The sequence below is a fragment of the Macaca nemestrina genome, chromosome 5 (assembly GCF_043159975.1).
Source record: "Macaca nemestrina isolate mMacNem1 chromosome 5, mMacNem.hap1, whole genome shotgun sequence".
NCBI classification, from domain to species: domain Eukaryota; kingdom Metazoa; phylum Chordata; class Mammalia; order Primates; family Cercopithecidae; genus Macaca; species Macaca nemestrina.
In genome coordinates, this window is record NC_092129.1 from 78378110 (window position 1) to 79483569 (window position 1105460).

Genomic DNA, 1105460 nt, shown 5'->3' on the forward strand with positions numbered 1-1105460 from the left:
TATTTGAAGTCTGTCATTCTGGCTCTTTGGAGCACACATAGAGGTTTGACTGAGACTCACATTTGCTAATTCTAGAAGCTTCTCAGTACTCCAGGCAGAGTACTGAGGGCACTCTGGGTTTGTTTCTCCTATCTAACTTTGGGGAAATATCGCAGGTGGGAAAGAGAAACCTAGTGCTTGGAGATCACCCATTTGAATTAAAGCTCATTTGTTACCAAGAAATACAACTCAAAGCAGAAATGATCACAAAGAGATAACGTTTTAATAGAACAAAGGAACAAAGAGTAAAGGGAAGTCTTCCTTTGAATTTTAATGAATGATGTTTTTTTCTGATAACAGACATCTGACATCAATCACTTCTGTGGGAGAAAGGAATCAGTTCTAAAAGCCTGTACTAACATAGATTAAGATGAGATCTCCCACTTTAACTTCTAGTTTCTTTCATTCATTCAGTAATAATTATTTGTTGATTTCCTGCTACGGACTAGGCTCTGCACTACATGCTGGGGTTACAGTGGAGAAGACCTATTCCCTGCCATCTTGAAATTAACATAAACCTAGTGACCAAAGAAAAGTCCCTGATGTTGTCCCTCTCAGTTCTCCCAGCTGTCAGCCACCTGCCCTTACCATCCAACCCCTTACCAGACACAGCCCCTGGGATAAGGGTCTCTGGGCTCTGCTCCCATCAAAACTGCCAGACCTTGAGATAAATGTTTCCACTCAGTCAGTCCTTGAATATTAGCCAGGGTCACAGGCCCAGAGCCACAAAGAGAGGAGGCCCTGTCTGAGAGGAGCCATGTTTTGGGCCCGAGAGAATTTGAGTGAGTCATTCTTTCCTTGGATGAGAGTGTTTTTTACTTGATTCAATCACCAACTTCCTATGTCTTTAGCACATGGCTTGACTAAAAACAAGACAGAGTATTATCAGCTCTGAGAGAACCCTGCTGATGGCAGGGGCCCTTGGGTGGGGAAGGATAGGGAATATGTCCCTAATTTTTGTATTGGCTGCACTAAGCACCCCGCATGGGCTCCAGAAATATTCGTGATAGTGAAGCCCATCATGGAGGATGTGGGAGCAGGTTTCAGACTCGGGGCACTGGCTAACCTACAGCCACTGGGCTGACAAAGCTTTTAGTTTTATTTTAATGATGAAATTTGAGACTTAACATTTATGAGAACCATTATCAAATATGTTTGCCAGTATGACAAGGAAAAATTCTGTTACCAATCAATTAATTCATACCAGTTTTTTAAAAATAGAACTAATATTTATTTATTTATTTATTTTACTTTAAGTTCTGGGATACATGTGCAGAACGTGCAGGTTTGTTACATAGGTATACATGTGCCATGGTGGTTCGCTGCACCCATCAACCTGTCATCTAGGTTTTAAGCCCCACATACATTAGGTATATGTCCTAATGCTCTCCCCACCCTTGCTCCCCACCCCTCAACAGGCCCTGGTGTGTGATGTTCCCCCTGTGTCTGTGTGTTCTCATTGTTCAACTCCCACTTATAAGAATTCACACCACTTTTGATTATCACAAAAGAAATGGGTGTTCTTGTGCAGAAAATATAAAAGAAAAATATTACAAAGATAAAAATTATATCACCAAGGAATCATTACTATTTTTTCGTTCTTTTCTTTCTTTTTTGTTTTTTTTTTTAGGCAGGGTCTTGCTCTGTCGCACAACCTGGAGTGCAGTGGCACCATCACAGCTCACTGCAGCTTCGCCCTCCCCACTGCTCAAGCATTCCTCCCACTTCAGCCTACCGAGTAGCTGGGACTACAGGCACGCACCACCATGCCTGGTTAATTTTTTTCTTTCTAACTTTTTGTAGCAACAAGGTCTCCCATGTTGCCCAGGCTGGTTTTGAACTCCTGGACTCAAGCGATTCTCTCAGTGCAGCCTCCCAAAGTGCTGGGAAGAATCATTGCTCATAACATCTCTTATATTTTGCAAATCATTAGTTTTTTCAAAATAAAATTCTATCCCACATATTATTTTGTAAACTGCAGTATTTTAGCAAACATTTATTGAGAACATTTTAAAAGTTTCATTCCATGTTCTTCTATGGCAACCTTTTTGGGGGTGCTTTGTGTATTCTGTGATTTAGGTTGTTTTTTGTTTATCTTCACTACAAAGAACAGTTTTATCTTTAACTTTAAAAGATCCCTGCTTGAGTAGTTGAAGCTAAGATCTGGCCCCATGGAAGGCAGGCCTTTGGGTTGAAGAAGTGATAGACTGGGGAGTCAAGAGATCTCGCACCCACTCTTGTGTAGTCTGACTAATTAGGTTAACCATTTGGTGCAAAATGGTAATCACAAGCCTTATACCTTCCATAGCCCCTAAGGTTCTCAAACTTGTGTTGAATGATGTGGAAGGAAAGCTGTGGGGCCTCTTGAGTGTGGGAGGCTGTTCTCCCTTCCTTACCACAGGAATGGAATCTTAGCTTTTCTTCCTGTTCTCTCTCCATGCTCTCTCCTCCCTACCTTTACTGCAAATTGATGTCCAAAGCTCTAGTTTACTAGGTCTTATCCTAATGAGAGAAAGGGTACTTTTTGCCCCTTTGTAATCATGGCCATATCCATAATCACAGGTAAGCACTCCTCCAACCCAAAGCATTGTACTGTTCCAGCAGACTGATGCTTTAAGTTAGAGATAAAGCAGTTCTTAGGATTGTGAAATGTCAGAGCCATAAGTGACCACAAAGATGATCTAGTCCCTTGTTTCATTCTCCCGTGTTATAGACAGTCAATGATTTCACCCATGTCATTGGGTTAGTGGTAGGGCTGGAACAAGGGGAAGTGCCAGGAACCATGAGGTGGAATGATGAATTAGAGTGTCTTTGGGCACAGACTGCCTGGGTCAGACCTGTATCTACCCACTTCTAAGCTGTGTGTCCTTGGGCAAGTTATTTAACATCCCTAAGTCTCAGTTTCCTTATCTGTAAGATGGGGATAGCATCATAATACCTACTTCATTGGATTGTTGTAAATGGGATACAAAATGAGAAGGGTTTCACACGTAATTCTTCAGTAAACGTTAGCTATCATTGTTATCACAAAGGTTGTTTTGGCAGTAGCACTGACTGCCAGTCTAAGACAGAGTCCTCTCGATCTGATGCTTGTGTTGGAAAACACAACTCTAGGACAAAAGCCATTTTCAATGTGAAGGATGTCTTTAACAGCAGCTGACAGAAGGATTACTCTTCAAATGGAGGCTACTCTAAGTAGATTTGCATTTGGGAGGCCCCCAAATTAACTTGCTCCCTCTGGTTGCCTCCTGCTAACCACCAGCCCAGTAGCACTTGTGTGGAGAGAGTGGAACATGCTGCTTGTGGCCTGAGACAGAAATGTAACCACAGCGCCAAAGAAAATTAACAGCGTGGCACAACCTAAGCACCCTTTTCATGGGACAGTGATGTACAAGACTTAGAGAGATGCTAGCTGAGAGTGGTCACTTTTCTTCTTAACAGACCCCTCAGCTAATACCAGTCATACCATCAAATTTCTTTTCTCTTACATGTTTAACTTAAATTTTTCTTGGAATTAAAAACATTTAGGATTTTAAAAAATATTGATTTAAGTTATTAAAGGCTATGTTCCTGGTTGTATCAAGAAAGAAATCCCAGTACGTTTATATATATATATATATTTAAATAAACGTGTGTATATATAGATATATTTAAATAAAAATTGTAAATATACATTTAAATAAAAATATAAATACATATTTAAGTAAAAAACATAAATATATATTTAAATAAAAATGTAAATATATTTTTAAATAAAAATATAAAGATATATTTAAATAAATATATTTACATATTGATTAAATTTATTAAATTACATAATTTAAATGAATAATTTATTAAATTAAATGTCAAATATTTTGAATAATATGTTTAAGTAAATAGATGTTATTTACCTAAATGTATATGTAAAATGTATATATACACATATATATTTTTTTGAGATGGAGTATCGCTCTGTCGCCCAGACTGGAGTGCAGTGGCGCAATCTCAGTTCATTGCAAGCTCCGCCTCCCGGGTTCTTGCCATTCTCCCGCCTCAGCCTCCAGAGTAGCTGGGACTACAGGCGCCCGCCACCACGCTCGGCTAATTTTTTATATTTTTAGTAGAGATGGGGTTTCACCGTGTTTGCCAGGATGGTCTCGATCTCCTGACCTCGTGATCTGCCTGCCTCGGCCTCCCAAAGTGCTGGGATTACAGGCGTGAGCCACTGCGCCCAAGCAATCCAGTTTTTGTTGATTTCAGTTGTAGGCTTTATTACCAAGTTGGCCTGTTAGATGACAGTGGCTGCTTCCCCCATGCACCCACCTTGAGGACAAGGACAATGGTAGCCCATCTGGGAGGAGGCAAGGAGGTTGGGCCTGAGGATCAGAGTGAGAAACGCTCACAGAGCTGGGGAGGAAAACCAGCAACTCCTTTCTTTTGGGTAGATTCTGCCGACCCTTTTTCTTCTGTTATAGGACTTGGAGAATATTTCTGATTACTTAAGAAACATTTTTTTTTTTTTTTATCCTAAGAAACTTTTTAGAGTGAAAACTGGTCTAATATCTCAGCCCATTCCAGGTGCTTCAAGTTCAATGTAGTGTGGCATGTATGAGGCCACGGGCGTGAGTATAATAACCACTGCAGCTGGGACACAGATGCTATCCAAATTTAAATCATCCATCGTCTTTCTTTTCTTTTCTTTTTTCTTCTTTTGTTTTCCCTTCCTTCCTTCCTTCTTTCCTTCCTTCCTTCCTTCCTTCCTTCCTTCCTTCCTTCCTTCCTTCCTTCCTTCCTTCCTTCCTTCCTTCCTTCCTTCCTTCCTTCCTTCCATTTTTGATGGAGTTTCGCTCTGTCACCCAGGGTGGAGTGCAGTGGCGCGATCTCAGCTCACTGCAACCTCCGCCTCCCAGGTTCAAGTGATTCTCCTGCCTCAGCCTCCCAAGTAGCTGGAATTACAGGCATGCACCACCAAGCTTCCTGGCTAATTTTTGTATTTTTAGTAGAGATAAGGTTTCTCCATGTTGGCCAGGCTGGTCTCAAACTCCTGACCTCAAGTGATCCACCTGCCTCGGCCTCCCAAAGTGCTGGGATTACAGGCATGAGCCACTGCACCTGGTCCATCCATCCTATTTTCTTTTCTTCTCCTCTTCCTCTTTCTTCTTTAGTGAAATCAATTTATACGAAATGAAAAGGCAAACTACCAAACCTGCCTTTTCCCACACAAAACAACAAAATTTGATGAACTAAAGTAGTGAACTACTTCTTGCTCAATTAATTACAAGGCTTTGACTTAAAACAATTTTTTATATTTTCATAATAAATTTCAGAGGAGAGATTTCTTACATACTTCTAATGTGCTCTGCACATATATTCAGAGAAACCTCAAGTTGTTAATTGCAGTTTTTTTCACTCTCAGTAACTGGCCAGGTCGTGGCCTAAACCTTAATTAGCCCTGGTTGATATTTAGTCCCGGCTAAATTTGTTTGCTGCTCATCCCTACGAGTAAGCCACATGTTCGTAGAATGGATGTTTCATCTTGTAGGAAATACCTGTGAATATGCCAATATCCCAGAGTGGATGAAATGGGCAATGGGGAGCCCTGCTCCACTTTACAAATAGAAAGGAAAAGAAAAGGTCCCTTTGCCAGCATAAATTGATTTCCCACAGAAAATGCACTGGGGCATGAGAATGAGTAGTCACCCTTTCCCTGTTTCTATCCTGTGCAGGTCCCACCACGTTGAGGTGGGTAGAGATGCCTACACACACACACACAGGTCTGGAGCCAAAGTCAGGGCCAGCTTTAATGAACTGTACACATGTGTTGTGGGCAGCCGCTGAGTTAATGTGTACAAACATGGTGTGTGCACACACCTGGATAGGCACACTGCTCTGGGAATCACACAGGCTCTCCTGAACAATGATGCTGTTGTAATATTTCTTTTTGTTTTATTTGTTCAAAGTCAAACATTCACTCTCTCAGATCACCAGTGTCTTATAAGCCTGGTGTTGGCCCACACTGCTGCAGGATTGGGACAAAGAGATGATGTTACAGTCTGGTTTCTATGGCAACAGAGGAGGGGTAATGAAAACTGAAATGTTGGAAACACCCATTCTAACCATTGTGACATAATTCAGGTTATTACAAGGACGTAACTACCAAAGAAGCAGAAGTGTCATTACCTTGCAGCTCATATCGACAAAAAGCTACACTGCACATTTCTCTTAGTTGGGCTGCTAAGAGGAAGGAAACACGAAACACACACACACACACACACACACACACAGGCCTCGTTTTCTGCATGTAAAATGTGTGTGTTCTTTAAAAGCCAGTGGTTGGCTGGTTTTCCGGACATGATGTGGTTGAAGCTGTCATCGTAATGGAAATTCATTGCTGTAGCTATGGTAAATCGAGTTTTCTGCCTGTGCTGAATGCATTAGTCTAATGAGATGTTTGCAGCTGGAGCGCAGGCTGCTGGAGACTAACTGTGAGCTACTAACACGGGTGGAAGATAGCTTTTGCAATACTCGGTTTGCATGTGCTGAAAGTCATCTGTCTTCTGAGTCAACACTCCTGACCTGGTAAACAACCTGCTCAGGGCTCTGGTGAACAAGCTGTAGGTAAGGGAGATGCACAATTGGAGGCGTGCCGTTGACACGGGATCTTTCTCTTGTAACTGTCAGCATGACAGGTTACCTGTTTTAGTTTTTCTGGGTTGCATGCCCACCTCTATGGCAACGCACAGGAGTGTCCTGCACTAAAACCACTGAGTCCAGTAGGTGAACTTTAGTTCCTCATATGCAAAGTACAGCATTTGATTTATTAACCAGATCTCAGAGGGGAAAATGTAACATTGAATTACATAGTTTATAAATTCGGGCTATATACATGTTCATTACTCTTTAACTCTGCATTTAAATACCTAGAAAGTTATTTTTTTCCAAATGTGAACTCAAGTAACTGGTTAGTTATTTTTTTTCCCTTCACGATAATTTTGCTTTGTTTTGCTTTTTAATTTAAAAAAACTATAGTATGTCTTGGGATAAAAATATTTGCCTAAAATTTGGTTATTAAATTGGTATGTTATGAACATGTAAAAGTGGTTTTTTTCAATTTAATTTTATTTCAAATATGCCAGGTAGAATATTTTACATGTCTTTGTGCTGGTATTTCCTAATTTATCAGGCATAAACAAGAATAATATTTATTGCTAGTTTCTGGTTTTAATTCGTTTTTTGGGAAAAAACCTGGTGACTATGGAGTATTAGCAGCAGTTTTCCCAAGCTCAAAATCACCTCCTTCCCAGGTGGAGTGCTGCGATTTGAACCAGCTTCCATGTGCTCCTCCCAGAGCATGAGGGGTCCTTTCCAGGTTGCTTGCTGGCTGGACAGGAGCAGTGGATGAGGCCAGGGTGCAGGCTGCTGAGCTGTTTTGCTGAGTTGAGGTGCTTGAGTCAAAGTTCTTTCCACTATCTGTGATCATGAACGAGAGGTGTCTCTAGATTCCATGACGGTACTCATGAGGGTTAGACAATCGGTGGCTTTCTGAGAAAGTGGTTTTTTACTGATCTCAGACACTACAGTACTTGAGAAAGTAATCCAGGCACTTGAGAATCAGGGTGTTCTGTTGTATGCTGTTTTTCTTTCTTTTCAACCAGAGGAACCATTTTTGAAGAATGAGGATTATAGCTGTGTTTTTTTCTCCACTTTTTTTTTTTTTAAAGCAAAATAGAATATCTGGAGTGAAAGCATAAAAATGTAAAAATAACTATAAAGGAATTCTTAATGTGTTAAACTATCCGGGGGTTATAAAATTTCTGTGGAGCATTTTTTATGTTGCTTGGTAGAATGAGTCTGAAAAAATGAGGGGCTATTTGAGCAACAGCAGCTGGGTGAAGATTACCTGGAAAATCGGTACTGTGTGATCGTCTAAACTCAAATAAAAGGTTAACGTAGAATCTTCAGTTTTAGGGAAGTTGGTGGCTGCACAATCTTTAACTTTTAAACAGGCTTTTTGACAGATTAAAAAAAATATGAATGTGTTTTCTTTAGCTTTTTAAATTGTGTATGCAGATGAGCTCTGAAATATTTTGGTAAATTCATCAGTTTGCTTCATTTGTGGAATTATAACAAAAGTGCAAATCCCACAAAAATCCAGTTCTTTCATGTTTAACGTGTTTACATTTCTTCCCTGTGCCCCCAAAATTACTTTTATCTTGCTGCAAAAAAAAAAGAAAAGAGTAAATGAATGGTAATAGAAAGACAAGAAAACAATAAGAGAAACAAGAGTAAGTTGCTTTTCATCATTTCTTTGCTTTTGATGGTGTGTTTTCGAGGCCAGGGAAACCAGCAGAAGCAGTTTCACTTTCTGGTTCTCGACTCCTGGGGGCGAGGGTGAAAGGCTGTCTCCTCTAGCAAGCGGCAGGTAAGGTAAGCAGCTCAGCCTACAGAAAACAAGCCAGACTTAAATACTGTCACTTGCTGCAAGAACTTTTATAATGAGAGTTCAAAACAATATTGACTTTAAAAAATATTCAGTAACATTTCCTATTAAAAAATTCAAGCACTACCCTAAAGTACAAACACTTTTGTAATTTGTAAAATTTGAAATGATGAGAAAATCATCTCTGCTGTTTATGTATTTTTAATCTCAATTTTGGATCTCAAATACTTCATTTCAATACATTTAAGGAAACTTAACTGAAGTTCCCTGAAATCATAACAAGGAATGCTCGGAGAGGAATAACCTTTCTGGGAATCTGGAGGCTGAAATGTTAGAGCGCTTCATAGGTCTGTTTACAATTTTGTGTGGCCTGAGGACACATCACACACGTGTCCACGCATCCTTTATGACAGGCACCTTAGAGAACTTTTGGTCCAGGCAGAGGTGGTGGCTGGAGCTTGAAAGGCACTTACAGGGCCCTGTTAGGGATCTGCGGGACAATTTTCCTCCCCAAGTCCCTGCCCTTGGAAACCTCAATATCACATGGGTAGATACCAGGGAGCTGGGATGTGCCCATCTCACTCCACAAGTCCCGAAGAGCGTGGGAGGCGATGCTACCCCTCACTGGGCTGGGAGCCTTAGGATAGCAAGCATCTCCAGTGTCATTCTTCCCCTGAGCCCTCAGATTGTATTTGGGGATGGAATGGGAAAGAAGGGAAAGGAGATGAGAAAAGACCCTCTTTTAATCTAATTATCATGGAGCATAAAATCTTGTCTAACATTTTGCGGATGAAGTTTGTGAAAGCAATTGCCTTTGGTGTGATCACACAAGCTTCTCTCTTTTGGTGGGCAAATTCGACATTTCTAAGAAGGAACTTTTAAAACATGCCTCCCTGGACATCTTCTTTCTTCATTCTGCAATCTCTCAAAAGGCTAGTTTTAGATTTACATGTTTTTTAATGTTTTCATTGCCTTCAAAAGCAGACAGGTGAGGCGAGGCGAGGGGGATTAAAAATAGCCCCTGGGAGAGACATTAAACGGCTTGGTACAGATATAATGTAACAAAAGCCACCAGGGTATGTAGTAAATTACTCTAAATTTTAATTAATGAGTCACAAAAGCCACACCACAAGCTTTAAAAATTACCCTTTTATCAATAAGGTGATAATTAACTTTCTCTGGTATTAGCAGTTCTCTCAGCCCCGGGGCAGTATGCAGCCTAGTAAGTTCTCTGGAATGCTGCCAATTTTTAACAATTGGTCTTTTGGCAAACCTACTGGATTTTAATTCAAACATCTATTGTGACATTTTCCAACGTGGTCCACAGACCATTAGGATCACCCAAATCATGGTAAAATTTCTGAGGTCAAAAGAGTAGCTTGGAATGTTTGAATTGCATTTGAATATGTCACTTTATCTTTCTTCTTTTTTTTCTTTTCTACCTTTCCCCACCCCAAACTTCTGCATTTGCAAGAGCGCAGTACTCCAGTCTGCTGTACATCTCTACTAGAGTCTCTGCTGTACATTGCCGTGGCGAACCCTGCATTTGTTGATATGCCCATACCAAGTCCGAACGCCTTGGCTGCCAGCCAGTGGGTTCTAAGCTTTTTTCGTTGTTGTTGCACTCATCTTGGTTTCAATTCTGGCAAGGGCTCACTCCATGTTTTTGCAAACTCTCACCCGTGGTTTGTCAAATGCTGATCTTTAGATTGAGACTTGAAGAGGCACTTTGGGCAGCAGGGCCATTTTGGACATGCTTACAGAGGCTTGGAATTTAGCTTCTTCTGATCTGCATATATTAATGTCTGAAGAGGCACAGACAGGAGCATTCAGCATTGCAGAGCAGCCTTCCCCACAACAGCCCTTCTGAGACATGCACACGCACACACGCACACACATGCACACACACACACACACACACACCCCTCCCAGTGCTGCTGGTCACTGGTGGGTGGCATTCAGGGACAGCCTCAGGAGGGACACTGCTATTTGGGTATAGCATCTGGAAGGCAAGTGGTGATGGATGCAGATCATCCCTTCAAAAGTCAGCCTCCTCTCTTCCCTCTGGATCTTTCAAATGTTAGCATTGCTGGGCTCCTGCTTCTCTCAGCCAAGAGACGTGGCCAGGGCTGGATACCGGTGACAAGGCTTCCTGCTGTGTTAAGCAGGCAGTTCTGACACAGACAAGAACATCCCTGCCTTCAGGCAGATGGGGTGGAGACCAGCAGCAAGCTGCAATTGTGCATTCTGGAATAAATCAGCACTTAGCCATCCGGAGAAGCCCTTTGCTACTGCGGAGGAGATAAAACACCTCTTGCTTCTTGGGATGATTATTTCTTGGGCTACTGTTTTAGGACAGAAAGGAATTTACTACCCGGTGGCAGTTCTCACTTTGTATTAAGCTGAAAAGTCATTCCATTGAGTCCATTTGACACTCTGAAGTAATGGGAGCAGATTTTGACAGCCACATTGCATGTTTCCCAGGGATGACTATCACTATACCAGTTTTACTAGTTGTCTTTTAGCCCAGTGATAAGAAACCATATAAACTCCTCTTTACTCTGCCACCAACTCAGACACATGCTGCCTAAATTTTCATTTGTGGGGAGGCAGATGTGATTTTTTTTTTTTTGGCAGTTGCATTTTTTGATCAGCTAATGCAACCCACCATTGCTGATTTTCAAGAATGATTGAACATTCCTGCAGCCAGACTGTCTTAGTCTTTTGAGAAATTGGCTGGGCTGAGGAGTGGTCTTACTTTTTCCAGAAAGCACACAAGACAGAAGCAGAGGAGTGGAGCAGGCTGTTACGATAAAATTAGTATGCCGGGAAAAAATAGTGTCAACACTGTGCTTTGAAAGGTGGTGATGTTGTCTGCTTAGCCCCGCGATGGTGACTCAACTTTGGGGAGCTGAATATTTGGTAAACAAAGCCTTGCCCTTTTCCTCTCCCTGTGCTGATCATTACAGAGAAGACCTCATTGTTTCAAAACAGAAATATATGGCCTGAAAGTAATCCTAAAGAAATGTGCAGCCTCCCATGAAGATGAGTACTCAACTTGGGAACAAGGCAAAGAATTGCCTTGGCTGGGTCTAAATCCAGCCAGGGGAAAGTGGTATGGAGCAAAGAGGCAGTGGGATAAAACAAAGAGAAAGGAGCCTGTTCCTTCTCCCTTCCAACCCAGCACTTGACCTTCACTCTCCCTCTCACACCCCCAGTGCAGTTCAGAAAGGATTCAGTAATAACTATGAGTACCATACAGCTCTCAGCTCATAGACCATAGGGGCCTTTTCTTTTGAATTGAAGAAAAGATTTTCTCTTCTCCTGTCCTCTTTTGTCCACAGGTCATCCTGGGACATCATCGCTCTGATGAGAAAACCAGGGTTGAACACTAAGTTGTATGTTTTTTCCTGGTGTCTAGAGCCAGGGCCTGCCCCTCTCACCAGGCCCATGAAACACTTGGAGCCACCACGTCTAAGGCCCTGCCTTGGATGCAGCTTCAAGTTGGCCTGGGGCTGGCCTCGGGATTTTAATCCTGTTTTGACAAGGAGTCTGCCTTGGTGAATAAGCAAAGGAAGAATCAGAGAGAAAAACACAAGGCGAAAGCCTATTCCAGGCCATTCATGCTTTTGGTTTTGGAGACAGGATTTGGGGGTCAAGTGACTTAATTCCTTTGGGCCTAACCATTTCTGAGTGATTATAGGACTATAAGAATCATTCTCATTCTTTGTGACCTTCCAAAGAAGATGCTGACCTCTTTCCTTCACAGTTCTTTAGGATTTAGTGCCCTCATTATTGGGAAATTTTGGTGATGTCAAGGCTTTATCAAACAATTAGCTATTAAAACATGCTGTTGATTCCAAAAAGAATAACTCACAAATGTTGCACAATGCGTTGGGTTTATTGATCAGTAAAGAATTCCACTGTGGGAATAGATTTCTGTCATTTTTTCAGCCATGAGAAATCTGTGGTCATTTGTTGGATTCAAGCAAGATTTGGTTCATGCTGTTGCCATTGTGGCCTGTGCTGGGGGAGTTTGCCTTGAGACTTAGGAGTCAACAGAGCAGCCATCTGGGCACTGCCCCTTGTATTGGAAATTCTCCCTTTCAGATGCCAAAGGTGCCCAAGCATATTTGACTATATCACTTTTAAGACCTCGTTTGCAAAAAAGCTTCAAGTGGAAAGCTGTAGATAGCGTTAAATTTTGGTATGCAAATTACAAAGCATAGAAACAGTGGGGGAAAAAGCTGGTTCTAATGCTCGAAATCACCACCCACGGTGTGAAAATATAGCTCTTGTTTTGAGTGTCTTAACATAATTAGTACCAGAGACTTAACATAAATAAAGAGGGCAAACGGCATGGTGGGGTTGTGTTGGTGCCTGATGTGGAAATGGTTAATTGGTCCCACAGTGAGAAACTGTACAACCATGTGTTGCTTTAATGAGACCAGGTGAGTATAAACTCTCTCCAGGGATGTGAAGTTAGTACTCGATTTGGGAGGTGATATGTGTGAGAATATGTGGGGACCAATGATATGATGGTATAGAGGATTGGTTCTCTCTTTCTAGGGCCCTCTCTTTTAGTTAGAAGTCATTTGGCATGAACCCAGTAAAGAAGAATAAAGCAACTAAGAGTGATCTGACAGTAGAATAAGAAAAAAGTACATTGAGTGATTTTTTTTTTTTTCCTATGTTTTTTTTGAGATGAAGTCTTCCTCTGTCACCCAGGCTGGAGTACAGTGGTGCGATCTCAGCTCATTGCAGCCTCCGCCTCCCAGGTTCAAGAGATTCCTGCCTCAGCCTCCCAAGTAGCTGGGATTACAGGTGCCCACCACCACACCCAGCTAAGTTTTGTATTTTTGGTAGAGACAGGATTTCACCACGTTGGCCAGGCTGGTCTCGAGCTTCTGACGTTAGGTGATCTGCCCACCTTGACCTCCCAGCATGCTAGGATGAAGGCGTGAGCTATTGCACCTAGCCTACAAAAAGGTACATTCAGAAAGGTTTGTCTAATATGTATTTCCCTGGAAGCAGCCCAAATCTCTGTTCAGGTCAGATGCTGAGAAATTGAGTTCTTATTCATTGGCTTGGCCTCACGGTAGTGTGAGATTAACTGGAAGTGTAATTGTTTAGAAAACATATTTCTGGGCACAGGTTAGGTCATTGTTTTTATGACTATATTTGACATTTTCATGCCTGAAGGAAAAAAAAAAATTCCATTGGACCAAAGACCCAGCTGGTCCCTGTAAATTTTTAACAGCAGATAACACAGGTTATGGAACTTCCGGGACAAAGTTAAGCAAACTCAGGCCACGTTTTGGCAGAGATTTCCTGTATTCTGCGTGTGTACTTTGTGAATTGAACATCAGTTTCAGGGGTTTTCTTTCTCATCCCTGAGAGTGCAGATTTAAAACAGAGTAAGGAAACTTTATGCTGGAATCGTGGTGCCACTGAAGTCCCAGACCATGTTCCAGCTAGCTCACTCCTCTGTGGAGAAGTTAAAATGACAACGAAACAATATGTTTGAGGGAAAAGCATCTAACATTCAAGGAAAGAATTAAAAGCAAAAATCTATCCTCTGAGAAGTGATCTCGAAGTGAATCCTGGATTCTTAGACTGAATGGGTTTCAAGGCCTCTCTCCCAGGTCAAGGCCCAAACTCCCCGCTAACGTCTCGGAAGGAGGCAGACAGCACAAGACTCTATCCTCCCATTGTTAGGAAGCTCCAGTTGTTAGCAATTTCCTACGTTTCTTCTCCAGTACCTTCTTCCTCCCCTGAGAGCCTACTTGTGTGTTCAGAGCTGCACAGAATCCATGTAAATGGAGCCGCATGTATTCCAATTCAGAAAAGCCAGTTTCATGGCCACCAATGTGACCTAGGGCAAGTATCGTGGCATCCCTGAGCCTCCTCTCCTCCCTGGAGATGTTCTTCCTGTCAGTCCCCACTGCTGAATGGTTCAAAGGAAACTATGTGGAAAAGGGCTTTGTAAAGCATAAATGCTGTACGGATGATAATACACATTTGCATCAGTTGAGCATGATGTGCTCAGGGATGCGGAGGGAAGCATGAAACATGCTTTGTCTTACTTACCATGTTTGATCCACACAGGAAGTCAATACAGGAGGGGCTGTTTTTACCGCCAACATACAGATGGGGAAACTGAGGCTTATATTACACATAACTAACTTATTGAGGGCCACACGGCCCTAGGAGTCTGTGAGTCTTTCCTCCTCTGGTTTGAGCAGTGGCCGGGGCATCCGTGTCTTTTCACCTGCGAGGGCTGAAGAGAAAGAACTCTTTCATGCTGAGCGCCAGCCTCTCCTGCTTGGCCTGGCAGGGCCACTCCAGGTCCGGCAGGTTCCAGAAAGGAAATGATTCCCTGGTGTTTCCACTTGGAAAGGCATTTTTGATCTATGGAAAATTTCTTTTAAAGCAGTGAGCTCTTAGGCCTATTAGACCCACCCCCCATTTTTATTGCAAATATATTCAAGCACCTGGTTTACAATTCTGAGGTGAAATTCCTGGATAATATAACTCACTCCCACCCATAAGTTTCACCAAAAATTAATATAATGTCATAACCAAAATATAAAGAAGAATGAGGCAAAGTATTTGCTAATTACTTCCAACGCAGGCACCTGCCTCTGGGCAACAGAACGAAGTGATCGGGGGCTGACACCTGCCCCCAGAAGGTCAGGCCGGGCCACCCCTCCAATGCAGGCTAAGTCAGAGGAGTGGGATTGGTGACTCAGATAACATGAGCTGCTGCGGGTAGTGTGATCTTCCAAAATGATACACAACTATTGGAATTCTGAAGAAAATAAACAGTTTTCCTTTGATTTATGTACTAATGGCATTCCTGGAAAAGAAAGTGTAAAATGTCTATTACAGCTGAGCAGAAATATCTATTGCTTATTTGTAAAATAAGTTAGTCCCAGGTTCAGAAAAGCGGGGTATTCTTATACAGCGAGACAATGCTTTCATTGTGTGGGACTGCTCCATCCATTGAGGGACACCCAGCATCCCTGGTCTCTGCCCTCTAAGTGGCAGGAATGCCCACTCTGCCCCCAGCATTGTATCAGATACAACCATCACCGACACATTTCCGAAACGCCCCTCTGCCAAAGCTGTTACCATCACTGTTCAGCACCTGTGGATCAGAGCGGCCACTCATTTTACTTTCTCCTGCCTCCCCAAGCACTCTGATTAATTAAGGCTTAGAAAAAAGATGGTTCTGTTTTGCCAGTTTCCTGCATGATCACTATGCAGAGCGCTTTCAAAGATCATGGGAGGAACTTTGGGGTGCCCTTAACATTCTAGGAAGATGCTTGCTAGTGAATTTCTTCTGAAAACTATAGTTTCTATCACGTGTCAGTCTCCTTCAGATTATGCATAGGCTTTATCACATGTACAGTGTTTTAGAAAGCACCTTTGTACGGCCTGGCACGGTGGCTCACACGTGTAATCCCAGCACTTTGGGAGGCCGAGGGCGGCGGATCACTGAGGCTGGGAGCTCGAGACCAGCTTGGCCAACGTGGCGAAACCCCGTCTCTACTAAAAATACAAAAATTAGCCAGGTGTGGTGGCACACACCTGCACGCCCAGCTACTCGGGTGACTGAGGCCTGAGAATCGCTTGAACCTGGGAGGTGGAGGTTGCAGTGGGCCAAGATTGTGCCGTTGCACTCCAGCCGGGGTGACAGAGTGAGATCCTGTCTTAAAAACAAACAAACAAACAACAAACAAACACCTTTGTAAAATCCTCACTATTCTGTAGGTTGGCTTAAAATGATTAACACTTCCTGAGGGACTGTGATGGTATTCACACTTACCGAGGGACTGTGATGTTGCAGGCATTGTGGGTATCCACACAACAGCCCAGAAACATATCACCATTCCATGTCACAGACCAAAAGGCAGAGATTCAGTGAGCTTAAACAAATGTACCAAGATCACCTGTTAAATGGTATAACTGGGTCTCAAATTCAGGTGTGTCTGACTTTAAAACTCACACCTTTTTTTCCAGTCTGACTTGCCACTTGAATTAAGTGGCTCCACAGTGAACTTTTTTATCCATGTTGTTGAAACCCCATTCTGAGGACTTTCTCCTTGTTCAATACATAAGAACGAGGTAAGGGAATAAAGATGGCCACAAATTCTTTGACATTCCTTCCATGGAGATGTGGAGTCTAACTCCCCTCTCCTTGACTGGCATGTGTTGCTTGGCTCTTGGGATTGGTGGAAGTGACCTTCCAGGATGGATACATGGAGCCTTGCAGCTCTACTGGGTCCTTGGACGCTAGCTCTTGGCACCCTCAGTCACCACGGGACTGCCCTGGGCACCACTGCCCGGAGGCTGCCATGCGGTGAGAAGCCAAAGGCACATGGAGAGGCTCTGGAGGAAGAGACACAGAGAGAAAGAGGTGGGAGACATGGAGGGATCAGACACATGGGTGAAGAACCCATCCTGCATGTGTGGACCACCACGTCCCAGCCACCCCAGCTGCTGCCACACAGACCACAGACAAACTGCCCAGGCAAGCCTCTCTGAATTCCTGACTCACAAAATGGTGAGCTATGAGAAGCTACCAAGTTTGAACTTGTACTTAATGCAGCGACTGGTAACCGCAGCATGTAGTCATGGCATTCTTTCTGTTGTATTGTGCCTTATTTTTGATGCCTAAGAAAGAACCATCTTCCTGCCAAAAAAGTAGGCAAAAATTCACTATAAAATATAGTTGACCTCCATTTGGTAGAGATTGAAACGAGAGAGAGAAGGTTTGTTCCATGACCATTCTGTAAACCATTCCCCACCTCCACCCTCAAAATGTACCCAGTCACACCATCTGAAGTGTGTTTTCAGTGGGCACTGTTATTTTAATGTGTATTTAATTTTACAGTTGGTTTACATATATACATATACATATATATGTAATATTTTTAGAGATGGAGTCTCACTCTGTCACCCAGGCTACAGTGTAGTGGCATGATCTCAGCTCACTGCAGCCTCTGCCTCCCAGGCTCAAGCCATCCTCCCACCTCAGCCTCCTGAGTAACTGGGACTATAGACGCCCACCACCACCCCAAGCTAATTTTTTGTATTTTTGGTAGAGACAGGGTTTCTTCATGTTGCCAGGCTGGTCTCGAACTCCTGAACTCAAGCCATCCTCCTGCCTCCACCTTCCAAAGTGCTGGGATTATAAGCATGAGCTATCTTGCCCAGCCTATATTTATATTTTTAACAATAAACATGTGATTTGAATTTATTAGTGTGACATAAAGTTTCATTAAAATGTATTCATTTAAATAGGCCATTTAAAGATTTAGTAAATATTAGGAATGCAGGAGGTGTACTAGTTAGGGTTCTCCAGAGAAACGGAACCAATAGGGTGTGTGCGTGCGTGTGTGTGTGTGTCTGTGTGTAAAGAGCTCTACTACTAGGAGTTGGTCAAATGATTATGGAAGTCGAGAAGTCCTGAGATCTGTGATTGGAAGCTGGAGATGCAGGGGAATCTATGGTATAGTTCAGTTCAAAAGCCAGCAGACACGAGACCCAAGAAGAGCTCATGTTTTAGTTTGAGTCTAAAGGCAGAAAAGAAAATGTCCCTGCTGGAAGGCAGTCAGGCAGGGGGAAGTCCCTCTTGCCCCATGGAGGGCCAGCCTTTTTGTTCTCTTCAGGCCTTCAGTGGATTGGGTGAAGTCCCCCCACGCTGTGGGTTGTCATCTGCTTTACTCAGTTCACCAATTCAAACGTTAATCTCTTCCAAAAACCCCCTCACAGAAACACTTGGAATAATGTTTAACCAAATACCAGGGCACCCACGGCCCAATCTAGTTGACACATAAAACTAAACATCAGAGGAGGTATCGGACATGGCAAATATTACAAAGGTTGCACCCCAGGTCTGAAGCTTGGTAAGCACTGCTTTGAGCTCTAGACTGTCCCCGTCTCTGGTATGGAGGGTTTGGAGCTGACACCCTGGTGGGATTGTTCAGTTCATCTACGGGGACTGTGATCCTCTGACTGTTTTCCAGAATGTCTCCTGGGAAGGTTATCTTTCATTTTCAGAGCATCTTTTAGAGACTGTCGTGACTAATTCTGGGGATATTTGAGCCACCCTTCAGAATTCCAGCTGCCCTCCAGGGAGAGGGAGTTTCCCGGCAATCCACCACTGGCCACTGTGTTTATCGTCAGTGCCTCAGCTGCCCATAGATCTGCAGTTAAGGCTCCCTGCTGGCTCCCCCACAGGATCACATGTCACACAAACTTGGTCCTCTAGTGAGAGAACGTCTGCCCTAGAAGTCAAGATTGTTGGAAACCCTGTCTCACTATTTAATGTTAAGTCTGGCTCAGTGATGACACAGATGAAACTGCTCAATTCAGATGTGATGGTTAAAATATGACATCATAGACGCTATGACCGGTCCATGTCTCACAACCATTAAGGAAGCTGGACGTTTTCATGTCCCCCTCTGGGTTCTGCTTGTTTAGATGATGCTGTTTGGCACCATCAGTTTCACTTCCCCACTGCCCACTCTGTGAATTTGTGTCCAGACTGCCCCCGGAAGCAGAAGAAAAAGTCTTTAGGTCAGCAGTTTTACCTCTTTGGCCTCTTTGACTGGAAGTGTCATTGCAGAACAGAAAATCATTGAGGGGACCTTCAGAGGGATTGAAGACACATTTTTTTCCCCTTTAGGCTGATGCCTTTTGATGGGGGCATTTTGGGCAGCCCTCAGCTTACACAAAGTGCTGCAAATCAGTATACCTGTTATTGCTATTGCTGTCACTCTGTCTTCTGCTGTCTGAGACAGGAATGGAAGCACCCACCGCTTAGAAAGACAAGATGTGGTAGGGCTGGAGAGAGGAGTAGGGGTAGGCTGATTCAGAAAGTAATACGAAGAACACCAGGAACCACAAAATGCAATCAAGAAAACAGGCAAGTTCATAAAAACAAGTTGTATTTATTTTGACTATATATTAATAGGATGGAAACAGTGGTGATCTGGCTCCTGTGTTAAAGAAGAAAATGTATTCACAGTGCTGTATCAGTCTTGTAGGGCTGCCATAACAAAATCCTGCAGACGGGGTGGCTTGCACAGCAAAAATTCATTTTCTAACAGTTCTGAAAGCTAGAAGTTCAAGATCAAGGTGCCAGTGGCTCTTGTTTCTCTGAGGCCTCTCTCCTTGCCTTGCACGTGGCTGCCTTCTCACTGTCCTCATGCAGCCTTTCCTCGTTATGCTTCCACTCCTGATGTCTCTTCCTTTTCTTATGAAGACACCAGCCCTATTGGATTAGGGCCCCATCCTTATTATAATACCTCATTTAGGCTTAAGTATGTCTTTAAAAGCTCTATCTCCAGGCAGGGAGTGGTGGTTCACATGTGTAATCCCAGCACTCCGGGAGGATGAGGTGGGAGGATTGCTTGAGCCCAGGAGTAGAGCCTGGGAAACATAGTGAGACCCCCATCTCTATAAAAAGAGAAACTAGCTCTATCTCCAATTACATTTCACATTGGGAGTTATGACTTTAATATATGATTTTTGGGGTTGGGGGAACAACTCAGTTTATAATAGTGTTTAAGATTTCATCTGACAGTTTAATCTGTTTCCCTAGAAGCGATCAATGGTAAATGTGTTTCATAATGGCCTATTATTACTTACCAAACACCTGAAATTTCTTTAAATTTTAGGCCACTCACATTCCTGCTGCCCTCATTCCAGATAGCCAAAGGACTTCAGGAAGGTTTCAACTCTACCCCAGGGCAGAGAAGACATCTGTCTCCAGATCCCTCTTAAAGAAGAACTGGAATCTCCACCTGTCTCTTTCTTTCTGGCTCCCACTTAGTGCCCCTCCCTGCCCTCTTCCTGCCCACAGCAGTGCAAGTTCACAAAGTATATCCCAAGCGATGAGAGGAGGAACCAGCAAACAAACCTGCCTAGGATCAGTGATTTTCCTGGGGCTTTGCTGGTGACATTCTCTATCCACATGTCACTTGATGCCTCTTGACTGAAGATTTCCAGGCAATTCTCGGTCCCACCCAGTATGGCAGGCAGTGTGGGGAGGGCCACAGTGAGAAGAGCGAGCCTGGGCACACTTGGAGTTGGGCTTCTTACCTGATAGCCACAGACTCCTCTTCTTCACACCTCTCAAGGTTGTGTGAGCCTCCAGGACAGAGGCTGATGCTCACAGTGGTCAGCACCAGGGCTCTTCTCTATCTGCCCACAAGCAGCCAGCCTCTGTCTGTTTGCTAACTGCCCCCTCCCCCTGACCACGTGAGCACAGTGCCTGGCATAGACACCCACGGGTTTTTCAGAGGGCTCAATGAATGTAGAGAACACCAGGAAACACAAAATGCAATCAGTAAAAACAGGCAATCCTCCCACCTCAGTCTCTCAAAATGCTGGGATTACAGCTGTCAATGGAGAGAGAGAGGACAGTGAATAATTATGTGAGGGGTTAGGCACTCGAGGGCTTCCTCGACTAGCCTACCTGCATTCTGGTTTTGAATTTCAACTGCTTTAATGGACATCTCCACCTACCTGTTCCACAGGCATCCTGAACTCAACGTTTCCAAAACTGGACTCATCATTGCTCCCTTTCGCATATCTTCCCCTTCTCCTTTTTTCTGTCTTCATTAAAGGTATCACTGCTTCCCCAGCTATCCAAGATAACAGTTTTAGAATCCCAAACTCTCCTCACCGCGTGCCTTCCAATTGGGAAATAGGTCCTGATGGATGTTACTTTCAAAAAAGTTTTCTGCATTTTCCCTTTCTCCATCCACCCCTTGGTGGCCCTTCCTCAGGCTCTCATTAGCACCCTTCACAGGGTCCACCACAATGGCCTCCTGCCCTGCTTCTCTGCCTATATTTTCTCCTCCCTTTAACCCACTTCACACATTGCACTAAGATTATCTTTATAAGATGCAGTTCTGATCATCTTAGTCCATTTGTATTGCTATGACAAAATACACTAGACTGGGTAATTTATAAACAGCAGAAATTGATTTCTCAAGGTTCTGAAGGCTGGGAAGTCCAAGACCGAGGTGCCAGCAGGACTGGTGGCTGAAAGGGCTGCTGTCTGCTTACAAGATGGCGCCTTGTTGCTGTATCCTCTAGAGGGGACAAATGCAGTGTCCTCACATGGCAGAAGGGATGGAAGGGCAAGAGAGTGCTCCCTTCAACCTCAATCCCTTTGATAAGGGCACTAAGGGATCTGCTCTCATGACTTAATTATCTCCCAGAAGCCACGCCTCTAAATACTGTTGCATTGTGAGTTAAGTTTCAACATGAATTTTGGAGGGGACACTATCATTCAAACCACAGCGCTGATCTACTCACCCTAGTGCTTAATAATCTCACGTGGATTCCATTGCTCACACTGATGGTTGCCAAATGTTTTGCCTGTGTTCTCCATTAAGTCATCCCAATGCACATATATATTATTTATAATTATTTAATTATTAAAATATTCTTGAGTGCACATCCCCAACATATGTATATTTACGTATATTGAAAGATTACCTACATACTACTATATTAATGCATTATGCACATTATAAAACATACGCAAAGATAGAAATGAAAAACGCCACATGAGCCTTTTGCCCTTCCCTGAACATTCTCAAAGCCTCTGCGTTTTTTCCATTTTCTCTTCCTGTGTCCTGGAGTTCTCTTTTCTCACTTCTCCATGTGATGAAGTTCTGTATGTCCTTCAAGACAGCACTCTAGGCTGGGCACAGTGGTTCATGCTTGTAATCCCAGCACTTTGGGAGGCTGAGGTGGGAGGATTGCTTGAGGCCAGGAGTTTGAGACCAGCCTGGGCAACATGGTGAGACCCCGTCTCTAGAGGGAAAAAACAAAAAACAAACCAGCACTCTTTACTTCACCCCTGGGACCCTGGGTCTCCACACAGACTGCCTTGGTGCCATCTTTATATATAGTGTTTAGAACCTTCACCTTCTCTTGCTGCATGATTTGATAGTATCTTTCCAATGGGCAAGGAGGAAGACAGAAGGTTTTGGGGTGTATGTCATTGTGGTTGCCAAGAACAAGTTGTCATAGTAACATATCTTTCCTTCCTTGTGAAACATTCCAAAGAGGTTTTCTTCCTCTTCGGCTTTCCTCTGACTCTGGGGAAAATACATCGCATCCCCTGCAGAGGAGCTGCAGAAGCAGGCAGTCAGACAGACACAAAGGGTGGGGCGTAATTGAGCGAGATGTGCAAAAGTCAACTCAATTCCGAATATCAAGCAATTAGGCTAATGTAATTTAGAACAACGTGATCAGTGAAGTTTGTGTTTATGCTCCCCTCAGACTGTAATTAATTCATGGAAGTGTTGTAGGTTGTTAAATTTTGTAAACGGATAATAGAACTGTTCTTTGAAATAAAAGCAGTGGCAACAACCTAGTCATTTTACAGTAGCGTGAATGAAGATAATTACAGTTTGAGAGAATGTAGCCCCCTTTCCATGCAAGAACAGGAATGGATTGTCTTCGGCTGGGAGTTGCTGTGAGCACAAATTGCAAACAAAGTTTATGTGCTCCGCGGGGAAATGGCAGAGCATTTTCCCCATATAGCCGAGGAGAGTGCTTAACTCACTTTTTAGATATTTCTACCAGTGTCCTACAGGGAATTGTGCTAATAAATATGACAATAACTTTGTAATGGGACAAGAAAGGCTGACACAGCGTTTTGTTAATTTGCGTTCAACATTTGCTGGGAGCTTTGTAACCCCTGAGCAATGAAACAGGAGCATATTGGTTGGACTGCAGGCATTTTAATTAGAGGTCCTGGGAATATCTCTGTGCTGTGGCAGCTAGATAAGACCTAGCCCCTCAAAGTTTACCCAAGGCGAACTTCCCTCCTGGCCCTCAGCAGCCATTAAAAGGTCTTGCTAGAGGAAGGGACCTGGGGGAGGGAGTGCAAAATTTCTGAGGGGAGGAGAAAGATGCCTGGTGGGCTGGCGTCCAACAGCAATTAGCTACTCAGCTGTCAGCGCCCAGAGCCCTTGTTTTAACAAAGTGGTGGCAAAGTTTGACAGAAATGGCTTGACACCATGATGGATCCCAAAGCATATTGTAAAAGGGTCTTTTTACTCTTGCTACCTTTTCATCATCTGGCTTAAATACAATGGAACAATAAAGGCATCATAAATCAAAAGCTGTTAGCACACATGGCCCCTGAAATTTATGGGTATTAAGTCAAAAAAAAAAAAAAAACCAGGAACATTTCATCAGATTATTTTTCCAGTCTCTTAAGACTCATTTAAATTTCCCTCCTCTCCCTACCCTGGTGCTGCCAGCTATTTCATGCACAGGAGCACCTGAGCCCAGGGTGGAGGGAGCCAACTCTGCCAGCGGGCAGGCGGTTCATTCCCATGAGGTGGGGCCTGAAGCTCTGTCCAGCTGCAGGCACCACATGGGCAAACAGCCAAGAATCTAGAGAAACAGATGGCAGCTGCCCGTGGGTCAGTGATGCAGCTTTGGGAATGACCGTGTCCATCCACACTAAACCTCCATCCTCACCTCTTTCACCATGAGTCCTGGGGCTGGGAGTGGGAGCTCCAGTGGGAGATGGCGAGATTATTTGGAGGTAAGGGGCCCAATGCCAGGCTGGGTTGGGGACTAAATAATCAAAGCCAGTCACTTCTGTGATGGGCCAGTGCCAGCTTTGGAGGCCCAATGCTAAGTCCTGGAAGGCCCAGTGCAGAGTAGTGGGCCCACCAGAGGCCAGCATTAAGGAGCAGAATCCCCACTATGCTCTGGGTAGTGGCTGATAGAGCTCACCATGCCAGTGGAGAAGAAGAAACCGGTTGGTGGCGTTACTTATATTTGTTAATTAGTGAGCCTGACACATAAGCATCGATGATAGGCAAGGCACATGGAACAATTCATCCCGATGTGCAGAGACACAAAGTCAGATCAGTGTCCAAAGGGCCAGAAGTGGGCTTCCTGCTCTTCAAGGATCACCTCCTCCAGGAAGCCTGCACAGGTTGCTATGAGGAGCAGATGAGCATGTGCTGAACACTCTGAATATAATATGGATTGTCAGACTGAGCTCTTGCTCATTGTTTATTAGAGGGGGAAATCTCTGTTTTGATTGTCCTTGAGTTGAGAAGGGACTCTTAAGTTGAAAGCTTTCTGGACCTTTGTTGTGTGGCAAAAGTAGCAGGCAGCTGGCACAGGTGCCTCTATGGCATCACCTGGCCCTGTGGTAAATCCTATCTTATTAAATGAGGAAAGAAGAGAAGAGAAGTGGTGTCTCCTTAGCCACTTCTCTGAGCTTGATGGGAATATATGACTCAAGAACTCATAATCATGACCTCCATGACAATCCCTCGGCTCACAGGTTCTGTGACCCCCGATCCATCCTGGCTCTCCTCAGAGGTAATGTCTGTCAAATTTCAATGCCATTGTTCTTATTATAATTAGGGATATTGTATTTCAGAACCAGGCTGCTTTTTCATCAGGCCTCATTGCCAGTATTACAGCTGCTTTGTGCTCTTAGATCTGAGGGCCTATAAAACAGCTCACCACATATGTACAACTTTACGTCACTCTTCACTGAGCTAAGTTGGAAAATTTATAGTTCTAAAAACACAGAATCAAGTTGAAAATGTGGCTTTGGCTGAGTCTGGGCATAATTGGGGTTTTCAAGTATAGTTTGACAGCTTTCATGTAACAGAAACATCAGGACCCACAAAATCAGGCCAGTGTCAGGATTTCAGGTGTATGAAGTATTTCAGCAGTGGCTGCCATTCTTCACTTTCATTTAAATGGGGGTATGAAAATGGAAGGATGTGATATTTTCAAAAGGACACAATCTCAGTCCTCCTCACAATTCGTGAGAATAAGCATGCTGCTAAAAAAGATGGTATCTGATGTTTTCTCATTTATTCATTTAGACTTTGTTATCCCTGTAGTTTAGGCACTGTCTTAGAATAAAAGATAAGTAGGGTGTGAGCCTAGCCTTCATGGAGCTGATGGTGTAGCAGAGGGGTTAGCAAACGTTTTCTATAAAGGGCCAAATAGAGAACATTTCAGATTTGGGGGTCACATGGTTTTGATGGCACCACCCTCGATAATCACCCCATGCCGGCTCCACACCCCTAACTCTCCAGTACTCACTTCCTCCCTCAAGCCTACTGATCCCTCTTTTTGCTTCCTATAGCCATTATTTCCTCACCTGTAAAATAGGTAGGAATGCCTCCAGCACAGGCTTATTGTGAGGATGAGCTGAGTTGACTGACTGTGTAAAGCCCTCATTCGGGCTCTGGCTCCCACTTTGTTTAGTTTCAAGACAGGGTCTCACTCTGTTGCTCAAGCTGGAGTACAGTGGTGCGAACACAGCTCATTGCAGCCTTGAGCTCTGGGCCTCGAGAGATCCTCCTGCCTCAGCCTCCCAAGCAGCTGGGACCACAGGGTCACACCATCATGCCTGGCTAATTTTTTCATTTTCATAGTCTCACTATGTTGCCCAGGCTGGTCTCAAACTCCTAGGCTCAAGCAATCCTTCCGCTTTGGCTTCCCAATGTGCTGGGTTTACAGGTGAGCCCAGCCCTGGCTGCCACACTTTATCCTTTCCAGAGATTTTTAAAAAAGGGACAACTGGATAATATTCTCTGCTAGGAGACAATGTTTGGAGAGCTAAGCCAATTTTAAAAATTAAATAGGGGTGTGTGTGTGTGTACATATATACACATAGGTATAAAATACTGTGTTTTGATTCTGAAAATTAGGTATACTTGGAATGCAAATTGTAACATATTGCAATTTGATTCTGGCCCACATTCTCTCCTGGCCCCTCCAGACTCTCCTTTGGGCACCCTGCATCTGAAAGGCTGAAATTAAAATTAAGAAGTGGAACCCTGGATCCCATCTTGCCTTCCCATGGGCACCTGGCCTTGGGGCCTGGCCTCCAGTAACTATGGGCATCCTGCCAGGGCTTATTTTGTAGCAGACCTTTTTCTTGAATTATATTGAGTTACATAAGTTGTGCACACACACACACATGTTCATGTTGAAAATGCAAATTAGTAAATTAGTACAGAATTCACAAAGCTGTGCTCTCCATCTAGCAGCTAGAGCGAGCCTTTTTAAATGAGTCAGATCACATTTCTGCTCAGCTCAGAAATGCCCAGTGACTCCACATCTTGCTCAGAAAAAGAGCCAATGCTCTTAAGTGGCCTGCAAGACACTCTGTGCTCCGCCCCCACTTCTCTCCCACCCCATTTCCTACCCCTCCTTCCCTCTGTCACTCTGCACCCACTACCCTGGCCTCCTGACTGTCTTCGAACTGTCCACCACAGGACTTTTGCACTTGCTGGTTTCTCTGCCTGGAATGTTCTTCACTCCCATATGCCCATAGCTTTAAGTTCCTTGAAAGTCTGTGCTCAAATATACCTTAGCGAGACCGAGACCATCAATGTCAAATAACATGCCCACTGCCATCATGCTCTATCCCCCTTAATCTAATTTATTCTTGTAATATTTATCATCACCTGACTTGCTGTTTATTGTCTGTCTCTCACAAATATGAGTTCCGTGAGAACAGTGACGTTTTGTTGTTGCTCGTACTGCATCTTCAGTGTCCAGAACACTGGCACATAGGAGGCACTTGAGAAATATTTGTTGAGTAAAGAAATGAAGAGGCTGGGTGTGGTGGCTCATGCCTGTAATCCCAGCACTTTGGGAGGTCAAGGTGGGCAGATCATGAGGCTAGGAGATTGAGACCATCCTGGCTAACATGGCGAAACCCCGTCCCTACTAAAAATACAAAAAAAAAAAAAAAATAGCTGGGTGTGGTGGTGGGTGTCTGTAATCTCAGCTACTCAGGAGGCTGAGGCAGGAGAATCGCTTGAACCCAGGAGGCGGAGGTTGCAGTGAGCCAAGATCCAGCCTGGGCAACAGAGCAACGCTCCGCCTCAGGAAAAAAAAAAAAAAAAAGAAATGAATAATGAAGACTGTAGCCAAAAGTCAGAATTTCTTTCTCCACCCTTCATGTGCTAACCCCCATTCCACATTTCTCAGTCATAAGCCCTGTCAGCAACATATCCTTCCAGGAACTTTCTTTGCATATGCAAGAATATCTAGAAGCTTCTGCTTCCAGTTGGGATGTAGAAGGATGTGAAAGACGTTTGGTCTTGGGAAGCCCCAAGAAAAGCCTGGAGAAATTAAAACCATACTTTTCTATGAGACCAGTGAAAAGAAATGGACACAAAAAAATCTCGATGGACTCTATTCTGGAGAGAAATGAGCTCTTCGTAGGATTAGCAGAGTTATAGGTTCCATACCTGGGGCAGGGGGCGGGTAGGCAGGCATAGGTGGATGGAGGACTGGAGTCTCGCCAAGGAGATGCCCTCTGAGCCATCTGGGAGGATGACTTTGTATGTACCTAGCCAGAAAAGGGAGGTGGGAAAGGGATTACGGGAGTCGGGAATTGTGTGTATAAAGATAGTGCTGTCTGGAGAACAGTGAGAGTATGACCTGGGTCTGCAATGGAAGAGTGGGCTTACCATAGCCAGAGAATTCACGAGGAGAAATCAGTTGGGCTTTACATAACAGCATGTGCTACTAGAAGGGACTGGAATCCGAAGGACCCTCAGATTCAGTCAGAAGACATAAACCACATCGGCAATTGGAATAGGGAAGTGTTAATATAAAAAACTCTAAAAGAGCAGTAACTACTCTGAAAGTTGAAAGAAAAGTAAATCATGAAGGAACTCAGAAACCCAGAAGAGGGGAGCCCCTGCAAGGTTGAGAGTCAGACTTCTGTCCGTGGACAGGGCAAGTTGACTGATACCGGGGAGCACTTGCTGCTAAACCAAGTAACTGCCCTCCTCTGTTTCACACTGCCAGGACCCTTGCTTATTGATCTACTTGCCACCAAGTAGAAAAATAAAACATTGGAAGAAGAAAAAGTCCTTTTTGCCTCTTCCAGACTTGCAATGTGGCTCCAATGCCCTCTATTGACAGGACCTAACATTAAGCCAACTGGCAAAGAAGTAATGTCTGCAGAATTGGGCCCCAGTATCACAGAGAGGGGAAAGAAAGGTGGATTTGTTGCTGAAAAGCAGTAAATTCTTAAGTGGCACAAAACTCATACACAAAACACACAAATTCATTTTTAAAAGACCCCAGACCTCCCCTTTTCTGAATTTTGCTGAGAAAAGACCAGTGAAGGAGAGGCTAATAGGCAGATAAAAAACACATCCTTTCCTACATTCTTCTGGTTTTTGCATCCTGGGACTCTCGCAGGAGTTGAATTCAAAGGTAAACAAAAAATAGATGAGACTGGTTGGGTATTGGGCAAACGACAGGTAAACTCAACCTAAACAAAGCTGCGCTCAGCACTAGCCTGACTCAATTGTAGGCAAATTTGAATAGCCCCTAGATAGAGAAAAGGGCTTGTGACTCTGGGAAATAAACAAAATCAAGCAAAAAAATTAGTATGTTACATTATCTACTGTTTAACACAATTTTTGGAGTTTAATTTTTGTTTAATTAGACATGTAAAGAAGAGGAAAATGTTACTCACGGTCAAGAAAAATATAGACAACAGGAGCATATCCATGCTGAGGGCAGTGGTGTGTGCCTATAGTCTATTCCAGCTACTCGGGAGGCTGAGGAGGGAGGATGGCTTGAACCCAGGAGTTCAAGACCAGCTTGGGGAACAAATTGAGACCCCCCCCCCATCTCAAAACAACAAAACAAAACAAAAAACCACATTCCCACTGTGGATTCAATAAGAAAAAAAAAAAAAGCAACATATCCACAGTGGACCTAGATATTGCAATGATCAGATAATGGACTTTAAAACAACTATTTTAAATATGTTAAATAATTTAAAGAAAAAGGATGGGTATTTTAGAAAAGAAATGGAAACTCTAAAGATTAAAAACAAGTAGAAATTAAAATTCTAGAACTGAAAAATACAATATAAGACATAAAAATCATTGGATGGGCTTAGCGACAGATTAGCCACTGAAGAACAAAGTATAAGTGAACTTGAGCCAAGAAAGAAAGCAATGATGTGTATAGGCAAAAAGCAGAGATGAAAATAAATTATAAAAAATTAATTCAAAAGAAAGCAGGAAAAGAGAAAAAAGGACAAAAGTAAGCAAATAGAAAGATGGTAGACTTAAACTCAAGTCTATCATCTATCGATAATTACATAAAATATAAATGGAGCAAACACTTACATCAAAAGGCAGAGATTATCAGACTGAATAACAAAAACAAGATCCAACTATGTTGGCTACAAGAGACAGACTTTTTATACAAAATTGCAGGTAGGTTACAAGTAAGAGATCAATAAAAGATACTGAGCAAACATTCATCATAAGAAAGATGAAGTTGCTATAGCAATATCATACAAAGTAGACTTAAAGACAAGCAGTTTTATCAGAAATAAAGAGGGACACTCAAAATAATAAAAGAGTCCAACCATCAAGAAGACATGAAACTCTTAATGTATTTGTACTATAATAACAGAGCTTCAAAATACATGTAGCAAAAACATACAGAAATAAAGGGACAAATAGGCAATTTCACAATTATGGTTGCAGATTTTAACACCGCACTTTTAGCAACTGATAGAACAACTGAAATATTTACCTGGGTATAGAGGATTTGAAAAACGCTATCGACTAACTTAACTAATAGGTATTTATAGAACACTATACAACTACAGAATACACATTCTTTTCAAATGCACATGGAACATTCACCAACATAGACAATAAGCTGGGCCATAAAACAAGTCTCAATACATTTCAAGGGACTGAGATCATACAGAGTGTTTTAGAAGTCAATAGCAGAAACATCAGGGAAACCCCAAATATGTAGAAATTAAAACATACTACCAAGTAACCCTTGGGTTAAGGAAGAAATCACCAGGAAAATTAGAAAATATTTTGAACTGATAAAAACAGAAAAGAAAGCTCAGCATACTAAAATTTGTTGAATGTGACTAAAGTGGCGAGAAGAGGGGAATTTGTGTTAAAATATTCATATTAGAAAAGGAAAAAGATCTAAAATCAATTATTTAGGCTTCCACCTTAAGAAGCTAGAGAAAGAGGAGTAAATTAAGTCCAAAGTAGAAAAAACGAAGCAATCAAATTGAGGGCAAAAATCAATAGACTAAAACTCAGACAATAGAGAAACATTGGCAAATCAAAAGTTCTTTGAACAGATCAATGAATAAGATTGATAACCCCAAGCGAAATTGATCAAGAAAAAGAAAGAAAAATGCAGATTACCAGCAGAGGAATGAAAGAGGAGGAGGCATATCTACATCACTAAGAATATTAAAATAATAATTAGGAAGTATTATAAACAATTTATGTTAATAAACTCACAAGAAATTGTTTGAAAAACCCAACTGACCAAATCTGACATAAGATGAAATAGAAAACCAGAAAAAACTTCTATATTAAAAAAAATGAATTTGTAATTAAAAACTTTTCCATAAAAAGACTTTTAGACTCAGATGACTTCTGTGTGAATTCTATCAAATACTTGAGGGAGAAACAATAGATGTTATATATGCTCTTTGAGGAAACAGAGACAGACGAAACACTTTTTATTTCTTTGTTGCTGCTTTGAGGCCACCATAATCCTATCATCAAACTTGACAAGGATACTATAAGAAAAGAAAATTGTAAACCAACATCCTTTATGTACGTAGATACAAAAATCCTTAAGAAATTATTAGCGAATAAAATTCATCAACTCATACAATGGATAGCATGTCATAATCTACTGGAATTTACTTCAGGAATACCAGCCTGTTTAGCATTCTAAATCCATCAGTGTAATTCTCCATGATAACAGAATAAATGATAGAAATTATATGATCATCTCAATAGATGTAGACAATGCATTAGCAAAATTTAATGTCCATTCACGATTTTAAAAAACCTCCTAGGATACTAAGAACAGAGGAAACGTTCTCAATTTGATAAACAGCATCTATGAATACCTAAAGATAGCATCATACTTTAAAGATTTTAAAAATTTAACCTAAAATCAGGAACAAGCATGGATGTCCTTTCTCACTACTTATATTCAGCATATCCTGGATTTCCAAGCACTGTAACAAGGCAAGAAAAGAAATTTAAAAAATTAAAAGGCAAAAAGATTGCAAAGAAGTATGATTTATAATTCACAAATGATATGATTGTGTATATAGTAAATCTAAAGGAATGTATAGAAAGCTTTACTATATATGGTCACTTAGAAGTAGTTTACTACTAGGATACAAAGTCATTGTACAAAAATCAATTGTATTTCTGTGTAAAAGCAACAATTAACTGGAAAATGAAGTAAAAGTACTACTCACAATAACATCAAAAACACAAATAGACCTAGTGATTAATTTAACAAAATGTGCAAGACATCTACACCAAAAACTGCACATGTATTTCTAAGACAAACTCAAGAAGTCTTAAGTAAAAGGAGAGATATACCATTATGTATGGATTTTAAGACCCAATATTGTTAAATTTTCAATTCTTTCCAAATTTAATTCAATGCATTCCTAATTAAAATGCCAGCAAGTTTTTCGCACTTATATGGAAATTCAAATGTAAATTACAAAATAATCTTGAAAAAGGAAAATAAAGTTGGAGAATTTATACTACATAATTTCAAGACTTACTATAAAGTTATAGTCACCAAGAGAGTTTGGAATTGGCATAAGGATAAACAAAAACATCAATAAAACAGAATCAAGAGTTCAGAAATAGATTAATGCGATTCATCTATCTTGGCAAAGGTGCCAAAGGAATTCAATGAGGAGAGAAACGTGTTTCCAACAAATGATGTTGGGATGACTCTATATCCATATGGGGAAAGAGTGAACCCTCCACCTTGTATGACATCACACACAATAATTAACACGAATCATAGGTTTTATACTGTGATAAGTACAACCATAAAAAATTATAAGAAAACACAAGAGAATATCTTCATGATCTTGGGGTGGGAAACATTTCTTAGAAGGGGCAGAGAAACCACTAATCATAAAACAAAAGGTTGCTGTATTGAACTTCAAACATTTAAAACTTTTGCTTATTAAAAGACAGTATTTAGAAAGTGAATAGATAAGCCACAGACTGGGAGAGAGGTTTGCAGTACTTATATTTGTCATGGGACTTGTCTCTAGAATATATAAAGAACTCCTACAGCTCAATAAAGAGGCAAACAATCCCATAAAATTTGGGCAAAAACTTGAACAGCCATTTCAAATAGAAGATGTGTAAATGGCCAATATACACATAAAAAGGGGCTCAGCATCTCTAATAATCCAGGAATTGCAAATTAAATTCCACCCACTAGAATTGCTAAAATGAAAGACTGACAGCTCCAATTTCGGTCAGGTTATGGAGCAACTGGCCCTCTCTTACATTGCTGGGGGTGAAAATGGTATAACGGTTGGAAAATCGGCAGTACTTTGTAAAGTTAAACATAACCTACCCTATGAACCAACAATTCTACTTCCAGGTAATTATCCAGGAAAATGAAAACATATGTCCACAAAAGACTTGTAGAGAAATGTTTCTGGCAGATATTTTTCAAAATAGCTTAAAACCGGAAACAATAGAAAGTCCATCAACAGGTGAATGAATTAACAGATTGTGGCATATTCACATAAAATGGTCTACTATTGAGCAATAAAAAGAAATGAACTGCTGGTATACTTACAAATATAATTATGAGCGAACAAAGCCAGATGCAAAAGTGTATATATTATATGATTCTATTTATATAAAACTTAGGAATGGACAAAACTAATCTGTGGTGATAGAATAGTATCTGTCTTTGGAAGAGTAGGACTGACAGGGAAGAGGCATAAAGAATCTTTCTGGCTGGGCGTGGTGGCTCAAGCCTCTAATTCCAGCACTTTGGGAGGCCAAGGTGGGTGGATCATGAGGTGAGCAGTTTGAGACCAGCATGGCCAACATGGTGAAACACCATCTCTACTAAAGATGCAAAAAATTAGCCGGGCGTGGTGGTGAGCGCCTGTAACTTCAGCTACGCGGGAGGCTGAGGCAGGAGAATCCACTTGAACCCAGGAGGAGGAGGCTGCAGTGAGCCAAGATCACGCCATTGCACTCCAGCCTGGGTGACAGGGCAAGACTCTGTCTCAAAAAAAAAAAAAAGAATCTTTCTAAGGTGATGAAGATGTTCTGTATTTTGATTAGGGAATGAGTTACATTGGTGTAACTCATTTGACATTTGTCAAAACTCAAAAGTCAAACTGTACTTTTAAGACCTGTGAAATTGACTGTAGGTAAATTATACTGCAATTAAGAAAAATATTTTAAATTGGAAAAAAATCTAAATTTACAGGGAAAACTTTAGTTGCACAAATTAGCAGGAAGGTAAAAAAAAAAATGGCAATATTACAAGAAGGGCTATCAGATTTTCTTCATCTTCCCTGAGGATATAGCAAGACAAAGACTTTTAAGTGATAGCAAAAGACTGTTTTAAATGTATGAGTTAATTAGCACAACACTATACCTAATAAGATAAAAGGCAGCATTTTCCCCAATTGAAAGGTTGAAGTATACTATTTACAGTATACATCAATATTCATGTCCATCTAGAACCTCAGAAGGTGAACTTATTTGGAAATGGAACCTTTGCTGACATAATTGGTTAAGGTAAGATCATAAATTACGGTGGGCTGTAAATCCAATGACTAGTGTCATTATAAGAAGGCCATGTGGCAATACAGAGACACAGAGAGAGGGAATAAGGTCATGAGGCCATGGAGGAAGGGACTAGAGTGATGTAGCTGCTGGCCAAATACCAGAGGCTAGGAAAGGGACAGGAAACAGATTCTCAGATCCTCCCTCAGTGCCCCAAGAAGGAATCAATCCTGCTGGCACCTTGATTTTAGACTTCTGGCCTGTGAGAAAATAAATTTCTGTTGTTCCAAGTCACCAAGTTTGTGGTCATTATGACAGTGTTAGGAAACTAACACATATACTACTCAGCTAGGTTATCGAAGTGAGTATTCAACCATCTGCCTGGCACACTCAGGTGGATTTAAATCAATACACTGAACAAAATGTGCTCTAAAAACTATATACGCAGAGAGACACACACACATATACATACATATACACATAATATGTTGTTTCTTGTATGCAGTTTGGATAACATACAAGTGAAATAACTGCACATACTCATTGGCTACTTCTGACTGGTGTTTTCCACCAGACTAATACATTCTGAAGATGTTTCCTTGTTAGTACATAGAGAAGCCCGAATGTGCCCCTCCAGGCTGCTTTGGGACTAGGGAATGACTGTTTCTAAAGGAGGAAATTATGTTCCAGGATATGAATTTATCATGACTTATTTTGCCAGCCCAGTTCAATTAGATGAAAGTTTATTAAATGCCTCATCCTGAGCATTTCCATTTTAATCTGTTTAATTCAATCCAATCCAGTGCAAACCAATTCAATAAGCATCTATTGAGCACCTTCTTTGTAACCGTCACTCTGCTGTGATCACATCTTTTGGTTTCATCTTAATTGACTACCTCTGCCCCTTGGGTCCAGAGCAAAGATACTTTTTGAAAACTTGTTATGAAATATCACAAGAGGCTGATAAGAGAGATTGATGGTTGGGATGAAGAAGATATTTTTCTTTTTCCATACTGACCTTCTTGTTGTTGTTGTTGTTTGTTTGCTTGTTTTTTTTGTTTTGTTTTGGTTTTGTTTTGTTTTGAGACAGGGTCTCACACTCTGTTGCCCAGGTTGGAGTGCAGTGGTGTGATCTTGGCTCACTGAAACCTCCCAGGCTCAAGCAATCCTCTTACCTCAGCCTCCCGAGTAGCTGGTACCACAGGTGCATGCCACTATGCTTGGCTATTTTGTATTTTGGTAGAGATGGGGTTTCATCATGTTGCCCAGGCTGGTCTTAAATTCCAGGGCTCAAGCGATCCACTCACCTCAGCCTCTCAAAGTGCTGGGATTACAGGTGTGGGCCACCACCCCCGGCCGCCTTGTAATCTCAATAGGCTCTAATGTCCTTGCCAAATTGGACTTCTTAGAGTTTGGGATCTGCCTCAGGAAGAAAAGAGCAACTCTCACCCTATAAAGGAGTGACAGAAAGAATGAAAGCAGAAAGAACAGGATTCCATTGGGATTCACATGGAGAAATATACACTTCTAGAAGAGTGAGGATGAACCCACACGTCCTGTTCTTCAGGTGTTCAGCCTGTTTTAAGCATTTGTTTGTCTTGTACGCTTCCCAGTTATTGGTTCTGTGTTTCACGTGCATGCAGGGGGTTCCTGTTTGTAGACTAAATACCCACTGGCTGTGATGCCTGGTCTCTCATTTAGCTCTTGTTGCTGCTGAGGTAAGAAAGAACATTAATTACTGCTTTCCCGTTTTAAAGTTAGACCGGGTCTTAGACAGCAAGAATTCTGAGTAATCATCCTCTGAATTAATAATTTCATAGTTGGATACTCTCTCCCTTCATACAGGGGGAGAGAGGGCTACACAGGAGATGGGGATCATTGGGGGTCATTTTTGGGGGCTGCTGACCACATTGTGCCTCCACCTTGTGCTGCCACATGGAATCAGCCGTCTCTGTCCAAGCTAACTCCCGTCAGTTATTTCCTGTTCCCCAGATGAAAGTTCTATATACCTTTCTCTTTCCTCCTTTTGGATTCAATATTTGTTTTAGTTCTTGCAAGTGGAAAACTCCAGATATCGTAGATAATCGGTTACTGTTTCCCCTGATCTGGATCCTATACAACCTATATTCCCATTAGCTTTTTGATAAAATGACCCACACCAAAATCTAAGTGAGGTTTGTCATTAGCAATATTCCCAAATCTTTTTCACATAGCAAGCCTTTCCTGTCAAGTCTCTTTGGTACATTTGGGGGTGACATTTTATCCTTTTTATCTTTTTTCTCTTTTTTTTGAGACAGAGTGTCGCTCTGTCACCATGCTGGAGTGCAGTGGCGCAATCTCGGTTCACTGCAACCTCTGCCTCCCGGGTTCTAGCGATTCTCCTGCCTCAGCCTCCCGAGTATAGGCACTGCAGGCATGCACCACCACACCCAGCTAATTTTTTTGTATTTTTAGTGGAGAGGTGTTTCACCATGTTGGCCAGGTTGGTCTCAAACTGCTGACCTCGTGATCCGCCTGCCTCGGCCTCCTAAAGTGCTGGGATTACAGGCATAAGCCACTGCGCCCGGCCCCTTTTTATCTTTTAAAGTTTTCATCTGATTGATTTGGTCTACCTAACTAAAAATGTTTGAGTTGCAATCCTGAAATCTGTAGCATTAGCCATCCCTCTCAAACTTATGTTGTTTGCTTATCTGATGATAAACCTGCCTTCCAAATCTTCATTCATGTTATTGGATAGAATAGAACTACAACTAGAGACCTGTGGCGTGCCACTGGAGATCATCTGCAGATTGGTGCTGTCATCAATCACGCAACCAGGATCCTGGGTGGTGTCTCATTAGTCAAGATATTAAGGATAATAATAGTATTATCCTTCTGCTCACATGTTCCTATCTGATCCATGAAATAATCTCAGGAAATGTTATCAAATACTTTGCAATCAAGATGGCCCATGGTTATAGCAGTCCTCTGATTTCCCACCTATTTGTCCCCCTCCCTTTCCCCCAAAGTAAATCTAGTTAGGTGAAGCCTTAAACTTTATTTGTTTTTGTTTGCTTGTTTTTGAGACGGGGCCTCCCTCTGTCGCCCAGGCTGGAATGCAGTGGTTAGATCAAGGGCTTACTGCATCCTCTACATCCTTGGGCTAAAGAGATCCTCCTGCCTCAGTCTCCCGAGTAGCTGGGACTGGGACTACAGGCACATGCCACCATGCTCAGCTAATTTTTGTACTTTAAGTAGAGATGGGGTTTTGCCATGTTGCCCAGGCTGGTCCCGAACTCCAGGGCTCAAGTGATCTTTCTGCCTTGGCCTCACAAAGTGCTGGGATTACAGGCATGAGCCACTGTGCCCAGCCTGAAGCCTTAAACTTTAAAGTACAGTCATTTGCTCTTAGGGAGCCAATGTTCCAATATCAGTAATTACCACATTCTTTAATAAGTGTTACTAGCTTGTTTAATAATCAGTTCTCTGATTATTCACATCCCAAATCCAACCTCTTTTGGAAATTGGGATAAAATGTGCCCCTTTCTGCTCTTCCAATACTTCTCTTCTTTCCTGGGTTTCTCAAACATTTTCCAGCGGCCACTCTGAGGCTCCATCTGTAAACTGCTCTACTCGAGGCTGAGCTTTGTCTGCACTGAGAGAGATTTGGGCTCATTAAAGTGATGAGCTGCAGACCCATTTCTTAGTATGTGTCTGCCACCTCCAGTTTGAGACCCTTCCCCTTTCTGTGCTAAACTGAAACTAAATAGTCCGGAGGCATTTCGGGAGTCTCCTTATCACTAGCTAACTCTCCAGTATACTTTAAGCAGTAGGCTAATTCCATCCCTGTTCCTCTTGCTCTGGAAATTAAGAATTAACCTAATGACACATTCCTGTTGCCTTTGTTTTTAGTAACCCTGGACTTGTTCAGTGCCTTTTTTTTTTTTTTTTTAGATGGAGTCTTGCTCTGTTGCCCAGGCTGTAGTGCAGTGGCACAATCTCCATTCGCTGCAACCTCTGCCTCCTGGGTTCAAGTGATTCTCCTGCCTCAGCCTCCTGAGTAGCTGGGACTACAGGCATGCACCACCACGCCTGGCTAATTTTTGTATTTTTAGTAGAGATGGGGTTTCACCATGTTGGCCAGGCTGGTCTCGAACTCCTGACCTCGGGTTGTCTGCCCGCCTCAGCCTCCCAAAGTGCTGGGATTACAGGCATGAGCCACCATGCCTGGCCTGTTTGGTGCTTTGACCTTTGTGGGACTTTCCTTCTTGGTTCCTGCAGTAAGTGTGGATGGTTGTCCCAGTCTGGCCACTCCTGATGCTGTGTGTGCCTTTCTGTTTGCAAACTTATTTGACATCCCTTTGTATCTTCAGGGCCTGGGACAAATGTCTTGCATTTAGTAAGCGTCCAATAAATATTCACACAGATATGGATTTTCAAAAGGTAAACTGTGAAAGCTAATTAAGAATTGACTTACAGCTGTTGCATGGCCCCAGGAGACCTTTGAGAAGGGGAGAAGACCTAGAAAATAATCCAGTAAGCCCCTGTTTGCTGGCTAACCCCCGAGAGAGAGCAGGACAAAAGTGTTGTTACTTTTCCTTTTCTGACCTTTCTTTTTGCAACTAAGAAGTGGAAGTCCTCAATTGTATCATTGTATTGCTCTCTCTCTCCCTTTCTTTCTGTGAGTCAATCAAACCATATTGGCTGGGGATTCACCATATGCAAAGCCCCAAGAGGTCACGTAGATTTTCACCATGCAAGATACCATCTGTGGTAATACTACGGTTGACTTGTCTCAGGGTGATTGCAAGGCTTCCTGACTTTTTGGTCGTAAGAAGTCAGCTGGTAAAATGCAACATCTCCCACCCACCTCCAGCTAGAAACAGAAGCGCTGGGAGATAAAACTTCTTGGATCTTTCAGCAGCTAACCTATCGTTGACCAGGTGCCAGGGCTGAGAGACTGGACTAGACTGGACTTGTGTGACTTTTGGCAAGACCTGGAGCCTTTCTGAGCTGTCATCTGTATAGATTTGACAGACTCTTCATCTATACAGTGGGAGTATGTAATAATATTTGCCTTAAAGGCTTGTAGTAAGAATTTAATAAAATAATACATGCACGTATGTACATTTTATTAATTCATTTATTTATTCACCCACTATTTGTTGCTTTGCGGGTCCTGTGAGCTGGGCCCTCTGTGCAGAGGTGTGTGTCAGGATCAGTGCCCACAGCCCAGGGGACATGAGTGTGAGGGGAGAGGCCACCAACGCTGTGGAATCCTCCCTTCCACAGGTGTGGTGCTCTGAGGGAAAGAGGGGTTGTTCAGGGACAACTCAAAGATGAATCTGGTGGTTTTGCTGTGGGCCAGGTCTGGTCTCCAGAGATTCTGCCTTTGTGATTATTGGCCACTGTCCTTGTCTGGACGAAGTGTGTGTGGTGGCTGTTTCTTCCTGCGTGACCTGCCCATGTATCGTAGGCTCAGAGCGATTCTGGGAGACTGCAATGGAGAAGCTGTGTGTCAATGACGCAGGACATAGGGAATTCAGCTGTGCACTGTCTGCACACCACAACATGCTAGAGGGACCTGCCTGTAAGGGGACCCGTGTTTATGCGGGGGAGTGGGGAGGCAGGATGGGCTGGGACTCAGAGGAGATGTGACGACCAGAGGTGGTCTGCTTCCCTCCCATCTGCCCACGAACATCCAAGGAAGGGATCGTTCTGGGTTCAACTTCATGTCCCTGTGCTCTGCAATGTCTGACCACTGTAGGTCCCCAGAAAATACTGTCAAATGATTGAAGGGATGATTGAGGAGAGAAAGAGAGTAGTCGCTTCTGGCCAGTGCTTCCCTTTGAAGGTTAAGAATTTGCTTTTGACCTTGGTCTTGCAGTACTTGTGAAGCCTGTGGAACCAACAGGCTGTGTAAGCGTGGCCACTGGGGGACACAGGCCCAAGAAGTAGTGACCTGCCTACAGTGTCCCTGCTGGAGCAGTGCTGGGACTGTGCCTATCAGGACAGCCGAGAAGCCTTTGTGATCCTTGCTGACCAGAAGCAAATTAGTCTGCATTTTGTCTTCTTTCCTGTAAGTTAGGGAAACACACACTGGGGGAGCTTTCCTATGCTCCTTGCTCCCACCCTTTCACCCATTCTATTCTCAGACCTGGAGACATTTTACATTTCTAGTATTTGAAGTACCTGGGCTTTTTCTTTGTGAAATAAGAGGGGAGAATAAACCAGTGTGTAGTGACTGTACAGACAGACAGTGATGGTGACAGTGTCAGGCACCCAACACCCAAGCTTTCCTCTCTGGCTCACAGCTTTCTGGAGAGCTCTAAAATCCTTCCTAATACCAGGGTGTTGGTAGCAGCTTCACCCCCATGAGGTGGGCATCATCAAGATGGGAGACAGGACTAATGCGATGCTCTGTAGGAAAAGATGAGGAATGTGACATTGTCTGGATGCGTTTATTTCTTTTGCTTGGCAAATAAAAAGAAATGATCTGGTTTATGTTGTCTTTAGGGACACTGCAAACAAGATGGTTGGAAAACAGAGTTTCTGTTGGCTGTCTGTTCTCTGCAAAGAGAACAAAAGAAAATAATTAGCCAGGAAGAATAGTAATTTATATCACACAGGGTTTACTGATTATGACGGGATCTCATGGTCATTTTCTCATGAGATCCTTATGGCAGCCTGGTGACATGGCCCCGGCAAGTACTGAAGTCTCCGTTTGACAGGGTCGGACACTGATACTCAAGAGTCACTCTGCTGTTCTGCTTACTGTCCACTGCAATGCAAAGCCAGCTTTCCTGGTCCTTGTAGAAACATGGTACTTGTCTATTGGGGAAGTACAGCTTTCAGCTACCGAATGTGGAGAAACAAAATCAATTTCATGATAACTGTGCACTTGCTCTTGCCTTTTACCTCTAGATGCATCTTTCCTTGACCTGCACAAGAGGTGAAGGAATTGGTTCTGGTGTTGTTTTCATGTTTATTTTCTGCTGATTGTTACCCTGGGTCCGAGGTGGTGTCTTTCTTAGACAGTTCTTGGAGGGCAAACATTGAGTTGCTATATGTCATTATATAGCAGTAACAAAGTGCTTTGGATACCTCAATGATTTCCAAAGAGTATCATAATGAAGGCATCATAGTTACACATTTCTGTACTTCAGGATGAGCATCTATGTGCCTGAAAATCCGTGTGAAAATGTCTGTGTTGGAATTCCTCGAGGAACTCACAACCCCCCCGCCGCCCCCTGGCCCAGCCTCGGCAAGACTGGTGAATGGATTCCTGCTTGGGGGGTGCTGACTTGGAGAGTTGAGATTTGTGTTATTTGAATCTTGTTGCTTTATTGTTGAAGTTGTAAGAATTTTTATTAGCAAAGTATTTGAAAGGAATCTAGCTATACAGTTGGTTTATATTACAAAAAATCATCTTGAAAGGAGAATTTGCTTTATAGATAAAGATTGAACTAGAAACAACCCAAACACCAAACCACCGGCGCTTTCTCAAAACTAAATGTAAAGTATAAATAGAGAACAAAACAGGAAATAGTGGTTTGCAAAAATACATATATGTGTGTGTGTAGCTGCATTCTAAGGTGCCTTTCCTTACACTGTGGGATGTGAGTGCCGAGGCTGAGTGACAGTCGCAGCTGCTGCCTCCTTAGCGGAGACAAATGTCTCGCAGCAATTGCTGTCTTACTGCTGCCCACAACCACCCTTCAGCAATCTTCCAAAAAAACTTGGATCAGCTCCGTAGGCACTAAATGATTGTGTTGTTCTATTCATCCAATTATTTCATGCCCAGAGACTTGACTGGGTTACTTTATACCATCCAAGCTTTCATATTGTATCAGTCTCATTTCTTTATGTCCTATTGAGACATGGAGAAGTGGCCTGAAGGGTCAGATTTCTCTCCTGTCCCCCAGCCAGCTCTGTTGCCAGCTCTCTGAATTCTGTCCAGGGCTGACACAGGGAGACAGCTGTAGGGAGTTATGCAGAGAGCTCTGGGGTGAAATCTACCCTCTGCCCACTAATGGGTGATCTCATGTAACCTCTCTGGGCCTTAGCTCCTCATCTGGAAATCCAAGGACAGTAATGCTTATCTCAAAACCATTGTGAAAATTAAAAGAGATGAAGTAGGTGAAGACCCATCTTGGCAGCATGGGATGCTCTGCATCTTATTGGAGTGGCCTTATTGTTGGAAAGTGGTTGCTGAGTCCTCTTTAGGTAAATTTCTGAGCCTGGTGGCCACTACTAAAAACAAAAGGCAAATACCCTGGGCTGGACTCCGCTGCCTCAGTGCTAAGAAGTAGGAGGAGTCCTGGAAGAGGGCTGGGACACTGATCATCCATTCATCTGTTCATGTATCATTTATTCAATAAATATTTGTCAATCCTTAAGATGTGCCAGACACTGAACAAGGTGGGGATACATGGAAGAAGATACAGAGCCTTCTCCAAGGAGCTCAAGCGTATTAGGACAGAGAGGCAGGGATGCCAATGAATGGAATAACATGTTGTAGGTGCTGTGATAGAAATGGGTCAGTTATAGCCACAAGGAAGGATGTAGAATAGAAAGATTCTGTCCAGGTAGCAATTTCCAGGCAGGTCTGTGGGGGAGGAGCCTCTGGAAAGCCACTTCCTTGAGAAACACTCATTTTTGTAGGTGGCTCCTTTTCCTCTAGCCAGGGGAAAACGACTCACATTTCAGGCAGAAACTGACACTGGTGGGAGAGAGGATAAGCTCCCTCTTGCTGAGCAAGGAACAAGTGATGCCACTTCTTTGACTCCAGACTTCGACAAAACCATGAGTGGGGGCCCCAAATAAGAAACGTCTGAGACCTGCTGCGATCCAACTCACTTGAGTTCGCACTGTAGCTTTGATTCAGATGAGAAGCAGCTCAGTTTCATATTCCAGAAGACTTTCCTGGACTTGGAAATAATAATGGAAGCCTTCTGCAATGAGCTAGGAGTAGGGGAAGTGGGACTGCGGGACTGCACACGGGGGAGCCTTCGGCTTAGGTGTCCTAGGGGTCCTCTAGGGTCGGTAGCAAAAGGGGAGCACTCCCAATCCCCCTTGGAGTACCAGACTGCAAGGAGCTAGTGAGGGTGAGGTGCGGAGGAGCTGTCAGGCAGGGTGTGCCCCAGGCTCTGCCTTTCCCTTGGCTGTTTTGTGGCCCCGGAAAACCTCAGCCTCGTAGAACCTCTTTTTTCCTGAGCATCCTGGGCTCTTAAGTCATTATCCATGAGATACCAGTTGCTTCAGAACTGTCCTCCTGCCATATCATGTACAAATGTCTCCTCTCCCTTACTAGCTGTTTAGCTTCTCAAAGTCAGGAGGGGAGTGCAGAGGACAGGTTCCACCACAGCACCCCAGTGACCTTGCACATCTCCACATGGGCCATGTAGGCAAGGCTGGAGCACAGCTGATCTCAGTCCTGCAAGAGTGACCTGTGACCCTCTCGGAGCGTGAGAATGTGAGAGGCTTGGGAGGTGCTACTACAAGGCCATTGGCCACTCAACTCCCTATCCACCTGGGAGGCTGTCACTAGACGTTTCTCACTGCCTTCTGGGTGTGAGGAGATGTGAGGCTTTCTGCCTCATCCCGTCTAAGGGCACAGCTGCAGGCTACGAAACCGCTTCGCTGCAGCCTGAGATCAGCTCCTCAGCAGTGGGGCGCAACAGCACTCAGATCACAGTCATCTTGTTCCTTTGGGTTTTGTGTTGTCCTCTAGGACAAGGGACACAGGGAGTGGGTCCTCTTCTTGCTTTTGCTGTGAGAAACTGAGCACTTAGAGGGTTTGTTTAAAGTCCTACTCATAGAAGAAGAATGCACTCCTTGACCCAAATACAACTCTGGACCAGGAAGATACAAAAAAGAAAATTAGAAAATAAAATAAAGAAAATAAATAAATAAAGCGTCTGTTGTAAATAAATAAATAAAGGGTTTTAGAGCTCTCAACTCCCTGTCAAGCAAAGTTGACAGACCAGGCGTGTCTGTCAGCTTTGTTTAACAGGGAGTTGAGAGATCTGAACCTGTACAGTACGGGGCCGAGGCCCAGAATGGTGAAGTGACTTGTCTCTGTCTCAGCTACCTAGGAGTAGAGCCAGCACTAAAGTCTGGCCCCCTAAGTCCAGGGTCATGTCCACTCGTACCTAGTCCTATGCCTCATGTGCCATAAACACCCACTGAAATGGTTGCTGGTCTGCTCAGTCAAACCACTGGGGTGATTAGGATCCCAGTCAGGGTAAATGCATACGCCATGGGCCGTGATGAGTGCAGCCCCGACATGTGGGCTTGTGATTTGGAGCCTTTTCAGGGTCCAGGGTACCTGACTCATTTCACCTCCCATGTACTAGGGCAGCTGGCCCTGGTTGATCAAAAGCTGAGGATATCAGAGCCACTCACTCATTTAGATTGACTTTATTGGATCGTTTTTATTTTTTAAAAATACACAACATTCAAAAGGTAAAAAAGGGTATGCAGAGAAAAAAACCCTTCCTCTCTCTCCAGTTCTTAGGACCCCAGTACCTCTCCCCATCGCAGCAAGAGACAATTGCTACTGTTGTAAAAATGCTTCTGGTGGTATCTTATGCATCCATAAGCATACATACATGTATAGATGTGAAATGTTTATGTGCATCTTCTTTACTCAGTGGATGATAACATGCTATACATGCCAGGGTATAAATTTCAACATTTATCTTAAAGGTCATTCTCTCTCATTTCTTTTATCCATGATTCTGCTGACCATATCAATGGCAGAGAACATTGCGTCTTCCCTGTCCTCTGAATCCCTTCTCTTGACTTATGGGTTTTGCCTGCAGGTGTATCTCCAGGTGTGGCCACAGAGAGACAGACCCCACTCTTTAGAATAATAGGAAAGACAGGAAATTCCCTTACTTTTTTTTTTGAGACGGAGTCTCGCTTTGTCGCCCAGGCTGGAGTGCAGTGGCCGGATCTCAGCTCACTGCAAGCTCCGCCTCCTGGGTTTACGCCATTCTCCTGCCTCAGCCTCCCGAGTAGCTGGGACTACAGGTGCCCGACACCTCACCCGGCTAGTTTTTTGTATTTTTTTTAGTAGAGACGGGGTTTCACCGTGTTAGCTAGGATGGTCTCGATCTCCTGATCTCGTGATCCACCCATCTCGGCCTCCCAAAGTGCTGGGATTACAGGCTTGAGCCACCGCGCCTGGCAGGAAATTCCCTTTCTTACAAGTTTTCCCATTCTGCCCGGTCACAAACTGGCCTGTCTCAAGCGCAGGCAGATGCTGTCCTTTTCACATCTGTCTTTTGGGGTCCAACTAGGAAATCTCTTTAGTAGTTAAGGCATTGAGTATTTAATGCAGGAAACGGTTGCACAGTGATAAGCCAAAACAAGAGACTGGGCACTCAGCCACCATCCCTGAAGCTACAACCACCCCTAAGCTTGAGGGGCAGGGGCAGGAGGTGGCAGGACAGAAACGAGGACCATGTCACCCAGCAGAGCTTGGTATCATCCAGGTCTGTTCAGAGGGAGCTGGAGCCGTAGAGGAGGAGCAGTTTCTAGCAGGGACCTAGCCAAGCAAAGACGGGGATTTCACCAAAGATGGGCTTCACCCATCCCAACTTCTGCCTCCAAACTCAGACCAGCACCTCCCATCAGGCAAACTCAGAACAGCACCTCCCATCAGGCAAACTCAGACCAGCACCTCCCATCAGGCAAACTCAGAACAGCACCTCCCATCAGGCAAACTCAGAACAGCACCTCCCATCAGGCAAACTCAGACCAGCACCTCCCATCAGGCAAACTCAGACCAGCACCTCCCATCAGGCAAACTCAGAACAGCACCTCCCATCAGGCAAACTCAGACCAGCACCTCCCATCAGGCAAACTCAGAACAGCACCTCCCATCAGGCAAACTCAGAACAGCACCTCCTATCAGGCAAACTCAGACCAGCATCTCCCATCAGGCAAACTCAGAACAGCACCTCCCATCAGGCAAACTCAGACCAGTACCTCCCATCAGTCAAACTTATCCAGCAGCTGACAGTCACCAGGAATTAGGGGAACAACACCTGCTTTGGTGCAGAGAAGAGCAGGAGAAGAGTAAGAAATGCAGCTGAGGGAAACAGTCCAGGGCCCCACATGCAATCTCCACAGTGCCGGGTAAGGCCTGTTAATGTGGGACTTGATTTAAAAAGAAGGGATGGACATCTGAAACAGGGAGGGGGCACACTCAGCCCCCTGGGACTGGATCCCTCCCTTCTCATGCTCTCTTGAGGTCACCTTCTCAGGAGCAGCCCCAACAAGCAGGCCTGATGGTAGGACTGGAGTTAGAAGCAGTCTTTCCTCCTCTTCCTGTGCCAACCGAGGAGACTGGTGGGCCCCAGAGAATACGTAGATTTAGGGTACAGCTGAGCCCAACTTTTCCTACCTCTGCGGCATGGCTATTACTCACGCTTTCAAATGTTCTAAAGTGTTTCCGAATCCTGCAGGCTGGAATGGGTGTTTTTCCCACTTCACTGTGCATATTCTCTGTTCTTACTTCATTTATCTTTCCTCCTTGTCCTTAAATATATGAATCTTGGCTTTCTGTCACCCTGGCTGTTGTACCCCTCTTGGGGGCAGGGAAGGTTCTAGCATTTGAGAATGGTGATAGCTTTGACAGGTTTAGCCAAGGGTGGAATGGATTTGACAGGCTTTCAGAGTCTTCTCTCACAGCCAGGGGCCCATTACAAGGACCTGGGGAGCTCCTTGTACCCCATCCAACAACAGAGTTGAGAGTTCTACATCTGGAGAAGGAGGTACATGAGCCTTGGTCTCCTTATACTTACAAGACACATTTAGAAGCTTCATCTACCACAGGCTGAAGAAACAAGTTTGCACATTGCAACTCCCAGAAAGATACTTGGTGGATTTATCACCCTTGAACATTCTGTTGAACCTCTTTTTTCCTTTCTTTCTTTCTTTCTTTTTTTTTTTTTTTTTTGAGACAGGGTCTTACTCTGTTGCCCAGGCTGGAGTGCAGTGGCACAATAACGGCTTACGGCAGTGGCACAATCACGGCTTATGGCGGCGTCAACTTTCCAGGCTCCAGCAATCCTCCCACTTCAGCCTCCTGAATAGCTGGGAGCGCAGGCACACACCACCATACTGGGCTAATTTTTGTATTTTCGGTAGATGTGGGGTTATGCCCTATTGCTCAGTCTGGTCTTGAACTCCTGAGCTCAAGCAATCCACCCACCTCAGCCTCCCAAAGTGCTGGGATTACAAGCATGAACCACTACGCCCGGCTTGGTGAACCTCTTTTGGCCTGCTTATCAGGTGGGACAACTGAGATTGACTAGCCGGTCTTTTTGTTCCTGGGTCAATTCGTATTTTTTTAGGACAAGCTGGTTGACTTTCAGTTTCTTTGTGTTTAGAAACCGGGTTTGTTTCTAATTTTTGTTGCTAATTTTTGTATTTTTTGTAGAGACAGGGTCTCGCCATGTTGTCCACCTGCCCTCAAACTCTAACTTTCTCTATTTAGACAGGTAAAGACAAGTGCATATCAGTACTCAACAGAACAAGATACCTACACATAAGCTCTCCTATACTTACGAAAATCACCTAAATCACATTTTATTCTATTCACCCTTCTTTTGGGTTAATACAAGTACAACCATAGTCTGGTGCACCTTATCTAAGTCTTTTAAATAAAACAAACAAACAAACCCATTCCCTATCACAAACAATTTATGTCAATTGACTACATTGCTATGGTTATTATTATTGATTCATAAATTGTTACAAGTTGCTTCTTTGTCCTCTTAGCACCAGCCCCTGATATTCTCAAAATTATCTTTGTTCTGGTAATAATAATATGTTACAAGCTAATGCCAACTCTTCTCTATCCCCAAGATATGAAATCAATCATCTCTGAGGAGTCCTGGTTTCATTTTTTTAAGTTTTATTATTATTATTATTACTGGAGGCTGGGCCTCACTCTGTCGCCTAGGCTGGAGTGCAGTGACGAGATCTTGGCTCACAGCAGCCTCAACTTCCTGGGCTCAGGCAGTCCTCCCACCTTAGCCTCCCAACTCTCTGGGACCACAGATGTGTGCCACCACGCTCGGCTAATTTTTGTATTTTTTGTAGAGACAGGATCTCACCATGTTGCCCAGCTGGTCTCAAACTCCTGGGTTCAAGCGATTCGCCTGCTTTGGCCTCCAAAACTGCTGGGAATACAGGCGTGAGTCACCACACTCAGCCTCCTGGATTTACTTATGGTGGAGAATAGTATCCGAGGGAAAAGTTTGATGCTAAGAATGAGTACACGTGAGTCTTGGTTTTAGCTTCTGTTGGTCAAATTTTAGTATCAGAATTGGAGGAAAATGTGTGTAAATGAATTTATTTTTTTCAATTTAACAGATTATATTGGTAGCCCTATTCTTCTTATGGTATGAAGGTTTCGTTCTATCAAAGGCATTCTATTATACTGATGTATTTCTATTCAAAGATTTAAAATACAAAGGCACCTCTGAATCCAGCTGTGGGCCATCAGCCTCAGTGAGATGGCTAGACTGCATGGTGAACAGGTTGCCACAGGTGCCAGGTGTGCTCTGTGGGTGCAATACTGTACCAGGGGCTGTGAGGAGCAGAGTGACATGTGAAACATGGCCCCTGGCCTCCTGGGATGTACAGATATCATTTATGTGTGCAAAACAAAGGGAAAACTGTATAAGCCATCATGTAATCAGTGCTTGATGAAACTGAAAGTGCAGGCAATGGGTGGTAAAGGAGTTGAGAGACCAGTGTGTGGACGAGGAAAGGCCTCCAAAGCAGGAGAGTTTGAGCCATCTTGGAAATGGTGGAATTTTAGACAGATGCCAAAGTGCATTTTGATCCTTGGGAACCACCTTACAGACAGCCCTAAGCAGCCTGCAGACACGAGCATTAGGGTGAAACTGCTGGCAGAAGGATGACACTGGAGACACTGGCTCATGGTGAGGGCAACATGGCGCCCCAGAACAAGAGAAGATAGGGCTGTGTTTTCGAAATGACAGTGAGGAAGAACATTACCCCAAGGTCAGGAACACACTCCATGCAGTTAATAGAAGGAAACAACTTAGAGTCCAGCAAAGGGTAGGCATCCTTATAGCTACCTCCATTCACTTCTTATAGAAACAACAGAAGCCATTGATCCTGCTTCCAGTTGGGCTGGCTTACCCCTTCTCCATGCACCACCAAACGTCCCTGCATCATCACCAGCCCTGTGCCTTTATCTTACTTTTCTCTGCCAGGGAAAATCCTAGCTCTGATGTCACCTGCTCCTACCCTTCCTAACCTTCCTAAAAGAATTGATCTCCCTCCTCCTTGGTGTTCACACAGCATTTCATACAAAACCTGTTAGATCACCTGTCTTGCATATTATTATGGCCTCTTTGCTTGTTTGCTTCTCTGTAGACAGTGACGATCTGAGGGGATGTGTCTTATTTACTTATTTATTTATTTATTTATTTATTTTGAGATGGAGTCTTGCTCTGTCGCCCAGGCTGGAGTGCGGTGGCACAATCTGGGCTCACTGCAAGTTCCGCCTCCCGGGTTCCCGTCATTCTCCTGCCTCAGCCTCCCGAATGAGTAGCTGGGACTACAGGCGCCTGCCACCACACCCGGCTAACTTTTTGCATTTTTAGTAGAGATGGTGTTTCACCGTGTTAGCCAGGATGGTCTTGATCTCCTGACCTCGTGATCCACCCACCTTGGCCTCCCAAAGTGCTGGGATTACAGGCGTGAGCCACCGCTCCCAGCTGGGATGTGTCTTATTTTTATTTGGCATCCAAGTACCTAAGCATAGTGTTTGAGCCTCACTGTCTATTCAACAAAAATCTGTTGGACAAATTAGTAAATGAATGAGTAAATACATGAAGACATGCCTCAGACTAACTCTTGGATGACTCAGCATCTCCATGGGATTGGAGCATGCTTTGGATTTGGTCATTTCTTGATCTTTATCTTGATGAAGCATGATTTGCCAGGACCTTGGTTGATATGTATTAGATTTGCAAAGCTAACATGTAAAATGTCATTCCAAATTAACAGAACAGATCTTAGTTACTCTCGCTTTCCATTGTAGTATTTCTAGCCAAGTCTTGGCTTGATAAGAAGAGGGAGACTTAGGAAGCCAGTGGAAAATCACTTGATTTAATATTCCAGGCCAGGATTTGACAACTGTTTAAAGGTTATAACTTGGAGACTTAGAGACTTGATGACGAGGCTGTTTTAGGGACAGACTCTTTTAATGACTACTAAAGCACTGTGCTTCAAGATGGCTTTCAAATCTGACCTGAACTGAGGTAGTATTCACTGCACTGAAGTCCTCAATTGAAAGCAGAAAAATTCAGAGGTTTCATATATACCTCCAGGATCCTGCGTGTTCTCTCTCTCTCTCTCTATATATATGTGTGTGTGTGTGTGTGTGTGTGTGTGTGTGTGTGTGTATTTGTTTGTTTGTTTTTTGTTTTGTTTTGTTTTGTTTGAGATGGAGTCTTGCTCACTCTGCTGTCCAGGCTGGAGTGCAGTGGTGTGGTCTCCCGGATTCAAGTGATTCTTGTGCTTCAACGTCCCAAGTAGCTGGGACTACAGGCATATGCTACTATGCCTGGCGAATTTTTGTATTTTTATTAGAGATGGGAGTTTCACCATGTTGGCCAGGCTGGTCTCGAACTCCTGACCTCAAGTGATCCACCTGCCTCAGCCTCCCAAAGTGCTGGGATGACAAGTGTGAGCCACTGTACCCGGCCTGATTTATATATTTGGATGTGTTAAATTATGTATCTATGGATAGAATATATTTGGACAGCATTTGAGGTCTTTGAAGGTCTTTGGAGATGGGGAATCTGGGAAAAGGGCAGTGGCCCAGTTGCCACCTGTGGGGAGGTGGTGTCAAGGAGGGGGAAATGGTGTAAAGGAGGGTGACAGTGGCAAGCTGCTTCTTCCCGGGTCCAGCGAAACACCCCTGTCCGTCATCTGTTTATGGATGTGCTTCTTAGCTCTGGAACAACCTTTTCTGATATTTTCGCTGATTGATAAAGACCTTTTTGCCTTTTTGTTACTTTTATTTGCAGCGTTAACATAGTGGCCACTGAAGTTCTGTGGCTCAAGAACAAAAACTGTTAGAAAACAAAAGGCCACTCCACGAAGCAAAAATTTTCCGTAGAAACTTTCAGAAAATAAGAATTATCCATTCATCGCTTATTTGTCTCTTTATCCTATTTTTCTAATTCTGATTTTAAAAATTCAGACAAGGTGACTGGGAGTGGCGGTTCACGCCTATAATCCCAGCACTTTGGGAGGCCGAGGCGGGCAGATCACAAGGTCAGGAGTTCAAGACCAGTCTGGTAAACATGGTGAAACCCTGTCTCTAGTGAAAATACAAAAATTAGCCAGGCATGATGACCGGCGCCTGTAATCCTAGCTATTTGGGAGGCTGAGGCAGGAGAATTGCTTGAACCCGAGAGGCAGAGGTTGTGGTGAGCCGAGATTGTGCCACTGCACTCAAGCCTGGCAACACAACGAGACTCCATCTCAAAAAAAAAAAAGAAAAACATTCTGACAATGCAAAAGGGTACAAACAGGATAGAAAGAGCATCTTCTAGTATTTTCCTGCCCAGACACAATTGTCATTAGCCTTTTGATGATTACTTTACGCAGACCTTTTTATGCTTAAACATGTGCAGATTTATCTTTATCTATATATATAATATATATGTAGAGAATCAAAGTATACATGCTATCTTGCAATCTTCATATATGCATGCATACGCACATATATATACACAAATATTTCATTTTATGAATGTGAAATGATGTGCTAAACCACGGTTGTTTTGAGGGACATTTTGATTGCTCTCAGTATTTCACTATTGTAAAGAATGCTTTAAAGAATATCCTTGGCTATATATCTTTGTGCTCTTCTCAGATTCTTTTTTTAGGATAAATCCTCAGGAGTGATACAGTTGGATTAGGAGGTGTGACTGTGTAAATGTTTACGTGGTTTTCTAATTGTCCTCCAGAAAGGCTAGCCAATTTGTACCCTTGCAAACAATCAATGAGAGTGCCCATTGCATCAGCCCCTCACCAACATAAGTATTGTCAGGGTTTTAAACATTTATCAGTCTGGCAATCGACAAATGATACCTCAACTTACTTTTTGGGAGAGTTGGCAATAAAGTGCAGAATCTTTCCTTGTAAGAATTCACCTCTTTCCTTCCTTCCTTCTTTCCTTCTTGTCTTTTTGTATCCTTTGCCCATTTTTCTGTTGTATGTGTTGAGGGAGTGAGTTTCACGTTTATTGGGTTGGTGCAAAAGTAACTGCAGTTTTTGCCATTAGTTTCAATGGTAAAAACTGCGACTACTTCTGCACCAACCTAGTATTTTTATAATCTGAAGCAGTTCTTTGTATTAATCTTTTGTTGTTCCCATATGTAGCAAATAGTTTCCTTAGCTTTATTTTCAATCTTTTTTATGATTTTACATTTGCTTTAGGCAAGTGTTTGAGTTTTACGTGGTCATGTCTATCAGTCTTTCTAGTTCTGCTTCCCAAGTTTTCTAATATCCAGTACTTAGAAAGCTCATCCCCATTTTGAGAACATACAGATGTTGACTTATATTGTCTTTAGTACTTTTTAATGTTTCTTTTTTTTAAGTATATTTAAGTGTTGGAAATTTCTAAAAAGATTTTGTTAAAATATAGGTAAAATTTTATTTGTTTCTAAATGCCAGTTGTCTACAAATCATTTATTGCGCTTTCCTGTCTTGATGTGAAATGTTCCTAAATTTTTTAATGGAAATTTAATATATATTTAATTTCTGGACTAACTTTTCCATTGACCCAATTGCTACTCCTATACCATACTGCTGCCATTGTTGGAGTTTTTTTTTTTTTTGGGACAGAGTCTCGTTCTGTCACCCGGGCTGGGGTGTAGTGGCCAGATCTCAGCTCACTGCAAGCTCAGCCTCCCAGGTTTACACCATTCTCCTGCCTCAGCCTCCCGAGTAGCTGGGACTACAGGCGCCTGCCACCTCCCCGGCTAGATTTTTATATTTTTTAGTAGAGACGGGGTTTCACCGTGTTAGCCAGGATGGTCTCGATCTCCTGACCTCGTGATCCGCCCGTCTTGGCCTCCCGAAGTGCTGTGATTACAGGCTTGAGCCACCGCGCCCGGCCCATTGTTGGAGTTTTATACTATATTTTAATAACTAGGAGGGCAAATCTTCCTCACTGGACTTTGTTTTGCCCTTCTTTTTCTAAAGTCAGTTTGGAGTTTTAATGTGATTGCATTTAATTTGTAGAATAGTTTAGGTGAAAATTATATTTTAAAAATACCCATCTGTCCCAAAATAAAATAATCTTATTCATTCAAATCTTATTTAAGGACATTAGCAAAATTTTAAGACATATTATTTCTTTCATTGGAATCTTTCTACTTCTTATGAAATCTATATGAAGAACTGTGAAGGGTCAGAGATTTTACCCTCTCTGACAGCAAACAAATTAGCCGGCCCTGGTGTCACGGATGATGGCAGAGACAGATAGCTCCTAGGTCAGAGGCACAGCAAGTCACATAAGCTTCATGTTCCCATGGGCTCTCCCTGTCCAAGCTCCCTGGTGGATACTGCACATGCAGTGGGTTTGTGTCTCAGTTGAGGAACTCTAAGCTCAGGAAACCCTAGTGGGGTCAGAGAAAGCTTCCTTGAGTTAACTGAGGAAGGAGAGGCATGGACCGGAGGGGGAAGAAAGAGCATTCCAGGCAAAGGGAACTGCAAATGCAAAGGCCCTGTGGTGGGTGCAAGTGTGTCAACAACTATAAATAATTGGGAAAAAATGCCACCACGATGACTCCATTATCTTCTGGCTGATGGTGCTGAAGTGAACTCGCCTGTTTATTCTTACCACAGTAAATGACCTGTTTATCCTGCCTAAATGCTTATAGATGTTTTCCTGTGAGTGTTGATTTGTTGTTATTCATTTTAAATACATTTTTGTTCTTCTTTTTCCTTTTCTTTCTTTTTTTGAGATGGAGCCTCACTCTGTCACACCCAGGCTGGAGTGCAGTGGCACGATCTTAGCTCACTGCAACCTGCCTCAGCCTCCCTAGTAGTTGGGATTACAGGCACCTGCCACCGTGCCCAGCTAATTTTTTGTATTTTTGGTAGAGATGGGGTTTCCCCACGTTGGCCAGGCTGGTCTCGAACTCCTGACCTCAGGTGATCCGCCCACCTCGGCCTCCCAAAGTGCTGGGATTACAGGTGTGAGCCACCCCACCCAGACAATTTTTGAAATAAATTTTCTTAAGACTCAGAGGGCCTCTTCATTCTGGAAGACAGTCTATTAATATACCTTTGAGTATTTTTGTTTTGAAATTACTTTTGAGCTTTTCTTTAAACATGATAAATTTTCACTGCTCATCTGCCGCAGCCATGTTCTCCCTTTTAAAAATCTCACTGGTCTTATTTCCATTGCATTCCAAGACTGAGACTCTTCCTTATTTTCAGTATTGAGCTTTGTTATTTTTACTTTTTTTGTTCATGTCTTAGTTTTGGAAAGGGATATTTTGGGGTACCTGCACTTTGGCTATCATCTTTTCCAAAGTGTCTGGGTCTGTTATTGAAAAGCCACTTTAAAAGTGCTTTCCTCTAAACCCCTCAAATTTATATCAAGGAGACATTTAGAGAATCCCCTGTGGTTAAAATGACCTCTTCAATTTTTAAGAGTCTTCTCACTTGTTCCTTAAAATTGTACTTACTTGCAACAAGCAGTTAGGGAAGAATATCTTCCTGAATTGAAAAGACTGTGGGAAGACTTCCTAGCTCCAAATATCTCCCCAGTTGCTGTGGTACCTAGCATTCCACCAATCCCGGTTCATTGTTGCTCCATTAGCGTAAAATGTATTTCTGAGATGTAGTTGCCTGGAAAGCTCCTTCATGCTCTCTAGAATGAGTGTGCTGCTGTGGAAGGCAAGAAGTAGAAAGCAACCCAAGTCCTGTTTTTCCCTCACAATAGCGACAGGGAAGCAGAACAATGGAAAACCCAGCTTAAAAGAGGACTTTTTTCCAAAGAAAAAATTGAGTTATTGAGGAATTTTTGTAAAAAGTTTAATTTGAATGATAAAAATTCTTAGGATATTGGGGCTAGTTAATTGGTTACCCCTCTTTTACTCTTCAAACGCTATTTATCAGGAGAGTTTGTGAGGAAGCATCTCAGAGCATTACAACTCACCAGGAAAGAACTGCAGTCAATTTATCTTTCAAGAGGACTACCTTTTCCACAAGAGAGAAAAGAGATGTGATGCCTTCTCTGATTGTGGGTTTTCTCTCTCTTTCTTTCTTTCTTTCTTTCTTTCTTTCTTTCTTTCTTTCTTTCTTTCTTTCTTTCTTTCTTTCTTTCTTTTTCTTTCTTTTCTTTCTCTCTCTCTTTCTTTCTTTTTTCTTTCCTTTTCTTCTCTTTTCTTCTTCCTTTCTTCCTTTATTTCTTCCTTTCTTCCTTTCTTTTTTTTTTTGAGATAGGGTCTCACTCTGTCTCCCAGGCCAGAGTGCAGTGGTGTGATCTCGGCTCACTGCTACCTCTGCCTCCCGGGCTCAAGAGGTTCTCGAACATCACCCTCCCGAATAGCTGGCACTACAGGTCCATGCCACCATACCTGGCTTGTTTTTGGATTTTACCAGCCTGTTGGCCAGGCTGGTTTCGAACTCCTGACCTCAGACGATCCGCCCACCTTGGCCTCCCAATGTGCTGGGATTACAGGTGTGAGCCACTGCGCCCAAGCTGATCATGATTTTTCTCTTGTTGACTTCGGATATTGATGTTACTGGATAAGTTGTCTTTACTCCTCAGTAAAGACAAAGTAGTAAAGTAGAGAAGCATGTCCTAAACTAGGAAAATATAATTCCTGAGTTTAAAGTCTATAGAGATAATAAGGAAGACACAGAAACTTGATGAGAATAGTTCAAAATTAGACTCAGATCAACTTTCACATAGCGAAAATCTTATTCAATAAATTTGGTGGTTCTTCAATGTTTTTAGTAGCCTCTTTTTGGAAAACAAATATTTTGCATATTTATTGGCACTGTGGAGTATAGGCACTAAGTCTAGAAGTAGGGTGATTTTTTTGTTTACATGTAAATGAGCTTATAGTCCCTCATCCTAACTGATTGACTCTAAGATACCTTTAGTTATATCACCTGTCATTATATTATGTTCTACTAAGATAGAAAAAAAAATGTTCCCTATGGAATTCTGACACACTGTAGGGTGCACCCTGATTTCAGAGATGTTAATGTATGAAAAATCTGCTTCTTAGAATCAATGAGATCGAGTATTTTTCTTAAACTCACAAGAACAGAAAAAAAAATTCATATCCAAAACACCTTGTCTATCTGTCTAACAGTGCACTGTTTTCTATTTAACAGTGCATTAAATAAATAAATTTATACTTTAAAATTCTATTTACTACCTATGGTATTTCAAAGAACAATCAAGATTATTGATAGAATACTGTTCATACTCAGAAAATTAACAAAGTGACCTTAAATCTATAAAGGATACCCAATATTTCCCATCATGTTTTTAAGAACTTCCACTATTTTATATTTTCTGTGCTGAGCAGAGCAATCTTGTCCTTGTAGACAAGGCCCAGGCCAGGGTGTAGGGACTGTGCCCATCATCTTCCCCATCTGCTTCTGCAGGCTTTTGGGCAGAAGCCTCTCATTTCCACTGTAAGGTACCACTAGTCCTTAAAAATGAATTTTATCATCCCTGAATCAAAGTCTAAAGTTCTGCCTCAATCATCACATTCCTGAACATTCCAGGAAGTCTGATCCCTGAGCTCATGAGACCACTATGTTGTTTGAGTCAAGTTTGATCGACTACCTCTTGCTTCAAGGTTTAGGCAATTAATTCTACCTAAGAAGTTTATTTATTTATTTATTTATTTTTGAGACAACCTTGCTCTGTCACCCAGGCTGGTACGTAGTGGTGCGATCTCAGCTCACTGCAACCTCTGCCTCCCTGGTTTAAGCAATTCTCCTGCCTCAGCCTCCCCAGTAGCTGGGATTACAGGTGTGGGCAACCATGCCCAGCTAATTTTTGTATTCTTAGTAGAGATGGGGTTTCGCTATGTTGTCCAGGCTAGTCTCGAACTCCTAGGCTCAAGTGATCTACGAGCCTCAGCTTCCCAAAGTGCTGGGATTACAGGCATGAGCCAGTGTGCTTGGCGTGTCTGGCCTTATTATTTATATTTTTAGTGCCATGCTAAGATTATTGTAGTATGTAGGGTATCTTTACAAAGGATTGTACATGTTGAAAAATTACCCATAGTCTTGCCATCCTTGCCTTGGTGGCATTTTAGCATGTCTCCTTCCACTTTTTTTACCATACACATTTTTTGCATAGTTGAGGTCATTTTAATGTGTGATGCTTTTTTTATTCAACATCACGCTATCCAAAAAGTGCCATTAAAGACTTTTAACTAGTTGATTGTTTTATTCTGCAGATATATTACATATTCTCTTATTGTTTATTATTTGGGTTGCATCCATTTTAATTTTGCAATTCTAAATCATGCTAAAATGAATATATCTGTATGTAAATCTCTGTCCACATTTTGATAGAGGGACATCGTCAACTTTCATACAATTGATTTGATAAATTTAAATTTCTTTTAAATTTCTTTCAAGAGAAAAAGAGGTCATGATAATTTATAACTCAACCAAAGAGATACAAGTGAACATGAGAGAGTGGCTTTGTTTATTTAATATTATTGTTACAATAGTTCAAAGTTGAACTAACTGAGGAAACTGAGATACAAACAAAGTCATTTTGTTGCTGGTGACATTATCAGCTGTGTTTGGAGCTGGGAAACTATTGTTTTCTTTGCCTAGCCAGTATCTTCCCTACTTCACTTGCCCCATGGAAATTCAACATCCTTAAAATTACACCAGTTAACTTCCCACAGAGGCCCAACAGCATAGTAAATGCATCTAGTGGTACCTAGCTCCTTCATATTTGGTTTTCCCTTCCAATAAGTGGTAGGTATCGCCAAAATCACCAAATAGAATCATGTTTGCCTTGCAAACCAAACAAACACTTCTGTTTTTGTTTTGCTTTGTGTCTGGACTAATTCTTAGCACCTCTTCTGCCTGTGAGCGATTTGTCACCTCATTCTGTAAGACTGGCACCAGCAGAAATGCAGTCTCAGAGGATCCCGGGGAGAAAGCGAGGCCGACCCTCACTTCACTCCACACCTATGAAGATGGCAGTTCATAACCTTTATTCTGCTTCAGCTGGCTCTTTACCAGCAGTGAAGATCCCAAAGAAAAGAGGGCGGAAACCCGGGTACAAGGTACGGCTCCATCATCTCCTTCTCCAAAGTGGTATTGGGCTGGGGCATGGGTACTTGGTCAGACCTGCACTGCAAAATGTCACTAGAGGTTGGGAGCTTGGTAGAGACAGGATGAGAAATAAGCCTCCCTTGGTGAAGCATGTGACGGACGAGGTCTCATTGTTACAACACGGCACATAATGCATGCTGTCGTGTGCATTTTTCCAAGTGGAGAAAGCAAATTACACCAGATGGGGAAAGTTGTGAGCGAGCAGATTTTAGGGTCATCGCTAAACACACATTATTAAACCTTGCATCTAAATTAGTGTTTCAGACACTGAGCTTTTCCCTGACTGTTCCTACTAGGGTAAATCTTGAAGCCACTTTCCAGAACTCATTTGTCATTTATTTTAGCAGGAGCAGATGATGCTCCTGAGACATTTAAATTAATAATGCGAGCAGGCCAGTGTCAAAGGACATGGGAAAGTCTTCCCAAATAGAACCTCAACACAGAGAGTCATAATGAAAATTCAGCGTGTTAATTCCTAGTTTCCCACGCCTAAAAGGTGCTGACATCAAGTTTGGCTACAAGGAGGCATATCAGGCAAAACTATATTCCCGTGACCCTTTTAAGAATTAGCAGTGACTTGGAGAGGCTAGGATGGAGAATAAATCCTCTGATGTAACCACAATCATAAACCAGCTCAAACCCAAGGGAGGGCTGCTTCTCTAAGATGTTTTTGAATAGGCTACTAGAGAGGAAAAAAATGTTACACTTGTTCTTCACAAACCTTTTGGGCATTAGAAAATGAGCTTCAGAAGTTTTCCTTCATCTATTTTTCGTGAAATAAAGGCTTATGTTTCCATCTTGAGATCTGAATACTGAAACCAGAATGCAAATTGGCAATTAACTCCCATATATTTAGGAAAATATATGGAAATTATTTCAGGTCAGTAGAAAGAGCTTCTGGAAGAGTTGGTAATGAATTCAACCTTTATCCCTTTGGTTCTCCATAGTTCTTCCAAATGCTGGAAAATAAAATTCTGGAAATAAAATGCTGGAAAATAAAATCAGTAGGTGGGAGGAAGGCTCCTCCAAGTTAGTTTGGGGTCATTGGTTTTAGTAAAAGAAGCTTTTACTCAGCTATCTCATGAGGTAAAGTTTTCTCTCACTGGTTGTTTTTCTAACAACAAGAATCTCCTTTCTTTCATGTGCATGCCAGCTTTAGAACTGTCTCTGAAACCGGCGTAGCACCAGTCTCACCCCCTCAGCTACCTGTGCAGTTGCTGGCTTCTGGGAATTGCATCTGGAGGGCTGGAGCAGGGCGGCCTTTCTGTTTATAGATCCAGGGAGTAAATCCAGGATCCGAAGAAACATACTGAAGACTTCTCTCTCCTATTTGGCCTTTCTCCCACTCTCCTGGGGCCTGTGACCCAAGAATGAAAATTACCAACAGACTCAGCATTCCCGGGGCCAGGAAGGATTAAAAATTCATTCCATGAAATGAACCTGATTTCCCAATTTTTCCTGTCTCCTCAGAAGGGTAGTTTCCAGTGCTGGTGACACTCAGAGACAACTCAGATCAGGAAGAAATCTTTGGGGTTGGTTGGCTGATAATACAGGGCTCTGCCCAAAGCAGGCAGTCTCTTCCCGATTCCTCATAGAATTTCTCTTGTGGGAAGTAGACCACCGCTCTTCCTTGAATCCACTTCCCATATATTTAGGAAAATGTATGGAAATAATTTTAGGCCAACAACTCCCAGACGGCTTCCCAAGATATGGGCTTAATGTTCTAGAATAATAGTTCCAAACCAGGTGGCAGTCTGAGTGAAGTTCCCACCCATCTGTGGTGACATAAGAAAAACAATAGCCATTTGAAAGTCTTCATAAAGTTCCAATGATTCCTCTTAAACGATGACCCTTTATTCTGAAATATCTGCTTCCTATTATCTTGGCGGTAAAATGTTTTGTTTTATTAATGTTGTATGTTAATAGTGTTTAGTAATTTTAAAAAATGTTCTTTGTTGGCAAAATAAAATTGGCAACCTGTTAATCTCCCCAGTTTTATTTTGACAATTTCCTAGACCTGGACACCCCATTTTACCATTAATGACAGGACTTTAATTGTGAAGGAGCCGCTCAGAAATTGTACAGTTTCACTCCATTTGCCAAATGGCCACTAATTTGACAATTTTAACTATCTGGGACACAGTTGGGGAGCCAGAAGTTGTTAAAAAAAATCCTGACCAAACAAAGTAAGATATTACTTGGTCTAACTTTTAAAGATCTTGTATTTCATTGCTAAGAAAATGCTTCCAGGCCTTCCATCAGAATTTGTTTACATTTTTTGTTAACATGTTTCTTGCAAGCTCAATTACAGCTAGTTAGTAGCCTTAGATTTGAAGGGGAAGGTATTTTGGGGGAGAAGACTCTATACACAGCTGGACACTGGGAGAATAATAATTACTTTTGTAATGAGATGATAATATACTAACAAGAGAGAAATAATACAATAATATCAATCTTATAAAATAAGACATAACATAATTTTATCATATCAATAACATTATTACAATGATATATTGATGTTAATAATAGCATCATAATGAAATAGTATGTTTCTGAGTCTTTGGCAGGCTCTTCTCCAAGAGATTCTGAGGACGCCTCATTGTGTTGACCGTGTAACAAGTCTATACTGGTTGACATTTGTCACTTCTTGCCTGGTGCTGCCCCAGCTGCTCTGTCAATCACCTCTGTGCACATGTGGGAACTCTCTCTTGTCCAAGACCTCCCTTCAAGACCCAAGAACATGTAACACAGGCTGTGACACTTAACTGCTTCCTGAGTCTTGAGGATAACATGAGTGAATTGCAGGCAGATAAGGGAGGGTTACACTGCTGGTCAGGTATCAATGCTCTAGAGTTCATAGTTCAGGCCCCCTCCCAGGGCCCATCTGGCCATCTCCCTCTTGGCCCCAGGCTTGCAGCCACATGGCTGGGGCAGGCTCACAGCTGGAAGAGTATCACATTTTATGGTGCTACTGCCCGCTTCTTGCCCTGGTCAAAGAAAGCAAAACCTCTGAACATCGTATGTTCTATAAAGAGCCATACTCTGACTACCATGAAAATAGCCTTGTTCATTATCAAAGAGAGCATTTACCTCTCCATTTGAAACATCTGCTATTGGTTGAGGTCCTTAGTTCAGAGACTCTCCAAGATCAATAGGTAGATTTTCCTTACATTTCATGACCAAAAAGACCACCAACGTATTTTTAAAGAAACAGAGAGGGGCTGCACTAAGAACAAATCGTAGTTTCCATTCTGTTGAGGCAGCTGGTTATAATGACTCTAATAGTGGGATTTCAATCTTCTGTGTCTTCCTGGTTGGGATTTTTATTTAAGCAGAAGAAACAAGTGCTGAGTTTTGAAAAATAGCTGTTTGTCCCCAATACAAAGTAATAATAATACTAATAGCAATCATAATCAAACAAAATATTTATTGAATACTTTTACGTTTGAGGTTCCAGGTGGAAGAATTTTATGTGTATTTCTTATTTGATCCTTGATAGTTTGAGAGTGAGAGGAAAGAACTGCAGAAAAACTGCAAGACTTAGGCATAAATGAACCAAGCCCGCAGGAGGCAGCAGCCCTCCACTCCTCAGCCATCGCCTTGTATTATTGTTCAGAACAGCAATTAGGCTTCTCAAGTTAAAAAAGAGTAAACAATGTTCTGTCTGCTCTGTTTAATGAGTTAAGAAAGGTGTGGCATGTTCTAGAAAGGATATCATCCTTGAAATGTTAACAACAAAATGACTTAAAATGTGGGTAATTGTGTCATTCGGGATACAAATTCAGCTGCTGTTACAAGGGCCAAATAATAGTGGCTTTAAAGAAAAAAGAAGCTAATTTCTCCCTCATGTTAAAGTGTGGGAAGGCTGGTATGATGGCTCCGTGGGGTGGGGACCCGGGCTGTTCCTGTATTGTTGCTTGTCACCTAGGCTGGAGTGCAGTGGCACTATCACAGCTCACGTAGCCTCGACCTTCCCGGGTCAAGCAACTGAGCTGTGGGGAACACAGATGCACGCCACCATGCCTTACTTTTTTTTTTTTTTTTTTTTTTTTTGTGCAGAAGAAGTCTCACCGAGTTCCCCAGACTGGTCTTGAATGCCTAGGCTCAAGAGATCCTCTTGCCTCAGCCTCCCAAAGCGCTGAGCTGGTTACAGGTGTGAGCCACCGGGCCCTGCCAGGTCTTCCATTGTTAACACACAGTTTCTACCTCCTGGTCTAATATGGCTGCTCCAGGTCCCACTGTCCCACTGTTTTAGACAACAGAATGGGAACACAGAGCTAGCAGAGGGCACGCCTGTCTCCTTGAAGGGCTCAACTTTCGAAGTCGCACATCTATTACAATTTGCATTCCCCAGGCCAGCAGTTAGTCACTCGGCCACCCATAGCTCCAAGGAAAGCTAGAAAATGCAGTGCTCGTTACCGAGCAATCAGCTAAAATTCAGGAAGTCCATTATTAAAGGAAGAAAGGAGAATGGGTATTTGGGAACAGCTAGCAGCTACTGTTGAGTACCTAAAGGACAGGCTTAGTTAACTGGAAAATTCACTTGATAAAGTAATTTTCTAATTAATATGAGTAAATGCAATGTTTTGTAATCCTTCAGTACTTTGGATTGTTTTGTTCTCTCTTCCTTATTTTTTTTTTCCGAAAAAGTAGGGGTTCTTTGCTCTGTGTAACAAGAGAGTCAAGTTCACAAAAATCTCAAGTAAGAGAATATTCAAATTTAAGTAGAAAGGGTTTTTGTTTGTTTGTCTCAACATTTGTTTAAAGCCTCTTTCTAAACATGTTTTCATTAGAACTGTTGAACTGGCATCACTGGTTCTGTGGCAGTCCAGATGTTGTATTGCTTGGAGTTGTATTACAGACATTAAAGACAGCTTAATAGGCCAGGCGTGGTGGCCCATGCCTGTAATCTCAGCACTTTGGGAGGCTGAGGTGGGTGGATCATGAGGTCGGGAGATCGAGACCATCCTGGACAACATGGTGAAACCCTGTCTCTACTAAAAATACAAAAATTAGCTGGGCATGGTGGCGCGTGTCAGTAATTCCAGCTACTCATGTCAGGAGAGGCTGAGGCAGGAGAATCACTTGAACCAGGGAGTCGGAGGTTGCAGTGAGCCAAGATCGCACCACTGCACTCCAGCCTGGTGACAGGGTGAGACTCTGTCTCAAAAAAAGAAAAAAAGATAGCTTAGTGGTACAGATGGGAAGAGTGGCTACCTAATACCATTCCTGTGCCTCTTCCCAGGGCCCCTCTCTTGCTGATGGTAGGTATGGATTGCCGTCTGTGGTCTGTGGGGGAAATTATGACACAGTCACAAGGCAGGGGCCATTTCCTTGGGTTGAACATTGTGCAGCACCTAGGGTAGGGACTGTCTCTCCTGTGTCTTCTGTTGCCTACCCCCCAATGCCCATGCACCCAGGGCTGGAACAGGGGTCAGGGCTGAGGCTCAGTGGTGGATGTGAGGCAGTGGTAGGCTGGTAAATGTTTTACAGCCGGCACTCTGAGCGTAGCTCTGACATGAATGTTAGTTGTTATTTCACTCATGTTAAAAGAGTAAAATGAGCGTAAACAGTGAGGCTGTATGTCAGAGTTTTCCTTGTTAGTCAAGATTGCGAATGACTTCCTTGCTAAATTCGATAATAGTTTTGTTTTTCATTTGGATAGGGTTTAATTATGCTATGTTGCCCAGGCTGGAGTGCAGTGGTTATTCAGGAGCGAGATCATAGCTCACTGCAACGTTGAACTCCTTTTTTTTTCTTTTTTTGGACACAGAGTCTCACAGTATCGCACAGGCTGGAGTGCAGTGGCACAATCTTGGCTCACTGCAACCTCCGCCTCCTAGGTTCAAGCAATTCTCCTGCCTCAGCCTCCTGAGTAGCTGGGATTACAGGTGTGCACCACCACACCCGGCTAATTTTTGTATTTTTAGTAGAGACAGGGTTTCACCATGTTGGCCAGGCTGGTCTTGAACTCCTGACCTCAGGTGATCCGCCCACTTGGGCCTCCCAAAGTGCTAGGATTATAGGTGTGAGGACTGTACCCCGCCAACCTTGAACTCTTGGCCTCGAGCAGTCCTTCTGCCTCAGCCTCCCAAGCAACTGGGACTACAGGCATGTGCCACCGTGCCTGGATTGGATAATAGTTTTTGAAGACAAAAAAGAATTTAAGTTTTTTTGTGCTATTCACAGTGTAACAGCTATAGACATGACATGCTTTTAAGTTTAATTGGCATTTTTAGAATTTTCTCCGTCACTTTTTAAAGTCTATAAATCAACATAATAATAAGCCCAGCTCTAATTCACAGCATTTTGTAGATTCTAAGGTGTAAATATTCCCTTCATGGCCAATATTGAGCCACCAATGTGATGTCCCTGAATATGGATTTGGGAAAAGATGTACAGCAGCAAACCCTTGGAAATACAGATGCAGTCGTAAAATTAGAAAGTGATGAGTTGTCAGTATTTATTACTTTTGTTTTTAACAAACGTTTTATTTGTTTGTTTGTTTAGTTTCACTAAGTAAAAAAGATTTGTGAATGGGGCAGCCTCCTGAGCCAGAGCAGGTTCAGAGACTCCCTACAAACTTTATTAACTTGTAAGTATATATACTGTAATTTTTATTTTTAAAATCTTTTTTGAGACAGAGTCTCACTCTGTTGCCCAGACTGGAGTGCAATGGTGCAATCTCAGCTCGCTGCAAGCTCCGCCTCATAATTTTTAATAAGGGCTGTGTTTAACAATCCACTTGCAATACTCCTGAAGATGTAACAATCCTCTCTCATGGACTAGTACAAGCTGGCTCCAGCCCCTGGCTGATCAGAGTTCTGCTGGGCTCAGGATGCTGGTACCCGGATGGTCCATGTCCCCGCTCTCATCAGCTGGGCTGACGGTTTTGATCCCATTGCCACTGATGCACAGAACTTGACCCCCTCACCAGTTTCTGTAAGAAACCCAGTCACACCAAGCAGTTCTTGAAATGTGTGGTTTCTACTAAAGATTGTTAGGATTGCAGGCCATAGCAGACAGCTTCCGTTAAATGACTCTCATGGATAGGTGTTTTTCTGAATTCTTCTTTATTTAAGGACAGTATATTAGTCTGTTTTCGTGCTGCTGATAAAGAGATATCTGAGACTGGGTAATTTATAAAGAAAAAGAGGTTTAATGGACTCAGAGTTCCATGTGACCAGGGAGGCCTCACAGTCATGGTGGAAGGCAAAAGGTATGTCTTACATGGCGGCAGACAAGAGAGAATGAGAGTCAAGCAAAAGGGGTTTCCCCTTAAAAACCATAGGATCTGGTGAGACTTATTCACTACCATGAGAACAATATGGGAAAAATCAACCCCATGATTCAATTATCTCCCACTGGGTCCCTCCTCAACACGTGGGAATTATAGGAGCTACAATTCAAGATGAGATTTGGATGGGGACACAGTGAAACCATATCAGATAGTACTTTTTTGTTTTTCTTTTTCTTCCTTCTCTCTCCTGGTACCCATGGAATACTAGCTTCACTCTCTCCTCTCTTGGGTTCCTTCAGTGAGGAGGAAATGAAACCATTCCTTCCCACCTCAGGCAGAGCAGGAGCCCTCTCCACCTCCTCACCAGTCTCAGCCCCTCTCTGGATACAGACCAGCATCTGAACCCAACAAAGAGTTGGTGGGAGAAAGCCCCAGCATCCGAATCCTATCCCACCTCTTTTGCGTCTCTGAAAGGCACAAGAAAGGGTGGGCTATTCCACTTCCACCTCCAAGCATCTCCTTCTGCTTTCACTGTGATGAAGGCAATCTATTCTATTTGGGTAATTTTACTTTCCTAAGAAAGTGTTAGTGCAATGATTATTTAATTAGAATCCCAGAATTGATCAAAGCTGACCTCAAGGCCAAACGGTACCAGCCCTTCCATCTCTTGGGTGTTTAATATCTCCCCCAAGTGCAGAAGGAAAAAGGTATGAGTAGACCCAGTTACGGGCTGACTCCTAGGAATGAAATTAGGTCACTGGCCACAAGATTCTTGTTATTGGAACCAATTTGCATTTCCAGCAGGCAAGTTTTTAGACTAAAGTTTGAGGTTAAACATGGTGAGTTATTCAATTTCTTCTAACTTTGCTCCCCTGCAGCATCTCCTCAGAACCCCAAGGGAGTTTTGTATGAAGAAAGAATGTGAGTTCCAAGGAGAAATGTGTCCACAAGGAAAGCTATGGGCAGGGACATGGACAAAGTTAGTCTTCCTTAAATAGAGGTGGGGAGTTATCTTAGTCAGCTTGGGCTGCCATACCAAAATACCATAGCCTGGGTGGCTTCAATACAGAAAATAATTTTGTCATCGTTCTGGAGGCTGTAAAGTCCAAGATCAAGGTGCAGCAGGATTCAGTTCTGGTGAGGGCTGTCTTGGCAACGGCTGCCTTTTTACTGTGTCCTCACATGGCAGAGAGAGCAAGTGCTCTGACTTCTCTTCCTCTTCTTTTAAGAACACTAATCCTGGCCAGGAAGTTTCAGTAGAAACTTCCAGAAAATAAGAATCATCCATTCATTGCTTATTTTTCTCTTCATCCTGTTTTTCTAATTCTGATTTTAAAAATTCAGGCAATGCGGCTGGGCGTGGTGGCTCACCTCTGTAGCCCCAGCACTTTGGAAGGCTGAGGCAGGCAGATCACTTGAGGTCAGGAGTTTGAGACTAGCCTAGCCAACACGGTGAAACCCTGTCTCTACTAAAACTACAAAAATTAGCCTAGTATGATGGCAGGTGCCTGTAATCCAAGCTACATGGAAGGCTGAGGCAGGAGAATTGCTTAAACCTGGGAGATGGAGGTTGCAGTGAGCTGGGATGGTGCCACTGCACTCCAGCCTGGGTGACAGAGCGAGACTCTGTCTCAAAAACATACAAAAAAAAGAACATGAATCTCTTCATGGAGCCCACTCTCATGACCCCATCTAAACCTAATTACCTCCCAAAGGCTCCACCTCCAAATACCTTCACACTGGGAGTTAGTACTTCAACATATGAATTTTGGAGGGACACAAACATTCAGTCCATAACAGAAAGGAAGGAAAGGAAGGGGAACATAATCGAAAAAGCAAAAATCTAGGCTGGGCATCATGGCTCATGCTTGTAATTCCAGCACTTTGGGAGGCTAGGCAGCAGGATCACTTGAGCCTAAGAGTTTGAGACAAGCCTGGGCAACATAGCACGACCCTGCCTCTACAAAAAATAAATAAATTAGCCAACTATGATGGTGCACAACTGTAGTCCCAGCTACTTGGGAGACTAAGGTGGAAGGATTGCTTGAGCCCAGGAACTCAAAGCTGAAGTAAGTCATGATCGTGCCAGTGTGCTATATCTTGAGTGACAGAGTGAGACCTTGGAAAAAAAAAAATCGAGTGCATTTATTTTCTATGGCTGATGTAACAAAATGCAACAAACTAGGTTACTTAAACAACAGAAATTTATTGTCTCAGAGTTTTGGCAGCTACAAGTTCATGATCAAGGTGTAGGTAGTGTTGGTTCTTTCTGAGTCTGTAAGGAAGAATCTGTTCCATGTCTCTCTCCCAGCTTCTGATAGTGTCAGGCTTTCCTTGGCTTGTAGATAGCTTACTCCCCATGTCTTCCCATCATCTTCCATCTGTGTGTGTCTGCCTCTCCATCCATATTTCCATTTTGTATAAGGATACAAGTCACATTGGATTAAGACTCAGACTTATGACCTCATCTTAAGTCGACCATCTGCAGAGACTGTATTTTCAAATAAGGTCACATTCACAGGTACTGAGGGCTGAGATTTCAATATGTTTTTGAGGGGCACATTTCAACCTATAACATCTAATATGACAATCTTTGTCTTTTAATTAGATGTTTAGTCCATTTATATTTTTAAAAATTACCAATAAATTTGGGCTTAAATCTATACTGATTTTTTTTTTTTTTTTGTATTCTATATATTCCTTTTACCTGGCTTTTCTGCCTTGTTTTGGGTTACTTTTTATTATTTAATTTTTTCTTTCTCATTCATTGGCGGTCAAGCATTCTGTTTTCTGTTGTATTAACGGTTACTCTAAAAATTATAGCATGCTTACTTATTAGAGTTGTCTAAAGTTGACCATACTTTTGCTTTTTCCTAAATAATACAAGGACCGTAGTATACTTTAATTCCATTTATATTCTGCCCCCCACACTTATATGTTATTGTTGCCATACATTTTAATTTTTTCTTTTTTAGCCCATCCAGTCATCATTATTATTGTTCTACATAGTCATTTTCATTTAAATTCACCTAATTATTTACCACTTCTAAAAAAGTCTTTATTTTTGCATATCAGACCTTCCACCTGGATTTCTTTCATTTTGCCTGAAGTAAAATGAAAAGCAGCTCCTCTAATACAGGTCCTCTAATGATAAACTCTCAGTTTTCGTTGTTTGGAAGTATCTTTATTTTACCTTCACTTTTGGAAAAAAAAAACCTACTTTTTTTTTTCTGGGTGTAGAAGTCTAGATTGTCAGTTATTCCCTTGAAGAACATAGAAGATATTATATTTCGCCAGGTGTGGTGGCTCATGCCTGTAATCCTAGCACTTTGGGAGGCCAACGCGGGCAGATCACTTGAGATTAGGCGTTCAAGACCAGCCTGGCCAACATGATGAATATGTAAATTCGCTTGGCATGGCGCCTGCCTGTAATCCAAGCTACTTGGGAGACTGAGGCAGGAGAAGCACTTGAACCCAGGAAGCGGTAGTTGCAGTAAGCCAAGATTGCACCACTGCACTCCAGCATGGGTGACAGAGCAAGACTCTGTCTAAAAAAAAAAAAAAAACCAAAGATATTATATTTATATTCTGGGTTCATTGTTGTAGAGAACTCAACTACTTTTCTAGTTTATTTGGGTGTTTCTTGAAAAGTAATCTGCATTTTTAATCTAATTTTAAGATTTTTCTCTCTGTCTTTGGTGTTTTATAATTTCACTTCATTGTGTTGACATGTGGAATTATATTTTATTCATCGTATTTAGGATTTGCTGAGCTTCCTGAATCTGTGTGTTGAAATCTTTCATCAGTTTTGGAAAATTCTCTGCTATTATCTCTTCAAATATAATCTCCTTTCCATTTTCCAAATTCTTTTCTTCTGAAACTCTAATGCTTCAAACTTCTCATATTGTCCGTGTCTTTTAACCTCTTTTCCATAGTTTTCATCTATTGGTTTCTGTGCTGCTTTCTGGGTAATTTCTTCTGACATATCTTCAAGCTCATTAATTTTCTCTTTTGCTATGTTTACAATGCTGTTAAGTCTATCCATTTACCCCTTAATTTTAGTTACTGTATTTCCCACTTACAAAAATTCAATTTGCTTCTTTTTCAAATTTACTGTTTTTTAAATCATCTTTTATTCCCCAGATATATTTTCAAACTTGTTCTTTATATCTTTATACATAGTATCATAGTTGTTTTTATAATTTAAGTTCAATAATTGAAATACCTTAATATTTTGGGGGTTTTATTGTTGTGTGTTTTTATTGCTTATTCTTTCTTTAGTCATTTGCTTCCTTGTGTGCTTGGGTATTTTGGACTGTTATTCATCAACCTTGAAAAATTATTTTTGAGACTTCTTTGAAACCTTTCTCCAGAGATGATGTGTTTTCTTTTGCCTTTCCAGTCACCTGAGACACTGTCATATTGGGTAATTTTTTAACTAAATTCATAGCCTGAAGTTTTCTTGATCACCCAAGTTCTGTGAATTTGGGATGCAAATCTGTGTGAGATCTGGCTTCTGGTAATATCTTCTCAGAGATTCTGCAAATCCCCTCCCTCAGTGTCAAGGCAACTTTTCTTGTAGCCAGATAGGGGTAGGAGAAGATGGGACAAGTCTACAGCTGGCGTGCCCTTATCCTGAGGTTGTAGCTCTTAGGGTGAGCCCTGGGCTTCACAGCAATGCCCACGGTCCAGATTACACCTATATGTTGGCCTGGTTATTCTTTATATATGTCAGTTCCTCTACACTTTTAATCATATTTGCATTTATTTTTTATTTGTAGTAGTTTCAATTGATCCTAACAACCAGTTTTCCATCTTACCAGAAACAGGACTTCAAAGAATTTAGAATGCTACATTAACATTCCAAATACGGCACTAACACTGGTTTTGACACAAATTCTTTAATGTTTTCAAAAATAATCTAATGAAAGTTACACACACAACATTATGAGTTGGGAAAAGCTTAGAAACGAACAACTGTAACCCATTTAATGGCTTTGGAAGATGAAGCTTAGAGGAGCTGAGTGAGTTGCTCAGAGTCCCATGTGAGTTGGCAGCAGAACCAGGACTAGAATGTCAGTTGTTATCTCTAAGACCTGTATTCTTGCCACTGCTCTGCAGTGCGGTGGCAACATGTAGTTGACTGAAATTATGTCCAGGAATTATGGATTATTTCCTTTTCTTCATGCCTCTCCCAAAGTTCTGCACAGAAATTTTACTGTGCCATTCTGAAGGTTTATTACTTTAGTATTAGAGAAGGAATGTTTTGAAACTTAGAGGCAAAGTCAGTATTATTGCCCAATAATAAGTCTAGTTAGTAAGTTAACCAAATCAGCAATAAGGAAATAAATGCTGATGTTTTATAACATAATAAAAATGTACTATTACAGCAAAGATTTTGTGAATAGATGTAGACATTTTCCTGGATGTTGTGCTTTCTGTCACCTGTCACTTCAGTTCCATCTCAAAGTACACCCTAAATCCAATCAATTCTTTCTACCTTCCTACTTCCACCCTAGTTTAGCCACCAGTGTCTCTCAGCTAGACAACGTGATACCTCCTTAGCAGTGTTCTTTTCTGCACTTTGCCTCCACTTCCCCATCCATTCTGCCTAACAGCAGCCTTATTTATGTATTTATTTATTTTGAGACAGGGTCTGGCTTTGTCTCCCAGGCTGGAGTGCAGTGGTGCAATCTCGGCTCACTGCAACCTCTGCCTCCCAGGCTCAAACCATCTTCCCACCTCCGCCTCCTAAGTAGCTGGGACTAAGGTGCATTCCACCACAGCTGGCCAGTTGTTTTTTTTCTTTCTTTCTTTCTTTCTTTTTTTTTTTGTATTTTTTGTAGAGACAGGGTTTTGCCATTTTGTCCAGACTGGTCTTGAATTCGTGAACTCAAGTGACCCTCTTGCTTCAGCCTCCTAGGATAACAGCACTCAGAGATTCTGATGTGAGCCACTGGGCGTAGCACCATATTTATTTTCACAAAATGAAAACTAGCTTATGTGTTTCCCTGCTTAAAATCCTGTAATTATTTCCATCACTCATAGAATAAAATCCAAACTTGTTATCCTGACTGTATTTGTTTCCTTAGGGCTGCTGTAACAAAGTACTACCAACTGCGTGGCTTAAAACATCCTTTCTGGAGGCTGGAAGACTGAAATCAGGCTGTCAGTAGGGCCATGCTCTCTCTCTGAAGACTCCAGGGGAGGGTCCTTTCTTGCCTCTTCCTAACTTCTAGTGGTTGCCAACAATCCTGCTGTTTCTTGGCTGTCAACACATTACTCCAATCTCTGCCTCTGTTGTCACATAGCATTCTCTCCAAACAGATGTCTGTATCAAGTTTTTTTCTTCTTATAAGCACACCAGTCATTGGGTTAAGACCAACCCTAATGCAGTATGCACTCATTTTAACTTGATTACGTCTGCAAAGACCCTATGTCTAAATAAAACCAATATTTGTAGGTACAGGGGATTAGAACGTAAACATACGTCTTTTTAGAGAGACACAATTCAATGCATAACACTAACTTAGAAAACTGCCATTATCTCATCCTAACCACCTAGCTTGACCTCACCTTGCACCATTCTGACGCTTGCCCACAGTTCCAACCACTCTGGTTTCTTGAAGAAGCAAAGCTTTAGAATGTTTGCACAAACTGTTCTGTCTGCCTGGAAAGCTTTCTCCAGTCACAACAGGCTAGTTCTAGCCACTCGGATCCTGACTTAAATGTCACCCCTTTATAGGCCTACCCTGGTCACGTAGTTGCTGTCATCGAGAACAAGAAGTTTATCTTCCCCATTCATAGCTGAATCTTCAGCACCTAGAACAGTTCCTGGCACATAGTAGGTGCTCAAGAAGTTTTTGTTGAATACGTGTCTGTCTGATTGAATGAATTATTGTTTTTCCTTTTTAGATTTGGCTTAAATGATGCCACTTGGAAAGGATAGCTATTACATAAGCAACACTTAGGAACCATTTCAAGATGGATTGGAAACATGATTTGCAGAGGGGATCATCTGCGAGGTGTGAGGAAAAAGGGTGGTTTTGCAGAGATTTCTGAAGATGTGACCCCAAGAGATAAGCACGGAAAATGGAGATGGGTTCCAGGAAAGATGGGCAGTTTCCTCCTCCTGCCATCACTGCATGAACAAGAAACCTGGGCCTTATTTGCATTTCTGGAATTTCTAAAAGTAACAATAATAATACTAACACCAATCATGACAATTAACATTTATTGAGTTCTCACTTTGCATTATGTAAACTTCTGCATTTAATTCTTACTACATCCCTGTGTGAGGGCTATTATCTTTACAGATGAGGAAAGGCAGGCCCTGAGTGCCTAAGTACTGAGCGTCAGAGTCAGCAAGAGGCCACGCTGGACATTCAATCCAGATGCAAAGCTGGCATCCCTTTGCATGTGCCCTAAACACATTTTAAAATTTTGCTTTGTTGGCTTACCCTCTGCGAATGTGCCAGCAGCCTCTATACATCCTCATCCTTCCTCAGCCACACTCTCCATCCTCAGATTATCCACCTCTTGCTGCCAGTCTGTCAAACAATGCTTAGCTAGCATTTCTGTTACTGCCAAAGCCAGCGATTTCTAGAAAAATCCTTGAGTTTTACATCAACCGACCCTCTCCCCTTTAGTGTCCTCTTGGCCGCACATCTCAGTTTCCCCCCAAATCCCCTCCCAATTCTTTCCAGTGGTGTTCTAGCAAATGTCTTAGAGAAGGTCCTCCCTTAAATGACAGCTGGAGTCAGAAATTCCCCAGGCCCATATTTTGGTTCTATAAATGGAGAAGAAAGATGAGCTGATTCCAGGTTCCTCAGTCCCTCTGGTGGAGACTCCAGTTGGTAGGGACACTTTGCCCTGTCGCTTTGTCCCAGCAGTATTCTCTAATGAGGCAAAGCACAGACCCTGCCTTGGATGAGGGGTCACCACACCTGCTGGGTTGAGGTTTTGAATCTCACATAAATGTGGCAACTGTACTTGCACTTGGGCAGGGATGTTGGCTTTGAAGGCCCAGGATTAGCTCCTGTATGTCAGAGCATGGCGTTCTGCGCTGTAAGCTCCTTCCAGTTCTTGCTGCCAGGAAGAGGCCTCTCTTCTCTCCTCCTCTCCATTTACCCAGTTTACTCTGCCACATCCTGTTTTTAATATTTTGAAAACAAACACTATTTTAGAATAGTTTTCAGTTTACAGAAGTGTTGCAGAGATAAAACAGAGAATTCTCACGTACCCCACACCTGGTTTCCCCCCACTGTTAACATCTCATATTACTGTGGTATGTTTGTCACAACTAGTGAACCCGTCACAATACTTCATTATTAAATAAAGTCAATATTTTACTCTGACTTAATTAGCTTTTCCCTATTCTATTCTATTCCAGGATCCCGTCCAATATACTATATAACATTTAGTTGTCATGTTTCCTTAAGGTCCTCTGGGCTGGGAAAGTTGCTCAGAATTTCCTTTTGTGATGACTTTGGCAGTTTTGAGGAGTACTGGTTGGGTATTTTGTAAAACGCTTTGCAATTTCAGTTTGTCTCATGTTTTTCTCATGATTAGACTAGGGTTAGGGGGCTTGGGGAAGAAGATGCCAGAGGTGACGTGGCATTTTCATCATATCGTGAGAGTACATGCTAGTGACATGACTTATCACTGATGATGTTGACCTCAATCATATGGTTGAAGTCTTATTTATCAAGTTTCTCCATTGTAAAGTTACATTCCCCCTCCATTTCCATACTGTACTCTTTGGAAGTACTCACTGTGCACAGCCCATTCGTAAGGAGTAGGGAGTTATGTTTCACCTACTTGAGGGTGGGATGTCTACATAAATTTGAAATTTTTATGCCTGTGAGAGTTGTTTGTTCTTTCCCTTTTATTTACTGAGTCAACCACCTATTTATGTCTGTGTGGATTCATGAATATTTATTTTATACTTTGAGTTATAATCCATTACTGCATTATTTATTTGTTGTTCCTCTTGGTCCGAATTTGGCCATTGGGAGCTCTTTCAGTTGGCACCTGTGTCCCTGTAACCAATCCCCACCATTGTGTGTGTTTTGTTTGCTTAGTATTGTCTTACTTTCCGGCATTACAAGATGATCTAGGCTCCCCTTGCATATTCCCTACCCTAGTCCTAAAATCAGCCATGTCTGCAAGGAGTTTTTGTTCCTTATATTAAAGAATGGTGTTAGAAACCACTGTATCAGCACTCTGTTTTATTTTGTTCATTTAAAAAACAAAATAGACAGCATTTTTTTAGAAACCTAAGGCAACAACAACAAAGACAAATGCCCTGCCAGAGAAGAGGATGGATAGGTTGCAACAGACAGGGAGCCCCCCATGCCACTGGGGAGAGGTTTGTGCTGATGGACTGGGCCCCTCACCACACCATAGCAATGTTTCTAGCCAGTGGGCTCATATCTGTGCTCTCCTATTTCAGGACTTTTCTAAAATCATGGGTGACTCCCTTTTCTACACTAGGCTACTTTTTATTCTTTATATTAAGCAACGAGATTGAAATTTCTGAATGCTAAGTCAAAAGGGTATTTCTACTAGTGATTTATTATCTAGCAAAGGATATTTTTAAAAAGCCATATACTACCCATAGTTGCTTGTGACTTTTTCTTTCATTCAAAAGGTCTAGCAGTTGTTTTATGGATTGGATGAATACAGAAGGTTTCCTTGCAATTAGGCGATTTAATCTAATCCCTGTAATTTCACTTGGGCGGAAATGGACAGAAATAACAGCCAATTATAATTCCATTACTTCATTTGAGGTGGGTTCAATGAACAGATTCCTCTCTAGTAACTTTTGTTTTGTTTTTTTTTTGAGACAGGGTCTGTCTCTGTTGCCCAGGCTGGAGGGTAGTGGCATGATCATAGATCACTGCAGCCTTGATCTCCTGGGTTCAAGCAATCCTCCTGCCTCAGCCTCCCGAATAGCTGTAACAACAGGCACATGCCACCATGCCTGGCTAATTTTTTTAATTTTTAGTATAAACGAGTTCTCTCTATGTTGCCCAGCCTTTTCTCCAGAGCTCAAGCAATCCTCCCGTCTTGGCCTCCCAAAGTGCTGGGATTGCAGGTGTGAGCCAATACGCCTGGCCTCTGATAAATATTAGAATGGTGAGAAAACATTAGATGTTAAAGTCATTAGGAAGTTTATATGAACAGTAAACAGTGTCTGGATACTTACATTTTAGTCATCATCATCATCATCGTCATTTTTCTAGGGAAGAGTCACAAGTATCTTTGTGTGATTTGCTTAAAGACCATAGAGGAAAAAATAATTTGCCAATTCCATTTTTCCCCAGTGAGCATTATTATCTCTGTGTTGGGAGTTAAGGGCTTTAAGCTTGTGAAGGAGGAGTTAGCCAGGATTATCCCAGAAGTCACTGCCTGAAGTCCTCAGGAACTCTGTCACCACCAGCCTCTCCATCACAAGATATGGAAAGCGGGATATCATTCCTGGAAAAGCAGTCAGGGGACCCTTGGTGCATGGCCTCCATAGATAGGCATGATGGCCACCACCCTCATGACACTTGGCAGATGAGGAAGTCACACCAAAGTCAGAGTCACTGAGTCAAAGCAGGTTTATGATCTCCCATTCCCATGACTGAGGTTTCTTTTAAATTATGTTTATAATATTTAGCAGTGTATTCCTACAGGATATGTCCTTTAATTTTGAAATGTCACACTCAGAATAAGATGAAATCTCTATTGTTAATTATAGTTTCTGATTAATATAGAGGTTCCCTTGAGAGCCTCAAATTCAGCACCCATTTAGCACTGTGCAGCCAATGTGCTTGCTGTTGACTGATCTCATATCACATTCATTTCTGCACATCCCAGTGCCCACTCAATGCTACTCAGCAGCCATGCTCCACTCCCCAGCCCTCCTACTCTCCCAGTTCATGACCACACCCACCTCCTCTGTCCTCCCACTCAGCTTCCATATCTCGGGGAAATTGGAAGCCATGGGAAGAAACCTTCGGCAAGCTCCCACCTCCACATCCACCCACCCCAGCATTCAAACCTCTATATTCTGTCTTCCTTCTTGTTGCAATAGATGGAAAGTATGTGTTTCTTCTTAGGCCACGACCTCCCTCATGCACTCCTACCCTCTCACCTACTCAAAGCCCTTTCATGCTAGCAGTTCTCCACACAATCTTCTGTACAATCAACTTTTCTCTCTCTACTGGATTATTTTAATCAGCATTAAAACACTATTTTTTCTCCCATCTCAAAAACAAAAAACAAAGAATCCTTAAAATTAATTTTTAAAATTTTGCTAAAAAATACGTAAAATTTACCATTATTTCTAAAATTTACCATTATTGAGTTTGCCATAAAACTCAATAGTGTTAAGTTTATTCACATTGTTGTGCAATCAATCTCCAGAACATTTTCATCTTGCAAAATTAAAACTACCCACTAAGCAGTAACTCCCCATTCCCACCTTCCCCCAGTTCCTGGCAACTACCATTCTACTTTCTGTCTCTATGCATTTGACTTTTGGCTATTGTAAATACTGTTGCCATGAACGTGGATGTGAAATATCTCTTGGAGACTCTATTTTCAATTTTGGGGGGTATATACTCAGAAATGGAATTGCTGGGTCATATGGTAATTTTATTTCTAATTTTTTGAAAAACTGCCATACTCTTTTCCACAGTGGCAGCACCATTTTACATTTCCACCAGCAGTGCACAAGGATTCCAGTTTCTCCACATCCCTGCCAACATTTACTATTTTCTGGGGGGTTTTCATTTTGTTATTTTTTGTTTTGTATTTTTTTTTTTTTTTGATAGTAGCTATCTTAATAGCTACCAGCAAGGTGGTATCTCACTGTGGGGCAAAAAAATCTTCTAATCCCACTTTGTTCCTTTGCTATGGCTAGTTCTCTGCTCCCTTTTTTGACAAAACTCTTTGAAAGCGTTGACTTTACTTACTGACCCCAGTGCCTCTCTTTCCGTTTTTCCAATCAGGAGCTACCCTATTTTAAAATGTCAACTCAAAGTATAACTCCTCAATTGCATTTCCCATGCCCTTTGCTTCTTTATTTTCACCATTGCCTCTTATCACCTCCTAACATACTATATCGTATACTTATTTATTCATTTATTGTCTCCCCGCCCTGCCAGCCATTAGAATGTCAGTTCCATGAGGGCAAAGATTTCTTCTTATTCCAGTTCAACCCACTGTGCCACCAACTTTCTTGTTAATAAATTGCTAAATCTAATGGCCACTCCTAGTCTTTCTTGTCTAATCAGAGCGTTTAGCGTGGTTAACCACTATCTCCTCCTTGAAAGAACCTCTCCGTTCACTCCCATACTCCCACCCTCTCCCAGTTTTCTTTCTACCCCATTGGGTGCTTTTTCCTGATTTCTTTTGCTTGTTCCTTTCTCATTTCTCCAGGCTCTTTGTGTTGGAATCTTGCAGGGCTCAGTGTTTGGATCCTTCTCTTCTCCATCTACACTCACTTCTCTGATGATCTCTTCCATTATTATGGTCTGACATACCAACTCTATACTGATGATTCCCAAACATACGTCTTCATTTAGGCTCTCCCCCAGAACCCTATACTCTACCAGATGCAACTGTCTAGTAATATCTCCACTTGGAGGTCTAGCAAGTATCTTAAACTCGACACGCCCAAAACTCACCCCTGATCTTCTCTAGCCCCCTCCACTCTATGCTCCTTCCCTTCAAAACAAACAACAACAACAAAAAATCTTACTCCACCTAGAGCCCTCCTGGTGTCAATGCTTGAAGTCATCTTTGACTTCCTTCTTTCTCTCATATACCACATTCAATGTGTTGGTAAATTTTGTTGGTTCCACCTTCAAAACATGTCCAGGATCCGTCTACTTCTCATCACCGCCACTGCTATTACCACAATCCAACCCACTGTCATCTCTCAGCTACTGTAGGTTAGTGGTCCTCCCACTTTTGCTTCTTTCAGTCTTTTCTCAAGACCACACTCAGAAAGACTGTTGGCCGGGGGAGTGGCTCACACCTGTAATCCCAGCATTTTGGGGGGCCAAGGCGGGTGGATCATGAGGTCAGGAGTTCAAGATCAGCCTGGCCAACATGGTGAAAGCCTGTCTCTACTAAAAATACAAAAATTAGCTAGGTGTGGTGGCGGGCACCTGTAATCCCAGCTACTTGGGAGGCTGAGGCAGGAGAATCATTTGAACCTGGGAGGCAGAGGTTGTGGTGAGCTGAGATTGCACCATTGCACTCCAGCCTGGGCAACAAAAGCGAAACTCCGTCTCAAAAAGGAAAGAAAGAAAGAGAGAAAGAGAGAAAGAGAGAAAGAGAGAAAGAGAGAAAGCAAGAAAGCTGCCTCAGAACCTTGGGGCTTGATATTGACATTGCCTGGAATATTCTTTCCCTAGACACTGTATGACTTGCTCCCTCACCTCCTTCAAATCTTGGCTGCAATTTCACCCAAGAAATGCCTCAACCACCTTATTTTAAAATGTCAGCCTAAAGTACAACTCAACTGCACTTCTCATGCCCCTTCTCTCCTTATTTTCATCATCAGCTTTTATTAACATCTAATCTACTATATCATTTACCCATTTATTCTGTTTATTGTCTGTCTCCCCTTTACAGAATATCAGTTCCATGAGGCCAAAGATTTTTGTACGCTTTGCTTCTGCTGTTTCCGTAGCAGCTGTAAGAGTGTTGGGCATGAAATAGGTTCTCAATATATATTTGTTGAATGAATAAATGAGTGAATATAGAATGACTGGGGAAGTAGCAGTTCAAATACTATTTCTCCATGACTATTATTAGTATTCTATCTTAAAAATCCAGGAAGAAAGTGAAGATATAGATGAGGACTGCACACATGTTAACAATAGGACATACAACCTTGCTACTCAAAGTGTGGTCCATGGACCAGCAGCATCAGTGATACCTGGGAGCTCATTAGAAATGCAGAATCTCCTGTCCCAGCCCAGAACTCCTGAATCAGAATCTGCATTTCAACAAGACCCTCTAGAAGGCTGATTGCAAAAATTGAAAAGCTTTGGTGTTGGGCAAGGGTCCCCAAACTTAACTGTGTATTAGAATCTCAACATCTTTAAACACTCCGGATGTGCGAGTCTCACTTCCAGAGACCGACTTAATTGGTCTGGAATGAGGTCTAGATATAGGTCAGAGGTGAAGACAGGGACATGACTGACTTTCTTCATTATTTTTGGGTAGAGAACTAAGATTAAAAGCTTGTCTCTGTACTAGTCTTGATATAAAGAGTAACTTGTTAATATGGATATCAACCAGTCGTCAACTATTCATCTTCCCCTTACTCCGTAAAAGCAAATTTCAACTCCTCCTTTGTGGTTTCAAGTGAAATCATCAAGGTGGCCGCTGCTCATTCTCATGTCCACATCCGGGCTAGTTTTGTCACTATGCTGCAGGAAATAAACACAGCAGTATCTCAGCCTCTTGGAGGAATGGCTCCTGCTCTCTTTTCCAGCAGGATCCAGTGATTTTTGTGAGCAGGGAGCTTGGGAGAGAGTGAAGAGAGCTTCAGGGTTGGTCTCTGGCTGGGTGGATACAGGGAAAGCCCTGTCCACAGGATTCTAGGGAACACAGGGGTGCAGGCTGGAAACTCTCCTATCCTGCATTCGCACTCAAAGAGTTCATGGATGCCAACTCTTTGCACCTCTGTGTGCTCCTGCACTCACTGCCTGACACTGTCATTTCCTGGGTGGCTCCTCTGTAAGGGTGGGATGAGAGGTAATCTCTGAGTGTGACCCCAAATATGAATCCTGAGCATAAACTTGAATCTGCAACTCAGGCCCCGAAGCTGCAGGATGGAAAGACATGAAAGCATAATCGAGCAGCAACGGTTAACTGCCGTCTAGGACAGAATCTGGAAGGTTGTAGAGAATACTGCCAGATTCTCATTGACCAAATGGGCTCTCTCTTCCAGATCAAGTCTCGGGTTCTCATGACTCCCTTAGCCCTCTCACCTCCACGGAGTACCCCAGAGCCTGACCTCAGCTCCATCCCTCAGGACGCAGCCACGGTCCCCAGCTTGGCGGCCCCACAGGCTCTCACAGGTAGGTCAGCAGAATGAACTCCAAGGCTGTGATGGTCTGTAGAGAACAGGGCAGCCACCATCTAATCGTTACTTTGTAGATTAAAGAGTTGTTGCTGAGATGCCTCAAATTAGGGATTTAGTGTGCTAGCCAGGCAGCAGACAGGATGACCAGAGTCTCTGAGAGCACCAGTTTACACATCCCACAGCTTGGATTATTTAAAACTTGGTTTTCAGTGCAGCTTGGGTGTAAGTGGTTGCTTTGGTTGGAGGGAGGTGGATGGCAGGGGGACACAGAGTGGCCAGATGTTTATTTTCAGAGCCAGATTCCACTGATCTGTTGCACTGATCTGAGCCTGCTCACCTTAAACAGGGCTCTGGTCCCTGTGTTTGCTCTTCCAGATTTCCTAAGGATCCCATTCTCCCTTAGTCTGACACACTACCCTCCAACCCAGTCAGGGTAGCAGGTATTCCAATCTCTGTCTCTGGTGGGGCATCCACCAACTGACAGTTTCATCATAATAGTAATGACAATCTGATGGTGTCTCTCTCTCTCTCTCACACACACACACATGCATGCACGCACACACACACGCACGCACACACACACGCACGCACACACACGCACGCACACACACACGCACGCACACACACACGCACGCACACACACACGCACGCACACACACACGAAGAGAATTCCCCTATGTCACAACCCCAGCCCCTCTCCCATCCCATTTAAATCCCTTCAGTCGCTCCCGTTGCTTTTAGATGAAGCCCAGACTTGTCAATCTGGCCGACAAGGCCCTACAGGCTCCATCCTGTGGTTCACCCCACTGCTCTTCTCTCAGTCCCCAGGACTGGCCACAGGGTCTTAGCATATTCTCTCCCTCCATCTGGAGTGATCATCCCTTCGGGCCACCCTATTCCTCCCTTATATCTCAGATCAGGCATACTTTGTTCCAGAAAGTCCTCATAACTTTCCTGCCAGGGTCCCCCAGATGGGCTCTCCTAGCCCCTCCCCATGTTTCTCACAGCCACAGTTTCACATGGTCTCACATCAGCTCATGGGATGATCTGAATAGGCCAGCTTCCCCCACCAGGACATATGCTCTGTGAAGGCAAGGACTGCTTCATTTTGTTCAAGCTTTCTTTGTAGGGCGTAGCATAGTGCCTGCATGAAGGTCTTTTATTAGTTAGATTTTTCTTATCACCTGGGATGAGACCTGGACTCTACCAGAGTGTCTTCCAAAAGACCTGATCCAAATTCCTGTTGCATCACTGGCTACAGTGTTTGAGCAGTCATCTAACTTCTTTAAGCCTCAGTTTCTTCATTAGTAAAGCAGTAATAATACCACCCAACCCACATGCTTGTCTTGAGACTATAGTAGGTGCTCAAAAAAAAAAAAACTATTTCTCCACCTTTGCTGTTACTACTTAGTCTTTCCAAAATGCCATTGGTCTCCTCTTAAAGTCCCTCTTCAACACTCCTTTGCACCAGTGGCCTCTAAGGTAAGATGCTTATGGGAGGATGATGGGGATTGAGAGGGCAGATACACAAGAGGAGTCATTAATGTATGGAAGACAATGTAACACCTACTATTCCTATTCATCTTATCTCATCCTTTTACAATTTCTATTTCTTGGATACGTTTTACAATGTATACAATGCTTATTAGACAATGCTGTACCATGTCATTGAAAGTGAAGGAAATAACTTTTGGGTCTTATTTCCAAGTTTTGGGTAGTTTTTTCTCAAGAGGTCGGCCAGGGCACCCTTCACCTATTAAGGAGTCTGACCTGATGTCTGGGACAATGAAAAATCTTTAAGCAAACAGTCCAAAGACAGGCTGACCAGTTTGGCAACTGTTACCAAATTACAGGTGGTATAGGTAGTTGGGGGTTGGAATTTATTCATTGTCATAGAATAGAATGAAGTTGAACTTGTATAAACTAGGTCTGAATCCCTCACCCAACAGACCGAGCTAATTTTACTGATGGTAACTAACTCTTTGGGCAATCTTCTCCGTACAAAATCTTTGGGCTAAAAAAGGATTTGTATTTCTTTTTCTCTTTAATTGCAAAATTCATAAAGACTCCACTTCATTTACTGAAGTCTATCATATATGAAAACCAGTTTTGTAGACATTCTAACATTTTTGTGTTTGTATGTAATATTATATAAACAACATTTATATAATATTATATTATATAAATTAGATACTTTCCTGTAAAAAATTCACACCATACATTAATACAGTTAAGAATGTATATAACCTATAAATAAATAAACATGGTTTGGGACATGTGCCCCCCAATTTTTTATCAGTGGGGTTTATTACCCTAAAAGTGTAGAGACCATTGACTGGGTTCACCTAAATGGGTTGCTGAATGTTTATTTTCTCTGAGATTGTAACTAGCACTGTCTGTAGAGCTTTGTTCAATACATAGTCTCTGGAGTGATCAGTGTCATCTTGATTTTTTGGTTCGTAGACGGTTAACAAAGAAATGGCGAAAACTGTCTATAGCTTGACAGCTCCTTTGGAGGAGGTAGAGGAGGTTTTGTATGTGTACTTTCCCAGCATGGAAATACCTGTATACACACGGTCCGTGTGGGCCACCATAATGGTCTTTAATTCAGATTTCAGTAGATCAGAGTGGACCCACCTATCCAACTGTTTTCAACCAAGAAAGTCCCCGAGTTCAGGCCCTACCACTTGGGGTGTCTAACTCTTTTGCCTCTTTTACTTCTTAAGTTGGGAAGAATCCACCCCACTTTTGCCCTTTCCAGCTTTCCCAAGGCCAGGGCCAAAGGGGCATGGCTGAGGCATCCCCCGTGTACACAGAGGCCTCCAGCTGGCCTGATGCGTGCCTGATGCCGAGGGCTTTGTGGCCTCTGTCTCCGCAGTCTGCCTCTACATCAACAAACAGGCCAATGCGGGGCCCTACCTGGAGAGGAGGAAGGTGCAGCAGCTCCCGGAGCATTTCGGGCCTGAGCGGCCATCGGCGGTGCTGCAGCAGGCCGTCCAAGCCTGCATCGACTGCGCCCACCAGCAGAAGTTGGTCTTCTCCCTGGTCAAGCAGGGCTACGGTGGAGAGATGGTGTCAGGTAAGGCCTGGGTTAGGTTGCACGAGGAGGCCATGGATGTCTTTCTGCAGAGGAAGCAGCCATACTCAGGCCTGGGGACAGCGGGTGTGGCCAGGGTCTGTCCTACCTCTGCTGGGCTCCTGGGGCCTTTATGAGCCTGTGAGCTGAAAGCCTCTCTCAGGGCTCAAGGAGAGGATGAGTCCACGCCTGGGTAAGAAGACTGGATTTCTGATCCTCATCTTGGCTCTTCTCCTTCTCCCACTTCCCACTTCCAACCCTTTGTGGGTTTTTTTGTTTGTTTTGTTTGGTTTTGTTTTGTTTTTCTCCACTTCAAAATATTTTTTGCTCCACTTCCAAATATATCCAGAGTCCAACCACCTTTCACCACCCACAGCAAACCTCTCTGGTTCTTTAAAAATCTAAGTCAGATCATGCCCCTCCTCTGCCCTAAAGCCTCCAATGTCTCCCATGTCACTCCAAGTAAAAGCCCAAGTCCTTACAAAATCCCGCAGGCCCTGTGTGACCTGGCCCTGGCTACCTCTTTAATCTCTTGGTTATTTCTCTCTTGTTCCCCATTCTGTTCTGGCCGAGATGACCTCACGGATGTCCTTTAGGTTCTACTCAAATGCCACTGTATCAAAGAATCCTTTTCTGACCCCTTGTCTAATGTATCAGCCCTTGTCACTTCCGTTTGCTTATTTATTTATTTATTTATTCATTTATTTATTTATTTATTTTGAGACAGGGTCTCACTCTGTCGCCTAGGCTAGAGTGCGGTGGCACTATCACGGCTCACTGCAGCCTCGATCTTCTGGGCTCAAGCAATCTCCTGACCTCAGTCCTGCAAGTGACTGGGACTACAGGAGCATGCCACCAAGTCTGGCTAATTTTTTACAATTTTTTGTAGAGATGAAGGCCTCACTATGTTACCTAGGCTGGTCTTGAACTCCTGAGCTCATGCGATCCACCTGCCTCCCAAATGCTGGGATTACAGGCATGAGACATCACACCTGGCCTCTTTGTACTTCTGTACTCTGCTCCATTCCTTTTTCATAGCACTTACCACCGTGCAGGGCAGTGGGGAAACATCATGGTTTCAACTCCATCTCAGGGCATGTCTTGTTATTCAAGATCCTTCAGAGTCAGAGAAATCCCTTCTTCCATGGTCACAGCCCTCCTCCAGTTTTATCCCCTGATGTGATGTGATAGAAAGGGTACTTCACCTCTGTGGTCCCAAAGAACCCATAACCCTAGTCTAATCATGAGAAAAACAGACAAATCTGAACGGAGGGACATTTTACCCTGAGCAGTACTCTTCAAAGCTGTTAGAGTGATGAAAAACAAGGCAAGACTAAGAAACAGTCAGATCAAGGAGACGAAGAAGACGTGACAACTAAATGCATGTGATCTCCTGGGTGGGATCACGACCAGAAACAGGACATTGTGAACAAACAGGTGAAATCCAAATACAGCCTGCTTAGCAACAAAACAAAACTGAACAAACGAAAAATCCTCACCAGGGCCAATTGACTTGAGGTTTTCTCCAGTGCCCGGCTCTAAGCTGCCTTCTCTCTGATTTTCCAGTCTCAGCTTCCTTTGATGGCAAACAGCACCTGCGGAGCCTGCCTGTGGTGAACAGCGTCGGCTATGTCCTCCGCTTCCTTGCCAAGCTGTGCCGAAGCCTCCTGTGCGACGACCTCTTCAGCCACCAGCCCTTCCCCAGGGGCTGCAGTGCCTCTGAGAAAGTTCAGGAGAAAGAGGAAGGGAGGATGGAATCAGGTAGGCCTCGTCCTGCTTACCCCACCTGCAGGGACACCTCCCTGTCCCAGGTGTCTCTGCTCTTCCACTACGGAGGTAGCCATTGTAGCTCCTGGGAATTCTGCCACTGGAGCCCTATGGGCTGCCTGTCTGGGTGCCTGGGAAGTATTCGAAGCTGGCTGGGACAAAGGGGTGCCTGGACAGTCCCCACCCTAGGCTGCAGAGGGAAGTGGTCCCTCCAGCTATGAAGAGCTGACATTATAACTTTTAGGTCTATGTTATTAGAATTTAGACAATGAGACCACATCACAACATATATAACAAATAAGTTTCTTCACTCTCCTCTAATTGAAACTCTGGGCATTTGTCATTTTTGAGTAGTTGCAGGACTACAAAACTAAGGAACTCATCCCAAAGAAACTAGGGCTGTAGAACTGATGATGTTGGTCCTGCCTGGGAGTCTCAGATGCCTAGCCATATGAATTAAAGGTGCAACAAAGTGTCTATTATTGCAGGGATTTGACTGGGCCATATATTAAATATGTCTTCTGGCAAAGGTTAGTGTTCCTTTCTCATCACAAGATAGAAAGTGGCCTAGGGGTTGAGCACCTGTTTGTACCATTAGCCACAGAGTAGCTCAGGATGGAAAAGTGGCCCTTGGGGAGGGCAGCAAGGCTACATGGGCATACATAATGCAGTGTTGTCTACCCAAGGGGCTAGATACCAATAAGGAGTGCTCCTTCTCCACTGAGCAGTCCTGAGTTATAGGTCTGCAAAGAGGTGAAGGTGAATCTCAGGGATGGGTAGAAATGTTGCCTTTTCTCTTTCTCCGAACACAGAGTTGTTGGTATATGAAAAGCACACAGGCAGTACAACTGGAATCCAGTTATTATGTTAGTCTGCAAACATTTGGTGAACCCTCTTCTGTTCCAAGCACTGTGTGAGACCCTGCCTTGGATGAGTCAAATGCATGAGCTTAGGAAAGTTTTTGAGAAATAGAGTAACTGTTACAAATAATAAAAACCAGATACATCTGCAGGTATGTGCTCACAGACAGGTTTAGCACATTCAACAAAAGGATACTTATCATAAGAGAAGCTATGTCTCCAACTCAAGGGGACAGCAGGGAAGGATAAATTTAGATTCTCAGCATAGCTTTTCTTGGATACTATCAAAATCTTTCCTACAATTTTGCTTTTATCTCTCTGAGTCCTGGGAAACAGGAAGAAATTTGGCCTCTACAAAGGAAGGCACCTAATTAAATATGGTTGGTGTGAGCAGATGCTATTTACTTTTATGTTTTTCTTGATGTCGCTATATATGTGAGCTTGGAGAAGTCTCATCTCTCTCTGGGCCTAGGTTTCCTATCGGTAAATGAGAGGTTAGAGTTGCTGATACAGAATGTTCTTCTGGTTCCGACAGTCTATGAATCTGGCCTTGCCTGTAAACCCTAGTTGACTCACAAACATATTCTTAAGCTATTTATCTTCTAGTGAGTGTTGCAATGAGAAAAGCAGAATCGTGTGATTTCACTTCTCAGATGCTTGCCTCATTGTTACATGGAACACACAATGACCTATGGGACATCATCATAAAGCAACATAACCCATGTCTCCCATTGTCCTCTAAGCGTATCCTGTGGGACTCGTTCTTCCCCGACTACGGATGAAATTCAGGACAAATATTGGCTTTTCTGGCTCCTTTCAGGTTACAAAATGTTCTCTAGTCAATAATTGATATGTCCAGGTCAGGGTGATAATTGAACTTTATTCTTAGTGAATCTATTATAGGTTTTTACATGTGGTTGCCATGCAGCTTATAAAAAATATGCTACAGATATAAAAAGTTATTTTAAAGAAATTACAACTTATTTTAGATCACACAGACAAGAATAGAAACGAGGAAGAAATGAAAAAACAATCCTGCCGTTTAACTCCATCCCCCCCTACATTTTGACTTTTAATTGCCTCTATTTATATGTTTTGATATTACCTATCTCCTAAGAGATTGTTCTAACTATTATCGCTTTTAATAGCTTTGTCTTTTGGGCTTCATACTAGCTTTATAAGTGGATTATACACAGCAATTACAGTATTAGAGTGTTCTGGGTTTGTCCGTGTACGTAATGGTACCAACAGGCTTAGTACCTGTAGTGTTTTTTTCTTTCACATTGAAAAACTCCCTTTAGCATTTCTTGTAAGATGCCTATGATGGTGGTGAATTCTCTCTGCTTTTGTTTGTCTGGGAGAAACTTTATTTACCCTTCATATTTGAAGGATAACTGCTTGATACAATACTGTTGGATAACAGTTTTTTTTTTCTTTTAGTACATTGAAAACGCTGTTCCGTTCCCTCCTGGCCTATATGGTTTCCATTGAGAAGTCTGTTGCCAGATGAATTGGGGTTCCTTCAAATGTCATTTGCTTCTTTTTTGTTGCTGCTTTTAGGATTCTCTCTTTGTCCTTGGCCTTTGAGAGTTTGATGATTATAATATATGCCTTGGGGTAGTTTTATTTGTTAGAATCTGTTTGGTGTTCTCTGCCCTTCCTATACATGGATATTTAGATCCTTCTCATGTTTTGGAAAGTTTTCTGTTATTATTTATTTGAGTGAGCTCCCTACCCCTTGTTCTTGCTCGACTCCCTCTTGAACACTAATAATTCTTAGATTTTGTCTTTTGAGGTAATTTTGTGTATCCTGTAAGTGATCTTCATTGATTCTCATCCCTTTTCCTTTTTTCTCTTTTGACCGTATTTCCAAATAATCTATCTTCGAGGTCACTAATTATTTCCTTTGCTTGGTCTACTTCACTATTGAGAGTCTCTAATAATTTTTTTAGTTCAGCAAATGTATTTCTTAGTTGGAAGATTTCTGTTTGATTTTTGTAATTATTTCAATCTCTTTGTTAAATTTCTCTGATATATTTCTGAATTGCTTTTCTGTGTTATCTTGGAGATCAGTGAGTTTCCTTAAAACTACTACTTTGAATTCTTGGTCAGAGAGCTCACATATTACCATCTTATTAGGGTCAGTTTCTGGTCCCTTGCCTTGCCCATTTGGGGAGATCATGGTTTCCTGTTGGCCGTTGTTTCTTGTGGATATGTCTATGTCTTTGCATAGAAGGAATATTTATTTCAGTCTTCTCTGACTTATTTGGCTTTTATTGGATATATTTGTTTATAGGTTCTTTACTGCTATGTCACTGTCTTTCGTTTTTTGGCTCTACATGGCACCTTAAAAGCATTAGTGAATGATGGAAGCACTGCCCTTTCCAAATGCAGGAGGTCCCAAAAAGGTATATCCCAGCAGTGTGGGAAGGTTGGCTAGTGGGGAGTGCCCAGGGGATGTGTGGGACCAACCTCCTACTATGTGGTACTGTGTAACAGCCACGCTGATTTGAAATCTCCCTTGGGCAAGTAACTAAGAAGAGTTTCCAGGGCTGGGGATGGTAATTCCACCTCCCTGCTTTGTCTTTGGCTGTCCTCAGGGATATTTCTTCCTTCGGGCACTCTCAACGCTTCCTATGGATTAAGGCAAGGACAGGCCTCCTGCCATGGAAACCAAGACGGTGTGAAAGCTGGTTGTCTACCTTGATCTTACTTTTTCCAGTGTAGAAACAGCGAATTGGGAGAAATTTTTTTCCATGCTTGGTGCTAAGCAGATGGAGGGAGGAACATGAACGTGGAAGTCAGATTCTCTTACCCTCTGCTCAGAGTTTTTTCACTTCTCTGTGGCCCCAAGCACTGTCTCCTCTTCATATTTGAGTTCTGGGATATTTCTGGTTATAATCTCAGTGCTGTATATTTGTTTTTTATTTTCTGTGATGGGGAGTGAAGCCAGCTAGATTCTATGCCACCAGTTTGGAACTTGAAGTCTGCCTCGGAACTTTCAGTTTCACTCAAAGACATAATGACTGCCCCATGCCCAGCTCAGGCTTGCTTCAGGCCAGTTGCCTGCAGCAATAAAGAAGGGCATGGTTGGCTTCTCTCCCAACCTTCCCCCTTATGTTATTGCCTCCTCCCATAGCTCGCTAACCTTGATGGTGGAACCCTTCACAGTGGATGGGGGAAGGAGGAGACCTAAGAGGCAGGGGAGTTTGTATGTGATGAATCTTGCTATGAGTTGGCATTGTGCTCTCTGCTTCTAACTGATGTTTAAAGCTGATTCTTCATCCTGTGGGCTTTTATGTGTATTCTTTGGTGACCCTACCATCTCTCACCTGCACTTGCATTGGCATGGACAAATGCAACTCTTCTCTAGCTGGTCATTTACAATTCTTTCCACAGTCCAAGGCCTCTGGGGGTAAATCTCTAGATTCAGCTGAAGCCCTCTCGCGCCTCCAGACTGTCCTGTGAAAAGGATCTAAGATGATCCTGCTGCAGATCTATGTCTTCTGATGGCCCACATCTGGTCCTTGAGAAACACTCACACATCCTCTGAGCAAACAAATTCTGGATGTATTGGTTGATCCCTGCAGACACCTCTCCTTTGCTCTGCCAGCCAACAGCCATCTTTTAAAGCTTGTCTCTCAAGCTCCAGAGGACAGATCTCAAGCTATTCATGTGTTCACACTGAAGCCATACACCGGATTGTTTTCTCCAAAATTTCTCTTCTAGTTAACCTGTTTCTCTGCCTCTACAACCTCGTTTGCAGGATGGTTGTGGGTAGTCATCTATTGTAATAAAACTGGCTTTCCACCATCTCTTTTTGCAAGACCCGCAGGGTGGTCTCACACTTTACTGTGGTATATGGTGTCTATTGTCTTGCAGCTCAGCTAAAATTTAACCTAAAATAGTTTCCCTTTAACATTTTATTCCAGGAGGATGACAGCCTTCCTTCCTAGAAGCTGATGTCTCCAGTTGAAAGCTAGTTTTCCTCCCAGTTAGCTGGGAGGCTTGGAAGTAATGACCCCAGTTGTACTCGAGCCCTTTCCCAGCTCATAACTACTTTGAAGAAATAAATTGCTCTAAATTATCTGACCTTGTGGCACTGATTTCTCAGCAGAGCTGAGTGCTGTGAATTTTGTTTGCCAGGGAGCCCTGGGGAAAGTGGAGGCAGCAGCGATGGCATGGTATGCTCTGAGCAGTACCCTCACCCTACAGGTCTTTCCCAGCCCTACAATGACACCATTAGGGAGTTTGCCTTTAGAGTAAGATGTTGTCTCTTTAAGATCGCCTTGTCAAAGTTCCTTTAAACAACATGTTAAGTTACTAGTATGTTAGAGGATGAATTAGTTTATCATCCATTTTCTCACCATTGTGATAAGAAAGGCATATGCATTTGTATGAGGGAAGGGTGAAGGTTTTTTTTTTTTAATCTGAGGCTCCATACATTCATAGGACCACATTGTTCCTGAACAAGATTGTAAGGTCATGGGCTTATCTGAATCAGGACAATGCCTGGTTCTACTTGGCCCCAGGGTTGCTCTGTTCAAGTTGAAGAGTTCCAGGATTGGTGTCATGCACCTAAAGGGCTTGTTAACACTCACTGGAAAATTTCCAGAAGACAGTTAATCAGATGATAACAAGATGCAAAGCCATGACAGCTAAGGAATTATGGAAGGAACTGGGATGTTTTTGGAAGAAAAAAAGAGAAGATTTGGGAAAGATATGATTTTATGTTCCATGTATGACAGCAGGTCAGGTGGCTTTGCTCTCTGTGGTCCTGAAGAACAGAACTGAGACTAAATAAGGTCTTGTCCCTCAAACTCTGGTCAGGGGCATTGCTGTCACCCACCAAAGGCAAAAAACTCAGTGGCCCTCCCAGACTTTCAAACAACAGATCCCCAGGTGTTTTGAAGACACATTAGAGAAGCATAGATTTAAGGAACACTCTCCCAGGTAGAGAACTTGGCAGTTAAATAAGCAGATGGAACTCTCGGAAGATAGTTCCCTCGGGAGTCAGGTGAAGTTGACATTGTAAAGAGATTTGAAATGTCAAAGACACTCAGAACTTGAAGGGGCTGCTTGGGAGGTAGGTGATAATGATCTCCCCATTGTTGGTGACAAATATGTGTGACTTGTTAGGGTCATTAGTGGGAATGTTGGCCACCCAGAGGAGTAGGAGCAAGATGTCCTCCCTGGTCCCTTACAGGCTGACAGTTCCAGGCTGGAGGTGGCAGAGAACAGCCCTGTACAGCAGGAGGGCAGGTTACCCTCAAAGCATTAGCAAGGGCCTCCCAGAGGTGAAGATATGGACACCAGGACAAAGTGGCTGTATTAGAAGCAAGACCTCTTCCCCTGAAGAAGAGGGAGGGCTTCTTCCACACCTCTTCCTCAGACCTTTGAAATATAAACTCTCACTTCTTTTTTTTTTTTTTGGGATGGTGTCTGGCTCTGTTGCTCAGGCTGGAGTGCAGTGGTGTGAACTCGGTTCACTGCAATCTCCACTTCCCGGGTTTGAGCAATTCTCCAGCCTCAGCCTCCGAAGTAGCTGGGATTACAGGTGTGCGCCACCTGTAATTTTTGTATTTTTAGTAGAGACGGGATTTCAACATGTTGCCCAGGCTGGTCTCGACCTCCTCGGCCTCCCGAAGTTATAAACTCCCTTTTCAAATGATCTTTTTCCTGTGCTTAGGGAAAATCAGCCTTCAGGCTTCCCCGCTGCCTGAATTCAGGCTGGAGGTTAGAGTTCTTGGCTTGAGACCAGGAACTTAGTTATTTCCTTCCAATTCTATTAGCTGACATCTGAATGTGGTTTGTGCTTGAGGAAGTAACACAGCTCCCTGGGCGCTTTAGGAGAATGGAGGCAGAAAGATGGATTTGATAACATTGATGTCTCTGTCAGAAGTCATGAGATGACCATGGGGAAAATGTTATCTTGCCTTTGAGTGTTAAAATTTAAAAAGACCCGAGTATAAATATGCTTTAGCCAGTGCTTCTCAAACTTTAATGTGCAGAGACCACCTGAGCATGTTGCTAAAATTCAGATTTTGATTCAGTAAAGTTGGGGTGGGCCCTGAAAGCCTGCATTTCTTTTTTGAAAAAAAATTAATTAAGCTAAATTCAATTTTGTATTTGTACAAGTTTGTGGGGTACAAATGTAATTTTGTTACATGCATAGATTGTACAGTGCTGAAGGTAGGGCTTTTAGGGCACCCGTCACCCAAATAATGTACATTGTACCCATTACATAACTCTCCTCTTCCCTCCCACCTGCTCACCATTACAAGACTGCATTGTCTATCATTCCACAAGACAGTCTGCCTTTTGACAGGTGCCCAAGTGGTACTGGTGCTGCTGATACTGGTGCAGCTGATAGGGCGGGGACCACACTCAGAGTGATAGAGTGTGGGTGAGCTGGCAGAGCCCTGCTCACACAGAGAAACTTATTCCAAGTTTTCAGTACAGTAAGTCTGTCTGTGCTAAGATGGTTCTTCTCTCCTACAAGTGTTGCCCCTGAAGATGATCCAGTGTCCAGTGGAGGTGTTTCGTGGGCTGGAAAGGAAGAGAAGGGCATGAAGAGCAGAGTGGTTGGATTGAGGTGGCACTTGTATAAATCCAGAGGAGAAAGACAAGGCTTGCATATCTGGGGAAGAGGGTGAAAGATAGGAAAGAATGATGACAAATTAACAAACAAATTTCTCCCCATGGCCAGCAAGCACTGAAGCATGGTCTCTGGTGCCCTTTCAACCTTCCCCAACCCCAAGACGATGTCCCTCTGTTCTCCCCAGATCCTTATTTCCACGTCCACAATGGCATTTGATTCTGCTTTATATTGCAGGACTCTGCGTCCAGATCTCATTTTCCTGCTAGATAGGCCTGGGGGTCCCCAGCAGAGCCTGAAACACAGCAAATATGCAGTAAATACCTACTGACTTGAATTCTATGCAACACGACAGAACAAATTGTCTGCTTACCAAGAGTAGGAGATCTTTGGAAACCACAAATGTGAGAGTTGAACTCTTCTGCAAGATCTAATTTAGTAGCTGGTTTCCTGCCTTTTGAAGGTTTAGCATAATGGGGACAGATTGTTTACTTTTGTTGAGTAGCTTCTTTCATATACAGATGGCAGGGGGTGGAAGATGAGAATGGACATTTATTCTTGAGGTTTACTGTTTCCTTCCTTGGCTGGTGGTCTTTGAGCAGGCACCAGAACACCCTCCCAGTAATAGTCACTCACAGTGTTCCATTACGGCTGAACCTATACACTCAGCATTGAGAAATCAAACCTGCTTCCTTGCCCAACCACACATTTATCTAATAGAATAACATTACAGAGAATATAGAGAATGTCTATCTTTATGAAAGATCATTTATTTTTAAAAGGGAACAGGGTTCATCAAGAGGCACGAGTTTCATTACATGGACCCATCCATTTCGTCAGTTGGCAGATAGTACCGAGCTCCCCTGTTTGTAATGCAGTGAGGTGCACAGGGCCCAGGTCACTTGTTCAGAGCCACACACACAGCAAGATAGCAGCAGAGAGGAAACTGAGAGCAGGTCTTCTCATCCCCAGCCCTTTGCTTTTCCTCTCCAGTCCTGCTGTCCATAAGACCTGTTATCCAGCACTGGCTGGGTGGGGTGTGCGTCCCTGTTTCTCAGCTCAGAGGGTGGACTGCACACAATAGATGTCCACAAGGGGCTTGTGGTACACCTGTGTTTCTTCTAGCAAAGATGTGAAAGAACAGAACAAACCCCAGCCCTCATTTAGCAAAATCAAGGAGGAAACTACACTCTAGGAAGATCAATTCTCTTCTCCTCCTGGGTTTCCTGCCTTTCCCACTCGGGATGTTTTCCTCATGTCCTTGTGCTCTGGCTACATCGGGGCTGGATGACAACCACGGGGCAGGCAGAGCCCATCATTCCAGCTGCCTGGAGAATTTCCTCAGTTTTACAAAACCCACACGAGTAGCCTACTCCACCAGACAGTGTCGGAGTTTGATCTGTTGTTTGAATTAGTATGTGGAATGATGGTAGAAAAAGAAAAGAAAGGGGGAGTTCTTGATTCGTGGGTAAAGAGTTTCAGTTTTACAAGACGAGTTATGGAGATAGATGCTGGTGATGGTTATGCAACATTTTTAATGTATTTAATATCACTGAGCTATATGCTTAGAAATGGTAAAGATGGTAATTTTCTTTTTTTTTTTTTTTTGAGACAAGGTTTCATTCTGTCACCTAGGCTAGTGTACAGTGGCATGATCTCAGCTCACTGCAACCTCCACCTCCAGGGTTCACGTGATTCTCCTGCGTTAGCCTCCCAAGTAGCTGGGATTACAGGTGCCCACCACCACGCCTGGCTAATTTTTGTATTTTTAGTAGAGACGGGGTTTTGCCATGTTGGCCAGGCTGGTCTCGAACTCCTCAGCTCAAGCAATTCACCTGCCTCAGCCTCTCAAAGTGCTGGGATTACAGGAGTGAGCCACTGTGTCCAGCCAAGATTTTATGTGATATGTATTTTACCACAATAAAAAAAATGAAGGAAAAAAAAAAAAAACAGAGCTGGAATCCCCCCTCCCACAAAAACAGAAAGAAAAGAAAGGAATGAAGGGAGGTGAGTTCCTGCAGATGCCTTTGCACCTGCTTGTGTCCCAGTGCAGGCCACATGGAGGCCACATGACTGGAGCATTGTGGAGCTGTGTTTGCTCTGTCACAACCAAGGGCCACATGAACAAATGAGTTCTCTCATTCTCAAGCTGAGCATTAGAAAGGGGGTCATTTGGAAGGAGAATAAACTATTGACAAGCTCTGGTCTTAAGAATACTTGCAGAACGTTTTGATGAAAAGGTTGAAAAAGAGTGTTGAGGCCGAGTGCAGTGGCTCATGCCTGTAATCCCAGCACTTTGGGAGGCCGAGGCGGGCGGATTGCTTGAGGCCAGGAGTTCAAGACCAGCCTGGCCAACATGGTGAAACCCTGTCTCTACTAAAAACACAAAACTTAGCCGGGTGTGGTGGCGGATGCCTGTAATCCCAGGTACTCAGGAGGCTGAGGCAGGAGAACCACTTGAACCCAGGAGGTCGAGGTTGCAGTGAGCCAAGATCGTGCCACTGTACTCTAGCCTAGGTGACAGAGCATGATTCCTTCTCAAAAACAACAACAACAACAAAAAACTAAAAAGTGTCCACAAGTTTTGTAGAAAATACAAAAGCCTTCATATTTTTCCTGACACTTAGGGCCACAGAGGCCAAGCTAGAACCCTAACACCATGGAATAAGGAGTGTTCTCCAGGGCAGGATTCCTCATCCGAATTCTCCCTGTGTGCCTATGTAAGTTCATTTAGGAAAAACTTTATTATATTTTCAGTGATATCTTTCATTAAATAATGATATCTCTACCTATTTTAAAATATTGAACTAAAAGGGAACAATATAATCTCTTTTTTAAAGAAAGGGCCTCCAGAGAAAAGCCTGCATTTCATAGAATTTAAAATGGATTCTCTACTATGTCTAGCAATTGATTGGATCCCTTTGCATTGTAAGGCTCAGGTTCTCTTTCATGTCCTGTAGATACTGAGGAAGTTATTTACGCAATAACTATTAACCAATTAATGAATGTTCCAATTAAGTTGTTTTAATTGCCCAAGTTATCCTCAATATGAACTATTATAATATTGAGTTGTGTTGACCCGTTTGATAAAATTTTGGTAGAAAGTAACTGTATTCAAACAAACAAACAAAAAGAAGTGAACACTCTTCTTACCTAAATCACAAATTATTTTGTGGATTAAAGATGCCAGCACCTGAGACTTGAGGAGCAGAATGATGCTGGCAGTAAACCCTTTATAGACTTTCTACTGTTTGGGGGTGTGGAGGAGAAAAAGAGCCTGAAAAAAAGAGGTCAAATGGACTCCTTCTTCCTAGAAGGCTGACCCCAGGAATCCTCTGAAAGACACCTCTACCTCTACCCTATGCCCTCTCTTCAAATGACAAAATCTACTGGAAATCTCCTGTGTTCCAAGAGGTGAACAGTCCTTCATGTGGCACCCCCACTCCTCGATTCTCCGTGAGCCATTACAACTGGCCAGATGGTGGGGGGTCTCCCGGCCTCTCTGTCAAACAGTTGTGTCTGTGTCCACTGCAGAAGACGTTCTGTGTTTCTGGTGAACCTGTCCAAAGAGGCTCCTGCCTCTGACAGAAGAGTAGGTCCGGGGGATGGGCCAGGCATCTAAGTAGATCCAAGGGGTTGGAAACCAAGTTCTCTGATTTACACCTCAGAACAGCGGAAGCACAAGGACTGGTGGAAACAAAGGGACAGGGTATGTGAGATGCAGCCATTCGAGGCCTCCAGGACCTACACTGGTTGTGTTAGAGACCCCTTTTGGTTGTTCCCCTGGACCGCAACCCTGAGCCCCCGTGGCGGACCCTAAGGTACTACTACCTGCAGACTACCCCACCATTATCTGTTGTCCATGCATGAGAACTAGGGTTAGAATGGCAAACCATGCTAAGAGGAGCTGAAGCAGCTTGGGAAACCAGTAGGCTTCTAAGATGAACTTCATGAACTCTCTCCTAATAGTGGGTGCTTTGTGGGTTTCATTCATAAGCAACAAATCCTTTGCTAAAAAAACTGCAACAAACAAACAAACATAAACTCCCTGGTAGAGAAGTGGGCAGATATTCTGTACCAGATACATCCTAGCTACTGCTGAGTTAATAATGACAACTTCCAATCTGGACATGCAGAATCAAGAGGAATGAAATAGCTTCCCTTTTTCTGTCCACATCAGTTATCTTTTGCTGTGTAATAAATTACCCCCAACACTTAGGGGCTTAAAATAACATTTATAGTCTCACAGCTTCTGTGGGTCAGGGCGCCAGGTGCAGCCTGGACCACAGACCCTCTGGTTCTGAATCTCTCACAAGGCTGCATCTCAAACCTCAACTAGGGTAGGATCCACTTTTCCAGCTTTTTCACACGGTTGTCAGCAGGACTCAGTTTCCCTTGAGCTGTTGGTTTGTTGCCAGATGGGTCCCTTTGCAGAGCATCTCACAGCACAGCAACTTGCTCCACTAGAGTGAGCAGTGCTAGGAGTGCTATGAACCTCTCTCAAAGTTGAGCTGTCCATTTAGAAAGGAAACTTACAAGGTGTCCTCTATTCCAGGAACTTCAGCATTTTCCTGATTAAGGACCACTTTTAATTTCCCCAGGGTTCTACAAAAGACCAAAAAAAGTGTGGGGGCTGTGGAGGAAACAGCGTGACCACAGGAAGTCCCACCCACTTCACCTCCCCCAGGTCTCGGGAATTCTCATAAGCTTGGCGTGGAGGTTTGGCGAAGCTGCAAGATCATACGGAGGGTGGTATGGAACCTGCTCTCCTCCTGAGAGCACAGAAAGGGCACTCATTATCCCAAACAGATGACTTTGGTCAAAAACGCCTTTGGTCAAAATTTCCAAAGGAGGAAATCAATGCCTAGGCTTAGAACAAAGTCTTAAGCAAACCGGAAACATCTGAGAGGATTAAAGAAGTTCAGGTGTCAGGCATTAAAATTATGGTTGGTTGCTGCGCATCTCATTAGGGGGGAAAAAATACAAATGTACTTAAATGGACCAGAGGGGAGTCATAAGGTTGATTTTCAGGGCTGAGTGATCTGAATTGCAGAGACAACCTTAGAGAGAAAATCCATACTGGCCAGAGACCAAGTTAATGGAAAATTTAATTGAAGCGAATGAATGCTCAGCCTCATAGGTAGTACGGCCCTGTGCCCTTTGAACCAGAAAGGCTGGGCCAGGAGGCCACAGAGGTCCCTAAGGGAAAACTCCCTTATCTGCAAGAACAAGGGGCGGGACTGAGTTTGAGAAAAGAAAATCTGCAAACCTCCACAGGAGCCTCAGTGAAAGGCTGCACGCAGGGGAGGAAACCTTCGGTTTCGGTCACCAGGAAGTCCCTTAGAGATTCACAGCAGAAGGCCCCTCTGCATCCCACAGCACCAAGCACGTGCTGGAAACCGGGGGTCCCCCAGAGGAGAGCGGGAGAGGCTGCCGGGTGGCGGAGACACAACCACCAAGGTAGGCACGGAAGCACCTGTGTCTGGGCTCTGAGTAAAAGAGGTGCAGCTGGCACAAGCACCTGCTACTGCTTCCTGCGCCTTCTCCCTCCTGCCCCTCTCCTTGCAGGTCTCCTTCTCCTGAACTCTGTAGGTGATGGCATCTGGTTAAGCAAAGAGGGGTAGCTGCTCCACAGCTCTACCAATCTGCCAGCTGCACTCCTGCCTTTTCCGGTCTGGGTTTCAGGGCTAGGGATCTCTGATGCTGCCGTCTCTGTCAGCAAGCCGAGCCAAACCGTTCACACGCGGAGCCCACAGGACACTGACCATAGCCTGGGCAGGGTGTGTGTGGCCGGCGGGGCCGGGCAGACCTGCAAAGGGGTCAGGCGATCGATCCTGAGCAAGGCCAGGGCTCCCAGTCTGGAGGAAGGTGGCCGTGCTGATTGTGGAAAGCACTCACTCTGCAGCTGCTCCCTCAACTGGGAAGACTGATGTGGGAAGTGGGGGGTGAGAGAGAGAGAGAGGGACAGACAGAACTGTTTAGCGATGACAAAGAATAGTGTCTAAGAGCAGATGTTTTGGTTCTTATAGCCTGAACAGGTATTATGTGAGAATAATTTTACATAGTGGAATTGTTGTGTTTCAGGACTTCATTTGGTTAGTGAATCCAAGTGAAATGCCAGTTTAATTCTAAAAAATAAAATCAGTAGTCTGAGCCCGCTGGGCTGTAAGTAGTTAGGTCTTATGTCCTAAGTGAGGAGAGAGCTGACGCTTGGTCAGGAGCATCTGTAGTTTTATACACAACGTCTGTTTCCCCCTCCCTGCCACTCTGCTTTGGGACTTTCTCTTTCTCTCTCTGGCTCATGGCGTTCTCCTGCACCTCTTTCTCTTTCTGCTTCTCTCTTTGGAGGTTCTCTGTATTCCAGGGGCTCACACCTGACCCTCCAGGACTGCAGCAGAATTGGGCTGCACCAGAGTGTCCTGGAAGCCATGAATGCAGGGGCATTCCCCAACCCCATCTCCACCCCAGGCTTCAGCAGTGGGCAGGGAGCCAGGGAGGAATCCACACACCCTGGACTCAGAACCCTGAAGCTTTGTTCCCTAAACCGGAAGGCTTAGGCACAGTTCAGATTCTTATGCAAACAGGTATCCCTTGAGGCTTCACTGGCTTTACACGCCTCTAGAGTGTTCTTTGGCCTCCCTAATAGGCAGGCTTTATGCACAGTGGCTGGAGGGAACCATAGTCCACAAGCAGGTTTAGAGATGGTGAAAAAGGACCATCAGTCTGTCCTGAAAGCTCCCAGGACACTAAACCTTGAAAATGTGGCAGATTTCTTTGATCGGGCCACATGTGCGTTTTCCTTTCTATTTAAGCATGCTCTTGTGACTGTGCAAAAGGCAGATTATTCTTTTTTTCTGGAGGAAAAGATTTAATTATTCATAAATGGCAACATTAGTCTCTTGGCTGGACACAGAGGGTTACAGAAGTGTGTAAAAAGTCACTCATTTACCTTGCTTTGTTTAGCTGGCATTCTCCACTGCAATTAAATGGCCTCACATAGGCTGGGTTGGAGCCTCTTGTTGATGAGTGGTGCCAGGGTGACAAGACAGCTTCTTTCAGGTGGAAAAGGATTTTGTACAGACACAGGAGGAAAAGACCATGAGTGCCTTCACCTGTGACTGCGGTCTGCCAGGAGTCTGTGTGCGGGAGTTAGATCCTCCAACAGGTCGGCTGGCCCCATCTGGTGTTTGCTCACCAGTCAGCCACAAAAGCGCTTGAAAAGTGGGGGTTCCCTCTCCAAGTACAGACTTGGTCCTTTCTTTTTACCAACTTTAAATATTGGATTTAGGTAACAAACATATGTCACAGTTCAGTTGAATTCTTAAGCTCCTAGAAGTTCTGCATACCTAGAATTCATCTGCCTGCATGTTGGATGACCTAACATGTTGGATAGTATAAAGAGTGTATGTCCAGCAGTCATGTGTTTTAACTGAAGCAAGAGGGATTGAGGCTAGATGTAAGGAGGAACTTTTAGGCAACGAGATTCATAGCACAATGGCCTCACTCTGAAAGAGATTGTGAAATCTCTTTGGGGAAGCTTTCAAATAAGAGACTCAGTTATCTACTGTCGTTTCTTTTCTAGACAACACCCTGCCTAAAGAGATAGGTTGGGGCTAGCTCAATGCATTCCAAATATTAATTTACCACCTTCACAATTTCTACTGTGTCTGAGTAACACTTATAGAACTGTCTACTCAAGATATTCCTTTACATTAACTCTTTTAACCTTAGCCATTAGTCAGCTTAAGCAATCATCCTGTGTCAGTGAAATCATTGTTTGATGTGCTAATTGCATGTCGTGGATGTACACTGAAACACATGACAATAAAAAAACATTTACTGGTTGTTGTAGGCTGAATTGTATATGTTCAAATTCTAGGGTATCTGGAATCTTTTTTGGAAATGGGATCTTATTTGGAAATAGGATCTTTGCAGATGTACTCAAGTTAAAGGGAAGTCATACTGAATTAGGGCTCTAATCCCATGACTGGTGTCTTTAGAAGAAGGAAATCTGGACACAGATTGTGACACACAGGGAGAACACCACAGTGGAGTCTGTGGCCACAGACACAGTGTTCCATCACAGTGGAGACCGGAGCACTGTGTCTCCAGCCAAGGAACTCCAAAGATTGTTGGCCACCAGCGGAGGCTAGAGAGAGGCCAGGAGGGATTCTCCCCTAGAGTCCTGAGAGGGAGCCGGGTCCTGTGGACACCTTGATTTCAGACTGGTAGACTCCAAAACTATGGCAGAACACATTTCTGTTGTTTTAAACCATCCGGTTTGTTAGTTTCTGCAGTCCTGCGAAGTGAATACATCCATGTGGTTCCCTGTTCTGCCAGTGGGACGCATTTAACATTTAGGGAAATGCTGGGCTGGGTGCTTGTGAACGTCCTGTTCCTTCCTGCCACCGAATGATGAGGGCCATCAATGCATCCATCACTTTTACGCTTAGCCATGATGTGTCAGAAAACCCCTCTATAGGAAAGTGAGGAAAATGCAGTTTCAATCGGGTTTGAACAGATCTATTTAATCAATTCTGGAAGCCACTGCAGTGTGTGCATCTGAACGTGCTGTTCACTCGCAGCCACTTTGCAGAGCCATATCTGGGGCTTGGTGATTTGTCTTGACAGTTGTCCACCTGGGCAGACTTTGGAACCACCAGCACATCCTTTGCCTGGGTAGAAGGTATTGCTTGATGCCCTCCAAAGCCTGTTTTCCCTTCTGATTAATTCATTTGGATCATAGCCCAGAGGTTAGCTTTTATTACCTTTGGTCTCGTCCATGGGCATCAGTAGTTTATTTATTTATTTTTATGTATTTATTTATTTTTGAGATGGAGTTTTGCTCTTGTTGCCCAGGCTGAAGTACAGTGGCGCGATCTTGGCTCACTGCAACCTCCATCTCCTGGGTTCAAGGGATTCTCCTGCCTCAGCCTCCCAAGTAGCTGGGATTACAGGTGCCCACCACAACACTCAGCTAATTTTGTATTTTTAGTAGAGATGGTTTTCACCTTGTTGGCCAGGCTGGTCTCGAACTCCCGACCTCCGGTGATCTGCCTCCCAAAGTGCTGGTATTACAGGTGTGAGCCACCGCGCCTGGCCACCATCAGCAGTTTTAAAACCCATTCGGTGCATGTTCCCTTGTTCCCCATTCCCACACTTTGCCAATAAGGGATCTGCCATCTGCATTTGTATTTTCCAACTATAGTGCCAATCAGTGAATTATCTGCATTCCCTACCTTAGACTATCAGAACTATGTAGACATATTTAATTTAGACTTAAAGTGTTTCATAAACAGGATACTGTTTTTGTTAAATCTTTTTTCATTGTTTATCACAAATCTACATAAAGAATTCATATGTAAGCTCTTTATAATACCAATTTTAATGAGTCTTCTGTGTAACGGCAGCCTTACAGCTAACATTGGCTCAAATGTTTACTCAATAAATATTTATCAAGCACTTCCTCTATTCCAGGCATCATGCCAGATACTGCATGTAGCTTCCTCACATATACCAAAGCACCTGACATGTGGGACACAAAAAGGATTGGTATCCCAGACTATGAGAACTTTCCAACGAAAGGAATGTAATGGTGGCCTCACTGCTTACTGGCTTTAGACTGTAGATAGTAGAAAGTCGATGCTCAGAACACGTGAGTTTTCCTTTCCCTCACTCCATTCAGAAAGCACCCTAGTATATAGCTCCATAGCCAGCTACTTTTTAGAATCTGCCTTCTGATGGCTTCTGACCCAGAGAGGAGATGCAGTGAGGCCATCAAGGCAAAGATGTAGCATTCCAGCATCCTGAAGACATCTCGCAGCACTTCATTAGCGGCACAGCATTCGGCACAGGGCATGCATACCCTTCGGCTGCTTAGGTTATGTGTGTCCTGGTGGCCAATGTGGTGTTTGTTACACCTGACTGCATATCATTCTTGAGAATATGTTCATAGCCTCATCTGAAAAGCACTGAACTTCTGCAAATGTCTTTTTTAAGAAAAATCTTTATTGAGATATAATTCGTATATCATACAATCCACCATTTAAGGTCCCATTTCGTGACTTTTAGTATATAGCTATGTGCAGCTATCAGCACAGTCAATTGTAGAATACTTTTATCACCTCAAAGAAACCTCCCACATACCCTTTAGCTATCACCCACCTCCATACTCCAACCCCAATCCCTAAGCAACCGTGAATCTACTTTCTGTCTGTACAGATTTGCCTTTCCTGGACATTTTATATAAACAGAATCATTTGATGTGGTCTTTTGTGGCTGGATTCTTTTACTTCTCATAGTATTTCAAGGACCATTCACACTGTAACAGGTATCAATCAGTACTTCATTCCTTTTCATGCACAAATAATATTTTGTTGTATGGATATAACACATTTTAAAAATTCATTCGTTGAAAGCCACTTGAGTTTCTTCCACTTTTTAGCTATTATGAATAGTGCTGCTGTAAACACTCATGTACAGATTTTTATGTAGACATTTGTTTTCATTTCTTTTTAGTACATACCTAGGAGTATAATTGCTGGTTCTTACGATAATTCTACTTTAAGCATTTGAGGAAGTACCAGGCTGTTTCCCAAAGTGGTTGCACCATTTTCTATTCCCACCAGCAGAGTGTGGGGGTTCTAATTTCTCTAGGGTATCACCAACACTTCTTATCTGATTCTTTGATTATCACCTTCCTAGTGGGTGTGAAGTGGTGACTCATTGTGGTTTCGATTTGATTCAACTCATGTGCCTACTGGCCATTTGTATATCTTTTTAAAGAAATGTTTATTCAAGTCCTTCATTTTAAAATCAGGTTGTCTTTTAACTTTTTATTGAACTAGAATAATTCTTCTTTTTTTAATTTTTTTTGAGATGAAGTCTTGCTCTGTCGCCCAGGCTGGAGTGCAGTGGCGCCATCTCGGCTCACTGCAAGCTCCGCCTCCCGGGTTCATGCCATTCTCCTGCCTCAGCCTCCTGAGTAGCTGGGACTACAGGTGCCCACCACCACGCCCAGCTAATTTTTTGTATTTTTAGTAGAGACAGGGTTTCACCGTGTTAGCCAGGATGGTCTCGATCTCCTGACCTCATGATCCACCTGCGTCAGCCTCCCAAAGTGCTGGTATTAGAGGCATGAGCCACCGCACGCATCCAAGCTAGAATAATTCTTAATACAGTCTAGTCCCTTATACAGGTTGGTTGTGTAAGTCTAGTCCCTTTTACAAGATATACAAGTCCCTGATCAAGTATATAATTTTCAGGTATTTTCCCCCAATTTGTGAGTTGTCTTTTCACTTTCTTGATGGTGTTTTTGTTTGTTTGTTTGTTTGTTTTGAGACCGGGTCTTGCTCCATTGCCCAGGCTGGAGTGCAGTGGTGTGATCTTGGCTCACTGTAACCTCTGCCCCCCAGGTTCAAGCAATTCTCATGCCTCAGCCTCCCAAGTAGCTGGGATTACAGGCTTGCATCACCACGCCCAGCTAATTTTTGTATTTTTAGTAGAGAGGGGGTTTCACTATGTTGGCCAAGCTGGTGTCGAACTCTTCATGTGATCCACCCACCTCTGCCTCCCAAAGTGCTGGGATTACAGGCATGATCCACTGTGCCCAGTGCAAAAGTGCAAAAGTTTTTAATTTTGATGAAGTCTAATTTATTTTATTTTATTATTTTATTGCTTGTGCTTTTGGTGTCAAATCTAAGAATATTTTGCCAAATCCAAGGTCACAAAGATTTACCTCCTATGTTTCTTTCTAAGAGTTTTATAGTTTTTGCTCTTAAATTTATGTTTTTTATTCATTTTGAGTTAATTTTTATATATGGTGTGAGTAAGGGTTTTGCTTTAGTCTTTTACATGTGGATATCCAGTTGTCCTAGCACCATTTGCTGAAAAGACTTCTTTCTTCCATTGAATGGTCTTGGCACCCTTGTGGAAATCAGCTGAACATATACACATGGATTTGTTTCTGGACTCTGAATTCTATTTCATTCATCTGTATACCTATCCAAATGCCAGAACCACACTGTCTTTTTTCCCTCTCCAATGGCATTGGTTTTATTTTTTAAAAACAATTTTTTAAATCAATGCATAATAGATGTATGTAATTTTAGGGTACATGTGATCATTTGATACATTCATATAATTTGTAAAGATCAAATTAGTGTACTGGGACATCCATCGCCTTAAATATTTGTCTTTATGGTATAACCATTTGAATTATTCTCTTCTAGCTATTTTGAAATGTTTAATAGATTGTTGTAAACTATAGTCATTCAAGTGATTTCTCAAACTCTAGGTCTTATTTCTTCTATAAAACCATATATTTGTACCTTTAATCAACTTCTCTTCATCCCCACTGACCTCTGACCTTCCTGGCCTCTGGTAACCACCAATCTACTCCCTATCTTCATGAGATCCACTTTTTTAGCTCCCACATATCGGTGAGAACATGTGATATTTGTCTTTCTGTGCCTGGCTTATTTCATTTAACATGATGAACTCCCACATTGTCTTGATTATTGTTGCTTTGTACTAAATTTGGAATCAGGAAGTGTGAGCCTTCTACTTTGTTTTTGTTTTTCATGATGGCTTTGGCTATTCTGTGTCCCTTGCAATTCCATATGAGTTCTGGAATTAGCTTGTTATTTTCTACAGAGAAATCAGTGAAGATTCTGACAGGGATTGTGCTGAATCTGTAGATCAATTTGAGGGGAATTGCCACCCTGAAAATAAGCCTTCTGATCTATGAACATGAGATTTTTTTTTTTCCATTTAGTTATATCTTCTTTAATTTCTTTCAACAATGTTTTGTAGTTTTCAGAGTTTGTTTGAACTTTTATTAAAGTTATTCCTTAGTATTTTATTTTATTCTTTTTCATACTATTATAAATGGAATTATTCTCAATTTTATTTTCTAATTGTTAATTGCAAATGTGTAGAAATACAATTGATTTTTGCACATTGATCTTGTATCCTTCAACCTTGCTGAACTATTTATTAGTTCCAACAGTGTTTTAAGTGGATTCCTTAAGATTTCATACACATCAGAGATAGTTTTACTTTTTCCTTCCTAATCTAGATGGCTTTTCTTTTCCTTAACCTAACTGCGCTGGCTGTAACCTCTAGTACAATGTTAATAAAAGTAGCTGGAATGGACTGTCTCTTTTTATTCCTGATCTTGGGGGACAGCATCCAGTCTTTGACCATTAGCCACGATGTTACCTATAAGTTTTTTGCAGATACCCTTTGTTGGATTGAGGAAATTCCCTTCTATCCCTAGTTTGTTGAGTGATTTTATCATAAAAGCGTATTGGATTTTGTCAAATGTTTTCTGCATCTGTTAAGATGATTGTGTGATCTCCGTTTTATTATTCTATCCATATGGTGTATTACATTAATTGATTTTTGAATGTTAAATCAGGCTTGCATTCCTGGGATAAATCCTAGTTGGTCATGGTGTATATATCTTTTCATACATTGCCGGGTTCAGTTTTGCCAGTTTTTTGTTGAGGATTTCTGCATTCATATGAATAACAGATATTGGTCTGTAGTTTTCTTATGATGTGTCTGTCTGGTTTTAGTATAAGGGTAATCCTGTCTTCGTAGAAGTATTTGCCATAGAAGTCGTGAAGTATTTCACCCCCTTCTATTTTCTGGAAGAATTTGTAAAGAATTAGTATTATTTTTTCTTTAAATGTTTGGTAGAATTCAACCATGAAGTTATCCAGGCTTGGGCTTTCTTTGTGGGTAGTTTTCCGATTACTAATTCAATCCTTTTACTTCTTACAGGTCTACTCAGATTGTCTTTTTCTTCTTGAGTCAGTTTTAGTGGTTTGTTCATTTTATCTAAGTTATCTAATTTACTGGCATAAAATTGTTTATAGAACAGATGGTTCCCTACTTAAGATGATTTGACTTAATGATTTTTTCACTTTACGATGGTGTGAAAGTGATACACATTCAGTGAAAACCATACTTCAAGTATCTATACAACAATTCTGTTTTTCACTTTCAGTAAGTATTCAGTAAATTACATGAGATATTCAATACTTTATCGTAAAATTGGCTTTGTGTTAGATGATTTTGTCCAACTGTGGGCTAATGTAAGTGTTCTGAGCATGTTTGAGGTCAGCTAGGCTAAGCTATAATGTGTGGTAGATTAGGTATGCTAAATGCATTTTCAACTTATGATATTTTTAACTTATGATAAATTTGTTGGGATATAACCCTATTGTAAGCAAAGAGCATCCATCTGTATTTCTTAATCTTTTTCAATTTCTGTAAGGTTGGTAGTAATTTCAGGTTTTCATTTATGATTCTAGTAATTTGAATCCTCTCTCTTTCCTTCTTTATTTTTTATTTTTATTTTTTGTCAATCTAGCTAAAGGCTTGCAATTTTGTGGATTCTTTTTCCAAAGAACGAGCTTTTGGTTTTATGGATTTCTTCTATTGTTTTTAAAAATTCTCTATTGAATTAATTTTTGCTCAAATCTTTATTTCCTTCTTTGCTTTAAGTTTTTTTTTCCAGTGTCTTATGATAGATTAGGCTATTCATTTGAGATCTTTCTTCCTTTAACAGAAGTATTTACAGCTCTAAATTTACCTCTAACCACTACTTTAGCTGTATCCCATCTGCAAATACTTTTATTTCCAGTCAAGCTCCACATCCATCCCCAACTAGGAGAAGATCTGCTAGCTCCCCTATAAAATCAAGTCTTAATCTTCAATACCTACATTATGGAAGAATCCATGCATGGAGAAGGCATCTGATCTTGTGGCCTCAAGTTTGTTTTTCATTGCCAATCATGGAGCATCCATTGGTTTTTGTTGCTGTTGTTTTGTTTTGTTTTTTTGCTGATTGCATTTTCTTTGGGCATACCAAGATCTGTTTTGATGGTGTCTAATATACAGATAATTACTGCTGGGGATAGGTAGACATGATCTTGTCTTGGTGGGAGGGACTAGAATATTTTCCTTCTTTCTATCACCATAATTTCTCTGGACTTCCCCCACCCCCCCAAAAAAAACTCTGTGTAAAAATAATAAAACAAACAAAAAACCCACCATTCGACCACAGGTATAGCTCACAGGGAGTTCAACAGGCTCAGTGATGAGATTTAAAAGTATAGGACTGTAATCCCAGCACTTTGGGAGGCCGAGGCAGATGGATCACTTGAGGTCAGGAGTTTGAGACCAGCCTGGCCAAAATGGTGAAACCCCGTCTCTACTAAAAATATAAAAATTAGCCGGGCATGGTGGTTCCAGCTACTCTTGGGAGTCTGAAGCAGGAAAATCACTTAAACCCGAGAGGTGGTGGTTACAGTGAGCTGAGATCGCACCACTGCACTCCAGCCTGGGTGACAGACTGATTGATTGAAACTCCTTCTCAAAAAAAAAAAAAAAAAAAAAAAAAAATGGTAAGTCCTGGTTTACCTAAGAGGCACTGATGATGAGGTTGGCAGACTTTCTAAGTCCTCTCCCCCGCTGCACTCTAGCTTGGCTCTTTAGCACTCCTGTGAAGGGCTTGGGGAGGATTGAGGGGCTGTCCAGATCGACACTTGCGTCGCTGCTTGTTAGCCGTGGAGGAGGACAGCCGCCCTCGTGTATCAGGACTAAAGGTGTGGGGAGAAAGCACCGTGGCACCTGAGCCACCACCCAGGCCACACAGTCATCTCTCCCGACTCTGGAACATTGTGACTCTTGCTTGATCTCTCCCAGGAGTCCTGCGCCAGGTGAGGGGGGCTGTGCTGGTGGGCAAGCAAGAGCAGGGAGTACAGGGAGATTCTGAGAAGCCAGCAGAGACTGTGAGGGCAGAGCCACTGTGGAAGAAGGTCTTTGATCTGGGCTTATTCTTTTCTTTTCTCTTTTCTTGAGGTAGAGTTTTGCTCTGCAAGCTCCGCCTCCCAGGTTCAAGCGATTCTCCTGCCTCAGCCTCCCGAGTAACTGGGATTACAGGTGCCTGCCACCACATCTGGCTAATTTTTTGTATTTTTAATAGAGACAGAGTTTCATCATGTTGGCCAGACTGGTCTTGAACTCCTAACCTCAGGTGATCCACCTGCCTCGGCCTCCCAAAGTTTAGGGATTACAGGTGGGAGCCACCATACCTGGCCCGATTTGGGCTTATTCTTAAGTCATCGATGGCCAAAATATCAATTTTCCTCTAAGCATGGAGGAGCACACCTCCTAATTCCTAATACAATATGCTCCTGTGGGCGAGGCAGCTCTCAGCCTGCTGACAGGTATGCTATTTGGAATTATGTTGTGGGATTAATTTCTCCTCTCTCCATCCTCACACATACTGGGGACTGTGTTGGCAGGGCAGGGTTTGCCAAGACGGATGGTCTGGTAGCTTCCTGAACTGCTCTCTGATATCTGCTTCTCTGTACTGTCTTCTTGCTTAGCCAAGACAGTCACCACTGAAGAGTACCTGGTGAACCCTGTGGGCATGAACCGCTACGGTATGGACCCCTCCGCCTCCACCTTTAACCACAGGGGCTCCTTGCCCCCCTCCTCCTCGCTGTACTGCAAGAGGCAGAACTCTGGAGACAGCCACCTTGGGGGAGGTCCTGCTGCCACAGCTGGTGGTCCCCGCACCAGCCCCATGTCTTCTGGTGGCCCCTCGGCACCTGGGCTGAGGCCCGCAGCCTCCAGTCCCAAGAGAAATGCAACCTCTCTTGAAGGAAACAGATGTGGTAATGTAATGCATGCATCAGATTCCCGCTGACACAACATCCCTTGCCCTCACGCGGGGAGCACAGCACCTGGGGAACGGGGAGTGTGGCTGTTTAAACACAGGACTGCTGGGAGATCAGAAATTTCCACAGGCCCTTTCATGGATTCTTGAGGTTCTCAAAAACAGCCAAACTCAACCTTTGATAAGCAAAGAAAACCATGTATTAGGGTAGGCTAGGCCACAGGATACATAGACTCCAAAATGTACACAGGCTCAAATACCATAGAAATTTTTGTTCAAGAGCCAAAGGCAAATGTTCCTGATTCATGGATGCATCTCAATTTAGGGACACAGGCTCCATCTATTTTGTGGCTCTGCCACCCTCTACAGCCTTCAGGCCCCATGCATTTGGGGACTAGAAAGGGAAACAAGGGATGGAGAAGGCACAGGCGCTTCTCTGCAGTCTGAGAGTGATGCTCATTACTTCCACTCACATCTCATTGGCAAAAGCTGGTCATTTTGCCACACTTAACTATAAGGGACTCTGAGAGCTGTAGGTTAGCTCTGCCCAGGAAAAAGGAGAACCAGACCTTGGTAAAGAATTGTCTCTTGCATAGCAGGTGTCACTTTCAGGATACAAATATGTGGTTAGAAGCAGAGGTAGGCAGAATTCCCCCAATGCTGGTTGTAATGCCACGTCTGTCTTGTCCACTAAAGAAAGCTTGTTGGACTGCAATCTACAGAAGCACTATGAGGGATAAAGGATTAAAGTAATAGCTTGAAGGCCCTTCTGATTGATGTTTTAAAAAATAATTTTCAAGCTTCAGTATTTTGATAGTGCATAAAGGCCATAGAGTATAGTAGATAATCACTGGGACTTCAGCCAGACAGCCAGGGCTGAGATGCTGGATCTGCTGCTTCCTGCCTACCTTTTGCAAGTCTTAACTTACCTGTGCTTTGGTTTTCTCACCTATAAAAGTGCAACAATAATAATGGCAGCACCTGCCTCATGGGATTGTTGGGAGGATTAAATGAGTTCATACATGCATTTAGTATGAGGACTAGGTTGTAATAAGAGCTCAATAAATGCTAGTAGTTACAGCATAGATCTTTTTAACACATCCCTTAACAGATCACAGCCCATCAGCTCCACAGCTGAGAACTGCTGAAGAAAGAAGGCCCCAGGCCAAGGAGTCTGGGAGTCTTCATCTTGCCACCCTGTGGGCACCTCAGTGGGCAGGCTCTGTCTTCTGTGGCAAGCCACATTTCTCCCCTGAACCCAGGACCCTTCCACCAGTGACCCCAACAAGCCGCACACATGAGCCATTTTGTATGATTCAAGACCCTCCACACATTCCCTTCTAAGAGCCTCATCCAACCCACATGAGCATGGCCCTGAGCAGCTTCCCCTGGCCAAGGATGGAGAGGTGAGAAGGGGTCCCTTGCTGGAGAGCTGTTGAGGGGTAGAGCACAGATTCTGTCTCCACGGCAGCTCTTGCCAAATGTAGGCTACTTTCCAACACTATCACACAGGACCATAAGCCAGGCAGATTAAGTGAGCAGAGCCCTGTTTTCCAAAGGAGAGCAACATTGTTCCATCTGATTCCTAAGAACAAGAGAAAGGGACATGATCTGGCACAAACCAACACTGTAAAGTAAACCAGGGGCAGCCTTGATTTCATAGGTTTGTCCCCAGTGTTAGCATAATAACTGGCATGTGGTAGGTGTTCAATAAACATGCATCATGTCTGTGCCCTCATGGTGTCCCCTTGTCTTGTCAAAACACTCATCCTTATGTCCCTCTGGCATTTAAATGTCTCTTTCTCTCATCCTCTTCTCCTCAGCCCAATTCCCCTTTTCTCAGGGTGGTGATCACAGGACACCATGCTGATTGAATTGACTCATAATCCCAGAGTGTCCCACTTTTTAAAAAGGAGATATTTACTCTCTCCCACGCACGTTGGTACAATTTCAGTCCTATGTCTTACATGCAGGATTTCCAGCAGTAAGAGGGAGGCATGATGTGGTTGGAGAGAACTTCTATCACTCACTCGACAACAGTCTGCCCTGTTCAGTCCAACTGGTGACCCAGGGCCAGGGAATCCAGGGCTCTTCAGATGGCCTCAGCATAGTTCCCTTCCCCAGCCCCTCATGCCTCCTTCCAGTTGAGCCCTAGGATGTCCTCCTGTCCTTTACTTTCATCCCCATCCCAGCCCTTTGTTCTCCTGTGTATGAGTCTGTTCTCATGCTGCTAATAAAGACATACCCGAGACTGGGTAATTTGTAAAGGAAAGAGGTTTAATGGACTCATAGTTCCACATGGCTGGGGAGGCCTCACAATCATGGCAGAAGGCAAGGAGGAGCAAAGTCAAGTCTTACATGGTGACAGGTAAGAGGGCTTGTGCAGGGGAACTCCCCTTTATAAGACTATCAGGTGTCATGAGACTTACTCACTACCACAGGAACAGTATGGGGGAAACCGACACCATGATTCAATTATCTCCACCTGGCTCCATCCTTGACACATGGGGATTATTACAATTCAAGGTGAGATTTGGATGGGGACACAGACCTAACTCATATCATCCTGGAATCAGGCCCTGACAGTCTGAGTAATCTTGCCAGACAACTGGCCGAGGGGCAGCCCAGACCCTTCCTCAGGCTCTAGCTCTGAGAAGGCCCTCTCTGCTGGAGCCTAGTTACACCCCAGGAGAGGCCCCCTAGCTCAGGCCCTTCTGCCTATCAGGTTCCGGGATGAGATCAGAGAAACAGAGTCCACCAGTGCCTGCTGCCTTTCATCCCAAGAACATCAATAACTGTATCCTGAATACTGGCTGTCTTTTTAATAACTTAGAGGTATTAGAACCAGCCAGGCATGGTGGCTCATGCCTGTAATCCCAACACTTTGGGAGGCCAAGGTGGGCGGATCACTTGAGGTCAGGAGTTCAAGACCAGCCTGACCAACATGGTGAAACCCCGTCTCTACTAAATATACAAAAATGAGCCGGGCGTGGTGGTGCCTGCCTGTAATACCAGCTACTTGGGAGGCTGAGGCAAGAGAATCACTTGAACCTGGGAGGTGGAGGTTGTAGTGAGCAGAGATTGCACCACTGCACTCTAGCCTGGGTAACAGAGCTAGACTCTGTCTCAAAAAAAAAAAAAAAAAAAAAAAAAGAAATATTAGAGGAAACTTTGCCCAAGACCCTGAAATCCAGTTGTCCATAATCAGCAGGACCCCCACCATGGGACTGTGGGATGTTTAAAATCACAAAGCCACCTAACCTCTTTGGAGAAAACCTGCTACATGATGTATCAGTTAAAGTTCACTGTTGAGGCTTTGTGATACATTGAAGAAAAATGAAATTATTCATCCTTTGTACATCTATTAACACTTTAATTCCCCAAGGATTCCTTTTAACCAGTGCCTTCTTAGGGTGCTAAATACAACTGCAGGTACCAGAAACAGCCAGTCAGGCACATTCTAAGCAGTGAGACAGAGGAAGTGAGTGGGGAGAAGATGGAAGGAAGGATAAGCACCAGTGTCTCTGAAAGAGGTTTCCATTTCTGCTTACATTTCATTGACCAAAATTTAGTCACATGGCCACTTGCTGCAAGGGATGCTGGGAAATGTGGTTTTCATTCCCAGCAACTGTGATTCCAGATGGAAATTAGGGCTGCTATTACAGAGGAAGAAGTGCAAAATAACGCTAAGTAGGCAATGGGAAGTCGGATCAGAAATGCTCACTCCCTCCTTTTCCCTCCCACGGCACTTTGTTTCCTCATCTATAGTTCTTACTCTAACGCGTCCTAGAGAAGGGAACAGACCCTCAGCTTTGTGAAGTCTCTTATTCATATTTGAACCCCCCTACAGCCCCGGCAAAGGGGGCTTGTTTGAGGCCTTATCAAACTGTTATTTATTGAACACCTACACTCAAGGGGGCCAGATACTTTCCACACATTGTTCATGGTTTATTATAAGTTATATGTTTAGGATTTAATATTTATAAAAAGATATTGGTATATTTGATTTAAAGGAAAAGAAAAAGAGGTTCAAGAGAAGGGAAATCAAGTGCTGAGCCAGGATCTGACTTCAATGGTCTCCAAAGCTTGTGTCTTTCAAAACAACCCCAGGGGTTTTCAAATCGTGTCTGATGACTTTCAAGGTTCTAAGAGATGGAGAAGACGGAACAAGAGCAGACAGGACTCCAGGTGCCCTCCCGCTCTTGAAGCAGGGCCTGTTCACATTTGCAGGGTGGGGTTCTATATGTGCTTTGCTTAAACAAAATCTGTACAGCTAAAAATGTTTGGAAATGATGGAGATAAAAACCGTGCTGACTTGAGTGGCAGGATGTTAAAGTGGGAGAGAAACCACCAGCGTCCTCACCCATTTCTCACCTAGCTGTCAGCCTGGTGCCCATTGTGGATCCCCCCCACACCCCACCGTCCCACCCAAATGACTGTTCAATATTGCTCTGAAGTTCCATCCCAAGTAAAAGCAGTTGTCACCAAAAAACCATACCTCTTTAAGAGAGTTTGCTCCAAGTCATAAACCATGGAAGAGAGTTAGAAATGGCCTTTTCCCCGTGGTACTAATCAAAATGGTTTAAAACCACAGAAGCCAGAAAACTGCATGAGGCTGCAGGCAGAAGGGTGGGTACTGATGACATGACAAACTCCTCGGCCTTCTCTCTCTGGCGGTACTTACCTTTAGCTCCCTGCAAAGTCGTGATCTATCACATCTGTCTCCGCTGCCAGTGGGCTCCGAGGGGATGTGTTCACAGGGCACATTTTCCTGGTGTCTGCTGACGCTCTGGTGAAAGTTTGAGAGCTCTTCCTTGTCTCTCATCCAAGATATAATCACCAAGAGCTATAAAGAGGTTTTGGATAACAAAAGCTTCCTGACTTGGGCATTTAACAAGACACACTGTAGAATTCCCAACCACAACTAGGTCCAAGATTCAGAATCAAGAAATGAAGTCAATCTGATATTGCTATTACAACCCAAATGCTTCCTGTGGTTGGATTTTTATTTGATAGAGCCTGGCATCGGGTGAGGGATGGAGACAATTTAGCTAGAAAAAGAAGAATGAAAACAGCATTCTATGTGAGGAGGTGAAGTGGACAAAAGCATGGCGAGAGCTGATTAATTAAAGAGTTTGTGCAGGGGCTGGGTGCAGTGGCTCACACCTGTAATCCCAGCACTTTGGGAGGCAGAGGTGGGCGGATTGTCTGAGGTCAGGAGTTCAAGACCAACCTGGTCAACATGGTGAAAACTGTCCTGACTGCTACTCGGGAGGCTGAGGCTCGAGAATCACTTGAACCCGGGAGGTGGAGGTTGCAATGAGCCGAGATCACGCCAGTGCACTCAAGCCTGGGTGACAGAGCGAGACTTCATCTTAAAAAAAAAAAAAAAAAAAAAAAAGGGTTTGTGCAGGGACACCAGGGAAACCATGCTGGGAAGTTTGGGATCCATGTCAAGCAGATGGGACTTTGCTCTGCAGTAACTGTAAACCAGGCATTTCTGAACAGAGGAGTGAGCTGGTGGCCCTGGGATTTAGGAAAACAAATCTACTGACCACTTATGGAATGACATCATCATCATAAGAAGAACAGTAACGACCTAATGAGTAATCCTGTTTAATGCTTTACAACATTATGCCATTTAATCCTTGCAACAGCTCAGCAAGGTGTTTTATAGAGGAAGCAACTAAGATTCAGGGTTTGGTTGGTCCCAGCCAGCAGAGACTTCCTGGGCACAGTGTGCCAGGGGCTCTTCTCACATCTGAGGACAGAGCTGTGAATAAGACGGACACCGGCCCTGTTCTCTGAGGGTTTGCAACTCCAGGGAGACAAATGTCAACAAATTAGTACACAAATTTCATTACAGTTGTGATGGTTGCTGTCAGGGAAAAGTGTGGATGCTGTGGGAGAATCAGATGGGGAGGGAGGGGCTGAGCCTACCCTTAGGAGTCAGGAACGGCTTCCCAGAGAAGGGACAGTGGAGCTGGCTGGAATCAGCAGGAGGAAAGACAACCAGGGAGGGTCAGTGGGGAGGAGGGGTAGCTGGAGGCTTCCCAGCAAAGGTCACAGTGCCTGCCAGGAGGTCACAGTGTCTTCTGGTGGCCAAGAAGGAATCTAGCTCAGCTCAGCTTGGCTTCAAGCCCACAGTCTCTCCTTGTTTCTAGAGACATGCTCCCTCCTCACACAGGCAGGCCAGCTGGTCTCAAATCATTAAAAGAAAAATCTGATTAAACTCTAAGGATTGGGTGGGCTCTCTTCCCTCTCATCTCTCTCACCTCATGGCATCTTGAAAACTAGATAGAGTGAGTGGCGTTTGCCTAGAATCCCAGCTACTCCGGAGGCTGAGGCAGGAGAATCACTTGGACCTGGGAGGCAGAGGTTGCAGTGAGCCGAGATCACCCTACTACACTCCAGCCTGGGCAACAGATAGAAATAATGAAAAACAGCACTGTTTCAAGACACATAATTTTGCCATAATTGTGGGCTAGCCTGGGCACCTCACACATTTGATATGGCATTGTATCTAGAAAGGAAGCGTCTAGCGGGAGCAGGTCACTTGGAGATGCTGAGAACAGATCCCCCTCCCCTGCCCCTCACCAACCCCGGCCCTCCCAACCCAGCTGCAGCTGCCAGAAACCAAGAGGGCCTGGGCAGCTCACAGGCAGCCTGAGGACACAGGGGTCCCTGTCGGAGACAATGACCTTTCAGTCTTTGAGATTCTTAAGGTCAGGCTCCAGCCCTGAGCCACATTCTCTTGATTCTTAAAATATTCTTAAGAAGCAAAAAATAATATTCACAACTTATAGATGAAGACAATGAGGTCCGTAGAGAATGATCAGAGCCCGGGAGGGACAGGACGCCTGGCCATGGCTGCACTTGTGTTTTGCATGTGGACACACTCATGCAGCCTTCAGCTGTGGGAGGAGGTGACTCCCTTCGTGTGAACAGCCTGAGGTGGGAGGGGTTACACAGCATCATAAGGGGCTGGCAGGGGCTTAGAGATCAAGCCCTTTTATTTTACAGCAGAGAAGCAGAGGGTTGATCACATGGCTGGTGGGTGGCAGGGGTTTCTGACTCCCAACTCACTGCTCATTCCGCTCCTCCACATGACTCTGTCGTTAGCTAAAGAGTTTCTTCTGAGTTATGAATGAGTGAAAGGAAATTACGTACGTATGGATGTGCTCACGGGCATGTGTAAGGCAGAGGGAGATTCACAGAGAGTATGCAAGTACCTGTGCTGTGAAAATCGGGATTGCTTTGAAACACTGACTCACAGTCATCCTAGCTCTGGTAAAGGTGAGTTCAGCTTTAGAAACAAGCATATTTAATCCATTCATAACTGAGTTTCACTTTTCACATGCCTCTGGCAGGCCCCAGGGAATGACAAGACCAGGCACAATGTCCTCCTGGTTAGAGAACTCTGCCTGCTCACCAAGTTGTCTGGCCAGTACTTCTTGACGTGCTCTGTCTTCTTAGGAGCAAGACTTTTCCACATCCATCATGTCTTACTGTTGACCTATCACATCTGCCTGCCCCAGCTGCAGCAGGCTCCACCCATCTGTCTTCCTGACACCTTCACCACAGCTGGAGAGGGAGTGGCTAGTGTATTTATCATTTTCGTGAGCACAGACCACTGAGAGGCTCTGCAAACCTGCCACTGGAAAGTTCCATTTGTTTTCCTTTCTAAAGCAAATCTATGTGCTTTGGATCAGGAGCAGCTCCCAAGGTGTGACTTAGGCTGCCTGCTGCCCTCTGTCTTGTATGACTAAAAGGTCCCCTAAGAAACACGCCCGAGCCAGGCCCCTGCTGCCTCCGCTCCATCCTGGAAAAGTGAAAAGTGCCCACAGCAAGCACCAGGTACCAGGAACAGAGCCCACTTTTCCATCTCAGTTATCTCTTTCCTTCCACAGCAATTGCCCCGAGAGCCTCCTCCTTAACGACAAACCAGCCACCTGGCTCAGCCCTTCAACACTGTTTTTGGAGGTCCCTGACCTAGCTCAAAGGACTGTAGGTTCCTGTGAATGATCCTGTTAATTGGTCTGGGTTTTCCTCCCCTTCCTGTCAAATGCAGGAAATTAGATTTGACCTCTGCTCTGATCACTCTAAAATTATTCTTGGCACTGAAGACTTCCAGCCTTTGTAATCAGAGCATCTATTATCACCCTGATTAACGCCGATGTTCTGATGGGGTGAGATCCAAAGGCAGTGTGATTTCCGTGATTCCTCGTCCCCATGTTGAGTGCAGATGTCTTTAAATGGAGTGAAATCATCTTTAATAAGCATGGATCAGCATTCAGATGGCTCCAGGGTGCATTAACAGATTCCCAGAAAAATGCCCCGTGCCAAACCACCTTATGGGACCCTTCCAGGTCCCACAAGGAAGAGGCAGGGAAAATCTCAAAGTCAATCCAGTTCTCAGCCAAACCATTACGTGTTTAGGACAGACGCAGAAATGCGATGCTGTGTTTTCCTCAGTGCTAATGGAGCAGCATGCACGTCTCAGGCACATTAGAAAGAGGAAGGAGACAGAGACAGCAGAAAGCCACTGTGCCCTGAGATCTAAAGAAGGGAGATAAAGTGAAGGCTTCTCAACTTCTAACTAGAATTCTGTAGGAAAGCTGCTTCATTGTTCAGAGCCTTGACTTTTTTCCAGCCTTAAAATACAAGTAAAGATTACACACACGGACTTTTGTATAAGTTACCTAGACTGTGTCTACAGAGTATATTGATTCATCTCACATTTATCAAGCCCATATTTATAAACACAGTCATGCATCACTCAATGGGATACATTCTGGGAAATGCATCCTTAGGTGATTTCGATGTTGTGTGAAAATCATAGGTTGTACTTGCACAAACCTAGATGGTATAGTCTACTATACACCTAGGCAGTGTGGCATAGCCTATTGCTTTTAGGCTACAAACCTGTACAGCATGTTACTGTACTGAATACTGTAGGAAATTGTAGCACAGATCACCAGGCGATAGGAACTAGAATCATTATCATCTTATGGGACCACCGTCCTTAGGCGGTACAGGACTGTATATGTACTCTGAGCCATGGAGGAGTCAATGATTATAACCCCTGTCATGAGAGGATCACATTTGTATTTTTCACCAAACACTTCACCCAGCACGTGGTACAGAGAAGGTGCTCAGTCAATGTTTGTGGAGTGAGTGGGAGGAATCCTTAGGAAATTAAAATCTAACTAGAGGTTATAGAGAAGTTCATAAATAATTGTACTACAAAGCGGAATGTGAAAGCACATTAAGAGATAGATGAACAAATAAAGATGTAGGAATAAAGGGGTAGGAGGCTGGGTGCTATGGCTCACACCTGTAATCCCAGCACTTTGGGAGGCCAAGATGGGTGGATCACCTGAGGTCAGGAGTTCCCAGCCAGCCTGACCAACACGGTGAAACCCTGTCTCCACTAAAATACAGGAATTAGCTGGGCGTGGTGGTGGGTGCCTCTAATCTCAGCTCCTCAGGAGGCTGAGGCAGAAGAATCGCTTGAATCCGGGAGGTGGAGGTTGTAGTGAGCAGAGATCGCGCCACTGCACTCCAGCCTGGGCAACAAGAGTGAAACTCTGTCTCAAAAAATAAATAAATAAAATACAATAAAATAAAGGGGTAGGAAGGTGATATGCAGGCTGCAGGAAGTACAGAACATTTCTGTTCATGAAGGCATCAGGTGGAACATGAGTGGGAAGGAGAGAGGGTAAATGCCTTCTAGGTTGAAGCCAAAGCACCAGCCACAGGCAGAGGAAGGAAGCTGGGGAGACATCCGGTCGGTCACAACAAGTGTACCCAGACAGACAGGCGGTGCACAGGAGATGAGGGCTGTGGGGAAGGGAGGGAGGCTCCTGCCCTTGGTGGAGCACTTGACATAGGTCAGACTCGGGGCAGGGCAGTATCCCATCTCTGTCCTCACACCTGCCCCTCCAGGTAGAAAGCACGGCCATTTCACACATGAGCTACATCCTGGTCCAATCATCAGCAAGCGGCAACTCCAGGATCTGTCCCTAGGTCTCTCTGGCACCAAAGCTCTTCTCCCCCTCCATTAAGAAAGAAAAATATTATTAAGACCAAGAGAGCCCTTGACCTTGAAGTAGAATGAGGACTCAGTGTGTTGGTAAGGGGGACCCATGGAGAGATGGGTCTTAGGGAGAACATGAGGCAGTGGTAGTTGTAGGCAGTAGGAAGAACAGGGCATGGCCCAAAAATACCCATTAGGAACCCATGGCAGGGGTTTAGGTGGCAGGCTCTGGGACTGGGATAGCAGGGTTGGAAGAGAGGACACCAGCATCAGAGGCATTCTCCCAAGAGCTTCAGAATAATTAAATGTGGGAAGCACAAAAAGGGGAGGAGGAAGAGGTAGGTTCCCCAAATGGGGGAGACAGGAAGAGGAGCTGGCTGTAGGGAAAGAGGATTAATTAGTTCGGGACATACACACACAAAAATCAACCCGTAAGTATTGCCAGCCATTGAATTCATTGCTCTCTTCCTCCTTCACTGCCCTGAGCCTTTTCACCTGCTGCATGGGAAATACCCTATGCAACCATTTCCCAGGGACCAGCTATGGACCAGGCACAGGTTAGGCCCTTTGTGGTCAGGGAGTTCGCAGTGCAGCGGGGGAGACCCAGGCAAATGCTCTGACAGCCCCAGAGGGCCATGCAAGGACTCAGTGTGTACCTGAGGCAGTGAGTGAGGGGACATCCTCTTTCTGCATGTGTGACCAGGGATGGCTCTGAGGATGCTGCCGCAGACTTGCATTCTGCAGAGACCGTAAACGAGAACCAAAAGCTACCTCAATTCTGCCATGCTTCTATCATCTCAGTGTGAAGGCCACGGAGGCAGAAAGGACCCCAAGTCACTGGCCTCACTGATGTGATGAGGCTCATCTGGACACTCATCTTAGCACACTTGCCCTGGTCACCAGGTACCCAGGGTCAGGAGGCCCTGGGCCCGCTGAGACAGAACTGAGCGGGAGAGTCTTGAAAACTTCAACTCGGGTGGGAATTCCAGCCTATTGAAGGGAATCCACTGTCTCGCGCTTCTTCTCCTGGGAGAGCAGCGAGCTTTGGCATAGATGGGGAGGGTAATGTATCTAGGAGTGGCCTTCCGTGCTCTGGGCTGCTGATAGAGCTGCCACTCACAGTCTTTCCCTGTGACAGGAGGTCACTTGGGTCAGCTCCTTGGACTCATGGGCACTGAGGACCCCCCTTCCAGGCTAGGTGGGGGCAGGCAGCACCAGGTAGGTGCCCGGCCCTGTCCCACTGGCTCACGGTCTCCCTCTCTGTACCTCATCCAGCCTCAAGCCCTTCTCAGGATGCGCAGGATGCCAGGCGGCCACGGAGCAGGAACCCTTCCGCCTGGACTGTGGAGGACGTGGTGTGGTTTGTGAAGGACGCCGACCCGCAGGCTCTGGGGCCTCACGTGGAGCTCTTCAGAAAGCACGTATGCGAGTGGTGGGTTTGACCTTGGGGGGATTGGGGGAGCAGGCATGGAAGGAGAGTGAGGTTCAGGGAGCTGCGGGATGCTGCCAGGGGAGGTGTGGGGGGAGCTCTAAACCAAGGCCTAGGGGCACCCTCAAGGGAGCCAGAGATGAGAGGGGCAGGTACAACCACAGGCTCCTCAGAGCAGAACGACCACTTAATTTGTTTTTAAAGGAATATTTGCCCCATCTGTTCTCTCATGTTGGCCTTCATCAGGAGTGCCTGCTTCCTGCCCATCCAGCCGTCTGTGCATACAACAAATATTGACAGCACACCTACGACATACCAGGCAAACCGCAGTAGTGCCTGTTCCTAAACCACTTCAAGGATTAAATAAGAAAATGCACAAAAGGTGTTCAGCAGGGTTCCTGGCTCAGACAGCCTTCACTGAGCAGAGAGCATTATGATGATTTTGAGATATGCTAAAATATAGAGAGATGGTAATTTTTTTTTAAAGATAAGAATCAGTAATTTACCTGCTAGGCTTACTATACTCATTTTGTTTTTGTTTGAGACGGAGTCTCACTCTGTCACTCAGGCTGGAATGCGGTGGTGAGATCTCAATCTTGGCTCACTGCAGCCTCTGCCTCCCCAGTTCAAGCAATTCTTGCGCCTCAGCCTCCCAAGTAGCTGGGATTACAGGTGCCCGCCACCATGCCCGGCTAATATTTGTATTTTTAGTCGAGACAGGGTTTCACCATATTGGCCAGGCTGGTCTCATCCCAAAGTGCTGGGATGACAGGCGTGAGCCGCCGCGCCTGGCACTGTACTCATTTTGTATCGTTCTGTAACAGATTGCCACCAGCATAGTGGCCTCACACAATCCACCTTCTCTGTCTAACCGCTCTGGGGTTCAGGAGCCTGGCATGGGTCTCACTGGGCTCAGCCAGCAAGGCTGCCTTTCCTTCTGGAGGTTCTAGGAGAATCCGCTTGGTTGTCTTTTCCGGCTTCTAGATCCACCATCAGTCCTTGGCTCCCGTCCCCCTGCCATTGTCTTTAAAGCCTGTAATATCAAGCTGAGGCCTGTTTGCTGCTCGGGCTGCCATCCCTGGTTGCCGCTGCTGATGTCCTCTTCCACGTTTAAGGAGTTTTGTGATTCCACAGCCGCCCCCTCCCCACCCACCCGGCCCCATAATCCGGGATAATCTCCCTACTTTAAAGTCAGCGGATTAGCAAGCTTAATCCCACCTGCAACCTTAATTCCCCTTTGCCGTCTAACTTGACATTCACAGGTTTGGGGACTAGAATCCAGACATCGTGCATGGAGGGGAAGGAGCGTTATTCCGCCTTCCGCCGTGACCATTATTTTTGTTTCCTGTTTCTCACTTTATTTGGTGATTCTGTCATAGAAATCATGCTCTCCGATCTGAGGAGGATTCTCATCTAACTCAGCGCTCGTCTTTGATTAGGCATATGTTGGCCTCACCTAACAATGGGGCCTTGAGACCAGGAGCCACAGAGTGGGTTATGCTTGGACAGATTCGGGCAGGGGGAGTCTGGCTGTCTTCCAGGGTGGGAGGAGACGGTGGGAGTCCAGGAGGTGAGGGAAATAAAAGGCAGTAGAAAATGAGGCTCCTGGGAGCGGCCCACAGGTAAGCCTTGCCCACTGCCATGTTGTCAAAGACATGGAGAATGAGTGACACAGAGTGGGTGCTCCATCAATACTGGTTGGCTGGGCAGATGAATAGAGGGCTGGTGACCCTGGCACCGTTACATGAGTCCTGTAACTATGTCTCTTCTCCCCGCCTGAGCACCTCAAATTTCTACCCTTTGTCTCCAGTGACCTGAAAATAGCACTAAAGGTGACCATGGAAGCCCAGCCTTGCTAGGTTCATGAACTCAGCATGCATTCTGGAGGGTGACCATTTTCAATGACCAATGGCAGCAGCACCGGGACCAAACCGCAAAGGACTGGCTCATCCCCTTAGTAGTTCTTTGTGCTGAACCCTGAGATGAAGCAGGTGCATTCTTTAGTGTATTCTGTCTAGTGGAACAGACAGGGCTAAACACATCTGAAATCCTCCATTGGGTGGAATGAGTAGTTTTGTCATCAGCTAAAGGTAGGTGGGCCTACCAAGAAAAGAAATGAGAAATTAGGGCAATAGGTGGAGGTTTGGAATGGAAAGACCCTCTAGTTTCAGTGTCTAATGGATGACACTTCTTGCCCCTTTAGCCAAGGTTGGATGAGGAGATAAACTTCCTAAGTGGGATATTGGGAACACACATGGGGTTGTGTTTGATTCCTTCGATGAGGGGAGGGCAGGAATATGAAACATCCCGTGTATCAGACGACTACAGGGAGATGATGGGGAGAGGAGAACACAGTATTTGTTTGCTTTAATATTTTAAAAGATCTTGCCCCAGGACCAAGAGAATATGCTGCCTAAATCAATCCATATGCCCTGAGCACATCCCCTGACCATACCTTAACCTTAGCCACTGTTTGATGACTGACCATCTTCTGGGTTTTCTTTCTTCTGATCCTATCCCACCAGGAGATTGATGGCAATGCTCTGCTGTTGCTGAAGAGTGACATGGTCATGAAGTACCTGGGCCTGAAGCTGGGACCCGCACTAAAACTCTGCTACCACATTGACAAACTGAAGCAAGCCAAGTTCTGACTTTTTAAAAAAGACACAAGCGAAACCCAAAACAACAGATCTCAAGATTATCTTCTGCCTTACCAACATCCCACCAATATCACAAAATAGACTCTCCTCTTAAAATTAACAGCCACAAAGACGTGGTTTTTTTTATAAAACTTGTGAATCTTTGCCTTTTAAAGAATTGAACGTGGACCTTTTTGAAAGGCTCCTCTGTGTTAATAATTTGCCAAAAAATTACAAAAGCCTCTGATTTTTAACATCCCTGTTATGCTGATTTCTCTTAAAGTGGGTCCTATTTGCATAACGAGAGAGTGGGGAACTGAATGCTTATGTCCAAGGAAAGTTCTGGAGGGTTCAAAGGATGAAAGAAGGACCTTTGTTCCTGCAGTCTCTGCAGGGACACCCACCTCAGCACCATCTGCCTCTGACTCTGACCTGGGGACCTATCCATGTGAGCCTTGTTTGCCTCAGCTCTGGAAGCTGACTTCTGAAGATGACTGCCTCACCTTGCACTATCTGGGAAACTTGAATTATTTTGCTCCATGAAAGAAAAGGAAAAAAAAAAATCTTTTCTATTCCTAGAAAATCTGAAGTACTGTGTTGCTCCGCTAGAGGGCAGACTGCTAATGAAATTTCAGGACCCTCACTGGCTGCAGTAGCAAGATTATTCAGTACTGAGTGGATGGGTTACGGTGTCTGTGAACAAGATCTAGCCCACACAGAAACAGGGGATTTATTCCACAGTTAGCACCACAGATTGCGACTTGGGAAGAAACCATCAGCTAGAGGGGTCTAGTTCGTATCCAATCATTATTGACTGACTGACTGATACTCAACTAGCAAAGGCAAGAATTTGGAAGCACGCTCTACCCAGATGGGACTTTGGAGTTCCTTCTCTTCCAGAGTCCTCATTGAGGTGTTGAAGTGTTGGCATGCCGAAGAATCTTAGTGACATTTAGCCATGGGTGTTTCTTTAAAAAAGGAAAAGAAAATGTCTCAACGAAGCTTTGAAATGGGAGAGTGTTGATTTCTAGTTACATTGCTGGGTTATGTAGTTGTATCTGTGGCTAATTTTTCTAGTCCTCAACAAATACACAGACATGCTATTATGGGGTTTAATTCAATTTACAGATAGGTTTTCCTTCCTCTCCGTGGAGTAATAGAAAAAATTGATTTTCTGCCCCTTTGCAGCTGTGTCCAGAGAAGGACAATGAATCCACAATTTATTAGGCAGAGGGAAAACTTCTCCACCGTTCATTTTATCCTTCCCTTTTCTCTGTTTCCCTCCCTGTCTCTTCTTCTTCTTCACACTGAGCAGAAAACATATCTTCAAAATGAATTCACCTTTGCCATGTGCATAATCTCTTCCTTAAGAGGACATCAACAGTGTCGGAGATGAGGAGATGAACATTAGATTTTGGAATTTCTGAGAGGGAGAGGGTTAGGGATGACTCAGGGCCTCCCTTGGCCCAATGGTGAATCAGAAAAGGCACCCCTTTCTCTGGAATACAACCTGAGCAGGGGTCTCAGCTAGCAAGTGGAGCCGGGTGGGAGCTCAACCTCCTCACCCCTTGATCAGCTGCCGTTGTGCAGAACATGAATTGCATAACCTTGAGGGCAGCCCTGGGTAGATCTGCATAGTGACCCTCTATATAGTTAGAATCCAGATGAAGGCCATAAGAAATAGTCCATGTCATGCCGTTAGACCCGCTTTGATGTGCTGTATTTGAGAAAGCACATCGTAGCCTCCTTTTCAGACACACAAATGGTGGCTGGACTGAGAGCATAGCAGAGAAGGGGAGGAGGAGAATGTACTAAACTTGCTCACTGAATTGAGCTAGAGTGTGGAAGAGCTTGATATCTGATGGTTTTGTTACAGGAAGGGGTTCCCGATCCAGACCTCAAGAAAGGGCGCTTGGATCTCATGCAAGAAAGAATTCAGGGCGTGTCCATAGAGTAAAGTGAAAGCAAGTTTATTAAGAAAGTAAAGGAATGAAAGAATGACTACCCCATAGTCAGAGCAGCTCTGAGGGCTGCCAGTTGCCCATTTTTATGATTATTTCTTGATACTATGCTAAACAAGGGGGGATTATTCATGCCTCCTCCTTTTAGATCATATAGGGTAACTTCCTGACATTGCCATGGCATTTGTAAACTGTCACGGCACTGGTGGGAGTATAGCAGTGAGGACAACCAGAGGTCACTCTCGTTGCCATCTTGGTTTTGGTGGGTTTTAGCCAACTTCTTTACTGCAGCCTGTTTTATCAGAAGGTCTTTATGACCTGTGTCTTGTGCTGACCTCCTATCTCATCCTGTGACTCAGAATGCCTTCGCCTCTGGGAATGCAGCCCAGGAGGTCTCAGCCTCAATTTTACCCAGCTCCAATTCAAGATGGAGTTGCTCTGGTTCAAACGCCTCTGACAGGTTCAGCACCTGAGAAAAGTACCTTGAATCAGGCGTTGGGGCAGAGTCTTCAAGATTTTAAGGTGATAGGGCCTGTCTCTCAAGAGTTTATTAAGCTCACTGCTGGTCTAGAGTTAGATACATTTCCCTCAAAACAGCCAGGGACAGGTTATGTATTCAGAACTGCCAGTGCGAAAACAATGAGATCCAGAAAAATCCCACAACAACCCAGGTTTTTCACTCATCTTTTTTTTTCTCAATCTTCCGATACTTGTGGTACCTCTTCCATGAACAGATACCTCATGTAGTGACTTCCAGTATTAAGTTTTCAAAACTTCCTACCCACCCTCGTCAGTGCCTCCCTCACTACAGAGTCACAAACATTGGTGCTCTCAAATAAAAATCAGCCCCAAACAATGTCATAGAGATCCCTCGAGTAGTTTTCAGGGGAGAGATAGGTTCTCATTTGAAGTCTCGGAGAAAACTGGATCCATGTTCACGTGGAACTGCTCTCACGGAGGTGCTATCTCATTTCGCATTAAACTTTAAGCAGGACAGATTGCTGAAGCCATGATATTTGAGGTTTGACTTTTTAAAAATCTCATTACTCTTAAAATAAATGCTGCCACATCAGAGAATAACCTGGGGAGGAAAATCTTCCTTGACTGCTTCTGCACTGAAATGCAATTAGCCAACTAAATTATTGTAGCAATACTGCAATTATAATTAATTTTCACCCCTCTCAAAAATCTTGTCAAACCAGGAGGCTAAATAGCTTCACAAATGTAAAACACACCAGGCCATTTCCTCTAAACAGACCTTAAAGGGTTAGGCCACGTGGGTCACCCTTGTCCAAATGAGAACCGACTTGAGGGCCTCGCACTTGTATAGATATGGTACTTGTTATTCCATTGCAGTAGCTTTGCTTCAGGTTGTAGTGAATAATGATATCGTTTTGCATAATTCCAAATTAGAGTGTGTATGTGTGTGTGCCTGTGTTCATGCTCCAAACATTTCCAATTACACTTGTCTGTTAAACACCGAAAAAAAAAAAAAAATCAAGAGACAATTCTATTGCCTAAGGCCTTTTAAATATTTCATGAATCACATTATTCCCTGTGCGAAGACTTTAGGTGAAAGCCATGGGTCTTGTCTCTGTGTGTGTGTGTGTGTGTGTGTGTGTGTGTGTGTGTTTCCTGACACTGTAGTTGGAAGAGCCTTAGGAAGTGAGTGCTTGGGAGTGTACGAGCCATTGCCTTTGCTTGGTTTGCAATACGGAGGCAGAACCCACTGTGGTCTGGTTGCTACTACTAAGTGCCCCCTCTTATTCTACTAGGGTATGCCCTTGAGAAAGCCGGGTGACCAGGGCTGCTCTGGGACTCTGGGCCTGCCCCCTCAGGAAGATGATTGTATGTGTCAAGCCTGGGCTCCAGGTGACTCTGGGGAAACGCCTTGCTGGGGAGCCCACGGCAGGGAACAATTGTCTTGTGGGCATTTAGCACCTACCAGAGAGTACACGGAGCTCTCACCATTTCCCTGCAGCAGGGCTGCTACCAACTATATTAAATACATTGGGAAGGAATATGGGACTAGGGCTGGTTTACTGGAGAAGGAAACCAGTGACAGAGGGAGGCCTACACCATAAGTTTCTTAGGAAAACAATGAAAGCAGCGATTCTAACAGCCCCAACCCTTCATGCTGCAATAACCTATTTTTGTATCTATGTGCTGTATGGAATAGTTCTTATTTTTTTTATTAAAATTCTTTTAAAATTATTTTTGAGATGGTTTTAGGAGAATGTTGTCAAATCTCTGAAGATAATTGGAGATGTCCATAGGTGACCAGGGACTGAAATTTAGTCATTGTCAGAAGGTCTCGAAAGATGGAAATAGTCTGCTCTTGTTCTAAAGAAACAGCCAGGTTTTCATATGTGTAAGCGGTCAGCAGGCACGGTCTGACCTCTGCTCTGAAGGGGTCACTTCTCAGCTCTTCTCCACTGGGGATAGAGGGGAAGGGGATTGGACTCACTTTTTTAAAAAAACCTCAGATAACAAGACATGGAATTGTGAAAGAGTAGGTGATTTTTTTAAAAACCGCAATCTTTTTTTAAGGAGAGGGGTGCAAACCTGTCCATGGGTCTGATTTTGTTTTTTTTTTTTTTTTTTTGGTCACAAACATTCTAAGAACTGAGCACCTGCTGGGCTCTCCTGTTGCCTTGCATGTGCCCCATCGCTCCCCTGTGGCATGAGAGGGCCACACTGAGAACACTGGGGATGGTCCAGCAGACGGTCAGACATGCAGGGGAACAAACCTTCTTGTTTCCATTCTGTGATGTCAAGCCCAGCAGCATCACCCCCTCCACCTGCAGGCAGCTCCTGTGTGTCCCGCCCTGCTCCTGCATGAAGAGCGCTGGGCACCTCAGCTTCTGGGGTGTTATCCACTCCGACGCTTATCCTAACCCAAGATGATCCCTGCACAGACGATTGGAAGCTGGATCTTTGGAAATTTAGCATTTGCTTGAAAAAGAATCGCTGTTATTTACTGCCGCCAGATAAGGATAATGAAAACAAGTCTGCTAACAATAGACTTGGTGTAATGGTTCTAATGCTAATAAGCAACTGCTGGGACACTTCCCATGGTAAATTCCTTTGTGGTTTCGGTGGTGTTATCACACGTGGGCCTCACCAAGATGCCCGCCTGGAGACAACACTCGCTGTGACTCTCCCAGGCTTCAGGAAATGCCCCCAACTTAGAAGCAGTTCTGGGCAAAAGCACACTTTTAGAGGAGGATTTGCTTTTCTTCACTGTGCTTTCACAAGACAGGCCCCAGATCTGCACTCTTAAAATCCTACATAAGGAGCCCGGAGGTTCTCCCCATGCTTAGCATTGGGCTCGATTTCCTGCAGAGGAAGAGACGGCAGGTAGAGCCACGGGTGATTAAACAGTGATGCCAGACAGTGTGGGGCCAGCAGCATCTTTCCATTTGAACGGTCTACATATACCACACAGACCACCTATACCTCAGCTGTCTTCCCACCCTACCCTGTTCTGGGGCTTGACCACATCGTCTGAGCCTTAGAGTCAGTTCCATGCACTAGGTGCTTGCACAGGCCAACATCATCCTCTTCTGTTGGCTCCAACTTTGGAATACACCCGAAGCCTTGCTTCTCCAAACAGCTCATTACGAAATAATGGCGCCTCACTAGGTGTGGCTTTACAGCAATGATGTACGACCGAAGGCTACCTCTACCATAAATGTAGCATCCTCAACTACATTCTTTTTAAAGTGTTGTTGGAAACCCATCATCATCCCTTGAGGGTGGATTTTTTTTTTCTTTTTGGAGAAAGCCAAAGCCACTGGGCTCATGCCTGGTGCATGACATGGGTAATTAGTTTCAGGTTTCAAATCATGTGTTTTCACACACATTCGTTTGTCTTTTCCTTGTGTGTTTTCTTACTTGGTACAAACAGTTTGAACAATAACAGCCACAATTCACTGGTTAACTTAAATATATTAGGCAGGTGTTAAAATAAGGAGCAGCAATGTATGGACTATTTTGAAGGACAACAGTATTTGGATGTATAACATTCAACATATTCATTTTAAAGTATTGTTACTGCTATATCCTTAGGCATGGTAAGCTGAGGATATTGTGAGTGTTTGCAAACATACAGAGACCACCTTCTCACGTAGAACCCTAGAATCCTACAGTTGGGAAAAAGGGATCTTGGGGGACACCTGGACAGCTCCCCTCCAGGGCAGAACCTTCTGCCCTGTGGGTTCCACATTGCTCTTTGGGGGGCAGAGCATGGTACAGTGTGCAAGAAACAAGCTCTCCAAGTCACCTCCCCCCGTACCTCCATCTCCTCATCTGGAAAAGGAGGGGAGTCATCCAGATGACCTTTAAAAGCATTTCCAGCTCAGTTACTTTGGCCAAGGCCAGTGGGGCTGTGCTGCCATAGTAGTTATAGGCTATTGACTCCTCTCTCTTCTTTTTCATGTCTGCTGGTTTCTGCCTCTCCTCCTTTGCAACCTTATCTAGATATTATTTGATCCTCTTCTCTCATGGGCCCATAACTTCTCAAGGCCATGTAAGCACCACTTGGCCATTCTTTCCCACTCGTTTTTTACTTTTCGTTCTATTATTTCTTGCTGCCTCCGTGTTTTTTTGTTGGTTTGTTTTCTTTTTTGTCTTCCTCCATTCCACTAGCTCAAATGCCTTTGGGGATAGAGACGGGGTAGAGAAAGAAATAAGAGTAAGCCAACTCTGTTCTCCCTAGCCCAGTGGTTCTGATCTCTGTCCAGTTGTCACCCACCCACAGTATTTCTTGACTCTGCCCCGCTTCCTGCCCAATCTCCTCTTGTTCTATTTCTCAAGGTCTAACCCTCTCAGCTCAATGCCTGAGGTTGGGAATGAGAGTCTCCACCCTTCTGAATGTTTCATTCTGTGACTCACCCTGATGTCCCACTGAGGTGCCTCTTGAATCTTCATGAAGCACAATGCCCTTCTCACTAGCTGTCCCTCTTCATTCAGCCCTGAAGCTTAAGTGACCTGGTGCCAATTCGATGTACCTCTTGAGAACCACAAGCTGCTTCTCCCGCCATCCTGCAACCTGCACGGAGTCACTCTGACATCCAGCAGCAATTCAGATAATGCCAAAGTTCTTTACAGAACACAGCATTGTCCAGACCCAGTTAGCACTGACTGTACAGCCTCATGACCAAAGCCAGGCCAGAGTCTCATGTGTAAGTGAGGAGGGTCCAACCAGCATGAAAAACGAAGGACAGTGACGACATCAGAAGCATTTCTGGGGTGTGGTATTGTTTTTGGACGTTTACAAGACTACTGAGACATATGCAATATTAAGTGGCTTGTGTCTGAGTAGGGAAAGATGATGACATATTTCCCAAAAGAAAACGTGGTTTAGAGGAAGGAGAAAGGCAGCATAGCTCTGGGAAAAAAAGTTTCCATTCCTGGCCTTTCTCCAGCACAATTGCGCACCTCGGGGTCTTTCTAGAAGTCAAACGTGTTTCCTCCTCAGGAACTGAAAGTATTTCTGTCTAAGTGTGAGAAAGTTTGAGGAACTTTGATTTATTTTATTATCCATTGTGTTCTAAGCCATATTATTTAATTTTCTGTCATCTTCTAGCTATATCTTTGATCACTTGGGGATTTAAAAAAAGAGCTCCTCTCATTTTATCCTCAAGAAAATATGAAATATCATTTGCTTTACAGAGAAAATATTTCCATGTTATAGATATCTGTTGATTAGATAATTTCTCTACTGTATATACTTAGAAGTAATTTCATTCACATAAACATTTCATATTTCAAATACATTTGTGGATAAATTTGCTTTTCATTCTATTCACATGCAAGAAAATGAAATAAACTGATTGAATAAAATCATTTTATCATAATTGTCTTGCTGCTATTTTTTTTCACTAACAGTGAAAACTTTTTGTTACTGAAGTATGACTGTAACATCATGAAGCTTCTCCCTTAATGGGGCCAAAAGGTGTGTTTTACTTGCTACACTAGGCTGTCATTATCCAACAAGACTCCCACTAACCAATGAGGGCGCATGAGTTAGTGAAATCCGTGTTCCCAAGCTCGTGAGGTAGAATCATGATGATTGAAATGTTATGTCTTTTGTTTTGTAAGTTGACAGGTTTATTTTCAGAATCTTTCTTTCAACTCAGCCTTAGTTAATCTCATGTTTCCACCTCTTTATGCTACTTCTCTACCCCATATACCCACTTGGGAGACTTCCCGATCTCGCCCCATCTGGGAGAGCGGCAGCTGCACGTTTTCCCTGGTAAAACGTCTTACTTTATTTGCACACTATGAAACAACCAGAAACCAACGGTGCAAACAGGTCATCTCCTCATCCTGGTAAGGTAGAAACAGGGTTGACTACCTTCCCTCTTCTCTACCGAGACAGTCTTTCCTCCCTTCTAATTAAGGATTTTCAGAGGGGGTGTGTGCACATGTTCATGTGTGTTTCTATGACTGGGTTTGCAAACTAAAGAGAAAGGTCATCAGTGAAAGTTTGCACGTCATTTGCTTGTGCTGAGGCACGTGTGCAAGAAGGACTCGGCGTATGTACTGCAGATATTCTAATTGTATGAAAATTCATTGTGCTTTCATTTCTTATGAACGTAATGGAATCTTGGAACATTAGTTCAACTCCATGTTTTACTTGGAAGTGCTCAGGGAGAGAGAAGCTTTCAGCTTAGGAAATGGTGTCGTTTTAGGTCCTAACTTCTTTAAAAACAAAACAAAACCAGTGGATCTAATTTTGCAGACTAGACATTAGTGAATATAGCTCATTGTAATGGTGAGTGGCGTTTACATTGGAGAGAGACAGCAGTAAACCCTGTTACCTGGGGAAAGGGCCTCTCCTTAATCTTTGCTCTTTGCAAGCATGCTGAAATCAGTGTTTCCTAATTTTGGGACAATCCTCTCACCTCAAAGTGTTCCTATGTAATTGTGTTACATAATGGAAAATTGTAATAGGCAATTTGGTCCTGTAATTCAGTTTGCAAAGCATGCAAACATAAGATAACTAGGTTAAATGCAAATCGGCATTACACTAAGGTACCGAGATAGGGAAAAAAAAAGATGCTGTGTCTATAACTTAGAAACAACATGAATTTTATTCCCCATGTGCCTCAAAATGTAGAGTTTATTAAAGTTATTTATCCTGTAGTTTAATTTCATCACATACTGTGCATACATATACATTATCTGAGTATGAACACACATGTATTCTTACTGCATATATTTACGATCTCTCATTTGTCATAAGCAGGCTGTAAGTATAGCATGTTACTCAGGAGTGAGTTGGATGTACTTATTTTATCATACACAGTGTTTTCATAAATTGGCCATCAAAATGTGCTTTAAATCTTTCAAAGCCTGTTATTGTTTGTAACTTTTGCAGGGGGGCAATTAGTTCATTATTTAGAGGTCAATTTTTCTGTTTTTAACGTATTCTCTTAAACAGTGATTGGTATGTACACCACAGTCAGGTACGTACAATTTCATTAAACAACCACTACTGGCCTTAATGATTTTAATAGTTTGGGGTGGTTTTTGTTTGTTTGTTTTCATTTTTGATACAGTATTTTTTTCTAGTACAATGCATCATGGGCCTGGGTATGATTCAGTGAGATTTCTAAATCTTAAGATTTCAACACAATGTAGTACTTTCTGTTCATGCTGTAAAAAGTATTTCTGTATTTTAAATAAAGAATAAAATTTATGTGAGCTTGTATATGTTTTATCTGATCAACTTCTCTATGTTGATTACTCTTTCATTAGGACTGGTTCCCATAGGTAGAGAGCAAGGATAAGCTTTTTCAAGGTGGCCCATAGACAACTGAAGCCACACAGGCTGATTCACCGCTGCCTGGAAGGCCCCCGTCACCTGGAGACCTGCTGTACCTCAGGGCAGCCAGCCCAGGCCCCACACTGGTTCAGGAGAGAATTTTTTTTTTTTTTTTTTTTTTTTTTTTGAGACAGGGTCTCACTCTGTCTCCCAGGCTGGAGTGCAGTGGTGCAATCACAGTTCCCTGCAGCTTCAACCTCCTGGGCTCAAGGAATCCTTGTGCCTCCCGAGTAGCTAGGTCTACAGGTGCACACCACCATGCCTGGCTAAGCTGTGTATTTTTTATAGAGACAAGGTTTCGCCATGTTGCCCAAGCTGGTCTCAAACTCCCGGGTTCAAGCAATCCGCCCTCCTCAGCTTCCCAGAGTGCTGGGATTATAGGTGCGAGCCACAGCACTCGGCCTGGAGAGACTCATAACAGAAGTCCAGGGTTCTCTAAGAAGCTTACTCTGTTCCCCTGACCTTCCTATGATCACAAAGGGGTGGTCTGGTGCGGGCAAGAAATGTGAGATTTGATCAGAGCCCTGAGGGGAGTGTCCACCCAGGGTCATCTTGGGCCAGTCTCTCCTCTAGGGTCTCTGATATGGTTTGAAACTCTGTCCCCGCCAAATCTTATGTTGAAATGTAATCCCTAGTGTTGGAGGTGGGGTCTGGTGGGAATATTTGGGTCATGGGGGTGAATCCTTCATGAATGGATGAGCGCCATCCCCTTAGTGGTGAGTGAGTTCACACAAGATCTGATTACTTAAAAGTGTATGGCACCTCCCGCCCTCTCTTGCTCCTGCTCCTGCTGTGTGATGTGCAAGCTCCCTCTTTACCTTCTGCCAAGAGTAGAAGCTCCCTGAGGCCTCCCCAGAAGCCGAGCAGAAGTCAGCGCCATGCTTCTGTACAGCCTGCAAAACAGTGAGCAAATTAGACCTGTTTTCTTCATAAATGACCCAGTCTCGGGTATTTCTTTATACCCATGCAAGAATGGCTAACACAGTCTCCTTCTTGGTCAGTAACCAGAGACAAGAGGGCCTCCCTTCTCTGTTAGGGAGAGGATTAAAATAAATTACAGTGCTTGTCAAAGGCCCTCAGACAGTGTCTGCAGAATCTGGAGTCCTACTCCAGGGTAGTCTACTCCTGTTGGTTGGTTGTGGCTCTAGTTGGAGGGTCACGATTCCTTCTGGATTTTGATCCAGCCCCAATCCTGACCTGCCGATTTCCTACCCAGAGGCCTCTACCCTGTCCCTAATGCTTAGCAATGATCATTGGCAAAGGCAACACGGTTCTCAATGAAAGCAATTCAGGGGGTTAAAGGAGGTAATCCTCCCATAACCGTGTCCTCGATGGCTGGGTGAGGCCAGCAAGGAAGGCCAGTCTTGGGGAGTATTGGGTGCAGGCCTCCAGAGCCGTCTCTCATCATCTGCCCTTGGTTTGCTTACAACTTAATAGACTGAGAATTTTAATCTTGCTACGTGCCCCGCCTTGAACAAAATGATTTCCAAGCTCATATCCGTCCTCTCTCCCCAGCATGGGTCCACACTGAATGACCTCTCTCATACATCCAGGAAGTCTAAGTCTCTGAGCCAACACAAGTAAATACACCTCCAAGTGCCCTCACTTACCCGGATTTAAGGGTCCCTTCTCTGAGTCTACTCTCCTCCAGTAGTTAGACACAAGCTCTCAAAACCCAGCTTCTTTCACTAGTTTTTTCTCATTACAGTTGTACAAACAATAGTATCCTACCTATAAATGATCCAAGATGAAGAAATCCTGACATAAATGTTATATTTTTCTGTCACATCTGAACACAGATTTGGCCACCTGAACACCTGAACACTTTCAGGCCTAGAAAAGAAGGAGAGAAGCGGCCAGGCACGGTAATTCACACCTGTAATCCCAGCACTTTGGGAGGCTGAGGCAGGCAGATCATGAGGTCAAGAGATCGAGATCATCCTGGCCAACATGGTGAAACCCCATCTCTACTAAGGACACAAAAATTAGCTGGGCGTGGTGGTGCATGCCTGTAGTCTCAGCTACTCGGGAGGCTGAGGCAGGAGAATGCTCGAACCCAGGAGGCGTAGGTTGCAGTGAGCTGAGATCGTGGCATTGCACTCCAGCCTGGGCAACAGAGTGCAACTCTATCTCAAAAAAAAAAAAAAAAGAAAAAAAAAAGAAGGAGGAAAGCATCTTGCCCTGGGAAAACAGTTGTGCCATGTGGATGATTAGACATCATGGAGAGACAGGATCAGCAGTTAACGAGCAGAGTGAGGCTCAAAGTTGATGTACAGGTGTGTGCACATGGGAATATGCCTATGTACGTACACTGCCCCCCTCACTCCCTGTTTCTCACAAGCCAGAAGACAGACTGGACCAGAAGCCACAAGCCCAGATTTCAGTCCTGGCTTTCTTACTGACCAGATGAGGGCTTTGGGCAAGCCAGTTCACCTTTCCAGACCCCAGGGAGTTGGACTAGACAAGGTCCACGTTCCGCAGCCCCACCCTGGCCCGCTCTAACAGCCCCTGGGTCTATGACTTAGCTGCAGAACGGGCTGTTTATGACTAGATTCATGACCTTGAGAGTCCTGAGCTGGTGGGACTCATCGGGGCTCTGTAGGGAAGAGAGGAATTATAGGAGATATATAGCTAAGACCAAGATGACCTACCTCAGGGGTCTCTCTCCTGATTATCTAAGTAGTAAAGTATTTCTTAAGACCAGAATGGAGTTGATTTTCTTAGGCAAGTTACCGGAAAAGAGAATTTCCCACATACTATGTGAATCACTGTGAAAGAGATATTGCTCCGTTCTAGGAATTTAAAGTGCCATCACATATGTTGAGCATGGGCAGATCCTGCCTTCTGATCTCTGACTAAGAACTTCCATTCATTCTAGTGCTCAATGAACTCGCACATTTTCCCATTACCCCTTTCATTAAAAAATCATTTTTAAAGTAGAATTGCTTTTCTCCTTGAACTCTTCACCAAGGTTGATTCGATATCCATTTAGGAGTGGCTCCTAACTTATTGTTAACCTATTAGTGGAAGCAATAAAAAATACTGAAAAATGAGTGTTATTTAAATGAGAAATATCTCTGTAAAATCCCCCAGGGTTGGTGGGATGGAGAAGTGGTTCTGACTGTTGATGGTTTCAGACTATCAGGTTTGGCAACAATGTTTTGTTAGCAGCAGTTAATCAGCGAATCCCATTACTTAATAAGGTTATCACTCTGAGCAAAAGCCGCAAATTACGCTCTCTTTCTCTCCAGGCTGAAGACAACATCCTTAACATTTTACATTTATAAGTAATATCTCGTTAGCAGAAACAGGGTAAACAGAAGCACATGGGAAATGCCTTTTGTGTGTAATTCAGGATGATATTTTCATTCAGAAATTTCAAAGTCATGTAAACCTGCCCCCCTGCCAAACTCCTCCATTATTTGGTGCTGGTTTGGACTGTATATCCTAAAGAGGTAGGAAAACACACCTTTTTTCATCATCAGCTTCAGGAGATACCCTGTCATGGCCACCAAGAGTAAATTCACAGGCTTGTAAAAGCCTAACTCAAGTCACCGCCAACCCTAGGTGGCTCTGCTCATCAGCCTTGTCCAGTGATTTAGTGATGGGGGGAGGGCCCCTCTCTTTTAACAAAACCATCTCCATTAACCCCTGTGATTCTCACTTGCCATTTCATCATGGAATAGTCTATGAATTTTGTCTCAACACTCTCTCACCCCTCCCCGCTCCACCCCTTGACTCATGTTTGTGTTTAAATTCCATAGCATCAGCGGCCAAATTTCCTCTCTGTGAGCTTATGCATATTCACCTATCCCTTTCCCCGTGGGGCCCAGGAACCTCCGTGAAGTCTCAGGTTTTGCTGAACTCATTGGCGTCAGCCTTGACCTCCCACCACGATGGCACTATTGTCCCATGTGGCATAATGGTGAGAGTGTCATGCAGCGGACAGGAAGTGCTGTGGGAGCTCCTTCCAGTCCAGGGGTTGGGTGGGGGGAGTGGCGGAGGGGGAGGCAAGGGAAGCTGCTCCCTTGGTGAAAAATACAGGACAGGAGGTTCTTGGGAGAAAGGCATCTGGAAACCAGGAGGGTATGCAAGGGAGGCTTTCTAGCCGACACCACCTCCAGAGGGGCAGGGCTGTGTCTGAGCACATCCCCTGAACTCACAGCTGCGTGACCCTGCAGACCTGCTCTTCCATCTCCATCGTCTCGCCAGTTCAGCAGTTGTTGCCTTTATTTTTTCTTTTTGGCTCAGAAAGCTGCAGAGGGGAGGAACTTGAGGGTATTTTTTTTTTTTTTCTGGCATGTTTTCTGTGTGCATGTACTGTCTCTACCTCATTCCAGTTGTTGATGACATTTTCCTTCCCGCCCTTTCTCTCCCCTCACCCCACCCCTCTCACCCACCCCTCCCATGCACTTTCCAGTCCGTAGCATTTTTTTAGAGCTGCATATGATTTCCCCAGGGAGAGACTCTGTGTTTTCTGGCTGACTTATTCTTTATATATTCCCAAACACTTTTCCCCTTTCGGTTGCACCTCTGCATCCTTCCTCCACTTGGCTCTTGAAGCGTTTTTTTCTTGGTGTTTTATTTCTTCCCCTTGCCTCCTCCACTCCCGCCCCCAGTGAGAACATCTCCGTGCGTGTCTTACAGCCTTACATTTTCCACCAAAAAACACATTTCCAAGGGGCCTTAGTGACTTGTGAAAATTCCTTCCAAACCTGTCTCCTGGAAACAGGATGGCAGATGAAAGATTTCTTCATTAAAATTAGACACTTTAAAGAGGCATCCAGTAAAAGCTCTGAAAATCCCCAGTGGGTCTTTGTCTGCATCGTGCTGGTGTGGAAGCTAGCGGGGAGGCCAGGGCTTCAGGGAAGGGCCGGGACAAAGGGCTCCGGGGTTCCATTACCCCCATTTGATGACACAGAATCTCTCCCGCGGGTGGGGAGCTTTGAGCCCGATAGGTTGTTCACCAGCTTTCTACCCCGTGGCTCGCACTACCATTGCTGTTTTCAACAGCTCATGTTGAGGTGCCTAGAGGTCCTCGTGACCCACCCTTTTTGGAGAATGAATATGATTTATGACTTGAAAAGCTGGTCAAGGCTCTAGACCTCATTCCAAGCTGTGATTTCTCATTTGGCCTTCTAATATTTGATTATGCAGCTGGGCGGCGTCCCCTCTAAAAAGCAGCTTTCGTGACATGAGCCAGCTCCCCGCTAGGGGTTTTAAGCAGACCAGCAGAGTGCAATCAGAGCTTGCAGGAAAATCCTGGGCAGGGCCTTAGGAAACTCAGGGCCTGGGAAAGCGGTTTTCCAACTCTGGCTGAAAGCACAGGAGAAGGAAGACCAAGGCTGCATCCTCCTGGGGGCCAGGCCAGGCACTGGGTGCTTCAGGCATAACATCTGACTGATTTCCCAATGACCCTGCACTGTGCGCACCTGACAGGGAAGCTGAGCATGTGAGGACAGCTCAGGCACCCCTGAGGGGCTGGCAGGAGCTCCTGTGTGGGAGGTCTGGGTGCTTCCATGAGGACAGAGGCAGGGCAGTCCAGCCTTGAGAGGACCTGATTCTCCTTAGTATGGTTGATGAGAATTGAGGGAAGACTAATCCCATTTCCACTGGGTTTGGGTCCTCAAAGAAGAGGCCACCATGGCCACTCCAACCTCAGACTGAGCAATTCCAGGCTCTGCTCTTCCTGACTCGCAGGTGACAGTCCTCCCAGACGCTCTCAGGTGCCTCTGCCCCGTCACAGCTGAGAGCCACTGAGGGAGAAAGCACACCTGGCCTGATGGCCTTCAAGAATTGCACCCAAAAGAGGGAAAGACTGTTCTGAAACCCCCTGACACCTCAGCCTCCCACCCTCGCCCATTTTTGGAGGTTTCTGCTGAGTAACTTCACAGACTGGGCCTCTGTTTCCTCATCTGTAAAACAAAGGCGTTGAATGAGACCTGGCTTTTGAAGTTGTGTTCTGAGGGTCCCTGAGGGTTGGGGGGACAGACCAGGGACAGCCTCCTGCTCCCTGTCATCTAGAACTGCTCCACTTTGATCTACTTCATATGTTGAAGTGTATGATTATGTTTGAAGAAAGGAATCCACTGTTGTAAAAATTGTCTTGGAAGCCAGTGGTTTTTGGGGTCCCTATCAGATCTGTCATTCTGTCCTTCCAATAATCTCATATCACCTGCAGGTGATGAGTCATTATCATCATCATCATCATCATCACCCGCTAAACTCGTTTTATTATCCAGAGAGTACAGGCAAGGTGAGTGTAGAATTACCTAGACATGGCCAGTTGCAGTGGCTCACACCTGTAATCCCAGCACTTTGGGAGACTGAGGCAGGTGGACCATGAGGTCAGGAGTTCGAGACCAGCCTGGCCAACATAGCGAAACCCCATCTCTACTAAAAATACAAAAAAAAAAAAATATATTAGCTTGGCGTGCTAGCAGGTGCCTGTAGTCCCAGCTACTTGGGAGGCTGAGGCAGGAGAATCTCTTGAATCCATGAGGCAGAGGTTGCAGTGAGCTGAGATCGCACCACTGCACTCCAGCCTGGATGACAAAGTGAGACTCTGTCTCAAAAAAATTAAAAAAAAAGAATTATCTAGATACTCCTGCCCTTGTTTCAAACTGGCAGGGCACAGAATAAATATATTATCACTTCCTCTTATTCCCCAGCAAGAGGATGGACCTTCAAGCTCTGTGCAGAACCCCAAAAAATCTGTTTCTTATTAATCACCTCCACAAAAGGTCATAAGACTCCCTGAGATGGGTGGGCTATTAGTAGCCCAGACTTGGCCAATTTTGCCTTTCACTGTTATCCACAGAAAGTAAATTGAATTTACAGGGCAGCACTCAGAGCCCACAAAGAAATGACTTGTCCCTGAACAATTAAAAAGTATGGAGGGCAGCCAAAGTAGAAGGAAAATAATGGTGAATGATGACATTCGTATTCCAGAAAATTAAATATATTTATTTATAAGAGTGAGGAGGTTCCAAATGGTCACTAGAAAGCTGATTACTTTCACTAAGAAACAAGCCCTACCAAGAGAATCCTGAAAGAAGGAACTTTGCAGCCAGGGAGACCAGTGTTCAGACTCTATTTTATCTTCCAAGCCCCATGACTTTGGGCAAGTGACATCCTCTTTAAGCCTTAGCTTGTTCACCTGAAACACGAACATAATAATCAGTAGTAGCTTTTATAAGTGAGAATGGAAGAAGATAACAGACAAAAGCCCCCAACCATTTCTTCCTTTCTCCAACTCCCAGCGTCACTGAGGACTCACCAGTTCCAGGAGTCTGGGCCAGTGGGACAAACAGAATGTTCTCTATCCGGTGATTAGAGACTAGATAAGTTCCCAGGAAGGATGAGAGAAGTCACCAGGAAAGGGCGAGGCAGGGTGATATGGTTTGGCTGTGTCCCCACCCAAATCTCATCTTGAATTATAGCTCCCACAATTCCCACATGTTGTGGGAGGGACCCGGTGGGAGGTAATTGAATCATGGGGGTGGGTCTTTCTCGTGCTGTTCTCGTGACAGTGAATAAGTCTCACGAGATCTGATGGTTTTATAAAGAAGAGTTTCCCTGCACAAGTCTCTCTTTGCCTGCCACCATCACAGTAAGATATGACTTGCTCCTCCTTGCCTTCCATCATGATTGTGAGGTCTCCTCAGCCATGTGGAACTGTGAGTCCATTAAACCTCTTTCCTTTATAAATTATCTAGTCTCGGGTATGTCTTTATTAGCAATGTGAAAACAAACTCATTCACAGGGCTTCCCTTTCTGGATCAAGATTCAGGCCAGCTTTCCTTTCTGAACTGGTCTTCACTTGGTTACTCAGTTAACCTCCTGCCCAGATTCACACATCTAAGAGGAAGTGGAGTAGGCTAGGCCACCCTCCAGCCTACTGCACATGGGACTGGATAGGACAAGGAGAGGAAAGAAAGACAAAATGTCTTTCACTGAGACTACCTTACTCCTGTAGTGAGGTGTATGGGCTGCACAACTTAGAGTTCAGCCTAGCCCTAAAAAATTGGAGTCACTGTGACAAAGATAATATTTTAGTAGCTCTTATAACTTTTCTTTTATAATCCTCTTGCTATGATCTGCCTCGTTCACAGGATCCTGCAGTAGTCAGTTCCCAGTAATGAACACAGCAGGAAGCCCAAGCATGGGGATTTGGGAGCCAGACTATAAGAATTTGATTCCTGACCCTGTTACTTCCTAGCTGTGAGTCTTTGGACAAGTTATTCCACATCTTTGCATCCTCACTTGTAAAACAGGGGTGCTAGTAGTAGGCCTATCTCATAGGATTGTTCTAAGCACTTAATGAGGTCATGCATGTCTAATATCTGTCACAGAATAAGCAATTGTATTAGTCATGATAAGTAAAGCAAGCTACTGTAACAAACAACGCAAAATATCAAGGGCTTAACATAACACTTGTGTTTCATTTATACCACAGCCCGATGTGGGTCCAAGTGTTCTCCTTGAAGAAGAGACCCAGGGATCTAGTCTCTTTCCATCTTGTAACATTACAATCCTCAACATGTGTCCTCTGCAGTTGCCATGGGAGGAAAAGAGAGAAAAGAAGGATTGCGCAGAGGGAATTATACCAAGCCTGCAAACTGCATACATCACTCTACCTGCATTGACCCAAACCCCATCTAAGTACAAGAGAAGCTGAGAAATATAATTGTCTTCCTGGGTATGCAGGCAGAAAAAAAACGGGATTGGTGAGCATCTCGTCATCTCTACCATTGTACATATGAAGTTTAGCTGATAATAGTGCTGTTATGGTTACCACCTATAGGAATGGGCATGGAGGGTGGGGTAAATTAATGCACAGGCAAACCTAAACTTCAGACGAGGAAACTCAAGGTTAAGCAAAGGATACATTCTCCGTCTTCTTCACTTCCTTCACCTTTTGCCTGACCAGCCCTCCTGGGAGCAGGTGGGCTGGTTTGAGGCTGCTTTGAGCCTCACCTCCACTGGACATTCCTACTTACCTTCTGGTAGAGGAGCTCCTGGCTATCAAGAGATCTAAAAGGCAGTTGGCGGAGGGACAAGGGAAAAACCTGGAGACTAGATTATTTAAATGAGTTGATCACTTCCCAAATCAGTGACCATTAGCTTCACTGATGACCTGCATAATGTTCAGCTCTGTCCCTGGTGATCACAGATGGAGAAGGGGGTCAAACCTAGGGAGTTACATGGATCCTGATGACAGTCAGATGGTTAGAAGTCCCTTCGCCATTCTTTTTCTAATTTAATGCCAATGCTGGTTTCCCAAAACACCTCCAGCATGTATGCATGCCTTAGGTATTTGCAGAAAACCTATCCAGAAGCCAAAAATGTGATCAGGCCTCTGCTCTAGGCAAGAATGGACTCTAACAGGCCCATTCCTCCGTCTGGGTGGACCACTTTTACTTCTTTGAGGGACTCAGGATATAAGCCTCCGAAAAGCTACTGATACCCCAAGAACAAAAATGGACAGAGATTTTATTTTGGCCACCTGAAGAAAGCCATGGATAAAACACCTTCTCAGCAGGCAGATATACCTGTATATGTCATGTGCAGTAGCAGTGGACTTGTCCATCCTTTACTGTAGACTATCATTGTATCTAAATTTCAAGCAAACTATTAGGCTTAACATCCTTGTTAGAACATTGAATCCTGAGGCACAGGTGTGGGACCTATGTCAATGAAGTCTTTCATAGCCAACCTTATAGTCCATCTTCCTCTGTCCATCCTCCCAAAATCCACTTTCACATGTGTTCCTGTTGTTTCTGCCAACAGACTAACCAGGTCCTGCAATGCCTTGGCATGCAGCACTTCCATCCTGAGGCAGGGACTATAGTTCCTCATTTGGCTATGCTGAGACCTGACCCTAGCTAATGGCCTAGAGGCAGCGGGGGTTGGAAGTGGGGGTTAGGAAGATCTTGAAGAGTATATACACCATCTTGTGAGGCTTCAGAGGAAGTCTTTACATCATCTTCAAGCAAAGGGAAGCTGTTTTCCTGTATTAAATACGAGAGGCCTGCTTCTGCTGGCCTGGAGAATTACGGAGAATTGGTGACTGGAGATTCTTATGCACTTCCAACATACTGTCCCTATCCCTAGTCTCAGGGTACCACTCTTTCACCTTTAGAACTGTGAATTTGACATAGGAGACCCAACTATGCAAATTCAGTAGGCTTTGCAGCTCTGCTACTATTATTATCAGATCCTGGGTCTGATTTTCAGTAGTTTGTTCTATAGATGCAGAAGTTAGGGGCTGCCATAGAGGCCCTCTGGCTTTCCCAGAATGCTCTAAGTTGGCAACAAGCTGTTTTGAATTTTTTTGTCAGGCATTCCAATGTCATCAAAAGCAGCTTGTACCTACTACAATCCTTATAATTATGATCACCACATTCTACCAATCAAGAGCCATAGTCAATGCATATCCCAGTGGTTCCCAAATTTGCTGCATATAAGAATCACCTGGAGATTTTTTAAAACGGACTTACTGTCACCTGGCTTTCATCCATAGCTATTTTGATTTAATTAGTTTGGGGTGAAACCTAGGCAAGGGGATTTTTTTTTAAAGCTCTCCCTACGATTTTAATGTACAGCAATTTAGAAACTATTGGCATCTCTGAATGCTTCATCTTCTACCTGTACTTCATCACAATTAACTACAGGCAAAAGCCTTGGTGATAGTGAAACAAACGCACATCAGGGGTTGTTACCAGTCCACTTACCACCAGCAATGGGGGCCCTCCACCTTTAGACTAGTGGGCAATTCAACTCCAAATTCCATCTTGAAGGTCTGCTTTCTTAGGCCACTCTTGAAACCATCTTTTTCCAGGTTCCCTAGAAAATAGAGACTGAGCAAATCTTATATGCTAAGGCTTTTGGGGGGAATGAAATTCCAGGAAAGCAGGAGTGAAGAAAAGAGATAAACAGAGAAAGAGAGTTAGCAAATATAAAGTGCATTACTGGTCGGGTGTGGTGGCTTATACCTGCAATCCCAGCACTTTGAGAGGTTGAGGCAGGCAGATCACTTGAGGCCAGGAGTTTGAGACCAGCCTGGCCAACATGGAGGAGCCCCATTTCTACTAAAAATACAAAAATTAGCCAGGTGTGGTGGCACATGCCTATAATCCCAGCTACTTGAGAGGCTGAGGCATGAGAATCACTTGAACCCAGGAGGCAGAGGTTGCAGTGAGCCAAGATTATACCACTGCACTCCAGCCTGGGAGACAGGGTGAGACCCTGTCTCAAAGTAAATAAATAAAGTGCATTACCAAGCTGGCCACAGCTTAATGAGAAACTGATTCAGTCCTGCAGGATGTCTTCAGAGAGACCATATGGGACTATTCACCCTCAAATAGTACCTCTCAGGAGAGGCGGACAGAAGGATTTTCCTCCAATTCCCATCTCCAATTGGTCATAGTTTGCTAATTACCATTCCTGGATTTGTGTGTGTATGAATACCAAATAGATCCCATAGTATCTTGAATCTCCATAGTAAAAGGAAAGTCTCATGCCAGCAAATGAGAGGCAAGAGATCTATGGTACAGGAAGTGAGGAGAGGCATTGCATCAGCTGTCTATTGCTGTGGAACAAACCACTCCCAAAACTCAATGACTGAAAACAACAACCATTTTATTTGCCTACAATACTATAGGCAAGCAATATGGACTGGGTTCAGCTTAGTGGTTCTTCTGTTGATCTTTCCAGGGGTTACTTACATGGCTGTAGTCATCTAGTGGCTTACTTGGGGCTGAATGGTCCAAGATGGCCACAGTGACATGTTGGGCAGTTGGTGCTTCCTGATGGCACCATTTCATCATATGGTCATCCTTCATGGTCGCTTCTCTTCATATGATCATTCACCCTCTTGGAGGCTTTCTGACATGGCAGCATTGCATTCCAAGATGAGGAGACAAGAGGCTGCAAGATGTCTTGAAGCTGAGACTCAGAAGTCACACAAGGTCATTTCTACACATTCTGTTGGTCAAAGAAGTTACAAGGCCAGCCAAGATTCAAGGAGAAGGCAAATAGACATCTTGATGGGAGTAGAGTAGGCATACTGTAATGGGGCATGCACACAGCAATGAAAGGGGTCACTGCAGCCACCTTTACAAACACTCTACCATGAGCACTGTGACTTTATGCTCACAAGCAGGCTGCTGTTTCATGGCAACAGTGGAGGCAGCAGTGGCCAACTGGCTCCAAAACAACAGCACAAGTGGTGGTGAGAGATGCTCCAGCCAAAAACCAAGGAGAATCTGTAGATCTTGTGGCCATAACCTGCATTCACTGCAGAGTATACAACTGTTTTAGAAAACAATGTGGCAATATTTAACAAAAAGTTGAAGATGCGCCTGTACTCCCACCTCAAAATTCCACCTCCAGAAATTCTCACAGGTGTTCACAAGGTGAGGACAAATATGTCCATGGTAACATTGTTTGAAATAGCAAAATAAAGAACAACCTAAAAGTGTATTCATAAAGGAATGGATAAATGAACTCTGATATATTCATTCAATGGTAGTATACAGTAACTAAATGATATAGATGCATCGCATGAAGAAATGTCAGAGATATAAAGGTGAGTGCAAAAAAGAAAGTTTTAGAAGAAGACACACATATTAATATAATTTGTTTAAAATTTTTTTAAAAGCAAAAAATGATACTTTGTATTGTTTAAGTATGCATACATACATAGAAAAATATAAAAACATGTATGAGACAGGCTAAGAGCTTGAGACCAGCTGGGGTGACATAGCAAGACCTTGTCTCTACAAAAAACATTTTAAAAATTAGCTGGATGTGGTGGCGCATACCTGTGGTCCTAGCTCCTCAAGAGGATGAGGCAAGAGGATCGCTTGAGCCTAGGAGTTCAAGGCTGCAGTGAGCCATGATTGCACGACTGCACTCCAACCTGGAAAGCAGAGTAAGAACCTGTCTCTAAAAACAACAACAACAAAACCACATGTGAAAAAGTGTGATGGTTAATTTTATATGTCAACTCGACTGGGCCATGGGATGCCCAGATTTAACATGATTTCTGGGTGTGTCTGTGCCAGTGTTTCCAGATGAGATCAGCACTTGAATCAGATTGTTCTCTCCAGTGCGGGTGGGCACCACCCAATCTGTTAAGGGCCTGAATAGAACAAAGAGTAGAGGAAGAAGGACTTTACTCCTTTTTTTTTTTCTGCACCTCTGTATGTCTTATCAGTTCTTTTTCTCTAGAGAACCATAATACAGAAAGATATTCCCAACTTCAGGATTATGGTTAATGCCAGGAAAGAAAAATGGGATCGGGGAAGAGTGTGGGGAGGACATGAGGGATCAAACAATCTGCAGTATTGTGTTTATTAAAACGAAGTCATCCAAAGTAAACAGAGTAAATGCTAAGTTTTGTCATATGTGGGCTTTAGGTCCATGAATTTTATCACATTATTTTCTATAATTATATTTTAAAATGTCATAATAAATAAAAAACAAATAAAAGGCATCAAAAGACCCTAATTCTGGTCTGGAGTCAGCTGCTAAGCCTGCCATTTGATAGAAACATATCTGGGAGAAATACACCAAAATATAAATAGTGCTTATCTCTGAGTGATAGAATTTTAAATGATCGCTGTTTTCTTAATTTTTTTTGCATGGTAAAAGAATTGCTTGTACTTTTTTATCAGAAAAATTAAGATATTTCTTTAAAACTTTGTTCTTTAAGGCTGAGTGCAGTGGCTCACACCTGTAATCCCAGCAGTTTGGGAGGCCAAAGTGGGTAGATCACCTGAGGTCAGGAGTTCAAGACCAGCCTGGCCAACACAGTGAAACCCTGTCTCTACTAAAAATAGGAAAATTAACTGAGAGTGGTGGTGCACACCTATAATCCCAGCTACTTGGGAGGCTGAGGCAGGAGAGCTGCTTGTAACCAGGAGGCGGAGGTTGCAGTGAGCCGAGATCACGCCATTGCACTCCAGCCTGGGCGATAGACAGAGACTCCCTCTCAACAAAAACAAAAACAAAGAAAACTTTTGTTCTTTGGCCTTAGAGAAATCACGCAACTTTTCTGCTAACCTTGTGCGGAAATGGTCTTGAAAGCCATTACGCATCACAAGAAAAAATAAACTGAAATCATCATTTTGTTCACTGAACATATGCCCCAGCCTTTGTTAGGTCACATCATTCTCCTGCACAGAGCATGTACACTCGGACATTAAATCCAGCTGTCCTCCACCGTGACTGCCCTTCTGGTGGGTAGAAGGACAGGGACATCATGTGCAAACAAGGCTCTCCCTTACTGAAAAGTAGACCTCCCTTCCCTATTCCCTTATTAAATAACTCTCAGCTACAATGGCTTATTTTGGCGGAGAACCCCCTTTAAGATACTACCCTTTTCTAAGCTCACCAGGCAATAAATAAAAGGATACCAACGTCTCTACACCCCCTCCCATGTGTACTGATTTTACAGTGCCACTTTCCATCAATTGAGGTGTTCATCACTATCATAGCAGAGAACCTTGAGGTTTCTTTATACTAACTGGGCTGGGGTCTCTTTTAAGTGGTCCCATCTACTTCCTGCCCACCAGTGAATGAGGATAGCTGGTTTGAGCCATCACTACCAACAGTCACAGCTGTGTCACCCTGTAGGTGAGATTAGTAAACTGAGAACACAGAGGCAGCACAAACTCCCTCAGTCCTGACCTGATTCAGTAGATTTCACCACAGATCTGTGAGGAGGCCCAACTCAAAGTAGCTTAAGCAGAAAAGGGGAGTTATTTATAGCTTATCTAATTGGAATGAATAGGGTGGATCCGGAGACTCAAAGTATACCTGCAGTTTGCGTCTCAGCTTCTCTCTTTGTGTTGATCTCATTCTGTTTTTCTTCAAACAACTCTGTCCAGAGGGTAGGACCAAAGAAAGGAAAACTGGCAGTAGGCAGTTCCAGACTTACCTTCCTCCAGCTCAGGATCTGCAAGGAAAGAAAGGGAGCGCATTCACTGTCTTGGAAGAACTCATTAGACCAACTTGAGCCTCCTGTCCACCATGAGGACCAGTCATTAAAGCCAGGGAATAATTGGCCAAGCCTGGGCCATGTGCCCATTTTTGTAGCTGGAGGATGGGGCAGGGTACAGGGATGGAGGCCTCATCAGAATGTAGGACACAGGCATAGAGGAGCAATTCTCTAAAGGAATAAAGTGTGCTGTCATCTGAGGAGAGAAGAAGGGAAGGCTGGGCAAACAAAAACAAGAGTCCACCCAATGCACATAGGACACGAGCTCTTATTCTGCCTCAAGTCTGTTAAGAAAACAGCACGGATGCATCTCCAGTGAAGTTTGTCTTCTCCTGCCCCATTCTAAGGATGTGTGTGAATTGAATGTGAGGTGAGGGGAGGGCCTCTAGAGTAAGATGACAGAGCTACTTGCAGCTGTATGGTAGGCCAAGCGGGGGTGAGGGTTCATCTGGAACTAGCCAAAACTCCTCCTCCTCCTCTCCAGTTCCGTCATCCCTCCCTCTCCTTGTTTCTCTGTTCTTTTACTCATCTCCTTTCTTTCTAAAGGCAATAACCTTCATGCTTATAACCTTGCCTAGTGATAATTAAAAGATATCCTGGCTTCTTAAGAGTAAGCCCTTGTATTTCAGGGGCAGAAGAACAGTGAGTGACAGGAAAATAATAAACTAATCTCTTATGAACATATACACAAAAATCCTAAACAAATCACTAGCAAACACAATTCAGCAATGTATTTGGTCACCAAATTTTGATGTACAAAAAGACAGCAAATTCATGCACTTCAATCTAATAAATAAGAGTTCTATGACCAAGTTGGATTTGACCCAGGGATACAAATAATTTAACATTTCATATTGTCATTTTGACATGTTATATTATCACCTCAAGAGACAGTTGACTAAAATATATGACTTAATAATTCAAGGTTAATTTTTTAAAACAAAATAGCAATAGAAGGAAATCTCCTTAACCTGGTAAGGATAGCTAACAAAAATCTTCATCAAACTTAATGATAGAACATTAAAACTACTCTCTTTCTAAGTAAGCAGATGGTGGATGGTGGAAGCTAGGTTTCTTCCTGTTAGAGAGGAAAACTACAGTTAGTAAAGGAGGAAGTCTAGAATGAACCGTGTCATACTGGATTACAATCGGAAACATCAGTATGAGCTCATGTTGAGATTAATAAAGATACAAATGTATAGATTCAGACATAATTATAGGTATGTGCATACATGGGCTAGTATATATACATATATTCTTAGTTCTGTCTGCTGAGAAGACTAGAAACAGTGAGATCCCAGTTGTAAGGAGCGTACACACCACCCAGATCTTGGTTTCCAAATTCCATTCTCCAATAAAAGGAACCAGATCTCCTTGGAGAAACGGCTGATTCTAGGGCTAGGGCAGAGAAAATATAAAATGAGTGTGGATCTTGTTGTATAACCAGAAAGTAAGAATATGCCAAAAAATAAAAAAATAGGGGCATGTCAAAGGGACACCAGAGCCAACCCAAAAGAGCTCCAATGCCCAAATTGGAACAATTTGAACAAGAAAATAAATAACATACTATAAGCCAGAGTATAAGAAAATACATGAGTCCATACTGATATGAATAAACGATTGAATAAGCAAACGGACTGATAAATAGGAAAGACAAGTCTTTCTTACAGAAGGTTTCCAGATAATATAGTATATGAATATACTCCATCCTCTAGGAGCTGAAACTTAATCCTCACTGATATGGTTTGGCTGTGTCCCACCCAAATCTCATCTTGAACTGAAGTTTCCATAATCCCCACGTGTAGTGGGAGGGACCCAGTGTAGGTAACTGAAACATGGGAGTAATTACCCCCATGCTGTTCTTGTGATAGTGAGTTCTCACAAGATCTGATGGTTTCACAAGGGGCTTTTCCCCCTTTGCTCAGCACTCACTCCATCCTGCCACCCTGTGAAGAGGTGCCTTCTGCCATGTGATTGTAAGTTTTCTGAGGCCTCCCCAGTCATGCAGAACTGCGAGCCCATTACACCTCTTTTCTTTATAAACTACCCAGTCTTGGGTATTTCTTCATAGCAGGGTGAGAACAGACTAATACAATCCCTCTCCCCTTTCCCCCTTCTCCCACTTGAGGAGGGGTTGGATTGAGAAAGGAAAGGGCATAGGGGAGGTAACTTTACTACGGAAAACTCTGGTGTACATTGCCTTAGTTAGGTGACCTAGGTTAATTTCACCAATGATGCTTCAGGTTGACGGCATGTATTCTTGGATACAACATGATAGGAAGGACACTGCTCTGATATTATTCCCAAAAAACCATAAACCCATTCTACTCATGAGGAAAACATCAGGCAAACTCAAAACTAAGAAACATTCTATAAAATACCTAACCAATATGCCTCAAAACTGTCAAGGTCATGAAAAAGAAAGAAGGAAAAATTGTCATAGACCAGAGGAGACTAAGAAGACATGACGACTAAACAGAATGGGGTATCCCAGATGGGATCCTGGGACAGAAAAAGGGACATTAGTGGAAGAACTAGTGAAATCTTAAAAAACTCTAGAGTTTAGTGAATATCGATATATCAGTTTTGGTTTCTTAGTTTTGACATGGGTACCATATTCTGTAACTGTTAACAGAGGAGGAGACTGGGTGAGGAGTCTATGGCAACCCTAAGTACTATCTTTGCAAGTTTTTAAAATAAATTTAAAATTATTTAAAAATAAAACATTTATGCCAAAAAATTTCCCTTGAAGTCAGGACAAGAAGAAGGATGACCTCAAGATGCTAACTGACACTGTAACAAAACAAAGAAACAAAATGTATCAGGATTAAAAAGGAAAAGCTGAAACGTGCATTATTCAATATGATTGTTTACACAGAAAATCCAAAACAATAAACAAACTATTAGAACTGATAAGGCTTCAGTCAATTTCTATCAACACCCACATACACACACTCACACACACACACACACAAACATTTACCTACATAACAGCAACAATCAGAAAATGTAAACATTTTTAAAGATTCCATTACAATAGCATGAAAAAGCTATAATTTATCTAGGAATTAATCTAACATAAGATGCCCAAGGCCTTTATACAGAAACTTAAAAGGCTTCTTTGAAAGGTACAAAAAAGAAATCAAATAAATGGAAAGATACACCATGTTCATGGACGGGAAAACTTTATATCACAAAGATGACACTTTTCCACAAATTAATATAAACAGTAAAATTACAATCAAAATCCCATCAGAGTTTTTCATAATATACTTTCCAGGTAGTTTATTTCCACCAGGAAACAGGCCACATGAAAAGCTCCACAGAGCAATGACCAGTAGCAACAGCCTCATCTCTTCTTTGCCATCATCCCAGCATGATGGGGCCTGTGCGGTAGTCCCCACTCACTCCAAAGGTGATGAGCGGGATGAATTTCAAACCCAGGTGAGTTCTATTTTTTTTTTAAGCAGAGCAATGGAGAATATTGTTTCCTGCTAACTTCTATTGCTCAGGGACCAAAGCCTTTTCCTCTGTGGGACCTGTCCAGCCAGCATATAATAAATAACCCCACCAGTGGAAAAAACACTTTCATTTGATTCCATGAGTTTCTAAATCAGTGTGTTACTCAGTTATCCCCTGACTTCATCTAATATTTTTCTCCATCACTCCAGGGGGGATAGTGTCCAACAGGAAAAACTTACATTCTGAAACGTGTGTTTCATCTTCTTCCAGTATGGAAAAGCAGGCTCATTGAAGAGGCAAGAGCGAGCATCCACTGCCAGCTTTCCAGTTGGACACGAGCCATGCAAAGGCATCCAGGAAGAATCTAGTTGGAAGATGACTCTATCAGGCTGGATCAGAACTTGATGGCTGGCAGCTCACACGGAGACTCCACATGACCCGCTGGGAAGAGTCAGCCACCCCTTTGTGCTTCAGTATCTGTTCCTTTAGTCAGAAGGAAGCTCTAGGACACAGCTTGGGTCAAAAGATGAGCCCCAGCAATCGCACCCATGTGTGTATAGTACCTCATAGTTTGCAAATTATTTGATCTCATTTGACCCACATAAGAACCCTGTGGATATTGTCGTCTGAAAGACAGGGAACATGCTATTTTACAGATGGGGGTGCAAACCCAGACTTCAAATTCACACCTAGCGCGTAGGCAAGCCAGAACTCACATCCAAGTTTTTGAAAAGGAGTGTCCTGAACTATTCCGTCTTCGCACACCTCCTACATCATTGCTTTCTGTGGTGTTATCCCCATATCTCCACCTGCATCCAGCTCTTCAAGCTGCAGTTCAGGCTTGGTTGAGATGTCCGGAGGCGGCAATTTTACCCATCTGAAAGCAGAGAGAGGCATGTGGCTGGTCCGCAGGCAAGGCGGAGAGGGGTCTTTTGGTAACGTAATCATCAGGTCCCCACTAATAAGAAAAGCAGTCTCTACAAGCCAGGAACTTCAAAGAGCAACCAGCAACACCCTCTCTGCGTGCTGCAGCTCCTCCCGGGTCTGCTCGCAGAGCCATCCCCTGGTCAGCCCGCTGCTGACACCTTGTGGCCGGCAAACAGAGTTCTTGCCCATTTCCTCTCAGAATTAACGTCAAGCAAGGTGGCTGAGTGCTAGGAACCAGGCCCACCTCCTATTGTTCTTCCCGGGTTCCCCGACAGCGCCCTCCTGGGAAGCCCAGGGCTTCAGGGCGGCTCAGTGTCAGGGCTGCTTAGGGGCCTGTGTGACCCTCAGTGGATGTCCGCTGAGTTTCCTCAGGACCCGGGCTGCCCAGCCCCTGCCAAGCCACGGTGGCAGTCATAGGGACCTCTAGGTGGCATCTGCTGCTCAACGCAGGAACCAGCACACACAATGCTCACCAAAAGACTGGCAGGTGAAATAAGGATTTGCTCATAAAAACAGGCATGAGCCAGACGCCTGAACACTGTTCTACTTTGGGGCCCTATATCTGCCACCATAAAGTGTGGGCATCAGAGGGGTCAGAGGACACCCTGCTGGAAATAGAGCTTGTGGCAAACAGCCTCCGGGGACAGCCATTGAGGCAAATGACACCTTGGAGGTGTAAATCACCCGAGGGACTTGTTCTGTTGTCAGTGGAAAAACAATTCAAATTCTAAGGAGACACTAATGGCAGCAGTGGGAGAGGGTGCCCGGTGTCTGCATGCCTACCCTTTGAGTAAAGGGATCTAACTAAATAGTAGAGAGTCTTGTTACTATTTTTTTTTTTAATTAAAAAAAAATTTTTTTTGAGATGAGACCCGGCTCTGTTGTCCAGGCTGGAGTGCAGTGGCACAATCTCAGCTCACTGCAACCTCTGCCTCCCAGGCTCAAGTGATCCTCCCACCTTAGCCTCCTGACAGCTGGGATTACAGATGCGAGCCACCGTGCCCAGCTAATTTTTGTATTTTTTGTAGAGATGGGGTTTCACCATGTTGGCCAGGCAGGTCTTCAACTCTTGACCTCAAGTGATCTGCCCACCTCGGCCTCCCAAACTGCTAGGATTACAGGTGTGAGCTACCCTGTTAAGCCTTGTTATTATTTTAAAATGTGGGATTCAATGATTTCAGTTCAAGGCATTGTTAATATTCCAAACAATGATCATTAGTGTGGCTGTGGTGAACTTAGATTAATAAAAATTTAAGATAGTTCTATCTGAAAGCACCAGGATCTCCCATTACATTGAGTAGTCAAGAGTCTGAAAGCAATTAATTAATCTCCAGCCCTCTGTTCCCCCACCTATAAAATGAAATGTTTGAACAAATTTGCATTTCTCAAAGTGTGGTTTGTGAACATGAATGCCTCAGAATCACACAGTCTTATTAAAAGATGTAGATTATAAGAGCACTAATCTGAGGTCCGGGGATCTGCATTTTAACCCATTCTTCAAGTAATTGTTATGCACACAGATTTGAGAATCATTAAAGTGATGCAGGGTCTAAGATCTATTGAGACCTATTATGCACCAGGCACTGACAAGAGGTCTTTTCTCTTGAAGAGCCCACAGTCTTGTTGAGAACATAGACAAGTGAATAAAAAGGTACAGTAACTTACAAAAAATGCTGTAAGGAAAAGGAGGAGATAGTGGGTGACTACCTGGGGGCATCATCTCTTCTGCTACCATTCCGATGTTTGTCCCCTCAAAAGTCATGTTGAAATTCATGTCCCAATGTAACAGTAGTGTGAGGTGTTGCCTTTGAGAGCTGATTGGGTGGTGAGTGCTCTGCCCTCATGAATGGACTAATGGTCATCGTCACAGGAGTGGGTCAGTTATCCCAAGAGCCAGTCTGTTACAAAAGGCCAGGTTGGCTCTCTCTGATGAGGCCCCTCTCCGTGTGACGCCCTGGGCCGCCTCAGGACTCTGCAAAGAGCCCCCACCAGCAAGAGGGCCCTCACCAGATGTGCTCTTAGACCTTGGACTTCCCAGCCTCCAGAACTGTCAGACATATATATATATATATATATATATTTTTTTTTTTTTTTTTTTTTTTTTTTTTTGCTTCATAAATTACCTAGTCTCAGGTATGCAGTTACAGCAACAGAAAACAACTAGGCAGCTTCACAGAGGAGGTAGTACTGGAGTTGAGTCAGGAAAAGTGGGTTTCCCAGGGCACTGAGTTCTGCTGAGGGGGAAGGAGGGGCCGTCCCAGACCTCAGGAGCAGCATGTGACTTTCAGCCTCCTCCTGGGGCTGGGCCTGTGAGGCATCTGATGCCCCGCCCCTAGGGTGAGGCCAGCATCTGTAAGAGGAGAGGGATGCATTAAGGATTAGCCTGTGGTTTTCATTTGATCCAAAAATGGATCCAAAGCTCTGGTAATCTCATCTTCTCCTTCCAAAGAAGTAAGAGGTCAGGTCCTCAAACAGGGAATGCCCAAGGGGCCCCGCTCCATGTCCACCACAGCACGCCTGTGGGAGGCTGTGGGAGCGATGGGTCAGGGAGCTGCCACAAAAGCAGGTCTAAGTTCTGTGTTAGCAAATTATGCTTTTAGTAAAAGGCATTTACTATTTAATCAGTTTTTTTCCTTCTTATTTCTTTCTTCTTCTCCCCTTGTTTCCTTTCAATTTTCTTGACTGTCTGGTATTTAAAACTGTCTATCTTCTATAGTATTTGGAAACTGTACCTGGAAATATCTTTAGTTACCTACTACATGGGATCTAATTTCTTGTTCTTAAATTTACCCCATCCCACAGCATGAGTTCGGCCCATGCCTTCTTACTCAAATAGCCATCATCCTGGCCTCCTCAGTCTAGTGGCCTTGAGTACACACTGAGAAGAGTAAAACCAGGCTAAGCACCATCCCATTCATCTTCTGCTAGTGACACGCTGGAGGTTGCTTCTATCAGCTCACAAGAGCTGATTGTAAATTTGCAGAAATTTTCTGAGAAGCTGTTAAGTATAGACATTATTAAAAGTTAAAATTATACACACTTAAGTTATATTAAAAGCAAAGGTAATAAATGCTAAGAACATGTTTCCGTTTTTTTACTACATTATCTTATCATCTATTCTCTTGAGGTTATTTACATCTATTATATCTGCATAGTAGAAAATTATATAAGAATGTGTGGCTACACATGCCTTGCTAACTGAGTTCTGTGACATCACAGTGTTAGCTTGAAATCTGTCATGGTGAGAATATTTACACCATGGATGTAAATTGGCAAGTGCTAGGAATCAGGTCTTGATTTATTGTTTTGTTGCTTGTCTAGACTTAAAGTAATGAGAAATGTTCATAATGAAGATTAAACTCAAAAAAGTGCCATGTCTGTGGCTGTTACATTGTGAATAAAATGAAAATTTGTGGAAATAGTCTCCCAGTATTTGAAAACTATTATCTAATTTAGAAAATAAGTCACTCATGTCATTGATGAATGAGTGAGGTTTCAACTTATGTCTTCGTGGTTTCACTTTTGTCTAATACATTAACATACAAGAAAATATCATTCAACATTTATATCAGAACTACACTCATTCAGCAATTGCAACCAGGTAGTTACAAGAATTCAACAAAAATAAACAACAGCATTCTGTGAGCATCTATTGGTTCTATGGAATTTATAACAGTGTTATATATTTTATCATTATTTATAAATTACATATTCCACATCTTTCATAACAGCAAAATGTGTAATAAACTTACATATATATGGATAATCACGCTTTTTCCCCTCAGAGAGCCCACAGTTAAACATGTACCAGCCCACCATTAATCCACTGAGTTTTGTGTCCGTGGAACACAACTCACACCCCACATCAAGGCAGCGAACACTTTAGTTGGTTCTAATTCCAAAGTGACTGCTGAAAGAAGCATTCGGAGAGTTCATGAAGACCCGGATTCCCATCTTGATCCTGCTACTCACGAGCTATCTGCCACTAGGCAAGCCACTCCGCCTTTCTCTATACCTCACTTCCCTCATGTGCAAAAATGAGGGCATTGAACAATACAAACAATCCTGTCCTTTCCAGCTCTCACATGTCATGGCTTACCCACATGTGAGAAAGGGACGGCTCCGAAGTTGCAGGACCTAAAGACTTCCAAACGTCATCTGTGAGGTCATGTTGTTTACTCACTGTACCTTCAGATGACATCAAAATCAGCCAGAAGGGAGAAGAGAAGCCTTCTTTCGAGCCCTGTCCGTTTGAGATGACATAGCCATGGGCATGGGAACGGAGTGAGAAAGACAGACAATTTGCTCCGTTAGCAGGGCCCTGCCATTCTCGCTTCCTAAGCTCCTGCCCCTCTTCCTCTGGACTTAGGCTTTTCTGCTCTGTGGAGCCTCTTGGGCACTCAGTTCTCCCCACATGGCAGAAGCCAGCCCAGCACAGAGAGCTCCCTAACCCGAGGGATGGTCTACACGAGATTAACAGCGAACTTGTAGAAAGGAAGCACGCTAAAGCTCACACAGGTCTTTCGCAGCCTTCACAAAGTTGGGCAGGAAATGGTTAATCATGGCCGGCCCTGAGCCTGGAGGGCTGCAGGCAGGGAAGGGGCAGCGATTAATTACACTACACAGGAAGTACAGGCCTCCATCCCTCTGCCCTATGGGGAAAGCCATTTTCAATTCCGACCTCAATGTGGAAGTGACTCTTCCTGCCAAAAGGAGTACGAGCGTCCCCGCCCCCACACCACAGCAGAACCAGAAGAGAGAACACAGGGAGATGCAGCACCAGGGGCAGGCAAAGCCCAGGCAACGTGCACAGGAGGCAGCTTGATGGAAAAAGCTTTCCTCAGTGGCACCCGATGAGACAACTCTTCCCATACATGCACCGAAACAGGGAATCAGTAAAAAACAAAACAAAACAAAACAAAAAAAACCCAAGAAAATGCAACTTTGTATGGAACAGGAATAACAGGAGACACAGACAAGGTCAGCAGAACCTAGGAGGAGAGTCCAGACACACCAGACATTGCCTATAGGTTCCATAGCAAGGAGTGCAGCCTGGGCAACATAGTGAGACGCTTTCCTCTTTTTTTTTTTTTTTTTTTAAAGGTGTTTCTTGTTTTTTCGATACAGTTTCGCTCTGACACCCAGGCTGCAGTGCAGTGGCACAATCTTGGCTCACTACAACTTCTGCGTCCCAAGCTCAAGCAATTCTGGTGCCTCAGCCTCCTGAATAGCTGGTATTACAAGTATATGCCACCACACGCAGCTAATTTTTTGGATTTTTTTTTTTTTTTTTTTTTTTTTTTTTTTTTTTTTTTTTTGAGACGGAGTCTCGCTTTGTCACTCAGGCTGGAGTGCAGTGGCGTCATCTAGGCTCACTGCAAGTTCCATCTCCCTGGTTCACGCCATTCTCCCGCCTCAGCCGTCCGAGTAGCTGGGACTACAAGCTCCCACCACCACGCCTGGCTAATTTTTTCATATTTTTAGTAGAGACGGGGTCTCACTGTGTTAGCCAAGATGGTCTAGATCTCCTGACTCCGGGTCCGCCCGCCTCGGCCTCCCAAAGTGCTGGGATTATAGACATGAGCCACCACGCCCAACCAAATAAGGTTTTCTTCCATTATTCAGGTATAGTGGCACAGGCCTGTAGTCCTGGTGTGTGCGGAATTGGTGGGTTCTTGGTTTCCCTGACTTCAAGCATGAGGCCATAGACCCTCACAGTGAGCGTTATAGTTCTTAAAGATCGTGTGTCCGGAGTTTGTTCCTTCAGACATTCAGATGTGTCTGGAGCTTTTTCCTTCTGGTGGGTTCGTGGTCTCGCTGTCAGAAGTGAAACTGCAGACTTTCGCAGTGAGTGTTAACAGCTCTTAAAGTCAGCACGTCTGTAGTTGTTCGTTCTTCCCAGAGGGTTTGCAATATTGCTGGTTTCAGAAGTGAAGCTACAGACTTTCATGTAAATATTATCGCTCATAAAAGCAACGTGAACCCAATGAGCAGCGGCAAAATTTATTACAAAGAGCGAGGAAAACAACACTTCCACAGCGTGGAAAGAAACCCAAACACCTTGCCACTGCTAGCTCCGGCAGCCTGCTTTTATTCCCTTGTCCGACCCCAACCACATCCAGTTGATTGGTCCATTTTACAGAGAGCTGATTGGTCTATTTTACAGAGTGCTGATTGGTCCATTTTACAGAGAGCTGATTGGTTCGTTTTGACAGAGTGCTGTTTGGTGCGTTTACAACAATCCTTTAGCTAGACCCAGAGTGCTAAGCACGAAAGTTTTCAAAGTCCCCCCTAGGTTAGCTAGATACAGAGCACCAATTTACAAACCCTGAGCTAGACACAGAGTGCTGATTGGTGTATCTACAATCCCTCAGCCAGAATAAAAGCTAAGTCCCCACCAGACTCATATGTCCAGCAGGCTTTACCCAGTGGATCCCGCACCGGGCCGTGGGTGGGACTCCTCGCCAGTCCCCCGCTGTGCACCTGCACTTCTCAGGCCCTGGGTGGTCGACGGGACCCAGCGGGGCAGAGCGGGGGGCAAGCTCTTGTCGGGGAGGCTCTGGACGCGTGGGGCCCACTGCGCAGTGGGAGGTTCGGGCATGGTGGGCTGCAGGTCCCCAGCCCTGCCCCGCGGGGAGGCAGCTGAGGCGCCTCGAGAACTCCAGCGCAGTGCCAGCCCGGCGCACCCACCGCAGTTGCTGGCCCGAGTGCTAAGCCCCTCACTGCCCTGGGCTGGTGGCGCCGGCCGGCCACTCTGAGTGTGGGGCCCACCGAGCCCGCGCCCGCGCCCGCCGGAACTCACGCTGGACTGTGAGCGCCGCGCGGGCAGCCAGGTTCCTGCCCGCCCGTGCCTCTCCCTCCACACCTCACCGCAAGCAGAGGGGCCGGCTCTGGCCTCGGCCACCCCAGAGAGGGGCTCCCACAGTGCAGTGGCGGGCTGAAGGGCTCCTCAAGCGCTGCCAGAGTGGACGCCGAGGCCGAGGAGGCGCTGAGAGTGAGGGCTGCTAGCACATTGTCACCTCTCATCAGGTACTCAGGAGGCTGAAGCAGGAGAATCACTTGAGCTCGGGAGTTTGAGGTTGCAGTGAGCTATTACCGTGCCACTGCACTCCAACCTAGGTGACAGAGTGAGAACCCCCGTCTCTCTTTTTTTTTTTCTTAAAGAATAAATGGAAGGCATACCAGAAGCCCACTACGTATTTTTTATCCATATTTTTAGTGAAACTAATATATGATTTAAAAAAAACCATACGTAGTTCCTATTCCATTTTTCTGTTTGTCTAAAGGCCCAAGCTGAAGAACCCCTCGGGGAATGGTTTCAGATAGATCACCCTGACCTATGGTTAAGCTCCAGGTTGTGATGCTCAGGGTGGGAAGCCCCAGGTGAGCTGCACCATCCCCCTTCTGCTTTATGGACTGGGGTCTTCAGGAGGTCTGTCTCTGTCCTGGTGTGCAACACGTTTACATGTTCACATATTCTCATCAACCAAGGCCCAACCAGGAAAACAGCATCTCAGGCCCTTGCAGCCAGGGGAGCGCAAGGAAGGGAAGGGGGGTCCACAGTGATGGAGAGCTGAGAAGCTGGGCAGGGGACAGTGAGAAAACCCTGAGGCTGAAGGAACAAACATAAGAAGACTTCATGGGAGCTGCAGTTCCTAAGAGCTTTCCAGAGGGAACTGAGGAAGGTGGCTGAGGGAGAGAGAGAGGGAGAGAAATCCCGTCTCCCATTGGCTGAATACAGCCAGGGTGAGGGCCCTGCCATGTGGAGGAGAGCAGTGAAAGTTGAGAAATGGATCTTAGAGCAAACAGGCCCAGAGCCAGCACACTTGCTATCATCTAACCTTGGAAGCAACCCCAAGAGTAGGTCTCATCATCTCCGTATCACTGAGAGAGAAACTGAGCCTTGGAGACGTTAAAGACCAACACAGCCAGCAGCACACGGCAGGAAGTAGCGGGGCTGAGAGGGAAACTTTGGTCTTCCGTCTGCACACCCACCCCGTCCATTCTTCCGTGGCCCCACAGCAGTGTGGAGGCAGGGATGGCTATTGAGCAGCACGGCACTTCCAAGTTGGTTCCACAGTAGCCATCCGTACCCTCCTGGTCATTCCTATGCCAGGAGCCACGGTCAGGGTGCCACATGGTGCTCTGGCATGAGAGGAGGCCATCCTGGCCAGGACTCACAGAGGGCCTCTCCAACCTCTCTGAGCCCCCATTAAAGGCCTCTGTGAGCTCTTCAGAAGGACAGAACAATGGGCCAACACTAGGCTGTGCCAGCTGATTATTCAGCCCTCCTTCTGCTCCCTGGAAGCTCCAGCCCTGCTGGACGGGTGGCCTTCTGTGTTCCTCATGTTAGATGGCCTTGTTCCCCTCTCAGTGGGGCTGGTATTTGGTTGATCCTTCAGGCTCCCATTTGGCTCATAAAACACAAACATCTGCTGGGGTTCTGGTTGGCCTGCAGCAGACTTCAGAGTGGAGAGGGATGGAGGAAAGGTGAGGAGAGGGAAAGGGGGACTCGGGCCGCCTTTCTGGGGAAGTTAATGAGTTACTCTGTGATGTGGTGGGGTGGGAGGTGGGCTTTATCAAGCCAGAGCCCTGATCAGCTCCACAGAGGAGAAAGGAAAAAAGAAGATGGATTTTCCTGGAGTTTCTCTGGAAAGTCTGAGGGAGTCTGAGATGCTTTCCTCCATTGCCGCGCTGCCTCCAACTGTTCCATTTCTCACCAGTTGGCTATTATTTTCTAATGCATTTTGATAATTACTTTATCAATCAAGACAGATAAACAAAAGCCTAAATATACATCTGAGTGAATGAGTTCCCAGAGCCAACCAGTCTTCAGTACTCTGATTTTTGTGACTTTTTTTTTCAGAGATGCTTGGGAAACAGTTGAAGGGCTCCATTCCTCATTTACGGGTGGCCCAGTAGAATACACTAACCAACCTCTGCCCTGCTGGCTCGGATGTATAGGGTCAAAGGAATTCAGTTAAGGAAATGGTGTCTAAGCAAAATAAGTCCCCTTAAAAAACTCACCTAAAGCCTTTTTCTTATGAGAATGGCTCTTTGCTTTTGATTTGCTTATTAAATCAACAGATGCCTGGATCAAGAGTTGAGAAAACCTTTCACGTGGCACCTTTTAAAGAAGTAAAATGGAGAGAGTTGCATTATATCATTGCAACTGTTTAGAAAGAAAAAGTGCCAGTTACTCAATGAATAGAGCTCATATTTCAGAAGCCAAATGCTGTCTAGTTATACTCTGTGAGCGCCTGGACATAAACCCAGCCCATTAACCTCATCTTTATCTCACAGAGTGGCCCAGCCCAGCCAGGCTTATTAAGAGCCTCAAGGGAGAAGCCAATGAGCATGGCATTTGAGAAGAGGCACCAGCCTCAACTTCTGCCTTCGTCCTAATCTAAGATTTTGGAATGAAAAATTCACTGGGGCCCATGACCCTCCTGAGCTTCCAGGCTTTTTCACCACGTGCCACCCTACCCCCTTCTCTAGTTTTCATTTCTCAAAGTATCAGTGGTCCCTCCCAGGAGGGTCTGGGCCTTCTTTCTCCCAAAGAATGGCACAGGACTAACATATTCAGTGACTTTCCTGACAATCCATGGCAGGTACTGCAGGATATCAGACCTGAAGGAAACCATCCAATTTATAGCTGCTCACGTAAAAGCCATCAGGAGGATCATGAAATGATTCTCCATATGGTGCCCTGAAGCTTCCAAAAACTATACGAGAGAGGGGCTTGGAAGGAATTCTTTCCCTTTTGGAGACAAGGAGGGTCGAAGCCAAGCATCTGTGGCAACCTGGAAAAGACACTCCTTTCTGACACCCACCTCCACTGCGTCCCCGGGGCGGCCTCGAGGATCAGTCTGTGACAGCCCAGGCCCACAGGGTCACTGCCATTGGCCACTTAGGCTTGTCCATTAACCAAGCTTATGTTTTCTAGCATAAATGAACTCTACAGTTACATTGTGTGGAGGCTTCGGGACATGGTTTGCCAAATGGAAAAACATTTGGAGGTTGGGAAAATATCTTGCACATAAATTACTGAAGGCACAGAGAATCTAAAAGAGGGATGGAATCAGAAGCCAAGGAAAAGCCAGGAGGGAGCCAAAGAAAAACGGAGAGAGAGACAGAGACAGGGAAAGCAATGTAATGATTTCTCTTAATGACCCGCCTTCAGACCAAAGGCAAAGTTCTAAGCTGTGTTTGCATCTCATAAAAGCCATGTGCCTGAGTATTAGGAAAGATCCTTTAAATGGCCAGATCAAGCTTCCATTTTTCATCCCTTCTGAGTAGAGCTCTTCATTGATTATGTTAAGTGCCGGCCCCCAGTTAGAAACACAAAAGGCTCATTGTCTTTGACTGTGGCAAAGGCCAGTACACACTTGTTAATTTCCTGATTTATAACACTGAAGAGATGGAACTGAGAGGGGTGCTTCCTCTCTCTCTATGTCTCTCTGTCTCACTCTCTCGCTCTCGGTGGTGGTGGTGGAAACTATTAAAACAGAGGCAGATCAGGAAGTTTGTGATAAAGAAAAGCCAGGCTCTGGTCTGACATACGATCTCTCTCTTGGCTTAAGTAAACTTGCTTCTTCAAGGCTTGCCATCAACAGAGTGCGGCTCACGTTTCACCACTAAATCTGAGTCAACAATCTCTAATCTGGACACTGGGTTCGGAATCCAGGCTCAGGTTGCACTTGGAAGCTGACAGCAGGGACAAGAGCAGAGAAAAATACGGCCTTTGTTTCTGGTTTGATCGTCCCCACCGAGCTGAGCTGAGGTCATGTGTCGTTTTCTGTCATCAACAAGATAAAAGTTTGCACCTTTCTGGCCCTGAAATATCTCTCCTGCCATTTATATTAAGGCCAAGAAGCTCTCTGGCCCAGAATCGGAGGGCCAAGTTTGTGGAGAGCTTAGATTTGGAGTCCTTTTCATCTTTCTGACATGTGATACCGTGACATAGGCAGCCCTTGCGGGGTTGCTATGCAGATATACAATTTCTGAAAAGTTACACCCGGAAAACGAAAACCCTGGGCTGGATTAGCATTTCACAAAGAACAGGGAGAAAATGTGTAGCAGTTAGGCTAAAAAGCTAAAAAAGGAGGAAAAAAAAGTGAATTAAAGTTTCATGAAAACAAACTCTTTTTTAAAGGATCAATAAGTATAAAAGTATCTTATTGCATTCCTGGCCTTCGGTCCGAGCCCTAATCCAGCCACTGTGTGCGAAGGAGATACTGTGAGCCTTGTGGTGGAGATTGAGAAGGGAGGTCTTGGTGTTGGGTGGGGTTCAGTCATGCTGGGGAGTGTGAAATTCAAGGGCTTAGGTACGGTCCTGCTATTTTATAAAACTCTTCTTTTTTCCTTTCTACCATTGTTTTCATTGTTTTTACTTTGTACCAAGCCTTCTCTTTCGTTTAAGTAAACCTAGAAAGAAAAATAAAAACAAACACATAGTCTGAAGGTTTTGGCTAAATATGTTTCAGTCTCTACCTTCCTTTTCTTTACCAATGTCAAAGGCATGCCTTTGTGTGTGAGTGAGCCTTCCAGAGCTCACTCACTCACAACCTAGCCTTTCCTAAAAAGTGTTTTTTTCAAGTATTTCCAACACCAGAAATTATTTTACATGAAACATTAAAATGGAATGCGATTGTTTGCATGAGACATAGGAGACTGGAAATAATGAGAGGTTTTTCCTGTTATCCCTGAGACCTAGTGACTTCCAGCTGAGACCCTTACATGCCGTCGTGTGAGCCAGCCGTGTCCACACAGCTGGAGAGGCGGTGGCCCCTTGCCTGCTGCTCAGGACACCAGTACACTCCAACAGTTTTAACTGCAGAAGGTCTGGAGGGAAGCCCGGAGCAGGAAATAGGAAAGGGGGTTTTGAAGGACACAGAGGACATGGAGAAGATTCAAGGAACTCAACTGATACTGCTCCAACAGTGGAAGAGAGGCACAGCAGCCAGGGAGCTAGATACCAAACAACTCTGCCTGTCCATGCAGAAGGCAAAGATGCCTTACCCTGGCCCTTGCTTTCAGGAGCTCCAGGGCTGCTTAGAGGAAAGCAGAGGAGGGGAAATAAGAACAGTAAGTAAAGGGCCACAGAGTGGATCTCCTTGAGCATTCTTATTAGATTCAGAAGCAGCAATGTTTACAGAGTTCTCATAGAGGATGGGAATTTATGGGAAGTTTGTTAGGTAAAAAGGAGATGGGCAATTGACTTTTTCTGTAACTCAAGAGATGAGAATCACTGTTACGTTCCTCTATGTCACTTCCAAGGTTGATGCTCTCCAAGATGAACTGACATGTGTGAAAGTGAAATGAGGTATTCCATAAACTGCCTCTGTTCTCATGTACACAGCATGCAGACATGCATCCATCCACAAGAGAAAGGCCCAAATGGGAGTGTGCAGTGAAATGCGGGCTCTGAGCTCACACTCCCCACGTATAGTTCCAGGCTGTGCCACAACTGTGTGCTCAGTTTCCTCATCAGTAAAATGGGAATACTAGGACTGACCTCACAGGTTGTTGTGAGGTATAAATGAAGTAATTCAACTAAACGACATTTAGCAGTCCTTGAAGAAATGTACATTACAATTAACAGTGGTGTCTACTCCTTCTTGTAGGAGTTCACTGTCTGTTGATTTGGCCCAAATCTGCACGTGAGGAACAGCTGAGGAAGGAGAGCATCATCTGTTGCCTGAGGTCTGTAGCAAGATGGAATGGCATCATCAGACATGCATCACTCTGGCTGATTGAGATCCAAACTGAGTTATGAGCTGAGTTGATGCTGGTATTTCTGCATCCATCAAGAACACAGACTGCCCTTGGGGGCAGTGGGTTCAAATCTGGGCTCTATCACGTCCTAGCTGAGTGGCTGAGCAGACCACTGAACCTTCCTGGATTGTATTTTCCTCATCCAGAAATGAGGATCACAGTGCCTGTAGCACGTGATTTTGTGAGATCTGCCTGAGATAGTCTGGGTGAATGTTGTGGGGCCTGACACATGGAGTTTCTCAGCATGTCTGTCGTTTTATCCAGTCTTTCAGCCGGTCAACTGGGGATCTGAGGCATAGCCCAAAAGTGACCATGGGGCTTGGATTCCGTTCCCTGCACCCTATGCAAAGTGACCCCACATGGGTCACAGTCGGTGCGGCCCTGGCAGCTCTACTGGTGCTCCTGTTCACCGTCCCATCTAAGCAAGTGCGAGGCAGGGGGGGCCTGGTGTGCAGTTCAAAAAATCGGAACAATGGGAAGTGGAAAAAACCCCTGGCTCACTTGCCCTCTGCTCCCTGCCCCAGGAAATTTAACACATATGCCAAAGTGTCCTCGCTCCTTCCCTTCTCTGAGCTATGACACAGGCCCCCAGCCCCTCTCCTTCAAATGTTACCTACAGATACCTTGACAGTCCTGTTTTAGATCTTGTCCAAAACCAGGTGTCAGGAGAAGTAGCAGTCATTTTTTTTTTTTTTCTCCAAACCTAATATGATCGTCAAAGATGTCTTGATCTCATTTAGTTGGTTTAGGCACCAACTAAACAATCTGAACTCTGCCCTATGGCCTCAACTGCCAAGCGCCTCAGGCTGTAGCGAGGCAGCTCAGCCCTGGAGCCCACTACTGGGTCCTGCCTCTTACTATTTGTAACACCTTGGACAGAAAACCCCTTTGTCTTCATGCCTCAGTTTCTTTGGCTGTGAGATGGGGATGATGATACTATCAGTCCCTCACTGGGCTGACGTGAGAAGTACATGAGTGACTGTCAGGAAAGCCCTTAGCACAGGGCCCTGCACAGAATAAGCACCTAATGGCTGGGAGCCACCTCTCAGCCAAAGTCCCCCTTCACTAGAAGAATGACATACACAGATGGCAACTGTTCTTCCCACCCACAGTTGAGAGATAGAAGAAGAGGCATTTTCTGGGTACTGAAGACTATCTTTCCATCTATAAATGTGTTCAAGGGTCAAGGAATTATCTCATCTGGAAGGCACTTTTGGCAAAACGCGTAACAGTTGCATGACCTGGAATCAGCATTCAGCACAAATGCGAGGGCATTGGCTGAGTCTTATCCCATTTGTGTTGCTCCCAGCACTTAGCCCTGGCCTTGCATTCAGAAACCCAAAGTGTGCTGGCTCACTGGCTGCCTCGGGAGTAGCACTGGCACCTCCCTCAAGGACTAGAAACACAAAATGAAACTCGGGAGTCTTTCTGTGTTTGCTGCACAACTGCTCTGATTTCCAGGGTCTTATTGTCTTCTTCTGTCATTAGGCTAGTAGCATAAAGTTGGTTCAACTCAGCCAACACTTTCAGTTCCAAGGGCAGTGAGTAGCTCTTCAAAGATGCAAAGTGAAGAGGGCCACGGTGCATCCCTCCAATGAGCCTGGCAATGTGGGAAGACTGTTCAGCACAGTGCTAGAAGTGGCCTCTGTCCATTTAAACATGGGTGATGGAAGCCCAAGGGAGAAGCAATTAATTGCCCCTCAGGGATTCAAGTTTCGCTTCATGGAGGGGTGGCATGTAAACTGATCCTTGAAGGAGATGGTTTGTTAGTTTTTAAAATAAATAATGACAATGAGGGCTTTCCAGGGGCTGTGCATGAGCTCAGGAGATGAGAGGCAAATAAGGCACAATTCCCATCCTCAAGGACTTTGCAGACTGGTAAAGCGCACAGACAGATGAGCGGCTGGAAAAACTGAGTATGATCTGCACCAGGGGAGAGGTCAGCACAGAGGGAGTGCCTGCCCCAACAGGGGAGGGGAGGAGCTGGTCCATGCAGCTTCCCGGACAAGACCTCATCTGAGCAGTTGGGCTGCAGAAATTGCCCAGGGAAGAGGAAGGACAGACATCCCATGTGCAAAGGCACAGGAGGGAGAGAGAGCAGGGGCATCAGGAACCAGCTTCTAATCCTAGGCAGGTGGCATGTGGGCAAGGCTGGTGACAAGGGAGTGGGAGTGGACTGGGCTGGGAGGCAGCAAAGGCCAGACCCGGGCGGGGAGCGGGGGGGCTTTGGGTGTTATACCCTGCCCTTGACTTTGACTTAGTAGGCTACAGGAATCACTGTAAAGCTGCAAGGAGGTATTACATGTCTCAGGGAGGGTCCCTATTGAAGCTATTAAAGGAGGCTAAGCATCTGGCCCTTGGGGTACACGGGGTGGCTGAGGAGGGAAAGGAGTTCGCCAGAGTCTTGAGTGCCTGTGCACCTGCGCCTCAGTCTGGCTTTTGGTTGTGCCATCTGGGTGGCATGGCCTGGCACTTATAGGTCTACTTGTGGTTCAAGCTGCCCATCCCTTATCAGGGGAGCACCTACCTGCAAGGGGAGGGCGGCTTTGCAAAGTTATGAATCCAGGCTCCAAACACGTGATTACATAAACCCTGGAAAACACTGAGAGAGCATCCTAGTGAGACCAAGAAGTGGTCCATCTTTTCCACAGCCCTGTCTTCCCATCAAGTATAAACCACTAGGGCAGGGACTGTGAGTTTTCTTCCTCTCTGGCTTCCCCTCAGCATCAGGCATAGGGCTTTGTGTTCCATGGGGGGATGATAACCACCAAGGAAAATCCTGCCTGACTTACTTTTCAGAAAGCAGAATGTCCTCTGCGAGTCCCCGCATCCAGTAAAGGCGAGGCGTGCACTCACCATTAACACACAATCTTCTGGCTTGATTTAAAATGAGGACCACTTTTGAATAAAACTGAATCACTGCCACACATTTACAGAAAGTCAAAGACTCTTCATGAAGATGTCAACAGTTTTTCTCCACACTGGAGGTAGGGGCGGGGTACTGGCACCTCCAGGCTTGAATCCCATTCGGCAACTCACTAGCCCTGTGACCTTGGGTGATTACTAAACTGCTGAGCCGCTGCTTCTTCGTATGTAATAAAGGGAAAATAAAGGCCCTTCCCATAAAGATTATTGTGAAGATTAAATGAGACTAATATGCAAACACTCAACATGTACTCACGCTTACATACATTATTGTTTCTATTTATCTTTATATATGGTTTTGATATCCCAAGAGAATTGTGCATTCAGACAGCAGTAAGATCATGAGAAGGAAGAGGAGGAAAAGGGGTGCTGATGGCTTATGAGATGCCACAGAATCTCTCTATGCTGGAACAAAGGTACCTTTTGTTTCCAAAAGGGTCAAAATGTTTGCTTGACAATCTTGGACTACAGACAAAAGCAAAATCAATATCCTGGATGACTGTCTCCATGGCCAAGTCCAGATGAATAATGCTATCAGGACAACCACAGCCAGGTGCCTCGGCCACTGGCACGGCCTTGGCGGGGGGCTTGCCTCGGCAGAGTTCAGACGGAGTCACCGCCATAAATATAACCCTGCACCAGGAAGCCTCCAAGATTCTCTCGGGCTCCAAGGGAGAAGGAAATCAGGTCTCCGGAATCCACAGGATGGTCTCTTTGAGGGAACTGCTCATGGTGCCTCAGATGTTAATGAGCATTCATTTTTTGAGAAGAGAAATCAACTAAGTGTGGTACTCTGAACAGGTCGAGTTGCTTTTCTAGGCTTCTGTTTTTTCATATGTAGAACAAGAGAACTGAACTAGATTTACAATGACTAGAACTAGATATTAGCATACTTTCCACCTTAGGAACTTTCTGATATTTAACTCAGGTACCAAAGAGCCAAACGGACCCACCCCATTCACATAAGGCTGAAATAAAAGTCTCTAGTCAGTGGGATGAGATGGTGGGTGAATGTGAGTGGAACCCGTGGAGCATGTTTGCCTCCATTTGATGGTGCTTCTTGAACCTTAGGCCTGAACTCTTGGAGCCAAAAAAGATCAGGACTTGAAAAACACTTGGAAGGGACACCACACCTTGGTCTACAGGCCTAAGCACTCACTTCCCACACACTGTGTGCCGTCAGTGATGGGCATGGTTGGGAAGCAGGCCGTGGAACGGATGGAGTGGGCTCTTGTCTGCAGACAAGCGTGGTCTAGCAGGTCAGGAACAGACAGTGCTATCCCTGTAGCTTACCATCTTTTAAAACTCCTTAGTTCTATTTTTTAAAATGTTTCCCAGGGGGAGAAAAATGAACACCTCTGTAACAAAAATAAAATAAAATAAAATAAAATAAAATAACAACAGTAGTCATAATAATGAGAAAAGCCAAATAAGCACATGTAAGTGCGTTTTTTTCCTTCGAGATTTATTTTTTGTTTGATGAATCTGACACCAGTCAGGGAGAGGAGAATGTTGTGACCCAGCAGAAAAATACGGCCCCAGAGGAGGGGCGGCTTCTTCCTGCCTGGGTGGGTTTGGTGCTGGGGTTTATTTGTTATTATTTTTTAATTTGTTGCTGGAAGTTTTTCTTTTGTTTACTTTTATAAATCTCTCCCCAGGCTTGCGAGCTTCCCCTCCCTCCCACCTCCCCTTCCCCTGCCCCCAAATTTCATTTTTAAAAAGCGAGCTTGCTCGCCAGGTGTGTCCCCCAAGCTCTCACAGCTCTAATAAATAAGGAGCACCTGTAAAACAGTAGCTTGACTTGTGAAGTGACTCTGTACAAAGGAGAATCTAGAAATACAGTATGTACACCGCATCCTCAGGCCGTGGCGCTTCAAGGCTGGTGCCACACCGTCCTGGCCCTGCCCACCCGCGACTCGCCACCCCTCCTGCTGAGGCTCCACGGCCTTGTGGGGCAGGGGAACCTGGACCCCTCCAGAGGGAACAACTGCTTTATTTGAGTTAGTAAACAGATACACTGAATCACAAGGTGATTTGATTTTTTTTTTTTTTTTTTTTTTTAGTTTTCTTCCTTTTTTGATTTTTTTCTTAATTTTTTCTCTTCTTTTCTTTTTTTTTCTTTTTTTTTTTTTTTTCTGTACTCATCAGAATGGGATACTCCACAACTGTCTCACCAACTCAGTGCCAGTACACATGCTCTAGAGGACTTCTGGACTCGCAGCTACAACTGTACAAGTGCACACAAGTGAATCTACCCTGTTATCCTCCACCCACTGAATGAGGATTGAATTGCACATTTCTCTTAACCATGACAGGAGAAAGCAAACAGTGAAACAGAATCATGGGTGATCTTTCTCACTTTCCCTCTTGTTTTCATTGGTTTGTCCATACCATTCTAATTATCATGAAAGGGCTCTGCGTATAGAAAGATTGTCTCACTGACTTCCTGGATCACCGAAAACCATCAGGGTTGAAATTTCATCCGAGTCTTTCCTGACGCCCAGCAAATATTCCCCCTCGGATTATTTTACACCTTGAGGGCATTTTGGTCTTCAGTTCAACACTCTTGCTCTGTTCCCAAATGGGGCGCTATTTAGGGGAATTTAAAGAGAAAGCTGAGAAGAATAAACATTTACCGAGTTCTCTTGGCATTCAGTCTCTGAAAAACCACAGTATAAACTATTCATGCTGCTTCTTACATCTGTCAAATCGAAAATTAAAAGCCATAAAAGTGTAACACTGAAAATATGGCATCAAAAAGGATAAAGGTGGCCTTTGTAAAAATAACAAGAAAAGTATATTAGCCAATAAAATATTCTAACTCTTCATTTAAAAGTGCATCCCGGGCAGGACAGAGATGACTCTGAAGCGTTGGGCCTCCAGGACCACCCCTCTCCGCCATCAAAACGTGAACAGTATAGGTCCAAAACCATACAATGCAAATCACAATTCTTAGTGTAGCAGCAAAACCACAGCAGTTTTTAAAAAGATTAAAAAAAGATTTTTTGTGTTCCAATCCATATCATCTTCCAGCCTCAGCCGCTGAGCCTTGAAGACGGGGCGGGGAGAATACCTACATTGGTCCTTGTGGCTTGTTGGTATTTCATTTTTTTTAAAAGCCAGGGGTGAAATCCCTAAGTTCCTCTGGGGAGAAGCAGAGATGGTGGCAGCAGGAAGGCTGGGCCTGCTTGGTGGGTCCAAGACGCGCGGGCTTCTCTGGGCTAGAGGCCATCGAGGGAGGGCTGCTTCCTCTGAGATGCTTAATGACAGGAAGCGGCTTTATTTGCTTGAGTTTTAGCCAGAGGGGGTGGTGAGCTGACCAGCTGGTGTCATTGGATGGCGTGACATGGTTTGCTCTGCGCCCTCTCTCCATGAGCGTACCCTGTGAGTGAGCATTCCTGGAAAAAGAGCAGAAGGGGCTGTCAGAATCCACTGGACCGATCGATCCCCCTCCCTCCACCCAGCTGGGGAGAACCCAGGCATGAGTCAGACAGCACCGCACTCTCCAGCCACCAGGGCAGACCTAGGATGAGCCCCAGAACCGCTGCAGCACAGCGTGATTTCAACAGGAGTTTCATTCACGGTCTGCTCAGGTCAGCCCTGCCAGCTTTGTGTGAGGAAATGAAACTCAAGTCGCTTTTTGGAATACCATAATGAGCAGGGTGTACCACGCCCTCATCCAAAGACCACAGCATCCTTTGCAACCCAGCAACCCTTCCCCCTCCACATGACTGCATGCTTAACCAGCAGGAGGCTTTTTTTGTCTTTACTTTTCTTTTTTTTTTTTTTTTTTTTTTTTTTTGAGACAGGGTCTCGCTCTGTCGCCCAAGTTGGAGTGCAGTGGCACAACTGGCTCACTGCAATCTCTGCCTCCCAGTTTCAAGGGATTCTCCTGCCTCAGCCTCCCAAGTAGCTGGGATTACAGGTGTGCACCACCATGTCCAGCTAATTTTTGTATTTTTAGTAGAGAACAGGATTTCACCATGTTGGCCAGGCCTGGTCTTGAACTCCCAGCCTCAAGTGATCCACCCACCTTGGGCTCCCAAAGTGCTGGGATTACAGGCGTGAACCACTGTGCCCAGCCCCAGCAGGAGGTCTTTTGAGTCACCCAAGGTCACTCCAAAGCCAGGTAAGGTCACGGGGGACCCTGGAGCTCCAGACCTCACTCCTGTAACCCGATGTCTCAGCTCTGGTATTTGCTGAAAAGAGGGCCAACAGATTCACTTTTTGGCAAGTGGAAAATTACCATGGACACATATACCTATCTTCAGAAGTTTCCCACAAAGGCAACTAAGCTGGAAGAAATGCCTGCTTTTCTCCGTGTGTGGGTCTTGCCTGTAAAAGGTGAGCCATTCACATGTCTTCACGTCCAAAACAAACAGTAGCACTGGACTGGAAGAAAATAAACCAACCAAGAGCCTTGGGGTCCCAGGGCAGAGGCTCTGAACAGGATTTTCCACCAGGAAAGTTAGTTTCTGGGGAAGGCTCATCCCAACATTCACCAAGACATGAGGCTCTGCCTCTTTATCCCTGCAGGCTTCTCTCATTTGCTGCCAGTCGCTTGGTTTGAAATACAGCTTCCTGAGGCCACTCAGTCACTCCTGGGAGCAGCCACTTAGAAGTCTGCCAACTGCATGGTAAAGCCCCAGAGGTCAGGGGCTTGTCTGTTTTGCTCGTGTCTCTACACCCAACTCCTAGCTCTGGAGTTGAACTCCTAGCTCCTAGAGTCTGGCCCGCTGTGGGCGCGCGACACACTTTGATCACGTGAGTGGGTCAGGCGGCTCTCTTCTGCCATGCCCCAAAACAGCACCTTTTCTTCCTGCCAATAAATGAGGCCGTCAGAAATGTGAATGGGTAAAATTTGGCTAAGGTGAGGTGGTGACAGAGGACTTGTAAACGTCTTTACAACTGTTGAGATTATTCTTAGAACAACGAACAAATAACTCCAGAGAGGTGATAGAATGTAGGACTTGAAGGGACCCCAGAGATAATACAGTACCATTTCCTCATTTTATAGTGAAGAAATGGAGCCAGAAAGCGACCTGGTAGCTTGCTTGGAGTGTTTGCAACATGAATTTAGCAAGAGCAAGAGGAGGTCAAATGCCCATTGGGAGGACTAAGTAGAAGCTTGTGCTTTGAACCCTGCTATCCAAATCCTGGTGTTAATGGCAACAATAATCAGCAGCAGCCAAAAACAAGGTTTGAAAGTTTCACTGTGCACGACAGGAAATGCCTGAGTTCCCCCAATCACATTAAATCACCAGATCTGTGTGTACTTAATATGTATATTAAATAACCAAAGTGAAAATGCAAAACACCACAAATATGTAATGGGGGTGGAATTACAAGGCCATGGAAACCTTTTCATTTGGCACGGTCAGATTTGGAAATGTGGATATTTATCTCTGAATAAAGAGTTCACATTTGACTGTCTTTCTTTCTCTCTGTCTCTCTCTCTTTCTTTCTTTCAAATAAGTGACAATGGAGAGAAGGGATACAAAAACAAAAGCACCAAGATCCACCATCAAATGTGAGGCCACAAAAAACTGAGGAGCTGCAGAGATGACAAGTGGATCCAAAGACACCGGGGTCACTTCTTCTGGGGACAGTTCTTTTGCATTTAGCAAGCACAGCCTGGAAGTTGCTGTGGAGGGAGGGAAGCCATCCCCACCTCTGGGCCTGGAACCAAGAGTGACTGAATCTTGTAGTTAGAGGGGGCCTCCAAATTCTTTCTTTAAAAGGGAGAAGGGAGAGTGTTTAACATTTTCCTCCAGTAACTGGGAAACACCACCATTTTGAATTGCTTACTTAAGAATGCTGCAACTGCTTTTTTTAATAATGTAGTTTTTTTCTTTAATGCATCCACTATTTTAAAAAAGGAATATTTCTCCAGTAAGTTTCTTTATATTTAAATCACCTTTGGACAAAGACCAAACATGGACAGCATCAGCCTACTTAAAGAAAATTTCCAGGCTTTCACAAGAGACTCGGGAAAACGGGATTTATAATAAGAGCCATTCTGGAACCTTAACTACAGCATTTGCCATCCCAAACACTATAATAATCATTATTATTCTCTGGTATCTATTATTGTCTGGTAAATAATATGTGTTTTCCCCCAAAGTTCTAAAGGGTGCAGCTGCACCACACTCTATTTTTCGCAGCCCTAGTCCTGCTGCTCTGAAAAGCTTGCTCACATGAAGCTTATTTTAAGAGAATGGTAAAGTAGACAATTTGTGCTGTTTCCTTCCCTCTCACCACATACTTGCCATGTCTGGGACACCTACAAAGGCCAGATGGTGGCAGTACAAGTCCCTCTCTGCTCATAACATTTGAGGAGGGGGTAGTATTGAAGGCATCCTCATTTGTCCTTCTGGCTCTGGCTGGTTCAGGGCAGCCCCCTTGTTGGTGACACAGGAAAAGACTCTTGAATCGATGAAAACGAAGAGCCAAGCTGGGCTTCACTTTTCTGATATGTATTGGTATGCAAGGTATGAAATCTAACAGAGTGGGGAGGAAACAAGCTTGGGATTTTTAGAAAGTGATCATGGCAGGAAGTTCCAGAGTCTGGAGCTGGTTCGATTTTGCCCTTGTCAAGCAGAAGATCTTACAAAAAAACTGTCCTCCATGTCTAAATGTCTTCATCTGTGCAAAGGGGAAATTTCTACAGTAAGTGAAACAGAGACCCAAGTTATAGTCCAAATGCCTCTGACTGGCTGTGTGACCTCGGACCTGTTCCTCAGCCACCCTCCCTCAGAGCCCTGATTCCTTCTCCATGTTCCTCAGCCACCCTCCTTCAGAGCCTCCATTCCTCCTCCATGTTCCTCAGCCATGCTCCCTCAGAGCCTTGATTTCTCCTCCATGTTCCTTAGTCACCCTCCCCCAGAGCCTCGATTCTTCTACCATGTTCCTCAGCCACCCTCCCCCAGTGCCTTGATTCTTCTATGTTCCTCAGCCACCCTCCCTCAGAGCCTCGATTTCTCATCCATGTTCCTCAGCCACCCTCCCCCAGTGCCTTGATTCTTCTATGTTCCTCAGCCACCCTCCCTCAGAGCCTTGATTCTTCTACTATGTTCCTCAGCCACCCTCCCTCAGAGCCCTGATTCCTTCTCCATGTTCTTCAGCCACCCTCCCTCACAGCCTTGATTCCTCCTCCATGTTCCTCAGCCACCCTCCCCCAGAGCCTCAATTCCTCCTTCATGTTCCTCAGCCACCCTCCCCTAGAGCCTTTATTCTTCTACTGTGTTCCTCAGCCACCCTCCCTCAGAGCCCTGATTCCTCCTCCATGTTCCTCAACCACCCTCCCTCAGAGCCTCAATTCCTCCTCCATGTTCCTCAGCCACCCTCACCCAGAGCCTCGATTCTTCTTCCTCTGTGCAGTGGGGGCCTGGGTGAGCTTTAGTATTAAGTCTTCCATTTCTCACATGCTGAGATTGTGGAATCTTTCAACAAAAGCCAGTATCAAATATGTAGAATTATAAACTTGAAAAATTGGATTTTAATTTGTTACCAGTATATAAGGAAGCCCATGAACTTCAGACCCTGAACTCCAAAATTTCAGAAAGAGTCTCCTTCTCTCAGCACACACACACACACACACACACACACACACACACACACCCCTATGGCAGAGGTTTGTGGAATACCCCTTAAAGCAGGGGATTCTGGGGAAGTGGCCATACTTGTGCCTCACACTTGGGTTTTCCTCTGAATTGGGCATTTGTCTGAAGGCAGGATAATCACCCCTGCTACATGGAGCATCAGACACACACAATTGTACAAATAAGCCCATTTCTTATGCCATATATGTATCATACATGTACTATGGATGTACCATACATACACGCTGGCACCACAAGGCATGGTCTCCATCAGGCATGTATGACCAGCTATCTTCAGAATTCCAGGCCTGCTTGCCCCTTTTGGCCAGAGGAATGAAATATTTCTCTTTATGAATTGTAACTGCACACCAAATGCATTGAGAGACTCTCTGTCTACCTGGTGAGTCACTTTTCTGTTTCATCAGGGAAGCATGGCCAAGAATGTGATCTAGATACTCATCTTCCTTTATAACACAAAATTTTCCAGAGAATTATAGAGAGCAAAACTGTGCCTAAATACATTCTCTCAATGCTGATACTGTCAAAATACGGCCAATCTCACCTTTACTTCTTTGACCTTTATAGCCTAAGACTTACACTTGCAGCATTTCATAAAACTTCCAGGCAACCATTCCCAAAAGTAAATGTGTGTCCAAAGAAAAATGTCTGTCTTATTCTACATCCCAACATTTCCAAACTAGCTCTTTTGTGGTGGCAGATTCCACCTCTATCAGGAAGCTTGCCTCTATTAATCTAACCCATTTTCTAAACTTGCATTATTTCCTTCCTCAAATACTTTTGTAATTAGCATAATCAAAATCCAGTAGGTCTGTCCTGTCTTCCTCATTTAGAAGGCAAGCTCCCCATGTCTGTCATATTTATCCCCAGGAGTCTAAAACCCTGTGGCATCAATTCTGTGATGTGCAAGAAATGCCTGCTGCCAGCCAGCTTGCCTTTGTCCAATTACCCAGGACCTAGCAGAGATCCACTCACTCGGGCACGTCTGCCCATCACTTATCACAGTTAAATACAGCCATTAGTGCTGGCTGCGGCAACGCTGTTTATCTGGGACAATAACGAGTCCCTGAGGACTGGATTGCTCTCAGGTAGCCGCAGCTATTCTGGTACACTCACAAGGGTAGAGCCCTGCGGTCAATGAACAGAGCCGCCTGCACCAGCTGATAAACTCTGAGCGCGATGCCAGATAGTGGTCCCCACACCAAACCCATCCCAGGAAGGAAGGTTTTTGCCAAAACATGATTCCTTCTCTCCTCCATCAACCATTGCTTCATGAAGAGTTTTTAAATGGCTTTTGCAGGATACAAATTGTTTTCATTTTTGAAGAGGATGGCATCTCTTTTCTTATAGTTCATTAGCTGATGAAGACACAGGCATAAGGCGGGAGATATTGCAGGTTTGGTTCTAAACCACTGCAATAAAGTGAGTATCGCAATAAAGCAAGTCACATGCATTTTTTGGGGTTTCCCAGTGCATATAAAAGTTATGTTATACTGTACGGTAGTCTATTAAATGTGCAGTAGCATTATGTCTAAGAAACAATGTACATTTCTTAATTTAAAATACTTTATTTGTAAAAAAAAAAAAATGCTCCCAATCATCTAAAGCCTTCAGCGAACCATAACCTTTGTGGTGTTGGAGAGTCTTGCCTTGATACTGATGGTTGCTGACTAATCAGGGTGGTGATTGCCAAAGGCTAAGGTGGCTGTGGCAATTTCTTAAAATAAGACAACATTAAAGTTTGCCACATTGGTTGATTCTTCCTTTCACAAAGGATTTCTCTGTGTCATGCTATGCTCTTTGATAACATTTTACTCACAATAGAACTCTTTCAAAACTGTAGTCAATCCCTGTTGCTGTTTTATCAACTAAGTTTATGGAATATTCTAAATCCTTTGTTGTAATTTAACATTGTTCACAGCATCTTTACCAGGAGCAGATTCTATCTTTAGAAACCAATTTCTTTGTTCATTCATAAGAAGCAACTCCTCATCTGTTCAAGTTTGATCATGAGATTGCAGCAATTCAGCCACATATTTAGGTTCCCCTTGTAATTCTCTTGCTATTTCCATCATATCTGCAGTTACTTCCTCCACTGAAATCTTGAACCTTCAAAGTCATCCATGAGTGTTGGAATCAACTCCTTCCCAACTCCTGTTAATGTTGATATTTTGACCCCCTCTTTATGAATCACAAATGTTCTTAATGGCATCTAGAATAGTGAATCCTTTCCAGAAGATTTTCAATGTACTTCGCCCAAATCTGTTAGAGGCATCACTATCAATGGCAGCTAGGGCCTTATGAAGTATATCTCTTAAATGATAACACTTGGAAGTCAAAATTCCTCCTTGATCCATGGGCTGCAGAATGAATGTTGTGTTAGCAGGCATGAAAACAATTAATTTCTTTGTACTGCTCCATCAGAGCTCTTGGATGACCAAGTATATTGTCAATAAGCAGTAATGTTTTGAAAGGATTATTTTTTCCTGAGCAGTGGGTCTCAACAGTGGGTTTAAAATATTCAGTAAACCATGGTATCAACAGATGTGCTGTCACCCAGACTTCGTTGTTCCACTGAGAGAGCTCAAGCAGAGTAGATTCAGCATAATTCTTAAAGGCCCTAGGATTTTCAGAACGGTAAGTGAACATTGGCTTCCACTTAAGATCACTGGCAGCATTAGCCCCTACCAAGAGAGTCAGCCTGTCCTTTTAAGCTTCAAAGTCAGGCATTGACTCCTCTCTATCTACGAAAGTCCTAGTTGGCATCTTCTTTCAATATAAAGCTGTTTTATCTATATTGAAAATCTGTTGTCTAGTGTAGTCACCTTCATCAATGATCTTAGCTAGATCTTCTGAGTAGTTTGCTACAGCTTCTACGTCAGCACTTGCTGCTTCTCCTTGCATTTTGATGTTATGGAGGCAGCTTCTTTCTTTAAAGTTCATGAACCAACTTCTGCTAGCTTCAAAATCTTTTTCTGCAGCTTCCTCCCCTCTCTCAGCTGATGAAGAGAGTTAGGGCCTTGCTCTGGATTAAGTTTTGGATTAAGGAAATATTGTGGTCAGTTTGATCTTCCATCCAGACCACTCAAATTTTCTCTATATCAGCAATAAGGCTGTTTTGCTTTCTTATCAGTTGTGTGTTCACTGGAGTAGCACTTTTATTTATTATTTAGAGACAATATCTCACTCACTCAGGCTGGAGTGCAGTGGCATGATCACAGCTCACTGCAGCCTCAACTTCCCGGGCTCAGGTGTTCCTCCCACCTCAGCCTCCTGAGCAATTGGGACTACAGGTGTGCACCATCACACTCAGCTAATTTTTCATATTTTTTGTAGAGACAGGGATTTGCCATGTTTCCCAGGCTGATCTTGAACTCCTGGGCTCAAGCGATGCATTAGCCTCAGCCTCCCAAAGTGCTGGGATTATTACAGGTTTGAGCCATTGTGCCTAGCCATGGAGTACCAATTTCAGTTTCCTTCAAGGACTTTTTCCTTTGCATTCACAACTTGATTGGCACAAGAAGCCTAGCTTTTGGCCTGTTTTGGCTTTCAATATGCCTTCCTCACTAAGTTTAATCATTTCTCGCTTTTGATTCAAAATGAGAGACATGTGTCTCCTCCTTTCACTTAAACATTTAGAGGCCATTATAGGGTTATTAACTGGACTAGTTTCAATCTTGTATCTCAGGAAATAGGGAGGCCCAAGGAGAAGGAGAAAGATGGGGGAACAGCCAGTTGGTGGAGCAGTCAGAACATACCCAATGTTTATTGACTAAGTTCACCTCTTACATGGGTACAGTTCATGGTGTCTCAAAACAACGACAATAGTAACATCAAAGATAACTGGTCACAAATCACCATAGCAGATATGATGATGAAAATGTTTGAAACATTGTGAGAATTACCAAAATGTGACACCGAGACATAAAGTGAGAACATGCTATTGGAAAAATGGCATTCATAGACTTGACAGGGTTGCCACAAACCTTCCATCTGTACAAAGGCAATATTTGTGAAGCACAATAAAGGGAAGCATGATAAAGTGAGATATGCCTGCAACTGAAAAACATTCCTTCTCCTTTCGAGTCTATAGCTTGTGGTAAGGAGAGGGTATGGGAGCCAAGGGTGACTTTCATCTTAGCTCAGTGTTAGGCTCTGGTCTGAATTTCAGCTTCATCACCGTGATGCTACTCACCCTATGGCTCTGTGAAGCTAAGGTTCCTGAGTACTAAAATTAAAATTAACCAATTATAAGGCCTTGTTTTCTTTAATTTTTAAATAACTTTTTCCTTTAGCTATATCCCTTATTTTACTCGTTAATCAGTAAAAATTACAACCATATAAGACTCCCTGCTGGGATAACTCTATCTTTAAGTCTTTGTTTTACAAATGAAAATGTTGTTTTCCTTTGCTGGTTCTATGGGTTAGGAGACAGCGGTCTGTTTTTTCTTACAAGTGGTCATTGCTATTTCTTGCTGACCTCTAAAAGTTTCTGAGGGGCAAAAAACCTAGAACTACGGAGCCCCCTCTTGTTCATTCACTTAAGTGAGTCCTTATCTTCACCCTGGACAATGGATTCTCTTTAAGTTCTTTTGGAACCTGCAAGTTTAAGCAAACCAAATGACCCGGTCTCTGGCAGGCCCTCTTCCAAAACCATGGAGGGATTCATGACTAACAGTGTACTTTTCTTTTTTCTTTCTTTTTTTAACAAACACACTATAGCAGATGGCTCTGTTCACTTCCAAAAAAGAAAAATAGAATAAAGAAGAATTACATGATAGAGCTAATGTTCTGCAGGAAATTTTGAACAGGAGCCTAGGTCCTATGCCCTGGCTTTCAGAACTAAGTACTTCCTATTGTGGTTTACGTCTTCAATGAAAGGAGTTTTCTTTTTTTCTTTTTTTCTTTTTTTTTTTTTTTTTGAGACAGGGTCTTGCTCTGTCACCCAGGTTGGAGTGCAGTGGTGCCATCATGGCTCACAGCAGCCTCAACCTCTTGGGCTCAAGCGATCTCAGCCTCCCAAGTAGCTGGGACCACAGGCATGCACCACCAAGTCTGGCTAAATTTTTCTAATTTTTTGTAGAAATGGGGTCTCCCTGTGTTGCCCAGACTGGTCTCAAATTCTTGGGCTCAAGTGATCCTCCCGCCTTGGCCTCTAGGCCTTGCAAAGTGCTAGGATTACAGGCATGAGTCATGGCTCCCGACTTTTTTTTTTTTGGTAGTGGGGGCGGGGCAGGGTCTTGGTCTGTCACCCAGGCTGGAGGGCAGCTGCATGATCATAGCTCACTGCAGCCTCAAACTCCTAGGCCTCAGCCTCCTGAGTAGCTGGTTCTACAGGCATGCACCACAACGCCCAGCTAATTTTTAAATTTTTTGTAGAGATGTGTCTTGAACTCCTGGGCTCATGATCCTCCTACCTCAGTCTTCCAAAGTCCTGAGATTACAGGCATGAGCCACTGGGCTCAGGCTAGGAGTCAAATTTTATTGCACACCTAATTTATGTCAAATACAGCACCAGGCATTTTTACATACTTATTTCACTTGGAAGCAAACAGCAATGCTACTGAAATATTTATTACTATCTCCATTTTACAGATGAAGAACTTTGCCAGGAAGGGTTGCTAGAAATAGGAAAAGGTGGATGTAAGTCCGGCTTCTAGAACCCCAAAGTCCAGTCTCCCCCTCCCACTGGGAGTGCTGACCCCTAGTCTATGTTCCATCTCCCCACTTCTTTGCCCTGACAGTAGGGTGGAGGGGGGTAGTGTCACAATGTCAGAGCTGTGTGGTGCCTTAGAGACATACATGGCCTAACACCCTGCCTTTGCAAACAAGAACTCTGAAAAGTTATTTTGTAAGAAAAAAAAAGCACATTTTCATCAAGTCTCATCCAACACACGAACTAGCTGATGTCAGTTCATGGAACTAAGCAAGCTCCTGGCCCACAGCTCTGCTCCCCTCTCCCCACTGTGACTACAGAAGCAGGTGTCACTGTGTCCCTGTTAAAGTGGGAGATGCTAAGTCCTAGATGAATTCGGAGACTCAGACTCATTCAAGGGGTCAGTGGAAAGGCCAGGGTCCTTGTCCTGTTCTGATTTCTACCACACTGACTCTCAACACTGCGGCCTTCCAAAAATTATGCCTGTGACAAAAAACCCAGATGTTTACTGTGTTAAGATTAAGTGTGTTGGTTCTCTACGTTATATGAACAGAGGCATTCTAGGTGAAAGAGAAAGAATACAGAGATAAAAGCAGCTTCATGTGGCAAGTAGCTTTGACCTGGGGGTCGACCGCAGGTTTTAGGATTTAGACGAGGTCTGGGAACGCAGTGTTCCCCACGCTGGATTCATTCTCTACGGCCAGCCTATCAGCAGACAGGGAGGGAGAAAGCTTCATCTCAGCAGAAATGCCATTGCAAAACGGAAGTGCGAGAATACCGATTCTCCCCCAACAGCAAAAATGACGGAGAGTGTGGTTAATAACTGCTTTTCTGCAACCCTTTAACCCCTCAACCCCAGATGTTCAGGCACAACCTATTTTCTCTCTGGAATTGGCTTCCTGATGTGAGGAAGCCATGCCGTGGGTGGCAAAAATATGACTCTGGTGCTTGGCACAAGGCATGTAACGGAAGCAGCTGCGGTCGGATCCCATGTCCCACCGAGAGGAAAGGCAGATGAGGACTCAGGTTCTAATCCTGGCTGCGCCACCCTGTGACCTTGGGCACTCGCTCACTTTGTTGCAGTCTCGACTTGTAAAAGTGCAACCAGAGATTTTATGAGAATTTCTGGAATGGTTTCCCTAACCTCTGAGGTTGACAACGTGGAAGTGTTTCATTATTTTCCATTACACATCCAAGGGAAGAAGTTCTGGGCTGCAGGGGCTACCATGACAATTTTTGTAATAAGCGTCTACTATGAGCCAGGTAGCTCCCGGACATTTTAACTTGTTATTTACATTGGAGCTGATAACTGCAGGAAGTACGGGTTATTATCTTCATTTTTTATACACAAGCCATGGACAGTGGTTTTGCATGGAAACTCTGGAACCAGGCTGCCAGTCATATCTCAGCAATCCTATTTACTGGCCACATGACTCTGGGTGGCATACTTAACCTCTCCATGTCTCAGTCTCTTCATCTGCAAAATGGGCTTAATAATGCTAAGTCTCATGCATTGTTGGTATGTAGCATTTAAAACACTGCCTACATGTAGAAAGTGCTCAATAAATATTAGCTATTATAATTATTTAATGAGAAAATGCAGGCCCAGAGAGGTTATAAAACTTGTCCAAGTCCTCACAGCTGGTAAGTGACACAGCCAGTTTTCAAACCCAGGCAGGTCTCACTCCAGTCCCAAGCTCTTTCCTTAGGCAATGAAACCTTTCTAACAGGATGGCAACTGCCATTTTAGGGCATCTGTGATGAGCCACCCTTTATACATTTCCTTACCTCTTACAGCAATCTTATTACTCATGACATAGAGACTGAGGCTCAGAGAGGTGAAGTCCCTTCCTCCCTCACCTGGTAAGTGTCTCTGCTGGGATATGAACCCAAGCTGGCCCAACTCCAGAGCAGATGTTCTTTTCCACTAAATCACACTGCCACCTTCCTTCACCACCAGGAGCCCACTGGCACCACATGTGGAAGCTTCTGCAGGTTTACGGCCTGGAAAGTCAAAAAAGAGAAGAAGACATCTCCAAAAGGTTATCAAACTTTCTTAAAAGTAGCCGCAGGCCATGGGAGGATCTGATTCTGATTCTGAGAAAATCTCCAGAGGTGTCTAAGGAATATAGAGCAAGCCTCCTGAGCCTTTCTACTGCCCTTCGGTCCAAGGACAGACAGTCTAGGCATCGCTGTGCAATCTCCACATTCCGCATCCGTGAAGTCCGCTGTTCCAAGAGCCAGGGCCTGCCTCTGTGCACGCATGAAACAGCAGCCCACATCTGCCCTTCCCTGCTGGCTTAAGGCTCAGAGCTGCTGGTTGGTCAGAAGGGTGGGGCCTCTGTTTCCATGGCCATCTGGAGCCCAGCCAGCTTCCTCTTTCTTTAGACCCTGGAATGGTCTGTTGATTGTGAGATTTCCTTCCACCGAACACTGTGACATTTCCTTAGGCCCACTCAGCACAAAGAAAGTTCTTCTCACTGTCCAGAGACAATGGCTTTCCAAACTTAACCCATAGATCTGGCAGCACATGTCCCTCACACTCCAGCGATGACGTTCTGCAATGTTTAGAATCAACTGCTGGCAATTAGCCTGCCATCAGAATGCAACCATCAGCTTTAGCAATGCCAGTCTTTCAGACTATGAACAGCTGCTCAAGTAATTTTCCTCAAACACAGATTTCATCTTGTCATTCTTGTGCTTGAGGCCACAGTGACGTTGCCCAATGTATTGAGTATAAATTCCCCAACCTCCTATTCTACCACCTTCCCACTCTCCTCCAGCCTCATGCTACTCACTCTCTGTGGTCAAGTCCTTTGTTCCAGCCAAGTGAACCGGAAGGTCATCCCTAACACAGCTTGCTCTTTTCTGTGTCTGTGCCCTTTAACATGCTACTTCACCCCTCATTCCTCCACCCCGATCGCCAGCCCACGTCCCTCTTCAGGTTCCGAATTCAGAATTCATCGACCTGAAGGCACTCCATCAAGGCAACTTCATTAGCTGTTCCTCTACGGAGACGCTTTCATTCACATGATCACTGAATACTTGTGTGCTCATTCCTCCCACCCCTGTGCAGGCACTTGGTTACAACAATGAGTGAACTGGACCTGTCCCTGCTCTTGCTGAAGTCTACTGTCGGCAGTGTCACATCAGTTTGCAGGTTCTGCATGTTGCTTGTAAAAGTGACCTTCGCTATCTTTTTTTTTTTTTTTTGTCTCTCAGTAGGTTATTAGTTCTTCAAATCAAGTCAAAGACTCCTGCCACGCATCCTCCCCCACTTTTTTTCTTTTCTCTCTTTCCCTCTCTCTCTCTCCTTTTAATAACACAGACCTGAGCAAAGTCAGCAATAGCTACTGTTAGTGCAAAATGGCTATGTTTTACTCTCTAGGGAAATAAATGAAGACTATCTCGGAACTATGACTCAGCAAAAGAGGACTGCTTTCCTCTGTTTGGATATGATGAGGAGTTATTAAGTTTCGCAGATTGTAATATATGAATTAAGTATAAATTTAGGATTTATAAAATCCAAAATAGGATTTTAAGAGTTATTATTGCTATGCATAGGCCACACACACACACCCAGAGCTAAGACAAAGGACAAGTTGATCACCTGACCAGACAAGCTGTCAAAATCAGGATTAGAACCCTAAACCAGTGGCCCTCATCTTCATTTGCAAGGTTATAATGTTTTTCCACCAAAAATTTTTCATAGTCTTTCAATCAATATTTAAGGTTCATGTTGCCTAAACCTTGGGGAATCGTGAAAATAGACACTAAGTCCCATGTTTATGATGCCATCTTATTTAATGGGAGGACTGAAGAGACCTGCATGTATTTTTGGTTTGGCAAATCTTAGAACTATTTTTTCAACATTTGGGTTTGGATAAAACCAAAACTTATTTTGCCAAGCACTTTGGCCTTAATTTTTAAACCCATGTGTATTTTAAAAGAAATTTGATCTATATGTTTCTGACTCATTTACACTTAACTCATGAGAATGCTGTTTGGTAAGAGCTATTAGATGTCCAAGCAAGTTTATGAGCCTTTTAAAGCCTTCTTTTCCCCGTTCTTACCAGAAAGTTGTATTTTGCCAGCCATAAAAGAGTGTGAGCCCCAGGGGCCTGTGATCACTTTGAAATTTATAACCTCCAAAGCTTAAATGGATTCTGTGTTTGGAAAAAGGGTTTCCCCCTCCTCTTTTTCATATTAAGTGCACAAACAGGCTACCTATGATAAAGACAGGATCCTATGTCTTAACTTCCAAGATGGCTGAAGGTAAATAGTAAAGAATTCGATCCAACCACCAATAAATTGTCCCTAAGACATTTCAGAGGAACAATATGACACTTTAAGTTCATGTGGACATGAGATCCAACGCTCTAATGGGAAGTTTTTTGTTTGTTTTTTGTTTTGAGATGGAGTCTCACTGTGTCGCCCAGGCTGGAGTGCAGTGGCACAAATTCGGCTCACTACAACCTCCGCCTCCCAGGTTCAAGCCGTTCTCATGCCTCAGCCTCCCGAGTAGCTGGGACTACAGCTACACCCATCATGTCCAGCTAATTTTTTGTATTTTTAGTAAAGACAGGGTTTCCCCATGTTGGCCAGGCTGGTCTTGAACTCCTGACCTAAGTTTGATCCACCCGCGTTGGCCTCTCAAAGTGCTGGGATTACAGGAGTGAACCACCATGCTCATGCATGGGACTCAATACAGTTCAAGTTAGAACACTTTAACTTTTGAGTGCTGGGGAATTTCTTTGTTTTAAATCACAGACAACCAATCTTGTTTATGACTTTGTAATACAATTTAAAAATAATAAAATAAGCTGATTCTACTAAAAATTACATTTGAATTAAAACCAGAAAAGCAAGAAGAATGTGAATGCATGCTGCAGCAACTTCATCTTGTATCTTCTATAATGATGCTCAGATACCACTCAATTATAGTATTCTAGTGAGAGAAAGCTTTTGGGTAAAGTACTTAAAAATTGCTTATAAAGGCTGGGCATGGTGGCTTATACCTGTAATCCCAGCACTTTGGGAGGCCTAGACGGGCGGATCATGAGGTCAGGAGATGGAGACCATCCTGGCCAACATGGTGAAAAACCACCTCTACTAAAAATACAAAAAAATTAGCTGGACGTGGTGGCGCATGCCTGTTGTCCCAGTTACTTGGGAGGCTGAGGCAGGAGAATCGCTTGAACCCAGGAGGCAGAGGTTGCAGTGAGCCGAGATCACGCCACTGCACTCCAGCCTGGCAACAGAGTGAAACTCCGTCTCAAAAAAAAAAAAAAAAAAAAAAGCTTATAAATATTTAAACTATAAGCATCTAACACATTATAATGACAAAGTTTTACATTTAACCACATGTGCTCCAAATATCTTGAAATTACTCTAAATATGGGTTTAAAATATCAAAAGGGCTTGTTGATGGGATGCAGAGCTTTGCAGAGAAACTTAAACCTGATCATTCTTGCTCCCACAACACCCAATCTGCACAATTTTTAAAGTGTGCGTGTGTAGATTTCTTTAGAAAAAGATCATGTTACAGTCTGAATTTCTAAAACAAGAGTTGAAGGATGAAATATAGGGTTTCCCCTTCTCTCACCAAATGCCGTTTAGCCACTTTGCTTCTAGATAATTTGTTATTGTAGGTTGGTTCAAATTTAAGACAGTAACATTTTAGAAACACTTGCAGAACTAAGCCAGCTGCAAGGAGGATATCATTACAAATTGAGACACATGTTGTATGGGAATACCATTCATTTTCAATACCAAAAACACGACTGGGGAAATAAGGCATGCAAACGAGGGAAAGATCTACTTTTTAGTTGTATTTTTTTTTTTGGGGGGGGGGGGATGTTAGGTCAATGTTCCATATCAAATGAATCCATGAAACATTTCTCCCTTTTGTTCTTTAAATACTATCAGTCGCATTCTTACTTCCCTTTCTACCCAAAACAAAACACAGCTTACTATACCAAAGACAGACAACAAACCAGAGGTTCAGAGGGGAAAATGATGAGACAACTAGTGCTGGTGCAGCCAAATATCTGGATGGGAGTGAGGCTGGGAACACTGGAATCTTTGATTTGCCCCCAGCCCTGACCCCTTGGCTACCTGGAAAGCCAGGTCTGCTCTGCCCCCATCTCTCTACTCAGGGCTGTACATCTGGGCAACATAGTACAATTGCACAAGCATTTTTTGCTTATGATCATAATTCAGTCCAAGGAGTGGCAGAGTTAGGTAACTTGACTGTTTTCCAATTTAAAACTATGTAGTACACTCGGGACTATTTTAAAGCATTAGAGAATAATTCCAAGTTTTTGTTATTGTCATTTGCTTTTGCTCCAGTCATTTTCACTAGAATCTTTTCGATGACCCTTGAAATAAGTTTCGCGCATGTGTGTGTACTTCCCCTCCTTGTTGATGGTCTCATGTTCCCAATCCTGACCCCACCCTATTTTTTTTTTCTGTGCTGTGGAAATCCACAAATCTGGAGAAGAGCTCTCTGCAGTTAGTATTTGGAGCTGGTGTCTGAAACGGCATTTACCCCATTTCCTTGAGAATGGGACCCTATTAAACGATGCCAGTGCTAAACTGTTTATTTTCTAAAGCTAATTTATTTCTTTCTCTGAATGAATTTCGTTTATGCCCTTTGAGGCACTAAGAAAAAGTTACACATGCAGAATGCATTGACTTAACATCCATCCACATAGAAAGTGCTATGTACTTAAAACGACTGAGGGATACAAAATAAGTTGTGCAGGACATGGTGAAAGAAAACAGCATGGCCACCCCCGTCCCTTTGGCACGATATCTTAGACAGGAAAGTCTGGAAAAGGCGGGGCGTTCGGGTGGGGGTAAGTGTTCCACAACATGAGGTAAGTGTTCCACGGTGCAGTGTATTTTGGTCCTCAGACATCTCTGCCCCTCTGCAGCACTTGTCTGCATGAAGGTAGGTGTAAATGATTGAACATGGTGCACAGGCAGCAGCTTAGGCCGGTGAGGGAGTGACTCATTGGAAACCAGTCAGGGAGCTGATTTCCAGTGCCCTCCTGGGCAACAGCTGGTTAATAGCTGGCCGAACGCATCTCTCTTTCCAAGTGCGGTCTCTCCAAGTAAAGAGGCAAACTGGGGAGCTAGGGAGCATGGGCAGCACTCCCAGACACTGCCACATCAATGCCCTGGTGTTCACCGACCTGTCCACCTCTCTGACTCTGGCCATTCTGCTTTCTTGGCCTCAGTGGCAGGGTAGAAGATCTTTCCACAGAAGAACAGTGTCTCCCTATAACATATAAATTTTGAAAGTCCAAGTGCTGGGGAAGTATATAGCTTATTTCTTTTCTTGCTTCTCTTTTCTTCTTTCATCACAGGCCCTTGTGGGAAATGGTAACTTGAAGAAAGGTCTATAACCCCTTGCATTGTGTCACTAAGGCAATCTTATTGAGGCAAGTGCTACATGATGTAGCTCCAACTTTGATTCTGCAATATGAGGTCCACAGCAGAAATTGCCAAACAATGTATTCTAAGTTTTAAGAGAAACTTTCCATTAATTCGGCTTCCTCAGAGAAACAAGAAATATTTCAACTCAGATATTGCTCCATAATAAGGTAAGATAATCCTTCAGAGATATAGAGCATACTTTTTCTGGAGCCAAAATCTATGGACCTCTTCTTCCATGAAAATGCCTCTGTGCATAGGCACATAAAACTTTCCATGAAATTTCAAGGAGAGTTGCTGAAGGCCATTCATGGACGAGTCCAGGAGGCCAGGAGACCAGCTTTAGGGAGCTGCCATATGGATCTGGAGATAGAGCCAGGACCATTGCTGCACTAGCATGATCCTGAGTGGGTGCCTCCTCAAAGTCTCTGCCCTAAGCACTTCCTTTGCTTCACTCTAGTCCCAATCCTGCTGAAGATGGAAGGTTTATGGGTATGTCTGAAAGTAATAAATATCCAGTCACAGATGACATCTCATATTCCATCATAATCTGATTGACATCGTATCTAAAAGTTGGATGCCTGTACATTAAAACTTTCCCTCCAAGTCCCTGGTTATAAGGGTTAACATGGTCCCAGCAGCATTGAATGGGACATGTCTAAGGCCAATCTTGACACCATTTATTTCAGAAAACTTTCCTCTACAAGTCTGAAATGATCACAGGAAGCACACTCCTGGGTCCTCCCCACTCACATGTGTCCATGGCACAGACCTGGTGTCTTCTTTCTGGCTCTTTGAAGTACCTCTACCTAGAACTATATGTGCCAACTGCATCCTAACAGACAAGCTAACCCTTCCTTAACTTAGGGATTGTCACCAATTAACATTCCCAATAGTCAAGTGCTGGACCATTAGATAGTGCAAGTCTGACACAGAATCTGAGCACATCCCATTCATACTGATTTCCTCTTGTCACTCTCAGTTTTCCTTCTTTTCCTTGTTTTAAAAGTAGGCACCTATAGTATTGTTTTGAATGTATGGACTGACTTCCCAACATCCTCCCAGATAGCCTCCTCTCTTGAACTTCTCAGTTTGAGAAACTAAATTGGCAAAAAAGTTACTTGTGACCTCCACCCTTTTGGCTTCCCCAATGAAGCGAACTCCTTGCCTTGGAACAGTTGTTTTAGGACTGTCGCTCCATGACCAGACTAATAACTAAACTCCAAAAGCCAAACTACAGGTGCCTCCTCCAGCTTTCCCTGAGAAAATAAGAAGTCAAGTCCCCCCTGCTGAGCCTGCAGTAGTATCAGGAAATTGGGACTAGGAAAAAGGGTCTCATATTTTCTTTCTGGTTTTTGAAACTTAGAAATTTGGGAGCCACAAAGGTGGAAAGCTGTATGGACCTGTTGCTCCTTGAGAATGGAAAAAGTGATGATGAAAGGGTTACTCCTCGTACACATTTTTTCCATTGATTATTTTACTTAAAGAGTCTATGTCATTTCCCTGGAAAACTGAGGAGGGGGAATATTTTCTTTTGAGTATCTTCAAACATTTGCAAACGGTTACTCTGAACTCCCCAATGTACCATAAACAAGTGTAAACTGTAGAAATTCAGAAAATGTACAAATACAAACAGCTATCCCCCAAGCTCCTAGGCAAACACAAAGAAGGGAGTATTCCATTTATAAATGGAATTCTTTGTGGATAGAATAGTTTGGAAAATGTTTGTACATTGTTTTCCTTATTATTTGGGGGGATATTTTTTCCAGCTTACAGAAGCTACAGAACTGGCATTTGGAGTCTCAAAAGTTGAAGATTAAAGGAAGTTTACAACCTTTTAAAATCTTCAACTAAACTTAATTATTCTGCATCTGGGGAAAATAGCTGCCCACTGAAATAATTTGTAATCATATCAACACACAAGAATGCATAAAGGCAGGTAACCAGGAAAAGAATAATTTCCAAATGGGGAAAAAACCCTGTAATTTAAAAAGAACTAGCAAATAAGACTTCCTTGAAGACAACTGTAGCTGCCTGGGTTGCTAATTTCTAGATACTTTGGTCTGCTTTTGATCTATTTTAAATGATTTTTTAAAACAGTACTACAGACCGAGTGCAGCAGCTCACGCCTGTAATCCCAGCACTTTGGGAGACCAAGGTGGGCAGATCACTTGAGGTCAGGAGTTTGAGACCAGCCTAGCTAACATAGTGAAACCCCATCTCTACCAAAAATACAAAAAATCAGCTGGGCATGGTGGCACATGCCTGTAATCCCAGCTACTCAGGAGGCTGAGGCAGGAGAATTGCTTCAACCCAGGAGGCAGAGGTTGCAGTGAGCCCAGATCACACCACTGCACTCCAGCCTGGGCAACAGAGCAAGACTCTGTCTCAAAAAATAATAAATTAAATAAAATAAAAATAATAAAATAGTACTACCGTATGAAAAAGGCAGACATAGGGAGAAGAACGAAGATGCTGACCGAAGTTGACAGATTATCCTATATAATAAATAATGAATATATATGAGAAATAATATATAATGAATTACCAACAAGCACATGGAGAAATCACTCACCTGCACCTCACCCACCATATCTCAGCCTGAGTTTCGCTTTTGGTTTGTAATGCTTTCCACTTCAGCTTTAACTTGTCACCAGTGTTCAGTATCAGGGCACAAAAGCCATACAGTCCTTTATTTAGTGGATACATTATCCAGTTTCCCCAACCATATGAATGGTCTGGGTTTCTGAAGGCATAGAAGAAAAACAGCACCACATGTGCACAAAAAAACAGGAAGGGGCCGGACGTGGTGGCTCACGCCTGTAATCCCAGCACTTTGGGAGGCCGAGGCGGGTGGATCACTTGAGGTCAGGATTTGGAGACCAACCTGGCCAACATGGTGAAACCCCATCTCTAATAAAAATACAAAGATTAGCTGGGCATCATGGCGCGTGGCTACAGTCCCAGCTACTCAGGAGGCTGAGGCAGGAGAATCACTTGAACCCAGGCAGCAGAGGTTGCAGTGAGCCAAGGTCGCGCCATTGCACTCCAGCCTGGGTGACAGAGTGAGACTGTCTCAAAAAATAATAAATAAATAAATAAATAAATAAGCCAGGAAGGGCCAGAGAATGTGAGTAAATTATGGTAGGTTGAGACTGTGCTGTGAGGTGACACGGAACTTCCGAGGGCAAGAGGAAATGTGATTTAGTGGAGGAGAGGTGGTTTTTTCCCCCATCTTAAATCACTTGCCTTGTCACTCTTTCATAGCTGACAAAGCCTGAGTATTTCTGATTTTAAAGAAAAGCTGTAATTTCTTGGGGGACCCATCATTGAAAGAATTCTTCAGTCTCAAGAGGTAGTGGGCAATTTCATCACTACATCTTCTGAAATTGGCTGGAGCCAGGTTAATATTTTTAATGATTCTGGTCCACATACAAGACTGATTCTTTATTCAGAAACATATATCATCCAAATAGCCATCGTATATTTTATGTTTTTATGTTCTTTTGGTCTCATGCTACTCATACGTTAGTGTCACTATTCTTGACCTGGTCCCTTCTCACTCCAGTGATGGTATAATAGTAAAATCTCTCACCCTCCCATTCTTCTTTCAGCCTCACCTGAATGAGTGATATTAGAATGTGTTTAAACTGACAATTCCCAATGCTTTCTGACTTTCTGAAGGCCATCACTTTTTTGGTCACACATCTTCCCATTACTCACAGCTTTGTCAACCAGATTAAATTACTCTCATGAAGAAATCAGGGGCATTTTCAATTGAGGTGACTGTGAGAAGGCTGAGGCCATCTGTCTTCAGGCAGCAGAACTTGTAGATGTAAAATCAAGAAGGAATGGTGAACTCATTTTTAGTATTCTTCCTCTACTGGCAAAGCCATCAGAGGAAAAGGAAACCTCAAACAATGGTAGCTGAGAAACCTTTCTTCCACAACCTACAAGTCTCCTTCTCTGGTCTGTGCTTCCCAAGCAATCTCCTGGCTATGCTGGAGGCCCAACTTAGAAATCATGGACTGGACACACCACAGCAAGTGCTGTGCTCCACGTTTGTATTTCCCACTGTGGAATAATGGGTTGGTAATGTAGGCTTGTTGGTGCTGCAGAAACAAGAATTCAACTGTTTGAACACTTAGAGAACTTAGGAGGTAGACTTAGTTTTTGTTTTTGTTTTTTTTAAGAAACTTTCGCCTATGACACCTGGGAGTTGTTTTACCCACTGAGGTGGGTAAAACAATTTTAGTATGTGGAGTAATAAAGAAACTAATTAGCCTATTCTCCTACAGTGGTTTTTTTTAAAAATGCAGCTCTGGAGTCAGACAGCCTGGATTTGAATCTCAACTCTGCAAATTTGGTAAAATCTTGGGCAAGTTACTTTAATGTCTCTGTCTTGGTTTCCTCATCAATAAAATGAAGACGATAATTGTCCTATGGATCCAGATCCAAATAAATACTACTGAAAAACACTTAGAAGACAGCCTGCATACAAATGTGAGCAATTATTCATCTTATGAGATCCACTCTCCTGGCCCCGCTTCCTTCCTCCTGGAGTTTGCACTCCCACCAGATGGGGGCACGCCACCATATTTGCCTTTGTATCTCCCCAGTCCCTGGAAGGAGCAGTGTACAAGTTAGGTGCTTGATAAATGCTCATCTCTCCTCTTCCTCTCCATAAGAAGTTGATAAACTCAACTGAATTTCGGCCTGTTTGATACCCACTTGGATAGAGGGGAGAGCTTGGGCTGTGTCCAACAGGCCTGAGTTGAATACTGCGTCCCCATGTACCGGCTCTGCTTTGGGCACAGTCTCTAAGCTTCATCTACCTCCTTGGTGAGATACAGATGATGCCTACTCCACCAGGATTGGCAGGAGGAGCAAATGAGGCCACCTCTGCCTGTCACAGGCACACGTTAGTTCCCCTTTCCAATGCTGAAAATTTTAACTCACTCTCAGCAGCTCACTTGGCATTAAGCAGGAGTCTATGAGGTCAGAGATGTGCAGTGTCACTCACTTTAGCAATGCCACCCTCTTCCCTATCGAAGCCTCCCATTACCTACAAAGGTGAGCAACTCATCAGCTGAGCTGCTGGGCCCCAAAACGGGGAGAGAGCAAAGCTGGTCAGTGATGCTTGAGGCCTACCCTGGAGGATGCTGCTTGGTGCCAAACTGCAGGAAGGAGACCCCATGAACAGGAAAGATACCCTGCCAGGCAAATAGGACTTAGTAGCCTGGGTTCAGTTGACATATGCATGTAAGAGTTAGGTTTCATTCTCACTTTACAAATGGAATTCCGTCCTTATCAAGAAAAGCTGGTGACATTCTGCCACTGAGGCAACCAACTCTATTTAGGAGGTGGCCCAGCTCATGGATTCACTGGACATTTCACTACTGCCCTGCAACCTCATGATCACACATTTAGGTGTCCCCATTTAATCTCTTCTTCCTCCCCCCAACCTTCTCTTCTCCAACAGGGTGATTTACGGAGATGAGCATGATAATAAACGTGTAATTAGAGACAGAGTATTTCACGACAGGTTCGAGACTGAGCTCTCCCCTCAAGTAAGTGACCTGGGGCTTGGCACTCACATGCTGTGACTCAGTTTCCTCGGCTGTAAAATGGGAATGATGCTACTGAACAACTCAGCATCAGAGTTGCTGGCTCAGAATGTTGATAGCGTGACCACACCGGGTGCAATATAAAACACACACGGTAAAATCATGACTATTATTACAACTCTCGCCTCTGCCTTGTCAGAAGTAAGGAGAGGTGCACTGGCTGGTGCGGAGGAGCGCCCGGCGGACATACAAACCTTTTACTTATTCTGATTTCTAATTCGGAGGCACCTCCTTTTGAGCGGCGGCTCCAGGTCCTCGGGCCCGGCGCTGAGCATGGGCGAGGAAATGATGCACGGCGCCATAGCAGCCTTCTCCGCGGGTTTTGGCACAGGCTGGATCACGCAGCCGGTCTTGGGCAGCATCCGCAGAGCATAGGCATGGTCCTCGTCCGCGGGGTTATTAAGGTTCGGGTCTGACTTGTCGCCCCCCGCCAGGGCCTCCTCGCCCATCAGCTTTTTGGCCGCCTCCCCGTCCAGGTGGCAGTTGGAAGCACAGTTGTTCTCCTTGACCGACTCTAGCTCGCTCACCGCCGGCTCCTCAGGCGACAGCAGCTTCTTGGGGGGCGCGGGCGGTGGTGGCGGTGGCGGCTGCTCGGGAGGCGGCTCCGCGCTCTTAGCGCCCTCGGCGGCGGCGGCGCCGCGCGTGCCGTTCACGATGACGTTGCAGGCCGCAGCCGCCTCGGGGCCCGCCGGGGCGCCCGGGCCTGGGTCGCCGGCGGCTGGCGGGCTGCAGTGGCCGTCCCTGCAGCCGCCGCAGGTCCTGCGCTCCGTGGCGCCCGGCTCCCGCTCCGCCTTGACGTGCGCGTGCAGCGCGCGGTGGATCACGTTGTGCAGCCGGGCCCGGTGGCCCACGGTCAGGTCGATGACGCCGTCCTGCGGGCCCTGCAGCACACCTGGGAAGCCGAGCTGGCCGCCCGCGCCCTGGGGGCCCGCGGGGCTGCCGGCTCGCCGCGTCAGGTCCACCACCTCGCTCCGGCCGTGCTCGGCGGGCGTGGGCGCCAGGCTCAGGGCCTGGCCCGAGCAGCCAGGGGGCGAGTCCGCGGACTTGGACGAGCCCTGCTTGGAGTCCCGCGGGGACAGGGAGTGTCCGCCTGGCTTGCCGCCCGCCGCCGCGGAGTCGCCAGGGGCGCTCGGAATGAAGTTCTCCCCGTTGCTGGAGAACCCGTTGGGGGGCTTGGAGTCGTTGACGTGAGGGATAGGGATGGGGATGGGGATGGGCACCGGTAGGGGCACGATCACGGGGTATGGCACGAGCAGGGTCGGGGGCGGCACCAGCGGGGCGAGCGACGGCAGCCCGAAATTCATCATCTGGGGCACCGGCATCGGACCATTTGGCATCATGCTCACCGGCGGGAAGGGAAGACTCGGCAGCGGGGCGCCCGGGGGCGGCGGGGGCAGCAGGCCTGGGGGGTTCCCGGGCATGGTGGGGGTGCTCGGGGGGTGGATGTGGGGCGATAGCATGGGCCGGTGCATGGGGCTGGAAGTGGGGCCCAGGTTCCTGGGGCCGCCGGGCGGGGGCCCGATACCGGGAAGCATCGGGTTGGACAGGGGACTGTTGGGGTTGGAGGCGTGGTGCGGAGGCCCGCGGATGAAGGGTGGGCGTATCTGCTGCATGATCTGCTGCTCCATGAAGATGGGCAGCGGCACCGGGCCGCGGTTGGTCATCACCATGGGAGGGCTTCGAGGTGGGACGCCAAGGGGAGGCCCGATGCTAGCAGGTGGCTGGACGGAGACAGGAGGGATATTTGGAGTCTCGCTGATGGGGATGGACTTGGGCACTGGCGTGGGGATTTTAGTGACAGAGCAGTTGGCAGTGTCAGATGGAGAGACGGTGGTGGACGCCGACGGGCCAGGGCCCTGGCTTTGGCCAGCTGTAGCCACCGGGGAGGGGGCCTTCCTCCGAGCATCTGTTAGCGGGATATTCCAAGAGTCTGGAGTGAGCAGCTGCACCCCGGTGCCTTCTGCTTTATTTTCCATGGGAGGGTGTAATGTGCTGCACAGCCCAGCTGGAAGATTGGCCTGGGTCTCTTTGTAGAAAATGTCCATTTTGTATTGATTGAGACATTTTGCACTGCAGAACTGAAGCCTTCTTTCCCCGTCCCCAAAATCCAGGTATTCTTTTGTGTGTCTTATGTGCTTACACCAGTCACATACCTACAACACAGTAATAAAAAACCACAACAGGTAAGACAAGCAATTTACCTGGGTAGATGACGTTTCGTGTTTCACATAAACGTTCTTTTAGACTTTACCAGCATTTCTCAAACAGGCAGAACTGTTTCCTTCTAAAAGGTAACATTCTGAAATGTTTGTAAAATGATGGGTTGGCTTTATAAATATGAGCCCTTCAGAATACCAATTATCACAACCTCCTAGTCTTTCTTCTTAAAGAAATTGTGTTGTCCGCTTTAAGCATGACTTAAAGACGGTTCTGAGAAAAGGGAATATATATACCTGTCCAATGTACCTGCCCACACATTTTCACTTGTCAGAAAGGCTCATTGTAAATGCAAACCTAAAGAGTTTTGGAGGGAAATGTTCTCCAGAAAGTTCAATGGGCTTGAAATATTACCCCTTACAATTCTCCTCATGCGAAGTCACTTTACACTGTTGACTATGTTTGATAATGCAGTTGGAAAGGGTGTACTGTGTTAACCAATAACACAAAGCACTGAACATCATTATGTCTGGCTTCCAAGGAGAAACTTGGAATTAATCATGAAGTCTGTGTGAGGTTTAGCTATTCCCAACCTGTGATGTTGCAGCAAGCTAGAATTATTTTTTGAGCTGTTTGCCCACTCTCTCTCAGTAGTCAGAATTTTTGGTGACATTTCTTGGCAGGCAGTCTTATTTAACAACTTTTCAAACACCAGAGAACATTTTCCAAAAGTTGTTATGGCTTTTTCCCCCCTTCAGATCTACTCCTGGCAAAAGAAAGACATCACCAAATTTATTTTAAAGTTGGGCTGCAGAACTAATTAAAGGCTGAGAGCTTCTCCCAATTGGAAATCACTAGACATCAAAGTTCAAAAAATACTCATTCTCAGCTTCAGAACCCATTACTTTGGAGAAATTATTGTGATTTCATTAACACATTAATTTTGCAACACCATCAGCTCTCACAGATGGTGAAGACATGATCTACAATTCAAATATGACTCTTGTTTGCACAAATGTCTTTCCTTCATATGGCATTTTAAACAAGAATTAATATGAGTAATCTTGCCATAGCTATAAACAGATAAACAGATGTCAAAATTTTCAATAGTTCTTTCAGTGCCTTACTTTTTTTTGACAGAGTTTTACACACACAATCTTTTTTCTTTTTTTCCTTTTTTTTTTTTTTTTTTTTTGGCCATTTTCTCAGCACTCAAGCCATATATAGCAGCAAAGAAAGAATTGTGAAACAGTGCAATGGTGAGTCTATTGAATTTGAGTCTCTCCCCCAATAAAGCACTGGTTCCAATATTGTTCTAAATGAGACCCTGTTTTTGTTGAAGAGGCTGTCTGTTGTTCTGTTGTTGGTGCGTGTTGGTTTTTTTAAAAAAACTATCTTAAACTGATATAATTAAAAGATGACAAATTTTAATAATGATTGGTCACATAAACAATGCAAAAACAACATATGCTGGGCATTTGATTACTCATCTCATTTAACTCTCAGCTTTCCTTGATTGTAAACAGTGGTGGCATGCTGGTATGTGATCATGGGCGAACACGCACGTGGCAGATGTGGGTCTGTATGTGTAAATCCACTCTTTTCCTTCTCACTTTTTCTCCACTGGTATTTGCAGGTAATAAACTTGATGGTGTGAGACTGAATAAGATACTTATTGGCACACATTCGTGTTTTGTTTAGTCTCATCAAATTGCCCTTTCAAACTACTTCTTGCAAAAAATTTTTGAGAATGAGGAAACTGCTGAGTTACCTTTGATGATTAATTAGAAAGGGCATTCTTTCAATTTAGCTATCAAAACCGTTGCAATTATTAAAGTGGTAAAAAAAAATTCAATGCTAATATACTCCTGTGTTTCACTATAGTGTTTCATGTTACTCCTGAATTAAGGGAAGTTTTTAATCATAATTGAGATGCCCAGTTTACAAAAAAGTGCAGAATTGCCTCTGATGAGAAGAGACCCACAGAATCCATCAGACCCTCAAATTTTTCATATAAAGGTTAAGTAAACAAGTATTAGAAACATGATGCATGTAAGTTATTGTTTTATAAACTTGATCATTTAAATAAAATTAATGTATAATGATGTGGCACTTAAATTCCACTATGAAATAAAACCACCTGCTTATGTTTCAATATTAGGCATCCATAGAAAGCCTGAAGTGCAAATTTACAAGCTTGAAGTGAAGGATCAAAAATAGCTTCTTTAATCATTGACTAAAAAAAATTATCAATGAATTAAACTAATTAAAATAATATACCCATTTTCTGGCATATTTTTTTGGATCTTATTTTTTAGCCATAAGGGAGAAGAGTTTTCTGAAATCCTTAATTGGTTTTTAAATTGCCAGATTGAATTATTTGCCTCCAAAGGATTCCTGTTTCCTCAAGCCAAATAAATATTTTCAAATGGAGTAAAAAATAATAATAATCTAAATATAATTTATATGTTCTCCCTTCCCTTCCTTCACTTTTAGTAATCCACTGATGAATAAGGAATGCTCATAGATCAATCCCAGTTGTCAAATGAGAATTCTCCACCATATCTCATCTATTTTGACATAAAAAGAATTACAGACATCAACATTAGAAGCAAAATCCTATTTCATCAAACTTTCCCATTAAAGCAAAGGCCTACAGTTAGCTGCTTGATTTTCGGCAGCATCCCAAAGTGTGACAGTTCCTGACTATCTTGTTTTGGGTAATGTGAGAGAGAGAGAGACAGAGACAGAGAAACAGAGAGAGAGAGAAAGAGAGAGAGAGAGTGTGTGTGTGTCCTTGCCTTATTAAATTTCAGTTCAGAATACTGATCTAAAATACTGATCTAAAATACTGATCTAAAAATACAGAAAAGCAATCTTTCTGATGAAGCAAAAAATTATTAGAGGAAAAAACTGTCACTTAGGAAATAATGAATCAAGTCTGTCTTACAGGACTCATCATTTAAGATGAGGTCAATGAATTTATGGCACAAATGGCTATATCATGTGAGGCAATAAAACACGGTACTATCATTCATTCTACATCTAACTAATGACACACTTCTAGTAATTAAAGATTTCATCATAAGAGCCTGAACTGATTACATAAGATGTGTATTTAGATGAAAATATATACTATATCCCTCTGTCTTTAATAAAACAACATTTGCATATCCAGGAAACACAGCATGTGTCTCAAACTCTGGTTTTCTGAATTGTGGGGTGGTGGGTTATTCTTCCCTTCTTTCACTGACAGCTTTACATTTTATTTCACTTGTTAACTTTTTGAGGAATCATTTTTTCCTCATTATGCCAAGAAGTACCAAAATTCCTTCAGATATTTTAAAAGATAAAGATTAAGAAGTGCAGGGATTTACGCACTGAGCTCTGGAATGATTTCCCCCTAATTTCACCCCGGCTTTGTTTCTGTTGGAATCTGGCCTCTTTGGTTCCACTTCTCTCACTAACAGGTCCCAGATTGGACAGAGGCTGAAGCTGTTTAACGATGCCAATCTGGGGACCCAACAATCAGCAAATGCAATGCCATTGAGCGAGGCAGCTGAAATGCTTCGTATCACAAATACATAATGTATCACCAGGAAGACAAAAAGATCACAAAGGAGATAAACAAATGCGTATTCCATTCAACCCTATAACAGCAGTCCTCAAAAAGATTAAATTTACCTTCCTGGGATGCATCCAATTCTAAACAACAGAATGAACATTTCCTTTAGTCCATTTAGAGTATTTATATTTGGGTGGCTGACTGCCAGGGTAGTACTTTTAAGCTCAGTGGCCTGATGGATTCACTCCTTTCCTGTGAAATAAATGTGTGGCAACCTACACCGCTCAACTGCTCCAAAGACACTGCCTCAGCAGATATATCACTTGCTCCTGATATAAGAAAGCCGAAAGGCAGGACTTGTGGACTTGTGGTTCTTACAACTCTTTCCATCTTGTATTTCCCCGGAAAGAGAGAAAGCTATTCATGTTGGCAACTGAGCCTTTATTTTTATATAAACGTCAAAGTCAAGGCCAAAGTAGGCCATAAGGTTACCCACATGGGCACAATATACAGCTTCTTCTGGGCTTAAGAGAAAACTCAGGCAACTGGGGGAGGGGGACAGGGTTCGTAATTAACACATTAATCAGCTGTTAGCTGTGGGAGTAAAGTTCAGCCTTTAATGGAATCCACCACTGCCTTCTGAGTGGTAATCTGGCATCAGGCAATATTTAATTAAGAAACCCTTTTGCTGAAATCTTTAACTGGGCAAAGATGTTTGTAGCAACGGAACAGTAAAAAAAAAAAAAAAGAAAAAGAAAAGAAAAAAAGATATTAGCACCTCTGTGGATGCCATCAACAATCTGAAAAATAAAACAAAAAAATCTTCATGTGCTTTCCACTTCATCTGACTGTCTACTAATATATCTCCTACGTAACAGCCCAGAAGTTATAGTTCCTTAAGCAAAACTGTAGCTTATCATAAGAGGGAGGTTCTCTGGGCCTTGGCATGTTGACTGTGGCACTGATCTTGTAGTCTAGGCCAGCTCAAAAATCATGAGCTCATTCAAGTGAAGCAAAGGAGGATGGAGGCCGGGCGCGGTAGCTCACACCTGTAATCCCAGCACTTTGGGAGGCCGAGGTAGGCAGATCATGAGGTCAGAAGATCAAGACCATCCTGGCTAACATGGTGAAACCCCGTCTCTACTAAAAATACAAAAAATTAGCCGGGTGTGGTGGCGGGCGCCTGTAGTCCCAGCTGCTCGGGAGGCTGAGGCAGGAGAATAGCCTAAACTTGGGAGGCGGAGCTTGCAGTGAGCCGAGATCGCACCACTGCACTCCAGCCTGGGCGACAGAGCGAGACTCCGTCTCAGAAAAAAAAAAAAAAAAAAAAAAGAGGATGGAAGCACGTGGGCAGGAGTGCTCAGTGTTTTGAAGGCTTTGGGGTCTGCTCTGCCTATAGACAGTCACCTCACAGCATGAGCTGAGGGCCTCAGACTGACCCACCTGAGCACTTGCGCCCAGCCCTACCCTGGAGTGCCGTTGTTCCAGCATCAACTGTTCCTTTGGGTCTAGGCACTGCCACCAGCAGGGCCCTAGTTCAGTGTCCCTGAGTGGCAAAAGAGGCTATGGAAATCACATGGGATTTAGAATCAAAAGATGTTGGCATGAATCTGGGCTTCATTCCTTATTAGCAGTGCAACCTTATGAAAATCTCAGCCTCAGTTTCTTTATCTGTAAAATAGAGCTAATGATTGTTTGCTAGGCATATCACTAAGCTTGTTACAGAGTATATATTTTCAATCCTCAGCCTGTCTCACATGTTTTACATGTGTTTTATGGGAAGGATGCTTCTATGGCTGCATGAAGAGGAAAAGGGAGATTTTCATCCACTGCTTTCCTATGAGCCTGTGAGATAAAACGGCACGTTTCTCTCTGGGCAAACTCATGCTACACCTCACAGATACCAGCCCCTACCTTGCTCCCTAGGAGGCTCTGTCCCAGGGCTAACAGAGGAGCTGTCTGCAGGGACAAGGAACCAGCCCACAATTCTATGTGCATCCCAGCTGCCCACCATCCTGAAAAGCCTCTATTCAACTCCTGCTGAGTCCTCTTCTTTTTCCAAGGCCAGTCATTTTCTAATTCAGGCAAAAGCTTGATAAAGCGACATGGCTGCTTGGAAATGAGCGTTAGAACCATTAAAATGAATCATTCCTCTTCGGCTCAACTGCTGTTTGAATAGTGGAAGCCATAAACTGTGCTATGCATATTTTATTAAAAAACAGAGCTGATGGACGATCTGCTTGACTCATTACATGGCAGAACTATCTTCCAAAGGAAAGGCCAGAAGCCACAATATCAGGTGCCTTTTAAGATTGGATGACCCCACTCTGCCATGGCAGAATATTCACTTGAGGGAAGTGCCCTCACAAAGTGGGGAAGGGCACACCAACACTAAGCTCACCATTCCAAGTTTTTCTTGCAGAGCTGGATTTGAGTGAAGGAAGAAAAAAGATGACCTAGTCATAGACATGCAAAGCCATACGGAATTGAGAGAGGAATTTAAAGTAGAAACAGCAAGGGCTCTTATACAATAAAAACAAATGCACGAAGAAGTTCATTTTCAAAATAAGAAACTTTTTGCAGGTTTAGATTCCAACATGCTGGTGTTTGCTACATAGTTCTTTTTATTTGGGTTTATTTTTTGTTTGTTTGTTTCTTTTGCTTTGTATTTTATTCATTCTCGTTCTCTAGCTTGCTCTAGCCCTCTCTCTCTTAAATAAGATTTGGAGCTCAAGGAGAGGCTAAAGCACATCTTTGTTAGAAGTGAAAAATCTCATTAGAAAACAGACCTGGGCTCATTATAAAACAGACACGGTGGCTCATACCTGTAATCCCAGCACTTTGGGAGGCTGAGATGGGCGGATCACGAGGTCAGGAGATCGAGACCATCCTGGCTAACACGGCGAAACCCCGTCTCTACTAAAAAATGCAAAACAAACAAACAAACAAAAAAACTAGCCGGGCGTGGTGGCGGGCACCTGTAGTCCCAGCTACTGGGGAGGCTGAGGCAGGAGAATGGCGTAAACCCGGGAGGCGGAGCTTGCAGTGAGCTGAGATCCGGCCACTGCACTCCAGCCTGGGCGACACAGCAAGACTCCGTCTCAAAAAAAAAGAAAAGAAAAGAAAAGAAAACAGACCTGTAGGAACTTTATACCATGACTCAGGTTCTACTTATCTTATAAATTTTAAGCTGGGTTCTAGAAATCTTGACCCAGGTCACAGGAGCAGATCCTTCCTTCTCTTTTTCATGTGCCATGAGCTCTAGCAGAGATGGGCTTGGTTTTCAGGATCTCAATGAGCTTTACCAAGTGGCTTATTACGGACCCAAGTCTCTGATTCTACAGCCAGTGCAAGAGATGGAATCCTGGTCTGTATTCAGTGACTGCAGGCCCACCCTGACAGCCACACACATGATTCAGAAGATGATTTTTCTCTTTGCACTGATGTTTTAGGTTGCTTAAGAGTATTAATATACCATGATAAAATTCTCTGCTTCATTTAAGCTGGATGAATGCAACTTACACCTTCACAATACAAGTCATCTAGATGGAAACTAAAAAATTCAATCATACATCAAAAAACCTGATCTGCCTGGTACCAAATGCCTGCCTCTTTGTTTTCCAGTTATTTGGTCCTGAGAGGGCACAGAAATCACCTAAGAAATCTCAAAGCAGTGAAATTAAGCCCTGAAAGGAACCTCGGTGATCATCTTGTCCTCTCCTCCAACCTCCAGCTCCTGGTGGAGCCAGGCATTTAATCCCTCTGAGCCTCAGGTGCTCAGCTGGAAAAGGAGATCATCCACAGTGATGATCCTGCCCAGGAAACATGTGAGAAAGAAAGGAAACTGGGAGGGGACTACAGACATGGAAAATGTGCCTCCTAAGAAGGAAGCAACGTCCTAGCCCATCTCCCATTGCCAGGCCGTCCCATGCCCATTTTATCAGCTCCAGGTATTATAACTACTCTCTGCCCTGAAAAATTTGCCATCACATAATCCACTTTACTCACTGAAAAGTGAACATTTATTCAGAACATCATTTATCATGGGTGAGGTACTGTGCTAGGAACCTCGGACATGAGCAAAATGCAGCTCCTGCCCTCATATGAGGTAGAATCTGCCCCAAGAAACTGGAGGCGCAAGTTTTTGTTTTGTTTTCATTCAAGCATCTCTGCTTCAAACTGAAGCTTAAAAGAAAACTGATCTTCTATTTGTAACACTTTCATTCATTCTGAAATAAATACTGCACTGCACTCCAGGAGACAAGGGACTGTGGAACAGGGCAGGAGAGACTTAGTACACCTGCCCTTGTGGAGTTCAAAATCTGTCTATTAACAATCAGTGGAAAAATTAGCACACACTCTCCTCTATCAACAGATTTGTTCTAAAGGTTAAAATGCAACTAACAGTTTTTAGCAAAAAATTATCCTTAATATCTACTGTCTCAATGTCAAATTTCCCTTTGTTCTTCTAACCCAATACTGTGACTCCTCTTTTTTTAAAATGTATTATCTGAATCTTTTTTCAGATGTGTCTTTACCTTGTTTACTGTAACTTTTTGTTTTTCAAGTATATATTTGGCTCTCTTTTGTGTCATTTATTGTTTTTCTTCCTGTTTTCTAATGAATATTTGAATATTTGAAGTTTCATTATTTGTGACTACAAAAGTTTAAGAAAAGTTGCAGGGAAGGACTTTGGGTTGTACTTGTATATAAGAGAAACCCATCAAACTAATGTGTTAAAAAGTGAAGTGTGCTAGTTGCCCAGCTTCTGTCTGTGGTCACACACCTCATTTCTTCCTTCCTGCAAACCTTTTCAGAAAATGGCAAAAATCATATTCTAAAATATGTGGTTATAGTTCCACAACACAACTAATCAGACATCAGTAAGAGGACTTTTTGAAGGACTGCTGTTACTATCAGTGGTATCTGAAGCAGTCCCCCTGACCTCCACCCAGGGACTTTGACTCTGCCTTCCAGCCTCCTCATTCCCTGGGCTGTATCTCGCCCCGGTGATGGGTGGTACCCCTGAAACACCACAGGGTCAAGCTTACGTTGTGTGCAGGTGGCCCAGGTCAAGGGCACTGCTGGGCAGAACTAATGGCACCTCTGATAATCCCTCATTGTGTCCACTACCTTAGCCCACTCTCTGGCTGCTTTTCAAAAGTCCACAGCTGCTCCCAGTGACATCTCATCCACTCACCAACTACATACTGATTGCTTGGGCTCTGCCAGGCACCTGGCTATGGGCTTTACTTGCATTGCTTCATTCAGTTCTCTTCTGACAGTCTCTTGCACATTTTCTGCACCCTGGGCCATAGCCTGAACCTACCTGTGGGCACTCTAGGTTGCCCAACTCAGATCCTGGTGTCCATTTCTGCCCAGTCCTCAAATATCTCCAGGACACTCTAATGAAAGTCATGGCTTTTATTATTGTGACTACTGCAAGCCCCAATTTGATGTAATACTAATAAATTATACACTAGTAACAATAGGTAGCATTATTTAAGCTCTAGTACCCATGCTGAGAATGCTATATGAATTGCCTCACTGAATCTCCACAAATACCTTACCGTATAGATAACTGGGGGTTAGACAGGTTAAATAACTTGCTCAAGATTACCTATGCAGATAAGAAATGGCAGATCCAGATTCTAAGTTAAATCTGTCTGGCTTCAAAACTCATACTGCTCTACTATCTCAAAGGTTTTTTGCATTTTACTACAAATTACAGGATTAAGATAGGTGACTAATATTTGATAATAACTTTCTGTTTTGAAATTCCAGAATCACTGACATTTAGAACTCTGAGGAACTTCACAGGTCAAACCCAACCTATCTCCCACAGCAAGCTTGGGTTTCCTTCTACACATAGGTCATCTTCCAGGTGGCATCCATACTTCCTGTGACAGAGACAAACATTCATACCCATCTACACAGCCAAAAGAGTGATTCATACCACAGCGATCTTTCTCCTTTGCACCAATTTTCCTGGTGGCTTGCTAAAGAGGATTGCAACATAACTGCAGGTCTCTATGCAATATAATTGAGGCAGTCTTTTTTGTTGTCAAGCAGCATTGATTATTAGAAAGTTTAACCACTCCACCTCCCTGTCACTTCTACCTACTGTTTACCAGGGTCTCCCAACACAGATCAACTCCTCTTCCAAATCTCAGTCTTTGAAAAAATTAAAAGGAGTCATCATATTTGCTCCAGATTGTTACTTTTAAACATCCCCAGTTCCAGCACCCAGTTCCCCGGGCACAAGTTCCCAGGGCCCTTCTATGCTATCTGTCCTCCTAGGGACATGATAGTGAGACCAGCTGCCACTGACCCAGGAATATACTTCACCTTGTTAATGCCCCTCTTAAAGGGTGGAGCCCAGAATGGAATGCAGTAGCCTGACTAGCATAGAGTCCAGTGGAATGCTCCCTCCCTCATGTAAAACACTATACCTCTGCTAATGCCACCCAAGAATGCATGCGCTTTTCAGCAGTCATGTCCCACTGTTAGGTCTTTGCTCTTTATATATATATTTTTTATTCTTTACTCTGTGCATATGCTTACCCAAGGTCATTGCTTTTTAAAAACAAACATTTATTGACTATTCGTTATATTCCAAGCTTGAGCCTTTCACTTATCTCTCTTAATTCTGGCAACAAACTTGTAAAGGAGCTACTGTTTTCCCCATTTTACTTAAAAATGAGAAAGCAAAGATTCAGAGTTGATGTGGTTTCCCTAAACTGTCTCAGCCTACAAATAGTGGAGCCAGGATTCAGATCCAGAACTTTGAACCCATCCTCTTTTCACTCTACTATGCTGCCTACTTCACTCTGAGTTTCTGGTCAGCCGAAATCTTTTTCTTCTAAGTGCTCATCAACTATTTCTTTAATAATATATTCAAGGTCTTTTGAGGGTAAGCCATCAAACTACTCATCTAGAGCTTCAGAAATCAGAAACCCTTTCCCAATTTTAAAACTTTGGTCAACATTTGTCTGTTTCTATATTTTTTACAGAGCAAAAGATTAACCAAATGTAGATATGAAATCATCTACCAATTTCCTTTTGTGAGCTGGAAGATCTAATTTGCTTAGCATAGCAGGTGTTCTCTGCCTATCTCTCTCTCTCACCCTGACTTGGGATTGGTGCCCTTCTTTATGGTATTCCCTGCTCTTTGCAGTGTAGAGAACATTCTCTTTATGGAGACAACGGAAACCAAATAAAATTTGCCGACCCCTGCCTTCTCATCCTCTTTTGTTAAATATCACACGACTTGCTCCAAACACTGATCTATCCACTTCTACTTCTTTTTCCTTCTATGAACATAGTGTTACTAGCTCCTTTTTATTAACTTGGGCATTCCCCCAAGGGTTCAGCTCCTTTTGCAGCCCAGCCTTCCTGATATAACTTCATTTTCAGAACTTTACACAAAGCCCCAAATAACTCCCCAAACTAGACTGAGGCTCTGATTGTGGGACCAAATCCACTTTTCCTTGGCATTTCAAAAACACTCTGGTTTTCTAAACTCCAGGGAATGTGGCTGATCATATCCAGCATTCTTCCCCTCTGCTATCACATATTCCAAGATAGTGCCACTTCCCCACTCCAGCCACATTCCAAGTAGCTCTACCCTAGATTAATCAGATGGTGGTCAAAGCAGTATTCCCTTCACTGCTCCTCCACCTTCTCAGAACTCTCCACAAGGCATGGGGGGGATTATTAACTGCTCTGTTTTGAAGAGAATAATATTTTTAGTATATATCAAGATAAATTATCCCATATTCTGCTTCTTTGCTCATTAATGTAAATTTTAAATGTCTGCTCCATATTTTGTACTAAATATCCCCAAATTATTCTTTTGATGCTTCCTTTTATTTTCCTAAAATTCCTGTCTTGCATTTCCCCCTCAAGAGTGTCAACTGCTATACAAGGATATATTTTCAAGCATTTTACCTACCTATTAGATATATCTGTGGGGTGTGTCACTTTATATTTTAGTTCTCTGTATTAGCTCTAGTCTAGGCACAAGACACTGCCAAGTCTCAGTGGGATCTCTGAGACTGTTTTCACCTTTTTGTGCCCACAAGCCAGGGAAACTTGGTCCTTCCCATTCTCTGCATTGGCAGAGAGACTCTGGAAGTCAATTGTTTGTTCCTGCTAATGTCTTTGTTTACTCTTGAGAAGAACTGGCTCTTCTCCACAATCCCATCTCTCCTTGTATCATCCCAGCTGCCTTCATCATGTCCAGTTTTCAAGTTTATTGGGATAGTTGCTGCCTCTGCTCGCCATCTAGCATTTGAAAGTTTTCTTGATTAGACTCTTAAATCTGTAAATACATTCTCCCCAATTTTCAATCAGTGCCTCAGGTTTTGACTCCATTTGGCTCAGAAGATCCACATGCTGCCCACTCTGCAACTTTGGGTCCTGCCCCTGTGCCCTCTGGCACCCCGCCTACCTTCAAGAGCTGCTGGGAAGATCAAAACAAATAGTGCAAATGGAAGCATTCTAAAAAATAAAAAGTGCCGCATAAATACAGATGTTTTTATGTATTATTACAAATGTAAGGTAACACATTTTCCTATTTAGAAAAACAGGGCCAACTGTTTTACCTATACTCTACTCTTACCCTTTATTCTGTTAATCTGTTATTTTTAAAAAAGAGGAGAAAAATACCCTACTACAAATTTTCCTCCAATGTGTACTTCAAAGTAAAAAGCACACTGCAAAAATAAAACCCAGAAACCCAAACCAACAAAACACTTGACCCCCGAATTCTTTACTATGCTTCTAATGGTTTGTGGAGTGTTTGACAGCAATATAATTGCAATAATGAGGAGGTTTTCGGGCCAGGCTGTGGTCTTAAAGCTCACTATGGATGTTTTAGCCCTAGGCTCAGCTTCAGGCCAGCACCAGTCACCCGGGCCAGAGTTACCAATGGAATCCCTTATGCTCCATCACACACAAATGTGACATTTATGGCATCTGGTATATAATGCTGCAAATTCAAAAGGCCCCGTGTGTTGGGCTCATGAACTTGGGGAGAAGGAATAATTTGGGTTGCCTATCGTCTTTTTTAGTTAATTAAAAACTGTGTGAGAGTGACTGCTTAGTGACAATTTCCTAGATACGTGGGAGGGATGTGCTGGACTGCTTCTGATTTCTTTGGATCTCCACAATGGTTCCTTTGTCTCTGAAAGGCTTATTTCCTGTTTGTGGACTGTCGGTTTGCCTAGTTCTCTTCTGTCTTTGTTCTGTGAATTTAGCCATCCTGCTGTGCTAACTACCTGGTTGAAAACCAATGCTCCACAAATGCTGGATTCTCCACTAAGGATCCCTCTTACAACTCCATCCTCATCAGCAAATCCTGGGTTAGCCCAACTGAATCTCCTCATCCAGGCCAAATGCCTGAACTGTTAAATGGTGTGAACCAAGACAATCCGGGACACAGATATGTATTCATATATATTTAAACACACCTGTTATTTATATAGCTCCTTTCTTCCAATAAATTCAAGTGGCTCAATAGTACTATCATATTATCACTCACCACAAATCTGTAAAGAGACAAGCAGCCACCAGACAAGCAGCTTATTTTACAGCTAAGTAAATTAAGACTAGCAACAATTACGTATCAGTTGTCAGTATTTGGGTAGAAATCCCCATTTCCTAACCTCTGTATGACTAATGACATCATTCTTTGGCCTACTCTGAAGGAGGAAATGAGATGCAGAAAAAGACTGTACTGCCATCTTACCCTTCGTACAACTGGACTCTTGGCTCCTGGGTAAGAGGGGAAATGAGCATAACAGAGTTGCCTAATTCAAACAGCCTGCATAACATGCCCTGGATCTGGTGAGTCACAGAAAAAAGAAATATGGCAGATGCTCTAAATATGTGAGGGCAGGCCTTTCTTTCAGTGCTTAGTATCTAAGAGTGAAATAAAAGGTGTTACTGGGTATTTCCTGCTATAGGCATGCCTTTGATACAGACTGGCATGTTCCAAAAGTGGGCAGGGACAGGAGAGGGAAGAAAGAGGAGGACAAAAAGAACTGTGTGCTAACTACTTCTGTATCAGAACAGAGCCCATGAGATGCTGGTGCCTGCTGTGGTCATGGCCCTGCTGTCTCATTGGCTGTAGCTGCCTGGACCCAAAGACACCTCAAGATGTTGGTGTGGGTTCTGCCTAAAAGGGACAGAGTAACTCAATGAACCAATTAGATGTTCTCATTTGGGAAGTCTGGAATCAATATAATGCCAAGAGACTAAATAGTGGTGGAGAGAGTGGTCATGGGAATGAAGCCAGAGGACCACAGAGGAGAAAGGCAATGTGCAGAAACTCCAGGGAAGCATGGGTCACAAGTTAGAGAGTGGGGAGAAGGGAGCTGGAAGTGGTTGGAGTAGAAGTCAAGCTACAGGGAATGGCAAATCTTTAACGGCCACATGCTAAATCAGGAAGCAAGGATGCCTGCTCCTTGGGAGCAGTAAGGCAGTCCAGTGGCCCAGTTATTAGCACTGCGGGACCATTCATTGCCAGAGCAATTGCCCAGGCACCACAAGGATGAGTGGCAATGGTTATTCCCATCTTCCTGATTTTCCTGGGCTTCTTTATGGCAAGCTTCCATAACTTTAGGAAGACCAAAAGTCTCACCCAGCTTGACAGACTCTCAGATTTAATCCTTACCATAACCTTCCAGGTATTACTCTCTGCTAAAAAAATGAGGAAAATCTAGGAAGAGGCAGTGACTTCAAGGTCCTTAACTAATCCCGTAATCCTCCCTCCTGGTGGTTAATGACCCTGTATCTTGCTATGGGTGTGGGGTACCCAGGACAGCCTCCGTCTGGGTGGACCAACTCAAATCCAAGGGTTGGGAGGCCTTGCCTTCTGCAGGTGCAAAAGCATAAAGTTTACACCAGGACAGCCTCTTATAGAAGCCTGCATACACCTGCACTACTATTTCTGAGGGTCTCCATAGAAAGGAAACATGAATACTCTCTCAGGTTCTTATCTATTCCTAAACCCATTCCAACTGCCCCCCCGCCACTGACCCTACCACTGACCAGTATGCCCCAACTCTATTTCCTCAAGTGTATGCTGAGAAGCACTAGCTCCACCAATGAATGCTCTGCCCCTCAAAAAGGATCCCATGGCCCAATAAGCTTGGGAAATGTTGCATATTCTATGCTCTTCTTTGGAGCTTCTCAGTGCATGCTGCCATGCCTAAGCCTTTGAGGAGACCTGCAGAAAAGAAACATGCTTAACTTAATTCATCCAGAGTTTCCCCAGCTTTTCAAAAACAGAACTCTTACTTTTAAAGTAGGCTCCTATAGGAAAACACTTTGAAAAATGCTACCTTAATCACTTGGATGCCTAAGATGGGGCCAGGAAACCTGAGCCTTATCACGTTTTCTTTCATTAAAGCTTTATTTTGTGGTACTGGGCCTGGATCTTCTGGCACCTTTATACCCCAGAACCCCGTCCTGCACATGATAAGGGTTCAGGATGCAACTACCAGTTGTAACTGAACTGCAGGAGAAGGTGAAGGTGATTCCTACACATGGGCCCCTCTGCATGCTAACAGGCTCTGTCCAGAAATCAAGGTTACTTGTCCCCTTGTGGCACTTTTCTCGGCCTCAGTGCTCCCCCACCGACTCACCTCTAATCAGCTTCCTGTGCTCACCGAGGCCTAGACCCTATTACATTTCATCTTGTGGTTTCAGCTTCAGCAGTCACTACAAACTCAATTTCTGTCCTCTCAGTTCTAGTTACCCCCACGCAGCCCACAAGCCCAACAGGATATCATGAATACCAGTACCTATGGTGTGACCTTCCAAACCCTGAGGCTCCCCTCAAGAGCATGTTAGGTCACACAGCTGCATTTTCTGCATGACAGATGAATTCCTCAGCATTACATGAGAAAGGAGCCACAACTGAGCAGCCTCTTCACATGCACTTAAACCAAACAACAACAAATGGCATATCGCTATTTTTGTATTTATACACAAAGGGCTGTCCTTAACTGTCATGCTAAATAAAAACATAAAATCAAGAAAACTACTTCAGCCTTGCTGGCACACTGATTTTGAACTAAATCCCATTGGTCTATGGATGAGGGTTTACTCCAGTCATGTTGATCATTTTATCTCTTCCTTTGGCCATTCTCTGCCACAGGCCTCTGTGCAAATTCAGCCTTATCCAGAGTGAGTGACACATATGTCCTAAAGGGCCAAAGAACTATGGTCTCCAGAGGAGAATGGGTGATCAGCTACCCCTAGACTAAGTAAACTCTTCTAACCAGATACATACTTCACGGCCTAATAAACCCAAAGGAACTATGAATGCCCTTAATACTGTGATTTCTGGAAGGTCACCTAACTCTCCCGAGTTGTACCAGTTAGAAGTTACTCAAATTCTCCTCTATTGTCCTGTTCATACTGTACAGTCATTTACCCATTAATTCTACTAAAAAGGGCTGCAACAATTATCTAATAAGAAGGCATAAGGGCCGAGCATGGTGGCTCACACTTGTAATCCCAGCATTTTAGGAGGCCAAGGCAGGCACATCACCTGAGGTCAGGAGTTCAAGACCAGCCTGGCCAACATGGTGAAACCCCATTTCTACTATAAATACAAAAAATTAGCTGGGCATGGTGGCAGGCACCTGTAGTCCCAGCTACTTAGAAGGCTGAGGCAGGAGAACTGCTTGAACCCAGGAGGTAGATGTTGCAGTGAGCCGAGATTGAGCCACTGCACTCCAGCCTGTGCGACAGAGACAGACTGCGTCTCAAAAAAAAAAAAAAAGGACGCATGCAAAAACCCAAGCTGCCCATATCTGTGTTGCCAGGCACTTAACAGAGAGCATGGGCTTGGCCCTGGGATGGTCAAATCAAGCTGTGGGGTGGGCAGGCTCCCCAGCTAATTGAGCTTCTTTGCTGAACACTAGTGAGATGTGAGAGATGAGTTTGGATTGGAATTCCATTACGGGTTTTCAATAATTAAACATTACATGTTTGAAACCTCATTCTTCTGTATTACTTTTTAAATATTAATCTATTTACATCAGCTGGACTTCCTGCAGCTTGATACGCAGTAAACGGGAGTCACACTGAGATAGACAACTGTGTTCTTAGCTTAAGACATCTTTGATGATCACCAACAGTAAACGCGACACAAACCCTCTGTTCAACCCAACCCTGCACAATAATTACCCTGCCTTTTAGAAAGTGGCTTGTTCTATTTTTTTTTTCCGCACACTCACACATTCCTCATGACTACACTGACTTTTCAAATTAGCAAGAATCCAAATTAATCTTATCTTGAGAGTTTTATAATGCCCCTTAAGATCACTGGGGCACGCTGCCCTCTTCAGAAGCAGGGTTAGAAAATGGATGTCGAAGGTATGTGAGGGTTTCCTTGGAGATTACCCCACACTGCGGTGACACTCCAGCATAAAATTCAAAAGCCAGAGCACACATCAAAACCTCATTAAGAGATCACCTGTTTTATACCATACCTGCACGCCGTTAGGACTTCAGGCGCATGGGTGAACCCTGCTGCTCTGGAGCCTTCCCTGCCTCCTCCCATTTCATCATCCGGCAGACGCTCAGAGCAGCAGCCCAGCAACTTCCCGGGAGCCCCTGTCTGCTGCTCCGAGGTTCTGCTGCCCCTTCATCCTCTCTGGCCACAAACACACGGCACCCTGAGGACACAGAGGCCCTCCCCACGCCTGGATGCAAATGGCACTGCCCAAGAAGACAGCCTGAGGCCAGACTTCAATGGAATAGGGATTCTAGGCCAGGCAAGACAGCCAAGGGCTGTCTAAATCAAAGGACTGGGGGAACCGTCGCTGCGAGTGTCCGCTGCTTCGGAGATTACAGCCCCCACTGTTTCCGCAGTCAAAGTAATCATCAGACCGGAATCCGCGCTCGGCCTCTCGCAGAGAGCGCCATAGAACCCTCTCTGATTTGGTTTCAATTTAAGAATTTTATTCCCTTTTAAGACAAAGCGAGCAGTGCAGACCAGCCATATTACAAGGTTATTTTAAAGAGCAAAACACCATTTAACTTAATACAAAAAGATGTAGGATTCAAAGTGGAAAATTACAAGGGAGCTACCCCAGTAATAGAAGAGTCCCCAGCTGCCTACCCCTGTGACCAGAAAGGAAGTTAGATGCACTGAAAGTCCCAAGAAAATCTTCCCAGATATTAGTATATTGTTCTACTGTTTTACTTTTCAGTGCTATCAATGGCATATGCAAAATACCTCAACGCAAATATCTGTTCTCAGTCTCAGAAGGAAGCCTGGGTCCGTGCATACCATCTAGGCAATGCATGGTGCAGTCAGGGCTGGTCCAGGAAAGCTAAAGTCCTAAAGCTGTGACTGGTGGTCCCAGGAAGCTGAGTGTCTCCTTCCCTATGGGAGAGTTGGCTGTACTAGACTTTGAAAAGCATAAGTAGATCCCAAGAGTGCACAGGAAAAGCTCCAAAAGGAAAGAAAAGCTCCCGATTTATTAGAGACTCCACAATGGCTGAAGCTCGCCCCCCCCCCCCTTCCTCAATGAGCAGGCATCCTTTTTTTTTCTTTTCTTTCCTTTTTTTTTTTTTTTCCCCAGAGACAGACTCTCACCCTGTCACCCCAGGCTGGAGTGCCGTGATGTGATCCTAGCTCGCCGCAGCCTTGATCTCCTGGGCTCAAGTGATGCTCCAACCCCAGCCTCTTGAGTAGCTGGGACTCCAGGTGTGTACCACCATGCCTGGATAATTTTTAAATTTTTTGTAGAGACAAGGTCTCACTCTGTTGCCCAGGCTGGTCTCTAACTAGTCATCTTCTTTTAACCCACAGTTTCAAAATCCTTTCCCGTCCATAACTGGAATTGATTTAATTTTGCCTCCTCTTCCTGCCCTCCAGAGGCAGGAATAACAAGCAGAAATTAGCCTGCCCAACCCCAGGGCAGGTAGGAACTCTCCCCAGATTCTCATAATCAGATTTTTCCCTTGGGGAACACACCACCCTTTGAATAATTCCTGGTCTGAACAAAACACCAAGCACGTGCTATAGGTAGACAGAAGTAATTCAGAAGGGGATTGCCCACTGAGCTTTCCACATTTATAAGACAGACTAGGGGCAGGTGAGGGACAAAGTGAAGCCCTCTCACTTTGCCCCATACCCAAAGGTTGTCGTTTCCTCAAGATTATCTCAGCCTTTATCCCTCTGATTTCCAAGTGACTTGGAAAACAGAGTAATAATCCCTAGAAAATACCTAAAAGTTTAATAAATCTATTGCTTGGAAGTACCCCACTAATATTGAGTCTAAATCTTTCTTTCCTTAATTTTATTTCATTACTCCTACCCTAATTATACCCCTTGTTCCGAGCTAAATAAATTCCTTCCTTCCTCTGTGTTTATGTCCTTCAAATGTCTGAAGACCATGATCGTGCCGACCACCCAAATCCTCAAACCTCACTAATGTGGCTGCATGAAATATAAAAAATAACACAAACAGTCCCCACGGGTGCCGCAGGCTCCAGCTGGATCTCTCCTGCTTTGCAAGAACCCAAGGTCCTTACTCAGGGAGTGGCTCCATTTTGAGTTCTCTAATTATCAGCATAAAAAGAGAGACGCCAGTAGGTCAGAGCAGTACACAGTTATCAGGAAACATTCAAAATGATGTTCCCACTGAATTTATAACCAGAAGGAAACAAATCCCCAAACAGTAATTAACTCTAAATATTTCAGAAATTTACATCAATGATGCTTAGTGATATTTTACAAGGAGGGGCATATTTTAAAACAGCTAACATAATAGATCAATATCAAATTCCCTTTTGATACCGGTTTTGCATTCAGCAAATAACAATCTAGTAATTTTTGAAACCTCAAGGTCATAACACCTTGGAGTTGATCACTGGCACCGGGGGTCATTTCATTGCACTTTCCAATCCATGCAGGCAGCCCTGCTGCCATATACTTGGCTGTTCATCTGAGTCTACTGTGATGCTTCTGCCAATGGGGAACTCACTACTTTATAAAAGTGTTTATCCTACTCTTATTGGCAGACTCCAATACTGAGAAGAGAACTGCCTTCTTGCAAACCCTACCCATGGGCCTGGCCCTCTCTCTCTCAAAGCTACTTAGCACAACATCCTCCTCCACGTGGCAGCCCTTCATAAACCTGGCAACAGTGTCATGTGCTCCCTGGCCTTTTTGTCCCAGGGGTAATATCCTCAATTACTCCTACTGTCCTTTTGTATACATATTTTTTAAGAGATGGGGTCTCACTCTATCATTCAAGCTGCTTCAACCTACTGGGATCAAAGGATCCTCCTGCTGCAGCCTGGCAAGTAGCTGGGACCACAGGTGTGCACCACACCCAACTAATTTTTCATTCGTTTGTAGGGATGGGATCTCGCTACATTGCCCAGACTGGCCTCTACTTCTTGGCCTCAAGTGATCCTCTCGCCTCAGCCTCCCAAAGTGCTGGGATTATAGGCGTGAGTCACTGCACCTGCCCGACTCCTACTGTACTTAAGGCATCATAATATCCAGACTATCATGGGCCAGGCTGCTCTGCCTTACGCCTCCATTTCATTCTTAACATGTGACACAAGATGAAACACAACACGCTTCTGAACCTGCACTTCAGAGATTGCTAGAGCTGAGCTTGCAGATTACATGGATGATTTTGTGATTATTGAAAAGGCCTCCCCTTCCTCTGCCTTAGGTATGATATTCTACCTTTGAAGGCGGATTTCTTCAGGTTAAAATATTATATATCCAGGAGTCCCCTGTTAAAAATCCAAATATCTCCAAAAGGCATACTATTTTAAGCTTCTAGAAGCCAGTATAAATTGATTTATTCAGCAACTTTGGACTTAGACCTGGATTCTAATCCTGACTTTGTTATTTCCTAGCTGTAAAACTGCAAGAAAATCATTTAACCTTTCTGCACATGAAGGAATTAGTTAAGAAGGTCTTTGAACCTGGAAATTCTTATACAATCATAATCAAATGTAAACCAAGTATCTGTGAACTTATAACAATTTTTTCTTTCTCCTTTTCCTCTCACTCACTACTTCTGTAATTCTCCGAAAACAGACCGGATTTCTCTACATAAAAGTAGAGTGAGTCATTCCTATACCTAATATCAAGGTAATCATGGAGTAACATAAAACATCTGAGTCCAGACAGTCTAGTCAAAAACAACTGAATGGCTATGTATTTTTAATAAATGTTTTTCTGCCATCCCTTTGAAATATTCTGAAACATCACCTTGAAACGAGGTCAAAGAGAACCCTTAATCCAGAAAGGCATTTTTCTCCTGAGTCTAGTCTTAGGACCTTCGAGAAGCTCTAAATGCTGATGTTGGCAGCAGAAATAAGGTGTAAGTGGCTATAGCCCTGACCCCTGGCTGGGATGCAGAAAGCTGCAGTAGGGCACACAGACTCCACCTAGCATTCTGAGTTCCTGCATAAAAACAGCACTTGGTCTCTGGAAACTTCAGGGCTTCTCAAACTTCAGTATGCATCAGAGTCACCTGGAGAGCTTGTTAAAAGACACACTGCTGGTATTTGTATGCCAGTGTTCATTTCAGCATTATTCACAATAGCCAAAGGGTGCAAACAACACAAGCATCATCAACAGATGAATGGATAAACAAAACATGGTATAGCTATACAATGGAATATTATTCAGCCATAAAAAGTAGTGAAGCATTGCTATATACTAAAACATGTATGAACATTGAAAACATTCTGCTAGGCAAAATAAACCAGACTAAAAAGGCCACATAATTCCACTTGTATGAAACATCTAGAATAGACAAATTCAGAGGGACAGAAGCAGATTAGAGGTTATCTGGGGCTGGGGATTGGAGGGAGTGAGGAATTATTGCTTAATAATTACAAAGGTTCTGTTTGGGGTGATGAAAAAGTTTTGGAAACAGATAATGGTGATGGCTGTAAAACACTGTGAATGTCACTGAATTGTACAGTTAAAATAGAAAATGCTATTTTATATATATATCTCTACAATGTTTAAAAAAATTAGCCCACAGATTCCTGGGGACCCCTCCCCAGTTTCTGTTTCAGTAGGCCTGGGTGGGGCACAAGAATCTGCATTTCTAACATGTTCCCAGGTGACCTGATGCTGCTGGAACTGAATTTTGAAACTGCTGCTCTAAGTCTACAAAGAGGAGGCTAAACAAACCCTTCAAACTCTCTTCTCATCTTGCTTTGTTGTGCTGATTATCTAGAAAAGTTCAAACTTCTGTGCATACATAGCAAGGTCAACAAGCTGGAAATAATAAAAACAGCTGAGTTTGTCATTCTGCACTCAGGCTGACCTGAAGCTATCAGTTCTGCCCTTTGGTTTTCTTCTGCCTTTTCTTCTCACTCAGTGTTGAGCCACTGTTGACCATTTGGAATGCCAATAATTAACATCTACTCAAGCAGAGTGGGAACAGGTGCAAGTCAGAATGGGCAGTGGAGGTCAGCCTCCAGGCCTTGTCCTCAGAAATCTTGCCCCAAATTGTCCAATCTCACTATGCTAACAGTAAATTATTTTCTAATAGGACTTAGAAAAATGCTTGCTGCTTAAAATTTCAAAAGAACTTGTGTGCCAGCCCTCCTGATACTGATCTGGGCAAGATATTCATGAAAGGTATAGAGGATGTAATGCGTATGTCTCATTTGCAGTCTGGTAAACTGCTCCAGAGCTCATGTTTCTGGGATTCTCTTTTTTTCACGTTCTTGGGTTCACCTCAAGTTCACCAGTTTTCCTGATGGAATTAGTTAGCTCCTTCAAATTTAATCTATTTTTATTCCTGCTCATTTGACTGTTGTATTTCTACACGTACATGCTGAATTGAGCAAGTCTGCTGGACATTTTCTCTACAGAGGTAACACTGCACAGATTCTGGACCGGAAAGAACAGGAACCGTGTCACCACCGTTGCGTACCCTGACATCAGTGGCTGACATGTAAATAGTCATGGCAACAACACGGGTGAGTCCAATGCTGGCCTGGCCAGACAGCACATACAGCCGGTCCTCCTACTGGGATGAGGGGGAAAGTGATAGCTTCTACTCAGCAAGCAGATAGTGTTGGTTCTTTTCAATTTGCAGGGCTGTCATGTTTAAATATGAAAATGTTGCTTATAGTCAAATGTTAGTGACAGCAGCCTGTGGCGTCTATCATGGTTTGCACTCTTACTCCTGCTAAAAATAGGCTTGCTTTCTCTGGATTCCTTCAAATTCCACATCTGCAGGAAGTTTTTGTTGCTGTTGCTGGCCTTTTCCTTTCTTTCTGAAAGATTACTGTTCTTTGGCTCTGCCGGGGCCCCCCCTTTCTTCCCCTCTCTGGGAGAACGCCATTCAGAAGGATAATAAACACCCCAGGCTCAGACAGTCCCACAAAGACCTCATGTCGGTTCTCAGTTATTAGCACAGGCCTCCACCTCTGAAGCCTTTAGTGAAGAGGGAACTGGGGCAGCTACAAGGGGCAGAACCATACGACCTTCAGAAGTAAAGGAACGGAGGCTGATGGGGTTGGCTGGGCAGGGTGGAAAGCACAACTGGACAGCAAGTCTTCTGGGTTTGGGCCCCACTGGGAAGCACCTGCCGAGCAAACAGCCTGCTCTCTCCAGCCTGCCAGAATCATTTTGTTTTCCAGGTATTAAATTCATACTCTACAAACGGTAACTATGGTAATGATGCATTTATTTAAAAATTACCAGTGAAACAAATGTTCAACTCTTCTCAAGGCAAGTATTCAATTGCCTTCATTAATTCCATGGGGGGTGTGTGTGTGTGCGCGCGCACGTGCGCGAGCAAGCACACAAAAAGAGAAAGATAGGGAGGGGGTGGGCATGTGGTTGGAGCAAATGGTATTATTGCTTTAGGTATGTTCAGAACCAGCCAAACAATCATGTTTGGAACAAGACCTGAATGCTTTGAAATGCTCAAGAGCTTTATAACACATTCAAATCACTTGAAGAGCTTCTCCTCAGGCTCCCAGAATCCCTTGGGGATTTTGATTCAACTACTCTGCATGGGCTGAGCCTCCCAAGGGTTTGCATGGTAGCCATGTGGCACCTGCGAGGACTTTTCGAGCAAAGGCCATACATTAGCATGTGGATCCCTGGGCTGCTCAGACCTACTGTGTCTCTTCTTTCCCAGACCACTGCGTCTCACTCCCTGCTGCCTCTGTGGACCATTCCCCTCTGATACACCCTCCTCTTCAGGAGCTAGCAATGATTCTGGCCATGAAACATCTTACAGGAGACAGTCCAGAGAGATCCCCAGAAAGGAAGACAGCCAGCTCTGCAGCACTGGGTGGACTGTCTTGCTCAGGGAGACCCCAGCGAGCTCTGGACCAAATGGGCACTGTGGAAAGGGAAGAATCCATCTCATTTCCCTTCTACTCGCAGTTCCTCCCAGGTGCCTGACATCTGATGCATGCTTGATAGAAGTCTGTGGACGTGTCAAGTGTTTTCTCAGTTTTCCCCAGAGTTTACAACCTACGTGGCAGTACAGGTGGCCTTCAACTGGAGAAGATGTGACTAAGAAGAGGTGGTTGTAAATGAGTTCCTATGAAGTGGGCCCTATGTGGGTCCCAACTTGTCTTAAGGACACTGGATATGGGTATTTAGAGTGGGAAGAGAGGTCCTCGTAGAACTGGAAATCCTCAGTCAGGAATGGGTTAAAGAGCACCAGATGACTAGGAGCTGGCAACACTTGGGTAGCACTTTAAGATCATGACCCCATTGCCCAGTCCTGACTTAGTGTTTTGCTCCCACTTTAGCACTCCCCTAGGGCCAGTGATGGTCTGGTGGGAGTAGGGCTTCGTCAGCAGGCCTTCCTGGAACCTCTGTCCTCTTCCTAATATTTAGGACTCCTTATGCATAATGGAGCTAGGCAACAAGATTACCCTCTCACCAGGGCTGCCAACACCACTTACTACCTCAGCCCCTCAAGATCAAGCAGGAAGTCCTGGGAAATGTATCAGTTACTGACGTGTTAAGTACAAATTCTACACTATGAGTTGACTTAAGACAAAGAATCTCTGCACTGTGCTCCATGGCTGTTCTGTAATTTCTCTCTACTATCCATAGACACCAATTCATTCTTGGGATTTGCTCAGGAGCAGGAAGTGTAGCCTAAGAGTATACAACCTGGGGCTTTTCTTATCTATAAGAGCTATTATTATAAAATCCTATCTCCTTTGACAGCCTATACATACCTCTCTGAAGTGGTGGTCTTCAAGTTGGGGGTGGGGTATTCCAGGGGGTACAAAGATCATTCACTGAAGTAAGGGAAGAAAATATTAGAATGCCTATTTATAGTTACTGTTCATCATTTCTATTTGTGTGAGAATTTATAATTATATAAAGATACTATAACAGTACATCTATACAATTTACAAATAAGTAAACAGTGTGGGCATATGCTCAAAAATTATTTTTACTGATGAGGTGTGTGATCAAAAGCCTGCTGAGATCATGGATCTAAGTGATACAGTCTGGCCTCATTGTCATTTACTGAAAGTATCAAATAGGGTGTGAATAGCTGGGAACATATTTGCTGATACTCCCTAGATTTTCCTTTGGTAGTGGTGGGTTGGGGCGGGGGAGTAGTGTTAAAGAATAGATCAAAAGTGGTGGATGTCTCTTGTTTCTGTGTCAGGCTAAGGGGCTTTCTGATGCCAAATCGAACAGACTCACTTGATTCCCTCCCCCCAACAGGATGTGATCTGTTCCTCCTCGGGATCCCTCTTTGATACTCTTTCCCTTGCTCAAAGCACAAGTCACTATAATTTCTGTTGTCTCTTGAGTTCCTGTCGTATCTGCCCTTGAGGGCAGTATCTGTTTCTTAACTTATCTCCTGAGGACCTTGCATGCAGTATCAGATGGAGAATACTTGGAAACATAATTGAACCCTTCATTTTAAAAGAGATGTCGATTTCTATAGCCAGGTCACTGGGCATGATGCAGCATGCAGCATTTACCTGGCTTTAGATTCCATAATCAGCAAAAGCTAAAAAATAGCTTTTAAACTTACCATCCTATGTCAGTCCTCTAAATTACTGCTGCCTTATTTTTGAAATCTCAAAAATAGTAATTCATTTCATTTTTTTAAGGAAAAGAAAAAAGACATTCTAATACCATGCAACTATAAAAGACATCAAGTCAGAAAGAAAAGAGAATCCTCCCCAAGAAAGGACCAGGACCTCGCACCTCCACATAAAGTATACATCCAGCACTCCCCCCACCCCCCGCATTTTTCTCATCTCATTCCTCATTCCCCAGTCCATATATCACCATCGAGGAAACTCGGAGGTGAGGGGAAACAACAACACACAAATTCCAATCAAATCACTGGCAGCATTTTGCCCTACCAGTGGTCAAAGGAGAGACCAGCCCGGTTCTGAACGAAACCATAATGTGTAAGATGTAAGATGTTTGTCCCACCTTCTTCATCTCTCTGTCTCCTTGTCGGTTATCTATCCTTCCTTCAGGACCCTAGTCCCAGGCAAATGAAACTCAAAGTGCCAGTCATCATAAGGCTCTTACCTTAGATGGCATTCACAACCCAAAGAAAGTAACCTCTAATAGTGGAATTTTGTGTGAGTGGGTAGCCCATCCTTTCCACTTGAGTAGCCTCTCAAATCACAGCACATTCATGGCTACAAACCAACTCATGTCTCTCTAGAGCTGGCCCTGTAAAGAGGCCCATAGCTCCAGCAGCCATTAAGATCCTGGATTGACACAGTGTGTCTCATACCTGGTAAGGGGCAAAGTTCTCTATGGAACCCCATGAGATGCTGATACGGTTAATTCTATATTTGAACTGAAAACAATGTTATACCCCCAAAATATAATTATACTGATTATATTGCATGTGCATAATCAAGAAAACCCAACCTCAAGCCACATACTGCTCACATGCACACAAAAGGCTGCTGAACTACACATGATCAGCTCTTTCTGAGTTCACTAGTGCTCATTTTTTCCTATTGCTTATTCAGTTTGATAAGTGCTAGCATATGCTTGCTACAATAGGTACCAGGTGCCAAATGTGTAAGAAAAAGTAGGAGAGAAACTCTTAAATAGAAAAAAATTATATTCATTAACTTAATTTTTTTCTGCAACAATGCCAGCATTTGACATCAGCAGCAAAGCACGAGGGGCCAGCTGGAGGCGCACCAGTGTTCCTTGGGAGCTGAATGATAACAGACCAGAATATTTCATGTTGGGCCTGTCCCAGAAATTCCAGGTGGCTACAGACATGATCCTTTAAGTTACTGTCCACTTCCTGTTGTGCAACAAATTGTCACCAATTGCCTGAAAAGAATCAGGACACATTATCTGACCAATGTTTGTTCTGCTGTGGGTGGGGTATGTAAGGCAGACTGGGATGTGTAGCTGGAGCCCCAAGTCCTCTCCATGATTTATAGTGTGACAACAGGCAGAACATTTAAAACCAGGTGTCCTGGAAAATGTACATGAGCCATATCAATAACATCACCCAGAGCACGTCCCTGGGACTGGACTTAAGGTCAAATGCTCACCAGCCCCAGTGCTTTGCCACACACACCTTCTTCCCAGTTCCCTTTCTCAGGGCAGATTCTCTCCCAACAATAGGAGAAACCCAAGGCCAAGGAGTCTACCAGGCACAAAGCTCCCTGACCTGTTCAAGGGATGGGGGTGGTGTAAGCTCCAAGTTGGACATCACTATAGGCAGTTCCTTTGAAGTCATGGGGCGGAGGCTGGGATTGCCCCTGGCTACCTCTCCTCACAGTGCACATTCATCTGCCTGAGCAGAGGGAGGCCAGCCAAGCCCAGCCTCTCCTGCTCCTGTAGGCAGAAAGCAAGGTGGGAGGAAGAGGGGATTCCATCCCCCACCCAGACCTTCAATGTAGGAACCCCCTCTTTTCCTTCCAGAGATTAAACAATAGAGCCCAGATTACAAGCACACAAAGGCAGTTTGGGATTTAGATAGTTATTAGCTGCCTCGCCTTTTCTCCCTCAGCTGGAGCCCTGAAGCTCAGACATCAAATATCTAGAAGCAGTGAAAAAGAGAGCTGAACTTCCTGGGGAGCTGCGTTCACTTGAATGCTGTATCCCTGCTGCACCCCCACTGCCACCCACCCCAACCTGTTACTTGTTGTGATTCCAGCAAGACATTCTCTCAGCTGTGGATAAAATTCCATCTAGGGGCCAGGCGCAGTGGCTCACACATGTAATCCTAGCACTTTGGGAGGCCAAGGCGGGTGGATCACCTGAGGTCAGGAGTTCGAGAACAGCCTGGCCAACATGGTGAAACCCTGTCTCTACTAAAAATACAAAAATTAGCTGGGTGTGATGGTGCGTGCCTATAATCCCAGCTACTCGGAAGGCTGAGGCAGAATTGCCTGAATCCAGGAGGTAGAGGCTGTGGTGAGCTGAGATTGCACCACTACACTTCAGCCTGGGAGACAGAACGAGACTCCATTTCAGAAAAAAAAAAAAAAAGTAGCCTATCTGATGTACACAGTATGTTTCTCAACGGCTATGAAAGAGTTTGGGGGGCTGTGAATGTGTAGTGGGTATGTGTCCTATATTGATAAGGAGTTCACTGAAGCTGTCCTAAATTTACAGGCTAAAAATCATCACCCCCAGCCTAGAGCATCTCCAACTTTAGTGTGCACAAGAATGCTGTAGCGATCTCATCAAAATGCAGCTCAGATGCAGGAGGTCTGGGTGGGACCTGGGATTCTGCATTCTTAACAGGGGCCCAGGCAATGTCCCCACTGCCGGTGGGTGGGCCACATCTTGAACAGTGAGAGGCTACAGACAACTTGGACATGAAAGATCGGGCCACAGCCATGAGAGCTGTATTTTGTGAATTTTGAACCAGGGCACAGGGTCTGAGGAAAGGTGTGGGTTTTGTTCCTGGAGCCAGAGGCAGTCTGGGAGTCACACCAGGATGCTGAAGATTCATGCTTCCTGGGACATTCTCAGACAGCAGAGACAGTGGGTCCCAAACTCAGCTTCGGAGGACACACTGTGGGTAAACTGGATCAGCTGAAGCTGCTACTGCACTCAAATCTCTCTTCTCCCAGACCATTGGAAAGAAATGTCAACGCACTGATTTAGCAAATTTGTTTTTCGCCTACATATTTTCCTTCCTTTAATTAGAAGCCATAATCTCTTATTAGGATAATGGCAGTTAAGAGGCCGAGACCCCTGAACTGCAGCACCTCTTGGGTCCCCCACTTCAGCTTGCTGGCCCCACGGGGGCCTGGAAATGGGGTTGCCTGGTCTTTAATATTCTGGTACAAGTGTCAGCCTTCCTTTGACTTGCTCTATTCCCACTGGGACTTTGAAAAAGAGCTATTGTAGTATGTATATAAAATATGAGAACAAAAGGGAAATGTATCCAGAGAATACAGGAAGCACAAAGGCTGTCTGGTTGACGACTAATTTGTTCAGCATCAGAATTTGAGGCAAATTTGAGCATGGGGGATGAACATGCAGAGTGGAGGGGGGAAGAGGAAGAAGGCTCTGAGCAGACTGACAGGTGACAGGGACCTGAAGGGAAGTGAGGCCAGGGAGAAATTCCAGGGACCAGATGGCCAAAGAATTTTTATGAACTGAAATGTCATATTTAATTTTAAATTTTTCACAGTGCTGTGACATAAATGCCCTTCACTAACTTGAATCTTCAGCGAAACTTCCTGCATGTACATGCACGCACCCATGAAGACACACACATGCCACTGCCTGATGAGAGATTCACAGGCTCCAAGGTGCTGACACAATGTGCAGGTCTGGGTCCAGAAACCTCACCCCGCTTCAGGGCCAACTTGAAGGGTGTTATTATGCCATGTCACTGGGGGTGCCCTCATAGGCATATTGCAGTAAAGGTTCAGGGAGCCCGCCTGTCCCCTGACCTCACCTTCTTAGCTTCCAAAGAGAAGGAGGTGGGGAGAGGAGACAGGTAATAAGGAGGGGGGTGGTGGGGATGGGATGTGGGTAGAGGTGGGGTAGGGGTAGAGGTGGGATAGAGGGTGTGGGGGGATTAGGGGGTGGGGTCAGGAGCCACTCTTCATAAGAGGAGTGGCCAGGTCTCTAGAACAGGACGAGCAGTGAAACAAAATTACATCACAAGACAATAACCACAGCATGCATAAACAAGAATTGCCCAAATTCACTAGGCAAGGATTTATCTCACAGACCAAGGCTACTGTATCTGCTAACAAGCATTCACAGATGACAAAACCAACAAGCAAGTGGCAAAGGAATACTAATAGAACACCAGAAACAGTCCAGCCTGCTTAGACAGCTTGATTATAGATTTGTGAACCTGTTGGCTCTTGTTTATGACTTTCATTTCATAACCGTATTAAAGATGGCAAAAATGACTCTCAGTTCACACAATGGGAATTAAATATGTCAATAATTCACAGCATTCTCAAAAGACTGGCACATTTCCAAATGCTGGGCCACCTGAACTCATTTGAAGACCAATGATTTATGAAAACAGACACCATAGGTGAAACAGAAAAGGGTGTGCAAATCTTGGGACATATGGTCATCACATGATAGCCAAGGTGCCCATGTCTGCCTGTGAGTATAATGCCACCAACAAAGGATGCCCCCAATAGAGCCCTGAGTCCCAGCCAGAAAATAAGAAAACTTTCCCAAGGAGACCCAATTGCTCACTCCAAAGTTATTTCCTTCCCCTTCATTTTCTGAACATTATTGCAGGGGCTGGGGATTTGGGGAACTCTAGGTCCCCAAAGCATGAGAGCTACAGGCACCCTGAGTGTAGCCCTACTTTCTCAGAAACTCATGATGAGACCTCATGGTATCTCACATTTCAGGGAAAAGGGGCCTGCCGTGGATAGGCTAGCTTAGTGCATCTCTCTGAGCATAGAGGTTTCCTTCATGCCCCCAAAGTACTTTTTGGGGGTCTTCCATTACATGGTACTTAAGCTGCTTTGGAGACAGTTTTCCACTGTGTTTTAAAAGTCAGCCCTGGCATGTCTGTAAACATCAGTTCATATTCCTGGAATAAATCTTTTTTGTGTTCCATCCTACTACCCACAGGGGTACAGATGGCATGTTTTATGTGGTGGCCACTATTTACAATTCAACCCCATGAAGGCCCATGAGATGCCACAAACGTAGCCCACACAGGAAGACAGCCCCTTGGGCAGAGACATCTGTCCCGACAGGCCAGGAGTGCCAGGAAAGGACACACCTTGAAAGTACACGGGGTGCCTCTGCCACTGACACCCATTCTTCATTCAGGGCATCCCCAGAAGGCACACTGGGAGGCAGGCTTTGCCCAAGTGTCAGCAGATTGTCCATGGCCAGTGGCCGTAGCAGGGAAAACAGCACACAAAATGCCCAAAATTGGCTGCAGAGTTTAAAACATCAACAAAGCAAATCCTTCCTGACCAGGAAGGCTTACCACATTCATTTGCATGTTCATGAGCATCTGCTAGCTGAGTATCAATGTATCCTTCTTTCTATTCTGATGGACAGCCATTAATCACAGTAGATCTGCCCTGTCAGTACTTCAGTAAACAGATAATGGAAGCAGAGGTTTTTTTGTTGGGGGGAAGGGAAAGGGAATGGGAGAAGAATCACTTTACCCAGAAGAATATTGTGAAGAAGCCCACTGCTGCCTCTGTCTCAGACTAAGTTAGCATTTGCTGAAAATGTCAACAGATTGCTTCTTGAGTTTTGAGTTGTGCAGACATCAAAAGCTTATTTTGCTTAAAATCGCTTGGTTGGTTTAGGCATTTAGAATGTCTCTGACTATGTAACTTGGATTAAGAGGTTCTTGTTGGGTTTTACTGGTTCAGCATAAATCAGGACATAACTGGAATAGACCCCTTCACTAACCTGAGCCTTTAGGCCATTAATGAAGTAAAATTTGCTCTTTGTGTTGCCTTTCTAGTGGATTCTCCTTCCTTCCTTCCTTTCTTTCTTATTTTTTTTTTTTTTTTTTTTTAACGTGGCTTAGTTGCTATGCAGAGGCTTAGCGCTCCTGCATGGGGATCAGTTCCAGACTTTGGTTTGATTTGAAACAAGCCAAGCAAATTTGCTTGAATGTGATTTCAAAAGGTTTTCCTGTTTTCCTATTTCTCTCATCAGGAGATTGAAGGAAGCTGAGAAGCAAGTCACTATTTGAGTTCAAATAAAGCTGGTCTGATTTTCTCAAGTATTTGGTATGATTCAGGAGACACTGTTCAGATAGACAACCCCTGCTCCTCTGAAACACTGCAACAGTTCTCCAATCAGGACTGAGTCTCAGGAAGCTAATTTCAAAAGGCAGATTACTTATAATTGCAGATCAAATCTTTTTCTTCCAGTTTTACTTTTGTTTCAGTCTTTCTTTTACCCTTTCTCTGTATCACATGGACTAGATGTGACTCAAAAAGTTAATGGAAATTGCTCTCATCTTAATTTAGGAAAAAAAGAGAAAGAGAGAGAGCAATGAGTACAATTTGCAGATCTGAGCACAGGTCATTACAGGTGTGTTATAGTAGTGTATTCATGAGCCTCCTGGGACAGGCATGCTGAGCTATCCAATAACTTTCTTAATGTGTAATTACACACCATTGGACTATAACTGATTAATTGAAAAGAGAATGTAGGCAGATGTGAGGGCAAGACTTCTGCTGCTCATTAAATGAATATGTCCTTGCTTCTCTTTAATAAATTAAGTGGAACTACTCAAAAGCAATTAAGTCAGTAGTGAAATTCATTAAATTTTAAGTAATTATTGGTATTAAATTCTGCAATAAAATTCAAGACTTTGCATAGTTCCATTTCAAAAAGAAGTATGATTATTCTATGGGGTCAATTTAGCGGAATGGGGGTTCCAAAGACAACTATATGTTGGACCCACTGACATTCTGTGTGGAAATCACACACAGAGAAAGAAAGAGACAGAAGGAGGAAGAGGCTCTGGAGGCACCGGCCTGCCCTGCTAGACCAGCCAGGGCAAATGTGACACTTAAATTTAGGAATGGAGTTGTGTTTCCAAAGTAATTTCCAAAGTGTTTCTTGCATTTAAAATTTAATCTAAATAGTTTCAAAAAGATGACAAACACTTATTTTTAAACCTAATGTCTTTCTACAATATTTGATACCTTCTCTAGTAGCTAAATTCAAACATACACGTGAATATGGGGAGTTGAGAGCAAATTGGAGAAAATTCTTTCCAGGTCCTACTCTTATATGGGAAACAAACCTGGGCTATTGGGGTATGGGGAGACCACGAGATGTGCCGTAGTTTAGGGATGGGGCCACAGAGAGCTGTCAGAGCCCATAGGTGGCTGCCACAACTTCTGCTTCTATTCATTCTGCCCAAGAAACTCCACAACTCAGAAATAATGTCAGAGAGGAACTCAACTGAGCCAATGCTGCCACATTCTAGACATTCCTGACAACTCCCTAGACACAGGAGAGACCTTGGAGTCTGAGCTGACTGGGGAAAATTGCCAATAGAGAGCCACACCGGTATGGTTTGTTCATTCATTCATACAGCCAATATTTCTTGAGTGTCTATTCAAAGGCTTTATTAAGATTATTTTATACACATTATATAATTTAACAATATAACTCTAAATAATTTAATAATATAAAGTAAGTATATAATGATCTTGTAAAAATGAGGGGTAGAGATCTGTAAAAATCGAGTTCATTTCATGCCCATCCAAAATGATTTTGTGCCCTGCACATAGTGGGTACCCAATAAAAGCTTGCTGACTAGATAGATGGCATTGATGATGTGGATTCTGTGGTAAACATGATGGTATATGGCACTTGCATAAAGTTCTCTAATTTATGGAAACTAATATCTTGGCCAGGATAAACCAAAGAGCTGATGATTATGGCAGCTGATACTGAAAGAGAACTGATTCCAAGGCCCTTATCCTCAGGCTTCAGCTCCAACTATCAGTGTCCTTAACAGTCCTGTCATTTTTTTCTTGCAATAGAAAACTTAAAATGTAAACCCATGAATTTTGGTCTTTTTTTTTTTTTAACAGTAGATTCAACCACATATATATTTTTTAAACCTGTACTTCAAAATCTAAACATTAACTTTGCATGGTTAGTTTCATCATCTAAAAAGTAATCCTTGTATTGTCATTGTTTGCAGGGGCTAACACTGAGAACCAGCCTCCTAGCAGCAAGGCTGCAAGGCCACTGCATCTTGGAGGCATATTCACATCATGGGCCCTGTGAGAGGCTCCACACTGCAGCCCTGACCAGGCACAACACGTAGGGAGGTATGTGGCTCTTCCCATTCCCGTAGGAGGAAAGGCATTTCACACAGACCCTAATTCCTGTTGGAAGAGAAAAATTCCAATCCTCACACACATTGTAATTTTAGAAAGCATAACTAAAGCTAAAACTAAATCAGACAAAATAGGTATATTAGGCTCAGAAAGAAAAAAGCCAGGACAGAGGAAAGACATTAGGTCTCAATTTCTGTTTGCATGTTTTCTTACCATAATAGGCAGTTTATTGTCCCACAGCTCATTTTAATCTTGAACATGACCTTGATAATCTGTGTATGGGCAGCCCAACTATTTCAAAGAGGAGCTCTAATCAAGGGGAGATGCTCTTGAGTTTTGACTAAATGACATTTTGCCCACATTCTTGTGGATTTTTGTTTCTTTCTTTGTTCATTTTTACAACTGAAACAAGTCCCAAATGTATTCCAGACATCTAAGCCAGAACAAAGGAAAACTGATTTATCAAATCAATAATAAGTACCTAATTGATATATTCTGAAACTTATCAGCATATAAACAAAAAAGATGACCCCAAAAAGTGGGTGCTTGTGTTCACTTCCAAAAGAAAGTCAGGATTTTAAATGGTCAGGTAATTAGAATAATTAAGAAATGTGGGATTTTAATAAATTTAATTTGGGAGATCAGCAGCCTCCTTTTTTTTTTCTCAAAAATCATCTTATGTTAATCAAATGTTCTACCTTTATAAACCCAGCAAATTAAATAAAACGTTTTTTCTTTGATGAAGATCTTGAAAATATTTAGGATTATTACTGGATAAATACCAGTTCTCTGTCTAGAGTCCTATACATGTGCAAAGTGTAAAGAATAAGCTAAATCCATATGATTGAAAACTGTATATCATAAGATGGTTCATTTTTAAAAAATGGATTCGGACTACTCATATGAGTTTTATTTGTTAGTATTTCCTTCTTTCTCTTAAAAGTTGAGTACAAAAGGATTTCTCTTTTTTTTTTTTTTTTTTTTTTTTTTTTTTTTTTTTTTTTTGAGACGGAGTCTCGCTGTGTCTCCCAGGCTGGAGTGCAGTGGCGTGATCTCGGCTCACTGCAAGCTCCGCCTCCCGGGTTCATGCCATTCTCCTGCCTCAGCCTCCCAAGTAGCTGAGACTACAGGCGCCCGCCACCACGCCCGGCTAGTTTTTTTTTTTTTTGTATTTTTAGTAGAGACGGGGTTTCACCATGTTAGCCAGGATAGTCTCGATCTCCTGACCTTGTGATCCACCCGCCTCGGCCTCCCAAAGTGCTGGGATTACAGGCTTGAGCCACCGCGCCCGGCCAAGGATTTCTCTTTATTAATTACATTTTATTGAGCACTTACTAAATGACAAGCACACTACATTTATTATCTCAATTAGCTTTTACAGCAACCCTAAATGGCACATACAGTTATTCTTTCTGTTTTACAGATGCAGAAACTGACCATCCCAAGGCCACAAAGCCGGTAACCCACACAGCCAGGAAGTGATTCCAGGGCATATACATTACATGGTCTCTCTGCTCTTTTCAGGGGGAAGGGGTTGTTGCATTCCTCGTACTAGAGACTCTACCCACATTTAAGAATCTTTCGTTCCTATTTTGCATTTTTGTAGTTTAAATCGTACTGATCCCTGAATCACTCTGGATCACAAATATTTTTAAACTTCAGTTTCTTGCTTCTACTTCGATCTTGTTTTTCCCACCGCACAGAACTAGCTACTTAAGACTGTTATCCAAAATCTAAATTTACAGGAAAATTGGCTTGAGATGAAATCTTTGCCAGTTATTTATATTAAGATGATCATAAAAACTTGATGACCAATATTTTTGGACAGTCATTTGCAGAGTCACTTTCTTGCCTTTCCAGCTGTTAGAAGTCTTTGTCCTCATCACAGGGTGCCTGGACTGTTCTAACCGCCTTCTAGAAGTCTCCCTGCTCCCCTCCTCCAACCCATGAAGGCAGTGCTTTCATAATGGTACTTCCTGGCTCAGGTACCTAACAGAGATCCCCATAGCCAAAATACCAAATGTAAAATTAGCTGTTTGGCTGTTACTGTTTTTATTATCTGACCACAACCTACTGAATTAATTTTATTCTCACCACTCACAGAATGATGCCAGTGCAGGCAGTCTCCCAACTGGCCCCCATATGCATGATGCGCACCCCCCTCATCATCATTCCACATCTTCTCTTTCTCTAGGATGCCCTTCCATTGCTACCCACCCTCCAAGGGCCAGCCCAACCTTCATCTCTTCCAAGGACCTATTCCTGATGACTCCAGGCCATCATTTCTTCCCTATTGAACGGACTTTACTTCCTTATTGCACACATACATATTTTAATATGTATTTCCATTGTCTAATCACCATGCTACCCCACCTGGCACCTTATTGTACACCGGAAGTACACTGTTCACATAAGCATAGCTTGTAAGCTTTTTTTTTAAAGTTCTCTTTGTCTAGCCCAAATTTGTAAACTTCTTATGAGAAGGATGCACATTTTACATTATACTTTGTTTGCACTACAACACACAACTTTTAAGCCCAGCTCTAGGGAGACAGTAGATACCTAATAAATGCATGTCGACTGAAAGACAAATGTCTTCAAAATCGGGGTAACACACACACACCCCATAACCACCTGCTCTCATGTGAATTCCACTTTTTGAGATGCGTCCATGACATTAAATACCCAGACTTTTTTTAAGGCTTTACATCTCTACAGACATTGTCTTCATGCAGTGTATACAAAAGAATAAATTAGAGCTATGAGAAACAACTCAGACCAAATAAACCAGGGAGAATATATCCCTCGAGAAAAGGTCTTTTTTGGTTTGAATTATCAAGACCGGCTGTCTCCATTGATGCAGCTCAATTTTCAACTTGGCTGATTTGATGACAGTCAGAACATTGTTTAAAAATCAAAATGCATGAAGGCTAAAGAAAAATGAAAATAAAAATTCCATTACAACTTAATTTTTCCATGTTATTTATTTTTATGTATTCATATATAAACATTAAATTAGTATAGAAAAAATACTGCATAAATGTTTGAGATGAGTTAAATGCCATAAACTCATAAATACTTCAGTAATGCTTGTTTATTTTCCTTTTCCTATATATAAATATCCACATTTCTACATGGGATATATAAATCTGCCCTCATATATTGTATTTTATATGTGTATCTATGCAATAACGTTGCATATTTTCAAAATTCAGGCTATCTGGTAAGTACATAAATATTTCCCTAAGCCAAAAATGGTGTTTCACTGGGAGTGTCTTTACACGATTACCAGACAATTTGAAACTTAAAAGCATCACTTATTGAAATAGCTATCTAATGAAGGGCCCCAAATATTTCACATATCTTAATATCTGAACACTTTTTAGGTGAAAGTCTTATCCTAGCACATGTTCAATATTCAAATATTGCCTCCCTTCCCATGTCAGGCTTTGCCATTTAAAAATGTTCATGTGTTTCTTTTCCCCTCCCTGTTCACAGAGAGAAATGAATAGCACATCCTGCTCCAATATCAAAATCAGGTTCAAATTTTCCATTCAAAGGAAACCAAACTAAAATGAGATCAGAACACCAAAAAACAGCAGAGTACTTCACATGGTTAAGTCTGAGGCATAACTTCTCCTACACAATTTGATATACTGAATGCAGATTATGAAATTCTAAAGTATAGATAATATACCTATATATACTTTGTCTCTTCTGTAGGTTGGGAAGCTCTCTAAGAGATGGTGGCGGTGGTGGTGATGGATAAGGGCATCCTAATCTATAGAAACATACTTTATCCTAATGAAATCTATAGCTTGTTTTATTGAGAGAGACAGAGAAAGAGATTATTGCTCATCTACCAATGTATCTCCATGAATTTTCAAGAGAAATATTGATGGATATGTAATCCAAAATAGAACAAAAAGCAATTTTCTAGAAAAATAAGGCAAAAGTAAAGTTTCTTATTTTAAACTCAGCTTATCTGGGGTATGTCTTAATTGATTTAACATTTCACTTGCAAGAATGAACAAGCCATCTATCAGTTCCACTCAAGGAAAAGTGAACAGCATTAAAATGCTCAGCCAAGATAGCCAGAGGCCAACCTCCACCCCGCCTCACTGGCGGCAGACATACAATCCAGAACCAACTCATAAGTATTTCATTTTTACCTGAACTAGAACCAGGGAGATATTTGATTGCATACATTCATTCAACAAATAATTCTTAAGCGTCCACCTCCATGGTTCCTTGAATCTATATCACCATTGGCTGTTACAATGCCATTATTTTAATACCACCAGGAAAAACACACACACACACACACACACACACACACACACACACACACACAGGCAATTAAACAATGACAGGTCATCAATTGTAATATATGACTCCCATTTCTGAGATATTAAAATGTTAGGGGGGAAAAGTGCATCTCAGAATTCATGAAAAATGGTGTGAGCTAAGCTCAGGGATCCAGCAATGAACGAGAGAGACAAGGCTCTTGACACACAAAGCTCTCGGCCAGGGTAGACTCATCTGGAATTAAAAGAGAATGCCTACTGTCCTCTAGCAAAAGTCTTAGTTCCTGGTGGCACGTAGCTCTCCAGGAAGAGACAAAGAGTAGGAAGTATGCAAAAAATACAATTAGGAAAAATATTTTAAGCCAAAATGCAATGAAATACATTATTTTGAAGAATGTTGTTTTCCTGAACCTGCTCATTTGAAGCTTAACCATGGGCTGCTATCTTCCTTCTTCCCTTTTAAAATTCCCTTACCAGTCCTCCCATCTCTAATTTCTTGCCTCTCTTATTACTCACATATGTCATTCTTCTCCACTTCAAATATTTTTTATACTCTTTCCCTTTTCCTCTCAAGAGACTTTCATTAGCTTGTTCTTCTAACCATAAACTAAGCACATAACTGAATATGATTAATATTAGTTCTGGCTGGTTACTGGTACATTTTAATATTGATAACTGATATCCTATCTGATTTCCTGGTTTTGCTTGACATATGATCTATAGTTTGCTTGAAGCCACTGGAGGTGAATTCTCTTTGGTATTTTAGGTAATTGTTCAGTTCTAGTAATTAAAACAATAAAGGAGAATGTGACTGACTCCCATATGCTATTTTATGGCCAGAAATCTCAAAAGAAATAGATCCATTCACTCTAAGGAATACAATCCTAACAAACCAAAATAGTTCAAGATTTTTTTAAAAGGCCTTAGTGATCCTAAAAAAAAAAAAAGTATCAAAATCTATAGCAGTCAGATTTTTAAAAAGGCACTCGAATGTTTATATCACATTGAAAAATACATTTTCTATAGTCTACAGCTGTTCTTTTAATGTCCCAAGTCTACCAGATTAAAAACTATATACCTTGGCTCTGTTCCCCACAATTTATTATGCACTGGGAATCCGCAAACATTGCCATGACTTTCTGAATAAACTGCCCTTCCTAACATTCCCCATAAATGTTCTTTCTGGCTTCAGAATTCTACCAAAGAATTGTTACTATAAAGAAACTAGAAAGAGTCATTTTTGAATTAATTTCTTAATCCCTTCCTTCCACAATCACAGACTGCACTCCTTCTCTGATCCTGGAATGTAAAAATGTGTACGACCTGGCCCCTACCCTGAGAAGGCAGCGGCATGTGTTGGCCTGAGCACAAGCATGGGTGTGTGGTCAGAGATGTGGGTCAAGCTCCAGCTCTGTGCCTGCTCACTGGGCCTCCTGCCCTCACCCAGGGCAAGGAGTATCCCATCTCTGCATTTTAATTTCCCCACTTCTAAAATGGAAACAGCAATATCTACTGAGAAAAGTTACAGTGAGAATAAAGGGCCTTAAAAGGGGTCTATACAGACAGATCACAGCGCTCGTTCACTGGAGGTGCCTCACAAAGGTGGATTTCTTGTCTCCTTCCCTTAGCACGGTATCAGAGGCACACCCATTTTCTACGGCAGATATGGCTCTGTGTAAATTACATCTTTTTCCTTTGCTTCGCATTTATGTTCTTAGTTGCATATTTTAACATTAAAATTTTTACTATTAAATGGTTAGGCAGAATGAAGAGGTCTGGGACCATGTAGAGAGTTTTCCTTGAGTCTTTTTCTTTCTTTAAGCTTAGTGCTAAGAATTATCTTTGTGCTGTCCCCTTCATTGTTCAAAAGGAAAATTTGTGGGGTTTTCATGCAAATGTGCGTATGTAAAACTTTCAGGTATTCCATCGCTAGTAAATTTGGTCAAGTAGTAGTCTATGATGTACTGGAAAGCAAGCAACCTTGGAATAAATCATCATAATCATAATCATAATCACAGCAACACTGATTGAGTGCCAGTTGTTTACCAAATACTGTTCTAAGCACCTTACAGGTAGTCATCACTTAGACCCCAGGCCAACCCTACCCAACAGCTACTATCGTCCTCATTTCATACATCAGGACGCAGACACACAGAGATTCAGTGATTTGCTACATAGCCAGTGGGTGGAGTGGAGGAGATTTCTGAATATGAACAAAATAATCTGGCTTAAGAGTCCAAGTTCTTCACTGCAATACTATACTATTTTTTGGAAATTTTAGATTATCCTCTGAAAAGGTATTCAGATACTGCAGTACTTCATAAGTCAGCAACATTTGCGATGCCGCCAACAAGCATCTCTAGTTCCCGGGGCATAAAAAGGCAAGTGGATAGATGTTCAACCCTTTCTCAGAAGTTCTTTTACCCAAATTAAAAATATTACATTTGAGTTTTTATCCAAACAAATTGGGAGGAGACTCAAGCTGAAGAATAAAGACAAGTACTCCCAGCATCTGCCTCAAGATTTTGTTTAAACTACTGTATCTTTCTAGCTCCATTTTGTTAGTAATAAGACTACTGATTGTTGAGCTTTTATTAGGTGCTAGGTATACTAAATGTTTCATATACATGATCTCATCGACTGCTGAAAACAACCCTATGAGGGAGGCAGGTGCTGTATTTATCCTCGCCATATTGATAAAGACACTGAGGCTCAGGAGGGTGAGAAACTTGCCCAGGGTGCACAGCTAGCACATCTGCGGAGAAAGGACTGGGACTCCCACTCTTATCCACCAGACCACAGTGCCTCCCTTGGAGAACACACAGTCTTTCATACCTCCCTCTGGCTCCAAGAATCACTGTGATGGACTGTGTGAGAAGCCAGCATGAAAACCAAACCATTATACCTCTGACATTTGTATGCAATGGCTCTGAAATCTGAAGGGCAAAGATCCCCCATGCTCTGGAAAGGAGAGCCTGCCAAATCAAGACTCTGTCCCCCAATAAGGCCCCTATATCAGAGCAGAAGCTGAGCAACTCTAGCCCTCCCTCATGTGGATTTTCTCTCAAATAATGGAATTACAAAGAGAGGTAAAATAGGGTTTGCGGCCGGGCGCGGTGGCTCAAGCCTGTAATCCCAGCACTTTGGGAGGCCGAGGCGGGTGGATCACGAGGTCAGGAGATCGAGACTATCCTGGCTAACACGGTGAAACCCCGTCTCTACTAAAAATACAAAAAACTAGCCGGGCGTGGTGGCGGGCGCCTGTAGTCTCAGCTACTCGGGAGGCTGAGGCGGGAGAATGGCGTGAACCCGGGAGGCGGAGCTTGCAGTGAGCCGAGATCACGCCACTGCACTCCAGCCTGGGAGACACAGCGAGACTCCGTCTCAAAAAAAAAAAAAAAAAAAAAAAAAAAAAAAAAAAAAATAGGGTTTGCATGCACAGGAAAGGAGGGGAGATGGTCAACTGTGGTCAAGAGGGTCTTTATACAAGAAAAGTAAAAGGACCTGAACTACAAGACTATGGCAGAAGTGGGAGCCAAGAGGCTGAAGAGTGAGAGGGAAGTGGCAGACACAGCTGAAGAAGAAGGTGAAACACCAGCACAGATGGGAACAGAGGAATGTGCAGATGAAATACGACTCAAGTGGAATCCATCCCTTCTGCCTGTATTAAAGTCTAGATGGTCTTGCGGAGAGCATAATTACGCCACCTCTATCAGAACTGCCTCTTGCTTAGTCTAAGATTGTGACTTTTATTTCTGGAAAGTTCTATTTTTCCAAGATAGTTTAGAAAACTATGGGAATACAGGAATAACCACAAACTAAAGGGATCTGGAAGATGGCTGGGAAAAAAAAAATGGTGACACAGGCTAAGTTTCTCTAGACAGCAGCCAATCCCCTGGGATTTTCTGGTTATTTTATACCTGTGGGGCTATTGCAGTGACTATTTCAGGAAACTGGTACATAGTACACAATGCATGCATATATTATACGATGTTTTGTTTGATGTGATGTGAGTTCCAGTGTGTGCCATCATTATTTTAATTTTCAGTGCCTGTGCTGCTCAGCTGTAACATCAAAGCAATAGTATGTAAATTCATGTTGAGCTGGGGCATAAATCTGACTTTCATTAGACCAACAGCATTAGGGGGAGGGTCTTTAGTCAATTGCACCTATTCTGAGACACCTATTAAGTTTCAAATGAAATAGGACAGTTTCTATCACCTTTCAGGAGTCCTTGTTACATCTTCGTGATCTAGCAGAAAAGTTCTAGCAATGGCTAATATATGGCAGCCATCCAGACTTTCCCCTCACGACTGTGAGAAGCTAACATGTACTGGTGAGTTTGGTTGGGTTGCAAAGACATCTGATTTTGTTTTTAAATAAATACACTTAGAACCAGGGGCCTGAGAATAAAGAAAGTTCAAGTCATCACTGGCACTGTGATGTCTTTCACTTTAAGGGCTTTTAAAACTGGGTCTGATTGGCCAAGCTTTACCAAGGTTGTGTTGAGCAGGGAAAGAAAAGCACAATATATAACCAAGAGTGATTTGTTTTATGTATGCATTGTCCCAAAGCTCTAATTCCTGGTTTAATCAGTATCAATGGATTCTTTCTAGCCAGAGAAGAGGGATCCTAAAGATTTTACAAAAGGAAAAAGAAAACCCAAAACACTAAAAAACCAAATCTGTCCCTCATAAAAGAATACATACTTCAGAATAGTACAGCAAAAAAAAAAAAAAAAAAAAAAAAAAAAAAAAAAAGCTGGTTGGGGGAGGGGGGTGTGGGGAAGGAAAATGAAGCATGATTAGTCCTGAGTTGACAATTGTTGAAGCTAGGCGAAAGGTACATGGGGAGTCATTATATGACTCCCACTACTTTAATTCTGTATACTTAGAAATTTTCCATAATAATGTTTTTAATCCACAGAAGTGCTAGGAATTCCCATGAAGCAGAATTACTAAAATCCAGACTCGATAGTTATTGAGACCCCTGCATATGGGACTGCCTGCCTGTTCACTCCTTAGCCTTCGGGTACTCTACGCTTGGCCAGCCTAGATACTAACCTGTGTGTGGTGCACCTGGCCCATACTTTCCCACCTCCATGCCTGTGCTATTTTCCTCTGCTGGGAACACCCTCTTCCCTTACATTTTCTGGCAACGATCTAAATCCAACCCATGAAAGGCCTAGATCAAAGGTGTCTTCCCTTGTTAAGTTTTTAATGACTGCATACAGAAAAAATCTCTTCCTCCTCTGTACTCCAAGAACTTTGCTAGTGTTCTTTTGGGGCACAGCTCATTATGCAATAACAATCATGACTATAAGAAGATGATAATAACAGCAGCTAATATATACTGAGTGCTTACTATGTGCCTGGCTCTTTATATATGTCATCATTTTCCATCCTTATGATATGCTCTGAGGTTATTTCCTTTTATTATCACATTTTACAAAAGATCTGAAGCTCAGAGAGATCCAAGGGGGTGAAACAGGGATCCAAAAGTGTGATGTGGTATCAGATATGTTACAATAAATGTTAAGCCTTTGTGCCTGTGATCCTTAGCTATACCACCAAGATGACAATGTATAAAGTCTAGCTGGGGCAAGACCTGAGAGCCCACATTTTTTATGTCTATGATACTGTATGTGCCTTATTTCTCCTACTGAATTGCATGCTCCTTTAGGGAAGGGACTGTGTCTTTTTCTATGTTGTGTCCCTACCTGCACTGTCTAGTACAATGCCTTGTACATAGAAGATGCTCAATAATGTCATGTTTATTGAGCACTGGATTAGCACGGGGTATTTCTACTGCCTAAGGCCTACATGCAACTCTTATAATCCACCTGTCTACATCCACAAGGAAATGAAATGGAAAAATCAGCCCACAGAAAAACAGCCTAAGCATCTCTTCTCCTCATCACTTCTGATCACACAGCCACAAAACTAAAGTAGTTTTCATATTCTCCCTACACTGGCATTGTAAGTGACCAGGAAGAATTCTTCCCCGATGCTATTTTTATTTCACCTCCCAGTTGTGAGCTCCCTCCCTTTCCCTCTGCAAAGCCCTCACCCCTAACAGCCTCAGGAAAAGCCAAAGGAATTCAGACGTTGTCTAGGTAATGACTCAGGAATCTGGAACTGAGGGAGACAGGCTGATTTTACCCCCCTGAGTTTCTTTCCTCTTACTTCCCCTTTCAAACTTCCTAAGCCTGGCTTTTATCCAACCACATAATACTCCATCAGTTGCTGTTATTCTTTGGTTATATTTTGACCTTCTTCCTGAACACAGGGATGTTCTCTGGACTGATCTTTTGAAAATTCAGGGAGTAGGCTCGGGAGTCTTCAGTTCCTTCTCAAAACCCTCTCAGTGTTCCTCTTCTTCGCACTACAGGTCTTTCCCCTCCAATGACCCAGCTCATGCTGTATTTCTGCAAGGTCTTTACTCTCAGTGGGCTTTCAAAAATTGAGAAAGTCATGGCTGAGGAGAAAAAGCGAGCTCGTAACGTGTTTATGGTCCTCCTCATTCTAGCTCTGAACCCACCTCTCGCCAGAGATACGAGCATTTGAATCGAGGAAATGAGAAGCCTTCCAGTCCCAGAAGAAAGAAGCAGTAATGATAAAGGGACCAAGAATGGAGCTGGAATTTGGGGCAAGGGCTAGTTTCACCCATGGCTGGCTCTAAATGTTCCCTTTTCCAGGCTCTTGTAAACCAGGCTGCTATAGTGTTAACATGATATAAAATTCCTACATTTTCTTTTATTAAAAGTTTTCTTTAGTCATAAACTTAGATACGCCAGCAAAATACCCGTGTGTGTGTGCATGTGTGCGCGCATGCGTGCAAGTGTGCATGCCTATCTATGAAGAGGTAGGTGGGGCCACAGTGAATTGTGACATATCAAATAGTACTCGTTTCATCTAATGTCACTCATCTTGACAGCCTTTCATTTTCAAAATTAATAAAAAGCATAAGGAAACTGCTGCACAGTCACCAACTAAAGGATCTTGGCCACAAAGCTAAATATCTAGTCATCTGTGTTGTACATTAAGTGTGAAGGCACATATCACAGTTTGGGATTTAAATGGAAAAATCAATACCCTACAGGAAATCTACAGTTGCATAGCAGATTTTTCTATCAGCCAATGCTTTGTTTGTCAGTGCCTTCTGATTACACACACTTGTGTATTCCGGGCATCGATTTTGCTTTGCTTTTGTTTAAGTTACTTAATATTCCTCCCTCTTCCAAGAAGCAGTCATGTGGGGGTGGGGAGCGGGCAGAGACATTAGAGAGTCAGTCATAAAGTCAAGGCAACGTCCCATCTACCTGGTCAGGGCACTTTCTGTCAGTGTCTGTGGCACAGAGGACTAGTCTTCCAGCCATGTGCTCCTGATCATCTGGGGGCCCAGAGGCACCCTGTGCCTCAGTGCTTTCTCCAGAGTTCCCACACTTTCTAAACTGGCTACTGCTCTTGCAGCAATCCATGCAAGAAGATGGCAGAACCACCCTTCAGCTAAAAAAGCACTTTGGAGTGGAGCTTGCAATCTTCTCTGACAGATTCTTTAAAAATCTGCTCTAAGCTGCACTAAGAAAACTCCAAGGATTTCCTATTTCTTTCTTATGAATGAACAAGTCTTTTTCATATAGAAGCATAACTTCTCAGAGAAGGGCTTCATAACCAGCCAAACAACATCACTTTTCTTACAGCTGAAAAAAATTAAAATTCTCCTTGGAGAAATAAGCTTACTTATGTTTTCTTTTTATTCCTTTTATTTTATCACAGGAAAGTATACTGACCAAAATAAAGCATTTCTAACAGTGACTAGAAGGACAAAGATTGTACCAAATTGCTCAAAACTACTGCCAACACAACAATGTGTTTAAGCACAGCAATGACAAAACATCTACTTTCCCTAAAGACAGCTAAAAACGATGTTCACATATATGTTTTGCTTCCTCCAGCATAAACTGACCACAACCAGGACTCAAACATGTTCATTTTTCCAACAAATAGACAAAAATTAAATATGACATGTTACTTTTACCAATGTCTCTAAAAAGAAGTAAGCTACCCCAAAGCATTCTGATACCAAAACACAGCATAAGGGCCTCTGTGGTCTTCTGCTGAATAATCAAACATTAAAACCAAAATGAACAAAAAGGGTTTCCTCAGAATAGGTAATGCTAGCAGTCCTGGAAGTTTAAGAGTCCTAAGATAAAATATAAGATAAGTTAAATTTTCAGAAAAAAAAATTACATTTATAAGCAGCAAATTTGCCTGTGGATTTGTTGGTCAAGGGACTACACACACAGAATGAGTAGTGCAATTGTAACTGTGCAGACTGTGGAGGGGGAAAAGGAGGTTCTTGCTGTCAACATGTAGCTACTGCGGCTAGAATGGGTAAGAACTATATTTTTGTCTCTTCTCCTGCTCTTTGGACACTTTGTTTTTAATGAACAGTTGGTATCAGAGCTAAATCCAAAGACTGTTACATGTGGGATTTCCTAATGCAGAGACCTGGCAGAGCTGTTCTATATTCGGCCAAAAAACTAAACAGAAATTAGACTACCTCAAAATGTAACAACTGAGCATCCTCATTCTCTTTCAGTGTTTTCATTTAGTTGGAACAAATGTTTTGCTTTAATGCAAGTGAAAAGAAAAGAACATTTAGGGACAACATAGCTAGATCCCTCATAAAGCTTCATTTTCAAAAGGAGTGTTTGAATCTCTAAATAAATGACAATTCATTCTCTGTTTACTTTAGGTAAACAGAAAATGCATTGCAGAGCACTCATTTTCAAAAGCTAATCAAGAACATTAGGTCCCAACAGATTCATTTAATAGAAATATAATAGGCATTCCTGCTTGCTTTTCATCTTGTCTGGCTGTAAATGCTAAAATGAACAGCAAATTAACCCTGCATTGGAACAGAGTCTCAATGTCACAGCTGATATCCTCCCTCTCACGACTTGTAAACATCCCCGCACCCTGTCACTGCTTTGACTCCTTCTGCATAGGAGAGACGATTAAGTTTGGCAAGAGAGTGGAGGAATACTTGAATTCTAAAGGGAGTACTGCGTGTCAACTCTGCTATCTTCCCTAGCAGAACAAAATATTACCATGTCGTCTCCTAAAATAGTGTACAATGAGGACGTAGGAGGAGGGGTGAGGGCGAGGTTGTTTTTTCCCAAGCTACATATATCAACTGTCTTTCTCTATATTTTTAACTTTACTAGCCATTCTCCAAGTGGCTGCTTATAAACTACTAAACAAAACAAGCTAATAAAGTACAGGGCCATTCAAGCTCTATAATCAGATATAAAAGATGTGCAAACAATTTGAGATCTTAAAATTAATATTCAGTGATATCAGAATTAGCATTTAGAACTCTATACAGAAAACTATAATATTTCATAAATTATGTAATCATGAACAAACCCTTTCAAAAACTGTTTTCACTGTGCTAAAGTAACATTCTAGACTTGTTGTAAGTATGTTATTCTTACAAGTAGTTCGCAGTTATTCTTGAAGGCAAGCCTTGGAGTTTCCTTAGCATAGTGCTGCTGGGGAAAATTTTCAGCATGTCCATCTTCATCTCTAGCCTGAAGGGAAATATAATGGCCTATTTAGGGACTTACAAATAATGGAAGAAAAAAAGCTAAAAGCATAACAGCTCAGATCATTCAACAAACGGGAATCCAGAAATAACAACAATATTAAGAAGTTTGTTTAAATACGCAGTACGCCTTTTAGGTATCAAAATTTGGGATTTATTCTTCTTTACATTGTTTAGTTTGAACATGCAAATTCATCGTGGTGTAATATTTAAAACAATATCAAGCAAACCAAAATCAAATAATTTTGTTGGCAATTACCACCACCTTAGTTTTTCAGTGCACATTGTTCATTGCACATTTAGGATTATATGACATACATACGTGTTTAAACTTTTTGGCATGCTTAAGCAATCTCTAGATAATGCACTTTAAAAAAATTCTAATAGCAAGGCCATAAGAAAAGCAATCTGCATAATTATATTTTGCATTGTAATACTATTAGAGATAAACTGATTCCCCTCCAATTTTAAATAAAGATCTAAAAGGAGCGATGATCTGGTAAGAACCATGATTCTTCAATCAAATGCAGTAAAAAAAAAAATAGACTTAATTTAAAAGCTGCATTAAAAAGTTACTGGTTATTTTGATCTACGCTGTTAATTAAGAAAGCTGAAGTTTAAATGGAGACATTAACAGAACCCATTAGCAATACCGCTTGCATACAGTCTTCTTTCTAATCTCCACCGGTTTCTGGTTTGGAGTGGGAGAGAAGGCAGAGGTAGGTGAAAGGGGGCGTGTCTGCAGCACACTCATTAAACCATTCATTTGGGTGACACTTGCACTCCGCTCTGCTCTCATCTCATCTTAGCCCTAACTGCTCTCTCTTTCCTGGCCCTCTGAAATTCACAGCTGAGCTGTCTCCCTCACATATGGCTTGCATATAATTATGCATATTCCATTTTACACTGCATTAAAATGATGAGCTTCTGGCTCCCTGCCAGCTGATTTTTAAAAGCCCTAGTGAAGTAGGAAAAAGGAGAGAAACACAGGGAGAGCCGCACAGGAAGCAGCAGGTAGTTCTGTCTGCTGTCTCTTTAGATAAAATGTATGTCTGGCACCAAGGGAACAGCTGAGAACTACCTGTTGTTATGTATGGATTGAGGGGGGAGAAAACAATGAGCATACACTGTGGCAGAGATGACAACGCTTATGTATTGTTTCTCCTTTAATGGAGTAAAATCTGCCCTGATGAGCGTCACTCAGAGCTCCCTGGCTATACTGGGGCTTGTCATTTTAGAAAGAGATCCATATTTTGTACATTTTAGAATGTATTGCTTGTGTTTAAGAAAGCTGCTGCTACCTAGCCCACGGAAGGAACTAGATGGAACTTGGAAGTGCAATGTCATGGTCAGTAATATTTAGGTTACAAGAAGTTTGTGGGGAAAAGAGACTGCTCTCTTTTGGTTCACTTTTGAGATTTATCAATATCCCTGGGGCTTGGTGCCTTTTTGTTGTACCTTTTTTTCCTACTAAATCAGACTAAAATAAAAATGCAGTTATAGGATTGGCTATATGTGACAGAGAAAAAAGTTTAATTGTTGTTCATGTCCAGTGGCTGACAAGGCACTGAGACCAATGCATCTTCTGACTGCATCGGAACAACTTTGCAGCTATGCCAGGGTTTAAATTAATATAGCTCAAATGGGTCGCATTTTAAATCCCAACTGGCAAAGGCAGCAGTGGCATACATAAATGAAAGGCAGTTGTAAGAAAGCAGGAAGATGCCAATGGGCAGTGACAATATTAGACTCTTCATAACAAAATGTTAAGCCACTCTATGAGGTACAGGTCTCTTAAAGGCAGGGACCACAACAATTTCATCTTTCTTATTCTGCCATGCCCAGTGCCTTGCTTTTAGTTGATATTTAGCAAACATTTAAGTGATGGAAAAAACGCATACGTGGATAGTAAGTAGACCCTACCATAAACAACTCTGTAGAAAATGCCACCTCAAAATATGCTAAACTTGGTAGTAGCTTTATTATATTCCTGATGCACTATGATACATATGCTTGGAAACACACTTTGCATATAGTTTTCAAGGGCTACTATTTACATATGTATGTCTATATTCAATATATATGTATCTTGTATATAAATATTCATAAGGTGGAATGTGTTTATTATGCATGTACTATGTATACACATTCATACACACCAGATGCCTAGGGATATTTTCAACATTAGTGGCAAAAATACATTCATTCCACTTACACGTAAGGTGCACACAATGTTTTTTGTGTGTTTAAAGGACAAAAAAAATATCCCATTACCGAAGATTTGAATGTGCTTCCTCAAAGGGGCTACAGACTTCATATAAAGCCACATAATTTATGAGGTTAAATAAAGTAGCAGTGGAAGAGAAAGGAGAGGGGGGTTGAAGAGATTCAGAAGTGGAGAGAGAAGGCTAGAAACTTGCTTTTTTATTGAACTATTATGTTCACCTCTGCATCAAACTTCTGTGGCTCTGGGAATGCCCTGTCCTCTAACACCCACCCTGACTCCAGAGTCCAAGAAATTCTATCCTTCAGCCATTTGCCATGTTTCCACCACATGCCACAGAAATGAAAAGCACGCAAAGTATAAGGAGTTCTCCAACCATCACCTTCACATGTATTTGTGTGCACACATAAGAACTTACGCACACTTCTCACCACTGTAATCCCCTTTGCATTGTGAAGTTTTTAATGTGTAATTTTCAATTACTATGACAGGAATAAGTGGAATTCAGTGCATTCATCTAAGGCAGGAATTCTCTACCCCAGCTGCATATTAGAATCATCTGGGGTGGTTTGTTTGTTTTGGGCTTGTTTAACATATTGGTATCTGACCCCCCTCCCTTCTAAGATTCTGCTTTAATTGGGGCCTGGACACAGGTGGTTTTTAGAAAGCTCTCAGGAGATTGTAATGTACCAAGGAAGGGCGAGAACTGCTGATCTAAGGGGAGTGTCTACAGCTATCAAGGGGAGGCCCTTGGCATAGCTGCCAGAATGTTCTCTAACCACTCCAGTCCCAGGCACTGGAGTGAACCACTGTGCTATGAGAGGGGGATATACAGGTTGAGCACCACTGATTCAAAAATCTGAAATCCAACACACCCCAAAATACAAAACTTTTTGAATGCCAACATGATGCTCAAAGGAAATGCTCAATGGAGCATTTCATGTTTTGAATTTTCAGATTTAGCATGCTCGACCAGTAAGCATTTACAACGCAAATATTCCAAAATCCCAAACACTTCTGTTACCAAGCATTTTGGATAAGGAACACTCTACCTCTAGGATGTAGTCCCTATGATAGATCTTACCCTAAATATTCAAAAAGCCTGGGCAACACAGGGAGACCCCATCTCTACCAAAACAAAACAAAACAAAACAAAAAAATTAGCCAGGTGTAGTGGCATGCACCTGTAGTCCTAGCTACTTGGGAGGCTGAGGCAGGAGGATTGCTTGAGCCCAGCAATTCGAGGTTACGGTGAGCTATGATCACACCACCACGCTCCAGCATGGGCAACAGAGCAAGACCCTGTCTCAAGAAAAAAAGATTTAAGAGATTACACAACTAGTTGCTTGTGGGCAAAAATTATCATTATTTGTTTGTTTCTTAGTTTCTGGTATGACCAATAATCTTGGAAGAACTACCGTACTGCTTCCTTAAAAAGGCCTTCCTAAACGTCTCTATCCAAGGCAAATATCTCTTCTGTGGTCTTTCTTAGACTCAACATGGTTGCAACCTTGGAATCACTGGTGTGATTTTTGTCTCCCCCACTAGCCTACAAGCTTCCTAAGGGCAAGGATGGAGTCTGATCTTCTACCACTGTATCTTCAGCCCAGCCACTGCCTGATGCCCAGTAAGTGACCTCTGTAAGAATGAGCTGGATCATTCACAGAACTTGGTGGCAATGTTAGACAAAATCCATAGGACCTTCCTTACCTTACATAGAGAATCAGTTCATACTGTTTTACAACCTCTTATACATTAAAGTCAGAGGCTTTACTATATTTAATATATTCTACATCTGCCCCCACTTGGGGTGCCAGACAATGACTTAACAAGGAGGGTGGACATATGACACCGATGACCCCTTCAGGGAGGAATATGTGAACACTAAAATTGTTCAGAATCACTGACTCATGGTAATAATATAAAGCAGACCAACTTTTGGCTGGTTTTATTATTGTTCTTAAATCCTCTGCAGACAATGCATTCTCTAATTGCCTGTCCAGAGTAGACCACCCCACTGTCGGCTCTAGATATCTGCTGGGGCCAGAAGAATTGTGTTCATGTCTGACTTTTTTCCAGAGGGACAAGTTCTGAAAGAAGGCACATCAAGGCACTTCATGATGAACTAACTCTCTCCTTGTGTCTTATTTTCAACAGTTTTATTCTGACTAATGTGCTAGATATTTACGCCAACTACAGGGAAAAGCAAATGGGGGACTATTTTTTTTGCATTTTACTACAAATGTGATTGTCAGAACAAAGGTGCATTTTTGACCTATTATTCAAAGGAAACTTCATTTTTTTTTTTTTTTGCCATAACAGAAACAAAAATCCTTCAGTTAAACTGCAAGCAATTTCCCTGTCTTGCTGACAGTTGTGTATCCATTTTCATGGTTTGCCTAACATTTAGATAAATATTAGATGATATGAGAAATTTACAGTAATTGCCTCTCTACTTCAAAAACCTCTGGTTTAAACAAACTTTGTATTCACCTCTCTTTCCCTCTGAATCAGCACCAATTCACTTCTCTTATTTTGATTCTTACAATACGGCAAACTTTAGTTCTTTAAAGAATTCACTGCTTCCTCTGGGACAAAGTCATGGTGCCATGTGCTTGTTGGAGCAAGCTCGGCATTCTTCCTCCTCTGGAGAACGCCTTTAGAAAAGGTGGAACACATTCTAGAAATAGCTCCACTTGCCTACCCCAGAGAAGTGTGATGTTTCTGACTCCATGAAAAGGTTAACAATATTGCCATTTAAGTAGAAAAATAATTAGGCTTCAGAGTTAATACCTCCCTGTGATGAATGGGAGTTTACACTTCTGTGTCATTGTGATCTCAGGATTTCTTTTGAAAACAAGCAAAGGTTCTGCCTGGAATCAGGGCTGGGGAGAGCACAGCAGAGTTTCCAAGCTTAGCCCTCCTATGCTGCAGCAGAGACAGCACATGTCAGCTCACACATGTGGCACTGTTACCGGACTTAAGAACACCAAAAACAGTGCAACTCAAAGTTGTGAGAATAAGTGTATGTTGAATAACTGGAGAGGAGAAAATAGGGGACATAGATTTTATATTTTATAACTAATTGTTGGAACCAGAAATAATAGAATTTCTTTTTGAAATTCAAGGTAAAAGCATGGGGACACTGCTCTGAAAATGCATGGAATTTCATTTTCTGAAATCTCATTTCTGGTTTAGCCTTCCTTTCTCAAATGTGTCCACACGTTCTCTTGAGGAAGCTCAGGAATAAACAGCAGCTATCACACACTGCCTTTCAGTGTGCTGTGAATGTCTTTGTGAACTGAACTAAAGGTCAGTGCTGTTTCTTTGTCCTGCAGTGGACAGATACCTGGGACCTCTCTTCAGCCACCCCTGCCTCTGATGGGAACAACATAGGGAGGTCTTCAGAGTAGCTCCCTGCCTCCCCTGGAGTTTCTGCACTGTTGAGCTCATCTCAGTGGCCCAACTCCTCAGGTCTGAATTCTCAGTGCCCTTCTACTGGGTCTCCTGTCCTTTAACCCCATTCTTTCTGATGGAACTAGATTCCATCTCTCCTTCTGCTGGCAGATCCTTACGTGTCCTTTAAGCCTTCGTTCAGACTGCAGCTCCTTTAGGAAGTCATTGGTGACTCTTCCTCCTGGTCCTCACCTAAGCTCTGCACCCTCTGTCCCTGTATGTATTTACATTCCACACCGATTTATTGCATTGCATTATGACCATGTGTGTGTCTGCCTCTCCTACTAATCAAAGAGGTCCTTGAGTGTGGAAACTGCGTTCTGTCCAGCTTCAAATGTCCAGATCCTGGACTAGTGCCTGGCATACTATAAGGGTTCCATAAATGACAGAGTGAGCAAATGAATAAATGAATGGGTTTCTATCCTTTAACACTATGGCTGGATATTCAGCCTTGCCCTCGAGTCCCTACCAGTTGAGTGTTCTGCCTCTGAACCTCAGGAGTCTTCTCCATACCCAAGTCTTAGCAGGGCTCTCCTAGAGCTATCTGATCACACCTTCCTCACACCTAGACCTTCACCAACTATTCAGTGCACTTCTGCCCAACATCTGTTCTTCCTACTTGGTTAGCTACCAGGGTCTTGGCCTCACAGAAGATTTTGCACTCAGTTTGGACTTTGGCCAATCATCTTTTCGCCCTACATGCTTCTCTCCTCCACATCCCTGCTGGATTGATCCTCTGGTCTTTGTCCAACAAATTCTCACCCTCAAAAGTCCATTCCTTGATTAAACAACTGGGCACCTTGTTCCCTGTTTCTGATATCTCACCTTCTCCTAGAGTCCCAGGTCTGTCTGAGACTCCTTGGTTACCATCCATGTCTTATCTCCTCTACCAGACTGGAAACTCCTTGACGGCAGAGACCATGCATTATGTATGAAGTCTCTTATATAACAAACAATCCTGTAAATATATATCGAATGGTTTCATTAGCCCTCACTCTTCCTTAAGCCAAGGCCTGGAGTGTTCTGTTTTTCTCTACTCTGAACTGCTTACCTCTATGAATGGATATCCCTTAAGTACGAGTTATTTATATGCAAATATTCAAGGCACTGAACAGATTGTAGAGAGTTGCATGGTTCTCAAACAAAATTATGTGTGCATGCAGCTTGGGTGGAGGGCTTTCTCCTGGACACAGGGCTCCCACCTGGCATCAGGCTCTCTGCTCTGGAGATATGCCAGTAACCCAGAAACATCCATCTCTGGACCCATGCATCTGCTCCATTCACATTACTACTAATGTCTGCATCAGGATCCCTTGCCTTCCCTTTCATCTGCTTGTCGATTGTCTATGGGGATTTCTGCAGTGGTGCTGTTTTACTTCGTTCTTTTAACCAAATGTATTTAAATTCCCACTTAGCGTGTAGGCTGTAGGAGAAGCTGTTTGCCCAGAGAAGGCCCTCCTAATTCTCCATCCTCCTTAACTGGCTACCTGACAGGCCTTCTCCATATCTCTTCAGGCTCCTCTGACAGCTCACACACCTCTGATGGATGAGATGGACTTATTTGCTGCAGCTATTTTTTCACATCATGCAAACCTTTATATATATCATAAATTTTTAATATCCAATTTGGAGTCTTCAAAGAATAATGGTAACAAATATGCAACATGAAGATAATGGGAATCGAATCATGTTTATGGCCTCCATGAGCATCTCCTTAAATGATGTCAGGTCAGGGACCCTCAGAGCCGCACGCATGTGAGGCTATGGGGCTGATCTTGTGCCTGATTAATGGCTGCCTTTACTCGGGGGCCCTAATGGATTGCATGACAGTTATGGCAACAGATTCCACATCAGCCTGAAATACAGCTTCCACATGAACTAAAATATATCATGTTCATCCCAGCACATTACCACTGTGTCTGGAATAATCAGAGCAGTGGCTTAAGCAGTTCTGAAAATGTCTGTTTTTACTTTTTATTTTTAAATCTATTTTTCCTTTATTGGACAGGTGACCCTTTTGCATTTATCTTGCAGGGCTCTTTCTCAGGTCACCTGAGTGTCTTTGTTTGGTAAGAATTTTTATATCACAGCATCTATAGGTAAGGCCCAGCAGCTAGGGGCATGCAGCTCCCTTCTTTTTCATTCTCTGCTAAGGCCATGCCACCTCAAGCCCCAGGCAGCTTCTGATTACTCCAGAAGCTTAATCGACAGTGGATTATCCAGGCTCCTTCCCCTTCCCCTACTTTCCTCCTCCGCCCACTGCCTGCCTTTTGGCTTTTTACTAGTCATTTGCATCTATTACCCAGGGACACAGTGAGGGGAAACAAAAGGAAGGGAAACACAAATGATTCCACTTTGCTACTGGTTGGCACCCACAAAATGCTTAATTAATAGACCTAATCTAGGCATTTCAGGTAGTCCTTTTATTCCTTTTCTCTGAAATTACTAGGCAGAAGGGGGTTGGGCTCATATGATTATATGCAGACCTCATGATGGACCTGAGAAATCAGAGAAAATGTTAAACAGGCAAGGGCTAGAAGGGAACTCCAGGACCCTGTCTGTAAGGCTAGAAAAGGATCCAGATGTTACAGAGGAGATTCACTATCTATAGGATGCCTCGCCCAGAAATAACCTGGCCTCAAATGGGATTAAAAAACACAATACTAACCAGATTAAGATGCTGCTCCGTTATTATCCGGGATTGATAATAACGGCTAACATTTCTACAGCTTTTCATGTATGCACCAGACACATCCTTAGTGCTTTATATGTATCAACTCATTTAATGCACACACCCATACATATATCAAGGAAAAAAAATGACTTATGAAGTAGGTATTATCATTATCTCCATTTTACATATGAAGAAGCTGGGGCACTGAGACGTTACGGAGTTCACACAAACTCACACAGTTACCAAGTGGTAGAACCAGGATTCAGACCCAGGCAGTCTGGTTCCAGAATCCCCATTCTACACACTGATGATCTCCCACCTGCGTGCTGATGGCAAAGGTAAATCGTGTACAATAACTTGAAAACATGGGTGTCATTACATTTTAAAAACATGTTACTAAGGGAAGTTTCCAAATTTCTTTGGTTTTAGCACTCCAAGATTGAATATACCAAGAAAATTAGGAAAATAGAGTGTTTAATGACAAATGTAACAGAATCGGGGGGTGGGGAGGTGGGGAAGATGGGGGAGGAGGGTGCGGGGGAAGGGGAAGAGGCAGCCTGCAAAGAGCCCAAGAAAAGGGTTCCCTGCAGCTTCAGAAGCAACGTCAGTAGGTCTCTCGTGAAGCCTGCGGAAGATGGTATTTCAACATCTTCAACACCAACTTCTTTTTTTTTTTTTTTTGAGAGACTCTCACTCTGTCCCCCAGGCTGGAGTGCAGTGGTGCCATCTCAGCTCACTGCAAGCTTCGCCTCCCCGGTTCATGCCATTCTCTTGCCTCAGCCTCCTGAGTAGCTGGGACTACTGGCGCCCGCCACCACATCTGGCTAATTTTTTTCTATTTTTAGTAGAGACGGAGTTTCACTGTGTTAGCCAGGATGGTCTTGGTCTCCTGACTTCGTGATCCGCCCACCTTGGCCTCCCAAAGTGCTGGGATTACAGGGGTGAGCCACCGCGCCTGGCCAAACCAACTTGTTTAATCTGATTCTTATTAAATAAACCTCATATCATCAAGTATGACACCTAGGTCTCTCAATACCAGAAAAGACATGCCCTACCAAAACTCACTCAGTTCTGCAGGTCCTTTAGCAATCTCCTTTGTGGACTTCTAAAAACATCATCAATATTATGATACAATTTTTTTTAATCCTGTAGGTGATGCTGTACAGACTACAACGGACATTCATGCTATCTTGTCTCCTGTATTTCTGGCACTTGGTATACGAATGCAGATTGTGACTTTGGTCAACATGAGTCAGTTCATCAAGGCAGTGGATATCCCTGGACCAATCAGTGAAACTGAGTCCCTGGATGTGCCTTGTCAAGAAACCTGCCCAGACTGTGGTGATTGTTTTGGGGGGTGAGGGGGTGGAGCACAAAAAGCCAGTTGGCCAACCTCTGCTCCATCCACAACGCCCTCCACTCCTAGGAATAATAGAGACAGAAGTACAACAATGCAGCCCTGAGCAGGTCGATGGCTAATTAGCTCAAGTTGGTGGGAGCACAAAGCAAGAGGCTTAGGTCACTGCCCTGAGTGAGTTAGCTTGCTCTGTGTCACTGTCACAGAACACACCCTTCGTCATGACCTGCCATGTCACACGTGTACAGGTCTTGGCAAAGGGGAGACAGACACCAGAAAACATGTGAAAGGATGCGGATGAATCAGTGCACATCTCTCACTGCTTCTGGAAGAAATAACTCACAGGGCATATGCTGGTGAGGGTAGTCATGGATAGCTGAGTCACAAATTGAAACAAATGGTGTCCGTGAATTAGTTACTAATCCTGAGGTCAAGGACTATAAATTCTCTACTAACAGCAATACTTGTCAAAGACATGACGTCACAATTGTTATTTGTAACAAGAGCTCAGCACTCAGATCAACTTAACGTTCTTTTCTCCCACCAGCAACCACAGAAATGCTATAATCAGGGTCTGGGTATAACCAGGGTTGCCTACGTCTGTTCTGGCCAGTCCATATGCTAAGCCTCAGTTCACCTCATCCCCCAGATGCCCACCAACCAGCAAAGCAGGCCTGCAGATGCTTCAAAACCGTTCCCAGCCACCACCCTGCACTCTCGCCACTCATTCCCCGCAGCTTCAGCTTGAGCCCACTTCCATACGGTTCCCAGCTCACCACCCTCACCCTGACTCTGGCCCTGCCCTGGGCCCTTTGATCTGTGTACTCGGCCTGGCTGGAGCTGACTGTCCTCCATGGGTATGGCCTTGGTCCTGCCACTCTGGTCTTTATTCTGGACAGACATAGGAAAGTATTCCACCCTGGTCACTGCTCTGGCCTGGGACAGTGTTACAGTCAGCATTGCATAATGTTGTCCAAAATATAATTTGTCTTAAAGGTAAGATTTCTTTAGGAAGAAGTATGAGTATTATACAATACATGTAAAGATCTAAAATCAGCCTGAACATGAAGGAGAAAGCCTAGAACCAGGACAGAATCCTGACTTTTACTGTGCGCTAGCCACATAAATGTTCTGACAGATATGCAGCAATACTGCGACTTCTGCCAGTGGATGTAGGCAAAGGAAGAAGATGAGGTAACACATCCCTGGTCTTTCAGACTGTGAAGTTCAAACATGATTCTGAGCAGGATGGTCCTCCTGACAGCTCCAAATATGACCCATGTGCCACTTGACCTGTTAACGGAGGTGCTATCAGACTTAAGGAAGAAAAATATCTGAATTACTCTGCTTCCAAACCCAGGACCAATGAAGGCGAAGAGGCTTCATAAATAATGACCTCTGCTCCAATGATACTCTCTGGAGTCTTTGTTTTAAATCCCAGCCATTCTGCAGATGATGAATTGAGGTAATAAAAGGTGGGATTGTGGCATGCTTAAACAGTGGATAATCATTTCAGCAGAATTTGACTGGGGTTTAGGGACACACCTGTTGAAGCCAACAGCTGAGTATCAAGTTAAAGTTCATTTCTGGATGACAACTTTAGTTAATTGTTGCTCCTCTGTCACCCTCTCTTCTTCTTTCTCCCTTCTCCTTCTCCTTCTCCTTCCTCTTCCTCTTCCTCTTCCTCTTCCTCTTCCTCTTCCCCTTCCCCTTCCCCTTCCCCTTCTTCTTCTTCTTCTTCTTCTTCTTATTATTATTATTATTATTATTATTACATTTCCAGGAGGCGTATTTTGGGGTCAAAGCCCAGGTGAAGAAAGACAAAAAGTGACCTGGGTTTCCACATCCTCTCCCTTCTTAGTATAAACTGAGAACAATAATACGTGGTTCTGCCTTGCACAGTGAGCAGCCCCACCCCTTCTGTTTGCTCCATTCCCTCCCTCACTGAACCTTTCTAGTTACCAAAATTTTCAAGCTGTCCCAGTTCCTCTGCACCCTGATCTCTCAACCACCCAGAGTTGCTCTAGATGGCATCTCAGAGATGACTGGAAACCCCACTGTATGAAGGCTGGACCCCACTGGGGAGGGCACCACCAATTCCAAAACCTTCCAACTCAGTGACTACTTCATGGAACTGTCATCAGGAACAAAGGAAGAAGATTCAATATAGAAGCCACTTTTACAATAATAATAAGATTTAATGATTGTTCTGTGCCGGACCCCGTGCTAACCATTTTACAGACTTTGGCTCATTATAGCTTCTTAAACCTTTAGGAAGTGCCTATTACTCACCACCTCCATTTTGCCAGTGTAGAAACTGACATGTAGAGAAGTTAAGCAACTTGTCTAAGACCAAAGAGCCCATAAAAGGCAAAGCTGAGCTCTAAATGCAGGTGTCATGACACCAGGCGCAGATCTCATCCCCCATGCCACACTGCTTGTGTGCCCCAGGAGCACAGTTGGCAGAAGCAGCATGGTAACGATGAGTGACAGAAACCGCAGGGATTACTAGAAGGCAGAGAAGTCGTGGCTCAAACCCTCACATCCTTGCAGGTCCTTGTGGGTGAGAGGGAACACGCCCTCTGGTCTCTCCCCTTCGTGGTGAATTATTGGTGTCCAATGCAGCTCAAACGGAGGGATGGTGAGGGAGCTGGCACCTCATAGGGGAACCTGAGAGCCAATCTCATAGGCTGAGGAACACAGCCAAAGGCTGAGCACACCCAAACCCAAAGCCCACCAGTATCAGCAGGGTGGCCTCTCCATGTATTCTGGACGTGGGGTATGGGACCAAGATGAGGCAAGGATGGTTGGATGGTGGCTGCAGATGAAATAGGAGTGGTGCCAGCGAAGTCCTGTGAGTCAGCGTGAGAAACCCTGCATAGAGATGGGGAAGGAGACATCCCTGAAGCTGACAGACTTCTCACCAGAGGGCTCACTCATTTTGAAATCTCTTAAATTCCAGTTTCATGTGCACATCCCACAAATGAAAGATTATGGGATCTTTAGTGATCCCATAATCAAAGTGAGAGTGAGCTCAAATCTTTTCTCAGGTTCCTAGACAAACTGAGACATGTTCTCAAGGACACGGGATTCTAGATTCATAAACCTCCTCCTACGGTTCTTGCCTAATCACAGAATAGAAAATTGTTATTCTTTGATGTAGAAAATAGTAAAAGGGGAATAAGAATGATCGTTTCATAAGATTATTGATATCAGCCTTCCCTTCTTAATAAAAACAGGCAGTGTTTACATGCAGTCAAGTATCCTAGTATAATAAAGAAATTTCCGTCATTTATTTGTCTTAAGGGATAAAAGACTATTTGCCTTTGAGTTATAAAAATGTTTTGACTAGTTCCATAAACTGTAGAATGCAATACTCTATATCTATACTAAAGCACTATATGTGTCATTGTGGCCCCACAGAATGCAGACAGTGGGGCAAGGGCACTTAAGTAATGTTTTCCTTAGGTCTCCATTCACTCATTTAGTCATCTGTTCTTCACTTACTGAGCATCTACTGTGTGCCGGGCAGTAGTAGACAACTGAATAATCAAGCACCTAAAATGAATGGTATTCAGCTCGCATGCTCAGTACATTTTAATTTTTTAAGTTCAATGATAACAATAAAGCAAATGGTCCCTTGAAAGCTCTATTTATATCCAATCTGGAGTGTCAAAGATCATATATTTATATCCTGTTTAAAACTTAGATGTTTAAATAATTACAATTTTATAGCGGTAAATAAAAGTAAACTACGAAAGGCAAGAAGTAGAAAATACTCTTGTTAGCAGGCAAGAATTTTAAGGAAGTAAAAAGCAAGAAAAAGTGAGAGCAAATTCTCAAGGGCTGAGCACCCCATGTGCTCACCACCCTCACCCTGACTCTGGCCCTGCCCAGGACATTAGTACAGAAAGGGGTGAGGAGGGCCACGTGGTGCCACTCCAACCCGAGTTTGATTCCTGGATTCCTGGTGCCACCACTGATGGGGAAAAGAGGAACCTAAACATCAGCAAAATGGGGTCCACAACATCCATTTCAGAAATCTGTTGCAAGGATTTAATGAGACAATCCGTCACACAATGTCTGGCACAGAATAAGTACTCAATATATGACAGTTACTTAAATTTCACAAATCTGCTTCCTTTTCCAGAGAAAAAAAGAAAACCTCAGCTGGCAAGAAAGCAATAGGAACTCACTATCTTTTCTTATCATTAAAGTCTTGATTAAAATTAAATTGCATGCAACTATAAGGGTATGCCCAGCATCCCACTGCAAACGCCAATCAGAAGACACTGCCAAAGGCTGGAGGAATTTTAGAAATGCACAAACACACCCACTCATCAGGATCCTAACCCTCTACACAATCTGGACACAATCAGTACTTAACGACCACTTCTATCTCTCTTCGGCCATCTGACTATCCCTTTCGCTCCCTGCAAAAAAGGCATTGTTTTGTTTCCTTTGTATCTCTTTACTCCTAGTATATCCAGAGCACCATCTCGGTCAACAAACTTTCCACACTCGCCAAGGGGCTCCCACGTGAGCAGCCCAGGATTCGTGGGCACTGCAGTATGTTGAATTCCATGGCCTTCACCGCACCTCTGCCAAATAACTCAAACTAAGATTTTGGGGCCGGGCGCGGTGGCTCAAGCCTGTAATCCCAGCACTTTGGGAGGCCGAGACGGGTGGATCACGAGGTCAGAAGATCAAGACCATCCTGGCTAACCCGATGAAACCCCGTCTCTACTAAAAAATACAAAAAAATCTAGCCGGGCAAGGTGGCAGGCGCCTGTAGTCCCAGCTACTCGGGAGGCTGAGGCAGGAGAATGGCGTAAACCCGGGAGGCGGAGCTTGCAGTAAGCTGAGATCCGGCCACTGCACTCCAGTCTGGGCGACAGAGCGAGACTCTGTCTCAAAAAAAAAAAAAAAGATTTTGGTGTTATTTCCCTTGATTACCATTTATGTCACCTCTTTCAATTCCTTATTTTCCAGGTACTAACTTCACCCCATATAAACTTTGTTTCTAAATCAATAACAGAGGACACCTTTATCATTTGCATCTTTATATGCTCAGCGCTCAGCAGAGCTTGGGCACACATACATTGAAATCCACACACTGAGTAACCTCACCAAAGACAGTGAGGAGCAGAAAAGATAAACGAGAGGGAGATTTTCTGAACAATCTGATATTTGGCTCACCATTTCCAGAAAGTGTGCAAATTAAGGCCAGTCACAGTAGCTCATGCCTGTAATCCCAGCACTTCAGGAAGCTGAGGTGGGTGGATTGCTTGAACTCAGGAGTTTGAGAACATCCTGGGCAACCTGGCAAAATCCTGTCTCTACTAAAAATACAAAAATTAGCCGGACATTGTAATGGGCACCTGTAGTCCCAGCTACTCCAGAGGTTGAGACACAAGAATCGCTTGAGCCCAGGAGGCAGAGGTTGCAGTGAGCTGAGATCACACCACCGCACTCCAGCCTGGGTGATACAGTGAAACTCTGCCTTAAAAAAAAAAAAAAAAAAAAAGTGTGCAAATTTGCAGCTCTTATTTTCTTATTCGAAAGGCTAGGGCTTTTCATTTTAACTAAGTGTTGCCAGATTTATTAGGTCCTCCTTCATTTTAGAATTCAGTTCAAAACTGCTGTCTTCGGGGTTTGATTTTGTTTAAATGTGTCCACCCTTATCTTTCTGAAACATCATCTCTTATTTATAATCCTTAGACATGATTCTCCATCATCTGGCAATTTCTTCTACATAAATAAGAACTCCCCTCCCTGAGTCAGCTGTGCAACCTGAAAAAGCTGTCTTTTATTTTACTGATTTATTTCATCTTACAGTAAAATGTCCTCCTTGTGCAAAACATCTTAATTGCTATTTCTCCTTGTCCCTTGCCTCGTCACAGGAAGCTGCTCCACAGGTACCACATAATGTTTATGCTCATTTGTTTCTTTCTATTACATCCTGCCTTCCTGTGCACTAGAATCCGATGCCTACGAAGATATAATCAAAATGAAATTGTATTAGTTTAGATTAGCATCTGTGGCAGCGATTCCTATAAATGATACAGACAAGGCAGTAGCTATAATATCTGTCTTGTTTCGAGGTTAAAATGAAAAATGACATCTTTGATGGAAAAGACTCCACGGAGACCCCAGCAGAAACGAGGCCTCTTCCTCTGCTCGCAGACAGCTCTCTTCCCCATCATATGGCTGACAGGTGTGTAATCATGTTCCTTAGTCACAGTTTGTGTTGAAATAACCAATTACCAAATGAATGAGAATCAAGCTCCAGTGCGACTGTTGCCACCATTGCAAAGTGATGATGTGTCATCCAAAGCTCAGGCGTTAAGGGGAGGCTCTGTCTGGGCTTCTCCTCAGCCAAGGATGCTCTCCAGGGCTGCGAGAAGCCTTTGCTGCTCTACGCTGAATTTGATAAAATACGGGACATTTCTCCTTTGGCCCCTGCCCTTCAGTAATGGAGATTCCAACAGGGACACAAATGAATGGTTAGCCAGGTTTTCTGGGCAACTCAACACCATCCCCACCACTTCCTTTCCTTGACTTTTCCAGAACACATCATCCTCACCTGTCACCAAGCACCCACTGGCACAACTGTCTCTCTGGCCACCCAGATTTCCACGTGAACAGGGCATTATCTGCCGTATTTATCCTATATCTTTCCTCTGTGATATACATCATCTGCTACCAGACTCCATGGTAACAAAGAACAATGCCAAAGTCCAACAGCCCTGACGTTCCAAGCGTACCCTCAACAGGCAAGGAATTCCCCAGATCCACTGATCAGGAGAGGTGTGGTAGATACAAGCAGCCTACAGAGTCTTGCGTTGTTCTAGGTTCTAGATGAATACTGTCAAGCACAGAAAATCCCTTTGCATTCATGAAAACCATAAGCACAAAAATTGCATTTTTATTGGCCCAAAGGTTATTTGTTAATATGTTGAGGGAGAAAGCTTGCAAGTAACTCAAATAAAGTCAAGGAAGAAAGCTGAGATATTGACCTATTTACAATGGATTATGATAGCACTGCTATTACACTTAATGTAGATCTTCACCAAACATGGACCAATCTCTCCTCTCTGCCAGGCATACCCTGTTGCAGGGCCCGTGGGTGGAAGAGCCCTACCTCCCAGACTGGTGGCTGAAAGAATGAAAGGATAGGTGAAAGGAAGTGGCTGCCCCATGGCTTGGTTTCCCATCCACAAAGCAGGGCTCGTACCTGTTACCCACACTTGGTAGAATGAGAGCGTGGTTGTAACCACCATGTAATACCAATAGTTAAAACTCAACAAAAGATTCTGAGTTGTGTGTCCTACTGACAACTTTGAGTCAAAAATACTGTATGCTTTCCAATCAACATCACATTTTCAGTAAAGCCAAGGAAGGTGGTGATTCAATTTTTAGGCAGTGAATATCAAGGTAAAAATTCCCTAGATTGATTCAGACTAAAAGATACAAGGAGATTAAGACAGATTCAAAGAGGTGAGTGAAAAGTACAATTCTTTTATATCCTTCACTCTTTTTTAAAACTTATCATGAAATAAATCTCATCATGAAAGATGTTCCACCAGAAGATTTACCCTCAAAGACCAGACCAATATTACTTTCCAATAAAAATGCTTGGTAAGCTACACTTTGCAGGAGACGAAGGACAATAAATGTGTAAGGGGAAGGAAAAAACACCAACCTGCTCTCCTCCAGTGGTATTCCTCTGAAACTGATGACTGTTTAACCAGTCTTGTTATCCTTATTAGCATAAGTGCTCACTACCCTTGCTTCTCTCTTCCTGGAAGGGCAACTGAGACCCTACACCTGCCCTTCACAATGGCTAGCATCACGGGCCCCAGTTGAGGGAGAAGGATGAGGTTCGAGGTGTATAAAGGTAAGCAGAAAACAATGTGAGAGATGGGCTGAAAAGGGGGGCAAGAATGCAGGTGGCTGCAGAATGCATGGGTCTCCTTCCCAGGTGGGGTGAGGCCTGGAGCTGCATTACGCACAGGGCGTCTCTCCTCCACTTATTCATGTGCTCCTGGCAATTTTGGCAGGGGCACCTCGAGTGAAAAGCACACTACTTTGCACATATGGTGGAAAGAGTCTTGTGCATCAGTTGAATGCATACTGTACTACATACACATTCTGTTTTATCTCCGGGCCCAGCCGTGCTGCAAACGCTTGCAAATTGGGAAACCTTCTGTGCAGTAAAAATACGGACAGGAGAAGCTAGACTGTGACTTATAAGATGCAACACTAGCCAAAAAAAGCCAAAGTAACGAAAAGTTGAGGCGTGTGCTTCACACTCATTGCAACAAAGGCAGCTCTGGAAGGTGGGGACTCTCAGCCAGCCTTTATTTCATCCCCCTTCATCCTGTGGTTTCAGGTCCAATGAATGGGCTTCCTTTCCACATGCACTATGCCCTCTGGGAAACCTCTGCCTGTATCCACTGGTGCTTTATTTTTCAGAACGTTTGAAATTTATATGGAAAAACAATTTCAGCAAAATTTCTCAGATTTGCCTTGGTAGCGGATAGTGATGAAATCGTTATTTTTGTCTTCTTATCCTGAAGTCTTCAGCCTACTGTTCTGCAATGGGATGCCGCTGCCCTTAGAGAGTCACTGGCATCATTTTCACTTCCTAAGTGTTTCTAAAAGCAAAATCTGATACTGCTTAGGATTCAGATCTCCCTGTATATTTTGGATATTAAAGGGGCAAAGTGGTGGATTGTTCTGACCTTTCTTCTTTTCCCACTCTTCCTTTACCTGCCCCCCAAATAATGATTTTTAAAATAACTCTTTTAAAACAACTGTTCTCCAGATAAGGAGAGTAGTATAAAAATCCTTTCTCACTTCCAATCACAGATCTTTCTTTCTTTTTTATTAGTCTTATATGCGTTAATAACAAAGTGTGGGAGTTTAAAGATTGTGTTAATAAAGCCAGTTTTGGCCGGGCGCGGTGGCTCAAGCCTGTAATCCCAGCACTTTGGGAGGCTGAGACGGGCGGATCACAAGGTCAGGAGATCGAGACCATCCTGGCTAACACGGTGAAACCCCGTCTCTACTAAAAAATACAAAAAATTAGCCGGGCGAGGTGGCGGGCACCTGTAGTCCCAGCTACTCGGGAGGCTGAGGCAGGAGAATGGCCTAAACCCGGGAGGCGGAGCTTGCAGTGAGCTGAGATTCGGCCACTGCACTCCAGCCTGGGGACAGAGCAAGACTCCGTCTCAAAAAAAAATAATAATAATAAAGCCAGTTTTATCAGAGTCAATGCATGAAGGTTTCTCTCAGTCTGTTTCAGCCTGCTGAGAGTGATAACACCTTCTTGTTTCACAAATGAAGAAACCAAAAGGTAGCCAGGCGATCTGACCGAAGGCACAGAATAAGAATTATAATACAGGATTCTTCATGAGATACAGAGTTAGAGTACCCAAGGAAAAGGGCAGAAGGTATCCACCACAATACCCGCTCGCGTCCCTATCGATTGGCAGCTCCTTCTCATTCAACACATCTCTTCCCTCCTAACCCTTTCGTATGGTGCAACATCAGAGGTAGTAGAGGAGCAGCAGGCTTAATAATGCTGACATGCATGTTGCTCCCACCCTAATTTATTCTGTGTGTAGAACTTGTGATCTAGTTTCCATGCTATTTAGAATCATATACTCTCACAAAAGTTTGCAGTAATGGGAGTTAGCCCCAAACTGGTGGGAAGCTTAGAGTTGTCTGAGGCATGCTTTGGCTCATTTGAGTCCGCTGTTCATCTTCAGTGTGGTTTTAGTTTGTCAAATTTCTAAAAACAATAAAATACATATTTTTAATATTGTGTTTTGTAAGGACTCCACAGGCAACTGGCTGGACCGTGTTTCCCACTGTTGAGCACTAGCATTTCCCAGGTTTATTTTTCTTTGTTTTGTTTTTACGGTTGCTTTTTTTTCTTAATGAGTTGAAATATATGAAAATACAATGAAGTCAATAATTGGAAATTACTCTCGTCATTTAACCCTATCTATTAACAATAGTGTGTGATCATTCTTACTGGTACAGCTGAAATTCTTAATGGAGATTTCTAAGCAGTATATAAAAACCTAAGGGAAAGACATATTACATACTTGGATAAAGTCCCAGGTTCTTAAAATGGACCTTTTAACAAGGTTACAAGGGAACCAGCCAGTTGAGCTTAAATACTGCCCCTTCTTCCACACACCTACTCTGGGGCCAGAAAAGGTGGAGCTGGGGAGATTCTCTGGGCTACTCTTAGAGTCCCTTTTCTAGCTCTCTTTGGAAATTCCCTTTGTTCCAGGCCTCCCAGAGCAAAGACACACCTTAGCATTACGGCTCACCCAGGTATGAGCAGCTGCTTTCTATGCCATGTCCTTATCGGATCAAGAAATGACTTCCTAAAGTCTGTATTCTAAGGCATTTCAAGTACTATTATTTTATTTTGTATCATCAAAATTCCTACATATTTTACACACAAAATTTTGGAATTGGATTTCATTTTAATACAAAGTATATTCAATCAGGAGCCAAGTCTCTTCTAGAGGAACTTCTTCCAGTATTCTGAATTCATTTTACTTTATCTCACAGAATACCAACTATGGGAATTACAGGAAAGACACACATGAGCGCTGGTGCCTTCTCTCAGGGAATTTTCTGCCTGGTTAAGATTAGGTATATACACATTAATGGAAAATAAAGTAAATAAGTGGCAGATGCTGGTTTAAATATGTGCCCTGCTAGCCAAGGCAGTGAAATATAGCCATCCTCATAGGCTAGAGTGGTTAGAAGGACATGGGATTTTAGTTGAGTACCGTAGGTAAGATTTCAATAAGGATTTTAAATAATTTTTAAAGACATGTCCCTCTTTCAATTCCACACTCAAGGAGCAAGACTGAAGAGGAAGAAAATGTGTTCTGGATTTTAGATCAGAACCACAAATCTGTCCGTCTTCCCAATGTGCTTCTTGCTATTTCTTTTCTACTTCTAGTCACGGTCATTTTTTCCTTCCTTCTTTACTATATAAATAAGAAATGCAGGAAAAAGTGAGTCCTTCTAAAACATGAAAGACTCAGCACTTTTGATCACCCTTGATGTCCAGCATAGTGCTTGAAACGTGTGCTCAATAAATGCTGTGTAGTGAACTTCAATGTTACACTAAATGTCTGTAACAAATGTTGTGCAGAGAGATCATTGCAGGTATCTGCCTGACACACCCCCTTCTCAGGACTGTGTAGCCATGGTTTTGTATCACATGCTCTAGTCTGAGTTGACTGGACCAAGGTTAGGCACATGACCCAAGGGCAGCTACTAGAGAAGGTGTCGAGCAACCCATGACACACTCTGTTGCAAGAAGATGTACAGCTTCAATCCAATTTCCTCCTTCAGGAATGTAAACCAGAATACACTAAGAGACTGCAGCAGGTGAGAATGGGAGCTGAACTGAGAGGACACAATGTTGAGAGGCGCTGCAGAGGCCGTGATGGATTTGTATGTGTTGAAGTGATGAAGACCAGGAGCTACAGGGATGCAAAGAAATCTGGTCTGGTCGACGGCGAGAAAAACATGGAGCAGACAGCCAGAGAAAATCAGAGATACCGTGAGAGAAGGAAAGGTGGAGAGAAGCCAAGCCCAAAGCTGCCTCAGTTCTCACTGCTTTCTGCTTCCAATTCCAGCCCCCTTTCCTGAAGAGCCTGGCTAAAATACACAGTAACATCTTCTGCCTTCAACTTCACTCCACTCCCATCCCTTTCTAAAGTCTTGATGCTTATTTTCTTTCTCCCCCTCGGGGAGAGGGGAATGGGATCCTACAGAGGAAAAGGGCCTCAAAGGGTGAACAAACATAAGGATTTTGAAACAATCAAATATCTCATCCACAACCCACCATCACCTGCTGAGCCAGGTGGACTGGGCACTGCATTAAATCTAAGAAAGGGAAACACATGAGTGAGAAGCGTTTTGGTTTAAACAGAACTAAGTTGCCCATTTTCCTTCATCACCTGAAATCACCACTAAATGCACAGATTAGACAACGCTGTCTGTTCAGTTAATAGTGGAGTTGGAGTAGATTCTATTTTTGATGAAAAATCAGCCGATTAGTTCACAGCCTTTCACCCTTTGGGGTGTCTGTCATTTCTAATTTCTGAGAGTGGCAGATGTCAGCTCCCTTAGCAAGGGACAAATTTTAAAAATCTGTTTGTACACATAAGCTGACACAAACTGAGCTGAAACCCACTGGGGGAAAGTACAACATTATGCTTGAAGCAACTGGAGAACATGGCTTCAACTGCTTTCCCTGCACAGGAGGCGCGGGATGAGCCAGGATGCCTTCCCACTCCAATTTCCTTTTGTGTTTCCCATAGTGTTCCCAGTTACAGATCTGGAAGTTGCTGAAACTGGTCAATTAATCTGGATACTCAGATGACTTTTAGGTTCATTTTGATTTTTCAGTCCTTCTGGCTCTGCACTATTGTCTATAGATTAGGTGCATATTCTACAATTTAATAGAGTCTTGTCACTCCCTAGGACTCTTCCTCCTCTCCTGAGGCTCTACCCACCCATCCCACACCTATCTCATTCCGGAGGTGCAAGTCACTTCCTACTCAGATGACCATATGGGAAGTGGGTCAGCTTTAGGTCTCTCTCTCTCTCCACCCGCCCCCCACCCACTCCATCCACCTATCATGCAATCTGGGTCCGATCCTTCGCATCTGCCTTGTACTGGATTCCACGAAGGGGTGGAGCAACATAGAATTCTACCATGACGGAGTCTCTGAGGCAATCTGACCTTGGTCTGACTGAACCTGCAGGGGCAGCCTTGTGCAGACAGATTCTACGGCAGATGGAGAAGAAGAACTCAATGGGACTTAGCAGAGACTCTGGAACCCATGGGCAACTAGGTCTTATTTCTGATTGTCCATGTCACCTCTTCTGCTTCATTAAATATCACTGAGTCCTGAGCAGATGATTTCTTGACCACCTCTTGACCCTTTAAATGACAAACAGACTACTCCTTCATCACTGTGTGAGTTGAAATACTATAGACTGATCTAGCCATACACTCCAAACCAAAGGAAAAACATCAACAATCTCACAATTTGTGTTACAGCCAACCCAGCTTCAGCTCTCAATAGCCATCTCTTGTTTCCCTCTTGCCCTCTTTATTTTGATCTGCTGCCCTTTCAGGCAGTGATGCTGTTTTCTTTAGCAAACCAAAGGCAGTTTGTTTCTGAGTTAAATGTCACTTCAATATTTCCCCAAGTGAGATGTTTGAACCAGTTTATGGGTTTCCTAAGCAACAGAGAAACGCTGGAAAAATATTTGGTATCTCAGGTCTGCAAGTTGCCTTAAACTTTGGCTCCCCGAGGCAAATGAAACAGATAGATTGAATACTCCAGTCTCATAGAAGTTTCAAGTTGAAAAATAAAGTAACAGCCTGAAAGCAAGAGCTCTGAGAGCTGGGAAACTCTGAGCCACTCCACTCAGGTTTGTGCCCTTAGACAGTTTTATTACTGAAATATTCTAGTGACCGTAAGAGAAACAAGCACAAATCCAGAATCACAGAGCTATGGTCAACAACTAACATATGAGAAGGGAAATAAGCCTCCCCAGCCAAACATGGAATTCTGGAAGAAAATTCCTGTGGGAACGCAGATTATGCCCTGAAGGCTGAGATTTGATTAACCTTCTTGTAGCATGTGTAACGACAAATGTTATTGGTCATAAAATTATCCAGCCCTTATTAAAACACAGCTGCAGCTCTGGGCTCAGTGACCTCCTGGGGGAGAGATTTCCATAAGATAGTGATAGACTTTATGGAAGGAGAGCACCTTCCTAGCGTTGAAACTACGGGAGAGTGTTTTATACTTTAATGAGGAGTTCTTGAGAGAGACCAGGCTCCTTAGTATTAAAAGCTTTAAGAAATAGAAGGGCCAGATTACATTCAGTCTGCTACTTGGTGGGCAGCCAGCCTACAGCTCACAATATGGATACGTCTTCCTTTATAGGGAAACGCGCGCACATTTGGGTGTGCATTGTCACATTCACAGACATACCTATTTTGCATCCAAATGTTTCCATTTCTCTTTGTCTTATATAATCATAGAATCTCAGAATTTGAAGGAAACTTAGACTACCCACCCAACTCCATCACTAAGTAGAGCTGTACAAAAATGGATACTAGTTCTTGCCTTTGGAAGTGTTCCAGAGAGGCTCTGCAACCCTACTGGATGCTATCAAGGGCTGCCACGGCCAGCTGGCTCCTCCCAGTAGCTGGTGCTGGTCCATTCTCTGTCTCAAGCTGTGAGGGCCTCACTGTGCTTTCCTGAAGCACTACATTCATGGGAAATGTGGCTATGAGGCTGCATCCCCTCAGGCCAAAGTCATGTGGAAAGGGTGTCCTCTGCTTTTCCGGACATACTGGAGAATCACTGAGAGACGCCCTGTTGTCTATTGTAAGTTTTTTGTTTTCTTTTTTTTTCAATAGCAATAAAAAAGGAACAATGAAAATGCTTCTTTTCAGTGGTCCATTTCTCACTATTTATATCTTTCCTTTACCTCACATGAGCCACTAAACCTATTTTTACTAATGGTGCGTCCTTTGTGAAATTTTAGATCTGCTCCTAGAAATCCTTCCCTAAAATACAAAGTTTTAAGATTTCTCTTAAATTGATAAATTTATCTGCTGAGAAAATCAGAATTCTCAGAATAATTACAGAGTTGCATCTCATTATTTTTTCTCAAGTATGTAAATTCCCTAATCATAAAAATTTATCAAATGATATAAATTTCCCAATGGTACAAATGTTTTTCTCAAATAACATTAAGTTTTTCTTGTGAAATTATTTTGACCCATCAAACTCCTACAATCTATTATTCTTATTTTTCTTCTTTTTTTGCGATAGGGTCTCACTCTGTTGCCCAGGCTGGAGTGCACTGGTGTGATAATGGCACACTGCAACCTTGACCTCCTGGACTCAAGCAATCTTCCCACCTAAGTATCCTAAGTAGCTGGGACTACAGGTATTCGACACCATGCACAGCTAATTTTAAAAATTTTTTTGTAGAGACAGGGTCTCAGTTTCTTGCCCAGGCTGGTCTCAAACTCCTGGGCTCAAGCAATCCTCCTGCCATGTTTCTATTACCATTTTATTACTCTCAAAACTTGCATTATGAATTTGTAAAATATATGCAAAAATAGAGGTAATGGTGAATTTCCAATTTCTCAATACACAGCTTCAACGATTATTGAGATTTTTACTTTACTTACTTCATCCATCCCTTATTTTTTTCTTCCTGAAAATTCTGAGACATCATCCCGTTTCATGTATAGCAGTATATTTCACTTTATCAATTTTTCCATCATTTTGATGTTATTTTAGTTTCCTTTTTGAGAATTCTTTAGATTTGTCCCTCAGGTTACCCATCTCACAATGTTCAGTCCCTTCCTCAAGGGATCTCAGCATCTCAACATGTCTCAGTCATACTTTGTCACCTCTACTTTGCAGAAGGTGACAAGGAAATAACTGTTTGCCCCAAAACAAAAACACTTCTGATTTTATTACAAAACATGGAATTCTGGTCATGAATTTAAAGTCTCTTTTATTATGCCAACTGGCATATAAAAATTATCTGAGGAAGACAAGTGATTGTGCTAACTATACTACTTGGTCAACATAATATGAAATATGCTGCCGCCCACAGTCTCATCAAGACCTCATGGCACCATGCACCAGATGGCTTTCCAGGGTCTAAAGACAATCTTTTTTTAACCTCTAAAAGGCTTCCTTGTAACATACCATCATTAAGTAAAATTCACTATTTAAGAACCAGGGAGGCCAGGAACAGAGGCTCACACCTGTAATCCCAGCACTTTGGGAGGCCCAGGCAGCAGATCACTTGAGATTAGGAGTTTGAGACTAGCCTGGCCAACATGGCAAAACCCCATCTCTACTAAAAATACAAAAATGAGCTGGGCATGGTGGCATGCACCTGTAACTCCAGCTACTCAGGATGCTGAGGCACGAGAATCACTTGAACCCAGGAAGTGAAGGTTGCAGTGAGCCAAGATTGCACCACTGCACTCCAGCCTGGACGACACAGTGAGACCCTGTCTCCAAAAAAAAAAAAAAAAAAAAAAAAAAAAGAACCAGGGAGCCACTAAGAAGCAAGTGTGTGATGATGTAGTAATATTTTAGTTCAAAGAATACACGATTTTTGTGATCTCTTTTGAACACCACAGAATCTCACACACAGAAAGAAATAAAAATGTGTGACACACCATTCAAGGGATCTATTTCTTTCTGTTATTCTTACTTCCTTTTAAACTATCAAGCTGTAATAATTATTCCATCTAAGCAGCCCCCAGTAAATGAAACAGCCCTTAGACAGCTGTCAAGGCTCAGTCTTCCGGAAGCTTTGATTTTAATGAAACTCATTAAGGAAAGAAATTAACAGAAAATATCATAATTTGTCTTGTTTCAGAAAACTAAACAGAAACAAAAGGCTTCTTCACCTGACAAGGAATCTGACCAGCCAAGCTCCTTTATTATATTCAGAGCTCCCACCAGGCAGCTGTGCACAAGCACAGAACTACAAAAGAGAAAGCACCTCCTCCCAGACAAATGGCCCAGCCCAGCCCAGCCCAGCCCAGTCAAGCCCAGACCGACTTGTCGCCTCAACTTCATGGAGAAAGCCTTCCTCAGTCGGGGCAGGGGTTTTTGGAACCATCTATGCAAGCACAGAATATCTAAAGAAATGAAAGGCTATGGAAAATAATTCCCATTAAAGGGCTATGGTTGGAGAAATTGTTCACACATCTAGCTGTAAAACTCCCCTCTCTCCTAAGTCTAATTTCTCTCCAGAGAATGATGAAATATTTAGCTGGATTTTTTTTAATTTAAAGAAACCCCATGAACTATATATGCCTTGCTTCCCCTTCTGTAATGTTTTCCAGTACAAGTTTAGCTGAAATGTCTCAAGACATTAAGAAGCATTCACCTTAACATCCATCTACCACCTCAGATACTCCCGAGACTTTGACGACACCCAGAATCATTACGCTGATAGGTCTGGCACAGTCCTGATTTGAGTATGTTCTGATTCCATGCGGATTTCATTGGCATCTCTCCCTGATGGGTCAGATACCCCCAGAGACAGACCTTTGCAGAAGAAAGGGCATGCATCAGAAGTGTTTATGAAACTGAAAGCGAGTATATTATTGACAATGGTCTCACTGCTGCTTCCCAGCTGGAAGCACACATCTCTGAGTCTCTCAAGAAAAAAAGCCTGAAAAGGTGGTTGGGCTTTTCCAGCAATTTCAGTTGCGTCAATAGGAGACAAGATGAGAAGCAGAACAGAACAGAGGCCGTGAACATGGCCATGTATACCCACCTCCACAGTCTGGTGGGGAAAGAGACTTGAGTCCATTCCCAGCCCGGTCACTCCTGCGCTGTCTGAGTGAGTAGATTAAGTTCTCTGAGTCTCAGTTGCCTCCCCTGTAAAATGCGGACACTAACATCTTTGTCATCAGGGCATTATGAGGCTTAAACGACATAAAATGCTTAGCCCAGTATCTAATATAGTGAAAACTTTAAAAATGGGAGAAACCGTGAGTATCCATAGGTGTATGAAGAGGATGCTACCTGTTAGGGGTCAGGAAGGCTCCAGTGCTCAGGTTTTGGGGAAAAGGAGGGTGGGCCTGGAGAGTCAGGTACTTGAAGGAGAGAATCCAGAGAAGAAGGAATCCCTCATTGGGTGGACAGAGGTGAGACCCTGGAGAGGGAGCAGGCGGACTTCAAGAGTCACACTTGGCTGACTTCTCACCCTGGCTTCACACTGTCCTTTAATAGACCCCTATGGAAATTCTCAAATCTTTCCAGGGCTACTCCTATCTTTACTACCAGGGTCTACACAGGAGACCCAGGAGAGAGCTGCATGAAGCATATCTGAACACCTCTTGGGCTGGGGAAGGATAGGTAAGGCTCCTGAAATCCTGTTTTTTAAAAACAGATTGGTAAGGTGAAGGCAGGAAGCTGCTAAGTAGAAACCACCAGACAAACTAGAGGAGAGAAAAGAATGGTTATTCTAGGGCACGTAGCATTATTTTAACTGTGAAAGGGTCATTTTGAATTAGTCATTTTCTATCTTTTTCTGGGCTCCCTCTGATAGACACCAGGAAATCAGGCCACCCTCTCCCCCACTGCGGCCCCCTGAATAAAGTCATAACTCAGTTCTATGCAGTGCACTGAACACAGTTTCTTTTAAGAGGAGAAACTGACATGTCTATTGCAAGTCACTGAGGGACTGATGACTGAGATTCCTAATTTAGATTATAAGAGTCTATGTTTGCCGCACGGTACAAACCACATGTGTATTAAAGAAACTTATCAGATCTATATGTCACCCAAATTTCATACAAATCCATATTCTCTCACACAACACAAAATAAGAGGTTTCACGTGACAATTACAACTGTGACTGAGAATAAGATAATTACTCCTACCATGACAAATTTAGGAAGACTGATTAGTTAATCTGCAAAGGTTTTGTATAACCCATGATTCCCTGATAAAGACATGTGGATGGATGATCAGGAGATTAAGGATCCTCTGACTGTGGATCCATTTACTCTTGACAGGACTAGATGAACATGGTAGTTCTCAGTATCTCCTCTTTTTCTTATTTCATGCCTGTTTCTATTGTTTTCTTAGTTTAAATAAATTTCATCTTAATTTTTTCATCTCTGATCCATTTACATACTTTGTACTAAAGGATGTGTATATTGAAGGGAGAAAAATATGCCGGTCAACTAGTGTAGACTTTACTTGTACAGCCTCCACATCTTCTATATGGGTTCCCAGGTTCAAAAAATGCACCCTTTACATCGGTGTAGTGTGGGAAGTAAACAAAACAAAAAAAGAAAAGAAAATGCACCCAACACTTGACAGTACAGATGAGGAAATCTACTAGTTTATAAGCCAGCTTAAAAAAAAAAAAAAATTTAATCTTATTTGGTAAACAAATTAACATTCCTTTCAATGTTCTTCATTTCAAAAAGCCAGTCCTAGTTTATTCAGTTCATCATTTGGTTCAGAAATAGTTTATCCATTCATTCAGCGAATACTTATCAAGACATTTTCATATGGCAGATGAAGTTTCAAACACTGGAGATGTAGTGGTAAACAAGACAGACAAAATCCCTGTCTTCACGGGGTTTTTATTATAAGGAAAAACACAGGCAACTGACAAATTAATATCTATAAAAGATATACAATATCTAGTAGTAGTATATGCTATGAAAAATGAAAGGAGTTATAAGCATTTAGAGAGGATGGGAACTGCTAATCTAAATAGCTAGCTGTTACATAAAATAAAAAGTGCTCACTTTTTAATATCACTAGAATAACTTTTAAATTTTTTCTGATCTCTCTAGTGTCTTATGAATTAACATACAAGAACTAAAATGCTACCCATGGTATTCTGCAGTTTTAATTATTTTATATTTCATTATATAAAATATATTTATATTTTATTAATTTACCTATACCTTCCCTGCCTCATTCTAGAAAGGATTTATGACAGAGCAGTTACATAAATCGCCCTGCCTCTTTGCTATTCAAGAACTAGATCTTTAGGCTGGACATGGTGGTTCACACTTGTAATCCCAGCATTTTGGGAGGCCGAGGTGGGTGGATCACGAGGTCAGGAGTTCAAGACCAGCCTGGCCAACATGGTGAAACCCTGTCTCTACTAAAAATAAAAAAATTAGCCGGGTGTGGTGGCAGGTACTTATAATTCCAGCTACTCAGGAGGCTGAGGCAGAAGAATTGCTTGAACCCAGGAGACGGAAGTTGCAGTGAGCCATGATCATGCCACTGCACTCTAGCCTAGGTGACAGAACAAGACTCTGTCTTGGAGGAAAAAAAAAAAAGAACTAGATCTTTATGAAAATAGTAGAAACACAAACTCATTTCCAAAGTATTTTATGTTCTCTCATTTGAAGTTGATTTCTCGGACAATCTAAGTATATCACTAAGTCCTGAGAACCAAGATTTGCAAGGAAGATCAAATGAAAAGGCTAAAAATCAATACAGCCTAATTTTGTTCATGATGTCAATCTCAGAAGCATGTCAGGATTAATCTCATGAATCAACATTCTAAGTCTAAAATGTTTAAATTTTGCACTCTAGATACAATGAATGTCAATATAACATGGGAGAATGGAGGCAGAAAGACAGGAGAAATTATCCATAAATTATGCAGAATCATCTTCTGTTCATCCTCCTTGGTAGAATGGGAAAAGTTGAATGACACAGACAAAGGATAAACCTAAAAAATCACAGAAGAACATACATAATCAACCAGTAACCTGCTCCATAACCAACCTCAGTCACTCAGCCTCAAAGTTTTTCTTAGCAGCCAGATTTCAGAATAATGATGGTGACAGGAAATCCCCTGTGTTGGTGTGAGAGCTCAATTCATGAATAATCAGGTATCGTCTACACAAAATGGGACCAAAAAAAGTGAAATCTCTGTTTCAAATCCACTACTTGGCACTCTTTCCATCTGCTGAAACACTCTATAGTAACTTTCCAAACATTTGGTTTATATTGACCAAGTCTGATACACAGCTAAAGGCCATCCGGTATACTTTGATTTTTGATTCATTTTGCCATTCTTGAAAGAGTAGCCATTAAGTTTCCAAATGGCTATATCTTCCATAATTTTTAATAGTTTCAGAACAATTTCATATAGAGATAGCAAAAACAAATTTCTGCTTGTACAAAGCAAGCCTACAGAAGCACTCATATTTAGCCTTATGATATATTTAAAATATATCTTTGCTTTTCAAATCACTTCTATCAGAGGTATTCACTAATTACTTATACAAAGGAAGTTTTATGTTTTCATTTTATCTTGATTTCCAAGGAAAAAAATCTCTAAATGTGAAATACATTTCCTACACCTCAGTTTTAGTTCTTTTGGCAGTCATATTACGTTTATTTTATTCACAAAATGGTCACTTGCAACACCAACAAAATAAGTATACCAAGTACACACACAATATAGTCTCCCAAATATAAGAATTGGTAAAGATTAGAAAGGAGAGATTAAGTTGAAGTCTGGAGGTATGTGAATGCCTTATCAATTATAAAATGTGATATAAATGTATATTCTTATTATTATTACTGCTATTGATGATATACTATCAATTAATTTCCTTTGAGGCTCATTATATATGTTAGATCACAGTTTTAGTTTGGATCCAATCACCACATGGTTCTCTTTTATCAGTCACTTGATGTTGGGAACTGCCAGATGGACACACCTGTTCTGAGGTTTGACTAGAATCTGTTTCACCCAGGCAAAAGTAAGGTGCAGACTGGCCCAATGTCTACAGCGGCTGAAAGACCTGCCCAGGCTGATGGTTTCCGTGCTACCTCTTATTCATGTATAACCATGATCCCCCTGTCTCAGAGTCAAGGTTTATAGACCAGGTTGTGCCACTTGCTTTGTTAGGCAAACATTAATGCAGTCAAACTATATAATTAATTCATGCCATTTTGTCAAGCCAATTCACAAAGAAAGACATTGGGAAACCACACTATTACCTCGTTGGATACCTCCAAATTGTATTCAGTGATTTGGTTTCAGGTGTGATGGATCAGATGGGTCTCTAGAAAGTGTCTGAGGTGATGGAAATCATGCTGCTGTGAGCATTATGAGATTTCAGGTAAGCTGATTTGTGTGTGTGTGCATGGAAGTATAGCACTGGTATAATAGAAAACCTTTGACTACATGGAGATTTCAGAGAGGCCATTATTAGGTCATTCAGCATATCAAGGACAAAGCACTGATTTACTGGGTTTGCTTCAGAGTGTGCATTTCTGCTTTTTACACATGACAAACCACTGAATGGGATCATTAGACACCACCCTTGACTGGAACCATCTTCTAACACAGGCTGCCTGTGCCCTTTATAACATCCCTATTACATTAACAAGGAGAGCCATGATCTGGTTTCTGCAACTTGCCACAGAATTCTCAGGTCAAGTGTAAATGCATATTACAGAGCACCCTCTGGCATGCATTGTTAATGTCCTCATTTTTAAAAATCTCTAAAAGTCTTCAACTGTGCAACTGGAAAATGTTTCCAAATCCTCTTACCCCTAACATATCAAATCCCATTGTTTATTAAGTCTGATGTTTTGTAAATTTGATCCTGCCTAGTTTATAGGGGAGGAGTATCTTCCAAAACAACCCAAGAGAGTTCTTCAGGAGACAAAAGTCAATCAGGAGAACCCGCTTTCATGGTAAGAAGACAATTCTAGGATTAGGAGACACAACAGTATTGCTAACCAATTGCGGTTCTGTCTGGGTCATGCGCTATCCGTGGCAGAAACAGGCAAGATGGCAGATGCCCTGGGTTATTTTAATTAATTTAATCATGTGACTAATTGGTCTCTGCTGGGTTTCTGTGGTAACTGCTTCCTAAGTGCTGATGGGCAATTGTGTTAAATGTAGCTTGGAATCTGCACGTAGGGCGCAGTGCCTTGGAGAGCCGTGCAGCTGCGCTTGGAAGGTGCCCTGCTGGGCCTCTGATTGTTGGAGTGCAAGGCGCTTACAGCTGCACCATCCTCTGGAAACAGGCACTGCCTCCCTTTTCTGAAGGAACATTGCTTACCTACCTACGTGGGCGAGAACTCACTGTGGACATATGAAAATTATCTGTGATCAAAAAATACTCAGGTTTGGCAAGGATGTGAGAATTTGATGGAGAAGAGTATCTGTAATAAAGGGACAGTGGAATGGGAAAGAGGAGAGAAGGAGAATTAAGGCGACTCTTCTATGAATAATATGCCGCCCCAGAAGCTATCATGTGTTATTCATAGCTGTCCAACTGATACTAATAAGCCATCCTTTTAAATGCCTTGCAGGGTTTATCTTTTTTTTTTTTTTTTCATTCTCTTACAATGCCATCTCCTCCTGTCACCGAGAAGGTGCGTGGGAGAACGGGTGGGTGGATGGCCAGTTTTAGAGCACAGTCTACTTCAGACAGATGGAAGGAAAATGACTTCCAAATTTTCTCATGAAGTGGGATGTTTGTATTTGCGCAATGCATTCTAGCACCTGTGCAGAGAAAAAAATGTAATCACAGATTTCCCTCAGAAGGGGATTTTAAAAAATGTAAAACCACTAACTGCAGCACAAGGATGCTGCTGTACTTGAACAGAGCCTTCCATCTGCAGACCCAGCCAGGCTCACAGAATAATAGTTTCTCTACCACCTCCCATGCCCCATCCCAGGCCTCTGTAGAAAGAACAGTCAATGCTTGGACGCTCTCAAAATCTGAAGAGAAATTTTTTCCCATGTCTATTGGGATGGTGGCATGAATGATGATGCCTTTTTTCCAGAACAGAAGTGAGAGTCAGTTAGAGGGCAATGTTGCTTTTCCTTGACAAATGCCATAATGACCCACCAAAGCCACTCTGTGCCACTTGTGTTCTAGACGTCTGCAGAGAGGTGGCTCCAATGGATTCCAGCTCTACTTCCCCCAGCAGTCCTCCCAGACATGAAGAGGTGTCTTGGTAAATTAAGCTAAATTGCCTTCATCTAGAAATTTCACATTAGAAATGAACACTTAATGGGCTGACAGTTTAAATTCCTCTCAGAGGTGGCAAGGAGTAAGGAGTTCTGTTAAGTATTACGCTGCATCTGACAGGACATCCAGGCAGCAAGATTGTTTAATCCAACAGCTTACCACGACTAGAGCTCCCCTACATCCATCAAGCCTCTGTAATGCAAATGGAAGAATCTCTCCTTAACATCACCAGTTTTGGGACTTTAAAGCCATCCATTTTGAGAGGTCTGGGACTGCTCTAAGTATTGGACAAACTGCAGAAAAACTCTGTCACTTATTTCTCAAGGCCTACATCCTGGAAGGAGCATCATCTCTAGCTCTCAGGCCAAATGCCCTTTTCCTTAATACTGTAAAGTTTATTACTGGAGGGTTACTCAAAAAATCTGCTGGGAGGCACACCAGGCAGTACAAGTCAAAACCCAGTCTGGCCACGCTGTCCCTCAGGCTGGTGGATTTACAGCTCACCTCCACCTGTCCCAACCTCCATTCTAGGCTGCACGTGTCAGAAAACCTTCCATCTTCCATCTCTGGCTTAAGGGAAGAAACCTTGTTTGCAGAAGAGAAGATGGGAGCTGAATTCTCCCATGTCCAATGCATGTTACATTAGATAGGACCCTAAACCTGAATTCAAAAAGCCCATGCCTGAGGCAGGCAGATGACCTGAGACCAGGAGTTCAAGACCAGTCTGACCAACACAGCAACACCTCGTCTCTACTAAAAATACAAAAAAAACTGGCCAGGCACAGTGGCTCACACCTGTAATCCCAGCACTTTGGGAGGCCGAGGTGGGTGGATCACGAGGTCAAGAGTTCAAGACCAACCTGACCAAGATGGTGAAACCTCGTCTCTACTAAAAACACAAAAAAATTAGCCAGGCGTGGTGGTGGGTACCTGTAATCCCAGCTACTCAGGAGGCTGAGGCAGAGAATTGCTTGAACCCAGGAGGCGGAGGTTCCAGTAAGCAGAGACCACTGCACTCCAGCCTGGGTGACAGAGGAAGACTCCATCTCAAAAAAAAAAAAAATTAGCTGGGTGTAGTGGCGGGCACCTGTAGTCCCAGTTACTTGGGACGCTGAGGCAGGAGAATCACTTGAGCCCAGGAGTCAGAGGTTGCAGTGAGCCGAGATCGTGCCAATGCACTCAGGCCTGAGTGACACAGTGAGACTCTGTCTCAAAAAAATAAAATAAAATAAATAAAAATAAAAAATAATAAGCCCATGAGTGGATTTCAGGAAGTCCACGGACCCCAAGAAATTATGTGTGAAATTCTCTGTGCATGTGTATTCCATGGAGAGAGACTCCAATCTGAAGCTTTCTTCAGATTATCAAAGAAGGCCATGATTCAAACAGTTAAGAACTCCCAGCTCAGACAGTTTTCTTTTTCTTATTTATTTATTTATTTCAATAGGTTTTTGGCAGACAGGTGGTGTTTGGTTACATGAATAAGTTCTCAGGTTTATTCTCCACTCCACACCCACCCCATCTCTAATTTGGCTTTAAGTACCAAACTATTTAAATGGGGAAGCCTTAGCTGTCATGTCTTCATCAGTCTACTATTTATTTATTTATTTATTCTAGAGACAGGGTCTCATGCTGTCACCTAGGCTGGAGTACAGTGGTGTGATCATAGCTCACTGTAGCTTCTAACTCCTGGGTTCGAGTGATCCTCCCGCCTCAGCCTCCTGAGTAACTAGAACTACAGGTACATACCACCACCCCGACCAGTGGCTGACTTTGAAATAGAGTCAGCCACTCTTTCTATTTGTAGCCAAGACGTTCTCTCATCAACTCCCCTGATGTTGGCCAATCCTTGTGAAGGATGTGTCTCATGCCATGGTTAACAACACAGCTATGTGAAACAGGCCTGGGCCTCATCTCATTTGACTGTGGAATGGAGAAGACCAGGTCACACATGGTGAGAGTCTATCCCCTCCTCACTGTCTGGTCTTCCTCTGAGTTGGTGGGGAGGAGCAAGGGTGGGAAAGACAGGGAAGTGCCTTCCTCTGCTTCACTTTCACCCGATGCAAGAGCTTCATATAGCACAGCATAAAATGTGAGCGTTCCTTTTACTATCTGATCAATACACACATCACCTGCAGTTCTCCATCAAGACAAATGCATACTTAAAACAAATTATAAATGGAGCAGCCATTGGCCATTTTAAGTGATAAATATAACTCTGCTAAGAGAGCCCACAATGAAAGTTTAGAATAACTGATCATAGCTCGGTTTAACTTGGTGAAATTGCAGAGTTAAGGTCAAGGAGAATCCATCCAATGGTGAGAAACTGAAGGCTCCCAACCTACCAAGATAATGACATTTCATACAAATATACCTATTTACTATTATTTTCAAGCTTCTCAGCTCATCAGTAAGTCCCAATCGACAATTTTTTTTTTTTTTTTTGAGACAGAGTCTTGCTCTGATGCCCAAGCTGGAGTACAGTGGTGTGATCTTGGCTCACTGAAACCTCCACCTCCTGGGTTCAAGTGATTCTCCTGCCTCAGCCTCCCGAGTAACTGGGATTATAGGCATGTGCCACCATGCCCAGCTAATTTTTGTATATTTAGTAGATACGAGGTTTCACCATGTTGTTATGGCTGGTCTCCAACTTCTGACCTCAAGTGATTCACCTGCTTCAGTCTCCCAAAGTGCTGGGATTACAGGCATGAGCCACCGCACCCAGCCCCAATCAACAATTTTTTAAATAAAATAAAACAGAAAATATCAGAATGCATCACATAGGAAAATAAGTACTGTATTATTTCACAAAATTTTTATTTCAGTTTTTTTTTTTTTTTTTGAGACGGAGTCTCGCTCTGCCGCCCAGGCTGGAGTGCAGTGGCCGGATCTCAGCTCACTGCAAGCTCCGCCTCCCGGGTTCACGCCATTCTCCTGCCTCAGCCTCCCGAGTAGCTGGGACTACAGGCGCCCGCCACCGCGCCCGGCTAGTTTTTTGTATTTTTTAGTAGAGACGGGGTTTCACCGTGTTAGCCAGGATGGTCTCGATCTCCTGACCTCGTGATCTGCCCGTCTCGGCCTCCCAAAGTGCTGGGATTACAGGCTTGAGCCACCGCGCCCGGCCTTTTATTTCAGTTTTACATATGCCTTATTTTGTGTATTCTAAAATCCAGATATTTTTCACATTTTAACGCTTCTGAAATCACGATTCATTTTACCCTTGTTTTTAGCCAGGTTGCAGCTGTGACATAATTGTATGAAAATCTTCATTGATACCTTCTGGTAACATCAAGAAAACGCCATCATCAAAGTGACTTAGATTCCGTGAAACTGGTTATGAGTTTGTGTGTGTGCGTACCAAATTATAAAACAAATTTCTTACTACTGGTTCATAGTAAATAAAAGCTTGAAAAATAGCATACTACGCCATTTTACGAAGTTTGTATGTACACTTACTAAACACTGATATTCTAATCATGAAGGAGACCAGTTTCTGTTGCTCTTCAGGCAACTGCAATTACAGCCTCCTCTTGTTACTGACTTCAGAAACTTCATCAGAGCTGATGTATCTGTTGTGGTATCCACCCCCGACTAGATGTGTGGCCCCTGCAAGTCACTTAACTTCTCAGGGCCACAATTTTCTCGGCCGTAGGAGGAGGATGTTGGAGAAGTTTTCTACCATCACTTTAAGTTTGTACAGTTCAGGAAATGTGCAGACACATATTAAACTCTTCACGTGCCTGTCAGTCTCTGCACTACTTTATCCATGAGCCCTGAGCCCTGTCTGTTAGATTCTCTGCTTCTTTGCCTCCTTTATCTCCTGAAGACTTCTTCATAAAACATCCCAAGGGCAAAATGATGTCAAAAATCCATTTTTTAAGTTATGTAGTATTGTTTCAAGCATTCCTACAAAGTCTGTGATATTTTAAAATGTTAAAGCACAACATGGGAATGATAGTAAGGGTTATGCATTTGTTTTTTAATGTGTGACATGTAGCACTCTGATTCCTGACTCACATCCTTTGTGAGCCTCGCCGTCCTTTTTTCTATCCATTCCACTTCCTGAATCTATATTTTGGTCTCTAAATTAGCATGTGCTCACTCATGCATAGAGCCTGGCCTTTGGGCTGGGTAAGTCACCCTGTGGTGCCCGGGTTCTTCTTACCCGCATCGGTTCCAGCACGCCTCACGTCATGTCATTTGTTTACTGGTTGCTCTCCCCATTCAACTGTGAGAGCCTCAGAGGCAAGGACCTCTCTTTATCTATCTTTGTATCCCCAGCCACAGAACAATGCCCTTCATGCTGCAGATGTTCAATATTGCTTGTTAAATAAATGCGTAAGTGAATAAATGTGTGGTGTGAGGTCAACTTCCACACAAGCACAGAAAAATTCACACGCTCAGACACTCTTCTGAGCAGAAACCACGTCTCAGATGTCTAATTTCCACAGCACCCAGCCCTGAGACAAGTTCCATCCTCTGAGGACTTCACTGCGTTGCTGATTCATGTGCTTGTTTTACAGACACCAGTTTGTACCCAAATACGCATTCTTATGCTTCTCTCCAGCCTTTCACTGCCCACACTATTCCAGTATCCTGGTCCAAGCTGAGTGTGGGTCAACTGTTCCTGTTAGCAGCTGCCCCGCAAGGGGGCTCAGTGACAGAAAGGATTATTTCAGCTTCCGGACTCAAGACCAAAATGGAAGCTGCCAACTTCCTTCCTGTCCCCACTGGCCTTTCAGGTGTAGAGAGGAGGGACCCCACGGGTGCCAGGCTGCCCAGGAATGAGTAAGGCCCATCTCTCCATGTCTCCTCCCATGCACTGCTGGGTTAGAGTAACATGATCATAGCTTACCAGGTTCCTGGACATCCCTGGAGAGTGCAGGTGATAGGAGTTAACTATCAAGGTTGTTTTGACACAGGTTTTCTCCAGTACATCACCCCATCTCCCTGTTCACATATGGAGAAGGACATTGAGGTCTACTCTACATCACCTTTACTTGCAACTGATCAAACATTTAGCCAAATATCTAGGCCATGGAACATCAAACATCTCCCTATCCAGAGCTGAATTATATGATCATAAAAAATTAAAAATTAACTGATATTTACTAAGTACTAAATTACTACATTAGAAATGCAAAAAAATGAGCCAAAGGGGCTTGAATGAGGAGGGGAGTTGTACTTTTGGGGAAATGGAAATATAAAGTTCTAACTCCATTTACTTTGGGGCACTTTAACTTTCTTCTTTCATCGCATTTAATGCAAAATGACACCCTAAATGAAACACCATAAGGCATCTAGGGTTTTTTTTTTCCTGAGTTTCTATTTAATTCTGGTTGTCTTGATTTAAGCTTCTATAATCAATTTGTGCTTCAATAATACAATGATTTCTATGAGCTCCACCCCAGTATAGGGCTTGGGAGTATGCCTCTTTATAATTAATTCTCTGTATTTACCTGTTTGTTTGTTTGTTTGTTTTGTTTTATTTTCATTTTTATTTTTGAGATAGAGTCTCACTCTGTTGCCAAGACTGGAGTGCAGTGGTGTGATCTTGGCTCACTGCAAGCTCTGCCTCCTGGGTTCACGCCATTCTCCTGCCTCAGCTTCCTGAGTAGCTGGGACTACAGGCGCCTGCCAACATGCCCAGCTAATTTTTTTTGTATTTTTAGTAGAGACAGGCTTTAACCATGTTAGCCAGGATGATCTCGATCTCCTGACCTCGTGATCCGCCCACCTCGGCCTCCCAAAGTGCTGGGATTACAGGCATGAGCCACCGTGCCTGGCCGGTTTATCTGTTTTTAATTCAACTTTTTAATTTTTTTATTTTTTACAAAATAAGGTCTTGCTCTGTCACCTAGGCTGGAGTGCAGTAGCACAGTCACAGCTCACTGCAACCTCAAACTTCTGGCTCAAGCAATTCTCCTACCTCAGCCTCCCTAGTAGCTGAGACAACAGGTGTGCACCATCACACCTGGCTAATTTTTTTTTTTTATATTTTGTAGAACACAGTCTTGCTATGTTGTCCAGGCTGGTCATGAACTCCTGGCCTCAAGTGATCCTCCCACCTCAGCCTCCCAAAGTGCTGGTGTTACAGATGTGAGCCTTTGCACCTAGCCCTTAATTCACTCTTTAAGTCAACTTTGAATGTGCTGAAATTTGGGAGGTCAATATTCTTTTCTACTTATTAAATAATTCATGATAAAGAAAGTTGAAAAGTATATTATTGGTTGGCCGGGCGCGGTGGTTCACGCCTGTAATCCCAGCACTTTGGAAGGCCGAAGCGGGCAGATCACGAGTTCAGGAGATCAAGACCATCCTGGCTAACATGGTGAAACCCTGGCTCTACTAAAAATACAAAAAATTAGCCGAGTATGGTGGCGGGCGCCCATAGTCCCAGCTACTTGGGAAGCTGAGGCAGGAGAATGGCATGAAGCCAGGAGGCGGAGCTTGCCGAGATCGTGCCACTGCGCTCCAGCCTGAGCAACAGAGCAAGACTCTCTCTCGCAAAAACACACACACACACACACACACACACACACACACAGAAAAAGAAAATTATATTATTTGTACATGGTTTTCTCTGATGCCAGTAGGCCATGAGATTGGGGATTCCTTTTGTTGTTGTTGGTAAGCAGTATTGACTTGATGTCAGATTTGAAGTTCTATTGGATTTACAGCAGTGGTGTCTGCTCCCTTTACATTTGATTCACAAATCCCTCACACTCAATGAGCTCTCAATGGTACCACTTTAACTAGAAGTAAGAAGTCATCAAACTAAATCATGGGACTGGGTTGTAAGTCTACCTTCTCTCCCTTCCCTTCACCTGCAATAGTCTAAATCACTCCTTCCCTGAAGCATGCCTTATCAGCTGTGCAGTGCAATAGAAGGGGGAAAATGTTTTCCCAACCTAGAAACCCATCAACTTGGACCCCGAAGCATGACATCTGAACACCTAACTACAAGACCAGGAGCAGCTCACAACTGCTATCTGTGATCATTAACAACCTGCTTGCATTTCCAGGGCTGCCTCCATGGATTAATATATGCACTATGTATTAAACCATCTGCCATGGAGTCTGATCCAGTCTTTCCCCATTGTGGCCAACTGCAAAGGTTACCCCTGAGTGTTGAGACTGAATACACTTTGATTACATTTACATTTATCAATTCTTTAGTTTTATTATTAGTTCTTTTGTCCTCAACAATATACTTTTTCAGGCTTTTGTATCCTATATTTGTATAGCCTGCAGTACAATAAAAATACATTTAATCCTCTGTGTCAACTCTTTTAAAGTTCAGCATTAGCCTTTTATAAAAATCAGGTTCAAGAAGAATGAACTACACGTTTCCTGTGAGAAGGGACATAGCTTGATTATCAGCATATTGTTTGACATACTTTTGTCTGCTTTTAAAAATTGTCTTTAATGCAGTCAAACATTTAAACGTTAATTTTTTTACTCTAGGCAGGCAACACAATGAGCCCCCTACAGATGGGACCAAGTTCTCCTCTCTGGGGATGCTGAGAGTCAGCTCATATCAGGGACGTGAGGATTAAAACGTTTTGTTCCCTTGTGCTCGCTGATGGCTGAGTGAATGGAATTGCATCTGATGTCAGGTTACCTCATTATATGTATATATTTGTAAGGGTTTCTTTTTGGGGAGAGGGTAATTCTCTGTGGTTTTTCAAATGAAAGCAACTAAGAGAAAGTAGGGAATGCTCCCTTCTTCCTGTCATCTACTGCCAAATAAGCCATCGGTATTACCAAGGGACACTACTCCTAATATAAACCCCTGGGATGGTACACTATTAATTTCTCTACTCTGAGGAATATCATCCACTCCTTCCCCAGGTTCTTAATCCAAGGCGGGGCCTTATTTCTTGTCTTCAGTTGTTTATGTTCCTCAAGGGTCTCTTCAGGGGGAGTCAGCCAAACTCTAAATGAATTACTTGGATTTTTGAAAATCCAAACAACTTACCTTACTTTTTTGCAAGGCTATATTTGGTCATTTTTATTTAGGTTTGTATCAAATGCTAACTCAAGACATAAATACTGTTTTTTGTTTTTTGTTTTTTTTCCTTCAAAGGAGGCTCCTCATATAGTGACCCTGCAAACTTTGTACTATTCTGTCATTCCTTAGAGTCTGGCTTTTCTCAAAATTATGATAATGGATACTCACCCATCTCAAATCCAGAGGCTTTCTGTGTGCACATGAGTGCAGGTACCTGCACACTCATGGGAAGATACTTGGAGGACTGCATCCAGGATGCAACAAAGCAGACCCTCGAGAGGCTGGATGCCCTTGCACCCCAGTGACTTCTCCACTCTCAAGTATAAGTGCTATTTTTAATGCTATCAGCAACATCGTACTTTATTTCCTTCATATGTTTTGGACCCTCTGATTTATGGCACTTAAGCTTCTCAAATTTGCTTCAACTGATTTTCCTTGGAGATTCAAACCACTGTTTAAGTTGCACAAAATCCTTATAAAACCTGCTCTACATCACAGATACAGGACAGGGAAGCTACTCCCAACTGTCCATATACGGTATCTTTCTCTTACACTGCTTCCTAAGGTCCTCAGAGCACAGCTTCTGATATCCAGTGTCCATGTGTACATTGTGTGTCTTCACTATCTTTGGTTGCTTTCCGAAATGTCATCTGTGTGCCCTCTCCATTTCCCATTGGTCTTTAATATATCTTCCGAATTTCCTGAGACAGATTCTTTTACTTTCCAAAGGATGCCTTTTTAGTACTAATAAAACTTTCATACTTGTCTGCTTAATCACGCCAGCTTTACTGTCCCCTTTTTCCTTTTTGTTTTTGGCTCAGAGGTATATGAACCATCTGTGCCTCTAAAACAGTTTGCTTAAATAGCCTCCAGGCAGATTTTATGGTTTTTAAGTTTTTTACTTTAACCTTCAGCCTGCTGTTAGCCATTTTCAGCACAGTTTTAAAATCAGCCTCTTTTGGAAATGACTGTCATTATGTGTGGCTTTCAGGAGCTACTAGAACTGGAGAGGGGCTGCTGACTCCAGCTGAACTCGAAGTCCCGGGTTCACAGTCACCTGAGGCAGGAAAAAGTGTGGGTAGCCTTAAAAGGGTCATCTCTCCCATTTGGCATCCTGAAGAGAGATTCAGATTCCTCTCATTAGGAATATCCATGTCCACATCACCCAGGTAAGACCCAGGAAGATAAAATCTGAATTACTCACCTGCCTATTTATTTGTCACTACATTTCTATAAAGTTGTCATCATGATTTTAGGTACTAAAATTAGACGCGAGGCTGAAACAAAGAATACAAAGAAAGGGAGGAGAATCCCTTCCTTCCCGCCATACCACTGCACCACAAAAATCACCCTCTGTTGCTATGCCAGCAAACATGGTGTTCTGTTTCCATTTTATCACAATTGTCTTGCGTAGGGACCTGAGTGTCAATCAGCAGTTCTCTGTCCTGGAATTCATCATTACCCAAACTTTCTGTCTGCCCTTGCATTAATGTTAACGTAATTATGTAGTTCTCTATATATAACAAAACTACATCTCTTCACCTAGTGGGGATGAGGGTATCTGCCCTTTCTGTGGCTCTTTCCAGCAAAAAGTGAGTTATCTCATTTATCTTTCAACCACATTCATCAGACAGTAATTACACTATTCTCCTCTCTCAAATCAGTGCATTTGTGCACAATCTTTTCTCTGTTGTCATTGTTGCTTTTCTAGTACATTTGATAGTTAAAAACACTTAAGCTCTTATAGTTATCACTGTGATTATTACAGTATTATGATGTATTTATAAAATGCTTCTATCTTCAAGAGTTACAAGCTGTATACTCTCTGATGTGATTTAGTATTAATGTGCTAACTCTATAGTCCATGAAGCTGATAAAAAAGTCAGAGCAGGCAGAGGCCAGCAGGCAAGCAATGAATCCCCAAGGATTGGTAGAAAAAAGAAAGAAAAAGAAAGAGAAAGAAAGAAAGAAAGAAAGAAAGAAAGAAAGAAAGAAAGAAAGAAAGAAAGAGAGAAGAGAGAAAGAGAGAAAGAGAGAAAGAGAGAAAGAGAGAAAGAGAGAAAGAGAGAAAGAGAGAAAGAGAGAAAGAGAGAAAGAGAGAGAGAGAGAGAGAGAGAGAAAGACAGAAAGAGAGAAAGAGAGAAAGAGAGAGAGAGAGAAAGAGAGAAAGAGGGAAAGAGGGAAAGAGAGAAAGAGGGAGGGAGGGAGGGAGGGAGGGAGGAAGGAAGGAAGGAAGGAAGGAAGGAAAGAAGGAAGGAAGGAAGGAAGGAAGGAAGGAAGGAAGGAAGGAAGGAAGGAAGGAAGGAAGGAAGGAAGGAAGGAATTTGCAAACAAATGGATGAATGGGGTTATCATTCCAGGGAATATCTGTTTGCTCAATTTGTTTTCTTGTTTGTGGGTAAAGGACCATTCCTCCATAAAGAACATGAAATTAGCAAAGAAAGAGCAAATCAATGCCAAAATTAGAAATCACACTGCGGTGCCCTCAGCCCAAAAAGCTCTTCCTTCTCTCTTTCCTTACTTAACACCTCTTTATCCTTCAGATTTCAGTGCTAGTCCCACTTACTCAGGGAAGCCTCAAGATCTTCTGACAAGTCAACTCACCCTGAAAAAGGTTCTCATGGGACTGTGCCCAATACTATCAAGGCACTTGCCACAGTGACAATTTCACATTTGTGTTATTATTTAAATAAACTTCTGTCCCTCAATGGACTATAAGATTCATGAGGGCAAGGACCAGGTTTTGTTGGCCACTGCAACTCCCATAGTTACTGTTCAACAAATATTTGTTGAATGAATAAATAAATAATTAATAATGGTGAAAGCTGCAATCTTCAATACTTCTACTCCTTTGGCCACCTGAACTTGAAGCATTTAGCCTCAGACTGTATCACAATTCTTCTGAATACTTCTCTTTTCCTTCTGTTTAGCAGACACAGTTTTCAGCCACAAAGAAAGTAGCTTCAACGTGTAGACCAGCTAACTCTTTTTTTCCTTTTTTTTTTTTTTTTTGCATGACAGAGTCTTTACTTTTAAATGATTACTGATACACCAAGTAATAACATGTAACAAGTTCTTGAATTCTATCATCTAGTAATTTTGATTAAGAGAAACTAAATGTAGCCCAAATAATTCCACTAGTATTCACTGTTCTAACCATTAGCAAGAATGGACTACGTTAAGGCTGGCTGCTGCTTCACACAGGTTACAAAGAACTAGTTACTACTTTTTCATAGATAAAGCCCCTGACCTTCAAGAAAGTGTTAGGGAAAAAAAAATATTTAATCCCTTCCTTTCTTAAAAGAATGGTTATGTGGTGTTTTTTTTTTTTTAAACTATATCTAAGAAAGAAAAAGTCAACAGTGATATGCATGTTGCTTGAGCCAAAAGGCATAGGAAAAAAAGATAACATATACCCATTAAATTCCTAAGAAATATGAGGTAAAAAGATGAAATCTTTGGATAATTTCTAAGTCTGTACAAAAAAGTTAGATTTGCTACTGTCCAAAAAGTGGAAGGACCTACTATATAATATATGGAAATAATTTAATGCCATTTCATAAGAATATAACTAGAGCTGTGCTAAAGCTTCATATTCATGAGGGCATCTAAAATGCCACTCCACAGAACAGGTGTTCTCTCTTCTTCTATCCATTTATGCGGTAGTTTTCATGGCTTTCTGGCCGAATATCACAGACAAAAGCCAAGAGGTTATCCAAGACTTCATCCCTGTTCTGCTGGAAGCAGGTGTGGAGGATGGTCATCTTCTCCTGGGTCTCCTCCACCACTTCAGTGCGGCAACTGCCATGGGATCCCAGTGCCGCAGCTTCCTTGGCCTTGAATTCTTTCTCCCTCTGCAGGCGGTACTGCTCAATTTCAGCCTGAGCTGCTTCTTTGGCCTGCTTCAGCCTCCGGTTCTTTCTTTCGCGGGCCTCGGACACCTTCTCGGCTGCCCGCTTCTCGGCCAGCAGCGGCTGCTGAATCCCCTGCGACTGACTAGCCATGGCGGCAGCGACTCTGAGCTGGACCAGCTAACTCTTGATGGGTAACAGCAGCCTCATCCCATCAGACCTCTACTTCAAAGCATCTAGCTCCCCACATCCAATACAGCCCTTGGCCAGCCTCTCCTAGGCCACTTACACTGAGGAAACTATATTCTGGGCTATCTGCTGCTGTAATGGCACCACTGTTCCTCTTCATAAATGGGGATAACAGCTAGCCACAATCCCTTTGTTTTAGTTCTGTGCAATCTCATGTTCTAAAGTCCAAAAAGAGTGGAAACAGTGATCACATCAGTCCTGATACCAGAGCCAGTGTTCTAATAATCAGGTTTCTCAAAACAGCTGGTGCTGGGTAGAAGAGGTGGTTCATCTAAGGACCCTATGATGAATGCTAACCACATTTTTATCTTTCAATCCACTTTGGATTATTTCTCCCACATGTCAAGAGTAGACAGGTGTGACACATCCATTGTGTAAAGAATTCAACTTCATGAAATAACCTCAGGAAATCATCTCTCTTTCTCTCTTGTGGGCATTTGCTGGCATCTCCCATCAGCCATCACTCTGGTCCCCTCCCTAACAGTTTCCTGACTTTCATTCTGGTAGCTACCCCTCCCCATGCTGCCCATGGGCTTCAGAGGAAAATGAGCTCAACCTGAATTTCAGAGGGAAGCCCTGATTGGCTCATGCTAGACATTCCATTGCTCTCTCTCGTCATAGCGCCCCCAGTTCAGGTATGAGCATGTAATGTAAGCATAGACAACGAGTATGAATTTCAAGACTCTTTTTTGGAATACTAGGACAGAGACACTCATTCCAGAGCATGTCAACAAGAAAGTGTGTAGCCCTGATTGCTGCTAGCAGCTGTCCCATAACCACTGGGGAGCTTGCCATGGAATGTGGCCAACACTCTATATGGAAGAACACAGAGATGGAAAGAAATGGGACCGTGATAAGACCACTGTGCTGCTGAATCAACCTGCCCCAAAGTACATACTAGCTTAGGACTTGATAACTCCAAATGACGTCTTTTATTGTTGAGGTCTTCTGTTACTTGTATTAAAAATCCTGACACACCCTACAAGTAATCACCAAACTATACCCACTCTCAGAATAAAACAGACTTCAAAATAATCCCTTTAGCCAAAGATGGTCTCTTCAAGACTACCATCTCTTTACCATAATGCTACCTCTAAGGCTAGGGCTTGAGAAGGCCCGTGGATGCTGCAGGTCTCCCAGAGCAAGAGTTAGATTCTGCATGGAGTTTGCCTTCTGAGGCCCTAACCTCTCTACCAGATTGGGGACAAGCCCCACCTGCCCTATAGAAAGAAAATTGCTGTGTCAGAACACTTACCGAACAGTATCCCTCCCTGATGCCTTTCCTCCCACACCTTACCCCCCAAAAAAACACAAAACACACAAAAAAACAAAACACACACACACAAAACTAAATTGGTTCAACACACTTTTGCTACTGGGAAATGTTTCATAACTACTAATGAATAATTCAGTGAACAAGATATTTTTAGTTTTCTATTGCCAGACACACCCAACTTTGATGCGAATGCTGTTGCCTTTCTTACTCTCCAAATCCCCCTTGCATACGGGATCCTAAACGTGTTACTTCCTCCACAGAGGCCCAATCAACAACAAAAATCAGATCATATCTCCCATCCTGCTCAACAGCTTCCAATAGCTGCCATCACACTTAGAATGAACTCCAAACTACTGCCTCTCCAGCCTACGTCATTTGGCTTCTCACCACCTTGATCATTCCGCTCCAGACATCTGTACTTCTTGCTGCTATTCAAAAATGCCAAGACTGTTCCTGCCTTAGGACCTCTGTTTCTCACTTACTCCCCCTTCTCCACAGGACACTCTGCTGCCAGCTCCTCACACACAGCTAGCTCCGTCACTTCCTTCTGTCCCCAGCACACGTCACCTCCTCAAAAATAACTCCTGTGGTCCTCAGACATAAAACAGCAGCCCCTCACGAGCCTCTCCCTCAGTCTGCTTTTTTTTCATAGCACTTTTTCCTACCTGAAATTATATTACAAAGATATTTTTAAGCCTGTATATATCATCTATCTCCCCCACCAGAGTGTAAGTCCCTTTAAGACAGGGACTTTTTCTCTTGTTCAAAAGTCTATCCACCAAGACTAAAACACGCTTAGTGTCGTACACAGGCTCAATATATCTTTTTATTTTATTTTTTAAAGAATGAATGGATGATTAAATAACAAGATTTCTTTTAAGTGTGGCTAAAAACAAACAAAAAGCTGTAGGGAGGTACTTATTTCCTATTGGGCAAACTCCCCTTTTTCTTTGATATCAATTTATATTGCTCCACTTATGAAACATACAATCCTACAGATTATCACAGAAAGTGTCACATCCTTCAAAGATTCTCCTTATATCAAAGATTTAGATGTGCGGTCATAAAAATGCTCACCATATTTTAAATAGTATGAAATCATTCTATCAAAACAGATTACAAGATAACATATCATTTATGAGATCCATATAAAAATCACTGCTTTATCATGGAATGTTTGGCAAAAGGCCAGTGAAAATTAGCAGTCATAATATCTCAAAATTCCTATTACCCATGGAACCTCCAAAATATAGTTATTGGACTGGGATTAATTAATGCTAATTAGCTAATCAAGAAAGTTAAACATTAAGAAAGTTTAAGTTTCTGTGACAAAAATCAGATGCAAAATCTTTGAATTATGTCATAACTTCTACTATTTCTGTGGAAAAATAATCATTTCAAAGTCAAGGCACTTGTTTTTCTACAATCAAAGGTGGTTAAATACTTTTAAATACATTTCAACATATTTATGAAGGAATTAGAATATATGCCTCCAAAGCTCTCTCATAAATCAGTATAATGTTTCCAAAGCACATTTGGAAGTAAAAAATTCATATCTACTAACTATATTTTCCTCTATTCGAAGATGAATTAAGCAGAAAATACATTAATGTCTGAATTTATAATAGGAGTGGTTAACCCTCAACCATAGCAAACTAATGAGGAATATTTTACCATGGAAAAATTAATCAGGGCTCTCCAACACTATGCAATTTGACATTTTGAGGACTTAATCAGGAATGGATTTTATTCCACTATTTACTTTTCATCATGGGGATGACTTACAAAGACACTACCTGTTAGAACAAACATAATTCTTGAGCTTAATCTTGTCACTTTAAAGAAATTTATTTTAAATAATATTTCATAGTTTAAAAATAGTCCTCGCAGAAGCAACATTACTAAGATTATGTCATCTCTGGGCCAAATTCAGCTCTCAAACATTGAGCAAATATCAACATAGACACAGTGAGCCTCAGAGACTGAATGTGACTAACCCTCTGTTAGCAATGAGACAACACAAATTCTGGGAGGCTGTGACTGCTGGACATGGACTTCCATCCCCCACCATCGATTATCACTATCTTTGTTAAAGACTACAGGAGTTTCATTTAACTAGAGTGCTCAGTAAATTGCAGCAGAGTTCAAGCATCTTTATGGATTCATTAAACCATTGATCTGCCTCACAGAGCTTGTAGTAGAGTCCAGCTCTGGCCCACAGCCTGTGTTTACAGAGAATGCAATAGACTGATGTTTGTAACCTCCAAAGGCAGTCTGTCAGTAGACATTAGATTCCACTGTGTGCACAGCCACCCTAAGAGTGGATTGTAACATAGGGAATTTCCCATTCTCAGTCTCAACTGCTAGGACAGAAATTAAGTGCCTATTTGTAGCAAGATTTTCTTTATTTCATTCTAATCTGTGATAATATAAACAAAGAGCAAAGAGCCTAAGGAACAAAGAATTACACATGGCTTGGCCAGTTCACACTTCTGCTTATGTGTACAAAAGCTATCCAGAGATATTGAAATGGAGGAGAAATTAAAATAACCACAGGCATATCTATAGCTTGGATCCCCCATGGGGCCTCTCGAGTATACTAGGCATTGTGACCAGACATTGCAAAGGTGTATGAGAAAAATTCAGGACTCAATCTACTACATTAAAATATCTCAAGGCAAGTCACCTGCCCTTTTATGCATGCACTTATTCAGATACTTAACATTTTTAACAAAGCACTGAATCAACAGAGTATTACTACTATTCCAGGAAAATGAATAATCATTATCTCTTGGTTTCTCAGGACAGTTCACCAAGCACTCTCAGAACCTTCTCCCTCCTCTGGTTTTTATTAATAAGGTCTCACAACACCTTCCTTTTTAAGTCAGGCACAAAGAGGAACTCTGTGCTGAATGCAGCTTATGATCAGAGAATCACATCAAAATGATCTATTAAGATAATTCTTTAAATGTTCATTGTTCAGATAAAGCTGAACACTGTTAGTGGCAAGGTGAGAGAGCGGGAAATGTAAGTGACTGGATCGATAAGGTGAACGCTCGTCCCAAATAAATAGATCCTTTCCTGATCATTTGTTTCACTGAACTGCCCACTGCCCAAACAGACAGTCGGACTATGAACTCCAAACACGCACATTCATCACTCTGCAGAAGCAGTCACCAGAACACAATGTGGCTGATGCAATCTGACACTGTGGTTAATGTTAAAAGGGAGCGTGCCTTTTAGATGGATTGGATAATTACCAGCAGTTCAGATGAGAAAGAACTTGATTTAAGTGAATAGCATTAGCCGTCACCAGAAGGATGGCCAGAGATGTACTATGTCTGAAAATTAACATTCCGACATATACGTCAATAGCCCTGTGTATTGATCCCCAGGTGACCAGATTCTGATTTATGAAAAATTCTCTCTCTTCCTTCCGTTCACTGAAAAATGTTGAACACAGACTGGGGCTTGAAGCTATTTAGAGTTTTGATCAGCTCTTCACATTTAATCTAAAATATCTAATGTTATTCAGAAACACATGTCCATTCTGGCTAATGGGTTAGAATTATTGCTGTTTCCTTCACAGTCTCCCAACATGTGGCTCATTAAAAACTAGAAGTGGCTGCTGTTCCTTTCAGTACAAACCCACTTGTCCCATGCTGTGTTCCAGGTATCCCTTAGACCAGAGTTTCTCAAGTGGTTTTCAAGTGTTTTGGTGAACATGAGGTCACATGCCTCTCCCGAAGCTTCTGATGGCTTTCTAGAGTACTGTGTCCCACTCTGTCTGCAGAACCTCTGCCTTGGAACACTTTCTGGCTCTCCTCAAGAGCCTGTGTGTCAAACTTTATATGGACCTACACTTTACCTCACTAGCCAGAACTTTCCTGCTCTAACCCTACTCCCAAATGTGTTTCCAAGGACTGATGTTTACCCCTCCTCTGTGATTGCTTTCTCCAGCCTCCCATTTGCAGCAGCTCACCAATATTCCATTCTGTATTTCAAAATACAAGAGAATAACAAACCCTTGGGTTTGTTGTTCTTTCCCCAGAGCTTTCTGAGAACACCTCTGTTTGCTATGACCGAAAGGGAGCTCAGCCACTGGCCTGCAGACTAAATCCCTGGGAGAAGCCACTATACACATGAGGCAGTGGATAGGCTTATAGCACAGTACTAAGGGACACTGCAAAACCAAGCAATCATCCTGCAGGCCAGGGTGCAGCTGGACAGATCCAGGAGGCTCACTGGTGGCTGTCAAAACCAAGGGGAATCCACAGGAAGAACCCTGGGGCTCCCCGGGTGCATTTACTTGTGGACCAAGGATATTTGCAAGCAACTGGCAAAAGCAAGTCTGTGGCCTGAGCTTCAGGTGGTCAGGGGACATTAATTGCAAGTTATTTCTTAATGTCCTTCTCCAAGCCTTCAAGAATGATAGCCATTTTGCAAATTAAATCTTGCAGGTATTTAAAGGAAAAAGAGTAGACAGGTTAATCACTAGATTAACATGGCAATTGTTACACATTTCTTCTGCACTACTTGGTTCTATAATTAAGTCTGAAACTGAGAAATCTTTCCCAGGATATATTCAACTTTAATAAAAAGACAAATAGACTATGTCTAAATAAAATAGACTCCAAATAACATGATGATACATGCTAATTAGAGATGGGTTCTTCCAAAAGAAATCTCTTCTAAGAAGAGATCACTGTATAACCAAGAATATAGTTTGAAAGTAAAAGAAGTGCTAATAATACAATATTCTCCTCCTTGAATATTTATGTTATTATTATAATGATTGTTAGGAAATCTTAATGGCATCATTTGCCAATGTTGTTTCTGTCTATATCATCTTTTTCTTTTTAATGCATCCTTGTCCTCATCTCTAAGCCACATTGGTTTCTTCCCATTATGGACTGCTGGGGAACAACAATATTATGCTATTGAAGAAGTGTTTCAATCTTTTTTTTTTCTTTTTTTTGAGATAGGGTCTTGCTTTGTTGCCCAGGCAGAAGTACAACGGCCCAGTCATGGCTCACTGCAGCCCCAGCCTCCTGGGCTAAGCAATCCTCCCATCTCAGCCTCCTGAGTAACTGGGACTACAGGTGAGCACCATCATACCCAGCTAATTTTTACATGTTTTGTAGACAGGGTCTCGCTCTATTGCCTAGGCTGGTCTTAAACTCCTGGGCTCAAACAATCCTCCTACCTCCACCTCCCAAAGTGCTGGGATTACAGGCATGAGCCATGGCACCCGGCTTTTCAAATTATGAGAAAAACTAGAACAAGGAAGCAAAACTTTGGTGCTCTTAGGAATTTGTGTTTACTTGTAAATTATCAACATTCCTAATCCACAAAGAACACTAAAAACTTGAGATCTGAACAAGAAAAGTAAACAATCATCCTTTACATTGCCTGCAGTGGCCGTTTGTCTTGACTTTTGATTTCCTTCCTGATTTTTGGATATTAGTTTGGACAATAAGATATTTCCCATGTAAAAGGAAAGAGATCAAACACAGGCCATTTGGAAGTGACTAATATTTGCGGTCTTGTTTGTTACTCCTTTTTAGAGGGATAATGGTTACAAGACATTACTCCCTTAGGGAAGAGAATTTTTAAGTGTGTATTACTATGTAAAGTAAAACTGGTGTTAGCAAGTTGAACTAAATGTTTCTACAAGAGTGCAAAATCACTAAGGAGTCTCTGCAACTTTCCAGTTCCTAGGTGAATCACAAGGACAGAAATGCTCTCAGGTCCAAAAACAGGCTGGGAAAAGAGTGAGCTATTAGTTCCCTGAAAAGTCTCTAACACATGAAATAATGAGATTTACATCCCATTGTCATACATTGCCCACAGACTACACAAGTATTTTTCTTACCTACTGTTTCAAAAATTTTAAGCCAGCAAATAAGCCTTCGGGGATAAGGATCCTACAAAATATATTATGAATTAACACTATCCATTTCTTAAGCCAACATTCTGAAATGTGTAAACTAGTAGTTAGAGTCCTTAAGTGAATACAGCTGTGATTCATGGTCCTCTCCTGGCAGTGTTGAGCAGAAGTATTTTGAAGAAAGCCTAATATTTGTAGCAATCCAGACAACTCTTCAAATAAAAATTTAAATTCAGTTAAAAATATAACCTATATACTATATAGGTTAACCTGGCTTCAATCCATCCCACCTTATTGCATACTGACAATCTGTGAGAGATGTATGTGACACTTTCAACCCACCCCATTAAACAGACAGAAAAACCCAAAGAGAAATGAAGAATTGACAGGCAAACGAAATTTAAAGAGCCCATTTTCAGTGGGCCATCATTTTGAGAGTTGGGTTATTTTTGTCCTTGTTTTTAGCAGCAAATCAATTCCTGACTCTACACCCAAGCGTGTGTGAAGAGAAACGCACAGAGACCACAAGCACAGCTGTCCAATTTACATTCACAAATGCAGGTGTTGCTCAGACACAAAACAGAGGTCAGCTGAATACTGCTCCTAATTAGCTACCTTTTCTACTAGGATTTTTCTTTGTAAAGTTATGCATGCAATTTGGGTTCAACTTGGAGACCATTTTTAGATCCCAGCATGCTATCCAGTAAGAAGCGGGCTGTCATTATAAAGCATAATTTACAGCACAGTTAATTTTATGTTTTTTTAAAGTCTACACTATACCTAAGGCAAAATTCTGTTCTGCACACACACATTATTCACTCTGTTTCCTATCCACTTCTCAATACTTAAAAAAGGTAGAATTTAGCCAGAAAAAAAATCTGTTATGTAGGAATGGGAAGAATTTTGCCCTTTTTCTAAGATTAAGAAAGTCCATAATTAATTAACAAGGACTAAGGACTTTGTTAAATGATACAAGAAGAGAAGTAGCTATTTGCTATTGTCTTCAGTACGGAACACCCAAGGGCTTATTACAAGCAGTTCTTAGAAATGGCAGGATGGAGACTGGTATCTAATACAATCCATTAGGAAACCCAAGCCCTAAATAAAATGACCACAAAATCCTATCAGTTAACAGAAATGCAGCAGCTGTACATGTTTATTGTAATACAATATAATATTGTAACAGAGATAACACTCTTTAAAATTAAAAAAAAAAAAAAAGCCAGCAAGTGATATGACTAGTTTATTTCTCTATTTGGGGAAAAAAAAACACACAAGAAGGCATAGCATGTCAGAGCTTTGGGACATATAAGGAAGGATGAAGACTACAGAGAAGGCAGGAATTGTTTGTACACTAATAGACAACTGAGATCAGCTGGCAAAGTCACTGGCTAAACACCAAACCACTGCAACTTCCAGGTTTAGCAAGATGTTCAAAGACATACCCCAGTAACTCCTGGTAGAAAGTGAAATGTGACGGGCTTCCTCCCACTGCTGACTTTACCTGCTGTAAGTATTCCAAATGCTAACTCCTATTCTGGCTCCCAGTTATCCATTTTCCAAAAATGTACACTATGAAAGCTTAAATTCAGTATGACCTTAAACTTTATAATGATGTAAACAATATAGATAGAGATATGGTATTCTGGAGTGTTTTTCCAAATGGAATCAGGTGCCTTTCTTCAAAGGCTCACTATAAAATACAGTTTGCAAAATATAACATGTATCACCAGGATTGTGACAAATCCACCTTGCTTGATTTTAGTCCCTACAGGCAGCCCATCAAGATTCAGACCCATAACCTTCAGAATTATAGAAAGACAAAAAGCCCTGTTCTATAGCCATCTTCTGCGATGGAATGCAAAGTATTTTGTTGTGGTAAGTAGGGCTTTGAAGAAGAAAGCACTGGGCCCACTCCTGGGGTTGTTACTCCAGTGCTCAGCATTCAAAACGGGAGCCCCAGGGTCTCGTAGATCATTTTAATCCCCCTATATTAAAACAAAACGTGTCTCCCATTTTCTTCCCACCCTCCTCCCCAGATTCACTGGCTCCTCCCAGGGGAAAGTGAACTTGACTGCTGACAGTCCCAGAAGAATTCCAAACAATTTCCTTACTTGCCTCTCTGTTCCAGTGAAGATTATGAGCCTAACTCTTAGAGACTGCTACTAAAATTCCACCCCGCTGAATTCTGCAGCCTAATTCTTTCGGCATTATGTTTTTTGGCAGAATGAATGTGACCCAAATTTGCAGGAGATAATTTGCTGCAACAGTGCTTCTTGCAATGCAGTGAGCCCATAATTAGCATTTCGGGATTGCAAATATCACACTTTTAGAAAAATAATAATTGTTTGCTTCAAGAAAGAACAGATTTGGATCTTGTATTATAGAAATGGAAACAACAAAATGTGGACAATTTTAGTAAAGATTTTATGAATTAAGGAAGCTTTACATATCAATGGAAAATAATTGAGGACTAGCAAGTTACCTCAGTAGTTGGTGGCAAAGGCTACAGCAGTTCTTTAAGGATTCAGAAAATAGTTGTGTGCATGTGTGTGTGATCGTAAAAATATCATGCATTCCATTTCCCATCCATGGTGGCTAACACTATTCAAAAAGGACATTTTCAGACCTGGGATGTCTTTAAAATAAAACAAAAAAAAATTTTAATGATGGCTGTTCCTGTGTTTACCCACCATGCTTCTCGCAAATGCTTGGCTATGTGAGCAATGTTGTTTCATGTATTCATGATTTCATTTTTTCTCAATATCAATCAGTTTTAACGTAAGATGTCAAGAGAGACTTAACATTTTTCTTGACAAGAACTCATGGGCCAGATTTTGAAAAGAGCAATAGCAATACTTCCACTGGGTACAAGAATTAAACTAAGTGGGCTAAAACTTTCTGGCCATGCTTTTGTGGCTAATTACTTGGCTTTTATAAGGAATATCTACCACTTATCTTTCATGGACTCAGAGCGCAGTCTGCACTCTACTGCTGGAAATACACTGGCCATGAGGACACCAGCTGTGATCACAGTGTCCTCATCAGATTCATTCACCCTCTCAGAACACAAACACTAAGCCAAGAGAAACACATTAGAAGGGGATTCCTTATTCCAAAAGGTTAAGCATGACACAAAAGGGGAATCAACAAAACAGAAAGAATAAAAATATAAAAGTAAAAGGTGCGCAGTGTTTTCCACTAGAAGCTACGTGGCACATGCGCATGTGGGCTGGTGAGGCCTGTGGGGGGCCGCCTCTCTCTCCGGTGCTCTTACCTTATTTCTCTTGAAGTAGGCTCGTCGGCAGGCCGCAAAGCACTTCTCGCTGCAGAAGCTTTTCACCTCACTTCCCATACTCAGGGAATAGCGCTTGATTCCCACTTTCTGGCACCAGGCACACATTATTTGTACATTTGACACATCATCTTCTATAATAAAAGTATAAGAAAAATGTTCATATCAGAAGCAAACATCCCTTCAAATTTAGACACACCCTGAAACTGACAGAGCTACCCAGGCCTGATTTTAGTTTCTGGACCTTGGAGGAGAAGTGCTTTTTCTTTCTCTCTCTCTTTCTCTTTTTTTGGCTCCTAAGTTTCCAAAAGACATTTACTTAAAAACCAGAGCATGACGGCAGAGCCACAAGGGCTCCTAGGGCTTCCTAGCCTGGTTTTAAAAAAAAAAAAAAAAAAAAAAAAAAAGCTTCATCTGCCTAGTTAAACCAGCCCCAGTACTAATGAAGCTTGTAAAATAACCTGTTTCTTCAAAGGTCCTGTGAAAGCCTGCAGGATCTGCACTGGGTGGGACAATTTGTAGGGTGCTAACTTACAAATGGAACACCCTTATGTGAACCTTGACCAGGCGCCAGGCTCAACCATGGCATGTTCCCTATTACTGTTAAACGATATGTGCTATTGTTTACTCTTGCAATGTAATAATTCCCAAGCAATGCTCTTAGTCAAAAAAGGAAAGATGTGCGCGGCCAGATTCTGGCAATGGAAAGGGACAAGCCTGGCTCGCTGAACAGACTCTGACAATGCAGCCTTCCGGCGCTGGTGTCCTAAGGGAGATGCAGGCCTGATTGAAATTCTCCTCCATGTGATGTGCTTCATGGGCCCTGGATGGAGGGATGGTAATGGAAATGTCAGATCATTCTCAGCCAGATTGGTGGTCCTCCCAGCCCCTCATGTCATGTCATGGGGTTGTTCAGAATGAATTTAGGCGGTTTGCAAACATTTCCACTATTTAAATTGTATTTCTTTTCCTTTGTATGAGAAGAAAACAAATTTAACTAGCATAATGAGCCCATGATATCACAAATACTACTGCTTAAAACAAAGAAAGGATTTTAAAGTGAGTCAATTAGTAAAATATATTCAGTAAATCATAGTGCGGGTAGTCAGAAGTTATGACAAAAATTATGATGGTGATATTCAGGTCTGGGAAAAACTGGCCTCTCTGAGGGGTGGGTAGGGGTGAATAAAAGGACTTTAAGTAGACACCTAAGTAATATTTCCTTGTTGCCTCTTAACAGCTTTTGCTACATCTTGAGTTTTCTCTGTCCTCCCAATTGACAGTGAGTGTGTGTGTGCGTGTATGTGTGTGTGTGTGTGTGTGTGTGTGTGTGTGTGTGAGACTGACTGCCACATCTCTTCTTCCTTTATGGAATTTTTATTATTATTATTATCCCACACTCATGCTCCAGACATGAATGGTAATCACAAAATCCCCAACAAGCACTAGTATAGTGTTGTCTGATTTCTGGATAAAATCCCCCAAAGACTAATTGCTAAGCAAGGCCTGGTCCACGAGTGTTGACATATTCAGGGTTCATAGAGTCTGTCATGCAATCATTTCATTTCCAGGGAAAAGATTTGGTTTGAGGCAGTGTGGTCATCAGCCTGCAAAATTAGAAGCAAACTAATTTGTAGTGCAGTGATACGGCTTTTTTCCCCCCTGAGCATCAGCACTCAGAACTATGTGCAGCGTTTTATTTACCTCAATGGAATAAATATTGCCATTCTAATGACCTTTTTGTATTTCACAAATTACATATTGTGATCTATTGTTATCAAATGAGATAGTATAAAAAATGACCTTTGATGTCAAACATTTTTGATAACTTTCTTTAAATGGCATAATACAAATTCAAATGTCAAACAATTACTGTATTTAATAATTTGCTCTGTTCAAAGCAAGCTTTTTGATATTTCAGGAATATCCTTAACAAAAAAAATTTAAAAATAAATAAAAGTAAGCTTTTATTTATATTTTACATGATCTCTAATATGGCATCTCTCTAGATATGAACATTTTACATGGTATGAAAAATTAGCAAAGCTTTATAATTTACCTTAGTGTGTAGAGGAGTTTTCTTAGATTAGAAAGAGCATATATTTTAAAATAATCACCTGTCTTTACTAAACTAGATAGCAACTAATAGTTTCTATTTTTCCCAATTGATAAGATGCTTTAAAATCTTAAATTCCTGAAAAAGAAGATACAGCAGAATTCTCATAAATGATCCACTGGCAGTAAGCTTGATTCTGGTGAAATCTGTAAGGAAAAAAATTTATGCGGGAAATCACCTGGCCTCACAGTTTAAAGAGGAGACCCCACTTCCCAAGGAGCCATTTTAGAACATGCATTAGATCCCCTTCATTATTTCTTCCTTTAAATAATCTGATTTGGGAAACAAAGCATAAAATTGTTTAAGTCCTAGATCTTCAGCTATAATGGACCAACACTGACATAAGAAAGAATAGAGTGCAAAGCTATTCACAAGGCCAGGCGCTTAGCGTGCAGCTTGGGCCTGGCCTGGAGGAATGATGCTTGAGGCCAAAGGGCAGCTCCGGGGTCTTTCTCAAGCTTCAATCCATCATCACCAGACAGACCCACTTGTCATTTTTTAAAGGGAGGCAAGAATACTTTCTTACAATGGACCTAACAAATAAACGAACAAAAAGGTAGAATTTTAAAACAGATTATTTCTTACAAATCATTCTTACTACAAAGCAACAACATGAGATGAGACCATATAAATTGTGCACTTTTATATCTGGCAGCTGGAAAGACTTCTAGAATGATGGTTAGCATCTGCCTTGTTAAATAAGTCGACATTCCCAGCAGTTTTTCACGCAACTCTATTTCATAAAGGTATATGCTTTGGAAAAAGCCCATCGGATTTCTCCTTTTCTAGTATTAAACTGTTATCAGCAGCTAATGATCCAAAGAACAGTCTGATAATTGGGTTATTCAAAAAATTTAAAAAACATTTTCCGATATTTCAGGCATTCTAGATTAATAAAAGTCATTTATATCAGTAATACATTTTAAAAAATAATAAAGAACTGTGATTATCTAAATTAATATTGTCAGTCAAACTATAGTTCAAAATTCTGTCACCAGACATGAGATGGTGTCCCTATCTTATGACTGCACCCCTAGAAAAGTGAACACTTCTTAAGTGGTTAAAGCCAAAGGGATCAGTCCACTTCAACATCTGCATCTCTTTCTACCTGAAACATGGAAATGAAATGCAGGCTTTACAATGGCAAAATAGAAGGTTTCAGCACTTTAACTTTTCTAACTTGATCTGCTTTAAATTTTTTTCTATTTAAAAAAATATTTCTTCAAGCTAGGGAAAACCTAATTACCTATCTTACATTTTGGCTAACGGTCTGTGCCATTAGAGACTTGAGATTACCTCAGAGAAGATTCACGTAACAGATTTTTACATTACATTATCTTACAGCCATTAGCCTGTGCATTTTTATAATAAACAATGCACTGACAAATGTAAAATGTTTACAGCATTAAATCACATTCCCACAGAGAACGCTTTGTATAACATAATAAAATTTTCATACGATAATATCATATAAATACGTATCAGTCAAAATATGCATATTTCAATTAATCATGAAAAATTTGTACCACCTCTTTAGAATTTAATTAAACAGAATGTTTAAGGCATTTTCTTTCCAATCTAATGTTTAAAGAGCTATAGAACATTTTTCTACTTTACATCCCAGAAATTCAAATTAACTACTCCAAGATAAAATCAAAATTGTATTTATCTATCACAGTACAGAGAAGTATGAGATCAAGCATTTCTGGAATGCCCTGCTGAAGTTGTTTGAGAAATTGCCTTATCTGGTGACTTTAAAAAATAAGGATGGCCATTGGTCAGCGATCTTCTTGGGGCATTTAAATTGGCTATAAACATGTATACTAACTTACCTGACCAGCACCCAAAGAAAATCAGTAGGGCATTAATGGACTCCAGGCAATTAAACTGTAGATTTACCACCCCTTTGTAACTTTCATGGGAGTCCAAGACTGAGGGGAAATTCCAAAAGTATTTGCTGGGACATCTATCTCCTCCAACAGTTCCTAGAATGCACACATCCAGATAATCAATGAAAGACCTGGATTATATCTGAGACAAGTTACAAGGCAGTCTGAGGAGACTCCTGTGTGTCCCCCATGCCATGAAATGACATGAAATGGCCCATGGCCGGGCTGCACTGTGTCAATCTACTTGTTGCAGCAGCTATATTTAAGAACAGAATAAAGGCCTGGAAAGCAGACAAGAAACTAAAGTTTGCTTTCTCTATAGCTTCTGTGAAGAAAGAAATTCCTCTTTGAAGTAATTCAATTCCAAAGACTTTACGGCAATCTAAGCTAAAGTTTCTACAGAGCCCACCAGGAGCTTCTGTACAATCCCCTGTGTTCTAGGAGTGAACATACAAGGAGACCCAGAGAAAACTGGGACCACTAAACCACAAAGAACATAATGATTGTTAGCAGTACTTAGTAGGTGCCCACACAGTGCATGGCTCATTTCAACGTTATTTAATCTTTTTCACAACCACCACCAACCAGGCAGGTACTAACATTAATCTCCATTGTGCAAATGGGGAAAGTGAGTTTATATGTTAAGTAATTTGCTCCTAATCACACGATGAGTACATATCAGAGCCTTACTGAGAACCAGGCCACCTGATTCCACAGCCCAAGCTCTTGACCAGTACACCTTAGAGACCACAGCTTTTCTAAGCAGTAAGACTATAAACCATCCTCATAGACCTCTCTCCACAAAAAGGACTAAAAGCTGTCACAGATTTTGCAACTTACACAGCACATTGCTCAGTAACACAACAATACACAAAGAAAATGAAATCAAAAAGGTCAAAATGTCTTGGAGGAGACGGCTGAAGTGTTAATCAATATTTGTTTATTGATTTTTAAAAAACAAGTTAAAGGCCCACAGCGCAAGCCTTTACTTCTTTATGACTATGAGACATGGAATTGCTGCAAACGCTCTGTATAACTTGCACCAGCAAGTGCTACTTAAACATTAAATGATAAGACAGGCCCAATAATATGTGGATCTCAAGAAGCAGTTACTATACCCACAGGCAAGCAATACTCTTGCCAGCCTTTTCTTTTGTAAGGAGCAGGGATCCCAGCAGGACATGGATACCACCGGCTTTCCATGTGTTGAAATGGGAGACCCCCTACCTCTGTAATTTCAAGGGTGCCAATAAGAATATCCTAGCTTCAAAAAATTATCCTTCAGCTGCTCACTAAGATTAAATTCTACCACTAGAAGGTCATTTCTTTGGCTAAATGTTTCTTATGAGCCATTAAAACACAAATTCCCTGAAAGCAAGGAGGCTCAATATATACTTGTAAATAATGATTTATGTTTTGAAATGAATGATTCTTTCAGAAGAATATGTTTTTACAAGGAATGGGAAGAAGGGCTGAGGATAGGGTTCCAATCAGAAAGGTAGAGAGGCAAAGATGGGAGAGTTGGGACATATTACTTAGCTAATCTCTAGCCTTGCAAAGAGCTAGAGCAACCTGAGGGCAGCCAAAGGAAGGTGGTGTGGACAGGGTGATGACACTGTAGAATATGTCAAATATGTTCAGAGTGCCTTTTAAGTATGAATATGAAACACAGTAGACAATGGCATATAGCTAAGGATTGCCAGAAAAGAAAAGCAACACGCAGATCCACTTAGGACAATCTCAAGGGGGTGACTTTTTATAAGCAAATGAGGTAGTAGATGTACATTGATTTGCAAACCTAAGTTGCTACTATTTGAAAGACAGTGTGGTGATGCACAGAGATGAAGACAGAGGACTTTGCTGAAAGTACTAATATTGCCCCTTCTAGTTGTGTGTGACAAGAGTAAGTCAATCAAGGACTGGTAATGCCCACCCTAACTACAGCTTCGGTGAGGATCAAATAAGATTAAATATGCACATTCTATATGTAAATGAGCCTTCCTTAGAAGGAGTGGCAATTAGAACCACAAGAAAAGGGTAGGTGTCAGCTGTATACAATCTGGAGAGGCCCAGTGACCAGGCACCAGTCTCTTCAATCACATCCCCTCTTGTGGATGACATCTGTAGAACCACTATCCTTGAATACAAAGAACCCAGTAATTGGTTAAATCTCACTAACTTAGATTATTTAAGAGTAAAGCCATTAGAATTAATAAAAGCCTCACTTACAGCTATTCTTTTAAAAAAGTACTTAACTTGAATTAATAGTTGACAAGATGTTGCCAAATATATCACTGCACTGCCAGATATTCTGTAATTAATAGATGGGAATTCTTTGTAATTATTACATTAACTATCCACACATGGGTGGATCTTCCTAAGTGCCTGAGAAGTTTGCTCATTTAAAAATTATCAGAGCAACAACTAAAAATGTCTGCCACTTTGGTAACTGAACTATCAAGAATTCCCAAAGAGTGGTGTCTGAAATAATAAAATTTTATTGAATTTAGTTCTCCTTAAACGGATAATGCAATTAAATGACAAAGGTCCATAATACTACATAAGTCTTTGTAGTATCTAAAATTATTCCTAATTTTCTTTTGAAAACAGATTTGAAGTTATTTCAAGAATTTAAATAGTCCACTCCTCTCTAAACATAGTAGTATTTAACCCCAAAGTAAAATCTAAATAGTCTATGCATAAATTAAAAATTCGTTCAATAAGTAAAAGGAATGAGCATGTATTATACAAAATTACAGAAAAATGACAGACTTTAAAATTAATTTTCAATTTTCTAATGGAACATTCTATCCAATTTTAAATTATTTACATTCATATTATGAAGATAGACATAGACATAGATATAGATATAAAGGATGTGATTCCAGAAAGAATTACATGTGGGCTGGACAGGACCTGAAGTGTGTGGCTCATCTTATGACAGGCAGAATGCAGTAAGAGAGAGTTTCAGACAGTTGTGAGAGCCACTCCAGAGGGCATAGCATTTGGGTTGGATCTTGAAGGATTTGGAAGGCAGGAGAGTTACAGAGGAGAGAAAGGACGGAAGAACTACAGGAGCCAGAGAGTGGCAGACAGGCTTGAAGTGGGCAAGAATCCTGCAGTCATCCAGTTGACCAAGCTTGTGTGAAGGGAAAAGTAGATTAGACAGCAGCTGATAGGGCCTGAACAAGGAGTCTCATGGATGTCATTTTGCCATAGCGGGAGGGAAGCAGCTCATCTTTATTCCACAGGTAATAGGAAGCTCCCAAATGTTTCTCAACAGAACATGACAGACTGGGCACGGTGGCTCACACCTTAATCCCAGCACTTTGAGAGGACGAAGTGGGTGGATTACTTGAGGTCAGGAGCTCGAGAACAGCCTGGCCAACGTGGTAAAACCCTGTCTCTACTAAAAATACAAAAAAAAAAATTAGCCAGACATGGTGGCAGTTGCCTGTAATCCCAGCTACTTGGGAGGCTGAGGCAGGAGAATCGCTTGAACCTGGGAGGTGGAGGTTGCAGTGAGCCAAGATGGTGCCATTGCACTCCAGCCCAGGCAACAAGAGCGAAACTCCGTCTCGGCGGGGGGGGGAAAGAACATGACAGGATCAGAGATGTGTTAAGAAATGTTATTCCAACAGGAGTAACAGGATGGATCAGAATTTGGAGAGACTAGAATCCAGTTCCACATCTAGACGCCTCAGTAAGCAAAGTGAGAGCAGGGTCCATGTCTCTTTCTGTCTTGTGTGTTCAGTGCCTTACATAGAGCAGCATTCATGCTACATGAAGGAATAAATGGACAAATGAATAAATGGCTGCAGAGGAAAAGGGATGAAGTCCTGAACCTATAGGGTGACAGCAGAAATGAAGAGGACAGATTTATGAATGAGATGAAATCAATTATCAAAATGTAGAAATGTTGCCGACCCAGAAATAACTGAAATTTCATAGTATTCATCTTCCCATGTTTCTAGTCAAAGCAGACCAGGGAAAAGTCCACAGCATTCTTGGGGAAGTTGACTCCAGAGTCAAATTCAAACAAAATGAAGTTGCTTTACAGTCAATGTCCCTTCCTCATTTATTCTCCCGTACTCCAATAAAGAAGGAGAGCAAAAGGAGAGACTCATGAAGTCACAAAATTGTAATTATCTCTTGAATACCATGCTGAACTTGGATTATTTAACAGGACACTACTAAGTACATGTGCCTCCAGCTCCCTGACATTAATTTGAGTATTTCCCCATAATTTCACTGACTTGCCAGTGAAGCAGCTTCTTCTTGTAAGTTTTTTTGATAACCTCGCCTCTGCTTCTCAGTGTTCACTGTGGAGTCTGTCTTTCCTACGTACTCACCCTAAGAAACTGGAATAGGAAAGGAAAAAGGTAGAGCCTTAGAGTAAGGAAAACCCAGAGTCCTGTATGCAACACTTACCAAAGCACATTCCACAGAACACTAAGCCCACAGGGTACTTACGTGGATGTGATTTTTAAAAAAGACTTCCATGATTAAATATGAATGGAAAACAGCAGGCTACACAAAGTTAAACAACAGGCTCTTTACAGCAGGACATTCTGGTTCCACCAATGTACAATTAAGAATCTTTGAAAAGGAGACAGACTGTGCCATATTTCACAAATTCAACAGTGGACATGTCTTTTCACAGAGAATTCCCAAGACTGGACATCTGAGGAAGCTTCCTGGAACGTGCTGCTCCACTGCCCTACATCAGCACTGAGGCATGAGCATTTCCATGTGGGTCATTAATTATCAGGAAGGTTTCTTGTCTTTTGCCCACAATTATATCCTCAGTTGCCAGGAGCCTCCTTTGCCTGCACTGGGCAGAAAGACAAGGCCTGCAGCCATGTGGCCAGTGCTGGGCACGCTGATCAACACCTACTAGTCCTCAATATGCACGTTCAGATTGATTAAAGACACCCATGGTCCACAAAGTCCCATGGTGTCTGTTACTCGCATCAAATACAGAGAAGGCAATCCTTTTCCTATAAAGCCCTACAGAGAAAATGGCAGAAATCAATAACAAGGCAAAGAGAGAGTAATACAGACCGAATAGCTCATGTTCACTGGGTGGCTGCCATAGACAGGATGCTCAAGTAAAATCGTATCCCCATCCCTGGGCCCTCAATCTGAACCTCTGAGCAATTTAAGATGTCCTGGGACAATGATGCTGCAATCATGGATTTGCTGTCCGCTAAACTTCTCTCTCCTACATGGCTGAAGTCTACTCAGCATCTAGTTCACAAATGAACGTTGTGACGAGGGACAAGGGAGTCCGATCAAAAAGTGTGCTCCAGTAAACCCACCACTCATAGAAAATCAATTCTGAGGCCTTGCCCTGCCTAGAGAGGCACCATCTTCAAAGAGATACAAAAGTGGTGGCAGCATATGAAGACTAAAAGGTCAAGCTGCTTTATACAGGGCTTCAGAACAAGAAAAGCATTTCTGTCATCTGCTTTTTAACTGAGGGGCTCATTTCCCCTTCTGAGATCTGACTGTCCCAATAATTACACTTAATGGGTCCCCCAGTGGTTGACAAATCTCCCCAGAGGTAGACAGAGGATTCATTTCTTTACTCAATTTCATGCCAGGCACTGTATGAGGGGCTGGAAATACACTGATTAACAAGACATGCATGGACACTAACAAGGCCTCAAGGAGCTTCCCATGGCTGCCCCTAGTGTAAAATGCCAACGTGCAGGAGAAAATGGTCAAGGACAAGCCTGTCCTGCTCCCAGGGCTCCATCACCATGAGAGGTCATAGGAGCCAGAGGTGTTGGTGACTGTAGATGGGAGGGTGTTAGCATTTCCACTGGAGGGGAGCACAAGCAGCCCACCGTGACAGAAGAGCAAGCCAAGTCCCTCCTCGGTGCTCCAGCCAGTCCTGCCAAGGAGCAGGCCACGTGGGGCCACCTCCTAGGGGAGGCAAATTGACAGGCTAGAGACTGGGTGTCAAGGGGACACCTGGGAGGGACTAAGCACTCATAGACAGCACTGCTTGTTCTCCTCCTCAGCCCCTTTTCTTCCCTCAGTGCCCTGAACTGCAGTCACATCCAGAAAGTCAAGTTCAGTAGGCTGAAGGGTATGCAGAACTGCATTCAACTAAATGTGTTAAAAGAACCAAGATGAACCTACTAGAACATTTCAACAAAATAATTTACTTCACTGTTCACTCTTCCCACCTTTAAATATTTATTTAGATTCCTTAGAGCAAAGATTGGTTGAGGGACTCTCTGAAGGGGCCCCATGCCAATCCCTATTCTGGAATGTAATGAGACACAGCATGCCAAAATAGTCCTGCTATGGGAAAAGTAGAGAGCAACACTAACAAGAAATCCTTCAGCGCACTCTCTTCTCTTTACATATCCCTCTTGAGCTGCACTATGTATTCTTGTGACTCCAGTTACCATCCATAATATGACAATTCCCAAATCAACAAAATTATCTTTCGTGAGCTACTATGTCCAACTGCCTCCCAGACATCTTAGTAAGTCAAGTCCACAGCTGCATACACATCCCTCTCCATTTCCAGTCCCCTTCACTGTGTTTCCCACCTCAGTTCCTGGCCCTGTAATCTACCCAGTTACCTGATGGCAGAAACCCAGCATCTTTCCTGCCTCTTCCCTCTCTCTCGCCTCCCACATTTGATTAATCAGCAGATCCTCCTAAACATTTTTATACAGCTGGGTGTGGTGGCTCATGCTTGTAATCCCAGCACTTTGTGGGGCCAAGGCATGTGGACTGCTTGGGCCCAGGAGTTTGAGACCAGCCTGGGCAACATGGCGAAACACCATCTCTACAAAAAATACAAAAATTAGCTGGGCATGATGGTGCATGCCTATAGTCCCAGACACTGAAGAGGCAGAGGTAGGTGGATCACCTGAGCTCAGGGAGGTCAAGGCTGTGGTGAGCCGTGATGGCACCACTTGACTCCAACCTGGGCGACAAAATGAGACCTTGCCGCAAAAAAAAAAAAAAAAGTTTTCATACTACACCCAATCATTCATTCATTCAATGAATGCTTATCGAGTCTACTTATATGTGAAGCACTGTTCTAGGTGCCTTATCTTCATGGAATTTGTTGCTCTCAATCCCAGTGAAGCCACCAATATCTCTTGCCCATACTACAAGTAGCCTCCGAACTCACTGTCATGTAGTTCCTACTCTCCATTCTGCATCTAGAAAATTCTTCTGAAACACAAATATGACCACTGCTCTCACCTGCTCAAAACCCTTCAGTGGCATCCACTGCCCTCAAGAAGAAAGTGGCACTCCTGGCATGGCCTCCATGGCTCCTAAGACCACACCAGCCTCTCACCTGTCTGCTTTCTGGATTCTGGCTTCTTTCGCTTCCTTGAGGCCCTCCCTCCACTCAGTATTTACATGTGCTGCTTCCTCTCTTACAACCCTAAATTCCTTTGCCAATTTAGTCCTACTGATGAATTCAGTCCCTTGTACCTTATCTTAAACCTCATCCTAGGGAGACCTTCCCTGACCCCAAACCTGGTCAGATCCCACAGCACTCTGGACTTGGTAATTATCAAGACTTCCCTGAGTTGTTTTTTGTTTTTGTTTTTGTTTGTGTGTGTGTGTTTTAAAGTCTATCTCTTCCACCAGACTGTGAGCCAGGTAAGACAGGAGCATATGTGTCTTGCTCACTGGAATAAAATATCTGACCTGGGGCCTCAGCATAAGGAGAAGGAAAGCATTCTTACTGGGTCCACCTTGGGTGTTGGATACCCAGTGGGGAAATAGTGGGAGGAAGCCAAGGGCACTGCCTTTGAGAACAAAGTTGTCTTAGAGGGAAACACCAGTGAAAAGCCCTAAAACAGAACGGGATCATTATTACCGCTCTCCTTGGTCAAGTTAATCAATTAAGTCTTCTCCATTTAACAGGAACTTTGGCCGGGCGCGGTGGCTCAAGCCTGTAATCCCAGCACTTTGGGAGGCCGAGACGGGCGGATCACGAGGTCGGGAGATCGAGACCATCCTGGCTAACATGGTGAAACCCCGTCTCTACTAAAAAATACAAAAAACTAGCTGGGCGAGGTGGCGGGCGCCTGTAGTCCCAGCTACTGGGGAGGCTGAGGCAGGAGAATGGCGTAAACCCAGGAGGCGGAGCTTGCAGTGAGCTGAGATCCGGCCACTGCACTCCAGCCTGGGCGACAGAGCGAGACTCCGTCTCAAAAAAAAAAAAAAAAAAAAAAAAAAAAAAAAAAAAAAAAAAAAAAAAAACCAAAAACAGGAACTTTGAGAAGTCAGCACTGGGACTGTCCCTAGAATAACAAGAAATGCTAGAAACACGGCCACCCTCTAACAAGAAAGGAAAGGCACAGCTGACATTTCCTCTCATTTCCTGTTAGCGTCTTAGCTCCTTGTTGACCTGGGACAGGGTATCCTGAAAGTATTATCCTAGCTAGGTCATAACTCCAAAAAGAGTTTAGAGAATGTCAAGAGAAGTTCTGGGCTGCCTCCGGAATCACAGAAGTATGTGATTTAGAATCCACGATTAGATTGTGTCCCCATTTCAGAAGTGAGTTCTGGTCCTGGTTCTGCCATTAAGGCAACAGAGTGACCTTGAGAAGGTCATTTAACCTCTCTAGACCTCATTTCCTCTTCCATAAAAGGGAACATTTAATTAGATGATATTCTAGGTTTCTTCTAAGTAAAATTCTAGCATTCTAAAGCTCTCACAATAACACAATCCATTTAAAGGAGTTGAGGCAAAGGATATTCTTTTTTCTTTCCTCTTTCACTCGAACTTCTGACTCAGTTTCTTTGTTTCTTCTCTTTCTGTGTAGCCACCACTGTTTTTCCTTACCCCTATCATAAGAGGCTTAGAAAATTCTTTGGCAGACAGGACAATTTTAGAAATGGCCCTTTCTGAGTGCTCCATTATTGTGCCACTGAGAATCTGGTGCTCTCTTTTTACTCTTTCATTATATATTCATGCTGGACTTTAAAGGGAAAAAGACAAATATTCATAAAATTTTAACTTTTTTATATTCTCTTCCATTAATTTCTGGTCTTTCACTGTGGACTTCCATACACATGGTATTTCATCCTGGGTTTCCCAGAAAACAGAATTTGAGTCAAAGACTTGCATGTAGGTGCTTTATTGGGCATGTGATGCCAGGAAGTAGGAGTGAGGGACAAGAGAAATGAACCTAGGGAGAAGAAAGAGCCAGCAGAAGGATGTGCTATTGAGTCAGCCACTGCTAAGGAAGACTGGTGTTCAATGGCAGAGGTAATTCTTTGGAGTTTATGAAAACATTTCATAACTATCGACCCAGGGGACAAACGAAGGAAAAATCTATTCAACTCTCATGCCCTGATGATATAATATGTTAATCCCCTACACTGCCGGTTTGCAAATGTGTAAGTGAACGCCAAAAGGATCCACATGGGATGCCCATGCTGCTATGTCAGAGAAGTCCCAGAGCAGGAAGCGAGAGACATATGCCACAGGTGCAAGGCAAGTAACTTTCAGAATGCACAAGCCCAAGCCAGTCAAAGTGTTACAGCAATCATGGGAGTAACACGTGGGGTCAAGAGGATTTGAAGAGGAACACAAGAGGAGTCCCACACACAGACCTCTCATCACTGTGGAGTCTGGTTTCTAAAGCACAGCACTGTTCATATTTTCAGCTGGATAATTTGTGTGAGCTGTCCTGTACATTGCAAGACATTTAGCACCATATCTGGCCTCTACCCACTAGATGCCATTAGTACCCCTTCTCCCAGCCGTGACAACCAAAAATGTCTCTCAATATTACCAAATGTCCCCTGGGGGCCAAGTCACCCCCTGATAAGAACCACTGGTATAGAGATATTGTATATTCTACTTTTGTCACTCATCCAGTGTCCCCTAATTACTCTCTACTTTACACCATATCAAATGCAGCTCTAAAGTAGACCACAGAGGGGTATATTTACGTCTTATGCCTATAACTTAATTTTTAGGCTTCACCATGATACATTTGCATTTCACTTGGTGATAATTCCTTAATAATAAGGAATGATGAGATTTTAAATATTCTACTTGATTTGAGAAAGCTATGAACAGACTAAATATAGGATTAAAAAGTTAAATTACATTCCAGGGCTTAGTTGCTTAAATTAGGAGGAGTTTAAACGTTTCTTAAAAATGATGGAAATCTAGATCTCGTACGCAGGCAGGAATTCTTAGCATTTTTTGAGACAAGGATCTTTTTGAGGAAAAGAAAAAAAACCAGCCTTTCCTAAATTGTGCACATATGATATATACACAATTTCACAGTCAACTTCAGGACCTACACATACCCACCTAAGCCCATCTAAGGAATCCCAAGTGTATGTTTTTTTTTTTTTGAGACGGAGTCTCGCTCTGTCGCCCAGGCTGGAGTGCAGTGGCCGGATCTCAGCTCACTGCAAGCTCCGCCTCCCGGGTTCACGCCATTCTCCTGCCTCAGCCTCCCGAGTAGCTGGGACTATAGGCGCCCGCCACCTCGCCCGGCTAGTTTTTTGTATTTTTTGATTGCTGGTGAACGTTTGGGTTGTTCCCAGTTTTTAGCTATTATGAATAAATGCTATGAAGATTATTTTATGTGCCTTTGGCTTACATATATACACATTTGTGTTGAGAACCTACCTAAGACAGAATTATTGCCTTATACATTTTCAAGAATACTTAATTGTATAAATTATTGCATATGTGTATGTTCAGCATTCATAGATATTGCCAATCAGCTTTCAATAGTGGTTATATGTATTTACACTTTCACCAGCTATGCATGAGAGTCCCAGTTGTTCCATATCCTCCTCAAACTTGGTATTGTCAATCTTCTTCATTTTTGCCATTCTCATATGTGTTTACTGGGGTCTCACTATGATTTCAAATCTGATGTCCCTAATGAGTAATGAGATTGAAAAACTTTTCATGTTTATTGATAACTTGGATATTTTCTTTGATGAAGGGCCTGTTTACATTTTTGCCCATTTTTCTATTGAGCTGTTTTATTTTTATTGACAGAGGTTCCTTATACATTGTCAATATGAGTCTTTTATAGGGAAATGCATTACTAACATCATCTGGTACTCAGTGATTCGTTTTTTCATTCTTTTGAAAGATTTTTTTCTTTTTTTATTTGTATAAATTCATAGGATATGAGTACAATTTAACAACATTGATACATTGCACTGTGGTGAAGTCAAGGCCTTCAGTGTATCCATCACTGGAATAATGCACATTGTATCCACCAAGCAACCTGAAAGATTTTTAAAAATCAACAAACATTCTTAATTTTATTATATTTAATTAACTTTTTCCATTATGGTTAGTGCTTTATGTATGTAGTTTAAGAAATATTGGTGTATTCAAGATCATAAATATATTCCCCTAGGTATTCCCCAGAAGCTCTATTGTTTTACCTGTCACATTTAGATCAACAATTCATGTAGAACTTTTTATGAATGACGTGAAGTAGAGAATCAACATACATTTTTTTCCATAAACATATTTATTGAAAAGACCATCCTTTCTCCACTGCTCTACCATGTCATCTTTGTCATTATAGACTGAATGTTTGTGTGTCCCCCAAATTCACATGTTGAAGCTCTAACCCCAATATGATGGCAATTGGAGATGATGCCTTTGGAAGATAATTAGTGTTAAATGAGATCATGAGGATGGGGCCCTTGTCCAGTGGGATTAGTGCCCTTATGAGAAGAGACAGCAGAGAGCCTGCTCTCTCTCTCTCTCTCCCTTCACCACATGAGGACATAGTAATAAGGCAGTGATCTACACTCCAAGGAGACAGCCTTCACCAGACATTGACCCTGCTGGTACTCTGATCTTGATTTCCAGTCTCCAGAACTGTGAGAAAATAATTTTGGTTGTTTAAGCTACCCAGTCTATGGTATTTTATGTCAGCCTGAGCTGACTAATATATTTATCATGAGTCAAGTATCAATTTAGATTTGTTTCTGGACTCTTGTTGTAATTGTTTATACACATATCCTTGCATCATTGCCTACTATCATAATTATTCTGTCCTTACAATAAATCTTGATATCTAAGAGTATAAGTCTTCCAATTTTATTTTTTTCTTCAAGATTGAACTATTTTTGCTCCTGTGCATCTCCATATACATTTTAAAAACAACTTTTTAATTTCCACAAAATTTTATGCAGGATTTTTATCAGAATTAGATTTAAACATATAGAGCCAATTTGGGAGGAATCTTCCTCTTTACAATAGTTAGTCTCTAATCTATAAACATGGCATGTCCCTCTATTCATTTAGGTCTTCTTTAATTTCTCTCAGGAATGTTTATGATTCTCTGTGTAACAATCTTACACATATTTTGTGCGATTATTTTCCTAGGTATTTGATGTGTCTAATACTATTTTAAATTACATTTTAAGGTTCATTTTTGAAATTTTTATGGCTGGAATATAGAGATATAATTGATATGCAGATATTGACAGTGTTTAGAGACTTTGATAAATTGAGTCGTGAATTATAATAGTTAACCTGCAGATTGACTGTAGGGAGGTCTATACAAAATAGCATTTCTATCTTACAAATCTTGAGTTTCCTACTTCTTTTTATTTCCTTATTAAATAATTGTCTGTTAATACCAGTACAAAATTGAATATAAGTGGGAGATACTGGTCTTTCTTTTCTTTTTTCTTTTTTTTTTTTTTTTTTTTTCTGAGACAGAGTCTCGCTCTGTTGCCCAGGCTGGAGTACAATAGTGCAATCCCAGCTCACCACAACCTCCACTCACTGCAACCTCTGCCTCCTGGGTACCAGTAATTCTCCCACTTCATCCTCCCGAGTAGTTGGGATTACAGGAGCACACCACCACACCCTACTAATTTTTGTATTTTTAGTACAGACTGGGTTTTGCCCTGAAGGCTGGGCTGTTCTCGAACTTCTGTCATCAAGTGATCTGCCCGCCTCGGCCTCCTAAAGTACTAGTATTACAGGCAGGAACCACTGTGCCTGGCCAATAATGGTCATCTTAATCTCATTCTTGGTATCAAGAGGAAAGTTTTCAATACTTCACTATTAAGTATAATATTGGCTGTGGAGTGTTCTGTGGATACCTCTGGACAGATTAAGGAAGTTCCATTCTATTCCTCCTTTGCCAAAAGTTTTTTAAATCATTTATAGTGCTAAGTTTTATCAAAATTGCTGCTGCAGCTATTACTTTATTCTGTTAACGGTTTTACCTTAACAGAGGTTTTACTTTGTTAATTATATTGACTGATTTTTAAAATTTAAACCAACCTTGCATTCCTAGAAAAAAAATTCTAAATAGTCATATGTATTAACATTTTGTATATATTATTGGCTTTGGTTTGCTATAATTTTGCTCAGTATTTTTGCATCAATGTTCAGGATGAACAGAAGTTTTCCTTTTTTTTTTTTTTTTTTTTTTTTGAGACAGAGTCTCGCTGTCACACAGGCTGGAGTGCAGTGTTGTAATCTTGGCTTACTACAACCTCTACCTCCCAGGTTCAAGCAATTCTCATGCCTCAGCCTCCCAAGTAGCTGGGACTACAGGCATGTGCCACCATGCCCAGCTTATTTTTGTATTTTTAGTAGAGACAGGATTTTGCCATGTTGCCCAGGCCAGTCTCAAACTCCTGAGTTCAAGTGATCCCCCCACCTTGGCCTCCCAAAGTGCTAGGATTACAGGTGTGAGCCACCACACCCAGCCAGAAGTTTTCAATTTTAATGTAATAAAATTACATTAAATTATTGTTTCCCCTACTTACAATGACCTTGGCATGTAATGTGATCAATGTTATGCTGAGATCATAAAATAAGTCTAAGTATTTATTTCTTCTCCTATTCTCTGAAAAAGTTTCTCCAACTTCTTTTTTGTTGTTGTTGTTTTGGTTTTGTTGCTGTTGTTGTTGTTTTTCTTAAATGTTTCATAGAATTTACCATTGAAGCCATCTAGGTCTGGAATATTCTTTGTAGAAAAGATTCAATTATTTTATTTCTTCAATAGATTTGGACTACTCAAGTTTTCTATTTCTTCTGTCTGTTTTGGTAAGTTAAACTAATGTGATGTCTCTGTCAAAGAAACTCTGGGAATTATTCTAGTAATCACTATGCATAACATCAAAATGATTAGTTCTAATAGCATATGAACCTTTTTATTTACTCACATTTCATATTTTCTAGCACTTGGTGTCTTAAAAAATGTTAAATCTTATTATTTCATTCACTATTTGTTCAAAGTAAAAAGTAACAATCATTAAAAGTTGTCTCAAGCAGCATAAATCTTTCTTCAGACTTCTGGCTGCTATAACTATACATATACGCAGTTTGCTTTATATCTGTTCAATTAACAAGTACATATCAAAGCATATTAAAACATACCCCCTCAAATCATAAAATCAGGAGAGCAACTAACCATACAAGTCACAAAATAAGGATTTTATAAATATAGGGAAGTAACAGATCACCTAAGCTAACCACATCATTTTGCAGACAAGAAAACTAACGCTTAGAGAAACTACCTTATTCAAGATTACATGGCCAATAAATGGCAGAGCTGGCATTAGCAACCCAGGTCTCCTGGTTCTTGCTCTGGCAGTCTTCACCACATCATGCTACCACTCAAATTATACATTTCATCTGGCATTAAAAATGACAGAACACACTAAAATATGCCTTACACACTTTCAAGAACCCTTAACTATAAAGAGAACAATAAAGCAGGACCCACATCATAGTGGCTAACATTTTCAGGTTTCATTTTGGATCTTTTTTTATCACTTTGAATTTTAAATTACTATATTCTAGCCTATATTAAGTTTCAGGCACCATTTCCCCTCAGCTGTATAAATATAACAGTTATTGATTATCTGCCTATAGACTTTTTGCTACTCCACTTTAATTACCCTTGTAGTCCTACCATCCACCCTCCATATGCAACTAAAATTATATCATACATTCCAAAGTCAAACTACAATGATGTTTTGATCATATGCCAACAGTACTATTAAGTTCTTGGTAGTCACGGATGATGACATATATCTTTATTTCTAGCACAATGTAAAGAACATTCAGTATATACTTAACTGACTGAAATACTGGCATAGTGTTTTGGATAATCCAGTGGTTAAGGATATAGGCTAAGGAGACATAATGTATAGGTTCAAATATCAGCTCTGCCACTCAGTATCTGTGTAACCTCAGGCAAGTTGCTCAACTTTTCTGGGCCTCAGTTTTCTCATCTGTAAAACATGGTTAATAATAGCATCCACATAGAGTTGTGAAAATTAAATGACATAAATCTATTAGCACAATGCATAATACATGCTCAGAAACTATTAGCTATGATGAGATTATATCATTACATTATTAAGTACTCTTATTTCTGCCATTCATCATTAATTCCTCCTGTCCTTATCCTAAGTGATTGGGAAAACTGAGGGTTCAGTGAACTCTTTTTCTTTCTTTCTTTTTTTTTTGAGAATTGCAACTGGTTCATAAATAGTAAGTCATCCCAATCCCATTAACTCTAGGTAATTTTATTTAATAATCATATTTTTAAAGTTGGACAAATAAAGTCCAAAGCAATTTTGATTAAATCTTGTTTTCTCAATGGCTATTTGGAACACATCATCATATGCAAGCCCCAAGAATATTGAATAACAGATAAAATAAATAATAACCATAATGCAAACCACATTCTCATTCCCATTTCCCTGCAAGTACAACTCCATGTCGGAATTATAAAAGCCAAAAAGTAACATGCTTATTAACTGTGAGTTACTCAGCTATATACAGAGGTTAGCAGATCACGTGACTGTTTCCATATTCTCCGTTAAGCTAATGGTTCCTTAGAGCCCAGTTCTTATAACCCCTTAGGAATTTCAAGATTTGCCTGAAAAAATATATCATATTTCCCTGACTATAATAGAACTCAAATTTGGAAACTAACTGAAAAGCAAACCATCCTGGAGGACAGGAAATGGTCATTGTTTTCAAAGAAAGACAAGACATTTCTGCACACAGGAAATCAAGCTGGTTTTAGGGGATTGATCTTATCTTGCTCCACACAAACCTGTGTGGGCCATGTGGACATGCTCTTCCTTTTACTTCAAATGTGCGAACATGGTAAGAAATAAGAATAAGGGCACTTTTCATTTGAGGTAAAAGACACTTCATTGAAGACTGCCACATAAATGCATAAAGAGAAGTATATTCCCTCTTTTTTTCACATTTCATTTCATTTTAAAGTATTCAGAGATTTACAGGGATTCTGGACTTGGAATAGGCAAGTTGTAAGCCTCTGGGAAAACCTGTCAAAAGATTCAGATCTAAAATGTGGTTTTCTAGGTATACAGTGTTTTCTGCAGGAGGAAAGCTCTCACTAGAAAAAGTTGCTTCATTTCATTTTTCCTCGTGAACAAAAACAATCACACTGATAGTTTTATTAATTTAAAAAAAAATTATTGGGAGCAAAATGTTGTCATGGAGCAAACCCGAAACTAGAGGGGAAAAAGTCCTGGTTTGAGTCTCAACTGGGCCAGGGTCTACCCTGGCTACTTTGACCAGAAGTTGACAAGGTGGGGAGACCCAAACCTGCCCTACCACTGCAGAAAACTGATGGCCAGTCAATGCAGCCAAGCGCTATTACACTTGTAAAGCAGTGAAGACCATTATAAGGCCTTTGACAAAGATGTGTATCCAAAATCCCTTTTTAGTGCTTTAACTCAATCATCAAACTTGGAGGGGACCAAATTTAATGCTCAATTAAAATCAGAGAAGGCCAAGTATCTTAATGAAGACTCACTACAGCACAGTTCTTACAATCCATGCCTAAGCCCTTTACAGGCATGATCATCTTCGAATGAAGTCTCAAAGGGTTGAACCCATGCTAAAGTCTCTAACATGAGATGAATTACAGCCAAGTTACAGTTTAATTAACCTATCTTTCAAAATTCTCTCTGATATATTTTTTGCCACTTCAGATTATGTTCATGATGTGATTTTTTAAATTAGCAAAGGAGGTTTTTACATTTGTTCAAACTGAAAGAATAAAGACGTGTTTGCACAAAAAGAAAGTGTTGGTCAATACTTTTATTATTTTCTAATATTCTTATAACAGTTTTCTTCATGGCTTGCCTATATGGCAAAGCCTTATTCTGTTCATTTCCTAGAGTCTGCAAAAAAGTCTGTGATTATTATTTAAGGATCATGGATTCCCTTCACTGCATGGGGGCGGGGGATGGGGAAAGCAAAAGCAAAGCTATTATCCTGTGTTTATAACACATCTGTTACCATAGTAATGCCTGTGATGTCACAAACTATACCAAGGGCCAGAGGCTGTCTCTGTTGGGGGAAAGGCAGCACAGAGTTGGAAGATGAATGCACACATGTGCGGCCAGAGCAGGGTCAATGCTGTGGTAACCACCAAGACACGGGAGCTCCCCTTCTCCAGAGAAAAGGGTAGGTAGGGCCAGAAGAGCAATTCTCCAGGCCCAGAAGTAAGCTACACCCACAATTCTGTATGCAGCTGTGAGAAAGGAGAGTGGAAATCCAAGTGAATGCAGTATCACCGTGTTCCCAATCATGAGTATTCCACTGGGCCCACTGGCTGCCAAGACATGGATAGGATCCAGTGGTAAGCCTGCCCCAGCACATGAAACACATGCTTGGGAAACAGTGCCTGACTGGATGGAGCCCTCTGGTAACCCCAAAGAGAAGCATCTTGCCTCATGATGGCAAGAACTGTAAAATTTTACCCCTATGGGCCATCCACGTTTATAGAACCACAGATTCTCAGGGTTAGGGAAGAACTCATCGAGTATCCCCAAAAATGTAGACTTGAAAAAGTAACTTTTAGCAGGAAGAGAGTGTATGTCCTGTCATTGGGGTATCTGGAAGTAGTATATTAATAGGCATTATTATTCTGATACAATCTAGGGAAATTTTGTAAGAATATGCTAAAAGGCAATTTACATTAAAAAGAATTTTGGATTAGGAGTCAGAAGACCTCAGTACCAGTCTTGGCTCAAGTACTTAGAAGCCATGTGACCTTGAAAAAGCCATTTAACCCTATTTGAATTCAGCTCTTTAAATTCAATATCTAACATGCTATTTCCCAGAGTTATATGAAGCCCAAATTAAATAAAATAATCAATGTGAATAAATTTCATAAAGTCTAAAAAATTTAATAAAATAAAAGGCATTATTAGCATTTTCACATAGCCAGTTTACAGTAATTTGAACACTAACACAGGAATCCAAAGCATACATGTGATCCTCATCTTCCCTATATGGAGAGGTGAACTTGCATGATACAGTCAACGCTAAATTATTCAAGGGCTGATTATCAAGGGGCCTTTTGCTCCTAGCCACTGTACCCTTTATTTGTTTCCCCACAGGAATGCCGCATTAACCTACATACAGCTAGAAAACTGACAGCATATCTCAACTCAATTACCTTGAATCACAACTCTGGTAAAAGTTTCAGCAATGGAAGAGTTAAAATGATTCACTAGATGGAAGTTCTGGATAATTTGTTGACTTTAGCCACAGATAATTAAGAGTGATGGAATCCTCATTTCACTATCAAGGAAGCTGTGGTCAAGGTCAAACAGGTTGGGACTAATCCAGACAAAACATTAGTATTTTCTCAGTGAAATGCTTATATATGTGCAATAAGATTTGAGTATCAGTCATTCATTCATTTATTCAACAAATATTGTGACAGAGCTCACCAAACACCCTGAAAACTCACTATTTTCCTGCCTTTGTACTTCCTTTCTTGAAATATTACATAGTGCACCTCAGCAAAGTCCACAGTCTGACTCTTTGAAACTCTAGTCACCTTCCTGCTATCAGGAGGCTTTGGCTAATCTTACCCTAGCACAAGCAGCAAATTATGCCCCGGGCCAAACCCGGCCCACTGTCTTCTTTGTAAATAAAGCTTTATTGGAACACAGCCACACCCATTTCTTTCTATATTATCTATGGCTGCCTTTCTGCTACAACAGAAGAGCTCTGTAGTTGTGATAGAGACAGTATGGTCTAAAAAGTCTAAAATACTATCTGACCCTTTACAGAAAAGGTTTGCAGACCCCTGCCCTAGATAGTATGACTAAATCAAAATTCAACTTTACTATAAGTTCCTGCTTGGTAACTAAGAGAATAAGCTCCTTAAAAGTAGAGAATCTGTTTGTATCTTTGTCTTGTCATATAGAACCCTTGAGTAGGACAGAATCAAAGTTGAGAGCAGAGACAGAAAATTAAACATGTCCTTCCCTACATTTTATTTTCAACAGATGAGCGCCTTGGAATTCCATGGAAGACAGCACAAAACCAATAAAACCACTGGTGTTCAGTTACTCTGGCTTCTAATTCCTCAGAGTTCCTACATCTAAGACTTTCAAGGCTCAATTTTTGGCCTCTGTCCCTTCACATATTTATTTCCTGATCTGATGTGGAATTAGAGTTAAATAGGAGCTGTGTGCTTGAATTCCACGTGGCTGGCTCACCAGGAAACTCCAGGGCAGGTTTTTTGGCATGCCAAACTTATGTTAGCCTCAGCTATGCTAATTTCTAAAGCTGTTTGCTTTGCTCAAATAAATCTTAGAGATCAATTTGCATTTGGATGTACACCTTCTTATGCACAATTTATTTGCATGATAACTCTAGGGCAGAAAAAAAGAAAAAAGGTCTGGTTTTGTGTGGCAGGCACTATGCTAAGGGCTTTACATACATTTTCTTTTTGAGATGGAGTTTCACTCTTCTTGCCCAGGCTGGAATGCAATGGTGCGATCTTGGCTCACCGCAGCCTCCGCCTCCCAGGTTCAAGCGATTCTCCTACCTCAGCCTCCCTAGTAGCTGGGATTACAGGCATGTGCCATCACACCAGGCTAATTTTGTATTTTTAGTAGAAACGGGGTTTCTCCATGTTGGTCAGGCTGGTCTCGAACTCCTGATCTCAGGTGATCCACCCACCTTGGCCTCCCAAAGTGCTGGGATTACAGGCATGAGCCACCACGCCCAGCCTTACGTACATTTTCTTATCTCATCTCGACAACAACCACATGAGGTAGGGCTGGGATCCCCATTCTACAGATGAGAAAACTGAAGGGAAGAGAGCTTATATAACTTGTCCGCGTTCAAAGAGGTGGTATGTGACAAGGCCTAGATTTGAACCCAATCTGTCTAAATCTGAACCCCATGTGATTGTCACTTACTCATACTACCTTATTGATACCCTCATCATCATCTCCCCTCCCCTAAGCCACTGGGCATATATTCAAACATAAACTGTACATTTACAAAATCAGTTACCCTTTTTTTCCCACTTGGCCTATGTAAAATATGTCTTTGGTCCTTGGGAAATAAATATGGACCCCTCTATATCACAAAACAATCAACCAAAGAAGAATAGGGACATTAGTAAGGCAAACTTTATGTGATACACCAATTACATTAGTAATTAGTAGACAAATACAATTACAAGTGATTTTGACAGGTAAATGGATTTTAATGACATATCTAAGACCTCAATATGAAAGGACATTTTTTTTTTTTTTGAGATGGAGTCTCACTCTGTCACCCAGGCTGGAGTGCAGTGGCATGATCTCAGCTCACTGCAGCCTCCACCTCCTGGGCTCAAGCAATTCTCCTACATCAGCCTCACGAGTAGCTGGGATTACAGGTGCCCGCCAACACACCCGGTTAATTTTCACAGTTTTAGTAGAGACAGGGTTTCTCCACGTTGGCCAGGCTAGTCTTGAACTCCTGACCTCAGGTGGCCTTGGCCTCCCAAAGTGCTGGGATTACAGGCGTGAGCCACCATGCCAGGCTGAAGGGACATTTTTACTGGAAAATGTAGCAGACCAAGCAAAAGAATGTAGCAGGAACCATGAAGGAAAATGAGAGTAACACTTAGAATACAGTGCAAGTATATCTATAACATAAGCCGAGGAACTTGTATCTACAAATTTCTTCACTGTTTATGGACGCATAACCAAATACCTATCTTCCCTAATAAAAACACAAACATTAGCTTTAGTATGTTATAGTAAGTACTGCTGTTGAAACTCAGTTTTATCATTGTTCAATTCAACACACAGAAAAATAACCAGCATTACAACTAAACACTCTAGGATGATTCCAACATTTTATAGCGAGCCAGATACAATATTATTTAACTTCTCTGTGTGAAACATACCTATAGCCCAGCTTGCAATATCACATAACACTCAGCCCACTGCCATCTAGATCTAATACACTGCCATCTAATTTTCAGGAAATATAAAAGAATGAATTACATTCTCATACAAGTGAAAGATTTCCATTAAAAAAAGAAAAGAAAAAACTATCAGAGAGGTTTCCAGGAATTAGAACTCTGTGTGGAGAAGATACATAATCTTCAGGGGTGTCCAACATTTGAGCTTCCCTGGGCCACATTAGAAGAATAATTATCTTGTCTTGGGCCACACATAAAATACATTAACAATAACGATAGCTGATGAGATTAAAAAATTGTTTTAGGGCCCGGCATGGTGGCTCACACCTGTAATCCCAGCACTTCGGGAGGCCGAGGCAGGTGGATCACCTGAGGTCAGGAGTTCAAGACCAGCCTGGCCAACATGGTGAAACCCCGTATCTACTAAAAATATAAAAATTAGCCAGGCACAGTGGTGAGTGGCTGTAATCCCAGCTACTTGAGAGGCTGAGGAAGGAGAATCACTCGAACTCTGGAGGCAGAGGTTGCAGTGAGCCAAGATAGCGCCACTGCACTCCAGCCTGGGCGAGAAGAGTGAAACTCCATCTCGGGAAAAAAAAAAAAAATTAAATCTCAAAAAAAAACTTGTAATGTTTTAAGAAAGTTTACAAATTTGTGTTGGGCCACAGGTTGGACAAGCTTAATCTAGGTGATTTCTCTAGTAGATTTCGAGGAAGGCATGTAGAAGAACAAGCCTGCCACATGCCCTTTTATAAAACTATCCCTCCCCTCAGGAGACCCCAGAGGAGAGGCCGCCCTCCTTATGCACCACCCAGTTCAACCGTGGTTACTTTTTCTTTTTGTTGAGACGGAGTTGTGCTCTTGTTGCCCAGGTTGGAGTGCAGTGGCGCGATCTCGACCCACGGCAACCTCTGCCTCCCAGGTTCAAGCGATCCTTCCACCTCGGCCTCCGGAGTAGCTGGGATTACTAGCTAATCCCAAAATACTAATTTTTTGTATTTTTAATAGAGACAGGGTTTCATCATGTTGGCCAGGCTGGTCTCAAACTCCTGACCTCAGGTGATCCGCCCACCTTGGCCTCCCAAAGTGCAGGGATTACAGGCCAACCATGGTTACTTTTTTCTTACTAAACAGTCATTGTCTATATCTTATTTTTAAAAACCATTTTATGAGGCCGGGTGCGGTGGCTCAAGCCTGTAATCCCAGCACTTTGGGAGGCCGAGACGGGTGGATCACGAGGTCAGGAGATCGAGACCATCCTGGCTAACACGGTGAAACCCCGTCTCTACTAAAAAATACAAAAAACTAGCTGGGTGAGGTGGCAGGCGCCTGTAGTCCCAGCTACTCGGGAGGCTGAGGCAGGAGAATGGCGTGAACCCGGGAGGCGGAGCTTGCAGTGAGCTGAGATCCGGCCACTGCACTCCAGCCTGGGCGACAGAGCGAGACTCCGTCTCAAAAAAAAAAAAAAACAAAAAAAACAAAAAAAACCATTTTATGTTTTTTTCTCATTTTAAACAGATGACTTCAGAGAAGGAAAATAACATTGTTTTGTAGTCAGTGGTAGAAAAGGTTTATTGTCAGTTGAAAGTTTATAGCCTAAGTAGTAGTAGGTAAGGAAATTTTCCTAATATGACAATAATACTCCAAGTAATGCCGGTATCAACATTTCTTACCTATAAGGTCCCTAAGACAGCCTCTACCAAAGTTAACTTGAGCATTTAATAATTATTCATAAGATAGTTAAAACAACTTTCTATGAATTGTTATCACTGAAAACACCAGTAGTGACTTACCTGCTGGTGGCTTTATGAAAGGTGGTGGAATTAAAGGTACAATAATGGGCACATTGCCATGATCCTTTGACCCTGCAGGTGAGTCACTGAGTCCATTTCCAGTGGCAAGCCCTGAATAGCCTGTGCTTATATTGTATGGTGAAATAACACTGTCCTCGGGTAATTTTGGTTTTGGCAAAGAATTTTCTGCAAAAGAAAAAAATCATATTCAACATGACCAAAGAACATAATGCAGTAGACTTAAATTTTTCCTTTTCTCAAGTAAAATGGCCATGAACCAAAGAAATTTTTTCTTGCAAATCTTTAAACAATGTACTAGAACTCCAGTTCATCCAGGAACTTTTTAGTCTGGTTACCATAAATTTCCAACGGGTTCCTTTATAATTTGTTCCACTATGATAGCTAATATTCCAGTTGAATCATGGTGATAAATTTTAGCACTGTAAAATTCCATAGAAAATTGAGAAGTGGTGGCTGGGCGAGGTGGCTCACGCCTGTAATCCCAGTACTTTGGGAGGCCAAGGAGGATGGATCGCCTGAGGTCAGGAGTTCAAAATCAGCCTGGCCAACATGGTGAAACCCCGTCTCTACTAAAAATACAAAAAATTAGCCAGGCATGGTGATGTGTGCCTGTAGTCCCAGCTACTCGGGAGGCTAAGGTAAGAGAATCACTTGAATCTGGGAGGCAGAGGTTGCAGTGAGCTGAGATCATGCTACTGCACTCCAGACAGAGTGAGACTCCATCTCAAAAAACAAAAACAAAACAAAACAAAACTGAGAGGTGGCCAGGCACTATGGCTCAGGCCTGTAATCCCAGCACTTCAGGAGGCCAAGGCAGGCAAACCACTCAAGGCCAGGAGTTTGAAACCAGCCTGGCCAACATGGTAAGACCCCCGTCTCTACTAAAAATACAAAAATCAGCCAGGCATAGTGGCACACCCCTGTAATGCAAGCTACTTGGGAGGTTGAGGCACAAGAATCGCTTGAACCCAGGAGGCGGAGGTTGCAGTGAATTGAGATCGCGCCACTGCACTCCAGCTTAGGTGACAGAGCAAGATTCTGTCTCCAAAAAAAAAAGAAAGAAAGAAAGAAAAGAAAATTAAGAGGCAATTAACCTTTTTTTCCATGTACAACATGATATACAGCAAACATAGCTCTCTGGCTACCAGGGGAAAGCCTAAAACATGCCCTCCAGCATTGTAACTAGGTCCCACTGTATTATAAACTTGTATCATAATATAATCACATGAACCAATGAGAAAGAAGCAGGGAAGAAAAGTGATGCTTCACAAGGTATGGATAATACCCATTAAAAAATAACAAAAATAAAAATTTGTAAAACTTACAATGATATGAGCTTTGTACATCGTATCCTTGCATGTGAATCACTTAAAAAAAACAAATGAACAAAAACCTCAACCACGGTAAATAACTTTTTCCTTCTATAGCATATCCTGGCATGCTGTATGTTCCCCAGAAGCAAAGATTATTACCTAGGCCAAGTATTATATGAGCTATTAGTTTATAGAATACAAACTCATGACGTGCATTTTTCATTTACAGTGAAATTGATGATACTATCTCCGTAGCATGATGTGTACAATTTTATAGTAAGCTTAACATAAAATTTGTCATGTACACTCAATTCCACTTGCCTGCAGGACAGCTCAATTACATTTCCTTGTTTGGCATATATGAAGGGAAAGCTCTATCTTAAAGACTGAAAATAAAATGTTTGAACAGGTAGTTTATGCCAACAGATTTTGAATGCAATGCAAATATTGATCAAATTGCCAGTGATGATGTACAATTTGTTTTACCTAACCACATTTTATTAAAGTTCCTTAAATGGGTTGCTTCTTCACATACTTCTCTTCTTTGACAAGCAAGCTCTCATTCCTAATTTAGGTTCATAAATTCAGTATTCATACAGACTTCCCCCATGAGATATCTGGCACTGCTACCCACTGGTAGAATCGGTGTTAATTCAGCTCTGCCAAGGCTCTGTAATTTTCACTCTTTAGCTGGGCTTTGATTAAAAAATTCTTAAAGAGTAATATAGGCTCTAATCATCTACCACTCTCTTACTCCTCTTTTTACCCTATTCAAGTGTGTGGGGGCAGGGAAAGAATGAAAACGTCAAGCAAAACAAAAATAGTACTACCATTTAGATTTCCCACTGAAAAAATAAAAAGGAAGGAGGATTACCAAACTAACAGTGAATCTCTCTAGCAGTCTGAAGATCTAAACCTAACGTTTCACTTAACAGAAGCCCCAGTCCCCAACAACTGATATCTATCAACGGCATCAGGAAACTCTAGTTAGCAAACATTGTCCCTTTCTTTAAATCTGTATGCAGGACCATGGCACTTAGGTCGCTAGTCCCTATCTAGTTCTCCCATAGCTGGGAGGAGATTAAGTTGTGTCTATTTTTGTTTTATGTTGTTCTTTTATATTTCTGCAGAATTCTGCTTATGGGAAAGCACTATTGGGGATGTATGTTTAAATCAACCATTGGCATAATCAACAAAATGAGTCCCAAAGCAACTCAATTCTGGCAGGTTGAGATAGTTAATCCTTCTTTGCATGAGCAAAAGGACATTAAATGTCATTACCTTTGAGAACAGAAATGTGCTGCCGGCTCTCCCCATCTGTAGGGTAGCTCCTGAATTCAATATCTTCACCATCTTTTAATTCAACCTTATCATAGCCATACCAGCCAAGGAGTTCATTCATGGTGTTTTCTGCAAAGTTCTGAAAGAGAAGCATAGGTAGTACTACTTATTTCTATAATCAATAACTACTTGAAAAGAATGCATAAATTGAATTCTGCTTGTCCTACCCCATTTATTTGCTGCCCTGCCTCACTTCCCCTAGTGTGGTGTTCATTTTTCAAATAATGTTCAAAAACGATAATGTTTTTAAATCTTAGGATGATGCATTCAATTATGACAGGGCTTCAGATATTTGTAATTTAAAGATAATAAGATAATAAGGTACTACATTTGTTAGTTTTGCCTGTGAATAGGAAGTCATATTTTAGCTTATTAGTCTATAAAGTCTATATCTAACATCAATACAAAAATATTGAAAGGTGAATCACAAAAACAGCTAAGAAAAGATTTTGAAAATGAAAACAACCTTTTGTGGTTCAGATCAATTTAAATTAAAATTGCTTTCTGATTTAGGTGTTGTTTTCTTAACATAACTCTTATCGCAGATAAAGCCAAATTTCAACAAAGAAAAATTTCACAATTGTTAACAGTACCATACAGAAAGCTAGGTTACAATAGGTTACAAGGGTCTTTCTTTTTTATTTTTTTCCTTCTGCAAGAGTTTTTTTCAAAAATCAGGCCAGGCACAGTGGCTCACACCTGTAATCCCAGCACTTTGGAAGGCTGAGGTGGACAGATCACTTGAGATGAAGAGTTCAAGACCAGCCTGGGCAATATGGTGAAACCCCATGTCTACCAAAAAAATGCCCTGGTGGCACACACTTCTAATCCCAGCTACTCGGGAGGCTGAGGCAGGAGAATCGCTTGAACCTGGGAGGCAGAGGTTGCAGTGAGCTGAGATCACACCACTGCACTCTAGCCTGGGCAACAGAGCAAGGCTCCATCTCAAAATTTTTTTTAAAAAATCAATGCATAAGTTGCTTTATAAACTTCATTAGTGACAGGTTCTTTCTCCATAAAATCAAAGGTCACTAAGATTGTCTTCTGACAAGTAACATAAAAGTACCAAATAACTTTAAAGTTACTAGCCAGCCCAGATTTGGGATACTGTAAGAAAACATTTTATAAACTATAAATCAATACATAAATGTAAGATAATATCACTGTTGCTGTTGTTATGGATATCATACTTTGAAAATAATAAGTATAATTGGACAGATTTAATATCTTACATTAAAGTGACTATATCTTAGTACCTTATCAATTGCTATATCTGGAAACAAGATGTAAGACTCTGTGTGTTAATGACCTTAATGCTTGTGTGTGCCTTAAACATTCCTATCTGGCAGGGAACCATGAGCTTCCTAAGCTGAGCTAGAAAAACTATATATTCTAACCTTCTTTGTGTCTCAAAGAATCTTTTATTATCCTTCTGATAAGCTGTCATTTCTGAATTACACTGCGATGTATAATTTATATACCTGAAACAAAGCACCAAGGCTAAGCCAGAGTGTGCACAGTCTCAACGTGTGAGTTCCATGTTTTCTTGAATTTCACGACTTTAAATTTCAGCAGGGGTTGCATAAAAAATAAAAGACATTACACTACTGACTCCACAAAAACAAACCTGGCATTTCAAACTACCCACAGAATGCTAGGTTTTTTGCTTTAGTACCCACTTAAGCTCTGAACTCCAACTGGGTCAATCTGTGATGGTACAGTGTATTAACCATTAAGAAAAACTAGCCAGATTGATTCAGTGTTACCATTCGCAAGGCCAACAGTCAGTCATATCAAGCTTTAGTGAGGCATTTATTCTCTCTGATGGCTGGTCGTGTCCACATTAAATAGACATACTTTTCATGAATGCACAAAAATATGATCAATATGAATAATAAGTTCAGCAACTTTAGGAATATCACTGAGGAGGACTGGGTTGAACGCTGCCCCACTAAATCAAAAGAGATCTCTTTAATGAGGCGTCAGTCTCCCCAACACCTAATTTCTTTCACTGAGATGAGAGCCTGGCTTGAGAATGACAATCCCTAGGCACACAAATAGAGGTCCTCTATCAATGGTCTGGCAGCAGAAATCTCCAAGGATGAGGCTTATACTTTTCATCAAAAAACCAATTCCCAACAGCATTAAAAGCCAAATGCAAGCCATCCGATTGGTCGGTGTGCCATTTGCCCCAATCTCTAAGAAAACTGTGCCAAGACGAAATATCTTTTGCATATACCCTAGTGACTATATCCAGTTTTATAGACCGGTCATCTATGGGTGCCACTTTCTCCTGTTTCTGTCTAGCCTCTGAAGTCACACAAAGGCTGTGAATGCTTAATTCATGGAGCAACCCTCTAGCCAAGGATATAGATTTGTTTTAGTCTAGCTGCAAAGCCATTCAGCCTTTCAGAACCAGTTCCAGGGATGGGATCCAGAAGTTTTAGACATTTGGGTAAAAACTGAAACCTCAGCTGGAATATTAACACCAAATTCACATTATTTGAGCATCAAAACTGCATCAGTTTAGTTTATGGTTTGTGCTGAAAAGTCAGAGGCTTCATGGAACAATCAATATGAACTTGATCTATTCCATGATTTTCAAGTTACTATAAATGTCAGGGTAAATAAACTCTAAAACATTCCCTTTCTTGTCATGGAAAATAAAAATAAACACCTTAATGTTTTGATATACTGCTACAAAAGCAGAAAACAAAGGTTTATATAACTTCAAGCCATAAATCTCAAAGCTTTCACGAAAGGGGCAAGATGAAAGAGAAAATGATCACCAAAGTTTCTTGTAGTACGGTTACAAGAAATGACTATTACTTCTGTTGTATACACTATTGTATGAAGAAGTCAAAGGACTCCAAGGAATCAAAAATTTTTAATTTTAAATTTCAAGGTGAAGTTTGATGCTAGATGTCATAGTTCATTATGGTGCTAAACCAAAGTAAATAAAATATATTTTTAACATTATCCTCCAAGAAACATATTCTTTTTCCTTTTCCTTTTTTTTTTTTTTTTTTTAGACAGGGTCTCACTCTGTGGGCCAAACTGGAGTGCAGTGGCACAATCCTGGTTCACTGCAACCTCCACCTCCTGGGCTCAAGTGCCTCAGCCTCCCAAGTAGGTGGGAGTACAGGCGCGAGCCACCATGCCCAGCTAATTTTTCTATTTTTGTAGAGACAGGGTTCACCATGTTGGCCAGGCTGGTCTCAAACTCCTGACCTCAAGTGATCCACCTGCTTCAGCCTCCCAAAGTGCTGGGATTACAGGTGTGAGCTACTGTGCCTGAAGAAACATAATATATTCTGAGACATGAATTTAATGTTTATGACCTATAAAGATTTTCAAGTCTTTCTAGCAGAGAATTACAACAGTTACTTTTCAGCATTTTTTTTGTATTATTATCCCTTAAAAAGGAATTTCCTATTTAAAAAGTTATTCACTTCCTAAGTTTCTTTTATATATACATATATATATGAAAAATAATAAAGGTAATAGTAGTTAAAATGCAGAGAGATTTTTGAGATAAGGATGTTCAGTAATAAAACAAGCCACTGAACTAAGGCAGGTTATAAAATCTGCCTCCCCCAAAATCTTTACCCAGCATTTCTCCTGGAGACCTAGGGCAGGAAATGAAGTAGAGTCTCTTTTGTTAAGAGTCCCTCCCAGTTTTAGGATTCTGTAAAATCAAAGAACTTCTACTTATACAAGAAATAAAAGAAAAAAATACTTTTTGCAAAGAAATTTCATAATTACAGTGATCATACCTCATGAATTTTACTGAGTCACTATTTCAAATATTTTATCATTGCTCCCATAAATCATCAAAATGTGCCAGAGATTTCAGTATTTTGGCATTTGAACTACATTTTGCAGACTGCTTCTTGACCTTGGAAGTGACACAAAAATAATCTCTCAAACCATGTGGTCCAATTTGGATTTGGAAAATAGGTCACTGTAATTATAATAATGTCTAATAGTCTTATAGCACTTTACAGTGTTTCTATATCTTTTAATTCTCCTGATCTTTTCAATAACCCTACGTGTTAGGTATTTGATTTCCACAATAAACTTTTGGTGAACCTATATGACATCCTCTTTTTACGACAGAAAATTAGAGCATCAAAAAGGTAAAAGACAGGCATGAGAGATCTAGTAAAGTCAAAACTAAAATACGTATTTTCTAATTCTTAAGCCAGATCTCTTTCTACTATAAATTCTGTACTTCCCAATGTGTCCATAATTCCAAAGAAGCTACCTCCCGGACCAATCGAAGAGCTGCAAAGATGTCACGCAAGAGGATGTCAATATCATATATAAAGAGATTTCTAAATAGGGCATATCTACTTACGTTGAGACTTTGCTTGCTTTTGGATGTGATCATTGACCTCTACTTTCCTTAACAGGGGTGCTCAAGATTCACAATTAAAATGGAATATCCTCATTTTACAATGTTTTGATATTACATCTAACTCTAACTGCTTTGTACTTCTAATACCTAATTTCTCTGCCTCTTTCCTTCCCTCTCCAATTCTCCTCTCTCACCTCCAGGGGTTCATAAGGAAAAAAGACAATCCTAACATTTAGTCTGAAAGCATGATCTCTTCTGATAATTAAAATAAAAACAAAAACAAAAAGGTCACAGAAAGACAGGTGGAAAGGAAATTTTACTATTTCTTTACTCCTCCTGAGTTCTTCCTAGACCAGCAAAATCATTTTTGTTGGATCTTAATTGCCAGGATATTCATCAAACACCTTCCTTATTCAACTGGAAGTACTGTACAAATGTCAAAGTTCAACCTACGTGATTTTTTTTCCTTTCTGAGAAGCTGTGAATGACACTACGTGATTTTTTATTGAACATTTTACCAGGTAAATAATAAAGAGCTGACTTCAAAACACTTTGAAAATAGCAGTAATTACAAATTCTCAAAATACCTCTGAAACACAAGTACTTCAAAATCTTCAAAAAGAACTGGTGATTTTATTTATTTTGAAAATAACAAATAGATTTTAAAACATAGATACTGATTTTTTCATACCAGGCTTTGCAAAACTGAATGTCAATGTGCTTTCAAATTTGTATTCTACCCAAGACAGCAGGAAGTATTCAAAGAGGCCCCAGTCACTCACCCAATGAGGGGCAAGTCATGCCCTTCCCCTCTCCATAAACATCATTCCCATTTTCACTGCAAGTCCCAGTTCTAGTAAAACATGTCATCTATTTCAAATACAATGTAAGTTACCTGAGGGCAGGAACCCTTAATTTCATTTTATGCCTCACCTAACATAATGCTTAGCACTTAATCCAGTCACAAATATTTATTTAAATGCATAGTTACAGAGAAATGATCAAATAAAATTCAGGAAAACCTGATTTTAAAAATAAGTATGTAAAAGCTTAAAAATTATAATATGTAGTATTAGTAAGCACTCTCATGCTATTGGGAATTTAAATTGCTACAACTGTAAGAAAGAGTAATTTGACTCTATGCATTAAAAGCCTTAAAATTGTACATACCCTTTGACTTAGCAATTTTACTTCTAGGGACTGTTGAAACTATCCTAGGAAAATAGCTATGGGAATATGCATGTTTCAGGAATGTTTATCTCAGTGTTGTTTTCTTAGAAACAAACTAAATGCCAAACAATAGGAATTCTAGTTAAATAAATTATAGTTTGGGCATATAATGGAATACTATTTTGCCACTAAAATAAATACTGTAGATAAATTTTTATTGCCACGAAAAGCTATTAACAGTATATTAAGTTTTAAAAGGAAGGTTAGTACAGTATGAGTTTTTTTTATAAAAACTATATATCATATATAGAGAAAGGACATAAAAAGACATAAATCAAAATGTTGACAGTAATTGTATCTGGGTGGGAAAATTACAGGCTTTGTTTTTCTTTTTGCTTATTTCTATTGCCTACTCTACTATTTTTGTCATGTCCATGTATTATTTTCATAAAAATAAAAAACTAGTTTTAATTAAAAATTAACACAGTCTCAGTCACAGACAACTACATCAGCTATAGTCACAGTCCTAATGACAACAAAAAGGATTTGTCGGTTACATTACTTAACTTCAAAACATTCTGACACCCATTATCCAAGAAAGTGGAGCACATGAGAAACGCTTTCAAAGGAAAAAGAAACTCCCAATTCCAAACAATTGCGAAAGCATGGGGCAAAAAATGCTACTATCTCTGCTAGTTAAGGTTATGAATAGTGGAATGATGGTTATTTCTGGAAAACAGTTTATCTCCCTTTCCATCTCCATATGCTCTGACTTACTTCTGGGGTAGATATCTATTAAGCATCATTGGACTCATTAATAGAGATAAAGAAAGGGAATCTGCAGAAGACAGGCAGAAGCCTTGTTCAAGTTCCAGAGTGAAGCAGGAATTGAATCTGATTAGAAGTCAGTTTCTAGCTCTATTCTCAGGCCTGGCCCAGGGCTGAGTCTGAGCTGTCTTTCTTAACACAGACCCAGTGGATCAGTTCTATTTTATGGTTTTGCCAAGAAAAAGGTCATGACATAAAATTTAAATAGTGCAAAAGAAATATTTGAAGAGCCCTTTGCAGATTACAAAGTACTTCCTCATTTATGATCCCACTGGATCCAATGGTATAGTTAGGACGAGCCGCTCCCCACAGATGACCCACTAGAGGGTCATCAATGTGCATGAAATAGTAAGGGTGGCCAGATTCCCACTCTCAGTGCAGACTTTACACACTGAACCCTGCTGTTTTTACCTGAACTACAGCTTTCAAGCTTGAAATTCTTTGAAGATGGTTCCTATGCTCCATTTTGGTTCATTCTGCAGAATTGTTCTTTGCCACAACACAATGATTTTAATGCAGAGGACACATCATTAACACTAATACCCAGCTCTGGCCTGGAACAGGCTGGAAAAGAAAGTCTTACTCTCTTATTGATATATCCTAAATTGGATGGCTATATAATTGGCATATGAAACCAAAATCATGTGGTTCTGCATATAAAATGTACAGTGTTTTACTGTCTCGTCGTGATACAGAGCAGACAATCATGTCCCCACATTTTAATCTGCTGCCAGGACATCAAATGTCCTAAAAGGGTCAAACAAATGCTGTGAAATTGTGAATACCAGCCCCGAGGCTAACACTGTGGCAGGCATGGCAGGTGTACAGCTGTGTGCAGCTGTGTCCTTTCACAGCTGCAGAACTGCCTTAAAAAATCACCAAGACTTGTTACATTGTTTTCCTGTCTGTGCCAAAGTCACTAGCCTTAATGCAGCACAGAGTTCCACAGGCCTTTGGTTATATAAGAGATATTAACACCCATTGGTCTACAGATCCTAAAATATACATTCAGCAAATCTCACTTACCACATGCTTTCATGTCTGTTTACATGCTTCAATGGGCACTATCAAAAACAAAGTCTTCTGTGTTTTTTTCCTTCCTCTTCTAACTTGTAATATCCCCTCTCCTTTAGGAACATATTCAATAATCTTATCAGCTTGATAGTACAAGTGTGGCTAAATTCACATTCCGCAAGAGGAAGTTTTAGACTTTAAGGATTTTGATGATATACCTTCTACTACTTCTAATAATTTTGTTAAGTATGAAGACTCAGTAAATAAAAGAGAATTTTATATAAGATATAAAAAGTTTGGTTACCCTAACAAGAGACCTTTTCCTAGAACTCTCCCTTTTAGAGAGCCACTGTGCTCGCTAATATTTGCCCTTTTTTGAGGCCCTGTTTTTTACTTTCCTTTAAAAATTCTGTTACCTCTTGGTTTCTGTAAGTCTGTCTTTCACACAAGGAGAGTAGGGCTTGGCTTCTCAGAGCAGTGCTTGGCAAGCACAGAGGCAGGAAACGCAGAAGGGAATGAGTCTGTCAGACTCATTTTCTTCTAGTTCAAATGTTTATTTCAGATTCAAGAGGAAGTGGAGTGGTTCCTTTCCATTTCCTCGTCTCTGGAACCTGCGAGTTGTATAAGTAAGTTTAGAGAATGATGCTCTACTGTACATCACACCAGTTCATGGATGGAGAAAGAGACTCTTCCCAGAAAACCCCTGGTTTGAACAGACCATAATACATAACCCTCCAAGCTCTCACAGGACAGTCTTTTACGGGTTTAGCTTGAAGTCTTTGGCAGAACAAGTGAGAGCAAGGCTGAAGGCTCAGGAACATCTTATACCTGCTCCCAAGAGGCCAGGGCTATATGCCCACTAACATTAGTCCCCATCCCTGCCACGTGGCACACCTGAGGCCACTGCTTAGAGGGAGAGTCTAACATAATTTGTGAATGCCACAGTGGGATCTGGGGTCCTAAGTTCACTTTCTAAGTTCCTGAGAATTATGCTTCTGACACCAGGATAGAGTTTCAACAGCAAAACTTAAAATATACCTGTTTTAATAACGAGCCAATTTCAAACTTAAACATGCTGACTTTTCCAATCCACACTCTGATTTCTCTCTCTCTCTTAAAATCAAGCTATTTATCTCACCAGCTCGGCTCTGCAACTTGCTTTATTGTCTATGCAATTGACACAGGTTATTTTTAATGCCAAATCGAGACCATCAGAAAACAAACTAGAAAATCTTGTGGTAAGTTTACTACTAAACTCTAACAGATGTGCCTGACTCAAATTGTAGGCATCAGGACTGAAGCGTAATTTTAGGTACAAATTACTTACTGAGAATATTTATAGACAGAAAACTTCTTCAACAAAGAAGCATCTCTGACATTTAACACAGATTCTCCTGTAGTTTAGCAATTGATAAAGAAGTTAAACATTGTAAGTGCATTAATTATGGTTTGTTTAGGAAAGTTTCCAGCACAGAATCCTTGATCTAATCATGCTGGTTTTGTCAAAGAATTTTAAAAGACAAAAATTGGACTCATAATCTCTACTCACAGTTTGGATATTTTGAGTTGTATTGTTGTTTGGTAGCTACTGATCACAAAAGATCTATGTGCCAAAACACATATCCTTAAGTGCAACAATATTTACCTTATACATATATTTACGCTTACATATCCACTAGTAGAAGTTAGTTTCTATATTATATCTACTATGCTCTGGATGAACTCCTGAAACTAATTAACCTTGCCATATGTCAGAATTCCCTCCTGACATTCATTTATTATGATACATGTGAGCTAACAGTATACCTGAGACATATTATATTAGATACAATCACGATATTCACTTTAGAAACATATACACTGCATTGCTGTCTGATTTTTTAAAATTCTCTCTACTAGCCACTAATTAAATAAGGCATACTAATTGTAAGTACATTAGTACAACCAATCTTTTTAATCAGGAAAAACCAGGATAAGGGAAGAAGAAAAGGAAAGATAAAGAAACATTGTAAAGGTCATAATGAGACAAACATTTCTACTTGAAGATATTTTCAGGGAGTACACTACAAGCAAGCAATGCCAAGTCATGTACTTTTCATACACAAAATTATATTGTATCAAATTTAAATTTGTTACAACTGCCATGTACATTAAACCAGTGATAACGAAAATGTAACTCAATATCTGATCTAGTGAAACAGCAACCAGCATTAGCTCTCAGCCACATGAAGACACTCTTCAATGCCATTACTGGTGTCAGCTAAACCTCAGCCAGTTTGTCTTCTCCAGCCATTTTAAAATAAATATGTGACTATCTCAATTAGGAAATCTTGAAGGAAGTCTCTATGATGAGGCAAGTTTGTTGCTCATTCTCAGTGCCCTGCATTTGCTGTACCTAAAATAGACACTTGTACCAATGTCCTTTCTATTACCCGAAGGGGGGAAAAAATCACATACACACCAGTCCTTTTTCTTTCAGCTCACAGAGAAGCAACTCAATCCAACCAGTGTTGAAACCTGAGTAGGTCACTGTACACCACGATAAAATTCCCTAATCCCTGAGCCAAATCTCCCTAAGGAGGGCCTCCTCCTGATCCTCCACTTCCCAGGCTGACTTTTCCATTTGCTCTCTCCTCTTTCCCCCTTTCATTTCCCCTACCTTCAAGCCTTGATATGTGATCCGAGGTGGGGGCTCAGGTTTCCGTTTTTACAGCTTAGGCCACGCTAGCTGTATACATTCCTTTCTTTCTGCCGGGCAGTGATTACTTACCAGGTCTTAGTTTACACTGGTCCAGATGAAAGCCGTTCAGATGAAGGCAAACACAGCCAGGCAGCTCCAGCGGCACCGATATGAAGCTGCACAAGGCCACATTGTGTTCTCGGTGACATTTTGTTGCACACAACTATATACAGGGCAACCAACTTGTTATGTTACTCTACGCTTAGGTTCAGGGAGCTAGAGGAGTAATAGTATCATGATGTTTGGGGAGGGGTTTTGTTGATGTGATTATTAATATTAAAAACAGAAAGATATTAAGGAGTTCAAAATAACCCTTCCACCTTTTGACTTTGAGAAACCACTTTTTAAGTGAGGACTTTTGGTGCTGTTATATTAGAAGAATGCACCTAAACAATTCCACTAGATCTCGGGCATGGTATACTTGAACATGACTAAAAATTTTGCTTAGGGGTATTTTACTTTGGTCCAAAGCAGAGAGAAAATACTGATCCTACAGACAATTGAATTATTTGCTGTGTAAAACTTCTTATTTAATACTACTCTGGATTGAAAGGGTGAGGATTAAAACTTCAAATAGTGGGTGGTGATTTGGAAGGAAAATAACATTTTAAAAAGAGGAAATTTCTGTGCACCAAGGTTAATTCCATACTTAGTCCTGCAGCATCGGCTAAAAATTGTGTAATTTTTCCCCTTCACACAATGTTGTTTTTGTTTCTTCCTCACCAGTTCAGACAAACATCTGTTATACTGTAGAAGGACAACTATCTCCCAAACCACGGAGTACGCCTGCAGCCAAAATCAACAACGCGAGCCCCAAGCATCGAGCACAGTCAGCCTTTATATCCAGCCGGGATAACATTTCACATGTTTTGATTAAAATTAGCTAATTTGTAATTCTAGAACCTATGAAACTTAAAAGCTGCCATCCATATACATCACATTAGGCAGTGTTTTAAAGGGCCAGAGCTGGTTGCGATTTCCTAGTGGCTTTCACCTCTCTCCCCTTTCCCCACCCCCAACCTAAAATGAAATGCAAAAGTAATCTGGAAATGCAGGACAGCAGGCAAGGGTAAGTGAAGAAGGATGGTTATTATGGACTGTTTAAATTTTGTTCCTATCAAAAAACAACAACTTCTACTGGTCTTAAAAATATATATAACTGTCCATCATTGGAATCAACGGTGGTTTCCATCATAAGAAATGGTATTGATTTTCCAGGCAAATCTCCCTTAACTCTCCGTTGGACTCATGCTGCACCTCTAGCTTCCAGGTACTAAGTTCCTTATCCAGTAATAAAACCCCTAATTCTGATATTTAGGTTGCTTCTGACATTTCCGAGAGGAAAGTAAAGCTAAGCATATGCACCTAGGTACACATACATATATGATGTATATCTATGCGTCCCCTGCTAAGCGTGAGCTATGATAGAAAATGTTTGTTCTAATGAAGAAAGCGTCAAAGCTCAATAAATTTGACTTACTTGCATCCCATTTTCATCCAGTTTGTCTTTTAAATACAAACTGAACCAAAACTGGCCAAGTAGTAGTATTTAGCCACCTGGTAGTATTAAGGATTTCATGCAGAAGATGGGGAACACCAAGAAGACCGCAAAATGCAAACCTGCTACTTTTTGATGGCTCGCAGAAAAATAAATCGTTTTAAATCAATAGAGACTCGTGAAATCAATACAGAATAAAACCCTCACCCAGGCAAAAGCCGCAACTTCATGGAAAATAAGGGGCTGGGGGGCAACGAGAGGGTCCGGAGCCGAGCAGTGCTCTTGTGCAATCGCTCTAACGCGAACAGCTGGAGCGCCAGGCTACTGCGCTCTCCACCTCTGGTGCACCGCTGGCCTGGCGGGGAGCCCGGCCTCGCCGAGAGGACTCCGGGCCGGCCTCTGCGAACAATGGGCAGGCGCCCTGCAAAGGCCGCCCTCAGACAGCTGTCCTCCAGCGGGGCTGGCCGGGGTCTGCTTCGCTGGGAAGTGAGGCAGGCAGAGGCGAGCGAGAGGCGGAGGCTGCCAGTGGAGAGGAGCGGGCGGGGGTGGGCGAGGCGAGCGGTCAGGACCGTGCCCAGACCCGCGCCTCTCGGGCCGCAGCTCGCCGGGCACTGACGGGCTCTTCACGCCGTCGCAGCTGTTTGGTTGGGGGGAAGCGGGATTGAGGAGAAGGAGGGTGAGCTAGGGGAGAGGGGTGGAATAGAGCTCTCTCCGGGGTGCCCCGGCCAGGTGGCTCCTAACTTTGGAGGGAACCTGAGAATGATTCCCAAAAAGCGGGGGAGAAACTGCACCGTCCACTGGGAAAGCCTCTTCCCCTGCCCACCGCCGCTCGGGTCCCCGGTGCCCTCGCTCTGAAACGCGCCAGTGCCAACCTGGGGTTCGTAAGGTTAAATAGTATGTGGTCCCCCCTCATCAAATCTGAGGTTGGCAACAATTTCAGGGATGCAGCCCGCGAGTTGGCCTCTGCTTTACACCTGGAGGCGCGGAGCCGTTCTGGGCATCCTACAGAAACTGACAAGCGCGCCCCGGTACCCCCCAGATCCATACCACGGCCCACGGGGAGCGGGCGCAAGTAAGAAGTCAGTCTCCCTGGCCCCCGAGATCCAAAAATACCTTCATCTCCTCATTGATCTCCCTTTTCACTGGGTGAGCCGGCTTCCTGCTCCGTTTATTTTCCGGAGGTCTCCCTTCTTTCTCCATTTCTGCCATGTTTTTGTGTCTGGTTTCTGTGGAGATGAAATGGCTGCTGCCGCCGCCGGCGGTGGTGGTGGTGGCGGCGGCGGCGGCGGCGGTGGAGGTGGTGCTGATGGTGGCGAGGCTGGCGGAGGTAGCGGTGCTGGCGGGGCCGGGCCGGGCCGCGAGGGGGAGGGCGGGCGGGCGCCGAGAAGCGGGGTCTCTTCTAGCGGCGGAGGACGTCAGTGGCTGTCACGGGGAAGGGTAGTTCGAAGAGTCTCGGGGATGCCGCCGCCGCCGCTCCGGCTCCTGCTGCCGCCGCCGCCGCCGCCGCCGCCAACGCCGCCGCTGCTGCCGCTGCCCCTGCCGCCCTCGCTGCCGCTGCCGCTGCCGCTCCCGCCGCCGCCGCCGCCGCCGGGCCGCATCCTCGGGGCCCCGTGGAGTCGTCAGCCATCTTCCGTCGCTCTGTCCGTCGGCATGGGCGCGGGGAGCGAGGGCCGGCGCGGAGAGCGGCCCCGGGCGTGCGTGCGCGGCTGTGTGTGAGCCCGGGAGAGCGCGCCAGCCCCGGCGCCCAGCGCCTCCCGCGAGCCGAGCCGGGGGCGGGCCGGGGGCTGGCGCGGGAGGAGGGGAGGGAGCGCGGCCGGGAGGGGGTCGGAGGGAGGGGAAAGGTGGGGGGGCGAGGACAGCCCCCAGGCTCTCGAGCGGGCGTGGCTTCCACCGTCACTGGATACGCGGATGCTGCGCGGCTTCGGGGGCTGCTCGCGGCCTCCTGTTCATCCGCGGCGGCCACGGGCGGCTCGCGGCGCCCCCCGCGGCCGCTAACTCCCAGCCACGCGCCGGGGGCGCCGGCGCCCGCTCCGAACCCAGCCCTGCTCCTCAGCTCCGCGACGTGGGCTGGGTTGCGTGTGGAGTTGGTTTTTGAGCCCGTCCTAGGAGCCGCTGAGGAAGAATGAATGGGGGTGAATCGAGGAGGTTGAGCGGTGGGAGGGCGCGAGACCTGAGGTCGCCTGGCTAGAGGGCCGCCGTCCCCCGGGGAGGGTTGACTGAGCCTGCCGCCTCGAGGGTGCAGCGCTGGGGTCTCGGAGGAAGGAACCCACAGCCCCGACGCGCTTCCCCCCACTGAGCTGCCAGGATAGAGTTTCCCCCTCCGGGGGCCACCGCAGAGTGCACGGAGGCTGGAGACCCCTTGGAGAGGTCCCCGTGCCCGACCCGGCCGGTCCTCCACGCGGCGCTGCCTCGGACTGCGCTGGCAATGAAGCTTTTGCCTCGCAAAGAACCACTTAGAAGTAGGACATCTCGGCCTTCAGCCCCTTGATTTCTTTTTCCCCTTGTTCCTTCTCTCTTTATCTCTTTCTCACTTATGCTCTGCTTCAAAGCAACAGCTTTACGCGTGACCCCGCCTGCACCCTTATCTGGCTGCCCTGGGTTTCGCCCAAAAGGTTGGGCTGAGTGGGAGCTTCTGGGAGAACACGGTCCCGCGTAGGGTCCCGCTCACCCGGAGTCCGGGCGCCCTCGCCACGCCCCGGTGGGATCCTCCCCTCCCCGCCCGGTTGCACTTTCTCCTCCCGACTTCCCAGCTAGCGCCTGCCCTCCATGTAGCGGTGCTAGCTCCTCTGCGCTCACACGTCCTCTCTTTGGCCCTCTCCTGCCACGCCTGGGGACGAGGTCTGATTGAGTCTGTCCCTGTCCCTGGGTTGAGGCATTGGGGGTGACGGTTGGATGATGTTTCTGGGAGACGCGCGGTTCTGAGCGCTCCCACACGCTGCGGAGGACAAATTGACGTTCCCAGCTTCTCTTTCCCGCGCCGCGACACTTCATAATTACCTGACACAATGCGATATGGGGGGTGTCCATTGTTCCACTGCGTGTTACTGTGGAGTGTTCGTTATGACAGTGGTGGAACTTAAAATTACACAATTTTTTTTAAGTTCCTAAAAGAATGAATTTCGTGTGGGGATATGAGTAAGCTTTCCATTAAATCTCAGTTTGGCCTGTCAAACAAGGCTCATTCTGGGTATTACAAAGCCTGATTTGCATTTTAGCACTGTTTCGTAAACGTCAAATTAGAGATATTTGGGCGTGTACGCAGGAGAGCTGAGTACCTCCACGTTGCCTATTTTGCATTTTAGCATCATTTTGTTTTTCATAAAGGCCAACTTAAAAACATCTGGGAGTGCACCCAGGAGGGCTGAGTACCTCCTCCCTCCTGATTTCTTCTCTTCACCGTCGCGGGGGGAAGCGAGGGGAAGCTGCACCATGCTCCGCGTGGCTGCCTGGATCCTGGGCAAGCCAGGAGGCCAGAGCGAGCCAGGCTTTGCGCCTGCAAGGGGTCCGCACGAGAAACACTTGCGCCGAGGAAAAGTTAAAATTCCTGGGACGACGAAGAGTCAAGAGAGGAGGACTGATGAGGTTTTAGGGAGAGCTTTGCAGTATAGGCGTCCTGTATTTGCAATGTTCCCAGTAGCCTCTGAGAACTTATCCAGGTACACACTCAGGTCGTGAGCCGCGAGTCCTCTGGCCGGGTCTCAAACCCCGCAGCAGCCCACAGCGCACCTACGACGACCCAATAACGCGGAGAGGAGCCTAAGGCTGTCGCAGCAACTTTCCCCCTGCTCCTGGAATGATAGTGCAACATTCGCCAGTGTGTGAGTGGGTCTATTTTGCAGTGGGGAGTATCTCCCTAATGCTCTTGCTGGGAGGGGGAGAGGAAGAGAGAGCCTTTTGGTTTTTTAAATCTGAATTTCATCCAAAACATCTGATAAATAATATGTGGGTTGTAGAGTTGTTTTCTCTGTTTGATCCTGTTAGTCTTTAATGAGGGAAATAGTGAAAAAACTTTGGGGGGATGCTTTTTAATATTTAAAACTGTGGAAACATATGTTGTAAACTACGCAAAAATAAGCCTTTTGTCTTCTGTAAACATATTTAAGCCCCCTCTGTTTCCTTTGGTGCCAGGAGCATTACAATTGATTCACTGTTGAGCAGCTGGTATCAAATAACAAGTTATATACCCCAAGTCCTAAGATACAGTTTCACAAGTTAAGAATAAAATAAACAGAAAAGGTGAACTGTAGCCCAGAGTTATATTTAGAGGCAGCTATACTTCCTTTAAAGAAAATTACTTACTCTGTGATGGTTCAGGCATTTAATAAAAATAATGATCTTAAACAGTCACCTGTTCCTTCACAAGCATATGTCCTTCAGAAAACTGAGGTGAGAACATTGTATTGAAATCCACAATGCACATCTTTGGTGACAGAAAGAAGGCTCATAAAGTATATATGAGGAAAACTTTTAGTCTAGAATAAACTTCAGAAGTAATGATGATTGTTACACCTTTTAATGACCCTAGGTTTCTTCACATGTACTGTAGATGAAGACAATTATAACAACAGATGATGCTTTACGAATTTAGATATACCATGAGTTAAATAATGTTCCCTGAATAACTTCATAATCCACAAGAGTATAACTACACAGGTAGGAACAATACATTATATGCATTACAGAAGAGCCCCACTCCTGCTCCAGTGATGTATCCTTTTGCTCCCCAACCACTAGCACTCTCCTGCGTGCTTTCTCTCTCTATATATATATACCCACACGTATCACCCAGGGCTCCAGACATGCAATTAATCCTCAAGTTACCCTCTATTACCCCTGCTAGTCATCAAGATGGGTACAGGACTGATCTTTCATACATTCCTCAGGTACAATTTTGTGACTTCTTTTGCTCTTCAAGGCTAGTCTTGATGATCATTCTACCCTGATTCACCTAGAAAACACATTAGAGAGAGGATGGGAAGACCCCAGGGTGGTTTGCCTCAGGCCTCCAACCTCCACATTTGTTTCTTTGTTGTCTCCAAGAACACTTAACTCAAAGACCTAGTCCTCATGCCTGGTGAGGAATTAATAAACACTAGCTGATTGATTAGTATGACATAATAACAAACTTAAAAAGTTTTCCTGTATTATTGTTTGAAATTAATGTTTATCTTGAAAAGCTCTGTGATTTAACCAAATATGGGGATTAAAATATGTGAAATAATTACTATGCTGAATACATTATAGTAATTATCTTCATTTAATAATCACAAAACTCTATGAGGCTGTTTCTACTATTATGCCCCCATTTCACAGATGAGGAAACTAAGGTTTGTATAAGCTATTAAGAGAAAAGCTATTGGCCGGGCGTGGTGGCTCAGGCCTGTAATCCCAGCACTTTGGGAGGATAAGACAGACAGATCATTTGAGGTCAGGGTTTGAAACCAGCCTGGCCAACATGGTGAAACCCCATCTCTACTAAAAATACAAAAATAAGCTGGGTGTGGTGGCACGTGCCTATAGTCCTAGCTACTCGGGAGGCTGAGGCGGGAGAATCACTCGAACCCTGGGAGGTGGAGGTTGCAGTGAGCCTAGACTGTGCCGTTGCACTCCAGCCTGAGCGACAGAGCAAGACTCCATCTCAAAAAGAGAGAGAGGAAAAAAAGCTATTAAGTATTGGGATTTGAATCCATAACTTTCTGTCCAACTCTAGGTTTGGAGCTCTTGACACTATGTTAATCTGCTTTTCTGAATTTCTTTAACAATCTGTGTTTTATCTAATCTAAGGCCCACTTTTTCCCATTTTAACATCTATAAGATTGTAATGCATCTTACACTGAACTCTGAACTCTTACAATTATAAATGGCATCTATATTTCTCATTGGTATATTAAATATCAGTACTTTTTTTTTTTTTTTTTTTTTTTTGAGACAGAGTCTTGCTCTGTCATCCAGGCTGGAGTGCAGTGGCGCGATCTTGGCTCACCGCAATCTCTACCTCCTGGGTTCAAGCAGTTCTCCTGCCTCAGCCTCCCAAGTAGCTGGGATTACAGGCACGTGCCACCACACCCAGATAATTTTTTGTATTTTTGGTAGAGACAGGGTTTCACCCTGTTAGTCAGGATGGTCTTGATCTCCTGACCTCATGATCTGCCTGCCTCAGCCTCCCAAAGTGCTGGGATTACAGGCGTGAGCCACCGCGCCTGGCAGTACTTTTCCCAAGCAATGGTGTGTTAGGCTCCATTGGGTTGTACTTCTATAACAAATCATCAGAAAACCTCAGGGACTCAAACAAAGTCAGGTGAAGATCTGCATGATTCTCCACAGCAACTATCCTCCATGCAATGGCTTGGTACTGCGCTTCCATATCAACTGTGCTTCCACAGTCACTACTCTAGAGGAAGATAGAGCCCTGGAGGATCTCCCATCAGCAATTAAATGCTACAATCTTGCAGTGACATGTCACTTTTTCCTCTAGTCCATTGGCTAGAATTAGTCACATGGCTCTGCCCAACTGCAAAGGAAGCTAGGAAGTTTAATCCTTCCAAGTCTCACAACGGAGAGGAGAACTGGATATGGGTAAGCATGTCATGTTTGTACCACAAAGGCATCTTCAGTTCATTAAAATATGGCCATGTCATTAGGACCCATTAATACTAATTAAATATAAATATAAATTAATGTAAATACTGGGAGTCTGTTTTTTTCAAAACCAATGAGCAGTTCTTGGTCTGTGATTTGTTATATTGCAAAGAACAGATTCTAGAATCAATTTCAAAAATAACATTATGAAAGAGCACAACAATAATGCCAGATTTTAACCAGGTGTCTATAGATGAGCTTCCAAGGCTCTGAAATTTCCTAAAATGCACTTTTCTCAGTGCACTTTTTTTTCTGGAGAGTGAGTACATATCTGACATCATATTCTCAATTGAGGGTCATGATTTATTCATTAATTTATTCAACAGATATATACTGAGGTCCTGCTGTTCTGGGTGCTTGGGATCCAGCAGCAAATATGACAGACAAGTCCCCAAATTTCTTGAAGCTTACAGTCTGGAAAGGGGACCGTAAACAAGCAAACAAGTAACAAAGAAGAGAATTTTAAATCCAGACAGTTAACATAAAAGGACAATGTGATAGAAGGTGGGTATATTGGCAGAGTCTGCTTTAAATGATCATGAAAGACTTCTCTGAGGAGAAATCTGACCTGAAACAGGGAAGATGAGAAGGAACTATCCATTCAGAGATTTTAGAATCCCAGAGAAAAGTGTTCTGGTCAGAATTTTAAAGGACCTGAAGAATGGATACGCTCAGCATGTTTGAGAAGTTGAAAGGTATCTGGAATGTAGAGAATGAGAAGAGTGGCAGGAGAAGGAGTGAACGAGGAATGCAGAGGCCAGATTCCGTGAAGCCTGCAGGTCATGGTAAGTGCTCAGGATTTTAAGTGCACTGTGGACAAATGCACAGTGGAAAGATACCCTCCTTTGCACTATTTGTATGTGTGGGTCATCTGGCCATCATTAGCTCTGTCATTAAACCACAGCTTGACCCAGCTGGGCACACATCTAAGTGGGATCCCCTACCCTCCTTGCTGTTCCAAGAATATCTTGGTCCCCTTTGCCATGCAAAATGAAGATCACAACCCTCCCAGAAGGATGGGGGCTCTCTTTCAGTCACAGGGGTAAAAGAAGCTCCCTGGGTCCAGGTGTGGTGGCTCACACCTGTAATCCCAGCACTTTGGGAGGCTGAGTTGGGCAGAACACTTGAGGTCAGGAGTTCAAGACCAGCCTGGCCAACATGTTGAAACCCCCATCTCTACTAAAATAATACAAAAAGCTGGGCATGGTGGTGCATGCCTGTAGTCCCAGCTCCTTGCGGGGCCGAGGCAGGAGAATCGCTTGAACTTGAGAGACAGAGGTTGCAGTGACTGAGACCGCACCACTGCACTTAAGCCTGGACAACAGAGGAAGACTGTGTCTGAAAAAAAAGCAAAACAAACAACAACAACAAAAACTCTGTGGCCAGTCGCTTCAAGCCAACTCCACGTTTTTTGCAGGAGAATGAGGGGCTTCACTCTACACTAGTAAAGTCTCAAGCATTTTGCCTTACTCTTCATTTCTTTATTTGTGAAATGAGAACAGTAATTTATATTTTGAGCTGTTGTGTTGTGGCCACATAATGTCTACTAAACTAAACTAAAAATAAAGCAGCACAAATTTCTTTTTTTTTTTTTTTTTTTTTTTTAGACGGAGTCTTGCTCTGTCGCCCAGGCTGGAGTGCGGTGGCCGGATCTCAGCTCACTGCAAGCTCCGCCTCCCGGGTTCCTGCCATTCTCCTGCCTCAGCCTCCCGAGTAGCTGGGACTACAGGCGCCCGCCACCTCGCCCAGCTAGTTTTTTGTATTTTTTAGTAGAGACGGGGTTTCACCGTGTTAGCCAGGATGGTCTCGATCTCCTGACCTCGTGATCCGCCCGTCTCGGCCTCCCAAAGTGCTGGGATTACAGGCTTGAGCCACCGCGCCCGGCCGCAGCACAAATTTCTATAAACGAGTGTATATTATTTACTTTTCTGAGGATCATTATTATTTTACTTTTACTTAGGTTTATATGTATAAACTGATACAGATGTATACCAATTTAAGGAAACCTGACACATGAGAACTAATTGCCTGCATAATCAATATTCTTCATTTTGAAATTAATATGTAATAGGGTCTCTTTTAATAGTAATTTGCCAAAAGGTAATCATTTTAATTTATAAAAATTAGATTTCAATATACACTTCTAAGAACATTCCAACTGTACCCAATGAAGGAAGTATACCAATACCTATAAATTTAAGGAAAAAGTCATTTCAAGTTATAACTTTTAATTTTTATCCATTAAAGCAGAAATCAAAGCCCAGTATGTATTTACTGCAAATATCTGTGCTTAAAAAAAAAAAAAAAAAGCATGAAGCTCAACTATCAGTGTGCATGTCTAGAATATAACAGCTTTATGTGTATTAAGTATGTGGAAATAAATGAAGACCACCCAAATGAGAACAAAGGCTATTTATTTAGAGTAAGGGAGACAGCCACCATCACTTGCATTTGACAGAGATTCAAAGGCAGGTGTGGGAGTGGGAAAGCTTCACAGTGTAAAAACAAGAAAGGCTTCAAGTGTGCTCTGATTGGATGATGTTGGCCTGGAGAAGCTGAGGAAGGCTATCCAAAAGGAGAGGCAACTAGAAGCAGTGCATCTTATGTGATTGGTTTGGGGAGCATATTTGGAGATATTTGGAGTTCGACGGTTGGTCTTGAGTTGGAAGGGTGGTGGGTGCAGAGGGAGAAGGTGTGGAGGTGGCAGTAAGAAATTAAGAAGCTGGCAGGCATTGACCAAGTCCTAACCATTCTGATTGAAGCCAGAGATGGTGGTTCGGCTTCTCTGACTTGTTGCTGCAGAGGTTGTAGATCAGAGTTCTCTTGTCATGCATGGTCTGTTCATTTGTATAGTAAGTCTCCCAAGTCATTAACTAAAAAATAATTTAGGTCAGGCAACTAAGGAGAAACTAAAGTGTAAGGAAACTTCCACTTGTGGTGAGATAATATTTTGACGTATTAAGAAGTATTTTTGTTTTATTTGTACCCACTAATTCCTTTCTATTTCACACACTCATTTATTCAAATTAGATGTGGCATCCATTGCTTCAGGGTAAGGACGTTACAGAAGAAATTCACAGCCCCAGTTGCATACCTGTTATCCCAGCACTTTGGGAAGCTGAGGGAGGTGGATCACTTGAGCCCAGGGAGTTCAAGACCAGTCCGGGCAACATAGTGAGACCCTGTCTCTACAAAAAACAAACAAACAAAAAATTAGTGGGGCATGATGGCATGCACCTGTGGTCCCAGCTACTTGGGAGGCTGAGGTAGGAGGATCACTTGAGCCCAGGAGGTCGAGGCTGCAGTGTGCCATGATCGGGCCACTGTGCTCCAGCCTGAGTGAGAGACTGAGACCCTGTCTCAGAAAAATAAAGAAAGAGAGAGAGAGAAGGAAGGAAGGAAGGAAGGAAGGAAGGAAGGAAGGAAGGAAGGAAGGAAGGAAGGAAGGAAGGAAAGAAAGAGAAGAAAAAGAAATTCACAGAAAAGCATGAGTTGCCCATGATTTTGGGGTTTTTTGTTTTTGTTTGAGATGGAGCCTCGCTCTGTCACCCAGGCTGGAGTGCGGTGGTCTCAGTTCACTGCAAGCTCCGCCTCCCGGGTTCATGCCATTCTCCTGCCTCAGCCTCCCTAGTAGCTGGGACCACAGGTGCCTGCCACTACGCCCGGCTAATTTTTTAAAATATTTTTAGTAGAGACGGAGTTTCACTGTGTTAACCAGGATGGTCTCAATCTCCTGACCTCGTCATCTGCCCGCCTCAGCCTCCCAAAGTGCTGGGATTACAGGCATGAGCCACCGCACCCGGCCTGATTTTGGGTTTTAAAATGGAAATGTGAAATTCAAGACAGAAACAATAGTTTGAAAGAAAACATTTTTCTTCAAGTTTGAAAAGTCTAGATTTTTTTTTTTTCAAAGTGAAAGCAAGATTATTAAGAAAGTGAAGGAATAAAAGAATGGCTATTCCATAGATAGAGCAGCCTGAAAGGCCTAGATTTTGAGTGTCAACACTTGGTGACCTGAAGGATTCAGATTATAAAGTTGACCACAAATGTAGGTTTAGGAAAAGGAATGATATGCCAAAGAATTTTCCCAGTCCAGAAAGAGATCATGATTCTGTGGGGTTGGGAGAAGGAAGGAGCAAATGAGCAAAAGAGCTTAGACGTTAGATTTCCGACCAGGTCCCAGTGCCCAGGGGTAGGGGGAGGAACAGGAATGGGTTTGAGGAAATCTGAAAGCAGAGGGTAGAGAGAAGGGGTGACTCTTATCTCTCTACTGGAACAGCAGTGAGCCTTATATAATAGGCCAACCCAACATGGTACAGGCAGGCACAGTGGGGTAGGCATAGCATATGGAGGAGCCTGGGCAGAAGGTCCTGGGGTGGCCATAAGTATGTTCCACCTACCGTAATGTATATGTTTCATGTGCAGCAGAGAGTAAAAGAGCTGTGGCTTTGAGAGACTGCAGAAGCAGAGTAGCCCTGCATCCAAAGTGTTTGATCAGAGACTCCACGAGGACTTCTATCTCAGAGGATGCCAGCTGGAGAGACGACTGAGGCTGTAGAGTAAATGCCCCCCACCCTATACCCCCCATGTAGATGCCAGCCTGTTAAGAAAGGCACTAGGAGGTGGACAAGAGAAGTCCAAATCAACTGAGATTATATGGAGATTTCATTTCTGCCTCTTAGCATAGTAGTCTTATGAAACAGAGATTCAATTCAGGTATACAGAAATAAAGAAGCTTATGTTTAGTAAATACCTGAGGTTTTTACATTGATACTTATAGTTCATATATATATTCACCCTGTGACTCAAACTTGCTTTTACTAATTTTTTAAAATGGAGTTTTCTGACTCAGGTAGATTTGAGGCATCGTCTGCCTAATTATTTAATATATAAATAGTATCCAAACAAAAATAGTTTATTTGGAGTTGTGTCCCCAAAGAAATGCTATACCAGGACCAACAGAAACAGAGAACATTTTTCAGTAATTATTCAGAATTATAGCAAATATAAAACTTAACAGTGTCTGAGTTATCTTGAGTTGCCACTGCCTTCCTTGATAATATCCACTGATGAAATCATAATACTTCTCTTTGATTTATATAGATACTAGTGTAGACTTAAAATAATATTCCTTTTAGATAAAATCATATTTCCTTTAGATAATCAAATATTAAAATTATTAAATCTCTGACAATCTTTTGTTAAGCTATAACATCAATTATTGGGTATTGAATTCCTTCTATGAGCCAAGTATTTTTCACACATTATGTTATTGATTTCTCACAACCAACACTGAAGGTGTTATTGTCCCTATTTCACACCTTAGGGAAGTGAGGCTGAGCACAGGGTTATACTAGGAGGTAGCCCATCTGGGCCAGAAGCCCCAGTCTGCCAATTCCCACACAGGCGAGAGATGCTTTTACCTATACTACTCTGCTGAGCCTTTTTATCACTTTTTTTTTTTGGAAAATAAAGCATGCAGAGACGGTAAATAATTTTAATTTCTTCTTCATTCTAATTTACATCTAACTGTTACAGAAATTAAAATAGCCATAGCAATATGCTCAACCTTTGAAAAGTAACATACTACATTTTAATATTCTCAAACCAAATATGGTATTCAGTAAATGGTTATAGAGGATTGATATCTATGTTTTGACCTACCTCCTTTGAGAAACATTATGTGTAGTAAAAAACATTTTTCCATCAGAGAAAATTTGTCTCCAATGTGCTGTTGAGCCATAAGTTGTCTATTTATTACATCCCAGAGGGAGGAAGTTGAGTGGAAAAGATTCTGCAGTTTAACTGTGAGAGGTCATTATACATTTCAGTGGAAGAAAAAAAAAATCCATCAAAAGCTAAGTAGATAAATTAAGGATTCCATAATAAGTCTTGGGATACAGACTGTGCATTTGTTTTGTTTTTCAAATTTTCATTAAAGCTGCTAACCTGGCATACCAGATGCAGAAAAAGGACTTGCTTCAACCAATTTTGTCCTCTCCACCTGCAGCTGATCACCTTTTGGTGGCCTGGAGGTGGAGGAGAGCTGGTAGAGTAAAAATGAAGAGAGAAAATAGAGATAGAGTGACCAGAAGCTGTGCCCGGAAGAAAGTCTCAGGATATATAGTGTGGGAAGGCACTGAAGTCGTAAACTGGAAAATGAAGCAAAACAAACTAAATCCCTTGGGAAAAAATGAAGTGCAACACTGAACACAGTATGCACAGGGGTGCTCTTTTCATGTAGTGAGCAACAGAGTTTTGTGGACTGAACATATGGACATTACAAAGAATTTTAGTAATAACAAAAGCTACTATTTATCAAATGCTTCTTTATGTACCAGGGATTGTGCTAAATACTTCATAGAGATTATTTTACTAAATCCTCACAAGAACTCTATGACGTAATTATTGGTTTTGCTCCCATTTTACAGATGAGGAAATGGAGGGTTAAAGAGATCAAGCACTTGCTGGAAGATATACATTTAGTAAGTGGCCCAGCAATCTGACTCCAGGTCCAGAACTCTCTGCTCCCTTGAGGTACTGATAGTATCAGTCAGGGTTCTTGATTGCAAATTAAACTCTAACTGTCTAAAAAAATGACACTGGAAGAAGGGGGAAGGGGGTGTGGAGAAGCAGAGCTCATAGGTCCCAGGAGGCTGAGGGAGGCTTGGGGAAGCTTGGGAAACAGGCAGGAGCCAGGGGTTCAGAAGATCAGGCCATAGGAAGACTCTGTCTAAGGTATGGCCATCTCTGCTTTTGCAGCAAAAAGAAAAGAAAAGAGAAAAGAGAAGAAAAAAAGAAAAGATGTTTCAAGGACTCCCAGAAAAAAGTACATGCTTTAGCATAATATTCAAGACTACTGACAATCTGGTCTTATCCTACCTTCAAAGTGACCTCATAGCCACCTTTAATACATTCATCCCAGCATACTGAATTATTCACTCTTCCCTTAACTCTATTTGTACTTTCACATCTTGACACCTTTGTTCATATCATTCTTTCTGCCTGGAATGCTCCTCCCCCTTCCTCCCTTACCTGACAATATCCTACCCATCATCCCTCAAGGCCCAGCTCAGATGGTCACTGCTTCTATCCCTCCCTCAGGATTAGTTATCTGCTTTGCTTAAGCCCCACCTCACTTTTATTTTTACTTTTTTTTTTTTTTTTGAGATCCGGTCTCACTCTTGTTGCTCAACCTGGAGTGCAATGATGCAGTCTTGGCTCACTGCAACCTCTACCTCCCAAGCTCAAGCAATCGTCCCATCTCCCTTTCAGGTAGCTGGGGCTACAGGCGTGTGCATGCACCATACTCAACTAATTTTTGTATTTTTTGTAGAGGCAGAGTTTCACCATGTTACCGAGGCTGGTCTCAAACTCCTGGGCTGAAGTGATCTCCCCACCTCAGCCTCCCAAATTGTTGGGATTACAGGCCTGAGCCGCTGTGCCTGGCCTCCCACCTGACTTTTAAAACATCTTTATCATTTATGTTTATGTTCACAGTGCCTGCTAATGTGCTTGTATTTAGTGGGTTCCAAATAAAATGTTTATTAAATATTTATAGTGCAGCGACTTGGGAGGCTGAGTTGGGGTACTTTCTTGAGCCCAGGCATTTAATACTGCAATGAGCCATGATCATGCCACTGCACTCCAGCATGGGTGACAGGGCAAAAATTTTAGTGGCAAGATCTGAAATATAAATGTTGGTGGATCTTTTTAACAGCTTAATCACAGCCAGTTAGAAATATAATAAGAACATTTAATTCTCTAAACATTCCTTTGTTTGTTTTTGAGACGGGGGTCTCACTTTGTCATCCAGGCTGGAGTACAGTGGTGCCATCTTGGCTCACTATAGCCTCGACCTCCTAGGCTCAAGTGATTCCCCTGCCTCAGCTTGTAGCTGGGACCACAAGTATGCCCCACCATGCCCAGCTAATTTTTGTGTTTTTTATAGAAACAGGGTTTTACCATGTCACCCAGGTTGATCTTGAACTCCTGGACTCACGCAATTTGCCTGCCTTGGCCTCGCAAAGTGCTGGGATTACAGGTCTGAGCCACTACATGTGGCCTAAACATTCTAATTAATTGACATTTAGTATGCAGGTTACCAAATCTGCCTTTCAAAGTTTGCATTTAAAGATTGCCAGTACATCCACAGGATGAATTTTCAGATCAGTCATGTTTTGATTTGGAGTACTTAATGTTTGCACAATTTGAACTTTGCCTGCCCTTTCAAAATTATTTTACAGACCTGCATTCACTTTCCTAATAGAATGAATTGCTATAAAGTGGCTACAGTGAGTAGTCTGAGAAAACAGTGTAACACTCCTTTGGGCTTTTACCTTTGGAGGAATTCCTCACTGAATGTGGTCTTGTTGGGATATATAAACTTACCTTCCACTGTGAAAGACAAAGATTTCGAATCTTGCACTCCCAACCTGTAGGCCTATGGAGCAAGGTCCCTGACACCTGGCAGTGGACTCTCCCACCTAGGTCTGTGCAACCCTGAGATGAAAAAAGAGCATCTTGGGCAGCTAGTGGGGCAGCATGGTGTTTAGTGGTGGCTTCTAGGAGGTGGGACATATACCCTAAAATATTTAGATTGTGAAGATTTTGTAATGCCTCAGATTTATTAATGCCACAATATATGGTTGTAAAGTACAGTGAGTGTGGACTGTGCTAAATGTGTTTATATTCTAGGGTATAGTTCCATATACATTTCTTTTTTTTTTTTTTTTTTTGAGACGGAGTCTCGCTCTGTCGCCCAGGCTGGAGTGCAGTGGCCGGATCTCAGCTCACTGCAAGCTCCGCCTCCCGGGTTCACGCCATTCTCCTGCCTCAGCCTCCCGAGTAGGTGGGACTACAGGCGCCCGCCACCTTGCCTGGCCAGTTTTTTGTATTTTTTTAGTAGAGACGGGGTTTCACCGTGTTAGCCAGGATGGTCTTGATCTCCTGACCTCGTGATCCGCCCGTCTCGGCCTCCCAAAGTGCTGGGATTACAGGCTTGAGCCACCGCGCCCGGCCCATATACGTTTCGTTAACCAAACTTCGGTTGTGAATTTGCCTTTTGCTGTCTTCATCTATATTGCATAAAAATGGGTAAAGTGGAGGAAATAAATTTTCTCTATTAAACAAACTTTGTTTTTTTAGAGATAGGGTCTTGCCCTGTCACCCACGCTGGAGTGCAGTGGCATGATCATGGCTCATTGCAGTATTAAATGCCTGGGCTCAAGAAAGTACCCCAACTCAGCCTCCCAAGTCGCTGCACTATAAATATTTAATAAACATTTTATTTGGAACCCACTAAATACAAGCACATTAGCAGGCACTGTGAACATAAACATAAATGATAAAGATGTTTTAAAAGTCAGGTGGGAGGCCAGGCACAGCGGCTCAGGCCTGTAATCCCAACAATTTGGGAGGCTGAGGTGGGGAGATCACTTCAGCCCAGGAGTTTGAGACCAGCCTCGGTAACATGGTGAAACTCTGCCTCTACAAAAAATACAAAAATTAGTTGAGTATGGTGCATGCACACGCCTGTAGCCCCAGCTACCTGAAAGGGAGATGGGACGATTGCTTCAGCCTGGGAGGTGGAGGTTGCAGTGAGCCAAGATTGCATCTTTGCACTCCAGGTTGAGCAACAAGAGTGAGACCGGATCTCAAAAAAAAAAAAAAAAAAAGTAAAAATAAAAGTGAGGTGGGGCTTAAGCAAAGCAGATAACTAATCCTGAGGGAGGGATAGAAGCAGTGACCATCTGAGCTGGGCCTTGAGGGATGATGGGTAGGATATTGTCAGGTAAGGGAGGAAGAGGAGCATTCCAGGCAGAAAGAATAATATAAACAAAGGTGTCAAGATGTGAAAGTACAAATAGAGTTAAGGGAAGAGTGAATAATTCAGTATGCTGGGATGAATGTATTAAAGGTGGCTATGAGGTCACTTCGAAGGTAGGATAAGACCAGATGTACTTTTTTCTGGGAGTCCTTGAAACATCTCTTTTTTTTTTTTTTTTTTAGACAAGGTCTCCCTCTGTTGCCCAGGCTGGAGTGCAGTGATGCAATCATGGCTTATGGCAACCTCTACCTCCCAGGCTCAAGTGAACATCCCACCTCAGTCTCCTGAGTAGCTGAGACTACTCAGGAGTAGTGCCACCCCGTCCAGCTAATTTTTGTATTTTTTGTAGAGACAGGGTTTTGCCATGTTGCCAAAACTGGTCTTGAACTCCTAGGCTCAAGTGATCCACCTGCCTCAGCCTCCCAAAGTACTGGAATTACAGGTGTGAGCCACCATGTGGCCCTATTGTGTCTTTTTAAATATAGGAGTGATATGATCGTAAATGTGAGATAGGATAATCACCCTGACCACAGATAAAAGGCAGAAAGGGAGATCAGATATAATAAATTACATAAGAGGGATTTGCAGTAGTCCAAGAGATAATAAATGATTGCTTAGTCTAGTACAGTAGTGGTCAGGAGGAATTCTTTATCTGAGAGTTATTTTATAGACAGAACCTATAGAAATTGGTATCCAATTGAACATGGGCAGGAGGTGAAGGAATGAATATTTTGGATAATAGAGTCCATTGCATAATAACTATCTCACTTTGCAAAAACAAGAAAAATTACACTTCTGCTGGGCACAGTGGTGCATGCCCATAGTCCCAGCTACATCTTGATTTCAGAGACATTAAAATATGAACAAATGTGTGTCTCAGAATCAATAAAATATAGTATGTATTATGCCATCATGTCTCACTACAAGATACATAGCAGGTGCCCCCAAAAATATTTGTTCACTTGATATTACGTACATGATAATGTGGAGTTCATATTTTTAGTAATAGTCTTTTTGATAAGCCCATTTCCTTTTTAACACATTGAATGTAACAATGTAACCCCACATATTAACTGTAATGGAAACTAAAATCTATATAGCAAACTAAGTTTAAACTTAAGAAAAAGGTTACTTGTGACTTATCATTACTTCTTATCTGTCTCCGCCCTCCTACCTCATATAATTTCTTGACTTACATCTCAAAGGACTTCTTCCTCTTTCTTTCACCCTTCATAACCTGTATAGCTACACATGAGTCTTCTAGTTGGGGAGATTAGAGAATAAATATAGCAAACATGGAGTTTAATAGCCACTGGCATAAACGTAAGATAAAATATTTGGATGCATGCTTGTGAGACAATTTTTCACATCCCACAAACTAGATAAGATATTGAATAGGGTGAAGGATAAAGGGGGTGGAACCACATGAGCCACAGGCAGAGTTAGAGAGTTGTCCACATCTGCCAGATTCAGTACCATCTATAGTCAATACCAAGAGCTGTGTGGAAGCCAACTCAGACTCTTGCTCACTGTAGAGGATCTAACACTGTGTTATTAACTAACCACAGTATATAACTTAGGTTTTTTACCGAGAAAAATAAAATAATAATGATAATATTATAATAATAGCAGCCCGAATTGAGCATGACTATATGGCTAGCACTATGCTAAATTATTTACATAAATTATCTCATTTGATCCTTGTAATAATTTTATGTGTTTGTTAGCTATTGCTGCAATAACACTTTGTAACAAGCCACCCAAAAACCCAGTAACTTACAGCAACAGTTATGATATTTTTCATCAGTCTGCAGGGCAACTATTGTTTGGGTGAGTTAGGCTGAGCTCTGCTGCACACCTCTGCTTCTAGCTGTGAGCAGGGTAGATTTGGCTACAGGGTGTGTGTGGAAGCAGATCTGCTCCATATGTCTCTTATCATTCAGGACAAACAGCTACCTGGAGCGTGTTCTTCTCATGGTGTCGGTAGGAGTGTAAGCGTACAAATGGAAACACATGATGCCTGGGTTGGAACTGGCACATCGTCGCTTCTACCCACATCCCATGACCAAGAGTAACATTGACAGGGAGGAAAAAATACTCTACCCCAAGGGAGATAAGAGTGAATATTTGCCAAACTATAATCAAATATATAACATGGTAGGTATGTAGGTATATTACACCCATTTAACAGATGAAGAAACCAAATCACAGAAAAGACTAAATGATTTTCCCAAAAACACAGGTAGGAAGTAATGAAGCTGGGATTTGAATCCAAGCTGATTTCAGAGGCTAGGCTCTTAACTATCACTCTACACAGTTTTAATAAACTGGACTGCAGAAGGTATTACAAAGAGAACAATAGCAGTGGTGATTTTATGATAATAAATGGAACCTGAGGAAAAGAAGTAGACAAGATAAAATACTCTATTTTGAGATCCTAATCAATAAAGATGATTTTCTCTTAGCTTTCATAGCTGTAAGAGGGAAAGTCATAGGACTTCACAGAGGACGTGTGTTTATTTATTTTTAGAATCTCCCCAATATAAACATATTAACATTTTCTCTGTTTAAATACTACCTTTGCTACTTATTTCCTACTCAACTACATCGAAAGGGAAACATCATATATTCTGATAATTATTAGTAACCTGTAAAGTAATTAATTAAGTGTCTTTTTGTAAGAATACCTGAGGGCTGCAGTGGCAGTCATATTAAAGCAACTGTAAAAACAATGAAGTCCAATAAAAACATTAGGTTCAGGTCTGAAGAGGTATGCAAGGAGTCCTGAAGAGAAAGAAAAAGATACTGAAGCATGACTGTAAAATAGGAGAACCAAGGTACAAATGTCACAGACAAGTCCTTTGGAAATATTTATAAGGAAGAAAAGAGAAAGTATGGAATAGAGAAGTAGGAGCTACACCCAGAAGACTTTCAAAGACTGAGATATTGACCAGATCATGCAACTTCAGGGGCTTGCAATGCCCACAGACAGGCTATTTTTGAACTCTCTATGCTTCTTACACCACAGTACTTTAGAAAAATTATTTTTCTTCTTATTGCAGTAGCAAAAGAATCTAACATCATATATTATAACCCTAGGTCAGTATTACAGATAAAACCCAAACCTATTGTTAGACTCCCATTTCTCACTCTAGCTTTCTCTCTTATTATAATGATTTCAATTTCCAGTCGCAGCTGTAGTCATTCATTTGCCTTTAGAATAAGTATAAAGCTGAAATAGCTTCCAAAATAGAAACTAAAAGCTTTGGATCTTGATTTAAGTAAATCAACTACAGAAAGGTATTTTTAAGACAATTTGAATATTAAGAATTTTGATAATTTTTTACGTGCAACTGTATTGTTGTTACTTTTTTTTTTGGAGACACAGTCTTACTCTGTGACCCAGGCTAGAGTGCAGTGCACAATCTAGGCTCACTGCAACCTCCGCCTCCCGGCTTCAAGCGATTCTTGTGCCTCAGCCTCCCGGGTAGCTGGGATTACAGGTGCCTGACACCAGACCCAGCTAATTTTTGTATTTTTAGTAGAGGCAGGGTTTTGCCATGTTAGCCAGGCTGGTCTTGAACTCCTGACCTTAGGTGATCCACCCACCTTGGCCTCCCAAAGTGCTGGCATTACAGGCGTGATGTTACTTTTTTAAAAAGGAAGTCTTTATTATAAATTCTGAAATATTTACAAGTAAAACATTGTGGTATCTTAGATTTGATTCAACATATTCCAACATTTTGGTGAAGGGAAATGCAAAATGTTGATAATTACCAAAACTGGATAATAAGTACATAGGGGCTTATTATCCTATTTTTTCTACTTTTGTGTGAAGCTTGAAAACTTCTATAATAAAAAGTAAAAAGAAAAAAAAATCCATTAAAAACTGCTACAAAGAGGTCACTCTAAGAGAAGTCTAATTCAAAAAATGTTTTCAATAGTGAATAGATTTTTCTCTAAAATAAGTTGTAAGCCATACAACCACAAACTTCCTTAAAACAACATCATCATAATATTCATGAGCAACACAGCATTTCAATTGTCTTATTTTTTTATTTTTTATTTTTTAACGAGCCAGAATCTCGCTCTGTCGTCCAGGCTGGAGTGCAGTGGTGTAATCTCGGCTCACTGCAACCTCTGCCTCCTGGGTTCAAGCAATTCTCCTGCCTCAGCCTCGGGAGTAGCTGGGACTACAGGTGCGCGCCACTGTGCCTGGCTAACTTTTGTATTTTTAGTAGAGATGGGGTTTCACCATATTGGCCAGGCTGGTCTCGAACTCCTGACCTTGTGATCTGCCCACCTCGGCCTCCCAAAGTGTTTGGAATTACAGATGTGAGCCACTGTGCCCGGCCAATTGTCTTACATGATTTGTTCTAGAATTAAAAAGAGCTACATTCCTAAAAGCATAAGAAGTAAAAACACTTTATAGCTTTTTAAAATTATTATTGATTTGAAGTTAGGAGAACTTTTCCTTGAAAAGTGGAGAATAATAAGGGTTCATATTATAAACTTACTATGTGTCAGGCACTGATTGTAATTTATGAACTCAGGCTACTCTTCAAAATTACCCATTGCCATAGGTATTGCTGATCTTCCCAATAAGAAAACGACAGTACTGAGAAGTTGCATAATTTGCCCAACATTGTACTGTTGGTTAACAGCAAAGCTGGGACTCAAACACAGGGCATCTGGCTCCCATGTCTGATCCCTTAGTCACTGAGCTGTGTCACTATCCATGGGAAGAGCATCTTTTGTAGAGCTGTTCTTTGTTTAGACTTTGGGGACCCAATGTCTTTTATTCTTAGAAAAATAAAGCAACTCTTACTCCCTTTGACATCAGCATATTCCTTTTATTTTGTCATGCACTTCAAATCTATTACTCCCACCACAGTCATATTAGCCCTTTAATGTTCAGACATATTTATTACAGATGTTTATTTATGGCATGATTTCAAATAACAGAAAACATTAGAGTAAGCTCTTCTGCTTGATTTAAACCAGGATAATTTTGAGAAACAGCTCTGATACTGTAGTAGTTGACAATGACATCTATTTTATGTGAGTGTCAGCTTCTGGGCAATGACCTTACACAAATTGCCCTAGTTACCTGATTTTCTCAAAAGGTCTTTTGCAAATTCTTTGCAGCCTAGCCAGTTGATATCACTGCTTCCATACTGCCATATTGCCAAGGTTAATAAAGGAGTCTCTCTCTCTCTCTCATTTCTGACACATTGCTTTATATGAAATAGTTTTTATTGTCTTTTTTATTATTTTTATTATTTTTAGTTTTGAGACGGAGTTTTGCTCTTGTTGCCCAGGTTGGAGTGCAATGGTACAATCTCAGTTCACCAAAGCCTCCGCCTCCCGGGTTCAAGTGATTCTCCTGCCTCAGCCTCCTGAGTAGCTGGGATTACAAGCATGTGCCACCACGCCTGGCTAATTTTGTATTTTTAGTAGAGATGGGGTTTCTCCATGTTGGTCAGGCTGGTCTCAAACTCTTAACCTCAGGTGATCAGCCCGCCTCGGCCTCCCAAAGTGCTGGGATTACAGGCATGAGCCACCGTGCCCAGCCTAAGAAATAGTTTTTAAAGGTCCATTTACCTATAGCCATATCATAATAGTCTTTGAATATGTGAGTTTAATTTGTGGGGACTGTTAATAGCTATTTCTAGAACGAAATTAGGGTGAGAACATGGGGCTTCAAATTGACTTAACTGAATTGGTCATTGAACTTATGAACAGAATGCCGCGAACAGAAAAAAACACGAGTTTTTTCACTGAATTTTTGAAAAATGATTTCTTAGAATTGACAAAACTGATTTATTATTTTCACCCATAGAAACACTTTCACCTGAATGAAACACTTTCCAATTTGGAGGAAATTATATTTTAAGACAAAGGGAATACTGTCATATAATTTAGGGGTTACATTTATTACTCTAGGGCAGCAGTTACTGACAAGATGCCTTGACAACTCTATAATTTGAAGTTATCAGTCCATATACATGTAATAAATGCTGTATGTCTTCATCCCTCCCTGTTACCTGATATTACCTATATATACCTTCTATGCAACAGAGAGTTTTCTATATACAGATCTACCAGAATTTCTCTAGGACCCTAGAAAATGGAGTCTGACCAATATTTCTTTAAAAATAAAGGAGAAAGGAGCAAAGAAAGAAATGCAGAAACAAGAAAGAGAGAGAAAGCCAACAAAAAGTAACAGAAATAAAGAGTAGAGTGTTTTATTTTTTTCCAAAATAGCGATTCTCAACCTGGCTGTGTATTAGAACCTCCTGGAGAGTATTTGAAAAATACTGATACCTGGTCCTCAAGCCCAGAGATCAACTGGGTGTGGTTACTTTGCTATTGATGAGAAACATTTAAACAGTAAAGGAGAGCCAGCTAGACTTGCAGTATTGGAGACATTCTCTACTCTGTGCTTCCTGATTGTCTCATCATAAGTAAAGTACAACTCAAGTAACTTCTGATTTTGAGTATGATGGTAGAGGGGAAACGGGAATGGAGCATAAAGACCTAGCTTGTTCATTCATTATTCATTCAGCTGACCAACAAATATTTATGTGGTGCCTATTCTTTGGCAGATATAGTATTGAGTTCTGGGGATGCAGTGGCAAACATATTGATTCAAGAAGCATGACAGGGCCCTGTCTGAAATCGTGTGTGTGTGTGTGTGTGTGTGTGTGTGTGTGTGTGTGTAAATTTTTTGTAGAGACAGGATCTCACTTTGTTGTCCAGGCTGGTCTTGAACTCCTGGCTTCAAGTGATCCTCCTGCCTTGGCCTCCCAAAGTGCTGGAATTACAGGCAGAAGCTACTGTGACCAGCCTAGGGCCTCAAGTTTTAACCTGTGTTAATGCCAAGATCAATTAGGTTGGTAGGAAGCAAGTAAGTGGAGAAGATGAAATTACCTTAAGGAACAAGTCAGTTTACTAGCTAATTTTGTTCATGGAATAAAAACATTTTGGCACTTAAATGGACCCAAGAGATTGTCGATTTTTGTTTTACAAATGAGTAATTTTAAACTCAGGGTGTTAAGTAACTAGCCTCTGATCATACAGTTAATTCAGGACAGAGGTTTAGAACCTACATGGCTATTTTATAATACTGTCTACATTCAAGTAAAAACCTTCTCAGCAGATTTTTCTTTTTATTCTAAGTTTCTAAAAGAAAATAGTCCCCCAGAAAGAGCCTTTGTAAAAGAAAAGGATCAACTTCTTCCCCTGTTGAGCTAATCCTAGTGTGAAATTAACTAGCAGCACCACTAGTCGATTCCACAAGTCAATTCCACACTGCTGCCCTGTAGGGAGAGAAATTACAAAAAAGGAGAGTAGGTCTTGGTCCATTTCCTCCCTAACTACAGTTGTTCTAAGGTCAAACACTCAGAACATTAAAGGAAATGGCGAGAAAGGACTATTGTGATATGAGGAGGGAGGATCTGAGATGGGAAGACCTAAAAATTAAACCAAAGAGAACAATTGTAATAAAGAATTCGTCGTACCTTCCCACACCATATTTGAGGTCTAATCTACAATATGGAAAGTGCATTCAGACATCTTCCTAGTGATAAGGGAAATGCATATCTACACCATAATGAGATTCTGTTTTATACCCATTTGTGTAGAAATTTTAAGAAATCTGCCAATATCAAGTGATGAGAGGATCTCTCATAAACGGCTGGTGGAAGCGTAAATTGGTATAGCCACTTTGGAAAGCTGTTTGGCTCATTCATATACTCTACAACCAAGTAATTCCAATGCTAGATATAAATCCTTGCTATGTGCACCTGGAGGCATTTGTAAACCTGTTCATGGCAGCATTGTTGTAATAGAAAACACCCCGGAGCAATCCCAATGACCACTGACAGGAGAGTGGATGAAGAGTAGTATAGTCACACAATGGATACTATACAATAGTCAAAACAAATGAACTGCCACTATGTATGTATGATTTGGGTGAATCTCAGCAAAATAATGTTGAATAAATTAAAAAGGCCACAGAAAATTACATCTATCATGAAACTTCACTTTTAACTTAAAACTAACAAACCACTATTATATGACATATTTTAGGAATATATATATTATTAAATTATATTTTTGAAAAGCGATGGGAATGACAAATACAAAATTCAGGATAAAGATAACTTTAGTTTGGTAAGTAAGGGGAAAGGGATGGAGAAAGGTCACATAGATAGAAGTAAGCTATGATTAATATTCTAGTTCTTGTGTTAGTGGCAAGTTCACTTTATGTATTAAATTATAAAAAGATTAATAGATAATTGTATCAGTAATTTACTGCAGCATAATAAGTTACCTAATTTAGCAACTTAAATATTTGTTATTTCACATAGTTTCTAGGGTCAGGACTCTGGGTGCTTTTGGCTTAGGGTCTCTCAGGAGGTAATCGTGAAGCTGTCAATCACAGATGCAGTCTCTGAAGGAGCTAGAGAATCCATTTTCAAGAAGGCTCATTCATGTGGCTGTTGGTATGAGGCTCAGTTCCTCACTACAGGGCTACTCCTGAGATGGTTTCCCTGCAGTGCAAGCAGAGAGAGAGAGAGAGAGAGAGAGAGAGAGAGAGAAAGAAAGAGAGCAAGAGAGAAAGAATGTGTAAAAAAATGCCCAAGATGGAAGCCACAATGTCTTTTATAAAGCTAATATCAGAAGTGACATGCCATCATTTCTGCTAGATGCTATTGATCACACAAACCAACCCTGGAACAATGTGGAAGGGGACTCAGGATGTGACTATCAGGAGGCAGGGATCATTGGGCACCATCTTGGAATCTGGCTACCACCATGATACAATCAAAAAGAACAATGCATGGACCAATGATGAAATTTTGTCAAGAAGCAATTATGTATACCTGAGGTTGGAAAATAAGTGAAAAAATAAACAAAGTGTATTTAGGTTTTTTGTTTTGTTTTGTTTTGTTTTGTTTGAGACAGAGTCTTGCTCTGTCGCCCAGGCTGGAGTGCAGTGGCACGATCTCAGCTCACTGCAAGCTCTGCCTCCCGGGTTCACGGCATTCTCCTGCCTCAGCCCCCAAGCAGCTGGGACCTGTAGTCACCCACCACCACGCCCGGCTAATTTTTTGTATTTTTAGTAGAGATGGAGTTTCACTGTGCTAGCCAGGATGGTCTCGATCTCCTGACCTCGTGATCTGCCCACCTTGGCCTCCCAAAGTGCTGGGATTACAGGCGTGATTCACTGTGCTCTGCCAAAGTGCATTTAGTTTTGAAGGCAACAGAATACAGGGGAATGAATGAGATGAGTTAGATTTAATTCTGGCTCTACCACTTTCCAGCTTTACGATTTGGGGCAAATCATCTGACTTATTTCCATTTGTAGAATAGTGATGAGGATATTTATTTGTCTTTTAAATTTTTTCATTATGAAAATATTCAAAAGGCCGGGCGCGGTGGCTCAAGCCTGTAATCCCAGCACTTTGGGAGGCCGAGACGGCGGATCATGAGGTCAGGAGATCGAGACCATCCTGGCTAACACGCTGAAACCTCGTCTCTACTAAAAAATACAAAAAAGTAGCCGGGCGAGGTGGCGGGCGCCTGTAGTCCCAGCTACTCGGGAGGCTGAGGCAGGAGAATGGCGTGAACCCGGGAGGCGGAGCTTGCAGTGAGCTGAGATCCGGCTACTGCATTCCAGCCTGGGCGACAGAGCGAGACTCCGTCTCAAAAAAAAAAAAAAGAAAATATTCAAAAATACACACAACAGAAAAGTATAATGAATACCATATGCCCATAATCTAGAACAACTTTTTAGATTTTAACATACTTCTTTCATCTATTTTTCCCTTCCTGAAGTGTCTTAAAGCAAATTCCTGGCACTGTTATTTTATCCCTATATACATTAGTATCCATCACTTTAAAATATGAACATTTTCTTATAGACTCACATGTAAGTCTTTTGCAGTATCTAGTATATCAAAACTATATTCAAATTTCTTTGAGTGTCTCGAAACTTACATTTAACAGTTAGTTAGAATGAGAATCCAAACAAGGTCTACACATTACACTTGGTTTGCTTTACCTCTTAAAATCTTTCAATCGGCCAGGTGCAGTGGCTTAAGCCTGTAATCCCAGCATTTGGGGAGGTTGAGAAGGGCGGATCATGAGGTCAGGAGATCGAGACCATCCTGGCTAACACAGTGAAACCCTGTCTTTACTAAAAAAATACAAAAAACTAGCCGAGTGTGGTGGCAGGCACCTGTAGTCCCAGCTACTTGGGAGGCTGAGGCAGGAGAATGGCATAAACCCGGGAGGCGGAGCTTGCAGTGAGCTGAGATCTGGCCACTGCACTCCAGCCTGGGCGACAGAGCGAGACTCTGTCTCAAAAAAAAAAAAAAAATCTTTCAATCTAGGGGAGTCCCTTTACTCCCTTCTTCCTCCCTTGTCCTGTTGAAGAGACCCAGGCAGTTGGCTTGCAGACCATCCCACAGGCTGGATTTGTCCATTGGCTTCCTTGTGATGCCATTTTACTTATTTCTACCTCTCCTATGTTTCTGTTAGTCCTGAAGACTTGATGAGATTTAGATTCAACTGTTTAAGCTAAAATATTTCTTAGGTGGTGGTATGTACTTCATAAAGCACCACAGGAGGAGGCACATATGGGTGGACTCCCCACTCGTAGTGACACTGAGATTGGTTAATAGTTGCAGGTGGTGTTAGCCTGAGACCTTCATTGCAGGGTTCCCCATCAGCCTCACATTTTGATAATTGTTGCCTAAATCAACTAATTCATGAGGAATTGTAAAATGGTGATTTCCTGATTCTATCACTTCTCTTTTATTTGATGTAATTATTTTTATAAAGTAGAACTTTCCTTCATCGATCTTGGACATCTGGTTACCCCATTAGAAGTGGCTTGTTCCCAGTTTCACATCCTCTCAGCCCACCTTTTACTAAGGCCATTGATGCAGCAACCTGCTTCCTGCAGGTGTAACCTGAGAGCACCTCTCCTCATCTGCATCACATACATCTCATTTTCTGCCCCTGAGTTCCTCTGACACTACAAAGGAGGGACATTTGCCTAGCACTCACACATGATAGCTTAGAAGTATGAGGGGGCTCAGGCCCCAAGGAGGAAACTTGGACCAATGGGAGAAAGGAGCTGATAAATAACTGCTATCTTGCATCAAGCTGACAATTATGAAGTATATTCTACATGGCTCAAGGCCTCATTGCCCACAGTGATGACAAACTAGATAACACCCTTGTACTGACTCTCTCTGTTTCACTCTCCCTAGTCATCCACTTCTGCTTCCTGAGATCACTGTCCAAAACAAACTACCTAAAAGTAAGCCCTTGTCTCAGGTTCAACTTTCAAGGGGGTAAGCCAGGCTAAGACAGCACAAAATATAATTCACACAGGAAAGGAAGGATAAATGCTCAGTTCTTTCTTGACATTGCAAATATTCAGAATGTTGTCCCAGTTATATGTAATAATAAACTCATCGATTTATATGTAATCAATGAATTCCAATCAGTTTTAGTTCTTACTTTTTTGGGTGCTCAGATTGTCCTCTTCTCAGCCAGTGGGAGCTCCTTTATGCTGATCCCTTTGTGCCTTTGACCTGTCCCTTTGGACTTTAATAGCTTTCTTGACTTCTGGCACAAGATGTTCAAGGTTCATCATATACATGTCTTGCCCCAGACAAAAATCTGCCATTCCTCCAAAGAGCCTCATTTCTTTTCAAAGGAAATGATGTTTTTTGAAAGTAAAATGTGGCTGGGCGTGGTGGCTCACGCCTGTAATCCCAGCACTTTGGGAGGTTGAGGCAGGTGGATCACCTGAGCTCAGGAGTTCGAGACCAGTCTGGCCAACATAGCAAAATCCTGTCTCTACTAAAAATATAAAAAACTAGCTGGATGTGGTGGCATGCACCGGTAGTCCCAGCTACTCGGGCGGCTGAGGCATGAGAATCGCTTGAACTCAGGAGGTGGAGGTTGTGGTGAGCTGAAATTGCACCACTGCACTCCAGCCTGGGTGACAGAGCGAGACTCTGTCTCAAAAAAAAAAAAAAAAAAAAAAAGTGAATGCTAAAGGTGCTTATTATTACAAGATTGTCATTACTTCTAGGCCTTTCCAAGGGATACAGGAAGTAAAATGCTTCTTTTTTTCCCCTAACAATTCTTACTGGGATATAAGAAATACATTTTTTTTAAAGAAAAGAATCATAAGTTCATATTCTAATTCAACTTTAATATTACATCCATTCTACTTACTCTGAAAATCACTGTTCCTAAAAACTCTAGTATTGTTTTTACCTATAATATACAAGAATAGTTTGAAAGTACTATAATATTATCTGTATTTCAACTAGCAATAAGATTATTGACTAACGCTTAAGATATCCTTGTTGTTCTATTTATCCTGAGCATATATTCTATTATGATTGTACAGTGAAAACAATATTTTCTTTTTTTTTTTTTTTTTGAGACAGAGTCTTGCTCTGTCGCCCAGGCTGGAGTGCAGTGGCCAGATCTCAGTTCACTGCAAGCTCCGCCTCCCAGGTTCACGCCATTCTCCTGCCTCAGCCTCCCAAGTAGCTGGGACTACAGGCGCCCGCCACCACGCCCGGCTAGTGTTTTGTATTTTTTTTAGTAGAGATGGGGTTTCACTGTGTTAGCCAGGATGGTCTCGATCTCCTGACCTCGTGATCCACCCGTCTTGGCCTCCCAAAGTGCTGGGATTACAGGCTTGAGCCACTGTGCGTGGCCAAAAACAGTATTTTCTAAAGTAATTAAAGTGTTTACTTGGTATGGTTATGCCACCAACTTAATATACACTTAGCTTATTTGTTTTCAAATTTTAGGAATTGTAATTTTCTTTTGGATTTGAAATTATTTTGAAAATGTAAAACACATACATGATTCTAAAATCAAAACCATATAGCCAAGGTATATTCAGAGTAGTCTAGCTTCCATGCCTGTCTCCTCCACTTTTCCTCCTATTCCAAATATATTCAAATATGCATTTGTAGCTTAGCTATCTTACAAAAAAAAAGCACATCTACTGTTCTGCACTTTGGGTTTTTTCTTTTTACACTAATATATATTCTGAAGATCATTTCACCTTGGTGTAAAGAAATGGCCCTCATTCTTTTTCACAATTGCATAGTTTCACTGTGTAGATTTACTCGAGTTTGTTCAACCAACTCTTACTTGGGGTTATCTGGATTGTTTCCAATCTTTTGGTATTACAAATAATACTGCAATGAATAAGCTTGTGCTTAAGTCATTTTCTATTTTGGGATATTTTCCTAGAAGTGGGTTTCTAGGGCAGAGGGCAATATATATGTAATTTTGCTAGGGATTATCAAATTCCCTTCCATAGCTGCCGCGTACCATTTTGCATTCTCAATGCACTATGTGGCATCTCCATAGCCTGCTAACCAAGTAGGTGGTCAAACTTTTGGATTTTTGCCTCCTTTTATCATCTTGGCCCAAGATACACCACAATGCTTTCATCTGCCTTTGGAAGAACTCTCAGGGTAAACAATAGGTGATTGTATTGTTTGACAGAAGGAGGGTGGCTGCAATATCTCTATCTATTTCCACTCACCTAATCGTGGAAATACCAACGCCCACAGCATCACTATCCTTGTTAAGACCTTGTATTTTCCAAGGTTGGCTTGCATTTCCAGCCAAATAAAAGGACATCAAATATGACCTTACTCTTTTTAAGGTCAGTAGAATGCAGAGTGGCCAGTATGTGAGTTCTAATGGTATAAGCTTCAGAATCCTGAAAAACATAGAGGAGGAATTGTGATCATTTTTGGTCAGCTTGCTGTCTCCAAAACAACTCTGATGCCAAGGGGAAGTCCCTGAGTGTGGCTGAAAGTTTCCATAGATTGTGGAGTGACCACTCTGTAACCTGCAGGGCTACTCTCACCCAGGACTACCTCTTCTGCTGCTTTGTAGGAGTAAATGTCATGGATGGACACTGTTTTTTTCTTTCAGCATCTCCCATTTCCCAGTGGGCAATTCTGCACTCCAGGGGACAGACATTTGGTAATGTTTGGAGACATACCTGGTTGTCACAACTTGCAAAGGGGTGCTGCTAACATCTAGTAGGTAGAGGTCAGGAATGCTACTCAACACCATACAATACTCAGGACTGCCCCCACTTCCCCCAGCAAAGAATTATCTGGTCCAAAATGCCAATAATGTCAAGGCTGAGAAATCCTGCTGTATTCTTTCTTTATGCACACATTCACAGACATCCTTAAAATAACTATTATCAGTGGCAGAGGAAGGGCAGAATCACAGATACTCCCCCTCCCTGTTCCTCCAAAAGTCACTAGCAATTCAGAAATATCTTTAATCATAAAGACTCTAAGGAATAACATATTTATCTGGGAGATTAAAGAACAAATACCATTTTAACCTTCTAAAAACTGATTATCATTAAGTATAATGCAACCTTTTAACTGTAAGTATAAAGGAAAGTGCTGATTATTTAAAGTAAATGGGACCCAGAGTCCCATGAATAATCAAAAACTTGGTTAATAGAGTATGACCAGCGAATAATGCACTTGGCTTCTGTGGAGAAATTAAAGTACATGCTGTGAATTGCTACTGAGGAAATTGCATGAAAAGTTACCCTTAAGGTACCATGAGGCTGAAGAAACAGCCTCAGGTGCACAATGTATCACATTAGTCTCTATCTCTCTTTGTATTTTCATGACTTCTTTCACCTTGGATAACCCAGAAGCTCTGGCCTTGGAACTTTTTGGAATGGTAAAGTATCTCACTCTCCATATTTATTTTCATCTCCTGGAATGGTAAAGTATCTCACTCTCCATATTTATTTTCATGTCCTAACAGACCTGAATTTTGTTGCCAAGAGTTTATCTCTTTCACAGGAATTATTTTCAAACTTCAGCTTACTTACTTTGAGGGCATATACTGTGTTTAATACTTATAATCACAATTCACGTTAAATAAAATGTGTCCCTGAATTTATACCTAAACTGAATTTTTGTAAAAAAATAAAAAATTTAAATCACAAGGAAAACTTGCCGAAGAGTATGAAGCTAAATCTTTTGTAGAAAGAATCATCTTGTTTTGCAAAGTGAACAACTACTCTTTGTTTTTAAGTCCCAATTTTTATTTGTAGCTCAAGAGGCTGGTACAGTATTATGCATATGCTCATTTAAAAAATACTGACAGGGGGCCGGGCGCGGTGGCTCAAGCCTGTAATCCCAGCACTTTGGGAGGCCGAGACGGGCGGATCACGAAGTCAGGAGATCGAGACCATCCTGGCTAACCTGGTGAAACCCCGTCTCTACTAAAAATATACAAAAAACTAGCCGGGCGAGGTGGCGGGCGCCTGTAGTCCCAGCTACTCGGGAGGCTGAGGCAGGAGAATGGCGTAAACCCGGGAGGCGGAGCTTGCAGTGAGCTGAGATCTGGCCACTGCACTCCAGCCTGGGCGACAGAGCGAGACTCCGTCTCAAAAAAAAAAAAAAAAAAAAAAAAAATACTGACAGGCCGGGAACGGTAGCTCACACCTGTAATCCCAGCACTTTGGGATGCCGAAGTGGGCGGATCACCCGAAGTCAGGAGTTTGAAACCAGCTTGGTCAACATGGTGAAACCCTGTCTCTACTAAAAATACAAAAGTTAGCCAGGCATGGTGGCGGGCGCCTGTAGTTCCAGCCACTTGGGAGGCTGAGACACAAGAATTGCTTGAACCTGGGAGGCAGATGTTGCAGTGAGCTGAGATCACGCCCCTGCACTCCAGCCTGGGCGACAGAGTTTTCAGACCCATCTCAAAAAACAAATAAAAAATAAAAATAAAATGCCATGAATTTGGAAGGATTTTGAAAGTTTGAGTTTTACAAACTATTTTTAAGAGTGGATAATATATCCTTTATTAAGAACGGTTAACACCTGTTTTAGGTGATAAGAAAGGAGGTAAGATCCTAGACACATTTGGGGGGGAAAAAAAAGGCAGCATTACTGAAAAGATAATCACATTGGCTGTTTCCTCTCAGCAATAAGGAGAAAAGAGTGGATGGGAGCCTATTATTTAGACAGTGTAATCTTTTGGTTAGAATACGGATTCTGAAACCAGATTGTCTGGGTTCACATCCCTGTGTAGTGTGGTCTTAGGCAACTTACACGACTCCACTGCACCTTAGTTTCCTCATACAAAACACGGAGAATACTAATATTATCTACTTAATGAGGCTGTTCTGAGGATTAAATAAAGTAATACATGAACTAGTATGTGAAAAGCATTCCAGTCAGCGATAGTCTTGATTCCTGGAGTTGAGCTCAGGCTAGGCATAAAGGGGAAGATAAGAGGCAGGGAGCAGGCACCGTTTCATTCTTCTCTCCGCACCCTCAGGAAGGAGGCACCGCTGTTTCTCCCAGGGCTCAGAGACGAGGCCGGTAATTCGAAGTTGGATGCGAGGACTTTCCTTGGGATCCCTTTCCGCCGCACCACGCCACTTTTCGTCTGGTTGGGCCGTGAGGGCAGGAGGGCTCAGCCCCACGCCCCAACTAGGCGTTCCACCACTGAGCCGTGGCCCCAGCTCCAGGAGGCAAGCAGCCCCAAGAGCCGCCTTCACGCCCGGCCACGGCCACTTCCAGGGGCTGGCGGCTATAGCGACGAAAGGCTTCCGGAAGGAACTGGTGCCTCCGCCCGACGCCCTTCCCTGCGGTCAAGCCAGGGTCTGACCCTTGTTCGTGACACCAATACTTATGCATGCGACTCAGTGCTGGGCGCCGGGGACTCTAATGAATCCAGACTCGGCCCACACGCTGTGTGCAGAGGGACCACTCGTCCCCAACAACTGATCCCTAACACCCGCGACCTTCGCTGGCCCAGAGCGGAGGGGTGGGAGGAGCCTCGCCTCGCCTCGCCTTCCCGGGTTCACCTCCAAAGCACCGCCCCTTCGGGGGCGTTATCGGGTACGCCGTAAAGTAGAGAGCATTTTTAACAACCCGCCTCCGTCTTTACGGCAGGCCGCATTCCATGCCTCCAATATGGCGTCCTCCGCATAGGCAGCGGCTGTGGTTTCTACCCCGGGTGGCCGGGGGCAGTGCTGAGCTGGGGTTGTTGTTTGCCCAGACTGGGCCGCAGAAAGCAGCAGTTAAAGTTCGTTTCTGGGCACTGCTCCAGGAAGCCACCCTCCTCTGAGGGTCAAGAATTGCCGCTTCCTTTTAGTTACTGCAAGTTCCTCCTCTGCCCCTGCGTTGTTTCCCGCGCCACCTCTGGATACCCCCAGGTCCCAGACCCTTCCAGACTCAAACCATGAACCTTCGGCAGCTGCTGTTGCACTTGCCCCGTTATCTCGGAGCCTCGGGTTCCCCGCGTCGCCTGTGGTGGTCCCCGTCCCTCGACACCATCTCCTCGGTGGGCTCTTGGCGTGGTCAGTCCTCCAAGTCCCCAGCCCACTGGAATCAGGTAGTGTCAGAGGCGGAGAAGATCGTGGGGTACCCCACGTCCTTCATGAGCCTTCGCTGCCTGCTGAGCGACGAGCTCAGCAACATCGCTATGCAGGTGCGGAAGCTGGTGGGCACTCAGCACCCTCTGCTTACCACAGCCAGGTGAGCTACCCCTCTCCCGCTGACACACTCGCACTCATTGGAATACTTTTTTTCTGGCAGGCACACGCATTCTACCTCTCTCAGACTGGCTCCTGGTTTATCTCTTTTTAGTCTTTCCTTTTTACTCAGTCCTCCTAGACATTCTATGTTGTCTCTTCTCTAGTCCACTTAACGTTATTGCTCAGCTGAGCGGATAAGTGGTTTTCTTTGAAACACTGTATGCTTTCCGCGATTTTGCTTCTTAATTGTTGAGGATGAAGATGCCTCAGCGATTTGTGGAGAAATCAAGCGGGGATGTATGTTTATTGAGTCACTTCCTAGAGATGGGGGTATTTTTAATTTTTTTTTTTATTTTAATGGGCTAGATTAATTTTCTGTCCCGCACTGTTCAGGGGTTCACCTCCAGAAAGTAGGGAAGGAGAGAGAGAGAGAGGCTGAAGGTAGATAATTTATTTCCAACGAATGTCTTGGGGTTGAAGTAGGAATTTGTCCCGTTAGTAGTCATTATCTTCTTGGGATATTTATCACTTATGCTGTACTACTGCTGTGAAACCTGCCTTTAGGATTTATAAAGTTTTTTTTTTTTTTGGTTGTTTTTGTTTTTTGTTTGTTTGTTTGTTTGTTTGTTTTGAGACGGAGTCTCGGTCTGTCACCCAGGTTGGAGTAGCTGGGACTACAGGTGCCCGCCACCATGCCCGGCTAATTTTGTTTTTGTGTTCTTAGTAGAGACGGGGTTTCTCGATCTCCTGACCTCGTGATCCACTGGCCTCGGCCTCCCAGAGTGCTGGGATTACAGGCGTGAGCCACCGTGCCCAGCCAAAAGTTTTTTTTTTTTCTTCCGCTTAAAAAAACCCCACAACTTCTGATATGTAATTAGTTTAAACGTACAGCGAAGTTACAGAAATAATACAGTTCAAAGAACACACTTGCATACTCTTTAATCAGATTCACCTACTACGTAGATATATATGTCTATATATGTCAATATATTCATTAAATGCATAAACACACATATATATACTATTCACGTGTATATATCTTTCTATGTTTTTTTCTGAATCGTTTGGTGGTAGATTGCATACATCATGATCCTTTTCCCCTAAATACTTCAGTATGTATTTCCTAAGCATAGCGGTAATCTCCTACATAAGTACACTACAGTTACCAACTTAGGTATATTTAATATTGATACAATACTTTTATTTAATCTACCGTTTAATTTCAATTTTGTTAATTGGCCTAATAATGTTCTTTATAGCATTCTTTACCCTCCAGGACAGGATTCAGTCCAGAATCAAGTATTGCATTTAGTTGTTCTATCTCTGTCATCTTCTTCAATTAGGAACATTTTCATATCTCTTCTTGGCTTTTATGACTAGAGCACTGGTTCTCAACTGGGGCAATTTTCCCACCCTGGGGACATTTGGCATGTATGGAGACATTTTTGGTTGTCACAAATGGAGGCACATTACTAGCATTACTGGCATTTAGTGGATAGAGGCCAGGGATGCTACCCTTCAATTCCCAGGACAGACCCACAAGAAATAATTAGGTGCTGCAAAATGTCAATAATGCCAAGGTGGAGAAATCTAGGACTAAAAGGACCTGTTTCTGTTGTTGTTTTTTAAAAGTAAACTTCTATTTTGAAGTAGTTGTAGATTTACATGCAGTTCGAAGAAATAACACAAAGATATCTAATATACACCTAACCCTGTTTCTCCCAATGGTAACATCTTTTTAAACGATGGTGTAATAGCATAAGCAGGGTATTTATGTTGATACAGTTAAGATAAAGAACATTTTCAGCACTATAAGGATTCCTCATTTTGCTCTTTTTTAGCCACACTCACTTCCCTTACCCACCCCTTGCTTTAATTTTTTGAGGCACCTGTCATTTTCTTACTACAGAAGTTATCAAATAGTAATAATAAAGTGATTTTATTCCTTGGCATTGTTCCTAGTTATCAGGAACATCACCTTATGACTAGCTGGAATGTTAGTTTTCCAGAGATTCTAGATGATACACACTCAAAACACATACACACACAAGTATGTTTAAAGCTTAATGAAACGAATAAGCCTACTATTACCCAACTTAAGAACTATAACTTTACCAGTCCTGTTGAAGCTAAATGTGTACTCCTCAGTCCATCTCCCTGACTCCCACTAAACTGTTTTTAAACATTGTTCCTTTTCAAAATTACCATGGGTCCTGGTGTGGTGGCTCATGTCTGTGATCCCAGCACTTTGGGAGGCAAAGTAGAAAGATCGCTTGAGCCCAGGAGTTTGAGACCAGCCTGGGCAGCATAGCAAAACCCTATCTCTACAAAAAATAAAATAAATTAGTTGGGCGTGGGGGTGCACATCTGTAGTCCCAGCTACTTGGGAGAATTGCGATTGCTTGAGCTGGGAGGTCAAGGCTGTTGTGAGCCGTGATTGTGCCACTGCACTCCTGTTTGGGCAAGAGACCCTGTCTCAAAATGAAATAAATAAAATTACATTGTTATTTTTCTAAATAATAATGTTTCATTTTACTGGTTTCTTTGCAGTGTACAAATATGGTAGTTTATTACATATGGCCTTATGCGACTTCCTTTTTAAAATTCATGGTTTCTGAGATTCATCTGTGTGATGTGTTTGACTGTAGTTCATTAGATTTTCACTGGTGTATGAAATTCTGTTGTGTGAATATACCACAGTCATCTTTTATTTGTTTATTTATTTATTTTGAGACAGAGTTTCACTCTTGTTGCCCAGACTAGAGTGCAATGGCACAGTCTTGGCTCACTGCAACTTTGCCTCCCAGGTTCAAGCGATTCTCCTGCCTCATCCTCCCAAGTAGGTCTCAAAAATTAGTCAGGCGCCTGCCATCATGCCTGGCTAATTTTTGTATTTTTAGTAGAGACAGGGTTTCACCATGTTGGCCAGGCTAGTCTCGAACTCCTGACCTCGTGATCCGCCCACCTCAGCCTCCCAAAGTGCTGGGATTATAGGCGTGAGCCACTGCGCTGGGCCTCACAGTCATCTTGTAATTAACATTTGGGTTGTTGCATTTCTTGGTATTATGAAAAATGCTGTTATAAATATGTTTGCCTATCCTTTGGTGTTCATGTCATGAGGATATAAAAACAGGAGTGTAATTGTTGAATGTGCACATGTTTATCTTTAGAATGCTTTCTAAAGTGAATGTACCAGTTTATACTCTCATAAACAACTTCTGAGTTCAGGTTACTCCTAGTTCTCATAACACGAGAACTAAGAGATTTCTTAATTTTTTTTTTTTTGAGACGGAGTCTTGCTCTATTGCCAGTCTGGAGTGCAGTGGCGTGATCTCGGCTCACTGCAACCTCTGGCTCCCTGGTTTAAGTGATTCTCCTGCCTCAGCCTCCCAAGTAGCTGGGATTGCAGGCACACGCCACCACACCCAGCTAATTTTTGTATTTTTAGTAGAGAAGGAGTTTCACCATGTTGGCCACAATGGTCTCGAGCTCTTGACCTCATGATCTGCTCACCTCACCCTCCCAAAGTGTTGGAATTACAGGTGTGAGCCACTGCGCCTGGCCCAGGTTTCTTAGTTTTTGGTAATCCAGTAGGAGGTTTCTTTGTGTTTAATGGGAGTGATAGTGTAAATGATAGGGGCTGTAGTATTGCATTGTGAGTATTGTAGTCCATAATAAAGCACAGAACTGAAAAGGGTGGAGCTAAAAAGAGCCTTATTAATGTGTATATTATGAGAACTGTAGTTCATCTACATAGTTGCAAGAACATCAGATGAGGGTTTGGAGAAGATCTCTTCAGAGGCCACCAGAGGCACCCTAGATGAAAGTTTGTGAGACTAATGGTTCTAAAACTTTCCTAATTGTTGCCTAACCTGCCTTGTAGTACTATAGTACAGCGACAAAATTGGAAAGGCACAGAATAAGTAAGTTTTTGCAAAGTTGTCGTAGTAGGTATGAATTGCTATATTTTGTAAGAAAAGAAAGAGCTAATCTGCATATAATTTTGTTCGATTTACCTACGATAATGTGTTGCACATTATTTAAACAGCCTAAAGTCATAGTCAGCCAATAAAGAAACTTTTGGGGTGTGGATCTATATCTGTATATATATGTGTATACACTGTACACAGGTATTTCAGCAAAGGAGCAGGCATTTGATCCAGAGGTTAAGCAGGTAATGATTATTGTAAATTATAACTAAAATCATGGATTAAGCAGCTGTATTTTTTTGTTTTTTATTTTTATTTTTTTGAGGCAGAGTCTTGCTTTGTTTCCCAGGCTGGAACCATTTATTTTTCAAATAAAGCTACATGGTATGTTAGGGGTGAATCATGTCTATCAGCCCTAAAATTTAGATGAATGGTGACTTTGTTAGCAAAAGCAGGAAAAAAAATGGAAACCACTGTAATTTGCTCTTCACTGATCTCTTTACCTAAGACAGCTTGTCAAGAAAAGGGAAAAACAGCTTAGATGTGACATATACTCTTTAATTTAACACTAAATGAGAAATGAGATTAAAAATCCTGAGGTTTGGTGAGATAATGATTCTGTTACTAGGAATAGAGGAGCATTTAGCTCATTTTTACTCTTGTTCATCTAGATTTCCTAGGATCTCTCTGTTGTAATCTATAATTAGATAATCACCAATTAATTTACTAAATGTTTATTGAAACCTACGAAGTGATATAAAGAAGTCTAGACCAGCTGTGGTGGTTCATGCCTGCAATCCCAGAACTTTGGGAGGTCAAAGTGGGCAGATTGCTTGAGCTCAGGAGTTTGAGACCAACCTGAGCAACATGGCGAAACCCCATCTCTACAAAAAATACAAATAATTATCCAGGTGTGCTGGTGCATGCCTGTGGTCTTAGCTACTTGGGAGGCTGAGCTGAGAGGATCCCTTAAGCCCAAGAGGTCGAGGCTGCAGTGAGCTGTGGTCATGCCACTGCACTCCATCCTGGGCAACGGAGTGATAGCCTATCTCAAAAAAAAAAAGAAAAGAAAAAAAAAGGAAGTCTAAAACATGGACCCTGTCCCTTGGTGAGTTGACACAAAAGATATTTACAAATATCTAACAGAAGGAAACAAGTGACTTGTGGTTAATGAGTTACTGCATAGAGAGATGGCTTGGAATAGTAGAGAACTTTTCATGGAGAAATTGGGACTCCATTGAAGAAAGAATGGATAAAAATTACATGAGTAGTGTTTTAGGGTAGTAGTTGTATAATATTATTTTTTTCCTTCATGATTCTTTTTTTGCCTTTCTTCTCCAGGCTGCCATACCTCTACTAGGTACGGGGAAGACCTTAAAAGCAAGGATAAGCAGTGCAATAAAGTGAGCAGCATGAGTAGAGCTAGAATAGTAAAAACTAGAACATTTTAGAATAGCTAAAATGTTGGAAAAAGAAAACATGGGTGAGGAATCATTCCACCTACTGTTAAATCTTACTATATAGCTGCATCAATCAAAACACTGTGGTATTAGCAGAGGAACAGACAGATCAATGGAACAGAATAGAGGACCCAGAAATAGATCAACACAAATATGCCCAGTTGATTTTTAACAAAAGTGCAAAAACAATTCAATGGAGGGAGGATAGTTTTTTTTTTTTTTTTTTTTCTTCCTTCTCCAAAAATAGGGCTGGAACAATTGAACATCATAGGCAAAAAAATGAACCTTGACCTAAACCTCATAACAATATTTTTTAAAAGTCAATGTAAAACGGATTATTTGTGAAATAAATGTCCACTTAAAATGGATTTAAATGTGAAATGTTAAACTATAAAACTTTCAGAAGAAAACATAGGATAATATCACAGCTGGGTGGGATGGCTGACGCCTGTATTCCCAGCACTTTGGGAGGCTAAGGTGGGTGGATCACCTTAGGTCAGGAGTTTGAGACAAGAATCGCTTGAGCCCAGGAGGCGGAGGTTGCAGCGAGCCGAGACTATGCCACTGTGTTCCAGCCTGGGTGACAGAGCAAGACTCAGTCTCAAAAAAAAAAAAAAAAAAAAGAAAACACATCTTCAGGACCTAGGGCTAGGTAAGCAGTTTTTAGACATGACACCAAAAACTCAATTCGTAAAAGAAAACAATAATTGGACTCCATAAAAGTTCAAGACTGGCCGGGCGTGGTGGTTCACACCTGTAATTCCAGCACTCTGGGAGGCCGAGGCAGGCGGATCACAAGGTCAGGAGTTCGATACTGGCCTGACCAACATGGTGAAACCCTGTCTCTACTAAAAATATAAAAATTAGCTGGGTGTGGTAGTGTGCGCCTGTAATCCCAGCTAGTCAGGAGGCTGAGGCAGGAGAATCGCTTGAACTTAGGAGGCTGAGATTGCAGTGAACTGAGATCATGCCACTGCAAGCCAGCCTGGGCGACAGACTGAGACTCCATCTCGAGAAAAAAAGAAAAAAGTTTGATACTTAGCTCTGTGAAAGACCCTGTAAAGAGGGTGAAAAGTTTAGCCATAGACTGGTAGAAAATATTTGCAAATCACATATTCAAAGAAGGACTTGTATCCAGATTCTGTAAAGAACTCTCTCAACTCAAGAGGCCGGGTGTGGTGGCTCACGCCTGTAATCCCAGAACTTTGGGAGGCCGAGGCAGGTGGATCACCTGAGGCCAGGAGTTTGAGTCCAGCCTGGCTAACATGGTGAAACCCTGTCTCTACTAAAAATACAAATATTAGCCAGGTGTGGTGGCGGGCGCCTGTAGTCCCATCTACTCTGGAGGCTTAGGCAGGAGAATCACTTGAATCTGGGAGGTGGAGGTTGCAGTGAGATCATGGCACTGCACTCCAGCCTGGGCGACAGAGTGATACTCCGTCACAAAAAACAAACAAACCAAAAAAACAAAAAACAAACAAACTCTAAACTCAAGAAAGCAAACAATACAATTAGAAAATGGGGAAAAAAGCTTGTGTGGTGGTTCATGCCTGTAATCCCAGCTACTAGGGAAACAGAGGCAGGAGGCTTCCTTGAACCCAAGACTTTGACTTCAAGTCTGCAGTGAACTATGATTGTACCACTGCACTCTAGCCTCGGCAACAGAGCAAGACTTTGTCACTTAATAAACAAAAAGAGAAGAAGAAGAAAGAAAAGAAAATGGGCTAAAAGAAAAACCTATAAAGATAGCAAGTAAGCTTATGAAAAGATGTTCAACATTACTAGCCATTTGGGAAATGCAAATTAAAATCATGATGGGATGTTGGGGTGATCAGGCCCAACACCAGGCTGTGGGGGCTACAAAGTCCAGTGGGGTCAAAGGAATGAGAAAAGACAAGTTAAGAGTGCATGAAGTGGGTCCAGGGGGCCAGTGCTAGATTGGAAGCTGCAAAGGCCCCGAGCTCTGGGAGCCCACCCTATTTATTGGTGAACAAACAAACAAGCAGGTGGTGAGGACATGAGGGTTAACAGGTGAGGGCATGGGGACATGGGGATAGAAAGGTAGTGGTGCATTAAGTGTAGCTGTGATGGTTTAGCATTTCCTTTGACGCATACAGAATATGCTCTGCTGCTTGAGATAATGGAGGACATGTTTACAAGAAAGAAGCAAGGAACCAACAAGTCTGTGCACATTCCAGAGGCTACGAGGGGTTTTATGCCCTGAGCCCTGGGTTCCATCCAAGCCACAAGGGGTTTATGCCCTGGGCTTAGATTTGTGGTGCAGCAGTGCAGCCTTCCACCCTTTGGCACGGAGCTTGGTATTCCAAAGGCCACGAGGGGTTTTAGACCCTGGACATCTTCCAAGACTCTTTTACATTATGACAGACAAGCCAGTCCTGCCTCAGCTCTTCTACCAACAATGGGATACTACTATGTACCAATTAGAATGGCTAAAATAAAAAATATAATATGTAATTCTTGTAACAATGCAGAGAAACTAGATTTCTCATACATTGCTGATGGGAATGTAAAATGGTTCGGCCCCTCTGGAAAACAGCGTAGCAATTTCTTATAAAATTAAACATACGACTGGGCACAGTGGCTCACACCTGTAATCCCAGCACTTTGGGAAGCTGAGGCAGGCAGATGACTTGAGTCCAGGAGTTCAAGACCAGCCTGGGCAATGTGGCAAAATGCTGTCTCTACAAAATATATTAAAAAATTAGTTGGGTGTGGTGGTGCATGCCTGTGGTCCCAGCTACTTGGGAGGTTGAGGTAAGAGGATCACTTGAGCACGGAAGTTAGAGGCTACAGTGAGCTGTGGTTGTACCACTGCACTTCAGTGTGGGTGACAGAGTCAGACCCTGTCTCAATTAGTCAATCGCTTGATTGATCAATCAGTTTAAACATACACTTACCATATAGCCCAGCAATCAGACTCCTGAGCATTTATCCCAGAGAAATAAAAACTTATGTCCATACCAAAACCTATACACAAATGTTTGTGGCAGCTTTATTTGTAATAGGCTGCCATAACCTATAGAATTGTAGGTAGAAAATCCTGCATATATATATTTCTCCTTTGCAGTTAAGTTTCTTGTATTGATGCCATTTTCATTCCATAGCTTGGATAGGACTGTGTTCTTTCTAGAGGAAAAATCCTTTCTTTAGAATGATGTTCCAAAATTTCACCTTGATGGTTTTTGGAGTGAAGAATGAGGACCTTCTTAACTTAATCCTATATCCTTTATTTTGGGATGATTTTATGTGTTATTTCTTCAGTATCATGGTTCCCACCATTTTCTCTCTCATGTTGGAATTTCGTAGTTGGTCATTGTGAATTGATTCCTCAACATTCTTTCCCTTACATTCAAAGTTTTCCTTTCTTTAATTTATCCTCTACATATATACTGTTTGTTATACTGTTTTAATTTTGTCTTTAATTATTTCCCAACTGGAAACAGCCCAAATGTCCTAGTGAGTGGTTGAACAAACTGTGGTACATACAGAACAATGAAATGCTGCGCAACAATAAAAAGAAATGAACCATTGATACACACAACAACTTGGGTGAATCTCAGAGGAATTATTCTGAGTGAAAAAAGTCGATCTCATTCATCAAAAAATTAAAAATAGAATTACCATATGATCCAGCAATTCTGCTTCTGGGTCTGTTTCCAAAAGAATTGAAAGCAGCGTCTCAAAGAGATATTTGTATACCCATGTTCATAGCAGCAGTATTCACAGTAGCCAAGAGGTAGAAGCAACCCAGTTGTCCATTGATGGTTGAATGGATTAACAAAATGTGGTATATATTACCATGGAATATTATTCAGCCTTAAAAAAGAAGGAGGGTGCAGGCACAGTGGCTCATGCCTGTAATCCCAACACTTTGGGAAGCTGAGGTGGGAGGATCACTTGAGGCCAGGAGTCTGAGACCAGCTTGGGCAACATAGTGAGTTCTCATCTCTATAAAAAAATAAATTAACTAGACATGGTGGCTCCTAAAAATAAATTAGCTAGACAGCTGCTCTAGAGGCTGAAATGGGAAGATTGTTTGAGCCCATGTGTTTTAAGTTGCACATGTGTCATAATATGGATGAACCTGGAGGACATTATGCTAAGTGAAATATGGAGGGCATTATGCTAGGTGAAATAAGCCAGTCCCAAAAGGACAAATACTGTATGATTCCACTTATATAAAGTGTCTAGAATAGTCACATTTAGAGAAACTGTGTGTAGAAATAGACTGGTCTCCAGGGACTGGAAGAAGGGGGAAATGGAGAGTTGTTTAGTAGTTATAGGATTTCAGTTTTGCAAGATAAGAAGTTCTGGAGATTGCTTGTACAGCACTGTGAATATACTTAATGCTACTGAGCTGTACACTTAAAAATGGTTAAGATGGTAAATTTTATGTAAATTTTACCCAATTTTTAAAAATGTCTTATCTCGAAAGTTTATATATTGTCTGATTCCATTTATATAACATTTATATCATTTTCAAAATGAGAGAACTGGAGATGGAGAACAGTAAGTGTTTTCTGGAGTCTGGGACAATGTGGGGAATAGGGAGGAGTGTAAATACAAAGAGGAATATTGTGGTAGAACAGTTGGGAGTCTTGTGGTGGTGGGTGCGTGAATTTATACATGGGATAAAGTTGCTGATATGGTTTGGCTGTGTCCCCACCCAAATCTCCTCTTGAATTGTAATCCGCATAATCCCCACATGGGAGGGACTCAGTGGGTGGGTAATCAAATCATGGGGGCAATTTCCCCCAGGCTGTTTTCATGATAGTGAATGACTTCTCACAAAAGCTGATGGTTTTATAAGCATCTGGCATTTCCCCTGCTGGCACTCATTCTCTCTCCTGGCGCCCTGTGAAGAGGTGCCTTCTGCCATGATGCGGAACTCTGGATCAATAAATCTCTTTTCTTTGTAAGTTACCCAGTTTGGGGCATCTCCATTCTCACATAGAGCAATGTGAGAACAGACTAATACTGTAAGTTGGTACCACAGAGAGTGGGGTGCTGCTGTAAAGATACCTGAAAATGTGGAAGCGACTTTGCAGCTGGGTAACAGGCAGAGGTTGGAACGACTTGGAGAGCTCAGAAGAAGACGTGTGAAAGTTTGGAACTTCCTAGAGACTTGTTGAATGGCTTTGACAAAATGCCGATAGTGATATGGACAATGAAATCCAGGCTGAGGTTGTCTTAGATGGAAATAAGAAACTTTTTGGGAACTGGAGTAAAGGTCGTTCTTGCTATGCTTTAGCGAAGAGACTGGTGGCTTTTTGCCCTTGCCCTAGAGATCTGTGGAACTTTGAACTTGAGAGAGATGATTTAGGGTATCTAGTGGAAGAAATTTTTAAGCAGCAAAGCATTCAAGAGGTGACAGAACATAAAAGTTTAGAAAATTTGCAACCCTGATGTTGCAATAGAAAAGAAAATCTCATTTTCTGAGGAGAAATTCAAGCAGGCTGCAGAAATTTGCATAACTAGTGAGGAGCCAAATGCTAATTGCCAAGACAATGGGGAAAATGTCTTCAGGATATGTCAGAGACCTTCTTGGCAGCTCCTCCCATCATAGGCCTGGAGGCCTGAGAGAGAAAAATTGTTTCCTGGGCCAGGTCCAGTCCCCCCTGCTGTATGCAGCCTCTGGACTTGGTGCCCTGCATCTCAGCAGCTTCAGCCATGGCTAAAAGGGGCCAAGGTACAGCTCAGGCTGTTGCTTCAGAGGGTGCAAGTCCCAAGCCTTGGCAGCTTCCATGTGGTGTTGAGCTTGCGGTGTGTAGAAGATAATAATTGAGGTTTGGAAATCTCTGCCTAGATTTCAGAGAATGTATGAAAATTCCTGGATATCTAGGCAAAAGTCTGCTGCAGGGGTGGAGCCCTCATGGAGAACCTCTATTAGGGCAGTGCAGAAGGGAAATGTAGGGTTGGAACCCCCACACAGAGTTCCCACTGGGGTACTGCCTAGTGGAGCTGTGAAAAGAGATCCAACGTCCTTCAGACCCCAGAATGGTAGATCCACCTACAGCTTACACCATGTGCCTGGAAAAGCCTCAGACACTCAATGCCAGCTGTGAAAGCAGCCAGGAGAGGGGCTGTTCCTCGCAAAGCCACAGGGGCAGAGTTTCCCAAGACTGTGGGAGCCCACCTCTTGTGTCAGCGTGACATGAATGTGAGACATGGAATCAAAGGAGATCATTTTGGAACTTTAAGGTTTAATGACTGCCCTATTGGATTCTGGACTTGCATGGGGCCTGTAGCCCCTTTGTTTTGGCCAATTTATACCATTTGGAACAGATGTATTTACCCAGTGCCTGTAGCCCCAGAGAGATGTGTCTAGGTAGTAACTCACTTGCTTTTGATTTTATAGGCTTATAGGCAGAAGAGACTTGCCTTGTCTCACATGAAACTTTGGACTTGGAGTTTTAGGTTAATGCTGGAATGAGTTAAGACTTTGGGGGACTGTTGGAAGGGCATGATTACATTTTGAAATGTGAGCACATGAGATTTGGGAGGGGCCAGGGTCAGAATGTCCTCACCTAAATCTCATCTTGAATTGTAATCCCCATAATTCCCATGTGTCATGGGAGGGAACTGGTGGGAGATAATTTAATCATTGGGGCTGTTCTCATGATAGTGAGTGAGTTCTCATGAGATCTGATGGTTTTATAAACATCTGGCATTTCCCCTACTGGCACTCATTCTCTCTTCTGCCGCCCTGTAAAGAGGTGCTTTTGGCCATGATTGTAAGTTTCCTGAGGCCTCCCCAGCCATGTGGAACTGTGAATCAATTAAGCCTCTTTATGATTACCCAGTCTTGGGTATGTCCTTATAGCAATGTGAGAAGAGACTAATACAGTTGCAAAGAACTCTGTACACCTACACAAAGAATAAACGCAGGTTAAAAGATGCTGAAAATGGAATAAGGTCTGTAGTTAACAATCTATCAATATCAATTTTTTGGTTTTAGTGTTCTATAGCTATTACACGATTTCACCATTGAGTGAAGGGTATGAAGGACTCTGTAGTGTTTTTGCAACTTTGTGTTTGTATGTAATTATTTCTTTTTTTTTTTTCTCAGACAGAGTCTTGCTTTGTTGCCAGGCTGGAGTGCAGTGGCGCAATCTTGGCTCACTGCAACCTCCACCTCCCAGGTTCAAGCAATTCTCCTGCCTCAGCCTCCCTAGTAGCTGGGATTACAGGTGTGCACCACCACGCCCAGCTAATTCTTATATTTTTAGTAGAGACGGGGTTTTACCATGTTGGTTTTGATCTCTTGACCTCGTGATCCACCCACCTCGGCCTCTCAAAGTGCTGGGATTGTAGGCATGAGCCACCGCACCTGGCCAATTATTTCTTATTTTGAAAAGCCTTAAAAAAAGCACTTCAAATCCAGAGAGAGACACACACACACACACAAACAGACAGACAGACAGACAGACAGAGAGAGAAAGAGAAAGAAGATCTGGGAGACAGAGATGTGTGTGTTGTAGTTTCATCTCTGTCAGTACTTAACTGTGTTATCCCCAGGCAAGACATTTTATCTCTTTGGGCTTTAGTTTCCTAAGCAATGAAGTAAGGAGTTTGACTAGATGATTTCTAGTAATGTTGCCAATTGCAGACTAGTCTGGAAATTAATGTTGTATCTGAATGTGGCGGTTAAGGGAGCCGTTGTCAGTTCTCAAGCAGAGAATAAGCCAGGTTGAATGCAATGTAATAGTATAAGTCTGTAATCCTTTTTCCACAATTTAAAAATCTGAAAAGCTCAGAAAACAGAATTTTTTTTAGACTTATGAATCTGACCTGAACTGATGTGAGGCTATTTATAATCTTTGTTTATCCCATTTAATATGAATATTTTTGCATTTGATGCAGAAATATTAAGGCTTTTGATTACAGAGTGCTGCCCAGTTCCTGCTGCAGTGTTGGGTAAAATGCACCTTCCTAAAATCAGAAAAATTTTGGATTCTTAAAGACATTTGGTTTAGTTTCAAGGACTTTGGATGAGGGATAGTGGACTTGTCCAAGCTGAACAGTGATATGTGGGATGGCCCAGGTATGTGACATAGATTGGTAGAATGGGAGAAACTGAAGGTAACAACATGCATCAACTGTCCCATTCCTCTCAATACAACTTCTACCCAATGGTTTTATTACTGTTTCCCTAACTAAATGTAATTATCCACTTGTGGAATATATATATAATATATGATTTATAAGAAGTTATATATAAATTTTAATTACTTAAATTTCTGTATAAATCACTAAAATTTAAGTACTTTTAGTTGTTTCACAGGCAATCACCAATACTTTTCTAATAGAGAATTGGTTAGACTTTTGTTGTTTCTAGAACATAGCTGATACTTTGAGTAATAAGGCTTTATTTATTTTCATTGATTACTCTTGACAGATTTGGCTTTTAGGATTAAATTTTTGTTTAAATACTCTGTCTTTATGCTTTTGCCTTCAAAACACTGTGCTCTCAATTTCAGATTTAAATGGATAGGATTAATTTAGTATGTAGTTATTGGAGACAAATTATGACATTTAGTCTCTTCTCTTAGGGTGTGTTGATTCCTTTGTAGGGACTTTATGTTCCTCAGTTCACTACAGTTACTTGGCTACCTAAAAAACCTTATTAGCCCTTTCTGCATGGTAAAATTCTTCAGAGCTCTTTGAATTTATTATTAGAAATTTAATTTTAGTCTTTTCCATGTTTATGAAAGACCCTTTCTAGATTCAGTTCTGTAATTACTGACTGAAAACCTACATTACTTATGAAGAACTTTTTCTTGGATGACTAGGAGAAAATTATAAATTTTAATTCATTCCACAAATATTTGAGGTGCTCTGGGGATGGGTGTACAAACAAGAATAAGACCCAGTTGCTGCCGTCCAGGAATTTATGAGAGACAGTATAGTAAGCATGAGCTCTGGAATCAGACTGTTTGGGTTCACATCCTGCCTCTACCACTGGCAAACAATGAGATCTTAGGCAATTTACTTAACTTCTCTGTGCCTTAGTTTCTTCATCTGTAAATCAAGGATAAAAATAGAACCTGGTGGCTAGGTACAGTGGCTCAAACCTGTAATGCCAGCACTTTGGGAGGCTAAGGTGGAAGGATTGCTGAAGCTCAGGAGTTCAAGACCTGCCTGGGCAACATAGTAGGATCCCATCTATTAAAAAAAAAAAATTAAAAATGAGCTAGGTGTGGTGGTGTATGCCTGTGGTCCCAGCTACTTGGAAGGCTGAAGCGAGAGGATCACTTGAGCCTGGGAGTTGAGACTGCAGTGAGCCGTAGTTGTGCCACTACACTCCAGCCTGGGTGACAGAGTGAGATCTTATCTCAAAAATAAATAAATAATAGTAGCTGTGTCGTAGAGTTTTATGAAGATTAATGATTTAATATAGGTAAAGTGCTTAGAACAGTACCTGGCACGTAGCAAGTACCCAAATATTAGCAATTATCATTATTATTAGGAATTCATTTTCGTGGGGAGACATACACAGAGTACCTTGAGATAAATGCTGTAGTGAACAATATGCTGTAGAAACGTAGAGGGAGAAAAAGATCTCTCTCCCTAGAGAAAATGGAAGACTACCAGAGATGAAGTAGGATATGAGTCAGGTCAGGTGGGATGAAAAAGAGATGACTGAGGCAGGAAAAGAAATTAAGACATAATAAATTGCTCGGCAAAGTCTAGGAAAAATTGTAGTGTGGTGTAGACTGCACCACACAGTAGTGGGATGGGATGAGGCAAAAGAGATAGGATGGAAGTATCTGCTTCTGCCATGATAGAGTATCTGATGCTCAACTTGCCCTTCCACTGTAAACAAATAGAAAACTGGACAAGATACAGGAACCAACTATATATATTTTTTTATTGCTGAAAGATATTCCATTGAATGGATATAGAGCAATTTGTTTATTCAGCGTAAATGAATATATAGGTTGGTTCTATTTTTGGCTACTGTAAATAAAGCTTCTATGAATGAAATAAAGTTTATTTAAAAAGCAGAAGAAAGGTTGTGGCCAGATTTTGAGTTTTGTATGTCATGTTAAGATGATCTAATTTTATCCTGAGGTCACTGGAGACCATAAAGGTTAAGTAGTAGAGAGACCTGAGCAGATGTGCCTTTTTGAAAGCTGACTTTGGCAGCTGTGGTGGTTGCGAATTGCAGAAAAGAAAAGCTAGAGGCAGGAAAGCCTGGCAGAAGACTGCTATGGTTTATTCATTTCTTCTTTCAGCAGCTAGTTAAGTGTGTTCTCTAATGGCCAAGTACTATGCTTGTTAGTCGGGTAAACAACACCAGACACTGACCTACATCCCCCCCCCCGCTCCTTTCCCTTCCCCAGGATTTATATTCAAATAAGGGCAATAGACATGTAAAACACAAAGTGCAATAAATTGTTACATATGTTAGGATAAAATGTTTCCAAATAAAATGAAGACATAAAGAATAGAGTGGCAAAAGGTCTCAATGAGATGATCTGAACATTGAAAATTGCGATGTTATTGCAGTAGAGGAATGGTGATGGTGAGTTATAAACTTAGGCAGTAGTGATGGAGATGAAGTGGAAAGACTGGATTCAAGCTACATTCGTGAAGTGAGGTTGGTAATTGCAGACTTGATAATTGTGAGAGTGAAAGAACAGAAGAGTAAGCTGAGCAATTGAGTATGTTGAGATACTAGCAGAAGTATGTTGGGTGTAGAGTGTAGGGGGAAATTTTGTAGACCTGTTGAACGTGAAGTGTTTGCAACAAGTGGAAATGTCCAAACTGAAGTTAGGAATGGGTTAGGTCCTCCTACGGGAGGTAGACACTAAGGCTAGAATTGAAAGTACTCAATATAGGTGAGATTTAAAGCCATAGGGGTTTCTGAGGAAAGTTTTCCTCCCATAGGGAAGAAGTATGGAATTATCTCAGCATTGTTTAGTTGCAAGCAAAGAAATTGCTTTTTTGGGGGTTTTGTTTTGTTTTGTTTTTGAGATGGAGTCTTGCTCTGTTGCCCAGGCTGGAGTGCAGTGGTGTGATCTCAGCTCAGTGCAACCTCTGCCTCCCGGGTTCAAGCGATTCTCCTGCCTCAGCCTCCCGAGTAGCTGGGATTACAGGCATGCGCCATCATGCCTGGCTAATTTTTGTATTTTTAGTAGAGATAGGGTCTTACCATGTTGGTCAGGCTGGTCTTGAACTCCTGATCTCGGGTGACCTGCCTGCTTTGGCCTCCCAAAAGTGTTCGGATTACAGACCTGAGCCACCATGCCTAGCCAAGAAATTGATTTTGGATTACTTAAGCAAGGAGGAGCTAATCAGGCTGTAGGAAGAATGAGAACTGGGGAAACTCTAGGGCAGTCAGTAGCAGGAATTTACAGACAGTTTCTCTAGACTACATCGCTGCTGTCAGGAAGTTTTGGCTCAGGCTGCCTTTTATCCTTGGATGGCTCCTCAAGATTCAAAGTCCTGTGAGAGGGGGTCTCTTTTGCCTTTCTTGCCAAATAGATCATTTCCTTCATGGGTGAATGGTGTACTAGGTTTGAGCATGCTTGGGTGTTGGCCACCCCTGTGGTCAATTGGGAAATAAGCTACTGTATTTCGTGCCTGCTTAGACTTCACAGAATAAGGGAAAAGAATTTCCCTAATTGAAAAGTGAAATATGTTACAGGCCGAAAGGGGAATGGATTCTGAGCAGGGCACCCTGACCTTGAATTTACTGCCTTCTGCCCCCTTTCTTACTATATGGATAATTTAAAATAATTTCCACCTTAAATGAGGAAATTAGTCATTCTGACTACGTCCACAAAAAAGATAACTTCTTGTTGTGTCTAGGACCTCTGAGTTGTGTTCAGTCTTCTCATTTTGTGATCTAATTCTTACATTCTTCAACCTGTGGGCTAAATGGTAAATTTACCCACTACCATCACACTTACATGTAGTTCAGAGGAAATAATGAGGTAGAGGAAACGCCAAAAACCACGGACACGCTATGGCAGAGACTGGCGGCGGCCTTTCTCAATTTTCATCTTCCCTTTCCACTTTGGTGAGAGAACCCTGAATTTATTCAGGTATACATTTCTTAGCCTCTCTTACTGCTGGGTGTGACTGTGACGAATTTCTGGCCAAAAGAAATGTTGGTAGAAGCATTTGAATTTCTAGAAAGCCTCCTCAAAGAGAGGGGCCTACCCTTCATTCTCCCTTCTTTTATCTTGCTGCTTTGAGTGCTGATGTAGTGGCTGGAGCTCTAGAAGCCATTTTTGAGTGCCACATTTTACGGATGGTGAGCTGGAGAATAGGAAAGAACATAATATCCTTGTGGAACTTCCAACACAGTTTTGTATTGCCCATTTCCAGACTTCTTTTTACATGAGAAAGGAATACACTTCTTACTGCTTAAAATGTTATTTTGATTTTCATGTCACAATCAGTAATACTGGATCCTAGCTAATATACCCACCAAATAAAGAATTTAGATTATGGCCGTGACTTCAACTGGGTGGGGTCCTTTTGCCTGATGGGTTGTCATACCTTCTTCATTCTAAGCCATTGGCGGCCCAGCTTAGATAGACTTGAAATAGTCTTTCATTGTAGTTTATTATGATGCACTCCAGAGCATTTCTTACATTCCACCTGTACTCATTCTGGTTACCCCTGTATACAGTATTCAGATACTATCTTCGTAGCTGATATATCCCTCTATTTAAGCCTCTCATTTGCTTTTTTTGACATGATGAGCCAGGTAACAATCTCAGCTTCCAGCTCAGAGGCACCATTTTTACATCTCCTGGTGGAAGCATTCTTTCCCTGGGCACAAAACCTTTAGTAGCTCCCAGTCTTAGGGAAGGGAACAACTTTGAGAGGTCATTAGCTGGAGTTGTGAGAAGTGCCATGTCCAGTACCCAGCTGGAAAAGTGCTGGTTTGGCTCATAAGCTGTGTTCTATAGCAATAGATCCTAGCTGGAACCTTGTCTATGTTGTCATAGGCTATTTCACCATTGTGTGAGCCTGCTGCCTCCGAAAGATGCAGAGTACATGTTAAGATCAAAGAAGCCCTTGGTTACCAGCCAATTGCCTTACTTTTGTTGGGAAGTGATTTTATTCATCAGTGGCACTAAGTGGAATATCACAGTAGCACGCAGGTAAGTCCACATATGGTAGTGTTGGTAGCAGCATGACAGGTAAATCACATCCAGATACAGAATAAATATCTCTTCTGAGAAGGACAAATTACTGACCTCTCTAGGATGAAAAGGATCACTGGAATCCATCCCTTATGAGGGAGATGGCTCAACTGGAGGAGTGTACCATATGGGGACACTTAGCAGTGAGACCACCAGCTCAGCTTTGGTGGGAGGAAATCCCTGTTGTTGAGCACACGTATAGCCACCGTCCCTGTCACCACTACCACTTAGCCAAGTACTGAATTGACTAGGCAAGGAAAACGGCTCACCTCTTTCAATAACAGTCACCTTGTCCATATACTTATTAGTATCCTCTTCTTGGTTCTTACGTTCTTCAACCTGTGGGCTAAATGGTAAATTTAGCTGAGCAGTCACATGGAGCACAGATGTTCTCAGGTGCTAGTCCCATTCCCAGAAATGTATCTAAATATCCCTTTCCCAAACTACCTTGTCACTAGTTATCCAAATATGCTCCTCCCCAGTCCTGATCATTCAGCCAGTCTATTGGACCTGCCAGAAATTACCATGTAGATACTGACCTCAGGCCACCTATTTTCAAGTAAAGTGAACAATGATATGTACCACTCTAAGTACTTCTCACAGGGAGACTCTCTTCTCACAGCTCATTCTCAGAATCACCCCTGAATGGAGTCGTTATGCAGCAGTGGTACACTTGCAACTGTAACATAATGTTCAGGTCTTTCTTTAACCAGGGAGAGGCATTTTCCCCCCTGCAAGCTTGCTGGTCATAGGGCACTCCTCATGAACCATAGGTGCAGTTTGAGGGAGAGGTGGCATGTAGCAGGAATATGGTTGTAAGGAATGTAAGTGATCTGATATGCAATTTAATTGTGCCTTCACAACCCATTTTGGGCTTGCTGGAATTTAGAATTAAATGCATCCAATAACAACTCATGATGGGCAGCTAGGTTGCATGGTCACTTAATGTTCTATACTGTTTTCACTGGAGTCTAGTAGCAAGCCAGGAGCTGTTTTTCAGAAAGAAATAGTTACTTCAGTTGCTTGCTGAAATTGCCATGGCCTTGTTTCAATACCTGTATTCATTGCAGCTTTTCCAGGTTAAATACAACATCATTTTAAGTGGACACATCTTTTCAATTCTCTGTACAGGAAGAAAGTGGAGGGAGGAGGGCTGTATGCCTACTTGCAGTATATCTTTGTCTCATAATAACATTTCACTATTCCTTTACAAATTTTAGAAAACCTCCCCCTTAGAAATGCAGTAATTTTCATAAGGAAAGGGAATTTGATCATCTTCCACTTCATACCTCTTACCATAATAGTCCTTCCTTCTAAACCAGGGAGTCATTGTGGGCAGTATTTGGTACATCTGAAAACTAGATGTGTTTGGGCTTTGTCATGATGACTGCTGTGAGAAGAGGTTGAATTAGAATTTCATCTCCTATACATGAGCCTCATAAATTGTCAATCCAACTGATGAACCTGTGGTATTCTTAATTCCTAAGAATTAATGTTAGCTCAAAGCCAGTATGTAATAATCCTGGAGAGGTTTGGGTATTTCCCTTTTGCCAGCTCATGATTACCTGGGTAAATGGCCAGAGATCCACTGGGGGGAAATAAAACCTTCCAAAAGGGATTTGGCCTCCCCTTCATTCAAGGAACTGTGGGTCTTGAATTTGGGTGAGAGTTCCTGACTATACTGTAGTGGCTTAGATAGGTTCACTAGACCTGGAGTTATTTGTTCATTTTTGGTTATTTAAATCAAAACAGGCTGGGCATGGTGGCTCACGCCTAAAATCCCAGCACTTTTGGAGGCCGAGGCGGGTGGATTGCTTCAGATAAAGAGTTCGAGACTAGCCCGGCCTACATGCGAAACCTTGTCTCTACTAAAAATACAAAGAAAAAAAATAAAAATTAGCCAGGCATGGTGACACTTGCTTGTAATCCCAGCTACTCGGGAGGTTGAAGCAGGAGAATCACTTGAACCCTGGAGGTGTAAGTTTCGGTAAGCTGAGATCATGCCATTGCACTCCAGCCTGGGTGACAGAGCGAGACTCCATCTCAAAAAATAAAAATAGAAAAATAAAAACAGATCTAAGTGGGTTGCTGTTGATTTGAGTTATTGAGTCTATTACATATAGACAGGGATTTCTGCCTATCACAACAAAGCTTGAGATGACCTAATATTCCATATCCACCTTGCTGCCTGTTAGGATCACCATGTCCACTTCATTTCTGTCAGTTAACTACTACCACCTAGACTTGACCTTTCCCTGGGTGCCTCTCATTGCTTTCTGAGTTCAAGGAGTCCATTTCAGTAGCAGTCCTTCTCATGGAAATCCTTAGCCCTAGAAACTAGAGCCAGTAAAGTGATTAGTAATGATTGTAGTGTGCTTTTCACCAACCTGTTTCCTGTGTCGAGAGTGAAAGAATCTTCTGGCCTCTATCAGGAGATATAAGAGCAGTATGTTACATGAATAACAATTCCATATAATGTTGACCTTTGAACAAAATGGGTTCGAACTGTGCAGATCTACTTATACACAGATTTTTTTCAACCAGAGGTAGGGCATAGGGGAATGTGAAGCTCGTGTGCAGGGAGAGCCAACTTTTCATAATACACAGGCTCCCACAGGGCTGATTTTGGGTCTTCAGTATGCATAAATTTTGGTATATGTAGAAATGAGGAGGTCCTAGAACCAATCCCCTGCGTATAACAAGGCATGACTATACATTTTTTTTTTTTTTTTTTTTTGAGACAGGGTCTCACTCTGTCTCCTAGGCTGGAGTGCAGTGGTGCAATCTTGGCTCACTATAGCCTCTGCCTCTCAGGCTCAAGCAATTCTTGTACCTCAGCCTCCCGATTAGCTGGGACTACAGGTGTGCACCACCTTGCCCGGTTAATTTTTGTATTTTTAGTAGAGACAGGGTTTTGCCATGTTGGCCAGGCTGCTGGTCTTAGACTCCTGGCCTCAAGTGATCTGCCCACTTTGGCCTCCAAAAGTGCTGGGATTACAGGTGTGAGCCACCACGTCTGGCCTTACAACTTTAATTTGAATAGAGAAAAGTGGTGAGAGAATGCATTTTCATGATAGTCTTCCCTTATTTCAAAGAATTACCAGTGTGATGGCACACACCTATAATCTCAACTGCTCAGGAGGCTGAGGTGGGAGGATGGCTTGAGGCCAGGAGTTCAAGGGTGCAGTGAGCTTTGAGCATGCCACTGCATTCCTCCAGCCTGAGTGACAGAGCAAGACTGTCTCAAAAGAAAGAAAAAAAAAGCCTACAATGAGGCAGTCAGCACCAATTTCATATTGGGAGTAGCAATTTAGTATCAGTCAAATACCATCATCTGTCATAGTAAATTAATGCCAATTTGAATAAATTTTGTTTTCAATTTGTACTTTATTTTTTAAATTGACAAATAATAACTGTACATATTCATGGGGTACATAGTGATGTTTTGATACAAATAATGTATGATGATCAGATCAGTGTAATTAGCATGTCTGTCATTTCAAACATTTATCACTTCTTTGTGTTGGGAACATTCTTACCTTCCTAGCTATTTGAAACTGTGTAATACATTATTGGTAACTACAGTCATCCTACAGTGCTAAAGAACACTATAATTTACTCCTCCCATCTAACTGAAATTTTGTATCCTTTAACAAACCTCTCCTTTTAGTTACATAAGAACTATAACCAAATAGAGTTTATCACTTTTACAAGTGTGCATATTTAAATAATATTTTAATAAAATTATTTAAGGCAGTACTCAATAACTGAATTTTTACCTTTAAAAAGAGTATGTATATTATTTAAGGTTGAAGAATTATTACTGGTCTGTATTCTTCATTTTGAGCCCAATTAATGAGGATACATTGGTTATAGGTTTTTAAGTACTATAATAATTTCTTTGGTTTAGATAATAACAATTTTGGATTCAGATAATTTCTCTTCTCATGTTGCTCATTACTACTGTATTGTCAACTGCTTTTCATCAGTCCTGTATTCTATAATTGTCCCTTCTTTATTCTCTAGGACCAAGATTTGTCTCCATTTTCTAAAAACACCTTACAGGCCATTAGTTACCAAAAAAATCCATCTGTGTTTGTGGTTTGAAGAAGAGTTTAATGAATGTTTTCCCAAAAGTAGCTATCCTAGAGTAGATTTTAAAAATGGGTACTAATTGTTAACCCTTCAGATAGTTTTCTCTGATTTAATATTTCTTGGAAGTGCTAAATATAAATCTGTAGTTTATGGAGTGCAGCTGGATTTGCTTTTCTTCCTATGACTCACCAAAGGCTCTTCAAAACCTTTTAACTTTTTTTTCTATTTTTGTATTCTGTAGCTTTGTTTCAACAAATGTTTTAAAATAACTTTTAAAAAGTATTGTTCTCCTGGAGTCTGCTTGGAATATTATTTCATTTGCTCCAAAGATTTTTTTTTTAGCAAATTAAAAATATTTTATTTCTAGTATTGTGAGGCTAGAGATAGGTCTAATGAATACCCTAAAAACTTAGCAGTCATGTTTTGAATTTTCGAAACAGTGATAATTTGCATGAACAAGCTGTTGACAGTGTTCAGTAATTACAGGGGCTTTATGACAGGAGATTTCTGTCTGTTAAATTGCTGATATTACCAAATAAATGAAATTTATCTTCAGAACATTAATACCTTCACAAATCTACCTTCTTTAACATCTCTCTCTAACTTTAGGCTATTTCTTTTAGGCCTCTGTGTTTTTAAAAGGAATGCATTTAGTTTCACAGGACTACTACTCTAGTATATATAAAGCTTTCGCTGAAAGCATTTTTGATTATTTTAAAATATTTATTTTCTCACATACTTTTTATTCTGTAGTGACCGTGATTAAAATCAACTGTGACTATATGACAATAGAGTGTGCGTGGTACAATTTTATGAGTACACAAAAAGGAGCTCATTTTAATCGTGTGTGTGTGTTTTGAGGCAGTATATTGCTCTGCCACGTAGGCTGCAGTATGGTGGCATGATCATAGCTTACTGCAGTATTGAACTCCTGTTCTCAAGTGATCCTCCCACCTCAGCCTCCTGTGTAGCTAGGACTACAGATGTATAACACCACACTCGGCTAATATTTTAATTTTTTTTTTTTAGAGGTGGGATCTTGCTGTGTTGCTCAGGCTGGTCTTGAACTCCTACCCTCAACTGATCCTCCTGCCTTGGCTTCTCATAGTACTGAGATTACAGACATGAGCCACTGTGCCCAGCCCTAATCAAACTGACTTTTCGTTTGTCTTTTACTCTTGAGCTTTAAAAAATTGTTTTATGAGTACATAGTAGGTATATATATTTATGGAGTATATATGGAGGTGTATACACACACACACACACACACACATACACGTATATATATATGGAGGTATTTTGATACATGCATACATCGCCTAGTAATCACATCAGGGTAAATGGGGTATGTGTTACCTCAAGCATATATTATTTCTTTGTGTTACATACATTCCAGTTTTATACTCTTTTATACTCTTTTAATTATACTCTTTTAATTATTTTAAAATGTACAGTAAACATTTGTTAAATGTAATCTCACTGTTGTGCTATCAAATACTAGATTTTATTCATTCTAACTATGTTTTTGTACTCATTAAGCATCCCCACTACCCACCTGCCACTATGCTTCCCAGCCTCTGGTAACCATCATTCTACTCTGTTTCCATGAGTTCAATTGTTTTAATTTTTAGCTCCCACAAGTGAGTAAGAATATGTGAAGTTTGTCTTTCTGTGCCTGGTTTATTTCACTTAACATCATGTCCTCCAGTTCCATTTATGTTATTGCAAATGACAGGATCTCATTCTATTTTCTGACTGAATAATACTCCATTGTGTATATGTACCCCATTTTCTTTATGCACTCATCTGTTGATAGACACTTAGGTTGCTTCCACATCTTGGCTATTGTGAATAGTGCTGCAGTAAACATGGGAGTACAGCTATCTCTTCAATATACTGATTTCCTTTCTCTTGGGCATATACCCAGCAGGGGGATTGCTGGATCACAAAGTAGCTCTATTTTTAGTTTTTGAGGAACCTGCATACTGTTTTCCATAATGGTTGTACTAATTTACATGCCCACTAATCGTGTATGAGAGTTCTCTTTTCACTAGATCCATACCAGCATTCATTATTGCATCTTTTGGATGAAAGCCATTTTAACTGGGGTGAGATGGTATCTCATTGTAGTTTTGATTTGCATTTATTTCTCTGATGATCAGTGATGTTGAGCACCTTTTCATATACCTGTTTGCCATTTGTATGTCTTCTTTTGCCCACTTTAAGATCAAATTATTCGATTCTTTTTCAAGTTGTTTGAGCCCCTTATATATTCTTGTTATTAATCATTTGCCAGATGGATAGAGTTTGCAAATATTTTCTACTATTCTGTGGGTTGTCTTTTCACTTTGTTGATTATTTCCTTTTCTTTGCAAAAGCTTTTTCATTTGATGGGATCCCATTTGTCCAGTTCTACTTTGGTTGCCTGTACTTTCGGGGGCATTATTTAAGAAGTCTTTGCCCAGGCAAGTGTCCTGGAGAGTATGCCCAATGTTTTCTTTTAGTAGTTGCATAGTTTGAAATCTTAGATTTAAGCCTTTAATCCATTTTTATTTGATTTTTGTGTATAGTGAGAGATAAAGGTCTGGTTTCATTCTTCTGCATATGGATGTCCAGTTTTCCCAGCACTACTTATTAAAGAGACTGTCCTTTCCCCAGTGCATGTTCTTGGCACCTTTGTTGAACAGTGAGTTCATTGTAGATGTATGAATTTGTTTCTGGGTTCTCTATTCTGTTCCATTGGTTAATGTGTCTGTTTTTATGCGAGTACCATGCTGTTTTGGTTACAATAACTCTGTAGTATAATTTGAAGCCAGTAATGTGATTCCTCCTGTTTTGTCCTTTTGATCAGGATGGCTTTGGCTATTCGGGTCTTTTCTGGTTCCATATAAATTTTAGGATTTTTGTTTGTTTGTTTGTTTCTGTGAAGAACATTGCATTGAATCTATAGGTTGCTTTTGGGTAGTATGGACGTTTTAACATAACTTTAAAAGTACTGATGATGAATATGAGTATACCTGGTCAACACAGGAAAAAACTGGGGTGGACCTTTTCCATCCTGAATGATTTTTACTATTTCATAAGATGAGTTAAAAAAAATAATGTTTTTCCTGGAGGACATTATGTTGTGAAATAAGTCAGAACGGAAAGGTAAATACCACATGTCCTCACTTATATGTGGGAGCTAAGGAAAAAACTGAGCTCAAAGAATTAGAATTGTGGTTATTTGGGGGGTAGGGAAAGGTAGAGAGGAGGGAAGGATAGGGAGAGATTACAACTAGATGGGAAGAATAAGTTCTAGTGTCTGTGGCACTGTAGGGTGAATATGGTTAACAGTAATTTAGTGTATATTTTCAAAAAGCTAGAAGAGAGGATTTTTGTTTGTTTATTTGAGACAGTGTCTCCCTTAGTCGCCCAGGCTGGAGTGCAATGGCACAATCCTGGCTCACTGCAACCTCCACCTCCTGGGTTCAAGAGATTCTCTTGCCTCAGCCCCAGGTGTGCACCACCACGCCCGGCTAATTTTTGTATTTTTGTATTTTGTCGGCTAGGCTGTTCTCAAACTCCTGGCCTCAAGTGATCCGCCCCGCCTTGGCCTCCCAAAGTGCTTGGATTGCAGGCATGAGCCATCGCACCTGACAAAAGAGGATTTTGTATGTTCACTACCCAAAGAAAATGCTTAAGGTGATGGTTATGCTAATTACCCTGAATTGATCATTGCATATTGTATGCATGTATTGAGAAATATCAATCTGTATCCCATAAATTATGCATCAACTAAAAATAAAAGGAAAAATAGAATGTTTTTGCTTTTGAATGTGTGTTTGAATAGGGGGCTCATTTGTTAAATGATCAGGGTAATGTCACTTGATTCGAAGGGGATAATCCTGAGATCTTGATGGTTTACTTTTCCCCCAAATTATATTGTGTTTTTGATTATCCATGTGTTGATTACCTGGTGAAAAATTTCTTTTAAATTCTTGCTAAATATTATCCTGCCACCTGTTTGCTGCTTCCACCACTTTCATTCAGTAGTGGGTTTGGAAATCAGACTGACAGTAATTTCAGTTCACAATTCTAACTAATTTTAGTTTAACTTAATTATAGTAAATGCATAATATTCTATAAAGAGCACTGCATTTTAGGGAGGCAGTTCTGTGTGATGCTATAGATAAGAACATAGATTTGTGAGCCTACCAGTACCTGAATTTTAATTCCAATACTGCCGTTTCCTAGCTACGTGAACTACAGAATTCCTTAAGCCTCGTTATCTCATCTGTAAAAGAGATGATAGTGTTGTCATTGTTGTCTCACAGGATTGTAATAAGGATTACATGAGACAACAGGTTGTAAAATGTTTAGTTTAAGTGTTCAATCAATATAGCTACTGTTATTAACTATTATTTGTGCTCAGTAATCATTTCTCTGTAATCTTAGGCTAGCCATCTTTTTTTTTTCTTTGCCTAAGTTTTCTTGAAAAATAGTTTTAGGAACCCACAGAAATATTATAGATGAAAATGATTTGAAAGGTATGCTGTACTGTACAAATATAAGGTAGAAATGCAGTATTATGATTATTAGAAATAATAACAGTGGGCCGGGTGTGGTGGCTCGCGCCTGTAATCCCAGCACTTTGAGAGTCCAAAGCAGCAGGTTCGCATGAGCCCAGAGTTCAAAATCAGCCTGGGAAATGTGGCAAGACCTTGTCTCTACTAAAAATACAAAATTAGCCGGGCATGGTGGCATGCACCTGTGGTCCCAACTCAGGAGGCTGAGATGGGAGGATAACTTAAGCCCGGAAAGTGGAGGCTGTAGTGAGCCATGATTGTGCTACTGCACTGTAGCCTAGACAACAGAGTGAGACCCTGTCTCAAGAAAAAAAGAAAAGAAAAAGGTGACAGTTAAAGCTATTTGGAATAGTGGGAAGAAGATAGTTGTAGAAGCTGTGGCTTCCAAAGAGATCTGGCTTTAGCCCAGACGTATGTCATTTACTACCTGCTATTTGAGCAAGTTAACTACTCAGAACTTCAGTTTTCTCATTAGTGAAAAGGGGAATAATAATACCCTATCTTGTTGTGAGACTCACTGAGTGAAGGGCTTAGGTGACCAACATGATTTTCTTTCCTCCTTCCTACCTGGAGAATAGCAGATTTCCTTGGCAAAACTAATCATCCTTTCTGGAGCAAAATATCGATTAATTTTTTATTAGAGCTTATTATATTTTCCTCAATGAATTACAGTAAAATAAGATTGACTAATGGGTTAGGAGGATTAGGAAGATGAAGAAATTACTGGTGCTGGTTAACATGTGGCCCTGAATTAGATTTTAGAACCTTTTTTTGTTTGTTTGTTTTTGAGACGGAGTTTCACTCTTATCTCCCAAGCTGGAGTGCAATGGCACAGTCTCGGCTCACTGCAACCTCTGCCTCCCAGATTCAAGCAATTCTCCAACCTCAGCCTCCTGAGTAGCTGGGATTACAGGCATCTGCTACCATGCTCAACTAATTTTTGTATTTTTAGTAGAGATGGGGTTTCACCATGTTGGCCCGGCTGGTCTCGAGCTCCTGACCTCAGGTGATCCACTTGCTTTGGCCACCCGAAGTGCTGGGATTATAGATGTGAGCCACCATGCCCAGCCCTTTTAAAATTTTTTTTTGATTTTTATTTTTTTTGAGATAGCATCTTGCTCTGTCGCCCAGGCTGGAGTGCAGGGCATGATCTTGGCTCACTGCAACCTCTGCCTCCCGGGTTTGAGTGATTATTGTGCCTCAGCCTCCTGAGTAGCTGAGATTACAGATGCAAGCTACCACCCCCGGCTACTTTTTATATTTTTAGTAGAGACAGAGTTTCTCCATGTTCGCCAGGCTGGTCTTGACCTCTTGGCTTGGAGTGATCCACCTGCCTTGGCCTCCCAAAGTGTTGGGATTACAGGCCTGAGCCACTGTGCCCCGCCTAGCTTTTAGAACTTTTGAAGTTAAAGTGGTTTAATATATAAAAAAGAGTTCAAAATATGAATACAATTGGCTACAGTGGATGTGTGAGTTATAAATCCCCACAAAATAGAAAATAGGGAGCTGAAGGTGTCTTAGGTGGGTGAGAATAATATGTCAAGAGGTCTCATATATGCTAAGTCATTTTAGCAATGAAGAAGGTATTACCCTTGCCAAGAGTAAAGGAGAGACATTTGGAGATGATAGATCTCCCAAAATCTTTCTTTCTGGGTTTGGTATATTCCTTTTTTTTGAGATGGAGTTTTGCTCTTGTTGCCCAGGCTGGAGTGCAATGGGGCGATCTTGGCTCACTGCAACCTCCGCCTCCCAATTTCATGCTATTCTCCTGCCTCAGCCTCCCAAGTAGCTGGGATTACAGGCACGCGCCACCACGCCCGGCTCATTCTGTATTTTTAGTAGAGACAGGTTTCTCCATGTTGGTCAGGCTAGTCTCAAACTCCCGACCTCAGGTGATCCTCCCGCCTTGGACTCCCAAAGTGCTGGGATTACAGGTGTGAGCCACCGTGCCCAGCCTGGGTTTAGTGTATTCTTCTTCATGGCCGCTATGTGTTTATGTAGCCACTGCTGCTACTGGAACCATACAGGCATTTAGATTTAGTTAGAGGCCAAAGAGTGTTTAGATACAGTAACGTCCAGTCTAGCTTTATGAAAAGCAAGATACCTGCCTCTTTATATGTGTACCAAACCTTGAAATCTCACTGTGTGGGAGTTTGGTAGAGTTTTCTGCAGACAGATATATTCTGCTTTTGTATATTATATTATAGAGTAACTTCTTCAGTGGATTCTCGTGTTCTGTGCAGAGTTTAGCTTTGCATGGCTTCTTTCCTCTCTAGTTGCTTATCTTGCCACTCCCCACTTTCCGCCCTAAGCTGTAGCCACAGGAAATAAGCCATCTGCATTCACACCTAGTATACTCTGCGTAACCTTTATAGAACTCTATTCAAAGGTTAGCTCTTTTGCTAAGCATTCCCTGATTTCTCTAGGTTAAATGTTCGTTCCTCAATGTTTCTGTCTTCTCAGAAAATCGGAAGCTGTGATACCACCGAGCTTGAATTCTCCCATAGCATGGGAGTGCTGGTGTCAGGTTGTGGCTGCATCCTTTAGACTGGGCATATGTTCTCCATTCCACAATTTGGCATGCTTCAGTTGTAGTTGCTACTTCATGGATGAACTGGCCTGGACCTGTAATTTAGGTATAAGTGTTTCCATGACTGCAAACTTTTTGAAAGACATGATTTTCTATTTACTTAATTATGAATGAATGAATGACAGGAATCTCACTCTGTTGCCCCGGTTGGAGTGCAGTAGCATAGTCACAGCTCACTATAGCCTCAGACTCCTCAGCTCAACCAGTACTCCCACCTCAGCCTCTGGAGTAGCTGGGACTATAGGCGTACACTACTATACCCAGGTAATTTTTTAAAAAAATCTTTTTGTAAAGACTGGGGAGTTTCACTATATTGCCAAGGATGGTCTTGAACTCCTGGCTTCAAGTGATCCTCCTGCCTCAGCCTCCCAAAGTGCTGGGATTACAGGTATGAGCCACTGCATCTGGTCTGATTTTCTCTTTTATGTTTCTGTTGCCCAGCATATACTTGATACAGAAAGCCTTCAATAAGTACTTATAAAATTGAAAGGAGTGGAGTAAAACTTTGCCTAATCAGAGAGTTTTGCCCTGTCCTGACCTTTGCCTTAGTCTTGGCATTCATCTTGCATATCATTCTTCATAACATAGAACATCATGGTTGAAAATAGTGATCAACTTTTTCTAAAAACAGAGCACCAAGGAATACAATTAAATTGTAGCAGTGCTGGTTAAAAATAAGTGGGGAAGCTTTTCCAAGCTATACCAGTTGTTAGAAATGGATTACTACAAAATGCTGTTGCATCCTTTTATTTTGAAATCTTCCATAGGATTGGCTTGCACCTTAAAGACAGTGAAGGACAATATAAAATTCCTTATGAGTCTCTGCAGTGTACTAGTGAGTAATTGGAATAGTTCAGAAAATGTTGACTGTATCTTATATACACCATGAAAATATATTAATTTTAAACATTATAGATGTAGATAGAATTTCAGAACAAATTCTAATCAGTAGACGCACAACCTCTGTAAAAAATGTGAAATTTGTCATTCCAAAATTTATTCCTCTCTCAAAAACAGCTGTCTCTAAATAGGGCCTCATATTGTTGGAAAATTCATTATAAATGCAGGAAGCAACTCCAGTTTGATATGGTTGGGATTTGTAGAAATAAGGTAGATGTAGGCTATCCACAAACCATTTTTTTAAAGTAACAATGCAATCTAAACACTCATATGCATTACAAATGAGTGTCATAAGCTTAAATTCTGGGACCTCCAAAAATATAAGAAACCTCTGGAAATATAAGAAAGGGCTCATTTAGGATGGAATGGCAAACAATAGGGAGAGTTCTCATTTTGGTTTCTGCCCGCCTGCTCCCACCCCTTAACCAAAAACCAAAACAAAATATCTGGAATTATTTAGGTAATATAACTATTCTTAAAAGAATGGATTTCTAATTATAAAACTCTTTTCTGGTACTTAAATGTCCTTTTGGATAGATAGAATTCATAATTGATAAATATATGTTTGATTTCATAAAGGCTCTCTCAAATCATGAGTGCAATTTTGGGAGTATCAGGGACAAGACTATATTAGTCAATTTTCACGCTGCTGATAAAGACATACCTGAGACTGGTAAGAAAAAATGGTGTAATGGACTTACAGTTCCACATGATTAGGGAGGCCTCATGATCATTGTGTTAGACAGGGAGAAGCAAGTCACAAAAAATTGGTTTGTGGATAGCCTACATGGATGGCAGCAGGCAAAAAGAGATTGTGCAGGGAAACTCCCGTTTTTAAAACCATCAGATCTCATGAGACTCATTCACTATCACAAGAAGAGCACAGGAAAGACCCATCCCCATAATTCAATCACCTCCCATTGGGTTCCTCCCACAACACATGGGAATTATGGGAGTTAGCATTCACGATGAGATTAGGGTGGAGACACAGCCAAACCATATCATTCTGCCCCTGGTCCCTCCCAAATCTCATGTCCTCACATTTCAAAACCAATTATGCCTTTCCAGCAGTCCCACAAAATCTTAACTCATTTCAGCATTAACTCAAAAGCCCACAGTCCAATAACTCATCTCAAGTCACTTCCACCTATGAACCTGTAAAATCAAAAGAAAGTTACTTCCTAGATACAATGTGGGTACAGGCATTGGGCAAATACAGCTGTTCCAAATGGGAGAAATTGGCCAAAACAAAGGGGCTACAGGCCTCATGCAAGTCTGAAATCCTGCAGGGCAGTCAAATCATAAAGCTCCAAAATGATCTCCTTTGACTCCATGTCTTGCATTCAGGACACACTGATGCAAAGGGTGGGCTCCCATGGTCTTGGGCAGCTCTGCCCCTGTGGTTTTGCAGGGTACAGCCACCCTCTTGGCTGCTTTCATGGGCTGGTGTTGAGTGGCTGCAGCTTTTCCAGGCGCATGGTACAAGCTGTCAGTGGATCTACCATTCTGGGGTCTGGAGAACAGTGGCCCTCTTCTCACAGCTCCACTAAGCGGTGCCCCAATAGGACTCTTTGTGGAGGCTCCAACCCTACATTTCCCTTTTGCAGTGCCCTAGCAGAGGTTCTCCATGAGGGCCCCCGCACCTATAGTAAACTTCTGCCTAGGCATCCAGGCATTTCCATACATCCTCTGAAATCTAGGCAGAGGTTCCCAAACCCCAATTCTTGACTTTTGTGTACTCACAGGCTCAACACCATGTGGAAGCTGCCAAAACTTGGGGCTTGCACCCTCTGAAGCCATGGCTTGAGCTTTATGTTGGCCCCTTTCAGCCATGGCTGGAGTGGCTGGGACGCAGGGCACCAGGTCCCTAGACTACACAGCAGAGGGACCCTGGGCCTGGTCCACAAAATCATTTTTTCCTCCTAAACCTCCAGGCCTGTCATGGGAGGGGCTGCAGGAAAGGTCTCTGATATGCCCTGGAGACATTTTTTCCATTGTCCTGGTGATTAACATTTGGCTCCTTGTTACATATGCAAATTTCTGCACCTTGAATTTCTCCTCAGAAAATGGGATTTTCTTTTCGATTGCATTGTCAGGCTGCAAATTTTCTAAACTTTTATGCCGTTTCCCTTTTAAAACGGAATCCCTTTAACAGCACCCAAGTCATCCCTTGAATGCTTTGCTGCTTAGAAATTCCTTTTGCAAGATACCCTAAATCATCTCTCTGTAGTTCACAGTTCCACAAATCTTTAGTCTCTTTGCTAAAACATAACAAGAATTACCTTTGCTGTAGTTCCCGACAAGTTCCTCATCTCCATCTGAGACCACCTCAGCCTGGATCTTATTGTTCATATCACTATCAGCATTTTTGTCAAAGCCCTTCAACAAGTCTCTAGGAAGTTCCAAACTTTCTCACATTTTCTTGTCTTCTTAGCCCTCCGAACTGTTCCGGCCTCTGCCTGTTACCCAGTTCCAAAGTTACTTTCACATTTTCAGGTATCCATTCAGCAATGCCCCACTCTACTGGTGCCAATTTACTGTATGTATGTTTTTACACTGCTGACAAAACATACCCAAGCCTGGGAAGAAAAAGAGGTTTAATGGACTTACAGTTCCACATGGCTGGGGAGGACTCACAATCATGGTGGAAGGCAATGAGGAACAAGTCACATCATACATGGATGGTGGCAGGCAAAGAAGGAGAGCTCGTACAAGGAAACTCCCTTTTTTAAAACCATCAGATCTCATGAGACTTATTCACTATCACAAAAACTGTGCAGGAAAGACCCACCCCCATGATTCAATCACCTCCCGCTTGGTTCCTCCCACGACACATGGGAATTATGGGAATTACAATTCAAGATGAAATTTGGGTGGAGACACAGCCAAACAATATTGAAAACTGATGGAGTTATTCATATCCTTTGAGAAGGAATCAGTTCATTAATCCATGAGTATTATTCCCTTGGATTTTCCCTTAGCATATTCTCCAGTGAGGTCTCTAATTTCTTGTTAGATGATGGTCGTTTCACTTTGAAAGATGTATACCAAAGGTATACATTTCATTTTATTCTTTTTTCACATTTTAAATAACTTCTGCTGCAGGAAGACAAAGAGAAAGCAATGCCCTTCACAGCCTCTATCTTCAGCCTCTCCTTTGTAGTTTTGTCCTTGTAAGTAAGACAAAGGATAGGTAGGAGAAGTAATAGCTAAGTGTTGAAAAAAACATTAGTATCAAAGAGTGGAACTGAAAGGTATACTTGTGTTGTAGCTGATCAACAAATGTTTATTGACTCACTACTGTGTATTAAAGCACAATAAGGGATATGTTGAGGTAAAAAAGGTTCCTGTAATAGAACTTAGAGTATTCTTGAGGAAACTAGATGTAAATAATGATGCAGTTTAAATAATGATACAAGGCCTGGTGTGGTGGCTTATGCCTGAATACCAGCACTTTGGGAGACTCAGGCAGGAGGATCACTTGAGCCCAGGAGTTTGATACCAGCCTGGGCAACATAGGGAGATCCCATCTCTACAAAAATAAAAAGTTAAAGAAATTAGCCGGATGTGGTAGTGCTCGCTCATGGTCCCAGTTACTTGGGAGGCTGTCATGGGAGGATCAGTTGGGCCCAGGAGGTCAAGCCTGCAGTGAGCCATGATTGTGCCACTGTACTCCAGCCTGGGTGACAGAGTGAGACCCTGTCTCAAAAAAAAAAATAAAATAAAAAATAATGATGGAAGATAAAAATGATAGTAATTGTTAGTCATTGCTAAATGAAGAGTTTAGTTAAGTGCTACAGGACTTCAGGGTAGATCACTGTGGGCTGGGTAAACCAAAGGCTTTATGGAAGAAGAAAAATTATAAGAAGCTGCTGGAAATGGGTAGAATTGTATAGATGGAAAATAGGAAGAAGTTGTTTCTGCTCTTCCTTTTACCTGGCATGCCAAGTGTGGAAGTCAGGAAGAGGAGAGGTAGTATTATGTTACTTTTGAGTCAAAATCAGCAGTTAATATTGTGGGAGAATTTTAACTTAATGAGCCTAAGAAAACCTCTTGATGATTTCAGCTTATTGTTAAGTCCTCTTAATTCAGGTCTGTAAAACAAAAACAAAAAACTTCTTTAAATGCTGGAAGGGCTTAGGGAAAGTGATATAATCCAGGAAATTCACTATGAGAGCAACAATATTTTATTATTAAACTTGGACATTTCAAGTATTTGACTGAGGGAAATAACAGACAAAGAAGCCATGTGTCTCTGCTGGGAAAACTTTATTTTCCAACTGAACAATAAAACCTTGCTTACCACAGACCATCAGATAAGCTTTCAGAGATTCTGATCTTGATACAAGTTACCAATGTAAAGAGAAATTATTTCCTATATGCTGTCCTTCTTCCTTATCCTCAGAACTGAAATTATTCTATTTTTCCCAAGATCACATTAAGGAAGATATTGTTATCATTCTTGTCATTTTGTTCTCTTTTCCCTTTTTGCTGTCCAGCTTTCTTTTATGACATATGGAGAGTACCCTTGTCAGTATGTTATTAATAAATTAACAATTTACTAATACCTAAAACAATGCTCATTGTCATTTACAACTAGATATAACAGAGATGCAGAGATATAACAGAGATGCAGAGATTATCAACTTCATGATGAGAGGGCATACATAGTCCTTGGGTTGCATGGATTTTTTCTTTAAAGCCACCCTAGTCAGGCTTTTTTTGTTTGTTTTGTTTGTTTTTAAACTAAAAATGAATGATATCTTTTCAGGAACGTGGAGGAGTCATAAAGAAAAAGCAGATGTTACTGTATCAGGCAGGGTAGTTTTATTTTTTCTATTGAAGTAAAAAAAATCATGTAGTGCCTTGAGCATCGTAGTATATGAAATCTCCAGTTAAAAGAACCCTCATGGCCGGGCGCGGTGGCTCAAGCCTGTAATCCCAGCACTTTGGGAGGCCGAGGCGGGTGGATCACGAGGTCAGGAGATCGAGACTATCCTGGCTAACATGGTGAAACCCCGTCTCTACTAAAAAATACAAAAAAATAGCCGGGCGTGGTGGCGGGCGCCTGTAGTCTCAGCTACTTGGGAGGCTGAGGCGGGAGAATGGCGTGAACCCGGGAGGCGGAGCTTGCAGTGAGCCGAGATCACGCCACTGCACTCCAGCCTGGGAGACACAGCGAGACTCCGTCTCAAAAAAAAAAAAAAAAAAAAAGAACCCTCATTAGCTTAGTATGTATTGTTTAATTTAAAAATTGAAAATTAATTTTATTTTTGTATAAAACATGCTTCTGTCGGACAATACAGAAATGTATAAAGAAAAGGTACTCTAATCTTATTACTCAGAGATACCTAGTGTTAATATTTTGGTGTATAACCTGCATGGCCATAAAAATAGCTTTATCACATGTGTATATTTTTGTTACTTTTCTCTCTTAGCAGTATATAGAAAATTGCTTTTAAAATTAATAAACATAATTTTAACGACTACATATTTCATTATAATGAATATTCCATAATACAGTTAATTATCCTCCTTTTTTTGAAAGGTTTTCTCCTAAATTCTTCACTATTATAGATAGTACTGTGATGGAATTTGCATGTATGCCATTGCACACTTGTTTGATTATTTCCTTAGGATACCTTCCTAAATATTGACTTTTTGGGATTAAGGGTATGAATATCTTCTCTTGGAAATATTTTCATACATTAATTTCTGTCCATGGTATGTGGGAGTGCCTGTTTTTCCTTGTTCTTCCTAACCTTGGATATTGATAATTTTTACCAACTTGAGAGATGTTATAAAAGTCTTCTTGTATGTTAAATATTAATACTAATATTAGTATTTGAATACTAATGAGATTGAGTCTTTTTTGTTATGTTTTTGGCCAATTTTACTTCTTTGTTGAGTTGCCTAGTTATACTCTTTCCTTATTTTTAGCTGCACTATCTCCTATTGACATAGAAGAGCTCTTCATATATTAAGGGTCTTTTTGTCAAATGTTTTAAGTTTTTTTTTTTTACTTTTAAAATTTTATAAGTTTTTGCTGACAAGTTTTTTTTTAACCTTTTTCTTTTGAAATAATTATAGACTTACAGGAAGTTATAAAAAGTGTACAGAGAGGTCCTTTTAGCCATCATCCAGCTTTACCCAGTGGTAACATCTTGCGTAAATAGAGAACATTATTTAAACCAGGAAATTGGCATTGGTACAGTACTGCCAACTAAATTACAAACCTTATTTGGATTTCACTCATTTTTACATGCATTCATTTGTGTGTGTGTGTGTGTGTGTGTGTGTGTGTTTTCTGTGAAATTTTATCACGTATATAGATTTTTGTAACTACCATCATCAAGATATAGGATTGTTCTATCACTAGGAATTTTCCTCCTTTCCTAACCTTGAGCATTCTCTGATCTGTTCATCTTTATGTTTTTGTCTTTTGAAATGTTATAGAAATGGAGTCATATTATGTAACCTTTTGAGATCGACAGTTTTCACTCAGCGTAATGTCCTTGTGATCCACCTAAGTTGTGTATACCAGTAGTTTGTTCCCTTTTAATATTTGATTATATTTAATAATATAATGCTAATTAATATTTCATTGTATGAATGTACCATAGTTTATATATCCATTTACCATAAACAACATTTGGGTTGTTTCTGGTTTGGGCTGTTACAAATAAAGCTGCTCTGAACATTCATGTATAGGTTATTATGTGAACATGTTTTTGTTTCTTTAAGATAAAAGCTTGGGAGTATGATTGTTGGGTTGTATGGTAAGTGTATGTTCCATTTCATAAGAAATTGCCAAATTGTTTTCCAGAGTAGCTGTACTATTTTACATTTCCACTGGCAAGGTATGAGAAATCTAGTTTCTCCATATCCTTTGTTAGCATTTGGTATTGTCAGTATTTTTTATTTTAGCTATTCTAATGGACGTGTAGTAATATCTCATCTTGGCTATAATTTCCTTAATGACTAAATGATGTCAAACATCTTTACATGTGCTGATTTGCCATCCTTATATCCTCATTGGTAAGACAACTATTCAAGTCTTTTTGCCTATTTCCAAATAGATTGCTTGTTTCCTTACTGTGGAGTTTAGATAATTCTTTACATGTTCTGGATAGAAGTCCTTTGGATATGAAATTTGCAAATATTTTCTTCTAGTATGTGGCTCATCTTTTTATCTTGTTAATGGAGATTTTTCGCAGAGTAAAAGTTTTAAATTTTGATGACATCCAGTTATTGGTATTTTTTTTTAATAGATTGGGTTTTTGATATGATGTCTGAGAACTCTTTTCTTAGCCCTAGATCCCACAGATGTTCTCCTATGTTCTCTTCTAAAAGTTTTATGGTTCTGTGGTTCACATTTTACATAAATCCATGATCCTTTTTGCATTGATCTTTGTATGTGGTGTGAGTTTTAAGTCAGGCTTCTATTTTATTTTTTGTTTTTGCCCATGGATGTCCAGTTGTTGCAGCATGATTTGTTGAAAAGACTATTTTTCCCTTCATTGAACTACTTTCATACCTCTGTGAAAAATCAGTTGGTGTATTTGTATTTATCCACTTCTGGATTCTCTGTTCCACTGGTCTCTTTGTCTTTTCTTCTGCCAATACTGTACTGTCTTGATTATGATAGCAATGTAGTGAGACAACATCAGGCAGAGGAATTCTTCCTATTTTTCTTCTTTTGCAAATTGTTTTAGAATAAGCTTGTCTGTATCTGTCATAGTTGTGGTAGTTGCAGCAAAAGACTAGCACCTCTCCAACTTGTCTTTGTGGGACTAGTTCTGGCTGAGGCTAGAAGAAGGTGACAGTACTTTGTTGGAATGAGCTTCTGAACATCCAGTTGAGCAGAGGGTGGGAAGGAGAATTTTTAGGGAATAGGAAGTGATTCCTAAAGACATACATCATTTAAAACTATTTTGTATAAAATTTTCCTTTAGTGCTATCAGTTTAAGTATAAATGATATCAATAGAGCATTTAGGATGACTTTGCTTGAAAGCAGAAAAGTAGATGGGTAAGTTCTCAAGGACCCTTCTGTTGTTGTTTTCGTTTTATCCACTGTTGTCAGGGACTTCGGTTTAGGTTTCTACAGCAACCAGTCTGGACTACATAATACCAACACTTTGTGTGCATGTGGTGTTAACTCTGATGCCTTATACACTACATGTGGCAGAGTTACAGTTGCTATGGAGATCAATCTTTGGACACACTTGGTTGATAACGATGTTTTTCATATGTGGATTCTGCTGCTGAAAGAATATGAGGTGATGCTAAGTTAACCAAGAGATGCATAAGACTGTCAGTAGTTTCTCTATAGCTTAGAATCTCACATTTGAAAACTTTAAGTTATACATTTGCTCACAAACATACTGAAGTAAGAGTGTGTGTGTGTGTGTGTGTGTGTGTGTTTTTAAGTTTGATACCTGGAAAATACAGTGGAGGGAAAATGTGACTCTAAAGAACACATTATCAGAGAATCTGACAGATTCCTTCTCTTGGCTACTCTATACCATTTCTAAAACATACTGTAAAAATTCGAAGACTAAATATCTTACATAATTTTAGTAGTATCATAATAAGGTCAGTTGTCAGTAGGTAAGCAAAGGAAACACAATTCTCGTATATTGCTCTGATTTGAATGTAGATCCTAATAAGGACCTTTTTCTTGGAGCACTATATCTCTGAAGTCTTTTAAATGTCACAAGTAAAAAACACAGAAGTAGAATAAAGAATTTTATTTTTTCTCTTCCTTTGACAAAGTCAGTTAAACTGGGATGCAACTCTCAGTGCTAAATTTAAGCTAATGTAGACTATCACTGAGTGTTTTCATTTGCAGCATTTTTTAGACAAATGTGGTTTTAGATTGATATCCATTTCTGCTTTGGCCTAGGGAAACTTGTCATTTATGAATTGCTATACTAGAGCAGTGGTTCTCCACCCTGACTGCACATTAGTATGTGGGTTTAAAAAAAAAAAAAAACTCACTGATATTTGAGCCTAACAAAAAAATCAAAATCTCTGGAGACAGGAGAAGGCATGACATTTGCATTTGTACTCTTTTTGTTTTTTTTTTTTTAAGCTAACTACTTGATGCTAATATACAACTAGAGTTGAGAACCACTGAAGCAAAATATGTTTTCATCTAGACTTAAATTTTAACTAATTTTTAAAATTAGCATACAACAATAGAATTGATATGAAATATTACAGAAAGTTTAGAAAGGTCAGTCTCACCATCTATATTAGTTTCCTATTGCTGCTGTAACAAATGATCACGAATCTAGTGGCTAAAAACAACACACCTTTATTTTTATTTTGTTTGTTTGTTTTTGAGACAGAGTCTTGCTGTGTTGCCCAGGTTGGAGTGCAGTGGCGCAATCTCGGCTTACTGCGACCACCTCCTCCCAGGTTCAAGCGATTCTCCTGCCTCAGCCTCCCGAGTAGCTGGGACTACAGGTGCCCGCCACCACATCTGGCTAATTTTTTTTGTATTTTTAGTAGAGGCGGGGTATCACCATGTTGGCCAGGATGGTCTCGAACTCCTGACCTCAAATGATCCACCTGCCTTGGCCTCCCAAAGTGCTGAGATTATAGGCGTGAGCCACCGCACAACCAAAACAACACAACTTCATTACAAGTTTATTAACTTGTGTTCTGGAGGTCAGAAATCTGAAATGGTCTTATGGGGCTAAAATAAGGCTGCGGGCAGAGCTGTGTTCCTTCTGGAGGTTCTAGGTGGAATCTATTCCTTGCCTTTTTCAACCACTAGAGTCTGCCTGCATCCTTTGACTTGTACCTCATCACTCTTTCCTCTGCTTCTGTCCTCACATCTCCTCTCAATCTGACACCCCTGCCTTCCTCTTTTGAGGACCCCTGTGGTTATGTTGGGTCCATCCTGGATAATCCTCCCATCTTGAGATCTTTAACTTAATCATACCTGCAAAGTTCCTCTTATCACGTAAAGTAACATGCACTGGTTCTGGGGTTGAGGATGGGGATATCTTTGAAGGCCAATTATTCAGCCTGCCATACTACCCTAACACAATGATTGTCACTTTGATATTTTCCTTCCTAGTCTATTTTGATAGGTATATTTTTATTTAAATATAATCATGGTAAATATGATTTTCTATCCTTTTCCACTCAATCTTCTTAACTGTCACTTTAAATTGCTATATAATGTTGTATCTATGATTATATATTTTATTGTTTTGTATTACACATACCTTTACCCTGTCGAATATTTGTGTTGTTTTGGATTCTTATTATTGATAGATCCAGCTGTGATACATATATATATGTGTGTGTGTGTGTGTGTGTGTGTGTATTTTTTTTTAAGATAGGGTCTCACTGTGTTGCCCAGGCTGGAGTGCAATAGCATAATCTCAGCTCAACCGCAACCTCTGCCTCCTGGGTTCAAGCGATTCTCCTGCTTCAGCCTCCCGAGTAGCTGGGACTACAGGCTGCACCACCATGCCCAGCTAATTTTTTGTATTTTTAGTAGAGATGGGGTTTCACCATGTTGGCTAGGCTGATCTCAAACTCCTCACCTCAAGTGATCCACCTGCCTCGGCCTCCCCAAGTGCTGGGATTACAGGCATGAGCCACCGTACCTGGCCATTATTTTTGTTTATTAGATAGATTCCATGATGTGGATGTACTGAGCCAAAATTATAAACATTTTTTAGTGTTTAAATTCACTGCCAGATTGCATTTTTGAGGAGTTCTAACCAATTTGCAACGTTATCAGCATGTATGAAAGTAGCAGTATGACTATATCTTTGCCAGTATTGGTCATTATCATTTTTAAAAGATTTTTGCTAATCAGTTGAAAAAAGTTACCCTGAGTTACATGTAATTTATTTGAACATTATGTTTCTATTTATTTATCTTTGTCTTGTTTACATATGTCTCGTGGTCTTAGTTGTTTCTTATTAATCCTTAGGAGACATTATATAGTGAAATTATTGTCTTATATGCTGTAAGTGCTTTTTAAAAAAATGTTTATTTTTTATAAAAATTAAATAGAGATGGGGGTCTTGCTGTGTTGCCAGGCTGGCCTCAAACTTCTGGGCTCAAGCAATTCCCCCGCCTCCACCTCCCAAAGTGCTAGGAATACTAGCTCACTTATCTGGGTGAGCCACTGCACCCGCCCAGATAAGTGCTTTTTGAAATCCAATTTTTAAATTTACATGTTGACATCTTTTTTTTTTTTTTGTAGTTCTTCTATTTTCTCTACAGTTAAGTTTTTTCTACCTAATAAAGGTCTAATAAAGGTCTACCTAATAAAGGTCTTCTACCTAATAAAGGTAGATACCCAGTTCTGTTTTATTTCTTTAATGGTTTAGTCTCTGCCTTTAGCAAATTGCTAGCAAGCCAAAAAGTGTAGGGACTTGTGAGTCTAGATCTAGTTCTGTGACTTACTCGACCAAAGCAAGTGCCAAATTAATTTGTTCTATTTACATACTTTATCAAAATTGGAAACAGGTTTTTTTAAAGGGCTGGAGAAGAAATCTAGCAATTTTAGCACAGTCCTAAGATGTTTGTTGCCCTTTGCCAGAAGGTTTACTTACCATGCTGTCATGTTGTGTGTTCATGCAGATAATTGAGAATTATAGTAAGCTATCTTAGTCAATGATAAACAGGCAGAATACACTTTAATTACATTCTAATTTATTATCTGGTGAAAGTACCTTGCTAACAAATCAACCCGGATATGACTTATTGGATAGCCTTTGCACTTAGAGGAATAATCAGCCTGTAATCATAAACAACATGAACTGTTCATCTTCTGGATTGCTATCATATTTATTACCCTCAAGTGTCTGTGCCGAGTCTCTTTCCTGTTTGTTTCCCATCTTCTCTGGCTCATGGGTCCCCATCGTGCCTGCTGTAAGTTGGAATACTGTGCTTACAAATTTTTTTCCTTGAAAAAAGGATTAGACACATGCCTGGGAACAGAGTTCTGTCATTTTACCATAGGAATAAAATACGTTTTCCCTGAATAACAGTAAATAGAATAAAGTTTCAGCAAAATGTACTAATACATAATTTGATCCCTGCTACCCTGGTAAGAACTAGCACAATTCTAATTCTATAAAGAAATATAAACATTGCCCTCAGGAATAGCTATCACATCCTTTAATATCCTCTGTTACTTCCCTCTGGTTGTAGAAAGAAGGTATGTAAATTAAACTAAGAAACCAGCTAGCCAACCCCTGTTCCTTTCTTCTGAAACAACCTCCTGCAGATAATTGATACCTGGGAGTACATTTTACTAAGTGAATGCAGTTCTCTGATACAGTACCTTTTCATAATTCCACCACTTAAGACTGATAGCAGAATGAACAACCTGTGGCACTAGTTCCACAGAGTAATTTGGAATTTGGAAGCATTACATTTTCCCAGTTGATGCAAATCTTTTTGAATATGACTTCAGGTGGACATTGGAGTGGAGCTAAGGTGTAGGTGTAGGGATACAAAACCTTAGAACAACTTAAATATATAACCAACCTTCTAGATGGAGCCATAATAAATGAGTTGTTAATTGCCATCTGTATTTCAGACACCCTTTATTCCTTCTCCTCTACCTCGTTTTCAATGATTTTAGTTGAATCTACTAATTCTGCTTAGTGTCATAGCAACCAAAGGAAACAGTAATCCTGATCTGAGAGTATCTGTGTTTTATGAACAAGGATCTTACACCTAGAAGAGGCCTTACTAGTACTTTTGGTATAATGCTGTCTCAATAAATATGCCTATAATCGTGTATCTGGTAAGTAGTAGAAGGGACCTGGAACTTCTGCATTTTAGTGCTATGATTAACCAAAAAAAAATTTTTTTTTGTTACAAATTGTGTTAAAATGGGAGTTAAAAAGATATTGGTCTGTTTCACTATTTTTCCACATTGGAAATTGGTTTGGTTATGCACATCAGCTTAAGTGGGCTTAGGAGTTCTTTCTGTCCTAAAGAATTCTGAAGGAACTAAAACTAAAAACAAATTTTAATCTATCCTGTTAATTACTTCCATTGGAGATTCCTAGTTTTATTTCATTCAAATAAGAGTGGTAAAATTGTGAATATAATAATATCACCTTTCTAATTCTCTGAACTAGATTACATCTAAGCCTTACTCATTGAGTTGAGATTCTATGATTATGCCCCTTGAGTGCCATGTACCTTCGCACAGTCCCAGGTTTCTGGAATTTCCAATGGGACATTCTCCTTTTAGTATGTTCAGCCCCAGTTTGGCTCAGATCAATGTATTGTCACTACTTTAATTGATGCCTCTGTTTCCTAACCCCTCTTGCTGTCTCTTTTGGCTAAATGCTCTGTGTTATCCTTTTTGTGAATGTTAACAAGGATTAGGGGATACCTTGAGTACCTTTACTTTCCTACTAGGGAAGCCCATATGCTTCTGTTGGTACTATCTCAAAAGAGAAACCACAATTAGGATTTCGAATTCAGATTGAGAGAAGGAGAAAAGGGTATCTTGATGAGATGCAGAAGGAAGTATTTCTGAGCAGCTAGAGCCTTATTCTGGCATCAAGTTTAGGCAGCCACCTATTTTATCTGGCTCTCTGGCTGTGCTTAAGAATGTATGTATACTTGCAGGGGCTAATGCCAAGCCAAATCCTTTTCTGAAGTTATAGCCTAGTTTGCTTTGGAGAAAATGTACTTCATGTTTGCCACTCCCTTGGCTGTCTAGCTGTTACTTCCTAGTCTAGTTCCTGATATTTCCTTGTATTGGCAGTATTTTCTGGATCTGTGCATTCTTTGTGTGAATTATTCAAGAACCTCCTTCTGAGAGTGTGTTTGAACTCCATTTTAGGAATAATTACTATACAGTTATACTCTGAAATTAGTGGCATTTTGACCTTTGGGAAGACCCTTTTAGAAACAAATTAGAGCCAGATAGCCCTTTTTGGCCATGCTGGAATGTAAGTCCCACTTTGGCTTCCATCATGTTGTGGCTTCCAGCCACATAATTCTCCCAAAATAGATCTTACTAAGATCACTAATGACTTCCATATCACTAAACCTAATGGATTTATTTTAGTCTTCATCTTAATTGTATTGTTGACACTTTCTTTTTTCTTAAAAAATACTTTTCTTTTTGTTTTCTTTCTAACTTTCTAGCAATTCATTTTCTGCCTCTGTGGCAGGCCTATCCAGGTGATTAAATGTTGAATCGCTTTCTTCACTCTATTCTCTCTCCAGTTTATCCCATACATATTCTTCAGTTCCCACAAACAGTCTGCCCTAGCCTAACCTCATCTACCTATCTTCTTTTCAGTCCACTCTTTACATTCCTGAAGAATACAAAAGTAGACATGAATGTATAGAAAAACATACCATGTTCTTTGTTTTTCTTTTTTTTTTTTTTGAGACGGAGTCTAGCTCTGTCGCCCAGGCTGGAGTGCAGTGGCCAGATCTCAGCTCACTGCAAGCTCCGCCTCCCGGGTTCACGCCATTCTCCTGCCTCAGCCTCCCGAGTAGCTGGGACTACAGGCACCCGCCACCTCGCCCGGCTAGTTTTTTGTATTTTTTAGTAGAGACGGGTTTCACCGTGTTAACCAGGATGGTCTCGATTTCCTGACCTCATGATCCGCCTCCCAAAGTGCTGGGATTACAGGCTTGAGCCACCGCGCCCGGCCGTTGTTCTTTGTTTTTCTTTAGAGAGAGGATCTAGCTGTGTCACCCAGGTAAAGTACACTGGCATAATCATGGCTCATTGCAGCCCTGATCTCCCGAGCTTAAGAATTTCTCCCTCCTCAGCCTCCCAAGTAGCTGGGACTACAGGCATGTACCACCACGCCTGACTAAATTTTTTATTTTTTGTAGAGTCTTGCTGTGTTGCTCAGGCTGGTACCGAACTTCTGATGTCAACAATCCTCTTGCCTTGGTCTCCCAAAAGTGCTGGGATTACAGGTGTGAGCCACCACACCTGGCCCTCATACCATGTTTTTAATTGGGAAATTGAGACTCATCATAATTTACAAATTGAAGTGATCCTAATAAAAAATACTAAAAAACTATAATAAACTAAATTCTGAAAAACTTTGAAAGAGAAGAAGTCTGAAAAATCTTGAAAGAAAAATGAAGACTAGACCTTCCTGATATTAAAACATAAGATAAAGCTTCAATTAAAGTAAGGTATTTGGTGCATGAATAGACAGAATAATAGGGCAGAAATTAAAATTCAGAAATAGATTAAAAAATATAACAACCTAGGATATGGTAAAAAGCAGTATCTCATATCAGTGGGAGTAAGGATGGACTCTAATAAATGGTATTGGTACAACTTTGAAGCCACCTGGAAAAAGAGAACATTAGGTCCTTTATATTGTATACTCAGATACATTTTACATGGGTCAGAGATTTAAATATAAAAAAATGAAACCAGAGGAGAATTTAATTATAATCTTAGAATTATAAAGCCTTTCTAAAATTATGACTCAAAATCTGGAAGTCAAAAGATCGGTAAATTTGCATTTAAAAATCTTTGTGATCAAAAACTGCCATAAGGAAAATCAAAAGAGAAGCACAGATTTTAAAACAATTTATACTTATATTGCTGACAGATATATAAATGGAGAGAGAGGGAGCACATGCTCATGAAAACATTATAGAAAAATGGGCAAAGGGCTGGGCACAGTGTTTCACACCTGTAATCCCAGCACTTCGGGAGGCTGAGGTGGGTGGATCACCTGAGGTAAAAAGTTCAAGACCAGCCTGGCCAACATGATGAAACCTCCTCTCTACTAAAAATACATAAAATTAGCTGGGCATGGTGGTGGGTGCCTGTACTCCCAGCTACTCGGGAGGCTGAGGCAGGAGAATCGCTTGAACCCAGAGGTGGAGATTGCAGTGAGCCGAGATCACACCACTGCGCTGCAGCCTAGGTGACAGAGTGAGTCTCCGTCTCAAAAACAAAAACAAACAAAAAAACACGAGCAAAGGACATGAGCAGATAGTTTGACAGAAAAGAAAGTGGCGGCCGGGCGCGGTGGCTCAAGCCTGTAATCCCAGCACTTTGGGAGGCCGAGACGGGCGGATCACGAGGTCAGGAGATCGAGAGACGATCCCGGCTAACACGGTGAAACCCCGTCTCTACTAAAAAATACAAAAAACTAGCCGGGCGAGGTGGCGGGCGCCTGTAGTCCCTGCTACTCGGGAGGCTGAGGCAGGAGAATGGCGTAAACCCGGGAGGCGGAGCTTGCAGTGAGCTGAGATCCGGCCACTGCACTCCAGCCTGGGTGACAGAGCAAGACTCCGTCTCAAAAAAAAAAAAAAAAAAAAAGAAAAGAAAGTGGCTCACGCCTGTAATCCCAGCACTTTGGGAGGTTGAGGCAGGTAGATCACCTGAAGTCAGGCGTTTGAGACCAGCCTGCTAACATGGTGAAACCCCATTTCTACTAAAAATACAAAAAAAAAAAAATAGCCAGGCATAGTGTCATGTGCCTGTAATCCTAGCTACTCGGGAGGCTGAGGCAGGAGAATCACTTGAACCTGGGAGGCGGAGGTTGCAGTGAGCCGAGATGGCTCCAGCTTGAGCAACAAGAGCGAAACTCCATCTCAAAAAAAAAAGAAAGAAAAAGAAGTACAGTTATTCCTCAGTGTCAGTGAGGGATTGGTTCTAGAAACCCCCCACCCCCCAGTACTAACAAACATAGATGCTAAATTCCCTTATATAAAATGAAGTAGTATTTGTATATAACCTTTGCACATCCTCCTGTGTACGTGAAATTATCTCCAAGATTACCTATAATAACTAATACAGTGTAAGTGCTATTTAAATCGTTGTAAAACTGTATTGTTTAGGGAATAATGACAAGAAAGAAATCTGTACATATCCAGTACTGACACAACCATCTATTTTTTTTCTGGATATTTTTGATCTGTGGTTGGTTGAATCCATGGATGCAGAACCCACAAATATGGAGGGCCAATTGTATAGATGGCTCTTAAACATGTCATGGGATGTGTAACCTTACCTAAAATAAAAAAGAAATGCAAATTAAAACTACAGTAAGATAGTTTTCTACCTGTCACATTGGTAAAAACTCAAAAGTTTGGTAACTCATTTGGTTGTCCAGTTTTCATAAATGATGTCATACATTGTTGGTAGGAGTGCAGAATCTAGCCATGTCTGTCAAAAGTACAAATGCATTTACCATTTGACCCAGCAACCTCGCTTACAAGATTGTCTGTAATAGCAAAATCCAGTAGCAGTTGGGTAGACTTTTTCTTCTCATCCATGAGACTCGTTAAATAACCCGTGGTAGGCCGGGTGCAGTGGCTCATGCCTGTAATCCCAGCACTTCGGGAGGCCAAGGTGGGCGGATCACTTGAGGTCAGGAGTTCAAGACCAGCCTGGCCAACATAGCAAAACTCTGTCTCTACTAAAAAATAAAAAAATTAGCCAGGCGTGGTGGCATGTGCCTGTAATCCCAGATACTCGGGAGGCTGAGGCAGGAGAATTGCTTAAACCCAGGGGGCAGAGGTTGCAGTGAGCCGAGATCATGCCACTGCACTCTAGCCTGGGCAGCGTAAGACTCTGTCTCAAAATAATAATAATAATAATAAATAAAAAAATAACCCATGGTAGATACATCAAACCGTGGAATGCTGTGCAATTGGAAACAAAAGAAAGAATAGATATACTAAGTGAAAAAAACCAGGGTAGATGCCCAGGCATTAGTGCCTGTAATCCCAGCACTTTGGGAGGCTGAGGCAGGTGGATCACCTGAGGTCAGGAGCTTGAGACCAGCCTGGCCAACATGGTGAAGCCCAATGTTTACTAAAAATATAAAAATTAGCTGGACGTGGTGGCACGTGCCTGTAATCCCAGCTATTTGGGAGGCCGAAGCAGGAGAATCACCTGAACCTGGGAGGCAGAGGTTGCAGTGGGCTGAGGTTGTGCCACTGCATTCCAGCCTAGGCAACAGAGTGAGACTCTGTCTCAAAAAAAAACAGGCTAGAGGACACTACATATAACATGCTATCTTTTGTGTAAGAAAGGAGGAAAGTGTGTGTGTGTGTGTGTGTGTGTGCGTCCGCGCGCACTTGCACCTGTGGATTCATACCAGGATAAAGATACTATGTAAGACTAAGATTGATTACCAGTGGGGGCAGAGAAAATCAGATAGATATTGACATGGTAGGAGTGAGACGATAGACAGTACCTTCTTTTACATTCTTTCGATTTAAAAAATGCATTAAAATGCCCATAATTCCGATCATCCTCTTCCCGTTTTTCCAACTTCAGCACATTCTGTTGCTCTTGGAGACTTTTAATGTGAATGGCTTGGAGACTTTTAATGTAGATGGTGAAGCCCTGGATGGCCTATTCGTTCAGCATGCTTCCTCTTATTCTCCCTGTGTTGGCCACATTTGCTTTTTCTGTCGCTAACTCAAACTCCATCACAAGACCTTCTCTCATACTCTTCTCTCTGCCTGGAGAAAACTTGCTTTGCCTAGTTTTCTTTGCCTAGTTAAAACTTGCTTATCCTTTGATCTGTATAGAATGTTATTTCCACAGAGATACCTCCCCGGGTAAGGTCATATTTTCCTTTCACGTACATTGGTAGCACCTGTTCATCTCCTTTCTAACTGTGGTCATAAATGCAGTGGTACATTCTTTATTGAGAATGTTTAATGTCTGCCTCTCCCATTAGAAAATAGCCTTCTGAGGGCAGGAACCATGTCTACTTTGCAGATAGAAGTACCTATTTCGTAGGATAATGAGGATTACATGAGTTTAGCTCAGTGTCTAGCACATAAGCACATAATGTTAGTTAAATCCTGCTACATATTGTTTTGGTTTTAGTAGAAGGAGATTATATTGATGGTGAATATGTTAACTGGGTTAAATTTGAGTAAGAATTCTGACTGTCCTTGTCCAGAAATAGATCACCTTTGGAGGGAAGTAGCTAGTCTTTTTGTGACAAGGGAAAAAGAAAAATAGCTTCTCTACTGTTCTTGACTTCTGTATCTAAGTCAAACTGTAAGAAAGCAGCTTTTTGCCAAAATATTTTCTCCTCTTTTCCCGTAATATTTCCCTAATTAAAAAAAAAATCAAGTAGGTAGGCGGTTTCAAACAGAGATTTTTGATTGGAATTTGGGAAATTAATATATAGAATTACAGATGCATATCTGTTATATCAACCAAAGTTATACATATCAAAAGGATGGGATCCAAGATGATTCAACAGACATTTCATATCATGGCATAGGGCACAGGTTTGTTGTGAATCATGTGATTTTTAGGGTGGCTTCAAAGAGTTTTAAAAATTATATTCTTGCTGTTTAATATTTTCTTCCAGTGTTCTGCAGTTACCGTGGACTCATCTGAGTTCCTGACATTTTGAAAGTTGGTAGGTTATTTTAACATGTACTTTTTAAGTGTCAGGTTTTAACTTTTTATGTGTTAAGTAGATATTAAGAAAATTGCCTTTTCAGTTTATGCCTTTGACTTATTTATTTTATGTGATTTGAATGCCACCTGCTGCCTTGCTCTCAGGTAATTGGAGTCCTTAGATCCAAAATGATATATGGATAACTAGGAAGTATTGTTTCCTGTCATTTTCCTTCGTAGCTTGGAGTGTGCATGGAGCAAAAAGCACAGACCAGAGGCTTGTAGAGTATTTAGGGTTCTCTGATTCATTTTGCTCAGCTTTTAGAGTTTGTTGAAAAATCTGAATTTCTAGCCTCTTTTGAAAATTCAGAAGGCATGGTAACAATGAAAAAATAGCATTCCCACATGGCAGCAATTGACAGTGCTTCTGTAGGTGCGGCAGAAGCATTCCAGGTTGCCACAGCTTTCATTTTTTGCTTGCCAGATTTGTTCCTATTGCTTCATTCATTTATATTCCTTGTCTGGCTCTGGCTTCTTTAGGCATTTGAGATTGTTACCCCTGGCATAGACGGGTAGGGAGCTGATGCAGTTAGAGTCTCAGAGGACTCCAATCCCTATGGCATGTCCTTGGGACACCAAGGGGAGTCCTTGTTTTCTCTCCAGATAAATTAGATTTTTTTGAATAGCAATGGATGTCTTGTAGAAATAAGTATAGGATTGTTAAATAACCATTTAATAAGAACTGCTAGTGAGGCCAGGTGTGGTGGCTCACGCCTGTCATCCCAGCACTTTGGGAGGCTGAGGTGAGTGGATCACTTGGGGTCAGGCGTTCGAGACCAGCCTGGCCAACATGGTGAAACCTTGTCTCTACTAAAAATACAAAAATTAGCTGGGCATGGTGGCACACATCTGTAATCCCAGCTACTTGGGAGGCTGAGGCAAGAGAATCATTTGAACCCAGGAGACAGGTTGCAGTGAGCCAAGATCATGCCACTGCACTCCAGCCTGGGCAACAGAGCAAGACTCCATCTCAAAAAAAAAAAAAAAGAGACCTACTAGTAATAAGTGCTACCCAGTCAGGATTTGTTTTACCTCCAGGACTGTTTTCTGGAGCTTCCTATAATTCTTCTAAAATTATAAAAATACGTCACCTGTGGTAAAGTAGTTGACTTTATATTTTTCTTAAGAAGAGTTTTTAAGGAAAAATAACCCATTGCTAACAAGTTGGTAAGTGGCATAGAAAACAAATTCCTCACACCTCCAAAACTCTGGTTTTTGGGGTTTTTTTTGCATTTAAAAAGTTGTGGTAAAATATACATAACATGAAATTCACCATGTTAACCATGTTTATATGTACGGTTCACTGGCATTAAGTACATTCACATTGTTTTGCAACCATCACCACTATTAATTTTCAGAACTTTTTTATGATCACAAATAGAAACAGTAACTCCTCATATGCTCCTCTCCCTGTACCTGGTAACCTCTATTCTATTTCTGTCTCTATGAATTTGTCTGTTCTATATACCACATGTAAGCAGAATCATACAATGTTTGTTCTTTGTTTCTGACTTACTTCACTTAGCATAATGTTTTCAAGGTTCATCCATGTTGTAGCATGTATCAGAATTTCATTCCTTTGTATTGCTGAATAATGTTGCATTGTATGGCTATACCACATTTTATCTGTTCATCTCTTGATGGACCAAAACCCTGACCTTTTGACTGCACTACACTCCCCAACCCCCAGTCAGTGGCTAAATAGGAGAGCAGAGCAAATTCATTGTCCTCACTGAGTTCTTGTTGTTCTTCCTCTCTAATCTCCCCTGGAGATTTACATGTCAGCATGACTTTTGATATCTGTGAACCCAAAGCAATTCTGCTTCCTTTAAACATTAGTGAAGCTGTTTATGAATATTATTCTACCCACCTCACCTGCTTAACTTTAAGAGTATAGTGATTTCCAGTTTGGTTCTATCTCACTTATGGTTCTTCTCTTGTGAGTTAGACCTTCTTGATATAGCTAGCTAGATAGCTGAAGGGCTTAGTTAGCTTTCTGGTCTCAGCTATGTCATTCGCTAACTAGCTCTGTGACTTTAAGCTGTATCACTAGTCTCAGTTATGAAAGGAAGAGTTTGGAGTAGATGATATTTTGGGTTTCATCTAACTCCCATATTCTACCATCCAAAACATACTTTTTATCATCAGGTTGGTAGTAGAAGCAAAAATGGATGAAAATACATTTAGAATTTGTGATTAAATAAGATTGTGTATCAGCAAGTGTTTGATAAGGTGATCTTACTATGATTAAGACTATAAAAAGGCTTCCCTACAAAGCTATTGGAAACAGTTAACTTAATTCCGTACCACTCAGGTAAGTGAGCTGTAGAGTAAGGAAGGAATGGGTTTAGGACTAGTTAACTAGGTCTAAAACAGTAAGAAAATTGTGTCTTTTTTGATCGTCTAAAAAAGTTAAATAATAACATTTGGAAACAATTTCAATAAATTTTATAATTTTTGATATAGCCATAAAAGTTACTTTTATTACTTGCATTTGGGTGTGTTTAGGTAGGATACCTGACTGATTGGTTATACCTGACTATATTATTAATAGAAGAGAGGTGGGAAAGTCAAAGGCAGATTCTGATAAATTGGTAAAGCTGAGATAGATCAATAGTTTGCTGATTTTATTTTATTAAATTTTTAAATTTTTATATTAATGTAGGAGGTACAGATACAGTTTTGATACATGGATATATTGCATAGTGCTAAAGTCTAGGTTTTTGGTATAACTATCACCTGTAAAGCTTATATTGTACCCATTTCTAGTAAGGTGAATTTTTGTCAGCAGCATATAATTGGTTCAGGTTGTTTTATCTATTCCACCATTCTATATCTTTTAAGTGGAGCATTTAATGCACTTACATTCAAGGTTAATATTGATATGTGAGGTTCTTTTCCTGTCATGATATTGATTGTTATCTAGTTGCTTTGTAGATCCTTTGTTTCTCTTTTTTTCTGTTTGTGGTTTTGTTTTCTGTTGTGTTCCTATTTAATTTCTTTCTCTTCCTCGTTTTTGTAATTGTTTTGTAAGACCTGTGAGTTTCATACTTACATGTGTTTTTATGATGGCAAGTATCAACCTTTCGTTTCCATGTTTAGGACTTCTTTAAGCATTTCTTATACTACCAGTCTAGTGGTGATGAATTCCTACCTACAGCATTTGCTTGTCTAGGAAAGACTTTATTTCTCCTTCACTTATGAAATTTATTCCTGCAGGATATAAAATTTGTAGTTGACAGTTTTTTGTTTTTTCTTTAAGCATTTTGAAATTAGAATCCCAATCTCTTCTGCCTTGTAACGTTTCTGCTCAGAAGTTTGCTGTTACTCTGATGGGGTTTTCTTTATAAGTGACTAGATACTTTCTTTTGCTGATTTTAGGATTTTCGTCTTCACATTGATTTTAGACAGTCTGATGACTGTGTTGAAGTGAGGTCCTTCTTGCAATGTATTTGCTTGGAATTTGTTGAGCCTCTTATATCTGGATGTCTGAATCTCTTTTAGAATAGGGAAGTTTTCATGAATTATTTCTTTAAAAAGGTTTTCCAGACTTTTTTTTTTTTTCTCTCCCTCGGGAATATCTATGTAATATGGTTTGGCTGTGTCCCTACCCAAATCTCATCTTGAACTGTAGTTCCCATAATCCCCACATGTCATAGGAGGGACCCAGTGGGAAGGTAATTGAATCATGGGGGCGGTTACCTCCATGCTGTTCTCATGATAGTGAGTGAGTTTTCACAAGATCTGATGGTTTTATAAATGGCAGTTCCCCTGTACGTGCTGTCTTGCCTGCCACTATGTAAGACGTGCCTTTGCTCCTTGTTTGCTTTCTGCCATGATTGTGAGTCCTTCCCAGCCAAGTGGAACTGAGAGTCTGTTCAACCTCGTTTTTCTTTATAAATTATCCAGTCTCAGATATGTCTTTACTAGCAGTGTGAGAATGGACTAATACAGTGAATTGGTACTGGGTAGAAGGAGGGACTGCTGTAAAGATATCCGAAAATGTGGAAGCGACTTTAGAACTGGGTAATAGGCAGAGATTAGAACAGCTTGGAGGGCTCAGAAGAAGACAAGAAGTTGTGGGAAGATTTGGAACTTCCTAGAGGCTTGTTGAATAGCTTTGACCAAAATGCTGATAGTGATATGGACAGTAAAGTCCACTCTGAGATGGTCTCAGATGGAGATGAGGAACTTGTTGGGAACTGGACCAAAGGTGACTTTTGTTGTGCTTTAGCAAAGAGACTGCTATTTTGCGCTGCCCTAGAGATGTATGGAACTTTGAACTTGAGAGAGATGATTTAGGGTATCTGGTGGAAGAAATTTCTAAGCAGCAAAGCATTCAAGAGGAAGCAGAGCATAAAAGTTTGAAAAAAGTGCAGCCTGATAATGCTGTAGAAAATCCCATTTTCTGAGGAGAAATTCAAGCCCACAGCAGAAATTTGGATAAGTAATGAGGAGCCAAATGCTAATTGCCAAAACAATGGGGAAAATGTCTCCAGGGCATATCAGAAACCTTCTGGAGAGTGCCTCCCATCACAGGCCTATGGCCTAGGAGGGAGAGATGGTTTCCTGAGCCTGGCCCAGGGCTCCCCGCTGTGTGCAGCCGCTGGACTTTGTGGAGCTGGTGCCCTGCATCCCAGCCACTCCAGCCATGGCTAAAAGGGGCCAAGGTACAGCTCAGGCTGTGGCTTCAGAGGGTGCAGGCCCCAAGTCTTGGCAGCTTCCATGTGGTGTTGGTCATGTGGGTGTGCAGAAAACAAGAACTGAGATTTGGGACTATCTGCCTAGATTTCAGAGGATGTATGGAAACAGCTGGATGTCCAGACAGAAATTTGCTGCAGAAGAAGGGAAATGTGGGGTCAGAGCCACCACCCAAAGTCCCCACTGGGGCACTGCCTAATGGAGCTGTGAGAAGAGGGTCACCATCCTCTAGACCCCAGAATGGTAGATCCACCAACAGCTTGCACCATGTGCCTGGAAAAGCCACAGACACTCAGTGCCAGCTGAGCAACTGGGAGGGAGGCTGTACTCTGCAAAGCCATAGGGGCTGAGTTGCCCAAGACTGTGGGAGCCCACCTCTTGTATCAGCATGACCTGGATATGAGACATGGAGTCAAAGAGGTCATTTTTGGAACTTTAAGGTTTAATTACTGCCTTGTTGGATTTTGGACTTGCATGGGGCCTGTAGCCTCTTTGTTTTGGCCAATTTCTCACATATGGAACGGGTGTATTTACCCAATGCCTATACCCCCATTGTGTCTAGGGAGTAACCAACTTACTTTTGACTTTATAGGCTCATAAGCGGAAGGGACTTGCCTTATCTTGGATGAAACTTTGGACTTGGACTTTTTGTTTAATGCTGGAATGAGCTAAGTCTTTGGGGGACTGTTGGAAAGGCATGACTGTGTTTTTAAATATGAGGACATGAGATTTGGGAGGAGCCAGGAGTGGAATGATATGGTTTGGCTGTGTCTCCACCCAAATCTCATCTTGAACTGTAGTTCCCATAATCTCCACATGTCATGGGAGGGACCTGGTGGGGGGATAATTGAATCATGGGGGCAGTTACCTTCATGCTGTTCTCTTGGTAGTGAGTGGGTTCTAGTTCTAGTTTATAGTTTTAGTTTTATAAACTGCTTTTTATAAAACCATCTAGATCTGATGGTTTTATAAAAGGCAGTTTCCCTGCACATGTTGTCTTGCCTGCTGCCATGTAAGACATGCCTTTGCCTTCTGCCATGATTGTGAGGCCTCTCCAGCCATGTTGAACTGTGAATCCATTAAACCTCATATGTGTATATATGTAAAAATATTACCCAGTCTCTGGTATATCTTTATTGTGAGAACAGACCAATACACTATGATTTGTAAATTTGATTGTTTTACGTAGTCCCATACTTCTTGAAGGCTTTGTCCATTCTTTTTTTTGTTTGTTTTGTTTTTTTTTGAGACTGAATCTTGCTCTTTTGCCAGGCTGGAGTGCAACGGTGCAATCTCTGGTCACTGCAACCTCCACCTCCCGGGTTTAAGCAATTCCTCTGCCTCAGCCTCCTGAGTAGCCACACCCAGCTAATTTTTTGTATTTTTAGTAGACATGGGGTTTCACCATGTTGGCCGGACTGGTCTCGAACTCCTGACCTCAGGCAATCCGCCCATCTAGGCCTCCCAAAGTGCTGGGATTACAGGTGTGAGCCACTGCGCCAGGCCTAATTTTTGTATTTTTAATAGGGACAGGGTTTCACCATGTTGGCCAGGATAGTCGCAATCTCCTGACCTCTTGATCAGCCTGCCTTGCCTCCCAAAGTGCTGGAATTAGAGGCGTGAGCCCCCGCGCTCAGCTGTTCATTCCTTTTTTTTTTTTTAATTTTTATCTGACTGGATTAGTTCAAAAGACCTGTCTTCAAGTTTTTAAATTCTTTCACCTGCTTATTCTATTCTGTTGTTGAAGCTTTCAACTGTATTTTATAATTCCTTGAACAAGTTTTTCATTTCTAGAAGTTCTGTTTCTTGTTCATATCCTGAATTGATTTTCTGATTTCTTTGTATTGGTTTTCAGATTTCTCTTTTATCTTGTTGAGCTTCTTTAAAATGAGTATTTTTAATTTTTTACCTGGCATTTCAAAGATTTCTTTTTGGTTAGGATCCATTGCTAGAGATTTACTGTGCTCCTTTGAGGATCTCATAGCACCTTATTTTTTCATATTTTCAATGTTATGCTGATTCCTTCACATCTGGGGTAACAGTTACTTCTTTTTATTTTTAAATTTACTTTTATTGGAGTAGGACTCTTTTTTTTTCTCTTGAGGATGTGTCTATGATGATGTCTAGTAGAGTTATCTAGCTTTACTTTTGAGTGCATTCACTGATATAGACACTGTATAATTTCCTTGGTTATAAAAAGGCTTAATGCAGTAGCTTTCTCAAATGTCAGTTGTAGTAGTAATGTACCAGGAGGGAGAGTAGGCTTAAGGTCTCCTGAGTAGCTGGGGTTGTATGGGCAATAATAGTAAAGGTCACACAAAACTTGTCTCCTTCCTGAGCGCTGTGCAGTTGTGTCAGCAGATCCTGTAATGGGCTTTGCATGTTGACCTCCTGGCCAGTAATTGGTGCTTGCAGGTGAGAGCCTGCTGTGATTGTTGCAGTAGTGTTTATACTTGACCTTTGTTAACCAGGAGAAGTACTTGGATGTCCCATGCAGTGGGCTGGGCTATGTATTAGTTCAAAAGACTTGTCTTCAGGTTCTGAAGTTCAGCCCATTATAGTATCTGCTGACACAATTGCACAGTGCTCGAGAAGGAGACAAAGTTTGTACAACCTCTGCTATTACCATTACCTGTGGTCTGTCTCTGAGGCAGTTGGGGCAGGGCAGAGCTGGGTAGAGCTGGGCCAGGCAAGTCTGTGCTCAGGCCCTCCAATTGCAGGTGCAAACACCAGCTCTGACAAGGGTCAGAAGGCTGTTTTCAGGCCCCTGGGGCAACACTCCAGGGAACAGTAGGACAACCATTGCCATGCTAGAGAGCCAGTATGGGGAAAGAGGGACTGCTTGAGCTCCACAGCTTAGCACATGGTAGTAGGGGCCTGCATTGCTCCCATGGTCTTGACCTAGCAAGACTTTCTCTTGCAGACCACCACTTGCAGCAAGCTGAGACAGCTAGCCAAGTCACAGTCTGTCCTCAGGTTGCAAAACCACCCCAGTCTGCCAAACTCCCTGCCTAGGACAAAAACTGTGGCTCCCAGGCCACATTCCTCCAAGTCCAGCCCCACAAAGAGGGGATTTGGGGCCTAACTCCTGCACCTGCAGCTGGAGCTCACACCACATTTACCTCTTGGTTCTGACTGTGGGGTGCCCTCCCTGCTTGAGACTAGATCACGAATGCCAGTCCAGAGATTCTCCAAATCAGTGACTGCTGCTTTTGCTGGCTGGTAGGTATCCATGCGTCCCCCAATTAATTAGGACCAGAAATAACCTTCTGTTGGCCCCAAGGTCTGGGAGTGTGCATGGAGCACTTCCCCCTGCTGCTCCTTCTCACAGTCTCTCCACTGCTCCCTGAGACTAATCAGCACGTGATAGGGTCAGAAAGCTCCCCATGACCTGGATTGCCTGGCTCCCCAGTAGGAATGTGTATTGTGGAGACACTCCCCCCATTCACACACTGGGAATTCTGCAAGTTTTCTGCTTGACCTGCAGCATAAGCTGCTGCCCCCTCTATTTTTCAAAGTATCTGAAGTTTCTTTCACTTTTGTGTTAAGCTCCTGTGTTCCTTCTTGTATAAAAGTTGACAGTATTAATCTCTACACATTATTTTGTTATTTCCAAGTGGGTGAGGTTGCTAACAAAGCCTCTAATCTCCCATTTTTGGGGGAAAAAAACATTGCTGATATAAAAATTTCCTAGATTAGTAAATTTGCAGACCAGCTAACTTTGGAAATCATTATAGTATTGTTAATGTTTTAGTTCACTAAGAAAAAAATATAAAATGAACTATTATCTATTATCATTTTTTCATAAAAGGAGAAACAAAATCATTCTAACAGATGTAGGAATTATCTCAGAATAAAAGACAGGTTTTTAAAAATGAATAGCATGTTACTATTTTTCTCTTTTTTATATGCACTATTATAAACTTGGTTGGGAATCAGTGTTTGGGGATTACTGGTATAGACATAATTGTATCTGAAACTTAGAGGAAGATAGGATCATAATTGTCCAGATTGGCCGAGGGTGGGAAGGATGCGAAAGAATTGGTGGCAGTTTAGGAAAGAGGTTTCAGGGGAGTGAAGAAGATGCACTGGTTTTATGTATGCTGAACATCCAGGTTGAAGTTTAGCCAGCAGTTGGACAGGTTAGACTTGGAGATCAAGATTTTGTGACTTCAGGTGAGAGCCGCAACTCTGAAAATGGGCTGTTTCCTGGGGGAAAATGTGTGGTAGATAATGCCAAGGTTAGGTCCCTTGTAGAGGCTAAGGGTCTGTACTCTGAAACAACTGCCTGGGCTTGAATCCTGGCTTCATTGCCAACTAGCCAGCTGTGTGACTTAGTGAGGACAGTAATATTATCTACCTTATTATGCTGACTTGAGAATTAAATGAGTTACTATTATATACAATGCTGAGAAGATTGGCAGGTGGTATATGTGCTAGCTATTGTTATTTTTTAGTGGGTTAAAAGACTTCTTCCCTTGGATAATATATGGTAGGCAGTGACAGACCATTGTAGTTCCTGTGTAGAATATGAATACATTCTAAAAATCTTATTTTTAAAGCTATTAGGGAGCTGTGGAAGAAAAGAGGAGATACTCTGAAAGTCTAGAGAGGGAAGACCCCTTTTCATGTGAACTGAGATGGCCAATTGGTTTCTCCTGAGAACAGTTTCCAAGTGTGGGCATGTTTCTAGATTAGGTTTGGTCCAGGTGGGGGAGCCCACTGAGGAAAAGAGAAGTCAAATGACCTTTTAATGTTGTATGGGCTGGTTTGACAGATGGAAACCTAAGGGAGCCCAAAATTTGCACTTATTTTTCTCCACTAGATATTTGCTAAATGCTGTGGCAGTGTGGGAGGCTGAGGGCCAGGCTAGAAAAGCCAAGTCGAATCTCTTATAGTCTCATGGTGCTTAGGAGACTTGCTAGGTTCTCAAACTTTTTGATTTCAAGACCCTATTCCAATCCTAAAAATTGTTGAAGACCCCAAGGATATTTTGCTTCTGTGGCTTATATCTGATATTTACTTATATCTGATATTTAGTTGATATTTACTATATCAGAAATTCAGAAATTAGAAGATTTTAAAATATTTATTAATTTTAAAACAATAATAGACCCATTACATGTGAACATTAATAAACATTTTTTGGAAAAAGGATTACACTTTTAAAAACAAAAAGATATTACTAAGGAGTAGGATTGTTTTATATTTTGTAACACTTTACTGTCTGCTTTAATAGGAGACAGCTGAATTTTCTTACCTGCTTCTGCTTTCACTTTGTTGCAGTGTGTTATTTTGGTTGAAATAAATGAAGAAAATGGAGCCTCCCACAGATAAGCAGGTGGGAAAAGGAAGAGTAATGTAATCACTTTTTCAGATAATTGTGAATATTCTTTTTTGATCTTATCCCCGAACTTGACAGGTGGTAGTTTCTTAAAGGTTAGTTGCAGTGTGGAATCTGAAACCATGTCAGTGCACTTTTTGAACTTTATTACATTAAAATGTGTTATTCTGTTTTGTATTTTGAATGGGTTTTTTTTACCCGTCCATAATTTTGTACCATGCATTGGTCATTTGGAAATGTTGATTTACTGAGGTATACTTCTCTTCCAAACATTGACGTTTTATTATGTAATATTTAAAAATACCACATTTATTAGTATCACCACTGATCTCATTAGAAAAAGTTGAAAAGCTGTCAAGGTTATAATGGCTGATACAAGTTTTCCACAATTCTAATTTCTGCCTGAAAGCTCGAATTTTATTTTTGGCAACAAATACTGTTATTTTTCTTACTGCATTTATTTTAGAGGAAACACCTACTAAATATTCAAGTTGAAAGACCATAATTTGTCTATTCATTGTTCTTTCAAGTAAAAATGGTGTTTCATGGAAAACAAAACCAAACCAGCTAGTTCAGCTTGCAACTCAAAAGAATCTCACAAGCGCTTTTCCTTGAGACAAGGACTGTATTTTGGTATACGGCAGAAATGCTTTATATATACTTCTCATTTTGTAATTTGAATTATAAAAAAGACGTGTACTCACAGGTCAAAAGTTAATAAATTTCACCATTTGTACTGGTTCATCAAGGACATTAAGTAAAATTGGTATTTTTTCTTACTGTGGGTGTATGGCACTGAAAACTATAAATGTATGTTTGGTGCCACTGCCTTGATTCATGCTAAGCCTCCAACAGTTTTGCCTTCCATTACTTTTGCACCATTAGTGCTAGTGTTAACACAGAAGAGCAAATAATATGTTAGTATTATTATATTACAGTTTTTATTTCATGCTCCCCGCCCTCCGCCCCCGAAAAAAAAAAAAAATCTCCGGACCCCTGGGGATCCATAGACCATACTTTGAGAACTACTAATCTAGAGGAAGGAGCCTGCACAGGCAACTGACAGTTTCACCCCTGAGATATTTGAAAAGAGAAGTGAGCAGAATCTAACTACAGCTTCATTCCAGTCCCATCCTAGCTCAGTTCCTTTCTGCCTAACAGAGGAAAGGGCCAGGATAGGCTCAGTGGCTCACACCTTTAAGTAACCCCAACACTTTGAGAGACTAAGGTGGGAGGATCACTTGAGCTTGGAGTTCAGGACCAGCCTAGGTAACATCTTGAGACTCTGTCTCTATTAAAATAAAAATAAAAAATTAGCCGCGCCTGTTGGTATGTGCTGTAATGTTAGCTACTCAGGAGTCTGAGATGAGAGAATTCCTTGAGCCCAGGAGTTTGCGGTTGTAGTGAGCTATGATTGCACCACTGCACTCCAGCCTGGGTAACAGAGCAAGACCCTGTCCCTGTCTCAAAAGAAAGAAAGAAAGAAGAGGAAAAAAAGAAAGGACAAATCCTCTGTGGCAAATAACATCAACTATAGTCTCTACAGTTATTTTATATATAGCATTTGACACACAATCAAATATTATGAGAAAGGACTTTGCTTTTAGCTATGAGGAAATACAGGATCTAGAATTGCCATTTCTCTGTAAACAACTGAAAAACTGGGCAATATACCTGAAACAACTGTCTTCATATATGGGACAACATGTAACATAACACTGGGATTCCTGAGAGAAAGGAAACAAAAAAGATAACTATAATTGTCTTGGCTTTCTGCCTGGAGGCAACTTCCAGATCTTGGTGCAGGGAAGGGAAATCCAAACAGCACCTGTGGTATTGCTGAATGGTGTGAGACATAGATTAAAGGATGGGCAAGTCTTGGTAACTAGGATGTGCAAGGTGATGTACCAGACAGGAGGGAGCTATGGGGGAAAAAAAAGTTCTAGATAATCTGTTTAGGAGTCCCTTTGAGTCCTACGAATGGGTAAGGTGAAATTCCATGGAGTTGTGCAAAAATCACTTCTAAGGAAAAGTTATTGAGGAGCTGAACAATTCCCAGAGCACATACAGGACCAGGAATCATTTGAGTTCCCATTAGCCAGAGTGAAAAACACTCACAGAATACGTGGGTTCTTTTGGGGAGATATTAGAAGGGTCACACCTCTGTAGTGGGAATAAATTCGTTCTAGAATAAAGACTATTCTAGATCCCTCATAAACAGAAACTCCACATAGATCAAATTGGTTCAGATGTAATTTAACTGTCTGTTAGAACAAAGTCTAATCCTCTTTAAACAAACGTAGCAGAATCTAACACTCAGCAACATAAAATCAACTACTTGGCATACAGTAAAAAAATTACTAGACATGTCAAGAGACAGAGAAACATAGCTCAAAAATCAAAATTGAAACCAATCAATACAAACAGACCCCAAAACAGAAATAATAGAATCAGCAGACAGACAAGAATGTTGAAATAGCTATAATAAATGTATTCAATATGTTCAAGTAATTAAAGCAAAACATCAACATAAGTAGAGAATTGGAAAATATAAAGAGCCAAGTGGAACTTATAAAGATGAAATATAAAGTATATTTAATGAATTTCACTTATATAAATTACAGACAAGTTAGATACTGCAGAAGAAAAGATCAATTATATTAAAATTACTATGCAGAATATGAAGCATAGAGAGAAGACTGAAAAAATTTACAGAGCTTCATTAATATTTAGGCCAATATCAAATGGTTTAAAATATGAGTAATTGGAACACCAGAAGGTGGGTACAGAAAAATAAAGTAATAATGTTCTAAAAATTTTCATATGTGATGGAAAGCATAAACTTCCAGATCTAAGAAGCTCAGTAGGCCACAAACAGGATAACCATAAAGAAAACCAACACCAGGATACATCATAATCAAATTGCTGAAAATAGCTGATAAAGAGAAAAATCTTAAATTCAGGTAGATTAAAAAATAGGCCTATTAAATAAAGAGGAATAAAGGTATGCTTATCAAGACATATCAGAAACTATAAAAGTCAAAAGATAATAGAATGACATCTTTAAAGTGTTGAGAGGGGAAAAAAAGCTGTCAACTTAGGTTACTATATCCATTAAAAATATCTTTCATAAATAGAGGCGAAATACTTTTTTGACAAATCAAAGCTGAGAGAGTCATCGCTAGCAGATCACCAGTATGAGAAATGTTAAACATTGTTCTTCAGAAAGAAGGGAAATGATACCTAATGGAAACCGAGCTACACAGAAGAATGAAGCATTTTGGAAATGCTCAGTATGTGAGTAAATATAACAGAGTTCTTGTTCCTCATTTAAAAATTTAAGGATAATTAACTATTTAAAACAAAAAAACCCAGCAACGTATTGTGGGGCATATAACATATGAGGTAGTAAAATGTATGAAAGCAAGATAAAGGGTAGGAGAGGAATAATGAATGTATATTGTTGAAAGGTTAGTACATTTTACAGAAAAGGTTGTACTATAATTTGAAAGTAGACCTTGATAATTGATGTGATTTGGATCTGTGTCCCCACCCAAATCCCATGTTGAATTGTAATCCTCAGTGCTGGAGATGTGACCTGGTAGGAGGTGACTGGATCATGGGGTTTATCTTGAATGGGTGGGTTATCTTGATCTCGGTACTGTCCTCATGGTAGTGAGTTCTTATGAGAGCTGGTTATTTAAAATTGTATGGCACCTCTTCCCTCCCCTGCTGCTGCTTTTGCCATGTGATGAACAAGCTCCTGCTTCGCCTTCTGCCATGATTGTAAGCTTCCAGAGCCCTCTCCGGAGGCAGATGCTAGTGTTATGTTTCCTGTACAGTCTGCAGAACCACGAGCCAGTTAAACCACTTTTCTTATAAATTACCCAGTCCCAGGTATTTCTTCATAGCAACTCAGGGAATGGACTAATACAGTAAGTAAAAGATGTATTCTTCAAATCCTAGAAGAACCACTTTAAAAATAACCAAATAGAGAAGATAACATGGAATACTAAAAAATAGTCCAGAAGAAGCCAGGAAATGAGAAAAAAAAGAAGAGAGAACAAATAGAAAACAAATAGTAAGATAGTAGATTTAAACCCAGTCTCATCAGTAATTAAGTTAACTCTTAAGTGGTCTAAATATTCCAGATAAAAAGGAAAGATTTTCAGGCTACATATGAAAGCAAGAAACTCTCGGCTGTCTATAAGAAACTTGCTTTAAACATAAAGACCAAAGAGATAGAAAAATATGTATCAAACAAATAGCAAGAAAGCTGAAATAGCTATATTAATCTCAAATCAGACTTCAGAGCAAAGAATATTACAAGGGTTAAAAAGGAACATGCATTATGTTGGTGCAAAAGAAATTGCAGCTTTTGCCATTACTTTCAATCGCAAAAACTGCAGTTACTTTTGCACCACCCTAATAAAAAGATGAAAGAGTCAATTCATCAAGAAGATACAAGCTTTATTAATGTGCACAGATGTACATAATAACAGCTTTGAAGTACATGGAGCAAAAACTGACAACTGAAATAGACAAATCCATAGTTATAGTAGGAGATTTTAATACTCCTCTCTTAACAATTGATAGAACAGGTATACATAAAATTCATAGGGATTTGGAAGACTGAACAGCACTATCAACCAAATTGACCTAATTGACATTTATGGAACATGCCTCCAAACAAGTACAGAGAAAACATTCTTTTTTTGAAGTGCACATAGAACTTCACTTAGATTGACCATATGCTGGGTGATTTTTTTTAAAGTCTCAATAATTAAGTTTTGAAATCACAGAATATATTCCGTGACTGAAAACAGAATTAAATTAGGATTCACTATAACAGATATCTGGAAAATTCCCAAATATTTAGAAATTAAACAGCAGTCTTCTAAATAACTCATAGGTAAAATAAGAAATTTTATGGAAAATTAGAAAATATTGTGAATGAAAATGAAAAAACAACATGTCAATTTGTAGGATGCAGATAAAGTAATACTAGAGGAAAATTAATTGCTTTACAATAATAATCTAAGCTTCTACCTGAATAAGCGAGAAAAGAAGAGCAAATTAAACCTAATGTAAAGGAAGGCAGTAATATAGAGCAGAATCAGTGAAATAAAAGACAAAATATAGAGAAAAATGAATAAACCCAAGTGCTGTTTTTTAAAAAGATCAGTAGACCCATCAATATCATAAATAATATTGAGAAGGATAGGTAGAGGCATGGGCAGTCCCCAGTTCAGTATAAAGGACACTGTATTGGAAATGAGACAATAAGAGAGGAATCAAAACAGGCTAAGTTTCAAGAAGGTGAGTGCCAAGCTTGAAGTCTGGGTATAACTGTTCTGGGGTCAATCCAAAGTTTGCCTTTGCTTCTGACACTAGAGTAAATTGAAGGGAACGTTGAAGGAGGCCAGGATGGAATTAAGGGGGCCCAACAAGTCATCTATATCGATACTGATGAAGTGAGACTAAAAGGAAGAGGAGGAAATTACCTACCAGTTAGAAGAGAGTAATGTTTGCTCTTTCCTTATGAAAAATTATTTGACATTGTTTCTGCATTAAAAGTTCAGATGCTGTGAAATTCTTATGTGTAGTCATTTTTCTCTGTCAGATTTAAGCCAATGAGTCACACTCAAGTTACTTTAAAATTGTATCTAATAAGAAAATAACTGAAAAAAAATTTTTTAAGAATTTTAAAGATGAACATGGAACTAAAGATCAAGAAAAACATGCAACTTGTTGTATACCCCCTTTTAAAGAATGTTCTTAAAAAAATTTTAAAGCTGTTACCGTTCACTGCTGCAAGCAGTATCTGATCGTTTTATTTTCTATGGGCTAAGTCAAAATAGGCAGCCAATTGAAATCTACTTCAGTATACAGGCAGAGCTGCTGCCCAATTAGCTTCTTTACATACAAGCAAAGTTTACTTGGCCGATGTTAAAGCATGTATACCTGTGTTTATTTTCATCTAGGGTCCACTTTTAATTAGAGAAAGGTTCTATTAGGTATGTTTCCGGTGAAGCATTATTGGCCTGAATTCTCAGGTCATTTTTAATAATAGAAGAGTCTAGGATTAATATTGTTATAAATGTCAAGCTTAATAGTTTTTTTTAAATAAAGAAATGTTTCCCATTAGTAATATTGCTAAAATCCTATTTATAAAATATTTATTAATGTGCCTGGCAAAGAGAGATGTCTAGATTGTTTTTCACTAAGTGTTAAATTCTAGGTAGGAGGTCGTAGGGTGATTTTTCCCCCTTTTATTTTTGTACTTGTTTGACTTGCTTGAATCTTAAAATAATGAGCATGTATCATTTTTTTCCAAAATCTATGAAGCATTCAAAAAGTGCTGACACATAAGAAACATAAAGTAGGTATTTATTTAATACATGAATGAATGAAATGGATTTTGTAGGCAAACTAAGGGTGATAGGTTGAGTTATAATATGTGTTGATACATTAGAGATACTGCAAAGTAACTTTGGCAGTAATTCTAGTTTGCTGCCCTCTACAAAGGAAATATAATACATATTTATACCATTTTAGTATACTAGAAGTACCTATAACTTCCTAAAACATTTGCCCTCCTCATACAGCTATTGAATGGGGTAAAGCATCAAGAAAAATCTTTGCTTTCAAATGATTTCTGTACCTGCTTTGTAATCCCCCCATCCCCTGCTTGGAATAGAAACTATTTCTGGCAGCAGGAGCTCTCTAAGGACATTTTTAGTCCTTATACCTACAATAGACAAGAGTTATACAAAGAGTTAATTTAAAAATATTATCTATTTCTTACTAGTCAGGATAGAAGGAGGTTAGTCAGTTTTCACTGCCTTTCTTTATTCCCTCTTATCATTACATGTGGTATTTTTAAAAAACTCTTTTTTTCTTATCTCTCATGAGCTGTAGATACAGTGTTGTGGGCCTCCTGGTTCACCACTGATCTTGAGTTAGATGGGGTTTCTTTTCCAATAGCCATGTTGTTATCTCTTCCATAAGAATAAAATACTTAGGCCCTAAATACAAAAGTTGAGCAAAAAGGTAGTTCTAAGTATTAAAAAGTCTTTTAATCACAAATCATCTTCTGCATTTTTCCCTCCCGCCCCCCATCAGTTCAAGGAACCTTATTTGAAGCATTATTTTGTATTTTATGGAGCTAGAAATTCCAAAAAAAGTTAAAAAAAGATACCTATGATAGAATCCAGTTGGATTTTTCATTTATTACTAAATCACACAAACTCAATTATTCTCTAGATTGTTAACACTTAAAGGATATTAAGAGCAAAAGTAGACTTGGGTCATACATCAGATGAGCATAATGTCATGGTGTTTCCAGGATGGTTCTGGCTTACATCTATTTTCTTGGCACATATTTAATATACTTTTTTATTTGGAATAATGTTAGATTTATGGAAAAGTTGCAAAGATATTATGGAGAGTTCCTTTATACCCTATACCCTCACCTAGTTTCCCCTATTAACATCTTATATAATCAGGTTACATTTATCAAAACTAAAAAATCAACATTGGTACATTACTATTAATTAAACTCCAGACTTTATTCAGATCTTACCAGCTTTTCCATTAATGTCCTTTTTCTATTCCAGGATCCAATCCAGTATACCACGTTATGTTTAGATGTCATATTTCTTTAGTTTCCCCTTTTCTGTGACAGTTTATCAGTCTTTCTTTCTTTTTCATGACTTTAACAGTTTTGAGGAGTATTGGTCAACTATTTTGTGGAGCGTCCCTTAGTTTGGGTTTGCCTGATGTTTTCTTGTGTAGACTGGAGTTACGGTTTTTCAGAATGATACTTACTACAGAGATGAATTGCCCTTCTTTTCACATCATTTCAGGACTACATTTTACATTATGACTTATCACTGTTGATGTTAATCTTGATCATCTGGCAGATTTCTCTACTGTACTGTAATGTTATCCCCATACCTCATCCTCTGTTCTTTGGAAGTGAGTCACTAAGTCTAGCCCACACTCAAAGGGGTAAGTTAAGCTCTTGGAGGGTATCTATGTAAATTAATTGGAATTTTTCTGCAAGGAATATCTGTCTTTTCTCCCCATTTATCTGTATCAATATGGACTCATGGACGTTTATTTATACTTTGAGTTATAATCCATTAACATGTTATTTTGTTGCTCAAATGGTTCCACGCTTTGGCCATTGGGAGCTCTTTCACTTTGACATAACCCCATCCTTTTGTTGAACACGTCCTTATTTTCTAGTATTACAAGATACTCTGGGTCATCTTGTATTTTCCCAACCCTATCATAGAAATAGCCATTTCTCCAAGGAGCTATGGTTTTTTGTGTGTTTGTTTTTGTTTATAATTGACTAATGGTATTTAGAAACCAATATCTGGGTTGTGGATATGATCATTGCTTCTGGACATTCCTATTTCTAGGCCCTCTCAACAGACAGAGTAAGGAAATGTATGTATACTAATTCATGTATACACATGTTTCTCTAATTATTTGTGTATCTACATTAAGTTAAACATGAATTCATATTGATAATTCTGTCTGCAATCCAATACCACAAGATTCCTTCTAGCCTTCCCCCTTAGTTTATCTGTAACTTTCCAACAGTGAGCAATCTGGCTTCTATGATATAGCATCTATTTACCTGTTTGTTCAACTATAGTATATGTGTAAAGCAGTTTCAGAAATGTTAACTCATACCCCCATGAGAAACAACTTTACCAAGTAGGAAAGAGTATTCATGTACAAGTTCATTTGCCTCTAGCCTTACTGTTTACAGTCAAAATGTTATTTTCCAAAGTTATTTAGATCCGCTCCTTTTCTTTTTTTCCTGTACCACCTCAGAGACATTGTCATACATTTATAATAGAATTAGGTTCTTTTTCACAATCTACATTCCATCCTGGGAATGCCAACCTCTTGGCTGATTTTTTAAACTTTTTATACATTAAAGTTCATGTTTTATGTTGTAAAGTTCTTTGAGTTTTGCCAAATACCCAATGTCATATATGCACTACCCCAGTACTATACAAAATAGTTCCATCACCCTAAAAGTTCCCTTGTATTCCCCTTTGTAGTAAACCACTCTCTACTCTTCCAACTCCGGCAACCACTGATCTGTTTTCTGTTCCTTTAATTTCGCCATTTCCAGATTATTATATGAATGAAATCATACAGTATGAGTGGAATCATACAGTATGTAATCTGTCAGATCTTTTTTCACTTAGCAAAATACATTTAAGATTTAGCCATCTCGTTGTGTGAATCAGTAGGTTATTCCTCGTTGTCACTGCATAATATTACATTGCGTGGATATACCACAGTTTGTTTACCCATTCTTCTTTTAAATGATGTGTGGTTGCTTCCAGTTCTTTGATTATGAATAAAGCTGCCATAAAAATTCACATACACAGTTTTACATGAATGTACATTTTCAGTTCACTTGAATAAATACGTAGGAGAATTATTATTAGGTTGTACTTGAGTCTATGTCTAATTTTATAAGAAACTGCCAAACTGTCTTCTGAAGTGGCTATTAACATTTTGCATATCCATCAGCAATGAATGAGAGTTCCTGTTCTGCATCTTTGCCTGGTATAATTTTTAATAGCGTCCTCTTTCATTTTCAGTAGTGTCCTGGGCTGGATGATAAACTTATGCTCTATTAAGATTACATATTGTTGACGTATTATTTCTTCTCTTCTTATGCATTGTGGCTGTCATGGTAAGGAAATTAAGTCTAGGATTTTCTTTTCTTTCTTTTTCAATTGGTAGGGTTTTCCCCATTAGCATGGTTTTAGATCATCTAATTTAAATAATGGTTGTCTAAGGAAATAGGTAATTATACTGAAATAATTTAATTGATTAAATAGGATTGAGAATCATGTAATGCATGCCAATCTCTTTGAGAGTTTACTTATTTTGATGACATTCTTCTCCTAGTTGTCCACTAACTTTCTTCAGTGACATCACAAGTAATTTTGTACATTTTTATAACATTTGGTCCAGCACTCAGAGTGTAATTTAGACCTTTCCTAGCATCTCAAGAGATGGAGAAAATGAAATCATTGCAACTTCTAATACAATTTTCTACCAGACTCACAGTTGAAGCCTCTAGGGATTGTCAGTAGGTCTGGAAAGCCAACTTAGTCTATGGGTCTTCCTGCAGAATAACTGAATGTTTGTTATTCTTCAGACCTTTATGCCTCAGTATTATTTTAACGTTCATGTTTATTCTTTGGATTTGGATTACAGGTTAAGATATTTCAGTTATACCTTTGACACACTGCATATTAGCCTTGGGTAACTGCCCTTACACAGCAAATGCTGCTTTTCTTTCTTTAAAATTTTTCTTTCCTTCTTTCTCTTTAATTTCTCTCCCTTATTCCTAAAAAAAAAATGGTATCAGCAAAAATGAGAGTTAAAGGTTTGCTGAGGAAATTTTTGAGCAGTTCATTCATGTCATCTGCCCCTGGGCAGGTCTCCAGAGAAAGTTTAAATGAAAACTGCTAATATTTCTGGAAATCTAAGCTGCTGCTTTAATCATGCAAGTGAAGATTCTACTGGCAGGTCAGAGGCTACACGTGCATCTGCAGGCCTGTCATCTCATCTCCAAGAACAGTCAACCAATCTTTCTTGTCTTTTTCACGGGTGGCGAGGAGAAGCTGGGGAACAACGAACTTTCCAGATGTAAAGGTCTAAGTAGGTCAAGTCAGACCCTCCTTGGGAATGTGTGGTCCACAATGGTGAGAATACCAAAGCAGAGTGCAACAGGTTGGTGGAAAAATGGACAAACCTGTCAGACTTATCTGAGACGGAAGCAGCTTGTGGATTAAGTTTTTCTGTTGCTCTGTGATTTTCCTTTCCTCAAGTCAAATTTAGATGTAACATTCTTGTGCATCTTGTTCCTATTGGAGAAAGATAGCTGGGTCAACCCCTAGCTTTGGACTTTTATGGTTTCTTTAATTTTGCATTGTTTTATGTACTAGGGAAATATTTTGAAGGTTTCTCATGTTACCAAAAGTGATTGCTAGATGATCTTTATATTTTCCTCCAAACTCTGATGAAAGAACAAAATTGATTAAGCCTTTGGGAAATATTTCTTTCTGGTCAAATGGGATTTAGTTAGCTTCATTGATAAAGTAGTATAACTTGCAGTCTACTGTACCCTAATCCTGAGATCACTGGGCATTTGGGGCAAATTATTTAACTTCCATTGGCCCTACTTTGTTCTTTTGTAAAATGAGGAGATTGCACTAGTGAGTTCTTGAATACCTTCCAACTCTATGGACTGTGATTTTATGACATGAATGGTCAGATTAGATTTTATCCTAAGATGAATAATTAGCAAATAATGTCAGTTATTTAAATGTAAGTCTAATCCTGCTGTGAGTGTTAGAACATTGTTCTGTGACATGTTCAGGGAACACTTAAATATAGGATCAAATTGTCAATTTTTGTTTTGATTTTTTTTAAAATGACCTATACAATGAAAAACTATTTACATCTAATAAACATGAAGTTACTTTTTAATATCACAAAGTTTGGATTTTTGAGTCCACTGTTCCTCATTGTACAAATCTTCTTTGTAAATTACTTTGATTCCTATATATAGGAACCCAGAAGAAAAGTGGATCATTGTTTTCAGTGCCAGATTCTTTGCCCAGTGAATATACATAACTATTAAATAATTCATGCAATCTTAGTTTTTAAAAATGTGTTTGAGTTGATTTTTAAAGACCAAAATTTGTAGCTTCCTTTCTCAAAGATGCTTTTTTAGAGGACACACTAAAGAATAAAGAGGATGAGGAAAGGGAGGTTAAACTTACCTTCATTTAACATAGTTAATGAAGTTCCAAGGCAGAAATTCTGTTTACTAACAGTTAATTTGTAAGATCTTTACATCCTACATATGATTTTTCTATAGACATGTTACTGTATTTTTCAGGGAATTATATCCCTTGTTCCAGTAAGCAGGCCTGACACATATTTTGGGCCATGTATTTTTGCTCATGTATAATCATGCTTTCTTAAAGGTAAACTTTGCAGGACCTGGAAACAGATTTGATGAAAGATCCAGGCCACATGAAATTGCTCCGGTGCACCTACACCTAAAGGAGCATTGTGCCTCTGCATCCACATGTGCTTGGCCTAGTGTGGTTGTCTGTTTCTTGGCATGGACACAAGAAAGCCATTGAAAGGCCCAAAGGGACTTTTCTCTTTCCATGTCTTCATCAAACCAGTATTTGCAGTTGCTTCTCTTCCTCAACTTTTTATATCCCACCAGAAATGAAATGTTTCATATTTGAAGGGCTATATGAAACTCCTCTTTTGACCCCTCCTCTCTGTAAGGATTCTTAAGTGCTGTTTCCTCCTTGTTCAGCTATTTTGTTTGTTTCTTTGTTTCCTGTCTTGATTTAGTGGTGAATTGCCTATTTTATTTAAAAGAATAAAGGAAAGATGTTAAGCTTTTGGCTTGAGCTGTCAGTTCTCTTGGTTTTAATGTCCTATGGTAAAAGTTGGTCTGCCTAGTATTACTTCAACTGAAACTTCCTTACTGAGTACAAGGGCAAAAACAGTCCATCACAGTAAATAATGATAGTTGATTATAACAGTGACCCTAAGGCAGTGTAACATATCCAAATGTTTTCTGATTTATCCATGAAAGATTATGACCAACTGAATTTGTTGTGATTTTGCTCCAATTCATTTAATAAGTACTAATATGTATGTAGTCAATTGATATTAACCTGAGTACCTCATCCCTGATCCAAGAGGATAACAAGATGTTTTCTGTGTTTTTTATTAACTCTGCTATAAAGGATTTCTGTATGAAGAATTTTTTTTTTTTTTTTAAGAGACAGGGATCTTGCTATGTTACACAGGCTGGATTCAAACTCCTGGACTCAAGCAGTTTTCCTGCCTCAGCCTTCTGAGTACCTGGGACTATAGGCGGAAGGATGTTTTTAATTTAAAAATGCAGGAAGGTTAATTATAGTATCCTCTATATTAGGGTCATGTTCTAAAGATTTCTCAGATCTCTCTTCCTAAAGAAACTGGCCAAAGACTAAATAAAGAGATGAAATTCAGAGGTCAGTATTCATCTGGAAAGCCTTGCTATAAAAGTACTTCTTTCTGAACATTTAAGCTCCCTAGTCTCTTTTTGAAGATTCATTTGAGCAGACATTTATTGAGCACTTACTGTGTATAAAATAGTATGAAGAAGGGAAGTAGAACTATGATATTTTTGTAGGCTTCAAGGAGTTTATATTCTAATAATTCCTTAAATTAACTTTCAGACCTATATAGATTTTGGAGAGTTTTTGTGTTTTTATTTGTGGAAATTGAGAATTTTGCATCAGTCAAATGGAAAGCACCAAGGGGGAGAATGATCTATTCAAAAGTCTACAAGTTGTGTGAGTGTGAGTGTATGTGTGTTAATATTAATAACAACTTTATTTAAATACAATTTACATACCATAAAATTCACCCTCTTTAAGTATACAGTTTAGTGGGGTTTTTTTGTTTTTGTTTTTGTTTTTTTTGGTTTTGAGATAGAGTCTTGCTTTTGTCAGCTGGGCTGGAGTACAATAGCATGATCTCGGCTCACTGCAACCTCTGCCTCCTGGGTTCCAGCGATTCTCTTGCCTTAGCCTCCTGAATAGCTGAGATTACAGGTGCCCGCCACCATGCCCTGCTAATTTTTGTATTTTTAATAGAAACAAGGTTTCACCATGTTGATCAGACTGGTCTCGAACTCCTGACCTCAGCTGATCCAACCACCTCAGCCTCCCAAAGTGCTGGGATTACAGGCGTGAGCCACCGTGCCTGGTCAGTTTAGTGGGGTTTAGTATATTTACAGAGTTGTGCAACCATTACCACTACCTAATTTTAGGACATTTCTACCACTCCCCTCAAAAAAAAACCCGGTACCTATAATTATCACCACCTATTTACCCACTACCCCTAGTTCTGTCTTTATGGCTTTGCTCTGGATGTTTCATATACATGAAATTATAGAATATTTGTCCATTTGTGCTTGGCTTCTTTCACTTTGTGTAATATCTTCAGGGTTCATCTATGTCGTACTTCATTTCTTTTTATTACAAAATAATATTCTACTGTGTGAATATATACCACATTTTGTGTAACAGTTGATTAGCTAATGGATATTTGGGTTGGTTCTACTTTTGGGCTATTATGAAAATGCTTCTGTTGCATTAGTTTACAAGTTCTCGTGTGAACATATGTTTTCATTTCTCTTTGGTGTATATGTAGGAGTAGAACTGTATATGTAGGAGTCACATAGTAACTTTCTTTTACCTTTTTAAACTTTTCAAAACTGGCTGTATGATTTTAAAATCCCATTAATGAATGAAGGTTCCATTTCTCCACATCTTCATCAACAATTGCTATTGTTGGTCTTTTTCATTTTAGCCCTCCTAGTGGGTGTAAATTGGTGTCATTGTGGCTTTGATTTGCTTTTCTCTAATGGCTTATGACATTGACATCTTTTCATGTCCTTATTGGCCATTTGTATATCTTTGCCCATTTTTTAACTGGGTTATTTTTCTTTTTATTGTTGAGTTGAAAGAGTTCTTTATTTGTCTCTAGATACAAGTCCCTTCTCAGATGCATGGTTTGCAAATATTTTCTCCCATTCTGTGGATGGTTTTTTCACCTTCTTGATGGTGTCCTTTGATACACAAAAATTTTTAATTTTGATGAAGTCCACTTTATCTGTTTTTTCTTTTGTTTCTCATGTTGTGTCTAATAGCATCTTAATCCAAGCTTATGAAGATTTACTTTTATATAGAAAATAGCATTTTATAGTTTTCATTCTTACATGTAGATCTATGATCTATTTTGAAATGTTTTTTTTTTTTTTTTTTTTTCTGAGATGGAATCTCACTCTGTCACCTAGGCTGGAGTACAGTGTTGTGATCTCAGCTCACTGCAGCCTCCGCCTCCCGGGTTCAAATGATTCTCCTGCCTTGGCCTCCCGAGTAGCTGGGATTACAGGCGCACGGCACCATGCCTGGCTAATTTTTTTTTTTTAGTAAAGATGGGGGTTTTACCACGTTGGCCAGGCTGGTCTTGAACTTCTGGCCTCAAATGATCTGCCTGCTTCAGCCTCCCAAAGTGTTGGGATTACAGGTGTGAGCCACTGCACCCAGCCCTGTTTTGCACCCAGCCCTGTTTTGAATTAATTTTTGTATATGGTATGAGGTAAGGGTCCAACTTTATTTTTTTGCATGTGGCCACCCAGTTGTCCCCATACCATTTATTTGAAATATTATTTTCCCTGTTGATTGAATTCTGCATCCTTGTCAAAAATCAACTGACCATAAATTTAAGGTTTTTTTGTTTCTTGTTTTGGAGACAGAGCCTTACTTTGTCATTCAGGATGGGATACAGTGGTGCAGTCATGGCTCACTGTAGCCTCGACATCCTGAGCTGAAATGATCCTCTCAACACAGGCTCCCAAGTAGTAGGGACTACAGGCATGTGCTACCATGCCCAGCTAATTTTTTATTTTTTGTAGAGAGGGAGTCTCACTATGTTGTCCAGGCTAGTCTTGAACTCCTGGGCTCAAGTGATCCTCCCGTTCTTGGTCTTTCAAAGTGCTAGAATTACAGGCATGAGCCATTGCACCCAACCAAATATAAGTTTTTTTTATTTCTGGAGTCTCAAATCTGTTCTATTAATCTGTTTGTCCCTTATGCCATTATTATACTGTCTTTATTGCTGTAGCTTTATGGTAATTTTTGAAATACCGTAAATGATGCTTGCTTTTACTTTTCCCCATTGCCCATATCCTTTTGGTCACCGGTGTTTAATTCTTGCTCTTTAATATTTTCAGAGTGTACTAATTTGTGCCCTCACTAACAATTATTGGGTTCAAGACTTTAATTATTATGGTGGTGGTGGTTGTTCACAGCGGAAAAAAAAGGAAAGAAAAAAGTACTAGCTTTTCAGCCATTTTTGTTTACCTCCCACACCTGACATTATAAAATAGGTATAGGGGATATGACAGTGAATACACAGACAGATATGTGCTGTAGTCTTGTGGACCTTATATTCTAGTTGGAGAAAACACAGTAAATAAGTTTTAAAAAATAGTGCAGTGAAGGGAATTAAATAAAATAATCTTTGTGAAACATAAATATAATCCGTGTTTTCCTGATTGAAATTCTTCAGAGGCTCCCCATTACTTTCAGAATAAAGTTCAAATTTCTCAACAGTTATATCTGAAATCTTTTCAACATTAGCTTCTAGTAAGTTCTCTGCTATCTTCCTTTGCGAATAATTTGTATAAACCGTGCGGCTAGTGTTAAACCTCTGAAACAATCACCTGTAGCTGTAAAAAATTTGCAATAAGCTCTTTTTATCTTAACATACTGACTTGCATGTTACCAATACTGGGTTATGTGTTGGAAAATAAATTAATAAAATGCTATAATTATTGTGAAATATTTATAAGTAGGATGAAATATATTAAAGGATATGTTGACATCCTGATATGGAAGCCAAAAAGTTCAGCTGCAAAAGTTATTTCATAGTAAAAGCATTCTAGTTGAATTTCATGAAACTGGATCACAGCATATCTAATCAGGAGTCTACTTGGTTTTTGACTGTGCCAAATGTTCCAAAATATTAAATTATGCCTTTGACTATACTTCCTGTCTTGTTTAAACAATACGTAATGAATTTAATTCTTCAATTCCTTGGATACAGTAAATAAACATAAGCAGCATCTTAAGAAGATGGAACATAGCTATGAATGAGGTTTTAAAAAAAATCTCTTCCAAAATGATCAAGAGGATGAGGCAGTTTTCTGTTGCCATGAAGAAATTCTGTTACTGAGTATTTAATAGCATTTAACATACAAGCTCTTTGATTTAAAACTATTTTCTGTCTCAATTGATGATGAATGCAAAAACATGAAAGATGGGCTGGATTTGGCTGCTTTCCAGTCTTATCATTATGGAGGTTAGAGTCAAGAAAAACACCTTATTACCTGGTTAATTCATCTAACAAATATTTATTAAATACCTACTATGTGCCATACGGTGTTTTATGCACTAGGGATACAGCTGGTCAAGGGAAACGCGGCTCCTGTTATTAGGGAGCTTACATTTTAGAAGTAGATAGGGTAGACTGATAATGGAAATGAGGGGATGACACAGTCTAATGATTTCTGCTTTCCCCCACACTAAAATAAACCTTTGTAGTTTCCTTTTACTTCTAGCATATTCCATTCTTTAATTCGGATTATTAACTACTTTTGAGGAAAGAAATAAATAGTAGAAAAGTAAATCTGTATCTTTTGTAATTTCCAGTTTCTCCTCTCACGTGTAAAAAGTTTGGGCGCTGTCACTCCCGTTCCTACAATAAGGAAAAAAATGAAAAACTGAAAATCAGTAACTCTTAATAGATTTATCAGATAATTGAGGTCTCAGGGGAAACTGCTGCTCTGAAAATTAGAGAGAAAGGTGAATACAAAGAATCATAGCTAACTGGGAACATAAGCTGCAAGAACTGTCAGGATTACTTGGATGATAATTGACTAGTGTCTGGAGACTGAATCTGGATAACTTGAGAGTTAAAAACTAAGGAGGCCCCCACACTTTCATGAAAGTTTTACCCCCAGGCTGGATACTACCACCTTTCAAAGTTGAAGATCTGGGAAAAATCCCCTCATGCTTTTGGCAAGGGGAAAGGAAAATGATCCACTTTGAAGTGCTCTCAGAGTGTTCTCAGTAACGAAGGCCAGCTCTCAAAGGAAACTACCAGACCCTTATCTGACCTAGGAAAAGGGAAATTAGACAATTTACCCCACCATGGCCTTTCCGTCTAACATAAAGGGAGGGGGAAAAGACTGAGAAACTCTTCTGAAGGTCAGAACCCAGGGAATCACAAACACTAACAATACTGAGATTTAATTATAGGACTATAGATTGCTTCCCTTCCACAATACCTTCCTACCACATCAACAGAGCTCCAGAAATTAAAAGTAGATTACAGCTGAGAGAGCTGTAAGACGCAGACCCTATTTAAGAAGGAGTTTCTAGGGAAACCCAAAGAGAACAGGGGAGACAAAAACAGGGACACAAGAGGAAACTGAAGCCTCTGATACCTACAGCTACAGCAAACATTAAACACAGCCCAACTCCTAGACAGTTAAACGTAAATCTTTACACTAGAGGTCTATTTACAGTAAAGCACAAATTCACTAAAACAGAAGAAAAAAATATTTCTAAATATAACAGAAATTTTTAAAATTCAAAAAAACTGATAATAGAGAAAGAAAAGATAGCAGAAAAACATATTGTACATAATATGTATAATATGTTGAGACCAAATATATTAATCATTATCAATAATTATGAATAGCCCTAACTCACTCCACCTGTTAACAAAAAGCATTTTCAATTTGGCCAGTAAAATAAACTTCATGCTGTATGGAAAGTATATACCTAAAACAATATGAATTAAAAAGCTAAAAATAAAGACATGAATAAAAGAATACCAGAAAAATGGAAAAACACATAGAAAGCAGCAGTTATTATTCTGATACCAAAGTAGAACTAAAGATGCATTAAGCATGAGGAAAAACACACTTCAATTCAAAATAAAGATAACAGTTATGTGTATTTAACAGCACGTAACACAGCAACCACATTTATAAAGCAAAAAATACAAGAGATACAAAGAGACATAAGCATGCTAATTAATAATGGGAGACTTTAACTCACCACTGTCAGTATAAGATAAGACAGACAAAAATCAGCAAGGATAGAGAAGGCCTAAACAACACAGCCAAATAGGTAGGTCTGTACACATGTCAAACTTGAAGTTCTGATAATAGAAAATACATCTTTTTCTCAAGTGCACATGAAATGTTTACAAAACTTGATTGTATGTCAGGTAACAAAAGTAAACATCAGATAAATATCATAATACAGAAATACTATGTTATATGACCTGTTCAAAATGCAATAAAGCCAGAAATTATTTTATAAGTTTTAAATACTCAAAGCATATTATTAATATCCATGACTCCATGCTGATATAAATGATTGAATAAATAAAGAGAAGAAAAGAAACAAATCTTCCATGCCAAAGAATTCCAAATAATTTATATAGATACCCTATCCCAAGGACAGGGAGCATAACTTCCCTGGGACTCCTTAGTATGGGTCGAGCATAGTGACTTCCTTCCAAGAGTATGTGTGTTAATGGTGGGGGAGTAACTTTGCAGTGAAGAAACTTGATAAACACTACCTCAGCCAACATCAGCAGAGCTAAATCATGGCGATTTTATGTACCTTCAGTATGATATGATGAAAATGGCACATTACTTCTGTGTTCTTCCTTCCAGAAACCCATAACCCCAGTCTAATCATGAGAAAAATAGACAAATTTCAGTAGAGGATCTTTCTACACAGCACATTTTTTTATTGTTGAGGTAGATGCTCTGTTGCCCAGGCTGGAGTGCAATGGTGCAATATCAGCTCATTGCAACCTCCGCCTCCCAGGTTCAAACTATTCTCTTGCCTCAGCCCCTTCAGTAGCTGGGATTATGGGTGCCTGGCACCATGCCTGGCTAATTTTTGTATTTTTAGTAGAGAACGGATTTCATTATATTGGCCAGGCTGCACTCGAACTCCTGACCTCAGGTGATCCGCCCACCTCGGCCTCCCAAAGTGCTGGGATTACAGGTGTGAGCCACTATGCCCAGCCTTCAATGCTATTTTAAGTTTAAATTTTCAGTTTCCAATTGTCTATTGCTAGCACATAGAAATACAGCCTTGTGTCATACAACCTTGCTAAACTCATTTATTGGTTTTAACAGATTTTAATAGATTATGATTTTCTAAATAGATAATCATGACATTTGTAAATATAAAGCTTCATTTTTTCATTTTTAGCCTGTATCTTTTTTTCTTATTTTGTTATACCTGCTGAAACATCTAGTATGATATTGAATAGTGGTGGTGAGAGTGGGTGTCTACCTTGTTCCAAATGTTAGAGGGAAAATTAGTTTTTTCACAATTAAGTATGATATTGGCTATAGGGTTTTTGTTAGGTTGAGGAAGCTTCCTTCTTTTACCAGTGTACTGTCTTTTATCATAAATGGATGTTGAATTTTGTCAAATGCTTTTTCTGTATCTGTTGAGATGATTGTATGATTTTTCCTTTATACAAATTTGTTCATACAAATGTTAAGCCAACCTTGTGTTCTTAGTATAACTGTACTTGGTCATGGTGTATTATTATTTTTATATATTGCTGGATATAATTTGTTAATGTTTTTGAGGATTTGTGCATCTGATATCATAGGGGATATTGTTTAATAATTTTCATGTAATGTGTCTTTCTGGTTTTAGTCTCAGGGTTGTCGTCTGGTTTTAGTATCAAGGTAATGCTGGCCTCATAAAATGAGGTAGGTAGTGCTTTCTTCTGTTTTCTGAAAGAGCTGCTGGTGTGAGTTCTTCCATAAATATTTGATAGAATTCACCAGTGAAGACCTCTGGGCTGGACTGTTTTAGTTTTTTTTTTTTATTTCTTCTTGCATGAACTTTCATAGTTTGTGTTTTTCAAGGAATTTGTTCATCCCATCTAAGTTATTGAATGTATGGTTATAAAGTTCTTTGTAATATGCCTATATTGTCTTTTCGAAGTATGTGAGGTACGCAGCAGGGTCCTATCTTTCATTGCTGATGTTTCTAATTTGTGTCTTCTTTCTTTATTTCTTAGTCATTTTGGCTAGAAGTGTATTTGTTTTATATATCTTTTCAAAAGATTTGTTTCGGTTTCATTGGTTTTCTCTTTTGTTTTCTGTTTTATTGATTTTTGCTTTGATCTTTATTTTTCCTTCTGCTTTTTTTAGGGTTTATTTTGCTCTTTTTCTGGTTTCTTAAAATGAACAATCAAATCTTTGATTTGAAATCTTTCTTTTCTAATATAAGCATTTAATACTACAAATTTCTGCATTCCTGAAATTTTGATATTTTGGTTGTTATATTTTATTTACCTTCGTTCAATTTATAACATTTTCTGATTTCCCTCTGACAGCCTCTTTGTCCCATGGATTATGTGGAAATTTGTGTTTAATTTTCAAATATTTGGGGACTTTCTAGATATCTTCCTATTACTGATATTACTGATATTTAAAATAAAATAATAAGATTGGCCGGGCGTGGTGGCCTACACGCCTGTAATCCCAGCAGTTTGGGAGGCCGAGGCGGACGGAGATCGAGACCATCCTGGCTAACACGGTGAAACCCCGTCTCGCACGGTGTGGTGGCAGGCGCCTGTAGTCTCAGCTACTTGGAGGCTGAGGCAGGAGAATGGCGTGAACCCAGGAGGCGGGGCTTGCAGTGAGCCGAGATCGCGCCAGTGCACTCCAGCCTGGGCGACAGAGGTGTTTCTTTGTTGTCCTAAGTAGTAATCCAGTTTTGGAAATGGAGCAGAGGGCCGTGCTGGAACCTCTGTTATACTTCATCCATCATCAAGAGTGAGAAAAAGCAGGAGATGTGGTTGATTGCCAGGACCATAGCTTCTGTGCTTTAAACTATAGGCTCTGGCAGAGAGAAGGTGGGAGTTAATTTCAATCTGGTCCTTGAAGAGAGACATTAGTTAGCAAGTGGCTCAAGGGAGAAGAAAAAGGGTTACTTCTTTCTCCCTTCAGCTTTAGGTAAAAGTTATTGATGGTACTTTTGTAGAAAAAATAGATAGGCCCAGCTTGAGAATTCCTGGAGGAATGTGTGAGAATACAAGCAACAGTGGAGAACAAGATAAGACTGTCTCTAGATTCAGAACAAGTCCTGAGGTATAAATTTAATATATTGTTTCCTGTTTATAGGTAATATTAATCATAATAGTATAAAATATTATGAGAGGTAAAATTATTTTTTAAGCTAAACTTATTTTCTTTTTTTTTTTTTTTGAGACGGAGTCTCGCTCTGTCGCCCAGGCTGGAGTGCAGTGGCGGGGTCTCAGCTCACTGCAAGCTCCGCCTCCCGGGTTCACGCCATTCTCCTGCCTCAGTCTCCGGAGTAGCTGGGACTACAGGCGCCCGCCACCTCGCCCGGCTAGTTTTTTGTATTTTTAGTAGAGACGGGGTTTCACCATGTTAGCCAGGATGGTCTCGATATCCTGACCTTGTGATCCGCCCGTCTCGGCCTCCCAAAGTGCTGGGATTACAGGCTTGAGCCACCGCGCCCGGCCTGCTAAACTTATTTTCTTAAGTTAGCTTTATTTTTTTAAACTTTTGGAGGCCGAGTTTTACTCTGCCTCATAGACTAAGAAATTATTCAGTATTAACATACTTTTAAAAAGGATTATTAGGCCAGGCGCAGTGGCTCACACTTGTAATCTCAGCACTTTGGGAGTCCAAGGTGGGCGGATAACGAGGTCAAGAGATCGAGACCATCCAGTCCAACATGGGGAAACCCCGTCTCTACTAAAAATACAAAAATTAGCTGGGCATGGTGGCGCACGCCTGTAGTCCCAGCTACTTGGGAGGCTGAGGCAGGAGAATCACTTGCACCCAGGAGTTGGAGGTGGCAGTGAGCCGAGATCACGCCACTGCACTCCAGCCTGGCAACAGAGCAAAACTCTGTCTATACTTGTCAGGCAAAAATAAAAGTCAAGTGTGTAGGTTTAGTTTTGGCACTCTTCTACAATTACCTGTATACATTGAGAAACATGAAAATTTGAGACCTAGACTTTGAAAGTGGTAATTTGTATTCTGTTTTAAATTTACTTATTTTATTAGAACCTAACATCAATATTTTTTAACTCTCTAATATAGAAGGACTAAGATTTGGCAAGAATTATATGATACTGACAAAACATGCTTTAACCCCTTTTCCTCCTACTTCCCAGACTAAATGGAGTTTCTTTGAATTTGCCCGAAATGCAATGTGCCTGGAAATTCTTAGAATAGCTATACTTCAGAGTCTTCTGATTTACTCATTTTTATTGAATGTAGTTTTTTAAACTACCAGTGTACAACAGTGAGAGAGAAACCAAAAACCAGGGTGAAAAAAAAAATAAAGAAAACTGGTAGCTGCTAAACAAAATCTTTGCCTGGGTACCTTGCTTCCAGCCCACAGTTTGGTGACTACCCTCCTTGACTACCTGCTAGAATAGAAGTCCATAACATCAGGAAATAATAAATGGTTATTACTTTCTCCTTAATTGAATCTTTTAAAAGCATAAAATCTCTATTGTGTAAAATGATTACACTGAGATATAAAAGAAAAAACAAGAGTCTAGTTTCTTGGTTTGAATTTTGCCGTGGTTTGACTATAAGCACGTTCCTTAATTCTTCTGAATATCAGGTTCTTTACCTCTAAGTTGGGAAAAATACCCTCTTTCAGGGTGATTATAAAGATTACATGAGATAATACATATTCCTAGCACATGCCAGCATTAGAATAGGAACTCAACAGCTATTAGGCCTTTTCCCTTCTTGTTACAGCCTTTGACAAATTATTTAATTTAGTTAATTTGTAAATTGATTCAAGGAACTGGCATCTAAGGTGTCCTAGACGCGACAATGCTTTAAGACCCAGCCAGGTTTTTCTTGGTCTTGGAGCTGTCTGTCTGTCTTCATTCTTACTAATTCTTACTAATGTTATAGTTGTCAATTTTATATTCTATCAGAGTATTTTCACTCTGAAGTGACCTAATTCAACATGCCAGGAGCATTTGACATTTACTTTGAAAAATGAACTACAATCATTGTTTAGTAGATTGTAAGGGAAGATGTCAGTTGAAATAAATGAAAACATGAGAATGTAACCTGCAGATAGTCTCAAGTTGCCACTTGAGACTGTCCTTTAATCTTACTATATTCAGTTTAGTCTTAGATTTCTTCTTATATAGGAGTTAGAAGGAAAATCTAAAATATTCAATTTCCTTTTCCCATGTAACTGAATTTCGAGTACTCCAATCCTTTGGTGAAAAGAAGTTTGTCCACTTCTTTGAGTTGAATAACTATGGTAACTTACAAACAGACCTTTCTTAATGATGTTTTACAGTAATATCTCATATTTTGGTACTCTGGCTTCCAGTGGCTGACTTTTTTTTTTTTTCCTCTGAGACAGAGTTTTGCTCTTGTCGCCCAGACTGGAGAACAGTGGTATGATCTCTGCTCACTGCAACCTCTATCTCCTGGGTTCAAGCGATTCTTCTGCCTCAGCCTCCTGAGTAGCTGGGATTACAGGTGCGCACCATGCCCGGCTAATTTTTGTATTTTTAGTAGAGATGGAGTTTCACCATGTGTTGGTCAGGCTGGTCTTAAACTTCTGACCTCGTGATCTGCCCGCCTCAGCCTCCCAAAGTGCTGGGGTTTACAGGTGTAAGCCACTGCGCCCGGCAGGTTGACATTTTCTGAAATCATTCACTATATCTATATTTTAAAAGATAAAAAAGGAGGATAGCTCTGATTTTGAACTGGAGACTAGATCGTTATCTTTGAAATACACTCCAGTTATGCTTAAATAGCAGGCTTAAAATTCAGCATTGTAAACCATAGCACACTATTTTTGCAGGTTCTTTAATTTTGCTGACGTTATGGAATACAATGGAAACTGCAGATCAAGAAGCTTTGTTTGGTGAAATTCTTTGTAGAAGTCACAATCTGGTAGTGTATTTAGATTGTTGCATGGTCTTTTTTTCTTCAAATGGGGATCACTTTTGAAGGTGATCTTGCATAAATGATTCAATAAAGAGTTGCTGATGCTTTCACTGAAACGTATCCTAATAATGACTGGTGAGTATTCTCTGAATTACTCTAGACCTTGCCAGTACTTTGTGCTAAAACTCCTGAATGATGATCGGTAAAGTGTTAGCAAACCTGCCAAAACTCTTGAGTATAATCCAGAACTGTAGCTGCTAACAGTGAGATGATATTCTCAAAGATCTTTTTTGCTCTTTTATCATTTCATCTCTTTTGGGGTTCCACAACTCAGAAGTTCAAGGCTGTTGTTCATTTTTCAGAGTTGGGAAAACTGTTTCTCATGTTGAAGGTCTTTTAGGTTTCTTTCTGTACTTTCTTCTTCTTTTTTTTTTTCTTTGCGAAACAGCATCTTACTCTGTCACCCAAGCTGGAGTGAGATATACAAAAGAAACTGCAGCCCTGACCTCCTGGGCTCAAGTGATCCTCTCACCTCAGCTTCCCAAGTAACTGGGACCACAGACATACACCACCCATACCCAGCTAATTTTTTTATTTGTAGAGATAGAGTCTCACTGTGGTACCCAGGTTGGTCTCAAACTCCTGGGCTCAAGCGATTCTTCCGCCTTGGCCTCCCAAAGTTCTGGTATTACAGGTGGAGCCACTGCACCTGGCCTGAAATAATTTTTTATTTTCACAGCTGTGTATGGAGATTGGTACTGGCACCTAGTGAGTAGGAGCCAGCCAGGGATGCTGTTAAACGTCCTTTTATGGATGGGACAATCCCTTACAACAAAGAATTCTCTGTAATGGTGAAGTTGAGAAAGGTCATGAAGATATGCTCCTATGGTTTTTTTCTAGAAGATTTATCATTTCAGCTCTAAGGACTGATTGATTTAATTTTTTATATGATATGAGATAAGAGTCTACATTGTTCTTTTTTCTTTTTTGGTTTTTAAATTTTATTATTATTTTTTGAGATGGAGTCTCACTCTATTGCCCAGGCTGGAGGGCAGTGGTGCGATCTAAGCTCACTGCAAATTCCACCTCCTGGGTTCAAGCGATTCCCCTGCCTCAGCCTCCTGAGTAGCTGGGGTTACAGGCACACACCACCACGCCTGGCTAATTTTTGTATTTTTAGTAGCGGTGGAGTTTCACCATGTTGGCCAGGCTAGTCTCGAACTCCTGTCCTCGTGATCCACCCATGTTGGCCTCCCAAAGTGCTAGGATTACAGGTGTGAGCCACTTCACCCAGCCTGTTGTGTTTTTTAAAAATAAATATATGGATATTCAGTTGCCCCAGCACCATTGGTTGATATGACCCTTTCTTCCATTGAATTGTCTTGGCACTTTTATCAAAAATTAATTGACTATAAATGTAAGGATTTATTTCTGTACTCAAAACTGTGTTCCATTGATCTCTATGCCTAGCATTATACCAATACTACACTACTTTAATTACTATAGCTTTATAGTAAATTCAGGTAGTAGTACAAGTTCTCTAATTTTGTTCTTTGTTTTCAAGGTAGTGTTGCCTATTCTACGCACTTTGCATGTTTACTTAAATTTATAATCACCTTATCAGTTTCTTTTTTTGAGACAAGACAGGGAGAGTCTTGCTCTGTTGTCCAGGCTGGAGTTGCAGTGACATGGTCACATCTCACTGCAGCCTTCTGGGACCACCGGTGTGTGCCTGTGATGCCTGGTATGTTTTTGGTAGACAATGGGGTCTTGCTATGTTGCCCAGGCTAGTCTTGAACTCCCAAGCTCAAGCAGTGCTCCTGCTTTGCCCTCCTAAAGTGGTGGGATTACAAGTGTGAGACACTGTGACTGGCCCACATTATCAATTTCTGTTAAGAGTCTTCTGGGATTTTGATAAGGATTGTGTTGAATCTATATATCAGTTGTGGAGAACTGACATCTTAACAATACTGAGTCTTCCAACCTGTAAAAATGAAATGTCTTTCAGTTTATTTAGATCTTCTTTATCTCAGTAAAGTTTTGTGGTTTTCAGCGTCAACTTTTACACTTGTTTTAAGTTTATTCCTGAGTGTTTTATTCTTTATGATGTTATGGTGAATTGATTTTTTGATTATTTGTTGCTGATATATAGAAATACTGTATATACACTATATATAGTATATATATAGTGTATATATATATTTTGTGTGTGTGTGTGTGTGTGTGTATATATATATATATATATTTTTTTTTTTTTTTTTTTTTGAGACGAGTGTCGCTCTGTCACCAGGCTGGAGTTCAGTGGCCTGATCTTCTCTCACTGCAACTTCCGTCTCCTGGGTTCAAGCAATTCTCTTGCCTCAGCCTCCCGAATAGCTGGGGCTACAGGCACATACCACTACACCCAGCTAATTTTTGTATTTTCAGTAGAGACGGTGTTTCGCCGTGTTGGTCAAGATGGTCTCGATCTCTTGACCTCATGATCCACCCTCCTCGGCCTCCCAAAGTGCTGGGATTACAGGTGTGAGCCACCACGCCCGGCCTGAAGTACAATAGATTTTTAATATATCAATCATATATCCTGAGAGCTTGTTAAATTCATGTATTAATTCTAGTATTTTTTATTGTAGATGTCTTAGTTTTTGTTTTGTTTTTGTTTTTGTTTTTGTTTTGAGACGGAGTCTCGCTCTGTCACCCAGGCTGGAGTGCAGTGGTGCAATCTTGGCTCACTGCAAGCTCCGCCTCCCGGGTCAGAAGTTATGCTGAAACACGTTGAGACAGTGAGACTTCCAGTCTTTCCTGATGGATCTGTGTGTGAGTTTGGGAGCACGTTCAAACTTTAGGCTGCTCTGAGTTTTATTTCCTTTTGGAATATCTCATGTCCCACCTGCACATGCCTGCAGGCTCCATCAGCCAGGGATATATTGGCCCTCTCTGTGGCAATACACACAGCCTGGTCAACCCTAAATATGTGGGATCAAACTCCCTATGGTTGACAGAATTCCCTCTTAAATATTTGGCTAGTTTGTCTGCTGCCTGCCCCCATCAGGTTTGCTTATTCAGGCTTGTGATGCCAGAGGCCGTAACAGTCCTCAAAATCAAGTGCCGTCTTCAAAATCAAGTGAGCCTCCTCTGGCAAGGGTGACAAAGCTTTGACAGCCTGTTTTCACAGCCTGCCCTGCACTGATACAACTATTGTGCTGATAAAGCAAGGGGATGGAGGTGGGAGCAGCCCCTGGCAAGGATGTCTTAAACTCGTATTGTTCTTCTCTGAAGTTCAGTAGTTCTCATGAAGTGGTTGGATTGCAGAGTGCTCAAATTACTGCTTTTGACTATTTTCAGCTTTATAGTTGCATTTTGAGGGAGTATTTGTCAACCACCTCATTCCATCATGATAATTGGAAGTCTCTATCTGTATATTTTTAAAGCACCAGTGATTTGGATAGTGTTACATGTGTGATCCTATGTTTTATGTTGAGAAATGATGACCTTAATTGGTAATATTTTAGGGCAGGAGTGGTAGGGGGGTAGTTTAATTGTGTAAAAATATGGATGAATTTTTTGCCCAAGTGGGGAGAAAAGACATTTGTAGGGTCAAGTAGAAAATGTCAGCCCTAAAGTTTTCCTTGAAACACAAATTGAAAAATGAAATGGGTCAGAGAGCATCAATTATTTCAGAGCTCTCTTCCTCTGTAGTTTGTGGCAGCACATTGCCTGTTATAATGAAAGAATCCTTGGTTAAATTAACCCTGTACCTGTGTGAAATGTCTGAAGGATGTACTTAAAATACAGGGTGCTGATTTTACAAATTTAGAAATTTATTGGATATATCTGGTGTTTACCTTCAATATTTAGAATTCTTCAAGAAATATCACAAGAACTTGAATTTATTAGTAATAGGTTTAATATCTTTTATCAAATTGATATGTTTACTTTTTAAAAATGAGAACATTCTTCAAATATGAGACGCTATTTTGTTAAAATTCTAATTTTTTTCACAATGAAGGTTTTCCAAATAGGATTTGGGTATTTATCATATATCATGAATATTATAATATATGCAAATTATAGCATTAAATGCAAAATAGTTTGGCATTGCAGTTTTTTCCAACTAAAAATAAGCTGTCTTCTATATAAATCAGACTTCTCTGTATTGCTAACATTTGCAATTAAATTTTCATGTACCATAAAATGCTGTTCCAATTAGACTTTGTTAAAGGAAATACTGCCCAGTATGTAAATTCAGATTTAACAAATTATGTCCAAATTTCTAATGTTGGAGATATCACTATACATATAGTCAAAACAAAACAGTAATAACAGAACTTTTCAGCCTGTAGGCATCCCTTTGTGAAAACACAGACCACTCTCTTCTTTCACAATGTTGAAGAAACAAAAGTTTGTTGAGTATGAGAAATCGAGACCACTTGGTAACTTTTCAAGTGAAGGCAAAACCAAAATGAGCAACACTGCCCTCTTGGTGATTATGATTCTGAAATTCATCAATTATCCAGTCTGGTTTTTTTGTTTGTTTTTAATGCAGAGCTTGTAGGCTCCTAGAAGCAGAGAAGGTTCTAATGGCAAGCCTGTCTCATGGACTGTGCCTCTGGTGGGCCTACTTCTTTTTAAATTTGATCCCAAGCCAACTCATGTTTAGTCACTAGTTCTCAAATATTCCTTTCCATCTTTTCTCTCTTAGTGCCTTTTTCTAGAGTACTTCCACAGACTCTAGGCACCACATTTTTAATGAGATACTGCTATTACCAAGCAGTTGTTCAGTTTCATACTTCAGCAGGTGTGAAGGCTAGAGAAGAGAGAATACAGAGGAAGATGCATGAGACAGAGGAGGTCAGCTCTTCCTCTTCATATGTTACATAGACCTAATATTTGCTTGCCGCCTCAATTATTTGCTCCTTGATCTAACATTTTAGCAATCTCCAGTATAATAAACCTTCACAATTCTTGAGATCTTTGGAAAGTGTGAAATTTGAGGTGGTTTTATGACAATTTTTTGCCCACAAAATTTATATACCAAAAACAAAACAAAACCATGTAGTTTTAATGCCCCTAGGTCACTGAATGGGTGAAACATGGACTGAATGGCTTGTTCCTGGACACCAGCCTGGAATTGTACTTGATTGCAATTTATGTGTGAGCAAAGTGACATGTTATATTTTGAAAGAATAGGAAAGGATGCACTAAGGGTTTCTTGGGCAAGAGGGAGAGCAATTTCCAATTTGAGAAACCTTAATATGAAAGATCCCCATCTCTCCTCAGGATCAAGGACTGCCCCCCGCCTCCACGACTTTTCATATTTCTTTGGACTTTTCAGGACTTAGTGGCAGAAAACCACAAAATCAAAACCAAAGCCATACCTTGTAATTGAATACGTGATTTTATTACTGTACTCAGGTATTCTAATGCTTGATGCCTTATATCTGAAGTTATCTCTCTTTTTTTTTAGCACATTCTTTTGCTCTGTCACCCAGGCTGGAGTGCAGTGGCACAATCTAGCTCACTGCAACCTCCACCTCTCGGGCCCAAGCAATTCTCATGCCTCAGCCTTCCAAGTAGCTGGGATTACAGGTGTGTGCCACCACACCCAGCTAATTTTTTGTATTTTTAGTAAGGACGGGGTTTCACCATGTTGGCAAGGCTGGTCTCGAACTCCTGGCCTCAAGTGATCCACCCGCCTCAGCCTCCCAAAGTGCTGGCATTACAGGCGTGAGACACTGCTCCTGGCTAGATTTGAAGTAATCTTTAAGAGAGTACTGGCTGGGCATGGTAGCTTACGCCTATAATCCCAGCACTCTGTGAGGCCAAGGCAGGTGGATCACCTGAGGTCAGGGGTTTGAGACCAGCCTGGCCAACATGATGAAGCCCTGTCTCTACTAAAAATACAAAAAATTAGCTGGGCGTGGTGGCACGTGCCTGTAATCCCGGCTACTCAGGAGACTGAGGCAGGAGAATCGCTTGAACCCAGGAGGCGGAGGTTGCAGTGAGCCGAGATGACGCCACTGTACTCCAGCCTGGGCAACGAGAGCAAAACTCCATCTAAAAAAAAAAAAAAAAGGCGAGAATACTAAAGCTCCTGATTTGCTTTGCCCCTAGATGATATTAAGTATGTATCATAGTTTGAAAATCAAAAGATAGTAGTCTGCCTTATCTTGTGATTTTTTTTCAACCAGGGGCAGTTTTGCCCTCCTGGGGACATTTGTCAATATCCAGAGACATTTTTGGCTATTACAACTGGGGATGCTATTGGCGTCTAGTGAGTAAAGGTTAGGGATGCTGCTAAATAGCCTGCAATGCGCAGCCCCTCCCGACAGAGATCCAGTTCAAAATGCCATTAGTGCCAAGATTGAGAAACCCTGGCCTTATTATTTTCATTTAAAATACTGCCATATTTTTAAGAATTATGGTTCTATCCTTGGCTTTCTCCTCAGTCTCAAATTTTTCATCATTTCATTTCTGCAGTGGCTTTTACTGGCTACTTATGGATATAGATCAAATGTTGTACCATCTTTATTCTCCATAGAATATGGCACAAAAAGCATAGAATAATCACCTAACACTTCTGGAATAAGTGGAAAAAATGTCACTATAAGAACATTATGTAAGCGAATAAACCAAAAATTGTTTTTAACTAGACATAGATGAATATAGCAGTTTGAAATAACATCCAAAATAGGTTACACTGTTTAATTTTCAGAACAAGCTAGGAAGATAGGTAGTACAGGTTGAGTATCTCTTAACCAAAATGCTTGGCACCGGATGTGTTTTGGATTTTGGATTTTTCTGAATTTTGCAGTATTTGCATATATAATGAGATATCTTGGGGATGGGACCCAAGTCTAAACATGAAATTCATTTGTTTCCTTATACACATAGCCCAAAGGTAATTTCACACAGTATTTTTAATAATTTTATGCATGAAACAGATTTTTTACTGCATTTTGACTGCAACCTGTCACATGAGGTCAGGTATAGAATTTTCCACTTAACGGCATTTTTTTAGCACTCAGAAACTTTTGGATTGTGAAACATTTTGGATTTTGAATTTTCAGATTAGGGATGCTCAACCTGTATTATACTGATTTTATAGTGTAATAGTATTTTGACAATTTATGTGGTTAAAATATTGCTATGTTTACCTTGGCTAAATTACTTAGCCTTATTGTGCCTTATTTTCTTGTTCTGTAAAAAAGTGTGATGGACAAGATTATCTCTGCTGCAGTTCCAACTCTAGCATTCTAAATATCTTTTAATGAGATGTAAAGATTCCTCAAATAGTTCAAAAATTTAAATTCTTTATCATTGTTTATAGATGAAACAGTAAAAAATTGCCAGAGAATAACTGTTGCCACTCATGTTTTTCAAAATAAGTAGTATAAAATGTGGTGGAATGACTGAATTTAGGGCTGGAGGTTGGCATGTTTGATTTCCTCCCCTACTTTTTAAAAGATGGATGCATGTTTGTGTCATTGTTTGTTTACATTTGAATAAAAATTTGGTTCTTAGTAAATAAAGCTTGTTTGGTATTGTGAGGTCAAGACAAAAGGTAATCAATTTTTTTTTTACATTCAAATAATGTTTAATATGAAGGCTTTTATTTTAAGATTTAGAAAATACTGTATATAAACTTAAGTATCCTCCTGTGATCAGGACCATAGAAAAATACCTTTATATTAAATTAGACTCTGGAAATCTAGGCATTGCTTTCTCATGCTAATAGATGGAATTTAAATTTGTATTTATTTTTAATCAGTTGCCTAGTACTAAAATAAATTTGGATACCAGCAGCTCATAATAGTTAATAGCCTGTATAAATGGGTCCCAAGACACCTGTTCCTTTATTGTTAATGAAGCCCTATTTTATGTGCAGGAAGACTAGAGTTCCTGTGATGCTGTGTCCTAGCACATCTCCCTGTCTCCTGTGTGCATATTTAAATAACATTAAGAAATGTTGTTTCCTCGTTTTCTGTCATCTCTAGAATTCTGCCAGACACACTTATTCTCTTTAATAGGCTGTTTGTTCCAAAATGCATTAGAGTGATATTTTTTCCGGTTTTTTGTGTTCTGAATTTTTTTAGAATTAAACCTCAATCATGTTATGAGGATTGATGTAAAATTATGATGAGTGAATAGCACCAGACACACAAATAGCCAAATAAAGTTTCTCAAGGAAAGAATAAATGACTTGCGGAAATTTTAGTAGCTGTAGAAATGTAAGAAAACAAACCAAAAATGTGGAAACCAATTCTAAGATTCTAGTATTGTCATGGTTTATTCTCTGAGATTATTTAACTGTACCCTCTTAATGTTTTATATCACTGACAGTTTGGAGAGTTTATTATTTTATTTCTCTTTACTATTTCATATCAAGCAAATAAGTCATTGATCTTGCAAATAATTTGAAAGGAGAAAACCATATAGATAAAGAACTATTACCACAGTCTACCAGATATTATTTGTCTATATGGTAGAATTTTGTTATGAATATGTGGCTTGAAATACATTTATGGTCTATGACATTCATTTTTATTCTTTTTAGGAGATAGTATATTAACAGATTTTTAACAATTTTTTGAATGTGTGCTGCAGAAAAAGGTGGAAGGTGTTCTCTTTACCTCTGGAGCTTCTCCTTCTCCAAACACCTGAATTTTCATTACTGTTGGTGATAGGCTTTAAGGCCATTCTTGTAAAAGAGAGTATGATGTCCATGAAATAATAAGTGAGAATTACAATGCTAATTATTTCAGTCCATTCTTCAGAATATCTAAGTACATTGGAAACCCAGAAAGCATTTATTTTGTTCAATGTGGAGAATACATCGTAACCAGCTCAAACAAACACTGAGTGCTACCTAAAAGGAGTGAAAGTAAATTCACTGTTCACAAGTCTTCCTAATAATGATAATCTGGCCAACAGGTAGACATTATTTGGAATAGTTCATGGGGAAAGTTTTTTCATACTTCAGTCTGATATTTTGTTGAACTCCTTTCCAATACAATTTACTATACCAAATAATGGAGTATAATAGTACCTTTTTCTTCAGCCTTGTGCCTCTCTATAATGAAAAGGAAATCTAACACTGAATTGTGTGTCCTGTAGACATCAAAGTGGTGACTTGAGATCTCTTCCTCATCAGGGATAAAGAGAAAGAATTCGCAGTCTCTCTGGTGTTTTTAAAACCCTGACTGCACATTAGAATCACGCATGAAGAATGTTGTGGCCCCACTCCCAGAAATCCTGCCTAAATTGGCATATGGCGTAATATGACTATTGTTATATTTAAAGCTCTTCAGGTAATTCTGTTTTGCAGCCAGGACTGAGAATCTCTGTTAGACAGGTACCTCCGAGAAAAGTTAAGCTAAACTAAGAGCTACCAGTTTCTAGATAGTTTTCCATGCTGCAAGTACCATAGAAGAAGACAAATTGAAAACCCTCCAAAAAAGGGCCTCTGGTTGTGGAATCACTCAGATATTCTTTTTTGGGGTGGTGAGCTTGATTGGAGACTCTTGCCTCTATGAGAAAGATTATTTCCTAGGTTTTCAGGTTTAAGTAGTTTTCAAAAATTGTATTATGGTAGCAATTTTTGGTAGGCTGGAAGTGACAGTAGTTTATCTAAAATACATAATTTAGCAGACATTTTTCCATTTTTGAGTCAAATATAAATCTAGTACAGGCTTTGCCAGTCTTAAAATGTTTCAATTGAAAATTTTTGTTTTTCAATTAAACCATATGTACCCTTATATCACCCAAATTCACACCTTTTAAAAATATGCATATCCGTTTTCTGTATTTCCATCATGGATTGTTACACACAATGAAGTATCTCACTTCTAATTAACTTACTTTGGTGTAATAAGCATAGAAAGGGTCGGGCGCGACGGCTCACGCCTGTAATCCTAGCACTTTGGGAAGCTGAGGCGGGCAGATCACGAGGTCAAGAGATCGACAGCATGGTGAAACCCCATCTCTACTAAAAATACAAAAATTAGCTGGTCTTGGTGGCACATGCCTGTAATCCCAGCAACTGGGAAGGCTGAGGCAGGAGAATTGCTTGAACCCAGGAGGCGGAGGTTGCAGTGAGCCAAAATCGTGCCACCGCACTCCTGCCAGCCTGATGACAGAGCGGAACTCCGTCTCAAAAAAAAAAAAAAAACAAAAAAGAAGCATAGAAAAAATTTATAAGTGCTAAAAATTAGCAAATTTAGGGATAGGTGCGTGGAAACAGGACTTTATAAAAGGGAGAATATAGGACAAATAGCATTTACCAAATATTATTTTGCAGGTATAATAAAAATGGCTACTTATATAATTTAAAATAGTAAGTATTGACCCAGCTTTTTTTAAGGTAAGCATTCCTCAAGCTAGCTTAGAAAATAGATCAACGCCTCTAAGAGGAGCCTATGAAGAAGATTGCCAGTTTTCCTGGGGAGCCCCAGCCTCCTATACAGCCCCTTCTGACTGACTGACTGACTTCCTTCCAAAGATACACGGTCGCTGCTTCACACGTGCTGATAATACATGCAGGAATTGGCTCTTCAAACTTCACTGCCAGACTAATCACATTTATAGTTTCTTGGCTTCTTTTAGTTTTTAAGCAAATAGTACCTAGCAAGTTAGCACAGTTAAAACAGTGGAATTCAGAGTACCTGTATTTGTGAAAGCTGCTGCTATGTACATGGAATGGAGTCTGATTTTTAAACAACAACTTTGCCCTTTGTTTTATATCTTATCATTTATTGTAAAGAAATTCTTCCTGTTTCATAATTTCTCATTTGTTCTTTAAGAAAAGATGGCAAAGGAATATAATTTCAGACATGGTTTCACTTTTATTATTTCAATCTATTATGTTCTCCTTGTCAGATTAATATTTGTGGTTATATGCCCTGCATGGCAAGTGCTGAGAAAACATTTGTACAAAGTCTTGCCAAGGTAGACTATTGAGTATATGAAGTATAGTGACTTCACTGTTCAAGATCTTCACGTGTTTATTTAAAAGAAAAAAAAGTTCGTTACATCAGTCTAAATTAGTACATCTTGTGGTTAGTATATTAAATTCATTAAATAGTTCAAGTGTATTCAATAGAGTATGATAGTAGTTTTATTGATATACTGGCAGAGAAACAAACATGACCACTCTTTACCATCTGTTTATAATGCTATATAAAGAAGACCATGTTGGTTGCCATGGAAACTACATTTCCAAAACCACTGAGTGTTTGCTTAAATTCTCCAACCTTTTAAAGTCATAAGCTTTTCCCTGAGAAAAAGAATAGAAAAATACATTTTAAATTTTCCAGTGATTTTCTAAAAGTCATTTCTCTGTTAAAATTCATTTATATCTAGGCTGATATTTTGCCTCAGGATTTCATGAATTTAATTGAGAAGTTCTTAATTTGAGAATCTTTGGCACTTTCGAGAACTGGGAAGAAAGTGTTAATGCTATCCTATTGAGGGGTGCCACCTATCTTTTTGTAAGTAAAGACTTTGCTTCTTCAGAAAAACTTTTTATTGATGTAACAAGCAAAAGAAGGCTGAAGAGGTAACATATAACAACATGATCTGGAGAGGAAAGGCAGTTGTAATGTAATACCAATGGCTTACCATGTTTAGTTATTGCTGTCATATTAGCTAATATGAGAAATTTTACAGAAGGAGAGTAACTGGCTTTAAGCTTTAAGTAGAATGGTTATGACTTTTTAAAGTGTGGCTATTAAAAAATACTTTGTTGTAATAACTGTAAATAAAATCACTTGCTGTTCCTGGGAATCTTGCCTAGGGAAGAAAGAACTAAAATATATGCTTTATTGTTATTCTTGCTAATCTAGAATAAATTTTTCCTAATCTAAAATGATTGTGTACATCCACATGTGTTGTTTATACAAACCTGGTGTCTGTATAGACATTCAAAAAGCTTTTTGCCATAGTCTTTTAAAAAATCTTTTTTTTCAATGTCTTAAAAGTTATTCTTGATGTATTTACAGTGGGGCAGATGACATAGGATTGCATCTGTTCCAGCTTTCACTAAAGCCAAAAAGCATTGACTATATGGATAACAATAGTAATTCTGATAATAGTAATAACTAGCGCATACTGAGCACATAGTATGTGACAGGGAGTATAGTTAGCATTTTATATGCTAAATGTTTATATTTAGGCTTTATTATAATCCTATGGGGTAAGTCTTGCAAATATTATAATCCTATGGGGTAAGTAAGTCTTGCAAATATTATAATCCTATGGGGTAAGTCTTGCAAATATTATAATCCTATGGGGTAAGTAAGTCTTGCAAATATTATAATCCTATGGGGTAAGTCTTGCAAATACACATAGATTCTCTGAATCAGTTTGTCAACCTTGGCACTTTGTGAGGGAGGGGGAGGCCTATCAGGTATATTATAAGATGTTCAAAAGCAACCCTGGCCTCTGCCTTCTAGATGGCACTAGTACCCCTCTACCCCCAAAGTGTGACAACCAAAAATATCCCTAGACATTGCCAAAGTCCCCTAGTGTTCCCACTAGGGGAAAGGTAAAATCACCCGAGTTAAAAACCACTTCTCTATATGAACCAGCCAGTTTAATTTTTTTTCTGGTAGAAATAGTTTATACCTCACCTCTTGCTGTTCATGTGCGACTCCCCTACCACCATGTTTTCGAATACCAACTACCCTCTCCAACTTTGTTCAGTTATTGGTATATCAAAAGCTGAACCTATGTATTGTGAAAGCCCTCTTATATCCAGGAGTTTGAAAACTGTTTTGCAGCATAATGAAACAAATGGGGTAATTAGGTTGTACTAAAATTACATATTCATAAAAGAGATTTCTTAATAGAATTTTAGAATCTTCTACTGAGTTCAGTATATAAAAAATGGGAGGAAGTCCATATTCTTTGCATGTATTCATCCATAAATCTCAAACTCAGCTTATTCTGTTTTCTCTTTTGCTGACTTGTGTAGGAATATTTAGCATGGTTAAGTTTGTGTGAACTTTTTTCTGTTATGTTGAAACATTAGAAGATGGTCAGTCATGGTCCATCCTTGTAAAGTTAAAGAATATTTTAAAGATAAACTCATAATAGCAATACTAAACAGTTATGGTTAATCTTCTGTTCTTTTTGAAAAACATGACATATTTTTGTGAAATTTTCTTACAATGGTTTACTTCAATACTAAATACATTTCTTAGCAGCATTTTAAAATTGTGATATTGTAAAATTCAGGTCTCTGAATTGATAAAGTTAATTAAGCTTCTGTTCATGAAGTTCCTTTATCAAAAAGTCTTACTAGCTCATTTTCCTAAAATTTCACAAAAATATGAGAATATTTTTCCATCATCTGGTAGATTGTTTCAGAAATGTATATCAATATGTGGCTGTGTTAATGCTATTTGGTAGGAAATTACTGGATCTCACTGTATGATTAGTTAAAAGAACATTTTGGGAGAATGCAGACGTAGAGAATACTAGCTTTTTTGGAAGTATGAAAATATTAGACCTTTCAGATATACTTAAATAATTGTGCAAAATAATTACACTGAAATTTTAACTTTTTTTTATGTAGGCAGTAGTTTGCACAGTATTTATATCACAGTATTTGAAACCAGATTGAGTGGGAACCAGTGTATACAGTGGGGATTGTGCTTATATTATGTATTATAGAGAACTTTTCAGCTCTTGAGTAATATGCAAGTGAGAACCATTCACAAGGCATTGATTTAAGTACAGAATATTTGAAGATGAGGACCATATTCTAAATAGTCAAGCATCTTGATAGGCCTAAATAATCTGTTGATAATTTGCTAGTGTCTACCCGTACACAAGTAATAAAAACAAAATAATCCTGAAATACTAAATATTCACCTGATCCTTAAATTTAGTATTGGTCTGGCTACTCTTGGGGAAGAGCAGAACTTTTGATATCAAGATGATACAGACAATACAACTCTTGTTAACAAAGCCATCTTAGAACTTTATACCAAGAGAAGTCATTGTCTACATTCGGGCATACGAATATCTGTTATTCGTATCTGAAATTCATTACATTTTGGACAGATGTGCTCAGAGACAAAGGTTTCATCCTTTTATCATTGTCCTCAATTTCATAATGTTTGGAACTATATTGGCAATGTGAAGAGAGTAATTACTTTTTTCCCATTACTTTTACCGATTTTATTTTTATTTTTTTACTTTCAATATAGTAGAAGCAATTTTTGACTGTATTTAAATTAATTTGTGTATAATTCCTAGTTTCTCCCCCTTTGCTTAATCCAAGACCTTATTTATTTTGCATCATCTTTGTAAAAGCCACCATTTAAAGCAAAATCTGTATTTGTGGCCTTTATTATTTCACTAAATGTGGAACTTTTTTTTTTTTCCCCAGGGAAAAGATAATGACTGTCTGAAATATTGAAACTTTCACTGTTTGTTTGTTTATTTTTTTGAGACAGGGTCCTGCTCTGTCACCCAGGCTGGAGCACAGTGGTGTGATCATAGCTCACTGCATCCTGGAACTCCTGGGCTCAAGCAGTCTTCTCACCTCAGCCTCCCTAGTAGTTGGGATGACAGGCATGTGCCACCATGCCCAGCTAATTTGCACATATATTTTTATTTTTGTAGAGATCTCACTATTTTGCCCAGGCTGGTCTCCAAATCCTGGCCTTCTCCCTCAGCCTCCCAAAGTGCTGGGATTATAGTAATGAGCCACTGAACCTGGCCTGAAACTTTCACTGTTGAATCGTTTGCTTATCAGCTAATCTTCTTAAGTTCTCTTTATATTTATTCATTTAAGAAAATTTACATTGTCTCTACAAAAATACATTTTTATCTTCCCAATTTATTTTTTGATTTGTTTTGTTTTTATTGAGCTAATGATGCCATATTGGATCAAGAGAAGCAACTCGTCATAAGTACCCACCAGTGTTTTTCCTGTTCTAGTATGTGATGAATGAGGTATTTATATAGTTTCAAAGTACCTCTTCACAAAACATTACTAATTATAAAGGGGGAGAGTGTAACTTTGCTGTAGAGAAGGCTGGTAGATATCACCTTACTCAGATGGCCAAAGTGAAAATCTGCTGTCATGGAACAAACTGAAATTGAGGTGGGAAGAATACAACATCGTTTCTATCTATGATCTTCCTGCCTGAGATGTATAACCTAAATCTAATCACAGAGAAACATCAAACAAATCCACACTGAGAGAACTTCTACAAAGTAACTAGCCTGTAATTTTCAAAATTGTCCAGCCATGAAGGTCAGGGAATAACTAAGAAACTATTCCAGATTAAAGGAAGCCAAAGAGGCGTGGCAAGTAATGCAATGTATGATTCTGAACTGGATCCTTTTGTTATAAAGGACATTATTTGAATAACTGGTGAAACTTGAATTGGATCTGAGAATTAGATGGTGGTAATGTATTCCCGTTAATTATTTTGATGGTTGTATTGTGGTTATTAGGGGAATGTTCTTTTGTTTGTTTGTTTGTTTTTGAGACAGAGTTTCACTCTTGTCACCCAGGCTGGAGTGCAGTGGCACGATCTCGGCTCACCACAACCGCCTCCTCCCAGGTTCAAGCTATTCTCCTGCCTCAGCCTCCCGAGTAGCTGGGATTACAGGTGTCTGCCACCATGCCCAGCTAATTTTTGTGTTTTTAGTAGAGACAGGGTTTCACCATGTTGGCCAGGCTGCTCGAACTCCTGACCTCAGGTGATCCATCTGCCTCGGCCTCCCAAAGTGCTGGGATTACAGGCATGAGCCATCATGCCCAGCCTAGGGGTATGTTCTTTTTTGTAATTTATATACCCTAAAGTATTCCATGGTTATGAGGTGCCAAGATAGCAACTGACTCTTAAATGCTTCAGGAAAATAAGAATTCTTTGTACTTGTAACTTTTCTGTAAGTTTGAGATTGTCTGCAAAAAGGAAGGATGGGAAAAGCTGAAGGTTCTAGAATCCTAATACCTGGGTTAAAAATTATGGCTCTACCACTTATTACTTCTTTGTGTCTGTTTCCCCATCTGTAAAATTAGGATAACAGTAGTACCGTACAATCTTGTGTGAAGTTTAAGTGAGTAAGTTAAAAAAAAAAAAACAAAAAGTGCTAAGAGCACTGCCTGCAATAGATATTCGCTAATTAAGTCATTTGAGCTTGATGCTTTTACTTTTCTGGGATAAAGTGGCCAACATTGAGTCACTGGTGTATCCATTAGCAGTATTTAGAAGCTTGGACTATTTATTATTTGTCTGTTGTTATAATATGGCCTGTGTACCGATGGAAACATTTCAGTTTAGAAACATGAAGTGAACATTGTGCTACAGGTCAACACATTGAAATAAATGTAGATATTAAATTTTTTATTGGGGTTTAAAACTATTAACCATAGCTGTTTGATTTTAGTTTAATATTCCAGTGATTATTTAAAGGCTTTTTAGCCTGTACCAATAATAAACAAAACCTAGCCTGTTTGTTTCACTCCTAAGTTCCATCTGCCCTTTCACATTGGAGTAATAGCCATGACTCAACATTATTGGTTCCTGAGAACCAAAGAACTCGAACTTAGTAACTAAGGTAGCAGCTTTGGAGTCAAATTGTCCTGATTTTGAATTCTGATTCTTTCACTTGCTTTTGACATTGGCCAAGAGGCTAACCTGGCTCTAAGCCTCACCTGTAAGATGGAGATGACCACAGTACCTTCTTCAGAGTTGTTGTGTGCGTGTGAAAGTGCATAGCTCATAGTGTATGCTATAAAAACATTAGCGTACTCTCTACTCTGCCACCCCTGTTGCCCATCACCTTACCCCCGAAAAAAGTCTGTCGAAAGGATAGGCAGATAGATATCCAGAAATTCCATTGTCTTATTTGGGGGGTGGGAGGGGATCGATGACTTATCTCCTATTACTTTTTTAGTGAAATAAAGGCTATAATTTTCAGCTGATGCCCGGCAACTTTTCAGGAAGGAAAACTGCGGGGGCTGGGGGATGGCATGCTAATGACATGAAGTCCAGTGATGATCATAGCATTTTCAACATTTTCTAGTACTCTGTAGCAATAGTGTTGTCCTTTACATTTTTTACCTTTTAAAAATTAATCGTTTTAATATTAATTAGGACAACATATAGCCATTAAGATGGGAACAAAAACCACCAGTTAAAATCTGTAGGTTGTTAGGTTTCAAATGCAGATTTCTTGTCTTATTTTAATATGTTCCTGGAAATAAAAACATACAATGTATATAAATTATTTCTTTTGATTAGCCCTTCAGTCAGCTATTTCTCAGGAGAAATTCACATTCTGCCCAACATCAAGGAAAGAAGAACGTTCTTTCGTTCAGAAAAGAACGAAGAAAAGCGTAAGCTCCTCCTTCCCTAAAAGATATAATTTTAGGAGGCTGGGCGCCGTGGCTCACGCCTATAATCCCAGCACTTTGGGAGGCTGAGGCCAGCGGATCACGAGGTCAGGAGTTCAAGACCAGCCTGGCCAACTTTGTGAAACCCCGTCTCTACTAAAACTACAAAAAATTAGCCATGCCTGATGACAGGCACCTGTGATCCCAGCTGTTCGGGAGGCTGAGACAGGAGAATCTCTTGAACCCGGGAGGTGGAGAGCCGAAACCATGCCACTGCACTCTAGCCTAGGCAATAGAGCGAGATTCCGTCTCAAAAAAAAAAAAAAAAAAGAAGAAGAAGAAGAAGATATAATTTTAGGGTTTGTAGGGAAGTTGACTATTTTAAAGGATCAGCTGTCATCGACCACCAGAAGGGTACAGGGCCATATGCTACAAGCTGGGCCCATGCAGGTCCTCATTTCCATGTAAGACTCCTTGGGTGTAAGGTAATCCCTGGCTACTCCTGCAGTCTGTGAGGTTTTGTTTTTGTTTTAACCTGGACAGCACTTTCACTGTACTGCAGACTTTTCCCAGCCTCTGTGGGAATGGGTGCTACTCAGGGCTTCCTTTGGTCCTGTGTTCACGAGCCGCCAACCCTCTGTTCTGTGCTGCCTGCGAGCCTTGTTGAACATGCCTATAAAGGAGGAGCCTGCACACCTCTGCTGGTCGAACTCTATCAATATACCAGACCTATAAGCAAGAGAAGATTCAAGGAAATGTTCAGGAGAAAAATATTTTTAAAAATGTTTCACACTTTTTACCTATAAGGCACTTTTAAAACTCTAATTCTAATTTATTGTTCCTTTCTACTTTTCATATTTTAATTCTGCCGTAATCATTTTCTTTCCAGTTTGGGGGAACATGGCTTTAAAGATAGACACCTGAATTGGACCCCAGGTCTCTCACTTATTGGGTGTACATTAAATAATTTTAGGCAGGTTGAGTTGTTAATCACTAAACAAGTATTTATTAAATGTCCTGTGTACCAGCCACTGTTCTAAGCACCAGAGATACAACTGTAGACAAGTAAATATGCTATAACATGATTACTATATTCTAGTCAAGGAAGAAGAATAATCAAAATAAATGATGTGCTATAAATATGTAGTATATCAAATAATAGATATGGAAAAAATAAATTATTCCTATGAGCCTCAGTATCCTGATCAACAAAATGGGGATAACCACTACCTCACAGACAGTTGTCAGGTTAGATGAGATGGCACCTGAGAATGCTTGAGAATACCATGGTAAATGAGACAGTTGCCCCTGCAGCTTCCTGGCAATTTGGTAAATGAGAGATTTCTTCCTGCTAGGATAGAGGAAATATTATTGTTCTTAATTGGCTAGAATAACCTGTATGTAATTTATTCCAAGTACATATCTTTTCATTCACTAGGTGCCATTCTATTCATTAAGTGCCATGTAAGTGTAACTTTTAAAAATCAAATTATATTTTCCTATGGACATAAATAATTTGAGAGATGCGATTATTATAGTAATCCTCTTTGCTAGCTCTGTTGGTGGCCATTTTAAATATCTGTAAGGTCTTAATGTTAATTGGGTGGCACGTTTGTGATTATGAGAACTAATAGGTTCGAACTTAGGCAGCCAGTCATGGAATCTTTTCTCTGGTGGAAATTTTTCTGTGGAAGATGAACACGTGAAATGCGTGTCCCGCCATCACTGTCACTTCCGATTTCCTCATGCCTTGGTTTCCTCTACCTTGAATTCAATGTTGATTCTGGAAAAGTAAATGAGATTTTCCTAAAATTTTGAATTTCTGAACCATCGTGTTGCAATAATATAGTTTTACATTTTGGGTGTTTTTCCATTCATTTTTAAACATATTTTTCCTACTAAAAATCTATGATGTATTTCACTTTGCTCTTCCTCCTCCCCTCTAATTTGCCCTTGAGGTATTATCTGTTACTCTATAAAGTATTTCATCATTTTCCCCCAACTTCCTGATTTTTACTGGCTTCGTCCATCTGCTGTTGTATTTTTTACATTTCGCTTTAGCCTCTTCATAATGTTATGAGTAATTGTCAATTGAATGATCATCTACCTTTATCTCTTTCAACTTGTTCAAGTACAAATATTCTAACTTTTGCACAATTGATGTGATTCCATTATCAGCTAATAGGACTGATACTCCATACACTAAATATTGATTACTTACATTGAAACATTCTTTTTGGTAAAAACATGCCTATATACTAGATGAGTAAAACCATAAAAAATTATAGACTTTTAAAGTGAGCAGTTCTCTTGCATTTGAATGGCAGATTCTATTGAAACTGGAACTGCAAGTTGAGGAAAGCACTGAGTGCTAAGGGAATACTCATTCATGTTCGGTTGATTTATTCTCTGCACAGACGGACTGTGGTAGTGGGAGGTGTAATTCACAGCACATTAGCTCTTAGCCAGTGTCACTGCTTGAGTGGTGGTGTGAGTCTTGTGTGCTATGTAGTGTAATGATGCCTGTATTCCTGCACTCAGTTTTTTTACCCCCTTTCTTCAACACTAAGTTGATTTTTAGAATGTGAACCAAAGGGGCCTAGATGTAAAAATTATTGTATGAGATCATTTTGAGAGTTTTCAGTGTGACTAAATATTACTTTTTAAATGGCCTTATTTTATTCCATTTCTATTTTTAAATCTTTAGTTATCATTTCAGTGGGGAAATCTTTGTTGTTGTTTTTCCAGTGGTATATTTAATTCCAGGGTGACTAGCCACATCTTGCCGCAAACGTGATTGTTCATGACATTTTATACTTCTTTTTAATTTCAGTTCTATTTCAGTATAGAACTGGTGGTCAGTAACCATTTCTGAAAAGCTCCTAGCTTGATTTCCTCTCTGCTCAACAACCCCTGCACCCTACCCCCATTCTACTTTCTCTTCTCTCTTCCTTCCTTTTCTTCCAGGCACCTGTCTTCTGCCACATGCTCATCAAGCCTAATTGCAGCTTTGGGAGGGCTTTGGTGAGGCAGTTCCTTGGCCCTGCTGTCCCTCGAGGATTTAATGCAGGTGGGATGCGTGTGTGGCCCTCGAGCCATGTTAATGACTGCCACAGCTCCTGGATTCTAAAGGCTGGTCACCTCAGGCCCTAAAGTTGTTTCAAGTCTGGGACAGTTTAGTCTTAGAATAGATATGGCAGTAATAATACATTTTGGGTCATTTTGTCCATGGAAATTAACCTTCTGCTAATTCTTCTGCTAATTTTATGTAAAAATCTATGACATGCAGACTGTTTTTAGTCTCTCTAAAATTACAATGCTTTAAAAAAACAATTTTCATGAGTGTTAATTTTTTTCTTTTATAACTGAGTAATATTACTGTCATCAAATTGCTAACTATATTTATGTTTTTAACATCATTTCATTGATACCATTTAAACTTTGACCCTGTGTCTAAATGTTAGAGAAATTAAAAGTGAAGTATTAATACCCAAAAGGGTTCCTATACCATAGAGCTCTGGAGTTCATTAAATGTCACTTAATTTTTTTTCTTCAAGTTAGAAACACAATATACTAAGTCATTTGTCTTCTTAGAATTCTGTTGTTTTTAAAATACAGTTTTTTGTTTTTTTTTCTCCAGTCTTAAAAAGAGATCTGTGCTCTTGTGTGCAACTTAAGAAATAGGTCACCCTTAATCAAGAAATTTGTTGGATAACACTTGTTACCATTTGGTAGTATTTTCTTCTTATCCTGTTTTTGTTTTCATTTTTAAACACTATTTCAAGCACACAGAAAAATGCAGGAATACTTTGTGTACTGAACACCTATACAATGACACCAGGTTTAAAATGTTAACCTTTTGCCGTATTTATTTCTAGTTTTTGTCTTTGGCCTCATTTATATGTATATATGTGTGCATATTTTGAAACATAATTGAGATCATATGATGTATACAATTTTGTATTCTTTTATTTAACATTTTTTAGTATTTTCCCATGTCATTAAATAAATGTTAATGTTTTGTTGCAACACTAAATTTGTGCTAGTGTATGGACAGATTTTCTGCTTTTAAAAGGTGATGATTCTATTCTTGTTTATTTTTACATTATGTTTTCAGTTCTTTTAACTAATATATCATATACTGTAACTTAAAACACTTTTTCAAAAAAACTACAGTTGTCCCTTATTAGTGGGTCACAAATCAGTTTAGCAGGTTGCAGTCAGCATTTTAAAAAGGAATAGAAAAGATTAGAGTATTCCTTTAATTCTTTGGCAGAAACTGTGCATATTATAGTCAATTCTTTTGTTTCAGTTGTCTGTATCTAAATTTAAATAACAAATTTAACTAGAGGTCACAGTCATAAGCATTAATAGGAATCTTATCAATCAACCTGCTTCATGTATGTTAGAATTTGACATCCATCTTTTGTGCTTACATTTTCTGAATAGACTTATTGGAACTGCATTTATGGAAAGTGGGGTAATAAAATAGTAAGGCCGGGTGTCGTGGCTCATACCTGTAATCCCAGCACTTTGGAAGGCCAAGGCAGGAGGATCACTTAAGCCCAGGAGTTTGAGACCAGCCTGGGCAACATTGCCATCTCCATTAAAAAAGAAAATAAATTAAAAAAAAAAAAAAAATCGTACCACTCACTCTGTATCTCTAGGTTTTAACATTGAAAGGGGTTCCTTGCCCTCAAGGTGATTCTTCCTACTCAGTTTTACTTTGGGGTATGTTGAACTTACTCAAGGATGATGGTCCCTTGGTGGTGGTGAAGTTGTTTCCTTAGTATTTGATTATAAATTTATGAAAAAATTATAATTTGGATTGCTGATAGAAGTTAGAATTTTGAACTCTTATTCATAAATCTCAAAATTTTTCTTTTATGCCCCAATTCTGTCTTTCCACCTCAACTCTCTGTCTGGAAATACCCTTATCTTCTGTTCAGAGTGAGGGTAGCTTTCTTTCACAGGCACTGATGCAGCAGTGAATTCAGTCAGTTCTCCTAAATGAAGAAACAAAACACATAAATATTTATATTAAATATGTATTTAATACGTTGAGTTTTCTCTAAAACTTAAATAGACCCTTTGATATGGCATACTTTTTATATACAGTAATTTTTAAAATACAACATCAAAATAACAAATCTCAGCATGTTTTTTAGAATGTGTTGGGGCTTTTCTTGTGTGTACCTGTCACTTTTAAAGAACTTAGTACAATTTAGGAAAAGGAACTCAAGAGGAAGAGGAACCATCAGTCAGAGCTGAATGGTTGGATGTGGCAAATTCATTGATAACAGGAGGAGAAATGAGGAAAGTTGAGAATAGTAGTAGGTCTGTTTTGGGGAGATGTGTAAGACGGAGAGTTGGCTGGCCTACTCCTTGAAGCTATTCATTGTCTCATCTTTAATTTTTTTTAGAACTATTCTCTATCAGTTACTCTGCTGGGTGCAGGGCGTCCAAAGAGGACTGAGTGCCTTCAAGGGTCTCACAACCTTGCCGGGAAGTCCTGTGAACAAATAATTAAATACCAAGGCCTCAAAGCATAAGCAACTCTGTGCATTGCAGTCCAATTATGTTTAAATCTTGGCACCTCCGTTACTAATTGACTATTGTGAGTAGTAATTATTAAACTTTTTTGAGCCTCCATGCTAATTTTCCTCATTTGTAAAGGGATATTACTAGTTACCTTGCATGGTTTTTGTGAGAATTAGAGCATATGCATGTAAAACAGCAGATGCCTGGCATTATAGTATGTTATCGTTGTTGTTATATTGTTACCATTTTTATTACTCAGTATGTTAAGTGCCAAACTAGAGGTTTATAGTAAGTCCATAAAAGCCCATGGAAGAAGCTTACAACTACTGGCGCTGGTTTCTGTGCATTGTACTGTTGTAGTTCTCTGCCTCCATTTTGTATGTGTATACATACTTCATTATCCATGTCTGTGGAGACCTTTTATTTGTTTGTAGATAGAATGTATTTCTTCATGTTGGTTACTTATCTCATTCCTTTAAGTGTAGGAATTCTCCAAGATTCCCGTCCCTTCCCTTCTTTTCTTTTCCCTTCTTTTCTTTTCTCTTTCCCCTAAAAACTCATCTATCAGTTCCTACTGCTTTAGCCATCACTTCTATGAAGATGCTTCCCAACTCTATAGGCACAGCATTTCCAGCTGCCTGCTGGGCATCTCCATCTGGAATTCCTTCTTGCATTCAAAGTTAACATGTCCAAAACTGAACTCATTCATTCCTCATTAGTTCTCCTTCTTCTTTCCAATCCCTACTAACGGTAGCATTATCACCTCCAGCAAACAGGTTGGAATCTTACATTCATCCCTTACCTTTCCTTTGCTTTCTGATCCCTCCCCAATGTCTTACTCATCCCATCAGTTGGCCACACTAGCCTTTTCCACCTCCATGCTATTGGCATCATTCAGCTTTTCTTCCCCATCACTATTGCCACTACCCTCATTTAGGCCCTCATTATCTCCCACCTGGACTACTGGAAGAGGCTCCTCCTAACTAATCTTCCTTCTCCTTTCCACTGTACGAAACATAGCGCCTGCCAGAGTAACAGGATTAGGCTCAGAGTAACAGTTTTAGTCTTTAGCTCTAATTACATTTCTCCCTTGCAGACAAACCACTTATGCCTCCAGATTTCCTGCAGAATTAAGTCCAGACTCTAAACCTGACTTTCAAGGCCCTTCACTCTCTAGGTTGTCTGTTTTCCTGGACTTGTTTTCCTTCACACATTGCCCAAATTGGTAGCCCCACAGCTCCTGAACTGGTTCTGTGTTCTTCCACCTTCTTGTCCCTGCTTATCTATTTCTTTCTCCTAAAATACCCTTCTTTCTATTCCCATGACTCCATTCCCATCCCCTCTCCTGCTTCTGTTCCCTACTTAGGGAAATTTGACCATCTTTCAGGCTCAATCTGAATGCTGCCTCTACTGTGAGGGACACCTCTAGCAACTAACTGTGCACTGATTTTTTTTCTTTGTTATCTGTTCCTTGTATTATTCAATTTAACCATGCTTTGAATCTACTATTATAGCTCTTTTCTTACAGCTCTCATTTCTTTGTATACCCTTCATATGTGTTGAAGTGGAATTTAAGAGGATAAATAAAAAAGTGCCATAGTGGTGATCTGAGGATCTGAGATACAGGATTGGATGAAGGAAGATAAATTTGTTAGTAGCTGTGGAAGGATATGATGCAGTACTGCAGTCAGCCATCTAAAGTACAGTGTGAGAAGACAGAGCTGACTTGCCCAAAGTTTTACCTCCAAAATCCTTATTTCTATGAAATTGTTTAGCTTTTAGAATGTTAGTGTTATTAGTGTTTACTCTTCATCTGTGATAGATCTAGAGAGGAACTTTAAAGGAGGCCAAGGTCTCCCAAACTAAAATTCACCTTACAAACATATTTAGAGTAATATTATTTAAAATTAGTGATATGCCTATATTAGCTAATTTTCCAGGACTATGTGGTATGCAACATCTTTTTGAGTTGAATCAAAATATTATTTTAGGTTTGGTACATCTCTAGTTTGTCCATCAAGCTACCTTCTTTTTTTTATTATTGACTATTACAAAAGCCTCCTAACTGGGTTCCTCATACTCCCTTGGTTTCCTCCTCTCTTGTCTACACAAGTCATTTTCTACACTGACGATAAATGATTTTGTTTCGTTTCGTTTTCTAAAATATCTGATTATGTCACTGGCTGCTTAATAAAATGCCGCAGCGCCTTTGCATTGCTCTTTGGATAAAGAGCAAACCTCTTATGGCCTGTTCATCCTGGGTAGTCTAGTTCCTGCCTGCCACCAGTTTCATTTCATACAATGCTCTCAGCTTTGTATATGCCCCTCCTTGTGCTGCAAATATACCTCCCTTACCTGTTTCCTTCCCACACCCCCTTTTCTTGCTTTGGGTATCAACTCAGTCATCACTTCCTCAAGGAAGACTGATTTTCCTGCAAAGTTATTTTCCCTATTCTAAGCTCTCATGGCACTCTTGCTCTTTTTCCCTTGTAGCATCTATTACCGGAGTAGTTTTACAGTTCCTCATGATTCGTTTGTTATTACCGGTCTCTTCCATTAGACCGTAAGCTCTGCAAGCTCCACGCCTGGTTTTGCTCACCATTGCATCCAAGCCTAGCACAATATTTGATGCATAGAAGGTGTCCAGTCTTATTAATTGAGTGAATGAATGAATAAATGAATGATGTTTTTGTTCATTAGCTTAAAAAGCCCAATTCTGTAGAACTTTAATGATAAAGATGATAAAATACCAAATATTGCTTTCATTTATGACACTTTAATGACAAGGCTTTTTCGATTTTTGTATATATTGTGGAGTATTAGATAATTAAATGTAGTAAAGTGAGGCTATATAGAATCACAGAATAAGAAAACAACCTCAGATGTCACATATTCCAGGCTTCTCTCTAATGTGTTATGTCAGAGTCTGGGCAGCTTCTTAGACATCTCTAGTAACAAGCAGCTCAGCATTACCAGAGGTTGCTCTGTTTTTATTTCTTTATTTTGCGCCAAAATTGGCCTGCTATAGTTTCTGTCCATTAGCATCAGTCTCTAAAGTAATACTTACTGCCTGGCTCGGTGGTTCACCCCTGTAATCCCAGCACTTTGGGAGGCCAGGCTGGAAGATGACTTGAGGCCAAGAGTTCAAAAGTAGCCTGGTCAATACAGCAAGACCCTGTCTCTAAAAGAAAAAAAAAAATTAATACTTAGTAGATCTATCTCCTCTCCATAGGGAACCCTTTTAAAAAAACAGACAACTCTCCTGTGCCTGTCCAGATTTATTTCCCTCAGTTCTTCCTTTACGTACTGTGTTCCTGCCACATTGGCTCTAGAAACAACTGTGTCCTCCTCTCTTTCCTTCAGACCTCCACACATAACTGCTTCTCTCTTCAGAACACTTTCACCCCTGCCCCAGATCCCCTGGCTACTTCTGTCTCATCCTTTAGATCTTGTGGAAGTCTCTTTGACATCCCCTGAATTGTGTTAGTTGCTTCTTCTGTGTGTTCCCACAGCCCTTATTCTTCCCCTAAAACAATTCGTGCCACATTTTATTGTGATTTTTAAATCCACACTGCTATCCACAAGAAGAGAGGCCACGTCTTAACGTGCTCCTCATCATATTCTCCACTGTCTGTTTAGCACCAAGCCTGGCGTGTAGTGAGCATTCAGTACACTTTTGACTGAATAAGTTCGAGAACACCAACTTTACCGTGTTCTAAGCTGGCATTCATAGATGTGGTGGCATGTGATTTCACTATTGTCTGGTTATGCTATAGCTTGTCAGGGTCCCTTAAGAGAAGCACTGAGAAAAAATTAGTGTTCCAGATGAAATATGACCTGTGCTACTTTAAACATATTATCTCTGTAAGTTTAGAATTCCATGTTTTTTTGTTTGTTTTTGTTTTTTTGCTCAGAAGCAAGATTTTGTATTCTCTTTTGGTTATGAGCTAAATTTTGAGTGTAGGCATTATCCACTTATTTTAGTACTTTTTTTTAGGAATATTAATGAAGTGAATTTAAAGAAATGGTGTTTTGGAAATAGTTATTTAATTTACTCAAGCTGTTAGTCTGTCCTCCAGATTGTTAAACCACTGACTTATGTGAAAATTAATGGTCAGAAGGTGTGCTTTTCTGAATGTTCTCTTAATTTTTGTCACCCAGTTCATTACAGCTGCTTTTCCTGACCTTTTCAGTAATGCATTCTGAAAGGGGTGTTTCATTATTATCATTGAGATAAGGATAATAATGATTGGGGGGGTGGGAAGAATTCCTTAACTTTTGTTATTTGGGGAGGTAGAAAAGTAAATAACATAGGAGATTATATATGCTAGTAGAGTGGGGAAGACTTTTTGAGAGTTACAAGGAGAAAGAGAGTAGAAGAAAGAAAATGTAAGAGTTGAGAAAAAGTAGATCACAAAAAAGTAACAAGGAAAGAGAATGTAATTTACTGATTACTTGATCACCGACCGTGTACTTCCACAGTGTTATGTACTTTGGCCTATGTTATCTCTTCCATACAATGACTATGAAAAGTAGACATCGTTACCTTCATTTTATACAAGAGGTCATAGCCTTAGAGTCACACACACGGCTAGTGAATAACAGAAGACTTTTTCAGACCTAGGCTTGTCAGGTTCTAAAGCCAACTGTTTTAATTTGATGTAGCAAATGGTTTTGTACAAAGGAAGCAGATGGAGCATCACTACATAGCATAATGTTTAAAAGTGTATGTAGACTCTAGAGCCTGTTGGCCTGGGATCAAATCCTGGCTCTGTCATGGTTCTGTCACCTACCAGGTATGGTACCTTAGACAAGTTACTTGATTTCTCTGTGTGCCTCATTCCCCATCTGTAAAATCAGGATAATTGTAGTACCCTCCTCTTAGAGTTGTGAATTAATTTAGTTAATATATAGTAAAACATGTAGAACAGTTCCTGACATATAGAAAGCAATATATAAAGCACAATATACGTGTTTGCTACTGCTATTATTATTATTAGTTTGTGTGTGTGTTGTATGTGAAAGGTCCTGTTTCTAAGAAGTTTGAAGATATTGTTAAAACTGTTGTCAGGGCTGTTAAATCTGTGTAATTTGGTCAGACTTGTCTCAAGGTTTGCCTCTTAGAGTTCTTGCTGTCTCATATCCTTAATCCCTGACCAGGCCCAGCCCCGAACACACACACACACACACCTCTCTTTCTCTTCCTTTTCTAGAATTGAAAGCCAATTCAGACATTCTCTTTATTATAAAAGAAAGGAAGAATAAAGATTCACTGTAGGTAATACATAAATAAGAATCTAGTGGCCTAAGTTAAAAGTTGTAATTCTAGCAAAAAAAAATTTTTAAAGCTCTTCTTTTACATTTTCGTGTTCCATAATAGGATGCCTCCCAACCTCCCTAAACTTCAGGTTCGTAGGATTTAAGCAAATTGTTACATGACAGTAAAGAGTTTGGGACATTTCTGATGATGATTATTATTTTTTTTTTTTTTTTTTTGAGACGGAGTCTTGCTCTGCCCCCCAGGCTGGGGTGCAGTGGCCGGATCTCAGCTCACTGCAAGCTCCGCCTCCCAGGTTTACACCATTCTCCTGCCTCAGCCTCCCGAGTAGCTGGGACTACAGGCGCCCGCCACCTCACCCAGCTAGTTTTTTGTATTTTTTAGTAGAGACGGGGTTTCACCATGTTAGCCAGGATGGTCTCGATCTCCTGACCTCGTGATCCGCCCGTCTCAGCCTCCCAAAGTGCTGGGATTACAGGCTTGAGCCACCGCGCCCGGCTCTGATGATTATTTGTTTCTGTTGTGATGTAACTGTATTACTTTAACTTCCTTTTCCTAGGAAATTAGAATTTCTTTTAAAAAATCAGTTAAAACTCTTTTAACTTGCTGAAGATTGCCTACTTGGTTAAGGACAAAATATAAGCAGAGAAAGCTATAGCTGTTACTTTGCAGAGAACCTAATGATTTGTCTTATTTTGAAACTAATGAAAGGTAAAAGGGGGCCCTTTTAAAAATTTCTGTTGGGAGGCTGGAGGGGCAAAGATTTTCCTTTTTCTTTTCTTTTCTTTTTTTTTTTTTTGGAGACAGAGTCACCCAAACTGGGAGTGCAGTGGCTCAATCTCAATTTACTGCAACCTCCACCTCCTGGATTCAAATAATTCTCCTGCCTCAGCCCCCTGAGTAGCTGAGATTACAGGTGCCCGCCACCACGCCTGGCTAATTTTTGTATTTTTAGTAGAGATGGGGTTTTGCCATGTTGGCCGGGCTGGTCTCGAACCCCTGACCTCAGGTGATCCACCCCCCTCAGCCCCCCAGAGTGTTGGGATTACAAGCATGAGCCACCGTACCCAACCAAGATTTTTCTTAAGTAATGGACTAACTCATTATTTTTGGTTATGTTACCTTAATTAATTTAAATTGATTCTTTGTTCAAAAACTCAACAAGGAAGCCTTGATCATTCAGTCAAATATTATAACACTAATTTTTAATATTTTCTACAACATTCAAGAACTGTACTTGTATATTATTTATGTATGCTATAATCTATTTGATTAGTGTTCATGAGCATTATTCTGAATATGACTTTACTGTAATATATTGCCCATAGTTTTCTAATTTTTTAAAATGATGCCATTTAGTTCTTGTATGGCAACCATTTGTAATACTTTAAAAAGAAAATGTATTCCTGGGAAGTATTTCTAGCCTCAGGTATAGCAGAAATTATAAAAGTTCAGTCCTCATGGCAAATGATATGCCACATTCTAGGTTAAAGCCTTGTTGTTGCCTAGAATTATAATGCTTGTAAGTAATAAGAAATGGCAACATTTTTGCTGATGGCATTCACTTTCATTTACTTATCAAATAAATTTCTGAGTCTTTTGAATTTGGTTTAATCCTTTCATTCTCTGAGCTTCTTCTCTACCTGTGAAAACAAATCATTTTTTACTACTCCTGTTTACCACCACCATCACCAAATAGTATCACTTCATCCAAGCAATGTGATTTATATGTCATTTTCTGTCAACTGTCACAAACAGTTTAAAACTATGGGTTCTTCTTGTTACCAGAGCAAATGATTAAGATTGTGAGATAGGGTATAGACAGTGGGGAGACCCAGACAGAGGAGAGAGCAAGCCTCAAATGTGAAATTGTCACTTTTTTTTTTTTTTTTTAAACAGAGTCTCAATCCGTCTCCCCACCTGGAGTGCAGTGGCGCCATCATGGCTCACTGCAGCCTCAGCACCCCCCCAACTCTGGCCTCAAGTGATTCTCCCTCGTCAGCCTCCTGAATAGCTGAGATTACAGGCACATGCCACCACGCCCAGCTTATTTTTCTATTTTTTGTTGAGACGGGATTTTACCAGCTTGTATGGGCTGATCTCAAGCTCCTAGACTCATCTGATCACCTTGGCCTCCCAAAGCACTGGGATTACAGACGTGAGCCACTGCCACCAGCGAGATTGTCACTTTTAAAACTAGCCATGGGCTGGGCATGGTGGCTCATGCCTGTAATCCCAGCACTGTGGGAGGCTAAGGCCTCCCAAAGGATTGCTTGTGTCCAGGAGTTCAAGACCAGCCTGGGCAACATAGCAAGACTCTGACTCTGTTTTTTTTTAATTAGCTGAGCATTGTGGCACACGCCTATATTTCCAGCTACTAGGGAGACTGAGGTGGGAGGATCGCTTAGGACCAGGAGGTCGAGGCTGTAGTGAGTTGAGATTGTGCCACTGCACTCAGCCTGGATGACAGAGCAAAATCCTGTCTCAAAAAATACAACCACCACCACCCAGCCATAGATTTCTCTAGTTGTTTCCTGAACTCATGGCATCCTCACATTAATTTTCCTCCCTCACCCTGTTTCTTTTCAGTAAAGTCTCATTGTCCAGTTCTAGAAGTGTGGGCATCTTTGTAGCAGTTTTCTAAGTTATCTGATGATCTTGTGAGGGTGTATTAATGCTCTTCCTTCTTTACTTGTTGTCAGGGGGCTTGTACATGACAGCCGGAATAGCCTCCAGTTGAGGGGCTTGGTGGTGCTCCTTATCTCTAAAGCAGCTGGGCCCAGCAGCGTGAACACTTCATGTCAGAACTATGACATGGTCAGTGGGATCTACTCATGGTAAGAAGAATTTAGTCTTTTGACATTGCTCTCTACGTCGTGTTTTCTTTTACTGGACAGAGGTCAGTAAAAATCACCATTCTTTGTCATTCTCTGATTCAAAGATAGATTAAAATATATTGTAAGGTTAAAAATGGATTTTTATTGTTAGTAGTGAGTGATAGTCTTGGCCAACTCTACACATAACTCTGGTAAATTTCTTCACACATTTGTGTGAAATACTTTCATTTCTACCTTGGGCATTTAAAATTTTCTGTTCATCACTTCTCCCTCACGTTATGATGTATTATTGTGTCTCTGTGGAGACCTCTGTGCCACTTAGTTCAGGATTTATGATTTTTAAATCTACTCAAAATGATACCTTGTTGGCCAGGCACAGTGGCTCACACCTGTAATTCTAGCACTTTGGGAGGCCAAGGCTGATGGATCACTTGAGGCCAAGAGTTTGAGACCAGCCTGGACACAGGTGAGACCTCATCTCTACAAAAAATTTAAAAATTAGCTAGTTGTGGTGGCATGTGCCTGTAGTCCCTGTTACTCAGGAGACTAAAGCAGGAGGATTGCTTGAGGCCAGGGAGGTTGAGCCTGCAGTAAGCCGTGATCGTGTCACTGCACTCCAGCCTGGGTAACAGCAAGACTCTATCTCAAAATAAAATAAGATAAAATAGTACCTCATTGTACAAAGATTGATGCTGCTATCATTTTAAGAGCTATAGTCTACTTTTTTACTGGTTATTGGAATAAAAATTTTTTACATCTCACGCATTTAGATTGAAAAACAAATTTGTAAATATGTATTACTCATTTTTTGCTGCATATAAAATAAAATTTTCAGTTTTGTTTAAAAAAATCACTGGATATATTTTTAGTAACAGTATGTCAGCAATAATTTTATTTAATTCTAGCAATATGCTTGGCACTGTATTAAAAGTCTATATAGATGTAACAATCAACAGTTAGACTTTGGCATATGAAATTAAAACCACCCTAACAATATAGGTGATAAGGAAATTTTCCTCACAAAAAGAAGCATTTCTAGGAACTTTGACTTATGGCTAATTGACCTTGTTGATTTACTTTAAAAATAGATTTTTTAAAAAAATTTTATTTCTAGTGGTCTTGTCCATAAATGTTTTCTGTTCCATAATATTTAGGGATTACTGTTGCTTGCCAGCCAGAAATTCAATGATCCTTCCTCATTAGCAACAAGCAAAAAGGTTACTGTTGTGACTGCAAATGCCCATTCCTCCAACCAATATAATTTTTTGTAAACCTTTTACCCTTCATTCATACAAATACCCTTCACTATAAGGGATATCTTGTGATCACGTATTCACTCTGAAATGGTTTATATTTGTTTAGTGCTTTTAGGTTACTAAGCATTTTTATGACAGCTATTCCATTTGGTTCTTATAATAATGCCATAGTAAGAGTTGTTAAGCTTATTTTACTCAAGAAAACAGATTCAAAAATTTTGAGGCTTTTTCTGGTGACACAGCTTGTAATGAGGAGAGTTGAAGCTCTAACTGTAGTTCTCATCTTCCCTCCAAACCTCATTGTTGTTTTTTTTTTCTTGATTCCATTCTACCTTTCTAGTCTATTTCAAAATATGTATGTATTTCAGTTATAGATCAGACTAGCATTAAATTAGTATGTTTTTAAAAAGTCATCTTGTAAGCATATCTTTATCAACTTTTAAATGGAAAACTCTTTGTCACATCTTTAATACATCTACATCCTTCCCCAAAACCTGCTTAAAATAGAGCTCAAAAGTTTACCTTAGAGGCCGGGCTTGGTGGCTCATGCCCATAATCCCAGCACTTTGGGAGGCTGAGGCAGATGGATAATGTGAGTCTAGGAGTTCAAGACCAGCCTGGGCAACATGGAGAAACCCCGTCTCTACAAAAAATATAAAAAATTAGCCAGACTACAGGCACATGGTGGCATTCAGGAAGCTGAGGTGGAAGGATCCCTTGAGCCTTGGAGGCAGAGGTTGCAGTGAGCTAAGATCGCACCATTGCACTCCAGCCTGAGCAACAGAATGAGACCCTGTCTCAAAAAAAAAAAAAAAAAGTTTACCTTATAAATTTTGTAGAAAACTCTTGGCTAAGTTTAGTTGAGATAACTAGAGAAAATATATAAAAATTTAGAATGAGTACTAATTACCTGTTAGTCCCTGGAAAGCAAATGGACCTCACATTGCCTTATATCCCATGTATCTCTGTTTTTGTTTAGGAATTCCATTGATTTTCAGACTGCTGACTTTGACCCTTTCTTATTAGTCATCTGCTTGTACATTTGGATAGCTACACATATAGATAGTGAGCACCTACTATTTTTTTAATCTCTAATCCTAAAATAATCCTTGCAAAATACTACTTGGTACATAGTAAATATTCAATAAATATTTGTTACATAAGTAAATTATTCCCATTTTACAGAAGAGATTACTAATACTCAGGTTAAGACTTACCTGAAATATTTTAGCTAGAAAGTGATACAGTTGGGATTGAAATCCCATTTTTATCTCAAAGTGTGTATACTCTTTCTACTCAGCAGGAACTATTAATCTGTATGCACATGGTACACTGTGATCCAACCTTGTGTTTCTAAGTTCTTATCTAGCCTTTAGGAAACAATTTCATTGCTTTTGGTCCTTCACATAACATGTTGGTAGATGGTCATTGTAATCCAACCAAGTTGACTAAAAGAAATTTGGAAAAGAGTAGGGGTACACTGTGAACATGAAACCTTTCCAAATAACATAAATGGGCTTTATACTGAAGTGTATAAAATCCACAATTACATTTAGGGAATAATCCTGGCATGTAAACCCAGGCTATTTTCTGTAATCAAACTTCATTTAGTAAGTCATTGGGGTGTTTGGGTGTTTTACACACTTGTTAATGTGAAAAAGTAATTTGGTATAGTACTATGAGAAACCATGAATTTGTTTCTCTACCCCTGAAGTCGTTTGTTTAGCTCTTGCTTCCTTAATTGTTCAAGTGTAACTTTTGCTGGAGGCTTGTATCTATAATGCCACAGTGAATTATTTAACATTTGAGGGAAGTACTGATTTGAGAGCTTTTTAATTCACCTCCAAACTACTGGGATTTACCTTGTTGGTATTTTTTCTCTCATAAACTTGACTTTGATGTCAGACAATGGGACCTGAGTAAATTGCCTGAAGGACCAAATGGGAGGTAGGTGATCTCTTTTGTTTGGCCTAAGGATATAATTGGTGCTGTGGATGTCTAGTGAACTAATAACAGCCAGGAGAGGCAGAATTGAGACTGAAATGTAATAACTACATTTTGAAAATCGGGCAGGAAAGCCACATTTATAAAAATGTACCATAAACATTCACCATAGCCTTTGCCAACAAGACTGTGAGCTTTATTTAGGCTTATTCCACTAACCTTGACTTTTTAAAAATTGGTTGCAAAGCCAGTCAAAAAAGTATTACTAAATTTACAATTATCCCTAGCCACAATCAAGAAAATGTTTACAACTTCCCATTCTATTAGTAATAACATTTTTATTTTGTGTACAAAAGATAGTTTATTACAATATATAATGTATAATATTAAAAAGTATAGATTTTTCTCATGATTATTAAGTTTACAGAAATTCACGTGAATATTTTGGCTGATAGTTCTGCTTGCTTGGTTGTTTTATCAAGAACTAACTCAATCTTCTTTTCTAACTAGTAGTTAAAAGCAGGCCACAGACTGAACGTATTTGCACTCTACTTTCATTTCCTGAAGTTTCCCAGACCTTCTTAACTGGTAGAAGAGACTGAAACAAGTATGCCAAACGCATTTTCTTTTCTTCTCGAGTACCCGGCTGGACTACACTTCTCAGCTTCCCAAGCAAGTGACTGGCCATGTGACTGAGATCTAGCCAATAGAGTAGGAGTAGAAGTGATATTTACTATTTCCTGGCCATAAAAATGCTGCATTTGTAATACTCCGTAAGCAGATGATCTGGGAAGTGAGCCATTCAAGATGCAAGTTGCCTATGTCCCTGAATCACTCTTGAAGGAAAGTCACCTGCCCATCAGGAACATGCATACAGACTAGATGTATGAGAAGAAAAACTGATTTGTTAAGCCACTTAAATTTTAGGGTTTCTCTGTTAACAACAGCAAATGTTACCTTTTTCCTTTTTTTTTTTTTTTTTTTTTTTTTGAGACAGAGTCTCGCTCTATCACCCAGGCTGGAGTGAAGTGACGCAGTCTTGGCTCACTGAAGCCACTGCCTCCCAGGTTCAAGCAGTTCTCCTGCCTCAGCCTCCCAGGTAGCTGGGATTACAGGTGCCCGCCACTGTACCCAGCTTCTATACCCCACATCTTTGTGGGGTATAGAAGTACCTAGCAGGGCCCAGAACAGTACCAACATTGTAATTAATAGGCACTCAGTACGTAACTGTTACATGATTGTATGAATTTATGGAAAAGAGACTAGCTTTATTATGTATGCAGGTATTATGGATTGAATTTTATCCTCCCAAAATTCATGTGTTGAAGTCCTAACACCCTAGTACCTCACAACGTGACCTTATTAGGAGAAAGGATCTTTATAGAGCTAATCAAGTCAAAATGAGGTAATTAGAATGGGCCCTAACTCAATATAACTGGCATCCTTATAAAAAGGGGAAGTTTGGACACAGATATTCATATACAGGGAGAATGCCCTGTGAACTGAAGGCAGCCATCTACAGGCCAGCCTCACAGTCCTAGAAACTCATATATGAGAAGTAGGGAATAAAGATGAGGTGGAAAGGAAAGGTTGAAGTCAGACTGTGAAGGGCCTGAGGAATTAGGGCGATATCCTGGAGAAATTGTGGGGAGTTCAAGAGACAGCAGAGTGGACTTGGAATCTGGAAGCTGACTGCCCCACCTAGTAGCCACGCCTCAGTGGGTACTTCACAGAATGTTTTCAGAATTAAACAAGTGAGTAGAATAATGCATGGCATAGTAAGCATTCTGTAAGTGTTTGCTCTTATTCTTAGCTATTATCACAAAGGTGTTTAAGCAAAAGGGGTCACGTTACTGTATCTGTGCTATGGAACATAATTAGCTGATGCTTAGAAGGTGACCCTGAGAGGTGAGGTCCAAGATAAGAGAGTCAGCCAGGGAATTATTGAAGTAGTCTAGGCAAAAACTGAGAGGGAAAGCAGAGACTTGGAGAGGCAATGGAGCTGTTGCCCATAGCAAGCAGTTAAAAATTGGCTGAACCAGACTTGAACCCATTGGGTCCTTTGATTTCATGCCTTTTTCTTGTCAGCATTTACCAATTTCTCCTCCAGAGCTAAAGTTATAACTAGATGTTCAGTGAGACAAAGGGTTCTGGGATCAAATAAGTGTGGGCATACCAGGTTAAACAGAGTTAGAAAGATTCCTTCATTTAAGAATTCTCAGGAGTTAGGTACAGATTTATGTATCATGACTCTGACATGTTGTTTCCCAGTCATTTGACTACAGAACCCATTGGCCCCTGTCAGTAGTAGTACACCTTGTGGAAAGCTGCAAAAGTTGGGTAAATGTTTCTCTATATCAGCATGCCTAACTTTGAATCCTAATGAGAACTCTGTGAGGCAGAAATAACAGTTTCAGGCTGGGCATGGTGGCTCACGCCTGTAAACCCAGCGCTTTGGGAGGCTGAGGTGGGCGGATCATTTGAGGTCGGGAGTTCGAGACCAGCCTGGCCAACATGGTGAAACCCCATCTCTACTAAAATGAAAAAGAAAAGAAATAACCATTTCACCAGTGAGAAAACTGAGACTCAGAAAGGTGAAGTAACTTTCTAAGGTCCCATATTAAGTAGTCAAGTAGAGGAAGAAATATATATATTGGTTATAAATTGTCTGAGTTCAAATTCTTGTTTCATCACTTACTAGCTGTGTGACCCCAGACAAGTTAGATAACCTCTCTGTGCCTCATATGTCTATCAGGTGGATTAAATAAGTTAATACATCGAGAACCCTTAGAACAGTGCCTCATACATAGAATATGCTTCACAAATGTGGTTTCTTATTGCCATTCCAGACCCCAGTCATGCTGCTTCATGGCCTTTATTAGATTTCCCACTCCTTCAGAGTAGGCACTTAGCTTTGTATACCTTTATAGCTCACCAATGCCTTGAACATAGTATTCATTTAAATCTCTATCTGGATGACTGGATCTTCTGTATAACATAAGTGTTTTAGACTGAAACAAACATTTGAAACACATGTTTTACAGTGTAAGTCTTACAGAGTAGTTTAACATGGACCGTGACTTAAAGGGATGGCAGTTTATTATGTCCTTTGCAACCTGTAGTTCAGGATGTGAGCTATAATCAGACTCTAAAGCACTCTTCATGAAACAATCTTAATTTTTAAGCTAGTTATTATGTGAAGCAATATAATATATTTAAAGAAGGAAAAGAAAAGTATTGGTCAGGTGCCATGGCTCATGCCTGTAATCCCAGCACTTTGGGAGGCTGAGGTGGGTGGACCACAAGGTCAGGAGTTCAAGACCAGCCTGGCCAAGATTGTGAAACCCCGTCTCTACTAAAAATACAAAAAAATTAGCCAGGCATGGTGGTGGGCACCTGTAATCCCTGCTACTCAGGAGGCTCAGGCAGAGAATTGCTTGAACCTGGGAGGCGGAGGTTGCAGTGAGCCAGGTTCGCACCGCTGCACCCCAGCCTGGGCGACAGAGTGAGACTCCATTTCAAAAAAAAAAAAAGAAAAGTGTTAGTGGAATAGCACACACACACACACAAATACCAAAATATAACACAACATTTAAAAGGTGTTGCAGAATGTCCAGGGAAATTTTTTTTTTTTTTTTTTTTTTTTTTTTTTTTGAAATGGAGTCTCACTTTGTCGCCAGGCTGGAGTGCAGTGATGCAATCTTGGCTCACTGCAACCTCTGCCTGTCGAGTTCAAGTGATTTTCCTGCCTCAGCCTTCCGAGTAGCTGGGACTACAGGCATGTGCTACCATATCCAGCTAATTTTTTTGTATTTTTAGCAGAGACTGGGTTTCACTACGTTGGCCAGGATGGTCTCAATCTCTTGACCTCGTGATCCACTAGCCTCAGCCTCCCAAAGTGCTAGAATTACAGGCGTGAGCTACTACCCCCGGCCCTGTTCAGGGAAATTTTTTAAGTCTCATCAAAAGTTTATTTTATTTTCCCTTCATATTTCAACCGATTCCTTTTTTTACTACACTTTCTTTACCCACCTCTGTTATCTGCAGCTTCCATTGTGGTATCTGTAAGTCTTGAAGTTTTACTGATGGGTTTTAGACTCTCCTGAGTTTGTGTTACCCTTAACTCCATTTCCGCTAAGCAGGAGAGGGCAGAGAATATGCTGCTGGTGGGGACCAGTGCAGTGATGTTCCCACTGCATCGGAATTGCAGAATAGGGACCCACTGGACCGCATCCAACCACGAGACACACCTGCCAATCTGAGGAAAAAACACTAAATTGAATTAAAGATCTGCAGTGTCCTGGGACACACTTATTCATTTATAGAAGTGTTGCCACCTTCTTTTTACCAACCTTGCTCTGTCTCTAATCTGTTTACTAGAGATCAATTCAGGTATAAGTAGAATATGCAAGAATGAAAAAACATTAAATGAGTAATTGAATGAGAAGTAAAGTGATCGTTGGCATTTCTTCCTTTTAGATGCTCTATTTGCCAGGGTACATAATAGATACTGACAGATTTTAAAGCATACCAATTCTATTTGTAAAACAGCCACCTTTTTTTTTTTTTTTTTTTTTTTTTTTTGGAGACAGAGCCCTGCTCTCTCTCCCAGAATGTAGTACAGTGACATGATCTCGGCTCACTGCAACCTCCACCTCCCAGGTTCAAACGATTCTCCTGCCTCAGCCTCCTGAGTAGCTGGGATTACAGGTGTATACCACCACGCCTGGCTAATTTTTCTATTTTTAGTAGAGACACTCGGGTTTCACCATGTTGGCCAGGCTGGTCTTGAACTCCTGGCCTCAAGTGATCTGCCCTCCTTGGCCTCCCAAAGTGCTGGGATTACAGGCGTGAGCCACTGTGCCCAGCCAAAACAACTACTTTTATCTTATTACCTATGTGACTTCTGGGGTGGCAGGTGAGTTGGCGAATAAGAAGAAAATCATAACCAACCATTTTCTGTATTTATTTGTAATGCTGATAAGAGAAGACTGTATCCTCTATGTGCTTTTAAACATAGCTTAGATGATTGGGCCGGGTGCAGTAGCTTATGTGTGTAATCCCAATACTTTGGGAGGCCAAGATGGGTGTATCACTTGAGGTCAGGAGTTTGAGACCAGCCTGGCCAACATGGCAAAACCCCGTCTCTACTAAAAATACAAAAAAAAAAAACCCAATTTACCCAGGCGTGGTGGTACATGCCTGTAAGTCCCAGCTACTCGGGAGGCTGAGGTGGGAGAATGTCTTCAACCCAGGAGACAGAAGTTGCAATGAGCCAAGATTGTGCCACTGTACTCCAACCTGGGCGACAGAGCAAGACTCTGTCTCAAAAAAAAAAGAAAAACAGAAAAAACCATGGTTCAGATAATTGTATTTTATCCTTATTACCCCAGCATTCAGCATATTTCTAGCATATAGATAGCAATGACTGTTTGATCATGGCTGAATTATTGTCACTAGTAGCGGTAGTATTTGTCTTAGAGCAGGGAGGGCTTTATGAAAAAGTTCCAAAACTCATACACTATAAACAAAAAGATTAATTTATTTGCATTAAAAAAAACTCTTCAGTGGAAAAAATTCCCATGAAGTCAAAAGACAAAGCCCATATTACAAAAATATTTACAACATACATGACCAAAAGCCAAGTTGTAACCTACAAATCAGTTGAAAATCTTATAAATCAGGAAGAAGAAGAAAATTATAACACAAATATGGACAAAAGACATGAACAGGCAGTTAGCTTAGAAACCCCATCCTGTAATTAGAATGAGGGCTTTGGAGTCCCTGGGCTGACCTGAACTTTCTTCCTTTGGCCTCTTTGACCAGATGAAATATCCTGTGAAAATGCATAAACTATAAATAAAAATAATAAACTATTAAAAAATTATTTTTGTTAGAAAAAGCAGGAATGAAGTAAACTGCTACGTTTAGATTAGCTTTAGCTTTTTAAAATTTGCCATCTGTTCAAATGGACACCATCAATTTCTTGGCATTTGTGCTAATTCTTCACTCTATGCGGTATATTCAATTGATTAAGGTTAAATTAATGATATGCAGGTAGTCCCTGGCTTACCATGGTGCAACTTAAAATTTTCCAACTTTTAATGGGTTTATCAGGATATAACCCCATTGTAAGTCAAGAAGCACCTGTACGTACTGAGGTAATTATTGGGCGTCAAGAACTTATCACAAAAAGCATCATAAACATAACTATAAGTTAAATCAAGAAAACATCTTAAAATCAAATTACAGATCTTAACATTAATTTCTCCTCTAAGTGAAAATTGGTTACGCTTAGTGTGGTGTTAGAGGAAGTGATAGAATATTTAGAGGACTGTGTGAAATAATCTTAAGGAGAGAAGTGGAGAATATAAAATGCTGTGAAAGAGGCCAGTTTTTTTTTTCTATAAACCTTTAAATTTAGGGAATTGAACTTGGTCTCAGCTGCAAATATTGTAGTTCATAATTTATCATTTTAATGTGGTACTAATTAGCATCTGATGACTTCTAATTATAGTAACAATAGGCTGTGACTATCTATCAATCCTCACCTTCATTCCACACATTAGAATTCGTCTAGCACTTAAAAATGCCAAACAAAATTAACAAACTATATTTCCCTTGGGGACCAATCAAGTCAAAAAACATCTTAAGAAATGAGGCTTAAGGTGGAACATGTTGATCATGTTGTTTATTTAGGGTCGATTATATAAACATGAAATAAGTAATACTGAAATATGTAGCATTTTAAAAATCAGTTATGGTTTTGTTTTGTTTTTAAGATAACATGTGAATGCAAACAAAGAGTCTGGAAGGAACCTTACTCACCTGCTAATAACAGTGGTTGAAGAAGGAAGGGGTTGGAGAGGTTTGGAAACAGATATAAGGGAATAGTCTAAAGGTGACTTCATTTGTAGTATTTCAGTTTTTTAATAAACAACCTATTCATGTTATTTTGTAAAACTAAATTTAAAAATGAAAAAGTTATATTTCATACTTGTAAAGCAATAAAAGCCTATTTAAGAAACGTATCTTTTTGTACTTTTGTACTACAAGAACCTTAAAAATGAGGAACGCTTGACAGTGATTTTAAATGATTATGCAGAATAATTGAATTTAGTGTAGGCTTTTGAAAATAATTTCCTAAAGATATCTCAGCTCCCTTTTCAGAGAGATCTCAAGAGATGAAAGCATGTGCCATTTGATTACATATTCCTATTGATTGTATTCTACTTACAACAGTAAATGTAAACTCCAGATACAAATCTAGTAATATTACTAATTCATTACAACCAGCACTTATTTTCTTCATTAAGTTTTTATTGTTATGTTCAACTTACACAGCATGCACAAATGCAGCAATTATATGTTGAGCAAGAAAAGGGAAGGCTCTTTATGTTTAACATACTGTACGTCAGAAGTCATTATTTCACCAGAGCTTTTGGTAAAACACAAAATAGGATCAGCCTCTTACAAAACAGTGTAATTAACCACAAAAAGTAGGTGGGCTCACCTACTAATCTATTCAGCTGAGTTAGTTTATTATATGTAAATAACATGATACAGATTAGCCTGCCTAATCTATCACAGCAAAATACAAGCTGTATAAATTGTTTTTGTTAATGGTAAAAAATTTTTAAATCCTTTCCTTAAAGAAGGGCTATATGATGACTGGTAAGTAGCCAAAGTTAAAGGCACTGTCCAGTGTCTAATTCTACATTTTAAACAGTGCTTAATTTTGGGCGTTCATCATGTGATAAAAGTCGTGCAGATCACTTAAAATGATAATTTTATTGGCAGAGTCAGCTTAGTAGCTTCATGACTTAATGGTGATCCTTTGAACTCAAACGGAAGGCATCTCAGTGGTAAACAGTGTGTTATAATAAAGGCATAGATGAAGGGCCAGAGATCTGGGTTCATGTCTCAATTCTGCAATTGATTAGCTATTTGACCTTAAGTAAGTTACTTCATCACTCTTTGAAATTACTCATCTGTACAGTAGGGGCAATAATGGGCTTCAAACCAGGAGCTTAACTAACAGGGTACACATCTAGCTAGGTTCAAGTATCCTATGGTCCAGTATAAGTCATCCTGACCACCCTCTGTCTCTATAAGGCGCAGCACTGGACACTGAAAGAAATGCAAATATGAGTAAGAAATAGTCTTTGACCTCAAATGAGAAGGTAAGGAAATAATGTATACATCTAGAGTCTTCCTGACACTTGCTTTTGATGTATTTCCTTTCTAAAACTCTTTTGCTAGAACTTAACTACTAGAGCTATTTCCACATTTACCATTGGGTTCACAATCCACCCATGTCCACTGATAAACCCTTTGTTTAACTAAAGGTAGGTAGTCTTTAACACCCTTACATACAATGATAGGTGAGAGCTGACATCTGTAGGTGGCTTAGTGCCTGAGAAATGTCTTTCTCACTGTGCTCTTGGACTTTCCTTCTCACTCCTGAAAATGGGTGTGGTGTTGGTAATAGAGGCAAAGAGGGTAGATTCTGTGATTGGTTATCTCTAATCCTGGCATCCTCCCTCTCTGTAGTTACTGGACTCTTGAGTCTCCCTTTTCTGTTGTTAAGATTTCCATCATTCCCTCCTCTTCTCAAGGTTTTTGTATTTTGTTTTTTGAGACAGGGTCTCCCTCTGTTGCCCAGGCTGGAGTGCAGTGGAACGATCAAGGCTCACTGCAGCTTCAATGTCCCGGGGTCAGATGAGTAGCTGAGACTACAGGTACCACGCCTGGCCAATGTTTTTGTATTTTTTGTAGAGAGGCGTTTTTGCCTTGGTGCCCAGGCCTTTCTCAGACTCCTGGGCTCAAGTGAGCCACCCACCTGGGTCTCCAAAGTGCTGGGATTACAGGCATGAACCACCACACCTGGCCTCAAGTTTTTGTTGTTGTTGTTGTTTTGTTTGTTTGCTTTTTCTTTTGAGACAGAGTCTTGCTCTGTCACCCAGGCTTGAGTACAGTGGCCCGATCACAGCTCACTGCAACCTCCATCTCCCAGGTTCAAGCTATTCTTGTGCATCAGCCTCTCAAGTAACTGGGATTACAGGTGTGTGCCTTAATGCCCAGCAATTTTTTTGTATTTTTAGTGGAAACGGGATTTCACTGTTGGTCAGGCTGGGCTCAAACTCCTGGCCTCAAGTGATCCGCCTGCCTTGGCCTCCCAAAGTGCTGGGATTACATACGTGAGCCACCACACCTGACCTGGGCCTCAAGTTTTTAAGTGGAGTAAAATATCCTTAATTCTTCAATTGCATTCCCTGCAGGATTAAATACAAATTCCTTAAAATAGCAACTGGCAATTCCTAACAGCCCTAGAGTAGAAGTGAGGAAGATAAAAGCATGATCAATGTTTTTCTTTGTCATCAAGAAGAGGGTATGTGCAAGACTGTAGGTTGATCTAAAGTGATTGTTTAGGCCCCATCAGGTAGGAAGTGAGGTTGAGGGAGCCCAAAACTAGAGAGAAAGTAGTGATCAAGGGACTGGAGGTCATGATGAATCAGATTGCAGGGGTGGAAGTGGTAATGCAATGAGAGAGCTGAAAAGACAGTAGGTTGTAGATGGAAAGTTGGATATCCAAGTGGAGATTTCAAAAGTGGAACAGTTCTGAATGGTTATGTTTCAGTTGTGCCTTAAAGTGGGTTTGACAGAATACAGTGGAGGTGGTTGAATTGAGTAGATTGAAAAACTATAGGGTGGGCAATTCACATGATAGAAGTCTACCAGAACAACAGAACTGAGACCTCAATAAATTAGAGGCACAGAGAAGAGGAGTGATGGTGGAAGTAGAGCTGGTTTCAAAGAAACAGTGGTTTTCACCAAGATGAGGAGGAAACAAGGGGAGCATTGAGCACTGGTTCCACCTCTCAGCTCCTCAGTTTGTGGCTTGCAGAAATTAGGCATATCTACTCATGAACATACAGGATTTGGACACTCCAGGAAAAGCCATGGTGTAATTAGAACTAGAATATAGAGGGAAAGTTCTGTGAAATCTTGAAACACTTAACACATTGGTTTGTAATGACTGATTTATGTATATGTTTTCTTACTAAACAGTACCCTCTAGAAGTCAGGGCCTGTATCTTAATCATCTTCCAACCTAACACCTCTCCCACCACTGAGGCCTCTATTACATTTTGTACCTTTGAGGCACTTCTCATCTATTTTATAGTAATCTGTATATTTATCTTGTCTCTCTGCTAGATTTGTTCCTTTGCTCATTCATTCATTCATTCAACATTATTGAACACCTGCTATGTGCAAAGCTGACTATAATAAATGTAGAAATATAATTATTATTATAGCTAACATATAGAGATTTCTGTAAGTCTGCTACTGTTCCGTATTCTTTATTTATATTAGCGCATTTATATAACGCTTAACATTGGTTAAGAAACTGCTTTTCTTGGGAAACAGGCTTAGAGAAATTTAATAACGTGCTCAAGTTCATAGTGTAAGAAAATCACAGAGTTGAGTTTCAAATCCCATTTGACCATAGAATTCATGCTCTTTCTATTACCGTAGACAACCTATGAATTAGGGTGCCTTACAGATACTTTCTTAGTCATTTTGACATCTTCAGCACTGAGCACAAATCTTTATGTTCTAAGGTTTGTGGTGTGGAATTATATAGTGGACAGAAATCAGGTTACAGACTTTTTCTTTGACCTCCAAAGCCCCAGCACTATGGTGGGCACTCAAGTGCTCCATGTATTATTGTTGATTTATTGAGAAAAAATTTTCCTAAGGGGTTGAATGTGGATTTTGGTGGGGCTCTATACAATTTAAAAATAAAAATGTTTATGTTTGCAGGCCATTATCTCTATTACTGCATGTTTCCTTTCACACATTTATTCTTTATATGTTGTGAAATACAGATATTTATGTATTTTCTTTGACACAGGAACCTTTTTTTAAAATAGACTTGTGCCCTAAGCAGAGATTCTAATGGACTTTCCCTGTAGACAAAGAGTAAAGTGTATTTCATTTGTCATTAGTCCTGAAATGCTCAGTGCTGCAAATTTTGTTATTTTTGAAAACCATTACATTCGTACTCATTAGAGACACCATTTCAAGGAAATACTTGAATGATTATGCACCTACAAGATTTTCTCTTGTCCATGGGTAATTTGTATCCTGTAGTAATATGGAGCTTCTATTACTCTATTACAATTACTAACATATTTGTTGCAAATAATGATGTAATGGATTTTTTGAGGCTGTACATAGGAGAACCAACAAACTGCGACGCAAAACAAGTTTCCACCCCCTTTTTCCAAAGCTATAGTTAATCACTTGAACACTATCCAATATAGTAGAAAGCTGGCAGACTTTTCTTTGCAGCAGGCTGTGTAAAAATGTTTATAATTTACAGCTTATTATGCCATGCAAACGACTGTGTTCCCAATGAAGGCGAGTGAGAAAATATGGCTGTTAAATTACTTAACTCCTCTTTGTTACTTGTTTTCTGGCAACAGTGGAAGGATACTTTGCACTTAAAATGCATTTCTGTATTTAATTTTATACCATTCAACTCAGAATTTTAAAAAATAGGGATTTACTTTTTATCTCTCTATAGATAGGCCAGACCAATTTAAATTTAACAAATACAGTAAACTGAAAAATCAGAATTGTCAGGGAATTAAAATGTAGTAATACAAAATTATTAGGGTTTAATTCAATTTAGGGCTTTAACTTTGCAAAACCTTTGTTACTGACATGTCTGCAGCGGTTTATAGGCAACTTGTTATTTTCAAAGGTACTTTATGTAAATTTTGTTTTATATTGTCTGCAGCACTTTGGCTGAAAGTTGATCTTCCTCAAAAACAATTAGAGGGGTAGGCAAGGTAACTTGGACCTCTCTGTTATCTGTTGAATATATTTACCCATTTTAGGTCTTTCCTTAGCATTTTCTAATTTTATTGATACCCTTTTTAAATTCAGAAGATCCCTAATGTCAGGTACCACGTTGTCTTTTGTGGTTGCCGTTCTTTCTGTGCCTGGTATACTACTACAAGTTTATACTCAATCAGTACACCCCAGATCATGACCTCTGTTTGTATAGGAAAGTAGCTAAAGCTGGTTTTTAGGTACTGTACCTTCAATGAAGGAAGTTCTGAGGAAGGCAAGTAAAAACACTACAGCTGGTGTTTAAAAGTTTATATAATGTTTTTTCCTTCTAATTCTTCAGCTTTAAACGTGGGGAGTAGTGGAAAACTTTCTATTTAGTTTACACTCCCTGAAGGTATAAGAGAAGAAACATTTATATTTAAATATTTAAAACATTCAAAAAACATGTTTAATTTTTCCACTTTCTGATTTTAGAATTAATTTAGAAACCAGGGACTCTGTAGTACTTGACCAGTTCTTAGTAATTGCACATTCTTTTCTCCATAGCGCAAATAATCGGATAATGAGTGTGTGTGTAGTGTGTGTGTGTGTACATATGTATGTATAAATATATATATAAAAATATATATATATATATATATTTTAAACATAGCCTCACTCTGTCACCCAGGCGGGAGTGCAATGGCATGATCTCGGCTCACTGCAACCTGTGCCTCCTGGGTTCAAGTGATTCTCCTGCCTCAGCCTCCCAAGTAGCTGGGATTACAGGCGCCTGCCACAGGGCCCGGCTAATTTTTAGTATTTTTAGTAGAGACGAGGTTTTACTAAACAGACGGCCATGTTGCCTAGGCCGGTTTTGAACTCCTGAGCTCAGGCTATCCTCCCACCTTGGCCTCCCAAAGTGCCGAGATTACAGGCGTGAGCCACTGTGCCCGGCCAATAAACTGAGTATATTTAAATGGGAATTTTTGTGCACCTGCAACTCATGTTTTTAAGAAATAGTGGATTGCTATCTCAGAGAAAATAAGATTATGTCAATATCAAGGTGTTATCATTTTTATTGTTATTGTCCTCTTCAAGGAACTTTTTGGTATATAAGGAAAATTTTTTCATTTTCTACTTCAGATCTTTTTTTTTTTTTTGAGCTAACCATTACAACACATTTACAGTCATCTCTGATGGTGTCAAAGTAAAAAATTGAACGTAACGATTTGTTCTGTTTTCATAGCTGCTGCTTTTTTGGGTAAACAGAGACCTGGGATCTTCTGGAGCTCAGCCCTCTGGGTGGGAGGATGGGTGCCTAGCGCTGCTCTCCGCTGACCTCTTCTGGTCTCCTGTTTGAGCTGTCATTGAAGTAGATAGCTGCTTCCTCTTAGACTGCCTTGGTGAAAGAAGCCAGGTGGTCAAGGAAAAGTGGAGGAAAATTAGCCAATATAGACTTTGTTGTGATAACCTCCCCACCTCTTTACTGTTCAGGATTCCTTTTGTTATTCTCCCACCCCTGTTTAAAAAAGAGTCTCTGCCAGGCACTTTATATTATAAAATCATCATTGCTTGATTTTCCATTTTGTTACATATGCTTGTAACTGCCAATCTGAGCTTCTGTTGACCACAAGATAACCACTGTCACATCTTATTAATGAGTACAAAATTAAAGAAAATTCAAATATTTGTTAACAGATGTTACTTTATCGGGGGAAGGGGGAATACATTGCTTTCCTTAGACATTTTGGAAAGGGAAAATTACTCACCTGTGAATAACTTGTTATGTACTGTAAATAACCCTTAAATATCTGGGTACCCCCAACTGGGGACCACTAATCTAACAGTACCATCAAGCAATAAAGTGCTCATGTTATTTTTTGCTGTAGAAATGGTGACCATTACTAATTTGGCGCCATTTTCAAACAGTAAAAGGTGATCTGCATGTTCTTGTTATAAATTATGAATATTATATTGGGAGCTTTTATTTTTATCCATAGAATAAGGAGTTGGAGATGTAACCCAAAGCCCTGATGGTGTCCAGGGACAGAATTCCACTTTTTTCCTAAAACTGGGAGGTCAGGCACGGTTGTAATCTATATGCTATCTTTGCAGAACACATGGTCATCAAACATAAAATTCAGACAGCTTTACATTTTGAGATAAAATAGGCTCATCATGGCCGGGCGCGGTGGCTCAAGCCTGTAATCCCAGCACTTTGGGAGGCCGAGACGGGCGGATCACGAGGTCAGGAGTTCGAGACCATCCTGGCTAACACGGTGAAACCCCATCTCTACTAAAAAAAATACAAAAAACTAGCCGGGCGAGGTGGCGGGCGCCTGTAGTCCCGGCTACTCGGGAGGCTGAGGCAGGAGAATGGCGTAAAAACCCGGGAGGCAGAGCTTGCAGTGAGCTGAGATCCGGCCACTGCACTCCAGCCTGGGCGACACAGCGAGACTCCGTCTCAAAAAAAAAAAAAATAGGCTCATCATATACAGAAGAAGCCTTTATGTCTGGGGGCTACATTAAAGGCTGTAGTTCATACTATTCCCTCATCACTCTGGGTCTCTCCCTGGCCTCCTCCCATTTTGTGCCCTCTCAGTTTATCACACTTCATCTCTTGTCACACCTTTGTCTCATGTTTCCTCCACATCTGGTTGTGCTTTTTTTCTGTTATTGAACATCATCTAATAATACCTAAACCATTTAAACCCTCTGGAATAAGGCAGAGGTGAGAGCAAATGAATAAACTGAAGATTTTAGAGCAGTGGAAAGAGACACACTGACAAAATGGCTGCTCTGACAGAGCTGCAGGGTGCCCTGGAGGAGAGGCTGGCCATACTCCTCTGTCTCCACCCTCAGCAGGCTCGGTCTTGGTTTGTTCCTTGAGATTCATAATTACATGTAGTATTGAAATGAACTTAGAGCAGTAGTGACCAGCATGGGGCCTAGTTGCTTTTTCTTTTTCTGCTGGTTCAACAATATAACTTGTTTTTGTATTATGATTGACATCTTATGATTATCTGTACCTTTTGTGACTTCTGGTTACCAGAAGCTTTTTCTGATAGAAGAAAAGCAAAATTCAAAGCCAGGAATAATGCTGCAACCATATATACAAAGTTTTATGTACACAATATGCGCAAAGCTATAGATGTAGTTTATGTTTTGTTTTTTAAAAAATCTTTGGAGTCTATACATTTTTTGTTCATTAAATGAAAAATGTTGGTAGGTTAAATACTGTTGAATTAAAACACTGTTGAGGAAGGGAGGATGGCAGTCACTTAAAAAGCTAAATCAGAGTAGATATATAGGGCCTCTTTAAAAAGGCCCAGTATTCATGAAAAAAGGAAATCTGTTATACTAAAAGAGGAAAATGATTATTACTATCATGCTACGATGATGCTACTCTAAATGCCTCAAAACCACCTAAAAATCCATTCAGGAATCTGCCATATTGTAGACCATAGCCATATATAATAGCTGTACTAAAACATAATGGCATTTACATTTAAAAAAAAAAAAAAAAGGCAAGCTTTTGTAAGTATCTGATTACACCTGAGCTATACTGGATGCCATAACGAAAGAATTAAACCAGTCTGTCCTCTGCTCTCTAAAAGTTTATTATATTTTACAGATGTTTTGAGAGTAGACACACACATTAGACATAAAAGATACTAGTATAATTAAAGTGATGCTGTTATATATAGCTCATCCTTTTGTCAGTTTAAGGGGAAGGAGACAAGGATGCTTACCTCATTCATGTGTAGGTAAAGGTTAAGAAGAATAACCAATGAAAATTCAAAATTTGGTCATGACAGGTTATTCAATCAGACTTACAGTTAACATTAAATGGATAATACATTTATCCACTCTGAAATTTGACCATATGTGGACCTGACAATGGAATTTTTTCTATAACATACTTTTTATTTTTTTAACATGATCCAAACTGTTCTAGAACTTTCTTGCTGACTTTATTTCATAAAGTCCATCAATCCAACTTCAAGATGTTTTCTTCTAATTAGGAAGAGCATTTTTAAAAGACTTCTGAAATTGTATATTGTGATAATCTGAGGTAAATGATCCCACCCCAGCCTTTTCTCTCTTGCTCGCCCACCTCCCCAGTGTATTTCTCCCCTACAGTTCTCAATGGGTAGAATTCTCACTTTAGCTGTTACTTCCCTGGGTAATCCTTACCTTACTTCATCAAGATTTCAATTAGGTCCTCTTCATCTGGGCTCCGTTGGCAAGCTGTATTTTCTTCTGGGACAGCAATTATTGCCCAAGATTTAAATCATTTGTTTTCCTGTCCAAATCCTTCACTGACCTGGCCATGAGCTTCTCAAGTACAGAGATATGCTTTTCTTTCTTTCTTTTTTTTTTCTTTTTAATGAATTCTCAGATTCTATCACAGGGTCTGACATGACAGCACTCAATAAATGTTAATTAAATGAAAGGAAGGGATCCTTGAATAATCACTACAACTGAGGTCTATTAATAAAAATGTGGGGAAAGTACATTTGGAATATTATCCTTCTAAGTGTAATGAATTTTAATATTTTATTAACAGTAGTCCAATCAGGACTTTAGAAATCTCTCAGAAGATCTCTTTGCTACAAATGTTTATCCTGCCAGTAATTCAGATGCTGTTAACCAGTTATCTGCTGATTTAGCAAAATCCATTAAATATCTATTATTTGCAATATTTATTTAAATTTTTGTAACTTATTCTAAGATCTGCCTTCTTGATCACATCTTTCTGGCTATGATAGTTATATCTGCAAATTCTGTTTTATTAAATATTGATAAATGTGGGTTTGCTGTAAAAATAAGAAAATGGGTTATCCTTTTAAGAAAACAAGTATTTATAGCAATTGGTAAATTTATTAAAAAATTATATACAATGACAGTATTAAAATGTTTAAAAATAAGTTAATGTAAACAAGACATTTTAAAGTATAGGTTGGTACTTCATTAACTTTAATTTTGTGACTTTTGTCAGTTGATGTCACAACCTTAGTGTTATTTTAAAAATAGTTTTTATAGGGCTACTTAATTAAGTAACATGGTATTTGCCTATTTCAAACAGTCTGCCTTTGTTCCTGTCCAAGCCATGCTGGCAGGGCATTGCCTTTCTTTTCCCTTTTGTTAATATTCTGTGTTAGATAATGGTTCTGCAAATAATAGATTCCAAGGACCTTTGATCCACCGTTACTGTAAAATAAAATGCAACTTAATTTTTTCAGGGCATAATGGTTTTAACCTTGTGTACTAATTTGACTGTGCTTGTGGGGGCAGATCCTTAAATGAGACGCAAATGAAGGAAAAATTGCTAATGCTGCCACTGTATATCTAATGAGCACTGTGTAATAAACCATAACCTCTTCGACATTTCTCTGGAAAGCAGCATGATTATTTTGGATAGCTAGCCCTTTGTGGATGGCTCATTACCGTCTGGCATAATATGTATTGATAGAGACTGTAATTGTCAACCCCTATTTGACATGCTGCCTCTAATAAATATGGCTTGCATCGCTGGAGCCCACTAATGGTAATATGGGAAACTGTAATTAAAGAAAAAAAATTATTTTTAGGTTAAAAAAAGCATATATGTATACAAGATGTCTATATAGAAGATTATCTGCTTCCTTACTGCCACCACCCCCAGCTTCTTGTCATAGAGTATTTGAAGCTTCACTGAAGGATTGGTGCTCTTTTATCAGTTATAAGAGCCAACATGTGACAAGATGTGTGTGTGTGTGTGAAGCATCTCCATTGGCAAAGAATTGACAATATGAAAAAGCTCCTTCTACATATATAACATCCATAATACTATAGTATTATTTTATTTTCTTCTGTTTAGAGAGACAGGATCTGTCACCCAGGCTAGAGTACAGTGGAGCACTCATAGTTCACTGCAACCTTGGACTCTTAGATTCCAGTGATCCTCCCACCTCAGCCTCCCTAGTAGCTGGGACTACAGGTGCTACCTCCATGCCCAGAACAGGATCTTGCTATGTTGCCCAGGCTGGTCTTGAACACCTGTCCTCCAGCAGTCTTTCAGCCTCGGCCTCCCAAAGTGCTAGAATTACAAACATGAGCCACCACACCTGACCTCATGGTTTTCTTTAACTTTATTTTCCCTAACTTTATTTTCATTTTAAGAATATTATGTTATTTCATAGGAAACAAAAGAGGATACCTTACTCAAATTAGTAGGAAATATGAACCATTTTAAGGATATTGAAAACCCACAAAATACATTCATAATATTTAGGCTGGAAGAAATGTAAATTAAAGATTAAATTGGGTCCTACTTTATATTATAAAACAAATGTAGGGCCGGGTGTGGTGGCTCACGCCTGTAATCTCTGGTACTTTGGGAGGCTGAGGCGGGTGGATCACTTGAAGTCAGGAGTTCGAGACCAGCCTGGCCAATACAGTGAAATCCCATCTCTACTTGAGGCCAGGCACAGTGGCTCGCGCCTGTAATCCCAGCACTTTGGGAGGCTGAGGCAGGTGGATTACCTGAGGTCAGGAGTTCAAGACCAGCCTGGCCAATATGGTGAAACCTCATCTCTACTAAAAATACAAAAATTAGCTGGGCGTGGTGGCACACCCCTGTAATCCCAGCTACTCCGGAAGCCGAGGCAGGAGAATTGCTTGAGCCCGGGAGGCAGAGGTTGCTAGTGAGCTGAGACCATGCCACTGCACTCCAGCCTGGCCGACAGAGCAAGACTCTGTCTCAAAAAGAAAAAGAAAAAGAAATCCCATCTCTACTAAAAATAGAAAAGTTAGCTGGGTGTGGTAGCTCATGCCTGTAGTCCCAGCTACTCAGGAGGCTGAGGCAGGAGATTGCTTGAACCCAGGAGGCAGAGGTTACAATGAGCCGAGATCATGCCGCTGTACTCCAGCTTGGGCAACAGAGCAAGACTCTGTCTCAATAAATAAAATAAAATAAAACAAATTTCAGCCTAGTCAATTATAATTTCTGAAAATACAGAATTGGAGTTCTAAAAATTATTTTTATTGTCATTGTGTAATTGTAATATATTCTGAACTTCTGAACAAGGAAGTATCCTCTTAGTTTATATGCTGCAATTCATTATTTTTATTAAATTCTCAGTATAGGATATAAAATTAGAATGTAAGCACATGTTTATATTTCCTGGAGCAGGCCTAGAAAATCATGTAAAAAATTAGGCAACTCCCAGATTTCTTCTTAGCAATGTGAAGTCTGATATAGTTTTCAAACTAAGAGAATGGAGTCCCGGAGAGGTGAAGAGAAGTAGCTGTTGGAAGAGTATGACTCTGCTACTCACCTACCCATAGTTTTCAATTCTGGTCCTATTTGTCTAGGCAAATTTTGTAAACTCTCTGAGGGCCAGGATACTCATGTATAAAAATGGGGAAAATACCATCTATTTACCACAGCTGTTGTAAGGACCAGATGAAAAACATGTATGAAGCACTTAATGCAATACTTTTGGCCCCTAGTAGGTAATCAGTAAATACTAGTTTTCTTCTCTTTCCTCTTTTATCCTCCCTTCTTCCTTCTACCCTCCACAGGCAACCACATTTCTAATCTGAGGCATTCTTTATTTTCTCAAGTATGTCCTGTCCATGAAGCATAGATTTTTAATCTTGTTAGGTAATGCTAGCTAATAGCTATTAACAGCCAGGCCCTGTTTCAATTTTCTTACATGCATCAGCTCACTGAATCCTCACAACAACTTCATAATAAGAGATAAGTGCTGTTATCATCCCCATTTAACAAATGGGGAAAACTGAAGCACACAGAGATGAAGTAATTTGCTCAAAGTGACATAGTAGTGGGGCCAGGGTTTGAACCAGAAAGTTTAACTCCAGAACCCGTACTCTTAGCTTAGCTATACTACCTCTGCAGGTCATTTCTCCTCATGTTCATAAGACAGAGGGAAAGAATAGGTTCTGGTAGGGTTCTAGAGAGGCCTGGTCCACCTACAAAGGATTGAATTGTCCTTAAAGGACAAATCCAACATAGCTATCAGGGGGTAGCAAGGGTATTTCTGGGGAGGATGGATGGCAAACCAGTGAAGGGAGATGCAATAGTGCTGTAGGATACCAAGGAAGGGAGAAAGTGAGGAATAGCTATTCTTGCACTAGACCTGCCAGCAAATGCCAAATACTGGCAGTACTCTCCATGCACTGGGCTATTTCCTCTGCATGGGATATTGTTCGTACCTTTCTTCATCTGACTCTTACCTCACTTAAGATACAGTTCTGCTCTCTGTTTCTCCAGGAAACCTTCCCTAATCCCAGGCCAACCTAAGTACTCTTTTCTGGACTCCCTTAGCACACTGTGCATAAGTGTATACAAACATTAGTGGTGATAGTAGTAATAATTACTGTGTACTGAATACAGACTATGTGTTAGGGCATTGTGCTGAAAACACTTTACACATGTTATCTCATTTATGTCTCATAACAATCCTAAAAAGTCAGTAGTGACAGCCTCTTTATATTGGTAAGGACAGTCAAGCTTAGAAATGTTAAATCATTTAGCCGAGATCTACAGAGCCATAAAGTTGCAGATCTAAGATCTAACCAGGTCTTTCTTACTCCAAATTCATATTCTCAATAACTACAATACATTTACCATACTTTATTGATATTATCTGCTTTTATTTTTCCTCATAATCAGATTATAGACTCTTTAAGGATTACACTGTAGCTTCATCTTTTACCCCAGATCCTATCAAAATTGTCCTTTAGAGGAGAAAAAACCAAAATATTAAAATGTACTGATTGAAGGCTGGGTGTCGTAGCTCACGCCTATAATTGCAGCACTTTAGGAGGCTGAATCAGGAGGATCACTTGAGCCCAGGAGTTCAAGACTAGCCTGGGCAACACAATGAAACCCCTATCTGTACAAAAAAATAAAAAATTAACCAGGCGTGATGGCACATACTTGTAGTCCCAGCTACTCGGGAGGCTGAGGTGGGAGGATTACTTAAGGCTGGGAGATCAAGGCTGCAGTGAGCCATGATTGCACCACTGCACTCCACCCTGAGTGACAGAGCAAGACCTTGTCTCAAAAACAAAAAAAAAGGCTGGATGTGGTGGCATTTTGGGAGGCCAAAGCAGGTGGATCACGAAGTCAGGAGATAGAGAACATCCTGGCCAACATGATGAAACTCCGTCTCTACTAAAAATACAAAAATTAGCTGGGTGTAGTAGTGTGTGCCTGTTGTCCCAGCTACTCAGGAGGCTGAGGCAGGAGAATCACTTGAACCCAGGAGGCGGAGGTTGCAGTGAGCCGAGATTGCACCACTGCACTCCAACCTGGGTGACAGAATGAGACGTCATCTCAAAAAAATAAAATAAAATAAAAAGCTTATGTATTATGTACAAAATACAAGATGTATTTTGTAATGGACTGAGTTTAATGTGTAGGGGCTAAGAGAGTTTCTCCTTCCCCTCTGAAGGTTCAAGCCTGCATGGATAAACTGACAATAGACAAATTAACAGGGAAAAAGCACACAAATGTATTAATGAGCACATGGACCTGACAGTCCTGCAGATTTGAGACTCAGGGCCAGATGACTGAGGCTTAAATACCCTCTTCATAGAAAGGAAGGTAGCTGGGGGTCTATAGGCAGTTTTAAAGTGGTAGTAAATGATTTTTAGGGGAATGAATGGGCTCAAAGACAAGACAGTGGTTTGTAAATGATTCTCTTTGGATGCTGAATGGGATGGAAGGACAACCAGTTATAGGAAAGTGAGGGGCAGAAATTAATGGTGAACTAAGATTGTCTTAATATGCAGATAAAGCATCCCAGGTAATCCCTCAGAGCTGCCCTCAGAAGAATAGATGAAAAGTCTCTCTGGGCATGGTGATTACCTTTAGTCTTTCTTTTCTCTCTCTTTTTTTTTTTTTTTTTAATGAGACGGAGTCTCACTCTGTCGCCCAGACTGGAGTGCAGTGGCCAGATCTCAGCTCACTGCAAGCTCCACCTCCCGGGTTTATGCCATTCTCCTGCCTCAGCCTCCTGAGTAGCTGGGACTACAGGCACCCGCCACACGCCACCTCGCCTGGCGAGTTTTTTGTATTTTTTAGTAGAGGCGGCGTTTCACCGTGTTAGCCAGGATGGTCTTGATCTCCTGACCTCGTGATCCGCCCCTCTTGGCCTCCCAAACTAGTGGGATTACAGGCTTGAGCCACTGCCCCCGGCTCTTTTCTCTTTTTTGGCAGTGAATCTTTCCTGGTTGTTTTTCCAGATTCTCAGGGAGAGGGAGTCTTAAGACAATTGCATTAACTTTTTTTTTTTTTTTTTTTTGAGATGGAGTCTTGCTCTGTCACCTAGGCTGGAGGTGCAGTGGCATGATCTCTGCTCACTGCAAGCTCCGTCTCCCCGGTTGACGCCATTCTCTTGCCTCAGCCTCCCAAGTAGCTGGGACTACAGGCGCCCGCCACCACATCCGGCTAATTTTTTTGTATTTTTCAGTAGAGACAGAGTTTCACTGTGTTAGCCAGGATCTCTATCCCCTGACCTCGTGATCCGCCCGTCTCGGCCTCCCAAAGTCCTGAGATTACAGGCATGAGCCACCGCACCCGGCCAATTGCATTTTTTTTAGAAGAAGTTTTCTTCATTCAGATAAAGGAACTTCCAGAGAGAGCCTCTAACTGTGCTTGGGAGAGGAGAAACAATGGAAGGTTAGAAAGTCCTTGGTTTTGAGGTTTTTGAGGCCTTCCAGTTTCCTTTAAATCTGAAGTGTTCAGCATGCTAAAACATCATACTTTGGGATATCATTCTCTGAACCCCAACAATTGCAATTTCTTTTGACTTGATATGTTCTCAAACTGTAAAAACCATATATAGCTATTGCGGGTAGGTGTTATGAACTGAATTGTGTCCCCCAAAATTTGTATGTTAAAGTGCTTAACCCCTGGTGTGACCAAATTTGGGGATAGAGCATCTAGGGAGGTAATTAAGGTTAAATGAGGTCCTAAGGCTGGGCCCTCATCTGATACGACTGTTGTCCTTATAAGAAGAGGAAGAGACAGCAGAGAGATCTCTCTCACCATGTGCGCACAGAGGAAGGGCCAGGTTAGGACACAGCGAGAAAGCCGCTGTATGCGAGCCAAGAAGAGAGCCGTCACCAGAAACTGAATTTGCTGACACTTTTTTTTTTTTTTTTGAGATGGAGTCTCGTTCTGTTGCCCAGGCTGGAGTGCAGTGGCACAATCTCCACTCACTGTAAGCTCCGCCTCCTGGGTTCACGTCATTCTCCTGCCTCAGCCTCCCGAGTAGCTGGGACTACAGGCGCCTGCCACCACGACCGGCTAATTTTTTGTATATTTAGTAGAGACGGGGTTTCACCGTGTTAGCCAGGATGGTCTCAATCTCCTGACATCGTGATCTGCCTGCCTCGGCCTCCCACGATGCTGGGATTACAGGTGTGAGCCACCGTGCCCAGCCTGAATTTGCTGACACTTTTATCTTGGACTTCTAGCCTCCAGATCTGTGAGAAAATAAATGTCTGTTTAAGCCACCCAGCCTGTGGTATTTTGTTATGGCAATCCAAGCAGACAAATATAGTACGTTATTCTAGATTTTCTTACTTTAGGACTTAAGTAAAATATTATATGAAGAAATGTTTGTAATTCATAATTTAACATGATAAATATCCAACTATGGGTAGTGCCATATAATAGCTTAAGATATGCCATTAATAATACAATTAGAATAATCATGTAAGGACTTTGTAGAAATACAGAGAAATGGAATTGCATGTGTTATCAAGGATTCACAATGACAGCCACCTACCGTAAGCCACCTGTGGCACACCCCAGCATCCTTCCCTTCCTGCATTGTGGGCACCAGGGCTTCACTAGCACTCCTTGCCCTCAGGACTCCTGGCTCAGTCTTTTTCATAGATAAGGCTTAAGGTAGGTCAAAACCTGTACAATGGAAGGACCATTCAATTAGGAGCCATCTAAAGTATTACTTAAACTTAAGGCCTAGGGAAGCCAAATGGGTACATTTTTATCTTTTGAGAGGGCTTGCCAGAGTGTTGTCTGTATCACATCTTGTTAGAAATCTTGACTGCATTCTTTTCTTCAGAATGAGAATGAAGACAAAGGGCTAAGTTAGCTTCTCTGCTCTCTTCAAACTGAGTTAACTCTGTAAGGCCACTCTGATTAATATGTAGGCCTCTGTTTTAGACCACAGCAAGGCACTGTGTTTGGATGAAAGTGTGCAGATGAATTTAGGAAGTATAATGACTTTGACATTCTGATAATTAACTGGCAGTGAATATTCTTCAGTGATATCTAAGACCAACTGTTAACTCATATTTCTTTGGTAGTATAATTTAAGTAAAACTTTCTTTTGTCTCTGTGTGAAAATGACTTTTTCGCAGTTCATTTATTTTGTTCTCCTTAATTTATCCAAATCATTTGGGGCTGTGGCTAGAAGATGAAGGATGTTCCTGGACTTTTCTCCTTTTTTGTTTTGTTCTCATTTCTTTTTCCCTCAAACCCTGTCTGGAGGAGACACCTGAGCCTTTGTCCTAAATCTGTGCTCCGCCCCTATTCCAGTTTCAGTCATCTGGCTGCAGCCATTTTTATACCACTCCATGGCAGCTGTCGACTCTGTTCATTGTCTGGCAGGGGCAGTGAGCCCTGATGGGACCAGCAGCAGCAGCAAGCTGACTGGAGCCCCCCAGCACACTGTGGTGGCACCCATGCATGGCATGGAGAGTGGGGTGGATGTGTAGCAGCAACGTCCTTGCACTCAGTAATCTGAAGTGCTGCTTATCTAAGAGAAGTACAATTTTGCTGTCACCTCTTCTTTGGAGTCTTCCCATTCCTCCCCCCAAATCCTCAGTGATCATAATTGTGTACCCCTACAGCAGTTATAGATTGTGGCATTCAGTTTACACTTATGTGCTATATAATTTTCTTGTTAAATCTTTTCATGTCATTGTATTGTATCTCCAACTAAACTATGAGCCCTCAGGGCACAAACCATGTCTTAAGCTACCTTAAGAGAAAGAATACATACTCACACCTTGATACATAGTCATTGATAAAAGAAAAATGCTTTTTATACTTTATCTTTCTAGGGTCTAACACATAATAGATACTCCATAAATAATTTTGTTGATAATAAAGGTAATCAGATAATCTAGGTTAACAGCTCTTTCAGTTTTTACCTGTTCTCTTTTAAGTTACAAATAATCAAAATATTTAGTTTTTTAAAGTTTGTTTTTTCATTAATTAACCCAGGAGTAGGCTATTTCACGTAGTCATGAAATACATAGATAGATAGATTAAGGTGAACATGTTTTAGCTTGTTGTAATGGCGCTTATGTGTAATCTGAATTGAGTGCCTGTTAAATGACTCTTTCTCCATTCTTAGTACGTTCTGCTCATCTTTGACTTCTTAATTGGTTTGTGAACCATTTGGTATCATCAACTATCAGGAATGCCTCTAAAGGGGGAAATTGGTGGCTTCTACTCAGATATTTCACATGTATCTTATTCCTTATAGCCTTACTATTTTTAAAGCTTACTTACATATATGCTCATTTGTAAAGAGAGGAGTCATCAGTATTTTTAAAATAATTACTGTTGGCTTAGATTACTCTTTAAGTGATTGAACTTGATTGGAAGAAAGTCTAAGAATGCAGAGTGGTAAAAGGAAGCTGGTTTCCTTTTTTAAAAAGAACCCTACTATGGACACAGGAATTAACTAGACCAGTGAATAGGGAAGACAATAATGGTAGCAACATGCCAAGATGATTAAATATAGAAATATATAAAGGCATTAAAGGTAATGTAATACCCACAAGAAGTAGGAAAAGGTCAGGTTACTTGGAAAATTGTAAAGACATTGCACAGTTTGGTCAGAATAAGCACAATAATGTAAACAGCCGCCCTCTCAACTGCCTCTTTTTTAAAAAAAGTCTTAAAAAGTAGACGTGCCCCATCTATAAGTTGGAGGTATATCAGATGAGCTTCAAGTACCCTGTTTAGTTATTTGAATCAAAATTTTTAGAGCTGTTACCTGGTATTTCCATTGAAAGTGTGAATAAAATGTTTGCTGATTTGAATGCATAGTTCTATCCCTTTGTAAAAAAGTTCATGTATTCTCTGAGATGAACAGGGGGCATTTTCAGATATCTCTGTTTCTGATTATTATTATTTTTATCCATGCCAGGCTTTAAGGTCCTTGAGAAGGATTCTGGTGTAAAGGCATCAGCAAGTACATCACAGGTGCTCAGAAAATAATGAGGTTGGCAGAACCATGTGCATATTTGGACATCCTTCTAAAGTACATTTTATTAGTTATTTGTTAAAAACGCATGTTCGCAAAATGTGTGCATACTTCAATAAGCCATATTACCTGCCTTTTCCAAAAGTGGAGATGAGCACTATATCCAGAATGCCAGAATAAGAAGTCATGGGCAGACACAGGAAAAGAGAAAGATAAGTGTGGGAGAGAAGAAGGTACAACCAAAAGTAGTGTGGTCTTAGAGGTCTCTGTGAAAATCAGATCCTTATGCTTACAACTATTTGGGACCTGAAACAAAGATTTGAAAACTGAACATATTTTGCAAACAACAAATTTTCTGAGGTGAAAGGGGCGTTTTCAGATGTCACTGTTTCTGTTTATTGTGCAGAAAAAGGCAGACTTCACTAATTTGATTATAAAATTAATCTCTAATCATCTTTGTTTTATACCAAATAGTTGGTGTTAATTGACTTTTAAAATTGCTTGTCAAATATTAGTTTGATTTTTTAAAAAACCTGGTATAATGATATATCTGCATACTGTATCTGAAGGACCACCAATAAATTATAATTTCTGGAACATATGCATTCCAGCATTGTAAAAGGATCTGATTATTCAGTGCTATCTGGTTTTATTTTGTCATTAAACAATTTTTTTGAGAAATTTACTGTATTAGTCCGTTTTCATGCTGCTGATAAAGACATACCCAAGCCTGGGCAATTTACAAAGGAAAGAGGTTTGATTGGACTTACAGTTTCACGTGACTGGGGAAGCCTCACAATCATGGCAGAAGGCAAGGAGGAGAAAGTCGCATCTTACATTGATGGCAGCAGGCAAAGAGAGAGCTTGTGCAAAGAGACTCCCATATTTCAAAACCATCAGGTCTTATGAGACTTATTCACTATCACGAGAACAGCATGGGAAAGACCTGCTCCCATGATTCAGTTACCTCCCACCAGGTCTCTCCCACAACGCATGAGAATTCAAGATGAATTTGGGTGGGGACACAGCCAAACCATATCACTTACAAACAGAAAACTTATGCTTAAATTGTTTTGTCAGCTTCTGTGGATGGGCATCATGAGTTAGAAAAAAGATTCAAAGATAAGGATTGTACTTCTGTCTACCCCTGTGGCCTTGGGGTACTTGTCCTCTTTGGGTAAGTATCTGTATGACACTGAACAAAGTACTTAGAATTTCCAGGCATTGATTTCTACGACTGTAAAATGAGGTACCAGGTTAGATGATGGGTATCCTCAATATTCTTCTATTCTGAAAAGAGTCTTAAATTTGGATCTAGCTTAGGAAGGTCTAAATATAATGTTAAGGCCCCACCACACTAGACTATAAGTTTCTGGAACCAACTTTTAATCTACTCTATATTCCCAATGCTCTGGGGTACCTTCCATGCAAGAGGTACTTAACTTTTTCTTGAATTAATAAATAAAGCTGGAGAATTAGGCCCACTTGTCCAGAAAAGGAAAGAAAAAAGACATTCGTTATCTGTCCACACCTCTAAGTAATTGGTGTAATTAGGAATAGACCATGTCTGCTGCCCAGTAGATACTTGACATTACATGAATCCCTGTTTCTTGCATAATGAATGGAATTTCCTCCTTACAACAGTCCTATGAAATAATTGTTGTTAACCCCATTTAGAAATGAGGAAATCAAGTCTTTGGAGGATGAAATAACTTGTAAGATTCTACATGTGATAAAATATGAAGCCAGGATTCAAAATCAGAGCTTTCTTATAACAAAATGTTTCATTTAGATGAACTTAAACTCACCCTAAAGCATAAATGACTTACGGTTTTTCCCAGAGAAAGGTTCTGATGTGGGGAGGCAAGGTAAGAGCAAGAGGGCCATAGATACCCGAAGTGGAAAATGACCAAGTGCTGGAGGGGGACCGGGACTCAGAAGCCACACTTGCCTCCCCTCTAGAGTTGTCCTTGATCCAATCATTGACATTACTTGAAATATTTTGCAATTTTCTTTTCAAGAAGGTGTAGTGTTAATATGGGGGGAAAAAAGGCCAGGCGCAGTGGCTCACGCCTGTAATCCCAGCACTTTGGGAGGCCAAGGCAGGCGGATCACGAGGTCAGGAGATCAAGACCATCCTGGCTAACACGGTGAAACCCCGTCTCTACTACAAATACAAAAAATTAGCCGGGCACGGTGGTGGGCGCCTGTAGTCCCAGCTGTTTGGGAGGCTGAGGCAGGAGAATGGCATGAACCTGGGAGGCGGAGCTTACAGTGAGTCGAGATCATGCCACTGCATTCTAGCCTGGGCGACAGAGCGAGACTCCGTCTCAAAAAAAAAAAAGAGAAAAAAAAAATATTTGCGATGAAAAAAATGTATTGATTGTAGAAGCATTGTCTGGGAGTTAGGGCACCTGGATAATAGTTCTAATATCCAAAACCTGTGAGACTAAGTTATTCAGTAGACCTTTCTGCTCTACTGAAAGTCTAAATCAGTGATTTTTCACAGGTTTATAAAAGGGATTTCAATGACTGGTCAGGGCTAGGGGATAAAGAGGGGACTGGAGGGGCAGGAAAGGTTATTGCCCACCACCAAGAGAAGCATCCAGAAGTCCAGAGGACTCTGTGGTCTGTGCCAAGCCCAGGATTTCCCCAAGGAATGCCTGTGATAGTATAATGGATGACTCCCTGTCACCACAGGTTCAGGTATTGCTGCTTTGTGGGTGGCTCACTCTTGAGCTATACTTACCAGTTAGTTGGTATGTCAATTTTTCTCTAAAGAGTTATTTAAATAGAAAGATGAGTTGATTTAAAATCAGTATTAGTTAATATTTAGTAAGCACTTACTATTGAAGTTACTGTTCTAAAGACTGTATATACAGTAATTTAACCTCCATGACACTTTGACACATGTGCTATTGTTACCACCATTTTACAGATGAAAAGACAGGGCACTGAGAGTGGCTGAGCACATTGATCCAACTCATAGAGCTATTAAGTGACATAGCTGGGATGTGAATCTAGGCAACCTGGCTCTAGAATCTGCTCTCTTTAAGTTCTGTGCTATATGGTGTCTCTATACATAGATAAAAATCCTAAGAAAGGACTTAAAGGTAAAATCTCAAGAAAAGCATTATGTATATAAAAGTACATGCGGAATATGCAGAAATGACAAAAAGTGATAAGTAAATAACTGAAGTTTGTAAATGTAGCTCTGGAGCATTTGCCTCTGGCAATTCCCAGATAACCCTGAATTTCAGATTCCCTGGAGAAAGAAGCTAAGGGCCCTTAGTTGGGCCTGTTGCTCAGCTCTGGGTCACTCAACCAGGGTTGGGGAGACTGAGGGTCACATAGAACAGACATGGCAGCTACTATTCACTGTATAATCTCAGTGGGGGAGGGAGAGGAAGCATTTCAAGAAAAAAGAGAATCATTATCATGGTCCCTCAAGAAGGTGCCCACCAGGCCGGGCGCGGTGGCTCACACCTGTAATCCCAGCACTTTGGGAGGCCGAGGCGGGCGAATCTCAAGGTCAGGAGATCGAGACCATCCTGGCTAGCACGGTGAAACCCCATATCTACTAAAAATACAAAAAATTAGCCAGGCGTGGTGGTGGGTGACTGTGGTCCCAGCTACTTGGGAGGCTGAGGCAGGAGAATGGCGTGAACCCGGGAGGCAGAGCTTGCAGTGAGCTGAGATCGCACCACTGCACTCCAGCCTGGGCGACAGAGAGAGACTGTCTCAAAAAAAAAAAAAAAAAAAAAAAAGAAGGTGCCCACCATAATAATCAATGGCTAAGTCTGGGCTGATGTCAGGGCATAAGTTAGATTTGTTTTTCTTTTCTGAATCCTGGACATGAAGTTTATGTCCTTGTTATTTCAGAGACTTATGGAGAAGTTATAGATGATCAAAAAAACAAATGGTTTCTTTCTCTTTTTGCTTTGGAAGTAAAATAACTCATTTAGGAGTTATCTAACACAGTTTTAAATGTCATATTCTTTGATCCTATAATTTCACTTGTACAGATATGTCCTACAGAAATAAACTATATCTGCACATGGATATATGTATGAAGATGTTCACTGCAGCAGTGTTTACAATAATAGAAAATAGGAAATGACCTAAATATTTATTAGTGGGGTCTGGAGAATATTGTGGTACATCCGTACTATAAATAAATACCCATCATTAAAAAGAATTAGGTGGTTCCATATTTTGTGACATAGAAAAGTCTTCAACTATATTAATAAAGCAAGTTATAGTACCATATGTATAGTATGAACACATTTTTATGGGAAAATGCATAGCATTTGTTCCATGGTTATAAATGCATAGCATTTGCTATATGTTTATAAACATATGTTAAAAACATATAGCAAAAATCTGAAAGAAAATATGCTAAGCTATAAAAGAGATAACTTCTGGGGAAGGAAATAGAGTGGAAGGATGATGAACCTAGTGGGGACCCAGAGGAAACACTGTATCTCTGTCCAAAGAAATTGCTATGATTATGCCGTTTGTTCCCTCCAAAACTCATGCTGAAACTTGTTCCCCAGTGTAGCAGTGTTAGGAGATGGGGCTGATGAGAGGTGATTGAATCATGGAGCCCTCATGAATGGTTTATTATCATTATTGAGGGAGTGGGATGTTGTAAAGCGAGCCAAGCCCATTGTCCTTTCCCTCTTTACCACTCACTCCCTTTCCCTTCTGTGATGGAATGACCCAGCACAAAGGTCCTCACCATATGCCAACATCTCAACCTTGGATTTCCCAGCCTCCAGAACCATGAACTATTCTTTATAAATTACTCAGTCTGTGATATTCAATTTAGAAACAGAAAATGGACTTAGAAGTATAATTTTAATCTGCTACTAGCCACACAAAAAATGTAAAAGGAAACAAATGAAATTGATTGTAATAGTTTTAAATGAAAATATCATTTTAACATGTAATCAGTGTAAAGCACTTATTATTGAGATCTTTTTAAAGTCTTTTTTTGTGTGTGTGTAAGTATTTACAGCCCTTCTGAATTCAAACCAGCTATGATGTTTTAAGGGCTTAGTAGCTACATGCAGTTGACTGCTATCATATTGATATACTTTTATATTATTTTTTTACAGGCTTATATGATATTTTTTAAAGCTCATATTACTTATGTGATATTTTTAAAGTAGGCCATTCAATAATTGTGATGTTTTTTAAAGACTCCCTAAGTCTTTATAGGCAATATTATCCAAGAGAGGAAAAGACATACAATCTGAATGTTAAATAGAGGAGAGATTTAAACCAGTCTCTGAGGCTTATTCCTGTAATCTCAACATTTAGAAAGGCCAAAGCAGGAGGATGGTTTGCGGCCAGGAGTTTGAAACCAGCCTTGGCAACATAGGGAGACCTCATCTCTATAAAAAAATTAGCCAGGCATGATGGCATGCACCTGTGGTCCCAACTATTCAGGAGGCTGAGGTGGGAGGATCCCTTGAGCCCAGGAACTTCAGACTGCAGTAAGCTATGATCACACTACTGTACCACTCTAGCCTGGGTAACAGTGTAAGATTCTCTGTCTCAAAAAAAAAGCGGGGGAGGGGGGGAATGTTTAAAATGAAATGGCATTTCCAAGTATCTTTTTAAACAATCAGATCCTACAAAATATTCTTATTACCGTGCATGATAAATTATTTTCAAACTTCAGATCCGCCTATAAAAATTGTGAATAGTCTCATTGAAGGCTAACTTTTCTAAAGAACAGTTTTATTAAGAAATAATTTACATATAAATTTCACCCATTTTTAAGAATACAAGTCAATAAATTTTAGTATATTTACAGAGTCATGCAACTATCACTACTATCTAATTTTAGAACATTTTTTATTACCTAAAAAATAAACCTTAAGCCCATATAGAGTCATTACCTATTAGAACTTTTTTTTTTTTTTGAGATGGAGTCTCACTGTCACCTAGGCTGGAGTGCAGTGGCACGATCTCGGCTCACTGCAACCTCCACCTCCCAGGTTCAAGCCATTTTCCTGCCTCAGCCTGCTGAGATTACAGGTGCACACCACCATGCCTGGCTAATTTTTGTAATTTTAGTAGAGACGGGGTTTCACCATGTTGGTCAAGGTGGTCTCGAACTCCTGACCTCGTGATCTGCCCGCCTCGGCTTCCCAAAGTACTGGGATTACAGGTGTGAGCCACCAAACCCAACCTGGACTATTTTTTTTTTAATTTTCATTTTACCTTTTCAAGTGTTTGGAGTTTTTAATGAAACTAATTATAAATAGCAACAATATAAAATAATGTCAACATACTTTTACTGAAAAAATATTACAATCTGTGATAAGATACCCACCAACATATATGTTCTCCAAGGTATATAAATGACAGCCACAGTAGGTGTCTGAAAGTAATGCTTGTTTTTTGTTTTTACAAATGAACTGTAAATTTTTCAAAAAATGCTAAAGTGTTTTTAGCACTTTAGGTATCCGTATATTAATATAACTTTCAAGCAAGTTACTTTGAATGGGAAATACATAGTTTATTCACCAGAAGACAAACTTTATTACTCTGTAATCACACTGCATACACCAGGCAATTCTTAATTTCACACTTCTTTAGTGTTTTTGTTTAAAGCCACAAAAACTATAGAAATGTTCAAAAGGTTGCCACTGCCTTCCAAGGAAAGGAGTAATATATACACATAAAGTAATGAAAAAGTCTGCAAATCACAATTTATATACTATAAAAAGCTGTCTTCATACATTCTTTCAAATTTTATCACTTTACTTAATTGTAATGTGGACTTAATGTGTGTTCACTGGGATGAAAATCCATGAGTGCTTATTTCAAATGAAACAAGTGTGCCATCTACAAATTTCTGTTTCATAGGAAAGTGGTACAGGAAGATTAAAAGATGATTAAAAGGCTCAGAGAGTCTTTATAGGACTCCCTGCTGTGAATAGTAAATGTCTGTAGTTTTCTGTTGGGGGGGTTAATGAATAAATGATATGCCCATGCTGACCTTAAATTGCTATGAAACACATACATGTATATATGTGTACATATGTGTGAATATGTGTTTATGCACGTGTGTGTGTATACATACACTGGAAACCAGTGTATTTTTTCTTTTTTTTTTTTTTTTTGCAGTTGCAGTTGCAAGATTTAATAGAGTTAAAACAGAGCTCCCATACACCGGGAAGGAACCCAAAGGGGGTTACCCATCTGGCTCAAATGCCTGGGTTTATATCCCGATCATTGTCCCTCCCCCTGTGCTCTCGGGCAATAGATGATTTGAGTATTTCTTTACCTCCTCCTTTTAGCCTAATTGGTATTTTAGTGAGCCCTTTTACTACCTGATGGGTCGGGTGTGAGCTGAGTTACACGCCCCGTGTCTAAAGGTGGGTGTGGAAGGTGGGTGCGGTCTCCTTCCCCAGCTAGGCTTAGGAATTCTTAGTAGGCCTAGGAAATCCAGCTAGTCCTGTCTCTCAATCCCCCCTCTCAACAGGAAAACCCAAGTGCTGTTGGGGAGGTTGGCCGACAACCGCTCTAACTGCTTCCTGCTGAACTGGGGCATAGTAGGGGTCGTGCAGTTGAGATTTCCTCAGGAGGGGTGCCTTCGATGTCATTAACATCGGAGCATGAACTAGCAGGCCGGTCCAGGGATCCGCGGTAGATCTTAGTCATGGACTGCATCTGGGGCTCCATCTGAAGAACATTTGTAGTTTTATAGCTTCGATTCTGGAAGAGACAAACTTAACAAGGAGGTTAAAGACACAGAGATTGAAATGTAGGCCTGAAGTGCAGGAAGAGGCACATCCAACAGTTAGTAGGGTTTTGGGCCAAGGCTTCATGAAGCCCAGTGAGGGTGGTATTAAATAGGCTTACCAGGCGCGTATGGGTACGGAGGGTTTCATGTAGCTTTGAGAGGTCTAGTCCTTTGTAGGGGTTAAGGGTGCTATGTACCCGGGTCAGCTGGGAGATTACTTCGTTTATGTGTTTTTCTCTTGCCTGATCTTGAACTCCACCCCCATCAGACATACCAGTGTGGGTGAAGTAAGGTCCAGCAGACAGTGGCTCCAAGCCCCCAGGACAACTAGGATTAATCATTTTCCCTGTCCAATAATGAGTATTTGCACGCATGCAAGGAGTGGCAGAGGCATAGCAGTTGCGGGGCATATGGGTGTGTGAAGGTGGGGTTTCCCTTAGATAAACTCCTATACAATGGGGCGTTAATATTTCCGGGAAGCCACATTCTCCATAGAAGCACTTGGTAAGGGGAGCTACTGGTCGTACAGTGGCATGGAGGGGGTGCAGTGAGTGTGAAAGGGGGTAAGAGAACAGTAAATAGAAAAATATGACAAGGGAGGGCCATGGGGATCTACGATTCTAGTTACTTTCCTCATGGTTGTCGCTTGAAGAGCAGGTGCAGATCCTCTAGAGGTTCACAGGAATAGCTAGGGTTGTCTCCTGGATTTTCAGGTTTCTTTAGAAACCAGCATATTTTTAAAAACATTTTTTAACTTTTAGTATCCTGCTAATCTAGCAAAATAAGGATAGTGAGATGCCTGGGTTGGATACAAGACCTCTGTGGCTCTCTGCTTTGAATGTGATAATGCTCATCTGTGAGTGTATTAAAAAAGACACAACTGGAATTTGAATTTGGGATCTCAAAAAATGTTCTGAGAGGGGTTTTTTTTTGTCTTTTAATTCTTTATTTGGTATATGTTTGTTTCTTTTTTTATTTTTTCTTTTTAGTTTTTGAGACAGGGTCTCACTTTGTCACCCAGACTGGAATGTAGTGGTACGATCTCAGCTCACTGCAGCTTCAACCTCCCAGGTTCAGGCGATCCTCCCATCTCAGCCCCTTAAGAATTAATAGCTGGGATTACCAGCCTGTGCCATCACACCAGCTAATTTTTGTATTTTTAGTAGAAATGGGGTTTTGCCATGTTGCCCAGGCTGGTCTCAAACTCCTGAGCTCAGGCAATTCACCTGCCTCAGCCTCCCAAAGTGCTAGGATCACAGATGTGAGCCACCATGCCTGGTCCTATTTGGTGTATGTTTCTTGTTAACTTCATTTGCTACGGAAGAGTGCTCATTTCTTTTTACTGTAATTCAGGTCCCATGGGAGATCAGGTCACCTCTTAGGATGAGAACATTTAGGTCTTATGGATTTCAAGCTCTTTACTAACACCTTGCCAACTATGTATGTACGTATGTATCTGTACAAACACATATGCCTATATATACACACATATACACACATGCACATGCATATATATGCACACATGTATGTATATAAAGCTACACCATGTATATAGGTATATATACAGTTGCCCTCAATATTCATGGATCTTGGTCCCAGGATCTCCCTTGGATGGTCGAGTCCCTGATATAAAATGGTATAGTCTCTGATATAAAATGGTTATATTTGCATATAACCACTGTGCATCCTCTTGTATGCTTCATATCATCTTCAGATTACTTATAATACCCAGTAAAATGTAGATGTCATGTAAATAGTTGTTATACTAGATTATTTAGAGAATAATGACCAGGAAAAAGTCTGCTCATGTTCAGTGCAAGTATTTTTGATTGGTGGTTGGTTGAATCCAGGAATGCAGAACCCATCAATACCAATGGCCAACTATATGTGTTTGTTTCTTTTCATTCCTTACCTTTCTTTCACTTTCTGCTACTTCTTCTCAATAGGGGATTCATATAATTTGTAGTCTGCTTTGGAGTAATAACTGAATGCACTCTCCTACTCTTCCTTCTCATATCTTTTTCACATCATACTGATTTTATTTATGATTAGTTTTTTAAAATTTTGTTTCCGGCTGGGGCAGTGGCTCACACCTGTAATCTCAAGACTTTGGGATGCCAAGGCAGAGGATCACTTGAGGCCAGGAGTTCGAGACCAGCCTGGCCAACATGGCAAAACCCCATCTCTAGTAAAAATACAAAAATTAACCCACACGACTATAATCCCAGCTACTTGGGTGTCCGAAGTACAAGAGTCAGTAGAACCGGGGAGGTGGAGGTTACAGTGAGCGGAGATTGTGCTATTGCACTCCAGCCTGGGTGACAGAGGGAGACTCTGTCAAATAAATAAATAAATAAATAAATAAATAAATAAATAAATATTTGTTTCCAGTGTAATCTTCATCTCAGCTTCATCCTTTCATGAGCCTTAAATTCACTCCCAGCCAAGCACAGGGGCTCACACCTATAATCCCAGTACTTTGGGAGGCTGAGGCGGGCAGATCTCGAGGCCAGAAGTTCGAGACCAGCCTGGCCAACATGGCAAAACCCTGTCTCTACTAAAAATACAAAAGGGGTCGGGCGCGGTGGCTCACGCCTGTAATCCCAGCACTTTGGGAGGCGGAGGCAGGTGGATCAAGAGGTCAGGAGATCAAGACCGTCCTGGCTAACACGGTGAAACCCCGTCTCTACTAAAAATACAAAAAATTAGTCGGGCGTTGTTCCAGGCGCCTATAGTCCCAGGTCCTCGGGAGGCTGAGGCAGGGGAATGGCCTGAACCCGGGAGGCGGAGCTTGCAGCAAGCTGAGATCGTGCCACTGCACTCCAGCCTGGGCGACAGGGCGAGACTCCGTCTCAAAAAAAAAAAAAAAAAAAAAATTAGCCGGGTGTGGTGGCGGGCGCCTGTGACCCCAGCTACTCGGGAGGCTGAGGCAGGAGAATCGCTTGAACCCGGGAGGCGGAGGTTGCAGTGAGCCAAGATCGCGCCACTGCACCCCAGCCTGGGTGATAAGAGCAAGAGAGCAAGACTCTGTCTCAAAAAAAAGCAAAAAAAAACTTCACTCCCACCTCCACAAATACTGTTTACATGTTTTCCAGATACTTCTGGAAGTATTTTTTCTAGGAAAGGAGGGATATTGTATCCCTCCTAAGAGCACTTTTAACAGAGAATTATGAAAAAAGCAATTAATATTTACTGCAGCATAAACATTAAATCTGAGACTGACAGATTTGGAAAACCTTTCTGGGAAACACTGGTCTTTTAAATGTCACTACCCCCATGTCATCCACTGGTTAGGATGGTGTGTATTCCTTTGTCTGTGCCCATGTTGGAGGCCCCTGCTGCAGTGCCCATCCGATGTTCTGTTAATTCCCTTCCCAGATCTAGACCATTGTAATTGTTTACTCTCTATGCAGTGCTTTGCGAATGGTGGCAGTCAAGCACTGAGGGGAAAATAGTTTTTCTTGGAATTTCCACTTCTCTTAAAACACCACTGAATGTTTCATTTTCCTATTTTTCTCTAGTTTCAAATTTGTGATAAAGTATAGTGTTGAATAACATTTTTTTTAAACCAGGAATTCTTCAATAACAATGCAAAAAGTATTTATGGAATGTTTACTAAGTATGCGGTACTCTATTTTGGGTAAAGGATGAATTGAGTTCAGTGTTTTATTTTTATTTTATTTATTTTTTTGAGATGGAGTTTTACTCTTGTTGCGCAGGCTGGAGTGCGATGGCACAATCTCAGCTCATTGCAACCGCTGCCTCCTGGATTCAAGTGATTCTCCTGCCTCAGCCTCCCTAGCAGCTGGGATTACAGGCTCCTGCCACCATGCCCAGCTAATTTTTTGTGTTTTTAGTAGAGACTGGGTTTCGCTATATTGGCCAGGCTGATCTCAAACTCCTGACCTCAGGTGATCCACCCGCCTCAGCCTCCCAAAGTGCTGGGATTACAAGCATGAGCCACCATGCCTGGTTGAGTCCAGTGTTTTAAATCATTATATACAAAAATAAAGAGATATAAGGCTGTGAGAAAAAGATTTCATTTTTGACTTGTTTCATACTCATGCTTCATAGGCATCATATAAATGCCTTGCTCTCTTAGTACGCAGTGCCAGCTCTGTCATACACATAGTACACACGATCTTTCATTCTAGACAAAGGAAAGTCTCGGGACTATTCTCACCATGTGTTAGGGTAAGCTAGGTTATGCTGCAGTGCAGATGATCCTGAAGTCTCAATGACTCACCAAATAAAGGTCCACTTGTTATTCAGGTGTCATATCCATATCATCCTTACTCCTAGATCAAGGCGGATGGAGCAGCCCTCCATTTGGAACATTGCTGGTCTCATGTCAGAAAAGAGACCAGGTGAACCACAACCCAGCTCTTAAAGCTTCTGCTTAGAAATGGCATTTTAAGTCACTTCTCATTGACAAAAGCAATTCACATGCCCTTACTTGAGTTTAAGAGCATGGAGATGCATAATCTTCCCATAGAATGATGGTGGTGGTGGTGGTGGTGGTGGTGGTGAACATCAGACTATTTACCAAAAAGATATACAATCTGTTATGTACCTGTTGTCATTTTTTCCCTCTAAAAAGATTATTCCAATGTCACTCCCTTCTGGCTTTTCATAAGGTCAAGGAATAAAATACCATTTATTGCTGTAGAGTGATGCCAATCAAACTTTCTCCTTCTCCACACCCCCATGTTCTTCCCATCCCAACATTTACCTGGCAATTTGGTGAAATGGAAGGAGCATGGATTCACAGGTCACACTGGCTGTGCTGGTCACTCTTGGAGTGACCTTAGGCAAATAACTTGACCTCTCTAAACCTAAGTTATCTCCATATAAAATCTTAATGATTCTCTCTTTATCAGATTGTTGGAGGTATTAAATAAAGCAGTTTACATAAAGCACTTAGCCAGCCGGGACGGTGGCTCCTGCCTGTAATCCCAGCACTTTGGGAGGCCAAGGCGGGTGGATCATGAGGTCAGGAGATCGAGACCATCCTGGCTAACATGGTGAAACCCCGTCTCTACTAAAAATACAAAAAATTAGCCAGGTGCAGTGGCAGGCACCTGTAGTCCCAGCTACTGGGGAGGCTGAGGCAGGAGAATGGCGTGAACCTGGGAGGTGGAGCTTGCAGTGAGCTGAGATCACGCCACTGCACTCCAGCCTGGGCGACAGAGTGAGATTTAGTCTCAAAATAAATAAATAAATAAATAAATAAAGCACTTAGCCAACGCTGGGGACGCTTCATCCCCACATCCCCTCCTATTTCCTCACAAGAGTACTTATCTGGTTTTCACAGACACCCACAAGGGAATATATGGGTTGAATTCAGGGATCAATGAACTTGAATGGAAAAATAATTACATTTTTATTTTCAACATAATTGGCATCCTTCATAATCTTATTTATGTGTTTAAAACCATTTTTCTTAGTAGAATCCTTAGGTTTCACTGGATCGCCAAAGGAGTCCACAGTGTAACAGATGTTAAGAATGGTGCCGGGCGTGGTGGCTCACGCCTGTAATCCCAGCACTTGGGGAGGCCGAGGTGGGCGGATCACAAGGTCAGGAGATCGAGACCATGGTGAAACCCCGTCTCTACTAAAAATAGAAAAAATTAGCCGGGCGCAGGGGCGGGCGCCTGTAGTCCCAGCTACTCGGGAGGCTGAGGCAGGAGAATGGCGTGAACCCGGGAGGCGGAGCTTGCAGTGAGCCGAGATTGCGCCACTGCATTCCAGCCTGGGCGACAGAGCGAGACTCTGTCTCAAAAAAAAAAAAAAAAAAAAAAAAGAATGGAACTGGCCGGGCGCAGTGGCTCACGCCTGTAATCCTAGTACTTTGGGAGGCTGAGGCGGGTAGATCACCTGAGATTAGGAGTTCAAGACCAGCCTGGCCAACATGGCGAAATCCCGTCTCTACTAAAAATACAAAAAAATTTGCTGTGCATGGTGGCATGTGCCTGTAATCCCAGCTACTCAGGAGGCTGAGGCAGGAGAATCGCTTGAACCCCGGTGGGGTGGAGGTTGCAGTGAGCCAAGATCACACCACTTCACTCCAGCCTGGGTGACAGAGCGAGATTCCATCTCAAAAAAAAGAGAAAACAGAATTCCTGTGTCTAGTGACAGACTGTAGATGCTACCCACAATTATTCCATTATACAAAGAAAATTGTTTCTTTAGGGAGGCAATGAGGTTTGTTAGCAGATGAATTATATTTTACCTCAGCAAAAGTATTTTAATCCAAATCTAGCCCCATTGCTTATTAGTCATAAGGCCCTGGGCAAATCAGTTAATATATCTGAATTTCCATTTTGTTATCTGTAAAATAGGGCTAATAACTATACTTGATGAAGATTAAATGAGATACTATATTTTAAAAATCAGAATATCTGGGACATAGTATGTTATGAGTTATGCATTAAGCTGTACACTTAGTACCTGCCAATGGCACCTATTGTCTATGGTTTAAACATGCAGGGGAAGCCTAGTGCGGTGCCATGAGCCTGTAGTCCTAGCTACTTAGGACTAGCTACTCAGGAGGCTCAGGCAGGAGGACCAGTTGAGGCCAGTAGTTTAAAACCAGCCTGGACAATACAGCAAGACCCTGTGTCTAAAAATTTTTTTTAATTAAAAAAAAATTCTGGGGAATTTCTTAACTTTTATACATGAAAATACTTGGTGAAGTATTTCGGGGGACATTTAGGATTTGTTCTTGTGTCTCTAGATAACTACGTTGGTTAGGTAGCACAGCATGCAATCTAATTTTAAGCTTCTCACTGTATAGACTATGCCCTGACACCCTTTTTCATTAGAAACAGATATTTGCCCCTTTATTCCCACCCTACCTTCACATTTCCCAGCCTCAGACACATTTGATGGCCTAAATGAAGCCTGCCAAGGTTCCTTCTTTGGTCCATCACTGCCTCTTGTTATTTAGCTGGAGAGGTCTTTGCAGAATGACATTTCCCTCCTGCAGTGCTTACTGTGCCCCATTTAGCATGCAGCCTTCACATTTTTCCTAACCCCTACTTGCTCTCTGAAGAAGAGAAAACCCAAACCTCAGCCTCTCGTGAAGCAATTCAGAACTCAATGCCTGGCAGTCGGCATTGGTCCTGGCACTAAACTTTAATAATGATTGAGATCCCCCTTATTTTGATCCAGTCTCCATTATTCACAGGTAAAAGTCTGCTTGTCGTCTTCATTTGCTATCACACATCTTTTCTTCTACCCCTTCGAAAATCAAAGTATATATGCCCACTCCAGTTCACCAAATATTTTTAGCTTTCTTATATTCTGATTTTGCTCAGCAGCATTTTCTGGTTTACTATCTGGGTTGTCAGTGGACTGTCATTTCTCCCAGTCCGGTTGTGCCTGAAGCAGTTTTCATAGCTAAATGAGGAACCCTTGAAGAAAGGGGTTTGTAATGAAAATGGAAACTCCAGTGTGCTCTTTGTAATCAGTTCTTTAATCCTCCACCTGCCAGACCATGGATACAATTCGTAATTATCAGAGCAGAGAACTGAACTCCTGTACTGCGGCAGAAAGCATGAGCACTATGGGAGGGCAAGTGACAGAATCTGCTCTCCAGTGGGGAGGGGGACAGATATTTTGGAAAACTTTGACACAGAATGTGATGTATTTGTATAACCTTTTCATGTAGAACTATGCTGCAGTCAGAGAGGGGGTTTGGGTTTTCTTCATTAAAAGCTTATTAAATGAAGAAATAGGACAGTCGTTTTGCTTCGGTAGATGGGGGTCAGAGAGGCAGGTCTGATCTCCTCAGGATATTAATGTCTGCCTTCAGCCGGGGGAAATGAGCCGTCACTTGAGTTAGAGGCAGCTTTATGTGCTCATCACTAGGGATTCCCATATGTCCAGGGAACTGCAACAGTAAAAAATGGCAGAGCTCAGTGGTAGAGTACAGAGGGCTCTCATTGGAATTCATGTCAGGAAGCTCAGCTCAGTCTGCCCAGAGCAAGTCTGTTTAATGTTGATCAGCTGTCCATCTGATAAACTGAATTGATACGGGTGTTCCCTCCAAGGGCTGCCCTGACAGTGACAGCCGCCGCACCGAGATGTCTTGTTAGGCTTTTTTGGTAGTCTCAAGTATTTTTAACCCCTTTTGTGACACGCAAACCCCAAAGTACTTTTAGAAACCTAGATAAGGATGCCTAGCTAGGCTTTCTCTCCGCTTCTCTGGCAGATAAGAGCCCCACATAACTGTTTCTAGAAACCAGAGATTATTAGTTAGCTGCCCCTCCTCCTCGTAAGCATCTGGTTGACCTGCAGGATGTTGACAGTGTCAAGTGTATGTCTGAGTTATTCAAAACAACATTTAGAAAAATGTTCTTAAATATAGTAAGTCACCTGGCTTGGTTATGCTTTATTAAAGTGCTCTCATAGGTGTGTTCATGATCACTAAGCAGAGCTTTATTATGCTCATGCATAAAGAGACCATGCAATACAAATTTCTTTTCAGTTGGCTAATTTCTAGTGAAAAACATGGTGACTCCTTGCTGAGTCCCAACATCCCTCTGCTCTTTCAAGTATGACTACCACCACCAAAGGCAGTTTACTTCTTTGTAGATTGGCTGGCAGGTATGGAGGGAGTTAATTACAGAACACATCAATACTGAGTTTTCTTTTTTGGAAATAAATCAAGAGGGGAGGAAACGAATGCAAGTCTTTGTGTTAAGCTGTGATTATTTTAAAATTATATTTCTGCAAAAGTACCAGTAGTTCTAAATTATAGCACTGAATATGGGAGAATTTTGTTTTAAAGGTTTTTTTTTTTTTTTTTAATTGAAGTGCTACTTAAAAGATTTTTGTCTTTATATTTGTTTTTCTTCACTTTTGGACCTTGTGTTTTCATGGCATGCAAGATTCTAACATAGACTGAAGTATCTAATCTCTTTGAACTGAGACTAGCTGCAAAGACTTTTTATTTTCTGCTTCTTTTCTGTATGCTCTAACTTAGAATGGTGCGTGAGCTTTTCTGAAAGAGACACAGAGCTCTCAGTACCCTTAGCAATTGCTTAGTGTGTGTGCTCAGAGTTGGAAGTCCTGGTCATTTTTTCCAACCCTTGAACCTGTAACTTGATCACTACTTGGACATCATCTTTATTACAGCCTACAGCCTTGGCATTTCTCTTTTTTCTTTTCTTTTCTTTCTTTCTTTCTTTTTTTTAATAGAAATGGGGTCTGTCTATGTTGCCCAGGCTGGTCTCAAACTCTTGGACTCAAGTAGTCCTCCCACCTTGGCCTCCCAAAGTGTTGGGATTACAGGCATGAGCCACTGTAATCCAGCTGGCACTTTGTGCCCAGCTGGCACTTTGCCTCTCATGGTTGAGATTTTTCATTTTCCTACCCTATTTTTAAAAATAGAATTGGAGGCTGGGCATGGTGACTCATACCTATAATTCCAGCACTCTGGAAGACCAAGGTGGGAGAATCACTTGAGGCTAGTAGTTCAAGACCAGCCTAGGCAACATTGTGAGACCCCCTGTCTCTACTAAAAAAGAAAACTAAAAATTAGCTGGGTATGATGGTGTGCACCTGTAATCCCAGCTACTGAGGAGGTTGAAGTGGGAGGCTTCCTTGAGCCCGGGAGTTTGAGGTCACATTGAACTATGATAACACTACTGCACTCTAGCCTAGGTGATGGAGTGAGACCCTGTCTCAAAAAATTTTTTTTAGAAAATAAAATCAGAATTCTCGTTTCAAAATTTAAGAGTGAAATAAGATGAATTTTGAATGATGTACTCATGGCCAACCCCAAATGCAAAGTTCCATTTTAATTTATCAACATGAATAAATGACAAAATAGGAAAATCCTTATATTTCTCTGATTACCACAACTAAAATTGAATGACTCTTAGGACTCTAAGTCTATTTATAAAAAATTAATATTTGGCACTTATAATTAGTTAAAGGTTATCATCATGAAAGGTTCTTTTACCTGGCGTGGGTTTACAAAAGTGTGTATGTTTTTCCTTTTCATTAGAGCTCATATGCTTTTTTTTTTTTTTTTAAACCGTTTGAGCTTGATATTATTTAAGTATGTTTTAGGAATTTTTTTACTTTTATCTGTTTCTCCGTTTGCTCTCACCCCGATTATTTGCCCTGTTCTTTGAGACTGTGGGGATAGAAATAAAACACAAACAAGCAGGGGGAAAAAAGCTAGTATGTCACATGGCAATAAGAGCTATGGAGGAGAAAAAAAGCAGGAAGTAGGGATCGAAAATGCTGATGGGGATGAGAGGGTTGCTACTGTAAACAGCGTGCCCGGGAAGGCCTTCGGTACAGAGAGGTGCTCTTTTGCAGAGACCTCAAGCTGGTGAATGACTAAGCCTTGTAGATACATAAGGCAAGTGCGGTCCAGACAGAGGAAAGGGCAAAGGCCCTGAGGCAAGAATAGGCTTGGCATGTTTAAGGAATAACAAAGAAGCTATTGTCACAGAAGAGAGTGAGTGAGGGGGAAAAGCGGAGGGAATGAAGTGGGGGTGGGGGCGGGGGTGGAGAAATTGTGGCAGATTGTATTAGATTTGGAGTACATTATAGGGACTAGCTTTTACCAAATAAAGTGAGATTGGGACCACTGGAGGGTTTTGAGCAGAAAAGCAGTGGACCTGGTGGTTTTATTTTCCTGCTTGCCTTATTTCTGCTACTGTTTTACCACTCCAGCCTCACATCTTAAAAGTATCTTTCATTTGTCCTCCGTATTTAGTCACACAGCAATACTGCAATTCTTCCATTAGATTATTTTATATCACTCCCTGTGTATCTCTATTGTCACCTTAGAGTTCACATTCTAATCATGTCACTTCTAAATTATTAGAAAAATGGAAACAACTTTGTGATAGTTACAGTTTGGCAAATTGTAGTGTAAAGAAATAAACTTCTTACAAAACCATTTTAACAGAATAGGTTTCCTCATGAAGTCATCGGCTCCTTGTCACTGGAAATACTAAAATAGGACCAGGCATGGTGCCTCACCCCTGTAATCATGGGCCAAGGCTTAAGGCCAGGAGTTTGAGCCTGGACTGGGCAGCAAAGTGAAACCCTGTCTCTACAAAAAACATTTTAAAAAAAATTTAGCCAGGCTTAGTGGTGTGCACCTATAGTCCCAGCTACTTGGCAGGCTGAGGCAGGAGGATTGCTTGAGCCCAGGAGAAGTTGAATGACTTTCCCTAATGAGTTGCACTACTTGGCCTCATAGGCTCTTTGCAATTAGAGTTCTCTGAAATCATGCTATGGTAGCCTGATCTTCTTGACATAGTCATCTCTCCCCATGCTGCGCATCCTGGATTATACTGGCATATTCCATTTCTTTTTGTTTTGTTTTTGAGATGGGGTTTCATTCTGTCTCCCAGGCTGGAGTGCAGTGGCATGATTTTGGCTGACTGCAGCCTCGACATCCTAGGCTCAAGTGATCCTCCCACTTCAAACCTCCTGAGTAGCTAGGACAAGGGCACACCACCACGTCCAGCTAATTTTTGTATTTTTTCTAGAGATAGTTTCACCATGTTGCCCAGGCTGGTCTCAAACTCCTAGGCTTGAGCAATCCACCCACCTTGTCCTCCCAAACAAGTGGGAATCCAAAGTGCTTGGATTATAGGCATGAGCCACTTCACCTGGCCTCCATTTCTTTTTTTCTTTTTTTTTTTGAGACAAGAGTCTCGCTCTGTCACCCAGGCTGGAATGCAGTGGCATGATCGCGGCTCACTACAACTTCTGCCTCCCGGGGTCATGCAATTCTCCTGCCTCAGCCTCCCGAGTAGCTGGGATTACAGGTGCCTGCCACCATGCCCTTCTAATTCTTGTATTTTTAGTAGATACAGCGTTTCACCATGTTGGCCAGGCTGGTCTGAAACTGCTGACCTCAGGTGATCCACCCGCCTCGGCCTCCCCAAGTGCTGGGATTACAGGCGTGAGCCACAACGCCTGGCCTCCATTTCTTAAAATACCAATTTCGGCCAGGCTGGAGTGCAGTGGCGCTTTCTGAGCTCACTGCAACCTCCACCTCCTGGGTTCAAGCGATCCTCCTGCCTCAGCCTCCCAAGTAACTGGGACTACAGGCACGCGCCACCATGCTCAGCTAATTTTTTCTATTTTTAGTAGAAACGGGGTTTCACCATGTTGACCAGGGTGGTCTCGATCTTTTGACCTTGTGATCCGCCTGCCTTGGCCTCTCAAAGTGCTGGGATTACAGGCGTGAGCCACCATAACTGACCACTCCTTTCTAAATTATTAGTGAGGTTGAACATCATTTTACATGGTTTTTGGCCATTTATATTTCTTCTGGAATTACCTCTTTGTATCTTTTCCCATGTTGCTGTTGTTTCTTTAACTTATTAATTTGGATAAGCTTCACATATATTTTGAATATAAATCTTTTGTTTATTGTATTTATTGCAAGTACTTCAAGTCTATATTTGCCTCATTATTTTTATGGTATATTTTATTTTATTTTTTTTGAGATGGAGTCTCCTCTGTCAACCAGGCTGGAGTGCAGTAGTGCGATCTTGGCTCACTGCAACCTCTGCCTCTCATGTTCAAGCAATTCTCCAGCCTCAGCCTCCTGAGTAGCTGGGGTTACAGGCACCTGCCACCACAATCAGCTAACTTCTGTATTTTTTTAGTAGAAGTGGGATTTCACCATGTTGACCAGGCTGGTCTCGAACTCCTGAACTCAAGTGATCCACCCACCTCGGCCTCCCAAAGTGCTGGGATTATAGGCATGAGCCACTACGCCCAACCTATGGTATATTTTAGTGTTAAACTTTTTTGTTTATTTTAACTCCTCAAATTTATCCTTTCTTTTCTTTTCTTTTCTTTTTTTTTTTTTTTTGGCGACGAAGTTTTGCTGATCAGCCAGGTTGGAGTGCAATAGCGTAATCTCTGCTCACTGCAACCTCTGACTCCTGGGTTCAATCTCCCACCTCAGCCTTCTGAGTAGCTGGGATTACAGTACAATCAGCTGATTTCTGTATTTTTTTAGTAGAGACGGGGTTTTGCCATGTTGGTCAGACTGGTCTCAAACTCCTGACCTCAGGTGATCCACTCACCTCGGCCTCCCAAAGTACTGGGATTACAGGCGTGAGCCACTGTGCCCAGCCCCCTATCCTTTGTTTTCTTTGTAGCTTCCTGAGTTCCTATTCTGTCTTGCAAAACTTTCTCAGCCCGTGTCCATAAGAATGTTTTCCTAAATTTATAGTGTTGCTTTTCACAGTTAGATGGTTAGTCCATTTAAATATGTTTTTATCTATGATGTAAGATAGGGATCTAACATTTTTTCCTCATAATTGATAGACAATTGCCCAAATATCATTTGTAAGAATAATCCATCTTTTCCCTAATGATTTGAATTGTTATCTTTATCATAAATAAGTAATTATTCATTTGCATTTGAATCTCTCTCTGGATTCCGTTTCACTAATCTATTAGTCTGTTCCTGTGATATTATCATACGTTTTTTCTTCTTCTTCTTCAAGATGGGGTCTTATTATGTTCCCCAGGCTTGTCTCAAACTCCTGGGCTGAAGCGATCCTCCTGCCTCAGCCTCCCAAAGTTCTGGGATTACAGATGTGAGCCTCTCACGCCCAGCCATACTATACTTTTTTTAAACTGCAGTGGCTTTATAGTAAGATTTAAAATCTAGAATGGCAGGCCTCTTTTTATTTTTTTCAAACTTGTGTTTTTTTGTAATTTTCAGATTTACCCATATGAACATAAAAATCAGTTTTTCAATTTTAAAAACAAATTTTAGGATTCAAGTAAAATGACTTTAAATGAATGACTCTCGCCTATCATTTTAATATTTTTAGAAAGACCCTGAATTTGCACATGTTGTGTTTGGGATATTTATTAGTTTTCTATTGATATGCAGAGAGCCCAGGCTTTAGAACCAGAGTCCTGGGCTTGAGTCCAGTTTTGCAGTTAACTAGCTGTGTGAACTTGGGCAAGTTGCTCAGCCTGTCAGCCTCGCTGCCTTCTGTACCGAAGAGACAGTAAAGCTTACCCCAGAGAGCTGTTGTGAGTTGTATATTATTTTATTTATTAACCTGTTGATTGAGTTGTTCTTGCAAAAATATTTTTATATGGTGTTCAGCATACAGTAATTGTCTCAAAGTAATTTAGTGTTACGTAGTAGCCATAATCACTATTAGGCACTTTTTAAAATAGTATTTTCAAAGAATATTCAGATGAAGTGACATATCTGGCATTTACTTCAAAGTCTGAAAGAGGAATGAAGGGTGTAGCTAAAACAAGGTTAGCCATGGTTAACAGCTTATTTATTTATTTTTGGAGACAAAGTCTTGCTCTTGTCCTCCAGGCTGGAGTGCGATGGCACGATCTCAGCTCATTGTAACCTTCGCCTCCCGGGTTCAAGCAATTCTCTTGCCTCAGCCTCCCTAGTATGTGGGATTATCAGGCATGTGCCACTGCGCCGGGCTAATTTTTGTATTTTTAGTAGAGACGGAGTTTCACCATGTTGGCCAGGCTGGTCTCGAACTCCTGACTTCAGGTGATCCGCCCGCCTCGGCCTCCCAAAGTGCTGGGATTACAGGTGTAAGCCACTGCACCCAGCCAGTTAGCAACTTTTAAAGCTGGGTGATGGGTCCACAGAGGTTCTTGATGCAATATTTTCTACTTTTGTATGTTTGAAAATTCCCAAAATTTAAAAACAGTATTTTTAAAAGCCCAAAATTTTAAAAAAGCATTTTTAAAAGCTGTTAAAAATAACAAAGTGTAAATATTTATTATTTCTAAGTGGAAGATTATGTAAATATTATTCTCTGATTGTAAATATTATTATGTAAATATTATTCTCTGTACTTTTCTGTATTTTTTTAACCTCTCAAAAAGAAAAGAGGTAAGGAAGCTGGCTAGTGAGAGAGAGAGAAGGCTCCATTGTCTTTTTATCTCTCTTGTCTGTATGGCAAAGCACAATTAATTCTTCTCCTATTTTATTTTATTTTTATTTATTATTTTTATTTATTTATTTATTTATTTATTTATTTTTGAGACAGAGTTTTGCTCTTGTTGCCCAGGCTGGAGTGCAATGGCACTATCTCAGCTCACTGCAACCTCCACCTCCCGGGTTGAAGAGATTAGAGGCATGCGCTACCATGCTCAGCTAATTTTTTTGTATTTTTAGTAGAGATGGGGTTTCTCCATGTTGGTAAGGCTGGTCTCGAACTCCTGACCTTAGGTGATTCGCCTGCCTCGGCCTCCCAAAGTGCTGGGATTACAGGCATGAGCCACCGCACCCGGCCTATTTTTATTTATTTATTTTTTGAGATGGAGTTTTACTCTTGTTGCCCAGGCTGGAGTGCCATGGCATTATCTCAGCTCACCACAACCTCTGCCTCCCGGGTTCAAGCAATTCTCCTACCTCAGCCTCCCAAGTAGCTGGGATCACAGATGTGCAACATGACACCCAGCTAGTTTTGTATTTTTAGTAGAGACAGGGTTTCTCCATGTTGGTCAGGCTGGTCTCGAACTCCCGACCTCCAGTGATCTGCCCACCTCAGCCTCCTAAAAGTGCTGGAATTACAGGCATGAGCCACTGCGCCTAGCCAATTCTTCTCCTATTTTAACATCAACTTAAATGCAGAACATTTGAAGAGATTTCAGGTTATTATAAGGAATAGTTTTGCTGGGGTTTTTTTCTTTTCTTTTTTTTTTTTTTTTTTTGAGACAGGGTGTCACTGTGTCGCCCAGGCTGGAGTGCAGTGTTGCAAACAGAGCCCACTGCAGCCTCAACTTCCTGGGCTCAAGCAGTCCTCCTGCCTCAGCCTCCCAAGTAGCTTAGAATCACAGGCACACACCACCATACCTGGCTAATTTTTTTCGTTTCGTTTTTCATTGAGATGAGGTCTCCCTGTGTTGCCCAGGCTGATCTTGAACTCCTGGGCAAAGCAGTCCCCCCGGCCTTGGCCTCCTAAAGTGTTGGGATTACAGGTGTGAGCCACCACACCCAGCCAAACTGTTTATCAGTCTGAGTGCGATGGCTCACAGCTGTTTTCCTAGCACTTTGGGAGGCTGAGGTGGAAGGATTGCTTCAGCTTAGGAGTTCAAGACCAGCCTGGGCAACATAGGGAGACCCCTGTCTCTACAAAAATATATATATATATATATTTTTTTTGAGACGGAATCTTGTTCTGTTGCCCAGGCAGAAGTGCAGTGGCAGGATCTCAGCTCACTGCAGGCACCCCCTCCTGGGTTCACGCCATTCTCCTACCTCAGCCTCCCGAGTAGCTGGGACTACAGGCACCCGCCACCATGCCCAGCTAAATTTTTGTATTTTTCTTTTAGTAGAGACGAGGTTTCACCATGTTAGCCAGGATGGCCTCGATCTCCTGACTTCATGATCCACCTGCCTTGGCCCCCCAAAGTGCTGGGATTACAGGCATGAGCCACCGCGCCTGGCCCAAAAAAATAATTTTTAAAAAAGCAGCCAAGTATGGTGGTATGTGCCTGTAGTCCTGGCTACTCAGAAGGCGGAGACAGGAGGATCACTTGAGCCTGGGAGTTTGAGGTTACAGGGAGCCATGGTCACGCCACTGTACTCCAGCCTGGGCTACCGAGTGAGACCCTGTTTCTACAAATAAAAACTGTTCATCAGCTGACATGGCTCCTGTGAAGTAGTTATCACTCATCCCTGTAGGGGGATACATAGAGACTAACTGATCTCTGGGGTCACTTCCAACTCTGATTCTATAAACCCTACTTTTTAGTTTGTCACTCCTTCCCTTTTGAAACTAAGAATGATAGCGATGCCCTATAGCCTTTAAAATTTAATGGTGCTGGGTGCGGTGGCTCACACCTCTAATCCCAGCACTTTGGAAGGCTGAGGCGGGCAGATCACCTGAGGTCAGGGGTTCGAGACCAGCCTGGCCAACATCACAAAACCCCGTCTCTACTAAAAATACGAAAATTAGCCAGGCATAGTGGCACATGCCTGTAATCCTACATAGTAGGGAGGCTGAGGCAGGAGAATTTCTTGAACCCAGGGGGTGGGGGTTTCAGTGAGTTTGGGTCATACCACTACACTCCAGCCTGGGTGACAGAGCAAGACTCTGTCTCAAAAAAAAAGAAAGAAAGAAAGAAAGAAAGATAAATAAATAAATAAATAAATAAATAAATAAAATTAATTGCTAAGTAGAGAGTTGTTCATTTAACAAATATTTATAGGCAGCCCAGGGAAGTAGAGTAGTATAATTTACTGTATAGTGAGGGAAGGGGGTGGCAGGGAGAGAGATAGCTAAAGAAATAATTGCAGTCCAATTTGATACATGACTGAGCCATATTCAAAGGCTTTCGCACACAGAAGAAAGAGTCAATTTTGGGAAAGTTAAAGAAGTTACACATGGGCTGATTATTAAAAAGTCTTTAAACAAAAATATATTGATCACAAACCCTTTAGCCCCAAAAGTTGTATGGTACTTTCTATACAGTGAACCTCAGCAGAGATGTTAAATAGTAAAAGGAGATCCTCTACTTCTGAATGATACAGGACTGTCTCTGAGAGATAATATTAGGTGAATGAAACCAGAGTGCAGACTTATGAACATGAGATGTCTATTATTTTTATTGTCACAATTTTTATTGACTATATCTTTTAAGAATGTATTTGGCTGCATATAACAAGACTCTAACAAAACTTATAACAAGACTCTAACAAACAGTGGCTTGAAAGAGTGTAGTGTTTAGGCCGGGCGCGGTGGCTCAAGCCTGTAATCCCAGCACTTTGGGAGGCCGAGGCGGGTGGATCACGAGGTCAGGAGATCGAGACCATCCTGGCTAACATGGTGAAACCCCGTCTCTACTAAAAATACAAAAAACTAGCAGGGCGTGGTGGCGGGCGCCTGTAGTCCCAGCTACTTGGGAGGCTGAGGCGGGAGAATGGCGTGAACCCGAGAGGCGGAGCTTGCAGTGAGCCGAGATCACGCCACTGCACTCCAGCCTGGGAGACACAGCGAGACTCCGTCTCAAAAAAAAAAAAAAAAAAAAAAAAAAGAGGGTAGTGTTTATCTCAGATAACAAGAAGTCTAGAGGTGGACACATCAGAGCTGTTGCAGCCCTCAAAGAAGTCAGTAGGGGCTCAAAGTTCTTTTTGCTCTACCATGCTTAAAGAGGGTTAAACCTTTAGGAGGGCCCCCAACCCTCTTTAGGAGGTTTAGAGGGTTGGGAGCCCTCTTAGGATCCTTAAGTCTCTACTGTGCCTCCAGGCAGCTGGGCCATATTCCAGACAGGGAACATAGGTAAGCCCAAAATGTCAAAGGTATACACCAACTGAATCTGTTCCCTTATATCAGGAACTCAGTAGATTTCTCAGAAACCCCACCTGGTAGACTAGTGCTTAAATTTAATTGGCCAGACTGTGTCACATGATCACATCTAGCTGAAAGGGATCATGAGGAGGTAAGTTTTTTAAGTGAGGACCATTGCCACTCCAAATATAGTCAAGGGTATGTACTTTTCTGAATTTTTTTAACCTCTCAAAAAGAATAAAGGGAGGGAAAGATGATAGAAAGCAGGCTCCGTTGTCTTTTATCTCCCTTGTCTTAGTGGCAAAACACAATTAACTCTTCTATTTTAACATCAACTTAAATGCAAAACATTTGAAGAGAGTTCAAGTTATTATAAGTAACAATTTGGGTTGTTTGTTTGTTTGTTTTTTGAGACAGGGTCTCTGTTGCCCAGGCTGGAGTGCAGTGGCGCAAACACAGGAAAGAATGGATAGGCAAATATTAACAGCAATGTCTGCCACCCTGATTTCTGAAGCTTAGGATGCTAAAAAAATTTGAGAAGCTTTGGAGGAAAGTGGACAGATCAAAAGCAGATGAAGTTTTTTAACATATAATGGAAAGAAAGTGATTTGATGAAAAATCTTATAAAAACATTGATTAATCTTTCAATATGGTAATTACTTTCTTACTCTGATTACTTAACATAAGTTGTATTTATTTGTGACTATTTTCTAATCAAGAGTTAGCATGAAGGCCCGGCATGGTGGGTCAGGCCTGTAATCCCAGCACTTTGGGAGGCCGAGGTGGGCGGATCACTTGAGGTCATTAGTTCAAGACCAGCCTGGCCAACATGGTGAAACCCTGTCTCTACTAAAAATACAAAAAACTTAGCTGGACATCATGGCACACGCCTGTAATCCCAGCTACTCAGGAGGCTGATGCATGAGAATCACTTGAACCTGGGAGGCAGAGGTTGCAGTGAGCCAAGATCATGTTACTACACTCCAGTCTGGGCGACAGAGCGAGACTCCATCTCAAAAAAAAAAAAAAAAAAAAAAAGCATGAGAAATATTCAAGAGTACTGAAATATATATACATAAATTGGCATGAAGACTTTTATTTAAGATAATTTTTTTAAAATCCAGTGCATTGAAAGTTTAATAGGTTGCTTTGGGTAGCTAAAATAGGAATAAGATCACCAGAAGAAACTTTTCTCAAATTTTTTCATACTGTCACTGCTTCTCTGACATATACTAAATTGGACTCTTGCAAAATATGATCCAGAGTTACTTATCTGGTGATAAAATCTTAGAATCTGAGAGCACAGGACTAGATAGTGAAATTACAGGATAGATTTAAAGACTAGTCATTTCACTCCTATTTCCTATAGAAAAGTAGGTATTTTTTAAATCTTTTTAACTATTAACTGCCAGTTTAGGTAACTCTTTTTTAAAAATCCCTGAATCTTATTATTTGGGGACTGGAAGGGATGTGTTTCTCCAGTCCCCCTCCTTTCAGGGACAAGAAGACCCAAGGGTCTGAGTTTAAGGGATTTGCCCATGAATTGTCTTATGTAATAAGCAGAAGTAGAACTGTTATCCAGATTCCTGATTAGGCTAAAACTATTGATTTCATTCTGATGAAGTCAAACAACTTGACCTTCCCCAGTTACTGTAAACAAAAAGAATTAAGCCTGTTCTTAATATAATTTTTTCCTAGCAACATTCCCTTCCGTGTTGCTTCAAAACTAGGAATGAAAATTGGACAAATTTGTGGCATATATTGTGACTTCGGCTTATTCCCCCTCCCCAACCAGCTACTATTCCTTAGGTAAATAAACATTTTATTCTATTTTTATTTTCAGTTTGAGACAGAGTCTCACTCTGTTGCCCAGGCTGGAGTGCAGTGGTGCAGATCTCGGCTCACTGCAACCTCTGCCTCCCCGGTTCAAACGATTCTCCTGCCTCAGCCTCCTGAGTAGCTGGGATTACAGGCATGTGCCACCATATCCAGCTAATTTTTGCATTTTTAGTAGAGACGGGGTTTCACCATGTTGGCCAGGCTGCTCTCAAACTCCTGAGGCTCCTGCCTCAGCCTCCCAAAGAGCTGGGATTACAGGCGTGAGCCACTGTGCTCAGCTAAACATTTTAAATTGTCATTTGTTAGTAGGACAAGGTGGCTCTGAGTTCCAGCTTTGCCTTTTATAAACTCAGTGTTCTTGATCAAGTGTTTAACCTCTGCAGACCTCTATAATTAGAATCACAAGTAGATCATATAAATGAAAGGTTTTTTTAAATGGCAGACACTGTAAAAATGATGGGCTTTCACTTTTATTATTGCATACCATTGTTTTTGTTGTTTCTGGCCATGTGGCATTTAAAAGTTGCTATTTATTTAATGAATGCTGTTTTATGACTATAGATGTCAAAATCACTCATTTTCATCCTTTGAGTAATCCAAAACACCACTTTTTGCTTACCTAGTTATTACTTTCTTTCATAAGCTGAACTGCATGAAAAACTTGTCCAAATGCTTAACCCTTTTTACTTTTATGCTTTCTCATAATCTCATTATGTGATTTTTGTGAAATGTGACAATATGGACTTTTTTCAGTGAATAGTTTTAGAAACTAGAAATCATTTGCTGGGTAGTAATAAAATACAATTTTATTCCTTTCTTTTAGTCACTTTTTAAAAGGTAATTTTAAATGTTCTATTTTTAAAAAATGTCGTCTGTTAACTTTTCAACTGTCTTTTAAGCCTCCATTCTTAGTGATTTTCTTTGGGATATAATGAGATTTTAATCTAAACTATGAATTTACTCTTAGATGCTATTTGACTCACTGATTAATTTCCTTTCTCTACTCCCCAAATTTGTAATCAAGTACAATATGTCTACTGGGTCATCTTTACATAGTCTCTTAATTTTTTTTAACAAAGGAAATGAATTAGACATGAGATTTTCCTTGGCATTTGATAATGCCAAGTTGTTTAGTTCTTTTAATTGTATCTTTATGTGATTATTATAACTGTTAAGCCAGTCTGGTTTTTTTTTTTTTTTGAGACGGAGTCTCGCTCTGCCGCCCAGGCTGGAGTGCAGTGGCCAGATCTCAGCTCACTGCAAGCTCCGCCTCCCGGGTTCACGCCATTCTCCTGCCTCAGCCTCCCGAGTAGCTGGGATTACAGGCGCCCGCCACCTCGCCCGGCTAGTTTTTTGTATTTTTTAGTAGAGACAGGGTTTCACCGTGTCAGCCAGGATGGTCTCGATCTCCTGACCTCGTGATCCGCCCGCCTCGGCCTCCCAAAGTGCTGGGATTACAGGCTTGAGCCACCGCGCCCGGCCCAGTCTGGTTTTTTTTGAGAGAAGACTCTCATATATTATTTGATGATTTTATATTTATTTATTTATTTTATTTATTTATTTATTTTGAGATTCAGTCTTGCTCTGTCATCCAGGCTAGAGTACAGCGGCACAATCTCAGCACGCTGCAACCTCCACCTTCTGGGTTCAAGCGATTCTCCTGCCTCAGCCTCCCAAGTAGCTCCCAAAAATTAGTCAGGCACCTGCCACCATGCCTGGCTAATTTTTCTATTTTTAGTAGAGACAGGGTTTCATCATGTTGGCCAGGCTGGTTTCGAACTCCTTACCTCAGGTGATGCACCCAGCTTGGCCTCCCAAAGTGCAGGGATTACAGGCATGAGCCTGATTACCTGGCCTGATTATTTTATGTTTATTTCTTTCCATGTCTAAGGCAGTTGTCCTAGGTCAAGGCCTTTTGTTGCATCTTCCTTGGACCTTTGTAATAGCTCCCCCACCCCATATCCCTACTTTCCCTAGATACTTATTTAAGGTTTTTCTATGTATCACTTTTGCAATCTTCTTCCTAAGTTATTAAAAAATATGTATCATCCTTTCATCTCAAAACATTGCTTGTGTAATAAAATATAGACCATTTCACCTGCTATAACCAAGCTCCAAAATTCCTATCTCTCACTTTTCCACACAGTCCCTTTACTGTAGCCAAACTGATCTCTTCAACCTTTGGTCACATTTTCTGCTCTGGCCTTCTCTATGTCATGATTCATGGTCTTTCTTATTCTGGAGTTCTCAAGCCCTACTCTTGTTTTGCCCTTTTTCTCCAGCTATGGAAATCTTACTTGCCTTTCCAGGCCCCTCTCAAATTTAGCTTCTTCAAGGAAACTTTTTTAAAGCTTTTATGACACAGATGAGGTCTACAGAAAAAAAGGAAAGATAGAATCTTTCAATGGGCACATGTGGGAGGCAGCCTAATCTAGTAGAAAAAGATTGGGGTTTGGAGTCTCTGTTAGTTGTCTATTGTGTAAGAAACTACTCCAAACTTTGGTGGCTTAAAACAATAACCAACTTATTTCTCATAATTCTGTTGTTTGGCTGGACTGTTCCTTTGCTGGTTTCTCCTGTATTTATTTATGTGGCTGTGTTTACCCGGTAAATGTGCAGGGGGCTGGGCTTGACAACATGGGCCTTTCTCCATGTTGTCTTTCATTCTCAAAGAGGCTAGATTAGGTTTCTTAACTTGTAGTCTCAGGTTAGCATTCCAAGAGGGTAAACCCCAATGCAAAAACACTTATCAAGCCTGTTTGTCCCTCTTTTGCTGATGTCCCATTGACCAAACAAGTCACATGGTCAAACTCAGCATCAATCAAGGAGATTATACATTGCTTGGATATTAGAGGATGTGACTGATAAGTGTAACTTGGTGTAACACTCTGCCACAGTTTGCCCTCAGGCCCAATGTTTCACATTCCTTCCATATGCAAAACATACCACCTCCCAAGACCCCAGTCTCATCCATTTTATGACATCAAGCTCAGAGTCCCTGATCTCATGATTTCTGTTAGGTCTCCATATGGATGTGGTTCCATGGGTGCAGCCCCTCTTCAATCAGGGACCTAGGAAATAAAGAAACAAATTATCTACCCTCCCCCCACCCACACACCACCATCTATTCCAACATACAATAGTGAATCAGAAAGAAGATAACCACAGTTGTCAGTTTCATTAAAAAGAGAGAGAAATGGGAGGTACGTAGCAGTCACTAAGCTTTAGCAATTCTGAAATCCAGCTGGGCACATATCTGGGCCACCTACTCTATCTTGGAGCAAGGAATGTTTCTTGATTAGGGCTCAGTTCTTTTCCCTGGAAATGGTTCTCGAATTCACTCTTCTCCATTGTTCGTGGTTCTGCCTTCTGAGCTTCCTTTTCTTTTCTTTCCTTTTTTTTTTTTTTTTTTTTTGAAATAGAGTCTCACTCTGTGCCTAGGCTAGAGTGCAATAGTGCAGTCAGTTCACTGTAACTTTGAACTCCTGAGCTCAGGTGATTGTCCCACCTCAGCCTCCCAAGTAACTGGGACTACAGGTGTGCACTCCCTCACCCAGCTAATTTTTATTTTTAAATTTTTTGTAGAGATGGGGTCTCACTATGTTGCCTGGACTGATGTTGAACTCCTGGCCTCAAGCAGTCCTACCACCTGGACCTCCCAAAGTGCTGGGATTATAGGCATGAGCCACTGCACCTGGCCTATTTTCCCTTTCTAGTAAGATATAGTTTATACTTGTAGCTGAGTAGCTTTCCAGCTTCCACTAAGAGTTTGCCATTCCTTCAGCCTTTGCCTCCCAGTCTCATTTTTCTGACTCAAAGCAAACACTCCACTTCTAGATATATCATTTCTGTATCAGATATCTGTTGCTACATAGCAAATCACCCATACAATTTAGTGACTTGAAACACACTACCATTTTGTGGATTGACCTGAGGGTTCTTCTTCTTGGGGTCATGCAACTCCTGTGACTGCATGCAACTCCTGTGACTGCGAAAAGCTTATCAGTTGCATAGGCACTTATCAGGCTTCCATGTGTACTGTTTGTTGATGTCCTATTGGCCAAAGCAAGTCACATTGCCAGGCGTGGAAGGGGATCATGCAGGACCTTGGAAACCAAAAGACGTGACTCACATGGGGCCATTTGTAGCAGATACCAACAGATTTTCAGATCTACATTACTGTGTACTCTTGGGAAAGTCATTTTACTTGTGTGCACAATTTTTTCACCTATTAAAAGAGGTTAATAATACCTATCATGAAGTTGTGATAATGTTTAAATTTTTAGTAATTACCTGTTGATTTTTTTTCTGAATATAAAAGTAATACTTTTGTCTTGGTACAAAATATACAAACTACAGAAAAATATAAAAAGGAACAAACATCTGCTGAAATTGCCGTGTAATACAGTTCTATACTATAAGCTCCTCAGGGGCCTTCTCTATATTATTTGCTGCTGTAGGTTTTTGTCTTCATTCTTATTCTGAAAGTTAAAAAGTCCTTGAAGGATGAAACCATATTGTATTTATCTCTGTAAACCCCATAGCTTTGCATTTACGATTGAGATAATGTGGCTAGGAGCAGTGGCTCACACCTGTTATCCTCACACTTTGGAGTCCGAGGCAGGTGGATCACCTGAGCTCAGGAGTTCAAGACCAGCCTGGGCAACATGGCAAAACCCTGTCTCTACCAAAAATACAAAAGTTAGCCAGGCTTGGTGTCACACACCAAGTAGTCCCAGCTACTCAGGAGGCTGAAGTGGGAAGATTATTTGAGCCTGGGAGGTGGAAGTTACAGTGAGCTGAGATTGCACCACTGCACTCAAACCTGGGTGACAGAGTGAGACCCCATCAAAAAAAAAAAGAGAGTGATAGAGAATGTACATAATGCCCTTAGACTAGTATCTGGCACGGATTATATTCTCACTTAAATTGGAATTCCATTAGACACTACTAAGGAGTCTCAGAAATCTTGAAGTTATGAGCATGAGGAAAGTATACCGAGAGCACAATGTCTAAATGGAGCTGTGGAGGGTGGCCCTCCACTGGCCAACTTCTATCTGGGATATCCTAGTGACTTGTGGGGAAGAGTGAGGAGTATTACAGAGAAGGAAGGTGTCAAGATCTTCTTACAGATCCCAAACTGCTCAGTAGAGAGGCCTCTATTTAAAGCTTCATTAGAAAGATATAATACCCCCCCCCCCAAAAAAAAAGTGGGTGGCAACCTATGGAATATTTTATTGTTGAAAACTGAAATCAGACATTAGTGATAAAACGGTATTCTTGATATTCTAACAAATCTTACCTTTATGTTTTAGTCAAAGAAGTTTGGCAGAGATCACAGAGCTTATTCATACTGCTCTCCTTGTACATCGTGGGATAGTAAATTTAAATGAGTTGCAATCATCTGATGGTCCACTGAAAGACATGCAATTTGGAAATAAAATTGCTATCCTGAGTGGAGACTTTCTTCTAGCAAATGCCTGCAATGGACTTGCTCTGCTACAGAACACCAAGGTAAAAATGGGCAGGGTTTGGTTGTACCTGAATGGCTTCAGGCAGCAATTAGTTGGCTGCTGGAGCCGCAGGTCTGTGTGTCCTCCTGCCCCAACTCCCCTCATGTGCATGCTCAGTAAACAGTAAAACTGTGATGAACATGATGATGGCAGTGTTAGTACCAGGCAAAGCATAAATGCTAGGAACGAGTTTTGAAAGTAATTTTTTTTTCTGATTATGGATGAAATTATTAATTATAGAATAGGGTTAAATCTTCAAAGAAAATATAAGTAAATATTACCTATAATCCCACTATCCAGAGATAATCACTGCTGGTTTATATCTTCATGTATTTCCTTGTAGTCTTTTTTTGTTGTTCATTAATGCCTTTATATATGTAATTTTTTTTGTAATATATATGAGAACTTGCTATGTATAAGGTTTTTTTAATCCTGCCTATTTTTTCTTACTTAATATTATGATGTGAGCATGTTCCCATGGTTATAACTTTTTTTATAATATCCAATCACTTAGATATAATACCTCTTATTTAACAAATTCCTCATTGTTGGACATTGAGGTTGCTTCTTATTTTTACTATCATAAGTAGATCTTCAGTAAAGATCTTTGCATATCAATTTTCCTTATTCCAGATTATTTCTTTAAGATAAAGACCTAGAAGTGGTTCAAAGGGTTAAACATTTTTAGTGTTTTTGTTTTTTTTTTTTTCCTTTTGTTATAGAGACATGGTCTCACTCTATCACCCAGGCTAAAGGCCGGGTGCGGTGGCTCACTCCCGTAATCCCAGCACTTTGGGAGGCCAGGGAGGGTGGATCACCTGAGGTCGGGAGTTCGAGACCAGCCTGCCAACATGGTGAAACCCCGTCTCTACAAAAAATAAAAAATGAGCTGGGCATGGTGGCGCATGCCTGTAATCCCAGCTACTCGGGAGGCTGAAGCAGGAGAACCTCTTGAACCCAGGAGGTAGAGGTTGCAGTGAGCCGAGATTGAGCCACTGCACTCCACCCTGGGAGGTTGCAGTGAGCTGAGATCGCGCCACCACACTCCAGCCTGGGCGACAGAGTGAGACTCTGTCTCAAAAAAAATAAAAATAAAAATAAAAAAATAAAGTGCAGTAGCATAATCATAGCTTACTTCAGCCTCAAACTCCTGGGCTCAAGCCATCTCTTACCTTAGCCTCCTGAGTAGCTACAGGCACCACCATGCCTGGCTAATTTTTAAAAACTTTTTGTGGAGACAGAGTCTCACTGTGTTTTCCAGGCTTGTCTTGAACTCCTGGCCTCAAACGATCCTCCCACCTCAACCTCCCAAAGTGCTGCAATTACAGTATGAGATTAATCCCAGCCACTACAAGGATTAAGGCCACCACACCTGGCCACATTTTTAGTATTCTTGATACATATTGCCAACCTGCTTTATGGAAGGGTTATAGAGGTATTTCTTGTTATATCAGTTAGGATTAGGTTTGATTATAAGGTAACAGTGCCCTATAAGATAGGAATTTATTTTTTTTTCTCATGTAAAATCACCTAGGAGTAGGCAGTCAAAAGTTGGTGTAGTGATTCTGCAAAGTCAGGGATCCAGGCTCCTTCTATCTTACGGTTCTGCCATCCTTATCTTACCACATCATGGCCTGAGGCAGTTGCCATTATGGCCTCCCTCCAGTCAATAGAAGGAGGAAGGACATAAAAGGGCAGGTCTCCTTCCCTTGAAGGTTGGATCAGTGTACATCCTAGTTTGCTAAAGCAGAGTCCCAGTGTAAGCCAGCTATCCTGGGATCTCATCTGATTTAGCATTTGTCCTGGATTTTTCATTTTTAACAGAGAATTATTACTAATAATTATATTAGAATAAGTTGGGATGAGTTTGGTAGATTCCCCACTTAGTACTTCCAGCCTCTGTTTTTGTTTTTGTGTAGTGTAATATAATAGTATTGTGAGACCCTTACACAGTGGAGAGAGTTCTCATTATCAGTTGTCCTTTTTTCCTTTTTTTTCTTTTTTGAAACAGGGTCTTACTCTGTTACCTAGGCTGGAGTGCAGTGGTGCAATCACTGTAGCCTCACCCTCCCTGATTAAAGCGATCCTCCTACCTCAGTGTCCCAAGTAGCTGGGACCACAGGTGCATACAACCACACCCGGCTAATTTTTTGTATATTTTTTTTCAGAGACGGGCTTTTGCCTTTCACCATGTTGCCCAGGCTGGTCTTGAACTCCTGGGCTCAAGAAATCCTCCTGTGTTGGCCTCCCAAAGTGCTGGGATTACAGGCATGAGCCACTGTGCCCAGCTTCATTTTAAGTTGTTAGGAAATCTGAAAGATACCAGAAATAACATCTCTTTTCCCAACCCTTTCAGGCAGAACTAATACTTCCCAGTCAAGGACAGAATGCAGGGCAATTGCTAATACAGTAAAGTACACTCAGACACAAATGTCTAGGGGCAGCTAACTGTTTCCTGTATCAGGTGGTGGGAAAAGTTTTGATGCTGCTGCCCCAGCTGGCTGTGTAGTGTGTCACCCAATTGTACTGTAGCCCATGCATGACCTGCAAGAGTCACAAAGCCACCAGGTACCAGTTGATAAGTTCAGTGGGAAACAGTAAATTATAGGTTTGGGTGTCTGTAAAATATATATGGGAAATCAAGGCTGATCAGCACTGCTAGGGAGCAAGTATAGCGTAGACTGAGCACACTTGCTTGTACAGTGTAAATCTATAACTATTTTATTGCTTGGCAACACTTAGTTTTTGCAGTAAATCTTTTTGGCAGCAGTAAACTGAAAAAACTAAAAGTATGTGTTTCATTTTTTAAGTATTGATTTTTTTTCTTAAGAAAGTTAATAAGGAATGTATATTAATAACTTGAAAAAAATGTTTGTTGACATTTACTAACCACTGTGGAGGCCATAGTGGTATCACTGACCACATGAAAACAAGAAGAGTAAAGTCTGTCAAAGAAGTATCAGGATTTACTTTATGCAGCTGCAGAAGGTATATATCCATACCACTCTGCAACACAACTTGTATTTAGAGAAATGACTATTCTAAGTGATTTCACTAATTATCGACTACAAGTGTTTATGTGTATATAGGAAAAGGGAAGCAATAGTTCTTTTGATTCATTGTCAGAAGAACTATGAAAGCAGTTAACTAATTCCAGTTTTAGTTCAGTGTCATCAGGTATTTCAAATAAGTATATAATTTAAGTTAGTTCTACAAATGGTTTCAATTTTTTCTTTCCATTCATTCATGGGATTAAGGTAAAGCTTTTGGAAGTATATTCTGTTAAACATAAAGCCTTTATGAGTGAGATTGGAAATTCAGTTTAAAAGTTCAATATAGAAAGACCGGGCGCGGTGGCTCAAGCCTGTAATCCCTGCACTTTGGGAGGCCAACGCAGGCGGATCACAAGATCACAAGCTCTAGACCATCCTGGCTAACACGGTGAAACCCCGTCTCTATTAAAAATACAAAAACTTAGCTGGGCGTGGTGGCGGGCACCTGTAGTCCCAGCTACTTGGGAGGCTGAAGCAGGAGAATGGCGTGAACCCGGGAGGCAGAGTTTGCAGTGAGCCGAGATTGTGCCACTGCACTCCAGCCTCGGCAACAGAGTGAGACTCCGTCTCAAAAAATAAATAAATAAAAGTTCAATGTAGAAAATAAAATTATTAGTTTATAGTAACAATAGAAGTGCAAATTTTGGTGAAGCACAGTGTTGTGGTAAAAACAATGTTTTTTTACTACATTAAGCCACCCGTGGAGTAGTTGGCATTGGTTGTGGCACACAATTGATTATTACATCTAAACGAGCACCAAAAGTCTTCTATTTTAGTAGAAGCTATTGTTACATCAAAATTTATAAATATCTGAATAGTCACAGTCACTGCACTGTAAGATCTGGGAGTTGTAGCTGATGTCAGATAAAAAATACGCTTCAGGCCGGGCACGGTGGCTCATGCCTGTAATCCCAGCACTTTGGGAGGCTGAAGTGGGTGGATCACCTGAGATCAGGAGTTCGAGACCAGTCTGACCAAGATGGTGAAATCCCGTCTCTACTGAAAATGCAAAAAACATTAGCCGAGCATGGTGGCACATGCGTGTAATCCCAGCTACTTGGGAGGATGAGGCACGAGAATCACTTGAACCCGGGTGGTGGAGGTAGCAGTGAGCCGAGATGGCGCCATTGCACTCTAGCCTGGGCAACAAGAGCGAAACTCTGTCTCAAAAAAAACAAAAAAAAACAAAAACACTTCAACAGAGCAGTATGTGCCTTTTCTCTCTCTCTCTTTTTTTTTTTTTTTTTTTTTGAGACGGAGTCTCGCTCTGTCGCCCAGCTGGAGCTCAGTGGCCGGATCTCAGGTCACTGCAAGCTCCGCCTCCCGGGTTTACGCCGTTCTCCTGCCTCAGCCTCCCGAGTAGCTGGGACTACAGGCGCCCGCCACCTCACCCGGCTAGTTTTTTTAATTTTTTTTTTAGTAGAGATGGGGTTTCACCATGTTAGCCAGGATGGTCTCGATCTCCTGACCTCATGATCCGCCCATCTCGGCCTCCCAAAGTGCAGGGATTACAGGCGTGAGCCACCGTGCCCAGCCGCCTTTTCTCTTTATTGTCTGTCATTGATCAGATTTTAGAAATCTTTATGAATCAGTCTGTGCCCCCAACAGTGGTATTGAACCTTATTCTAAATGGGTCATCAAAAGTTTGGTGGCATTCGGGTGCGGTGGCTCACGCCTGTATTTCCAGCACTTTGGGAGGCCAAGGCAGGCAGATCCCTTGAGGTCAGGAGTTTGAGACCAGCCTGGCCAACACAGTGAAACCCTGTTTCTACTGAAAATACAAAAATTAGCCAGGTGTGGTGGTGCATGCCTGTAATTCCAGCTACTCAGGAGTCTGAGGCACGAGAATCACTTGAACCCATAAGTTGGAGGTTTCAGTGAGCCAAGATCACACCACTGTACCTCCAGCCTGGGTGACGGGGTGAAACTCTGTCTCAAAAAAAAAATTAAAAAAAAAAAAAATATTTGGCAGCGTTTTGTTCAACATCAGTTGAGACTCTTAAATCAAGTATTCAATAAACACAACACTACATGAGACTTTTAGGGAATTACAATTAATGAAAACAAAACAAAGCTTCCATTAGAATTTTTCCCTACAAAAGCAAAGAAGGAATGATATAGACAGTAGGAACTCAAACGATATACAAGATTAAAATTTTCAGTTCTGTAGTTGCGATTTGAAATGTCTCACCTTGCAGGAAGAATCTTGGTGGTGCTCCTACTTTGAATAAATTGCACACGCACACACACACACACACACACACACAAAGTGAGATTGAGAAGGCCTAGATTTTGCAGCATCTAAATTTGGCAAAACATTGAAAAGAATTATAGAGACAACTTATTTGACAAGTTTTGTCTTATAAAAATATTTGTTAGGCTGGGAACAGTGGCTCACGCCTATAATCCCAGCACTTTGGGAGGTCGAGGTGGGCAGATCACCTGAGGTCGGGAGTTCGAGACCAGCCGGACCAACATGGCAAAACCCTGAAATTAGCAGGGCATGGTAGCACATGCCTGTAATCCCAGCTGCTCAGGAGGCTGAGGCAGGAGAATCGCTTGAACCGAGGAGACGGAGGTTGCAGTGAGCTGAGATTGCACCATTGCACTCCAGCCTGGGCAACAAGAGCGAAACTCCATCTGAAAAAAAAAAAAAAAAAGAAAAAAAATCTGTTAAAGTAAGATACTCTGATGGAAGCAAAAAGAAAGTGCCTCTAAAAATATTTGGACTGAAATATTTATACTGTTCAATATTTTTAAAATTAGAATTCTGTCCTCCATTTAGCAAATTTACTCTGAACTTATCAGGTAACTTAGAATGTATAGAAAGAGAATTTTCTCCATAATTGAAAGTATCAATAATTCCAAACTAACTATGTTAAACTGCAACTGTGAAAAATATTGCGGGCAGGTTTATTTTTAAATACCATATTTTAATGAACACATTCTTCAGAAAAATGCCAATGACACAATATTAGAGACAGATATGGCTAAGAAATGGATTAAACCATGTAAATATACATCAATAATAATTCTTCTCGTTATTTTTAAATATTCAGATAATCAGTATAAAGAAATTATTGTTTTATTGTATGCACATGTATGTTATCTTTATTGCTTTTGAAATTTTATTTTTGAAAATAGTTTTTGAATAGAACCAGTTGAGTCCACCAATCTAATAAAATCAGCTGTTTGTTAATAAATACATATTTCAAAAAGTATAAAATTTTAGTTGTTTCAGCGCTTCTTTTTACTCTTGTGTCCCAGTTTGCATGATAAATTATATAATATTCACACTTTAAAGATCTTTCTCATAAGTTATGTGAGATTTTTCTGCTTACATCCTGTTGACCAGAATTTAATTATATAGCCATACCTAGCTGTAAGGGAAGCTAGAAAATGTAATTTTTATTGTAGATCATCATGGATCCAGCCAAAAATCTGGAAGATACAGATAACAGATACTAGAAGACAAGTAACATTCTGCCCTACCTTCTCATCATGTGTTTGCATTTTTGGCTAGCACATATGAGGTAGACCTGCTGAATTTAAGGGAGAAAGTAGTATGGTACCTTTAATATCTAATTTATATTCATATTTTTTAAAAAGCTAAAGTAAAAAATGAATTGATCCTATTAAGCAGACTATTAGAGAATCTTGGTCAGGCATGGTGACTGACACCTATCATCCCAGTACTTTGGGAGATGGAGGTGGGAGGATAGCTGGATCCCAGGAGTTGGAGACCAGCCTGGGCAACATAGCAAGACCCTGTCTCTACAGGAAAAAAAAAAAAGGCAGGCATGGTGGTGCATGCCGTTAGTCCTAGCTACTTAGCAGGCTGAGGTGGTAGGATTGCTTGAGCCTAGGAGGTGGAGGCTGCATTGAGCTATGAATGCACCACTCTTTCTCTAGCCTGGGCAATAGAGCCCGTCTCAAAAAAAAAAAAAAAAAAAAAAACAGAGAGAGAGAGAGAGAGAGGGAGAATCCGATGTCTCTCTCCAATTCTATTTTTTTCATCTCAAATTTCTCTCTCCTTTATGCATATAGTATACTTCCATGGGTCCCACTAAATTCTCTCCTTCACTGGAATTCACATGTTAATGGAAGGTGAGTGGTTCTTTGCCCCTGGGACTCACAGACTGTATCATCCATCTTTCCTTTTCACCATATTTGCAGTGGTCTGTGATAAAACTTAGCCCTTGTTTGGAGAAGAAAGAGGCCTCATAAAGTGCAGGTCAGACATAGTGTCTGGACACCTTGAGCTGCACATGACCAGCTCTAACTTCACAGGCTGGCCGTTCATGGGTTAGACCTACAAAGCTGAGGGGAGGAGATATTCTGAACCTATTGCTTGATAGTACCTAGGTCCACATTTTGGTAATTTGCCTCGGTATAGTCCCCATCTTAGAAAACCAAGACTCATTGCCTTTAGACAAATTTCTATTTGTTTTCTGCAATCATTCGTTTTAACTTTGAACTATTTTGATGAAATCTTACATAAGGTTAAAATGGTGGTAACATAATCATGTTAAATGATACAAACAAATAATCACTTGTTTAAACTGCTTCCCTTTATGGGACTGGTATTTAACATGTTCCTTTTTCTTAGCTAGCTTGTGTCAGTCACACATGCTTTTTTTCAGTATGGTTCAAGTACAGTGAAAATGGAAGCTTTACTCTCATCAAAATCAAATCAGATTCACAGCCTGTGAAATCCACTCTTGGTGTTTTGCATTCAGAAGCATCACTATAAATGTTCCAGAGTCTAAGACCTCCACCATCTGCTCCATTAGGCACTGGATTTCAGTAGCACTACTTGATTTACAAAAAGAAAAAGAAAAACTTAGCATATCCAAGCAACTATTCAGCCTGAAGCTTCTTGAAATAAGAATGATCTGGCATTTCCTTCCCCTTCAGTGAGCCCCATGCCTTCATGGTCTCTGCACAGGTTTACACCTTTAAATTTGCATTTTATCAACCTTTCTCTGGTGAGGAATTTTTTCCTTTTTAGGCTATGGTATGTTTTTTTCTGAATTTGATAGTTGTATGTTGAATTGAAGGCTTTATTCTGTGCAGCCCTCCTGTTAATCTCAAATGTGAATCTTTTGCACCTTGTTCTTCAAAGGGTCATTGAAGGCTCTACCAGGTCAATTTCAAAAAAAAAAAAAAAAAAAAAAAGCCTTAGGGGTTCACTTTTTGTGAAAGACCTTAAGAACCATGCCCAGGCTCTGTAATTGATCTTCAAATCAAGGCTTTTAGTATCTCTCTTTTAATCATAATAGATGATTTTCAAATCAGGTGCACAGTATTTTAAACTGAGGAAACTGTGAATTACTAAAGTTCTTGAAAGTCAGGAATTCCCTTTGATAAAGCAAATCTCCCATATTCAGAGCCAGTTTCTTTCATTTAAATACTTGGCAATATTTTCATCAGAATAATTTAAGGAAAGGGAAGTTATATCTCAAAAGAGGACTTATTTTATCAAATGAGCTCCCAGAAGCTTAAGTTGATTAAGTGTTATAGTAACTATGGGTTTTTTGGAAGGAGGAGGTGGCAATAAATATTTCTTTGGAGTAGTATTGTATTAAAACTTTTTTTTTGGCCGGGCGCGGTGGCTCAAGCCTGTAATCCCAGCACTTTGGGAGGCCGAGACGGGCGGATCACGAGGTCAGGAGATCGAGACCATCCTGGGTAACACAGTGAAACCCCGTCTCTACTAAAAAATACAAAAACTTAGCTGGGCAAGGTGGCGGGCGCCTGTAGTCCCAGCTACTCGGGAGGCTGAGGCAGGAGAATGGCGTGAACCCGGGAGGCGGAGCTTGCAGTGAGCTGAGATCTGGTCACTGCACTCCAGCCTGGGCGACAGAGCGAGACTCCGTCTCAAAAAAAAAAAAACTTTTTTTTTTTGAGACAGAGTTTTGCTCTTGTCACCCAGGCTGGAGTGCAGTGGCGTGATCTCGGCTCACTGCAACCTCTGCCTCTTGGGTTCAAGTGATTCTCCTGCCTCAGCCTCCCAAGTAGCTGGGATTACAGGCGCCCACCACCATACCCGGCTAATTTTTTGTATTTTTAGTAGATGGGGTTTTGCCATGTTGGGCAGGCTGGTCTTGAACTCCTAACCTCGGGTGATCCACCCACCTCAGCCTCCCAAGGTGCTAGGATTACAGGCGTGAGCCACCATGTCCGGCCAAGTTTTCTTATCTCTACATATGGTTAATGTCTTGGTAAAGTTAGATTCTATTTAATGATGTTTTAGTTTTCTTTTATAAGAAAGAAAATTTGTCAACAATAGCAACATAAATAGATACCACAGCAAGAGAAAACAGGCAAAACTTAATACAGAATTTCTGTTTATAATATGTCACTGTTTTTTCACAGTGACAGCCTGCTTTTTCTTTGAGGATGTATATTTAACTTGGTAATTAAAGTTGGCATATTTGTAGCAACTTTAATTTTTTATGACTTATTCATTCTACCAATTTGTCATTGTCTTGTGCTACTCGATTCTTGTCTGAATTTCTATATGATGTGTTTATCTCTGTACTTCTCATGGGGCAGCCATTAGATGAAGGGTTCTGCAGTCAAATGAAATTCAGAGCTGTTTTATAATTGCCAAGGGTAAAATTAGCAGAGTCAATTATTTTCCCTTTGGCTTTTCCCTGAAGATATTAGGGGTCTTCAAAGTAACTGCCGTAGGTAATACTTAGATTTTTAAATATCTCCAAGTATAGAAATTGGCTTATTAATCCTCTGGTAATTGCCTTCTTACCATTATAGCTGTAGTCACATAAATGCAGATTAACAAGATTTTTAATTCAAGAGTGAATTTAAAAATTAATGCTTGGGTTTTCATTCGTTTTCAATTATGGAACATAAGGGCAACTTTTTATTTTAGTACTTCACTGTATAAAGACCTGGACTAAAAGGCCTCAGAATGCCTCTTTTTAAATCATACATTTCCTGATTCCATTGGGATAAGTTGCTCTATATTGTGTCCATGTAGAACATCACTGGATGCTGTAGTGATGTGGTCATGCCAGAATCTAAAATTCTAGTGTTTGAGCAGCAAGCTATCAGTGAGACATGCTGACTAATTGGAAGGGAAATCATGAAATGGAGAAGTACTATAATTTCGAAATCTAGCTGGCCATTAACAGGCTTCCTCTGGTCTTTGTATTTATTTAGACTGGGTTTGTATTTAGGATTAAGCCACAGTGCAAATAAGACTGTGTGGATTACTACCTGTCATCTTGTTTTTGAAAATAGTCTTTTACTTTACATATATAATGATAAGCCTAGTATTTAAAGAATGGAATTTATCACGTTATTTTTTTTCTTTGCAGTCATTTTAATTTAATGGACCTATTGCTATATATCAGATTGGAGACTGTGAGTCAGCCTGTATCTTGTCTAAACACCCAAGAGCATTGTCATGATGTCATTTCTGGAGGTTGTTCTATTAAGCATTAGTGATTTATACTTCTGGATAACCAGTGGCACAGATGTACTCTTTACATAGCTGATGTATTTCCTTATGTTAACTTTGTTTTCCTGAAGGCATAAATATGTTATTTACAATGAAGTGTTTTGTTTGTACAAATATGCTCAATTTATGCATATAAATCTCCTTTTACACCATCTATATAGTTTAATAAAGACACTATTGTCTATTTGTGTTTGTCTTATCTGTTGTATTAATTTTACTTCCAAATTCATGTTAAGTTGAAACCTAAAAACATGTATTAAGTTTTTCCCTGTCTTATGCATTTAAAATAGGCATTATTATGATAGTGTTCATGGTTTTGCTTACACTATTTTACTTGTGGAAATTATTTAATATCTTTTAGGCTCTTTAGTTTGACATTCAAGTGTATGTATTTTTTATACATGTAACCCACTCAAGTGTAGATTTGCATGACTAGGGTAAAGTGATGCAGAAGGTGGCAAGTGGGGTGTCATACAGTATAACAGCAAAAGAGACTGTCTCCGTATCAATTAAATAGAAAAGTCAAAATGGCATCATAAAATTATTTAAGAATCCCAAAATTAGCTTCTGTCCTTTTTTTTCTTATTTGCTATTATAGTCACATGTTAAACAGAGACAGTATCCATTTTCTGATCATGCTTCCTTGGTCTTTAAAGTGAAAGTAATAAATGATTAGTGTGTGCAAATTATACTAGAAATAAGATGAATTTTAAATAATATTAAAACCTGGAACTTTGCCCATTTTGAAGCCACAAGACAATGGAACGTAGTAGCTTTTTGGCATAGGAAGGTTAAATGCCATCAGGTGAAATTGACATTTCTCTGGGTATCAAAGCAGAAACCTGACAACAAGGAAAAGGAGCAAGAGCAGCTTACATGTTTCTTCAATATGCCTGGCATTCAAAGACACCTTTTTTTTTTTTTCAATCTTGCTCTGTCACCCAGGCTGGAGTGCAGTGGTTCAGTCTCGGCTCACTGCAACTTCTGCCCCCTGGGGTCAAGCAATTCTTCTGTCTCAGCCTCCCGAGTAGCTGGGATTACAGGTGCCTGCCACCACGCCCAGCTAATTTTTATATTTTTAGTAGAGACGGGTTTTCGCCTTGTTGGCCAGGCTGGTCTTTAACTCCACACCTCACGTGATTCACCCACCTCGGCCTCCCAAAGTGCTGAGATTACAGGCATAAACCACCGCGCCCGGCCAAGGACACCCTTTTTAAAAAGAAAAAAAAAAATCTGTGTTCTCTAATACCAGCAAATAAACAAAATAGGAAAACAAACTGAACAAGAAATATTTGTTAAATCATTTTTAAATGTTGACATATAAAGGGAAATTAGGTTTAATAAGAGGATGAGGGTAGATACTGATTTTTTAATGCATATTTAATTTCTAATATTCCTTTTTAAATTTTTTTTAATTATTTTTATTTATTTATTTTTTGTAATAGAGACAAGGTCTCACTATCTTGCCCAGGCTGGACTATCTTGCCCAGGCTGGTGCTGAACTCCTGGGCTCAAATGATCCTCCCATCTTGGCCTCCCCAAGTGTTCAAATTACAGGCGTTAAGCCACTGTGCCCAGCCAAGTTTCTTTTTTTTTTTTTTTTTTTTTTTTTTGTGAGACAGAGTCTCATTCTGTCACCCAGGCTGGAGTTGCAGTGGCACAATCCTGGCTCATTACAACCTCTGCCTCCCGGGTTCAAGCGATTCTCCTATCTCAGCCTCTCGAGTAGCTAGGACTATGGGTATGTGCCACCATGCCCAGTTAATTTTTGTATTTTTAACAGAGGTTGGGTTTCACTGTGTTACAGGATGGTCTTGATCTCCTGACCTCGTGATCCGCCTGCCTTGGCCTCCCCAAATGCTGGGATTACAGGTGTGAGCCATCTCGCCTGGCTCACAGTTTTCCTTTTTCTTAGCACGAGAGAAATCATGCTTTCCTCTGATGTTTCTCGACTTGAAGATCCTTGGTTTATATCTTCTTGAAAGGAGAAAGTATAAGTCAAGAAGGTGAGTGGCAATTTTTTCTGAAATAATAAGTAAAAGGAGAAAGAATAGAAAACTGGAGGCCGGGCGCGGTGGCTCAAGCCTGTAATCCCAGCACTTTGGGAGGCCGAGACGGGCGGATCACAAGGTCAGGAGATCGAGACCATCCTGGCTAACACGGCGAAACCCCGTCTCTACTAAAAAAAACACAAAAAAAAATTAGCCGGGCGAGGTGGCGGCGCCTGTGGTCCCAGCTACTCGGGAGGCTGAGGCAGGAGAATGGCGGGAACCCGGGAGGCGGAGCTTGCAGTGAGCTGAGATCTGGCCACTGCACTCCAGCCTGGGCGACAGAGCGAGACTCCGTCTCAAAAAAAAAAAAAAAAAAAAAAAAAAAAAAAAAAAAAAAGAATAGAAAACTGGAGGATGAAGGTTGAAGAGGATGTATATACACTTTAGAGATTACCTGAGGTGAAATTAACCGAGTTGTGAACAGTGTGTTAGGCTGTTCTTGCATTGCAATAAAGAAATACCTGAGACGGTCTGGGCACGGTGGCTCACACCTGTAATTCTAGCACTTTGGGAGGCCCAGGCAGGTTGATCACCCGAGGTCAGGAGTTCGAGACCAGCCTGGCCAACATGCCAAAACCCCATCTCTACTAAAATACAAAAAATTAGCTGGGCATGGTGGCAGGCACCTATAATCCCAGCTACTTGAGAGGCTGAGGCAGGAGAATTGCTTGAACCCAGAAAGCAGAGATTGCAGTGAACTGAGATTGCGCCACTGTACTACAGCCTGGGTGAAAGAGTGAAACTCCATCAGAAAGAAAGAAAGAAAGAGAGAAAGAAGAAGAACAAGAAGGAGGAGGAAGACAAGGAGGGAGGGAGGGAGGGAGGGAAATACCTGAGACTGGGTAATTTTGTAAAGAGAACAGGTTTAATTGGCTCATGGTTCTTCAGACTTTACAGGAAGCATGGTGCTGGCACCTGCTCTGCTTCTAGGAAGGCCTTAGGAAGTTTATAATCATAGCAGAAGGCAGAGTGGGAGCAGGGACATCACATGGTGAAAGCAGTAGCAATGGGAAGGAGGTGCCACACACTTTTAAACTACCAGATCTCCCAAGACCTCACTCACTATTGTGAAGACAGCACCAAGCCGTAAGGGATCTGCCCCCATGATCCAAACACCTCCCACCAGGCCCTGCCTCCTGCATTGGGGATTACAGTTCAACATGAGATTTGGGTAGGGACAGAAAGAGACACAGTGTACAAGCCTGCTGGAGTGAAGAAAGGATAGACAGAGAAGAGATACTCAGTCAGGCAGCTGCAGATGCAAAGGCAGGAATCAGCTGTCCATCCACCCAGTACTTAGCAAACTCCTAACTCAGAAAGTTCCTCAGGTGAGATCATTAGAAAGGGAAAAGAAGATTACTGAATAACTCAACCCTGAAAATAGATTTTTTTTCTCGCTCTGGCTTTGAAGAACTAGCAATTTATGTCCATGAAAATGGAGGGGGAAGGCTGATTTAATTAATTTTACTTCTGGAAGGTAGGAAATGGGATTTACAAAAATCAAGGTTGCTAAATGTATTATATATAATATTGCCATAGTCAATATATTTCTGTCTTTCATGGCCAACCATGGTGTGAGGTTCAACTGAATTTGAATACCATAAGCAAAAGAAAATTTAAGCTTATCCAAAAGAGTCTATGTGACTACTTTTCTCATGGATAGCCACATATAGCTCAGTCATGTTAATGTAATTTTGGTTTTAGCATTTCCATCATTTTCTTAAATTCTTAAAGTTGTAAATACACAACAAAAAATTTACTTAGTCTAAGCCAAAGTTGGTTTATAGGGTCTTAGCCCAGGAGCAAATTTTATTTATTTAGCAATAGTGATTGGGAAGAGCCCTTTTCTGGCAGCTAATGACCTACTGGAAGACTTATGTGCCCAAGGCAAAGCTGAAGGCCATTAGCCCAACAGGTCATTAACTGACAAATGCCTGACCCTGAGGTCATTTCCGATATTGTAAACTGTGAAAACTTTAAAGTGGGTTCGTTGGAAAGTATGGCTGTGCCAAGCAAGTTTCTTTTTAAGCATTCTGGAAAATTCATCAAATTGTTTGTGGTCATCCCTGTGGCTTAATTGTCATTGTTCTGGGGCCATTTTCAGGGTGCAAAGTCAGGCAGAAACTGGGAAACACCAAAACTACATTGCAAGTCAAGTCTTTGGTTTTTAAAGGATAGTTTCCCTGTCTAGAATATCAGAGTAACTGTTCACTAACAACAGTTTTAGCTACACTCTTGTGGATCACTTATATTTTCTTAATATGTTGAGCTACATAGCACTTATGTATTTTACATTCCTAGAGATGACTTGTAAAGCTACAAAGAGAAGTGGAAAGAACCATAAAGTAGAAGTCTGTGGATGGAATTCCTAGCCTTGACTTTTTTTCTCTTTATCTTTATTTTTATTTATTTATTTATTTATTTATTTTTTGAGACGGAGTCTTGCTCTGTTGCCCAGGCTCACTGGGCAATGGCACGGTATCGGCTCACTGCAACTTCCGCCTCCCAGGTTCAAGAGATTCTTCTGCCTCAACCTCCCAGGTAGCTGGGATTAAAGGCATGTGCCACGATGCCTGGGTAGTTTTTTTAATTTTTTTTTTGTATTTTTAGTAGAAGTGGGGTTTCACCATGTTGGCCAGGCTGGTCTTGAACTCCTGACCTCAGGTGATCCGCCCACCTCGGCCTCCCAAAATGCTGGGATTTCTGGCATGAGCCACCACGCCTGGCTTCGTTTTTTCTTTTGTTTCTTTTTAATCCCCCGATAAGCCATTTAACATTGAACTCCTCATTTTACCTCTCAGAATTCCAAATTCAGATCATTCATTCATCCATCTATTATTTCAGACTATCTGATATCTTAATACCCCATTTTTATCAATGAAATTAGAAACTTTATAGTGTAGGAAATTTAATCTTCACTAAAATTACCATCAAATATTTTAGAAATAACAATTTATATTTTTGAGGGCTTACTATATGGTAGGCACCATTTTAAGTGCTTTATCTATATTAACCCATTTAATGTCTCCTGAGGTACAGGGAAAGGATAAGTAATTTCCCTCAAGGTAACACTGCTAGTAAGTGGTAGAGCTGCTGTCTGAATCCAGGCAATCTGACTGCAAAATCCGCATGCTTTACTAAAGTAGAAACCTAACAGACCAACAAAGAACCATGATATATTTTTGCCAACAATTTTGCAGTTACCAATCCTGGAATTTATGGTATCTTAAATAGTTATTAGTTTCTAAATATTGGAATACGTATTTCAATATAAACATTGATAGGGGAGGGGCTTCATGAAACTTTTATTTATTTATTTATTTATTTATTTATTTATTTATTTATTTATTTTGAGACGGAGTCTCATTGTTGCCCAGGCTGGAGTGCAGTGGCACTATCTCAGCTCACTGCAACCTTTGCCTCCCAGGTTCAAGTGATTCTCCTGCCTCAGCCTCCCAAGTAGCTGGGATTATAGGCACCCACTACCACATCCAGCTAATTTTTGTATTTCTAGTAGAAACGGAGTTTTGCCATGTTGGCTATGGCTGGTCTTGAACTCCTGACCTCAGGTGATCCACCTGCCTCAGCCTGCCAAAGTGCTGAGATTACAGGCGTGAGCCACTGTGCCCAGTGAAACATTGTAAATTAGCAACTTATAAGCAAAAGCAACTTTTTTTTTTTTTTTTTTTTTTTTTAGTTTTCTAAAAAAATAAAGGCAGCATCATGTCCATCTCTTAGATCCTTGCTGGTTCCAATATTCTACGGTTCCAAATGTTGTAGATGTTGTAGGAAAGAGTCTAAACTTGCATCTTATAACCAGATCCTGAAAATAGCATGACATATGAAGAAAAACAAAATGATTATAATCAAGGAAAACTGTTAATAAAGTCAGGAAAGTAACAGAGAACCCAATATCTTATATAAACATCAGAGAGCTAAAGATTTTTGTGCATATTTCAGCAATCTAAAGCAGTACCCCAAATTAGTGAAAATTTTATATGGCTTAATTTGTTCAAGTACTTTAAAAGCTATAAGGTAATGTATAAATGTAAATTTCTGATAATATCGATTGAGCAAAGTGATAATTCACATTTATATTGAAACAGTTGTGATTTACACAAGTAGGTCACATATTAAAACAGTATTGTTAATTCAAAAAAAAAAATTTGTGTGCATTGCATGAAGCATGAGAAATACCCATTTAAAATCCAATTGGGACAGGCACGGTAGCTCACACCCCTAATCGCAACACTTTGGGAGGCCAAGGTGGGCAGATCACTTGAGGCCAGGAGTTTAAGACCAGCCTGGCCAATATAGCAAAACTCCGTATCTACTAAAAATACAAAAATTATCTGGGTGTGGTGACACATACCTGTAATCCCAGCTACTTGGGAGGTCAAGACACAAGAATTGCTTGAACCTGGTGGGTGGAGGCTGTGGTGAGCCAAGACTGCGCCACTGCACTCCAGCCTGGGTGATAGAGAGAGATCCTGTCTCAGGGGAAAAAAATAAAAGAAGCCAATTGTATGGATATCTTTATAGATTGGAGTATTTCTAACCCAAGTATATCCATTATTATTATTTATTTTTATTATTATTTTGAAAAGACAGGGTCTCACTCTGTACCCCAGGCTGGAGTGCAATAGGGCTACTGTCACTCACCGTAAACTTGAACTCACAGGCTCAGGTAATCCTCCCAACTTAGCCTCCTGAGTAGCTGGGACTACAGCGCAGAACACCATGCCTGGTTAATTTTTTTAAGTTTTTGTAGAGACAGAATCTCTCTATGGTGTCCAGGCTGGTCTCAAACTCCTGACCTCAAGCTATCCTCCCACCTCAGCCCCCAAAGTGTTGGGATTATAGGCATAAACCATTGTGCCTGGCCCAGGGTATCCATTATTTGATCCAAGGGTACAATGCGGCCAATCCCAGGTTTATGTTATTTTATTGTATTTATTATATTATTTTTATTTTAGTTTAGTTTAGTTTAGTTTAAAGACAGAGTCTTGCTCTGTCACCCAGGCTGGAGTGTAGTGGCATGATCTTGGCTCACTGCAACCTCCACGTCCAAGGTTCTAGAGATTCTCCTGCCTCAGCCTCCTGAGTAGCTGGGACTACAGTCGCCCACCGCCACACCCAGCTAATTTTTCTATTTTTGATAAGATGAGGTTTTGCCATGTTGGCCAGGCCGGTCTCCAACTCTTGTCCTCAAGTGATTCACCTGCCTGGGCCTCCCAAAGTGCTGATTACAGGTGTGAGCCACCACGTCTGGCCTCTTCTATTATTGTTAATTTATTTATTTATTTATTTATTTTTGGAACAGGATCTCCCTATGTTGCCCAGGCTGGTCTCGAACTCTTGGGCTCAGGAGATTCTCCTGCCTCAGCCTCCCAAGTGCTGGAATTAGAGGCATGAGTCACTGTGCCCGGCCCCCAAATTTCTACCTGATCATTTGAAGGAAGGAAAAAAAAGATTACCTAATTTTTTAGAAAACAGTACTAGTAGTGTCAGTTATTTTTATAATTCCATTGATTTGTGGATTTTAAAGAGCTTCAGAGTTATTTGGAAGAAATACAATTACAGCTTTAGTCAAAATGCATGGATTTTAATGCACATGAATCAGATTTTATTTCTGTGCCTGCCTTTAGAGTACAAACCTTGGGATGCCTCTGAATTACAAACTCCTGCCTTTTAGTGTGGCCCAATTTGAAGAGGAACTGCTTGAGCTGGAAAGTGAACTGTATTACCCAAAAGACATGGCAGCCCTGGAATTGGCAAGATGTATCTGTGACTCCTAGGAAATTACTGAAATTTTTGGTTCTTTGACCAAATGTTATCTAAGCCAATTTGTTTTCAGGAATCTAGTAGGATCCAAGGTAAGCATCAGGCAGTGCTCAGTGGCTCACACCTATAATCCCAGCACTTGGGGAGGCTGAAGTGGGTGGATCACCTGAGGTCAGGAGTTCGAGACCAGCCTGGGCAACACAGTGAAAACCTGTCTCTACTGAAAATACAAAAATTAGCCAGGCATGGTCGCATGCACCTGTAGCCCCAGCTACTTGGGGGGCTGAAACAGGAGAATTGCTTGAACCCGGGAGGGCGAGGTTACAGTGAGCCGAGATGGCACCATTGCACTCCAGCCTGGGCGACAGAGTGAGACTTTGTCTCAGAAAACAAAAGCAAAACAAAAACGAAGCTAAGCATCAGCGTCATTAATATAAACCTACAAGATTGAAATGCACCCTAACACTCCATAGTACCCAAGAATGATTCTGTTTTATCCTGCCTCTCTGTTTACCTTCCGTTCATTTACATGTTTTTGGTAAAAAGTGATAAATAAATACCTCTAAAAATATATTTTAGAATAACAGTGTTTAAACTGCATCAAAAATTTGGGAGACCTTGTGTGTAATTACAAGGACTAACAAGGTGTGAGCCATACATGACATATATCAGCATGATGTTGAATAATGTTTCAAACCACAGATCACATCCTTTTCATTGGGGAGTGGTAAAATCAATTTAGTGAATCACTATCAATACTTTTTTTTCTCTTTTTGGGACAGAGTTTCACTCTCGTTGCCCAGGCTGGAGTGCAATGGCACGATCTCAGCGCACCGCAACCTCCGCCTCCTGGGTTCAAATGATTCCCAGGTTCAAGCCATAGGACCTGGCGTGGTGGCTCACACCTGTAATCCCAGCACTTTGGGAGGCTGAGGCGGGTGGATCACCTGAGGTCGGGATTTTGATACCAGCCTGGCCAACATGGCAAAACCGCATCTCTACTAAAAATGCAAAATTAGCTGGGCGTGGTAGCAATGCCTGTAATCCCAGCTACTTGGGAGGCTGAGGCAGGAGAATTGTTTGAACCCAGGAGGCCGAGGTTGCAGTGAGCCGAGATCACACCACCGCACTTCAGCCTGGGCAGCAGAATGAGACTCCGTATCAAAAAAAAAGAAAAAAAAAAGGTAGAATGCAATAGAAAATTACATAATGAAAGTTTTAATTTAGTTTTGGCCGGGTATGGTAGCTCATGGAGCTTACAGCTGTATTCCCAGCTCTTTGGGAATACAAAATCAGGAGTTCTAGACTAGCCTGGCCAACATGGTGAAACCCCGTCTCTACTAAAAATACAAAAATCAAAAATTAGCTGGGCATGGTAGTGGGCACCTGTAATCCCAGCTACTCGGGAGGCTGAGGCAGGAGAATTGCTTGAACCTGGGAGGTAGCAATTGGAGTGAGCCGAGATCACGCCACTGCACTCCAGCCTGGGTGACAGAGCAAGACTCTGTCTCAAAAAAAATTTAGTTTTATAAATGCACATGTATTTATACTATGTCACAATGTATATTGAAAGCCACTAATAGAAGGCAGTGTGCTAGCCAACAACAGCCTTTCAGTTGACATCACTGAGAGGGTCTCCAGATGAAGAAGCAGTGAAAGCAAAATGGAGCTCATCAGCCACATTGAAAAAAAATAGGCCCAACACTAAAATGGCAAGCATAATTCTCTCAGAATTCTATCAGAACAACATGTGGCAGTGCCGCTAGGTAAAGAACATACTGAGAATAGTATATCCTGAGTACAAGACTTCATATTCAGCAATTCCCATATTGGGGAAGGTGGAAAATAAAGCAACTAACTGCTGTATGATAATCAGTTTTATGTTGCTTGTTTGTTTCATGGCTAAGTATTCAATTCTCAGCAACTATTTATTACAGTTTTTATAGTAATGCAAAATACTTGACACAACCAACTTTTTTTAAAACCTACTGGAAAACATCTCCTTTTTCTTTATTATGAAAATTTTTATCTTTCAAAAAAATTATTTTTCAGCCTGGCGCAGTGTCTCACGTCTGTAATCCTGCCACTTTGGGAGGCCAAAGCAGGCAGATCACAAGGTCAGGCGTTCGAGACCAGCCTAACATGGTGAAACCCTGTCTCTACTAAAAATACAAAAATTAGCCAGGTGTGGTGGTGGACGCCTGTAATCTCAGCTACTCAGGAGGCTGAGGCAGGAGAATCACTTGAACCTGGGAGGCAGAGGTTGCAGTGAGCCATGATCATCCCACTGCAGTCCAGTCTGGGAGACAGAGTGAGACTCCATCTCAAAAAGAAAAAAAAAGAAAGAAAAAAAAGAAAATTTCTTCATAGAGATGGGGTCTCAGTGTTTTGCCCAGGCTGGTCTCACAACTCCTGGCCTCAAGTGATCCTCCCACCTTGGCCTCACAAAGTGTTGGGATTACAGGCATGAGCTACCACACCTCGCTGAGAATTTTCATCTTAAGCACTTTAAATTGTCTGCTACTTTTTCAGGAACCTAATTGTTGTTTAAACAAATAAATGAGTCAGTCATCAATAAATGACTGTTTGGCATTGCTTAATAAGAAACAGTAGTCCAAAACCATGCACCTTTATTCAAAAGTAAAATCAGTTTTTTTATTACTCTTTTATTGTAGCTAAAAAAATTCTATTTTTTTTACTGTATCTCACAATTGTGAATTAAAAATGTATATAGCTGCACATTAAATATTTCTAATCATAGGACTTATTGTTGATAAAACACAGAAACCTCTTATCTAGATAAGCAAACTGAGGGGCAAAGAAGTGACATGGTTGGCCCAAGGTCTTGCAACTTACGTATTAACCTTCTGAGTGATCAAAGACAAATAATTGGCCTTTATCTTTATGAAGTTATTTATCTAGACAGTGTATCCTTTAAAAAGAACAACTATAATTTAAAAACACTGCAAAGAAAGTAAATGTAAAAGTTATTTATTAGACTTGTTTAGACATGGTCCTTGAGTGGTATTTAAACAACAAACATGGCCAGACGCAGTGGCTCACTCGTGTAATCCCAGCACTTTGGGAGGCCGAGGCGGGTGAATCATGAGATCAGGAGTTCGAGACCAGCCTGGCCAATATGGTGAAACCCTGTCTTTACTAAAAAATACAAAAATTAGCCAGGCGTGGTGGCATACGCCTGTAATCCCAGCTACTCGGGAGGCTGAGGCAGGAGAATAGCTGGAACCCGGGAGGCAGAGGTTGCAGTGTGCCAAGATTGAGTCACTGCACTCCAGCCTGGGTGACAGAGCGAGACTCCATCTCAAAAAATAATAAAATAAAATAAACCACAAACATTTTTATATGTATTAATTGAATAAAGGAATTATGATGTAGATCTTTTTGGTAGTGTCTCGTGTGTAACTGTGGCCTAACGAGACTAGTTTCATTAGTAGCGTACCAGGCACATAGTAGGCTATCAGACTATTCATGAAATGCATCCACCAGCCAATGTCAAATTATATCTCAAACTTCATATTTAAGCCATTTTCCAGAATTTGTGGCCTATTTCTTTCGAGTTGTATTAGTTGTGATTTTAAAAATAAAACTTTCATTCATTTTTTGTTGAGATGGATATCTCACTATATTCCCCAGGCTGGTCTTGAACTCCTGGGCTCAAGTGATCCTCCCACCTCGGCCTCTCAAAGTGCTGAGATTACAAGAGTGAGCCACTGCATCCAGCCTCAGTTGCAATTTTATACTTCTGTTTCGTTCACTAAATTTTCCTGAAACCTTTTTGACAAATGTTACCAGTAGTTTATAAACCAATGTATCAGCTGTTCTAAATTAAAAATTAAGATTATCAATTTGCTTAGTTTTTGCTGCACCTGTCCTGTTGGTAGTGCCATTTCTCTCTCTTCGCTACCCGCTTAGCCAGAAAGAACTTCCAGCTCACTAGAACAGATTGCCATCCCTCCCACAAATAAGCAAAGCCTTACACATTTGGCAGTACTGAAAAGGCTCCCTTCAAAACGCTGAGTTAGAAGCTTCCTCCAGAACTTCTATGAGTTGGTGTGCTTATTCCAACAGCCCCTTCATCATTGTCTACATTAAACCCCGTCCTAGTTTGATAGGAAGAAGTGGAGAGAGCCATCCTTTCAGAGACTTTAGCAATGGCTTTATCAAAGTGCTCATTTATTTTAATCAGCATGCAGAGTAGAGCTCATCTGGGTAGTTCGTGCCCAGGTGGTGGGTGAGTAGATTCACCCCTCATTTGGCCACTGCTGCTGTGCCCTGTGTTCTTCAGAAGTCGTTTCTCCACTGAGGCTGCCAGCCTGGAAGCTCTGGCTGAGCACTGGGGACCAAATCCACCTGGAATGAGACAGTTTGCTTAAATCCATTTGTAAATGATAAAGTACTTTACAAATGTTAGACATTATTATTGGTCTCTATGGGGGGGGCGCCACTCTTTAGTCCCTCTGTACCTTACCTTGGCAATGTAAATCTTTCCATCTTTATATGCGTCTCACAAATAGTTTGTGCTTCATTTTTATGAAGTAAAGAGTGACACCACCTGCTCTGGTTACCTTTATCAGCCTATTCAGCACCCTCTTAGTATTTTTCTGTAAGATATTTTCACTGATAAGAGTTTTTGTGGCTTAAAAAGGAATTTTGACAATATCCCTTCAAATTCCAAAGCTCTTTCAAAAGAGACTAAATCCATCTTTTGTTCCTCCCAAGATGTATATGAAAATTCATTCTTTCCCAAGACTGTTTTACCTTTGCTACTACTTCATGCATTGCTGTTTGTTCCTCGGGGTGGAGGAAAGAGCACAGTAAAGTTGTGCATAGTTAATGCCATCAGCACTGCAGATGCACGTGCACACACATGAACACACATGACTGTTTTGTTTGCTAGCAGCTAAAAGTAGTAAAGGCTGAGGGGCACCGTGTTACTCACCTCCAAATAGAGTGATAGATGACATGTTGTTTTGTCATTCCACACTGTAGTAAATCCATCATTAAAATCACCTTCTGAGGACAAATTTTTGAAAGATTACAAATCTGTAATGGCCTTCACAGTTTTTATATACCAAGCAAATTAAGTTATAAAGCAACCTTTTTCAAGTGAATTAAAATGCAACTGTACTACCTTATTACATCAATTCATATTATGCTGACTTGAGCTTTAATTGAGCCATGTTAGTTTATAGTTTACATTTTTTTCTAAAGATTCACTTGTGGCTGGGTGCGGTGGCTCATGCCTATAATCCTAGCACTTTGGGAGGCCAAGGCGGGTGGATCAAAAGGTCAGGAGTTTGAGACCAGCCTGGCCAACATGGTGAAACCCTGTCTCTACTAAAAATACAAAAATTAGCCGGGCATGGTGGCAGGCACCTGTAGTCCCAGCTACCCGGGAGGCTGAGGCAGAAGAATCCCTTGAGCCTGGGAGACCTAGAAGTTGCAGTAAGCCGAGATTGTGCCACTGCACTTCAGCCTGGGCGACAGAGTGAGACTCCATCTCCAAAAAAAAAAAAAAAATTTACTTGTATTTTAATTTAGGATAGGCGCTCCTTTGCTCAAATTAGAGTGGTCTGCTGTACTGGTCAAACATCTACGACTCTATTGAGTCTATTCCGCCTGTCAAATGCTGACAGTACTTCTGAATCCCATTTATTGATAAAGGCATGACTTGTCTGCACAGAATGCTTACTACCACTTACTGATCCTATTTTTTCTAATCGAAAAACTATTGAGTGTTATATTCCATAAATCAATTTGTGGACATAGCTTAGCTTGAGGTCTCCCTCAAGCTGCTTCCCCACCCACACACACCTTCCCAAGGAAATAGATTTATTGTTTTATTTAATTATAAAAGCAATACAATAAAAAGAGGGAAATAGTGTAATGCAATACAATAAAAAGAGGGAAATAGTGTATATGTAAGCTGTTATAAACTTAGCAATTATAAATTTAATCAGAAAGGCTGAAGAAAACAATCTTAAAAATCATCCAAAATCTGTCATTTATACATTATCATTATTATGTTGTTGTCTCTCCTTTCAGACTTTTTTCTCTTGTGTATATAAACCCATAGATTGACTTCATTTTTGTTTTTAAAATGCCTTTTATACTACTTCTATTTTGTAAATAGCTTTTTTTTCCTTAAGAATATGTTACAGACATCTTTGGATAGCAATGCGAGGATTTTTTTCTTTTGGTCAGGATTTTTGTCTTACCATCCCCTACTCCTCCCAATTTCTATTTTTTACGATGAAAATTTATTATAGCTCAGGGCATAGTCATCACAATACCCTTTGTGAGGGTATTCATCATCTTGGTTTTTCAGTGTAAAAAATCATTGAATTGTAGTTACCCTTGCCAAAAGATAAAGAATGAAGCAATTACACATTCCCCTGAGATTGCTGAAATTTGTCCTGTAAATTAACCATTTAAGAAATTCATTACAAAGGTTAATTATGTCAGATCTATAATTTTGTTAAGGTTCAGATACACCTGGATACTGTCTGTTCCTTAACTTGGGTGAGACAGTGGTTATTGAAATGGGAGGGATCAACAATTTGCTTGAGAATAGCAACTAGACATGCACTGTCCATTTACTGTCCTATGCTGCAGCATTCTGCCCAGTAGCCAAAACAAGGGAGGTGGCAGGAGAAGCCATTTCATGACACTGACATTAGGAATGGTTGCCACTTTGGGTTCACTGGAAATTGAAAGATAGTGTATGGCTTTGCTGTAGAGTCACATTTCAACATATGACCCACACTGAAGAGAAGAGCATTTTTTTTTTTATTTGCATGTGTAGGTAAGCAATGCTGCTATTCTCGGAATCACCAGAAATGCAGAAAGTTATCTCCTGTTAAATTGTTCTCCAAATGGCTAAACTATTTAACGTCGATGCTGACTGTTGTATAATCTGAAACAATATTTCAGGATGCAGCAAGTCAGTGTTTCAGAGGTCCCTGATTTTGGTTAAAATGGTCTTTGCATGTGTTCTGAGTTTTGTTCTTGAAGTAAAACTCACTTTCTTCCAAAATATTTAGGCACACAATTTTAAAAACACCATAATCTTAATCTCCATACTATGCTGTTCATCTACTCAAGACTTGTACTGAATATAGCATGATAATAGGGCGGTATGGAAGAAGAGTAAGTTAACACTCACTGAAACTTATGTTCCAAATTCTCTTCTAAATGCTCTACATATTTACTTTTCAGAGATACTCATGATATGGCCAACTTAGTACCATTATTTGTTTGATGCAACTTGGCAGTTAAGCCTGATGTCATTCAGAATCCAGTATGTGTAAATCGTTTCCAAGCATTAGAGCCCTTCAAGAATCAGAGCTCAGCAGTGTTGCCTTTAATTGACTCAAGTAGGACTTTGCCAGCTGATGGGGTGCTCTACCAGTCACAATGGTTTTGAAAAATGGGAAGTGTTTTATTATAATTCTAGGTATTGAAACCAAGGGGGATTTGGTACAAAAAGTTTCACAACGAAATTAGCCAGTAGAATTCAGATAGAGGGAAAGGTTCACGTGAAGACAAGAGATAAAAATGAATTACATGAACAAAGATGTTCCATCAAAATTTACAGAAAAGCAGTTTTCAAGTTTACCTGCCTAATTACAAATAATCAGACTTGCATTTGTAAAAGCTTAGAATTGTAGGGCTGGAAGAGACCTTAAGGAATCATCTTTTCCAACTCCCCTTATTGCAGTTCATTGCATTGAGTTGAAGAAAACTGATTTGCCCAAATCTTACAATCAACTTATTAGTAGACTTTGGAATAGAATCTAGATTCCCTGGCTGCTAGTATTCTTTTTTTTTTTTTTTTTAACAGTTCCCTAATCTGTTTGGCTTCCAAAGATAGCTCACATTGAGGCTCTTTTAACCTTTTTTTCCCCTTCCCCTAGTAGAAAGTGTTTGCTTGCCCCATGGGCCTGAGAAACAAAAGTCCTGGAATCTTTCTCAAGGTTGCATTTATCTAGAGCACCAAGACTTCAGCTCTCAGCCCCAAGAAGTCTGGCTTTTAGGCCTCTGGATTCTCCTTTGGCTGCCATTATTCCTGCCAGCACTTTGAGTTGCCTGAACATGTCATTCCTCAAGAATGTGAGGGGGAAAAATGTTATTGGCCGGGCGCGGTGGCTCAAGCCTGTAATCCCAGCACTTTGGGAGGCCGAGACGGGCGGATCACGAGGTCGGGAGATCGAGACCATCCTGGCTAACACGGTGAAACCCCGTCTCTACTAAAAAGTACAAAAAACTAGCCGGGCGAGGTGGCGGGCGCCTGTAGTCCCAGCTACTCGGAAGGCTGAGGCAGGAGAATGGCGTGAACCCGGGAGGCGGAGCTTGCAGTGAGCTGAGATCCGGCCACTGCACTCCAGCCTGGGCGACAGAGTGAGACTCCGTCTCAAAAAAAAAAAAAAAAAAAAAGAATGTGAGGGGGAAAAATGTTATTAACCGAGTGTTTTCTTAAATGTAAGTATAGCAGTACCTAAACAGATGAATGTCTGGGGTAATAAGCAAAAAAAAAGTTAAGATTATTAAATGAGCTTACTAAATTGTGAGTGGCTGGTAACCTTGTGGTCTTTCTAGAAATATTTGCAGTTTTTTAAGGAAGGGTGATACTTAAACACATCTTTCTTTGGTATAATTTTAAAAATAAACATTTCAGGCAATGGAAAGAGATTGATATATGCACTGGGTAAGTCACCCTTATCTGGAACAGTTTCAACCTCTTAGGCTACTCTTGCTTTTTATAATCTCTTTCCTTCCTCAACTTGTTAACTCAAAGAAATCTAAAGTTTTTTCCTTAATGGGTTGTCATTGGCTATGGAGGTGTGTTCTGTTCAAGTAAGTATAGCCATTTGTAAGTACAGGTCATTTATAAATTATGAACTTGTAGGCACAGGTTTACTCAATGAGAAAAAGAGTCAGAGAACAAAATGTTCTTGTTGCTTCTGCCTGGTCTGGAGTTTCAGGGAAGTAAAGGAACACTGTGGTTAAAGTTCATACCATCATTTTGACATTTAGTGTCAGACTTTCTCTTTGTAAATCCCTCTTCACATTACGAGTGCTGGTCTCAGAGCTCGAACTGTTTCAAAACCATAACATTTCTTAGTGAGTGATTGATCTGTATTATGTGTCCAGCCATCAGGGGGATCTTGGGATGTTGCTTGTGTAAACTGTAATCCAATCTGATGCTGTGCGTTTAGTTACAGTCTTTCATAGACCTATTGGCGATACTCAGTCCTCCTGGATTTGGGAATGGGGCTTATCTGATACCTTCAGGGGAAAAAAAAAATCCATTCATTTTTCTCTCTTCCCCACTTAAATAACTCAACTCATGTGGTAACACTGTGGGATCATTGTCCTTCCAGTTCCTCTGCAGCTCATATTACTACAATATTTCTTAAGTATTTGGTTACCTACACGACAATGTGATTTAAAAAAAAAAAAAAAAAAAGAAGACTTTGTATATGCCTTACAAATTAACCCATCTGCAAAGAGCTAGGAAAAATATATGCCTTCAACCAGCAAAAATTTCCTATCAGCAGTTCTGTGTATGTTACGTAGTATAAATGTAAATATATAAATTTGGAGATAAATGCTCATGTGTTAAAATGTTAAAGCAAGTCTTTCTACAAATTAATATCATTTGCCTCTAAGAAAATGTTTATTAAACCCAGGGTACCTGAGATTGAAGTATCTTGTTGTTTGGGTCTGTATTCTTTGGCTTAATAATGTCTTCAATTACAAGAATGATAAAAGCTGAAACAAAATCCTTTAATTCAATCAGAGTGGAGCTGAATTTTCGGAAGCAAAGAGTGGAAATCTGATACAGGACTGCATAACATAGGAAGTTAAATATACAAGATATTAAGACTTGTAAGAAGCGGATGGGGTTGCCTTGAGGAATTCTTATTTGAAATGGCTGCATTGAACATTTTCATAAATACTACTATTTTATCCTCTCAAATTAAGATGCTTTATGCAAACTACTCTAAATTGTACAGTAGTTCCAAAGAGACCATTTACTGTTTTCTGCTTGTTTTACATCCTGGAACAAGTTCAAAGCGTTTGATTTCACTTGATTAAAAAAAAAAAAAAAAAAAAGTCTGAGCCTTGAAAAATAATACAGGTTTGATGAATATGATTTCAGTATTGCAGTTCTATAAAAATTTTCAGTGTTTACGGTACATTTGACCCAGGGGCCCCACAGTAAATATATCCACAGTGCATTTTAAGTGCAACAGAATGAACGTATTTGAAAGGTTAGCCATTCTTTTGCTTTTGCTTTTTTTTCCTGTAGTATGAAAATTAGCATTGTAATTGCTCCCAGAATGGGAGTACTGAAAAAATATCCACCTGACAGAAATAAACATGCAGAAAATAAATTGAGTTAAGATTTCATTAGTTATCTGAAATGTAAATTTATGTTCAAAATGGCTATTACTCGATTTTCATGTATATTAGTTAAATGCTATGCTTATAAGATTTTTTTTTTTGGCTTGAATTATGACTGAAAAAAATTGGATCACAGCTTTAATATCCAGGTGGGCAATGCCATTTGCTGAGATCTTAGTGCACAGCACAAGATTTTTTCTGTCAAGCACAGATTCTGCCTTGCCACTGAGCCTTTTGAAGCATTCTGAGGTAACAATGGAGATATATTTAAATTTTTTTTTTTAATTTTTCTTCTTGCTTTTTAGGTTGTGGAACTTTTAGCAAGTGCTCTCATGGACTTGGTACAAGGAGTATATCACGAAAATTCTACTTCAAAGGTAAAGGATTTCAGAGTCATAAAATGTTATGTTATAAGCCCTTGTGGTAAAACTAGAATAACGAAAATGTCATTCTTGTTTTGTGTTTAAATTGTACATGGCTTTTTTTTTTTTTTTTTTTTTTTTTTTAAGATTAGTGTTTTGGCTACAAATTCATGGCCATACGCTTAGTACATAGGAGACTTAGCCAATTAAAACAACCTCTTATCCTCTGGCTGGATTCACAGTCTGTTCAATCTGCAGCAGCCCAGTGGACACTGGGATGCTTCTGGCTAGCAGGTAGCAGTGTCACAGGCAGGCAGGCTGGAGGAGCAGCTTGTGCTGAGGCAACTGAACCCATCCTTTCCCCAGAGGAAGGGTCCTTCCATGTCACAGAGGAGTGGACCTTGATCCTAAGAAGATGACTGTTGGGGAGATGGGATGGGGATGTCTTTTATATGTAAGACCCAGAATTTACTGCATTATTAGATTCTTTATGATAAGAAGTGGGATGATTGCACAGTTGGATTATTTTGATTAATTTTATAGGTCTAGAATTAAGATTTTTTTGACTCATTTAGCAGGACATCTCAAGAAAGGTTAGGTTTTATTTCCTTAAAATGCAGTTATTTCATTTCGGTAGGATATTAGATGTGAAGTAATTGCTTCATTGACCACCACCATCATTTAACATGGTACATACTATTATAAGGGGCTCCTATCTTAGTGTTTCATTATTCTAACTTCTTTAGCTTCTGTATTAGCAAGATTTCACTCACTTCAAATTAGAAAAGGTATGCATGTATGCACATCTTAAGTTTTTGACATTTTCACTTGAAAAAAGAAAGATAAATTTTACTAGAAGTGAAACATAGGGCATGAGCAACTGGGATAAGAAATTTAAAATTTAAAAGTATAACACAGGGACTCTGGGTAGTTCAGAGACCGGTTAGTAGAATGTGCAGAATTGCACTTTGGACATCTGCTAACATTTGGTTCAAGTAACTACAGTTCCTAGTAGGCACATCTAGCCACACCTAAGCAGCATATTGGTATGCAGAGACCTCACAGGATGGATGACCACAGTGGACCTTTCAAAGATGTGCAAGTTCACTACTGTGGATGAAGGTTAATATCTGATTGTAAAATGGGTGACTACTGGTCTAGTTCCACTTGTAGAAAGTTACCTTGTATAGATAGTATGATGAAGATGACAATAGCTAAGCAAATAACCCTGTAGTAAGTGATTTGCCTGTGTTTCTTCATTTAATCTTCACAGAAATCCTTAGAGATAGGTACTACTGCTATCCCCATTTTACAGATGTGAACACTGAGGTTGAGAAAAGGTTAAGTAATTTTCCCAAGGTCACACAACTTGTTAGCTCTCAGGGATTTGAAGTCAAGAGCCCAGACTCATTTTCATTTATTTATTTATTTTTAATTTTAATTTTTATTTTTTTTTTGAGAAAGAGTTTCACTCTTGTTGCCCAAGCTGGAGTGCAATGGCACGATCTCAGCTCACCACAACCTCTACCTCCTGGGTTCAAGCAATTCTCCTGCCTCAGCCTCCTGAGTAGCTGGGATTACAGGCATGTGCCACCACGCCTGGCTAATTTTGTATTTTTAGTAGAGACAGGGTTTCTCCATGTTGGTCAGGCTGGTCTCGACCTGACCTCAGGTGATAGGCCCACCTCGGCCTCCCAAAGTGCTGGGATTACAGGTGTGAGCCACCGTGCCCGGACCAGGATTGGGGGCATGGCAGACCAGAGTGGTCTTGGAAAATGCAGCATTTAGGCACAAAAGCAGGAGTGCCTGTCCTCACCTAGGTCTGTAGGAGTGGAGCCCCAGCCAGGGACCTGCCTTTCTCTACCCAGCTACCCAGCACTTCCCCGTATCATCTGTACTTTAGTGAAACCTGATTTGATAGCATCTATCTGCCATACCTGAGATCCCACTATATGATAATTATAGTGACCAGTTCTGGATGTTGAGACACTGTTTTCCCTTGGGATATTTCCAGGGTGTTCAACTTAGTTCCATATAAGATATTTATATTTTACAATTAAATATGTTAATTTTTACATGAAAGTGTTATTGTTGGTTTTAAGGTTCTTAATTTATCTACTCTTACCATTTGTCCACTATAATTAGCTCAGTTCATTAATAATTATGTGACCATGTTTTAAGTACTTTTTATGTCAGGGAGACCTAACAGCAACAACAATTAATACTTAGATAGCCCTTTACAGTTTGCTTATACTTTCTTTGTACACAATCACCTATGAAAAGGGTGACATTTGTTGGTATTCCCATTTACAGAGGAAAAGCCTGAAATTCAGACATTACAAATGGCAGGAAAGCATAGTGTCTGAAAATTGTTAATATATTAACATGTTTCACAGTTCATAATGAACCCAGGTTTTTCTTGACTCTAAGTCCCATGCTTTTTCTCATATTTTTATTGTGTTTCTTCCCGAAAAAGAGAAAAGAAGAAGCAACAAAGTCTTTTTTTAGACAGAGTCTTGCTCTGTCGCCCAGGCTGGAGTGCAGTGGCGCAATCTCGGCTCACTGCAATCTCCACCTCCTGGGTTCACACCATTCTCCTGCCTCAGCCTCTCGAGTAGCTGGGACTACAGGCGCCCGCCACCATGCCCACGCCCGGCTAATTTTTTGTATTTTTAGTAGAGACGGGATTTCACTGTCACTGTGTTAGCCAGGATGGTCTCAATCTCCTGACCTTGTGATCCACCTGCCTCGGCCTCCCAAAGTACTGAGATTACAGGCATGAGCCACCGCGCCCAACTGCAAGAAAGTCTTTAAAGGGCTGTTGATTGTACTTGAACCACCACTTGGCAAGCAACAATTGCTGACTTTATTTAAATACAGAGATTCAGAGGAATGCTACCTTTATTAGCTACATTTTATTAAAGAGACTCTATAGCAATGCTTCATTCATCTGTCCTCTTTCCCTGCCACCTCCTCATAGCCCTTTTTTAAGCAGTTACATTTCTGAAAATAGCCAAACCATTTAAAGAGCCATTCTTTTTTCATAATGGAAACAGGATGGCGTGGTGGCTTAAGCCTATAATCCCAGCACTTTAGGAGGCCAAGGTAGGAGGATCCCTTGGGGCCAGGAGTTCAAGACCAGCCTGGGCAACATGGGAAGACCCCGTTTTTACAAAAAATAAAATAATTAGCTGGGCATGGTGGCCCATGCCTGCTCAGGATGCTGAGGTGAGGCAGTAGGATTACTGGAACCCAGGAGTTTGAGGTTACAATAAGCTGTGATTGCACCACTGCACTCCAACCTGGGTGACACAGCAAGACCCTGTCTCTTAAAAAATAATAATTTTTTTTTAAAAGAATGGAAACAAAAATGCATGGTTGAACTGTACTAGTGGGAGTGCTTCTTGATGCCTCCATTTGTGCCTCAGGTCCAATTTAGGTTAACCACATTTCCCTTCCTAACCAGAAAAATTCTGACTTTTTTTCCTGAGTGTGCTTACCATTGCAATGGCTCTCTTCAGAATTTGGTTTTTCTAACAGCCCAAGAAGTACTTCAGATGCCAGAAAGAGCACTGCCTCCACATGGAGTGCTTTCAAGGTTTTCATGTTCTGGCAGGACTGGGAAGCAGCCACAAGTGGAGGTCATGTGGGAAGAGAGGCTGCCTCTGTGGATCTCTGTTGCACAACCTCCGTAGCCTTGGGCCAATTTAGTACACAAAAGAATTGCTTTGTGATTTAAAAGAAGCTGCAAACCATTTCATCTCTCTAGGGGTAAGAGGATACAATAGCAGTCTGTTTTCTATATGGCAGCTTAATGCAGTGGTGAAGATCCTGGGTAGTAGGAAAATAGCTTTCTGTTAAGTAGCATATATGTGACTAAGGTAGATGCATAACAACAAATGGAAGGGAATTGGAACTGGATACATTAGAAGTCACCTTCTCCAAAAGAAGTTTATAGAGCAGCTGGGCGTGGTCGTTCATGCCTGTAATCCCAGCACTTTGGGAGGCTGAGGCGGTTGGGTCGCAATGTCAAGAGATCGGGACCGTCCTGGCTAACATGGTGAAACCCTGTCTCTACTAAAAATACAAAAAATTAGCTGGGCGTGGTGGTGGGCGCCTGTAGTCCCAGCTACTCGGAGGCTGAGGCAGAAGAATGGCGTGAACCCGGGAGGCGGAGCTTGCAGTGAGCCTTGCAGCGAGCCAAGATCCCACCACTGCACTCCAGCCTGGGGACAGAGTGAGACTCTGTCTCAAAAAGAAAAAAAAAGAAGAAGAAGAAGAAGAGGTTTGTAGAACAATTACTTAATTCTCCTTAAAGCTGTGAAAACTTTATGACTTACATTACTAATACTTATTTTTTTTTTTTACAGTGTCTCGCTCTGTTGCCCAGGCCAGAGTGCAGTGGTGCGATCTAAGCTTACTGTAACCTCTGCCTACCCGGTTCAAACGATTCCTGTGCCTCAGCCTCGCAAGCAGTTGAGACTGCAGGCGCACACCACCATGCCTCGCTAATTTTTGTATTTTCAGTAGAGATGAGGTTTTGCCATGTTGGCCAGGCTGGTCTTGAACTCCTGGCCTCAAGCAACACGTCCTCCTCAGCCTCCCAAAGTGCTGTTACTTACTCATACTTAATAATGTACTAAGTTGAATTACAGTTATATAAACATATAAAATAGCTTAGGAAATTCATCCTTTGTTCTAGCCATTGAAATATATTTTCATTTTTGCACTGGCTAGTTTGTGAACCATTTCTTCATTATAATAAAAATTAGCCATTCTGATTTCTGTAGTGTTTATAAGAAAATATATCTCCCCTGTCTGCATTTTAAATGTTAGCTAATTGAAGAAAGGAGCATTTGAAATAGAAAAATTGTTTGTTTTTTTTTAATTTTTATTTTTTAAGAGGTAGGATCTCGGCCAGGTGCGGTGGCTCACGCCTGTAATCTCAGCACTTTGGGAGGTGGAGGCAGGCTGATCACCTGAGGTCAGGAGTTCGAGACCAGCCAGGTCAACATGGCAAAACCCCGTCTCTACTAAAAATACAAAAAAAAGCTGGGTTTGGTGGTGTGTGTCTGTAATCCCAGCTACTTGGGAGGCAAAGGCAGGAGGATCGCTTGAACCTGGGAGGTGGAGGTTGCAGTGAGCTGAGATTGAGCCACTGCACTCCAGCCTGGAAAGAGCGAGACTCCCGTCTCAAAAAAAAAAAAAAAAAAAGAGGTAGGGTCTCACTCTATCACACAGACGGGAAGGCAGTGGTGTGATCCTAGCTCACTGAAACCTTGAACTCCTGGGCTCAAGCAATCCTTGCGTTCGGAGTAGCTGGGACCAGAGTAGCCTACCACCACACCTGGCTAATTTTTTAAAACTTTTGTAGAGACAGGGTCTCACCATACTGCCCAAGCTGGTCTTGAACTCCTGGCTTCAAGCTACACTCCCTCCTCAACCTCCCAAAGTGCTGGGATTACAGATGTGAGCCACCATGCTCAGCTGGAAAATTGCATTTTACATGGTCAAGAGTTCACCAGTTAAGCTGTTTTATATATTATACTCATGTTACTTACTGTACTCACTAAATATTTTACATTTTACAAAATTGACTTTGGATTCACAAACCTATATATCTAAAATCTAATTGTCTTATCATTTTAACTTACCTTCCAATTAGAAAAGTAGGCCAGGCACGGTGACTCACGCCTGTAATTCCAGCACTGTGGGAGGCTAAGGCGGGCAGATCACTTGAGGTCAGGAGTTCGAGACTAGCCTGGCCAACATGGTGAAACCCTGTCTCTACTAAAAATACAAAAATTAGCTGAGCGTAATGGCACACTCCTGTAATCCCAGCTACTTGGGAGGCTGAGGCAGGTGAATCGCTTGAACCTGGGAGGCGGAGGTTGCAGTGAGCTGAAATCGCACCACTGCGCTCCAGCCTGGGCAACAGAGTGAGACTCTGTCTCAAAACAAAACAAAAAAAAGGTAGAGTACATGTTTATTAAATAATAATTGAAAACAGAAAAAGGTCAAGAGAAAAATAAAAATTATTTTATAAAACCATCCCCCAGAAATGAATCATGATTATGTTTTAGTATATTTCTTTCTAGATTTTATTCTGTATTGAGTTGTTTTGAGTTGTTACTGCATATAACACTTTGCATATTGATTTACTTCCCAGCATAATCATTTTTGTCATTAAAAGTCTTCAAAAATATAATTTTAATGATTGTTTAATATTTCTTCACATTGTTATACTGTAATTTACTGAACCATTTCACATTTTGGGGGCATTTACTTTGTTTCCAATTTTTCGTTTGTTTTTTGGTTTTTGGTTTTTTTTGAGATGGAGTCTCTCTCTGTCACCCAGGCTGGAGTGCAGTGGTATGATCTCGGCTCACTGCAACCTCTGCCACCTGGGTTCAAGAGATTCTCCTGCCTCAGGCTCCCGAGTAGCTGGGATTACAGTGTGTACCACCATGCCCGGCTACTTTTTGTATTTTTAGTGGAGACGGGGTTTCACCATGTTGGCCAGGCTGGTCTCAAACCTCTAACCTCAAATGATCCTCCCACCTTAGCCTCCCAAGTGCTGGGATTCAGGCATGAGCCACAGTGCCTGGCCTGTTTCCAATTTTCTTTACTAAATTAAACAATATTGTGATAACATCTTAGTGTATAATAACTTTGCTCAATTTCATACTATTTGCTAAAAAAAAAAAAAAAAAATTCCTGAAAGTGAGATTCTTGAATCAAGAAGAGTATTTTCAGTACACCTCTGTGCAGAAAAGGATTACTGTCCTGAGAAAAACCTGATTATAAGGTTGATCTTTGGCTAGCATTGGAGAAGTTGAATTTTAGGAGTGTTCCTACCATCCTCCAAATGATAAGAATGGCTCACAGTGCCTTAACTGTTTGCAGACAATATAGTTTATACTGAATACCTGCTTTCCTTCTAGGAGTCTGGAATTTTGCTACATGCTAGGCAGAAAATGCGTACATGACCAGCCCTAATAAAAACCCTCACCACTAAGTCAGTCTCCAGTAAATCTCCATGGTAGACAATATTTCATACATGTCATCACAGCTCATTCTTGGAGGAATTAAGCACACTCGAGTCCACTGAGAGGGAATTCTTGGAAGTTTACACGTGGTTTCTTCCAGACTTCACTGTATGGGGCTTTCTCTTTTTAGTGGTTTTGCTTTGTATCCTTTCACTGTAAAAAAGTCATTACGATGAATTTGACTATATGCTGAATAACATCTGTCATCCTAACAAATCATCAAACCTGGGGGTGGTTTGGAGATCCCGAACACACTCATTTTCTGATTCTTTATTGTTTATTTTCCACCCACTCCTGATCCTTCCTGGGGAATTTAATCAAGGTCCTCTGCAAAGGCAGTGTCTCTGACTAATGTTGGTGTTGAGATGGGGAACAAGACACCTCTTTCCTGTCTCCAGAGGTTCAGCTCTTATTGGCTTGGCCTCAGTCTCAGGAAAGTGAGAGGGTTTTAAAAGAGAATCCAGTTCTCTTGGGAAATAACTGGTTTTTAACAAGTGACTTGAGTTGCAAAGATCCAGTCTATTTTTTTCAAGCACAGATTATATTAATACTTTCAGCATCAGTCAGTGGATTTTAATGATGAGTATTATTATGTTTTTGTGGAGCAAGATAACTTCTGTCCTTCTGTCCATTTCTTTTCTTTTCTTTTCTTTTTTTCCTGAGAGAGAGAGTCTCTCTCTGTAGCCCAGGCTGGAGTGCAGTGGTGCGATCTTGACTCACTGCAACCACCGCCTCCCGGCTTCAAGCGATTCACCTGCCTCAGCTTCCCAAGTAGCTGGGACTACAGGCATGCACCACAACACCTTGTTTTGTTTTGTTTTGTTTTTTTATTAGAGGTGGGGTTATAGTGTATGTTGGCCAGGCTGGTCTCAAACTCCTGCCTCAGGTGACCTGCCTGCCTTGACCTCCTAAAGTGCTGGGATTAAGGTGTAAGCCACTGTGCCTGGCCCATTTGTTTTTCTTTATGCTTGTCTTCCTTTCGCTCTCAGGCAGCTTTCAAGTAAAATATAAAAATAAGAGGCCAGGGCCGGGTGCGGTGGCTCATGCCTGTAATCCCAGCACTTTGGGAGGCTGAGGCAGGAGGATCACCTGAGGTCAGGAGTTCGAAACCATCCTGGCCAACATGGTGAAACCTCATCTCTACTAAAAATACAAAATTAGCTGGGTGTGGTGGCGGGTGCCTGTAATCCCAGTTACTTGGAAGGCTGAGGCAGGAGAATCGCTTGTAGCTGGGAGACGTAGGTTGCAGTGAGCCAAGATCATGCCATTGTACTCCAGTCTGGGCAACAAAAGCAAAACTCTGTCTCATAAATAAATAAAAGAGGCCAGGAGTGGTGGCTGATATCTGTAATCCTAGCAATTTGGGAGACCAAGGAAGGGCAATCACTTGAGCCAAGGAGTTTGAGACCAGCTTACGCAACATGGCAAGAACTCATCTCTACAAAAATTAAAACATTAACCAGACATAGTGGTATGCCTGTAGTCCCAACTACTTGGGAGGCTGAGACAGAAGGATTGCTTAAGCCCAGGAAGTTGAGGCTGCAGTGAGCCATGTATATGCCACTACACTTCAGCCTGGGTAACAGAACAAGACCCTGTCTCAAAAAAAAAAGATAATTCAGTCCACTAGGAAGTTAAGGATTGTCTTCTACCTGCAAAGCCCTGTGCTGCCATCTAAAATACAGTAAAAAGAGCCAAATGAGTTTTTCCCGTTAAGAAAAATAGCAGGAGGATAATGTGTACAAGAAGCCACATCTGGATGGGGAATCAGAATAGACATTTTAAAAAATGTTATATTTGAGATGGACATTAAAGATTGGGAAGATGTCTATAGATGGAGATATATATGGCATTCCAGGTAGAGGAAATAACATGATGAATGGAAAGAAAGCATATTTGAGACCAGGGCTTCCTTCACATAGGAGTAAAGGAATACTGAAAAGTAATATTGCAAAAGTAGGTGTTTATAACACATGGTAGAAGATCTGTAATGCCAGAATGTATTATTTTCCTTTTTTCCTTCTTCCTAAAAGATTTCTTTTAACCTTGCTTGTAAGACAGGTCTGATAGTAATGAACCTTTTTTTTTTTTTTTTTTTTTTTTGAGACAGAGTCTCTCCCTGTTGCCCAGGCTGGAGTGCAATGGCACAGTCTCGGCTCGATGCAACCTCCTCCTCCTGGGTTCAAACAATTCTCCTGCCTCAGCCTCCCGAGTAGCTGGGATTTCAGGTGTGAGCCACTGCATCCAGCCACTAATGAACTCTTTTAGCTTTTGTGTGTCTGAAATATATGTTCACTGGATATAGATTTCTAGGTTGACAATTTAGTTTTCCTTCAGTATTTTTAAAGATGTTGCTCCATTGTCTTCTTGCTTTTATTATTTTCAACAGGAAAGCCACTGCCGTCTTTATCTTTGTTCCTGTAGTCATAAATAGATCATCATGACTTTCATGTTCTTTTTTTCATATTTCTTTTGCTTGGGATTCATTGGGCTTCTTGGTTCTGTGAGTTTGTAGTTTTCATAAAACTTGGGGGAAAAGTTATTATTTCTTCAATTTTTTTTCTGGCTTTCCTTTTCTCCCCTTTTATAGGGACCTCAGTTACATAGTAGGCTGCTTTAACTTGTCCCAAGTCACTGTTTCTTCTTCTTTTTTAGTATCTGTGTTCCATTTTGGATAATTTCATTTGGTGTGCATTCAGGCAGACCAGTTTACATGTTCTGTGTTTCTACTTAATATGCTCAGTATTTCTTCTAGCTCCTTGGCCATATGGAATATAGTTATGAAAACTGTTTTAATATCCCTGTCTACTAATTATATCATCTGTGTCATTTCCTGGGTTGGTTTCAGCTGAATGGTTTTTTTTCCTCATTATGGGTTGTATTTCCCTATTTTTTTGCAACTTGGTTATTTTTGGGTGGGTGCCAGACATTGTGAAATTTATTTTGTTGGATACTGGATAGTTTTGTATCTCTATAAATATTCTTGAACTTTCTTCTTGAATGTAGTTAAGTTACTGACAACAGTTTGATTCTTTCAGGTGTTACTTTTAAGCTTTATTAGGCAGGACTGGAATAGCATTTAGTCTAAGGCTAATTTTTTTCACTATTAAAGCAAGACCTTTCTGAGTTCTTTACTGATGCCCTGTGAATTTTGAGTTTTTTTACTCTGACTTGTGGAATAGGAATTATTCCCAGCCCTGTGTGATCTCTGGGGATTGTTTCTGCTGTTCCTTCTGGGTGATTCTTTCTCCAGACTTTAGTAGTTTCTTTGTACCGATGCATTGGTAATACTTGGCTGAAGACTTTAGGGAGGATCTGTGTTTACCTTCAGAGCTCTGTCTGCAGCTCTCTCTTCTTGTGTACTCTGCCCTATGAACCCTAGCCCCTAATTAACCCCTTCGGCTTCTCTAGACATCCAGGTTCACCTTTTCAACTCAAAGGTACTGTTAGTTTCCTCTGCATCCTGGCATTCTCTCCAGGCAGAAGCTGGAACAATTATGAAACTCATCTCATTTATTTGCCATTTCTCAGGTGTCACTGTCTTTTGTTGCCTGATTTCAAATGGCTTATACCTTTTGTTTCATATATTTTCTTCAGTTTTTAGCTCTTTCAAGCAAGAAAGAAAACCTCATCCCTTTTGCTCCATCTTGGCTGGAAGTGTTAATTTTCAGGACTTTAAAAAATTTATATTATAATGACTTTTATAAAAATAAGGCGAGGCACAGTGGCTCACGCCTGTAATCCCAGCACCTTGGGAGGCCGAGGTGGGTGGATCACGAGGTCAGGAGATCGAGACCATCCTGGCTAACATGGTGAAACCCCGTCTGTACTAAAAATACAAGAAAAATTTAGCTGGGCATGGTGGCGAGTGCCAGTAGTCCCAGCTACTTGGGAGGCTGAGGCAGGAGAATGGTGTGAACCTGGGAGGCGGAGCTTGCAGTGAGCTGAGATCGCACCACTGCACTCCAGCCTGGGTGATACAGCGAGACTCCGTCTCAAAAAAATAAAATAAATAACAAATATAGCATTTCCCTCCTATAAATTTTATGGTGCTATTGCATTGCTGGTACCCTAAGTGCATGTTTAGTGTGTCTGTTGGGTACACTGGCCATGGGAATAAGAAATCAAAAATGACACCAATGTTTTGCATCTAATTGACCAGAAAACTTTATTATATAGTTGCCAGCCAAAGATTGGTTTTAGAGAGAAGCAGATAAGTTTAGTTGAGGTCAAATTAATGTTGAGGTGCTGGCAGAATCTCCAGATGAAAGAGTAAAGAGCTCCAGAAAGGTGATTTGGGAATTCATCTTTGTAGACTGATAGGCAAATATTTTTAGGTAAACAACAAAAAAAATCTAGTAAGATAAAAACAGAGCCGGGCCTGGTGGCTTATGCCTGTAATCCCAGCACTTTGGGAGGCGGAGGTGGGTGGATCACCTAAGGTCAGGAGTTAAGAGACCAGCCTGGCCAACATGGTGAAACACCATCTCTACTAAAAATACAAAATTAGCTGGGCATGGTAGCACACGCCTATAGTCCCAGCTACCCGAGAGGCTGAGGCAGGAAAATCGCTGGAACCCAGGAGACAGAGGTTGCAGTGAGCTGAGATGGTGCCATTGCACTCCAGCCTGGGCAACAAAGTGAGACTCCATCTCAAAAAGAAAAAAAAAATTAAAAAAAAAATAAAAAATAGAATGGAGAATTGAAGAATATGGAAAGGAAGTTGGAGTGATTATCTACCAGGCTTTACTATAATTGGACTTTGAATTTGACACTATTTCTTCCCACATAACACCAAAAGAAAAAATATATTATGTTCTGAGTTTTTCATTGTTTAATTACTAATGCTATAGATACTTATTTTTATTTTTATGTTTTTTAGAGACAGAATCTCCCTATGTTGTCCAGGCTGGTCTTGAACTCCTAGCCTCAAGCAATCCTCTTATTTCAACCTCCCAAGTAGCTGGGACTACAGGCGTGTGCCACCACACTAGGCTCTGGAAATTCTAGATTGTTTCTCATTGGAGTCTTTATTTTTTTTTTTTCTTACATTTATGTTTATTAATTTAGAGACAGGGTCTCACTCTGTCACCCAGGCCAGAGTGCAGTGATGCAATCACAGCTCACTGCAGCCTCAAACTCCTGGGCTGTAGGGATCCTCCCACCTCAGTCTCCCAAGAAGCCAGGACTACAATTGTACACCACCACACCTGCCTAATTTTTTAATTTTTTTGTAAAGGCAGGGTCTCCCTTTGTTGCTCAGGCTGGTCTGGAACTCCTGGCCTCAAGTGATCCTCCCACCTCAGCCTCCCAAAGCACTGAGATTACAGGTGTGAGCCACCACTCCTGGCCTCTCACTGGATTCTAATTAAATTATTTGTTATCATGAATCCTATCGTACCCATAGAGCTATATTAGGCAGTTTTGGTAAAGTATGTATTAGTGATCTTGTATTGAATTTCTGCTGTGTGAAGAGTAGCATATTGAGTACTACTGGAACATTCTAAACAAAGCAATAAAGAACACAGACCAACCCTCAAGGATCTGATGGTGCTTACAGGTCAGAGGAAATACATGCACATTAAGCCACAGGAGATCAATTTTCCCATAAGACCACATGTAAAATTGTAAGGAAGAGACTATATATGTAGGAGAAAGTGCAGCATTAAGAATTCAAAATGTTTCAGAGGGAGCTTCTTGGAAGATGTAATTTTAAAGCTGAGTCCTTATAAGATACAGTAGAAATGAATCAGTAGAAACTATTGGACCAAGCAGAGTGGCTCACACCTGTAATCCCAGCACTTTAGGAGGCCAAGGCAGGAAGATTGCTTGAGCCCAGGAGTTTGAGACCAGTCTGGGCAACATGTTGAGACTCTGTCTGTACAAAAAAAAAGTTTTAATTAGCTAGATATGGTGGTACATGCCTGTGGCTCCTTGGGAGGCTGAGCCCAGGGGGTCGACGCTGCAGCGAATAGAGACCGTGCCACTGCACTCCAGCCTGGGTGACAGAGCAAGACCCTGTCTCAACAAAAAAGAAGAAGAAAGAAAGAAACTATTGAAGTTTGTTGGGATCAAGAAATTGTCATTCAGCATTAGCTGGGAAGTCAGATTTGTTTATTTATTCATTTAATGTGTCTTTTGAGCATCTGCTGTGTGGCAGGCACTGGAAATACAAGTGCTCAGTGAATAAGACATCTTTGCCCCCATGGAGCTCACATCTCAGAGGAGAGGCCAACTGTAAATAAGAAATCACCTGAAGAGATGAACAAGAGAAATAACTGGAAGCAGTAACTGTATAGGAGATAACTCAACAAGGAGAAATGATAGTGAAGGATTGAAGGACTTACTTTAGATTTGATGTTCATGGAAGGCCTGTTTTAGGAAATAACATTTAAGTTGAGATCTGAATGACAAAAAGCAGCCAACTATGTTGGTGGAAAAAAACATTCCAGGAAGAGGAAGCAACTCCTACAAAGGTCTGAGGAAGGAATTGCCTTAATCTGTCCAAGGAATAGAAAGAAGGCCCACCCAGGTGGAGCATGGTGGATGAATAGAAGAGTTTCTGGGGAGGCGGAGGTGGGAGAATCACTTGAGCCAGGAGTTCGAGGCTGCAATAGTTCAATTTCAGAGGGGCAGACAGGTGTTATTAAAATGTATGTAATATAAACATAAAGGTGCTTTGGACACAGGTTCAGCTACATCTAACTAAGGAAAGAAACCTATCATTCTGTTTTAGCTATTACTCTGTTGTAGTTATTACTCTAGGACTGCTCATTCAACAAATGTTGAGTACCTATTATGTGCTAGCAGCTGTGCTAGACAAATCAGGTACGTGGGTCTTGAGGGCTGAGGTAGAGACAAAGGTACAATAGGAGCTAGAACTGGGGCTTTACTAGGGAAGGGTGATTTTTTTTTTTTTTTTTTTTTTTTTTTTGAGACAGAGTTTCGCTCTTGTTGCCCAGGCTGCAGTGCAATGGCACAATCTCGGCACACTGCAACCTCCGCCTCCCGGGTTCAAGCAATTCTCCTGCCTCAGCCTCCTGAATAGCTGCGATTACAGGAACTCACCACCACGCCCAGCTAATTTTTGTGTTTTTAGTAGAGATGGGGTTTGACCGCTGGTCTCTAACTCCTGACCTCAGTGGATCCACCCGCCTCAGCCTCCCAAAGTGCCAGGATTACAGGCGTGAGCCGCTGCAACCAGCCAGGTGATAATTTTTAAAGGGAGAAATAAGTCAGTGGATAGATCTTGAACATTTTTATTGAGGAATTTGGATTTAAAATAGTAAGCAGTAGCAAATAACCATAGGGTCTTATACAGTAAGATCTTTGATAAAGATTATTGTAGAAACTGTGAATAGGATAAATTGGAAGCCAAAGAAATTAGAAGCAGAGAGACCAGCTGGAGGAGCGTTGAAATAAAAACAGGTGTGAAGCAACAGACAAGATTCTTGGCAGTGGAAACAAGTATAGGGCCAGGACCCAGGAGTTCAGCAGGTATCCTACCTTTCAATTTATTAAGTGATTTACAATTGATGTCTCCTGTTTTATTACTCTCTTACTGTGTATTTTGTGGAACTGAGTCAACATCTAGCGTCTTTTAAACTGTTCTTTGCATATCACAGTCTTTTATTTTGATGCTAAGCCCCTCCAAAACAGCATTTTCACATGAAACTTACTGCATTGCACAAAAATATGGTTTAAAAAGTAATTGATAATAATTAGGAGTATAGGGTATTTGTACAGGTTCATTTCTGTCTCTTTGCAGAAAATAGCATTTCTAGTCTGTCATGAGAGGCCCCAAGCTGAAACAGCCCAGTTTAGCCATTCCTGAATTCTTTTAAAAATTCTTTTTACTTTAAATAGAGATGGGGTCCTACCATCTTGCCCAGGCTGGTCTCAAACTCCTGGGTTCAAGGGATCTTCGTGCCTCGGCCTCCCAACGTGCTAGGATTACAGGCATGAGCCACTGTGCCCTACCTCCTGAATTCTTAACCTACAGAAATTGTGAGAAGATAAATGTTTACTCTTACTTTAAACCGCTAAATTTGGGGAGATTTTTTTCGCAGCAGTAGATAACTTATGTACACATTCATGCCCTTTGCCATGTCACTGTAATGTCCTCCCACTATGGGCAGGGGGTACTTACCTGTCCTTTAACTCTGGGCCCAATTGCTTTGACCAGTAAGAGGCTCTCTCAGGCCTGTGTCGTCACCATGAGAGAAACGTGCCCTGGCTAGTCTGCTGGTCCAGGAAGAGTGAGACACACTTGGAGCAGAGCCTCTGCAGCCAACCTGGAGATGTGCACTGAGAGGCAGAGCTACCAGTCTAGATTAGCTGAATCCCAGCTGATCCAAAGACACTGAGCAATAACAAATGACTGTTGTCTGAAGCCCTGAGTTTGGGGGCACCTTTACCAATAGTAAACTGGAGTCAGATGGATTAAGAGATTTGTGGGGAACTGGTGATCTAGGCCAAGCGTGAGATTAGGGAGCTGGTTTGAAGAGTTTAACTGGAGGCTTCTAGCCTGAGGACCTAAGCCCTACCCTCCAGGGCTAGGAACCATTTAGTAACTGGAATGTCAATCCTTCCCAGGCTGGGGAGGGCAAAGGTTTGGTACTTGGAGTTTCAGGACAGCCATGTCAAGGGCTGTTCATGAAGCACCTACAGGGGCTTTTTTTTTTTCCCCCTTCAGTTTTGTAGTTTGTGGTGATTTAATTTGCAGGATCACCACAAAGTCATTGCAAAATCTTTACTCCTTCTTTTTGCCAGCACCACCTTCGACCTTTGCAGTCTCCCTGACTGACTTCATTCTGTTCTTGCTCAGCTTTTTTGTTTCTTGAGGTCTTTTTCTTCTCACACAGGCTATATCTTTCAAGTCCATATCTGGGTTCACATTTCTTTGCATAATCCAGCGAGTCGTAAATCATGCCAGAGCCAGTTTTCTTGCTGCCACCAATGTGAGCTCTGAATCCAAATACAAATATAACATCCAGTGAGATTTTGTATATTTTGGTGAATTTTTCCCAAATTTCTGCCTCAGGTACTGTTGCCCTCCAAGGATAAAGCACATCAATGACCATTTGTATTTCCACTGAAGTAGTCAGTTGGTCATGAACTTCCTGGTCCAGATAGTTACCATATAGTTCCTGATAATAGTCGATCCTCCAGCAGCCAGAGAGGAGTACAGTGTTCATATGTAGACATTATTGTACATGTATGCATACAGAAGCATGGAATAATAGCAATGGAAGATCAGGGCTTTGAGACTATTGCCATAAAAATGGATGAAGGTGGGCAGGGGAGGTCAACTAGAGAGAGGGAATCAGTGAGTTTGAGTTCAAAGAAGCTAATAGACCCTACCAAAGTAGAAGGGGGTTTATATTGAAAGTTTTATTTTGTAGATTAGAAACAGGAAAAGTGAGGCCGGGCACAGTCGCTCATACCTGTAATTCCAGCACTTTGGGAGGCCAAGGCAGGTGGATCACCTGAGGTCAGGAGTTTGAGACCAGCCTGGCCTACATGGTGAAGCCCCGTCTCTACTAAAAATACAAAAATTAGCCAGGCATGGTGATGTGCGCCTGTAATCCCAGCTACTCTGGAGGCTGAGGCGGGAGAATTGCTTGAACCTCGGAGGTGAGGTTGCAGTGAGCTGAGGTCACGCCATTTCACTCCAGCCTGGGTGACAGAGGAAGACAACGTCTCAAAAAAAAAAAAAAGGAAAAGTGTTTTTTTTTTTTCCTTGGAGTTAAAAATGTCTCAAGTATATATACATGTAAAAGCTGTTTTTTAAAAAAGTGTATATTCTGAGAGGTTTAAAAGTAAAACAATGAATGCTGTATAAAAGCATTAAGATACTCTGAGGTATATTTCATTGGTCAATTTACTCACAACCTGTCCCTCACATTGTACCCAAGGCATGTATTAATGAGCTAATAAAACATGTCATGTCATGTTTTATTGTTTGCTGGGCATCTGTTCCAGCTTCTATCACTCACAAATAAAGACTTTGAAGATGCTAGTGGTGATAATAAACACCTTTAATTTTATTGGCATCCTTTTTTATAAAGTAACCACAGTCATAAATCGTTTGATGCAAATAAAAATACTGAATTTATTCAGATTTAAAGACTATTGAGAGGAGTTTGTTTGTTTGTTTTATTTACTTATGTATTTATTTTGAGACAGAGTCTCCCTGTGTTGCCCAGGCTGGAGTGCAGTGGTGCGATCTCCACTCACTGCAATCTCTGCCTCCCAGTCTCAAGCAATTCTCATGCCTCAGCCTCCCGAATAGCCAAGGTTACAGGCATGCACTAACACACCCGGTAATTTTTGTATTTTCAGTAGAGACAAGGTTTCACCATGTTGGCCAGGCTGGTCTTGAACTCCTGACCTCAAGTGATCCACCCACCTCAGCCTCCCACAGTGCTGGGATTACAGGCATGAGCCACCATGCCCCACCATGAGAGTAGTTTAAAATGGTTATTTTGGTTATGAAATGTATCAAACATATAATGTATATGGTAGATATCTACAGTGTGAAGGATAAAAATAAAACAAGGCACCCACAGCCACACTTAAGAAATAGTACTGGTGGCCGGGCACGGTGGCTCACGCCTGTAATCCCAGCACTTTGGGAGGCCAAGGCGGGCGGATCTCAAGGTCAGGAATTCAAGACCAGCCTGGCCAGCATGGTAAAAGCCTGTCTCTATTAAAAATACAAAAAAGGCCAGGCACAGGGGCTCACACCTGTAATCCCAGCACTTTGGGAGGCCGAGGCGGGCAGATCACGAGATCAGGAGATCGAGACCATCCTGACTAACACAGTGAAACCCTGTCTCTACTAAAAATACAAAAAACTTAGCCAGGCATGGTGGTGGGCGCCTGTAGTCCCAGCTACTCGGGAGACTGAGGCAGGATAATGGTGTGAACCCAGGAGGCGGAGTTTGCAGTGAGCCGAGATCGTGCCACTGCACTCCAGCCTGGGCAACAGAGCAAGACTCTGTCTAAAAAAATAATAATAATAAAAATAAAAATACAAAAATTAGCCAGGTGTGGTGGTGCACACCTATAATCCCAGTTACTCAGCAGGCTGAGGCAGGAGAATCACTTGAACCTGGGAGGCAGAGGTTGCAGTGAGCCAACATTGTACCATTACACTCCAGTCTGGGCAATAGAGTAAGACTCCAACTCAAAAAAAAAAAGAAAGAAAGAAAAAAGAAATAGTACTGTCTGGGGCACGGTGGCTCATGCATGTAATCCCAGCACTTTGGGAGGCCATGGCAGGTAGATCACCTGAGGTCAGGAGTTCGAGACCAGCCTGGATGACATGAAGAAACCCCATCTCTACTAAAAATACAAAAATTAGCCATGTGTGGTGGCAGATGCCTGTAATCCCAGCTAGTCGGGAGGCTAAGGCAGTAGAATCTCTTGAACCCAGAAGGTGAAGGTTGCAGTGAGCCGAGATCATGCCATTGCACTCCAGTCTGGGCAAAAGAGCAAGACTCCCATCTCAAAAAAAAGAAAAAAGAAAAAGAAATAGTACTATAGGCTGGGTGCAGTGGCTCATGCCTGTAATCCCAGCACTTTGGGAGACCGAGGTGGGCAGATCACCTGAGGCCAGGAGTTCAAGACCAGCCTGGGCAGCATGGCAAAACCCCGTCTCTACCAAAAATACAAAAATTAGCCAGGCATGATGGCTGCACACCTGTAGTCCCAGCTACTTTGGAGGCTGAGGCAGGAGGATCACTTGAGCCCAGGAGTCGGAGGTTGTAATGAGCCAAGATTGTGCCATTGCACGCCAGCCTGGGTGACAGAGCAAGACTCTGTCTCAAAAAAATAAATAAATAGTACTATATATATATGTATTTTTTAATCCACAAAATGTTTTTATTTAAAGGAGATTTAAAAGTAGCAAATATCGGCCGGGCGCGGTGGCTCAAGCCTGTAATCCCAGCACTTTGGGAGGCCGAGACGGGCGGATCACGAGGTCAGGAGATCGAGACCATCCTGGCTAACACGGTGAAACCCCGTCTCTACTAAAAAATACAAAAAACTAGCCGGGCGAGGTGGCGGGTGCCTGTAGTCCCAGCTACTCGGGAGGCTGAGGCAGGAGAATGGCGTGAACCAGGGAGGCGGAGCTTGCAGTGAGCTGAGATCCGGCCACCGCACTCCAGCCTGGGTGACAGAGCGAGACTCCGTCTCAAAAAAAAAAAAAAAAAAAAAAAAAACTAGCCGGGCGAGGTGGCGGGCGCCTGTAGTCCCAGCTACTCAGGAGGCTGAGACAGGAGAATGGCCTGAACCCGGGAGGCGGAGTTTGCAGTGAGCTGAGATCCGGCCACTGCACTCCAGCCTGGGCGACAGAGCGAGACTCCGTCTCAAAAAAAAAAAAAAAGTAGCAAATATCCTCTTTTGTATAGTGATGAGTATCCCTGCCTGTCTTGTGGGAGACCAGGGTTTGATTCCCTGATGGGAAGCAATTTTTTTTTTTGAGACGGAGTTTCACTCTTGTTGCCCAGGCTGGAGTGTAGTGGCACAATCTCGGCTCACTGCAGCCTCTGCCTCCTGGGTTCAAGAGATTCTCTTGCCTCAGCCTCCCAAGTAGCTGGGATTATAGGCGCTTGCCACCACACCCAGCTAATTTTTTGTATTTTTAGTAGAGATGGGGTTTCACCATGTTGGCCGGGCTGGTCTCAAACTCCTGGCCTCAGGTGATCCGCCCACCTTGGCCTTCCAAAGTGCTGGGATTACAGGTTTGAGCCGCTGTACCTGGCCTAGCAATTTTTTTTTCATTAAAAAAATAAAAGCAAATGTTTTGTGAAGTGTACATGTTAGAAATCAAATATAGAAGTATTAAATATGCAAAGTGACAAAGTGAAAGTTGATATACATATTGAGAAGGCAGAGAAACTGTTGGTGACTAAGAACGCTTAGTTATGTATAGAGGCCCTTTTGATTAAGTAGACCCTCAAATTTAGAGTGGATCTAGTTGGTGAATGTTTTTGTTTGTTAAATGTCTAAATTGAATTTGTACACCATTTGGAGGCACTCTAGGTTACTTAGAACTATCACAGCAAAATATCTTAAAAGGCAGTTTATTTGCCTGAGAGATGAAACATCACTATTAGGCATGTAAAGTGTTTAATAGAATACCATTCCGATCAAAGGACAAGAGTAAGCCATTCAGAAAATGAAACCCAAGCCTTCAATTATCATCTGTCTATAGGCTGGTGAGTCCCAATTTTATCTCCATCCTGGGTCACTGCTGGGCTCTGAAGCTAAATATTTAACTGTTTTCTCAACATCTCCACTTGAAGTTCTCACAGGCATCTCAGACTCAGGACATCTAAGACCACATATATGATCTTTCCCTTCAAAGCCATCCCATTGTTCTTTATTTTCATAAAAAACATCACCATTCATTCAGATTTTCAAGTCAAAAACTTGTGAGTCATCCTTAATATTTCTGCTCCTTACCAGATTCACCTGGTGCCCGCCTTACTCTTCCGTATCACCACCTTTGCCAGAAACATAACTGGGAGGGAGCAGAGAAGGAATTTCTCTTTGGTGCACTGTCTTTAAAAGTAGACTCTGGGCCCAATGCAGTGGCTCAAGCCTGTAATCCCAGCACTTTGGGAGGCCGAGGCAGGCAGATCACTTGGTCAAGAGTTCAAGACCAGCCTGGCCAACATGGTGAAACCCTGCCTTTACTAAAAATACAAAAATTAGCTGAGTGTGGTGGCACACACCTGTAATCCCAGCTACTCGGGAGGCTGAGGCACGAGAATCACTTGAACCTGGGAGGCGGAGGTTGCAGTGAGATGAGATCGTGCCACTGCATTCTAGCCTGGGCGACAGAGTGAGACTCTGTCTCAAAACAAACAAACAAACAAACAAAAAAACCAGGTGCAGTGGCTTACACCTGTAATCCCAGCACTTTGGGAGGCCAGGGCAGGCAGATCGCTTGAGGTCAGGAGTTTGAGACCAGCCTGGCCAACATGATAAAACCCTGTCTGTACCAAAAATATTTAAAACATTAGCCGGTGGTGGTGGGCACCTGTAATCCAAGCAACTTGAGAGGCTGAGGCAGGAGATTCCCTTGAACCCAGGAGACAGAGATTGCAGTGAGCTGAGATCGTGCCCCTGGGCAACAAGACGAGACTCTGTCTCAAAAAAAAAAAAAAAAAAAGTAATTAAAGAAATGGTTGGGCTCGGCTGGGCCAGGCGCGGTGGCTCAAGCCTGTAATCCCAGCACTTTGGGAGGCCGAGGCAGGTGGATCATGAGATCAGGAGTTCATGACCAACCTGACCAATAAGGTGAAACCACGTCTCTACTAAAAATACAGAAAAACGTGGCTGGGCGTGGTGGCATGCTCCTGTAATCCCAGTTACTCAGGAGAATCACTTGAACCCCAGAGGCGGAGGTTGCAGTGAGCTGAGATTGCACCACTGCATTCCAGCCTGGGGGACAGAGCAAGATTCCATCTCAAAAAAAAAAAAAAGGCTGGAAATTCTTTGACTCTCCTCCTGTTACCTCCCATCCCTCATACTCCTTCTACTTAAACCTTAGTGGACTTGTGAGCCCCTCAACCAAAGAGTCAGTAGAACTGTGTGGCTTCTTAGACTAGGTCGTAAAGGGATCTCTCTGAATGCTCACTACCTTGGAACAGTCCCTCCGTCTGCTCCTTCTTGGAACCCAACCACCATGCGGTGAGGAGCTACACGGAGACACTATGAGTAGGTGCTCTAATCATCAGTCCCAGTGGCCTAGTTGACATGTGAGTGAATAAGCCATCTTATTGGAAGTGGGTTCCTTGGAACTCAGCTGTTCCATCCTTCAGGCAGTGGAATCATCCCCTGCCCTTTGAATTATTCCCAGCTTTTCTGGTCTTCCCAACTGAAGCCCCAGACATCACAGAGCAGAGAGAAGCTGTCTTCAAAGTGCTCCTTTGAAATTCCTGACCCACAGAATCTGTGGGCATAATAAAATGGTTGTTGTGTTATGGCACTATGTTTTGGGTTGGTTTATTATGCAGAAATAGATAACTGGAATATGGGTCTTTTCAACAAAATGTAAGGCAATATGTTAACATGATGGTTGTTAAGACCAGGCTATACTATTCCTCCAAACAGTATAAATATGTTTTCAAAACATCACTGATTGAACCCTAAACTGTATAAAGAAGGTAGGTGTATTAGGTCTGCTTAGACTGCCATAAACAACAGAAATTTATTTTCTCACAGTTCTGGGGGCTAGAAGTAAGTCCAAGATGAAGGTTCCAGCCAATTCAGTTTCTAGTGAGAGCCCTCTTCCTGGCTTGCAAATAGCTGCTTCCTGCTGTGTCCTCACAAGGGAGAGAGGCTCTGAGCAAGCTCTTTGGTGTCTAAAAATAATTAAGGATGCTGGATAAGGACACTAATCCTATTGGATCGCAGGCCCCACCCTTATGACTTCTTCTAAACTTAGTCACTTCTATGCTCCAAAAACAGCCACACTAGGGATTAGGGCTTCAACATATAAATTCTTCAGGGACACATACATTCACATTACAATAGGTAGGAGCACTCCCTCACTCCCCTACCATCAGTGACCCAGGCCACAGCCTGGCTTTACCCCATGCCTGCTCACCCTGGAGTTAGAACCTACCTGCCCTTTTACGCAATCCAAGATACCATCATCTCTTGCCTAAGCTACTCCAAGTAACCTCCTCCTTCACTTCCCTGTATACACTCCTCCCATTCCTTAGTCTGTTCTCCACACTACCAGAAATCTCAAAATGCCAATCTGATGATGCTTTGTCTCCATTTCTACTCCCAGTGACATCCCATTACTCTTAGAAAAAAAGTCCAAAGCTGGTTAGGAGCCATGGCTCATGCCTGTAATCCCAGCACTTTGGGAAGCCAAGGTGGGTGGATCACTTGATGTTATGAGTTTGAGACCAGCCTGGCCAACATGGTGAAACCCCGTCTCTACTAAAAAAAAAAAAAAATTAGCTGGGCATGGTGGTGCATGCCTGTAATCCCAGCTACTTGGGAGGCTGAGGCAAGTGAATCGCTTGAACCTGGAAGGTAGAGGTTGCAGTGAGCTGAGATTGCAACACTGCACTACAGCCTGGACAACAGTGAGACTCCATCTCAAAAAAAAAAAAAAAAAAAAAAAGTCCAAAATCCTGAAAGTGATCCAAAAAACACTTACACAGTCTGACCTCAGTCTGTCCCTCCAACCTCACCTTGTACCATTCTCACCTTCACTCTCTGCGTATCAGCCCTGATATCTGATCCATAGACATCCTCCTCTGTTTGGGCAATCCTTGTAGCCTGGAACACACTTTTCCATCTCCTTCACTATTTACCCCTTATTTATCTTTCCTATGTCAGCTCAAGTGTCATGTCCTCAGGGAAGCCGTCTCCAGAAACCCCAGTCTCAGCCAAGTTCTTTTATTCCATGTGGTCATAGAAGTATGTTCATTTTCCCCCGTCAGAAGTATCTCAGTTTATAATTATATTTCTTTGTGTGGTTATCCAATTGTTTGGCTTCCCCATTAGACAGTAATAACTATGAGAATAAGAACTCTCTGGTTTTGCTCATTGGCATGAGTACTTACCTTGCACATAGAAGATACTCAGTCAATCTTTTTTTTTATACTCAGTGAATCTTTAATAAATGAATACATTGAGGAAGAACAAATGGCTAATAAATGAAATGTCTTCCCAAGTTTAAATGAAGTGTCACTTTTTATCTGAAAAGTAAGACAGTAATTCTACTTAATGGCAAGATAGTCTCAAACTTGGCTGGTTAGTATGCAGATCAAAAGAATTTTTCTAGAAAACAATTTGAAAGGATGTTTTAAGATATTTTTATATATTCAGATCTGTTGACCCCAATAATTCTAATCACAGACTTCATCTATGGTAGTCAGCCACCAAGATCACCCCCAATTAGCCCCACCTCCCTGTACGCCTTGTGCAAACCCTTCCTACATTGTACTAGAGTTGATCTGTGTGACCAATAATATAGAGTAGAAGCAATGGTATGTTACTTCCAAGATTAGATTATAAAATATAGTGAAGAAGGCCAGGCACGGTGGCTCACACTTGTAATCCCAGCACTTTGGGAAGCCGAGGCGGGCAGATCACAAAGTCAGGAGTTCAAGACCAGCCTGACCAACATGGTGATACAAAAATTAGCCAGGTGTGGTGGCACACACCTGTAATCCCAGCTGTTCAGGAGGCTGAGGCAGGAGAATTGCTTGAACCTGGGAGGCAGAGGTTGCGGCGAGCCCAAGATCACGCCACTGCACTCCAGCCTGGGTAACAGAGCAACATTCTGTCTCAAAAAAAAAAAAAAAAAAAAAAAAAAAAATGTATATATATATATATATATATATATATATATAAAAGAAGAAAACTTCCTTCTTTCTTCCTTTTTGGGTGTGTTCTTATTCTCTTGGATCACTTGCTCTAGGGAAGCCAGCTGCCATGGCAAGTGAGTGGCCTGTGTGGCAAGAACTAAAGCCTACTGCCGACAAGCATTTGAGCTTGGAGCAGATTCTTCGACCCCTTCATATGACTGTAGCCCTAGCCAACAGCATGACTGCAACCTCACAAGAAACCATGAGCCAGAACCAGCCATCTGAGCCTGGATTCCTGACCCTCAGAAACTGTGAAATAATAAATGTCAGTTGTTTTAAGATGCTAATTTGTTTCACAGCAATAGATAACTAATATACCATCCTAAGGAAATACTTACATGTTCTAGTAGTTGTTAATGTTGGCATATAGACTTCATATAGTATAACCATTTTTTTCATCTCGGAGTAAATTCATTGGAATGCTTTCAGCAGCAAAAAAATGGAAAACCCTATTAAATAAACATAAAAGTGAAGGTAGGTAGTTTCCTCTAACTGAACATGCAGAGGTAGTCAGGCATCCAGGATAGTTTACCATGACAACTCAGTGCTATTGAAGCCCTCTCTGTCTGTGCTCTGCCTTCCTTACTGTTGTCTTCATCATCAGCCTGGGAGCAGTTTGGCTACAATAGCCCTCAGCATGTCCTATCAAGACAGGGCAACATCTAGAGGAAACAACTCCCACTTCTACGTGGGGCTTTCCTAGGAGCTCAGTGGTGGAATTCCCTCATATCTCTTAGGCTAGAATTGGATTATATATCCTTTCCTAAGTTAATCATTAGCAGGAGCAGTGAATACCTGAAGAAAATTACGGTTTTATTAGTAAGTAAGGAGAGGAGAGAGAAATGGATCCTGGATGAGCAACTGTCCTGTCCACAATAAGGAGTGATCTTGTTTCACTTTTTGAACAGCTTACATTGTTCTTGCTTCTCAATCCCTATTTTACCTCATCTTTGTACACCTAGAACACAGCACTCAACGCATGGCGATGGTTTCGGGATGAAACTGTTCTACTTTGGATTATCAGGCATTACGGAGCAGGCAACCTAGATCCCTGGCATGCGCAGTTCACAATGGGCTTCATACTCCTGTGAGAATCTGAATGCCCCTGCTGATCTGACAGGAGGTGGAGCTCAGGCAGTAATGCTCGCTAACCCACCGCTCACCTCTTGCTGTACAGCGCAGTTCCTAAGAGGCCACAGAATTAGTACCAGTACATGGCCTAGAGGTTGGGGACCCCCACTCTAGACTCTTGGATCTCTTCAATGGATAGTATTAAAGGGCTTGATTTACAAGTTTAAATGCTTTTGGTTGGGGGGAAGAGGGCACATAGATGTCAGTCACTCTTAAATACAATCTACTTTTTTTTTTTTTTTTCCTGAGACAGGGTTTTACTCTGCTGCCCAGGCTAGAGTGCAGTGGCCTGAACATGTCTCACTGCAGCCTTGACCTCCCGGACTCAAGCAATCTCCCCACCTCAGCCTACCATGTGTGGCTGGAACCACAAGCATGTACCACCATGCCCGACTAATTTTTTTTTGTTGTTTGTTTATTTTTGAGATGGAGTCTCACTCTGTCACCCATCTTGGAGTGCGGTGGCATGATCTCAGCTCACTGCAACCCCCACCTCCGAGGCTCAAGCAATCTTCCCACCTCAGCCTCCCGAGCAGCTGGGACCTCAGGCACATGCCACCACATCTGGCTTGTTTTTGTATTTTTGGTAGAGACAAAGTTTCACCATGTTGCCCAGGCTGGTCTCAGACTCTGAACTCAGGTCCTCTGCCCATCTTGGCCTCCCAAAGTGCCAGGATTACAGGCATGAGCCACCATGCCTGACCAATTTTTAAAAAATTTTTTGTAGAGGCTGAGCGCGGTGGTTTGCACCTATAATTCCAGCACTTTGGGAGGCCGAGGTGGGCAGATCATGAGGTCAGGAGTTCGAGACCATCCTGGCCTCTGCTAAAGATACAAAAAATTAGCTGGGTGTGTGGCGCGCACCTGTAATCCCAGCTACTCAGGAGGCTGAGGCAGGAGGATCACTTGAACCCAGGAGGCAGAGGTTGCAGTGAGCTGAGATTGCACCATGGCACTCCAGCCTGGGTGACAGGGTGATACTCTGTCTCAAAAAAAAAAAAAAAAAAAAATTTTGTAGAGACAGGGTGTCACTTTGTTGCCCAGGCTGGTCTTGACATTTTAGGCTTAAGCTGTCCTCACACCTTGGCCTCCCAACGTGCTGAGATTACAGGTATGAGCCACCACACCCAGTCTACAACCTGCTTTTAAACCATAAGATATATTAAGTATTGCATATATTCTGTTATGTGCTAAGAAAATGGAATACAATTTTTATACTTCTGAGACTCATCTCTGCCACATACTATGGTCTAATCTTGGTCAAAATACATTCTTGAAATCTCCTTACCTTTTTTTTTTTTTGAGACAGAATCTTGCTCTGTCACCCAGGCTGGAGTGCAGTGGCACCATCTCAGTTCATTGCAACCTCTGCTTCCCAAGTTCAAGTGATTCTCCTGCCTCAGCCTCCTGAGTAGCTGGGATTACAGGCACTGCCACCATGCCCAGCTAATTTTTTGTATTTTTAGTAGAGATGGGGTTTCACCATTTTGGCCAGGATGGTCTCAAGCTCCTGACCTCAAGTGATCCACCCACCTTGGCCTCCCAAAGTGCTGGGATTACAGGTGTGAGCTACCATGCCCGGCCCTCCTTACCTATTAAATGGGAATAATGATAATTAATATTTCTGAGGGCTGTTGTAATAAAGAACATGAAAGTGTCATCACATAGTTAGCTCCCAGGAGACATTAGATTGCATTCTTTTCCTTGCTTTTTTCTGATTCCCAAATGTGGAGATTTGTTGAAATTTTTCTCTACTTGACCTTTTTTAAAATAATAATAATAATAAGATATGTAAACTTTTGGCTGTCTAGTTTCTCAAGATAATTGAAAAGGCTAATTCAAAGGAAACATTTAACATGGTGAAATGGGTCATTAGAGAGATCTGGTGTCTCATCCAACCCAAATTTAGGTTGTATTTATAACGAGAGTGGCCCAGAATCTGAAGTCGTAAGCATGAAAACAGGCAACATCTGCATACTTTTTTAAAAAGTACTTTTAACTTCACAGGCAGCTAGCTTCTTTGTTTCCAGCTCTTCTTTTCTGATTATGTGAAAGGTAGCAGTTTGGCTTGGCAGGTTCTTGCTGGGGCTTTGACACCTTCCCAGGCCAATTAGTTCGCCTTTGTTCTGTGACCATGGACCAGACCTTTAATCCTGAGCAGCTACTGTTATAAGTGCAATTTGGTCTCATGTGAGTTGATACGTACAAATGTATCACCACCATTAGAAAAGCAACTCAAAGTATCTCTCGCAGCAATAGAGTAGCAGAGCAACGTATGTCTGAGCAAAACCACCAGTACCACGATCTCAAGCAAGGATCATCTTGCAAGTTTCCGTTTTTTTTTAACCAGCCTTACTTCAGTAAAAAGGTCATGTGACAGTGAGGCCTACATTTTAAAAAAATTACTGTACTTCTCTCTGATAGTCATTGGACAAGTATCTTGACATCTATCACCTTTCAGGGAAAAAAAAGGAAATCCTATCAAAAGTAAATATTCACTGAATGTATCCTCCTTTTCTATATAATAAACCTTAGTAAAAACTGCACATACGTAAGTTGATGATATAGGTATATCTTTTTTTTTTTTTTTTTTTTTTTTTTTTGAGACAGAGTCTCGCTCTGTCGCCCAGGCTGGAGTTCAGTGGCGTGGTCTCAGCTCACTACCACCTCCGCCACCCGGGTTCACGCCATTCTCTTTCCTCAGCCTCTGAGTAGCTGGGACTACAGGCGCCAACCACCACGCCCAGCTAATTTTTTGTATTTTTAGTAGAGACGGAGTTTCACCGAGACCTTGCCACGATGGTCTCGATCTCCTGACCTCGTGATCCACCCTCCTCGGAGCCCCCATGCCAGCCTGATATTGTTATATCTAAATCTCATTTACTCTGACTACATGCATTCATTTCACAATTCTGTATATCTGGTATCTGAAGGTACTGGTTTAGATGTGGTTATCATACTAGTTTCTTGACATTTTACAATTTATATTAACTTTTCCTTTATAATAGAGCGTGCTCTCTTAGTATATACGTGGCAAGTTGATGGAAATGAATGGAGGAATTTTGTTTCATTAGTAACCAAATTCATAAAAGGTAATAATGTTTAGGGAATAAAATGTCTGATTAACTTAGGAACAGTTAATTTGTGGTCCAATTAACTTATGGTAGTAGATTTCAGGGGACTATAAATTAATTGTTTCTTGGTTAACTGAATTTTCTAATTTTTTTTCAGTGATTGTGTATTACTTTAATTTAAAATGTAGAAATGATGAATAATAAAAAGTCTTAATCACAGTAAGAAATATGTAATGAACAAAACTGAATCTTTGATTTTAGAGATATTGCAATTATTCTGAAATAGAATTATCTGTACATTCTATATATAGATATCTGTATCTATATAGTTATATCTATATATTGATATATATACATTCTATCCCTGGACTGTGAGCTTCTTGAGGACAGGCTATTTATTAATCTTGATATCTATATTGCTTTGCAGAAAGCCTGAACCATAACAGAACCTTAATAAATGGGTTTTCTTGCAAGAATAAATGAGGATGATATGCAAACCACAGTTAATTGAAAGTCATAAATTTTTTAAAATGTTCATTTAAACATTTGAGACCAAGAAATGTAAAATATTATGCTCATTAGCTTTTTTCTTTCTTAACAGCTTTATTGAGGTATATTTTATGTCATAAAATTCACCCATTTCAAGCCTACGATTCAATGATTTTTAGTAACTTTTATCAAGTGATACAATCATCACCATAAATCATTTTTAGAACATTTTCACACACACCCCTATAAGGTCCCTCATGCCCATTTACAGTTCCCACCCCCAGCCCCAGGCAATCACTAATCTATATTTCACATCGATGGAATTATACAAAATATGTGGTCTCTTGTGTCTGGCTTCTTCTACTTAGCATAATGTTTTCGAAGTTCATCCATGGCATAGCATGTGTCAGTAATTCCTTTTTATTGCTGAATAGCATGTCATTATATGGCCATATCTACCCATTAGCTTTTAAAATTTAAAACACACGCATACATCTACTTAATAATGCAACAGATAAACGGGTACTATTCATTTAGCAAATACTTGTTGAAACTTGAATATGGCCTAAGTGATTAAAAAATATAAAAGTGACTAGTACCAGATCTAACCTTCAAGGAAACAAATACATAAGAAATCATACAGTTCAGAGAGAATTAACTGCTGTGTCATAACATAAATAAGATAATATTAGTCTAAAGAGGAAAAGATTTGTGGTAGTATTTGAGAGTGCTCCTCAAAGAAGTGATACTTGGATTAGATTTAAAGTTCACACAAGTAGGCCAGGCGCAATGGCTCATGCCTATAATCCCAGCACTTTGAGAGGCCAAGGCGGGTGGATCACCTGAGGTCAGGAGTTTGAGATCACCCTGGCCAACATAGCAAAACTCGCCTCTACTAAGTGAAACTCATCTCTACTAAAAATACAAAAATTAGCCAGGTGTAGTGGTGTGCGCCTGTAGTCCCAGCTACTCGGGAGGCTGAGGCAGGAGAATTGCTTGAACCTGGGAGGCGGAGTTTGCAGTGAACCGAGACTGTGCCACTGCACTCCAGCCTGGGTGACAGAGTGAGACTCCATCACAAAAATAAATAAATAAAATACACTCACACAAGTGCGAAAATACATATTTTATTCAAGAAACAGCAACTTCCCCTGTGTGTTAAATGCAGGCCTCAAAGGGGATATTTTGTGTAGGAGATGAAACTAGAAGTATTGCTTGGTACTATACAAGGGAATGCCTTGAATGCTATGCTATAGAGTTTTTCTTGATTCTATGAGCAGTAGAGAGGCATTAAAGGAGAATTTTTCTTTTAATTAGTTTGTTTTTGTTTTTGTTTTATATTTATTTATTTATTTTGAGACAGAGTTTTGCTCTTGTCCCCCAGGCTGGAGTGCAGTGGCATGATGTCAGCTCACTGCAACCTCCACCTCCTGGGTTCAAGTGATTCTCCTGCCTCAGCCTCCTGAATAGCTGGGATTACAGGCACCCGCTACCACACCCAGCTAATGTTTGCATTTTTGGTAGAGACAAGGTTTCACTGTGTTGGCCAGGCTGGTCTCAAACTCCTGACCTCAGCTGATCCGGCCGCCTTGGCCTCCCAAAGTGCTGGGATTATAGGTGTGAGCTACCACACCCAGCCTAAAGGAGAATTATTTCAATTCTTTATTCTTTATTCAATTCTTTATTTTAGGAAAGATAGAGGAAGGTACAAAAGAAGGAGAGAGATACCAAAAGAAAGAAAAAAAATTCAACTAATATTTATTGCCCACCATTGGATGCTGATTGTGCAGCAGAGGCCAAACCAAGTCCTTGCTTTTGTGGAACTTATAGTCTGGTAAAGGAGACAGACAGTAAGTCATTTAACAAATAAGTATATGAGTGGTCCAGTAATATCAAGGAAGAAAGGTTTAAAGCAAGGTAAAGATATAGGAAATAATGGGGGAGGGAGGTAGACTATTAAAGATGAGTTGAAGTTTGAGTACACACCCAAAAGCAAGGAGAAGTCTAGCCATGCAAACGTCTAGAGAGCGTATCTGTGGAACAGCAAATGCAGAGGCCTTCGGGAGGTGATGCCTAGAGTGTTTGAAACAGCTGGAGGCCATTGTAGTTCTGGTTTATGTTTTTGAAGGGTCACCCTGGCAGCTGGGTGAACAATAGACTGTAACCTTTGTCAAAGTCAGATAAAATATAGAGAGAGCCAGATCTCTAAATTTAACAGTTTACTTGAGGAGAGAATTGCAATTCAGGGTGTACACACAGACCAAATGGTCTTTAGTATGTCTGAAGAACAAAGAGAAGGTTGGAGGTTTTATAAAAAGGAGAAGTGTTACATATTGCTCTTTGAGAAAGTTCATCGGCACTAGTAAGGTTCTGGGGAGTTGGCAGATTTTGATTAGTGAGTGATAGTGGTGGGTAAAATTAGTCTTAGAGTTGCAGCAAGTTATTTCAGCAACTATTAAATAAAACTGATTTCAGATTATAGCAGGCAGCTTGAGCAGCCAGGCTTGCAGAGACTTACAGTTTTGGAGCAGTGTTGTATTCTAAGTCCTTTTTCCTCCTGTGACTTCTCAACTGTTTTAGTCAGGTGTGACAAGATTGACCAATTTCTACGATCCACTTTCACACTTTGTACATATTTCATTTCACATGTATGTAGGTTTATCTGTAGGATTGATTCCTGGACATGGGATTCCTGAGTCACAGGGCAAATTCACTTATAATTTTGATAGAGACTGTGGAATTTCCAGCTAGTTTCCACTTCCACCAGCCATATTTGAGAAGCCTATTTGGTCACAGCCTTACCATCACTAAGAGGGAAGCTGGGAATTTTGTTTTTATTGGTCAGAAGTCACTAAATCAAGATGTTTACAGACTTGTATTCTTCTGGAGTTCTAAGGGAAAATCCATTTCCTTGCTTTCTCTAATTTCCATGTTCATTCCTTGGCTCATGGCCCCATCTCTCATCTTCAAATTTCTCTCTCCTGTCATTAAATTACCTTTTATGACTCTGACTTTGACTCCCTCTTATAAGGACTGCTGCGATTACATTGAGCCCATCCAGTTAAACCGGAGTAATCCCCTCATTTCAGAATCCTGAATTTAATTACATCTGCAGAGTCCCTTTTGCCATGTAAGGTAACATTCACAGCTTCCAGGGATTAGGATATAGACATATTTGCAGAAACGGTGAGCATTGTTAGCCTACCCCAGGGAGATTCGCCGTTTGTCTGTGATAGGAAATATAAGTTGTTTTCCTCATTGTCCTTTGTCTCTTAACATTGCCTGTGGTTTTGTGGTTGTTTTGCTGTTTTTGCCGTTTAGAGTTTATCCTGGTAAATGGTACGAAATGCAGCTCAGATTTTATTTTTTCCAGATAGCTATTTAGTTGTACCAGCACCATTTACTGAAAAGTTCAACTTCTTCCTAAAATATAGCAAATCCCTATATATAGTTTGGTTGCTTTCTGGACTTTCTATTTTGTTCCCTAGTCTGTCTCTCTACCTAAAAAGTACATATTTTTTAAATTTCTGAGATTTTACAGTATGTTATAGTATCTGGTAAGGCTTAGACAAAATTTGCTCTCCCTCTCCACCCCTCCTTCAACACCTCACACATACATTGCTCTTCTTTTTCAAGATTTTCCTGGCTGCTCTTCTTTGTTTATTTTTCCCATATGAACTTCAGTTTGCCCAGTGTCAGAGGGAAAAGGTATTGTTAGTTTTATTGGAGTAACTTATGAGGTTGGATCTTACTATCTTTGAACATGATGTGTCTTTATATACATTCAAGTTATCTTTGTTCCTGCAGTAGTATTTTACATTTTCTTCATTCAGTTTTGCACATTTCTAAGCTTATTCCCAGGTTTTGGTTTTTGGTTTTTGGTGGTTTTTTTTGTTTTTTTCTGGTTTTCTTTGAGATGGAGTCTGGCTCTGTTGCCCAGGCTAGAGTGCAGTGGTGCGATCTCAGCTCACTGCAACCTCTGCCTCCCTGGTTCAAGTGATCCTCCCGCCTCAGCCTCCCAAGTAGCTGGTACTACAGGAGTACTTCACCTTGCCCGGCTAATTTTTGTATTTTTAGTAGAGACGGGATTTCACCATGTTAGTCAGACTGGTCTTGAACTCTTGACCTCAGGTGATCCACCCCCCTCACCCTCCCAAAGTACTGGGATTACAGGCATGAGTCACCTCACCTGGCCTTATTCCTAGGTTTTTTTCTTTGTTGTTTTTTTTTGTTTGCTTGTTTGTTGTTTGTTTTTTTGACAGGGTCTCCCTTTGTTGCCCAGGCTGGAGTGCAGTGGAGCAATCTCAGCTCACTGCAGCCTCTGCTTCCCAGGCTTACGTGATTCTCCTGCCTCAGCCTCCCAAGTAGCTGGGACTACAGGCGCCAAGACACCACACCCAACTAATTTTTGTATTTTTGGTAGAGACAGGATTTCACCATGTTGCTCAGGCTGGTCTCTTAACTTCTAAACTCAAGTAGTCTGCCCACCTCTGCCTCCCAAAGTGCTGGAATTACAGGTATGGGCCACCATTCCTGGCCTTATTCCCAGTTTTTTAATCTTTATTTTTGTATTCATAATGAAAGAAAAGACCCTATTTATAACACTTGCTGATTATAACACTTACTGATTAGTTTTTATGTATGAAAGCTATGGTTAATACAATTTATTATGTTAATTATAAATTATTAATTTTAGACACTGCTACCTTACTGAATTATCTTCTTGTTTGTAGTAGTTTTTTAGTTGAGTCTCTTGATTTTCCCAATATGCAGTTATATTGCCTTCAAACAGTAAGAGTTAAACTCATCTTTTCTAATTTATATGCATCTACCTTTCTCTTGTCTCTTCTATTACATTGTAAATATCAGTGGTGTTGTGTGCATCTCTGTCTTACTCCTGACATTAGTGAGAAAGGCTCATATTTCCCCATAAAATATTTGCTGACTTTTGGGCTGATACACACACACCCCATCACATTAAAGAAATATATATCAGTTGCTATTTTTTTATTTTTTAGAGTTAGGGTTCTCACTGTGTCATCCAGGCTGTAGAGTAGTGGCATGATTATGGCCCACTGCAGTCTTGAACTCCTGGGTTCAAGTGATCCTCCCACTCCAGCCTCCTGAGTTACTACGATTACAGGTGTGAGCCACTGCACCCAGCTCTTTCTATTTGATTCAGGACATTTTTTCTTATCAAGAATAGGAGTTGAATTTTGTCAAATACTTCTGCAGTATATATGGAGAGATAATATGGTTTTTCTTAGGTTTATTAATATATGTAGTCACATTTTAAAATACATTCTCAGATTTATAAAATTAAGTATGTTATAATTTATACCTAATGTTTTGTAAAGAAGGTCTTAACATTATGCACTGTTTCTCTCCTGTGTGGCTTTTCTGTCATTACCCAATGCTGTGCTGTATATTTGCAGCCAGTGCCGTAAGTGGAATTTTTTGTTGTTATTCCAATATTTAATAAAATTAAGGTGATGTTGGGCATGGTGGCATACACCTATGATCCCAGTTACTTGGAAGGCTGAGGTCGGAGGATTGCTTGAGTTCAGGAGTTTGAGACCAGCCTGGGCAACATAGGAAGACCCCATCTCAAAAACATTGCATGAAATTAAGCTGATAATTTGATTTGACCAGTGGACTGAAGATTCCCCTCAACATGGCAGAAGAGGAGGGGGCTCTATTTCAGCTGACCTTTTGGTGACCACTTTTTTTCCTTAATATTTTTTATTTTGTCTCCAAGCAATTGTGAAGAGAGAAAGGATTATAGGATCAGGAGCAGGAAGAAAAGTGTTTGAGTTAATTAATCCTTCTGGCTAGGTTCCAGTTAGTTTGATGTTTCAAATAAATGCCATAAAATGAACATTGTTTTATATGTTTGCTTCAGCATTCCTTTCCTCAGAGCCATACTGTCCAATGCTGAGCACTTAAATTGTGGCTAGTGAGGTGTTGTAAGTGTAAAATGCACAGTGATTTTGAAAACTTAGTATAAAGAAAGAGTATAAAATAGCTCAGTAATAATTTTCATATTGATTATGTGTTTAAAATGATATTTGGATATATTGGGATAGATATGTCATTAAGATTAATTTCACCTGTTTCCACTTTTTTTTATGTAGCCACTAGAAAATTTTACATCGCACATGTGGTTCACATTGTATTTCTGTTGGACAGCATTGGTCTAGAAGTGGTAGATGTGTATATATTTATTTATACATTATATCCTCTTTTACACCTTGTTTCTTATGAAAATAAACTTTCATGAACACTATAATAATCATCCTCCATTATAACAGATTACATCTTCTCTGATTTTTCTTTCTTTTGCTTTGTTTGTTTCTTTATTTTGAGACAGAGTCTTGCTCTTTCGCCCAGGCTGGAGTGCAGTGGTGCGATCTCAGCTCACTGCAACCTCCCGCCCGGGTTCAAGTGATTCTTCTGCCTCAGCCTCTCAAGTAGCTGGGATTACAGGCGCCTGCCAGGACACCTGGCTAGTTTTTGTATTTTTAGTAGAGACAGGGTTTCACCATGTTGGCTAGGCTAGTCTTGAACTCCTGACCTCGTGATCCACCCACCTTGGCCTCCCAAAGTGCTGGGATTACAGGCGTGAGCCACCGCACCCACGCTTTTTCTTTTTTTAAGATACAGGGTAGGCTTGGCACAGTGGCTCATGCCTGTAATTCCAGCACTTTGGGAGGCCAAGGCAGGCGGATTACCTGAGACCAGGAGTTCAAGACCAGCCTGGCCAACATGGTAAAATCCTGTCTCTACTAAAAAAAAAAAAAAAAAAAAATTAACTGTGTGCGGTGGCTTATGCCTGTAATCCCAGCACTTTGGGAGGTCAAGGCGGGCAGATCACTTGAGCTCAGGAGTTCAAGACCAGCTTGGGCAACATGGAGAAGCTCTGTGTCTACAAAAAGTACAAAAAATTAACCAGGAGTGGTGGTGCATGCCTGTGGTCCCAGCTACTTGGGAGGCTGAGATGGAAGGATCACTTGAGCCCGAGAGGTCAAGGCTACAGTGAGCCATGATCATGCCACTACACTCCAGCTTGGGTGACAGAACAAGACCCTGTCTCAAATAAAAAGAGAAGGAGAGAAAGAGACAGATAGACAGACACGGTCTTCTTCTGTCATCCTGGCTGTAGTGCAATGGTGCAATCATAGCTTACTTATAGTCTTGAACTAGGCTCAAGTGATCTTCCTGCCTCAGCCTCCTGAGTAGTCAGGAATAGAAGGGCACACCACCTTGTCTGGCTTTTTTTTCTATTTTTTGTAGAGTCTTGCTATGTTGCCCAGGCTAGTCTCGAACTCCTGGCCTCAAGCAATCCTCCTGCCTTGGCCTCCCAAAGCGCTTGGACTATAGACATGAGCCACCACGCCCAGCCTTATTTTTCTATTTAATTATTTCTAAGAAATGTAGTTCCTTCCATATGCCCTTGACATTTTCACATAAATTAAATGCAATAGGCTTCTTGTGCTTAATACCAGCACTTAAGAACTGATATGACTATAGAAGGGAGTGAGTTTGAAGTCTTTCTACTTTTTCCCTTATCCTGTAATAGAAATTCCCTAGCTTAGAATAAAATTTGCTTTAACATTTCTTTAACTTTCCCCCTATTACCGTAAAAAAACAGTCTCCCCTCCACACTCTTTGTAGGTAGAGCTGAGGTTAGGCATCTATCCTGTTCCAATAGCTTGAGTGTTTTTGAATAGTTCGTTTCTTAACTTTTTTGTTCTTCAAAAACAGAAACAATTAAATTACTCCTAAAGTCTTTTTTATCTTGGCTTTTGTTACATTTTTAGGAAAGTTATATCACAGATGATATTGGAATATCGACTTGGAAGGAGCAGACTTTTCTCTCCCATGGTGCCTTACTAGCAAAGAGCTGCCAAGCTGCAATGGAATTAGCAAAGCATGATGCTGAGGTTCAGGATATGGCATTTCAGTATGGGAAGCACATGGCCATGAGTCATAAGGTATTTTGCACAGCCTTTATCTTTTTTCAGTACTTAAATAGCTACAACGATACACAAGAAAGCTTTTGCTCTTTAATAAGCTGCTTTTATATTTCAAAAATGCTTATTGTGTGGTTCAAATCTGTCAGCCCTGGATGATTGTTATGTAATGTAAACAGTATAATTGGTAAGTATTGTGCATTTCTTACAGAAAGCCACAGCTTACTTGAACCAGTTTTTTGATGTTTGTCTTTTTTTACCACCTGAAAGGGTTCTTAAGAGAACTCTTACATATTATTAAATAACATATTTGCAGACTGGAATATATTCACATAATGGAAGAATATTTGTCATTTTTATTACAGTTCCCTTATCGCTTTTTTTTTTTTTTTTGAGACGGAGTCTCGCTGTGTCACCCAGGCTGGAGTGCAGTGGCGCAATCTCAGCTCACTGCAGTACAACCTCTGCCTCCCGGGTTCAAGCAATTCTCCTGCCTCAGCCTCCGAGTAGCTGGGATTACAGGCACACGCCACCATGCCTGGCTAATTTTTTTATTTTTAAAAGAGACGAGGTTTCACCATGTTGGTCAGGCTGGTCTGGAATTCCTGACTTCGTGACCTGCCTGCCTTGGCCTCATAGCTCTTTATATAAAACATGTTATGAGAAGTTAATAAAATTCAGAAATATAGTGAATAAAATTGAAAGCTTTAATTTTAATAACTAATTCTTTGAATGGGCATATGAAATCTAAAATATCCCAAAATTAGCTGCTGTGTTATTACCTCTCTCTATATATATAATTTTAAATTTAATTTAATATATACTTTTCAGATGTTACTTAAATAGTTCATAAGGAGGGGAATATATACATATATAATATCTCCAGGTGAGCTTTTTGCATATTTTATTTAATCTTAGATCAGTTTATTAAGCAATTCTATTTATTAAATCTTTATCTAAATATTTTCCTTTAACTTAAAATAAAGACTGCCACCCACTAAAAATGGAATGTGTTAGGGAATGATTCTGGAGAATTTTACAGGTTATTTGGAGAATTTTACAGGTTATTGTTAATCATCTGAAATATCCTTTTTTTTTTTTTCTTTTTTTTTTTCTTTTTTTTTTTTCTTTTTTTTTTTTTTTGAGACGGAGTTTCACTCTCGCCCAGGCTGGAGTGCAGTGGCACGATCTCGGCTCATTGCAACCTCTGTTTCCCGGGTTCAAGCAATTCTCCTGCTTCAGCCTCCCGAGTAGCTGGAATGTGTGTGCCACCACACCCGGCTAATTTTTGTTTTTTTTAGTAGAGGTGGGGCTTCACCATTTTGACCAGGCTGGTCTCGAACTCCTGACCTCAGGTGATCCACCCACCCCAGCCTCCCAAAGTGCTGAGATTACAGGCATGAGCCACTGCACCCAGCCTGAAATGTTATTTTGTTTATTAAAGTATATCTAAAAACTGCATTCCTTAAGCTTCATAATTCACTGCATTAACTGGTACTTTCTGAATATAACTAAAACATACTAGTGTATATACATTTCACTAATTTACTCATTTAACTGCTTCTTGTAGATAAATTCTGATGTCCAGCCTTTTATTAAAGAAAAGACCAGTGACTCCATGACTTTTAATCTAAACTCAGCTCCTGTAGTCTTACATCAGGAATTTCTTGGAAGAGATTTGTGGATTAAACAGATCGGAGAGGTAAAATGAAATTACTCCTGTTTTAGGTACCATTAGTAATTAGTGGATTTTAGAACATAATTGATATTTCTTGCTGATATAAGGCTATAGATGAGCCTTAGGCATATTCATGTAACAGGTAAAATTCTTTCTTTGTAATCTTCGTTTTTAAGAGGTAAAATATTAAAGTTAGAGATTGCAGTACTGAATTTTTCTATTATCTGAGTTCTTAGAATACTGCAACACAAAACTAGTGCCTGTGGTGAATGCTAATTAACTCAGATGACTTTTTTTTTCTAAAGGCTTTCAAAAATTGGGCTATGGTAATAGCACCACCCTATAACTGACTGCAATTTCCCATCTGTGGACTCTCGCACAAGCTGCAGAATTCCAGGAGCTCCGTCTGTCAGCTCATTGGGTTATTTTAAAACAAACTTGGACCCTGAATACTTGTACTGAGGCATTATCAAAGGGAAAAAAAAAAAAAAAGCATGGCGAAGTGGGAGGGGTAAAGGGGCTTGAATTGGGTAAATTTCTCATTTTGGCAGTTGAGAGGGAACTTTTTTGATTTTCTTTTAATTCAGAAACTCTAGTGCAAAACTTCTTGTCTTTTTAGCCAAAACCTCTTGGAATTTATTTAACTTCATGGCTGTAATTGGTTGGGTTAATCTGAGGCTCTGGACAGAGAAACCAGGCACAGCTGAGGGTGGGGGTAGCCACCATCCTTAAAGGAGCGAGGATGGGTGGGTGCAGTGGCTCATGCCTATAATCCCAGCACTTTAAAATGCCAAGGCGGGAGGATCACTTGAGCTCTTGAGTTCAAGACCAGCAACATAGTGAGACCTCATCTCTACAAAATTAAAGTTTTTGAAATTAAAAAAAAAAAAAAAAAAAAAAAGCTGAGAGCCTAAGAGAGTATCTGCATTCTGAAAGACGATTTCCTTTCTCCCAACCCTTATTGATTCTCAAAATGCTGGCAGCCAACTTAAAATTCCTCATATTCACCAAGTAGAAAACTGAGGATTTCTTTCTGAAAAAACTGTCAAACTCAGGAGAAAAGCCCTGCAGACGTGGATATTTGGGGCCTCCTCAGTAAACATGCCATATCCCTGAGCAGTCCTCCACAGCAAGACCCACCACTTGACAAGCCTCAGAGGATCTAAGTGCCCAGAATATCCGCTGCCTTACTCTGAAGCAGAATAGGAAAAGAGGACCACTGGGCATTTGAGAAAAGCTGCTTCTACGAAACAGCAAGTCAAAAACAAACTGATAAAAAGATAACTTAGAGGAAATAGAGACAATGCAAGCAAAGGCAGATGTTTTTCAAAGCACTATAATCAATATAATTGACAAGGAAGGATATTAAATCCATGGTATAATAATAGATGATACATTAAAAAGGACAATTCAAGAATAAAAATTAGAATGAGAAAGTATAAAAATATGATTACAGAATTTTTTAATCAGAAGAATGGAAGATACAAATGAAAAAATCTCCCAGAAGATTGGACCAAAAAATGATGTTTTAAAAAGAGAAAAAAAGTAAGAAAACTAAGGACTCTTTCAAGAAACCTTGTATCTATTAAGAGTCACAGCCAGGCCGGGCACAGTGGCTCACACCTATAATGCCAAGACTCTGGGAGGCCAAGGCAGGTGGATCACCTGAGGTCAGGGGTTTGAGACCAGCCTGGCCAACGTGGTGAAATGCTGTCTCTACTAAAAATACAAAAATTAGCCAGGCGTGGTGTTGCCCACCTATAAGGCAGAGGCTGGAGTGAGCGAGATCACACCATTGCACTCTAGACTGAGAAACAAGAGCTAAACTCCGTCTCAAAAAAAAAAAAAAAAAAAAAAAACAGGAGTCACAGGCCAGGTGTGGTGGCTCATGTCTGTAATCCCAGTAATCTGAACTTTGTGAGGCCAAGGTGGGTGGATCACTTGAGGTCAGGAAGTCAAGACCAGCCTGGCCAACATGGTAAAAAACTGTCTCTACTGAAAATACAAAAAGTAGCTGGGTGTGGTGGTGCACGTCTGTAATCCCAGCTTCTCAGGTGGCTGAGGCACAAGAATCACTTGAACATGGGAGGTAGAGGTTGCAGTGAGCCAAGATTGAGCGACTTCACTCCAGCCTGAGTGACACAGTGAGACTGTCTTTTTTTTTTTTAAAAAAAGACCAGGCATGGTGGCTTACACCTGTAATCCCAGCACTTTGGGAGGCCAAGGCAGGTGGATCACCTGAGGTCCAGAGTTTGAGACCAGCCTGACCAACATGGTGAAACCCCATCTCTACTAAATACAAAAAATTAGCCATGCTTGGTGACTCACGTCTCTAATCCCCGCTACTTGGGAGGCTGAGGCAGAGGTTGCATTGAGCCAAGATTGCGCCACTGCACTCCAGCCTGGGCAGCAAGAGTGAAACTCTGTCTCAAAAAAAAAAAAAAAGTCACAGAAAGAGTAAACTGAAAACAGAGGTAAGAAAATTAACAAGTTTTAAAAAATAAAAATTATGGCTGGGCATGGTGGCTTTGGGAAGTCAAGGTGAACAGATGTCAAGGTGAACAGAAGTCAAGGTGAACAACATGGCAAAGCCCCATCTCTACTAAAAATACAAAAAAATAGCCGGGCATGGTGGCCCGGGTCTGTAATCCCAGCTACTAAGGAGGCTGAGGTCTGAGAATTGCTTGAACCCTGGAGGCGGAGGTTGCAGTGAGCCGATCGTACCACTGCACTCCATCCTGGGCAGCAGAGCGAGACTCTGTCTCACACACACACACACACACACACACACACACACACACACACACGACACTTTACTGAGTTTATTTTTAATCTTCTAAATGGTAATGTTCATGTTTATTTAAAGCTTTATAAGATAACAATCTTGTTGCCTCCTAGTCAGAGATAGGGAACACGATTTGCATAACACCTAGGAGGGACATTCCACCCTAAATCTCAAGGAGGTTGTTTATTAATCCTGAAATTAGTTCTCTTTCTGATTTTTTCATGTTATTTACCCTCCTGGATATCTTTGTGATCCTTTCCTTCCCTCCCCCACAGTCCTCTCCTTCAGTTTTGAATTTGATTGCAAGATCCTTAACGATACTAGCAGATTCATCTTTGAATTACCCATAGTACCTGCCGCAGTGGCTTACTTGGAGTAATTACCCAATTAATATTTGTCAAAAAGTGAGTGTGGTGTGGTCTTGCAGGGTGAAACTGGTGGCAGCCGAGTTTTGTTAAATACAGTTAAGTTGGTATAACAGAAATGGCTCACAGAGGACCAGGATTTGGAAGGTCTAGATCAAGATTGTCCAGCCCTTGTGGGCCGCATGCAGCCCAGAACAGCTTTGAAAGTGGCCCAACACAAATTCGTAAACTTTCTTAAAACATTATGAAGGTTTTTTTGCAATTTTTTTTTTTAGCTCTCAGCTACCATTAGTGTTTATGTGTTTTATGTGTGGCCCAAGACAATTCTTCTTCCAGTGTGGTCCAGGGAAGCAAAAAGATTGGACACTCCTGGTCTAGATTCTAATTTGGACTCTGCTAGCATCTATGTAAACTTAATCACATTCTCTCATATCCTCATTATTCTTTTCTGTAAATTGATGGCCTTAAACTAGATCTTTTCCAAAGTCCCTTTCAGCTCTCAAATAAATCTAAGAAATAGGTCTCTTAGACGAGATGCGTTATAAGAAAAATATTTATCTCTATTAGAAACAGGCCACGAATGGTGGCTCTCGCCTGTAATCCCAGCACTTTGGGAGGCCGAGGTGGGTGGATCACTTGAGGTCAGCAGTTCCAGACCAGCCTGTCCATCATGGTGAAACCCGTTCTCTACTAAAAATATAAAAATTAGCGGGGCATGGTGGTGCATGCCTGTAATCCCAGCTACTCAGGAGGCTGAGACAGGAGAATCACTTGAGCCCAGGAGGCAGAGGTTGCAGTGAGCCAAGTTTGCACCAGTGCACTCCAGCCTGGGTGACAGAGTGAGACTCTCTCAAAAAAAAAAAAAAGAAAAGAAAAAAGAGGCCGGGCGCGGTGGCTCAAGCCTGTAATCCCAGCACTTTGGGAGGCCGAGGCGGGCGGATCACGAGGTCAGGAGATCGAGACCATCCTGGCTAACACGGTGAAACCCCGTCTCTACTAAAAATACAAAAAGAAATTAGCCGGGCGTGGTGGCGGGCGCCTGTAGTCCCAGCTACTCCGGAGGCTGAGGCAGGAGAATGGCGTGAACCCGGGAGGCGGAGCTTGCAGTGAGCCGAGATCGCGCCACTGCACTCCAGTCTGGGCGACAGAGCGAGACTCCGTCTCAAAAAAAAAAAAAAAAAAAAAAAAAGAAAGAAAAGAAAAAAGAAACTTATTGAAGTTTTAACACAGAAATAGAGAAATCTTGCTCTCAATGATGGAAGTCACCTGTGATTTTTTTTATTACCACATTTAAAATTACTTCTTTACTCTGCCCAGGCAGGTTTGTGTCTTATCTGCCCTTTTGATTTCCTGCTTGGAAAGAGTGAGAATTATTGACTAGACAAGGAAGCCGGGAGGTTACATACTCCCAGTGCCCGTTCAGCACCATTGTAAAGCTAGGAGCAAGAGCACCTCTGGAATTTTCCTTATCAGGCTGTACCACCTCTTCTCCAGCAACTCCTTTCTCCTGAAAAATCTTAGGATTAACTGGCCCTCTTCCATCACAACTATAGGCCTATGGATGCATGTGCATGTTGACACACATGCACACAACCACACTCTTTCACAAAAGGCAGTTAAGACCGGAAACAGCTGAAAAACATTTGCTGAGCTTTTTCTCCATACTAAATTCTACAGCTCTCTCCCTGCCTTAATTTTAAATTTAAATTTGTAACTGCTGAAAAATAATGATCAGGAAAAAATACTGTTAGTGAATGGGTTATTCACCCTAGGGAGGTGAAGTCATTACTTAGTTATCTCATTTTGATTCCTAAGAAAAGAAAGTAGAATCCTTCAGAGCACCACAGAGCTCTGACTCTCTCAGGGAGTCCAGGGGCTATTGCAGGTCAGCAAGCTTTATTTTTAATGATCCTTCTAGTTTTCTGCTGCCATTATAAGTCACCTGAAGAAATAAGAATTATGGTTAGATTTTCTTGGCTATTCCTAATAGTACTGAAATGTCACTTGGGCTTGTGACATTCTGACACTGTCATAACCAGCCATAAAATACCTTAAGTGTAGTACAAATTACCATTGCTAAGCTGTAACTCACTTGTCCCTAGATAGCTTACTATTACTCCTTATTCAGAAAGTAAAACAAAAACTGCTAGGTAAGACTAGTGTGCGTGAAAATAACACATGCATATTCTTAAACAAAAGAGAAAATGCACATGCAGATTCTTCATTAATACCACGTGTGATACTCTTCTAGTTCTTTAAGACATTTTTAGTGGTTTCAAAAGGAATAATATTAATATCATCCTCTATCCTATATAGAAGGCATACAGTGTAGGCATTTGAAAGGACTATATGCATGACCACAAATACTATGAAATGGTTCTAGATATCTCCTAAAATAAAATATTTCTTAAGACTTTCTGTTGCACTTAAGGAAACAAAGTGCTTGACTACAGGAGATACAGCAATAAGTTGCCTAAAGATTGTCTATGACCTTGTAGAGAGGGGATAAGATAAATACATAAATATATAAATGTAAGGAATACTGTAATTCATGCCACTTGGGGAGCATAGAGGAAAGACAATTGAATTTCAGTTGGAAAAGTCAAGAAAGAGGTTTATGAAGTCAGTATTAATAATATGTGAGATAGTCCTTAAAGAAGATTTGATAGCAAAGATGAGAATGGGGAGCTTCCTAGGCAAAGGAAACCATGAAAAAGTGATACATATGCAGGCATGCAGTGTAGTCCAAGAAAAAAAAGTGTTTTAATTTGGATGGAATGTGAAAAACATAGGGTGGTATCAGGGACAGGTGAAGAATTGCTCTGAAATAGTAATAATTATATTTAAAAGACTGGCTTATATAAAAATATGTACATGAATGTTCAGATCAGCAATATTTACAATATCCAAAGGGTAGAAATAACCCAGTGTCCATCCACTGATGAATGGATAAACAAAATGTGGTATACCCATACAATGGAATATTACTCAGCCACGGAAAGCAATGAGGTATTGATACATGCTGTAACATTCATGGGCCTTTACAACATTATATTATAAGCCGGGTGCGGTGGCTCGCGCCTGTAATCCCAGCACTTTGGGAGGCCGAGGCGGGCAGATCACAAAGTCAGGAGATCGAGACCATCCTGGCCAACATGGTAAAACCCCATCTCTACTAAAAATACAAAAATTAGCCGGGCGTGGTAATGGGCACCCATAGTCCCAGCTACTCGGGAGGCTGAGGCAGGAGAATTGCTTGAACCCGGGAGGCGGAGGTTGCAGTGAGCCAAGATCGTGCCACTGTACTCCCACCTGGGGACAGAGTGAGTCTCTGTCTCAAAAAAAAAAAAATTATAATAAGTGAAAGAAGCCAGATGCAAAAGGCCACCTATCATATGACTCCATTTATGTGAAACATCCAGAGCAGACAAATCATAGAGACAGAAAAAAGACTGGTGGTTGCCTGGGATTGGCTTTGGAAAGGGAAAGGGGGAGAGACTGTGTAATAGGTACAGGTTTCCTTCTGGGGTAATAAAAATGTTCGGAACTTGTTAGTGGTGATGATTGCACAACATTGTGAATGTACTAAATGCCACTGAATTATACTTTTTTAAACGGTTAAAATGATTAATTTTATGTTATGTAAATTTTACCTAAATTTTTTAAGGACTTTGGGATGTTTAACTATGGAAAATCAACTTGATGAAGAAGTCATGAAGCAGACATTTAAAGTTTTCGAGCCAGATATTATCAAGGTCTGAGCTGTGAGGGAGGTAAATCTGGCTATATTATATAGGATGAAAGGAACTAAAAGATACTAAAAGCAAAAAGACCAATTAATAAGTTTTTGAAAACCCATTGATAAGTGCAAGAGAAAAGCCCAATCAGATTGTTGGCAATGAGAATGGGAAGATAAGGAGGTTAAGCATAAAACTCATTTCAGAGAAAATGTGTAGGACTAGAAAACTGATCTGATAGGGAGAGGCTAACACATGTGGACTGGGAAGGGGGGGTCAGGGGCTAAAACAAGGGTTTTGGACTAGGATAACAGAAAAAATTAAGCCACTAATATAAATAGGAAAGTTAAGTGGAAAGACTGGTTTAACTTAGGTTCTTGACATGGTGAGTTTGAAGTACTCCATCAAGGTTGATGGCCGTTGCCTTGGGAACTTGCTGCTGGAGGAAGCAACTAAATTCTACTGCTAGCCTGATTCCCTTACTCATGGCCTTTCTGAGACCTGAGTAGATTTTTTTTCCTGGTCACACTGTGCAATTTAAAATTTCATGTTTCTTCCAGATTCCAAGAGAGCAGCATAGCAAGAAAAACAGGTTGCAAAGAAATAACTACGACCTATGAGCAGAGAGATTTGTTATGTAGATAATATAAGTAGTATCTCCTGGTCTTTCTCTAGTATATCTAGTATCTTCTTGCCTCTCTCCTTTTTAAGATTGAACACCATAGCCTTCTACATCTGCTGTTGCTCCTTTTTCTCCAGTGAACCAAAGGAACAGAATATGAGAAAATTAAGTCCTTGGACATCCACACTTGCCTCTAAAAGTCGATTAGCTTTGCCAGTTGAAAGAGATGGTAAAATAGGTACCCAAGTGAAGCAGTCCATGTCTGAATGGTGTTAACTTCCTTGCACATGCCTTTTGTGCTCTCTTATTCATAGAGAATGACCAAGATAGCAGAGAAAAGGCCTGCCTTGTTCCTTTATATTCTGCTGTCTTTCCAGCTCTGTAACTAGACAGCCCAGCAACACAAGACCTGCTTCTACCAAACCAATACTCAGTGAGCTGCTCTAACTTCAGGGCTAGCAGATGTAGTAGATTTCTGATTTGTGACCCTTCTTTCTGTTATCCCCATACTGGTTTTTTGTTTGTTTGTTTTGTTTGTTTGTTTTTGGTTTTGTTTTGTGTTTTTTCAGAGATGACCAGCCTGAAATGTATTTTAAATAACATTATAGGGCTGGGTGTGGTGGCTCATGCCTATAATCCCAGCACTTTCGGAGGCCAATGTGGGAGGATTGCTTGAGGCCAGGAATTCAAGACCAGCCCAGGCAACACAGCAAGACCCCCATCCCTACTAAAAACTTTTAAAAGTAGCCAGGTGTGGTGGCATGTACCTGTAATCCCAGCTATTCAGGAGGCTGAGGCTAGAGAATCTCTTGAGTCCAGGTCAAGGCTACAGTGGACCATGATTGTGCCACTGCACTCTAGCCTGGGCAACAGAGGGAGACGCTGTCAGACAAACAAATAAATAATTATTATAGTAAATGTCAGTGTTCTTAGGGACAAATGCTGAAGTATCTAGGGGTGAACATCCTGATTTCTGAAACTTACTCTCAAATAATAAATGGTCATGGAGAGAAAGAGGGAAAACAGAAGTGGTAAGGTGTTAGCAGCTGGTGAGTCTAAGTGGAGGGCAAATGAGTGTTCACTGTATTCTTTCAACTAAAAAGTTCGTGGGAGCCGGGTGTGGTGGCTCAATGCCTGTAATCCCAGCGCTTTGGGAGGCTGAGGCGGGCGGATCACAAGGTAGGGGGGTTTGAGACCAGGTGGCCAACATGGTGAAACCCTGTCTCTACTAAAAATACAAAAAATTAGCCGGGCATGGTGGCAGGTGCCTGTAATCCCAGCTACTTGGGAGGCTGACGCAGGAGAATCACTTAAACCCAGGAGGCGGAGCTTGCAGTGAGCCGAGACCGCGCCACTGCACTCTAGCCTGGTTGACAGAGCGAGACTCCGTCTCAAAAAAAAAAAAAAGCTTGTGGGGGAAGGTAGTTTTCCTTGAAGATTTAAAAAGAAAATCTTTAAAAATGACAGTTATTCTGAAATATAGCCTGTAACATTTGGGAAGAATAACCTGATAAGTAGAGATGATTAGTCTCTAGCAATTTATGGACTCCCTGCTGTGGAATATTAGTTTTCTGCTTTTAGAAAAAGGTGTCCCCATATCCAGCTTTCAAGTTCAGATAACAGTAGTTAGAAATTGGAAACAGTTCATTTATGTCATCCAATCCTTCTTTGTTACCTGACTTATAAAAAAACGTTTGTTTCTTAAAGTAAAAGACCACATTGTACATCCATTACTTACCAACAGGGAATCTGTCTGCCTTTAGTCTGCAGAGACTGGTATATAAACCTTTGGAATTAATTCCTTTGTGCATCCTCTCAATCAGAATGCTGGCTTTTTTTTTTTTTTTTTTTTTTGCTTTTGTATGGAATATTGTTTTACAGTGTTCACTGTAGCTGTCCAAGGAGACCTCCAGTGTCATGAGCACAGGCACACTATCTTGTCTATTTTCACATTTTTAAAAGATAAAACAAGGTTCAAACCACACATTCTCTGTGAACTGCTAAAGATTGGGAAAAAATTACTTTCTTTTCTCTTGACCTGGATTGACAAGAAGCACACCTACAGGAGGCAAAAAGATGAGTGAATCCCTTTTAAAGACCCTAGTAATGAAGCCCTCAGGGAATTGCTGTGTATGGTAGAATTTACAGCAGCTTCTGGGGGCGAACAGTGTGGCAGGAAGAGGTTCAGGACTGCTGGCTGTTGAAATATAGATTCCATTTATTTTATATCAGCCTATTTTGGGCCCCTGTGAGAAAGTTATCTTAATAATATCTTGCTCTGGCTGGCCGCGGTGGCTCACACCTGTAATCCCAGCATTTTGGGAGGCTGAGGTGGGCGGATCACCTGAGGTCAGGAGTTCGAGACTACCCTGGCTAACATGACAAAACCCCATTGCTACTAAAAATACAAAAATTATCCAGGCATGGTGGTGGGCACCTATAATCCCAGCTACTAAGGAGGCTAAGGTAGGAGAATCGCTTGAACCCGGGAGGCGGAGGTTGCAGTGAGCCAAAATCATGCCATTCCACTCCAGTTTGGGGAACAGAGTGAGACTCTATCTTAACAATAATAATAATAATAATAATAATAATATCTTGCTCTGCTAGAAATACACATGAGAAGTGGCAGATGTCAGAACAAAAAGGGAAAAATTGCAGTACTCCATTCTCCTCGAGACTTATGAAGTTTACATAGTTGTTCTCTTTCAGCCTTTGAAGTAAACCCTGATGCACATAGAAGCACAAATTGAAAAAGACATTAGATATAGGCCAGACCAATGATCTGCAAACAAATCAGAATCTCAGGGGTAGGCTATGGAGAAGATGCATTTTTCACCAGCTACCCAGGTGATTCCAATACATCCAGCCCAGCATTTGTGAGAGCCCAGCATCTGGGAACTTCTGGTCTGGTCTGATGCTCTACAGATCAAGAAATGAAGGCCTATATGAAAATGTAAAAATTATTCAAGGTATTAACCAATAAAGGACTAGAAACCACATTTTCTGTCTCCCAACAGATCCATCTTCCCAGGTCACAATGCCTTTTGAAGTGTTCACAATTAAGATCTTAGGCCTCTTGCTATAATCAGTAGACAAGGCCTTTAATACCTGAAATTTTGAGGTGTATGTCTTGAAATCTCTCTGGAGATCTAGGTTAGACGCATTGCTTTTAAGTTTGAAGCACTTAATTATACTAATTCTTCTCTGTCCTAGTCTTTTGTTGTTTAATTTTCATGAAATTCTTGAATTTGTTTTCTACAGATGGAAGCTTAGATTTCCTTCTTTATTTATAAATAGAAGGTGGGTGAGAAAATGAAAATATGCCATTGTTCAATATGGGTAAAAATTATGTATAAGACATCAGCCAAGGGCTCTACATTACCTACATACTGGCTCACAACCAAAAACATCCAGCTTTCCTAGAACTAGGAGTAAGTAAAATTCGTTTTTCCTGTCATAAAATTTCCTGAATAAATAGTACATAACCAATACATATAAAGAAAAAGCTTCATCCATTTATTCATTCACTCAGACAGTGATCTCAACTTGGGATACAGTTGTGAGCAAGAGAAAATTTCCCTGCTTTCATGGAGCTTGGGAGATTATAGGCGAAGCATATCTAAAACAGTATTGTATAGCTAGGTGCAGTGGCTCACGCCTGTAATCCCAGCACTTTGGGAGGCCAAGGCACGATGATCACTTGCATCGAGGAGTTCGAGACCAGTCTGAGCAACATAGTGAGACCCCGTCGCTATAAAAAATTAAAAATTAACCAGGTGTGGTGGTACATAACTGTAACCCCAGCTACTCAGGAGGCTGAGGCAGGAGGATCGCTTGAATATGAGAGGTTGAGGCTGCAGTGAACTGTGATTACAGCACTGCACTCAGCCTGGGTGACAGAGAGAGTAAGACCCTGTTTCATCAACCAATCAAACAATCAGTCAATCACAATACTTTGTAACCTCCTAGAAGATAAATTCCAAGAGGTCACACATTTTGATCTGTTCTGTTCATGCCTGTGTCTGTAGTGCCTAAGCAGTGCCTGACTCATAGTAGATGCTCAGTGAATATTTGTTAAATGAATGAGCAACCAAGAGGTATAATAGAAGCTATTGCTCCTCCCAAATTAACTATTTTACAAAAAGAATAAGGATAGTGTTTAATGAGAAATATTTATGTAGGAATCTAAATCATTTATTTGTATCTAACTTGATATATTTTAATTAATTTATTTTTTGAGACAGGGTCTCAGTCTGTCAGCCAGGCTGGAGTGCAGTGGCACAATCACAGCTCACTGTAGCCTTGACCTCCTGGGCTCAATCAATTTGCCCACCTCAGCCTCCTAAGTAGCTGGGACTACAGGTGTGCACCACCATGCCTGGCTGATTTTTGCTGTGTTATTGTTGTTGTTGTTGTTGTTGTTGTTTGTAGAGACAGGTTTCTCGCCATGTTGCCCAAGTTGATCTCAAACTCTCATGTTCAAGTGGTCTGCCTGCCTTGGTCTCCAAAAGTGTTGGAATTACAGGCGTGAGCCACCATTCCTGGTCACTATATTTTTATAAGCTCTAAAGCATTTTGTGAGAAAACATCATATCAGAATGTCTATTGTCAGGTATGTTTGGCATATGTAGATATTATACCCATATATCAGCTGAAAATATGTGTGTGTGTGTGTGTGTATATACACATACATATAATATATGTATTATATACCTATAAAAGTTTAAATATTTACCAGAGTTTTTTCCTAAAATGATACTTTTATGTGCAAGCTAAGGTAATCAAGAGTAAAATGATTTCACAGAGCTAGAATGTTTGTTGTGACAAAATGAAAAGGACATTTGGGTAAGACATATCAATAGTTGCATGTTCAGATTATAATGACTGGCAATGGTGTTGTCATTTTATGTAAGCTTCTACTCTCTCAGCTTTCAAACCATTGTGGAGCCGATGTTGAGCAGATCTCGATTATATCCATGGAGTTTCTCTGCCATCATCCCCAACAGTGTATCCCTACTGGGTGACAGGGTAGTGGCCAAGCTAAGAAAACAAAGTAGAGTGAGCTTGAGGTTTGAAAATAAGTTGTGATTAAGCACAGGTACTTCAAAGTACTAGCATTTTCTAAGATGATTAGTCTATAAACAAAGTACGGGGTGGGAAAAATGGTTTTACAGAAATTTGTGATAGGCCTACTCTAGACGTCCTTATCAGTAAAGAACGTTATATTCAGTCTTCTTACCTGCTGAATTTTTTTGAGACAGAGTGGGAAGTGGCTCAATGCAGCCAAAAGGAAAATTCCACCCCTAAGTTATTGTCAGTCATAGTTTCTCCATGGTTTGCCTTTCAGTCTTCGACTACAGAAGTTCAACTTTCTTTCAACAAATGCTACTTTCAACACTCTTAAGCACTGCATGATAAGCACTGGACGATGAGAATATTGAGAGAACATGAAGAGGAGATGATTAGAAGAGAGGCAACATTGACAGTGAGGAAATGACAGATGTGCTCAGGGTTGAGTTGTTTGACCACAGGAACAATTCTCTAGAACTCCCAGTTTGTGCCTCTGTGAGTGGAAGAAAACACACTCAAAAGTGTTTTATACAGTCTCAACAATAGTCAACACAGGACACTTCTGTGACCCAACATGCGAGAATTTCTCCCCATCAACAAGCAAGTGATCACTTCAGCAAGCTGACACCAGCTGAGTGTCTCTAACTTACTTCTATTCCGACACTTTTTTTTTTTTTGAGATGGGGGTCTCACTTTGTTGCCTAGGCTGGCGTGGAGTGATACTCACAGGCACAGTCATAGCTCGCCGCAGCCTCAAACTCCTGACCTTAAGCGATCTTCTCACCTCAGCCTCCCAAGTAGCTGGGACAACAGGCACGTACCATATTTTGACACTATCTACCTGGAGATAGTGTCAGATCCTACAGGTTGAGGGCTCAAGACTGCACCCACCCCTTACCCCACCCCTGCCTTCAGATGCCATTCACAAGCTCCAGGTTACCTGTGCTTCTGATTGACCGGCTATAAAGTGAGGATCCCACGACCACTTCGTTGGGTTCAGTTAATTTGCTAGAGCAACTCCCAGAACTCAGGGAAACACTTTCTTTTTCATAGCTATGTGAATTTTGGAACAGAAACACTTATACTTACCAGTTTATTTAAAGAATATTACAAAGGACACAGATGAGTAGATGCAAAAGTTAAGACATGTGGGAAGGGGCGTGGGGTTTCCATTTCCTCTCCAGTGCACCACTATATAGAAACCTCCATGTGTTCAGCTCCCCAGAAGTTCTCCAAATTCTGTCTTTTTGGGTTTTTATGGAAGCTTCATTGCATAGGCATGATTGATTAAGCTATTGGCCATTGGTGATCAACTTAACCTTCAACCCCTCTCCCCTCCCCAGAAATTTGGGGGTGGGCTGAAAGCTCTAACCTTCTAATCCTGCCTTGGTCTTTGCCATGACCAGTCCCCATCCTGAAATCGGGAGTTTCCAGCCATCAGTCAGCTCGTACAAAAAGGCATCACTTGGCGAGTTTCTGAAGATTTTAGGAGTTGTATGCCAGAAAACTGGGCTATGACCAAATATATATTTCAAAATATCCTAGTGTCATTTGAAAAGTGCTGTGCCTGAGCAATTCATAGTAGTCAGCAAGAGACAAGGAAAAGGATGGCCAGTGGAAAAAGTGGAAAACTTGTGGCCACAGGATCAGCCTCAATGTCAGATGTCCATTAACCTAAATGAATTCAAGAGTCAGCTGCGAGTTTGAGAACTGAAAGACTAAGCATGTTGGGAAAGTGCTGCTGCTGAAATTTTGGTCACAGGTCATCTGTGGACTATTCATAAGATCAAGGCCAGTCCATGTTTGGACAATATCAGAGTGAGTAGCTAGGTCATAAGTGAGCAATACAGATGTGTTCAGGGTTTCCTTACCACTTCTGCAGAAGTTACTATAGTGGGATTTTCAGTGTAGATAAAACTATTTTGGGAAAAGATGACCATAAACAGACAGACAAATAAATATAAAATATCTAAGCAGAGAGACTAATAGCTTGGATTTAAAGTTTCTTTAAGAACTCACTCATATTCCTGTTGGTACAATGCATCTCAGTACTAAGTTCAAACTCTTAGTTCACTGAAAATCCTAGAACACTAAAAACCTTCGAAAAGCAGACTGAAGACCTTATTCTTTTTTATAGTAGATTGGTTGCAGAGGCCTTTTGTTTCAATGAAAATATTTAATCACGATTTTAGAGTGGTTTGTGATGGTGCCAACAGCTATGTGTGAACAGTGTTTTATAAGTTTCTTTTTTTTTTTTTTTTTGAGACGGATCACTCTGTTGCCCAGGCTGGAGTGCAGTGGCCGGATCTCAGCTCACTGCAAGCTCCGCCTCCCAGGTTTACGCCATTCTCCTGCCTCAGCCTCCCGAGTAGCTGGGACTATAGGCGCCTGCTACCTCACCCGGCTAGTTTTTTGTATTTTTTAGTAGAGACGGGGTTTCACCGTGCTAGCCAGGATGGTCTCGATCTCCTGACCTCGTGATCCGCCCGTCTTGGCCTCCCAAAGTGCTGGGATTACAGGCTTGAGCCACTGCACCCGGCCCTTATAAGTTTCTTACTATGAAAATAAGAAAAGGGCCGGGCGCAGTGGCTCACACCGGTAATCCCAGCACGTTGGGAAACTGAGGCGGGTGGATCACATGAGGTCAGGAGTTCGAGACCAGCCTGGCCAACATGGCGAAACCTTTGTTTCTACTAAAAATACAAAAATTAGCCGGGCATGGTGGTGGGTGCCTGTAATCCCAGCTACTCAGGAGGCTGAGACAGGAGAATCGCTTGAACCCGGGAGATAGAGTTTGCAGTGAGCCAAGATACACCACTGCACTCCAGCCTGGAGGACAGAGCAAGACTCTGTCTCAAAAAAGAAAAAAAAAAAAACAAAATGCAGTCATCTTCAGATAAATTTTTAAAGGATTCTAAAGCAGCAAGAAGGGTCAGGACCAATTTTTTTTTTTTTTTTTCTGAGACAGGGTCTCACTCTGTCACCCAGGTTGGAATGTAGTGGTGCAACTATGGCTCACTACAGCCTCAACCTCCCAGGCTCACACAATCCTCTCACCTCAGCCTCCTGAGTAGCTAGGACTACAGGCGCATACCACCACACCCAGCTAATTTTTTTATTTTTTGTGGAGATGGAGTCTCACTGTGTTGCCAGGACTGGTATTGAACTCCTGGGCTCGAGTTATCCTCTTGCCTCAGCCTCCCAAAGTGCTGGGATTACACATGTGAGCCACTGTGCCCAGCTTTAGGACCAATATTATGAACTTTTTTTTCTCTCATGGGAGTAATCTGCCTATGTTAATTACCTGTATAATGTAAATTTGGACTCAGGAGCAAAATGGTCTCGAGATCTAACCCGTTTGTAAGTTGGAAGACTCTTGTTCTATGCAGATGTGGCAGGAGAAATTTTATCCTGACGTCTGCAGAACACAAACTGACCTGCCAGCAAAAACTAACCCTGATTGTTATGTTAAGATTTTTTTCTTTTTGAGACAGAGTCTTGCTCTATCACTCAGGCAAGAGTGCAGTGGCGCGATCTTGGCCCACTGCAGTCTCCGCCTTCTGGGTTCAAGCGATTTTTCTGTCTCCTCGGCCTTCTGAGTAGCTGGGATTACAGGCGCCTGCCACTACGCCTGACTAATTTTTGTATTTTTAGTAGAGACAGGGTTTCGCCATGTTGGCCATGCTGTCTCGAACTCCTGACCTCAGGTGATCTGCCTGCCTTGGCCTCCCGAAGTGTTGGGATTACAGGCGTGAGCCACCACACCCAGCCAAATTTACAGCATTACTAAGAGTGGAACAGCCTGACATTTTGTGCCTCCTGAATTGATGGAGTGTGTAATATTTCCACATAAAGTAGTTTTGCCAAAAATGTTTAACCTAAATCTTAGCAGGCTTCTCCAGACCCAGCTTTCAGTTTATAAGCAAAACAGAAACAAGTTAAATGACGCAATGAAGAAAGAAGAAAAAGGAATTTTGTAAAACAGCTATCCTTGTCTTCTCAAAAAGTCAATGGTTTTTATGAAAATAAGCTAATGGCTTTTATTTTCATTCTGTGAAGAATGGGGAGAGACCAGTCTAGGCAAAAAAGAAGAAACTATAATAATAAATAAAAGGCAACAAAAGAGACATAAAACCAGAATGCAATGTGTGAATCTTTATTAATTCTGGTTTTGGGGAAAAAAAAGCTACTTTGGAAAAGTTGGAGAAATTTGAATATAGATTTGTGTTAGACGATATGGCATTATTGTGAGTTCATCAATTTTGATTGTGGTCATGGGGTGACATATGAGATGCCACATGTGTACAAGGTACGTGCTGAAGCATGTAACGTGAAGACTTGTGACATCCACTCCTGCCAGATCTAGATAGAGTGTCTATGCGTGCTCAGTGAACTGTTCATTTAACTTTTCTATATGCTTGCAATTTACATGGATTATAATATATAGTTCAATATGTATATTAAATAGAGAGAGGGAAAGGGGGACAGAGAAGCTGAGTTCTATTCTTTGAGAACAAAAATTATAGAAGCACTAAACTTTTAGAGAAGTAACAAATTAATTTTCCCCTCTTCTTTTGTAGGCTCAAGAAAAAGGAAGATTGGACTATGCTAAGGTAGGCAAATTTTACACATACTGTACTATTTTACATATTTCAATTTGGTGTTTGGTTTTCGTTTATATTTGAAAGGTCAAAAGAGAATTATCACACTGAGAACTGAGGGACATTTCCTGTTAAGTAACAGGCAATAGCACATGGAATAAGGTTCATTCAACAAGAAGTCTATTTATTATTGAGTACCTGTTTCATTCCAGATATTGTATTGAGAATACAACGGTGAACTAGATGAAGTCTCCTTTCAGAATATTTACAATTCTAGTGGGGAAAATCGATAACTAAATAAAGGGCTAAATAAATAACGTAATGTCAAGTGTCAGTAAGTGTGATGAGGAAAAATAAACAGTAAAATCACTAGCCGTTGTTGAAAGATGCCTATGGCCTGTGGATGGAAGACAACCTTTTTGGCCATCAGATAATACCTGGAAAGCACCTTACAGGACAGACTTGAACTCCCAAAGGCAAGAGTTCTCACATCGCCTGTGGAACTTTTGAAAACACACGTGCCTAGGTACCACTGCATCAGACTCTCTTTCACCAAGATCAGAATCCCCTGATGGAGAGAGCGGTACAGGGGCAGGCTAGAGTGGTTTGAAAATGTCTCCACAGATAATTCTGACACACAGCCCTAGTTAAAAACTGCTGCGGGAGGTCAGATTTCAGTGCATCAGTACAGGCCTAGGAACACACTTAGATCACGTTCTGTTTTCCCCTCAGGGACAAATAGAACATTTAGCAGGTGTATGGCATGTGTACAGCTGCTTAGCTAAAAGAACATGTCAACCATCTGATTTATGCAGCAGTCGAGGATGTGAGCACACCTGCATTCCAAAGACAGGGAAGGAGAAACACGACCCGGAAGGGCTCTGTTTGCCATGGGACAACCAAAACCCTCAAGGGCCTCTCCGGAGCCGACCCGGAACCTTGCACTCTCCTGGCAGCCTAGTGGGGCACACCCATGGCCCCCGCCTTTACTCTCCTTTCCATGCTGAAAATAAAGTCTCTCTCTTGGGCCGGGCGCGGTGGCTCACGCCTGTAATCCCAGCACTTTGGGAGGCCGAGGCGGGCGGATCACAAGGTCAGGAGATCGAGACCACGGTGAAACCCCGTCTCTACTAAAAATACAAAAAATTAGCCGGGCGCGGTTGTGGGCGCCTGTAGTCCCAGCTACTCGGGAGGCTGAGGCAGGAGAATGGCGTGAACCCGGGAGGCGGAGCTTGCAGTGAGCCGAGATCGCGCCACTGCACTCCAGCCTGGGCGACAGAGCGAGACTCCGTCTCAAAAAAAAAAAAAAAAAAAAAAGTCTCTCTCTCTCTTTTTTTTTTTTTTTTTTTTGACAATTAAAAAATAGATTTACTTTGAACCACTGGTTCTTATACCCAGGAACATATGTCAGAATTACCTATGGAGGTTTTTAAAAATCTGTAAGTCCAGGTCTCCCACTTGGAGAAGGTTGCAAAGCTTCTAAAAAGCTCTTTGGGTAGCTCTGATGTTTCCTTCCATTTGAATCACTGAATTTAGGTTGACTGGGATACTTTGGTTTTTGGGGTTTGGGGGCCATTTTGGGGAGAGTGTGGGAAGCTTTTCTCACAGATTAACTAGGAGCAGCAAAGAACTTGGTCTCTGGCTTTTTTGGAGTCTGTCTCAGGTCTTTTCTCTCCAGCAAAGGATTTTTTTTCCTTCACTGCCTCTTCTTTGATTTTCGACTTTTTCCCTGGGCCTTTCCCTGGGGTCTAAGACTGCAGCTTTTGGAGTCTCAGAGGCTGTCAAGTCCTTTCTCTTCCTCCCATGAGGGGTGTTGGGACAGTCTCTCCTTTTATCTGCCTCACATACTTTCGCCTCCTTCAAGAAAAACTAGATAATAGGAGCACCTCTAAACCAAGGGCTTCCCTATTTGTCACTCTGTCTTAGATGTGTACTTGAGCCTCATCATATACCCAAACACAGACTGTGGACTTACCCGGTTGGGTCTCCTACAGGCATAAGAGCCCAGTGCATCTTAAACTAAACTAAACATCTTTTCTGACATCTCTGGCCTTTCTGTTGCTGTTGTTTAGTGACTTCATATTTTACAGCAGTTTCAGGTTGACAGCAAAAGTGAGTGAAAAGTAGAGTTTCTATAGCCCCTAACCCCACACACATGCAGCCTCCCTCACTGTCAGCATCCTACACCAGAGCAGCACATTGTTTTGTTGAGTTTAATTGATGAGTCTAAAGCTGGGTGCGTTGGCTCATACCTCTAATCCCAGCATTTTGGGAGGCTGAGGTGGGAGGACCACTTGAGCCCAGAAGTTCAAGACCAGCCTGGATAACATGGCGAAACCCTGTCTGTACAAAACAATGTAAAAATTAGCTGGATATGGTGATGAGTACTTGTGGTTGCAGCTACCTGGGAGGCTGAGGTGGGAGGATTGCTTAAGCCTGGGAGCAGGCGGTTCAGTGAGCTAAGATCATACTACTGCACTCCAGCCCGGGTGACAGAGTGAGACCCTGTCTCAAAGAAAAAATTGATGAGTCTACATTGGTGGATCGTTATCACCCAGAGTCCATATATTGCATTAGGAAGGTTGCAGTCCTTGGTGCTGGACCTCTGAGCCTTTTTTCTTATCTTCTCTCCTGTGATTAGCACTGTCATCCCACCAGTCAACCATGTGAGAAACTTCTCATGTAAGAAACCGCTCCTACTCCCCACCTCATGTTCCATGACCAAGTCATACCAGTTTTATAGCCTACATTTTCTTGACTCCAACTCTTCCTCTTGGTCTGTCTTCCATTCCTCGTGCTCGTAGTCTTCATCTGAACCACTGAAAAACCTACTGCTCATTCTCCACTGCCTCTCTTTTGTCCCCACAGATCTTTACCAGCCAGAGTGGCTATCTAAACCACCAATCTGATAGTTTCCCTCTCCAGCTCAAAACCCTTCATTGCTCCATGTTGTCTGTCTGGCACATTCATAGCTTGCTGGGTTGGCATATACAGGGCTGTGTGATCTCCGCCTAAAGAGACCCTGCAGCTTCATCTCCCACGGTCCTGCAGCAGCACCAAGTTTCATAAAGCATACTGCTTCTGTTCTCTGCGCCTTCGCTCATGCCGTCCCGTCTGCTTAGAATGCCCTCTTTATCTGGCTCCCTCTGCTCATCCAATGAAGCTTAATTTAGGATTGTCTCCTATAACACATCCTCTGTGGTTCCCCAGGCTGGGTTAGGTGCTTTCCTCAGTTCCTCAATACACTATGCATTTCTCAGTCACTGCTCTTACTCTGTTATATTATAATGATCAATTTATGAGACAGATCCTAGACTGTGAGCTCTTGGAGGGCAGAGACAGTTTGTTTTTTCTCTTCGTGTATCTGGTACCGAAAGCAGTACTTGACACTTAGTAAGTGAATGAGCAAGTAAGCGAGTGAACAGAGGCCATGAGTAAGAAAATAGAAAACACATGCAGTAAGTGGGGGAGAAGCAGCCTGCTGCAGGAGAAAATCAGGGATAGGGCATTGGGTCTCAAGGCAGAGAGCAAAGGAAAGTGTTTGACACAGTTTGCAGATATCAGCAGGGTTAAGAAGATTGCTTAGGAAGGTTGTGGTAAACTAGTTTGAAGATAAAGACTGGGATTTTTACTGTGGTAGTGACAGAAAACTAACATATGAATAAAAAAAGGGGAAGAGTAAGGGAAAAGAGTGACAATTGAACACTGATGTTTATTTTGTTTTATTTTTATTTTTTAGAGATGGGGTCTCACTCTGTCACTCAGGCTGAAGTGCAGTGGCACAATCATAGCTTACTGCAGCCTCCCACTCCTGGGCTCAAATGATCCTCTTGCCTCAGACTCCCGAGTAACTGGGACTACAGATATGTGTCACCACATCCGGCTATTTTTTTTTTTTTATTTGTTTATTATTATTATTTTTAGAAACCAGGTCTCGCTGTTACCCAGACTGGTGATGCTTTTTTTATGACTCAAAGAATGCCTCTAAGGTTTCTTATCACAGAAGCACTTGACAATGGAAGAGATTTCCATTGGAAAATGGCAAAGAGAAAAATGTGGTGCACAGATAAGAGCGCCCCTGGACCAAGCAATGGCTCTGCCACCAACTCACTGCAAAATCTGATAATAGTCACTGTGTTAGTCTGTTCTTGTAGTGCAATAAAGAAATACCTGGCTGGGGCCGGGCACGGTGGCTCACACCTGTAATCCCAGCACTTTGGGAGGCCATGGGGGTGGATCACCTGAGGTCAGGAGTTTGAGACCAGCCTGGTCAATATGGTAAAACCCCCGTCTCTACTAAAAACACAAACATTAGCCAGGTGTGGTGGCATGTGCCTGTAATCCCAGCTACTCGGGAGGCTGAGGCAGGAGAAGTGCATGAACCCCAATGGCACAGGTTGCAATGAGCCAAGATCATGTCTTTGCACTCCAGCCTGGACAACAGAGCAAGAGTCTGTCTAAAAAAAAAAAAGAGAAGAAATATATGGCTGGGTATAGTGGCCAAATATATGGCTGGCTTGGGAAGCCAAGGCAGGAGCACTTGAGCTCAGGAGTTCAAGACCAGCCTGGGCAATATGGCAAAATCCTGTCTCTAAAAAAGTACAAAAATTAGCCAGATATGTTGTGCACACTCATAGTCCCAGCTACTCAGGAGGCTGAGGTGGGATGATTGCTTGAGCCTGAGAGGCAGAGGTTGCAGTCAGCTGAGATTGTGTCATTGCACTCCCTCCTAAAAATATAAAAAAATAGCTAGGTATGGTGGTGCACACCTGTAGTTCTGGCTACTCAGGACCCTGAGGTGGAGGATTACCTGACCCCAGGAAGTTGAGGCTGCAGTGAGCTGTGATTGCACCACTGTATGCCAGCCTGGGCAACGGGAGTGGGAGTGAGACCCTGTCTCAAAAAAAATAAAAAAGAAAAGAGATTTAATTGGCTTATGGTTCTGCAGGCATATGAGAAGCATAGTGCTGACATCTACTTCTGGTGAGGCTTCTGGTGAGCTTAGGATCATGGCGCATGGCAAAGGGTATTGGGCATTTCACATGGCAAGAGAGGGGAGGTGCCACACACTTTTAAACAACCAGATTGTGCATAGACTCACTGAGTGAGAACTCACTTGTCACCAAGGGCATGGCGTTAAGCCATTCATGAGGGATCTGATCCCATGACCCAAACACCTCCCACTAGGCCCACTTCCAACAATGGAGGTCACTTTTCAACATGATATTTGGAGGGGAGAAAACATGCAAACCAAATTGTTCACTTCATCTCTTTGGTCTTTCGTTAGTTTCCTCAGTACAAAATGAGCAGTTTAGAGTAGTGCTGTTCTATTCGTAAGCCCATTCTAAATCTGGGAAGAGACATTCTTATCCTGAGGTCCAGACACACTCCTTCACCCAACCAACATTTATTTAATATATTTTTAAATTTACTTTTTTTTTTTTTTTGAGACAGGGTCTCACTCTGTCTCCCAAGTTGGAGTGCAGCGGCACGATCTCAGCTCACTGCAACTTCGGCTTCCCAGGGTCAAGTGATTCTCCAGCCTCAGCCTCCCGAGTAGCTGGAATTACAGGTGCAAGCCACCAATGCCCAGCTAATTTTTGTATTTTTTGTAGAGACAGGTTTCACCACATTGCCCAGGCTGGTCTCAAACTCCTAAACTCAAAGCAACCTGCCCGCCTCAGCCTCCCAAAGTGCTGGGATTCCAGGCATGAGCCACCGCACCCAGCCTTTATTTGATGTTTAATATATTTGAGGCACTATGCTAGTGCCAAGACAACCACCATGAACACAACTGCCAGGGTTTGCCATCACAAGCTCCCTTGACTCCAGCTTCCCTATCTAAAGTAGCCACTCCACCTTTGCTCTGTTTTTTTCTCTTTAACATTTATCATAACATAAAATTATAGTTTTTATTTAAGTGCATGTTTATTTCTTCTTCCAATAGCATGTAAAAGATCTAAAGGCAGGGACTTTGATGGCCTTGCTCATGGTTGCATCACCCTCCCTAGCACAGGCTTACACAGGAGTGCTTGACAAATAAGTATGCACAAGTATTACATTCATGTTATGTTAGGAGATGTACCGGAGGTTAGGAGAGGTTTGGGATCAAGGACTGTAGACTCAAATTAGCCATTTTAAGTTTTTGTTTGTTTATTTGTTTGTTTTTTGAGATGAAGTTTAGCTCTTGTTGCCCAGGCTGGAGTGCAACGGCACGATCTTGGCTCACTGCAACCTCCGCCTCCTGGGTTCAAGCAATCTCCTGCCTCAGCTCCTGAGTAGCTGGGTTTACAGGCGTGTGCCACCACACCCAGCTAATTTTTGTATTTTTTGTAGAGACAGGTTTCACCACATTGCCCAGGCTGGTCTCAAACTCCTAAACTCAAAGCGACCTGCCCGCCTCAGCCTCCCAAAGTGTTAGAATTACAGGTGTGAGCCACCGCACCCAGCCTTAAGAGTATATTGACTGTGTAATACGTTCCATCCCAAAGTTGCCTAAGGTTGCCTTTTCAAGTGCCCAGTAATAGTATTTCTCATGCCAGTAAATAGAAACCCACCCCTCCTTGAATATGTAGTGCTATTCTGTTATTTAAAGACATAGCTTGAACCTAATCCAGACCTGTCATCCTTACACAGACTTAAACCCAAGTAACATAAAGAAGAAAGATTGTATCTTTCTCTACTAAGTCTTGGGGAGATGTCTGCAGTGTTATCCCTTATGCAGTGTGTTATGGACTACTCGGCAATGCATCCCGTGACCTAAGGTCTACTCCTCCTCTTTGTGTGCTCTGCTCTTTGTGGTCATGATGTTCAGGCTAATATAGGCATTGTGCTTAGTGGCTTAGGGTTCCCCTGGTAGGGGTTATTTTAAAATGGTATTTGAAAAACTCAGCAGCTATTTCAGGAGACTATTGTGAAATTCATTTCTTGCTGAAAATTTCTTTATTTCCAAGTGATAGGTATTTGTAAACTCAAAAGCCAAATTTTGTCTGAAAAGTCAGATATTAAGAAAGTGTGCAGCCATAAAAAGGAATGAGATCATGTCCTTTGCAGGGATATGGATGAAGCTGGAAGCCATCATCCTCAGCAAACTAACACAGGAACAGAAAACCAAACACCGCATGTTCTCACTCATAAGTGGGAGTTGAACAATGAGAACAAAAGAACACAGGGAGGGGAACAACACACACCAGGGCCTGTTGGGGGTGGAGGGGAGCGAAAGGAGGGAACTTAGAGGGCAGGTCAATAGGTGCACAAACCACCACGGCACATGTATACCTGTGTAACAAACCTGCACCTTCTGCACATGTATCCCAGAACTTAAAATAAAATAATAAAGAAAGAGTCCCCAAAAAACCTGTATATAATTACTTCGGTCATACTGCCTCAGTCTCCCGAGTAGCTGGGACTACAGTTCAGTTTCAGATGGTGAGGAAGCAGGGGAGAGTGTGGAAGAGGTGATCATTTCAAAATCATTCTCAACTCTACCTTCAAAATGTGTGTTGCATTCAGCAAAATAGTGGTCTGTACACAGACACTCAGATAGAAATTGAATTACTTTTTAATTGAGTTCCTGTTGTGATAGAGCCTGGATATGAATGCTTTACACGGCTGTAGTACCCTCCATCCTAAGATATCAAAGCACTTGACTACTATTAATTCATTAAATCTCTCCCTGTCTCTTAAAGTAGTTAACACAGCACTGGAAGTCACTCTCCTCGTTGCTGAAACTCATCCACCTGGGCAGTGGGCAAAGATGGAAGCTGTTTAACTGTGTAAGGCAATCCTACCTTAGTAGTTTCAAGATGGAAAAACAAGGAATATCTTACCGAGTAAAAACTGCAGAAGTTGTATTACATGGAATGTAATTACCAGAAGTGAAGTGTGACCAGGAAGCTAACACTTTTGCTCCAGTGCACAATGCTGTGGGGATCTTAATTCCAGTGACTGTCCTGCAGCCCCGGGTGCGCATCTCTCAGACTGTTCCAGCTCCTTAGGCTTCTGGCCTCAAGGTTAGGCAGAGCCTCTTCAGCTCAGTGCTAGAGGGAAGAGTGCCACCTATTGAATTGTAGGAATTCTTGGAGATGTGTTGGGACTGGTGGAGAAGCCTCTCGGACCACATTCACGTTTGGTTTGCTATGGTAACTAATATATATGTCTAAAAGAAAACGAATATGTTGACTACTCTTGCTTAGAAAAACATCGACAAACGTCTGTGTATTTTCCCCAGCTGGAGCTGAGCGTATGCCTGTAGTTTAGCCTACTGCTACTTGAAATAAGCATGCTGCTAAAAGACTGAGGCAGATGGTATTTTTACCACTTCAGGCAAAACATGGCACCTATGGTTCGACTTTCTACAATTTTAATTTTTTAACATTTTCAAAATGGCTTGTTTAAATATCTCTATCACAGAGACACAGACTTTTTCCCAGTTTCTTTTTAATAATTGCTTCAGATATACAGATATGAATAACCATCAGTTGGTCAAAACCAGACTGTTCAGCATTGTAGAGACTGCCTTCTGTTCATTCTTTCACCAGTGCCTAGGACTGTGCCATAAATGAGCTTTGACATTCATGCTCATTTTGACACAAAGACACTAAATGGTTTATAATAGCTTGCATTATATTTATCTGTAGTTCTTCTTCTTCTTCTGCTTCTGCTTCTGCTTCTTCTTCTCCTCCTCCTCCTCCTCCTTCTTCTCCTCCTCCTTCTCCTTCTCCTCCTCGTCCTCCTCCTCTTCCTCCTCCTTCTCCTTCTCCTTCTCCTTCTCCTCCTTCTCCTCTCTGTATGTTGTCCAGGCTAGAGTGTAGTGACTATTCACAAGCCCATTATAGTACTCTACAGCCTTGAACTCCTGGGCTCAAGAGATCCTCCCATCTCCACCTCCCAAGTAGCTGTGACTACAGGTGCATTGTCTCTGCACTGGCCTTTCTCTAGGCTTTATGGTGCATTTCATATCATTTGTCCCATGACTCAGCACAGAAAAGGGAGTTTTTTGCTGTTATTTTTTTAATGTCCTCTTATGAGGATCATTCTAAGCACAGAGAAATAATTGCTCATGGTTAAGCACTTAGTAAAAAAAAAAAAAAATCTTCCAGATATTAATTCATTAGCCATGCGGTTCTCTGTCAAATGTAAGAGATTTTTTTATAAGGATAGGGTTTTTGATTTGTTCTCCCTGCTAGAATTTGCTCAGGGTTCCAGAGTGGCACGTTCTGGCTCTATCCTCCCATGCCTCTCGGGCATCAGCATTTAGCAGCTGCTGCTCTACTCTGTCCTCCTCACCCCCAGAAGTCCTTGCACATTTGTTTTATTATAAAATGCATTTGCATAGGGCACACATTAAAATTCTCTTCCCACCAGCAAACAGTAATGTCCACAGACATTTGCATTTGCATGATCACATATCATTACTTCCCTTTAAAAAGAAAAAGTCTTTCTTCTCATGTCATGATTCTCCTTTCCAAGGTTTGCCCTTTTAGTCATTTCTTCTTATTATAGATAGATGCTTCAGCCATTTTTCTGCATATTGAGTCCAGAATTTTCTTTTTTGAACCTTGAATATAGAAATTGTTTGTATATATTATTGTTCTTTCTTTACTGACAAAGCCAGACTCCTTTATTCGTTTATTTATTTTTATTTATTTATTTTTTTTTTTTGGTAGTCAATTTTTGCTGCTAGTTCCTTCCCATGACCCTAGCAAACTGGCTCTGAGACTTTTTCACATTGGCACATTTAGAAAACAGATATTGCTGTGTTTTCTCTTCCCTGTACCCCTTTCTTGGGTAGATGCTGCATCTCCTACCCTGGGACTTGACATTAGCTCTTTTTTGGTAAAATATTCCATACAGCATCCCTGAATGCACTAAATCTCTCATTTTCTCTAGCCTCCCACAAAGATATCTTTTTTTCTTTTCTTTTTTGTTTTTGTTTTTGTTTTGTTTTGAGACAGAGTTTAGCTCTCGTTGCCCAGGCTGGAGTGCAGTGGCACAATCTTGGCTCACTGCGACCTCCACCTCCCAGGTTCAAGTGATTCTCTCTCTTGTTTTTGTTTTTGTTTTTTGTTTTTTGTTTTTGAGATGGAGTCTCATTCTGTTGCCCAGGCTGGAGTCCAGTGGCGCAATCTCGGCTCCCTGCAACCTCCGCTTCCCGGGTTCAAGCAATTCTCCTGCCTCAGCCTCCCGAGTATCTGGGACTACAGGTGTGCACCACTGCGCCCAGCTAATTTTTGCATTTTTAGAGACAGAGTTTCACCATGTTGGCCAGGTTGGTCTCAAACTCCTGACCTCGTGATCTGCCTGCCTCAGCCTCCCAAAGTGCTGAGATTACAGGCGTGAGCCACTGCACCCAGCTCAAGCGATTCTCTTGCCTCAGCCTCCAGAGTAACTGGGATTACAGGCAGCTGCCACCATGCCTGGCTATTTTTTATATTTTTAGTAGAGACGGGGTTTCACCATTTTGGCTAGGCTGGTCTTGAACTCCTGACCTCAGGTTATCCACCCGCCTCGGCTTCCCAGAGTACTAAGATTTCATGCGTGAGCCACCACGCCCGGCCAAAGATGTCTTAACATTTAGGATTTCTATTTTAGTGATAACTATGCAGACTGTGGAGCCATTGGCATTGCCCTTTCCTATCTTGTTCCATAAAGGACTTGTGATATAATTAGATAAGATGTTTACAGTAGAATTTAAAGAAAAAAATCCAAATCAAAATACCATAATGATATGGGTGCAACTTTTTTTTTGAGACAGTCTTGCTCTGTCACCCAGGCTGGAATGCAGTGGTATGATTATGGCTCACTGCAGTGTTGACCTCCTGGGCTCAAGTGATCCTCCCGCCTCAGCTTTGCAAGTAGCAGAGACTACAGGTGCATGCCACCACACCCGGCTAATTTTTTTATTTTTTTGTAGAGAAGAGGTATGACTATGTTACCAGGGCAGGTCTCAAACTCCTGGGGTCAAGTGATCCTCCCACCTTGGCCTCCCAAGGTGCTGGGATTACAGGTTTGAGCCACCATGACTAGCCCCTGTCCAAAAATTTCAAATCCCCCACTCCTCATTTCCTTAAAACCAGATTAAACCAGTTATTTTTCTCTTGGCAATTACATTTCAGACAACTGTTTTTCTTTGTAGCAATAGTGAGTAGATTCTCTTTAATCTTTTTTTTCTTTTTCTTTTTTTTTTTTTTTTTTTTTTTTTTTTTGAGACGGAGTCTCGCTCTGTCGCCCAGGCTGGAGTGCAGTGGCCAAATCTCAGCTCACTGCAAGCTCCGCTTCCCGAGTTCACGCCATTCTCCTGCCTCAGCCTCCCGAGTAGCTGGGACTACAGGCGCCCGCCACCTCGCCCGGCTAGTTTTTTGTATTTTTTTTAGTAGAGACGGGGTTTCACCGTGTTAGCCAGGATGGTCTCGATCTCCTGACCTCGTGATCCGCCTGTCTCGGCCTCCCAAAGTGCTGGGATTACAGGCTTGAGCCACCACGCCCGGCCTAATCTGTTTTTCAAAACAATTAGTTTGTCAGTTTTTGCAACCACTGCTTTGATTTCATATCTCCTTCAAATTGCAATTATTAATGATGGAAAAATAATCATTGATGAGTTTCCGTTTATAATAAACCATAGAAGCTTTTGTACCGTGTGAAACGTTATATCAAAAATAAATTATAAGCCGGGTGTGGTGGTTTATGCCTGTAATCCCAGCACTTTGGGAAACCAAGGTGGGCAGATCACTTGAGGTCAGGAGGTCGAGACCAGCCTGGCCAACATGGCAAAACCCCGTCTCTACTAGAGATACAAAAATTAGCCTGGCGTGGTGGCACATACCTATAGTCCCAGCTACTCAGGAGGCCGAGGCAAGAGAATCGCCTGAACCCAGAAGGCGAAGGTTGCAGTGAGCTGAGATCACGCCACTGCACTCCAGCCCGGGCAATAGAGCAAGACTCCATCTCAAATAATTAATTAATTAATTAATTAATAATCACACATGAAATAGTATCTTAAACCGGAGTTGTGCCTTATTATTAGCCTTGGTCTTTTTGCAAAACATTTGCCTTCTGTACATTATTCATTCCTATCATCAAGCTAGTCTTTTTTCTCCTTAACTCTTTCAGTATATTATTTTGCATTTGTCCCCAGTGACTATCATCTTGCTTTGATTATCTGTTCCTCTAATTTCTTAATGTTATTTAAAAATTAGATTCTTGTTCTCTGAGGTGTTAGCAATCCCACACACCTCAGTGGCATCAGCAGATTTAATGATCATAATCTCTATTCCCTTGTGGATGGTGAATAAAATTATTAAATGATTTTAATGATAAACATCTTTATGACATCATATGACATGCCACTCTCTCAGTTGTTAGCCCAAATAATTTTTTTTTTTTTTGAGACAGAGTCTTGCTCTGTCTCCCAGGCTGGAGTGCAGTGGCACAATCTCGGCTCACTGCAGCCTCCACCTCCCGGATTCAAGCGATTTTCCTGCCTCAGCATCCTGAGTAGCTTAGATTACAGGTGTGCACCACCATGCCTGGCTAATTTTTGTATTTTTAGTAGAGATGGGGTTTCACCATGTTGACCAGGCTGATCTCAAACTCCTGACCTCAGGTGATCCATCCGCCTCAGCCTTCCAAAGTGCTGGGATTACAGGTGTGAGCCACTGTGCCTGATCATCCATCATTTCTTTTTCTTTTTTTTTTTTTTTTTTCCTTTTTGAGACAGAGTTTCACTCTTGTCGCCACGGCTGGAGTGCAGTGGCACAATCTCAACTTGCTACAACCTCCACCTCCTGGGTTCAAGCGATTCTCCTACCTCAGCCTCCTGAGTAGCTGGGATTACAGGCGCCCACTGCCACGCCAGGCTAAATTTTGTATTTTTAGTAGAGATGGGGTTTCATCATGTTGGCCAGGCTGATCTTGAACTCCTGACCTCAGGTGATCACCCGCCTCAGCCTCCCAAAATGCTGGGATTACAGGCGTGAGCTGCTGCGCCGGGCCCCAAGTACTATAGATCCTAATTTAATATAGGCAGTTATAAATCTCTTTTATTTTTCTTCAGATTCTATATTCCTAGTTTATTGATGCTTGGTTTAAAATGTTATTTGTGGCTAGGCACGATGGCTCATGCCTATAATCCCAGCACTTTGGGAGGCCAAGGCAGGTGGATCACCTGAGGTCAGGAGTTCGAGACCAGCCTGACCAACATGGTGAAACCCCACCTCTACTAAAAATACAGAAGTTAGCCAGGCGTCATGGGGCATGCCTGTAATCCCAGCTACTCAGGAGGCTGAGGCAGGAGAATTGCTTGAACCCAGGAGGCGGAGGTTGCAGTGATCGCACCACTGCATTCCAGCCTGGGAGACAGAGTGAGACTCCGTCTCCCAAAATAAATAAATAAATAAATAAAATGATATATGTAAAATTTTAAATTATTTAGCTCATAACAATATTTAGTGGGGCAGTCTCTCCCACTCTTAAATTTACCATTTTGTACTACTGACCCCTAAAAATTACATATCTACATAATATCTAATATTTATCAGGAAGCTAAGTCAGGCTGAGATTGTTGATGAAGACCAGTTCTTGACGGTAAGCATGGAATGGTGTCTTGAGTTTGCTCACCATTGCACCGTGAAGGCCTACTACAGAACCTGGTGCAGGATAGTTGCCCAATAAATATTTGTTGACTGACTGTTGGAATGAATGATGACCCAAGATACTGCACATGTTTGTGCCTAACCTCTGTTCTTCTAATTCATAAGGAATATTTAATTCCACCTTTGTTCCTCTTATTTCCCCCCAAGTATATTTTTAATCAAATGGTTACATCCTCAATGCCTCGCACCCCCTGGGTTGAGGCAGAGATTCAGTTGGGGTAATCTTTTGAGTCTTAATCTGGAAAGCTAACTAGAAATGCCCTTCAGGCTGGCTCTGCGGGTGAATGCTCTGCACTGTGGGATAGCTGGATTCAATTATTGCTCCCAGTTTGTGGTGTCAGGAGCCACCTGTGCACAGGGAGAGGCTGTATGTCTTTATGTCGAAGATAGAGCCCTCTGTCCCTATAGAAAAGCCTGTTTAGTCCATTAAAACTGTTTTAAAGTGGATCTGAAAGGAATACTATCTCTTTCCTTGTCATAAAATATAGTGGAGAGGCATGGGTTTCCCAAAATTATGGTGTTTGAGCGAAAAGAGAGGCACCTCTGTATAGATACTGAACATAGTTTTAGTAAGTTAGAAGACATCATTACCTAGATTCATATTTCCACAGTCATACACTGATCCTGCTGTCGGATTTTGTGTTGAATTAAGAATTTTTGTGATTTGAAGCTGTTTTGAGCCATCAGAAAGCTATAGTTGATTAAGTTGGTACATCTGAAGCCATTCCTCCATATTTCCTATGCAGTGTCTCCAAGCACTACTCAGCCTCCCCACTTACCACATCAGACAGAGTATTGATCCCTGATAATGTACTTAACCATCTTTCCTGAAATAACGAGGTAGCTACGTCCCTCAGTTTTCAAACAAAAGTACTTAGGTAACAGTAGAGATCATGGGACCTGCAGCGTAGCTCAGTGAAGTGTGAAGTGTTACTAAGGATTGTAGGTGAGTTGATTCTGTCCTTTTCCCCCAAGTCCTTGACATTCTGGCTTGATGAAAGATCTTAACTAAGGCCGGGCATGGTGGCTCATGCCTATAAGAAGGCTGAGGCGGGTGAATGACAAGGTCAGGAGTTCGAGACCAGCCTGGCCAACATGGTGAAACCCTGTCTCTACTAAAAATGCAAAAATTAGCCAGTCATGATGGTGGGCGTCTATAATCCCAGCTATTCAGGAGGCTGAGGCAGAAGAATTGCTTGAACCCAGGAGGCAGAGACTGCAGTGAGCTGAGATCACACCACTGCACTCCAGCCCGGGCAACAGTGTGAGACTCCATCTAAAAAAAAAAAACAAAAAAAACAGGAAGATCTTAACTAAATCATAATAAAACCAAAGCTGTACCTCTGAAGATTGATTAGTGTGTAGCGCAATGGTGCCCCCTGTGGAAGCTCTCTCTATCCTAGATCTAAGAAGATTATGCTAACCTGTATCTTTGATTCCTAAGATTTGTGTGCAGCTGTCAGAAAAATAGGTAGACCTTTCTATGTGCTTTACTTTCTTTAAGATGCATGCCGCTGTATGCGTGCTTCGCAGCATACACTGTTTAAGACACACACTAAGCACCTTAATCAAATGGTTCTATCAAAATCTGTGAATCCCCTGATTTTACAGAGAAGAGCTCGAATAACCTAAGTGTTCACACAGTAATTATTTCACAGGGTCAAGATTCTACTCAGGTCTGCTGACTTCACAATGTGTATTCTCTTTTGTTGTTCGTTTTTTTTTTAAGAGACAGGGTTTCACTACATTGGCCAGGCTGGCCTCGAACTCCTGTCCTCAAGTGATCCGCCCACTTCAGCATTCCAAAGTGCTGGGATTACAGATGTTAGCCACTTCGCCCAGTAGCAATGTATATTCTTTACCACCATACTGCTTCTCAAGGTGCTTTAGAAATACTACAAAAAGTTGTTGTTGTATTCAGGCTCTGATCTTGCAAGCATCCAGAAAATGGTGTATTAGTCTATAATCTAACATACTCTGGTCTCAGAAATGTGATTGTCTAATAAATGACTGTGCTAGGATTTATGTTTGCTGAACCAGTGTAATAATTATTGTGACTTTAAGCTGATAAGCCTGCTTTACTTTTCAAAAAAAAAATGTTTTATAGATAATAACCATTTAAAACAAATTCTGATCATCTTTCTCTTGAGAGAGGCACTATCTAAATTAACAAATACACCTTCCGTAACACCGTAACATAGAGACCTCCTACATTTGGAAGAGCTGTTAATCTTGCAGATATGATTACACTCACATGGCACAGAGTAAATATACATTCTTCACCTCATACACTGACCCCCAGACTGATGCAACCTACCTAGAAGACGTGGCTGAAGCCTACATTTATTTCATTAATAAATGTAGATAGAATTTCTCTGTCGTTTGAGGTGCTTTCTGGTGAAATTATAAATGTGTTTTAAACTCATCTTACATCAGGATGTATTTTAGGATTCTAGGAATCTAGGATCACATGGATGATGATGGTGGTAGTTTGGGGCAAGTGGTCCCTAGGTGTCAGCATCCAAATACTAAAGCACATGAAAATTGGAACGTGAGAAGGATATAAGAAATTTATAAGTAAGATAGGGAGCCAAGTAAAATAACAGAAACCTAAACTCACTCTTACATAGTTTATATATTCCTCAAATACCCCCAGGACTATTTGATTCCTACGTGATATGAATGCTCTCATCCCACAGTATTCTTTTTAATTAAATAACCAGCTTAGTATTTGTCATGAGATTACAGAGCTTACTATTTATTGATTCACTCCTAAAAAAGCTACAGGCAAGAGTGGCTCATTGCTGCAGTCTACAGCCTATGACATGTTTTGCTTGTTGAATTTCTATTACAGAGTTTGCTAAAAAGCTTTACAGTCCCAGTTTTGCTTTTTGAATTTCAATGTGTAGAATTAAGTTTCTCTTTGGAATATGATACTAAAATTAAAAATTAACTTTGAATCAGAATATGGATAAATCCATGATTATTTATAAATCACCAAATATTTTTTGGAAGACATGATAACCAAGAAGCAGTGATTGCTTTTCCTGTGAAATTAATCCTAAATGTAATATAATTCCATATTACTAACCTCAAATGTCAAACCTATCAAAGGTTGATGCAAGTTTATAAATTAAGAATTACAGTCTGCGCATGGTGGCTCATGCCTATAATCCCAGCAATTTGGGAAGCCAAGGTGGGCAGATCACCTAAAGTCAGGAGTTTGAGTTTGAGACCAGCCTGGCCAACATGGCAAAACTCCATCTCTACTAAAAATACAAAAATTAGCCCGGCACAGAGGCACATGCCTGTAATCTCAGCTACTCAGGAGACTGAGGCACAAGAATCACTTGAACCCAAGAGGTGGAGGTTGCAGTGAGCCAAGATCGTATCAGTGCCCTACAACCTGGGTGAGAAAGTGAGACCATCTCCAAAAAAAAAAAAAAAAAAAAAAAAAAAAATGATGTTACATGTCTCAGCAGACACATGTGAAGAAAATAGAAAAAAAAAATTACATTGTCCATTTTGTCTCTAATTACATTTTGAGAGCAGGCATGTCTGCTCATACCCTGAACTGCAGTTTTTTTTGGGTTTTGTTTTTTTTTTTTGAGACGGTCTCACTCTGTCATCCAAATTGACCTTTACTCCTTGACATAGCAAACACTACTTTGTCTCAGTTCTTCTCTGCCACACTGTCAACAATTAGGTCAATTTTAAGTGTACCTGTAAAATTATTTAAACTATGTATAAATACCTCTAAACCACATAAACATGTTTATATGATGTAGATATATTTTATATCATATAAATTTATCCCTACCATATGGTTTAGGGGTATTTATACATATACAGTAGTATGGTTATATCTGTTCAGTTATGATAATTTGTATGAAATGAGCTGTTGGGTTGTGTTCAGCTCTCTGTGGATGGCAGGCCACAGCGTGAACTCACAAATGTACTTAGCAGAGAGGTTGAGCCTTGAAATAAGCACTGAAGTCTCACTCCCAACAGGAGACTGCACACCATCCAGACTAAGCATAATAGCCATATAGTTTTAAATTAGAAAACAGTAAAATTGATAAACGTGGAGGAGAGGGCAAGAAACACCATACCAAACATGCTTTTATATTGTTTGTGTGTGTGTGTGTGTGTGTGTGTGTGTGTGTGTGTGTGTGTGTGTGTCTTAAGGAGGAATAGAATACATTTTAAATAGTCAGTATGATTTGGGAATTCATTTTTCAAAAACAGACATGTTTTGGCTAGGCGCGGGGGCTCAACCTGTAATCCCAGTACTTTGGGAGGCCGAGGTGGGCAGATCACCTGAGGTCAGGAGTTTAAGATCAGCCTGGCCAACATGGTGAAACCCCATCTCTACTAAAAATACAAAACTTAGCTGAGTGTGATGGCGCTTACCTATAATCCTAGCTACTGGGGAGGCTGAGGCAGAAGAATCACTTGAACCCAAGAGGTGGAGGTTGCAGTGAGCCGAGATTGTGCCATTGCACTCCAGCCTGGGTAACAGAATGAGACTCTATCTCAAAAAAATAAATAAGTAAATAATAAATAAATAAATAAATAAAAACAGTGAAAATAACCTCGGGCAATATTTGGTACTGTCACTGCATGAAACCACAAATACCACTACTGCAGTCAGTACCTTCGGTTGATAATTTTAATAAAAATAAGTTTTTGTTAAGGATTTAAGTAAAAATATACTAGTTTTGTTTTGTGACTCAGTGGTGGATGTGATAATACCTATCTTGCTCAGTGCCTTTAGCTTTAAAGTAAAAAAAAAGTATGACCAGAAGAGTATACTTAATCAATTGAGATATGCATGACCTTTTTCTTAGCAGAAAATGTGGAAAATTTCTACCTCCAATTTCTACTGACATTTGTTCTACAACCATATGGCATTTTTAGGTTGGTGGAAAATATATATGCGTTGCAGTAGAGGTACATAATTAAATGATGGCTTCAATTTTCTGCAATCTCTATAAATATGGCTTTATCATAAGCTATTTGACGATGTATTTTTTTTCTAATCTGTGATATGTATCTTTTTAAAAATCTGTCCTTGTACATAGGTGTGCAAAGGACATTAGCGATAGAGGTATGTGTTATGTTCTCAGATGAAATTGTAATGCTTTCTAGTTTGTTTAGGAGTGAAAGAAAGGGACTATAGCATATTAGTTAAGAACAAGAACTCTGAATCTTGACTCCAGCACCTATCTTCTATGTTACTTTGGACAACTTGCTCTCACCTAAATTTGTTCCTTTATAAAATGAAAATAATAGTGGTATCTACCTCATAGCACTGTTGTGCGGGTAGAAGATAGATATAGATATAGATACAGATAGACAGATAGAACAAGAGAGAGATTTTTTTTTTTTTTTTCCCGAGATGGAGTCTCACTCTGTTGCCCAGGCTGGAGTGCAGTGGCGTGATCTCAACTGACTGCAATGTCCACCTCCCAGGTTCAAGCAATTCTCCTGCCTCAGCCTCCCAAGTAGCTGGGATTACAGGCGTGCACCACCACGCCTGGCTAATTTTTGTATTTTTAGTAGAGACAGGGTTTCACCATGTTGGCTAGGCTGGTCTCAAACTCCTGACCTCGTGATCCACCTGCCTCGGCCTCCCAAAGCGCTGGGATTTCTGGCGTGAGCCACCACACTTGGCCAAGAGAGAGATCTTAGAACAGTGCTGGGCACACAGTAAGCGCTATATATGAGATTGTCTTTATTGCCATTGCTGTTATTATTATTGTTTTTCTAATATTGGGAAACACTACCATTCTTACTGTATTTTTGCATATAAATTTCATGTGATTGAGAAATTTATTTAAAATTCTCTTTGTCTCTTTCTAGTTTTGTCAGATTAAGATGTTTAATTAAGATCGGTGAATTTTTTTCCTATAGACTCTTGCAAATAATTTCTAACTCTTAGTAAAAGGGAATGCTTTTATGTTGTTTGCAATGCATTTCACAGTTTATTGTATTAGAAAATTGTAGCTTTTCCTTTTGTACCAAGTCTTGCCACTCAGAAGCTGTCAAGACCTTTCAGTTAAGCACTGTCGCTAGAATCTTGGGCTTGGGTAGACCTTTGGAGGCAGCTTCTTCCCACCTTTCACACTGGTGAAGAGTTTCAGTCATATTTTCTCCTACATGTGGTCATCCAGTCACTGAGGGCTTCCAATAATAGGGAACTCACAGCTTGTCAAAAATAATCATTCTGTTGTTAGACAACTCTAGTCATTCGAAGGTTCTTTTCTTATTTATAAGTGAAATCTTCTTCCCAGAAACTTTACCTTGTTGCTGTTTGTTCTGTCCCCTGAAGCACATAGAACAGGACTGTTCCTTCTTCCATTTAATTGCTTTAGATATTTGAAGATGGCTTTTGTATCCTCCCTTCCTCCAGGTTAAACATTCCGTAGGTGACATGTTTCCAAATCCTTCTTCATCCTAATACTGGACCCAATCTATCATGCCAGTGCCCCTCTTGACTCATAGCCCCCAGGACTGAACATAGTTTTCTAAACATAAGTTGACCGTCAGTGTGCTGTGAGACCATTCCTGCCTGTGTTTTGGACATGGACACCTGCTGATGCTGCCAAAGTTTGCATTTGCATTTTTTTGTACCTACATCACAGCCTTGGCTGATACCAAGAATGTGGTTATCAAAGATTCTCAACATTTTTCATGAGTCACTGCCAAACTGCAGCTTATACTTTTACAATTAATTTTTGAAACCTAAATATACAACTATATAATTATCCCTGTTAGGTTTTACTGGCTACTATGTCTTTTGTTCAACATATCAAAACCATTTAAATTTTGATACTATCCATGTGTTACCTATCTCTCTTGGCTGTGTGACATCTGAAAATTAAAATTTAATATGCATTTCTTCTTCATCTTCATTCAAGTAATGCATAGAAATGTGGTAAGAAGAAGAAACCAAGCATTAAGTTCTGGTAGCATGACACTAGAGATTGTTTTCTTCTTCTAAGCATTTTTTTTGTTTTTTTTTTTTGTTTTTTGTTTTTTTGAGATGGAGTCTCACTCCATCACCAGGATGGAGTGCAGTGGCTCGATCTTGGCTCACTGCAACCTCCACTTCCCAGGTTCAAGCAATTCTCCTGCCTCGGCCTCCCGAGTAGCTGGGACTACAGGTGCACGCCACCACGCCCAGCTAATTTTTGTATTTTTAGTAGAGACGGAGTTTCACCATGTTGGCCAGGATGGTCTTGATCTCGTGACCTCATGATCTGCCCACCTCGGCCTCCCAAAGTGCTGGGATTACAGCTGTGAGCCACCGCGCCCAGCCTGTTTTCCTGTTCAATATAAATCCACTACTAAACATTTTCTGGGAATAATTATTTTACATGTTCAAATCTATATTACCATACTGTGACCTGTACCCCATTTCTCTGCCTTATTAATGAAGGACTAAACTTCAAAAATCCAAAGTTACTCTATCTTTTTTTTTTTTTTTTTTTGAGACAGAGTCTCGCTCTGTTGCCAGGTTGGAGCCCAGTGGTGCAATCTCAGCTCACTGCAACTTCCACCTCCCGGGTTCAAGCAATTCTCCCGCCTCAGCCTCCCCAGTAGCTGGGACTACAGGCGTGTGCCACCATGCCCAGCTAATTTTTGTGTTTTTAGTAGGGAAGGGGTTTCACCATGTTGGCCAGGTTGGTCTCGAACTCCTGACCTTGTGATCCGCCTGCCTCAGCCTCCCAAAGTGCTGGGATTTCAGGCGTGAGCCCCCGTGCCCAGCCACTCTATCCTGTTTCTGAAGCTATCAGCCAAGTGACCACATTTTTTAAAAAAAAGAAGAAAAGAGTGTGGTGTGTGTGTGTGTGTGTTTTATTGTGACTTGCTCATTATGACCCACTTATCCTGGGGCCACCACCACCATTGCCTTTTTTTCTTGAGCCCACAAACCATTTAATAACCCTTTTTGAAGCTTTGCCATAAATTCTCCATAAATTCACTGGTCTGTGTTTCAGAATGCTCCTTTGTCCTCTTTTTTAAAATTATTATTTATTTATGTGCTTTGAGACGGAGTTTCACTCTTGTTACCCTGGCTGAAGTGCAATGGCACGGTCTTGGCTCACTGCAACCTCTGCCTCCCAGGTTGAAGTGATTCTCCTGCCTCAGCCTCCCAAGTGGCTGGGATTACAGGCGTGCACCACCACGCCTGGCTAATTTTGTATTTTTTTAGTAGAGATGAGTTTTCACCATGTTGGTCAGGCTGATCTTGAACTCCTGATCTCAAGTGATGCACCTGCCTCAGTCTCCCAAAGTACTGAGATTATAGGCAGGAGCCACTGTGCCTACACAAAATAGGACACTTTTTTTTTTTTTTTTTTTTGAGACAGAGTCTCGCTCTGTCGCCCAGGCTGGAGTGCAGTGGCCGGATCTCGGCTCACTTTAAGCTCCGCCTCCCGAGTTTACGCCATTCTCCTGCCTCAGCCTCCCGAGTAGCTGGGACTACAGGCGCCCGCCACCTCGCCCGGCTAGTTTTTTTTTGTATTTTTTAGTAGAGACGGGGTTTCACCGTGTTAGCCAGGATGGTCTCGATCTCCTGACCTCGTGATCCGCCCGTCTCGGCCTCCCAAAGTGCTGGGATTACAGGCTTGAGCCACCACGCCCAGCCAATAGGACACTATTTTGTCCTATGTTTGAAGACATGAGTCAGTTGAATCTCCTATCTCTGAGATTCCTCACAGTCTTCAGTAGCTGGGAAGGATGTTATGTTCATTCCATGCCAGAGCAGGAAGGAAGTGAATGGATGCCTTTGTAAAGGTGTAAAGGTGTAAAGTTGCTCTAGGCTGGGGGCTGGGTATCCAGAGTGAGGAGGAAGACAGAGAGGCCGCGGCAGAAGAGCAACGCCTGATAGTAGTGTCAGGCACAGTGAGTGAGAAAGGGCTTACTGGGGTGCTACACAGTTGCTTGTCTTAGAGTATTATATTATGTTTAAAATGGGGACATGGGTAGTCTTAGAAAAGGAAGGACAACCAGAAGCTAAACAAAAGCCGAATCCCTTTGCCTAGTTGGGCGAAAGAAAACTTGGAGTTATCTCCAAACCTTTTCCAGTGCGATAGAGTGGGAGAGCTCTGGATGTACAGCAATGAAACAGGCTGTTTCATAAACTCACTTTGGACTCTTGTCTGCATCACTTAGCCTCTCTCATCCCAGTATCCTCTCCTGCTAAATAAGGTGGGAAGGTAAGATTGTACTTGGGGTTTCTCTTAAGTCTTTTCTTTTTTGTCTTTTTTTTTTTTTATGGGGTCTTGCTGTGTTGCCCAGGCTTGTCTCAAACTCCTGGGCTCAAGCAGTCCTCCTGCCTTAGCCTCCCAAAGTGCTAGGATTACAGGTGTGAGCCACCATTCCTGGCCTCTCCTAAGTCTTAAAGTCTTTCTCCAGTTTCCTTGGGCAGAAGTGGCTGCTGCCGCCACTTCTTCTAAGACTACTCAGACCCCATGCCAGGGCCTTCTCTTTAATATTTTCACAGAACTTTTAGAACTTTTGAATACACAGTTTTCAGAGACATACGATGATTTTCTCAAGAGGGTCTTTTGTATAAGAGCAACAGTATAATTCAAAAGGTGTTTAATAAATGTTAAATAATAATGCACTTAATTTTAAGTACTTTGTATCCTCTTCTCTCTTTGTTAATATCTTTAATTGGATCCCCTAGCAGGGGATTTGGACTTAATTCATATCAGGTGATACTGCACTTACACAATTATTTAGTTGACTTAATTAGAGATTTAATTATATTAGTGCCCTAAAGTGCTATATCAGAGAAATTAAACACTGACTGTTAATTCACCTTTCATATTTATTGTGCTGTTTATGACTACAGTGATCTTCAAGCCATAAGGGCTTGAAGATTTGGAAAGTTCTGTCTATGCATCAGCTTGAACTTTGCCCATTCAAAATGTAGATGAAGGCAGGAATGGAAATGCCTTTTTTAGGCTGAGTGCAGTGCCTCACACCTGTAATCCCAGCTCTTTGGGAGGCCGAGATGGAAAGATCACTTAAGGCCAGGAATTCAAGACCAGCCTGGGCAACATGGTGAGACCACCCCCCATGCTCATGTCCACAAAATAAAAATAAATAAAATTAGCCAGGCATGGTGATGCATGCCTGTAGTCCTAGCTACTCAGAAGGCTGAGGTGGGAAGATTGCTTGAAGCTGGAATTTGAGGCTGTAGTGAGCTTTAATGACACCACTGCACTCCAGCCTAGGTGATGGAGGGAGACTCTGTCTCAAAAAGTAAAAAAATAACTTTAAAAAAATTGTGTCTTTCATCTATGGCTATTAGAACTAAGGTCATGGCCGGTTGTGGTGGTTCACACCTGTTATCCCAGCACTTTGGGAGGCTGAGGCAGGAGGATCATTTGATCCCAGGGGTTTAAGATCAGCCTCTGGGCCGGGCGCGGTGGCTCACGCCTATAATCCCAGCACTTTGGGAGGCCGAGGCGGGCGGATCACAAGGTCAGGAGATCGAGACCACGGTGAAACCCCGTCTCTACTAAAAATACAAAAAATTAGCCGGGCGCGGTTGTGGGCGCCTGTAGTCCCATCTACTCGGGAGGCTGAGGCAGGAGAATGGCGTGAACCCGGGAGGCGGAGCTTGCAGTGAGCCGAGATCGCGCCACTGCACTCCAGCCTGGGCGACAGAGCGAGACTCCGTCTCAAAAAAAAAAAAAAAAAAAAAAAGATCAGCCTCTGGGCAACATGGCAAAACCCATCTCTACAAAAATTAGCCAGGCATGGTGGCACGTGCCTGTAGTCCCAGCTCCTCAGGAGGCTAAAGTGGGAGGATGGCTCTAGCCCAGGAGGTTGAGGCTACAGTGAACTATGATCTTGCCACTGCACTTCAGCCTAGGTGACAGAATGAGACCCTGTCTCCAAAATAAAGACTTATTTAAAAAAAGAACAAAAAAGAACCAAGGTCATGGGTCCATTCCTTCACTGTTCTACTTAACCCTCTCTGTTTTACAGGCCTGTGACTACCTAACAGGTGGTCCTGGGAGGCAGTAACTGTGTTCCTGTCTGTATTTCCAGCATATACCAAATGCCTAGGTTATATAGGTGTCCAATAAATGCTTGTTGGTTTTAATTTGATTGTTGCAAAGACAACCAGTTGAAAGTATGGTTAGAATAGTATAAACCTGGCCAGGCACGGTGGCTTATGCCTGTAATCCCAGCACTTTGGGAGGCCGAGGTGAGAGGATCGCTTGAGGTCAGGAGTTTGACACCAGCCTGGCCAATATGGTGAAACCTCATCTCTACTAAAAATGCAAAAATTAGCCAGGCATCATGGCACATGCCTGTAATCCCAGCTACCTGGGAGGCTAAGGCAAGAGAATCGCTTGAACCCAGTAGGCGGAGGTTGCACTGAGCCAAGTTTGTGCCAGTGCACTCCAGCCTGGGTGTCAGAGTGAGGCTGTTTCAGAAAAAAATATATATATATGTATATATATATAAACCCAACACAACTGTCTTAAAATACAGCGACTCAAAATACATGCCTTAATGAGTAGGTACTCCCAAATCTGGCTAATCATTGGAATGACCTAAGAACCCTTTTTTTCAGTCCTCATGGACTCTATCTCCAGGGCTAGAGGCCCAAGCATCTGCATTTTAAAGTTCCCCACATGAGTCTATGGCCAGGCAAGTTTAGGAACCCCAGCTTAATGTATCTGTTGTCACATTTATTTAAAAGTAACAAGATCGGCGGGCGTGATGGCTCACGCCTGTAATCCCAACACTTTGGGAAGCCGAGGCGGACGTATCACCTGAGGTCAGGAGTTCAAGACCAGCCTGGCCAACATGGTGAAACCCCGTCTCTACTAAAAATACAAAAATTAGCTGGGTGTGGTGGCATGCGCCTGTAATCCCAGCTACCCAGGAGGCTGAGGCAGGAGAATCGCTGAGGCTGCAGTGAACTGAAATTGTGCCACTGCACTCCAGCCTGGGTGACAGAGCAAGACTCTGTCTCAAAAAAAAAAAAAAAAAAGAGCAAGATCATTCTTGAGTTTATAGATGTCAGTGAGGAATAATACCTTTCATGAAGGATTATATTACTGTTAAGTCATTACTGGTGGGCATTTTACACATGGAAGCTATCAGGTTCCTTGGTATGCAAAGCCCTGTGAACCCAAGTCTGGAGTTGAGTATTGACTAGCGTAAAATAATCGTTGGGTATGAGAAATTAAATCTTCTAGGACTGTGTAACTTTCAGTAATGTCCTCCTGGTTGCTCTTTTGCCCTAATCTGAATTACCCTTTTATCATAGTATTAAATACCCTATTAGCTACCATCAGATATTCAGTTGAGCCTGGCTGAATAAAGTTCATAGAGAACAAACTTATAAAACATTCTGGAGTGCAAGCTGGTCTTTCAAAATGACAATGTCATAGCAGAAAAAAAGATTAAAGTGTCATAACAAACAAATGTGATTTATGAACTGGGATTTATCATAGTTAAAAAATATGGTTAAATAAAAGCCATTTTGGAACCAATTGGAGAAATTTACACCTGGACTAAATATTAGATAATATTAGTGAATTATCAGGGCTAGGCACAGTAGCTCATGCCTATAATCCCAGCACTTTGGGAGGCCAAGGAAGACGGATCTGTTGAGGTCAGGAGTTCAAGACCATCCTGGTCAACATGGTGAAACCCCAACTCTACTAAAAATACATAAATTAGCTGGGTTCGGTGGCATGTGCCTGTAATCCCAGCTACTCGGGAGGCTGAGGCAGGAGAATTGCTTGAACCCAGGAAGCAGAGGTGCAGAGCTGAGATTGCGCCACTGCACTCTAGCCTGGGTGGCAGAACGAGACTCCATCTCAAAAAAAAAAAAAAAAAAAATAGGGACTTCTCAACAAAATAAAAAGAAAACGTGTAAATTTTTAAAAATTGGAAACTTGAGGAACAAATGAAAAATAAATAGGGAATGCTCTCTTTTTTTTTTTTTTTTTTTTTTTTGAGACAGTCTCACTTACTCTGTCACCCAGGCTGGAGTGCAGTGGTATGATCTTGGCTTACTGCCACCTCCACCTCTCGTATTCAAGCAATTCTCCTGCCTCAGTCTCCCAAGTAGCCGGGATTACAGGTGCACGCCACCACACCCGGCTAATTTTTGTTTTTAGTAGAGATGGGGTTTCACCATGTTGACCAGGCTGGTGTCGAACTCCTGGCCTCGAGTGATCCACCCTCATGGCCTCCCAAGTGCTGGGATTACAGGCGTGAGCCACTGCGCCCGGCTGGGAATTCTGTAATTAGTTTTTCTAGTTAGCTTTCCTAGCTGTGACAATAGTACTGTGTTTATGTAGGACAATGTTCTTAAGAGATGCATGTCAAAACAAGGGTGAAGCATCCTGCAGCCAGTGATGTGCCCAAACCAAGTCCTAATGACTCACAGGCTGTTATTAAATCTTCAAGAATTGTGTGACTCCACCACCCTTGGCAGCTTGAAATCAGCCATAATGGGAGTATTTATACCACAAAAATCTGCAAATGTGGACTTTTGTCCCCCAAGAGAACTAATTTACTAGCATATCACTACCTGCAGTTTACTTTCAAATGGATCAGAAACACACACACAGACACATACAGATAGAACAAAAATGACAAAATACTAATAATTGTTGTGATTGTTGAATCTAAGTAGAGAATCTATGGTCATTCATAGCACTAGTACTTGAGTCAGCAGACGTTTTCTGTAAAGGCCAAACTGTAAATATTTTTCACTTTGCGGGCCATACAGCCTCTCGGGCAACTATGCAACTCTGCAACTCTGCCTTTATAGCACAAAAGGAGCCATGGACAATGCTCATACAAATGGATGTGGTTATTCCCCAGCAAAACTTCATTTATGAGAACACAGGGTCAAATTCAGCCTAGAGCCATGGTTCAAGTTTTCTGTACTTTGAAAATAATTTATAATAAAATATTGAACAATTTTTTAAAGTACAAATTTCTTAGCCTAGGCTGGGAGTGGTGGCTCACGCCTGTAATCCCAGCACTTTGGGAGGCCGAGACGGGCAGATCACGAGGTCAGGAGATCGAGACCATCCTGGCTAACATCGTGAAACCCCGTCTCTACTAAAAATACAAAAAACTAGCTGGGCGAGGTGGTGGGCGCCTGTAGTCCCAGCTACTCGGGAGGCTGAGGCAGGAGAATGGCGTAAACCCAGGAGTCGGAGCTTGCAGTGAGCCGAGATCGCGCCACTGCACTCCAGCCTGGGTGATAGAGTGAGACTCCGTCTCAAAAAATAAAAAGAATTAGCCAGACATTTGAGGCATTTGCTAAGAAAGAGAAGATGGCAACGGAGCAGTGGAAAGTGAGCAGACCAAATAATTAATTCTGTGTGTCTTTTTCAGCTCTAAAGTGTAATCATTGTATTGGTCCTTTTTCATCATCAAAGAGGATTGAAAGTCATCTTCATTTGTCAGCAATTCATTCTTTTTTTTCTTTTTTGAGATGGAGTTTCACTCTTATTGCGCAGACTGGAGTACAATGGCACAATCTTGGCTCACCACAACCTCCGCCTCCCGAGTTCAAACAATTCTTCTGTCGCAGCGTCCCGAGTAGCTGGAATTACAGGCGCCCGCCACCACACCTGGCTAATTTTATATTTTTAGTAGAGATGGGGTTTCACCATGTTGGCCAGGCTGGTCTCAAACTCCTGACCTCAGGTGATCTGCCCACCTCAGCCTCCCAAAGTGCTGGGATTACAGGTGTAAGCCACTGCACCCAGCCTTTTTATTTATTTATTTATGTTTTGAGACAAGGTCTTTCTCCATTGCTCAGGCTAGAGTGGTGCAGTGGTGTAGTGATGGCTCATTGCAGCCTTTACCTCCTGGGCTCAAGTGATCCTTCCACCATAGCCCTCTACATAACTGGGACTCCAGTTGTGCACCACCATGCTTGGCTAATTTTTTTATTTTTTATAGAGACGGGGTCTCACTATGTAACCCAAGCTGGTCTAGAACTCCTGGGCTCAAGCAGTCCTCCTGTCTCAACCTCCCAAGTGCTGGAATTACAGGCATGAGCCACTGTGCCCAGTGGACATTATTCTTTGCAAAGAGAGTTTTAGTTCATTCTTCCCAGCTAAACAAAAGCTTTGAGTTTTAAAAATGTAGCATTCAGGACAGGCACAGTGGCTCACGCCTGTAATCCTAGCATTCTGGAAGGCTGAGGCAAGTGGATTGCCTGAGGTCTGGAGACAGAGACCAGCTTGGCCAACATGGCAAAACCTCATCTCTACCAAAAATACAAAAATTAGCCAAGTGTGGTGGCAGGCGCCTGTAATCCCAGCTACTCAGGTGGCTGAGGCAGGAGAATTGCTTGAATCCGGGAGGCGGAGGTTGCGATGAGACAAGATCACGCCACTGCACTCCAGCCTGGGCAACAGAGCGAAACTTTGTCTCAAAACAAAACAAAACAAAAAAGACCAGGCACGGTGGCTCATGCCTGTAATCCCAGCTCTTTGGGAGGCAGAGGCAGGGGGATCACGAGGTCAAGAGATCTAGACCAGCCTGGCCAACATGGCGAAACCCCTTTTCTACCAAAAATACAAAAATACAAAAATTAGCTGGGCGTGGTGGCATGCACCTGTAGTCCCAGCTACTTAGGAGGCTGAGGCAGGATAGTCACTTGAACCCGGGAGACGAAGGTTGCTGTGAGCCGAGATCATGCCACTGCATTCCAGCCTGGCAACAGAGTGCAACTCCACCTCAAAAAAAAAAAAAAAAAAAAAAGCATTCAGATCTAATACTATGTGTCTTTCTTGAATTTTCATATGGACTAGTGTGTCAACATATGGTGTTAAAAAAAGTTATTAACTAAGATAGTAGTGAAGCCTTCCTCACATAAGAATATCAGGCTGCTGACCAGGTGCAGTGGCTCACGCCTGTAATCCCAGCACTTTGAGCAGCCTAGGCAGGTGGATCACTTGAGGTCAGGAGTTCGAGACCAGCCTGGCCAACATGGCAAAACCCTGTCTCTACTAAAGATACAAAAATTAGGCCGGGCGCGGTGGCTCACGCCTGTAATCCCAGCACTTTGGGAGGCCGAGGCGGGCGGATCACAAGGTCAGGAGATCGAGACCATGGTGAAACCCCATCTCTACTAAAAATAGAAAAAATTAGCCGGGCGAGGTGGCGGGCGCCTGTAGTCCCAGCTACTCGGGAGGCTGAGGCAGGAGAATGGCGTGAACCCGGGAGGCGGAGCTTGCAGTGAGCCGAGATTGCGCCACTGCACTCCAGCCTGGGCGACACAGCAAGACTCCGTCTCAAAAAAAAAAAAAAAAAAAAAAGAAGATACAAAAATTAGCTAGGTGTGGTGGCGCATGCCTGTAGTCCCAGCTACTTGGGAGGCTAAGGCAGGAGAATTGCTTGAACCCGGGAGGTGGAGGTTGCAGTAAGCCAAGATTGCACCACTGCACTCCATCCTGGGCAGACAGAGCGAGACTCCATCTCTTTAAAAAAAAAGAAAAAAGGGAAGAATATCAGCCTGCTGAATTCAAAATGCCAGAGATGTAAATGCCCTCCGCCTTCTTACTGCCATCCCCCAGCATGGCACATTTCAAGATATTAAGGGATGGGAGTCAGGAGGAGGTGTAATTAGGCTGATTGGAACCTATTGTGCTGCTCTGGAGCACAGACACCAAGCAGCCTTAGGGAATGAGTGCCTGAAGATCATTGGGAAATTAGGTCCTCTTTCCAGAAAATAACGTAGCAGAAATACTCGATCTATACTATTTCTCCCTTTCTTTGTTTTCCATCCCCCCTCCCCAATTTAATTGTGGTGCTTACGGTGTACCTTTAAAACTGACTTTTATCGTGCATTTGTTTCTTAACAGTTGCGAGAAAGAATCAAAGCTGGCAAAGGTGTGACTTCAGCTATTGACCTGTGTCGTTACCATGGAAACAAGGCACTGGAGGCCCTGGAGAGCTTTCCTCCCTCGGAGGCCAGATCTGCTTTAGAAAACATTGTGTTTGCTGTGACCAGATTTTCATGACATCAAATTAAAAAGACACTATTGTTAGCTGAAAATCCTAGGGAATGAGGTGATGGGGAGAGCTTTCATGAAGCATTAATGACTTTTAAAACATATGCATTTTTCCTTCCTTTTATCACGTTGCTAAATGAGTTCTGCTTGCTTTTTGGAACTGCTACAAACAAAATTAGAAGAAAAAAAGGTCAAGCAGTTTTCACTTGTCACGCCAGAAGCACACTTGAGGCTGCAGTCGCAGAAATAATTAATGAGATTCGCTCCTGTGACCTCAGCAAATGGACAGGAAATAAGTCCTTATTGATTGGACCGAGCCAGGGATGGCGCCAGGGCGGTGGCCTGTGGTTTTCCTTCTAGAGAGGACAAAGCAAGCTGGAAGCTGCAGGTGTCAAGAGAAACGCTCTCAATACCAACCAGGGAGGACTGTCAAATCAAAAACTAGTGACCAATTTGTCATAATGGAGAGTAGTAGTTCAATGGATTAAGAAAAATATGTGTTATTTGTTTTCTTGCAATTATGTCTGTGGATTTTTTTTTTTTTTTTTTTTTTTAAGATGGAGTTTTGCTCTTGTTGCCCAGGCTGGAGTGAAATGGTGCAGTTTTGGCTCACTGCAGCCTCCGCTTCCTGGGTTCAAGCGATTCACCTCCCGAGTAGCTGGAATCACAGGCACCTGCCACCATGCCTGGCTAATTTTGTATTTTTAGTAGAGATGGGGTTTCACTGTGTTGGCCAGGCCGGTCTCGAACTGCTGACCTCAGGTGATCCACCTGCCTTGGCCTCCCAAAGTGCTGGGATTACAGGTGTGAGCCACTGCACCTGGCCCCATGTCTCTGGATTTATAATGTAGTATGAATATACTTTGTGCTTTATGGTTTTTATAATGTCTTTTTGGAGAAATTGCTGAAAAGTTGCCAAATATTTGAAGTAGGAGATTAAAATGTTATCAAATGTTAAATTGGTTATATTAGGAATACTCTGTTTTTCTTTCTTGAAGATCAGTTTTTATTTTTTTCAAACACATTTCAAAGAACCAAAATTTTTTTTTTTTTTTTTTTCAAAGAAAAAGGAGCTTTTTTCAAGTGAAATGTATTCATTTGCAATACTTTGGTTTAAGGAATACTTTAATTTTTACGAGTTTCAGAAACAGAATTTTTGTACTAGAGAATTCATTGGTGAGAGTGTTCTTTTAACCTCAGAATGTCAAATTTTGGTCTTGAACCACAGACATCCAATTACAGAAAGAATATAAGCAATCTGACAGGCCTGCAATCGGACACTGTCTCTGTGTGGTTCATAGGAGATGATTTTTGAGGTTTGCACTCATGCAATTTGAGAACACCGTTGACAAGAAGGCTGAGTTTACATAAATGATCTAGATTGAAACTCAGCTACCTTTCTTCCTCATGTGGTGTAATTACAGCCCTATCTGGAGACAGCGAACACAGCAAACAGATTTTATTACCTAGTTCACTCAAACACTAAATGAAGTTATTTTAGTTAAAGCCCTCCCCCAAAAGTTACAAAATCATTTTATCAGGGCCCAACATGTGGCATGCAATGAAGAGAAAATGTAAAGCTACAGAGGTTAATGTATTGTATTATAAAATATTTTAAGTGTACTCGAAATATCGTAATTGTACAGTTTATGCCACTATAATTTAAGGCCTATAGATTTAGCTTAAGAGAACACTCTTCTGTTTGAAATGCCTTCTCTCACTGAAACTGGCTTAATTAGTAACCATGGATAAGATGCTTTAGATCAGACTAGGTTTTAATCATTAACTTCCACAAAGAAGAGTCATGCTTTGCGTTCAGCGTGCTGGTTGTATGTGCAGGAACTCCAGCAAATGGTGCATTTTGCTAAGCAGATGGTCGGGCACTGCAGGGCACCAGGCAGGATCCTAGGGTGACTCTCATTCTGCGTTAGCATCTGGTTTGCTGTATGACCTTGCACAAGTCACTTCCCTCTGAGCCTCAATTTTCTCATCTGTAAAATGAGATTCAAAAGTTGACCTGAAAGTCAACTGTGAAAAAAAAAAAAGAGAGATTAAACAAGATAATCATGAAAGTCTTTCCAGGTTTGTTTTACTTTCTGAACGTTTACTATTCTTGACTGTCTAAATAGCAAAGATGCTGTGTGAGGTTCAGGGAGGAGGGAAGGTGAAACCCAAAGAGAGGCCTTGAAGGAATGCAGAGAGCTTAATGGCAAGCTTCCTGCCAAGCTGCCGCTGCATGACCTAAAGGATTACAACTCTCCTTGATGTGACATGTAACCCTGGACTTTTCTGTCTCAACACCTGCCTTGCTGCTTTCTTCGGGACCTTTCCTACCTCCCTGTCATCTTCCCAGCTGCTCTTGTGTCCTTTATCCCATCTCCTATACCTTGCCATCCTGACTCCCTGGCTCCTGGATCCCTGGGAGCAGTAACCCCCTGCTGCCTGTTGAGTGACAGAGCTCTGCCTCCCCCACAGGGGTGGCTGGCCTCCTTCCTCAGGCCCCACTTAGCAGAATTCTCACTTCCTCAGCATCCTGGCAGGCTTTCACAGAACCTAACAAGTTGGCTAGTTCACTCCAAAATACAAGACCGATAGCCTTTCTCCCTGCCCCTTCTTCAGGGATATTTATTTCTTAGCACATATGAAGTTCTTATAGTTTCAGACAATCCCTAAGGAGAAATTTGGGGCACTGAGACATTCCTCAATCACACCTCTCAGCCTGCTGCTGCCTGGGTGTGGCTAATGGAGGCAGTAAGTAGAATTAATGGCTCTAGAATGTCTCCTTGGCCCCCTCTCCAGCTTTCCCCATCCCCAGTTTCCTGCTAGAGGGAAGAATTCATTCATTAGCCATTGTCCTGCTTTCCTCTGCCTAGTACCCCCCACATTGCCAGTTGGCTCCTGCAAACCTCACTCACGACTCACTCCAGGCCCATGAGCTCACCTGCACTCTCCTCCTGTTCGTTTCTTCTTTGTTAAGTATACTTGGCCAGGCGCCATGACTCACGCCTGCGATCCCAGCACTTTGGGAGGTGGAGGCGGGCAGATCACATGAGGTCAGGAGTTTGAGGCTAGCCTGACCAACACGGAGAAACCTCATCTCTACTAAAAATACAAAATTAGCTGGGCATGGTGGCGCACGCCTGTAATCCCAGCTACTCTGGAGGCTGAGGCAGGAGAATCTCTTGAACCCGGGAAGCAGAGGTTGTGGTGAGGCAAGATTGTGCCATTGCTCTCCAACCTGGGCAACAAGAGCACAACTCTGTCTCAAAAAAAAAAAAAAAAAAAGTATACTAAAGGCTACATTAGTGCAGGCTTCCGTGTCCCAGGCATTCTGCTAGAGGCCTTAAATATACTCACTTGTTTTAACCCTCATAAACACCTTAGGAAGTAGGTATTATCCCCCATTTACAGATGCAGAAGCTGGCAGAGAAAATTACCTCTGATTGACTGGTTTGTCCTCCCACCACACCTCCCACCTGAGGGTTTCCAAGTAGTGCCTCTTTCTTTCCTTCTTTCTTTCTTTTTTTTTTTCCCCAAAGATTTCAAGTCTGTTGCCTCCTGTCTCCTTCATGTCTCTATTCTTGAATCTTCACTGTCTCTTCTGCTGGCTGCGAATGTGTTCAGTTTTCCTTGTACCTAAAATAAAACTTCTTACTTCACCCTGTTTATCCTTCCACCTCCATTTTTTCCCCCAGCTTTACCAGCACACCTTCTTACAGTCTACTAACTCCTTACCTCCCACAGTCGGTCATTCACTAGCAGGTCCCCATTATCTAGAACAGCACCACACTTTAGGTACTCAAAGAATACTTGCTGAACAAATGCATCAGGCCTCTTGCTGCACTGCTCTACTGATAAGGCTTCTCAAAAGTTCACAGCTGCCAGGTGTGGTGGCTCACGCCTGTAACCCCAGCACTTTGGGAAGCTGAGGCCGGCAGATCACCTGAGGTCAGGAGTTCGAGACCAACCTGACCAACATGGAGAAACCTCATCTCTACTAAAAATACAAAATTAGGCTGGGCGCGGTGGCTCAAGCCTGTAATCCCAGCACTTTGGGAGGCCGAGACAGGTGGATCACGAGGTCAGGAGATCGAGACCATCCTGGCTAACACGGTGAAACCCCGTCTCTACTAAAAAATACAAAAAACTAGCTGGGCGAGGTGGCGGGTGCCTGTAGTCCCAGCTACTCGGGAGGCTGGGGCAGGAGAATGGTGTAAACTCGGGAGGCAGAGCTTGCAGTGAGCTGAGATCCGGCCACTGCACCCCAGCCTGGGCGACAGAGCAAGACTCCGTCTCAAAAAAAAAAAAAAAAAAAAATACAAAATTAGCCAGGCATGGTGGCTCATACCTGTAATCCCAGCTACTTGGGAGGCTGAGGCAGGAAAATGGCTGGAACCTGGGAGGTGGAGGTTGCAGTAAGCCGAGATCAGGCCATTGCACTATGGCCTAGGCACCAAGAGCAAAACTCCATCTCAAAAACCAAAAAACAAAATTCACTGCTGGTGTCCTCACTGGAATTTGTGAGTAGCGCTAGCAGTGGCCCTGCACTCTCCCCTGTGCTTGCTGTAGCATTTCATGTTGCAGCCTGTCCCTGGGTGCCTGTGACCACCTCAGTTCAGAGTCTTCTTTTTTTTGTCTTTCTGAGACAGAGTCTTGCTCTGTCACCCAGGCTGGAGTGCAGTGGCACAATCTCGGCTTACTGCAACCTCCGTCTCCTGGGTTCAAGCAATTCTCCTACCTCAGCCTCCCAAGTAGCTGGGATTACAGGCACCCACCACCACGCCCAGCTAACTTTTTGCATTTTTAGTAGAGATGGAGTTCACCACATTGGCCAGGCTGGTCTCAAACTCCTCCCAGAGTGCTGGCATTACAGGTGTGAGCCACCATGCCCGGCCAGTTCAGAGTCTTCTTCTCTGACTACTCTTTCTTATTCCCACCCCTAGAGCCATACTTTTCTAAACATTTCAATTCTGTCTCCCCAGAAACAGTTTGACAAAGCAGTTTCCTGGCCCACTAAGTCCTCTTCTTTTAAATTCTCCAACTAAGAAAAATTGTTCTCTGACATAAGAACAATATCAAGCCAGATGTGGTGGCTCACACCTGTAATCCTAGCACTTTGGGAGGCCGAGGCAGGCGGATCATGAGGTCAGGAGTTCAAGACCAGCCTGGCCAATATGGTAAAACCCCGTCTCTACTACAAATATGAAAAATTAGCCAGGCACGGTGCCGTGGCAGGCTACTCGGGAGGCTGAGGCAGGAGACTTGCTGGAACCCAGGAGGCAGAGGTTGCAGTGAGCAGAGATCGTGCCACTGCACTCCAGCACTTTGGGAGGCCGAGACGGGTGGATCACAAGGTCAGGAGATCAAGACCATCCTGGCTAGAGTAGAGATGGTGAAACCCCGTCTCTACTAAAAATACAAAAAAAAAAAAAAAAAAAAAATTAGCCGGGCGTGGTGGCGGGCACCTGTAGTCCCAGCTACTCGGGAGGCTGAGGCAGGAGAATGGTGTGAACCTGGGAGGCGGAACTTACAGTGAGCTGAGATTGTGCCACTGCACTCCAGCCTGGGCAAAAGAGCAACACTCCGTCTCAAAAAAAACAAAAAAAAAAGAACAATATCAATTATTCATTAGATAGTGAGCTGTTTACCATTCATCATTACTTTGAAGGAAGATACAGATTATGACTATCATTAAATGCATTAACCTTGTAAAGGTTTTTTTTGGAGGGGGGGGTTTGTTGTTTGTTTGTTTTTTGAGACAGAGTCTTGCTCTGTCACCCAGGCTGGAGTGCAGTGGTGCAGTCTCGGCTCACTGCAAGCTCCTGCTCCCAGGTTCACACTATTTTCCAGCCTCAGCCTCCCGAGTAGCTGAGACTACAGGCACCCACCACCACACCCGGCTAATTTTTTTGTATTTTTTAGTAGAGATGGGGTTTCACTGTGTTAGCCAGGATGGTCTCAATCTTCTGACCTCGTGATCTGCCTGCCTCGGCCTCCCAAAGCCACCATGCCCAGCCAACCTTGTATATTTTACTTGATAACACCAAATTCTCTTGGGTTCTCTTGCTTATATAATGTGGCTATCCAGTCACACCTAAAAATAAATGATCAGTGACAGTTTGCCTGGTCCAGGATTTCATTCTCCAGTGTCTGTAACTTTATCTTATCTATGACAATATTATTCTGTGGCCCAAGATGCGGGTGACACCTACAAACTTGGGCTAAAAGACGCATACGTTAATGCAAAATGTTCCAAAAAGATGTAGGACTTTTTTCTGGTCACATCGAACTCCAGTAACCAGAAAGTAACCTGAATAATCCTCAATGATCTCCTTTCAAAACTTGACAAATGGCTATACCAAAGGTGTTTTTAAATAAGCAGGTTTTAGGCCACGCGTGATGGCTCACACCTATAATCCCAGCACTTTGGGAGACCAAGGCGGGCGGATCGCCTGAGGTCAGGAGTTTGAGATCCACTGGGCCAATGTGGTGAAACCCTGTCTCTACTAAAAGTACAAAAATTACCAGGCGTGGTGGCGTGTGCCTGTAGTCCCAGCTACTCGGGAGGCTGAGGCAGGAGAATTGCTTGAACCCAGGGGTGGAGGTTGCAGTGAGCTGAGATCACACCACTGCACTCCAGCCTGGGCGACAAAGTGAGACTCTGTCTCAAAAAAATAAATAAATAAAATGAATGAGCAGGCTTGGGAGCTTGTGGTTTTTGTTTTTTGAGTTTTCTTGTGGTATCTTTTTTTAATTTTGGTAAAATGTACATATAAATTTACCTTTTTTTTTTTTTTTTCTGAAACAGAGTTTCACTCTTGTTGCCCAGGCTGGAGTGCAATAGTGCGATCTTGGCTCACTGCAACCTCCACCTCCTGGGTTCAAGCAATTCTTCTGCCTTAGCCTCCCCAGTAGCTGGGATTAGAGAAATGTGCCACCACGCCAGATTTACCATTTTTAAGTGTACAGTTTAGTGGGAATAAATACATTTATATTGTTTTCCACCTTTATCCTTCCTTTCCGCCCTAAGGGGAACTTGTGTTTAGTCAACAAAATTGCAGCCAAAGTGTATATATATATACACACACATACATATGTGTATATATAACACTATATATACACATATATAGTGTGTATAGTGTGTATCTATACACTATATATACACACACACATATCGTGTATATATATATACACACTATATATACACACACATATATATACTTTTTTTTTGAAATGGAGTCTCACCCTGTCGCCCAGGTTGGAGTGCAATGGTGCGATCTCAGCTCACTGCAACCTCTGTCTCCTGAGTTCGAGAAATTCCCCTGCCTCAGCCACCCAAGTAGCTGGGATTATAAGCATGTGCCACCATGCCCAGCTAATTTTTTTTTTTTATCTTTAGTAGAGACAGGGTTTCACCATGTTGACCAGGCTGGTTTTGAACTCCTGACTTCGTGATCCACCCACCTCGGCCTCCCAAAGAGCTGGGATTACAGGTGTGAGTCACTGTGCCCGGCCACTTTTTTTTTTTTTTGTAAGACTCCAGCTAATCAGCAGGTTCATCAATAATAAGGAGAACCTTGCTTTTCAGAAAACTCTTCAGACGCCTTCTTGGAGTTATTAGTTTTAGGAAGATCCTTTCCTGCCTATTCATTTGTTTTCACACTTTGAAATCCTGTTGTTATAACGAATAGAAACTCCAAGAATTGTCTTTAGAATCTGTAAGGACTTTTTATCAATCTGGAGAAGACTTGCCACACCTTCACCAAAGCACAGTCAGTGATCGATTGAGTTGGCTTGTTTTTAATTCATTTGATATAGCTGAATAACTTCAGAGTAGCTAGAAGTACAAGCATAAACCACCCTGCCTAGCTAATTTTTTTATTTTTATTTTTTTGTAGAGACAGGGTCTTACTTTGTTGCCCAGGCTGGTCTTGAATTCCTGGCTTCAAGCAATCCTCCTGCCTCAGCTTTCCAAAGCACTGGGATTATAGCCATGAGCCTCTGGGCCCTGCCAGCATTGTAATTTTTATTTTCATTATTATTATTATTATGTTGAGACACAGTCTCATTCTGTCACCCAGACTGGAGTGCAGTGGCACAATCTCGGCTCACTGCAACTTCTGCCTCCCAGGTTCAAGTGATTCTAGTGTCTCAGCCCCCCAAGTAGCTGGGATTACAGGCACGTGCCACCACGTCTGGCTAATTTTTTTTTTCTTTTTTTTTTTTTTTTAGTAGAGACAAAGTTTCACCATGTTGGTCAGGCTGGTCTCGAAGTCCTGACCTTTCAAATGATCCTCCGCCTCAGCCTCTCAAAATGCTGGGATTACAGGTGTGAGCCACCACACCCAGCCTGTAATTTATTTTTATTTTTATTTTTGAGATGGAGTCTTGCTCTGTCACCCAGGCTGGAGTACACTGCCAGGATCTCGGCTCACTGCAACCTCTGCCTCCCAGGTTCAAGTGATTCTCCTGCCTCAGCCTCCTGAGGAGCTAGGATTACAGGTGCGAATCACCACAACTGCCTAATTTTTTGTATTTTTAGTAGAGACAGGGTTTTACCATGTTGGCCAGGCTTATCTAAAACTCCTGACCTCAAGCTATCCTCCCACCTCCGCCTCCCAAAGTGCTGGGATTACAGACAGGAGCCACCATGGCCAGCCTACCCAACATTGACCTTTTTTTTTTTTTTTTTTTTTTGAGACGGAGTCTTGCTCTGTAGCCCGGGCTGGAGTACAGTGGCCGGATCTCAGCTCACTGCAAGCTCCGCCTCCCGGGTTTATGCCATTCTCCTGCCTCAGCCTCCGGAGTAGCTGGGACTACAGGCACCCGCCACCTCGCCCGGCTAGTTTTTTGTATTTTTAGTAGAGACGGGGTTTCACGGTGTTAGCCAGGATGGTCTCGATCTCCTGACCTCGTGATCCACCCGTCTTGGCCTCCCAAAGTGCTGGGATTACAGGCTTGAGCCACCGCGCCCGGCCATTTTTTTTTTTTAATGATAAAGGCTTGAATTGAATTGAGGGGCACATTTTATTATTATTAATAGTTTCCATTATTGTTAACTATGTTTTATTAATAATAAAGTTATTTGCACTGTCTTTTAAAAACACAAAGCACTCTAACAAGATAATCATTTACCTCTTTCTCTTCTCCCACCTTCAGTCCTGATCCCTTATATTAACTGTTTTATTCTTTCAGAATGGGTCCTGGCTTTCCATTAGGGAGATTACAGACTTCTAAAGGTGATTTAACAAGAGGTGTCCCCTGGTAAGAGGCCAGAACTAATAGTGGAATGTACCCCTCCTTTAGCTCACCCCACCTTGCATCAGAGCTCTGAAGGGCTAGGTTTAAGGCCACTACAGATAGAAGAATATTCCTAACTTAAATCCACTGACATATATAGAGTATGACCAATTTGTTGTGAGCTTCCTAATTTCTAGTTATTTAGGCAGTTCTATACCATGATTTTCTTTCCTTTCTTCCTATTTTTTTGACGATTAGAATTGCTTTAATTGCATTCTTTTTTAAAAATAGCTGTATTAGGGTCGGGCGCAGTGGCTCACGCCTGTAATCCCAGCACTTTGGGAGGCCGAGGTGGGCTGATCACGAGGTCAGGAGATCGAGACCATCCTGGCTAACACAGTGAAACCCCGTCTCTACTAAAACTACAAAAAATTAGCCGGGCATGGGCATGGTGGCGGGCACCTGTAGTCCCAGTAACTCGGGAGGCTGAGGCAGGAAAATGGTGTGAACCCGGGAGGTGGAGCTTGCAGTAAGCCAAGATTGCACCACTGCACTCCAGTCAGGGCGACAGAGTGAGACTCCATCTCAAAAAAACAAACAAACAAAAAAAAAGCTGTATTGAAGTATAATTTACACACCATAAAATTCACCTATTTTAATTGTACAATTCAATGTTTTGATAAATTTACAAAGTTGTGCAAGTATCACCACAATCCAGTTTCAAAACAAAGAGACCAGGCATGGTGGCTCACGCCTGTAATTCCAGCACTTTAGGAGGCCAAAATGGGAGGATCACTTGGGTTCAGGAGTTCAAGACCAGCTTGGGCAGCATAGTGAGATCCCATCTCTAAAAAAATAAAAATTAAAAAAAAAAGAAAAAGATCCTTTGTGTCCATTTGTAGTCAACCCCTACTCCCACCTTTAATTCTGTTCAGCCACCAATCTACCCTCTGTCTCTATAGATTTCTCTTTTCTGGACATTATTTATAAATAGAATTATAGAATACATAGTCTTTTGCATCTAGCTTTCTATCACTTAGCATAACGTATTTGAGTTTTATCCGTGTTGTAGCGTGTATCATTATTTCCTCCCTTTTTATTGCTAAATAGTATTCCATTGTATGGATATAAGATATATTGGCCAGTTGATTGGCATGTGGATTGCTTCTTTTACCTATTCTGAATAATGCTGGTGTGAACATTCAAGTCTTTGTGCAGACAAATGTTTTTATTTCTCTTGAGTAGATCTCCAGGAGTAAGATTGCTGGGTCATATGATACATTTGTGTTTAATGTTTTAGAAATTGCCTGTAGTCCAGCCAGGCGTGTTGGATCACTTGAGGTCAGGAGTTCAAAACCAGCCTGGCCAACATGGTGAAACGCCATCTCTACTAAAAATGCAAAAACTAGCCAGGCATGATGGCACATACCTATAATCCCAGCTACTCGGGAGGCTGAGGCAGAAGAATCGCTTGAAACCGGGAGGCAGAAGTTGCAGTGAGCCGAGATCACACCACTGCACTCCAGCCTGAACAAGGGAATAAATCCCTGTCTCAAAAAAAAAAAAAAAAAAAAAAAAGGCCAGGCGCAGTGGCTCATGCCTGTAATGTCAACACTTTGGGAGGCTGAGGCAGGAGGATCACTTGAGGTCTGGAGTTTGAGACGAGCCTGACCAACATGGTGAAACCTGGTCTCTACTTAAATACAAAAATTAGCCGGGCTTGGTGGTGCACGCCTATAATCCCAGCTACTCTCTAGGCTGAGGCAGAGGCACTCCCACCTGGGCAACAGAGCAAGACTCTGTTTCAAACAAAAAAAAAAGAAGACGAAAGAAATAATACAGTACCCTTTACAGTTTCACCCAATGGTAACATGTTGCAAAACTGTAATGTGATATTCCAACCAGGATGTTGACATTGATACAATCTATCAGTCTTACTCAGATCTCCCACTAGAGAATTTTTTCAAGATTGTTTTGGCTAGTTTGGATTCTTTGCAGTTCCATAAAAATTTTGGGATCAGCTTGTCAATCTTGTCAATTTGTACAAAAAAAAAAAAAAAAAAAAAGGAGCCTGCTGGTATTTTGGGATTTTGGTAGGGATTGTATTCAATATATAGATCAAATTTTGGAAAATTGTTACCTTAATTAATCTAATTTTCCATGATCCATCTTTTTTTTTTTTTTTTTTTTGAGACGGAGTCTCCCTCTGTCTCCCAGGCTGGAGTGCAGTGGCCGGATCTCAGCTCACTGCAAGCTCCGCCTCCCGGGTCCACGCCATTCTCCTGCCTCAGCCTCCCGAGTAGCTGGGACTACAGGCGCCCACCACCTCGCCCAGCTAGTTTTTTTTTTTTTTTTTTTTTTGTATTTTTTAATAGAGACGGGGTTTCACCGTGTTAGCCAGGATGGTCTCGATCTCCTGACCTCGTGATCCACCCGTCTTGGCCTCCCAAAGTGCTGGGATTACAGGCTTGAGCCACCGCGCCCGGCCCATTTTTTACTTTTTTACTTTTTTTATTGTGGTAAAATATATATAGCATAAATGATCAATTTCTGTTATTTTAAGTGTACAATCAGTGGCATTAACTACATTCACACTGTTGTGCAACCATCATCACTATCTGTTTCTAACACTTTTTCATCACCCCAAACAGAAACTGTTATTTTTAACAACAATACTGAAATTGCCAACTTAATAGTTACTATATGGTCCTCTGTGGCCACAAAGTCCTTTTTCAGATCATTAATTTAATGCCAAATCCTGAATCTCAAGGAACCCTGGTACTGGACTTTGGAAGAATATAGACAGTCTTTGTTAAGAAATTAGGCTCTGGCCAGGCATGGTGACTCATGCCTGTGATCCCAACACTTTAGGGGGCCAAGGTGGGAGGATCCCTTGAGGCAGTTCAAAATCTGCCTGGGCAACATGAGACCCCATCTCTAAAAACAAACAAAACATAATGGGTGGGAGTTGCACTCTTCAAATCCCAGCTCTGCCATTGACAATCCAGTTACTTCTCTGGGCCAGGCGCAGTGGCTCACACCTGTAATCCCAGTACTTTGGGAGGCCAAGGCAGGCGGATCACCTGAGGTCAGGAGTTTGAGACCAGCCTGGCCAACATGATGAAACCCCGTCTCTACTAAAAATACAAAAAGTAGCCAGGTATGGTGGCACGCGCCTGTAGTCCCAGCTACTCGGGAGGCTGACGCAGGAGAATCACTTGAGCTGGGAGGCAGAGATTGAGGCAAGATTGTGCCACTGCACTCCAGCCTGGGTGACAGAGCAAGACCCCATCTCCAAAAAAAATAAAAAGTTACTTCTCTGAAACTCTGAAACTTACATTATCATACACAGATTTAAACATTTTTATTTCTGTGATTCCCTAGGTGTGGGCTTCACTAAATGGGGTCTAGAGACCCTAAGGATACGCAGCAGCCTGCCGGGTGCTGTGGAGGCCACAAAAGGGGCGTGTGCATTGTCTAGCAACATTTTTCTTCCACAAAGTTAAAATTAGGTACTTTAACTACAAATGATTTTTCAAAACTTTTATGGCATTCCAAATATATATTATGGAGTTGAACATAAGATTCACATTCATTTTAATATCAAATGTAAGACAAAATAAATTTGTAGTATATTTGGGTGCTCTGGGCTCACCCTCCCTCCTATCCATCGCCCCCACCATTTCACTTAACAAGTCTTTTACCCTCTAGGCTCCCTCCCAGTCCTAGCAGACATTTACTCATCATTCACAGCCCTTTTCCTACCAACCCTCAGAATCCTCTCTTTATGGCCGGGCGCGGTGGCTCAAGCCTGTAATCCCAGCACTTTGGGAGGCCGAGACGGGTGGATCACGAGGTCAGGAGATCGAGACCATCCTGGCTAACACAGTGAAACCCCGTCTCTACTAAAAATACAAAAAACTTAGCCGGGCGAGGTGGCGGGCGCCTGTAGTCCCAGCTACTCGGGAGGCTAAGGCAGGAGAATGGCGTAAACCCGGGAGGCGGAGCTTGCGGTGAGCTGAGATCCGGCCACTGCACTCCAGCCTGGGTGACAGAGCGAGACTCCGTCTCAAAAAAAAAAAAAAAAAAAGAATCCTCTCTTTATTTTTTTATTTATTTGAGATGGAGGGTCTCCCTATGGCACCCAGGCTGGTCTCAAACTCCTGGGCTCAAGCGTCCCCCCTTGGCCTCCGAAAGTGCTAGGATTGTAGGCGTGGGCCCCTGCACTCAGCCTCAGAATCTTCAACACAGCACTCCAGGGAGCCACTATTCACATATCTGAGCCAGCACACAAGTTAGGCAGCCATCTCTGTTCAACTAGTAGAGACGGGGTTTCACCATGTTGGCCAGGCTGGTCTTGAACTCCTGTCCTCAAGTGATCTGCCCACCTCGGCCTCCCAAAGTGCTGGGATTACAAGCGTGAGCCACCACGCCTGGCTGTATTTTACCATTTTATAGGTGAGTATTTGAAATAAAATCAATAGCCCTGAAAACCAAGATTTTATTTACTTTCCAAATGTTATATTCTTCCTTTTTTTTTTTTTTTTTTTTTTTTTTTTTTTGAGACGGAGTCTCACGCTGTCGCCCAGGCTGGAGTGCAGTGGCGCGATCTCGGCTCACTGCAAGCTCCGCCTCCCGGGTTCCCGCCATTCTCCTGCCTCAGCCTCCTGAGTAGCTGGGACTACAGGCGCCCGCCACCGCGCCCGGCTAATTTTTTGTATTTTTAGTAGAGACGGGGTTTCACTGTGGTCTCGATCTCCTGACCTTGTGATCCGCCCGCCTCGGCCTCCCAAAGTGCTGGGATTACAGGCTTGAGCCACCGCGCCCGGCCTATTCTTCCTTTTATATTATTTTACTTTCTCTGATTTGCATATAAATTATGATAAAGATAGTGAAAGGCATTATATAGTATGTTGACTTTTAAAATGGCAGAATCCATTATGTCATACAAGTCTGCTAGTTCAAAGGTATTTATATTTTATGTGACTTTGTCCTCCTAACAACTATCAACAAAAATTGAATGTCCATTAGTATGGAAAAATCCCTTTGAAATGTCTTTGCAAAACACTTTTTACGGGCCGGGCATGGTGGCTCACGCCTGTAATCCCAACACTTTGGGAGGCTGAGGCTGGACGATGACCTGAGGTCAGGAGTTCGAGACCACCCTGGCCAACATGGTGAAACCCCATCTCTACTAAAAATACAGAAATTAGCTGGCATGGTGGCGTGTGCCTGTAATCCCAGCTACTCGGGAGGCTGACATAGGAGAATCGCTTAAACCCGGGAGGTAGAGGTTTCAGTGAGCCAAGACCATGCAACTGCACTTTTTATGTATCTTTGTGATCATTATTAGTTCCTATTCAAGAAAGGTTAACGTGTATTGGGTTTCCCCTATTTAAGAAAGCTTTAAATTTTGTTTTATCTAATTAATTTTAACACTGGGGTTGGTTGGGAATTTTTTTAGATTCTCATCTCTTTTTTCAGATATATATGAAAGTGAGGTGAAGAAATGCACAAGAGCAGGTAGTAGAGAGGTCAAGCTGCTTTTTTCTTAAACCATTAAACATCTATATTTTTCCTTCCGGTGTCCTACCTCCCAACTTTTGATGATCAGAGGCTGGTATGACAGATTACCTTAATTTGTATCTAACTGTTGCTAAGCTATCGCCATGGTATCAGGACACTGAGGCAAATATAGATGGCTAAAAACAAATGTGTGGCAAGAAAAAATCGTCCCTAGTCCCCTCACCTCTACTGTCATCCGGATGAGTAGCAGCATTAAATCTGTGTCATAGTTGCTTCACAGCCACAGCAAAAACAACAACAACAACAACAACAACAACAACAAATGCTTGAAAACCCAATTATTGCATCCTATAAAAATATAATGATTTCTGCAAATTTTATATTTGTCATTTACAAAAGTCGTCACCAGCCTTTGTGCCCATACCTTATAATGATTGAAACAGCCTGCATAGTAACATTTATTGAATTTTTGCCCTCCAGCAATATAAAATACCAGCAAAAATACTGCCCTATTAATGATAATTTTTATGTTCATGCAGTCAAAATGAATGGCATCTTTTTGTTCTAGCTCAATAAAGTTCTTCAAATAGTTTTCAAAATTTCAAATTCCGGTATGTGATTTCAGCAAAATGACATAGTATGAGCTTTCTCTTTTCAAAGTGGTATAAATATAAACTGCACTTACCAATTTTATATCTTAGTCCTATGACTTCCTTTGCCTCTCCACATATATACAGAGGGAAATTATTTAATCCAAACTGCTCAATTTTCTTTTTCCTTTTTTTTTTTTTTTTAACTGAGACGGAGTCTCCCTCTGTCGCCCAGGCTGGAGTGCAGTGGCACAATCTCAGCTCACTGCAGCCTCCGCCTCCCGGGTTCAAGCAATTCTCCTGCCACAGCCTCCCTAGTAGCTGGGACTACAGGCGCATGCCCCCACGCCTGACTAAGTTTTGTATTTTTAGTACAGACGGGGTTTCACCATGTTGGTCAGGATGGTCTTGATCTCCTGACCTTGTGATCCACCCGCCTCGACCTCCCAAAGTTCAATTTTCTTAAAAGTGACCACCAACACCATCAACATATGTTTATAAACTAGATGTATCACTTGTTTACCCAAATTGTAGCATAAATGTCTGTTTTTAGAAAGCTTTTCCATAAGTCTTTCTATATGATTGAATTCTTAAGCAAGGCTATGATTAGGAAATAAACCACTTTCCCCTGTAGCTAGTTCTAATGGAAGCTTTCCAAATTAAACACTGTGTTTGAACACTTCTTCCATTCATAGCCTGTGCTCATCAAAAAGTGCTTTCCATTTCTGGTATGTCAACTGTACTATTTATAACCTGGTTAACAAAGCCAACTAAAGGCAGTAAAAGGTGTGTATTTCATATGCAAATTCCTAGCAATAATTTCTACAGTTACATATAGTTGCTTGCTCCATTATGTTCAACATCAGCATTATCAAACTGAGTACAGGAAGGAGAAAATAATGCTAAAATTATATTTTTGTATTCCTTAATGGCTTTTTATTAAATACATTAGAAAGATAAAGCATACAAAATGAAAGTAGCCCTGGTTTATAGTGGACGTTTTTGCAAAATGACTGATGACGTGTGACAGTGGCTGTGCAGAGGAAGAAAATCACTGTGTGACATAGGCTTTTTCTATTTTGTCTCCAAATTTGTGTTTCCTTAACAATCCTCTTTGCTGCTTTATCTTACCAGATTGTGATTCCCCTGACTTAGAAACCATCAATAGAAAAATAAGAGGCCAGGCGCAGTGGCTCACGCCTATAATCCCAGCACTTCAGGAGGCCAAGGCGGGCGGATCACTAGGTCAGGAGATCGAGACCATCCTGGCTAACACAGTGAAACCCCATCTCTACTAAAAATACAAACAAAATTAGCTGGGCATGGTGGCACGTGCCTGTAGCCCCAACTACTTGGGAGGCTGTAGGCGGAGGTTGTAGTGAGCTGAGATCACGCCACTGCACTCCAGCCTGCGTGACAGAGTGAGACTCTTGTCTAAAAAAACAAAACAAATAAACAAAAAACAGAAAAAGAAGTAAGAAACCAGGATAAGTTCATGCCTTCTTTTCATTGATATTTATTAAGTGTTACTACTATGTGCATAGCACTGCCTTGGATACAAAGGTAAACCATACAATGAGATTATTTGTGTCTTTCCCACTATACTGTGGGCTTCTTGGGATCGGATTCTCTTTGAAAACAGTGGAAGACAACCAACAGAATAAACAGATCGGGGTTCAAATCCTAGCTTCTTGGCTGGGTGTGGTGGCTCACGCGTGTAATCCCAGCACTTTGGGAGGTAGGTAGATCGCTTGAGGCCAGGATTTTGAGACCAGCCTGGCCAACATGGTAAAACCCCGTCTCTACAAAAAATATAGAAATTAGCTGGGTGTGGTGGCATGCACCTGTAGTTCCAGCTACTTGGGAGGCTGAAGCACAAGAATCACTTGAGCCTGGGAGATGGAGGTTGCAGTAAGCAGAGATCCAGCCACTGCACTCTAGCCTGGGCAACAGAGCGAGACTCTATCTCAAAAAAAAAAACAAAAAACAAAAAAACCCTCAAATCCTAGCTTATCTTTCAGGTGTGATGAGGCAAATTCTCCAAGTTTTTTCTTCCTTTCTTGTGGAATTGGACAGTCGTGCTTACTAGTAAAGAACAGCTGCTAACTGCCTGAAGGCACCAATCGCTGTGTATATCACAGAGGGCACCATTCGATAAATGCTGTTAAAGGAAATGTGTTTTTATAAAAATGAAGCAAGCAAGTAAACTATTTTACTTGCTTGTAAATAGTAAAGGAACCCTGGTTTGCAAACTCTAGTCAGAAGAATACAGGTTATAAAATAGGTCTAGAGACTTCTTTGAACATAGAAGACAGGGCCGGGCGCGGTGGCTCACGCCTGTAATCCCAGCACTTTGGCAGGCCGAGGCGGGTAGATCACCTGAGGTTGGGAGTTGGAGACCAGCCTGGCCAACGTGGAGAAACCCCATCTCTACTAAAAATACAAAACTAGCCAAGCATGGTGGCACATGCCTGTAATCCCAGCTACTCGGGAGGCTGAGGCAGGAGAATCGCTTGAACGCAGGAGGCGGAGGTTGCAGTGAGCCAAGATCGCGCCATTGCACTCCAGCCTGGGCAACAAGAGCGAAACTCCGCCTCAAAAAAAAAAAAAAAGTGAAGAGGTTGTATTAGAACGGTATTTGCACAATATGGTCTATGAACCATTTGTATCAAAATCAAGGGCTTGCATTAGAGTAAGGGCTGTATCCAGACCTGCTGAACCAGAGTCTCTGAAAGTGGGGTCCAGGAATCTACATTTTTCCGAATTTTCAGGTAATTCTCACACACACATACCCTGTTTTAGATCCACTGGAGTCGATGATACATTTTGACATCTAATTCCTGGTGTGGGCCAGGTGCAGTGGCTCGTGCCTGTAATCCCAGCACTTTGGGAGGCATCACTTGAGGTCAGGAGTTCAAGACCAGCCTGGCCAATGTAGTGAAACCCTGTCTCTACTAAAAATACAAAAAATTAGCCAGGCATGGTGGCACATGTTGGTAGTCCCAGTTACTTGGGACTGAGGCAGGAGAATCACTTGAACCTGGGAGGCAGAGGTTGCAGTGAGCTGAGATCATGCCACTGCACTCCAATTTTGGTGACAGAGCAAGACTCCATCTCAAAAAAAAAAAAATAATAATTCCTGGAGTGATGTAGCAGATACACGTGAACTTTGAAGACAGACAGGTTCCAGGCATACTGGAATGTTTAACATTTAAGCCAGCAACAAAAAGCAACAATCCAATGCAAAGAAGAAAGGGGAAAAGAAAAATGTGTAGTGCTATGGTTTGGATATGGTGTGTCCCTACCAAAACTCATGTTGAAATTTGATTCCTAGCTGGGCACAGTGGCTCACGCCTGTAATCCCAGCACTTTGGGATGCCAAGGCGGGTAAATTGCCTGAGGTCAGGAGTTTGAGACCAGCCTGGCCAACATAGTGAAACCCCGTCTCTACTAAAAATACAAAAAAATTAGCTGGGCATGGTCGTGGGTGCCTGTAATCCCAGCTACTCGGGAGGCTGAGCCAGGAGAATCGCTTGAACCCAGGAGGCAAAGATTGCAGTGGGCTGAGATCAGGCCATTGCACTCCAGCCTGGGCAACAAGAGCAAGACTCCGTCTCAAAAAAAAAAAAAAAAAAAGAAAGAAAGAAAGATATTTGATTCCCAATGTGGCAGTGTTGGGAGGCGGGGCCTAGTGGGAAGTGTTTGGGTCATGGGGGTGGATTTCTCATGAATGGATTAATGCTCTCCTAGGAGCTCATTCTCACACTTGCAGGAATGAGTTAGTTTTCCAGAGAGTGGGTTGTTAAGAGTCTAACTTCCTTGGTTTCTCTCCCTTGCTTTGTCTCTTGCCTTGTGATTTCTTTGCACACTCCCATTCCCCTTCCTCTTTCCACCATGAGTGGAAGCAGCCTGAGGCCTTCACCAGATGCAGCTACCCAATCATGAACCTTCCGGCCACCAGAATCCTGAGCCAAATAAACCTCTTTATAAATTACTCAGCCTTATTCTGTTATAGCAACGCAAAACAGACCAAGACCTGTAGTAAATGACAAATATAGAATAAAAAAGGGCAGAAATAAGTACTTATAATGAATTATAATAAATAAAAAAATTAATTAAATTCACCAATTAGAAAACAGACTCTCAGACTGGATTAAACAGATCCAATAATAAGATTATCTCAAAGAGAAATTTAAATCTGAAAGGCCAGGTACAGTGGCTCATGCCTGTAATCCTAGCACTTTGGGAGGCCGAGGCAGGTAGATCACTTGAGCCCAGGAATTCAAGACTGGAAACATGCAAAACTTCGTCTCTACAAAAGAAACTTAGCCAGCCATGGTGGTGCCTGCCTGTCGTTCCAGCTACTTGGAAGGCTAGGGTCGAAGGATTGCTTGATCCTGGGAGGCAGAGGTTGCAGTGAGCTGAGATTGCACCACTGCACTCCAGCCTGGGCAACAGAGTGGGACCCTGTCTCAAAATAAATAAGTAAATAAATAAAGACAAAAACAGAAAAATTGAGGTGGGCATGGTCACTTACAATTGTAATTCCAATTTATCAATTTCTGAAAAGTATATGTTAAAATCTTTTAACCTGATATATCTATTCCTGCAATTTTTTTCAGTTGCTTCTTGCTCTATCATTCATCAGCGTGTAACACCCTTCTTTTCCCTTATTATATATTTTTTCTCTTATATTCCATATTGTCAAATACTAAGAATCTTCCTCAATTCTTTTTTTTTTTTTTTCTTGAGACAGGGTCTTACTATGTCACCCAGGCTGGAGTGCAGTGGCGCAATCTCAGCTCACTGCAACCTCCACCTCCAGGTTCAAGAGATTCTCATGCCTCAGTAACTCGAGTAGCTGGGATTACAGTCATGCGCCACCACACTTGGCTAATTTTTGTATTTTTAGTAGAAACAGGGTTTTTCCATATTGGCCAGGCTGGTCTCAAACTCTTGGCCTCATGTGATCCTCCCTTCAGCCTCCCAATGTGCTGGGATTGCAGGTATGAGCCACCGCACCCGGCCTCTTCCCCCTTTCTTTTGGGTCACTTTTTTTTATTATTATTATTTGAGATGGAGTCTCACTCTGGTGACGTGCACCTGTAGTCCCAGCCACTTGGGAAGCTGTCTAGCCTGGGCGACGGAGTGAGACTCTGTCTCGAAAAAAAGAAACTCTGTAAGCGTGAAGCCATCTAAAATGTTCAGTGAACCATTCAAGGAGTAGCCACAGAATGGTGCGTGTTTGACATACAGTACCTGTGTTAGACGGGTGAATGGGGCGGGGATGGCAGCAAGAGGGAGAGTGTGTCTGGGTAATCCATGAGCACAATCATCACTGCAAAGGTTACTAATAATGGCAACACATACAGTGCTTATGATGTGAAGCACTATTCTTAGTGCAAGAACAGTGCACAATAGTGCAAGACAGGCACAATTCTTTTCATCCCTGTATTGCTAATTTTCAGAGGAATGAAAAGCAAAATGAGATTTATTTGAAACTGAAAATAATTCCTACTCATCAAGCCTCTCCTACCTGAAAAACATAACACACAGGGTGATATTGACAGAAAACAAATAATAAGTCACCTTGAAGGGTCCAAGAACTAGTTTTACCAGAGGTAAATTTTTTTTCTTTTTCTTTGTCTTTTTGTGGAGAATAGGGTCTTACTATATTGCCCAGGCAAGTCTCGAACTCCCGGGCTCAAGCTATCCTCCTGGCTCTGCCTCCCTAAGAGCTGGGATTACAGGTGTGAGCCACCATGCCCAGCTACCAGTGGTAAATTTTACTAAGTCCTTCCACTGTATTTCTTGAGACAGAGTCTCAGTCTGTCACCCAGGCTGGAGTGCAGTGGTGTGATCTCAGCTCACTGCAACCTCTGTCTCCCAAGTTCGAGAAATTCTCCTGCCTCAGCCTCCTGAGTAGCTGGGACTACAGGCGGGTGCCACCATGCCCAGCTAAATTTTTTTTTTTTATGTATTTTTGGTAGAGACAGGGTTTCACCATGTTGGCCAGGCTGGTCTCAAACTCCTGACCTCAAGTGATCCACCCTCCTTGCCCTCCCAAAGTGCTGGGATTACAGGCCTGAACGACCACGCCCACCCTAGTTCACTTTTCTCTAGTACCTTTTTCCATCTTTTCCTGTTTTTTTTGTTTGTTTGTTTGTTTTTGTTTTTGTTTTGAGACAGGGTATGAGTCTGTCTCCCAAGCTGGAGTGCAGTGAGTGGTGTGATCACAGCTCACTGCAGCCTCGACCTCCCAGGCTCAAGCAATCCTCCCACCTCAGCCTCCCGAGTAGCTGAGACTACAGGCACACACCACCACACCCAGCTAATTTTTGTAAGTTTTTGTAGAGACGAGGTTTCCACATGTTGCCCAGGCTGATCTCAAATTCCTGGGCTAAAGCAATCTTCTCACCTCAGCCTCCCGAAGTGCTAGGATTACACGTGTGAGCCACCATGCCCGGCCTTCATTTTTACTTTGTCTCTTTTGGGTTTTTTTGAGACAGGGTCTTACTCTGTTGCTCAGGCTAAAGTACAATGGCATGATCATAGCTCACTAAGCCTTGACTCAAGCAACCCTCACACCTCAGCCTCCTGAGTAGCTGGGACTACAGGCACACATGCCCATGCCCAACTAATTTGTGTAATTTTGGCAGAGATGGGGTCTCACTTTATTGTCCAGGCAGGTCTTGAACTCCTGGGCTCAGGTGGTCCTCCAGTCTCAGCCTCCCAAAGTGCTGGTATCACAGGTGTGAGCCACCATGCCCAGCCTGAAAATTTCAGTAATGTAATAAACTCTGCTGAGTGCAGTGGCTCATGCCTGTAATACCAACACTTTGGGAGGCCAAGCAGTGTGGATCATTTGGGGTCAGGAGTTTGAGACCAGCCTGGTCAACATGGTGAAACCCCATCTCTACTAAAAATAGAAAAAAAAAATTAGTCAGGCAGTAGTGGCGCATGTCTGTAATCCCAGCTACTCAGGAGGCTGAGGTAGGAGAATTGCTTGAGCCTGGGAGGTGGAGGTTGCAATGAGCCAAGATTGCACCACTGCACTCCAGCCTGGGTGACAGAGTAAGACCCTGTCTCAAAAAATAAATAAACTCAAGCTATGAGGGGTGTGCGTGTATTGGTTTTCTTAATTTTTTTTTTTTTTTTTTTTGCCAAGTTAAATAAAAGTGTCATCCTTGTGCAGGGGCCATGCTAATCTCTGCATCATTCCAGTTTTAGTATATGTGCGGCCAAAGCGAGCACTCTGTGTGTGTATATATATATATTTTTTTATTTTTTATTATTTTTTTTTTTTTTGAGACGGAGTCTCGCGCTGTGTCACCCAGGCTGGAGTGCAGTGGCGCGATCTCGGCTCACTGCAAGCTCCGCCTCCCAGGTTCACGCCATTCTCCTGCCTCAGCCTCCGAGTAGCTGGGACTACAGGCGCCCGCCACCACGCCCGGCTAGTTTTTTGTATTTTTAGTAGAGACGGGGTTTCACCATGTTAGCCAGGATGGTCTCGATCTCCTGACCTCGTGATCCACCCGCCTCGGCCTCCCAAAGTGCTGGGATTACAGGCTTGAGCCACCGCGCCCGGCCTGTGTGTGTATATATATAATATATATGTATAATTAGCACAAAATAATTAGCACAATGTCTAATTTAATGTTCTTTGGCCTTTAGTTTACTAAGAGAGTACTTTCATCAATTATTGGTTATAAATTAATACAGTAAATCCTATTGTAATTGTAATTATAACTGAGATCCAAATAAATCAGTCATATGAAGTGGAAGGTTACAATTTCTTGCTGGGTTAACAACAAAATGACCATTGTGGGTCAGTCTAGCTAGCTCTGAGGAATTTGGGAGTTAACCGCCCTATCTAAATTCATGCCAGGCCAGACACAGCAGCTCAGGCTTGTAATCTCAGCACTTTGGGAGACTGAGGCAGGTGGCTCGCTTGAGCCCAGGAGTCTGAGACCAGCCTGGGCAGCATAGCAATACCCTGTCTTCTAACAAAAAATTTTTAAATAAATTCATGCCGGACTCAGTTGTGATCTGATGCCACCTGGTGGTGGTGGTCGGCCCCAAGTTAAATATTATTGGGGACAATCTTTTTTTTTTTTTTTTTTTTTTGTTAGGAGACGTAATTTCACTCTTGTTACTCAACCTGGAGTGCAATGGCGTGATCTCAGCTCACTGCAACCTCCGCCTCCCATGTTCAAGCGATTCTCCTGCCTCAGCCTCCTGAATAGCTGGGTTTACAGGCATGCACCATCATGCCCAGCTAATTTTGTATTTTTTTTTAGTAGAGACGGAGTTTCTCCATGTTGGTCAGCCTCATCTCAAACTCCCGACCTCAGGTAATCCACCCGCCTCGGCCTCCCAAAGTGCTGGGATTATAGGCATGAGCCACCACGCCCAGCTAAAAATCCTGTTTTCTTTTTTTGTTGTTGTTTTTGAATCAGAGTTTTGCTCTGTCACCAGGCTGGAGTGCAGTGGCGCGATCTCAGCTCACTGCAACCTCCGCCTACCCAGTTCAAGCGATTCTTCAGTCTCAGCCTCCAGAGTAGCTAGGACTACAGGCACGCACCACCATGCCCAGGTCTTTTTATATTTTTAGTAGAGACAGAGTTTCACCATATTGGCCAGGCTGGTCTTGAACTCCTGTCCTTGTGATCCTCTCTCCTCAGCCTCCCAAAGTGTTGGGATTACAGGCGTAAGCCACCGTGCCCCGGCTACTGGGGACAATTCTGAATGCCAAAGCTGCAGGATAACATTAGCGATTCGGGAAATGTCCCAGTTAGTTGGCCAGATTCAGCTGGGAGAATAATTAGGACGAGATTTACCCCTCACCTCTTCTCTCTCTGAAACAAGTTCACATGCCTTTTCCCCACCTTTATGGCCTTGGCCTCCGCTCTAAGACCTCCCTCTACCCGCCCTGTTTAGGGGCTAGGCAGGGAATGGGAGCCAGTTGTCAATTCTGCATCACATCTAAAATTATATTTTTGGCCAGGCACAGTGGCTCACGCCTGTAATCCCAGCACTTTGGGAGGCCGAGGCGGGGCAGATCACCTGAGGTTAGGAGTTCGAGACCAGCCTGGCCAACATGGTGAAACCCTGTCTCTACTAAAAATACAAAAATTAGCCAGGCGTGGTGGGCACATGTAGTCCCAGCTACTGGGGAGGCTGAGGCAGGAGAATCACTTGAACCCAGGAGGTGGAGGTTGCAGGGAGCCGAGATTGCACCACTGCACTCCAGCCTGGTGACAGAGCGAGACTCCATCTCAAAAGAAAAAAAAACAAATTTTATTTTTGGCCAGATATAGTAGCTCATGCCTGTAATCCCAGCACTTTGAAAGGCCAAGGCAGGGGTATCACTTGAACCTAGGAGTTCAAGACCAGCCTGGGCAACACAGTGAGACTCTGTCTCTACAAAAAATCAAAAAAATTAGCCAGGCATGGTGGTGTGTGCCTATAGTCCCAGCTACTCAGGAGGCCGAGGTGGGAGTATGACTTGAGCCCAGGAGGTTGAAGCTGCAGTGAGCCATGATCACACCACCATACTCCAGCCTGGGTGACAGAGCAAGACACTGTCTCAAAATAAATAAAATGAACTCATATTTTTGATGAGGGCATTATCATGGGGTTTTATGTGCTTATCAAGGGTCTCTTAAATGCTTACAATATAGTAGCACTGTATTTTTTATTTTAGAGCTTTTGTGTATTCCAAGTGTTTTGGTTGGCTATAAAAAGCCATTATTGGGTCGAGCACAGTGGCCAACACTTTGAGAGGCTGAGGCGGGTGGATCACTTGAGGGCAGGGGTTTGAGACCAGCCTGGCCAACATGGTGAAACCCCCGTCTCTACTAAAAATACAAAAATTAGCTGGGCGTGGTGGCACACTCCTGTAGTCCCAGCTACTCAGGAGGCTGAGGCAGGAGAATCACTTAAACCCAGGAGACAGAGGTTGCAGTGAGCCAAGATTACGCCACTGCACTCCAGCCTGGGCGACAGAGCAAGACCCTGTCTCAAAAAAAAAAAAAAAAAAAAAAAAAAAAAAAAAGCCACTGTTAGGCTAAGACTAATTGAAATTCAAACAGGAAAAAAAAAAAAAAAAAAAGGGAAAACATGCAAAGGTGAGAAATCCATCCAGAGGCTATTAGCCCTATTGCATCAAGGCCATGAAATTTTATTTATTTATTTATTTATTTGAGATGGAGTCTCGCTCTGTCACCCAGGCTGGAGTGCAGAGGTGCAATCTCGGCTCACTGCAAGCTCCGCCTCCCAGGTTCACGCCATTCTCCTGCCTCAGCCTCCGGAGTAGCTGGGACTACAGGTACCTGCCACCATGCCTGGCTAATTTTTTATATTTTTTAATAGAGATGGGGTTTCACTGTGTTAGCCAGGATGGTCTCAATCTCCTGACCTCATGATCCGCCTACCTTGGCCTCCCAAAGTGCTGGGATTACAGGTGTGAGCCACCGCCCTCAGCAATGCCATGAAATTTTAAACTAACAGTTGCCTCTTGTGGATGATCTCTTGTTACCCAGCAGGATCAGAATTCTTCATTTGTTTTATTCCTTGTTAAATTTCTTGCTGTGTTAAGGCAGTTTCTCCTTTGCCTACACAAACATGTGGCCCTGCTCTAGTATCATTAGGCATTCCCCCGCAACAGCTAAAAACTGGGCTTCTTGGAAGCCATGTGGGGGTATAAGACTGTAGAGGGCAGTGGTCAGTTACTGGTTACATTTCTATGTTTCTGTCCCTATCCCTCTTCCTGGCATCTTCCCAATTCTGGGTTACCACTGTGTCACTGAGTCGGAGATAAGCAGTCTGAGAGACGAGCACTTGCGGAGAGCAGCAGAGCTCCAGTTCTTGGATCGGGGTCTTCTTCGTTTGTGGTTGCCAGTGGTCACATGTGTAGTCGATGAAATAGCCAAGCACCAGGCTGATTGCCAGGTTTCGAAAGATGTGTGGCTCAGACTGGAAGAAGGCCTCAATCTGTGCACCACCTGTCTCCCTGGCCTTACCTGTTACTTCTGCCCTCCCTCTAACTTCAGTGCTCTCTGTTTTTCACTCAGAAGGGCTATTTATAGGTTTCCAAATATGGCCTGCAGTTTCCTGCCTCAGCTGCTGCCCGCAATTTTCCCTGCCCAGAGTGCCCTTCGCCCAGCCTTCGTGGGTCAGAATCCTGCTCAGCCCCTCCTCCATGGAATCTTCCTGATCTCTTCGAGCTCCGTGCTCCCCCCACTGTGGGCCTCTTCTTTCTGCTTTACATCACAGTTTCGGTGTTCATGATTGATTCCTCGGTTAGACGATGGCTCTATGAGGACAGGGACCTTGCTTATCCGTTTCTTTTTTTTTTTTTTTTTTTTTTTTTGAGACGGAGTCTCGCTCTGTCACCCAGGCTGGAGTGCGGTGGCCGGATCTCAGCTCACTGCAAGCTCCGCCTCCCGGGTTCACGCCATTCTCCTGCCTCAGCCTCCCGAGTAGCTGGGACTATAGGCGCCCGCCACCTCGCCCGGCTAGTTTTTTGTATTTTTTTTTAGTAGAGACGGGGTTTCACCGTGTTAGCCAGGATGGTCTCGATCTCCTGACCTCGTGATCCGCCCGTCTCGGCCTCCCAAAGTGCTGGGATTACAGGCGTGAGCCACCGCGCCCGGCAGCTTATCCGTTTCTTAGTCCCCAAAGGACTAAAGGCTTTCAATCAGAGGTGCTCAATACATGTTTGTTTGTTTGTTTGAGATCAAGTTTCACTCTGTCGCCAGGCTGGAGTGCAGAGACGCAATCTCGGCTCACTGCAACCTCTTCCTCCCAGGTTCAAGCAATTCTCCTGCCTCAGCCTTCCAAGTAGTTGGGACTACAGGTGCGTGCCACCATGCCCAGCTAATTTTTGTATTTTTAGTAGAGATGGAATTTCACCATGTTGGCCAGGATGGTCTCCATCTCTTGACCTCGTGATCTGCCCGCCTTGGCCTCCCAAAGTGCTGGGATTACAGGCATGAGCCACTGCGCCTGGCCCCGTGTTTTTTTCTTTCATTATTATTTTGTTGATTTTGTAGCTACAATGACTAAACATTTTTAATTTTGGAAGCTTTGTTCACATTAAAGCTACCCGAGCCATCTTCCAAAGAGGTCTCATCTTCTCCTGCCAGCTGCATGAATTCTCAGCCCTATATTTAGGTACTAAGTGGTCTTGCTCACCTCTCTCTACTGCTGATATGAGCCGAATTCCATCACTGCAAAAATTATCTGAGAACATAGGCATTGGGAAAGCACATTCACTTATTCCAGCCTAGAGTAGAGAAGCCTTTGATACCTGAAGTAATTTACTTACTTATCTAATGTCAAGGCCTAATCAATGCAGCTTCCATAAGTATGACATTTATTTACTGAAGCTAGGATCATAATATCCCCGGAAGAATTTGCAGGCGATAGATGCTGTGCATTTTATGTGTCTTGTTTTAATATTAAATGTTATTAAATCATTGGCTATCAATTTGGATGTAATATATTTTGTTATATATGTCATTTGAAAACTTCATTATCTCCACAAAGATAATTCAAGAAATACCAAATGTTTGAGTCTTAGAGGATCAAAACATATGTGCCATGTCTGTACCAATATTCGTTATGAATTTCACCACACATATGCCACTGGTTTCTGCTGATTCTATTACTTTCTTCTAAAACATTATTTTCATTTTATTGGGGGAAAGGAACCCAAATCTTTTGTCATTTTTTTTTTTTTTTTTGAGACGGAGTCTTGCTCTGTCGCCCAGGCTGGAGTGCAGTGGCACCATCTCAGCTCACTATAAGGTCCACCTCCTGGGTTCACACCATTCTCCTGCCTCAGCCTCCCGAGTAGCTGGGACTACAGGCACCCACCACCATGCCCAGCTAATATTTTTGTATTTTTAATAGAGACAGGGTTTCACCATGTTAGCCAGGATGGTCTCGAACTCCTGACCTTGTGATCCGCCTGCCTCAGCCTCCCAAAGTGCTGGGATTACAGGCGTGAGCCACCATGCCTGGCACTTCTGTCATTTCTAATGTAAAATATTCAGAGGGAAAAAGTAGGTACATGTGGGTTATTGGTTATTGAATTCCTCTGTCCACCTTCCCTCAAACTCACACACTCGGGTTGCACGGGGCAATTATTCCTGCTTGCTCCATGCTGATTATATAGGTCAGGGGGTAATAAGGTCGTTTATTTGAAGGATTTTCTTTTTCTTTTTTTTTTTTTTTTTTTTTGAGACGGAGTCTGGCTCTCTCGCCCAGGCTGGAGTGCAGTGGCCGGATCGCAGCTCACTGCAAGCTCCGCCTCCCAGGTTCACGCCATTCTCCTGCCTCAGCCTCCCGAGTAGCTGGGACTACAGGCGCCCGCCACCTCGCCCGGCTAGTTTTTTGTATTTTTTTTAGTAGAGACGGGGTTTCACCGTGTTAGCCAGGATGGTCTCGATCTCCTGACCTCGTGATCCACCCGTCTCGGCCTCCCAAAGTGCTGGGATTACAGGCTTGAGCCACCACGCCCGGCCGGTTATTTGAAGGATTTTCATCTGGTGGATTTCTACTATTCTTGCCCCACTCCTGACCACCTAAATCAGTATCACACTGAGATCAGCATCTCTCTCCCACCACCGAAGAAAATGATGAAACAAAGGTAATTTGAACCTGAACTTTCTGCTCCCAAATTTATCATCTTCCCAGAGCATAGGGGTTGTGTTGCCTTGGTCCTTTAAATCAGTAATGACTCAGTAATAACTAGTATCATATGTTTATTATTAACTCGGCAGATAAACCTTCAAGGTACTAAACTCCTTTTGGTATATCAAATTTATAACATTTTTTCAAAAACCTTATTATTCAATTTAGAAATTGCCCCTGGCAGAATCAATAAACAAGGTACTATGCTAGTAAAAGTGAACATTCTAATATATTATTAAGACAGTGGTGACCTGGCGTGGTGGCTCATGCCTGTAATCCCAGCACTTCAGGAGACTTAGGCAGAAGGGTTGCTTGAGCCCACGAGTTTGAGGCTACAGTGAGCTATAATCACTCCAGTGTGGATGACAGAGACACTGACCCTTAAGAAATATAAAAAATAAAAAGGGAAGATGCTGTGTTAGATACATATATTTTACTGTAAAAATTGAATGTTTTTGATTATTTGGCTGAATTGGGATTTCCTTACTACAATATTTTCGTAAATAATCTCAGATCAAATATGTTCAGTAAGTATGTGGAGCAGGATAATTTTTTTGTTTTTTTTTTTTTGAGATGGAGTTTTGCTCTTGTTGCTCAGGCTGGAGTGCCATGGCGTGATCTCGGCTCACTGCAACCTCCGCCTCCCGGGTTCAAGCAATTCTCCTGCTTCAGCCTCCCAACTAGCTGGGATTACAGGTGCGTGCCACCACACCCGGCTAATTTTGGTTTTTTTTTTTTTACTAGAGATGGGGTTTCACCATGTTGGTCAGGCTGATTTTGAACTCCTGACCTCAAGTGATCCACCTGCCTCGGCCTCCCAAAGTGCTGGGATTACAGGCGTGAGCCACCGCGCCCAGCTCGAGGTATTAATCTATACTTTTGTTCTGGTATTTTCCCCTTTCCCTTTCCTGCCTCTGACCAGATACTTCCAATCTGTGTTTATTTTTTTAGTGAAGGGATGAGATGGGGCAGAAAGCTGAAATAAGCTCAAGCTTATTTTTCTCCCCCAAGCTTTTGTTTCTAAAAGCTTAAATCCCAGCAGGGAAAGTATTTGAGCCACAGGCAAAAGCAGAAGGTTTCTGGGTGGGGTGGTGGGCTGAGCAGGTGGCGGGCTTTCCAGAGACCTGCCTAGCAGGCAGGACTGTTTCTGGAGATGTGGCTGAGGGCCGCAGCCAGGTCCCAAGTCACAAATGAGTTACTTTAGGCTGGATCTGACCTGCAGCTGGGCTTTGTTTGGCCATGTGAATTTCAGTCATTCAGGATTTAAAAACTAGGCAATTTCACATAAAAATTCAGATTTTGTCTTCTCTTGAAGAATTGGTAAATTTGGCCATACTGGGTTCAGTCCCTCATGGCATCAAATGGCTGCCTGCACTGGAGAAGGAGTGGGTGCTTCAGCTTGTCACAGTGTCCATCAGTCCCTGCTGTGTCCCTACGCTGAGACCAAAGATTAGTTGCCATTCATGACACTGGCACTGCTGTTTTCTAGGCAATAGAGGAATGTCCCTCTTTATCCAAGATTTTTCCCATAAATGGGGAAACAAAAGAGAGACTAAAGATGGCTCACGTTGAAGGAAACATGGAGCTAGCGTATTTCTTTGTAAAGGTGAAGAGTGTTCTTACGTATTTAGGAGGCAAACTGCGTGGTTCACTTACGAGCTCTCCTTGCCTGCTCCCTGCAGGCATTTGCATCACATATCCCTGCTCTAGGCAGCCTTGCAAAGAGATGACCTTGTCCCTGGTTGGGCATGGCAGAGCTGCTGCCTGCAGGGCATGGTGAGCCAGTGATGGATGGCTCTGCAAGAACCCCAGTGGACAGATGCCCGGAGGGCAGAGGCCCCTGGAAGTCCCTGGGGTTGGGGAGGACTCCAAAAGGATAGGACTCAAAATAGCAAGTAAATTATAAAAATAGCTATTTCATACACACAGATCTATGAACCGAGACTTGCACACACTGCCTCTGCTTTCCACTGACCTGGTTGTTTAGCTCAGGGATCTAGGGCCACCAACGTGCACATGTGATGCAGGCAACTAGAACCTGTCCTAGAGAAGGACGGGACTCATCGTGCCTTTCCTTAAGGGGCAGGGTGGGGGGTGAGGAGAATGTGGCTTAGGGACCATCACACTCTAGACATGTTTCAGAATTATAGAGCGGTGTTTGTGTCACTTTTCAGTTGGAGTGTGAATGTCAAGTGGTCCTCTACAGGTGTCTTCCGGAAAGCATTGGGGCTGCTCATGTGAACCTTTGTGCTTTTGCTGCTAAACTAGAAGCATAGTTTTGGGTTGGTTTTTGGTATTGTTTTGTATGAATAGAAAAAAATAATCAAAATTCTTTTAATGTGTCTGGGCTAATTATTTCAACATTTCACTTGCCTCATTCATGACCAATATAAATAACAACTACCCTTTATTGAACTAACCTTATGCCAGCCACTGTACCAGTACTAACCAGAAGTGCCTCGTATAAAACTACCCTGTAGGGTGGGGTTGCCCCATGGTGTGAATAAGGAAATGGAAACTAAAAGCTTAAGTAGTTTATCCTAAGGTCACCTACTTAGTACATGCTGGAGCCTGGATTCAAATCCGCATCTGTGTGACTTCATACCTCCTGCACTGCACGGCTAACAAGTGCAACAGCATTTGCCACCGCCTGCTGTCTGCAGGACAACAGAGCTAGAGGGAGGAAAAAATGAATGCAAATGGCCAAGTCCACAAGGAGCAGCAAAGTTACATTAGTCACATTCTTGTTTTCTTCTGAGACAGTCTCGCTCTGTTGCCTGGCCTGGAGTGCAGTGGCACAATCACAGCTCACTGCAGCATCAACCTCCCAGACTCAACTGATTCTCCTACCTCAGCCTCCTGAGTAGCTGGGACTACAGGCTCAGGCCACCACACCCAGCTAATTCCTGTATTTTTTGTAGAGACGATGTTTCGCCATGTTGTCCAGGTTGTAGTCACATTCTCTTTTTTTTTTTTTTTTTTTTTTTGAGGCATAGTCTCGCTCTGTCGCCTAGGCTGGAGTGCAGCGGCATGGTCTGGGCTCACTGCAAGCTCCGCCTCCTGGGTACAAGCGAATCTTCTGCCTCAGCCTCCCGAGTAGCTGCGATTACAGTCGCCCACCACTATGCCTGGCTAAATTTTTTTTTTTTTTTGAGACGGAGTCTCGCTCTGTCACCCAGGCTGGAGTGCAGTGGCACCATCTCAGCTCACTGCAAGCTCTGCCTCCTGGATTCAAGCCATTCTCCTGCCTCAGCCTCCCGAGTAGCTGGGACTAGAGGCACCTGCCACCACGCCTGGCTAATTTTTTGTATTTAATTTTAGTAGAGACAGGGTTTCACCATGGTAGCCAGGATGGTGTTGATCTCCTGATCTCGTGATCCGCACACCTCGGCCTCCCAAAGTGCTGGAATTACAGGTGTAAGCCACCGCACCCGGCCGAATTTTTGTATTTTTAGTAGAGACGGGGTTTCACCATGTTGTCCAGGCTGGTCTCGAACTCCTGACATTCAGGTGATCTGCCCACCTCGGCTTCCCAAAGTGCTGGGATTACAGGTATGAGCCACTGTGCCCAGCTGGTAGTCACTTTCTTTAGGGGGAAAAAAAAGGAAGGCAGAGGCCGGGTGCAGTGGCTCATGCCTGTAATCCCAGTACTTTGGGAGGCCAAGGCGGGCAGATCATGAGGTCAGGAGTTTGAAACCAGTCTGGCCAGGCTGGTCACAGTGGCTCATGCCTATAATCCCAGCACTTTGGGAGACGGTGGCGGGCGGATCACAAGGTCAGGAGATCAAGACCATCCTGGCTAACACGGTGAAACCCCGTTTCTACTAAAAATACAAAAAATTAGCCGGGCATGTCCTGTAGTCCCAGCCACTCTGGGGGCTGAGGCAGGAGAGTGGCATGAACCCAGGAGGCGGAGCTTGCAGTGAGCTGAGATGGCGCCACTGCACTCCAGCCTGGGTGACAGAGCAGGACTCCATCTCAAACAAACAAACAAACAAACAAAAACAATGAAACCAGTCTGGCCAACATGATGAAACCCCCGTCTCTACTAAAAATACAAAAATTAGCCAGGCACGGTGGCGCACACCTGTAGTCCCAGCTACTCAGGAGGTTGATGCAGGAGAATTGCTTGAACCCGGCAGGCCAGGTTGCAGTGAACCGAGATCGTGCTACCACACTCCAGCCTGTGCAACAGAGCGAGACTCCTTCTCAAAAAAAAAAAAAAAAACCTAAACAAAAGGGAAGGCAGAATCCTGCAGTGCCTGGCACATATTAAGCCTTCAATAATTATGTGTTAAATGAAGGAATGAATTACAAACCATGTAATCTCTCTGGACATTTATTGTTGTCATCTGTGTAAAAATGGGGTGGACCTGTTCCACCTCTCTCAGGCCTGTCATCAAGGGCAAACAGGAAACCAAAATTTGAAAACATTATTTTTACGGACTAAATGATTGTGTCCTTCATATGTTCCCCCTATTCTCCAGTGTGATGGTATTTGGAGTTACAGCTTTGGGCGGTAATTAGGATTCGATGAGATTATAAGGATAGGGCTCTCATGATGGGATTAAAGCCCTTCATAAGAAGAGATAACAGAGTAGCCTGCTCCTGCCCCCAGGGATGCTAGAGTGGGGAAGATCAGAGCAAGAAGGCCACCATTTGCAAACCAGGAAAACAGCCCTCACTAGAAACAGACCATGCTGGCACCCTGATCTTGGACTCCAGAACTGTGAGAAAATAAATTTCTCTTGCTCAGTCCATCCAGCCTATGGTATTTTGTTAGGGCAGCCCAAGAAGACCAAGGCAACTGTGGAAAGAGGAAGGCTAAAGAGAACTTTATGGCTATGTGATATTCTTATTATTATTATTACTGCAGAGTGAGTGTAGTGTGGGCCTGCCATGAATTAGCTGCCTGCCTTTGGATCATTCCCTTATAACAGTATGTGTGATGCAGGGACAATTCCAGAAGGCACCATTCATTTAGGGATGGTTTTGCTCTCAACCTTTAACCCTTTAGTTTTTTTATCTATACAAAAAGGAAAGGGAATGGAACATTGGTGTCTAACAACTCAGGTATTCTTTCAGCAAGTATTTGTTGAGAGTTGACTATGTCCCAGGCACAGTGCTAGGCACTTGGAGGTATAGTGATCAGACATAATCCTGCCCTCCAGGAGTTTACATTCTAGCTAGGGAAATAGACAAAGAAAAAGGCAATTACAGCTGCTTGTGAGTAGGGTCTCTAGTAGTCTGCTTGGGCTGTTATAAAATACAACTGGGTGGCTTAGACAATCGAATTTTTTCTTTCTGAGTCAGCTTCCTAGGTAATGTGAATTTTTCTCACAGTTCTGGAGGCTGGAAGTTCAAGGTGCTGACAGGTTTGGTCTCTCCTGAGGCCTCTCTCCTTGGCTTGCAGGTGGCCGCCTTCTCGTTGTGTCCTCACACGGCCTTTCCTCTGTGCACACGCACTCCTAGTCTCTAGTCTTGCTTCCTTTATTTTTGAGACACAGTCTCACTCTGTTACCCAGGGTGGAGTGCAGTGGCATGATCTCTGCTCACTGCAACCTCTGCCTCCTGGGTTCAAGCGATTCTCGTGTATCTCAGCCTCCTGAGTAGCTGGGACTACAGGCACGCGCCACTACGCCCAGCGAATTTTTTGTATTTTTAGTAGAGATGGGGTTTCACCATGTTGGCCAGGCTGGTCTCGAACTCCTGACCTCAGGTGATCACCTGCCTCCGCCTCCCAAAGTGCTAGGATTACAGGTGTGAGCCACCTCGCCCGGCCTCTTTTTTTTTTTTTTTTTTTTTTTAGATGAAGTCTGTCGCCCAAACTGGGGTGCAGTGGCGCTATCTTGGCTCGCCGCAACCTCCTCCCAGGTTCAAGTGATTCTCCTGCCTCAGCCTCCCAAGTAGTTGGGATTACAGGCACCCACCACCATGCCCAGCTAATTTTTGTATTTTTAGTAGAGATGGGGTTTTGCCATGTTGTGAGGGCTGGTCTCAAATTCCTGACCTAAGTGATGTGCCGACTTCCTCAGCTGCCAGAAGTGGGATTACAGGCGTGAGCTACTGCGCCAGGCCTCTTCCTCTTCTTATAAGGATGCCAGCCCTATCAGATTAAGGCCCCACCCTTGACTTCAATTAACCTCAGTTACCTGCTAAGGGTCTTATCTTCACATATTCTCATTCCAAAGTGTACTCAGGGTTAGGACTTCAACATACGAATTTGGAGGGGAACCAACTCAGTTCATAAAAGTCTCCACGGACAGAGCAAGCTGCCATGGGGGTGCAACACAGGGGCCTCCATCCCAGGCTTGGGACCCATGTGGCCTCTTGAGAAAGGGACTTAAGCAGCCTAAGGACTAAAGGGTGAGGTTGAGGGCAGGGCCTGATAATTTAAATGAATACAATTCTGTGAAGCACAGACCTTGTGGATTTCAACCCTTGATGGTTTCTGATTTTTTTTTTTTTTTTTTTTTTTTGCCTATTTGACCTTTGGTAGTAATAATTTAGAAAGTGGAACCCAAAAACAATTCTAAAGCCCAATAGCCTTGAGTAAGCCACCCTTTCTTTTTGCCCTAGTTTCCTTAGCGGTAGATCCAGACAGTTGACACCTGCTATTTCTCAGGCCCTCATGTGCAATGATTAGAGGGAAATGCCTACATATATTCATAGCGACCTCTTAAAATACCATGTTGACAGTTCAGCAACTTGAAAAAAAGAGGCTTTGGATTCTGTAACCAAATGCCATATTTACTTTGGGGTCATTTTTACCAGGATTTCTTCTCTTCCCTTTTTTTTAAGCCATAAAAAGATGTAGAGAAAGTGAGGGATTGGCAACGTGTGTAAGTCTAGGCTCTCACACCAGCTAAGCATAACTTAGCTCCTCTAGGGGGACTTCTCTTTAGGCCATGGTAATGACTGTTTTTAGTCTGCATGAGGGGAAAGGGCTGCGAAAGCATAGGTGCTCAAACATCACACATATGTATAATGTGAAAAAGTCCCTCTCTTGTCTCTATCTGATATACCTCAGGGGTCACCTCTATTACCTCTGTATTTCCCAGAACATTTTTTTTTCTTTTTGACACAGGGTCTCACTATGTTGCTCAGGCTGGTCTGGAACTCCTGAGCTCAAGTGATCCCTCTGCCTTGGCCTCCCAAAGTACTGGGATTATAGGCTTGAGCCACCTCGCCTGGCCTCCCAGACCTTTTCTATTCACAACCCAGATACAGACATGATTTTCTTCTTGACAAAAATGAGATTACACTATACATAAATCTGTTGGCCGGGCATGGTGGTTCACCTGTAATTCCAGCACGTTGGGAGGCCGAGGCGGGCAGATCACGAGGTCAAGAGATCGAGACCACTCTGGCCAAAATGGTAAAAACCCGTCTCTATTAAAAATACAAAAATTAGCTGGGCTTGGTAGCATGTGCCTGTAGTTCCAGCTACTTGGGAAGTTGAGGCAGGAGAATCGCTTGAATCCAGGAGGCAGAGGTTGCAGTGAGCCGAGATGGCGCCACTGCACTCCAGCCTGGCGACAGAGCGAGACTCCGTCTCAAAAAAAAAAAAAAAAAAAAAATCTGTCATTTTCTTCTTTTACTCAACATGTCATTAACATTCTTCCATATCCATAAAAAAGAGCACCTCCCTCTCCTCTTTCTAAAGTTTACAGGCCATGCATGATGGCTCACACCTGTAATCCCAGCACTGTGAGAGGCCAAGGCAAGGAGGATCACTTGAGCCCAGGATTTGAGACCAGCCTGGGCAATACAGCAAGACCCTGTCTCTACAAAAAGAAAAAAAAAAAAAAAGAGTCCGGCATGGTGGTTTAGGCCTTGTAGTCTCAGCTACTTGAGAGGGTGAGGTGGGAAGATGGCTTGAGCTCTGGAGTTTGAGGCTGCAGTGAGCCATGATCACACCACTGCACACTAGCCTGGGTGATAGAGTGAGACCCTGTATTTTTTTTTTTTTTTTTTTTTTTGAGACAGAGTCTCGCTCTGTCGCCCAGGCTGGAGTGCAGTGGCGCGATCTCGGCTCACTGCAGGCTCTGCCTCCCGGGTTCACGCCATTCTCCTGCCTCAGCCTCCCAAGTAGCTGGGACTACAGGCGCCTGCCACCTCGCCCGGCTAATTTTTTGTTATTTTTAGTAGAGACGGGGTTTCACTGGTTAGCCAGGATGGTCTCAATCTCCTGACCTTGTGATCCACCCGTCTCGGCCTCCCAAAGTGCTGGGATTACAGGCTTGAGCCACCGCGCCCGGCCGACCCTGTATTTTTTTAAAAAAGCTTACATAGTATATCATGGAAGGTATTTTTAACTATTTTCCAAGTTCTCTCCGATTTCTTTGCTATCACAAATGATCCTGCAATGAACATACTTGTCTCTGTAGACATTTTTTTTTTTTTTTTTTTTTTTTGAGATGGAGTTTCGCTCTTGCTGCCCAAGCTGGAGTTCAATGGCACGATCTTGGCTCACTGCAACCTCCGCCTCTCGGGTTCAAGCTATTGTCCTGCCTCAGCCTCCCGAGTAGCTGGGATTACAGGCATGTGCCACCATGCCTGGCTAATTTTGTATTTTCAGTAGAGATGGGGTTTCTCCATATTGGTCAGGCTGCTCTCGAACTCCCAACCTCAGATGATCTGCCCGCCTCGGCCTCCCAAAGTGCTGGGAATACAGGTGTGAGCCACCGTGCCCGGCCCAAATAAGACTAATCTTAACATATATCCTATCATTTAGAGTCTTTGTTTTGTTTTTCTGAGATAGGGTCTTTCTCTGTCATCCAGGCTGGAGTGCAGGGGTTCTATCATGGCTCACTGCAGCCTCAAACTCCTGGGCTCAAGCAATCCTCCCTTCTCAGCCTCCCGAGTAGCTAGGAGTATAGGCATGTGCCACCACACCTAATTTTTTGATTTTTTTTTTTTTTTTTGAGACGGAGTCTTGCTCTGGTCGCCCAGGCTGGAGTGCAGTAGTGCGATCTCGGGTCACTGCAACCTCTACCTCCCAGGTTCAAGAGAATTGCCTGCCTCAGCCTCCTAAGTAGCTGGGTTTACAGGCGCCTACCACCCTGCCCGGCTAATTTTTCTATTTTTAGTAGAGATGGGGTTTCACCGTGTTGGCCAGGCTGGTCTTGAACCCCTGACCTCAGGTGATCCACCTGTCTCGGCCTCCCAAAGTGCTGGGGTTACAGGTGTGAGCCACTGCGCCTGGCCATTTTTTGATTTTTTGTAGAGACAGGGTCGCATTATGTTGACCAGGCTGGTCTCAAACTCCCGTGCTCAAGTAGTCCTCTTGCCTGGGACTCCCAAAGTATTGGGATTACAGGCTTGAGCCACCACACTCCACAGCATACAGTAATTTTTAAAACATCGGTCAATTGCAAGAGCAGTATGTGTCTCCTTTTTCTTCATTTTTAATGAGCTCTGATTGGCTGGGAAGCCAGCCAACACTTGCTCCCTGCTTCCTGCCTGTCCCTGCAGCTGTGTGATCAGTTGGGGAAGGCCTAAGTGCAGGCCCTTGGGCACCCCTCTGGGTGCGGGGGCCCTAGTGGCTACAGTGCCTCCAGCCAGCAGCGTGGGCTCAGAATGAGCTACAGTTCAGATTGCCATTTGTTTTCTCAAGGGCTTGAAATTGAGAGTTGGACTGCAGCAGTTTTCACTCTCCCTCATGTTTCTTTTTGCAGAATCCTATTGTGCAAACCAGATATTCAACAAAAATCAGATCCTGATGGCTGTATTGTGTGTTTACAATCTCAAGCTGCTATAAATTATTAAATAGTTCTTCTACACATAAGGAAAATGTCCAGCACAAATTATCTGTAACTTTTCATTCGAAACCTCATTTTTTTCATGTTGGGTCATGGTGTGCCACTTACCTGCTCCAGATTCCAATAAAGATAGTTGTTGGCCGGGCGTGGTGGCTCACGCCTATAATTCCAGCACTTTGGGAGGCCGAGGCGGTTGGATCACAAGGTCAGGAGATGGAGACCATCCTGGCCAACATGGTGAAACCCCGTCTGTACTAAAAATACAAAAATTAGCTGGGCATGGTGGCTCGTGCCTGTAATCCCAGCTACTCGGGAGGCTGAGGCAGGAGAATCCCTTGAACCAGGAAGTCGGAGGTTGCAGTGAGACGAGATCACACCACTGCACTCCAGCCTGGGCGACAGAGCGAGACTCCGCCTCAAAAAAAAAAAAAAAAAAAAGATAGTTGTTTTTTTCAGCACACAGGGGTTAACCATTGAGGCATGTCTTTCTGTAGGTCCTATTTAATAAAGTTAGTACAACCTTTCATGCCCCTCTTTTTGTCACCCTCTTACTTTTCTGTTGTGAGTATTCACAGAATCTGGATCTGCCAGCTACTCTTCTGTTTGAAGTTGAAGACTTGGCAAAATTATACATCCAGCAGGCAAGAAATAAAGTGGAAATGTCTCACAAGTAACAGTGAAATCTGTTGCGTTGTTTTAAGTCTTTATGAAAAAAAGTTCTACTAAATATTGTCTTGGCAACTATAAATATATTTTAGCAATCAAAAGCCTTTAGAGTAACAGTTAAGATATCTGAAACTTAATGTCTGTCTGTCTGCCACTCTTAATTATATATATTTACGTTTTATAGCCCAATCTTCATTAAACGCCATGCAATTTTCCATTTGAGTTTTTACATTTAGTGTCTCAGTGTTTTATATGGTCAAATAGCCAATTTTCCCCCTGCTACATTTTACTCAGGTACAATTGAAAATGAGTTGACTAGATCAATGGCAGCAGCTCTAATTTGAAATCTTGAGGCCGGGCGCGGTGGCTCAAGCCTGTAATCCCAGCACTTTGGGAGGCTGAGACGGGTGGATCACGAGGTCAGGAGATCGAGACCATCCTGGTGAACACAGTGAAACCCCGTCTCTACTAAAACTACAAAAAACTAGCCGGGCGAGGTGGCGGGCGCCTGTAGTCCCAGCTACTCGGGAGGCTGAGGCAGGAGAATGGCGTGAACCCGGGAGGCGGAGCTTGCAGTGAGCTGAGATCAGGCCACTGCACTCCAGCCTGGGCGACAGAGCAAGACTCCGTCTCAAAAAAAAAAAAAAAGAAATCTTGAAAAATGCATTTTTTATTAAGCAATTTCAAATTGAGCAGACCTCTAAAAAGCAGGTTGTTATTTTTCAGGGTTTTTATACACACATCCGTATGAACCATGAACTGTTACTGCACTTTCAGAACTATTATGTCTTGAAGTTTCCAAAATTATATACAACTATTCCAATACACTTTTCACCTTTATGCATTATTTTCCTTCTCCATATAAAAAAGAAAACCACATAGAAAACCATTTGAAGGTAGGTGATTTCCTTTCTTGGATAGCAATGACTTCTATTTCTATTAATAACTTATTTGAAACAAGCCACTTACTTTGTTAAGTAGATAGATCCATTTATGCAAATATAAGATACATACTTTCACAATAATATTCAAGGTCAGTCTGAGTTTCCTGAAAGTTGTTTTGAAAAGTCAACTGCATGAGTACAATTATTGTATTTGACAGAAATCTTTTGTTTCAAGCAATATGAACAGAGAAATGTTAATTTCTATTGTTTTATTATTTAATTTCTCCTTAAAAACTTAAAAACCTGAGTTACTGTGAAAGATTGGTTAAATATATATCCCCTCACTACATACATTTCATCTAGTCCTCTTTCCAAAAATTTAACAAGGTCGTTTTACATTCTTAAAGCACCACAGCAAAGTGGTTTAAATGCAAAATGTGCTTAAGTGCTACTTAACTATTCCTAACTCTTCTACTGGGAAATCCTAGAAAACAGAACTAATGAAATGCAACTTCTACTTTAAAAATTCTAATTATAACTGTCACATTAAATTGAAGGTGAGAATAAAACTGGTGTATCTGTTAACTAAGTCAAGCGATGTACTGTGCCGTACGTGTTATTTAATGTGCAAGTGTAAAAGTCAAGTTCCCTGCAGAAATCGAAGTGCCTCCCCTAAGTCTTCTGAGAATGTATAAATTAACCATTCTCCCCTAAGCGGTCCTCCTCCCTGCCTCCCTCCGCCCTATTTTAAATGTAGATAGGGCGACCTAAGTCTTTTGAATTTGAAGGGCTGCTATCTCGGCCCCATTCTTTTCATCATCCTGTTTTGAATGACACTGAGCACGTATAGATTCTTCTATAAAAGCACCCCCTGGATGCAGGGCTTGGTTTTTCAGACTGCTGGCTTAATTTTGCATAGCAATTAGTACTGACTTCTCTAAACCAGCAATCCAAATACAACTCGAGAATGTTCCACGTAGTTCCTCAAACTTAACCCTGTGCCTTTTGATTTCAAGCCCGAAGGGGAGGAACTTGCATAATTACTAAATTCCCAATTGGAGTGGTCAGGAGGAGGGTACGGTAATCCCAAACTATACGTTAATTCAAACCCTCGCCGCGACTGGGCAGCAAGGAGCCAACATATGCCTTCTTTAAAAAATCTATTCTACCTATTCACTGCCCGCGCAGGGCCGTGCCACATGGTCCTCCCTTGCAACCAGTCAGCTGTGAGCAGCAGATGGGATCATTTGCATTTTTCTTTTTATACTTTCTTTGATCGGCAAATTAAAGGATTTTTCTTAAATTTACATCCTCATTGTTTGCCTAAAATACAAACGTGGCTAAACTGTTGAATTGGGCTTCCCTGACTCTCACCCAACACCTCCCCCTCCCCCCCACCCAGCCACTGAGACTTGAGAAAATACCCGAAGGGTAGATTTCATATTTTATCAACTGGGAATCTACAGTCCAAGAGTTAGGAGTAGACAGAATGAGCCTTTATTGAGTTGGTGACTCGTGTTTTTCTATTTTAGGCGCTCGGCGCAGACAGCCCGTGGGTTTGTGTTTGTGGGGTGTGTGTCTGCGAGCGCGGGCGCTTCCGAAGCTCTCGCTCCGCAGCCTCACCCCCCAGAACTTCGGGTTGCAAGTAGCAGGCAAGATTTTAGCTCCCAGGCTCACAACAGAGGGCGGCCACCGTGCAGGGGGAGTGGCCAGAGCCAGCTTTTCCCAGCGCCAGGGTCGCTCTCCCGCGTCCCGCCGGACTCCATGCCGCCCCGCGGGGCCGCAGAAGCCACCCAGGCCCTCGCACCCCAAGGTCTTTGTGCCGGTCGCGGCGCGGGAAGACCGGCTTCGGGGGCCTGGGCTGCGGCCCAAAAGCCAAAAATGCGGGAGAGGCGTGGGCGCGAGGCGGGAGAAGCTCCGCACAGTCGCCGTCCCGCAAGGGGCAAAAAAGTAGAAAAAGAGGCGTTTGGGGCCAAACTCTCGGGTCTGAGAAACCACGTTTCCGAGGACGGACTCGCGGTGGGAGGACATAGGGGGTACAGGGGACATCGTTCGCGGCGCCCGCCCAGCGCGCCGTGGGTGCCCGGCCGCCGCCCCCGCCCCCGCCCCGGGCAGCCAGCGTGGGCCCACGTGGAGCGACTGCGCCCGCCGATCGCGCCTGGCCGCCTGGGTCCCCGGAGTGCGCGCCCGAGCTCCCCGCCGCGGCCGTTCACGACCGAGCGCCGCCGCCGCCGGTCCCGCGTGTGCCCCGCTGAGGGGGAGGGGCGGGCCGGGGGTGGGGGCGGAGGGGTTGTGGTTCCACTGCAGCGGGGGCTCCTGTGTCCTTGTGCGGAAATGACACACGGAGTCCCGTCACGTCACGCGAGAGCGCAGCGCACGGACACACACAAAGAGAGGGGAAAATACACGGCGCTCGCCCGCCCGCCGCCCCCAGCGCCTCCCCGGGCCGCCCCGGCCAGGCCCTCCGCGCGCGGCCCCCACTCCCCGGCCCCGCGCCCTCCCCCCACGTGGCGCCCAAACTCGGCGCGGGCCCGCCCGGCAAAGTACAGAACTCGCGTCCCAGGTAAGTGCGGGGCGGATCAAGCCGGCCGCGCGGCGGCGGCAGCGTTGGCGGCTCCGGGGCGAGCAGCCGGGAGAGTGGCTGCAACATCCATGCCGGGGTGGGGGCGGGAGCAGGGGAGGGGACGCGGAGGGGGGCTGCTCGAAGCGCGCCTGCCGGTAGTAGCGCCCACCCCCGCGCGGGCCGAGCCACCGGAGCGGGCGCTGGGCGCCCACGGGCTCGCCGCGCCCATTGTGCTGCGCGCCCCTTTGTGCCCGCTCGGAACGCGGCGACTCCATGGCGTTCCGGGGAGCACGCGCGCCGCGCGGGGACGGGGGGTTCGCGCGGTGGAACCGTCCGCGCCGCCGCCGCCGCCCGCCCCACTCGCGCCGCGCGCCGGCCCCGCACCCCCGCCGGGCGCCGCGATGGAGCGGCCGGGGCGGCCGGAAGGCTCTGCCGGGCTCGCGGCAGCTTGGCGCTGGCGCTCGGCGGGGCTGTGGCGGGGCACTGCTCGGCGTGTGGAAGCGGGTGTCGGAGCTGGAGCAGGGGGCGGGGACTGGAGGGAGATGCCGGGCGGCGAGCGGGAGGCCGGGGGAGCCGCCGCTCGGAGGAACCAAGCCTACGGAGGCTGCAAATGGAGTGAGGCCGGCCCGCGGCGGCGGCGGCCGGGAGCGGAGAGGGATGGGCCCCGCCGCCAGGGGGCGCAGCGCTCCCTTCCCGGCCGTTCCACGGCGGTTCGCGGTTCCCGCTGCCTGGGAGCTGGAGGCGGGCCCGGCGCCTTGGGTGTGCACCCGGGCTGGCGCGAGGCCTGGCCGGCCGGCCGCAAAGCTAAAGCCTGGGGCGCTCGTGGCTCCTCGTGACCGCCCCTTTCCCTTTATGATAGACGTGGTTTCCCACGCATGCTTTGCCCTCGTCTTATCCGTGAGGTGTGCACCACCGATTTGGAGGCCCTTGTGTGCTTGTGTACCTACGTCTCCCTATGTAGATATTTTAAACAAGGTATTTTTACAGAGATAAAAGTTTTATTGATTGCTCAGGTGGTCTACCTGGAAGAATTCTGCGCGTAAAGGCTAACTCGACAAGAGTGCCGGGAGGAACAAGGTTACTTACTAGAGTTGGAAATGTGCAATTCATCTCCTTAAAGTAACTTTTGAATGGTTAAATGCAAATATTAAACATGCCACAGGGCACCGTGGCATAGTGCCAGAAAGCTACGGTTTCAGGAAACTGAGGTAAGGAAGTGAGTCCTTCAGGCTAGCCAGGTATATAAACGGCCGGGACGGAGGACGTGCTGTTGTTACCCGCTCCCGACTTCCACACTTTAAGTCCGTTTTTCTCTTTTTTTAAAACCATTCATCCTTAGATTTTGGCTTTATACCACAAGAGCCTGTCAAGCTTCCCTCGGTACTGGGACTTGGGCAAGATTTTTTTTATCTCCCTCACAGTTTCACATCCCCAGCCTCTTACCCAGTGTCTCATAACTTAGTAGGCACTCAGTGCATATTTCCTAAATGAATGGAGAGAGCCTCTTGGATTCTAGAAGAAAGATGGAGCCAGAGCAGCCAGTTGCTGCTGGGTTAGCTGGTGTCTGTGTGGCCCTTGAAATCTGTCACAAAAATCTGTCATGGAAAATGAGTTTTTGTTTGTTTGTTTGTTTTTGAGACGGCTCTGTCACCCGGGCTGGAGTGCAGTGGCTCTATCCTGGCTCACTGCAAGCTCCACCTCCAGGGTTCAAGCGATTTTCCTGCCTCAGCCTCCCGAGTAGCTGGGATTACAGGCCATGTGTCACCATGCCTTGCTAATTTTTATATTTGTAGTAGAGACGGAGCTTCACCATGTTGCCCAGGCTAGTTTCCCGACCTCAGGTGATCTGCCTGCCTGACCTCCCAAAGTGTTGGGATCACAGGCATCAGCCACCGTGCCCGGCGGGAACATGGTTTTTTGTTTTTGTTTTTTTTGAGACGAGTCTCGCCCTGTCGCCAGGCCGGAATGCAGTGGTGTGATCTTGGCTCACTGCAACCTCCACCTCCGAGGTTCAAGGGATTCTCCTGCCACAGCCTCCCGAGTAGCTGGGACTACAGGCGTGTGCCACCATGCCTGGCTAATTTTTTGTATTTTTGATAGAGACGGGGTTTCACCGTGTTAGCCAGGATAGTCTCCATCTCCTGACCTCATGATCTGCTCGCCTCGGCCTCCCAACGTGTTGGGATTACAGGCGTGAGCCACCTCGCCAGCTTTTTTTTTTTTACTTGAGACAGAGTTTCGCACCTGTTGCCCAGGCTGACGTGTAATGGCCCGATCTTGGCTCACCGCAACTTACGCCTCCTGGGTTCAAGTGATTCTCCTGCCTCAGCCTCCCACGTAACTGGGATTACAGGCACGCACCACCACGCCGGGCTAGTTTTATAGTTTTAGTAGAGACGGGATTTCTCCATATTGGTCAGGCTGGTCTCGAACTCCTGATCTCAGGTCATTCACCAGCCTTAGCCTTCCAAAGTGCTGGGATTACAGCCACCGCGCCCAGCCTTTTTTTTTTTCTTTTTGTTACCAGTGATGCCATCTTCTTGCTGAAGAACTAATATAACAAAGTTTTATGTGATTCCACCCACCTTCCCCATGCCCAGCAAGTTAGGAACTGACAGTCAGCATCCCAACAATTAAAAGGTGCCGTATTGACACATTTTCTTTACATCCTCTCCCTTTGGGTACTTTCTTGGCTCCTAAGCACCCCTGTGTGAGCAAAAGCATAGCAGAATGTCCAATAATTACACAGAGAAAAATTGGAGTGAGTCCTGACGCAGGATTGATTAGGTGAAAATATCCTATATTAATGTCTCACCTGCTACTTTTTAGCACTGCCTAGAAAGCCCCTGGAAGCAATGAGAAACTAAACAGCATGTTTGTATGAATTGTACTGACACCATGATGAAAAGTTTAAATACCTCAAATTGTATAATGTAGAAACATTAAGTGTGAAGGTCCGCTAGTCAACCAGCAAAAATGATATGGTGTTTGTATATGGGAGGCTGGGATGTAGTGTTTTTTTTCCTGGTGCTTATTTATTTTATTTTATTTTTTGAGACAGAGTCTCACTCTGTTGCCCAGGCTGGAGTGCAGTGGCACGATCTTGGCTCACCACAACCTCCGTCTCCTGGGTTCAAGTGATTCTCCTGCCTCAGCTTCCCAAGTAACTGGGATTACAGGTGCGTGCCACCACACACGTCTAATTTGGTGATAAGTGATAGATTTTGGTTGCTAACCTAATTGCATTGTTCCCATTTTGGCTAAGGTAAGCTTGGGGAATTAATTGTAAAATTAATCTTTGGAATGGGAAACCTATTCTGTATCCTTTTAGTGGTGTTTATAGGGATGTGTACATATGTTATCTTTCTCTCTTTTTTTTTTTTAATCTGAGATTGAGTCTCACTCTGTCACCCAGGCTAGAATGCAGTGGCACAACCTCAGCTCAGTGCATCCTCCGCCTCCTGGGTTCAAGTGATTCTTCTGCTTCACCCTCCGAAGTAACTGGGATCACAGGCATGCACTACCATACCCGGCTAATTTTTGTATTTTTAGTAGAGATGGGGTTTCACCACGTTGGCCAGGCTGGTCTCAAACTCCTGACCTTAGGTGATCTGCCCACCTCGGCCTCCCAAAGTGCTGAGATTACAGGCTTGGGCCACCACGCCTAGCCTACATGTGTTATCTTTCATAGAACGATACACTCCCAGAGAGTCAATTTTACTCTGGGAATTTTTGAGGCAGGTTCTCTCTCTTTCACCCAACCTGGAGTGCAGTGGCACAGTCTCAACCCATTGCAACCACTGACTCCCAGGCTCAAGCGATCCTCCCACCTTAGCCTCTCAAGTAGCTGGGACTACAGGTATGCGCCACCAAACCTGGCTAATTTTTTATATGTTTAGTAGATATGGGGTTTCACCATGTTGGCCAGGCTGGTCTCGAACTCCTGAGCTCAAGTGATCTACATGTGTTGGCCTCCCAAAGTGCTGGGATTGCAGGTGTGAGCCACCGCCTGACTGGGATAAATTTTTAAAATGAAACTTAAATGGCTGCGCGCAGTGGCTCACACCTATAATCCCAGCACTTTGGGAGGCCGAGATGGGTGGATCACCTGATGTCAGGAGTTCCAGACCAGCCTGGCCAACATGGTGAAACCCCGTCTCTACTAAAAATGCAAAAATTAGCCAGGTGTGGTGGTGGGTAATCCTACCTACTTGGGAGGCTGAAGCAGGAAAATCGCTTGAACGCGGGAGGAGAAGGCTGCTGTGAATTGACATTGTGCCATACAGCACTCCAGGAGCCTGGGTGACAGAGCAAGACTCTGTCTCAAAAAGAAAAGAAAAAGAAATAGTCACACCCACAAAAATGTGCTAAAAACTGATTTTTTTGGTGCTTTGTATCACCTTGCTCTGACAGTCTCTTTCCTTCTCCAAATTTGATAATGCTCTTCTCCCGCTTCTGATACATCAGTATTTCTTGCAACATCATTGTTTCAACCCAGAGCTCTCGTGGTTTCTGGGATTAGCTGCCACAAGTTCCCCACACATGCCAAACTAAGAGCTCTCCATGCTAGTGTCAGCCTTCAGAGTGTTAAACATGAGAGGGGCTGTTTTAAGAGTGGCAGTGAATGCTTGGCATGTTAGTCTGTAAATTTCCTATGAAAACCACTTCTACAAACTGTTGTTTTAGAGCTGAAGTTTTCTCAGCAGGTCACCTGATACCATGCTGTCCCTCCATTTTTTTGTAAGACAGGGTCTGGCTGTGTTGACCAGGCTGATCCTGAACTCCTAGGCTCAAGCAATGCTTCCGCCTGAGCCTCTTGAATAGCTGGGACTATGGGTGCACACCACTGTGCCCAGCTTCCTTTTTTTTTTTTTTGAGTCAGGGTCTCACTCTGTCACCCAGGATGGAGTGCAGTGGCACAATCACAGCTCACTGCAGCTTCAACCTCCTGGGCTCAAATGATCCTTCCATGTCAGCCTCCCAGGTGGCTGGAACTACAGGCCTGTGTCACCACATCTGGCTAATGTTTTTGAGACGGAGTTTTGCCCTTGTTGCCCAGGCTGTAGTGCAATGGCATGATCCCAGCTCACTGCAACCACTGCCTCCCGGGTTCAAGCAATTCTCCTGCCTCAGCCTCCCTAGTAGCTGGGATTTCAGGTGTCCGCCACTACACCTGGCTAATTTTTGTATTTTTAGTAGAGACAGGGTTTCACCATGTTGGCCAGACTGGTCTCGAACTCCTGACCGCAAGTGATCTGCCCTCGTCGGCCTCCCAAAGTGCTGGGGCTATAGGCGTGAGCCACCGTACTGGCAATTTTTTGTATTTTTTTTATAGAGATGGGATTCACCATATTGCCCAGGCTGGTCTCAAACTCAAGTGTTCCACCTGCCTTTGGCTGAGATTACGGGTGTGAGCTGCTATGCCTGCCCCACCTCGATTTTTTTTTTTTTTTTTTTTTGAGACAGTCTTGCTCTGTCGCCTGGGCTGGAGTGCAGTGGCACTATCTCAGCTCACTGGACCCTCCACCTCCCAGGTTCGAGGATTCTCCTGCCTCAGCCTCCTAAATAGCTGAGATTACAGGCCCGCACCACCATACCCAGCTAATTTTTGTATTTTTAGTAGAGACAGGGTTTTGTCATGTTGGCCAGGCTGATCTCTCAACCTCAGCCTCCCAAAGTGATGGGATTACAGGCATGAGCCACCATGCCCAAATCCCCACCTCTCCCCCCACAATTTTTAATCCAAGCTGAAACCTGTATTTAAAGTCAGCCCTCTTGGCTGAGTGTGGTGGCTCATACCTGTAATCCCAGCACTTTGGGAGGCTGAGGTGGTTGGATTTCTTGAGGCCAGGAGTTCGAGACCAGCCTGGCCAACATGGCTGAAACCCCATCTCTACTGAAACATACAAAAATTAACCAGGTGTGGTGGCATATGCCTGTATTCCCAGCTACTCGGGAGGCTGAGACAGGAGAATTGCTTGAACCCAGGATGCAGAGTTGCAGAGAGCCGAGGTCGCGCCGCTGCACTCCAGCCTGGGCAACAGAGATTCCGTCTCAAATCAATCAGCCCTCTCAATTTTTTTTTCTACCTGTGACCACCTCTCCTCCTGTCTGATTTTCAGTTATCTCTGACTAGTGAAACATAGTTGCATCAGTATCAGGGCATTGATTGCTCAATTGAATAAGTTATTTGCTGGCCTTTTCTTGTATGTCCCGGGCTGTTGGTTTGAACGTGGAGCTGACAAAGGGAAGGACCGAGGCTTGCTTAGGATTGGGGGTGCAGTAAACCCTAATTAGCTTGTGTGATCACAAGAGAAAACACTTGAAAAAATGGGAAGTGCAGCGGAAACTCAGTTTATACCTCCTAGGAAAATTAGTCACTGTTGTGCAGTCGGTCACATGGTTGGATGCTGGAACGTGCGATCCCTCCTTCCACCTTGAGCCTCAGCTTTTGCATACCAAGGTTAATAAGCAGAGTCTCCTGTGAGCCATGTGAGAAGGTAGCCCTCCATGAGGTTGGGGAGAACGTAAGTGGAACTTCTTAGCTGGGGAAGATGGCACATTTACTCAAGACTCAGAAGACGCGAGTGACCAGATTAAGACGCCAAATCACAGGCGCGCAGGCAGGGTTGTGCGGCTGTGCTTGGCTGCATGCTGGAAGATGAGGTTGTGCTCTGACTGAATAAGGAAGGCAGCTACAATTACAGCTTTAGAAAAACTCAGGGGAAAATTGCCCTGGTTTTATGAGGACTGGTATTTTTCAAACTGCATTTGCAGATGTGCCTAAAAATAAAAACAAATTGCGAACATGTCCTGCAAGTCCCTTGGGCAGGATGCCACTGCCAAGGGGGCTGGGTCCTGAGAGCCCTGAGGCTCCCAGCCGGTCCTGTGAACCCAGAGACCCACGGCACTAGAGTAGATGGCATGGGAACATTCTTCCTGTCCTCAGGGAGAGCGTTTTATTTGGTTTCATCCCCCTCCCTCCAGTTTCTGTTTCATTGGATAGAAAAGTTACTAAACCTTTTTAATCTTTTAAGCCATTTTATTTAATTTGCAGTTCTTAAAAATTCACTATTAAAATATACTTTAGGCTGGGTGGGTGGCTCACACCTGTAATCCCAGAACTTTGGGAGACCGAGGTGGGTGGATCACTTGAGGCCAGGAGTTCAAGGCCAGCCTGGCCAACATGGTAAAACTCCGTCTCTACTGAAAATATAGGAATTAATCAGGCATGGTGGCGCATGCCTGTAATCCCAGCTACTTGGGAGGCTGAGGCAGGAGAATTGCTTGAACCCAGGAGGGAAAGCTTGCAGTGAGCCGAGATCATGCCACTGCACTCCAGCCTGGGTGACAGAATGAGACTTTGTCTCGAAAAAATAAAAAAATAAAATGCACTTTAAACATCTTTTTCTTAAAAAAAAAAAAAGCAGCAGCAGCAGCTTTATAATAGGTAACATTCAGTGCTATGTGTCGGACACTTTCTCCTTTGTAATTTTCACAAAAGCTTGATGAGGTGAGGTAGATGTGTCCAGCTCCTATTACAGGAGCTGGAGCACAGGAGTTCAAGGCTACAGTGAGCTCTGATCGTACTACTGCACTCTGCCTGGGTAACACAGCAAGACCCCCATCTCTGGGGGGAAAAAAAAAATGAAAAACCTGGATTAAAAGCCAGGGTTTCATGCAGTTCCATCTGACTCCAAAGTTTAGTGGACAATTCCATTTTTAGGGGGGTCACCTGCACTAGTTCCTGCCTTGGTCACAGGCTGGCCCATCTGGCTAGGTGACTTGCTCATGCACCTGCACCCCGCTCACAGTTAGCAGAAAGAGGGAAAGAAAGCCGGGAGATCATGGCCCATTCCTCAGTCCCAGCTTCTTTGGAAGGCTGAAATGAAGCTCTCACGCCAGGAAGACCCTTCCTGCTCCTTGGTCTTGGCGGCATCCCTCGGCCGGCACAAATGCACCGCGTCCCCACCCCCCGCCCCGTTCCCTATCTGCACAAGAAGCAGTGCTCGTGGGGACTGTGTGCGTTGACATATGTAACATTTAGAATGCAGAGCCTGTGCCACACGAATACTAACTACCGTCGCCGTCTTCTAGGTTTAATTTTTAGAAGTCAGTGTCACCTGTAGCAGAGAGGTTCCTTGAAATCAAATCAGACATATGGCAATTGTGAAAAGACTGAAGTAAGGTTTAGGTCTTGGTTAAATTTTTAAAATCCTTGAGTTTGTTTTGTTAATGACTGAGCATATTCTCTCCACTTTACCTTCTGTGTGTGGTAGGGGCCACACAGCCACCATCCCCATTGTCTCAGATTCCAATCACATTCCTGTTCTGGGGCCCACATTCTCTAGGGAATCTTCTGGTAGCGTTTGCTTCAGTTTACATCTGGAAACAGCTCTTAGGGGACAAGGGGTGTTTGCCCCTGAGTGACATGAGGTCAGGGCTGCTGGGGCCAGGTCTTCCCGGACTGGCACCTCAGCCCAGTGGCGAGGACATCTCTGATCTAGCAGGGTAAAATCCGGAGTCAGCTGGCTGGAATTTGAACCTCCAGGTTGCAGGAAGCCCAAGTACTTCCCATTTCTGGGCCTGCCGCTTGTCCTGTGTGACTCCCTGGCCCGCAGGCCTCTGGCAGCTCTGATTAGGCTTACGCTGCTGTCACAAAAGACCAGGTCTGTCTGCTCTCTCCACAGCAACCAACTGTTCAAAGAACTTGATAGAAAGGTACCCTGGGCCACTCCCAGCCGCCTGTGGGTGCACTAGAGAATGTCCTTATGGAAATCTGTGGGCTTGGCAGGGAAAAGGCCAGTGAGCCTGATCAACTGCCCCCTGCTTAGATGACCACGTCATCTCCTATCCCAGTTCTCTCTCTTTTTTTTTTTTTGAGACAGAGTCTTTCTCTGCCGCCCAGATTGGAGTGCAGTGGCGCGATCTTGGCTCACTGCAACCTCCGCCTCCCAGGTTCAAGCGATTCTCCTGCCTCAGCCTCCTAAGTAGCTGGGACTACAGGTGGGTGCCTTCATGCCCAGCTAATTTTTGTATTTTTAGTAGAGATGGGGTTTCACCATGTTGGCCAGGATGGTCTCCATCTCTTGACCTCATGATCCGCCTGGCTCGGCCTCCCAAAGTGCTGGAATTACAAGTGTGAGCCACTGCGCCCAGCTGACAGGGGACTATTTAACCAAATATCCTTTTGTGCTTGCTGATTTTTGTTCTGTGTGGATGTACAGTCGGCCCCGCCACATCTACAGGTTCATCCAACTGCAGGTAGAAAATATTCCAGAAGCTGGAGCTGGACACAGTGGCTCACGCCTCTAATCCCAGCACTTTGGGAGGTCGAGGTGGGTTAATTGCTTGAGCCCCAGAGTCTGAGAGCAGCTTGGGCAACGTAGGGAGGCCTGTCTCTACAAAATAAAAAATTAGCCATGTGTGGTGGCACATGCCTGTGGTCCCAGCTACTTGGGAGGCTGAGGTGGGAGGATGGCTTGAGCCCAGGAGGTTAAGGCTATAGTAAGCCACGATCATACCACTGCACTCCAGCGTAGGTGACAGAACCCATCTTAAAAAAAAAAAAAAAAAAATCCAAAAGAAAAACCAGTAAAAAATTACACCAAGAAAAAGCTATACACTATAACCACTATTTACAAACCACTTACACTGTATTATTATAAGTAATCTGGAGATGATTTAAAGTATACAGGAGGATGTACATAGGTTACATGCAAATATTATGCTATTTTTTTTTTATCAGGGACTTGAATATCTGCGGATTTGGGTGTCATTGGGAGTCTTGGAACCAACCCCCTGAGGATACTAAGGCATGACTATATTACCTGATAAAAAATGGGGAAAAGCCACATAATGTATCTTCCCTCTTAAAATGAACTCTAAAAAGGTGAAATGTCCTATAATGTGTAGCTCTTTCCAGCTTTTCCATCTCTTTGTGATGTGGTTCTTCCTAAGCAGCAATGAATGGCTCTCACTTCTCTGCCTTTTCCTTGCCTTTCTTCACAGCCTTTCTTCCCTCCTCAGTGTCCCTTCCAGTCAAGGCAGGTGCATGCTGGTAGTCAGGATTCAGATTCATCAGGATTGCAGCATGAAGCATAGAAGTAGCCCTAAGCCCTGCAAGTTACTAGATTTATGTAGCCAATTTAAACAACTTATGCATTGTAATTTGATATTTGAGTGGCTAAAGCATCTTGTTATTTCTGAACATTTGGGATTATCCTCCTTTTTGTGCTTTTTGTAAACTGAAGGCTTTTCTGATGACCTTCTAATCTTTCCTCACCCATGTGCCCCGAATGGAAGATTGAACAGTGCCTATCTCTCTCTGCAGGACAGAGACTACTAGGCATTTAAATAAAATTATATATATATATTCCTGTGAGCTCTGCAACATTTAAAACCTTTTTGTACCAATGACAGTCATTTTGCCTGGGGCTTCCTAGGCTATTTGTTTAAGAAAAACACAGAAGCATTTTCACTTATTAAATTAACCACCAGAGATTGGTCTTGTTTGGGAGTTGCTCTCTCACGTCTTGAAACCTGTGGCATTTTAACTCCAGGCAGCTGCAAACTGCATGGGTCTCATGGACACACGTCTCCTTCTTTTGTTTAAATTTTCCCTTGGCTTGGTCAGGGCTTCTCTCTTTTTCCTTTTTCTTCTTTCTTTTTCGTTTTTTTCTGTTTTTTCTTTTCTTTCATTCTTTTTTTTTTTGAGACAGAGTCTTACTCTGTTGCCCAGGCTGGAGTGCAGTGGCGCAATCTCGGCTCACTGCAAGCTCCGCCTCCTGGGTTCACACCATTCTCCTGCCTCAGCCTCCTGAGTAGCTGGGACTACAGGCGCCGCCACCACGCCCGGCTAATTTTTTTTTTTTTTTTTTTTTTTTTTAAAGTAGAGACGGGTTTCACTGTGTTAGCCAGGATGTTCTGGATCTCCTGACCTCGTGATCCACCTGCCTTGGGTTCCCAAAGTGCTGGGATTACAGATGTGAGCCACTGCACCCGGCCTTCTCTTTTTCCTTTCTGTTTTTCTTTTTCTTTTTTTTTTTGGGGACGGAGTTTCCCTCTTATTGCCCAGGACTCCCGGGTTCAAGCGATTCTCCTGCCTCAGCCTCCTGAGTGGCTGGGATTACAGGCGCGTGCCACCACGCCCAGCTAATTTTGTGTTTTTAGGAGAGATGTGGTTTCTCTGTGTTGGTCAGGCTGGTCTTCAATTCCCATCCTCAGGTGATCCACCTGCCTTGGCCTCCTAAAGTGCTGGGATTACAGGTGTGAGACACCGTGCCTGGCCTCTTTTTCTTTTTCTTTTTTCCTAGGCTTAGCTCAGCTGTCTGAGGGACGTAGAACAGACATCCCTTGGGGAGAAAGTTGATTTTGGGGAATGTGCAGATGTGTTGACTGTCCCGTAATTTGAGGTCTGTGGTGGGAGGCATGAGAGCGTTTTGAAAGTGAGAGAATGTCAGAATGAGGAGTTCTCCAGAGTCCAGGAGGCAAAGGGAATGCTCACAGCAGCCTTTAGGAGGCAGGTGCTGCGGTAGTTGGGTAGTTGTGGCAGCGCCTACATAGCCTGTAGTCAGACAGGCGAGAGGAATGTCTGTGGCATGCTAGGCATCTGGGTGCTGGGTGTCCACCCAGGAGGAGCAGAGCTTGTGACCCTCATCTGGGCAGGTGACCAGGAAATGGAGGTAGCAATGTGCTCCCCATCCCCTTTCTGCCCAGCTGTGACGTTGTTGATGTGCTGTCCCTGCGTCAGCTGGGGATGAAGGGAGTGGCTACGCGTCCCTCTTGTAGAAGCTTTTCTGTAATGTGGGGTGGAGTCTGTTCTACCCTCAGAGCAGACTGGCTTTCCAGAGTGCTAAGGGAGGCAGAAGGAGACTTGGTTTCCTGGTGCTGTTGGATAGAGGGACTCAAGTCTGGAAACAGGCCCATGGTTCATCAGAAGAAGCTTAACAAAAGAGTGAAGACTCTTATTATTTCCTTCCTGGCTGGCTGAGGGAAGGCACAGAAAGACTGGATTTGAATCCAGGTTCTGCCACTCAGCGATGTGACACTGGAGGAGTTACCTGTCCTGGGTTTCTCTATGTGTTGAAATTGGAACTAAAATAGCTCCGGGTGAGGCACAGGCACACATGCAGTGGCCAGCTCAGTGCCTGGCGTGAAGTTGGTGGGCTGCAGATGTTACAGGGGATGCTCACCTCACTCCCACGGTGCAAGCCAGGGGCAGGTGCGAGGTTTCCAGGCCTTGCAAATGGGAAATTCCCCAGCTTCTTAATAAGGGAGGCTGATTTGCTAGCCTGGAGGGAAGGGGCCCACCATGCTGTGTTCTGGGCTACTTCTGGGCTAACCTAGCATCTGTCACTGGTCTATAAATGGACACGGAAGTGTTTTCCAAAGCACAGGCACTCGGTGTCTTGAATGCCCAGGCAGCCGCACCAGCACCCCTTCCTCCCACCTCAGCTGCATGAGCCCTCTGGGGTCTCTGCCCACTGCAGGTGGCTGAGATTCTGCTCTCCCTTCATCACTTTCTAGGGGCTCAGAATTCAGAGGCCAAATTGCCTGCTGTAGGGTCACATGGTGGTGGTTCAGAAAATAGCCTCCTTCCAACCCCACTGGAAACAAGGAAAAATAAAAAAAACAGAAAGTAGGCTTTCTGCTCACCACGCCGCATTCCCAGCAGGCTCCATGCGGCAGCCTGGACTCCCGCCCTGCACTGCTCCCTATGTGATGGGCCTGCCAGAGACACGTGGTTGGGCGAATATAATGGCAGATAAATATACTGCCCTTCTCACCACCCGTGGCCCTGTCTGCTGCGTTCTTTCATCGAAGCCTGTTTTGTTTTGTTCTAGTATTTGCCCAACCTTTTAATGCTTTCCGCTTACCACAATCTTTGACTCTTTGCAATTTTTCTTTCACCGTGACCCTTTTCCTCCCCAGATAAACCAACCGCCGTCCCCTCCCTCTCTGCCTTGCCAAATGTAATTTGTTTTATACAGTATGCCCGTCTCTGACAGCCATCGTTTCTCCCCATCTGTTCTGCATCTCAGAACTCCCCTTGATTGGCAGGAATGGGTTATGTGACCATGGCAGTTTCCAAGGGCAGGGGCATTCAGGTGACCTGCAGTGTGTTTCTTTGAGAGACCTCCTACCAGGCTGGGAATCCGGTCTTGAATTTCTGCCTGGCATTGTCCAGCCTTCCTAGCCGCTCAGAGACACCCAGCTCAGATGATGGTGATCCAAAGCGAGGTATAGTTCCTTTAAATACAGTGGAAAAATTTAAAATTTTCCACTAAAATTTGCCTCTGGTAAGATAGTTCTCAGACCCTTGAAGTTGACTTATTATTTGTTTTCTATCAATATCATACTGTATGTAATGTTTTTTCAGGTAGGAGAGGCTTGGTGAGTAGGAATTATTTTCAGTTTCAAATAAATCTCATTTTGCTTTTCTCATTCCTCTGAAAATTAGCAATACAGGGATGTAAAGAATTGTGTCTGTCTTGCACTATTGTGCACTGTTCTTGCACTGAGAATAGTACTTCACATCATAAGCACTGTATGTTGCCATTATTAGTAACCTTTGCAGTGATGATTGTGCTCATGGATCACCCAGACACACTCTCCCTCTTGCTGCCATCCCCGCCCCATTCACCCGTCTAACACAGGTACTGTATGTCAAACACGCACCATTCTGTGGCTACTCCTTGAATGGTTCACTGAACATTTTAGATGGCTTTACAGAGTTTCTTTCTTTCTTTTTTTTTTTTGAGACAGAGTCACTCAGTCGCCCAGGCTGGAGTATAGTGGCGCGATCTTGGCTCACTGTAACCTCTGCCTGTCGGGTTCAAGCAATTCTCCTGCCTCAGCCTCCCAAGTAGCTGGGACTATAGGCGTGCGCCGCTGTGCCTAGCTAATTTTTGTATTTTTAGTAGAGACGGGATTTCACCATGTTGGTCAGGCTGGTGTTGAACTTCTGACCCCAGGTGATCTGCCCGCCTTGGCCTCCCAAAGTGCTGGGATTATAGGCATGAGCCACCGTTCCCGGCCAGAAATTTCTTAAGAGATACTTCTTGGTCCTGCTCTCCAGTCATCCTCAACCAAAATGAGAACTCTGTGTTTGTAGTCAGCTTAATCAGTTGTGGGGATCACAACTCCCCAGTGTCAACATTAAAGGTTGCAATGTATATTCTTCTCCAAATGTTACTACCTTTGTATCTTGTACTATTTATGTACATGCTGTCATGGTATTCAGGGGATCTCAGAGACTTAGTGATAATTTTGTTTGTTTTGTTTTAGTGGTACTTTGCCTCATGGTGTCACTTCCATTCCAGTTGGGGCAGTGGGAGCAGGGGCAGGTTCTGCTTCAGATCCTGCAGCCTGGAACAAAGCACTGTCCCCCTTTCTTGCTTAATTCCCTCACCTGGTCTGTTTGGACCAGACTGTGTGGAGCTCCAAAGCCCTACACTTAAAAATCCACAGCACCGCCGGGTGCAGTGGCTCACACCTCAAATCCCAGCACTTTGGGAGGCTGAGGTGGGCGGATCACGAGGTCAGGAGACTGAGACCATCCTGGCTAACATGATGAAACCCTGTCTCTCCTAAAAATACTAAACATTTGCTGGGAGCGGTGGCATGCGCCTGTAGTCCCATCTACTTGGGAGGTTGAGGCAGGAGAAGCACTTGCACCTGGGAGGCGGAGGTTGCAGTGAGCCGAGATCACGCCACTGCACTCCAGCCTGGGCAACAGAGCAAGACTGTCTCAAAAAAACAAACAAAAAAAATCCACAGCACCTTTTTCTCTTTGTTGCTTCTGAAGGAAGGGCTATACTAACACTATCTACTAAGAAATATAATGTGACCCACATATGTAATTTAAAATTTTCTAGTAGCCACATTTTAAAAAGCAGATAAAATTAGTTTTAATACAGTATTGTATTGGCCAGGCACGGTGGCTCACACCTGTAATCCTAGCACTTTGAGAGACTGTGGTGGGTGGATCACGAGGTCAAAGAGATCAAGACCATCCTGGCCAACATGGTGAAACCCCGTCTCTACTAAATATACAAAAAATTAGCTGGGCATGGTGGCGCATGCCTGTAGTCCCAGCTACCCGGGAGGCTGAGGCAGGAGAATCACTTGAACCCAGGAGGCGGAGGTTGCAGTGAGCCAAGATTGTGCCACTACACTCCAGCCTGGTGGCAGAGCAAGACTGTTTCATAAATAAATAAATGAAATAAAGTATTGTGTTTAGCCCAGTAAGTCCAAAATATTATTTCAACATATAATCAATATAAAACAATTATTAGGTCTGGGCACAGTGGCTCACACGTGTAATCCCAGCACTTTGGGAGGCCAAGGTGGAAGGATCGCTTGAGGAGTTCAAGATTAGCCTGGTCAATATAGTGAAACCCCATCTCTACAAAAAATGTCTTTAAATTAATTGTGTGTGGCGGCATGTGATCCCTGTAGTGCTAGCCATTCCAGAGGCTGAGGCAGGAGGATTGCTTGAAGCCAGGAATCAGAGGCTGCAATGAGCCATGATAGTGCTACTGTACTCCAGCCAGGGTAACAAGAGTGAGACCTTTCCTCTAAAAAACAAAAAAGAATTATTAGTGAGATATTTTGCATTTCTGTTACTAAGTCTGAGATTTGGTGTGTATTTTACACTTACAGCACATCTCCCTTGGACTAGCCACATTTTGAGTCCTCAGTAGCCAGTTGTGGCTAGTAGCCACCTTTATGTCATGGGCAGCACAGTTCTGTTGATGACCTGAAGTCGTAAGATTTCAGGATCCATAACCCCCATCCTTCAGCCTCTTTGTTTCGTGGCTGGAATTTATAAGCATGGACTTAAAAGAGATAATAACAATTGGAGTCTTTTTTAAGACTTGATTTGTTCATGTAATGTTCCCATGGCTCAGTAAGTGGCTGTCAGTGGATGCTATAAGACGACATGTTCTGCTCACATAAAGTCTTGGAGAAGAGCTCCCAGCAGGGATGCACAAGGTCTGGCTGCTCTGAGTGTCTGCAGAGAAAATTAGGAGGACACATGCTTCCACAGTGCTGTGCTGCTCTGTTACCTAGAGCCGGGGTTGGGAGGGTAAGAGGATTTTCTGTGGGTAGAGAAAATAAAGAAATAAATCAAGCAATAAGTCAATACATTGTCTTTGTCTTTTTATTTAGTGGACTAGAAGATGAACTCAACTGAATTCACCGAAGATGTAGAAGAAGGTAAAAAAAAAAAATGCCCTTTTTAGAAAATGTTTTTAACTGAATACTTTTGATTAGGTCATACATTCACATGGTCCAAAAATATACAAAGTTATATAGTGAAAAGTCCCCTCCACCCTCACACTTGTTACCCAGTTCCCATCCCCCTCCACCCACACACTTGTTATAAGCACCTTGTGTCTCTTTTTAAAAGTTACTTTTTTAAAGCACAAAAAGATAATATTTTAGTTCTCTGCTTCCACTGCCTTCCCTCCCCAAAAATATGTTTAAACCAATTTCAACTAAATGCTCTTGGAACATGGCTTTATTGTATAGCACTAGCGCAGTGAGATAAAGATTGCATTGTTGGAAAGCACAGGTTTGTTATGACTAGACATCATTATCTGAGGGCTGGTGTCAAAGAGCGGCCCACAGACACCCTGCTGCTCGGAGAACCCTGCTGATTTCTGAGCAGCCCTGGTTTTTCCCACTGAGCCCTATTTCTTCTCTGACACAGTTCTAAAAAGTATCACTGTGAAAGTGGAGACGGAGGCCGAAGATGCTGCTCTGGACTGCTCCGTGAATTCCAGGACTTCGGAGAAGCACTCTGTGGACAGCGTCCTCGCTGCCCTGCAGGACTCCAGCAAACGAAAGCAGCTGGTCAGCGATGGCCTGCTAGACTCTGTCCCCGGCGTGAAGAGGAGGCGGCTGATCCCCGAGGTGAGGGCCCGGCCACTGTCACTCTTTGCTTGAGCTCTAACCCTCTCTGATTCCATGCTGAATCTCCCTCTTCTTTTGGCATCCCAGCAACTGCTGAACCCTTGGGCATGGGAAGGTTTCATTTAAGCTGTCCCATCTCTGGCTTCAGTTTCTCGAAGGTGTCTGTCTTTAACTGGAATTCTTGTTTGTGTTTGGATTCCTGGTGGGTAAAGGGAGCCTTCACATTGCAGCTGCTTTTGCGTTATTTTGCTGTGCTTTGTGGGGGAAAGCAGGAGTTTGCTGATAGAGAGGACGGTTAACGTAAGCCTACCACACTTGACATAGTAGCTGATTCTTGCAAAAGTGGGGCATTAGCTGGAGGTCAGGTCTTTTCCTAAATTAAATCGATCATTCATTTATTTAAATAGAGACTGGATCTCACTATATTGCCCAGGCTGATCTTGAACTGCTGGCCTCGAGTGATCCTCCTGACTTGGCCTCCCAAAGTGCTGGAATTACAGGTGTGAGCCATAGTGCATGGCCAACTCTTTGTTTAATTGGTTTGTTTTAATTCTCCCCTGTTGGATGTTAGGGCAGATCCAAACAAATTGGGAAGTTATACATGTTAGGGATTTGGTTAGGCTTTAATTTGCATAATGATGAGACTAAAATTTTAACCAAGATTTAAATACACATGTTTATAGTGAGGCCCGACATTCCACATCATGCAACATTGAGTGATAGGTTTGTTGGGGTTTTTTTTGTTTTTTTCTTTGTTTTTTTTTTTTTTTTGAGATGAAGTTTTGCTCTTCTTGCCCAGGCTGGAGTACAGTGGCACGGTCTCAGCTCACTTCAACCTCTGCCTCCTGGGTTCAAGTGATTCTCCTGCCTCAGCCTCCCGAGAAGCTGAGATTACAGGCATGCGCCACCATGCCCAGCTAATTTTGGATTTTTAGTAGAGACAGGGTTTCTCCATGTTGGCCAAGCTGGTCTTGAACTCCCAACCTCAGGTGATCTGCCCGCCTTGGCCTCCCAAAGTGCTGGTATTACAGGCATGAGCCACTGTGCCTGGCGATGAGTGATAATTTTGTTTACTATCTTATTTATTCAGTTTTTTTTTTTTCTTTTTTTTTGTGCTAACTCTTCATTCTGGTCTGAATGGCTTTTCTTTTTTAAACGACTTTGTTTCTCTAATTTATTTGGGTTAAAAAAATTTTTTTTTTCTTTGAGACGGAGTTTCACTCTTGTTGCCCAGGCTGAAGTGCAATGGCGTGATCTTGGCTCACCGCAACCTCCGCCTCCCGGGTTCAAGTGAGTCTCCTGCCTCAGCCTCCCGAGTAGCTGGGATTACAAGTGTGCGCCACCACACCCGGCTAATTTTTGTGTTTTTAGTAGAGATGGGGTTTCTTCATTTTGGTCAGCTGGTCTTCAACTCCCAACCTTAGGTGATCCGCCTGCCTCAGCCCCCCAAAGTGCTGGGATTACAGGTATGAGCCACCGCACCGGGCCCAAAACAACTTTATTAAGAGATAATTCACATACTATGCCTTTCACCAATTTAAGTTACATAGTTTAATGTGTGGGTTTATTTATTTATTTTTTTTTGTCTGAGACAGAGTCTCACTCTGTCACCCAGGCTGGAATGCAGTGGCGCAATCTCAGCTCACTGCGACGTCTGCCTCCTGTGCTCAAGCGATTCTCCCACCTCAGCCTCCTGAGCAGCTGGGATTACACGTGTGGACCACCACGCCTGGCTAATTTTTTATTTTTTGTAGAGATGGGGTTTCACCATGTTGGTCCAGGCTGGTCTCGAACTCCTGACCTCAAGTGGTCTGCTGGCCTTGGCCTCCCAAAGTGCTGGGATTACAGGTGCGAGCCACCGCGCTCAGCACTAGTTTAATGGTGTTTAGTATATTCACAGAGTTATGCAATTTTAGGACATTTTTATAACCTTACAAACAGTCCCTGCCCATTAGCAGTAGCTCCTCATTCCCTACTTTTCCAGCTCCTGACAATCACTAATGTACTTTCTAAGGATTTGCCTATTGTGGGCATTTCATTTTTATTTTTAATTGATTGATTGACTGATGGATGGATGGAGTTTTGCTGTGTGGCGCAGGCTTGGAGTAAAGTGGCATGAGCTCAACTCACTGCAACCTCTGCCTCCTTGGTTAAGCGATTCTCCTGCCTCAGCCTCCCGAGTTGCTGGGATTACAGGCGGACACCACCACACCTGGCTAATTTTTGTATTTTTAGTAGCGATAGGGTTTCACTATGTTGGCCAGGCTGACCTCAAACTCCTGACCTCAAGTAATTCACCCGCCTCGGCCTTCCAAAGTGCTGGGATTACAGGCGTGAGTCACTATGCCCGGCTAATTCTAGGCATTTCATGTAATGTAATCATATATTCTGTGGCCATTTGTGTCTGACTTCTTTTTTTTTTTTTGAGACGGAGTCTTGCTCTGTCGCCCAGTCTGGAGTGCAATGGTGCGATCTCGGCTCACTGCAAGCTCCGCCTCCTGGACCCACGCCATTCTCCTGCCTCAGCCTCCTGAGTAGCTGGGACCACAGGCGCCCGCCACCACACCCGGCTAATTTTTTGTATTTTTGGTAGAGATGGGGTTTCATCGTGTTAGCCAGGATGGTCTCGATCTCCTGACCTTGTGATCCGCCTGCCTCAGCCTCCCAAAGTGCTGGGATTACAGGCGTGAGCCACCGCGCCCAGCTGTGCCTGACTTCTTAGCATATGTTTTCAAGGTTCATCATCTATGTATCAGTACTTCATTTCTTTTTGTTTTAACAGACTTGATTTTATAGAGCAGTTTTAGGTTCACAGAAAAATTGAGCAAAAGATACAGATTTCCCATGTACTTCCTTACCCCTACATGTGTATAACCTCCCCCATTGTCAACATTCTATACTAGATTGATACATTTGTTACAGCTGATGATTTCCCATTGACACATTATCGCCCAAAGTCAATAGTTTACATTAGGGCTCACTCTTGCTGTTGTATTGTCTGTGGGTTTGGACAAATGTATATACCATTTGTAGTGTCATACAGAGTAGTTTCGGTGTCCCAAAAATCTGTTATGCTCTGTCTGTTCATCCTTCCCTCCCACATAACCCCCAGCAACCACTGATTTCTTTACTATCTCCATACTTTTACCTTGTCCAGAATGTCATGAAGTTGGAATCATACAATATGTAGCCTTTTTAGATTGGTTTGTTACACTTAGCAATATGCATTTGAGTTTCCTCCATGTCTTTTCATGGCTTGATAGCTCATTTTCTTTTAGCACTGAATTATATTCCATTGCCTGGATGTATCACAGTTAATTTATTCATTTACCTACTAAAGGACATCTTGGATGCTTAGATGCTTCCAAGTTTTGGCAATTATGAATAATGCTGCTATAAACATCCATGTATAGGTTTTCTTGTGGACATAAGTTTTTAGCTCCTTTGGATAAACACCAAGGAGTGTGATTATGTTTAGTTTGGTAAAAAACTACCAAACTGCCTTCCAAAGTGGCTGGACCATTTTACAGTCCAACTAACAAGTTCCTCTTGTTCCACATCCTTGAAAGCATTTGCTGTTGTGAGTGTTCTGGGTTTTGGCCAGTTTAATAGGTATGTGGTAGTATCTTGGCTTTTTGTTTGTTTGTTTGTTTGTTTGTTTAGTTTAAAAAAAAATTTTTTTTGTAGAGATGGGGGTGGTCTCACCATATTGCCCAGGCTATTCTCAACCTCCTGGCCTCAAGCGATCCCCTTGCCTCAGCCTCCTAAAGTGTTGGGATTACAGGCATGAGCCACTGTGCCCAGTGGTTGTGTTTTTATGCTGTTGTTGTTGTTTGAGACACGGTCTCTCTGCTGCCAGGGTGGAGTGTAAAAGCAGTGGCCCAGCTAGGTGTGGTGGTTTGCACTTGTAATCCCTGCACCTTAGGAGACTGAGGTGGGTGGATTGCTCGAGTCCAGGAGTTCCAGACCAGCCTGGGCAATGTGGCAAAACCGTGTCTCTACAAAATAATTAACCAGGCGTGGTGGCACACACCTGTAGTCCCAGCTACTCAGGAGGCTGCAGTGGGAGGATCACCTGAGCCTGGGAGGTCAGGGCTGCCGTGAGCCATGGTTGTGTCACTGCAATCCAGCCTGGGTGACAGAGTGAGACCCTGTCTCCAAAAAAAAAAAAAAAAAAAAAGCAGTGACACAGTCAGCTCACTAATCGCAAACTCCTGGGCTCAAGGGATCCTCCTCTTTCAGACTCCTCTTTCAGACTTGTAGCTGGGAGTACAGGCATGCCAGCACCATGCCTGGCTAGTTGTTAAATTTTTTGTAGAGATGGAGTTTTTTGGTCGTTTTATTTATTTATTTTTGAGACGGAGTTTTGCTCTTGTTGCCCAAGCTGGAATGCCATAGTGCGATCTTGGCTCACCTCAACCTCCGCCTGCTGGATTCAAGCGATTCTCCTGCTTCAGCCTCCAGAGTAACTGGAATTACAGGCACGCGTCACCACACCTGGCTACTTTTGTGTTTTTAGCAGAGATGGGGTTTCTCTATGTTGGTCAGGCTGGTCTTGAACTCCCAACCTCAGGTGATCCGCCCCCCTCAGCCTCCAAAGTGCTGGGATTACAGGCGTGAGCCACCACACCCGGCTGTTGTTCTCTTAATTTGTGCTTCCCCGACAACATATGATGTGGAGAATCTTTTTATATGCTTATTTGCCAGCAGTATAGCTTTTTTGGTGAAGTGGCTATTAAGATTTTGGCCCATTTTAATTTTTATTTTATAGAGATAGCATCTTGCTATGTTGTCCGGGCTCAAGCTCCTGGGTCTCTCTGGTCTCAAGCCTTTGAAAGTGCTGAGATTACAGGCTTGAGCCACCACACCTGGCTGGCCCATTTTTAAATTGGGTTTTGTTCTTATTGTTGAATTTTAAGAGTTCTTTGTATATTTTGATTAACAGTCCTTGATCGGGTATGTCTTTTGCAAATATTTTCTCCCAGCCTGTGGCTTGTCTTTTCATTCTTTTTGACAGTATCTTGTGGAGCAGAAATGTTTCCTTTTAATGAAGTCCAGTTTATTAATTCTTTCATAGACTATGGCTTTGCTGTCATATCTAAAAAGTTGCTGCCAAACCCAAGGTCATCTAGATTTTCTCTGATGTTATCTTCTAGGTGTTTTATAGTTTTTCATTTTACATTTAGGTTTGTGATCCATTTTGAGTTGATTTTTGTAAGGGTGTAAGGACTATGTCTAGATTGACATATTTGCATGTGGATGTCCAGTCTGGTCCACTAACATGTTGAAAAGACCATCTGTGTTCCATCGTATTGCTTCCGTTGACTGTCTTTATGCAGTTCTACTTCTGGGCTCTCTATTCTGTTCTGTTGATCCATTTATTCTTGCCCCAGTACCACCCTGTCTTGACTACTGTAGCTTTTTGGTAAATGTTGAAGTCAGATAGTACAGTGTCCGTCTTTTCACTGTGTTCTTTTCTTTCACTATTGTGTTGGCTATTCTGGGCTTTTGTCTGTCCATGTAAATTTTAGAATTAGTTTATTGATATCAGCAAAATAGCTTGCTGGGACTTTGATTTGGATCATATTGAATCTATAGGTCAAAGTGAGAAGAACTGACATCTCAAATACTGAGTCTGCCTCTCTATGAGCATGGAATGTCTCTCCATTTATTTAATTTTTTAATTACTTTCATCAGTTTTGTACTTTCCCTCATATACATCTTTTTTTTTTTTTTTTTTTTTTTTTTTTTGAGACGGAGTCTCGCTCTGTCGCCCAGGCTGGAGTGCAGTGGCCGGATCTCAGCTCACTGCAAGCTCCGCCTCCCGGGTTCACGCCATTCTCCTGCCTCAGCCTCCCGAGTAGCTGGGACTACAGGTGCTGCCACCACGCCCGGCTAGTTTTTTGTATTTTTAGTAGAGACGGGGTTTCACCGTGTTAGCCAGGATGGTCTCGATCTCCTGACCTTGTGATCCGCCCACCTCGGCCTCCCAAAGTGCTGGGATTATAGGCGTGAGCCACCGCACCCGGCCTCCCTCATATACATCTTGTATACATATGTATTTTGTTAGGTTTATAAGTAAGTATTTCATGTTTTTGGAGACCTGATATAAATGGTATTGTGTTTTTTAATTATAAATTCTACTTGTTTATTGCTGGTGTACAGGAAATAAAATTGACTTTTGTATAGTAACCTTGTATACTACAAGCTTCCTATAATTGCTTATTAGTTCCAGTTGGTTTTTGGTTGATTCTTTTGGATGTTCTACACAGACAATCATGTCATATGCAAAGAAAGACAGTTTTATTTCTTCCTTCCCAATCTTTTACTTCATTTTCTTTTCTTATTGCATTAGCTAAGACCTCCAGTACAATATTGAAAAGGAATGAGGAGAGGGAGACATCCTTGCTTTGTGCCTGATCTTAATGGAAAACCTTCTGGTTTCTAGCCATTAAGTACGATATTAGCTGTGGGATTTTTGTAGGTGTTCTTTTTCAAGATGAGGAAGTTTCCCTCTAGTCCTAATTTACTGAGAGTTTTTGTTATGAATGGTGTGGATTTTGTGAAGTGCTTTTTCTATATTTATTGACATGATCATGTCTTACCCTATTGCTGTGGTGGATTACATTAACTGATTTTTAAATGATGAACCCCTTTGCATGTCTAGGATAAATCTAAGTTGGTCATGGTGTGTAAAATCAGTTTTTTTTTTGGAGATGGAGTCTCACTCTGTTGCCTAGGCTGGAGTGCAGTGGTGCAATCTTGGCTGCCTGCAAGCTCCGCCTCCCAGGTTCAAGCAGTTCTCCTGCCTCAGCCTCCCAAGTAGCTGAGACTACAGGCACCCACTACCACACCCGGCTAATTTTTTGTATTTTAGTAGAGGTGGGTTTCACCATGTTGCCCAGGCTGGTCTCCAACTCCTGAGCTCAGGCGGTCCGCCCACCTCTGCCTCCCAAAGTGCTAGGATTGCAGGCATGAGCCACCATGCCTGGCCTCAATTTTTTTAAACGTGAGGCTGGCCACGTGGGAGACAGACTTATTACTCAAATCAGTTTCCTGCTAATGTTTTTTTTTTTTTTTTTTTTTTCGTTTTTTTTTTTGAGACGGAGTCTCGCTCTGTCGCCCAGGCTGGAGTGCAGTGGCCGGATCTCAGCTCACTGCAAGCTCCGCCTCCCGGGTTCACGCCATTCTCCCGCCTCAGCCTCCCAAGTAGCTGGGACTACAGGCGCCCGCCACTTCGCCCGGCTAGTTTTTTTTTTTGTATTTTTTAGTAGAGACGGGGTTTCGCCGTGTTAGTCAGGATGGTCTCGATCTCCTGACCTCGTGATCCGCCCATCTCGGCCTCCCAAAGTGCTGGGATTACAGGCTTGAGCCACCGCGCCCGGCCTCCTGCTAATGTTTTACTGAGGGTTTTGCATCTGTGTTCATGAGAAATATCTGTAGCTTTTTTTCTTGTGATGTCTTTGTCTGGTTTTGGTATTAAGGTAATGCTGGCCTCATAGAATGAGTTAGGAAGTAGTTTCTCTGCTTCTGTTTTCTGAGACTGTAGAGAAATTATATCATTTTTCCCTTAAATGTTTGGTAAAATTCACCTTTGAACCCATTTGGGCCTGGTACTTTGTATTCTGGATGGCTATTAGTTGTTACTGATTCAATTTCTTTAATAGATAAAGCCCTATTCAGAATGTCTCTTCTTCCATGAGTTCTAGAAGATTGTGTCTTTTAAGGAATTAGTGTCTTTCCTGTAGGTTATCAAATTTGCAGACATAGAGTTGGTCATAGTGTTCCTTTATCATCCTTTCAATGCCGATGGGGTCTGTAGTGGGATCTCTCATTTCTGATATTATTAATTTGTGTCCTCTTTCTCCCTCTAAGTTAGCCTGCTAGAGGTATATGGATTTTACTGATCTTTTCAGAGAAACAGATTTTGGTTTCATTGATTTTTTTATCTGTTGATTTCCCGTTGCAGTTTCATTGATTTCCACACTAATTTTTATTGTTTCTTTTCTTCTGCTTACTTTGGATTTAATTTGCTTTTCTAGTTTTCTCAGGTAAAAGCTTAGATGATTTTTAGATCTTTTCTATTATATGCTTTCAATACTATAAATTTTCCTCTAACCACTCTTTTTGCTGCATTTCACAAATTTTGGTAAATTGAGTTTTCATTTTCTTTCTTTTCTTTTTTTGAGATGGAGTCTCACTCTGTCGCCCAGGCAGGAGTGCAGTGGCGCGATCTTGGCTCACTGTAACCTCTGCCTTCCAACTTCAAGCAATTACCCTGCCTCAGCCGACTGAGTAGCTGGGATTACAGGCACCCACCACCATGCTTGGCTAATTTTTGTATTTTTAATAGAGATGGGGTTTTGCCATGTTGGCCAGGCTGATCTCAAACTCCTGACTTCAGGTGATCCACTGCCTCTGCCTTCCAAAATGCTGGGATTACAGGCATGAGCCACTGTACCTGGCCTAATTTTCTGTTTTTTTTAATTGTATTTTTAATAGAGACGGGGTTTTGCCATGTTGGCCAGGCTGATCTCGAACTCCTGACTTCAGGTGATCCACTGCCTCTGCCTTCCAAAATGCTGGGATTACAGGCATGAGCCACTGTACCTGGCCTAATTCTGTTTTTTTTAGCATGTTAATTATACTTTTTTCTTAAATATTTTTTTCTTTTTTTTTAATGGTTGACCTAAAGTTTGCAACATATATTTACAACTAGTCCATGTTCAAATAACTTACCACTTCAGGAGTGGTGTGAGTACCTTATAATGAAAGAGTCCAAATTCCTCCCTCTTCTCCCTTGTATTATTGCTGTCATTCATTTATATATAAGTGCATGTACATGCGCATGCGAGCATATATAGTTGACTGTATTGTGGCTGTTATTATTTTGAACAAAGAGTTCTCAAAGTAACAAATATAAAGTTTTTATTTTACCTTCAGTTATTCCTTCCCTGATGCACTTTCTTTCTTTATGTAGATTCATGTTTCTGACCTCCGTCATTTTCTTGCTCTCTGAAGAAGTCCTTTGAACATTTCTGGCAACAAACTCCCTAATTTATTTTATTTATTTATTTATTTGAGACAGAGCCTTGCTCTGTCGCACAAACTGGAGTACAGTGGCGCGATCTTGGCTGAATGCAACCTCCACCTCCCAGGTTCAAGTGATTCTCGTGCCTCAGCCTCCCCAAAGGCTGAAATTACAGGCATGTGCTACCACACCCAGCTAAGTTTTGTATTTTTATTAGAGACAGGGTTTCTTCATGTTGGCCAGGATGGTCTCGAACTCCTGACCTCAAGCAATCTGCCTGCCTTGGCCTCCCAAAGTGCTGGGATTACAAACATGAGCCAGCACACCTGGCCTCTGTAGTATAATTTAAAATCAGGTAATGTGATTCCTTCAATTGTGTTCTAGGATAGCTTTGGATATTCTGGGTCTTTGGTGGTTCCATATAAGTTTTAGGATTATTTTTTCTGTTTCTGTGAAGAATATCATTGGAATTTTGATAGGGATTGTATTAAATCTATAATTGGTAGCCGGGCGCAGTGGCTCACGCCTGTAATCCCAGCACTTTGGGAGGCTGAGGTGAGTGAATTATTTGAGGTCAGGAGTTCGAGACCAGCCTGGCCAACATGGTGAAACCCCGTTTCTACTAAAAATACAAAAATTAGCTGTGCACAGTAGCACGTGCCTGTAGTCCCAGCTACTCAGGAGGCTGAGGCAGGAGAATCACTTGAACCCAGGAGGCGGAGGTCACAGTCAGCCAAGATCATGCTGCTGCGCTTTATCCTGGGTGACAGAGCAAGGCTGTGTCTCAAAAAAAATAAAATCCTTTTTTTTTTTTTTTTTTTTTTTTGAGACGGAGTCTCACTCTGTGGCCCAGGCTGGAGTGCAGTGGCACAATCTCAGCTCACTGCAAGCTCCACCTCCCGGGTTCACGCCATTCTCCCGCCTCAGCCTCCCGAGTAGCTGGGACTCCAGGCACCCGCCACCACGCCGGCTAATTTGTTTTTGTATTTTTAGTAAAGACGGGGTTTCACTGTGTTAGCCAGGATGGTCTTGATCTCCTGACATCGTGATCCACCCACCTCGGCCTCCCAAAGTGCTGGGATTACAGGCGTGAGAAAAAAAATAAAATCTTTAGTTGGCTTTTGGTAGTGTGGATAATATTTCACTTTAACAGTATTGATTTTTCGAATCATGAATGTGGAATATCATTCCTTTTTTTGTGTCTTCTTCAGTTTCTCACATGAATGTTTTACCATTTTCATTGTAGAGATATTTCACTTTTTTTTTTTTTTTGAGACAGAGTCTCGCTCTTTTGCCCAAGCTGATGTGCAATCCCAGCACTTTGGGAGGCTGAGGCGGGAAGATCGCTTGAGCCCAGAGTTTAAGACCAGCTTGGGCAACATAGCAAGACCCTGTCTCTAAAAAAAAAAGTATTTTCATTTGTGTGTCCCTTGACCATCTGTTGTTTTTTTTTTTTGAAATGGAATCTTGCTCTGTCACCCAGGCTGGAGTGTGCAGTGGCACGATCTCAGCTCACTGCAACCTCCACCTCCCAGATTCAAGCAATTCTCCTGCCTCAGCCTCCTGAGAGCTGGGGTTACAGGTGCGTGCCACCATGCCCAGCTAATTTTTGTATGTTTAGTAGAGATGGGGTTTCACCATGTTGGTCGGGCTGGTCTCAAACTCCTAACCTCATGATCCGCCCGCCTCGGCCTCCCAAAGCGCTTGCACCCAGCCAACCATTTATTCTTTCATGTTGTCTACTTTAGCCATTAGAGTCCTTGGCATATTAATCATAGTTGTTTCACATTCTCTGTTTGATAATTCCAGCATCCCTACCACCTGTGAGTCTGGTTTGGTCTTAGTATGCCTTGTAGTTTTTTCTTTTCCCTGTTTTTTTTTTTTTTTGAGATAGAGTCTCGCTTTCTTACCCAGGCTGGAGTGCAATGGTGCTGTCTCTGCTCACTGCAACCTCCATCTCCCAGATTCAAGTGATTCTCCTGCCTCAGCGTCCCAAGTAGTTACGATTACAGGCATTCGCTGATTTTTTTATTTTTAGTAGAGACGGGGTTTTGCCATGTTGACCAGGCTGGTCTCAAACTCCTGACCTCAAGTGATCCACTCGCCTCGCCTCTGAAAGTGCTGGGATTACTGGCCCAGCCTTGTAGGTTTTTTTTTCTTTCTTGTTTTTTGTTTTTTGAGACGGAGTCTTGCTCTGTCACCCAGGCCGGAGTACAGCGGTGCGATCTCGGCCCACTGCAACCTCTGCCTCCTGGGTTCAACCAATTCTCCTGCCTCAGCCTCCCTAGTAGCTGTGGCTACAGGCGCACACCACCATGCCCAGCTAATTTTTGTAGTTTTAGTAGAGACAGGGTTTTACTGTGTTGACCAGGATGGTTTCAATCTCTTGACCTTGTGATCTGCCCACCTTGGCCTCCCAAAGTGCTGGGATTACAGGCGAGAGCCACTGTGCCCAGCCAGTTTTTTCTTAATAAGCAGACATGGTATTCTGAGTACAAGGAACTCCTGTGAATAGTCCTTCAGTAATGTTGGAGGAGAGGAAGGAAGGGAGAGAGCAGCATTCTCCAGTCCTGGATTTGGTCTCCGTTTTTTTTTTTTTTTTTAGACGGAGTCTTGCTCTGTCTCCAGGCTGGAGTGCAGTGCAGTGATGTGATCTCGGCTCACTGCAACCTCCGCCTCCCGGGTTCAAGCAATTCTCCTGCCTCAGCCTCCCAAGTAGCTAGGACTACAAGTGTGCACCACCATGCACAGCTAGTTTTTGTATTTTTAGTAGAGAGAGGGTTTCACCATGTTGGCCAGGATGGTCTCCATCTCTTGACCTCGTGATCTGCCCGCCTCAGCCTCCCGGGGTGCTGGCATTACCAGCGTGCGCCTGGCCAGGTCTCAGTCTTTTAGCAGCCCTGCATCTCTGGACTGCGAACTTCACTTGGACTTCTTTGTTCTTCCGTTCCTCCCTTAAGTGGGACAGGATGAGTCAAGTGGCCTGATGTTAGGTGTTTCTTTTCCTTCAGGTAGAAGGCTGGAGCTGGAGTTGGGTATCTCCCTTCCTGTCAGTTAGGCTCTGATAAAACCCCTGCAGGTTTAGCTCACGTTAAATAGTTCTCCCGAGGGCAAGCCTTAAGAAAAGAGAAGGCGGCCTGGCGCGGTGGCTCACGCCTGTAATCCCAGCACTTTGAGATGCCCAGGCGGGTGGATCACAAGGTCAGGAGCTCTAGACCATCCTGGCTAACACAGTGAAACCTTGTCTCTACTAAAAATATAAAAATAATTAGCCGGGCATGGTGGCGGGCGCCTATAGTCCCAGCTACTTGGGAGGCCGAGGCAGGAGAATGGCGTGAACCCGGGAGGCGGAGCCTGCAGTGAGCCAAGATCATGCCACTGCACTCCAGCCTGGGTGACAGAGCAAGACTCTGTCTCAAAAAAAAAAAAAAAAAAAGGAAAAAGAAAAAGAAAAGAGAATGCTCTGATATTTTAAATTGGTTCCCTTTCCTCTCCACCTGCCAGAAGTAGAAGGGGATTTTTCTCTAATATTCACTGTGAGAACCTGGTAGGGTTCTTGGAGGTAGTGTGTCCAGAATTTATTCCTTCTGGTGGGTTCTTGGTCTCGCTGACTTCAGGAATGAAGCTGCGGACACTTGCGGTGAGTGTTGCAGCTCTTAAAGATGGTGTGTCCGGAGTTTGTTCCTTCGGATGCTCAGACGTGTCGGGAGTTTATTCCTTCTGGTGGGTTTGTGGGTTCATGGCCTCACTGACTTCACAAGTGAAGCTGCAGACCTTCACAGTGAGTACAGCATTTAAAGGTGGCACGTACAATGTTTGTTCCTCCTGGTGGGTTCATGGTCTCGCTGACTTCAGGAATGAAGCCGCAGAGCCTTTTGGTGAGTGTTACGGCTCATAAAGGTAGTGTGGACCCAAAGAGTGAGCAGCAGCAAGGTTTATTGTGAAGAGCAAAATAATAAAGCTTCCACAGCATGGAAGAGGACTCAAGTGGGTTGCTGCTGCTGGCTCGGGTGGCCAGCTTTTATTCCCTTATTTGGCCCTGCCCACATCCTGCTGATTGGTCCATTTTACAGACTGCTGATTGGTGCATTTACAATCCTTTAGCTAGACACAGAGCGCTGATTGGTGCAGTTTTACAGAGTGCTGATTGGTGTGTTTACAATCCTTTAGCTAGACACAGAGTGCTGATTGGTGTGTTTGTACAGAGTGGTGGTTGGTGCATTTACAATCCTTTAGCTAGACACAGTGCTGATTGGTGTGTTTATAATCCTCTAGCTAGACAGAAAAGTTCTCCAAGTCCCCACCTGACCCAGAAGCCCAGCCGGCTTCACCTCTCAGTGGAACCCACAAAAGTGTGGGACCCGTGCTGATTGGGTACCCCTGGAGATTTTAACTCTCAGACTTGTCCACACTGCATCTCCAGCGGCTCCTCAGTTGCAGTTCGGGTTTCCCTGCCCTCGCCCTGGTTCCTGTGGAAGTCTGCTCTCGGGTGTCTGCTATGGTAAGCTGGGAGTCTCTGTATTCACCTGTCTGTTTCGCCAAGTCTGGGGGCAGTGGTTTGCCCTGTGACCTTACCAGTCTTATGGGTCTAAGAAAACGTGTTGATTTTTTCAGTTTGTTCAGCTTTTTCCTTGTAGTTAGGATGGAGGGCTGACTTTCAGGCTCCTTCCATGCTGGACCAGAAACCTGAAGCCCTTCATCTTCTTTCATGGCCAAATAATATTCCATTTTATAGATTTTTTTTTTTTTTTCCAAGATAGGGTCTCGCTGTGTTGGCCAAGTCTGGTCTCAAACTCCTGGCCTCAAGGGATCTCCCACCTCAGCCTCCCAGAGTGTTGGGATTACAGGCGTGAGCCACGGAGCCCAGCCTCACCACCTTTTGTTTATCCATTCATCAGCTGACAGACATTTTGGGTTGCTTCTAGTTTTTGAGTATCATAATTAATAGTTAAATGAGACATTTAAAAAAAAATCTATAATGTCCAGAAAAAAAATGTTGATTTTTTTTTTTTTTTTTTTTTTTTAAATATCTATGAGTATTTTTTTTGAGGCACAGTCTTGCTCTGTCACCCAGGGTGAGTGCAGTGGTGTGACCATGGCTCACTGCAGCCTCAACCCCCTGGGCTCGGTGGATCTTCCCACCTCAGTCTCCCAAATATCTGGGACTGCAGGCACGCACCACCACACCCAGGTAATTTTGTTTTCTGGGGTCATTTTTTTTGTAGAGTTGAGGTTTGGCCATGTTGCCCAGGCTGGTCTGGAACTCCTGGGCTCAAGCATTCCTCCCGCCTCAGCCTCCCAAAGTGCCGGGATTACAGGCGTGAACCATCGTGCCTGGCTGATAATTTTTAATAAAGGAATAATTAGAAATATTCTACCCTCGACTCTGACTGCCTAACCCTGCCACTTGCTGCATACCTTGTGATCTGGGCAAGTTTCATGCATGGATGGCAGTTTCTAGTGCAGTAAGTAATAACTAGATGAAAACCCACAAATCTCATCTGTGATCTGCTGTGGCAGATGAAAGCTACAAGACAGCTAGTGGAATAGCTTAACCATACTTTATTATTATTTTCCTTTGTGATTGACATTTAGATGTTTTCCAATTTTATATTATTCCAAGTAATGCCAGGAAAACATCCCCATACATCAACACAGTGACTGTATGAGTGTTTCTGTAGGTTAGATTCCTAGAGGTTACGCTGGAAGTGATGAGAAGTTTGACAAGCAGTATGTTAATTTCCCAAAGGAACCCCCAAAAATATTTTTCTCTGTGTCACATTACATTTCTGTTTGTGATCACCTAAAGGAACACCCAAAAATATTTTTCTGTGTCACATTACATTTCTACTTGTGATCAGTTCTGCAAACTCACTTCAAGTTTTCAAGTAAAGCCAGAGTTGAGGACATGGAAGACAAAGTTTAGCGTATCAGTTCACTTGTGCTATGTTATGTTACGTAGCACAGAACTACTCCAGAACCTAGTAGTTTAAAGCAACCACTAGGCTGCGCGTGGTTGCTCACGCCTGTAATCCCAGCACTTCGGGAGGCTGAGGCAGGCGGATCACCTGAGGTCAGGAGATCCAGGCCAGCCTGGCCAACATGGCGAAACCCGTGTCTGCTAAAAACACAAAAATTAGCCCGGTGTGGTGGTGCGTGCCTGTAATCCCAGCTTCTTGGGAGGCTGAGGCAGGAGAATCGCTTGAACCCAGGAAGCAGAGGTCGTAGTGAGCCAAGATCACACCACTGCACTCCAGCCTGGGTGACAGAGCGAGACTCCTGAGACTTCATCTCAAAAAAAAAAAAGCAATCACTATTTTATTTTTTCATGATTCTCTGGACCAGCTGGTGGTTCTGATTTGGCCCTCATCCTGCTGCCCCGGCCAAACTCCACGTTGTTCTGCCGGTCAGTGACCTGCCGTCATGCTTGTGCCTGTCGGTGTGCTCCCGACGTCCTGTCAACGTCCACCCAGTTGTCTGTTCTTCCACCCATGTGTTTCTGTAGACGTCCAGCTGCTTGTATCTTCTTCCACTGATCCCCTACTCTCAACATCCAACCATTTGTGTGCCTGCCTGCTAGGGTCTTGGGGATTTCTATAGGCACAGGATAGAAACGGGGGCGTGGCAGGCCAGGGTGGTCTCGGAAAATGCAACATTTGGGTGTGAAGGCAGGAGTGCCTGTCCTCACCTAGGTCCGTGGGCACAGGCCTGAGGGTGGAGCCCTAGCCAGGGACGTGCCCTTCTCTACCCAGCACTTCCATAGCCCCCTCCCATATCACTACCAGCATGCTAAAATACAAGAACAAGCAAGAGAGTCGGGTCAGACTAGGGGCAGATCACCAAGACTCAGGTTCTTCTACCGTCGCAAGGGGTGACACTGCCCGCCTCGCTGGGCTGTTGTGGATCACTGAGATCGCCCACATGAGGACACAGCACGGGACATGCTCCACGTCAGCCTTCAGAAATGTTTATTTACTGGGCCAGGCACAGTGGCTCATGCCTGTAATCCCAGCACTTTGAGAGGCCGAAGTGGGCAGTCACAAGGTCAGGAGATCGAGACTATCCTGGCTAACACAGTGAAATTCCGTCTCTACTAAAAAATACAAAAAATTAGCCAGGCATGGTGGCGGGTGCCTGTAGTCCCAGCTACTCAGGAGCCTGAGGCAGGAGAATGGTGTGAACCCGGGAGGTGAAGCTTGCAGTGAGCCGAGATCGCGCCACTGCATTCCAGCCTGGGTGACAGAGCAAGACTCTGTCTACAAAAAAAAAGAAAAAAGAAATGTTTGTTTACTGCCTCTGAGCTCCCATCTCCAGCCCTCAACCCCATGACCAGCATTCAGCTGCTTCCCTCTACGTTTATCAGAACGAAATCAGCATGGCACCATCAAGGGAGGTCACCTGATGCCCTTGAGGACACCTAGGCCTGGGCACCATCTACTCAGGACATAAACCATCTCCTGTCTTCTCTCTCCTGCCCCAAGGAAAGGGCAGGAGGGCAAAGTGGGGAACCCTGATGCACGTCACAGGCAGGCATCTATCAATGTTGACAGCTTGTTTTATGAGTGACATTTAGTACAATGCTTAGAAGAAAAAAACCTCCCTCAAAAAGTCTAACAAAGGGCTGTATAAAGACTTATTTGGCACCTCTGTTGGAGAGGGCTTCGTAGCCAAATATAGCAGATGTGGGAGGTGTGAAGCCAAAGTTTTTATTGGTAATCATCTTTTTGTTCACAGAAGTGGGGCAGTGTTCAAGAGCCGTATGCCAGGCAGAGGTTAGCTTTGTTCTCCCGGGGTTTTTTGTTTTTTTTTTTAAATTCTAAAATGTCATTGTGGTTTGTTTTTCATTTAGAAAATGGAAATGCCATCTCATGCAGTGCAAATGCATGGAACACCTCGTGAGTGTCAGTTACTGTGGTGTGAGCTGAGGATTCTTAAGTCTCAACAAGTATCGCAGATAGGGACATTCCCGTTTTAATGAGGCTCAGAGAAGTTAGCACTACCAAGCCTGCGTGATTCCGAACTGGGCACTCAAACATCATGCTGGTGGGGTACCGGGATATTTGTAAGATGCATGAGAGGCCTTAGGTGCACTCGTGTCTTGCTAGGTCTTCTGGTCTTCCTCTTTTCCCTTCATTATAGTTGCTTTATCTTGTTTCTTCAGCCATCTTAGCACGTCCTTCACCCTTACCATATAGTGTTGGCAGCAGAAGGATGACCCACAGAGGAAGAGCCACGGGAGCAGAGACTGTGTCTGGCTTGATCCTGGGAGGTCACTATACTGATGCTGAACTTAGTGAGGATTACCACTGGGTTGCCTGAGGAGGGTGAACCGGCCCAGGTTAGAACTCCCCTGGTCATCAGTAGTGGGATCACGCCTGTAAACACAGGCAACTTAGTGCAACCCTGTCTCTTATTTAATTAAAAAAAAAATTGTTTTGGCCAAGTGTGGTGGCTCACACCTATAATTCCAACACTTTGGGAAGCCAAGGTGGGCAGATTGCTGGAGCTCAAGCATTCTAGACCAGCCTGGACAACATGGCGAGCACATTTAAAATAGGATTTTGTGCAGAAAGAGATCATTAGAAACTCATATACTGTGCAACGAGAGTACATGTTCTAGAGGGAGACCTGCCCTAGTTAATACCCAGGACAGAAAATAAGTGCAGGGTCTCTACTAAAAATACAAAAAAAAAAAAATTAACTGACCATGGTGGTGTGCGCCTGTGGTCCCAACTACTCGGAAGGCTGTGGTGGGAGGGTAACTTAACCCCGGGGGGTTGGGGGGCGGTGGTGAAGCTTGCAGTGAGCCAAGATCACACCACTGCACTCCAGCCTGGGCAACAAGAGTGAGATCCTGTCTCAAAAAAAAAAATTCGATGATGATGATGAAAATAATTCTGTTGAAAATGAAAGTGGTAAGCATCATTCTTGCGACTGTGATTCCAGGAGGGAGATGCCAACCCCAGTCCCCCTGACTACTGTTTCACATAGCCTCCCTGCTTCCCCAAGCCCTGCTGCTTTCTGTGTGTTCCAGTGTGCTGCCTCTCAGGGCACTTTTGAGCCACTTATTCATTAACTAAATTCAGTGACCACCCTTGGATTTGGGGTCCTGATGAAGACGTCTAGTACTTGGAGCATCTCCAGGGTGACCCACTCCCTGGGATGTCACTGGGCATGGACACCTGGAATCTCCCTAAATAGTCTATTTACTCCTCACTTGCAACCCAACATCAGCTTCTTTTTGTTCAGTCAGATTCTCCAGCTGAGAGATTTGGGCGTTCTCTCTGGGTTCTATGGATGCCGGTGGTTGAATGAAACGCCCTGATCAAGATCCGGGCTAGACGCTGGCATTGCGCAGCCTGAGCTGTACAGCAGAGTTCCCATATGGTTGGAAGACGAGCCTCAGAGAATTGGAAACGTGTCAGCCAGTCCTACCCCGTGCCAAGTAGCACAGATTTAAAGATTTCTTGATACTCCTAGACAGCTGAGCCGAGATTTTATCATCAGCCACAAATGCAGCCAGCCCATTGCCGCCTTGGCAGCGTTTGTGGAATTAATTGGAGCACTGAGCTGACAGGACACCAGTGTGGGAATATCTAAGAACCTTCTCTTCAGTGCTTGTGTTGTGTTCTGTGTTGAATTGTGTACCCAAGGTTTCTGGGAGTGAATATTGCCCTCTGCTGGGACACTAACATTTTTTATTCAAGCAGTGTAGCCAAAAATGTTTCTATTGACGGCAGTGTTTCTAACATGCTTGGTGGAAACGGAAATGTTTGTATTAATGAGGCTGAATATTGAGAGTTATGGGGGGTTTCCCAGTTTCAACGTACTCTTGCCTCCCGCCTGCTAGAGGAATGTGGGGGAGTCAAATCTTGTGTGTGTTGTTGGTATTCAAATAATTCACCAGAAACTTCCCTGTACTCATTTCTCCCCTGGGTATTAATTAGGGCAAGTCTCCCTCTAGAACATGTACTCTTGTTGCATGCTATATAAGTTTCTGCTGATCTCTTTCTGTAGGAAATTCTATTTTAAATGTGCTAATGGAACCTTGTTTTAAAGGAAAGCCTCCTTTTCTAAAATCACTCCTAATATAGTATATGATTTGTAATTGTTAGTACTTCAACAAATTTCTCTCTATTGGTAAACCTTATAGTAATCTTATAGTCTATAGGACCCCTAAAGTTATTTTAGTGTAATAGAACTTAATGGTGAATAAATTGCCAAAACATTTACTTTACATTCTACAGGAATTAGCAAGTAAGGCACTTTGAGTTTGTTAGGGCAGTGGTTTGCCACAGTGACCCACGGTTATAAATCACCTTATAGATCAATACAACTTACATGTATGAATTTGTAAATAAACATGTAGACATACACATAGTAATGAAACAAAACTCCTAAATTGATTTACTTTGTGCAGTACACTTTGATATTTTTCTATTCTTTTTGCTTTCTTATTTCCTCATTCCTTCCCTTTTTTTTTTTTTTTTTTTTTTTTTGGAGACAGGGTCTCACTCTGTTGCCCAAGCTGTGGTGCAGTGGTGCAATCACAGCTCAGTGCAACCTCCACCTCCAAGACTCAAGTGGCCCTCCCACCTAAGCCTTCCTAGTGACTAATCCGTCCCGCTTCTTTTTTTCTTTTCTTTTTTCTTTTTTTTTTTTTTTTTTGAGATGCTCTGTCGCCCAGGCGGGAGTGCGGTGGTGCCATCATGCTCACTGCGATCTCTGCCTCCCAGGTTCAAGCGATTCTCCTGCCTCAGCCTCCCGAGTTGCTGGGACTGCAGGCATGTGCTACCACTCCCAGCTAATTTTTTGTATTTTTAGTAGAGATGGGGTTTCACTGCGTTAGCCAGGATGGTCTCAATCTCCTGACCTCGTGATCTGCTTGCCTCGGCCTCTCAAAGTGCTGGGATTATAGGCGTGAGCCACCGCGCCCTGCCCCTCCCTCTTCTTATGTTGGTCACGATCCACCAGAATCAGTTATCATCTGCTAACCTACAATTTGAAACACTGCACTGGGGTAAAGGGTGTCAGTTATCTCCACCCCTTCCTTTCTGGTGTGTGTATATGTTTTCTTTTCTTTCTTTTTAAACAAATAATGCCAGATAGCAGAACAGAAGAAACATAAAGGGCTTAAATTCCCAGCCTTTAGGACAAACAGACTCTAAGACGTACCTTCCATGCGTGACTTACCCTGAGGCACCGTGGGAAAGTCCTTCTCAGTGTACGGGTTGAGAGTATCATTACAACTCCCTTAATAAAAGTCCCCTACAGAACTACCTCTGCCATGGCTTGGGAATAGCATTATGTAATTTGTAATAATAAATTTTTATTTATTTATTTTTGAGACAGAGTCTCACTCTGTTGTCCAGGCTGGAGTGCTGTGGCACCATCTTGGCTCACTGCAACCTCGGCTCACTGCAACCTCCACCTCCCAGGTTCAAGCAGTTCTCCTGCCTCAGCCTCCCAAGTAGCTAGGATTACAGGCATGTAATAGTCATAATCTGACTCATATTAGAGAAATGTTAATTCTTCTCTTGTGCCTCCATGAGGACAACCGTGCAAAAGAAAAACTACTCCTTTAGTGACCTTATAAAGGGACTCGTAAGTACGTTAGTTATCACAGAGCTGGCCAATACTGCCACCACACCCAACTAATTTTGTATTTTTAGTTGAGATGGGGTTTCACCATGTTGGCCAGGCTAGTTTCAAACTCCTGACCTCAAGTGATCCAACCACCTCGGCCTCCCAAAGTGCTGGGATTACAGGCATGAGCTACCGCGCCTGGCCATAAATATTAAGCACTTACTGTGATTCAGACAGACTCAGTGCTGTATGTGCACTGTCTCGTTAAATCTTCACAACCACCCTGTGGGACAGGTACCATGATTTACCCTGAGTTATACACAGGAAGGTGAGGCTTATAAGGTTACAAACAAGGATGCTTGCTGAGGCCGGGCGCGGTGGCTCAAGCCTGTAATCCCAGCACTTTGGGAGGCCGAGGCGGATGGATCACGAGGTCAGGAGATCAAGACCATCCTGGCTAACATGGTGAAACCCCGTCTCTACTAAAAATACAAAAAACTAGCTGGGCGTGGTGGCGGGCGCCTGTAGTCCCAGCTACTCGGAGGCTGAGGCAGGAGAATGGCGTGAACCTGGGAGGCGGAGCTTGCAATGAGCCGAGATCGCGCCACTGCACTCCAGCCTGGGTGACACAGCGCGAGACTCCGTCTCAAAAAAAAAAACAAACAAACAAACAAAAAAAAAAACAAGGATGCTTGCTGATTGAGCTGAGTTCTTAGCCGTACCTTCATACCTCTCTGCCACTGCTCTTATCAGAACAGCTTCCTTTTCCTTTTTTTTCTCTTTTTTTTTTCTTTCTGAGACAGGGTCTTGCTCTGTTGCTCAGGCTGGAGTGCAATGGCGTGATCTCAGCTCACGAAGCCTCAACCTCCCAGGCTGAAGCAATCCTGCTACCTTAGCCTCCCGAGTAGCTGAGACTACAGGCACACACCACCACTCCCAGCTTATTTTTGTAGAAATGGGGTTTCACTATGTTGCCCAGGCTGGTCTTGAACTCCTGGGCTTGAGATCCCCTGCCTCAGCCTCCCAGACTACTGGGATTACAGGTGTGAGCCACCGCACCTGGCCTCACTTTTCTTAAGCATGTATTTGAGAATGGTGGAACACTTTGCCCTGCTTTATCCACATGTGTGGTTGACATAAATTCATTGACCTCTTTTGTACCCTGGGCACTTTGCCAGGCACTGGGGATAGACTCAGGAACAACATGGTCCCATCCCACAACCATCATGCAGTTTGATGGGGATGGGGACAGCTTGGCAAGGAGACCCCAGAGGGAGTGGGGCAGGTGGCAGGCCTCCCCTGACAGGCTGCCTCCACTCTGGTATGTCCTTGATCCTCTGCTCCTGGGGAGTGCTGCAGAGGGGAGGGGTGGGGAGTGGGGCCCACGAGGGCCCGTTGCCACTGACCATTTGCTCATATATATATATGAGTGTGTGTGTGTGTGTGTATATATATACATATATATACACACATGCAAACCCCGAAGGCAGTATTGGCCAGCTCTGTGATAACTAACGTACTTACGAGTCCCTTTATAAGGTCACTAAAGGAGTAGTTTTTCTTTTGCACGATTGTCCTCATGGAGGCACAAGAGAAGAATTAACATTTCTCTAATATGAGTCAGATTATTCTATTATCCAAAAGAGAGAGTCTAGGAAGTAATTCATTAATTATTATTGAGATGGGGTCTCACTCTGTCACCCACGCTGGGGTGCAGTGGCAAGATCTTAGCTCACTACAGCCTCCATCTCCCAGGCTCAGGTTATCCTCCTACTTCAGCCCCCCGAGTAACTGGGACTACAGGTGCACACTACCGCGCCTGGCTAATTTTCTTGTATTTTTTTTAGTAGAGACAGTGTTTCACCATGTTGCCCAGGCTGGCAGAACTTCTGCGCTCAGGAGATCCACCCATCTGGGCCTCCCAAAGTGCTGGGATTACAGGCATGAGCCACCACGCCCAGCCGTTCATTAATTAAATGAAAAAGAACACATGGAAGGTTCAGAAGGATGAAAGTTTTCTGTTTATTTGGAGTCCTGGTTTCGATTCCCCCTGTATCTACCTATTCTCAGCCTCATATTGCTCACTTGCTGTATGAAGCCTCACTTCTTGAGGTTGTCTCTTTTCCCTACATTGGTTCAGGCTGCAGAGAAAAACACCTCATGCCCTGTTTTATGCTGGCATTAGTGACCTGAAAACTTTCTAATAACCCTTATCTGCCCAGATGAGATAAGCTGAGAGCAAACACTGACTGCCAGGCCCTGGCTATTCAGAGAGGATGGACAGCAGCCACAGCACCCAGGAACTTGTTAGAGATGCAGGCCCAGGGTTCACACTCTGCATTCCAGCAAGACCCCAGGTGATTCAGTGTGTACACTAGAGCTTAAGCACTGGGCTAGGCCGGTCCCAGCCACCTGTACTCTTCCCAAGCGTGGAGAGAAGCACCCCAGGATGCCATGTGTTCTTGTCCATTCCCAGTTGCCCGAGGCACATGCCTGTCAGGGGGAGCAAAAGCTCCCTGCTCCCCCAACACCCACCAGTGCTCACTGACTAGCTCATCTGCTTTCCTAAAACTCAAATATATATTTCCATAAGTGTCTGGGCCAAATTCAACATTTGTCAAAAACAGGCTTATTAGGTTATGGCTGAAATACAATGAATGATACATATTTAAGGTATACAATTTGATACGTTTTGACACGTGTCTACCAGTGAACCCATAGCCACAGTCATGATGATAAACATCCGTCAACCCACTGACGTTCTCTGTGTCATTCTCCGTGTCCCATCGAATTTTCCCTGCCATCCCTAGGCAATGACTGTCTGCCTTCTGTCATTATAGGCAAGCTTGTGTTTTCTAGAATTGTATATACACAAATTGAATCATACACTATGGCCTCTTTTTTTGTGATTTATTTTGAGATTTATCATGAGTACTTTGTGTACTGTATCAATAATTAATATCTTATTGCTGAGTAATATTCCATTGTATGAATATAACACAGTTTATATACTTGTTGATTTTTCAGAAACGGGGGGTTGTTTCTACTGTCTCACAGTTGCATAGGCCAGAGAGTTCTGGGCCGGCCTTTTCTGGTCTAAGATGTGATTTCAGGCAATGGTGGAGTTGGCATCAGACAGCTGCTCTCCACAGCGCAGTTCTCATGTGCCCCTACCATGCATCTCAGAGGAGCCTTCCTGAGAAGGCATGCCTGCTCTCCCAAAGGCTGCAGGCTGAAAGGGCACACTGCTGCCTTTGGGAGCTACCATAGGTAGGAATCTCTGTCCCTTCCTGAGAGCAGACCAAGGCATGGGTCCATGAGGTGACCTGTCTGTGGCCAGGAGCTGCACAAGCCCGTCGCCTTCCTGTGCTCTCCCTCCTGTTTCTTGCAGAGTTCTTACCCGGTATTGCCAACGTCAGTGTCAGCCCTCTGATGGGCAGGAAGTCCAGTGCTGGTGTCCTGCAAGAGCATAAAGCCTCCCTGGGCCCAGCCAGTCTTTTCTCGGGGAGTAGGGAGAGCAGCGGGTTTGGGGTGGTGGAGATGCAGGTTTGTATCAGTGCATCCTTGGATGACGGAGTGATTCAGGGTGAGGAATCAGTTTCTCACATGCTCCCAAGGTTGACCTTGGCCCCTCCGTGTGCCACGCAGACGCTTGTTTAGTGTCATAAACCACAGCACCCTCCTAACACTCTGGGAAATGATTTTTGTTTTGCAGGCTCTCCTAGCAGGCATGCGGAACCGTGAGAACAGCTCGCCCTGCCAAGGCAATGGCGAGCAGGCCAGCAGGGGCAGGAGCCTGGGCTCTGTGTGGCCAGGAGAGGAGGAGCCCTGCAACGATGCCACTACCCCTTCCTACAAGAAGCCTCTGTATGGCATCTCGCACAAGATCATGGAGAAGAAGAATCCTCCCTCGGGGGACCTGCTAAACGTGTACGAGCTCTTCGAGAAGGCAAACGCCAGCAACAGCCCCTCGTCGCTGCGGCTCCTGAATGAGCCACAGAAGCGGGACTCTGGCAGCACTGGGGCAGGCACTGACAGTGACCCCAACATCTACTTCCTGATCCAGAAAATGTTCTACATGCTCAACACCCTCACGTCCAACATGTCCCAGCTGCACAGCAAGGTGGACCTGCTCTCCCTGGAGGTGAGTCGCATCAAGAAGCAGGTGAGCCCCACTGAGATGGTGGCCAAATTCCAGCCGCCCCCTGAGTATCAGCTCACAGCTGCGGAGCTCAAGCAGATCGTGGATCAGAGCCTGTCCGGGGGGGACCTGGCCTGCCGCCTGCTGGTGCAGCTCTTCCCCGAGCTCTTCAGCGACGTGGACTTCTCCCGAGGCTGCAGTGCCTGCGGCTTTGCGGCCAAGCGCAAGCTGGAGTCGCTGCACCTGCAGCTCATCCGCAACTACGTGGAGGTCTACTACCCCTCGGTGAAGGACACGGCCGTGTGGCAGGCCGAGTGCCTGCCCCAGCTGAACGACTTCTTCAGCCGCTTCTGGGCCCAGCGGGAAATGGAGGACAGCCAGCCCAGTGGCCAGGTCGCCAGCTTCTTTGAGGCAGAGCAGGTGGACCCCGGCCACTTCCTGGACAACAAAGACCAGGAGGAGGCCCTGTCTCTGGACCGGAGCAGCACCATCGCCTCAGACCACGTGGTGGACACGCAGGACCTCACTGAGTTTCTGGATGAAGCCTCCTCACCAGGCGAGTTTGCCGTCTTCCTCCTCCACCGGCTCTTCCCCGAGCTTTTCGATCACCGCAAGCTGGGTGAACAGTACAGCTGCTACGGGGATGGTGGAAAGCAGGAGCTGGACCCCCAGCGGCTCCAGATCATCCGCAACTACACGGAGATCTACTTCCCCGACATGCAGGAGGAGGAGGCCTGGCTGCAGCAGTGCGCCCAGCGCATCAACGACGAGCTCGAGGGCCTAGGGCTGGACGCGGGCAGTGAAGGTGACGCCCCGCGCGATGACTGCTACGACTCCTCCAGTCTGCCCGACGACATCTCAGTGGTCAAGGTGGAGGACAGCTTCGAGGGTGAGCGGCCGGGGCGCCGCTCCAAGAAGATCTGGCTGGTGCCCATCGACTTCGACAAGTTAGAGATCCCCCAGCCCGACTTTGAGGTGCCCGGCGCCGACTGCCTGCTCAGCAAGGAGCAGCTGCGCAGCATCTACGAGAGCAGCCTGTCCATCGGCAACTTCGCCTCGCGCCTGCTGGTGCACCTGTTCCCCGAGCTCTTCACGCACGAGAACCTGCGCAAGCAGTACAACTGCAGCGGCTCCCTGGGCAAGAAGCAGCTGGACCCGTCCCGCATCAAGCTCATCCGCCACTACGTGCAGCTGCTCTACCCGCGCGCCAAAAACGACCGCGTCTGGACCCTGGAGTTCGTGGGCAAACTGGATGAGCGCTGCCGGCGCCGGGACACGGAGCAGAGGCGCTCCTACCAGCAGCAGCGCAAGGTCCACGTGCCAGGCCCCGAGTGCAGAGACCTGACCAGCTATGCAATCAACCCGGAGAGGTTCCGGGAGGAGTTTGAGGGACCCCCCCTACCCCCCGAGAGGAGCAGCAAGGACTTTTGCAAGATCCCCTTGGACGAACTGGTGGTCCCCTCGCCTGACTTCCCGGTGCCTTCTCCCTACCTGCTGTCTGACAAGGAGGTGCGTGAGATCGTGCAGCAGAGCCTCTCCGTGGGCAACTTTGCCGCCCGGCTCCTCGTCCGCCTGTTTCCCGAACTCTTCACCGCCGAGAACCTCCGGCTGCAGTACAACCATTCCGGGGCTTGCAACAAGAAGCAGCTGGACCCCACGCGACTGCGGCTCATCCGCCACTACGTGGAAGCCGTCTACCCGGTGGAGAAGATGGAGGAGGTGTGGCACTACGAATGTATCCCCAGCATCGATGAGAGGTGCCGCCGCCCCAACAGGAAAAAATGCGACATCCTCAAGAAAGCGAAGAAAGTGGAGAAGTGAAGGCCTGTGGCCTGCCCAGAGATTCGGGGTCACCAGAGGCTGAGCGATGGGCACCCTTGGGACTGAGCAATACTTGGGAGCACGCCTATGGCATCCACAGACAGGCACCTTATGTCCGTGGGGAGTGGCTTACTACATTTGCACACGTAAACACCCGCCCAGCCGCAAGAAAGAAGCCTTGAGTTTGGTCTCTTGTACTTACAACTTCTGTCCTGTGTGCCCCAGCGGGGCAGCCTGAGTGGGGAGAGCAAGCTGTGAGGGCAGGGACCAGAGGGTAGGGGCCCTCTCTCCCTGGTTGTGCCCTCCCCAGCCCCTTACAGCTTAAAATGCAAACCCAGCAACTCTCTTGCCCCTCTTCCCATATTTTACATCTTCCATTTTTACCCATTTTTTTAATTAAAAAGAAACCCTTAAAAAAATAATTGGGCTCTTTGGGGGCCATTTTACTTAGAAAAAAACCTCTTTAAAAGTGCCATGTTCGTGCACAGCGGCTAATCATAGCTTCAGGTGGCATGGATACTGATTTTACTGACCTTGTCTTTTACATCTGATTTTGGAAGAGTCAAGATGCCCCTTGGATGGCAGTAGAGGGGCTGGAATAGTACGAAGTCCTTTACGACCATGTGCAAGTTTTCCCTTCTGCTCTGGTGCCTGGGAAGGCTTCCGTTCAGCTTGGCCTGTGCTTCAGGCGTGTTGGTAGAATGTTGTGTCACTCTGTAGGCGAGAACACTGGATGATGATGATATGAATGTAGACAGCCGTGGAAACACGTTTGCAGTGTCTCCATCTGAGCCGTGTCCTTCCACTGCCCCCATTCCCTCTCCATACGTGGTTGCTGGTTGGAGGGAGTAGACGTGTTTCCTTGGAAAACAGTGCAGGGGCTTTTGGCTTCTTGTTAGATTTAAGGGTGGGCCTCTTTGAGCTCACCATGAACTGTTTACTTTTCTGTGTGTGTGTTTGTACAAAATCCAGGTACCAGGAGCTCTGTGGTGACTCCCCCAGACCTCAGCGTTAGCTCCTCCAGGCAGCACTACATCCTCGCTCCTCAGGGCGGGCCCAGCTCTGGGCCCCTCTTGGGGATACCAGGCATTGGAAGGACACAGGCCGTCTCAGATGGGGCACACATGTCCCTTCCCAGGGTCCACTCACAACTTTCCTTTTGGACTCTCTAGAAGGTCCTGCTGTCCTATACCTGGCTACCCCCTGCCTGGGGGGGCACATGTCTTCGTTCCCTCCTGACTGGGAATGTCAGGCTCCTGCAGGCCAGCTGCATGCTCTCCAGGAGCACCAACTGGGAAGTTCCCCGACAGGTAAAATCCTTTAAAATGATCCTTTTACCTACCTAACTCTGGGGGCCAAATGCCTAAGAGGGAAAGGAAACAGTCAAATGCAAACAATACGTCATACCAGAGTCCTGGAAAATTAATTAAATCACACAGGGTAGTCGTAGAACCCCTGTGGGATGGCTTAATATTTTGCTACTTTAAAATGCAGAGATAGCTGATAAGGACTTCAGTTCCACTGGCTGTATGACATAATTTTGCCTGTGACCAGGAGCATTTTTTAAAATACAGAATTTTAAGCAATGTTAAGTTGCTGATCTAACTAGTAAATGTGCTTCTAAGTGTCATTTACAGATTATTTCTGTTGCGACTGCAAACAGATTTAGAAAGGCACAGGGACTGAATGACTCTCTGTCACACACAGCTACTCATGCACACACGCACTGCTTACTAAAAGCTGAAGTGAGATGAAGGGGGCCTACACGAATAACAAGTTCAACTTCTTTGTGCCTGGAAAGGAGGGACTGGAGCAGCCAGGAGACTCACTTTCCCCCCTCGCTTGGGCCCTTCTCTATGCCTTAGTCTCTCCAGCACGTGCACACAGCATGCACACACACGCACCCTACCCAAAGACAGCTGTGGCCCTCTCCCGCCGTCTCCCCCACCCACCGCTGGTTGTTGGGCGCTGGAGTGGGGAGGTCCCATGGAATTTGTTCTGGTTTCTAGGATGTAAACAAGAGGACTCCAAGCCATGAATTGCCCTGCTTTCTAGAGGGTGGAATGTTGACCCTGCAACTTTAGAAGCACAATCATTTATTAATAATTTTTTTGAAACTCCCATCTACCCGTGTTAGAGAAATCAATAGGTTCTAGGAATTAAATATGTCTCTTTGTAACCCAGAGCATGTTCAATTTTTAGAAACCATATTTCAGTGATTTTCTTAATCTATTTCATGTGTAGGGCATCTTCCCCCAGAATCTTACAGTCCCTTTCTGTGAAGAGAAGTGGACACACCTGGGAACCCTCCCCATCTCTCTGGATGTGGCCAGGAAATGCCCGCAGGTCCTTGCCCTGTCTGTATGGTGTCCTCACTTCTCCATCCATACAGATGACTCCAGTGGGCATTTTTTTATTTTAAATTTTTTACATGAAGCAATAGAAGTACAAAATACTTATTTTTTCAAAATTTAATGTGTTCCATGAAACCTGTTGGCAATCCTTTTCCTTCCCCCACCCGCCCCTTCTAAATTCTTTGGTTTTTAGTTGTTTGTATTTTGGATTTTTTTTTTTTTTTCTTGGCCTTGTATCCCAAGGACTAAAAAATTAGCACAGACACGTTTTGATGTTGAATGAACTAGTAAGTCACAGTAGGTGGTAGTCTTCCTCAGTTTCTCTAAGTTTTTAAAGAATGTATGAAGATAGTCATGAATGTATTGAGTGTTCACATCCTGCTTCAGTTCACCTTGGCTGTGTCTACATGACAACAAATGTTCGACAGGGAATAAAGTCGTGTCTGATGTCATTTGCGCTAGCGTGCCCCTCCCCTTTCAGTGTTGGCTCCAAACCTTCCTTTCCTTTTATGTTTGTGGGGAGGGGGAACCACATCAGCAGCAATCATCAACCAACCAGCCGATGGGATCTACTTAGTGGTGAATGGATTGGCTATTTAGTTGGTAAAAGTCACTGGTCTGACCACACCACAGCATGACCACTGGGTTCATTTAGAGATGGCCTCCATTTCCAACGTTCCCCCCAAATGTTTGCTTCTTGCCCAGTCGAGAAGGGATCTCAAGACTCCCCAGTGGAGGTCGTGAGCCCGCACCCTGCCTGGCTGTGTAGATAGACTGTACAGATATATGAAGTGGGGGTGGGGGCCGAGGGGCTGTTACTGCTGTTTGGAAATGCTTGCCTCTCGTAGATCCAGCCTTAATGTTTTTCTGACATCCTAGTAATAGCAGACCCTGCACAAAGTGGATATCAGAGTTAATACTGTGAGGAGCAAAATAATGAGAATAGTTTTACCAAAGATAATGAAATCTCGCATCATGTCTGCATTTTACCATAGATTGGAGTGCATCCTTAGGAAACTGAATGTAACAAAAACCCAGGACATTTTTGGAAATTGTATGCTCTCTAGCAACTTTGTGTGAATTTTTATACAAACACTGTTTTATGAGTTATATAAAATGTTATAAAAATAGAAAAACATGGTCTCGTAACATGTTATTTTCTTAGAGCACTGGTCTCTCTGACATGTCTTGGTCTATTTGTCTTTCTGCGTGGCCTCCTCACCCGCCTCCCGGGGAGAACGTGAATGTTCCTGGGGATTTCAGCTTCTGGGGCTTCCATACGCTAGGTGTCAGTGGTACAGCTCACAGGATTTCAGTTTGGCCACAGCTGAATGAATAAGAAATTGCCAGATAAATCCTCCAAACCATTCCTCCACAAACCACTTCCTGGCCATGCACTGGGAGGCTCATTTGACCTTTTTTAACCTTTCCTGGTCAGGTGCCAGGCCAGTCCTGCAAAGCCAACAGAGTTTCATTTTCATTTAACCCCCCCTCCTTTTTTTTTTTTTTTTTTTTTAACTTTGGATCCAATGGGTTTTAGTTCCCCCCCACCCCAGCCCTGCTAGAGTGTAGTGGTATAGTCGTGGCTCACTGCAGCCTTGACTTCCTGGGCTCAAGTGATTTTCCTGCCGTAGCCTCCTAAGTAGCTGAGACTACAGGCCCACACTACCGTGCCTGGCTGGTTTTATTATGGTAGAGATGTGACGTCACCATGTTACCCAGACTGGTTTCAAACCACTGGCCTCAAGTAATCCTCCCACCTCAGCCCCCAAAAGTATTGAGATTACAGGTGTGAGCCACTGTGCCTGGCCTCATGTATTATTTGTAAAAAAGGATGTATGTTTTCCCTTACCTTCTCTTCTCTTTGGCTAATTATAAATCATTAATATTTTATAGTAATAATTAGACCAGGCGCGTTGGCTAATACCTGTAATCCTAACACTTTGGGAGGCCAAGGCAGGTGGATCACCTGAGGTCAGGAGTTTGAGACCAGCCAGGCCAACATGGTGAAACGCTGTCTCTACTAAAACTATAAAAATTAGCCACATGTGGTGGCGCATGCCTGTGATCTCAGCTACTCAGGAGGCTGAGGTGGGAGAATCGCTTGGATGCGGGAGGTGAAGTTGCAGTGAGCTGAGATCATGCCACTGCACTCCAGCCTGGGCAACAGAAACTTGTCTCAAGAAAAAAAAAAAAAAAATTATATATATATATACACACACACACACACATATATACACACACACACACACATATATATATATACTGTCTCAAGATGTCAGAGAAACCTCTTTGGCCCAGGGATCACAAGATATAAAGTAGTTTGTGGCTCATGATTGAAACACTACAGTGAGTGTTTGCTTATTTGATAACCCTGAAATCTATACAACCAGCACATCTGTGCTGTAAGCCTTCTCAGCAGGTGTGCCTTGGTTGGGGGCTGGACCTGAACCTCCAAATGCTAAATCCACTAGCTAGTTTAAACAAGAAGTGAGGCAAAGCTAAATTATTTGAGACTCCTCTGACTGTATCTTTGTTTTCTTCCAAAAAGAACGTTCACGGTGTTTCAGTCAGTGAGCGCACTTGTAAGATCTAGTTCTCAGAAATAAGAACTCGACACCAGATTATCATGACCACTGGAATGGTGAAATGCAGTGGATTCTAAGGAGCCTTCAGATAAATCTGGAATATCTGGGCCGGCGCGGTGGCTCATGCCTGTAATCCCAGCACTTTGGGAGGCTGAGGCGGGTGGATCACTTGAGGTCAGGGGTTTGAGACCATCCTGGCCAGCATGGTGAAACTCCATCTCTACTAAAAATACCAAAATTGGCTGAGTGTGGTGGCGGGCGCCTGTGGTCCCAGCTACTCAGGAGGCTGAGGCAGGAGAACTGCTTGCACCCGGGAGGTGGAGGTTGCAGTGAGCCAAGATCACACCACTGCACTCCAGCCTGGGTGACAGTGAGACTCCATCTCAAAGAAAAAAAAAAATTGGAATATCTGGCCAGTGGTGGAGAAAGGAAAGAACAGGCATTGCTTCTTTTTTTTTTTTTTTTTTTTTTTTTTTTTTTGAGACGGAGTCTCGCTGTGTTGCCCAGGCTGGAGTGCAGTGGCCGGATCTCAGCTCACTGCAAGCTCCGCCTCCCGGGTTCACGCCATTCTCCTGCCTCAGCCTCCCGAGTAGCTGGGACTACAGGCGCCCACAACCGCACCTGGCTAATTTTTTGTATTTTTAGTAGAGACGGGGTTTCACCGTGGTCTCGATCTCCTGACCTTGTGATCCGCCCGCCTCGGCCTCCCAAAGTGCTGGGATTACAGGCGTGAGCCACCGCGCCCGGCCCAGGCATTGCTTCTGACTGGAATGGCACCAACATTCACTGAGTATATTTTATGTGCCAGACACTGCTGAGAACGGAACGTGGGCAACGTGTTACTCTTTCAAAAGCCTTGTGAGGTAAGTACCGTAATTAGGCCTTGTTAAGGGGTGAGAAAGCTAGGGACACAAATGGTGTCTACATTATCTCATTTGCTTCTCATAAAAACTCATTGCTGTGGTCACTGTTATTAACTCAGTTTTGTGGTAAGGAGAGAAGTTGATTTCTTGCTCAAGTTCACACAACTGGAAAATGGCGGTGGCGGATTTGAGCCCAAGTTGGCCTCTGATTTCCATCATACCCAAGTCACAATGCACAAGACTCAGATCCTAAAACAATTGCAAGTCAGCCGTGGTGTCTATCACTCCCATCCTCTAAGCCCCAGTTTGTCTGATCTTAGATACAGGAGGGCTGGTTTTAGAATTAAGCTCCAATGACAGAGCCTTGGGAGCTAATGAATGTAAATAATAGAAATAGGGTGGGCGCGGCGGTTCACGCCTGTCATCCCAGCACTTTAGGAGGCCTAGGTGGGTGGATCACCTGAGGTCAGGAGTCAGAGTGGAGACCAGCTTGGCCAACATGGTGAAACCCCACCTCTACTAAAAATACAAAAATTAGCTGGGCGTGGTGGCGCGTGCCTGTAGTCCTAGCTACTCAGGAGGCTGAGGCAGGAGAATCACTTGAACCCGGGAGGCAGAGGTTGCAGTGAGCCGAAATGGCGCCGCTGCACTCCAGCCTGGGCGACCGAGTAAGACCTTGTCTCAAAAACTGAAACAAAATAACACAAAAAAATTATCTGGGTATGGTGGCGTGCACCTGTAATCCCAGCTACTGAGGAGGCTGAGTCAGGAGAATTGCTTGAACCCAGGAGACGGAGGTTGCAGTGAGCTGAGATCATGCCACTGCACTCCAGCCTGGGTGACAGAGCGAGACTCTGTCTCTAAATAAAATAAAATAATAGAATTAAGCTAATTCTAAATAATTACAGCAATTGTAAACTTTTTTTAATTTTTATTTTAAAGAATGTGAAAGTAACTGCTGTGGATCTGGTTCCCTAGGAGCAGAGACTGAGACTGAGATTCTTAGGCAGGCCATTAGTTGAGGACGTGCTCTCAGGAGACTCAGGAAAGGAAGAGAACCGGGGAAGGCGAGAACCAAGATTGTGGTCTCTGATGCAGTCTAGCCACATTCTCCTCCGCAAGGAAGCCCTGCAACATGAATTGTATGGCAGAATTAGTTCTGGTTGAGGCAAAGGGGCTGGTGGGTCATTGTTCAAGGTCTTCCCTGGGAAAAGGGTAGTGTCCCTGTCCCTTTGCCTGGGACAAGGCTCCAGAGGCACCGCGGTGGTGGTTAGCAGCCAGCCCTCAGCAGCCAGGGTGTAGGTGCTCTGGTAAAGGGGTTTAGGTGGGATTCTGTCTGCATCCACTACTGCAGTGGGTCTCAGAGTTTACCTGCATCAGAATCACCAAGGAACAAGTTAAAACAGATTGCCACGAACCACCCGCAGAGATTCTGATACAGTAGGTCTGGGGTGGTGCCCAAGAATTTGCATTTCTAACAAGTTCTCAGGTGATGCTGGTCTTGGAACCACAGGGGAGGACCAAGACACTATATGTATCTTCCCAAAATGTGCTGTGTGTGGTAGAGAAACTGAAAGGTTAGCATTTTCCTAGGTATTAGATAGATCTGAGCTGAAATATGTGGTTTCCTGTTGTATTCAAATAAAGCTGACTGCTGCTTTAACTAAATCTTTAGTTTAGGAAACTAAATCTTAGCTTTCAGGCAGGTGGGAAGAGGCTGATTTACTAATGCTTCAGCATCAGGGCTTATGGGCACTGGCCATATACAGCACTTGACAGAACGTTTCTTCACAGGGAAGACTGTCTATTGATTTTAAGGATTAAGAATTCATTTGTGGCCGGGCGCGGCGGCTCACGCCTGTAATCCCAGCACTTTGGGAGGCCGAGATGGGTGGATCACAAGGTCAGGAGATCGAGACCATCCTGGCTAACACGGCGAAACCCCGTCTCTACTAAAAACACAAAAAATTAGCCGGGCGAGGTGGCGGCGCCTGTGGTCCCAGCTACTCGGGAGGCTGAGGCAGGAGAATGGCGGGAACCCGGGAGGCGGAGCTTGCAGTGAGCTGAGATCGTGCCACTGCACTCCAGCCTGGGCGACAGAGCGAGACTCCGTCTCAAAAAAAAAAAAAAAAAAAAAAAAAAAAAAAAGAATTCATTTGTTCTTCTAAACAGTCGTATTCCTGATGGTGAACCGTGTCCGTAATAGAGGTTGAGAGCATGTAATGCTACAGCCTGTCCTTCCAGGAGCTCCTACAGTGTGACTCCTGTGGATTCAGAAGTGACCATAGGTCATGAAATCAGAGTTCTGTTTCTAATAATAGCTCCCATTTTTGAGCATCTGTATTGGGTCAGGGATGTGCTGGGAACTTGATATATGTCATTTCATTTAATCCTTACAGAAATCCATTTTACAAATGGGGAAATGGATGCTTCCAGAGTTAAGTATCTTGGCCAAGGTCAAATAGCTGGCAGAGCTGGGGCTTCTAACGGAGGCCAGGCTGACTCCAAAGTCTGTGCTCTTCATTCCTGTGCTGCCACTTATGTAGCTGTGCCAAGTAAATCCATTTCTCTGTGTCTCTGCCTAGTGGTTCCTGTGATTTAACTTGGGGTTTTGCTGACTGTCCACTATTTCTGGGCTTCTGGATCGCCCTAGTGAGAGAGTATAACCCAGGAAACTGGCCGGGTGCAGGGGCTCACGCCTGTAATCCCAGCACTTTGGGAGGCTGAGGCAGGTGGATTACCTGAGGTCAGGAGTTCTAGACCAGCCTGGCCAACATAGTGAAACCTCATCTCTACTAAAAATACAAAAAACTAGCTGGGCATGGTGGCAGGTGCTTGTAATCCCAGCTACTTGGGAGGCTGAGGCAGGAGAATCGCTTGAACCTGGGAGGTGGAGGTTGCAGTGAGCTGAGATTGTGCCATTGCACTCCAGCCTGGGCAACAAGATCGAAACTCTGTGTTAAAAAACAAAAAGTAAAAAACAATCCCCCCCAAACCAGAAAATCTTTCAATGCCACAGAAAATAGACTAAGGAATGCAGTAAGAACATCTCTGCCTCTAAGGCAGTTGATTCATTCATCAAATACATTTGGAGGACCAGCTATCTGCTGGGCAGTGATCCATAATTCTAACAAGTCCCAGCCTCGTGAGTTGATAGTTAAGAAGTTGGCCGGGCCTGGTAGCTCATGCCTGTAATCCCAGCACTTTGGGAGGCCGAGGCGGGTGGATCACCTGAGGTCAGGAGTTCGAGACCAGCCTGGCTACTTGGGAGGCAGAGGCAGGAGAATCATTTGAACCTGAGAGGCGGAGGTAAGAGTGAGGCGAGACCAAGCCATTGCACTCAAGCCTGGGGGACAAGAGCGAGACTTCTCTCAATAAATAAATAAATAAATAAATAAATAAATAAAGCCCATTTGCGCTTGAAGAGAAGGTTCTGGTAGTAAACAGCACAAAACCTGACATCTGTTACCTGAAGCCAATTTTCAAGATGTGCAAAGATAGAACCAGACTGGGAAGCTTGGCTCCTCCTCACAGTGCAGACAGCTGAGGCCATGCAGATGGAATCGGGCTGGGCTCTGGCCTGAGGCACACCTGCAAGGACTGCAGTGTTTCCGGACTCCTGTTGCTCCAGAGACTGATATATAGTTGCTAAGTGTGCTGTGAGTACTGACAGTGGAATTCAAGAGCCCTGGTGTTTCTGGTGTAGCTTGTGCTCTTTCTGACACAGGGTATTCGACATGCCTCTCCTCCTTGGTTTTGACAAGCTGAAATCTTAACCGAGGCACAGTTCCATGCATAAAGAGGCATATCCTTCAGCATAGGTAAGGAAGGCCGTGGTGGTGGGTACCTTCTCGTCAGGTAGTTAATACTGATTGCATTGCTTACATCCAAAGAGTTAGCCACTATCATTTCGGCCTCACCTTTCATTTGTCTGTCTTAGAATCAAGAATTAAAGGATTTAAGCAAAATAATGGTTACAAAAACAAAAAAGCAAAAAAACAAAACAAAAAAAATTAAGGGATTTCTCCTACAATCCTAACAAAAATTCCCCATGCATTCTATGAAGAAGCGTCTAATAGTGACTCCTCTGAATGAGACTCCAGAAGCGAGTCCTTACTTGACCTCTAAACAGAAATTCTCCATTTTAGACACCTGTGGTCTGGCCTTGACTGTGGTCTTTAGGACTTCACTTGTCTGCCTTAGGGAAGGTCTCACCAACTTTAAGAATAAAGTCCCATTGGCCAGGCATGGTGGCTCATGACTATAATCCTAGCACTTTGGGAGGCCGAAGTGGGTAGATCACCTGAGGTCAGGAGTTTCAAACCAGGCTGGCCAACATGGCGAAACCCCGTCTCTACTAAAAATACAAAAAAATTAGCCAGGCGTGGTGGCAGACATCTGTAATTGCAGCTACTCGGGGGGCTGAGGCAGGAGAATCGCTTGAACCCAGGAGGCAGAGGGTGCAGCAAGCCGAGATTGTACCATTGCATTCCAGCCGGGGCAACAGAGCAAGACTCAACCTCAAAAAAAAATAAAAAGTTTATCGGGATCCATGCCTTCAGGACCATCCTACTTTTGATATTATATTTACCCAATCTGTTAGCAATAATGTTGAACAAAAAACTTTACAAAAAACAAACAAAGAAAAAAACGGCCAGCACAGCGTGTCTTTGAGAGGAATAGTAAATTTGGAAAGCCACATTCAGTTTCAGTGCCCTTCCAGAAATTTCAAGCTATAGATTGGGAGGTAGCAGCTACCAAAAGGCAGAAGCAGCGGGCTGTGAGGCTTGTGTGTATAAGAAAGATGTTATGCTGGGCTTGGTGGCTCACGCCTGCGATCCCAGCACTTTGGGAGGCTGAGGTGGGCGGATCATGAGGTCAGGAGTTCGAGATCAGCCTGACCAACATGGTTAAACCCCATCTCTACTTAAAATACAAAAAAAATAGCTGGGCATGGTGGTGGGCACCAGTAATCCCAGCTACTCGGGAGGCTGAGGCAGGAGAATCCTTTGAACCTGGGAGGCGGAGGTTGCAGTGAGCCGAGATCGCACCACTGCACTCCAGCCTGGTGACAGAGCAAGAGTCCGTCTCAAAAAAATAAATAAATAAATAAGCTGGTTCACAGTTCCAGACACATGAGCCCAAACATCCCACTGCTTTGGGCTACAGAAGTTTCTCTTCATTGCCAGTTAAGGATTCTCAGGAATTCCTGGGGGACAAATAAGAGCCCAGATACAGGGTCTTTTTTTCTTTTTTTTGAGATGGAGTCTTGCTCTTGTCGCCCCGGCTGGAGTGCAGGGGCGCGATGTCTGCTCACTGCAACCTCTGCCTCCCAGGTTCGAGCGATTCTCTCCTGCCTTAGCCTCCTGAGTAGTTGGGATTACACGTGCCTGCCACCATGCCCAGCTAATTTTTGTATTTTTAGTAGAGATGGGGTTTCACCGTGTTGGCCAGGCTGGTCTCAAATCCCTGACCTCAAGCCTCAGCTTCCCAAAGTGTTGGGATTACAGGTGTGAGCCACTGTGCCTGGGCCAGCCAGTCTTTTTGATGTGACATAATCTAACAAGTCTCTTATTGGAGGTAACCTCTCCAAGTGCCAGCAAACAGCTCCTGGGAATCTATAGCCTGGCCTATTCATCCATAGGTCCTTTCTTAGATGATGTACATGATGTGTGTGTCTACCCCACCACACCACTCTGGTAAGCCTTCATCCATTTTAGGACACTTTGAGAATTAGAATTGGTTTTATTCTCTTCATTGATAAAACAGGTATGTTTACTTTCACCTGAAAATTAAACCCTTACTGATTACCCTAAACTAGGGGTCAAAAAACTTTTTCTGTAAAGGGGTAGATAGTAAATATTTTAGACTTTGGCCAGGTACAGTGGCTCATGCCTGTAATCCCAGCACTTTAGGAAGCCAAAGTGAGACAGTCACCTGAGCCCAGGAGTTGGAGACAGCCTGAGCAAGAGTGAGAACCCCCTTCTACAAAAATGTCTTTTTTTTTTTGAGAGAGATGAAGTCTATGTTGCCCCCAGGCTGATCTCAAACTCCTGGGATTAAGTGATTCACCTGCCTTGGCCTCCCAAAATGCCGAGTTAGCAGGTAGGTGTAAGCCACTGTGCCAAGCCAAAAGGTTTTTTTTTTTTTTAAAGTAAATATTTTAGGCTTTGTGGGCCACAGGTCTCTGGCTGTGTGTGTGTGTGCATGCATGTGTGATGTAAAAACCATTCTTGGCTCAAGGGCCATAGAACACAAGTCTTTGGCTGCCTTTGTTTATGGACCCCTGCCTGCCCTAAACTAATAATTTCAAATGGGCTCTAACTAGCTGGTTTGAAATTAGCTGGAAAAACTTTATTCATCCAGACTTGTGAAGACAAATTGAAGGGAACTAAGGTCCCCTGCCACTGGTAGTTCAGAAGGGCAGGGGAGAAAGGGCTCTCCCAGAGGTTATCCCCTAACATCTGAAAGTACCCTTGACTTTGCTTGGTTTTGTCTAAAGAAACCTGAACCTAGGAAGCTGGCCCCACTGGACAGGGAACATTTTAAATAAAAACACTAAGAGACAACAAGGCCAGTTTATTTTACAATGACTCCTGAGGTAGTTTATGTGGGAAACAGCAGGCAAGCCATTAAAACCCTCTGGGGCTTAGTTCATCCTGCACACGTCTCACTCTGGCAAAGGGGTTCTCACACGAGGAGGTCAAAGGGGCATGGATCAAGGTGGGCAGGGGGTGGGGGTAAGGCAGGCCTTGGGAAGTGTCTCCAGATATGGATCCTAGTTTCTACAAAATGGCTCAGCAGATTCCACACACGCTAAGAGAACTTTATTTTAATAAAAATGTCCTCTTTTTCAGGTGACCCCTTCCTCTACCACTAGAAAGCAGCTTTATTGCTAAAAAGCAATCCATTTATTTAGATGTTCTCTTCTTAGGCAACTTTAAACTTTTCCACCGCCGTAACACCACTCTGTATTTTTCACTTTCAGTCTTCTCTTCAAACACTTTTTTCAAGAGAATCCGCATAACTGTCTCTGTTCCTGCTTCTTTATCCTCTCCAATGAGAAGATCCAATGTATCTCCCACTTTCACCTGAAAATTAAAAGAAAACGGAGGCTCGGTTACACTTCAGGAAATCCAGACCAATGCAAACACTACTGCTTTGAGTTTTCACCACATGATCACGATCCAGAGGAGGGGCAGGTGAGAAAAGGCCCTGACCTCGGTCACTGTCACCTATCCCCAGTGCCTCAGCATGAAAGGGAGGGTGCCTCGGCCAGGTGCGGTGCCTCACGCCTGTAATCCCAGCACTTTGGGAGGCCAAGCTGGGTGGATCACCTGAGGTCAGGAGTTCGAGACCAGCCTGGCCAACATGGTGAAACCTCATCTCTACTAAAAATACAAAAATTAGCTGGGTGTGGTGGTGGGTGCCTGTGACCCCAGATACTCGGGAGGCTGTGGCAGGAGAATCACTTGAACCCGGGAAGCGGAGGTTACAGTGAGCTGAGATCATGTCACTGCATGCCAGCCTGGGCGACAGCAGGAGACTCCGTCTCAAAAAAAAAAGAAAGAAAGAAAGAAAGAAAGAAAGAAAGAAAGAAAGAAAGAAAGAAAGAAAGAAAGAAAGAAAGGGAGGGTGCCTTATTTCATTCAAATTATTATTATTAATTTTTTTTTTTTTTTTTCCAGACAGAGTCTCGCTCTGTCGCCCAGGCTGGAGTGCAGTGGCCGGATCTCAGCTCACTGCAAGCTCCGCCTCCCGGGTCCACGCCATTCTCCTGCCTCAGCCTCCCGAGTAGCTGGGACTACAGGCGCCCACCACCTCGCCCGGCTAGTTTTTTGTATTTTTTAGTAGAGACGGGGTTTCACCATGTTAGCCAGGATGGTCTCGATCTCCTGACCTCGTGATCCGCCCATCTCGGCCTCCCAAAGTGCTGGGATTACAGGCTTGAGCCACCGCGCCCGGCCAACTTTCTGTTTTTTTAGTAGAGACGGGGTTTCACCATGTTGGCCAGACTGGTCTCAAACTCCTGGTCTCAAGTGTTCCGCCTGCCTTGGCCTCCCAAAGTGCTGGGATTACAGGTGTGAGTCACTGCACCTGGCCTACAATTCATTTTCAATAAGTAATATATGCATGCGATAAAAAATTTAGAAGATACAAAAGGGTATATGAAGAAAAGGTATATAGGCTAGGTGTGGTGTCTCATGTCTGTAATCTCAGCACTTTGGGAGGCCAAGGTGGGCGGATCACTTGAGGTCAGGAGTTCAAGACCAGCCTGGACCACACAGTGAGACCCTGTCTCTATAAAAAATGAAAAAATAGCCAGATATGGTGGTGTGCCTGTCATAGCAGCTACTCGGGAGGCTGAGGTGGGAAGATCACTTGAGGCCAGAAGTCAAGACTGCAATGAGCTGTGGCTGCACCACTGCACTCCAGCCTGGGAAACCGAGCAAGACCTGTCTCTAAAATAAAATAAAAATAAAAAGGAAAAGGAAAAAGAAAAGCAAAGAAGACATACAAAGAAAAGGATACTCTATGTATATCCTTTCATAGAGATATTGTGCATGATGTCTGCCTCTCTAAAGAGCAGGCTAGTGTGTGGCTAAGGAATGAATCCCTTTGGGGCTTCCTTGTAGCGTAGAGAAGGGGTGTTCCTCCTTTACCTGACTGATCCCAGGAAGAGATGAGTTTAGGAAGGATTCACTCCCCATACTTGGGCACCACACAGCCACTGTTTAATCAACAATTACCCAACACCTACCACACCCTGGGTTTCACCTGGTTTTCAGCTCAAAGAAAAGCTTTGCTGAATTGCAGGCAGCGAGGGTTAGAGCTGCTGCATCAGACAAGCACCTGACCCTTTGGGGTCAGCAGCCAGGCACTGGCTCCACAGAGCCGACCAGGGAAGGCGAGGCATTCTTTTTTTTTTTTTTTGAGACGGAGTCTCGCTCTGTCGCCCAGGCTGGAGTGCAGTGGCCGGGTCTCAGCTCACTGCAAGCTCCGCCTCCCGGGTTTACGCCATTCTCCTGCCTCAGCCTCCCGAGCAGCTGGGACTACAGGCGCCCGCCACCTCGCCCGGCTAGTTTTTTGTATTTTTTAGTAGAGACGGGGTTTCACCGGGTTAGCCAGGATGGTCTCGATCTCCTGACCTTGTGATCTGCCCGTCTCCGCCTCCCAAAGTGCTGGGGTTACAGGCTTGAGCCACCGCGCCCGGCCAGGCGAGGCATTCTTTATTCCCCTCCACAGCCCTGTCCCTCAGCAGACACAAAGCAAAACTGGCTGGGATTAGGGGCTGTTCCAAGTATCTACATTTCAAATCTCCAGTTAGCTGCAGTTTCCATGGCTACCAGGCCTCCTAGTAACAAGACAGCTGAGTGTTAATAATGCCCCCTTCCTTTGCTGACCCTCACAAGAAACCTGGAAGGCAGCTGAGACAACAGAACACCCAAGGCAGAATGAAGCAGCAGCAATTAGGCTGTAGTTAACAACATCACAAAACGGTGGGGGGAGAAAAATAGTCTAGTGGGGTTTGTAAATGAGACCCCAGCACAGAGACAGCGTTTTCAGGGAGTAATCATTCTTTACTCCAAGAACACATCTTGTTTTTGGAATACTGCAGCTTAGAAGGAGGGCAGGCTAAAGGAGGAAAAAGCAATTCAGAGATGAGAAGGGTTTATGACTGCATGCAGCTCACTGAGCAACAGCTAACAGCCACAGTCCCAGCCTGCCGGTTCAAGTCAGGGGCATCACCAGTGCCTTGGCACTTGGGGGCTGAGACAGCATGGGGGACTTTTCCCTCCTTCTGCCCACAGAGCTGCAAGAACCTGCATGATCCCAGTTAGCAAGGACTACAGGAAGCCTCAGTGCTCACCCAAATGCACAGCTGACAGCCTCAATGTCCCATGTCCTAGGGCAACCGGATGTAGCTTGGATCCTCCAACCCCAGGGATATTTTGAAATATGAAAGATGAAATCAAAACAATCTCCAAAGTACATCTAACTTCTCTGGAACCTTTGTTCCCTGAACACAGAGTTAGATTATGTCTTCCAACACCTCACATGTCTTGTGTCTTTCACACTTTTTAAGGGTCTCTATCATACCTTTTTATTGGGTTTTGTTAACTTTTATTACCAGTATTGTTTTTTCCAATTATGAAAGTGATACATATGCATGGTAAAAAAATTCAGAAAATAAAAAGCATGAAGAAAATTAACATAATCCATAATGTTTCACTTAAAGATAAATACTAGTAATAGCAGCATTGTAATTCCAGATGTGTATATATATGTAATTTACTTTTACAAAAACATATTTTCTAACAGAATTTTTTTTTGAGATGGGAGTCTCACTCTGTTGCCCAGCCTGGAGTGCAGTGGCGCCATCTCAGCTCAATGCAAGCTCTGTCTCCTGGGTTCATGCCATTCTCCTGCCTCAGCCTCCCGAGTAGCCGGCACTACAGGCGCCCGCCACCACGCCCAGCTAATTTTTTTTTTTTGTATTTTTAGTAGAGATGGGTTTCACCATGCTAGCCAGGATGGTCTTGATCTCCTGACCTTGTGATCCGCCTGCCTTGGCCTCCCAAAGTGCTGGGATTACAGGCGTGAGCCACTGTGCCTGGAGAGAATTTTTTTTTTTGAGACAGGGTCTCACTCTGTCACCCAAACTGGAGTGCACTGGCATGATTATGGCTCACTGCAGCCTTGACCTCCCAGGCTTAGGTAATCCTCCCATCTCAGCCTCCCAAGTAGCTGGGTCAAGCGCCCGCCACCACGCTTGGCTAAGTTTTTGTATTTTTTGTAGAAATAGAGCTTTGCCATGCTGCCCAGGCTTGTCTTGAACTCCTGGGCTCAAGTGATCCGCAGGCCTCAGCTCCCAGAGTACTGGGATTACAAGCATGAGCCACTGTGAATTTTTATATATGATTTATTGTTAGAAAAGTGGAGACTGGAAACACATTTTCTTGTAACTGACTTTCACTTAACAACAGTATTGATATGGACTTGTCAGAAAATACAGAACACATCATTTTTTATAGCTGCTCTGCACACAAAGCTGTGCATCCAGCAAGCACTCACTGGGTACTGCTGAGCTGTACAGAACTACACATCTGCTCAGATACCACTGGCCAAAGAACAACTCTACATGGATCACATGTTTCTTTGAAATCTGATTATGTGGATTCCATGAGGGCTAACATTAATGACCTGGAAGTTTAATTAATGGATTTCTGCCAGTTCGAACAGTGGCGTATTCTAAAATTTTAAAAGGGAGAAGCTTCATCAGAAGGTCATTAAGGCTGCAAAAGTGAAAGTGCCTGTGTCTGAAGCCTGTAGCCGATTCCCACCAGCTTGAGCTGGAGGACCACAGAGGACCTCAGAGAAGGAAGAGGAGCCAGAGGGAAAATTTGGGGCAGCATTAATTTAGTTACTAGCAGAGTAAGTGATGAAAACATCTGGCTGTCATTTTAGGTTAGTATCTCACCGTTCTGCTTTTCTTCCATAATTTTTCCTCATTCAGTCTGAGTTGACCTTTGTAGAATGCATCTTCCACTTTGCTACAAAAAAAAAAAAAAAAAGCAACAATGTACACAATTTGGGTGATGGGTACACTAAAGCCCAGACTTCATCACCAGGCAATATATCCATGTAACAAAATGGCACTTGTACCCTCAAATCTATTTTTTTGTTGTTTTTTGAGACAAAGTCTCACTTTGTTGCCCAAGCTGGAATGCGGTGGTGTGATGTTGGCTCACTGCAACCTCCACCTCCCGGTTTCAAGTGATTCTCCTGCCTCAACCTCCCAGTAGTTGGGACCACAGGCACACACCAACATGCCTAACTTTTGTATTTTTAGGAGAGACGGGGTTTCACTGTTGGCCAGGCTGGTCTTGAACTCCTGACCTTGTAATCCGCCCACCTTGGCCTCCCAAAGTGCTATGATTATAGGCATGAAACACTGCGCCCTGCCTTGTATCTATTTTTTTAAAGGTAAAGTGCTTTAAAATATAGAAATATACTCAAAACAATCGCAGTTGACCCTTGGCCAGCACGGGCCCAAACTGTGCAGATCCACTTATATGTGGATTTCCTTTAGCCTCTGCCACCCCTGAGGGCAAGTCCACACCTCCTCTTCCTCCTCCTCCTCAGCCAGGATGAAGACCTTCATGATGATCCACTTCCACTTAGTAAATAGTATATATATTTTCACTTTCTTATGCTTTTCTTAGTAACATTTTCTTTTCTCGAGCTTACTTTATTGTAACTGTGTATCAGTAAGGCCTTTGGTCAACAGTAGGCTATATCAGTAGTTAAGTTTTCAGAGTGTCAAAATATTACAAGTTAAGTGTCAAAAGTTGTATGTGGCATTTCAACCGCATGGGGGTTGGCACCCCTAACCCCCACACTGTTCAAGCATCAACTGTATACAAGTTTGAGAGAAACACTTGCCATTTTTATTATTAGTATTATTTTTTGAGACAGATTCTCGCTCCATTGCCTAGGCTGGAGTGCAGTGGTGTGGTCTTGGCTCACTGCAAGCTCTGCCTAACAAGTTCACGCCATTCTCCTGCCTCAGCCTCCCAAGTAGCTGGGAATACAGGCGCCTGCCACCACACCAGGCTAATTTTTTTTTTTTTTTTGTATTTTTAGTAGAGACGGGGTTTCACCGTGTTAGTCAGGATGGTCTCGATCTCCTGACCTCGTGATCCGCCTGCCTCGGCCTCCCAAAGTGCTGGGATTATAGGCGTGAGCCACCACACCCAGCCTTCCATTAATGTTTACTCTGACGGTGATTCTCCACAGTCTCCATTTTGAGTCCTGGGAAACTGAAAGTCACCTGCTCTGTTGTGTATCTAAAACAGGGAGACCAAAGGGCATTTCTAAATAGATGTCGAACTGCTGCAAAGATTTGGGCAGTTAATTGGATGGAGCCTTAAGAGAGGTTTTAGCATACATGTCAAGCTCCATTCTGGACAGGGGCCTGGGGTACTCCGCCTGACTCCCAGTGCAGAGATCACATGGCCAGGCTGCAGCTCTGGTGATTCACGACAGCCAAAGTGAGTGGGCACTGCCTTCCCCTCAGATACCTGCTCTGTACACTGAGAGAAAAACCAGGCACCACGCGTATGGCAAGGCTATTAAGAAACCCTCTACCAGTTCGTACTGAGGCTGGGGAAATTCCAATCTGACAGCTGCTGTTCTCTCTGAACTTAAGTCACTGGGGCAACAAGACCAGGGGAGGAAGCAGCTAAAAATCAGTACACCCTTTCTTTTTGATGATCTGATTCCAGGTGACTGACATGTGGAGCTCGGCTTAATAATAACAGCAGCAGTTTCTACTCTGGGAGAGGAGAGGCCTCCTTATTAGTTTGCCAGAGTTTACAGAGTTTAGAGAACATTCTCTAATGGCACCCTAATCAGAATGCCAAGGGCGGGGCCTGTGGGCTGGCTCATTTTTATTAATCTCTCTCTCTTTTTTTTTTTTTCTGAGATGAAGTCTCGCTCTGTCGCCCAGGCTGGAGTGCGGTGGCGCGATCTTGGCTCCCTGCAAGCTCCGCCTCCCAGATTCACGTCATTCTCCTGCCTCAGCCTCCTGATTAGCTGGAACTACAGGCGCCCACCACCACGCCCAGCCAATTTTTTCTATTTTTAGTAGAGACGGGGTTTCACTGTGTTAGCCAGGATGGTATTGATCACCTGACCTCGTGATCCACCTGCCTCGGCCTCTGAAAATGCTGGGATTACAGGCGTGAGCCACCACGCCCAGCCCTTTTTATAAATCTCTTAAGCTTCAAGGATTAAAAAATTAAACTATGACATTACATTAGGTCATAAAGGTACAAACTACACAAGACTTTTTCTGCATTTATTCATATCACAATTCTTACATTGTATACAATATGCATGCAATCATTCCTAAAGGAATAAATGAACAATGAAGGCCACTATTCTTATATAATTAATCTAGCAGAGAGGGAATCAGAATACTAAAGAAATCTTTGCTGGGCGTAGTGGCTCACGCCTGTAATCCCAGCACTTTGGGAGGCCGAGGTGGGCGGATCATGAGGTCACAAGATCGAGACCATCCTGGCTAGCACAGTGAAACCCTGTCTCTACTAAAAAAATACAAAAAAATTAGCTGGGCGTGGTGGCAGGCGCCTGTAGTCCCAACTACTTGGGAGGCTAAGGCAGGAGAATGGCGTAAACCCAGGAGGTGGAGCTTGCAGTGAGCCGAGATCGCGCCACTGCACTCCAGCTGGGGCCACAGAGCGAGACTCCGTCTCAAAAAAAAAAAAAAAAAAAAAAAAAGAAATCTGAAAGGTTAGACTCAATACCTCTATTTTTTTTTTTTTTTTTGAGACGGAGTCTCACTCTGTCACTCAGGCTGGAGAGCAGTGGCGCGATCTCGGCTCACTGCAAGCTCCGCCTCCCGGGTTCACGCCATTCTCCTGCCTCAGCCTCCGAGTAGCTGGGACTACAGGTGCCCGCCACCGCGCCCGGCTAGTTTTTTGTATTTTTAGTAGAGACAGGGTTTCACCATGTTAGCCAGGATGGTCTCGATCTCCTGACCTCGTGATCCACCCGCCTCGGCCTCCCAAAGTGCTGGGATTACAGGCTTGAGCCACCGCGCCCGGCCTCAATACCTCTATTATACATGAACATATGTAGTATTTTCTTCAAAACAGCCCGCATATATTGAGTACCTACTATGTGCCAGACACTGTTATAAGTGCTTGAGATAGATATATATGCACTCAATCCTAGCAACCACTCTCTAAACTAGGTTCTATCATCTTCATTTTACAGATGAGAAAACTGAGGCTCAGAAAGTTTAAGTAACTAACCCAAGGTCACACAGAACCAGGACTGAAACCCCAGTAATCTGGCTCCAAAGCCCACATTCTGTTTTGTTTTTTTTTTTTTTTGAGACGGAGTCTTGCTCTGTCGCCCAGGCTGGAGTGCAGTGGCGCCATCTCAGCTCACTGCAAGCTCTACCTCCAGGTTCATGCCATTCTCCTGTCTCAGCCTCCTGAGCAGCTGGGAGTACAGGTGCCTGTCACCACGCCTAGCTAATTTTTTGTATTTTTAGTAGAGACTGGGTTTCACCGTACTAGCCAGAATGGTCTCGATCTCCTGACCTTGTGATCTGCCTGCCTCAGCCTCCCAAAGTGCTGGGATTACAGGCATGAACCACCGCGCCTGGCCAAAGCCTGCATTCTTAACCATCATCTTATTATACATCATGCTGTTAATTCTAAGAGGTACCTTTTTTTTTTTTTTCCAGATGGAGTCTTGCTCTGTTGCCCAGGCTGGAGTGCAGTGGCGCGACCTTGGCTCACTGCAACCTCTGCCTCCCAGGTTCAAGCAATTCTCCTGCCTCAGCCTCCCAAGTAGCTGGGACTACAGGCGCCTGCCACCTCGCCTGGCTAATTTTTGTATTTTCAGTAGAGACAGAGTTTCACCGTATTGGCCAGGCTGTCTTGAACTCCTGACCTTGTGATCCACGCAGCTCGGCCTCCCAAAGTGCTGGGATTACAGGCATGAGCCACCGTGCCCAGCCGAGGTACCGTTTCACATTATAGCATTTGTGAAATATCCCGGTGCATTTTATGCTTGCTACATACATCTAATATGGTGATTCATTTTCTCCTCAAGAAGCTGTTATTAAATCAATGGTTCATCTTACAGTCAACTGTGCCTTAGATTCAAATTTTCTAATATGGCACATGGGATTTGCAGGCAGTCACTTGACTTCTTTGGAAATCAGTTTGCTCATCTATAAAATGAAATAATTGAAACAGGTTACCTATAAAGGTCCTTTTATTGTGGTTATTCTTCACCATAATATGGGCCAAGTGATTTGGAATGCTACATTAAAATAACACGACTATGAGTGAGTTTATAATGAAATGTGTATCATACTCACTTTCTCCCAATATCTAGCCCCGTCTTCAAGATAACATCATACCGAAAAGACTGCACTGCTTTTTCCAGGTCTTTATAGTCTTTGTCTACAGTAGGGTCATCCTCAAGCTCCTCTTCCTGCTCACTCATCTCGTCATGATCGCTTTCTTCATCAGAGTCCTCTTCATCTACTTTATGCAGAGACTTCTTAGTAGATTTTGTAGAGCTTATATTACTTTTGAGTCTTATGGAAAAAGGAAAAATATATTCTGGAGATAGTAAAAGTCCTGGGAGTCGCAGTGAGAAAATACTATAAAAAAGTGTTTTATAATTTGGTGCACGTAACTTGGTACTAGAAAAATACAAGTATCGATTCCAGGAAGTACAGAGTTTGTATGACGCAGGTGTCCCTCGGAGAACACCCCAGAGTCCAATCCAGGCATCTGGCTTTCTTAAAACACCAGCAAGCAATTTAACACTAGCCATAGCCATGGCGCTTATAATCTGAAACAGATAATAAATCAGTTTTATCTCACAAATGCAGTGTCATGACGTTCTTACAACATAAACCATATGCACTATGAACACTTTGTCCAGTACTATACGTATGCGCCCCTAAAAAGTCCTATCGGGCCTGGCGCGGCGGCTCCCGCCTGTAATCTCAGCACTTTGGGAGGCTGAGGTGGGCAGATCACCTGAGGTCAGGAGTACAAGACCAGCCTGGCCAACATGGCCAAATCTCATCTCTACTAAAAATACAAAAATTAGCCAGGCGTGGTGGCAGGCACCTGTAATCCCAGCTACTCAGGAGGCTGAGGCAGGAGAATCGCTTGAACCTGGGAGGTAGAGGGTGCAGTGAGCCGAGATCATGCCATTACACTCCAGCCCAGGCAACAAGAAACCACATCTCAAAATTAAAAAAAAAAAAAAAAAGTCGTATCAATCTGCATGTACCAGGGGCCATATATCACAGCACAGTGAATCTTCTAGCTGCAACTAATGTGATTAGCTCATAGGATTGTCAGGAAGGTCCAATGTGATACTAGTATGTGTGAAAGCACTGGTTCTACTCTTCTCCCTCCCCCAAATTAGCTTTGGGTACTGACTGCTTCTAAAAAAATACTAACAATAGTTCTCAATGATTTTTGGTTTTTTTAATTTTCAATTTTTTTTTTTTTTTGAGATGGAGTTTCGCTCTTGTTGCCCAGGCTGGAGTGCAATGGCACCATCTCGGCTCACCGCAACCTCTGCCTCCCGGGTTCAAGCTATTCTCCTGCCTCAGCCTCCCCAGTAGCTGGAATTACAGGCATGCATCACCATGCCCGGCTAATTTTGTATTTTTAGTAGAAACAGGGTTTCTCCATGGTGGTCAAGGTGGTCTCAAACTCCCAACCTCAGGTGATCTGCCTGCCTTGGCCTCCCAAAATGCTGGGATTACAGGACTGAGCCACTGTGCCTGGCCTGTTTTTTTTTTTTTTTTTTTTTTTTAAAGGAAAATTTGGAGAGAAAGACTGTTGACTGACACACATTACATCCTTACAACACTGACTTTGCCAAGGAAGGACACCAGATCATGACTTCATGAAATCAAGAGTGAATCTCTAAACTTTATTTCAACCTCCAGCCCTAGCAAATCAGAGGTAAGGGTGAGCAAACTGGACAGACCTGCATTTTAACTCCTTTTACATCTCCTTCCCCATGTTTAACAGAGGCATTAGCTAGCAGACAAGGAAGGGGTCTAGAGACCCACAAACTAGGGAATTGTGACAAGTGCTTGTGACATGTCAGAGGGCAATCAATTCCTACAGTTACTTCAAATGAAGGAGAAACCATCTTATGATGGTGGCAGACTCACACCCACCCCCTCCCCTGCAAGTATATCAAGAAGGTTTTAGAGACCATGATTTGGTCATGAGGGAAGGGTTTCCATATGATCAACATCCTTGTACTGGGAGTCTGCAAATGACTTTCCTTTGTGCCTAGACTGTACCTTAAGATTGATACCTCTGATTATGGCCCACTCAAAAACATGGAGCTAGCTACTTCCAAATTGTATTTAACATTTTGGGCCTTATTTTCCTGGTGGGGATAAGCATACAACAAAATCTCAACTCTATTAATCCACCACTCTTGGGACTCCAATCTAAGTCTTGAAAGAGAAATAAAGCAGACTGAATGTAAAGACTCTATTTCAACATAACTATAATTTGGAACAATTTTAAAATGCTAGGGTGGGCATGGTGGCTCACACCTGTAATCGCAGCACTTTGGGAGGCTGAGGCGGGTGAATCTCCTGAGGTCAGGAGTTCAAGACCAGCCTGGCCAACATGGTGAAACCCCATCTCTAATAAAATTACAAAAATTAGCCAGGTGTGGTGGCATGCACCTATAATCCCAGCTACTTGGGAGGCTAAGGCAGGAGAATCGCTAGACCCTGGGAGGTAAAGGCTGCAGTGAGCTGAGATCGCACCACTGCACTCCAGCCTGGGCGATAGAGTGAGACTCTGTCTCAAAAATAAAATAAAATAAATAAATAAAATGCTATATAATCCAGAGTACTCTAAAATAATGACTAAAAACTACCTGAAATACCTTCAAAAGAAATGTTGCCGCCGGGCGCGGTGGCTCACGCCTGTAATCCCAGCACTTTGGGAGGCCGAGGCGGGTGGATCACAAGGTCAGGAGATCGAGACCATGGTGAAACCCCATCTCTACTAAAAATACAAAAAATTAGCCGGGCACGGTGGCGGGTGCCTGTAGTCCAGCTACTCAGGAGGCTGAGGCAGGAGAATGGCGTAAACCCGGGAGGCAGAGCTTGCAGTGAGCTGAGATCCGGCCACTGCACTCCAGCCTGGGGGACAGAGCGAGACTCCGTCTCAAAAATAAAAAAATAAAAAAAAATAAAAAGAAAAGAAATGTTGCCAATAATTACTTTTACACATATTCTAATGTAATAGAGAATGAATAATACCCATTAATAGGAATGCCTTTAAATTTTTTAGATTTAATTTATTTAGTAGAGATGAGGTCTCGCTAATTTTAAATTTTACATAATCAGGCTGGGTACGGTGGCTCACGTCTGTAATCCAACCACTTTGGAGTCTAAGGAGGGAGGATCACTTGAGGTGAGGAGTTCAAGACCAACCTGGCCAACATGGCGAAACCCCATCTCTACTTTTAGTACAAAAATTAGCTGGAGCCGGGCATGGTGGCTCAGGCCGGTAATCTCAACACTTTGGGAGGCTGAGGTGGGCAGATCACTTGAGGTCAGGAGCTTGACACCATCCTGGCCAACACGGTGAAACCCCACCTCTACTAAAAATACAAAAAAATTAGCCGGGTGTGGTGGTGGGTGCTTGAACCTGGGAGGCAGAGGTTGCAGTGAGCCGAGATCGTGTCACAGTACTCCAGTCTGGGCAAGAGAGCGAGCCTCCATCTCAAAAAAAGAAAATAAATAAAATTTTACATAATCAGAAATAAAGGAAGAAAACACCAGATTTCAGCATTTCCCAGACTATTTCATTGATTAGTACAATTAAAAATTTTTTTAAAGGTAACTAGGCTAGGAGCAGTGGCTTACACCTGTATCCCAGCACTTTGGGAGGCTGAGGGAGAAAGACTGCTTGAGCCCAGGAGTTTGAGACCAGCCTGTGCAACAGTGAGACTCCATCTCTACAAAAAAACAAAATTGAGAAAGATACCTCATGGTGGACTCCAAGAAAGATTTCATGCCAAAAGAGTAGGAAGGACATCATCTCAGAATTAAACAACTTTTTTTGAGATGGCGTTTTGCTCTTGTTGCCCAGGTTGGAGTTAAATGGCTTGATCTCAGTTCACCGCAACCTCTGCCTCCTGGGTTCAAGCACTTCTCCTGCCTCAGCCTCCTGGGCAGCTGCAATTACAGGCATGCGCTACCACGCCCAGCTAATTTTGTATTTTTATTACAGACGGGGTTTCTCCATGTTGGTCAGGCTGGTCTCGAACTCCTGACCTCAGGTGATCTGCCCGCCTCAGCCTCCCAAAGTGCTGGGATTATAGACGTGAGCCACAGCACCCGGCCAGAATTAAACTTCTTTAAGATGAATACATTCAGCATTATAAGAAATCAACTGTTGTCATTTATTTTTCTCACTGTGGGTCTAGGAAAACTTTGGCACAGGTTTGTATGGCCAGTGGCCCAGTGTTGGCAACAGCAGTATATTTGAATATCAGGGGCATTAACTTAAATTAGATGCCCCCCTAACAGTCATAACTAGAAAAGGCTGAGTATACCCCCTATATGCAATAATTTTTTTCATAAAATTTCTGATTATATGTATATAAAATAAATTTTCATGTAGAAAATTTGAAAAAATATGAGGAAAATTGGCCGGATGTGGTGGTTCACTACCTGTAATCCCAGCACTTTGGAAGGCCAAGGCTGGCAGACCACCTGAGGTCAGGAGTTTGAGATCAGCCTGGCCAACATGGTGAAACCCTGTCTCTACTAAGAATACAAAAATTAGCCAGGCATGGTGGTGGGCGCCTGTGATCTCAGCTACTTGGGAGGCTGAGGCAGGAGAATCGCTTGAACCCAGGAGGTGGAGGTTGCAGTGAGCCAAGACTGTGCCATTGCACACCAGCCTGGGCGACAAGAGTGAAACTCCATCTCAAAAAAAGAAAATTAAAACCAGCCCTAGTCCAATCCATGTTAACCACTGTTAACAAGATTTTAGCATAGATCCTTCACAATGGAAAATCTGAAGAAAAATAATTAACTCATAAGCACAGCCTCTCACACTCTCCCAACCACCCAAAACACACAGGAAGGTTTAGCCATAGGTGGCCAGAGCTCTCTAACATCATCCCCAGGAAGTCTGTGTTGGTCCTAAGTCGTAGAGTCATTATTAAAAGTTTTACTTTGGCGGCTCATGCCTGTAATCCCAGCACTCTGGGAGGCCGAGGTGGGCGGATCACCTGAGGTTGGGAGTTTGAGACCAGCCTGGCTAACATGGAGAAACCCGGTCTCTACTAAAAATACAAGATTAGCCAGGTGTGGTGGCGTGTGCCTGTAATCCCAGCAATTTGGGAGGCTGCGGCAGGAGAACTGCTTGAACCTGGGAGGCGGAGGTTATGGTGAGCCGAGACTGTGCCATTGCACTCCAGCTTGGGTAACAAGAGTGGTCCGTTTCAAAAACAAGAAAAAAAAAAAAAGCAGTCTCTGAGGGATGACTTTGTGCTGTTCCCTCATTTTGCAGATGAGTACAAACAAAAGCTGAAGCAATTTAAGAATAAGCTAAGTGGCACAGCTAGTAAATGAGATGGAGTCTTACTCTGTTGCCCAGGCTGGAGTGCAGAGGTTCAATCTTGGCTCACTGCAGCCTCCGCCTCCTGGGTTCAAGTGATTCTCGTGTCTCAGCCTCCCAAGTAGCTGCAATTACAGGCATGTGCCGCTGTGCCCGGCTCATTTTTGTATTTTTGTAGTGACAGGGTTTCACCACGTGGCCCAGGGTGGTCTTGAACTCCTGACCTCAGGTGATCACCTGCCTCGGCCTCCCGAAGTGCTAGGATTACAGGCGTGAGCCACCACGCCTGGCTGGTCAAGTCTTCTTAAGGCTCATTGTTTTTACTGTGGGCCAGGCATTGCTCTACACATTAACTCATTTATTCCTTGCAACAAGCCCATCTCAGCTATAGGGTCACACAGACACTATTCAAATCTAGGCATCCAAGCTCCAAAGCCTAGACTCATTACTACCAAGCTGAACTGTCCATCAGTCTTCCAACTCCAAGTTAAGTGCTCTTTCTTCCACACCCTGACATCTATTTTCTTATTTTTTTTTTCTGGAATAAAAACTCACCAACTAGTGCAATACCTGAAAGAACAGATAGTTTTCAGGGACAGAAGAGTGGGAGGAACTGTTGCCCCAACTTAGAAGAAATCCTAAGAGGAGACACCTAGGGGAGGGAAGTACCCATGGCTAGGGGTAGAAGTCCTGTTTCTGTGTCAGACCCTGGGTGCCCACATTCCCCATCTGTAAGTCCTATTTTTATTTTTATTTATTTTTAGTATATTTTTTACACTCTTCCTGCCTTTGAAAAAAGTCCTAGTTTTTACCATACCGTTGTTTACTTTGAGGAATGCCTAGATATGATGTGGCTCTCTGCCGACGTCACAAGTAGAGTTACATCTACCTGCATTAGGAAACCTTTCCTAGCAGAAAATAACCATTAGAATCAGATACACTTGTAAACTCAAAAAACACACCAAAATGTCAAGCCACGAATTCCCTTGTGTTTATTAGCTACTCACTACCTCTCACTGTGATCAGCTTAACTTTCTAGCAGGCAAACATTGGCAGATGTTGGAAGCTTAGATAAAATTCATTAAAAACATAAAATTGAGGAAACATATTAACCTAATTCTTGCTGGAGATGATGACTATTTGTAGTTGTCAGCAGTGGGCACTCAGGGTCACAAGGGAGGACCCAGATTCTGCCTCAGAACTTTGTTACTATTTTTTTGAGACGGAGTCTCATTCTGTCGCCCAGGCTGGAGTGCAGTGGCGCAATCTCGGCTCACTGCAAGCTCCGCCTCCCAGGTTCATGCCATTCTCCTGCCTCAGCTATCCAAGTAGCTGGGACTACAGGCACCCGCTACCACACCCGGCTAATTTTTTGTATCTTTAGTAGAGACGGGGTTTCATCGTGTTAGTCAAGATGGTCTTGATCTCCTGACCTCGTGATCCACCCACCTCGGTTGCTCAAAGTGCTGGGATTACAGGCATGAGCCACCGCACCCGGCCCTGCCTCAGGACTTTGAAACTGTTCAAGGAAGCCCTGAGTTGGAAGTGGGGGTGCCAGAGAAGAGAACCAGGCACCCAGCTCCTCTCCAACCGAAGCAGCACTGGAGAATACTGGGTTCCTTACAGCTCATTTGGAAAAAAAATATCTACTACTGAAAAGTTCCTGTCCTTTTGTCACGGTCTTCTCTTCCTCCACACTCCACACAAGCCACATCCTCCTCTACCAAGCCATGCTCCACATGCCCTTTTCCATACTCTGGTTGCACCAACACTATCCTTTTTTTTGTTACTTTCAAATTAAGTCACAAATTATCTCCCAAACTCTAAGGGTAGCGATAGGGCCTACACAGTGCCCTGTTCTTCACTCCTCTGCTCAGGACATACCAAACCCAGTGAATGGTGGCAGATTCAATTTCTAGAAACGAAATGAGCATCCTGCCCATTACTACAGCCACCCCCACAATCACTCATTTGCTCACATATGCCAAGTGCCTGGGTAGGCCTTGGTATAAAACACAGAGTCCTTGTCATCAGGGAACTGCTGTTTAAGTGGAATGTGGGCAAGTAAACTGTCTGCCAGGGCACACATGTGAAAGCAGGCCCAGGGGAGGCTGAATCCTGCACCAGCTGGAGCGCAGAGCAAGGATGCCTACAGAGTTCTGTGAGCAAAGGGCAAAGGGGGCCTGAAACTGAGCCATGGGGAAACATCATGTTACAACAGTAATTTTTTTGCTTGATAATGGACTATTCCATTGGCATGCTGTTATTTTTCTCTCATTCAAGGATGAATGAGGATGAGCATTCAAGGATACTCAGGCTTTTTTTTTTTTTTTTGAGATGGAGTCTTGCACTGTTGTCCAGGCTGGAGTTCAGTGGCGTGATCTCAGCTCACTGCGACCTCCGCCTCCTGGATTCAAGCGATTCTCCTGCCTCAGCCTCCTCAGTAGCTGCGACTACAGGCATGGGCCACCATGCCCAGCTAATTTTTGTAGTTTTAGTAGAGATGGGTTTCACAACTTTGGCCAGCCTGGTCTCGAACTCCTAACCTTGTGATCTGCCTGCCTCAGTCTCCCAAAGTGCTGGAATTACAGGCGTGATCCACCACGCCCAGCTCAGGCATTCTTGCTCTGCGCTCCAGCTGGTGCAGGGTTCAGCCTCCCCTGGACCTGCTTTCACATGTGTGCCCTGGCAGACAGTTTTACTTGCCCACATTCCACTTAAATGGCAGTTCCCTGACAACAAGGACTGCATGTTTTATACCAGGGCCTAGCCAGGCACTTGGCATATGTGAGGAAATGAGTCAATGTGGGGGTGGCTATAGTAAAGGACAGGATGCTGTTATTTTTCTCTCATTCAAAAGCAATCAATTACACAAACCTCTTGCCTCCACACCCCCCAGCTACCAACTCTTTTCTTGCCCCTCTTTACCATAAAACTCCTCAAAATGGTTGTCTAACTCTCCTCAACTCCACTCCTTTCATTTTCTAAATCCAAAAGGTCATGTCAGTCCTCATCTTAATTGACTTCTCAGCAGCACTTGAAAAAACTGATAACGCCTCTCTTCTTCACTTGGTCTCCAAGACACCTCACTCTTGGTTTTCTTCCTATCTCTCCTGTGGCTGCTGCTTCTAAGACTCCTTTGCTGGCCGGGCACGGTGGCTCACGCCTGTAATCCCAGCACTTTGGGAGGCCAAGGCGAGTGGATCACCTTAAGTTGGGAGTTCGAGATCAGCCTGACCAACATGGAGAAACCCTGTCTCTACTACTAATACAAAAATTAGCTGAGCGTGGTGGCATGTGCCTGTAATCCCAGCTACTCAGGAGGATGAGGCACGAGAATCGCTTGAACCCAGGAGGGGGAGGTTGCAGTGAGCCAAGATTGCGCCATTGCACTCCAGCCTGGGCAACAAGAGTGAGACAACGTCTCAAAAAAAAAAAAAAAAAAAAAAAAATTAGCTAGGCACAATGGCGGGCACCTGTAATTCCAGCTACTCAGGAAGTTGAGGCAAGAGAATCACTTGAATCTGGGAGGCGGAGGCTGCAGTGAGCCGAGGCCACTGCACTCCAGACTGGGCCACAAGTGCGAAACTCTTATCTCCCCCCCGAAAAAAAGGAGACTCCTTTGCTGCGTCCTTCTCTTCTCCCTGACATCTTCTTTCTTTTCTTTTCCTTTCTTTTTTTTTTATTTTTTGAGACGGAGTCTCGCTCTGCCGCCCAGGCTGGAGTGCAGCAGAGAGATCTCGGCTCACTGCAAGCTCCGCCTCCCGGGTTCACACCATTCCCCTGCCTCAGCCTCCGAGTAGCTGGGACTACAGGCGCGCACCACCACGCCCGGCTAATTTTTTGTATTTTTAGTAGAGACGGAGTTTCACCATGTTAGCCAGGATGGTCTCGATCTCCTGAACTCGTGATCCGCCCGTCTCGGCCTCCCAAAGTGCTGGGATTACAGGCGTGAGCCACCGCACCCGGCCTTTCTTTTTTCGAGACAGGGTCTTCCTCTGTTGTCCAGGCTGGAGTGCAGTGGCGCGATTTTGACTCACTGCAACCTCTGCCTCCTGGGTTCAGGCCATATTCTCCCACCTCAGCCTCCAAAGTAGCTGGGATTACGGGCACTTACCACCACACCTGGCTAATTTTTATATTTTTAGTAGAGACAGGGTTTCACCATGTTGGCCAGGCTGGTTTGGAAATCCTGACCTCAAGTGACCCGCCCACCTCAGCCTCCCAAAGTGCTAGGATTACAGGCCTGAGCCACTGTGCCTGGCCTTCCCTGATATCTTAAAGTTGGAGGGGCCCAGGGCTCTATCTTTGGTCCTCTTCTCTTATACATTCACTTTATCTGGCTCACCTCTTAAGTGTACCCAATTAATTCTTACAAACGCATTATCAAGACACCAATCATTTCTATGGCTTTAAATACCACCTATATGCCAACCACACCCTAATCTATATTCCCATTCCAGGACTTTCTCCCAAATTCCAGACTCGTACATCTGTGCAGAAAAGAATTAATATAACAGGCCTGAGATTGCTATCCTTAGAATGCCTGCTTGCATAGTTGGCCCATGGCTAGTGTCTGGGAACTTGAACTTCATGAGGGTTCCCACAATTCCCACCTGGATAAGAGCGGCTCACTGTGCTGGAACTGTACAATGTGATTCTGAACACCTGCGTTTTTCTGGGGCAGCTGAAATTTTGGCACACTCTAGGCAGACAGTGCCTATGTGACTTTTTATTGGAAAAATGAGCTCTATGAGCTTTCCTGATATAGATCTCTCATGTCTTGTCATAATTTGATGCTGCAAGAATTAAGTATACCCCATGTGACTCCACTAGGAGAGGACTCAGAAGACTGCACCTGGTTTCCTCCAGACTTTGTCCCATGCATCTTTTCCCTTTGCTTATTTTGCTTTGTATCCTTTTGCTATAATAAATCACAGCTGTGAGTATGACTATGTGCTGAGTCTTTTGAGTCCTCTTAGTGAATCAATGAACCTGGGGACCTGCAACACAATATCTAACGCCTATTTGACACCTCCATGTGGGTACATAATAAAGTCATTCATACAATGTCACTCCTTTCCTCAAATCCCTACAAAAGCACTCAGAGAAAAGCAAAGTCTCTACCATGGTCTAAAGGCTCTACAGGATCTGGTGCTCCCTCAGCCCCCATTTCCTCTCCAACTCATCTGCAATCTGACTCTTGCAAATTCAGCTTCAGCAACACTGGCCTCCTCCCCTTAATTAAGCACTCCCCATGTGCCACGCACTAATTTGGGCACTAGAAATTCAGCAGAGGAAAAACATATGGATGAAGATTCCTATTCTTGTAGAGTTTATACTCTAGTAGGGGAAACAGGTACACACACACAAAAAAACACCGTGTAAATTACATGATAGCTGGTGGTTAATGCTCTAGGGGAAGAAAGTGGAGCAGGGTAAGGGGGATTGAGAGGGCAAATGAGGTCAGGCAGGTGGCTCACGCCTATAATCCCAGCACTTTGGGAGGCCAAGGCAGGAGAATTGCTTGTGTCCAAGAGCTTGAGATCAGCCTGGGCAACACAGTGAGATCTAAAATAAAAATAGGCCAGACGCAGTGGCTCACGCCTGTAATTCCTGCACTTTGGGAGGCTGAGGGGGGCGGATTAGTTGAGGCCAGGAGTTCGAGACCAGCTTGGCCAACATGGTGAAACCTCGTCTCTACTAAAAACACAAAAATTAGCCAGGCGTGGTGGCGCACACCTGTAGTCACAGCTACTCGGGAGGCTGTGGCGGAAGAATCGCTTGAACCTGGGAGGGGGAGGCTGCAATGAGCAGAGTTCACAGCACTGTATTCTAGGCTTGACCACAGAGCTAGTGTCTTAAAAAACGACAAAACAACACCCCCCTGTGGAATAAAAATTGATCAGAACGGGTGCATTCGAATGAATCAGGAAAAGAACACGCAATGATGGGCCCTGGGAATTGACCTGATAGAAGTTCATTTTAAAAGATCTCTTTGGCGTTGGTGTAGGGTGAGTGGAGGAATGATCACGGCAGAAGCTCATAGGAGGTTCTGGGTGACATCTTCAGGAGAGGTATACAATCTGAACTAACCGAAGACTGTAAGAAAAGCAGTGTCTGTAAGAAAAGCAGTGTCTGTAAGAAAAGCAGCGCTGACTTTGACCTGCTTGACGCCAGGAAACGCTCCACATTCCTGAGCCCGTTCACCGCTCCGTAAGATGGAGAAACTGGTCTAAACGCTTTGAAGTCTAATACAGCTAAAGATCCTTCCCTTTACTTGGAGACCTCGAAGGCTGCGGGCTAAGACAGAGTCGGGTTCCTCTAGCTCCCTCCCCGCCCCCGCGGGCAGTGCACCCTCCTGGGTCCCCAAGGTCAAAGGAAATGGACAACTGCGTTCCCGGGTTCGCAATCTGCATTCGGAGCCAGCAGGAGCGATCGGACGCAGGAACGGAAGTCCTCGCCGCGCTCAATTACCGCAGCCCCTGCGCAGCCCTGGGCTCGCGGGGCGTCCCAAGGCTGGCAGAATACGGGACACTCATGGGGAGACACGGCTGGAGCGTGGGCGGGGCGGCAGGGCGAAGTGACAGGGGGCGCGGGCAGGGGGCCCGGCGCGGCGCACCAGCAGAGGCGCACTCACCTGTACGTCAGGCCCTCTCGTCCCTCCCCGTGGCCGCGCGGACTGCAGGCCTCCAGGCCACCCCTACCTGCGCCCCGCCCCTTCCGCCGGCGCCGGCGCGGTGAGAGCGGGTCGAGCTGGGCGCGAGGCCAGGGCGGCAGCGAAGCAGCGACCCCTGCTGGAAGCCACGTCTCGGAGGACTGAGCGGGAAGTAGGCTTGGGGCACAACCGCAGGCGAGCCCAGCGAAGAAGCCAGGGCCGCCTGATTCCACCTGACCGAAGAGAGCTCATCTTAATTCTTTTTTATTTTTATTTTTTTCTTTTTTCTTTTCTCTTTTCTTTCTTTCTTTTTTTTTTTTTTTTTTTTGTTGAAACCGAGTCTCACTCTGTTGCCCAGGCTGGAGTGCAGTGGCGTAATCTCAGCTCACTGCAACCTCCGCCTCCTGGGTTCAAGCGATTCTCGTTCCTCTGTCTCACGAGTAGCTGGGACTACAGGCGTGAGCCACCATGACCGGCTAACCATCTTAATTATTAATGAAGTGATTCTTTCTCTGGGGCCACTAACCCCTTTGAAAAAAAAATTTTTTTTTTAGACAGGGTCCCACTCTTGCCTGGAGTGCAATGGTGCGATCTCGGCTCACTGCAACCTCTGCTACCCAGGCTCAAGCTATTCTCCCCACTTGAGTCTCCCCGGTAGATGGGACTCCAGGTGTGCGCCACCACGGCTTGCTAATTTTTGTTTTGTTTTGTTTGTAGAGATGTTGTTTCGCCATGTTGCCCAGGCTGGGACTCAAGTGAAGCGATCTTCCGGCCTCAGCCTCCTAAAGTGCTGGAATTACAGGTGTGAGCCACTGAGCCTGCCCCCTTTTAACATCTCCGAGTGATATAGGCGTTGTTTCCAAAAAATGTGCAAATACGTCAGAACTTGCAGTTTCAGGGAACATCTTTTCAAGAATAATGCAATTTACACGTGAGCCAATTCCCCTTTCCCTCCCAACCATCCATCCATCCATCCATCCATCTATCCATCCCTCTCTTATTGGGTCTGTCTCTGGAGAACTCTGACTCATACACCAAACAAGACGTCACCCTGCAACATTCTAACAAAACTTCTAGTCAAAGTCACAGATGACCTCCACAATGTAAATCCAAAGGTCTGGTCTCATTCCTTAACTTACTTGAGTTATAGGATACCACATTGGTTTCACCTACCTCACTTGCCACTTAATCTTCTTCCCTGTTTTTACTTTTTTTGGTTTTGTTTTGTTTTTGTTTTTGAGAATGAGTCTCGCTCTGGCCCCCAGGCTGGAGGGCAATGGCATGGTCCCTGCTCACTGCAACCTCCACTCCCGGGTTCAAGTGATTCTCCTGCCTCAGCCTCCTTAGTAGTTGGGACTACAGGTACGCACCACCATGCCCGGCTAATTTTTTTTTTTTTTTTTTTTTTGAGACGGAGTCTCGCTCTGTCGCCCAGGCTGGAGTGCAGTGGCGCGATCTCGGCTCACTGCAAGCTCTGCCTCCCAGATTCACGCTGTTCTCCTGCCTCAGCCTCCCGAGTAGCTGGGACTACAGGCGCCTGCCACCACGCCTGGCTAATTTTTTTTTTTTTGTATTTTAGTAAAGATGGGGTTTCACCATATTGGCCAGGCTTGCCGCAAACTCCAGACCTCAAGTGATCCACCCGCCTCAAAGTGCTGGGATTACAGGTGTGAGCCACCGCTCCCAGCCTGCTGTTTTTTCATTACATCCTTAGAATGCCAAAGAGTAAGTTCCCCAGGCTTAGACCTCTAATCTTTTTCCTTTTTATCTATCCTAGCTCCCCAGTTGATCTCCAACAATTTCGTGGCTTTACATATTATCTATATGTGGACAATCCTCAAATATGTATTGCCAGCTGAGATCATTCTCTTGCATTCAAGACTCCAACTGCCTACTTAACATCTTCACTTGCATATCTAATGGAAATCTCAAACTTGATAGGACCAAAACCCAGATCCCAGTCTCATCACCACACCCAAATGCGTTCCTCCCACAGCATTCCTTATTTCAGTTAAGGAAATAACTGTTAAGGAAATTCCACCCTTCCTATTACTTAGGTCAGATATCTTAGAGATACCCTCAATTTCTCCCTTTCTGTCTCACCTGGGATTAGAGGTGCGCACTACCACACCTGGCTAATTTTTGTATTTTTAGTAGAGATGGGGTTTTACCATGTTGGTCAGGCTGGTCTTGAACTCCTGACCTCAGGTCATCCACCCGCCTCAGCCTCCCAAAGTTCTGGGATTACAGGTGTGAGCCACCACACCCGGCCGCTTACCTTTCTTCAGGCTATCCTCAGGACAATAACCAGAGTGATCCTATTAAATCACAAATCAAATCCTGTCATTACTCTACTTAAAACCCTCCTGGGCTGGCCGTGGTGGCTCACACCTGTAACCCCAGCAACTTGGGAGGTTGAGGTGGGCGGATCATGAGGTCATGAGTTTGAGACAAGCCTGACCTACATAGTGAAACCCTATCTCTACTAAAAATACAAAAATTAGCCAGGCATGGTGGTGTGTGCCTGTAATCCCAGCTACTCAGGAGGCTGAGGCAGAAGAATAACTTGAACCTTGGAGGCAGAGTTTGCAGTGAGCCGAGATAGCGCCTCTGCACTCCAGCCTGACTGACAGAGCGAGACTCCGTCTCAGAAAAAACAAAAACAAAAAACAAAACTCAAAACCCTCCCAGGCTACCCACCTTATGTTACAATTAAAGCCAAAATCCTTTCAATGACCTGTGAGGCCTTCTGCATCTGACCTCATCTACATTGCTGACCTCAGCTACACTGCTGACCTCATCTCCCACCACCTTCCTCCTCCCTCTCTGGGTCCAGCCATACTCGCCTCCTTGCCATTCCTGGATGAGGTCCCTGGAAACCTCAGATGATGTCTTGCCTTAGGGCTTTTGCACACCTTCTTCCCTCCATCTGGCATCCTCTTCCCTCAGCTGACCACATGATTTGTTTCCATACTTCCTTCAGGTTTTCACACAAATGTCACTTTCTCAGTGAGGCATTCTCCTAATTATACTATTTTAAATTAACCCCCTACGTGATGGCATGTGCCTCTAGTCCCCGCTACTCAGGACTCTGAGGCAGGACGATTGCTTGAACCCAGGAGTTTGAGACCAGACTGGGCAAGAGAATATTTTAGATCCAGCCTAAAAAAATTATTAAATTAAATGTCCTAAAATGTTTCAATTTTTCTTCACAACACTAATCACCATCTAATATATTTTCCACGTATTTAACTCTTCTGTCTACTCCCACTAGAATGTGAGCCCTATCAGGGTAAAAATCATGTTTAATGTACTGCTGTATCCAATGCCTAGAACTGTGACTAGCACATAGGAAGTTCTGAATAAATAAGAGTTGAGAATAAATCTACATGTACAGAGATATTCACTGCAGCTTTATTTGTATGATACTAAAAAATGAAAACAACCTGATTTTCCATCAGTGTAATTATTTATCTAATTATTTTTTTGAGACAGGGTCTCGCTCTGTCACCGAGGCTGGAATACAGTTGCGCCATCTTGGCTTACTGTAGCCTCGAAATCCCTGGCTTAAGCAAGCCTCCCACCTCAGCCCTCTAATTGTTGTATTTTTTGTAGAGACGGGGTTTCACCATGTTAGCCAGGATGATCTCGAACTCCCACCCTCAGGTGATCCGCCCACCTTGACCTCCCAAAGTGCTGGAATTACAGGCATTAGCCACCAGACCTGGCCCCATCAATGTTCTTATTTATGTTTGTTTCATTTTATTTTACTTTTTGAGATGGAGTCTCGCCCTGTTGCCAAGGCTGGAGTGTAGTGGCCCAATCTCAGCTCACTGCAACCTCTGCCTCCTAGGTTCAAGCAATTCTTCTGCCTCAGCCTCCTAAGTAGCTGGGATTACAGGTGCCCGCCACCATGTCCAGCTAATTTTTGTGTTTTTAGTAGAGACAGGGTTTCACCACATTGGCCAGGCTATTCTCCAGTTCCTGACTTCAGGTGATCCGCCTGCCTCAGCTTCCCACAGTGCTGGGATTACAGGCATGAGCCACCATGCCTGGCACCTATCAATGTTTTAAAAATCTACAAAGTAATAACGATGTTTAACATTTCTTAGAACAGAAGAGCTGGGTATGGTGGCTCATACCTGTAGTGCCAGTACTTTAGGAGGCTGACGTAGGTAGGAGGATCACTCGAGCCCAGGAGTTTGAGACCAGCCTGAACATAGTGAGACCCTGTCTCTAAAAAAAAGTAATAAAGTTAGCCAAGCATGGTTGTGGGGAAAAGAAAGAGATCAGCCTGTTACTGTGTCTATATAGAAAGAAGTAGACATAAGAGACTCCATTTTGTTCTGTATTTGAGATGCTGTTAATCTGTGACCCTACCCCCAACCTTGTCCTTGCAAGAGACATGTGCTGTGGTAACTCAAGGTTTAATGGATTTTGGGCGTGCAGGGTGTGTCTTTGTTCCTAGAAAAGCTAGGTATTGTCCAAGGTTTATCCCCATGTGATAGGATGAAACAATGCTGCTAAAAGGTTTATCTCTAGGCACAGGATTTTCCTTTAAACTTATTCATGTCACAGAGATCCTTGTTCTTTTTTTTTTTTTTTTTTTTTTTGAGACGGAGTCATGCTCTGTCGCCCAGGCTGGAGTGCAGTGGCTGGATCTCAGCTCACTGCAAGCTCCGCCTCCCGGGTTCACGCTATTCTCCCGCCTCAGCCTCCCAAGTAGCTGGGACTACAGGCGCCCGCCACTTCGCCCGGCTAGTTTTTTGTATTTTTTAGTAGAGACGGGGTTTCACCGTGTTAGCCAGGATGGTCTCGATCTCCTGACCTCGTGATCCGCCCGTCTCGGCCTCCCAAAGTGCTGGGATTACAGGCTTGAGCCACCGCGCCCGGCCTGAGATCCTTGTTCTTATGTCTTACTGCTGATTTCCTCCCTACAATGATCCTATTGTCCTGCCACTCCCTTATCTTTAAGATGGTAAAGATAATTATCTATAAATACTAAGGGAACTCAGAGACCAGTGCCGGTGTGGGTCCGCTGTAAGCTGAGCTCCGGTCCCCTGGGCCCCCGCTTTTCTTTCTCTATACTTTGTCTCTGTGTCTTATTTCTTTTTTTTTTTTTTTTTTGAGATGGAGTCTGGCTCTGTCGCCCAGGCTGGAGTGCAGTGGCCGGATCTCAGCTCACTGCAAGCTCCGCCTCCCAGGTTCACGCCATTCTTTTCTCAAGTCCCTCGTTCCACCTAACGAGAAACACCCACAGGTGTGGAGGGGCAGGCCACCCCTTCACATGGTGGCGAGCATCTGTAGTCCCAGCTACTTGGGAGGCTGAGGCAGGAGGATTGCTTGAGCCCAGGACGTCAAGGCTTCAGTGAGCTGTATGCAAGATCCTCCATTACAAAAAAAAAAGGAAACGAGAAAACTATTTAAAGGATTGATTGAGCCACATCTGTTTGTCCAGCCTACCTGCATGCAATAGGTGATTAGATGGGGAAAAAACCAAAACCAAAAAAGACCTGCGAAAGTAGCCCTTACAGTAGATCTGTGGAAACAGCCCTTTTGAGAAATAATAAAATGAACCAGACACTAAAGAAAGAATTTCCAACCAGGCACGGTGGCTCACGCCTGTAATCCCAGCACTTTGGGAGGCCGAGGTGGGCAGATCACGAGGTCAGAAGTTCGAGAACAGCCTGACCAACATGGTGAAACCCTGTCTCTACTAAAAATTCAAAAATTAGCCAGGTGCGGTGGCTCACACCTGTAATCCCAGCACTTTGGGAGGCCGAGGCGGGTAGATCGCCTGAGGTCAGGAGTTCAAGACCAGCCTGGCCAACATAGTGAAACCCATGTCTCTACTAAAAATACAAATATTAGCTGGGTGTGGTGGCGGGCGCCTATAATCCCAGCTACTTGGGAGGCCAAGGCAGGAGAATCGCTTGAACCCGGGAGGCAAAGGTTTCAGTGAGTCAAGATGGTGCCATTGCACTCCAGCCTGGGCAACAAGAAGGAAAATACGTCTTTAAAAAAAAAAAAGCTAAATGTGGTGGCTCACGCCTGTAATCCCAGCACTTTGGGAGGCTGAGGTGGGCAGATCACGATGTCAGGAGATCGAGATCATCCTGGCTAACACAGTGAAACCCTGTCTCTACTAAAAATACAAAAAATTAGCTGGACTTGGTGGTGGATGCCTGTAGTCCCAGCTACTCAGGAGGCTGAGGCAGGAGAATGGCATGAACCCAGAAGGTGGAGGTTGCAGTGAGCCGAGATCGCGCCACTGCACTCCAGCTTGGGCAACAGAGCGAGACTCTGTCTCAAAAAAAAAAAGAAAAAGAAAAAGAAAAAGAAAAAAAATTTCCAGGGGACAAACTTTCATAAAGTTTTATACATGTTCACATTAATGTTCATGGGAATATATGCTATATTAATTTAGAAATAAGGCCCAGTGCAGTGGCTCATGCCTGTAATTCCAGCTGTTTGGGAGGCTGAGGTGAGTGGATCACCTGAGGTCAGGAGTTCGAGACCAGCCTGGCCAACATGGCAAAACCCCATCTCTACTAAAAATACAAAAAGTAGCCAGGCATGGTGGTGCATACCTGTAGTCCCAGCTACTCTGGAGGCTGAGGCAGGAGAATCGCTTGAACCTGGGAGGCAGAGGTTGCAGTGAGCCGAGATTGTGCCAATGCACTTCAGCCTGGGTGACAGAGCGAGACTCCATCTGACAATAAATAAATAAATAAATAAATAAATAAATAAATAAATACAAACAAACCCTCTGTATATCCAGAGGAAAGGAACATCCTTATTTCTGAAGACACAGGGACACAGAGAAGATGCTGAACAAAGAGGCCTTGTGGCTGGGCTCAGTGGCTCTTGCCTGTAATTCCAGTCCTTTGGAAGGCCAAGGTGGATGGATCACTTGAGGTCAGGAGTTCAAGACCAGCCTGGCCAACATGGTGAAACCCTATCTCTACTAAAAAATATATATATAAAAAATTAGCTGGGCATGGTGGCATGTGTCTGTAATCCCAGCTACTCTGGAGGCTGAGGCAGGAGAACTGCTCAAACTTGGGAGGGAGAAGTTGCAGTGAGCTGAGAGCATGCCACTGCACTCTAGCCTGGGTGACGGAAGACTCCATCTTAAAAAAAAAAAACAAAAAACCACCACCACCAACAACCACAAAAGAGGCCTTGCTAAATTTTCCCCCAGCGTATTATCATTATATCACACCCCCTTAGTCTATTCATTATGGTTGATTTCTTTATCAAATCTAGCATATAACCTACACAGGTTGGCTGGGCATGGTGGCTCATGCCTGTAATCTCAGCCCTTTGGGAGACCAAGGTGGGAGGGTCACTTGAGCCCAGGAGTTTGAGATCAGCCCGGGCAACCTAGCAAGACCCTATCTCTATAAAAAGTTAAAAAATTAGCCAGGTCTGGTGGCACGTGCCTGTAGTCCCAGCTATTAGGGAGGCTAAGGCAGGAGGATTGTTTGAGCCCTGGAGGTCAAAGCTGTGGTGAGTTGAGATTGCGCCACTGCACTCCAGCCTGTGTGGCAGAGTGAGACCCTGTCTCAAAAAACAGTAATAACAACAAGAACAACAAAACCAAAAAAATTAAAAGTACACGGGTTTACCCTTTTCTTTTTTTGTTTTTGAGACGGAGTCTCGCTCTGTCGCCCAGGCTGGAGTGCAGCGGCAGGATCTCGGCTCACTGCAAGCTCTGCCTCCCGGGTTCACGCCATTCTCCTGCTTTAGCCTCCTGAGTAGCTGGGACTACAGGTGCCTGCCACCACGCCTGGCTAATTTTTTGTATTTTTAGTAGAGACCGGGTTTCGCCGTGTTAGCCAGGATGGTCTCGATCTTGTGACCTCGTGATCCGCCCACCTCGGCCTCCCAAAGTGCTGGGATTACAGGCGTGATCCACCGTGCCCTGTGATTACCCTTTTCTTTTCTTCAGGTCTTAATTTTTTTTGTTTGTTTGTTTTGAGATGGAGCACTCTGTCGCCCAGGCTGGAGTGCAATGGCACGGATCTCAACTCACTGCAACCTCTGCCTCCCAGGGTCAAGGGATTCTCCTGCCTCAGCCTGCTGAGTAGCTGGAATTACAGGTGCCTGCCACCATGCCTGGCTAATTTTGTATTTTAGTAGAGACAGGGTTTCACTCTGTTGGCTAGGATGGTCTCAAAGTCCTGACTTCAAGTGATCTGCCTGCCTTGGCCTCCCAAAGTGCTGGGATTGCAGGTGTGAGCTACTGCGCTGGGCCAAGGTCTTAATTTTTTAATGAAGTCTCCTATGGGATGTAAAACTTATATTAAAGAAATCTGTGGCCAGGTGCAGATTTTTATATATATATAGTCAATATGAGGCCGCACGCAGATTGTAGTCATGAGCCACTACACCCAGCCTCTCATTTTACTGTCATTCAGTTTATTTTGTTGTGCTTTTCTAATTTCTTTAGCTGGATGCTGAGTTGATCAATTTTCTTATTTGTAATTTTTAAAATATATATTTTTATAAACAGTCATGCTCTATCACCCAGGCTGGAGTGCAGTGGCTTGATTAAAAAAAAAAAAAAAAAAAAAAAAATATATATATATATATATATATATAGAGAGAGAGAGAGAGAGAGAGAGAGAGAGAGACAAGGTTTCACTTTGTCACCCAGGCTGGAGTACAGTAGCACAATATTGACTCACTGCAGCTTCAAGCTCCTGGGCTCAAACCATCCTCCCACCTCAGCTCCCCAAGTAGCAGGAACTACAGGTGAGTGCCACCATACCCAGCTAAAGTTTTTTTGTATTTTTTGTAGAGACAGGTTCTTGCCATGTTGCCCAGGCTGGTCTCAAACTCCTGGGATCAAGCAATCCTTCTGCCTCGACCTCCCAAATTGCTAGGATTACAGGCATGAGCCACTGTGCCTGGCCTTGATTATGTTTTTTATTAAAACATTTTGTTGTTTTTCTAAAGACGGGGTTTTGCCATATTGCCCAGGCTTGTCTCAAACTCCTGGCCTCAAGTGATCCTCCTGCCTCAGCCTTCCTAGTAGCTGGTATTATAGGCATGAGCCACAGCACCTGGCCTTCTTTTTAATTTTTCAATACAAACACTGAAGACTAAATATTTCCCTCTAAGGACCGCTTAAACTGTACCTCACAAGTGTTTCCAATACTATTGTTTAGACCACAGTTGAGATTGCTGGTGTATATTGGTTTATGGCAAGTAAACTAAATTTGTTAGCACTTACTAACTATATGTGACTATGATAATCACTTTAGGAAGTGAAGAACCTGCAAGAGATGCTGCTCACATCCTTCCTCCTACCCATTAGGTAAAGTAAACCTATTGCATATTTTAGTTGTGGCTCATTTCCTCAAAGTTGTACAAACCTAATAATGTTCCCTGTTATAAGGATCTTAGAATCAATAAGGATAAGATAATGCCAATAATAAGTAGTGAAGCAAGTGACCCAAAACACGAATAATGAAGATAAACAGTCCCAGCTCCAAGATATTTACTTAAGTAGCAAGGAGTGTATCAAGTTTTCTTCATAAACGTACTTTTAACTTGTTCTCTACCCTCCCTTGAAGGATGAACTAAAAATTATAGCTTACTAGTAAAATGAAAAGGAAGAACTCTTTGGCCATAAGTATTTTTGGCTCTTTGAGCCATGTGATTTGGAATGTTGTCAAGGGCAGCTTTTCATGTTTTGTGCAATTATAGTCAAGGCTGGAATCTATAATTTGTTCTAATTTTCCATGAGTATTGCCCTTGCCACCATTCACTCTGCTATTCCACAATTTCTAAGATCCATATTTGGGTGTATATAGTACAGGTAACTAGGCAACTTGGGAGATTTTTTTTTTTTTTGTCTGTTAGTGTTATGAAGATCCAGAAGAATGAGGAAGGATTGCATTCATTTATATATCATGTGTATTTATACTAGGTTGAACCATATGAAATTGCTGATCTTTGACCATTTTTATTTCACTGTATTATTTTATTATTTATTTATTTATTTATTTTTGAGACAGTTTCACTTTGTTGCCCAGGCTGGAGTGCAATGGTGCGATCTCAGCTCACTGCAACCTCCGCCTCCTGGGTTCAAACAATTCTCCTGCCTCAGCCTCCTGAGTAGCTGGGATTACAGGTGTGTACCACCATGCCTGGCTAATTTTTGTATTTTTAGTAGATATGGGGTTTCACTATGTTGGTCAGGCTGGTCTCGAACTCCTGACCTCAAATGATCCACCCACCTCAGCCTCCCAAAGTGCTGGGATTACAGGCGTGAGCCACCGCACCTGGCCTATTTTATTTTTTTGTGACAGGGTCTGGCTCTGTCACCCAGGCTGGAGTGCAGTAGCAAGACCACAGCTCTCCGCAGCATTGACATCCTGGACTCAAGTGATCCTCCCACCTCAGCCTCCCAAGTAGATGGAACTACAGGTGGGACCCCACCATGCCTGCTTAATTTTAAAAAGTTTTTTTTTTTTTTTTTTTTTTTTTGAGACAGAGTCTCGCTTAGTCCCCCAGGCTGGAGTGCAATGGCGCGATCTCGGCTCACTGCAAGCTCCGCCTCCCGGGTTCACGCCATTCTCCTGCCTCAGCCTCCCGAGTAGCTGGGACTACAGGCGCCCGCCGCCTCGCCCGGCTAATTTTTTGCATTTTTAGTAGAGACGGGGTTTCACCGTGTTAGCCATGATGGTCTCGATCTCCTGACCTCGTGATCCGCCCGCCTCGGCCTCCCAAAGTGCTGGGATTACAGGCGTGAGCCACCGCGCCCGGCCTAAAAAGTTTTTTTGTAGAGATGAGGTTTCATCATTTTGCCCAGGCTAGTTTTGAACTCCTGGGCTCAAGTCATCTGCCCACCTCTGCCTCCCAAGGTGCTGGGATTACAGGCGTGAGGCACTGCACCAGCCTTCAACCAGGTTTTTATTTCTTTATTTTTGAGACATGGTCTCCCTCTGTTGCCCAGGCTAGAGTACAGTGGTGCAATCATGGCTCACTGTAGCCTCTACCTTGTGGGCACAATTGATCCTCCTGCCTCAGTCTCCCGAGTAGCTGGGATTACAAGTATGCACCACACCTGGCTAATTTTAACCTATGACTCAACCTTGTATAATTAGAAGCAAATCCTAGGTCATGGTCATGAAAACTCCCTTTTCTGATAAGAGAAAGAAAAAAATGGAGAAAATTAAAGTAGTTGTGTCTTATGTTGATAACTTAAAATTCAAGGCTACTAACTTTTCTCCAGTCTTCCCTTTCCCTTCCTTCCTTCTTCCTTCCTTTTTTTTTTTTTTTTAAGCCTCTGAGGGCAGTCAGAATGTTCAACTTTTGGCCGGGCTCAGTGGCTCACGCCTGTAATCCCAGCACATTGGGAGGCCAAGGAGGGCGGATCACGAGGTCAGGAGATCGAGACCATCCTGGCTAACACGGTGAAACCCCATCTTTACTAAAAATACAAAAAAAAAAAAAAAGAAAAAAAAATTAGGCGGGCGTCTTCGCGGGCGCCTGTAGTCCCAGCTACTAGGGAGGCTGAGGCAGGAGAATGACGTGAACCCGGGAGGCGGAGCTTGCAGTGAGCCGAGATCCTGCCACTGCACTCCAGCCTGGGCGACAGAGCGAGACTCCGTCTCAAAAAAAAAACAATTAAAATAAATAAATAAATAAATAAATTAGCCGAGCATGGTGGCATGCGCAAAAACAAAACAAACAAACAAAAAGAATGTTGAACTTTTGATAAGCAGGTTAAGTCTTAGCAGGAAATAAGCCTTTTTTTTTTTTTTTTGAAATGGAGTCTTGCTCCAGTTGTGCAGGTTGGAGTACAGCGGCGTGATCTCAGCTCACGGCAACCTCTACCTCCCAGGTTCAAGCGATTCTCCTTCCTCAGCCTCCTGAGTAGCTGGGATTACGGGTGTGCGCCACCATGCCCGGCTAATTTTTGTATTTTTGGTAGAGATGGAGTTTCTCCCTGTTGGCCAGTCTGGTCTCGAACTCCTGACCTCATGATCCACCCACCTTGGCCTCCCAAAGTGTTGGGATTACAGGCGTGAGCAACCGTACCTGGCCAGATTTTCTTCTTTCTTGACAGGAAATGATGATGCTATTTAGCAGAATAGCCTTTGAGAAGTTTTGGTAGCAAAGTGAGTGTCCTGCCAGGGGGCTGTGAGGCTCTGAGGAAAAAGCTGTCCCTCTGTGCACAGGCATGCTCTTGGCTGGTACACTCTCCACCAGAGTCCCTGGCCAGGTAACTGGAATCATTTGAAAGACTTTAGATATTTGCCCTGGATCATGTTGCTGGCAGCAGCCACTGCTCACCACGCTGCCCTTGCTGCACTTCTGTGCGGGGTGAAGTGGGGTGGCAATGAGAAAACACATCAACACGTCTATATAACACAGGAGTCCCCAATCCCTGGGCCATAGACATGTGCTGCTCTGTGGCCTGTTAGGAACCGAGCTGCACAGCAGGAGGTGAGTAGTGGGTAGTGAGCATTACTGCCTGAGCTCTGCTTCCTGTCAGATCAGCGGAGGCATGAGATTCTCATGGGAGTGCAAACTATTGTGAACTGTGCATGCGAGGGATCTAGGTTAGCGCTCCTTATGAGAATCTCAATAATGCCTGATGATCTGAGGTCGAACAGTTTCATCCCAAAATGATCCCCAACCCTGTGGAAAAATTGTCTTTCAGGAAACTGGTCCCTGGTGCCAAAAAGGTTGGGGACTGCTGATATAACATATAACTGTGTATGTATATGTATGCATATAGATGTGTGTGTGTGTGTATATATATGTAAGCATATAGCATGTAGGTGCAAAAGTAATTGCGCGTGCGCACACACACACACACACATACATATATGTATTTTGAGACGGAGTCTCTCTGTGTCGCCCGGGCTAGAGTGCAGTGACACGATCTCAGCTCCTTCTGCCTTGACTTCCCAAAGTGCTGGGATTTTGGGCATGAGCCACGACGCCTGGCCTTCTTTTTGAAAAGGGCATCTCTTATTTCTGAATGATTGGAGAGGTTTCAGTTGTGAGTAACTGTGTCAGACAGATATTGCTTTTAATTCTGATGGATTAATAACAGGCACCTAATTCATTCTAGGTCACTAATATTTAGGGCAAGCATAAAAATGGAGGCACATTCCAAGTATGTAAATGCTAGAAATCAAGTTAACAGCTGTTAAAATATAATTTGTCTTTGTAAATTGATAAATATAACTTTATAATGGGCCAGGCATGGTGGCTCATGCCTGTAATCCCAGCACTTTGGGAGGCTGAGATGGGTGGATCACTTGAGGTCAGGAGTTTGAGACCAGCCTGGCCAACAACGTGAAACCCTGTTTCTACTAAAAATACAAAAATTAGCTGGGCATGCTAGTGTGCACCTGTAATCCCAGCTACTCAGGTGGCTGAGGCACAAGAATCGCTTAAACCAGAGAGACAGAAGTTGCAGTGAGCAGAGTGTAGTGGAGCCGCTGCACTCCAGCCTGGCTGACAGAGTGAGACTGTCTCAAAATTTAAAAAAACACTCCCTCCCAAACCAAACCAAACAAAAAAACTTTTAAAAGCCACTTTATAATAACAAAATAGCCAGGCGTGGTGGCTCACGCCTGTAATCCCAGCACTTTGGGAGGCCGAGGTGGGCAGATCACAAGGTCAGGAGATCGAGACCATGGTGAAACCCCGTCTCTACTAAAAATAGAAAAAATTAGCCGGGCGCAGGGGCGGGCGCCTGTAGTCCCAGCTACTCGGGAGGCTGAGGCAGGAGAATGGCGTGAACCCGGGAGGCGGAGCTTGCAGTGAGCCGAGATTGCGCCACTGCACTCCAGCCTGGGCGACAGAGCGAGACTCCGTCTCAAAAAAAACAAAAACAAAAACAAAAACAAAATAGAATGTGTTAACTTTTTTTTTTTTTAAGAGAGAGGGTCTGGCTCTGTCACCCATGTTGGGGTGCAGTGCATGATCACAGCTTACTGCAGCCTGTAACTCCTGGGCTCAAGTGATTCTCCTGCCTCAGCCTCCTGAGTAGCTGGAATTACAGACACACTCCACCATGCCTGGTTTATTTTAAAATTTTTTGTAGAGACAGGATTTTGCTATGTTGTCCAGGCTGGTCTTGACCTCCTGGCTTCAAGTGATTCTCTCTTTTGAGCCTCCTAAAGTGTTGGGATTACAGGTGTGAGCCACAGCACCAGGCCTAAAATGTGTTTAAAACGATGGCATTGGCTGGGCGCGGTGGCTCATGCCTGTAGTCCCAGCACATTGGGGAGACCCAGGTGGGTGGATCACTTGAGGTCAGGAGTTTGAGACCACCCTGGCCAACATGGCAAAATGCCGTTTCTATTAAAAATACAAAAATTAGCTGGGTGAGGTGGTGTGCGCCTGTAATCTCGGCTACTTGGGAGGCTAAGGCAGGAGAATCGCTTAAACTTGGGGGAGCAGAAGTTGCACTGAGCTGAGATGGCGCCACTGCACTCCAGCCTGGGCAACAGAGCAAGACTCTGTCTCTAAATAAATAAATAAATAAATAAATAAATATATAAATAAATAAAATGATGGCTTTTTTTTATTGACAGAAATTTGCTGAACTATCTGATATTATTAAATCTAATTATTATTGCCTATATGTCTGAGCATTCTGTTAATGGGCTACTGATGTCTGGATGAAACAAAAAGACATACATAACTCATATATGTTTTTGTAATTTTTTTTTTTGAGACAGAATTTCACTCTTGGTGCCCAGGCTGGAATGCAATGGCACCATCTCAGCTCACTGCAACCTCTGCCTCCCGGGTTCAAGCGATTCTCCTCCCTCAGCCTCCTGAGTAGCTGGGATTACAGGCACCGGCCACCACGCCTGGCTAATTTTTTGTATTTTTAGTAGAGACAGGGCTTCACCATGTTGGCCAGGCTGGTCTTGAACTCCTGACCTCAGGTGATCCACCTGCCTCGGCCTCCCAAAGTGCTGGGATTATAGGCCTGAGTCACTGCGCCCAGCCTGTTTTCATAAATTTATTTTTCTTACCTTCACTTCTGCAGAATCATTATGTTGTTATAATCAATATTTTTGGCAATGACCTAAAGAAACAAAGAAACAAGGAACATGCTGGGCGAGGTGGCTCACGCCTGTAATCCCAGCACTACAGGAGGCCAAGGCAGGCAGATCACGAGGTCAGGAGTTCAAGACCAGGCTGACCAATATGGTGAAACCCCATCTCTACTAAAAACACAAAAATTAGCCAGGCGTGGTGGCGCACCTGTAATCCCAGCTACTCAGGAGGCTGAGGCAGGAGAATCGCTTGAACCCAGGAGGTGGAGGTTGCAGTTAGCTGAGGTTGTGCCACTGCACTCCAGTCTGGGCAACAGAGCAAAACTCCGTCTCAAGAAAAAAAAAAAAAAAAAAGAAACAAAGAACATACACTTGTATCCAAATATTAGTTGGGTAGGTTTTCTTTTTCTTTTTTTTTTTTTTTTGAGACAGGGTCTTGCTTCATTGCCCAGGCTGAAGTGCAGCGGCACAATATCAACTCAACCTCCGCTTCTTGGGCTCAGGCTAAGTAGGTTTTCATTTAAAATGTATATTAAAGGCCGGGTGCGGTGGCTCAAGCCTGTAACCCCAGCACTTTGGGAGGCCGAGGCGGGCGGATCACAAGGTCAGGAGATCGAGACCACAGTGAAACCCCGTCTCTACTAAAAATACAAAAAATTAGCCGGGCGCGGTGGCGGGCGCCTGTAGTCCCAGCTACTCAGGAGGCTGAGGCAGGAGAATGGCGGGAACCCGGGAGGCGGAGCTTGCAGTGAGCCGAGATGGCGCCACTGCACTCCAGCCTGGGCAACAGCGTGAGACTCCGTCTCAAAAAAAATAAAAAATAAAAAAATAAAATAAAATAAAATAAAATATATATTAAAATAAACAATACAAAAAGTAAATTTATTTTTATTTATTTAGGTTTTTGAGACAGGGTCTTACTCTGTCACCCAGCCTGGATTGCAGTAGTAAAACTATGGCTCACTGCAGCCTTGAACTCCTAGGCTCAAGCAATTCTCCCATCTCAGACTCCTAAGTAGCTGGGACTACAAGTGCCACTACCAAGCCCGGTTAATTTTTTTTTTTTTTTGAGACAGAGTCTCGCTGTGTTGCCTAGGCTGGAGTGAAGTGGAGCAATCTTGGCTCACTGCAACCTCCGCCTCCTGGGTTCAAGTGATTCCTGTGCCTCAGCCTCTTGAGTAGCTGGGATTACAGGTGTGTGCCATCATGACTAGCTAATTTTTGTAGTTTTAGTACAGATGGGATTTCACCTTGTTGGCCAGGCTGGTCTAGAACTCCTGAGCTCAACTGATCTGCCAACCTCAGTCTCCCAAAGTACTGTGATTACAGGCCTAAGCCACCATGCCCGGCCCCCCAGTTAATTTTTTTTTTTTTTTTTTTGAGACAGAGTTTCTCTCTTGTTGCCCAGGCTGGAATGCAATGGCGTGATCTCAGCTCACCGCAACCTCTGCCTCCTGGGTTCAAGCGATTCTCCTGCTTCAGCCTCCCAAGTAGCTGGGATTACAGGCATGCGCCACCACGCCCGGCTAATTTTTGTATTTTTAGTAGAGACGGGGTTTTACCATATTGGTCAGGCTGGTCTTGAACTCCTGACCTCGTGATCTGCCCACTGCAGCCTCCCAAAATGCTGGGATTATATGCATAAACCACCGCGACTGGCCCACAGGAATATACTTTACTCAATTGTTAAAAGCTGTAAATAGCTGAAAAGTTTCCTTGACTCTGAAAAAACAAAGGATCAGCAACGTTTTAAGCAAAGTTAAAAAAATTACTTTCGACTTCTTCAGGTTAGTTCATGCAGTTAAATTCTGATTGATATTCATGAACATTTCAGCTCTCCACGAGTCTTGGAAGTTTTTTCCTCTATTCTAATGTTACAATTTTCAAAGTTATCAGAAACTTGCATTTAATAATATCTGTCAGCTGGGCTCAGTGCCTCACGCTTGTAATCCCAGCACTTTGGGAGGCCCAGGTGGGCAGATCATCTGAGGTCGGGAGTTTGAGACCAGCCTGACCAACATGGAGAAACCCCGTGTCTACTGAATACAAAATTAGCCGGGCATGGTGGTGTATGCCTGTAATCCCAGCCACTCGGGAGGCTGAGGCAGGAGAATTGCTTGAACCCAGGGAGCGGAGGTTGTGGTGAGCTGAGATCGTGCCACTGCACTCCAGCCTGGGCAACAAGAGTGAAACTCCATCTCAAATTAGAAAAAAAAAAAAAAAAAAAAGAATATCTGTCAAAGGCCTGTAGTTTATTATAAACCACCTTCTAAAGGGGATTAAAACAAGACAACAATTGACTGTGGATGACAAAAAGTCCTAGGACAGCCACTATTACAGTCACAAGTTACTGAGAAATTGTGGTCACTTCTGTGGTATACAACAATTTCACATAACAATTATAATTATTAATAACATACACTAAGTCATATTGGAACTATAGGAGTTTTTTTTATAATTTTGCAACACATACTAATGACACATTTAGACAAATACAGCCCCAAGTAAGCAAAACACCATTTCATATTTGATAATGCTTCCTGTATGATTTTTATACCAAATAAGCCAAATGTCACTGTTGCATTAATGCATTATTGATGTAAAACGCAATTCTTGATAAAACCTTATAGATAAATGTAGCCAATTTTATTTAGTTTGACCACAAGGTAAGATTTTCATAGCCTTTTATAACCCTTTACAACTTTTATTAAAGAGCAGATCATAGGCAGGTTTTGCCTAAGAAAAATCTGTTGTGCTTTTATTCCAATGTTTAATTTACAGCAAAATTGAATTTAATTTAATTTTAGCCAATATGTTCACACACAGAACTTTTTTACAATTAATTTTTTTTCACGAATCTTCCATAACTTGTTTAAACCTTTAGATTTTTCCTATCTCACTCAAAACAATTCTTTAACCCTTTAATCTAGGCAAAAAAAGAAAAAAAAAATTCAACATTCCCATGACTTCTTATCTTTTACCAAAAACACATTTCACTTTTTTTTTTTTTTTTTTTTTTGAGACGGAGTTTCACTCTTGTTGCCCAGGCTGGAGTGCAGTGGCCAGATCTCAGCTCACCGCAACCTCCGCCTCCCAGGTTCAAGCAGTTCTCCAGGTTCAAGCCTCCTGAGTAGCTGAGATTACAGGCATGCACCACCACGCCCGGCTAATTTTGTATTTTTATTAGAGATTGGGATTCTCCATGTTGAGGCTGGTCTTGAACTCCTGACCTCAGGGGATCCACCCGCCTCGGCCTCCCAAAGGACTGGGATTACAGGCGTGAGCCACCGTGCTGGCCACATTTCACTTTTTTTACACATCTTGCACGTATAACTGTTTTTTTAGTAGTCCCAAATATATGTTACACTGTTAACTCTTAGTAACTTTTACTTTTGGTGAAAACCTTGGTAAGTTCAGAATTTTTTTTTTTTAGACAGAGTCTCGCTTCGTCGCCAGGCTGGAGTGCAGTGGCTCAATCTTGGCTCACTGCAACCTCAGCCTCCTGGGTTCAAGCAATTCTCCTGCCTCAGTCTCCCGAGTAGCTAGGACTACAGGTGCGCACCATCATGCCCAGCTAATTTTTGTGTTTTTAGTAGAGACAGGGTTTCACCATGTTGGCCAGGATGGTCTCGATCTCTTGACCTCGTGATCCACCTGCCTCAGACTCCCAAAGTGCTAGGATTACAGGAGTGAGCCACCGAGCCAGTCGAATTCAGAATTTTAATTATGTGCTAGGTATGGAGCCTATGACAGCAGAGAGAAGTGCAGATAAGGTCTGACTTTTTTCATTGTCTAACTTCATGTGTCCCAGGCTTTATCTGGCTATAAAGCAGGAAAGTTGTACAGTTAAGAGTCCTAATGGCATTTTATGAAGCATTTAGGAGACCCAGGAACATTTAAATTATACATTTCATTTCTTGCATAAATTCCCTTTTTTTTTTTTAAAGCAACCGGTCATTTTACTTTAGGACAAGTATTTACCATACAACCTCCTTTCTTATATAAAATCTCTTCTTTTTTTTCTTTTTCTTTTTCTTTTTTTTTTTTTTTTTTTGAGACAGAGCCTCACTCTATCGCCCAGGCTGGAGTGCAGTGGCCCGATCTTGGCTCACTACAACCTCCACCTCCCAGGTTCAAGCGATTCTTCTGCCTCAGCCTCCTGAGTAGCTGAGATTACAGGTGCCCAACACCACTCCCAGCTCATTTTTGCATTTTTAGTAGAGATGGGGTTTTGTCATGTTGGCCAGCTAATCTAAAACTCCTGACCTCAAGTAATCCACCCTCTTCGGCTTCCCAAAGTGCTGGGATTATGAGTGTGAGCCACCACACCTGGCCTTAAAATCTCTTTTCTTTATAACCTTCTTTGCATAGCTAGGGGACATGGCTAATTCCACATATCCCAGTCTTTATCTAGAATCTAATACTCCAAAGTAGGTAAATTGAACAATTTTCAAAAGACAAAGAAGCACTTTATGACCTTAAAGCATTTAGTAAACTTAATATCTGACTTGCGTAATTTAGACCAAATGCTTACTTTTTTTTTTTTTTTTTGAGATGGAGTCTTGCTTTGTCGCCCAGGCTGGAGTACAGTGGCGTGATCTCGGCTCACTGCAACCTCTGCCTTCCAGGTTCAAGCAAGTCTCCTGCCTCAGCCTCCTGAGTAGGTTGGATTACAGGCGCCTGCCACCATGCCCAGCTAATTTTTGTATTTTTAGTAGAGACAGGGTATCACCATGTTGGCCAGGCTGGTCTTGAACTCCTGACCTCAGCTGATTCACCCGCCTTGCCCTCCCAAAGTGCTGAAATTATAGGTGTGAGCCACTGTGCCCGGCTGATATTTTTTATCAATAATCTTTAAAACTCTCTTTATTTCCCAAAGATTATTTAAGTCACATGAACTAAAATACATTACACTTTTTACTTTTCTTACAAAATATTTGATTTAAGCTCTTATTATTTTAAAATCAATTAGTTAAGTTCTTTCATATATAAACATCACACACATAATACATATAAATACACAGACAGACGATAAATGACTCATCCCCTAAGCTGGGAATTGAACCCTGAACCCAGGCCGCCATTGTGAAAAGAGAAAGTGTAGCCACATGGCTAGAGGGTCAAGCTCCCAAGGACATACAAGACAAGAAGGAAACCTCATCCATATTTTGGGGGGACCTGCAGCAACCTTTGTAACTGGCCAGTTTGCTAGGCCATCTTGAAAAGTAGGCTTACAGGTATCCTAAAAGCCTGTGTTCTATCCTAAGGTACCCCTCGTTATGACAGAACAATACAGAAAGACACACGAAGCACACTAGATTCACTACAGCTTACGTCTAGCTTCACGAATTTTTTTTCTGATTAATTAAAACTTTACAGGAGACAGGCCGGGTGCGGTGGCTCACGCCTGTAATCCCAGCACTTTGGGAGGCCAAGGTGGGCAGATCACCTGAGGTCAGGGCTTCAAGACCAGCCTGGCCAACATGGTGAAAGCCTGTTTCTACTAAAACTACAAAAATTAGCCTGGAGTGGAGGCACGCGCCTGTAATCACAGCTACTCTGGAGGCTGAGACAGGAGAACGGCTTGAACCCAGGAAGCGGAGGTTGCTTACCAAGATTGCACCACTGCACTCCAGCCTGGGCGACAGAGCGAGACTCTGTCTCAAAATAAAAAAGCAAACAAAAAACTTTTTTTTTTTTTTTTGACAGAGTCTCCCTCTGTCACCCAGGCTGGAGTGCAGCGGTGCGATCTCTGCTCACTGCAATCTTTGCCTCCTGGGTTCAAGCGATTCTCCTGCCTCAGCCTCCCAGGTAGCTGGATTACAGTGCGCACCACTGGGCCCGGCTAATTTTTGTGTTTTTAGTAGAGATGGAGTTTTGCCATGTTGGCCAGGCTGGTCTCAAACTCCTGACCTCAGGTGATCAGCCCACCTCGGCCTCCCAAAGTGCTGGGATTACAGGTGTGAGCCACCACATCCGACCTACAAACAAAAAACTTTACAGACTGGGTGTGGTGGCTCACACCTGTAATCCCAGCACTTTGGGAGGCCAAGGCAGGCGGATCACCTGAGGTCAGGTGTTCGAGACCAGCCTGGCCAACATGGCAAAACCCCATCTCTACCAAAAATACAAAAAATTATTCAGGCGTGGTGGTGGGTGCCTGTAATCCCAGATACTCTGGAGGCTGAGGCAGGAGAGTTGCTTGGACCTGGGAGGAGGAGGTTGTGGTGAGCCAAGATCGCGCCATTGCACTCCAGTCTGGGCAACAAGAGTGAAACTTCGTCTAAAACCACCCCCCGCCAAAAAACCCCTAAAAAAACAACTTTACAGGAGATACACAGTGATTTTTGTATCATTATTCAATCAGTTTGCACAGAGACAGAAAGAGGAAAGCATTGCCTGAGGTCGAATGGGGAAGGCGAGACGCTCAGTGAGGCCAGAGAAAGACCTACCCCTTTGCAGCGACACTGAAAAGTTCAGGCGGCCACTTGTTGGCTGTGAAGGGATCTTTTCCAGCAGTCCCATCAGCTCTCAAGTTTCTCCTTTTAGGAAGGAAAAAGCTCCCCATGTCCCACGATCCTGTACATGCCTAATCCTGTCACCCACAGCCATCACCAAAAAGGGCAAGACAAATTAATTCAAAGAGAAGGGCAGTTAACATCCCATAGTGCCAAACCCGTTCTTAGCCGAAAGGGACTTTACCGAGAGCTGCTTTACTGAGAGGGACTTTTAACTCCCTAAATCTTAGAAGGGATTCTAACTTTCCTAAATCGGGCCTCTAACCCAAGGTTGGTCAAGCGTCCTTGCCTATTATTATTATTATTATTTTGAGACAGAGTCTCGCCCTGTTGCCCAGGCTGGAGTGCAGTGGCGCGATCTCGGCTCACTGCAACCCCCACCTCCCAGGTTCAAGCAAGTCTCCTGCCTCAGCCTTCCAAGTAGCTGGGATTACAGGAATGTGCCACCAACGCCCAGCTCATTTTTTTTGTATTTTTAGTAGAGATGTGGTTTCACCATGTTGGCCAGACTGGTCTTGAACCCCTGACCTCGAATGATCCACCCGCTTTGGCCTCCAAAAGTGCTGGGATTACAGGCATGAGCCACTGCGCCTGGCCAGTGTTTATTTTGTGCTGACCTCCTCTCTCATCCTGTAAGTTAGAATGCCTAACCCTTTGTGAATGCAGCCAAGTAGGTTGTAGCCTTATTATACCCAGCTCTATTTCAAAATGGAGTTGCTCTGGTTTAAATGCCTCTGACAGGTGCCTTGGCTCTCTAGTGGCACAGGTGTGAAAGCTCAGAGAAAGGCCCTACTTGGGTGGGTCTAAAGCAGCGTGGATTTGCCTCTACTATGGGTCTGGAATTTGGTTTATCATAAACGTATTGCCCAAGTTCCAGGTGATAAATAAAATATTAGTTTCTTTTTTTTTTTTTTTTTTTTTTGAGACGGAGTCTCGCTCTGCCGCCCAGGCTGGAGTGCAGTGGCCGGATCTCAGCTCACTGCAAGCTCCGCCTCCCGGGTTTACGCCATTCTCCGGCCTCAGCCTCCCGAGTAGCTGGGACTACAGGCACCCGCCACCACGCCCGGCTAGTTTTTTGTGTTTTTAGTAGAGACGGGGTTTCACTGTGTTAGCCAGGATGGTCTCGATCTCCTGACCTCGTGATCTGCCCGTCTCGGCCTCCCAAAGTGCTGGGATTACAGGCTTGAGCCACCGTGCCCGGCCTAAAATATTAGTTTCTTAGAATTGTTTGGTAAAAGGTGAGTACTCAGTGGGAGCAGAGTGATGGTGTCATGCCATCATGATACTCTTTGTATTACACAATTTTAAAGATCATGTGCCTTTTTCTGCTGCAAGAATTTAATGACATTTTAATTTTTTTAAATTTATTTTTATTTTTATTTTTTGAAATGGAGTCTCGCTCTGTCACCCAGGCTGGAGTGCAATGGCATAGTCTTGGTTCACTGCAACCTCTGCTCCCGGGTTGAAGCGATTCTCCTGCCTCAGCCTCCTGAGTAGCTGGGATTACAGGTGCGTGCCACCACATCTGGCTATTTTTTGTATTTTTGTAGAGATGTGATTTCACCATGCTGGGCAGACTGGTCTTGAACTCCTGACCTCAGGTGATCCGCCTGCCTTGGCCTCCCAAAGTGCTGGGATTACAGGTGTGAGCCACCACACCCGGCCAGTTAATGATATTTTTATTATGAGCAAAGACATTTTTGTAACTACACTATCCTTCCCATTACCTTGTTATCATATAGAATCAAATTAGGCACTATCATTTCTTCACCCTGGTTCAAATAACATTATTTTGCTTATTTATTTATTTATTTATTTATTTATTGTTTGTTTGTTTGTTTGTTTATTTTAGAGACAGTCTTGCCATGTTGCCCAGGCTGGTCTCCAACTTCTAGGCCCAAACAATCCTCCTGCCTTGGCCTCCCAAACTGTTGGGATTAAAGTTGTGAGCCACCACACTCAGCCAAGTTTCAAAGAATATTTTGTCAATCTTATATTTCATCTGACCATTGTTCACTGATTAAGATTTAGGCAATGGGTTTCTTTTTTTGAGATGGAGTCTCGCTCTGTCACCAGGCTGGAGTGCAGTGGCAAGATCTCGGCTCATTGCAACCTCCACCTCCCGGTTCAAGTGATTCCCCTGCCTCAGCCTCCTGGGTAGATGGGACTACAGGTGTGCACCACTACACCCAGCTAATTTTTGTATTTTTAGTAGAGACGGGATTTCACCATGTTGGCTAGAATGGTCTCGATTTCTTGACTTTATAATCTGCCTGACTCAGCCTCCCAAAGTGCTGGGATTACAGGCGTGAGGCACTGCGCCTGGCCAGGAGTTTCTTTATTCCATTTCAGCAGGGCCAGAAATGTCCATGCAGGCCTTGGTGTGTGATGGGACAGACAGTTGTCTAAGGGCTGCACTGAGGCACAATGAATGCAAGTTCTTCCCATATCCGAGTCAGGGATTTTCTGGGAAACAGTAGGGGACAACAACTTTCATAAATGCATATGCTTATGTACACTGAATTTATATGATTATGTACATATATAATTATGTACATATTTGATTATGTACACTGAGAAGATTAAGCCAACTCTTTCAAACTCGTGGGGTTTACTTCTTGAAATTGAAAGGCCTCAGAGATAAGCCTCAGAATCAAGGTCCCTCTCTGACTTTTCCCAGCCTTTTCTGTCTCTTTGATCCTCTTTCTTTCCCAGGAACTCTCTCTGGAATTTCCTTATCTGACTAACAAAGCTTCTTTCCAAAATAAATGTAGTTGTCCTAAGACCCCTCTCCCTAGGAATCTCATCAGATAACCAGGAACGATCAACCACCAGAGAAGAGAAGAGACTGGGAGTCACCCAGATAGACTTTTCATCTATTTTTATTTTATTATGTAAATTTTAAATTATTACTTTTTTTTTTTTTTTTTTGAGATGGAGACTTGCTCTGTTGCCCAGGCTAGAGTGTGCAGTGGCGCAATCTCAGCTCACTGCAACCTCTGCCTCCTGGGTTGAAGCGATTCTCCTGCCTCAGCCTCCTGAGTAGCTGGGATTACACGTGCCTGGCTCATTTTTGTATTTTTAGTAGAGACGGGGTTTCACTATCTTGGCAAGGCTGGTCTCAAACTCCTGACCTTGTGATCCACCGGCCTCGGCCTCCGAAAGTGCTGGGATTGCAGGGGTGAGCCACCGAACAAGGTGGAGCTTTTAACTATTCTTCTGACAGCAGCCCTGAGAGATTACCTGGGAGACTTTATCTGCTTAATAAGACAACATTGACAGCCCATGTGGTGGTTCACGTGCATGCGTAATCCCAGCACTTTGGGAGGCTGAGGCAGGTGGATCACCTGAGGTCAGGAGTTCGAGACCAGCCTGGCCAACATGGTGAAACCCTGTCTCTACTAGAAATACAAACATTAGCCAGGCATTGTGGCGCGCACCTGGGGAGGTGCTACTGGGGAGGCTGAGGCAGGAGAATGGCGTGAACCCGGGAGGTGGAGGTTGCAGTGAGCCGAGATCATGCCACTGCACTCCAGCCTGGATGACGCTATGAGAATGTCTCAAAAAAAAAAAAAAAAAAAAGACAATGCTTGTTCACAGTGATAGTCCACCCCTCACCTTCCTGCCGCCTTCCCCAGTCCTCAAAGGAACTTTGTTCCCAGCCATTGTTCTTTGGCTCATTCATTTCCTCTGGAAATCATTTACTCCTGCAACCCCTCTCTTTCCCCACGGAGAAGACTATAAGCAGGTGGGCCTCATTGGGTTACTGGGTAATCACAGTCCTGTGATTTTCTTCTATGCACGTTAAGTAAATTTCGTATGGCCTTTTTCTCCTGTTTTTCTGCGTTTCGTCAGTTTATGTTCTGCAAACCTTCAGAGAGGAAGATTTCCCTCTGCCCTCAGTGTGGCAACAGCCCTGACTGGCACAATGCTGCTGCCTTGCTTTTGACGCCCCCCCACACCCCCGACTCCCCCTTTCTGCTCTGTGGAACGCCTCCAGCCCCTGCTAATGCTGACTTGCCCATGGCAGAATGTCACCTCAGGTTGGGGGCCTTTCAAAATGCAACCCCAGACAGCTCTCCTGGGAGCCCATGTCTGGAACGTAGAGCTGAGCATCTCTGGCTGACGCTGGAGGATGGGCAGGCTGCCCATGATGCAGCCCCTTTCCTGCTCTGCCACAGCCTTGACCTTTAAATTTCTCATTCTCTTTTCTTCTTCCACTAAGCTCTAAGAGATAAGTGTTTGTCTCTCCCGGTGTTCCCCTAAAAGCACCTCTCACTGGACTGGGGTGAGGAGAAAGCGCCTTCGCTCTGCAGTTCCTGCAGGGGGCGCTTGGCACCTCACTTTGGAACCGGATAACTTGTTTTGTTGAAGGTCTTTGAGCTTCGGTTGAATGGAGACAGAAAGGCCGTCCATGTTCACATCCTATTACAGACTCCAGCATAAATATGATCATTTTCATTTTACAGGAGGCTCAGAAAGGCAAGTCTGTGGTGGAAGTGGTTGAGCTGAAATCTGAGCTCAGGTTTGCTTGGTCCTGTGGGTTATAGGAGAGACAGAAATGATATGCCCTGTTGTACCCAGGATGGCCACATCTGAGGCTCTAAGACAAATAAAAAATTACCACCATAGTGGAAAGATTAAATTCCCATGTACAACCAAATCAAAATCTTCATATACAGTTAGAATCAAACACAAATTTCAGAAAAATGACCCACATACACTTCAGTTTATTAGTGAGTGAAGATGTGTTTTAGAAACTGGTCATATAAATAAAAAAACCACCATCCAAGGGCTCTAAGATTAGCCAGGAGGCTTAATAGTATCCTAATTTAAGAGTTACTTGCAGATATTTTCTAAGATTGCTGTTTCTGTTGAGATGTAAAATGGCTCTTAGCCTAGGATGTTAAATTCAAGGTAAAGTGAATAGGCAGAGTTAAAGGAGGCCTTCCTCTCATTGTGCTTGGATTCTGGTGGTTCCTGTGTAGAAATTCATTTGCTGAGTACTTATTATTAACTAGGCACTTTACTAGGCACTGGGGAAAGGAAGATGAACATGATGTGGTTCCCTTCTTTAAGGAGCTCAGCTGGTGAGGAAAAAGCTGCAATCCCTGTTACATGTACAATGACAGAGGAAAGCTTGGGGACTTGGGGGATGCAGGGGCAGACACTTCAGGATGGCCCTAACCAAGGCTGAAGGTAAGGGATGGCTTTCCAAGGATATGACACTAATCTGGGTCCTGAGAAATGCATAGGAGTCATCCAAGCAAAGAAAGATCTTGGCTTGTGTTCTTCCTTGTGTTGTGCTGGGCCCTCAAACGGGCAAACTGGGAAGGCACAGTCACCGAGAGACTGAAGAAAAGACCTGGAGACAGTGCATAAGACATAGAGTTTAGACCGGATGCGGTGGCGTACGCCTGTAATCCCAGCACTTTGGGATGCTGAGAGGGGAAGATCACCTGAGATTGGGAGTTTGAGACCAGCCTGATCAACATGGAGAAACCCCGTCAACCCCGTCTCTATTAAAAATACAAAATTGGCCGGGCGCGGTGGTTCAAGCCTGTAATCCCAGCATTTTGGGAGGCTGAGATGGGCGGATCACGAGGTCAGGAGATCGAGACTATCCAGCTAACACGGTGAAACCCCGTCTCTACTAAAAAATACGAAAAACTAGCTGGGCGAGGTGGCAGGCGCCTGTAGTCCCAGCTACTCGGGAGGCTGAGGCAGGAGAATGGCATGAACCTGGGAGGCAGAGCTTGCAGTAAGCCGAGATAGTGCCATTGCACTCCAGCCTGGGCGACAGAACAAGACTCCGTCTCAAAAAAAAAAAAAAAAAAAAAAAAAAACAGAGACAAGGTAGTCTTGTTCGTTCGGAATATATGGTTTTTACGTTTGTTTTGCTTTGTTTTATTGTTATTGAGACAGGTTGTTCTGCCCCCCGGGCTGAAGTGCAGTGGCACAATCAGAGCTCACTGCAGCCTTGATCTCCTGAGCTCAAGCAGTCCTTGCATCTCAGCCTCCCAAGTAGCTGGGACTACAGGCATGAGCCACCATGTCTGGTCGAGGTCTCGTTATGTTGCCCAGGCTGGTCTCGAACTAATGGATTCAAGCGATCTTCCTGCCTTGACCTCCCAAAGTGGTAGAATTATAGGCGGGAGCCACCATGCCTGGCCAGAACATATGTTTTTAAGAGGAGGAATGAGAGGTTGAGAGACATGTTAGGAAGCAACTGCAAAAGTATTCAAATAAGCCTGGCTGAGCTGGCTCATGCCTATAATCTCAGCATTTCGGGAAGCTGAGATGGGAGGAATACTTGAGTCCAGGAGTTTAAGACCAGCCTGGGCAACATAGGAGACCCTATCTCTGCAGAAAAAAAAAAAAAAAAACAACTTAACCAGGCATAGTGGCACATGCCTGTGGTCCCAGCTACTTGGGAGGCTCAGATGGGAGGATGGCTTGTGCCTGGGGAGTTGAGGCTGCATTGAGCTGTGATCACGCCACTGCACTCTAGCCTTTGTGACAGCGCAAGACCCTGTCTCAAAAAAAAAAAAAAAATTAAAATATGATAGAATAATAATTGAAGCCTAAGACAACAGAAAAGAACTACTTAAAAAATGATTGCAGCAAGGTGCGGTAGCTCACGTCTGTAATCCCAACACTTTGGGAGGCTGAGGTGGGTGGATCATGAAGTCAGGAGATCGAGACCATCCTGACTAACACGGTGAAATCCCGTCTCTACTAAAAATACAAAAAAATTAGCCGGGCGTGGTGGCGGGCGCCTGTAGTCCCAGCTACTTGGGAGGCTGAGGCAGGAGAATGGCGTGAACCCGGGAGGTGGAGTTTGCAATGAGCAGAGATTGCGCCACTACACTCCAACCTGGGCGACAGAGTGAGACTCCATCTAAAAAAAAAAAATGATTGCAGGGCTGGGTGTGGTGGCTCACACCTGTAATCCTAGCACTTTGGGAGGCCAAGGTGGGCAGATCACCTGAGGTCAAGAGTTTGAGATCAGCCTGGTCAACATGGTGAAACCATGTCTCTACTAAAAATACAAAAATTAGTCGGACCTGGTGTTGCTCACCTGTAATCCCAGCTACTTGGGAGGCTGAGATAGGAGAATCGGTTGAACCCAGGAGGTGGAGGTTGCAGTGAGCCAAGATTGCGCCACCGCACTCCAGCCTGGGTGACAGAGCGAGACTTTGCCTCAAAAAAAAAAAAAAAAAAAAAAAAAAGACCGCAAACGGAAGCAAAGATGCATGAGGATGAAGACACTGCAACATTCAATGCTTGAACAACTAAAATAGGAGAAGCAGCATGTTTATGAAAGGAAAGGGGACACTTGCTGTTAGAGAATGTTGAGCTGAGGATGAAAGGGGAATATCAGAGAGAAACATCTAGGAGGCAGGTGGTGACATGGAGCTGGAAATTCCAGTGAGAAGCTGGCACAGGTTTTTGGGCTGTCCTTAGAGAGGTGACAGGAGAAAGCATGAGAAGAGAGACAAGAATATGTCATGTGGACAATGGAAGCAAGTGCAGACCTGTATATGTAATTAATACTTGCTTTTTTTAATTTTAAATTTTTATTTTTATTTATTTATTCTTTTTAAATAGAGATGGAGTTTTGCCATGTTGCCCAGGCTGGTTTTGAACTCCTGGGCTTAAGCAATCTGCCCGCCTTAGCCTCCTAAAGTGTTGAGATTATAGGCGTGAGCCACTGCACCCAGCCAATACTTGAATTGAGTTTGGGGTGGTACAGGAAGAGCTGAGAAGAACTGGAGTGAGCCACTGGCTTCGGGGGGATGCTCAGGTTTTAGTGAGGAATGAGGTCCATCTGCAGACTCCTCTTCAGACTGCCAGTCAACCTCAGGGGGCAGAACCTCCCTCCACAGGGGTTTCTCACATAATCAGTCAAGTGGGAAACTGGAGAATTGCTTGGAAAATATCCCCATCTGTGTCCCTGCTCTGAGCCTCCTGTTACTGGTAAAATGGCATGCAGGGAAAAGGATCAATTCTTTCTGTTGACTGGCCTAGAGTGGTCCTGCTATGACTCAAAAGGAAAGGTGTAAGAGTATTTACCAAGATGTCTTCCTGGGAGCCCTCTGATGTTACAGTCACCCGACCTTTCTGTAAATGGCCTTTATTTAACTATTTCTCTCAGTCTACAGGACTTGCCCATTAAGTCAGGGAAAGTATAAAGTAGAATTGTGAAAATAAATGCAAAGCCTATTTTCCAGCCTCTGCTTGGATCCAGATTTAAAATAATACTGGCCAGGTGTGGTGGCTCATGCCTGTAATCCTAGCACCTTGGCAGGCCAAGGTGGATAGATCACCTGAGGTTGGGAGTTTGAGATCAACCTGGCCAACATGGTGAAACCCTGTGTCTACTAAAAATACAAAAATTAGCCGGGTGTAGTTGTGCATGTCTGTAATCCCAGCTACTCGGGAGCCTGAAGAATGAGAATCGCTTTAATCCGGGAGGTGGAGGTTGCAGTGAGCCAAGACTGTGCCACTGCACTCCAGCCTGCGTGATTAGAGTGAGACTCCATCTCAAAAATAAATAAAAATAAAATAATACCAATACATTCTTTATCTATTAGAGATGACAAGGCTTGGTATGGTGGCTCACATCTGTAATTTTAGCACTTTGGGATGCCCAAACAGGTGGATCTCTTGAGCCCAGGAGTTCAAGACAAGCCTAAGAAACATAGAGAGACTCCGTCTCTGCAAAAAATACAAAAATTCACCAGGTATGGTGGTACATGTCTGTAGTTCTAGCTACTTGGGAGGCTGAGGAGGGAGGATCACTTAAGCCTGGGAGGTGGAGGTTGCAGTGAGCCAAGATCGTGCCACTGCACTCCAACCTGGCTGACAGAGGGAGACACTGTTTCAAAAATAAAACAAACAATAGGCTGGGCACGGTGGCTCACGCCTGTAATCCCAGCACTTTGGGAGGCCGAGGTGGGCGGATCACCAGGTCAGGAAATCGAGACCATCCTGGCTAACACGGTGAAACCCCGTCTCTACTAAAAATACAAAGAATTAGCAGGGCGAGGTGGCGGGCGCCTGTAGTCCCAGCTCCTCGGGAGGCTGAGGCAGGAGAATGGCGTGAACCCAGGAGGCGGAGCTTGCAGTGAGCCGAGATCACACCACTGTACTCCAGCCTGGGCAACAGAGCAAGACTCTGTCTCAAAAAAACAAACAAACAAAAACAAACAAACAAAAACAAACAATAACAGCAACAAAAAGAAATAATAAAATGTTCTTAACCTACCATACCTTTATGCTTCTAGTTCTTTTGAGATTGAATTCTTTATAGAGACACATGATTGCTAACACCAGTGTTTGGTGTCTGTAATTACCCAGATCTCTGGGTTTGGTTGATACAGAGTAACACTGTTCAATATGGCAGCCACTAGCCAGTGGCTATTGAGTACTTGATTTTTTTTTTTTTTTTTTGTTGAGACAGAGTCTCCCTGTGTCGCCCAGACTGGAGTGCAGTGGCCGGATCTCAGCTCACTGCAAGCTCCGCCTCCCGGGTTCACGCCATTCTCCTGCCTCAGCCTCCCGAGTAGCTGGGACTACAGGCGTCCGCCACCTCGCCCGGCTAGTTTTTGTATTTTTTAGTAGAGACGGGGTTTCACCGTGTTAGCCAGGATGGTCTCGATCTCCTGACCTTGTGATCCGCCCGTCTCAGCCTCCCAAAGTGCTGGGATTACAGGCTTGAGCCACCGCGCCCGGCCGCTATTGAGTACTTGAAATGGGGCTGCTCTGACTTGAGATATGTTGTAAATGGAGAACACACAGAACTGTAGATCTCAAAGATTAATATGTGCATTAGACAGACTCTAAAATGACTCCCAATAATTCCTGCCTTCCGGTATTCACACCTCTGTGGAATTTCCTTCCCGAGTGTGGGCAGGAATGGCGATTTGCTTCTAATCAGTAGAATACGACAAAGATGATGGGATGTCACTTTCATGATTATGTTACATATGATTGTAGCTTCCATCTTGTTAGAAAAAATGATTATGTTACATGACTAAAGCTTCCATCTTGTTAGAAAACTTTCTCGTTTTAAAAAACATTTAAAAAAATGTTTACATTTTATTTTTATTTATTTATTTATTTATTTATTTTTGAGATGGGGTCTCATTCTGTCACCCGGGCTGGAGTGCAGTGGCGCGATCTCGGCTCACTGCAACTTCCGCCTCCCGGGTTCAAGTGATTCTCCTGCTTCAGCCTCCTGAGTAGCTGGGATTACAGGTGCCCACCAGTATACCCAGATAATTTTTTGTATTTTTAGTAGAGATGGGGTTTCACCATGTTGGCCAGGCTGGTCTCGAACTCCTGACCTCATGATTCACCCCCTTTGGCCTCCCAAAGTACTGGGATTACAGGCGTGAGCCACTGTGCTTAGCTTTTTTTTTTTTTTTTTTTTTTGAGACAGGTTCTCACTCTGTCCCCCAGACTGGAGTACAGTAGCATGATCTCAGTTCATTGCAACCTCTGCCTCCTGGGTTGAAGTGATCTTCCCATATCAGCCCCCACAGTAGCTGAGACTACAGGCACATGCTCCCATGCCTGGCTAATTTTTTTTTTTTTTTTTTTTTTTTTTGAGACAGAGTTTCAAAACTCTGTTTTGAAGAGTCTCACTTTGTCACCCAGGCTGGAGTGCTGTGGTGCAATCACAGCTCCCTGTAGCCTTGAATTCCTGGGCTCAATCGATCATCCCACCTCAGCCTCCTGAGTACCTGGGAATACAGGAGTGTGCCACTGTGCCCACTTTTTAAATAATTTGTAGAAACAAGCTCTCCCTATGTTACCCAGGCTGGTCTCAAACTGCTGGGCTCAAGTGATCCTCCCGCCTTGGCCTTCCAAAGTGTTGGGATTACAGGTGTGAGCCGCCATGCCCAGTGCAGACTCTATTGATTTATCCCTTGCTGGCTTCCATGAGCTAATTCACCACATAGAAAGGCCCACATGGAGGAGAACTGAGAGTGGCTTCCAGCTGACAGTCACTAGGGAAACTGAATCCTGCCGACAACCATGCAAACTTGGAAGTGGATCCTTCTCTAGTTAAGCCTCAGATGAGACCTCAGCCCTGGCTGACACCTTGATTGCAGCCTCTTGAGAGACTCTTACACAGAGGACTGAGCTAAGCTCTATCCTGATTCCTGACCCACAGAAACTGTGAGATAAGCTGCTAAGTTTGTATTAATTTATTATATACTGCAATAGCTAACTAATGTTGTACCAAAAAAGAATGTAAACTATCTCATCAATAATTAATATTGATGACTTGTTGAAATAATATTTTTAATATTTGAGTTACATACAATATTTTATCAGACTTAATTTTATCTATTTCTTTTTACTTTTTTATGTGGCTACTAGAAAATTTAAAATTTACTTATTTATTTATTTTTGAGACAGAGTCTTGCTCTGTTGCCCAGGTTGGAGTGCAATGGCACAATCTCGGCTCACTGCAACCTCCACCACCCTGGTTCAAGCAATTCTCCTGTCTCAGCCTCCTCAGTAGCTGGGATTACAGGCACCCACCACCAAGCCCGGCTAATTTTTTTTTGTAGAGATGGGGTTTCACCATGTTGCCCAGGCTGATCTGGGATGCCAGAACGGCCTGGCCAGCATGGTGAAACCCTGTCTCTACTAAAAGTACAAAAATTAGCCGGGCTTGGTGGGTGATTTGCCCACCTCAGCCTCCCAAAGTGGTGGGATTACAGGTATGAGGCCCGGCGCCCGGCTGAAAATTTAAAATGTAAAATCTGTGGTTTGCATTGTGTTTCTATTGGCAACACTGGTATAGATCTCCAAGGAGACAAGAATTTCATGTAGCTTATGTAGCCCAGCATACTAAAGGGAGTTGGCAATTGCATCCTTAGCATCACCTCTCACTTACTAGGGCATGCTATGCAAACAGAAAATACTCTACCACTTCTGGAAAAGAATGTTTCACTCCTTTTTAAGTTGGGTGAAGCTGTTGTTTAATCTTTTGCCCAAAGGTGAAATCTGCAGTCTTCTTACTTTTGAATACCACCTTCAGGGTTTAATTTGTTTCAGATTAACAGCAGGTGGCAGATGCAATAAAAGGGGGAAAAATCGCAAATTAAGCATGATATTTTGAATTTCCTTATTTGCTACAGTAGCTACACATTCAGGGAATAAATGCTAATTATTTTGAATTATTTGTTTATGCATTGTCATATGTTTGCCTTTTACTGATTAATGCTCCACAACTTACATTAAATCCTTTGTGGCTAATTAATAAAGTTGTAGTGGCATGACTAGTGACTCTGAACTCTAGAGGACTCTTTTGCACAGGACCCCACTACCCCAATCCCCTGGGAATTGCTGCTGTCCAAAGCGACTGATGCTAATGTAGGTTGCTACAAGCCTCCAGTGTGTTAGAACAGAAAAAAAGTGTTGAGAATAACTTTAACTGAGACATTTGGGTGCTCAGGAAAGGGTAACTAGTTGTTGCGCCTTTAAATTTAAACCAGCATTTAAAAATATTTGTTTGTTTATTTATTTATTTATTTATTTATTTATTTATTTATCTTTTTGAGATGGAGTCTCACTCTATCATCCAGGCTGAAGTGCAATGGTGCAATCTCGGCTCACTGCAACCTCCGCCTTCTGGGTTCAAGCAATTCTCCTGCCTCAGCCTTCAGAGTAGCTGGGATTACAGGTGCACACCACCAAGCCTGGCTAATTTTTGTATTTTTAGTAGAGACAGCGTTTCACCATGTTGGCTAGGCTGTTCTGGAACTCCTGACCTCAGGTAATCTGCCCACCACAGCCTCCTAAAGTGCCAGGATTGCAGGCATGAGCCACCACGCCTCGCTTGTACCTTTCTTTAGAGGAGAGTTTGAGAAGTTTAGGGAAGAGTAAGGAACTTCCAGCAGCAATGCCACTCAGTATCTTCTCTATTGTCTCAAGCAATTTAGCCAGCAAAACAAAACAAGCAACCACAAAACAATACTGTTTGATATTACTTCATCCTAGTACTTTCCCAAGTGTGTATCAAACATTCCTTCACACCACATATAGAATTCTCAAGAAAGAAGAATTTTAAAGAAAATATTGCCTTCATATTATTTCTAGTGGTGCTTTTGGGCCCCTTGGAGATTGGCACACTGGGCACCGTTTGGTAATCTTCACCCTTAATTTGACTCTGGACAGTCAGGTGTGCAAGATCCTCACTCAGGTGAATCTCTCATGAACACGTTCCTTTTTTTTTTTTTTTGAGACAGAATTTTGCTCTTGTTGCCCAGGCTGGAGTGCAATGGTGCAATCTCAGCTCACTGTAACCTCCACTTCCGAGGTTCAGGCAATTCTCCTGCCTCAGCCTTCCAAGTAGCTGGGATTATAGGCACGCGCCAATGCACCTGGCTAATTTTGTATATTTAGTAGAGATGGGATTTCACCATGTTGGCCAGGCTGGTTTCGAACTCCTGACCTCAGGTGATCCACCTGCCTCGGCCTCCCAAAGTGCTAGGATTACAGGCGTGAGCCACTGTGCCTGGCCACATGTTTTGTTTTTCTTTTCTTTTTATTTACTTATTTTTATCCTTTTCTTTTTTGCCTCCTAGCCAGTGGATTTCAAACATTTTTTTTTCTTTTCTATTTTAAGATTAGGTTCAGGGGATAGGTGGGCAGGTTTGTTAAATTGGGTAAACTGTTTGTTGCTGAGGATTGGCATACAAATTATCCTGTCACCAAGGTAGTGAGCCTATTATCCCATAGGTAGCCTTCTAACCCTCACCCCTCCTTCTCCTCCTCCCTCAAGCCATCCCCAGTGTCCACTCACATGGGTTTTTGTTTTGTTCTGTTGTGTTTTGTTTTTTGAGACAGAGTCTCACTCTGTTGCTGAGGTTGGAGTGCAGTTGCCCAATCATGGCTCCTTGACCTCCTGGGCGCCAGTGATCCGCCCACATCAGCCTCTCAAGTAGCTGGGACTATAAGCACACTCTCCCACACTTGGGTAATTTTTTTTTTTTTTTTGGGGACGGAGTTTTGCTCTGTCGCCCAGGCTGGAGTGCAGTGGTGCGATCTCAACTCACTGCTACCTCCACCTCCTGGGTTCAAGCGATTCCACTGCCTCAGCCTCTCGAGTAGCTGGGACTACAGGCATACACCACCACGCCCCGCTAATTTTTTGCATTTTAGTTAAGGCAGGGTTTCACCATGTTGGCCAGGATGGTCTTGATCTCCTGATCTCTTGATCTACCTGCCTTGGCTTCCTAAAGTGCTGCGATTACAGGCGTGAGCCACCGCGCCCTGCCACACTCGGCTAATTTATTATTATTATTATTTTATTTATTTATTTATTTTGACATGGAGTCTCGCGCTGTCGCCAGGCTACAGTGCTGTAGCACGATCTCGGCTCACTGCAACTTGTGCCTCCCAGGTTCAAGCAATTCTCCTGCCTTAGCCTCCCGAGTAGCTGAGACTACAGGCGCATGCCATCATGCCCGGCTAATGTTTGGATTTTTAGTAGAGATGGGGTTTCATCATGTTGGCCAGGATGGTCTTGATCTCTTGGCCTCGTGATCCATCTGCCTCAGCCTCCCAAAGTGCTGGGATTACAGGCGTGAGCCACCGTGCCTGGCCTTGGCTAATTAAAATTTTTTTTTAACTTTTATTTTTAGTAGAAAAGAGGTTTTGCTGTCTTTTCCAAGCTGGTCTCAAACTTCTGAGCTCAAGCAATCATCCAACCTTGGCTCACCAAAGTGCTGGGATTACAGGCATGAGCCACGGACCCAGCTCTGACAAACATATTTCTTGAAGGTAATTAAAGGCCAGGCGCCCGTGGCTCACACATGGGGTCTCAGCACTTCGGGAGGCTGGGCTGGGTGGATCCGTTGAGCTCAGGAGTTTGAGACCAGCCTGGCCAACATAGTGAAACTCCATCTTTACAAAAAATACAAAAATCAGCCCTGTGTAGTGGCGCGTGCCTGTAGTCAGCTACTCGGGAGGCTGAGGTGGGAGGATCACTTGAGCCCAGGAGGTGGAGGTTGCAGTGAGCCATGCCTAGGCTACTGCACTCCAGCCTGGGTGACAAAGTTAGACTTTGTCTCAAAAAATAAAATGAAATAAAATAAAATAAAAACCCCCAGAATACAGTATTCAAAAAACTAAAAAAAAAAAAAAAAGTGTTTAAGGGGACTGAGTTCATGTTTCAGGGTACCATATTCTGCGGTCACACTGTGTATTATAAAATTTCAAAATTGAAGAGGTGTTCCTGGCCCAGCCAAGTTCCAGTATATATTCAGAGGAGTTTACATGCAGAACAGTTTTAGCCTATGTACGTAAGACTGGTTATAGAGAGACCAGCAGACCTCTAGATCTTCTGATCTCACCTTCATGCATGTAGATTTTATCATCTGCCCAATGAAAATTTCAGGACCTGGAAGTGTGTTCTGACTCTCCTGGAAAAGGCTGCATCTCTGTCTGCTTTGCAGCCTGACTGCAGTGACTTGATTCTACATCCTTCAGATGATTTAGGCTCTATTGATCTAACCAAGAGACACCTGGGTCTAGTTTCTCCTCACCCTGAGTGCACTCTGACATGTGTCACTCCTACAGACGGGCAAAATGTATAAAGAACAATTTAATTCACAAAAGGAGAATCCAAATGGCAAATAAATATCTGGAAAAAAGGTTAATCTCATCGATAGTAAAAATACAATAAAAAATGAAATCTTTATCACGCCACTGCACTCCAGCCTGGGTGACAAAAAAACGAGACCCGTCTCAAAATAAATAAATATAAAAATGGAATCTTTTTCTCCCATGAAATTAAAAATATATATTTTGCATTATAATTCTCATAGTTAGCAAAGGTTTGTGAATTAGACAATCTTCCACACTGCTGTTGTGAGTGTACATTTCTGGAGGACAATCTGGCAGTTTACATCAAGACCCACACGTTCAATGTACATGACATTTTCTAATTTATGTATTATTATTATTTATATTCAATTAATTTTTTTTTTTGAGACAAAGTCTCACTCTGTTGCCCAGGCTGGAGTGCAGTGGTGCAGTCTCAGCTCACTGAAACCTCTGCCTCTCAGGTTCAAGCTATTCTCCTGCCTCAGCCTCCTGCGTAGCTGGGATTACAGGCACACGCCATCACGCCGAGCTGATTTTTGTATTTTTAGTAGAGATGGGGTTTCACCATGTTGGCCAGGCTGGTCTTGAACTTCTGACCTTAGGGGATCCACCTGCGTAGCCCTCCCAAAGTGCTAGGATTACAGGTGTGAGCCACTGTGCCTGCCCTATTAATTTTTATTTTATTTTTTTGAGACAGGATTTTTTGAGACAGGATTTTTATTTTACGTTTTTGAGACAGGCTGAAGCACAGTGGTGTGATCTGGCCTCACTGCAGCCTCGAACTTAGAAATGTATTCTAAGAAAATAACCAGAAACAAAAGCAAAACATGTGTATAACAGTGTTTCTTTTTTTTTTTTTTTTTTTTTTTTTTTTTTTTGAGACTGAGTCTGGCTCTGTCGCCCAGGCTGGAGTGCGGTGGCCGGATCTCAGCTCACTGCAAGCTCCGCCTCCCGGGTTCACGCCATTCTCCTGCCTCAGCCTCCCGAGTAGCTGGGACTACAGGCGTCCGCCACCTCGCCCGGCTAGTTTTTGTATTTTGTAGTAGAGACGGAGTTTCACCGTGTTAGCCAGGATGGTCTCGATCTCCTGACCTCGTGATCCGCCCGTCTCGGCCTCCCAAAGTGCTGGGATTACAGGCTTGAGCCACCGCGCCCGGCCAACAGTGTTTCTTATGAGATTATTTACAATAAGAGCAACTGTCCAAATAGAAAGAATATTGTATAGTCATTATAAAGTGTTTTTAGAAAACATGTAATGACCAATAAAAATACAGTAAAACCTGGCAAAAACTTTTTCCTAAGATAATGCAAATTCAGATTGGCTACCATCCTTACCAGATCCCCTTCTCTAATGAGGTGCACTAAAGAAAACTCTTATCTTCTAGGATATGGGGAATGCAGAAAGAGGACAAGGCGAGTTGGGGAAAACAGAAATCCCTTCTCAAAAGCAAGGAAGCAGGGAGTTCTGCCCCAGGGTTCTCCTAGCTCCAAGAGATTCCAAGCCTTGCCACTGTGGTCCTGAAGGTCCTGTCAACCCTGAACCCAGAATCACCTCCACTGATACGTGGTGCAGATAAACGCCACCAGGGGCCTCAAACTGAAGCCAGGATCTGGTTGGATCTGGATATTGCAGAAATCCTGGCTGACCACCTGCATAAGTCATCCCAGATATTTTGTTAACTTTGTAGGAATGTGACTACTAATTTTGTGATTAATTTTTTTAATGTTTTCTATTATGTAAAAAAAAAAAAAAAAGCAAGATAGAAAACTTCATGGGCCTGACTCGGTGGCTCATGCCTATAAGCTCAGTACTTTGGGAGGCCAAGGCAGGCAGATTGCTCAGATCGCCTGAACTCAGGAGTTCAAGACCAGCCTGAGCAACATGGTGAAACCCTGTCTCTACAAAAAAAAAAAAAAAAAAAAATTAGCTGGGTGTGGTAGTGCACGCCTATAGTCCCAGCTACTTGGGAGGCTGAGGCAGGAGGATAGCTTGAACCCAGGAGGTTGAGGCTACAGTGAGCTGAGATCACACCACTGTACTTCAGCCTGGGTGACAAAGTGAGACCCTGTCTCAAAAAAATAAAATAAAATAACAAATAAATAAATACATAAGAAAACTTCACATACACTTGCTCCTACTTCAGCAAAACAAACAAGCAAACTCTCTTTCTGTCTCTATATGCGAAAAGAATATATTTTAAAATGTTATTAGTGATTGCCTCTGATTAGTGGGCTATGGGTCATTTTATTTTTTAAAAATTTATCTTTATTTATTTATTTTACTCCAGATAGGGGTCTTGCTATGTTGCCCAGGCTGGTCTTGAACTCCTGGGCTTAAACAATCCTCCCACTTCGGCATCCCAAAGTGTTAGAATTACAGGCATAAGCTACCATCCCAGACTTGGCTATGGGTAATTTTAATATTTTAATTTTAATATTTTTATTATGCTTTTCTGCATTTTCCAAATTTTTTTTTTCTTTTTTTCCTTTTTCTTTTGAGACAAGGTCTCACTCTGTCACCCAGGCTGGAGTGCTGTGGCACAATCACTGCTCACTGCAGCCTCGACGTCCTGTGCTCAAGTGATCTTCCTGCCTCAGCCTCCCAACTACAGGCATGTGGGACCAACCCAGCTATTTTAAAATTTTTTTCATAGAGATAGGACCTCCTTATGTTACCCTGGCTGGTATTGAACTCCCAGGCTCAAGGAGTCCTCCTGCATTGGCCCCCCAAAGTGCTCGGATTACAGGTGTAAGCCACTACACCCAGACCAAATTTTTCTATACTGCATGTGTATTACTTTTATAATACGAACAATAAAAATATATACAAAAGAACACTGAAGGCTGGGCATGGTGGCTCACGCCTGTAATCCCAGCACTTTAGGAGACTGAGGTGGGTGGACCACCTGAGGTCAGGAGTTCAAGACCAGCCTGGCCAACATGGCGAAACCCTGTCTCTACTAAAAATACAAAAAAATCAGTCGGGTGTGGTGGCAAGTGCCTGTAACCCTAGCTACTCGGGAGGCTGAGGCAGGAGAACTGCTTGAGCCTGCGGAGGTTGCAGTGAGCCAAGATGGTGCCATTGCACTCCAACCTGGGAGACAGAGCGAGACACCTCAAAACAAAACAAAACAAAACAAAAAGAATATACATATAAAGTTTTTTCTTTTATAAAAGTGGAGACAGGGTCTTGCTATGTTCCCAAGGCTGGTCTCAAATTCCTGGCCTCCAGTGCTCCTCCTTGCCTTGGCCTCCCAAAGTGCTGGGATTAGAGGCGTGAGTCACCATGCCTGGCCAAGTTTTTTCTTTTTTAACTCTGAGATCTACATACAAATATGTGGTTCACAACAGAGAAGTCCTTATTCAACCTAGCTAATTAAATTCATGTGCTCTCCTTTTATTGGCTGACTATTACAGAATGCTTTTTCCTCAGAGTGACATCTTAAAACTATATTGAATGAGATGTCAGCCAGCATCTGCTTTAGATATTATTGAGTGGAATCTTGGAACAAGTATGTTAACAGATTTAGAAAGGATTTCACGAAGTCTGAAAATGTGATCCCTGTTTCAAGTTCAATGTAACATTTCATTAAGTATACCATTGTGAGGCCTGGCACGGTGGCTCACTTCTGTAATCCCAGCACTTTGGGAGGCCGAGGCGGGTGGATCATGAGGTCAGCAGTTCGAGACCATCCTAGCTAACACGATGAAACCCCGTCCCTACTAAAAATACAAAAAAAAAAAATTAGCCGGGTGTGAGCCGGGCGTGGTGGTGGCATGCGCCGGTAGTCCCAGCTACTCAGTAGGCAGAGGCAGGAGAACTGCTTGAACCTGGGAGGCGGAGGTTGCAGTGACCCGAGATCGAGCCACTGCACTCCAGTCTGGATGACAGAGTGAGACTCCATTTCAAAAAAAAAAAAAAGTATATGGGTATAAAATATACATATACTTTCCCACTCTTCCAATTTCATTATTTCCCAGCAAAGAATCATTCAGGGTCTGCCTGCAAATGGCAAATGATGTAGCACTTCTCTGGTCTGAAGACTCTTTTCTAGGAGGTAGAAGTGGGATTTCACTTCTGCTAGAACTTAATTACCCCAATTAGTCCTGGACTCTGCCTCCTGCACAGGGGTGGAAGAGGGTCTTAGAAAGGTCCTTTTTATGGGATGAGCCCACCCAGCTCAGGCCATTCTCTGAGGCAAACTCTGCCCACCAGAAGCTTTCTTCCCCCATAGACTTTATAACTTGAGGCTCCGGAAGGAAGAACAAAATGTGGAAACTGATGCGATGCCAAATGATTTCTCATGATTTTTTCTGCAGCTGGGTTCTTCATTTTTCTTCACTTCTACTGAAAGATTTTTTGTGTGTGCCATCTGGACTGAGAGAATTTGGTCTCACAGTTGTCATAGGATGGATGAATTGAGGCAAACTCAAATTTCTGCTTGAGAACTCGCCAGTGATGGAAGGAGGGCGATTCTGAGGCCCCGGGGGCTGGACAGAGTTCCTTTCCACCTATTTGCTTTGTGGGAGTTGGGAAGGTAAAGGCCACAGAATACATTGACTTATTAACTTATTTAAATTACTTTATTTGTGAATGAGTGATGGTACAAGCTAATGTAATGGAAAACACATCTCATTCTCTTCTGCCCTGGCCACACAGTTTCTCTCCTCAGTGGCCAAGACAATTTCTTGTGTATCTCTTTGGAAATATTTTCTCTGTCAGGCTTCTGTTTTTGTTTTTTATTCTTAAAATTTAATATTTATTTATTTTTTGAGACAAGATCTCGTTCCGTGCCCAGGCCAGAGTGCAGTGGTACCACCTTAGGTCACTGCCGCCTCAGACTCCTGAGCTCTAGCAATCCTCCTGCCTCAGCCTCCTAAAGTGCTGGGATTACAGGTGTGAGCCACCCCTGGCCAGTTTTGGTTTTTTAAACACAAAGTACCGTACTGTACACACTGCTATGTATCTTGCTTTTTTCACTAAAGAATTTATCTTGGATTTCCCCTCTAGTATAGATTATGTTCCTTTATTTTTAATGACTTCATAATATTTCATGATATAACTGTGCTGCAACAAATCCCTGAACATACGTTATTCTGCATTTGTAGAAGTTTATCTGTAGGTTAAATTCTTTTTTTTTTTTTTTTTTTTTTTTGAGATGGAGTCTCATCTCTGTCACCCAGGCTGGAGTGCAGTGGCACGATCTTGGCCCACTGCAACCTCTGCCTCTTGGGTTCAAGCAATTCTCCTGTCTCAGTCTCCCAAGTAGCTGGGATTACAGGCATCTGCCACCATGCCTGGCTAATTTTTGTATTTTTAGTAGAGACAGGGTTTCACCATGTTGGCCAGGCTGGTCTTGAACTCCTGACCTCAGGTGATCTGCCCGCCTTGCCCTCCCAAAGTGCTAGGATTACAGGCGTAAGCCACTGTGCTCGGCCAGGTTAAATCCTTAAAATAAGGAGAATGTGCATTTTTAATACTGAGATATGTGAAATTCCTTTCCATAATCCCATCAGCATCGATGAGAAAGATTTTTCTTACATCCTTGCCAACACAAGGGAGACACCGAATTTAAATTCTGACCAAAGAGATTAAGAGTTGCTTCTTTATTTTATTTCAAACACCACAGGATGCTTAGAGGTAAGCATCCTATTATTCAATTTGCATCTGAATACAGTCACAATTCTTTGTCTTTACACTGGTTTTCTGGTCTCAATGAGGCTTAAGATAATTTGAGTGACTCTACAGGGGGAAAAAGGAACTAATAGTCAAAGAAAATCATCGTGGTTTATTAGCTTTATAAGGATTCCAAAATGCAGGGCTTTTTACATTCGGCACAAGAGTTGTTTTTGTCTTCCTGACAGTGAGCCCGTAGGGTCCCAGTGGCCAGCAGGGGGCAGCACGTACACACAGAGAGTCCGGCTGGGACGCCACCAGCTGATTCAACATGCTGCAGCTACTGGACCTAGGACCTCATCAGTCAGAAATGCAAACTCACTTTGTTACCTTTACTGCCTTCTCATGGTTGGCAGTGAAGCACAAAGCTCGACTAAAAGACCAGGATAAATGGAAATATTCAGTGCCAACCAAGTGCAGGGTGGCACAGAATTAAGAGGGAGTAAGAGGGCTGGGTGCAGTGGCTCACGCCCAAATTCCAGCACTTTAGGAGGCCGAGGCGGGCAGATCACGAAGTCAGGCGTTCCAGACCAGCCTGACCAACATGGTGGAACTCCCTCTACTAAAGATACAAAAATTAGCTGGGTGTGGTGGCGTGCGCCTGTAGTCCCAGCTACTCAGGAGGCTGAGGCAGGAGAATCACTTGAACTCGGAAGGCAAAGGTTGCAGTGAGCCCAGCTCACACCACTGCACTACAGCCTGGGCGACAGAGCGAGACTCCATCTCAAAAAAAAAAAAAAAAAAAAAAAAAAAAAAAGGATATTATGAACACAACTAAGAATAGCATCATGTTGTAGAACAGAATTTAAATTAAATATTTGGTTATTCCAGCCCCTATTTGTGCTATAAAGCAAAGAAGGAACACCTTTATTGGATTCACATTATATTTCATACCTATTTTGCCAAAAAGTGCTAAAAATGTCAACTAGTTAACCCCTGCGTCTTCTGTTCCTCTAGAAACAGGATTTATTATTTTATCTTAAAAAGCAAATGAACCGTTTCCTTAATATTAGTCCATTCAACCAGCAAATACTGATTGCATGCCAGGTGCAGTGGGTATTGGGTAGACAAGACATAGCCTCTTGGGAGGCTAAGGCAGGAGAATGGCTTGAACCAGGGAGGTGAAGGTTGCAGTGAGCCACTGTACTCCATCCTGGGTAACGGAGTGAGACCCTGTCTAAAAAAAAAAAAGAGAAAGTGGTGGTGCAGGATTCAAATCCAGGTCTGACCCGAGAATCTACCATGTGCTGTGCCAGTCTGGTCTGAGGTCTGCACATAGAAATTGTAGGCATCGTCCAGGCACGGTGGCTCACACATGTAATCCCAGCACTTTGGGAGGCTGAGGCAGGCGGATCACCTGAGGCCAGAAGTTCGAGACCAGCCTGGCTAACATGGTGAAACTCCGTCTCTACTAAAAAAATACAAAAATTAGCCAGGCGTGGTGGGAGGTGCCTGTAATCCCAGCTACTCAGGAGGCTGAGGCAGGAGAATCGCTTGAACCCAGGAGACAGAGGCTGCAGTGAGCCAAGTTTGTGCCACTGCACTCTAGCCTGGGAAACAAGAGCGAGACTTTGTCTCCAAAAAAAAGAAAAAGAAAAAGAAATTGTAAGCATTGCTCCTCCCTCAGTATTCCTCAGAAGAGAACCAGCATCAGATGAGGGAGTTTTTCATACTATCTCATGAAAGCTATGAAAACTGAAAGTTATAACTTTCCACACATACATCAATTTATGCAATCAATCTGTTTCAAAATCATTCTATGCCACACTTTCTCTACAAAATGGAAATTGGCCATGTGTCTCAATGAAAAGTTCAGGATAACTGGTAAGAGTCTCGATTTGGTTTAGCGGCATGAGTTATTACTAGCTTTTTTTTTTTTTTTTTTTTTTTTGAGACGGAGTCTTGCTTTGTCACCCAGGCTAGAGTGCAGTGGCCGGATCTCAGCTCACTGCAAGCTCCGCCTCCCAGGTTCACGCCATTCTCCTGGCTCAGCCTCCCGCGTAGCTGGGACTACAGGCGCCCGCCACCTCGCCCGGCTAGTTTTTTGTATGTTTTAGTAGAGACGGCGTTTCACCATGTTAGCCAGGATGGTCTCGATCTCCTGACCTCGTGATCCGCCCGTCTCGGCCTCCCAAAGTGCTGGGATTACAGGCTTGAGCCACCGCGCCCGGCCTTAAGTTTTTTTTTTGAGACAGAGTCTCTCTCTGTTGCCCAGGCTGGAGTACAGTGGCGCAATCTCGGCTCACTGCAACCTCCGCCTCCTGGGTTCAAGCGATTCTCCTACCTGTCTCCTGAGTAACTGGGACTACAGGTGTGTGCCACCATGCCCAGCTAATTTTTTGTATTTTTAGTAGAGACAGGGTTTCATCATGTTAGCTAGGATGGTCTCGATCTCCTGACCGTGTGATCTGCCCACCTCGGCCTCCCAAAGTGCTGGGATTATAGGTGTGAGCCACCGCGCCCAGCCATGACTCAGTTTTTATTAGCAAAAAAAACTACGAAAAACCAGGAGAAGCGGATGAATAATAGGAAGAAAGAATTACAAACCAAAAGAACTGCAAAGGAAAAATCAGGCAGTTTTCTTGAGTTTCTAGCTGTACAGGAAACAGGGTAGGGTGGAGACCTGTAGAGAAGTTTCTTACCTGGGTTGGGCCTCCAGTTGTCAAAGACCTGGGCAACACCTCCAGTAGGATGCCCAGGGGGAGCTCCTGGGCAGAGGTGAAGGGCTTTGCTCTGTGAATTATCCAGTCTCATTAGCTGGTGATGAAATGGTTCACAAAGCACAGATCCCAAGTGCCTTGCCAGTTTTGGGAATTATTTGGAGACTGATATTCTTTCACGTATTACACAGAGGCAGAGAAGGTAATTACCTTCTGGTTCCTGGCACCTTCAGTGGAAGAGTAAATATTAAGTGAGAGCTACTACTCTGAGGCAGGCAGTATTCTAATATTTACATATACAATAACTCTTTAATAATTAATTACTAATGATGTTATTATCTCCATTTTATAGATGAAGGAACTGAGGCTTTTTGTCTCCAGCAAAATTAGCAGAGCCACGGCTTGAACTCTGGCAGTCTGTCTTTAGAGGCTATCTTATTCTAGGAATACCACCAGTTAGTTCAACAAGCAGCTTGTGGAGGACATACTATGCTCCCTGCCTTGGAACCCGGCACTCCTGAGTCACAAACAGTCCATATTTTCACCTGGAAAAGGAATGGAGAAGCTGGACCAGAGTATTTATTCTTTCTTTCTTCCTTTTCTTTTTCTTCCTTTCCTCCCCTCCCTCCTTCCTTCCCTCCCTCCCTTCCTCTCTCTCTCTCTCTTTCATTCATTCAGAGTTTTGCTCTTGTTGCCCAGGCTGGAGTGCAATGGCCTGATCTCTGCTCACTGCAACCTCCACCTCTCAGGTTCAAGCTATTCTCCTGCCTCAGCCTCCCAAGTAGCTGGGATTACAAGGTATGAGCAACCACGCATGGCTAATTTTGTATTTTTAGTAGAGACAGGGTTTCACCATGTTGGTCAGGTTTGTCTCGAACTCCTGACCTCAGGTGATCCGCCAGCCTCAGCCTCCTAAACTGCTGGAATTACAGGCGTGAGCCACCACGCCCGGCCAAAGTATTTCTATACAATGTGGTACACTGTTAAACAGGAAAGTCCACTTGTGCTCGACAGAAATTCTTGTGTTCCCAAGCACATCTTAAACGTGCTTGGAAAGTTACTGAGCAAGTGACTGACCTTCAAGGCACAAACCGATTCGGTCACTATTCAGTCAACAGACTCATTGCAGATTTCATTGTCGCTTTGCTTCCCTGAAACTTACTTTGTTTTAATGAGACTGTTCTGAAAAAGTGAAATTTAAACAAATTTAGAATCTTCCTACTCTGTGGTTTGCTTTAAAGACTGAAAAATGCGGCTGGGCGCGGTGGCTCAAGCCTGTAATCCCAGCACTTTGGGAGGCCGAGACGGGTGGATCACGAGGTCAGGAGATCGAGACCATCCTGGATAACACGGTGAAACCCCGTCTCTACTAAGAAATACAAAAAACTAGCCGGGCGAGGTGGCGGGCGCCTGTAGTCCCAGCTACTCGGGAGGCTGAGGCAGGAGAATGACGGGAACCCGGGAGGCGGAGCTTGCAGTGAGCTGAGATCCGGCCACTGCACTCCAGCCTGGGCTACAGAGCGAGACTCCGTCTCAAAAAAAAAAAAAAAAAAAAAAAAAAAAAAAACTGAAAAATGCTTGGGCTAAACCTTAAATAAAAAGATCAAGTCTTGCAATTAAAAATTGAACCAAAAATACTAACGAGAGTGTTCTGCAACAGTGAAATTTAAACAAATTTTCAACCATACTAGGTTTGGTCTCTGCTGTTTGCTTTAAAGATTGAAAAACACTTGGGCTAAACCTTCAATAAAAAGATTAGGTCTTGCAATTAAAATTTAAACTCAAAATACTCCACCAGTAAAATTACTTCAACTTTTATTGTGTACTTGAAAGTTTTCACAAGATGGATAGGAAAAAGGTATTCTACCAAAATCTAAAGAGTGATGACGAATCTCCTCTTTGTGCCAGTTCATTAAATTGCCTAATGGCAACTACGGATAAGTAAATGCCTTTAACCCGAACGGTTTTGCTCTTTAAACGAATGACGGGCAACAGAGACCGAAAAAGTGTATCCCCAGGAATTCGAGAAGGACGGTGAATTGTAGTGGTACCGCCAGGAGGGGAGGCTCCTGCCCCCTGAGTAGAACCAGGGAGCAGAGCCGCTCGGGGTGGGCGGTGGGGGCTTCAGGACCGCGGAGGGGATCCCCTCAGGGTGGGCCGTCTCCTCCTCGCCCGCCGCAGGCAGGAGCGGGGGGGACCGAAACCCTGTAGTTTGCAGCGTCCGGCAGCGGGTCCGCGCCCAGCGAGAGGCTCCCCAGCTCCGGGGAGGATGCGGACCCGGGACGCCCCCGTGAGCTCGCTGCGCCTGCCTGACACCAGGCGCTCACAAAACAAAGCAAGGGCTTCGGGGAGGGCGCGGCCGAAGAGCGCGCAGATCGCTCCGGACCCGGGCACTGCCTGCGAGCCGCGCCGACCAGAAGAGAAGGGTTAGCGCTAGGCGGCGCCCGGGTCCAGTCTGCCAGGGTGAGTGTCCGGCCCGCGTCCCCGCCACGCCCGCTGCGTTCCCCTTTCCTCTGCGGCGGGCCGAGAGATAAGCCCGCCCGAGGAGCCCCGGCGCCCGCCCCCCACGCGGGTCGCACTGGAATTCGCAGCCCCTCTCGGGTCTCCGGGGCACATTTTGCAGTCTGGGTGGCAACGCACTTGCTCCAGGACCAGCTGCTGCCCCGCCGCGGCGGACGGGCGGACTTTTCTTTTGGGGGGTAAGATGGCAGGTCCCGGGAAACAAAGGAAACTTGGGCCCGGCCCCCAGCGCGGCGTGTGTGGCTCGCATGTGTGCCCCGGGTCCTGTGTGGAGTCGCTGGGCGCCTGTGCCAGCCTGCCCGCTGCCCGCAGCCGGCGCGGGGAAACCAGCCGGGTAACAGCAGCCGGCGGCGCCCGCCCACCTGCGGCGGCGCCCGCCCGGGGAGCTCCCTCGCGGGCCGGACCGGCGGCGGCGGTGGCGGTGGCGGCGGCGGGGGAGGGGGCGCTGGGGAGCCCAGAGCAGGGCGGGGAAGGCTGGGAGGCGGCGGGCGGCGGCGGAGGGGAGCCGGGGTGGGCGGGCGGCGCCACGTCACGGCTATTGTGGCTGTCCTGGTATATAAGGTCCCGCCGGCTCGCCGCGCTCCCCACCTTTCCTGCGCCCGCCCGGAGCCAGAGGTTCTTCAGGTACCCGGCATCCAGCGAGACGCGCAGCGCACCGACGGAGGGGACATGGGCAGAGCAATGGTGGCCAGACTCGGGCTGGGGCTGCTGCTGCTGGCACTGCTCCTACCCACGCAGGTGAGGCCCTGGCGCCCGGCGGGGCTCAGGGCCGTGCCCGGGGTGGGGGCGGGGGAGATGGACCAGGTCCCGGGGGCCGTCCTGCGCCCATACTTCGGGCCACGGACAGGGACTGGGAGAGAATCTTGCTTAGCTGACCAGGGGAGAGGGCCATGTGGACCCCATTTTTCCACTCCCTTGCGTGCTGCCCCCTCCCCTCCCACGGCCCTGGGAACAATGCAGCTCCGCGCGCGGGCTGAGAGGACTCAGCCCCACCCCAGGTTCCACGCTGTCCCTTCCCAGGCGGCCAGGTGCCTGCTTCCCACTTTCACCCAGAGGCCCGAGGTGCCCGCAGGGATTAGCGCCTGGAGAGCTCAGGCTCCCGGGCGACGTCGTCCCTGGGTCCCCTGAGGACCCGCTTCCCCCTACGAGTGTCTTCGCGCTCCCCGAGCTCTACACAAAGACAGGCGACCGTCCCTTTCGGGGAGGGCGGCTCACGCCCATCCTCCACTCTCGGAGTTGGACTGGGGATCCCGGAGAAGCTACGGCTATCCGGCTCTTTTTAAATCCCAGTCCCGGGAGGTTCGGCGCTGGAGCCGAGGTGGGGACCCTCTCCTGACGCTGCGCTCTCTGCGAGGCAATCTTTCACGTCCATTGCTTGTCATCTTAGGATCCCCATGTTATTTTAGCCCAGATTGGCTAGTTCTGGGGAGGCGGCATGGTGGGACGATTCTGTCCCGAGTCCCCGCCAGGCTTTGTCCGGGTCGCCGCTACCAGCGCCTTCTCCCTAGACCCTCTATCCGGGGAATCTCGCCTCGGGTGCGGGTACCGGGGACCGCGCAGCGCTGCCTCGTGGGTGGATGGATGCACGGTGCAGGCGAGGGAGACCGGGGGCTGGGCCTGGGAGACCCTAGCGGGGGCAGGGGCTAAGAAGGTACGTTTGTCCGGGGGAGTTCGGGTTTGGGGGATGGGAGTGACGGCTCTCCAGCGCCTTCGGTTGGGGTTAATAGAGGACTGTCTCTGGGGCTTCTCCCCCAAAAGTTGGGCGCGCTGGGCCCTCCGTCCCCAGACATCGAACGTCTGGGCTCACCTGGGAGTGCAGCCTGAAAATGTGGAGCGCTCTTCCCCACCGCGGGCCGGGTAACCGTACCCTATTGTCTTCCTCCCAGTCCGCTGCGCTCCCGAGCCCTCCTCAATTCTTTGATGGGGGAGGGGCGCGGCCGCGAGAAACCGGCCCCCTCTACTCCCCGCCCCATCTTCTCTCCGACCAGATTTTTTCCTCCAACATTGTAAGTGAGAAGTTTTAATAATGCGAAGAAATCTAGCTTGGGAGAGAAAATTTTGTTTAGTGTCCGTTTAATAAATTTTTGTTGGTGTAGAGGATCTTTAGATCCTCAGATTGATACACCGGGTTTTAAAAAGAAAATATCACCTGCAGCACTAAAACTAATTGTATGAATAAAGAACAGGTTACTTTCAGGGATCCCAAACAAGGTGTCCAAAACAGGCACCCTGTTTTAAGTAAATTACCATATTAATGCTTTTCTTTATTGGGAGTGCCGTTTCCTGATGGGACACACTAAATCTTGCACACAGTAGGTGCCCAATAAATAAATTGGACTTGATACAGATTTTTTTGTTGTTGTCACTAATCTATTTTGGATAGAATTTGTACATTTCTTTAGTCAATATTTGTTTAATGACTTTATGGATTTTACAACAAAAGGAGCTGGTGCTGATGTAGGAGGGCTTTATCTTTGGATTAATAGGCAGCCAAATGTACATGGGGCCCAGACTCTTGCCTGGTGCCACGTCCTCCCTCCCGCCTGTAATCAGAAGCCCTTGTAAACCCTCCCTTGCAGTGAGGGCTGAAAACTCCGATCTGCCTTTGTTCCATGACAAAGGAGAGATTATCACGTGCCCTACTGGACTGTGCATTTCGTGGCTTGAAAAATCAGTGGTGAATGATGCCACTCAGACGCTGGGACACTGGGAGAACCTTGGTTCTTGGCCACAGCACTGAGCTTAGTGACCAGTGAGGCTGCTGCTGGTGAAACTTAACACCATACCCTCTCGTTGTCTTTTGTGAAATCATTCTGACCTCATGGTGTTTTCTTGAAGTCATTCTGCCTTAAAGGAAAGACTCATTTTCTCTTTCAATTTAACACAAATGTTGTGGCCATTTTTTAGAAGAATTATTTCAAATTTCAAGGGAGAAGATAAGACTGCAGTTCCCCCCTTAAGGAAAAGGCTAAGTTTCCAAGGCTGTATTAAATGAGTATGTGAAAGTTACCTAGCAAATCCAGGATAGACACTGACCCAATTAATTCTAGTTCCGTAAGTCTCAGTTACAATATTTAAAAATCCCCATTTTTTTGTGCAACTTTAAAATCTCTCCCCTTCTGCGAAAATAGACCTTATTGCAATGCCATTAAGTCAATATAATCTCGGAAACCGAATTAGTTAACTTGGTCCTTTTTTCCTTTGCAAAGAAATAAAAACAGGAGTTATAGTTATTGAATAACTTTTTTGTTCTTGTTGCCACTTGGCATTTTTGAGGCATCTCTAGGTAGTTTGCTTTGAAACTAAAGAGAATGACCTTGGTGGGCTGAGCAAGAATTTACAATTTAATGATGTTGGGTAAGAGAACAATGGTAAGAGAGCAATCTAAGAATATATCACCTACTTTAATTTTATATTAGAGTATGTGGAGGTAGCTGTGATGTGGAAATTTATCCATGTAACTTTTTATGTATTTTAGATTTATTCCTCTGTAACGACTTCTGCACCACTTTCAAGTAACTCCTCCCAGAATACTTCGACTACCCCAAATCCAGCTAATACCACCACCAAGGCGGTTGGTGGTGCCCTGCAGTCAACAGCCAGTCTCTTCATGGTCTCACTCTCTCTTCTACATCTCTACTGTTAAGAGACTCAGGCCAAGAAACATCTTCTAAACTTCCCCATCTTCTAAACCCAATCCAAATGGCGTCTTGGCAAGGAAAAACAGGTCTTCATTGAATCTACTAATTCCACACCTTTTATTGACGCAGAAAATGTTGAGAATCCCAAATTTGATCTGCTTGAAGAACATGTGAGAGGTTTGACTAGATGATAGATGCCAATGTTAAATCTGCTGGTGTTTCATGTACAAGATGAAGGAGAGGCAACATCCAAAATAGCTTAAGACATGATTTCTTTGAATGTGGTTTAAGAAATATGGACACTTAATCCTACCTTGAAAATAAGAATAGTAATAAAGGATGTGATTGTGGAATGGAGATTCAGTTTTCATTTGGTTCATTAATTCTATAAGGTCATAAAACAGGTAATATAAAAAGCTTCCATGATTCTATTTATATGTACATTAGAAGGAACTTCCAGGTGTTACTGTAATTCCTCAATGTATTGTTTCGACAGCACTAATTTAATGCTGATATACTCTAGATGAAGTTTTACATTGTTGAGCTATCGCTGTTCTCTTGGGAACTGAACTCACTTTCCTCTTGAGGCTTTGGATTTGACATTGCATTTGACTTTTTACATAGTAATTGACATGTGCCAGGGCAATGATGAATGAGAATCTACCCCCAGGTCCAAGCATTCTGAGCAACTCTTGATTATCCATAAAGAGTCAAATGGTAGGCATTTCCTATCACCTATTTCCGTTCAACAAGAGCACTACATTCATTTAGCTAAACAGATTCCAAAGAGTAGAATTCCAGTGACCGCAATTAATTTCAAAATACTTTTTATTATTATTATTATTTTTTAGATGGAGTCTCACTTTGTCGCCCAGGCTGGAGTGCAGTGGCACGATCTCAGCTCAGTGCACCCTCTGCCTCCTGGGCTCAAACGATTCTCCTGCCTCAGCCTCCCAAGTAGCTGGGATTACAGGCACCTACCACCATGCCCGGCTAATTTTTGTAATTTTACTAGAGAAAGGGTTTCACCATGTTGCTCAGGCTGGTTTCGAACTCCTGACCTCAGGTGATCTGCCTGGCTTGGTCTCCCAAAGTGCTGGGATTATAGGCTTGAGCCCCGTGCCGAGCTGTCAAAATGCTTTTTATATCTGCATATGTTGAATACTTTTTACAATTTAAAAAAATGATCTGTTTTGAAGGCAAAATTGCAAATCTTGAAATTAAAAAGGCAAAAATGTAAAGGAATCAAAACCGTAAATCAAGTATTTGGGAAGTGAAGACTGGAAGCTAATTTGCATTAAATTCACAAAAACTTTTATACTCTTTCTGTATATACTTTTTTTTCTTTAAACAGTTATGGATCAGAATAGCCACATTTGGAACACTTTTTGTTATCAGTCAATATTTTTAGATAGTTAGAACCTGGTCCTAAGCCTAAAAGTGGGCTTGATTCTGCAGTAAATATTTTACAATTGCCTCGACACACAGAAACCTTTTTAAAAATAGACACTCCCCGAAGTCTTTTGTTCGCATGGTCACACACTGATGCTTAGATGTTCCAGGAATCTAATATGGCCACAGTAGTCTTGATGACCAAAGTCATTTTTTTCCATCTTTAGAAAACTACATGGAAACAAACAGATTGAACACATCTGAAGCTACTGTGTGTGTGAATGAACACTCTTCTGCTTTATTCCAGAATGCTGTACATCTCTTTTGGATTGTATATTGTGTTTGTGTATTTATGCTTTGATTCATAGTAAATTCTTATGTTATGGAATTGATTTGCATTGAACACAAACTGTAAATAAAAAGAAAGAAATGGCTGAAAGAGCAATCTTGCATTTTAAGTTTTTCCAGTATGAGGAATACTTTGTGGGTAATCATGGTTCTATGAGCCTGTTAAAATTTTTAAAAATAATTAACAAATTTTGGGGATTTTTTTTTTTTTTTTTTTTTTTTTTTTTTTTTTGGAGAGACAGGGTTTCACCATGTTGTCCAGGCTGGTCGCGAACTCCTGGGCTCTAGTGATCTTCCTGCCTTGTCCTCCCAAAGTGTTGGGATTACAGGCATGAGCCACCACTCCAGGCCCCAAGTCTGTTAATTTAAACCATAGGGATATACCTCAGTATTTTTCTTTCTCTTTCTTTCCTTTTTTTTTTTTTTTTTTTGAGACAGAGTTTTACTGTGTCGCCCAGGCTGGAGTGCAGTGGTGTGATCTTGGACATTTAAACTGAGATCCAAATGACAAGACAATTGTAGGAGGATCTGAGGAAAATTCCCTGGTAGAAGGAACAGCATGTGCCAAGTCCACGAGCCTGCAGCAATTTTTCCCCTATCTATAGGTCCACAGATCCTTTTAGTTATCTACCTACCTACCTACCTACCTACCTACCTACCCACCTACATACCTATCTATCATCTGTCTGTCTAATTTATGAGATAGGTCTTACTATGTTGTCCAGGCTGGTCTTGGACTTCTGGGCTCAAGTGATCCTCCTGCGTTGGCCTCCCAAAGTACTGGGATCATAGGCCTCCCAAAGTGCTGGGATTACAAGCCACCATGCTTGGCCCTCTTTGGTCATCTAAATTGTCACTTCCATATGCTCCTTTCACGCCCCTGAGTTCCTCTGAGGCCCTTCAAGTGTGTTCCGAGGTGACTGAGGGACAACCTGGAAAGGCAGGCTGGAACTTGGGAGTATGTGGAAGTTGTAGTCTACAAGTTTCCTTTCTTCTTTCCTCCCTCCTTCCCTCCCTCCCTTCTTTCCTTCTTTCTTTCCCTTTCTTTCCCCTCCCCTCCCCTCCTCTCCTGTCCCCTCCCCTCCCCTCCCCTCCCCTTTCCTCTCTTCTCCTCTCCTTTCCTTTCCTTTTTTTTTGAAACAGTTTCGCTTTTGTTGCCCAGGTTGGAGTGCAATGGCACCATCTTGGCTCACTGCAACCTCTGCCTCCTGGGATCAAGCGATTCTCCTGCCTCAGCCTCCCAAGTAGCTGGGATTACAGGCACGCGCCACCACATCTGACTAATTTTGTAGTTTTAGTAGAGACGGGGTTTCTCCATATTGGTCAGGTTGGTCTCGAACTCCCGACCTCAGGTGATCCACCTGCCTTGGCCTCCCAAAGTGCTGGAATTACAGACATGAGTCACCGCGCCTGGTCTTGCAAGTACACTTTCTTCAACGAACTTCAGTTCTGCTTTTAGGGTCTTTCAATTGATGGAATAAGACCCCCTTTGATGATCTAGGTATCTATCTATCTATCTATCTATCTATCTATCTATCTATCTATCTATCAATCATCTATGTGTACCTATATATACACACACACACAAACATGAGGAAGAAATACAACTATTATAATTCTCATTTCTACAATGGGTCATGTGGCTGTAGCTGGTTTTGCAGTTACCTTCTTCCATTATCAATTCCGTATTAACTTGGCTGTCAGTAAACATCTCAGCTGGTCGTGCTTCTAAGCCTGGCAAGGTGAACCAAATCTTTGCTTGAATTTTATTGTGGTTTCCCATTGATTGTATTTTATTTTATTTTTGGAGACAGAGTCTTGCTTTGTCGCCCAGGCTGGAGTGAAGTGGCATGATCTCAGCTCACTGCAACCTCCACTTTTTGGGTTAAAGCAATTCTCGTGCCTCAGCCTCCCAAGTAGCTGGGACTACAGGCACACACCACCATGCTCAGCTAAGAGACAGGGTTTTACCATGTAGGCCAGGCTGGTCTCAAACTCCTGACTTCAAGTAATCTCCGTGCCTCAGCCTCCCAAAGTGCTAGGATTACAGGCGTGAGCCACTGTGCCCGGCCTCCCACTGACTTTAGTGACAGGACATAGTAGTACTAAGAGATGCCCTAAGGCATCTGTATTTCAAACATACTTTTCCTTAACTTCCACTGTATAGTAGCAACCCAATTTCCCCATGGTAATCAGAATTAATCACTTCAATAGTACAGTAACTCCCTTCTTTGCCTTTTTTTTTTTTTTCGAAACGGAGTTTCACTCTTGTTGCCCAGGCTGGAGTGCAATGGCGCAATCTCGGCTCACTGCAACCTCCGCCTACAGAGTTCAAGCCATTCTCCTGCCTCAGCCTCATGAGTAGCTGGGATTACAGGCATGTGCCACCATGCCAGGCTAATTTTGTATTTTTAGTAGAGACGGGGTTTCTCTATGTTGATTGGGCTGGTCTCGAACTCCCAACCTCAGGTGATCCACCCGCCTCGGCCTCCCAAAGTGCTGGGACTACAGGCGTCAGCCACCTTGCCCAGCCTTTCTTTGCCTTTTGATGCAGAGGCTTGAGGAGCCCAAAGTGATTGGATGGCAGTCTTAACTTCCAGTTCAGTGGGATCATTGCTGTGTTTCCAGATTGGAAGCATTCTTCCATTGGAACTACAACCTCTAGACCAGTAGAGGTTAAAGTAGTGACAATTTTGCTAGTGAATCACTAGGGGTAATGGTGAGTGGTGTCACTAAATTTCCACTCCTTGATTCTTGGGCCTGCAAACCTGGCTATGGGAGAAACAGCACCATATTTAGACCACATATAGCTTCCTGGAGGACACTGCCCCAGTCCTGCAAGGTATTGCCATGTAGTTGGTCCTGTAACTTGTTTCCAAAATGCCATTCCTCTGTTCCGTCACATCAGTGGCTTTATGAGGGACACACTATGCTAAGATCAGTACATTCCATCACCATGGGCCCATCGCCACATGTCATCGGCTATGAAGTGAGTTCTCTGGTCAGAAGCAGTGCTGTGTGGATTACCATGATGGTGACAACCATTCTATAAGTCCACAAATGGTAGTTTTGGCAGAGGCACTGTATGCAAGAAAGGCAAATTCATATTCTGAATAAGTGTCTATTTTACTAAGAACAAATGCTGCCCCTTGCATGATGGAAGAAGTCCAATGTAATCAACCTTCCACCACACAGCTGGCTGATTACCCTGGGCAGTGGTGCCACAGAGGAGACTCGGTGTTGGTCTCTGCAACAGCAGGTTGGGCACTCCCCAGTGGTTGTAGCCAGGTTGACTGTGGTGAATGGAAGTCTATGCTGCTGGGCTTCTGCCACCATGAGCCCACTGGACAATGACAAGAATGGCTGGAGAAAGAGGTTGATTGATATCCACAGAATGGGTCCTCCGATCCCTTTGATTATTAAAATCCTCTACTAAACTCACACTTTAACGAGCATTCACATGAGACACAAATATCTTCACATTGTTTGCCTATATACTTCTATCCTTGCATCTCTTCCCTATATCTTCTTGTTACAGACTTTCCAGTTATGTCTCTTCCACTTCCATTCAGCCAACTCATGAGTCATAGCCTGAATGCCAGATTCCTATCTCTGGCCATTTCTCCTTTCAAGCAAAATGAACAACCAAGTGCACTGCTTGTAATTCTGTCCACTAGGGGTATTTCTCTTCACCACTGTCCTTCAGGGATGTCCTTGAGGGGTTTGTAGAGCTGCAGCTCTTCACTTTTAGGTAGATCCTGTGTATTGTGCAGTACTTTCTACAAAGCAGACCCAAATTTTTTCTATAAATCAGACTCAAGTTTTGTCTTTCTCCAATCAACTGATCATAAGGAACTCTCCATGAGGAAAGAGGTACAGACTGGGAGAGAGAAGGTCATATAGCAGGAGTAGGGACCATGGGCATCTGGCCCCCTTCCTCATATAATTTACTCTTGTCTTTAGGGCCTACTTGAGCCAGTCTTGTATATATCACTTTCATTTGACAATGAGTGCCGCTGTGCACACGCAACTTTATGGTCTGGTGGGTTAGACAAAATGATGTCTAACCCACCAGACCATGATGGGCAGCTCAGGTCCCATGGTAGCCCATGGTTAAGGAGTCAGTCTCACTAAAGCACAGTAGCAAGCCAGAAACTGTTTCTCCAAGAAAAGGCGTTGTCTACAGATAATTGGCAAGGCTTTGCTTTGAAATCCTAAAAGTCACCATCATGCCAATGCTGGATCATTATCATATAAGCAACAAAAAATTTGGGTGAATATCTTACAAAGTAATGGTCGGCAGGGTGGGCTGGTTCATGCCTGTAATCCCAGCACTTTGTGAGGCTGAGGTGGGTGGATCACCTGAGGTTAGGAGTTTGAGACCAGCCTGGCCAATATGATGAAACCCCATCTCTACTAAAAATACAAAAATTAGTTGGGCATGGTAGTGGGTGCCTGTAATCGCAGCTACTAGGGAGGCTGAGACAGGAGAATCACTTGAACCCAGGAGGCAGAGGTTGCAGTGAGCCGAGATGGCACCATTGCACTCCAGCCTGAACCATAAGAGTGAAACTCCGTCTTAAAACAAACAAAATAATGATCAGTCCTCACAGAGGAGAAAATTAATAACTTTTTTTCCACTTGTCTTTGAAAATGGTTTTAAACTCATTTGGGTTATTTTATTTATCAGAATTCCATTCTGAGGTTATAGTTTTAATAATATTCACACTTAAATACTAGTCATATGATTTATGGCTAAATTAAGTAATGAGTATCCATTGTATGAGTGTCTCTTCAACACATTTTAGCCTTAGAAGATAAAAGCAAACAATGTAGAAACAAAAATCTAGTTGAAGTATTATCCATAAAGGGAAGATGAACAAAATCTATTTAGAATGAAACATTGTAAAGACACACACCCAATGCCACCACTGTCCTTAAAATAGAACTCAAATATTTAGTTAACTGAAAAGTATGTGTTTTTCATGTCTCATAGGCCTCATTTGGGGTTGGCTTGGTTATCTTTGGATTCCTCACTCAGTATAAAAGAGTATTTTTTTTCTAATTTTGGTAGGATGGCACTTTTTGAAACAACAAAATCACCATCATGGGTTCCTTCTCAGTTTCTCTTCAAATTACATCTAAACTAAAATCAATGCATTTCTAAGAAACTTTAGGAAGTATCCATATTTACGATTTTGCAAAGAAATATCTCTGTGAGCCCAAAGGATCTGAAGTGACTTAACTGTCATGCCTCTTAGCAACTAACTGGCTGATGGTAAGGTTTGTGGAAAGCTAACATGTCCAGAAGTGAGCTCATTACCTTCCTCCACAGACCGACTCCTTTTCTATCCAGAACACTCACTTGTTAAGTCGCTTTCATTACAGGCCTGGGAGCTGCCTTCCTCTTCTCTCTCCCTCTCCAATCAGCCACCAAATCCTGTCATTTCGAAGTCGGAAGTATCTAGGTGTCCTGCCTTTCTTCTCCCTCCACCCCACTGCCTTCCTCTAACTTGCATCTTCTGCCACAGTTGCACCTCTCTGTCCCCATCTCTCCATCCTGTGGTTATTCTCACCCTTATCTTTTGAAATGTAGATCTGCTCACTTTGTTCCTTGATTTAAAACTCTGGCTGGCAATATCCAAAGAAAAATAAATTGTTCTACCAAAAAGACACCTGCACTTGTATGTTCATTTTGGCACTATTCACAATCGCAAAGACATGGAATCAGCCCTGGTTTCCAATTAATGGTAGATTGGGTAAAGAAACTGTGGTTCATATACACCATGGAAAACCACACAGTCATAAAAAAGAATGAAATCATATTCTTTGTAGCACCATAGATACAGCTGGAGGCCATTTTCTTAAGCGAAATAATACAGAAACAGAAAACCAAATACCTCATGTTTTCAGTTATAAGTGGGAGTTAAACATTGGGTACACACTGACACAAAGATGGGAGCAATGAACACTGGGGATCTGAAAAGTGGCAAGGGAGGGAGGACATGAAGGGTTGAAAAATTTCCTATTGGGTACTATGCTCACTGCTTGAGTGATGGGGTCATTAGAAGCCCAAACCTCAGCATCACATAATATACCTTTATAACGAAACTGCACCTGCACTCCCTGAATCTAAAATAAAAATTAAAAAGATGAAAAAAGAATGCAAAACTTTGGCGGGCTACCCTTTGTCTAGAGGAGACAGAACAGAACCCCCTGTTCACGGCCTGTAAGGGCTTTCGTAATTTGACCCAAACGCAAATTTTCAGCCCTATGGCCGGCCACCCTGAATTGCTCACCATTCTTTGAATCAACATCTTTTCTTGCCTCTGTGACTTTTAGTACATTCACTTATCCGCTCAGTGTGGCGGAAAGGTGTGGACGCTAGAGCCAGGCTGCCTCAGTTTGGCTCCCAGCCCAACTAGTACTAAAGGACTTCAGGCAGTTACATAAATTCTGTACGGCCCAGGAATCCTGTCTGTAAAATGGGCTTGACAGTAATGCTACCTATCTTATAAGGTTGTTGGGATAATTAAATGAGGTAATACACGAGATCTTAGAGTCTGGTACATTGTGCGTGCTTCATAAATGTTGGCCAGCACATTAGTTTCTATTGCTGTGTAAAAATTATGTTGCCCTGATTGTGAGCTCCTTGAAAGCAGGAGCTGTGTCACATTCATTTCTGGGTTCTTGGTGTATGACTGAGATTAGGTGCTCAATTAATGTTGAGAAATAAAACAGCCAACAGTAATATCTTAATACCAGGGTAACTTAGTACCACGGTAACTGGTGGAGGGGAGGGCAGACCTTGGATACTGTATGAGGTCATGGGAGAAGTCTGAGAGGATGGTGGGGACTATTTCTAAGCAGGCTGGCGTCTTAGGGCTGCTCGGCCTTCTTTAGGTAGGCAGCCTCTTTGTCCATCTATAGTAGCGGTTCTCAACCCCAACCACATATTAGAATCACTTGGGAAGTTTTTTTTGTATTTTGTTTTTTTTGACAGAGTCTGGCTTTGTCCCCCAGGCTGGAGTGCAGAGACAGGAACATGGCCCTCTGCAGCCTCAGCCTCCCAGGCTCAAGTGATCCTCCTACCTCAGCCACTCAAGTAGCTGGGACTGCAGGCATGGGCCACCACATCCAGTTATTAGAATTTTTTTTTTTTTTTTGTAGAGATAGAGTCTTGCCATGTTGGCCAGGCTGGTCTTGAACTCCTGTGCTCAAGTGATCCCTCTGCCTTGGCCTCCCAAAGTGCTAGGATTACAGGCCTGAGCCACCCTCACTGGTCTTGGGAAGCTTTCTTTTTTTTTTTTTTTTTTTTGAGATGGAGTCTCACTCTGTCGCCCAGACTAGAGTGCAGTGGCACAATCTCAGCTCACTACAACCTCCGCCTCCCAGGTTCAAGAGATTCTCCTGCCTCAGCCTCCTTAGTAGCTGGGACTACAGCTGCGTGCCACTACGCCCAGCTAATTTTTTTGTATTTTTAGTAGAGACAGAGTTTTACCGTGTTAGCCAGGATGGTCTAGATCTCCTGACCTTGTGATCTGCCTGCCTCGGCCTCCCAAAATGTTGGGATTACAGGCGTGAGCCACCGCACCCAGCCGGGAAGCTTTTTTAAAATAGTGATGTCTGCCACCTCTACCCACCTAGAAGACTCTGATTTCGTTGGTTGGGGTGGAGCTCAGTCATCTGTAGTTTTTTGTTTTTGTTTTTAAATTGATTGACACATAATAGTTGTACATATTTATGGGGTTCGGTGTGATACTTCGATTCATATGCACAATGTGTAATGATCAAATCAGGGTAATTAGTATATCCATCACCTCAAAATTGATCATTTCTTTGTGTTGGGAACATTCAAAATACTCTCCTCTAGGCCAGGCGTGGTGGCTCACACCAGTAATCCCAGCACTTTGGGGAGGCCGAAGCAGGAGGATTGCTTGTGGTCAGGAGTTCAAGACTAGCCTGGGCAACATGGTGAGACCCTATTTCTACTAAAAATACAAAAAATAGCAGGATGTGATGGTGTGTGCCTACATTCCCAGCTACTTGTGAGGCTAAGGTGAGAGGATCACTTGAGCCCAGGAAACAGACGTTGCAGTGAGCTGAGATTGCACCATTGTACTACAGCCTGGGCGACAGAGCCAGAACCTGTCTCAAAAAAAACCTACAAATACAAACAACCCAAAATAACAAAACAGAAGAAAAATCCTCTCTTCTAGCCACAGTCATGTGTTGCTTAACAACAGGGATCTGTTCTGAAAAATGAGTTGTAAGCCAATTTCTTTGTTGTGTGAACACCACAGGGTGTATCTACACAAAGTTAGACGGTATAGCCTATTATACACCTGGGCTATATGCAGTAGTCCATTGCTCCTAGGCTACGAACCTTTCCAGCATGCTTCTGCACTGAAAGGCAGTTGTAGTACATTGGGAAATATGTGTGTATCTAAACATAGGAAAGGCACAGTAAAAATCCCATCTTATAACGTGCGGGACCACCGTCATACAGGCAGTATGTCATTGACTGAAACGTTATTACGCAGCACAGGACTGTATTTGAAAATATACAATAAACTATTGTTAACTAAAGTTGCCTTAATCGGTAGTTTTAAAAGTTCCCTAGATGATTCTAAAGTGCAGCCACATTGAGAAGCCCAGGTGGGTGTGGGTAGGGGTACCTCTCCTCTCATACCAACGAGCTGGCAGGGGTTGTTGATTCAGACATGGTTCAGACCCTTGGCTTCAAATCCTTGTGCCTAGTAGGGGTACACACATCAGGGCTGTGCTTGGAGGTAAGTGAGGTCATTTTCCTCCAGTCTATTATTTGGATTTCTACCCAACCAAGAATGGCATTGAAGTGCCTCTGCTCTGTGTCCACAGTAATCTCCTTCCTAAGGCACAGAGGGCTCCCCTTCCTTCTGAGCCACAGGCACACTGTGCTCCCTCAAGCTGAGGAGTAAATACTTAAGTTGTGCAGATAGAACATTCAGCTTTAACTGGAAGATGAGTAAAATGGTGCCGCAGATTAGAAAGTGTGGTTACCACCATAGGAGGGTGTGGTTGAATGGACACATGGATTCATGCTAGAGTTGCCTGTGTCCAGTGCCTGAGGCATCATTGTCAGGGAATCCCAGTCCCAGCCCTGGGTCTACCAACTTGCTGCATGGCCCCTGAAAGCATCTTTGGACTTCCAGAGGATTGCATTTTTTGGAGGTACTTTTAGTTTTAATTTTATTTTTTCATCAAGACAGGATCTTGTTCTGTCACTCAGGCTAGAGTACAGTGGTGTGATCTCAGCTCACTGCAGCTTCTGCCTCCTCAGTTCAAGCGATTCTTGTGCCTCAGCCTCCTGAGTAGCTGGGGCTACATGCACACGCCACCACACCTGGCTAATTTTTGTATTTTTAGTAGAGATGGGGTTTCGCCATGTTGACCAGGCTGGGTCTCGAACCCCTGACCTCAAGTGATCCACCTGCCTCAGCCTCCCAAAGTGCTGGGATTACAGGTGTTAGCCCTTGTGACCGGCCTCCAGTTTTGAAATACTAAGATTCCATACAAATTAAAAACAAAATTCCATGAATTAAAATGTTTTCTTTCTGTGAGCTTTGGTGACCTTGCTGTCTCATCCATGAAAAATTGGGCTCAGTGCTCCCAAGCTGAGCCTATCAAAATTGATGTAAATTCCTTGTCATTATTCTAGGAGATCCTGGGCATTCATCATATTCATTTGTTCTGTTACCTGATTGTCATATGTGCCATTTACTGTCTTTTATGAAGACTTGGAAAAATGTCCCCTGGTGATATATTAGCACAACTGACTGCCTCATTGGTAGTTGCTGTTCATCTTAAATGAGATTGCAACAACTTTGAACTGTTTGGTGGGGCAAGACAACCAGTGACACAACTCTTGTTGAGACACGACTGTGACTGCAATCAGCAAACAGGGTTTCCTGTGTAGCTTCACGTTACCACTATGTGTTATCAGCATGTATTTGGTTTTATATTTACTTATTACTTACTTATTTACTTTCATGCTCTGTCTCATTCCTGCCCTCCAAAGTATTTTGAGTTAACTTATAAAAATATGCATTAAACAACAAGTTACAAAGAGATTAGGAATTTGAGGTAGAGGACAGGTAAAGGTAGAAAAAAATCCATCAGTTCATGGGTAGGATTCAAGGATGTTTGCCACAGGGTCCTGAATAACTGCTATAGCTGATGGGATGGAAGGCCTATGATTAGAAACAGAAGCTAAACCGCCTTTGCATTAAAAACACACAATTAACCCAGAAGTGCTGAGGTCTGAGGAAAGATTCTCATATGGGTCCTGATGAAGGGGCTTCCAGGTGAAATGTGATCACTGTTATTGGCACCATCCCTACAATGACGGCAGCGGCCAGATTTTATAATCTTCATAAAGACAAGTGACACAGCAAATACTTAAGCAGAAGCAATATTACTAGCAGCTAAAATAGTGCTAACCAAATATGCAGCTCTAAAATTGAATATGTATAGGAAGAACCCTGATTATTTAGAGGAATACATGGACAACATTTTCCGTGAATATTATTTCTTATAATTTAGCCTTTTGATAAGGGTTGAACAGAAAATTGTAATGGCAAACACCACATACCAGTCATTATTCTCAGGGTTTTTACATGTATTTGCTCACTTAATACTCACAACATTTTTATGGAATCAGTGCCTTGAGCATCATGATCTTTTTTCTACAGATGTGGAAACTGAAAGACATTGGGTCACCCTGCAAAGCCCATGTTGGGTGGCTCCTTGCTGTTGGCCACTGCACTAGCATTTCCTCTGTGAGAGTTTGGGGGATTCTCTTTGACAAGATCTTGGAGTTTGGCTCTTCTGTTTGCTGTTAAGAGCAAGTGCACGAGCTTTGGCACTTAATCAAGTCCAGGGTGAAGCTGACATCATATCATGACCATAAAGGAGCCAGCTCATGGATGGTGAACAGCCCATGCCTACACTGGGCATAATTATTTAAAAATGATTTTTAGGCTGGGTGTGGTGGCTCATGCCTGTAGTTCTAGTACTTTGGGAGGCCGAGGCGAGTGGGTCCCTTGAGTCCAGGAGTTCGAGACCAGCCTGGGTAACATGGCAAAACACAGTCTCTATTTAAAAAAAAAATTTTTTTTTAGTGTGCACATTTTTTTTTTTTTCTTTTTGAGATGGCTCTTGCTCTGTTGCCCAGGCTGCAGTGGTGTGATCTTGGCTCACTGCAAGCTCCGCCTCCTGGGTTCACGCCATTCTCCTGCCTCAGCCTCCCCGGTAGCTGGGACTACAGGCACCTGCCACCACACCCGGCTAGTTTTTTGTATTTTTTTAGTAGAGACGGAGTTTACCCTGTTAGCCAGGATGGTCTCCATCTCCTGACCTCGTGATCTACCCGCCTCAGCCTCCCAAAGTAGTGTGCACATTTTTAAAGCTTGTGATATACATTGCCCTACTATCTGCCAGAAGGGTGTTAGCAATTTCCATTCCCACCAGCGTGCAGTTATTTTAGTTAGAAAATTTTGTGAAAAAGATATTAGCAATTACTCATCTATAGTCATTAATATTTTGATGTATAGAACATTATATATAACACATAAAACATATCCTATACATATTCTCTCTACAAAATACGTTCTATGTATCTATATATGCTATCTCTATCTAACATATAGAGTATGTGATCAATAGAATGCCCAACTTTAAGTAATTTAACTTGCAGTATACTTTCAAAAATAACATTTTTATATTTTTTGGAGACAGGGTCTCCCTCTGTTGCCCAGGCTAGAGTGCGGTGGCTCAGTCTTGGCTCACTGCAGTCCCTGGCTTAAGGGATCCTTCCACCTCAGCCTCCCAAGTAGCTGGGACGACAGGCAAGTGCCACCATGCCCGGCTAAGTTTTTAGTCTTTTGTAGAGAAGGGGTATCACTATGTTGCCCAGCCTGGTCTTGAATTCCTGGGCTCAAGTGATCCTCCCACCTTGACTTCCAAAAGTGCTGAGATTACAGGCGTGAGCCGCCATGCCTAAGATTATTTCAAATGGTTTCCTAAGTAACCAGGCCTTCCTCGAGACAATCTGCTCTGTAAATTATCAATTAACATCTACAAAACATGAATTTGGGGCTGAGAATATTTGATCTTCAGTCATTTTCTCTGCCATTTGTATTTCTTGGCAATAAAGCGATGCCATTTGCATATAAGATGACCTTGTCTTTCTGTTTTCTCTGAGAGGAAAATGTGATGGTTCATGTTCTGCTTGGCTCCCATTAGTCACTCCCTGCCTTTCTTTGTCCTGCTGTCTGTCCCGTGACACTGATTGCCTGCCTCGGACTCCTTTGGCCTCTGGCTACTGGCTGGATCAGTTAATGGGAAGCACTGGCTGGAGATTGGAGGGTGGGAAGAGAGGCTTGGGGTGTTTTACCTCCTCAGCAACTGGGCTTCACTCTAGTAGGGGCTGCCTCCTTCTGTGTCCACAGTTCCTGTAGGAGGGTCCCCCTCTCCCAATTCCAGTACTGTCCTGGAACCTGGGGGAGACCAGGGCTTTTCAATGTTGCTGAACATACTGGTTTCCCTACTAGTTCCATTATTGGCTCCCCTATTCCCGCCAACATTTTTGCAAGTAATTCTGTCATTTGGCTCTCCTCAGTTATACCTTTTGGGGTGCCATCTGTTTGCAGGGTCCTGCTTGTTAAAGGGACTGTACTCGCCCCAAGGATCAAAGTTAAATACAATAGACAGGGGACCTCTAAACCCCCTTCTTTACCTTCTCACATCCTCTCTGATCCCTGTTTTTTTTTTTTTTTTTTTTTTTTTTTGAGACGGAGTCTCTCTCTGTCATCCAGGCTGGAGTGTGGTAGTGTGATCTTGGCTCAATGCAACCTCTGCTTCCTTGGTTCAAGTGATTCTCCTGCCTCGGCCTCCCAAGTAGCTGGGATTACAGGCGCCCGGCTAATTTTTGTATTTTTGGTAGAGATGGGGTTTCACCATCTTGGCCAGGCTGGTCTTGAACTCCTGACCTTGTGATCCACCCGCCTTGGCCTCCCAAAGTGCTGGGATTACAGATGTGAGCCACTGTGCTGGGTCAGGGTCCTGCCTGTTATAGGGACTGTACTTATCCCAAGGATCAAAGTTAAATCCAAGAGGCGGGGGACCATCTAAACCCCCTACTTCACCTTCTCACAATATCTTTTCTGATCCCTCTTTTTTTTTTTTTTGAGACAGAGTCTCACTTTGTCACCCAGGCTGGAGTGCAGAGGTGTGATCTTGGCTCACTGCAATCTCTGCCTCCTGCGTTCAAGTGATTCTCCTGCCTCAGCCTCCTGAGTAGCTGGGAGTACAGCTGCCTGCCACCAAGCCCTGCTAATTTTTGTATTTTAGTAGAGATGGGGTTTCACTATGTTGGCCAGGCTGGTCTCGAACTTGTGACCTCAAGTGATCTGCCCACCTTGGCCTCCCAAAGTGCTGGGATTATAGGCTTGAGTCTGATCCCTTTCTTTATCCCTAGGATAAAGGCAGTGGTCCTGAGTGGAGTTTGCATTTGGGGACAGGCTCCCAGTGAGCCTCAGGGGCCTGTTTAAGCCACTATGGCTTAGTGCAGCCTGTAGCTGGCTCCTGCCAGAGTTAGACTGGGAGTATTACAAATTCTTTGATGGAATTCCTGGCTGATTTATCACCAGTATGATACACACCAAACCATGGTCTACAGTGGAACAGCCCATCCTAAAACCCACTAGCTTCTCATTGAGAATATGGCCTGAGAAGCCAGACTTGCAATTTATCACGGAGGACTTTTTAGTTTAATTTTATGTTAATTTTATTTATTATAATTTTTTTTTTTTGAGATGGAGTCTCACTCTGTTGATCAGGCTGGGGTGCAGTGGCATGATCTTGGCTCACTGCAACCTCCGCCTCCCGGGTTCAAGCAATTCTCCTGCCTCAGCCTCCCAAGTAGCTGGGATTACAGGTGCCTGCCACCACGCCTGGCTAATTTTTTTTTTGTGTGTGTGTATGTGTGTGTGTGTGTATATATATATATATATATATATACACTTTTTTTTAAAGTAGAGACAGGGGTTTCACCATGTTGGCCAGGCTGATCTCGAACTCCTGACCTTGTGACCTGCCCACCTCCGTCTCCCAAAGTGCTGGGATTACAGGCATAAGCCACTGTGCCTGGCCTTTTCATTATAATATTATTCAGAAAGGTCTTTAAAAATAATTATAGCATACATTTATATCCTGACGTCTTAAAGCAACTTCCTAAAAAAAAACAAACTTCAAATGACCAAGAGAAATTGTCAAGGATTTTAAGTCGGATCCTTAAGTGATTAGGTTTGTGTCGAGGGATTTTAATAACAAGATTTGTGGTTTCCAATAGAGAGAAAAGCAAAAACCACCAACCAACCAACCAACCAACCAACCAACAAGCAAAAACTCCCTAAAATTTAAATACTAGATTTATTTTTTGGTGTGGTGGGGGGAAGGAGAATACAGAAAAGTACATGGGTTAATATAATAACCTGGGCTTTCATAATCAGGATAAACAAATGTTGGTGTTTTGTCATGTTTGCTTCAATTCAATATGTTTTTAGAAATACCACATGCAGACCAGGTGCAGTGGCTCACGCCTGTAATCTCAGAACTTTAGGAGGCCAAGGCGGGCAGATCACGAAGTCAGGAGATCAAGACCATCCTGGTTAACATGGTGAAACCCTGTCTCTACTAAAAATGCAAAAAATTAGCCGAGCATGGAGGCGTGCACCTGTAGTCTCAGCTACTTGGGAGAATAGCTTGAACCCGGGAGGCAGAAGAATCGCTTGAACCCGGGAGGCAGAGGTTGCAGTGAGCTGAGATTCCGCCACTGCCCTCCATCCTGGGCAACAGAGTGAGACTCCTTCTCAAAAAAAAAAAAAAAAAAAAAAAAAAAAAAGAAGTAGCAACTATTATAAATAATTTGATATGTACCCAATTTATGCTAAGCTAGTACATACAGTAATTTATTTATTTTAACTCCTATGAGTATTATATCCACAATTACACAATCGCACCACAATTTATGTATCTAATTTTCTGCTGGAAAACTTTTAGGTTTCTTTCCAATTATGATCCTACAAACACTGTTGCAATGGCCCCTCCTAGTACGTGTCTCATTGTGCATATATTTCACAGTGTTTGTACCTAGACATGGAGTTGCCAGGCCGTGGGGGTGTGCTCATTTCCAGTTACACTAGATGGTAAGAACTGATTGTGTAGTCAACCGGCTGATTGGCGTTGCCTTGACTGAACCTCCAGATGGCTGTTAAATAGATTTCTGAGGTTTCTCAAGAAGAATTGGCATGACTGGGTGCAGTATGCGACTTCAATTCTAAATACATGCCCAGGTACAGTGGAATGACTAGAATGAACAAAGTCACCTGCAACTATGAGACTAGGCAGACCTCTAGTAGTATTTATGTGATGTAGTACTTGTGTGTAGTGTTTAAAAATAATTTTAAGCTGGGTGCAGTGTCTCACGCCTGTAATCCCAGCATCTTGGGAGGCTGAGGTGGGAGGATTGCTTGAGCCCAGGAGTTTGAGACCAGCCTGGCCAATATAGTGAGATCTTTAAAAATTTAAAAAAAAAAAAAAATTAGCTAGGTGTAGTGGAGTGCACCTGTAGTCCTCGCTACTGGGGAGGCTAAGCAGAGAGGATTGCTTGAGTCCACGAGGTCCAGGCTGCAGTGAGCTATGATTGCACCACTGCACTCTAGCCTGAGTGACAGAGCAAGAACCAGTCTCAAAAAAAAAAAAAAAAAAGGAATGATAATAATAATTTTAAAACCTCAGAAATATGAATATATCATGCCCCAAGAAATCTCTTACCAAATGTCAGAGTTAAACAACAACACTTTTATGCACCTTTGCTATAAAATCTCCAAAATTAGTCTAAACAAATCTCAGAAACAGATGGTGTGAAGTCCCTGAAAAGAGTGACTTTATATTGGAACAGAAGCACAAGTGGTCAGAGAGCAGTCAGTCATAACTGTTTTCAGTACCATGAATTTTCCTATTCTTTTGGTAATGCCTTTGAACAACTTCACTGAGTTTGGTTGTAAATGGGGACCTTTATATCAAGGTCGGCTAATTCCTTGGATCAAATTGCATAAGGTCCTGTCTTGCATTCATAACGGCACTCTTGTGTCTATCAACCTCAGTTCATATTTACATGGACGTAAAGGGAAGGCATTACTTTTCTTTTCTTTTTTTTTTTTAGACAGAATTTTGCTCTGTCACACAGGCTGGAGTGAAGTGGCACTATCTCGGCTCACTGCAACCTCCGCCCCGCCAGGTTCAAGTGATTCTCTTGCCTCAACCTCCTGCGTAGCTGGGACTACAGGCATGCACCACCATGCCTGGCTAATTTTTGTATTTTTAGTAGAGATGGGGTTTCGCCACGTTGGTCAGACTGGTCTCGAACTCCTGCCCTCAGGTGATCCACCTGCCTCGGCCTCCCAAAGTGTTGGTATTAAAGGCGTGAGCCATCGCACTCGGCCTAAGGGAAGGCATTTACCTGCTTTCAGATGGTTTAGTGTTTGAATTTTCTGACAAGAAGTTGGTGTTATTTCCTTTTATCTGGTTCATGTTCTATGCTCAGCAGCTGCACTAGAGACAATTTTAAAATAAAATACATGCCGTGTAGTCTAGTGCTGCTTAAGATTTTGTTTTTTAAATGCTGCAATTCCTTTCTTACAACCACAGCATAAGGTAATCCAAAGTTCCATTTCATATTTCTGCTTGTGTCCTTATTTTAAAAGAAAAGGAACAGGATTTCTTCTAGATTGCAGTTCCTATTTTGAGTGGAAATATTTTCACTCTTTTGTTCCAGCCCCAAGAAAGAAGCCAGATCATCTCTAGTTAAGAGTTCTTGGCTAGCCAAGGGAATTCTCTCATATTATAGGTCCTCAGCATGCATGATTGGGCCACTAGATTCTTTCTGAGTGACTTCTGGGAATGAAATGGAGCGGCTGAGAAAATGTAGAACAAAATTCCAATATGGAAAATTACCCCACAAAGAAGTGACTTGTAACTTAAGATGTGATGTTACCACCTGATTTCCCATGATTGCATTTGTGGTTGACTTTATATACTCTTTTTCTCCCTTAAACTCTTCCTACTTAATAAAAATTAATTACAAATAAAAATGAGTGATGCTCACAAACTATAAAAGCAACTGTGAAAAATGACATCTAGAAAATTTTACTTCATGTTCTCAAAATTTGTGTTTTGGAGTCATTCTCAAATAACTCACCATAGAAGCAAATTTCTCAGACAACAATGATAAAGAGAAATATTGAAATGAAAATATGTAAATAAAGCTGCTTTTCACAGAAAAGTTTTTTATTGTGGTGTAAAATATACATAATGTAAAATTTACCAACTTCGTTTTCTTTTTGAGATGGAATCTCGCTCTGTCACCCAGGCTGGAGTGCAGTGGTGTGATCTCGGCTCACTGTAACCTCTGCCTCCTGGGTTCAAGTGATTCTCCTGCCTCAGCTTCCCGAGTAGCTGGGATTACAGGCACATGCCACCATGTCTGGCTAATTTTTGTATTTTTAGTAGAGACAGAGTTTCATCATGTTGGCCAGGCTGGTCTCAAACTCCTGGCCTCAAGTGATTTGCCCACCTCAGCCTCCCAAAGTGCTGGGATTACAGGTATGAGCCACCGCGCTTGGCCCCATCTTGTATTTTTTTTTTTTTTTTTTTTTTTGAGATGGAGTCTCGCTCTGTCGTCCGGGTTAAAGTGCAGTGGCACAATCTTGGCTCACTGCAAACTCTGCCTCCCGGCTTCAACTGATTCACCTGTCTCAGCCTCCCCTGTAGCTGGGATTACAGGCGCCTGCCACCGTACCTGGCTAATTTTTGTATTTTTAGTAGAGACGGGGTTTCACCATGTTGGCTAGGCTTGTCTCGAATTCCTGACCTCGTGATTCACCCACGTTGGCCTTCTAAAGTGCTGAGATTACAGGCGTGAGCCACTGGGCCCAGCGCGCCCCCCCCACCCTTTTTTTCAGAAGGAATTTTACTCTTGTTGCCCAGTCTGGAGTGCAATGGCATGATCTCGGCTCACTGCATCCTCTGCCTCCTGGGTTCAAGTGATTCTCCTGCCTCAGCCTCCCTAATAGCTGGGATTACAGGCATGAGCCACCACACCCTGCTAATTTTTATATTTTTAGTAGAGATGGGGTTTCACCATGTTGGTCAGGCTGGTCTCGAACTCCTGACCTCAAGTAATCCACCTTCCTCAGCCTCCCAAAGTGCTGGGATTACAGGCATGAGCCACCATGCCCCGCCCCATCTTGTATTTTTAAGTGTACAGTTCTGTGGCATTTACATTGGTCTGCAATCATCACCGTCATTCATCTCTAGAACTTTTTATCTTACAAGGCTGAAACTGTACCCACTAAACACTAATGCTCCCTCCTCATTGCACACCCAGCCCCCATTGCCCTGGTCCCTGGCAAATACCACTCTACTTTCTGTCTCTGTGAATTTGACTACTATGGTATCTCATATAAGTAAAATCATATTTGTCCTTTTTGTGACTGACTTATTTCCTTAGCATGATGTCCTCGGGGCTCATTCACATTGCAGCATGTGTCAGAATATCCTTCCTTTTTTTTTGAGATGGAGTTTCGTTCTCGTTGCCCAGGTAGGAGTGCAATGGCGTGATCTCGACTCACTGCAACCTCCACCTCCCGGGTTCAAGGGATTCTCCTGCCTCAGCCTCACGAATAGCTGAGATTGCAGGTGCGCACCACCACACCCAGCTAATTTTTTGTATTTTTAGTAGAGACGGGGTTTCACCATGGCCAGGCTGATCTTGAACTCCTGACCTCAGGTGATCTGCCCACTTTGGCCTCCCAGAATGCTGTGATTACAGGCGTGAGCCACTGCGCCTGGCCAATATCCTTCCTAAGACTGAATGACATTCCATTGTGTGTATATGCCATATTTGTTTATCTAGTCATCCATTGATGTGGACTTGGGTTGCGTCCATTTTTTGGCTATTGTAAATAATGCTGCTGTTAACATGGGTATACAACTATCTGTTCTAGTCCCTCCTGTGAGTTTTGGGTCTATACTCAGATGTGGACTCAGTCTCCTAAGTAGTTGGGATTACAGGCGCCTGCCACCATGCCCAGCTAATTTTTGTATTTTTAATAGAGATGGGGTTTCACCATGTTGGCTAGGCTGGTCTCGAACTCCTGACCTCATGATCCGCCCACCTCAGCCTCCCAAATCCTTGGCCTGGGATTACAGGTGTGAGCCACCACGCCTGGCACAGTGTTTAATTTTTTAGGGAACTGCCATACTGTTTTCCATAGAAACTGCACTATTTACATTCCCACTAACAGTACACAGGGGTTCCAGTTTTCCACATCCTCACCAACACTTACTTTCTAAAAATAATAGCCATCCTAATGAGTGTAAAGAGCCATGAAAATCTTTAATGTCAACACATATACAGGTATATTTTATCTTCTTGAGAAATGTTTAGCTTGTTTTTAGCTTTTTACTGTGAAAACAAATCTATGATGAATAAAATCCTTGCCTGTACATCTTTGTGATTGTGGCTTATTGTCAGCTTGTATTATGTTACTAAAAGTTGAATTGCTGGATTGAAGGATATACATTTACAATATTTATTGCCATTTATACTTTGAGGGTTTCTTCCTTTCTTTCTTTCTTTTTTTTTTTTTGAGACAGAGTCTTGCTCTGTCACGCAGGCTGAAGTGCGGGGGTGGGATCTCAGCTCACTGAAATCTCCGCCTACCTGGCTCAATCAATCCTCATGTCTCAGCCTCTTGAGTAGCTGGGACTACAGGTGGGTGCCACCATGCCTGGTTAATTATTTTTTTGTATTTTCAGTAGAGACAGGGTTTCACCATATTGGCCAGGCTGGTCTTGAACTCCTGACCTTATGCAATCTGCCTGCCTCAGCCTCCAAAGGGTTGGGATTACAGGCGTGGGCCACTGCTCCCCACCTACTTTGAGGGTTTCTAATTCTCACACATAACTCTCCTCCAACAAGGGCAGGTATTATCAATTAATTTTTTTTTTGCCAGCAAGATGGGCAACAACTGATATCTCATTGTTTTTATTGTGTTCTTTAGTTTCTAATAAGGGTTAATATCTTTTCATCTTTTTATCTCAATCTTTAATTAAATGAATTGAAAATTGCAAATAAGTGGTTTCCCAAGGAAAACTGGGGTACTATTACCAAAAGAAGGATGAATATATGCCATACAGGCAAAAGCAACACTCTTTTGTAGTTTTACTTTTCTTATTTTAACATTTGATTCATCCAGAATTTATCTTAATGGCTTTATTTTTCCAAATACTTAGCTAGTTTTCACAACATTATTTGCTTGGTCCATATTTTCTCCACTGATTTGAAATTTTTTTGTTTGTTTGTTTGTTTGTTTTTGTTTTTTGAGACAGAGTTTCACTCTTGTCACCCAGGCTGGAGTGCAATGGTGTGATCTCGGCTCACTGCAACCTCTGCCTCCCAGGTTCAAGTGATTCTCCTGCCTCAGCCTCCCGAGTAGCTGGGATTACAGGCGACCCACCACCATGCCCAGCTAATTTTTGTATTTTCAGTAGACATGGGGTTTTACCAAGTTGGCCAGGCTGGTCTCGAACTGCTGACCTCAGGTGATCTGCCCGTCTCAGCCTCCCAAAGTGCTGGGATTACAGCCACTGTGCCTGACCATTTTTTGAACTGTATATTTTATTATATTGATTTATCTGTCATTTCTTGTGCTAGTACTACACTGCTTTACTTATTATAGCTTTATCATCTCTTTCAGTGGCTGGTAGGGCAAATCTGTTCACTTTTCTTTCCTTCCTAAAATTCCCTGTTGTTTTCACATGTTTATTCTTCCAGCGCAGTAGTTCTCAACCTTGGCTGCACATTGGAATCACTCAGGGAATGTTAATAAATGCTGATAACCTCACCCCACTCCCAGAAGTCCCAGTTTAATTGCTAGGGGTACAGTATGGGAACAGAGTTTTAATAGCTCCCCAGATGATTCTGAATGTGTAACCAAGTTGAGTACCACTTTGCAAGATGAACTTTAACACCATTTTCTTCCATTTCTGCTATGATTTTTATTTTTATTGCATTGAATTGTAGATTAATTTAGAGATAATTGACATCTTTATAATACCGTGTTTTTCTATTTCATTTGGTCATGGTTCTTTAGCTGAAAAAATTAGAAAGAGATTTTGGCTGATGCTATGGACTGAATGTTTATGTTTCCCTCAAATTCATTCATATGTTGAGTCCTAAATCCCCAATATGATGGCATGAGGAGGTGGGGCCTTTGAGAGGTGATTAGTGTTCTCATCAGGCAAGGAATCTGCCAGGCACCTTGACCTGGGACTCCCAGCCTCGAGAACTGTGAGAAATGAATTTCTGTTGTTTAAGCCACCCAGTCTATGGTTACTTGTTATAGCAGCCTAAACTAAGACAGCTGACTTAAAGGAAAAGTTGAAAGAAAGGATTTTCTGAAAGGATTTGGAGTAGCTCAGAGATGTGAAGAAAAGCTGAAGAACTAGATGTGGGAATGGGAAAATTGAAGCAGCTGTTGGACTTGAAGCAGCTGAACTCAACTCCACTTACATTCTTAGCTCCTCCAGGTTTCCAGCTTTCAGGTATTTTGCTTGAATTTCAGATTCTGAAAAAGAATTCAATGGTCCTCCTTTGGGTAGCTCATCTACTCCTTGGCTGGAGGATGCTTTGAGTGACAGTTGCTACAAGTCTGCACATGGTGGGGAACCTAGAGAAGGGAAATCAGTAGCCAGGATGTTGGGGCGGTGGTGAAATGACAGTAACAATGACAAGTGCAACAAAAATAGCCATGCAGTATGCTGGTGTGAGCACGGCATTTCTCTTCACTTATATTTTCTTCAGTATTCCTTGATGTTTTATAGTTTTTCTTATTTAATTTGCATATTACTCATTTAGCTAATTTGTGTTTCATGCATTTTATTTTCTTTGTGACTAGCAGCTTTTTAAAATTTTATTTTGTTATTATTTATTTATTTATTTGAGACAGAGTCTCACTCTGTTGCCCAGGCTGGAGTACAACGGCGCAATCTCTGCTCACTGCAACCTCTGCCTCCCAGGTTCAAGCGATTCTCCTGCCTCAGCCTCCCCAGTAGCAGGGATTACAGGCATGCACCACCACACCCTTCTAATTTTGTATTTTTAGTAGAGACGGGGTTTCTCCATGTTGATCAGGCTGGTCTTGAACTCCCTATCTCAGATGATCCACCCACCTTGGCCTCCCAAAGTGCTGGGATTATAGGTATGAGCCACTGCAGCTGGCCTTGTTTTTTTAAACTAAAATGTTTTCCATTTTAGTTCACAAACTAAGTACATAAACCTTATTCTTTTTTTTGTTCTTGTACATTATGCCAGTTTATAGATATACTATAATGTATCTAACCTGTCTTCTACTATATGGGTTGTTTTTATTCTTTATCCATGTGTGTGTATATGTGTGTGTGTGTGTATATATATATGTGTGTGTGTGTGTATGTGTGTGTGTGTATATATATATATATTTTTTTTTTTGAGATGGAGTCTCGCTCTGTCACCCAGGCTGGAGTGCAGTGGCGTGATCTGCACTCACTACAAGCTCTGCCTCTTGGGTTCACGCCATTCTCCTGCCTCAGCCTCCTGAGTAGCTGGGACTACAGGCGCCTGCTACCACGCCCGGCTAGTTTTTTGTATTTTTTTTAGTAGAGATGCGATTTTACCGTGTTAGCCAGGATGGTCTCCATCTCCTGACCTCGTGAGGCACCCGCCTCAGCCTCCCAGAGTGCTGGGATTACAGGCGTGAGCCACCACGCCTGGCCCAGACATTATATATTTTTATATTTGTTAATCTTACAGGTGAAAAAGGTGTCTGTGAGATTCAATTTGTATTTCTCTCATTATGAGTACAGCTGGTCACCTTTTCATATTTTAAGAACCATTTAAAATTCCTTTTATGTAAAGTTTTGCCAATTTTTCTATTAGGTTGTTAATCTTTCTCTTATTGTTTATAGGAGCTCTTCATATTTTAGGGAAAGTAGCCCTTTATTTTGATGTGGCCACAAATAATTTATTTCCATATTTTTGTTTGACGGTTAACTGCTTCTGGTTAACCTTAATGATCGAAGGGTTTTTTTTTGTTTTTTGTTTTTGGATGTGTGAGCCAAAGATTTATTTCTTCATTTCTTGCATTTGAAGTACTCTTTGATGACATCCTTGGCCTGAGACTCCTTGCCATAGTCCTTAACTACTACACAACTGCAACCAACAACTGTATGGGGTTTCCCCTCTGTCAGTTTTACAGAGGCCTTCCCATTCCTCTAGTTTCTTGTTGTCATGAACCTTAATTAGGTTGATTTGGTGTTCAGCACAAAGGGCCTCCACCAACTTGACATACACAGGCTCATTACAGTTGGACGCAAGCACACAAAGATGGGCTTGGCCCTTGTCTAAGGCTTTGGCAGCTTCGCGAATTCTACGCGCTAGGCCTTCGTGAATGAGGGCGGTCTTCAGCACCTCTTGTAAAGCAGTATTAACGTCCATTACACCTCCAGCAGCAATGCCTTCCTCGGCCATGGTGGTGAGTTACGGGTGAAGCTGAATCTTGAAGGCACCCAAGCCTCCGCCTCCGCGCGACTTGGCGGCAGCAGGGAAAGAGCAATCGAAAGGTTTTTATAACTTGCCATGAGTGCATCAATTGTAAACTATTTTATTTTATTCTTTTCTTTTCTTTCTTTCTTTTTTCTTTTTTTGTGACGTAGTCTCGCTCTGTTGCCAGGCTGGAGTGCAGTGGCGCAATCTCCTGTCACTGCAACCTCTGCCTCCCGGGTTCAAGTGATTCTTCTGCGTCAGCCTCCCGAGTAGCTGGGACTACAGGCACCCACTACCACGCCTGGGTGATTTTTGTATTTTTAGTAGGGACGGGGTTTCACCATGTTGGCCAGGCTGGTCTCGATCTTTTGACCTCGTGATCCACCCGCCTTGGCCTCTCAAAGTACTGGGATTACAGGTGTGAGCCACCGCGCCTGGCTATTTATTTAGAGAGAGGATTCTGTTGCCCAGACTGGAGTGCAGTGGTATGATCATAGCTCACTGTAATCTCAAACTCCCAGGTTCCAGCAATCCCTGCCTCAGCCTACCAACTAGCTGGGACTACAGATGTGCACCACTGCACCTGGCTAATTTGTGAACTATTTTAATTCTGATAAACATTGCTATTCCTTTAATAAATTCTTCCCTTTAGTTTCTTCCCTTTTCTGGATTTCTATTAGTTGGATTGTAGACCTCTTTGATTAACCTTCTAACCCTCTAATTTTCTTATCTTTTTTCATATTTCTCATTATTGCTAGAAAATGGGTTAAACTTTATTTTCTTTCTTCTCTCTCTTTCTTTCTTTCTTTCTTTCTTTCTTTCTTTCTTTCTTTCTTTCTTTCTTTCTTTCTTTCTTTCTTTCTTTCTTTCTTTCTTTCTTTCTTTCTTTCTTTCTTTCTTTCTTTCTTTCCTGCTTTCTTTCTTTCTCTCTCTCTCTCTCTCTCTTTTGATGGAATCTCACTCTGTCACCCAGGCTGGAGTACAGTGGCACGATCCTGGCTCATTGCAACCTCTGCCTCCTCGGTTCAAGTGATTCTTCTGCCTCAGCCTCCCGAGTAACTGGGATTACAGGTGCCCACCACCATGCCCGGCTAATTTTTGTAGTTTTAGTAGAGATGGGGTTTCACCATGTTGGCCAGGCTGGTCTTGAACTCCTGCTATCAGCTGAACCACCCGCCATGGCCTCCCAAAATGCTGGGATTACAGGCGTGAGGCACCTCGCCATGCCTATTTTCTAATTTGTTAATTAATGTCTTTTCAATTTGGCAATCATATTTTAAATCTCCTGGAGCTATTTCTTGTTTTCAGAGTGTTCTTTTTCCATAGCATCGTGTTCTTGTTTTATGGGTGAATTATATTTCTTGCTTCTCTGAGGATATGTATAATAATGTTTTGAAATTTTTTTCCATACGTAGAACATTTAGTGAGCATCTGCCATGCAGAGTAATGTGCCCAATATGAGAATCCTCCACTCCAGTCCCAACTCTAGTTGGTATCTCCTTGCTTCCCATGGTGCTCCCACCTCTCTTTGATACTCACTTCCTGAATACATGTGACCCCTAGAGGCTGGGATCCCCAGTATCAGCCCCAATACCACCCCCAAAAGCAGCAGGCCCAGGGTCCCTGGGCAAAGGGATCTTCTGTCTCCAGAGGGGTTGAGGGCCAGGAGCAGCTGTGAGGCTCAGTGAGGGTGGAGAACTGGGGTCCTCAGGATTTCCAGAGTATCAGTGGGAACTTACAGGTGATCAGGGTTGCCACGGAGGCAGTGACCAAACTCTGTATGCCCAGGGTACTGAGGGTGCCATGCAGGAGGCCACAAGTGAATCCAGGAACTTGGGTGCTTCCTCCAGATACTGCAGGCCCAAGATCATCGGGATGAGGAGTGGAAGCTGTTGTCCTGAAAAAAGTAGGTCCCTTGGTGATTGGTGCACAGGCTGTCCATCTGTTGGAACACAGTCACCCACAGATTTTTGCATATGAACTTGAGGACACCCAGCTCCTCCCTGAGATGAGCATCTCCAGGGGCAGTCTCTTGTCTAGAACCTGGCTCACACAGAAATCCATGCTCTCCAGGATCAACAGGCTTATCATCTGTCCCCCTCCCCACCGGACAGGGTTGGGTTTGTGATGCCACAGCTCTGCTACCATCTCCGTGTGTAGAAACTCGAACAGCACAGCATCTACCATGTGTTAGCCTCATGCCCCTAATCTGAAATTTTTATATATTTTTGAGACAGCATCTTGCCTTCTTACTTAGGTTGGAGTACAGTGGCATAATCACAGCTCACTGTAGCCTCAACTCCCTGGGCTCAAGCAATCCTTCCACCTCAGCCTCCCAAGTAGCTGGGACTACAGATACGCGTCATCATAACTGGTGGAATTTTTTTTTTTTTTTTAATTTTTGTAGAGAGGGAGTCTCACTATGTTGCCCAGGCCAGTCTTGAACTCCTGACCTCAAGCAATCCTTCCACCTTGGCCTCCCAGAGTGCTAGAATTATGAGTGTGAGCCACCACAGCTAGCCAATGTTTTTTAAACATTAATAAATATGTATTGTGTTATCTGTTTTCTCTAAGATCCTTTAATTCTATTTCTTTGTTTTGCTCTTTTTCTTCCTGTTAGTGGTCCTCTTCAAATGTCTGATAATTCTTGGACAGCCAAGACACAAGTACTCAAAAAGCTGATCAGAAGTTCTAGGTGTTTGTCAGAGAGGGGAAGAAAGGACTCATTGACTGGTGGAATTCACTGTAGAGAGAGAAGCCAGCAAACGAACTTTTTTTTTTTTTTGAGAAATCCCAAATGTCAGTATCTGTAGGTGTTTTTCTTGACTTGGTCAGTTTCCACAGAAAGGTACCCTCTCATTTTCTCCCTGGGAGTATATGTCTGGCTGTCAATGTTTCGATTGCCAGAGGGGAAAGAGGGTTAGAAGACTCATTTGAAACTCCGACTTCCTTTTTCTTTCTTTTTTTTTAAATTATACTTTAAGTTCTAGGGTACATGTGCACAAAGTGCAGGTTTGTTACATATGTATACATGTGCCATGTTGGTGTGCTGCCCCCATTAACTCATCATTTACATTAGGTATATCTCCTAATGCTATCCCTCCCCCCTCCCCCCACCCCACAACAGGCCCCAGTGTGTGATGTTCCCCTTCCTGTGTCCAAGTGATCTCATTGTTCAATTCCCACCTATGAGTGAGAACATACGGTGTTTGGTTTTCTGTTCTTGCGATAGTTTGCTGAGAATGGTGGTTTCCAGCTGCATCCATGTCCCTACAAAGGACACGAACTCATCCTTTTTTATGGCTGCATAGTATTCCATGGTGTATATGTGCCACATTTTCTTAATCCAGTATGTCATTGATGGACATTTGGGTTGGTTCCAAGTCTTTGCTATTGTGAATAGTGCCACAATAAACATACGTGTGCATGTGTCTTTATAGCAGCATAATTTATAATCCTTTGGGTATATACCCAGTAATGGGATGGCTGTGTCAAATGGTATTTCTAGTTCTAGATCCTTGAGGAACTCCAACTTTCATTAAATCCTCATTTCCTTATAGTCTGTTACCCATACCTTTGTATACCTGTACCTGCCATGCTTAAACCTTTCATGTCCCAACCCTGCAGAGATTAATGGACCTTTCACTTTTTGCCAGAGTTTGGGAATAGAGGTTGCCTAGCCTGGCATGGGAGGCAGTGAGAGTGTCCAGGGGACCTCACTGCTCCTTACACAGACTTTCTGCACTCCCTTTTCTTTTCTCAGTCCCGCACAACTCCAGCATTCAATGGTAGGCTCCTCCCCCTACCTCAGGGAATCTTTTTGGTCTGAGGTGAAGGGTAACTCTTCCTTATTTATCCTATAACCACCCAAATCTTATCTGTTCATTCCCTTCCTTCAAAGCCTCAGCCTTTGAAATTCAAAAGCTAAGGAGTTATACCTCTTTTCTCTGCCTTCTGCCCTCATACTCCTTACATAACGATCTGCTTGACTGATTGGGGCCGAAAGTCAAATGGTAAGAGAATACTTGGAAAAAAAATATCAGTTAAGACTTCAAAAAATATTGTCCTATTGCACGATTATTATACAGTACTGTCTTAGTTCAGACTGCTATCACAATCATATCACAGACTGGGTGTTAAACAACAGAAATTTATTTCTTACAGTTCTAGAGGCTGGGAAGTTCAGGATTAAGGTGTGGACAGAGTCAGTTCCTGGCCTATTGTGTGGACAGCTGCCTTTTTGCTGTGTCCTCACCTGGCAGAAAGAGAACTAAATCTTGGATCTCTTCTTATAAGGTCACTAATTCCATTCATGTGGGCTCCAACTTCATAATTTAATTATCTTCCAAAGGCCTTATTTCCAAATACCGCTACATTGGAGATTAGAGCTTCAAGATATGAATTTGGGAGGCGGACACCAACATTCAGTCTGTAGCAAGTATCCACTAGGTGAGGTCACTGTTAGGTACCTCAACTACATTTTCTATCAGTCTTCTCAACAACCCATTCTATAGATGAAAACTGATGTTTGGAAAAGGTAAATAACTTGCCCAAAGTCACACAGTCAGTATGTCACAGAGCAGGCATTTGGTATCTGATTAAACACCAAGCTGATGTCCTTTCCACAGTAGCAAGTGGCCTCCTGTGAGTTCATAATAAACCTTTGAAAGTAGCAACCAGAATCTAGGATTTCTTCTTGTTTGACTAGATAACAAAAGGAATTTTGATTATGATTCTTCAAGAGTACTTACTTATTATGTCTCTTTTCATTGGTTGTTAAATTTTACCATACATCGTCTAGTTTTCTAGGTTATTTAGAGACTGGCGCATGCATTTCAGCAAATCAAACTTATTTGGGAAAGCACATATTTGTGTTATTCAGCAGTATCTGTATTTACTATCCAAACATCTGGCAATTAACTTTCAGTGCTGACACAATTTCCAACAAATTACAGAGCATTTACAACAGTGTACTATATGACACAGAATTCCTGGTTTTAGTGAGATTCTCCTAAATACCTGGTTACTGAATCAAACCTCTCAAAAGCCACCATTGGTGGAGGTGGGTTCTGTACCTCAAAGATCCCTTAGGGACCTTAGGATTTAGCACAAAGCCGGTCAGTTCCTAGCCATGTTCATTTCTTCATGAGATGCTCAGAATCAGGAAGAGAGACAGAAGGGAGAAGGACTAATCCATTAATTACATTTAAAAGGAAGCCACAGAAGCCAACACAGATACAAGTGTTGTTGGCTGTCTGAGGTCTCCCCTGGCTTAGTGAGACTGCGTTATTTTCAGCTCTGCTGCAGGAACTACTGCCTTCTCCAGCCCTGCCAGCACCTCTCCCCATTTGAGTCTTTACCAAGAAGTCTATCTGATCTACTAAGAAGTGATAGTTTGGAATAGGTATAAGCTAGAGGTGAACCCATTAACTAGAGTGATTATCCAGACTCAAGGAAAACTGTAAGTAGGAAAGTTTGCTATGAGGCTCTCTTAGCTTTCCCTTCAGGATTCATCTTGCCATCTCTCTTTCGTTTACCACTTTTGGGTGGCTGCCTAATGTTGAAGTCCCGTAGGAATTCTTTCCACCAGCTCTTCCTCTCACTAAGTTCAGATGAACAGTCATATGTAATTAAGGTGCAACGTTTCAACAAGCAAGTCTCCAGAGCCAGAAGGAAACTCTAAAACAGTGGCATTTCAGGCATCACAATAGGAAAAGAGTTGGGTGCCTTCAGTTCATATTTGCTGTGACCCCAATTGAGAGTTGGGATAATAAACAAAAGTAAGTTCCAAAAAATTCAGAACATCCCCTGAGTCTGCTAGGATGGCCCTCCAGAATCTCCTTAAAGGCTCCGCAAATTTAAAGCCAAAACTCTGTGTCTTCTAAAACTCTGAATTTGTCTGGTGTCTCTGGTTAGGAGTGGTCACATGACCTAAGAAAGCCAACACATCCTTCTGCAGTGGGTAAATGGCTCCCTCAGTTCAGATCTGTTGGATCAGCTGCCAGGTCAGCACCCTCTCACTGGAGAAGCAGAAAATCCATGGGTTTTGCTGTTTAGTTGAGGAAAAAAAAACAGGCTCTCCTTCTGTTGTGAAAAATTTCAATCTGCAAAGGCATGTGTTTCTAAAATGACTAATCATTCAGGGTTTCAGTTGCTGCTATTGTTTTTTAGAATTTTGTTTAATTTAGTGCTGTTATAGGTAATCGTTTTGCTACTGATCACCTTTCACTACTGAGTATTTCATTTTTTTAGGCATGTGATAAAAATTCAGCAATGGTAAGATTTGTGTGGGGAGGCTGAATGAATAATTACATTTATGCATTTGTTGTGGCTAATTCTGTTGGAGTTATGTTATGTGTGTGCTCATGCGTGACCTATTATTTTAGTTTTGGAGCCCAGTTTTAGTTTTGGGGATTTACTGCAACTGTGAGTGACTCCATGTTACACATAAATGTGTCTTTGTTGGCTCCCTCCATCTCCCTTTTCTCTTCATGTTTCTTTTTTTTTTGGAGACAGTCTTGCTCTGTTGCCCAGACTAGAGTGCAGTGTCATGATCTCAGCTCACTGCAACCTCCGCCTCCTGGATTCAAGCAATTCTCCTGCCTCAGCCTCTCAAGTAGCTGGGATTACAGGCATGTGCCACCATGCCCGGCTAATTTTAGTATTTTTTTTTTTTTTTTTGAGATGGAGTCTTGCTCTGTCACCCAGGCTGGGGTGCAGTGGCGCGATCTCGGCTCACTGCAACCTCCGTCTCCCTGGTTTAAGCAATTCTCCTGCCTCAGCCTCCCAAGTAGCTGGGACTACAGGTGCATGCTGTCATGCCCAGCTAATTTTTTGTATTTTAGTAGAGACAGAGTTTCACTGTGTTGCCCATGCTGGTCACAAACTCCTGAGATCAGGTAATCCGCCCGCCTCGGCCTCCCAAAATGCTGGGATTACAGGCATGAGCCACCGTGCCCGGCCCAAGTTTCTCTTACATGTCTTTGGTTTTAACCTCCACCCAGATGACTCCCACTTCTATATCTGCATACCTGACCTGACTACTGGTTTCTTGCTGTGTGCTGGGCACTTCCTCCTGCAGGCTCGCTGATAACTGAAACACGGACTTCCCCTTCATCTCCTCAAACTCTTCATTTCCCCAAGCCAGCAACTGCTCCTTCCTATTGCTTTCTGTCTGCTCCTGCCTTCTGCCTTGCAGTTTACCCAGATCGGGGCTTCCTCACAGGCAAAGTCTTCCTGGGCCAACCCACCTGGCAGGGACCTCCTGTGAGATGGGACCGGATGCAGGGTCAGGCAGGGACATTTGGGATTTCAACTGTGCCCTGGTTAATTATGGGAATGTGGCAATTTTCTTTCCTTCTATGAACCTGCATTTTCAGTGAGACTGTCCTGATCTACCCCATGGAGTAGCTGATGGGATTATGTAAACGTTTATCTGAAGCTTTTGAAATGTTTGCCTCCGTTCCTACTCTTCACCGGCATTCTCCAAAGTGGGGTGTGAGCGTGGGGCCCCTGACACTTCTTTGGAGCATGGTAAGAAGATACTAAAATATCTATTTATATTAATTTTATCTAAAAATGTAAATTCTGCTTTGCTAACATTCAATGTTTGTTTTGACTCCTGGCACTCACCCCTGTGAATTGTACTAGATAATATGATCCTTCTAGTACAACTGAGGGCCATGATGCCTGTGTCAGGTGTGCTGTTGGAGAGGCCTCAACTCAGAGGGGGGTGGGCGGCACCCTCCTGTAGCCCCCCAGTGCATTTTGACCACTTGTAACTGATGTGAGCCCAGTTTAGTGGATTTATGGGTTATGCTTTCTAATTTAACGAAAACATCCGCCTGATCCATGGATAAGTGACTGGAAAGAAACTGTGGTTGAAATAGAACTAATAATGCAAGCTCAGGAAAGCACGGGAGTGGCCAAGGGGTCCCCTCTTCTAATCCTTGTCTGAGCTCTTTTTCAGTCCATGTCTTCCTGAGAAATAACTTCCTATAATTCGAGAAACAACTTGGGAGCTAGTTTGGTCCCACCAAAATAATTGGCCAATGATCTTTCTGTATAGGATGTTATTTTAAAGGAATTCTACTCTTTTCTATTTCAGAGATTGATCTTATCCTCCATCTCCCCAGTTCTGGGTCTCTCTCCTGCTGGTTCACAGGTGTGACATTGTGTGGTAAATATGCTTTCTTTTTTTTTTTTTGAGATGGAGTCTCGCTCTTGTTGCACAGGCTGGAGTGCAATGGCACGATCTCGGCTCACTGTAAACTTTGCCTTCTGAGTTCAAGCAATTCCCCTGCCTCAGCCTCCTGAGTAGCTGGGATTATAGGCTTATGCCACCACACCCGGCTAACTTTTATATTTTTAGCTGAGACAGGGTTTCACCGTGTTGGCCAGGGTGGTCTCTAACTTCTGACCTCAAGTGATCTGCCCACTTCGGCCTCCCAAAGTGCTGGGATTATAGGCGTGAGCCACCGCACCTGGCCTAATATAATTTCTATAGAGTGCATGACATGGGCACAATGGCCATATGTTAACGTATTTTTAAATTCAACTAAACATTATATTTTAAAAATTATTAAAGTAATATATATTCAATATAGAAAATGCAGTTACCATAGAAGAAGAAAGTAAAAACTAAAATCATAGCACTTGGGATAGTAGCTGACAGCTGACATTCCTTTTTGTGCCTATCTATTTCTTTTTGTCAAAAATAGATTGTATTGGACACCCTATTCTGTAAACTACTTAAAATTTTTTATGTAGTAATCCATCCAAGGATTAGCTAAATTAAAGCTACTCCAAAATTGTCTGAGAACAACTGAAAGGCTAAAAATATCTCCTTAATCCAAATTTTATGGTCACATTTTCTTTTATTAATTTTCTTAATCTTTTACTCTTTTCATGGGTAAGAAATCAATGTTATTTATTTGTCTTATGTTCCTGCAGAATTCTCAGCCTGGCAATCAGCTTCTGGGAAAGATTTCAGATTTTTTTTTGTTTTTTAGTCTTCTTTTTTTTGAGACGGTGTCTTACTTTGTCACCTAGGCTAAAGTACAGTTGGACCATCACAGCTCACTACAGCCTCGACCTCTTGGGCTCAAGCAATCCTCCCAACGCAGCCTCCTGAGTAGCTGGGACTATAGGTACACACCACCACATCCATCTAATTTTTAAATTTTTTTGATAGAGATGGGATCTCACTATGTTGCCCAGGCTGGTTTTGAACTCTTGCATTCAAATGCTCCTCCCTGCCTCAGTCTCCCAAAGTGCTGAGATTATGGGTATGAACCACTACACCTAGCAAGATTTCAGAGTCTTCTGCAACCTCAGTAATCTCTGTTTTATGTAAGAGGCAAGAAGCCCTGCCAGGTAGAGAGAATAATGATAGCTATTGCTCACTCTGCTGTTCTGCTGCAAGCTTCTCCTGCTTTGCTTTTCCTTTTCCATTGACTTCTAATAATATGAGTGGTTCAGACCACAGACTGGACATGTCCAAAACAAGGGAGAGAAAAAAAAGAGGAGAGGGAGAGTAGGGAGTCCTGACGAAATAGCCCATGTGGAGTAATGCAGCATGCTCATATATTGAGGCAAAGAAAAACAATTCTTTTTTTTTCTGAGACAGACTTTTGCTCTTGTTACCTAGGCTGGAGTGCAATGGCCCAATCTCGGCTCACCACAATCTCCGCCTCCCGGGTTCAAGTGATTCTACTGCCTCAGCCTCCCAAGTAGCTGAGATTACAGGCATGTGCCACCATGCCTGTCTAATTTCATATTTTTAGTAGAGATGGGGTTTCCCCATTTTGGCCAGGCTGATCTCTAATGCCTGACCTCAGGTGGTCCGGCGGCCTCGGCCTCTCAAAGTGCTGGGATTACAGGCATGAGGCACCACGCCTGGCTGAAAAGCAGTTATTTTAAGTGAAGACTCACACTGCAAAGGTAATTGCAACCTTGTTCCCTTTTGCTTAATGGTGATTTTTTCATGTATATGAACCATATCTCAATTATTATGCTTTTGAGAGGGCCAAGACTATGTCCTTTTCATCCTTTTGATCCCCATATTATCGAGTACAGTGATTTTTACCAAGTAAACACTCACTAAACATTTGTTGTTTGTGATGACAATTATGATAATAGGGTAGCATGCACAATAAAATACGGAATCTCCACCAAAAAAAAAAAAAGCAGTTTTAGCTAATTCACAGATGACGTGACGTGATTGACTAGAATGAAAACTCAAAAGAATCAACAGACATTTATTGGAGCTGATAGGAAAATACAGCCAGTTTGCTGGGTTTATATGGAATATCCAAAAGTCAGTTGATTTTTTATAGTTTTATGCGTTGAATGGTGGTTCCCAAAAGATATGTCCACATCCGAATGCCCAGAACATGTAAATATACTTATATAGTTAAAGAGTGGATAGTACCTCTTATGACAAAAAAAGGTGTTTACGTTAAGGATTTTTTTTTTTTTTTTTTTGAGACAGGGACTCACTTTGTCACCCAGGCTGGAGTGCAGTGGCACAATCTCCGCTCATTGTAATCTCCACCCTCCAGGCTCAAGCGATCCTCTTGTCCCAGTCCCACAAGTAGCTGGGACCATAGGCGTGAGCCACTGTGCCTGGCTAACTGTTGTATTTTTTTGTAGAGACAGGGTTTCCATGTGTTGCCCAGGCTGGTCTCGAACTCCTGAGCTCAAACGATCCTCTTGCCTTGGCCTCCCAAAATGCTAGGATTACAGGCATGAGCTACCGCATCCGGCAAGTTAAGGTTTTTTGAGAAGAGAAACTTGTCTTAGATTATCCAGATGAGTCCCAAGTCCGGTGACAAGGGTGAGACACATGGAGATTACACACACACAGGAGAAGGCCATATAGAGACAGAGGCAGAGGTTGAAATGATGCAGCCACAGCCTAAGCAGAAATGCCAGGGCAGGCCAGGCGCAGTGGCTCATGCCTGTAATCTCTGCACTTTGGGAGGCTGAGGCAGGCGGATCTCCTGAGGCCAGGAGTTTGAGACCAGCCTGGCCAACATGGTGAAACCCTGTCTCTACTAAAAATACAACAACAAAAAATTAATCAGGCATAGTGGCGGGTGCCTGTAATCCCAGCTACATGGGAGGCTGAGGCAGAAGAATCACTTGAACCCGAGAAGTGGAGGCTGCAGTGAACGGAGATTGCACCATTGCACTCCAGCCTGGGCAACAGTGCAAGACTCCATTTCAAAGGAAAAAAATAAAGAAATGCCAAAGAACCTACCAGCAGCTGGAAGAGGTGAGGAAGAATTTTCCCTTACAGCCCCTGGAGAGAGCATGGCCCTGCTGGATTTTGTATTTTTAGCCTCTGTAACTGTGACAGAATAAATTTCTGTTGTTTTAAAGCCACTAAGTCAGTGGTAGTTTATTATTGCAGGCTCAGAAAATTAATACAAGAGTGTCCAGAAGAACAGAGTGCTGAGATTAAGAACGTGTGCTCTGGAGCCAGACTTCCTTTGTCAGAATCTCCACTCCACCAGTTACTAGTTAAGTAATGTAAGGCACACTAGGTAACAGCACAGGGCTTGCTGTGAGTCTAGAGCATGTAGACCTGTGAGTGGTAGATTGTGAACATGGAACACATGCTAGTCATTTTTATCATCATCCTCATTACTAACATTATTATTATTACCAGCATAGTTAGAAAGTGCAGCATGAGGCCGGGCACAGTGGCTCGTGTCTGTAATCCCAGCACTTTGAAAGGTGGACGTGGGAGGATCGCTTGAGTCCAGGAGTTCAAGACCAGCCTTGGCAATATGTTGACACCTGTCTCTACAAAAAATTTAAAAATTGGCCAGATATGCGGGCATGCGCCTGTAGTCCCAGCTACGTGGAAGGCTGAGGTGGGAGGATTGCTTGAGCCCAGGAGGTTGAGGCTGCAGTGAATCATGTTTATATTACTATCTGTATTTACCACTATCTATATTTTGTAATAATAATTCCCCTGCTGTTCTTAATAATTTAATCACATATTGTTTAGTTTTTGCCTGTTTATAAAGGGTACATATTTGTCTCTGACTTTTTTTTCTTTTTTATGAGACAGAGTCTCACTATGTTGCCCAGGCTGGAGTACAGTGGCACAATCCTGGCTCACTGCAACCTCTGCCTCCCGGGTTCAAGCAATTCTCCTGCTTCAGCCTCCTGAGTAGCCAGGACTACAGGTGCCCGCCACCATGCCCAGCTAATTTTTCTACTTTTAGTAGAGACGGGGTTTCACCATGTTGGCTAGGCTGGTCTTGAACTCCTGACCTCAGGTAATCCAACTGCCCCAGCCTCCCAAAGTGCTGGGATTACAGGTGTGAGCCACCGTGCCCAGCCAATCTTCCAGTTTTTTTTTTTTTTTTTTTGAGATGGAGTCTCACTCTGTTACCAGGTTGGAGTGCATTGGCGAGAGCTCGGCTCACTGTAAACTCCACCTCCCCAGTTCAAGCGATTCTCCCATCTCAGCCTCCCGAGTAGCTGGGACTACAGGCATGCGCCAGCATGCTGAGCTAATTTTTTTTTGTATTTTTAATAGAGACAGGGTTTCACCATGTTGGCCAGGATGGTCTCTAAATGCTTACACAATTGAGAAAGGAAATTTATATACATGTATTGAGAAGTGTTTTCAGAAAATGCATCCCTAAAAAAATCCATCCTTTAAGTGACTTACATTACATTTATGATTTTAACAAACTGTTAATCAACAAACTTTTTTTTTTTGAGACAGAGTTTTGCTCTTCTTGCCTAGGCTGAAGTGCAATGGCGTGATCTCAGCTCACCACAACCTCCACCTCCCGGGTTCAAGCGATCCTCCTGCCTCAGCCTCCTGAGTAGCTGGGACTACAGGCATGCGCCATGATGCCCGGCTAATTTTGTATTTTTAGTAGAGATGGGGTTTCTCCATGTTGGTCAGGCTGGTCTCGAACTCCTGACCTCATGTGATCTGCCCGCCTCGGCCTCCCAAAATGCTGGGATTACAGGTGTGAGCCACTGGCCTGGCCAACAAACACTTTTTAAAAAATACATAGTATCTTAAGAAAATCATCCACAGAAAATGAAGTTAGTAAGCCAGTGAAGCCAAAATCAGAGTTTAAAAACAATATATATAAGCAAGTGTCTTCTCAGGGGAGTACTGTATGAGATGGTGAAGAGGAGATGGTGCGACTGATACATCCTGATTCTGGATGTTTGTATCTCTAACTAGCTCAATGTTTTTTTTTTTTTTGAGCTGAAGTCTCAAAGTCTTGCTCTGTCACCCAGGCTGGAGTGCTCGGCACAATCTCGGCTTACTACATCCTCTGCCTCTCAGGTTCAAGCAATTCTCCTGCCTCAGCCTCCTGAGTAGCTGGGACTACAGGCACGCACCATCACATCTGCCAATTTTTGTATTTTTAGTGGAGATGGGGTTTCACCATGTTGGCCAGGCTGGTCTCGAACTCCTGACCTCAAGTGATCTGCCCGCCTTGGCCTCCCAAAGTGTTGGGATTACAGGCATGAGCCACTGTGCCTGGCCAAACTAGCTCAATTGTTAGCTCTATTACAAGTAGGAGAAGGAATGGTAAAGGCCCTATGAAGCAACTAAAGAAACAGGAACACATGCTCTCAGATGGGAGGAGGGAAATTCAACGGCCGTGCTGAAACAAGAAAAGTGGAAGAGGCCGGGCCCGGTGGCTCACGCCTGTAATCCCAGCACTTTGGGAGGCCGAAGTGGGTGGATCATATGAGGTCGGGAGTTCAAGAACAGCCTGACCAACATGGAGAAACGCTGTCTCTACTAAAAATACAAAATTAGCTGGGCATCATGGCGCACACCTGTAATCCCAGCTACTCGGGAGGCTGAGGCAGAAGGATCTCTTGAACCTGGGAGTTGGAGGTTGTGGTGAGCTGAGATTGCACCATTACACTCCAGCCTGGGCGACAAGAGCGAAACTGCATCTCAAAAAAAACAAAACAAACAAACAAAAAACGAAAAAAAAAGTGTAATCAGAAATGCAATGTAAATCACTTAAAGGATGGGTTTTTTAGGGTTGCATTTTCTGAAAACGCTTCTCAATACATGTATATAAATTTCCTTTCTCAATTCAGTAAGCATTTATGGAATATATACCATATGCCCACCCAATGTCAAGGGTGAGGATGTTCCAGGGAATGAGTGTGTTACAGTTAAAGAGTCATCAGTTTGAGACTATTGATGTTTTCATTAAGAAGGCTCTTAAAGGTGACTTTTTGTATCTGATTTTTAAAAGTAACAAGGGAAATGTGAAAGTTCTTATTAAGTTTTCATGATCATCAGGTTAGGTTTCTACCATAAAGTAGTAGGTCTATATTGTTTGGACACTATAAACAGCTTTTTTTTTTTTTTTTTTTTTTTTGACAGAGTCTCACTCTGTCACCCAGGCTGGAGTGCAGTGGTACAATCTTGGTTCACTGCAAACTCTGCCTCTCAGGTTCAAGTGATTCTCCTGCCTCAGCCTTCTGAGTAGCTGGGTTCACAGGCAGCCACCATCATGGTCGGCTAATTTTTGTATTTTTAGTAGAGACAAGGTTTCACCACGTTGGCCTGACTGGTCTCGAACTCCTGACCTCAGATGATCTGCCTGGCTTAGCCTCCCAAAGTGCTGGAATTACAGTCATGAGCCACTGCACCCGCCCTAGAAACAGCTTTTTAAGTTAGTGTGCTTTTAAAAAATTAAAAATAGATGGTTAATGAAGAAACAAAAACTTCAATTAATCAGAGGTGTGGGTACAAATGTTTGACTGACACGCCTATTTTATTTCGATTTAGACTTCTTTTTCAAAGAAAATTTTTGACTAGAGTGTTGGCTTATAGGAAGAGCCTTATTGCTGAGTCTTTTTTCAAGTGTAAAAAAAAGTCCCACATTGGAAGAAGAAGAATAGGCTAGAATGACCCTTGGACAGACCAAACCTGCTCGGTGCTGCATCCTGCATCCAGAGCCTATGTCCTGCCACTGTCGACGCCAGCATGCCCAAGAGAAAGGCTGAAGGGGATGCTAAAGGAGATAAAGCCAAAGGGAAGGATGAACCACAGAGAAGATCTGCGAGGCTGTCTGCTAAACCTGCTCCTCCAAAGCCAGAGCCCAAGCCTGAAAAGGCTCCTGCAAAGAAGAGAGAGAAGGTATCCAAAGGGAAAAAGGGAAAAGCTGATGCTGGCAAGGAGAGGAATAACCCTGCAGAAAATGGAGATGCCAAAACAGACCAGGCACAGAAAGCAGAAGGTTCTGGAGAGGCCAAGTGAAGTGTGTGGATTTTTGATAACTGTGTGCTTATGGTGACTGCACAGTTTGAAATACTACTTTTTATCAAGTTTTGTAAAAATGCAGAATTTTGTTTTACTTTTTTTTTTAAGCTATATTGTTAGCATATAGAACACCTCATTGTTGTTTTTGGGGGAAGGGGCATATGTCACTAACAGAATGTCTCTGAAGCTGGATTGATGTCAGGAAAACGCCTTTCCCTTCTGGTTTTGAGAGACTTCCTCTTGGCTCCCAGGAGGAGGGATTCCCTGACTTTGACACGCGTGGCCTCTTGGCACAAAAGCCTCGTGGTATGGAAAAACAAATTCGTTTTTATGTCCGCTTCTCCCTTTCTATTTTTCAGCATAGACTTAACTCCCTTAAGCCCAGACATCTGTTGGGACCTGACCCCCAGTCATTGCTTACCAGTGTGTCAGGCAATCTGGACTTTCCAGTGATGCTGCTGAGATGGCATCTGTCAAAAGGGGCAGTGGTTCCATTTCTAGTTGGTGGATCTTCACATAAATTCTGCCATTTTCATTTCACTTTCTGAAAGTCAGGGTTGGCTTGTGAAAAGTTGTTAAAAACATGCTAAATGTGAAATGTCGACCCTCACTCTAAATGTTCCCTGTTCAGAGCGTCAGATGAAGACTTCGTTGGTTTTTATAGTGGCTTTCTGATTTTTGGTAGTCCATTGAAGAAGGGAGTTTGAAAGTTGTATACTGTTAATGATTGTCTGCCCATGTCCTGCCTGAAATACCATGATCGTTTATGGAAAGTATCTTTAATAAAGCTGGATACAGTTTGGCTTGGAAAAAAAAATGTTCCACATCAATATAACTGGGAACACAATGAATAATCATTAAGAAGTATAACAAACATTTATGTGTGACATATGGACTTTCTAACTTCAAAACAGTTGGAATTAAAGACATGTTTAACATGACCATTAAAATGAAAATAGAACATTAAATTCTATATCGAAGGAAGGAGAAATAAGTAGAGCAAAATCCAAGCTAATGTTTTACCCTGACTTATGTATAAATTTCTCTGTAAGCTTCCTAGTAGTCAAGCTATGATGGCATAGGTTATAGGCTATAAACTAGAGAATTCTCATTATTTGCAAACAGAGAGATAAGTTCCTTGGGATAAAATATTTTAAGTTTTAAAAATATTTAACTTCAAAACTATCATGTAGTTAATTATACAAGAAATATTGAGCCACATATTTAACCATGGTTTCTGAAAGATAGATAAATATTATTCGTATAGGTAATTTATATATTTTTCTTCAACAAAAGCCTAAATTGTAGTATTTAGATTTTACAGAGTAAGGTTTTTTTGTTTTGTTTTGTTTTTTGAGGGGGATGGGAGGTGGAGATTGTATTAGTGAGGATCCTTGCAGGAAAGAGAAGGTAATTTGAGTTGATAAAGGGACTCTTTACAAAGATATATGTAGGATGCAGGGAAACCATAAGGAATTGTGCAGTTCTGTGGGGCTAGTAACAAGGGATACTGTTACTCTCCTAGGTTTGAAAGGGATAAAGAGAAGATGCCATCACCAGAAGAGAACTTGGAGACAGAGACTGAGCAGAGAAGGCTCTTGGACAGGAGTAGTGACTTTTAGTCAAGAGATGTATCCAGCCTGTGGTACCCCCACAGAGAGCCAAGGAAATAAATACCTTTAACTTTCCACCCACTCCCTCTGATCTCTTGCTGGTACTTTTCATTGACTGAATTCAACTAGAAGCTAAGGGCAGGCACAGGGAGTCTGGTGGTGCTTGTCAGCCTTCTGGTGCAGAGAAAGGATGAGGAAAGGACATATGGAAGCTATCAAGCCAGGAGGACATACTGGAAATTGCAGAGCTTTATAGAGTTCACCCTTCCCCCATTTTGATAAGCCTCTCTGGGTAGAGCAGAAAGAGACTTGCCCTTCTGCCTTTCCCACTCAGACTTTGGTGGAGAATCACTGCAGTGTAATGAGAAATGGTCGTTCTGTTAGCTGCATGTAAGGAAAAAATGTTGCGAACCAATGATCTATAAGAAAGGACAATACCATTTTCCTTAAATGTTTCTTTTTCTCACATGGATTTTACATTGGAGCTAAGTCACAGCTCTGAAATAGAGAAATTTAACAGAATGTGAAGAGACTCCTTAAGTTTAGAATATCAGATGCATTATGAGTCAGTGCCCACAGGCAGAATTAGATAACCCTTGGGGAGAATAGATTCCCTTCCCCATGACCTGTGGGTAGATCTCACCCTATATGAAGGTGAATACACTAATAGGGGCCTCTGAGGACTATGTCTGGTGACCTGACATCTGGATGTTGCTTTATTGCTCATAGATAAGTGCACCCCAAGCCCAGACAACTTGAAACCTATGTATCCCTATAGCGACAATAATTACAATAACAGCCAGGTCTACAAAGCCAACTGCATTGCCAATGAGGCCATTTAAAATATTGAAAGATACATTCTAGAACTTATGAAATCTCTGGCCTAATCTCCAATATTATATGTTCTCTCCAATTTGAAAATTACCATTTAAAAAATAAAAACAAAACCAAGTATAAAAAATGTAAATACAGGTCTTATTTGTTTGTTTTTGTTTTGTTTTGTTTTCTTGGCAAAGAGTCTTTCTCTGTTGCCCAGGCTGGAGTGCCGTGGTGCAATCTCAGCTCACTGCAACCTCCGCCTCCTGGGTTCAAGCGATTCTCCTGCCTCAGCCTCCCGAGTAGCTGGGGCTACAGGCATGTGCCACCACACCCAGCTAATTCTCGTATTTTTAGTAGGGACAGGGTTTTGCCATGTTGGTCAGGCTGGTCTCGAACTCCTGACCTCAGGAGATCCACCCACCTTAACCTCCCAAAGTGATGGGATGACAGGCATGAGCCACCATGCCTGGCCCACAGTTATATTTTTATACTTAAACTTTATATAAATTCAAATGTTTCTTTTTTTATGCCAAAATATAAATATTTTTCAGACTTAATCGTGTGAATGGAAGATTGTTTGGTTCCAGCACAGCACTGAGGAGTAAATGGAATTTATTGAATTCACATTCTGTATTATCTTCTTGTGCTGCTAGGGAAAGTAGTGACAGGTTGAAAAAGTTATTAACTTCTCGTGTGTATTAAGACAACACTTGAATGCAACTGACTTTAGATAAGACAAAATAATCAGTATAGCCTGTGATGTTACTTTAGTTTAAATCCAGTGTGCTCTGAAGCTCAAACAGAGATAAAGAGCAAGAGTAGGATGAATGTTTTCATTGAAGTCCTAACTTCAAATATTGTGAGGGTCTCAGGAGGTTATCCAGTCTATTTCCAGCCTTTGGCAGAATTACAGTTAAACCGGCTCAGGCAGATGGCAATCCATCTTATTCCTAAAATTGTCCACTCAAGGAATTCCACATAACTCTTTCCATCGTCCTTTTTATAACCGTATTTTTCTTTAAACCCTCAGGGAATATGCATATAACAAATGGAAAGCATAAAGTAAAGTACATATGACCCTCTTCTCATCATGAAGGGGGCAGAATTATACGCTAGTATCTATGATGATTTGTAAACAATACCAGTCCTAGACAAATCTCTCTTCTTTATCCAACCTCACAAATATTCTGCCTCTCTAAGTAGCCCTTGTCCCTTTGCCCCTCTTGTTTTCCTTTGTTTCCTCTTTTCTCCCCTGGTTCAGAATGCCTAGGAGAGTTTGTGTAAGATTCCTAATGCCCTAGAAATAGGAAAAGCAATCATGCCTCAGGCCATAGGGATGTTGTCAGCACCATGGACAGCGGCTTATCGGGCTCGCAAGCGTTGTACAGAGGTATAACTTGCCAGTAGAGTATGTTGATGACCTTTTTAATATCTTTGAAAGTCTTCATCAGTTAATTCCCCTTCTCTTCTTAGCCTTCTATTTTATTGAGGTAGATGACGTTAAGACTTCAACTTTTCGGTGCAGGCAGAGGAGCCCACATCTCAGTAGTCTATGACAAGGAGGGGCTGACGGGAGGTAAACTCATCTAGGCCTGCTGAAGTTAATTCATCACTTGGCCCTAGGGTTCAGGGAGCAAAATACAGAAGGCAATGAAGAACAATGGAATCAACAAGAGAGGTAACTCCTCTCTTCTCTTGCAGATGCCTCAATTAAATCTATTTCACAAAGGATTAGTGGCCCCTAAAATACACAATTATGCCATTCTTCACATCCCCTATTTTACTGGTTAGAAAACATTTGTTGTAACTTTACATCCATTAAAAATTAGCTATTCAGTCTTGGCTATGTCACCTAAAATCTCTGTCTAATCTTGGAGAAAATTTCACAATACTTCTCAAAATTTTAAATGCACATATTTTTTGACCCTACAACTCTAACACAGAAATGATTCAACAGGCTGGCATGGTGGCCCACACCTGTAATCCCAGAACTTTGGGAGGCCAAGGTGGCAGGATCACTTGAGAGAAGCCTGGGCAACATAGTAATACCTCATCTCTACAAAAAATTTTTAAAATTAGCTGGGCATGGTGGCACATGCCTGAAGTTCCACCTGCTCAGGAGGCTGAGATGGGAGGATTCCTTGAGCCCAGGGGTTTGGTGCTGCAGTGAGCTATGATCACACAACTGCACTCCAGCCTGGATGACAGAGTGAGACCTTGCCTCTTAAAAGAAAAAAAATACATCAATGTAAAACTGTTTAAATAAAGTATAAGTTTATACAATCAAATATTAAGAAGTCATAAACAAAGTGGAAATTCACTATATACTCATATGAAAGATCTCCAGGATATATTAAGTTTAAAAAATCTGGGTTCAGAACAATGACTATATTAACATATTATATAAAAAGAAGAAAAATCATGTATAGCCATCTGTACTAAGCATACATTATCTCCAGGAGGATATATGTTAGAAATAAGAAATAGCAGTTTCCTCTAGGAAGGGAAATTGGGTGGATAGAGGTGAGAAGTGGAGGGGAGTTTTTTTCACCATACACCTTTATGTACTTTTGGAATTTTGAATAATGTGAATTCATCAACTATATAAAAATGAATAAATAAATTTAAATAAAAATGAAATAAATTATCTGTGACTCAGTTTCTTTCTCTGCGAAATGGATGTAGTCATATCCATTTGATTGTCCTGAGAATCAAATAGAATAGTGTATGTAAAGGTGTTTTGAAAAATATGCATTCTTCATATATGATGTTTATTGCTAGTATTTTAGTAATGTATGGACAGTTTAAGTTCTCCACACGCCTCCTAAAGTTTGGAGTTTAGAATTGAACATAACTCTGAAATAATGATAATAAAATGTGAATTAAATATTTGTGAGGTATTTTAGACTTTTTCACTGTAGTGTGGCTATGATATAAAAATAACTTTATCCTGCACTTCCTTTTGCAGTCTTTTCCTTCATGCAGTTAGAAGAATTTTTGCCTTTTAATAATGGGTACTTTTCAGCTGCCTCAAAAGAAGGTGAAGCATGCTCAAGCTGATTGGAAGGGCTTAATGAGATTATTCAGTAACTTGTAGAAAACTGCAGTGTATCAGAAAAGGGAAAACAGCTGGATCATTAAAATGCTCGTGGAACCCACTGTGACACTGGAATGGGAAATCCTTTGATGGATATGGAGAAGGAAGACACACTATACTTTCTGGGAAAAAAATTTTGGGAGTCTTGTTACAACATATTTAAAAAATAATTTTAAAAAGTCAGTTTAGAAGGGTTTCTTGTCAGTCCTAAAAGACAGAAGGAGATTTGAAAGGTGGTAGTACCCCTAAAGCGATGTGTTTTGAAAAAAGGAACTCGTTTCCCACATTCCAAGGGGTCCCCTGAGACCATCCTACACCTCATTAAGTACATGAACTAGCATGAGACTTGGAACCTCTGTAGAGACTTCTGGCCTAGCCTGGCAGAAAAAATGATGAGAGATTTGTGGGCTTTATGAGGTGGATCACAGCACAATATAAAACCAAAACAAATCACCTCGGGCCCTACCAAGGGAGAAGACTATTAAAAGAGGAAAATAAACCCACCATCTCAGTTCATTTTTTTCTCCTAAGGAATATATTTTTTTTCTCCACGCATTTGTGCCAAGAGAATCCAATTTATTTTCAGAATGTCTTCTTCTTTTCCCTTCTTTCTTTTCCTCCCTGCGCTATTCCTCCTTCCTTTTTCCTTCTTCTCCTCCATTCTTTTTCTTTCTCTTTTTCCTCCTCCTCTTCTCCTTGTTCTTCTTCTGTACTAGGAGTTAGCAAACTTTCCCTGTTAAGAGCCAGAAAGTTAAATATTTCAGGCTTTGCAGACCAAACTGTCTCTTGCAACTACTCAACTCTGCCCCATGTAGTGCAAAAGCAGCCTAACATGACATAAACAAATGGGCAAGCTATGTTCTAGTAACACTGTGTAAAGACAAGCTGTCGGTCAAATTTGTCCCTCATAACGTAGTTCATCTGCCCTTGTTCTATGTTATAATAGTTTAAATAAAGTTCACAGTGTAGCAAGACAAGCTGCAGACAAAACCCCTCAGACAGCGAGTTAAAGAAGGAAGGGTTTTATTCGGCCGGGAGCTTCGGCAACACTCACGTCTTCAAGAACCGAGCTCCCCGGGTGAGCAATTCCTGTCCCTTATGATGGCTTACAACTCTAAGGGGGTCTGCGTGAGAGGGTCGTGATCGATTGAGCAAGCAGGGAGTACGTGACTGGGGGCTGCATGCATCGGTAATCAGAACGGAACAGAGCAGGACAGGGATTTTCACAATGCTTTTCCATACAATGTCTGGAATCTATAGATAACATAACCGGTTAGGTCAGGGGTCAATCTTTAACGAGGCTCAGAGCGCGGCGCCGGGCTGTCTGCCTGTGGATTTCATTTCTGCCTTTTAGTTTTTACTTCTTTATTTGGAGGCAGAAATTGGGCATAAGACAATGTGAGGGGCGGTCTCCTCCCTTAACAGAAGAGATATAATCATCACTGTTAGGGACAACAGAGTAACTCTCTGGAAGAAAATACATTTGTACCCATACCTCACACTTCTTTAAAAAGCTCAAAGGTGATTTTTAAAAAAAGAGTAAATAATAACAAGACTAGAAAAGAACATAGAAAATTATTTTAATACATCAAAATAGGGCAAAGATCTCTTAAAATTATTTTAAAATGATAGATTCAAGTCTGGAGACAAATGACAAGCTGGAAAAAATATCTGCAACTCATGTCACAGATAATAGAATAACCTCCTTAACATATTGATTTCTGTGAATCAATAAGAAAAGTAAACAAGCACTCAGAAGAAAGGTGGGACAATGTCTGGAATTCACAGCAAAGGAAATACAAATTGTTGTTAAATATTTTAAAAGAAATGTTCTACATCATTCATAATAAGAGACACACAAATTTATACTTAAATACCATTTTCGCACATCAGATAGGCAAAAATCCAGATATTTGATAAAACACTGGGTTGACAAGGCCTTCCTTTATTTTTTTATTTTTTATTTTTTATTTTTTTTTTTTTGAGACTGAGTCTTGCTCTATCGCCCAGGTTGAAGTGCAGTGGCCCGATCTCAGCTCACTGCAAGCTCCACCTCCCGGGTTTACGCCATTCTCCTGCCTCAGCCTCCCGAGTAGCTGGGACTACAGGCGCCCACCACCTCGCCCGGCTAGTTTTTTTTTTTTGTATTTTTTAGTAGAAACGGGGTTTCACCGGGTTAGCCAGGACGGTCTCTATCTCCTGACCTCGTGATCCGCCCGTCTCGGCCTCCCAAAGTGCTGGGATTACAGGCTTGAGCCACCGCGCCCGGCCTAGGCCTTCCTTTATATTGTTGGTGAAATGTAAATTGATATGGAGGGCAACTTGGCAATACCAATCAAAATTTGAAATGCGTGTCTTTTTTGATGCAACAACTCACTTTAAAGAGCTTAGTCTATAGATATCACTGGGCATATGCAAAATGTCTATACAATGTTAGTTATTGTTGCACATTTTGTAACAGTAGAAATAGGACATGACATATGTGTCCACTAATAGTGGATTGGCTAAATCTCTTAGGGCATATCTGTATCATGGAATATTATGTATCTATAAAAAAGAATCACTTCTTAAAAAACTGTGCATGATATGTTTATGGTTATTTAAGAAGGGAAGCATAATATATATTTGTATTTGTGTGTATAAAAAGTCTCTGGAAGGACACACAAGAAACTAGTAATGGTGCCTCCCTATTTAAAGGGGAGATGGGAAGAATTATATGGATGAATGACAGAAATAAGGAGAAGACTTCTCACTATATGGCCTTTTAATTTTTTTTCATTTTTGAATCATTCAATACTATTATTAATATTAAAAAAAAAAGTCCAGTAAAAATCACCTAAACTTGGTTTTACACACACACAGCGATGCACACATACACTTTTGTTATTTTTAGATTCATTGGACATTATACTACTATGGGTTATGCTAGTAAGTATATTTTAAAATATCTACTTAATCTTGAAAAAGTCTTCTACTTTGTGTGTGGGGAGAAGACTAAGAGAATAAACCTTCTTTTTGTATAGTCCCAACTAATTAATCAGAGTAGATACAGAGAAGACTAATAAAAGCCCAGTGACGGAAAGACTAATAAAAAACAATGTGTTATGAAGAGGAACTGGGCTGTGTTGGAAAGCAGCGAATTCCCTATCACTGGGCTTGTTTAACTTGAGGGGCTACTGCGGAAAGTAGGGGCTACTGCGGAAAAACTCTGAGTTCTATTCCAATTTTGACAGTCTACAATTATAAGAAAAAGGTGAACACCATGTATTTTATCATAAGCGGTAAGATTCTTTGAAAAACAAAAAACACCCTAGAGATTCATGTTTTTTGTTTGTTTGTTTGTGTTTTGGAGACAGGGTCTCACTTTGTTGCCCAGGCTGGAGTGCAATAGCCTGATCATGGCTCACTGCAGCCTCGACCTCCCCAGGCTGAGGTGATCTTCCCACTTCAGCCTCCCGAGTAGCTCAGACTACAGTTGTGCCACCATGCCTGGCTAATTTTTGTATTTTTTGTAGAGACAAGGTCTTGCTATGTTGCCCAGGCTGGTCTCGAACTCCTGGACTCAAGGAATCTGCCTGCCTTGGCCCCCAAAGTTCTGGGGTTACCAGGCATGAACTATTGTGACCAGCCCCAAAACTAATTTCTAAAGTGCATAAATCTCAGGCTGGGTGCAGTGGTTCACACCTGGTAACTCCAGCACTTGGGGAAGCTGAGGTAGGTATATTGCTTAAGCCTGGAAGTTTGAGACCAGCTTGGGCAACGTAGTAAAACCTCATCTCTCCAAAAAAAAAAAAAAAAAGCCAGGCATGGTGGCTCATGCCTGTAATCCCAGCACTTTGGGAGGCTGAGGCGGGTGGATCACCTGAGGTCAGGAGTTTGAGATCAGCCTGGCCAACATGGTGAAACCCCATCTCTACTAAAAATACAAAAAGTAGCCAGGCACTGTGGCGGGCACCTATAATCCCAGCTACTTGGGAGGCTGAGGCAGGAGAATTGCTTGAACCTGGGAGGCGGAGATTGCAGTGAGCTGAGATTGTGCCACTGCACTCCAGCCTGGGCAATAAGAGTGAAACTCTGTCTAAAAAAAAAATTCACTCAGGAAGCTGACGTGGGAGGATCACCTCAGCCTGGGGAGGTCGAGGCTGCAGTGAGCCATGATCAGGCTATTGCACTCCAGCCTGGGTGACAGAGTGAGACTGGTTTTTTTTTTTTTTTTGAAAAAAAAAAAAGAAAAAAAAGAAATTAATTTGGGTAACAAAGAAGGTACAAAGAAGGTAACAATGGTGGAAGGAGAGCAGGATCCTTGGGGATGGAGCAGGCAGTTAGCCTGGGTTAGGAGGAGAGCCCAAACTCAAGGACATGCAGATAGTCACATCAAATTAAACAGCCCTCATAGATGAGCAGGATGCAGGTTTCAGGGTTTTGCTGGCAGAACAGAACAGAGTGAAACACACCACTTTCCAGAACACTATGCAATGTGTAGATGGAAAGTAATTTTTAAGGAAATGATTGGAAATTATTCACATTGATTTTGAAATCATCCCTGTTTGTCAGCTGGTGAAACACCTGGCAGCTAATGCTTCCAAGCACTCTAATTTAAAGTCTGCTTTAGCTGATGTTCATACCCTTAGCTGGATACAACAACAGCTAATACAGTAGAAGACACTTAGTTAATTTTTTGATGAGAAAAATGCTGGACAAAAGGCAATGCTTTTACAGTAGGCATTTGGAAAGGTGAGAGGGGTAGTATGGAAAAACCCTTCTCTCACCATCTTTGCTTTTTTCTTTCCCATCCCTTTTCCTCCTCCTCCTCCTCCTCCTCCTCCTCCTCCTCCTCCTCCTCCTCCTTCTTCTTCTTCTTCCTCTTCTTGCTTTGTTGCCCAGGCAGGAGTGCAGTGGTGCAATTTTGCTCACTGCAGTCCCCAAATCCTGGGCTCAAAACATCCTCCTACCCCAGCCTTCTGAGTAACTGGGACCATAGGCACACACCACCATATCCGAATAATTTTTGCATTTTTCCGTAGAGATGGGGTTTTACCATGTTGCCCAGGCTGGTCTTCAACTCCTGGGCTCAAGCGATCCACTCTCCTCAGCCTCCCAAAGTGCTGGGATTACAGGCATAAGCCACTGCACCCAGCTTTCTTTTAAAGTTATGTCCTGGTTGGGCACAATGGCTCATCCCTATAATCCTGACCCTTTGGGAGGCCAAGTGGGTGAATCCCTGAGCCCAGGAGTTTGAGACCATAAAAATGCCTGTGAGAATGGCGGAGCTGCACAACAGGAGGAATCAGAGTCCTCGAATGACTGTGTGGAGCAGAACTGTGTCCTCAAACTCGACCATTCACCTCAACACTGTTATGGGAATGAACAATACATTTCTTTGCTCTTTAAGCCATTGCATTGTTAGTCTCAATATAGTAGCTCAGCCTTTGCCCTAACTAATAAGGGTGATGATAGCAGTCATCTTACCTACTTCATGAGATCAAAAAAAAAATCCGGATCCTGCACAACTTCATGGGATTTTTGTGAAGATCAGATGAAAGAAAATGGTTAAGGCTGTGCACAAATGTTATGGTGCCATCTTTACTTGATTATCCAACATTAAAACGTCCTCCAGCCTCAGTAGCCCTCTGTGAAATGGAGACACTGGATTTCATGATGCCTAGAATTGTCGTGCTCTTTTTCTGACAGGAAAGAAACTGCCTTGAGATAAAGAATCACATAAAAAATACAAAATGGCTAACAGATTTTGCTAATTACCACCAACCATGTCTGGATCATATTTGGGAACTAGCAGCCAATGTAAACAGTGGGAAATGAGTGGTTATTGAAAGCAACTGTCACATTAGATAAACCTAATTTTATAACCATTTCTCAAACTGGTGGCAATCCCTAACGTGTCCATGTGAGCTACAATACATTAAATGTCATTAATTGTTTAGACTTTGCCAGAAAGCCAGTCTAGGGTGACAGGATTTATGGTAGAAAATCCTGTAGTGGCACAAAATCTACTAAACCACATTAGTTGGGTGAGAAACAAGTATTACTCCCAGTTGATTCTCATTTTACATAGAAGTTCTTCCATTTCCAAAGTATAATGTATATCAAGTCCTTATATTAAAAAAAGGAAGGCTTGGTAATAGAACAAGTCCACAACTGAAGTAGATGTGAGCAGACATTAAGAAAAAATAAAGAGGAAAGGAAAGAAAATGATTGACTACATTACATAGCCACGCATAGTCTTGGAGTTTTTGTGTAATTTTTTATGGGATGAGAAAATGGAATCTTTCCTGTTCCTTCATATGGGCAGAGGCAGGTCTGATGTGCCAGATGAAGTGGCTTAGAGGCCTCTGAAAAGAAATATTTTCACATCTCATGGACACTGCTTTCATCTGGTTGTCAAAATGTAGTGCTGGAAAGGAAAGCCATTAGTAGTTCCCATTAGGAAAAGTGATCCATCAGGAAAAACCCCAGGAGGCACTTCCAGGTTGGAAGAACGATGAATGAACTGGAATCAGCTGTGATGGATTCTGGAATGGTGGGAAAGGACATCCTGGGGAAAAAAGAGACAAAAACACAAAACCTGTGAAAACGTACAACATGTAGCAGCTGAGAGTAATGCAATAGAGTTTCCTTGGATGCACACACACCGACTCCTCTGAGCAAGCATGTTCCCAAGGCCACCTGTTTCCTTTTGATACTGGCAGCTGCTTCTCTCAGCAATGGCTTAAACAGAAAACCAACAGGAATTATTTTGGCAGGAAAATGGGATTATCTTAGGTGCTTAATGAGAGAAAAGATCTGAGCTTGTTTGTAATAAGAAATAAATATTAATGGGTTGGAGCACATTTGGGAATTTTCATCATAGTAATAAATGTCAAAGAGAAATGTTTTTCCTTTATCATTAGACCTCAGACTAATTTACCCAAATACAAAGTTGTCTTTTTCCAATGAGAAAGAGAAAAATAAAACTAAATGAAGTGAGTAATTAAACAGGGAAAAGAAAAACAAAATGAGACTGTATTTTACATATGGATCATGAGGTTCTCTTTGGGCTGAAGAGGATTAACTGTTATGAGGATTTTATGCTGTGGGGAGTTGATGGAATGGATTTGTGACAGATGAGAGAGATGGGGATGAATGTGCAGTTCATTCAGACACCTCCAGTTTCTCGTTCAACATTTTGCTAAAGATTAGGGGTAAAAAATCAAAGCAGAGCCAAGTTCCACAGCTCCATATGGAGAACTACAAAGCCTGGAACAAAATATGCTTACACTTAGTCTTGTTTGGAGTTGATTTGATTTGTATACATTTGAGTCATTGTATTAGAGTTTTCCAACTCTAGTTTTCCATATGTATATATTGAATATGTGTATATATAGAATATATGGTATATTCTATATATTCTATATTCTCTCTATATAATGTATATTCATATATATTCATATATAGTACATTATATAAATATATTATGTATTAATCTATACTATTTTATCTATTATATACATATATTATATGCCTAAATATATATTCTCTACATATCACATATTATATATATTCTATTTATACGTATCATATATATGTATTATATAAAAAGATATTTATTATAAAGAATTAAGGAACTGGCTTAGGTGATTATGAAGACTAAGAAATCCCAAAGATCTGTGGTCACAAGGTGGAGGCCCAGCAAAAACGATGGTATAGTTCTAGCCTGGGTCCGAAGGCCTGATACCTAAGAGAGCAGATGTTGTAAGTTCCAGTCTGAGTGCAAGTCTGAAGGCAAAAGAGGATCAATGTCCTAGCTTAAAGATCATCAGGTAGAGAGAATGAACTCTCCTTTACTGTTCCTGTTGTTCTATTTAGGCTTTCAACAGGTTGGATGAGGCCCACCTACGTTGATAAGGGCAATTTGTTTTATTCATTTTACTAATTCAAATGTGGATGCCATCCGGAAACACCCTCACAGACACAGCCAGAATAATGTTTAATCAAACATCTGGGAATCCAGTGGCCAGAAAGATGATGCATAAAAGTAACCATCACAGTCATATTACGGAAATATTGAATATAGTATATATATATATTTTTTGAGATGGAGTCTCGCTCTGTTGCCCAGTCTGGAGTGCAGTGGCAGGATCTCAGCTCACTGCAAGCTCTGTCTCCCAGGTTCATGCCATTCTCCTGCCTCAGCCTCCCAAGTAGCTGGGACTACAGGCGCCCACCACCACACCCGGTTAATTTTTTGTATTTTTAGTAGAGACAGGGTTTCACCATGTGAGCCAGGATGGTCTCGATCTCCTAGACCTCGTGATCTACCCACCTTGGCCTCCCAAAGTGCTGGGATTACAGGTGTGAGCCATTGCACCCGGCCTGAATTTAGTACCATTTTAAGAACTTAGTTCGTGCCCTAACGATCACACAGGACCTTCATTTCCCACCCCACACTCTCAAATACTCCTTTATGAAATTAGTATCAGAGAATGAGGCAGGAGGTAAAGAGGAAAACAATGACAATTGTTCTCCCTGCCCTCTCCTTTTGTGTCACCGTTTTTTTTTTTTTTTTTTTTCCCATTCCAAGAGACAGTGTGGAAAAGGAAAGAGAAGGAGGCAAGTATGAGGAAGAACTGTCAGATTCTATTTTACAAGTAGAGGAAAAATGAAAGGAACTCAGAAAGGACTGAGTGTTCTCCCCACTGGCTCAGATAATGTCATCTGCTGGGTACCCACTAAGTAGTTTTGTGTCATATTTAAGAAATATGACACAAAAGGCAAGCCAAAGACCCTAGCCAAGAACACAGATTTCATCCTCTGTTTTCTTCTAGTTGTTTTATGGTTGTAGCTTTTACATTTTGGTCTATGATCTATTTTAGTTATTTTTTTTTTTTATATGGTTTGAGGTAAGAGTCCAGGTTTCTTTTTTCCCAAAGGATCATCTAATTATTCTAATACCACTTATTGACAAGATTCTTTCTCCATTGAATCAAACTGGCATCTTTGTTGAAAGTCAATTAACTACATACGTTATCTGTGGTTCTATTTCTTTCTCTTTGTTTGAGACAGGGTCTCACTCTGTTGCCCAGGCTGGACTCAAACTCCTGAGCTCAAGTGATCTTCCTGCCTTGACCTTCCAAAATGCTGGGATTACAGACATGAGCCACTGCTCCTGGCCTATAATAAATCTTGAAATCAGGTAGTGTATAAGTCTTTCAACCATTCTTTTTCAAAATTGTTTGCCTGTTCTATGTCGTTTGTATTTCCACATAAGTTTTAAAATTAGCTTGTCAAGTTCTACAAAAAATTTTCTGGAATTTTATTTGGGATTGTTTTGAATCTATAGATCCATTTGGGAGGAACTGATATCTTAATAATATTGAGTCTTCCAATCCATGAATAAGGAATGTCTCTCTATATGTTTAGATCGTTCTTAATTTCTCACAGAAGTGTTTTGAAGTTTTCAGTTTATATGTCTTGCACATACACTTTGTTAAATGTATCCATAAGTATTTCACTTTTTTTTTTTTTTTTTTTTTTTTTGAGACGGAGTCTCGCTCTGCTGCCCAGGCTGGAGTGCAGTGACTGGATCTCAGCTCACTGCAAGCTCCGCCTCCCGGGTTCACGCCATTCTCCTGCCTCAGCCTCCTGAGTAGCTGGGACTACAGGCGCCCGCCACCTCGCCCGGCTAGTTTTTCGTATTTTTCAGTAGAGACGGGGTTTCACCGTGTTAGCCAGGATGGTCTCGATCTCCTGACCTCGCGATCCGCCCGTCTCGGCCTCCCAAAGTGCTGGGATTACAGGCTTGAGCCACTGCGCCCGGCCAGTATTTCACATTTTTTATGTTATTTTACTCTATTGCTTTTTAACTCATTTTTAAATTGTTCATTACTATTCTATAGAAATATAGTTAATTTTTATGTATTAACCTTGTGTCTTTCATATTTGCTATATGTACTAATAGGCACAGATTTTAAAAAATCAATCTCAAGACGTTCTACATTGATAATCATGTTATCTGTGATAAAGGCAGTGTATTTTTTTTCTTTTCAATCTGGGTGTCTTTTATTTCTTTTTTCTTGCCTTATTTCATGGGCTAAGACCTCTGGTACAATGTTGAATAGAAGTGGTTAGAATGGACGTTCTTGCTGATCTTCAGGAGAAAGCATTTAGTCTTTCACCATTAACTATGATATTAATATTAATGATAAGTTTTTCTCAGATGTACTTTGTCAAGTTGAGGAAGTTTATTTCTAGTTCTAGTGTCCTGAGGGATTTCATCATGAATAGGTGTTGAATTTTGTAAGTGCTTTTTCAGCATCTATTTCTTTCTTTATATATATATAAAGATATAAATACATATATATTTTAAGAGACAGAGTCTCTCTATGTTGCCCACGGTGGTCTTGGACTCCTGGGTTCAATGATCCCCCTGTCTTGGCCTCTGAGAGTGCTGGAATTACAGGCATGAGTCACTGTCCCTGGACTTTGGCATCTATTAAGATGACCAGATGGGCCGGGCACGGTAACTCACGCCTGTAATCCTAGCACTTTGGGAGGCCGAGTTGTCAGACCACCTGAGGTCAGGAGTTTGAGACCAGCCATGGTCAACATGGTGAAACCACATCTCTGCTAAAAATACAAAAAATTAGCCAGACGTGGTGGCAGGTGCCTGTAATCCCACCTACTCAGGAGGCTGAGGCAGGAGAATCTCTTGAGCTCGGGAGGCAGAGGTTGCAGTGAGCCAAGATCGCGCCATTGCACTCCAGCCTGGGCAACAAAAGTGAAGCTCCGTCTCAGGGAAGAAAAAAAAAAAAAAGCCCGGGCACTGTGGCTCACGACTGTAATCCCAGCACTTTGGGAAGCTGAGGTGGGCGGATCACAAGATCAGGAGATCAAGACCATCCTGGCCAACATGGTGAAACCCCATCAAGATTAAAAATACAAAAAGAAAGCTGGGCATGGTGGCAAGTGCCTGTAGTCCCAGGTACTTGGGGGAGGCTGAGGCAGGAGAATCGTTTGAACCCGGGAGGCAGAGGTTGCAAAGAGTTGAGATCGTGTCACTGCACCCCAGCCTGGTGACAGAGAGAGACTCAAAAAAAAAAAAAAAAAAAAGATGACCAGATGGTCCCTCCTGTCATGAGCTTTCATTATGTTGGTAAAGACAGACACCAAACAAATGAGAACAAAGAATGTGATGTGTGAAAGATAGGGAAGACCCAGGGTGCTGAGAACCTAATAGGGGCCTAGTCCAGCCCAGGGTCAGAAAGGTCTTTTTCAGGAAGTGAAATTTAAATTGAGACTGCAAGAGAAGTAGGAACTAGCTAGGTGAAAGGAGGTACAAAGCAAACAGGAGCTGAGGTCACAGGACCTGTGTTCCAAATCTGGCTCTGCTGCTTTCTAGTTAGGTGAGGAGGGGAGGGTTCCTACAGAAACGCCGAATTACGTCTTGGAGTCATCCTCTTAGCATGTAAGAGACAACTTCACGAACTTTCCTTTTGATGATAATGTGGAGGTGTCACTTTTTTTTTTCAACCACTCTGTGAAGTCCTGTAAGTATTTTTTACTTTACCTTAGCAATTGTTTGTTTGTCTTTTGGTGAACAATGAGATTCCAGTAACCTATCTGATTTCTGTTCTGTCTCAGGCAACTGGAAGTTCAGAGACAAATCTGAGCCTCTGTTTAGTGACAGAGCAGGGCCTTATGCAAACACGTGTTCTAATTCTCTCCTGGTCATAACCTTTTAAAACATTTTGCATGTTTTTGACTTTGTATTTTATTAAATATATTTCTTATATCCTATAGACTACTTAAATCTTTTATGGAATAAAGTAGATTATAAACAAAAAATAGGTTACATAGAAATACACAAAAACTGTAGAAGGGCATAAAAATAAAAACTTTGGAGAAACCACTCCTTTATTACTAAGTTTCTAGGTCACCTAACAGGCTGAACTGCTTCTCCTTCCTTCTATGACAACTATGTGTCCTGTCCAAAGCTTCCCGACTCACCCTGTTCCTCAGGTTTTCCTTCTCCTTTCAGGCTGTCCCAGCACATGATTAACTGTTGTTCTCAAAACAAACACACAGATCTTTTTGTTTTAAGCATTTTGAAAAGGTTGTGCTACCAGAAAGTATACTAGGAAGATAATAGAAGCAAACATGAGGAAATTAGAAAGGTTCCAGAAAGTTCCCAAGGCCTTACTTGTTCCTGGTCCCTGACCTATGCTTTCTCACTTTCTTTCAATATGGTACTTAGATGAGCCTTTTGAATTTCTCTTCAGCCTTTTCCTCCCACAGTATAACACTTAAAACTCTCTTGCTCACGCTGCGCACTTGGCCCCTTTAAAGGCTCATCTTCCACCCCAGAGGCCCATGAGGACAATCAAGGCCAGACAGTGGCTGCCTCCCATCTTCATAGTAACTTGCTTTTATGAAGACCTCAGGACTTGAGGAGCCCAAGAGGAGTAAACCCCAGTGGGCATTTCCTTGCATCCTGTATCTCTTATTTTAATCTCTGTGACTCCCCAAGGTCAAGGCTCTGCATCTTAGGGGCTAGATGATTGTGGTTTTGTTGTGATGGCCGCTGGAAGCTCTGTAGTCATCAAGGCAGCAGTGCTAGAACCTGGTAAGAGTGCCAAGGTGAGAGAGCGGGTGGGCAGGGAGGGTGATGCTGGCATTGCTGGGGCAGGCGAGCTGGGGCCTTCGTGCATGTTAGTATGGAGGACTTCTTCTACCAACTTTTCAGAGCCATGGGTGGAATGGTGTAGTTCCTGGGTTTCTGCCCTCATCTCCTGGAACTTGCTGAACCCCTCTTCTCTGGCCTGGGTCTCCTTCCCCAAACCAAATAGTACATTAATATGGCTTCTTCTACTCAAAATCATGCTTCAAAAGTGCCTTGTGACCAGTCACTCCAGCCAAAGAAAGCAGATGGAGTCTTTCACTAGCAATTCTTTATAGGATCTTATGTTTACTCCATCTTTGGAACACTCAGTCTTTCCTGCCAGGTGCTAAATCCTCTTTATGTTGTGCGACACCCTAAATAAACAGTATATATGCCAATGGGAGTGAATTTCCCAGGGGAATTCTGATTTTGTTATTCTTTCTTCATGCCATGTTTTGTTTTTAAAAGACATCAAATTTCCTTTCTTTGCTAACAAATTCCCATCTCTTACCTTTCATTAATAACTAACATTGGAACCAAAATGGAGAAGCTTTGCCTCAGAAAGCCCTATGGGTAAGATTCGCAATACTGAGAAAAATAAAACCTAAGCCCCCCCAACTGACTGAATGAACCCCATCCTGCCCAAGGGGACCCCAAAGAAACCTTGAAACCTGAGTTCCTGGCCATGATGGGATGGGAGGTCAGATATGCCTCATTATACCCCCTCCCTTGATAACTGCCATTAGTCTTTCTTCCCTAAAGGTTAAACAGAAGCCAACCCTTTTGAAAGCCTCCACTGTGGATATCACCCAACTACCTGACACTACCCCTGCCTTTTTGTGGTTTTGACACACTGATAAGCCTGTCTTCCTGAGAAGAGAACACTGCCTGTGGAGTGGTCCTGGCCAGTCTACAGATGATATGGACTGAATACCTTCGTGTCCTCTGCTTCACCTTTTGACATTAGAAGGCCCAAAACTCCGCCTTTGGATCCATGAAGAGCATAAAGTTCAATTGCACAGGCTTGTGTTTCTCCTTTCACAACTATTCATGACTCATCTTATAGTTTACTCAATATGTATATTTGGCCACCCTGCTCAGCATAAATTCCTGTTCCCTTGAAGTGCTGTTTCTGGCTTCTGACCGGAAGCTACACTTCCCAGCCTATTAGAACAGTCACCCTGCAAACTGCAACCCTTTATGATAAATAAAGCTCTCCTTTCCAAATTTGTGAACCTCATGATTCTTCAGTTGACAGTGTGTTAAAATACCTACCAAGCAGTGCTGCACCAAATAGCTGTTGAATATTGAATCACTAAGAAGCAGCATGTATACCTTGGGCAAGCAGCATCTGGCCTCTGTTTATTTCCCTGAGCTGCAACTAGAGGGACAGGGCCTCCTAGGGGAGTGCAGCTCCTGGTGAGGCTTCTGTGAGTGCCCCATGTCATATTTGTGTTCCGGTGAAATTTGGTTAGAGTCAACACTCAGGAGGAAGTTTTAAGAACAAAGGGAAATGTGACAAAAGATCCATGGGTAGGTGTTCTTAGAAATCCAAAGAGGCCATTAAATAAAAGCCTATTTCCTTTATTTTAGTCTCCTGGCATATTTTTACACATACAAAATGACAAAACAGAGTTACAAAATATTCATTTAGCCATAAACACTTTCATACATACAAACACAATATTTTGTGTTTAATTTCCTTTGACAATAATGTTGTGTGTATAATTCCATTTGACAGTAGTATCAAAAGCAGAACTACATGGATGGTAGAGTCAGGTTAAATATGTACCCCCCCCTTTCCCTCTTCTCCTCTCTCTACCCTCACCTCCTGTGGCTGTCATCACCATGATAGGCTCTGGAGGGAGGGAATGAGGTTTGGTGAGGTTTGGTTGCCAGGAAACCACACTACGTATATGATCAGTCTCTGAGTTCTCTGTCTTTCTCACCCTACCTGTGAAATTCTTAACAGAAATTTAGTTTTTGAAATAGGTAACATATTCACATAGTTCAAACACCAAAAAGTACAAAAGGCCATAAAACAAAAAGATTCTCTCCCACCTAGCCATCATCATTCAGTTCCTATCCCCAACAAGTAGCCACTGTTCTTTCTTTTTTCTTTTTCGTTAACTATTTTAGATCCAGCTCTATATTATTTCTTTCTTGTTTGTCCTTTTAGATTTTTTTATGAATAAGTAAGTCATAAAGACATATTTAATTCTCCCTCATTTTTTCTACATATGTGGCTGGCTGCCTTACCCACGTGGGTGTTATGTGTTTTGGTATTTGTATGCATGATTTCTTATATTGATTCATTAAGACCCTGTTTATTCTTTTATTGCAGCTAAAGATTATTTCATTGTAAGTATTTACTGCAGTTGATCAAATCAGTTCCCTTTTGATAGACATTTAGGTTTTTCCCAATCTGGCTATTCTGGACAATGTCTCATAAATAAACCTATACAATGTGTTATTTCCCATGTGTGAGCATATCTGGAATACATATTCCTAGGATCAAAGGACATGTGTATTTGTACTTTGGATAGTTCTAAATTGTTCCTCACAGAAATTGAACCAATTTATACTCCCACCAACAATGTATGAGATTGGGTTTTTGCAGTCTGATAAGTGAAAAATGCTATTTCCTTGTAATTTTCATTTTCATTTCTTTATAATGGGCTTTTAAAATTTTTAAAGAGCTAGTCATTGTTTCCCTTTAATAAACCCCTTTTTAAATATTTATACCTTTTTCTATTGGGTTGTTAATATTTCTTATTGATTTGATTTTTGCCAATCTGTCATTTATCTTCTGACTTTGTTCATAATTTTTTGGGGGGAGAATGTGTGTTTTAGAATTTTTAAATTTTTATTTTTATTTATTTATTTTTTATTTTTGGAGACAGAGTCTCGCTCTGTTGCCCAAGCTGGAGTGCAGTGGCGCTATCTGGGCTCACTCACTGCAACCTCCGCCTCCCAGGTTCAAGCAATTCTTTTGCCTTAGTCTCCCGAGTAACTGGGATTACAGGTGCATGCCACCACACCTGACTAATTTTTGTATTTTTAGTAGAAAGGGGATTTCACCATGTTGGGCAGGCTGGTCTTGAATTCCTGACCTCAAGTGATCCTCGTGCCTTGGCCTCCCAAAGTGCTGGGATTACAGGTGTGAGCCACTGTGCCTGGCCTAGAATTTCTAAATTTTTTATATAGTTAAATTTGTTAATCTTTTCTTTTAAGATTTTTGGATTTTGTGCTGTAGTTAGAAAGACCTAATCTTCTTTTTTTTCTTGAGACAGAGTCTTGCTCTGTCCCCTAGGCTGGAGTGCAGTGTTGTGATAATGGCTCACTGCAGCCTCAACCTCCTGAGTTCAAGTGGTCCTGCTGCCTAAGTCTCAAGAGTTCCTGGGACCATAGGTGCAGCCACAGCACTTAGCTAATTAAAAATAATTTTTTTTTTTTTGTAGAGATGGGGTCTCGTCATATTGCCCAGGCTGGTCTTGACCTCCTGGCTTCAAGTAATTCTCCTGCCTTGGCCTCACAAAGGGCTGGGATTACAGGCATGAGCCATTGTGCCCAGTCTATCCTAACATTTTAATATACTTATTTTTATAATAATGTTTTTATTTAGATGGTATTTATCCTGTGTAAATTTGTCTTGTGTAAATTCCATCTAAACGAATGGAATGAAACGGAACAGATGCCTATCCAGTTGTCCTGGTAGTTGGTAGCTGACTAGTCTTTTTTTTTTTCTTAAGCATGACCTAGTAGAGGACACTCCCTTATTAACTGTGGCAGTGTCATTTCTGAGCAACATGGGGCCTGATCAAGGAAAGCCCCAAGGCAATTCTCCTATTTGCCTAAACACAGAGAAGAGCCCCTCCCATACATTCACACCATCCTGCCTCAGAGACAGTCTCCTGTCCAGGGATGCGCTTCAGTGTTGGCCACTCACCCCTACCACGCTCTGGCTCTGGCTCTACTCAGCGAGTGCAGCAGCTCAGAACCACCACACTCAGGGGTGGAATTAGGCTTTGGGCTTGAATAAATAATTAGAAATTGGCTGCTGAGAGAATGTCCCTGCTGATTGCTTGCTTTGGAATTTTTCTGGGTGGCACACAGAGTTTTATGACCCAATTAAAATACAGCAGATTAAGTAGTGCAAAAGGGAGATGGAGTGGGCAATAAATCTGCTGTGGAATGGGCTGTGGAAGGCCTGCCCCGAAAGGCATGAATTTATGGTTCAGGGAGAATTGAGGAAAAGAGTAATCTGGTTTCGCCAAAAGGAATCACCAGTCAAACTATTCTTCAAGGGAGACTTGGGGAGGAGGGATGGGGCAGGGGTGGGGGATGTTGGAGGCATTGATAAGTTTTCCAAGTTTTGAGTGAAAGTCCTGGTTGAAAGGGAGATGGAGGATGAGTGAAGGCAGCCATAGGTAATGCGAACAAGCTCTCCTGGTGAATGATAGCCTTTTGTAACATGGTGAACGCTGAAATCGGTATTTCGGGCTTTGGCGGTGCCCACCATGGCCCATTGCTACATAACCTGAAAGATCAGGTCAAAGGGAGTTTTTAAATAGCAATGAAGTAAGCCGAGGAGGGATTATCGTATTAACTACACAGTAGAATGTACTTTTCTTGATCTCAGTTTCCTAGGGCTGCCATAACAAAGTGCTATGACTGGGTGGCTTCTATAACAGAAATGTGTTGTCTCACTGTTCTGAAGGTAGAAGCCTGAGATCAAGGTATTGGCAGGGCTTGTTCCTTCTGTGGGCTGTGAGGGAAGGATCTGTTCCAGGTCTCTGTCATTGGTGTGTGCATGGCCACCTTCTCCCTGTGTCTCTTCACGTCATCTTCCCTCTATGTATGCAAGAGTCTAAATATCATCTTTTTATAAGGAAATCGGTCATACTGGATTTGGGCCTGCTCTGATGACCTCGTTTTAACTTCTTACCTCTGTAAGGATACCATCTCTAAATCAAGTCACATTCTGAGGTACACAGGGTTAGAAGTTCAACACATAAATGTTTTTGGTGTGTGGTGTGAGGGTGGCCATGATTCAATTCACAACATTTGATTATCTTGAAAAATAGCAATTTTCTTTTACAAATATATATTATATATGTATTATATATGCACATTTATCCTTTTTTTTTTTTGGAGACAGGGTCTTGCTGTGTCACCCAGGCTAGAGTGCAGTGGCACGATCACAGCCCATTGCAGCCTCTGCCTCCCGGGTTCAAGCAATCCTCCCACCTCCGCCTCCTGAGTAGCTGGGGCCACAGGCGTGCACCACCATACCTGGCTAATTTTATTTATTTATTTGTTGTAGAAATGGGGTCTCCTTATATGTTGCTCAGGCTGGTCTCAAACTCCTGGGCTCAAGTGATCCGCTCACCTCAACTTCCCAAAGTGCTTGGATTACAGGTGTGAGCCAACACACCTGGCTTATACTTTCATACATACACACACACACACACACACGCACACACAGAGCACACAAAACAGAATTAACTGCGCTGTTCGTAGGACCACTCAGTGAAATGTATCCTGTGTTCGATCATGATTCCCCTCAGGTATATTAAGTTCAAAGCTGAGAAAAGCTCAATTTTCTTATTATGTGTGCAGCACCCCCCCTCACACATCACCCAGCCCCAGAGCTTAATGATTCATCTTTCTCACAGTTCTCAGACAGCGCTCATTTTCAGGGCTGAGTTTCGGCTCTTGGTGAAGCCCTGTAACTGCAGCGTTAGGTACATTTGTTCCTGATTCAGGGACATTAAATTTGACACAATTCAATGACAACTCCTATAGCATTGGTGCTTCTCTTTATTCGATGGCTGGAAATGCAGCAGGTCCCAAGCTCCAGGCCAGATGATGGCAGTGGATGGTTTCAACAAAAATCTTGGATATATGTGATAACTCACATGTGGACACACTTTATAAATTCCTTTCAGGAGGTCTGAGTGCTGAAGCAACTGGTCTCCAACACAGTATCTGGCAGCAGTAGGCAAGGTGGAAAGGAAAGCCAGGGGGAACCTCAGGGGTCTCTTCATCTTTTCTGGGAAGAAATGTTTACCTCTGCACTCTCAAGGTAAGAACAAACAATGTTTACCCCCTTCACCCTGAATCAGGAACTGTCATACTCCCTAGCAGCCCTTCTCAGGTTCCATGTTTTTGTTCCACGAGCCGTGTCATAACCCACACTTACAGCCTCTTTTTGGCCACCATATTACCTCAAACACTCTCTCCCCAGCCTCAACGTGTTGGCTCCCAGCTGTGGGATCTCTTCAGGATGTAGCTTGACTAAACCTCTTTAAACTTAGAGGGTAACAGAGTACGCCACCCCAAAATGTGCCATGTTGGCATAAGGATTATTTTGAGTTAAAAGCAATAGAAAAGATCCAGATACAAGAAAAGCTCTACACTCCCTCTATTTTTATAAAAGCAGGACATACATTTGGAAAGGTGCCCCACCTCCCCTCTCTCCCAGGAAAGACAGAAGTTGTATACCGAAGACAGTTCTAGACCTTTCAGCCCAGAGAGAGCACAGGAAAAACCTACATAACAAGCCTTACTAATTAGTCTTTATCTTTCATTAGTTTTCCCAGATATCTGCCTCTCCATAATTTTCCACCTTTAGAAACCCAGAAAGTTCTTTTCCTTTGTCTTGTTCTTTCTCTAAAAATGTACTGTTCTTTCGTTAAGATACTGTATAAGCCCAAGTTCCAACCACCCCTTTGAGTTACTCATCACTGAGTTATCCCATGTGTATGTTCGATGCATGCATTTAGATAACTTCTGTTTGGCTTCTGTTGTTAATCTGTCTTTTGTCAGTCTAATTTATAAGCCCCCAGTTGGAGAACCCAGGAGGGTAGAGGAAAAAAGATTTTTTTCTTCTCTACAAACTCTTCCTCCTCCTTTGACTTCCTTATCATATAAACTCCAGGAGGAACTATGCAGAGTGGCCTCTCCTCAGAGGCTGGGTGTAGCTGGGAGGAAGGGAAGTTGGACCAGAAATGTTGGGATCCTCTTTGGTGAATGAAAGGAGCAGACAAGTTGGTGAATACACCAATGTTAATACATTTTGTTTTCCTATATGCATACGTGTGGATGAGTGGCAGCCCTTGATCTGTTGAGGCTCTCACCATGCCTGGGCCATCTCAGGTCACCACTATATCCACTATCTGCATAAGATCAGGACAAGTGCTCACAGAGTTCATAAGTATAAACTCTTTTACATGTTTGCATTTAAGAATAATACCTTTAAGCTCCCCAATCCCCACTTTCTACCAGTAATGAATAATCGTTCTCACTGATTTGTCATGTTTTAGATTCACAGAGTGAATTCCACGTACCCTATAGAAGGCAAGGATGTGCCATCTGTTACCCATCAGAAAACAATTCACCACTGTATTAGGCCATTCTTGCATTGCTATAGAGAAATATCAGGGACTGGATAATTTATAATGAAAGAGGGTTATTTGGCTCATGGTTCTGCAGGCTTTCAGAAAGCATAGTGCTGGCATCTGTTCATCTTCTAGGAAGGCCTCAGGAAACACATTCATGGTGGAGGGCAAAGGTGGAGCAGGCATGTTGCATGAGGAATGCAGGAGCAGGCAAGTGAGAGTGAGGGGCAGGTGCCATACACTTTTAAATGATCAGATCTCATGAGAACTATCACAAAAACAAAACCAAGCCATGGGGGATCTACCCTCATGATCCAAACACCTCCCACCAGGCCCCACCTCTAGCACTGCGGATTACAATTCAATATGAAATTTGGATGGGGCAAAATATCCAAACTATATCATTCTGTCCCTGGCCCTGCTCAAATCTCATGTCCTTCTTACATTGCAAAATCCAATCATGCCTTCCCAATAGTCCCTGAAAGTTGTAACTCATTCCAGCATTAACTTAAAAGTCTAAAGTTTCACCTGAGACCAGGCAAATCTCTTCTACTAATGAGCCTGTAAAATAAAAAACAAGTTAGTTACTTCCAAGATACAATGGGGGTATAGGCATTGGTCAAACATTCCCATTTTAAAAGGGGAAAATTGGCCAAAAGAGAGGGGCTACATGCCCCAAACAAGTTTAAAATCCAGCAGTGTACTCATTAATTCTTACAGCTCCAAAATAATCTCCTTTGTCCCACATCCAGGGCATACTGATAAGAAGGGTGGGCTCCCAAGGCCTTGGACAACTCTACTACTGTGGCTTTTCAGGGTTTAGTCCCTAAAGCTGCTCTCAAAGGCTGGAGGGGAGTGCTTGTGGCTATTCCGGGCACAAGGTGCAAGCTGTCAGTGGCTCTACATTCTGAAGTCTAGAGGACAATGGCCCCCTTCTCATAGCTCCACTGGGCAGTGCACCAGTGGGGAATCTGTGTGGGGCCCCCAACCCCACATTTCCCCTTTGCACTGCTGTGGTAGAGGTTCTCTGTGAGAGCTCCACCTCTGCAGCGGACTTCTGCCTGAACACCCAGCCGTTTCTGTACATCCTCTTAAATCTAGGCTGAAGCTGCCAAGAATCCAACACTTTGCGTTCTGTGTACCTATAGGCTTAACACCACATGGAAGCCACCAAGGCCTATGGCTTGTGCCCTCCAAAGTAGCAGCCTAAGCTGTAACTGGGCCCCTTTGAGCCCCAGCTTGAGAGGAAGTGACCTGAATGTGGGGAGCAGTGTCCCAAGACTGTACAGGGCAGTAGAACTCTGGGTCTGGCCCACACAACCATTCAGCCCTCTTAGACCCTAGGGCCTGTGATTGGAGGGGCTGCCATGAAGATTTCTGAAATGCCTTTGAGGCCTTTTCCCCATTGTCTTGGATATTAGTACTTGGGTCCCTTTTAGTTATGCAAGTATCTCTAGCAAGTGGTTGTTCCACAGCCTGCTTGAATTCCTCTCATAAAAAAACTTGTTTTTCTTTGCCATATGGCTATGCTGCAAATTTTCCAAACTTTTATGCTCTGCTTCCTGTTTAAATATAAGTTTCAATTTTAAGTCATTGCTTTGCTCCTGCATCTGAAATTAGGTTGTTAGAAGCAGCCAGGCCACATCTTGAACACTTTGGTGCTTTTATTCTGCCAGATGCCCTGGTTCATCACTCTTAGATTCAAACTTCCACAGATCCCTAGGGCATGAAAAGAATGCAGCCAAGTTCTTTGCTAAGGTATAACACATATAACCTTTGCCCCAGTTCCCAATAATTTCATCATTTCCACCTGAGACCTCCTCAGCCTGGACTTCACTGTCCATTTCACTATTGGCATTTTGGTTATAACCATTTAATCAGTCTCTAAGAAGTTCCACACTTTCCCTCATGTTACTGTCTTCTTCTGAGCCCTCCATACTCTTCCAACCTCTACCTGTTACCCAGGTCCAAAGTTGCTTCCACATTTTCATATATCTTTATAGCAATGTCCCATTCTTCAGTACCAATTTTCTGTATTATGCTGTTCTTGCATTGTTATAAAGAAATACCTGAGACCTCCAGCACTGGGGATTACAAATCAACATGAGATTTGGGTGAGGACAAATATCCAAACTATATCAACCACACATTTATTAAATATATGATTTGAGCCAGGCCCTGAAAGGACTAGATGAATTGGACACATGGTCTCAGCTCTCCAGGGGAAGGGAGCAGTTAATTTCAGTGTCCAATAGTAAGGCTGTGATGAAAGGGATCTGTTCCCCTAGCCAAACAGGGAACCAATGAGAGTTATATGGAAATTTGCAACTAAAAAATATTATGAAAGTATAAGAAATTCTAAGTAAATTTATCAAGATATTGTCCAAAAAGGCTGTTCACTACTGCCAGCTGCCCCCTTTTCTACTCTCAGGGTTCCATGTACCCATTAATTGTAATCATTCACAGTGGCTGTAGACTACATGTGTGTCTTTCTCATCCAAATTTAAATTTATATGTTAAAACCTAATCCCCACTGTGATGGTATTTGAAGGTGGGGCCTTAGGAAGATGATTAGGTCATGTGGGCAGAGCACACATGAAAGGGATTAGAGTTCTTTTAAAAGAGACCCCCAGGATGCATGTGGTGGCTCATGCCTGTGATCCCAGCACTTTGGGAGACTGAGGCAGGTGAATCACTTGAAGTCAGGAGTTCAAGAGCAGCCTGGCCAATGTGGTGAAACTCTGTCTCTGTTCAAACTACAAAAATTACCTGGGCATGCTGGCAGGTGCATTGCACTCCAACCTGGGTGTCTGGGTGAGACTCTGTCTCAAAATAAAATAAAATAAATAAAATAAATGAAAGAGACCACCCTCCCCCCGCACAAGAGGTCCCTTGCTCCTTTGTCCATGTGAGAAACTAACAGTGAGAAGTTGACCTTCCATCTATGAACTAGGAAGTGAGCCTTCACCAGAGACTGAATCTGGTGCCTTGATCTTGGACTTCTCAGCCTCTAGAACTGTGAGCAATAACTTTCTGTTGTCTATTGGCTGCCTGGTCTATGGCAGTCTGTTACGGCAGCCTGACCTGACTGAGGCAGTGACCTGCTTGCTTCAGAGTGGAAAGATGGCCTGTCTTGTTCACCAGGGTTTCTCCAGGATCCCAGCAGATCAGGAACTGGGTGACCCGTTGATTGGATGGACAGGTGGGAGGATGAGATTTTATTAACAGAAACTATGCTATCTGTTGTTTTGAGTATGTCTGCAAGTTTTAAAAGTACTACAAGATCACTACTGAGAGTTTTCTTTCTTATTCAACTCTTTTAAAACTTAGTTTAGTGAGGGATTTTTTTTCCCCAATGGGACCACATCACTTATTTTATAGTGAGAGTTAATAGGAAATAAGTTTTGTATCAGAGAAATATTCCTTATAGCTATTTTTGGGGAAAAAGTATTGTGTCAAACTAGGGCTACTCTATTTTCACATTGATCAAAAGACACGTGTAAAATTTTTAAAAGAGAAAGGTAATTTCTGTATTCATTTTATTTAACAAGGTAATTGTATTTTTCCTTTATGAATATTATATAACTCATATAGGAATTAAAAAAATATATTTTGATGTATTTTCTTCCAATAATTTTTCTATGTCTAGATCTTGCTTTGTTTTTAACTATGCTCATTTTAAATAAAATTCTTAAGTGTGAAGATTAAAACCCTGGAAACCAGTCTGATCACTGTCTAAAATGCCTTCTTAAGATTTTGAAAGATTTATCCAAAGAAGAAAGTTAGGCAATATAATTAAATGGGTATAGCAACTGGGTCGATTCGTGGTGGTAAAATCTTCCACACAGTGGGAATAAAGCCTAAAGTGATACTCAACAAATAGAACATAAACTTAGGGAGTTATGGCTGATACTAAGAGGTGAAGAAGAAACAAGAAGCCCCACTGGGCCTTTTAAGGGTACCAAAAGTTAGAGCTACCCTCGTTAATCTGTGAGAATCAGCAAGATCTCCAGGTAGTTAAGGGAAGTATCCAGAGAAAAAGGTATGGTGGAAGAGTTAATGATGTCTTTGCATCAAATTAATATATAAAATGGAATTAAAATAAGTCTCCAAGACTGGCAGCATTTATCTCAGTGTCAGCAGGAAGTCAGAGAGCCAAGAATCTAAATTGTTCCCCAAATGAAGACATTTGTCATGGAAAACAGATTGCTATACACTTGGTGGGGTCTGCACCTTCCTTGTCAGCTGATGTTGAGAAAAATTCAGGTAGGTGGCTGGGCGCGCGGTGGCTCATGCCTGTAATCCCAACACTTTGGGAGGCCGAGGCGGGTGGATCACGAGGTCAGGAGATCCTGGCTAACATGGTGAAACCCCCGTCTCTACTAAAAAAAAATACAAAAAAATTAGCCAGGCGTGGTGGCGGGCGCCCGTAGTCCCAGCTACTCGGGAGGCTGAGGCAGGAGAATGGCGTGAACCCGGGAAGCGGAGCTTGCAGTGAGCTGAGATCAGCCACTGTCCTCCAGCCTGGGTGACAGAGCAAGATTCCATCTCAAAAAGCAAACAAACAAACAAACAAAAAGACAAAAAACCCAGGTAGGTGTCTGATAGCAAACCTTTTGAAAAAGAAAGGAAAATTCCATTTTGGTGGCAATCATCTTTGGAGTCATCCCAAATGGACTTAATTAGGGACAACTGATGACCAACACAAGACTGTTTCTTCAATTACAGCCTAACTATGGGCAACTCAGGTGGGTTCTAGAGTGGGTGCAGACGGTGATGTTAATGATTGGAGGTGGGGATATAAGGAAGTCACCTGAAAGTTCACCCTGGACTCCTCTCCTAGTTGGCTGTTACTACATGGGGGCAGCTAGCACTTGATGTCCAGACGTCTGAGCCTGCAGGAAATTCTCCTGGGTTCCACCAACTCTACCTCTGTTGACAGGTGTGGCCACTAGCCTTAATATTTGTGGCTGTCTGTACTCATTCCTCCACTACCATAGAACTTGCTCATCTCCTTCTGCGAGTGAGTGCGGACTTTATCTACCTCATAACTCAAAAAAAAAAAAAAAAAATTCCATAGACTTCATGGCAAATGTGTTCACAGAAAGCAGTTTTCTTCCTGATAAACAAAAACATTGTCCTAAATAACCATATACAACCATCAACATCAGGAAATTAACACTGATAGGTTGTGTTGGGAGAAAAATTTTTCCTCTACTGTCTTAGGTTTGGATGATGGGGCCCCCCACAAATTAACAATAGACAGATGAACCAGAGAAAAGTTTATTTACACATGTAGGAGTTTTCAGATGAAGCTAGAGAACAGCTAGATAGAGGGATGTGTAGATCTACTTACTAGCGAGTGGTGTTTACAGCTTCAAAAGATGGAAGGTTTGGATGAGGCTGTTTTACACAATCTTCTGGAATGGCCAGTGCTCAAGGTCAGGTCTCAGATTGGAGGTGCGGGAGGCAGAGGAGCTGTGGCAGCTGACCTTCCTAAAGCTCTCATAAGGAAAGGCCAGATAAGATGTCTTTCTGCATTTGTTGTAGCTCAGATTTTTTTCACTTTGAAGGAATCTTTAGATCACTTAGGTGGGTTGTCAGTCCCCCACAGTTACTGCCATCTAATCCCAAGTCTCTGTTCAAGTTTTGCCAATTGCCTCAATAGCATCCTTTAGCGCAAAAGGATCCAATCTAGGATCACTCATGGCATTTAATTTTGGTTTTCTTCAATCGAGGAGTTCCTTTGGTTTGGACTTTCAGGATCTTGACACTTTTGAAGAGTACAGGCCAGTTATTAAGGCAAAACTTAATTAGTGTGTTTTTATTCATCTATTCATTAATACATTCATTCAGGATCGATATTAATTGATCATTTATTAATACTATATGCTGAGCCTGGTCAGGCATTGCCGTATAAAGTGCATGAGATGGAGGTGGGCTTTTCCTTAGGAGAGGCGACTAGAACCTTTTTTTTTTTTTCAGATGAGGTCTCACTCTGTCACCCAGGCAGGAGTGCAGTGGTGCCATCTCGGCTCATTGCAACCACTGCCTCCCTGGCTCAAGGTATGGAGAACTCTCGCCTCAGCCTCCCGATTAGCTGAGACTATAGGCGCACACCACCACACCCAGCTATTTTTTTTGCATTTTTAGTAGAGACGGTGTTTCACCATGTTGCCCAGGTTGGTCTTGGACTCTTGAGCTCAAGTGATCCACCCACCTCGGCCTCCCAAAGTGCTGGGATTACAGGTGTGAGCCACTGCACCCAGCCCTCAAATCTACTTCTTCTTCTCCTCCTCCTCCTCCTTCTTCTTTCTTCTTTCTTCTTTCTTCTTTCTTCTTTCTTCTTTCTTCTTTCTTCTTTCTTCTTTCTTCTTTCTTCTTTCTTCTTTCTTCTTTCTTCTTTCTTCTTCTTCTTCTTCTTCTTCTTCTTCTTCTTCTTCTTCTTCTTCTTCTTCTTCTTCTTCTTCTTCTTCTTCTTCTTCTTCTTCTTCCTTCCTCTTCCTCTCCTCCTTCCTCCTTCCTCCTTCCTCCTTTCTCCTTCTCCTTCTCCTTCTCCTTCTTCTTCTTCTTTTTTGAGACCAGCTCTTGTTCTGTCACCCAGGCTGTAGTGCAGTGGCATGATCTCGGCTCAATGCAACTTCTACCCACCCTGGGTTCAAGTGATTCTCCTGCCTCAACCTCCTGAGTAGCTGGGATTACAGGCGTCCGCCACCACATCCAGCTAATTTTTGTATTTTGAGTACAGATGGGGTTGTTCTCAAACTCCTGACCTCAGGTGATCCACCCTCCTTGGCCTCCCAAAATGTTAGGATTACAGCCATGAGCCACCTCGCCCGGCCTTGAATCTCCTATAGTGTGTTCAGATATAGAATGTCTAGGTTCAGGTTCCAGCTCTATTACCTACTTCATTAGGTCTTGGGCATGCTACTTAACCTTTCTATGCCTTACGAAAAGAGGGAAGGTGAATGAGAATACCCATCACACAAGATAGAGATTTGTTTGGAATGAGTTAATACCAGCATCTCTTTTAAAATATCAGTACTCTATGTCTGAAAATTAGACATTTTGTGCTATTTGGGCTCTATTTCATGTTACTTTAAAATAAAAAAACTGTAATACATTACACATCAACCCCAAATTCCCAACCAATTTTCTAAAGCATAACTAAAGGACACTAAGACGCCTGAAGGGAATCAGGATATGCCATCCCAAAAATGCCACTTTTGGCATAAGAGTTATTTTGAGCTGAAGGAATTTCATTTCCTGAAATCTCTTATGTGCCTAAAAGCAGAGCCTCCCCAAAGAACCCAATTGTCATAAACTCCCTTTCCAGAAGCAAATCTAATCTTCCTTCTGTGCGCCAAGAAGTTGGTACCATACCTGGGCAGACATTGGTGCAAACTATCATATCTCTCATCTATTCTAAGGGACCATTTAGTTTTCAAAAAAATCATCGTATTTCTATAAGTGCCCTTCTTTCTACCTTCCTCTTCTGCAAACTCATTTGTTCTCCCAGAAGTATTCCCTCCTCCTCTCTATCCCCTATTAACATGCATATAAGCCCCAAATTCTAACCGCCTCTTTGGGTCATATTTTTCTGTGACCTCCCACATACTTACTTGAATAAAAATCGGTCTCTTCTCTTGGTAATCTGTCTTTTGTGAGTTTAATTTGCAGGCCTCAATCAATAAACATAAAAGGTTACAGAAGGCTGGGCACAGTGGCTCATGCCTGTAATCCTAGCACTTTGGGAGGCCAAGGCAGGTGGATCACCTGAGCTCAGGAGTTCAAGACCAGCCTGGGCAACATAACAAAACCCCGTCTCTACAAAAAATATAAAAATTAGCTAGGCGCGGTTGTGTGTGCCTGTAGTCCCAGCTCTCCGGGAGGCTGAGGCAGGAGGATTGCTTGAGCCTGGGAGGTGGAGGTTGCCGTGAGTTGAGATCATGCTATTGCATTCCAGCCTGGGTGACAGAGGGAGATCCTGTCTTAAAAAAAAAAAAAAAAAAAAGGAAGCCTATAGAAAGTGTTTTCCCTCACTCACACACCTATGTATTAGAAATGTTTAAAACATTAAACATCAGAAAATTAAAACAGTTGCTTTATGTGTATTACCATATCTTCCATTGTAATCACTATTTTTATTTTTTTAACTCCTTTTCCATAATTCTTTTTAAAGCTATCAACTTTTCTGGTACTCACTGTACAGCTCTAGGCAGAACAATGGCTCAAAATGGAAAGCACTGGGAAATGTTTTCAAGACAATCACCTGTGCATAGCATAGTATGACTCATGCTGAGCATGAGGCTCTGAGGGTCACTCTTAGCAGCAGCAACATCCAACATCTAAAGACTACATCATAACATGTGTGTTCCCGGTACCTTTTGGGATCATATCTACTGTATAAACAAGTGGACTCTGTATTGAGAGATACATACATTTTACGAAGTTTGGGTATTAAAAGCAAAAGGTGCTTCCGGGAGATACTTGGCAGGCTATATTTGTGCTCAACACAGCATCTGGCACAAAGAAAATATTCATTATTGCTAGGCACGGTGGCTTTCACCTGTAATCCCAGCACTTCGGGAGGCCGAGGCGGGTGGATCACCTGAGATCAGGAGTTGGAGACCAGCCTGGCCAACACAGTGAAACCCCGTCTCCACTAAAAACACAAAAGAATTAGCTGGGCATGGTGGGGCGTTCCTGTAATCCCAGATACTCGGGAGGCTGAGGGAGGAGAATTGCTTGAGCCCTGCAGGTGGAGGTTGCAGTGAGCAGAGATCACACCATTGCACTCCAGCCTGGACTCCAGCAAGACTCTGTCTCAAAAAACAAAGAAAGTATTCATTATTGTTATTTTACCTTTAGGAATGCTACATTCCAGTGGGGAAGGTAGGCAAATAAACACAAGATGGATAAGATCATTACAGATTAATAAGTTTTTATTTATTTATTTATTTATTTATTATTTTTAAAAATTTTACCCTAAGTTCTGGGATACATGTGCTGAACATGCAGGTTTGTTACATAGCTATACATGTGCCATGGTGGTTTGCTGCACCCATCAACCTGTCACCTAGGTTTTAAGCCCCGCATGCATTAGGTATTTGTCCTAATACTCTCCCTCCCCTTTCCTCCCATCCCCCGACAGGCCCCGGTGTATGTTGTTCCACTCCCTATGTCCATGTTCTCTCATTGTTCAACTCCCACTTATGAGTGAGAACATGTGGTGTTTGGTTTTCTGTTCCTGTGTTGGTTTACTGAGAATGATGGTTTCTAGCTTCATCCATGTCCCTGCAAAGGACATGAACTCATTCTTTTTTATGGCTGCACAGACTGATATGTTTTCTGAAGAGAATGAATACCATGACAGAGAATAATGGGTAAGGGACCTTCTTCAGGTATGGTGGTCAGGATGGCCGCCTTAGAGAGGTGACATCTAAATATAATCCTGAGGGATGAGAAGTTGGCCATGAGGGGAGACAGGGCAAAGCATTTCAGACACAAGTAAGAACAAATATAGAGGCAAAGATGAGAGAAAGCTGCTGAGGAGACAGTGATTGGAAAGGGGGGAGTAAGGAAAACTCTGTGAGATGAGGCAAGAGAGACAGGCAGGGCCAGGTCAAAAGGAATATTGGAGACCACCGTACAGAGTTTGGATTCCATTCTAGGTGCAACAAGAAACCATTTACAAATTTTAAGTAGAAGCCTGATATGGTTTGGCTCTGTGTCCCCACCCAAACCTCATGTTGAATTGTAATCCCCAATGTTGAGGAAGGGACTTGATGGGAGGTGATTGGATCATGGGGGTGACTTCTAATGGTTTAGCACCATCCCCTAGTGTTGTCTCATGATTGAGCTCTCACGATATCTGGTTGTTTAAAAGTGTATAGCACCCCACCCCACTTCATACTCTCTTCCTCCTGCTCTGGCCATGTAGGACGTGCCAGCTTCCCCTTCACCTTCTGCCATGATTGTAAGTTTCCTGAGGCCTCCCTAACCATAATTCCCATACAGCCTGTGGAACTGTGAGCCAATCAAACCTCTTTTCTTGTAAATTACCCAGTGTCAGGTAGTTCTTTATAGCAATGTGAGAACAGACAAAGCCTGAGCAACATAGTGAGACCATGTCTCTATTGAAAAAAGAAAAAATAGCTGGTCTTGGTAGTGTGTTGTAGGGGTCCCAGCTGAGGTAGGAGGATTGTTTGAGCCCAGAAGGTTGAAGCTGCAGTGAGCTGTGATTGCTCCACTGCATTCTTGCCTGGGCAACAGAGCGAGACCCTGTCTCAAAAACAAAACAAAACAAAACAAAAATCCAAAAATAGTTTTAAGTGAAGAGATGACATGATCTGACTTATGTTTTTAGATTCCTTTTGTTGAGGAGATTGGGCTAGTGGAGATTTCAAGTGAAAGCCAGGTGACCAGTTAATAATATACTCCATTAACTCAGGAAAGAGATGAGTTGGTATTGAAGATGGAGAGAAAAAGCCTGGAATGAAGATTATTTTGGAGGAAGAATTACTGGACCTGATATTGGGTGAAAGAAATGGGTAAGTCAGGGATGATACTCAGGTTTCTGGTTTTCATTACTGGGTGCCATCTACATAGAGAGGGAAGAATAGATATAAGGAAGTGCACAAAGGTATCTCTAAAGCCTGGACATGTACACACACACACATGTAAATGGACAGTTATGTTTCTCATGTCTTTCGGGAGGTATCATTATTTATAGATGGGAGTGTGGCTGCAACATGTTGAGGTGGCTTTGAGGTTCTAACCCACATGATACTAGAAAGGGTTGAATTCTGATTATTTGCTTCCACCCATTATAGTACATGATGAATTTTGCTCTGTCTCTCTTTATAGTCCTTGTTGTGGTACATGGCTTTTTGTTTATTTAGCCATCATGGTTGGAAGCATGAAACTTGTGAGCTATTCTGGCTCTATAAGCTGAATATCAGAGAGGATAATGATCTCTCCCATCATGACCTCAGAGCTACAGTGTGTCTCTTATTGCATGTTTTTAAAAAATTATTTATTTATTTATTTATTTATTTATTTTTGAGATAGCGTCTCACACTGTTACCAGGGCTGGAGTGCAGTGGCGTGATCTTGGCTCACTCCAACCTCCGCCTCCTGGGTTCAAGTAATTCTCCTGCCTCAGTCTCCCGAGTAGGCTGGGAGGTGCCTGCCACCATGCCTGGCTAATTTTTTGTATTCTTAGTAGAGACAGGGGTTTCACTATGTTGGTCAGGCTGGTCTTGAACTCTTGACCTTGTGCTCTGCCCACCTTGGCCTCCCAAAGTGCTGGGATTACAGGTGTGAGCCACCACACCTGGCCGTTATTACACATTAAACAGAGTAGTGGCAGATAAGAATAAATGACCCATCTGAAGAGATTAAGTGTATGATACTTTGGGATGAATGGTCCACTGAGGGTTGTAGAACACTACTGAAGGGTAACAGAATATGACACCTTAGCCTAAGGATTATTTTTAGCTGAAGGCAATTAAGAAGAAACACCCCAGTTTACCTAAAAGCAGAACATAAATTCGGAAAGATAGTCTCCCTTTCTTCTCTCCAAGGAAGGGCAAAGGTTAATCACCAGAGACAACTGTAGACCTATATCAGCCCAGAGGAGTTGGTAAGGGATCAGAAGAAGCTATATAACTCACCTGACTAACTATCCCTTATCTTCCATTAGTTTCTCCCACACATTTAGTGTCCCACAATTGTCACTCTAGAAGCTCAAAATCCCTTTCTTTGCCTTGCCACTTTTCTACATATGTTTTTTTTTTTTTTTTTTTTTTTTTTTTTTTTTTGAGACGGAGTCTCGCTCTGTCGCCCAGGCTGGAGTGCAGTGGCCTGATCTCAGCTCACTGCAAGCTCCACCTCCCGGGTTCACACCATTCTCCTGCCTCAGCCTCCCGAGTAGCTGGGACTACAGGCGCCCGCCACCTCGCCTGGCTAGTTTTTTTTTGTAGTTTTAGTAGAGACGGGGTTTCACTGTGTTCACCAGGATGGTCTCGATCTCCTGACCTCGTGATCCACCCGTCTCGGCCTCCCAAAGTGCTGGGATTACAGGCTTGAGCCACCGCGCCCGGCCTTGTTTTTTTTTTTTTAATTCTTCTTTTCTTTTTTTTTTTTTGGAGCTAGAGTCTTGCTCTGTCACCCAGGCTGGAGTGCAGTGGCGTGATCTTGGCTCACCGCAATGTCCACCTCCTGGGTTCAAGTGATTCTACTGCCTCAGCCTCCCAAGTAGTTGGGACTACAGTCATGCACCACCATGCCTCCCGAGTAGATGGGACTACAGGCATGCACCACCATGCCTGGCTAATTTTTGTATTTTTAATAGACATGGAGTTTCACCATGCTGGCCAGGCTGGTTTCAAACTCCTGACCTTGTGGTCCACTCATCTTGGCCTCCCAAAGAGCTTGGATTACAGGCATGAGCCACCACGCCCAGCCCTGTTGTTTTTGTTAAAATGCTGTATGTGTCCAAGTTCTAAACACTAAGTACTCATCTCTGGGTCCTTCCATTTATATATATGATGTGTTAATAAACTTTGTTTTTCTCTTGTTAGTCTGTCTTTTGTCAGTCTAATCTACAGGGTCCCAGCTGAGAACTTAGAAGCTCTTTTTCCTCTTCCACACAGAAAGTTTACACAAAAGAGCACTAGCAACAGGGTGGTTATGATGCAGAGAGAACTGAGGAGTGGCTCACTCACTAGGTGTGCTAGCTTAGCCAGGTTAGTAGCTTCACCGACTCTGGCTTCTCCAGCTGTGAAATATTTTTTGGGGGCACGGAGGAGCAGAACAAGAATTAAATAAGAGTATAATAATAGAATATTCTAGGTTGTGTTACAGAGCTAAATAACTCTGAAATTCAGTGGCTTCAATGGCTTGGTACAACCAAAGTTCATTCATGCGTGGGCCAATGGGGATTCTTTTTCTGGAGACCCTGGGATCCAGGTTCCATCTTCTTGTGATGTAGCCTCAACACGTGACCTCCAAGATTGTTAGGGAAAGCAAAGAGAGGATGAGGACTGCATGATCTCTTTTTAATGTTCAGACCTGGGAGTGGTTTATGGCATTTCCACCCATCCCCACTGGCCAGTACTGAGTCACATGGCCTCAGTAAAACTGCAAGATGAGCTGGAAAATGTAGTTTCCCAAGTGCCCAGTAAGAGAAAAATAAAATGGGATTTGGTGAAATAGTGATACTTTATCAAATGTAGGTAAATGTATTTTATAAAATATTATCTCCAACTTTTTCTGATAATGATATTTTGAAATGACTAAAATGGGAAAAGAAGTTAGGAGGCAAAGAGTATAAATGAACCACAAGATGGATAGCCTCCCTCTGAACAATGGAAAAATAATTTTTCTTTCTAGAAGGCATAGAAAAGAGGCCTGTAGGGTGGAAGGCGGAGTATTGAGGGACTAAGAATTGGAATGAGATAAAATATTGTAGGGAAAGAAAAACGTTTCCTTTACCCTCTTGAGCCTGTGAATTAAAATGGCAAAAGGCAGATTAACAGGAGAAAAAGCATACAGATCTTATTTGATGTTAGTATTTTTACATGGCATGGGGGCCTCATAGAAAAGAAGTGAAAACCCCCAAAAAAGTGGTTAGACTCAGGGTTTATACACTATTTTAGCAAAGGGTGATAAGTTTATGTACTATTTTAGCAAAGGGTGATAAGTTTATATATGATTTTAGCAAAGGGTGATACGTTTATACACGATTTTAGCAAAGGGTGATAAGTTTATATACTATTTTAGCAAAGGGTGGTAAGTTGTGTGGAAGTCACTAGAAAAGAAAGAGGTTTGAGCTTCTGGGGCAGTAAATTGTGGGATGTGACTCGGAAATGTCTGGGGGAAACTAATGGAAGATGAGCTGTGTTTGTGCACTCACCTTGGCACCAACTTTTCATCTCTAGTTATAAGAATGTTCTCTTTCCAGTGTTGGGAACGTACTTTTCTCATGGGAAATGTACGCTCTGGTTTTAGGCAGAAAGAGGAAGGGCAAAGAGTACTTGTTTTTCAATTGCCTTCAGCTCAAAAGAATAAAAAATAAAATAATAAAATAAAAATAAAATAAAATAAAAAATAAAATAGTAATAAAAAATAAAATACTAATAAAAAAAGACAAAGTGGTGTATTTTGGGATGGCACGTTCTGATCTCCTTCAATGTCTTAGTTGGTAAGGTTCACAATTGTGATGAAAGGTTGGAGAGGAAAGTTTTATGTCTGAACTAAAGCAAATGCCATTTTTAAGAGCCAACAACTTTGTAGCCAACAGAAAGGTAAAGTTTAAAACATTCATCTGAAGGCAGGAAGTTCCCAATGAAGATCTTTTTTTTGCAAGTAAAAAGAAAAAACTATTGCTGGAAAGCACTTCCAAGTTAAATGTTAAGGATGGTAAGTGGCAATAAATGGAGATTTGCAGGGTGACTTCTACAAGTTAGAAAAATGAAACAGTGTAAACAGTGTATTATCTTCTGTGATTTGAAGACATGGGGTAAGCATTCTGGACCCAAGGCTCTTCAGTGGGATGTGTCACCTTTCAAGATACAGCCATCTTGGCAATATGCCTTTAGGAAGGAGAAATCAGGGTCCTTGAAGGCTCCTTCTTAACCTTTCTGAGCTTCTCTCTCACCACTGCCCTGCTCAGCCTGCTGCAGCCACAATGGGTTTTTGCCATTCCTCTATGATTCCAGCTATGCTCCTATCTCCTGGCATCCACTCTAGCTCTCTCTGTCTGGAAAGCTCTTGGGTGAGATGTCCAATCTGCTAATCCCCTCAGCTCCTCCAGTGCTGCCTACTCTATTTAATACTTGTCCACTCTAACACATTTGGAGAGGTGGAAATGGGTGATGTCTTTCCCAACCCATTATAAGGGCCACAGCTGACACTATAAGTAACAAAAGACAGGTTAACAAATATAACATGTTTAGCCCAGGTGCAGTGGCTCACGCCTATAATCCCAGCACTTTGGGAGGCTGAGGCAGGCGGATCACCTGAGGTCAGAAGTTCGAGACCAGCCTGGCCAACATGGAGAAACCCCATCTCGACTAAAATTACAAAATTAGCTGGTGTGGTGGCACATGCCTGTAATCCCAGCTACTTGGGAGGCTGAGGCAGGAGAATCGCTTGAACCCGGGAGGCGGAGTTTGTGGTGAGCCGAGATCGTGCCATTGCACTCCAGCCTGGGCAACAAGAGTGAAACTCCATTTCAAAAAAAAGATATATATATATTTATATGTGTGTGTGTGTGTGTGTGTGTGTATATATATTTATATGTGTGTGTGTGTGTGTATGTTTTACATGACATGGGAACCTTCAGAAATGAAAACGCAAAGACCCAGGGAGAAATGTGATTGGACAAAGGAGTGTGATCTAATGGTTATAAACAGAGGGCAGGGCAGTAAGGTCTGTCTGTTCAGGTTCTTCCTGACTTCTCTGTGTAGCATTCCTTCCCCCTAGATATGGAACAGGGCCCCTCTGGAGTGAGGGCATTAAGGGAGAAGGGAGAGAGTGACCTTTCCAGGTTTTATGACTTGCTTTTGGGGAGAAAGGTTCTAGTTTCTATGACCCCTCCTTGGGGAAGAGAAATCATCTGGTTTCTATGACTTGCTTTGGGAGGATAAAGACAGGCAGAGGACAGGAGGACAGGAGAAAGTCAGAGAAATCTTGCTTCTGAGGCCTTCCAATCTTCTTTGGTTCCAAGTACTCAGCCCTCCAAAGCACCATACTTTTGTAACTGTCCAATGGGTTCACCTTGCCCACTGCCTAGACAGAGCTGATTTATTAAGACACAGGAATTGCGATAGAGAAAGAGTAATTCACACAGAGCTGACTGCGCAGGACACTGGAGTTTTGCTATTATTCAAATCAGTCTCCCTGAGCATTCGGGGATCAGAGTTTTCAAGGATAATTTGGTGGCTGGGGGGCCAGTGAGTCGGGAGTGCTGACAAGTTGAGTCAGAGATGAAATCATAGGGAGTGGAAACTGTCCTCTTGTGCTGAGTCAGTTCCTGGGTTGGGTCCATAAGACCGGGTGAGCCAATTTATTGATCTGGGTGGTGCCAGCTGATCCATCATGTGCAGGGTCTGCAAAATATTTTAAGCACTGATTTTTGGCTTTACAATAGTGATGTTATTCCCAGGAGCAATTTGGGGAGGGTCAGCAGAATCTGGGAAGCTCCTGCTGCGTGACTCCTAAACCATAATTTCTAATCTTTTGGCTAATTTGTTAGTCCTACCAAGGCAAGTCAGTCCCCAGGCAAGAAGGGGGTTTGTTTTGGGAAAGGGTTATCATCTTTGTTTTAAAGTATAAACTAATTTCCTGCTGGGCGTGGTGACTCATGCCTGTAATCCCAGCACTTTGGGAGGCCAAGGCAGGGGCATCACTTGAGGTCAGGAGTTTGCAACAAGCCTGGCCAACATAGTGAAATCCCATCTCTACCAAAAATACAAAAGTTAGCCAAGCGTGGTGGTGCACGCCTGTAATCCCAGCTACTTGGGAGGCTGAGGCAGGAGAATTGCTTGAACCCTGGAGGCAGAGGTTACAATGAGCTGAGATCGCACCACTCTACTCCAGCCTGGGTGACAGAGTGAGACTCTGTCTCAAAAAAAAAAATTAAAAAAAAAAAGTATAAACTAATTTCCCCCCAAAGTTAGTTTGGCCTATGGTCAGGAATGAATAAGGACAGGTTGGAGCACGCCAGATGGAGTTAGTTAGGTCAGATCTCTTTCACTGTCTCAGTTACAGTTTTGCAATGGCGGTTTTGCTTTGGGTTATTGTTTTCTGAGCTCCAACAATTCAAACATACTATATAGTTTACTTTTTGTAATGTTTACTATTTGCCTTCTCCCATTGGAATTCCAGCTCCACAAGGGCAGTGATTCTTTTGTTTTTTTCCACTGATCTGTCCCAAGCACTTAGTAGACTTACAAAGTATTCATTGAATGGAATCAAGCACACAAATTACTAACTACCTCCTAATGGGTTAAGTGGCACAGAGGTTTGTTTTCCCCTAAAACAACTGCTGTGAACAGAGTTCTTGTGGAGCCAGGAAACCAAGATGAGGGGGGAATTAGTATGAACATTTAAAGGGTCTTTTTGTATTGCTGATTTTGTATTTCAAATTATGATCAATGGTGTTAACATTATTTAAACCATAATTTTTATCTTCTAAAGTAATTTCTTTGAGGTGTTTTTTTTTTTTTCCCTTTTAAAACAACTGAGCTCTGTAAAAAGCATAAGCTTCAGTTTCAGCTTAAGAGAAAAACCTTTAGGTAGAGATAAAATAGAAACCAGCACCTCCATTTGATCTTTCCCTGCCTGGTCTGTTTGAAGAGCGGCTGTGTTTGGACAATGGTGCGTAATGAGATCATTTCTGTTACTGCCTGTGAAGGACTTAGCTTTGCTGTGTTTTCCTTTGGGGTTTAAGAACCTGGACATTTTAGAATGCTTTTTAAAAATTAAATACAGAGTTTCAGTTGCTTTGATGGGGTTTAAAAGGGACAGCAAAAAAGGCCGTTGAAGTAATTTTACAGCTATACTTGAACAGCTACTGAATACTTGTGAAAACATAAATCCATATTAAAAGAGTCAACATTTTATACATAAACTGTATTTTGATGGTTTCGTTGTGGTGGGGGCGGTGGTTATTTTGAAATGTTACCTTTCCTCTAGAAGCACTAAACATTTTCTTTGAATGAATGCCCAAATGATCACCTTTGCCAGCTGGTCCAGGCATTTAGGGTGAAATTTGCATTTGTTTAGCAACTCTTCACTTCCTCAGCATGAAAAAGAACACTTTTATCCTCTAAGTGTGGTTTACATTTTTGCGTCCTTCAGGTGCATTCCAGAAGATTTGGGAGATACTGACTAAGAGATATGTGTTAGGCACAAGGGTCTGGTGCCTCAGGCTCTGAGTCCTTCTATAGCCCTGTTTTTCTGTTTTGGGCATAGCACACGGAGATGCAGCATTTAGACATATAAGTGCCACTCTGTATTGGGCATTATATCAAAATTAATTGCATCACCTGGTCCTAGTCATCAATTTTAGTATATTCAAGTTCTGTGAGTGTCGTGTGACATTTATTTATAATTTTGTTTCCACTTGTAATTCTTTATCCAATAACACTGGTCGATTAGCCCCCTGCTGCTGCTTGATTAGAATGTCAGCTGTAATAAATAGCTCCTCCACTACGTAATTACTTTGTGCCAGCAATCAGAATTTTAGTGAGCAAACTGGTGAAAATGAGAATGAGATTCGTCATCGTAGGCTTAGCCTGATTATGTCACCCACAGCTTTGGGTAGAATCACTCCCTTTTTCAACAATGTTAATGGGACTCTCCCAGAAATATTCTATAACCTTATGGACAGCAACCTTAAGGGGTTTTCCTTGAGGTGAGAGATCTGAAATTGACCATTTGTGATGGTAGAAGTTACCTTGCATTCTAAATCTAATCAGATAAATTGTGCTGATTGCCTGAAACAGATGCCTTAGGCAGAAGTCTCAGAGCAGTACTTGAACCAACCTGCCTGTCTTGCTAGAGGATTATTTCTGAACCGACTCTATCCCGCTTCTTTGAGTAACTCACTCCTGTGCAAATAGAAACTGTGTTTTACATTTGTGTTCTCAGCAGTAAGAGAGAGCCCCACTTTGCTGGGTGGCTGAGAGGCCTGACGTGCTAGCTGGCTCATGACTCCCATGGCAGAAGATTGTCATTACATGCTGGGAGAATTGTAAACAGGATAACAGAAGGAAGGAGAAAACAAAGCAAAGTCAGATTAGCCTGAAAAGCCATTTAAAGGTTAAATTTTCACAGAAAAAAAAAAATTACAATCTTAAGGCCCGGTAGAAAATTAGCATTTCCCGCCTGTAATGCCAGCACTTTGGGAGGCCGAGGTGGGTGTATCACCTGAGGTCAGGAGTTGGAGATCAGCCTGACCAACATGGCGAAACGCTGTCTCTATTAAAAACACAAAAATTAGCCGGGCATGGTGGTGGGTGCCTGTAATCCCAGCTATTCAGTAGGCTGAGGCAGGAGAATCACTTGAACCTGGAAAGCAGAGGTTGCAGTGAGCTGAGATTGTGCTACTGTACTCCAGCCTGGGCGACAGAGTGAGACTCTGTCTCAAAAAAAAAAAAAAAAGGAAGAAAAGAAAAAAGAAAAAGAAGAAAAGAAAATTAATATTTTCCAATCCTGAAAGTTTCTAAAAATTTATCTTTAAGCAATTTCACATTTTCTTGGTTAAATGGCAAAGAAGTCAGCACATGTGACAATTCAGTAGTATTTATTGTTCATAGAAACAAATGCTCTGTTTTAACAGATTCATTCATCAGCTACCTGGAAGGAGTATCTAGTAACAGGGAAAGAAAACTCCACAGGAGTTTCAGATACCCTTCCCCCCTCAGCATAACACTAAACGTCATGCCACCAAAGTACATTTATTTAGCTTATGATAGAAATCGTGGGGGCAGATGATAAAAACAGTTAAGAATTATTGACGTCTGTCAATAAGGGGTCTTCTTCAGCATTCTTTAATAACCTGACTGCACTGGGTCATTCTAGGTAATTATGGAATGGACCCCAGGATGTAGCTGGGACCTTCCAGCCGGGATCCTTGAAGTCAGCTACAAGCCCATGTTGAGGTTGCCAGCCGCTGAGGCAGAGAGAGAGAGAGAGAGAAAGAGGGGAGACAAAGAGAGAGAAAGAGAGAGAGAGACAGAGAGAGAGAGAAAGATAGAAAGAGAGAGAAAGAAAGAGAAAGGGGGAAGAGAAAGAGAGAGAGAGAAAGAAGAGAGAAAGAGAGAGAGAGAGACATTATTTTATATACAAATACAAAAGCGTTGATGTAGTTGTCATAAGAAATATCAGACTTTTTTGAACTCTTCTACTTATTTATGGTTTTATTTTATTTTGAATGATGTGGGTAGGGGATAGCAGGCAGCAATTTGCCCCCTAGATGAGTCCTCATGGCTTTGCCCCACCAGCTGATTATTGCTAATTTTATAGGGGCCACTCATTACAATGTAATAGGGGCTATTTCCTTCTATTTTACTGTGCCTAATAGAGAGTGGTTCAAAAAGGCACCGAGAGTAAGCCAGCAACAAAACGCAATTCCTGAGACCTATATTTGGCAACAGTGAAAAGCCAACAAATGGGTAAAACCTATCCAACGAGTCTGTCCTGTTTCCACAGGGTAACCAGGGCAAATGTGAGACTGTACAGTTTAGAACAAGACTGCAGGCTTCTCTTTTGGAATCACCATGTCTTGGGTCTCCATTACCTCGAGTACTTTCTTGGTCTTTCTGAGTCTTCCCTGCATATGTGCACACGTGATTGTCGTTAATGCTGCGACGTTCCCTCTTCTGGTAGTCTGGGATGTGTCAGATAACACCAACAATTTCTTTAATACAGTCCAGAGATGAGCCAATTTGGAAAATAATGAACTAAATTGTAAGATCTAGTCATATCCCTTCTTAATTCGCTTAGATTTGATTTATTAATCCTTTTTGCATGCAGTATTTATGGGCTGATGAGGACCAGCTGGTCCAGCAGCTTCTCAGCCACAGGTTTCTCAGGCCCTGTGAATGAAGAAAATGGGCAACTGAGTAGTACTACACCCACCCTTGCGCCTGGAGCTCTTTCTCTCTGAGAATTTAAAATCTGCTTACAGGTTCCATATTCTTATATGATGCTTGTTAGGACTCAGAAAATGATATCTTAAAACGAAGGCCTCAGAAGCAAAAGTTTTTCTCTGACCTTTTCCTGACCTCCTGTTTCTGGCCCCTCATTTTCCCCTAAGGCCAGCCATGGAAAGTAGAAGTCCTCTTCCCCAAGGGGGGTCATAGAAAACAGAACTGCTTTTCTGCCAAAACCAGCATAAGACCAAAACATATTACTCTAATATCCGTTCCCCTGCCTTTTTGTATAAAAACTGGCCATAAAGAAATTATTTCGGCCAGGTGCAGGGGCTCATGCCTGTAATCCCAGCACTTTGGGAGGCCAAGGTGGGAGGATCGCTCAAAGTCAGGAGTTCGAGTCCAACCTGGGTAACATAGTGACATTCTGCTCTAAAAAAAAAAAATTAAATAAATAAAAATAAAAAAATTAGCAGGAGACTGAGGCAGGAGACTGAGGCAGAATGATTGTTTGAGCCTAGGCATTGGAGGTTGCAGTGAGCCATGTGCTTGTGCCTTTGCACTCCAGCCTGGGCAACACAGCAAGATCCTGTCTCAAAAAAAAAAAAAAAAGAAAGAAAAGAAAAGAAATAAAGAAATGATCTGATCTACCTTGTTTGACTGTAGGTTATAAGAACTCTATTCCAGAGAGGGTCCTGCCCATACCCAGAAGGCAGGAATCCTACACAGAAGCCAAGAAGAACCTGAAAGAAAATGTTTTGCTGGGTTTCCCCACGGAGTCTATTACCATTAGCTCATATCCTTTTTGCTCGATCATATTTCTACACAGCTGTCCATACTTTGTTGAACCTAAGCATAAAAACGAACAGTTTCCCCTGTATCTTTGGGTTTTCATTCTGAAGCCTCCTATGTCCCATAAAACCATGATAAATACATTTGTATGCGTTTTCTCTGATTAATCTGATTTTTTATCAGTCATTTTCAGGGAAGTCTTCCCCTTTGCCCCTATGTGTTTCATTCTAGGCTTTGCAGAGGCTGGAGCACTTCTATTTCTGGGCCCAGTGCCATAGCTGTTAGTAATCGATTCTCTTTAGAACTGGAATTGTCAGGTTGTTTCAGGACTCTGGTTTGCTTGATTTCCTTCCTAGGACACTTGAGAGTTTCGATACAGAGGCTTCCTTTTCTCCAGTTTTCAGAAATAGAGAAGACCTTTCCAAGAAAACAGGGAGGAAAAAGGATAGAGAAGTCATTCAATTTAGAAGGATAAGTAGATCTTTTCTCTATCAAAACACAAAATTACAACAAATGTAGTTTAATGATCTGAGTTGGCTTTATTGCTGTAAACCAAAAATAAAATTCTAAGCCCCCCAACCATTTGAATGGACCCCTCCTCTCAGCCAAAGTTAACCTGTAAAACTTATTCCAAAGTTAAGCTGTAAAACTAGTTCAGGCCATGATGGGAAGGGGGAGTTGGATATGCCTCATTACAATTAACATCAACACAGACCCTAAGACTGACAGAACAGGCTCTTTAAGTCTGATAAGAAACATTTACAATCTATTCTCTCTGAAGCCTGCTACTTGGAGGCTTCAACTGCATAAAACCTTGGTTTCCACAACCCCTTATCATAACCCAGATATGCCTTTTTAAAAAAAATTCCAGATCTTTTTTTTTTTTTGAGACTGAGTTTCATTCTTGTCGCCTGGCTGGAGTGCAGTGGCGTGATCTTGGCTCACTGCAACCTCCACCTCCTGGGTTCAAGCAATTCTCCTGCCTCAGACTCTGGAGTAGCTGGGATTACAGGCACCCACCAACACACATGGCTAATTTTTGTATTTTTAGTAGAGACGGGGTTTCACCATGTTGGCCAGGCTGGTCTCGAACTCCTGACCTCAGGTGATCCGCCCACCTTGGCATCCCAAAGTGCTGGGATTACAGGTGTGAGCTACCGCACCCTGCTTAAATTTCAGATCTTTAAGTAGTAACTGAATGAACTGCCAGTCAGAAAATCTTTGAATCTGCATATGACCTGGGATCCCCCACTTTCAGTTGTCACACCTTTCTGGACTGAACCAATGTACATCTTACATGTATTGATGGATGTCTTATGTCTCCTTAAAAATGTATAAAATCAAGCTGCAAGCCAACCACTGTGGCCACACGTCATCAGGACCTCGTGAGGTGTGTCATAGGCACGTCCTTAACCTTTGCAAAATAAACTCGTGAATTAATTGTGACTTGTCTCAGATACTTTTTGGTTTACATTGTGATTCTAGAATCGGGAAATACTTCATCCTACAAAACAGAGTAAGTGTTCCAATGAGCTGAACAGTGGGGGTTGGCTTTATAGACAGAAAAGGCTGAAGAAAGCAGATTGGTCATTGCAAAGTTACTTTCCTTGTAAGGCAGAGAAAAGGAAACAAAACAATAATAGAAAGATAATGGATGAGTTAGCATCAGGTTACTTTTGGCTACCCTTTCTGTGTAAAGATTAAAGCAGAGGGAACTTATCATCATTATCATGCCAATTAAAGATTGAAACTGGCCTGTTTTGGAAAATGACTGTTATCTTTCCTGATTTCTTAAAGGTTAGATAACAACTTAGTTTAGTAACTTGGAAACACTGCATGAGTGACTCCCTTTTGATTTTTAGTCTGGTCTGTTGGGGCCTAGCACAGGAGCTTAGTCCAAAACAGTAGCCTTCTCCTTTCGTAGTTCATAAGTGTGATGATTGGGTGTTCATGATTGTGTGTGCGATGTGCCTCCCTCTAAAACTTTTTCACATGAAAAAGGAAAAAAAAAAAAGAAAGAAAGAAAAAGAAAAGAAAAAAACTAATAAAGAAGAAAGGAAAATAAAACAATAGAGTCCTATAATTTTATTTAACAAATAGGCCATGGAATGGGATAAAATATTTGCATAACACAGATCTGATAAAGTACTGGTATCCAAAATGGGCAAAAGACCTAAAAAGACACCTCACCAAGGAAAATATAGGCTTACCTTATTTTATTGCACTTCACTTTATTGGGCTTCACAGATACTGCATTTTTTTTTTTTTTTCCAAAGTGAAGGTTTGTGGCAACCCTGCATTGAGCAAGTCTATTGGCCTCAATTTTCCAACAGCAGGTGCGCACTTCATGTCTTTGTGTCTCATTTTGATAGTCTTTGCAAAGTGCAAGGTGAAGCAGCAAGTGCTGATGGAGAAGCTACACTAAGTTATACAGAAAACCTAGCTAAGATAATTGATGAAGGTGGCTACATTAAACAGATTTTCAGTGTAGATGAACAGTCTTCTGTTAGAAGAGGATGCCATCTATGACTCTCGTAGCTAGAGAGAAATCAATGCCTGGCTTCAAAGCTTTAAAGGACAGGCTGACTCTCTTGTTAGGGGCTAATCACTTTAATGTGGCTGGTCACTCTAAGTTGAAGCCAATGCTCACTGACCATTCTGAAAACCCTAAGAATTATGCTAAATCTTTAGTTGGGCATGGTAGCACATGCCTGTAGTCCCAGCTACTTGGGAGGCTGAGGAAGGAGGATCATCTGAGCCTGGGAGATCGAGGTTGCAGTGAGCTATGATCATGCCACTGCATTCCAGCCTGGGTGACAGAGCAAGACCCTGTCTCAATTAAAAAATAAAATAAAATAAAAAGAATCTTGCAAAATCGACTCTGCTTATACTCTATATATGAAATAACAAATCCTGGATGATCATGCATCTGTTTACAGCATGGTTTACTAATGTTTAAGCCCAATATCAAGACCTACTACTCAGAAAAAAAAAAAAAAGAAAAAGTTCTTTTGAAATATTTCTGCTCATTGACAATGTACGTAGTCACCCAAGACCTATACAAGGAGATTAATGTTGTTTTATACCTGCTAATACAACATCCATTCCACAACCCATGGAGCAGTGAGTAATTTTGATTTTCAAGTTTATTTAAGAAATACATTTTGTAAGGCTATCACTGATACAGACAGTGATTCCTCTGACGGATCTTGGCAAAGTAAACTGAAAACCTTCTGGAAAGGATTCACCATTCTAGATGCCATTAAGAAAATTCATGATTCATGGGAGGAGGTAAAAATATCCACATTAATGGAAGTTTGGAAGAAGGTGATTCCAATCCTCAAGGGTGACTTTGTGGGGTTCAAAACATCAGTGGAGGAAGTCACTGCAGATGGTGGTGGAAATGGCAGAGAACTAGAATTAGAAGTAGAGACTGAAGATGTGACTGAATTGCTGCAATCTCATCAACAAATTTGAAGGAATGAGGAATTGCTTCTTATGGATGAACAAAGAAAGTGTTTGTTTGTTTTGTTTTGTTTTGAGATGGAATCTACTCCTGGTAAAGATGATGTGACCATTGTTGAAATGACAACAAAGAATTTAGAATATTATATGATTGTAGGTGACAAAGCAGCAGCACAGTTGGAGAGGATGAAAGAAGTTCTATTGTGGGTAAAATGCTAACAGACATCTTTGCATGCTACAGAGAAATATTTTGTGAAAGGAAGTGTCAATTGATGTGGCAAACTTCAGTTTTTTCCCATTTTTTAAAATATCAGAGCCATTCCACCTTCTAGCAATCACCACCCTGATCAGTCAGCAACTACCAACATTGAGGCAAAACCCTATACCAGCAACAAAATTATGACTCACTGAAGTCTCAGATGATTGTTACCATTTTTAGCAATGTTTTTAAATTAAGGTATGTACTTTAAAAAAATACATAGTTCTATTGCATACTTAATAGATACTTATAATATAGTGTAAATGTAACTTTTATATGTGCTGGGAGACCAAAAAATTCATGCAACTTGCTTTATGGAGATGTTCACTTTATTGTGGCAGTTGGTACTGAACCCACAATATCTCTGAAGTGTGCCTGTATACCAATGGCAAATAAACAAATGGGATACTGCTATACCCTACTAGAAGGTGTAAAATACAAAACAGTAACAACACCAAAAGCTGGCAAGAATGTGGAGCAACAGAAACTCTCATTCATTACTGGCAGGAATGCAAAACGGTATAGCCACTTTGGAAGACGGTTTGGCAGTTTCTTAAAAAGTAAACATTCTCTTACCATAAGATCCAGCAATTGTACTCTTTGGTACTCCCAAATGAATTAAAAACATGCCCCCACTAAAACGAGCACATGCTTTATTCTTTATTGCCAAAACTTGGAAGCAACCAAGGTGTTTTTTAATAGGTTAATGGGTAAACAAACTGTAGTACATCCATACAATAGAATATTAGCACTAAAAGGCCACGAGCTAGCAAACCATGAAAAGACACGGATAAACCTTAAATACGTATTGCTAGGTAAAATAAGCCAATCTGAAAGACTACATCTACATACTACATCATTTTAATGATTAATATATAACATTGTGGAAATATGGAGATAATAAAAAGAACAGTGGTTTCTAGGAGTTTGAGGGAAGGGAAGAAGGGAAGGATGAATAGTTTGAACATGGGATTTTTAGGGCAGTGATATGATTTGGATCTGTGTCTCCACCCAAATCTCGTTCAATTGTAATCCCCTATGCTGGAGGTGGGGCCTGGTGGGGGTGATTGGATCACGGGGGTGGATTTCCCCCTCAGTGCTGCTCTCATCATAATGAGTCAGTGCTGGTTGTTTAAAACCATCTGGTGTAGCACCTCCTGCCCCTCTCTCTCTTGCTCCTTCTCTGGCCATGTGAAGTGCTGCTCTCTCTTTACCTTCTACCATGATTGTAAGTTTCCTAAGTTCTCCTCAGAAGCAGAATCCGCAATGCTTCCTGTATAGCATGGAGAACTGCTGGCCAATTAAACTTCTTTCCTTTATAAATTACCCAGTCTCAGGTATTTCTTTATAGCAATGTGAGAATGGACTAATACAGAAAGTTGGAACTGAGAAGTGGAGCATTGCTATAAAGGTACCTGAAAATGTGGAAGTGACTATGGAATTGGATAATGGGTTGGAAGAGTGTGGCGGCTCAGAAGAAGACAGGAATACGTGGGAAAATTTGGAACTTCCTAGAGACTTGTTGAATAGTTGTGACCAAAGTGCCAATAGTGATATGGACAATGAAGTCCAGACTGAGGAGGGCTCAGGTGGAAATGAGGAACTTATTGGGAACTGGAGCAAAGATCACATGTGTTATATCTTAGCAAAGGACTGGGAGGCATTGTGACCCTGTCCTAGGGATCTGTGGAACTTGGAACTTGAGAATGATGATTTAGGGTACCTGGTGGAAGAAATTTCTAAGCAGTAAAGTGTTCAAGAATCATCCTGGCTGCCTCTAACAACCCATGCTTATATGTGTGAGGAAATAAATGACCTGAAGCTGAAACTTATATTTAAAAGGGAAGCAGAGTGTAAAAGTTTGGAAAATTTGCAGCCTAGCCATATGGTATAAAAGAAAAAACCCACTTTCAGGGGAGGAATTCAAGCAGGCTGCTTGAATTGTATCTTAGAAATAACTAGAATAGATAACTTAGAAATTTGCATAACTAAAAGGAAGGCAAATGCTGATAGCCAAGACAATGAGGGAAATGCCTCAAAAGTATTTCAGAGATCTTTGCTGCAGCCTCTCCCATCACAGGCCCAGAGGCCTAGAAGAAAATAATGATTTCATGGGCCAGCCAGGCCCAGGGCCTTGCTGCACTGTGCAGCCCCAGGACAAGAAGCCCTGCATCCTAACTGCTGTAGCTCCAGATGTGGCTCAAGGACATGAAGCCCTGCATCCCAACTGCTCTAACTCCAGATGGGCTCAAAGCCCAAAGGATTCATACGGTGCAAGCCATAAGCCTTGATGACTTCCACCTGGTGTTAAGCCTGTGAGTGCTCAGAATACAAGACCTGAGGTTTGGGAGCCTCTGCCTAGATTTCAGAGGATGTATGGAAAAGCCTGGATGTCCAGGCAGAAACCTGCTTCAGGGGCAGAGCCCTCAAAGAAAACCTCTACTAGGGCAGTGCAGAGGGGAAATGTGGGGTTGGAGCCCCTGCACAGAGTTCCCAGTAGGACACTGCCTAGTGGAGCTGTGAGAAGAGGGCCATCGTTCTTCAGACCCCAGAGTGGTAGATTGACCAGCAGTTTGCACCCTATACCTGGAAAAATTATAAACACTCAACACCAGCTCATGAGAGCAGCTGTGGGGGCTGAACCCTGCAAGACCCAGGGGTGGAGTTGTCCAAGGCCTTGGGAGCCCATCCCTCATACAGTGTGCCTTAGATGTGAGACATGGAGTCAAAGGAGATTATTTTGGAGCTTTAAGATTTAATGACTGCCCTGCTGGATTTTGGACTTGCATGGGGCCTGTAGTCCCTTTCTTTTGTCTGATTTCTCCCTTTTGGAACAGGAGTATTTACCCAGTGCCTGTATCCCCATTGTATCTTAGAAATAACTAATTTGTTTTTGATTTTACAGGTTCATGGGCAGACAGGACTAACCTTGTCTCAGACGAGACTTTGGACAGTGGACTCTGGAGTTAATGCTGGAATGAGTTAAAACTTTGAGGGACTGTTGGAAAGGCATCATTGTATTTTGCAGTGTAAGAGGAACATGAGATTTGGGAGGGGCCAGAGGTGGGATGATATGGTTTGGATCTGTGTCCCCACCCACATCTCATGCTCAATTGTAATCCCCAATGTTGGAGGTGGGGCCTGGTGGGAGGTGATTGGATCATGGGGGCAGATTTCCCCCTTAGCGCTGCTCTCATCATAGTGAGTGAGTACTCACAAGATCTGGTTGTTCAAAAGTGTGCAGCACCCCCTACCCTGCCCTTACTCCTTCTCTGGCCATGTGAAGTGCTGCTCTCTGCTTACCTTCTACTATGGTTGTAAGTTTCCTGAGGCGTCTCCAGAAGCAGAAACTGCAATGTTTCCTGTAAAGCCTGCAGAATTGTGGGCCAATTAAACCTCTTTCCTTTATAAATTACCCAATCTCAGGTATTTCTTTATAGCAGTGGGAGAACAGGCTAACACAGGTAGTGAAACTATTCTGTATGACACTTGTATTAGTCCATTCTCGCACTGCTATAAAGAAATACCTGAGACTGGGTAATTTACAAAGAGAAGTTTAATTGCTCATAATTCTGCAGGCTGTACAGGAAGCACAGCAGCTTCTGGAGAGGCCTCAGATAACTTTCAATCTTGGCAGAAAGCAAAGGGAAAGCAGGCACATCTTACAATGGCAGAACAGGAGGAAGAGAATGGAGGGAGGGCCTACATACTTTTAAACAACTAGATCTCGCGATAACACTATTATGAGAACAGCATTAGGGGGATGGTGCTAAACCATTAGAAATGGCCCCTGCAATCCAATCATCTCCCACCAGGCTCCACCTCCAGCATTAGGGATTACAATTCAACATGAGATTTGGGTGTGGACACAGATCCAAACCACATCAGTACTGTAATGGTGAATATATGTCATTCACCATTGTATGTATGTGTAAATTCATACAATGTATAACAACAAAGAGTGAACCGTAATGTGACCTATGGACTTCAGTTAATAATAATGTTTCAGTATTGCCTTATGAATGATTACAAATGTCCCACACTAATGCACTAAGATGTTAACAATAAGGGAACTGGAAGGGGTTGTGGGAGGGTTGCATGGGAACCCATAATTTCCACTCAGTTTTTCTGAAAAACTTAAAACTGCTCAAAACATAAGTCTATTAATCAAAAGAAAACAAAAAGATAGATCTGAAAAGCGTGTGGGAAGAAAGATGCCATGAGGGGAGACAGGGAAAGTATGACCAACACAAACATGAATCTTTCTAAGTAACCACATGGCATATTTCTGATGTGGTGTTTCCTAGCACCCAGGAGTCCAGCAGTTTAGTCTATACCATTAAACTTAAATGGATTTAAGTTACTGGTCAATTGAACAGCAGTCTGGTGTTCACCATCTTAGGAATACTAATGGTATCACAGATTGCCCTCTAAGGGAGTTAGGGGAAGAAGAAAAGAAGTTTTCAACTGAGTTTATAGGCAAGGAAGAGAAAAGCCCGGAAGCCTTTGTAGTACATAGCACCTGAACAGCTCTTCAAATAAAACTTCTGAAGTTCTGGAGTTGTAGTTAGAGCTGTCAGACTTGAGCAACCTTGAAATAGAATGATTATGAGATTTAAGGTGGTGGTTTGTGCTGCATTGACAGTATTTATCCCACTCATCTGTGTGTGTGTGTGTGTGTGTGTGTGTGTGTGCGCGCACGCGCGCACGCGTGTGTATATGAGAGAGAGAGAGATGGGAGACAGAGTGCCTGCCTGAGATCCAGAGAGACCAAAAGGAAGGATAGGTTATGTTCATCTTCACTAATTCCTTGAAGTGGCAGAGTCTTAACCTGATCTGGCTTTTCTTTTATGTTTATTTCATGGAACTACCGATATCTCTTAATCAACATGTGTTCGTACTCACATTTTTTAAGGCCACTGCCTGCTTCTTCCCCTTTTCACAGTGACATTTTTTTTTAAAAAAAGAAAATGTTGTTAATACATTCAAAATATTTCCTCTGTTGCCATGTTGCTGTTACATTGTTTACTAATTTTTTCTCTTCCTTCTTAATGGTAAAACTATCCTCTTCTGGATAAATGGAGTCTAATAACATTCATCCTCTGCCATCTGGTTTATCACCAGCTTGGAGACACAGCTCTGGGATTTTAGGTAGCCTCAGTCTGAAATGACCCAAATATCGTAAGAGCAGTCAAAACAATAGAGTGATCAATTTTTACAACTTTGTACCAAACAAGTTTAGAAGGCAACTGCTACTTTTTGAAGAATAGAAAACACGTGAATGTTGTCTTATGGAGAACCAGAAGGCTAGGAGAGGATGTGGTTCTTGTCCCAGCCAAATGTGTGATCTTGAGAAAATGACTTAACTTGCCCAAGACTCAAAGGCTTTATATGTAAATTAAAGACTTTTTACTACTGAAAGGCAGAGGACTGGACCTTTGTTCTGTCCATATTTGAGGTTCTGTCAGTACCAGAATATAAGAAACTCTACCCACCCACATTGATAGATTTTAAATTTCTCCAAGGCACAGCTGGGTCATATTTCCCTTGAATGCCCCCACAGCTCATGGCACACTATTAGTCATCTTAACAGCTACCCTTTGCTGAACAATTTATGAGCCACGTACCTGCCTGGGGACTCAAACTTGTTGAGCAGCGGTTATTAGGAGAAGAGAAGGAAGGGAGTAGGCCACAGAGTGGGGCCTACAGCCTACCTATGGGCCTCCAGCTCCTGAGAGCAGGCAGCTCTCTGGTGTTAGCACGTACTTCCCAGGATCTAAAGGAGAGTGGGAGGGAGACAAAGGCTTCAAGATGTTTCTGTCCTCAGGCCATGCCCCAGCACATACACAGCTTCAGGAGAGAGGCAGCTGGAAAACTGTGTCCATGGCAGAGGCAGCTGGAAAACAAGTTAAGTATTTATGTTTTTTGTTTTTTCTTTTTTTCCTGAGACAGAGTCTCCCTCAGTTGCCCAGGCTGGAGTGCAGTGGCGCAATGCTGGCTCCCTCCCTCTGCCTCCCGGGTTCAAGCGATTCTCCTGCCTCAGCCTCCTGAGTAGATGGGATTACAGGCGTGTGCCACCATGCTCGACTAATTTTTGTATTTTTAGTAGAGATGGAGTTTCATGTCGGCCAGGCTGGTCTTGAACTCGTGGCCTCAAGAGATCTGCCCGCCTTGGCCCCCCAAAGTGCTGGGATTACAAGCTTGAGCCACTGAGCCTGGTTCATCATTTTCTTCTAATACACATACAAAGCTGAGCTGTTGGGCTGCTTGGGTTGTGGATGGAGAAAAACATCAGAAAATTATCCAAATTAGGATGAAAAAGTTCAGTAAAAGGTGGGGGCAGAGATGGAGAGGGCAAGAGTGTGGGGGCAAGATGAGAGGGACTTTGGGGAGCAGCTGTCTTCATGACAGGCCTAGGGGAGAAGATCGTCCAACTAGGATTTGAGAGTGTTTCTTTGTGTGTTATGGGAGTGTGATTCCTCTTTCTGGGCTAACCCCCTGCCCTGAGACTTCCAGGAAATGTAAAATGATTCTTTAAGATATTTTACATTCAGATTTTCTTATTTTCTGCCACCTGGTGCTAAAATGGGCTTAGGGATGGCCCAGGCTTAGGTTGAACTGGCAAGAAAAGCTTTTCTCAATAACCAGAATCAAGCGGCTCTGCAGACAGCCCTCAGTTTTCAAAGGATCTTGCCAATGGGAAGGATTATGCATAGTGATAGGCAGAGTTAATATGTAGCAAAGTCTTGCAGATGGTTGGAAATGCAGACCCAACAGATTCTTCCCTCATAAACAGTCCCAACAGCTTCTTCCTTCATCTCTAATGAATATTTACAAAGCACCTTCCCATTCATTGTTCCACCTTTGTTCCCACGATAACCTATTGAACCAGGCATGGTAAATGAATACACCTCCTACTTAGTAGACAATGTTCAGTGACCTGCCCAATTCATGGAGCTAAGAAGGGCCAGACCTGGGCAAGAACCCAGGTCTTCTGACTCCATTTATCTTCATTTGTCTAGGCTCCTTGCCATCTCAATCTGTCTACCAACAGCAGCACCCCTTCATTCTACCTCCCTACACTCCCCTCCACCCCCTTGATCATCCCAGGCTTGAATATGGAAGTTGAGGTTTCAAGTCCAAGTGCCACAGGAAACATAATGGCTAAAAAGCCCAATATTTGCATGTTGCATGTATCTTAATGGGAGACATATAGCTTTTTCTTAATAATGGGACCTGGGCTCAGTAAATTTGGGGTGATATAACTTACCTACGCATTATAAAATCCAGGAAATAGGCCGGGCGCGGTGGCTCATGCCTGTAATCCCAGCACTTTGGGAGGCCGAGGTGGGCAGATCACGAGGTCAGGAGATTGAGACCATCCTGGCTAACACAGTGAAACCCAGTCTCTACTAAAAATACAAAAAATTAGCTGGGCGCGGTGGCGGGCACCTGTAGTCCAGGCTACTCGGGAGGCTGAGGCAGGGGAATGGCGTGAACCCGGGAGGCGGAGCTTGCAGTGAGCTGAGATTGCGCCACTGCACTCTAGTCTGGGCGACAGAGCGAGACTCCGTCTCACCAAAAAAAAAAAAAAAAAAAAAAAAAAAAAAAAAAAAAAAAAAAATCCAGGAAATAAACCACAAGATAAATACCTCACCCTTCCCCTTCTGCCACGCCTTACAATCAACCTGTTGTAGGAAATAACTGGAAGTGAGGGATTAGTCCCCTGAATACGTAGAACATTATCTTTTTTATTTTTATGTTTTAGAGACAGGGTCTGGCTCTGTCACCCAGGCTGAAGTGCAGTGGCATGATCATAGGTCACTGTAACCTCAAACTCCCTCAAGCATCCTTCCACCTCAGCTTCCTGAGTAGTTGGGAGTACAGGCATGTGCCACCATGCCTGGCTACATTAAACATTATCTTGACATTGCTCCCTAACCGTATAAAACAAAATACTTCAAAATCATCAAGGCATATTTGGAATTCTCCAAGCATATTCAAAGTAAGTATTTGTCTCAGGCCTGTTTAGTATTTCTATCAGCAACTTGAAAAGTAATGTGAAAGGAATGTTCATAGATTGTTCATATGGCCAAAGTTGAGGGAGATGGCTCATTTACTGTGTGTAGTTATGGGGAGGCAAAGCTGTAATGCCAGGAATGCAGGCCACATCTTGAGCAGCTTCTGTGTTCATCCAACATCTGCACCTCTCAGGCCCTAGACCTGCTCATTTCCAAGCAGTTTCATCTTCTTGGGTATCGTGGCCACATCCTGGACCTTGCTATTACTCAGGACTGCTTCAGCTCATACACTTCCAGCATCATGCTCTCTAAGCACAGTCTTTCAGTTCTTGCTTTCTGACTCTCTATTTCACCTATTCTGACCTCATCCACTCCTTGTTGCTACCAGCTTCCTTTCTTTCTACGTTAGTGAGTCCCACCACTTCCTACCTAGTTTCAAGTCAGAAACTTGGACATTCCCCTCCTATTCCCCTTACTATCCCAGACTTGAAATATTGAAGGAGTTCCAAATATACTACCTCACCCTTATGCCAGTTTGCCATAAGGATTGTTTTAAGCTGGAGGCAACTCAGAAGCAGTCAATGTAGAAAGAGCTTTTTGCCTTCTTCCTCTCTGTCTAAAAGCAGGACATACATTTCCCTTAGTGAAGGTGTTTCCCCTCCTCTTTCCCATATCAGAGAAGAACAACCCTATCACTGGAGGCAGAAAATTGGCACTAAGACGGGTCCACACAAACAAACCTTACTAAAATAAAGCCCCAGCTGTCATTAGTTTCAGATCACCATCAGATCTTATAAGACTGATTCACAGTCATGAGAACAACACAGGAAAGACCTGCCCTCATAATTAAATTACCTTCCACCAGACCCCTCCCACAACATGTGGAAATTCAAGATGAGATCTGGAGACTGGGCACAGCGGCTCACACCTATAATCCCAAAACTTTGGGAGATTGAGGTGGGCAGATCACCTGAATTCAGGAGTTTTAGACCAGTCTGACCAACATGGCAAAACCCCATCTCTAATAAAAACACAAAAAATTAGCTGGGCATGGTGGCAGGTCTCTGTAATCCTAACTACTCAGGAGGCTGAGGCAGGAGAATTGCTTGAATCCAGGAGGCAGAGGTCGCAGTGAGCTGAGATTGTACCACTGCACTCCAGCCTGAGTGACAGAGTGAGATTCCATCTAAAAAAAAAAAAAAAAAAAAAAAAAAAAAAGATGAGATTTGGGTGGGGGCACAGCCAAACCATATCATCACTGAAGCCTAGAGGCCAGGCTGCCAGTCCTGGGGAATGGAAGGGGAACTTTTGGTGCTTTTTCTGGGGCCTGGCCATGGCTGCTCATGGATCAATCAGCATGGTTTTGAAGACCATAAAAACCCTGGACTCAGCCAGAGCAGGGGAGACGTCAGGATGACCAGCTGCAGAGAGGAGCTACCCTCTCCAGGGCCTCCTTTCTGCTGAGAACTGTAGACAACAGGATAAGCAGCTGCAGAGAGGAGCTACCTTCTCTGCTGAGAACTGAACACTCATCAGGATGACCTGCTGCAGACAGGACTACCCTACTGCAGGTCTCCTCTGAGTTGTTCTAATGCTCAATAAAGTTCCTCTTTGTCTTGCTCACCCTCCACTTGTCTGCATACGTCATTCTTCCTGGACATGGGAAAAGAACTTTGGCAAAAGTGCCACTAGCACTTTTTTCAGCCAGAGAAGCAACACCCTAAAGATTCCGTAACATCAGGAACCTGGCTAATAAATACATGATGATTGACTAAATGTTTGAAACAATGTCACAGGAAGACAATCAAGGAATCTCCTAGTATCACTGAATTGTATAGCAGGGCAGGAAGAGTTTGTCTAGTCCTGAGGATGTTTGGCCTGGAGAAAAGAAGATTTAGGGAGGATAGAAAAAGTGTCTGCAAGCATTTGAAAAGCTGCCATGTAGAGGAAGGGAGGCATGTTTTCTGGTGCTCCTGAGCAATGAACCTCAACAACAGTTTGGGAAAGGTGGCAGGAGACAATGTGTGTAGTTGGAAAAAGTTGCAGAGCAACTTACAAAAAAGAAAATGCAGCAAATCTTTTTGTCTAGTGGGAATTGGTGGGTGTCAGAGTGAAAAAGGCACAGTTTGGTAAGGTGGGAAAAACTCTGAGTCATAGGAAGACTGGTGTTGGTTGACAATAAGAAAGTATATTCCATCCTCCAGGGAAGAGGGTCACTCAACACAACAGAGACTGCTTTTTTTTTCTTGGTTTTGGACAGAGTCCCATGTAGGGTCGTGAGATTGGATCAAAGGTCTCTGAAACCCCTTTATGCTTTCAGAGTCAGACCTGTCTTCTCTGATCACTCTGTCTCTCCCTTGCCTCCAGTTCTCTCTCCAGAGTCAGTTGATCTCTTGTGTCTGGGCCCCTGAAGTCCTTCCCCAGTTTAGATGACATGGCCACTGATCATGGGTGCTGGGTGTGCCACTCAGCTCTCCCTTCTGGCCATAGGCGTTCACCTTTCCCCAGCTCCAGCTGCAGTGGTGTTGGCTGTGGGTAAATGGCTCATGGCTGGGCTCACAGCTGAGTCCCTCTCCTGAATTTGCCTCTGTGGAAGGAAGCTGCCTCACTCAACCCAAGTTTTCACCCCTCCCTCAAGGACAGCTCTCATCCAATGACAGATCTATGCTGAAGGAGGAAGAGCCCCTTGCCTCCATTTGGGACATTTCCACAGCGTCTTCATATGGGTTCTGAACCCACTGTTGCCAACTGCATCACCTTCAACTTCTCCCTCTGCCTAGTTTGGCTTCTCTCACTCCCTCCCCAATATGTGTAGTTCCTGGGAGCATGACTCCACACTATTCCTTTCTAACGGTGCCTTAGCAAAGTATCACAAGCTGGGTGGCTTAAAACAACAGAAACATTATAGTACAGTTGTGGAGGTTAGAAGTCTCAAAGCAAGTCAATGGCAGGGCCTTGCTCTCTCTGAAGACTCTGGGGGAGAATCTTCTCCATGCCTGTCTCCCAGTTTCTGGTGTTTCCAGCAAGTCTTGGTGTTGCTTGGCTTGTAGATTCATCATTCTAACCTCTGCCTGCAGTATCACATGATGTCCCCCATGTATATGTGTCTGTATCCACATTTCCTTCTTATCAGGATATCAGTTAGCCCACCCTAACCTAGTATGAATGCATCTTAAGTACATCTGCAAATAACTTGTTTCCAAATAAGGCCACATTCACAGGAATGGGAGTTAGGACTTCAACCTCTTACCAGGAAGAAGGGAATCATAGCCACCCAACAGGTTCACCTTGCCCACGGCCTAGACAAAACTAAATTGTCAAAACAAGGGAATTGCAATAGAGAAAGAGTAATCCATGCAGATGTGACTGTGCAGGAGATTGGAGTTTTATTATTTCTCAAATCAGTTTCCTGGAGCATTCAAGGATCAGAGTTTTTAAGGATAATTTGCTGGGTGGGGGGCCAGTGAGTCGGGAGTGCTGATTGGTTGGGTCAGAGATGAAGTCATAGGGAGTGGAAGCTGTCCTCTTGTGCTGAGTCAGTTCCTGGGTGAGGGCCACAAGACCAGATGAGCTAGTTTATCAGTGTGGGTGGTACCAGATGATCCATCATGTGCAGAGCCTGCAAAATATCTCAAGCACTGACCTTAGGCTTTACAATAGTGATGTTATGCCAAGGAACAATTTGAGGTGGGCCAGACTCCAGACTCTTGTAACCGCCAGCTGTATGACTCCTAAACCATAATTTCTCATCTTTCGGATAATTTGTTAGTCCTACCAAGGCAGTCTAGTCCCCAGGCAGGAAGGGGATTTGTTTTGGGAAAAGGCTGTTATTGTCTTTGTTTTAAAGTTAAACTATAAACTAAGTTCCTCCCAAAGTTAGTTCAGCCTATGCCCAGGAGTGAACATGGACAGCTTGGAAGTTAGAAACAAGATGAAGTTGTTTAGGTCAGATCTCTTTCACTGTCTCAGTTATAATTTTGCAGTGGCAGTTTCAGGATCCTTGGTTTTTAGTCTTACTTGGAAGACAGAATTCTGCCAAGCAACTAATTTACTTAAAAAAGAGAATTATTGAAGGAAGACAGAGAGCAGAGAGTTTATTTAGAGAGCCAGGACACTCTGAAAGATAAGCCTGAGCAGGCTGCTGAAAGAGAGTGAGCCAGCAGCAGCCCCAGAACTCTGCGCTGGGTTTTTATGATGTTGATTTTTTGTTTTTTTTCTTGATGTTCCCACCTCTGTCTTAAGTCTCTGCCTTTTTCCTTTGTCTAGTTTTCCTGCTTCTGCCTTAAGTCCCTGCCTTTTCCATACCTAGTTCCCACCCCAGGCTTGTGGGACCCTCCCTTACTAATGGTGCACGCGTGTGGGTTCTGTGTTGGATATGGATTCTACCCAATGGCTGCATTGCTCAGTACTGCCACTCAAAGAATGTTGTACAGTGGTCAACATTATTGTGCCTGCATTTCTCTTTGGAATTTCTCCTTTGCCCTATCAGCATGTAGCTAGTGACAATCTGACAGGTGAACTGAAGAGTGAGCCATTACTGGGGTCTTAAGGGGTGTTCCTTTTTGCCAAAGTATTTTCCCTCCTCTCTACTCACATCTCTTATGCATGTTTTGGGTGATCTCTGGGGTGTGAGATTTTCCAGGCCTCCCTTTTCTCAGGGGCTCCCCCACCTGCTCATGTCTAGCTATCTGCCTACTCTAACAAATCTATCTTTTGAGAGGGTACCATTCAACCCAAAACACCAACAAATTATCTGCTTGCCGATCTCCCTCTCAGAATCTGTTTTCCAGGAAATCCGATCTGTGATACCACTCAAACCCTAGTTTTCTTGTGATTCTGGATTCTACACCCACAGCCATGACTCACCTTTAGCCTGGAGGCTAAAGGAACGCCATCTTGGATGCTACTCTGCCATGTCGACTTTTTTTTTTTTTTTTTGAGACAGAGTCTCATTCTGTTGCCCAGGCTGGAGTGCAGTGGCATGATATCTGCTTACTGCAACCTCTGCTTCCTGGGTTCAAGTGATTCTTCTGTCTCAGCCTCCCAAGTAGCTGGGACTACAGGTGCACACCACCAGGTCCAGCTAATTTTTGTATTTTTGGTAGAGACAGGGTTTCACCATGTTGGCCAGGATGGTCTCGATCTCTTGACTTCGTGATCTGCCTGCCTCGGCCTCCCAAAGTGCTGGGATTACAGGCATGAGCCAGTGCTCATTTTTTTTTTTTTTTTTTAAATCATAAAGGTAATTCATGTTCATTAAAGGGAATTTGGAAATAGAAAAGACCAGATAGAAGAGAAGTCGTAATAATTTTGAGTACAGAATCTCTAAAAAATGGATATGCTGCAATTTATATAACCACTCATCTGTTGTTGAACGTTTAGGTTGTTTCTGTTTTTTCACTGTTATGATGCTGCTATGAATATCATTGTGCCTAAAAGTTTTTTTCTACATTTAGAATTTCATTAAGATTGATGTCCACAAGTGTTAAAGGAGATGAAGCTTTTCCCCCTAAAGTAACATTTTTTCTCATTATAAAATAGTACATGATTGTTGTGCACACTGGGGGAAGGGGGATGGACTTTCTTTTTTTTTTTTTTTTTTTTTTTTTTGAGACGGAGTCTTGCTCTGTCGCCCAGGCTGGGGTGCAGTGGCCGGATCTCAGCTCACTGCAAGCTCCGCCTCCCAGGTTTACGCCATTCTCCTGCCTCAGCCTCCTGAGTAGCTGGGACTACAGGCGCCCGCCAACCCGCCCGGCTAGTTTTTTTGCATTTTTTAGTAGAGACGGGGTTTCACCGTGTTAGCCAGGATGGTCTCGATCTCCTGACCTCGTGATCCGCCCGTCTCGGCCTCCCAAAGTGCTGGGATTACAGGCTTGAGCCACCGCGCCCGGCCTGGACTTTCTTTTTATTTCCAGAAGCTGCCTTCAAGTTCTTTCCTGCCTCAGGGCCTTTGCATTAACTGTATCCTCTGCTGGGAGTGGTCTTCTCCCTGATTTTCCCATGGCTGGATCCTTCCATCTTTCAGACTTAGCTGCCACCTCCTCAGAGAGGTTTTCCTTGACCTGAAATTCAGAGGCACCGGTCAACTCCGTCTATCAAATCATTCTATTTAACTTTTCTTGGAATGATCAGCTTCTGAATTTTTTCTTGCTTATTTGGCTATTTTCTGTCACTCGCCAAGGCAACAAGAACCTATTCTGTCTTATGCAAAAATCACAGCCTCAGCACCTGGCACTGTGCCCAGCATATAGTAGCTGCTTCATTAACGTTTGCAGAATGAATGACCTTCAGATCACAGGTCCACAGGCTACTCACCAGGGGTTCGTGCCCCTTCCTTCTTTCCTTCTCAGTGGAATTTGAAGCACTTACTGGTGTCAAGGAAGCAAGTCTTATCTTCCCTTTCCACCTTCTATGAGTTTCCTTTGGCCACTCAGAAGCTGACTCACTGTGGCTATAGGAGAAATAGTACTGGACTTTCAGAATTTCACCCAGTGAAAAAGAAATGTAGAATATAAGGAATTGTTCAAAGTATTAGGTTGGTGTGAGTTTACTGACAAACTCAGTGTATGCTTTAAGATTAATTAAAAGTTTATTTGTAATTTTAATTTGGTATTAAATTTGGTAAAAAAACTAGGTTACCTAGTTTTTTCAAGAAAGGTCTGAAGTTGGGGTCATTAATAAACAGGTTTCCCCTTTGTTGAGGCTTTGGTCAACACTTTTCCAGCTGTGCAGAATGATTTTTGGTCCAATTACACTAAAAATAAGAATTCTGAATTTGGCTACGGCTATTTATGCTGTACCCAGTCTGTTCAAAGATAAACACTAAATGAGGTAAAGACTCAATTTTAACTGCTTAATAAATCTTTAAGTAGTGTAATGGTATAATATTTACTAAAAGTGGCAAATATTGATGAGCGGTAAAGTAAACATTACTTAGACTAGCAGTATAGGCTAGGCAGTCATGAGTTGAATAAAACAGACGGTGACTGAGGAAAGATTGAAGAGTACACAAGAAGACATTTAATAAACCTCCAACCTGAAAATTGACATCCATTAATTTTTTATAAAAATATTTTTAGAGGGGTGGGTTTCATCCCTGTTTTTCTTTATCAGAAGGAGGGCTTCAGGAAGGTTGTAGTGAAAATATCAATTTCCTTTCAAAGTCCTCTAAATGATAGTATTAGATATGGTAACTCTAGTTTAGTACTTGTATAAAGTCTATAAAGTTATGTGACCCTCTTATACCCATATCTGGGGTCCCTTAATAGAAACCTTGTTTCCTTATTCAAAGTTTTCAGAGGAGTTCAGTACTAGGACTATTTAAAGAAATCACACGGCTGAACATTGCAAAGTCAAATTGACTGCTGCTGTCATCAAAGATGAAGCTTGGCTGAAATCTCAGCATTTTGTTTGCCTTGAGATTTCATGAATTATGCCCACACTTGGCATAGTATCACAAACACACTAAGCATGGAAGAGTACTTGTTGAATGAATAAATGGTTTTATATGCACTCTGTATTGACGTCTGGCATATGGAATCATGCCATATTTTAAGGTTTTCATTTCTGTAAGCCGTTGCCATCCAGATTCTTCTCCACCAGAGCCCTGTATTTCGTTGTGCTGGTCTACTTACTGTTTCTGAGGCATTATGCACACTCGCCCGCTGCTCCCTTGATCACACTGGACACTCTTCCTATTTTCTTCCCTCTGTTTGCCTCAATCTTATCCCCCTTTCAAGATGGTAGGTCAAGCCTGAGATCTCGTGAAACCCTCCTCAGTCCACAGTGATTTATACTTCTTTTTTCTTTTGAGTCGGCGTCTCCCTCAGTCGCCCAGGCTGGAGTGCAGTGGCGCGATCTCAGCTCACTGCAAGCTCCGCCTCCCGGGTTCATGCCATTCTCCTGCCTCAGCCTCCCAAGTAGCTGGGACTACAGGCGCCCCCCGCCATGCCCGGCTAATTTTTTGCATTTTTAGTAGAGATGGGGTTTCACCGTGTTAGCCAGGATGGTCTCGATCTCCTGACCTAGTGATCCGCCTGCCTCAGCATCCCAAAGGATTTATACTCTATCTCTCCTTTGCTGCTTTTTTATTCCCTCACTGGTCTCCTGTTATGGATCAGAAGAATCATGTACCATCAATGTCAATCCAGCTTCTAATCATCCAGGAACATTTACGAAGAGTGGCTGGATTAATGTCCTAAGGAAGCTATAACAATGTACCACCACCAACTGGGCGGGGTGGGAGGGGGCTTAACCAGCAGCAATTTATTGTCTCATAGCTCTGGAGACTGGAAGTCAGATCAAGGTGTTGGCAGGGTTGGTTCCTTCTGAGGGCTGTGAGGGGGAATCTGTTCCGTGTCTCGCTCCTCACTTCCGGTGCTGGCCATCTCTGGCATTCCTTGGCTTGTGAAGAGAGACTCACCGCACTGGCTGCCTTCACCTTCACAGGGTGTTCTCCCTCCCTGTGTGCATGTTTGTCCCTGTGTCCAAATTTCCTCTTTTTATACAGACACCAGTCATACTGGCCTAGGGCCCAATCTAATGACCTCATTTTCCAGTTAGGTCTGTAAAGACCCTATTTTCCAATTAGGCCTGTAAAGACCCCAATTAGGTCACATTTGAACTACTGGAGGTTAGAACTTCAACATATCTTTTCTGGGGGTAGACAGTTTGACCCATGACAGTGGCCCGTGCAAGAAGGAGCTTCATTGCAAATTTATCCTGGTGCATCAAAGCGTTTGCTCCTGTGGTTTTTGGTTTGGGGCTCAAAGGTGAAACACTGTAAGTTATTTTCTCTGTGGCTCCTTAGTACCCATTGCCTGTGCTGCCCTGACAGTGGTTTCATGTTTCAGCTGCTTTAGAGGATGAAAACCTATAGCATTAGGATGACCTTCTTGGGGCTCTGGAAGTGATTTTGTGTGCAAAATATTAATTTTATTTACAAAGATTACATTATTTATCATTAAAAATCTTTAATGGTAAAGATTTTAAGATGTTTTAAAGTAACTTCTTAGTTTTATTTATGAAGATTAACCACTATTAGTTGTTAGGCCATAGAATATAAATGGTAAGAGTGTGGGCTCTAGATCCAGACAGCCCAGGTTCAAATCCCTGTTCTGCCTCTTACTAGATGTGCAACCTAAGGCAAACTTCTTAACCTCCCTGTCCCTCAGTATCTCCATCTACACAATGGAGATAATGCAAGCCCTAGCCTCATAAAACCATTGTGCAGATTAAAAGATACACATAAAGCTCATAGCACAGTGTCTGGCACAGTGCTCAACAAACAGTAGCTACTGGTATACACACCTTCTATATGTCCCTGCCTATGCTCAGTGCTAGGTCTACAAAGGTGAAGACACAGTTTCTGTCCTTCCAGAGCTTGAATTATGAAAGAATTTATAAATATATGGTTCCTTCTGAGGGCTGTGAGGGGGAATCTGTTCCATGTCTCACTCCTCACTTCCGGTGCTGGCCATCTCTGGCATTCCTTGGCTTGTGAAGAGAGGCTCACCGCAGCACTTAGAGAGGCCGAGGCAGTTGGATTGCTTGAGCTCTGGAGTTCGAGACCAGCCTGGTCAACATGGCGAAACCCTGTCTCTACAAAAAGATATTTAAAAATTAGCTGGATGTGGTGGTGCACACCTGTAGTCTCAGCTACTTGGGAGGCTGAGGCAGGAGGATTTCTTGAGCCTGGGAGGCAGAGGTTGCAGTGAGTTGAGATTGCACCATTGCACTCTAGCCTGGGTGACAAAGTGAGACCCTGTCTCCAAAAACAGAACAAAACAACAACAACAAAAACATTACAAAAGCCAGAGCCATATCAGGGAGGCAGACAGAATGAAACCTGCCTGTGTGGTCTACCAAGTGAAGTGGAGGCAAGGGTTCACCACTCTTTCTAGAAACTTGGTAATGAAGAAAGAGAGATACAACTTCATTATTGGAGGAGGAAGAGTAGAGAAAGAATTCTTAAATCTATAATTTTCATTGAGCATGGAGTTTGTATCTTTATATATGTATAGTCCCCCAAATATTAACAGGTTGAATTCAACGTGGGTTAAATAGGTTTGAAATTGGGAATGCACAAAACTGCCTTCCATAGGAAATGGAGAAATCCCACCAAAATCTACTTAACCTACATTGTATCTGTGGGGCAAGATGGTGCCAGTCTTGCTGTAGAATCTCCCTCAGTGTGAAGCTCACTGGTGTATAGAATCTGTCACTAGAGAAGACCCATTACTTATTTCTATGAGGATCCTTAAGAGCATCATTATGGGGAATACCAAGCACAAACAGAACCCTTTACAGGTAGACTCATTCACTGTGTAGAACTCAATGTCATATAGAGTCTGCCAACATCTTCCTATAAGAAAATAACCTCTCAGCATTCCAACCAGCTTTTGACTGGAGCACATCTCCATCTCCTAGATTCCAAGTGTTGCTTCCATGGGCTTGTGTCCCCGGTGGGGCTGTGCCTTCACAATGAGGAGGAGGAATGTAATTGCCCAACAGGTTCTTCTTGCCCATTGCACAGACAAAACCAATTCGCTGACACCACGTTAGTGCAGTAGAGAAAGAGTTTAATTAATGTAGAGCTAGCCAACTGGAAAGACTGGAGTTATTATGCAAATCATGAGAACTCAGAGGCTATGGTTTTTATGGATAATTTGATGGGCAGGGGGCTAGAGAATGGCTGCTGCTGACTAGTTGGGGATGAAATCATATAGGTGTGGAAAATGGTCTTCATGCACTGAGTCTGCCTCTGGGTGGGGGCCACAGAACTTGTTGAGTCATGAATCACTGGTCCAGATGGGGTCAGCTGGTTGCCAGAATGCAAAAGTCTGAAAACCATCTCAAAGACCAACCTTAGGTTCTACAATAGTGATATTACCTATTGGAACAACTGGGGAAGTCACAGATTTTGTGATCCCTGGCTGCAGGACTTCTGAGCGGTAAGGGATGATAGAAATTATGCCTACATTTTAGCAGAATTCAGGCTCTTCCCACAATCCTAATTTTGTGGTCTTTGATTAGCTTTGCAAAGGTAGCTTCAGTCTCTGAACAAGGAGGGGATTAATTTTTCTGGTTTTTTTTGAGACGGAGTCTTACTCTGCCACCCAGGCTGAAGTGCAGTGGTACAATCTCAGCTCACTGCAACCTCTGCCTCCTGGGTTCAAGTGATTCTCCTGCCTCAGCCTCCTGAGTAGCTGGGATCACAGGCACCTGCCATGACGCTCCACTAATTTTTCTATTTTTTGGTAGAGATGGGGTTTCACCATAATGGCCAGGCTGGTCTCAAACTCTTGACCTCAGGTAAGCCACTTGCCTCAGCCTCACAAAGTGCTGGGATTACAAGTGTGAGCCACCATGGCCGGCCAAGAGAATTAGTTTTATGGAGGGACTATTAGCACTCTTGCTTCAAAGTTAAACTATAAACTAAATTCCTCCCATGGTTAACCTGGCTTATGCCCAGGAATGAGCAAGGATAGCCAGGCTGTGAAGCAAGATGGAGTCAGCCATGCTAGATTCTTCTGACTGTTACAATCTTTGCAAAAGTGGTTTCAGGAATGAAAGCATAACATAAGAAGACAAGAGGATGAGGGAAGCACGACTGATGTGTGTCTGTGTATATATACACATTTTTTTTTTTTTAGATAGAGCCTCGCTTTTGTTGCCCAGGCTGGAGTGCAATGGCATGATCGTGGCTCACTGCAACTTCTGCCTCCCTGGTTCAAGTGACTTTCCGGTCTCAGCCTCCCAAGTAGCCAGGATTACAGGCGTGCGCCACCATGCCTGGCGAAATTTTTGGGGTTTTTTTTTTTTTTTTTTGAGACGGAGTTTCACTCTGTTGCCCAGCTGGGAGTGCAGTGACACAATCTCGGCTTACTGCAAGCTCCACCTCCTGGGTTCATGCCATTTTCCTGCCTCACCCTTCCAAGTAGCTGGGACTACAGGCGCCTGCCACCACGCCTGGCTAATTTTTTTGTATTTTTAGTAGAGACGAGGTTTCACTGTGTTAGCCAGGATGGTCTCAATCTCCTGACCTTGTGATCCGCCCGCCTCAGCCTCCCAAAGTGCTGGGATTACAGGTGTGAGCCACCATGCCCAGCCTGATGTATATATTTTTAAATTATTATTATTCTTGTTTGAGACAGATATCTTACTATGTTGCCCAGGATGGTCTTGAACTCCTGACCACAAGTGATACTTCTGCCTCAGCCTCCCAAAGTACTAGGTCTCCTTCTGTTCCTCAGACTGACATGCAGTGGCACGATCATAGCTCACTGTGACCTCACACTCTTGGGCTCACACAATCCTCCCAACTCAGCCTTCTGAATAGCTGGGACTACAGGTATGTGTCACCATGCTGGTTATTTCTTAAAATTTTTTGTAGAGACAGGGTCTTACTATGTTGCTTAGGCTGGTCTTAAACTCCTGGGCTCAAGACATCCTCCCACCTTGGCTTTCTCAAAGTGCTGGGATTCTAGGCATGAGCCACTGCACCCAGCCAGGACTGACAAGATTTGAAAATTGTATGTGCTTTGCACTTTGACTCTCATGATAATCTGGAGTAGTGGTTCTTATTTTATCATTTTTAACAATGAAGAAACTGAGGTATGATTGTAAAATACTGGCCAATTGTAGATCCACTTACCAAAATAATAATACCTAATAATGAAAGCATTACACTTAGTGGTGTGAGGGAGCCAGCCCAATGCAGCTCACAAGATCTGATTGTGGTATCAGTTCCCAACTCTGCATCTGGTGACATCTTGTTGGCAGCTTGAAACTGGCCACCATGAGAGCATTTACACCATGGAAATAGACACATGTTACAAATGCTTTTTCTTCATAGAACCAATTGTTAAATGTCTGCTGGCACACTATTCGCTATAATCTAAATGTGGGGTGCAATGTTAATTAAATGTAATTGCTCATTGAAGAGATAGTGGCAACCTAGTTGGAGGCAGAGGGGCAGTGGGGATGGTGCAGAATTCCAATGGCCTGGGTTAGGCAATGCTATCTAAGTGTGTCATCTGTAACTGCTAGGGGTGTAATTTCCTCTTTCATCTCCACTTCCTTCCCACTTTCCCCATATGCGGCTCAAGCTTGTGGTGTGAGATGCGTGACTTCCTTAAGATACAATTGAGAAAGTAGGCTGTTTGGGAAGCAGGCTGGTGATCTGTTCTATGGAGAAGCGAAAGGGATAGCTTGCTTAGAGATTGAGAACCATGGTCTCCATCAGAAAGGACTGAGTAGGACCTTTGTCCCAGGAAAAGACTAAACAAGGAATTAATATGTTCTCCCCATGTGGGGTCTAGACCTACGAAGGTTATTTATTTACTTGTTTATTTATTATACCCAGTTCTCTTACAAAAAGAAAAACTTCAGTCTCTCTTCTGCTGGATTCTGGATGCCGAAGAGTCTGTTATTTTCTAGAAGGTGAGGAGGTGGATGATGATTTGTTAAGAGCCTTCTGTCCTCGCCAGCCCCGCTGCCTTGCTCTACTCTAAACCTAGGAGTTCAGGTCAGACAGAAACAGCTTCACGACTTAATCTGTCCAGCAGCTCTGAGGGCAGAGAGCAGTCTGAATTGAGTTAGGAGGAAGCTGTGGGTTGCCATCACCCATAGTTTTCAGGTCTTTTGCGAAAGACTTAAGTCGACCATGCTTTCCAAAGACTTTAGTATACTATATATACTGTAACTTAGGCAATAGCCTCTTCTTATGATCATTGTTAACACAAGTGACTTCACTTACAGTCTTTTCTCTGGGCATATGTGCTGTTTATTGCTTTTTAATTGGGGAATTAGGATATGCTTTAAAATGCCAAGATTAAAAGTTGGGGAAAGATATATAGAAAATTGTCAGCAGTGGACACTTATGGGATGTTGGTCTAGAAATTCAATATGTTTTACATATTTGTACATTTCTAGATACTGTCAATATCATCTTTTCCCTTTTCTTTATTTCCTGGGTTAGTCATTTTAATACTGCAGCTAGTGTCTGGGAAGCCACCATTCAAAACAAAAGCTAAGATCTTTAAAATAATTTACATTTAACTACTTGGTTCCCTCCCTCCTGTCTCATCCTCTGCCCACCCATGATCATCTTCCTCCTGAATCCCATGTTCCTCATACCCTTGCTTTCCTTTTCATAGAGTTTTATTGCACGTATTCCTAAAAAGCATATATTTTTATTGTAGTTGTCCTAAATGTTATGAAAAGGGAGTGGATAATATTGTATGTAATCTTTTGGCACTTTAATTTTTAGTTACCATTTATTAAACCAATGAGATTTGTCCAATTATTTGGTTCATTCATTTTGCCTGCCATCTAAATGTTTTACCAAAAGTCTTTTGTACATTTTAATAAAAAATATTTTAGATTTAAAAAAGTAATGTAATTGTCAAAAGGAAATTCATGTGTATTAGCAGATTTAAAAATAAGATTTGTATAATGCTTTGGTGGGAAGTAATATTGCCCCTTTCCTCTTAATGCCCCAATTTTTCAGATCCTGAATTTTTGATGCCCAGTTGTATTAGTCTATTTTCGTGTGGCTAGGAAGAAATACCCAAGACTGGGTAAAGGAAGAGGTTTAATTGACTCACAGTTCCACGTGGCTGGGAAGGCCTCAGGAAACTTACAATCATGGCAGAAGGGGAAGCAAACATGTCCTTCTTCACATGGCTGCAAGAAAGAGAAATGCTAAGCGAAGTGGGGAAAAGCCCCTTATAAAACCATCAGACCTCATGAGAACTCACTCACTATCAGGAGAACAGCATGGGGGAACCGCCCTGATGATCTGATCCCTTCCCTTGAGGTCCCTCCCACAACAGGTGGGGATTACAATTTGCATTACAATTCAAGATGAGATTTAGGTGGGGACACAGAGCCAGACCATATCACCTGTGTTAACACTTTAATGCACTCCCTTTTCTCTTTGCTTTCTAATCAAGAAGTCAAGCTTAATGTAGGTATTTATGTAAAGTGTAACACACCAGAAATAACTTGAAGGGTAGTATAACAACATTCTGCATGATTTGTATAAAGTTTACATTTTAAAGATACCAAGGAATCTTTCAACTATATTTGATTATACTTTGCAAAACATTATACATCTTAGAACAACTGAGCACCCAGTATTTTCTCTCACCTTAATCTACCATTAAGTTCTCCAACTCCCAACCAAATCTGTACTACTACATTGTTTAGGTCATTAAAATTTCTAAATCATCTTAACTCTTTTATTTGCTGTTTTAAATATTTGTGTTTGGTAAGGTATACACAAATGTTCTTCTTCATTTGTAATTCAAAACAGCATTTTACAGAGTGCTCAAGCAAATCAGTGCTGAAAAAAATTTTCCTGATATCTATGGTAACCTGTGGAGAACTGTCTGAAAGGACTCCCTGGGGCCTCTAGGCTTTCCTAGAAACCCAGTTACTTTAGGTTGGCTGTCCTCATGACCCCTGCCCAGGAAAGGCGTGAGGCTTGACTAGTCCCCCAAGGAGCCAGCCCCTTCCCGAGGCACCTCCCTCCCAAGGAGACACATCCACGTGGCATGGAAACTTTTCAGTAAATGCTCAAAAGTGAGAGCTGACTCCCTTACCTTGGAGGGGACATTCAGGGATGGTAAGAGATAAGAAGTTTCAGGCCGGGCGCGGTGGCTCAAGCCTGTAATCCCAGCACTTTGGGAGGCCGAGGCGGGCGGATCACAAGGTCAGGAGATCGAGACCACAGTGAAACCCCGTCTCTACTAAAAATACAAAAAATTAGCCGGGCGCGGTGGCGGGCGCCTGTAGTCCCAGCTACTCAGGAGGCTGAGGCAGGAGAATGACGGGAACCCGGGAGGCAGAGCTTGCAGTGAGCCGAGATCGTGCCACTGCGCTCCAGCCTGGGCAACAGCGTGAGACTCCGTCTCAAAAAAAAAAAAAAAAAAAAAAAAAAAAAAAAAAAAAAGAAGTTTCTAGGAAGAAAAGAAAGGGGAAGTGAGAAGATAAAAGTCTTCAGATAAGAAGCAAATGAGAAAAGCATTTTCTGCCAAATTGTGAAAAGTGAAAGAAATGAAAGCAAGCTTGCTTTGGAGCCAGAACTAAACACCAGGCAAAAAGAAACGACGTTTGCCATAAAGAGTTTTGTAACAGAAAAAACTCAAAGGTAATCCATGATATTGGTCCAGGGATGCCTAGAACAAGGTCTGCTTAGGTGACTGGAAAAGACACCTGCCCCTGTGATGAAATTTCAGAGGCGCCAGGAAGGTTCCCTGACCCCCAAATGCCTCAACTGTTTGGTTTATGACCTGCACAAAGGCCTGGGGCTGAGAGGCTCGTGGGATAGAGATCCAGCTTGCTCTCCACTAGTTAACCTGTGTCCTAAGGCTGCTTTCAGCAGGAGGAGGGGGGGACACCTGTGTCAAGTGCTGTGTGTGCCCAGAGGAGGCCTCTTTATAATCCCTACGAAGCTCTCCAATTTCAGAAAGCAATTCATAAAGAATGGGTCATCCCACCCATTTATTATGGGCAGAACCACAAGACCAGGTTGCTGAAGGGGATCTTGAATTTACTCTGCAATGTTGCCCAGGGAGGTCATGGAGCTGAGAAATGAGGAGAGAAGTTAAGCAATGGAAGCAAGAGCAGCTGGGGCCTGCCAGGACTGAGCTGAGGATGTTCATGATTGGCTTCCATTTGGAACTGAGGCTGCCCACGGCTTACCATTGAGAGAAGGCCACACTAAGGCCTGGGAAGAGCCAGCTATGGGCAGATCAGGCCAGCATCTCCTAAACCAGCCTGTACCTCCACTTCTCTGTGCTGATTTTCCTTCTACTCTCTCTAATGCTTATTAAAGTTTCCCCAACACTCTACCAATTCCAGCTTATTAGAGCAATAAACAGTGGAGTATTGGGTCATGGTGGAGGCAAGGGGACACAGGATGAATCGAGGCTTGTAGGTACTGCTAGCTTTCCCTACTTGCTGAAGTTCCTCTGGAAATCATCATTATCATCATCATTTTTTTTTCCTTTTTCTTTTTTTTTTTTTTTTGAGAAAGGGTTTTGCTCTGTAGCCCAGGCTGGAGTGCCGTAGTGCAAACATGGCTCACTTCAGGCTTGACCTTCTGGGCTCAAGCGATCCTCCTGCCTTAGCCTCTCAAGTAGCTGGGACCACAGTTGTCAGGCACTATACCTGGTTAATTTCTTTGATTTTTGTAGACGGGGTCTTGCCATATTGCTCAGGCTGGTCTCTATCTCCTGGACTCAGGCAATCCTCCTGAGGCCTTGTCCTCCCAAAGTGCTGGGATTACAGGCACTTTTTATTAAGGGAGAGGCTATGTCAGCTCTCTTTTCAGACTGGAGAATGCCTTTTTCAGGGCTTTTTGATGGTGCTGTGCCATTGAATACTTCCAACTTGGAATAATCATTGAGTGATGACTTTCCTCAAAGGTTTAAGAAAAATTACATTAAAATAAATAAGCAGGCCATGTACAGTGGCTCATGCCTATAATCCCATCACTTTGGGAAGCCAAGGTGGGAGGATCGCTTGAGCCCACGAGTTCAAGACCAGCCTGTGCAAAAAAGCAAGATTTTCTTCCCACAATATTTAAAAATTAGCCAGATGTGGTGGCACTCACTTATAGTACTAGCTACTTGGGAGGCTGAGGCAGGATGGCTTGAACCCAGGAGTTCAAGGCTGCAGTGAGCTGTGATCATGACACTGCACTGCAGCCTGGGCAACAGAGCAAGACCCCGCCTCAAACAAAACAAACAAAATAACAAAACAAAACAAAAACTGGTTGGGAATACCTACAATATTAGAAATACAGCAGTTATTATTTCTAGGTTCCTGGGCTGTAAGGCTTTCAAGTTTTTTCTGCATGCTTTTCTTCATTTTCTAAAATGTAAATTAAAGATGTTTCCAATTCACTTTCCTGTCAGATTAAAGTCTCAGGTTTTGCCTTTACGGTTTCATTTCTAGAAGTGGTTCAGAATATAAATGCTGAAGTTAGCTCAGTTGCAGTAACTGGGGACTTCCTCTAGTCTCTGGCTGTTCGTGTGGAAGCTGTGTTGTCATTTCTTTCCTTTTATTTTCTTAAGCCATCACAGAGACACCTGAATACCTTGGCAAAGAAGCGTAACAGGACAACTATTGTCTATCAAGAATTTTAGCCAGGATTTCCCCAGTCTGCTCCTCATTTTTGTGATTTTGTTGGTTCCTTCGATGAGAACTTTTTCTTGAGGTTTTAGGCAGACTTAATTTAAAGCATTGATCTCATCACACTTTTTTAGCTTCTGGTTAAAAATAGAACATCTCACATAATTCTCAAGGAAAATCAGCTCTGTCAAATCTCATTGCTAATTCACAAAGGGCACTTGACTGTTCAAATAGAAGAGTATGGGAATCGAATGGATATTTCCGAAGTTACCATTTTTTAAAGGAATTTAACACCCCATCTTGGTCAGCCATGTGGATCTGAATCAGTTAAACTTAATCCAATGGAGATAAATTTGATTTTGCATGAATTAGAGCAGCATTTGCAAAAAAGCTCTTGACAGAATGTTTTATTCATATTCAGTACCAGCATCTTTTGCTTTTCTTTTAAGGTTGGTAAGAAAAGGATTTCAATCACACATTGTAGGCAAATGTCTTATGTGCTTTAATGTGTAAGGAGTATAACTTGTTATTATGATAAGGTTAATAAGACTTTTCATGTAGTACATTTTGGTTGACATTTAGTCCCAATTGAGAAAAACCTAAAATTAATTTTTGTAAGAAACGAGACCAGAGTGGCTAATAAGGCTTAGAAGTGGGACTAATGATACTATAATCAGATCGATGAACTATTAAATATCTGATGTGAAAACCATATCATGAAATGATAAGGAAGAATCTGCACAAAAGTCCTTTTGAATTTGCTCCTTGTCCTTTATTTTACAGTTTGTTCTAAAGGCTTATTACCTCAGCTTCAAAACGCAGATCCAAGATACTTACCAGCTGGTAACTTTTATTTCTTAATCAACTCAGCTTTCCTGAGAAAGACCCAAAAGGAGGGGCAAAATCTTTTTTTTTTTTTACCACCTATTCATCCAGGGTAAGATATTGCTGATTCTATTTGGGTAAATGGATGAGCCACAAGCCTGGTTGCCCAGGACAATGATGCTGAATTGGGGGACTGAAGATCTCGCTGACTTGAATGATGTACAATTAATTTTCAAGTCTGTTTTTGGTTAAATTGCTGCTTATATGGGATGTAGCAGAGAGACAGGGCAAAAATGGGATTGTGAATCTTGGCAGGGTAGGATAGGTTTGAGAATTTTTCACTTAGGTTAAATTCCTCCCATCGTCCCCGGGCCGGGAAAGCCTGTGCCTGTGTCTTTGTCAGCGCATTTAGTCCTCAGGATCTGCACGGATTCCACGGAGATCACGAAGGACATAAAACGCTAATTCAATTTTTGCTTTTCTCTCTTAAGAGGCAGAAGGTAGAGGTAGGTATTCTATGGAAGGATTTCTTGAAGTTCTATGAGAGATAATCTAAAAATCTCTAAGGATCCAAACCCAGGAAAAAAGTTGGTCAATGTCATCAATTTGATGACACTGATGAGGTCCACAGCCCTGTGCTGACTGCTCCAGTCTTTGTTAAAGAACAAGTTATTGAAGTAAAGGGTTGTAACCTCAGATTTAAGTTTTAAAAGGATACTGAGGAAGAAAAAATCAAGAAACTCAACTTCATTAAAAAAAATTTGTTTGCTCTGTGAAAGACACTGTCAAGAGAATAAAAAGATAAGCCATACACTGGGAGAAAATATTTGCAAAACACATATCTGATAAAGGACTGTTATCCAAAATATAAAAAGAAGTCCTAAAACTCAACAAAAAGAAAACAAACAATTTGATTAAAAAATGGACTTCAGACCTAAAGAGACACCTCATCAAAGAAGTATACAGATGACAAACATAGGAAAAGAAACTCCACATCATACACCATTAGGAAATTACAAACTGAAACAACTATGAGGTATCAACACACACCTGTTAGAATGGCCAAAATCCGGAACACTGACACCACCAAATGATAGCAAGGATGTGGAGCAAAAAGAACTCTCGTTCACTGCTGGTGGGAATGCAAAACGGTCCAGCCACTTTGTAAGCCATTTTGGCAGCTTCTTACAAAAGTAAGTCTTCTCTTACCATACAATCCAGCAATCACGCTTCTTGGTATTTACCCAAAGAAATGAAAAACTTATGTCTCCATAAAAACTTGCACATAAATATTTATAGCAATCTTATTCATAATTGCCAAAACTTGGACACAACCAACATATCCTTCAGCTGATAAATGAATACATAAATTGTGGTACATGCAGACAATGACATGTTATTTAGTACCAAAAAGAATTGAGCTGTCAGGCCATAAAAAGACATGGAAGAAGCTTAAATGCATATTACTGAGTAAAAGAAGCTAATATGAACAGACAACACACTGTACGATTAACTATATGACATTCTGGAAAAGGCAAAACTATGTAGACAGCAAAAGGATCAGTGGTTGCCAGGGGTTAGGTAGGAAGGATGGAGGAATTAATAGGCAGAAAACAGAGCATTTTTACGGCAGTGAAATGCCTCTGTATGATACTATGATGGTGAATACATGTTGTTACGCATTTTCTCAAACCCGTAGAATGTACAACACCAGGAGTGAACCCTAATGTAAACTGTAGACTGGGCCGGGCGCAGTGACTCAACGCCTGTAATCCGAGCACTTTGGGAGGCTGAGGCGGGTGGATCATGAGGTCAGGAGTTCGAGACCAGCCTGGCCGAGACGGTGAAACCCTGTCTCTACTAAAAATACAAAAATTAGCCGAACGTGGTGGCACACGCCTGTAGTCCCAGCTACTTGGGAGGCTGAGGCAAGAGAATTGCTTGAACCCGGGAGGCAGAGGTTGCGATGAGCCGATTGTGCCATTGCACTCCAGCCTAGGCGACAAGAGCGAAACTCCATCGAAAAACAAACAAACAAACAAACTATAGACTTTGGTGATGATTTGATGATGATGTGTCAATGTAGATTCATCAGCTTTAACAAATGTACTATTCTGTTGGGGAAATGTTCATAAGGGGAGAGGCTCTGCAAGTGTGGGGAAAAGGGTATGTGGGAAATTTCTGTACAAAAAAAAAACCAACAAAAAGACACTGAGGAGTAGGGTAACAAGGTACAAAGCTATCTGAACTATCCAGGCTCAATATTTGGATGTGGAATTTGAGGCTGAAGATGGTGGAAGCAGTATGTAGGGATCAGAGGTGGACTTAGACAAGAAGCAGGGTTGTCAAGGGAGGATAAACATAGGAAAGTCTAACCCAGAGGATAATTTTTTGTGTGTTTGTACATGCAAAATGTACACGCTGTAAACATCCGAAGATGCTCGTGGCATGATAACTGATACCACTTTTACTTGGGAGGTGGGAGAAAGGCATAGTTTAATTACATGTAATTAAACCAGGCAATTTCCATTCCCCTCTGCCCCTACCTTCCCAGCATAAAGGGCACAATTTAACCCAGAATTTTTATTTTATTTTATTCTATTCTATTAAATTAATTAATTATTTTTTTTTTTGAAACAGGGTCCTGCAGTGTTGCCAAGCCTGGAGTGCAGTGGTGCCTTCTCAGCTTACTGCAACCTCCACTTCCTGGGCTCAAGCAATCCTCCTGCCTCAGCCTCCTGAGTAACTGGGACTACAAGTGTGCATCACCATGCCCAGCTAGTTTTTTGTATTTTTTGTAGAGATAGGGTTTCACCATGTTGCCCAGGCTGGTCTTGAACTCCTGAGCTCAAGTGATCTGCCCACCTTGGCCTCCCAAAGTGCTGGGATTACAGTCGTGAGCCACTGCGCCCTACCTGAACGCAGAATTTTGAAAAGTGATTTAATGCACTGAAAATAATATCAACATCTATTGGCTGGACAGTGGGCCCCTGAAAATATTGCTCAGCCACCCACAGTCACTGGGGGCGGGAGTCAGAGATTTATCTCGTTTTGGTCACCTTGAACCTCTCTAAATGCTCCATGCTGGTGGATTTCTTAGCAAGAAACCTGCTGCATCCTAAGCTGCTCCAGCCTCCTGGAAGGGGAATCCCTCCTGAGAATACAGCCCAATTGCCCCCACTCCCCCCGCCCCCAGACCCACCTCCTCATCTGGGTTCTCACTTAGCCTGCTAAGTTGGTACACTCAACAGGCTGCCTCATTCTACAAGGTGGAATTTTCACCTTGAAAGTCCTTCATTTTCTAGAGGCTGGTTCCAGACAGAGATGAAGAATCCCAGCAAAGATGCGGGTGTCTCTGATTCTGACCTCACCGGCTGTTCTTGGGTCTTTCACCGTTCCCAGCTCCCTGACAGCCTACCAGGACAATCTTTCACACTGCCCTTCTGGCCCCCAACTCATACCACAACCTGAAGGGCAGGTCAGCAAAGGAACTTTATAGTCATCCCTGCAAAAACAGGGGAGAGGAGCTGGTAGACAAGTCCACAGGGATGGCCTTCAGCAGAGACCAGAAGCTCTGGGTAGAGAATCTGAGACAATCTTGTCTGGTCAAACCCTCCTCCCCATGCATGGAGTATAATGACTCAATGTGGATTTTAAAAAATGTTTTAGGGTCAGTTGTGGTGGCTTATGCCTGTAATCCCAGCATTTTGGGAGGCCAGGGCAGGAGGATTCCTTGAGTACAGGAGTTCGAGACCATCTTTGGAAACGTGGTGGGACCCTGTCTCTACAAAAAGTTAAAACAAAATAGAGTAAAAGTAAAAACATTTTTGGCCAGGAGTTGTGGCTCACACCTGTAATCCAACAATTTGGGAGGCCAAAGCAGGGGGATCATTTGAGGCCAAGAGTTTAAGACCACCTTAAACAATATAGAGAGAGACCCTGTCTCTATTTTAAAGAAATGTTTTAAAAACACTTAAAGAAAATAAACCCAGGCATGGTGGCTCACGCCTGTAGTCTCAGCACTCTGAGAGGCCAAGATGGTACGATTGTTTGAGCCTAGGAGTTCTAGACCAGCCTGGGCAACATGGTGAGGCCCCTTCTCTACAAAAAATACAAAAATTTGGCTGGGCTCAGTGGCTCATGCCTGTAATCCCAGTACTTTGGGAGGCCGAGGTGGGTGGATCCTTTGAGCCCAGGAAGTCGAGACTACAGTGAGCTATGATTGAGCCACTGCATTCTAGCCTGGGTGACAGAGCAAGACTCTTTCTCAAAAAAAAAAAAAAGAAAAAAAAAAAAAGAAAATAAATACGGGCATACCTTGTTTCATTGCACCTAACTTTATTGCACTTTACAGATACTGCATTTTTTACAGATTGAAGGTTTGTGGCAACCCTGCATCAAGCAAGTCTATCAGAGTTAAAAAAAACAAAAAACAAAAAACCAAAACAAAAAACCTCATGCAATGTTAAACACATGTAAAATAATGCATTTAGGTTGGGTGCAGTGGCTGATGCCTGTGATCTCAGCACTTTGGGAGGCTGAGGTGGGAGGATCGCTTGGGCAATACAGCAAGACCCCGTCACAATTTTTTTATTTTTAAATTAAAAAACGACATTTATATACATATAACTCAAAGAAGATTAAACATTTTTTATTTAACAACGTCTCCTGTACAATTTAACATACCAAATAAGACTAATATATCTCTCTTGGACTTCCAAGGCCCTTCCGTTGAATGTCAAAAATCTAGTTTGAGGTAAAAAAACACTTCATTTAGAATACAAAATTTGATCTTGGGAAGGCTGTTAAGTGTATCAAAAGTTTTAAACACTTGATTAAAATAGAATCACAGATCACCATAAAATAAAAGTATTCATTTAGCCAAGTGATTATTAAAAGATGTCAGAAAATAAAAAACATTACTCTTTGATAGAGGGAAGACTCAATTTTCCAAACAAAAGATCTAATAAAGACAGCAGGAAGCAAACTGTCTTCCCTTTTTTTTTTTTTTCAGTTTACTCAAAAGGCGAACCAAAGTCTTTTATTGTCTCTTGTTAATATTACAAAAAAATCTTGTTTAAAAAAGAAAACCAAATTCTACCTTTGTATCAGTTATATTATTAACACTAAACAATTTCAATAAAACCTTATAAACAAATCTATCAAATCAATTTAACCACAATTAGCTTTACCACACAACATAAGATTTCTATAAACTTTCTACAACCACTTGTAAAATATTTTCCCTCATTTTCTTTCCCCCCGACTTTCTGTATCCATTCAGTTTATCTATCTCATTTTTCCTTTTATTTATTCTGAAACAACTTTCAAATAACTTGTAAACTACACAAAATCACTTTTTAAAGTAAAAACATATCATACTTCATAATTTCCTTGATAAAATGTCATACTTTCCTTATATACTCTGTATACAGAATTATTTCCCTTTTTATCTCCTTTCACTAGTCAGAATTTTAATTCTTAGTAACCTTCATTCATGGTGAAAACCTAAAAAGTAAGCAAGTTTTAACTGTCAGTCACATAATAACAATTTATGAATACACATTTTATGATTTTTAGAAGCACAGGCTTTCTAATGGAACAATTTTTAAATGTGGAGCAGAACATATTTGCTAACAGATCTAACTATCTTTTGTTTTTCCAAAATAAATAGCCTGCTGAGGGCGGTAGCTCATGTCTATAATCCCAGCACTTTGGGAGGCCGAGGCAGGCAGATCACTTGAGGTCAGGAGTTCGAGACCAGCCTGGCTAACATGGTGAAACACCATCTCTACTAAAAATACAAAAAGTAGCTGGGCATGGTGGCATGTGCCTGTAGTCCCAGCTACTCGGGAGGCTGAGGCAGGAGAATTGCTTGAACATGGGAGGTGGGAGTTGCAGTGAGCTGAGATCATGCCACTGCACTCCACCCTGGGTGACAGAGGAAAACTCTGTCTCATAAAACAAACAAACAAAAAGCCAAAAATATGTAAGCTTAAACCCATATTTAGTAATTAATAGTTTAACATTAGATCTTATTGGAAATATTCTAGATATGTAATGAATATCCATCATTTAATTTTGCTTGGCAAAATTCTAAGCGTATAGCTACCAAAAAGATTTGAGAAAACTTTTTAAGCAAACATATTAGAAAACATGATCATTATTAAAAACTTCATTGTAAAACTTTTATCTCATGTACATCTGTTTTATTTTAACAATTTAAATTTTACTTAATTTTAACAATGATGTTTGGAAGATTTTATGAGACATTAGACAAATCTAGCCATTATCTCAAGTTAAATCCTCTATTAACCATTTTATATTACTGTATGTTAGGCAAGTATCATAAAAGCAGAAACCTTAAAGTTAAATACACCTATATTTTGCTAATAGCACAGAAGACAGTTATTTTTATTAAAGCAAACATATGACCGGGCCTGGTGTCTCACACCTGTAATGTCAGCACTTTGAGAGGCCAAGGTGGGAGGATTACTTGAACCCAGGAGTTCAAGACCAGCCTGAGCAACATACTGAGACCCTGTCTCCACACACACACACACACACACACACACAAATATAATTTAAAAAAAATAAATAAAAAATGCCAGGCGGTGGTGCATGCCTGTGGTCCCAGCTACTTGGGAGGCTGAGGTGGGAGGACTGCTTGAGCCTAGGAGGTCGAGGCTATAGTGAGCCATGATCAAGACACTGCACTCCAGGTTGGGTGACAGAGAAAGGCCCTGTCTCAAACAAACAAACAAACCCAACAATATGAAATTAGTCTTATAGATCAGAAGACTTATTCAAGTCATGTGAACCTGAAAAATATTTGGGCTTATTTATTTAATTAATGAGTACTCATTTATCTTTAAGTTAATTTGGAACCATGTAGACAATATACAAATATGTATAGACATATACATATATGTAGATACATCATATAACATACATATGTCTATATGTATGCATCTAAAGGCCAAAGAGATTAAGGAGTTGAATGCAAAAGAGAGTAAAGCTTTAGACTTGAGAGAAATCTGTCCACTTAGAATTCTTGGGGATCCATCAGGAAAGACAGAGTTTCCTCTCAAAAAGAGGAGTCTGTGGTATGTTTTCTGTTTTTCTCAAGTGGTTCCAGGGCATCTTCTCTGACCACAATGGAATAAAACTAGAAATCAATAACAAGAGGAATTTTGGAAGCTATACAAATACATGGAAATTAAACAATATGCTCCTGAATAACAGTGGGTCAATGAAGAAATTAAGAAGAAAATTGAAAAATTTTTTGAAACAAATGATAATGGAAACACAACTATCAAAACCTATGGGATACAGCAAGAGCAGTACTAAGAGGGAATTTTATACCTATAAGTGCCTACAACAAAAAAGAAGAAAAACTTCAAATAAACAACCTAACAATCCATCTCAAAGAACTAGAAAAGCAAGAGAAAACTAAACCCAAAATTAGTTGAAGAAAGAAATAATAAAGATCAGAGCAGAAATAAATGAAATAGAAATGAAGAAACAATATAAAAGATCAATGAAATGAAAAGTTGGCTTTTTAAAAAGGTAAACAAAATTGACATCTGGCCAGACTGAGCAAAAGAGAGAGAAGACCCAAATAAATAAAAACAGAAATGAAAAAGGAGACACTAAAACTGATACTACAGAAATTCAAAGGATCATTAGTGGCTACTATGAGCAACTATATGCCAATAAATTGGAAAATCTAGAAGAAATGGAGAAGTGGCTAGACACATACAACCTACCAAGATTGAACCATGAAGAAATTCGAAGCCTGAACAGACCAAAAACAAGTAATGAGATTGAAATCATAACAAAAAGTCTCAGAGCAAAGCCTGTGACCTGATGGCCCCACTGCTGAATCCTACCAAACCTTTAAAGAATGAATACCAATCCTACCTAAACTCTTCTGAAAAATAGAGGAGGAAGAAATACTTCCAAACTCATTCTATGAGGCCAGTATTATCCTGATCCCAAACCAGACAAAGACACATCAAAAAAAGAAAACTACAGGCTGTTATCCCTGATGAATATTAATGCAAAAATTCTCAACAAAATGCTAGCAAACCAAATTCAATAACACATTAAGAAGAACATTCATGATGACCAAGTGGGATTTATCCCTGGGAAGCAAGGATGGTTCAACATTTGCAAATCAATCAATGTGAAACATCATATCAACAGAATGGAGGACAAAAACCACATGATCCTTTCAATTGATTCTAAAAAAGCATTTGATAAAATTTAACATCTTCTTGATTTTTAAAAAAACCCTAAAAAAATCTAAGTACAGAAAGAACATATCTCAACATAATAAAAGCCATAAATGACAGACCCACAGCTAATATCATGCTGAATGGGGAAAAACTGAAAGCCTTTCCTTTAAGATCTGGAACACGACAAGGATGCCCACTGTTACCCACTGTTACTCAACATAGTACTGGAAGTCCTAGCTAGAGCAATCAGACAAAAAAAAGAAATAAAGGGCATCTAAATTGGAAAGGAAGAAGTCAAATTGTCCTTGTTTACAGATGATATAACCTTACATTTGAAAAAACCTAAGGACTCCACCAAAAAAACTATTAGAACTAATAAACAAATTCAGTAAAGTTGCAGGATACAAAATAAACATACAAAAATCCATAGCATTTCTCTATGCCAACAGTGAACAATCTGAAAAAAAATCAAGAAAAGAATCTCATTTACAATACATGTAAATAAAATTAAACACCTAGGAATTAACTTAACTAAAGAAGTGAAAGACCTCTGCAATGAAAACAATAAATCACTGATGAAAGAAATTGAAGAGGATACACAAAAAAAGGAAAGATATTAGAAAAGGCATCCAAATTGGAAAGGAAGAAGTCAAATTATCCTTGTTTGCAGATGATATAATCTTACATTTGGAAAAACCTAAGGACTCCACCAAAAAAACTATTAGAACTAATAAACAAATTCAGTAAAGTTGCAGATAACCAAACCAAATATAGAAGCTTAGAAAAAAATAATAATTTGATTAAAATGTACAAAAGATTTGAATAGACATTTCTCAAAAGAAGACATACAAATGGCAAACAGGTATATGAAAAGGTGCTCAACGTCATTGATTATCAGAGAAATGTAAATAAAAACTACAATTAAATATTATCTCACCCCAGTTAAAATTTACATTCCCACCAACGGTGTACAAAATTTCCCTTTTTTTCCCACATCCTCACCAGCATTCACCAACAAATGCTGGTGAGGATGTGGGGGAAAAAAAGGAAATTTAGTACACCGTTGGTGAGAATGTAAATCAGTACAACCACTATGGGGAACAGTTTGGAGGCTCCTCAAACAACTAAAAATAGAGCTATCCTATGATCCAGCAATCACACTGCTAGATATATACCCAAAGAAAGGAAATCAGTATATCAAAGGGATATCTGTACTCCTATGTTCACTGTAGCATCATTCATAATAGCCAAAATTTGGAAGCAAACTAAGTGCCCATCAACAGATGAATGGATAAAGAAAATGTGGTACCTATACTCAATGAAGTACTATTCAGCCATAAAAAAAAATGAGATCATGTCATTTGAAATGACATGGATGGAACTAGAGGTCATTATGTTAAGTGAAATAAGCCAGGTACAGAAAGACAAAGTTCACATGTTCTCACTTATTTGTGGGAGCTAAAAATTAAAACAATTGAATTCAGGAAGATAGAGAGTAGAAGGATGGTTACCAGAGGTTGGGAAGGGTATGTGGGGGATGGGGAGGGAAGTAGGCATGGTTAATGGACACAAAAAAAATCATTAGAAAGAATGAAGAAGAACTGGTATTTGATAGCACAACAGGGCTAAAATTATTATTGACTATAGTCAATAACACATTTTAAAATAACTAAAAGAGTATAATCAAAATGTTTGTAACACAACGAATAAATGCTTGAGTGGATGGACACCCCATTCTCCATGATGTGATTATTATGCCTTTCATGCCTGTATCAAAAAAATCTCATGTACCCCATAAAGATATATATCTGCTGTGCACCCACAAAAAACTAAAAATAAATAAAACACATAGAAATAAAGTAAAAAGTGAAAGTTTCCATTCCCTTTCTTTTTCATTCACCCCTGTCTTCTTCCCAGAGGGAAACACCACTGGCATTTGAAATGAGTCCTTTCAGGGTTTTTTCTATGCAATGTGAATGAATAGCGATTAGGTCTTTTCATGCTAGATTGTTATAACCACAAAATGGAATCCAGAAGCTTCTTGGACCACCAGAATATGCCACTGAATTATTAATAGCAAAGCCTATAGATGTTGAGGCTCTGTTCTTTTCATTTTTTTCTGTCACTTCTCTATTCTATCTGAAAATGTAAAGTGCTAACAAATATGTGTACAGCGAATCTTCACTTGCTGTGAAACTCACACGTATCAAAATTCATAGCATTTAATGATCTCCTTTCCTCCTCCACAATTCCTGTGCAGCCCTCTGTTTAAATGCACTCTTAGCCAAGACTCATCAATATAAAGCTCTGGGTTTCTAATTTCAGCCTGCTTTGTGTGTTAGATGTCTACTTCTGTACACTTAAAAAACAATCCTAATTATTGAAAACAAGCAAACAGGTAGTAATCTTTCCCATGATCCAAATTCCCAACACTTATTGTGAAATAACTGATTTGAGAACTTCCTGATTTTGTTGCCTCAGGGTAGAGACAGCCATAACCTGGATTTTTTGCATTCTATACCCATTCCTTGGTCATGCAGGCTGCGTCGAAGGTCCTCAGAAGAAGCCTCTTCCCGTTATTAAGAGATAGATTCAGCATTTCCTTTTTTTACAAGGGTCAAATTCCCTGCAGAAACCACATGCTTGTGTCTCTCAGTGTCTAGCATCTTGCCTGAAACGGAAACCTTATTAAGATTGGGATGGCCATCGCAGGCACCGCGTGCTTGTGTCTCTCAGTGTCTATCATCTCGGCTGAAATGAGAACCTTATTAAGACTGGGATGGCCATCTTAATGTACTGTTTCTTTCAAAGGATGAAAGACACGGGAAGGTGGGAGACTGCTAGTTTCATGAGAAATTTTTGAAGCGGCTTTTGAAAATAATGACAACACAAACAAGAGGCTTCCTTCTACAGTCTTGATCTGAGGCTGCCAGAACAAAGCAAAGTTAAGGAACCCTCGGGGCATGAACGTCAACAGGAGATCTCATCAAAGATTCCATGGGAATTGAGAAATAAACCTTGTAAAGAGGCTCCAAGCCTCTTCTGGAATCTCAGTTATTATTATTGCTCAAGGAACCTTAGAGATTTTCTAGTGTAACTCTGATACTCCCTAGGTAAGAAAGGGAAGACCCCGAGAGGGGAGAAGACTTGTCAAAAGTCATGTTAACTGGAGCAAGAGCCCACAGCTCTTGCTTTCTATCCTGGTTGATTGGCTGCCTGTCTTTTTATGATGCTTTCAAGTTCCTTCTCCTTTGAGTTTTTGCTTCAAAATTAGTGAAGGAAGTTATATATATTGCTTTTCTTACATTAGTAACCGTGCTCATTTCTGAGGTGATGTTTTAATTAGGAGTTTTATTTGTGGCTGCCAGATAGTACCTGGAGCCCCTCTAGGTTGGTGGTGTGGAGTGCTGACTAGGAGGAACACATGGGCACCCGAGGTAACTGCGCATTCAGAGGGAGGAGACCTAACGAGGAACACAGACGTGAATGTTAACACGTTCCTCGGAAGAGGTCAGCTTCACGTCTTGGGGCACACGGCTGTTGCAGTGTGTGCTGTGTCTCAGGTTCTAGGCTCCAATGTTGATGCCGTCTTAGAGCTGTGGCAAAGCCTATCAAAACTTGCTTTAGGCTTGGTGCTGTGGTTCAAGTCTGTAATCCCAGCACTTTGGAAGGCCAAGGTGGGTGGATCACCTGAGGTCAGGAGTTCCAGACCAGCCTGGCCTACATGATGAAACCCCCATCTCTAGTAAAAATACAAAAAATTAGCCAGGCATGGTGGCACGTACCTGTAACCTCAGGTATTCAGGAGGCCGAGGCAGGAGAATCACTTGAACCAGGGAGGTGGAAGTTGCAGTGAGCCAAGATCATGCCACTGCACTTCAGCCCAGGCGACAGAGTGAGACTCCGTCTCAAAAAACAAACAAACAAACAAACAAATGAACAAACAACTTGCTTCAAATCAGTGGGGAATAGATAATTCAATAAATGGTGTTGGTTTAAATGACTATTCCATTGAAAAAAAGTGTATCACTGATTTTTTTCCACCGAGCTTGGTGGCTTGTGCCTGTAATCCCAGCACTTTGGGAGGCAGGTGCAGGCAGCTTGCTTGAGCCCGGGAGTTCGAGGCCAGCCTGGGCAACGTGGTGAAACCCTATCTCTACAAAAAATGCAAAAATTAGCAGGGCATGGTGCCACATGCCTGTGGTCCCAGCTACTCAGGAGGCTGTGGCGAGAAGATTGCTTGAACCTAGGAGTTTGTGACTACAGAGTGAGCCGTGATCATACTACTGTACTCCAGCCTGGGTGACAAGGGTGAGACTCTGTCTCAAAAACAAACAAACAAAAAAGTATCATTTTAAAAATTTCTCATATCAAAATAAATTCCAGTTGGACTGCAAACTTAAATGTGTCAAAAAACAAAGTTATGATGAACTTAAAGATCTCAGCTGACTTTATTGCAATTCTAAACTCAAACAACTCTTCTTTCCATAAACTAGAAAGTGTTCCAGTGAGCTGAGTAGAGGAGGTTGATTTTGTAGACAGAAAAGGACTGAAGAAAGCAGCAGCAAAGAGCAAAACATAGATTGGTCATTTCAAAATTACCTTCCTTGGGAGGCAGGAACAGAAAAGCAGAACGATAGAGAAATAATCGATTGGTTAACATTCGATTACTTCGGGTTACCTTTTGTTTTTTGGTAAGGATTAAAGCAGAGGGAACTTAATTATCCTGATTTCTTAGAAGGTCAGAGAACAACTCAGTTTTGGTTTAGTGATGTGGAACCTGAGCACAAGTGGCACCATTTTGATTTTTAGTCTGATTGGTTGGGGCCTATTAGAGGAGCTTAGTCCAAAACAATGGTCTCTGTGAAAGTTGCAGCTGCTAGGATGAAATCACCACTGTGAGACCCAGACAAGATAGGGTCAGGAAGGCCCAAAGGAGAGTAGGCTCGTGCCTACATGTCTGGGATAAGAACTGTTTCCAAGGCCTTTCTAACCCTTTCATATTCTTCATGCATCTCCTGCTTTGATAAGGTTTATCACTAGACATTCTTTATGACTGCATTAATTCAGATAACATGTTCTCAAAAGAGCACTCGCCCAGTGACTGCAACAACTGTGGCTTTGAATCTTTGGAACCAATCAATTCTGTTTCTAATCAGCATATGTAAATCTCTTTTTGCTAATTAAAGCTCCCTTTACTCTTCCCTCATCAAATGCACTGGTGGCTTGCCATTTCATGTGTTCTGGATTATAACCCTTATTTCTACTCCTGAGTAAACCCTATATATTTAAAGATAATTTTTCTCTAGTGTCTTTTGTGAGGTTGATACCTCTTACGGTTTTTATTTAGCAAGGGTAAGATAGTAAAATGATTTTTTAAAATATCAGAAATAAACATGAAATAATTATATAATTTGATTATCTCAGTGGATCCTGACTTTCTTAGTCCATCTATGACAAAATTAGAAGCTGCAAAAGAAAAGACCAGTAAGTTTAACTACATAAAAAATTTAGATTTCAGCATAGCAAAGAATTACCACAGAGATATTCAAAATACAAATACAATTTTTTTTTTTTTTTTTTTTTGAGACAGAGTCACTTACTCTGTTGCCCAGCCTAGAGTGCAGTGGAATGATCTTGGCTCACTGCAACCTCCGCCTCTCAGGTTCAAGTGATCCTCCTGCCTCAGCCTCCCTAGTAGCCGGGACTACAGGCATGTACCACAACGCTGGTCTAATTTTTGTAGGTTTAGTAGAGATGGGGTTTCACCATGTTGACCAAGCTGGTCTCCAACTCCTGACTTCAGGTGATCCACTCACCTTGCCCTCCCAAAATACTGGGATTACAGGTGTGAGCCACCATGCCTGGCCCAAAATACAAATAAAAATCTAAGGAATATATTTTATACACATCACCAACTAAAGAATGATAAGGTTCATAAATTCGGAAAGGAGAGCTTCATTTCTCCTAAACGTTTGCAGATTGTAGGGTGGCCATTCTGACAGGCTGGGAAGCATAGCCTCCAGTCAGAAGCCAGTAACAGACACTTCATGGGAGGGGTAACAGGAATGGCAATTTATGCTGAGTGAGGTGGCTGGATATACATAATTAATAAGCTATCAGAGGAGTCATGAATATTTATGAAAGGAGAAACATGCACATGTGTAATTGAGCTTCATGCCTCCTCATGGATTTGAGGGTGGGGTTTCCGGTCCTCTGACTTCAACAGGTGAAGCAGAGGACACGAAGACTCTTTGTGTGCAGCCACTGTAGACTGGCCAGAATCACTCCTTGGTCAGTGGTATCTTATCAGGAAAGAGTGCTGGTCGCTTGTGTTGAAACCGCCAAAAGGGAGAGGCAGCATCAGGCAGTTGATTGACATCAGCTGTGGAGCCAGTCTTTCAAAAGGGCTGGTTTCTGTTTAACACTGAGGGAAGAAGTGTATTGGTGGTTGGCGAGGGACAGAGTAGAATGAGTTGTTCTGATTTCCTACCTCATCATGGCTGGGAACTCAGTTTTCAAGGGTGTCCCAATGGCCAAGAGGGATCCATTCAGTTGGTTGAGGGGCTTAGGATTTTATTTTTATTTCTCTACCCTCTCACATGTACACACACATAAACTCATATGTATAGGAGACAGCGCTAATTTACCAAATATGTTTTTAAAAGTTTTGCAACTCAATAACAAAAGGACCTACAACACAACAGGAAAAAGGACAGGGCAAAGGACAACTAGAGGCAGACAGTTGATTTATAAGCATAAGGTGAAAATGACCAGTCACATGAATAATTAAATAAATGCTAATTAAAACTTACCAGCAAGATAATATTTTTCACATATTAGGTTGTTAAAGACCACAGTTTTTATCATAAGCACTTTAGGCAAGGCCACAGGGGAAGAGGCACTCTTAAACACAGTTGGGAGAGATGTAAGTTGGTGCAAGCTCTTTGGAAGGAAAATTGACAATATTGACGGAAATTTAAAATTCAAACACATTTTGACCTAGCACTTTCTTTTTATGGAATTATTCTAAGAAATTTATGTACAAGGATGTTCATGAGCAATGTTTGTTACACAGAAATTGGAAATCACCTAAATGATTTTCAATATTGAGTTGGCTAAATACATTATGCACTCCCCCTGCCCTCATGAGGAAATACTGCAGGATGTAGACATCTACTTTGTGACAGGACATCTGCACAGGGATAGTCATGGAAGCACGTTTGTAAGTAGCAAGAGATGGAGGGACAACCACAGTGTCCTTCAATGGGGGTCTGGTTAATTGGACTGTGGAATGAATTGGCAGTGATGGGGAGCAGCTGCCAAGATATGGTGCTGGAGGCAGATGATGTCAGGTATACAATGCACTGCTATTTGTGTGGTAAACACAGAGACATATATATGTCTGCATGTCTTAGTCCATTTGGGAGGCTACAACAAAATATCAAAAACTAAGTGGCTTATAAACAACAGAAATTTATTTCTCAGATTTCTGGAGGTCACGAAGTCCAAGATCAAGGGGCCAACAGATCCGATGTCTGGTGATGGCCTGTTTCCTGCTTCATAGATGGCACCTTATCACTCGGTCCTCATATGGTCGAAGGGGCTAGCTAGCACTTTCGGGTCCCTTTTATAAGAGCACTAATCTTAATCATGAGAGGTCCACCCTCATGACTTAATCATTTCCCAAAGGGCCCATTTCCCAACACTATCATTACTTAGAGGTTTGGTTAGAATTTCAACATATGAATTTTGGGGGCATACATGCATTCAGATGATAGCAACCACCTTGGAGAGAAATCACAGGAAGAGGGTGACTGTGCCCGCCTTGGGAGAGAGGACCTTGGTGTCTACAGAACAGGATAGAAAGGAGAGACCTGCTTTTCATTGTGCACTTATTTGTTCCTTTTAAATTTAGTGACATATATATGCATTACCTATTCAAAATAATGTACAAATTAATTTGTCCAAAAAGAAAAAGAAAAAAAGCAAAGTGGCTGGGCACTGTGGCTCACACCTGTAATCCCAGCACTTTGGGAGGCCAAAGCAGGTGGATCACCTGAGGTCAGGAGTTCAAGACCAGACTGGCCAAAATGGCAAAACCTTGTCTCTACTAAAAATACAAAAATTAGCTGGGCATGGTGGCAGGCGCCTGTAATCCCAGCAACTCGGGAGGCTGAGGCAGAGAGAACCGCTTAAAACCCAGGAGGTGGAGGTTGCAGTGAACTGAGATCGTGCCACTGCACGACCATTTAGGTGATCATTTAGGTGATCTCCATCCTGGACCATAGAGCAAGATTCCATCTCAAAAAAAAAAAAAAAAAAAAAAGGTGGGAATGATGTTTATTATATGGTCTTAGTATAAATTAGGTGACATATATGAAGTATATGCATCCATACACAAAAAGATTTTTCTGGAAGATAATACAAAACAATAATGGTTGTATCTTGGGCAGTGGACTGGGGAATTGGGTGAGAAAAATTTCTTTTCGTTGTACACTGTTTTGTCTTGTTTGAATTTTTTTTCTTGTTTTACTGTATGAAAAAACTAGTTGCCTTTACAAAGTGTAATAGTGCACTTAGACACTACACTTGTTGGACTAATAGTCCAAATATATAGTATTCAATGAAAAAAGGAGTTGTGAAAGCACATTTGTGGTTGCTGCCTCAGGGCCTTTGCACGTGCTTCCATAGATTTCCATATCTGGCTACCTATTGTTATCTGGCTTTCAGCCCAAACGTTGCCTCTTTAGAGAGGTTCATCATCCTTTCCTTAGTAATCTCCAAGTCACTGTTCAACTCATTTCTTTATTTAACTTAAAAAAAATTGAGACAAGGTGTCACTCTGTCACCCAGGCTGGAGCGTAGTGGTGTGATCATAGTTTGCTGCAGTCTCAAACTCTTGGGCTCAAGCGATCCTCCCACCTCAGCCTATCTAATTTTTAAAAAATTCTTGTAGGAATAGGTCTTGCTATGTTGCCCAGGCTGGTCTTGAACTCTTGAGCTCAAGTGATCCTCTCACCTCGGCCTCCCAAAGCACCAGCATGAGCCACCACATCCAGCCTTAACTTTCTTTAAAGTGCTTATAACCCTATATGCTGATTCTTTCTCTCCTTCCTTCCTTCTTTCCTTCCTTCCTTCCTTCTTTCCTTCCTTCCTTCCTGCCTGCCTTCCTTCCTTCCTTCCTTCCTTCCTTCCTTCCTTCCTTCCTTCCTTCCTTCCTTCCTTCCTTCCTTCCTTCCTTCCTTCCTTCTTTCCTCTCTCTCTTTCCCTCCCTCCCTGCTTGCTTGCTTGCTTTCTTTCTCTTTCTCTCTTTCTTTCCTTTCTTTTTGCCTTACTTGAATGTGAGCCTCAGTAGGCAAGACTTTATAGTCTGTTAGTACTGTACATAATACAGAGATGCTTAAGTGATAGGAGGAATAAATAGAATTATCCCATTTTTATAAACATTATTTTAATAACAGTGAATATAAGTATATATAGACAAAAGCGAGAAAATGTGCACTACATTGTTGATAATAGTTGTTAGTTGCCTCTGAGGGATGGGAGGACAGGATGTATTACATTCTATTTTTTACATTTCTATAATGTTTGGATTCTGAATAGTGAATGTGTGTTGCTTTCATATGTTTATTTTAGTTTCAAAACACATCTACCTACAAAGAGTGAGTAAAGTTTAAAGAGAACAGTCTGGATATGCACTGCATATATGTTAGCTAGTAGCCACATGTGGCTATTGAGCACTTGAAATGTGACGACTGCAACCCATAAACTAAATTTCAAATTTAATTAGATTAATTTAAATTTAATAATTGATATCTAAGTGCTTCATTCAGTTATTGGAACACTTCTAAATATGCTTGGAACAACTTGGGTGTGTGAATCTACTTTTTCAGGTATAAATTTCATAACATCCGTAGTCAGATCACATTTTTCTTTTCTTTTTTTTCTTTTTTTTTTTTTTTTGAGACGGAATCTCGCTCTGTCGCCCAGGCTGGAGTGCAGTGGTGGGATCTCAGCTCACTGCAAGCTCCGCCTCCCAGGTTCACGCCATTCTCCTGCCTCAGCCTCCCGAGTAGCTGGGACTACAGACACCTGCCACTACGCCTGGCTAACTTTTTGTGTTTTTAGTAGAGATGGGGTTTCACCATGTTAAGCCAGGATGGTCTTGATCTCCTGACCTCGCAGATCACGTTTTTCTAATGAAAATGTAATGTCCAAATTGAGATGTATGGAAAATCTAAAATACACACTGGATTTCAAAGATTTAATACGAAAAAGAATGTAAAATATTTCACTATTAATTGTCTATATTGACATGATAACACTTTGGATAGATGGAGTTACATAAAGTATGTTATTAAAATTAATTTCACCCATTTCTTAAAAATGTGCCTGCTAGAAAACTTGAAATCTCATGAGTGGCTCCCATTCTCTTTCTACTGGACAGTGCTGGTCTGGATGGTGGAGGAAGCTGGCAGAGAGAGGTTAGAGAAATGGAGCAGAAAAGGAAGGCTGACGGCAGGGCAACCCCAGGCCTGGGACTTTGGAATATGTTGTACTGAGGCTTATCCCAAGGCCCTGCCCTCCAAATTCACAACTGCCAGAGAACCAGGAGCTTGTGAGGAGCCTGGGATCGACTCACCGTGTGGCCTACATGTAAATGGCAAGGCACCTCCTGACCCCTTCTCCCACCTTCACTTGGTGCTTCACTTGGCTGCTGGTGGATGAGCTGACTGGGCCACCATTCCCTCCCCCACTCCTGAGTGTAACCCAGCCTCCCTTCTCCAGGCTTGTGCTTTCTTGGCATGGAGCATTCAGGAGGCGAAGGAAATGGAACACTGATTACAACAGGTGACTTTTTGCAGGCAGCAGAGGAACCACGTGGCCTCTAGTAGGTTCACTGCTCCTCCAGGAGGCTGGGGGCCCAGGGGTAAGGACCTCATCAGAGCAGCCTCTTGGTCCCAGGACCCATTTTGGCTATTACAAATTATTGCTGACCCCAGAGAGCTTCAGTTTATATAGGTTCTATTGGTTGAGTTTTACCATATTCGAAATTAAATTTGAAAACACAAGAGAAAATTTGAAAACACAGACACATTCCATCATTTGTCAGAGCACCGATGACATCAGAGCAGCACGTTGCCTCTGGAAAACTCCACTGGATACTAGTGAGAGACTAAGAGTGAAAAAAACAGGCTGGGCATGGTGGCTCACGCCCGTAATCCCAACACTTTGGGAGGCTGAGGAGGGCGGATCATGAGGTCAGGAGTTTGAGACCAGCTTGACCAACATGGTGAAACCCTGTCTCTAGTGAAAATACAAAAATTAGTCAGGCATGTTGGCACGCACCTGTAATCCCAGCTACTCAGGAGGCTGAGGCAGGAGAATTGCTTGAACCTGGGAGGCGGAGGTTGCAGTGAGCCGAGATTGTGCCACTGCACTCTAGCCTGGGTGACAGAGCAAGACTCTGTCTCAAAAAAAAAAAAAAAAAAAATTACAAATGTCCTCATAGTATTCTTATGAAAGTAGTTTTGGGCCGGGCGTGGTGGCTCACGCCTGTAATCCCAGCACTTTGGGAGGCCGAGGTGGGCGGATCACAAGGTCAGGAGATCGAGACCATGGTGAAACCCCGTCTCTACTAAAAATAGAAAAAATTAGCCGGGCGCAGGGGCGGGCGCCTGTAGTCCCAGCTACTCGGGAGGCTGAGGCAGGAGAATGGCGTGAACCCGGGAGGTGGAGCTTGCAGTGAGCCGAGATTGCGCCACTGCACTCCAGCCTGGACGACAGAGCGAGACTCCGTCTCAAAAAAAAAAAAAAAAAAAAAAAAAAAAAAAAAAAAAAAAGAAAGTAGTTTTGACCTTTTAATCTTCCTCCAGGGATCCTTGGACCACACTTTCAGAACCTTTTAGAAATCCTGTTACAGATAATGAAACAGACAGTTGGTAGATTGTGACAAAACCAAGCACACAGACCCGGGCTCCTGACACCAAGCCTGGGCCCTTTTAAAGCAGTCTGTGTCCCAGTGAAATGCTATCACCTGGAGTCTCCTCTCCCCCTCCAGCCCCACCCCTCGCTTCGCCAGCCTACCTACCTGGGCTGCTGCGCTTGTGTTTGACTGTAAATAGCCATTCAATCTTGGAATGTGTTTCACCCAGGCGCCTCATTTCCTGGCTTTGGAGGCAGGTATGTGATCACTCGCCTGAGCAGTGCTGACGGGATTTGTGGGAGCTGGCTTTAGAGCAGAGGCCATTTGGAAATGGGACTTTGGGCCTGAGACTCTTGAGAGGTTCTGCTTGGCAGCCTGGACAAGAAGTAGAGTTTAAGAAAAGCATCCTGCAGGGTTCACAGAAGGGCTCGGCCTCTGCCTATCACTAAGGCACATAGTTCGTAGGGGCAGCGGGAGCCCAGCCAGGCTCCTTCAGCCTCTTGCTCTTACCTACCTTCAGCATCGCAGTTTCCACTGCAAGTTGGCAGCATTACAACCGGGGGAGAGGAAGCATCTCTAACATTCTGGACTACCGCTGCGCGTGGTGGCTCACACTTGGAAACCTAGCACTTTGGGAGACCAGGTGGGCAGATCTCTTGAGCCCAGGAGTTCGGGACTAGCCTGGATAACATAAGGAGACTCCATCTCTACAAATAATTTTTAAAAATTAGCCAAGAGTGATGATACATGTCTGTGGTCCCAGCTACTCGGGAGGCTAAGACAGGAGGGTCACCTGAGCCTGAGAGGTCAAGGCTGCAGTGAGCTGTGATGGTGCCACTGCACTCCAGCCTGGACAACAGAGTGAGACTCAGTCTCCAAAAAAAAAAAAAAAAAAAAGTCTGGACTAAACTGAGCTTGGAGAAATGAGGCCCTAGTGAGGTGGGCTAGGAAGAAGTCTGCCTTTGAATTTTACTCTGGGTACTTTGCACACATTAGCTGACTTAAACCTCACAACACTGTGAGGTGGCTATTATCTCCATTTTACAGCTGGGGTAATCGGGGCTCAGAGAGGTTAGCTCACCTGCCCATGGTCACACAGCTGCTAAGTTATGGAGCCACATTCTACTCCATCCGACTCAATGCCCAAGAGCCCTCATGTAGAAGGCTCCTCCGGACTTTTGACTCCTTACTCCAACTAGTTTTGGAAGGAATCCTCCAGAGTTACCTAATCTCTTTGGGGATCTGACAGATTAAAAAAAATGTGATGGGTCAGGAGATGGGATTCATGACTTTCTTTGAATTCTTGGTGAAGTTTTATTTGTAGGTAATTTTATACAATTTTTTTTTTTTTTGAGATGGAGTCTCGCTTTGTCGGCCAGGCTGGAGTGGAGTGGCGCCATCTCTGCTCACTGTAACCTCGCCTCCCGGGTTCAAGCAATTCTTCTGCCTCAGCTTCCTGAGTAGCTGGAACTACAGGCACATGCTGCCACGCCCGGCTAATTTTTTGTATTTTAGTAGAGACGAGGTTTCACCATGTTGCCCAGGCTGGTCGTGAACTCTTGAGCTCAGGTAATCCACCCACCTCAGCCTCCCAAAGTGTTGGGATTACAGACGTGAGCCACTGTGCCCAGCCAGTTTTATACAAAATTAATCTGACGCAGCCTCATCACTCCCATTAGTACCTCTGGAGAACTAAGGAATTTAGTTCCTTATTAGATGTGGATACATTCAGGTCAGGGGCATGACTAAGAAAATGTTAAATTGACTTATCCTCAGGGTCTCGGGGACCATGTCTTGGCTGCAACTTGCTGTGTGACCTGAGAAAATCACTGATTCTGTGAATTTCAGTCAGTTCGTCTGTAAAAAGGTTTGGACTGACTTTATCTTCTTTTTTCTCCCCCTCCTTTTTGTGGAGAATGGGATCTCGCTATATTGCCCAGGCAGGTCTCGAACTCCTGGGCTCAAGCTATCCTCCTGCCTCTGCCTCCCTGAGAGCTGGGATTACAGGCATGAGCCACTACACCAGGCAGACTGAATTTATTTTCTGCTTAAACAACAACAACAACAACACTCCTGAATTTTTTTTTTTTTTGAGATGGAGTCTTGTTCTATCACCCAGGCTGGAGTGCAGTGGTGCGATCTCGGCTCACCACAACCTCCTCCTCCTGGGTTCAAGCCATTCTCCTGCCTCAGCCTCCTGAGTAGCTGGAATTACAGGCACATGCTAGCACACCTGGCTAATTTTTGTATTTTGAGTAGAGATGGGGTTTCACCATGTTGGCCAGGCTGGTCTTGAACTCCTGACCTTGTGATCCACCTGCCTCGGCCTCCCAAAGTGCTGGGATTACAGGTGTGAGCCATCGTGCCTGGCCTGAATTAATTTTAAATTCCATATGAAAGCAGAAGTGAAGATCTGCCTTTGGCAAATCTTCCCCCTCACCTCCCCTCCCCACTTTTGGGAGATGAGGGCCACCCCTTCTGGCCTGACTTGCCTCCCTCCGTTGGCTTTTCTGGGTCAGATCACAAAAGCCTGAGCTACGGGTGCAGCCAACGTGCTGGGCTTGTCTCTCCAAGGCTAGCAACTCTCATGAGCTGGTTTCAGGCACCAACTGCCTTGCAGAAGATGGGGTTGGGCAGGAGCAGACACGGATTGGGTTCATTTGAAGGAGTGGAAAGTGATATTCTGGGGAGGTGGGGAGAAGGGGGCAGGCCAGGAGGAGAGGCCTCATTCACTGGAGGGCTGAAGCAGGAGGGTCAGGCCCCTGAAAAGACCCTGAGAGTTGGAGCCAACCTGGAGAAGAGACTGACAGAGAGATGTAGGTGTCCCTGGGCCAGGGGATCCAGTGATGTGATGGGCAGTAAGAGTGCCCCCAGGGCTGCCTTTGTGGGAATTCCTCCTTTTCCAAGTAGATGGGTAGGTAGTACTGTTGATGGGTTTCCTGATTCAGTCACTCCCTCCTTCATTCCAGAGATGGTTATCAGTCTGCTGGGAATCGGCTAACGGGGCCGCACTGGACTGTGGGAGTCAAGTTGACCTGTGCAAAACACTGGGTCATGCCCTCCCTGGATGTGTCCTCTGGGCCTCAGTTTCTCCATCTATAAAATCAAGCCCAAATGATGTAACTGGTCATGGGGCTCTAAAAATAAAGGAGACATGGGAGGTCCTTATTATGGGGGGAAGAGTAGTTCTGGGGGTCAGCTACTCACATGTATCCTCTTAAAATGCAGACAACATGTCTCAGGAAACAGAGAGGAAAGGTTCCATTGGGGCTTTGTCTTGGAAAATAAAACTTTAGTTTCATGTTGTGTTTGTGTTACCCACCATGTATTCTTGGGCTCTCAAGTCAACAGAAACTGACATAAGGCTGAAAGAGATTTCCCAAAGCTCCACTGGAGCTTATGCCTGGGCATAAAGGAGGCAACAAGACAGAGAGAGAAAGAGGGACAGAGAGAGAGAGAGGATTCCTTGACTGACTCCCCAGAAAGAGCCAGTATGGCTTTTTAATTAGGCACTATGCAGGAATTGACACAGGGGCAGGGTATGTGGGCTGAGCTAGGCAAAGCACATGAGGGGTGGAGTTTGCAGAGCTGCATTATCTGGTTGTGATGATTATCTTGAGTAACGGACCACCTGGTGGTCTGGCCAGTGGCAACAAGGCTATAAATCAGTTGTTCAGCGTTCCTTCCAGAGACGGGACACTTCACAACCACGGTTATCTTCTAAGGCCAGTTCCTGGAATTCTTTAAGTAAAAAGTATGGTTAAACATCATGGTGGCAGTGATGTAGTGGTGTGGGGTTTGTGGTAAGCAGGAATGCTCTGTGGGGGGTGAGCTGAAGCCAAGTTCTGCCTCTCTGTCTCATGCCCCACTGAGACATTTTATCCTCCTTCTTCTTAAGGAAAAAGGCAGCAGTGTAGTCTTCTGGAGCTACTTTCTGCTTAACAGGGTTGTTGTCCTCGCCCAACCCTGGAGGCCACAAAAATCTCTTGATTTAATGTTTTATAGGGGCTTGGCTCTTCCTGGGATGGGAGGGTTTGGAATCCTTGCACGGCTATGTGCTTGACATGGAATGTTGAAGCCTGGAAGACACAAACGTTTATAACTGTCTGTACCCCGGTTGAATATAAGAAATTATTTTAAAAATCAAATCCTATCCAGTGATAATTAATAAAATGCTTAAGCCCAGTTTAATCATGCTTATAAGAAGAGATTAGATGCCATTTGGAATTTAAGTGAATAGACTGGAAAATGAGTCTCCTGTTGTTTGAAATATAAGGCAAACAGACTTTTATGGTAACAGAAGAAAAACAAACATTAATGGTGAGCATAATCTATCCAAATGTTAGACTCAAAGCATCTTTAGCTACAAAGAAGGAAGGTAGTGGTACTCGCACACATTCTTACCTGTACCACCAGAAATAAGCTTAAGCTCGTTGGACCTCGGGAAAAAGAGAGTAGCAATTCTATTATGTTGAAGTCAGAAAAATGGAAGAAAAAATTGAAAACATTACCTTGGGGACTTGTAACCTGGAAAGGATTTAAGATTCAATCCAACTTGTCTGATAGAGTGGTTGTTATGATTTCAGTACTTTTGCCTTTACCGAGGAGTGTTTTGTGTCCATTTATGTGATTTATTTTAGCATATGTGCCATGTAACAATGAGAAGAATTTATATTCTGTTGCTTTTGGGTGGAGACTTCTGTAGATGTCTATCAGATTCCTTTGATCCTGATATCCTGATATGGTTTGGCTGTTTCCCCACTCAAATCTCAACTTGAATTGTATCTCCCAGAATTCCCACATGTTGTGGGAGGGACCCAAGGGGAGGTAATTGAATCATGGGGGCCAGTCTTTCCCATGCTATTCTTGTGATAGTAAATAAGTCTCATGAGATCTTATGGGTTTATCAGGGGTTTCCACTTTTGCTTCCTCCTTATTTTTTCTTGCTGCCACCATGTAAGAAGCACGTTTTGCCTCCCACCATGATTTTGAGGCCTCCCCAGCCATGTGGAACTCTAAGTCCAATTAAACCTCTTTTTCTTCCCAGTCTCAGGTATGTCTTTATCAGCAGTGTGAAAACGGACTAATGCAGATCCAGTGCTGAGCTCAGGTCCTGAATATCTTTGTTAATTTTCTGTCTCAATGATCTAATATTGTCTGTGGGGTATTAAATTCTCTCACTATTATTGTGTGGTAGTCTAAGTCTTTTTGAAGGTCTTTAAGAACTTGGTTTATGAATCTGGGTGCTCCTGTGTTGGATGCATATATGTTTAGGACAGTTAGGTTTCTTTGTTGAATTTAACCCTTTACCATTATTAATGCCCCTCTTTGTCTTTTTGAATTTTTGTTGGTTTAGTCTTCTTTGTCTGAAATTAGGATTGCAACTTCTGCTTTTTCTGTTTTCCATTTACTTGGTAGATTTTTCTCCATTCCATTATTTTGAGGCTATGTGTATCATTGAATGTGAGATGGGTCTCTTGAAGACAGCATACCATTGGGTCTTGGTTCTTTATCTAGCTTGCCACTCTGCCTTCTAATTGGGGCATTGTACCTTTTAATTAGCCCATTTACATCCAAGGTTAGTTTTGATATGTGTGGATTTGAGCCTGTCATCATGGTGTTAGCTTGTTATTATGCAAACTTATTTGTGTGACAGCTTTATAGTGTCACTGGCCTGTGCACTCAAGTGTGTTTTCGTAGTGGCTGATAACAGTCTTTCATTTCTATATTTAGCTTCTTTTAGGAGCTCTTGTAAGGCAGGTCTGGTGGTAACAAATTCCCTCAGCATTTATCTGAAAAGGATCTTAATTCTTCTTTGCTTCTGAAGTTTAGTTTGGTTGGATATAAAATTTGGGTTGGGTTTTAAGAATGTTGCATATTGGCCTCCAATCTCTTCTGGTTTCTGCTGAAAGGTCCACTGCTAGTCTGATGGGCTTCCCTTTGTAGGTGACCTAATCTTTCTCTCTAGCTGCCTTTAATATTTTTTCTTTCATTTTGACCTTGGAGAATCTGATGATTATGTGTCTTGGCAATGGTCTTCTTGTGAAGTATTTTACTGGGGTTCTCTGCATTTTCTGAATTTGAATGTTGGCCTCTCTAGCTAAATTGGGGAAGTTCTCATTGATGATATCCTGAAATATGTTTTCCAAGCTGCTTACACTCTCCCCATCTCTTTCAGGGACACCAGTGAGTTGTATATTTGATCTCTTTACATAACTCTATATTTCTTAGAGGTTTCATTTGTTCCTTTTTCCTTTTCATTCTTTTTTTTTTTTTTTTTTTTCTATTCAGTCTGTCTTATTTCAGAAAGCCAGTCTTCAAGCTCTGAGATTTTTACCACCGCTTGGTCTATTCTGCTATTAATACTTGTGATTACATTATGAAATTCTTGTATGTTTTTCAGCTGTATCAGGTTGGTTACATTCTTTTCTGTACCAGCTATTTTTTTCTGTCAGCTCCTGTATCGTTTTATTGTGATTCTTAGCTTCGTTGGATTGGGTTTCAAGGTACTCCTTTATCTAAGTGATCTTCATTCCTTTCCATATTCTTAATTCTATTTCTGTCATTTCAGCTATTTCAGCCCAGCTAGACCCTTGCTGGAGAGGTGGTGTAGTCATTTGGAGGAAAAAAAGGCCCTCTGGCTTTTTGAGTTGTCAGAGTCCTTGTGTTAGTTCTTTCTCATATTTGTGTGCTAATGTTTCTTCAATCTTTGAAGTTCAAGATAATTTTTAAGGCTAACCATGGCATTATTATGCCTCTTTTAAAAATTTAAACTTCTTAAAAAATTGTTGAGAATAAGATATCTCTAAAGTCCCTTTTCTTTTAATGGTGTTCTTAATTCCTATAATGACTCATTCCAAAAGTCTTTTAAAGCCCAATGATAATTTTTCAGGTTTTAAAAATCATATAAGCAAGAGGTATTTCTAGAGAGAGGGTAGAGGAGGCATCTCCATGACCCCCAAGAATTCACTCTCAGAAATGGGCATAAGATCGAAGAAGATGAAAAAGCCCCTAAGACAAAACTCAGCCTACAGCTTGACACATTTGGACCAACAGTGTGCTGCTGAATCTCAGAATCCTGGTCTTTTATGACCAGCCACCTGACATGACTTCAAAAATTCTCACTCTCTGGATGGCAAAGACCAAGGATACCCCACATGGTCCTATCATGTTCCCAGGACATAACACAAGATGAATAGGAAACTTCATTCAGTTTTTGTTTCAGAGACCTGCAGTAAAGCTTATAACTGACCAGTCTGCTGGGCAGCCTCAAACAGTGGGTTTATGGAAGTCCTAGGCCTGTGTTCTATCCTGTAATACCCCTCTCCATGACAGAATGACACATACAAATCCTTTTTCCCATTAATCAAAACTTTACAGAGGAGACAAACAGTAATTTTCCTCATTCATTCAACTGGTTTGTGCAGAGAGACAGGTCAGAAGCCTGACTGGTAAGAAATTCTTTAGCCACTATGCCAGAAATTTGGGTTTCCTTTCACTGAGTCACTTTGATGACCCTGCTCACTGTGACATAGCTGTGGGGGCCAAGCCACATTACCAAAAAAAAAAAAAAAAAAAAAGGAAAAAAACCACAAAAAATCTTTTCCATTATGGGAACATAGGCAAAATTCTCTCAAATTACTCTACTTAGTTGCAGATTAACCATTTGAGCTCTAAACTTTTCTTATTGTACAATAAGAAACCAATACTGATGGTCACATTCATGTGTCACTGGTGCCTTCCTGAAGGCCAGCTGGACATCCTTGGCACCCTAAGGCCGTCTCCCCAAACTGACAGGACTACACATTCAGACAGACAGACAGACCCCCCTAAAACATTACAGGCCTCCCTTCTCCACCAGAAGTGAAAAAGGGAAGTGAAGTTATGATGGGTTTTGAATAGAGATGGTCAGAGTGCCAGAGAGAGAGAGACAGGAAAAGAGAAAGAGACATTTTTTCTTGGTACTCAAACCCAAATCAACTTAGGCCAGAGGAGGGGTGTGATCCATTCCAATGCCTGTAGGATTGATCAGACCCCATAGTCAACCATTTTAATCCATCCTGCAGGGATGTTATTCAGGCAACCCAAAGCAGTAAGGATTTGGAGAAGAGAGGCAAAGCAACTGGGTGAGAGAAAAGATAGAAGGGGAAAGGAGAAAAAGAGAGAGCAGGGGGGAAAGGAGAAAAAGAGAGAGCAGGGGGGGAAAGGGAAGGGAGGAAAGCATTTCCTGATGGAAAGGTGAGGAAGTCCAGGAGGCTGGAGAAAGACTCACGATGACAATGAGTCAGTAGTTCAGGCAGCCGCTTTTCAGCTGTGAAGGGATCTTGTCCAGCCGTCCTCTCAGCTCACAAGTCTTCCCCTTGGGATGAGAAAAGCTCCCTACATCCTGTGATCCTGGATGAGCCCCCAAAGAATATGTTACTGACCATGAGTTCTTGAGCTCTTAATGCAATAGAAATTTGTACCTGAACATAAGGGAGGGAGTGAGAGAGAGAGAGAAAGATTCCCTGACTGACTCCCCTGAAAAGAGCCAATAGGGCTTTTTTATTAGGCAAAGTGCAGGAATTGACATCAGGGGTGGGGTATGTGGACTGAGCTAGGCAAAGCACATGAGGGGTGGGGCATGCAGGGTAGCATTATCTGTTTGTGATGGTTATCTTCAGTAATGGGCCACCTGGTGGTTTGGCTGGTGGCAACAAGGCTGTAAATCAATTGTTCAGCATTCCTTCCCAACATGGGACACTCTACAGCCTTGGTTATCTTCTAAGTCCAGCTTCTGGATATTTTTTTTCTTTTTCTTTTTCTTTTTGAGACAGGGTCTTGCTGTGTCACCCAGGCTGGAGGGCAGTGGTGTGAACACAGCTCACTGTAGCTTCAACCTCCTGGGCTCAAGCAATGAGTAGTTGGGACCTCACATGTGCACTACCATGCCCAGCTAATGTTTCTATTTGTAGAGACAAGCTCTCACTATATTACCTAGGCTGGTCTTGAACTCCTGGGTTCAAGCAATCCTCCTGCCTTGGACTCCCAAGGTGCTGGGATTACAGGTGTAAGCCACTGTGCTTGGAAATGGAATTCTTTAAGTAAAAGGCATGGTTGAACATTATGGCATCAGAGAGGTAGTGGTGTGGGTTTTGTGATCAGTGGCAATCCTCTAGTGGGAGTGAGCTGAAGCTAAGCCCAATCTCTCCTCTGTCTTATTTGGCAATAACTTTTTCCCCCAACTATTAAACTAAAGTATGTTATAGTCACAACTTGCCCTGATTCTTTAAACAAACCAAAAATGTTGACTATTAGAGTTTTGATTGTTTCTCTTGGAATAATTGTTTTTTGACAAATTCATACAGGGGTATGGTACAATCTTTAACTGTGTGTTTGATTTTCATGGTACATTCATAAACAAGGTCATTTCTTTGCAAAAATATTCCAGAGCTTTATTAGTTTTCCCAAAGGTTCAACTCAATCCTTTGATATTCAAATGATCTCTTTTGAAGCACATATCTTGTCATCACCCTGGAATTTTCTCTTCTCCAGTTGCTAACTAGTATAACTTTCCCAGATTCTCATTTGTCAATGGCTTCCAGTGTCTGATTTGAGTAGTTTACCAATAACACTTTCACCTACTTTACAAAAAATTTATATTTCCCAAGATTTGCCATTATTTGCATTTGTGCATGTATACTATGCAAAACAGCTGACAAAGAGCATAACTCATTATTGCTGAAGGGGTAATGGCTAGTGTTAAAAGGGAGGAAGGGGTGGCAGAGTAGAGATGAAATAGAAAAGTGGTCAGTTCCTTTAGTGAATGTTTTTGTGTTATGATGACTTTCGCTTTCTCTGGGTAGTGTTATAACTGAAACTTAGGTACGAATGCTCCTATCATAAGGACCATGAGAAAGTATCCAGTCAAGAATTTAGATAAGGAAGAGCAAATAGGTTTCACCTAGTATGCCAACTCTGATTGGTTGATAGTAGCTGACTAAAGTATTATGTTGAGAAGGATCCTGAGGCTCTTTCTGGCCTTAGCAGCGAAGAGCACTATGATTGATTACTGATGCCTGTTGGAATGTTGAAGGGGTAAGTGACAGTCTCTGTGCTACATAGCTGGCATAGCTTATAGTATATATTCAGCAAGTGCCATTTTTTCTCTCTTATAATGTGGCAGTATTGAGAGGGATATAAAAATGGAAAAATATGATCATTTCTCAGAAGTTCACAGTCTGAGGAAAGAGAAAGAAGCCAGAGTTGGTTGAATATTCTGGTGTGACTGCTTGGCTGTTGGGTCGGCCAGATGGTCAAAAAGAAGCCCAGTGGTTATTGGGGACATATATAACATTTTTGTTGTGATGATGTTTGCATCTCTCTGCTGCCCTGCAATTATGGAACTGTAGATATAAAACAAGGAAGTGGGATAAGGCAGAAATGTTACGTCTTATGATAGCTCTGGAGTCAGACTGATTTGGGTTTAATTCTAGCCCCAATATTTATTGTGTGCTATTGGAAAAATTGCTAAGTCTCTCTAGACCACAGTTTCCTCATCCGCAAAATGGGCATAATTATAGCAGCTGCTACATTAGATTGTTTTAAGGGATGTGTGTGTGTAGCAATTTCCTCCTTCCTAAAATGGGTATGGCTATTTCTCTCCCAGAAAAGAAGTGTGACATATAGTTAAGGTAATGCATGTGAAGTGCTAGGAGCTTGCCTGTCACCTAACCCTGGGATCATATAGATGTCGGTAGAGCCACAGAGGGAATTTACAAATGCAAAAGAAGCTGGTGAGCCACTGGGGTTAATGCTCAGGATTCTCAGCTCTGACCTTCCTGTTTCTCTCCAGGAATGCGGTAGTTGTTCAAGCAATAATACTCCCATCTCCATTAATTATCTTAAAAGCTAATCAGAAGATACCAGGAAATGCAGCATTCTCTGCGTGCCTAACCTTTGCTGAACTCTTAAATGCTTTTGTTTGAGAGAAAGTTATATTAACTCAAATCTATTCAATCTTCCAGGTTCTACCTTCTCTGTTTCATCCAAGCTAGGAGTATACTTATTCTCCAGCCTGGGAGGGAGCACTTGAAAAAAGCTGGGAGAGGGGGATGGGGAATAGGGAGACTGAGGGAGAAGGTTAGTTATTTAATAGTCTGAAAGTCAATGGAATGTTTGTTTTGCCATCTCATTTTGAGATTTTTCTTGTTGACATGAAGAGTTAGATTTTTTGAGGATGAAAAAACAAAATTATTTAGAAGCAAAGGAGAGCAAAGATTGAGCAGGCCACAATTTAGAATATTAGCAATGACTTTTGAAGTCCAAAGGGTAGTAAGATAAATGAGGGTAGTAAGATGACTGCCCCAACATAAATTGTAGATGTAGATACCCTTTGTAAATCTGGCTCACTTGCAATTCTGTCTTAAACTGTGACAGCATCAGTTATGGGGCAGAGTTGAAGGCACTGGAAGGGAGTAAGGCCTTGGGCCCATGGAAGCAATGGTATCAAGTTGAACTGTCTTCTGGGCTCCTGAGGCCAATGGACCTGCCACCTACCAGTCTGGGCTCCGCCACTTTCTAGTTGTATGATATTGAGCTATATCTCTCAAAGCTTTAGTCTCCTTGACATAATAATGGTGCTATTAGTCAAGCCAGGCTAAGCCATTGTGCTATACTTCCACTCAATAATGAATAATTAATTGTAATGAACATTCAGCATTTTAGAGTTTACTATCTGAATTTCAGGAAATAAGGAATCCAAACTAGGGTCCAAGCCAGGATTCAGGCACAGGTTTGTCTACTCAAAATCCCTTTCTTGTTGTATTACATCTCACTGATCTTACAGAGGAAGTCATGGGGTACCATAAACCACTGCTGCTCAACCAGACTGAAAGCAAAGTAATTATCTTGCATAGTCCTGGTGCAGCCTCTTTGGAAAAATAAACAAAAGAAAATTTACTTATGTGACGTATACTACCAAGTACAATTTCTGGAAAGTGCTCATTACCCTTTGCTAATTGGAAAAAAAAAATTTTTTTTTTGTATTGCTTAGGCTTATTTGGCATTATCTAGACTCATATGGGTCTTGGGCTTGTAAGGATAAAGGTTGAGAATGTATGAGGGCACCTGAGAGGGAGGGGCACCTGTGCTCTTTCAGTCATGCAGAAGCCTGGCCCTCTTTCTCTGTACCCTGCATTACTATTTAAACCCTCTCATTGTGGCCATAGGGGCCGTTGCCTAGCAAGTAGAAGTGGGCACTGAGCTGGCTATAGTATTACTAGCCAGATCTTAACTACCCAACCTTTCTCAGCTCTTCTTTTTGCCTAACCTGCTCCAAGGCAGTGATTTTTAGACTTTAATGTGCATGCAAAGCTTCCAGGGATCTCATTCAAGTGCAGATTCTGATTCAGCAGGTCTGGGTTTGGGTCTGAGATTCTGAAATTATATCAGGCTCCTGGGAGGTACCGATGCAGCTGGTCCTCAGACCACATTTTGATTACAAAATAACATTTATCGGCTTTTCAATCTAGAGCAAATGGAGCATCTTGAAGTCTTATAGTTCTAAAAGAGACTTTAAAAAAAATAATATAATGGCACCAGGTGTGGTGGCTTACACCTATAATCCCAGCACTGTGGGAGGCTAAGGCGGGTGGATCATTTGAGCCCAGGAGTTTGAGATGGGCTGAAGTGGGCAACATGGTGAAACCCCATCTCTACAAAAAAAATACCGAAAATTAGGAGGGTGTGGTGGTGCACACTTGTCCCAGTTACTCAGGAGGCTGAGGTGGGAGGATTGCTTGAGCCTGGGAAATCAATGCTGCAGCGAGCCGTGATTGCACCACTGCACTCCAGCCTGGGCAGTAGAACAAGACCCTGTCTTAAAAAATAATAATAACACAATAATGAATTCTACCAGCCATGCACAAATAATTTACTAAAACAGTCTACTCTTTAAAGATACTCTTCTCCTCAAAGAGTGTCAGTATACTGTGTCCTGATAATGCATTCAGTCAAACGCCATGCCAGGATTTTTTTGCTGGACTCTTTCTCCCTGTGTTTTATTTCCACATGTGCCTGTATCAGTTTTTGCCTAGTGTTTCAAATGTAAGTCTCTTAGGGAGCAGTGCCTCTAATCTGATCTCCACGTTAACCCTTGGCTGCTGATGGATGGAAAATGAGCCTGGCGGAGCACTATAAGATGAAGGGCTGGTATTCTTCTGTCTGCCACTCACCGTGAGCTCTGGCCTTGGCAGCTGGCTGCAGTTGTAAAGTCTGGCTCATGAAATCATGGTTTCCTGACCAGGTCCCCTCTCTTCACATTGGAAACAAGCTTCATCCAGCACCTGACAGGGCAGGATCTATTCACAGCTTCCACTATCTTGTTGCTTCTGTGAGACCATGGGCTTCAGCTGACAGCAGGCGCTCTGGAACTTTAGCCCCCCATGTTTTCCATATTTTTGTTTCCTTCCCAGCAGAGGGCAGGAGGGCTGGATCAAGCAACCACTGTCCTACTCCTGTCAGTCAGACATTAACGTCCCTTCACAGGCAAGTACGGGAAGTTCTTTTACCCACATGCCCTCCTCTTCCCACCCCCGACTGTGAACAGCAGCCAGAAGTTAGAAGACCATCACAGAGAAATCCGCAAGATGGCTTTGTGGACATCACCCAGGTATTACTTTCTCACTGAGTCTCAGAGCTGTAATCAAATGCCTTCTGATGATATTCATCATGCAGATTCGGGAAGCTTTGTGTGTCTCATTGGTATCCCACAAAGGGATGGTAAAGGAAGGGTATGAGATGATTGTGCCATTTGGTCTTTATCCCCCTTGCACACATCTAGGTGCCATGGCAACCACCTCACTCTGGAGACAGGTCTACCAGGGGCTTTCCTATAGGTCAGCCACAGCCCTAAATGGCTGCTTCAGGGACAAGACAATTTTAAAAGAGTTTCCCATCAATCACCAAGACCTGTCATTTTCTTCTTCAAAATGCTTTTTGTGTGCAACCCCTCCCCCAACTTTGCCCGCCTGCTAGCATCTCGGTCCAGCCCTCCCACCTGCACCCCCTCTCCCTGTGCCTTGAGGCCTGCGCTCCTTCTGCACATGCTTGTAAGATAGAGCTCCCTAAAGCATTGCTCTCCTTGGGCTGTTCCTCCACTTGGAAACCTAAAATAGCTTCACATTGCCTTGGAGATCCAGCAAGAATACTCCCGCCTGTTTCCAGGCGCTCTGCAATCTGGTGTTCCCATTGTCATTCACTTCCTGCCTCTTCAGAGGTGGCTCAGGCCAGCCTGCCTTCCCTGCTTCCTCTCCTCGAGGCGGGAATTCTGGGCCCAGGGGTGTTTCCTCACCCCAATTTTGTTCTTCAGATCCTCTCAAAGCACCTTGTCCTTGTCCTTCCTAGTGCCCTGCACAGCTGTCATGAATGTATAGATTTCATAGGAGTTTGTTTGTTGTCTGGCCTCTTCAACACACTGGAGCCCTCGGAGGGCAAGCACACGGTATGAATCTGCTAAGGCCGCCATAACAAATTCCACAGACCAGGGCACTTTAACAGTAGAAATTAATTTTCTTGCAGTTCTGGAGGTGGGTAGTCTCAGATCAAAGCCTCAAGAAGCAGGTTTGGTTTCTTCTGAGGCCTCTCTCTTTGGCTTGCAGGTGGCCTTTGGTGTCTCTTTGTGTCTCCAAATCTCCTCTTATGATCACACCAGTTAGATTGGGTTAGGGCCGACTGTAAAGGCCTCATTTTAACTTCATCGCCTCTTTAAAGGCCTTATCTCCAAATGCAGTCACATTCTGAGGTACTGGGTGATTCGGGCTTCAACATACGAATTTTGAGGAGACATAATTCGGCCCATAAGAGGCTTGATCCTCTCTGGCTCATGTACCTGCAGCACCAAGCCCATGTCTGGACATGGAAGGTAGGACTCAGTACAGGTTTGTGGCTGGAATGACGTCTCTCTCTCTGAGGTGTCCTGCTCCTCACCCGCCAGTCCTTCCAGGCTCAGTTCCAGCCCTGCCCCACATGAAAACCCTTCTTAAGCCCTGAGAGACTTTCTTCTCAGAACGTCTCCAGTTTGCACATATGCACAGTCTCATCTTGCTAACTCTTTCAAGGGTTTTAGCTTAACCCTTAACTAGCATAGACCACTGGGCTGTCCCTTCCACAGATCAGCCAACAAATGGACTGCTCTCAAACAAACTCCCCTCCCCCACGTGAATGGCGCTTTTTCCCTTAGGATCTGGATCCACCATTGATTAAAATCTTCATTGAGGAGGTCCTTGAGGGAGGACAGCCAGTTCCAGGGAGAGGCCCCCCTCAAAATCACCTGGCCCTCCAGAGTAGAGCTGGAATCGAAGCTGTGAGTTTGGGTACTTGAATCCATAAACCATTAGGTGGGTGCAAAAGTAAATGTGGTTTTTGCATTAAGAGCAATGGCAAAGATGGTAATTTCTTCTGTACCAACTTAATATGTTTCTTTTGTCCTAGAAATAATCACAGACCAAGATGAGAAACACAATCTACTCGTCAGCTTTTCCCAAATAATGGATTGAAACATTTTACTACCTCAAAGCATTTCAAATCTGTGTGGAGATTTTGTTTGGTTTCTAACCATTATTTTCTTGCCAGGCTGGGGAGCAAGTCTTCTGAGATTTAAAGAGTTAAGGCTGGTTATGTCTACACATTCCCGGGTAACTTAATTATTGACCCAGCTTGTAAATCATTCATAGCTTTCCAGAGGTATCTATATACTTCTGCTGGCAGCAAATGCAATCCTGGGCTATTTGTGGAATGGAGGTTAGGGTCAGGGAGAGTGTGAAAAATTAAGAATAACAACACTTCCTTTCCTTCCTGAACTTTAATTGCCCCTTTAAATAAAGCCAAGGCTTTCTTCCTTTGCCACCTGCTCAGAGCATCTCAGTTAACTGCCAAGAAGGCTCTGGTTTCACTTGCCATTCTCCATATCTTGCCACTCCAAGGATACTAGGTGACTTTGGTTTCATTTAGGAGTGAAGTCGCTGGGATCAGCCGTCTTGCCTGGAGTCCCCCTGGGTTACAGCCAGGGCTTTAGGAATGCAACATCTTACATTTTAGGCAACTCTTCTAATCCTATCCCTTAGGGGCTGGATAAGAAATGACGGCTTTCAGCTGGCCTGCCAGTGAGGCATCTAGGCAGGTTTGTGGTTAACCAAGGCCACACACCCAGTGAGCAACAAGATGGAGTTTAATGGTAGCCATGTCTGGTGGGGGCCACACCTCTGTGGTGTCTGGTGTCAGTCAGGCCTGCCTACTTTCAAATGAGAGGAGAGGTCCAGTCAGGGCTCCCCGGCTGCAGGGTCAGGTCCAACGCCTGTGAAAACAGACACCCAAATAATCAAAGACTTGCATTCTTGTGTCTAAATAGCAGTTAATCCTCACTCCTTTGAAGGAGTAGAAACCACAGGTGACAGTGAAGCCCTCAGTAGAATCAGCCACCTGGTTTGTTTGTCCCCAAGTCCTACAGTTCTCAGAGCTCAAAGGAAGCTTAACAGCATCTTGGTTCATTTTACAGACAAGAAAAATGCATGGAGATCAGAATACTTTTATTGCAAATTAATACAATCTGGAAAAAGGCTATTTTATTCAAACCAGAAAAGAAATTAATGGCACGAGACTTTTTTTTTTTTTGAGATGGAGTTTCGCTCTTGTCAGCCAGGCTGGAGTGCAGTGGTGCAATCTCAGCTCACTGCAACTACTGCCTCCCAGGTTCAAGCGATTCTCCTGTCTCAGCCTCCCAAATAGCTGGGATTACAGGCGCCTGCCACCATGCCCGGCTAATTTTTGTATTTTTAGTAGAGATGGGGTTTCACTATGTTGGCTGGTCTCAAACTCTTGAACTCAGGTGATCCACCCACCTCGGGCTCCCAAAGTGCTGGGATTACAGGCATGAGCCACCACGACCAGCCTTAAGAGACTTTTTAAGGTAAACAACTGAATATTTTAAATGCCAAAAGCTGATGTCGTAATTTATTAAAGCCAGAGGCAAATCTTTCTCAACTTGTTCAGTCAACATAGTCCAGTTTCTAGTCAGTTCCAGCCTAGTGTGTCTGGAAGCACATTTTCCCTCTGGGGAAAACTACTGACCTAGCTAGGCCACTCCTTAGGGCTTCAGAGTTGTCTCTTTGTTTTCCTTGGATGTGTAGTGGCTCATTGTGTGGGGTGGGGAGGAATCCAGAAGAAGAGATCTGCAGGGGAATTTTCAATAAGCTTTGAGTGTTTTACAGGCATCTTTGCAGACCACACTATAAGATATGGCTTTGTGACTACCCGTCCCCTTACAGAGGCTTCTAAGAGCCTGAGATTTCAAAATCAAACTTTACAGGCAGGCGGTCTCAAAGCCTCGCATCAACCAGCCACCCACCACCTTTCTCAACAACCTAATTTTGCACCTTTGGAGAACATCTGTTAGAATCAAGCAAACCCTTTTTCCAAATTCTACTCTTGCTTGTTACCATTTCTGGTCAGTTGTTTTTACGTGTTATTTTATTTAATATTCATAAAAATCCTACAAGTTAGGTTTTATCATCTCCAATTTTCACATGAGGAAACCGAAGCTCTGAGCAGGTGAGCAGCTTTCTCAAGCTGCATAATTAGTAGCATCGCCAGTGCTGTCTTCATTCCATCATGCCATTTAGCAAAGCACAGTACTCTATAATTTTAAAAAGACTCTCTTGACCCTAGTGTAGAACTCTGTTTGGATAAACAGATGACCAGAGAATGTGGCCTGTATCAAGAGACTTCACACTGCAATATTAGAGTTCTCTACCTGTAACCTGTGTGTGTGTTTGTGTGTGTGTGTGTGTGTGTACACACATTACTATTGCCTCTTCTCCTTCTCATCACTCTCCCACCAGGATGAAGTCCTTGTCTGGCTTGAGGATGAAGTCTCTATCTGAAGGCTGCAGAGCTTTGTCTGTTTGCTGGGGAGAGCTGTGGGCCTTTAAAGCATACCGCTGTGCTGAATTGTTTTGGGGCAGGGGTAGGCTTGTGAGGTAAGGGGAGAATCTTGTTTACTCACACTCAGTCCCAGAGACTGTGCATCTTGCCCTGGCTCAGTCAGTTCACAGAGGCCTGGATGAGTTTTATGCAAGAGAGGTCTTTATGGAAACACAGATGAAAAAAGCTGCCTGAACACACACCAGAAATGCCACTTCGGGTGGTTAGGTTCTTGCTCTTCTCTCTCTGTACGCCTTTTTGGCTTTGAGTAATTTGAAGGGGCTCCAAACCCCAGTTCCTTATCAGGCCTCTTTCTTCCACCAGTTTCAACGCTTCTGCCAAGCTGAAAAGGTGAGCCCAGAAACCCTCTTTCCTCAAGCAGTCCTGCTCCATCCCAGCTACATCCTGGGTCAGGACACTAAGAACCCACCCCAGAGTGGATGTACAAGAACAAGATTTTACTAACATTTTGGCTTTTTAAAATTAAACTTAGATGAAAACTGGCTTTACAGATGTTGGAACACTGGTGTGGCCCTAAGAGCTGGCTTAGTTGGGGTTTATGAAGGTTATATGAGATGATGTTTTCCCATGCCTGAGTTAGGGTGTAGTCTTTACATGAGGGAAAAATTCTTTTATCTGACCGTGCTGCAAATGATCTAACACTAAGTCTATTGTTCACACTGTCAAAATTAAGAAATATGATTGTATTCATGTTGGGATTTATAATTTATTATTTTATTGTTATTTTTGTTTGTCACATTTATTAATTCAAGTTTTATGTTGCCTCATCTTAACTTTAAAACATGTGCTGTTGCTGGGCACAGTGGCTCACGCCTGTAATCCCAGCACTTTGGGAGGCCAATGTGGGTGGATCACCTGGGGTCAGGAGTTCGAGACCAGCCTGGTCAACATGGTGAAACGCCTTCTCTGCTAAAAATACAAAAAATAATAATAATAATAAAATTAGTGGGCCATGGTGGTGGGCGCCTGTAATCCTATTTACTCGGGAGGCTGAGGCAGGAGAATTGCTTGAGCAGGAGAATTGCTTGAACCCTCTGCCGGGAGGCAAAGGTTTTAGTGAGCCGAGATCACGCCATTGCACTCCAGCCTGGGCAACGAGAGTGAAACTCCGTCTCAAAAAACAAACAAACAAACAAAAAAATAACAAAAAATGTGCTGTTTAATATCTCATTCTCTTATGATAAGGAAATCATATGTCAACCAACAAAAGATGGTTGAAAGGTCAGTTTTTTTTTTAGGAATGTGTGGCCATATATTCATTTGAGCCTCTGAAATGGGCTCCCTGTCCCTGGTTTTGGTGTAAATTAAGTTCCCTTATCATTGTCTGGCAGAGAGAGAGCTAAATGGAATAAAGATGGGAATGTCTGCTGGCTTCCTCCCTTTCCCAGATAACCAAAAACTCACACTGTAATGGTCTGCCAAATTTCCTCCCTTCTTTCCTCTCCCAAAGAGGAAGTGTTTTTATTCCCTTTATCACTGGGAGAGAGGCGATATCCACGACTATAATGAAAGGATAGACATCAGAGAGGAAGTAAAGAGAGGAAAATGCAAGTGTGGAGCTCAGCCTAGAGAAAGCCCTCAGGGAATTGTGGCGAGGGACACCTCAGAACAAAAGCAGCACATATGAGTGAAATGGGTGCAGAAGAAAGGGAAATTCGTAAGTGTTGCTGTATGCTCTATATTTGCCTTCTCTTTGTGGTTTCCAAGAATCTCAAAATAAATAATTTGAGTCTTTGAAATTCCTTCTTATGTCAGGCTGTATTCCTTGACTATTTGAGACTGAACTATTTGGATCCTGCCTTTACACAGGTTATACCCCAGAAATATTCCTGTGTTCCTCGCTTTTCCGAGGCTTTCTACTTTGCTCCATTCAGAGGTACAGTATTATATTTCATGGCATCAGGGTTTGGCTATCCTGCAGTAGATCACAGTAATTTGGATGGGTCTACAATAAGCCAGATACAGTTCACCTCAGGGGTCACTTAATTAACCTGATGAATCCAAGATGAACTGTTTTATTACCATGAATGAGAAATTTTCCAATTGGAGTTTGTTTAAATAATGAGGACATGCGGAATATATTCTAATTGTATTGGCTAGCTAATATCTGTTAGATGAGCTTTAGAATATTTCAGGTTTGGGGGCTGGGCATGGTGGCTCACACCTGTAATCCCAGCACTTTGGGAGGATGAGGCAGGTGGATCACCTGAGGTCAGGAGTTCGAGACCAGCCTGGCCAACATGACAAAACCCTGTCTCTACTAAAAATACAAAAATTAGCCAGGCATGGCGGCACATGCCTGTAATCCCAGCTACTTGGGAGGCTGAGGCAGGAGAGTCACTTGAACCTGGAAGGCGGAGGTTACAGTGAGCCGAGATCGTGCCACTGCACTCCAGCCCGGGTGACAGAGCAAGACTCTATCTCAAAAACAAACGAACAACCCAAAATATTTCAGGTTTGTTCCATCCTCCTGTCCAGAGAATCCTAAGAAGCCTACACTTGTCTTGTAGAAATGTAGTTAGAATTGTCTTTTACAGGGAACAGTGATTTTGCTGGTGGCCTTTCAAATTGATTTTTTTATTAGAAGAATCGCCAATGCCATAATCTGTCAAAAAGATGTGGCAGCATGTTTATCTGTAACAGACATATCTTCAGTCATTTTTTCCCTGTGTGTTTAACATGAGAAGTTGTTTGTATTATTTATGACTTTCAAAAATGCATTCTTGGGCAATGTTCACAGCTCAGTCGCCAGGAGCACTCGTGGAGTCCCAGAGAGGTGCTCTGCTTCCCTGAGCTGCCAAAGCCTCAGAGTTGGGACTTCTCTCCCAGCCTTGTGGAAATGGTACGCTCTTAATTTCGGGGCGACTTACTAACATTTCATGATCATCCAGTTTTTCCTCTCATCCTCTCATTCACTGTTCAGATGTTTGTCACCCCAGCAAGCAGTTTGTGAATGATGAGTTTTAAGTCATGGATAAACTGGAGGCTTGTTTGTGGTGGTTATAGTTTCCCTGCTTCTTTTTGGACAGGAAATAGAAATTTGTCTGTATTTCCTCATGTTTTCTCTGTACTCTTTTAATGATTTAACTGAATTTTGTCTGTGCAAGGCCTCATGCTCCAATTCTTTGGCTTTTTCCATTATCCCTAGCATTTCCCCCTCCTATCTTCCCAACTCTTCTCCTGGGGTTATATAGAGCTGGGGTTATGTTAAATTTTTACCAGTCCCTCCAAAGGTCATCTAATCCAGGAAGACTCTCCTGATGACCTTGGGTTGGCTTAAAGGGATTATGCTTTTTTCCAACTTCTTCAATGCATATTTTGTATTCTGTGTATAACTCACTTCCCCCACCAGGTTGCAGACTCTAGGGAGTGGTGTCTGGATGTCACCTATTCTCCTTCTCACTGGGAAGCACCATCCAGGTAGTCAAACGCAGACAGTGACTTTGGTAGGAGCTGGGGCTGCAAGCTCCAGCCAAGATCAGGGGAGGTGACAGGGCCTGAAGGATCAAGCGAAGCCAGAGTCCACAAGGAGGACAGAGGATCAAATACCAGGGCGTATATGGGTAGATGTGAAATCCAGGGGACCCAAAGGCAGGGATTTGATTCAGGTCTTCAGAACTTAGAGTCTGGAGTTTGAGAAATAAAATAAAAGTGAAAGGAGATTGGGATCAAGGCTCTGGAGGGAGGAAGGAAAATGCCTCAGCGATTTTCTTGAACCATACACAGTGTGTGTTGGAGTCCAGTTGTAGAGTAATACATAGGACAGAGAGGAAAACAATGCATAGTTGGTTGAATAAATAAATGCTTAGACATTTACAAAGATGCTTCCTATTTGAAGAATAGGCAGGATATTTGAGTGTAAGAATTGAAGGTCAAGCTCACCTAGGACTTGTTTTTCAGGCCAGAGAATACATATTTCTGTCCACCTCTAAAGGTTATTTTAATTTCTTACTCATCGTTCACTCCTTCAATCAATATGCAGTTAAAACTTGATCTTCTGTTCAATCAACAAATACCAAATTCAGTTGGTTATAGTGTCTCTGAGAAGTAATCAATACATAATTCTGTATCAGTCAGGGTTTGATCAAAGATGCAGAACCAATGTAAGTGATACAGAATAATGGATGGCAGAGTCCTAGCTTTGCCATAAGGGAGCTGGGGGGAGGCCATCTACACCCATCATTGCCCCTGTGGTGTCTACTGTTGACCTGAAGTCCTATGGGTCAGACAAACACATAGTTGGAATAGGAGCTGGGTGTGGATAAGAACAGGGACAAACACGACACCACAAAGACGGAATGGAACCGACAAAGACAATTAGAAACCATGAAGACAGACTGACTGGAACCCATGTATCTCTCTCCCATCCACTCCAGCCTCAATTCTGCATGACCTGCTGGAGAAGCTGGAGCCCTTTGCCATGGAGCTGCACTTGCACCTGGCCCAGGACTCAGAGAAACAGATGGAGGAGATCTGGCAGGAGCTGGAGGAGCTGTGGGTCTGGGCACGCACACCACGTCAGCGATGATGTTTGCCAGCTGCCACAGCACCTGCTGCCCTGTTGCTACATTCAGGGCATAGGAAATATGGCCACTGCTCCATGCCCACCTTCTAAGTCTGATGCAAAATGTGTCTTGTGGCCAACCACAACCTAGAACTACACAGTGAAGGGAATTCTTGGAAACATAGTTTCTGTTAAGCTCAGTTGTCATGGTACAAAGCCACCACAGTGTATTCCTTGTAAACTTGGCATTCACACACACTTTTTAACCATGTTTAACTTCCCAAAAAAGACAATAGCAACATTATGCTTTTGCCTAACATGATGCAACTCTTCTTGTACTGCTTAAAACATGCTATTCTCTCCTGCAAAGAGGTTTAAGTCTCTCTATCTATCTTTGGATGATGTTAATCCTCCTCTAGCCAAGTCACATTTCCCCTTTGCTATTCTGTAATTTAAATACTGAGATACAGGTTAATTCCCATGAACACATCTTATATTAGATGCTAGGTAAATAAGAGAGGGTAATTACCTTCTTTAGACAATCAAATATTTTTGACCAAAGCTAGACTCAGTAAAACTTTTATTTTGAATTAAATTATGAGCCTACAAACCTGAGGACTTCCTTCCTGAGCTTAGGTTGGCTATTTCATCTGTTTTTAATGCTGTCAAATTTATCCTGAGAGGAGTCAGGCACCCAAGCCAAGCCTAAACTGTGATCCTGCAATGTAGCTTGGTCTATCTGATGAGCTTATGTGTGGCGAACCCATTGTGCATCTATTTATCCAGGAAAACCAAAATTGTGCTGTAGAAGCTTTGAACAAGATCGCACCACTGCACTCCAGCCTGGGTGACAGAGCGAGACTCCATCTCAAAAAAAAAAAAAACAAAAAAAACAAAAAAAAAAGAAGAAGCTTTGAACAGAGGCCCCAGGGGGACACAGGTTTAGAGATTAGGAGGAAAGACACTGTCTTCCTAAACCCAGCCCAGTCCCAGGGTTTAGATCTGACCTTCGAAGACAAGGAACTGCAGTCAGAATGGGTAGGGGGCGTACGGTTTGGGCAGATGCCATCTGCTTTGGGACTCGTGTGGCCAAATGCGACATAGAGCTGGAGAATGGACAGTCTCCCCATTTCTTACAGAATATCCTGTGTAAATGACGCACACTGTAGCTCCATTTGGCATGTCTGATGTGTCTCGACTTCGGGGAAACGTGGAGGTGGTATCCTGGGCAGGAGGGTACAGGCCTTTAGGAGACTGATGACAAAGGGGCAGCCCCAGGCCTCCATGGTGGCTTGCAGGAAGCAACCATTTCAAGCAGCCTTGAGTGGGAAAACATGTCTGAGATTTCTCTGAGATACCTCCTGGGGACACCCCCTGGGGGGCAAGGATAAAGGAGGGGCAAGAAAGGAGGTGAGGAAGCACAAGGACCTCTGTGCTGTTGGAACCATTCTGTATCGTGATCGTGGTGGTGGTCACATGCATCTACACAGGCGATACAGTGATACAGGCACACACACACACACACACACACAAATGACAGCATGTAAAACCGATGAAATATGTGGGTTGCACCAGTATCAATGTTCTGATTTTGTACTGGATGTTAGCATTGAGGGAAACTAAAAGTACACAGGACATTAAGTCAAGGAAAAACAATAATAGTAATAGAATTAATATTTTTTGAAAACTAACAATATGTTAGGTGCTTCGCATTTTTTTTTTCTGTTTAATCTTTACAACACTCTTATGAAATAGATGTTGGTATTACCCATTTTTATAGACAAGGAAACTGAGTCCCAGTCATGTGAAGGTCACTCAACTAGGCTGTCTGAGTCAGAGCCAGGACTTCTAACATTGAGGTCCTTAAGGAAAAGGTTTAGATTGCAGTGACATGGGGGATAGGGTGGAATACAAAATTCAGCACGAAGAAGGACTTCTGAACAGTTCTGTGTAGGAGTGGGCGGAGCTTGCCGGCAGGGTGAAGTGCTCCACAGGAGAGCAATTCTCAGAGCAGGCTGGACAGATGCAATCTGTCATGGCCCTGTCTTTTGGTTCCAGCTACATCCACCTCTTAAATGACTTGGGCTTTCTCATCTGTACAAAGGGGAAAATAAATTTTATTTCATGGGTGGTTGTTAGAATTGCAAGAGGTATAACAAAGGGTTCCAAACCTTCAGCCTTCCGGAAGTCACACTTTCTTTAATATCCACATCAAATGGCTCAAGCCTCCATCTGAAATTACATGGGGAATTGTGCTTCCTCTCAGCATTTTCAAAGATTCTCCAGGGCCTTCACATTTGCAGAGCCTGCCTTCCCTCCCATTCCTGCTCAGACTCAATTCTCTGTTGCCCAGGGTGGTCTTGGGCACAGTGTTTGCTCATCAAAGCCACTGTCCTCTCTCCACACTGCTTCCTCCGTGCTGGAGTTTGCTCCCTTCTTTTGTTATCCAAGCAATACCTACATCTATTCACAAATGTTATGGTGGGTAGTGTTGGCACATCTGGCTGACTTTCACTGAAGATTTGGGGCAGTAGAAGAAAATTATAGTTCTACTTAACGCAGCACAAAAACATGCCAAGTCACACTAGACAAACTCTTACAAATTTCTAACAGGTTGTTTTAAGTTTTTAAGTACCTAAACCTCTTTCCCTTTTTGCTGGAAAGTCCCTTCTCTCTTCAATAACCATCCTCTTTCTTCAAGTGCTAGGACCAATTTGGCAACCCCCCATCATTTTATTATGCTGAGTAGTCCAACTCTTTTTTATCTTTTTTCTGTCTTCCAGACGAGGCCCTGGGGACCACCCTTCCTAAAGCAAAAGGGAAGGGATGCATCTGTCATTTTCCTCTGTGCTTTAGCCTGTGTGATGATGGGACAGTTATAGAGCCATTGTGAGCCTCCATTTACTTGTCTACTATTTACTTGTCTACTCTGGAAGTGTATAGTAACAGTACTTAACCCCCAGGATTATTGTAAAGATACAGTGAACATAAATCACTTAGACTGCACCAGAGCTTAGTGTCTGTTTATTCGTATGATTTCTCTGACTTCATACCTTCTGGAGACATTCAACTTTGTTTCTCCTCTTATTAGGTAGTGAGAGTTTCTGCTGCTTCCGTCCTCCTGGCCAGAGGGAGGTAAGTACTGTCCATCAGGGCACGTTCTTGAAGCCTTTGCCTCTGCTGTGGGTGGTCCCTTTTTTTTTTTTTTTTTACTGTGGAAGGCAGGAGAGAGTCTCAGTATCCTGAAAGTGACCAGGCCTAGCCCTACCCAGGACAAGAAGGTAGAAAGTGGAGGCCACAGTTTCTGTGGTCTGTTGATCAGGTGTTTGAATTGTATATTGACTCCATAGGAGATTGGATCATAGGCAGTCACATGGCCCTGGAGACTTGGAGTAAGAACTGATGAGGGAGGCTCAAATGTTTGATGCATGATTTCCTTTGAGAACAACTGGGAGAGGGTGGAAGGAATGGAATGGCATAGAAGCAAGGAAATAGATTTTAACAGTAGGATTTAAAGTGTCTATGACTACTGAAGTGTGTTGTGGATGAGATTTGGTGCGTATGAAAAAATACTGAGAGATGCTGTTCAGGGCCTTATGTAAGCAAGAATGGAACAGAGGGAGAGGGAGAGCTCAGCAGCCTTGCTGAGACAATGGAGGCATGTGCACCAGAGCCAGGGTCAAGTGCGGCAAAATCTACTAAAGGTTCTTCAGAAGGTAGCGCAAAATAGGATGGCCCCTGAAGTTCAGCAAATCTTGGTGTTCCACTCACCCCCTCCCCTGATGCGAGGTGCAGCTCCCTCTTTCCCCAGGGGCCCTTCCTCTTGACTGCCTCCCCCAGGATGGGGGCATGGCTATGCCCCGCTGGTTCCTGACCTTCTCCTGCTCCATTGGAGACCATTATGCTTAAGCATTGATTATCTGTGTCCAGTCAGTATTTTGCAGCATTCCTGGCACAAATGGCCTGCGTGTGTGCTGAAGTGGAAGGAAAGGGCTCTCAGGGGCACATTCTGTGGTCCAGGAGAACACAGAGCTGGCCTTGTCTCTAGCTATTGGCCATCTGTGTTCCCTGGAGCAACAGAACACCAGGTGCAGAGCCCCAACATGGGGTTGGAGCTTGGAAACCTGGCTGGAAACAGAAATGGAGCTACCCTGTTGGGTGGGGGACTTGGACAGGAGAGTAAAAAGGTTCCTGTTTCTGGTGGGTGGGGAGTCTGGGGGTAGGGGTCTGGGTTCTCTCAGATGGCCTGTAGAAGAAGGGAAGATGCTGCAGAGAGGAAAAAGCCCCCACAAGGGACCTATTTGATTTAGGGAATGAAGGAGGGAGAAGAAAAGAAAGAAGAAGAGGGGGAAGGAAGCTGCTGACTACTTGTTCTGGGCTAGATGCCATGCCGGGCTTCAAGAAGAGGTACAAAACACTGCATGGCACCCAGCGCGTAGAAGTCCCTTGGTCAGTACAGCTGTTATCATTATGAGTGACATCACTGCTTAATTTTCACACCACCACCATAAGGCGGGTATTATTATACTATCTCCATTTTGTGGATGACAAAATTGAGGTTCAGAAAAGAGAAGCAATTGGTGTAGGGGGTTCAAAATTGAAACACAGCCTACCTGACTCCAACGCCTGTGTGTCCAAGCCCTGTGATAGGCAGAGATGTAGGTGTTCCACCAGTACCTGGCAAGGCAACAACTGGCGATGGTAAAGGGTCAGTATGGGGTGGAGTTGGGTGAGGGTAAGGGAGTTAGGGAGGGAAAGAAGCCCACTCCCTTGAAAAGTTCCCCAGGGCTGGGCTGCCGTGCAAAGCCACTCACCTGGAAGTATGGGATTAAGGGAGGCCAGAGGCAAGACTGTCCTGGCTGCCCCACAGGCTTAGAGCTAGGAGGCAGGTGCTGGGTGCCGGCAGGAACAGCAGCCTCTAGAAGAGAGAGAAGTAGCCTGGCACCTGGGGGAGCCATACCTGGGATGGACAAAGGTGGGCACGGCTGCTGAGCCTGCAATGAGTAGGTGGTCCTGGATGCTTCGGCAGGTGTGGTGCGGCTTGGTTTCCAGCAATCGTGCTGGTGGGTGTTCAGCCAGTGACTGTATGTGTATATCTTTGTCATTGTTGTTGCCAATATTATGGTGATCACATTCTCTGACTTTTATACATTTGGGCTAAAGGAACCTGGAAAAACACATGAATCAAAATAAACCCTGATTCACCTTTCCAGGTCAGAGTTACAAGTGTCAAAACTCTCAGGTGAGATCTGCCCGTGACGTTCTGACCGCATGCCTCTCTGCAAGGAAAGTGCTATGTGTTGTTTTTTCCAGCAGTGGAAATACAAATGATTCACTCTGGAAACCATGGCTGTTTCACTGATAACTAATTTGTTTGCTGATAAATGATTACCCAGGAGCCAGAATAGAGACCCAGAAGTCAAACTGCAAAAATTATTAAGTTCCCTCTGTATGCAGAATATTGTGCAACATGGTTACGGGTACTACGATGGATATGAGTGTGTAGACCTTGTACAATAGAGCTTATAGGCTAATGGAAGACAGGAAGAAACAACAGGACCACATAAAACTGGAATGCAGATGGGATCTGTGCTACTTACACTAGCCATGGGATGATTAGAACAAGATAAGAGACATGAGGAAGACTTCTTGAAGAAGGTGCTCAAGCCATGTTTTGGAAAAGAGAACTCAAGGTCTGGCAGGGAGAAAGGAGCAAGGTAACTAGGAGATGTCTTGGAGGAGAGCAAGGTGATGCTGAAATTGCCCTCACTGTTGGTTTTAATGTTGCCTTTGTCTTACTGGTTGATTCAGAGCATTCACGGTGCAAGAGAGATAGGGACATTTGATTTAAGAAATAGAGCAGAATCTCCTAAAATTAAGTCAGAATTTTTGACGGAGTAGAGGTCAGAGCTATGTTTTGGAAGTGTTTGGGAAATTGTTAGTTTTGTTCCCAGGATCTGATGCTTTTGTGGTTGAATATTCCATGTGAATGTTTTCTCTGCCCATGCAAATCGTAGGTATCCCAGACAAATATCTCAGTGGTGCCAGCACTTCATTTTCCAAATGTAGGACGATCTTTCTAATACTTCCTTTGTGGGGATCTGAAAGTGTTGGAGGCTTGTAATCATATCTATATTTTAAAGAAAGTTTTTTTAATCAACAGGCTATATGGAAATGTATTCAAAACTCTGTTAGTATTATGGTTGGATATTAATTTTGAAGTATTATATAGTTTTTTTTCCCCCTGTATTTCTTTCTTAACCCTCTCACCTACTTCTTTTCTTTTTATTTATTTATTTTGTTTTGAGACAGAACCTCGCTGTGTTGCCCAGGCTGGAGTGCAGTGGCGCAATCTCCACTCACTGCAACCTCCATCTCCCAGGTTCAAGTGATTCTCTTGCCTCAGCCTCCCAAGTAGCTGGGATAACAGGCATGTGCCACTACACCCAGCTAATGTTTGTGTTTTCAGTAGAGACAGGGTTTTGCCGTGTTCGCCAGGCTGGTCTCGAATCCCTGACCTCAGGTGATCCCCCAGCCTCGGCCTGCCATAGTACTTCTTGCTTTTTTGAGCAATGTTAGTCTGTCCTCATTGCCTTACTGAAGGGACGATCAACAGGGGTCAGAGATATAGAAAACCATTTTCCTGGCTTTTGAGTTTTTAAAGCCCTTGTGTGTGAAGGAAGGACTCTGACTTACACAAGAGATTTAGGAGAATATGTGGTGCTCCACTTGAAATTCCCTGTTCCTAGTCTCTGGGGACTTGCAGGGAGGGAGCTGGGTCACAGAGAAAGTAAGAACTGTATATTCATTAGGGAATTCTTGAATGTGGTATTGTGTGTCCTAGGTAAACCGGAATGGAACCCACTGATCAGCTTGTCTACGTTTCTGTAGACTAAGATTTGTACCTGCAACTGTCTCATGCTAAATGGTAAATATTTTTCTTCCAGTTGATTTGCCTGGGGTTCTCATTAACTTTCTAGAAGATTTTGGATAGAACTCTTGGATATTTAATGTCACAAGTTTTAGTTCTGATCTTGCCTTTTGGGCTCAATGTTGCATTCCCATAACTCTCCAAATTACTGAAAAACAATTATTGGAATAACCCAAGTTTGCATGAAGAGTAAACACAGCAAAGAGTTGGAAAAACAGCATGTGGTGGGTCATGGCCAAATCTGCCCATGGAAAGCCCCCAAGTGGATGTGGGTAGAAAATTCTTAGATCCTGCAATGTAAGTGCAGATAAAGGGAAGTTGCTTAATATGGAGCACTGGCACAGAAAAAAAGAATGATTTTATGTAAACGTGCAGTAAGTACCTTAGAACCCCAAACCTGGGCATAGGCCTGGGGGATGTGGCTTATTGGGTTAAAGAAAGATTGTCTGAAACGGTGATATACATCATGCTGGGGGCTGGCATGCCCTTTCTGGGGGGAGAGGAGCCTTTGTTCTGGGCTTCTGGGGCCTCGTAGATTCCTCGTCCTGAGAGCGGCTGCCAACAGCCACCAGGTGTGTCCAGTTTAGGAACAAAAGGGGAACTCTGGCAGGCTGGCTGCTATGCTGTATTTGTGGTCATTATTATTATTATTATTATTATTTTTTGAGATGTAGTTTTGCTCTTATTGCCCAGGCTGGAGTGAAGTGGTGCAATCTCAGCTCGTCTCAACCTCTGCCTTCAGGGTTCAAGTGATTCACCTGCCTCAGCATCCTTAGTACCTGGGATTACAGGCATGCGCCACCACGCCCCTCTAATTTTGTATTATTAGTAGAGACGAGGTGTCTCCATGTTGGTCAGGCTGGTCTCAAACTCCCAATCTCAAGTGATCTGCCCACCTCGGCCTCCCAAAGTGCTGGGATTATAGGTGTGAGCCACCATGTCTGGCCTTGTGGTCATTATTTTTAAATACTGTAGCATAAGTAATGGACTATGTGTGTAAACCAATTAATCCTAATCTGCTTTTACTCTTTAGGGTTGATTAATTAGTGGATAACACAAACAAGTGAACTCTAGTCCGTGTCAACAACTGAGTTTCCTTTATTTGCACACAAAAGTGTTAAAAGTAATTGTTGATTTGGCAAACCAGCAGATTTTTTTGTTTGGTTAGGAGTAATCTAATAGGACTAATTGTCTTGTATGAGTAAGGGATAAAAATGATCAAGCCCAATAATTATGCCATCTGTGTAGGGCTAGGGGTCTAGAGCCCACTGGTGTGACATCTCCAAGGATAAGACCACTCTCCCCTTGCCCCCCACCGCCTAACCATAGGAAACTGGTCTTTGTGTTTGCTTCAAAAACCTGTCTCCAACATTTGCAGGCTGGGGCAAGAGTGCAAATGGAGACCCACATAGCATATGTTTAAATATCTAAAAGCTATAAATCCAGCCAAGAAACCATAATATAGAACATATTCTATCCTCTTGCTTTGAAAAATATATATTCAGAGGGACCTAGAATATCAAGTTTGGATGTAGAATTATTGGACTTCTGCTTGTCCATCTGCTTGTCCCAGTGCCTCCTTTCTCTGTCTGCTCCTTTCTCTGTCTTGTTCCATCTGCTTGTCCCAGTGTCTCCTTTCTCTGTCTGCTCCCAGCTCCATCCCTCATCCCATATTAAAGACACCCCAGTCTGCATAGCCCATTCTTTATAAATGGCTGCCTGGTGGCCTAGGGATGAGGACAGCCATGAGACAGATGACCTCAGGACTCAGACCCCCTGAAGAGGCCTGAAGTGGGTTCAGGGCCCTTGGGATCCTGGGCACCAAAGAGTGGTTTGGGTGGCGTATGGGCTTCCACCAGTGATGAGTCACAGGTGCAGACACATTCCCTGGGCCCTGTAACTCATCACCTGTGGAAAGAGGGTGCCTAGGAGGGGGCAGAAAGAGACCCTTTAAAGGACAAAGCCCAGGACAGCAACCCCTTCTTGCCTGGGCATTTCTGCTGTTTTTTGTCTGGGGGAGCCAGAGGTTGCAAGGAGAGAGAGACAGAGAGAGAGAGAGAGAGAGAGAGAGAGAGAGAGGGAGAGAGAGAGAGAGAGCAAAAACCTCTTAGCAAGGTTTTTAAAGATTAGTATAATCTGGTATGTAACAAAGATCCCTGCATTTGATGAAATGTGGTCTGAGCTGAGACTTGCATTTATTGCAACAGCTCCACTTGGTAGCAAGCTAATCGGGGTGGGGACCCACAGTCTCTACTTGTGTCCAACCACAGGAGGTGACTGATTTTTTTAGGGAGAGATCATAACTTACTGATGCAGAACCAAGCATGCCTCAAGAGTTCTGTTTGCGCCTGTTCACCTCCTCACTGGACTTGACACATGGTGAATGATTAGTTGGGTGTAGTAAGAGCGTCTGTTTCTTCTTGCACATTTGAAAATGAAGTTCTCAAGTGGGTAGTGTAAAGTCATGAATCTAATTCATAGCCCCTCTCTCTCAGTCCACCATGCACCCTTCAGCAAGCACTCTCTTCCCATTGGTCTTTGAGCCTCATTCAGCCCCAGCTGGTGAGTTGAGGAAATACGCCTAGGTGAATGTGAGCTCTGATAATCCAAGGGCTTTCAGAGAACCACAACAAGCCAGGAAAACCACCACGTTTTCCATGGAGGCAGCGGGGAAAGGGAGGAGGATGGGTCTGAGTGTCTGCTAGATTCTAGACTCAACTTTGTGAGAATTTACCAGTGAATTTGTACAAATCTCTTTCTTCTTTCTCAGTTTCTCTGTCTAAAATGATGAGTGTGAATTAAATGGCCTAAAGTCCCTTCTAGTGCCAAAATTCTTGGGTTATTTGGCTCTCATTGGCGATAGTGCCTTCTAACGTAAGCAAATGTAAAATTCCCTCTTCCCCATTCAGCACAAACTTCATTCTCAAAGCACAATGGGGAGCCTGTATCCTGGAGGGCCCTAAGAAAGGAGCCAAGTTCATTTGCTGTGAGTAGACAGGGACAGGAGTCCTTCTACCAATCTCTGTGTGGCTGGCCCAGACCGCCTGCTCAGCCAGGCAGTGCTCCTGTAAGAGCAGAATAATTTTCATTCCCCTCACATTAGTTTAAGCAAGCATTCACTTTTGTGTCTGCATGTCAGTTGATACTCAGCGGATTGCATGGTTTACAGCTGGATTGATATCATTTAAATCTGGAACTCTTTTCCTCTGGCCTCAATAGCCCGAACAACTTCTATGCCTTTCCTCAGCTCCCTCCCTTTTCAGAGTTCAAAGAGAACTCAGTGAGAGGGAAGTTGCTGGAGCAAGCTTTCCCCAGCTGTAATGTTCTTTCAGACGTCAAGGCTGTTCCCTGTTCTTAGAGGTTGTTCCAGATCTTAGATAGTCACTATGCCCGGAGGTAAATACAGCTGGGGCAGCAGCCAGAGGGAATGATCCTCCAGCTGCCTGCTGCTGTCCTTAAGCGTGGCTGTCACGAGAGGCACAAGTCTGTGGGGGAGACTGAGTGCCTAAATTGCGGGAAGAAAGATAAAATTCCTCAGCCTTGCTTATGTCCTAAATTGGTAGTCTGACTTGGTGAGCTATAGATTATGAGGAGGTTGCTTTGCAGACTATGAGGAGTCACCGAGCAGCTCTTCAGTGGCAGAGGTGTGCCCGGTATTGTGGTGTCCCCTTCTCTTCCAGGGGCTCATCCCACCTTCCTCTGTTTCTCGTGTCCACATTGGTTCTCCTGCCTGACGCTCTCTCCCTCCCTCTTATGCCTGGGTCAGCTCAGGCCCCACAAGTGTTTCTCATCATGATACCTTTCTTCCTTGGAAGCCACCCCTAAGTTCCTGCTTCCTGCCTGTGAGTATGCTAGGGTGCTGCCAGCAGGACGGTGGGGGTGGAGACACCTGATACCTCTCACCTGAAGATAAGAGGTGAGCAGGCAAAACGCCTGAGTCTGTCTGTTCTGCTGTAGCAAAATACCTGAGACTATATTGGGATAAATTTTTTTTTTTTTTTGCTTTTGAATAAAATGTTTGTGTAGTATCAATAAAAGATGGCCCTGTAGTGATTTGTCTTTGGTGGAGGGGAGGAACTGTCAGGAGAGAAAGATTGTGTTTCAGAAGAAAATTATAGTATTATATTAACCTTGGATTCCTGAGTGGCCAAGTGTTCACCCATGGTATGAAGCTGCCCACAACGCCCCTCCTCAGTATGAAGCAGCCAAAAAGATTGGTGGCCAGATTCCTCATGATGGAGAACTGTACTGGTCTGTTTTCACGCTGCTGATAAAGACATACCTGAGACTGGGCAATTTACAAAAGAAAGAGGTTTAATGGACTTACAGTTCCACATGGCTGGGAGGCCTCACACTCATGGCAGAAGGCAAGGAGGAGCAAGTCATGTCATACATGGATAGCAGCGGGCAAAGACAGAGAACTTGTGCAGGGGAACTCCTCTTTATAAAACCATCAGATCTCATGAGGCTTATTCACTATTACAAGAACAGCACGGGAAAGACTGGCCCCCATGATTCAGTTACTTCCCATAGGTCCCTTCCACAACATGTGGGAATTCAAGATGAGATTTGGGTGGAGACATAGCCAAACCAATATCATTCTGCACCTGATCCCTCCCAAATCTCACGTCCTCACATTTCAAAACCAATCATGTCTTTCTAGCACTACCCCAGAGTCTTAACTCAGTTCAGCATTAACTCCAAAGTCCATAGTCCAAAGTCTCATTTGAGACAAGGCAAGTCCCTTCCACTTATGAGCCTATAAAATCAAAAGCAAGTTAGTTACTTCCTAGACACAATAGGGGTACAGGCATTGGGTAAGTAAAGCCATTCCAAATGGGAGAAATTGGCCAAAACAAAGGGGCTACAAGTCCCGTAGAATTCTGAAATCCAGCAGGGCAGTCGAAGCTTAAAGTTTCAAAATGATCTCCTTTGACTCCATGTCTCACATCCAGGTCATACTGATGCAAGAGGTGGGTTCCCATGGCCTTGGGCAGCTCCACCCCTGGGGCTTTGTGGGGTACAGCCTCCCTCCTCGTTGCCTTCATGGGCTGGCATTGAGTGTCTGCAGCTTTTCCCAGCACATGATGCAAACTGTCAGTGGATCTACCATTCTTGGGTCTGGAGGATGGTGGCCCTCTTCTCACAGCTCCACTAGGCAGTGCCCCAGTAGGGACTCTGTGTAGGGACTCTAACCCCACATTTCCCTTCTATACTGCCCTAGCAGAGGTTCTCCATAAGGGCCCCAACCTTGCAGCAAACTACTGCCTGGGAATCCAGACATTTCCATACATCTTCTGAAATCTAGGCAGAAGTTCCCAAACCTCTATTTTTGACTTCTGTGCATTTGCAGGCTCAACACCACATGGAAGTTGCCAAGGCTTGGGGCTTGCACCCTCCAAAGCCATGGCCCGAACTGTACTTTGGCCCCTTTTAGTCACGGTTGGAGCAACTGGGACACAGGCACCAAGTCCCTGGAATGCACACAGCAGAAAGACCCTGGGCCCAGCCCATGAAACCATTTTTTCCTCATAAACCTCCAGGTCTGTGATGGGAGGGGCTGCTGCAAAGGTCTCTAACATGCCTTGGAGACATTTTCCCCATTGCTGTGGGGATTAACATTCGGCTCCTTGTTACTTATGCAAATTTCTGTAGCTGGCTTGACTTTCTTCTCAGAAAATGGAATTCCCTTTTCTATCACATTATTAGGCTGCAAATTTTCCAAACTTTTATGCTCTGCTTCCCTTATAAAACTGAATGCCTTTAACGGTACCCAAGTCACCTCTTGAAAACTTTGCTGCTTAGAAATTTCTTCCATCGGGTACCCTAAATCATCTCTCTCAAGTTTAAAGTTCCACAAATCTCTAGGGCAGGGGCAAAATGCCTCCAGTCTCTTTGCTAAAACATAACAAGAGTCACCTTTGCTCCAATTCCCAACAAGTTCCTCATCTCCATCTGAGACTACCTCAGCCTGGATTTCATTGTCCATATCATCAGCATTTTGGTCAAAGCCATTCAACAAGTCTCTAGGGAGTTTCAAACTTTCCTATATTTTCCTGTCTTCTTCTCCAAACTGTGCCAACCTCTGCCAAAGTCGCTTCCATATTTTTTCAAAGTCGCTTCCATATTTTTGGGTATCTTTTCAACAGCTCCCCACTCTATTGGTACCAATTTTCCGTATTAGTCCGTTCTGACACTGCAGCTAAAACATACCAGAGACTGAGCAATTTACAAAAGAAAGAGGCTTAATGGACTTACAGTTCCACATGACTGGGGAGGCCTCATGATCATGGCAGAAGGCAAGGAGGAGCAAGTCATGTCTTACATGGATGGCAGCAGGCAAAGAAAGAGAACTTACGCAGGGAAACTCCTCTTTATATACCCATCAGATTTCATGAGACTTATTCACTATCATGAGAGCAGCACGGGAAAGACTTGTCTTCATGATTCAATTATATCCCACTGGGTCCCTCCCATAACATGTGGGAATTCAAGATGAGAGGTGGGAACACAGCCAAACCATATCAAGGAGTGATAAATAGAAAGGGGGGTGGAGGACTAAAACCAGCCCAATTGTCCCATAGAATTGATGTTTCTGGTTTCTTTGAATAAACATAGAAATTGATTCTCCCACTCTTAAAACTTCAGAAAGTTACATTTGTCTTATCTGAGTTTCTTTCTCAGGAAACCAACAATTAGCCCTCCCAGATAGTGGCAAGGAACTAAAACTTACCAGATCTTGGTATCTGGACATTGAGACACCAGAGCCCCTCACCTATCATGACTGCCTAACTGGCCACCTGCTTCCTTAACCCTCTTGAATTCCTATTTTCCCACACATGGCTTCATTTCTTCCCTGCTATATAAATTCTTTATTTTATTTTATTTTATTTTATTTTATTTTATTTTATTTATTTATTTTTTTTGAGACAGAGTCTCTCTCTGTCACCCAGGCTGGAGTGCAGTGGCCGGATCTCAGCTCACTGCAAGCTCCGCCTCCCGGGTTCACGCCATTCTCCTGCCTCAGCCTCCCGAGTAGCTGGGACTACAGGCGCCCGCCACCTCGCCTGGCTAGTTTTTTGTATTTTTTAGTAGAGACGGGGTTTCACCGTGTTAACCAGGATGGTCTCGATCTCCCGACCTCGTGATCCGCCCGTCTCGGCCTCCCAAAGTGCTGGGATTACAGGCTTGAGCCACCACGCCCGGCCATAAATTCTTCATTTTAGTCAGTGGGGGAAATGGATTTGAGACTGGTCTCCCATCTCCTGGGCTGTAGCACTGAATTAAAGCCTTGTTCCCTGGCAATACTCTTTGTCTCAGTGATTGGCTTTTTGTGTGGCAAGCAGCAGGACCTAGACTGAATGTCTGGCATTTTGGTAACAGACATGGGTATATTATGTGATGCTGAGGTTTAGGGTATGATTGATCCCATCAGCCAGGTAGTTAGCATAGTACCCAATGGTTAGTTTTTCAACCGTTGTGGCCTCCCTTCCTTCTCCCACTAGTAGGCCTCAGTGTCTATTGTTGCCATCTTTGTGCCCATGAGTACCCAATGTTTAGCTCCCACTTACAAGTGAGGACATCAGTGTTTGGTTTTCTATTCCTGCATTCATTTGCTTAGGATGATGGACTCCAGTTGTATCCGTGTTGCTGTAAAGGACATAATTTCATTCTTTTTTATAGTTGTACAAATATCACTTACAATTTGTAAATGAAGAAAATGGGCTGGGTGTGATGGCTCACACCTGTAATCCCAGCACTCTGGGAGCCCAACGCAGGAGGATTGCTTCAGCCCAGAAGTTTGAGACCAGTCTGGGCAACATAGTGAGACCCAATCTCTAAAATAAATAAATAAATAAATAAACAAATAATGATTCCATACTCTATCATGACAATTTAACTTAGCTAGGTCATGTTACACTAAACATGGACAATTTTAAGGGTTATCTTGTATAACATTACTCACTAGCAGTTGATGCAGATGGAGAATATTTAGCTGAAAGACTTAAAAATGCTTTATTCCTGGCTACTCAAATTGTGGTTCATGGATCAACAGCATCGGCATCACTTGAGAGCTTGTTAAAGTGCAGACTCTCAGATCCTACTCAGACCTGATAAATCAAAATCTGCCACCTAACCAGATTCCCCACGTGATTTGTAGGCATATTGAAGTTTGAAAAGCAAAGTGGCCACCCATCAGAATGACCTGATATATTTTAAAATCTAGTTACCTGGGTTCCATTCCCAAAGTCTGTTTCACCAAGTTTGGAGCAGACCCCAGTGGACTATGTATTTTTAAAAAATATTCCCCAAATCAGACAAGTTTGGGAACCATCACTCTAGCCAATCATCTCTATTCTGCTGATGAAGAAAATGAGGCACAGTGTGGTGAAATGATCTCATCAAATTAACAGCAGATTAAAATCCAGGCCGGGCACAGTGGAAGATCACTTAAGCCTAGGAGTTTGAGACCAGCCTGAGCAACATGGCAAGACCCCCATCTCTTAAAAAAAAAACAAAAAAAACAAAAAAAAAAACAAACCAGGCATGGTGATGCACACCTGTAGTCCCAGCTACTTGGGAGGCTGAGGTGGGAAGATTGCTTGAGTCCAGCACATTGAGGCTGCACTGAGACATGGTCGTATCACTGCACTCCAGCCTGGGCGACAGAGCAAGACCGTCTCAAAAAAAAATAATAATAATAAAATAAAATACTATAAAATACAGATCCCCTGACTACTAGACCAATTTAGCCTATGCGCATGCACACACACACACACACAATTATCTTATTACATATAGTTGAAACGACTGTGCTTGTGGAATTTGTTCCAAGAAACAGAAGAAATTTTGCTTGACACAAAACTGAAGCTTGGCAGCAATATGAAGAAATTTGAGGACTTGAGACTGGTTCTCAAGAAGTGTTCATTCAATGGGGCAAAGAAGATACTGGACGATCCAATAAATAAAAACAAATGTAAGGAAAGGAACTCATGAATGCATTTGCCACTCCACACTCGTCTGTGTTGGAATTGTTTCCTTCCCTACAATCCCACAGAATTTTGTTTCTGTTTCCCTGGTGGGACTACTTCCAAATTCTTTATGTGTTGAGCTTTGTGCCTGGCCTATGAATAACAAAGTACCAAACTTTCTTAAAGATCTTTAGTGCCAGCCTGTCAGTGCTTTGCAATAGCATTTGAGGAATGAAATGCCAGGGAGAGGATGGAGTGGTATTCACATAGTCATGTGATTACTTATTGCTCAATATGTATGCTATGGACTAAATGTTTATGCCCTCCCCCAGAATTTATATTTTGAAGTCCTAATTCCCAATGTGATAATATTTGCACTTGGGGCCTTTGGGAGGCACTTAGGTTTAGATTAGGTCATGAGAGATGGGGCCCATATGATGAGCTTCATGCCCTTGTAAGAAGAGACCAGAGCCCCCTCTCTCTGCCATGTGAGGGCTCTGCAAGAAGGCAGCTATCTGCAAACCAGGAAGAGGGTCCTCACCAGACAATGAATCTGTTGGCACCCCCTTAGGCTTCTCAGCCTCCAGAATGGTGAGAAATAAATGTTTGTTGTTTAAGCCACTAAGTCAGTGGTATTTTGTTATAGCAGTCCAAACAGACTAAGATAATGTACATTACATTGAACTAAGTGGTGAGTAGAATACCAAGCTTATAAAACTCAGTCCCACCCTAAGGATATGCCAGTGGGTGGGGGGAGGGGAGGGGGGAGGGGACGGAGAGGGGGAGGAGGGGGAGGGGGAAGGGGAGAGAGAGGGAGAGGGCGGAGGGGGTAGGGGGAAGGCAGGAGTAGCTTGGACATGGCGGGCTGTAGGTCCCGAGCCCTGCCCCGTGGGGGGGCGACTGAGGCCCAGCAAGAATTCGAGCACGGCCCCGGCAGTCCAGCAGTGCTGGGGGACCTGGCACTCCCTCCACAGATGCTGGCCCGGGTGCTAAGCCCCTCATTGCCTGGGCTGGTGGCACTAGCCAGCTCCAAGTGCACGCCAGCCGAGCTCATGCCCACCCGGAACTCGTGCTGACCAGTGAGCACAGCGTGTAGCCCCAGTTTCCGCCCATGCCTCTCCCTCCACACCTCCCCGCAAGCAGAGGGAGCCAACTCTGGCCTCGGCCAGCTCAGAGAGGGGCTCCCACAGTGCAGTGGCAGGCTGAAAGGCTCCTCAAGCGCCGCCAGAGTGGATCCTGAGGTGGAGGAGGCGTTGAGCTAGCGAGGGCTGCCAGCACACTGTCACCTCTCACTAGTAGGCAGATGATTCATGGTCTCTTAAAAATATATTCAAGATTACAAGACAAGCCAGGTGCAGTGGCTCACGCCCGTAATTCCAGCACTTTGGGAGGCTGAGGCTGGTGGATCACAAGGTCAGAAGATTGAGACCATCCTGGCTAACACGGTGAAACCCCTTATCTACTAAAAATACGAAAAAAAATTAGCCGGGCATGGTGGCGAGTGCCTGTAGTCCCAGCTAGGGAGGCTGAGGCGGGAGAATGGTGTGAACCCGGGAGGCAGAGTTTGCAGTGAGCCGAGATCACGCCACTGCACTCCAGCCTGGGCGACAGAGCAAGACTCCCTCTCAAAAAACAAAAAAAGATTACAAGGCAGCATATAACGAGAACCATTTGAAGGATATACACACAAGTAAGTTTCCCAACCTATAAAACTCTTTTTATTTTTATTATTATTATTTTTTAAGAAGGAGTCTCTCTCTGTCCCCCAGGCTGGAGTGCAGTGGCGCGATCTTGGCTCACTGCAACCTCGGGCTTCCGGGTTCAAGCAATTCTCTAGCCTCAGCCTTCTCAGTAGCTGGGATTACAGGCACCCGCCACCCTGTCCAGCTAATATTTGTGTTTTTAGCAGGGACGGGGTTTCACCATGTTGGTCAGGCTGGTCTCAGGTGATCCACCCACCTGATCCTCCCAAAGTGCTGGGATTACAGGCGTGAGCCACTGCACCTGACTCAAAACCCTTTTTATAACAAATAATTTCAAATGGTCTCTTAATTTTTCTGAACTGGAATTCATAAATAATATAGTTAACTTACACATGAACGATATAACTCCTCAAAATCAGTGTAATAAATTCCTTAACTCCGATATAAAAAAAGAAATAAAACGATTTATAACAAAAAAATGTCTGAGGTCAGCAGTTCGAGACGAGCCTGACCAACGTGGAGAAACCCCATCTCTACTAAAAATACAAAATTAGCTGGGCATGGTGGCTCATGCCTGTAATTCCAGCTACTCAGGAGGCTGAGGCACGAGAATCGCTTGAACCCGGGAGGTGGAGGTTATGGTAGGCCGAGATCACACCATTGCACTCCAGCCTGGACAACAAGAGCAAGACTCTATCTCAAAAAAAAAAAAAAAAAAAAAAAGGAAACCCAAATAATGTGTTTCAACGTATAAATGCTCAGGCACATTTACACCGAAAACCACAATAACGTAGTCAGATACAAAACTGCTGTTATTGGGACAGCTACAAATGCAAACTAATAGAGATATATTGTCCTGGAGATTGCACTGGGAGCAGCGTGACTGTGGATAATGTGTGTTTCCAAAGCAGTGACTAAAGGTAAAGTTCTGAACAAAGCACTCTTTTCCCTGAATTTTCACAGAAATTGAGTTCCTAGAAAACGCCTTATGTATTAAAACTGCAAACAATACTTTGGGTATGAAAAGGGGGGTTGGGTGCAGTGCCTCATGCCTGTAATCGCAGCACTTTAGGAGGCCTAGAAGGGCAGATCACTTGAGGTCAGGAGTTTGAGACTAGCCTGGTGACCAACATGGTGAAGCTCCATCTCTACTGAAAATACAATAATTAGCTGGATGTGGTGGTGGGCACCTGTGATCCCAGCTACTAAGGAGGTTGAGGCAGGCGAATCACTTGAACTGGGGAGGCGGAGGTTGCAGTGAGCCGAGATCATGCCACTGCACTCTAGCCTGGGTGACAGAGCACACTCCATCTCAAAAACAAACAAAAAACTTTGTGTGTAAACAGGAATTAGATTCCCGGCTCACATAATTAAAAATAGGTTTTTCACCCACCAGACTGCCTGGCAGCTCTTTAGAAAGTTGTGTGACGTATGAACCAATTCTTCCCTATATGAGACTGTACTGTACATCGCAGGCTGTCCAGCATCGACCCCACTCGTGGATGCTAGTAGTCCTCATGCCCACCACTCAATACTGTGACAGCCAAAAACATCCCCTCTGCATTTCCAAAGCCCCTGTCAGGTTAGCAAGACTCCCGCTGAGAGACCCTAGTAGAGATGGTAAGTGGAGGCAGAGCAGCACCTCTTACACTTCCATGTGCCCTTGAATGCCCCCACGGATCTCGGTAACATGCAGATTCAGGATGTCTGGGGCAGAGCCTGAGAATCTGCATTTCTACCAGCTGTTCTCGGACCCAGGCTGGTGAGATCAGAGGAAGAAGAAGTCACCTTGGGTTTAGGTAGCAAAGACTTCACAGAAAAGAAGGGAACATAAACAAGGTTTTGAAGAATACGTGGAGGTGGAGCTGATGACATCCCACGAGGTGCAGACTGCTGGGAGGCAAGCACACTGGACCAGCAGAGAGGGATCCGTAGCAAACTGTGCCCAAAGTGAGCAAACAGCCTTGAGCCAACAGCAACAGCACTGCTGGGCACGGAGGGTAAAAATAACAACTCCCTACTGGGGTCGAGTCTGCCAGACCCTGGCGAAGTTCATTTCTTTCAATAAATCCAGCAGCTTCCCCTTTGATAAATACTGTCACGGCTGGAACATGTGATGCTAACAAAATATGGTTTTAATTTGGGGCCCACTGCACTCATGGTTAACTACTGCGTGTGTGTATACACAAGCAGACTCACAGCGGGCCAAGTTAATATGCCTAGGCTGAGAATGGCTAAACCCATGAGGATTCAGTTATACAGATTTTGCTGCTCTGAAAAGCAACCTAATCACCATCATCAATTCTAATGCTCTAAGACTTCTTAGGAACATGGAAGCTTTTAAAGTTCAGCCATTTTGTGTTTGCATCCAGTGCAGACGCAGGGGCACATTTGTCTTCCTGATATTTTATGCCTACTTTATTGTCATATGTTGTCTGCCATTCAGAAGATAACATGCTGTTTTAATCAACAGCTCAACACTGCATTAAAACTTGATGGTCCATAGCTTTTTAGCAAAGGGAGGTGAGGGGTAGGAAATGAGAATCAGAATTTAGCAACAGACCGAGGCTTGTTTCGGTGGAATTCATTCCTGGGAACACAGAAACTCTCAGAGTTTTTGTTAGTCCGTGTGTGTCAGTTTTGCAGCAGCCCAGGGAAAGAAGGAAACTGGCTAAACAAGTTTCAGTTTGGCCTCTGCGGTGGACGCTGCTGGTAACTGGACCTCCAGGCCATCATGAATAATGAAGAAGTCTGCTTCTTCAAGAATGCAGGTCACAGCAACTGCACCAAGGCAATTGCCCAGCAAACCAAAGATTACAGCACCTGGCCAGTAATCTTATGGGGGAAACAAACAAAGTGGGAATGCAGTGAGCAGCAGGTGTCCTCAGGGCAGTAGGAGGGCAGAGAAGGTGAAGAAGCAAGGTGGGTAGTGGGAGTGGGAACCCACCTGAATGTCCCCAGTGCAGGATGCAGAACAGTTGGCCCTTCCAGAGACCAGCTCCTCAGGAGAGTGAAACTCAGGGAAGGGAGCTGGTCGTTTCATGAAACAAGCAAGGATCAGAATAATTTCCTGGAAGGACTAGAGATTTATCACATGGGGAATAGCAATATGAAGGGAGCTGCAGGAATTCTTCCTTCCAGGAGGCACCTGCCCTGTTGCATTTTGAAATTTGTTAAAATGTGTTTCTATTTTATTAATATTTATTCGTAGGGACAGAGAAAGCCTGAGATCCTGTGAGCAGTGACTTCCCAGTTAGTCACTGGTCAGCTAGAGGCTATCTAAGGTGGAAAAACTTGGTGCTAATACTTAAATTTTGCATACCCATGCTTGTTTTTTGTGGCAAAAGTGAAGCCTGTTTATTGGAGAAAAATGTAAGTCCCTAAAAAGTGCAGACATTGTTTAAAAATCAGGGAGAGTCCTCCCAGTTATGAGGGGAAGTCCTTCTTTAGGCTACTCAAAACTTCATATTAGAAGGTGCTTAGGAGCAACCAATGAGGACTGAGTGAATTAGGGATTCCCAAGGTATTTTCCACTGGTCTCTAGGGTCCTCTATGTTTTCTCTGGTATTCTGGAAGGAGAGATAAAAGGCAATTCTCCCTACCCTAAAAGCTGTTAGTTGATCTGGAGCCATGGGGGATGCTGGTCAGATGCTGCCTAAGCTGAGTGAACATTCAGGGCATGGCTGCACTTGGCACTGGCTTCTTTTTTCCTTGGATTGCTTCCTCACTAATGGAAAGAATTGAGAGAAGGGCCTGGCAATTTTATCTGGAAAAATAATTCAGATTTCTAATGCTATAGAGATTATGTACCATTAGAAAGGGCAGGGGAAAGGAGGATTTGTTCCTGCGTATTCATTCCGGTGTTGAAATTCTCTAGGGACAAGAGGTCAGTGGGCGTTGAACCCAAACCAAATTTAGCAAGTGGAATAAGCCTCTAATTGGAGGCCTGGATTCCACATTAAAAGCTATTCTCCACCTGATACCTTTTAAAGATACCGCTGCAGTGTGTAAATTTCATGGATTTCACTCACTGCAGGTCCCCACGCATGCTAACCATGAAGCAGTGATACCGCACAGCACCTGCTTCCAGCAGCCTGGAGCCAAGGGGCAAAACGGAAAGAGTCAGCATTTCTCTTTTAGGTTCTCTGCTTCTCCAATGTGTAAGCTTTTAACCCCCACTATGCATCTTCGTTCCATTCTCCTCCAGGACCCATTTTAGTAAGCTTCTGTTGTTTCTCCCCCAGGATATCTCTAACAAAGAACCAAGATATTTATCAGGAGAACTTCTCCCACTCTCCTCTCAGTCCTTGGGGATCTGAAGAAATGACACTCCTTGGACTGTGGGGTGGAGCATGTGAGTCACACCTGGACCAATCATTTTATCCTATTTCATGACCACATGACCAATTCAGGGATGGGAACATGACCCAGGTGGAACCCATGAGAGGCTGTGAGATCTTTCCAGGTACTTCCAGGAAAGAGGGTCTCACTTTTCCCTCTATAATGTGCGCCAGAGAAGATGTGTGGCTGAAGCTGCTACCGTCATCTTGTGGCCACAGGAAGCTGGGATTAATTGTAACAATGCAATTGGCAGATCTCAAAGCTGAGAACAAAAAAGCAGAAAAACCTGTGTTCTAATAACACTATATATGAACCCTAAATCCAGCTATGCCTGGAGTCAATCTTACCATGGAATTTTAACCTAAGCTGGTTGATAAATTATCTTTTCACTTAAGGCAAAATCATGGCAGATTTTCTGCCACTTGGCAAGAAGAAGACAGATACACCCAAGAAGCTCCTGTTCTTTCTCATTAACCCATATTAAAACCCACTTGCAGGAAAGGATTCTCCATTCTAAATTATGAATAACTGACAATGCTTCAAAGTATGACTCTTTCAAGAAAGTTTTCAGCTTTCAGGATTTGTTCAGCAAATACTGAGCCCCTTCTGATGCAAATAGACATGGCAGTGTATGCTAGGAGGAGAGTGTAGCCAAGTTTTCCCATCAAACTCAGTATTTCAGTGCCTAATTTTGGCCATTCAGATAAGTTCTAGCTTCTAGTAATGGCCAAGTAAATTATATCTAACTAACACTTTTGCCAAAGACAATGGTAATTCTGGACCCAAAACACAATGAAAACAACAAAACCTGTTTGAAGGTCCTTGAAACCAGCCAGCGTGGTTTGGTTCTGCAGACAAAAACTGAAGAAGACATGACCCTTGAAAAAGGAAATCACATATGGCGAGATACACATTTATCAGGTTTTCCTTCGATAGGACTATCGATTTCCTGCAGTGGACAGAGGTAGAGCTCAGCAGAAACTGGCAGTTCTACTGAGCTTTCTAAAGTTAGAGGTTAGAATTTGGGGCTTCCACAATAGCAGGAGATTGGGAAGGAGGGAATCTCACAAAGGAGGGAGTCTCAGATTGGGGTGCTCCCAAATCTGTGTACAAACTTCCCTGACTCCTAAACTGTGCCTCAGGGTGAGGTTCAAGGAGCTGAGGGGAAAATAACAGCTGGAAGACTAAAAAGAGGTGTTGTCTTGTGTTGAGCAGATGGTGCTTAGGGTTTAGTTCTCACCAAGTTAGAGGGCTCTGGAGAACACCTAAGGCTTTCCACTGAGACCACACAAGGAGTAATGATTACTCACCGGGACTAAAGCCTATGCCCTAGGACTAAAGGCAAAACCAAAATGGGCCCACCCTGACAAAGCCTAAAACCAACTCTTCATAGCCACATTATGCAATATAGTAAGCTCTAGGCACACATGGCATTTCAAATTTAATTAAAACTAAGTAAAATTTAAAATGTAGTTCCTCAGTCACACTAGCCACATTTCAAATGTTCATAGACACATATGGTTAATGGCTATTATACTGGACTGCACAGACTGTAGAATATTTCTATCATCATGGAAGTTCTATTGAATGGCATTGCTCCATAGGATCAAGAAACTATGCTAGTAATTGAACTGCTTGCTAGAACAAATGTCAAATTTTTTCTAAGAAAGATAGCAGACTCCAAAGTCTTTTTAGTATTATCCAAAATGCTCAGCATACAATTTTTAAAAATTACTAATTGTTCAAAGAATCAGGAAAATGTAACCTACGGTGAAGATAAACAATAAGCGATAAACATAGACTCACCAGTGACCCAGATGTTAGAATTACAAAAGACTTAATAACTATAATAAATAAGTTAAAGAGTCTATAGGAGGCTCGGCACAGTGGTTCACACCTGTAATCTCAGCACTTTGGGAGGCCGAGGAGGGCAGATCACGAGGTCAGGAGATCGAGACCATCCTGGCTAACACGGTGAAACCCCGTCTCTACTAAAAATACAAAAAATTAGCTGGGCGTGGTGGCGGGCGCCTGTAGTCCCAGCTACTCAGGAGGCTGAGCCAGGAGAATGGTGTGAACCCAGGAGGCGGAGCTTGCAGTGAGCTGAGATCGTGCCACTGCACTCCAGCCTGGGCAAGAGAGCGAGACTCCGTCTCAAAAAAAAAAAAAAAAAAGAGTCTATAGGAAAATATATCTGTAGTAAGTGAAGAGATGGAAAATTTTAAGAGAGCTATGGAAACTTTAAAAAAGAACTGAATGGAAATCCTGAAACTGAAAGATACAATATCTGACATTGAAAAATGCATTAGTTTGGAATTAACAGCATAATGAACACAACATAAGAAATCAGTGAGGGCGGATGCAGTGGCTCACACCTGTAATTTCAGCACTTTGGGAGGCCGAGGTGGGCAGATCACTTGAGGTCAGGATTTCAAGACCAGCCTGGCCAACATGGTGAAACTCTGTCTCTATCAAAAATACAAAAATTGGCCAGGCGTGGTGGTGGGCACCTGTAATACCAGTTACTTGTGAGGCTGAGGCAGGAGAATTGCTTGAGCCAAGTAGGCAGAAGTTGCGGTATGCCAAGATCATGCCACTGCACTCCAGCCTGGGTGACAGAGCAAGACTCTGTCTCAAAAAAACAAAAACAAAAACAAAAAACATAATAAATAAATATATAAGAAATCATCAGTGAAGTTGAAGACAAGCCAATGGATATTATTTAATCAGAGTGAAAAAAAAGATTAGAATAAGAAGAAGAATAGGGCCTAAAAATCCTGTGGGATAATACCAAGCAATCTCACATACGTATATTTAGAGCTCCAGAAAGAGAGGAGAAAGAGAATGAAGTAGAAAAAGTATTTGAAGAAATATTGGTGGAAAGCCAGGCCCAGTGGCTCACACCTATAATCTCAGCACTTTGGGAAGCCAAGATGGAAGGATTGCTTGACCCCAGGAGTTTGAGACCAGCCTGGACAATATAGCGAGACCCAGTCTCTACACAAAAATTAAAAATTAGCCGGGCATGGTGGTACATACATGTAGTCCCACCTACTCAGGAGACTGAGGCAGGAGGATCACTTGAGCCCAGGAGGTCAAGGCTGCAGTGAGCTGTGATTGTACCACTGCACTCCAGCCTGGGTGATAAGTGAGGCGCTGTCTCAAAAAAAAAAAAAAAAAAAAGAAATATTGGCTGGAAAATCTTCCAATTTGCTCAAAAACAGTAACCTCAGCAAACTCCCAATGGAATTATTTCAGCCGTTTAGATGTCTCTGACCCAAAACCCAGCCCCACCCACTCACTGACAAGATACAAGGTAATACACGGACCAAGAATTTCTGCAAGGATAATAGGGCCTGAGATGAGGGTACAGATATTCAGAGGCAGTGCTGACACTGAAAAAATTCCACAGCTTTCTTCTCAGAATCTTGCTGACTCCAGAAAACAAGTCTAGAGTATATTTTTCCTACTGAAGGATCTGACAGTCCTCCTTCAGGCCATCCTGAGACGGGCTTCATAGTATTTTGAAAGTATTAGGTTGATTTGAGTTTAGCTTCAATTCTGTTTAAAGGGAAAGGTATATTTAGATAGAGAATAGATTTCTGGGAGCTAGAGAAAATGAGGCAAAAAAGAGCTAGAGTAAAGCTAACCCAAAGCATAGATAGCCCCTTATCAAGAACCAGGTTGAGTGGAATGAAGAAAAAGTTGGCAGGATTTACCCTGGCAATGATGCACACATTCTTGGTGGGGCCCTTAGTTACATGAGTCAGGAACTAATAAGTCCTTGTGGCACTTTTGATGCTTTCTGTGGCAAGTAACAACAACAACAACAATCACCACAATCATAACAACTTATCAAACTGACTCAAACATAAAGAAATTTGTTATTTCACAAAACTGAAATTTTAGGACTAAACTCAGGACTTTTAAGTTGCACCTTGAATGGCTAAACAAAGTGTTGAGTTGCATCCTTGGATGGCTGAACAAATCTGGAGCTGGTTGATTTCAGAAGCTTAATGATGCCAACACGGACCCTTGCTCTTTCCTTCCCTTTTCCGCTCTTCTTGTCAAAGGTTTCACCTTAAGGTCAGTTCCCTTCAAGGGTCAAGTATACATGTGCATACCTGGTCATATCTAGCAGGAGAAAGAGAAAGCAAGAAAACTCTTCCCTTGATCAAGGAGTGTAAGTCCTTTGCTTTAGTCTGATTTAACCAAATTAAGTTGTACCTATAAAGAAAAAGGTAATTTGTCTCAGGTAGTAGCAATGAGATTTAAAAACTGATACTGGTTGGGTACCTTCAAGTCTGTGTTTCTACACAGTTTCCTAACATGGGCCTTTGATATTAGGGAGATTCTGGAGTTACATATCTTGATAATTTAGGAGTAAATCTCCCCTAGCAACAGTTTATTATGCCTTAATTTATTTCGTGTTGCTAAAGAGCAAATGATGAACCCATTGAGTTGCTATTGAAGCTTTGATTTGAATTTAGTAATTCCTGATTGCCTGTATCATGGGACTTTCTCTGATATTAGACAATCTTCCAGTTCCTCAAATGAGGCATGTTCTAATAGGCAGCAACTGGTGTGTTTGAGACCGTTCGTAAGTATTTCAGGTGATAGATAATAATACACATAGTGCCAATGATAGAGTCAATCCAGTCACAGAACCACCCAGAAAATATTGAGGGCTCTAACAAAAGGAGCAACAAAATCCAAAACAATAATAACAAAACAAAATGAAAGAGAGAAGACTGAATTTGATGAATTAAAAATTATGAGGAGATTTTTGGTTGGAAATATTCAGATGGCAGTAACTTATGTGACTAAGCCATCCTGCTGCATAGTGAAACCAGTTTGCTAAGTACCTTTTGTTTTGTTTTGTTTGAGACAATGTCATACTCTGTCACCCAGACTGGAGTGCAGTGGTGCCACTGTGGTTCACTGCAGTCTCAATTTCTCAAGCTCAAGCGATCCTCCTGCCTTAGCCTCCTGAGTTGCTGGGACCACAGGCACATGCCACCACACCCAGGTAATTTAAAAAAATTTTTGGTAGAGATGAAGCCTCACTGTATTGCCTAGGCTACTCTCGAACTCCTGTGCTCAAGCAATCTTCCCACCTTGGCCTCCCAAAGTGCTGGGATTACAGGTGTGAGCCACCGCACCGGGCCCAAAGTACATTTTTTACACCTGATTGGATTTGTGTTCTAGTTGGCCTATCCACTATGTGGTATGAGTATACTTCCTGGGTGATGAGAAAAATAATAATCTAGAATGATAGATTAGAATTAGTAATCATCTTGACAAATGGATAATCACAAGTGTCTGCCATTATTTGCCAGAATTAGTTTCTAGATTAGAATTAGTAATCAAGTCACAGTGAAAGAAAAAAAGAGTTTCTGGGAAGGCAAAAGGAAAAGTTGGTAAATTCACTTTTACTGTTTACATGTTGACTTGTTTTTCTTAATGTTAACTGCAGAATTTGTTTCATCATCCAAGGTGCAAATAAAAGCCCTGAGAGTTTAGTTCTATGTCATCTCTTTTGTAAATAGCAGATGTCAGTTACACTACTGTGCACCTGTTAACCTTGGAGGCACCCCCACTGCCCACTAACCCCCTCATTGCTCTAGAGGTACTGAGAATGGGTGAAAGCAGAGGGTGGATACCCAAGCAGAAGTGAAGCAGAGGTAAAATGGCACAGAGAAAATCACTGCAGGACAATACAAAGTCAAGGTCAAATGATGGGATGAGACAGAGACATAGAGAAAACCATCCAGAGAACACTGGCCTAAAGCAATCCTTGGTGGTGGTGATGGGGGTGGGCGGGGGGTTCTTTTAAAACCATGGTGTTTGGTAAACTAGGAAATAAAGAGATGAAGGTAAATATCATGCCAGACTCAGCAAACAGCAGCTAGAACGAAAGAAGCCCAAGGACAGCCCTGAGCATGGAGAAAATAGTGCTGGGTAGGCATTGTTCTCTAGAGCCAGAGCACACACACAGAGCGCCACCCCTGAAAGTGAAGGACAATTAGAGTTGGGAGTATGTGTGCATCTTTGAAAAAGGAATAGCACTTTCTAGAGACAGATGCTGATTTTGAAATCATTTTAATGGCAATTCTTTTCACAAGCCGTGACCCAAACATACTCAAGTTGAAGCATCACCTCTTTTTGCCTGGTGACTTCTGCTGCCTCAGCTTATCTCAGAAGATCTTGGTATCTCAACCCTGATATTTTCTCCTCCATCTCCTTGCCTGAATTAAAACTCTTCTTTACCCAGAGAGCACTGCTTTCCTTGTAGCCCTCTTAAGTCCTTTTCCACACCCTACATACCCAAGAGTAGGATGTGGGTGTGGCTGCCTCCTCATTCCCTAATGCATCCCCCAAGCATTCCTGTAAAAATGGCTGCTCCTCTGAAGTTCAGGTAGTGTTGTTCTTGTCCACTGGTCTCTGGAAACTCCTTCTTGTTCCCCAAGGACTTTCTCTTCTTGCTTCTAGTATTCTCTCACACCTCAACCCTGTCATCCTCCGGAGAAGTGTTACTGTACCCATGGATGACCTAGTCAACATTCTGGCATCTCAATGCCTTAATCTACTTCACCACTTCCAGCACCCACCTCTCAGTGGCACCTGGATCTTGTCACCTCTTCAATCTCCTGCTCTGACCACAACTCCCTCATTCCAGTCCACTTGCACACCTGCTCTGTGCCTCAACACACAAGGTCCTTAGACCCCAGCCACTCTACTTTTCCTTATCCATTAACCCACTCTGCCCTTGTTTCTCTTTGAAGTCACATTAGACTCCATAGTCCATTATCTCAGTCATTGTCTTGCCAATACCCTAAACTTACTGGTCTATTTTTTCCTTTCATCACATCCACCTGGGCGGGGGGGAATCCTAGAAGAACTCAACTGCATACTTTATTCTTTATGTCTCTCCCTAGGCAGCAAAACATGACTAGAGAGAAATATCCCAGCCTACAACGTGCACCCAGTCACCACCTTCCCTGACTCTCAAACCTCCTTCACTCCTAGGGAATCTCACTGTCCTCCTCTTGTCCCTCACCCTTCTATTTCTGAAATGACCATTTTAAACTTTCTCCACTTCTCAAAGCTTTGAGCCCCCATCTCTTCGCCCACTTCAGCAGATGTCTTTGTTCTTACTTCACAGAAGAAATAGATGCCCTCTGGTGGCAATTACCTCACTTCCTGCCACCGGCTCCTATAAACCAACCTGCACCTCTGTGCCCATCCTTTGCTCTTCCCATCTGGCAAAATGGAACTGATGTCTGTCCTCCTACAAAGGTCAAGTCTCTTTTTATGCCATGTATTCCAGCCTTCTTAGGAAAGGTACGTTATAAATCCTCCCCTTTTTCTATCTTTGAATTATTCCTCTCTAATGGGCCGTTTTCATCAGCATGTAAACATGCTCCAGTCACTCCCATTCTAAAAAACTCTATTCCTGGACTCCAAATTTTCTGTTCGGTTCTGCTGTTTTTCTCCTCCCCTTCACTCCTAAACTGATTGGAAGAGTTATGCATGGTCATTGTTTGCCCTTATTCGTTGCCCGTTTACTTATCAGCCTCCTCCAGCTGGCTTCCTTCCCTACTCCTCTATTAGAACTTTTTTTGTTGAAGGAGCCAGTGACCTCCATGGCCCGAAATCCCACGGGTACTCCTCAGTCTTTGTACTATATGATCTCTCAGCCTACTTCAACAAAGTTGACCCTCCCTTCTTTTGGAAAAAGCTATTTTTCTTGGTATCCAAGCCACCACACTCTCCTGGGTTGTCTCACTCTCTGGCTCTCTTTCTCTGTCCCTTTGCCAGCTTTTCCTCTTCCACCTGACCTTTACATGTTGGAACTCCTCAGGTTCAACCTTAGATCCTCTTCTCTCACCCTAGCTACTTTATTTGTCTCAGTCACTCATATGGCCTTGCCTCTATGCTGAGAGCTTTCAGATTTATACAACAGTCCAGACTTTCCTCCAATCTCCTGAGCCATGTAAGTACCTGCTTTGCACAAGCACCTCATACTAAGGTTGTTTAGAACATCACTGCCTTTCCTAATGTGTTTAAGAGTTTTGCATTTTCCCCTCCAGATTAACGCTCCACCCAGGAGGCTGACATGGTTGACTACATCCACTGGCTCCCTTGCCTCTAGCTTTGCCCTGGGTTTGGCCACTAGGGATCCCTGGCAGGAGACTGGAAATTAGGGAGAGAGTGAAGTCAAGGTGATTTTTCCCTTAGTTCTGTTTCTGTGAGGTTGCCACAGGCTGTCTGAATCTCTGGACTGAAAGTCACTGCCTCTCTTCTCTTTATGCTCCACTGCTAGCTCTTGGTTATCACCTTCTCTCTTGGGATTTCCCTGTGCCCTATCTATACCACTGAAGACACCTCCCTCTTTCAATCATCCTAATTTTAATGTACCACCTGTTTCTTGCTGGTAATGAGACTGATACTAGAAGTTGTACTAGTAAATAGATCCTCAAAATGGGATTTGGGATTGGGTTGATCATGTTTGAGGAGCTGAAGGATAACCATGTGGGAAGTGGGGAGGTTTGAAGGATGAACATGAATACTAGTAATCTGCATGCAGTAGCATTATGCACATTATCAGTGGTCATAGCATGGATGAAGAGTAAGGGGAAGGCAAGTATTTCAGAAAACCATCAGGCTGGGTTTTTCCTCTGCTCTCTCACCACAACAGAACAATCAGTACAGAAGACTTCCATGACCAAATGTGGGAATGGATGGGTTCCTCACATATCAAGCAGTGGACATCCGCTGGGTGTCTTCCAGTTAAATCTGACACTACCTGGAAATAGTGTCAGATTCCACAGGTTGAGGGCTCAGTCTCCAAGACTGCAACTTCCCTCCCATCTCTCCACATAGTGGCCACAAGTCCTGGCCTCCAAAACTTCTGAATAACTGGCTTCCAGTTGAGGTTCCCAAGAACCCCCCTTTGGGTTCCATTAATTTGCTGGAATGGCTCACAGAACTCAGGGAAACAACACACTTACCAGTCTATTACAAAGGATACTATAAAGGATACAGATGTGAAGATGTGTAGGGCAAGGTATGAGGGAAGGGACATGGAACTTCTACACCATCCCTGGGCACACTGCTTTCCAGGAACCTTCATGTGTTCAGCTATCTGGTAGCTCTCCAAACTGTCCTCTTGGGTTTTTATGGAGGCTTCATTAAATAGATGTGATTGACAGCTGTGTAGAAATGTGATTGGACAAAAAGTGCATTATCTAAAACCCAACAAAGCCCATCTATTTAGACTTGACTTGGTCTTTCTGTGTACCATTCCTTCCTCTAGGGTACGGGGCAGGACTCTCTCTGGAATGAAGGTTTTATGACCCACAATCAGATTAGAGTCCTGCCTTGGGCAGGTGAAAGAAGGAGAGGAGAAGGTCAGAGAGAGAGAGATTCTGTTTCCTGAGGTCTAAAGTGCCCCAACATTATAAAAGGACTATGGGAGTTAGGAACCAGGAACTATGGATGAAAACCAATATATGTGTCATAATACCATAACAAGACACCGGGAGATCAAGTGACTGTGGCTGTTTTTGTTCATCTTTCCTGTCATAACAGAACACCACAGACTAGGCAATTTAAAAAGAATAGAAGTTTATCTGGCTCATGGTTCTGGAGGCTGGGAAGTCCAAGATTGAAAGGGCTGCATCTGGTGAGGGCCTTCTTTCTGTGTCATAACAAATTGGAAGGCATTAGAGGGCACCCAAGAGAGGGCAGGAGAAGAAACCAAATTTTCAAGATAACTAACCCACTCCTGTGATAACTGCATTAATCCATTCATTAGGTTGGTGCCCTCATGATCTAATTACCTCTTAAAAGTCCCACCTCTTAATACTGTCACAATGGCAATTAAATTACAACATGAGTTTTGGAGGGGACATTCAAACCATAGCAGTGACACTTCATTGTTCTGTCAAAGGTAGTGATTTTAAAGATTATGGAGCCAGCTGGCTATGTCTTACAGTTATGGTGAGCATATATAGACAAAAAGATAAATTAAGAGCTATAGCTATATGTTGAAGAATACTTGTGTGTAGAGCCAAGCCTCTATGGAAACCTTGAGGGGATCGCAACAATCTATTGTTGTTGCAGTTCACAGTCAAGCCCTGGGCCTCATTGCAAGGGTTGCAGAATTTCTGTGGCAATTAAAGATTCAACCTTGCCAGGTCTCTAATACTAATGAAAGGCACTAGTGGGACATAGATGAGGATGAAAACTTTGAATCCTAAATTTCCCAAACACCTCTTTCTGGAAAAAAATAATTTTCAGTGACTACACCTGGAACTGTTGCCTCAGGAACTGATGCCTAGTCTCAGACCCACTCCCTCTCTTCTTTTTGCCTCTGGTTCTATAACAAGAATTAGATTCCAACATAGCCGAGAAAGAGAGATATATAAGACCTTCTCCAGGGTGATATAGACTATCCACGGAAAGAATTGCAAGATCTTGACAAATGGGAGCCAGAGGAGAATATGTAATGGGGAGGTTTTTGGGGGTGTTAGAAGAAGGGGGAAACTATGTAAGGCTCTATCAGGCTAAGTTTATGGACATGGGACATCATCTAGGATTCACAAGTTGCTCAAGCACCAGGAAGTTGTGTTTTTAGTCTGCTAGATTGGCTCAAAGCCTGGAGCCAATGATGGCCTATGGTTATTTGTGTTGAAATTGTATAAATTCAGTGAAACCGCCCATGTAATTTCCTGCCATATATATATATATATATATATATTTTTTTTTTTTTTTTCCTCTTTTTTTGAGACAGGATCTTTCTGTGTCCTTCAGGCTAAAGTGCATTGGTGTGATCATAGCTCACTGTAGCCTTGAACTCTGGGCTCAAGGGATCCTCCCACCTCAGCCTCCTGAGTAGCTGAGACTACAGGTGTGCACCACCATGCCCAGCTAATTTTTTATTTTTTGTAGAAACAAGGTCTTACTATATTGCTTATGTTGGTCTCGAACTCCTGGACTCAAGGGATCCTCTTGCCTTGGCCTCCTAAGTGCTGGGATTACAGATATGAGCCACCATACCTGGCCTCTGTCCTAGATTGTATAGTGCAAGGAGACATACCCAGTAACTGGCTGAACCCCCATGTTTGTTCCCTGAGGACTATTATGGTAGGAAGGACCAAAAGAAAGCCCCAGATACTAGCCACCACTTCTCTGCCTCCACTCCCAAAAGAAAACCAAAGCAATATTGTATTTTTGTCGCCACTGGATAGCCCAGAAAAGCATACCTTTCTGGCTTCCCTCTTACCTTCAACCCTTTACATACCTTCCTCAAACTCTTCAAAGGATACTCTCCCAAGAGCCCTGTTCTGCCGCAGATTCCACTCCCCTGCTACAGCTTTCTGCTGTCTTTACAGAAACTTGCCTCTCCCTGATTCCAGCTCGCTTGAGACATTGCTCGTTACCCCGTAATCTAGACAGATTTGTAATCACCCATTATTGGCATATTTAATTTATCCTTAAAATGAAAACATTTTTAGAAATCATGATAGTAAGACATGTTGATTGTAAACCATTGCAACAATACAGAATAATATAGAGCAAAAACTAAGTTTCTTTTCCCTTTCTCTTCTCCAGAGATAATCAGCATTTTCTATTTATTTACTCACATACAATCTGATATAGGGCTTCGTTTATTACAAATATAATCACACTCTGCTCCTATTTTTTTGTGACATGCTTTTCTCACGGAACAATATATCATCACGTCATAGTATGTTATATAGATCCACCTTATGTACCTTATGTATGTTTCTTAATTAAACTTTTTACTTTGAGACAATGGTAGGATCACATGCAGTTGTAAGAAATGATTAGCACAGCATGATGGCATATACTTGTAGTCCTACTGATGTGGGACAATTGCTTGAGACCAAGAGTTTGAATCCAGCCTGGGCAATGTAGAGACCCCCATATGTATTTTTTTTAAATGTTACAGAGAGATTCCCTGTTCCTTTTACCAAGTTTCTCCCATGATACTATCTTGCGAAATTATGGAACAATACCAAAACTAGGATATGACATTGACATTGATACAATCCATCAATCTTCTTCAAACTTTTCCAGTTTTCTCTGTACTTATTTGTGTGTGTTAGTTCCATGCAATTGTATCCTGACTGCGGGTTCATGTATCGACTATCATAGTCAAAATACAGAGTAGTTCCTTCACCAGGAGAGTTTGTCCTGTTACCCTTTTATGGCCACACCCTCTTCTGTCTTGCCCCTTCCCCACATCTCTAACCCCTGACAACCGCTCATCTGTTCTCCATTTGTATACTTTGGTCATTTCAGAAATATTAGATAAATAGGGCCTGGCATGGTGGCTTATGCCCATAATCCCAAAGCTTTGGGAGGCTGAGGCGGGTGGATCACTTGAGGCCAGGAGTTTGAGATCAGCCTGGCCAACATGGTGAAACCCCATCTCTATTAAAACTACAAAAATTAGCCTGGTGTGGAGGTGTGTGCCTTTAATCCCAGATACTTGGGAGGCTGAGGCACAAGAATCACTTGAACCTGGGAGGCAGAGGTTGCAGCAAGCCAAGATCGTGCCACTGCACTCCAGCCTGGGCAACAGAGTGAGGATCTGTCTCAAAAAAAAAAAAAAAAAAAAAAAAAAAAAAATGGAATCATTTAGTTTGATTTGGTTTGGTTTGTAACCTTTTGGGATTGCCTTTTTCACTCAGCATAACTTCTTGGGGATTCATCCAAGTTGGTATGTGTTTCACCTTTTTATTGCTCAGTAGTATTCCATGATTTGGATATACCACAGTTTGTTTAACCAGCATTCAAGAACATTTGGATTGTTTTCAATTTTTGGCCATTATAAATTAAACAAAGTTGCTATGAACATTTATGTACAGTTTTTATGTGAACATAGGTTGTTGCAGTTTTTTTCCCCTGGGATAAGTGCCCAAGAGTACAATTGCTGGGTTATATAGTAATTGCGTTTTTAGGGGGAAATGGTCATACACATATTCTACAGATGTAAATGTAATGTAGGGCAATATTTTAGGAGAGTAAATTGGCAGTATTAGGCCAGGCATGGTGGCTCATGTCTGTCATTCAGGAAGCCAAAGCTGGAGGGTGGCTCAAGCTCTGAAGTTTGAGACCAGCCTGGGCAATGCAGTGAGACACTGTCTCTACAAAAAAAAAAAAAAAAATTTAAATTACCCAGGCATGGTGGCACACTCCTATAGTCCCAGCTACTCAGGCATGGCAGTGCAGAGGGTGGGGAGCAGTGGGAAGATTGCTTGAGCCCAGGATGTTGAGGATGTTGTGAGCCGTGATGGTGCCACAGCACTTCAGCCTGGGTGACAAAGTGAGACCCTCTCTCAAAAACAGAACAAAACAAAACAAAACACTGGCAGTATGTATCAATTTTTAAATTGCATATAAGTTTTAATTCAATTTTGCTGTTAGAAACCTATTTTATAGGAATATGTATGTATTTGCCAAGAACTATATGTACCAGGATGTTCATTGCAGCATCATTTGCACTAACAATTTTTAAACAACCAAAAGATTCATATAAAACTACATTTCACAGCTTTATTTATTTATTTATTTTTTTGCCACTCAGCTGAGTGAAAACTGTCATCTTGTTTTAATTTGAAACCTCTGGCTGGGTGTGGTGGCTCACGTCTGTAATACCAGCATTTTGGGAGTCCAAGGTGGGCGGATCACATGAGATCAGGAGTTAGAGACCAGCTTGACCAACACAGTGAAACCCGATCTCAACTAAAAATACAAAAATTAGCTGGGCGTGGGGTGGTGCACGCCTGTAGCCCCAGCTACTTGAGAGGTTGAAGCAGGAGAATCACTTGAAGCTGGGAGGCAGAGGCTGCAGTGAGCTGAGATCACGCCACTGCACTCCATCCAGCCTGGACAACAGAGTGAGAAGGAAGGAAGGAAGGAAGGAAGGAAGGAAGGAAGGAAGGAAGGAAGGAAGGAAGGAAGGAAGGAAGGAAGGAAGGGAGGGAGGGAGGGAGGGAGGGAGGGAGGGAGGGAGGGAGAGAGAAAGAAAGAGAGAAAGAGAGAGAGAGGGAGAGGGAGAGGGAGAGGGAGAGGGAGGGAAGGAAGGAAGGAAGGAAGGAAGGGAGGGAGGGAGGGAGGGAGGGAGGGAGAGAGAGAGAAAGAGAGAAAGAGAGAGAGAGGGAGAGGGAGAGGGAGAGGGAGAGGGAGGGAAGGAAGGAAGGAAGGAAGGAAGGGAGGGAGGGAGGGAGGGAGGGAGGGAGGGAGAGAGAGAGAAAGAGAGAAAGAGAGAGAGAGGGAGAGGGAGAAGGAGAGGGAGAGGGAGGGAGGGAGGGAAGGAAGGAAGGAAGGAAGGAAGGGAGGGAGGGAGGGAGGGAGGGAGGGAGGGAGGGAGGGAGGGAAAGAAAGAAATGCCTTCTGTAGGAGCTAGAATTACACCTTGTTTTTCTACAGGACTTTTCATTATTTGTGTTTCTTCTTCTGGACCTAATCATCATGTTCTCCGCACAACACATTTGAGTGGTTGGCCTTTTATGGTCAACCGTAACCATTTTACAGGCAGTTTTACACAGTTGTGGGTATTATCCTTTATCTCTTGTTCTGCTGCTTGATCTTTGCAACACAGAACTTTTAGATTTCTGTGTAATCACATCTGTCACATTTTCCTTTAAGTCTTCCTGTGGTGTTTGGGAAGAGCTTTTCTGCCTCCCATCCTGGTTTTATCCTTATTAGAATTGGGCTATACATACTAGTTTGTAAGTTGCCTCAAATTCTTTTTGAAAGAAGCAAGGGATATATAGATCCTATAAATAAATACATGTGAGGCATGAGAAATCATTTTTATTTATTCATAACCACCACATTTCTTGAAAAATATAATTCTTGCTGTGCTGTATATATTTTCAAGTGATGCTGGAAGGAGTATTATAACTTTAAAGGATTATGAACACCAAAGGGAAAGGTGCTGTTTAAACACATTGCTAATAATATGTTTGCACATTTTGCAACTGCTCAAATTACATTCACGTGGATCAGCAGCATGACTTGTACTGGCTTCCTCTGAGAAGGACGGAGAGTGAGAGGAGTTCAGAATACTATTGCCTGAGAAGTTGGTTAGGCAAAGAAGTCGTTTATGTTGCTGTGGACAGAATAAAAGACTCACCATCCTGCAATTTATAGTTGATCACAGTTGTGTTGCCTAGTGGTGGGGTGCAAAATGATGCAACGTATTTGGTTAAAAGACAAGCACAAATATCAGAGTTATTTAGTAAAATCCAAAATTTAAGTTGATTTAGCATTCACAACAAAAATGAAGTCATTTGGAAAAACCAAAAATGAACAAAGAAATAAAAATGGAGATTTAGTCCACATGTCGCGGGTTGATGTTTCCTTGAAAAGAGTGGTCAGAATTTTTGAGCCTAAAGCAACCACATATTAAAGTAATTTAACTAATGTAGACATGTTATCCACTTACCACAAAGAAAATAAATTATAGCGGGCTCTAGACTGATGGCTAAAAAGCCAATTCTCCTAAAATGGAAGGATATTGATGGTGCTCACATTATGTAATCGGTACAGTATGTCAGTCCTAGTGGTCTGGTTAACCAAGGAAGGCTCTGGTTTCAAATGAAAGCACATTTAGTAAAATTCAGTATAATTTTTTCCTAGAACTACTTTGCTCAATTATGGCAAGATAGATTCTACTAATCACAGACTGCAGAGACTTGGAGATTGAGCATGGTTTTTTGGATTGAAATACTTTTTGTTTTATGTGTTTGGTCTTCTGCAGTGCCTTAGGGAAGATGGGTCAGAGGGACTAACATGGTTTCTTTCTTCTTTTATTTAAGAATTTAAGTGATCATGGAGCTGGAACAAACTTCAGTGCCCATTTAGTCAATTGCCTTCATTTTATAGAAGAGGAAATTGAAGAATAAAGGTTGTGATTTTCCTAAGGTCATGTAGTGAGTTCATGACAGAGCCTTGATTATACTTAGGTCTTGTGACACCCAGACCAGTTTTCTTTCCTTTGTAGAAAAATGCATGCTCCAAAAGTCCAGGCTGACCCAATATTGGGTAACTCAGACATTTTCATAATTTTTCCAGATATAAAGCTATGTTATGTCCATTGAACAATGGAAGTAACTCTTCCAAGTAAAAAATGGATCCAAAAACTAGATCTCTGAACCATGCGATTAAGGCTTTTGTCTTTTTTTGGTCTTTTCTAGAGCAGACTTTGAGTCTTTGCTTCAGATGCAGAACAAGATGTGGCAACCTGTTGTGGAGAACCGGGTCCTTTGTGCCCATGCTGTCTCTTTTTTCTGGTGGCTTTGTCATTTGGAATAATGCATAGTGGGCTGTAGGCTGAGAAACTGTGAGCTGAGGTAGGAGTGTCACCTAAGAGTGGGAAAGGGTGTCTAAACGCTGAATGGAGCATTTTAAAAGTTAGAATTTGCTATTTTCTTTTCTCTTATCTTTTTTTTTTTTTTTTTTTAGAAATGGAGTCTTGCTTTGTCACCCAGGCTGCAGTACAGTGGCACCATCATGGCTCTCTGCAGCCTTGGTCTTCTGGGCTCAAGTAATTCTCCTACTTCAGCCTCCCAAGTAGCTGGGAATACAGGTATGTGCCACCACCCTTGCCTATTGTTTTTTTCTTTTTTTCATGGTGCAATGGTGCGATCTCAGCTCACTGCAACCTCCGCCTTCCAGGTTCAAGTGATTCTCCTGCCTCAGCCTCCCAAATAGCTGGGATTACAGGCATGCACTGCCATGCCCGGCTAATTTTTTTTTTTTTTTTTTTGTATTTTTAGTAGAGACAGTGGTTTCTCCATGTTCTTCAGGCTGGTCTTGAACTCCCGAACTCAGGTGATCTGCCAGCCTCGGCCTCCCAAAGTGCTGGGATTATAGGCGTGAACCACCACACCCCCCTACCCTTGGCTATTTTTAAAATTTTTTGTAGAGACGAGGTCTCACTATGTTGCCTGGGCTGGTCTTGAATTCCCAGCCCCAAGTGATCCTCCTGCCTCAGCCTCCCAAAGTGCTGGGATCACAGGTATTTTGATTTACGTATTTTGAAACCCATACTTTTTGTCCTCAAGTCTCAGACATTTGCTTAGGCCTTTAGAAGCTCACACCTGAAAAAGAGTGCCATATCTAAGCTGTGATCTTCCCTCCGTTCCACCGTCTCCACCTCCCACCACCTCCACCAAGGATCCCCTCACACAGGCTGTACCACACTGCAAGGGGATCCCAGAGTGACTCAGACATGCCAAAAATGACAAATTAAGAAATTTTGTGCGACCAGGTGTGGTGGCTCACACCTGTAATCCCAGCACTTTGAAAGGCCGAGGCAGGTGGGTCACGAGGTCAGGAGATCGAGACCATCCTGGCAAACATGGTGAAACCCCATCTCTACTAAAAAAAATACAAAAATTAGCCGGGCATGGTGGTGCATGCCTGTAGTCCCAGCTACTCGGAAGGTGGAGGCAGGAGAATTGCTTGAACCCAGGAGGCGGAGAGGTTGCAGTGAGCTGAAATCATGCCACTGCACTCCAGCCTGGGCGCGACAGAGTGAGACTCCATCTAAAAAAAAAAAAAAAAGAAGAAGAAGAAGACATCTTATTCAAGTCCATTTGAGAAGCGGTGAGCAAATCGACTAGGCCTTTATTGTTGCTGTCGAATTCCCTTTCCTTGCTCACCCTATAGGCCCAGGCCAGTTTCCTTTCATCTGCCCATAGCTATTAACACGATAGTGTGAATTTAATGCTGTTGAAGGCAGGCCTAACAGGTAGTGAATATGTGGCATTTCTTTGGCTACTCAACATCCATTCCTCCTTCCTGACGGCATGTGATTTCTTTTGGGGAGCTACTTATTCCCATGGATGCAGCCTTCGTGGGGTATAAATCCAGGCGCCTGTTCCCCACGATGGAAGATTGTGAAGTGGCCAGATTCTGCTTCCTCCAGTCCTGAGGGTGGGCATGTGGCCTAAGCTCAAACAAATCTGATAAATGCTTCTGGATCTTTGAACTTCAAACAAGTGACACAAGGACTACAGAAACAGTTAACAGGGAAGCACACTGATTGACTGAGCTGCCTGCTCCTGGCCTTCTGGATCCTCCTTGGTTCCTGCTCATCTCTGGGCCTGGCTCTCAACTCTGTCAATTCTGTGGGTACACAAATATCCTTATGTACATTCTCCCACTTGATCATGCTATTAGGTTGGTGCAAAAGTAATTGTGGGTTTTGCCATTACTATTTTTAGTAGACATTACTTTTAATGGCAAAACCTGCAATTACTTTTGCACCAATAGCTCAGGCTAGTCTCTGTTACTGGCAACCGAGTATCCTGGTCTGAGCTCCCTTTCTGACTGGATCATCAGACATGGGTCTGCAGTATTGTCTTAACACCCATCTGGAGTGTTATCCTAGAATTAGCCTAAATTAGCCCTTTTCTCCACTGGTTACACCCTCCCACCACCCCTAGAATTGGCTTTCTTTTAGTTGGTACTGATACAAGATAAAAAATATTTCTCTAGCTTTCTGGCCCCACAGTTTCTCGTTATTAAGATGAAACAAAATGAAAACTCATCAGAACTGCATTTCCACATCTATCACTGATAGGAAGCCTCTATTCTCCTGCCGAGGACCCCCAGCTCAGGAATTTACCTCTCGTAGCAAATGTACTGCAAATTTTTCTCTTCCAGAATAGCTAAAATTGAAAAGACTGACCCGATGTGAAGTGACTACAACTCTCACATATTTGCTGGTAGGAATGAAAAAAGATATAATCACTTTGAAAATCTATTTGATGGTTTTTAATAAAGTTATGTACATGTCTACTCTCTGAAACAAGAATCCCACCGCTGGGTATATGTCCAAGGAAAATTAGTGCATATGTTCACAAAACCTTGTACAAGAATGTTCCAGCAGCTTTATTCAAAATAGGAAACAGCTTTTTGCAAAACTGGAAATAACTCAAGTGTTTATCAACAGAAAAATGGATTAAGACATTGTAGTAAATATAAGCAATAACAGAAAAGGACAGATGACTGATACATGCAACACCATGCATGAATCTCAAAAATATTATATTGAGTGAAAAATTCTGGGTTCCACATGCCTCCATTTACATGAAGCTCAAGAAAAGGCAAAACTATTCTGGGGTAACAGAAGTCAGAAAAGTGGTTATTTTTGGAGGAGTATTGACTAGAAAGAAATGCAGGAGCCTTCTAGGGGCACTGGAAATATGTTTAATCTAGGTGATAGTTACATGAGTGTATACATATGTAAAATGTATTAAGCTGTACATTTAAGATTTGTAGATTTGTAGACTTTATTGCATGTATGTTATAGTTAAATGAAGAAGATTAAAAAATGGAAAAATGACTATGTGGACATCAGCAGTTCTATAATTTCAATGTATTTTGTTAATTCTGCACCTAGTCAAATTAGATTTATACTCCAATCCCATTGGGAAGGTTTGAAACCTTCAGCACTTTCCCCTCCATTCTTTGTTTGCATAGAGGCATTAGGAAGCAATCTTATCTTTTCCCTTCTAGGAGTACTTTTATGTTCAGAGGAAGAACATTGGGGGAAAGTAATAATTAACACAAAGGAATGACTAGGTTAATGGTAGGCTTTCAGGCACCAGTAGAGGAGGTATTTTGGGTCAAGGGAGGGGCAAGAGAATCTTCTGGAGTAGTAGTAAGCTCTCAGTAGACACTGGATCCACTGGTGCAACCAACAGCCTTTGCTGTTTCACTTCTGTGATGGAAAAATCAACCTACTTGTTTCCAATGGACAGGAGGAAGGGGTTGTCTTCTGGGGCCAGTGTTTCCCCTGAAAGCTGGCAGAGAGGATGAGAGAATTACCTGGGGCAAAGCAAGCAGCTTTCCTCACCCCCTACCCCCGACCCTCCATGTTGAATACCAGAGCAGAGAGTAGGAAAAGGAGAGGTGAGCTCAGGAAACAGTGACGTAGGGTGCAAGTGGAAAAGTACAGGAGAAAAGGAATACAGGGAAGCACCCAAGGGGGAGCAGGCAGGAGACACAGCAGAGGCATGGGGAGTTCAGCAGAAAGCACCATGAAAACAGATGGGGCAAGTGGAGGAGACTGCAGTCTGGGAATTTCCTTGCCCCTCATGGAGCAACTGGGCAGAAGTGGCCTCTTGGCTTCTTCTTTCAAGTCTCCAAACTCTCACCCCCACCTCTATGCCTACAACAGCATAGGCATTTTCTTTTTTTTTTAATTTTTAAATTTAATTTAATTTTATTTTATTTTAGACAGAGTCTTGCTCGGTTGCCCAGGCTAGAGTGTAGTGATGCAATCTTGATTCACTGCAGCCTCTGCCTCACGAGTTCAAGTGATTCTCCTGCCTCAGCCTTCTGAGTAGATGGGATTACAGGCGCCTGCCACCACACCCAGCTAACTTTTTTTGTATTTTTAGTAGAGATGGGGTTTCACCATCTTGGCCAGGCTGGTCTTGAACTCCTGACCTCAGGTGATCCACCCGCCTCGGCCTCCCAAAGTGCTGGGATTACAGGTGTGAGCCCCCGCGCCCGGCCAGGCATTTTCTTAAAACCTCATCTGATCACATTATTCCCTAGATTAAAATTGTTTGGTAGCTCAACATTGTCTCCTTAAACAAAATCTAAGCTCCTTAATGTGTCCTACAAGAGCCTTTTATGACAGGTCCCTGCTTCTCTAGCCTCATTGATTTTGTGAATAATGAGTGAATATGTTTAGTACATTTTAGTTATAAATTCTCTTTACAGAATTTGGCTGTAAAGTTCCACTTTAAGAACCCTAGGAGGATATTGGTTGTATTTATACAACCCAACTCCAGGAGGACTCCGTGACTGAACTCCTGTCTGTGCAGCAGGTGCCCTGGAAGGAGCTGATTCCACCGACCAGGATGACCTGTACTCTTACCTATCGAGTGGGGCAGGAGGCTGGGGTTACCTAATAGAGATTTGAATGAATCACACCATCACCCTATGACTCTCATCAAGAACCCTGGTGCTGACAGAGAAAGTCCTCTCTTTCATTGTCCAAATCCTGGCCACCCTTCAAGACCCATTTCAAATACCACCTCAGTCTCAGGAATAAGGATTTCTGGTATTTTGGCAGCATCCCTGGTTTGTAGAGATGAGGAAGATTTGGTACCAGAAGTTGACAGGCCTTGGCATGAGGGGGTGCAAGTGGTCCAAGGTCCAGTCTTCAGGGCCCACAGCAATCTGTCCCGCTACTGGGGCACAGACGCAGGCAGTTCCAGCAGCAAACAGTAGCTGAAATAGAATGAAAGCCTTTGTCAGGGCGGTTCCGGGTGACCATTCCCTTAGAGGAGGAACCTGCCTAGGCATATGAAACTAGGTTCAGGTGCCTAAGGTGAGATGCAAGCAAGAGAAACGCAGGGTGTCAGGGCCCCAGCCTGGGTTAGGAATGTGAGTCAGATCCCAGTCATGCGGGCCAAGTCAATCCACCAGTCATGGCTGAGGGAAGGCAGGAATTCTGTGGGTCTCCAGGTGTTAGGGGCCCAGTGGATGATGCTGCATCCATGAACTATCAAAAAAATGCTTGATTCAGCCTGACCAGCTGCTAGATTGGCAAGGCTAAAGTCATTCTGGCCAGAGCTCGAGAACTAGGTGTGGCTTAGCTTGAGGGCAAATGGTGCTGTGAGCTGCAGCTGCTCCTGGTTGGGGAGGCAGGGGCTGGACCTCCTCCTGCCCTCCCCATGATATGTGTTGGCACCTCTCCTCACTCAAGTCTACATGCTCCTACTGTAAACCACCTCCGCAGCATGAAGCACAGGGCCAGGCACACACAGGAAATGAGAATCCAGTTGGATGCAATTGTATGTAGCTCCTTGGCAGTGCAGGCCTTGGTGTGCGCTGAGCTCTGTAACCCAGCCCTTTCCCATGGTACTGATAGCACTGATCAGGACCCCTCTTCCTCTGTGTGCAGTAGAAGGTAGAAACAGCCACTCTCCATTCTTGCTGGGAGGTAGCCTGGGACCAGTAAGGAAATGGAGGACGGTACGTTATAATCCATACGTACCTTCCCCTGCCATCTCAGCGTCTATTCCTTCTGCCTTTCTGCCCCCAACATCAGCAGAAAAACTTCATCTGGTTGCCATGGAGACCAGCCACTGACTCTAGTGTGCCTGTTTATTAAAGATGAAAGTAATATATGCCTGGTTAATCTGAGCAGCTGTCAGAGAGAGATTCGGCTATTAGTAAATGAAGGCACTAATTTTGAGGCATGATCACTCATTTAGGAGAAAGAGACAGGCTCTGCTCCGTCTTCTGAGAGGAACTGGGTAGTGGGGGTAAGGTCTGCCCTAGGCAAGCATTTCTTGTTTGGGTTTTTATGTTTATTTTATAACAGGTATGGTAACAATACTTCTTTTTCCCCTTATTTCCTACTGAAAATATATAGCCTTTCAGTAGTGTGATAGATTAATTAGGCTTTGTGGGCAGGCCCAGGAAACCCAAGCCCTCCTATGACGTCGTTTCCTTTGGAAAATGCATTCTGGATTCCCAGCCACCTACTTACAAATGAGGTTGTCTGTTTATTCATTCAACAGTCTCCACCAGGTGTGCGAGAGGAAAAGAGGTGGTGCTGAGCCACGTGGAGGACTTGATGTGTTTTATGTGTGCTTAGACAGGTAGGAGAGAAGCCGTCACCTTCCAAGGGAGTTGATCAATTAGATGGGAACGGTGATGACTTGCGTGATCTTTAAAAAATCGGTCCATTTGTTTTTATTTTTTGTTCTTTTCATTTGTTCAATAGTAAAATCTGAGAGAAAATTTGAATTCTGAGACTCATTATATTGATTCACCAAGTACTTTCTAAAATCAGGTAAGTAGCCTGTGTTAATCCCTGCTGGGTTGTGAAGAAGAGCACCCTCTCCTTCCCCGCACTGCAGTGCGTTGGGATGAGCAAACCACCTGGGAGTGGTACAGGGAGAAGGCTGCTGGCAGCTGGCCCTCAAGTGCAGAAACCAGGTTCCAGCCCCAGCGATCTCGTCATAGTCCAGCCAAGTCTCTCACCCTTTCTGACCTCAGTTTCCTCAACTGAAAATGAAGGAAAGAGCAAGCTAATCTTTTCCAGTTCAAAATATTCTTTTGTTCTTGAAGAAGACTGTCAGTGCAGAAAGGGCCCCTAACCTGGAACAGCTGGGCAAGGGTTAACCCTGGTATTAGGTTACTGTTAAGCAAGTACATCCTGTGCCTCTGGTCAAATATGTCTCAGGCCAAAGCAGCTACTTGTCTCTAGTTAGTCTCTCTGCATCAGCACCCAGGCATCCAAGTGGTGGTCTGGGCAGGAGCTCCCACTCTGTTTTTCCTGAGCTACCTAGTCCATGGGAAGGAAGATATATGCAGCTAAGGAATAGGAAGTGGATATTCTCAGTGCCTTCAAGAACCGGGATCAGCCAGGAGCTGCAGAAAAGAAGCTTCAGGGCAGCAGGCCTCAGGACTGCTGCTAGCCAATCCCCTGAAGCATTTATTTCTCACCCTCTTCGTGCCTAGGGCAAGTAGAGCTACTGCTGTCTGGTGCCACTGTAATGCTGTCTCCTCCTCTGAGTTCATCCTGGGAACACTTTCTCCCATACGACACGCACAGGTCTTACGTTTACACGTTTCACTGAAAGAAATTTGATTCCATTGATGAGATGACAAGGTAGATCATAAATGAACACTTTTTAAACACATCTTTAAAAAAATAAGTTTATGCCAATTGTACAAAACAATAGGGGAGAGGAAATAATATTCATTTGTTTATCCATTCATTGGTTTAACAATTACCTATTGCAGGCACTTGTTATGAGCCAGGGATGGTTCTAAGTATAAACCTGCCCTAGAGGATCATATATTAATTTTTCTTAAAGTCAGCTTTATTGAGGTATACTTTCTATACAATAACATTCACTCATTTTAAGTGTAAAGTTTGATGCATTTTGACAAATGCACGGGGTAGTATAACCACTGCTAGGATCAAGATAGAGAACATTTACATCACCCTGAAAAGATTGCTTGTGCTGCTTGTAGTCAATCTCCTACCCTCCCCCCAGCCACTGGCAACCACTGATCTGCTTTCTGTCACGATAGTTTTGCCTTTTCTAACATGTCATATAAGAAGCATATATTTTAGCAGTGAATACAGCCAAATGAGTAAATAGACATTTGCATTCCCGAATGAGGCAAGAGCTTTGAAATGGGACATACAGGCTGTGCTATGGGAGCATGTAAGCTAAGTTGAGAAGAGGCTTCTAAGCTGAGATCTGAAGGGCCAGTAGCAGTTTTTTAGGCAAAGAGTGAGAGTAAAGAGTGTTCCATGCTGGGAGGCTACTATATGCAAAGGCCAAGAGGAGACAGACTGCAAGGCGGATTCATCTAGGACCTGCAAGTTTTCACAGCTCAAGGATGGAGTAGGAGAGAGTAGGAGTGGCTAGTCAAGACTTTGAAGAGATAAACTAGTTCAGACAAAGAAGTTCTTTCTGAGCATTGTTTGACCTTTATTCCCAGTGGGGAGCTACGGAAGGATCTTCAGCAGAAAAGTGACGGGATCAGATTTGCATTTTAGAAGGATCACTCTCCCTGCATGTAGGGAACAGATGGAGGGCAAGGCAGGAGGTAGGGCCCCCTATTAAGAGGCTGGTGCAGTGATCCAGATGAGAGATGCTTAGAGCTGCCGCCAGGGGAGAGGCAGGCAGTGAGAATGAAGAGAAGTGGATAAGTATGGGAGAAATGTAGGAAGCAGCAGTAACAGGACTTAGTAACTTACTGGATAGTGGAGAGGATGTGAGAGAAAGGCCTCACGGGGGATTCCTTGGTTTCCAGCTTGGACATCTGGGTGGGAGATGGTAGCATCAATGAGATAGCAACTTCAGTGGAGTAGGGTTGGAGGGGTGGGGAGAGGAGACAATAGGTTCTGTTTCAGACATGTTGAATTTGGGGGTGTCTAAGAAAATGATGTCCAGCAGACAATTGGGTGTTCAGGTCTCAGGAAAGAGCTCTTCACAGAGCTTATTCTTCTCTAGTCTCTGTAAATGAGCTTCTAGGTTCTTTCATAGAATTTCCTTGCAGAAAAAAATCAAAGGATTTGTCCTGTCAAGTGGAATGTTTATCATATGAAGGGGATTGGCTTCTTGTGTAGTTTGGTCTAGAGAGATTTGTTTCCATGTTACAAACCTTTGAAAAACCGGGAAAAATTTAGTGATGTCCAAATTTGATGACATCTCTTTTTCCCCAATACAATCAATCTATTGACATAATAATCTTGAATATCTTGCAGATGAGGAAGAAAAAATAAAGTCAAATGAGCACACCGAGGCCAACCAGATCTGAGATTTCTAATCTTAAATTGCCTGGGGGTGTGGATGTTATGTGTCTGCTGACACGGGTAGATTGTATATGGTTGCCTTTATAAAATGAAGCCCATAGAAATGTTTCAGTAAACAGAGTCCTTCAAGTGAACTAAATGTCAAAGGAAAATCTTTTCCTTGCCATCCTCCTTTTCTCTTTTAAACAGAAAGATCCTAAAGAAGCTGTATTAGTGCCCTCAAGAGAAACAGAAGCAATAGGATATATAGATCTATATGTTGGATCCTATATATAGCTATAGGATATATAGATGTATATATCCTGTATATAGATATCAGATGTATAGCTCTTTCCTATTGATCTATAGATCGACATAGAGGATATATATAGAGAGATATGCATAGGCCTGATATATACACATAGGTCTGATGTCTGAGGCCAGAAGATAGATGCCTCAGCTCAAGGAGAGAGCACATTCACCCTTCCTCTGCCTTTTGACGCTACTTGGGTTCTCCACGGGTTGGATGGTGCTCACCCACTTTGGTGAGGGCAAATGTTCTTTATGCAGCTACCAATTCAACACCCTCATGACACACCCAAAAATAATGTTTTACCAGCTGTCTGGAAAAACCCTTGGCCTAGTCAAAATGACACGTAAAAGTAGCCATCATAGAAACTCATTTCAATGTTGTTTTGTTTTATTACGGGAAGACTGGAGAAACCTAATCCTAGGTGCTGCCATTGGGACAAAGAATAGGAACCAGACACAGTGCTGTTTTAGGGTGGGGCAGAATTATGCTGAGGGAAAAGTTATTATCACTCTTTAAGGCCAAGGAAGCCACAATTTTTAAAGAAGCTTCTAGAAATTCTACCTAATAGAAAATAAAGATAAACTTCTGTAAGGAATTTCGTTCTTTTCAGAATTCACAATCTGAAATGTAGAAGCTCATTCCTTCATGGTTCTCATAGATATTTAGGGTGACTGAGGGGTCAGTGGATCCATAGCACTCAGGCCAGGCTTCTCCCGAGTCCCTTTCTTCGGCACAGAGGGAGTGACTCACAGATCCTCTACCCCCAAAGGCGTTGTTTTCTCATCTCAACAAGAATCCAGCGGCTGTCATTTTATCAGCACATGTCACTAGCTTCTCAAGTGAGACTACTCTTAAGTGATCTGTGTTTGAAGAGTGCCTTTCCCTTTCTCTTCCGTAACTAAGAGGATGAAAAAGTACACTCACTCCCTATATAAAAGCTGTGTGTTGTGAGCAGTCATCTTGCCTGGCTGAGAACTCTAGGATCTTTTTCTCTGCTCTCCGTTAGGCTGACACTCATAGCCAGTCCTTCTGTTTATTAGCCCTCTGAATCTATTTGAAAATACTTTTGCTTTCATTATAACATAAGTCACATTCTTCTTGCATCTGCCACTGCATTTTCCAAAAGGGTTATGTCAAGGGAAATTCAACACTCACCTTTCTCATTATTTGCCCACCAGCTTGCTCACTCATCAAAAGACCAGAGTTATTTGATACTTCAGAAGAGTATTTTCCCCCTTAGATGATGTGTCAAGGGAAGGGGAGCTGGCCCCAGTGTCAGGTGACAGAATTTTCTTCACATTTCTGCTGTTGACTCAATAAATGTCCTTGGGCAAGTCACGGAGTCTCTTCATGCTTTGGTCTCTGGGAACAAAATCTGCCAACCGCAGCGTGTGTATTTGAACCTCAGTGCCCTCTGGAATAAAAATAGGAGGGGACCAGGTGTCCCTGTGACCCCAAGCTGATGGGAAGAGGATGACCATAGGATTTCAAAATGTCCTTGAGCCGTAAATTCTATAATAGGGTCAGGCCCACCAGTGGCCTTCAAGCATTGGTACAGTGGTGTGTGGATAAGTTCTAGTACTTGAATTTTTTCAGTAGATAGGAGGCACTGTGTCAACCTCCCACCCATGGATATTCTATTTGCTCTGTGTCCCCGCGTCTTTGCATTTCCCTGCCATATTACTTACCACTGGTCGTTATTACTTGCTTGATCACTTGTCTCCTGATCTGTAAGCTGTTTGAGGGAGGGGGAGCACGTCTGCCCTTTGTAACGCTGTACCCTCAGTGTGGTATACAGGAGCACATGCCTGGCACATAGAAGTTATGTAAGAAACATTTGCCAAGTGGACAAACGAATTGTGGTGCCTGGCCTCTATAGAAATCCCTTTTCTGCATCATTAAGGTTCCCAAGCCTGGCCAAGAAGTAGTGGGATCTGATTAGCCTCATCTCCTCATAACCCTACTTCCTATCATGTTATAATGAAAGCAGATCTCAGCCCAAATGCTGGCACACATACATATTTATTAGTAAGAAGATTCGAAATCATTCACGCAGCTGGTTCTGTAAGCTTGGCAAATTTCCAGCCCTCTGACCTTTTCAGTGTTTTGTCCACACTCTACATGAAAGGGCCTCTTAAGAGTGACAGGGCAGTATTCTAAAGACCAGATTTTAATTGCACCAGGTAATCGAATTGTCTGAATTCATAGCTGAACACAGGACAAGGTCAGAATCACATTTCTTATGCCATTTAGAAAGGTGACAAGTGAAGGGCTGGCCAAAATCTTACACCCAGCTTATGTAAGAGTAGAGACTGTCCCTAATGCTTTCTCCAGTCCACTTGTCTTGAACACCATTAGGTTCCACAGTAAAAGCCCATTTCTCACTTCCTTCATGTTAGTTAACTGATTACTAATTTTACCAATGAGAAGCCATTTTTATTATTTATCGTTATGATTTTTATCATTTTGTTAATTAGCCAAGCTTCTGCTGTTGACTCCAGATAAAGACAGTTAAAGCACTTGGGGTGACCACCTAAGTAAATTTTTTCATGGTGAGCCAATGGAAGCAACAGAAGCAGCTCAGACTTTTGAAAAGCGATGAAAAAGGCCCATGAGGCCCTGTTCCTTGAAAATGAAGAAAAGGGTGACAGCCCTACAGAGTTTTTTTCTTTGCATGTTCTTACCAACGCTCAGGAGATATTCAGTCTACTAGCTGGCTTCCCCATGTGGACCTCAGTCTATGGGATGTAACTGGGAGTAATTTACCTTCTGGGTTCTCTTACAACCTCCTTAGCTATGTAGGTGATTTCAGGCCCAAGGGGGAAGATATCAGATGAGCCCAGAACATTTTGATTCTACTGACCGAGGTTCCTCACCTCCCTTTCTTTGTTTCTGATAAATGCACATATTAAGGTCAGCTGAAGAATGATGACTCTGTGATGACTGCCCTGAATCCTTACTCCTCTGAGTTTCTGTCTTCTGTAGCCTCTTAGCCATGTTGCAGGTGAAGGTCTCAAGTTATCTGCACCACTAGGAATCTTTTGTATTATTGTGACTGATACGTATCCTCAGAGTTGTATCAGTGTTTTCCCCTATACACACATGCACATACACGCACCACACACTATACACATTCTGTAAGACGGAGCCTCTATTTTTGGTGTCTGCTTAGCCCTCCAGTTTCCCACTGGGATTAGTGGTTTTCTCCGAACTTCAGACAACTTGGAGATCCTGTCTAACTTTGGTTGCTCTTCCATGGCAGACTGGAACTTACTCTTAGTACGGTAGAGCCAATCACTGGCTCTCAGGGAACTCATCACCCTAAACTATGCCTGACAGGATCAGAACACCATCATCTCGGACAAACACTGCCACTTTAAGTTCCAGCTCCCTTTCTATCCTCATGCATTTCAAGGAAATCACTTGTCTTCTCATTATAAGCAGCCAGAGAGAGCAGACAGTAAAATGCAGATAAGACGGGCACAGAGGGAGATGGGAGGAAAGTCTCTTGGACTTCACCCTCATACAATGGGCCCCAGTAAAACAGTGGGCCTTAATAAGCACATTCCTTTCCTTTCAGGTGCACTAAGATAGGGAAGCTAAAGGCAGACTAGGGGGATATGCCTGCAGCTGCAGAAAGATGTATGGGAACAGACACACAATTCTCCCTCCCAGATAAGCACAACAAAGAGACACAGAAGCAGTCCAAGCCTGATATAAACTCTCCCACCCTGAATCTTTAAAAACTCTTAGTCTGCAAGAGAGTGTGGCTTCTGACTAACTCGGTCAGAAGTCCCTCCAAAGTTTAAAATAAACCTGTTAACTGTTAAGCCACCCTTCGTGTTTCTCCCCTCTTTCTTTAATTCTTACAATGCCTTCCTGATGGCTGACTGCCAGGAAACCCCTTGGATACAATACTCAGCCTGAAGCTGCTGACTCCCCTGGGTGTTGCCCTCCTGACTACCCATGGAAGAGCTAACCCTGTTGACAAGAGCTTCCCCCAGCTCTAATCCTACCTGGTTTTGGTTTTGTTTCTTTCCCTACCATCTGGGCAGCTATGTTGGCCCAATGAATTTGACTTATAGTATTATCATAGTGTAGAGCTAATTTTATATGTATTTTTTCCATGGTAAACAAGTTACTCACATTTTCTGTCATTCCCAGTAACCTTGCTAGGGACAGTCCAAAGGAGCAGCTTTGCAGTGTATGACCCTGTCCCTAGAGCAGATTGGTTCAGGGTTGACACCTAGCAAAAAGGCAATCAATAGGTTGGTCAGCAACTTTTCTCATAACCTGATGCACACAAAAAAGCTGGGTTAAACGCCATTTCTTCCTTGGAAATTTAACCAAAGAAAGGTCAAGAAAAAAAAAAAAGACTTGGTAGGATGCTTTGAAATGAAAAGATAAGAATTGGAGCTACAACAGGTTGTAGGAATCCCCAGTTGCAAAATATTGAAACTATGAGCAATCTGTAGTGATGGTGGAGAGAAGAGTTTCAGGCCAAGGGAAAGAAGCAGCTCAGGGGAGACTGAGCTAGGCCAGTGGACATGGCCCCCTAACTCCTGCCACAGGGCCCTGGAGTCTCCTGGAACCAGAGCGGCTCCTCAGTACCAGGGCAGTGAGGCCTTTCCTTTCCAATGCCTCTTCCTGCCTTCCGTGGAAGACCAACTCCATTAATGTTCCACATTTGCTCTTACAAAGCATCCCCCTCCTAAGCTAACCTAGATGAGTCTGCTCCTTACAACCAAGAAAACCCGCCTACTTTACTGGATTCTCTCTGTGTGCAGAGATGGTGGCATATTCTTTGTAGCTTTTTGCTCCTAATATAATGCATCGTAAGGGTAAGTGATGAGTTCTCAGTAAGTGAAAGTTGAATAAACGAATTTTTGAAAGCCCAAAGGAACAGACAAGTTCATACACTTACTGTTATGTTGTCAAGTCTTCAGTCTGGCTTTCTGGAAGTTGAACAAAAGATGGCTACATTCCTAGGACCCCCGCCAAGCCTTTTCCTAGTCCATGAGTTTAGAGACGGACTGCAAATTTTAAACAATACAAATCTATAATCAGATTCAAAATCTCCCTCAAGAGGATAAATTCTCTACTCCTATTCTCAATCCAGTTTGTTGAACTGATCAACACACACACATACACACACGCACTCAAAATTATTTTAATATATGGATAGTCCTCGGTGTTGTTGTTTTGTTTTGTTTTTTCGAGATGGAGTCTTGCTCTGTCGCCCAGGCTGGAGTGCAATGGTGCGATCTTGGCTCACTGTAAGCTCCGCTTCCTGGGTTCGTGCCATTCCCTGCTTCAGCTTCCTGAGTAGCTGGGACTACAGGCGCCTGCCACCACGCCTGGCTAATTTTTTTCTGTTTTTAGTAGAGATGGAGTTTTACTGTGTTAGCTGGGATGGTCTCGATCTCCTGACCTTGGGATCTGCCCGCCTTGGCCTCCCAAAGTGCTGGGATTATAGCCGTGAGTCACCGCACCCGGCCAGTCCTCAGTGTTTTTAACACCTAAGTTTGTAGTTCTAATTGTCTGATTGAGCTACAAATTAACCAGAACTGGTTTGAGATCATGTTCCTGCTTGGAAGTTATTTCATCAATTCATTCTTTTATAACATTGTAGAAAAGTAACTTATGACAAGGAAGTAGTAACCTTTTCTTCCAAAGATATATAAAAATAAATTTGGTTATGAAGATAACTTTTGAACTTGGAGTTACTGAAAATTATTTACCATCAGAGAAATATGTACTGGTCCTAAGAATAATGATAAAAGCCACAGCCCCTACTCTGACAGCTGCTGGGCTGGTGGTAGAAGTTGTCTCATCTGCTCTTCCCCACCTTTCTGGGAGCACTAGTAGCTTTGACTATACACAGCTACCAGGAGAGGGAGAGTTCAGCCTAGACCAGGGGTTGGTCTCAAACCTTTACTGCAAAGGGCTGGACAGTAAATATTTCAGGTTTTGTGGGCCTCATAGTCTCCACTGCAAGTACTCCACCATGCTATGGTTGCACAAAAGCAGTCATAGACAATATGTGAAGGAATGAGTATGACTGTGTTCCACTAAAAGTTTATGGATGCAGAAATTTGAATTTTATATAATTTTCATGTGTCCCAAACTATTATTCTTCTTTTCAGCCATTTAAAAAAGTAAAAACCATCCTTGCCTTGTGAGCTGTATCAAATCAGAGGATGAGAACATGGACGCAGGTTTGGGGTCCCTGCTTCCTACCCTAGCTGAGTGCTGGGGGAACAGGCTGTAGAATAGATGCCTCAGGTCAACATGCAGGGCTCCCAGGGTGGAAAGACTAGGGTCTCCCTCCCCAAGGTGAGTTCTGGAGTGACTCTGAGCCCTAGTGAAGCTTCATGTCCCTCATGGTACCACAGCAGCAGAGCAACGGTGGCCAAGGGGCCTGGACAGAACACGGCGCAGCCAGCTCTATGACAGGCCCCTACAAATGATAAGGACAAAGAGTCAAAGTTCCTGAGCCTCCATTTCAAAGTAGAGAAGAAGATGATGATGGCTGGCCAGCAAATTCAGAGAAGGCTAGGTTGGAAGGTGAGATCTGTCTGGACTCTACAACCAGAGGCCATTACAAGACGGGGTCCCCTTGGCCAATACAGCAGGGGCAGCAGCTGATGCCCAAAGACTGCATGGGATGGAGGAGGCTCTCCTCAGAGGAGAAGTGGCCTGCCTCCATGCCTCTGGGTTCCCTAGAGCTGGTGAGGGGTAGGAGAGAGGGTGCTCACTGTCTGTTTGTGCTAGAGGTGCAGGGAGAGTTGTACACAGAAAACACTCCAAACTCCTCCAATGCCAGAACTAAAACAGAATGCATCTTAGAAGCAGTATCTACCTTTCTTTAGAGAGCATTTTAGTCCATAAACAAAGGATATTTAAAAGCCACACAAGGCTAGGTGCTGTGGCTCACGCCTGTAATCCCAATGCTTTGGGAGGTACTGGAGTTTAAGACCAGCCTGGGCAACATAGTAAGACCCCATCTCTTAAAATAAAAGCCACACCCGTCTCTTCCCACTGGACCAGGGGTCTTCCCAGACCAGCTGCAGGATGGCTGACCTCCCGAGGGGCTGCACATCCTGTTTGAGACAGGGCGTCACCAGGCAACAGCAGGAAACCCAGCCAGCCTCCATGCTCTGGACACTTCTTGTGTGGCGATGACTTTACTCTGCAGAGAGGTGGCCACACTGAAGTGCTCCCTCTTCTGCAGGTCAGCTTCCATGACCTAGAAGAGCTCTGTGAGTAGGGCTGTGGTCTCGGGAGGATTATTCCAGAATCCCCTCAAAGTATTTGTTTAAGTTTAGAAACAGTGAGGCCTGGAAATGATAAAATCGTCCACATTTGACTGCCATTAATTAACTTTTATGAGAAGCAAAGCCTTTGGTTTCTTTAAGCCTCAATTTCTTTCTTCCTTTTTTTTTTTTTTTGTTTTTTAATTTATTTTTTTGAGACAGAGTCTCGCTCTGTCACCCAGGCTGGAGTACAGTGGCATGATCTTGGCTCACTGCAATCTCCGCCTCCTGGGTTCAAGCCATTTTCTTGCCTCAGCCTCCCAAGTAGCTGGGATTATAGGTGTGTGCCACCACGCCCGTCTAATTTTTGTATTTTTAGTACAGATGGGGTTTCACCATGTTGGCCAGGCTGGTCTTGAACTCCTGACCTCAAGTGATCTGCCCGCCTCAGCCTCCCAAATTTCTGGGATTACAGGTATGAGTCACTGCGCCCGGCCTGTGCCTCAATTTCTTCCTGCCTCACTATAGTTACGTCACATTTATTTCTCTAAATCCCTCCTCAACAGATTTTATTCTACTACTGAAATCCAGTCTGCAGAAACTAAAAGTTGTATAGTGGATATGAAATTTATATAACCATCATAGTTCAATATCTCAGGGGTAAAAATAAAATGTGACTATTTATTTCCACAAAACTGAACCTATCAATTCAGGATAACTTTTGCTTTAAAACTCACGACTCCTTGAATCAATAGTCAATTTCTGGATCTTTCCCCTCCTCCTAGGTCATCTTCTCCCTGAAGGCTGTCGCAGTTCCTGTGCAGAGAGAGAGGGCACTGCAGCACCCAGGCGCTGGTGAGAGGGAGCTTCTGGCTCACACTATTCTCTGCCTTCCATTGGCATTGACTCAGCCGAAACTTGGCACATCTTGTCCTCTTAGTCATGCGCTGGCATCTACCACTTGTGCCCAAATCCACCATGGCCTCACGTCACCAGGCCCACATATTCCCAGGTTCCTTTGGCTCTGCAAGCCTGTGGTGCTTGGGCACGCTTGGGCATGCTTGGCTGCTTTTTCTTCCCCCTGCTGTATTGCGGGGGCTTCTGAGACACTGACTTCCTTGGCCTCTCACTCAATCCTTACCAGATGGGGGCTTCTTTTATATGCTTGCAGAGCCTCTGGTTCACACCCAGGGAAGTGAAGCATAGTTCCCTCTGCACCCAGTTCTTCTTTCACTAAAATGGGTTTTTATTGCCCACCCCCCAAACTCAAGCAAGGCCAATGGTAAGGACAGGATTTGGGACTGTCTCCAAGACATTCATTAATATCTACTTTAATATCTTCTCACAATTCTCTCCCCTCAGACATGCCAGGTCTTAGATGACATGACTTAAATTAGAAAGATGTCAAATATCCCCAAATTAACTTATAAAACTAGTGCAATCCCAGTTAAAATCCTAGCTGTATTTTTTTTATAGATACTTGATATACTTATTCTAAAATGTGTAGGGGTTCTCATTGTGGTAGCACCTATACTAAAATTGAAATGATATGAAGAAGATTAGCGTGCCCTCTGCAAAAATGGCATGCAAATTTGTGAAGCATTCCATATTTTAAAAATAAATAAATAAAATGTATAGGAAAAAATAAGTTCCACAGGGAGCTAAATCAAATGGTACAATAAAGAGGGGAAATTGCCCACCAGATAGCAAGACACCCTACAAAGTTGTTTTGAATGTGGCAGTTGAGTGGAATAGATGGTTCACAGGTAGCTCTGCCCTTGCCTGTGAATTTTGTGCAATGTCGAGTTGGCTCCGCAGTTTAATTAGGGGGTGGATGGATTGTTTAGTAGATGGTGATAGAAAAATAGGCACAGAAAGAAAGGATAGAGAAAATTAAAGTAGGATCCATATCTAACCCCACATACAAAGGAGTTTCCAACATACAAGAGACCTAAATATGAAAGATAAGATCATAAAGTTAACAGGAGAAAAGCATTGCGACCTGGAAGGGGTAAAGAAATCCTTAAATAAGACTTTGAAAGTACAAGCCACAAGACAAATTGATAGATCGGATTACATCAAAATTAAGTATTTCTGTGAACAAGTGACATTGCAGTTGAACTGAAGAGATGATGACAGTTTGGGAAGAGATTATGAGGTCTAAAAGTGACAAGGGGGATGAATATCTAGAATATACAAAGAACTCCTGATAGTATCCCAGAAGAAAAATGTGTGACATATTCAGGCAATTTACAATCACTCAAGGCTGTGTAAGGCTGTAAGGCTATTACACAGCTATTAGCATAGAGAATTTAGAGAGCTCGAGAATGCCAATGCTGGCAGAGGTGTGGGAATAAGGTTTTCCTGCTGCTGGTGGGAGCACAGGTTGGAGAAAGATCTGGCACTAGCTAATCAAATTAAGTGTCTACTCAGGGGCATAGTTCCCTTAGAAATTCTCACACAGGTCCATTAAAGGGGTATGTAGAAGCAGGGGTCAATCCAGAATTTGTGGGGCTTGAAGTTTATATAATTTGGGGAACCCTGTTATGATATTGTGATATAATAAATAAAACATATTTGGTCCCTGCCACTGGTTCCTGACACCTGACTCCTAAAACCTTTGGAATCTCCAAAGAGATAAGTGTCTTTTTGTAAGCAAATGAGATGACTGGTGGCTGGGAGCTCCTAGATAGCTGTGGGATGGAAGCTGGTCACCAAAAGACCAAGGCATGATTAGGGAATTGGGACTTTCAGCTCCAGCCCCCAATGTCCAGGTTGGGGAGAGGGACTGAAGGTTCAGGTGATCGCTGATGGTCAATGATTTAATCAGTTATGTCTATATAATGACTCCTCCATGAAATAAAAACAAAAGGACAGAGCTTGGATGAGCTTTTGGATAACAAAACATGTGGAGGTACCTGGAGGGCATGCTTGGAAAGGGCATGGGAACTTTGTGCCCCTTCCCACATACCTTGCCCTGTGTGTCTCCTCCATCTGGCTGTTCATCTGTATCCTTCATGATATCCTTTATAATAAATGGATAAACATAAGTAAAGTGTTTCCCTGAATTCTGTTCACCACTCTGGCAAATAAATCAAACCCAAAGAGGGGGTTGTGGGAATCCCAATTTATAGCTGGTGGTCAGAAGCACAGGTCACAACCTGGGGCTTTTGATGGGCATCTGAAGTTGGGGGTAGGAGCAAACTTGTGGGACCAAGCTCTTAACCAGTGGGATCTGATACTATCACCAGGTAGACAGTGTCAGAATTAAACTGAATTAGAGGACATCCAGCTGGTGTCTGCTGGAGAATTGCTTGGTACGTGGAGAAATAGCTCATCAAAGAAACGTTCTATGTTGTGTGAGTATAGGAGGAGAAAAATAGTTTGGCTCTTTTTCCCCTCAGACCTCTGTAAGAAAAAGAACACAAATGATGAATACACATTTAGGTATGGAGCTTTGGAAGAAGCTTGTACAAGTGAGAAGCCCCAAAGCTGGAGCTTTATCAGCCTCTCTGTGGATTAGCCTCAATTTATGGGGAGGTTCTTGGCAATGTTGTGTGTAGAGTGAGGAGATGAAAGCTTTTAAGCCAATTTGGTTATCACACCTCTCGGGCTCATTGGTATAGGTAATTGATGATACTATCTCAGCCTTCTCTTTAATACTAAAACATATACCTAAACCTAAAAAAATAGTCCTCAAGTAATGGGCACCCAGATCTCCAAACTGGCTCAAATAATCTCCTATCACTAAGGCTAAGGGCTGCTGGGTGTAAACATGTCAGACCCATAGAGATAGGGTTAGGATAGGAAGTCCTCACGCCTCTGGCGAGGCAAGATCATTCAGTTATACTTGTCGAGAGAAAATATTTTGCAATACTTCCAAGTTTGTTTATTTATTTTTAGACATGCCTGTCTACTAAGGAGAGTGTTTGAAAAAAGAAGCTCCATGAAATCTTCTGGATGTGCTGGAGCTTGCTGCACTCTGTGAACTGTGCCCCCAGGGTGTGTGCTGAGTTCACCTGCCCCAGCCAGTTTTCTGGGAGGAGATCTCCAACCTATTTCTAATGAGGGGCAGTGAAAGCTGGAAACACTGGGCTTCCCTATGATGTAAGGGACTCAGAGAAGAGGAAGAAGCTAAAGGAGCATCAGTCTCTCCTGAGTGGAGCTAGTTCTAGAGATGGCTACTGTAGGGGATCAGAATATGCCACCCTAAAATTTGTACTTTGGCGTAAGGATTATTTGAAGCTGAAGACAATTGAAAACAGCGGACACCATAAAAACACTCTCCTTCCCCCACCATTTGCCTAGAAGTAGGCTTAGATGCTTAATCACCAGACTTTTTTCTGTTTTGTTTGAGACGGAGTCTCCCTCTGTCGCCCAGGCTGGAGTGCGGTGGCGCGATCTGGGCTCACTGCAAGCTCCGCCTCCCGGGTTCATGCCATTCTCCTGCCTCAGCCTCCTGAGTAGCTGGGACTACAGGTGCCCACCACCACGCCCAGCTATTTTTTTTGTATTTTCAGTAGAGACAGGGTTTCACCGTGTTAGCCAGGATGGTCTCGATCTCCTGACCTCATGATCTGCCCGCCTCAGCCTCCCAAAGTGCTGTGATTACAGATGTGAGCCACCACACCTGGCTTTTTTTTTTTAATTAGCCCAGTGACAGCATGAGGGGAATCTATACCACAAACCTTACTAAGACAATCCTGACTTTCTATTAGTTTCCCTCATATATTTATCTTCCCACAGTTTTCTGCCCTTGTGTCTTAGTCTGTTTCCTGCTGCTATAACAGAAGCCGCAGATTGCATAATTTATAAAGAAAAGAGATTTATTTGGCTCATAGTTCTGGAGGCTGGGAAGTCCAAGGGAATGGCACCTGCATCTGTCAATACTCATTTCCATGGTTAAAGAGAGGAAGGTGGAAGTGAGTCCGTGAAACAGAGAGAGAGGAAATCTGGCCAAACTCATCCTTTTTATCAGGAACCCACTCTCAATAACTAACCTACTCTTGTGATAACAGCATTAATCCATTCATGAGGGTCGAACTTTCATGACTTAATCACTTCTTAAAAGCTCCACATCCTACAATAAATTATTTTTAGAGATGGGGTCTTATTATGTTGCCTAGGCTGCTCTTGAACTCCTGGGCTCAAGTGATCCTCCCACCTCAGCCTCTCAAAGTGCTGGGATTACAGGCATGAGCCACCATGCCTGGCCCTGCAATAAATTTCAACATGAATCTTGGAAAGGACATTGAAACCACAGCACGTTGGAATCCTAAAATCCTTTCCTTTGTCTCATCACTTCTCTACAAATTTATTGTTCTTTGTTAAGATGTTATATAAGCCCCAGCCCCTAACCATCCCTTTGACTTGCTCATCACCAAGTTCCTTATGTGAGGATGTGCATTGCACATGTTAATAAACTCTGTTTTTCTCCTGTTTTTTAGACTGTCTTTTGTCAGTCTCATTTGCAGGCCCCCAGCTGGAGAACCCAGGAGGAAGAGGAAAAAAGTTTTTTCCTCCTCTACACTCCCCATGCATGACTACAGAGTGAGGAGGAGGCAGCAAGCTCTGTGACCCCAATTGCAGAGCAGAAACAGCAATGAAAGAACTGATGATCCAACAAGGACCAAGCAACATTTATGCAGCTATGGTCAGTGTGAATCTGGCTTGTTTGATGCCCAGAGTGAATTCATTTTTATCAATCTTCATCTATACAACAAAATTATCTTCAGTAATAATCATAAAAATGGAATAGATAATAACAATGTCCAGGAAAAAAACAGTCAGTAAATGTTAAAAATTGAACTTCATATATACTGTTATGCCAGAAAAAAAGAAAAAAGAAGTGAAATAAATATTATAGTAAAATAAAAAGAAATAGACAGGGAAGACTTATACCTACATGTTTGTTGTAGTCTGAGATAACATTACAGTTTATAACAAATAATAATAAAGAAAATTTCAAACTAAAAATATATTATGTCCAGGCATGGTGGCTCACACCTGTAATCCCAGTACTTTGGGAGTCTGAGGCGGGCAGATCACCTGAGGTCAGGAGTTTGAGACCAGCCTGGCCAACGTGGTGAAACCCCTTCTCCACTAAAAATACAAAAAAATTTAGCCAGGCATGGTAGTGGGTGCCTGTAATCCCAGTTACTCAGGAGGCTGAGGCATGAGAATCTCTTGAACCTGGGAGGTGGAGGTTGCAGTGAGCTGAGATTGCACCATTGCACTCCAGCCTGGGCAACAAGAAAGAAACACCATCTAAAAAAAAATATATATATATATATATACACACACACACACACACACACACACACACATATATATATATATGCATTTAAAAATTAGTGAAAAATGTCATGTGTGAACTAAAATTTGTACTTGCAACCAAAAATGGAGGGGAACGGGGAGTGACTCTGCATAATGGGTATGGAGTCTCCTTTGGGAATGATGAAAAGTTTTGGAACTAGACAGAGGTGATGGTTGTACAACATTGTTAATTTACTAAATGCCACGGAATGTACACTTTAAAATTGTTATTTTTATGTTCTAGAAATTTAACCTCCATTCTAAAAGAGTTTAAAAAATACCATACCTTCAAGTGCATGCTCTGTTTCACTGCTACATTTTTTAAAATACAAATAAAAACTACAAGTGGTTACGTGGGATGGCAATATTGAAGCAACTGAAGTTCTATTTCTTTATCTTTATAGTCATTGTTTTCTCTTTGTTTCAACTGCATTATGTAAAGGCAGACATATATAGTACCCAGGAGATGGATAAACAACTGCCTTGGTGGAAACCCAGAAAAACTCTGACCTTTCTGGGCTTATCCTGGCGCCACTGAGACTGTGCAGGTGAGACTGTGTGTATTAGGAGACAGTACGACTAACAGGGAGTTCCAAAATTCGCTTTCATGTAGAGAACAATGCATATCAATGGATAAGTAATACAATTTGCTAATTTGAAGTTTACATGTATTTAATTAAAACTCACAGAAATTGTTTAGAATTTAAACCCAAAACCTACATTGTGAGGAAGGCGTTTTATCACAGCCATTATGTAGAATTGCCCATTTGTGGGCAATTGTCAGTTCATGGGCTTTTCATAAAAAGTGGATTACCTTTTATTTGGTTTTATTATTGCTTATAAACCTCTACTGTCTGCACCTGTAGCAAAGCATGCATCTGGCTCCCCTCCCACCTTCTCACCTTGGAACACCACCAGCTGTGGGCATCTACGTGCAGCAGGAAGCATCACTGAGTAAGCTGGACTGCACGTCAAGGGTAGACACCGCACTGTCCATCCAGCCTGCTCTGAACTGGCCCTGGGAAGGCGTGTCTGGAGAAGCTGTGTTGGAAGGATTAGAATAATACACATCTCCACATGTACTCTGCATGGGCTGCCTGAGAAAACTGTGTACCAGGTTGTGTTAAGAGTTGGAGAGTACAGATGCAGGTTTTAAGAGCCTGTTTTTCTGTGCCCTCTTCAGGAAGATTTAAGTGGATCCTGCTATAGAAAGGTGCATTCATGAAGGCTGCCTACAGTGGACCGAGTGGTCATTCCACTTGGGGTCAAGATGGGGTTCATGACAAAGCAGGTAACAGGGCACCAAGGAGGTGCCCCTGGCCATACTGGATGGAGTTCAGGACAGAATCCAGTGACAAGGAGGAATGGAGTACCTGGTCAGTGCTCAAGACAGAGTCTCATCCTTTTTTTTTTTGTTTACTTTTCTTTTTTTCTCTTTTTTTTTTTTTTGAGACAGTCTCACTCTGTTACCTAGGCTGGAGTGTAATGGCACGATCTAGGTTCACTGCAACCTCCGCCTCCTGGGCTCAAGCGATTCTCCTGCCTCAGCCTCCAGAGTAGCTGGGATTACAGGTGCCCACCACCATGCCCAGCTAATTTATTTTGTGTGTGTATTTTTAGTAGAGACAGGGTTTCACCATGTTGGTCAGGCTAGTTTCAAACTCTTGACCTCAAGTGATCTGCCTGCCTCGGCCTCCCAAAGTGCTGGGATTATAGGCGTGAGTCACGGTGCCCTGCCAGCCCATCCTTACAACGTGCCCATCATGCCAACATGATGGCATGTTGTAAGTCCATGTTATGTGTGTGCCTGGTGTGTGTGTGCGTGTGTGTGTGTATGATGTGTTGGGGGGTGGCATTGCTGCTTCAGCTCCCTGGGTTCACCCCAGCCTCAGAGCACCAGGTTAAAAACAACTCAAAAAATTCTAGCCACCATCTGCTGGGGCAGCTGAGGCTTCTGGTCAGGGGCTCGGTCTGCAACAAAGGAGCAGCTGAGCAGAACTGGACCAAGTTACCAGCCCCTAGAGAAGCAATGAATTCCGGCTCAGGAGTTGAGAGCTATTTACTGGTAACGTTTTACCTGGTCTTACAATTGAAGTTTGCCTATCAGGTATGGAAAAGGAGAAAACCTCATGAGCCAATGTGGAAAAGAGACATTTTGTGGCCCCTTTGGGGAACTCTTGACTGTGGCATGGATCTATGGCCTGAAACGGTAGAAGAAGAAAACAAAGGAGAAATTTGGCATCAGGTTGGCAAGAGTCTTGAATGCTTGCCACGGAGTTGGGGCAATGGGGAACAATAGAAGGTTTGTAAGCAGAAGAAAAGGGGAATGAAGGGTTTTAGAGATACAACTCTGGAGGCAGTGAAAAGGAAGAACTGGGGAGGGGAGATGTTGATTGGAAGCATCAAGACCTGTTATGAAAGTGCCTGCAGAAGTCCTGGAATAGATAACAAGGGCTTGGGCTGGGGGTACAAGAATGAAAGGCCAGCTAGATCCCTGCTAAACCTAGTGTGAAGCTAAACAGATCAACGCACTCATCAGATACAGCCATGGCGGGGACTATGGCAAGGCATAGAAAGCACTTCAACCGACATGATGGTCAGGGATGTCATACAGAGATGCTCCCTGAACTGCATTCTGAAGGATGATTCAGTGAGCTAGGCAGGAAGGCACCAGGCAGAGGGAGCAGCACGTGCAAAGGCATGGAGACCCAGGAGAGCATGGGGCCTTTGACTGCAAGAGATTTCCTGTGTGTGACTGCTATATAGGGTAGGTATGGGTAGGGGAGTGTCAGCAGGAAGCTGACTTACAAGGGGCTTGGTTGGTTTACTGTTGGTTAGTTTACCCGTGCTGATTGGTTTACTAAGGGCAAAAAGGAGCCATTGAAGGTGAAGGTTGAACACGCCCAGATTTCTTCTCTTTGTGCTCTATTCTTTAAATTGTATTTTATGTGGCAATCGATTTACTGGTATTTTTCCTCCAGTCTAGATAATTATTAAGTGTATGGATTTTGCCAGTATGAAATTAATCTGCTCTGTGGAGCAAATTGTTTGGACAGAACAGCCTTGAAACTTTGTTTCTGCCCTGGCAGCCAGAAGGTTGCAATATGAGCTGAATTTGGCCCTAAACTAAGTCCTGATGGCTAATTAACCATGAGCCAAGGCTGAGAAGTGGAGTGGCTTGTGCCCTACAGTCGTGAGAAAAGGCACAGGGGAGCGCTACGTGGACTTGAGCTTAGCATCTCTGGTTGCTCAGAGGGCAAAGTGTCCTGCGGGAGGTAAATTGCGGTAAAACAGTTTAAAAAGTGAGAGGAATGGGAGAGGTGAAGTTTAATTCCTGCTGGTTTCGCAGTGATGGTATTACGCTTAGGAGTTGAAAAATGATTTCTCTAGCCCATAGGAACTCAAACTCACTGAAAGAGAAAAACTTGGCATTGCTTTAGCAAAATTCAAGTAGACGCTACATTCCACTGGAACAATCTAGAATGCCTGTGCTAGTTTCTTCTATATTGCAGGTTGCATTCTCTGGCAGGCCTGCTTCACTTGGCAGCACCACTTTTAAAGAGAAATGGCTACATGTCCAGGTTCGGTGTCCCGGGCTTGCAGAGAAAAGGAATAAAATTAAAACAGTACTTGAACTTTTAAAAATATTTAAATTGCTGGCTCATTTCAGACTGGCATTTCTTAAAATGATGGTCTCTGCTCACCAAGCCACTGCCAAGGGACCCACGGTGGCTGTCCTGTATCCTTCAATTTGATTAGAAGAACTCTCCTTGCTCATCAAGGCTTTCCATAGCTGTCTCTCCCATTTATCCTCCACGCCTGCGAACTTCTGTCATAAGTTCTAGTCCAGCCCATCATCTCACTGGTTTCACTGGACACCAGGCACTATACTTACTTTTTCTTTTCTTTTCTTTCTTTTTCTTTCTTTCCTTTCTTTCCTTTTCTTTCTTTCTTTTCTCTTTTCTTTTCTCTCTCTCTCTCTCTTTCTTTCCCTCCCTCCCTCCCTCCCTTCCTTCCTTTCTTCTTTTTTTGTTTTTTTTTTGAGATGGGTCCTCACTCTGTTGCACAGACTGGTCTCAAACTCCCGGGCTCGAGTGATCCTTCTGCCTCAGCTTCTTGCGTAGCTGGGACCACAGGTCCACAGGCATATGCCACCACATCTGGCTAACTTTTTGATTTTGTATAGAGATGGACTCTCACTTTGTTGCCCAGGCTGGTCTCGAACTTTCAAGCCATCCTCCAACCTCGGCTTCCCAAAGTGCTGGGATTGTAGGCATGAGCCACCATGCTCTACCTGTACTTGCTTCTATTTTTGCGTTCTGTTAGATTGTGTTCCTCATGACGTAAAGAATGCAAACCCAGTAGAATGCATTTCTGTTCTTGCATGCTACCTTGCATTCTTGTTCATAAAGCTTCCCCTAACTTCCTCCCTCCTTCTCCACCTGCTCAAATATGTCAATGTTCAGACTTGGACCCAACCCTTCTGTTGCTGACTGTACTGGTGGCAGTCCCTTCTCCCTGCCAAACAGGACCTCAGTGCTGTTTAGGGGTCCAACTCTCTCCAGCTAAGGGGAAGGTGATCTGGCCACAGCTCAAGATAATTTCCAACTTCTAAGCCAACTATCATGGTTCCATTCCCTGACTTTGACTAGCTGGGGTGGGCAGGCTGGTTGGTTTGTAGAACATCCTTCAATTTCCAATTTCCAATTCAATTTGCCTGATTATTTCCTCATTCCTCATGATTAGATTCAGGTTAAACAATTTGAGGTCGAAATATGAATAATCTCTTGATTAACCGAGAGGGTAACTGGTATTTATCATTCCTGAATCCTCTAAAGTGTGAGGGGAGCCACAGAATCCATGCCCTTGGGGGCATCTTGTTTATTTTTATTTTTGATTTCACAAACTTTTATTTTAGGTTTGAGGGTACACGGGCAGGCTTGTTACATACGTAAACTCGTGTCACCCAGGTATTGAGCCTAGTACCCAATAGTTATCTTTTCTGATCCTTTCCCTCCTTCCATATTCTACCCTCAAATAGGCCCCAGTGTGTTTTGTTCCCCTCTATGCATCCATGTGTTTTCATCATTTAGCTCCCACTTATAAGTGAGAATATGTGGTATTTGGTTTTCTGCTCCTGCATTAGTTTGCTAAGGATAACGACCTCCAGCTCCATCCATGTTCCTTCAAAAGACCTGATCTTATTCTTTTTCACAGCTTCATAGTATTCCATGTTGTGTGTATAAGTACCACATTTTCTTTATCCAATCTGTCATTGATGGACATTTAGGATGATTCTATGTCTTAGCTATTATAAACAGTGCTGCAACAAACTTTTGAGTGCATATGTCTTTATGGCAGAATGATTAATATTCCTTTCCGTATACACCCAGTGATGAATGGGATTGCTGGGTTGAATGGTAGTTCTGTTTTTAGCTCTTCGAGGAATCACCACACTGCTTTCCACAATGGCTGAACAAATTTACACTCCCACCAACAGTGTATAAGCATTTGCTTTTCTCTGCAACCTTGCCAGCATGTTATTCTTTGACTTTTTAATAAAGACCTAACATTCCAACAGGTGTGAGATGGTATCTCATTGTGATTTTGATTTGCATTTCTCCCATGACAATGATGTTGAGCTTTCTTTCATATACTTGTTGGCAGCATGTAAGTCTTCTTTTGTAAAGTGTCTGTTCGTGTCCTCTGGGGGGCATCTTTTTTATAAGTGAGTTTCTCAAATATATACCAGTCATGGGGATCCTGTGATTTTGTGTTTCTCGTCCAAACTAGTGAAGCCACTTGCATTGAGAGAGGCCCTTACCTCTCCAGGCCCTTGGCAGTCCTGCATTATCCACAGAATGCCCAACCCAGGGCCCCACAGTTAGGCCTGTGCTGCTGCCAGGGATTGCTGTGGGTGGAGATGGCAAGGGCCTGACAGATGCCTATGTTATTGCCACCCCCGCCAGGGCAAGCTTCTCCAGGGATTCAGCAGAGGCTCAGCTTGCAGCCTGCTCTCTGGCTCTACCTCCTTTCTGCCTGGAGGCTCCTAGCCCTGGCCCTCAAAAGGCTGAATATTGAAGAGAATGGGGCCAGGTACTTTTACAGTACATCACATAGGCACAGGATAAATGTTTTGAGGGAATCAAGAATAAGAAGGTAGAAAGAGCTTTAGTGATAATTGACTGTTTTTCAGATCAATGCCATGAAATAATACAAAGAGCAAGAGGAAATCTGATTGTTATTATTTTGCTTACCAATATTCTGGAGCTTTAGGCAAAATTGCAAAGGAGCTATTATTTTTCTTTGGTGCCTTCAAGCTTCCCCTTCTGGTCCCTCACAATTGTCCTTCCTTAGACTTCTAGAGCTCAAAATGGCTTATATCAGGAATTAGCTTCAGTTTCCTTGTTCACACTGAAGTATGTATAGCTAATAACATTTTAAAGTGTTACTTCTATGGAGATGTTGGCATTTTGCCAGGTTCCACAGCCAGTAGAAGAGATGCAGCTTAAAATTCCTTGCATCGGCCAGATGGGGAAAATATGTGACTCTGTATATGGGTCTCCCCTAAAATTCATTTATTTGTTCAATAAATATTCATTGAGGCCTATTATAGCAAAACCTTAGGGAAATAAGGAATGCATATAAAAGTACACAGGAAAGAATTTACACGAATGGGCAAAATGTGGCAGGGAGTGTTACATGTCTTGTCTGAGATTACCAAATTTACTTCTGACAATCAATCCGTAAATCACTCAAGAACCAGAGGAAGTACTGGAGACCTGTTACTCAGTCTGTGATCTGCATTTACAGTGTAGTTTGGATAGCAAGAATAATAAGCATGAAGCAATTAGCCAATTGTTATGGATAGAATGTGTCCCCCCAGCAAATTCACATGTTGAAGCCCTGACCCCCAGTGTGATAGCATTTGAAGATGGGGCCTTTGGGAGGTAATTAGGGCTAGATAGGGTCATGAGGGTGGGCCCTAGTAGGGGATTAGGGCCCTTGTAAGAAGAGAAATCAGGCTGAGTGCGGTGGCTTACGCCTGTAATCCCAGCACTTTAGAGGCTGAGGTGGGCGGATCATCTGAGGTCAAGAGTTCAAGACCAACATGGTGAAATCCCGTCTCTACTAAAAATACAAAAAATTAGCTGGACATGGTGACGGGCGGGCGCTTGTAATCCCAGCTACTTGGGAGGCTGAAGCAGGAGAATCTCTTGAACCCGGGAGGCGGAGGTTGCAGTGAGCTGAGATTGTGCCATTGCACTCCAGCCTGGGCAACAAGAGAGAACCTCCATCTCAAAAACAAAACGAAAAACAAAAAAAGAAGAGAAATCGAAGCTTGTTCTCTCTCTCTCTCTCCACATGTGAGCACACAAAGAAGATTGTCATGTGAACACACAATGAGAAGGAGGCTGCTTGCAAGTCAAGAGAAGATGCCTCAGCATGAAACCTGCCTTACTGGCACTTTGGTCTTGGACTTCCCAGCCTCTAGAACTGTGAGAAATAAGTTTCTGTTGTTCAAGCCACCCAGTCTATGGTATTTTGTTATGGCAGCCAGAATTAAGACACCAATGAAGCAAGATAATCAGTAACTGGATACTTAACTGTGTGGTATGAAACATAGGGGCTTTAGTAGAGAAGAAAATTGGACTTTCTTGGGGACATCCTTACTACTTCAGCTCAAGTATCATGTTTTAGCTTGTTTCTGTCTTTGGAGGAGGCTGCACATTTTAAAAATACCCCAAAAGGTACAAAGACGAATGCTACAGCCCCTCATTCTCATTATCCAGGCTTAATAAATGTTAGCCATTTTCCACTTTTGTTTCATACATACGTTTTCTACAAAATGAGGACAACACCTTAGATAAAGCTGAAGTTCTCCATGTTTCATTCTGCATCCCTTCCCCCAAGGGCTTCTTTTGCTCAATATGGGGCTCATGAGAGTCATCAGTGTTGTGTGAGGCAGCTGTTTGTTCATTTTCTGGACCAAATAATGTTCCATTGTGTGACTGGACATACTTAGTCTATCCGTTCTACTGCTGATGAGCATTTGAGCTGTCACTATTTTTTAATCATTACAAATTATCTTGCTAAAACATTTTTGTACATGGCTTTTGGTGACCAAGTAGACTCATTTCTCTCAGTTATGTATCTCAGAGTGAAACTGTTTTATCATAGTGTATGCTTTATATTTAGTGCTTTACAATTCCTGATTAAGAAATTTTTGCCTGCCCCTAAGGATGTAAAATTATTCTCTTATGGCCTGGCTCAGTGGCTTATGCCTGTAATCCCAGCAGTTTGAGAGGCCAAGGTGGGAGGATTGCTTGAGGCCAGGAGTTCAAGACCAGCCTGGGCAACATACTGAGACCCTCATCCCTACAAAAAAAAAAAAAAAAAAAAAATTGTTTAATTAGCTGAGCTTGGTGGTACGTGCCTATAGTCCTAGCTACTCAGGAGGCTGAGGCAGGAGGATCACTTGAGCTTGGGAATTCAAAGCTGCAGTAAGCTATGATCATGCCACTGTATTACAGCCTGGGTGACAGGGTGAGACCCTGTCTCTAAAAAGATACAGCTGTTAAAAATAAATTTTAAAAAATAATAAATTATTCTCTTATGTTATTGTCTAGAATCTTTGTTATTTTACCTTTCAGATTTAGATCTACAATCCACCTGGAATTGATTTTTGTATATGCAGTGAGAGGTAGAGGTCAAGTTTTGCTTTTTCCCGTACGACTATCTTATTAACTTAACATCATTGATGTAAATGACCACTCTTTTCCTACTATGCTTCAGTGCCACCTTTGTCATAATTAAGTGTTCCTTCAAGTCTGCTTCTGCTTCTGAGTCTCTAATTTCTGTTCCTTTGAGCTATTTGTCCTGGGCTTTTACTGCACACCTCAGATTTGTCCCAACAAGGACTGAAGAAGGTGGGTTATTCATCCACCAATTCCTATTACTCATTGGTGAAAAGTTGCTCCTGGGGACATGAACTCCCTTGCACTTCTGCTGTGCTCTGGGAACTAGCCAGGAATAGCCCTATGACCAGGAAAAGTCTCCAGGATCTACTTCTCCACTCACACAATTGTTGGCAGCATCCAGTTCCTTGTAGTTATGGGACTGAGAGCTTCAGATTTTTGTTGATTGTTGGCCAGAGACCACCCTCAGCTCCCAGAGGACACCCACAGTTCTTTGCCATTTAGGATGCCCAACATGGCCACTTGCTTCCGCATAGTCAGCAAGAGAAAGAAAGACCAGCATGGTGGGCACTACCCTTCTATGGAATGTAATCATGTCATCATGTATACATAATCACATGTATCTTACCACCTTTATTCCATTTGCGTCACAGGTACCACACTTACAGGGAAAGCATCACCCGAAAGTGACAATGTCTAGAGGCAGGAATCATGGAGGCTTCCTTAACTGTCTGTCTGCAACAACAGGTATGGAAGCAATCTGTCAAGCTGAAGGTAACTGCCAGGGTGTGCCACATAGAGACTGGCAAGACACCGTCAGGGCCTACTGTATGTCTGTATTCCAAACCCCTCTTGAATTTCAGACTCATATATACAATGGGCTATGAAACATCTCCTCTTGGACAGCTAATAAGCATCTTGTTTTTGGCATGTCACAAGCTAACCTTAATCCACGCTTCCCCGCCTCAGTAACAAATAGAAAAAAGCCATCACTCTTCCAGTTGTAAAACTCCTGGAGTTGTCTTTGACTCCCCTCTGTCTCATAACTAACTCTGTTGGTTCTGTTTTCAAGATAGATCCAGAAACAGAAACTGACCACTTTTTACCCCCTCTACAAACTGCCAACCTGATCTGAACCACCATAATCTCTGGCCTGTTTCTATTCTTTAATCTCTATAGTCAGTAGCCAGAGAGATTCTGTTTCAATAAAAGTCAGAAAACTGCAGTTCTCAGGTCAAAAATCCTCCAGTGGTTTCCCAAGTTCCTCAGAGTTCAAACCAAAGATCTTCCACGCCTGCAAGCCCTACATGTCCCCAGCCCCAAACCCTCTAGCCCATCCCCGCCCTTCTCCCCTCTACACTCTGCTCCAGCCACACCGGCTGCCTTGCTGTTCCTTGACCACGTGGAGCACATTCCCACCTCAGGGGCTCTGAACTTGCCATTCCCTCTGCTGGAATACTCCTCACCCAGTGAACACATGGTTCACTCCTTCAACTCTTCCTGGTCTCTGATTAAATGCCCCCTTGTTGGCGAGGTCTTTCCTTCTCATCCAACATAGCACCAGACCCTATTCCCCTTACTCTGCTTTATTTCCCTCCATAGCAGTTATCACACAATGTGACATATTATGTATTTATTTCCTTTTTATTTTTCTTCTTTGTAGAGATGGGGTTTGGCTACATTGCCCAGGCTGGTCTCAAATTTTGGCCTCTTGCCTTGGCCTCCTGAAGTGCTAGGATTACAGATATAAGTCACCATGCCTGGCCTGTATTTATTTTCTTATTTATTGTTTTTCTTCCCCTCCTAGAAAGTGGGTTCCCCAAGGCTAAGGACTTCAACTCCTTTATTCACTACTGCTTTCTCCAGATACAGCCTAGAGCAATACTTCACACGCAGGAGATGCTCAATGAATAGTTGTTGAAGGAATGGATGCAGTGTCCCAGAAGAGACTTTAGAGTCACCTGGTCTGGTCTCAATTCAGAGAAGGGCCAGGCTGTCATCACACATTTAGTGAGTGGCAGAGCTGGGACAAGAATCTAGGTCTCCTTTCTCTTGTCCACTGCTCTTCCCACTCTTCTCCGTTCTATGCATAGGTGAAAGCTCAACACCATCAACTGATAATGAAGTAAAACAATGGGGAATAGGAATGAATGTGTTCCTGCAAGTTTTGCTAAATAAAATGATGCCATTCTTTTAATCTATTAATTGATTATCCAAAGCAAATGTCAACAGTGAGTAGAAGGCGGCAAGGCATGAGTTATCGTAACTGATAAAGCAGGAGTGGCGCAGTGGGGGGTTGGGGGGGTGATAGATCAAGTGAGTTATTGTCCTGCCCCCGGGAACCATGGTCTGAGTTATCTGCAAGGTAAATGACTCTGGTAAATAACTCAGTTTGTTCCTTTGATTAACAGGGAGGGATGGATCTAGCAGCTCTGCTCAATGGCCCCTTTCATTGTGTTCTTTACCTGAGCAGTGGCTCCAAGAGCCACTCTTAATAAAGCCAGTGTCTAACCTACAAAGCCCAGAAAATAAATCTCTCCTCTGTGACGGGGCTTAGGCTCCTTTTGCAGAGAGAATGCATGTAGAGAAGAATGTTCTCCACCCACATCTTCTTCCATCCCTTTCCTTGTCCCATCCCTCACCATGCTTTTTATTCTGCTCTGCTAAAATAATTTAATTAAGCTAAAACAACTCCCTAGATTCCCAGGTCATTTATTTCTTTCCTTCTTTCCTTTCTTTCCTTTCTTTTCCTTCCTTCCTTCCTTCCTTCCTTCCTTCCTTCCTTCCTTCCTTCCTTCCTTCCTTCCTTCCTTCCTTCCTTCTCTCTCTCTCTTTCTCTCTCTCTTTCTTTCTTTCTCTCTTTCTCTCTCTCTTTCTTTCTTTCTTTCGATGGAGTCTTGCTCTGTCCCCCAGGTTGGAGTGCAGTGGTGCAATCTCGGCTCACTGCAACCTCTGCCTCCTGGGTTCAAGCAATTCTTCTGTCTCAGTCTCGCTAGCAGCTGGGACTACAGGCATGCGCCACCATGCCCAGCTAATTTTTGTATTTTTAGTAAAGATGGGATTTCACCATATTGGCCAGGCTGACCTTGAGCTCCTGACTTCAAGTGATCCGCTCTCCTCAGCCTCCCAAAGTGCTGGGATTACAGGCATGAGACACTGCGCCCAGCCCCAGGTCATTTCTTTTTGCCACCTTGTTTTCACGTGCTTTCCTTTCTCTGCACTCTATTCAAACACATTTTCTGTAATGGCTGGATATTGAGATGGGAGGCAAACTAAAGCAAAAATTGTACTATCTTATTTGCATTTTTTTTTTTTTTTTGAGACGGAGTCTCACTCTGTTGCCCAGACTGGAGAGCAGTGGCGCGATCACAGCTCACTGCAACCTCCGCCTCCCGGGTTCTCGCCGTTCTCCTGCCTCAGCCTCCTGAGTAGCTGGGACTACAGGCGCCCATCATCACCACGCCCAGCTAATTTTTTTGTATTTTTTAGTAGAGACGGGGTTTCACAGTGGTCTCGATTTCCTGACCTCGTGATCCGCCGGCCTTGGCCTCCCAAAGTGCTGGGATTACAGGCGTGAGCCACCGCGCCTGGCCCTTATTTGCATATTTCCACAATTTCTCCAGCAATATGATAGATTGGAATAATAGAGTGGTTTAAGATGTCAGTTTTAAAAATTAATATTTAATTGACAAATAGAACTGTATATATTTATCATATATAACATAATGTGTTGAAATAAGTATACATTGTAAAAAGTCTAAACTAAGCTAATTAGCATATGCATTACCTCACATACTTTTTTTTTTGTGGTGAGAACACCTAAAATCTGCTCTTAGTGATTTTCAAGAATACAATACATTGTTATTAACTATAGTTACCATGTTGTACAAAGATGTCAAATTTATAGGCAGGATATGTCAGAAAGTTATATCTGCTAATTTAAAATAATTCTGGGCTGGCACAGTGGTTCACACCTGTAATCCCAGCACCTTGGGGGGCCAAGGCAGGTGGGTTACCTAAGGTCAGGAGTTCAAGACCAGCCTGGCCAACATGGTGAAACCCTGTATCTACTAAAAATACAAAAAATTCACCAGGTGTGGTGGTGAGCACCTGTGATCTCAGCTACTCAGGAGGCTGAGGCAGGAGAATCACTTGAACCGGGAGGTGGAGGTTGCGGTGAGCCGAGATGGCACCACTGCACTCCAGCCTGGGCAACAGAGCGAGACTCCATCTCAAAACAAATAAATAAAATAAAATAATTCTGCATAAACACTATGATATACCTATGTGTAAATTAACTCTAGTATCACTCTAGGTGGCATGGATAGCATTTGAAAGAACCTAATCAAGAAACCATGATCTCGAAATGGTTATGTAAGCTTTATAAATATTGTTATAGATATCTACAGCAGAGGGTGTGTTTAGCCAATTTTAATTGGCTAAACTAATAGTCTTCTAACTATGAGGTTGGAGAGATTACACTAGGTCCCACCTCCTTGCCTGGGAATAGTACACCTTTGCAGCAAGCCCATGAGCCATACACCTTGCAGCAGTGCCCCAGGTCCAGAGGCCCATCTGGCCCTGCCTCCTTCTCCTGCATGAAGGTCTCTGCTGCCTGATCTTCCCAGAAGCCTGACTGAGCTGCTGTCAGAATAGCACAGTATCTGTCTCCTTCTCATGCAAGGTGCTTGTTAGTATCTGAGTGTGGGGGGACTTAGAGCCAAGACTAGAAGAAGGGTTCTATGATAATTTTGGGGCCTGCTTGCTAATAAAGCTTTGTAAGTTTGTCAGAAACTGGCCCAAGACTAGCTTTCATCATAATGAACCATCTGGGAGCAAGGATATATATATATATATATATATATATATATATATATATATATATATACCTTTTTTTTTTTTTTTTTTTTTTGAGGCAGACCCTCACTCTGTCACCCAGGCTGGTGTGCAGTGGTGTGATTTGGCTCACTGCAACATCTGCCTCCCAGTTTCAAGTGATAAATTGGCTCAGGTCAATTTGCAACCCATATCTTCGGCTGTATATATGTATATTTTTTCTTTTTTGAGACAGAGTCTCGCTGTGTCACCTAGGCTGGAGTGCAGTGACATGATCTCCGCTCACTGCAACCTCTGCTTCCTATGTTCAAGCGATTCTTGTGCCTCAGCCTCCCGCGTGGATGGGACTATAGGTGCACACCACCACACCCGGCTAATTTTTGTATTTTTAGTAGAGACGGGGTTTTACCATGTTGGTCAGGCTTATCTCGAACTCCTGGCCTCCAGTGATCCGTCCACCTCGGCTTTCCAAAGTGCTGGGATTATAGGCGTGAACCACCGTGCCCGGCTTTATATTTTATTTTTATTGTTCTTGATGAAGAGTAAAAAACAAATAAGCCCTAGTGGTTAGTGGAGGGTGGTAAGAGGTAAGATTTTCCTTCAAATTTGTCTTTCGATCTACTTAAGGATTCTAATGTTCTGAAATTCTTGATGCCTGTTGCTTCACTCATCTGGGAACATGATGGACCCAAATGGAACTTGAGTTTTCTCAGGTAATATTTATTTAATAAAGGAGAATCCTTTCACTGGTAGATGAAAGTCAGGCCTGGAGAGAATCTAGGCCAAATAATCAAAATATATTTTTCACCTGTGATTTTGGCATAGCGGCCATGGGTACCTGATGGGGTTACAGAAGGAAGAGAATGAGAAGAACATCGTCAAAAAATGTTTCTCCTGGCCAAGGTACCCCCTGAGTAGAGAGGCTGGGGCATCCTTCTGCAGGAAGGGTTTGGGCTGATGAAGGCTGCTTCCCAGAAAATAAGTGATGACCAATCAGGAGAGGTCAGGTTCCTAAGGGCCAGATGCAGGAGGACATCCTCACTTATAAGACTGAGGAAGTGGTGTACCTGCAGACTGACTTGTAAAGTTTTACTGAGCCAGTCAGCCCCAAAACACAAAGAGATACATTTTTGCCCTTACACTTTTAGGGTGGGTAGGCCTCCCCCAAATCACACACTTGGAGACCATGCCTCCAACCATTCTGTCTTTTGGCCTGGTGTGTATATGAAGGAAGAGGCAGCTACAGGCAGGCTTTGTTTTCCCTTTTTCAGTTTGGAACATTTAGGGGCAGATAAATTGGCATAAAGCAAACATAATTACATGTCAACTTCAAAGAGAGAAAATATCACGTACTTTAAATTCCGTAACCTGCCATGAAGGAAATTAATTCATGTTGACCTAATTTTATTTCATATCTACCTACCATAGTTTAGAATAAAAATGTTGGTTGATTTTATAACTCAGTGCTTTTATTGGAAAACAATGTTTTTAAGTGGCAATATACTTCTGAATAGAATATACATTGTCCCAACAATGTATTTTACAGTAACTGATAACTATGGATAATGAATGGCCGCTTTGGTAGGGAATTTAACATCTTTTTAAAAAGTAAAACTATAGGCTCATTCATTTTTGTCTTTATTTAATTTTTTTGTATTTTATTCTTATTATTACTCATTTATCATTATTAATCAATTAATCATTGTTTCTTTACCTTCTTGGTTTTTTTTAAATTTATTTATTATTATTATTATACTTTAAGTTCTAGGGTACATGTGCATAACGTGCAGGTTTGTTACATATGTATACTTGTGCCATGTTGCTGTGCTGCACCCATCAACTCGTCAGCACCCATCAACTCGTCATTTACATCAGGTAAAAAATATGGAACGCTTCACGAATTTGCGTGTCATCCTTGCTCAGGGGCCATGCTAATCTTCTCTGTATCGTTCCAATTTTAGTATATGTGCTGCCGAAGCGAGCACTACCTTCTTGTTTTCATGCACTGACTCAATCAAGTACCCAAGTTTCTGGTTACAACAATATTATTTTCACTCTTTCATTAATTTCTGGTTTATTTTATTTTAGGTGCTAGAGAAGACACTGCAGAGTAGAGATCAAAGGAATCTTAGTAATTGTTCAATCCAATCCCCACACTTTAAAGATGAAGAAACTGGTATTGAGAAAAATGCACAGCTTACCCAAGGTTGCACTGCCGGTTAGTAGCAGAGATGAAACCCACATCTGATGACTACACCATATTGCTCCCAGTTTCCCTGTCTGTTCCACATGTAAAAGTCTGATTCTTCACTTCTCCTTTGAGTATACAGACTTTTAATGTTTTTGTATGTCAAGATGGAATTTTCCTCATATACAGCCCCTGCCTTTTCTCCTCCCTTCACATCTTGCGGGATGTTTAACAGAATTTAAAAGGAATTTTTTGTTTTGTTTTGGTGTATCTGATAAAAGTCAAGGGAGGGAGAGGGCCAGTATAAGCAAGCGAACTCTTTGTCTATCTTGTAGATGCTGTAGTCTGAGGTATCAGAAACACACAAAGGTTTGAAGAACTGGTACATGCCCCCGGGTGGGAAGCCAGGACTCTTGGCAGGATCTTGAGGACAAGGCAAAGCACAATAAGAGAGTGAGGGGATCCTAGAGGTGAAATCAAGGAAGAGAAACTAGAGACAGAGAAAGAAACTGGCTATCCATCCAAGATGGATCCTGTGTGGACTGATGGGAGGCTTGGCATCATCCTTTAGTAGACTTCATGTGGTTGAATAATTGGCCAATGGAAGGAATTTCTTTTTTGGTAACAGACTCTGTGTGTACAGTTATGAATCTTAATTTATAATAAAAGGTTACATTGAAAATTGAGCATATTGGCAACTTTGGGCTTTAATATTACTACTGTGCTATTTAGGTCCCAACCATCATTTTAATCTGGGCGTTCTTGAAACAGCTTTCATTATTGGTATGCCAAGCTGTCTCATAGGGCATCTACTTAGCAAAAGTGGAGTGAAGTGTTCAGGATACATAAATGAGGTGAAGCTTGTGGTATTCCGTTCCTTTTTGCTGAAGCCACTCCTACCAGCTGCTTTCTAGATTGTTCACCTTATATGAGCATGGTGCAGTATAAAAGTTGTAGACTTTGGCCTCAGACAGATCTAAATTCTAATCTCAGCTCACTACCTCCTAGTTAAGGACAAGATTTCTTTACCCACTCCCAGTCTCAATTTTCTCATGTCTAAAATGGCAGAAATAATGTGTACTTTGCAGGGTTGTTGTGAGAATTAAGCAATATGGGTAATGCACTTGGGACAGTGCTTTACACAAAATTGTCAATAAATGATGATCTGTCTTTTCCTGGCACTACAAAGCTGAGGAGAGGAGGGAGGGAGATGAGTGTCTGGAGGAAGAAAGGGCAGGAGTTTCTTTATCTTTGAGTGAAGGAGTGTTGGGGGTTAGTAGGAATATAGGAATAGTGAGTTGGCTGGGAAGAAAAAAAGAAGGATGAAAAGAGGAAAAGAATAGGATAAAAGAAGGATACGGTGGAGAAAATGGGCAAGGGCCCGAGAGAGAAGAGCGAGAATGGCAGTGATGGTGAGCATTGGTGGAGTGATGGAAGGTTCTCTAGCCCCAGTTGAGCTTGTTAGAAATACAGTCTCAGGTCCCTCCCCAGACCCTCTGAATCATAATTTGCAGTTTAATGAGAAGTCCCCAGGTGATTCCCACATCTATTACTTGTGCAGAGTTGATGTTTTCATCTGCTGTGGGTGGGGGGCGGGGGGCAGATGTAGAGCAGATTCAAATCAAGAGGAAGTTCCCAGGGCTTTGGGTTATCTCTAAATTTATCAGGAATACTTCCCAATGAAGTGGGTTGAGATCCAGGATGTGTCACTTTCCTTTGTATTCACATCTGGCTGGTCTGGACAGAGGATCTGCAAACCAGAGTCAGGCTGTGGACTCCGGGATTCTTGGAACTTCTCTTCTGAATCCAAAGTAGCAGGTGTGGAGGAACAAGGAAGTGGAGTGGTGAACATTATTTGTCTATACAGGAAACAGGAAGAGGATGGGGATTGTCCTTTTAGACACATTTGGCAAGTGAGGTAGTCATCCTGCACCGCACCCTCCTCCCTACCCCTTCAGTTCCCGGTGCCCTACCTTTTCTCTAAGCAACAGAAGCACTTTTGTCTGCATTTAGGTTGCTCATCGCTGGTGCATTGGAAAGAACACTGGGCTAATGCCCTCGGGCAAGCCACTTCACCACCCTGCTCCCAGTTTCCTGATATGCAAGAAGGGCTGAAAATTGTGATGGTAGGTGCCCAGGGTTGCCCAGTGCAGTGGGGACTGGAACTGTGGTGACTATTTCTGCCTGATGGTACTCTCAAATCAGCAGCTAGCCAGGTGATAAAAGGGAAAGAAGCTGCTGGGTGTAGAATAGAAAAGTGCCAGCGGAAGAGTAGGAACAGTCACTGTTCAGTCCTGCCACTTGTCAGCATGAGGGAATTTGGGCCTAGGGTAGCCAGACAATCTTTTCTTTTTTTTCAAGAAAAACTAGAAGTCCAGACTTTTCTGTTAGATTTTCTGAGTTTTAAAGACTGACTGTGAATTCATTAAAACACACACACATACACAAAATGAGAAAACCTGCTGCTCATACAAAACAAATCTGAGGGCTGTTTTGAAGACTGGCAGTGAATTCATTAAAAAAAAAAAAAAACACATACACACAATGAAAAAACCTGCTGCTCATACAAAACAAATCTGAGGGCTGCAGCAGCTCACAGGCTGCCAGTGTGTGACCTCTTTCCTAAGTCTTTTAAAAGAGGAGAATTGACATTTTCATCAGACTTGAAATAGGTAAACAGGACCAAGACTCTGGAATAGCTGCTTGCCCCAGTATGGCAGGCCCTGGCGACGCCTCCCCCAGGGATATAAAAACACGGATTTGGCTGGGTGTGGTGGCTCACGTCTGTAATCCCAACACTCTGGGAGGCCTAGGCGGGTGGATCACCTGACGTCAGGATTTTGAGACCAGCCTGGCCAACACGGTGAAACCCCGTCTCTACTAAAAATACAAAAAAATTAGCCAGGCATGGTAGTGCACGCTTATAATCCCAGCTACTCAGGAGGCTGAGGCAGGAGAATCGCTTGTACCAAGGAGGCGAAGGTTGTAGTGAGCCAAGATCGAGCAATTGCACTCCAGCCTGGGCAAGAGCAGTGAAACTCTGTCTCAAAAAAAAAAAAAAAAAAAAAAAACACAAAACCACACACACACCTGGATTTGTCCTTCTTGATGGACACAGTTTGAATAAAATAAAGTTGCCATACCCTTTCCATTGCAACTAAACATAAAAATACAAGAATATTCAATAAGTCATATACTATGGGATGAAAAGAGCATGTCATAATTAGTTGATTAATCACTGTCACCCTCTTGTCATGTGGTGATACATGAGTAATGTATGTTCAGAGTATTGATTGCATCCAAGCTAGGATTCCTTTGTGGCATCAGCTGAAGGACATGGTGACCACAAAGGTCCACCTCAAGTTACTACCTTTTGTGAATTGATAATGGGGTGCACAGCCAGGTGTAATTCAAGCACATCTTCCCACAGGCAGCGGGTGGTTATGGCTGCACTGGGGTCACTGTGTTGCTTTCAGCCTTAATGGGAATCTTCATTGAAACAGAAACCTAATTCCATTTAGGTTAATAATATGCTCACTCAAGCTTCCTTCCCAGAACTAGCCTGATCTTTACACCTTCTGAGGGGAAACTGGCAGTGATTCCTCATTGCAGGTGGATATCTTATCAGGTAAAGCAGGGTTAGGAAAGACTTACATTTTTACTCCAAGCCATTTCGATTGCTTTTTTTCATAGTGAAAGTGTAGTAACTCTCTCTTATCTCTGCATGCACTGGTGATAAAAATGTGTAGGACCACAGTAGTTGGTATTTGTCTCCCAGATAGGCCAGCCTGAAACTTGGGAGTGGAATGAGCTTGTATTCAAGCTGGTGTTAACCAGGACTGTAGCTATTCGTTCCAACTCTACTCTTTTCATCCAGGCTGTTGCATGATCAATGGCTGTGGAAATAATTTACGGGGCCAAAAGAGGGTTCTGGGAATGTGATAATTTGGATGCAATTTCTATCTTTCCCAACCCCCACTCCAAAAGACTCAAACAGCTGCTAACTCCTGTGGATGGCTGGGTGCCAGTGAGGCCTCAGGCTTTGGTGGGTTCCAAGCAGACAGAGTTGTAAACTTCCTTCTTCCAGTGGGCTGGGCAGGTGCCTAGAGAATAATGTCAAAGGTGAAGAAGGGAAGGCAGTCAATCCTTAGTGGAGAGGGGCTGTCAGGGCTAATGTCAACACAAGCCTAGTGTGACTGTGCTGGGTTTTCCTAGCTGAAGGGGCTGAGGAGGAGCTGAATGGGAGACTGAGTCCTCCACCTGGAAGCTAGGGCAGTGTGAGAAGTTTGGGAGGTTTCCTGCAGGTGACTAGCAGGGTGCTGGCAGCTTCTACAATTCAGTCTGTGGGGACCTTCTGCCACCTGTGGGGCTCCTACAACTTAGAACACATAAGCTGCCACACCCTGAGTGGGGCTCTCACCACTTAGAACACATAAGCTGCCACACCCTGAGTGGGGCTCCCACCACTTAGAACACATAAGCTGCCACACCCTGAGACCTATGAGCCCACAAAAAAATAACAATAACACCCCATTTAAAATGGGCCAGCAGCCAGAGAGAGGAGAATCAGCTGGAAAAGCAGAACACACTCCCAGCAAACCTAAGCTTAGAGAGGAGTGTCTGAGTCGGGGAGGGGTGCGGATAGGAGCTTCAGTGAGAAAACAGCAACTTTTGGTGGGCAGAAGGAGAGGGAGAAATAAGATTCTAAGGGGCTAACAAGGGGAGGAGAGAGAAAGTAAAATGATCCTTAAGCTCTCATCTTGTTAGAGTGAAGGGATCAGGAGGAAGCGGAAACATCTCAGTGGGGTAAAAGATGAGTATTGGTGAGGATAATAGTGTCTTGTTTTTAAATGCTGGTAGAGAAGTATGTATCAGAAAGCAACCAGGAAAGAATGATTTGTTCAGGCAAACTAATATAAGGGAAAGAAAGAAAAAAACACTAAAAATAAATTACAGAAAAAGTAGGTTGGGCTGGGCACGGTGGCTCCCGCCTGTAATCCCAGAACTTTGGGAGGCCGAGGCTGGTGGATCACTTGAGGTCAGGAGTTCGAGACCAGACTGGCCAACATGGTGAAACCCCATCTCTACTGAAAATACAAAATTAGCCGGGCGTGGTGGTGCATGCCTGTAATCCTAGCTACTTGGGAGGCTGAGGCAGGAGAATTGCTTGAACCCAGGAGGCAGAGGTTGCAGTGAGCCGAGATCATGCCACTGCACTCCAGCCCAGGCGATAGAGTGAGACCTTGTCTCAATTAAAAAAAAAAAAAAAGTAAGTTGGAAGAAATAAAATCAAGTATGATATCAGTCACACACAAAATGTGAAGACTAAATTCTTTCTTTAAAAGACAAACTATTCCACTGGATTAAAAAGCAAAACCTATTTATATAAGGAACATAATTAAAATATAGTAATAAAAAAGGCTGAAAAATCAAAGAGTAGGCAAATGCAAACAAAAAGAAAGAAGTAGAAATGTTAATGCATAGTGGAATTTTAGAAGAAAAGCACTACAAGGGGTTATTATGTAATGATAATATAAGTAATACTATCATTAAAGAAAATATAACAGTGAAAAACCTTTAGGTACCAAACAATATAGAAGCCAAACCTAAAGCAAAAACAATCAGAAATGCAACAACAACCCAACAAAACTGTACAGTGAAGATGAGGGACTTCAGTATATTCTCTCATGGGTGAATAGGTCTAATAGATAAACAATAATATTGACTTAATGGCTATATGTAGACATTATATCCCTCAAATAGAGAGTATCATATTTTGCTATTTATGAAACACTAAAAAGAAAAAAAACAATTCTGTATTTGATCATAAAGAAAATACATTTTTAAAAAGTGAGATCTAACAGATCACCTGATCATAATTCAATGAATTGAGATACAAATAATATAACTTAAAGATTCTCAATGACTGGAAATTGAGAAATGTGCTACTAGATAGCAGGTGGATCAAAGAGAAAATTTAAAGGAAAATTACAAACTATAAAGCAAAGAAAAGTATAACTTATACCAACCAAGCCACAGTGGAGGCTTACTCAGAGGAACGTTTATAGCTTTACATTTTTTTAGGAAGAAAGATGAGAAATAAAGAAACTAAATATTCATCTTAAGATACTAGAAAAAGAGCAATAACCAAAAGGAAAAGGAAATTAACAAAGATAAAAACTTACATAGAAAGCAAACCAAAAAAATATATAGAAAGAAAGTATAAATCAAAATGTGGCTCTTCAAAAAGACGAATAAGATAAATTCCTCAAGAGCCTGATAAGAAGAAGGAGTAAGAGAAGAAAAATATGCATGAATTAGAATGAGATAGGAGATATAATTCAAATAAAGACTAACAGAATCATCAGAGACTACTATAAGAAACTTGGGGAACAAGTATAAAAACCTAATGAAAATGAAGGATTTTCCAGCAAAATATGAATTAACAAAACGAATACAAGGAAATGTGGAAAACTTGAACAGATCAATTACCATAGAAGAGATTGGAAATGCAACTACAAAATCTACCATTGAAAAAAGAAGGCCAGGTGCGGTGGCTCATGATAGTAATCTCAGTACTTTGGGAGCCCAAGGCAAGCAGATCACTTGAGCCCAGGAGTTTGAGACCAGCCTGGACAACATGGTGAAACCCCATCTCTACAAAAAACACAAAAATTAGCTGGGCATGGTGGCGTGTACCTATGGTCCCAACTACTCAGGAGGTTGAGGCGGGAGGATCACTGGAGTCCAGGAAGTCAAATCCGAGTGAGCCGTGATTGTGCCACTGCACTCCAGCCTGGGCTATACAGTGAGACCCAGTCTTGAAGGGAAGGAAAGGGAAAAGGAAGAGGGAAGGGAAAGGAAAAGGGGAAGGGGATGGGAAAGAAGAAGGGGAAGGGGAAGACGAAGGGGACTGGATGACTTCACAGCCATGTTTTACCTAACCTTTAACACAGATAATTCCATGTTATTTAAATTACTCCAGGCCATAGAAAAGGATGAAAAGGTAACTACTTTGTGAGCCAGCAAACTTTAATACAAAAGCCTGATAAAAGATATTAAAAGAATAGAACATTATAAAGTAATCTTACTTACGAATGGATGCAAGTTTCTAAATGAAATACCAGCCACCACCTCTGGTTAAGCTTCATGTAGTAAACAGAAGTATTTGCTACTGTTCTTTCCCAAAATTCTGATAAAATGACAGTAAAATGATTCGAGAGGCATAAACCTGAAGGACAAAAAGAATAGGAAAGGAAGCAACACCAACAAAATTTTGCAAGTTTGAAAACATATGTACAAGTGGTAACTGACTTAGCAGATCACAGAAAGCCAAAACCCAAGCCAGAAGTAAGTTTGCCCCCAGAAATGTTCAGGAACTGGAAGAATCAAGTACCTCTGAAAATGGGAGATCTAAGAGGAGTGGAAAAACAGGAAAATTAATTTAAAATCGACATAAGGAATAGTCTCCCAGGTCACTTTCCTTGCCTTACACAGGATGAAGGGCCCTCTACTACCTCTTTATACAAGACTCTCTGAAGAGGTTGAGCCAGAGGGATTCCGAACTCAGGGACACCAGACACACTGAGGCAGGGATCCCATGCTGAAAATGGGGATTAGGATATTAGTTACAGAAAAGTGAGATCGCTTGGCCCTAGTCTTCATCCAGACTTTACCGCCCAGAATGCTAACAGTCATGCTTATCCCTTCCAGGAGGGAAATTAGAGGTTTTCTCTTTGGGAACCTGACCAGCTAAGGAGAGAAGACCTAAACATATTGACAGAAGCCCCCTGTGAAACTGATAGTGATACAGAGCCCAGTCAATGAACAGGTTTCACCTACATCCCTGAACAACTCCCAAATAGCCATTTAGTGCATCACTCTTAAATACGAGCAGACAACCAAGGACCACCAGACATGTGAGGAAATCTAACATGAAAGGCAGAGACAAAAAAAAAAAAAAAAAAAAGCAAAAAAGAAAGAGAGAGAGACAGAGAAAGAAAGTGGCAGCAGAAGGAAGCTTTTATTTATTTATTTTGTTATGTTGCTCAGGCTGATCCTGGAACTCCTGGGCTCAAGCTATCCACCTGCCTCAGTTTCCCAAGTACTGGTGTTAGAGGTTTAAGCCACCACTCCCAGCCAGAAGGAGGCTTCTTAAAAGCCCTCAGTCTCTCTAGAGAGAAAAGAGAAGGTATTGTATTCAAGAAACAAAAGAGGCTACTATAATGGAACATTTGGAGAACAATTGAGAGATCTTGGAGATTAAAAAAGGGACCACATAAAGGAACAATTCAATAGTAAAGTTAGCAGTTTTGTCAAACTGGCCAGAGGACGGTGGCTCAGGCCTGTAATCCAAGCACTTTGGGAGGCCAAGGTGGGTGGATCACTTGAAGTCCGGAGTTTGAGACCAGCCTGCCTAACATGGTGAAAAACTGTCTCTATTAAAAATACAAAAATTAGCCAGGCATGGTGGTGTGCACCTGTAATCCCAGCTACTAGGGCAGCTGAGGCAAGAGAATTGCTTGAACCCAGGAGGTGGAGGTTGCAGTGAGCTGAGATTGTGCCACTGCACTCTAGCCTGGGCGACAGAGTGAGAATCCATCTCAAAAAAAGAAAAAAAAAAAAAAAAAGAAGTGTTGTCAAATTTAGCAAATAAAAGTTCAAGACTCTCCATTTAATTTGAATTTTGTAAAAATAACAAATAACTTTTTTGTATAAGTGTGTCCCATGTAAGACTTAGTTTGTCTGAAATTCAAATTTGCCTAGGTATCCTGTGTTTTATCTGGTAACCCTACTTGGAAGATGAAGTCTCCAAGAAAGGAGAGAGAGAGAGAGAAAGAGAGAGAGAGAGAGAAATAAAGAGAGAAAAGATAAAATCCAAAAATCGAATCAGTTGAGGAAGTCCAATATTTGAATGACAAGGAGTTCTAGAAAGGGAAAACAGGGGAAATGAAATTATCAAAGAAATTTCCCAGAACAGAGTGAGTGTCTACCCAGAGCCAAGCATCAAGGACAAAAAATACCCAACACCAAAGCGCATCACTGTGAAGTTGTAGATCACTGATGACAAAACAGTGAAAAATCAAGCTAACACAGAGGATGAGGAATGAGAATGGTAATGTTTCTGTGTATAAATAATCTATCTATCTATCTATTTATCTATCTATACACATGCACACACACACATCAGTGGCTCATGCCTATAATCCCAACTACTCAGGAGGCTAAGGCAGGACGATTGCTTTAGCCCAGGAGTTTGAGGCTGCAGTGAGCTATGATCACACCACAACACCCAGCCTGGGGACCGAGTGAGACCCTGTCTCTAAATAAATAGTCTAAATTTTAAGAAATGATCAAATTGATGCTGAAAATATTTTAAATAAGTTTTAGCAGACCTGTCTAATAAAATTTCTAAGAAGAAGCTATATATATGTGTGTGTGTGTGTGTATACGTATATATATGTGTGTGTGTGTGTGTGTGTGTGTCAGGTTTGTCAAAGATCAGATGGTGGTAGATGTGCAGTGTTATTTCTGAAGTCTCTGTTCTGTTCCATTGGTCTATATGTCTGTTTCGGTATCAGTACCATGCTGTTTTGGTTACTGTAGCCTTGTAGTATAGTTTGAAGTCAGGTAGCATGATGCCTCCAGCTTTGTTTTTTGGTTTCAGATTGTCTTGGCTATATGGGTTCTTTTTTGGTTCCATATGAAATTTAAAGTAGTTATGTTCCAAATCTGTGAAGAATGTCAATGACAATTTGATGGGAATAGCATTGAATCTATAAATTACTTTGGGCAGTATGGCCATTTTCATGATATTGATTCTTCCTATCCATAAGCACAAAATGTTTTTCCATTTGTTTATGTCTTCTCTTATTTCCTTGAGCAATGGTTTGTAGTTCTCCTTGAAGACGTCCTTCACATCCCTTGTAAGCTGTATTCCTAGGTATTTGATTCTCTTTGTAGCAATTGTGAATGGGAGTTCATTCATGATTTAGCTCTCTGCTTGTGTATTATTGGTGTATAGGAATGCTTGTGATTTTTGCACATTGATTTTGAATCCTCAGACTTTGCTTAAGTTGCTTATCAGCTTAAGGAGTTTTGGGGCTGAGACGATGGGGTTTTCTAAATATAGAATCATATCATTTGCAAATAGAGCGAACAGGTAACTTACAGAATGGGAGAAAATTTTTGCAATCTACTCATCTGACAAAGGTCTAATATCCAGAATCTACAAGGAACTTAAACAAATTTACAAGAAAAAAAACTCCCATCAAAAAGTGGGTAAAAGATATGAGCAGACACTTCTCAAAAGATGACATTTATGTGGCCAACAAACATATGATAAAAAGCTCATCATCACTGATCATTAGAGAAATGCAAATCAAAACCACAATAAGATATCATCTTATGCCAGTCAGTTGATTATTAAAAAGTCAGCAAACGACAGATGCTGGCAAGGATTTGGAGAAATAGGAACACTTTTACACTCTTGGTGGGAATACAAATTAGTTCAACCATTGAGGAAGACAGTGTGGTTATTCCTCAAGGATCGAAAACCAGAAATACCATTTGACCCAGCAATCCCATTACTGGGTATATACCCAAAGGAATATAATCATTCTACTATAAAGACACATGCATACATATATTTATTGCAGCACTATTTATAATAGCAAAGACGTAGAACCAACCCAAATGTCCATCAATGATAGACTGGATAAAGAAAATGTGGTACATATCCACCATGGAATACTATGCAGCCATAAAAAAGAATGAGATCATGTCCTTTGCAGGGACATGGATGAAGCTGGAAGTCATCATCCTCAGCAAGCTAGCACAGGAACAGAAAACCAAACACTGCATGTTCTCACTCATAAGTGGGAGGTGAACAAAGAGAATACATGGACACAGGAAGGTGAACAACACACAGGGGGGGCCTGTTGGGTGATGGGGGGCAAGGTGAAGAAGAACATTAGGAAAAATATCTAATGCACCTGGGGCTTAAAACCTAGATGACAGGTTGATAGGTGCAGCAAACCACCATGGCACATACATACCTATGTAACAAACCTGCACATTCTGCACATGTATCCCAGAACTTAAAGTAAAATAAAATAAACTATGTAAAAGACTACCAAAAAAATAAGAATACATATTATTCTAAATGGCAAAAGGAGACTGGTAAGAGATTGTTCTAAAGAGGTAGCAGCCCCTGCATCATGAAGAACCTTTTTCTGTGAAGTTAAGAAATGTAGGCCGTATCTTTCCTATATTTCCGAAAATGTGAAGGACCACTTGCATTAGAAGCACTTGTTTTGGAGTCCCAAAAATTGACATTTTAAACAGAACCCCAGGTAATTACATTTTGGGATAATTTTGAGAATGCCAGCTTAGACCAACAGTAATTACCAGAAGAGTTTGAACTAAGGAGCAATAAATCAGATTTCCAGAGACCCCTCCTTTCTATTCTGTCCCCAGCCCACCCTTCCCCGAGTCATTCCAATGCAGGACCAGCAGCGTTGTTTTGTAAGTCAACTGCACCATTTCCTATGGAAAAGTTAGGCCACTTGGCCTCTCAATGCTGGAAAGGTTACTGGAAGTGGCCCTGGTTCCTGGAGCATCATGCTCTATCTGATTCACAGAACACAGCAAGGTAACATCATCCTGGGACAGAGAATGGAATAAATACTAAGTTTTGTCTGAAAATCTGAAGCTGGTTTTGAAAGTTTGTTGTTTGTTGTTGTTGTTTAAATTCCATAATAGCAACAATTAAAATAGTTATCTGAGGTGGTCAGTGCCATTTTTGCAAATGCTGGAGGAAGTAACCAGGAGAGAGGAAATCCTCTGGGTGGGTCTCAGAGCCTACCTGGAGTTGTTTTCATTCAGAATTTGGTGACATCAGTTGAGGGAGGGAGATGGGCTGTCTCTAGAGATCCTGGTGAGTAACAACCATACAGAAGCACAGAGCATCTCAGGAAACTTAAAATAACAGCAACAAGAACAAAGTGTCCTTCTCATTACATGGTTTTCAAATGGGCCCACTGCTTCCATAGACCTTATGTGTATGATTTCTTTTGAATAAACACAGAAATGGACCCTCCCAGTCTTAAAACTTGAGAAACTTACATTTGTCTACCCTGAGCTCTTTTCTCAGGACACCAGCCATTAGGCCTCTCAGATAGAGTCAAGGAACGGAAACTTACCCATTCACCACATCTGGGAAACATCAGACCCCTCGCCCATCATGACTGCCTAACTGACCAGCTGCTGCCTGTGGATCAGCTCTTCTTCCTTATCCCCTCCCTCTTTCCTGTTTTCTCACTCTTAGTTACATTTCTTCCCTGCTACATAGGCTCCGAATTTTAGTCAGCTGAGGAGACAGATTTGAAACTGATCTTCCATTCTCCTTGGCTACAGCACCTGAATAAAGTCTTCTTCCCTGGAAATTCTCAGTGATTGGCTTTCCGTGTAGCCAGCAACAGGGCCTAGACCAAACCCCTGGCGTCTCAGTAACTGCTCCCTAGAGGGCAAGGGAAATGACTGAGTGACCTAATGAAACCTCCCCCTGCCTTTGAGAACAAAGAAACTCTAGGCAGTGGTTCTTAAAGTTTAGCATACATCAGAATCACCCAGTGTTTTAAACACTGATAGCAGAGCCCCATTCCAGAGTTTCTGATTCTGTAGATCTGGGTACAGCTTGAGAATCTGCATTTCTAACAAGCTCCCAGGTGACGCTGATGCTGATGCCTAAGGGACCACACTTTGAGAATGACTGCCCAGTGGTAGGTAAAGGAAATCCTCTCATCAACGTATTTTTTTGCTTGGGCAGTGGCCTCATTACCTTTCCCATGGAGAAAAACTAGGAATGTTGATGAGATGGATGTTGGGATCATGCTGAAAACTCTTCTTTTTTTTTTTTTTTCTTATTTGAGACAGAATGTCACTGTGTGGCCCAGGCTGGAGTGCAGTGGTGTGATCTTGGCTCACTGAAACCTCTGCCTCCTGGGTTCAAGCAATGCTCCTGCCTCAGCCTCCCAAGTAGCTGGGATTACAGGTGCGCACCACCACGCATCGCTAATTTTTGTATTTTTAATAGAGACGGGCTTTCACCATGTTGGCCACACATGGTGAACTCCTGACCTCAGGTGATCCACCCACCTTGGTGTCCCACAGTCCTGGGATTACAGGCATGAGCCACTGTGCCCAGCCTTGAACACTCCTCTTGAAGCCAAGAAACAGACTTGGGCCTACCTGATCAGACAATTATGCACCTGTTTCTATGAATCAAACCATAAACAACTGATGAGTGACTCATAATTATAGCTACCACTTATTAAGTGCTATCTATATGCCAGGCATGGCATGTACATTTAATCATCACAGCAGCCTGCTACCCTCTCCACACTAATCTTCTCAGGCGTATTCCCACCCCAGGACCTTGGCAGAGGCTGGACCCTAGACCTATGTAGAGGAAAATACATATCTTTTCTTCCCATCTTAGGTTCACAGCTGAGGCCCCTATAATAGAAGACAGATGAATAAGAGAAAAGTATAAAAATGTATGTAATGTAAGTTTTACATGGCATGGGAGACTTCATAAGAAAATGAAGACCCAAAGAAACAGGTAAACCTGTGTATTTTTTATGCTCAGTTTGATGGAGAAGTATGATTGGACAAAGGGAATATGACCTAATGCTAATAAACTGGGGGAAACTTAGCAAGGGTTCTTTGCTCAAATTTTTCTCTGTGTCCCTGGGTCTTCAGAGATAAGGATGTACCTTTCCTCTGCATATAGGGAGGGTACCTCTTGAATAACGGTCTTACGACCTGCTTCAGGGGAAAGTCAGAAAAATCCTTCCTAGGTTTAATTTGACCTGTTTCAGGCGAGAAGAGGGGAAGGTAAGAGTGACTTTTCTGCTTCTGCTGTTTTCTTTAATTCCAAGGTTCATGCTTTGGGAAAATATGTCCTGAAATCCATCACCTGGAACGTGCTTCCCCCACACATCTCTCTCCGGCTCTTCTTTAAGGGTCTTGCAGATACCATTTTGTCAGAGAGGACTTCCCCTTCCCTGGTCACCCCATCTAGACTCTTAGCCCCACCCCTGTCCCCAACCCACCGTCACTGCTTTATTCTCTCTCCTGAGCATTTATCGCTAACATTCTATATGTTTTGCTTGTTTATTATCTGTCTTCCTTATTAGCACATAAGCACAAGGGCGAGGATTGTGTCTAGTACACAGAGTCTAGAACTATTTAGCAGGTAGTTAGAGGCAATACTTATTGGTAGAATGAACAAACTAAACCTTTAGAGAGCCAAGCCTTACTTGGCAGGGATGTGCAGAATTTGGTAACATGATGATTAGAACCCATCAGTTAGAAAAGCAACACATCTGACGTTATTTCCTTGGTGGGAGCTGTTTGAATATGTGGGAAGAAAATATTAATAAGTAGAAATTAAAACAGAGAGGATGAGAAGTAGGGAATGAGGAAGAAGCAGGATGGGCTAAGAGGAAGTCTGGGCCATAGCACTACTTACTTTGGCCCTGGGGACACTTCTCCCTGAGTCTCCTGCCAAGGGTGGCTCTGGGCGGGTAGGTATGTCACCCTGGCTCTTCCTGGGGACAGAAAACAGCTGCTGCAGTTAGCAAGCCTGGAGAACCCTGTCCAGCCCAGGTGCTGGAAAGCAGGGTTCATTTCTTTTTCTTTTTTTTTTTTTTTTTAAATTTATTTATTATTATTATACTTTAAGTTGTAGGGTACATGTGCATAACGTGCAGGTTTGTTACATATGTATACTTGTTCCATGGTGGTGTGCTGCACCCATCAACTCGTCATTTACATCAGGTATAACTCCCAATGCAATCCCTCCCCCCTCCCCCTCCCCATGATAGGCCCCTGTGTGTGATGTTCCCCTTCCTGAGTCCAAGTGATCTCATTGTTCAGTTCCCACCTATGAGTGAGAACATGCGGTGTTTGGTTTTCTGTTCTTGTGATAGTTTGCTAAGAATGATGGTTTCCAGCTGCATCCAGGTTCATTTCTGAAATGACAAAGAAGGGTTCGCTGAAAGAGCGGCTTTCAAATAGCCAAACCAGCTGACTCTGGAGGGAGCTAGAACTAGGTTTTCACCCAGAAGCAGCGGCCGGCTCAGCAGCATGGCGGCATTGAAGATGCAGGGTAAAAGAGAGGGCATTGGGTAGAAGCTGGCTGCGAGCCAGCCACCAGACTCCTGAGGCAAAAGGAAGACTCTGAACCTACCATTTAACTGCGTAAACAGACTCTGGTTGGAAACATTGTCCGACAGAGCCCATGCCACGTGGAAAATATTAAACATTTCCTCTCTTGGCACCTGTTTCTAACAGACTGGAGTGTTGACTATTTTGCAACGATACATAAATTTGGTTTGTTAGCGAACTCCATGGAGAGTCCACATGCCCTGACCAACGTAGCTTATCTCATATTTAAACATGAAAAAAAAAGAAAGTGGCTGAAAGGTTGAGTTCATGGCACTGTAAACACACAGGCAGGTGCTCTGTCACGCTTCACAGCACAGCACCCACATGAAGCAACAGGAGAAGGAACATAAAATACGGTAAAAAGCAACCAACAGACTTCACCCGTAGTGATCTGCTGACCACCACTAGATTCAACTTAATTCCATAAACACCAGTGGTAGAAATCAACTTAGAATATAAACTTACTCTTTAAATAAAAGCTAAGAAGTGAGAGTGATGATTGGGCCTCCAGTGGTTAAAGTCCCCTAATTGTAGAGTAGGTAAATTGGCAAACCTTACTTCCTACTCCATCAAGAAATTGGTGAGGACCTACTCTGGGCTGCTTAGGGAAGACCGTATGTTGTGTGACAATAGTCACAAAGCTAAGAGGCAGGCAGCTGCATTCAGCCCAAAAGGGAGTAGCTATCAGGCTAAGGGCTCAGGCTAGGGTAGTGGAATTGTTAAGAGAGGTTACTCCACAATCAAGTTTAGGACATAACAGGTTAAACAAAGTTAAATAGGTCTCTTCTTTTATAGGCTTCTTTTATAGGCTGAGAATCTATAAGAGAAGATAACAGTAGGAAGTGTCTCTCAAATATTTGATTGTAACAGGCTTTTATAAGAGAGCCCACATTGGCCGGGTGCGGTGGCTCACGCCTGTAATCCCAGCACTTTGGGAGGCCGAGGCAGGCGGATCACAAGGTCAGGAGATCGAGACCACAGTGAAACCCCGTCTCTACTAAAAATACAAAAAAAATTAGCCGGGCACGGTGGCAGGCGCCTGTAGTCCCAGCTACTCAGGAGGCTGAGGCAGGAGAATGGCATGAACCCGGGAGGCGGAGCTTGCAGTGAGCCGAGATCACGCCACTGCACTCCAGCCTGGGCGACAGAGCGAGACTCCGTCTCAAAAAAAAAAAAAAACAAAAACAAGAGAGCCCACATTAGAAAAAACTGCTCTAAACTTCTTTATTTCATCTGCACCTATGTTGGGGAAGAAGGCTGTGGTCTCAGTGTGATTGTTTATAAGCAAATTTGGTTAGATTGGTAGGAAAAGGGTTGGTCACAACTAGATTAGTGAGTTTCTGAAATGGAAATCAAATTTCCTCAAGCCCCTAAAACTGACTGTGACAAATGGTGACCTAGAGAGGATGCCCCTCCAGATGGGACTCGGGGTTGACCTTTTCTGGATATGCCTCACGCTGCAGGGCTTTAGAAAAAACAAATCTACCATCAGATTCTAGTGTGTTTGTTTATTTGTTTTGTTTTTAAAGTGCTGTTTGCAACCTACCAAATTGATTTTATTAACCTTTAAAGGATTGCAATCTGTCATTTGAAAAAACACTAAACTCTATCTGCACCTAAGCATATTGACATTCTTATACCCAGCCAGGCATGGTGGTTCATGCCTGTAATCCTAGCACTTTGGGAGGCTAAAGTGGGAGGATCATTTAAGCCCAGGAGTTTAAGACAAGCCTGGGAAACACAGGGAAACTTTGTCTCTACAAAAAAATTTAAAAATTGGCCAGCATGGTGGGGTATGCCTGCAGTCCCAACTATTCAAGAGGCTGAGGTGGGAGGATTGCTTGAGCCCAGGAGTTTGAGGCTGCAGTGAGCTGAGATCGCACCACTACACTCCAATCTGGGTGATAGAGAAAGACCTTGTCTCTAAAAAAAAAAAAAAATTATTATTAAATGCTTTTCCTCAAATAATTTCATGCTCACTATTTTATGAGGTAAGAGAAGAACAAATGTGGATTGGAAGGGCTTTAGGACCATGTCTTTCTTTCAGGAAAGGTAGTACCTAGGATCTTCTTCAAGCAGTACAAGATCTGGACCAGAGCCCTGGTTTTGAAAAAGAATACAGAGAACCGTGGTTAGAGCCGTTGTTAACATGTTGCTTTTAAATTTTAAATGTGATTTCATATTCTAATCTTATTCTGTAAGCAACTCACATCTATCTATTTCCTATGTTAGTTCTAATCAAGATTACAGATGAACTCCCAGATAACAGGATTGCTTTGGGTTTGGTCTGCAACACACTGGGTGGCTCTTAGGAGTAGGAAACAGAAATATTTTTCTTTTCCATCTTAGGTTAATGACTGAGGCATTTATAACAAAAGACAGATAACAAGAGAAAAGCATTAACATTTTCTGTGGCACAGCAGCCTTCAGGAATGAAGACCCAAAGAAAGGACTAAACCTGTGTATTTTTTGTGTGTAGGTCGTTGAAGAAGTGGATGGTTGTGGAGAAGTATGAATGGAAAAAGGCCATGTCTCATGGTAATTAACTGGGGAAAGCTTAGTAAGGCCTGTTTGTTCAGATTCTTCTTTGTGTCCCTGTGTCTTCAGAAATAAGGAGGCTTCTTTGGTCTGGGTATGGGTCGGGCATCTCTGGAATGAAGGCTTTATGACCTGCTTCAAGGGAGGTCATAAATAGAGCAGGTAATTTGGCAAACCTTATTTCATATCTTCATCAAGATTCAAGGGAGAAGGGCAAGGGTAAGGTGAGAGAGACCTTCCTGCTTCTGCCATTTTCTCCAGTTTGGGGCCATTGTGTCCTGAACCCTATCACAGGCAATCACAGGGCAGGTAGGCTTACCTAAAGATGTTCTTTCCTTTCCCTCACAATTAGTGTCTTGATGTCAGCTCCTTGATACTGATCCTGGCTCAGCTTCAGAAGAAAAGCAGAGCCCCAGACCCAGGACTCCCATGGTCTCCTGCTGCACTGAGAAAGATTAATGGTTAAAAAAAGTTGAAAAGATTCTCTTCTTACCTGCCTACCATATCAGGGAGGCCTGAGCCTAAAAACCCTGGCCCCACCCTGGGGTGTGGTTTACAAGACCAGCCAGAGACCTTACAGGACCTCCTCACCCTCTGCTGTCCCAATGGCACGTCCAATGAATTTTTTATTTATTTATTTTTTATTTTTAGCTAGCAATTGAATGTGATATTTTGCAAAGCACTGTGGTTTTTCAAGCTTTATTTCGAGGGGTCTAGAAAATATTTTTATTTTCAGTTTTCTTTTTCCACTCTCTTTCTTCTCTGCTTGATTCACTTGATTTCCTTCTTAGTATTTTGTCCGTGAAGTTCCTCAATATTGTTCCTTAGAGTAATATCTGAAATATAAAATGCAATCTTGTTTGGAAAATTAAAAGAAAACTATAAGTGCAGATAATGGGGCTTGAGGAGCAGCGGGAGAGAAGTGGGGTAGCTGCAGGGGCTGGAGGGCCATAGTCCAGTGAGAATGGCAAATGATTCGATATAATTTCAAGACTAAAAAAATATAGATTTTTACCATCCTAAATCCATTTAACTGCTCAAATGATTATTGCTCCCCTGGTGTTTATAAAAACATTGCAGTGAAAGGAGACAGACTTACACAGACTTAAAAGAGTTTTTAGAACCCATTAAACCCACTGTCTGTTTTAGTTTTGCCCGATTGTTACGAATCCTAACTTAACCATTTCACTGTCTACAGAAAAGGGACAGTGGCATTCTTTGGTCAAGGGGTGGCTCTGGACACCGCCTCTGCATGCCTAGCTCTGCCAACAACTCTCTAGGTGATCAAGGGCAAGTCACCTCACCTTGCCAAGCCTGTTTCCTCCTTTTAAAATGGGAGGTCGGCTGGGCGCGGTGGCTCGTGCCTGTATCCCAGCACTTTGGGAGGCTGACGAGTGTGGATCACCTGAGACTAGCCTGGCCAACATGGTGAAACCCTGTCTCTACCAAAATTACAAAAATTAGCCGGGCGTGGTGGCACACACCTGTAATCCCAGCTACTCAGGAGGCTGAGGCAGGAGAATTGCTTGAACCCAGGAGAAAGAGGCTGCAGTGAACTGAGATCATGCCATTGCACTCCAGCCTGGGCAACAGAGCAAGAGTGAGATTTTGTCTCAAAAATAAATAAATAGGTTGGGCACAGTGGTTCACACCTGTAATCCCAGCACTTTGGGAGGCCACGCCCGGTGGATCACCTGAGGTTGGGAGTTTGAGACCAGCCTGACCAATACGGTGAAACCTCATCTCTACTAAAAATAGAAAAAATTAGCCAAGCGTGGTGGCGCATGGCTGTAATCCCAGCTACTCAGGAGACTGAGGCAGGAGAATCGCTTGAACCCGCGAGGTGGAGAGCCAAGATCGCACCATTGTACTCCCGCCTGGGCAACAAGAGCGAAACTCGTCTCAAAAAATAATAATAATAATAATAATAATAATAATAATAATAATAAATAAAAATTAAAAGTGAAATGAGGGATCATTCACAATTGTACTCAGGGTATTGTCAGGATTAAATGAAACAATGTGTGGAAAGTCCTTACTAAAAAGTCTGTCATCTGGTGAATGCTCAATACATTATATTTTGGGGCACTACATGAATAGAATTACTGCAAGTAAACCAAGATTCAGTGATTGGCAGAGAGTTCCATGAAAGCCCTGCAAGAGACGGAGATGGCAGGGGAAAGCTCCCTGCAGGCCTTTTGCGCCGTGTATTGAACACAGCTGATTTCAACCTGGAGTGATTTGCTCCCCAGGGGACATTTTCACACTGGTGTGTGTGTTGATGGGAGTGGGGAGTGCTACTGGCATCTACTGGGTAGGGCCAGAGATGCTGCTTAACATCCTGCATTGCACAGGAGAGTCCCTGCAACAGAGTTATCTGGCCTCAAATGCCAACCGTGCAGAGGTTAGGACTAGCACAAGAGGACTAGCACAGTCCCTTTAGCCTGTTAGGTCCAGGAGCAATGCTTTCCTTTATGGCTAAAAATAGTTGTAAATGGAATTGAAACCGCCCTTGCAAAGATGATGACAATGAGAGAACTCTAGCATGGCCAACTCCATCTTGCTTCTAGCCTCAAAGGCTGGCTATCCTTGCTCAGTCGCAGGCACAGGCCAGGTTAACCATGGGAGGAATTTAGTTTATAGCTTAACTTTGAAGCAAGGATGATAACAGTTCCTTTCTTAAACAGATCCCCTCCTTGTTCCAGGGCTGAAAACATCTTTGTATGACCAATAAAAGACCACAAGATTAGGATTATGAAGTTGAACCATTTCAAAATAATACAAAAATTGAATAGCCTTCTTGGTTTGGCGGGGGAATGTTGGCAGTATACGGAATACACTGACCTTGCCACTTTATGAGCAAAAGGTAGTTGTGGCTTACAAAAGAATGTTTCATAATATCCACAGGAAGTGAATAAAGATTCCCCTGTTGTCCCATTTGAATGCTATGCCACAGTTAGGAAGGTCAAAAAGTTTGATTATAGGGCCACCTTTGTGGTAAGAATAGAGGTTCCAGTAATCTTCATAAAGTTGGTAGAAGTGGGTTGCATAAAATGTTTCAAAGTTAGAATGCCCCTCAGAGCACTGAAACTTTTGGTCATAGAGGGAAACATCTGCAGGCAAATGACTTTATGACGAGCATTATATTTTTCACGATCAGCATTATATTTTGAAGAGCTCCCCAACTGACCATGATATAATAACGACGTCTATCTTCAAAACACTTAGCACTAGAGAGAGGCTTTAATGGAAGCTGAAGATCTGTGCGATCAGAAAGAAATCTCCTTGACAGCCACATGAGTGAAAAAGACAGCATGGAGTAATGCTCAGTGGTAGGGAGAGCACTGATCCAGGAACCCGAAGATCCCACCGGCTTCTGACTTACTGTGCATGTGGTCTTGGGCAGTCTCCAAGCCCTTTAGTTCAGTCCCGTCAGTAAAATGAGGATGGATGTTAGCATCTGCTCTATGTACCCCAGTGGGCTGTGAACACTTGCGAAAGCTTCACGAATCACTGACTAAACAATCAGTGTCTTACTGTTCTTGTCAAAAGGTAATGAGAGTTAGAATCAAATTGTATCCTATTAAGGAAATATGTTTATAACCAAATTATTTCCTAAGAACTTCATGCTTCCTGGCATAGTCTTTCATTTCTCTCCTAACATAAAATCTGTCCGGAAACCTATGTTTCACTAGGTAGAAAGTTGCATATCCAGTAAACATATTTTCTAATGTCTTATTTTATGGCCATCTCCTGTGGTCATCCAGATAGGATATTTTGGAGGTGATCCTAGTCAGAGATCTTTTCATGACAATGGAGAGAAACCCACCCAAGTTAGTACAAATGAAAGCGAATTACAAAAACTAAATAAAAAGCAGCAGATCATCTCACATGCATCCCAATCAAAGTAGAGCCACTCTTCATATAAATCTCATCCCAAACCCACAAATGACAAAATCAGCCCTGTCAATTCCCTCAAGCTTATATGACCTTACTGACCCAGTACTCATCACTGATGTACTACAATTTCTTTCTTTTTTTCTTTTTCTTTTTTGAGATGTAGTCTTGCTCTGTTGCCCAGGTCGGAGTGCAATGGTGCGATCTTGGCTCACTGCAGCCTCCACCTCCCAGGTTCAAGCAATTCTCCTGCCTCAGCCTCCTGAGTAGCTGGGATTACAGGCACGCACCACCACGTCTGGCTAATTTTTGTATTTTTAATAGAGACAGGTTTTTGCCATGTTGGTCAGGCTGGTCTGGAACTCCTGATCTCGTGATCCGCCCGCCTTGGCCTCCCAAAGTGCTGGGTTTACAGGTGTGAGCCACCACACCGGGCTGATGGACTACAATTTCTGCATCCCTTAGTTTAATCTCTTTCCTTCTTCCTTCATCTTCTTGCCTGCAAAGCAGATGCCATGCTGTTGTCTCCACATCAGCTTCCTTTTTAGCACTTCAAGTTCAGAGTGCATATCACTAAAGCAATAGAGGGACAAAGACATTGGGAAGGGTACTTATACAGAACCACCTTTGGATAAGGTGCTTAACCTCTCAACGCCTCAGTTTCCTCCTCTGCAAAATAGGAATAATAGTATTCCCAACCATAGTGCCTGATCCATGATGCTCAGCATCAGCCATTGTCATTATTAATTTTAGGGATAGGTAAACGTATGAAACTGACCAAAAGCAGGCATAGAACTGCATAATCCAAACTCTATCAAATTCTAAAATAAGATGAGCTGTATTGAGTTTGTCAGGTACGTTTCCAGCGTAGGTGATTTGGCCTCCGTCTTGAAGGAGGTGATGGAAATGACTTGGTGGAGAGAGATGTTTTGGTTTTCAATGGCTATGTAACAACTCATCCCAAAACATAGTGGCTTAAAGCAATAGCAGTTATTCATTTACCTACAATTCTGCAGTTGGGCAGAACTTGGCAGGAATGACTCACCTCTGCTGTACATGGCATCTATGAGCTGGGCCATCCAAGATGATCTTTTTACTTACATGATGGCATATCAGGTAACAGCTGGCCAGGCATCTCTCTTTCCGTGTTATCTCCACCTGGCTAGCTCCGGCTTTCTGTCATCATGACAGTTTCAGGATAGTCGGACTTCTTACAAAGTGGCCCGCTTCTCCCAAGTACAAGAGGAGAAGCTTCTAGATCTTGGTGCCTGGACTCGGGAGTCCCAGAAATACTTTTCACCACACTGTATGCATTGCTCGAAACAGGCATAGGGCCAGCCCAGCTTCAAGAGGAGAAGACTGTACAAGCGCATGAGTCTCAGGAAGTGTGGCTTACTGGGCTGCCCATGAAAGAGACGATAACAGATTAACACAGAAGCTTAGCTGCAGGAGATGGTACATGTGAAAATCAAAGCAAAGAAAACACACCAGGATCAGCCAAGATGAGCATGAGAACTGTGAAAAAGACTGGCCTGGCTGTTGTTTTGAGGGGTAGAAATAGAATCTGAGGGTTTATTCAAATCTAAGAGAGTTCTATCTTATCCCCTGTACCGTAAGATTTAAAGGTTCAAACTACGGAGTAACAGAAACCCCCCACGTGTCCCTGGAAGCCATTGTCTTTTGAGAATTTGAATAATGTCTTCCTTCAACTCTAGGTCAAATTTACCTGTTGAACTCCTGTCAGTTTTTTAAACTGGGAGGCTCAGGAGCAGATACCAACTGTCACAAAGGCCCTGAGTCAGGCCTCTAATAGGAAGTTCATTTCCATGGTCGTTTTTTTCTTTTGCTGTCTAGTATAGTACTTTTCCTATATATTTTTTCCCTCTATTTCTCTGTTTCCTGAAGCAGTAAAATCCTTAGTTTTCATCGGCTGATTATCTTCCATAGGTATAGATCTAGAAAACTTCCCAAGGAAACAGCTCTGGGCTTGATTGATCCAGGGTGCCGTTTGGGGAGCTGCTCTCTGTCCCACGGTGCGGGTGTATGGGGGGGGTATAGGGGAAGATCTGAGGTAGGTGAGGGGGTAGGGGGAGTGGTATTCAGTGTGACTGCTCATCTGGGGCTTGCAGTGTATGCACCAGTGCTTCTCTCTCCTGGCCAAGAAACAGAGAGCTTAGGCCTGCCTCTGAGAGTCACTTCTCTCCCCTAGAGGGCTGGCAGAGCCTGACACCAGCAAGGTGTGCCCGCCACAGAGAAGGCATCACAGCTACATGTTAATTAACCAAGAGGACATGGTCTAACTTCACGTCTCATTGTCAGAAAACGTTTTTACCAGAGGACGTCATGCCAGGAATTCAGAATTTGTGCTGAGCTGCGCCCTGCCCTGCAGTTACAGCTGAGAGAAGGTCAAGCCTCCCTCTTCCTTAGCCCCTGCCTCCTCTTGTCTCTGCCTTCTAAGGGAACCACTGCCTCACTCTAGCCCTCCAGAGATTCCATCCCCCTCCTCCTTTCCTCATTCTAGTCACCAAACGTCTCTATGGTGCCTTCAGAATGTGAGATTTTTTTTAATGCACACAGTTTTGTTTTAAAGCAGCGTTAGTCTCGGGGTTCATGAATTAAAACATCACACTTAACTAGACCATTATCTCATTCATGGCTAACTCCTCATGGCTAGATCCCCTGCACCCACTCTTTCTGCCAGTTCCTAGGACTGTTGAAACAGGAATGAGCTATAAACTGGTTTGAGGATGGTGCAGGGAGCTTCAAGATGAACTTTCCTTTTTCTGTTCATCAGAAGGAAAAGAAATTAGATTTTGGAGTCATTTGACAAGGGGTAGGAGCGGGGCAAGGAAACAGTTACTTAATTATTAATAATCTTTTTAGCAGTCGGATAGGTTTATCACTGAGGAAACCCCACGGGAGGTCATGTTACCGCCCTGGCACAGAGGAGTTCCGTCCACAGCTGTTGAATGATGCGTGAGTATCACCCCGCAAGGAATCCCTCCCCTGCTTGGTATTTTATATTTTGTTCCCTCAGTTTGTCCCTTAGGACTCTTCTTCCATCACAGACTGTATCAACGGAAAACAAGAGATGAGTTTCTTAGAAACAGCTTCTGTCAACAGTCCCTGCACCTCCCTCCACCTCCTCTGCCAAAAGTGG

General features: G+C 42.6%; 6 protein-coding genes, 9 long non-coding RNA genes, 3 other non-coding genes and 5 pseudogenes across 35 annotated transcripts; 14 read left to right on the forward strand and 9 right to left on the reverse strand.

Moving 5' to 3' along the window:
* The first annotated feature begins 6321 nt into the window (after nucleotides 1–6321).
* On the forward strand, nucleotides 6322–126904 carry LOC105478755 (Scm polycomb group protein like 4). 12 transcript variants are annotated; one of them, XM_011736382.3, is made up of 8 exons: nucleotides 6322–6423; nucleotides 58243–58457; nucleotides 80709–80838; nucleotides 83722–83922; nucleotides 85486–85680; nucleotides 109548–109838; nucleotides 121155–121300; nucleotides 123834–126904. In XM_011736382.3, exons 1-8 carry the CDS (start codon nucleotides 6399–6401, stop codon nucleotides 123957–123959), a joined length of 1329 nt encoding a protein of 442 aa, XP_011734684.1. In that variant the 5' UTR covers nucleotides 6322–6398; the 3' UTR covers nucleotides 123960–126904. The 12 variants fall into 12 exon arrangements, with proteins under 12 accessions (XP_011734684.1, XP_011734689.1, XP_011734685.1 ...); XM_011736383.2 differs by lacking the exon at nucleotides 6322–6423 and adding an exon at nucleotides 6431–6639; XM_011736385.2 differs by lacking the exon at nucleotides 6322–6423 and adding an exon at nucleotides 6431–6600.
* A 13797-nt stretch (nucleotides 126905–140701) lies between these two features.
* LOC139363341 (uncharacterized) lies at nucleotides 140702–153269 on the reverse strand. Its single transcript, XR_011623489.1, has 3 exons — nucleotides 152451–153269; nucleotides 148569–148707; nucleotides 140702–146667 (listed from the first exon to the last, which is right to left on the reverse strand). It is a non-coding gene; the product is annotated as an uncharacterized lncRNA (long non-coding RNA).
* A 17011-nt stretch (nucleotides 153270–170280) lies between these two features.
* Nucleotides 170281–344055, reverse strand: SOB (sine oculis binding protein homolog). 4 transcript variants are annotated; one of them, XM_011736392.2, is made up of 7 exons: nucleotides 343441–344055; nucleotides 330658–330796; nucleotides 328043–328228; nucleotides 300991–301142; nucleotides 245005–245100; nucleotides 195377–197335; nucleotides 170281–172238 (listed from the first exon to the last, which is right to left on the reverse strand). In XM_011736392.2, exons 1-6 carry the CDS (start codon nucleotides 343534–343536, stop codon nucleotides 195380–195382), a joined length of 2625 nt encoding a protein of 874 aa, XP_011734694.1. In that variant the 5' UTR covers nucleotides 343537–344055; the 3' UTR covers nucleotides 170281–172238; nucleotides 195377–195379. The 4 variants fall into 4 exon arrangements, with proteins under 4 accessions (XP_011734694.1, XP_070952764.1, XP_024647684.1 ...); XM_071096663.1 differs by lacking the exon at nucleotides 343441–344055 and adding an exon at nucleotides 338506–339507; XM_011736393.2 differs by lacking the exon at nucleotides 170281–172238 and adding an exon at nucleotides 187465–190053 and having other exon boundaries at nucleotides 343441–343680.
* On the forward strand, nucleotides 243849–261025 carry LOC139363343 (uncharacterized). The gene is made up of 3 exons (XR_011623491.1): nucleotides 243849–243898; nucleotides 248887–248965; nucleotides 260930–261025. It is a non-coding gene; the product is annotated as an uncharacterized lncRNA (long non-coding RNA).
* LOC139363342 (uncharacterized) lies at nucleotides 287928–299216 on the forward strand. Its single transcript, XR_011623490.1, has 3 exons — nucleotides 287928–288039; nucleotides 296809–296925; nucleotides 299133–299216. It is a non-coding gene; the product is annotated as an uncharacterized lncRNA (long non-coding RNA).
* LOC105478758 (V-type proton ATPase subunit G 1 pseudogene) lies at nucleotides 288693–296840 on the reverse strand (annotated as a pseudogene).
* Nucleotides 322381–324462, forward strand: LOC105478757 (uncharacterized). The gene is made up of 3 exons (XR_985425.3): nucleotides 322381–322489; nucleotides 323428–323643; nucleotides 324328–324462. It is a non-coding gene; the product is annotated as an uncharacterized lncRNA (long non-coding RNA).
* A 21950-nt stretch (nucleotides 344056–366005) lies between the features above and the next one.
* On the reverse strand, nucleotides 366006–375734 carry LOC105478762 (uncharacterized). The gene is made up of 3 exons (XR_985428.3): nucleotides 375166–375734; nucleotides 372402–372581; nucleotides 366006–367353 (listed from the first exon to the last, which is right to left on the reverse strand). It is a non-coding gene; the product is annotated as an uncharacterized lncRNA (long non-coding RNA).
* A 360-nt stretch (nucleotides 375735–376094) lies between these two features.
* Nucleotides 376095–672910, forward strand: LOC105478761 (decaprenyl diphosphate synthase subunit 2). The gene is made up of 8 exons (XM_011736394.3): nucleotides 376095–376398; nucleotides 492149–492283; nucleotides 554801–554999; nucleotides 584109–584180; nucleotides 621140–621313; nucleotides 622863–622994; nucleotides 640130–640162; nucleotides 670689–672910. The coding sequence occupies exons 1-8, from the start codon at nucleotides 376103–376105 to the stop codon at nucleotides 670845–670847; spliced, it is 1200 nt and encodes a 399-aa protein (XP_011734696.1). The 5' UTR covers nucleotides 376095–376102; the 3' UTR covers nucleotides 670848–672910.
* Nucleotides 672911–693343: 20433 nt separating this feature from the next.
* LOC112426089 (U6 spliceosomal RNA) lies at nucleotides 693344–693448 on the reverse strand. Its single transcript, XR_003017364.1, has one exon. It is a non-coding gene; the product is annotated as a U6 spliceosomal RNA (small nuclear RNA).
* A 20182-nt stretch (nucleotides 693449–713630) lies between these two features.
* On the forward strand, nucleotides 713631–760775 carry LOC105478763 (BEN domain containing 3). 2 transcript variants are annotated; one of them, XM_071096664.1, is made up of 4 exons: nucleotides 713631–713772; nucleotides 729949–729996; nucleotides 730493–730695; nucleotides 755028–760775. In XM_071096664.1, exons 2-4 carry the CDS (start codon nucleotides 729960–729962, stop codon nucleotides 757272–757274), a joined length of 2487 nt encoding a protein of 828 aa, XP_070952765.1. In that variant the 5' UTR covers nucleotides 713631–713772; nucleotides 729949–729959; the 3' UTR covers nucleotides 757275–760775. The 2 variants fall into 2 exon arrangements, with proteins under 2 accessions (XP_070952765.1, XP_011734699.2); XM_011736397.2 differs by lacking the exon at nucleotides 713631–713772 and adding an exon at nucleotides 714322–716951.
* Nucleotides 760776–769643: 8868 nt separating this feature from the next.
* On the reverse strand, nucleotides 769644–790995 carry MTRES1 (mitochondrial transcription rescue factor 1). Its single transcript, XM_011736399.2, has 4 exons — nucleotides 790908–790995; nucleotides 779005–779486; nucleotides 774562–774634; nucleotides 769644–770170 (listed from the first exon to the last, which is right to left on the reverse strand). Exons 2-4 carry the CDS (start codon nucleotides 779472–779474, stop codon nucleotides 769991–769993), a joined length of 723 nt encoding a protein of 240 aa, XP_011734701.1. The 5' UTR covers nucleotides 779475–779486; nucleotides 790908–790995; the 3' UTR covers nucleotides 769644–769990.
* A 47673-nt stretch (nucleotides 790996–838668) lies between these two features.
* On the forward strand, nucleotides 838669–844458 carry LOC105478765 (CD24 molecule). Of its 3 annotated transcripts, none has more exons than XM_024791903.2 (3): nucleotides 838669–838923; nucleotides 839542–839718; nucleotides 842459–844458. In XM_024791903.2, exons 2-3 carry the CDS (start codon nucleotides 839650–839652, stop codon nucleotides 842624–842626), a joined length of 237 nt encoding a protein of 78 aa, XP_024647671.1. In that variant the 5' UTR covers nucleotides 838669–838923; nucleotides 839542–839649; the 3' UTR covers nucleotides 842627–844458. The 3 variants fall into 3 exon arrangements, with proteins under 3 accessions (XP_024647671.1, XP_011734702.1, XP_011734703.1); XM_011736400.2 differs by having other exon boundaries at nucleotides 838826–839159; XM_011736401.3 differs by lacking the exons at nucleotides 838669–838923; nucleotides 839542–839718 and adding an exon at nucleotides 840092–840631.
* A 23167-nt stretch (nucleotides 844459–867625) lies between these two features.
* On the reverse strand, nucleotides 867626–868035 carry LOC105478766 (small ribosomal subunit protein eS12-like; annotated as a pseudogene).
* Nucleotides 868036–869757: 1722 nt separating this feature from the next.
* LOC105478767 (trafficking protein particle complex subunit 6A pseudogene) lies at nucleotides 869758–870237 on the reverse strand (annotated as a pseudogene).
* Nucleotides 870238–875192: 4955 nt separating this feature from the next.
* LOC105478768 (uncharacterized) lies at nucleotides 875193–888326 on the forward strand. Its single transcript, XR_011623492.1, has 3 exons — nucleotides 875193–875583; nucleotides 876158–876229; nucleotides 884856–888326. It is a non-coding gene; the product is annotated as an uncharacterized lncRNA (long non-coding RNA).
* Nucleotides 882852–884484, forward strand: LOC139363344 (non-histone chromosomal protein HMG-17 pseudogene; annotated as a pseudogene).
* A 43964-nt stretch (nucleotides 888327–932290) lies between the features above and the next one.
* LOC112426104 (small nucleolar RNA U13) lies at nucleotides 932291–932376 on the forward strand (annotated as a pseudogene).
* A 62342-nt stretch (nucleotides 932377–994718) lies between these two features.
* Nucleotides 994719–996817, forward strand: LOC139363145 (uncharacterized). The gene is made up of 3 exons (XR_011623060.1): nucleotides 994719–994912; nucleotides 996482–996638; nucleotides 996733–996817. It is a non-coding gene; the product is annotated as an uncharacterized lncRNA (long non-coding RNA).
* A 50948-nt stretch (nucleotides 996818–1047765) lies between these two features.
* On the forward strand, nucleotides 1047766–1064477 carry LOC105478769 (uncharacterized). The gene is made up of 3 exons (XR_011623061.1): nucleotides 1047766–1048367; nucleotides 1059379–1059448; nucleotides 1064041–1064477. It is a non-coding gene; the product is annotated as an uncharacterized lncRNA (long non-coding RNA).
* On the forward strand, nucleotides 1060103–1060207 carry LOC112426094 (U6 spliceosomal RNA). Its single transcript, XR_003017367.2, has one exon. It is a non-coding gene; the product is annotated as a U6 spliceosomal RNA (small nuclear RNA).
* Nucleotides 1064478–1068952: 4475 nt separating the features above from the next.
* LOC105478770 (uncharacterized) lies at nucleotides 1068953–1081392 on the forward strand. The gene is made up of 3 exons (XR_985432.2): nucleotides 1068953–1072407; nucleotides 1074261–1074354; nucleotides 1080532–1081392. It is a non-coding gene; the product is annotated as an uncharacterized lncRNA (long non-coding RNA).
* On the reverse strand, nucleotides 1080322–1080428 carry LOC112426106 (U6 spliceosomal RNA). The gene has a single exon (XR_003017375.1). It is a non-coding gene; the product is annotated as a U6 spliceosomal RNA (small nuclear RNA).
* Nucleotides 1081393–1105460: the final 24068 nt, after the last annotated feature.

Bases quoted from the DNA above. Each gene is read 5' to 3' on its own strand.
- LOC105478765 (XM_011736401.3), top strand. From the start codon at position 840,416: ATGGTGGGACGATTCTGTCCCGAGTCCCCGCCAGGCTTTGTCCGGGTC. The intron at 840,632-842,458 runs GTACGTTTGTCC...TATGTATTTTAG, and splicing joins CGGGGGCAGGGGCTAAGAAG to ATTTATTCCTCTGTAACGAC.
- LOC105478755 (XM_011736380.2), top strand. From the start codon at position 24,694: ATGAGGAAAGAAGAGAAGAGAAGTGGTGTCTCCTTAGCCACTTCTCTG. The intron at 85,681-109,547 runs GTAGGCCTCGTC...CTTCTTGCTTAG, and splicing joins GGAAGGGAGGATGGAATCAG to CCAAGACAGTCACCACTGAA. The intron at 109,839-121,154 runs GTAATGTAATGC...TACCTCATCCAG, and splicing joins TCTTGAAGGAAACAGATGTG to CCTCAAGCCCTTCTCAGGAT.
- MTRES1 (XM_011736399.2), bottom strand. From the start codon at position 779,474: ATGGCTATGGCTAGTGTTAAATTGCTTGCTGGTGTTTTAAGAAAGCCA. The intron at 774,635-779,004 runs GTGAGTATGATA...TTTTTTTTGTAG, and splicing joins GGGCTAGATATTGGGAGAAA to CAAAGTGGAAGATGCATTCT. The intron at 770,171-774,561 runs GTGAGATACTAA...TTTAATTTTCAG, and splicing joins TATGGAAGAAAAGCAGAACG to GTGAAAGTGGGAGATACATT.
- SOB (XM_011736392.2), bottom strand. From the start codon at position 343,536: ATGGCAGAAATGGAGAAAGAAGGGAGACCTCCGGAAAATAAACGGAGC. The intron at 301,143-328,042 runs GTAAGTCACTAC...CTTTTATTATAG, and splicing joins TTTCATAAAGCCACCAGCAG to AAGATGATGTGTCAAATGTA. The intron at 197,336-245,004 runs GTAAGAATAACA...ACTGTGTTGTAG, and splicing joins AGAATAACTGCGAACTACTT to GTATGTGACTGGTGTAAGCA.
- LOC105478761 (XM_011736394.3), top strand. From the start codon at position 376,103: ATGAACCTTCGGCAGCTGCTGTTGCACTTGCCCCGTTATCTCGGAGCC. The intron at 584,181-621,139 runs GTAAAGGATTTC...TTACATTTTTAG, and splicing joins ACGAAAATTCTACTTCAAAG to GAAAGTTATATCACAGATGA. The intron at 640,163-670,688 runs GTAGGCAAATTT...GTTTCTTAACAG, and splicing joins GAAGATTGGACTATGCTAAG to TTGCGAGAAAGAATCAAAGC.
- LOC105478763 (XM_071096664.1), top strand. From the start codon at position 729,960: ATGAACTCAACTGAATTCACCGAAGATGTAGAAGAAG. The intron at 729,997-730,492 runs GTAAAAAAAAAA...TCTCTGACACAG, and splicing joins CACCGAAGATGTAGAAGAAG to TTCTAAAAAGTATCACTGTG. The intron at 730,696-755,027 runs GTGAGGGCCCGG...TTTGTTTTGCAG, and splicing joins GGAGGCGGCTGATCCCCGAG to GCTCTCCTAGCAGGCATGCG.